The 1,125,196-nt window shown below is 43.6% G+C and overlaps 10 protein-coding genes and 1 long non-coding RNA gene across 15 annotated transcripts; 6 read left to right on the top strand and 5 right to left on the bottom strand.

The window, feature by feature from the left end:
* Nucleotides 1–15,203: 15,203 nt before the first annotated feature.
* Nucleotides 15,204–119,086, top strand: VPS39 (VPS39 subunit of HOPS complex). Its single transcript, XM_030215497.1, is given in 27 exon segments — nucleotides 15,204–15,399; nucleotides 19,096–19,161; nucleotides 21,654–21,718; nucleotides 23,874–23,916; nucleotides 31,679–31,773; nucleotides 32,798–32,896; nucleotides 38,338–38,430; nucleotides 45,219–45,269; nucleotides 45,271–45,403; nucleotides 65,528–65,648; nucleotides 81,843–81,963; nucleotides 87,499–87,628; nucleotides 88,483–88,625; nucleotides 91,224–91,367; nucleotides 91,748–91,889; nucleotides 92,569–92,655; nucleotides 94,336–94,409; nucleotides 94,966–95,064; nucleotides 95,626–95,743; nucleotides 96,240–96,368; nucleotides 97,617–97,719; nucleotides 98,148–98,193; nucleotides 102,849–102,998; nucleotides 107,117–107,251; nucleotides 107,758–107,849; nucleotides 115,191–118,721; nucleotides 118,759–119,086. Coding segments are annotated over 26 exon segments (2,628 nt in total). The 5' UTR covers nucleotides 15,204–15,326; the 3' UTR covers nucleotides 115,267–118,721; nucleotides 118,759–119,086.
* A 21,263-nt stretch (nucleotides 119,087–140,349) lies between these two features.
* PLA2G4F (phospholipase A2 group IVF) lies at nucleotides 140,350–266,373 on the top strand. Its single transcript, XM_030214754.1, has 20 exons — nucleotides 140,350–140,645; nucleotides 145,495–145,567; nucleotides 149,845–149,981; nucleotides 156,314–156,442; nucleotides 157,722–157,762; nucleotides 161,233–161,275; nucleotides 178,961–179,027; nucleotides 195,552–195,721; nucleotides 198,925–199,038; nucleotides 204,571–204,608; nucleotides 205,286–205,421; nucleotides 206,731–206,867; nucleotides 239,800–240,022; nucleotides 242,238–242,352; nucleotides 251,789–251,926; nucleotides 258,103–258,210; nucleotides 258,776–258,970; nucleotides 261,666–261,832; nucleotides 262,959–263,145; nucleotides 265,936–266,373. Exons 1-20 carry the CDS (start codon nucleotides 140,526–140,528, stop codon nucleotides 266,151–266,153), a joined length of 2,556 nt encoding a protein of 851 aa, XP_030070614.1. The 5' UTR covers nucleotides 140,350–140,525; the 3' UTR covers nucleotides 266,154–266,373.
* Nucleotides 266,374–312,307: 45,934 nt separating this feature from the next.
* Nucleotides 312,308–383,476, top strand: LOC115478075 (cytosolic phospholipase A2 delta-like). The gene is made up of 20 exons (XM_030215310.1): nucleotides 312,308–312,409; nucleotides 323,177–323,246; nucleotides 327,511–327,647; nucleotides 329,153–329,284; nucleotides 334,708–334,748; nucleotides 337,255–337,297; nucleotides 342,259–342,322; nucleotides 348,550–348,722; nucleotides 349,264–349,362; nucleotides 352,485–352,522; nucleotides 356,241–356,376; nucleotides 358,340–358,476; nucleotides 361,120–361,342; nucleotides 362,287–362,404; nucleotides 364,151–364,288; nucleotides 370,752–370,859; nucleotides 374,114–374,308; nucleotides 376,354–376,520; nucleotides 377,044–377,230; nucleotides 382,465–383,476. The coding sequence occupies exons 1-20, from the start codon at nucleotides 312,308–312,310 to the stop codon at nucleotides 382,671–382,673; spliced, it is 2,517 nt and encodes an 838-aa protein (XP_030071170.1). The 3' UTR covers nucleotides 382,674–383,476.
* Nucleotides 318,919–358,300, bottom strand: LOC115478076. Its single transcript, XR_003943430.1, has 3 exons — nucleotides 358,196–358,300; nucleotides 336,954–337,088; nucleotides 318,919–319,219 (listed from the first exon to the last, which is right to left on the bottom strand). It is a non-coding gene; the product is annotated as an uncharacterized LOC115478076 (long non-coding RNA).
* Nucleotides 383,477–390,792: 7,316 nt separating the features above from the next.
* Nucleotides 390,793–472,611, top strand: EHD4 (EH domain containing 4). Its single transcript, XM_030214129.1, has 6 exons — nucleotides 390,793–391,124; nucleotides 419,073–419,249; nucleotides 428,061–428,158; nucleotides 446,013–446,425; nucleotides 454,825–454,989; nucleotides 469,500–472,611. The coding sequence occupies exons 1-6, from the start codon at nucleotides 390,892–390,894 to the stop codon at nucleotides 470,034–470,036; spliced, it is 1,623 nt and encodes a 540-aa protein (XP_030069989.1). The 5' UTR covers nucleotides 390,793–390,891; the 3' UTR covers nucleotides 470,037–472,611.
* A 15,934-nt stretch (nucleotides 472,612–488,545) lies between these two features.
* Nucleotides 488,546–788,847, top strand: SPTBN5 (spectrin beta, non-erythrocytic 5). The gene is made up of 74 exons (XM_030213698.1): nucleotides 488,546–488,578; nucleotides 489,305–489,369; nucleotides 511,997–512,171; nucleotides 521,211–521,378; nucleotides 525,356–525,472; nucleotides 527,403–527,560; nucleotides 533,552–533,780; nucleotides 535,465–536,096; nucleotides 547,901–548,039; nucleotides 550,229–550,461; nucleotides 554,169–554,322; nucleotides 558,597–558,797; nucleotides 562,480–562,686; nucleotides 563,107–563,287; nucleotides 566,115–566,251; nucleotides 568,389–568,442; nucleotides 574,017–574,229; nucleotides 580,791–580,943; nucleotides 586,354–586,484; nucleotides 588,986–589,243; nucleotides 590,078–590,365; nucleotides 590,953–591,193; nucleotides 595,046–595,185; nucleotides 602,398–602,497; nucleotides 606,418–606,588; nucleotides 608,928–609,092; nucleotides 610,327–610,553; nucleotides 616,043–616,229; nucleotides 619,595–619,795; nucleotides 626,689–626,805; nucleotides 627,609–627,772; nucleotides 630,136–630,268; nucleotides 630,785–630,930; nucleotides 632,448–632,562; nucleotides 637,447–637,557; nucleotides 644,679–644,858; nucleotides 654,246–654,449; nucleotides 660,822–660,971; nucleotides 686,905–687,009; nucleotides 690,179–690,367; nucleotides 693,163–693,318; nucleotides 695,148–695,339; nucleotides 700,853–700,948; nucleotides 702,991–703,109; nucleotides 704,957–705,071; nucleotides 708,921–709,034; nucleotides 711,989–712,110; nucleotides 716,553–716,715; nucleotides 718,890–719,078; nucleotides 720,934–721,011; nucleotides 722,969–723,141; nucleotides 725,433–725,523; nucleotides 726,443–726,589; nucleotides 727,525–727,662; nucleotides 732,607–732,863; nucleotides 733,042–733,228; nucleotides 735,289–735,501; nucleotides 738,093–738,289; nucleotides 740,047–740,251; nucleotides 744,195–744,389; nucleotides 747,489–747,644; nucleotides 747,985–748,202; nucleotides 751,431–751,620; nucleotides 755,826–756,002; nucleotides 758,267–758,371; nucleotides 763,485–764,003; nucleotides 767,607–767,678; nucleotides 767,760–767,846; nucleotides 771,545–771,636; nucleotides 774,661–774,746; nucleotides 775,217–775,280; nucleotides 776,756–776,854; nucleotides 784,608–784,702; nucleotides 788,434–788,847. Exons 1-74 carry the CDS (start codon nucleotides 488,546–488,548, stop codon nucleotides 788,454–788,456), a joined length of 12,102 nt encoding a protein of 4,033 aa, XP_030069558.1. The 3' UTR covers nucleotides 788,457–788,847.
* Nucleotides 788,848–791,820: 2,973 nt separating this feature from the next.
* PLA2G4D (phospholipase A2 group IVD) lies at nucleotides 791,821–863,831 on the bottom strand. 2 transcript variants are annotated; one of them, XM_030214451.1, is made up of 21 exons: nucleotides 863,702–863,831; nucleotides 843,363–843,432; nucleotides 840,439–840,575; nucleotides 839,467–839,598; nucleotides 838,843–838,883; nucleotides 835,782–835,824; nucleotides 834,146–834,209; nucleotides 831,271–831,455; nucleotides 831,063–831,155; nucleotides 829,064–829,153; nucleotides 823,409–823,446; nucleotides 820,414–820,549; nucleotides 817,950–818,086; nucleotides 812,975–813,197; nucleotides 803,151–803,268; nucleotides 801,150–801,287; nucleotides 799,423–799,530; nucleotides 796,741–796,935; nucleotides 794,888–795,054; nucleotides 793,939–794,125; nucleotides 791,821–793,001 (listed from the first exon to the last, which is right to left on the bottom strand). In XM_030214451.1, the coding sequence occupies exons 1-21, from the start codon at nucleotides 863,735–863,737 to the stop codon at nucleotides 792,772–792,774; spliced, it is 2,568 nt and encodes an 855-aa protein (XP_030070311.1). In that variant the 5' UTR covers nucleotides 863,738–863,831; the 3' UTR covers nucleotides 791,821–792,771. The 2 variants fall into 2 exon arrangements, with proteins under 2 accessions (XP_030070311.1, XP_030070312.1); XM_030214452.1 differs by lacking the exon at nucleotides 829,064–829,153 and having other exon boundaries at nucleotides 791,822–793,001.
* A 47,521-nt stretch (nucleotides 863,832–911,352) lies between these two features.
* On the bottom strand, nucleotides 911,353–920,498 carry LOC115477528 (acyl-coenzyme A thioesterase 1-like). Its single transcript, XM_030214455.1, is given in 4 exon segments — nucleotides 911,353–912,143; nucleotides 914,242–914,363; nucleotides 914,366–914,443; nucleotides 919,914–920,498. Coding segments are annotated over 4 exon segments (1,254 nt in total). The 5' UTR covers nucleotides 920,368–920,498; the 3' UTR covers nucleotides 911,353–911,543.
* Nucleotides 920,499–938,597: 18,099 nt separating this feature from the next.
* On the bottom strand, nucleotides 938,598–961,294 carry JMJD7 (jumonji domain containing 7). 3 transcript variants are annotated; one of them, XM_030214456.1, is made up of 8 exons: nucleotides 961,149–961,294; nucleotides 959,980–960,133; nucleotides 958,004–958,257; nucleotides 957,420–957,476; nucleotides 954,653–954,748; nucleotides 947,044–947,120; nucleotides 945,510–945,669; nucleotides 938,598–938,909 (listed from the first exon to the last, which is right to left on the bottom strand). In XM_030214456.1, exons 1-8 carry the CDS (start codon nucleotides 961,207–961,209, stop codon nucleotides 938,821–938,823), a joined length of 948 nt encoding a protein of 315 aa, XP_030070316.1. In that variant the 5' UTR covers nucleotides 961,210–961,294; the 3' UTR covers nucleotides 938,598–938,820. The 3 variants fall into 3 exon arrangements, with proteins under 3 accessions (XP_030070316.1, XP_030070318.1, XP_030070317.1); XM_030214458.1 differs by having other exon boundaries at nucleotides 958,004–958,253; nucleotides 961,149–961,237; XM_030214457.1 differs by lacking the exon at nucleotides 957,420–957,476.
* Nucleotides 961,295–964,569: 3,275 nt separating this feature from the next.
* LOC115477527 (acyl-coenzyme A thioesterase 1-like) lies at nucleotides 964,570–988,069 on the bottom strand. Of its 2 annotated transcripts, XM_030214453.1 has the most exons (3): nucleotides 987,340–988,069; nucleotides 984,095–984,297; nucleotides 964,570–967,183 (listed from the first exon to the last, which is right to left on the bottom strand). In XM_030214453.1, the coding sequence occupies exons 1-3, from the start codon at nucleotides 987,881–987,883 to the stop codon at nucleotides 966,581–966,583; spliced, it is 1,350 nt and encodes a 449-aa protein (XP_030070313.1). In that variant the 5' UTR covers nucleotides 987,884–988,069; the 3' UTR covers nucleotides 964,570–966,580. The 2 variants fall into 2 exon arrangements, with proteins under 2 accessions (XP_030070313.1, XP_030070314.1); XM_030214454.1 differs by lacking the exon at nucleotides 984,095–984,297 and having other exon boundaries at nucleotides 987,340–987,520.
* A 4,095-nt stretch (nucleotides 988,070–992,164) lies between these two features.
* HEATR4 (HEAT repeat containing 4) lies at nucleotides 992,165–1,124,966 on the top strand. The gene is made up of 17 exons (XM_030215365.1): nucleotides 992,165–992,341; nucleotides 1,001,991–1,002,916; nucleotides 1,007,723–1,007,910; nucleotides 1,022,798–1,022,941; nucleotides 1,027,581–1,027,784; nucleotides 1,035,718–1,035,861; nucleotides 1,043,485–1,043,661; nucleotides 1,050,198–1,050,358; nucleotides 1,052,425–1,052,529; nucleotides 1,056,831–1,056,949; nucleotides 1,073,913–1,074,093; nucleotides 1,081,433–1,081,502; nucleotides 1,092,309–1,092,498; nucleotides 1,100,397–1,100,472; nucleotides 1,111,547–1,111,718; nucleotides 1,123,547–1,123,611; nucleotides 1,124,163–1,124,966. Exons 2-17 carry the CDS (start codon nucleotides 1,002,015–1,002,017, stop codon nucleotides 1,124,391–1,124,393), a joined length of 3,129 nt encoding a protein of 1,042 aa, XP_030071225.1. The 5' UTR covers nucleotides 992,165–992,341; nucleotides 1,001,991–1,002,014; the 3' UTR covers nucleotides 1,124,394–1,124,966.
* The last annotated feature ends 230 nt before the right edge of the window (nucleotides 1,124,967–1,125,196 follow it).

Here is a 1,125,196-nt window from a genome sequence, read left to right as displayed (position 1 = left end):
GTGAGGACTGATAACGAGGTACCACCAATTACTGAATGAACAGTTTATCTACTTTTTCACACAAGGATGCATACTTTTTAATAAATAATTAAAATATATCCTTTTTGTGTAGACTTATTTATTCATAAATGGGGTTATGCTTCTCTCCTATCGAGGTTTACACACGGAAGCCAGCTGAGGGGAATACTTGGCTAGTATGAATGTTTAGCTCCACGGAAAAGTGGCAGCTAGATATGTCCCATGTGACAGCAGCAGGTAGGAAGATACATGTGCATACACAATGCAACATTCTCAAAGGTTTGAGCCACTGGATACCTCAGTGGATAGCTCAGCAGCTAGCAGCAGGATAAAGAGAGTTTCTTTATCCTGCTGCTAGCTGCTGAGCTGTTTTAATGTTACATCTACCAACTATTAGGTGTTTGTGCCCTTTAGGATCTTAATAGTTGATAATCCCTGATGTAGCCTCTAGAGGCGAAATGTGGCCACGTCGGGTTGTGTTTTAAAGTGGCAAGAATAAAAGGTTGTTGGTTTTTTTTTTTAAACTATTAGAAGATGTGTTTTCTGCTTTTGTGGAATATACTCCTCTTTTTATTCTACACCACTGGCTTCCCGTTTCTTTTTGGATCCATTACAAAATCTTAAATCTTACACATAAGTTCCTTCACACACCTGTCCCCTCCAACTCTTCTAATTCCATATTCCTCCTCAAGATGTGTACACTCCCTAAATGATGATTGTCTGTGCATTCCTCCTGCCTCTATGGTAAATTTTTGCTTCTAACCAGAGACTGCTCTGTTTTGCGTTGCTCCGTCTCTCTGGAATGTTCTTCCCAGATCTCTCTGTTTTGAATCGTCCTTCATAAAATTTAAGTCAGCTCTGAAGACCCATCTGTTCCAGGAGGCCTTCGGAATGGCTGACTCTTTCGGCCTTTTTTGCCTTACTTGCTTTTCTTTTAACTGATTTCCTTTTTCTCCTGTCCTATGTACATGATGGCATTCCTTTCCTTTTCTAATTATATTTGTATTGTAAACTGTTTTGTTGTGTATCTGTGAAGAGTGGTAGATCAAGTTTAATAAACCACAAAACATCCCCTCCCCCCCATGATCCAGCATATCTCCATTTCCCTCCCTGACTCCGACAAAGCCAGTGTTTTTTTTCTCTGTCTCTTCCCCCCCCCCCCCACCCCTGCTCTTCTCCCTCACCTCCCTTCTGAATCCTCCAAATTTGTCTTGATGCCAGCAGCAGCGATTGAAGTAGACTGCCTCTGGCCAGCACTGGGGCTGTTCCTATACTGTGTCTTGCCCAAGCAGAAACAGGAAGTTGCATCAGAGGAAAAGGATGCATATGACACATCACCCATCAAAGAGAGACGAGGAGTGTTGTGGTTCTGAGAGGTGGCCAGAGCCAGCTCAAGGGAGAATGGCACCCTGAACTAATTTGCATGGCTGGTGCCCCCCCCCCCCCCCACACACAATTTGCATTACTTTTGGCACCCCTCCCTCAGGTGTGGTCTTTCTTTCCCACTCCTCTTTTCCTTTCCCTGCAGATGTGGCAGTGTTCCCTCACCTCTCGTCTGCTTTCAGCCAGCTCCTGCCCGCAGGACACGGCAGACAGAAGACCTAAAGGCAGCCTGTCATACCGCTGCTGTTGTCACCAGCAACAAATGTAAACTTTACAGGACCACTGGGTAGTGAAAGAGGTGAGAGTGCAACGCCAGCTTCACGTGTGACGTCGAGAAGAGAAAAGTAGAGAGACTGGACCGAGGGGTGGGGAAGAAAAGGCTTAACTTGTAAATCAGGTGAAGTCAGTGGCTGGGTATTTTGATGCCCTTCTTAATCGTTGGTGCCTTGGGCCTGAGCCTCATCTGGTCCAATGGTTAAGCCAGCCCTGGAGGCAATGCTACTTCTGCACTGGTAAGTTTTGTCTACATTGCATACAGTGGGGGACCAGAATGTCCAAGTGGATTTTTTTTTTTTTTAGCACGCATACATTTTGATCTGGCTGAATGGGAACTCTCAGATGAGTCCTTTGTTATGATTAAACTATGTTGGGGTGTTCTGGTCATGGACCTCACAGCGTCTGTGCAGAGCACCAAGTTGCCAGAATTTTTTAGTCGCAGGAGAGAAAGAGGTTCGGCTGGCTTGATTCTACAGCTCTAGCTTCAGAGTGCTGGAAAGTGGAGTTACATCCCAGTCTGGTGATTCCCTTCCCTCCAAAATGGCTGAGGCATGCATGGTTTGCAGACCTAATAAGGCTTCTGGTGGAAGAAGTGTTGGTATTTCCCTGTCTCGCTTTTGTCTTAATGGCTTGGTTCTTCAGAAGGTTTGTCTCAAGTGGAAGGACGGTGCAGATGGAGTAACAACCTCATTATAAGCTTGGAAACATTCTACCTTTGTAGTCTATGTATGTCTTGAGATTCTTGAGGGTTGGTGTGCTGGTAGAGGACTTGGGCCCTTCCAGGCCTCAGTAGGTCAAATTTTATCCTTCCTACAGAATGGACTAAGAAGGGGTTGGCCTTAAGCAGAGGCCAGCTTTTGGTTTTGGATTCAGCACTGAAACTGACCTGAAATCAGGATTTGGGTTTCTGTCAAAAATGCTGTAGCCCTGCCCCTAAAAGCCAGCCTCCTCCACCCACCCTGACAGAAAGCATTCCCCTCCCCCCCACCAGGCTGCCCACCATTCTGCCCTCTATCCCCCGTCCCCCGGTGGGCCCTTCCTGGATCTACCTTGTAAAGGCCGTGGTCCAGTGGTGTCTTCAGGAGAGGAACATCCCAAATTGATCATGCCCCCTCCCTCCATGCTGAAAAAATGGCAGGCTGTCGCGAGTGCCATTTTGGAATTGGGAATGGCCTGAGCTCCTGCCGGTGGGGAGGCGAGGTGAGGATGACAAGAGTGTTGGAGATCCCAAGAGGGGGGATGTTTCTTTCAGGAGGGGCAGGGCCATAGTTTTGATTACGGTTCCAGCCAAAACCAAGCCCTGGATTTAGTTTTGGCCAGACCTGGAACTGCTGGTTTCGGTTGGCCTCTAGTCTTGAGTTCCTTGAAGGTGCAGGTTGCTGTTTTGTCCTGTTTCCAAGGGCAAGTGGATGCCTCTTCCCTGGGGGCACACTTCTATGCAGTTATATTTTTTACAGGGTGGTGTATCTGCATTTTCCAGTCTGCCCCCTAGTACCCATCTCAAATCTCAATTGAGTCTTGAAGGTATTGGCAGTGGTAACCTTTTAGCCCATCAGAGCAGTGACTGTGAAGGATCTTACCTTTAAGTTGATGTTTGTTCTGCAAGGAGAATTTCCAAATTGCAAGGGTTGTCTTTCAGGGAACCCTTCTTGAGGAAGAGAAAGTGTATAGCCAGATGGTTCTTTCTCCCCAAGTTACTTTCATCCTTCCATGTCAATCAGGTGGTGGCCCTATCATCCTTTCATAAGGAAGATTAGGGAAAGAAGTTTTCCCCCCGTTGATGCTTTTAGATAGTTGTAGGGCATTGTTGCAGTAACTGGAAGTGAAAAATGACTTTTGTAAGTGGGTAATGTTTGTTCTTTTCAGTTGTCAGAAGAGAGGAGAAGCAGCAACTAGGGCCACCATTGTGAAGTGGCTTAAGGAAAAAATTTTTCTGCTTCTTCTTAAAGGTCGCTCTCCTATGGTCAGGATTTAAGCTCATTCTACCAGAGGTATAGCAAATCTTGGACAGTGGTTCTGTTTGCAGGGCTGCTACTTAGTTGTCTCTTCACTTTTCTGCAAAGCATTACCGCCTCGATATTAGTGCTTGGGAGGAGGTAGCTTTTGGGCCTGCTGTTCTGGCAGCTGGAGTATCTGATAGAGAATGATGCAAGCTCTGACCATACTGTTCAATGTTATTTAAAATAAATAAATATAGTGTGTTATGTGTTCGGACAGTGGGGAAGAGTGAGCCGAGAAAAAGGGGATACGGGTGTGGCTGCGGAGGAGGGAGGGAGTGCTGGAGGGGAGAGAGTGTGCTAAGGTTAGGCTGCACTCAGACAACATGGAAAGAGTGCTAGAGGAGGATATTCTAATCAGTCCTTTTTGACCAACAGCTCCACAACTGATAATTGTTACCCAACTCATTTACACTATACAGCTGGATTTTTACTTATTGTTATCTAGGATTCAAGAAAAAACAATCCTGCATTGTTACACACAGCACTGCATCCTCAGCCAAGGCTACCAGAGTTGGAGTATTTGTATAGGGTGATCTCTGAATTTCCTGCTGGTGTACTTTTTACCTGATCTACTATCTGGTGACTTGCAATTCAGTTTGTTTGAGTTACCAGAGGGTTCCACAAGAAGAGCTATTCTTGATTATGGTTATTAACACTGATAAATCTCAAACTATAATTTGGTGCTGTTTTTATGGGTCAGAGCAGTCAAGATGGTACTAACCCTAAGGTTACATTATATCCTAGGTATGATTCATGTTTCATTACCCCATTATCTTTATAAACAAATTGACAGTAAAATTACTAAGTTTATCTGGCAAAACAAAACACCTCGCATAGCCCTTCAAAATTAATACGTCTAATGGGGGTATGTATTTGCCTGATTTCAAATCTTATCACCTAGCCTTCAGCTGATCTCAAGCCACTTTTTTGGTTCCAAAACCCAGCTCTATTAGATTCATCAAGATGGCTTGTATACAAATCGGCCGTGACCTTTCCTTACCACTTATACCTTCTTACCTGCAAGGACAAATTTCCCTTTACCATGTCTTACCGTCTAATCAAAGCTACTGTTTCCACTATTAATTAAGCCAAAAAATCCTTAACAGTTGTAAACAGTTACTTTGAAGCAATTTCCCAATTATCAACTTCCAATCTGAAGTAAACCTTTCTCAGTTTGGAACATACCTGTGAGGGCTCCCTTTTTCACTGTGAAAGGTAGGCTGAGAGTGTGTATTAAAATGCCAACCAGCCTCCTAGTTACTACTACTACTACTATTTAACATTTCTAAAGCGCCAGTAGGGTTACGCAGCGCTGTACAATTCAACATAGAAGGACTGTCCCTGCTCAAAGAGCTTACAATCTAAAGGACAAATGTACAGTTAGTCATCAAATTGGGGCAGTCTAGATTTCCTGAAAGGTATAGAGGTTAGGTGCCGAAAGCAACATTGAAGAGGTGGGCTTTGAGTAAGGATTTGAAGATGGGTAGGGAGGGGGCTTGGCGTAAGGGCTCAGGAAGCTTGTTCCAAGCATAGGGTGAGGCAAGGCAGAATGGGCGGAGCCTGGAGTTGGCGGTGGTGGAGAAGGGTACTGAGAGGAGGGTTTTGTCCTGTGAGCGGAGGTTTCAGGCAGGAACGTAAGGGGAGATGAGGGTAGAGAGGTAATGAGGGGCTGCATACTGAGTGCAATTGTAGGTAAGAAGGAGAAGCTTGAACTGAATGCAGTATCTGATCGGAAGCCAGTGAAGTGACCTAAGGAGAGGGGTGATATGAGTATATCGGTGCTGGCGGAATATAAGACGTGCAGCAGAGTTCTGAACGGATTGAAGGGGGGATAGGTGGTTAAGTGGGAGGCCAGTGAGGAGTAGGTTGCAGTAGTCAAGGCGAGAGGTAATGAGAGAGTGGATGAGAGCGTGTGCTCAGAGAGGAAGGGGCGAATTTTGCTGATGTTAAAGAGGAAGAAGCGACAGGTCTTGGCTGTCTACTGGATATGCGCAGAGAAGGAGAGGGAGGAGTCGAAGATGACTCCGAGGTTGTGGGCAGATGAGACGTGGCGGATGAGTGTGTTATCAACTGAGATCAAGAGCTGAGGAAGAGGAGAAGTGGGTTTTGGTGGGAAGACGATAAGCTCGGTCTTGGCCATGTTCAATTTCAGGTGGCGGTTGGACATCCATGCAGCAATGTCGGATAAGCAGGCCAGGCCGATACCTTGGCCTGGGTCTCCGCGGTGATGTCTGGCGTGGAGAGATACAGCTGGGTGTCATCAGCGTAAAGATGATACTGGAAACCATGGGATGAGATCAGTGAACCCAGGGAAGAGGTGTAAATTGAAAAAAGAAGGGGTCCAAGAACAGATCCCTGGGGAACTCCAACAGAGAGCGGGATGGGGGTGGAGGTGGATCCATGAGAGTGTACTCTGAAGGTACGGTGGGAGAGATAGGAGGTGAACCAGGAGAGTACAGAGTCCTGGAACCCAAATGAGGACAGTGTGGCAAGAAGTAAGTCAAGATTGACAGTGTCAAAAGCAGCGGATAGATCGAGGAGGATGAGGATGGAGTAGTGGCCTCTGGATTTGGCAAGGAACAGGTCATTGCAGACTTTAGAGAGTGCTGTTTCTGTTGAGTGTAGAGGGCGAAAACCGGATTGAAGCGGATCGAGGATGGCCTGAGAGGAGAGAAAATCAAGGCAGCGGCTGTGAACGGCGCGCTCAAGTATTTTGGAGAGGAAGGGTAGGAGGGAGATGGGGCGGTAGTTGGAGGGGACAGGTAGGGTCAAGTGATGGTTTCTTGAGGAGAGGTGTGACTACGGCGTGCTTGAAAGTGTCAGGGACAGTCGCAGTGGAGAGAGAGAGGTTGAGGATATGACAGATGGAGGGGGCGATAGTATGAGAGATGGTGTTAAGTTGGTGGGGATGGGATCAGAGGAACAGGTGGTGGAGTTCGAGGAGGAAAGAAGGCGAGCGGTTTCCTTCTCGGTGATATCAGGGAAGGAGGAGAAAGAGGCCAGGGTTGGTTGGTTGAGGGAGAGGGTTGAAGGGTGAAGGGGAGGAGGTGGCTTGGTAGTGAACTCAAGGTTGATCTTTTGCACCTTGTCGCAGAAGTAGTCAGCCAGTGATTGAGGAGAGAGTGAGGGGGGTGGGAGCAGAGGGCACCTGGAGGAGGGAGTTAAGGGTGGCGAAGAGACGACGAGGGTTGGAGCTGAGTTGGTCAATTGGGTGTAGTAGTCCTTTTTGGCAAGGAATAGGGAGGACTGGAAGGAGGATAGCATGAATTTGTAATGAAGGAAATCTTAATAGGTGCGAGATTTCCTTCAGAGGCGTTCAGTAGATCGGGCACAGGAGCGAAGGAAACGGATGCAAGGGGTCAACCAGGGCTGGGGATTAGTACGCCTTGTGTGACGGGAGATGGATGATGCGAGGGTGTCCAGAGCAGAGGAGAGAGTGGCATTGTAAGCGGAGACAGCCTTGTCGACAGACTCGGAGGACATGATGGAAGGGAGGAAATTAGAAATACTAGAGGATAAGGTGGGAGGGTCAATAGCCTGGAGATTCCTGGAAGTAGTGGTTAATGTGGGGTGGGGCTGAGGGGGGGTGAAGAAGTGTGAAGGTGATCAGGTGATGATCAGAGAGAGGAAGAGCTGAGGCGTGGAAATTGGAGGGTGAGTCGGAAGAGGAGAGGACGCGGTCGAGACAATGGCCATTTCAGTGAGTAGGGGTGGTGGAGCACAGCTGGAGGTTGAAGGAGGATGTTAGAGTGAGGAACTGAGAAGCATGAGAGTCGGATGGGTCATCAACGTGTATGTTAAAGTCTCTGAGAATGAGGGACGGAGATGAAGGATCAAGAAAAACAGAAAGCCAGGCATCGAAGTCAGTGAGGAAGGAAGAGAAAGATTTATCAGGGGGGCGGTAAATGACCGCCACTCTGAGTTGCAACGGGTGGAATAGGCAGATGGCGTGGACTTCAAAGGATGAGAAGCAGTGAGATTGCGGTAGGAGGAGAGGTTGGAAACTACAGGAGGGCGAGAGTAGTAACCCGACGCCTCCACCACGGCCAACTGAGCGGGGAGTGTGGGAGAAGAGATAACCTCCATGGCATAGGGCTGCGATTGAGGCAGAGTCATCAGGGGAGAGCCGGGTTTCAGTTAGGGTGAGCAGATGAAGGGAGCGAGAGATGAAGAGATCGTGGGTGAAGGGAAGTTTGTTGCCGGCCGATCGGGCATTCCACAGGGCACGTGAGAAGGGGTGGGAAGAGGGGGGGAGGAGGGGAATAGAGATGAGATTGGAGATATCCTTGAATCGTTTGCATGGATAGGATGATGACAGGTGGGGGGGGACCTGGATTGGGATTGATGTCTCCTGCGGATAGCAGGAGGAGGAGCAAGAGAGTGCTGAGGAGAGTGGGGGAGGTAGGGCGATGAAGGCGACGAAGACGGGATGCATTTAGGAGGAATGGGGATGGGTTAATGGTAGGAAGGAAGTGTTGAAGGTTGAGAGCTAGGAAGGAGGAGGAGGACAAGAGAGATGGTGAGGTGGTTAGGGACGGGGGTGAATAGGGTATTGCAGTAGTGAGTAGGACTGGAGAGTACATGAGTGGGCAGCGAGTTCTAGCGGTAGACAGCGGTAAGGGGAGGGGAAAAAGATTAGGCAGAGATAGGGCAAGGAAGAGAATGTGTACAGGTGCCATAAGTAGTGACTGAGGCAGTAGTGACTGAGGCAGGTAGGTTGGTAGATGAGTTGAGAGGAAGTTGATGGGCTGGCGAGCAGGTAATTCAATGGGCTGACAAGCTAGCAGGGAGGCAGGCAGGCAAGCAAGAAACGAACCACATCCAGGTGGGAGGCGATGGATGCCCCCTGAAGCCGGCCTCTAAAACATGCCGGAGCTGCCACCTGCACCTTAAGAGAACTCAACGAGAGTGATTTTTGTACAGCCTCCTGAAGAAACGCGAGGATAATCGATACTGAAGCTGAAGCCGCTGACAATCCCGAACTCGCACACCACGAATCGAAGGTATGCCACACCCTAGCATAAGCTACTGAGGTGGATCTTTTCCAAGCCTACAGCATCGTAGCGATAACTGCGTCTAGATACCCTTTTCTTCTCAACCTTGCCTTTCAAGGGCCAGACCGTAAAAAAAAGGGGGAGGGATCCTCCATCGTGACTGGCCCCTGCAGTAGACCGTCCTGCACCGGTAGCAGAAAAAGACGATCGAACAGAAGCCTGATCACATCTGCGTACCAGGGTCGTCTGGGCCAATCCAGGGCCACTAGGATCATTCAACCGGGATGACTGGCAAAGCGAGTCAGTAACCTGCCCACCACTGGCCACGGGGGAAAGGCATAGAGCAGGCCCCTGGGCCAAGGTTGAAGAAGGGCATCGATGCCTTCTGAGCCCAGCTCTCGTCCCCTGCTGAAGAAACGGGGAATCTTCGCATTGAATGCGGTGGCCATTAAGTCCATCTCTGGCATCCCCCAATGGGCAGTTATCTGATCCAAGGCCAGAGGGGAGAGTGGCCACTCCCCCGGCTCCAACTGGTGGCGACTGAGAAAGTCCGCTTGCACATTCTGTGACCCCGCTATATGAGCCGCTGACAAGAAAGAGAGATGAGTCTCTGCCCAACGGCAGATCAGAGCCGCCTTGCGCGCTAGGGGTGCACTCCTGGTGCCCCCCTGATGGTTTACGTAGGCAATCGCCGTCGCATTGTCTGAAAGAACTCGAACTGGGCAACCGCAAAGAAGAGACAGAAACTCCCAAAGGGCCAGACGAATTGCCTGTGTTAGATCTAACTTTCTTTGTAAACAATTCACAAACACATAGTAGAGAAAAAGATTTATTTCAACGACCCTCCCTTGGGCCGAGGCTGTATAAGAACGTTATACAGGAAGCAAAGTGAATATTTACAATATAGAAGAATACAAATCAAGATAAAAGTGAGGCTTTGCTTGCTTTTCAGTTTCTTATATACATCTTTATATACTAGTTTCTGTGTCTAATTTCTTGAATCAATCATTGCCACATCTGCTAATGTCAGCTATTTTCTTTCCTGGTTCTCAGACGTTCTGACCCCTTGATCTATGCCCTATTAACCCCGTGAATGGTTTCATTGTTTGCACATGTGTATGACTTATAATCGGTCACAGCTGTTGCCAACTGGTACTTTTCCAGCACTAAATATACACCTGTAACTCCAAGTTGCTGATGGACCATGACACCTCGGTCTAAGTCCAAACGCCCTGGGCCGTCTGTTGCAGGCAATGAGCCCCCCAGCTAGACGGTGACGCATCTGTGGTCACTATCTTCTAGTCCGGGGTTGCCAGAGGAATGCCCGACACCAGATTCTTTTGAATGAACCACCAGTGCATGATTGTGTGAAGACGGGCCGAATATGGCACCTGAACCTCGTAATCCTCCGAGAGCGGAGACCAACAGCACAGAAGGTGCCACTGGAGGGAGCACATGTGAGCTCTGGCCCACTTTACAACATCCAAGGTGGAGGCCATGGAACCTAGAACTTGTACGTGAGTTCGGAGTTTGAAACAGCGCTCAAAACTGAGCCTGTAACCGCTGTGCTTGAGCTGATGAGAAAATATCCCTTTTCGGGTATCGAAGCACACCTCCAAGTATTCCAGCGTTTGGAAAGGCGTTAGGCTGCACTTCGGAAAGTTGATCACCCAACCACGCAACTGAAGCAACCCGACCACTTTGTCGGTTGCCTGCCGACTCGCCTCGAAAGAAGACACCCGCACAAGCCAGTCGTCTAGATAGGGATGGACCTGAATCTCTTCCTTCCTGAGATAGGCCGCCACTACTACCAGGACCTTGGAAAAGGTCCGAGGCGCTGTGGCTAGGCCAAAGGGCATCGCCGCTTTGAATTGAAAATGACGACCGAGCACTACAAAGTGAAGAAAGCGCCTGTGGGGAGGCCAAATTGGAATGTGTAAATAGGCCTCTTTGAGATCAAGAGAGGTAAAAAAAACTCCCCTGGCTGTACCGCTGCAATCACCGATCGGAGGGTTTCCATGCGGAAAAGCCGAACCCGTAAGGACCTGTTGACACACTTGAGATCTAAGACGGGTCACCAAGAACCGCCCTTTTTTGGCACCACAAAATAAATGGAGTATTGACCGCACACTCCTTCTGCTGGGGGTATGGGCTGGACGGCACCCAGCCGTTGTAAGTTGAGGAGGGTGTGTCGAACAGCCCGCACCTTGGCAGGACATTTGCAAGGAGATTCCAGAAAAGAGTCTACTAACGGACGAGCCAATTCTAACTTGTAGCCATCTCTGATAACCTCCAAGACCCATTTGTCGGATGTTACCCTGGTCTACTCCACCAGGAATAGGGACAGTCTGTACCCAATAACCGGCTGGATATGGGCCAGGGCCTTATCATTAGGCGGACCTAGCTGCAGGCTGGTTTCTGTTACCGGAAAGGAAGGCCTGCCTGTCACCTCGAAAGGGCTGAGGCCTCTGAGAAGACCTTGCTCTCTGAAAAGAGGCCCCGCAACCTGGACAGTAACGCCATGTATCCCTAAACTTAGGTCTAAGTCCCGCCAGTCGTACAAACTTGGACCTGTCCTCCGGGAGGCGCTGGCCCTTAGAGTCACCAAGGTCCTTCACAATCTGTTCTAAGTCTGTCCCAAACAAAAGCTTTCCCCTAAAAGGAAGCCTTGCTAAACGCGACTTAGAGGCCACGTCTGCAGCCCAATGCCACAACCACAGCCAGCGACACGCGGTGACCACTAGGGAAACCTCCTTCGCTGAAGCCCTCAAAAGATCATAAGGAAGATCCACAAGGAAGGCTAAACCACACTCCAAGGCCGGCAAAACAGCCACGAGATCTTTTTTTTTCTGTACCTATGATAAGCATGCCCGCACCACATAGGAGCCACAAACTGAGGCCTGCAGGGAAAGGGCCGCTACTTCAAAGGACAGCTTGAAGCAAGTCTCCAACTTACGATCCTGAGGGTCCTTGAGCGCCGTGCCACCCTCCAAAGGAAGTGGTTTTCTTAGTGACCGCTGTGAGTAAGGAATCCACCGTAGGGACCTTCAACAAGTCTAAGTCAGGAGCAGGTAGCACCTAAAGACGCGACATAGCTCTAAGCACTGTCTGGTGTATCCCAGTGCACCGAAATAAGGATCTTCATGGCCTCATGCACATGAAAGGAACGAGGTGGGCATTTGGTGCCAGACATAATACAGGGCACCAGACCTGTTCCCCCTGACGATTCAGGGGGGGAATGGCCAAAACCTAAAAAGCTCTAACAATCAGGGAGGGAAGCTCTTCCCTGTGGGCAGCCGTCGGATCATCCACCTCCTCAGAGGGCAGGGTGACCTCATCCGCCAAATCCAAAGATTCTGAGGGAGAGCCCGGAGACAAAACTGGGCCATCTGTGTCGGATAGCTCCTCGGGATCCAAAATCTCCACCCGGGGATGTTTTGGCAGGAAAGACTGAGAGGCTGCAGCAACCGAAGTTTGCTGAGGAAGAGATGGGGCTGCCTAAAGAGAAGCTCCTGACTTCTTCAAAAGAAAGGCATTGTGCATTAATAAAACAAAATCCGGGGAAAAAGGAACTGCAAGGGACTCCCCTGCTCCCTGTACATCGCTTCCCTCCATCGAAGCCTGTGCCACAGAAGTGTGCTGCGCCTCTTGTCTATGAACCGCCACGTGCGGAGTGGGCCGCGCCTGAGAGGAAAAAATGGTGCCCGCCAACACACGCTGCACTAACTGCCCCGAAGAAACCACCGAAACTATCCCCTGCGCTTCTGACTCCCCGGACACCTGAGGGGAACCCCCGTTGCGCCGAACACCTGCTGGGGGCTGACGGCGGCAGGACTCACACTCCCCTGATGCTGCTCTCCAGGCCCCACACCAGGAGCAGAGCTTAGCCACCTCAGAAGGCACTGACATGCTCCAAAAACGCCTGCCCCAAAACTGACTCGGCAGAACGTCTAGTTCCTCCGTATGATTAAACAAGAACAAAGTCTCTTACCTTTTTTTTAGTCAGGAGAGAAAGGAAACACCCGATCAGGCCAACAGCCCCGGGCGACGGAGGAAAGCGGGGAGACCGGGAGGGACCTGGCACCACCAGGTGTACACCACAAGCTGCAAACAGCCACTCAACCCCTGTCTGTGCTAAACTAGGCCCAAAGGACACCAGTAGCCAGATCAAACCAGAGCTGCACAGAGATGTCTCTCCACCTGCTAGATCAAGAGAATACTGAGGTTCAGCTGGCTGCACAGGTCCACATATAGCAAACCTTGGAGGTTCTCTTTATCTCCACCTGCTGGTAGACGGACCCAACCCACAGGTCTCTGGATTGATCTGTGGGACGCCATGGAAGAAAAAAGAAAGAGTAAGAAAAAAATTGTACCTACAAATCAGAAGTACTACCACATAACAAATGGAAAATTACACAAACTGTTTTGAAAATAATAATGCATGTTTTAAGGGGAAGCCAATGAAGTCGCTTCATGTACATAGAGATACTGTCGTACTTCTTCAATTAACATAGTAACATAGTAGATGACGGCAGAAAAAGACCTGCAAGGTCCATCCAGTCTGCCCAACAAGATAAACTCACATGTGCCATTTTTTGTGTATACCTTACCTTGATTTGTACCTGTCTGCCCAGCACTATCCCTGCCCCCCCCAACCACCCGCCCCACCTCCCACCACCGGCTCTGGCACAGACCGTATAAGTCTGCCCAGCACTATCCCCGCCTCCCACCACCGGCTCTGGTACAGACCATATAAGTCTGCCCAGCTCTATCCCTACCTCCCAACCACCAGCCCTGCCTCCCACCACCGGCTAAGCTTCTGGGGATCCCTTTCTTCTGAGCAGGATTCCTTTATGTTTATCCCACGCATGTTTGAATTCCATTACCGTATTTCTCTCCACCACCTCCCGCGGGAGGGGATTCCAAGCATCCACCACTCTCTCCGTGAAAAAATACTTCCTGACATTTTTCTTGAGTCTGCCCCCCCTTCAATCTCATTTCATATCCTCTAGTTCTACCGCCTTCCCTGTTTCTCCTTTCCTCCAGGGTATACATGTTCAGGTCAACAAGTCTCTTCTCATACGTCTTCCAACACAAATCCCATACCATTCTCGTAGCTTTTCTTTGCACTGCTTCCATTTTTTTAACATCTTTCGCAAGATACGGCCTCCAAAATGGAACACAATACTCCAGGTGGGGCCTCACCAACGTCTTATACAGAAGTATTAAAACCTCTTGTCTTCTGGTCACACCTCTCTCTATACAGCCTAGCAATCTTCTAGCTACGGCCACCGCCTTGTCACACTGTTTCGTCGCCTTCAGGTCCTCTGATACTATCACCCCATTTTGTATTTTGAATCAGTTGCACCTCTCTCTATACAGCCTAGCAATCTTCTAGCTACGGCCACCGCCTTGTCACACTGTTTCGTCGCCTTCAGGTCCTCTGATACTATCACCCCATTTTGTATTTTGAATCAGTTGCAATTTGTGTAAAAGTTTAGCATTCATTCCCACATATAATGAATTACAATAATTCAAATTGGACAATACTAACATTTGAACTAGTAATGCAAAATGTGGTTCAAAGCAGTAAAACCTAATCATATGTAATTGTTGCATACGATAGAATTAGGGCTGGTCTTAGGCAGGGGCTGGCACATGGGACCTTGCGCTCCCAGGGGCCCCACAGTGACCTTGGCATCTCCCTCCCACTCCCTGCTATTGCCAGCTCCTCTCTCCTGTTTACAGAGCTGCTGGGGATGCACAATTATGTCTAAGCTTAGCCTCTCCTCGCCCCCAGCCACAGGGTGCACTGCCCTTCTGGCACACATACCGTCCTCAAGCCACCCTGGTGGTCTAGTGATTAAAATTGGCTGCGGAGACTTCCAGCAGCAGCCACAAGACTTCCGTTGAAGTCTTACTGGTAACATAAAAATATCGTCAATCAATCCAAGAGAGCTCACAAAAAGATTATATAACATAGGAGACAGCAGTGACTGAGCCCTGAGGTACCCTGCAACCCGAGCGCCAACTTTTTGACACTACCCCATTTACCCAAACACAGAACGGTGACATAAAAATTCCCTGAACCAGTTTAGGTCACCAAACCAATTTCACCCAACTTCCCAATGCTCAACGCTAACAGCGCCCATATGCGTTGAGCGTCGCCCACGAAGCGCTTTGCTGGCTGTTGCCATGGGAGACTGGAGCAGTGCGAGGCTGCCTCGAGCACATTGCCGATGTTGTGCATCGGGTATGGCCTCTGGGCCCGAGCCATCAGCCTATTCGCTACATCCTTTACACGCCTCGAGCTGCAAAATAACAGCACTATAGATTGGTGAACTTAGATCCGGCTGTTGCTATTTCCGCGGTATTGTTGCCCAAATCAGTGCTGAAAAGTAACCCAGAACGACTTTAAATTTCCCACAACTCGAACCGGTGAGAGCGAAAATCGTGGAGATGGAAACACAGCAGTTGAGCGTTGTGAGGTGTCACATGACTGGCGATCAGCTGACACAGACCCGTCCCGAAGATGTGATCCTTTGCACACAGGGACACAGCTGATTTCCGGGGTTACGGAGGACCATATTCTCTCTGGCCGGTGCTTTCCTGTGAACAGCCCGGGTCTGGGCGATGACTTACCGTAGCCGCCGCCATGCACGACGCCTTCGATCCGGTTCCGATCCTGGAGAAGCTGCCGCTGCAGATCGAATGTATGGCGGCTTGGGGTAAGCGCGGCCCGCGGGGGCTAGGGAGCACTGGAGGGCTCTTTTGGACTTGGGGCCTGCTTTCAGGAGCAGAAAACGCTTCTAATAGGTCTTGAATGGCTGGTCCATCTTGTTATGTCTAGTAAATAAAGCCTGTAGTGCATCTCATGTGTTTAAAATAGGTTTTCTGTGATTTAAGCAAGGGGGCTTGACTTCCACAACACGAGTGTCTGTGAGTGTGGGGGAAAGCAGGATATTTGACACCCCCTCCCTTCGCTTACATTTTAATACTTATTTGTTTTTGTAGTTATTCTCTCTGATCTTGTTTGTATACACCCTTATTTTATTCCTCCTCCCCCAGTCTCGCCCTGTATGTGTGTCACTGTTACATTCCAGCTGAGAACTATGGAGGCAGCTTGGAGGGGATAGATTCCCAAAGATGAAGTATAGCCTAGAAATGATTTGTTCTCTATTTACTTTTGCTTTCTCTCCTGCAGTTTTAAATTAGGAATTACATGTAGTTTGCCAGCTTTAGGGGTTGTGTGCAATTTAGCATTAGAACCCATGATATTTAAGGGGGTTGCTAAACCCCCTCATGTCCACCACAACCTGTGCTTTTTGTTTCTTTTGTGAATGTTGACTTTTGGGAGTTTATGCCTGTTGTGGGCACTGGTATTGGCATCTTGCAGGCAAAATCAGATTTTGTTAATGGCATACAGAAATGGTCTGGTGCATTATACACTTTTTGTACAATGATTCCCAAACCTGACCTGGTGGAACCCTAGCCAGTCAGGTTTTCAGGATATCCACAATGAATATTCATGAGATAGATTTGCACACATTTATTGCCTCCTTGTTATGCCACTCTGTCTTATGCATATTCATTGTAGATATTCTGAAAACCTTACTGCCTGGGGCTGTCCCATAACAGGTTTGGGAATGCCGGGTTTAGTGTAAAGTCAAAACTGAACTTTGCTTATTGTGTTGTGCTGAGGAGAGGCTGCTACTGATACTAGGTTGAGCAGAGGATAGGCCTTTTTTGCAAAGTGGAGTCTGTGACTTGTGCTCTTTTTAAAAGTTAGTGTGTGTAGAGACTGTTAGATTCCCCACTAAGTAATGTGTTTCTATTAAACAGGACACATTTTCATGTAGTAAGGGGACATAAGAACAGCCCTGATTGTGTGTCTTGTACTTGTGCACATGGAAGGAACAAATTTAGCACTAAATAAACATACATTAGCCAGATTGTCATAATAGTCGGTCATCTGTGCTACGATAAATAAAAGTATCGACATGGATGATTCAAGGGGTTAACTCTCTGTGCTATTGGGTCCTGGAATCTGTGTTGCATTTGGGCTCATGCTCACGAGGGATTACAGTTTTCTTGTAATTTGGAACACCTTTCCATGTGTGGAGACTGTTTGTTTTAGGTTAAGCGGTCAAATGCAAGAGAATAAAGCCTAAAGACCTAGAAGGTAATTGTTCCCCATGACTTAGAATAAACGTGGAGCCCTTTTTTAACAGAGGAATCAGGGAGGAGGAGGAGGAGGGGTGTTTGATACTTTTTGGTGGAATACTCAGTTTTGACAGCGACTAAAGCAGTGATAAAGCAGGAAACAAGGAAACTGGACATTTTTTGCTAGAAGGATAATATAAATTGGACACTTTAATTTTGGCGAAACCCCACAGACTGTGAAAATCCTATGAGGCTGCACTTCTGTCAGGACAATTTGGATGTTCTAAGCTAAGTAAAGTTTACTTTTTGTCAGAATTAGAATCCATTCATTAGTAAGGATGGAAGTTTAAGCAATTCTAGCAATGTTATAAGAGTTTTTGCTCTATTTTGAGTTTTCTTTACTTGCAGGAATGCTTCTCTGTTTAAGGATTTTAGTCTAGTGAGGGATTGCTAATTAATGTCTATTTGGGTGATTTATATTCATAGTGAGATTTAGTGTTGTGGGTATTTGGATCTGTATTGTGTTAAATTGTGTTACCCTCCCTTCTGTTTTTTAAACACAGACTTTTCTCCCACTTCTTTAGAATTTTTGAAATATTCTGTGAGTTTTTCTCTGTGTGTTTTTTCGGAAGGTGGTGGAAGCCTGTGATGGTAATATTTACAGTGGAGCATAAAAGTCAGGCTCCCTGTTACACTGAGGCTATTTTTTAAAATTTAATATATTTTATCCTTCAGATCTGAATCACCAGTGTGACACTATATTGGAGTGATGTGTTTGATAGTTTCTTTCTTATAGTATACTATTTACAATATCAGCACTGGTTTGACAGGCAGGGATGGGGAAAGAAGTGCTGGTGCTGGTGTTTGGTGTTGCTACAATTCAAAAGTGGGCTAAAGACCTAATACTTTTCAAGGGCTTTTAACTTAGACTTTGGTTTGTTTGGTTTTTTTTTTTTTACTCCTTTTTGATGTTAAATGGCTCCTCACTTGGGGGAGGGGGCTATAGCCTGACAACACAGCAGTCCCAGGGTGATTATTTACATCTGTGTTTAACTTCTTCCCTTTTGACTACATCCTTTTTTAAATTTTATTTTAATTACGGTTTATTTATTTATTTGGATTTTGCTCACACTTTTTTCAGTAGTAGCTCAAGATCTGCTTGTAGCTAATTCTTTTCATTTCTCCACTGTATTTTATTTTAATTGTACAATGTTTATACTTATCTTGCTGTTAGTGAATGCTACAGTATTAATTTTGTAAACTGCTCAGAAGTTATAGATAGCAGTGGGCAGTGTGTGAAATGCCAATAAACAACTTGGGTGAGGTGATGGGGGAAAAAGTGCTGAGATGGAGTGGCAGTACAGTGGGGAAGGGACCCGCCCTCTGGTGACTCTGGTGAATTTCAGGGGTAACCATGTGACTAGTGTGATATCTTTATCCTGGACTGTTTTGCTGGTGAATGGAGAGCTGGAAAGGAAGTGTTTGCTGACACTAGTTCTTTAGATCCCTGTTGATGCCACCAATGGGTTCTTCCTTATGCCTATCAGGCGTAGCACTTCTTCTACCATATGTAACCTCCTATTGGTGTCCTTTGTGTTGCTTAAAGAATATGTTAATTTCCCTTTTTTGTTGTTGCTTGTGGCAGATGAGAGAAATGCAACAAGCCTCATCATCGGCCCTGGAGTGCGTCATTAGTAAATTGTAATGATCTCTAACTGTGTATAAAGGGGCAGATCTATACTGGACTTCACTTTTGGCTCAGCAGTATTTTGCCCTCCAATGCATCCATGCTGTACCTTTACTGTATGGTGATAAGAGTCAGCAAAATCACATGTGATTCTCTTTTCAGTAAACCACTAATTCTGTCCATCTACAGACTAAGAGCAAATCAGTTTTCTGTGTTCTGGTCAGTCAGACGTTTGGCTTTATTTTTATTAATTCCATGCTTTCCATATCATCCTTTCTAACTGAATGGTTCATACACTAGTCTTCTTAAAATTAGAAACCTGAGTCCTTGCAGATTTGGGTACCAGGAAGCCAAAGGGGGTTGTAAAATCTTTTTAGTACTAGCTTTTACATTAAAGGTCATGCTGAGATGGAAGATTATGAAAGCATGTGAAAAATTAAGCAAATAGGATTGATCAAGAATCAGTTTACGTAAATGATTGATTGGTACCACTTGAGACGCTGAGATGGTTTGGATTGAGAGGGGGGGTAAGTTGAATTTTAGTGAAACTGGTCTTGTATCTGTCCTGTTACAGAAGAATGGCTTCTTGTTGGAACCAAACAGGGACATCTGCTTCTGTACCGAATCAAGAAGGTCCCAGGTGAGTTATAACACGAGACCAGTCTGAGAAAAAGAAGAATCATGGACTGAAGTTTCACTTTAATGATGTTGGGTTGGTCTGGATGTATAATTTTGGATAATATCTTTTTTATTTATTTAGATTTTGCTCACACCTTTTTCAGTAGTAGTTCAACGTGAGTTACATTCAGGTACATAAGTAATGCCACACTGGGAAAAGACCAAGGGTCCATCAAGCCCAGCATCCTGTCCATGACAGTGGCCAATCCAGGCCAAGGGCACCTGGCGAGCTTCCCAAATGTACAAACATTCTATACATGTTATTCCTGGAATTGTGGATTTTTCCCAAGTCCATTTAGTAGTGGTTTATGGACTTGTTCTTTAGGAAACCGTCTAACCCCTTTTTAAACTCTGCTAAGCTAACCGCCTTCACCACGTTCTCTGGTACTCTGGATATTTCTCTGTCCCAGGAGGGCTCACAATCTAAGTTTGTACCTGAGGCAATGGAGGGTTAAGTGACTTGCCCAAGATCACAAGGAGCAGCAGCGGGATTTGAACTGGCCACCTCTGGATTGCAAGCCCTGTGCTCTAACTTCTCCACTCTGTAGCCAATGTAGCCCAGTTTATATCTTCAGTAATTCATGAGAGTGGGAGAGTTGTGGCGAGCCTTTGGTGTTTGGAGTGCTTAAGCTATAGGGAAGAGAGAGATGTCCCAGTTGTTCATGTAAAGTTGAGGGAGATGATGTGGCACATGGTATCCATGGGGAGGAAGATGCAGAGTTCTTCCTGATACATACAGCTAGAATGCTGTTGAACATTCAGCATTTTAGGTATTCTCAGAGTTTGGACACAAAACTACAGTTTGATTCCTGTGTTAACTGTTTTATTAGTAGGGTTTTGTAGATAGTAAACGTGTAATTGCCAGTTTTACAATATTACTATTGTAGGACATATAGATAAAGGGAGTGTGTTCTTGGCATGGTTGGGACGGTCCAAAAAACTATGTGTAATTCCCCTTTTACTTTTGTACCATCTCTGAGGTACACTACTCATGAAAATTTTGGGCACATTTTTTTAAATTTCTGCAAAGTTCTACACTTATTTTAAATTTTTGTGTATATAATTCCCTTATCATAAACGCATGGCTTCTCCATGTCCTAAGCCTGCCCCCACCCCATCCCCAGCTTTCTCCTTGCTCAGGTTCAACCCCCATTCCCTCTCCTCCCCAGCAGTCTCATTTTCCAACTAGTTTGATCTCCCTGCCCTGTGACCCTTGTCAGTTTCAATGCCCCTTTTCCAGAGTGGTTGCCCTGCAGTGTTTTCTGTTTCTTCTTGTCCCCCCTACCCAATTCTCTCTTCATTCCTATATCTCAAACCTTGCCCCACACACATCCTCATAGTATTCTCTCAGCTTATTTCCAGTGAACCCTTACACACATGCATCTCTCTCTATTTCTTAAATCCCTGCCCTCTTACACACCCATAGCTCCCTCTGGCACCCACCACCATAGCATAGCTGTCTCTCAGTCACCACCCCCAAAACCCTCTTCCCACAGCATGTATTCTCTGTAGTTTTCTCTTAATGACCATCGCCTATATCTCTCCAGCTTGCTGCTTCCCCTGTACTTGCTCTTTCACCTTCTGCTGCATACACACACCCCTCCTCCTGGCACAGAAACACTTGGCTTTCTCTCCATTTTCCTTCCCCCCCCCCCCCCCCAGCCTTATGACACCTCCACACAGGCACCCACCCCCTGCCTAGCGCTGATCACCACAAGTGGAAGGAGAGGAGAGCAGGTGTGCATTGGGTCCTGACCTCATCTGCTGCTTTAGTGCTGAAGAATCACTCCATAGAGCCCCGTGGTTCAGATTTTGCATTCAGCACCTGCTGACAGAAAAGGAGGATATGGTCTGACATGCACCCGTTCTCGTCTCCCACTTGTGTTGAGTGCAGGAGTGAGGGGTGCTTCTGTGGTAGTGCGCTGCGGGGTAGCTGGCAAGGGTGCCGCAGATGGGAGATATGTGAGTTGTCACTGCTTCCTTGTACCTGTATGAAATTTCTCAGGGGGCGGGCGCTGGCAGGCCTTATCCATATGCAGATGCTCCAGGCTTGCATCGGCCCAGCTTGCTGTAATGTCGGTGTTAATGGCAGCAGCGAGGAGATACTGGTTACTGTGGCAGTGGGGGAGGGGAGTGAGAGAGAATTGCCAGTCACCACAAGGAGGGGGAGGAAAGTGAGAGAGAAGTACCAGTCACTGTATTGCAGGTCACTATGGAGGGAGGGATAGGGAAGCAAGAGAGAAGTGTCTGTCACCACAGGGGAGAGGGGACAGAGAAAAATTTGTGCCAGCTCAACTATAAGCTAAGATCCCGATATTTTATTTTTTGGGACAAAAAACCTCAACTTAGTCGAGAACATACAGTAAGGGTGAAATAGTATCTTTTAAGTGTTCCATGCAGTGACTGCAACAGAGGCTAAAGATTTCTTAACCACTGTTTCTCCTTGCTTGGCAGGCTGCAACCAGTTTGAAGTCACATTGGAGAAATCCAACAAGAATTTCTCGAAGAAGATTCAGCAGGTAGGTCGTGATGTTTGGGCTGAAATACTTCACTATTTTCAGCCAAGCATAGATTCCAAGAATATTCTATGGCAATGACAAGAATTGCTGAGGAGTCTCCACAGCATCAGTCACTTAGACTTCTGTAGAGTAAGGCTTGAACCAGTCATAATGCATTCTTCTTAATGCAAGAAATGTGAGCAAATGTCTTAGACATAGCAGATGGCGTTGAACTTACTTGAGAAAGTAATAAGGACTCTTCAGACAAGTTTTCAGTACAGCAGTAGTTAGCCTGAAGAATCAAGTTAGGTCTGTTGAGTGCAGTTTTCTTTGAAAAAGGAGGTCTTCAAGAAAAATGAAATATCTTTTTGTATTGGACTTATCCATTTGTGTCTAACTGGAGAGCTATGTATACTAAGGCAAAGCAAAATAAACAGATTGATCTGTGACTTTTCCCTTGGGTATAATTGTGGATGTGCAGGGTGATGGGTCAGATGGGATTGGGGCTTCACTTTTAGGAAGTATAAGTTCTGGTGATATTAACGACAGCTGGTTCTTTATTTTATTTTATTTTTTTTTAATTCTTTATTTATTATTTTCATTAATTTACAAGAATATATCTTGAACAAGTAAAGCAGTTTAACAGGTTACAGGCAATTTTCTCTAAAGAAAAAATTAAGTAAAGAAAATATAGATTATCAACTTGTATTAGACCCCAAATTAAGGGGGCTGGAACTTAATACTACTCAGGAGATTAGTTTCAAATATCTTCCAAAATTTAAGAGGTAAAAGCTTAACAGTATATACCGCGCATTTTACTTTTTCATTAATCTCTTTTTCCAAGGCTAATCAGATCTACTAAACTCCAATATAAATTATAAAACCTTTTTCTGTGTAATAAACTGTTTCAGATGCTCAGAAACAAAAAATACATATTTAACCCCTAGATATTTCACATTGCATTTACATGGGTAATTGAGATTAAAGCAGGCTCCCAATGCTAATGTTGCGGATCTTAATGCCAAAAACTCTTTCCTTCTAGCCTGAGTCTGTTTAGTGACATCTGGAAAGACTAGTACTTTTTTCCCATAGAATGGGGTTTGTAAGTGCTTTAATGCAGTTTTTCTAACCAGTTCCAGGTCCTGTTGAAAAATAAAAGATACCAAAAGAGTTTGTCTTTCAGTTATTTCAGTCAAGGAGGATTCTAATAATTCCAAAACATTTAAATCAGGTTCTATTTGTGGCAATTCTTGGGGGCCATCTTTCAATTTTCTTGCTGGCAGATAATATACTTTATTAAGTGGAGGTATTTTATCTTCTGTAAATTTCAAATTTTCCATCAAATATCGTTTGAAAATTTCCAAAGGGGAATAAACTAAAGTTCTTGGAAAGTTCAACAAACGCAAATTAAGCCTCCTGTTGTAATTTTCAAAGTACTCCAATCTGCTGTGGATCAATGTATTGTCTTGTATAAGTTTTGCTGAAATTTCTTTCATTTTTACATTTTCATCAGATAAATAGTTCATTCTTTCTGAGACTTCATTTTTCATTGCTGTAAGGTTTTTAGACAAAGTCTGAACGTTATTTTATTTTTGTGTATGTCTTTTTTTTTAATTTATTATCTGTTGTCTTTTGTTTTTAATCCATTGTCTGGTTGTGTTATTTTTATGTATTTTAGTTTAAAAATGATTTGATTCTCATCAAAATGGTGTGCAATGAGTATAAACAAATGATCTAACAGGGTAGACACACTCATTTTTCTTGGACTTAGCCTGAAACCAGATTGTTTGGGTTATCCTGGAAGTCTTTATATGTGAGATGGATACAAGCAGTTTCTTGTAGCAAAGAACTCTTATGAATGGAGGTTTCTGTATTATGAAAAGTTAAATGAGGAATCACTATGCTTTTATTGGGTCTCTTAAACAGACTCGAGTTGAAAAATATGAGTTACATGTGTAAGAACAAAAAGATATTTCAGTACAGCTTATGGTGTTCTGTTGTGCAGACTGCTAAAATCTTGAAAAGGATTGATGGGACTTCTTTTCAAACTGTGAATCCATTTTAATGTTCTGTATTCTTTTTATCAGTTATCTAAGCATTGCAGTTTAAAATGCCAGGCTCTTATCTCATCCTGCATGAGAAGGCTTTAACATAATAAAATGTCTTTGTTTTTTAGATTCATGTTGTTCCTCAGTTTAAAATCCTTGTCAGTTTGTTAGGTAAGTATAGAGGTTTCTTGTCATTTTGTAGATGTGAAACAGAGTTGTGTTCCAGTGCCATGGTTTTTATGCTTCAAATCGACTTGCAGATAGATTACAGTGTGAACTTCCAGTGGTAAAATAAAGTATTAATTGGAGGACTGTTGGGCTGTAGTCCCTAAAAATGTAACAAGCTTACTACTTACATCTTGCACCGTGTAAAATTAGTTCTTTATGTACCTTTTTTTTTTTTATGTAGTTAAACACTAGTACAAACTTAGACGTATTTTCAAAGCACAGACTTACAAAGTTCTATAGAATACTATGTACTATGCTTTGAAAATTAGCCTGTTAGAGTTTAGTCATTAAACATGGAAGCCCACAACCAGTGCAAAAGTAAAACAATACAACAATGCTTCACAATTGTTGATTATTGCATGCCAGTCCTTGAATCTGGTATTTTGAGTTTGTGGCAGCTAGAGATTGACTGAAACTGGTTTCTTTTGTGTTGTCCAAAATTGAACCTGTGGCTGAAATATACTGCTCTGTTTCGGCTGAAGCCAAAATTGAAACTGGCTGCTAGGGCCCAACTCATCTCTGCCTCCACATGGAATGAGCACCCCCCCCCTCCGGCGCTTACTTTACATCCCCTGGTGATCTGCTTGAGCCCACGTCCTCTATGCTGCCAGAATGGCTGTCACTTTTTCTCTAGAGGTAGTCTTGTGAGACTGCTGCTGGAGGTCATGGCAGCCATTTTGAGATTGGAACCAGCACAGACTGGAGTGATTCCCCAGTCACACCTACCTGTGCTGCCTTCAGTCTCAAAATGGCTGCAGAGAACTCCAGGCAATTTTGACAGTGGAAAAGGATATAGGCAGGAGTGATGGGGGTTGCTCCTGCCCCCATCTACTCATTAGACCACCATGGGATGGAAGGTAGGCTCAAGGAGGGCTCATTCCATGCGCGGGGGGGGAGGAGAGAGGCGATCTGTGCATGGGGGGGAGGGAGGGAGGAGTGCTATTCAGGAGGAGGGGGAAGCTAGGGAACCCAGCATAAAGTTTCAGTTCCAGCGGTGATTGGTCAGCCTCTAGTGGCAGAACCTGTGATTTGTCAATCTAGTAAGGTAGTCCCAAACAGAAATGACCTGGAAAGAGGCAGCTGAATAGGATTAGCCAATGGGGCCATGGTCCAACCAATAATTTGCACTAGATGGCATCAACAATTAGAGAGCTTGGAGTTAGGGCCAGAGGTTTGGTTGGAGGAGCCAAGCAGACCAATATGTGTCACTGCCCCTGCTGGAAACTATGATCTACTGGAGTGTAATGGTCCTGAACCTTAATCTCGCCATCAAGTATCATCATGTTCCCCTCACTCATCATTGAACCAGTTCTGTTAGATGGGAGTGAAGTCTGGAGTCCATACAGAATGGGACAGAATCTCAGTACTCCAACCCACATCCTTCAGAAATTGGCTATTTATACTGTAAAATGAGTCCAGAATTGCTTGGAATCTTCAACCATGTTTTGTGATTCTATAACTTGCATGTTTAAGTCCTGCAGTCACTTAAGAGTAGGCACTGTGGATGATGTGCATATGGGATCTTTGTTTGTGTAGGAGTGTGTTGGGGATGATGGTGTTATCCTATTCAATCTAGTATCCTTCTCCACTCACTCAACCTCATGATTTTTTTAACTTCCCCACCTTTTCTACATCCCCCCCCTTTACCAGCTCGTTCAGCTGTCCTCCATCCTCCTAATTTCCCCCCAGTACACTCATCCCTCATGCTCTCATACCACCTTTTTTTTTTTTTTTTTTTTTTTTACTCTAGTGATTCCTCAATGAACATTCTCCATGTTAGGTCTGCTGCTGGCTAGACAGTAATGTAGTGACCAGTCAAATGAAGGGTTCATAGAAGAAAATGGCAGGAGCTAAAGGGCCACACACGACAAAACATGCATTCTTCTGAGACTTTAGCAAATGGAGCCTGGGGATCTCCATTTTTGTTTCCTTTCCAGTGCACCACTTTTTTGGCTGTTGGGATCTGGGCTCCCCGCTGACCCTTCATTTTCTTCAGGACCTGGGAGACCACCTAGCTCAACTTGCTCAGAATCTGACACTGATTTTGAAGGAGAGTAAAAAAAAAAAAACCACAACAAAACCCTCAAACACTAATTTTATTTTTCACAAAAGAACAGTCCCATGTCCTTTTGTAGTGTAGAATTATTTTCTTTCTTAAATTAGAGTATTTAGTTCAAATTGGAATTCCAACCAGTCTCTTCCGCAGTTCCCTTGTGCAAAGAATCATCACTCCAGGAATCTAGGTCAGAAGCAAATGCTGTCTATAGCTGAGATCTGCCCTAGACAGCACAGGGATCATAAAGAAGAGGACACAGCAAGACCACCAGCTAAGGCAGCAACAAACTGAAACCAGTCAAGGCAATGATAGATCTTTGGGGATGGCAAAGGTTCCGTGGAATTGGAGAAGGGTGTATGTTGTCACTTTTTATAGAAGTGGTAGTGAGGAGGCTGGAAATTGCAGGCACCGTAGTCTGACTTCACTAGTGGGAATTTTAGTGGACATTTTGCTGAAAGAAATGATAGTAAAGAGTTATGGTGGAAAGTTGAAATCGGGTTGTTCACTCACTGGGTCCTGTACAAGTCCAGAGTTGCATGTATTCGAGTAGCCTAATGATTAATGCAGCAGCCTGAGGACTGGGTTCAATTCCCATTGCAGCTCCTTGTGACTCTGGGCAAGTCACTTAACCCTCTGTTCCATTCTGTAGATTCCCATTATTCCAGAACCTGTGGGATAGTTGTGTCCATCAACCAGCAGGTGGAGATAGAGAACTGAAAACTGAGCTGAGAGATATCTCTCTTGGCATCCAGTCCAGCTCCTCAGTATTTTATATCTCTAAAGAGATTTTCTGCAGAACGTGGGACAGAACAGAATATTGGTCCTCGGCCTTTCTCATCTGTGGTAAGACTTGTGGAGACTGTGAGCTTGAGAGGAGCAGCTGGCAGTGGTAAGTCCAAATAAAGTTTGACTCAGAACCGCTTGGAGGGCTGCAAGTTCTACTTGCTGCAGGGAGGGATCCTGACTTGCCGCTTTGGACATGTTGTGCTGCGCTGTTGACAGGGTGAATGGCGATTCCCAGGGAGGCAGTTAAGCGGTGTTCCCGTTGTGGGACCCGCCAGCTGGCGTTGGGGCATTGCAATAAGTGCAAGCCAGGAATCCCGTGGAACGTGGAGGAAACTGTCAGCAGGACATCTTTGGGATTGGCTCAGCATCTGAATATGCCGAGGTCTTCAGGCTCTCTGGCAGAGCCGATGCACAATTTGGTGCAGGAGAGCGTGGGAACAGGCACCGTTTTGTCGGGGCTGATTGGCAATGAGGAGCTGCCGTGGCAGGCCATGCACAGAGCACAGCTACCATTTTACAGCTTCAGGACCCAACAGAACATTCAGCTGCATCGAAATCTTTTTCTCTGGAGTTTATATTGCTCTTACACCTATTTATGAAACAGGGACAGTCAGAGTTGCTGCAAGGTGCTTCAGTTTCTTGCCCTGCTGCTCCTCCGGCACCTAAGAGATCTTGTTTAAACCTCCAGGAGTGGGCAGATGAGGCTATCTCTGCTTCTCCCACCTTATCTGATGTGGCTTCGGTCTATTCAGAGGCGCCATCGTTGGAGGAGAGAGATGATCTGAAAGTACTGAGTTTGTTTCATAAAGAAGAGCTTGGTACTCTTATTTCTGAGGTACTAATAGTAAATTCCATTAAGGAGCCTTCTGCTTTGGTGTTAGGGATTCCATCTTTGTCGATCATGAGGGGGCTTAGAGGTCCTTTTAAGACCTTACCGATGTATCCAGACATTCAGGACCAGATTACAGCAGATTGGGTCTCACTGGATGCGAGAATGAGAGTGGGAAGAGCCGTGGCTCGCCTTTACCCGTGCCGGGCATACTTCTATGGTCTGTGCCCCGAAAATGGCAAAGACAAATCAAGATCAAGTATACATACTATGTATCACATCATACCTTATGCCATGAGTTTATCTTGTTGGGCAGACTGGATGGACCGTACAGGTCTTTATCTACCATCATCTACTATGTTACTATTGGACTCATTTTCAAAAGAGAGGACGCCCATCTTTCGACCCAAATTGGAAGATGGGCGTCCTTCTCACAGGGTCGTCCAAATCGGTATAATTGAAAGCCGATTTTGGACGTCCCCAACTGCTTTCCGTCACAGGGACGGTCAAAGTTCAAGGGGACGTATCAGAGGTGTAGCGAGGGCGGGACTTGGGTATGCCTAACACATGGACGTCCTCGACCCATAATGAAAAAAAAAAAAGGGCGTCCCTGACGAGCACTTGGATGACTTTACCTGGTCGTGTTTTTCTTACGACCAAGGCACAAAAAGCTGGCCGAAATGACCAGATGACCACCGGAGAGAATCAGGGATGACCTCCCCTTACTCCCCCAGTGGTCACTAACCCCCTCCCACCCTCAAAAAATATCTTTCAAAATATTTTTTGCCAGCCTCAGATGTCATACTCAGGTCCATCGCAGCAGTATGCAGATACCTGGAGCAGTTTTATTTATTTATTTATTTATTTATTGCATTTGTATCCCACATTTTCCCACCTATTTGCAGGCTCAATGTGGCTTACATAGTGCCGTAGAGGCGTTTGCCAGTGCGGTTGTTAGCAGATACAAAGTTATATTGTGGTCAGATGAGGTGGGGTCGAGGGAGTGAAGATTATAGGTTGTCCAGTACGATCATTAGTTATGCTGTGTTGCTTGGTGCAGGGACCTATGTTGGATTGGTGGGATAGGCCTTAGTGGGTGCAGTGCACTTCAGGCAGGCGGACTCAGACCCATCCCTCTCCCTACCTGTTACATTTGTGGAGGAAACAGCGAGCCCTCCAAAACCCACCAGAAACCCACTGTACCCACATCTAGGTGCCCCCTTCACTCGTAAGGGCTATGGTAGTGGTGTACAGTTGGGGGTGGTGGGGTTTAGGGGGCTCAGCAGACAAGGTAAGGAAGCTGTGTTCCTGGGAGCATTTTATGAAGCCCACTGCAGTGCCCCCTAGGGTGCCCAGTTGGTGTCCTGGCATGTCAGGGGGACCAGTGTACTACAAGTGCTGGCTCCTCCCATGACCAAAGGCTTGCATTTGGTCGTTTCTGAGATGGGCGTCCTTGGTTTCCATTATCGCCGAAAATCAGAAACAACCAAGTCTAGGGATGGCCATCTCTAAGGACGACCAAAATTTCAAGATTTGAGCGTCCCCGACTGTATTATCAAAACGAAAGATGGACGTCCATCTTGTTTTGATAATACGGGCTTCCCCGCCCCTCCATTGGGATGTTTTGCGAGGATGTCCTCAAGAAAACTTGGGCGTCCCTTTCGATTATGCCCTTCCACGTCTCTGGCAGATATTTGCAAGGTGGCAATATGGTCAACACTGCATGCCTTTGCCAAGCACTGCAGGGTGGAAGTTGCTGCACACTCTGAGGCCAGTTTTGGGACTTTGGTCCTCAGGGCGGCGGCATCAGGATCCCACTCACTCTAGGGATTACTTTTAAACATTCCACAGGTTCTGGAATAGTAGGAAGCTATGTAATGGAAGGAGAAATTAGATCTTACCTGATAATTTTCTTTTCATTAGTCCTTCCCATTATTCCAGTGGCTCGAAGTTTCTGATATAGTTAATCGGTGCAAAGTAATGGGTCAGATAATGACTGTTACCTTGCATGGTGTTTCCTGCATATCTCTTGTTTTATACAAGCTGTCCACACGTTTGCTCATCCGGTTAGTATTAGGTTAGCAAGTTGTTTAAGGTTATTGTGTTTATTCTGAGTTTCGCCTTACTGCTTGTCTACTTAAATACTGAGGAGCTGGACTGGATGCCAAGAGAGAAATGTCTCAGCACAGTTTTAAGTTCTCTATCTCCACCTGCTGGTTGATGGACACAACTATCCCACAGGTTCTAGAATAGTGGGAAGGACTAATGGAAAGAAAATTATCAGGTAAGACCTAATTTCTCCTTGCCCCAGGTATAAAAAAAAAAAAGTACCTCTATATAATATAGAAACTACTTTGATGAAAGGCGGTATATCAAATCTCACCCTCTTTCCCTTCTTGCATCAAAAACTGTCTATTATCAGGTTGGGGTCTAGAAGATGTGATTTGATTTCTTGACTGCAAGTATTTTGTAGGGGTGTTGTTAATATCTCTGAAGTGAAAACTATGTGATTTCGTGGATCCCACACCCTCCGTTTTACTCTGTTTTTGATTAGATAACCAGAGAACTAGATTGGGAATGAGTGCTGGATGTGGTGGTGTGCTTCAGCAAAGCTTTTGATAATGTCTATTTAGGAAGGTCATAAGATGAGTGGCCTGGGGATTGGCCACAGGATGGTGGATTAGATTTGAAACTGGTTAAGGCAGAGCATTTACACATGGAAAATAGATGTTGTTATCTAAAATTGTGCAGTGTATTTTATTTATTTTTACTTCTGTACACACATATTCTGCACACCTAAACAGTTGTCCTCTATGGATTACGATAAAAATATTTAAAACAGCATTTAGACAATACCGTACAATAATCCACTTTACTCCTTAATTACTGTGCCCTTTCACAGGAGTTTACCAATATAACAAAGTAGGCACCCAGAAGGATAACCCCTACCGTACATGATCTGTGCACACACAGGCTTTCCCAGTGCGTAGTTTGCACAGAGCATACTTTTATAAAAATATCTGTTTACATGCATATAGCTACCTCAAAGCAAGTATAAATTTGCATGAGAGAATGTGCACTGCTGGTAATTATTCTATTTGGTAAAGGCAGAGGGGCACCTATGTTGCTTTTGTAAAATAGGCATGTTTTGAAACTTTCATGTGCACCCTTTTATTAAAAATTATTCCCTATATAGTCACCCCTCTTAAGATCTGCAACAAATCATAGGAGCCAACTTTTCAAAATGTTTAGGGGGGTGCTAAACCCAATAGAAATTACTTTTCCCTGGACTCTGTCAAGGAGCATTGTCAATATTAGGGGTGCTCAAGCACTCACAGAACCGACACATGTGAATCAAAACCAGATAATTAAGAATACATGAGAAAAAAAACCCTGTTGTGTTGCATGAGCCATGTAGATTCATATATGATTTAATGGAAAAAAAACAAAACCATTGGCTTCTGAATGCTCTTACTGTGTAAGCACAAAAGCCTGCTTCCAAAAGCATGGGAGCAGATTCTACATAATCAAGTAATTATTTTCAAACTTTGTACCTGCCAAAATGTTCTTCAAGACAGGTAAAAATCATATCCCTCTAACACTTTAAGAAAAGCTAAGCATTGCAGGGTTTTCATAGATTCTTTTGACCCTTTACATAGTAACATAGTAGATGAAGGCAGAAAAAGACCTGCATGGTCCATCCAGTCTGTCCAACAAGATAAATTCATATGTGCTACTTTTTATTTGTACCTGTCCTCTTCAGGGCACAGACCGTATAAGTCTGGCCAGCACTATCCCCACCTCCCAACCACCAGCCCCACCTCCCACCACCAGCTCTGGCACAGACCGTATAAGTCTGCCCAGCACTATCCCTGCTTCCCCACCACCAGCTCTGGCACAGACCGTATAAGTCTGCCCAGCACTATCTCCGCCTCCCAACCACCAGCCCCGCCTCCCACCACCGACTCTGCCACCTAAACTCGGCTAAGCTCCCATTCATTCTTCAGTAATTATGCATTCTTTTCCTATTGCAGATAGTAATGTGTATGTCCATGACCTGCTGACGTTTCAGCAAATTACTGCAGTCTCCAAAGCAAAAGGAGCAACTCTGTTTACATGTGACCTGCAGGCAAGTTGGATCTGTGGGCTGTAAATCTTATGATGCAGAGGGAATAGCAACTATTGTCTTTACTGTAATCTTGATCTTGTCATTTCCTACTGAATCTATCTGAATACATGTTTCATTCCAATACAGCCCAAACTATAAGCAGCCAGGCTGTATTCTGTGATTCCAGTTTACCATGCTGCTTTGGTATCACTAGACATCTAGAAGTCAGATTTTAAAAATACTCTGTACATACATTTTTTAGGTATCCAGTTTTGGAGGTTTTTGGCCAAACTTAGAAGCAGGACCATGGCCAGCCTAACCAGTGCTTTAGGTAGTGAAATATTGTGGTAGGGAAGGTGGGGATTGTTTAGCCTCTTGACCTTCAGTTTACCTGCCATCACTTGGGAGGTCCCTTCCCTGAGAACCGGTCAGCTGATGTCTTGCAGTCCTAGCAAAAAGCTGGTGGTCTTATGACACTCTTGCACCTTCTCCTCTCCCTAGGATGGGTGTCTGCCTTCTCTACTTTTTTCAATGCCCCCAATTTGAATCATGCATTTTTGACTGCAAATTAACCTAAACTTAGGCCCCTAAAACTTTAATTTTAGACCTGAAGTTCATTTGCCCAGCTTTAGATTCCCATTTAGGTGCCTAGTGCTGAAGATGAGTTTTAAGCACCTAATTGTTTTCCCCCTGCCCTAAATCTTTCTGTTAAATACCCGCCTTCTTGGATGCCAAACATAGGAGCTAAATCAAACTTGGATCCTAAATTTAAGGCTCAGACAGAGCCAGTTTTCATAATAGCCAATTTAGGCTCCTAACTGCCAAATTTGTAAACCTATGGTTAGTGTAAATTGACCCCTCCCCCTTTTTACTGTTTAGGGCTGAATAGTTGCTTTAAGGAATAGTCCCAATTATTAAGCTAAGCCCATGAGAAATGGTATCTTTTGTTGGGTTGAACCGAGAGTGTCCAGTTAATTTTGCTGTGGGTTCCGGAGAATATCTTCTCTGACTTCATGTGTTTTGCTGTGTGTGTCTATCTTTGTAGCACTCAAATACAGGTGAGGAGGAGCTGAGGATGTGCGTTGCAGTGAGGAAGAAGCTGCAGCTTTTCTTCTGGAAGGACAGGGAGTTCCATGAACTGCAGGTAAGTTGGTACCCTACGATTTTCTACTAAGCTAAGCCTGTTCTCTGTCTGCAAGGAAGCTGAATCATGACTTTTTTTCCTTTCTATCATTAGGCTACATTTCAACTCTGTAAGCTTGTGATTGATGAAAGCATTGATGACTGCTGCATTAGTTTCAGTAAAACAGAGTTTGTAAACTTCTGTTGCGTACAGAGATACCTTTTACTAGAAAAAGGTTTGTTTTACAATAATGTGTATCCAGTGGTGTGCTGGTAAATGTTTAACAATGGGCTCTGTCTCTTAAAAAAAAATCCCTCAAACTAAAACATCCTGTAGATATGTACGTAAGTATATTATACATTTTATTGGTACAAGTGATATACATGGCAGCAACCAATTTACAAATAATATTAAAACATACAATATTCTTTACTGTAAATTCCAAATGGCTAGTTGATTTTTGCAGAATGCTTTGGTTAATTTTTGCTGCCCTCTTGTATTTGTAGCCAACTTATGTTTGCTATTCATCCAAGATGTTTGTTATTCATCCCGATCTGCTAATTCTGTTCCCAATAAATTTATTGATATTAAATCTGACATATGATTTACTGTCGGAGTATTTCTCACTCTATATACAAGGGAAATACAAATATGCAATAAGGCAGACCAAAAGGTTGTACTACAAAACCAAAATTGGACCGGACTACAAAAAGCACGAAGAAATTATACCATCTCGTGAACAAACTACTAGACACAACGCCGGTCACCACAGTTAACACTGACATCCCATCTGCGGATAACCTTTGCTAAATATTTGAATGAAAAAATTGTAAACCTACGCAAAACCCTACCTCAGAACCTCATGGACATAGATAACTTCATTAATGGTCTAGACCCAACCCCTGGTGAATACCCTGCTGATCAAATATGGTCAAATTTCGCGCTCCTCAGTGCCGTCACAGTTACCCAGGCGATTAAAAAATACTCCAACAGCCACTGTCAACTGGACACCTGTCCCAGCTACCTAATACAATCTGCCCCCCATCGCTTCATAATAGATCTCACATCCCACTTAAACTTCATGTTCCAGCATGGTATCTACCCTAAAGAAAAAGGCAACATCCTGCCCACCCCAATACCACAAGACACCAAGAAACATACGAACGACATTACCAACTACCGCCCAGTAGCATCTATCCCATTAGTAGTCAAACTAATGGAAGGACTGGTGACCAAACAACTCAATGACTACATAAGCAAATTCACTAAACTACATGAGTCACAATCAGGATTCCGACCCCTACACAGCACTGAAACAGTACTACTTACTCTCCTAACCAAATTCAAGCAAGAAATAGCAATAGGCAAGAGCATTCTCCTCCTCCAATTTGACATGTCCAGTTCGTTCGACATGGTTAACCACAACATACTGCTAAGACTCCTAGAATACTTCGGAATCGGTGGTGGCACTCTCAATTGGATCAAGGGTTTTCTAACCACAAGAACATATCAAGTGAAATCAAAAACAAACATAACCAGAAACAAACATAACCGTGGAAACCAGACTGCAGAGTACCGCAAGGATCACCACTATCACCGATCCTTTTCAACCTTATGATGACTCCACTAGCCAAGACTTTATCCACCTAAGGCCTTAACCCATTTATCTACGCTGATGACTTTACATTATATATGCCCTAAAAACATGATTTGGCAGAAATCACCAACCAACTCAGCTCAAACATTATGAACTCATGGGCAAATGCATTCCAATTAAAACGCCATACAGAAAAAAACACACTGCCTCATCTCATCCCAATATAATACATACAAACCCACAAACATTAACACCCCAGGATACACCCTCCCTATCTCAGACAGCCTGAAAATTCTCGGAGTAACAATCGACTGTAACCTCTCACTAGAGACCCAAGTGAAATCCACCATAAAGAAAATGTTTTTCTCAATGTGGAAACTCAAACACGTGAAACCATTCTTCCCGAGGGAAATATTTCATAATCTGATACAATCAATGGTACTAAGCCAAGCAGACTACTGTAATGGAATCTATGCGGGATGCAAGGATCAAATCATTTAAAAACTCCAGACCGCCAAAACACAGCAGCCAGGCTTATATTTGGAAAAACGCGTTTCGACAGCGCCAAACCACTCCGAGAAAAACTGCACTGGCTACCAATCAAAGAACATATCACTTTCAAAATCTGCATGACTGTTCATAAAATTATTTACGGCGAGGTACCTGGATGCATGACAGACCTTATCGACCTACCAACCAGAAATACCACAAGATCTGCACGATCTTACCTAAACCTCCACTACCCAAGCAACAAAGGACTCAAATACAAATCCACATATGCATCCAGCTTTTCCTACTTAAGCGCACAATTATGGAACGCACTGCCAAAAGCAGTAAAAACTACGCTAGACCACCTAAATTTCCGGAAAGCATTAAAGACAGTCCTGTACAGAAGAGCATACCCCACCGACCCAACATAAAAAAAATACCTGGACACCTGCGACACAATATAACCAAAGACCATAATGGACATTACCTGACTCTTCCTCCCCCCTCTCCCCCTCTAAGTTCCCCCCAATTGTACCTACCATACATGTACCTTATCTACCATAATATCACCTTGTATTCATTCATACCTTGTATTTGTTCAGACCTGAACCGGCTAACGCCGTTAACTGTAATATGTAAGCCATATTGAGCCTGCAAAAAGGTGGGAAAATGTGGGATACAAATGTAACAAAATAAATAAAAAAAATATACCTATACAGGGAAACTGGAACAAGCTGGACTGTTAAAGATTCCTACACAGACACTGCATGCCAGCAGAATCTCTCACCTTGATCACTCACGGAACACAGACCAATCCTCACCAATTACGGAATAAAGTACCAAAATTAGAAAAAGAAACACTGAGCAGTCACATTCTCTGTAAGCAGTATACCAGATCACTTTCTACCCCAAAATAAAACCCACAATTACACGTATTTAAATTATATTCTGCCAACAACTAAGCAGATTACAATAAAACATACACAATAAAAATCACCCAAATAGATTTCAGTTTACAATAACCATACCTCTCTGTGAAATACTAGTAATAAAAAAGGCAAGTGCATTGTGACGCAACAGTGGGTTTTCAAGCCTGTGAGTGATAAATTTCATGTCGTGTATTTCTCTTAATTGGCCAGCAGATGGTGTTTGTTTTCAGTTTTAAAGCTGTTACAGAGCAGATTACTTTCATTTTCAATTTAGCTTTGCAAAATAGGGAACTTGCAGTACCATTGGCCAGATACTTTCAAAGTTGGTGCTCTGGGCTCTGATTGGTCCTGGACTTCAAATCTAGCCCGGAGGTACTGGATTTTTCCTCTCAGCTTGGGGGTATAGAGGAGAAACATCTCTGTCTTGAGACCCTGTTCAAGCCTTGTGAGCAGATAATTGCCTGAAACTCCCCAGGTGCTACCCGGCCGGGTAGTAACAAATGTTAGTTTTTATGTTGATCCTTGTTTTCGTTATCTATTATTGCTTGCTGTACTTTTTCACCTGTTTTTTTGAAATGTTCACTGTTTTACTGTAACAATAATCCTATTAGTTTATTGGCTCTGTTGTCCTGGACTAAAAATCCTGGTGGTTTGTGTGTTGGGTCTGTGGGTGTTTTCCAGGAACTGTGGGACCCCTGAGAGAGTGGCCCCAGTACCTAGAAATCACCGGGAAGTAGCTTGAGATTGGGAGACTAGCTGAGAGGCAAGTGGAATCCTGTCGGTGGGAGAAGGATGCTAATATACTACTACTAATAGCATTTATGTAGCTCTAACAGACACACGCAGCGCTGAACACTTGACATAGAGTGCCCAGGTGCAGGCGGGTCTGAGCAGTGCTGGGGACAGACCCTCCAGGTGGCCGCAGAGGTAACCCCAGCCGGGTGCTAGGCGTTTTGTGACAAGCATTTTTATAATATGCCACTGCATTCCACAAAACAAAAGGGGCAAGTTACCACATTCCATTGTTTTCTTTTGATCTAGGCACAGGAAAAAAAGATGTTAAATGGTCCCAGGTCTCAACCGAAATAATCTGTTTTTTAAAAGTTGTACTTATAAAAAGTCTGATTGTTAAGCACTTGATTCTCATAACATCATGTCTGTTTTGGTGAAGACATCTGTGTAGGAATACAGGGAGTCCCTATAACCAACCCTTCCAAAAGACACAATTATTTACAACTAATTACTACTGTAACCGATAAAACCAATACTTCCTTTGTGTACATCCTTATGCTGCTCAAGCCAGCATATTTGAAAATATAAGTGAAATCAAATAAAAATGCTACTAACAATAAAGAATGACAGCGTGGATAGAGCAGCTCATGGGTTTGCTTGGTTTGTTTTGGGTGAACGGGGATGATGGCTGCACAAAGGGGAAGGAAAGGGAGACTTTCCTAATTGGCTTCAGCTTTTTTGACTACTACTACTTATCATTTCTAAAGTGCTACTAGACGTACGCAGCGCTATACACTTGAACATGAAGAGACATCCCCTGTTCTCAATCTAACCTCCTTGATTAGCTCTCTCCTTCCCTTCCCCCAGCATTGGTTTAGAATTTCTCCTTCCCTTCCCCTTCCTCCTTCGCAGTCTGGCGATGTGGCGGCTTTTTTTTCTTCTCCTCCCCCCCCCCCCCCCCCCCCACTTGTGACACTTCTTGCATGTTCTCCATTTGCAGGATTCGGTACTACTCGCTCGCTTCCTGCACCACTGCCATTCTTCAATTTTCCAGTCCTCCTGCAGTGTCAGTGAGGTAAGCACACTGCCTTTGGCAGCCCAGAAGCTCTCCCTTTGTTACAGCGTCCCACCAACAGGAAATTGTAGCAGAGGGAGAGCTTCTGGGCCGCAAAAGGCAGTGTGCTTACCTTACTCATGCTGTCAGTGGCCCGAAAAATTGAAGAAGGGCAGCGATGCAGGGAGCGGGATGGCAGCCAGTAGTACCCAAAACACAAGCACTTGACTGGCCACCAGGGTTGGGGGGGGGGGGGGGGGGACTGAGGTTGGAATGGTACTGAGAATGGAGACTGCATATGCAGGAGTGTAGGAGGATTGCTCCTGCCCCAGCTGACCTGGCTCAACAACCGGCTCAAAAAAGTTTTTTAAAACTAACAACCGGCTGTTGCGATCCAGCTTCAGCACACCACTGTGTATATCTCACACGGTATAAAGCATACTATTTATACACTATGAAAGTCCCATAAAGGCACATGTATAAGAGGATCTGGTCAACTGACTTTCAGTTTCCTTATTTTAAAAAGGGCGCTTCAGAGATTACTTCCCTCCTTTTAACATCTACTTACCTTTTTTCATAGGCGGAGAGCTTATTTGCAGGAATAGAGAAATGACATTGGTCCAGCAGCAGCTCACTTCTCCTTCTTTCCCCTCTCTTTCAGGGGGACCTCAGTGTGCCAGATGTGCCAAAGTCCATGGCATGGTGTGAGAACTCCATCTGTGTGGGCTTCAAGAGGGATTATTATCTGATTAGGGTGAGATTCTGCAGTTTGGTTTGTAAGAAGGGAAATTATTAAAATTCTGTCTGCGTTGCTCTTTAAGTCAAGACCTTTCTTTATTAAAAAATTTTTTAATTCTGCTCTATCACACATTTTCTAGCCAGAGCACAATTGTGACATACATATTAAAAACAAAAATCAGGACAGAACCAGTGGTAACAGCTAAAGTTCTTGGAATAAAGTAAAGACTGTATATGGATATTTTCAGAAAAAAAATCATAACAAAAGCATGGAAAGCTATAAACCAGGCTTGCCCAAGTTCAGTCCTCGAGGGATGCAAACAGGTCAGGTTTTTGGTATATCAGTAATTAATAGATTTGCATACAGTGGAGGTAGTACACATGCAAATCTATATCATGCATATTCACTGTAGAAATCCTGCAAATCTGACTGGCCGGCTATTGTAAAGGCTCTCCTCCATGGAAGTCTTTTTTCCACCTGCATTCTTGCACGAGCTCTGGTCCTCCACAGGCTCACCTTGGTCCCTTACTGCAACCCACCATGGCAAAGGAAAGGGTTGTAATCCTCTAGGCGGTCGCTCCCCGCTCCCCCCAGGTAGGGCCACCAAAACCACTGCCTCAGAATTGGGTAGTTCAAAAGGGAGACAAAAGAAAAGAAGAAAAAAATAGAGCAACTGCTCTCCACAGCACGATAGTGCACATGTATCTTAGTTTTAATACATATCAGTTTTCAGGCACTACAGTTTTAAAACCCTCCCCCTGTTTAAATATCTCCATTCAAAAACCTAGTCGTTCAGTAGCGCAGCACTTTGAAACATAATATTTCAAACAAAAGCACTGCAGATTAACGTACAGCAACCCAAACATAGCATGGCAAAAAGCACCGCAGTTTAAAGCACAGCAGTTCAAAACATAGCATGGCAAAAAGCACCGCAGTTTTTAAAGCACAGCAGTTCAAAACATAGCATGGAAAAAAGCACCGCAGTTTAAAGCACAGCAGTTCAAAACATAGCATGGCAAAAAGCACTGTAGTTTTAAAGCACAGCAGTTCACAAACATAAGAAATGCCCCCCACCCCCCTCTTAAGTGTGTATCCCTTTCCAATTATAACCCCCCCCCAAGGAGGGTTCTAGGGTCCCAACCTTTCCCCATCAGTTTCCACGCTTGACCACCAAACCTCCTTGACCCTAGTGAAAGCAAAAACTCTACAATAACCATCACTTTCCTTTTCTCACCAAATCTTCACGCCATGCAATTACGTCCCTTCCAAATTCCTTCCCCCGTGATTTTTCCAGGGCTGCAATCTCCATTGGTTCCTCTGATTCCCATTTCTCCCTTTTCTGTGCCCCTTGCCACTCCATGGGCTCTTCCCCCCCACCTGTTCCCCATCTGGTCTTCATTCCCCTGATTATCTCAGCTCCCATCCTCCTTCCCCTCCCTGTTCCAGACCTGATATTGCGAGCTACCTTCAGTTGCCTTTCCTAGAGCTCCCTCCGGAGGCTCTTGGGAAGGGAAGTCCCTAACCCTGCGAGGGGCTCCCTTCAGGTCTCTCTGAGAATCACGGTCTGAGTTCTTAATTTATGTCTCCCTCAAGAGCTGATGAGAGGGGTAGTTTTTACCCCGACTCCTGTACCTCGAGGACAGAACTTCCCTATCCTCCTAGATTGGCTGGTCCCTTTCAGTGAGGAAACGGGTTCTCCCTTGCCTGTAGGCGGGCTCCCCTTCTTCTTGCTGTGCCTTATACCTTTCCCACTTGACCTCTTCTTCCCTGTCCCCGTATTCCTCACACTATGTCCCAAGGACTGGGTTGAGAACCCCTAACCTAAAGTTGGAGGTTAGTTGCCTAATCCGGGCTTGTCAAAGTTCAGCCCTTAAGAGCTGTAAACAAGGTTTGGTTTTCAGGGTATCGTAATAGATTTGCATGCATACTATGTTATGTTATGTTATGTATCACTTTTAGCCCGCATATACCTAAGCAGTTCAGTGTGAAAAGTCAGGAATTACATATTGCACAATAATTAAAATTGCTTAATTAAGTTGAAAATTTGTTTCAAATAGCCAAGTTTTAGAATTTTTCAAAATATCAAATGGTTTAGCATTTGTGTGAATTCCAGTGCTTTTTTTGTGCCGGTACGCAACGGTACGGCGTACCGGCACCTTTTTTTTTTGCTCGCCCCGTGATTCCATGTCCCGCACGCAGTGCCAGCCCCCATTTCCGGCCGCTGCTGCTTCTCCTGTTGAGCAGCAGCGGCCGCTACACAAAGAGAAAGATTTAAAAAAAAAAAAAACTTCAAACCTGGCTGAAACGCGGCACCCCGGCACTGTAGACAGCCATTAGCATTGGCTGTTGCCCCGCAGCCGCTCCTCCTCTTGCCTCTACGTCACTTGCGCTCCTCCGGGGTCTTCCTCCAGGGGCAGTGACGTAGAGGCAAGAGGAGGAGTGGCTGCGGGGCAACAGCCAATGGCTAATGGCTGTCTACAGTGCCGGGGTGCCGCGTTTCAGCCAGGTTTCAATTTTTTTTTTAATCTTCTTTTTCTTTGTGTAGCGGCCGCTGCTGCTCAACAGGAGAAGCAGCAACGGCCGGAAATAGGGGCTGGTGCCACGTGCGTCGCGACTTCGCGCCGTTCGCGGGAAACTTGGCAGGGAGAGGGAAACCAACAGAGGGAAGGATTAGGGAGAGAGAGAAAGAGGGAAACCAACAGAGGGAAGGATTGGGGGGAGAGAGAAAGAGGGAAACCAACAGAGGGAAGGATTGGGGAGAGAGAGAAGAGGGGAAACCAACAGAGGGAAGGATTGGGGAGAGAGAGAAAGAGGGAAACCAACAGAGGGAAGGATTGGGGAGAGAGGAGAAAGAGGGGAAACAGAGGGAAGGATTGGGGAGAGAGAGGGAAAACAGATGGAAGGATGGGGAGAGAGAGGGAAAAACAGAGGGAAGGATTGGGGAGAGAGAGGGGAAAACAGATGGAAGGATTGGGGAGAGAGGGGAAAAACAGATGGAAGGATGGGGAGAGAGAGAAAGAGGGAAACCAACAGAGGGAAGGATTGGGGAGAGAGAGAGAAAGAGGGAAACCAACAGAGGGAAGGATTGGGTAGAGAGAGAAAGAGGGAAAACAACAGAGGGGAGGATTTGGGGAGAGAGAGAAAACAACAGAGGGAAGGGATTTGGGATGATAGAGGTAAAACACAGAGGGAAGGATTGGGGAGAGAGAAAGAGGGAAGGATTGGGGAGAGAGGGAAAACAGAGGGAAGGATTGGGGAGAGAGAGAAAGAGGGAAAACAACAGAGGGAAGGATTGGGGGGAGAGAGAGGGGGAAAACAGATGGAAGGATGGGGAGAGAGAGGGAAAAACAGATGGAAGATTGGGGAGAGAGGGGAAAAAAGATTGAAGGAATGGGGAAAGAGAGAAAGAGGAAAAAAACAGAGGGAGATGGATGGGGGAGAGAGAGGGGCAAAACAGATGGAAGGATTGGGGAGAGAGAGGGGACAAAACAGATGGACAGGATTGGGGAGAGAGAGGGGAAAAACAGATGGAAGGAATTGGGTAGAGAGGTGAAGAACAGATGAAAGTGATTGGGGAGAGAGGGGAAAACACTATGGAAGGATGGGAGAGAGGGAAAAACACAGATGGAAGGATTGGGGAAAAGGGAAAAACAGATGGAAGGATGGGAGAGAGGGAAAACAGATGGAAGGATGGGGAGAGAGAGGGAAAACGGAAGGATAGGAGAAAAGAGGAAGACGCTGGATGGAAAATGCAGAAAGAATAGGGGAGACACTGGAAGGATGGGGAGAGAAAGCAGAGCTGCTGGATGGAAAAGGGGAATAGAGAAAGACTGGAGAATAAGGGGCATGGGAGAACAAGGGTTAGGAAAAGATGAAAAGCCACAGGTAGATGAAGGAAATTAAAGAATGGATAGTAAGAATGAATTAAATCTGGACAGAGAGAGAGCCTGAAAAATATTGAAGAAAGCAAAGAAAAGGAGAGAAAAATGACAAATGGCACAGAAGAGTTAAGCGAAAACAAAGGAAAGGAGAATCACAGACTGGGACCAATATGGAAAGAAAAACAGTCACCAGACAACAAAGGTAGAAAAAAAATCATTTTTTTTCATTTTAGTGTTTGTAATATGTCCAATTTGAGAATTTACATTGGCTGTCTTATTTTGCACTGGGTATACTGGAGCTGTAAGAGCTTACAGAGATTATTTATAATGAAAAAAAAATCACGTTATTTTTTTCTCCTATAGTACTGTAATATTTTCAATGATGTCTGTTTATATGCGCCATGGCTGTATAGGGGGTGTGGCTATCATAGGGGTGGAGCCATATGTGGTGACCCAGCCCATAATGAGTACCGGCACCTTTTTTCTACAAAAAAAAGCACTGGTGAATTCCCAAGGGTAAACAATTTCAAGATACCACTGATTGATAATAACAGAAGAATCAAATATGGACCTATATTTCAGTTGTCCTAACAGATGGAAAATGCAAACGCATTAAATTATGAATACTATAAAAAGACTTAATATGAAGTACACTAGCCCAGTCACAAAGATAAAAGGGCACTGAGCCTTTTAAGATCTTATAAATAAGAGTACAAATCTTAAACTGGGCTCTGGCTTGCATAGAGAGCCAGTGCAACTTCTTCAAGAGTAGAACAGCAAATTCATATCTAGAGGCAGAGATATTAATCGAACCGCTGTATTCTGCAGCACCTGAATTCTGTTAACTGAAGTTCTTAGACAACCTACATATACAGTGTTGTAGTAATCTACTCTAGACAGAGCCATCACCTGAACCAACAATCTAAATTCAGCAAACCCAAAAAATGTACAAATTGTCCTTAACTTTGCATCACGTGAAAAGATTTCTATATTAATTTTTATATGTCCAGAAAAAGTCGATAACTATCAACCTCAACTCCTAAAAATTCCTGATGAATTCTCAAAAACAAATTATAGGAAACCAATAGAAAAACTCTGTGAAAATTCAGATTTTGGAGATCCTAGCCATAAAAACTTGTTTATTTCCTGGTTCATTTCACATAATTACTGGTGATCCAATGTTCAATTAATTGAACAGCGCTCGTTATATCAGACAGAGTGAAAAGCCAATCTTTTCAAACTGGTAATAATAAAGTAATATTTACATATATATAAAATGTAATTTGTATTTGTTCCAATACCTTACCCAAGGGTTGAAGCAAAACATTAAACAAAAAAGGCAAAGCTGCACCTGGGAACACCACAACCTGACTTCCAACTCGTAGAAATATTAGCATCTCTTTTCACCCTATAACTTTGCATAGCCAAAAAGCCCTTAACCAAGATAGCACAAATTCATTAGATGCCTAACAAAAGATCATGTCGACCAAATCACATGCTGAGGAGAGGTCGAACTGAATGATGATAGCGTTCTGACCTCTGCCTTGTGTAATCAAAGCACATACCACCGTTTCTGTATCTATGATTTTTTTTCTAAATCCAGATTGAGAATTGTGTAAAATAACATGATCGTATCAAATAATCATCCAACAATCTGACCACATATCCCTTAATCATCTTTACAAATAGCGGGATAGAGTCTACGTGTCAATAGTTGTTCACAGATTGAAAGTTGTCTATAATTTTTAGGAATTCAGGTGAGTACAATTTTCCCCCCAAGATATTGGAAACAAGCCATTAGCTAAACCATAATTAAAGAGTAAATGTGGGGGTGAGATACCTAGATCAGTCAGATGAAAAGTAAATAAGTAACAGGTACTCAAAGAAATTTCTTCTAGCAAGTACTCTTTTTTTGTCTTAGGAGGAAAAGGCCTCGAGAAACCCCTTGACATATAGAGAAGTCAATAGGGGGTTGGACTTCCTCATCATCGGCCAAAAAACCTCCGTATGAAATCTTTCTTCTTAATACTTAAAAAAAAACTTGTGTATTTGGCTAATCAATATTTAAATAGACTTGGCTCAATAGAAAATCGATCTGTGTTTTCTTGTTGACTTTGACCATGATCAACGGCGGCCAACGTTTCGAGTTCGCTTATTCTGCTTCAGGATCACTGGACAAATAATTCCCGCTCAGTTTTGCCGGTATCCGCAAAGGGGGCTGATTTTTAATAACCCTATCGTATCTTCTTCCACGGATAAAAGTTGTAATTTGATTTGGCATTGCTAATTATTATTATTAGTAGTATTTTATAGCTAATGAGCTATCAATCAGATTATGCAAATTTTCAGATTCCCTAAAAACCGGTAGGGGTTATTGCCTGTATAGGAATGATCCAATGAGACACAGAAATCGTTAAAACCTGAGATTACCCCCCCCCCCCCCCTCCAAATAATAAAAGTAAACCCTATAAAAACCGTATTAAAGCACAACATTTCACCTAACAGAATATTACTACTACCTCATGCATATTCATTAGCGCTAACCTGGAAACCCAACCTGTTTGTGGCCCTTGGAGACTGAACTTGGACAAGCCTACTGTAAATCAGTAAAATACTTATTAAGAAAAATAACATTTATTTGAAAAATGAAGTACCCCAAATCTTTGGCTGTTGTGTATGTTCATGGTGGGTGTCCTGAAGACTGGGCTGAAAACTACTGTTTCAGACTAACTGTCTGAGCCATATGCTTTTAAGCCAGCAGTCAAACAACTTTTTTTTGCGCACGTTCTATTGCATTGGCTCTTTACAGGAGGAGAAAACATACATGGAAGCCAAGAATCAGGTTGGTTTTGGCCTTCTGATAATTTCAGTATTGTCCAGTAACTGTGCTGAGTGACCATTTGTGTTCTCCTCTGCTCTCAGGTAGATGGAAAAGGGTCAATCAAAGAACTGTTCCCCACAGGGAAGCAGCTGGGAGCCCCTGGTGACACCTCTGGCAGACAAAAAGGTTGCAGTTGGCCAGGATGACCTCACTGTGGTTCTGAATGAAGAGGGAACCTGTACCCAGAAATGTGCTCTGAACTGGACTGACATCCCCATGGCCATGGGTGAGAGCAGCAGTTTTTCTCATTACCTAGAAGTGTTATCTAGAACTGCTCCATACACCTTACTTTGTATGAAAACTGTTTGCGGTTTTTAATCCTTTGAACTTCCAATTCAGTTGGAAACCAAGGTGGGAATCTGGTACCATGAACCTTGTACCTGATAATCATTTGTCCCCGATTAATATTCTCAATGAACTTACTTTAATCCAGTAATTGTAGTGATTTGTTATTGACTGGAGATCAGACACTAGGGATTGTGCCGGCACTATACTCCGTCTTCCCCACTCCCCCTCCTCTCAGGGGCTGTGAATGCTGCCTCCGCAGCATCCTTGGCTGATCACAAGGAGAAGGCGGCCTGTGGTGGAAATCAAACACAGGTTCTGCTGCATGAAAATGAACATAGATTCCTACTACTACTACTGGGGAGGAGACGGCTGTCTTGGTACATGTGGGTACTAATGACATAGGAAAATGTGGGAGAGAGGTTCTGGAAGCAAAATTTAGGCTCTTAGGTAGAAAGCTGAAATCCAGATCCTCCAGGGTAGCATTTTCTGAAATGCTACCTGTGCCACGCGCAGGGCCCAAGAGACAGGCAGAGCTCCAGAGTCTCAATGCGTGTTGAGACGATGGTGCAGGGAGGAGGGCTTTAGATTTGTTAGGAACTGGGCAACATTCTGGGGAAGGGGGAGCCTATTCCGAAAGGATGGGCTCCATCTTACCAGAGTGGGACCAGGCTGCTGGCATCGGCGTTAAGAAGGAGATAGAGCAGCTTTTAAACTAGAAATGGGGGGAAGGCCGACAGTCGCTCAAAAGAGCAATGGTTCGGGATAAGGTATCTTTCAAAGATATCACCATAACAGGGAAGATAGAGTATCCTGATAGTGAGGTTGCAAAAGAGATTGTAGTAGATCGGGTACTCTTTAAATAACAATAAAAATCAGACAAAAGATTGCCAATTAATACTGTCAAGTACTAAGCATGATGTACTTAGGAAACAACAAACCATAGTTTGAAATGTCTATATGCGAATGCCAGGAGCCTAAGAAAATAAGATGGGGGAGTTAGAATATATTGCACTAAATGAAAAATTAGATATAATAGGCATCTCTGAGACTTGGTGGAAGGAGGATAAACAGTGGGACACTGTCATACCGGGTACAAATTATATCGTAGTGATAGGGTGAATCGGATTGGTGGAGGGGTAGCATTGTATATTAACGAGAGCCTTGAATCAAATAGATTGAAAATTCTGCAGGAAACAAAACACTCCTTGGAATCACTGTGGATTGAAATTCCATGTGCAAAGGGGAAAAGGATAGTGATAGGAGTGTACTACCGTCCGCCTGGCCAGGAAGAACAGACGGATGCGGAAAATGTTAAAGGAAATCAGGGACGCAAACAAACTGGGCAACACAATAATAATGGGGGATTTCAATTACCCGCATATAGACTGGGTTAATGTAACATCTGTACACGCAAGGGACATAAGATTTCTTGATGAAATCAAGGACAGCTTCATGGAACAGCTAGTTCAGGAGCCGACAAGAGAAGGAAAAATACTAGACTTAGTCCTTAGTGGTGCTCATGATCTAGTGCAGGGGGTAACGATACGAGGGCCGCTTGATAACAGTGATCATAATATGATCGGTTTTGATATTGGCATTGAAGGAAGTGAAACTAGGAAATCAAGTACGCTAGCGTTTAACTTTAGAAAAGGTGATTACGACAAAATGAGAAAAATGGTGAAAAAAAAGACTGAAAGGAGCAGCTCGCAGAGTAAAAAACTTGCATCAGGCGTGGATGCTGTTTAAAAACACCATCCTGGAGGTTCAGGACAAATATATTCCACGTATTAGAAAAAAGGGAAAAAAGACTAAACGTCAGCTGGCGTGGCTAAACAGTAAAATAAAGGAAATCATTAGAGCCAAAAAAACAATCCTTCAGAAAGTGGAGAAGAGAACCAACTGAAAGTAACAGGATAGATCATAAGGAATGCCAAGCCAAATGCAAAGCGGAGATAAGGAGGGCAAAAAAGGACTTTGAGAAGAAATTAGCGTTGGAAGCAAAAATACATAGTAAAAATTTTTTTAGATACATTAAAAGCAGGAAACCGGCCAAAGAGCCGGTTGGGCCGCTGGACGAAAATGGTGTTAAAGGGGCGATCAAGGAGGACAAAGCCGTAGCGGAGAAATTAAATGAATTCTTTGCTTCGGTCTTCACCGAGGAGGATTTGGGGGGGACACCGGTGCCGGAAAGAATATTTGAAGCGGGGGAGTCGGAGAAACTAAACAAATTCTCTGTAACCTTGGAGGATGTAATGGGTCAGTTCAGCAAGCTGAAGAGTAGTAAATCACCGGGACCTGATGGTATTCATCCCAGAGTATTAATAGAACTAAAAAATGAACTTGCGGAGCTACTGTTAGAAATATGCAATCTGTCCCTAAAATCGAGTGTAATACCGGAAGACTGGAGGGTAGCCAATGTTACTCCGATTTTAAGAAGGGTTCCAGAGGAGATCCGGGAAATTATAGACCGGTGAGTCTGACGTCGGTGCCGGGCAAGATGGTGGAGGCTATTATTAAGAATAAAATTGCAGAGCATATACAAAAACATGGACTGATGAGACAAAGTCAGCACGGATTAGTGAAGGGAAGTCTTGCCTCACCAATCTAATGCATTTTTTTGAGGGGGTAAGCAAACATGTGGACAATGGGGAGCCGGTTGATATTGTATATCTGGATTTTCAGAAGGCGTTTGACAAAGTGCCGCACGAAAGACTCCTGAAGAAATTGCAGAGTCATGGAATCGGAGGTAGGGTATTATTATGGATTAAGAACTGGTTGAAAGATAGGAAGCAGAGAGTAGGATTGCGTGGCCAGTATTCTCAGTGGAGGAGGGTAGTTAGTGGGGTCCTGCAGGGGTCTGTGCTGGGTCCGTTGCTTTTTAATGTATTTATAAATGACCTAGAGATGGGAATAACTAGTGAGGTAATTAAATTCGCCGATGACACAAAATTATTCAGGGTCGTCAAGTCGCAGGAGGAATGTGAACGATTACAGGAGGACCTTGCGAGACTGGGAGAATGGGCGTGCAAGTGGCAGATGAAGTTCAATGTTGACAAGTGCAAAGTGATGCATGTGGGTAAAAGGAACCCGAATTATAGCTACGTCTTGCAAGGTTCCACGTTAGGAGTTACGGATCAAGAAAGGGATCTGGGTGTCGTCGTCGATGATACGCTGAAACCTTCTGCTCAGTGTGCTGCTGGGGCTAGGAAAGCGAATAGAATGTTGGGTGTTATTAGGAAGGGTATGGAGTCCAGGTGTGCGGATGTTATAATGCCGTTGTATCGCTCCATGGTGCGACCGCACCTGGAGTATTGTGTTCAGTACTGGTCTCCGTATCTCAAAAAAGATATAGTAGAATTGGAAAAGGTACAGCGAAGGGCGACGAAAATGATAGTGGGGATGGACGACTTTCCTATGAAGAGAGGCTGAGAAGGCTAGGGCTTTTCAGCTTGGAGAAGAGACGGCTGAGGGGAGATATGATAGAAGTGTATAAAATAATGAGTGGAATGGATCGGGTGGATGTGAAGCGACTGTTCACGCTATCCAAAAATACTAGGACTAGAGGGCATGAGTTGAAGCTACAGTGTGGTAAATTTAAAACGAATCGGAGAAAATTTTTCTTCACCCAACGTGTAATTAGACTCTGGAATTCGTTGCCGGAGAACATGGTACGGGCGGTTAGCTTGACGGAGTTTAAAAAGGGGTTAGATAGATTCCTAAAGGACAAGTCCATAGACCGCTATTAAATGGACTTGGAAAAATTCCGCATTTTTAGGTATAACTTGTCTGGAATGTTTTTACGTTTGGGGAGCGTGCCAGGTGCCCTTGACCTGGATTGGCCACTGTCGGTGACAGGATGCTGGGCTAGATGGACCTTTGGTCTTTCCCAGTATGGCACTACTTATGTACTTATGTACTATTTAGCATTTCTATAGTGCTACAAGGCGTATGCAGCGCTGCACAAACATAGAAGAAAGACAGTCCCACAGGAAGGAGGAGAGGAGGGTAGGTGGAGGCGAGTGGTTACGAGTCAAAAGCAATGTTAAAGAGGTGGGCTTTCAGTTTAGATTTAAAGGTGGCCAAGGATGGGGCAAGACGTAGGGGCTCAGGAAGTTTATTCCAGGCGTAGGGTGCAGCGAGACAGAAGGCACGAAGTCTGGAGTTGGCAGTAGTAGAGAAGGGAACAGATAAGAAGGATTTATCCATGGAGCGGAGTGCACGGGAAGGGGTGTAGGGAAGGACGAGTGTGGAGAGATACTGGGGAGCAGCAGAGTGAGTACATTTATAGGTTAGTAGAAGAAGTTTGAACAGGATGCAAAAACGGATAGGGAGCCAGTGAAGCGACGAGGAGAGGGGTAGTATGAGTAAAGCGACCCTGGCGGAAGATGAGACGGGTAGCAGAGTTTTGAACCGATTGGAGAGGGGAGAGGTGACTAAGTGGGAGGTCAGCAAGAAGCAGATTGCAGTAGTCTAAACGAGAGGTGACAAGGGTGTGGATGAGGGTTTTGGTAGAGTGCTCGAAAGAAAGGGGCGGATTTTACGGATGTTGTAAAGAAAGAAACGACAGGTCTTGGCGATCTGCTGGATATGAGCAGAGAAGGAGAGAGAAGAGTCAAAGAAGGGCGACGAAAATGATAGTGGGGATGGGACGACTTTCCTATGAAGAGAGGCTGAGAAGGCTAGGGCTTTCAGCTTGGAGAAGAGACGGCTGAGGGGAGATATGATAGAAGTGTATAAAATATGAGTGGAATGGATCGGGTGGATGTGAAGCGACTGTTCACGCTATCCAAAAATACTAGGACTAGAGGGCATGAGTTGAAGCTACAGTGTGGTAAATTTAAAACGAATCGGAGAAAATTTTTCTTCACCCAACGTGTAATTAGACTCTGGAATTCGTTGCCGGAGAACATGGTACGGGCGGTTAGCTTGACGGAGTTTAAAAAGGGGTTAGATAGATTCCTAAAGGACAAGTCCATAGACCACTATTAAATGGACTTGGAAAAATTCCGCATTTTTAGGTATAACTTGTCTGGAATGTTTTTACGTTTGGGGAGCGTGCCAGGTGCCCTTGACCTGGATTGGCCACTGTCGGTGACAGGATGCTGGGCTAGATGGACCTTTGGTCTTTCCCAGTATGGCACTACTTATGTACTTATGTACTTATGACCCCAAGGTTTCGAGCTGAGGAGACAGGGAGAATGAAAGAGCCATCAACAGAAATAGAAAATGGGGGGGGAGTGGAGAGGTATTCCTCTGCAGAATACTACATGGTTTTCTGCTTGTTCCCACTCTGTATTTTTTGGGCCTTTTTATGACTTCTCTAATTCAGTCTCTGCTGTAGTCCATATTTTTATGTAGATTTTATGTGCTATTGATCTTTCTTTTAGTTTGGAGGCTGTAGCAGATTAGCTATCATCTCATAAATTAGTTTTGAATACCAATAAATGGAAAGTGATTTTATTTATTTATTTATTTGTTGTATTTGTACCCCACATTTTCCCACCTATTTGCAGGCTCAATGTGGCTTACAATATTCCATTATGGCAGTCGCCATTCCAGAGTGAAAGAAACAATTGGTGTTACATGAAATACATGGATGACAATATCGAATTAACTTACAATGTTCTGTTATGGCAATCGCCATTCTGGAGTAAGTAATACATTGGAGTTGCATGGAGTACATGGATAGCAATATAGAATTAAGCATACGGGTATAGCGAGAGAGTGTAGTTGGAGTGGTATTGTGTTTTCATTAAATTATTGCTCGTTGTGGTAAGCCTTGTTGAATAGATAGGTCTTCAGAGATTTACGGAAGTTGATTAATTCGTAATTTGTTTTTAAGTTAAGTGGTAATGCATTCCAGAGTTGCGTGCTCATGTAGGAAAAGCTGGACGCGTGTGTTAGTCTGTATTTTAGTCCTTTGCAGCTGGGGAAGTGTAGATTAAGGAATGTGCGGGCCGATCTTTTAGCATTCCTGGGTGGTAAGTCAACAAGGTCTATCATGTATGCCGGGGCATCTCCGTGAATGATTTTATGAACTAGAGTGCAGACCTTGAACGCGATTCGTTCTTTAATTGGAAGCCAGTGTAGTTTTTCTCTTAGGGGTTTTGCACTTTCGTATTTTGTTTTTCCAAATATGAGTCTGGCTGCAGTGTTCTGGGCTGTCTGAAGTTTTTTGAGAATATATTCTTTACAGCCAGCATAGAGTGCGTTGCAGTAGTCTAGGTGACTCAGCACCAATGACTGCATCAGGTTGCGGAAATTAGCCCTTGGGAAGAAGGGTTTTACTCTTTTAAGTTTCCACATTGAATGGAACATCTTCTTAGTTGTATTCTTCACTTGATTTTCCAAAGTGAGATTGCGATCAATGGTAACTCCAAGAATTTTCAAAGTGTCAGCAAACGGAAAGGAAAAGTTTGGTGTGGTTATAGTGGTGAATTTATTTGTTTTATGTTGTGAAGTAAGTATAAGGCATTGTGTTTTTTCTGCATTGTTTCAGCTGAAATGCATCCGCCCAAGAGTTCATGATTAGGAAGCTTTGGTTGATATCGTTGGTGATTTCCTTTATATCATGTTTGAACGGGATGTAAATTGTGACATCATCTGCGTATATGTATGGATTAAGGTTCTGATTGGATAGCAACTTGGCTAATGGTGTCATCATTAGGTTGAAGAGGGTTGGCGAGAGGGGAGATCATTGAGGGACTCCACATTCAGGTGTCCATGGGGTTGATGTAGTTGAGTTAACTGTTACTTGGTATGATCTTGTGGTCAGGAAGCCTTTGAACCAGTTAAGGACATTACTTCCAATTCCAAAGTATTCTAGGATGTGTAGTAATATTCCATGGTTGACCATGTCGAAAGCACTTGACATGTCAAATTGTAGGAGAAGTATGTTGTTGCCAGTTGCGATTGCTTGTTTAAATTTAGTCAGTTGAGTAACTAGTACTGTTTCGGTACTGTGGTTGGACCAAAATCCTGATGTGCGACTCGTTCAGAATTTAAGTAGCTGGTGAGTTGCTTGGTCACTATGCCTTCCATTAATTTGGTTATTAGCGGGATAGTAACATAGTAACATAGTAGATGACGGCAGAAAAAGACCTGCACGGTCCATCTAGTCTGCCCACGATAAACTCATGTGTATACCTTACCTTGATTTGTACCTGTCTTTTTCAGGGCACAGACCATATAAGTCTGTGCAGCAGTATTTCCCGCCTCCCAACCACCAGTCCCGCCTCCCATCACCGGCTCCGGCACAGACCCCGTATAAGTCTGCCCTCCCCCATCCTAGCCTCTCAACCACCAACCCCTCTTCCCCCCGCCACCCAATTTCAGCTAAGCTTCTGTGGATCCATTCCTTCTGCACAGGATTCCTTTATGCCTGTCCCACGCATGCTTGAATTCCGTTACCGTTTTCATCTCCACCACCTCCCGCGGGAGGGCATTCCAAGCGTTCACCACCCTCTCCGTGAAGAAATACTTCCTGACATCTTTCCTGAGTCTGCCCCCCTTCAATCTCATTTCATGTCCTCTCGTACTACCGCCTTCCCCTCGCCGGAAAAGATTCGTTTGCGGATTAATACCTTTCAAATATTTGAACGTCTGTATCATATCACCCCTGTTCCTCCTTTCCTCCAGAGTATACATGTTCAGGTCAGCAAGTCTCTCTTCATACGTCTTGGAACGCAACTCCCATACCATCCTTGTAGCTTTTCTTTGTACCGCTTCCATTTTTTTAACATCCTTCGCAAGGTATGGCCTCCAAAACTGAACACAATACTCCAGGTGGGGCCTCACCAACGTCTTATACAGGGGCATTAAAACCTCCTTTTTTCTGCTGGTCACACCTCTCTCTATACAGCCTAGCAACCTTCTCGCTACGGCCACCGCCTTGTTGCACTGTTTCATAGGCTTTAGGTCCTCAGATACTATCACCCCAAGATCCCTCTCCCCGTCCGTGACTATCAGGCTCTCCCCACCTAACACATACGCCTCCCTTGGATTTCTACTCCCTAAGTGCATCACTTTGCATTTCTTCGCATTGAATTTTAATTGCCAAACGTTAGACCATTGTTCCAGCTTCTTCAGATCTTTTTTCATGTTTTCCACTCCCTCCAGGGTGTCCACTCTGTTGCAAATCTTGGTGTCATCCGCAAAAAGGCAAACTTTACCTTGTAACCCTTCGGCAATGTCACTCACAAATATATTGAACAGAATGGGCCCCAGCACCGATCCCTGAGGCACTCCACTACTCACCTTTCCCTCCTCCGAGCGAACTCCATTCACTACCACCCTCTGGCGTCTGCCCGTCAACCAGTTCCTAATCCAGTTCACCACTTCGGGTCCTATCTTCAGCCCTTCTAGTTTATTCAAGAGCCTCCTGTGGGGAACCGTGTCAAAAGCCTTGCTGAAATCTAAGTAGATGACGTCCATAGCACGTCCTTGATTTAATTCTCCCGTCACCCAGTCAAAGAATTCAATGAGATTCGTTTGGCACGACTTCCCTTTGGTGAAACCATGTTGTCTCGGATCTTGCAACTTATTGGCTTCCAGGAAATTCACTATCCTTTCCTTCAGCATGGCTTCCATTACTTTTCCAATAACCGAAGTGAGGCTTACTGGCCTGTAGTTTCCAGCTTCTTCCCTATCCCCACTTTTGTGAAGAGGGACCACCTCCGCCATTCTCCAATCCCTTGGAACCTCTCCCGTCTCCAAGGATTTATTAAACAAATCTTTAAGAGGACCCGCCAGAACCTCTCTGAGCTCCCTCAGTATTCTGGGGTGGATCCCGTCCGGCCCCATGGCTTTGTCCACCTTTAGCTTTCCAAGTTGTTCATATACACTCTCTTCCGTGAACGGTGCTCTATCCACTTCGTTTTCAGGTGTACTTTTGCCAGTCCCTCTCGGTCCTTCCCCAGGATTTTCTTCAGTAAAAACAGAACAAAAGTATCCATTTAGCAAATTGGCTTTTTCTTCATCATTTTCTACATAGCGTTTTGCTGTATCTTTTAGTCTCACAATCCCCTTTTTAGTCTTTCTCCTTTCACTAATATACCTGAAGAAGTTTTTGTCTCCCCTCCGTACATTTCTAGCCATTTGTTCTTCCGCTTGCGCCTTCGCCAGACGTACCTCTCTCTTGGCTTCTTTCAGTTTCATCCGGTATTCCTCCCCGTGTTCCTCTACTTGAGATTTTTTGTATTTCTGGAACGCTAACTCTTTAGCCTTTATTTTCTCAGCCACTTGCTTTGAAAACCATATCGGTTTCCTTTTTCTCTTGCTTTTATTTACCCTCCTTACATAAAGGTCTGTGGCCCTGTTTATTACTTCTTTTAGCCTGGACCACTGTCCTTCCACTTCTCTTATGTCCTCCCAGCCCATCAGCTCCTTCCTCAGGTATTCTTCCATTTTGTTAAAGTCAGCTCGCTTGAAATCCAGGACTTTGAGTTTGGAGTGGCCGCCATCCACATGAGCTGTTACATCAAAACAAACCGTTTGATGGTCACTGTTTCCCAGGTGTGCAGCCACTCGGACATTTGACACACTATCCCCATTCGTGAGCACCAGATCCAACGTGGCTCCCTCCCTTGTGGGTTCGTTCACCATTTGTCTGAGCAGAGCACTTTGGAAAGCATCCACAATCTCTCTACTTCTTTCCGATTTTGCAGACGGAACCTTCCAATCTACATCCGGCAGATTAAAATCTCCCAACAGCAGCACCTCTCTTTTCTTCCCCAACTTTTGAATATCAGCGATCAGATCTTTATCTAGTTCTTCCAATTGTGTCGGGGGTCTATAGACAACACCCACGTGGACCAAGGTTCTATCCTCTCTTTTTAAGGTGATCCATATTGCTTCTTCCTTTCCCCACTTCCCTGTCATTTCAGTTGCTGCGATATCATCTCTCACATACAGAGCTACTCCTCCACCTTTACGTCCCTCTCTATCCTTCCTAAAAAGATTATAGCCTGGTATGTTTACATCCCATTCATGGGAACAATGGAGCCATGTCTCTGTGACTGCAACTATGTCCAAGTCAGTCTCCAACATCAGGGCTTGAAGGTCATGAATTTTATTGCTTAGACTGTGAGCATTTGTGGTCATTGCTTTCCAACTACATTTCCTAGTATGTGTTTTGGGTTTAGTGATTTGTGAGTGTCTTTTGTCTTTGGGTACCTTCTCCTCTTTTTGTTCCCTCTTTGCTTTTTCTTTTTTTTCTGCTTCAATTTTAGTTTCAGGAACATCACAGTGCTGTAGTGGAGCAAAAGAATTTTGTAGTGGCAACACTTGTGCGGGTGGATGCTTCTGTGTCACATGACGAATTCTGCCTGAGCCTACTGTGAGCCATCTGTTCCTTTGTGGTTTTATTCTCTGAGGCAGTGGTGAGAAGTTATGATTCTGCACAGTCCTATAAGTTGCTTTAATTGCATCTAATTCTTGCATTACTTTATATAGCTCTTGTTTTAAAGTAGATAGCTGAAGGCAGATAGGACAAGCTTTAAGTTTCCAGATGATTGGCCTTGAAACCAAAGCAGCACAATTATTGCAGAGAATAAAAGTCATCCTGATTGGTTGAAATGGGTATGAACAGGTGTACTATGTTGGAGTATCTGCCTGCAAGACTGCCTGTGTATGACTGTGGAGTAAAGTTAATAAGGTTTGGTTTGTCTATAATGAGTGGACAACCCTGGGGTGGGTGGGTTGTGGGGAGGGTGGGTGGGATTATAAGTCCCAATGGGTCAGCTTAAGTGCTGCTATCAAGGGAATTCTCTAGTTGAATGGACCAAAATGGTAGTGTCTGATCCAGCACTTTACAATTTATTATACTTTTTAAAACTGCCCTAAGATATTAATAACTTTCCTTTTAAATAAATCTAGATATTGCCAATAATTATAGCAGTGTCAGCTATGTAAAAATGCCCCTCCCCTCTATCAGAGTTTGGCAGGAACAGAAAGAAAGAAAATAAGACAAAGAGAGGTTTCCCAGTGCTAATTAAATTGATTAAGCAACAAGCCTTAAAAAGTTTAGACAATATCAGGTAGGTTTCTCACCTAATGCCAGTCAATTTGAGAAGAGTATGGGATTTAGGAGTCAGAATAAACCTGTCCTTTTTGTAGGAGCTTGGTTCAGTCCCAGCACCTAATGCCAGTCAATTTGAGAAGAGTATGGGATTTAGGAGTCAGAATAAACCTGTCCTTTTTGTAGGAGCTTGGTTCAGTCCCAGCACCTAATGCCAGTCAATTTGAGAAGAGTATGGGATTTAGGAGTCAGAATAAACCTGTCCTTTTTGTAGGAGCTTGGTTCAGTCCCAGCACCTAATGCCAGTCAATTTGAGAAGAGTATGGGATTTAGGAGTCAGAATAAACCTGTCCTTTTTGTAGGAGCTTGGTTCAGTCCCAGCACCTAATGCCAGTCAATTTGAGAAGAGTATGGGATTTAGGAGTCAGAATAAACCTGTCCTTTTTGTAGGAGCTTGGTTCAGTCCCAGCACCTAATGCCAGTCAATTTGAGAAGAGTATGGGATTTAGGAGTCAGAATAAACCTGTCCTTTTTGTAGGAGCTTGGTTCAGTCCCAGCACCTAATGCCAGTCAATTTGAGAAGAGTATGGGATTTAGGAGTCAGAATAAACCTGTCCTTTTTGTAGGAGCTTGGTTCAGTCCCAACACCTAATGCCAGTCAATTTGAGAAGAGTATGGGATTTAGGAGTCAGAATAAACCTGTCCTTTTTGTAGGAGCTTGGTTCAGTCCCAGCACCTAATGCCAGTCAATTTGAGAAGAGTATGGGATTTAGGAGTCAGAATAAACCTGTCCTTTTTGTAGGAGCTTGGTTCAGTCCCAGCACCTAATGCCAGTCAATTTGAGAAGAGTATGGGATTTAGGAGTCAGAATAAACCTGTCCTTTTTGTAGGAGCTTGGTTCAGTCCCAGCACCTAATGCCAGTCAATTTGAGAAGAGTATGGGATTTAGGAGTCAGAATAAACCTGTCCTTTTTGTAGGAGCTTGGTTCAGTCCCAGCACCTAATGCCAGTCAATTTGAGAAGAGTATGGGATTTAGGAGTCAGAATAAACCTGTCCTTTTTGTAGGAGCTTGGTTCAGTCCCAGCACCTAATGCCAGTCAATTTGAGAAGAGTATGGGATTTAGGAGTCAGAATAAACCTGTCCTTTTTGTAGGAGCTTGGTTCAGTCCCAGCACCTGGAAGGTGGAAGTAAGAGTGGAATGCTACTGGGTGATAGTTGGTTATGTCACTCGTGCTTTTCTTTGCGTCTTTAGGTAAGGGGGTAAGCAAGATATTTCCTTTGTTTTTTGGGAAGAGTCCATTTTGTAACATATAGTTGAGATGCCTTGTGCGGTCTGTTTTGAATTGGGGGAAGGGGGGGATTTTATGAGGTTATTAGGGCATATGTCTAGTTTGCAGTGAGACTTAGCGTATCTTTCAAGTGGTTGGGAGATGCTATCCACCGAGAGTGTGTCGAAATAATTCCATGTTCGATCAGCTGGATATTCCCCTGGGATTGGGTCTAGACAGTCAAGGAGTTTTATGTGGTCCATGGTATTGACTGGTATCGTGAGTCATGGACAAACTAATATAGTAGGCCCAGCACCTTCAATTCAGTGTACCTCTGTCATATGTTGGACTGTGATTTGTATTCTGGGCGTGCTCTTACATTCTGCTCTTTCTATTGCAAATGAACTAATACAAGTAATAGAGCAGAAATTCATGGTTTTATTGCAACAGCTGCCGGGACGTGTTCAATAAACACTGTCGAACATACACACAAAAACAGCAGTTTTACATCACAATCGGGCTCATTTTCGAAACAGATGGACGTCCAGAAAGTGACATAAATCGGCACTTGTACGTCCTTCTCACAGAGACGTCCAGATCGGTATAATCGAAACCCGATTTATACCGCACAAATCAACTCAACATCTCGACTTTAGACCTGGATGATCTAAAGTCAAGATGTTGAGTTGATTTGTGCGGCTTCTCCGGTAGCCTTCTCTTCGCCGTGCGGTGCTTCCTTGTTAGCAAGCAGTCACATAAGTTGTGACGGGGGCTCACAAATGGTGATTGCAAACTTTGATTGTAAACCAACACTTGACAACAGTTGTTTGATACACTTTGAACAGTGGACATGGGACATTGAAAAAAACTATTGCCAATTGTGTGACATGATCTATAATCCTCGACATATATTCTATTCAAGATAATGAGCCAAGAGATATATTTAATGGCATTTTGTGTATAAAGACGATTATGATCCCTGCATGATAATCATTATGATTTGATTACATATGAGTGTGCTATTTGAGTGAATGTGTACGCTTGGTGGAGAGAAGAGAATTCCGCAGAAACTGTTATGTTTTTCACGAAATTTGTGTGCATACATTTATAACAATTAAAACAAAATATATTACCTAAAACTGGGAGTACTGTATGTGAATGTAAAAATATTACTTGCCAGCCTCAGGTCCATGACAGCGCATGCAGGTCTCTGGAATAGTTTAGTAGTAGGTGCAGTGCACTTCAGACAGGTGGACCCAGGCCCACCCTCCCCCACCTGTTATATTTGTGGAGGAAACAGCGAGCCCTCCAGAACCAACCAGAAACCCTCTGTACCTACATATAGGTGCCCCCTTCACTCGTAAGGGCTATGGTAGTGCTGTACAGTTCGGGGTAGTGGGTTTTGCGGGGGGGGGGGGGGGGGGGTTGGGGGGGCTCAACACATAAGGGAGCTGAGTACCTGGGAGCATTTTATGAAGTCCACTGCATTGCCCCCCTTGTGTGCCCGATTGCTGTCCTGGCATGTCAGGGGGGACCAGTGTACTAAAAATGTTGGCTCCTTCAACATCCAAATGGCTTGAATTTGGACATTTTAGACTTGGACATCTTTGGTTTCGAAAATGGCTGAAAATCAAAGACGTCCAAATACAAGGACGTCCAAGGTATTTTCGAACACAAAGATGGACGTCCATCTTTTTTGAAAATGACCTTTTCCCTGCCTCCAAATTTGGATGTTCTACAAAGACGTCCAAATTCCAACTTAGATGTTTCTTTCGAAAATGCCCCTCAATGATTCCTAGCATTACACTGTCATCCTGAGTCCATGTAAAATCCTTGTTATTGCCATCATGTTACTTCTCTGTTTTCACATGGTCAAACAAAGTGCACTTGTAAGGTCTCTGTGCAGGTCAGTTTGGGCACTTGATAGCAATTCTTGCATGTTCAATAGATCCTGCCACATCACTAAACTTCACTAGGGTACTGTCGGACATCATGACTTCTTCTTTCAACTGGTGGTCACCATCCCAAACTGGTATGTAAACCACTTTGATCCACACAAAGCTGGTATATCAAGTCCCATCCTATTTCCCCGTAGTTGAGCGACAGCAATCAGTCCTTTGCCCTCCCATTGTCACTTTCCCTGTACCTTATTCCATCTTTACACAATCACTTGTTTTTCACTTAAAAGGCCTCTATAGATTTTCTGATAAGTGCAGATGTTTTCCTTTAATACATATTGTTATAAATTCACACATGTACATATTCAAATCTTTTAATTGCAGATTTTTGCCTCTTATAGTGCTGTTTTATATAACAGAAAGTAATATACCACGGTTATACAGCGTAAATCCTATGACTGTTAAGTATGTTTGTTAATTTATTTTTTTATTTGCAGCATTTGTATCCCACATTTTCCCACACACAAGCAGGCTCAATGTGGCTTACATGTCAATAAGAAATAGGGTCAGGTAAGGGAGGGGTACATTTGTAAAATAAGGTACAAAATAATAAGGAATATAATGGTCCTTTGAGGCAATATAATGTAGAGTCTATTGAGTAGCATCAGTAGGGTAGGCCTTACAAAACAGTAATGTTACAATGTTTTCAGTAATGCTCCTTAATCAGTTGTGCCAGTTCTTTCTTAAAAGCTGCAGTATGCATTTTATTTCTTATTCCTTGTTTAAGCCTTGCTGGCTAGTTTTTATCTAGGATATACTAATTTCACATAGCATATATCGACCTTTATTCATAGAATAAGCACTACCAAGGATTATTCATTAACTAGTAAATAAGGCCCGTTTCCGACACAAATGAAACGGGCGCTAGCAAGGTTTTCCTCGGAGTGTGTATGTTTGAGAGAGTGTGTGTGTGAGAGTGACTTTGTGAGAGAGACAGATTGAATGTGTGTGGCTGCAAGTGTGTCTGTTAGAGAGTGTGTGTGTGAGATTGACAGTGTGTTTGAGTGGGTATGTGAGCGAGAGCGAGAGTGTATGAGAGTGATAGAGTGTTTGACAGTGACTGTGTGACACATAGAGAGTGAATGTGATCGAGTGTGAGACATAGCGTGTGTTGTAGACAGTGTTAGAGAGTGAGAGAGACAGTCAGTGTGTGAGAGAGAGAGAGAGTGTGTGTGTGAGAGATAGTGTGTGTGACGGAGATACATCCCCCCCCTCCCTATGTTGGCTGGAAGGACCCCCCTCCGTCTGCATCTGCTACTGTGTTGTCGCAGGACCCCTCATCTCCTTGTCTGGTCAGTCTCCCCCCCTCCTTTCAGGTCTCCCTACAGCCCTTCTCTCAGGACTGTGGGTCGCCCCTCCCCCCTTCACCTGTGCTGTCAGGACCCCCTCCTCCGCCTCCATCTGTGGTCTGTGTACCTGTTCTGGCCCTCATCCTCCCCTCCTTGTGCCTGAACTGTTGCTTAGCCTGTGGCAACAGTGGAGAGAGCTGTGCAGGACCTCCTGTTCCAACCCCCTTGTCATGTTTGTAGAGAAAGAAAAGAGGGAAAAAGAGGAAAAGTGGCATAATGTTTGTAAAAAGGAAGAGGGGCACGGCAGGCAGCGACCAGCTATCAGCTGTGCAAGTGTAAACAAAAGAAAACAAAAAGGAGTTTTGTGCTGCCTGTTCAGTCCCAGCTCGTATTCTCTCGTATTCGCTGCTTGAAAGGACAGGAGGGGAGGGTGCACAGCAGAAGCTGACTTACTTTGTCAGATGCGAAGCAAAAGCTCCTGCCCTCGTTAGTTCTACATTCAGCTGCCAAGGCCACCGGAGAAAACAGAGGGAGGAGAAACGGGTGCAGAACTTCTCCAGCACATGTGCACAGCAAAGCGAGTGACGCTCCTCCCGAGTGACCCCTTCGCCTCTGACGCTCCTCCCTTCTTCTATTTGACTTCCCTGATAGGTCCCTCATTGGTGTGATGCTCCTCCCTTTTCCTGTTTCAGTTCCCTTTGATAGGTCAGAGCGGTGCAGCTGTGACGCTCCTCCCTTCTCTGATAGGGCAGGGCAGAGATGTACTCTGATAGGTCAGGGCGGGGCAGATTCAGATCATGGCGGCGCACAGATGGACTGTGGTTAAAAGTGGTTACAGAGCTTCGAACATACGAACTTTTGAAGCCTCAAAGTGTGGTTCAGAACGTTCATGGTGCTTTTTATGTCCAGTTGGGGCGTGGCGTAGGTCGCAGATGGGGCGTGGCTGAGGGCGGTGGTGAGTAGTCCGAATAGCCAGGAGGACTACAGCAGTTCAGGACTTCACTGCCACAGTTGGAGGGAGCTTCAGAACGTTCAAGGTGGGATTTATTTATATAGATGCTGTGAAGCCTCAAATCATCTCTACAGCTAAAGAAGTTTAATTGCACTTCAGAGGATTAGGGCTTTAAAGTGTTGGCTGTCTGTGATATATTCATTGGTTATAGTGTGAATTGATTATTGTGATGCATTATGCAGCAGATTATTTGCAACTAGTCTTAAATTGTTGCAGCTAATTCAAAATGCAGCTGTTAAATTGTTGACCTGTGGGAAATGGCCTTATGTTATGCTGCTTTAAAGGGCCATTATTGGCTCCCAGTAACAGTCAGGGGCGTATCTGCGTGGGGCCTGCAGGACGTCAGACTCAGAAACAGAATGAAGCTGTTTCTGAGTCTGACGTCCTGCACGTACAACGTGCAGCAACGTCAGACTCAAAAGAAACTTTCGTCGGCGCCAGCTTCAGTGGAAAAATGAAAGGACCTCGGCTTGGCTGGCGGGGGTTGGGGGTCCCCCGCCAGCTGACGGAATTCTTTAAAGGCAGCCGGCAGCGGCAGGAGGATGCGGACCTCGGCTGGCGGGGGTTTGGGGTCCCCCGCCAGCGAAGGTAGGCGAGCAACGGAGGGGGAGGGTTGGCAACGGCAGCGGCTGGGGGGAGGGGGATCGGCAATGGCGGCGGGGGGGGGGGGGGCTATAATGTGCCCCCTTACTCTAGCCCTGGCCCCCCCTACCGCCGCAGTTCAGATACGCCCCTGGTAACAGTGGATCAAGTTTTAAGTTACTCTGTTTTATACTTGGCTGATTGTTTGATCCCCTAGTCCCCATCAGGAAGCTTTTACAGTCTTCCTTTTATATGTCCCTTCACTTGCTAAAGCTCACTTGGCGTCTACTTGCCAGGCAGCTTTCATTTGCGTGGCTCCTTCTCTTTGGAATGCTCTTTCATTGTACTTTCATTTCAAAAAATGTTTGCAAAATTTTTAAAAGGGTATGAAAACTTTTTTATCAATTGGCCTTTGGGGGAAACCAGTTAGGACTGAATGCAGCTTGGAGCTCTGTAGAGTAATAGTCATTTTTTTCCCCCTGTGATGAAGTAATTGTATTTATTTTTGGATGTTTTATGTGAATTTGATTGTGAACTGCTTTGATGGGCTTATTCCCTTGATGGGCAATGAAGCAAATTTGTATGAATAAATAAAACATAGCAAAGCTGTGTTTGAGTTACTGGCTGTTGTTTCTGTAGTATTACTAGGCACAAGTGTTTTGCTTTGACTTGATGAATGAAGTGCAGCTATCCAGAGCTAGTCACAATGGAATGAAAGTAGTCTAAAAAAAAAAAGAAGGACATGGTGGCAGCCTAAGGGAGGGCATGTGCTCTGTGCAGGTTCCCAATTGAGCAATCAATTTGTTCCCTTTTCTCCTGCTACAAAAATCTCTCTCTCTCACTCTCACTCAATCCAAGTTTGTACCTGAGGCAAAGGAGGTTTGGGGGTTAAGTGAGTTGGCTAAGATCACCAGAAGCAGCAGTGGGTTTTGAACTGGGCTTCTCTGGTGGTCAACTGGCTGTTCTAACCATTGGACTACTCTTCCACTCCATTGATGGTGGTGTTCTCAATGGACAATAGGGGAATGGAGCCACACATTTTCTTCTACCATCCCCAAACACATCAACATTAAAGCTATAGCATAGACTAAGGCAGGAATCTGAGAGGCACTGTGGGAGTGCCATGAATGCTCAGGGAAGCTGCAGAGCTCTCCTTGGCATGACTGGAGTGCAAAGATCTGCTCCAGGCAATTTTGATTGACATCACCTGTATGGCTTCATTGCCCTGTTGTCCAAGAGGGAACCCCATTATAGGTAAGCAGTTTCACTTACTGGGTGAAACTTTGGTGGTAACTGGGAAAGTCCACCTGCAGAGATGCATCATGGTTGTGTGGCTGAGTGCTGGCCGGTGATGACTGATGGGGGAAAGAGAGGGGTATGCAGTATCGCAGCTTACAGGAGCAGTAGGTGATGTGGGAGAGTGAACAGGGCAGTTTATGCTTGAGAACGCCACCTGCATAGGTAGATGGACAAAAGGCTCATATTGCTTGATTTTCTGACATTTCTTGCTAGTTCAGTAAAATTATTTGGTCCCTTTTGGGGTAGAGTGAGATGGAATCTTGGTTTTCAGTGCTGGGGAAGGACAGGGGGATAGAGAATAGGGGGAGGGTCATGGAAAAAGGATTTCAGACAGGATAGTGGATGGAAAGGGATGGAGGCACAGGGAGAGGGGAAATTGTGAACCAAGTGGAGGAAGGTTTAATGAGGGGGAAGAGAAGATTCTGGGTCAGAGAGAGAGGATCTGAGATCAGGATAGGAAGGAATATCTGCTTTGCTCCCTTTATCCTCACCCTCACTTGGCACTTTACACACGTCCCCACTGTTATCTCTGATTCACTTATTCACTCTTCCCACTAGTCTGTACCCCTTCTAATACCTTTACTGTCTCCTTCCAGAATGCACTCACTCACTATCTTGCCTCTCTCTACATCCTCTCACAGAGTCATTTGCCCATCCCCTTTCCCCATTTCCTCATTCGTACCCTTCTTCCTGACTTCTTATCAAGTGTTTCCATTCAGTCCTGGCCCATTGCAGCAGTCAAAGAACCCCTCACATCCCTCTCCCTCCCCCTTCTCCACCATTTCTAGTCACACTGTCCCCTTTAGTCCACCCATTGCTCCCCCCCTCCCCATGCTGATTGGAAATAGGAGATAAAGGGAATTGGATTTAGTTTATGCCTTTTTCAGTAAGAGAAGATCCTTGGAACTTCAGTGGGCTGCAACCTTTCCCTCTGCTGACATGGGTCCAACTGCTTTGTACCACAGTTACATTTTAGAAATTTCACTTGATGCTTTTTTAACAGCAGATGTTCTTATTTATATTTTTACTACAGCTCGATTATTATTATTTTGTTTTATGTAATATGTTTTTGGTTTGTGTTTTTGCTAGCTGCTCAGATTTGTAGATGATCGGGATATACGATTCTATAAATAAATAAATAAATAAATAAATAAATAAAGCAGTTGGACCTGGCTCTGACAGTGTTGCTGTCCTCTACCAGCTGCTGCTCAGCATGGAAGGGAATTGAAACACACTGGCAGTCAGCTACTGCCTACCCAATCAGGCTTGGTCCTCCACCTCCTGCTTTAAAGTAAAATTACTAAAACTGGAATAGCCTAAGTATGTCGGTGAAGAAATGAGGAGCACCAGGCAATCTTTTGAGTCCTCTAAAATGTGTTTATCTCCATCTTTTATAAGGATCTGAGAGATCACGGTATATAACTGATACTGAGTGCACTGGTTTAACTTTTTTCTGCTGTGAGAGTCTGATCTTGTTAAAGCCAAATTCCTGATCTAACCTTTTCTGGCTACAATTGATTTGAACTTAGTTTTGAAAAATGCAATGACCTGTTATGTCACGTGGCTGTACATGCACATACTACTTGTACCTTTTTTCCTGAGTGGTAATCTTGTCTTGTGCTCTGTCCTCCACAGAACATCAGCCTCCATACATCATTGCGGTACTGCCAAGATATGTTGAGATCCGAACATTTGAACCAAGACTATTGGTGCAGAGCATTGAGCTGCAGAGGCCTCGTTTCATTACGTCTGGAGGGTATGAGAACTTCCAGCTTCTCTCACGCCTTTCCTTCCGTTCTCCTTAGAAACTCCTTAGTTCACTTTATTTATTGGAATTTAGAAATAAGTAAACATTGAATTACAAGTGTATTAAGTGAAGTAAAACACTGCAAAAAATGTTACAAATTGTCATATAACAGAATAATTAACATAATTAAGAGGAGATGGAGTGGTCAACGTACTTGTCATCTGTCAAGGAGGATTGAAGAAAATCTTCTATTGGCTTCCATGTTGTAGATAAGGCATTGAATGTATTCAGTTTTTCAGTGGCATGCAGCTCGTATAGTCTATAAAAGCAGATTGTATTCCACCAAAACGCTTCATTGAGAAATTTTGCATTTTTCCAATGTTTGAAAATCTGCTGTATACCAATTGCAAGGAGAACACAAATTAGTTTAGGCTTGCAGGGGGTATTATGGAAGTAGGGATGAAAAGAGCATAAGACAGTAATGTCAAATGAGATATCAGAAGAGCATTGAGTAATTTGCTTAATTGTTGACCAGATTTCAATCCAGAATGAATGAATTAGAGGATATTCAAAAATCATGTGAATTAGAGTTCTAATGGAGTTTGAGCAGTGCAAGCAAGTACATACTCCATGGAGTACATAGGCCATATTTCTTATCTCTCAATATTTTGTAGACGGATGATATTATCTTGCCTTCCGTGAGGGTTAAATCACACCAGGATCTAATGGTGGCATGAGTAGATAATTTGTTTAGTGAAGGAGTACTACTTTTAATACTTTGAGATAAATTTGTCCATTAAGATTCAGAAAGCGAAAGGGGATGGGATTTGATGTATTACCTTTCTGCAGTTATAGTCCAAACAGTTTACATATTATATACAGATACTTATTTTGTACCTGAGGTAATGAAGGGTTAAGTGATTTGCCCGAATCACAAGGAGCTGCAGTGGGAATTGAACCAGTTGCTCTGGTTCTCTGGACTTCACTATTAGACTACTACTGCTCCACAATGATAGATAAGTAAGACACAATGCACAAAAATGATTGAAGCTGATTGTTAGTCAACAATTGATTTGAAGTCAAAATGCCAGATTGTTTGCATTTAAAAAATATATATTTTTGAATTTGAAATTAGGATTTTCCTTGTCATCAAGCAGATGAAGCCATTACGTATGGGTTATGTCCATCAACCAGCAGGGGAGATAGAGAGCACTCAAACTTTCACAGTGCCCTCTTGGCCAGCTAGCTCCACTGCCTCTTCAGTATTCTCTATCTCCCTTAGCAGGGTGGCTGCAGCTTGTTCGAGCTCCAGAAAAATCTGCCGGGAGGTGGTTCCTGGCTTGCCAGTTGTTAACCGGGGTGTTGGAGGCTATAGCAGCTTCACTTTAAAGGCACATAGGTTAGCCCTTTCCCTGCCTTACCCATACCTCTGTGGATGTGGACATATTGCCTTGCTTTCCCTGTCCTTACCCACCAACAGTGGATGCAGGCATATAGGTTCGCCCTTTCCCTGCCTTTCCCACTCATCTGAGCCTCCGGAGTCTTCAATACCTCTGCTTTCCTCACAGCTTAAAAAAAAAAAAAAAAAGTCGCGTCACGTTTTTAAACGCAGAGACGCTGGAACAGAGGTTTTTGACCTGATTTTCAGCAGGATCGTAGTTGTACACTAGATCCTTTGAGGTAAGAGTGTTTTCCAACTCCTCCGGGGTGGTCCCGCGATCGGGGCGATTTTGGCGCGAACCCGCCATTTTGGATTTTACCGCCGTTTTTCGGCGATGGCTGCGGACAATGTAAAGCGCTGTTCCACTTGTGGCAAGCGCAAATCAGCAGCAGGGCTCTGTAAATCGTGCTGTATTGGCGTAGGAGCCGGCCCGAGCATGGCGAGTGATGTTTCTTCCCGCTCTGAGCTGGCAGCGGGCGCCATTTTGCTTACACCGCATGGCGCAGCCTCCGTGAACACGGAGAGACCTGAGCCGGGTGGGGCACCTCGAGATGAGGTTATTTCAGGAGTGGCTAGCACCGGACAGGATTTGGGTGCCCAGGGTGAGATTTTCTCCCCGGATTTTGTGCTTTTGCTGCATAAAGCATACATGATGAAAAGAGCCCTTCCTCAAGGGTCGCCTGAGGCTCCTCTGATTGCCCCCCCCGATGGATTCTGGCCTGGGACTGCCCAGTGAGGCTTTTTTCCCGGATGCTTGGCCTAAAGATAAGCGCAGAAGGGTTAATTCCCCTTCAGATTGTGGTGCACCTTTTTCCCCCCCGTGGTCGGGGAGTGAGGATTCGGAGAACTCTGACAGACGTTCTTGGTCTGAGGAACCAGAGTCAGGTGCGGATTTACCACAGGATCTGGATGATCCCTCCGCGGTGAGGATTTTCCACCGTGATGAGCTGCCAGCGCTTATTTCAGATACCCTGCAGGCCCTCTCGATTGAAGATCCTGACAGTGGCATGGCCTCCTCGGGTAATCCCAGGATGGCTAGTACCAAGAAACCTGCTCGGGCCTTCCCTTTGCATGACTCCATCCTAGAGCTTGTTTCGGCTCAGTGGGCTGACCCCGAGGGACCTTTGAGAGTTTCCAGGGCTATGGGGCAGTTATACCCTCTGCGTGAGGGACATATGGCTCGTTTTCAAATGCCTACAGTGGATGCCCTAGTCACTGCGGTGACAAAGAGAACTACCCTCCCTGTTGAAGGAGGTGTTGCCCTGAAGGATGTTCAAGACCATAGGCTGGAAACAGCGTTGAAACAGTCCTTTGAAATTGCAGGTCTCACTGTTCGGGCGTCTGCATGCAGCTGTTATGCTGTGAGAGCCTGCCTAGCTTGGCTGCAACAGGTAGTGGCTCAACCCGGAGATGGAGCGGAGCCCTTCTTGGATGTGGCTCCGCGGATGGAGGTGGCCTTGTCCTTTCTGGCTGATGCCCTTTATGACCTTGTCAGAGCTTCGGCTAAACAAATGGCAGTAGCAGTGGCGGCTCGCCGTCGTCTGTGGCTACGACACTGGGCAGCGGACATGGCCTCTAAGCAAAGGTTGGTGAAGTTGCCTTTTCAAGGACTTCTCCTATTTGGTGAGGAGTTAGAGAAAATTGTGAAAGGCCTGGGTGATCCAAAACCCCAGCGCTTGCCCGAAGATAGGCAGAGGCCTTCCTCTAAGGGCAGGCGGTCCACTCCTCGTACAGACCTCGCTTCCGTGAAGCTAGAAGGTACCGCCCGGGGTGTTCTGCTGGGTTCACTTCACGTGCCCGTGGTCAGCAGAGGAACTCCTTTCGCTCGGACAAGCGTTCCGCAGCCGGTGGCTCAAGACCAGGAGTTCAGGGGCGACCCTCTCAATGATGGTGCGCCGGCCCTCTCCTCGATGCCTGTCATCGGAGGACGGCTTTCCCTCTTTGTCGAGGAGTGGGCCAAGATTTCCTCAGATCAGTGGGTTCTGGACCTGATCAGAGATGGATACAGAATAGAATTCAACGCCCCAGTAAGAGACGTGTTTGTGGAGTCCCGATGCGGTTCTGCCGTCAAACGGGCGGCGGTGGAGGAGACTTTACAAGGTCTGCTCAGTTAGGGGCAGTGACCCCGGTGCCTCCCGCCGAGCAAGGCTGCGGCCGATACTCCATCTACTTTGTGGTGCCGCGAAAAGGTGGGTCCTTTCGCCCTATTCTGGACTTAAAAGAAGTCAACAAGTCCCTGAGAGTGCGGCATTTCCACATGGAATCCCTGCACTCCGTCATTGCGGCGGTTCAGCCAGGAGAGTTTCTCACGTCTCTAGACCTGAAAGAAGCTTACTTGCACATACCGATTTGGCCCCCGCACCAGATGTTTCTGAGGTTTGCAGTGTTGCGAAAACATTTCCAGTTCAGGGCCTTGCCTTTTGGCCTCGCCACAGCTCCCCGAACCTTTTCGAAGGTAATGGTGGTAGTAGCTGCTTTTCTCAGGCGAGAAGGTATCAAGGTTCACCCGTACCTAGACGACTGGCTCATCAGAGCAGACTCTGCAACAGAGAGCTTACAAGCTACAGCCAGAGTGGTCTCAGTACTGCAATCTCTAGGCTGGGTCGTCAATATGGCCAAAAGTCACCTGTCCCCTTCACAATCTCTAGAGTTTTTGGGGGCCAGGTTCGACACAGTCTCGGGCTATGTGTTCCTACCCGAGCTAAGGCGGTGCAAGCTTCAGAATCAGGTCCGTCTGCTCCTGAGGATGCCCCGCCCGCGAGCTTGGGACATTGTCCAGCTGCTGGGATCGATGACAGCCACGATGGAAGTGGTACCCTGGGCGAGAGCGCACCTGAGACCTCTACAGTATTTCCTACTCCAGAGATGGTCTCCTATTTCTCAGGATTACCAATGCAGACTTACTTGGCTCCCTGCGGCCCGTCTCAGCATGGAGTGGTGGCTCTCGGACAGCATGCTGCGGCGAGGAATGCCGCTGACACTCCCCGTTTGGTGCCTAGTGGTAACAGATGCCAGCCTGAAGGGCTGGGGCGCACACTGCAAGGGGAAGTATGCCCAGGGTCTATGGACACCCGAGGAGTCGGAGTGGTCCATCAACCGCTTAGAGTTGAAAGCGGTGTTTCAGGCGCTTCTGGCCTTTCAAGTGACCCTGGAAGGATTGGCTGTCAGAGTGATGTCGGACAACACGACAATGGTGGCCTATATAAATCGACAAGGCGGAACAAGGTGCAGAGCACTAGCCGCGCAGGCCGAACTGATTTGCCACTGGGCCGAGCTGCATCTTCAGTGTCTGTCGGCAGCTCATATTGCAGGTCAGAGCAATGTGCAGGCCGATTATCTGAGCAGGCATCAGATCGATCCAGCAGAATGGAATCTGGCAGACGAAGTATTCCTGCAGATCTGTGCCAAATGGGGCAAGCCCGTGATGGATCTAATGGCGACAAGTGCCAATACCAAAGTCCCGTGCTTCTTCAGCAGACGGAGAGATCCTCGCTTGGCGGGGTTGGATGCCTTGGCTCAACCCTGGCCTCCGGGTCTACTTTATGTGTTTCCCCCATGGCCCTGCTTTTGCGGATTCGGTTGCACCCAGGAGAAGTGGTCCTCATCGCCCCGGCTTGGCCAAGGAGACCTTGGTATGCAGACCTCTGACAGATGCTCCTGGAGGCTCCTCTGCCGTTACCTCTGGTACCGAACCTGTTGACTCAGGGACCGGTAGCCATGGAGGACGCCGGCCGCTTTGGTCTTGCAGCATGGCTATTGAGAGGGCGCAATTGAGGGATAAAAGTTATTCCAATAAAGTTATTTCCACTCTTCTGCAAGCCCGCAAGCGGTCCACTTCTGTGGCTTATGCCAGGATTTGGTGCCTGTTTGAGTCTTGGTGTGCTTCCAGAGCCATTGTTCCAATGCGGGCTCCTGTCTCGCCGATTCTGGACTTTTTGCAGGAAGGTGTACAAAAAGGCTTGGCCTATAATTCCCTGCGGGTGCAGGTGGCAGCGTTGGCCTCCCTTCGTGGCAAGGTGGAAGGCGTGTCTTTGGCTGCTCACCCAGATGTGCCACGGTTTCTTAGAGGGGTGCTTCGGCTCCGACCTCCAGTGCGAGCACCCTGTCCAGCTTGGAACCTGGGGCTAGTTTTGAAAACCCTGCAGGCATCTCCTTTTGAGCCGCTTCGGCGAGCATTCGAGAAAGACTTGACACTGAAGGCCGTTTTTCTGGTGGCCATTACCTCGGCGAGACGGGTGTCAGAGCTCCAGGCACTGTCCTGTAGAGACCCATTTCTGCAATTTTCAGAGTCCGGAGTCACGGTTTGGACCGTGCCTTCCTTTATGCCTAAGGTGGTTTCAGCCTTTCACTTAAACCAGCCTATTTTCTTGCCCTCTTTTTCAGAGGAAGAGTTTCCAGAATCTTTTGGGCAGCTGCACCTTTTGGATGTGCGCAGGACTCTGCTGCAGTATCTGCGAGTTACTAACTCTTTCAGGACTTCTGATCATCTGTTTGTTTTGCTATCCGGTTCTCGCAGAGGGTCTCCAGCGTCTAAAGCCACTATTGCCCGCTGGCTCAAAGAAACTATCTTTTCAGCTTATCTGCTGGCCGGCAGGGTTCCGCCTGTAGCCTTTAAGGCACATTCTACTAGAGCGATTTCTTCCTCTTGGGCTGAAACTGGAGCACTCTCTCTTCAAGAGATATGCAGTGCAGCAACATGTGCTTCTAAGCTCTCCTTTGCCCGACATTACAGGCTGGATGTGGCTGCCAGGAGGGATGCACGTTTTGGTGCACAAGTGCTAGCGCGTGGTGTGGCTTGTTCCCACCCTATCTAGGGATTGCTTTGTTACATCCCATACGTAATGGCTTCATCTGCTTGATGACAAGGAAGGGAAAATTAGGTTCTTACCTTGGTAATTTTCTTTCCTTTAGTCATAGCAGATGAAGCCATGAGCCCTCCCTGGATGATTATCTGTATGCTGTGAATCTGTTTTTCAGGTTCTGTTCTAATTTCCTGAAGTTCCTTCCTTGGGAGAAAGTTGGAAAACAATCTTCAGGATTCATGTTCAGTTTAAATTTAGGAGGATGTGTTCATTCCCTCCAGCATGTTTTTTTTGGAGGATGTGTTGATTCTGTCCAGGAGGCGCGTGTGTTTCCCTCCAGTTCTATAAATAGGAGGATGAGTTCATTCCCTCCAGTGTGTTGGGAGGATGTGTGATTCCCTCCAGGAGGCGCGTGTGTTCCCCTCCACTTATACAATAAGGAGGATGAGTTTATTCCCTCCAGGAGGATGTGCATTCCCTCCTTTATGAGTTCATGCCCTTGTGATGGGCCATCGTTCGCTGTGAGGAAAGCTCTTGTGATTCCCATTGCGGTTTGCCATACTGCTTTGGAAGCTTCAAATACTGAAGAGGCAGTGGAGCTAGCTGGCCAAGAGGGCACTGTGAAAGTTTGAGTGCTCTCTATCTCTCCTGCTGGTTGATGGACATAACCCATACGTAATGGCTTCATCTGCTATGACTAAAGGAAGAAAATTACCAAGGTAAGAACCTAATTTTCCCATTCCAGATACACATTCATGATTCATTCCACAAAGAAACTTTAGCGTAGAAATATAGAAGAAAGAAAAATGTAGGCAGATAAACACCATATAGTCTATCCGGTCTGCCCATTCATTTCATCTACTCTCCCTTTCACTCCCTTAGAGATCCTATGTACTTGTCCCAACCTCTCTTCAATTCAGATACTGTTTTCATCTCCACTACTTCCACTGGGAGGCCATTCCATGAATTCATCATCCTTTCTGTGAAGGTTACTTCTGAGTCTATCCATTTTCATCTTCATCTTACGCCCCCTTGTTCCATGGCTTCCTTTTAATTGAAAGAGACTAACCTCCTTTGCATTTATGTTGCATAAGTATTTAAATGTCTCTCTCTCTCTCACCTTTCTTCCAAAGTATACATATATTGAGATCTTTAAGTCTGTCTCCAGACTTTATGATGAAGACCACTGACTATTTTAGTAGCCGCCCTCTAGACCGACTCCATCCTGTTTATATCTTTTTGAAGGTATGGTCTCCAGAATTATACACAATATTCTAAATGAGGACTTGCCAGAGTCTTACACAGGGGCATCATCACCTCCTTTTTCTTACTGACCGTTCCTTTACCGTTCCTTCTAGCTTTCGCCGTCACCTTTTCTACCTGTTTGGCTACTTTAAGATCATCACATGTGATCACAACCAATTCCTGATCTGCTTTCGTGCACAGAAGTTCTTCACCTCCTAATCTGTATTGTGCCCTCAGGTTTTTGCAGCCCAAATGCATGACCCTGCATTTTTTAGCATTAAATCTAATCTTCCAAATTCCAGACCATTCCTCTAGCTTCACTACATCCTTCCTTATGTTATCCACACCATCAGGGATGTCTATTACAGATTTTGGTATCACCTGCAAAGAGGCAAACTTTATCAGATAGCCCTTCAGCAATATTGCTTACAAAAATGCTAAAAATAACCAGCCCAAGGACCAAACTTTGTGGCACACCACCGGTAATATCCTTTTCCTCCGAATGAGCTCCATTTACCACTACCCTCCGTCACATTCCACTCAACCAGTTCCTAACCAAGTCAGTCACTTTATGGCCCATTCCAAGGGCACTCCGTTTATTTATTAGTTGTCTGTATGGAACGGTGTCAATGACTTTGCTAAACTCTAAATACACCAAATCTAGTGTTCTCCTTTGATCCAACTCTCTGGTCACCTAGTCAAAGAAATTAATCAGATTTGTCTGGATGGACCGTGCGGGTCTTTTTGTGCTGTTATCTACTATGTATATGTTACTATGTCTGACAAGACCTGCCTCTAGTGAAACCATGTTGCCTCAGGTCCTGTAATCCATTGGATTCCAAAAGCTTTACTGTTCTCTATTTTGAAAGCGTTTCCATTAATTTACTTACCAGAGAAGTCAGACTTACCAGCCTGTAGTTCCCAACCTTTTCTGTACTTCTGCTTTGGTGGACAGGTACCACACCTGCTGTTCTCCAGGACTGTTCCTGACTCTAGAGAAGCATTGAAAAGGTCAGCCAGTGTAGCCGCTAGAACTTCCCTAAGTTCCTTCAGTACCCTCAGATGTATGCTATCCGGCCCCATCACTTTGTCCATCTTTAGTTTACTTTAACCAGCTCCTCATGAACACAGTCCACTGAAAATCATTCATGGACTTCCACCCATCCATTCCTATTTGTGTTTGTCTTCTGTGGTCCTCCTCCCAGCCCTTGAAATATTTGTTGAGTAATTCCGCCTTACCTTTATCAGCTTCTACGTATTTCTCCCCTTTATTTTTGAGTCTCGCAATGCCACTTCTGCACTTCCTCCTATTACTAACATATTTTAAAAATGTATTGTCCCCTCATTTTACTGTATTGGCTATTTTTCTTTGCTTTGCCTCTTTGCTTTCCTGACTACCAGCGTCTCATAGCTTATTGCAATAGATTTTAGAATTTTTTTGATAGTAATGGGTTTATCTAGTTCGGATTGCATATGTTGCAAAAGTTTTTAGGGCATTTTATATGATCAAGAAAATTATACCTTGAATGGATCCTTCAAATTCTGATTGAAACAAGTTAGAATAAATTCTGATTGAAACAAGTTAGAATAAAATTGTACAAATAAGATAGTCATGTTATCAGGATCAGTCACTAGTTGTTCAGAATTTAACCAGTAATCGTCCAAGTAGTGACCAGATCTAAAAATCACAGATCTAACTTTAGCAGACATAAGGGAATTGTATTCATTTTCACATTGAATTAACTTATGATACATATCAGGATCAAAGTCCGATATATGTTTGACTTCTAAGTAAGTAAATACAGGCACAGCAAACAGTAAGAATCTCTACGACGAATCAGCACAAGCAGAAGAGAGTAGTGGCTGGCCAAAGGATGATCCAACACAGGAAATGGTGCTTAAAACTGCTTTATTTGCTACTTGAAAGAGACCTTTCAAGCAGCAAATAAAGCAGTTTTAAGCACCATGTCCTGTGTTGGATCGTCCTTTGGCCAGCCTCTACTCTCTTCTGCTTGACTTCTAACTAAGCAATTTTCTGCTCTAGTGATTTTTCAATAGCTAGATTTTGCTTACATTTCCATGAAACCATGCTTATTATTTTGCCATGTAGAAAGACTTTGTAGGCCTCCCATATGGTAGAAGGAGAAACTTAAGACGTCTTATTTCTATTGAAGAAGTCTTTAGTAAAAGAGAGAATTTTTTTCCACATGTGCAGGATCACCTAAAATACTGTTATTAGATCTCCAAGTATGGCTGGATTTTTCATGAGTAGGTAATTTCAGAAATAGCAAAACCGCAGCATGATCTGATAAAAGAATAGAGTGTATTAATGTATTATTAATATTAGAGGATAAGGTATCAGAAACTAAGAAGTAATCCAACCTTGAGTAGGAATTATGTGGGGGCAAGAAGTGTGTGAATTCTTTATTAGAATGAAGAAGGCGCAATGCATCTAATAAATTGGCATTTGTAATAAAACTGTAATTCCATTAAAGTTTTAGACTTGGATGGTCTGCATAAGGAAGTTCAATCAAGTATCAAATCTAATGGCTGATTAAAGTCACCTTCTAATGTTGAGCTTTCTTGGTGTTCTAGAAGGGCTAAATGGAGTGATCAAGTAAATTCTGGGGAATCAGCTACAAGAGCATAAACATTAAGAAAAGAAAATAGTTGCATTCAGTAGAAGCCATCTACCCTCTGCATCAGATAGTTGCTTAGAAATTTGAGCGTCAAGAGAGGATTTGAAAAAGATGGAAACTCCCTCTTTTTTTTTTTTTATTAACTACTGGAGAATAATAGTGATCTGTATAACCAGGAAATTAAAATTTGGTATAATTAGATAGTAATGTATTGCATGAAAGGGAGGTCAAAGTTTTCTTTCTTTTTTATGATTTAACCCATTGACATTTAAATAAAATAATGTGGAACTCAGCCATTAGGAAGTTGTTTATACAGCAGGATGACATGCAGACAATACAGAGGATTTCAAATGAAATATTTAAAGAATATAAAAGGAAAACGTAATTTCTCTGAGGACAAGCAGGCCGTTGTATTCTCACAACTGGGTGTCATCACCTGACAGAGCCCAGTGCAGATGCTGACTAGTGAGATTATGTTAGAACTTTCTATCAGCATCCCACTATGCATGCGCTGGTGCCTTCCTGCCCAATACGTGAGTGCAGGTCCCTCAATCTTCGTTTATCTGTGGAGCAGGGACTACGCGTCATCATGTTCTCCTCTGAGTGCATATTTTCTCTCTCATTCATAATGCCTTCTTTTATGGGTATTTTGTCTCTTGTTTTTCAGTAATTTTCAATTTTCCTTTATTTTATTTTGTTTTCCTTTTAATTTTCATAGTTTTTTGGCTCTTAAGGTTTCTTTTCTTTTTCGCAAGTTGCTAGGCCTATTTAGACTGGCACACTGATCTCAGTTTGAACGCTGCCCCTTTTTATTGCTCACAGTTGAGAGGTTTAATTTGGCCGTGATTCTTTTCTCGATGTCTTAGAAGACCCCCAGTGGTTTCAAAAGGTGCGCCTAGTGTAATCGGGCAACTTCCATGATGTACCTGCACTCCTGCTGCATTAGGTGCCTTGGGCCTAACCATGAAATGCAGTTGAGGACACAGAGGGCATGGCAGGACCAACAGGAGAGCCTTTTTGGCTCCTCGAAGACTGGTGCATCGACATCGGCACCGGAAGCATTGACCTTGATGGCTGCCAAGACTTCAACATCCACTAAGAGTGCACCGGCATTGAGAAGGTCTCCGCCTCTCTCAATATCGGGCACTGAGAGTAGGCACCGGGACCTGTCATCATTGGACTCAACACTGAGGGCACATACAGGTTCAACGTCATCCTGAGCATTTCGGGAAGCCCAAGAAGCATAAGCATTGGTCCTCATCGACGTACGGTGTCAGGAGCACCTCTTTGGAAGAGATGTCAGTGTGCAAGTCTGCAGGCAGCCAGGTCCATGCTACCAGTTCGACATTAACGCCTTCTCGGGCTGCCTCTTTCCCAACTCCCCCGCCTTTGCCAATGCCTTCCTTCAATGAACAGCTCTAAGCTATGCTCCGGGAGGAGCATAGAACTATTTAAACCCTTTGCTCACACTGCTGTGTTATGTCTGTCTGGAGATGCTTTTCCCTACCATTTATTCTGTAGTTATGCTTTGTATAGTTCACGACCTCTTTAAACTACCATTAGAGGAAAGTGGATTACAGTTCGGACGTGTTAGCTGTCAGGCAGAGGCAAGGTGTCTGCATTTAGAAATTGGTTTGACCCACCTTCATTCTTCCTTTGCTGTTCCAGCACCACTTTTGATATTCAGCTTTTCAGCTAGGGCCCTGAAATTCCTTCCAAATATCAGTGTTTCTCTTTTTGAATTCTTTTGCTGTCTTTGGTAACAGCTGTTTGGCTTGAAAAAGGAGTTTCTTCAAAACAGCTCTTGATCTCCATTGGCTCAGGCATAAGAACTTAAATATTATTCAAAGGGAAATTTCCTGTGGACCAATGCTGTAGGAATTCATATTTTCAAGTACAAAGTACATGGGATAAAGAATGTACTGAAATTTCAAAATGTAACACTGAGCCATATATTCAAAGGGACTTCTGTTTAGCAGCAGCCACTAAACATATAAAACTCTTCTGTTGGTATATTTTCAGTGGCACTACATGGATAATGCTGCTGAAAATCATCTCTGACCACTGTAGCACTATCCATGTAGTGCCAGGATGGAGTATGGATGTTTCACCCCACTATACAGATAGAGCTGATATTTAGCTGCTATCTGTATAGTTAAGCAGATTAGGCTAGGACAGAAAATTTTGTTATGTATATTCCGTGCCTCTGCCTATTCAGATAGCAGCATTGAATAGTGTTTTGATCCTCTTGGCTGATTTATTTTAGTTTTTAAATGCTCACTGCCAGATCTAAATATTGATCCATCTATGCTTGCTATCAGGAGCTTCCCTACCCCCCCCCCCCCCACACACACACACAAGATGCCTTTCCCCCCCTCCCTCATAGGGAAAGCATACATGCTGTGATTTGATGTGCATACATTTCCCTGTAGAGTGGGGACAGTTTCAGGCAGAGAAGGTTTGTAGATAACCATGGCTTTGCTTATGGAAATTCTTCAAAAATTATTCCCTTTTGAAATAAATAGATCTGTGTCATTGGCACATTCAGAAATTAAACTACATGTGTATCATGTAAGTTCCCCACAAATATTTTGAAACCAGTTTTAAATAAATACATTCTAAGATTACTGAAGGTGGTTTATTTTCAGTTTTAAACTGATTTTTAAACCCATTGGATAAAGTTACATGCATGAGACTATACATTGATTGATTACTGTATGGAATGAATCCCCAGCTAAGGCTTCCGTGAACCCTATACATTCCTCCCAGTATACTCAGACCTTATAATACCCTAACATATGAAAATAAGTAGCCTAGCCACCTGCCTGGGGTTGCCCCGTGGCCACTTAGAAGGTCTATCCCCAGCACAGCTCAGGTCCGCTTGCACCTGCCGCTCGTGCTCTACACTAGCACCCTCCTCCCACTGACTGGGTCATAACTGCCTCTGGGCAAGTCTAACTCTGAAATTATCCCCAGTGATTTCTAGGTTACTGGAGCCACACTCCCAGTGGTCTCACAGTTCCCAGAAAGCACTCACAGACCCAACACACAAACCACCAGGATTCTTTATCAGTCCAGACAGGCAGCATGAACAAACAAATGTGTTTATTCTCAGAACTTGGAACAGTGGACAAAAAAAAATGTTCAAACAGTAACAAGTAACTGAAAAATTGATCAATTAGAAAACTAACTAAACATTTGTATACTTTCTAAACAGTACCTGGGAAGATCAGGAAATATATTTGTTCACAGAGCTTTAGCAAAGAGATCTGTCTCTCTCTTCTTCTAAGCTAAGACTGCAGCAGCAACTGCTGGGTAATTTCAAACTCCAGTCCATTCAGAGCCCAGTCAACAAGTTTTTCCAAATAAAAACTGATTACATCATTACAGGCACTTCCTATTATCTGTGTGCCAAATAAAAGAAAGAGAAGTCAGTCCTCTGTAACAGCTTTAAGCATAAACATGCACATCTGCTGACCAAAAAGAGAAATACACTTCAGATATATTTAAGACAGAAATATCCAATACATTTTACAGGCTTAAAACACACTGGGCCCCTTTTGCTAAGTGTTGGTAAGCCCAACGTAGGCTTACCGCTCGCTAAACAGGAATTACTGCCAGGCTACCGCAGCAGCCTGGTGGTACTTCCTACATGTAGCATGCCGTCATATCCAGCACTACAAAAATATATTTATTTTTGTAGCACCGGGGTGCACCCAGTGGTAATTGGGCAGTGCCGCTCTCTGCCCGGTTAGTGCAGGAGCCCTTATTGCCTTCTCAATAGGTGGCGGTAAAGGCTCCCCCTGAAATGGCCGTGCGACAAGTGCTTTACTTGCCGCACAGCCATTTCTTGCAGGAAGGAGAGAATTCCCTTTTACCTGCTGCTGTGAAAGGGTGCCTCGGTGTGAGTGAAAAACATGTGCCGACGCCACCGCAGGCCCCCTTTTGCCACAGCTTAGTAAAAGGTGCCCACTGTTTCTTCACATTGTGTTCTACATTTTTGCTAGCATCTATCCGAGTATGAGTTGTAAACCCACATGAACTTCTTTTCTGATGTGGAATGTGTTTTTTGATTGTAGCTTCTGTGCAACCTGAAAGTTCCAGAATATGATTTTATGGGGATAAAGAGAGCAGAGAGAATAACTGTCATGCTGCTTTGTCTTTTTTTTTTTTGTTACATTTGTACCCCGCGCTTTCCCACTCATGGCAGGCTCAATGCAGCTTACATGGGGCAATGTAAGCCGCATTGAGCCTGCCATGAGTGGGAAATCTTGAAATCTTTCCTATACTGAAAAGTTTTTTGCCATTAGCTCGTTTCCCAGAGGGAAAAACTGGGCAAAGAATGTGGATTCCTTGGTTTGTGTTGGCATTTTATTGTTTTAGGTGGTAATGGCTGTGATGGGGGGGGGGGGGGGGGATCCTGAAGTTATTGTAAAGTAGAGCTCCTTGTCAAAGAAATTGGTTGAGACTTGGATGGGAGAGGCCTGTTTGAAACTAGAACTCATGTCAATGTGTTCATTCTATTGCAGCAATTGGGAAAAGCACAAAGGGCCTTCAGGGTTGCGTAGGCATAAAAATGTAACTATTAAAAGACCTGACACACTCCGTGTTTTGGCGAAATGTCTGCATTAGTGGTCTATTTAGTAGTCAATAGTCTTCTAATTGCAGTGTAATGAAGTTCAATGTTGACAAGTGCAAAGTGATGCATGTGGGTAAGAGGAACCCGAATTATAGCTACGTCTTGCAAGGTTCCGCGTTAGGAGTTACGGATCAAGAAAGGGATCTGGGTGTCGTCGTCGATGATACGCTGAAACCTTCTGCTCAGTGTGCTGCTGCGGCTAGGAAAGCGAATAGAATGTTGGGTGTTATTAGGAAGGGTATGGAGTCCAGGTGTGCGGATGTTATAATGCCGTTGTATCGCTCCATGGTGCGACCGCACCTGGAGTATTGTGTTCAGTACTGGTCTCCGTATCTCAAAAAAGATATAGTAGAATTGGAAAAGGTACAGCGAAGGGCGACGAAAATGATAGTGGGGATGGGACGACTTTCCTATGAAGAGAGGCTGAGAAGGCTAGGGCTTTTCAGCTTGGAGAAGAGACGGCTGAGGGGAGATATGATAGAAGTGTATAAAATAATGAGTGGAATGGATCGGGTGGATGTGAAGCGACTGTTCACGCTATCCAAAAATACTAGGACTAGAGGGCATGAGTTGAAGCTACAGTGTGGTAAATTTAAAACGAATCGGAGAAAATTTTTCTTCACCCAACGTGTAATTAGACTCTGGAATTCGTTGCCGGAGAACATGGTACGGGCGGTTAGCTTGACGGAGTTTAAAAAGGGGTTAGATAGATTCCTAAAGGACAAGTCCATAGATCGCTATTAAATGGACTTGGAAAAATTCCGCATTTTTAGGTATAACTTGTCTGGAATGTTTTTACGTTTGGGGAGCGTGCCAGGTGCCCTTGACCTGGATTGGCCACTGTCGGTGACAGGATGCTGGGCTAGATGGACCTTTGGTCTTTCCCAGTATGGCACTACTTATGTACTTATGAATCAGAAAAAAAATGATCCAATACAAAGCTTCACAAATTCACAGTATTAGGTGCACAAAGCACAAGTGCGCAAACACCTTTTTGACTGCGTCGGGTCTGTACATTTTTACTCCTACCCAACCTTGAAGGCCCTTTGTGCTTTTTTTTCCATTGTATTTTTCTGCTGTGCTTTGCATTCCCCCTCTTTTGTCTGTTTCATTCTATTGCAGAACACTTTACATTTCAAGCTGAGTAAACTCATTACTTTATTATCCCTGTTTTATATTTTTTCCTTTTTAACTTATTCTTGTATTACACAAGAAAAAAGTATGATTATTTGTGTATTGGAGATGGAAGATTTTTATACTTACAAGAGGAAATTTTACATAGTAGCACTTGTCACAATTCAGACAGCACACCCATCCCACTGTATACTGAAGCTTAATTTGATCCTTGAGCCACTTAGCAAAGTTTTGCTTGGGGACTGTGTTGGTGATTATCTGTGTTAATGTAACCATTCTTTTTACTTTTTGTTTTCTTTCAAGCAATAACATTGTGTATGTAGCCAGCAACCATTTTGTTTGGCGGCTAGTTCCAGTCTCCATAGCAATCCAGATACAGCAGCTCCTTCAAGATAAACAGTTTGAGCTGGCCCTTCAGCTTGCAGTAAGTAGCCTGAACGTTTGGTAAAATTCCATCCATCCAGGGGTCTGTAGTTTGTGTTGGTGCTGCAGTGCCTACTGATGCCAGCTACAGGATGCAGTGATATCAGCACCCAAAAGTATTCTATCCTTGGTCCCCTGTGATCAACAGAAAGAATGATTTAATCATACCATCCATTTGTTCACCAGCAGACACTACAAAGGGAAAATTAGTTCTTGCCTCATAATTTTCTTTCCTTTTGTCCCAAGAGATTAATCCAGAGACTTGCAGCTTATGCCATCTACTAGCAGGTGGAGATAGAGCAAACTGCTCTGCCATAAGGATCCTGTGCAGTAGCTTTCCCCTTCAGTATTAATGATAACAAAGTAGTAAGTCAAACCAGATGAGAAAGAAAGCTCCTGCCTCAAACAAGAACTACTGTGAAGCACAAACCTGGAACTGGAAGAAACCAACAAGTGCATGGACTCATCCTAGACTTTGAAGGTCCACCAAACCTGAGCATATGCCACCAAAGTTGATCTCTTCCTGGCCTGGAGCAGCATAGCGATCACATCTTTTCGATACAATATTTCTCCAATTCACCCTTTTAAGAGCCATGCCGTAAAACCAAGGGGGAGGTCTCCTCCATTTGGACAGGACCCTGTGTTAACAGCCCCCACTGAGATGGAAGTTGGATGGGGCTGGCAGTCTGCAACTGGATTATGTCCGCATATCACGGCTGCTGGGGCCAGTCTGGCCTTTTCACCAGAATCATCGCACCCTGGTGACAAGCGATCCTCCAGAGGATCTGTCTGGTCATTGACCATGGAGGAAAGATATAGAGGAGCGACACCAGCAGCCAACGCTGAAACAGGGCTTCTATGGCCTCGGAACCAAATTCTCTTCTTCTGCTGAAGAATCTGAGGGCCTTGGCATTGCTCCTTGTGGCCATCAAATCGAGGACAGGAATTCCCCATGCAGACATGATCAGTTAAAACGCCACTGCGGAGAGCTCCCGTTCTTCCGAATCCAAGATATTCCTGCTGAGGTAATTCACCTGTAAATTCTGCATGCCTGCTATGTGTACTGCCAAGAGCAAGAAAAGATGGATTCCCACCCACTGACAGAGGAGACGCATCTCCTGGGCCAGTGGAGTACTTTTTGTGCCCCCCCCCCCCCCCCCAGTGGTTGATACAAGGGAAGAAAAGGACTGCAGTGCCTTCCTGATGGCTTGCAACTCCAAGCAGTTTAGCGACCAAGCTGCCTCCACCCAGGAGCACATCCCTTGGGCTGTGTGGCCCAGACAGTGCGCTCCCCGTCTGGAGATACTGGCTTCCATTGTCACTGCTACCCAGTCTGGAGCTGCTAGAGTGACTTTGTTCCCCAGGTTGACTGGGTTCAGCCACCAACACAGATACTGAACCTCACGAGGGTAGTCCACAGCAACCGAAGATGATATTTGGCAGACCTCATGGACCAACGACTGAGCAGGGCTGACTAAAGCAGGCACATATGGAACTGTGCCCACGGAAGAACGTCTAGAGAGGAAGCCATGGTGCCAGAACCTGCATGTAATCCCATGCCTGAGTGGAGGGAATCTGAAACAGCATGGTCACTTGGGAAACAAGCTTCTGTCGCCTCGCTTCCAGGAGAAACACTCTCCCCACCTGGGTGTCGAAAATGACGCAGAAATATTTGAGGCACCTGGAAGGTGTCAGATGGCTCTTGGAAAGGGTGACCACCCAACCAATCAGCTGAGGCAGAGCAACCACCCTGGCTTCTGCTTACATGCATCATCCTTGCAGGAGAGCAAGCATCAGCCAATCGCCCAAATAGGGATGGATCCTAATACCCTTTTGACACAAAAAGGTCACAACCACCACCATGACCTTGGATCTGTTTCCAGCCCAAAGGGCATTGCCCAAAACTGGTAATGTTCCCCAAGCACAGAGAAGCAAAGAAAGTACCAATGCAGCAGCCAAACTGGCATGTATAAATACACCTCTTTTTGAAATTACATAGTAACATAGTAGATGACGGCAGAAAAAGACCAGCACGGTCCATCCTGTCTGCCCAACAAGATAACTCATATTTGCTGCTTTTTGTGTATACCCTACTTTGATTTGTACCTGTGCTCTTCAGGGCACAGACCGTATAAGTCTGCCCAGCACTATCCCCGCCTCCCAACCACCAGCCCCGCCTCCCAACCACCGGCTCTGGCACAGACCGTATAAGTCTGCCCAGCACTATCCTCACCTCCCAACCACCAGCCCTGCCTCCCAACCACCGGCTCTGGCACAGACCGTACAAGTCTGTCCAGCACTATCCCTGCCTCCCAACCACCAGTCCCACTTCCCACCACCGGCTCTGGCACAGACCGTATAAGTCTGCCCAGCACTATCCCTGCCTCCCAACCACCAGCCCCGCCTCCCGATCTTGACTAAGCTCCTGAGGATCCATTCCTTTGGCACAGGATTCTTTTATGTTTATCCCACGCATGTTTGAATTCCATTACCGTTTTCATTTCCACCACCTCCCGCGGGAGGGCATTCCAAGCATCCACTACTCTCTCCGTGAAAAAATACTTCCTGACATTTTTCTTGAGTCTGCCCCCCTTCAATCTCATTTCATGTCCTCTCGTTCTACCATCTTCCCATCTCCGGAAAAGGTTCGTTTGCGGATTAATACCTTTCAAATATTTGAACGTCTGTATCATATCACCCCTGTTTCTCCTTTCCTCCAGAGTATACATGTTTAGTTCAGCAAGTCTCTCCTCATACGTCTTGTAACGCAAATCCCATACCATTCTCGTAGCTTTTCTTTGCACCGCTTCAATTCTTTTTACATCCTTAACAAGATACAGCCTCCAAAACTGAACACAATACTCCAGGTGGGGCCTCACCAACGACTTGTACAGGGGCATCAACACCCCCTTTCTTCTGCTGGTCACACCTCTCTCTGTACAGCCTAACAACCTTCTAGCTACGGCCACCGCCTTGTCACACTGTTTCGTCGCCTTCAAATCCTCAGATACTATCACCCCAAGATCTCTTTCTCCACCCGTACCTATCAGACTCTCTTTCTGGGAGGTCAGAAATTCCCCGGGCCATACTGACTTAATAATGGACTGCAAGGTCTCCATCCAGAAGTGTTGGACCCTGAGGGCAACGTTTATGTACTTGAGAGAGCACCGGAAGGAAGGCCCCGCCCTTTTGGGGACGACAAAATAGATGGAATAGTGACCCTGGCCCCTTTCTGCCTCCAATCAAGGAAGGTTTTGCGACATTTCTCTAACCGCCTAAACCTTGCATGGGGAGGCAAAAAAAAAAAAATCTTTGAGTGGACGAGAAGACTCTATATCCATCCTGGACCATCTCTAAGTTCCACTGGTCTGAAGTGGCCCTGGCCCATTTCTTGAGGAACAAGGAAAGGCGTCCTTCAATGAGAACCCCTGAGAAGTGGGAGGCAACCTATCATTGGAATGTGCAGGCAGCCAGATCTGCCCTGGAAGTGAAAGAGGGGCATCTGTCACCCTGAAAGGGCTGCTGTTTCTGTTGTAAGCAAGCTCTTTGATAGGAAGAGGACTTCCCAGGCCTGTAACGATGCACATCCTGGAATCTGGAACAAGACTGAGAAGAACAGAAAGGGTCCTTAGACTTATTCTCAAGCAGATGCTGGCCCTTAGAGTCCACCAAATCCTTCCCAAAAAGCAGCTTCCCCCAAAACAGAATGTAAGCAAGTTTGGATTTAGAGACTGTGTCTGCTGCCCAATGCAATGACCAACAAAGCCATTTCCTTGGCCGAGACCCTAAGCAGATCATACAACACTAGATAGTCTGAACCAGATCCTCAGCTGTTGCCACCTTTTGGACCCAAGCAACACATGATCCACACACCATGGCCGGCAAACATAATGCTGCCTCCTCAAAGGAGAACTTAAGACTCCAGCTTGCGATCCTGGACGTCCTTGAGAGCCGTGCCACCCTCTACTGGGAGGGTAGTTGCCAAAGAGTCCATCTTCGGCAACTGGAAGGACTCCAACTCCTGCACAGGTACAGCCAAGCCATGGTTCTAGCCACCCTCAAACCTGAGTCAGGGGAGTCCTACTTTGTGGAAATAAACACCCACATTGCAGCATGGACATGAAAGGTCCTAGGAGACTTCTTAGTTCATGAAATCATAGCCTCTGCACCAAAGGGCTCAGGAGATGAAATGTTAAGTGCCTCCAACACCTTAGAAATAAGGGATGGCAGTTCCTCCTTCCGGAAGAGCTGAGTTGCTGTGGGGAAGCTCACCTTCTTCTAGGGTGTCAGACATCGAATGGCAGGATGCCCCCAAAATAGGGGCATCAGAATCATGGTCTGAAGTTAATGTCAACAAATTTCCTGTGAGTGTCCAAATGCACCCTTTTTGGCTATTGATCAGCTAAAGCCCCCACGGGGGGGGGGGGGGGGAGGCACAAGAAGCAGCCCCTGTCCTCCCAGCCTTCATCAGAAATGCCTAATGCATCAACAGGACAGACTCCAGAGAAAACAGAGTGTCCAAAGAAGTCTGCCCCAGAAAACTACCATCTGCCATAGCTAGGCTACCCAAGCTGCCCGAAGAGCAAGAAACCACTGCTTGAGAGGAGCTGTGCCTGGAATCCCCCAAAGAACTGCATACTGGAGCCTCTGATGGCCACTGCATATGCATGGTCTGAATTAACATGGAGCCCACCAAAACTTCCTCCTGCGATCCAGCTGAACCCTGTTCTTCTGTCACAGCTGACCCGTTCAGCGAAGGGCCATTGGAGGAGGCTTCAGAGCATACTGCACATAGGTCTGACACTGCTTGCTAGCCCCCACAGTAGGAGCAGTGCTTTACCACCTCTTCTGGGGCTGTCATGAGGAGAACAAAAATGAAAAGGCAGAGACTTGCAGAAGGCACTCAGAATGCTGTTGTCAGCAGAGGCAAAGCTGCAGTACTGGTGTGAGAAGGGCTGTGTAAAGCATCCTTGCCTTGTCCCTCAAATACTGGCATCGGTCAGATTCTTCCAGTCCTCTTTCTTTGATTAAAAAAAAAAAAAAGTGCTAGACCCAAAGAAACAGGACCAACAGGCAGCAATGGGGGGGGGGGGGGGGGGGATGGGGATGGACGTGGCACCATCAGGTGTACCCCAGCCACACATGAGGGCAGCAGACAACATCTCCAACTCAACTGAGCCTGCTGGACAGGCCAAGAGAGAGAGCACCATACAGAGAGTTGCATAGGCTATGTCCATCCACCTGCTTCTTCTAGTAGATGGGTATAACCCGCAAGTCTCTGGATTGATCTCGGGGACGTAATGGAATATTTATTGAGTCTGAAGATTCTCCGTTGTTCAGCAAGTTCACTTAAAGATCATATTGAGATTTTTCTCCTTCTCTCCTGTTCCTGCTTTCTCAGAATTCCTTGTTAGCATGGTTGACAAGCTTATAAATCTTTTTCCATAAAGGCTGTGACAGATTGCTCTTCTCAGGCACTCTGAGTGTCTTTTTGGTGTCTTGGTCTCAGCATAGCCCCTGTCTGTCTATTGTGTAGAAAATGAAGGATGATTCAGACACTGAAAAACGCCAGCAGATTCACCACATCCAGAACCTCTATGCCTTCAACCTCTTCTGCCAGAAGCGCTTTGATGAATCTATGCAGGTCTTTGCCAAGCTTGGGACAGGTAATCTACTTAAGTTGAGTGGAGGGTGAGGAATGTAAGGAAGTTGAGCATTAGGAAATATAGAGCAATGAAGGGGAGCACCGGGTATTGGAGGTCATTAAGGTAATCTGGCAGAGATGTGCTTGTAAGAGAGATCTATATTCTGCTACTATTACATCTCTCCCATCTTGTAGATATGGATATGTAAATACAATTACCTGTTTTGATTAGTTTAGAATATTGCTCTTGAGCTTCTAAATTTAGGAACCAAAGTTAGCTGTAGTCAGGAGTGTAAGTTTGCTGAATGGCTCCAATAGCTATTTAGTCACCTAACTTTAGGCAGGAAATCTGTGTTGAATGCTTAAATTCATCCCCACATCTTTTCAGGACCCTAAATTTAGGTGCTAGATGGGGAAAAGTCATTTCTACATTGTTCAAAGTTGATTGTTTACCAATAAATATCCCTGTGCTGGAACTCCATTGGTCTTCCCACCTGGTGTCTTTGGGGGACTCTTCTGCTTTTTTTTTTTTTTAAGTTTTAGTTTGCCAAATCTAAGTGCCTGACTTCTTAAATTAACTGCCTAGATCTTTGAATATCAGCCTAATTATGGTCTGCTTATCCTGCATCTGACTTGTGAGTTTCAGTGCACCATCCTTTCTCTTTTTTGACCTATGTTTAGGTCTTCACTCAGTTTAAGATTTGCTTGGTTAGGTCATATGCTTATACAGTAAGAGGCAGGAGATTTGTGAAGCTTAATCCAGATCCACTCGATTAACTCAGTGTTGAGCTAACTATCTTTAAACATGAAGAAAAATTGCAGTCACAAGCATAAATATTATAAAACAAACTTGTATGACTTGCTCTCATGTTTTAGATCCTACACATGTGATTGGTCTCTATCCTGATCTGTTGCCCTCTGAGTACAAGAAGCAGCTTCAGTACCCCAACCCTGTACCTGTGCTTTCAGGGGCGGAGCTGGAAAAAGCACATCTAGCACTTATAGACTATTTGACACAGGTAAATATGGCTGCTCAAAGCTGGAAGGTGTGGTTTCTCTTGGGGTACTGTTTTCAAATGGGTTTGTTTGAATATATCATGACAGGAATGAACTTCAACCCTATGCAAAGGTATGTTGGACGTTTTCTCAATGTTTCTGCTAATACTTGCCTCAACACTTGCATTTTTCCATGTTTTTTTTTTTTAAGGAGAGTCTAGGTCAGTGGGGTTTTAAAGAATGTTATTTTATTAGTTTTACAAAATGAAACAGCAAGTAGTAACATTTTGCATCAGTAGTAGGTACAGTTGGAGATATCAAAAATACAAATAAAGGAAATAATTCCTACAGAAGTCCAAATCATAAGACCATCCAAGAGTATCTGTAGTAGCCCACAATGATCGGGGAGACTATCCCAATGGTAAGAGAGGGTGTGAAAAGTGAGAAAGCAACTCCAACAGGAAAAGATTTCTAGGTGGAGTGAATGGAACTATAGTGTGAAACATGGCTAGTTACAGCAATGTTTTTATCTTAAAAATCTCTTAAGTTGTTTGGGATCATAAAAAAATGTCACACTGGCATATTTAAGCAAACAGATGGAAAAAGAAGAAAAAAACATCTGCATTCAAATTAAGAGCTTCCTGCCGCATGTGCAGAAAGACCTCTAAACCCAGATATTCAATGCTGGGCCATTTCTGGTGACTGGCATTGAATATCCAGTTTATTTTTGGCCGGTTTAAACATAAATGGCTGAGTCAATATTCAGACTTAGCTGGTTATGTTCAAACCAGCCTAATATAGCCGCTAAAGTGGGGCTGAAATTCAACAGACTGCTGGTTATACCATCCGATACATAACCAGCTAGCCGCTAACCAGTGATGTCCAGCAGGAGATAGCCCAGCTATCCCCCACTGAATATCGCTAGACAATTGGTTATAAGGCATTTAACATGTCAGGTGCTTTGAATATCGGGGGGCTTATGTCTATTTTGCATCTGCCTGTAAAAGTTGGAAAATACACACAAAGGTTGACCCATAAACGGAATGCAATTTTTATCCATTTCAAACACAAAGGAGTCCCAAGAGAGTGGCAAGATGAGATGACACCTCTCCAGATATTTTCAATATTGTTGTGAGGTCCAGACTATCCAAAGCCACTTGAGAAGTCCAGGGAGGGTCCTTCAGCCTCTTCCACTTTAGGGGTTTGACTCTTCATTGGCAAATAAAACACATTATGAAAAGGTGAAATAGCCTGAGATAGAACCTTAGATTTCTTAAATATTGTTTAAATAAGTCCCTTGGTGGCAGCACTTAGCCTTCCAAAGTTCCATAGGTTTCTGTGGAACTTTGGAAGGATAAGTGCTTTGAAAATATGCCTCATAGTGTTAAAAATGAAAAGCTGAGCACATGTAGATTCAGTTGTCTCATTCTGTTCTCCCAAGCTTCAAGTTTCCTATGGATCACTCCACTATCGTGTGACCAAGCAGAATTAAACCTCTGGGTTTCTAACTAACCCTCCACTTTAGTCTTCAAAGCCACTAGAGAGCCCTGTAGGTTCAAGTGTCCCCATTTTTGAACTTGCCAGTTCCTCTAATGAAGTAATTAGAAGCCACATTATCTCCAACATGATGTTATCTGGACGAACTAGGTAAGATAAAGATATCGATGATCTGCCTCCTCGTTTTCTGGACCTTGCCTAATGTCGCTGAACTTGCCAGATCCACAGAGAGCAAACACTCCTCTAGTTTGCTCCTGGCTGTGGCCTCGCCCTACTTTAGAGCTGCCACAAGCACAGGTCCCTTAAGACCTGAATGTTCTATACTTGCAGCGCTGTTGCTGGGTTCCCTGCCCTGTTGTACTTTTTGGCAGCACTCAAGCTTTGGGGCTGAGGGAAATCTTTCCTTCAAAGTGCTATGAGATTCTCTCTTTCCCAATCCACTAGCAAGGTACTGCTCTGAAGTCACACTAGCAAGCATCCTCTGACCGGTAAACATTGACAGGTAATATGTTCTGGGCAGAGGGGACTTCAGATGTAGGAAAAGCCTTCATCTCAGCTTTCCATTTACCCATTATAAAAATTAAAGGTAAAAATGGCCCAGAACTCCTGCTTTTGCACATCTATCTACCAGATGCTATCTTGGTCTGATCAATGGTGTTTAAAATCTGTCCTGGATGAGCATTAGCTGATCAGGTTTTCAGGATATGCATAATGAGTATGCATGAAAGAGATTTGATTAAATGAAGGTGGTAGGCATACAAATCTCTGATGCATATTCATTATGGATATTCTGAACACTTGTCTGACTGGTAGTCTCCAAGGACAGGTTTAAGAACCACTGATCTAGAAGATTCGTACAGTCAGTGTTAGCTTAGGGAAGACTGATCTTTTCTCAGTCCGGAACATGGAAATGTAAACTCGTTAGAAAATATATTGAATTTTGATAGTGCCAAGAAGATTGTCTCATTCCTGATATCTGAAAGTAGGAATGTCCAGTATATCAACATGCCAATCACAGCAAACACAACTTCATTTCTTTTTCGTTTGGTAGGCAGATAGGTGGGTGAGAGGAAATTTGATAAAATGGATGTTTCTTTTTTTTATCTTCTCTTTTTCTGCTGCAGAAAAGAAGTCATTTGGTGAAACAACTAAATGACTCTGACCACCAGTCAATCACATCTCCGCTCATGGAAGGAACACCCACCATTAAGTCCAAAAAGAAGCTACTACAGATCATTGACACCACGTTACTCAAGTGCTACCTTCACGTGAGTACCCCAGTACCGACAGTGCTATGCTGGAGCATTATCCTCCCAGACATAGAATCCCACTTGTGAGTTATGCACCCAGAAATACCTAAGAGCTGTCACTACCTTTGTGATCGCTTAGAGATCTAAGTTTTGATTTGGCTTCTTGATTCACCTTTGCATGGATGCATGATCTCCAGCATCCTAATAATGACACATCTGCATACAGGTATCCTAGAGCTGAAACAACACTGACATAATGAAATCTGTGTGTCAAGGTGTGATTTGACATTGTCAGGCCTTCTTCAGCAAGAATAAGCTGTATCAACAGTATGACCTGTTCAGTTATCAAGGACACTTAATGAAATTGCCAAATTTCTGTGCTCTCTGGTTGATTGTAGACTAACGTGGCTTTAGTGGCTCCATTGTTGCGATTGGAAAACAATCACTGCCACATTGAGGAGAGTGAGCATGTACTGAAGAAGGCGCACAAGTATAGTGAGCTGATCATCCTCTATGAGAAAAAGGGTTTGCATGAAAAAGGTAATGGAGAAATTAAGATGACCTACACCAACCCTAAAACTCTTGAGAGAATTAATGAACCTCAGGTGAGAGGAAAATTGGACATGATGGGAGGAGTCTGCTATTGATTCCAAAACAAACCTAGTTTTATCTGAAAGTTAAACTAAGGAGGGGGGAGGAGTGGGGGAAGAGCACTTTGACGCACCGAATGAAAAATAAGAATTAACCCCCTCACTACTGGCCTGTGATCCAACTCTAATGTTACAGAATGGAAGGCCTGATCTCCACTTATCCTTCCAACACTTACTAATAAGGTAGTGAATTGGTAAGAACATAAGAATAGCCATACTGGGTCAGACTAGTGGCCTATCTAGCCCAGTATCCTGCTTCCAGCAGTGACCAATCCAGGCCAGAAACCCAATTAGTAGTACCATTCCATGCTACCAGTCCCATGGCAAGCAGTGACTTCCCCTGTGTCCATCTCAATAACAGACTATGAGCTTTTCCTCCAAGAACTTAAACCTAGGTACGCTAACCGCCGTAGCTATAATGCACCCTGGGAGTGGAATAGAAGATATTTTTCTGAATCATTTTCACTTCAAGAAAAGGCACAGTTTTCTGTTGTTTGATCAGATATTTTCTTGAGAGTTTGAGGAGTAGAACATTCTCTCAAATTTATATTTCGTTTTGTTCTTGAAAGCTCTGCAGGTGTTGGTGGATCAGTCAAAGAAAGCTAATTCACCACTGAAAGGCCATGAGAGGACAGTGCAATATCTACAGCGACTGGGTGAGCTCAGTCAAGGCGAGGAATGTCCTATGTGATTTGTTCTTTGAGTTGGCATGGTTTAAGCCTGCAGTAATTGTTTTGGGAATGGTGTTCAATGACCTTGTAAAGACTTTTGTTTTCAGTTTGGTATGACACTCATTCTCTCCTTAGCCTACAGTGTTGGTATACGTGGAGGGGCATTTTCGATCGGGGCACCAATCTCCAAGGACGGCACCGCGAAGGAGGTGGGCCGACCGTATTTTCGAAATGAGATGGGCGTCCATCTTTCTTTTCGATAATACGGTCGGGGACACCCAAATCTCAACATTTGGATCGACCTAAATGCTGAGATCGCTGGCTGTAGAGAAGGGCGCCCTCGGTTTTCTCCGATAATGGAAACCGAGTGCAGCCATCTCAAAAACGAACAACTCCAAGGCATTTGGTCGTGGGAGGGGCCAGGATTCATAGTGCACTGGTCCCCCTCACATGCCAGGACACCAACCGGGCACCCTAGGGGGCACTGCAGTGGACTTCACAAATTGCTCCCAGGTACATAGCTCCCTTAACTTTGGTGCTGAGCCCCCCAAAATCCACTCCCCACAACTATCCACCACTACCATAGCCCTAAGGGGTGTAGGGGGGCACCTACATGTGGGTTCAGTGGGTTTCAGGTGGGTTTTGAAGGGCTCACATTTTCCACCACAAGTGTAACAGGTAGGGGGGGAATGGGCCTGGGTCTGCCTGCCTGAAGTTCACTGCACCCACTAAAACTGTTCCAGGGACCTGCATATTGCTGCGATGAACCGGAGTATGACATTTGAGGATGGCATAGAGGCTGGCAAAAAATATTTTTAAAGTTTTTTTTTTTTTTTTTTTTTGAGAGTGGGAGGGGGTTAGTGACCACTGGGGGAGTCAGGGGAGGTCATCCCCGATTCCCTCCGTTGGTCATCTGGGCAGTTCAGGCACTTCTTTGGGACTTGGACCTTAAAAAAAAAAAGGGACCAAATAAAGCAGACCAAATTCTCGTCAGGGACGCCCTTCTTTTTTCCATTATCGGCCGAGGATGGCCATCTCTCCTCGGCCGATAAACACTCCCCAGTCCCGCGTTCGCTATGCCTCCGACACGCCCCCGTGAACTTTGTTCATCCCCGCGACGGACTGCAGTTGGGGGCGCCCAAAATCGGCTTTTGATTATACCGATTTGGGCGCCCGTGGGAGAAGGACGCCCATCTCCCGATTTGTGTTGAAAGATGGGCGTCCTTCTCTTTCGAAAATAAGCTGGTTACACTTTTTCCTCTTATTAGTGCTTTTGTTTTGTACACACTGAATGGCAACTGGGACTGATGTTGTCTTCCACCTAGAGATGAAGTCCCTTGCCATCACATGCAGCCTTCTGAGTTGCTGTGGTGGGAACACCTATCTTCTTTGATTTGTGGTATAAACAATACTTGGGTATTGAAACGATTGGTTTGTGGGACAGTGTGAATCTGTCGATCAAGAAGCAAGAGATTATCTGCTCTGTGCACCCTGTGAAAAACATGGATCACATACCGGACAAGCACCCACTCTTTGTGGGACCTGTGAAAGCATGCTTTCTGGAGCCTGGAAAAATTACAGACTAGAAATTAGGATGACAGTTGTCATCTTGGGGACTTCTGAAACCCTTGACACTTTGAATAAAAGAATTTTGCTTTGTCTCAGGGACAGAGAATCTACAGTTGGTGTTCCCCTACTCCGTGTGGGTGTTGCGAGACTATCCAGAGGATGGACTAAAGGTACAAACACTTGAATTCTTTCTCCCCTCTTCTTTCCTGTTGTTGTTAGTGTCAGCAGTGTGCAAGTGCTTTTTATGTGTATCCCAGAATCCATTTCTAATTATCAGTAAAGTTGCTGACAAATCATTTAAAATATAAAAGTTTTCAACATACTCTTGCCAGGCGATTTCTATCATTATGCGTGGTGTGCAAGCACACCTAGGGCCTAATGCTTCCAGAGATAGAGGGAAAGACGGACAACATCTGAAGGCAGTCACACTGACAGTGAGAGACGGACAAGCAAAGATCAGGTTTATAGGATGTTTGGGAGAATCATATTTGAGTTTTTAAAAAAACTACAGTATTGTATATTTAGAAGGGGTAACACTAAAAACTGAGCCAGAAAGAAAAGATGCTAGATAAAATTTCCATTACAGAATAAAAAGCTCCATAATTTTTGCAGTTAGAATGTAGCTCTAAGAAGTTAGGAATCCATGGAGATTAATCTGCAGCTTTCTATAGTAATACTCATTCCAACTCTTTAATTATTTAATGGTCATTTTGTATTTTTTAATAGATATTTACTGAAGATCTCACTGAGGTGGAGTCCCTGCCTCGAGACAGGGTATTAAATTTCTTAATGGAGAACTTCAGAGACCTTGTTATTCCTTATCTGGTAAGAAAAAGTAGCATTGTTTCTCTGTTTCATATGCTATGATCATTGTAGATGATTTGGGAGTGGGGGAGGGGGAGGGGGGAGAGTTAGTTAAAATCTGCACCGAGCAGGACTACAGGGATCCTTAAGAGATAATATCTGTAAGGAAAGATATTAGCATTTGTGGTTTGTCTAATTGTTGAATCTATATCCTCACTACAGTAGCAGCAAAATAATAAAATTCAACACACTTGAGATTTTAGGGTGTTTTTTTCCTGACCCTTCTGTAATAGTTTGACCATGAGCACCAAGACCATCTCTACTTGTGCTGTTAATTTTTTGCCTTGTATTTTCCCCAGGAAATATAGAAGATTAAAAAAAAAAAATCAATGAACACCATATGCGGATGGGGATATTTTTTGGGGGGAAGAAATGAAAATGGCAGTGGAGTTGGGATTTATGGGTGAGCGTTAGTTGCCAGGTGGGAGAGCTTCTAGATGAAAGACAATGCCTGATTCCCAGAAAAAGGATGTATGCTGACTCAGTCTTGAGTCTCACATCTTGAACCTTTTTCATATGCAGGAACATATCATTCTCATGTGGGAAGAGACTGGCCCAGAGTTCCACAACTGCCTGATCAAACTTTACTGTGAGAGAGTACAAGCCTTAATGAAGAAATATCTTCCCTCCTTACCTGAAGGTAGCGTGTTGGCTGTGACCCAGTTATCTTTAGAAAGTATAGATGTTAATGAAGGCACTGCTGTCCTCTTTAGCTGTATCGATTTCATCAGGTCTGTTCAAACAATTCCTTTCTTCCCTCTTGTGCTGAAAAGTTTCCAGAAAGGATGAAAAGTTCTAAAGAAAGTGATTCAGATTACAATACTATTTTAGAAACGTTAACAACTTCTTGATTACTTAGTATACAAGTGTCCTTGATGAGTAAAGTGCAAATTGTTATCTGTGTCCCATTCCATGCTAAGTGGGTTTATATAGAGCTACGGCCTGCTCTGCAGCATGAATTAAATTGAAGGTGGCATTTTGAAAAGGCCTGTTTGTTGTCCTTCCTAGGTACAAAATAATTTGGTTAGGTATGCTCATATAGAATGTTGGAGCCACCCTATTGCTGCATTTAAAGATATTTTTTTTCCTTAGAGAGCTTGTGGCAACTATCTCATTTCCAGATTGTTGTCCTACAGGTACACCACTGGCCCCTGCTGGAGAGGAAGGAGGGGAGCTAGGAAAATACCGCTGCAAACTTCTTGGTTTTCTGGAGATTTCGGTTTACTATGAGCCTGAGCACCTTATCAGTGACTTCCCTTTTGATGGTGAGAGATACAGAGGGGCATAATCGAAAGGGGTGCCCAAGTTTTCCTGAGGACGTCCTCGCAGGACGTCCCAGCGAAGGGGCAGGGAAACCTGTATTATCGAAACAAGATGGGCGTCCATCTTTCGTTTCGATAATACGGTCGGGAACGCCCAAATCTCAACATTTAGGTCGACCTTAGAGATGGTTGTCACCCATTTTCGGCGATAATGGAAACCGAGGACGCCCATCTCAGAAACAACCAAATCTAAGCCATTTGGTCATGGGAGGAGCCAGCATTCGTAGTGCACTGGTCCCCTTGACATGCCAGGACACCAACTGGGCACTGCAGTGGACTTCAGAAATTGCTCCCTTGTGTGCTGAGCCCCTCAAGCCCCCCCCCAAAAAAACTCACTCCCCACAACTGTACACCGCTACCATAGCCTGAAGGGGGGGGCACCTACATGTGGGTACAGTGGGTTTCTGATGGGTTTTGAAGGGCTCACATTTACCGCTATAAATGTAACAGGTAGGGGGGATGGGCCTGGGTCCGCCTGCCTGAAGTGCACTGCACCCACTAAAACTGCTCCAGGGACCTGCATACTACTGTGTTGGAGCTGAGTATGACATTTGAGGCTGGCATAGAGGCTGGCACAAAATATTTTAAGATATTTTTGGGGGGAGGGGATTAGTGACCATTGGAGGAATAAGGGGCGGTCATCCCCAATTCTCTTCAGTGGTCATCTGGTCAATTCGGGCACCTTTTTGGGCCTTGGTCATAAGAAAAACACGACCAGGTAAAGTCGTCCAAATGCTCGTCAGGGACTACCTTTTTTTTTTCCATTATGGGTCGAGGATGCCCATGTGTTAGGCACGCCCAAGTCCTGCCTTCGCTACACCTCCAGCACTCCCCCGTGAACTTTGGTCGTCCCCACGACGGAAGGGGACGCCCAAAATCGGCTTTCGATTATACCGATTTGGGCGACCCTGTGAGAAGGACGCCCATCTTCCGATTTGTGTCGGAAGATGGGCGTCCTTCTCTTTCGAAAATAAGCCTGAAAGACACACACTACATGCAAGCTTCTATGGGACTACCAGTTTATCTGGGTTTTATGATTTTTTTACACTCTTCTTTCTATTTTGTCTGTCTTCAACCCTATTTATACTATTCCTCTGGTTTTGTCACTAATTTCTTTTCTTCTCCTTCATAGAGAAGGAAAGTATAGCAAAACTCCCTGTTTTCTTTCTCACATTGACTCTTTTCTTGCAGGCTTGCTGGAGGAACGCGCCCTGCTGCTGGGCCGAATGGGGAAGCATGAGCAGGCCCTTTTCATTTATGTTCACATTTTGAAGGACACCAAAATGGCTGAAGAGTAAGTCTCACTTGCTTTTCAGGGAAATATTTCCTTTTTTTCTCTCCAGTGTCCTTACAATCAGTTTGAAGAATAGTTACCAAATGTATTTCAGAAGATGCAAAAATGTTAACCTGATAAAAATATTAAAATGACTTAAAGAGAAATAACAAATTAGGTAGATGCATTTTATTATGTGAAGAAATGTTTAAGAATTCTCTTCATGAGGAAAAGATATCAGTAGATCTGAAAACTTTCACTTTTAAGCCCAGTAAACAACCTACACAGGAATTTTTCTGGTGTTGTAAGCAAACATGCTATCTTAGGTACAAAATGTATTCAGACTCCAGAATCCAGCTTTGCATTTTAGGCCTCTGCTACTTAGAACAAATACTGAGACAATCTAAATACATTCAGGTATGGAAGGTTATCTTGTTGGTCTGTTTCAGGTATTGCCACAAACACTATGACAGAAAAAAAGAAGGTAACAAAGATGTGAGTAACTTATAGTCCCACAGCTCTGTGTATCTATATAGTCTCTCTGTATATGCTTTCTAGTAGTTTTCATTTTGCAGGGATTATATATTTTGCAGAGAATAGTGCGTGTCGCATTTTTTAATTAGATGTTAGGCATGTTAAAGAGGAGCACGGGCATCAGGTTTATTGTAGCAGATGCCATAACTAAACTGTTTGTAAGCTTTTCAGAGTTTGGCCATTTTTAGCTCTGTATGAACAGAGATTCATCAGATGGTTCTGAAATTATGAATAATTTCATAATGGCTAGACCTAGTGCCACCAAACTTTGTGATGAGGTGGTTCCTTAGGAGGCTATCTGATCTTTCCACTTTTCAAGGTTTGTGATTGATTTTGAGGGGTCTAGGAGATGGGGACAAAGCTGCATAGGGGTAGAAGCAAGGTTATTTAAAATGGTAGATTTTCTGTTGGTCTTTCGAGGAACAGGAGGGCCTTGGATGCCTCTGTAGATTTGTCCAGTAAACAATTATTCCAAAATTTGTCACTTCAGCCACACATTTCCAAATTACATTTTTTACATGTTATTATTTATCCATCATCACTATTATCAAGGAAGAAGCTCAGATCTGTTTACAGAATGCCAAAAGTATATTTTTCAGCATGTGTTGTTACACATATTTAACATTCCTTATCATCCTTCCAGACCAATCTAGACAAGTGCATTCATGCCACCAAGCGGCAGATGAAGACAAAGAACAACTTTTTCCTTATTGTCCGTCCAGACCAGTTCAGATAACTGGGTATGTGCTCTCCTGCCAGCAGGTGGAGACTGAGAATCACTAGTGATGTCACATTATAAGTATCCTGTGAAGCCTCAACCAGTCAGTATTTCTTAGTCTCCAACAAGTAAAGCATCCTGTGCAGTCTAGATCAGGTCTGGTAGGCTGGATCTTTTTGGGGCTTGCAATTATTTATTTTCTCTAAGAGGATTTAAAAAGGAAAATAGAAATGCATGGAATGGCAGAGCTGCTCCATCTTTACCTTGAGGTGCATCGCTCAATTGTCCAGATCCTTTGCCCCCACCCCACAACCCAAGTGAGTTCTCCTTTCAAGGATGCTTGTGTCCTGTGTATCTTGGTCCTCCTCCCTACTCGAAGGGGCACTTTGAGTGCCAAGACAAAGATGAATGTCAGCTCTAGTTTAAAAAATAAAACTATTATAATAGTAAAATTAATGTAGGCTAAAGGAAAGAAATGTTTGCCTTACCAGTATAGAACTGACTGTTGGCTGCAGCTAGGAGCAGTGCTGAGAAGAGGCTCGGGGAGAGGGGGGAACCATGATCACAAGGCCCAACGAGAGCAGTGCAAAGCTACAGATGAGCGACCATTGGGATTCGGCTCCTTCAAGGTAGGACTGCTGCCAGCGGCAGGCAACCGGGCAGACCCACTGGGCCCCCTAGAGCCTCTGGGCCTTCCAGCACTGCCTGCCCGAATGGTCAGTCCGCCCCTGTTTGGTATTGAGTTCCTTGAAGGTTGAGGTGGCAGTGCTGCCTTGTCATCGAGGTCGCATCCACAGGTGGTCTTTGAAGGCGCATCCGGACATTGTCCGTTTTCTGGAAGGGGTTCATCTTTTGCATCCCCCTAGTAGGGTGATCTGTCTGCCTTGGATCCTGAACCTTGTACTCAGGGTCTTGCAAAGGGTTCCATTTGAGCTGTTGGAGACACCTTACCCTGAAGGACCTCACATTGAAGACACCACTAATTGAGAAGCAAAGTCAGTGCTGGGCAAGACTTCTTCGGTCTGTACCCTGATTGTGGCTGAATAGATTTGGATGGGCTGCAGTGGAGCTTTTCAGGAGCTTTGAGAACTTCAGAAATGTATAACAAGGACACTGCTGAGCAGACTTCTAAATCTGTGCCCTAAAAGTGGCAAGGACAAATCAAAATTTGGTATACATATGAAGTATCTCATCATACCATATGTAATGAGTTTATCTTTTGGGCAGACCAGATGGACCTTACAGGTCATCTCTTTGTACTGCTTTTGGGTCACAAAAATGGCGACCAGGCTTCTAAGGTTGCGATAGCGAGGTGGCTTATGGAGGCCATCTCTTCTGCATATGTTCTTGCGGAGAAGTCTCCCCCTTTGGTGGTGAAGGTGCATTCTACAAGGGCGCAAGCTACTTTGTTTGCAAAGTAGCAGGCTAATTCGACTGACGAAATCTGTTGGTTGGCCACATGGTCCTCGGTGCACACCCCTTCAGGCATTACCTTGTGGACATTTTGACTGGGGGGGGGGGGGGGACTCAGTTCTGACTGTAGGGATCGTTGCAGCCTGCCTGACTTGAAAACTGCTTTGTTATGTCCTACAAATCTCTAGATTGATCTATGGGACGACATGGAAGGGAAAATTAGAACTGATCTGGTCATTTTCTTTCCATTAGTTCCGACAGATCAATCCAGAGGCCCAACGTGTTGTGGGGGTTAGGTACTGTGATTACTGTATCAATTGGTTTGGAGGAGGCTGTTTGCAGATGCTGAGTTTACTGCAAAAGAACAAAAAAAATTAACAAGGAAGAGAAAGCACAGGAAGTGAAGATACTATTTTCCTATTGTCTAGGCGATGGCATGGATGACAAGTTCCATTTGTTAGGACGCTCTGTTTAGCCCTCCTCTGTTTATTACGCTGTCTGGTTTCTTTTATGTTGGTTTCCTAGTGTGTTTGTGTTGTCTAATTGTTCATTCGCAGATGCAGGAGATTTGTCTCTTCTCCTTGGTCTTTTTACTGCATTGTTATTGAGACTGTTTCACAGGATACTATATGGCAGAGCTCTGGCATTCTCTCTGTCTCCATCTGCTGATAGATGGGCATAAACCCACAAGTCTCTGGATTGATCTATTGGGACTAATGGGAAAAAAATCCATATAGATATATGTAAGAAGTACTATGGCTGCATTTTGATCAATCATGAGATTACAAATTTTAATCTTGAGATTAAAGGTGGGGTACAGGGATGGACTGGGGGCATGCATTTCCTCTCTTCCCCCTCCCCCCCATTAGATATCATACCTTTGCTGGTGGGGATGCTGGATCCTCGCCAGTCGAAGAAATCCACTTCCAAAGCGGCCCCCTTCCTCCTTGTGCTAATTCAAGAGCGAGGAAGTCAATGGTGTGCCTCCAGCTGCCGATGCCGGCACTCCTGACTGTGCTCATTTCATGCACGAACTGAGCATACTTGAGGAGTGCAAATGTTGGTGACTGGAGATACCCCACTGACTTCCTCGCTTCTGAGGCAGTACGAGGAAGAAGGGGTGACTCAGCAGATTTCTTCAGCTGGTGGAGCTTCAGCTACCCCACCAGTCATTGAGCAGGTACTACAGCTTTGGAAGGGGGCCTGAGCCCATTCTCGCATATGTACACCCCACTTTCACCCATTTTCTCTCTCTCTCTTGTGCCCCCCTGTGCCATCTCTCTCTTGTGCCCCCCTGTGCCATCTCTCTCTTGTGCCCCCCTATGCCATCTCTCTCTCTCATGTGCCCCCTGTTCCATCACCCTCTTTCTCTCTGTCTTGTGCCCCCCATGCCATCATCTCTCTCTCTCTCTCTGCAATGTGCCTCGCATCGCCTTACCTTCCCACCCACCCTCCTTCTTCCAGTAACATGGTTGGTCCGGCATCTCTCCCTCCCCTCCTGGTTTACCTTTTTGATTTTTAGTAAGTCTTCACCCTGCAGCAGCAGCAGCCGGATTGAAATGCTGCCTGTGCCGGGCCTTTTTCTCTGACCAATCCTGCCCCCTTCTGAAAATAGGAAGTTGTGTCCAGAAGAGGGTGGGGCAGGTCACATGGAAAGGTCCAGTGCAGGCCAAGGCAGTGTTTCAATCGGGCTGCTGCTGCAGGGTTAAGACTTACTGAAAATCAAAAGGTAATCTGGGAGCGGAGACAGGGAAGGGGAGAGAGAGCCACCGGTGGTCTAGTAGAGGAAAAAGAGATGCTGGATCAACCATGTGTGTGGGCGGGCGAGCAGGTGTGGAAAGATGGTTAATTATTAATGGTGATTACATTTTTAAATCACAATTAATGATTAATGCGTTAATCGGGATTAACGTGTAGCTCAAATTTTTCCTTCACGGTCTCCGTATGCTGTCAGGATAGCATGAACCCATGCATCTTGGTCTTGGCTGATATGGCAGGATTCAAGAAAATTAAAATAGGTAAATATATTTCTCTTTATATAAATATTCAGTTTCAAAACAAATTCTGATGAAGTCTTTTGCCATTGGAAATAGAACTGAGAAAATCTTGCTTCATGAAATTAAGTATCAGCAAAAATGACTGCATTCAATATGTATTATCTACAGTGCATAAGCTCCTCTTGTGCAGATACAAATGATCTTCATTGTATGTTTTCGTGTTCAGAACATTAAAAGAAGGTCAGGTAAAACTGAATCTCTATTCCCCCTAACCTGCTTTCTTGAAATAAACCTTGATGATCTTTTTTTTTTTTTGGGGGGGGGGGGGCTGGAGGGGGATGGTTATTGGGTTTGTTTGTAACACTGCTGTATTTTGTATCTGACCTTGATAAGGAATTAAGACATATTTCTTAAGGTTTGCAGAGATCCACAAGCCCTCTGCAGCTGTGATTGTTTACCACTTGTTCCATTGTGTTGGTTTGCTCCAGGTGTACCTCTCCCTGCTCCATATGTACTTATGCCCTCCTGATGTTCACTGCTTGGGGCCAATTAAAATGAAGTTGGTAGAACCTCAAGCAAATCTGCAGGCAGCACTGAATGTGTTAGAACTTCACCATGGGAAACTTGATACCACCAAGGTAGGTGGGCTTTTTATCAAGGAACAACTTGGAGGCAGTCAGTAGAAGCAGTGTACCAAATGAGAATGCAAGGATAGACGTGACATAAGTAGAAGATGGAATCATATACAGTGCTGAGAGTTTTTGTGAACCCCATGTAACAATAAGAATTGCAAGTTCTTACTATGATACTTTTTGCAAACTTTATAATCCTTTTATTATATAAGAAACATTGATTTCTTGAAAGACAGTAATGTACAACTTATGAACGGTAAGACTAATTCAGAATCGGTGCGTGTGTGTGAATAATTAGTGAACACCCTAGTTTTCCTTAGCACGGTTATTTGGCCAATTAATATCTAGTGCTTAAGTAATTGGATAACTAGTAAACTACCCTGCAGAGTAAATCTACTGTAACTGCATTTTGGCTGTCTGTCCTAAAGGTCCAAAAGGTTTTGAGTTTGGTCTTCATGATAAGTTAATAGAAACTCTTGATGCCACAATCAAAAGAGGGCTTTTGAAAATAAGTAGTTACTTATCGGTCTGGACAACATTACAGGCCCATTTCTATACATTTGAGGCTTCATTCATCTACTTAATTCAGACACTACAAAAAGTTGTCCTGCTAACATCACTCTGAAAACAAACTAGAAAATCACCTATGAAGTCACAAACTAAAATCTAAAGACACGCAGACCTCTCATGCTGCAGCTGATGGGGGATTATATGCATCAAATCTCAGGAAAAATCTGAAGGACATAGTTTCCATTGAAGGATAGCTAGGAAGAATGTTGTTGCCTGCCTCCAATGACCCATAAAACTTACAAAGCAATGTTCACAGAAAGGATGAGTAAAAAAAAATACGTTTCAGAATAGTGAGCTGTTGGTGTGGCGAAAACCAAACCCTTCCTTTCAAAGTAAGAACCTCATCCTATCAAACATGATGTTGGATGTATCATGATATGAGACTGCTTTGCTGCGTCATGAACTGAATGACTTGTCTTCATTGATCAAGCCTTGAATTCTACTTTATATCAGAAAATTCTAGTGGAGAATATCAGGCTATCCATCCATGAGCTGAAGCTGAGCCAAAAGTTGGTAATGTGGTAAGATGACAACCCTAAACGTTCAAGTAAATCTATTACAGAATTTCTAAGAGAGTTTTGTGTTTCAGATAGGCCAGTCAGAGTCTTGACCTAAACTGTATTGGAATGTTGTGACAACACCTGAAGTGAGCTGTCTTTACATGGAAGACCTTATGGCCGAGAGCTGGAACTGTTCTGTATGAATGGACCAAAATCCCTAAAGAGACTGATCAGCAGTTATAGGAAATGTTAAGTTGTTGCTGCTCAATTTGGTGCCACCAGTTACAGAATGAAGAGTTCACATACTTTTTTCATACTAGGATACTTTGTTTAAATCTTTCTTTATTGAGTAAATAATTAAAATATATCCTTTTGGCAGCGTTGTCCAGTGGGGTTTATTTATTTGTTACATTTGTACCCCACATTTTCCCACCTATTTGCAGGCTCAATGTGGCTTACATAGTACCGTGAGGCAGTAGCTACCTCCGGTGGTGAAACAAATACAGAATGATGTTATAGTCAGTGAGATAAATATATTACAGACACAGTAGGGAATCGTAGAGAAAAGGAGTTATATAGAGTTCATTATAAATTTTTGTTTCTTTGTGTTGCTGGGTTAAAGCATTTAAGTTCGGTCAGTAGGGTATGCCTTTTTGAACAAGTTGGTCTTTAGTGATTTCCGGAAGTTGAGGTGGTCGTACGTTGTCTTTATGGCTCTTGGGAGTGCATTCTAGAGTTGCGTGCTTATATAGGAGAAACTGGATCCATAAATTGATTTGTACTTAAGTCCTTTGCAGCTAGGGTGGTGAAGATTTAAGTATGTTCATGATGATCTGGTTGAGTTTCTGGTTGGCAGGTCTATGAGGTCATACATATATCCCGGGGCATCGCCATAGATAATCTTGTGGACCAGGGTGCAGATTTTGAAAGTAATACGTTCTTTGGTTGGGAGCCAATGTAGTTTTTCTCAAAGGGGTTTGGCGCTTTCGAATCGCGATTTTCCAAATATAAGCCTGGCTGCTGTGTTTTGAGCGGTCTATAGCTTCTTTATGAGTTGGTCTTTGCATCCCGCATAAATTCCATTGCAGTAGTCGGCATGGCTTAGTACCATTGTTTCTTTCTTTTTGTAGATTAGATTAGGACTTGATCATGCTTTAATATAAATGTTGCTAAAACCCTAAGGGGTTCACTGTCACTTTCTCAGCATAGTATATCACAAGGCTGCTTCTTAATAGTCATTTAGGATAGAATATTTCTTTGCTCAAGTTAAGGCTTTTACAACCTGGAATGCTCTTGGTTTGAAGTTTAGCTTGTTAGTAAGGTTTTAGGTCAGTTTTAGAGTTCCCTGTTAACCTTCTGTTTTGTGGTACTTGATCAAGCCATGAAGAATCCCACTCTTTCAGTACTTATACAAGTTATTAACTCTTGTAAGACTTGGTTTTCTATAATCTGTTTAATGACTTTTTGATAGACAAATTATTCCATTTATTTTATTCAAAATTGTTACTTCACGCCCCTTCTAATATAGGGCTTCTTTTATGGTTCGGTATTGCTGACAAAGCCCATTCACTTTGAATGGGCTCTGCCGGTATTGCTGCATGGGAACTGCGAGCACGGCTTGATAAGAGGCACATAATCATGTTCCACCTAAAATCTACCTTTTTTAAAGTTACTTTTAAATCTTAAACCTTGATTTTTTTTTTCCCTGAACATAGGCTTGTCAATTTTAACTCTATTCACTGTAATAAGTACACTTTCTATAACATCCTATTTGTTTTCTCTATGGAGCTAGACTGTTAGCCCCATGGATGTGGGACTGTCTCTTTGTTTACCTGTACAATATTGAAATGAAATGAGTTGACCAAGTAATGGAAGAGAGCCTTCTGGGGTTGGAGTATGAGTGTGTTGTCTCACATTATTGGTATTTTTGCTGATCTCTATATATAAAAGGCACCTCCAACATTCTAATTGAAGCCTCCAGCCGGAAACTTGAGGTGGCATAGATATCTGGTTTAGCAAGTACACAAAGGAAAAGAGAGTTGCAAGTAAAGCAGTTAACTCCTGCCACAGTTGTTTTCTCAGGCACCTGGAGTGGTTGCCCTGGGTGATTAACAAGGTCAGCTGGAGTAAAGCAATTAACTCCTCCCAGAGTCTTGCCCTGGGTGATTAAAAAGGTCAGCTGGGGTGCACGGGGGGGGGGGGGGGGGGGGGGGGGGGGGGAGGGAGACCCTGGAACTGGGAGGGAGGAGGGAGTGATGGGCCCCTGGCACACACTCTGATTCTCATACATACGCTATCACTGTCATAGACACACTCGCACCCAGTCACACTCTCTCTGTCATACACACACACACTCTCGCACATTCCCCTTCTCTCACACACTCTCTCAAACATACACACTCCGAGGAAAACCTTGCTAGCGCCCGTTTCATTTCTCAGAAACGGGCCTTTTTTACTAGTGTTATTATGTTTGTTTGATTGTTTTGTATTTGATTTTTATGGATGTGTTTATGTATGTATGTATGTATTTATTTATTTCCACACATTTGATGTACTGTGCTTTGAGCACTTCAAAAGGACAGGTTAAATTTTGAAAGAAGTGAATGCTTAGTGACATTACAGAAAAAGTAATGATAGCAATATCATATTATCCAATACAAAAGTATTGGATTAAACTAAATATTGATATTGTCTTTTTGAATAGTGGCTCACTTTAATTTGACATGACATGTCATTTCATGCCATTTTTAATCCAAAATAACAACCCCACCCCCCAAAAAATGTCAGAGTTTATCCTTTGTTGTCCAAGAGTATGCAGTATTGCACAATAACACATCTATTTTTTAAATAGTACACCTTATTGTTCAAATAGTGTGCACTATTGATGACATTGCCCCCCAAAATGGGACCCTCCCACTAAAAAAACAAACCCCTGAATAAAATGAAAAATTCTATAAATACAGGAAACTAAAGAAAATGATTTTTTTTTTTTATCCTGCACACCCCTAGTCTTTCTATTTCAGTCTTCCAATTTCATCTCCCTTCTCTTCATAGGCAATAAGCCTCCTTCCAGCGAACACACAAATTGGGGAGATCCGGATCTTCCTGGAAAAGGTCTTGGAGGAAAACTCTCAAAAAAAACGATTTAATCAAGTGCTGAAGAACCTTCTACATGCAGAGTTTCTGAGGGTGTGTATTCAGTAACTCAATGTTCACAAAGACCAGGATTCACAGCACTACAAACTGACCTTTCTATGGCTTGATCCTACAGAGTATTGTCCTAGTTTACTACGTAAAAGAGAGAGCATTTATTTCCCCTTCAGTATCTTGTATAATACTGTTTCTATAAGAGAGAGAGAGAGCCATTTTTGACTTTCTAGTTTTTGGAATATTTAAGAGAGTTCTGTTCTACCCTGCACCTATGAGAATCTGCTCTAAACTCTTCCTAGAAGTGAGACTCTCCCCCTCTTTCCCTCTAGCATATTGTCTAGCATATTGTTCAGATATGTAGAAGTAAGAATGTTCTAGTCTTCTTGATCTGCAGGTTACAGCCCTAAAAGTATTTGGTCTCCTTAACCTTGTGTGATCTACTGAAGCTGAGAATGGTAAATCATAAGTTTTGAGGTTGGCATTTCAAAGTACAACCAGCTCCTCTAATATGATTTTGTGAATGCATCCTCTTCCCATCTGCTTAGGTGCAGGAAGAGCGAATATCACACCAGCAAGTGAAGTGTGTCATCACAGAAGAGAAGGTGTGTAATATGTGTAAAAAGAAGATTGGAAATAGGTGAGTTCATAAGTTTGTTGTTCATTTTTCTCTAAACATTAATTTTTATTATAGGGTATTTCCTCCATCAGCCCACCTGGCCCATGGCTTCAGAGCGCTTCCAGAAGATATTACCTTCTGGGATCAGTGGTGTCGGTCAACAGGGAAATGTTTCATCAGACAGGGAGGAGAGATGTAAGACTAAAGTCTTTCTGGAGCTCATGTATATACTAGAGTAGATGATGGTAAATAAAAGACCAAATGACTCATTTAGGGGCTAGTGTAATGAATTGCTGCAGCCTTTGTGCACAGTTTAGTGTAGCTTCTGTGCATAGTTTTGTGCACTTCCATGGACTCCCCTTGTTCAAATGAGTTTTGCACATGAACTAACTGCGCAAAGACTTGCATAGCTCATTTAAGTCCCATGCTAATAAAACTATTAGCTATTAAACTCAGACACAAAAAAGTGCACAGAAGACCTGAAGGCTGAGTGCAGGGTTTATTACCTCTGGGGCTTTCCCAAGTTCTAAGCCCACTGCACTACCCATTATCCATGGGTGTTCATAACAAAGAATGGATCTGTTATGGAGTCCTGCTGGGTAAGGCAGGATTAAGACATAGGCAAACTGGGCATATACATGGGGATCATATGTTTGAGGTGAGAGGGGGGACCTGTCAGATACGCTGATTTAGTGGTTCCTAATATAGAATTTTGATTTGTTAAATCAACTGGTGACAGAAGAGCAGGCTGTATAGTTTCTCCACCCCTTGTTCATTGTGGGCAAGTGATGGTGACCAGTACTTACCTGCTGCCACATCCTTTACTCTTTTCATCTGCAGTCAGTAGCCAGGGGATCCTGTAGCCTTGCAGGAACCACCAGCCCTACCTGTAGCAGAAAAAGTAGCAGCAAGTAAGAAGTGCTGCTCACTGTCTCATGCTGGTGGGAGGGGCTCAGATTGAGGGCAACAAGATTGGTGTGATTGCTGGGGTAGAAGCTTAGATAATAGTGTTCACATGTTTTTGGACGTTTCAAAATGTATATTTACATTACCTTGGGGTGGGGGGTAATACAGTTGTTTGCCTAAAGCCCATCAAAAGGTTAGCTTCACCTCTATCTCTTTAGTTGTGACCTGCATTATTCACTGTCAGGCAGAACAGTGGGCTTGATGGTCTGATACAATATAGCATTTTTTAATATTATGTACCTTTTTTTTTAATTCTAAGGTAGATGTGAAAGTTACAATTCTCTGAGGACAAGCAGGCTGCTTGTTCTCACTGATGGGTGACGTTCGCGGCAGCCCTCCAATCGGAGATCTTCCCTAGCAAAGATGTTTGCTAGGCCTCGCACACGCAGACCGCGCATGCGTGACCGTCTTCCCACCCAAACTCGCTCGTGTTCGTCATTCTTCTTTTTTCCGCGCTCGGGACGGCTGTGTTTACTGTCGTTCTGTGCCCTGAGGAGTCCCTCGCGCTTTTCTTGTGTCCTTCTGTTTCGGAAGTCTTCTTTTTGTATCTACTTCGCGTGTTCTTTTAAAAAAAAAACTTTTTTTCCTTTATTTCGAGTTCTTTTTCCCGTGTAAGTTTCCTTTCGCTTTCGATAGCGGCCCTGTTGGCTGCCCGTACAGGTTTTTCTCCCTTTTAGTTTTGGTGCCTTTGCCATCATCGCGAATTTTGATTTCGCCGGCATAATTTTCCGCCTATGTCATCGAAACCTCCCAGCGGCTTCAAGAAGTGCACCCAGTGCAACCGGGCTATCTCGCTCACTGATAGGCATGCTTTGTGCCTTCAGTGTCTGGGGGCTGAGCACCGTCCTCAGGCCTGTACTCTCTGTTGTTTGTTAAAAAAGAGAACTCAGGTGGCGAGATTGGCCCAGTGGAACGTTCTGTTCGGGGCCTCGCCAGGTGCTTCGACGGTCTCAGTATCAAGGTCATTGGCCGGTGCATCGACGTCGGTACCGAGGTCATCGACCGGTGCTCCAGCGTCTATGGTACCGAGATCATCATTGGTACTAATGTCGTCGGAGGGTGCTTCTTCATCCGGAGTGCAGGTGAGGGCTGTCCATTCCCCTGCTGGTGGCAGTGAGCCCTCGAGTAGGTCTCCCCCTGCCTTGAGGGCTCCTGCGGTACAGCCCCCCCCCCCGGGATCGAGCTTCTTCGGTCTCGGCCCCGAGGAAGAGACGCTTGGATTCGACGTCCTCGTCGGTACAGGGAGGTTCCGGTGACATGCTTCGTGTGAAGGCAAAGAAGCATCGGCACCGGTCACCTTCCCGTCGTGGTACCAAGAGCTCTGAGTCGCCGAGGGAGTCGGCACCTGCTAGGCATCGACGCCGGGAGGACCGCTCACCCTCTATTCAGGAGATGTCGATGCGCTCTACCCTGGACAGCCCAGTACCACCTCCGCACCACGAGCAGATTCTCGGTTCGTCGCCTGCACTGGACTCCCAGCCTTCCTCGACAGCCGCTCTAAGCGAGAGCCTCAGGGCCATCCTTCCAGGGATCCTGGAAGAGCTGTTGCGCCCTTCTCCGGTACCGGGGGTGTTTGTGCTGTCGACTGAGGCGACGGCTGGCCCTTTACCTGTCGTGAGGTCTCCGGTGCCGGTACCGCTTGCGGTACCCGCGTCGGCTGCCTCCCATGCAGACTCTCCGACGACGTCGATGGAGGGAGCTTCATCGCCGCCGATGCGAGAGTCTATTTCTTGACGTTCCCACCATGGCCATGTGTCTACGGAGTCGAGGCGGGCACGGCTTCGGACAGAGGTTCAAGAACTAGTGTCCGACACTGATGGTGAGGCTTCGTGGGAAGCAGAGGAAGACGTCAGATATTTCTCAGATGAGGAGTCTGACGGTCTTCCTTCTGATCCCACTCCCTCCCCTGAAAGACAGCTTTCTGTTCCTGAGAGTCTATCTTTCGTGGCCTTTGTCCGGGAAATGTCTACGGCAATTCCCTTCCCTGTGGTTACGGAAGATGAGCCAAGGGCTGAAATGTTTGAGCTTTTGGACTATCCTTCGCCACCTAAGGAATCGTCCACAGTACCTATGCATCATGTCTTCAAGAAGACACTGCTGGAGAACTGCGCAAAGCCACTAACTAATCCCCACATCCCCAAGAAGATCGAATCCCAGTATTGGATCCATGGGGACCCTGAGTTGATGCGGACTCAGTTGCCTCACGACTCTGGGGTTATGGATCTGGCCCTTAAGAAGGTCAAGAGTTCTAGAGAGTATGCTTCGGCGCCCCTGGGCAGAGACTCTAAAACCTTGAATTCTTTTGGGAGGAAGGCCTACCATTCCTCAATGCTCGTAGCCAAAGTCCAGTCTTACCAGCTCTACACGAGCATTCATATGCGGAACAGTGTGCGGCAGTTGGCGGACTTGGTGGATAAGCTCCCTTCTGAGCAAGCCAAGCCTTTTCAGCAGGTGGTCAGGCAGCTAAAGGCGTGTCGTAAATTCCTGGCCAGGGGTGTTTATGACACTTTTGATGTCGAGTCCAGGGCCGCTGCTCAAGGGTGGTGATGCACAGGCTCTCATGGCTGCGTGCCTCCGACCTGGAAAATAGGATCCAGCAGCGGATTGCGAATTCTCCTTGCCGGGGGGGATAATATTTTTGGTGAAAAGGTCGAACAGGTGGTAGAGCAGCTCCACCAGCGGGACACCGCTTTCGAGAAATTCTCCCGCCGGGCGCCTTCAGCATCTACCTCAACTGGTAGACGTTTTTATGGCGGAAGAAGGACTGTTACCTATCCTAATAGGCGTAGGTACAATCCTCCCTCTCGCCAGCCTGCTGCCAAGGCCAAGCCCCAGCGCGCTCGCTCTCGTCAGCAGCGTGCGACTCAGCAAGCCCCTGCGGCTCCCCAGCAAAAGCAAGGGACGGGCTTTTGACTGGCTCCAGCAGAGCATAGCCGAAGTCAAAGTGTCTGTGCCGGACGATCTGCCGGTCGGGGGGAGGTTAAAATTTTTTCACCAAAGGGTGGCCTCTTATAACCTCCGATCAGTGGGTTCTCCAAATAGTCCGGCTAGGATACTCCTTCAATTTGGTTTCAAAGCCTCCAAATTGCCCACCGGGAGCTCAGTCCTTCAGCTTCCAGCACAAGCAGGTACTTGCAGAGGAACTCTCCGCCCCTCTCAGCGCCAATGCGGCCGAGCCCATGCTACCCAGGCAAGAAGGGCTGGGATTCTATTCCAGGTACTTCCTTGTGGAAAAGAAAACAGGGGGGATGCATCCCATCCTAGACCTAAGGGCCCTGAACAAATATCTGGTCCGAGAAAAGTTCAGGATGCTTTCCCTGGGCACCCTTCTTCCCATGATTCAGGAAAACGATTGGCTATGCTCTCTGGACTTAAAGGATGCTTATACTCACATCCCGATACTGCCAGCTCACAGACAGTATCTCCGATTTCTTCTGGGAACACGGCACTTTCAGTATTGTGTGCTACCCTTTGGTCTCGCCTCCGCGCCCAGGGTGTTCACAAAGTGCCTGGCTGTAGTAGCGTCGTCTCTACGCAGACTGGGAGTGCACGTGTTCCCTTACCTCGACGATTGGCTGGTGAAGAACACCTCCGAGGCAGGAGCTCTACAGTCCATGCAGATGATTATTCTACTCCTGGAGCTACTGGGGTTTGTCATAAATTATCCAAAGTCCCACCTTCTTCCTGTTCAGAAACTCAAATTCATAGGGGCTCTGCTGGATTCTCAGACGGAAGCGAGGGCCGACAATCTTCTGTCCCTTGTTTCCTGGGTACGAGCATCTCCGCAGATCACAGCTCGGCGGATGTTGAGATTACTCGGCCACATGGCCTCCACAGTGCATGTGACTCCCATGGCCCGCCTCCACATGAGATCATCTCATGTGGTACCAAGCTGCTGAAGACCTAGAGGACGTAATCTTGCTGTCCACGAGTTTTCTTCAGTCCCTTCATTGGTGGACAATTCGGTCCAATTTGACTCTGGGACGTCCTTTCCAAATTCCTTAGCCACAAAAGGTGCTGACAACGGATTCATCTTTCCTGGGGTGGGGAGCTCATGTCGATGGGCTTCACACCCAAGGGAATTGGTCCCTCCAGGAACAAGGTCTACAGATCAACCTCCTGGAGTTACGAGCGGTCTGGAACGCTCTAAAGGCCTTCAGAGATCAGCTGTCCCATCAAATTATTCACATTCAGACGGACATTCAGGTTGCCATGTACTACATCAACAAGCAGGGGGGGGGCACCGGATCTCGGCCCCTGTGTCAGGAGGCCGTCAGAATGTGGCTTTGGGCTCGCTAGAATGGCATGTTTCTTCAAGCCATGTATCTGGCAGGCTGTAAACAACAGTCTGGCTGACAGATTGAGCAGGATCATGCAACCTCACGAGTGGTCACTCAATTCCTGAGTGGTACGCGAGATCTTTCAAGTGTGGGGCACCCCCTTGGTGGATCTCTTTGCCGCTCAAGTCAATCACAAGGTCCCTCAATTCTGTTCCAGACTTCAGGCCCACGGCAGACTAGCGTCGGATGCCTTCCTCCTGCATTGGGGGGAAGGCCTCCTGTATGCCTATCCTCCCATACCTTTGGTGGGGAAGACTTTGCTGAAACTCAGGCAAGATCGAGGCACCATGATCTTGATTGCTCCTTTTTGGCCGCTTCAGATATGGTTCCCTCTTCTTCTGGAATTGTCTTCTGAAGAGCCGTGGAGATTGGTGTGTTTTCCGACCCTCATTTCTCAGAACGAGGGGGCACTTCTGCATCCCAACCTCCGGTCCCTGGTTCTCACAGCCTGGATGTTGAGAGCGTAGATTTTGCCTCCTTGGGTCTTTCAGAGGGTGTTTCCAGAGTCTTGCTTGCTTCCAGGAAAGATTCCACTAAGAAGAGTTACTTCTTTCTATGGCGGAGGTTTGCCGTCTGGTGTGACAGCAAGGCCCTAGATCCTTGCTCTTGTCCTACACAGACCCTGCTTGAATACCTTCTGCACTTGTCCGAGTCTGGTCTTAAGACCAACTCTGTAAGAGTTCATCTTAGTGCGATTAGGGCATACCATTACCGTGTGGAAGGTAAGCCGATCTCGGGACAGCCTTTAGTTGTTCGATTCATGAGAGGTTTGCTTTTGTCGAAGCCCCCAGTCAAACCTCCTACAGTGTCATGGGATCTCAATGTCGTTCTCACCCAGCTGATGAAACCCCCTTTCGAGCCACTGGATTCCTGCCATCTGAAGTACTTGACCTGGAAGGTCATTTTCTTGGTGGCGGTCACTTCAGCTCGCAGAGTCAGTGAGCTTCAAGCCCTAGTAGCTCATGCTCCTTATACCAAATTTCATCATAACAGAGTAGTCCTCCGCACTCACCCTAAGTTCTTGCCAAAGGTGGTGTCGGAGTTCCATCTGAACCAGTCAATTGTCTTGCCAACATTCTTCCCCCGTCCGCATACCCACCCTGTTGAACATCAGTTGCACACATTGGACTGCAAGAGAGCATTGGCCTTCTTTCTGGAGCGGGCACAGCCCCACAGACAGTCCACCCAATTGTTTGTTTCTTTTGATCCCAACAGGAGGGGAGTGGCTGTCGGGAAACGCACCATTTCTAATTGGCTAGCAGATTGCATCTCCTTCGCTTACGCCCAGTCTGGGCTGACTCTTGAGGGTCATGTCACGTCTCATAGTGTTAGAGCCATGGCAGCGTCAGTGGCCCACTTGAAGTCAGCCACTATCGAAGAGATTTGCAAGGCTGCGACGTGGTCACCTGACCACACATTCACATCGCATTACTGCCTACAGCAGGATACCCGACGCGACAGTCTGTTCGGGCAGTCGGTGCTGCAGAATCTGTTCGGGGTTTAGAATCCAACTCCACCCCCCTAGGCCCATTTTTATTCTGTTCCAGGCTGCACTCTCAGTTAGTTGAAGAAGTTAGGTCAATCTCAGTTATGTCCTCGCCGTTGCGAGGCCCAATTGACCGTGTTTGAGTGAGCCTGGGGGCTAGGGATACCCCATCAGTGAGAACAAGCAGCCTGCTTATCCTCGGAGAAAGCGAAAGCTACATACCTGTAGCAGGTATTCTCCGAGGACAGCAGGCTGATTGTTCTCACAAACCTGCCCACCTCCCCTTTGGAGTTGTGTATTCCCTTGTCTTTGTTTTGCTATTTACTGGACTGACGAACACGAGCGAGTTCGGGCGGGAAGACGGTCGCGCATGCGTGGCCTGCGTGCGCGAGGCCTAGCAAACGTCTTTGCTAGGGAAGATCTCCGATTGGAGGGCTGCTGCGGACGTCACCCATCAGTGAGAACAATCAGCCTGCTGTCCTCGGAGAATACCTTCTACAGGTATGTAGCTTTAGCTGTATACTCTTTCCTAATCTTAAGTGCGTGTTTTCTCTCTACCTTCAACTCTAGTGCCTTTGCCCGATATCCTAATGCAGTTGTTGTACATTATTACTGTGCCAAGGATGTGTGTACACTGGACACCTGAACACTTTGAAAAGTGATGCAAAAGACTGAAGTACCAGCAACATCCACATGAATTATGTATGGAGCAGGCATCCCAAGAAGTGAGAGGTCACTGCTGACACATGTTCTGAGATGGATACTATTCGGATTCTTCTCAAGATGCTGTTCTGGCTACTATTGCATCTTTTACTTGGCAATATGTGCATCTTAATGGAAAAACAAACTTATTCAGCTGCACTGTCCTGCACACCTTACAACTACATCTACCTTATTTCTATTGCATTGTCAAAACATAAGAATGAAGTCCTTGTTGATGAAACATGGCCTATTTTGTCTCCATCCTTAATTGATACTGCACATTTTTAAGGTGTGTGGTTATAAGGACTAGTTTAATGATAGTAAAGCTGCCTTAATATCCATATGTTATGGTATGTGGCTTACTGCAATATAGTCATTGAGGGATAGCCACTAGAATTATTTTTGCTTAACAGTGCTTTCGGTGAAAAACAAAGTCCTTCCAGATGGCTCCATGCTTTATATGCTGCATGGACCTTTCCTTTAACACCTCAGTCTTCTGTAATGATTCCAGTATATATTGGGCAATTGTAACCTTTCCCAGGTGTTCTGAGGTTCCCTGAACAGTTATTGCCACAAGGGAATAACATATAGTTCCAAAGACAGCCATAACCACAGATAACAAGGTAAGAGGGAATAGCTGTGATTCAGTTCACTCATAGGTGGATACCTATAACTTCTGTATGACACATGGCATGGAGGCACCATCCACTTTTATTAAGGTCATACAAGTTCAACTGGAAGTTAACATCATGCCCGAGCATGCTTCCTTTTAGCTGCTGAAATTTGTTTCCACTTTCTTGGTAGGCCACAGAAATCTGTCAATCTCCTGCTGGGGGTGGGAAGTGTTTTTTAAATTCTTTTTTGAAGGGTTGTGAGGAGGTTTCATGTAGCTGAACCAATCTGGCGTACCAATAAAATCTACAGTTATTTCTCCGAGGACAAGCAGGCCTACTATTCTCACATGTGGGTAACGCAACCCGCGTTGCTTAGTCCGGAGGTTATTTCAAGCTGAAAAGAGCTTTGTGGAGTGAGAGACTTGATCCACTGTGCATGCGTGAGTGCCTTCCCACCTGCTGTGAGAGCATGGGACTGCCAGCTCTTTTTTTACTGCGGTGAGAAGTGGATGTCATTTTTCTCTGCTCCTTGCAGCCTGGTTCAGAAAGAACTTTTTAAAGTGTTTTTTGGCAGTTTTTTTGCTGTGGTTTTTTCTTGTTCCCGTGTTCGGGTTCTCCCTTTCCCCTTCCCTTATTTTATTAGTTCCCCCCCCCCCCCCCCCCCCCCCCCCCCACACTTTTAAGTTTCCTTTCTTTTTCCATGTTTCTAGGCTGCATTTAGGCCTTGACTTCGGTCGGGTTCTCCCTTTAATTTTTCTCTGGTGCTTTGCCCCTTTTTCGGCACCATAAAGTCATTTGGTTTTTTTTCCCTTCCATGTCCACGCAGTTCCCAGCGCAATAGGACCATCTCTGGTAAGGACACCTATTGGTCTCTTCATTGTTTGAGGCCTGATCATAGCCCTTTCAACTGTGTCTTGTGTCTTCACATGAAGAAGAGGACTCAGTTGACCAGAGAGGCTCAACGAGAGAAGACTTTTGGAGCCCGGTCCGAATCCTCAATGTCTGTGTCGGCATCGGTGTCAGGTGTTGCATCGGTCCATATGGCTGCTAGACCTGTAGAGACAGTGGGAGCAGTTATGCATTGTGGGTCTCCACCTGCCTTGACGCTGACTACAGTGCAGAGCCCCCAGGACCAACCTGCATCGGACCCGACTCCGAGGCAACGGGAGGATTCAACATTGTCCTCGTCAGCACCGAGGAGCCTTGACTGGCTTCTGGCAAAGGCCAAGAAGCTTTGGCATCGTTCCCCCTCGACACACAATGCTGAGAACTCCAGGGCGCTGAGGGATTTGGCACCCAAGAAATGTCGGCACTGGTAGAACCACTCCCTCCTCATATAAGAGGTGCCAGTGCGTCGGTCTCCATGGAGCTAGGACCAATCTCTCATCTCGATCCCAGCAGTTCTGCAGAGTGTCTCTGAGCCAATGCCCCAGTCTTTACTGTGTCGTCCCTCAATGTGCATCCGGGCTTTGTTTCCTGAACTGGTGGCTGTCTTCATTCAACAGCGTGCATCGGTATCGAAGGTGCTTGCACCTGCCATGCCTGTAGTTGCTCCCGATGCTCGGGTATCCATTCAGAAGATGATTCGGGTGCTCGAGCTACTAGGATTCATGCTAAACTACCCCAATTTCTGCACCTTGTACAGAAATTGGGATTCATTGGAGCCCTGTTTTTGAGGTTCAGAAGGTTTGAGCCTTCCTTCCAGGGCCAAGAGCGGACACTAGTCGCACTAGCTTTTTTTAGTTCGAACCTCTCAGCAGGTCATGACTCTGCAGATGTTGAGGTTATTGGGTCCACTGCACAGTCTATGTGTGACACCCATGACATGTCTCACATGAGAACTGCCCAATGGATCTTAGCTTCTCAGTGGTACCTAGCCACGGGAATTCTGGAGGATGTCATCTGACTTTATAGTTTATTGAAACTTGCTATACTGCACAGGTTGACTCGCACATCAAGGTGGTTTACAATCTAAAATAACATTTAACAGAAATTTTGAAAGGAACTACACTATAAATGATAGGACAGGTTCTAGTATTCACCAGTAGTGTCAGTAAAATGTCATGGATAAATAAGTGTAGTCCAAGAGGAAGGAGAAAAGAACAAAAGGAACAATCTCTGGCAGCTGAAGCGACAGAGTCCCAAACCAAGTGATATATTTAACTAAAGGTTTGCTCAAAAAGCCATGTTTTTAGGGCTTTTTTTGAACTTTTTAAAAGATGTTTTTGCATGGATGGGAAATGGAAGAGAGTTCCAGTAGGAAGGTGCCAAAAAATAGAAAGCGTGATGGTGGGTGTCCCCAGAGCTCATTTGTTCCCTGTTGTGGTGGACTATTCGATCCAGTTTGACTCTGGGACTCCCATTCCAAATTCCTCAGCTGCAAAAAGTGTTGATGATGGATGCATCTCATTAGGGTGGGAAGCTCATGTAGATGAGCTTTACACTCAAGGTGCTTGGTCTGCCCAAGAAACAGATCTCCAGATCAGTCTCCTGGAGCTTCAGGCTATTTGGAATGCTCTAAAGGCTTTCAGAGATTGGCTGATTGTCTGTCTCACCAAATTGTACTCATTCAAACAATCAGGTTTCGATGTATTACACCAACAAGCAGGTTGGCACTGGATCACGCCCACTGTGTCAGGAGGCTGTTCAGATGTGGCGTTGGGCTGTCCAGCATGGTATGCCCCTTCACGCCACTTATCTGGTGGGAAAAGCCAACAGACTGAGCAGGGTCATGCAATTGTATGAGTGGTCTCAACATGGGCATTGCCCGGGAGATCGTCTGAGCGTGGGACACCCCTTTGGTGGATCTCTTTGCCACTCAGATTGATCATAAAGTCAGGCTTCAGGCCCACGACAGACTAACGTCAGATGCCTTCCTCCTGCATTGTGGAAAGGGTCTTCTAAAGGCATATCCTCTCATACCCCTAAGGGGAAGACTTTGTTGAAACTCAAGCAAGACCGTGGGACCATGATTCTAATCGCTCCTTACTGGCCCTGACAGATCTGGTTCCCTCTTCTTCTGGAGTTATCCTCTGAAGAACTGTGGAGATTGGGGTGTTTTCTGACCGTCATCACGCAGAACAAGGGATCTCTTCTGCATCCCAGCCTCCAATTTCTGGCCCTCACAGCCTGGATGTTGAGAGATTAGAATTTGCTTCCTTGCATCTTATGAGGATGTCTCCTGTGTCTTGCTGGCTTCCAGGAAAGATTTCACTGAGAGGTGTTAGAGGTTTGCTGTCGTGTGTGAGGGCAAGGCCCTAGATCCTATTTCCTGCTTTAGAGACCTTTGCTTGAATACCTTCTACACCTTTCCGAGTCTGGTCAAGACCAACTCCGTAAGGGTTCACCTCAGTGCAATTAGTGCTTATCATGTAGAGGGTAAGCCCATCTCTGGACAACCTGTAGTGTTCGCTTCATGAGAGGTTTGCTTTTGTGAAAGCCCCCTGTCAAACTTCCACCTGTGTAATGGGACCTCAATGTTGTTTTCACCCAGCTGATGAAAGCTCCTTTTGAGCCACTGGATTCCTGTCATCTGAAGTACTTGACCTAGAAGGTCATTTTCTTGGTGGCTGTTAACTTCAGCTTCAGGCCATAGTAATGGATGCACCTTATATTAGGTTTCATCACAACAGAGTAGTCCTCCAAACGCACCCTAAGTTCCTGCCTAAAGTTGTGTCAGAATTCCATCTGAAACAGTTGAAAACAAAAATAAGGATATTATTCTGCCATATCGCTCCATGGTGCGACCGCATCGCAAGTATTGTGTTCAATTCTGGTCGCCGCACCTCAAAAAAGATATAGTGGAATTGGAAAAGGTGCATAGAAGGGCGACAAAGATGATACAGGGGATGGGACAACTTCCCTATGAGGAAAGGCTGAAGAGGCTGGAGCTCTTCAGCTTGGAGAAGAGGCGGCTGAGGGGAGATATGATAGAGGTCTATAAGATAATGAGTGGAATGGAACGGGTCGATGTGGAGCGGCTGTTTACGCTTTCCAAAAATACTAGGACAAGGGGGCATGCGATGAAGCTGCAGTGTGGTAAATTTAAAACGAATCGGAGGAAATTTTTCTTCACGCAACGCGTAGTTAAACCCTGGAATTCGCTGCTGGAAAAAGTAGTTAAGGCGGTTAACTTAGTGGACTTCAAAAAAAGGTTGGACGGCTTCCTGGAGGAAAAGGCCATAGAATGTTATGGAATGGACGAGGGAATAGTACACTATTTCTAGGAGGGGCGGGACAAATTGCTTGTTCTTTTGGCTGCTGTCGTTGACAGGGTGCTGGACTCGATGGACCCTTGGTCTGTCCCAGCATGGCGATGCTTATGTACTTATGATTGTCTTGCCAACATTCTTTCCCCGGCCTTGTGCCCATCCTGGTGAGAGTGCCGTGCACACCTTGGACTGCAATTGAACATTGGCCTTTTAGTTGGAGCGGACTAAGCCCCACAGACAGTCCACCCAACTTTTTGTTTCTTTTGATCCCAACAGGATGGGAGTTGCCATCGGGGAACGCACAACCTCTAATTGGCTGGCAGATTGCATTTTTTTTCATTTATGCCCAGGCTGGACTGACCCTTGGAGGGTCTTGTCAAGGCTCACAATGTCAGAGCCATGGCTGCGTCGTTAGCCCACTTGCGTTCAGCCTCCATTGAAGAAATTTGCAAGGCTACAACGTGGTCTTCAGTCCACATATTCACATCTCACTACTGCCTTGAGCAGCATACTTGATGAGACAGTCTGTTTGGACAGAATCTGTTTGAGGTCTAGAATCCAACGCCTCCTGTGTGCATTTTGTTCTGTTTCAGGCTGCCCTCTCACTTAGTTTGTATATAGTTTCAGGTTGATACGTGTTCTGCCCTCGCCGTTGCAAGGCCGACTTGATCACTGGTTATTGTTTTTGGTGAGCCTGATTGCTAGGGATTCCCCTATGTGTGAGAATATTAGGCCTGCTTGCCCTCGGAGAAAGCGAAGATACTTAGCAGGTATTCTCCAAGAACAGCAGGCCTTATATTCTCACAAACCCTCCTCCCCTGGGAGTTGACGCTTCTTTTTTTCTTCTTATGCTCTAGTATTGGACTGGCAGTCCCACACTCTTGTGACGGGCAGGAAGGCACAAAGCTCTTTTCAGCTTGATATAAGCTCCAAACTTGGCATGCTGGTCACGTTACCCACGTGTGAGAATATAAGGCCTATTGTCCTTTGAGAATACCTGCTACAGGTAAGTATCTTTGCTTTATCAGAGGGGGCAGGGAGTAAATTCAGCCCAGTAGCAGAAAATCTTAAGTTTCAGTGGAAAGATGAGCAATCCCCCTCTGGCTTTGGCATGGTGGGCACACTTAATGAGAACTGCTTGGCTTTGTGGGCTACACTGCTGATTTCTGTACATGTGATGGGTTGAAATCGTTTTCCAGACTGTTACAGATACATTTTGGAACAGAATTAATTCCAAAATTTGATGATAAAAATGGTTTTGCCTTAATGTTTAAGGTTATTAAAATTTTATGTGACTAACTTTTTTTCAGACACTGTTATCATTGTGTAACTATTATACAAAGTCATGGGACCTATAGTTGAAAGAGAATTCACACAGAAACAATCAAAACCATTTTCGGAAATTAGACATTAGTAGTTGAAGTTAGCACTGGTAAAAACAGTCAGCTTAACAACTGGAAATAACAGTACCATGTTTCTCTTATACAGTTCCACTCATTTACAGACATTTTCTGTTCGTATCAAACAAATATCTGGCTACAAATTTGTTGTTTCTCATATCTTGTATCAACAGTATTCTATAAAAATGAATCTTCTTAAATATTGTTTTCTGAAGTTTAAGGGTAACTGGTGCTCTTAAGTACATCCCATAGAAATCAAAAAGGATATTGTAAAAAAAACAAAACAACAACAATAAAATCCAGGGTATAGATCTCCAGACATTTGATTAAGAACATCCATGCTACTAAGTCTAACCAAACTTGAGGTACACTTGTCTTGTGTGCTGTAGAATTAGCTACATTGTACAGGCTTGGGGATTTCACTTTGCAATATTTCATGTAGCATTGGGTGTCGTGAATCCAGATAATTATCCTTCTTCTGTGTGTCTGTCACTGACATTAAACAGTTATTAAATGTCTTATTCTCAGCTTGATAAGGTGATAGAAGATTAAACTGAGGATAATACATTTAATAACTGTTTAATGTCACTGGCCATTTTTACTAGTGCTAACTTCCTGCTTTCAAGCTACAAACAGAAACCTTTTTATTCCCCTCACGTCCTGCAAAGAATGTTCTCATTTGTTTGGCATCCTGAGGACTTACACCCTTCTCTCATTCTATATATATGTGTAGTAGAAGGGAATCTTATGTAAGGCCTCTAGCACCCTCTCCTATAATGAAGGCCAGATACTGCAGTAACCACATATGCTCAAGACCAGATGTATTCCCTTGAAGACCACAGTTGTTTAGCCCATTGCTACTGCAGTGTTGCTTTGGTTTGTAGCAGATATTGTTTTTGGTGGTCTTCAAATCCTTACTTCTCCATCTCCTAGGCGCTGTTTATATGTATTCATACCTTAGATTGAAGAAGGTACTTTTTAAAGTTTAAAACATAATGAAACCATATGGAAAATATTTCAGAAAGTTGGGTTTATGGAGCAGTGAAGTTGGAGGATAATTTGAGTCCCTGGACGTACAAGAGAGGGGAAACAGGTAAAAGTTGGATCCTGCACTATTCACTTTCAAAATACTGGGCCATCCATCTTTTACCAAGACCCAAGAGGAAAACAACAGGTGACAAAGGAAGGCAATGTAAAATAAAATAAATTCTCCTCATTGGTGGTGGTGGCAAGGTGCAGGTTCACAAGATGGTGGCTCCCAAGTTCAGGTGTCAAAGGAAGGTAATGCAACATTAAATAAAATCTTTGTGCTGGAATGTCAACTCCATTGTTATGTTTGAGACAGCATTTTACCAGCAGCCTTTTTTCCTCCGTGCTTGCTTCCCCATTAGGAAGGAACTGTGGGCATTGTGAACTGGTCACCCTTCCAGGACCGGGCCAGGGCTGACCCTGTTTAGGTTCCTTCACAAATGTTCACCAACACCAGGCTTCTTATAAGCAAAGGTTTTATTAGTTACCATTTAACATCATCTTCATGGCTTATTCTGCTTTCACTCAACTTAAACATAGCAAAAAGGCAGTTACTCAAAGTCTTCTAATTAAACCCTTTCCATACTTAAAGCCGTGCCTCAACCTTTCACAGTTCAAACAGCCAAAACAAAGCATTTATTTTTTCCATTTAAAGACTTTCTCAGCTGGTAGTGCAGCTGTCACCTTTTCAGCAGATAGTTTAAAAAAGTCCACAGAGTTCAGCCAGCACCTTCAAAGGGGCTCTTCTTCCTCAAGCTGTCAGGTCCCAGCGCCTCTCTTCTCTTTCACTACCCAAGCAGGTATAAGGTGGTTAATTAGCCTCTCCACCCCTTCAGGCTCTTCCCCCTAATTCCAGGCAGGCTCCAGCCCATAACTACCTACACCTGTTTCCAGCCCAGGACTCTCCTTGGTCCTAGCAACCTCCATCTGGACATTCCCCTGGTGGACTCCTCAATAATGACATGACCTGGACCTTTTCCCCCATTTCTATGGGAACAGCACCACCTAGTGGCCTACCCAGGACAGCCCGTTACTCTTCACAGCATCTTATGGTATTTATTTATTGCATTTGTATCCCACATTTTCCCACCTCTTTGCAGGCTCAATGTGGCTTACAATACATCATGTGTAATGGAAATACATTAGAGAATAGACATTTAGTATTACAGAAGGATCTTGGGCAACATGATGAAGATAGAGCATAGTAGTAGTAAAACAAACATATTATAAGACAGTTCTGAATGTATGTGGAGGAGTTGTGTATATTCATATTGGTTGATCTATGTGGTATGCCTTGTTAAAGAAATGGGTCTTCAGTAGTTTGCGGAAGTTCATTAGTTCATTAATCGTTTTTATGTTGCGCGGCAGTGCGTTCCATAACTGTGTGCTCAAGTAGGTGAAGTTTGACGTGTGCATTAGTTTGTATTTTAGACCTTTGCAGTTAGGGAAGTGTAGCTTAAGGAATGTGCGGTATGATCTTTTGGCATTCCTGGATGGTAAGTCTATCAGGTCTGACATGTAGGCTGGTGTATCTCCGTGAATGATTTTGTGAACTAGGGAGCATATTTTGAACGTGATGCGTTCTTTAAGAGGGAGCCAGTGTAGTTTTTCTCGTAGGGGCTTAGCACTGTCATATTTTGTTTTGCCAAATATGAGTCTGGCTGCAGTGTTCTGGGCTGTCTGAAGTTTCTTGATTATTTGCTCTTTACAGCCGGCGTATAGTGCGTTACAGTAATCTAGATGACTGAGCACCATTGATTGTACCAGGTTACGGAAAACAGTTCTTGGGAAAAAAAGGTCTTACTCTTTTTAATTTCCACATTGAGTGGAACATCTTCTTGGTTGTGTTTTTCGCGTGGGTCTCGAGTGTTAGATGTTGATCGATGGTAACTCCAAGAATTTTTAGGGTGTCCGAAATTGGATGGTTCAGATTTGGTGTGTTAATGGCGGTGAACTTTCATTTTAACATTAGATCTGGTTCCAAAAGATCTAGGGGATCCTCTGATTCTGACTGAAACGTTACATTGAAAGATGTCCTGAGTCCTCTGAATCTTAAATAAATGCATAAATGAAAGCTGCCAAGTGACTGCTAGTTCACCGGCAGGAGTCTGGGCACCTGTTGGGAGAATGTATTTTATTTTATTTTGCATTGCTTTCCTTTGTCACCTATTGAGATTTCATTATGGTTCTCTGTAAAAGCCAGATCTGCATACATGACAGTGAAAACAAAGCAGATCAAGGGTTTAAGTTGGATAGCATGAGGTCCGGAGGGTGCAGCTTCTACTCAGATCCCAAGAGAGGTTGCTGAGTTTCCTCTTCAATGCCTTGTTACTTTTCCAATTCGTCAGGGTCTGGAGTTTGATTTATGGAGAGTATTGTGTACTGCAGTTTCATGTGCTTTTTGATTATTCAGAAGGAATAATTTTAACAAACGTTGTGATTGTTTAATAAATTATTATGATAATAATAGAGTGATGATCTGTCATCTTTGAAGTATAACGACTGATGCATATTCTCACTGTGGACGATTTGGAGCTGCAATGTGAGCAGCATTGATAGATTGCTATGCATAGGGGGAAAAAGAACCTTGAAAAGCTAGAGAGGTTTGCACATTGTTCCACTCTTAGTGGCTAAAATTTCTTGGGTTTGAAGAAGGAGACTTTAAAACTTTAATTTAGGTCCAGAACAGCACCTAGGGGCCAATGCTCCAAAGTCATTAATAGCCATGTGCATTTATAGCTGCGGCTTAACTTACAGAACGAGGAATAGTGATCAATTCTCAAGGGAAATTGCATGCCAATGAGATGTGTGGAAAGTCTGCGTGAAGTTCAGTAGAGCACCTGACACATGCACAGAACAAACAGTAAGTGTTGATGTTCTGTGCATGCCCAGGCCAGAGGAACAGAAGGCGGTGTTGCAAATGAGTGCAGTAGATGTGCCCCATTACACAGGAAAAAAGTGGAAATAAAGTAAAATACAAAACAAGACTAAATAAAAATAGAGCCTTACTTGAAAAATGGCAACAACTTCTCTTTGGACCCTGCCGTAAAAGTGTGCGTCATAAGCACATGTTTGTGGAGGATTCTTTTGCTTGTTTTTTTTTTTTTTTTTTCGATTGCTGTTTTATTGGGTTTTTAAATTGATGTATTTTGTGTATAGCAAACAGAACACTTATTTTTTTAAGGTTACACTACTGTTCAGGGCAGAAGACACATGCATATGAAAAGTGCAGATTAAAAAAAATGCAGACCACCAAGAAGCTGCCCTTTCACATTCAATTCCACCTCGGACCTGCTGGAAAATTCTGAACATTACAGGTAGGCGCTCCCTTCTGTGCATTTCGTGGAATGTTTGTTTTAATACTAATGAGCTTCTGTTAGAACATTTCCATCTAGTTTTTGGACGTTGCTTTTATGAACAGTAAAAGCAGTGCCAAAACCCTTTGAACATTAGGTGCACAATAATGTACGCACAAAACTGGATGAAACCAGTCAGAAGGGAACGCTACAAGCCCTGTAAGCTTTGAGCATTGGCCCCCTAGTGTAAACATAATGTAACTCACTTTCAGGATAGTGCAGCCTGGCCTATTGAAACTGGCAACCTTGAAACTTCGTAATGTTGAAAGACAATGGCTGAGCCCTTGATCTGACTGCCAAATGCATGGGTTTGCTAAGTGTTTCTTCCCTTTGCTACAAAACCTAGACCTAAAGAGTAAGATCCCAGTGGGCCTTGCCTACACCATACAATCCTGTAAAATAAATATAGACGCAAAAACCCACATTTGGGAAATGGTCTGCAAACAAGTGCCATCTGAGGGTCAACCACTATTTACCAGCCTTGCAATGGCTCTGTACTGTGTGACTGAAAGACTAGATACTAGCATATAAGAACAAGATTCAGCACAAAAGAACAAAACTGTGTTTATATAAACGTGTAAAAATGTAGTTGTCACTCTAGCAAGAGAATCTCTAGCCAGTCATAAATATTATAGAAATGGCACAGGAAGTGATAGTTGGAAAGGATCTCACAAAATCCCAATATCAAACATTTTTAATAAATTTGGCAGAATAAAAAGTGGGATTTGATTTTTTTTTTTAATTTCATTTCTAAAGATAGATGAGTGTGTTAAAGTTTTTGTAACTTCTTCCAACTTGACGATTCTGACCATTGTAATTTTAAGGAATGGAGACAGTATTGTGCTAATGCTTATGTAGGTATTTTATTACTGCATCAAATACAAAGACTGTTTGAACCTCAATATTCAGAGGTTTGCCATTGATTGATTCTTGGAAGCTGAGCCTCCACTAGACTAATAGCAGGATTTTTTTTTTTTTTTTGCTAACATCTGCTGTTATGGAAAGGGAATAGTGGCCATAGTTTGTATTTTGAAGGGTCTGAAAGAAAGACATATATTATTATTTTATATTTATAGACTGCCTTGAACAAATTCAAGCCAAAGCAGTTTACAATAAAATACATCAATTAAAATACAGTAATAGAGACACTTTGGGGTTCATTTTTAGTTTGCATTTTGAAGCACTCCAAAATGTATTTTGAAGGGCCTGAAAGACACATTAATTTATATTTATAGACGAACAAATTTGAGCCAAAGCAGTTTACAATAAAATATAAATACAGTAATAGAGACACTTTGGGGTTCAATTTTGAACCAGAAAAACATCCAAAAAAGTCATGGCAGATGGATTTTTTTTTTTTTTTTTGCAAAAGCATCCAAATCGCTATTTTTTTTTTTTTTTTTTTAACTCTTAAGATGTTTTTCTGTGCAGTTTGTCTAAATCTCAAGGGGGCATGTTGGTGGTGTGGTTTGGGCGGGACTAAGGTGGACTTACGATTTGGATGTTTTTCATCAATAACAAAGCATTGCAAAAATTTCTAGGGCAAAAAAATATATATAGTTCATTTTTGGCTAGACCTGTTTCGATAATGAAAGTGCCAAAAAGATGGCCAAACTGACCAGATGACCACTGGAGGGATAGGCATGATTCCCCCCCCCCCCCCCATGCTTTTGTTAGATACAGCCTTCATATTGTGAGTAAATTGTATGATTCTATACCCAACGTTTCCTGTGTTTTTACCTCTTGAAGAAGATTTTAGAAATTGTCAAAAAAAAAAGACCCCTGAGGCAGGCTTTTAAAGCCAAAACACAGTCCCATGTCAGGTCCTTTATGCGCTCTAATAAACTACATCCTTGAGAATACACTAATTGCAAGTGCTGGAAGATTCATTCATTTGCTTTACTATCTGACTGTTTTTACGGACTCTGTAAGGTTTCCTGTATTCCTCCACCTCGGTGGTTTGTTTTTTTTACTTGTTGCTTCATACCCCCACCCCACCCCAAAGAGGTGAAAGTACATACCTGACTCTGACAGTAGCCTAATGCTGCAGTGGATTGTAGAGAAGGGGACCCAGGCCCATATCCCACTCTAACTAGTACATTTGTGATGGAAAGTGTGAGCACCCCAACAAAACACAAAATACCTACTGAACCCACATATAGTTGATACCTAACAGGCATAAAGGTTATTGTAGTGGTGCACAGTTGGGTATAATACATTATTTTTTGCTATTCCTGGAGGGCTCACCAAACAATATGAGAGGGTTATGATGTGATGTTTATCCTGGGACCTTTTTATGAGACGTTCACTGCAGTACCCCCTAGGCTGCCCCAGTGCTCTGTTGGGATATCTATGTGGCCAGTGTAGTAAGACTGCTTGCCCCCAGCCATCTCAGTGGCTATTTTTTAATTTGAAAATGGCCCTCAAAGAAAGACACACAAAACATAGAAACGTCTAAAGGTGATTTTTGAACCAAAAAGCTATATGTTGTCCAGTGTGAAAAATTACATTTTGGCACTGGATTTTTGGACATATTTTTGCAAAACATCCAACATCAAGTTTGGACATCGTATTGAAAATGCCCTCCACATGTATGAGGACCTATGGCTGTTTTCTCTAGGCGGGGGTCTTCTTAGCAGTAGTACAGTCAGGGTTTGTGACTCATCATAATACCTAATTCTGTATATTTATCATTCAATTAAGTATTTTAAACATTTATGTAAAATGGAAGTCACCTCACTCACTTCATGCCTGAATCAGAAAAAAATAATCTAGGCTTTCTGGCTGGAAACTGCAAGGTGTTTCTGCACCAGCTTTTCAAAGTAATTGGAGTGCTAAACACAGCAATGAAGGAGCTTGCACAATATGGATGCTCACCCACAGCGCTGGCATCTGTTTCCTATCAAATCTTTAAATATCAATGGGAAAAGAAGCATGCTGCGGGCTTTGATTGTCTAAAGACAAGGGTTTGGAAAGAAATACATTTTACAAACAAAAAAGGAATTGGGCTGCTGCGCTTGGGAATTGGAGCAAAAAAATGTTAAAATATATGAATCGCCAAACTACTCGGGCATAAAAATTAAGATTGTGAGCTCTCCAGGGACAGGGCAATAATTTTTTTATATATATATTTGAGCTATTACTGAAAAAGGTGTAAGCCATAATCCCAAATTAAGTAAAAAAAATTTGAAATACTGTTGTCACTGAGAGGCCCTTTTCCAAAGATGCGTAAGGGCCTACGCGTGTGCTGCATGCATCACATCAGCATTACCGCATGGCAAGTGCATGCGCCTGGCAGTAATTCCAAGTTTGGTGTGCGCCAAAAACTGGTAGAAAATAATTTTCTACTGTAGGGGTGTTCCCAGCAGTAATTGACAGTTGGTGCACACAGGACGGTTACCGCACAGGTAAAGTGTGAACCCTTACCGAAGTCAATGGGTGGCATTAAAGGTTCAGGCCGTAGACACGCGCTGGCTTTAATTTTGCTGCATGTCCATTTCCCAGCCCCAACCCCCCCCCCCCCCCCTTTCCAGATGTGGTGGAGAAACGGTCCAGTGCGCATCCAGTACACATGCCCACACTACTGCAGGCCGCTTTTAGGCACGCTGTCAGGTTCTCAGGTTCAGAGCCCGCGGGGCCGGGCTCTGGAGCAAACATGAGCCCTTGGGCTGCTGACGAGGAGCGACAGCAGCAGGCAAAACCCACCAACGCTGGGCAAGCACACCGGCACCGGCAGGGACTGCAGGCACCGCCCAGCGAGCCGGAACACACGGACTGGAATCCCCCGGACTGGAGGACACAGGACTGGAACACTGGACTGGAATCCCCCGAACTGGAGGACACTGGACTGGTCCATACAGCTTCACCTGCACTTAGCCACTGCCCCCCCCCCCCCAAGGGTTGAGCCCCTGGGTTCGAGTGACTGGCATGACTTACTGGATGACACAGGGACCAGGACTGGAACCAGAAGTACTCCTAAATCCTAAACCGACCTAAGTGCTCCCAAGCCCTAAACCAACAGAAGTGTTCCTCACAGTAAACTAACAAAAGGACTTCCTAAGCCCTATACTAACAGGAGTGCTCCTAAGCCCTGCACAACAAAGGGACTTCCTAAGCCCTAAACTAACAGAGCAGGGAACTAAACACAAAGCTAACACAGGTGCTACTAAGCACCAAGCTACAAGCAGTGCTCTACAACTCTAAGGTGCTCCTATGCACCAAACAACCAGAAGTGCTCCTAGCACTAAAAGGGACACCGGGGAGCCACAAGGGAAAAAACAAGGAAAAAAAACACAAAAACTAGCAAAGGTGCTTCCTAAACACCAAGCTACAGCTGTGCCCCACAGCACTAAACTAACCAAACACTAAACCTACAGAAGTGCTAGTAACAGAAACTAACAGGTAGAGTGGTAATTTATTATAAATCGTAATCCATATGTCATTTGGAGGGGCTGGTTATAGGGACACCCTAGCATATGTTATATGTTTCAATCATTTTTATTAAGTGAACATAATCAGCTGTAACATTTCACATTACATAAGCAAGTTCCATAACAGCAATTGGCATATCTTCACATTTTGTATTTTTATTGATATTAGTATTTCCCCCCCTAAACTACTCCCCCTCCCCTCCCTGTTCCCACATTCCCAAGAAGATCGAGTCCCAGTACCGGATCCATGTTGTCCCTCGTCTCCCGGGTGCGGGCGTCCCAGCAGATCACAGCTCGGCAGATGTTGAGATTGCTGGGCCATATGGCCTCCACAGTTCATGTGACTCCCATGGCCCGCCTTCACATGAGATCTGCTCAATGGACCCTAGCCTCCCAGTGGTATCAGGCCGCTGGAGGTCTAGAGGACGTGATCCACCTGTCCACGAGTTTTCTCGAATCCCTGTATTGGTGGACGATTTGGACCAATTTGACTCTGGGACGTCCCTTCCAAATTCCTCAGCCACAAAAAGTGCTGACCACGGATGCGTCTCTCCTGGGATGGGGAGCTCATGTCGATGGGCTTCACACCCAAGGAAGCTGGTCCCTCCAAGAACGCGATCTACAGATCAATCTTCTGGAGTTACGAGCGATCTGGAACGCTCTGAAGGCTTTCAGAGATCGGCTGTCCCACCAAATTATTCAAATTCAGACAGACAACCAGGTTGCCATGTACTATGTAAACAAGCAGGGGGGCACCGGATCTCGCCCCCTGTGTCAGGAAGCCGTCAGCATGTGGACCTGGGCTCGCCGGTACGGCATGGTGCTCCAAGCCACATATCTGGCAGGCGTAAACAACAGTCTGGCCGACAGGTTGAGCAGGATTATGCAACCTCACGAGTGGTCGCTCAGCTCCCGAGTGGTGCGCCAGATCTTCCAAGCGTGGGGCACCCCCTTGGTGGATCTCTTCGCATCTCGAGCAAACCACAAAGTCCCTCAGTTCTGTTCCAGGCTTCAGGCCACCGGCAGACTGGCGTCGGATGCCTTCCTTCTCGATTGGGGGGAGGGCCTGCTGTATGCTTATCCTCCCATTCCTCTGGTGGGGAAGACTTTGTTGAAACTCAAGCAAGACCGAGGCACCATGATCCTGATTGCTCCTTTTTGGCCGCGTCAGATCTGGTTCCCTCTTCTTCTGGAGTTATCCACCGAAGAACCGTGGAGATTGGAGTGTTTTCCGACCCTCATCACGCAGGACGAAGGGGCTCTCCTGCATCCCAACCTCCGGTCCCTGGCTCTCACGGCCTGGATGTTGAGGGCGTAGATTTTGCCTCTTTGGGTCTGCCAGAGGGTGTCTCCCGTATCTTGCTTGCTTCCAGGAAAGACTCCACTAAGAGAAGTTACTTCTTTCATTGGAGGAGGTTTACCGTCTGGTGTGACAGCAAGGCCCTAGATCCTCGCTCTTGTCCTACACAGACCCTGCTTGAATACCTTCTGCACTTGTCTGAGTCTGGTCTTAAGACCAACTCCGTAAGGGTTCATCTTAGTGCAATCAGTGCATACCATTACCAAGTGGAAGGTAAGCCGATCTCAGGACAGCCTTTAGTTGTTCGCTTCATGAGAGGTTTGCTTTTGTCAAAGCCCCCTGTCAAGCCTCCTACAGTGTCATGGGATCTCAATGTCGTTCTCACCCAGCTGATGAAACCTCCTTTTGAGCCACTGAATTCCTGCCATCTGAAGTACTTGACCTGGAAGGTCATTTTCTTGGTGGCAGTTACTTCAGCTCGTAGAGTCAGTGAGCTTCAGGCCCTGGTAGCCCAGGCCCCTTACACCAAATTTCATCATAACAGAGTAGTCCTCCGCACTCACCCTAAGTTCCTGCCAAAGGTCGTGTCGGAGTTCCATCTGAACCAGTCAATTGTCTTGCCAACATTCTTTCCCCGTCCTCATTCCTGCCCTGCTGAACGTCAGCTGCACACATTGGACTGCAAGAGAGCATTGGCCTTCTACCTGGAGCGGACACAGCCCCACAGACAGTCCGCCCAATTGTTTGTTTCTTTTGATCCCAATAGGAGGGGAGTGGCTGTAGGGAAACGCACCATATCCAATTGGCTAGCAGATTGCATTTCCTTCACTTACGCCCAGGCGGGGCTGGCTCTTGAGGGTCATGTCACGGCTCATAATGTTAGAGCCATGGCTGCGTCGGTAGCCCACTTGAAGTCAGCCTCCATTGAAGAAATTTGCAAAGCTGCGACGTGGGCTTCTGTCCACACATTCACATCCCATTACTGCCTGCAGCAGGATACCCGACGCGACAGTCGGTTCGGGCAGTCAGTTCTTCAGAACCTGTTTGGGCTTTAGGATCCAACTCCACCCCCCGAGGGCCCTGTTTGTTCTGTTCCAGGCTACACTCTCAGTTAGTTGGTAAATTTTTTTTTAGGTCAATTTCTGTTATGTCCTCGCCGTTGCGAGGCCCAATTGACCATGGTTGTTGTTTTGAGTGAGCCTGGGGGCTAGGGATACCCCATCAGTGAGAACAAGCAGCCTGCTTGTCCTCGGAGAAAGCGAATGCTACATACCTGTAGAAGGTATTCTCCGAGGACAGCAGGCTGATTGTTCTCACAAACCCGCCCGCCTCCCCTTTGGAGTTGTGTCTTCCCTTGAGAGTTTGTCTTGCTACATACTGGACTGGCCGGCTCGAGCCGGTTTCGGGCGGGAAGACGGCCGCGCATGCGCGGTGCGCGCGAGGGCTAGCAAAGGACTTTGCTAGTGAAGATTCCGATTGGAGGGGCTGCCGTGGACGTCACCCATCAGTGAGAACAATCAGCCTGCTGTCCTCGGAGAATACCTTCTACAGGTATGTAGCATTCGCTTTATATTCGTGCAGAGATTTTTTTTCTCCTGGTGAAAGGCCACTAAAACAGACATCATGTTATGAGAATCAGGTGCTCAACATTCAGAGTTTCTATCTATCTATCTATCTATCTATCTATTTACTTACTTACTTATATATGGCAGTTATATCCCACATTTAACATGAATTGATACCTGGGACCATTTAAAATATTTTTTTATCCTGTGCCTAGATCAAAAGATAAATGGTTTCTGGGAATTTGCTCCTTTTGTTTTGTGGATTGTAGTGGTATATTATACTCTAAAATTAAGCAAGTATAATTTCCTCTCGCATGTTATATTATCAAAAGTTGAGATTTTATATATACCATAAGCTCGCCCAGCATACATCTTGATAAATTCAGTTTGTGAAAGCCAAGCATCTAAAGTCTTTTCCTCTGGTACTATATAAAATCTCAACATTTGATAATATAACATACGAGAGGAATTATACTTGCTCAATTATAGAGTAGAACTGATTCATAGGCAAGTACCACAAAGTAGTGGTACATTATAAAAATGCACTTAATATTGTTTATTACTACTATTTAAAAGAAAGATATTAAATAATGAGAGCAGAACTACCTTCGTGCAGAAGTCCAGAGTCAATCTGAATGTGCCAACATTGTCCAGTTCAGCACAATATTAGCAGTCAAGTTCATACAAAGTTTATTATGTTCAGTGGAAATAAATCTGTTAGCTCAGGCTGCTTGCTATGTGAATATTCCATCACTGTTTCATATTGCTACCACATATTACATATTATGGGCATTTGCTTTAAACTTTGATTGTTTTAATTTATCTAGACCTTACATGCACATGGTTTGCTTTTTAAAACCAAAGGTGAACCCTAAGGGTGGTTGAACAATGAGGTATAAACTGTGTTGCTTCTGACTTTACTTGTTTTGGAATGCTTTGGGTCCTCCTGATCGTACATCTGCTGTCTAGAATTTTGGAAAATGGAAATAAGGAAATAAAAATTACATTTTGGATGTACGCTGTAGAAGTTGTTTAGTTTTGCAATGTGATGAATTCCTGTTCTGGTGTGTGTATGATAATCTTTGAATAACTGCCTATACTTATGGCTATCATTTCAGAACATGTGGCATCATTAAAGGATGAACTTTTAAATGCCAAATTGGGTATATATGCTAATCCTAACTTTGTTAAATGTTTAATACATATCCAACTATTTGCTCCTTTGATATAACTGAATTGAACCTGGCTTTGCTTGGGATAATGTGTGATTATAAATGTACAAAAAAATCCTTTATCCTCCATCTTTTAAGACGCTGCCTACCCGTTGGATAGTGGCAGCACAAGGAAAGCAAGTTTGGTCCAATGAAGACTAACTCAAAATAACCCTTAGCTGGGTCTTAGTAATTACCATATTGAAAATGCAACCATACCATGTCTCTGTGGTTATGTTCCACTAATAAGTTAAATGATTAATTGACTTTCTTGAAAGGATTATATAAACTTTGGATGCATGACTAGGGACAGTTCTGACTCAGCTGACAACCAGTCTCCTACACAGACATCCTTGCCACATGCAGCCCCCAACCCTGAAACAACAGTGCCTGGAGCCACAGATTCTTAAGTTTACTATCTGGGAACTACTGTTTGTGGGCATAGCTGTGTTTGCGCTAGTATTAATATTGCTAGAAAAACATTGTATTATCTTTTGTTAATTGTTCACATTGTATTATTTGTTGTTAATTTTTCTTTCTGTTTATGATTAGGGACTCACTGTTATAGGATTTATTATTAACCTTCACCTTCCTATTAGCCATAATATTACTGTTATTAGAAAGGAACTGTATTATTTTTGTTTAGCATAACCATTAATATGTATACCATCTATTGGCTTTCCATTATTCTTACTTTTACTTCTATCAGTACACGTCTTCAATCTTCAGGACTTTTTTTGGCAATAACAACTTAGATTCCCAAGACGTGGATAGATACTACGCTCTGGGAAGATATCCGGTCAAGACCACAATAAAGTTAAATTTAACTGATAAGATAGTCACATTACAATTGGATGTTTGTAACATAGCCAATTGTGGATCTTTAGACTGGCAATGATGGTATTGTCAATATCATGTTTATTTGTGTACTTATATTGAAATGAGTCATCATGCATACCCTTGTTTTAATTGGGCTAATGTATGGTGGTATACTGGACACAACTATCCTAAAAAAAAAAAATACCAATTGGCTTGGAATAATCCCTTATGTCATAATATAACCTTTGTCCGACAACCAGTAGACTGTACAACTTGTGAAGAGGGGAAATGTAACCCCGTAGTTATTACCTTTAAATGGGCATATGAAGGGATTAATCGCACCTTCGGTATTGGAATAGAAGCCACCAACACGGATCCTGTTGGTCGCTTTCGTGTGATGGTCACTTACCCTCAAATATCCAATACTGGTTCACTTAATCCCTTACTACCTCAAATTTCAGAAGCAAAAATTCCCATTAAGCTCCTCAATGTAACCAGCCTTAGGGAAACTTTTGTTCTTGAGACTGGTTTCGGAGAAGCTAATGTGTGGTTAGATTGGATTCGGTATACTATCCGGAGTTTAAATGTATCTGATTGCTATGTTTGTTCTGCTTCTCACCCTGAGCCTCAGGCAGTCCCTTTTGCCTTAAATTTTGTAAATGATTACACTGGAACCATGTGCATGTTAAAACTGCTTCAGGGTTCCAGTAAAACTATCTGCCTTTCCCTCAGTCTACTGTTCCCCGATTTACCCAAGGGAGCGAAAAAACCCCTGGTATTCAGATCACCAGTCCCTGGGACAATTTTTGGGATCTGTCTAACCTAAGAAAAAAAAATCCTGAATCCTTACTCAGTTGGTAATCTTTCACTATGTAACTCTAACTTAACCTCTACCATTGACCTTGACTTTTTCTGACTTTTCTCATCCTTGGGCGGACATATGGTGGTATTGTGGAACCAAAACCTTATACTCAACACTACCCACCAACTGGCAGGGCAAATGTGGTCTAGTCCAATAGTGATTCCACTTACAATAGCAACCCAATCAGTCGATAATCCAGTTTTTTCTAGAAAGAAGCAAGAAATCCCTGGTTCCTTTGATGATAGAATTTATATTGACTCTATAAGTGTACCAAGGAGGGTGCCAGATGAATTGAAGGCCCGCAACCAAATTGCTGCAGGTTTTGAGTTCTCTTTATTTTGGTGGTCCACTATTAACAAGAATGTTGATTGGATTAATTACATTTATTATAATCAACAGCGCTTCATTAATTATACTCGAGATACAGTTAAAGGTGTTGCTGCTCAATTAGATGCCACATGAATTTACTGAGAATTCTGGTGTAGATACCACCTGGATAGGGTGGATGGACAATAAGTTTGGGAAACGGAAAACTTTTATAGTATCTAGTTTAACCACAACGGTAATTGTTATTGCTGTATTTGTACTTTTTGGCTGTTGTGTAATACCCTGTATTAGGAGTTTAGTGCAACAATTAATTGAAACTGCTTTAAGTGAGAAAGAACCTATAGGACATGAATATGTTCTATATGAAAGACTACATATTAACGCAGAGATTTAAAATGTTGAAGACAATGCTTAAATTTTTTGTGGTTTATTTTTCTGCATTATGGTCCTCCTTTAGGATTATTTAGATGGGAAGGCATTGTAAGTAACATAAGGCCCAGGGAAGGTTAAAAAAAGGACAATATATATCTCACTATAACCACCTTGTCTTGTTACACATAGCCCAATACCTGTCATATATAGCCTATGTAATAGAGTTGGCATGAATTGTGACTCACACCTACTCTATAATCTTAACAAGGTAACTAAGATCTAGACACTTATGCAGGAAATTGAAATCGCCCTTTAGTGCTCATGAGGTCATATGGCAATGATGGGTAAGACAGGAACAGGATTCTCATCCTGCTGAGGGAGCCTGAGTGGCCTGCAGCCTAAGCCAGCCTGCAGCTGGGGCACTTACACAGAATATGTAGAATAAGTTAACGAAATAAAGGCGAGACACAGGTCCTAGGTGCAGGACTAGGCCGTGGTTTATGTTTTCTGTAACACCAGGGTCACAACCTAATATAAGTGAAGCCCTTATTTTCAAGGCCTTCAAGGGGAGAGATGTAGAATTATGAGCACAGTCATGCACTATGGAATGGGTCAAAAGGCCAGAGATTGATAAGTCTGTGGAATTTATGATCTCTGGTATTTATGATCTATTATGATACCCTTATGGGCAAGGCAGGCTTGGGAAAGAATCTAGTATAAACAACAGAAGAATGTTGTCTAGCAGCTTAAGGGAACCAGATAATAATCTGTGAGAAGGATAATTTGCAGAGAAAGAGTCATGAAAATCATTGTCTGAAACAAATGCTATAAGCTGCAGAATCAGAACAGTATTTCAGAGATGAGACAGTGAACATCTCTTTAAGTAACTGTATTGATCTCTCATGAGAAACTATTACTTGTATCTGTACTTGGTAAGCAAATAAAAAATATACTTTCTCATATGCATGTAGCCTTGGTTTCTTTTATCCTCCCAAATTGTGGATGGCTGGTATATGCTAATTTGGGAAGGGTACAAGGGGCCTAAAAACAATTCCTTATGTACAGCCACAAAACAACCTTTTAGGGTGAATAGTGTTGACAATGAGCTCCTTTTATTATAGATCAGAGTTTTCAGTTTTGGCACAATATAAGTCATCAAAAGGAACAAAATATAAGAAAACCAATGCACTGCATTAGGGGCACTGAACCTATTTAGTTATGTTTAAACAAAAGAGATCTGCATGAAACAAAATGTTTTTATTTTGACTTACAAAACCACTTGCCCCTGCAACATGTTCAAAACAGAATAATTCATTTGTGTATCTACAAGGTAAATTTCTACAAAACAGATGAAGATGTGATTCATAAATACATAAGTAATGCCACACTGGGAAAAGACCAAGGGTCCATCGAGCCCAGCATCCTGTCCACGACAGCGGCAAATCCAGGCCAAGGGCACCCGGCAAGCTTCCCAAACAAACATTCTATACGTTATTCCCGGAATTGTGGATTTTTCCCAAGTCCATTTAGTAGTGGTTTATGGACTTGTCCTTTAGGAAACCGTCTAACCCCCTTTTAAACTCTGCCAAGCTAACCGCCTTCACCACATTCTCCGGAAACGAATTCCAGAGTTTAATTACACGTTGGGTGAAGAAACATTTTCTCCGATTTGTTTTAAATTTACTACACTGTAGTTTTATCGCATGCCCCCTAGTACTAGTATTTTGGAAAGCGTGAACAGACGCTTCACATCCACCTGTTCCACTCCACTCATTTTATATACCTCTATCATGTCTCCCCTCAGCCATCTTTTCTCCAAGCTGAAAAGCCCTAGCCTCCTTAGTCTTTCTTCATAGGGAAGTCGTCCCATCCCCGCTATCATTTTCATCGCCCTTCGCGGCACCTTTTCCAATTCCACTATATCTTTCTTGAGATGCGGCGACCAGAATTGAACACAATTCTCAAGGTGTGGTCGCACCATGGAGCGATATAATGGCATTATAACATCCCCACACCTGTTTTCCATACCTTTCCTAATAATACCCAACATTCTATTCGCTTTCCGAGCCGCAGCAGCACACTGAGCAGAAAGTTTCAGTGTATTATCGACGATGACACCCAGATCCCTTTCTTGGTCCGTAACTCCTAACATGACGTAGCTATAATTCGGGTTCTTTTTTCCCACATGCATCACATTGCACTTGCTCACATTAAACGTCATCTGCCATTTAGCCGCCCATTCTCCCAGTCTCGTAAGGTCCTTCTGTAATTTTTCACAATCCTGTCACGAGTTAACGACTTTGAATAACTTTGTCATCAGCAAATTTAATTACCTCGCTAGTTACTCCCATCTCTAAATCATTTATAAATATATTAAAAAGCAGCGATCCTAGCACAGACCCCTGAGGAACCCCACTAACTACCCTTCTCCATTGTGAATACTGCCTTTTTAACCCCACTCTCTGTTTCCTATCCTTCAACCAGTCTTTAATCCACAATAGGACTTTTCCTCCTATGCTATGACCCTCCAATTTCCTCTGTAGCTTTTCATGAGGTACCTTGTCAAACGCCTTTTGAAAATCCAGATACACAATATCAACCAGCTCCCCTTTGTCCACGTTTGTTTACTCCTTCAAAGAATTGAAGTAAATTGGTCAGGCAAGATTTCCCCACACAAAAGCCGTGCTGACTCAGTCTCAGTAATCCATGTCCTCGGATGTGCTCTGCAATTTTGTTTTTAATAATAGCCTCTACCATTTTCCCCGGCACCGACGTCATACTTACCGGTCTATAATTTCCCGGATCTCCCCTGGAACCTTTTTAAAAAATGGGTGTTACATTGGCCACCCTCCAATCTTCCGGTACCACGCTCGATTTTAAGGATAAATTGCATATCACTAGCAGTAGCTCCGCAAGCTCATTTTTCAGTTCTATCAGTACTCTAGGATGAATACCAACCAGTCCAGGAGATTTGCTACTCCATGTGTCCCAATGAACAGAGAGTTTAATTTTATTTCCATTTAATTTCAATATATTCCATCATCTTTATAGCCCCAGGCTTCCCAATCCAGATTACAATAGTTAAGATGAACCCATCAGGAAATAGGATATTCTCACTGAAATCTGGCCATCTGTATTGTATACAGTGCATTTATTTAGATTTTAGTGTAGAAAAATGAGCACAAAATACTGAGTTTAAAATTGCTGTTTCTACCAGCTATAATAATTTTTAAGCTGTTTTAGTTATATTCAATTGTTATTTAATGACATTTATATCTACATCTGGGAAGCTTTCAAATAAACTAAAAAAAACTGTAAAAATATGTATATATTTTGTCCTTCACCTTTGTGCCTCTCCCACTGAAACAGCTTTAGACTTGTTACAAACAGACAAACATTAAAGAACGATAACGTGGATGCAAAAGGTCATAGGGTTGCTTGCTTGCTTTGTTTTGAGTGTACTAGAGATTACGGCTGCGCTAGGGGTGGAAACAGAGATTAACCTCATTGGCTTCCTTGCTTGCTGTGGACTAGCTAGATAGGCTCACTTCCACTCCTGTCTATGAAACCTCATTGGCGGGGACACACACAGCTCACGCAGGAGGACTCCACTGTGAATGTGAACTAGACGGGAGCTAAGTTGACGCAAACACCCCGGTTTACGGGTCAGTGAAAGTAGGCGCGCTGGGACCGGGAGCGCTGCCCTCATGCTCGGTAGAATGTTCTCCTATCCTCGAGCACTGCCTGTGTTGGCCGCGATGCTCTTTCAGCACAAAAAAGAGCGCAAAAAGGCAGCAGGTACTAACCGGCGGCTCCTCACCTGGAAGGTAAGTGCGAGAAGGGGGGCGCGTGCAGCAGCACTGACAGCGCGAAGACCCCTCCCACCAAGGGCTCACGCAGGGTGGTGGGGGAGGAGGTCGTCTCTCCTCACCTAGGTAAATGCGAGAAGGGGGGGGGGGGGCGCGTGCAGCACTGACAGCGCGAAGACCCCTCCCACCAAGGGCTCGCGCGGGGTGGTGGGGGAGGAGGTCGTTTCTCTTTCGGCTACCAGCATTGTGCTACGTAGTTAAGAAAGGCGAGGAAGAGGGAGAGCAGGTGACTGTCAATCATTTGCCCTTTCAGCAAAGTAAAGTGTGGCCAGCCAGGGAAGGACATACGTACCTATGCCATTATGTTGACTTTCTATAGTGGAAAGGAAATCAATGTCACCCATGAGAATGCGTTTATGCAACCATAACCCGCCTTCTTTCTTTCTACAAAATAGATTTGTACTTTTGTCACCATTCATAAAAGAGCTGTAAAGGCTCTGGGATTCAGGGAACTCTTACTCAATATGTCAAAGGTTGGGCACGGCATATATACATACTTCCTGGATGTCGGTATTCTGAAAATACTGTACTCTTGCCGTTTGTTTGGCTTAAGTGGAGAACATAGTTTAATAAAAATAGAAACACTGATATGCAGTGAGCCGAAAGAGAGATCTCATTTTACAGAGAAGCAAGGCACAGTCAGCTGTGGAACTAAAAAAAAAAATCCTACGTGGCTATTGTGTTGAGAGAGACTCTTCTGGTTCTTTTTGCCCTCTGTGAAGGGGTTATTAATGCTTTGGGAAATACCCGTAGTTTAAGTACACCACATCAACTAATTTAAGTACAAAAATTATGGGAAGGTATATTTTTGTTAGACATATCTGGAGGGAATTTAAAAGGAATATATAGAGCAAATACAAGAACTGCAAAGCAGCATTCTTCTTGCAGGACAAATTTCATATAACAGAGCACTTTCATTGGTTAGTTTTCAGGGATAAGGATAGGCTCTGGATTGCATATGTATGAAGCACAGTTTCTTATACAAAAGCCATCTTGTGTAATTTCTTCATGTAGTTTAGCACATATCCAGTGATTTGGAGCACTGTATATAGGTTTCCTTTTGCAGGATTCCAGTGTTTTTCTGCTAAGATAAATAGATTTGTCACAGGGGGTCAGATGTAATAAAAGTTTACTCATTTATATATTACGAAGGACAACTCCATTACCACTTATTAGCCAGGTAAACTTATGGAACCAGTGAAGATTGGAACATATAAGCCACTGTATATAAGGAGGTTAATACAGTGCTTTACCACTGAGGTTCACTGGCCAACCCTCCATTGGTATTGATTTTCTCTGGAACATAGGGTGGTCTATGAAGTATATTAGACATCCTAGATTGTAGTTCTGATCATCCAGTATTAAACTGAAGGTGCCTCACTTGATTTGGAATGTTTAAAATACTAGCATTTATGTGCATATGAGTGTGCACATATCTGTGTAACTGCTAGCAGGGCGCCTAAGCACTGTTCTGCAAATACCTTCTTAACTTACATAACATGCATTTACAAGGAGGGGTATACAGGGGCAGAGCTTAGACGGGACATAGGCAGGGTTCTCTCTTCCTCATGTATCGTCATTGGTGATACGCGGAAACCTTTTGCTCACTGTGCAGCACCGGCTAATAAAGGGGAGATGTGCTAGAAGTGGAGTGGAACAGGTAGACGTGAATCGCTTGTTTATGCTTTCCAAAAATACAAGAACCAGGAAGCATGCAATGAAGTTACTAAGTAGTAAATTTAAAACAAATCAGAGAAAGTATTTATTCACTCAGCGTGTTATTATTAAACTCTGGAATTCATTGTCAGAGAATGTGATAAAAGCAGTTAGCTTAGCAGGGTTTTAAAAGGGTTTGGAATATCAATAGAAATCAAACAAAATAAAACATGGAAAAGAAAATAAGATGATATCTTTTTTATTGGACATAACTTAATACATTTCTTGATTAGCTTTCGAAGGTTGCCCTTCTTCGTCAGATTTGAAATAAGCAAATGTGCTAGCTGAGAGTGTGTATAAGTGAAAACATTCAAGCATTACTATGACAGTCTGACAGGGTGGGAGGATGGGGGTGGGTAGGAGGTATGCATGGGGACATCAAAGCATATCATTGATATTCTAACAGGATGGGTGTGGATAGGTGAGGGGTGATCAACAGAGAAATACAGCTTTATGGTTTATATTGGGCTAGGAACCCCAGATCCTTGTTAAGTCCTTTCTGTTGGGTGTTAAAATATTCAATCATTCTGACTTCAAAGGTCTTACGTTCTTGTATGGTTTTAAAGTTACCTTTCAGGGTTTGGACAAATTCCTATAAGAAAAGTCCATAAGACATTATTAAAGTAGACAAGAAAATCCACTACTTATTCCTGGGATAAGCAGCATAAGATCTGTTTTTACTCTTTTGGGATTTTGCCAGATACATGTGACCTGGATGAGCCACTGTTAGGATACTGGCCCAGTATGGCAATGCTTATGTTCCTATGTTCATTCTTTGCGCCTAAAAGTTGTTGCCCTCTTTATCGAATTACCTCCTTAGCCTTTGCTAATTCCTGTGTTAACTGCATAGCATGGAATAAGACAGGGAATGAACATGGTGGCGTTAAATGTATCTGTGTTATCTGTCATGCACTTAGGGGCCCTTTTACTAAAGGGTTGCCACATGACAACCCAGACTACCGCCAGCCCAATGCGGCCGCTGGTGGTAGTTCCGCGTCCAGTGCACGCCATGTCCGGTGTTGCTGGATTAAAAAAAATACCGCAGGGGGTTACTGCCGGGGTAGGGCAGGAGCTCTTACTGCCACCTCAATGGCCATGTGGGGGGTTTTTGGGGCTTTTTACCCGCTGTGGTAAAAAGGGCCCTGACGTGTGGCAAAAACAGCCACTGTCTTCTACTTCAGGGCCCTTTTTACTGCAGCTTGGTAAAAGGGCCCCCTAATATATTTTTTCGGCAATAACTTCATGGGCAGATGCCAGACATATCCTCAACACTTATGCCCTAATTCTATGTATTTTAACGTTAGTCCCACCAACTGCAGAATTAAACTATATTTCACAACAGTGCCATAGCCAAGGGTGGGCCTGGGTGAGCTCAGGCCCACCCAGTAGCAGGACACTTCTGATGTGGCTGGCAGGGATTTCCAAGCCCCACCAGCTGAAAACTCCCAACAACTTTCCTCCTGCATATCTTCACCTGCAGCAAGCAGTGACGGATACATACTACTCGCACCGGCCCCACAGCCTTCCCTCTGTTGTATTCCTGCCTATGCAGAAACAGGAAGTTGCGTTAGTGGGAAGGCTGTGGGGCCAACATGAGAAGTGTATTAGTTGCTGGTTGCTGCTGGTGAAAATCTGCTATTTAAAAGGTATGCGGGAGAGGGGGATGTTTGAGAGACCGTATGGCATGCAGGTGAGAGAAGGAGAGACCAAATCACCTGTCGGATGGGGCGGGGATCTTCTGCCCACTCATCTTGGGCCCAGGCCCACCCAAAATTGGGTGTCTGGCTACGCCCCTGTTTCACAAACAATGTGATGTATCACTATTTTCTATGTCAAGCACTGTTTGTATCTAAGGAATACTTCTCCACCGTTCAGTAAACTTATAAATCAAAATATAAAGGAACCTCAGTATGGGGGTCTAGTGGACAAAAGATTTCAGTGCCGCTAAAGACTTGTCCAAATTCGTCACTGGTCCCCTATTATTCCAATTTATTTTAATTTTTAGTCTATGAAAATTTTCAAACATCTACATATATCCCAAAATCATTAATGTACTTAGGCTTTGCTTTAACTTTAGTTGAAACAATGTCGGCTGTGGGTTCTGGTATCCAGCATCATGCTACATGTTTCGCCTAGGAATGACTTTTTCAAGGATTACCCTCTAAGAAAGACAAAAAATATGTCAAACTTGTATCAGCATTATGGATATACAAACGATTAAAAGTAATATTTAATCTCACCAATTTTTTACGCCTGCCATACATGCCGACAGCCTACCTTATGTCATCAAGATGGTGGCTGAGCATTTTAAACTGAGTTTTTAAAGGGCCACTAATTCTATATATGGCACTCAAAATTGCCCATGCAAATTTGGGCACGTTCCCAATTTGCATGTGCAGTTTAATTGGTATTAATCATTGCTAAGTGGCATTAATCAGCACTAATTGACATTAATTAAAATTTATGTGCACATCTTCAGGCTCTGGGATCTGCATGTAAATTTTATGTGCTGATCTGAAAGGGGGGGGCACGGGCGGATCGGGGGTGTTCCTGGAATTTGTGTGCAGCTTTATAAAAATCAGGGAGAATTTACACTAGATTTGGTGTAAAAACTGGTGCCCAACTCTGAACACTGTTTATTGAATAGGGCTTAAAGCTAATTTTTATGTGCACTGAAATTTGGGCACTATTTATTGAATTGAGTCCTTAATGCTGAGGCTTTGCAGTTACCACATAGTAATTTGGGCAGTAACCACATAGAAACTGCAAAACCATACTGCATTTGAGTAAAAGGGTCCCTTGTTTCTATTGTAGCAGAATACGCTCAGTTGAAGATTACAATAAAAACATGAAACACTCCGGCCATTTTAGGGTCACTACCTAGCTCCAGGTTATCAGAATTAGTTGAGTCAGATCTGGTTTTTCAACTCTTGTTTCAAAGGTATGTATGTGGAGAAATTCCAGGAATACATAAAAAAAAATGTTGAGTAACCACTCTTGACTGTTCTGCGCCTTTGGTTTGTTGTGCCAGTGTCAGAGGAGGGGGGGGGACGGCACAACAGATTTTATCTACCAGATTTTTGTTTTTCAGTGGGAGACACACCCCTACTACAATCTGAGTGTGAAAATCCTGAGAGCCAGGAACATCAGGACTACAGACCTGTGTAAGTTATTAATTGTGCTGTTGCTTGAGAGCCAAGCTGGTAATTAGGCCATGTCGCTGTGTTCTTAAATGGCAAATAATTCATATATTTATGTGAACATCTGAACAGACAGTTAATTCAGTATGTCTTTAACAGTGCATCTGTTCCAGCACCTGCATAGCTTATCACTTTGCCCTTCTTTTTAATTAATGTTCCACTTTGAAGCAAAGGAAAACAAACAAACTCAAACTAAATTGAGGCATATTAGTGCTAAAATCAGAACATATGAGCCTGTTAGTACTCAGCCTTACGAAAGTTTGCTAAATTTTATCAGAAAAAGACTACATTTACCATTTATTTTTAACTAATTGTGAGGCAGATAAAGACAATGCCTTAAAAGTAACTGGAGGTGAAACGAGAAGGCAGAGGTTGAGTGCACCTTAATGACAGTGTCACCTTTGACATGAAAGTATGGGAGATTCTGGGGCAGAGGGAAGAATTAATGGATGTCCCACCATCATATGAAATGGAATATGGCTAAGACACAGAGTTTCTTATTTTTCACCTTAAACGTACCTCTCCTCTTTCCCCATTTTCTGTTTTTCTGGATAACACTGTCATCCTTCATCTCTCCTCAGCTCATAACCTTAATCTTTGGCTTCTTTTTTCTTTGTCTGCACATATCCAACAGATTGCTAAAACCTGTAATTTCTTTCTCAGTACATCACCACAGTTTGTCCCTTCCTTTCTGAATACATTACCAAAATCCTTATGCTTGTATTTTAGAAGAGAGTATGTCATTTCCCTCTTATTTTTAGTTAACATAAGGGGTCAAACTAAAGTTTATTCCAGTTGTTGAATCTGGGAATAATGCTTAGTAGAACCAGCCCGACGCGCGCACTGTTTGTTCTTCCTTACTTTTGACTTCTGCTGCATCTTGCTGTATGGCTTTCATTTCTCCTCACTGGACTGCTGCATAAGTACATAAGTGTTGCCATACTGGGACAGACCAAAGGTCCATCAAGCCCAGCATCCTGTTTCCAACAGTGGCCAATTCAGGTCACAAATACCTGGCAAGATCCCCAAAAAAGTACAAAACATTTTATGCTGCTTATCCCAGAAATAGTGGATTTTCCCTAAGTCCAATTTAATAATGGTCTGTGGACTTTTCCTTTAGGAAACCGTCCAAACCTTTTTAAAACTCTGTTAAGCTAACCACCTTTACCACATTCTCTGGCAACGAATTCCAGAGTTGAATTACATGTTGAGTGAAGAAAGATTTTCGCCGATTCGTTTTAAATTTACTACTTTGTAGCTTCATCGCATGCCCCCTAGTCCTAATATTTTTGGAAAGCGTAAACAGACGCTTCAAGTCTACCCGTTCCACTCCACTCATTATTTTATAGACCTCTATCATATCTCCCCTCAGCCGTCTTTTCTCCAAGCTGAAGAGCCCCAGCCGCTTTAGCCTTTCCTCATAGGGAAATCGTCCCATCCCTGTTATCATTTTCGTCGCCCGTCTCTGCACCTTTTCTAATTCCACTATATCTTTTTTGACATGTGGCGACCAGAATTGAACACAATATTCAAGGTGCGGTTGCACCATGGTGTGATACAAAGGCATTATAACATCCTTATTTTTGTTTTCTATTCCTTTCCTAATAATACCTAACATTCTATTTGCTTTCTTAGCTGCAGCAGCACAGTGAGCAGAAGGTTTCAACGTATCATCGACAACAACACCTAGATCTCTTTCTTGGTCGGTGACTCCTAACGTGGAATCTTGCATTATGTAGCTATAATTTGGGTTCCTCTTTCCCACATGCATCACTTTGCACTTGCACACATTAAACGTCATCTGTCATTTAGACGCCCAGTCTTGTAAGATCCTCTTGTAATTTTTCACAATCCTCCCCGCGATTTAACTACTTTGAATGACTTTGTGTCGTCAGCAAATTTAATTACCTCACTAGTTACCCCCATCTCCAGGTCATTTATAAATATGTTAAAAAGCAGCTGTCCCAGCACAGACCCCTGGGGAACCCCACTGACTACCCTTCTCCATTGAGAATACTCACCATTTAACCCTACTCTCTGTTTTCTATCTTTTAACCAGTCTTTAATCCACAATAGGACACTACCTCCTATCCCATGACTCTCCAATTTCCTCTGGAGTCTTTATGAGGTACTTTGTCAAACGCCTTTTGAAAATCCAGATACACAATATCAACCGGCTCACCTTTATCCACATGTTGTTCACACCCCTTCAAAGATTTCCCTTCACTAAACCCATGTTGGCTTTGTCTCATTAATCCATGCTTTTGAATATGCTCTGCAATTTTGTTCTTATAATAGTCCGTACCATTTTGCCCGGCACCGACGTCAGAGTCACTGGTCTATAATTCCCGGATCTCCCCTGGAACCTTTTTTAAAAATCAATTGACTTCACACTGGTGTTTGTGATTCTTCACTTTGTTGCTTTCTAGTTTCTACAAAATGCTGCTGCTGGTCTACTCTACAGCTTCCCACATTATTCTCAGCTTACTATGCCCTGTAGGTTATCTTCCTGTGATCTGTCCTTGACCATGGTATACAAATGTATTCATGGCCTTGCTCAGTGCTCTGCTTCACCCTTGCAGACTTGCCTGGTCTCCTCACCCAAACTCATGCACTCTTCTCCCTACCATCTCCACACTGAGCAAACAACCTTTCATTTTGTTTTTTCAACTGCTAGAACCTACTTGTTGAAACAGCTCTCCTCCCATTCCATTTACTCTGATACACAATCTCCTACCTTGTAAACCTCTCTTTTCCAAATAGCATATCCTGATATATGATTAATTCTTGGCACACTTCCTATCTATATACTGCTCTTTCACTGTCCTGTATTTTTCTTACTGTGAGACACCTTGGTATGAGAACTACAAATAAATGAAAGAGGTTTTGCTAGTATTTCTATCTTCAGATTGGTCTGATCAGTTACATAAAATGTCAGGGTGACCTTACGCAAGCTCATAATCACCAGTTCAAAGAATAATGGGTAGGGACAGTTTTTTTTTGCACACCTGGAGGGGCATTTTCGATATGTCGTCTAAGTCTGACTTTGAACGTTTAAAAAAAAAACATCCAAAATCTAAATAGGAAAAGAAGGTCATTTTCAAAAAAGAAAAACATCTATCTTTTTTTTCGAAAATACTGTTTTGTGATTTGGACGTTTTGTTTTTTGGATGTTATGTGATTTGGACGGTTTTTTTTGGTTCATTTTCGAAAAAAAAAAACACGTCCATGTTCAAAACGCACAAAGTCAAGCCATTGGGATGTAGGAGGAGCCAGCATTTTTAGTAGACTGGTCCTCCTGACATCCAAAGACAGCAATAGGGCACCCCCGAACCCCACCCCGATCCCCAAGCCAGTGCCATAGGGGCTCCAGTCCCCTCAACCCCCTCCCCCGACAAGTTCATGGGGGGCTGGAGATCCAGTGGATCTCCAGCCACCCTAATTTCCTCTCACACCCCAAAATAAAATCCCTGGTGGCCCAAGGATGCATTCCAGGATGCACTGGTAGGGCTGGGTGCCACCATTTTCAAGGCGGCACTGGACAAGGAGGGAGTGTACTAATCCCTTCTCTGTCACATGAGGTACGGGGGGGGCGGGGAAGGGGGTGACTACACAACCAAGTTGGGGGACTTATTTTGGGGGTGTGAGGGGGGTTAGGGGGCTGGAGATCCACCGGATCTCTAGCCCCCCGTGAACTTGGGTCGGGGGAACTACAGCCCCGTGTTGCTGGCTTGAGGTGGGGGGTCGGGGTTCCTGTGGGGGGGTAGTTTTTACTGGGAATGGGGGGCCTGCTTGCATGCAAATGCGTGCTGGACAGGACTCACCATTCCTCCCCAATGGTCTGCAAACCCTAACGCCAGCTCCAAGCTGGTGTAGGGTTTGCTGTGGACAACGCACCCATGTTTGGTGCACTGCCTGCTGATTATTGGGGAGGAATAATAAAATACCTGTTTAGCATGCATTTGCATGCTACTTGTGGTCAGAGCCCGCAAGCACTTTGTTTCATGCGATTGGGGGCTCTGATCATTGGGTAGTAGCAAACATGGGCACTACTATGGTGCTAATAGCCTCTAGTGCCCATGTTTGCTTCTGATCATCTGCCCGCTGGTGTTTAATAGAAGAGAAAGTGGGAAGAAGGAAAAGAGGGCCAGGTGAGAAACTGCAATGAAGAATAGCAGGAGCTTCTGCAGGAATGGCATTGTTGATGGCAGGTCTTTAACGTCTTTCTTTCTTCCTGTTAGTATCCAAATCGGACTGTTATGTGGCACTGCGTCTCCCAACAGCATCTCCGATCACATCCCAAACCAAAGTTATTTACAATTCCAGTGATCCAGAATGGAATGAAACTTTTCATTATCGAATCCATGGTGCTTTGAAGGTGAGAGCCACTGGAAAGCACAAATGATGGTTGAGTAGCTGGATTATGCATAAACACTTTAAGGAAAAACCTTGTTTTTTCATAATATGTTCAAGTAACACCTCCCAACCCCCCACCCCCCCATGCACACACAGAATAAAACATGTAGAAACAAAGAAAATGACAGCAGATTAAGAACATATGACCTATCCAGTCCATGCACACCAACTACTAATCTCTACTGTCCATTAGAGATCCTCTGTGCTTGTTTTATGCTTCCTTGAATTCAGATACAGTCCTTGTCTTCACCATCTCCACTTGGAGGCCATGTCATGCATTCACCACCCTTTCTATAAAGAAGTATTTCCTTAGATTACTTCTGGGTCTAACCCCTTTTGTCTGTCCCCTTCCACCAGAATTGAACACAGTGCTCTAAAGGGGGGGAGGGGGTGTCTCATTAGAGACATATCCAGAGGTACAGTCACCTCCTTTTTCCTTCTGGCCATTCTTCTTCCTATACACCCAAGTATCCTTCTAAGAGAACATGAGGACCACTTTAAAAAAATAATCTGATACTGTTGCACTGGCCTGCAGCTCATTTTCTGTCCTGTGCAGTGTGGGTCACGCTGAGGGGCATAATCGAATGGCGCCGGCCAAATCGATGGGCGGCCATCTTCGGGGCCGGCTCCGCAAAGGGGTGGAGCCAAGCGTATTTTTGAAATACGCTTGGCGCTGACCAAATCGCTCGCCAGGGTTAGATGAGATGGCCGACTCTGATTTTCAGCCATAATGGAAACCGGAGCCGGCCATCTCAAATCCAGCGAAATGTAAGGTATTTGGGCGTGGGAGGAGCCAGCATTTCTAGTGCACTGGCCCCCTGACATGCCAGGACACCAACCGGGCACCCTAGTGGGTACTTTAAAAATTTAATAAAAAAAACAAAATTAGCTTCCAGGTGCATAGCACCCTTCCCTTGTGTGCTGAGCCCCCCAAATCCTCCCCAAACCCCCACTGCCCACAACGCTACACTATTACCATAGCCCTAAGGGGTGAAGGGGGGCACCTACATGTGGGTACAGTGGGTTTTGGGAGGCTCCCATTTACCAGCACAAATGTAACAGGTAGGGGGGGATGGGCCTGGGTCCACCTGCCTCAAGTGCACTGCACCCACTACAAACCGTTCCAGGGACCTGCATAATGCTGTCAGGGAGCTGGGTATGACATTTGAGGCTGGCATACAGGCTGGCAAAAAGTGTCTGATTTTTTTTTGTGTGTGGGAGGGGGTGGTGACCACTGGGGGAGTAAGGGGAGGTGATCCCCGCTTCCCTCCGGTGGTCATCTGGTCAGTTGGGGCACTTTTTTGGGACTTGGACCTAAAAAAAAAAGGGTTCAAATAAAACGGACCAAATTCTCCTGACGGACGGCTTTCTTTTTTCCATTATCAGGCGAAGCTGCCCATCTCAACGCATGCCCCCGTCCCGCCTTCGCTACCATTCCAACACGACCCCTTTCAACTTTCGCTGGCCCCGTGACGGAACGCAGTTGAAGTCGCCCAAAATCGGCTTTCGATTATGCCGATTTGGGCGGATTCAGGTGATCGCCGCCCATCTCTCGATTTGTTGTCGGCAGATGGGCGGCGATCACTTTGAAAATCAGCTGGGCTGTCATCCAGGTGTAGCTCTACATATGTAAGTGTCCCTCTCACTTCCTTTACAGTGTGTAACAAGATAGCCACTGCTGGGGTTTGGGGAGAAGTAGAACTGCCAGTGAAAAAGCATTTATATAAACTGTTATAAAAAGTTTTCCTTTTTTTCCCATTGATCACGTGCCTTTGGAAGAGTATTATCTTGAGGTTAGGGTTTAGTTTTGAATATGCTGAAATGTTTTCTTGTGATCATTCATTATGTGATGGGTTACCAGTTGCATAAAATCAACACTGATGTGACTCAGTGCTTATGGATGTAAAAATAATTTTAGAAGTGTAACTAGATTGAAAAAAAATGTTTTTTAATTAGGTTGGCTTACTCAAGGCCACTCTGCTGAGGGGCCTGGTTTCTAGATTGCTGGTTGATGGATGGTGTGAATGGCTGGTTGCTCCAGGGGCTTGGAGCCCATTGTATGTGGCAGCTGGAAACATTGGGATTTGTAACCCCATTATTATGATAGAGTAGGAGGAGGGGTGGCGTTGTGTTCCCCATGAACCTGCAAGTGCTCACGGTTTTGAGTTATGGTTGCATTTTGGGTCTGTGGGGTTGCAGGAGCTGAAGGGAGCCAGCATCAGGGCTCCTGCCTGGATCCTATGGATCAGGATGTAAATCATGACTATAAGTTTATGTGAAGGACCCGGGCCGGGTGAGGGAGAAAGCAAACTGTGCCTGCTGCAGAAGCTGGGACAGAACTAGAGCAAGGCCCTGCTGGTCTTGGGTATGCATGATGTGACAGGGCAAGCCCCAGAGATTCCCCAGTGAAGCAGTTGAGCTCAGAACTTCGGGTCCCAGAAGTCCTTGCAAGAATGAGAGAAGAGAGTAGTCCTAAAAAGATGGAATGGATTCCCAGTCCCAGCAGGGGGAGCAATGGCTCGAGGCAGGGTGAGCCTGTTACTCCTTTCCCCACTAGAGGGAGAGGGAAGGATGAAGCTCAGTTTCCCTGGCTTCGCCATCAGTATATAATTCCCCCCAGCTGTGAGAAGGGCAGAGCAGATTTCCATTATCGGTCGAGGACGCCCATGTGTTAGGCACGCCCCAGTTCCCGCGTTCGCTACACCTCCGACATGCCCCCGTGAACTTTGGTCATCCCCGCGACGGAAAGCAGTTGAGGACGGCCAAAATTGTCTTTCGATTATGCCGATTTGGGTAACCCTGTGAGAAGGACGCCCATCTTGCGATTTGTGTTGAAAGATGGGCGCCCTTCTCTTTCGAAAATAAGCCTGATAGTGTGTAAAAGCAAAAAAAAAAAATACTTGGTTTTTCTGAGTCAAAGGGCAAATGTTAAATCTATCTAGCCTCTATAGTATGGGAAGAGAAATTAATGTCAGTGAATGACAGAGAATAGAAGTCTGTCTGATGATTTAGCCTGACATAGGCACTTGCCTATTTCAAAATTGAACTGTATTGTAAAAGTGAAATGTCTGAGATTGTGACAAGATTATGGTTAGTTAGGAAAAAACCCTAATTATCCTTGCATTCCATTGGGTAGGAAGAAATAAAGAAAATGTGTGCGGAAGAAGGATATATTAAGAAAAATATATTAATTAGAGAGGTGGGCTTTCTTGTTAGTTTTGTGTAGTTAGATGTAGGTATGAAGGTGAAATAAAGAAGAGAATTACTTGCCTGAATGAGTCAACGCTGGTGATCCGTTGATGTTGTAAGGAGAAAATGTCTGGTGCCCACTGTTCAAGAGAGTTTAGGAAGAAATAAATAAGCTAAGTGACTGAGAAAATTTACAAGTGTGCACACTAAGAAATAGACAGACAGAAAGACAAACAGAGACAAAGGAATGAACCAAATACTTACCTGATAAAGATCCCAGATTCTGATGATAGGAGTGAGTCTGTAGGAATGAGTCTGCAGAGTAGAGCCTGGAAAAAAAGTAAAAGAAATTTAAAGTGTTGAGTACTTAACTGAGTTGGTTTATTTCAACAATTTTGTGAAATTGATTTAAAGGTGTAAATGTTTGTGGTAATACTATGAGGCTTATTTTCAAAGCACTTAGCCTCCCAAAGTTCCATAGAAACCTATGGAACTTAGCCTCCCAAAGTGCTTTGAAAATATGCCTCAATGTGATCTTTATGAGTTGAATCCAATTTGGCAGAAGCGATGAATTTGTTTTTTGAAGGAATGAAAAATTATGATTTTAGTGAAACGTTTTATTATTATTATTATTGCATAAACCAGTAACATCTCATTTGAGCAATTAATTACATCTTTATTGCAAAATCAAATAAATATACATTTAATGCTAAATTCCCTGGTTTGAAGTTGCAGTTAATTGGAGAAACCACCTTGATCAAAATAACAAAAATTTCCTAAAGTGTAACACCTTGCCCCACCACCAGGGGGTTTACAGATATATGGATCATGCATTTGATATACCACTTTCCTGTGGTAAACCAAAGTGGTTTACATATTATGTACAGGTACTTTCTCTGTCCCTAGTGGGCTCATAATCTAATTTATTCCTGCCTAGAATAACAAGATAGACATTCTCTTTCTATCTCTTTATCCATGTGGTCTGTACGTTATCTAGCAGTGATTACTGTGATGTTGATATTCAAAGCATATTCTTGTGTAAAACAGTGTTATACCCCTGGAACTTAGCTGCTTGGTACTTGTAGAGAGAGGAGCAGTCATACTACCTTTGTGGAATTTTAAGACTTTGTCACTCAGTGTATAATTAAGCGCTGGAGGATGTGGTAAAAGCAATTAGAATAGGGTTTATAAAGTTTTGGACACGTTCCTGAGGAAAAGTCCATAAACTGTTATTAAGGTAGACCTGGGGAAAGCCATGGTTTATCCGTGGGGGTAAACAGCCTGAAAGCTATCTACCTTTTATGATCCTACCAGGAAACAAGATATTAGGCTTGATGGACTTTTGATCAGACCCAGTATGGAGGTTCTTGTGTTCTTACGCACCCTGTAATCAACCATAGCTAGCTTAGTTTATTCCCACATGCACAGTGATATTTTTTTATCCCCCACAAGTTTCAAGTTTATTAGAATTTCTATCCTGTCCATCAGACAAGCCATCTGGATAGCTTATAAACTAATAAGCTAAAGCAGGGTAATAAAACTAGACAAACAAGATTAAAAAGAGAGTAGAAAAAAAGGAAGGAACTCCCAAAACTTATGTAGCCCCTCTTGTTGATGTAGTTTAGGCAATTGTCTAGTCAATGTCCTGGATGATGGGAAGAAAGGGCGCATATAGAATTTATTTGTTTGGGACCAGAGCTGGGTTCAGGTATATACTGGCAGGCTGGGCAAGCACTGCAGCAGACTTAATGCTCCCATGAATAACTTAGTCCACATCAGTTGTCAGCTTGAACCAAAACAAACTTCACTTTATCTCAATTAATGAAGTAAAGACACAGCCTTCATTTGATATACTGACAAGTCAACTTATTTACATCCGTTTCTCTGCTTTGTGGTGTTACTTCTGTTCTCCTTCTGACTGTGTCATTCATTATCAATCTTAGTCTCTCCTCTGGTCAGTTTCCCGATCAATGGAAATGAGCCATAGCCTGTCCCATTCTAAAGAAACCCAATCTAGATCCCATTGTTCCCAGCCATTATCGTCCTGTTTCTAAAAGCCCCTTTATGTCTAAAGTTCTAGAAAAAGTTGTGTTTTCTCAGCTCACTTCCTTCTCTGAAAAGGTTCTAACCCTCGTCAATCAGGGTTCTGGTCCTGGGGAACTGAGGAACTGAGTTCGATTCCCACTTCAGGCACAGCTCCTTGTGACTGTGGGCAAGTCACCTAACCCTCCATTGCCCCAGGTACAAATAAGTACCTGTATATGTAAGCCGCATTGAGCCTGCCATGAGTGGGAAAGTGCGGGGTACAAAAAAATATATATATATTATAGCACTGAAACAGTAATGACGACCGTACTCGGTGAAATCCGTTCCCATTTGGACCAGCACAAAATTGTTCTAGCTGTCTCCCTAGATCTCTCTGCACAGTGGCGTAGCTAAGGGGGAGCGCAGGTGGAGCAGTTGCTCTCCCAAACAGACTTTTAGAAAAAAATGGCGTCTATGCGCCTCTGCCACATGCCAATATCTTTCTCTGCCTGCGTCCTCTCCCCTCCCGCACAAGCTTCTCCCATCTCTTCTGCCCACTCTCTGCCATCCACGTGGCCGTTTTCACAGCCCTGAAGCGTTCTTCCTCTGGCACCGGCGATTCAGATAGTCAGCCTTCTGCCAGCGTCGGGGCTTCTCCTCAGGTGCGTTCCACTTCTGCGGAAAACAGGACGTTGCATTACAGTAGGCGGGACGCGCCTGAGGAGAGGCCCCCGACGCTGGCAGAAGGCTGACTATCTGAATCGCCGATGCTGGAGGTGGAACGCTTCAGGGCATTGAAAATGACACGCGGACTGTAGAGAGGCACGAAAAACCAAAATTGGGAACAGCAGGGATGAACTCATACAGCTAATATGCTGAATTTCTCCCAATGTTACACTTAAATAAATGGGCGGGGGGGGGGGGGTCGGGGACACATAAAGTTAAACACAACAGCTGTGTGGCTAAAGCCCACTTCCCGCGTTTGCAGAGGAGAGGATTATATTTGTCCTGTATGGTTCTTTCCTTTGTATGATTTTTGCTTTAATCCAAGAGAATTCAGTTGATCTCTCTTTCTTGCAGAACATTCTGGAACTCAAATTGTACGACAAGGACATTATACTGAACGATGATCTCGCTTCCGTTATTTTTGATGTGGGAAGTATTAAACCAGGGCGAAGTTTTAAGCGTGTATTTCAGCTGAATCCAAAGGTTAGTCTGTGTTATTCACCTCATGATAAGCGATATCAGGAGATCACAATTAGCCATGTTAAAAAATTTCTGTGAAGAACAGCGGTTCTCAGCCTAGTCCTCAGGACACACCCAGCCAGTTAGGTTTTCAGGATCTATACAATGAATAGGCATGAGATAGAGTTGCATACAATACAGGCAGTGTCTCATGCCTATTCATTTTGGATATCCTGAAAACCTGACTGGCTAGGTGTGTCCCAGGTACTGGGTTGAGAACCCCTGGTGTGGAGGCATGTATGCATGCTCAAGTATGTTTGTGTTAGAATGGTGTAACAAAGAGAGGGAACAAAGCACACACAAAATCCAAGCAAAAAAACAGCACAAAGGGCCTTTAAAAACAAAAGGGACACAGTGCTTATATAAAAAAATTTAATAATCCAAATTTGATTGAAGGGAGACCCGACATGGGCCGTGTTTCGGTGCCACCGCACCTGCATCAGGGGTCTACATAGAACACAGTATAATAAACATTCAAAATTAGATTCAAAATGCTGACATAATCACAGACATGATAATATAGATGGTCCAGCTCATAAGGGAACCAGTCAAGGTTTGATCACTTGCACACAGGGCTAATGTAGCCCTTCTTCTGGGTAGTTCTGTCAGACCAGAGGCTTATTTAGTCTGTGGGAAAGAGACTTGCAAATTCTGGCTGGGATTGGATTATTTGATTGGGGGAAGGGATTCTCCACTTCAAAGCCCAAGACATCCTATTTCTAATTCAAGAAGACACTTCAGGCAAGGTTAGGCCTCATTGTGAAGAGTGAGTGACATTGTGGCAGGCGTCCCTAGAAACCATAGGCATAGCCAGACCTCGATTTTGGGGTGGAGGGCCTGAGTCCAAAATGGGGGCACATTTTGTCCTGCCTCCCCACCGCTCTCCACCCCCACCCCCACCCCACATACCTGGGCTGGCGGGGGTCTCCCAGCCCCGCCAGCAGAGTCCTTCCTGTAGTGATACTTAGTGCCTCGCAGCCTTCCCTGCTTTCCCACCCTGGTGCGCATGCTTGGTTTTAAAACCGAGCATGCGCACCAGGGAAGGGGAAGCAGGGCAGGCAGCATGAGCTTCTGTAGGCCGAGCTTGGGGTCCTCTGCCAGCCAAATCAGCAAAAAAAGTGAGCTGGCATGGAACCGACTTTCACTAGTGTACATGAGGAGGATTTGCAGATAGGAAGCAGAGAGCTACACACTTTCACTTTAGCCTGTACTGACACCTAATCTCTATGCCTTTCTCTCCTAGAGTAATGAAGAATTAGAGGTAGAGTTTCGTGTTGAGGAATGGTAAGTCCACATTTCCTTACCATCCTTTATAAACTCATTGCTGTGAGGAATCTTGTGTTGCTGCGGTCCAAATGTTTTGTCGTGGGACATGCAAATTACTGAATTCCTCAGTTTCCTCAGTAAATTAACTCTTACTGTAACACTGGTTTACACACAACCCCCTCCCCCTCCTGATATGTCAGCAAGGGGCAGTCAGCAATTTTCAAGGCTGAATTTGACACAGACATTCATTCTGGGCACTGATTATTGAGGTCTTGCCCAGCCGTCAGAAGTTGTCCTGGTGTGGCTGATATTCAGTGTCAGTACCCAGATAGCTATTTGGATGAGATAGGGCTGCTCTTTCTGCAGTACTTCTTGCCCAGATAATTATCCATGCACTAGCACTGGATAACTTCCAGGCCCGCCCTGATTCCATCCACTGACTGCACCTGCTCTACCTGGACAATGCCACAGCAATAATGCTGATATTCAGTGGCACTATCCGGTTAAGCCCTGCTGGATATCAGCAGTTGGGCCAACCAGCGCAATTCCACTGGGCAGGATCCTTTCTTACACGATTCAAGGGGGAAGTTATTGATGTGGGCTACTGTCAAGAGGTGTTATTTTACAGTTAACCTTGGTTATTGGTAACTAGGGGGTCCTTTTAGTAAAGTGTGCTAATGAATTTAGCATGTGCTAACAATTAGCACACTATAAATGCTGCGCAGCCCATTGTATTCTTATGGGGTGCATGGCATTTAGTGCATGCTAATTGTCAGCGTGCGTTAAATCCACTAGCACGTCTTAGTAAAAGGACCCCTAGGTCTCACTGCATAAAATGGGACCTGTGCTAAAGTGGCATGAGTAAGTGGTAAAACAGTATAAGTTAATGGTAAAATAGCATGAGTTTGTGGTAAAAAGCACCAGTTTGTGGTCAAACAGCACCATTAAAAGTAGCACATGAATGGTAAAATGGCTCTAGTTAATGTTAAAGTGGCACTAGTTAATGGTAAAGTGGCACCAGTTAATGGTAAAATGGCACTAGTTAACGGTAAAATAGCATCAGTTAATGGTAAAATGGCACTAGTTAACGTTAAAATGGCAGTAGTTACTGGTAAAATGGCACAACTTAATGTTAAAATGGCACTAATTAATGGTAAAATACCACCAGTTAATGTTAAAATGGCACTAGTTAATGGTAATTTGGCACCAACACGATAACTACACCCTTAAATCTTTTAAAATATCAACCCCAAAGTGTTGATAGCCTGGATTCAGTTTTATTTTACATTCATAGCTATGGGATAAGTTTAAAATCTGTGTTTATTGTTCTTTTTATGCATTGGGAGTGTTTTGTGGCCTCTGACCAAGATAGATGTTAGCTTTCTGGGCATTTGAGTTAGTGCTACTGAGAGGTGGTAATATCTTTTTCAAACGCAACATTCTGTGCTTTATCAGATTAATTCAGTCTCCAAACTCAGAAAGTGACATGTTTCTTTTATTTTCCTTCATGGAGGAGATGTATGTTGCAGCAGACAGAGAAGCTAACGGAGAGTTTCACTTCTAGAGATATTATTATAATGTTAAAACTTATAGCCTGCCATTCTTACCAGCATAGGGTTTTAAAACATGCTATACATAATAAAATAAAACTATACAAGTATAAAACCTTCAGTCAATGATGATTGGGATTTCCCTTTTTTACTTGTTCAACCTATTCCTAATGGTAATAAATACAAATAAAACAGAAAATAAAATTAAAGATACCTTTTTTATTGGACTAACTTAATACATTTTTTGATTAGCTTTCAAAGGCAACACCTTAAGAACAGATGACAGTAGTTTTCTTAAACCAAATTCCTTTCAATTACAGTTCCAGATACAACTTTCAGCTCTATGTTTCCCACCTTGTTGTGCCATATCAATGCAATAGACTTCCTGAGTCAGTGCATTCTTATACTTCCTCTTTGGCCATTTTCAAATCCAGTCTAAACATTCACCAATATAGCTTAGTCTGGTCATTGCAACAGTGGGCTCCTCTGTAACCAAGAGCCTTAAATCCACAATGACCACAACTCCTCCTCCTCCCCCCACCACCAGAGGTGCTTTGAGTGATGTCTCTGTAGCATTCCCAGCTGACCCAAGGAGTGGGAGATCCTATTCAAGGATTGACTGTGTACCTTCCGCATGAATCACTGATCCTGCAATTTTTCCTTCTTTCCCCGTTACATTTTTTATTCCATTAAATGTGGAGATTATAGGGAGAGAGTCAGATTTTTGACACCACTCTAAGCAACTTCTCCTTTTTTCCTTCTATATAACAAGAGCTCCAGCGTCTGTACTTCTCCCCAGTGAGAGCTCTTCTCAGGTGTGTCCTTATAGAAGAGATCTTTCTCTTTTCAATCCATCCTTTAATATAAGAGCTGTCGAAGGTCCTGCCTGGTCAGTGGCGTTCCTAGGGTGGTTGAAACCCGGGGCGGATCGCCGATGCGCTCCCCCCCCGGGTGCAGCACGACCCCCCCCCCCCCCCCCCCCGGCGAAAGGACACCTCCCCACGGCGAAAGGACGGACACCTCCCCCCAGCGAAAGGACACCCTCCGGGTGCATTTTTACCTGCTGGGGGGGGGGGGGGGGGTGCCGCGCGCCTGTCGGCTTCGCTCGTTCCCTGCTCCTTCTGCCCTGGAACAGGAAGTAGCTTGTTTCGGGGCAGAGGGAGCAGGGAACGAGCAGAGCCGAAAGGCGCGCAGCACCCCCCAGTAGCGTGCACCCGGGGCGGACTGCCCCCACTGCCCCCCCTTGATACGCCACTGTGCCTGGTGCATGTGACATGCATAGATTGTTGCTTGTTTACTTAGGGGCCCTTTTACTAAGCTGCGGTAGGTAGGGAGAAGTGCGTGCCTACTTCATCCAAAAAGCACAGCTAAGGCATCCCGCAGTAGTGTGTCATTCAGTATGCTCTAATCCAAATTTTTTTAGCATGAGAGGTGTTCCCTGCGCTAATCAGGTAGAGCAGGCACACTGATACATGCTGCCCCATTAGTGCGGGTTTAGCTCAGGAGCCCTTAGCACTTACAAAATAGGTGTCAGCAAGGGCTCCCACAGCAATGGCCACGCGCTAATTGGGAATTTAGCGTGTGGCCATAACAGGAAAAGATACAAATGTGGCCATTTTCCAAACCCATGTGCTAACAACAGTGCCGGCCACTTTTTAGTTGGCTTAGTAAAAGAGCCCCTTAGTTTTATTTTGTGGGGTGTATAATTCTTTCCTCTCATAAATCGGTGTTCCTTTCAAAATAAATTTTTCTACGTGAACTTCCTATACCCGCATGTTGAATTAGGTGTGATGATGAAACTGCAGGTGGTCAAATGCATATAGACATAAACAGAAGGGCAGTGGCTCTCTCAACACAGACAGCATTCAGTGGACCTCAACTGGATTTTAGGAGCATAACTGAAAAGACAGAATTAATTCTTAATCCTTTCTTTCACAGCACAGACCCTCCCAAAGACGTCATCACCAATGGTGTCCTTGTGGTGAGTGAGAAGGCTCATGGGCACACTGCGGTTAAATTTAGTATGTTATTATGTGGCCATTTTCCAAAAATGTAGTAAGCATTAATGCATGCTTACAGCACCAAAAAAATGGCATACCTCGTGGAGTGCTGTATGCAGGGAGGTGGTTAAATGCCCTGGGGCAGAACAGATCAGGGATGCCCCGAGTGAAGGAATCCTTTTAGGGTATTCCTGTTGGTGGCAGTACCTGGGGAGAGCCCGGGGAAGAGGAGCGGCCTTCAGCAGGCATTGATACCCTATGTTTGCCAGAAGCAGAGGCTTCAGGGAAGTAGGACAAATTTCCTTAAAACTTAAATTGAGAAGAATGAGTGTTGATTAAACCTGTAAAGCTGTGTCAGAGAGAGACTACAGGGGTCTTGGAGTTAAAGAAAGTGACTGTTAGCTTGACGGAGTTTAAAAAGGGGTTAGATAGATTCCTAAAGGACAAGTCCATAGACCGCTATTAAATGGACTTGGAAAAATTCCGCATTTTTAGGTATAACTTGTCTGGAATGTTTTTACGTTTGGGGAGCGTGCCAGGTGCCCTTGACCTGGATTGGCCACTGTCGGTGACAGGATGCTGGGCTAGATGGACCTTTGGTCTTTCCCAGTATGGCACTACTTATGTACTTATGTACTTATGTACTTATGTACCTGTGGAAGCCGTGTCCAGGACAGGCTTTAGACATGAGGGAAAGGTAGTGTGCACTGAATTGTGAGAACTAGGATGAAGCTCCAAATGATTGTTTGCTTAAAGTATCTAACCTGTGGAGAGAACAGTCATGGAAAATCCTTGCTTTGCACTTAATAAAGCTCTTGTGTTACTTACAACCCTTGTGTGTGGATATATTCCTGAGGATTCCAACATGGCCGCAGATCCACGCTACCACGCAGCCCAAATGTATAAATTTTATTCCCAGTAAACAAATGCAAACACTGCAGACCAGTGACTAGTCTCTTCTCATGTATTAGTATTCACTCAGCCCGACATGATTTTCAGCATCTTGCCTACATCAGGGGCCAACTTCATAACAGGGGTGATTATAGACAATTAACTTACATTTTACTTTCAAGTACAAAATGTATTCACTAAGGCCCCTGTTTACTAAGCTGCACTGTAGGCGTGCAAATGTTTTACCGCGCGCTAACGATAGAAACACCCATTATATTCCTATGGATGTCTCTATCATTAACGCACGCAAAAACATTTGTGCACCTACACCGCAGCTTAGTAAACAGGGCCCTAAAACATTTAAAACTTTGTGGAAGTTAAGAAGAATTTGTACTTATTTTTCTTCAGAGATATTTTGACTTCTTGTTCAATCCTTGGTCTTGTCTTACATAGATTACTGTAAAGTTATTTATGTAGGTTGTAAAGCTGAGGTATTGCATAAATTACAATCAGCCCAAAATATGGTAGCACGATTAATTTATAGAATGTCTAATACGAGTGAGTCATGCCAATTATGTTAAAGTTTATATATATATATATATATATATATATATATATATATATATATATATATATATATATAGTGCAATCCGCTTAAGTGCAAGGGTCTGGGATCAAGAAATACATGCAGTTAACCGGAGCGTGCACTTAATCGTTGTGACCCAAAGAAGCTTGACATCTGATAAACATATGTACAGTACTGTTTATTATACGTACAGTATACAGTTTCCGTTAACTTGCCCGCTTGTAGCAGGTCACAATGGTTGCCTGTGTAAAATGATCCAGGCTTTCTGCATATGTAGGGAATCCAACAGTGATAGATTGCGAGCCAGTTCAGCAGCACATTTATCCTTGCCAGTCTGGTCATCCATAACGCTCATCAGATGACGTAGCACAAGAGCCCAATAATGTTGTTTGAAATTGGCTATTATGCCCTGATCCATAGGTTGGATCAAAGAGGTAGTGTTTGGTGGCACGAAGACCACCTTGATGTTAGACAGCCTGACATCATCACTGTGTGCAGCACAATTATCACAAAGCAACATAATCTGACGCTTTTCTGCCCGCATTCTAGTGTCTAACTTCTTTAGCCACTGCTTCCAAATTTCCCCAGTCATCCATGAATTTGCGTTAGCCTCGTATGACACAGGAAGTCGCTTAACATTCTTGAAGCAACGGGGCTGTTTGCTCTTTCCAGTGATGAGTGGTTCCAACTTCTCACTCCCATCCATATTGCAGCAAAAGAGGATCATCAGTCGGTCCTTCGACATTTTACTTCCTGTAGTTTCGGTTTGTTTGAATGCAAGTGTTCCATCAGGAATTGCTTGCCAGTAGAGACCGTTTTTGTCAGCATTGAAAATGTCACGAGGTGCAAACTCGTTCAAGATGGTAGGAAGAACTGAAACAGCCCAATTTTCAGCACGAAAGTCATCAGCGTCTTGTTTTTCACCATGCTGTTTCTTGAATTTTATATTGTTCCTGTCATTCAATCTTTCCAACCATCCAACAGTGGCTTTGAATTCAGTTAGTCCAAGACTTTCAGCTAGCTGATTAGCTTTCTCCATAAGCAGTGGACCACTGACAGGAAACTGCTCCTGACTTGAGAAAAACACCGAAGAAGAGCATGTTCTGCATTCTCAGCTTTTCCCGCCCGTTTTTGTTTCCTGTGTGAATTTGTATTGTTTTGCTAGTCTTCCAGAAGCTGATCTTTCTGCTTCAAGATACGTGAAATTTGACTGGGATTGGCACCATATTCTTTAACAATAGATGCTTGACTTTGTTTGTTTTCTAATTTTTTAAGAACTTCTATTCGTTCAGCCAGTGTAAGACTTTAACACTGGCTGAACAAATAGAAGTCTTACAGTTGTGCGACGATGATGACGACTCCAGTGTACACTCTAACAACATTCTTTCGCTTACTCTGCCTGTGGCAGTTAACCAACGAGATTTCAAATGTACCGCCCCTTTGTCACATGCCAATCGGCTTCCATATTCCATGCGTGCGCTTATGCGGAGTCTTTCCTGCAGAAGAGCGGTCTTAAACCATTCATATAAGCGAATCTTGTACTTATCAGTGGTTTGCTAAAATGAAGTTTGTCCCCATAGAAATTGATGGCGCCAAAAACAGGACCAAAGTATGGCATACAGTTAGAGCATGCGCTTATCCGACCTGCACTTAAATGGAGTGCACTGTATATATATATATATATATATATATATATATATATATATATATATATATATATATATATATATATATATGGAGGAAGGAAGGGAGAAAGAGCTGGCTTTTTTGGGAATAACCATAATGAATATGTATGAGATCTCATACATATTCATTATGGTTATTCCCAAAAAAAGCCATCTCTTTCTCTCTTCCTTCCTTCCTTCTTTCATCCTTATCCAGAGCTCCCTCTTCCTCTCCAGTAGTATTTCCCCACCCCCTTTCCCATACCATGCCAGTGTAGACCTTAGAAATGCATAAGCTCTATATGTAGATCCTTCAAGAGGTAGTGTGTCATGATTTAGGCTCTACACCCTTTCTGATGTTTTGGTGCCACCTCAGTAAGGCCAACACACAATCTCTCCAAGGCAAAACACTATACACAAACTTGTGCAAAAGCACACTCATAACCTTACCAAACCATAACAGCACTAATTCATTGGACAGGACGAGCTACAACCGTATGCATGGAAAGGGCACTGTAATTACACCGGGCTCTAAAACACTAGACACTACCTAGTGGAAAAAAAAAACAAAACAAAAAGGGCTGCAAATACTACACACTAGCAGAATACTGCACCTTGATCACACATGAAAAATACATGACACAACAGATATGACACAAGGAACTAGAAATAAAAAAATATGAAGGCACCCCTGTGGTTGAATAGCAAGGAGGTGGGGAGAGGGAAAGGGGAAAAAGGGGAGGGAGTGGGGAGGGAGGTTGGAAGGGGGGTTATGCAGAAACAAGTTGTTGTTTTCATGTTCATGTGTTGGAACTTTCTCTTTAATAAAAATGATTGAATATAAAAAAAATATGACGGCAAAATACTGAGCTGGAAAGTTACCTCAAGAAGTCAGACTCGGCATGCAGCAATACTAGAAAATTGAATCTTAAATGCAAAATATCACAGATGCACATTTCCAAAAGCTGACATATTCCAATTAATAAATTCTGAATAAAATACTTTTTTCTACCTTTGTTGTCTGATCATTTAGTTTTGCTATTCACTTTGGTCCCAGTGTCTTCTGTTTTATGCAGTGTCTTCTTTCCATTTGATATTTTTTTCACTCACCATGTCCACCGTCCTCCTGTGTTCTTATGTGTCCTGTCTACCATTTGTAGCCCTGTCCCTATCCCTATCCTTTCTCCAGTTTCAGCATCTGCCCTCAAAGTGTTCTGATCCAGCCCTTAAATTCAGCAGTTTTCCCTCCATCCATATCCAGCATTTCTCCTTACTCCCCTCCCCTCCATCCATGTGCATCTACTTCCTCTGTCTTTCCTCCCCTCCATCCATGTCCAGCATTTCTCCTCTCTCCCTTCCCCTCCATTCATGTGCATCTCCTTCCGTTGTCTTTCCTTTCCTCCATCTTTGTCCAGCATTTCTCCTCTCTTCCCTCCCCTCTCCATCCTTCCATATCCAGCAAATTTCCTCTCTCCCCTGCCCCCCTCCATCTATCCATCCATCCATGTCCAGCAATTCTCTTTTCTCCTCTGCCCTCCCCTCCATGTCCAGCGATTTCTCTCCTCTCTCCCCTGCCCTCCCCTCCACTCCATCCATCCATGTCCAGCAACTCTCCATTCTCTCCTGCTCTCTCCTCCATCCATCCATCCATATCCAGCAAATTTCCTCTCTCTCCTGCTGTCCCCTCCTCTCCATGTCTAGTGATCTCTCCCCCTGCCCTCCCCTCCATGTCCACCATGTCCAGCAATTCTCCTCTGCCCCTGCCCTCCCCTCCATGTCCAGTGATTTCGCCTCTCTCCCCTGCTCTCTCCTCCCATCCATGTCCAGCGATTTTCCTCTGCCCTCCCCCCTATCCACGTCAACGATTCTCCTTTGACCCCACCCTCCGCTCACCTCCTATCCATGTCCAGTGATTTCCCCAGCTCCCCCTTTGCAGTCTCCTTCAGTTCCAACCCAGCCCCATCTGCCCGCCCTCAGCTCCCCATCAGCCCTCCTCTCCATTCTTTACTGCCCCCCCCCCGCATTTAAACCTTTTATTTTCAGTCGCAGTGACGGCAGTGAAGAAAACAGCACAGCGGGCTCGCCTCCAGCCTTTCCCTTCCCTCACACAGTGTCCCGCCCTTGCGGAAACAGGAAATACATCATCAGAGGAAGGCGGGACACTGAGTGAGGGAAGGGAAAAGCTGGAGGCGAGCCCGCTGTGCTGTTTTCTTTACTGCCGTCGCTGCGACTGAAAATAAAAGGTTTAAATGTGGGAGGGGAGGGCTGTCGGGGAGCTGAGGGCGGGAATGAGCGACTGAGAGCTGCCTGCAGCGTTGCGATGGCCCTGCGTTTGGGGGGCAATGCCCCCCCAAACTACGCCCATGCTGCCAGTAGAAGCACGATCTGTCTTTAAATTTTGTGGGTTAATATTTTAGGGGGTCTTTTACAAAGGTGTGCTAGCGTTTTTAGTGCACGCTAATCAGCATGCGCTAAATGGTAGGGACGCCCATAGGAATATATGGGCGTCTCTAATGTTTAGCGCACACTTATTTTTAGTGAGTGCTAAAAATGCTAGCGCACTTTTGTAAAAGGAGCCCTTAGTTTTGTAAAAGGGGCCCTTAGCTTGGAAAAGAGAAGGCTTGGGGAGATATGATTGAGGTCTATAAAATCTGAGTGGTGAAGAAAAGTGAATCGATTTTTCACTCTTTCAAAAAGTACAAAGACCAGTGGACACTCAAAGAAATTACATGGAAATACTTTTAAAACCAATAGGAGGAATTATTTTTTTCACTTGAAGTTTAGTTAAGCTCTGGAACTCATTGCCGGAGGATGTGGTAACAGCAGTTAGTGTATCTAGGGTTAAAAAAGGTTTGAACAAGTTCCTGGAGGAAAAGTCCATAGGCTGTTATTGAGATGGACATGGGGATAGCCACTGCTTGCCCTGGGATTGGTAGCATGGAATGTTGCTACTAACTGAGTTTCTGCCAGGTACTTGTGACCTGGATTGGCCACTAGTAGAAGCAGGATACTGGGCTAGATGGACCATTGGTGTGACCCAGTATGGCTATTCTTATGTTCTTATGAATAATCCATGGCATGTTGCCTAGTTTTATGTTGGATATGATTGTTCTTCCAATATGCAATACCTCTGCTGATGCCAGAGATACATTATCCATCTTGTCAGAAGATTGGCTATAAGTCTGTTTCTTTGTCCTGTTTCTCATATCAAAATGCCAAATGATGGAATTGTTTACCGGTAGAAATATGGATTCAATGTAACTTTAATGTGTTTCGTAAAATGTTGAAAATTTATTTGTTTAGGAAATTCCTGGTAAATTAATTTCATTAGTCCGCATAGTTGAAGGTTGCAGAATGACTTGTATTCTATCGCTTATACGATTGTGATATTGCACTAGTACACCATTATGTTATTTTGATGCTTTATATAAGCCACATTGAACTTCTGTGGTGCATGCGGAATAGAAGTGTCAAAGTAAAGTTGTACAATACCACTGGTAATCTGGTCATGCTCGAAGCTCTAAATCTGAGCAGAGCACGGCACTAGTGACAAACACAGAAAGAAAGAAATAAAAAAAGAAAACAAGGCAAAAGCATAAAGAAAAATATCATCAAAAAATCAGAATTATACAACAAATAGAAACAGCCCACCCTAGGCATAGTCTCCTTACTCAAAAGGTATAAATAATTACATAAAGGGGTACCACCCTTTCCAAATAAATCCATTCCAGCAGCTGAAAATTTAAATAAAACAAATAGGAATGAAATATGTAAACTATCGGGTTGATATTCAAAACAATTTAACTGGCCAGTAATGGCTCCTGGCCGGTTAAATCACCTGTTCAGGGCTAACTAGTAATTTTTAGCGGCACCTAACAAGTTAGTTCTGCTGAAAATGTTCGGTTAGTGCCTAACACAAAACTGGCTATTTTGGGGGTGTTCTGGGGGCGGGGTCAGCATTTGGTCAGTTAAGTGCCAATATTCAGCACTTAACTGACCATGGTAACCACATAAATAGGACCATATAAAAATCAGTCTTATTTTTATACAGTGCCCCATAGTCGGTTAAGGGGTCCTTTTACAAAGCCACGGTAAAAAGTGGCCTGCGGTAGTGTAGGCATGGGTTATTTTTCAGTGCGCCTGTGAAAAAGGCCTCTTTTTTTCTTCCCTGAAAACGGACATGCAGCAAAATCAAAATTGCTGCGTGCCCATTTTGGATCTCAGACCTTACCGCCAGCCATAGACCTAGTGGTAAAGAATTTGTGCGGTAATGACTTATGCGCATCAGATGCCACTTGGCGCGTCCTCTACGTTTGCCGGAAAATTTAAAAAAAATACTTTTCAGAAGCGCGTAGCAGATGCGTGCCAAAAATGAAATTACCACAACAGCCACATGGTAGTCGGGCAGTTAGTCCATTTTGGCGCATGTTGGCCACACATAGACGCTTATGTGGCTTAGTAAAAGGGACCCTAAGTGCTGATTATCACATTTAACTTACTATGAGGCCCTTTTACAAAGGCGCGTAAGGGCCTAAGCACATGCAGCACATGTCAAATCGGCATTACCGCCTGGCTAGCGCATGCGCCTGGCAATAATTCCGTGTTTGGTATGCTCTGAAAACACATGGTAGAAAATAATTTTCTATTTTCTACCATGGGGGCATGCCCGGTGGTAATCGGCAATTGGTGCATGCTGCACAGTTACTGGGCAGGTAATGCGTGAGCCCTTACCGCTAAATCAATGGGTGGCAATAAGGGCTCAGGCCGTAAATAGACGCACATGTCATGTCCCCTACCTCAACGCAAGCGGTGTCCTCGGGCTGCGCGGGGTCCCTTCTACACGCACACTTGACTGGCACAGCCCTGAGCCATGTGTGTGTAGTTCTTCTCTGGCTGCAGGCTCCTTGATTGTTTTGCTTCCATTCACCTGGTTCTGTTCTCTCTCTGCCTGGCTTCCAGGCTCCTTGATTGCTTTGCTCCACGCACCTGAGTCTGCTCTCTCTCTTCCTGGCTTCGCTTGCTTCTCTCCTATAGGTCTTCCCCTGCTCTTGTCCTATGGCTGTGCTCCTTCTACCTGCTGGTCCCTGCTGATGTCAGACGCCAGCACTTTATCAGCTGAACTCTTCCTGGACTCCATGCTTCAGCTTCTACTTTGGTAGGTGTTACTTGCTCAGTAGTGTGCTTCTTCTCTACTTTGTCCCTCACTGCTGACTTTGCCTGTGCCTGGATTACTCTCTTGCCTGCTGACTTTGCCTGTACCTGGATTACTCTCTTGCCTGCTGCCTGCCTACTGACTTTGCCTGTACCTGGATTACTCTCTTGACCTGCTGCCTGCCTTTTGACTTACCTGTGCCTGGATTACTCTCTTGCCTGTTGTTTGCCTATTGACATTGCCTATACCTGGATTACTCCCCTGCCTGCTGCCTGCCTGTTAACATTGCCTGTTCCTGGATTACTCCCTTGCCTGCTGTCTGCCTATTGACTTTGCCTGTACCTGGATCATGCTCTTGCCTGCTGCCTGTCTGGTCGTTACGTTCACCACCCCGCTTCCTGCTCCGTCTCATAAGCCCTGCAGGCCGCTCACACCTAGGGGCTCAACCTCTGGGGAATGATGGTCAGCGCAGGTGAAACCCGGGATTGTCCGGCTGCCAAGCAGAGCCTGGTCCGAGTACCGGGCTCAGCAGCGCTCTACTTGGTACAAGAACTCACAAGTCTGACAGCACGCTGGTTTTAATTTTGCCGCATGTCCATTTCCCGGCCCCCCAACCCCCTTTTTTCCAGACACAGTGGAGAACTGGTCTAGCATGCGTCCAATACACATGCCCACACTGTCGCAGGCCACTTTTTTGCGCAACTTTGTAAAAGGGCCCCTAAGTTTTAGCCGGCTCCACAAACCTGGAAATTTAATGCTGAAGACCGGACGTGGGCCAGCATTAAATTTCCGGGCATACCACCAGCAGTGGTCAGCAAAACATTGAGTGCCACCGGTTGAATATTGACCCCTATATTTTTAAATTTTTTAATCTGTTTTGCAGATATCTGTTTTTATGGTTCCACTGTTATATTGTTTTCATTTTGTTTTCAATGGCATTTTGTGTGAGCCTTTTGATTTTTATGTTTCTGTGTGGACCAAGGTATATCATTCGTACAATTTACATAGGGACCCTTTAACTAAAATGCACTAGAATCTGGGCTTAATGTGTGGTGCCTTGGGATTTTACTGTGCTCTAAGGTCAGATTTAGCTGCTAGCAGCATTTTTGGGTGATTTTTAAAATATATATTTTATTGCAGGTTGTTCACTAATGTTGTCATTAGAGTGCGGTATAGAGTTAATGCTTCCATGCCCACTCTCTGCTCTTGACAGACTCCCTCCCAAAATTATTTTTTTTAAATGGGTAATGTGTGAACTGGCAGAATACTGCAAAATGCTATAATGCTTTTCTGTGGTAGCGTTCTCACGCATGCTGTGTGTTGAGTGCTTAATGCCCTTTAGTAAAAGGGCCCCATAGGTTATTTTTATTTTTTATTTATTGCATTTTTATCCCACATTCCCCCACCTATTTGCAGGCTAAATGTGGCTTACATAGATTTATTGACATTGTCATATCAGGATATCAGATACAGTTAGTAGTGTGTAGCGATCAAGAAAGGGAAGAAGGAAGAAGGGAGGGAGTGAATAGGATAGCTGTATAAGGTAAGCTTTCATAGTTGAGAGGGTTGGTGAGGTGACTTAATGAGGTTGTGGATGCTCATTGTAGGCCTTGTTGAAGAGGAATGTTTTCAGCAATTTTCGAAAGATAGTTGTTTCGTTGATTGCTTTCAAGTCTGTGGGTAATGCATTCCATAACTGCATGCTCATGTACGAGAAGGTAGTGGCATGCATCAGTTTGTACTTCAGTCCTTTACAGCTGGGGTAGTGCAGGTTAAGAAATTTGCGAGATGATCTTGTCGCGTTTCTGGGCAGTAGGTCCACGAGGTTTAGCATGTAGATTGGGGCGTCCGCATGAATGATTTTGTGTACAATTGTGCAGATCTTGAACGTAATGCGTTCCTTCAGTGGAAGCCAGTGAAGTTTCTCTCTTAGTGGTTTTGCACGTTCATATTTCATTTTTCCAAATATGAGTCTGGCGGCTGTATTCTGGGCAGTTTGGAGTTTTTTGATTGTCTGTTCTTTGCACCCGGCGTACAGTGCATTGCAGTAGTCCAGATGACTTATTACCATTGACTGTACCAGGGTATGGAAGATGTATCTCGGGAAGAAAGGTTTTACTCTTTTAAGTTTCCACATGGTGAAGAACATCTTTTTGGTCGTGTTTTTCACGTGGGTGTCGAGAGTGAGGTTTCGATCAATGGTGACTCCAAGAATTTTCAAGTTTTGTGAGACCGGAAGGGAACAGTATGGCGTGGTTATGGTGTTGAAGTTTTTTGTGTTATGTTGTGAGGTGAGTACAAGGCATTGTGTTTTTTCTGCGTTAAGTTTTAGTTGGAATGCATCTGCCCAGGTGTGCATTATTTGGAGGCTTTGGTTGATCTCGTTGGTGATTTCACTTAGATCATGTTTGAATGGAATGTAAATTGTGACGTCATCTGCATAAATGTAGGGGTTGAGGTTTTGATTGGCTAGTAGCTTGGCTAGAGGTATCATCATTAGGTTGAATAATGTTGGTGAGAGAGGGGATCCCTGGGGGACTGCACACTCAGGTATCCATGGTAGTGATCTGTCCTCATTCGTTGTTACTTAATATGATCTTGTGGTTAGGAATCCTTTGAACCGTTTGCGAACAGTGCCTCCTACTCCGAAGTATTCTAGTATATGTATTAGTATATCATGGTTAACCATGTCAAAAGCACTGGACATGTCGAATTGCAGGAGGAGGATGTTGTTACTAGTCGCAATTGCTTGTTTGAATGCGTTCATTGTGGACACTAGTACAGTTTTGGTGCTGTGATTTGTCCGAAATCCTGTTTGGGACTCGTGCAAAATTGAGTGTCTATGTAGGTATTCAGTCAATTGTTTCATCACTATGCCTTCCATGAGCTTGGTCATGAGTAGGATGGATGCTACTGGTCGATAGTTGGTTAGGTCCATTGTGTTGTTCTTATCATCTTTTGGTAACGGAGTGAGTAGTATGTTTCCTTTGTCCGTGGGAAAGAGTCCATTTTGGAGCCTGTAATTTATGTGGTTTGTGAGGTCTGTTTTGAATTGTTTGGTTGCGGATCTTATTAGACTGTTAGGGCAGATGTCTAATTTGCATTGCGATTTGGCTTATTTTCCTAACCAATATGAGATTTCTTTTGGTGAGAGTGTGTCCAAGTCGGTCCATGATCGATCTGCTGGGTATTCTCCGGGTTTTGGGTCTAGACATTCAAGTATATTTGTGTAGTCCGTTGTGTTGGTGGGTATCATGAGTCGGAGTTTTGAGATTTTTTTCCTTGAAGTAGTTTGCAAGGTTGGTTGCTGATGGGGTATCTGCGTTGTTAGAGGTGACCTTGGTAGTATTTAGAAGATTGTTTACGAGTGTGAAGAGTTTGTGCGTATCCTTGTAGTTTATATGTCATTCCCGTTTATTTTATTTTATTTTTCATCTGATGGAGTGAATTATTTGGAAAGGGAGATACTTGTGATCCTTTTATTTAGTTATGTATACTTTTTGGGTAAGGAGACTGTTCTATTATGTAGGATGAACTGTTTCCATTTCTTGTATAGTTTTTTGTAGATTTTTTTTCTTTTTCTTTTTTTGTTTCTTTCCATGTTTGCCACTGGTGCTGTGCTCCGCTTAGATTAAGGGCCCTGCAACAGGGGGGGGGGGGGTAATGTTGGTGGAAGTACTGTTTTTTTTAATGTGCGTTAACCATGTACGTTGCGTTAACTGTGCATGCACCTACAATATCCCTATAGGCGCCTACATGCTTAGCGTGCACACTAATTGTAGGTGTGTTAAAAACGCTAATGCGCCTTAGTAAACAGGGTCCTTAGTACTTTGAGCATGACCAAATTGCCAGTGGTACTCTACAACTGTTATGAAGTTAGCCCCTGATGCAGACAAGATACCAAAACATGTCAGACTGAATACATACTGGTAGATGGGAAGAGACTGGACACTGGTTTGCAGTATTTGTACTTGTTTATATATTTATTTATTTGGAATAAAGATTTGTACATTTGGGCTGCTTATTGTGCTACTTTAGTTTTTGATCATCTATACTGTGCAGACTATTTTGCCTGTTTAGTTTGGTAAAGAATTACTTGTTAGCCAACACTAACTAATATATCCTCACCCAAAATACTGACATGAAAAACACTACCGAAATCAGCATGAAGGAAAAGCCTCAGCAAACCCCGACCAGACTTAACTAGGTCTTCGTTGACTTAGTTACCTGTCAAGTGTGTAAACAATATGCTCTAGTTGAAGAACTTCCGCTAATCCCTGATGCAGTTTCTTGAAATGCTGGCCATCATCGGTTGCGGATTACCTGCTAGAAGTGCTGCTATGAATCTGGGCATCTTTGGAGAAGCTAACGGGGTCTTTTATTAAGCGGCGATAAGCCCAATGCTGGCTTACTGCCTGCTAAACCGGAAGTACTGCTGTGCTACCGCAGCAGCCCGGCGGTAATCCCCCCCCCAACACACCCCATTTCCAGCACTACAAAAATATTTTAATTTTTGTAGCGCCGGTGTTTACCTGGTGGTAATCAGGCAGTGCCGCATGCTATCTGGTTACCGCTGGGTTAGCGTGGGAGCCCTTACCGTCACCTCAATGGGTGGCAGTAAGTGTTCCCCCCTGAAATGGCCATGCGGCAAGTGCTTCACTTGCTGCACAACCACTTCTTTAAAAAAAACCCAGCCTTTTACCTGCTTCGGTAAAAGGGGGCCTCAGCGCACATCAAATATTCACTGATGCCAGCACAGGCCCTCTTTTGCCGCAGCTTAGTAAAAGGACCCCTAAGCATAGGAGCCAACTTTTCAAAATGATTGGGGGTGCTGAAAATTTTTTTTTTTACAGGTGGTGCATTTCCCCCTCCCCTCCCTCTCTTCCCCTTCCTCCGTTCCAGGCCTGCCCCCCCCCCCCGCTCTCCCTCCCTCCGTTCCAACCCCTGCCCGACCTCTTCTCCCACAACAGTCCTCCGCTGGTCTGCCTTCGCATTCCTGCATGCCGCCCAGAATTTTAAAAGTCATCTTACCTCGGGGTCCCGGTGGCAGCAGTGAAAGGTGAGCAAGCTCGGCGCTTCAGCCTTCCCTTCTCTCGTTTCAGCTCTGGTCCCACCCTTGCGGAAACAGGAAATGAGGGCGGGACCAGAGCTGAGACGAGGAAGGGAAGGCTGAAGCGCCGAGCCTGCTCGCCTTTCACTGCTGCTGCCGGGACCCCGAGGTAAGATGACTTTTAAAATTCTGGGCGGCATGCAGGAATGCAAAGGCGGACTGGCGGAGGACTGTTGAGGGAGAAGAGGGCGGGAACCGGGCAGGTTGGGCTGGCGAACGGAACTTCTGGTTCTGACTTCCGGCAGGTGAAATATTGGAGGTACTCGATCACCCACAGTACCCACGGAGTCGGCGCCTATGCTCCTAAGTGTTTGTTTAAAAAAAATTTATAACAAATTGTTTAAAAATATTTACAAATTGATTCTATTACTGTTGAAAGAACACTGGAGGTTTTTTATTCCTATGATTTGCAACTAAGCCCAACGAAGACCTATTTAAGTCTGGTCGGGGTTTGCTGAAGCTTTTTCCTCTGTGCTAATTTCAGTAGTGTTTTTCATGTCAGTATTTTGGGTGAGGATATATAGTTAGTATTGACTGATAAGTTATAGAACCTCACGTCCTTCATTTTTTTGAGTAGAGAGGTGTGGTAGCCGTGTTAGTCCACTTTTAAAGGTAATCAATAGAAATAAAACAAAATAAAACATGGAAAAGAAAATAAGAAGATACCTTTTTTATTGGACATAACTTAATACATTTCTTGATTAGCTTTCGAAGGTTGCCCTTCTTCGTCAGATCGGAAACAAGCAAATGTTGGTAGATGACAGTATATATGAGTGAAACATCAAAGCATTTCAGTGACAGTCTATATGCATGGAGACAGGAGGGCAATGACAAGTGCATCCACTCCGCAGCTCCTCAGTACCTTTCCGCTCTCATCTCTCCCTACACTCCTCCCCGTGAACTCCGTTCGCTGGGTAAATGTCTCCTGTCATCCCCCTTCTCCCCTACTGCTAACTCCCGGCTCCGTTCCTTCTATCTCGCTGCTCCCTATGCCTGGAATAGACTCCCTGAGCCAGTACGTCAGGCTCAGTCTTTGGCTGTCTTCAAGTCTAGGCTTAAAGCCCACCTCTTTGCTACTGCTTTCGACTCCTAACCATGACTCTCTTACTCAACACCCTCACTTATCACCCCTACCACAGCAATTTCCCCACCCCTAGCTGTCTGTTCATCTATCCAATTTAGATTGTAAGCTCTGTTGAGCAGGGACTGTCTTTTCATGTTAATTTGTACAGCGCTGCGTAAGTCTAGTAGCGCTATAAAAATGTTTAATAGTAGTAGTAGTAGTATATCTGAGTGAAACATCAAAGCATTTCAGTGACAGTCTAACATGGTGGGGGTGGGTGGATAGGTGAGAGTCAGGGAGACAGGAAGGTGACAGAGCAATACAATTTACAAAGCAATACAATTTTATGCTTTATAATGGGCTAGAAAACCCAGATCTTTGTTAAGTCCTGTCTGGTGGGTGTCAAAATATTTGATCGTTCTGACTTCATACGTTCCTGTATTATTTTTAAGTTCCCCTTCAGGATCCTTACCATAAAATCACTGGTACAGTATTCTGGTTTTGTAAAGTGCTGTCCCACAGGCGTGACATCTTTGTTAGTACTGGCATTTTTCATATGATGTCTATGTAAATTAAATCTCTTCTTTAGCATCTGACTTGTTTCTCCAATGTAGCAGCCTTCATCGCATTTTTTACACTGAATGATATATACCACATTGGAAGATGAGCACGTGAAAGATTCCTTAATGTTGAATATTATTCCTTTGTGAATGACCGTGGGGTCCTGTGAGATATTTTGGCATAGTTTGCAGCTGGATATATTGCAAGGATGTGTGCCATTCTTTTCTTTTTGTGTGTTGGGAGCAGGGGCGTATCTGCGTGGGGCCACAGGGGCCTGGGCCCCCGCAGATGTCGCCCTGGCCCCCCTCCCCGCCGTCAACCCTCCCCCGCTGCTTACTTTTGCTGGCGCCGAGGTCCGACCCGCAATCGCCGTTTTTCGTCTTCCTCCGTGGCCATGCTTCCAGGAAGTAACGCTGCAGTGCTGATTCGTTGAATCCAGTTCGGCGTCTGACGTCAGACGTCGAACTGGATTCAACGAATCAGCACTGCAGCGTTACTTCCTGGAAGCATGGCCACGGAGGAAGACGAAAAACGGCGATTGCGGGTCGGACCTCGGCGCCAGCAAAAGTAAGCAGCGGGGGAGGGTTGACGGCGGGGAGGGGGTGGAGAGAGGAGGCGGCGGCGGCGGGGGGGGGGGGGAGGGAGGCAAAAATGTGCCCCCCCTCTCTGGCTCTGGCCCCCCCTACCGCCGGATTCCAGATACGCCCCTGGTTGGGAGCTTACTTCTAATTAGCTTGTGTTTTAAGTTGGGTGGCTGTTGGAAGGCCAGCACTGGTGGGGATGGGATTGTCTCTTTAAGCAATTCATCCTCCTGGAGTAGAGGCTGCAGATCTCTTGTGATTTTTCTTAATTTTTCTAGCTCTGGGTTGCATGTCACTATAAGGGGGATTCTGTCTGTGGCTTTTTTTTTCTTTGTACTGTAGCAGATTTTCCCTGGGTGTTTTGAGGGAGGAGGCAATATTCTTGGAGATTATTTTGGGGTTGTAGCCTTTCTGTTCGAAGGATGCAGTCAGGGTTTGAGATGTCTGTCTCTGTCCCCTGGGTCAGAGCAGATACGGTGGTATCTTGTGGCTTGGCTGTAAATAACGGATTTTTTTTGTATGTGAAGGGTGGAATCTGGAGTTGTGGAGATAGCTGCATTTGTCTGTGGGTTTCTTGTATATGGATGGTTGTATATAGCCATCACTGATTGAGACTGTGGTGTCCAAAAAATTGACTTTTTCTGGGGAGTAGTCAATTTTGAACCTGATTGTAGGATGGTATGTATTGAAGGAATTGTAAAATTGTTTTAGAGTTTCTTCCCCCTCAGTCCAAATCATAAAAACGTCATTGATGTACCGGTAGTATTTTAGGGGTTTGGTTTGGTATGCATTCAGAAATGTCTCTTCCAGCTCAGCCATAAAGAGGTTGGCATATTGGGGTGCTGTCCTGGTGCCCATTGCAGTGCCCATTATTTGTAGATAGATTGTTAAAGCGGAAATAGTTGTGAGTTAAAATAAATTTGATTAGTTTTGTAATGGTTTCTGGTGAGTATTGATGGTCCAGTGTGGATGTTTTTAGGAATTTTTCACATGCAGCTATGCCATCTGCATGGGGAATGTTGCTGTATTGATTCTACATCCATCGTGACCAGAAGGGTGCTTGGTGGTAATTGCTTGATATTTTTCAATGTATTCAGAAAGTCTGTGGTGTCTTGTATGAAGCTGTTTGTTTTGTGCCCGAGAGGTATCAGAATTCCCTCTTTGAGTCCAGATATTTCCTCCGTGAGTGTGCCAATACCCGATATGATTGGTCTGCCAGGGTTTCCAGGTTTGTGGATTTTGGGTAGCATGTAGAATGTGCCCACAGCAGGCTGGTTTGGTATGAGTGATTTTATGGTAAGGATCCTGAAAGGGAACTTTAAAACAATACAGGAAGGTAAGACCTTTGAAGTCAGAATGATCAAATATTTTGACACTCACCAGACAGGACTTAACAAAGATCTGGGGTTTCTAGCCCATTATAAAGCATACAATTGTATTGCTTTGTAAATTGTATTGCTCTGTCACCTTCCTGTCTCCCTGACTCTCACCTATCCACCCCCCCCACCATGTTAGACTGTCACTGAAATGCTTTGATGTTTCACTCAGAAATACTGTCATCTACCAACATTTGCTTATTTCCGATCTGCCGAAGAAGGGCAACCTTCGAACGCTAATCAAGAAATGTATTATGTCCAATAAAAAAGGTATCTTCTTATTTTCTTTTCCATGTTTTATTTTGTTTTATTTCTATTGATTCATTTTTTTGATAATGTAGAAAAATTACTTGTGTCTTCACCCCTCCATCCTCCTCATGAGGACAAAAAATATTTCTTTCTAGGTCACTCCTTTTTCTTATTAGTCCAGCTAGTGAAGTGAGAGTCATGCAGAAGCCTCTCAGTCCAGGTAGAAAGTCCAAATGATAAAAGCAATGTGCCATAAAAGAGATTGTATTCATGGAAAGTTCTATCTATTTTGCACGAGACTTACTGTCATGAAAGCACAGAGGCTCTGTAGCCAAACTTGATGCATTTAATGTAAGCGTTTCTGTAAGAGAGCTCCAAGGTTAAATGTGTTCTGCAAGGTTAGTCTTAATGGAGCATTTTTCTTTTAATGTAGGCACACCCATCTCTGTGTCTCCAAGGCACCATTGATAGAGGTGATAAGCCAGAGCAGAGGGAGAAAGGTAGGTCTGTCTTTCCATGCACTGAGCTCTGAGAATGCAGTAGGGGCCAAACCAGTGGTTCAGGGGTACAGCTGTGCCCCACGGGCTGCTTGAGCTGCAGATGTTGCAGAAGCATTTTACAACTGGGTCATATGGGAGAGCAAACTAAAATGGAGGAAGAGCTGGGAATTCAGTGGACTCAGGGGGGGATGCACTAAAATCATCGTTAGAGCCGTTCCGTACCGAATTCCATAGCAAATCGGTAGGGAATGGCTATGCATGAAGGAAAGGGAATGCAAATGAGCTGCTCATTGCAGCTCACTTGCATTCTCTAATCCTTTGTAAAACCGTCGGATAATCGGCTGGTAGAGCATGCACAGAGCAGCCAAGCGTTATGCTGGCTGCTCTGCGCATGCCAAGGATGTAAAAAAACCCCCCACGTACTTTATGAATGGCCTTGCCCCCCCCCCCCCGATGTCGCCACCGCTGCTCTCCCCTCCCCCTTCCCCCCTGCATTGAAATCAGAACTTTACGCAGCCCCGGCCCCCCTCCCTTCCTTCCTTCCTTCCTTCCTTCCTTCCTTGAAATGACAGCTTCCCTGCTATCCTGCGCCCCCCCCCCCCGTGGCCCCCCCGCCCCCCTCCGTCTGCCACCGGGCCCTCACAGCGCCTCTCACCTCCGTTTGAAGGCGCTGCACCGGCAACAACAGCTGATCGCCTCTCCGGACTTCCCTCCTTTCCTCCCTCGCCCGCCCTCATCTGACGTAAGACCTTTACCAAATATGGGAATTGCTAGCGCTCTTTGTAAGTAACCTAGTCCTGCCTCTAGGTGTTTACTTTTACCTCAAAATCAAATTTTTGTGCTAGTTCTGTATTACCATAAACTCAAAAAGGATATGGTTAGTACTCTGTCTGTAGGCTGTCTTAGGTTGCAAGCATCCTAAAATCCCTAAGCAGGTTGGGATTTCTGTGCCTTACTTTACCCGTCATGGCCACCCAATCATGAGTACAAAGAGGTGGATATAACATAAGAGAGACACTAGTTGGGGAGGAAACCCATGTGAGCAAGGTATATCAAAGACATGGTCCAAAAAGAGGGCAACAGGATGGCATGGTATCAAAGTGACAGGCTAATATTATGGTCACTAACTGAGTGATTCCAAAGAAGAATGAAAAATATTTACAGGGTACAAAATAAAACATTCTCTAAAAAGAGTCTTCTGTATCTACAACATGGGGGTCAATGGGAGAGGAATGCGTGTTAACATATAGGCAGTGGTGTGCTGGAGCCGGCTTGCACTGGCTCGCAAGAGCCGCTTGTTAAATTTTGACAGCTCTTGCGAGCCGGTTGTTGTTGGGGGCGAGCCGGCTCCATTGCGGGAGGTAAGCATGGCAGGAGGGCGCCATCACTGGCCATGCTTACCTCCCCTGCCGATCCGAAGCATGTCCAAAGATGTCCTTCGCTCCCACCCTCCCCTCCCGCTCCCCTCCGTCTTTTTTTAATTACCTCCGTCGAAGCGCGCGCCATTTAAAGCCCTGCTGCATGCTGGCCGTCTCCAGGCTTCCCCTGCTTGATTCGGATGATGTTCGTGCCTTAGTCCCGCCTTCATTCTGACGTCATTTCCTTTTTTCGCGAAGGCGGGACTAAGGCACGAACATCATCCGAATCAAGCAGGGGAAGCCTGGAGACGGCCAGCACGCAGCAGGGCTTTAAATGGTGCGCGCTTCGACGGAGGTAATTAAAAAAAGGCGGAGGAGAGCGGGAGGGGAGGGTGGGAGCGAAGGACATCTTTGGACATGCTTTGGAGCGGCAGGAGAGGGAGGAGAATCGCTGGATGGGTAGAGGGGGCAGGGGAGAGACCTGCTCGGCATGGGTGGGTAGAGGGGGGCAGGGGAGAGACTTGCTGGACATGGGTGGGTAGAGGGGGGCAGGGGAGAGACCTGCTGGGCATGGGTGGGGAGAGGCTTGCTGGGCCTGGGTGGGTAGAGGGGGCAGGGGAGAGACTTGCTGAGCATGGGTGGGTAGAGGGGGCAGGGGAGAGACTTGCTGAGCATGGGTGCGTAGAGGGGGCAGGGGAGAGACCTGCTGGGCCTGGGTGGGTAGAGGGGGCAGGGGAGAGACCTGCTGGGCATGAGTGGGTAGAGGGGGGCAGGGGAGAGACTTGCTGAGCATGGGTGCGTAGAGGGGGGCAGGGGAAAGACCTGCTGGGCATGGGTGGATAGAGGGGGGCAGGGGAGAGGCTTGCTGGGCATGGGTGGGTAGAGGGGGGCAGGGGAAAGACTTGCTGGACATGGGTGCATAGAGGGGGGCAGGGGAGAGACTTGCTGGGCATGGGTGCATAGAGGGGGGCAGGGGAGAGACCTGCTGGGCATGGGTGCGTAGAGGGGGGCAGGGGAGAGAAGAGAATTGCTGGGTATGGATGGATAGAGAGGGGCAGGGGAGAGAGGAGAGTTTCAGGACATGGATGGAGGAGAGAGCAAGAGAAATTCTGGACATGGATGGAGGGGAGGGAAGGGAGAGAGAAGAAATGCTGGACATGGAGGGAAGATAGAGGAAGGAGATTAGATGAGGGAAAAGGAAGTGAGGAGAGAAACTGCACATGGATGGAGAAAATAGGCAGAAGTTGAATCCACTGTACAGTCAAGTCTGCAGAGGACCAGAAATGAAGAAGAAAGGAGGAAAGAAAAGAAATAAATGGAAAGGAAGCCCTGGAAACGGAGTCAAGGGAACAGATAGAGAGCAGCAGGATCAGATACTGGACCAGCATGATCAGAGAAAAAAAGTCACCAGACAACAAAGGTAGAAAAAAAATAATTTTATTTTCATTATAGTGTTTGGAATATGTCCACTTTGAGAATCAGGTGCTGAACGTTAAAAGTTTATATTTATTTACTTATTTATGGAATTTTATCCCATATTAAACATGAATTAGGTTGGAACCTGGGATAATTTAATTTTTTTTTCCTGGAGAGAGTAATGTGTTGGCCGCCCCCCCCCCCCCCCCCCCCCCCCGGGGGTATAGCCAGCTCTGCAAATTTTTTTTTTTTGGGGGGGGGGCGCAGAGCTGGGTGGGGGGCGCTGTGGTGGACGGGGGGGGGGCGCAGAGGTGGATGGGGGGGGCGCCGAGGTGGACCATGGAGAGAGCCTGTTGTTAAAAATTTACCAGCACACCACTGCATATAGGGTACCATGTACTGGGATAGGTTGCATGTGTGCATACATGGTATCATAAGCATTATGTACATCAGCTTGTAATGGGTCATACAGTGCATAGGCAGCCACTGTAGGATTTCTTTCAGTTAAAGCAGTTTCAATCAAATGTTGAACCAGACATCTAACGCAGGGGATTATGCAGCATCCCACAAGTACAAATACGGCAATCACTATGATAATAGTAGTTGCTGTAGAGACAAAGAAATTTTTCCATTTTCCAAAGGCACTATCTAACCATCCTGTCCAGGAGGTATCAATTCCAGAATTCTCTGCAAGTTCATCAGCTAAAGTGGAAAGGCCTTTTAAAGCTTTAGTAATTAATCTAGTCAACATTCTTGTTGATGGTAGACCACCAAAAGGTTGTGGACTCAAAGCCAGCAGCAATCTGATTGTGCACTTTAAACTCATCTGGCACCCCCCTAGGAACTCCAATAGAGTCAATATAGATTCTGTCATCAAAAGAACCTTGAACTTTTCGCTTCTTCCTGGAGGGGGCTGGAGAGTTGGTACGCTGGACTGCTATGGTGATGGGAATAACTAATTGGACTAAGGCACATTGTCCTTGCCAGTATGAGGGTAAGGTTGGATACAGGGTCTCAGTGCCACAATACCACCAAACATCAGCACGAGTTTGTGAAAAATCAGAAAAATCAATATATTTTACTAAGGACTGACTTGAAGTGCATGGGGACAAGTTCCCTACATTCTTTAGGTGCAGTCAGTCACTCCCGTGTTTCCTGTATTTGTTGTGCTGGGTCAGAGTCTCCTTCAGATGTGTCTGGTGTGAGCATGGAGATGCCTGAAGGATACAATGCTATTTCTAAAATAGAAAGGTAAGTTTAAATGCTTATAATGATGTATAGATAGAATTAATGCTAAAAAAAAGACTAGGTTTATTTATGTGAAATACTGCACTTCCTCTTTGAGTTTTAAATTGTGTCAGATACTTACTGAATAGAATTAGGCTTAATTATGTTCACACCATTAGATATAGTCGTGAGATATTTTCCAGGAGAAAAGAAAGCACTTACTCAGATATGTGGGAAATGGCACAAGTGGAGTAAAAAAAAAACAATTAGACTTGTCATGGCCGCAAAAGGGAACTTTTGATGCCAAAACTTTGTATAAACTAGTGCAATACAATAAGTCCTTTAAAAAAGGGAAGTCTCGTACTAAGCATCTAGAGGCAATAAATAAATGGATTAGGGTGGCAGGAGAAAAGGAAGCAAAATCTCTGCCTGATTCCTCTACCTTTCCTCCTCCACCACCTACTCCTACGGCACCGGCATTCCCACCGCCATATGAGAAGTCTGTACATGCAGACACCACAGTGGTGCTGCTGTTGGTTATGAAAAATTATATCCTGATCTCATTTCTATTGACCCCAGTGCCCCTGTGGTCAGAGCCCCTACGGCTGACCCTTTTACTGTTCAAATTACAGTTAACAGGCCTGTAAGCTTTTCTGTCATTTTTAGATCTTGAACCAAAGTCAGGCTTTTCCAAAGCTCTTAGTTATAATAATAATAATAATATACAGCTCAAAGCTTCAAGAGGACTGAGTGCTGATGAGGCCTTTTAGCACAGACTCATACCCAAGTGTTGCTGCATCCCACTCCTGTATGGAAGGAAGTTGGGAGAGGCCGTTGCAGTGTTTGAGTGACGGCCTGTGTTTAAAGGCCTCATACAGTACTCAGTCCTCTTGCTGTTTCAGGCCCATGGAGAGGTAGGGCAGCAGGATGGTAGGTACAGCAGGTGGAGAGAAGAGGGAGACGATGCTGGACACCACTCCTTGAATTCTGCTGCTCTTATGGCAGGTCCAGCCATATTTCTCTTTTCCAATTCTCCCTCCTCTCTTAATCTCTCCTGCTTCTAGTTCTTTTAGTTTTTCCTTTCACCCTTTCTAAATTTTCTTTCTCTCATGTCTTCCTCTTCTGTTCAGTTCTTCACCTGCACCATTCCCTGTTCATCCCTGTGCACCCCATCACAGTGAATACTTCAGCTTATTTTCTGCTGCTGGCACCAAGTTGCTGTGTTTAATTTGAGCCCCACAGGGGAAAGGGAACAGCTGCTGGGCCCAAGGACCCACAGAGGTGATCTGAGGTCTGTAAAGTACTGTTAGTAGGAGGGAAACAGTGGCATATTGTAGCAGTGAAATGGAGAGAGAGAACTGCTAGACAGAGTGATTGCAGATAGCTAGAAGGAAGGAGGGAGAGAAAGGAAGAAGCGGTGCATCCACACAGTGATCCTGATGTATTGAAGGGTTTTTCCTATTTTGTATCTATAGGATAAATGCTTAGTACAGTGGTTCCCAAACCTGGTCTTGGAGGCACCCCAGCCAATCAGATTTTCAGGCTATCCACAATGAATATTCACGAGAGAGAGATATACATGCAGTGGGGGGGGGGGGGGTTCATGCAAATGTTTCTTATGAATATTCATTGTGGATATTGTGAAAACCTGACTGGATGGAGTGTCTCCAGGACCGGGTTTGGGAACCACTGGCTTAGTACATCTGACCCATTGGAAGGAGGACAAATTGATGCCAGCAGTGGGATGGAGAAAGGAAGCTATAGACTGGAAAGAGGGAGACAGCAGCTGTGCACCCAGCTTTTGGCAGTGGTGGGTAGGAGGAGGAATTCTGGTGACAGACATGGTTTGTTGTAATTCCATGCCATACAGTAAATTCTGTGGCATTTGCCTCAGCCATGGAATTCTGAGAAACTGAGGGCACTACTTATAATCAGTCACATAAGCAAGTTCCCAAACAACTAGCTACAAATATACAGATGCAGATCAGTATTTAAACTCCATAGCTGGTGTTTCATTTAAACGCTAGCTTCGCCATTTAAAAATATTCTCGGATATTCAACGCTGGCCACTCTCTGGATAGCAGTGTTGAAGAATGTCCAGATATACCACCGACTGCCAGAGCTATTTGGATAAAGATGATGTTCAATACCACTATCCAGACAACTTAGAACAGCAATTTTTCTGTCATGAGTTGTCTGAAGAGTTATCTGGAAAGTGGTGCTGAATATTGCCACTAACCAGCCCTCATGCCACCCATGCTTCACCATGGCACTATCCTGATAGCTCCAGGGAGCTCAGTGATGGCTTTCAGCAGCATTATCTAGATATTACTGCTGGAAATCAGCAGATCTAGTGGATAGCACCTGTCCAGACAGCAGGTACTGGTATCTGGATGTGCTTTTGAATATTAAGCTGATAAGTTTTATTGCATCAATACTGACATTGTGTACTCTTCTCTATCAGTGCTAAGTAAACTGGTGTGATATCGAGCATTATGTTGGCTGAAGATATCTCAGAATAAAAGCAAAGGCAGCTAGCTACAGAGTGAAATATTATACTAGACTCGCAAGAAAAAGCGTGCTTGTGCATGTAAGAAAGTAATTTTGGGTGTGGTAATAGCAGAGCCTTTCTTCCAACATGTTTTGTGAGGCAGAAGGTCAAATGCTTTCAGTCATATCTCAGAGTGTCAGCACACCTTTGCCTTGCTTTCTGCTCATATTCAGTGGCTTATTTAAAAAGATCTCTCTCTCTCTGGGTAACAGGTATCTGTATTTCCATTTGGTTTCCAGGTTTCTGTTCTCCCAGGCCTGTCAAACCTGGATCTCTAGGCCCCCAATCCCACTAAGGGACCTGGAGGTTCACTGGATCCGCAGGCCTCTCACCCTGACCTGACCAAACCCTCAACCCCTCTACACCCTCCCGGTGCCCTCTCAGGTCCAGACCTGACCCCCCCCCCCCCCCCCCCATGAAGGCTAGCCCTGGTGGTCTAGCAGTGGGGGGGGGGGGGGTTCCCCCAGCCCAACCCTCCAGGCCCTGTTTTTGAGGAGACAACCCACCCCTGAGCCGACAGATAAATGTTTACTTTCATTAATAAATACAATGAAAATGAAATGCTTTAAGAATTATTAAAGACTAATTGTCAAAGACCATTAAAGAAGGTGGTGCATAAGTCCTGATAACATGAGTTAAGTTCATTGAGCTGCATGGCTGAGGTCTTTTGAAGCTCTTAGAGTGGTGATTTTTAAATTCCAGCTATTTGTAGAGTATTGGATATTGTATTGTTGGAATTAAATATCGCGATTGCTATTTAAAGTGAGTTTATTCTATAAACCACCCCTAACTGTAGGTGAGGTTTATAGAATAGCGCTGTGTGTTTTTTCAGTGCCATTTATAGAATTCTCCCCAGTGCCACAATGCTGTATAGTCTCGATTTACCTGTGCTTCAGTCTTGCTTTGCTTTTTTGGCACAGGCAAATCAAGGTGGAAGCCAAACAGCTCCACTTCTGCATGGATGGTTTTATTGCAGCTGAACAGAACCAGCTGCTTTGGAAGAGACTCACTGTGGATGCCCTTGTCATAGCCACTACAGCACCTGCGGGATTGACATATTAGTGCTAGAGTGTTGACTTGCCTTTTTTGACTTGTCAGTGCTTTATATGCATGCTCCTTCCCACTCTGAGAAGTTGTCAGGCTAGTTATTCAAATATTTTTCTCCTTGAAAATGTATGAAAAGCAAGTGTAAGCCCCATTTGATCTTCAATTGTCAACAGATATCAAGTTGGATAGCAAAAAGGAAAGTGTTGTGATATGGCCAAAATTTTAATTATCTCTTTTGCATGATGAATAGGAACATAGAATGTTAATTACAGATGATATGTCTTTGACTGAGTTGGTTGATGCTTGGAACTCATCCTTGATAACCTCTTTCGATACTATAGTACCAGAAAAAACTGTTGTAAAACAACGAGATTTGAAAGATAGATGGTTTGTTCCAGCTTTAAAAACTGTTCGAAGTGATGTAAGAAAAGCTGAACAGTGTTGGAAAAAAAACAAAAGATAGTGATGAGTTTGAATCTTATCTGTAGAAATTGAATGAGTATAAGGATCTTTGTGAACATATTAGGAATAGGTACTATCAAGATAAGATAGAAAACAGAGAGTAGGGTTAAATGGTCAATATTCTCAATGGAGAAGGGTAAATAGTGGGGTTCCCCAGGGGTCTGTGCTGGGACCACTGCTTTTCAACATATTTGTAAATGATCTAGAGATGGGAGTAACAAGCGAGGTAATTAAATTTGCTGATGACACAAAGTTATTCAAAGTTGTTAAATCACAAGAGGATTGTGAAAAATTACAAGAGGACCTTACAAGACTGGGAGACTGGGCATCCAAATGGCAGATGACCTTTAATGTGAACAAGTGCAAAGTGATGCATGTGGGAAAGAATAACCCGAACTATAGCTACGTAATACAAGGTTCCACATTAGGAGTCACCGACCAGGAAAGGGATCTAGGCGTCATTGTGGATGATACGTTGAAACCCTCTGCTCAGAGTGTGGTGGCAGCTAAGAAAACAAATAGAATGTTTATTAGGAAAGGAATGGAAAACAAAAATGTGGTAGTTATAATGCCTTTGTATTGCTCCATAGTGTGACCACACCTCGAATATTGTGTGCAATTCTGGTCACCGCATCTCAAAAAAGATATAGTGGAATTAGAAAAGGTACAGAGAAGGGCGACAAAAATGATAAAGGGGAGGGATGACTTCTCCATGAGGAAAGGCTAAAGTGGTTAGGGCTCTTCAGCTTGGAGAAAAGACGGCTGAGGGGAGATATGATAAAGGTCTATAAAATATTGAGTGGAGTGGAATGGGTAGATGTAAATAGTTTGTTTACTGTTTCCAAAAATACTAGAACTAGGGGGCACGCAATGAAGCTACAAAGTAGTAAATTTAAAACGAATTGGAGAATTCGTAATTAAACTTTGGAATTCATTGCCAGAGAATGTAGTAAAAGCAGTTAGCTTAGCGAGGTTTTAAAAAGGTTTGGATAGCTTCCTAACAGAAAAGTCCATAAGCCATTATTAAAATGGTCTTGGGGAAAATCCACTGCTTATTTCTAAAATAAGCAGCATAAAATGTATTGTACTGTTCTGGGATCTTGCCAGGCACTTGTAATCTGGATTGGGCACTGTTGGAAACAGGATTCTGGGCTTGATGGACCTTTGGTCTATCCCACAATGGCAATAATTATGTACTATGGCTTTACATTGACAAAAGGAGTTATTTCATGTATTGAATTTTTTGGGTGAATGGTGAGAATACTGAAAAGACTCATGAAAGTTTAATGTAGAGATTGGTTAATTACAAAATTGTATGACTCAGATTTTGAAGACATTATTTTTTGTTACATTTGTACCCCGCGCTTTCCCACTCATGGCAGGCTCAATGCGGCTTACATATTGTATACAGGTACTTATTTGTACCTGGGGTAATGGAGGGTTAAGTGACTTGCCCAGAGTCTATGGTTCTAATTGTCTCTAGGATGAATTTACAATGATCACAAATTTTGAAATAGAAAAATTGGTTAAAAACATAACTCCTAAGAGATCTGTTTCTGACCCTTGTTCATCAGTTGTGTTTTGTTCCATGTCGGTGGTATTAATATCATCCCTGATTGGGATTATAAATAAATCCCTAACTGAGGGAAAGATATCAGAGAATCTAAAAGTAGCAACAGTAAAGCCTTTATTAATAAAAGGTGCAGGGGATATAAACGATCCAAAATGTTACAGACCAATTTCAATGTTGCCATTTTTGGCAAAATTAATTGAAAAATGTGTACTACAACAACTTCAGGAGTTTGTGTTATATCAAAATATATTACATGGTTGTCAGTATGGTTTCAGAGAAAATCATAGTGTAGAACTTTCACTTCTTTCATTGATTAATGATTTAAGACGTGATAGATCATAAAACTAGATATTTTTTAGTTATGCTGGATATTACATCAGTCTTTGAGATGGTAAATCGCAAGCTATTATTGAAAAAAACTGTATGGTTTTGGAATTAGAGGTCGGGAGCTGCAATGGCTTGAATCTTATTTTCAGAAAAGAACATTCTTGGTGAAATCTTGCCGTTCATTGTCTCAAGGTTATATGATGAATCGTGGCATTCCTCAGGGTTCAGAACTTTTTTCTGCATTGTTATTCAGTGTGTATATGTCATCTTTGGGTAGTTTTTCTTTCCAATACCGGAGAACCTTGAGAGACTGAATGACATGGATGCTTTCTCAACTTGAATGCAGTCTCATGATTTGTCACTGAATTTTTTGGACACTGAATTTATGTATGTTGGAAAAAATCTTGAAGTTTTAAGATATTAGGGTACACATGAAGTCTGTCATTCGAAATTTGGGTGTACTGTTGGATTGTGAATTGAATATGCAAGCATACATAGATCATGTTATTTTTACTGCTTTTTTTCCAATTACGAGTACTGAATAAATTAAAAGGAATTATATCAGCATACGATTTTTGTATAGTAGTGCAACATTTGGTACTTTTGCGATTGGATTTTTGTAATTCACTTTACTTAGGTCTGAACACAACTAAATTCAAGCTTTACAGATTGTTCAAAACGCAGCAGCCCGTTTGATTGGGGGAGTAAAGAGGTTTGAGCATGTTTCTCACACTTTGAAATGCTTACACTTGTCACCAGTGAAATTTTTGTCTACAATATGAGATTCTAACTTTGATACATCAGTATATATATGGTAAGGTTTCACAATATTTTGTGGATTTTTTTTACTTATGTATGAACCACAGTGAGAATTACATTCTGTGGTGAAGAAACAACTGCAAATTTGTGTTTGCTGTTCGTCTGAAACAAAAAATTGTGCGTTTTCTATAGCTGGGGCTTGTTTGTGGAATTGCTTGCCAGGCTATTGAAGACTTTGTGAAGATTTTCAGAAATTTAAAAAATTGCTGAATACTTTTTATTTTGTAAAAGCATATATGGATGGTTAGTGATTGATTTGTCTTAGCAGCTCTTTCTACAAGTCTTTAAGTTAATGATGTATTGACAATATGAAAATGTTATTGTTTGTTACTGTTGGTGGTTTTTTATATTGTGTATGTTTTTACTGTTACCCGCTTTGATTTAAAGTGGGCTATAAATTTTTGAAAAACAAATTAAATAAAAATAAATCCCCACCCCCTGCTACACCTCTAAGCATGGGGGTACAGATCGGTCCTAGCTGAGTCCTGCCTCATAATCTGTAGTCACAGTAGGGATGCTCCAGGGGCAGAATATATAGCCAACACAATAAGGCATGCTTAGCCCTTTTAGAATATAGCGCAAAGTCATGTTGGCATGCTGCCAACTTATGTCAGTGGCTGGTGTAAGTTGGCATGTTTAAGGGGGTCTTTTACTAAGGCGCGCTCATGTTTCTAGCATGCGCTAAAATTGGGCGTGCGCTAAATAGAGATGCCCATAGGAATGTATTGGCGTCTCTAATGTTTAGTGCGCGCCCAATTTTAGCGCACACAAAAAACGTGAGTGTGACTTAGTAAAAGGGGTCTAAGTGAGCCATGGCATGACCACAACTGATAGAATTCTGTAAATTGCGCACGTCATTTGGTGACATGCCCATGCCATGCCCTTGCTCTGCCCATGTGTACACTCCCTTGCAGTTGTATACTAAGGGGTAGATTCAGTAAATGGTGTCCAAATTTAGGTGCTGGGTTGATGCACACTAAGCACAAATTCTATAAAGGCAGTTCAGCATGGAACTGTTTTTATAGAATACTAGCTTGTCATTTTTGTGTCTTACTTTAGGCATGAGCATTAACACCTCCCAAGGGCTGAAATAAATGCTTGTGCCTAGGTACAGTCAGTCAGGTGAGGAAAGGAAAGTATTCTATAACTCTGTGCCTAAATCCTGGGAATGCCCATGACCCACCTATGACCCTCCCTTGGCCCCGCCCCTTTGGTTGCACATGAGAAGTTAGGAGCTCAGTTTACGGAATGGGGCAAAAGTCAGTTCTGTTCACAACTGCTAATTAATGCCAATTGATGCTTGTTAAGGTCAGTTATTGGTACTTATCTCCAATTAAGTGCCAATTAACTAAATATGTTACATGCATAATTGACCCTTTTCAATAACTGGCATTATTTATAGAATTTGGGGGTAAGTAACTTACATGTGCTAGTTACGGTGTCTAGACACCACACCAGTTACAAACAATAGCAAAGATACACCAGGGGTCGACGTCCTCGTGAAATACTTCAAGGAGAAAATTATACAACTACGACTTAAAATACCCACCAGCCCTATTGAATATGCCACACTCCTAAATTGCCTAGACCCAGAAGAAGGAATATACCCAGCAGACAGGATTTGGACCGAATTCGAATTACTGTCAGAAGACCTCATCTTTAAAACTCTCAAAAGATTCGCCAAATCCCAATGCAAACTAGACGTTTTCCCCAAGCAACCTCATGAAATCAGCCCCTCAACAATTCATAGCAGACCTAACGAACCACTTGAATTTCATGCTACAAAACGGACTTTTCCCAAAGGAAAAATTTTACTCACCCCAATACCCAAAGACACAAAGAAAAACGCAAGCGAAATAACCAACTATAGACCAGTTGCTTCTATACCACTAATAACCAAGATAACCGAAGGAATGGTAACCAAACAACTCACAAATTATCTTGACAAGTTCTCAATACTACATAATGCCCAATCAGGATTCCGGTCAAATCATAGCACAGAAACAGTACTAACTACCCTACTGACCAAATTCAAGCAAATGATCGCAACAGGCACCAATATACTCCTCCTACAATTTGACATGTCAAGTGCCTTTGATATGGTTGACCACGGAATCCTACTACACATACTTGAATACTTTGGCATCGGAGGCAACGTCCTAAATTGGTTCAAGGGGTTCTTAACTTTACGCTCATACCAAGTCACATCAAATTCAATCACGTCTGCCGCATGGACACCTGAGTGCGGAGTACCGCAAGGATCCCCCCTCTCATCAACAATCTTCAACCTACTGATGACTCCACTGACAAAACTTCTATCAAATCACAACCTCAACCCTTACATATATGCCGACGATGTAACGATATATATTCCTTTTAAACAAAACATTAATGAAATCTCCAACGAAATTAACCAAAGTCTACACATCATGCATACCTGGGCAGATGCATTCCGACTGAAATTGAACGCAGAAAAAACTCAATGCCTCATACTAACCTCCCAATACAACACGACCAAATTTACCGCTATTAACACACCTAAACTAAACCTACCAATATCAGAAAATCTAAAAATCCTTGGAGTCACAATTGACCGCCACCTAACACTTGAGACCCACGCGAACAACACAGCAAAAAAGATGTTCTACTCCATGTGGAAACTGAAAAGAATAAAACAATTCTTTCCAAGATCTGTCTTCCGCAACCTAGTGCAATCACTTGTACTCAGTCATCTGGATTACTGCAACTCAATATACGCAGGTTGCAAAGAACAAATACTGAGAAAACTTCAAACAGCCCAGAACACAGCAGCCAGATTCATCTTCGGAAAACCAAAATACGAAAGTGCAACACCCCTACGTGAGAAACTACACTGGCTCCTGCTCAAGGAACGTATCACCTTTAAAGTATGCACACTAGTTCACAAAATCATTCACGGCGAAGCCCCTGCATACATGTCTGATTTAATAGACCTGCCACCAAGAAACGCCAAAAGATCATCTCGAACCTTTCTCAACCTCCACTTTCCTAAGTGCAAAGGCATAAAGTACAAAGTACTACATGCATCAACCTTCTCCTACATGAGTACGCAACTCTGGAATATACTACCACGTAACCTGAAAACGATTTACGAATTAACCGACTTCCGCAAACGACTGAAGACCTATCTCTTTGAAAAAACTTACCGCAAGGATCAAAACACATGAATTCCATGCACACTAATAGAAATGCATCATTACACTCCCTTCTGAATTTTCTTCCCCCGTATGCTCCCCACATTTACAATCAACCCACAGATAAATTGTTATACCTAACGCTCTCTTGCTATTACCCGCTCACCCTACCATTCCCCCTATGTCTTATCCCACAGTGTCTATGCCCCAAAGATGATTTTACTGAATCTGTCTCCTATTACTCTTCATAATGTAACCCATAATCGTAATGTAACTAACTGTACCTCCATCATTCACAATGTATTGTAAGCCACACTGAGCCCGCAAATAGGTGGGAAAATATGGGATAGAAATGCAATAAATATAAATATAGTTACCTACATATATAACTTTGAATTGCACTCATAAGTGCTGGTAATTTGGATCATACGCATGCTATTGGTGCATAAATTTAGGCACTAGCTTATAGAATTGCCTTCTTAACTTTTTTACTGCCCTGATTTCACCCCCATAGCCAGCCATTATTTTAGCCCTAGTAAATTTTCAACAGGGCCAATTTAGGAGCCAGACTCTGAAAGCTAGGCACCTGAGAGTAATATTATAAGAGGACTTATTTTCCCTATTTTATAAAGACAAAAATGCACCTGTCTATAAAATACCAGAACAAATTCTGCAGAAATTCCAGTTAAATTGAAGATGTGAACATTACGCTCGCTCAAGAGCAGGTGTAAATGCACATGTTTAAATTACTATTCCACCCATGCTTTACCCCAACTCTGCCCCGAGCATGCCTACTGTACATGCATGGACCAGAATGTACTGTGCCTGCTTTTAGGTGTGGCCTAATTGTGTAAGAGAATTTTAATTGGGCAAGAAGGCACCTATTTTCCAATTGATATTCTGCACTATTTAACCAGCGCTTAAGAGGAGATTCTATATATGGCACCTAAAAATTTGGCGCTGAAATCAGTTCCGACTAAGTGTATTGTAAAGTCGGTGCCTAGATTTAGGTGCCAATTATAGAATACACTTAGTTCATATTTCAGCTCCTAAATCTACGTGCATCCATTTACATGAATGAAAACTTGTTGTAAATCCCTGCATATAGATTTAGGTGCACTAGGCCGTATTCTGTAACTAGGCGTGTAAGTTTTGGAACACCCATGAAGTACCCATTTCCCCGCCCATAACCATGCCCCTTTTTGCCTGTGCATGTTAGAAGTTCAGCGCACCTCGTTACAGAATATGCTTAGTGAGTTGTGCGCCTAAATTCTAATCAGTACCAATTAATGCTCATTATTGCTTGTTAAGTGCTGTTATCAGCGCTCATTAGCTTGTTAAGCTTATTAAGTTACGTGTATTGTTTTAAAATCCACGCCAATTTTGGCACATATCTCTGGGCGCACTATATAGAATCCGGGAGTTAGCGGCTAACCGGCTATATTGAGCGATATAACCAGCTAGCCGTGAATATTCAGCACTGTGCCAGCTAAGTTTCGAGGCTAAATTGGACCACCTAAATAGCAGAACTATCTTTGGCTGCTATAAACTTAACTGGCCAGCACTGACCATTGATTTGAGGGTCTTCTACAAAGGCACAGTAGCATGTTTAGCATGCACTAATGATTAGCACGCACTAAATACTAGACACCCATAGGAATAAATGGGCTTCTTTAGGGTTTAGCACACGCTTATTTTTAGTGTGCGCTAAAAACGATAGCACATCTTTTGTTAAAGGACCCCTTGGCCGGTTAAGTTTAAGCTGGCCAAAAAAAACCCCTGGATATTCAATGCCGGTCATCAGAAACATCCTGGCATGAAATATCCGGGCTCAGCACTGATCGCGGCATTTAGCCGGCCTGCCTCCCATGTGCTGAATATCGGCCGCTCTGTGTCTTTATAAAACATTAGTGCAGATCTAGCAGCAATGATGCCTACACTGAAGGCACAGACATTATACTTGCTCAAGAGCAGGTGTCAGTGTGCATGTGTAGGGTAAGCATAGATTAGCATAATATGTAATCAATGTGTGTACTTCACAATTCCGCCCATGCTCCACCCAGATTAAGAACATAAGAACATAAGTGTTGCCATACTGGGACAGACCAAAGGTCCATCAAGCCCAGTATCCTGTTTCTAACAGTGACCAATCCAGGTTACAAGTACCTGGCAAGATCCCAAAACAGATTGTGCTCCCAGCAACACCTGCAGTGAATGTGTTTATGCCAATATGTGTTCTTTTATGCATGCCCTAATTTTATAAAAGCCATTTTAGGTGTGCTAAAGTGACTTTAATTTTATAATGTCTTATGCAAAGAATGTATGTAAGAAAGAATGTTAATTAATGTAAACCTAAATAAGACATCAGTGGTAGGACCTGGAGAGGGGTCATAGGCTGAGAGGACTCCCTCCCCTCCCCAAACAAGTATTTATTTATTTTATAATTATATATATTCCGCTTACTCCACAGTTCCTAGTATATTACAAAATAACATACACAATTAAAGTAAAAAGGCATTCTGCTGCCCCTGTTTTATGTTGCATGTTCTAATTTCCTTGTTGCACCTCTAGAAGAGAAATACTTCAAGCTGTCAGTTCCCGGAGCCTATGAGAAAGAGGCATGTATTCCCTGCAGACCAGATCCAGATCAAGATACACAGACTCAGTTTGTCTTCCATGCAGACAGAGAACAAGGTCCCCAGTTGGAAGTGCAACTTCAGCAGAATCTAACTGTGGTGCACGTGAGTTACCCTATATGGATCTGCAAAAATCTTGTTCTTATCAAATCTCAAGCTGTAGAACTGGCTGAGCTTAATCTGCCCTTTTGGCACCGGCTGGAGGATTGTCATGAACATAGTAACATAGTAAATGATGGCAGATAAAGACCTGTACGGTCCATCCAGTCTGCCCAACAAGATTAACTCATTTTACATGGTATGTGATACTTTATATATATACCTGAGTTTGATTTGTCCTTGCCATTCTCAGGGCACAGACCGTAGAAGTCTGCCCAGCACTCTTCTTGTACTAAGTTCTGAAGCTAACGTCGAAGCCCCTTAAAACGTATACTCCAGCCCATCCCTATCTATTTAGTCATGATCACGGTGTAGACCATAGAAGTCTGCCCAGCACCGTTTTGTTTCCCAATTACCGGCGTCGCCACCTAATCTCCGCTAAGATTCCGCGGATCCATTCCTTCAAAACAGGATTCCTTTGTGTTTATCCGACGCATGTTTGAATTTCATTACTGTTTTCATCTCCACCACCTCCCACGGGAGGGCATTCCACATATGCACCACCCTCTCTGTGAAAAAATACTTCCTGACATTACGCCTGAGTCTGCCCCCCTTCAACCTCAATTCATGTCCTCTAGTTCTACCGCCTTCCCGTCTCCAGAAAAGGTTTGTTTGCGGATTAATACATTTCAAATATTTGAACGTCTATATCATGTCACCCCTGTTTCTCCTTTCCTCTAAGGTATACATGTTCAAGTCAGCAAGTCTCTCCTCGTACGGTTTGCAACGCAAATCTCATACCATTTTTGTCGCTTTTCTTTGCACCGCTTCTAATCTTTTTACATCTTTATCAAGATACGGCCTCCAAAACTGAACATAATACTCCAAGTGGGGCCTCACCAACGACTTGTAGAGGGGCAGCAACACCTCCTTTCTTCTGCTGGTTATGCCCCTCTCTATGCAGCCTAGCATCCTTCTGGCCACGGCCGTCGCCTTGTCGCATTGTTTCTTCACCTTTAGATCCTCAGACACCAACACCACAAGGTCTCTCTCCTGAGCTGAGATTACTAATCTCATCCCTCCTATTTGGTATCTCTCTTTTGGGTTTCTGCACCCCAAGTGCATCACTCTACACTTCTTGGCATTAAAGTTTTACTGTTGTAATCTTCCTTGTGTTCGTTTTTTTATTTAATTTTTTTCTATGTGAAACTTTAAAACAAAAACCACATAGCTAATACTTAATGAAGTGCTCAGTGAACCACATATCACTCTGGCTAGTCAACTGATCAGTAATATGTAATGCTAGGCATCATTGCACTTCAGCCCTCCCTTTCCTTTCCTCCTATATCATAGCTGCCAAACTTCCTAACGTTAAATGTATTCTTTTTTTAAGCAGATACTTAGCTTTGGGCTGGTGCTGCCGTTTTCTAAGAAGTCCTCCTCAGTGAGTAGCCAGAGCTCTGTGAATAGGTGATTGTGCTCGTGAATTTTTTATAAGCCGTGTTCCTCACCCTCTAGTGCGGCTTCTGATCTTTCATGTCATTCTTCAATCCTCAATTCTACCTTAATCCCAGCACATAACTTTGCCAGTGTTTGCCGAAGAAGTATGAGTGAAAAATCGGGGGAGGGGGAGCTGGGAAATGTCAGTTGACCAGGAATGGGGGGGGGGGGGGTTGAGAAAGAAATGTGATTGTCAGGGTGAGGGTGGAAGCAGGAAGTGTTGGTTATCGCGGGGAGAGTGGCAGGATAAAGGAAGAAATGCCGGTCATCTAGGTGGGGGGTGTATGGACAACAGAAGCAAGTGTAGAATGTCAGTTGGCTGGGGGTAAGGCAAGGGCAAGAAATGACACTGGAATATAAGCCCCCAAGTTTATACTCTCGTTAACAGTTCCCCCCACCTGTTTTTGTGGGAAAACTGTTATCTCGGTTTATATTTGGATAGGTTTATATTCCAGTATATATGGTATGCATTTTTGAAAAATGGCTGTTTTCTCCTATTTATTTTAAATACTGTTACTGCTTAACTTCAAGGTGTGTCCCCTAGTTGTTACCCTTTTTGAAATAGTAAACGATTGGAGTTCACTTCATTAAGGATTATAGACCTCTATCATATTGCCCTTAAGCCATCTCTTCTCCAAGTGGAAGAACCCTAACCTCTTCAGCCTTTCTTCATATGAGAGCCCTTCCATCCCCTTAATCATTTTGGTCCCCCTTCTCTGTAGCTTTTCTAACTCTGCTATGTCTTTTTTGAGAATCAGCTACCAGAATTGCACAAAGTACTCAAGGTGAGGTTCTTCCATGGAGTGATATACAGCCATTATAGCATTGTTTGTTTTATTCTCTGTTCCTTTGCTAATTCTTAACATTCTCTTTGCATTTATTGGCTGCCACTGCACATTGAGGAGAAGATTTCAATGTATTGGCCATGTGATATTGATATCATTTTCCTGGGTGGAGTTTCATAATGTGGAACCAGTGCCGTAGCGAGGGCTAATGGCACCCGGGGCGGGTCGCCGCTGCGCACTCCCCCCCCCCCCGGGTGCAGCATGGCGCGACCCCCTCCCTCTGCGGCACACCCCCCGGAGCGCAACCCCCCCCAAACCGCATTCTTACCTGCGGGAGGGCCGATCCGCCCCGAGTGCATGTCACTCGGAGCTGCGTCGGCCCCTCTGGTTCCCTGCTCTCTCTACCCCGGAATAGGAAGTAACCTGTTCCGGGGCATTGAGAGCAGGGAACCAGCGGGGCCGGCACCCCCCCGAGCGTGTGCACCCGGGGCGGACCGCCCCTCCCGCCCCCCCCCCCTTCCTACACCACTGTGTGGAACATTTCTCCTAACTGTTAACTGTAAGCCACATTGAACCAAAACTTGTTTTTGGATAATTGTGGGATATAAGAATGAATAAAATAAATAAACATAGCATCATCTAACTATAATTTGGGTTATTTTTCCCAAAGTGCATCACTTTGCACTTGTGCACATTAAATGCCATCTGGCCATCTGCCATTTGGATGCACGGTCTTCTTGTTTAAAGTATGGAAAGAATGCGTTGACCTTTTATAAAAGACTTGCAAACTGGATATACCTCATGACTTTTTATTTTAGTGATATGATACTACAGATACATTAGTGTTAGGAACCAAAGGTCCTAAAATCTTTGTTCTCTGTTCATAATGGATAATTGCTTAATAACAAATGTGTTTGACTCTAGGATGGACTGGGCCCTGGAGCAGAGAAGCAGACCATGGTGTTAGGTACAGGTTATCTGCCCATTTCATCACTTCCCATTGGTAAAGAAGTGGATTTGACTGTTCCACTTGGAGAGGTAACCAGATCTCATTTTAACAAAAGATTTCTCACAAAAGATTTCTCACAGTGTTGTATTGGAGCCCATTGCTGGAAATGCTGGATTGCCTGATTTCATTCTTCTATCCACCATGCAGTGTGACACTCTGCAGATATCTTAATCTCTCATTCCCCCTCATTCCATAACAGGTTGCTTAAATTTACGCGTTGATTGCCTGTGTAAATTTATAGAATACTGCCATTCACGCAAGTAAGTGTACACTGACCTGTGCAAATGATGGCATCTCTCTTAACAATATTCTATAATTATGCACTCATCTTGCATAGAATGTAATTGTTAGGGGGTCATTCACAGGGGGGAACATGGGTGGTCAACAGGCAGGGCTGACATATACATAGACAACGTACAGATTATTGTTGGTTTCACATGTAGGTGTGAAAAGTTATGCAAGCCGTAACTTGTTGTAAATGTTTACACCTACATTTATGTTGACATCCACAAAACTACAGGTCACATAAACTCACTGTGAAAATATAGAAAAAGAAAAACAGGTGGAGGAAAAGATTTCAACAGTCCAGGGCCAAGCACCTCATATGTCCGTTTCAACAATCAGGATTTACATTTCTGTTGCCCGCTTGGACAAACTTCTATCATTGATCTGAAAAACCTCTAATATTGCATTAAATTTTACTTGATATGTAATATTGTCAAAAGCAGGGTATAAGTTAGCACATCTTTAGACATAATCCCACCAGGAACCTATTCACCTACAGCTTCATCAGGGGATCCCGGGATATATGACAGACTTGATCGACCTACCAACTAGAAACACATCTGAATCAACACGAACGTACCTAAATCTGCACTACCCAAGTTGCAAAGGACTCAAATACAAATCAACCTACGCATCCAGTTTTCCTACATAAGCACACAACTGTGGAACACACTACCAAAACTTTATGTGACCCCCCTAATTCTATAAATGTTGCCAAAAATTGTGCGCCCGGTTTGCATTACAATTTAATTGAATAATGAGCCAATTAGTGCCAATAATTAGCTTTTTAACAAGCAGTTATTGGCACTAATTAGATTTAATTGGAACTTATGTACGTAACTTTAGGCATGGGATCTGCACCTAAACTTTCTGCATGAGTAAAAAAGGGGTGTGGAAGTGGGAGTGCTATTGTGGAATGTAGTCATTCCTAGCATTTACACATGTTGTTATACAATAAGGGGGATACATGCTTAATGTATATGCATAGATTTATTGCTGTGCCTAAAGTTAAGCATGAGTCCTGGGTGTAAGTGCTATTCTATAAATGTGCCTAAGTGCGGCTGATAGAATAGTGCTTTTTTCGGCAATGATTTTTTAGGTGCCATTTATAGAATCTAGCTTTTAGCACACAAAGTTGCGCATGCAAGTTATAGAATAAGGTCAGTTGCACACATAACAATATAATAATGAGCTGATAATTGATGTGAACTAGCAATAATTTTATTTATTTATTTATTTATTTGCTGCATTTGTATCCCACATTTTCCCACCTCTTTACAGGCTCAATGTGGTTTACATTATGCCGCAATCACAATCGTCATAAACGGTATGAGAAGAACAAAGTACTGTTACAATAAGGTATTTTAGATATCAAGAAAATTAGAAACGAAGGAAATAATTAATACATATCGGATATGCAAAATGTAGGTAGAATATAGTTTTTAGACTAAGTAGTTTTAATTGGTGCTAACTAGAATCAGCCAGCACTTATGCACGCAAATGACTTTAGTTGATATTCTATAAAACATATAAAATCTATAGCGCGCAACTGCAAGTGGGGTGTGGACTGGGGAGGGTCCTAGATGTGTCAGGGGCGTCCCCAGAGGAGGAGTAGCCTAAAGGTTGGTGCAGTGGCCTGTGACCCATGGAATTTGGTTCGATTCCCTCTACAGCTCCTTGTGACTCTGGGCAAGTCACTTAGGGGTCCTTTTACTGAGCCGTGGCAAAACGTGACCTGCGTAGTGTGGGTGCATGTTTTTGGCAGCGGCAAAAGGGCCCAGTGGGCCAGGAAAAGGGCCTGCGGTAAAATTGAAACCAGCGTGTACCTATTTATGGCCTGAGCACTTAACGCCACCCATTGATCTAGCTGAAAGGGCTCACACGCTACATGTGTGGTGACCGGTCGGCGCGCGCCAACTGCTGATTAACGCTGGAAATGCTGCATGCAGTAGGAAATAAAAAAATAATTTGTCTCGGCGGTTTGGGCACGCACCAAATATGAAATTACCACTGGGGGGCAGCTAGCCTGGCAGTAGCCTCATTTTGGAGCATGCTGAATGCACGTAGTACCTTTTGCACCTTTGTAAAAGGGCCCCTTAACCTTCCACTGCCCTAGGTACAAAATAAGTATTAGATTAAAAACTGTTTTTTGTTTTTGCCATTTTTTTCCTAGTGTCTGACCTGGTGCCAAAGAAGGCCAAGTTCTGAATTAGAAGAGGAATAAGATAAGGGGCAACGTCCTCATACACTTTGGCAAGTTCCACTTAACAGCCTGCGTGTCTAGTGGTAGATTACTAAAATCAGTAGATGACAAGGAGAATGTATTAGAAAAGATGTATTTGTTAAGCGTTTGAAATTTCTTTGAGGTTTATCACAGCCAGCAGTGCAAGTGATGTTAATCACTGCATCTGTAAGCTCAAATTTAGTGAGAAAATGGTTAGTCCAAGGTAGTGAAACAGTGGCAGAGATACTAATTCGGGAGAGCAACAACTGAGAAGAGAGTAATATATCTAAGGTATGACCAGCTTTGTGTGTTGGTGTTGTGACATAAGAATGGAGAGATAGAGTGTCAAGAAGATTAAGGAAGTCAGAGCTATGAGGAGATTTTGGATCATCAAGGTGTAAATTCATATCTCCAAGAATAATCAAATGGGTATATTGTAGATAGTGGTGGCTAACCCATCTGTTGTAAAAGCTGGTAGGAATGAGTTGTCAAAAGGGGAGGGAGATAAAGGAGTAAAGAATCTAACTGAGGAGTCATAGCAAGTCTAAATGATAGTAACTCAAGCGATGGTACTAATGGCGACGTGGTCCGATAGATAGCCAAGGTAGAAAGGTAAATAAGAACAAGACCCCCTCTTTTCCTATCATGCCTATTGGAATACAAGTAGGAGTATCCTGATGGAGTAGATTGAATCAGGTAGGAGAGGTCTCTAATGTGAAGCCATGTTTCTATAAGACAAAGTATATCAATGGAATGTAAGGGAAATGCGACTTGATATACCGCCTTTCTGAGTGTTTTTGCAACTACATTCAAAGTGGTTTACATATATTCAGGTATTTATTTATTTATTAATGTACTTATTAATGTAGTTGAATCAAATCCTGAATTAATAGATCGTACATTAATCAAAGCCATGTTAATGTTTAATAAATAAGCAGTAGCATTAATATAGAGAGAGAGCTCACATGGTGGGTAACAAAGTTGCCTTACCTCAGGGGGTTTACTCATTGGGCGGTGACCCCAATGTACTGGGATATATGAATATGATGACTTAGGAGCAAGAATGGAAAATAAAAAAATAACATATAAAAGCTAATTATGAACTGCATTATTAATTGCGCATAGAGCACATGAAGGAGCACACTAAGGAGCACATCGTGCTCCTTGCGTGCGCTTCTTAAGCATGTGCGCCGCAGTAGCAGATTGAATTGATCGTGGCTTTCTACTAACACCACATGTGATGCATTTAGGAGTGGGGTCAACAGCTGGTTCATGATCCTGTCTGGCTGGGCAGTAACTGTGACAGCATCCAAAAACAGAATAAACAGCAGGAGCAGTACACAGCAAACTCTGATTGTAACCAGAAAGGCGGTATATCAAATCCAATTCCCTTCCTCCCTTCTCCCCCCCATTCCTAGATTTTTTGTGCACACGTTATAGAATACATGCAGTTACGCGCCTAAATGCCTACAGTTCTGCGTGAGCAATTACAGCACCTTTGAGGTTTTGAGGCAGTAGTTCTGCACAGAATTGCTGTAATAGAATTGACGCTTAGAACCCAAATGTTTTCCACCTAACTTTAGGCAACCTTTCTTGAATTTTCCCCTTAGGTGATCCAGGGGCAGTTGGATTGGAACCGGAAGTTTTCCAGGCATCACAAATATTCAATGCTGGTGCCCTACTACTACTACTACTACTATTTAGCATTTCTATAGCGCTACAAGGCGTACGCAGCGCTGCACAAACATAGAAGAAAGACAGTCCCTGCTCAAAGAGTTTACAATCTAATAGACAAAAAATAAATAAAGTAAGCAAATCAAATCAATTAATGTGATCGGGAAGGAAGAGAGGAGGGTAGGTGGAGGCGAGTGGTTACAAGTGGTTACGAGTCAAAAGCAATGTTAAAGAGGTGGGCTTTCAGTCTAGATTTAAAGGTGGCCAAGGATGGGGCAAGACGTAGGGGCTCAGGAAGTTTATTCCAGGCGTAGGGTGCAGCGAGACAGAAGGCGCGAAGTCTGGAGTTGGCAGTAGTGGAGAAGGGAACAGATAAGAAGGATTTATCCATGGAGCGGAGTGCACGGGAAGGGGTGTAGGGAAGGACGAGTGTGGAGAGATACTGGGGAGCAGCAGAGTGAGTACATTTATAGGTGCCCAGTTAGTTAACCAGGCAGGTTGGAGTGCATATAGTGCTGTCCTGACTATGTCCAGTTAGCCATCCAGGTGTGGCACCTCCGAACACCTGGATATTCAGTGTCGGTACTTGGATAAGTGCTGGCACTGAATAGCTGGGCTTAATTCAGCCTGCAACAGGTTGAAGAGTGCCCCTTAATTTCAGCATTTCACCCCCTGCTTTGACAGGCATATACTGCTCACCACTGCTAGGTATTAATTGCTCAGATTTTGGCTAATTTGGGAAAATTGACAGAACTTCAGCAGATAACACCTGCCATTATGTATACTCATTTGTATTGTATTTTGTTCAGTGTATATTTTCAATATATGCAATTTTTGTTATTTTATTTTCATTGTACCCCAACTTGGTATTTGCAATTAATAGAAGGTGATTAGTAAATGGTTGGGCAAAGAGGAACCAGACCCACAGTGGCACAGAACCGTAGACTAGCACTAGCCCCAGAAATGTGAATTAACTTCATTTCTTCTCTGACCAAGGAGTTAAAACAGGTTTAATGGTTTTTTTCTTTATTAAATGCTGGAAATTTAACACACTTCCTGCACTGTGGAGTAATAGCTAATGCAATGGTTCCCAAACATAATCCTGGAGGCACCCCAGCCAGTCAGGTTTTCAGGATACCCACAATGAATATTCACGAGAGACATTTGCATGCACTGCCTCCACCTCATGCGAATCTATCTCATTGTGGATAGACTTCACTTAAATTACATTTGCATTTAGGTGTGCTAATTTTAGCACATTCTTTCAGTCCTATTTTGGCATATCAGCTTCATTGGTGGTTGTGGAATATCTACTGAGTCTGATGTTGTGGACAGTCGTGAGGCATCTCTTCATTCAGGTCATTGTGCTGCTTTGCAGGAACAAAGTGTAGACCTGAAGGTGAAGACTGAAGAGAGGTGAGCTAAAAGCGATTATATTCTGTGATCTCAGTATAAATCACCTGTTTTAGTCTTTCTCTTACTGTCTGTCTATTCGTTTATGGAGATTTTACCACCTTTTCTAACAAAGTAGATCCATGTCATGCAGAAATACTGGCATATCACAGTCTAGAGTATTTAGATCTATTGAATATGAGTTTGTTCATCACACATTACGCTTTTTTAAATTCCAAAGAAAACAGAAGCTTAAATCCTCCAAGAAATTCTAGTGAACATTTGATCACTATCTTTACTGGTCTCTCTGGGTTTACAATGGTGCTAATAGGATCAGTGTGTTTTTCTACATAGGGTGAGCTTTGTCCCATTCTGTGCCCATGGTAAAACAGAAAAATGGAAAGTGGATGTCAGTTCATCTGCTTTTTTCATAGAATGGAAGATGAGTGAATATTACTGACAATTTTTCCTTCTGGGTGCAGGATAGATGAGTCCAGTAGCTGAGGGGAGCAGTTCTAAAGTTGATTTATTAATAGTCTGTTTTTAAAGCCAAATCAAAGGAGTACCCAACCAGAAAAGCACTCACACCCGCCTGAATACTAGGGCTGCCCCGTCTTTATGCATGAACAGTTTCCTTCAATGCATTTAAAAATGTTTAAGTTCATTCACTCTCACCTTCCAATTGTCTTCATTTTATAAAGCTATCAAGATCTTGATGTGCGCCTTGGCTTTGACCTGTGCAGCGGTGAGAAAGAGTATTTGGACAAGAGAAAACAACGAGTATCTCAAGCCCTGAAGGAGGCACTTAACTTGAAAGAAGTCCCCTCTAGGGAGGAGGTAGGAACCTGACAGTGTGGACATCATCAACTGCAATCATTTTGAGAGTAATAATCTGTCTGCAGTGGTAAGCGGCTTGTAAACTGCTCTTAGCCACTGGCCAAATTAACCCTGGATATTCAGTGCTGGGGCATGGACAGCTCCTGGCATCGAATATCCGCACTGACCTAAATGTTAACCAGGCACTGGCAGGTATTCAGAGCAGCGCCTGGTTAACTCTGCCTAAAAAAATTAGGAGAGCCTTTTTTCTGTCCTAACTTTATGTGCTTACTTAGCTGGTTAGAGGACCAAATATCGTCACAAACCGGCTAAGTTGTGGCTCTGGACCGCCCCTAACTTGGCTGGTTATGGAATGGCCATTTAGGAGTGATATTCAGTGGCACTACCCAACTAAGGTGCCACTGAGTATTGGTGGTCAGCCAGCTCATTGGGGTTGAAGTGGGTAGTAGCCTCTCCAGCCCGGTTAAAACCCTTTGATTATTGGGCCGTTTCTCTATAAAGTTATTGACTGATTTTCTAGTGAAACAATGATTTAAATCAGGTTCATTTCATACGGCAAAAAAGAACCTGTATGGCTTAGTCAGTCCGATTCTGTTTGCAGTGGACCTTGACTGAGAGTAGAAACCTGCTAGAGGCTGAAACTGGCAGCTGCTTGGGAGGGAGATTTATGCTGTTCATAGAGACCTAAGGAGAAAGCGAGCCTCAGGGCCTGAAAAAAACAGCCAGAAGAAAGGGCTGGCAGGATGGACCAGGTGAAAAAGCAAAGGGAGGAGGGGTTAGAGGCTGTTGAGCAGGTGTAAATGTATGTGTTGGCATTTGCCCATGACCGGGGCTGCTTCTGCGACCTATTTTATAAAGGCACATTACTATCTAGGTGATTAATAAGCTCCGTTTAGGCTTCTCCCAAAGACACCTGTTATCAAATACTACCACTTGGCTTCCACAGTTTTGAATTGCACATCTTTTGATTCAAGGATTGAATTACCTGTAACATGTAAAAGAAAAGAATTCCATAGAAAAATTATATAATAAACTAACCTTTCTATAAAAAGTGCTCTGGCACTTTTGTCCAATTCCTAAAGCAAGCACTTTCAGGGTAAAGTTGTTTTCTGCAGAGGATTTGACTTCCATAGGAGTTTTTTGTTTTTCCATTAATACTTTTTCCCCTCTTGAAGTTGGAGGCAATTAAACTCTTTACACGACAGATCACTAGTTCAAACTTGTTCCAGCTTCTTGCCCAAAATATAATTTGTCCCGTAATTCCCAGATTGTCCGTCTATCATCCTTCATTACTTTTCTTCTCTTCTAGGTGCCAGTAGTGGCAGTAGTGGGCTCAGGAGGTGGGACAAGAGCTATGACCTCGCTGTTTGGAAATTTATCAGGGCTGCAGCTGCTTCACTTGCTGGATTGTGTGACATATCTATCTGGAGTTTCAGGATCTACTTGGTATGTAATGAAGAGTCATACACCTGGTCTTATGTTGTATCAATCCAGTAAATATAATTGTGAGAGATTTAGGAAGTTTTATTCCAAAATGGTGTTTGGGTATCACTGGATGTCTGGTAGAGTAGGAAGGGATAGATGAAGTGTACTGATTTGCAAACTTATAGTCATGGGCAACATCATTTCTTTCACACAAAATGACTTCCACTCTGATTCTTGTGCACTTTTGGGCACCTGGGTTGAAATATATCCGAGGTAATCACTGCAGTATGTTTGCTGGTCCGAACCCAATACATAGGGAATGTTTTTCCATATCACCAACTTACATTGTGGAGAACTTTAAATTAACAGTTTCTGATCAGGTGTCACCTTTTGTATGAATGTTAATAGTGCTAAGATACATGGATAGAGCAATGTTCTATTTCACTCTTATTGAAGCCTGGACAATGAGTATGTAGCCGGTCATAACACTGCAGAACAACAACTCCTTCCTTGACTAGTCCTGAGCTCTTTGCACTACATATTGGCATCGTGAGGTGTGCGACTTCATTTTCAGTTCCCTGTTGATCTCTGGGATGGACCAGTTATGTCTCTCTTCTTGTACATATTTTCTGGCAATCTTATGCCTGACAGAACAGATTTTTATAAGTAAGTTTACTAACAGGAAGGCCTCATGGTTCAGTTGGTAATAGAGGCTGACAGAAACTGCTTTTTTCAGTTTCAGTCAAAACTGAAACTGCCACCAAGCTGAAACTGCTACCAGACTGAAACTGCTACCAAAGCTTTCAGCCTAAACCAAAACTGCAGCCAAAAACTTATCACCTGGTTTTGGCAAAAGTTGAAACCAAAACTAAAAACTCAAATTTGGTTGTGTGAATGTGAACCAGTGAGGGCTGCTGGAGATTGTCAGAGCTTGCAGTCTACATCCCTCTGCTAAACCCACAGTATCCAAGCTAGAATATACTAATTTAAATAGTGAAAGACCATATTTTAACTCCAAGCAAAACAGCCTCCACACATGTGGACCGCAGCTAATGAAAACTGAAACTAAAGCCACAGTGCTTTTACAGTGGCTGACTTTACATCACACTCGGAGTGACGGCTTCTGCCATAACCACAGAGAGGATAATTCCTAAGGAGCTTATCATCCCAAATTTACAGACTTTAAATTCCTGCTAAATTTTCTATCAAAAGGATTTATTTGGAGAAAGATCGTAACTAACTGCATTACTTGCAATCACAGTATAAAAAAACAAATACAAAAAGTAGTCCCCTCCCCCCCGCCCCCCCAGGACTACTTTACAATCCCTGGCGGGTCTAGTGGTGTGGCCTCCCACTTAACCATCTATCCCCCCCTTCAATCCGTTCGGAAACTCTGCTGCACGTCTTATATTCCGCCTGAACTGATATACTCATATCACCCCTCTCCTCAGGTCACTTCACTGGCTTCCGATCAGATACCGCATACAGTTCAAGCTTCTCCTTCTTACCTACAAATGCACTCAGTGTGCAGCCCCTCATTACCTCTCTACCCTCATTCCCCTTACGTTCCCACCCGAAACCTCCGCTCACAGGACAAATCCCTCCTCTCAGTACCCTTCTCCACCACTGCCAACTCCAGGCTCCACCCATTCTGCCTCGCCTCACCCTATGCTTGGAATAAACTTCTGAGCCCTTACGCCAAGCCCCTTCCCTACCCATCTTCAAATCTTTGCTTAAAGCCCCACCTCTTCAATGTTGCTTTCGGCACCTAACCTTTATACCTTTCAGGAAATCTAGACTGCCCCAATTTGACTGCCCCTACTTGACTGACTGTACATTTGTCCTTTAGATTGTAAGCTCCTTGAGCAGGGACTGTCCTTCTATGTTAAACTGTACAGCGCTGCGTAACCCTAGTAGCATTTTAGAAATGTTAAGTAGTAGTAGTCAGGGCAGGCATTATGCCCCTGTTGCAGCAACCATTTTGAGAGCAGAGATGGAAGTGGGCAGGAGTAACTGGGAATTTCTCATGTCTCAACTATACCTCTACACCACCAGGGATTGTAAGGTAGTCCTGTGGGGGTGGGGGTGGAGCTACTTTTGTGTTTGTTTTTTTGTACTGTGATTACAAGTAATGCAGTTAAGATCTTGCACAATAGTTTATATGGTGAATAGAGTGCCCCAAATAAATCCTTTTCATACACCACCAGGGATTGTAAGATAGGCCAAGGGAACTTGTGGTTGAAGGGAGGAGGCACTTGGGGGAGTCCAAGAGGAGGGGCAACTCCTGTTCAGGGGGAGAGAGCGGAAGGAGGGAGGCAAACAGGACAAACACAAATTTCCTGCTTCCACCAAAAACACGGGTTGTTTTCGACCAAAACCGAAAATATGGCCGAAAATTAAAATAACGTTTTGTATGAAACCAAACTAGGCAGAAAAAGGATCTTGTGCTGAGTTTGGTGCCGCAGTGGAAATCGAAATTCAGTCAGCCTCTATTCAGACAGTGGTCACTAACCCCCTCCCACCCTCAAAAAAACATCTTTCAAAATATGTCCGTGCCAGCCTCTAAGCCAACCTCAGATGTCATACTCAGGTCCGTGACAGCGCATGTAAGTCCCTGGAGCAGTGCACTTCAAACAGGCGGACCCAGGCCCTACTCCCCGTTCCTGTTACATTTGTGGAGGGAAACAGCGAGCCCTCTAAAACCTACCACAAACCCACTGTACCCATATATAGGTGCCCCCTTCACCCGTAAGGGCTATGGTAGTGGGGTAGAGTTGTGGGTTTGGGGGGCTCAGCACACAAGGTAAGGTAGCTATGTTCCTGGGAGCAATTTATGAAGTCCACTGCAAGTGTCTCCTATGGTGCCCGGTTTGGTGTCCTGGTATATCAGGGGGACCAGTGCACTAGAAATGCTGGCTCCTCCCACGACCAACTGGCTTGCATTTGGCCGTTTTGACATGGACATCTTTGGTTTCGAAAATCACCGAAAGTCAGAAACGTCCATGTCAAGGCACAACCAAATTTAGGGACCCAAAATTTAAGGATTTGGAAAGTCCCTGACGGTATTTTCAAACGAAAGATGGACGTCCATCTTGTTGTCGAAAATATGGGTTTTCCCGCCCCTGGATTTCACCATTTTGCAAGGATGTCCAAATCGCAACTTGGACGTCCCTTTCAAAAATGCCCCTCCTTGCCTACTGCACCCACAACCTGAGTTCAAATCCTGCACTAGGGATTTCTGTCAGGTAGTCAACTTCTGGCCAACTCAGACATTCATTCACTTTCAGTCAGTAATGAGTGCCTGGCTATAGCTGGGGAAGGTAGTGGCCAGGGGCGTAGCTACGGGTGGGCCTGGGTGGGCCCAGGCCCACCCAATTTATGCTCAGGCCCGCCCACCCACCCAAGCGCACACAACGACACACTGCACTGACTGCAGCAGCCCTAGGCGTACCACCGCGGCAGAGACGGCACCTGTGCTCAGCTGATATCCAGCCCGCCTACCTTTCGACCTTGCAGTGCAGAGGTACAGTGGCAGACTTGGGTCGGCAGTCCACTCGGCACGGAAGCAGTTTGCAGGTCGCATCCCAGCCACGCAGCTGGTCCGTTGTAGTTGTTCTGCTCCCCCTCTGCCCCGAAGCTGCTGCGGTGCCTACAGCTTTCATTTATCGGCCCATTGCTGTTAGCGATTCACACAGGCACTCTAGGTGACCTTCTCTTTGCTGTGTTCCGGCCTCGCATAATAGGAAATTCTATCAGAGAGGTCAAGACGAAAAGGCAGGCTGCTCTGAAGTGCCTGTGTGAACTGTGAATCGCTGCTAGCAAACAGCTGAAAATGAAAGTGGAAGTGCAGCAGCGTGGCCAGGCATGGAAGAGTCCAACACCCTCGGACAGCTGGAACTGTGGGACAGTGGGAGGAAAGGCAACAAGAGGTTGGAGGAAAAGGAGAGAGCTAATCGATGTGGGAGGAAGAAGAGGGGGCTGGAAGGAACGGAGGGATCTGCTAGATGTGGGAAGAAGAGGAGGAGGAAAGGGCTGGGAGGGAAGGGAGAAACTGCTGGACGTCTGGGAGGAAGAGAAAGAGGTGCTGGATTGAAGGGGAGAGAGCTGTTGGACATAGAGGAAGAGGAGGAGGGGGCTGGATGGAAGGGATAGAGTTCCTGGAACAGCAGAAGGGGGGAGGGAAACAGAGATGCCAGGCCTCACAGTGGGAGAGAGGGTGGACAGGCAGACAATCAAGCAAGCAAACCAGATGCTGGAAAGAGGGGAGAGAGGGAGAGAAGCTGATGGGTAAGGTAGGGTTGGGGAGGGAAAGAGATATATTGGCCCTGGAGGAGGAAGAGAGGGGAGAAGCTGGACAGGGAAATACAGGGACAGAGGCACAGTGATGGGAAGAAGATGGTAGAAATGTCAAATGGACAGGAGACCCTTGGTGAGGAGTTAGATAAGACAAAGGGATAGCAGAAACCAGAATCTGGGTCAACATGATTTGAAAAATAAAATGACCAGACAACAAAAGGTAGAAAAAAAACAATTTTATTTTTCCATTTTGTGTTTAGAATATGTCAGATTTGAAACGTACATCCTGCCAGAGCTGGTGCTAAATATGGCCGGGGGCGGGGCCCAAGGCAGAAATTTGGGAGAGGACCCCAAGCTTACTACTAGGCCTGTACCTTCTTCAGCTTCCAGCTGCCTGTAGTTCTCTCTGGCCAGGGGGCCAAGTGCAGTTGGCCTAGTTGTAATCCCTACACCACCTGTGGCAGGCGGTATCATTATATTTGCACAGTGTAGGAAAAATGCATCTATTTCTCTGGTGCTGTACTACATGCAAGGTTTGGCCTCTTGGGATTTCCATTGAAATTGTTTATGGTTTGCGGTCACTTATTCTGTATTTGCCATTGTGTTCTGTGTATGTGACCAAAGTATTGTTAGCATGAATTTTCTATGTAATATTCTGTAGTAATTTGGCTTGTTCAGTTTTCTTGATAGATTTATTCATACTTTAGACCCCACTGAAATATTTAGGGCCCTAAAATATCATAGGTAGGATCCTTGTTTTGGATGTTAGTGCTAGCATAATAGAGTTGCTCTAGGTTCTGAGTGACTTTTTGTTTGATAGATTTTTATACTATACAATATGCTTTGTATTGAGATAACACTAGAAAACAAACATTTTTGCATGGTGAGTTTTATAGGGAAATGTCCTAGCTCTGCATCCACTGCTGGGGGAGGGCCCAGGGGGTTCTATGGATACACAATATTGGGGGAAGCATATGTGTGTTGGAGGACTGTGACTGAATGGAAGATGAAGAGTACACCTCTTGTACTTCCCCTAGCCCTCAACGTGACCTGCAGCCACTGAAGCCAGCCCTGCCTACCCTCATTGAAGTTACTGGGAGTAGGGGCAGGGGTAGGGGCAGGGCATGGGTGCATCAGGTGTTTCTCTAGTGCCCACCCATCCAACCTGTTGGCCCACCCAAAAATTGCCTTCTGGCTACGCCACTGGTAGTGGCCAAACTACCCCGCTAATAGTCTGCCATGGAACCTTCACACAATTGGCAGCCCCCATAAGTCATTCACAAGTGTGGTACTTGTGTACAGGGGAAGAGCACTCCATTAATGACCTCAGAATCAGGTACTTAAAGGGAATTTTAGGAGCCTAGTGTCCTATTTCCAGCAGCGGTTAATCCGGGTCATAACTATCTGGCAGAATGTCACGTTTTCAAAGCTGGAAACTGGTTTGTGAGCCCTTGGGCCACTGCCGAGGTGTGGCAGTGGCAGGCAAAACCACCCCACACCAGGGGCAAGGCAGAACTCTGACAACAGTTAGGCTTCACCTGTACCTGGCCCTTTCCACCAGGAGTAAGCTCCCAGCTTCAGGTGGCCAACAGGACTTTGCAGGGCAGGGCAGGAGCTGGATAACAGCTAGGCAGCACAGGGACTGAGTGTCAGAGGGGAAAGGAAGGAACATGGACAGCAAGGCAGAAAACTGGGCTAGACAATTACAACACAAGGCGGGGACAGAAACTGGAAGCTGCAAGCAGCCACTGAACAGGGAACAAAACACTGACTAACAAGACACAGAACTAAAAGCTGCAAGCAGCCACAAAGCCAGCACACAAACAGAAACTAAACACTGAGATACAAACAAGAAACAAGGCTAGGAAAACAAGTAAAACCTAAACTAAACCAAACCAAACACAGACTAACTAGAAACAGGCAAGAATCTCAGACAAATCACTGGACTAGCAGAAGTGCAACAAGCACCAACATACCAGGGCCTTAGACGCAATGCAAAGGCAAAGGCAGAGAGGTTCCATATGACTAATAAGCCCAGCAGGCAGCTGAGACTCAGATGCAACAATCACCAAGCAACTAAGGGTCGGGCAGCCTGGAAGATCCGGACTGGACTGAGCTGAAATCTGGAACGGGTGACAGCACACCAACAATCTAATACAGCCAACACACAGAGACAGAGACAGAACTAACTCACAAAGAACAGACAGAAGCCAGCTGAGAAGCTGACCACAGGAAATAAGGTGAGTCTGAGAGGGGTCATGGCCACAGACGTGACACAGAATCCCCAAAGATAGCAAAATTCCCTCCTGCTTGCTTTTCTCCCAAATTTGTCCAAACCTTTTTTAAAGCCAGCTATGCTAATTGCTTGTACCACATTTGCCAGTAATGAACTTAACTGTGTACTAAGTAAAATATTATTATTTTCTCATATATGTTTTTAAATGTATTACTTAGTAGCTTTATAGCATATTGCCATAGTCTTTGTAATTTTTGAAAGAGTAATCAATCAATTTCACTTTTACCTGTTCCACCACACTCGTTATTTTTAAAGGCATCTATCATACCTTTCCTCACTGTCTCCTTCTCCAAGCTGAAGAGCCCTAACCTCTCTAGACTTTCCTTCCAGCAGAATCATTCTATCCTCTTTCTCATTTTTTCATCCTTCTTTGTACCTTTTCTAATTCCGCTATATCTTTTTTGAGATGCTTCAACCAGAATTGCACACAATACTCAAGGTGCAATTGTACTGTGTGACAATACAGAGACATTATGATAGTCTACGTTTTATTCTCTGTTCGTTTCCTAATAACTCAATACATTCTGTTTACTTTTTTTGGCTGCTGCTACATACTGAGCAAAACATTTCAATGTAATTTTTTTCCTCTGTGGCTAAAACTTACCAGTTGCCTCAAGAGTGATTTCTACGCTTTTCAGCTTCTTCACTTTCTCACTACCTCCAATTTGAAGACTAAATTATTTGGGGAAGAGACTTTTTTGGAAGGTCTCTGTGCAGATTTTCATGGTACTAAGTTTCATATCTCCTGGCTTTATCGCCATTTTGAGGATGCCTTGCCAACTGTGTGTGGGCATCTCTGGAGTTAGGAAATTGAATTGGGGATGAGTTATGAGGCTGGTGTTTGGCAAGCTATGGAGATTGCTTCAGTTAAGGTTTCTCCAGCTGTGAACATTCAGGAGACTTGTATTAAGCTAATTTATCGTTAGTATTTGATTCCAGTCAGACTTTATCATATGTTTGCTACTATATCTCCTCTGTGCTGGCCACCCTGGTACTTTGGGCTATGTTTGGTGGACCTGCAGGAAGGGAATGGCCTTCTGGAAGTCTGTTCATACTCGGTTGTAGTGTTGGCTTAGGCATACAGTTCCCTGGGATCCTGCTGTTTTTTAGTTTAACAAGACTCAGCCAGTAGTGCTGGACAGGTGTTTGCGAAGCACTGTTTTAGTGTGGCTATTCCACGTTCCTGGAAGCAGACTTGCTGTTCTTCAGTGCTTAAGTGGTACAATTTGCTATGATATATGTCAGAATTGTGTGTGTGTGTGGGGGGGGGGGGGTTAAGCCTGTAAAACTGCCTTAATAATTTCCTGAAGTGTATTTCTTCTATTGGCCAGCAGGTGGTGCACGTTTTATATATATATTTTTTCTAAATATTTCAGTAACGCCAAATTGGAGATACATATTGAAATCAGATATAGTCAATATATATATATATATATATATATATATATATATATATCATACAAAATATTAGAAATAAATCAATTCTTCTGTCCACAAACTAAGAAATAAGATCCAAGATAAAGGAAAAAAGAAAACAAACATTCAAAAGAAACACTAACCAATAATACTTCTCAGTCCACCCTAAGCAGCGAACATACAGCACAGTTACAATTACTTCTTCCTTAGATTGTAGAAAATCATTTAGTTGCTTAGGGTCAAAAAGCTGAAACTACATGTACAAGAAAAACGTAATACAAAATTGGCTCCCTAGTCTTGTATACCAGGAACACCTTGCGCCTCGTCTGCGTTACCCTAGCTAAATCAGGAAAAAACACATATTTGGACCCCATAAACAACCCTTCCAAATATCTACAGGAAATACAGAATTTCCATCTGGTTCAAGAGCAAAGGTTAACCACCAAAGTGATTCTTTGCGTTATCACCTCCAGCGAAGACTCCAGAAAAGAAGTCAATTAAATTCTTCCTCACCACGAGCTTGATTCTCCAGTCTATCAGAAACTCTGGCAGATGGAATATACTGAGCTGTGGTAATCGGAGGTAACATATCAGGAGAAAACTTCAGAATATCAACTATATATTTTTTAAGCAGGTTTAAAGGAGAAACAAGAGGGGACTTAGGAAAGTTCAGTAGCCTCAAATTATTCCTCCGTGATTAATTCTCCAAGTATTCCAGTGTGTGTTAAAGAAATTTTGTTCTTTGAGGGAAGCTACCTCCAAGCTCTCCATGGTTTGTAGCAGGGCTGTGGAGTCGAGTCGTGGAAGTCGGAGTCGGCAGCAATTTTGGGTACATTGAGTCGGAGTTGGAGTCGGCAAAATGTACCGACTCCGACTCCTCATACATTTGAATAAAGTACTTCTCTGCTGTGAATAAAGCTTAGTACCTAGTTGTTTCACTAGTGTGAAGTCCAGCTGAACTATTTTGCTAGAGAGCTTCCCTCTGCTCAGTCTCCCTTTGTATTTACTGACCTGCTGTAGAGCACCTCCTCTCTGACCCCACAGTGAACTTAAGCTCCAAGAGAAGATCATTCAGCACACACAGATAAGGCAGCAGAGAGACTCCACCCAACTTCCTCTCTCTCTGCAAGAAGAGCTTTATATTTTAGTGGAAGTGGCACACCATTCACAATGGCAAAAAGAATGTCAGGAAACATGACAAAGTCTGCTGTTTATGAACACTTTACAATATCAACAGATGGGAAACATTATGTATGTCAATGTATTATAGAAGATGATGATGGTGAAAAAGCATGTGATGCAAAAATTAGCAGTTCAGTGGTTATGAAAAAAATGCACCTACAAGAGCATCAAATTTAAAAAGACACTTGCAGCGTTTCCATCCTAAAGTGTTAGAAGCTGTGAATGAGAAAGATAGCAATGAAAACATTCCATCTACTTCAGGGTCAATAAAAGATCAGAAATCTACTGGAGGCCAGACACAACTATCAAGATTTTTTACAGCTGGCAAAGTTACTATAACAATGACACCAGAAAAATTCAAAAACCACATCATTGAAATGGCAGTAAAGAATAGTATACCACTATCTTTTTTGTCACAACCAGCCTTTTTAGGCTTAAATGGAGAAATAGCTAAAAAGCTTGGAGTTTCTCTGGAACGAGAAAGTATAAGGAAACATACTTGAAGAGGCCAAATGTAAGAAGGAAGAACTAAGAAAAAGTCTGAAGGGATGTTTTGTCTTTATTAAAATGGATGCATGCACACGTCACAGAGTCAATTATTTTGCAATTAATGTTAGATTTGCTGATGAAAACAAAAAAACAATAACCTGGACATTAGGAGTAAAGGACACTCAGGCACATCATACCAGTGAGTATCTGCAGAAGTTAGTAGAAGGTGTTTTAGAAGATTTTGAAATTAAAAAGGAACACATTCTATGTATTGTAACTGATAATGCTTCAAATATGTTAAGCACAATTGAAAAAATGAAGGAAGTTGATGAAGAAAGCAGCATACAAATATCAGAAGATGACAGTTCTGCAATTCAAGAAAGCTGTGAAAGTTTGGATGATATTGCTGAAGAAGCATCTAAGCTTATTACCATTCAACATATGCGTTGTGCTGTTCATACTCTGCAACTAGCAATAAGAGATGGATTGAAGGATCGTCATGCGGCTACACTAATTAGCAAGTTGAGGCAAGTAGCTGTTGCAGCCAGGATCCCTAAAACAGATGCTATTCTGAAGAGACATGCTGGAAAAGGAGCCATTTTGGATCAAGCAACGCGCTGGGGAAGCACTTACTTGATGATAAAGCGTTTGCTTGAACTAAAAGACTTTCTTGAAGAACTGGACAATGTAAATGTTTCATTAAAAGAAAACCAGTGGGCTCAAGTTACAGAATTAGAAAGGCTACTTTCTTACCCTTTTGCTGTTACCAAGAAGCTGCAATATGAAGATTTAACACCAGGTAAATTCTTCTTGGAATGGAAGGGCTTGATATATAACCTTAACAAAAGTGGGGGGGTTAATTGCTGATGGCATTGTATCTTCAATGAGGAAAAGAGAGGAGCTCTTGCTGGATAATCAAATTCTCTTAGCTGCTATTTATGTTGATCCAATTGTTGCAGGAATGGATGCATGAATTACCCCTATTGTTAGCAGAATCTGTGGTACTTCAGGAGTCAGACAGCACACATCAAAATGAGAGAGAAATCTTCTTTATTTGCCAGCAAACAAAGTAGAACATCAGCATTAAGTCTCTTCTTCTCTTTCTCAGCTCTCTGTGTCTTTGTGGCTTCTGTCTCAGCTGCTTCTCTCCTTCTGCTGTCTCTCCCTCTGTCTGTTCCTTCTGCTGTCTTTCTGACGTAAGCTGCTTCTGCTCCCTCTTATATACAGTTCTAAGCCCCCTCCTAGCCTAGCCCCCCTTACTCTCCAGATGGTAAAGAATAGATTGGTTACCTTGCCTCAGCCAATCAGCTCTATAAAAATATCAGTTACATAGGTTCCAGACATCCTAAACTGACCTGTGACCTGGGCCCCTCACACCAGACATTTGGGCTCCAAAACTCCTGCATGTTATTATGATTAATTTCTCATATTCCTAGTACTAACTGCTAACTGAACTCTGGCATTCATTAAAGGGTCAAGGGCCAATCTTACTTAATAGCATACAGCTATAGTTTGTTATTTCTTTCAAGATCCATTCCTACATTTACCTATAATTAATCAAGGAGAAGCTTTTCCTGACCTTTTTCACCCACCAGCTCCATACATTAAACCAGCCAGAACTGCAGATAAGGTCAAAACACATGTTTGACCTCTTCACTGCAGTCCTTGCTTGAACGTCAGACAAAGAGTAATACAGAATTTAACAGACATTCTATACAGAAACAAAACTTATTAATTTACACAGCATACAGCATATTCTAAAGTAAGCATCCTTATAAGACATATTCTACATACGTATAATGGTCTCTATATCTATATCTAAGCTATCTCCTTCTAAGCATTTTTAAACTAATCCTAAACAAACTGCCTGCTTTTAAACTACAGTATGTCTGGCTCATTCCTTTGTTCATATCATATAGTTTACAGCTGGTGCCAGCATTAACAATCCATCATTCACAAAGGACAGAGTTTCATTTCTCACTGACCTTTTTGACCTGCAGCTCAGTAGAGCTAGATTCTAATAATTAAATCCAGCTGCATTCCTCCATCACTTGCAGGACTTTAAAAAGTTGAATTCAAACACCAAGCTTTTAAACACCAGATTTTTAAACAGACATTAATATGGCTTCTTATATATTATGCCCATGGCTGCCTCATTCCCCCCTTTGAGACTAAATCAGCTTATGCAGAGATAAGTCTCACAACTCAAACTCTGGAGATTATAGTGATCCTAACTAAGAATAGGCTTGTGAACCACCATTACCCTACTTGTTAAGGTTCGACGGCATACTGCCGAAGCACATGAGGCCAGGAAACAAAAACAACAACCCTGCTAAAACTAAGACTATTAGGGAAATGAACAGGGATGTATCCAGGAGGTCAATGACCACCACCAGGAGGTAAGGTCTAATCCTCCTCGGTAATCCTCCACATTAAGGCTGGCCAACTGTAGGACTTTATCCATAGCATGCTAACTACATGCGTCCTATTTATAACAATAGTACAGCACTCTGAAGAATTTAGCACTGTGCAGAGGCCACCCTGGGCTGCAAGAGATAGTCCAGACCCATACGGTTATACCGAGAAACTATACTTAATTCATTAATTTGATCCTGCAATGCATTGACTACCACATTCAGCTCATGAACTAAAACATGGAGTAGAGACTGAGTCCTCCGGGTAGCCATGCCCAGTTCAGTAATACCCGCTACCGGCCCCCAATTGGAATCCAGGCCGTGGCAGAAAGGGGCTACAAGTCTCTTTTTAGTCAGAGGATAAGTAGAATTGATGTACTGGAGTGCTATTCATCGCCTCATCCTCTGTGGCCACGGAGGAAGGTAGGACAAGGCCTCTCGCTTAGAGCGGTGCGGGGATGGTGGCTTGAGGAGAGGAATAACTTTAAGAAAAATAATTCAAAGTTACCAATACACAAAAATCATATTGGGGGGGAAGATCATGTGGAGGACATTATCACAGACCAGTAATGACCAAGAGAGGGCGAGGAAAGTTCCCAATAAATGTTGGCACAGGAATGGACACTAGGATGCCCATAATGCGAGCCCCTATCCAGGGGGAACTAAGAAGAAATGGAGACTTTGTACACCATAGGTTGCCAATCCCCAATTGTGACAGACCGCTCATATGATGCAACCCCTTCATACCCCGGGGACTTATGAAAGTAGAAAATAGGCCGGGACACTATAGTCTTCTCAGTAGTAAGGTTAGGAGCCAGATAATCACCTTGGTCATAATCTACAGGTATGGTAGTAGGGCACATAGGAGTACCTGGAGAAACTACCCACACAGATTCCCCTTTTTCTGGGAGAACATTAGTATAGTTACAGGGAATGGGAAGAACAGTTGAGATGTCTCTTGTTAAACAAAACACTCCAGAAGCTGGATAGGGAGACGTAAAGACTGGCCTTAGAGAAGATTCAGAGGGGGAAGTAGCATTATAAAAGGACCACCAAGTATAATCCTGGCTCCAAGGGCCTGAACTCGAGAAGTAGGGAGGTATAAGAGCTGGGAGCTGCACAGGAACAGGTACAGCTGGGACATCTGTAGTATAAGGAGAAAATCGGGAACACACAATACAAGGGAAGTAATCTTTGCCTGGCTAATTATTCCTGGACTGAGTGTAACCAAAGGTTGGAGCGAGTTGGGGTATTAGGAACAAGGAGGCAAGGAGTAGAAAACAACAAAAGTATCCAAACTACTAACATTTTCTTTCTTCCTAATCTAAAACAAATACAGCAAACTAATTAAGCAATAATATTTCAACAGTCTGTGCTAATCACAGATTATTCTCATATAATGTTCTCAGTCTTTAAGTTCTTATACCAGTTGGGATAGACCCTCAACTGACAAGGATCAAGCTCTCAAATTCCAAGAAAGCCAGAATCTGGACAGAAAGAGTCTCAGTGTGAAGCCGAAGTTCAGCAACTCCTGCAGTATGCAGTTGACCCTTCTTTTCAGCTAGTAGATTCTTTGGTTCGGGTCAAGCGCAACTTCAATGGCTCCGCAGGATCTCTTTCTGCTCTCCACTGTTTAGGCTCCGTCTGATCCTTGCTGGGCTCAGTCTGGTCAGCAGACTTAATTTCGAGACCATGGACCCATGGAGTTATCCCTGCGACCTTCACAGCTGTAGGGGGTAGAAAGCAAAACAGTAAAAGGTCCTTTCCACCGGGGCCCCAAAGGCTGGAGCCTCCAGTCTTTCACCCAAACTCTATCCCCTGGCAGGAAGGAATGTACCTGAGCCTGGAAGGGGACAGGGTTTATTTCTCTCACATAAGACTGAAGCTCAGAAATTATCCTGCCCAAGAGGGCTACCTGCTCCTGCACCTGGGCAGACCCTAAAATCCCTATGTCTCCCTTAATTCCCTGCAAAATGGCTGGGGGCTTCCCATACACAATTTCAAAGGGAGAGAGGGCTGTTCCTTTAGTTGGGGTGCATCGGAGGCGGAAGAGGGCTAGTGGCAGTGCCTGTGGCCATTTCAGTTGGGTTTCCTGACAAATCTTTGCTAGGCTATTTTTCAAGGTTCTGTTTGCCCGCTCAACCTGCCCTGAACTCTGGGGACGATAGGCACAATGCAATTTCCAGGTAATGCGTAATGCGCGGGACAGGGCCTGAAGTGTAGCTTCAACAAAGGCGGGACCATTATCTGAACCTATGGCAAGGGGCAGTCCATACCTGGGGATGACATCCCTAGGAGGGCTCGAGCTACTTCTGTGGCTTTCCTCAGTGACTGTAGGATATGCTTCCACCCACCCAGAAAAGGTACAGACCATGACCAAGAGGTATCGGAGCCTACCGCTCCTGGGCATTTCTGTGAAGTCTATAACTAGAGACTCAAAGGGTGTTAGTCCCCTAGACTGAACTCCTGGTGGAATACGGGGTCCCTGACGAGCATTATTCTGGGCACAGAGAGTACATCGGGCAGAAGCAGTGGCAACCAGACTATCCAATCCTTCCAGCACCACTACTCGACTGAGTAGGCGGGCTAGTGCTGTTTTCCCTAAATGTGATAGGTCATGAGCTTGAGACACTACAGGCCAAGCTAGGTGGCGTGGCACCAGAACTCTGGTATCAGGGAGATGTAACCAGCCATCAGGTCTCCTTACTGCACCTTCCTCTTGAGCCCATTTCTCTTCCGTTTGGGTATACATTGAGGCTTATTTTCAAAGCACTTAGCCTCCCAAAGTTCCATAGAAACCTATGGAACTTAGCCTCCCAAAGTGCTTTGAAAATATGCCTCATAGGCGTCCATTCTTGCAGTCGAATTTGGAACAGGGGAGTCACAGTACTTGCTGGGGGTCCTCGAGCAGCTTCCTTGGCCACCCGATCAGCATGGCGGTTCCCTCGGGCCACTGGAGTATCTATCCTTTGGGGTCCCCTGCAGTGAATGACAGCTACCTTCTTAGGTGCCCAAACAGCCTCTAGCAGCTGAAGTATTCAGGGTCCATACTTACAGGTTGGCCTGCGGCATTTATGAGTCCCTTTTCCTTAGACAAAGCTCCATGAGCATGTAGAGTTGTGAAGGCATACTTGGAATCAGTATAAATGTTGGTCACCAGTCCCTGCTGCTAGCTCCAGAGCTCGTATGAGGGCCACAAGTTCTGCTTTCTGGGCTGAAGTTCCTTGGGGCAAGGCTCTTGCTTCTATCACCTTGTCCTCTGTCACCACAGCATAGCCTGCCAATCGCTTGGAGTTCTCCACGTAACTGCTTCCATCTGTGAAATAAATTACATCTGGGTCCCTCCAAGGAACATCTTTAAGATCTGGTCGACTGGAGTACACTTCATCCATGGTTTGGATACAGTCATGATCCGGTGGTCCCTCAGATGCTGGCAAAAGAGTGGCAGGATTGAATGTAGCCACTGTTTCCAGGTGTATCCGTGGATTCTCACACAAACTAGCTTGGTACTTAACCATGCGGTTATTTGTAAACCAGTGGTTGCCCTTATACTCCATGAGGGTAAGAACTGCATGGGGGACTTTAACAACCAGTTCTTGCCCCAAGGTCAGCTTATCAGCTTCCTGAACCAGTAAGGCTGTTGCTGCAATAGCCCTCATGCAGGCTGGCCATCCTTTAGCCACTCCATCCAGCTGTTTAGACAGGTATGCAACAGGCCTCTGCCAGGATCCCATCATCTGGGTCAGCACACCCAGAGCAACCCCCTGTCGCTCATGGACATACAATGAGAAAGGTTTCTCCACATCAGGAAGGCCTAACGCAGGGGCTTGGAGTAGGGCTTTCTTTATGGCAATGAAGGATTGTTGAGCTGTAGGTCCCCATTCAAATGGTTCCTTTTCACCCCCCTTTGTGGCCTGGTAAAGGGGTTTCGCCATCAATGCAAAATTTGGAATCCAAATTCTGCAGAATCTGGCTGCTCCCAAAAATTCCCTAACTTCCCTTCTGGACTTGGGTTGGGGAATTGCAGCAACTGCTTGCTTCCTACTGACATCCAGTCTCCGACTTCCCTGGGAAATACAAAAGCCCAGATACTTCACTTCTGACTGACAAAGTTGGGCCTTTGAGCGTGAGACCTTATAGCCTGCATCCAAGAGTAGCTCCAGCAATTCTCTGGTAGCCTCAAAACACTCTTCCTGAGTCACTGCTGCAATCAGGAGGTCATCTACATACTGGAGTAAAACTCGCCTGGAAGGCTCAGATTTAAAAGTCTTAAGGTCTTGTCCTAGGGCAGTCCCAAAAATGGTGGGTGAGTTCTTGAACCCCTGTGGCAGGCGGGTCCATGGTATACTGAAGCTTCCTTCCTGTCACTGGGTTTTCCCATTGAAAGGCGAAAAGCAGTTGACTGGCGGGGGCCACCCGAATACAAAAGAAGGCATCTTTAAGTCAAGTGTCGTGAAATGGGTAGCTCCAGAAGGTATCAATCCTAGCAGGACATATGGATTAGGCACTACAGGTGGTGTAATGAAATAGTGGATTTGTTGACCACTCGTAAGTCTTGGACTGGCCGGTAGTCCTCAGTCCCTGGCTTCTGAACTGGCAATAGTGGCGTATTCCATGGAGACTGGCAAGGTCGAATAATTCCATGGGATAACAAACGATTCAGATGTGCTTGGATCCCTTCCAGAGCCTTTCGGGGAATTGGGTATTGGCGAAGATGGATTGGCCGGGCACTTGGAAGTAAGTCTACATGGACAGGAGGAATATTTCGGGCCAACCCTGGGGGATTATCTTCTGCCCATACCCACTGACCTGAAAGCTATCTGCCAGGGGTAGGTCAACTTGGCCCTGCGACTGATGCAGGCCGCCATTCTTCTTCAAAGGGGCAGCAGAAACTCAATATACCCTTAGGGCTAGATGTCGGGGGCCGAAAGGAGACTGAAGTCTGGCCATCAGAGTCAAAGGAAATTTGGGCCCTAAGCTTGGACAGCAGGTCTCGACCTAACAAAGGGATTGGACAGTCTGGCATATACAGGAATTCATGAGTGACTGTGTGTGAGCCTAATTGGCATCTACGGGTCGTCAGAAAGGGCCGTCCGGTTCTGCACCCCCGTGGCTCCCACCACTCGGACAGTTTTTCCAGACACAGGCGCTAATCGCATCTCCGTCACAACAGAATGTTCAGCTCCTGTATCAATCATGAATGGAATTGAGCGGCTCCCTATAGTTAACTTGACCATAGGTTCCTGGGAGCCCAATTTGTAGGAACCCGGTCTGTCCTATTCGTCCCATTCTGCCATCTCGGCTATCCCGATGATGTCAGATTCAGGAGGCTCATATCTTCCCTCATCGAACATCGGCCTCGGCTTCCCTCGATCTCCTGGTCCCCTTCTCAGTCCCTGGCGCCTCTGGGGGCATTCATCTTTCCAGTGCCCTCTTTCCTTACAGTAGGCACACTGGTCCCTCTCCAATCTTGGTCTGGGATTCTCCCCCCTTGGCCGGGATTGATTGAAGGAATCTCGGGCCTGGCTGGCGGTCCGGGGTCCCATTTTGGCTTCCCATTAACTAGAGGTCGACCCTCGGTTAAGGGTGGAATTAGTAATGGCTGCTGCTAAAAGGTCGGCCTTCTTCTGCATCTTCCGGTCACCTCTCGGCGCACCTCCTGATCCCTATTAATGAAAAACCTTGGTTACGATCTCAATTAGCTGGGTGGTATTCATCCCTGCGAATCCCTCCTGACGCTGCAACTTCTTCCGGATATCTGGCATACTCTGGGCCACCAATGCGCTATTCACCATTCTCTGGTTTTCTAGTGCCTCAGGGTCAAATGGGGTGTATGTTCTGTAGGCTTCAATTAGTCGCTCTAAAAAGGCCCCAGGGGATTCAGTTGCCCCTTGGAGAATTTCAGAAACCTTTGCCAGATTAATGGGCCTCTTTATGCCTTTCCTCATACCTTCCAGCAAGTCCCGGCAATAGCCAGACAACAGTTCATATTGCTGCTCATTATTTGGATCCCAAGCTGGAGCTGCGCGAGGGAACCGAGTTCTAACCCAGTCCTCTAGATCCGGTGTCCTCTCGGGGGCACGCGCTCGCGTGATGGCCTCAGCATTTTGCAAAATCGTCCGCCTCTCCTCAGTTGTGAAGAGGGTCAGGAGAAGTTGTTGACATCAGTCCAGGTTGGGTTATGGGTGGCCATAATGCTAGCCACTAGGTCCACCACTGCCTGAGGCTTTTCAGTATAAGAGGGGTAATGCGTCTTCCAATTCAGGAGATCGGTGGTTGTGAAGGGTACATACTGGTAGGCCTGTGCCTGTATAACCTGACCCTCATTATTAGGATCCGGTCGAGTGGTGGTTACCTGGCGGAGTGGCAGAACTCTCGAGGAAGTGGGAATGGAACCTGAGGTAGAGCTAGGAGCTACCCTCCTCTCATGCTCAAAAGTGATTGCAGCGGGTCTAACCCATTCAGTGGAGGTGTGTTGAACCCCTGAGGGATGGGGAGGGGTACTCATAGACTGAGAGGTGGTCACAGGTGATTCAGTCCATTGAAAGGGATGCCGGGCCCCTGATGAGTGGGGAGGGGTATTAGAAGGAGAGGCTGGGCTGTCGGGAGTTGAGGAGTCAGGGAGTGGAGCCCAAAGCGGGTCTACAGAGGTTAGCAGGGAAGGATGTGGCACAGAAGGGTAGAGGCCGGATGAAAAGTCCAACCTAGGATGTGGCGGGGTTTGCACAGAAGAGGAGCTATCCGGAGAAGCCTGTGCTGGAGAGGCTTGGGCTGGGTGGCGTGGATCTCTGGGGGTGGCACGGAACCCCAACAATGGGCCATAAGGTGTGGCTCAAGATCTGAGGGGTCATCAGAGAGTATGGGTTTCTCAGACAGGGTAGGGGCGGAAGCCACCGATTGGTGGTAGGCTTCCTGGGGCTCTTTCCCTCTTCCAGTTTAGATTTTCTAATCTTTCTTTGAGCACGGCCTAACATGAATTTACTCTGGGGAACCCATATAAATTTTCAACCAAGAGGGAGGGTCAGTCACAAGGCTGTCCCAGGAATCTATATAGGGGAGTTGTTCAGAATATTCTGGTTCTCCTACAATTATGCTGTAGACCTTCCGGATTACTTCAATATCTAAGCTACCACTAGAGGGCCACCCCACCCCCATAGATGGCCACTCAACTTCACACAAGGTTCTTAGAGTACTTGAGCTTAAAGTCTGTCCATAATCATTAATTAAAAATCCTTTTTTGAAATTCTTAAGCATACAATCTAGGGGAGTATCAATTTGTCTAGACGATTTCCCTCCATAATGCTTACAGTTACAACACACAAAAGGGAAGGAGTTTTTGAGAGTGCAGTAAGGGGGTCCACACTCTCGAGACACTAGTAGACAGACACCAATCGCTTCCTTCGGTCCACTGGCCAATTGAACTCGCGTTAATTGGAAACGCAGTTATAAGAAGTCCGCACTCATTTAACATTCACAGCATCACACATTCTGCACAAAAATCCCACCCAACAATTTCAGATTTCTCAGATACAGATAAGCTCAAGCGGTTTCACTGCTAGTCCCCACGACTAGAAGCTACTAGGGCCTTCGCTGAGAGTTGATCAGACTCCCCTTCCCTCAATTTTGAGGGGGCTGGTTTACAGTTTCCTAGCTAGGATTACAATACAGAATACAGAATACATACCCGGCGAATGTTCTCCAGTCAGTTGGGTGCTGGGATTAATGCAGGATTCAGAATCCCACCCGCTGCCACCAAGAATTGTTGCAGGAATGGATGCATGAATTACCCCTATTGTTAGCAGAATCTGTGGTACTTCAGGAGTCAGACAGCACACAGGTCAAAATGAGAGAGAAATCTTCTTTATTTGCCAGCAAACAAAGTAGAACATCAGCATTAAGTCTCTTCTTCTCTTTCTCAGCTCTCTGTGTCTTTGTGGCTCTGTCTCAGCTGCTTCTCTCCTTCTGCTGTCTCTCCCGCTGTCTGTTCCTTCTGCTGTCTTTCTGACGTAAGCTGCTTCTGCTCCCTCTTATATACAGTTCTAAGCCCCCTCCTAGCCTAGCCCCCCTTACTCTCCAGATGGTAAAGAATAGATTGGTTACCTTGCCTCAGCCAATCAGCTCTATAAAAATATCAGTTACATAGGTTCCAGACATCCTAAACTGACCTGTGACCTGGGCCCCTCACACCAGACATTTGGGCTCCAAAACTCCTGCATGTTATTATGATTAATTTCTCATATTCCTAGTACTAACTGCTAACTGAACTCTGGCATTCATTAAAGGGTCAAGGGCCAATCTTACTTAATAGCATACAGCTATAGTTTGTTATTTCTTTCAAGATCCATTCCTACATTTACCTATAATTAATCAAGGAGAAGCTTTTCCTGACCTTTTTCACCCACCAGCTCCATACATTAAACCAGCCAGAACTGCAGATAAGTCAAAACACATGTTTGACCTCTTCACTGCAGTCCTTGCTTGAAACGTCAGACAAAGAGTAATACAGAATTTAACAGACATTCTATACAGAAACAAAACTTATTAATTTACACAGAATACAGCATATTCTAAAGTAAGCATCCTTATAAGACATATTCTACATACTTATAATGGTCTCTATATCTATATCTAAGCTATCTCCTTCTAAGCATTTTTAACTAATCCTAAACAAACTGCCTGCTTTTAAACTACAGTATGTCTGGCTCATTCCTTTGTTCATTCATAATAGTTTACAGCTGTGCCAGCATTAACAATCCATCATTCACAAAGGACAGAGTTTCATTTCTCACTGACCTTTTTGACCTGCAGCTCAGTAGAGCTAGATTCTAATAATTAAATCCAGCTGCCATTCCTCCATCACTTGCAGGACTTAAAAAGTTGAATTCAAACACCAAGCTTTTAAACACCAGATTTTTAAACAGAATTAATATGGCTTCTTATATATATTATGCCCATGGCTGCCTCACAATGAGCCGAATTTTGTTGAGCAGTGACCAAATTGCTACAGGAAAACAGGAACTCTATGACATAGCAGTTCGCATGAAAGGGTTGCTACCTGAAACTCATAAACCACTGGATGAAGCTAAAGCTATAAATACTGGTGGTAATGGTAACTCAGGTTCATCCTCTTCAAATGAAGACGAGAATTTTCAAGCCTATTTGGACAAAATGGAAGCTTCAAAAGCAAAGCAATGTCGGTTAAGCATGGAAAAGCAACCTGTAAATGTCCATATAAAGAAATTCATGCAAGAGTTTTTTAAAGGATTAAAAGAAGTGGAAAAGTTTGACCGCTCATCAAAACTGACTATAGAAGAAGCCATCATTGTTTATCCAGAGATTGTCAATGATGCAGCTAGAACCGTAACAGCAATGCCACCCACCCAAGTCAGTGTTGAAAGACTGTTTTCAGCACTGAAAATAAATCAGATTTAAGGGCTTCTATGAAGGAGGATCTGGCAGAAGCAATTCTGTTTCTAAGAACAATATATTAGTTAATTTTGGATTATGTTTAACAGCTATTCTACAGCTATATATGCCAAGTTTAAATAATATATAAGTTGTTTTAGGTTTTCCAAATGTTTTTGGTTTATGTAGGTTAACTTTGATTTTGTTCTAATTTCCAAAGGATGTTGTTCTAGAATTTCCAAAGGATGTGGTTGTTCCAAATTTTTATACTTGCTAATGCTATGATGACTTTATACTTGATAAAAAAACAATAAACATAACCTTGTTTTTTTATGTGTGTTTTTTTTGTTTAAACTTTAGGATTAATGAATATTTATAGTTTCTTTAATAAATAAAATAAAAGTCACAATGACATAGATTTTAAACCCAAACATTAACATGCAGCCTTGCATGCTGCATTCTTTCAGTCAACATGCAAAAAAAAGTACATATTAAAAACTGAGGAGTCGGAGTCAGAGGTACCATAAACTGAGGAGTTGGAGTCAGAGTCGGAGTCGAAGGATTTTTGTACCAACTCCACAGCCCTGGTTTGTAGTTTAGATTTCATAGATTCCATCTCAGCCATAGGCGCCGACTCCTTGGGTACTGTGGGTGCTTGAGCACCCCCAATATTTTAACCTGCCGTCGGTTCCGGTTCCAACCCCAGCCAGCCCGACCTCCCCGCCCTCTTCTCCCTCAACAGTCCTCCGTCCTCGCCTTCCTGCTGCCCAGAATTTAAAATTCATCTTACCTCGGGTCCGGCAGCAGTGAAAGGCGAGCAGGCTCGGCTTCAGCCTTCCCTTCTCTCTCAGCTCTGGTCCCACCCTCATTTCCTGATTCCGCGAGGGAACATTTCTCATTGTGATCTTCTTCTTTTTGTTGTTGCTTTGGATTTTGCAAATTGCCTGTGCTAATGTTTCTTTGGGTTAAATGACTTTGGCCAAGATCATAAGGAACTGTGGTTGGATTTGAACCAGGCAATGGTGGATGTGAAGCCCAGTGTTATAGAAAAGTGAATGCTCCCTCTTTTAGTTTAATTCAGTGAAGAAGTGATCTACAGTACTATGAGCAGTATAATTTTAAAACTTGTTGTCTGGGCTCTGATTGGCCCAGGAGCAGAGCTCAATTTCATTTGCATTATACTAGCTTTTGCCTCCGTTTCAGCCCAGGAGCTCTTTGCTGAAGCCCTGCAAAAGAGTTATATTTGATAACTGTTGAGCAGCTATATTTCCTGATCTCCCCAGGTACTTTTTAGAAAGTAAACAGATGTTTAGATAGTTTTATAATTGATCTATATTTCAGTTACCTGTTATTGTTTGCTGATTGCATATTTTTTGTCCACTGTTTGTTCTGACAATAAACATGTTCAGTTTGTTGACTCTGCCTGTCTGGACTGATAAAGAATCCTGGTGGTTTGTGTATTGAGTCTGTGAGTGCTTTCTGAGAACTGTGGGACCACTGGGAGTGTGGCCTCCAGTAAACTAGAAATCACTGGGGATAATTTGAGAGCGGGAGACTCGCCCAGAGGTGGTTGGGACCCAGTTGGTGGGAGGAGGGTGCTAGTGTAGTCACGAGCGAAAGGTGCAGGCGGACCTGAGCTGTGCTGGGGATAGACCCTCTAAGTGGCCACGGGGTAACCCCAGATGGGTGGCTAGGCATTTCGTAACAGTATATTTGTGAACTTGAGAAAGACTGAACGGAAGATGCTAGATCAGTGAGAAAAAATATGGACCCCTTTGCTTCTTTCTGTTGTGTAATTGGGATTGATAGTGGCTTTGTATGGGTTTTGAGGGTGATGTGGAAGGGTATAGGGGATTGGGAGGGGTGGGGACTTGGGGTATTTTGATTAGGAGGTCAGTTTTGCTTTTTCCTGCGTAGTTCACTATTGTTGTTGTTCTTTCTTTAATTAACAAAAATGCAGGTTTTTTTCCTTTGTATGATAGGACACCTTTTGGGGTCCACTTGTTGCTGGGGATCTGTACTTACTGCTTTTATGATGTTGTATGTTTGATGATTCTTTTAATAAAGCTTCCTGCTTAAATTTAAAAAAAAATCATTGATTCCAGTACAGATGCTTGGGGTACTCCATTATCACCTTTTCCCATAGAGAATATGGACCATTTAAACCTATTCTCTCTTTTATGTCTTTTAACCAGTTCCCAAACCACAACAGATACTTCCTCCTATCCTATGCAGTTTCCTCAAGAATGTCTAATGAGAGACGTTGTCAAATACTTTCTGAAAATCGAAATAGGCTATGGGGCTCATTTTCAAAACAAAAAAACAGTCCATAAGATGGCAAAAAGACATTTTTCTCTCAGAAACATCCAAGTTATGATTTTCACCATCCTGATTTTAGGTTTAATAATTTTTATTGATGAATGCATCTCCAAAACAATTCCATATTAACATAACATCTCAGGCATTTAACATTGCCATCCTGCGCTAATACAGCAAAACCGCTATCATCAATTTTTCTTTTCTCCCCCCCCCCCCCCACCTTCCCTCCCCCCCTTCCCTCCCTCCTCTAAATTACTGTATTACTTAACCCTGGCTTATGCAAGCATAGTGGTCATAAGTAGCTATTATCAACATCTCTGTCTGCGATTTCTGAAATATATCTACTAGTGATCAGAGTATTATGCTATGAGATTTGTGACCAATAAATGCAAATCCCTGATATCATTCTGTGTGCTTGGTTTTATTCTTAATGTAATAAGATTTAAAAATAAATATATATCACTGATGTCGTTCTGTGTACTTAGCTTCATTCCATTACTCTATTATATCAGCCTCCGTCAACCAGCAAGTCATCACTCCTTAGCAGGAAAATCGCAGCTGTCCTGCATTATGTCAGTATCTCCAACAGGCTTTACTGGTTATAAATTAAATTGATCTGCATCTTGCATATCCAGGCTCCGCTTACCAAGCTGTTCCATTGCCATCCCATAATACATCCAGAACATCACTCTCAGAGTCCTCCATTCATACCAATAGATACATATCAATACGATAATACACTCTTTCCCCCCTTCATTGCATGTAACCCCCTTCCTTCAGAAATCACATTCCTTTATCTGGTCTCAGTTTCATCAATTGCAGCATAATCCCAGCACACATCCCACCCACCCCCCTCCCTCCCACTCCAGCCTACTCTACCCAGTCTTCTTCCCTATCCCAAGCTACAATGAGAGTGAGTTTACTAGTAAGCTGCGGGCTCTACCTGACAGGGCCTGCACATATGGCTCCCAAATCTCCCAGAATCGTTGTTTACTCCTAGGGCTTCGATGTACCTCTCGCGCCTCCAACAGCACCAAGGCATGAAGTGAATTCCTCCACTGCCAGAAAGAGGGTCCACTTTCCTGGGTCCAAAATTGCATAATACATTGCTTCCCTATAATTATAGCCTTATACATAAATATACCTTCTGTATGTTTCAGATTTAACCCTCTCCCCCCTGGGCCCAATATTAGATTTTTAGGTGCCCATCTAATTGTCTTATGAATTAATGTCTCACAAAATTTCCTAATATTATCCCAAAATTCCTTAATGTCCGGACACTCCCACAGCATATGATAAAGTGATGCTCTCTGAAAGTTACACTTGCTGCACTGTGGTGTTGTAAGTCTACCAGCATGGTAGGCCTGTACAGGGGAGAAGTATGCTCTCATAATAATTCTAAATTGAATCTCCCTATGTCGTGCACTGGTCACTTTATATACTATCTCCTTCAGAGCCTGGGCTATATCTCCGCTTCGAACCTCCACTCTCATATCCGCAGACCACCTCCGAGCAACCTCCTCATATCCACGGGGCGGGAAAATCATTCTCAGCTGTTTATACAGTATTGAGATTGAGGTCTGTTCTCTACCCCGTGGCAGAAATAAATTCACCAATAAGTCATACATCCCTCTCTCACATCCAGCAGAATTTAGCTGCTTATGTAACTATGTAATTGATAATAATCATACCATGTCACATTCTCAGCTCCCACTATATTCTCTAAGGCCTCTCTAGATATAATCTTCCCCGAATCCTGCATAACATCGGCCACTAATACTATCCCTTCCCGTGCCCATTTCTGAACCTCGGTTGTGTATTCCCAGGAGCAAAGGCACTATTCCCCACCAGAGGAAGCAGATCTGTATAATGTGGATTCTTATTTAAATCCCTTTAAAAATATATCGCCATACCCGTCGCATTGGTTGTAGCGCTATAGAAATGCTAAATAGTAGTAGTAGTAGTAGTAGTAACAAGAGATGCTGACTCCATCCCTTAGGTAGCCACTTTCCTTGAACATGCATCATATAGTAGGGGTGATAAGGCTCAAACAGCACACACTCCGTACTCCATGCCGTATGTTCCTCTGAATCCAATATCCAATCCGCTAAATGTCTGGTCAAACATGCCCAATTATATTGTTGGATATCAGGCATCCCTAATCCTCCCTCTTTCCTACTCCCATACATATATTCCATTTTAACTTTGGCCTTCTTTCCACCCCAGCAGAATCTAGTCACCATTCTCCTAAGTTTCTTTACATCCTTGATCTGTAGTAATAATGGCAGCTGTCTTAAGACATATAGCCATCTCGGGAACAGCATCATGGCATACATACCAATTCGGCCACTCAATGTTAACGGCAGTCCTTCCCATAGATCCAATTGATTCCTGGTATAGTTTAATAACTCATCAACGTTTCTTCTATATAATCTTCTCAAGTCCCCCGTTAATTTTATACCCAGGTATTTAAATTCCTGATCCGCCCACTTCAATGGAAATGATCCCTTCCACCTCTCCCTTACCATGCTGCTAGTGGGTAGTCCTTCTGATTTTTGAAAATTTAAACTAAAGCCCGAAAAAGCCCCGTATTCTGCAAAGACTTCCATCAGCACCGGCAACGTTTCTTCCGGTCTCGCCAAATGGACTAAAATGTCATCAGCAAACGCCGACACTTTAAATTCTTGGTGTCCCAATTTAATCCCCTCTATCTCCACATTCCCCAGAATTTCTCTAATCAGGGGATCCAATGTAATGGCAAATAATAAGGGGGACAGAGGACAACCCTGTCTAGTTCCCCGATTTATTGTGAAACATCGTGAATAAATACCATTAACCAACACCCTTGCTGTCGGGTTCTTATACAGAATGGATATCGCTTGTGTAAAAAATCCCTCAAAGCCATATGCCCTGAGCGATGCGAATAAAAACTCCCATTCAACCCGATCGAACGCCTTTTCGGCGTCGAAGCTGATCAAGAGGGATTCCCCACCTTCTCTTCGCACTCTCTCCATCGTGGCCAATATCAACCTAATATTCTTCCCACTCTGTCTTCCCTGTATAAATCCCACCTGCGGGGGCGCCACTATATGTGTCAGCACTGTTGCCAGTCTAGCAGCCAATATCTGAGCCAATAGTTTAGCTTCATAACTAATAAGTGATATAGGCCTATAGGATTCTGGTAAGATCACATTTCTTCCTGGTTTCAAAAACACCATAATATCCGCTAGACATAAGGATTGCGGTAGTTCCCCCAATTCCACCGACTTGTTAAAGGCATCTGCCAGTGGTTCTCCTATATCTTGCATTAAGATCTTATACAGTTCTGCCCTGAACCCATCTGGCCCCGCAGCTTTATGTAATGCACTGCCTCTAATTTCTCTCAGGACCTCTTCTACTTCTATTGGCTGATTTAGCTCTTCTTGCTGCTGCACTGTTATCTTCGGCAGTTTAGCATTCTCAAGATAAATATCTGGATCCAAATCCTCCTTTTCATTCTTAGTGTACAACTTAGCATAATAGTCATGAAATACATCTAGTATCTCTGCATCAGTATGTACCAATCCCCCTTCCTGTGTCCGAATGGCTAGCACTCTCCTCTGTCCCTTCCCCCTTTTTACTAATCCTGCCATCATCCTCCCTGTCTTATTACCAAACTTATACAATTGGTATCTGTAATACTCTGCTGATTTATTAGCACGCTGATGTAATAGCTCATTCAGAGATGTCTGCGTGGCTAATAATTGCTCACGAAGGTGGTCCGCGGATTGCTGTCCGTAAGCTCTCCTCAACCGTATCAGGCTATCTCCTAATCTTATGATCTCTTTATCTCTTCGTCTCTTTTTTCTGATGCTATACGCTATTATCTCTCCCCTTAGGACAGCCTTTCCAGCTTCCCAAAACAATATCGGGGTATGCCTGTGAGATGCGTTGTGTAATGAATATTCTTTCCACTTTGCTCTAATATATGTCCAAAACTCCGAATCCTTATATAGATCCATAGGAAATGCCCACCTATACTGTCTATTATGTGAGGTATTATCTTGAAATTTGATATATATAGCCGCATGATCTGATATAATCGTAGGATCAATATCGGCCTCCGCTATATGTGTGAAGCTCTCTTCATCTATCAATAGATAATCAATCCTCGATTGAGTGTGATGGGCTCTTGAGTAGTGTGTATAGTCTTTAGTATTTGGATGCAATACCCTCCACACATCAACCGCTCCCAATGTTTCACATAACAGTTTTATGCCTTTACCGGCCCCCACCATCGTGCTTGCTGTCCCATGTGATCTATCCAACATTGTGTCCGCCACCACATTAAAGTCCCCTCCTATTATCTTATTTTTGACGTTGAAGTGCTGTATCTTACTAATGATTAAATGGTAAAATTTCTTACAATACACATTGGGGGCATATATATTACTAATGAGACATATATTGCCATTCACTTTTACCTGTGCTATAATATACCTCCCTTCCGGATCAACACATACCTGTTCCACCTCCACCTGTAGAGCTTTATGAAATAAAATAACAACGCCCGCTTTTTTCCCTACTGCCGGGGCCTCCAATATGGTCCCCACCCACCAAGTTCTCAGCTTCTCATGCTCCTGCTTTGATAAATGTGTTTCCTGAAGGAGCGCCACATCTGCCCTTTTCTTTTTAAGACTATGAAGGATTTTCTTTCTTTTAATGGGGGAGGATATTCCCCCCACATTCCAGGAGTATACTTTAAGGCCCATCACCCTCCGTCATCTCTTACATGTCCCCGCTCATGCCTCTTATCCAAAAACAGGTAGACATGGTGTCCCAGCAGCACCATCCCCACCACTCTGTGTCGCAGCCATTCAACGTTCCACTCACTCACATATCTCCATCTATCTTTTTTTGGTAATCGTTCCCCTACTTCCCGCCCTTTAAACCCTCCCCCCCTCCCTCCCATATGTATCCTGTCTATTCCCTATTCCCCTATCCTTCCCCCCTAGCCCTCCTGTTCCCAGAACTGGTCACGCTATAACACCTGCACTCACCCACCAACATATCACACATCCCCCCCTTCCCTCCTGATTCTTCCCCCCGCTTCCCCAACTTCCCCAACATACAAAACTTTATGTGTTATATCTCTAACATTATATCTTAGTTGTCTCACACTTCCATTCCTGTGTAGCTCCTCCGTTGGTCAATGTTATTTAGTTCTTATATGATCCGACCCTGTAGACTTCTGACTTCTACTTCATTTCCAAGAGCCCCAAATCAGTTTATTTAGCTCTGCCATGTCGTCATCTCCTGCAGTCAAATGGCGTCGAGACGTGCTAGGTACATCCAGAACACTGTCTTGGGCGCACTTCAAAAACATCCGCACTCCCGAAATATATCTGTCCAATCTATCAAGAGTCCATCAGTCATGTTCTCAATCCAAAAGGTCAGGTCAATAATCTCCCAATCTGCTTTCTACTATAAAGCTATAATTAATCTCCAGCGTCCTCTTTTAAGCCGCTGTTCCATCCTGCACATTACCTCTGCTTCATTTAAGCTCTCCATGTTGTTGTATATATTCTTTAGCTGCCTCCACCTGTTCAAAAAATTGAGTTACACCATTTATGGTGAGTCTGAGCTTGGCAGGGTATAGGAGTGCAAATTTTATCTTCTTGTTATATAACTCCGTACATAATGGCGCGAAGGATTTCCTCTTCAATTGCACCTGATGTGAATAATCTTGGAAGCAAAGGATTTTTCTCCCTTCATAGGTAAGTGCTTGCCCACCTCGAAGCGCATCCAATATGTATTGTTTATGCCTGAAATTAAGAGTCTTTAGGATCACCACTCTTGGTCTGTTCCCTGACTGCCTCATGGTCCCCACCCGATGGGCTCGCTCCACACAGAATTGTGATACTTTATCTTCTATATGTAAAGTCTTTGGCAGCCATCCTTCCAAGAAGTTGGGCAGATCCCTATCCAATAAGGATTCTGGTAGTCCAATCAGGCGCAGGTTATTGCGCCTGCTGCGATTCTCCAAATCATCCAATTTAACCTCCAGATCCTGCACTTTCTTTTCCAGCTCTTTGTTTAACTCCTTCTGTGCCTCCACGCTCTCCTCTACCTCTGACATGCGCCGCAGGCCTTCATCTAACTCTAAGTTCATGCTATCAATACGTTCATGAGCCTCCTCTGTGCGATCGTAAAGTTGTTGAAGCTTCTTGTCCAGCGCTGTCTCAACCGCTGCAGTTACCTCCGCGGTAATTTCTGCTAACCACGCGGATCCCACAGCTAGCTCTCCGATCTCACGCTGGTCGGCCATCTTGGCATCGGCCGGCTTAGTCTTGTCTCTCTCTCTGCGAACCGTTTTCGTCGCCATGCCGTGCCTCTGCGCCGTTTTATCATTCGCTATCGATTTCCGCTTCTTTCATACACCAGATAGCGCCGTTTCTCTCCTCGGGACCGTCGAATTTGCTGATTTTTGGGCGAATGTGCGCGGAGCCTAGCTATCCAGCGTCAGCCCTGCATCATGGCGTCACGTGACCCTTCACCATCCTGATTTTAAATGTTTTGCTCCACAGTTCGTCCAAATTTCAAGGGGATGTTTTGGGGGTGGGACATGGCTGCACCAAAAGATAGAGGTTTTTCTGCAATAATGGTACAAAATGAAAACATCTAGGGCCAAAATTAAGACATTTTTGGCTAGACCTTTTTCAATCATGACTAAGGGCCCTGTTTGCTAAGCCGCACTGTAGGCACACTAATGTTTTTAGTGTGCGCTAAAAATTAGCACACACTAACACTAGAGACAGCCATAGGCAGGCCTATGGGTGTCACTAGAAACACCCATAGGCGAGCTAAAAATGCTAGCGCACCAGGGCCTTAATTGAACAAAAGGGGCCCTAAATGACAAATGCCACTGGAGGGATTAAGGTATAACTACCCTTACTCCCTCTGTGGTCACTGACCCCCTCTCAGTCCCCTAAGATGTGATAGTGACAGTACATACCAGGCTCTATGACAGCTTCAGATATGATGGTCAATCCTATTACATCAGCAGCAAGCAGGTCCCAGGAGCAGACTAGTAGTCAGTTTAGTGGACTGTAGAGAAGGAGACCTAAGCCCATATCCCTCTCTAACTGGTACAGTTGTGGTGGAACATGTGAGCCCTCCGAAAAACACTAAATATCTACTGCACCTATATAGAGGTGACACCTGCAGACATAAGGGCTTTTGTGGTTGGGTATAGTATGTTTTTGGTGGGTTTTAGAGGGCTCACCGTATAGTATAAGAGAGTAGCAGTGAGATGTGTACCTGGGACCTTTTATGTGAAGCCCACTGCAGTTGCCCCTAGAGTGCCTCACTGCTCTGCTGGGATATCTGTATGGCCACTCTACTAAGAATGCTGTCCTTCCATGCAAGTCAATGACTTTTTTGTGTGTGTGATTTGAAAATGGCCATGCTTGCTACTGGATGTTTGGACTTTTTTCGCAAAATGTCCAAACTCAGATTTAGACATCATATTGAAAATACCTTTCTATATCAACTGTCTTAACTTTATCTATGTGTTTATTCACACCTTCCAAAAAATGTAGCAGACTGGTGAGGCAAGACTTTCCTTGGCTAAATCTGTGTTGATTTTGTCCCATTAAACCAGGACTTCCTATGTGCTCACTAGTTACGTTTCTTATAATAATTTCTACATTTTTGCCCAGCAGTGACATGGGATCATAATCTGTATTTTCTGAGATCATCTCTGAAATCCTTATTAAAAATTGGCATTAGGTTTTATACCTTCCAATCCTTATGTACCTTGTACAATGTTGATAAGTTACATATTGCTGCTAATAGATTTACAATTTCATTTTTGAGTCTTTCTATCCTCTGGGGTGTATACCATCCAGTTCAGTTGATTTGCTACTCTTTGGTTTGTCAGATTGCCCTGTTATATCTTCCAGGTTATTGAGATTTGTTTTAGTTTCTCAGAATTGTCACCATTACATACCCATTTCTGGCATGGGTATTTCCCTAACATCTTCCTCAGTAAAGACTAAATCAAAGAATTCATTTAGGAGCCTTTTTAATAAAGCTTAATGCACACTAATGAAATTAATGTGTGCTCAGTGCTAAGAAGCCTATTTTATACCTATGGGCTTCATAGTATTTAGTGTGCGCTAAGTTTTTGTAAAAGGGTCTCTTAGCTATAGTTTTGTCATCTCTGAGTGCCCCTTTTACCCCTCAATCATCAGTTATTAAGTCAAATAATTTGTACATATTGAAGAGTTTTGTTATGAAACACCTAGCCACCCACCTGGGCTACCTCATGGCCACTTAGAGGGTCCACCTGCACCTGCCACTTGTGCTGTACACTAGCACCCTCCTCCCACTGACTGGGTCCCAACCCTCTGGGTGAGTCTCCCACTCTCAAATTATCCCCAGTGATTTCTAGGTTACTGGGGGCCACACTCCCAGTGGTCCCCAGGATTCTTAGTCAGTCCAGACAAGCAGAGGCAGTAAACTAAAAAATGTTTATTGTCATGAAAAATATTGAACAGTGAACCATAAAAACAGATGAAACAAAAACAGCACATAATAACAGGTAACTGAATATGGATAATTTATAACACTAAACATTTGTTTACTATCTAAATAGTACCTGGGGAGATCAGGGCATATAGCTGTTCACCAGTTATCATATAACTGTTCACAGGGCCTCAGCAAAGAGATCCTTCTTTCTTTTCTTCTGGCTACACTGGAGAAAAAGCCAGTACATCCTAGTTGAATCGTGAGCTCCTGGGCTAATCAGAGCCCAGAACAACAAGTTTTAAAAATACCTGACCACATCACTGCAGATTACCTCGTATCTGTATTAACTAAAGAGGGAACAGTCAGTTCTTTGTAAAAGCTTTAAGCATGCACCACCTTCTGGCCAAACTGGAGAAATACACTTCAAGAAATAATTAATACAGTTTTACAGGCTTAAAACCCACTGTTTTGTCACAAGCTTTAAAAAGCTTTCCCTTATCAATCCTTACATTCTGTTCAGTAATTGGGCACTTATGGTTACATTCAAGAAAATGTTTGACAGTTGTATTTAGTAATTCTATAATGATTCCATGTATCTGGTTTATAACTTTGCAAGTTTTAACAGGTGTATGTCCTTCTTGTATGAGGACCCAGACTGGTCTCAGAAGGATCTCCAAGGTCCAATCAGTAGTGTCCGGAATTCTGTGACCCTTGGCAAGAGTGGGGCATTTTCTCCAGAGCGCATGAAATATTATTTTGAGGAGCTGGATTCAATGGAGAAGGATGGCAGAAAAATCTCTTTTATTGACTTCTGGGGTCTGGTCCTGGAATACTTCTTCTACCAGAAGGTAGGTCTTTGAGATTCCATGGTGATGGAGACAAACTGTAACACCTTTAGGAATGTGCATGATGCTGAATTTTATAAAAGCCATTTTCATGTGCAAAACATGCTGTACATGTGGAAAACCACCTACAAAATAATTCCCAACATCTGCACACAGAGCTGCATGATATGAGGAAGATATTTTCAGCCAAGACATCCAGTGGATCAGATCATAAGGTACTTTTTTAGAAGAGTTTTGGAAAGACAGATTAATTAAGCATTGATTTTTCCACATAATCTAGCTCTTTTGATCACACAGGGACAAGCATTGTCAGTCTCACAATTGCACTAACTTTAATAGACAACAAAGAAAATGGTTAACCATTAAGGAGGCAATTCTATAAAGGGTGCCAAAAGTTAGGTACCAAAATGCAGTGTGCTAAGCACAAATTCTATAACAGCATCTGGGCGTGTAAATATTTACTTAAGCTAGTATTCTATAATAGATTTTGGATGACCAGATTCCATAAAAGAATTTTCACTCAATGCGCTTCATTTTGGTGCCTAAATTTTGGCGTACTTTATAGAATTAATTCCACACTGTACACAGCATCTCTTCCCCCTCTGACCTCCTTTGAATCCTACCAGCCAGTAATGGGGCTTTCAATGCTTCTCTAGCTAGACCATATGAGTCCTCTCCCCATCCACACTGCGTGTTTCATGGAGACTGATGTGTCTTGGGCTTGAAGAGGTTGGAAAATACTGGAATAAGGCCCAGATGCACTAAACGTTTTTCATCGTTAAATGAGCCCTTAAGGAAGAATTTCCGATCCTTTCCATGCACTAAAGCCTATTTTTCGACGGTAGTAGCAGCTAACGAAAACGGAATGGAGATGAGCAATTAGTGTGAAAACCCCATTGAAACGACATGCACTAACCTTTTCCGATTGCCTTTACGCAGGAAAAAGGCAGGAAAACTAACGAGAGGTCTGGACCTCTCGTTAGGACAGCTCTGTGCCAGGAAAAAGTGTTAAGTGAAAAAATAAACAAACTTTGAGCCAATCCCAGCGCATTAGCAGAGCTAAAAGCGCTGTGATTGGTCCAAAGGACCTCAGAAAACACATAAAAAAATAAAAATAAAAAAGGATCGGGAGGGGGCAAGGGCGCTCATACAGGAGCGTCCTGTACGGACGGCCTTGCCCCCCCCCCCCCCGCTGCTCCCCACTTTCCGCCGCTCCCCCCACCCGAAAAAGCAAACTTCTAGAAGCCCCTGCCCCCCTCCCTTCCTCACTACTCTCTCACCTCAGCTCCGCCTCCCGGCATCCTCCGTCCGTGCCCCGCCCCCTTTTGGGGTCGTCGCCGCCATTCCCCTCCTCCGTCGGGCCCCCCTTCCTCTTGCCGGGCCCGTGCAGCGCCTCTCTCCTCTGTCCGAAGGCGCTGCACGGGCAAGAAGAAAGCTGAATCAGCTGATGCCTGCCTTCGCCTAGCTTCGATAGAGCGTCTTTCTCCTCCTGGGCCCGCCCCTGTCTGACGTCAGTAACCTACGTAGGTTACTGACGTCAGACAGGGGCGGGCGCAGCAGGAGAAAGACGCGCCATCGCGAAGGCAGGCATCAGCTGATTCAGCTTTCTTCTTGCCCGTGCAGCGCCTTCGGACAGAGGAGAGAGGCGCTGCACGGGCCCGGTAAGAGGAAGGGGGGCCCGATGGAGGAGGGGAATGGCGGCGACGACCCCAAAAGGGGGCGGGGCACGGACGGAGGATGTCGGGAGGCGGAGCTGAGGTGAGAGAGTAGTGAGGAAGGGAGGGGGCAGGGGCTTCTAGAAGTTTGCTTTTTCGGGGTGGGGGGAGCGGCGGAAAGTGGGGAGCAGCGGGGGGGGGGGGGCAAGGCCGTCCGTACAGGACGCTCCTGATGAGCGCCCTTGCCCCCTCCCGATCCTTTTTTTATTTTTATTTTGATTTGGGAGCCATGTGCTTGCGATTTGACTGTGTTTGAACGTTTCTGGCATGCGCAGAGCAGCCAGCATAACGCTTGGCTGCTTTGCGCATGCTTTACAAGCCGATAGCGACGGGGATTGGTGCATCGTTCTTCCAATACCGCCACCAAACTTTTGGGGCTGTGTTTTTGGAGCATGCTTCGTTATTTGAAATTCGGTAAAGGTTTTAACGTTTCTGATTTTTTTACGTTTGCTTGATGCATCTACCCCTAAATCTTTTCTGTCTCTTATTCTGATAATATTCAGGAGAACCCTTCGAAGTTGTCTGATCAACAGGAATCTGTTCAGAGAGCACAGAATCCCTATCCAATCTACGCCGGGGTGAATGTCATGGTAGATGTCAGTGGAAGTGATTTTGCAGGTACAAAACAAATCATTGCATCCTTATTGCATATCAGAGGATCACAACATCCACTTGTTATGACAGGTTGAGTAATTAGCTCTGTTAAAAAGGGCAGTTTTCAAATGTTAGTTGGACTTTACCTGCACAACTTTGGGAGTTATGTTTATGTTTATTAAAATTTGCTGAATTGCTTTTTTAAATGTATAAATCAAATTGATGTACAAACAAACAGAAAAAAATGCCAGCAATTTACAGGAAAGAACAAAAACACACTAAAGACCACTCTTCCTTCTCATCAGCAGCAGATGAATCCATTAACTGATGGGTTGTATCCGCCTACCAGCAGGTGGAGATAGAGAACACTGAAAAACCATAGTGCCTCTTGGACGGCTAGCCCCAACTGCCTTCAGTATTTCTCTGTCTCCCAGCAGGTGTGGACGTAGCTTGATCAGCTCCTGGATTTCAGACTGCCTGGGGTGACTCCTGTGCTTTGCCAGTTGAGCAGGGGTGTTTTGTGGCTGGCGGTGCCCACTTTAAAGGCATATAGGTTCGCCCTTTCCCTGCCTTACCCATTCCCCCCGCCTCCTGGAGTCCCTCTGTTGCTGCCTGCCTCCAACTTTCCTCTCTGTGTAAAAAAAAAAAAAAAAAGAGCGCGCTTTTACTGCGTGGCTGTTCTGAGGCATTTTCCAGAGATTCTGGTTCTGTGCAGCTTGACCGGAGCTTGTTGACTCAGTCCTCTGAGGTGAGAGTGGTGCCCAGCTCCTCCGGGGAGGTCCTGCGGACGTCATTCCAATCGGGGTAAGTTTTGGTGCGAAGCCGCCATTTTATTGCTATATTCTCGTCCTGTCGGATGATGGCTGCTGACGGAGTTAAGCGCTGCTCCCATTGTGGTAAACGCAGATCAGCAGCGGGGCTGTGTAAAACGTGCTCCTTAGACTCTCACGCTAGTATGAGCATGGAGAGCGATGTTCCTTCCCACTCGATGAAGCTGGCAGCGGGCGCCATTTTGCAAGCGCCGCATGTCTCGACGGTTGCGGAGGAGTCTGAGTGCAGGGGGATGCCTCGTTTAGAGGCTGCCATAGGAGCTCCTACATCCATTTCTCCTAATTCGGAGGCGGAGGGTCAGGGTGAGTTTTTCTCCCCTGAGTTTGTGCTTTTAATGCATAAGGCTTTCATGCTGAAAAGAGCTCTGCCGCAGGTGTCTGACACTGCGTTGCATCCTGGCTTCCCTCCGGGTGTTGGTGCCCCGGGGATGATTCAGAGGTTAATTCCTCCCCCGAGCATTGGAAAGACGCGAAACATAGACGGGTAAATTCCCCATCTGAAAGTGGCGCATATCTTTTTCCCCCCCTGTGGTCGGGCTGTGGAGAGTCTGAGGGATCTGGCAGGCCCTCAGGGACGGATGATTCAGATGAGGGTGCCTGTTTGCCACTGGATTTGGATGATCCCAAAATGGTCCGGATTTTCCACCACGACGAGCTGCCAGCTCTCATTACTGACGCCTTGAAGGCCCTCTCGATTGATGATCCTGCTGAAGGCGAGGCCTCCTCTGTTAATCTTAAGATGACGAGTACTAAGAAGCCTACTCGGGCCTTTCCGGTGCATGACTCCATCCAAGAGCTTATTTCTGCTCAATGGTCTTACCCCGATGGGCCTTTGAAAGTGGCCAGGGCTATGGGTCAGCTTTACCCTTTGCGTGAGGAGCACTTGACCCCTTTGGGGATGCCTAAAGTGGATGCATTGGTCACAGTGGTGACAAAAAAGACCACTCTCCCAGTAGAGGGAGGGATTGCTTTGAAAGACATGCAGGACCGCCGGCTGGAGTCCACGCTTAAGCGGTCCTTTGAAATTGCGGGCCTTGCCTTGAGGGCGTCTATTTGCAGTTCCTATGCAACCCGGGCATGTCTTTCCTGGCTACAGCAGGCGATGGAGCAGCCCGCCGATGGTGCAGGTCCCCTTTCTGAGGTTGCCCCGCGGATGGAGTCGGCTCTGTCATTTTTTGGCTGACGCCCTTTATGATCTGGTCAGAGCTTCGGCTAAACAGATGTGTGTGGCGATGTCTGCCCGCCGCCTTCTTTGGCTGCAGCATTGGGTGGCTGACATGGCTTCTAAGCAAAGACTGGTGAGGCTACTCTTTCGGGGCCTCCTGTTATTTGGAGAGGAATTGGAAAAGATTGTGAAAGACCTGGGGCAATCTAAACCCCAGCGGTTACCTGAGGATAGGCCAAGGCCTTCTTCCAAGGGTTCAGTGTTTCCCTCCTCTTCCAGACCTTGCTTCCGTGAAGCTCGCAGGTATCACCCGGGGCGCTCTGCTGGGTTTTCTCAACGTGCCCATTTTCAGCAGAGGAACTCCTTTCGCTCGGACAAACGTTCCGCAGGGGCTGGTTCAAGGCCAGGAGTTCAGGGGCATCCTCCACAATGATGGGACGTTGGTCCACTCCTCCTTGCATGCAATAGGAGGATGTCTTTCCCTCTTTCTAGAGGAGTAGACCAAGATTACATCAGATCAGTGGGTCCTGGACCTGATCAGAGAAGGTTACCGACTGGAATTCGGTGCCCCGGTGAGAGACGTGTTTGTGGAGTCCCGATGCGGCACTGCCGTAAAACGGGCGGTGGTAGAGGAGACCTTACAAGTCTTGCTGCACCTCGGAGCGGTGATCCCGGTGCCTCCCGTCGAACATGGCTGCAGCCGCTGTTCCATTTATATTGTCGTGCCTTGAAAAGGCGGGTCTTTCAGACCGATCCTCGACTTACAAAGAATCAACGAGGCTCTCAGAGTATGACATTTTTGCATGGAAACCCTGCGCTCCGTCATTGCGGCGGTTCAGCCAGGAGAGCTTCTCAAGTCTCTGGACCTAAAAGAAGCTTATTTGCACATTCCTATCTGGCCTCCACACCAGCGGTTCCTCCGCTTTGCGGTGTTGGGCAAGCATTTCCAGTTTTAGGCCTTGCCTTTCGGCCTAGCCACAGCTCCCTGTACCTTTTCCAAGGTAATGGTGGTCGTAGCTAGTTCACCCTTATCTCAACGACTGGCTCATCAGAGCGGATTCGGCACCAAAGAGTCGTCTTGCCACAGCCAGAGTGGTGGCGGTCCTGCAGGCGCTAGGCTGGGTGGTCAATAGACCCAAAAGCCACCTGACCCCCTCTCAGTCTCTCGAGTATTTGGGGGTCCGGTTCGACACGGCATCGGGGTTTGTCTTTCTCCCCGACCAAAGGCGGTGCAAGCTTCAGAATCAGGTCCGTCTGCTCCTGCGGATGCCTCGCCCGCGATGTTGGGACTTTGTCCAGCTGCTGGGGTCGATGATGGCCACTTTGGAGGTGGTGCCTTGGGCGAGAGCGCCTATGAGGCTTGTGCAAATTGCCCTGCTTCAACAGTGGTCTCCGATGTCCCAGGATTATCAATGCAGACTAACGTTGCTCGCTGCGACCCGGCTCAGTATGGAGTGGTGGCTCTCCGACAGGATACTGCACCAAGGAATGCGCTTCCTTCTTGGTGCCTGGTGATAACAGATGCCAGCCTTCTAGGCTGGGGAGCGCATTGCCAGGGAAGCTGGACACCCGTGGAAGCGGGGTGGTCCATCAATCGCTTGGAACTGAGAGCGATATTCCAGGCTCTTATGGCCTTTCAAAAGACTCTGAAGGGGCTTGCTGTCCGGGTCTGTCAGACAACAAGACAGCGGTGGCATACATAAATCGTCAGGGAGGCACTCAGTGCAGGGCCCTGGCCGTGGAGGCCGCCCAGATTTGCCACTGGGCCGAGCTACACCTGCAGCTTCTGTCGGCAGCTCACATAGCAGGTCAGAGCAACGTGCAAGCCGATTTTCCCAGCAGGCATCAAATCGACCCGGCGTAATGGGAACTGGAAGAAGAAGTTTTTCTTCAGATTTGTGCCAAAAGGGGGACTCCCGGAATGGATCTAATGGCGTCAAGTGCAAACGCCAAGGTACCTCGCTTTCTCAGCAGAAGGAGAGATCCTCACTTGGCAGGGTTGGATGCTCTGGCTCAACCCTGGCCCTCGGAGCTCCTGTATGTGTTCCCTCCTTGGCCCCTGATAGGGCGAGTCCTACTGCGGATTCGACAGCACCGAGGTCTGGTGATTCTCATCGCTCCAGATTGGCCAAGGTGTCCGTGGTATGCAGATCTCTGCCGGATGTTGGTGGACGCTCTGGTGCATTTGCCCCTGGTGCCGAACCTGTTGGTTCAGGGTCCGGTGTCTATGGAAGATCCCTGCTGATTTGGTCTTATGGCCTGGCTATTGAGCGGGCGCAGTTGAGAGACAAGGGCTACTCCAACAAGGTCATCTCCACTCTCTTACAGGCCCGCAAGCGGTCCACCTCTGCAGCTTATGCTCGGATCTGGCGCAAATTTGAGGCGTGGGGTGTTTCAAAGGCGATCACACCCATGCGGGCTACAGTCTCGACAGTGCTGGACTTTTTGCAGGAGGGCTTACAAAAAGGCCTGGCTTACAATTCCCTGCGGGTGCAAGTGGCAGCATTATCATGCTATCGAGGGAAAGTCGCTGGCTTGTCCCTTGCTGCTCATCCGGACATTGCCTGATTTCTCAGAGGGGTGCTTAGGCTCCGTCCTCCTGTCCGGTTGCCCTGTCCGGCCTGGAACCTTGGGCTGGTGTTGAAGGCTCTTCAGTGTTCGCCCTTCAAGCCACTTAAGCGCGCTTCGGAGAAGGATGTGACTCTCAAGACAGTCTTTTTGGTGTTCAGCGCAGATCCAGTGCCTAACTTTTGGGTGCCATACTTACGCCTGCTAAAAGCAGGTGTAAATGCCGGTGCCCAACTTAGGCGCACTTTGGGTGAATTCTGTAAATCCGAGTGCAACTTTTTGGAATGCCCCTGACACGCCCCTGGCCACACCCCATTTTCATAAGAATATAAGAATAGCCATACTGGGTCAGACCAATGGTCCATCTAGCCCAGTATCCTGTTTCCAACAGTGGCCAATCCAGTCACAAGTACCTGACAGAAGCACAAATAGCAACATTCCATGTTATCAATCCCTGGGCAAGCAGTGGCTTTCCCCATTTCCATCTCTACAACAGACTATGAACGTTTCTCCAGGAACTTGTTCAAACCTTTTTTAAACTCATATACTCTAAACGCTGTTACCACATCCTCTGCAACTAGTTCCAGAGCTATTGTTTGAGTGAAAAAATATTTCCTCTTATTTGTTCTAGATAGAATTTGAGGGAATGTGTGTACTGTTGGTTACATTAAATCAAGTGTTTCTGGGTGTTTGCTGGGGTTGGGGATAACACTACATTCATCTGATGTATTTTCCATCATGCATGGATATTTTCCCCCATAAATCAACCTGCAGAAATAGATACAAGGGTGCAAGCTTTCCAAGGAACCTTTTCTCTGAACACTTCATCCCAATTTCAAATGTACAGCTAAAATGATGAGGGTAGATGTACCTGCGTTTTTCACACATTAAATGTGTGAAAATTACACCCAAAGTTTATAAAATTACACCCAAAATGTTTCTTTCTGGATATGGTGCTCCTTCTCCTCCACAATCCTCCTTCAGTTCAAAGTTTGGCAGCATCAGCATCTCCTCCTTGGGAAGGAAACTCCTTTCTCTCATTGGAAATGAAGGAGAAATCTGCACCATGCATCCATGAGCATTACAGACTTTATCCAATAAGGGGGTAATCATTTATTTTATGTGAACAATTTATTTAAAAGGTTTACTTTACTGCTCAAAGCCAGGCATCTAAGGGGATAAAATACATATATTTAAGATATCAAATAGTCAAAAAACAGAAGAGGTTTAAGTTTACAATCACCGCTCAATTTCTTGCTTAAACCAAAGCTTCCACAAGTAGCCAAGTTTTGAAAAGGGATAATTTTATAAAGCATTTTCCACTTGTGAAGCTTGTTTGTATGCCACAAATGACTATTATAAAATTGTGTGGCAAGAGTGTGCATACAAGTACACATGCTGACATGAGCATACAAATTTTTATGTGGTTTCTGTGTAGTGTAGGTGTTTTGAGGGTGGGTATGAGGCAGAGTTGTGAGGTATGCACATGGTCACATACCCCGAAATTCTATAAATGGTGCTTAAAATTGCGCACGCAAATTTAGTCATTCACCCAATTTGTGCATACAAATTAATGAGACAATGCAGATAATTGGGTGCTAATGATCAATTATCAACACAAACTGACCTTAATTGAAATTTACACGTGGCTTCGAAAAGGGAGCATGGACATGGGAAGGTCATGGGTGGATTGGGGTTTTCCTAGAATTTATGCATGCTGTTATAGAATAAGGAAGATCTGTGCCCAATTTAGATGCAAGGATTTACACCAGGGTTTACTTGGTGTAAATCCTCATGTCTAAAGTAAGAGGCTAAGGCGCTAAAGGCTAGATTCTATATAACATGCCTAAAAAATTGGCACCGAAAAAAGATACGCCTAGGCTGTTTTCTCAGGAGCCTCTACTTCCTTCAACTCAGTGCCCAGAGAATTTATCCAAAATGAGTAAACAGGAACTAAATGTTTTGATCGCAAAACACCACTCTCTATTCTCTATCATTGGCTTCCTATCACATACTATATACAATTTAAGATTCTTATTCTCACTTTCAAGGCTCGCCCCTCATACCTTGCTGCTCTTGCTATTCCATATGTCCCTCTTAGGCTTCTCCACTCCCTTAACAACCTTTTGCAAATTCCATCCCCATGAAACGCCACATTAGAATTGACCCAATCTAGTGCATTCTACTGCACTGCCCCTTCCCCTTGGAATGCTCTCCTGTCCCAAGTTCACCTGGAACTTATCTAAAATTCTAGACCACCCTGAAAACTTTTTTATTTCAGAAGGCTTTTTGGAGATACAGCATCTACCAGTGATGTGGTACCTTGAATCCACTGACCCACTAGGCCCTATTACCATCATTAATGTCTCCCTCCCTTCCCTCCCCCCTTTCCTCTCCCCCTGCTCTCTTTGCTGTATGAATGGTTACTTTCCTTTGTTTAATGGTATTTCTTTCTACTTTTCAAACTTTTAATGTTTGTCATTATTACTAGTTTGTAAACTGCCTTGTGGTACTCACAGGAAGGGTGGTATATTAAGTTTTAAATAAACCATATACTATAAGGAGCCACTTAATTGTTGGTGGTAAGATAATGCATAAATGGCAGTATTCTATTTAGTATTCTAGTCATTTACGTATGTGATATCAGTGTCACGTCTGTGGTCGTGACCCCTCTCAGACTTACCTTATTTCTGGGGGTCAGCTTCTGAGCTGACTTCTGCCTGTCCTTTCTGAGCTAGTTCTGTCTCTGTGTGCTGGCTGCTTCCAGCATGGCTCTAATTACTCCACTATACTGCACCTGTGTGTGTTGCCTGAGTTATCTCTGCCTCTGTCTCTGTGTGCTGGCTGCTTCCAGCATGGCTCTGATTGCTCCACTGTGCTGCACCTGTGTATGTTGAGCCTCTCTATGCTTCAGTATGCTTTCTGCCTGCTTCTTGGTTTGTGCTCCCTTGCCCTCTGGTGACCAGAACCAGTGACTGCCATAGACTGTCTTGCTGTCCCTACCCGTTCCAAGCTTCGTCTCAGTCTGGTCCGGATCTTCCAGGCTGCCAGACTTGGCTTTCTTGTTTGTGCCTAAACAGCACCTGTAGTTGCCTTGAGATTGCTGCAGCTGAGCCTCAGGTGCTGATGGGCTTTATTAATCACCTAGAAACTTCTGTGTTTGCCTTTGCATCGTCTAAGGTCCTTGGTATGCTGGTGTGCTCTGTGAACTTCTGCCTAGCCCAGTTTATTGTCTGAGATTCTTGCCTGATTCTAGTCTAGTCTTTGTGTAGTTTAGCTTGTACTGTATTGCTTCTTTCCCAGTCTTGTTTCTTGTTTGTATTTCTCTGTCTAGTTCCTGGTTGTCTGTGTTTCTTGTTTAGTGGCTGCCTGGCAGCTTTCAGTTATGTCTCTTTCCTGTCTGTGTTTCCTTTCTTAGTGGCTGCTTTGCAGCTTTCAGTCCTGACCCTTAAGCCTGTCCATTTCCTGCCTAGTCTAGTATTGTCTGTCTGTGAGTCCTAGCCCAGTTTCCTGCCTTGCTGCCCATGTTTATTCCTTTCCCCTCTGACCCCTCTGACCCTTAGTCCTAACCCTGTTCAGCCTAGTTGGTATACAGTTCCTGCCCTGTCCGGTAAGTCCTGCTGGCCACCTGCACCCAGGGGCTCAACTCCTGGGGAAGGGTGGTCAAGTGCAGGTGAAGTCTAGCTGTGGGGTGGTTTTGCCTGCCGCTGCCGCTCCTCGGCAGTGGCCCAAGGACTCACAAACCCAGTTCCTGCCTGGAAAACGTGACAATCAGGCACTAAGTTGAAAAAAGTGGAAGCTCCTGAGGAAACTGCTTCTAAGTAGTCCATGGAGGTCAGTATGACCTTCCGAATGAGGAAGCAAAACCAGAAGTAGGAATTTTTTCAAAACACGATCATGTCAGTATTGGTTTGCCACTGATCAACTTTATAATGAAATGGACCCAGCCAGCAGAGAGTGTCTTGCATGGAGTAACATTGACTGCATGAACTGGTTTCAGATAAGTTACACACATACACACATACACACACACATATATATATATATATATATATATATATATATTTATTTATTTTTTTAAGTTTTGCAATTAAATTATGGACATTGTTTCAAGTTACTGAGCTCTATGACTGATGTTTGACAGTTGCCAATGATGGTTCTTTTTTTTTCTTTAAACAAATCAGAGGTACAAGATAACTCTTGCTCAAGCAACACCAAAAGGAAATTTCTCAAAAAGAATACAATTCAAGGATTTAGAAACAATCTTTCTTAGACCACAATATAGGGGAGAGAGAAAAGTAGGATAAGGAGATCCAAGTAGAAAAAAATTCAATAAACTATCATTATAGTTAACATAGACATAGTACGATCTTATAACCCTACAGCATTTCCAACCTCTAACACACAAGTAATCTACTCTTATATTGGTTTATCTCTCTGCTAAGATGGTCCATCGAAAGTGAAATTCATAATTGAATTAAATATTATAGATTGAGAACATCTATAATGTATATGTTTTGTTTGATAGCTTTTATAAAATGTGCGTAACATATGTGCCTTTGTGCCTTCCCAGCATAGCTGCTTTTTGTGATCACTTAACCCTTCATTGCCTCAGGTACAAAATTAGATTGTGAGCCCTCCAGGGACAGAGAAATACACAGTGTACCTGAATATAACTCACCTTGAGCTACTAGTGAAAAAGATGCAAGCAAAAATCCAGTCCAAAAAAAAAAATACAAAATTGCTCACTATGACATTTTGAAAATTATGTTCTATATCAGTTCCAAAGGTATGCTGGATGTTATAGGTACAATTTAAGAAAAAAGTTTTCAAGATGATCTTAATTATTTGTAGCAGTGGTTATAACAATATTTTTGTCGTTACAATGTGCCTGCAGAATGGTGTGAATTTACTCCTCATGAGATTGGTTTCCGCAAGTATGGAGCCTTTGTTCGCACAGAAGACTTTGGCAGTGAATTCTTCATGGGCCATCTAATTCGGAGACGTCAGGAGCCCAGGATTTGTTATTTGGAAGGTAGAATCTAGTCCTACTGGGACAGAAAAGAAATAAAGGAGGTTGAACTTCCAATAAGAATTTAAGGTTGTGCTTAAGGTTGAGGTCAAAGTCAGATCACAAGTTACCTTTTTCTTTATGTATTATCTGGGAATTTATGCTGAATTTACCAAAGTGTCCCTAGATTATATGAAGGTAGCTTGAAAAAGTCAGTGACACAAGGCTAGGTGGTCTTCTCAGAGGTGCCACATTTTTTATTTCTTTATTTACTTTTTAATTTAATTTTTTTATTGAAATAAAAAATATTCAACGCAAAATAATAAAAGATCTGCAGCCTCTACTCCAGGAGGATGAATTACTGAAAGAGATATTCCCATCCCCACCAGTGCTGGCCTTCCGACAGCCACCCAACTTAAAACACAAGCTAATTAGAAGTACGTTCCCAACACAGACTCAAAAAGAAAAGAATGGCACACATCCCTTGCAATATGTCCAGCTGCAAACTATGCCAAAACATTTCATAGGACCCCATGGTCATTCACAAAGGAAAAATATTCAACATTAAGGAATCTTTCACGTGCTCATCTTCCAATGTGGTATATATCATTCAGTGTAAAAAATGCAACGAAGGCTGTTACATTGGAGAAACAAGTCAGATGCTAAAGAAGAGATTTCATTTACATAGACACCATATGAAAAATGCTAGTACCAATAAAGATGTCACACCTGTGGGGCAGCACTTTACAAAACCAGAACACTGTACCAGTGATTTCATGGTAAGAATCCTGAAAGGGAACTTTAAAACAATACAGGAACGTAAGACCTTTGAAGTCAGAATGTTTAAATATTTTGACACCCACTAGGTAGGACTTAACAAAGATCTGGGTTTTCTAGTCCATTATAACCCATAAAATTGTACTTCTTTGTCACCCCCCTGTCTCCATGCATATCTCCCTGTCCCTCATCCACCCAACTCTTCCTGTCTCTCACCTATCCACCCCCACCCTGTTAGACTGTCACTGAAATGCTTTGATGTTTCACTTATATATACTGTCATCTACCAACATTTGCTTATTTCCGATCTGACAAAGAAGGGCAACCTTCGAAAGCTAATCAAGAAATGTATTAATTTATGTCCAATAAAAAAGGTATCATCTTATTTTCTTTTCCATGTTTTATTTTGTTTTATTTCTATTGATTACTATTAGATGTGAAGGAATTACCTGCAGTTCAGAAAATCTTTAAAAACGTTCTTTTTCGGAAGTTAGTTTCAATCAAATCTTAGCAGTTGTGTTGCTGTTTCTGAGGGCTCTATGTATTTCCAACTTTGCTGTTTTCCTGGGAATTGACCCAGTTATTAATCTTTATAATCTGCACGGAACTGTGCAGATAAACATAGTGTAAGTTGATTGAAAATGTCTTTTGTGTCATTTGGCTGATTTTCTTAATAATGGCTCAATATTGGACCCTTTCCAAAGCTGTTTTTGACAGGGCCATAGTTATGTTGCTGTATTTATTTTGGTGTTCTCTGAATCAGAATGGTGCCCTTCTATCAGTGTTAAATCTTTTTCCAGCATTCAACACTGTTTATTTTGTTCTGTTACCAAGGCTGCTTGAGTTAGGTTGCTCTGTGACAGTATTTGGTTTGTAACATTTTTGAGTTGACCATATTTTTTTTTTATTATTTTATCATTTTACTTAATTACAGTCACATTTATCACATAAATATAAGGAAATACAGAAATTAATATAAAAAGGAAAACATTTTCTCTCAACAATATATATTTACATAATTGTCCACAATTGGAAGATCCAAGATCAGGAAAACAATCTTAAAGAAAATAAGAAAAACTCAAAATGGTTAATCTTACACTTCACATTTTCTGAGGGAGGAAGGTTAATCAGTTATTGCAGCCGGTACAGTGGTAACTGAAGGAAGTTGCTACAGAGGATTCTTCATCTGTTTCCACAAACTCTTATAATTTCTTAGGTTCAAACAAATAAGTAATAAGGAAATAAAACACTTACAAGGGAATCGCGCTAGGAAGGTCCCACCTAGGGCAATGATTCCTGGCTTAAAAGCCAAGACCTCACACCTCCCAGTCTGCGATTCCCTTGATGTGTCAGGAAATATATGCATCTTTGAACCCAAAAAACTATCAACCATGTATCGGAAATACAATTTCAAAACATTGTGCCTATCTAATCAAAGACGAAAGTCACTAATAATATAACTCTATAACTTCTGAATTTTCCAAAATGTCAGTTAAACACATCTCTTTTCGCTGAAAGAAGATTTTAAAGGAAATATAATTTTAGTCACCAAAAGGTGGCTATCAGAAGGTATTAGCAAAGTATCAGAGAAATATTTCTTCAAGAATTCAGTAGATGATATATAGGATATTATAGGTAAATTTATCATTCTCAAGTTATTTTCCCTTAATTGGTTCTCCAGAAATTCCAATTTTTACAAGAAAAATAACTATTCTTCATTACCAAATTATCTAATTTTCATAGAGAAGCCATTTCCGTAATCAAAGTCTCTTTTTATATCTTGGACTTCCACTTTGTTAGATAAGTATTAATATAAATTCTTTAACTCACATAGTGAAAAATTTTAAACATCTGAAGAAGACAGTTATTCACATTCTGCTGCAGTTCCTATAGTATGTCCTTTATGACATTATTGGCTTCACCAAGTCCAATTTCTCCACAGAAACCGCTCCAGATATCTTTGGGGGGAAGAGTTCACTCTCCAATCCCCCAGTTGGTTTATTATCCGGAGTCGATGCTGCGCCAGGACCTCCTCGGGTCACATGAAAATCCTAACCCACTTCGGGCGTTTCCATTATTGACCTCCATAGCGAAGCATTACTATTTCCGGGTCTTGGAGGGGTCGTGCCAACAGGGGGGACTCAAAGTCACTCCCTCCACTGAGATTCAGCAATAAAGCCTTGCTGTTCCCCGAAGCAAAAACCGATATCCCCAACATTATGACCCCGAATCTCTCCAAAATAGACTGAGAAGTGGTGGGAACCCCAGCCATGTTCGAGGAGGACAGCACCATGGCTTTGCCTTTTCTCTTCCCCATTCTCTGGGGAGCGCGCCTTCTTCTTCAGGCATTCTGGTGTAAAACAGGAACTCAACTAGCGTACGTCCTCCCTCAACGCCATCTTGGATCCTCCAGGTTGGGACATTCTTTGTCTGGTTTCTCCTCAGAGGCCCGTCTGATATGGGTAACCCTACAGCATAGCCCTCTGAGTCATTGAAACACGGAAGCCCCTCCACCACTTGCAAGGTGGTGTCCCTTCGGAGGGGGAGTTGACCATATTCAGAAAGTAATGATAAATGGAGAGGAGTCTTCATGGCATCTTCCTGAGTCTGGCATGCCTCAAGGCTCATTGCTTTCCGCAGTTTGGTTTAATATTTATCTGCTGCCCTTGGCAGTGCTGTTGCGTCAGGAGGGAATTCAGTTTCAACTTTATGCCCTTTGGGTGTGTCCCTTGTTGGATACAGTTTTGTCTTGTTTGTTCTCCACTAATAGGGAGGTGCTTAATGCGAGAAAAATAGAAGTTTTATGGGTAGGGATGATCTCTATGCCCTGAGGAACTGGAAGGTATACAGTTTGTATCTCTAGTCCTTCCTGTTTTGTCATCAGTTTGAGATTTAGGAGTTCAGTTGGATTTTCAATTCCAGTTGCAAGTTCAGATGAGGTTGGTTCTGAGAACTGCATTTTATAAACTGTGGTTGGTCTGTAATCTGCAGCATCTGTTATCCCCCCTGAATTTTTGCTCTGTGGTGCAGACATTGAGTTTAAATGGATTGGATTACAATGCTTTGTACTTTGTTTTACCTTTCTCTGCTTTACATGCCCTACAATTGATGCTGAAGGTTTCAGCCCAGTTGATTTTGGGCTGTGGCATACATGACCATATTTGTCCATTTATTGGCCATTGGCTTCTTGTGGCTTAAAGGCTTAAAGGCCGCTGTGCCTATCGATTTGTAAAACTATGCATAGGTTGAGGTCAGACTGTCGTGGAGGGGCATAATGGCCGGCGCCGCAAACAGCGGTCCCGAACCATATTATCGAAAAAGATGGCCGGCCATCTTTCGTTCCGATAATACGGTTTGGGCTGGCCAAATGTCAGAGATGGCTGGGTTTGAGATGGCCGGCATAGGTTTTCGCCGATAATGGAAACCGAGGCCGGCCATCTCAAACCCGGCCAAATCCAAGGCATTTGGTCGTGGGAGGGGCCAGCATTTGTAGTGCACTGGTCCCCCTCACATGCCAGGACACCTACCGGACACCCTAGGGGGCACTACAGTGGACTTCAAAAATTGCTCCCAGGTGCATACCTCCCTTACCTTGGGTGCTGAGCCCCCCAAATCCCCCCAAAACCTTAGGGGTGAAGGGGGGCACCTACATGTGGGTACAGTGGGTTTTGGGGGGGTTTGAAGGACTCAACACTTACCACCACAAATGTAACAGGTAGGGGGGGATGGATCTGGGTCCACCTGCCTGAAGTGCACTGCACCCTCTAAAAACTGCTCCAGGGACCTGCATACTGCTGTTATGGAGCTGGGAATGACATTTGAGGCTGGCATAGAGGCTGGCAAAATAATGATTTTTAATTTTTTTTGGGGGTGGGAGGGGGTTGGTGACCACTGGGGGAGTAAGGGGAGGTCATCCCTGATTCCCTCCGGTGGTCATCTGCTCAGTTGGGGCACTTTTTTGAGACTTGGTCCTAAAAATACAGTAAATGGACCAAGTGAAGCCGGCAAAATGCTCCTCAGAGCCGACCTTGTTTTTTCCATTATCTGCCGAAGCCGGCCATCTCGTAACCACACCTCCATCCCGCCTTCCATACCCTGCCGAAATGCCCCCTTGAACTTTGGCCGGCCCTGCGACGGAAAGCAGTTGAAGCCAGCAAAAATCGGCTTTCGATTATACCGATTTCACCGGCTTCAGGAGATGGCCGGCCATCTCCCAATTTGTGTCGGAAGATGGGCCGGCCTTCTCATTCGAAAATAAACTGGATAGGGATTATCTGATGCCCTCGGTCTCTCGACATGTAATACCCTGCGAAGAGGCTAATTTGTTAAGAGTTCCCTCAATGAAAGAGATCTGACTGATTGCATTCTTGGTTGCTAGTTTGGTATTGTGGAACTCAATATGTAAGACATTTAAAAGGGAATGACATTAGGGCACATTTTGCAAACAACTGGAAAGCATGGTCGTTTGTGCACGTGTTTGATATTGGTTGATATGTGTGGTGATTTGTCAGTATTTATAAGTTAGTTGCATTTTATGGTTCTTTTTGTGTTAATTGAGTTTACCTTATGTTTTGTTGTTTTGCATGTTTTTGTCTTTTGATTGATTTTTTTGTATTTTATTGATATGTGTTCTGGTGTACTCTGCCTTGAATACTCGTCTATTGACCAGATTTGGTGGGAAATAAAATAAATAAATAATGGTGAATTCTTAGGCAGTGTTATATATATATTTTTCCTAGAGGCTTTGATGGTAGACCCTGAAAACTTATGATGGACAAGCAGTTCCCATAATAATAATAATAGCAACAGGCCCCAAGACTGTTACTGTTCAGTCTTGCTATAGGCTCTGTCTGATATCCTGTGGACTTTAGATCTCTAACTACTGACCTCCTTAACTTACAAAGGCTGTTACAGCTAAGGGTCACATTTGGGTAACAGGTTGCAGTGAATCCCTGCTGTTATAGCTAAGGAATACATTTGGGTGTCAGAGTCCAAATGTGAGAAAACTGGGTGACAGATAGAAAAGGTCCAAATACCTATGTAAATTAGAGTAGAGCAAGTAACCTCACTGATATGAGTATGCCTTTGTGTATCAAAATTTCTAAATACTTTGCTTGACTGAAACAATTTTAGTTATACATGAAGGAAATTGCCTCTGTCTGCATGATGCAAACCTACAGTCTAAAGGGATTGAGGGAGAATAGCAGTCTGCTTGCTATTTTTAGATCTTGGAATCTGGCAGCACTTGCTGCCTAGTATTTATGATATCGCTATATCTCAGAAGTATGACCCTGGGAAGTTATACCCAGAGCATTTTGAAGGCAAGAAGAATAATCTCGAGTTCAGTGATTACGGGGACTGTAATGCTGGGTGACCTAATGACCTGAAATATAGTTTATTTTCTCTTTCTTTTCTTTCTGCAGGTATATGGGGCAGTGCCTTTGCTGTCAACGTACATGAGATCTTGACCGAAAAAGTCGGGACAGGAATGGCTTGGATAGATTCTCTAAATGATGCCATCAAAGTCATAGGTAGGGGGACACTACATGACTCAGTTGAGATTGACTCTCTTGGATGATCCAGCACTGTCATGCAGGAAACTCAAGCACAATTTTGGATCCTGAAGTGGGGTCCTGATCTTTTGGCTAACCTGTGATAACAGTATTCACAGTCCATGGATGGAGGGAATCCTTGCCATGGCTCATTAATCACCTATTGGCCAGCTGTAGCGTGCATGTGTACTGGGCTCCAAAGGGACCTCTACTCCATATTCTTGGTTGAAGCTAGGCTGCAGGAGAGATTTATAAAAATGGAAACTTGGTCAGTCGAAGGGTCATGATCATTGGCAGGGACTGTCTGAGGCAAAAGCTCAGTAGTGAGTAATTGAAAGACACCAACCAATAAAAAAACATAAGGAATTACAAGAGTGGTTTTCGTGTGATTCTCTTGGGGTTACTCCTCAGGTTCCTACAAAAGTCCCTAAATTCATCCTTATATATTTATTGTTCACTTCACTCTGAAGGAATATTAGTACAGTGTTTGGGTGTTGGTGTTAGAGTTTGGTCTTTGTAACCTGTGGCATGTCTTGTGTTACAGATGACTCACGGAAAAAATATTGCAGGGATTCCTTGCAGTTGAAAACTCGGCTGGTGATGCCAGGTGGAACATTATCACAGATTTTTAAGGATTTCTTTAAGTCCCGCTTTACTGCCGGAGAGAGCTACAACTTCACACGTGGCTTATACCTCCACAGAGACTATGTTGATGTCACAGAGTTTGTGGCCCGGAATGGTAATTTATTTTATGTGGCAGAAACCTGATGTCTAGAGCAAGTGATAAATATACATTATAGGATGGTCGTTAATGCACATTATGGGCAGTTCTCTGTCAACAAGTAGGACTGAGTCAGGCACACAAGCAGTACCGATATAGAACTGCCCTCCCACACCTCAGAACTTAGTATAACATTTCTAGTATATGTAGCTCCCCCTTCCCATACACAGTGGTCTCCTCAGTTTGTCAGTTTGCTTCTTCCACTCTTCTGAATGGATGTGTGACAAAGCTCTTCCAACAAATTTAATTTTTTAAATTACAATTAGAATGTATTCAGCCCCATTTTAGAAATGACATAATTGGAATTAAGATGTCCAGGTCAGGATGTCACTCCATAGTGTGACCTCACCTTGAGTATTGCATTGAATTCTGTTCTCCATATCTCAAAAAAAGATACAGTGGAATTAGAAAAGGCTCAAAGAAGAGCAACCAAATGATAAAGGGGTTGGAAATCCTCTCGTATGAGGAAAGGCTAAATAGGTTAAGGCTCTTCACATTGGAAATGAGACGACTGAGGGGGGATATGATTGAGGTGTACAAAATCGTGAGTGGTTTAGAACAGATAAAAGTGAATTGATATTTCACTCTTTTAAAATGTACAAAGACTAGGGAACACTCAATGAAATTGCATAGAAATAGTTTTAAAACAACTAGGAGGAAATATTTTTTCACTGAAAGAATAGTTAAGCTCTAGAACTCGCTGCCGGAGGATATGGTAACGGCGATTAGCATATCTGGGTTTTAAAAAGATTTGGTCAAGTTCCTGGAAGAAAAGTCCATAGTCTGTTATTGAGATGGACATAGGGGAAGCCACTGCTTGCCCCCTAAGCTTGGGAATCATCCACTTGTGTGCCTGACTCAGGAGGTGTTTTTCCTTAAACAGTAGGCATACAATCCTACCCGCTTCCATAAGAATTGTTATAATTTAGAACAAACGGAGAAGATCACTGCTACATGCGGGAAGGACAGCACATGTTCAACTTTACATTTTGGAACTGTGGGAGAGCTTTTCTATCCCGGTTCCATTGGATATTGTCACCCTTTTGTGTGTCTTAATACTCCTGCTGTCTATTGAAACCACCTGGGAGAAGAAAGCAACATTGCTATGTGCTTCCATGTATACATTGCAATAAGTATTAGATAGGTTTATGTTATGGTATCTCTAGAAGTCTAGAAGGGTCAAAAGAAGTACCTCAGAGTTTCCATCTTCTCCTCATGCAAGAAAACACAAATTTTGTAATAGAGGATAGTGTTCTATGTTTTCTCTCTGGCTGCTTAGTTTTATTGGGGAGAAGGTGTAACGTTCTGCAAAATCGAAGGAGTATCCTAGATGTTAGAACTACAGACTGAGAACCAGGGAAGACAGGGTTCATATCCCACTGCAGCACCTTGTGATCTTTGGCAAGTCACTTAACCTTCTATTGCCCCAGGTACAAACTTAGATTGTAAGCCTTCCAAGGACAGAGAATTACTTACTGAATCTGAATGTAACTCACCTTGGTCAGTGTTGTTTTTTTTTAAACTCCAGCTGTGGCATTTAAATAAAAAGTAGATGCTCAGTGTCAATATTCAACTAGTGGTTGGAGTTTAATATTTGAATACAACCTTCTTGCTATGCTGTCATTATCTGGCTAGTTACCTGGTTAGCAGATTGAATGTCGCTGCTAACCAGATAACTGATAACTGTGCCCATGAATTGCTCTAGCACTCTCCAGATAGTGCCAATGCGGTCTATATGAATATTCAGTGGCAGGACCAACCCAAGGGTATATGAAGCTATCCATGTGATCCACTGGCATCTCAGTGTCCTTCCCCCTCCCCCTGTAATTCAGTATCTCTCTTTCCTCTCTCTACTCCTCACCCCAGGTGATCAGCATCTCCCATCTCCCATTCCCTACTCCTTTCCCTTCTGTGTTCAGTATTTCATCTTTCCTTACTCTTTCTCCCCAACTAGCATCTCCTCTTTTCTTCCACCCCCATTCCAGCATTCTCATCCCCCACATCCTGCATCTTCCCTTCTCCTCCCCACTCTCCACTGTGCCCAGCATCTCTCCTTCATTCCCCCTCATGACAGCATCTCTCCCTCTTTTCCTCATCCCACCCTATCCAGCATATCTCTCTTTCATTTACAGGGCTTGCTCCCTGCCCTCTTCCACTGCTGCCACCACCCCAGCTTTGTCCAGGCTGCTCTGAAATATTTGTAAGTGGCATGCATGGTATAGGGTCCCTGAGTAAATGCTCACACTCAGAGGCCCCACACTGTGCACACTGCTTTCAAGCACTTCAGGGTGGCCCGGGTAAAGGAAGGGTGGCAACAGCACTTGAGGGGAGGGAATTGGCCCTGTCCTATCATGCTGCTGCCCTCCCCCTGAATTCTGCCACACTAGGCACCCCTAGTTTGCTTAGTGGTTGAGCTGTCTTTAGTGATGCTATCCTCATAATGTCTCTGAATGTCTTGTTGAACAGCATTTATTTTATATCTGGTATCTGGATAAGTGTCACCAAATGTTGACTCAACAAAGTTTTGTCAAAATTATCAGGACTGTATAGATCAGAAGACCATGCTTTCATCTGGTCCACCTTAGTCTTGGAAACTATTCTTGGATTCAAGTATGTATTCTTTAGCAGTTTGTCTCTTTTCTTGATTCTGTAGGTAGTCACCTAGATGCTTTCCCTAACCAACTGACTCCCATGAAAGAGAACCTGTACTTAGTAGATGGAGGGATTTCTATCAATTCACCCTTCCCTCTGGTGCTGCAGCCAGAGAGAGATGTGGATGTCATTTTGTCATTCAACTATTCTTGGGAAGCTCCGTTTGAGGTGAGCTGCAATGGGTAATTAGTCGACCTGGCTCCTAAAAACCAGAGGATGATGGGAAAATGGATTGGGGTGGAAGATTAAAGGTGTGAAGAGTGAAAATCAGAAAAGCACTCATGGGCAGATGATCAGAAGCCCCATGCTGTTCCAAACAGCACTCTAAAAATAGCGTAGGATCATTGCGGGTCTATATTGTCCCTATGATCAGAGATAATAGCATGCAAATTTAAGCACGCTATTATCTCTGATCATAGGGGAAAAGTGTGGGAGGATTCAGGCACAATCCTCCTGCACTGGTTTGACAGGTCCGGGCTGGCAAGAGCCTGGACCTGTCAAATGAGAAGATGGAGGTTCATAGGACCGCCCCCCCCCCCCCCCGACTTCCACCATTTGCCACTCTAAATCCCACCCACAGACAGGGAAGCCACACCCAGTGCATCCCAGGATGCACTGGGCAGGGCACCACCATTTTGAAGGCAGCTGTGGATAAAGAGGGCTGTACTCTGATCATAGGGGCAGAATACCGCAGAGCTCATTTAAATATAATTTAAATGAGCCTTTGCTCTCATGCTGGATGCCCTTTGATTATGGGCACCATGTAAATACAAGCATTAGTCCGGCGCTATTGGCCTCTAGCGCTCGCATTTTCTTTTGCTCATCTGGGTCTCAGAATAGTACAGTCCTTCTTTTGGTTCCTCTTCTTTTCCCACTTTCTGGTGGATTCAGAGCCCCTATTGAATTTCAGTCTGCCAATCTTTTCTACTTCAGTCAGGCAGCATGACCTTCTGAATGCTTAAGACTTCCTCAGTAGAGAGCTAGGCAAATATTGAAATGCTAACAGGCAAACTAGTTGGTTTGTTGAAAGAAAAAGTAAAAGCTTGGATGCACACTGTAAATAAAATGATCTCAAATTTACCTGTCTTTCAAAACTTCATAGTAAATATTCTTTTTGTTTCTCAATAAGGAAAAAATAATGATCACTTCTCTTATAAATCATCATAGTCTTTTTTTTTCTAATTGTGGTCCTCACACCCAAATTTTCATGAAAAATTAAGGACTGGATTGGTAAGAGAAAAAGAAGTGTGTGTTACTGATGTAAAAGTCTGATCTGGCTGTCTTCTAATCTCAGGTCCTAGAGCGGACCACAATGTACTGCAAAGAGCGAGGCATCCCCTTCCCCAAAATCCTTCTCAATGAAGAAGATGAGAAGAAGCCTAAGGAATGTTATATGTTTGCGGATGCTGAGAACCCCAAGGCTCCCATAGTGCTTCATTTCCCACAGGTCAATGATACCTTTCAGAAATACAAGGCACCAGGTAAGGCTACTCACTATGGTTTTATGTATATAGGAGAAGGTATGAGATAAACATTAAGGAAAGAACTAGATATTTCACACCAAGAGGGGCATAATCGAACGGGGACAACCATCCCTAAGGGCGCCCATCTCTGAGGATGTCCCGGTGAAGGGGCGGAGAAACCCGTATTATCGAAACAAGATGGGCGTCCATCTTTTGTTTCGATAATATGGTCGGGGATGCCCAAATTTCAACTTTTAGGTCGACCATAGAGAGGTCATCGGCGATAATGGAAACCTGACATTTGAGGCTGGCATAGAGGCTGGAAAAAAATGTAAAACATTTTTTTGGGGGGTAGGAGGGGGTTGGTGTCCACTGGGGGAGTAAGGGGAGGTCATCCCCGATTCCCTCCGGTGGTCATCTGGTCAGTTTGGGCACCTTTTTGAGGCTTGGTCGTGAAAAAAATGGACCAAGTAAAGTCAACCAAATGCTCGTCAGGGATGCCCTTCTTTTTTCCATTATCGGCCGAGGACGCCCATCTCTTAAGCACACCCCAGTCCCGCCTTTGCTACGCCTCCGACACGCACCCGTGAACTTTGGTCATCAACGCGACGGACTGCAGTTGAGGACGCCCAAAATCGGCTTTCGACCCTGAGAGAAGGACGCCCATCTCCCGATTTGTGGCGGAAGATGGGCAACCTTCTCTTTCGAAAATGCCCCTGAAAGTCATAGGTGTTCATATAAGTTCATAAGTACATAAATATTGCCATACTGGGACAGACCAAAGGCTTATCAAGCCCAGCATCCTGTTTCCAACAGTGGCCAAGCCAGGTCACAAATACCTGGCAAGATCCCAAAAAAGTACAAAACATTCTATATTGCTTATCCCAGAAATAGTGGATTTTCCCCAAGTCCATTTAATAATGGTCTATGGACTTTTCCTTAGCTTTTTCCTTTTTAAAATTCCGCTAAGTTAACCGCCCTTACCACATTCTCTGGCAACGAATTTAGTTACACGTTGAGTGAAGAAATATTTTCTCCAATTCGTTTTAAATTTACTACATTGTAGCTTCATCGCAATCCCCCTAGTCCTAGTATTTGTGGAATGCGTAAACAGACGCTTCACATCTACCCGTTCAATTCCACTCATTTTATAGACCTCTATCATGTCTCCCTTCAGCCGCCTTTTCTCCAAGCTGAAGAGCCCTAAACACTTTAGCCTTTCCCCTTTATCATTTTTGTCGCCTTTCTCTGTACCTTTTCTAATTCCACTTTATCTTTTTTGAGATGTGGCAACCAGAATTGAACAATATTTGAAGTGCAGTCGCACCATGGAGCGATTCCAAGTCATTATAACATCCTCATTTTTGTTTTCCATTCCTTTCCTAATAATACCTAACATTCTATTTGCTTTCTTAGCCATAGCAGCTCACTGAGCAGATGGTTTCAACGTATCATCAACGACGACACCTAGATCCCTTTCTTGGTCTGTGACTCCTAAGGTGGAACCTTGCATGACGTAGCTATAATTCGGATTCCTCTTTCCCACATGCATCACTTTGCATTTGCTCACATTAAATGTCATCTGCCATATATGGAATAGCACCTAGTGCCGAGATCCGCGCCTTCCTGTTAGACACAATGATTTGCACCAGCGGATATAATTTGTTGTGCTTAATGTAGGTGTGGTTCCGCCAAATTCTATAATACTGTGCATATCTTTTGTCCATGTCCATAACCCACCCATTTTCCTGTCATTGGTGTGCCCCTTTTTCTGATGCCTGCACTAAAATTTAGGTACACCTCTTTATAGATTACACCTAAATAGATGTGCGTATAAATGCTAATCAGTGCCAATAATTGCTTATCACCCAATTTATGATGCTGATTGGCTAATTATTCAATTAGGTTGCACATGCAAAGCGCCATATATAGAATCCGAAGGTAAGTGCTTCTGTACCAATCAGGAGCAAGTATTGTGCGTTAATCTGAATGTTAACATATAACCTGCAGTAAAACATAGTGGGAACAATCCTTCATGATGCATTGTTAGTTTTGGATTTGCTGCATGCTTTATAGCGCGTTAAGCCCAATACCTAACACATCTTAGTAGAAGGGCACCTTTGTTCCTTACATAAATAAAACAATTATTTAAAAACTGTGTCGTGTTTACTCGGGTTTCCTTTGTCTAATATTACATTTTGTTTAAAGATCAGAAGCCATTCAATGTGACATATATGCAATAATAGAGGAAATCAGGAGGGGAAAAACTTTTTTGCATCACTATATTTCAGGGGTACAGTGATGGATTTAGCAGTGGTATTGCTACAGTGCATGCCTATTCCTTGCCTTTAGTTTCCCTCTGTTGATTGTATTCCTAAATCACAAGGAAACTTTTCTTTTTTAAAATTGATGTATTTTATGCCCAGATTAGGTATCCTGTTAAATGATCTTTCCTATGTCTTTGTTGGCCATGACAGTTGTCTAAAGCAGAGGTTTAAGCTCTATAGAGATCCATAAGAAGGTGTCAGGATCTCCCAACCTGAACAAAATGTAATAATTAAATATAAATAAAACTGAAATGTACCTTGTTTATTATCTAGTTAAGATATATACAGAAAAAATAGTGGAGGGGAGGGGCAAATAAGTTTTACACCGAGGAGGGGGACCTAAGAATCTTCTGGTGTCACCCACAGCAGCCGTTATCATTTGACATTTTATTAAATTCTTCCCTTGAGAACCAGAATTAGCTATGTAAATACCCCAGAGTCCTAGTAAGATTTTGAAATCCTACATTCTTTCTGTCCACAGGAGTGAAGGTGCAGTCAGAAGAGGAGAAATCTTTCAGAAATTTTGTGATTGCAGGAACGGAGTCTCCTTATCGCACTATGAATTTCACCTATGAGCCCTACCACTTTGATAGACTGGTAGAAGTGAGCCGTTACAATGTTCTCAACAACAAGGATGCTATTTTGAATGTTCTCGATTTGGCCCTGACTAGGCGAAAGCTCAAACAAAAGAAAAATTGAGCTACACCCTCTGGTAAAAGCCAGTCATGACTGCAGGACACCAAAGACTTAAAGGATTGAAGAAAAACTACCAAGTATCTTTTACTTGAATAGACAACCAGGCAAGCTTCCCACTTAGCAATGTCAACTTCTTCATCATTCAGTTGGAAGGCAGTTACAGAAAGCAGTGTCATCTGTCTATGTATGCAAAAATGGAAAACAATTATATGATTGAACTGTGCCTCCTCCTATTTTATTCCTGGGGTCTTGTGCATTATCAGTGCCAAACAGATTAAATTAATCTTTAATTATAAAATATATGGGCAGCAGAGTGGCCTGTTTCATAATTAGACTGAAAGAAGACCAGTGATCCATTATGCCAAATCTCCAAATTGTCCAACAGCTCTTACATAATAAGCAGAAGGCTAGAAAGAAATCCCCTTCAGCTATGGCCAAATTCTGTAGCACAAGAGAAAAGAAATTCTTTCCTGACTTTGAATATGATAATTGCTGCTCTAAGCCTACTTCAGTTTAAGTTGCTGGGTTATAACATTTCCTTATTGTCTAAATATGCTATGTCACTGATTTCTTTTTTCAAAATTGTACGGGATAGTGAGGAAAAATGACAAAAGATAAATCAAAATAAGGTCGAAGAACCTTATGTTTTTAAAAGCGTCTTGTAATGATTTCAACAGAGAATAATACACAATGTTTTCACTCAACTACAATTAATGGTGGCACAAAGGACAAGACTCTTCATGGCCTTGTGTTGCGGTGATGCCTATGTCAGGAGTCATGCAATCCAATGGTTACGTCACAATGGTTTAGTAGTGAGCTTCTGTTTGTAATAATCCAAACTACAAAGCACTGAGGAGCGCATAGGCATGTAAGCTGTTGGCAATCATTGAGAATGGTTGTTTATCTTTCAAACAGTGCTAAGACTAGGATAGTCAATGAAGCTCATAGGTAGAACTGTTTAAAGCAATTGGAGGAATTTTGTTTTTTCACTCAACATACAATTAAGCTATGGAATTTGATGCCTAATCTTCCTGACTAATGAAATTCATTTAATCATCAATGAGCCATTACAGACCCCTCAACTACAGTGGAATATTTTGTAAAATTTTGTAGCCTTCTTTTAAATTGGTAAGCTGGATCAGAAACTATATTTACTGCTCTGGTTCTCCCCTGATGAAGCTTTGGCAAAACAGGGGCCCTTGATAGGAGAACTAAAGTTTGAGCAATTTCTTTAGATAACTTTTGAAAAGTTTTTTGCCACCCTAGTGAACCTATGTTTGAATGGCAGTTTGAAATTTTTAATTTTTTATATTTGCTTCAATTTTGAAGTGTGTGTGTGTATATATATATATATATATATATATATATATATATATATATATATATATATATATATATATATATATATATATATATATTATTTGGGACTTCTTTTATACACTATTAGAAGAGTTGAGTGGAGTTTTTCTGATGAATGATGGTGATTCTTTACCATTGATTTTAACTAGATCAGGTAATTTGTATAATTTACTGTTGTTTTTCTCCACTTAATTAAATAATTGTTATAATATTAAGATTATTTATTTATGATAAGATTCTGTTGCACACCGATTGGGTTTTTCAAAATTGTTTTATATTCCCCTTCGGTTCTTTGTTTTATTTGGGATTAGAGTCAACTACAATACAAAAGTTACAGGAAACAAACTCTATTTTGGAATTTCTATGGATAGAAATTGCATTTGTGACAGGGTTTTGTAGTGGAGTTATCATCCACTTGACCAGGGTGCTGAAACATATTGTGAAACTGCAACAGAGAAGAGAAAGGTTACTAAGAGTGTAATTTTATAAGTGACGAGTGTGTAGAACAACATTTTACAAACTCACATAAGCAGTTATAAAATTCCCAGGGTTATACATTTCATAAAAGTCGATACTCAGAAACATAGCACCTACATTTATGTATTACAGAGAATAGGCAGAATGGGGGTGGAATTGGCAAAGAATAGGCAGAATGGGGGTAGAATTGGCACTTATGGATATATTTTATAAAATATGTGCTTATGAGCAGATTTTTACAAGCACGTGAATGCACCCATGAGCTTTGGAGCAGATGTAACTTTGTACAAAATCTTATAAACAGCTGGAGAATCTGAAGATGAACAAAGCTATGGGTCTGGATAGGATATATCCCAGGATAATGAAGGAGCTCAGGGAGGCCTTGGTGGGACCTTTTAAAGATTTATTTAATAGATCTTTAGAGACGGGAGAGGTTACGCGAGATTGGAGACGAGTGGATGTGGTCCCTCTTCACAAAAGTGGAGACAGGGAAGAAGTGGGAAACTACAGACCGGTAAGTCTCACGTCGGTGGTAGGAAAAATAATAGAGTCGCTGCTGAAAGAAAGGACAGTTAACTTTCTAGAAACTGACGGGTTGCAGGACCTGAGGCAACATGGCTTTACCAAAGGAAAATCCTGCCAAACGAATCTTACTAACTTTTTTGACTGGGTGACCAAAGAACTGGATGAGGGACGTGCACTAGATGTAATCTACTTGGACTTCAGCAAAGCCTTTGATACGGTCCCCCACAGAAGACTCGTGAATAAACTGAAAGGGTTGAAATTAGGACCGAAAGTGGTGACCTGGATAAGAAACTGAGTCCTTCAGGGGTCGGTGCTGGGGCCTATTCTGGTTAATATATTTGTGGGAGATATTGCTGAAGGGTTGGAAGGAAAGGTGTGCCTTTTTGCGGATGACAAGAAAATAGCCAATAGAGCGGATACCCTGGAGGGAGTAGAAACGATGAGAAGGATCTCCGAATGTTAGAGGAATGGTCGATGGTCTGGCAGTTAAAATTTAATATACTATATATATGGAAGAACATAAAAAACTTTCTGAGTCAACGTTTACTTACTACTATACCTCAGGATTATACAAATTATTCAAAAGTGACAACTCACTACAACAAATAACTCACACAAAGTAAGTGTGTATTAATGTGCTCAGTCCGTACCCATTCCAACCATTATATCCCAAAAGGAATATGTGGTAGTGTCATAGCAGGAGCCATCATAGCACATTAGGTGTTCCGCCTCCTTATATTATGTATGTATGTACACACAGCCGAGCCAGCCTAACCTCCTTCGATATTGAACAATTTCTGAAATACTAAACATTAAATTCAGACATGTATACACACTTATATACTGCAGTTTGTAATATATGCTAATTGCTGTATCCTCGTCTATACCCTAATTTAATATCATTCAGTATACATGACAATACAAATGTTGATTTGCTCAATATGCATGCAACACAGTTTTCTTAATATTGAAGCATAAGGAGATACAGTACAGCATGTGCTAGAGAATATTGAGTATTGTACACGCATTGGTTTGTGGGTTAGCACACATTAACTTGATTTGGTGTACTTTAAATTTTTTAAGATGCACTAATGAAATGAACACACATCCCTATTTGTCCCTGACCTACAACTTTTCTGAACTTGCTTCCTTTTCCCCCACTGTAGCTAACGTGGAAGGTGCAAGCTGACCACTCTCTGCTGACCCCAACATGTACCTTTTAACTTTATCCCTAAATTCGTGATAATTTTCTATTTTATGCCCTGAATCTAGACACAAATAAGAGGTGGATTACCTGTTACTGGAGGAAGAACCAAACGCCTGAAAAACAATTTAATGAAAAGAGTCAATCTGTTGATAATATTGGGTTAAATAGAAATATTCCATGAACTACAATGAAAATATGACCATTACAATTCATGTCAGTATCTAAATAGAGCATAAGCAAAATGGAATCCTGAACCTCTTCATGCTAGCACATTTAATTCTAGGAAACAGAAAAAACATTTAATACTAAAACTAACAAGCGACACGTAAAAGGATTAAGGATTAAGATGATAATTATTATCCTATCCTAATGACACATTCATACCAATATGATACGCAAAGAAAATAAAGCACGATCAGGTGGACTATAATGAAAGACAGGAGAAAGCCAGAGAAGACAGAGAGGTCTTTGCAATTTGTCACATGCCACATAAGTGAAGTGAGCAATAAGCTGAGAATGAAATAGAATGATGAGACATGATGTGTTTGACTGGATCAGCCATAGAGGACCACAAGACCAAAGGAAGGCAATCTAGACTAAGCACAGATTGCATTGGGAACAGACAAAATGCAACACATTCACTGGGATCAATGGTAGAAATGCAATAAAGGCCTGCAGAACATGGGGGGGGGGGGGGGGGGGGGGGTTCAGTATTAGTACTGAAAGCAGTGGCATAGCTACATGGGGCCACGGTGGCCTGGGCCCCCCAAATTTCCTCTGGGCCCCTGGTTTTGCTGGCGGGGCCCCCAACCTTCATCAGCTGAAGTCTTCGTCCAGTACCGCCATATTGTCGCTCCTTTTACTGAAACTGAGCATGCTCAATTTCACTAAAAGGAGCGTGCAGGATGTGAGGGGAAGAGAGAGCAGGGCAGGCAACGCGGCGGCACTAGAGACCAGCGCTGGACAAGGCTTCCGCTGGCGGGGGTTGAGGACCCCCGCCAGCCAAGGTATTTGTGGCAGCAGTGGGTGGGGAGTGGCAGGGCAGCGAGGCAGCAGAGGGGGTGGCGGCGGGGCTGCAGACCAAAATGCGCCCCTCCCCATCTTGGGCTCTGGCCCCCTCCCACCTTGAGGTCTGGCTACGCCCCTGACTGAAAGCCCACTGTCCTTTAGCTAAAGGCCTTCCTTGTGATTCCTGAGTTTAGTTATAAAAGGCACTGGAAGTGAGTTCAGGTACTTGAGTTTTAGACATTGTTCTGGACCCTGTGGCTTGGAAATCGAACCCCAGTGCTGCTAGTATTGTGAGATTACAACTAAGGGCTGAGTGGTGCCATTCTTGAAGTGGCAGCCGTAAGGAAACAAATCAGTGGGGTTGCTCCTACCTCCTGAATCCTTTGGGTGAATCAGGATCCTGGGAGGGAGGCCAGCATAGGCTGACACTCAGACTGCACTTCTTAAGGTGTGAGGCTTCATTGGTGGGTTACCTTTATGGCCTGTATTGGGGCTGTAGATAGGAAGGTAAGACCTTCAGGCATAGGCGTAGTTTGACTGTTTCATTTGGGGGGGCAAAGGATGGGGCGGAGCATATTAGCATATTCATTTGCATATATACATATGCAAATGAATATGCTAATACGGAGGAAGGAAGGAAGGAAGGGAAAAAAAGCTGGCTTTTTTTGGGAATAACCATAATGAATATGTATGAGATATCAAGCCAGCTCTTTCTCCCTTCCTTCTTTCCTTCTTCCACTCCAGTAGTATTTCCCCACCCCTTTTCCCATACCATGCCAGTGTTGACCTTAGAAATGCATAAGCTCTATATGTAGATCCTTCAAGAGGTAGTGTCTCATGATTTACGCTCTACACCCTTTCTGATGTTTTGGTGCCACCTCAGTAAAGCCAACACACAATCTCTCCACTGCAACACACTATACACAAACTTGTGCAAAAACACACTCATAACCTTACTAAACCATAACAGCACTAATTCCAAGGACAGGACGAGCTGCAACCTTATGCGTGAAAAGGCAGAACTGTAATTACACCAGGCTCTAAAACACCAATACACTACCTCGTGAAAAACACATGACACAACAGACATGACACAAGGAACTAGAAAGCAGAAAATATGAAGGCAAAATACTGAACTGGAAAGTTAACTCAAGAAGTCAGACTCAGCATGCAGCAATACCAGAAAAATTGAAACTTACATGCAAAATTTCACAGAAAGCTGACATATTCCAATTAATAAATTCTGAATAAAATACTTTTTCTACCTTTGTTGTCTGATCATTTAGTTTTTCTATTCGCTTTGGTCCCAGTGTCTTCTGTTTTATGCAGTGTCTTCTTTCCATTTGATATTCCATTTAATAGATTCAAAATAAAATACTTTTTTGTACCTTTGTTGTCTGGACATTTTACTGTTCAATCATGCTGGTTCCAGTTTCCTCTTTTCCTGTCTTTCTGCTAATTCTCCTTCAACTGCTTGCTGTCCATTTGTCTTTTCTCTTCTCTCCTGTCTTATTCCATTTCTTCACTACACCTACCTTTGACACATTATTTCTTTTTTAGCTCTTACCTCTCTGTTTTGTTTCTTTACTGCCTCTCTGATCACTTAAATTTCACCCTCGTCCTCATCCTTCTCCTTTATAGTTTTCAGCTATCAAATTCCATTTCTTTCTCTCACCCACTAGCTGCCCCATTCCTCTTCTCAGTCCTTCCTCCAACCTTTCATTTCCTTTCATCTTTAATCAACTCTCCCTTACCACATTTCTGCCCCCCCCCCATCACTATCATCCTCTCATTTGTTTCCTTCCCACCTCCCCTTTGGCCTCTCCCAAATAGTTCCACCATTTGCAGCATCTTCCTCCCTCCAACCTTCTAGCCCAGCACGCCTGCTCCCTTTCTCCCCTTGTAGCCTAATATCTCCCTGTACCTTCCACACACACACACACACCCCAGCATCTTCCAGCCCCCACTTCCCTGTGGTCCAGCATTTCTTCCTCTCTCTCTTCCCTCCCTCCAATTGTCCAGCATTTCTCCCTCACTCCCTTCTGTCCCTAGATCCACAATCTCCCTCTTTTTCTCTTTCCCCTCAAGGTTATCAATAGAAATCAAACAAAATAAAACATGGAAAAGAAAATAAGATGATACCTTTTTTATTGGACATAACTTAATACATTTCTTGATTAGCTTTCGAAGGTTGCCCTTCTTCGTCAGATCGGAAATAAGCAAATGTGCTAGCTGACAGTGTATATAAGTGAAAAACATTCAGCATTGCTATGACAGTCTGACAGGTGGGAGGATGGGGTGGGTAGGAAGTATGCATGGGGACATCAAAGTATATCTTTGGTATTCTAACAGGGTGGGTGTGGACAGGTGAGGGGAGGGTGATCAACAGAGACATACAGCTTTATGGTTTATAATGGGCTAGGAACCCCAGGTCCTTGTTAAGTCCTTTCTGTTGGGTGTTAAAATATTCAATCATTCTGACTTCAAAGGTCTTACGTTCTTGTATCTTGTCTTAAGCATCTGGCCTGTTTCTCCAATATAGCATCCTTCATTACATTTTTTACACTGAATGATATATACCACATTCAATTTACATAGACATCATATAAACAATGCTGGTGCCAGCAGGGTTCCCACGCCTGTTGGGCAACATTTTACAAGACCAGGACACTGCACCAGTGACTTCACAGTGAGATTCCTCAAAGGTAACTTTAAAACCATACAAGAACGTAAGACCTTTGAAGTCAGAATGATTGAATATTTTAACACCCAACAGAAAGGACTTAACAAGGACCTGGGGTTCCTAGCCCATTATAAACCATAAAGCTGTATGTCTCTGTTGATCACCCTCCCCTCACCTGTCCACACCCACCCTGTTAGAATACCAAAGATATACTTTGATGTCCCCATGCATACTTCCTACCCACCCCCATCCTCCCACCCTGTCAGACTGTCATAGCAATGCTTGAATGTTTTTCACTTATATACACTGTCAGCTAGCACATTTGCTTATTTCCGATCTGACGAAGAAGGGCAACCTTCGAAAGCTAATCAAGAAATGTATTAAGTTATGTCCAATAAAAAAGGTATCATCTTATTTTCTTTTCCATGTTTTATTTTGTTTGATTTCTATTGATAACCTTAAGAGTGGACTAACACGGCTACCACACTCCTCTCTTTCCCCTCTAATGTATATCTATCCCTCCCTCTCATCCATCCCCATGTACAACCTCTCTTCCCTCCTTCTTCTCTCCCACTGCCCACATCACTCTCAGTATCTCTCTTCCTTGCACCCTGGGCCCAACATCTATCTCTTTCGTTCTCTTCCTTCCCCTTTTAGCATCTCTCCCATCCCCATACAGCATCTCTGTCTGTCTCCCTCCCTCCCACTTCCATGTTCCAACATTTCCCCTTTTCTCTTGCTGTCCCTCCCTCCTCCTCCACATCCAGTATTATTTCTCCCTCTCTCTCCCCCATGCATCTCCCCCCACCAACATTCCCCACCTCTCTCGCTCACCTCTACCTAGCATTACCCCATCACCTCAACAGTGCTCCTGTGACTGTCTCTCCCTGTCTCCCTGCCACCAGCCAGCATGCCTCGCTCTTCCCCGCCGGCGCTGCCTGTTAAACAGGAAGTGCATCAGAGAGAGCCGGTCGGAGGAGTGGACGCGGCAAAGGGGAGCGGGAACGAGGCTGCCTGTGAGAATGAATGGCAGCGCTGACGGCGACGTACAAAAATGCTGCAGGGAGTCAGAGACCGAGGCAGCGCCGGCGGGGAAGACACAATTAAGCCCCGCCAGTTCGCCGGTGCGACTCGTTTGGGGGGGCAATGCCCCCCCTCGCCCCCCCCCCAATCTACGCCCATGCCTTCAGGCCCTTTAGCCACCAGGGTTCAGATGTATCCCCAGGGAAGTCTAAGGGAGCCTTTGTATTGGACCTTTAAAAACTGGCCACTGCCATGATTTAACAAGCTCAGGAAAAAGATTACACCTCCAGAGACATAGTTATTGGTAAAACTAGGCCTGCAAAACTATTTTTGTATTCTTGGTTGTGCAATTGTTTCCATTAATGAGCTGCTTTGCTTTGCATGAGAGCAGCTCATCAATAGCAAATTTAAACATTCTTTCACATGAAGAAGAGAGGAAGAAATAGTGAGGAGAGAGGAGGCCTTAGAAATAGAGTTCAGAGCACAGATAGATGAATAGAAACAGAGACAGGGAATAAGATGATTAGAAAAATAAAATCACCGGACAACAAAGGTAAGAAAAATGATTTTATTTTCAGTTTAATAACTTAAGTACAATATGTCAGGTTTGAGAATTGACATCTGCAATCTATATTTAGCGCTATACAGGTGAAATGTGAGGGGACAATTTATGCGATTAATTGCACGTTTAAAATTTTTTTATTGTGATTAATCATGCGATTCAAACTCAGCTACACAACAAAACCATAACTTGCAACAAACATTATTTAACTCTTCTTCTCTTGATTTTCTAATTTGTCTGTAACACATACATCTCATTTCTCTATAACATCACTCTGTATTTCTTTCATCACCGGAGATGGCTAATGCCTCACGGTACTATGTAAGCCACATTGAGCCTGCAAATAGGTGGGAAAATGTGGAGTACAAATGCAACAAATAAATAAGCAGACTTTGTGCAAAGGTTTACTGCCATAAAAGTGGGTTTCATATGCAAATGTATAAAATTTGGCACTTATGTGCAAGGCAATTCTATAACCGGGAGCCTGGTGGGAGCCTATTCTGTTAAGGAAATGAGGTGCCTACTTTCCTTTATAAGATACTACCTTAAATGAATATGTGCACACAGTATTTAGGCATGACCATTTACCCAGCCAAAATGTAAGAGATGCACATGTAACCCATAGTCTTCTATAAGTTATGCATGTAAGTGTGAGCCCCACCCATGTTTCACCCTCATGTAGTCCCCTTTGCAAATAACGCACTATGCAAGATATGCCTCAATAGTTACAGAATAGTGCTTTGAATACTAGCAGATACAACCATTATCAGCATTAATTAGAATTTATGTGCACTACTTGCTTAAACATATTCTATATCATGCGTATAAAATATGTTGCATAGGTTTAAAAGGGGTGTGTTATGGGCGTGGAATAGGCAGATCAGTGGGTGTTTCTAAAATCTATTTGCATTGTTATAGAATATATCCGCTCTGTGCCTAATTTAGGCATCAGTTTTACTTGGCCTAATTGACTGATATGTTGGACCTGTGCTCAGTGTATTCTATGAAACATGTGGAAATTTAGGCTTATTTCTATAAAATATGCCTAAATTAAAGCGTACTATAGAGATACATCTAAGCGAATTTCATTTTGGCATGAACTTTTTTAAGGCGTTGTATATAGAATCTAGTCCATATGTGTAATGTTAGGCCTGTCTTATAGAATAGAGTCCCTAAGATGTAGGTTGTAAGTGTGTGTGTAAATGTTGGTATTCTCCTCATTTTATTTGTGTATGTGAACCAGGCGTGTAGCCAGACCTCGGATTTTGGGGGATCAGGAAACCAAGTGTGTGTATGCGTGTGTGTGTGTGTGGGTGGGTGGGGGGGAACGACAAAATTTTGCCCTGCCCTTCCACTCTCCACCCTCTCCAACTCCATATATCTAAGCTGACGAGGATCTCCAAGCCCCGCAAACTGAATCCCTCCTCCATCTGAAGCCTGTCAGTGGCAAAAACCGAGCATGTGCAAAGGGTGAGCCTTCCTTGCACATGCTGAATTTCACAAAAACCGAGCATGTGCAGGGGAGTGGCCGGCGCATCAGCAGCCTAGGAAAAGTGCCATAACTGTCCAGCTAGCTAGCCTTGCACAGAGTAGGGGTATTGCAGCAGCCACCTATGCAGGTCTTCATGGGGTTTTCCTTCAGCCCTGCAGCCTCAACTATCTCATACCAGGCTTCCTCAGCCTATAGTCCTTCACCTGCTCCCTTATTATTTCTTCAGATGCCACCATCACAATCTCCACAATAGCATATATCTCCTTTTCAGAAAGGATCTATCAATTCTGAGGAAGACCGTATTTCGGAACATAAGGATCCAACCCTTCATGAACCGTCAGTGGATCTAGTTATATTAAATTCTCAAAGACCTGGCATTAGGGTTTCTGGAGAGCTTCCCGGATAAGATACTTTGAAGCCTCTTTGGATCTCCTAAAGGTCCAATTGCAGTTCCAATACATATTGTATGTAAAGTCTTCAGTCCAAAATTTGGCAAAATCCATTTTTGGCTCAACATATTTGCAAGCATCTGGACTTGAAATTATAAATTGCAATCAGCACCTGGCCACAACAGAGTTAAAATATCCCCACTATTCTGTAGTTCTGGGCGCTGTACTAAAAAATATTAAATTTGCTAAGATTAGTTTTCAATATCCATCTGGTAGAGACCCCAAGGCTATGGATACCATAGGTGGGAAAGTTTTTCTTGGAGCAATGCTAACTAAACAAATAGCAGTCCATCAGCTACAAATTCTGCATTTCCTTGCTTCTACAAGCTGTTTAGAAGTTGATGGGGATAATGTATGCCCTTTACCCTACTGTCTTCTTAAACACACCTGGCTTTCTTTCACCATTGTTGAAACATTTCTATTGGTATTCCCTAAATGTCCTGTTTCAATAGCATCCTTCAAGGATACCCCACACCAAACCATGTGTTTTGTGAACGACTGTTGGCTTCCCCCCCCCCCCCCCCCCCCATTTTAGTTTAAAAGCTGCTCTATCTCCTTTTTAAAAGTTAGCGTCAGTAGCCTGGTTCCATCCCGGTTAAGGTGGAATCTATCTTTTCAGAACAGGGGTCTTCCTTTCCCAGAATATTGCCCAGTTCCTAACAAATCTAAATTCCTCAGCGCTGCACCATTGTCTCAACCACGCATTGAGACATCAGAGCGCCTGCCTCTTGGTCCTGCGCATGGAATGGGGAGCATTTCTGAAAATTCTACCCTGGAGGATCTGGACTTTAACTTTCTACCTAAGAGTCTAAATTTGGCTTCCACAACCTCTGTCCCACATTTTCCTATGCCATTGGTATCCACATGTACCAAGACACACGGATCCTCCCTAGCACTATCTAAAATCCTATATGTGTGATGCGTGAGGTCTGCCACCTTCACACCAGGCAGGCAAGGGACCAGGCGATCCTCATGTACACCAGCCACCCAGCTATCTACATGCCTAATGATCGAATCACCAACTACAACAGCTTCTTAACCCTTCCCTCGTAGGCAGAAGTTCTTGGAGACATATCCTCAGTGTGAGAAGATAGTGCATCACCTGGTGGGCAGGTCCTGGCTGCAGGAGTACTTCCTACTGATGCTTTACTTTTAGGAGATCTCCCTCCTCCATGGCAGCACAGGGGCTGCCAGACTGGAGGTAGGTCTTCTCTACAATGTCCCTATAGGTCTCCTCTATGTACCTCTCTGTCTCCATCAGCTCCTCTAAGTCTGCTGCTCTAATCTCAAGAGAATGAACTCGTTTTCCAAGAGCTAGAAGCTCCTTGCATTGGGTACACACATATAACCTCTCACCAACTGGGACATAATCATACATGTGACACTCAATGCAAAAGAGTTTTTGTACCACATCACAGTTTGTCTCATTTCAACAGGTCCTTGGGTACTTCTGTAACCAAGTGTGCTTTAATTGGATCGCTGACTGAATTTCTTTCTGCTACCATCAAGCTAATCTGGATTTTCTCCACCAACTAACTGAGATCAATGTCTACCCCCACAGCACATCTTCAGGGTATTCCTCTACTAGACATTTGCAAAGCAGCAACCTGGTCTTCTCTGCACACTTTTTCCAGACACTACTATCTGGACTGTAAATTTGGACAAGTAATTCTTCAGAATCTTTTTGCATGATTAAATACTTCACCCCTTCTTCACAGGTTGCCTACATAATTTGTCGGTGCAAATGCAATCCTTTGCTAGGGAAGCACCAAGTAAGGCTGCATTATCCTACCTGTACACAGAGAAAATAAGGTTGCTTACCTGTAACAGGGATTCTCCATGGACATAGGATAATGCAGACACTTTCCCTTCCATATCCCCTCAAAAAAAGAAAAAAGAAAAGAGAAACAAAATATGTTGTCAAAAACAGACTTATACCAACACTTCTATAAGAAGGACCTGAGTCTTTGTTTAATAAGCATCAATTATACCTTGGAACTTTGACTTGTTTCAGTTAATGGTGTACTTATTCTTTGAAAAAAAAAGGGGGGGGGGGGGTGCTGAAAAAAGAAGTATGAAAATAAAAGGGTTTTTTCCAACTCATATTTGTTGACTTCTCTTTTTTAGATTTCCTTTAATTTATACTCCACGCTTGCTACTGAGTGACTGAAGTGAATGATGCCATCATCAAGATGGGAACGAATGAAAGTGTGCTATTGGTCAATTTTTTGCTATTAAGCTAGAGAAGGCAACTTCACACTAACACTCAGAGAGAACTTAATCAAGTGCGTCTGCATTATCCTACTGTCCACAGAGAACCCTTGTTACAGGTAAGCAATCTCATTTCATGGACTTTTCCTTCAGAAACATGTCTAAACTCTTTTATACTCAGCTGTGTTGGATGCCTTGGCTACATCCCCCTGCAGCAAGAGTACAGAACATGAGCCAGGAGACCACCATACTGTAGTAATGTAATTAAGTATGACTAAAGCCACTGAAACCAAACTGACAGTTCTTTAAATTATAATGAGTACTGAAGTAAACAGTAAGATTCAAACTACAGAAGCACGTGCCGGTATTAGCTGTTACAAATTATGTTATGTATTGATTGGACAGTCAGGGGGTGTGGTGGCATCCTCAGTCCAGTAGTATGTGGAAAAGCTGGCCCTTTAATCTGGAGAAGGTTGTATGAAACAAGAAAACACTGCTGACTCACCTGCTGTCAGATTTCTGGTTGTAATTCGTGTGGCTTTGAGGGGGTGGCATGTTCAAAGTATTTTTATCACTGTTTATTATAGGAAAATAGGAGGAGTACACACCACACCACAGGAATGTCTTATGGCTATTTATAAAATGAAATACTTTGAGGCAGGGAGAGAGAGAGAGAGAGAGAGAGAATGTCAACATCTCACATAAGTGTTGTGTTTCCTTTGAACTTTTTTTTCATCTTGCTTCATACATCCTCTGAGAGGTTTATACCTAAAGATCTAATAAAATCTGACAATTGTTTTAAAGAGTTGTATAAATATAAACATAGCTCTTGCCTTATTGCTTAAGCATTTGTCTGAGCCTGGTAGACTGGTGTATATGCCATGTTTACAGAAGAGGCAACAGCAGAATAAAGCAAACAAAAGAATGAGGCAATCTGATTGGTGGATGCCGGTTTTTTCCTGGTAATATCAGTTTCCATTATGTGGGATGAGTGCACCAACCTGCCACGTTTCAACTGGGCCCAATGCTTATATCCACATTTACACTAAACTCTTTTAGTTAAAAGGTTCTCTGAAGAACAATTATTGAGATTAGTCCCTAGCAGGTCTCAAGAGCATTTGTCATCATTCCTGTATCCTGAGCTCATAATTTTAGGGTCATCTTTGGCTCCTCTCTCTCTTTCACTGCATTTCTGCAGCTCACAAAAGTATGACTTTACATCTTTTTTGTATGCAGCTTTAAGCTCTTCCTGTGCTGGTTAGTGATTTTGTTAATCAGTAAGGGAAAGTTTAGGGGTTTGTGCCATTAGGCTGTGATGAGATCAACAATGATCTATCATGGGTGTACAGGACAAGATTGCAGTGAGTGGGAGCCTTCTTTAGTAATTGTCCTGTATCTTTTCTTGCTTGTTGTAAACATTACTCAAATTGCTCCCCAAAATGGCATATATTAGGTTTAAGTGGAGCAGAAGCAGAGATCAGAAGATGAAAAGGCAACACTCCCTCATGTAGTGTATTCCACAAACTTGGAACGACATTGGGCTGTTTTGGACTTGCCAAGTGACATCTCTTGAGTTGCTACAAATTGTGCTGATACAGAATGATTTATTTATTACTTGTATCTTTTAAAACTTTTTTGAAAAATTAAGTATTAACTTGATGGTTATGAGGTTAATCTTGTAACATGTGTCCAGTGTGTCAAGGGTGAAAAGGTGCCTATTTCAAGCCTGTTTTACACAGACACAGAGGGTCCCTTTTACTAAACTGCAGTACAATTTGCACTTACTACTTGGTAACAGCAAAGAATAACATGCAGTAGGTGAAAATTCCTGTGCAGTAAAAGCAAGGAGCCACACAGAACACAGTTAGTGCATGGGCACTGTGTTACATGCCTGGGCCTATAGCATGAGTCCTCCATGTTATCGGACCATGCATGCAATACAACACTGGTACTAACTGATAAAATGACAGCTGATTAGGGCAATGCAACTGGTTTGTGGACACACCCCCAAGACAATCCCTTCATCTGTCTCCCCCCCAATCACATCTACAAGCTCCCCTGATACACCCTCCCATCTGATCCCCTAGGATCATAGTACCCAACACCCGATACAGCCCTTATATGATCCCTCCATCACAGCTCCAACCCCTTGACACAGTCCCTCGTCTGCCCCCTCCCCCGCACACCAAGCCTCAGCCCATTCAAGAAACCCCATCTCTGACAGCAAAAGCCTGCCCTCAAAACTCTCACCTTCCCCACCCCTGTGTTTTTCATTGGCACCCTGTTATAAAGTTACCCCTTATTTTGTATTGGTGCATACACCCAGACAATTTTCCAATAGACTCAGGGCTTTTTTTGAGGGGGTACTTGGGGGTACTGAGTACTGGCACCTTTTCCATTGTCTGCTAAAACTGACCCATGGTCCCCAAGTTTTAATGAAAGGGCTCAGGCTCTACACACCAATTCTGCCTTGTCATAGATTCTGTGACTGGTTGCAGGGGGCCTAGCTATTGTGGGGTTGGTTCCTCAATGATCACCCCACCTCTACAGGGTGGCCTAGCATTTGAGTACCGGCACCCTTTTTGCTAGAAAAAAATGCACTGAATAGACCACTTAAGCATTTAAAAAGCTGTTCTACACACTTCGATCCATTAGAAAATTACTTCCTTTAGTAGTAAACTATGATCATTGGGTAATAAAGAAATCTATAAATGATTTTTGAGGACAGAGGTCAAAGTGATTATCACTACCCAAATATATTATTACCAACGGAAGCATGACTATTATGACATTATTAAGTTTACATAATTATGTTAAAATATGCAGATTGCTTCATTTGCAAACTTAGAAGAAAGTTGGCTTCTTATATCTAATGTATTTCTATGACTCTTGTAAATTAATTATTGAGTACTCATCTTGTACAGTGCTGCTGCAGAGAAGAAGAAGGAATAGGCCACAGATCAATTTTATTAAGAGCAGAGATTTTATCCCTCTTTTTGGTGTTGTACAGTGGTTGCCTACTGTGCCAGTGTCATTTTCAAAGAAACATTTCTTAAGCTTTTAGATCATTGGAAAATGCATTTCTAATGCAATATTTTCTCAGACATTTTGCAAAGGCATTTCACATTCACCTTTTAAGAAAATAACCATTAGTTTGGTTATAGTTGTGGGATCCTCCCCGATTATCACCTAATGTGCAACATCTGGAGGAAAGAGAAATATCACACAGTACTGTCACCCACATTTTATGCTTCTAAATTCAAGAGTTTAGTGAAATGTAGGGTTAATGTTCATCTGGTGCAGGCAGTTTTTTTTTTATAATTCTTGTTTATTAAACAAATAAAGGATGTGTAGTGTACATACTAGACAAAGTCTTGTAAACCAAATAATATCCAGAATTACAAATTCAAACGGTAGTTACAAATGTATGTATTTGATCCCCCCCGAGAAAAACCCTTCCCCCTCCCCCCGTACCATTAACCCTCCCAACCCTCCCCTACCATGCCTTGCCCTTATCCTTGATACTCTGTCCAATTAGGAGTTCAGAATCTTGCTGCGTGCCATTGGAGTCCCAAAAAGGAGCCTCAAGTTGCACAGAAAAGTTCTCCTTTTTTTGAGGCTAAATCAGAAATTCCTGACCGTTCTAGAGAGCAAAGCTGTATCATAGAGGAATGCCAATGTGATAATGTAGGTCCATTGGAGTCAAGCCACAGCTGAAGGATCACCTTTCTTGCCATCAGCATAGACCTTTTTAGGAAGGCCTTCATATCTCGTGGTATAGGGCCCAATATATGAAAAATGTCAAATAATTGAGCAGGTGATGGGCACCAGGTGGTTTTCCAAAGGTTTGAAACATGGCGAGACAGATCTATCCAAAAAGTCATAGTCAAAGCACAAGACCAGAACATATGTCCCAAATGGGCTCCATCATTAGAGCAACGCGGGCACAAACTATTGTCTCGTAGTGTAGCCTGGAAAGCTCTATGGGGTGAGATGTGTAGCCGCATCACGAACTTATAATGGAGTTCCCACCAATTCGCATTTTCTGTCAAATGACAAACTAATAATAAACATGCCTCCAATTGTTCCGGTCGAAGCTTCAAGCCCAACTCTAGATTCCATTTCTGCATTTCTTTAGAAAAATCATATTTTACAATTGAAACTCTTAAGTTAGAGTAGAGGAGTGTGGTAGCCGTGTTAGTCCACTCTTAAGGTTATCAATAGAAATCAAACAAAATAAACATGGAAAAGAAAATAAGATGATACCTTTTTTATTGGACGTACTTAATACATTTCTTGATTAACTTTCGAAGGTTGCCCTTCTTCGTCACAGACTGAAAAGGAACAGAAGGGCACACTTCCCTGTAATTTATCCAGTTGCAAACTATGCCAAAATATTTCACAGGACCCCACAGTCATCCACAAAGGAAAGATATTCAACATAAAGGGATCTTTCACTTGCTCATCTTCCAATGTGGTATATATCATTCAGTGCAAAAAATGTAACAAAGGATGCTATATTGGAGAAACAGGCCAGATGCTCAAGACAAGATTCAATTTACATAGACATCACATGAACAATACTGGTGCCAGTAGGGCTCCCACGCCTGTTGGTCAACATTTACAGGACCAGGACACTGTACCAGTGACTTCACAGTGAGAATCCTGAAAGGTAACTTTAAAACCATACAAGAACGTAAGACCTTTGAAGTCAGAATGATTGAATATTTTAACACCCAACAGAAAGGACTTAACAAGGATCTGGGGTTCCTAGCCCATTATAAACCATAAAGCTGTATGTCTCTGTTGATCACCCCACCCATCACCTATCCACACCCATCCTGTTAGACTATCAATGATATGCTTTGATGTCCCTATGCATACCTCCTACCCACCCCCATCCTCCCACCCTGTCAAACTGTCATATAAGTACATAAGTACATAAGTAGTGCCATACTGGGAAAGACCAAAGGTCCATCTAGCCCAGCATCCTGTCACCGACAATGGCCAATCCAGGTCAAGGGCACCTGGCACGCTCCCCAAACGTAAAAACATTCCAGACAAGTTATACCTAAAAATGCGGAATTTTTCCAAGTCCATTTAATAGCGGTCTATGGACTTGTCCTTTAGGAATCTATCTAACCCCTTTTTAAACTCCGTCAAGCTAACCGCCCGTACCACGTTCTCCGGCAACGAATTCCAGAGTCTAATTACACGTTGGGTGAAGAAAAATTTTCTCCGATTCGTTTTAAATTTACCACACTGTAGCTTCAACTCATGCCCTCTAGTCCTAGTATTTTTGGATAGCGTGAACAGTCGCTTCACATCCACCCGATCCATTCCACTCATTATTTTATACACTTCTATCATATCTCCCCTCAGCCGTCTCTTCTCCAAGCTGAAAAGCCCTAGCCTTCTCAGCCTCTCTTCATAGGAAAGTCGTCCCATCCCCACTATCATTTTCGTCGCCCTTCGCTGTACCTTTTCCAATTCTACTATATCTTTTTTGAGATACGGAGACCAGTACTGAACACAATACAGTAATGCTTGAATGTTTTCACTTATATACACTGAGGCATATTTTCAAAGCACTTTGGGAGGCTAAGTTCCATAGGTTTCTATGGAACTTTGGGAGGCTAAGTGCTTTGAAAATAAGCCTCATAGTCAGCTAGCACATTTGCTTATTTCCGATCTGACGAAGAAGGGCAACCTTTGAAAAGCTAATCAAGAAATGTATTAAGTTATGTCCAATAAAAAAGGTGTCATCTTATTTCTTTTCCATGTTTATTTTGTTTGATTTCTATTGATAACCCTAAGTTAGAGTGAAAGTATTTCAATGGGGCGCGCTGCTGAGCCTCAAGATCTAGCATATCCTTTACGTTTTAACGTTTTATTGATGACTCAACAGCAATACAATACAATAGCACTCAAGGCCATAGCATATAATGCAACCAATAAATGAACAACGTGCAATATTACATGAACAACAGTCTTCACATTTTACTTAACTCCTATCTTCACTTGAGTCTCTCCCCCCCTTTTAATCAAACCCTCTATGCACCCTTTTACTGCTCGTCCATCTCTCCCCTCCCAACCCCCCCACTCCTCTTCCCCCCTTTTGGAATTTGGGGGGTGGTGGAGGAGGGGGGTTTCTAGCATATCCTTTAAACGCTCTCATACTTCTAATGATAGTGCTTGAGGATCTAAAAGTTTTACATAATGGCGAAGTTGAAAATAGGCAAATACATCCGACTCATCTAAACTCTTCACACAGATTTACGAAGGGTTTTATGACTCCCTGCCCTGTAATCACTTGAAACAGATAGCGTATCCCTTTAGAGGACCACTTGCGAAAAATCAACGAAGAATCTCCCTCGGGGAAAGCTAAGTTCCCTTGAATAGGAAGTAACGGAGAAATTTCAGGATTTATGGAATGAAATTTGCACATCCATCTCCATGCCCGGTGCAGGGGGCGAAAAAGTACCGCAATATGTCCCAAAGAGGAAGTCCCCCCCCCCTGTCTGGGCATGGAGCCAATAGGAAAAATGTAATGGTTTCAGGTACGAAATCTCTGCCTGAATGCAGAAAAAACTGGGTTGATCGAAACCAATCAGAGAGGTGACGAGCACAACTTGCTATAGAGAAAAGATGTAAATTTAGAAGTCCTAGTCCCCCTTTAATATGTGGTAACATGACTCTAGATAGGGGGGCACGTGCTCTTTTCCCTTGCTAGATAAAGTTCGTCAATTGTTTTTGCAGCCATCTCTCATCTTTATAACCTAGTACAAGGGGAATTGTTTGAAATATATAGAACCCTTTAGGAAAGAGAACCATATTATACAACGCAATTCGTCCCAATAAAGATAGAGGTAGTCCCTGCCATCCCCGTAAAACCTCTTCTATCTGAGTCTTTAGGGCCTTCAAATTCATATTAGAAAGTTGTGTTAATTCTGAAAGGATATAAATACCTAAATATTTAATTGCGGTGAGTTCCCAGCAAAAGGGAAAGGAGCCAACCCACTGGTCTTTTACCTCTGGTTGAATTGGTAGAGCTACTGATTTTTGATAGTTCAAAGAGAAACCTGAAAAATAAGTAAACTCATCCAGAACCGATAACAGTCGATATAAGGACTGATTCGGCTGGGTAAGGGTAAAAAATAAGTCATCAGCAAAAGCAAGAATTTTTACTGATTTTCCCGGTAGAGAAACTCCAGGGATATCTGGGTCCATAAGTAGTGTACGAAGCAAGGGTTCTAAATAAATCAGAAACAGAAGAGGTGAAAGAGGACAGCTCTGTCTTGTACCCCGTTGAACTGCAAAAGCATTAGATTTGTGCCCATTTACTAAGAGACAGGCAGACGGGTCAGTATATAATGATTTTATAGCCTGGAAAAACCAGCCTTCCACCGCTACATAAGACAACACCTGAAATAAATAGTCCCAGTGAACCTTGTCAAAGGCTTTTTCCGCATCTAGACTGACCAGTAAAAGCTGTTCCTTAGTGGATTTACAATGAGCAATGGAGAGAAGCACCTTCTGGACACTTAAGAGAGCGCCGTCCCCTTACAAATTCTACCTGATGGTCTCTTACTATTGTAGGAATATGTAGGGCAAAACAGTCAGCTAAAATTCATGCTAAGAATTTTAAATCTACATTTAATAATGAGATCGGTCTGTAGGATTCCACTTTATCTTGTGGTTTATCCAGTTTAGGGATGAGTGTAACCAAGGCTTCATTTTCTCCCGGTGAGAAAAAGACCCGATCTACCACTGAGTCATAATATGCCAAAAGGGGCCCACAAATTTGTAACTCTAACATCTTGTAATATTCATGAGAAAAACCATCTGGACCTGGCGCGGATCCTAGTGGGATGGATTTGATTACTTTTTGAATTTCAGGGCTTGAATGTGTTGGGATAACTGAGATTGGACCACAGGGGAGAGGCGTGGAAGGCCCGCATCCTCCAAATAATCTGATATTAGAGGACCCGGTTCTCGCTGTTCTGCCATAAATAGATTTTTGAAATATGAGTGAAAAATAGTTGTAATTAGGCAGGTTTTTTTAAACTCTTACCATTGCGGGCAGAATTACATAAGAAACATAAGCATACTGGGGCAGACTGAAGGTCCATCAAGCCCAGTACCCTGTTTCGAGCAGTGGCCAATCCAGGTCACAAGTACCTGGCAAAATCCCAGAATAGTAAAACAGATTTTATGCTGCTTATCCTAGAAATAAGCAGTGGATTTTCCCAAGTCCATCTTAATAATGGCTTATGAACTTTTCTTTTAGGAAATTATCTAAACCTTTTTGAAACCCTGCTAAGCTAACTGATTTTACCGCATTTTCTGGCAACGAATTCCAGAGTTTGATTACACATTGAGTGAAAAAATATTTTCTCTTGTTTGTTTTAAATTTACTATTTTGTAGCTTCATTGTGTGCCCCCTAGTCCTAGTATTTTTGGAAAAAGAGTAAAGAAGCGATTGAAGTCTACTCATTCCACTCCACTCATTATTTTATAGACCTCTATCATATCTCCCCTCAGCCATCTTCTCTCCAAACTGAAAAGCCCTAGCCACTTTAGCCTTTCCTCATAGGGAAGTCATCCCATCCCCTTTATCATGTTCATTGCTCTTCTCTGTACCTTTCTAATTCTGCTATATCTTTTTTTGGGATGCAGGACAGACCCCTGGGGAACCCCACTATCTACCCCAATCTATTGGGAATACTTACCATTTAACGCTACTCTCTGTTTTCTATCTTTTATCCAGTGTTTAATTCACAATAGTGCATTACCTCCTAACCCATGCCTTTCTAATTTCCTCAGGAATCTTTCATGATGTACTTTGTCAAATGCCTTTTGAAAAATCCAGATGCACAATATTGACTGGTTCACCTGGGCTATTGTATGCATATTTTATCTTTATCGTATCAATAAATATATTTTGGTTTATCTACGATCTGCTTTGTACAGTTTCCACTTTGGAGTTTGCAGATCGTCTGCCCCTTTGTTTTCCTGGTTCACCTTTATCCACATGTTTGTTCACCCCTTCAAAGAAATGTAGTTGTTTGGGGAGGCAAGATTTCCTTTGACTAAATCTGTGTTGGCTTTCCTGCTTATTTTCAAAAGAGATCGCTGGCCATCTTCCAACACAAATCGGGAGATGGCCGGCCAACTCCCGAACCCGGCCAAATCGGTATAATGGAAAGCCGATTTTGGCCGGCTCTAACTGCTTTCCGTAGCAGAGCCGGCCAAACTTAAAGGGGGTGTTTCGGAAGGGTATGGAAGGCGGGATGGGGGCGTGGTTATGAGATGGCTGGCTTCGGCCAATAATGGAAAAAAGATGGCCGGCTCTGACGAGCAATTGGCCGGCTTCACTTGGTCCATTTAATTTTAGGACCAAGCCTAAAAAAAGTGCCCTAATTGACCATTTGACCACCACAGGGAATCAGGGATCACCTCCCCTTACTCCCCCAGTGGTCACCAACCCCCTCCCACCCAAAAAAAGAAAATAAAATCAAAAAACATTTTTTGCCAGCCTCTATGCCAGCCTCAAATGTTATACCCAGCTCCATGACAGCAGTATGCAGGTCCCTGGAACAGTTTTTTGTGGGTGCAGTGCACTTCAAGCAGGTGGACCCAGGCCCACCCATCCCCTCCTACCTGTTACACTTGTGGTGGTAAATGGGAGCCCTCCACTCCCCCCAAACCCACTGTACCCACATGTAGGTGCCCCCCTTCTCCCCTTAGGGCTATGATAGTGGTATAGAGTTGTGGAGAATGGGTTTTGGGAGGGATTTGGGGGGCTCAGCACCCAAGGTAAGGGAGCTATGCACCTGGGAGCAATTTTTGAAGTCCACTGCAGTGCCCCCTAGGGTGCCCGGTTGGTGTCCTGGCATGTGAGGGGGACCAGTGCACTACAAATGCTGGCTCCTCCCACGACCAAATACCTTGGATTTGGCTGGTTTTGAGATTGCTGGCATTAGTTTCCATTATCGCCGGAAACCAATGCCGGTCATCTCTAAAGCCAGCCCAAATGCTGAGATTTGGCTGGCTCCACCGTATTATTGATAATACAGTCAGGATACTGCTTTACGGCGCCGGCCAAATAGATGACCAGCAGTGGCGTTCCTAGGGTGGCTGACACCCAGGGCGGATCGCCGATGCACCCCCTCCCCTGGATGCAGCGCCCTCCACCCCCGGCGAAAGGACACCCCCCCAGGTGCAGCGCGCCCCCCCCCCCCACCCCTGGCGAAAGGACACCCCCCCCCGGGTGCAGTGCAACTCCCCCATCCCCGGCGCAGCGCCACCTCCCCCCAGCGAAAGGACACCGCCTCCTGGGTGCATTATTACCTGCTGGTGGGGGGGGGGTGTGGTGTGCCGCACGCCTGTCTGCTTCGCTCATTCCATGCTACCTCTGCCCCGGAACAGGAAGTAACCTGTTCCGGGGCAGAGGGAGCACGGAACGAGTGGAGCAAACAGGCACGCGGCACCCCCCCAGTGGCATGCACCCGGGGGCGGACCAACCCCCACCACCCTCCCTTGGTACGCCACTGATGATCAGCCATCTATTTGGCCGGCGCCGTTCGATTATGCCCCTCTTTGTCTCATTAATCCATGCTTATGTATATGCTGTATAATTTTGCTCTTTATAATAGTCTCTATCATTTTGCCCAGTACCAACGTCAGGCTCACCAGCCTATAATTTCTCTGATCACCTCTGAAACCCTTTTTAAAATTGGCGTTACATTGTCCATCCTCCAATTTTTTATTACCGGTGCCGTGTCTGGGCACTGGCACTGCATATCAGGCCATGACCAACCAAGAGTGTGTCAGTCTTACTTATGCAGGTCCCTGTTAATATTCAGCCAAGGACCCACATAAGACAGTAAAGCAGGTATTGGCTGAACATCAGCTAACATCCACACAAAAGGAAATTCACCCTCCCTCATCTCTTGAGTTTTTACAGGATACAGATGGTTCACTCTTGAGTCTTCTTAAATTATCTTCTTGGAAAAGGGGTGACCTCCTATTAAACATGAGAAGATTTTGCAGTGCTTGAATAGGAATCAGGTGGACATTGCTATGCTGCAAGAGACATATCTCTCCTCACCAGAACGTCAGAAATTCCAGAAATGATGGGTGGGCTCTCTTGTAGAGTCTCCTGCCATTTGGAGGAGGGCTGGAGTCCTTATTTTGTTTTGAAAATCTTTGGATGTCTGGATACATTCAGTGACTCAGGATCCGGAAGTCCGCTTTGTCTACTCTTGACCAAAGTATCTGTTAATAAACATTCTCTGAAATGATGTTATGTGTATGCACCCAACACTTATGATAAAGTTTTCTTTGCTAGATTGCTCAATGTTTTGCTCCATATGTGAATGATAATATTATTCTAGGTGGTGATTTCAATATAGTATATGACCCAGCCCTGGTCAGGTCCCATCCGAAGGGTGATTTGCAGGTTCATTTATCCAAGTGCTTACTTCTGCTCTGCAACACGCTAGCTCTTGTGGATTCATGGCATCTGTTTCACATGGGAGAGCGGGATTATACACATTTTCCTTGTGCACATTCAACTTAGTCAAGGATTGATTATATTTTGGTTTCTGAGTCCTTATTTTGACATTTAGCTAACTCGGAGATCAGTCAATGCGACATTTCAAGTCATGCCTTAATTTGGATCTCCTTAGATCTGTCGCCGGTGGACCATTCTCCGTCTCACTGGAAATTTCCTATTGACCTGTATTGGAGTATGCTTTTTGTTCCTTTTATAAGTTACATAATGCGGATCATGCCAATCAACCCCTTCGTTTTTGGGATATGAGTTGATTTTAGCCATTAGGAATAATGTGCTTATTCGTGTGCCAGGCCCCGATGGGTTCAGGTGTTGAACCTTTTTAATTACATGGTTGGTCATGCTATTTTGCCTGATTCTTTGAAAACCGCACAGATGATGGTGTTATTAAAGTCGCATAAATCCCTTGTTCTCCAAATTCTTATCAGCCCATTTCTTTGTGAATTTTGAAACTAAGCTCTTTGCTAAACTTTTAGCTAATCATCTGGCTCCGTTTTTTTTGTTGTTACATTGTACCCCGTGCTTTCCCACTCTTGGCAGGCTCAATGCAGCTTACATGGGGCAATGGAGGGTTAAGTGACGTGCCCAGAGTCACAAGGAGCTGCCTGTGCCTGAAGTGGGAATTGAACTCAGTTCCTCAGTTCCCCAGGACCAAAGTCCACCACCCTAACCACTAGGCCACTCCTTTTCTGGTGGAATGTTCTCAGGTGGGCTTTGTTCAAGGTTGAACTGAAGTTAAGAACATTAGGAATATTTTGGCCTCCTTGGAGATAGTGCAGCAGCGTGCTTTACCTTCCCTTCTAATTAGTTTCAATGCTGAGAAGGCATTTGATCAGGTCTACTGGAATTTTCTTTTTAATGTTTTGAAAGCCTATGGTATAGAGGGTTTCTTTTTGGATGTGGTATGGGTTTTATATTCTGATTCTAGGGCGGCAATATAGGTCAATGGGATTTTGTCGGTACCTTTTGTGATTTGCATGGGGCACACTCCAAGAAAGTCCTTTATCTCCTTTGTTATTTGTTTAGATTCCTTTACTTATTAGCTAATCCAGACATTCCGGGAGTAAAATTTACTACTTCTGAATTTAAAATTTCTGCATTTGCAGATGACTTGTTAGTTCAAATTACAGATCTCATACATCACTAGGGGCATTAATGGAATCTTTTGAGGAATACAGGGATTTTTCTGGTTTTTGTTTAAATTTATAGAAATCCTTAGCATTGGCTTCATCGGATTCCATTCGATGGGGCTGGGTGGTTCAGTTCCTGTTAAGATGGGCATTTCATTCTTTTCGTTACTTGGGGATTCAATTGTCAATGAAAACATCTGAGTTATATCAGCTTAATATCTCTCATCTGTTTGATTCCACGATTGCAACATTGCAGGGATGATAGAGTCTTCCCATGGGGTTGCATAGCTTGATACATCTTTTTAATATGGTGAACATTCAGAATTTTCATAGACATTCAGAATTTTCATAGACACCTTTCTCATTTTTGTTGGGGTGGTAAGAAGCTACAAATCCCTATACAAATGATACTGGGGAATTGGAGGACAGGAGGTTTAGGGGTCCCCGATTTACATAAATATAACGTAGCTTGTATAGCTCATCATTTGGGGGATTGGCTTTTAGATACAGAGGAGTACTCCCCCATCTAGATAGAATGGGAGCTTTTGGCACCATGGCATTTTACTTCCTTATTGCAGGCGCCTCATACTAGGCTCCAATCTGAGTTGTGGGGTAGTCTTTTGTTATTTCCTCTTAGAAAATTGTGGCAAGACCTCATGAGACATTGGGACGTATCCTCTCATGTTTCGTTTCTTCTGCCTATTTGTGGTAATGTGGAATTCCTGCCTGGGGTTGAGAATGGGACCTTTTGACGATGGGCGGATTTAGGGATTACGTGTTTGGAACATGTCGTTCATCCAAATGGATTTTTACTACCTTTACAATCGATGGGGGGTGGCTCGTTAACTAAGCTGGCAGATGGTTTTGCCTATCATCAGTTGCGCAACTATGTTTCTGCTCTGGATGGGAATGCGCTCGTCTGGCAGTCACAGTGCTCATAGACCTGCATGATAGAGATTGGCTGTCTATTTCATTGCTTCATAAGGCCATTTGAATGTTTCTCCTTCTAGAAATATCTCTGCTCTATTGGCTAAATGGGAGGTGGATTTGCAGAGGTCTTTGGTCTTAACATGTATTCTTATGACATTAGTAGACTGGTTGCTAGGATTCCAACTCTGGTTGTAGCAGTGAATCTGCATGAATGCCAATTTAGGATACTTTTATTGGGCCTTTGTCTCTCAAACACAATTTTTCAATATGGGTGGCATTGACACTCCCCTTTGTCATACATGTAATCAGCAACCTAATCCCTTTTTCACGCCTTTTGGGTGTGCCCAAGATTCAATTTTTTTGGTCCAAGGTAGTCTAATATTTAGAATGCCTTTTGGGGTCCCCAATACCACTGTCAGCAATGGGTCTTTTGCTAGATAAATATGAAGTGTTTTTGTTGCAGAGTAGGGGTGGTCATCTGCGAGGCGGCTCTTTTGGGTAAAAAGATTATTTTAAAGATTTGGATTCTTCCTGACCCTCCTTCATTTTGGAATTGGCATAGTTTGTTTCACCATATTATGCTGATGGAGAAACAGAGGGTGGGGGTGTCCTTAAAATGTAAAAAGCAGTTCTAATCTGTGTGGGGTTCTTATATACATTCCCTTTCTCCCAGAGCATGTAGTCTGATTTTGAATACTTTGTACATTTGTATGAAAATTTGTTTTTTATTTTGTTTTTGTAGGGGGGTAGATGGTTGGGGTATTGAATTCATTTTCGGACAGATGTTCTTTGTTTTTCAGGGGGAGGGGCTATCAAACACAAAGTTCCTCTGTGTTTTTGCTTGATTGATGTATCAGTGTTTTCAGTGATGCTTGATTATATAAATACTTAAGTATTGCCATACTGGGAAAGACCAAATGTCCATAAAGCCCAGCATCATGTTTCCAACAGTGGCCAATCCAGGTCACAAATACCTGCAAGATCCCACAAAAGTACAAAACATTCTATACTGCTTATCCCAGAAATAGTGGATTTTCACCAAGTTCATTTAATAATTGCCTATGGACTTTTTCTTTAGGAAGGCGTCCAAACCTTTTTTCAACACCGCTAAGCTAACCGCCTTTACACATTCTCTGGCAACAAATTCCAGAGTTTAATTACACGTTGAGGGAAGAAAACTTTCGCTGATTCATTTTAAATTTACTACATTATAGCTTCATTGCATGCCCCCTAATCCTAGTATTTTTGGAAAGCGTAAACAGACGCTTCACATCTACCCATTCCACTCCACTCATTATTTTATATACCTCTATCATATCTCCCCTCGGCCGCCTTTTCTCCAAGCTGAAGAGCCCTAGCTGCTTTAGCCTTTCCTCATAGGGAAGTCGCCTCATCCCCTTTATCATTTTCATCGCCCTTCTCTGCACCTTTTCTAATTCCACTATATCTTTTTTGAGATACGGCGACGAGAATTGAACACAATATTTGAGGTGCGGTCGCGCCATGGTACGATACAAAGGCATTATAACATCCTCATTTTTGTTTTCCATTCCTTTCCTAATAATACCTAACATTCTATTTGCTTTCTTAGCCGCAGCAGCACACTGAGCAGAAGGTTTCAACGTATCATCAACGACAACACCTAGATCCCTTTCTTGGTCTGTGACTCCTAACATGGAACCTTGCATGGCGTAGCTATAATTCAGGTTCCTCTTTCCCATATGCATCACTTTGCATTGTTTTGTTGTTTCTTGTTCGTTTATTGACTATATTAATAAACAGATTTAAACATAAACTTATAAATGTGTTTATTGAATTTGTTGCTTACTATTGAATTTACATTTTGTGAAGTTCTTACTGTAAGCTGCTTTAGATAGTGTTTTCATACTGGAGAAATGGGGTAAAACACCCCAGTGTAATATAAAGTACAGCATGCAGATTTTTATCCTGGTTAAGGAGAATAATCTTCAGACAACGCTTTAACCCAGGTGAATGAATACTTACCAGGATAAATGCGTGCTAACTGGTAGGCCCCTTATTCCAGAACTTGTTCTGAATAGTTGCTTGAAGATTACACTTGGATTAAGTGAGAATATTTCATCATCCTCTGTCACCCACCACTGAGGGTCTTATATGTCTATGTAAAAATACGGTGAGTTTGGTAACTTTCTCAAAAAATGATAAAAAAGAGAGATGGGCAGGAAAAACCTAAGAAACTATGCCCTTGATATTTAAACACCCTTGGTCAGCAGTGTCTTCAAGTGCTGACTATAGTGTTTACATTTATCCAGTGCTGGGCTGTACCCAGATACTAGTGATGACTATCCAATAATTGGCAACCTCTTGAAGTTTATGATTTATTTTGCTTGAAATACCACTCTTCCTTTTAAATTAACAGAGCTTTTAACAATATAAATAAGGTGAAAAAATAAGAATTTAATTACAGGAAAGTTTGTAGGAGAATATGTAGAATTTAGATTGAAAATGATAGTAGCAATGGCGTAGCTAGGGGGGGGGGCGTCAGGGGAGCAGTCGCTCCCCAAAATGGACTTCCGCTGGTGCCGGGGCCTATTTTTTACTCCATGTGTTACATTTAAAACATGCGGCAGCGCCAGCAGAGGTCCGGTCTCACTCCCCCCGTGCCTTCAACCTGGCTCCGCTTCTGGATAGTAGTAACAGCCAACAATGACAACAGACCCACTGGACCAAAAGAGTTGCAGAGATCAGTGTTCCCTGTGAGGTGTTGCTCTGTCCAACTGGATGTTAAAGTTATCCAGGCAGGGCTGCTGAGAGTGCAGGCCCCCCCCCCCCAACCATACCATTTGGGACATGGCCGCCACCCCTCGCTTGCTCGGGCCGCCCTGCCCCCTGCCTATCTTCCTGCATCAGTGCGTTTGCTCCTCCCTGTCCTCCAAGAGGCCTGTGGCACCAGGATCTTCTCTCTCTTGCTCTTGTGCCAGGACCGGGTTTATCGCGTTAAACGCATCACCCAGGGTCCCGACAGAAACAGAAAGAGACAGACCCTGGTGCTGGGGCCCCCATGTGAAGGCCAGGGCCCATGGAATTTAGTCCCCCAACCCCCTTCTCTGTGGATAGTCAGCCACAAATGCCTAGAAAACTATCTGGGCAAGTTAGGACCATTATTTTGTTTTACTCCTGGGACAGCTATTCGCATAATTTCCCAGCTCCATTTAACCTCTGCCTTTGGAACTGCCCTGGCACTACCCAGATAGGGAGCAATTCTATAATAAGGCTCCCTTCTATGATTAATATGAGCATAAATGATTAGAATACTGGCATTCACATGTATGTGTGCACATCCATCTCTAAATGCCCATATTCCCCCAATTCTGTAAAAGTCACCAAAAACTTCTGAGCGCAAATGTAGGCACTTTCCTGATTTACACGCAGCAATTTATTGAATAACAAGTCAACTATGCAAATAATGGCTTTTAACAAGCAATTATTGGCACTATTGGCATGGATCCGCACCTAAAATTTATGTGCATTCCAAAAAGGGGATGAGGAAATGGGAGAGTCATGGACATTTTGGGGTGGAATGGGGCTTGGCTTCGACTTAAGTGTGTAATACAGAATAATGGTGCTCCTTGCATAAATGTAGGCACAGGCATTTGCACCACATTTTTAATAGAGCAACACCCCATGCCTAAATGACTCTCCGCTTAAGTGTGGATTCTTATAGAATACTGCTTAAGTGAGGTTTTTTGGCACTGATTTATAGGCACTGTTTATAGACTTTAACCCATTATGGCTGCATTCTACACTGAGATGCAATAGCATGTACGTTGGAAGATGGGCATAACGTGGACAGCATGTGAGTGAAGTGTGAACAGAGGCACACAGTTATATGCATGAATTATAGTCATTGCAGGTGTGTGAACTGACATCAGCTTTAGGGCTAGTGGAGTGCTCGCACTTACCTTGAAAGTTTTGGCATGTCTTCTACCTGTTGTATGCCGCTATTCTACAAAAGAAAATCAGTACATAAATACATGTGCACTGTTCAGAATTGACCTCATAGTGTCGAGGTGATAAGGCATGATTTTTAGTGGCATTCTCAGGATAAAGACACTGAAAATTGCTGACTGTGCCTGGTGAGCACTAGTTATCTGGATAGCAGCATAACCAGGGAAGATGGAGTGGGACTTCATACACCACTTTTCAAAGCAGTTTACGTATTACATATAGGTACTTATTTTGTACCTGGGGCAAATGAAGGGTTAAGTGACGTGCCAGGGTCACAAGAACCAGTTCCCCAGGATCAAAGTCCACTGCAACTAACCACTAGGGGCTACTCCTCCAACTCTTCTAGGGTTGAATATAACACAGAAGGATGATACTGCTGCTGTGATTTTAAGATCTTGTTCTGTAGAAAACGTATTAAACTCATTATATTCCATGCAGAGAATATAAAAATGTTGCTTTTTCTGGCAGATCGTCTTCCTGATACACTCATTCCATTTTACATAATCTGCCCTAGGGGAAAAATGGACCAAACTCAGTCTCCACTCCTAAAACCAAAATAACCAAATGCTGTTAAAATGAATAATAGCCACCCTCCATCCCCCAATGTTTCTGAGAAACAAGTTTGGGTGTGGTGCCTGTTCAGCCACGTACAAGAGTAAGTTTGTCTGTGTGTTTAACTATTAAGCAACTTGACACACTTCCAAAAAAGGTAAAGGTGTAATTAATTATGACAATTAAGGGAGCGTGATGACGTATCCTGCTCTTTTCCAACAAGGAAGAGTAACAGAAACAGAGAACAGGCTATAAATTTGCAAAACCAGAAAGTAATCTCAGCTAAGTGGCCAGGGAAATCTTTGTCCCAGAATCAACTATTGTATTATTGTTACAAAACCACCTTTCCATACTTAAGGACATCACACTGACCTGATGTATCTGCAGCTAATTCCTTACTGCCTTCAGCTAATACCTGGCATATGATTCCCTCAGAAGCAGTCAGTGATTTATGCACAGTGAACAGTGTTCCCACAAAACAAGCAAATTCCAGATGTGAAGGGAATTGAGATGGAAAACTTCAAACTAGATGGCCCCTGAATGAAATTAACCCCTTGGATAGATAAATATAAGTGGGTTTTCACTAGGTGGGTCTTAAGGATACACAAGGATAAACATTTTCAATTTATTTTTTCAGATATTTGGCCAGTTGGTCGGACATTTTTTTTCAGTTTCTTCTTTCAAAGTTTTCGCACATAAAAAAAAAAATTCTGATGGCTGCAACAACTGGTGAATGCAGGGAAATCAACTTTGCATGTGTTAATTTATAGGTTAACATAAATCAAAATTAATTTTGCATTCCTCTTTTGTGTGTTAAGTTAAAACAATTTTGTTTTATGTTGCTCACACCTTTTTTTCAGTAGGAGTTCAGTGTGAGGTTACATTCAGGTACACTAGTATTTCCCTGTCCTTGGGGCCTTCGCCAACACAGCCTATTTACTTTGAATGGGTTGTGTCGGCATTACCGCACCGGCAACCGCTAGTGCGGCTTTGTAAAAGGGGGGGAGGGGGTAAATTAGTACATGAGGCAAGGCAGGGTGAAGTGACTTGCACAGGATCCAAAGAGCAGTGGTGGGATTTGAACCAGGCTCAGCCCATGCTCTAACCACTAAGTTACTCCTCCTCTCAGATTCACATCCCTACTGGGTATGTTTATTCATGACAAGAAACAGTTGACCCTGGGACAGAGTTAAATCAAGGATGGAGAATATGCACATGTGGGGAAATTCTATAAAGAGCACTCAAAAATGGGCACCAAAAAAATCATTGCTAAGTGCTATTCTGTAAAGGGTACGCAATCCTCTAGAAAATAGTGCATAGCGCCGATTCCTGCGTCTAACCTTGAGTGCCAAAACATATGCCTGCTGAAACCTGGTGTAAATGGTGGCACCCAATGTAGTGTGCCCCTGACATGCTATGTCACTCTCATGGAATAAATCGGCATAAGTCCAATTTTAGAGGTGAAGGGAGTAAATACTAAGTACTCATAATACTCAGCTTCAATAGTATTCAATTTCAGTTATAACCTTATTAGCAATAGACAACAAAGGCGCTTGTTATAGGAACATCAGATTACGTACCAACCTCTACAATGGCTATTTATGAGCCAAGCATTTGAAGGAGAGGCGATAACAAAATCCTCATTAGTCCCAGGTTTTTAAGATTTTTTCGTTATTTTAGTTATTTTTTCATAGTAGCAATTACTTATCTCATTTCTATTAGACTTCTCTGTTCTGTCTTTGAGTTCAATTTAATACTTAGCTTTTCAACAGTCAACACTGGTATGCGGTGGAGACCCAATATCACCAATATAGATCCAGTTTCGCATAATGCTGTTCAAGGTAGTTCCCTATATTTCAAGCAGGGCCATGCTGCCTTTTGGGATATGCAGTTAGGGCTAGATTCTATATATGGCGCCTGAAAAATCTGCACAGTAAAGAAATACACCTAGACGTATTCTCTAGAAAGTATGCCTAAATTTTATAGAATTGGCTTAAATTCCTTTCAGTATATAGAATATGCCAACTGCCTCTCCACGTGACCAAATTTGGTCGCATCCATTTAGGCCATATTTTACTTGTCCTAAATCCCGATGCCTAAATTAGGCGCAGAGTGGGTGTATTCTATAATAATGCAATTAGATTTTCAAAACGTCCACGACCCACCCATTCCGCACCTATAACCATGCGCCCTTTTCATGTGGATCTGATGTTCCATTTACACCTACTACCAGAAACAGAGGGTTGAAAAGTATGCACACCAGTTTAGCTACCTACTTATAACCATATTGGGGAGAATTCTATGGGTCCTTTTATTAAGGTGCCCTGAAAATGGCCTGTGCTGTTGTAGGTGCATGAATTGGACATGCACAGGTCCATTTTTCAGTGCACACCTGCAAAAAAGGCCTTTTTATGACCAAAAATGGATGCGTGGCAAAATAAAACTTGGGGCGCTCCATTTTGGGCCTGAGACCTTACCCCCCACCTATTGACTTAGCAGTAACTGGGCAGTAATCATTAGCACGCATACACTGCTGATTACCACCTGGTTAGCGCCAATGAGGTAGAAATTTAAAAAAATATATATCAGACGCGCATATTCGGACCCACGTAAAAAAACAGAATTACCACCCGGGGCTCGCGGTAGCCAGGTGGTAGTTCCAAATTCACTTGCATTAGACGAGCATAGGCCCCCTACGCACCTTAGTAAATGTGCTCCTATGTATGGTACTGAAAACATCAGTGCCAAAAAAAGCCAAGGCTTAGTGCTATTCTATAAACTTCACCCTAAAGTTAGGCACAATTTTATAATATATATGCCCATCCTTGCAACTAAAATCTAGACGTTGTCCATTTACACCAACTAAAAACCTGCTGCAAGTGCCCACCGGCCTACTTAGGTGTGGATCAGGCATATTCTATAACTGCGTATAATGCCCTTCCCATAGCCACGCCCTATTTCAGATCCAGATTTAGAATCTACCCACAACCACTTTACAGAATACACTTAGAAAGCTGCACACATAAATTCTAATTAGTGTCAATTAGTGCTGATAATTGCTTGTTATCATGCCGATTGGCTTGTTAATCAATTCAGTTGCATGCGCAATTTGGCTGCATTGCAAATTTGTGTGCACAGCTGCAGTCACTATTTATAGAACTTCCCTATTGGGGATATAATACAACTGTGCACATCAGTAACAAGTACACACGTGGTTTTTCCTCTGTGTGGACTTGGCCAGATTTTCAAAGCAAGAGTACACATGCACTGAAAATTACCTCTGGGAAATGATGTGCATGCATTTACACCTGCCTGTTCGAAATGCACACATTTTCAGGTGTTAGTTTGCATACATACATTCAATTTACAGAAGCAAGTATGTAAGTGCAAACCTGCTCCATATTTGTCCCTGGAAATGCCTCCAATCTGTATGAATTTGCATAACTTAACAACATAGAGGATAATTGTATTTTTTATTAGATTTTGCTCACACCTTTTTCAGTAGTAGCTCAAGGTGAGTTACATTCAGGTATACTGGGTATTCTCTGTCCCTGGAGGGCTCACAATCTAAGTTTGTACCTGAGGAAATGGAGGATTAAGTGACTTGCCCAAGTTCACAAGGAGCAGCAGTGGGATTTGAAGTTTGAACTGGCCATCTCTGGATGTTCAGACCCATGCGCTAACCACTAGTACACATCTCTACTCCTTAGATAGCACTAGTTACACATGGATATTCATTGGTGTTGTCTAATGGGATAGCTTACTCAATATATGTATGATTTCATATTTCCGATTATACATCGACTACATGGCTGAATATTGACCTCATTATTTTGGGGCTTCCTGCATTTGGTGGTAACCTGTTTTCCCTCTACATTCCTATACATTTTTGTATATTCACAGGCATTTGTCTAAATATCACAGTCAGTTATTTTTCTAGCCAAATAATTTTGACTTCCCTTTCAAGATTGTCCAGTGCCCTGAAGTTATGTCATAGAAATGTAGTTAATACAGCATTAGCAGGAAGAAACAGGTCAATGAAAACTTCCAGGCTTTCTTCAGAAAGCTATTTTGAGTCTGGATCAAGGAAATTCTCTAGACATCATATACAAAAGGTAGCCCTGCCAAGGTGTATGATTTAACTGAGGTGGCAGGGTGTTGAAGGAAATAAATTCAAACATACATTCGAAATTAGATGCAGCCAGAAGGTTTTCAAATGTTCTTTTGCTCCGTATTTAGGGAAGAAATAGGGGATAGATCTAAGGTGGGATTGTCATTAATAAATGTAAAAAATGCTTACAAGTCAGATTCCAGAAGGTAAGTTATTTGAAGTAGTTATGTGAATGAGAGCTGATAAAACCATAAGATACGAGAGAGTTATTCCATTAATGTGCAGTTTGTATTGAGTAAAGAGTGATGTTTAAAATACTTACAATGATTTGTAAGTCATTGTATAGTCAGGCACCTTCTTACATGGTCTCACTCTTGTCCTCATTGCTGGATCATAGAAAGAGAACTTAGGACCTTCCATGAGGTTCTACTTCCCTAATCCAAAGGGGTTAAAAATATGAAAAATGATTGAGAGACCCCTTCATATCTGTTGGCAACGCTTGATGGCAATATTGACCTTCAAAGCTCACCGCTTTGGCTACCCAGAGTACTTAGCCAATCTTAAAATTCCCTATACTCCCGCTCAAAACTTACGATCCTTGAATGACTACCATCTCGTCCTTCCAGGACCAAGACTTGTGCACTACGAGTTGACTAGATGTGCTTTTTTCTTTCTGGCACCTTACATCTGGAATGGTCTACCATTACATGTTTGCAGTATTCTCGAAATTAAGAACTTTAAATCAGAGTTGAAAACTTGGCTGTTTCCAACAAGCCTATGGCAGTTCTGAATGATTGAGTGGCAAGCAGCTGCTTTATTCTTTTATGTCCCTTCTCTTTGTTATATTTTGGCGCTCTTTCCTTTATCTTTATGTTTTAATGTATCTGTCCTTTTTCTTTTGAAACCCTGTGCAATAGTGACCAGTACTATAGCACTGTTCCAATCACCACACACTTTAAATATAGTAACAGTTCATTATGCATTCCATATGCCAACAATAAAAGGAGCAAAAATGTACTTATCTGAAGATTTCAACTCAGCAGCATAGCAGCAGATTGGACTTGGTGTCAAAAACGTGTATGTATATAAAACCAAACATCACATTAATACAGCAATCATATCCCAATTGAGATTTGTTTCACCGTCGAACGGCTTCTTCAGGAGGAGAGCATCAACCAGAGAACAGGCATGGCAAATCTCTCTCATGCATATTGATTAAACTAACTTGTTACCACTAACAGGGTTAAACGTTCCTTTAATTAGTCCTTTTATATCGATCTACTATCTCATAGGACTATTAATGATTTCAAATTTTCTTCCATATATTATACACACGACAATATCACCACCAGATATGGTTTAGTGCATTAGACAATCTGCCATTCATGCTTTCAGAAGGAGCCACCATTGGAAAACTCTTTTACGTAACCAACTGAACAACAACTGTGACAAATGTCCCATACTGTGTGTTGCCTCAATTTATCTTAGAAGTCTGAGACCCGATATGTTTTGAATGGGATTGAAATATGTGAATATGATCCAGATGGAGTCTTGCTGAAGAAACATTGATGAAGAACTGATTTCAGCAGCTATATAAGATTAAGAACACTGTGGAACAGTTCACGCTTGGAGTATCAATTGATTTTTCAATCAGATATATTAGAGTGACTATTGGATTTATAACGGCAGCTGAGAAAAGACATGTTTGGAGTATCAACTGATTGTCGAATGGATATATTAGAGTGACCAGGGCCAGTCTTAGGCATAGGCGACCAAGGCGGCCACATAGGGCCCCGCGCCTAAGGGGGCCCCACGCAGCGCGCCTCAACTCTGCCTCCGCTCCGACATCCGCTCACCTCAGACGATGACCGCAGGCCACTCCGCTCCCGCCACCACTGGCGCGGCGCCCACCCCCGGCTTGGGCTTGCTGAGCCTGCTGTCAGCTTCCCGAGTCCCCAGACCCTGGCGACAATAACTTTGCAGTGAGCCAGGCAGTGACGGCCCTGCCCCCGACAGCGACGACAAGTTGCAGCACAACGGCTCACCTCCAGGCAGGTGTAAATGCTAGCAGGGGAATTTTATAAGGAGCCACATGGTTTGAGATGGCAGAAATGCATGTAAATAGCAGTATTTACTTGCGCGATGGCCACATATATGCGTAAATGGCTTCCGATGGAACACCAACCAGGATAAGGTGGTGCATACTTTGCTAGTGGGTGTGCACATGAGTGGAGTTTGGTCGGAGCACTCAGGTATGTGCATAAATGATAATTTATGTGCATTTAAACTAAGATTTAAGATTTATTTATTATTGTTACATTTGTACCCCGCGCTTTCCCACTTGAGGCAGGTTCAGTGCGGCTTACATAGTAATGGGTTACAAGGTATTAGGAAAGGAATGGAAAACAAAAATGAGGATGATATAGTGCCTTTGTATCGCTCCATGGTGCGACCGCACCTCGAATATTGTGTTCAATTTTGGTCACCGCATCTCAAAAAAGATATAGTGGAACCAGAAAGGGAAGGGAAATGGGACTTGATATACCGCCTTTCTGAGGTTTTTGGAACTACATTCAAAGTGGTTTACATATATTCAGGTACTATTTTGTACCAGGGGCAATGGAGGGTTAAAGTGACCTTGCCCAGTGGGAATCGAACCCAGTTTCCCAGGATCAAAGTCCACTACACTAACCACTATGCTACTCCTCCACTAGCAACATGCCATGTAGAAGCCTGCCCTTGCAGATCAGCAATGCGGCTGCGCAGGCTTCTGTTTCTGTGAGTCTGATGTCCTGCACATATGTGCAGGACGTCAGACTCACAGAAACAGAAGCCTGCGCGGCCACGTTGCTGATCTGCAAGGGCAGGCTTCTACATGGAATGTCGCTAGTGGAATAGCAACATTCCATGTACAATCTCAATTAGTAGCAACAGAATCTCAATAGTAGCAACATTCCATCTAGAATCTCCAATGGTAGCAACATTCCATGTAGAATCTCATATAGGGAAAGGGAAATGGGACTTGATATACGCCTTTCTGAGGTTTTTGCAACTACATTCAAAGCGGTTTACATATATTCAGGTACTTATTTTGTACCAGGGGCAATGGAGGGTTAAGTGACTTGCCCAGAGTCACAAGGAGCCACAGTGGGAATTGAACTCAGAAGGGTGACGAAAATGACAAAGGGGATGAGATGACTTCCCCAGAAGGAAAAGGCCAAAGCGGCCAGGGCTTCCCCAGCACGGAAAAAAGACAGGCAAGGGGAGACATGATAGAGGTCCACAAAATAATGAGTGGAGTGGAACAGGTAGACGTGAAGCGTCTGTTTACGCTTTCCAAAAATATCAGGACCAGGAGCATGAGATGAAGCCACAAAGTAGTAATTTTTTTCTTCACTCAACGTGTAATTCAACAAGGTTGGGCATTTACACCAGCTGCAGAATTGATAAAGTGATTTCACGTTAAGGGGTGAATTCTCTACATTGTGCTTAAAAAAAAAAATCAGTGCCAAAAAAAATGCTTAAGCACTATTCCAGAAGCTGCGCCCAAAGTTAAGCATGGTTTATAGAATAGCACTTAAGTGTAAGGGTCACGTATAAATTTAGGCACATCTACTTGCATGAACAAAAATGTGGTGCAAATGCCCCAGCCTAAATTTACATGCAGAACCCACTTACTTTATAATTGTGTAAATAATTCGAATGCACTCCCTCACTCTGCCACCGAAATGCCATGACCCTCTCTATTTCCGTGCCTCCTTTTGCACGATGCACGTAAAATTTAGGAGTGGATCAAGCAACTAAACTTACGCATGTACGTGTTAATTGATTTCAATTAGCATCCATAATTGCTTGTTAAAAAGCCAATTATTGTCACTAATTGGCTCATAAGTCAATTAAATTGCATGCATAATTTTTGGTGACTCTTACAGAATTAGGGGGTAAATGCCTGCACATTTTCTGCCAGTTGCATCAGTATCTATAAAAGAAAGTAGGTAGATGTTTACTTTTCTTTATGGCCACCATAAACAGCACCTTTTGTAGGCGCCTTGTTATAGAATGATCCTCCACATGTGTATTGCAGTTCTAAAATACAGAATATACATATATTTTGAAAGACCACCCGGAACGCTCCTCCTTTAGATCTCTGTATCCAGGGCCGGTGCTAGACGTGATGGGGCCCAGGGGCAGACGCTTGGGATGGGGCCCCAAAGCTTGCTTGCAGAGTGTCCCTCTTTCTTTTTAAAATTTTTTATTTATAACCATTTACATTTTTACAAGTGATAAAACAACTTGCTGGAAATACAGAGAAAGTAATATGTAGGAATTATTTCAGTCAGGTAATTCTATTCTCTTCCTTAGACCACTAAATAGGGAGAGAGAAACAAGATAAGGAGATCAATTAAACAGTAAACAGACCCCCCCCCCCCCCCCGTGGTATTAACCTGATTATCCCCAGATATTACTCGTCTAATTCATTATTGCACATTGATCATCTTCAAGGCCAATACGGTGTATAGTCAAATCATTTCATTGAAAAACATACTTATTGTCCAATGAGATTGTCCCTCTTTCAACTTCAGGCACGTTTGGGGCAATTGCCCTGTTTGCCCACCCCTAACGCTGGCCCTGCTGTTTTCTGTGATATATATGCATGAGAAGTGACTTTTCTAAAATCATTACTTCTCTGTGTATGCTGATCTTCACATGTAAATACTTTTACATGGTCAAATGACACATACCTCCACATTCTATATATGGCACCCAAAGTTGTGCATGCAAATTTAATTGAGTAATGAGCACCAATAATTGGGTGCTAACAGTTATTGGTGTTAATTGGCAACGATTTGAATTTGCACATGCAACTTATTAAGTGCTATTCTATAAAGATGTGTATGCAAATCTTTTAGTGTGTAACTGAAAAGGGGCATGCCCGTGGGAAAGGAATGGGCGGGTCAGAGGCATTCATTAAAAATATACGCAGTATTATAGAATTCAGGAGATCCGTGCAAGGATTTCAATTGGTATAAATCTTCATGCCCAAAGTTGGCCACAGATCCTAGCGCTTAACATAACCTAACATAAGAGTAGCCATACTGGGTCGACCAATGGTCCATCTAGCCAGTGGCGTAGCAAGGGGGGGGGGGCGGGAGGGGCGGTCCGCCCCGGGTGTCAGCTTGGGGGGGTGCTCCCTGCCAGCTCCCCCCCCCCGGGTGCAGCACGATGACCCCCCCCCCCCCCGACCCAGTGCCTACCCTCCTCAGCTCCCTCCAACCAGCTGAGCACCCTACCTTTAAAGAAATTTCGGAAGCCATGGAGAGGTGAGGTGCAGCGCCTCGCGCCTGCAAGTAAAGAGCGAGGATCATCATCGGGCCTTTCCTCATGCTGTCTGTCCCGTCCTCTGCTGATGCAACTTCCTATTTCCGCAAGGGCGGGACAGACAGCATGAGGGAAGGCCCGATGACGATCCTCGCTTCTTTTACTTGCAGGCACGAGGCGCTGCGCCTTGCCTCTCCACGGCTTCCGAATTTCTTTAAAGGTAGGGTGCTCAGCTGGTTGGAGGGAGCTGAGGAGGGTAGGCACTGGGCCAGGGGGGGGTGTTGATGTGCTGAGGGGGGGTGTCATCGTGCTGCACCCCGGGGGGGGGGGGGTGCAACGGCAACTGCCCCGGGTGGCAGCCCTCCTTGCTACGCCACTGCATCTAGCCCAGTATCCTGTTTTCCAAACAGTGGCCAAGCCAGGTCACAAGTACCTGGCAGAAACCCAAATCATGGCAACACTCCATACTACAATTCCCAGGGCAAGCAGTTGCTTCACATGTCTGTCTCAATAGCAGACTATGGACTTTTCCTCTAGGAATATGTCCAAACCTTTTTTAAACCCAGACATACTAACCGCTGTTATCACATCCTCCGGCAAAGAGTTCCAGAGCTTAACCATTCTTTGAATGAAAAAAATATTTTCTCCTATTTGTTTTAAAAGTATTTCCATGTAACTTCCTTGAGTGTCCCCTAGTCTTTGTACTTTTGGAACAAGTAAAAAAATTGATTTTTCTTCTACTCGTTCTACACCATTTAGGATTTTGTAGATCTCAATCATATCTCCCCTCATCCGTCTCTTTTCCAAGCTGAAGAGCCCTAACCTCTTTAGCCTTTCCTCATATGAGAGGAGTTCCATTCCCTTTATCATTTTGGTCACTCTTCTTTGAACCCTTTCTAATTCTGCTATATCTTTTTTGAGATATGGCGACCAGAACTGAACGCAATACTCAAGATGCGGATTCACCATAGAGCGATACAAAGGCATGATAGTATTTTCGGTCTTATTCACCATTCCTTTCCTAATAATTCCTAACATCCTGTTTGCTTTTTTTGGCTGCTGCCACACACTAAGCTAAAGATTTCAGCATATTGTCTACAACGATACCCAGATCTTTTTCTTGAGTGCTGACCCGCAAGGTGGACCCTAATATCAGGTAACTATGATTTGGATTATTCTTTCCAATGTGCATCACCTTGCATTTTTCATCTGCCATTTGGATGCCCAGTCTTTCAATTTCCTAAGGTCTTCCTGCAATATTTCACAATCCACAGCCGTTCTATAAACGGCACCCAACTCAGAGCACCGTGTATAGAATAGTGCTCAGGGCAGGTTTTTGGTGCCCGATTTAGTGAATCTAGTCCATAACTTTTAAAATTGCCTCCAGTGTTATAGCTGCAAACTTCTGAGTTGTCATCACTCTGGTTTGGTGTGAATTTCTCTCCTCTGCTCTCCAGCCCAACAATCACGCACATGTAGCAATGACAACAGTTGAGTACCTAGGTTGAGTTTATTTGTCTAATATTCTTTTATAGTTGAGCTTCTTTTTCTTTACCAGCCAAAGATGTAAGTATCCAAATCATTACACAAAAGATCAAAATGGAAATTCACTCACAGCACTCATATGCCTACAGCCCTACACATTAAACTGTAGCTACGAGTGGAGGACAGACTTTTGCATTCCACATAAGGTGGAGGCAGAAAAGGTAAATACGCCTTCAGTGTACTGTCACTGCCAAAGAAAGCAAACACAATATGAAGGATTAATTGAAAAGGAATGGGGAACAAATCAGATCACGCATCTATATGGCTGTATGATGCAACTGCACCTTGTGCCATTCTGGTCACCCCATCTTTAAACTAAGGTAGAACTAGGAAAGGTTCAGACTAGAGCAACAAATGATAAAGGGAATGGAACAGCTCTCTTATGAAGAAAGGCTAGGTGGGTTAGGACTCTTCAGCTTGGAAAATAGTCAGCTGAGAGGATATGATGGACGTTAGTAAAATCACAAGTGGGGTAGAAATCCAAAGACAAGGTGTCATGATGTGGAGTTGTAGGGAGGAAAGTACAAAGGAACATGAGAAAATTCTTCTTTATGGAGAAGGGGATGGATAACCATCTGTATTATTTCTGTAACTGTGCACTTTTCAACTGTAGGGACAGATGTACTAAAGGGGGTTTCCCATTTAGGGGATAATTCTGCAAAAGGGTGTCTTCATTTAGGAGCCATGTAGGGGGGGGGGGGAGCCTATTCTGTATGGATACTTGGGTGCCCAGGTGACCATATAGAGGGGCATTTTGATATGATATTTAAATCTGACTTTGGACATTTTGCTCAAAACATCTCAGATTCAAGTAGCGAAAATAGTGATTTTTAGAACAGAAAAATGTTTCGCTTTTTGTTTTGAAAATGGCTATTTATGGAATGTTTTTTGTGCTCAGTGCGTCTATCTTTTTTGGACCATTTCTGAAAAAAAAAAAAAGTTCAAGTGCAAAATGTACAAAGTCAAGCCATTGGGATGTAGGAGGAGCCAGCATTCTTAGTAGACTGGCCACACAGACATCCCAGCAGAGCAGTGGGGCACCCTAGGGGGCGCTGCAGTTAACTTCACATGAAAGGTCCCAAGTACACATATCACTTTTTCTCCCCTTATCTTGTCCTCCAAAATCCACCAAAAACCCAGTGTACCCAAATGAACACCACTACAATAGCCCTTAGACTGTAGGTGTCACCTATATGTGAGTACGGTGGGTTTTTGATGAGTTTTGGAGGGCTCACACTGTCCACCACGAGTGTCACATTTAGAGTAGGATATGGGCCTGGGTCCCTTTCTCTACAGTGCACAGCACAGACCATTAGGCGACTCCAGGGACCTGCTTACTGCTCTAATAAGACTGGCTATAACATATGAAGCTGTCATAGAGGCTGTTTCTTTCACATCCTTGGGGGTGAGAGGGGGTCATGCCTTAATCCCTTCAGTGGTCATTTAGAGCACCTTTTTCTGACTTAGTCGTGATGAAGACAGGTCTAGACCAAAACATTTAAATTGTAGCCCCGGATGTTTTTGATGTGTTCCATTATGACAGAAAAATGTCCAATGAACGCTCAAATCCCGCCCCAACCCTTGACTCCCTCCATTGTGATTTGAATTACTGTCGATGGACTCCATAGCAAAATGTTTAGAAGATGATTTTGAAAGTAGTGATTTGAACATTTTGGCCAGCAAAACAGCCAAATGCCACTTAATGCCACTTTTTGAACGTTTTTCTCTTTTGAAAATGAGCCCCATAAAATATTAGATACCCCCATTTACACTTGCCATAAGCCTGGCATTGAGGGTAGTTTTATAAGACAGTGCCTATGTGAAAGGTGCAAAATGGGCCTAATTTAAGCTTATTTAATAAAAGTTACATAAGTACCCAGAACCAGCCCCAACAGAGTTCAGATTTACACATACAAATTATACCATTGTTGGAGTGGGTGTGAATTTACTACTACTACTACTACTATTTAGCATTTCTATAGCGCTACAAGGCGTACGCAGCGCTGCACAAACATAGAAGAAAGACAGTCCCTGCTCAAAGAGCTTACAATCTAATAGACAAAAAAAAAAAATTTAAGTAAGCAAATCAAATCAATTAATGTGAATGGGAAGGAAGAGAGGAGGGTAGGTGGAGGCGAGTGGTTACGAGTCAAAAGCAATGTTGAAGAGGTGGGCTTTCAGTCTAGATTTAAAGGTGGCCAAGGATGGGGCAAGACGTAGGGGCTCAGGAAGTTTATTCCAGGTGTAGGGTGCAGCGAGACAGAAGGCGCGAAGTCTGGAGTTGGCAGTAGTGGAGAAGGGAACAGATAAGAAGGATTTATCCATGGAGCGGAGTGCACGGGAAGGGGTGTAGGGAAGGACGAGTGTGGAGAGATACTGGGGAGCAGCAGAGTGAGTACATTTATAGGTTAGTAGAAGAAGTTTGAACAGGATGCGAAAACGGATAGGGAGCCAGTGAAGGGTCTTGAGGAGAGGGGTAGTATGAGTAAAGCGACATGTGTACATGCATATTTTGTAAAATATGCACATACATTGCACGTCTCCAAACTATGCCCCAGGGACACCTATCCATGGTCCAGGGGTGGATTGACAGTGATCTGGGCCCTTGGACAATAGGAGTCATGGGCCCCTAACTTTTCACCTATCAAAAGTGATTAAATTAGAGAGAAGCTAGGGGAGAGTAGGCCCCCTAGTGTTGTGGACTCTTGGGCTCTACCTTACTGTTCATAATCTGTTTGAAACTGAAGTATGATCTTTTGGTGTGTATAATTATGTTTTCTTATATGGCTACAGAAACCAGCTTAACACATGGAAAACCCTTTATAAAATGACTCCCATAAAGTATGTAGACTCTTTGCACTGCATTTTCATTATTGCAGGAAGGTCACTAATAATTCAGTGTGCGCAGCCAGAGAAAGGACATCAAATCAGTGGCAGAAGTTCAAACTATTCACCTTCAAGCAATAGTTCTGGAAAAGACCCGCAGAGTGGGGAAGTCCACCTCTGAAGATCTGGAAGCAGCTGCAAGTGAGCCCACTCTTCCTCAGGTCCCTCCTTGGACAGAATTTACAGTAGTACATTGAACATCAACCAGGCCAGACTGTGAGAAAACATCTATTATGAGGAGAGGATAAAAGAGGGCAGTCAATCTCGGTCCTTGAGGGCCACAGCCTAGTTGGGTTTTCAAACTTTCCACAATGAATATGCATGAGTTTGAGTTGCATATATTTCTTCCATTGTAGTTCTCATGCACATTCATTGTGGAAATCTTGAAAATCTAACTGGGTTGCGGCCCTCGAGGACCATGGTTGCCCACCCCTGGGATAAAAGAATGGGGACAGTCAGTTCAGAAAACAGGGTAAGAGAGGTGGCAGTAGGTGAATGGCCGGCTTAAGGGGTGGCAAACAGGGCAATAGCCCTGGGCCCCCATACAATAGGGGGCCCCAAACCTGCCTCAAGCTAAAGGAGGCATAGGCTGAAGACCAGTTTTTGGGCTCTCTCCTTGGTTTCTGCCCTGGGCCACTGAATGTCTAACACCAGCCCTGAGTAGGTGGTATGAAAAGCTACAAGGGCTCTAGCTGAGCAGTCTGAGAATGCTACCAGTAATGTCAATTATATTTATAGCTAAATACTTGGTGGGTTCTGTAGTGTATTAGATTTCACAGCTTTTCTACTTTTTAGTCTCTCCATTCTTATCTCCAGGGCAGTCTTCTCACTGTGTGTCTCTTTTCTTTATCTTTCTCATTTTTCTTCCCATTTCTCCAACTTCAGTCAGGGGGCTTTTCCCTAGATTAATTCAGGATTGCAAAATCAGAGAAAAATAGGAACCGTGTCACTAGTAATTAACAGGAACTGTCTGACAGCTCACAGGTCTGCCAGTGAGAAGGAAGGTTCAAAACTAGAAGAGGGAGGGAATTAATTCCGATTTAATAATAATAGAGAAAGGGTGGAGCTCAGAAACCAGTTAAATTGCATTGTCCCTAAACATCACTCAGTCATGGATCTGTTAATGACCTGCCAGCAGAAAACTCTATCAGCTTTTCCATTTCATTTTGGTGTAACTGGAAGTGCAGCCATGACAATCGGGAGACCAACAGCAGGTTCCTACAAGGTAAACAATGATCACCCAGAGAGGGACACTCTTCTCAGCTGATCCGTGTGATATGCTTGTGATCTTTGCTTTCCTGCTGTCAAACCTGAAATTTCTGTCTTCCTGTTTCAAGCAGACAGGTGCGAATATTGGGAGGATAAATCAAAATATTCATAATACTATGTGCAAAAAATGAGTGGATTATCCAAATACAGTTTTAAAAAAACAGAAAATAGTTCACATTGGATTTGCAATATAAAGTAGCAGTACTTTATCCTTTATAGATCTTTATCTTTGGGATGTTGTGTTTGATTACATAATCTGATAGGACTTTCTTTCTTTCTTTCTTTCTTTGGATTTATTTACTGCCTTTTTGAAGGAATTCACTTAAGACACTGAACAGAAAGAATAAATCAAACATGAGCAATAGACAATAGACAATTACAGCAGTAAAAATATTCAAATAACAGTACAAAGTATGGCATAGTATACTACTTACAATGTCAACACAATATGTAATAGAACATTTTAATTGACAATGTAGGGTATAAGCAAAGATGGAACATATAGGTAAGAGAGTAAGAGGCGTTAGAAAATAAGGTGACTAAATTAAAGAAAGTTGCACATTCTTGGCACATGATGGAGAATTTCTGATTGATTACATATATATTTTAAAAATCTGTGTTTAAAATCTAATAAAATTATCTTGGTGTTTATGGTTATACTGCCAGTGTAATGCTTATAGACTGATGGCAGTGGTATGAGACACCTAAGGTATTTCTGTACATCTTTTTTTTCTTGGCTTTTTTTTTGGGGGGGGGGGGGTAGAATTCTGGTTCTTTTGCAGTGGTTCTTTACATTTTAACGATTGTAAAAAATTCATATTTATTTGGAAAGTTCAGTCACATGTTTTATATAGCTGTCAGAGGTAGCCCTGTCCCCCAGCGCCAAACTCTATCCCCTTTACCCCAATAAATTCCCACCCCCTTTCTGCCGCTAACCCACCCTCTTCCCCTCCTGAATTCATCTACCTTTCCATGGAGTCCACAGACACCAATATAGGCAAAAGGGATCCCAACTCACTCTTCTCCTTTGCTGGTACACTAGATTAAGGTTTTCGGTAACAGTTTGATTTTAAGATGGATGGAATGCTTTATTCAGCATTTATGATGTGTTAAGATGTTAACATTGCCTGGTAAATATGTTCTTAACAGTCTATATTTTATATTTTAAGAGAACAATCTGAGAACGAGATCTATGTGTGGCTTGGCACTGTTGAGGAAATTTTGACACAGGGAGGGTTGAGATTCTATGGTGAATGAGCTTCTTGCACTTGGTTTTTGAGAGAGTGGATTGCTAACTCTGCTAGTTCTAGACAAAGCAGATCTTTCAAGCAATATATGAATGGTGCCATCTGCATAAATGTTTTATTTAAAAAATTTCCATAAGTTGAATGGATAATGTCGGATTTATAAGTGATTATATACACCTAATTTTCCATCCAAAAAGGGGACGGTGCCACTTAGATGTCTAATATATTCATCTAAGTGGTGATATTCCACTGTGAAACATGTAAACTAGATAAAATCGGAAAACATCTAAAGCTAAAATGTTTCAAATGATACATTCTCCATGCAGCTGAATAATGACATCACTGCGTGGATAATATGCTCCTTGTCCATGCAGATATTCTGTCTGGGTAGGGATATTTCTGCTTGTGGAGTCTTCTCTTTCGATAGAGGTACCTTCTGTCCACAGGGTTATTCTCTGTCTTAGAGGTTTTCAACTCAGTCCTTGGGACACACCCAGCCAGTCCTGAAATCCCCGACTGGCTAGGTATGTTCCAGGGAAGCTCTCTGCTTTTTATTAATGGCCATTATTAGTATTGCTGTTAGGAATGTGCTTGTCTATGGGAAAATCAGTCAGAGCAAGGTGTATGGTAGCAACTGAAAAATAATTATTCAGATATGTAAAAGGTGGAAATTCAATGCCAGTATTTATTTATTTGTAGCATTTGTATCCCACATTTTCCCACCTATTTGCAGGCTCAATGTGGTTTACATTGTTCCGTAATGGTGATCACCAATTCCGGAAAGAGAAATACATACATATATGTTTGCACCACAGAGAAGCATGAATTAATTTATGCTGGTTGTCAAATTAATATCCTAGGATTCCATTAGTACTATAAATAATTTTGACTCTGCTTCAATGCAACATTCTAATAAAATGCTTGTATTGAAGAATGTATGAGACAAACATGACAGTGCATTTTTTTGTACAGAAGAGGTGAGATAATGGCCAAAAACCTGGGAAGACACCATCATTCAATATGCATAACTAAGTTTACATGCATGGAACAATGGCATTTTTCAGGAAGTTGCCTAGTGACAAAATGTACAGGTACATCTGAACCCCTGTTCCTTTAGCCAGCCAGAAGCCATTCCTGCCTGGTTAAATAGCACTGAATATTGGGGTGTGGGGGGAAGTGTTTATTTCAGGAGGATTTAGCACAGTAGAATCCTGGATCATCTGTATTTGAATTTAATTTGCTATTCAGCCGACTACGAATAATGTATTCGGGGCCAAATCAAATACAAATATTCAGTACAGTCCTAACAACTGTAACGCAGCTTGCTAACTACCCTCTAAAGAATTTTCTTTCTCCGCCATTTGCTTATACTGATGCTAATCTCGGCTCAGACTGTCTCTAAAATGCAGCATTTGCATCTGCTGAAGAATTCTTATCATTTTCATGACAATGGTCCTTTAATTTTGGCCAGTTCTTTGAAAATCCGCACACCAACTAGACCTTTGAGATCTAGTGGCAAATTATTTCTAGAAGTTCCTTCTTTTGACAGGTCAGATTAGATGTGTATCATTCTTCTATTTTTTATGTTGAAGGACCTGTTCTCTGGAAGGCTGTACCTGAAGTTTTGTGCAAAACGTGCTCTATTCAACAATTTAGAAAATACCTAAAGGCTCAGATGTTTACACAAGCTTTTGTTAATAATTAAAGATTGTTGTTAGTTTTGTTTTTGATTTTTATTTTATTTCTAGTATTTTATGTTATGTCTTGTCCAGTGTGTTTATTTATTTATTTATTTATTGCATTTGTATCCCACATTTTCCCACCTATTTGCAGGCTCAATGTGGCTTACATAACTTTGTTATGACATTAACATTCCAGGATATCAGATACATTTAGTAATGTGCAGAGATTGAGTAAGGGAAGAAAGAAGGAAGTGGTTAGGCGGGTAAGTATAGAAGGTAGACTTTCATGGCTGATGGGTTGGTAAAGTGGATTAGTAGAGCTATTGGTTCTCTTTGTAGGCCTTGTTGAAGAAGTATGTCTTCAGAGATTTGCGAAAGTTATTTATATCGTCAATTGATTTCAAGTCTGTAGGTAATGCATTCCATAGCTGCGTGCTCGTGTAAGAGAAGGTGGTGGCATGCATCAGCTTGTATTTTAGTCCTTTACAGCTGGGGTAGTGCAAATTGAGAAATTTGCGGGATGTTCTTGTGGCGTTTCTGGGAGGTAGGTCTACGAGGTTTAGCATATAGATAGGGGCGTCTGCGTGAATGATTTTGTGTACAATCATGCAAATCTTGAACGCAATGCGTTCCTGAAGTGGGAGCCAGTGAAGTTTCTCTCTTAGGGGTTTTGCGCTTTCATATTTGGTTTTTCCAAATATGAGTCTGGTGGCAGTATTCTGGGCTATTTGGAGTTTTTTGATAGTCTGTTCTTTGCAGCCAGCATATAGTGCGTTGCAATAATCCAGATGGCTTATTACCATAGACTGTACCAGGGTACGGAAGATATGTCTCGGGAAGAAAGGTTTTACTCTTTTGAGTTTCCACATGGTGTGGAACATCTTTTTAGTCGTATTCTTCACATGGGTATCGAGAGTGAGGTTTCAATCTATAGTAACCCCAAGGATTTTCAAGTTTTGTGAGACAGGAAGAGAACAGTATGGTGTGGTTATGGTGGAGAAGCTTTTTGTGTTATGTTGAGAGGTGAGTACAAGACATTGTGTTTTTTCTGCTTTAAGATTTAGTTGGAATGCATCCGCCCAGGTGTGCATGATTTGGAGGCTTTGGTTGATCTTGTTGGTGATTTCATTTAGATCATGTTTAAACGGGATGTAAATTGTGACATCATCTGCATATATGTAGGGATTGAGGTTTTGATTGGCTAGAAGTTTGGCTAAAGGTATCATCATTAGGTTGAATAAGGTTGGTGAGAGGGGGGATCCTTGGGGGATTCCACATTCAGGTGTCCATGGGGGGTGATCTGTCTGCGTACGTTGTTACTTGGTATGATCTTGAAGAATAGTGTGTTATTTGTAAAGATTTTATTATGTATGTATTTTGGAAACTGCCTAGAATTGTAAGATAGTGTGGTCTGTACATTTTTGAAATAAATAAATAAATAAACACAATTTCCTTTCTTGATAGAAAATATAGGTAAATATTAAAGAAAAGATATTCAAATTCTGTATCTGTAGAGGTGCAGAAACTTGAAGTCACATCTTCTGTGCTAACTTTGAAACTTGGATATTTAACCAATCCAACAATTTGATTGCCTATGTGCAGCCGGATCCCCATTTGAGAGGGGTTGATGGTGCACATTATTTTGTTGGTGTCTGGGCTAAAATGTAAAGACCTCTTCCACCAGTTTTTTCCTACATATACCGAACAATGATAAAGGGTCCATATAGTCTCTAGACAGGCACATGCAAATCACAGTGGAAAAATAACTGAAGGAGGCTGATACAGATTAGTATTAAAATACCCATTTATTGAGCCCTACCCAAGCACACAAAAATATCCAAATGTAGAACAATGAAAACAATAAGGCATATATAGTCCATAAAAAACAAACTAAAGTGATGGCAATAAGTATGAAACGGTCTTATGGTCTCTATCCTTTGGGGTGTGCTGACAGTTCTGTTCTTCTGCATCTCACTGTTTAAACTCTCCGTTCTGATGGATAGTTTTTGCACACTCTCCACTCTTCAGTGAGGGGTTTTCAACTCCAGAGCTCCTCTGGTGGTCCCTGTTCATCTCCTTCAACTTTTAGAATGTAGAGCATGAGAAAATACCCTGGATCTTCACTCCTTTCTCTTCACTTCTACTCCAGTTTCACATTTCCATATACTCCCTTGTACTGGGACTCAGCGTCTCCTCTCACTCATCTCATTCTCAGCCTCTCTGGTCTAGACAGGAAGGATATACTCAAGGCTTGGGTCCTGCTTCCTCCACAGGCCTCTTACACTTACATCTCCGCCACTCCCAAGTTCCAATCATTTCCCTGTCCTGGACTGTAGAGTTAGCAGTGGCTTCTTATCTCCTGGAGATGGGATTTCCCCAATGATCCGTAATTTCTCCTTCTTAAGGGCACCTTGCATCCCAGGATTTAGCTGTAGCTCAGGCTTAATCCCTCTCCTCTTGCACACCTCTGCTCCTGGGGAACATGCCCCATTCCTGGTCTTTCCCTTCACTTCCACCTCTCCTTCCCCTGGTCTCTGAATTAAGGAACCAAGAACCTGAGTGAGTCCCTAGTTGGAAGACCCACCACTCTTCTCATTACATAGTTACTGGCCTTCCCCATGGAAAGGAATTAAGGAAGGAAGACCCTGGGCAACTCCTTACACTAAGTTCTTATATTTCCCTCCAAAATCTTAGGCACATCTATGGTAGGGGTTTTCCCAGAAAAATATGGCACTGCTCTGAATGAGGGACCAAGAATGTTCCTTCTGCTAGTACATAGAAATGATCATTGTGGCTTCCTGCTGCTATATAAGCAATAATGTGTACTTCATCAAAAAAATTACAGTAAATCAATATGGAATGAAATACCAGTCAACTTAGCCTTTCTATAATCACTGAAAGGATCATCTATACCATGTCCAAATTCACCTTAAGGTACTGTAGGTAAATGTCTGGAATTATGTAAGAGCAACTCGTACTAATAAATGTGTGCCACTGGAGCAGGCATGAAAGCAAAGCAGATTGTAGGAAGAGAATGCACTGAGAAAAACCAAGAAAGAGAGAAAGAGAAGAGTGAGACCAAAAACAAAGAGGAAGAGAGAGAGAGAGAGAGAGAGAGAGAGAGAGAGAGAGAGAAAGACTGAAAGGAAAGAATGAGACAAAGAACAAATGGGAAGAGAGAGAGAGAAGAGTAAGACCAAGAACAAAGGGGGAAAGAGAGAGAGAGATAAAGAAGGGGGGGGGGGGGGGGGGAAAGGAAGCTATGAAAAGTAAATGAAAACAAGCAAGAGAGAAGAAAAGACCTGAAATAGGTAAAAGAAAGAAATAATTTGGAAAAGCAGGCATAGAGAAATAAGACTGATGCAAGCTATGAAGTTCAGAAAACTTTTATATTGAAAAGGAAAATAAATATAACAGAAAGCCAACAAGATAATGAACTGATTTTTTTTTTTATTTTGAATGAACAGCTTATAATACTCTACTTAAAACTGTGCACATTAGTCTGAACAGGTGCACTAAATCTCTCTATACATTGCCAAACGAATTAGAGAAACACTGGACATGTAACATTAGTGCCCTGGGGTTTAGAGGCTATAATTTTACTTTGATTTCATATGCAACTCTTATTTGGAATGACAGGAGTACGATTGAAATAATAGCCACCATGCCTATTTGAAAACAGACACAGATTACACAGTTTCCTTGTTGCAACTGCCAGCTGATGTACACGTGTCGGATTTCACAACTCTCTCATTATTTCTGCCTCAAGTCTGCAGGTCTAGAAGTTCTTGTTCACAAGCCAATGCTGAGTAATCCATGGCAGTGGTATCAGTGCTCCTGTTAAATGATTCAACAGACTGATTCACATGCACATCTGAAAATTACTTGTAAAATACATTTTTGAATCAGCAGGTTCAATTAAGGTAGCCATGAAGGGACCTATTCCACCATGGGGGATGTTAATCATTTCTGGTGTATTTGGACTGGTTTATCAGTTTCATGCTGTTGATATCTGCATCAAGGCTTTTTGGATAATAGGGCCTGGGAATGTGTAATCTGAATTTGTGCTTGTCATCAGTAGACGATTGCCCATTTTGGCAGAAACTGTGCTCGAATCCAGCTAGGTCCAAAGAATTGTGGATCAGTAGGCAACAAAGATGACTCACTGGGGTGAACATCACTTCAAAAGCAGTGCATGCATAGTTAACAGAATTCTAGCACTTCCATGCATCACGGGCACCAGTAATTGGCATTTGTATGCGTAATTGGAAGGTGGTATTCTATAAAGTATGTACCAATGTCATCTAGCGCATAACTATGAGGGAGGAGGTCATGTGGGCAGAGCATGGGTGGGCCATGACCATTTCACCGTGATGCATGTAACTTACAGAATACTGTCAATTGTATGCATTACATGGTGTATTTAGATGCCCTTAACCTGTTGGTGTGTGTGAGCACGTCTAAATTAGAATTTCCCCTGTGACATTTTTTATTTTATTTACATTTGTACCCCGCACTTTCCCACTCATGGCAGGCTCAATGCGGCAGGCAATGGAGGGTTAAGTGACTTGCCTGGAGTCACAAGGAGCTGTCTGTGCCCGGAATCGAACTCTGTGCCTCAGTTCCCCAGGACCAAAGTTCACCACCCTAACCACTAGGCCACTCCTCCACTACATGTACTTTGGAGCTGGTGCAAATGCTGCCCCAGACATTGTAAAAGATATGTATAGATGTTTTTGGATATCCTTCAGCTGATTAATGAATACATGCTTTAAGGTTGCATGACTTGGTATTGTTATAGTTAAAAGCTTGATGGTTGTAATCATCTAAGCCCTCTTTGTGTAATCTAACCCAATGGCATAGCCAGAACTGATTTTTTGGTGGGGCTTGAGGTTAACTCGGGTGGGCACAAGGTAGTGTAGATGTTCATGTCACCTCCAATTCTCATCTCATTGACTTGTGGCACTGCCACTGACAGGGTGGGCAGGATTCCAAAGTGGAAGAGCCACCCACCACTCATCCAGGCCCACCTCATTGTACCATTTTTTTCTATAAAATTCAGGTTTCTGCACTGGCTGAGGCTGTAAGTACTTGGCACAGCATAGCAAAGAGGAAGAATAAATACAAGTGTCAATGAGCAGCAAGAGAGTGACACACAACTACAATGAAATGCAGTAACATTAACATCTAAGCATCTAGTTATAGCACTAAACATAATCGCAATGACATTAACATATCAATGAAATCTTACTGTATTCTCTAGACATGAGCAGAAATCAAGAAAATATGAAACCTATACATAACGAGCAGGTAAATTGTGGCTGATGTGCCACACATCAAAGAGCTGTTTATGAACCATGAAGAAGGAGGGGGTCTAGGATGACAGCACTGGGCTGAAATCCAGCAAAACCAGTGTTCACTTCCCACTTCCCCTGATGATACTTCTTGTGACCTTGAACAAGTCACTTCAATGAGTTCTAAAAACTGAACCCCACATTTTAATACTTACCCATGAGGCGTATTACCTAGGATTTCCCTCTTATCTGGACTCTAAAATTATCCCACATGTGCCCACCCATTCCCTGTGCCCTTTAGATTCCAACCGATTGGTACTTCCCCAACCTAAGGAAGCCCATTATGAATCAACTAGGCATAGTGTGTTTTTCTGTCCCCTAGACCAGTGTTTCTCAAGTCCGGTCCTGGAGCACCCCTTGCCAGTCAGGTTTTCAGGATATCCACAGTGAATATGCATGAAAGAGATTTGCATGTAATGGAGGCAGTGTATGCAAATCAAGTTCATACATATTCATTGTAGATATCCAGAAAACCTGACTGGCAAGGGGAACTCTAGGACTGGATTTGGGAAACACTGCCCTAAACTATAGAATGACCTCCCTAGTCATATACGTAATGAACAGCCTTTTGTTAAGATTAAGTCACTTTTGAAGATGCATTTTTTTCAGCTGGCTTTTTCACTCGGGGGTGGGGGGGGAACTGTTTTGTCGATGGGGGTGGCTTGGAATACTTTGGTTGCATGGCTCTTGTTGGTGTGAATGTGGTACTGTTCTGTTGTATAATGATGTTCTTTTGATTTGGTTTTAGTGTTTTTAGTTGATTGTTCACCGCTTAGATCCATTTGTTTGGTGTATGCAATCTAAAAAGTTCTAATAAACATAAGCCTCGTTGCAGCGCAGTTTCCACCAATTGTATGATGGCATCTGGGTGCCCAGATTCCATTCTAGAACACTAGAACAAACTAGCATTGGCGCACCAAAAGCATGTGCGGCCAAATATGGCATGTCAAGAGCAGGTCTAAAGGGCGCATGTAAGCATCATATAGTGTCTGATAAGGTGGGTGTGATAGTGAGAGACACGCCCATGTGGACCAAAGCTCTGCCCACACAGGTCTGCACACCATCCCCCAGATTCTATATAAGGCGGCCAAAATTCGACATGTGCCCAAGTTGCATGCGCGTTTTAATTAAGTAGTGAGCTGATAACTAACAATAATTGGGCACTAACAACCAATTATTGCAGTTAATTGGCTCCAATAATGATTTGCGTGCGCATCATACTAATTGCTGTGTTATAAAGGTCCGCGTACAAAACTTTTAGTTTGCAGCTGAAAAGGAAGCGTGACCTGGGAGGGGGATGGGAAGGTCAGGGGCGTTCACAAAAGATGTGCATAGTATTACAGAATTCATGGGATTTGCACCTAATTTACGAGCCAGGATTTACACTAGGTTTCATTTGATGCAAATCATTGCATCCAGAGTTGGGCGTGGATCCTGATACTATGCCCTAATCTATAAATGGTGCAGATTTTTTTTTTACATCCAAATTTGAGCACTTACACGCGCACTTACAGATTAGTGCTTAGGGCAAGTGCATGAATTAAGTGACAATTAAGGCTCCATTCAGATGCACTGTGATGCCTATTCACTGACGCATAGTTATAGGATTGCCCTTTCTATCTCCTGTTTATTTATTTATTTATTTGTTGTATTTGTATCCCACATTTTCCCACCTATTTGCAGGCTGAATGTAGCTTCCATTGTTTCGTCATGGCGATCGCCATTTCTGGAGTGAGAGATACAAGTGGTATTACATTAAAGATCATGATTGACGTGTAGATTAAGCAGTCAAGTTAAAGAGTACATATTCAGATTGAGGGATAAAGTGGTATTGCGTTAGAGTTCATTCGTGGTAGATTAGGCCTTGGTAGTCAAGTATAGAGAGTTAGGTTGACTTAGATGCCTATTCACTGACGCATAGTTATAGGATTGCCCTTTCTATCTCCTGTTTATTTATTTATTTATTTGTTGTATTTGTATCCCACATTTTCCCACCTATTTGCAGGCTGAATGTAGCTTCCATTGTTTCGTCATGGCGATCACCATTTCTGGAGTGAGAGATACAAGTGGTATTACATTAAAGATCATGATTGACGTGTAGATTAAGCAGTCAAGTTAAAGAGTACATATTCAGATTGAGGGATAAAGTGGTATTGCGTTAGAGTTCATTCGTGGTAGATTAGGCCTTGGTAGTCAAGTATAGAGAGTTAGGTTGACTTAGATGCCTATTCACTGACGCATAGTTATAGGATTGCCCTTTCTATCTCCTGTTGACTTGGATACCTGCTTAGATTATAAACTCTTTGGGAAATGGATTTATTATACTTGAAATCTAGTAATACCGTATATTGCCTTTGAATGGGCTACAAATTTATATGTGATTATAGCTGTACTCAGTTTTATGACCTGAATCGGTGACAGTCCCATTCTTATTTTGCAGGAAGTAGCCTCTCTCTACCTCCTCTCTGTAAGGATCATACAAGCCAAAAATATTCGGAACTCAGATTTGAGTAAGTATATGCGTACCTGAGCTTCTCTGAAGGGTGAAATCACAGAGATTGCTTTTCAAAACCTTGCATGCAGGGAAACAGCTGTTTGTATACCTGAAGTACTCTCTTGAAAATTGCCTTCTTGCATTGAAAAGGGGAAGTCTGAGGGGTGAGGGGGTAGGATGGGAAGAAGAGGAGACATCTGTTCAATATTATATTAGCTATTGCCATCTATCTCACAGTCTTGCACTGGAAAAATAACTTGAAACTACACTTTAATGAATGGTGGTCTACAGTTTGTGCTACCAGGAAATATGATGCCTTAAATGCCCTTAGACTTCACAACATACTGCATGTTGTCAGCAAGCACCCCTCCGTGCTGTCCGCTCTTGATTCACCACCTCTCCGTGCTGTCCGCTCTCCACTCAACACCTCTCCGTGTGGTCTGTGCGCAGCTTAGCACCTCTCTGTGCTGTCCTTCTTCACCCACACAATTGGGGCTAATCCATCTCCTAAGCAGAACTGCTCCTGCTCACTTGCAAAGAGTACAGTACTATTTATTCAGCAGAGTACTTTATTCCAGAGCACAACCAGTGAGAAAACAGCAGGTCCACAGTAATATAGCTGCTGGTCTCTGTGCCCCTGGCTTCCCTTCTTCCCCCACCCAACAATCCCCAATAGTTCAGAACAGTTCAGTCTTGAAACTTCACAACAACTTGAAATAAACCTTTGGATCAGTCAATTCCTCTACTCCCTTTCTCCTACTACCTAGGAGATAGAGGCATTTTCTCCACCCTCGCTTGTCAGACACCAACACTCTGACAACCTCCCACAAAATGTCCAGACTGACCTTCTTCAGGTAATTAACCTTTGTCCTGAGCAGAAGAACTCCATTTGCTCCTGCTCAGCCTCCTTCATAACATTTTCACTCTTCTCCTCCAGCTCAATCTCCTCCCACTCCATGGAGTCTTCCCCCACCCTCTCTCCCAGGTGCTGCTCCTCCACTTGATTATCCTCCATCTCCCAATCACCTCTTGACTTTTCTGCCTGCTGGGAGTGGGAGTGCTGTTTCTCATGTTCCCCCCTCCCTTGCAAGTGCTGCTGGGTTCTGTAGTTCTCTTCCTTTCTTACAAGCCTCCTACCCCCTTTTCCCGGCAGAGAGTGCTCTTCATTTCTTGGCTGACTGCCCCTGCCAGCTCTTCTCTGCTTTCCCTCTACCTCCTCCTTACAATGTTCAGAAAATATGGTCCCCTCTAGATGAGTTTTGCAATAAATCAATTTTTAATGTGTGAATTTAATTAATTGCTATTTACAATGTACTCTTACACTGTATAACTAATATATAACATTTGAATCTACCGTATGGTGCTATACCTTCCCTTTTCCCCTTTTTAGTTTTTCTCCTTTCTTCTTTCTCCTTTACTTTCCCATCCTCATTTATGTATAAATTATGGGCTCTGTTTACTAAAGTGCACTAGCATTTTTAGTGCACACTAAAAATTAATGTGTGCTAATGCTACAGATACCCATATATTCCTATGGGTGTCTTTAGCATTATAGCATGCTAAAAACGCTAGCACACCTATAGCAGGCTTAGGGGCCCTTTTACCAAGATGCGGGAAAAAGGACCCTGTGCTGGCGGTGGGGGCCATTTTTCCCACATGCCAGGGCTCTTTTTATCATAGCAGGTGAAAAGACCCCAGGCACACATGGCCATGAGGTAAGAGAACTCGTACCGCATGGCCATGTGATGGGATCACTTACTGCCACCCATTGAGGTGGCGATAAGGGCTCCAACGCTAACCCAGCGGTAACCAGGCAGCACATGGCGATGCACAATTACTGCCGGGTTACCGCTGTGCAAGCCATTTCCGGGGATTTTCTTTTTCTCCCAGAAATGTTGTGCTCTTGGGATGGGACTACCTCCGGTGGCCGTGTTGAGCCAGTGGTAGTCCCAAAAGACTGAGCAGTAAGCCCGCATTGGGCTTACCGCCGCTCTGTAAAAGAGCTATTTACCATTCAACATGACTTGTATGTGTAATCTGTGCCACTTTTGATTTTCTCTTTTTGTAAATCTATAACTATAATGGCAATAGATTCAATAACTTTCTGTTCATCCATCTGCTATTGTTGTTTACTTTTTGAAAAATCAATAAACAGTTGGATATTATTAGGAAAGGTATGGAAAACAGGTGTGAGGATGTTATAATGCCATTGTATCGCTCCATGGTGCGACCGCACCTTGAGTATTGTGTTCAATTCTGGTCGCCACATCTCAAGAAAAATATAGTAAAATTGGAAAAGGTGCAGCAAAGGACGATTAAAATGATAGCGGGGATGGGACGACTTCCCTATGAAGAAAGACTAAAGAGGCTAGGGCTTTTCAGCTTGGAGAAGAGATGGCTGAGGGGAGACATGATAGAGGTATATAAAATAATGAGTGGAGTGGAACAGGTGGATGTGAAGCGTCTGTTCACGCTTTCCAAAAATACTAGGACTAGGGGGCATGCGATGAAACTACAGTGTAGTAAATTTAAAACAAATCGGAGAAAAGTTTTCTTCACCCAACGCATAATTAAACTCTGGAATTCGTTGCCGGAGAACGTGGTGAAGGCGGTTAGCTTAACAGAGTTTAAAAAGGGGTTAGATGGTTTCCTAAAGGACAAGACCATAAACCACTACTAAATGGACTTGGGAAAAATCCACAATTCCAGGAATAACATGTATAGAATGTTTGTACGTTTGGGAAGCTCGCCAGGTGCCCTTGGCCTGGATTGGCCGCTGTCATGGACAGGATGCTGGGCTCGATGGACCCTTGGTCTTTTCCCAGTGTGGCATTACTTATGTACTTAGTTTGCAACCCCCCCCCCCAAAAAAAAAAAAAAAACAAATAAGCAAAAAAAAAACCCACAGTCTTATCTTTATGCAGTTCTTCATAGCTGGTTAAGTGCCGAATATTGCAGTTAACTGGCTAGGTTTAGCTGGCTCTGTATATCCGGAAATTCAATGTCAGAGCCCCGGACATGGCCTGGCATTGAATTTCTGAGCATAACACAAAATGCTGACACTGCCAGCTGAATATCAGGTCAAATATGTATACGTTGGAAGAAAGATGAGAGAGGGAAGATATGAGAGAGACATTTAAATGCCTCCATGGTGAAATGCACAAGGGGTGGTCCTCTTTCAATTGAAAGAATTTCTGGAATGAGGAGAAATCTAATTCATCTTTAAAACTTTATTTTGAATTTAGCTTACAGCTTTTTAGTAGTAGCTCAAGGTGAGTTAAATTCAGGTACAATAGGCCTTTTCCTGTCCCCATAGGGCTTACAATTTACATTTGTACCTGTGGTAAAGGAGGTTTAAGTGACTTTCCCAAGGTTCCAAGGAGCAGGTCTGGCTTCCCTGTTTCTCACTGAACTGCTTTAACCACTAGGCTATTCCTCCTACAAAGGAAACAATTCATTACAGGAAGGATGGTGGATGCCTGGAACAACCTCCCAGTGGAGACAGTGGCGATAAGGACAGTATTTGAATTAAGACTTCATGGAATAATTACAGAGGGGGAGGAAGGTATTATAGAACGTTATAGCTTGTGTTGATGGGCAGACTGGGTAGGCCCAATGTCTATCTGCTCTCATTTTTCTTTGTTTCAAAGAGAAATTCCTTGGTGTGTTCCCCTTTAAAAATGTGCTTTCTTTCACATGCTAAGAAGTTGAAGATCTAACAACGCTTGTATATCTTTTATCCTATATATTATTAGTATAACTCTCATATGCAAAATTACATAAGGAGGAAAAAAGACCTCAAATGTCCCAGCATGGCAGCAAGTTGTGAAATCTTTATGCCAGCGTATATCGTACTCCAATCATATCATTGGTGTAAAAAAAACCTTCTTACAAAATTTCTTGCTTTCAATATATTTATGATTTTTTTGAATTTTCTATTATATATCGTGTACTTGATCTTTTATAGTCTTCTTACAATATATCTTTATCTTATTCTATTTAAGTTTACACATTTATTAATTAAAGTACTTAGCTCTTCATTCTTTCACCAACAGGGCTCTCCGTTTCACTTATAAATAAGCTTTTTCAGGGGACTAAGTGCACTTACATAAGACATGAAAGTTCCTAACATTCCTCATATAGGTACAAATGAGAAAAACATATAGTACACCTGGTCCTTAGGGTTCTTAGTGTGTATTAATTTTGTAGCAGTAGTATAAACAGTAATTTGGATGAACTTTGTGTATTTCATTTTTCATGTGGTGGATATTGTTTTTCAGTAACTAAACCTGATTGCTATGTGTCCCTCTGGCTGCCAACTGCTTCCTTTGAAAAAAAACGAACCAAGACTATCTGGAATTCCAGACAACCTATCTGGGATGAGACCTTCCACTTTAGGATCCAGAATCAGGTCAAGGTAAGATGTGAAAAACAACTAAGTTTAGGAAAGCAAATAATACTCCTTCAATTTTACATTTCTGCGGCTTTTGATGCAGTGAACCATACTTTACTGTTTGAAAGATTGAGTGAGATTTGCCTCATAGGTCCAGTTCTTTTTTGGTATAAAGATTTCTTGATCAATTGTAGTTATTGTGTCCGGAAAAATGGTTCCTTTTCTCAGTTTTGGTCTCCAGGTTATCATGTTCCCCAAGGCTCTCCACCGTCTCCATTACTTTTCAGTCTCTTTATATCTACCTTAGGATTAATTAAAGTTAATGAGAGTGAGCATTTATTTTCTTATGATGATGGTTCCTGTTCTTGATAATTTGGGCAACACCTTCAACAGGTTATCTTCTTGTATGGATAGGATCTAACATTGGGTGTTGACTAACATGCTAAAGTTGAACGTTAATAAGACAAAGTCCTTTGGTTTAGAAATCCTAAAACAGATATACCCCAAACTATTGTACTATCTTACCAGTAGAAGGCAAATCAAGAGTCCTTGGAATTATTCTAGATTCATTACTAACTTTAGTGTCTGTTTATTCACCTCTCTAGCTCAATGGAATTTAATTGGTCCACCCCTACTCCCTTCTCTGGGACTTTTAAGTTCAGAATCCACCAAGATAGCTTTGAGAGGAGAATATTTGCTAAGGGACTATGCCTAGCTTCAAGGTGTTCATTATCGATCTTGTCATGAAACCTTCTTTCCTTCCACAGGAGAAAGTTAATTTCACTAAACTAACATACATTACTCTGTTGAGATGATGTGGGGGTGATTAGGTAGGAGAGGCAGGGATAGAACCTTTGCTTCATTTCTAGAAATTGTAGGAAACCAGAAGCCAGTACCCTAAGGCAGGGGTTCTCATCCCAGTCCTCAGGACACACCCAACCATTCAGGTTTTCAGGATATCCAGAATGAATATTCTTGAGATAAATTTGCATGCATTACCTCCTCCTTGGCATGCAGATTTATCTCATGCATATTCATGGTGGATATCCTACAAACCTGACCTGCTAGGTGTGTCATGAGGACTAGGGTGAGAACCCCTACCCTAAGGGATAGATATTCAAAAGGATTTAAACGGGTAGGATGGAGAAGTAGCAAAAAAGCTGTCCTAACTTTATCCAAGAACTTATCCAGATACTGGTCTGAATTTAGGCTCATACTTGGATAAGCTCTAGAGGCTGGTCATATCTGGACATTCAGTACTGGGGTCCGGATGAGACCCGGCATTGAATGGCTGGGTCAGATTTAGCTGGTAGCAGTTGACACCTTTAAAAATACTGACTACTGCTGGCTGAATACTGGGGTGTAACACTTTTCACTCATTCTGTGACTATGGGAAAAGACCTTGATGAATTAGGCTTTTAATTAGTTGATCCTATTGGGTATCTAGTTGTTGGTAAACACACAGTAGAATCGTACATCATGCAAAACATTTTGAACAGTGTTATCAGTTCTGTTTCTTTAAATCTCAGAACGTTCTGGAGCTGTCCATGCATGATGAAGATTCAAACACGCCAGATGATCATCTCTTCACTGTTGTTTTTGATGTGGCTCAACTTAAACCTCATCACAATATCCACAAGTCCTTTGCCCTGAACCCAGAGGTGAGCACTGAAATGGAAAGGGCACTTCTCAATGTATCTCCTCTTCCTTTTTGGCCCACATTTCTTTGTGGACCATTCTGGTATTGTATCACACTTTCCACCGTACTGCTTGATCCAGAATTACAATTACTTCAAGTATGGCTCCTCTGACAGCTGCCAAAATGTCTCCTCCCTAAGTCCGATAATAACTGTGTTAAAACACAGAGGAACAGGTCCAACCTGTGCAGACCGAGCATCAGAGGCACAGAGAACTTTCCAGCAACGCTGAAGCCCGTGCTGCTTACACTTTTTGTTGGTATGACCCCATTTTAGCACTTGAAAATTCACATGACTCCAGATGATCACCAACAATTAATTACTTGGGGAGGGGAGCTAAGCCACAACCCTTTCCAAATTTCTGGAAAAATATACTTGCAATATCAAATGAAAAGTGAGCAAAGTAATACAAATCAACTTTAAGGCTGCCAACTGGATCCAGATTATCAGGACAGGGTTGATTCAGTGCATTCAGGGACTTGTACTTCTGATTTCACCATTGCATTCCATAAGAAAAGCAAGACTACAAGTCTCAGCATGCACTGGGGTAAGCCCAGGACTGGATCAACCCTGTCCTGCAAATCTGGATCCAGTTGGCAGCCTTAATCAGCTTCCAAATATAACTTTACCGTATGTGAAATGCTTCAACCATTACTTGCAACTCACACAACAACAGATATATATATATATATATATATATATATATATATATACAGTGCTTTTTTTGTGCCGGTACGCGACGGTACGGCGTACCGGCACCTTTTTTCTGGGGCTCCCCTGCTCGCTCCCTGCTGTTTGCACCGATCCCTGCCTCCTAAAACTTATTTTTTCGCGAACCTGCAGACTGAAGAAATAAAACAAACAGCTGACAGGCTTGCCTCCTTCGATCGCGTCGGCCGCTTCCTTTCCCTGCATTCTCAGCGCGTCCCGCCCTCCTCTGATGTCATTTCCTTTCCTCGAGGGCGGGACGCGCTGAGAATGCAGGGAAAGGAAGCGGCCGACGCGATCGAAGGAGGCAAGCCTGTCAGCTGTTTGTTTTATTTCTTCAGTCTGCAGGTTCGCGAAAAAATAAGTTTTAGGAGGCAGGGATCGGTGCAAACAGCAGGGAGCGAGCAGGGGAGGGTGAACAAGTGGGGCTGGGGGTTGTGTGGCCAAGTGGGTCTGGGGGGGGGGGTTGTGTGGCCAATTGGGTCTGGGGGTGGTGTGGGCAAGTAGGGCTGGGTGTGTGTGTGTGTGGGCAATTGGGGCTGGGGTGTGTGTGTGGCCAATTGGTGCTGGGGGTGTGTGTGGGCAAGTAGGGCTGGGGGTGTGTGTGTGTGGGCAAGTGGGGCTGGGGGGGTATGTGTGGCCAATTGGGGCTGGGGGTATGTGTGTGTGGGCAAGTGGGGCTGGGTGTGTGTGTGGGCAAGTAGGGCTGAGGGTGTGTGTGTGTGTGGGCAAGTGGGGCTGGGGGTGTGTGTGGGCAAGTGGGGCTGGTGGTGTGTGTATGGGCAAGTAGGGCTGGGGGTATGTGTGTATGGGCAAGGGGGGCTGGGCAAATGGGGCTGGGGTTTGAATGATCTCAGGGGCAGGTGGAGGCTGGGGCGAGTCACTGGACATTGAAGGGAGGGGGAGGATGGGGCAAAAGAGAATCGCTGGACATGGAGGGGATGGGATAGTAGGGCAGGGGAGAGAGGAGAATGGAGAATTGCTGGACATGGATGGAAGGGGAAGGCAGGGAAGAAAGAATTGCTGGACTTGGATAGGAGAAGAGGGCAGGGGAGAGAGGAGAATCACTGGACAGGGGAGGGGAGGGGAGAGGAGACATGCTGGACATGGATGGAGGGGAGGGAAGATAGGAAGGAGATGCACATGGCAGGAGAGGAAGGAGAAATGCTGGAAATGGATGGAGAGGAGAGCAGAGCAGGAGATAGAGGAGCATTGCTGGACATGGATGGATAGAGGGTTTGGCGGGGAGAGAGGAGAAATGCTGGACATGGAAGAAGAAAGGAGGAAAGTAAAGAAATAAATGGAAAGGAAGCCCTGGAAACGGAGTTAAGAGAACAGATAGACAGCAGCAGAATCAGACACTTGGACCAGTATGGATAGAAAACAGTCACCAGACAACAAAGGTAGAAAAAAATTATTTTATTTTCATTTTAGTGTTTGGAATATGTCCAATTTGAGAATTTACATCTGTTGTCTTATTTTGCACTGGGTATACTGGAGCTGTAACATCTTACAGAAATGATTTATAATGAAAAAAAATCACAAGTTATTGTTTTTCTCCTATACTAGTATATTTTCAATGATGTCTGTTTATATGCGCCATGGCTGATATAAGGGGTGTGGCTAATGTGGGTGTGGCTATCATAGGGGTGGAGCCATATGTGGTGACCCCGCCCATAATGAGTACCGGCACCTTTTTTTCTACAAAAAATGCACTGTATATATATATATATATATATATATATATATATATATATATATATATATAGTTAGTTAGTTAGTTAGTTAGTTAGTTAGTGGAGAAAAAAGGACTTCAGATGTCAGTCTTGGCAAATTAACATCCCATAAACCAAAGCTGCCAAGTTACCCAGTTACAGGTTGAAGACTTTTTGGTCAGCCCTGGTTTTGAACTTACATCCCTAAGCTGCATGGGATTTGTAGTATCTGATCCTGCTCACTGAAATCAATTGAAGAACCTTTTATAGCCGACATTACTGCTTAGAAGCTAAGTATTGCTTTATAAAATTGTTCCATTTAAAGTGGTGATCAAGGACTTTATAGTCATAAAAATAAGAAAGGCAAAGATTATGCATTATTTAAAATGATAAAGACCAGTGACGATATTGGGTATTTTCAAGCGACATTTGAACTCACGGGTCGCCGGTTACCCATGCTGAGGTCTTTGAGTAATAAACACTTATAACTTTAAGTACATAAAAGCAAACAACAGAGCTGAACAAGCAATCGTTTGGTTAGGCTATATTAATATGCTGCATATAGAATTGGTTAGTGGTTTAGCCAACATTTTTCTTTATTTTTCTTTTAAAATAGTACCATACTCATTCTCTTTCTATAATCAGCAAGCAGAGTTCTCTATATTGGCTGCTGAATGCTACATACAGAGCTGCCAAGTTACCCAACCAGGAGGAAGACTTTTTGGCTGGTCCTGGTTTAAACTTACATCACAAAGCAGTGTTTGTAGTCCATGAAATCAGTGCTGCAGATCTCGTAATGCACCAGGATGAGGTTGGCAGAAATCCAGGACTGGCCAAAAAAAGTCTCCCTCCTGGAACGGGTAACTTGGCAGCTCTGTGCATACCTCATGGCACCTCCAAGATAATAAGAATTATGTCATGTCTCATAGATGTTAATCATGATCTTTAAATGTAATACCACTTGTATCTCTACTACTACTACTACTACTACTACTAACTAACATTTCTAAAGCGCTACTAGGGTTACGCAGCGCTGTACAATTTAAACATAGAAGGACAGTCCCTGCTCAAAGAGCTTACAATCTAAAAGACAAGAGAACAATCTAAAAACAAGTGAACAATCTAGAGGACGAGTGAACAGTTAATCTGATAGGGTGGATAGTTTGGGGCATTTTATATTTCTAGAGCGGTTAGGCGCCGAAGGCAGCATTGAAAAGGTGAGTTTTAAGCAGAGATTTGAAGATGGGTAGGGAGGGGGCATGGCGTATGGGTAAAGGAAGATTGTTCCAGGCATAGGGTGAGGCAAGGCAGAATGAGCGGAGCCTGGAGTTGGCAGTAGTGGAGAAGGGTACTGAGAGAAGGGCTTTGTCCTGTGAGCGGAGGTTGCGGGCGGGAACATAGGGGGAGATGAGGGTGGAGAGGTAGTGAGGAGCCGCAGACTAAGTGCATTTGTAGGTAAGGAGGAGGAGCTTGAATTGTATGCGATATCTGATCGGAAATGGCGATCGCCATGATGGAACAATGTAAGCCACATTGAGCCTGCAAATAGGTGAGAAATTTGTGGGATACAAATGCAACAAATAAATAAATAGAAGCTTCTGACAAGTGGGTAGAAGAAAAAGATCATTACATTTTCAGGAGTCATTTAGGGGACCTTTTACTAAAAGGCATTAAGCCCTAACTCACACTTAGCATGGGAAAAAAGGCTATCACAAAATGCATTAAAGTGTTTTGTGGTATTTTTCCTGTTCGCACGCACTAACTCGTGCATTAGCTATTTTTAAAACTATGTTGGGAGGGGGAGTGCAGTGGGCAGAGAATAGGAGTGGAAACATAAACCAGCTGGTGCATTTGTATTGTCAGGCTAACTGGCTAACACTGAGTTGGTAATGGGGGAGATTCTATATATGGCGCCTAAAAATATCGGCGTGGAAATCAGTGCCGACTAAATGTATTCTTTAAGCGGCACCTAGATTTAGGCACGTTATATAGAATACACTTAGTTCCTCCACTCATACTCGCATCCACTCTTTCCCTTAAACCCCCCTCCCCTCCCCCTGAACGTCTGTGAGTTGCTTCTCATGTGGTTTTACTTCCTCCAGTAGTTTGTGCCAGTGAGATGCATACTGTCTATTGATTAGCTGAGAGAATGGGAGAAAACGAAAGGATCTTCAGTAGGGTTATGATAGTTTACAAATGTTCTGAGAGTTTTGTGGAGTTTGTTATATAAAGGAAAAGGCGATCCAAGATGAAGCTGTACATACTTAAAAAAGGGGGATAGTGATGTTATATACTACTACGACCGATGTATGCAGCGAAGGATCAAGTACTGTTTAGCACTGTATTGTATAGCGTGATCTTGTGTTGCTGTTAATAAAGACAAAGTAAAAAAAAAAGAATACACTTAGTTGATATCTCAGCGTCTAAAACTATGCGCATCCATTTACACCAATGAAAATGTAACGTAAATCCCAGTGCATATACGCACACTGGGCCATATTCTATAACTATGTGCATAAATTTTAGAACGCCCATTTCCCCACCCATAACCATGCCCCTTTGTGCCTGCACGTGTTAGAAGTTAGGCGCACTACAGAATACGCTTAGCAAATTGTGCATGCAAATTCTAATTAGTGTCAATTAGTGCTCATTATTGCTTAAATGATGTTATGAGCGCTCATTAGCTTGTTAAGTTCTGTGTGTTGTTATAGAATCTGTTTGGATTTCGGTGCAGATCTCTAGGTGCGCTATATAGAATCTGGGGGAATGTGTGCTAATACGACCTGAAAAAAAAAAAAGCATTAAAAAAATGTCTTAAATTGTGCCACATTGAATCTGGACATAGCAAGCTGGAAAGTCCCATGTTAAGGTGCATTAAGCCTACATTCTAACACTCTTTAGTAAAAGAGCCCCTTTGTGAAAAATTTGGGAACTGAATTTGTCACCGTTGTCTTCTAATTCCAGGGAGAAGAAGAGCTAGAGGTGGAATTTAAGATGACAAAAATGTGAGTAAAAACAACAACAACAAAAAGCAACATATAAAGAATAGAATTAGTCATGAATATACTTTAATAAATCAATAATACTGTAAGAAATTGTTCTGCTTTATTGAGATGCTTGCTGAGCTGAAGCTATGGGCGTTTGATACCGATTGAACTTTGGCATAGTAAATGGAGCTCACTTACCAATAGTGTGCCACAAGGATCTGTCTCTTTTCTAGTTCTTCTTGATATTTTTGTGGGTGACATTGTGGAGGAGCTGTCAGGTATCATACAAATGATACCAAAAACTGCAACAGGGTAGACACCCTGTAATGTGTAGAAAACATGAGGAAAGATCTAGCAAACCATGAGGAATGGTCAATAGTTTGGCTGCTAAAATGTAATGCTAAAATTGCAGGGTTATGCACTTGAGCTGTAAAACCCCAAGTGAGTGGTATAGTACAGGGAGTAAAGTTCTGTGCAGGAAAGAAGAGTGGGATATGGGACTGATTGTAAATAATGATCGTAAGGTGGTCAATCAGGTAGAAAAGGTGACAGCGAAAGCCGGAAAGATGCTTGGGAGCATAGGGAGAAGAATGGCCATGTTAATCTGTTCGTGAGCCCTTGAATCCAGGCCAAGGCCTAGGAAGGATCTTGGCCAAGGCCTAGGGTAGACCAAACAGGTACTATGCACAACCCCAGCCACCAAGCCCCACACACACTGGACAAGCAACTAGCACCACCAGGAAAGGGGAGATAGACCACTCAGGCGGGCCTCATGGCCGAACAGGAACTGAGTCATACACTGGGAAGGGAGAAAGAGCAACAAGGGGTTCCCCAAGGGACTGGAGCATAGGCAACATACACAGTGCAAGCTAGAGACACCAGAGAAAGGGCGACAGCCAGGAGCTACTATAGGAATACACAAGGCTGTGCCACACGGCAGTCAAGGCTAAAGGAAACCACTCAAAGGAATACTTTAGGCTATACCATACAGCATTCAAAGGTAAGGGGAAGCCACCTATAGGAATACACAAGGCTGTGCCACACAGCGCACAGACCACACTACAGCAGCAAGCGGGGGACAGACAGGTGCAGTATAGTGAGGCAATCAAGCTCATGCTGGGAATACCCAGCACACACACACAGAATCAACAAGCTACGAGGAGAGTAAGCAAAACTCCAACGTATACAGAAAGTGCCCTAGCACAAACATAGAGAGAGAGCATGCTTCAGCTGACAGCAATCAAACGCTAAAGCAAAGGTTTGTAGGGAGGGGTACGGTTATGTAGATCTTGGCTTCTGACGTCTGCAGCTACAGACATCAGCTTGATCTCTAACAGGCCAATGAGAAGCGAGTTCCAGCCATTCCCCTGCCTGTTTAGCAGAATCATAACAGGCCAGCAGGAGAAAGAAGGTGATAATGCCTCTTTTGGAGTACTGTGTACAATTCTGGAGACCGTGCCTTCAAAAGCAAATGCGCTGCATGGAATTGGTCCAGAGGGTGGCTACCAAAATGGTTGATGGTGTTGTGCATTACTATACCTATGGAGTATTTGGATGTCTTTTTTACATAAGAACATAAGCCTTGACATACTGGAACAGATCAAGGGTCCATCAAGCCCAGTATCCTGTTTCCAACAGTGGCCAATCCAGGTCACAAATACACAGTGCTTGATAGGTGGCATGAGGCCTTACTCAATGTGCTGGTTGAAAAGCAGATGAAGATTAAGAGCCTCCAGAGGCAAGGGTGCATATACCTCGGTGGTCCATGGGCGTGTCACCAAACAATGCACACGGCTTACAGAATTCTATCAAAGGGGGTGAACACCTGGGCGGAGCATGGGTGGACCATAGACATGTCTGCAAGCAATGCACATCACTTACAGAATTCTATCAAAGGGGACGGAGCATGGTGAAGCATGGGCAGGTTACCAAGCAATGTACACAGCTTACAGAATCCTATCAGTTGCAGATGTTGCATATTGTATCTAGATGCATCAACGTACACGGGATTGCCTAAATTTCAGTATGCCACAGCAGCTTTGCACTAGTATTCTATAATGGCTTAGGTGTGCCTAGGCCACCTAAGGCACACCCTATTGTGGTGCTTAAATCAAGGTGCCAAACTATAGAATTGCCCCCAATAGGTTTATTGCAAGTCACTTGGAACAGTGCACCACATACAAGTATAATTACTATTATTAGATAGCGGTTATTGAAAATTACCTTTAGTGGTCCCCCATCTTTAGATGTCTCATTTCAGCTCCAAAAACTGATGTAGTAATGAGATCCAGGTATAATTTTTGTTTGTTGGCACCAGTAAGGACATCTCAGCTTACAAACCTCCAGTAATTCCTGGGCCTAATATAATAGCAAATATTTTAATCTCTGACTTCCACTGTATTGCAATTAGATTTTGCAAGAAATATTAAACAGAAAAGAAAAACATTTGGTGACATAATATGGTCTTTATTTTTCAATGTGTAACTGTAAACATTAATTTGTTTCCACTTGTGGTGTTTTCTAGTTCTGATCCACCTGAAAAAATCATAACTAATGGAGTGTTAGTGGTAAGTATTCCATTTTTCTGATTGGATAAGAGGTTCTTTCTTCCTTTGAGATCTAAAAAGATGTATTGTATTTTCTTATCACTTCATTGGGGGGAGCTAGTGGCTTATTGAATCATTACACGCAAGGAAGGAACAGGACTGATGTGCAGAGAAATGAGTGATTGCCACACCATCCTTTAGTGAATCTGTGCCTCTTCATTGTGGCAGATTTTAACATTGGCTGATAGGAAGCAACACTAAGGTTTTAAAAATAGAACAGATCTAGGTACAATATATAACTTAGATTGTACAGCACCTGTAATAGCAATTGTAAACCAGTCACCTCAGGGATCACTTGCGGTATATCATGTGCTGGAAAAAAAAAAAAAAATATATATATATAGTAGTATTCATGGAGCAACACTGACATCTGGTGGACTTTTTGGTGAATTATCCCATGTATATCACAAGCATGACGAAAAATGTGTGTGCTTATTGAGAATATAACAGATTTACAAAGGCTTGATTTAGCACACATTTGAAACTTGTGAGCGGTATTTTGCCTGTTAGCACACGGTAACCTGTGTGTTGTTTATTCTTTACAATTATTTTTAAAGGGGCATTTTATAGGTGGGGAGTGGGCATTCCTGCATTATCCAGCTAGCGCATTCCACTGATTCTATAAAGGTTACCAAAAATTACATGTAAAAGTTTAGTTGCATTCCCAATTTGTATACACAATTTAATAGGATAAAGAGCCAATTAGTGCCAATAATTGGCTTTTTAGCAAGCAATTACTGGCACTGATTAGATTTAATTGGGACTTACCTGTGTAAATAAAGACTGACCTTGGCTACACAAGAAAACCAAAGCATGTATGAACACAACACTACTCTTCCACTCTACGACTCTTACTGTGGCTTTGCCATATAAACTTCATCTTACCACTACATCACATTGTATTTGTTCACACCGGAAACTGTAAACGCCTTCTGGTACTATGTAAGCCACATTGAGCCTGCAAATGGGTGGGAAAATGTGGGATGCAAATGTAACAAATAAAATAATTTAGTCCAAAAAAGGGGGTACAAAAATGAGAGGGTTTTAGGTGTTTTGGGTTGATCAGGGGTGTGGTTTTGAGGGCACGTAATTGTAGAATAACGGTGCTCGGTATGTAAATTTAGGCATGGGCAGGACTGCCAAGAGAGGGGAACTATGGAGGCAAAATTCTTCTGCCCCAGCCTCCAAGGGGGGGCCCAACACCAGGGTCTTTCTCTCTCCTGCTCCTGTGTGCTGGTCCCCCTTGTAGGCCGGGGAGGAGCAGACACACTGACGCAGGAAGGTAGGGGGCGTGGCGGCCTACGTGAGCGAGTAAGGAGTGGCGGCAGCAGTGTCCCGAGTGGGGAGAATGGCAGCTGCGGCAGCCTTGCCCTGGGCCCGGCTCTGTCTCTTGGCGGCCCTGGGCATTTGCACCACATTGTGGTTACTGCAAATGCCCGCGCCTAAATTTACGCTTGATTCTCAGCTTAAGTGTTAATTCTATAAACCATACTGAATTTTAGGCACAGCTTATAGAATACCGCTTCTGTGTTTTGTTTTGTTTTTCAGTGCTGATTTTTTAGGTGCCATATATAGAATCTAGCCCATTATGATTAACGCATGCTAACTGGATAATGCGGAGCACCTAGTGCCACCTAAATAGAAGGTGGTAAATTGCTACTTTGGGAATTGTCCTAAGCTCAACTCGGGAGAGAGACCTTGGGGTGTTGGTGTCTGAGGATCTAAAGGTGAAGAAACAAAGCCAAAAGGCGATGGCCGTGGCCAGAAAGATGCTAGGCTGCATAGAGAGGGGCATAACCAGCAGAAGAAGGAAGGTGTTGATGCCCCTCTACAAGTCGTTGGTGAGGCCCCACTTGGAGTATTGTGTTCAGTTTTGGAGGCCGTATCGCACTAAAGATGTAAAAAGACTGGAAGCGGTGCAAAGAAAAGCTACAAAAATGGTATAGGATTTGCATTACAAACCATACGAGGAGAGACTTGCTGACCTGAGCATGTATACCTTAAAGGAAAGGAGAAACAGGGGTGACATGATACAGACGTTCAAATATTTGAAAGGTATTAATCTGCAAATGAACCTTTATCGGAGACGGGAAGGCAGTAGAACTAGAGGACATGAATTGAGGTTGAAGGGGGGCAGACTCAGGACTAATGTCAGGAAGTATTTTTTCATGTAGAAGGTGGTGGATATGTGGAATGCCCTCCTGCAGGAGGTGGTGGAGATGAAAACGGTAATGGAATTCAAACATGTGTGGGATAAACACAAAGGAATCCTGTTTAGAAGGAATGGTTCCATGGAATCTTAGAGGAGATTGGGTGGTGACGCCGGTAATTGGGGAAACAAAATGGGAGCTGGGCAGACTTCTACGGTCTACGCTCTGATCGTGACTGAATAGATAGTGTGGGCTGGAGTGTAAATTTTAATGGGCTTCGACGTTAGCATCAGAACTTAGTACAGAACTGGGCAGACTTCTATGGTCTGTGTCCTGAGAAAGGCAAGGACAAATCAAACTCAGGTATACATATAAAGTAATACATACCATGTAAAATGAGTTTATCTTGTTGGGCAGACTGGATGGACCATACAGGTCTTTATCTGCCATCTTTACTATGTTACTATCCATCGGGAGATGGGTGTCCTTCTCCTAAGGGCGCCCAAATCGCCATAATCGAAAACCGATTTTGGGTGTCCTCAACTGCTTTCCATCACAGGGACGACCAAAGTTCAAGGGGGCATATCGGAGGCATAGTGAAGGCGGGACATGGGCGTACCTAACACTAGGATATCCTCGACCCATAATCGAAAGAAACAAGGACGTTCCTGACGAACACTTGGATGACTTTACCTGGTCGTGTTTTTTTTATGACCAAGGCACAAAAAGGTGACCAAAATGACCAGATGACCACCGGAGGGAATCGGGGATGACTTCCCCTTACTCCTCTAGTGGTCACTAACCCCCTCCCACCCTCAAAAAACATCTTTCAAAATATTGATTGCCAGCCTCTATGCCAGCCTCAGATGTCATATTCAGCTCCATCACAGCGTATGCAGGTCCCTGGAGCAGTTTTAGTGGGTGCAGTGCACTTCAGGCAGGCGGACCAAGGCCAATCCCCACCCCTACCTGTTACGTTTGTGGAGGAAACAGCGAGCCCTCCAAAACCCACCACAAACCCACTGTACCTACATCTAGGTGCCCCCCTTGGGGGGCTCAGCACACAAGGTAAGGGAGCTATATACCTGGGAGCAATTTATGAAGTCCACTGCAGTGCCCCCTGGGGTGCCCAGTTGGTGTCCTTGCATGTCAGGGGGACCAGTGCACTACAAATGCTGGCTCCTCCCATGACCAAATGGCTTGCATTTGGTCGTTTCTGAGATGGTGTCCTTGGTTTCCATTATTGCCGAAAATCAGAAACGACCTAGGGATGACCATCTCCAAGGATGCCCAAATTTCAGGATTTGGGCATCTCTGACTGTATTATCGAAATGAAAGATGGACGTCCATCTTGTTTCAAAAATACGAGTTTTCCCACCCCTGGATGGGGACATTTTGCGAGGATGTCATCAAAACTTAGACGTCCCTTTGATTATGCCCCTCCACATGTTCTGCAAGTTGCATGGTGCACTTAGACACGCCTATTTACACCTGCCTTTGACCTGGTGTAAATGGTCACGCCTAAATTTAGGTGCGCAAATTTGAGGTTAACCTTGGATTCTATAACAGCATCTTGGCGGCAGGCAGAGCTTTTGCTGTCTGCCGCTGGCATTAAACCCGGATATTCAATGCCGAGCCATGTCCGGCGACCAGCCCTGAATACAGTATCTATTTATGTGGCCTACTTTAACTGCAGAACATAGTCATTAAGGACCAGATTCTATATATGGTGCCTAAAAAATCCACGCAGAAAACATTTCCACCTAAGCGTATTCTATAAGGGGTGCCTATATTTAGGTGTGGTATATAGAATATTCTTAATTGATATCCTAGCGCCTAAAACTATATGCCTCCATTTACACCTGCGAAAATGTGGCATAAATCCTGGCGCATAGATTCAGGTGCATTGGGCCATATTCTATTACTCTGCATGTAAATTTTGGAACGCCCATGAAACGTCTATTTTCCTGTCTATAACCATGACCCTTTTTGCCTGTGTGCATTAGCATTTAGGCGCAGTGCGTTACAGAATATGCTTAGCAAGTTATGTGTCTACATTCTACAACAAGATTATTGCTTGTTAAGTGTTGTTAACACTGATTGGCTTGTTAAACCAAATAAGTTACACATGTTGTTAGAGAATATGCTTCAATTTTGGCGCAGAACGCTAGGCATTCTATATAGAATCCGGGGAGAAGTGCTGAATATTTATGCCTAACCAGCTATGTTGCATGATGTGGTCAGTTAGCTGGCTACTAACCACGGATATTTATTGAGAGATAACAGGTTATCTCCAGCTGAATATTTGCAGTTAGTTGCCAATATGCTATTTAATCAGTTAGCGGCCATGTTTGGCTGGTTAAATGGCTTTGAATATCGGGGGGGGGGGGGGGGGGGGGGGGGGGGATATGGTGCCCAGCACACAGAGCTGGTGTGCCTATCTGCAGGTACCACGTTATAGAACGTGGTGCCTGTGAGCTTTTGCTCACACCTGAAAACACGTTGTAGTGTTCATTCACATCCCATAACTAAAAACCTGTCCTCTGTCCTGCTTAATTCCTAGGCGAGGTCACCTTCAAGCCTGTAGTGAAAGCCTTGTGAAAGCCAGACTTCTATTCCAATGATGCTTTAGTCATATATTTGCATCTCTCGGCCATGCAACTAGTGTCATAACCACGAAATACAGTAACATTAACACAGCTAGCAAGGGACACTGGTGGGACTGTGGAGCAACGTTTTGAAACCTACCTCTTCTTTGATTTCCTCTTACAGTCCCGTGAGATTTCCTGTGTAGAAGTCCAGATAGACAAAGAGAAGAGTGCAAACTCCATGAAAGGTGAGCTGCCCCTCCTAATCCATCTGGCATTAACTCTTTCTTCTCTGTAAGAATTGGAATCACAGCAGATAACAGACGGTGGGTTGAGAAGAATCAGTGAATCACCAGGCTCTTTGCCACCTCTGACAGCTGGGAGATAATGTTCCATTTTAGGAAGTGCAGTACTTACCCTTGCCTGGGTTGGGATGAGTCAGAGCTCTGTTGATCCCTGTTTATTAAGTCAGCAGCTGACAGCTCAGTTGATATCCAGTGGTGCTTGCTTTCTGTGGTTCTCTTTTTGTATGGTTTGTGCTATCTTTCCTAATATTTTTGCATGCTCTTGCTGTCTACCATTTTTTGCAATTGAGGCACTTCCTTGGCATTGCATCCACACATGTCCAAATACTGCTATAGCTGAACCCTCCAGTTAAAAGATGGTGTGTGACTCACAGCCTTACTCCCTAAAGCTCTATGCCTTGTTTTCTTAATGGTCCTAGCCCCAGGCAGACCTGGGAACAAAGATGAACTCATTCACTGTCACAATCCCTTAGACTCTAAGCAAGCAGATCAGATCCTGTGCTCAAGAGCAAAATGGACTAATTTTATACTCCAGAAAGCAAACGCAAATGCAATGTAATGAGCTGCCATTTCTCAAATGTTTGATTCTTTGGTTCATGAGAAAAATGATGAAATGCATAAACTGAAGTGGGCAAGTCAATTAACCCTCCATTGCCCCAGGTACAAATAAGTACCTGTATATACTATGTAAACCGCTTTGAATGTAGTTGCAAAAACCATAGAAAGGTGATATATCAAGTCCCATTTTCCTTTCCCTTTCAGTCAGAAGGCTGCCTCTAGCCTAGAGTAACGACTGGAAGGGAGGAGGCAGCCTCAGACCCCTTTCCATGATAAGTGTCCATGAGAGAGGCCAGGAAACTGGAAGAAGGCTGACAGTGCTTCACCCCTTCTCTCTTTTCTTAAGAGATGTGGAGGGGCAAAATCGAAAGGGGCGCCCAAGTTTTCTTGAGGACGTCCTCGCAGGACGTCCCGGTGAAGGGGCAGGGAAACCCGTATTATCAAAACAAAATGGGCGGCCATCTTTCGTTTCGATAATACAGTCGGGGACGCCCAAATCGTGAAATTCAGGTTGATCTTAGAGATGGTCGTGCTTAGAGATGGTCGTCCTTAGAGATGGATGTCCCTGATTTTCGGCGATAATGGAAACCGAGGACACCCATCTCAGAAACGACCAAATGCAAGCCATTTGGTTGTGGGAGGAGCCAGCATTCGTAGTGCACTGGTCCCCCTGACATGCCAAGACACCAACCGGGCACTCTAGGGGGCACTGCAGTGGACTTCAGAAATTGCTCCCAGGTGCATAGCTCCCTTACCTTGGGTGCTGAGCCCCCCACCCCCCAAACCCACTCCCCACAACTGTACAACACTACCATGGCCCTAAGGGGTGAGGGGGGCACCTAGATGTGGGTACAGTGGGTTTCTGGTGGGTTTTGAAGGGCTCACATTTACCACCACAAGTGTAACAGGTGGGGGTGGGGGGTGGGCCTGGTTCCGCCTGCCTGAAGTGCACTGCACCCACTAAAACTGCTCCAGGGACCTGCATACTGCTATCAGGGAGCTGGGTATGACATTTGAGGCTGGCATAGAGGCTCGCAAAAAATATTTTAAAAGATTTTTTTGAGGGTGGGAGAGGGTTAGTGACCACTGGGGGAGTAAGGGGAGGTCATCCCCGATTCCCTCCAGTGGTCATCTGGTCAGTTTGGGCACCTTTTTGAGGCTTGGTCATAAGAAAAAAACGGACCAAATAAAGTCGCCCAAGTGCTCGTCAGGGACGCCCTTCTTTTTTCCATTATCGGTCGAGGACGCCCATGTGTTAGGCATGCCCCAGTCCTGCCTTCGCTATGCTTCCAACATGCCCCTGTGAACTTTGGTCGTATCCGCGATGGAAAGCAGGTGAGGATGCCCAAAATCGGTTTTCGATTATGCTGATTTGGGCGACGGAAGGATGCCCATCTCCCGATTTGTGACAAAAGATGGGCGCCCTTCTCTTTCGAAAATAAGCCCGAAAGTCACGTAAAAATCAGTTTAGCAGATGGGAAAGCAAAAGCTATATTACTTTAAGATAGCATTGGTGGCAAGAAGGCAGAAAATGAGAGAAAGGTTGTTGGTAGCTGGTCTACTTACCCATCAATAGTTAGAAAACTATTAACTAGTCAATATATCATTCATGGAAAATGACTGGAATATATGTGGAGTATGTGACCTCTCTTAGTCAATGCATTTGCTGGTCTCAATCCATGTCCTTCCTTCCATACCAAAATCCAGTGTTATAATTCCCACAGTAACTGCCTACTTTTCTGAATGAATTAATGTTTAATCCTTGAAACAAAAACCAAGATTTTGTTTTTACAGTGTTTTCTGCAACAGTTTCAGAATGACTGTTAATAATTTATTTATTTATTAGGATTTATTTACTGCCTTTTTGAAGGAATTCACTGAGGGTCTCTTTTACTAAGGCACACTAGCGTTTTTAGCATGCACTATTATTTATGCTGTGCTAAACATTAGAAACTAAACAAAATAACCAGGACCTTAGCCACCAATTATTAAAGTCTCAGCTAACACCAATGCACTAGTCCACTCATGCAATATTTATAGTACAATGCACATCCAGACGTAGCAAGGGAACCCTCAGATGATTTTGCCACTTCTCATGCAGTCAAGCATACTGCTCTGAAATGGTATAGCGTTTCTTTCATCGGATATCCCTGTAGTGAGTACGGAAGACTTTTTTTCTTTTTTTTCTATGTTATTGCTTCCCGACACCACTGTGCTACAATTTGTCAGTCCTTTTAAACTAAATGTGCAAAGTAAGAAACTAAATACTTTAAATTTTCAATCTTTTAAAACTAATGTGCAAGGTGAAAAGCTGAGTACTTATCCAGTCTCGTGGGAATTCTTCCTCTTTATTCCTCTTTATTCCATACTGCCTTCCCCTGAAACTGCCCGACTCTGCAGGTTTCAATTGCTTGCTTCAGGGACGAGGGTTAAGGCATGAAAAACAAAAGAACTCCTTCCTCCAGCTCAAATTAAAACGAGACTAAACATTAGAGACATCCAAAGGAATATATGGACATCTCTAATGTTTAGCATGCCCTAAATATTAGCACACGCTAAAAACGCTAGTGCGCCTTAGTAAAAGACCCCCTCAAGGCAGTGTACAGCAAGAATAAGTCAACATAAGCAATAGACAATTACAGCAGTAAAAATATTCAAACAACAATACAAAGTATATTACAATGAGGGGCATAATTGAATGGCGCCGGCCAAAACGATGAGTGGCCATCTTCGGGGCCAGCTCCGCAAACAGGCGGAGCCAAGCATATTTTCAAAATACACTTGGTGCCAGCCAAATCGCTTGCCGGGGTTAGATGAGATGGCCAACTCCGATTTTCAGCCATAATGGAAACCGGAGTCGGCCATCTCAAATCCGGCGACATGTAAGGCATTTGGGCGTGGGAGGAGCCAGCATTTCTAGTGCACTGGCCCCCCTGACATGCCAGGACACCAACCAGGCACCTTAGGGGGCACCTTAAAAAGTAATAAAACAAAATTAGCTTCCAGGTGCATAGCACCCTTCCCTTGTGTGCTGAGCCCCCCAAATCCCCCCCAAAACCCACTGCCCACAACTCTACACTATTGCCATAGCCCTAAGGGGTGAAGGGGGGCACCTACATGTGGGTACAGTGGGTTTTTGGGGGCTCCCATTTACCAGCACTAGTGTAACAGGTGGGGGGGGGGGGATAGGCCTGGGTCTACCTACCTCAAGTGCACTGTACCCACTACAAACTGCTCCAGGGACCTGCATATTGCTGTCAGGGATCTGGGTATGACATTTGAGGCTGGCATACAGGCTGGCAAAAAAATGTCTGATTTCTTTTTTGTGTGTGGGAGAGGGTGATCCCCGCTTCCCTCCGGTGGTCATCTGGTCAGTTGGGGCACTTTTTTGGGACTTGGACCTAAAAAAAAGGGTCTAAATAAAACGGACCAAATTCTCCTGATGGCCGGCTTTCTTTTTTCCATTATCGGGTGAAGCCGGCCATCTCTACACACGCCCCCGTCCCGCCTTCGCTACCATGCTGACACGCCCCCTTTCAACTTTTGTTAGCTCTGCAACGGAAAGCAGTTGAAGCCGGACAAAATTGGCTTTCAATTATATCGATTTGGCCGGTTTCAGGGGATCGCCGGCGATCTCCCGATTTGTGTCGGAAGATCGTCGGCGATCTCTTTCGAAAATAAGCTTGAATGTCAACACAATACGCAATAAAACATTTATAATAGACAGCTTAGGGTATAAGCAAAGATGGAACATATAGAGGGGCATAATTGAACGAAAACGCCTATCTCCATGGGCGTTTATCTCCGAGAACGGGTCAGTGAAGGGGCGGACCGAACCGTATTTTCGAAAAAAATAGACGCCCATGTTTTATTCAACAATGTGTGAGCTGGGCGTTTTTGTTTTTCAGCGATAATAGAAAATGAAAGCGCCCAGCTCAAAAACGAATAAATCCAAGACATTTATTCGTGGGAGGGGCCAGGATTCGTAGTGCACTGGTCCCCCTCACATGCCAGGACATCAACCGGGCACCCTAGGGGGCACTTTTACAAAAACAAAAAAACAGGTAAAAGAGCTCCCAGGTGCATAGCACCCTTCCCTTGTGTGTTGAGCCCCCCAAATCCCCCTCAAAACCCACTGCCCACAAGTCTACACCATTACTATAGCCCTAAGGGGTGAAGGGGGGCACCTACATGTGGGTACAGTGGGTTTGGGGGGGTTGGACGACTAATAAGCATTAAGCAGCACAATTGTAACAGGTAGGGGGGGATGGGCCTGGGTCCACCTGCCTGAAGTCCACTGCACCCCCTAACAACTCCTCCAGTGACCTGCATACTGCTGCCAGGGAGCTGGGTATGACATTTGAGGGTGAAAATAAAAATGTGTGAAACATCATTTTTTTGTGGTGGGAGGGGGTTAGGTACCACTGGGGGAGTCAGGGGAGGTCATCCCTGATTCCCTCTGGGGGTAATCTGGTCATTTAGGGCACTTTTTGGGGCCTTATTCGTGAAAAAACAGGGTCCAGGAAAAGTGTCCTAAATTCTAGCTAAAAACGCATACTTTCTTCCCATTATCGCTGAAATGCGCCCATCTTTGTTCGGCAGATAACCACGCCCCAGTTCCGCCTTCGCCACACCTCTGACACGCCCCCATAAACTTTGTCCGCATCCGCGACGGAGTGCAGTTGAAAACGCCCAAAAATCGGCTTTCGATTATACCGCTTTATTCGTTTTTGTGAGATAAACGTCCATCTCCCGATTTAGGTCGGAACTTGGGCGTTTTTCTCGTTCGATTATAAGCTGGTTAGTGCCCCAACTGACCAGAGTAACAAGAGTAAGAAAATAAGATACTAATTTAAAGAAAGTTACAAATGAGGTCGGAAATATATTTTGAATATTCTTAGCTAGGGTAGAAGTGGATAAACATGTCCTGCTACAATATGTGCAGCCAGTGTCATTCTTTGTGTGCGTGTATGTAACTAGCAAGCTAGTTACTTCTTCCATTAAAGGCCTGGTTGAAAAACCAAGTTTTCACCTGCTTCCTGAAGTGTTAAGCGAAACCTTTCAGGGAGTGCATTCCAGAATGTGGGGGCTACTCCGGAGAAGGCTTGCTTGTGGGTATCACATTGTGTGATGTCCTTTAGAGAGGGTGTGGTTAGGGATACTCCTTGAGAGGACCTTAGTGACTTTGGAAGAGTGTAGAGGGAGATCTTGTTCTTCAAGGACTCTGGGCCATTTCCTTTAAGGGCCTTGAAGATCAGAGTTTTAAATTTGGCCCTGTGTTGTACTGGTAGCCAATGAAGTTTTTGCAAAACTGGTGTGATGTGGTCATGTCACTTACAACCTTCTATTATTCTTGCTGCAGCTTTCCGAATCAATTGGAGCTGGTGCAGGCCCTTTGTAGTCAAATCAGTGTAGAATGCATTACAGTAATCCAGTCTTGATGTTATCATGGCATATAATAACGTATGTGTGACAGAAATAACAGCAGGCTGAAGTATGTGAAAGCAGAGTGTATCTTTCAGAGGCTGATTAGACACACACTGGTATGACTGATCCCTCTTTCACCCGCACATAACAGTGTATCTTTTGTGGGATTTCTCTCATCTCTCTAGATAAGAAAGACCTTTTGCTGGAAGTGAAAGGATCATATGAAAACAGCAAGAGCGTCACGATCAGCACCAAGTCCAGTTCCGAGAATCAGGTCCTCTTCCACTCCGTGAAGGGCTGGGAGCCAGAACTCACTGCAAGTCTGCAGGAAGCCAGCTTTCCACTCAATGTGACCTTTGTATGTTGTGTTTCATTTACAGTTCCACTCATATTCCTTCCTTTTCCCTCTGTAATTGTCCACCTCAGACAGGAAGAATGTTTCATGGTAGCAATAGCTGGACCAAATACGGGAGTAAAAGGATGCATAAGAATTTGATGTAAAAAAAACAATACATGGACCTCCAAACAAATTTTTTAAAATTTATATATCACAACTGACAAAACCTATCACTCAAGGCAGAAAAGTGTTTGGAGGTCCAGTATTGTTTATGGGAGCAAGAGCTGCCTTCACCACTCACTGAGGTTGGGCAAATTGCCCCCATAGTGCTCCCAGTCCCAGCCAACCCTCGTGGAGAACAGATTCTAACCAGCCTGATCCACAGTGCCGGCCAACTTTCCTGAAGAATGGAAGGGAAGGAAAAGAGGGGTGATAGACTGAGGAGATATGAGTGAATGAAAAGAGAGTTTACTACACACATCCCTATATGTTCAGGGAATGGGAAGGCAGGGGACATCCACTTCATTTTATATGAGCCTTGAAATGCCTTTTTTCTCTTCAGAGTGCAGATGTAGAGGACACCTCTGCTCACTCCCTGAGTGTACTTCTTAATTCACTTCCTGCAGAAAAATATGTGGATGTAACAGTTCCTACAGAAGAGGTAAGTACTGTCCTAGGAGAAAATCTGTATGGCAGAGGTTTGCAACCCAGTTCTTGGGGCACACCCAGCCAGGTGAAGTTTTCAGGATATCCCCACTGAATTCAGTGAACCTGGCATTTCCACAAGGAAGTGGTGATTTCACATCTTCCACATGTAGCGGTCCAGCTTTACAAGCTACATGTGTGAGTGCAGTCAAATAAGTATTGAGGCCATAATTTTTAATTTTTTCATTTTTGAGGCAGAAATAAACAAGGGGATGAAGGGGGTGGTTAAGGAGGATATTCCCTTAATCCGTCATTTAAAGCCCTGGCCAAAACGATCACTTTATTAAAACTCTACATATGCCTTTGAGCTGGTGTAAAACCTAATAGGGAATTATTTTCCCATAAACATGCATTCTCTTTGTAAAGTGGTGAATACATCTGTAGAGTTTTGTCTTGCCCAAGGCACATCCAAAACACTTCCCTACAGCGCTGTCTTGAAATTTCTGCGTGGTCTGAATCTCCACGTGTAAAAGGCGGCTTTCTGAAATCACATGTAAATGCTGCTATGTACATGTGTAGATATTTCTAAACATAAAGGATAAAGGGGTAAGGGGTGTGTATTTGATATACTGCCTTTCTGTGGTACAATCAAAGTGGTTTACAGGTCCTTTTTTGTACCTGAGGCAATGAAGGGTTAAGAGGGTCTTTTACTAAAGCTTAGCTTCAGTTATCTGCAGTAGGGCCCATAGAAATAAAATGGACCCTGCTGCAGATAAGTCGAGTTAAGCTTTAGTAAAGACCCCCTAAGTGACTTGCCCAGGGTCATATTAATATAACAGTAATTAGGAAGACTGAGGGGGCAGTGCTGAACCTATTGGTAAACCCATGGAGTGGCATTTTCGATATGATGTCCAAGTCCAGTTGTAGATGTCTTGATGCTGTATTGGGCAAAATATTATTTGGACCATACCTCCAGTGGCCCCTCCCATTCTAAAGTCTATATTATTGACATTGTTTTTATCTGCCACACCCCTGGGAATCTTGTCTCTTTCCACCACTCTTTTTCAAATTGTAAGATTCCAAAGGATTCTCCCCATCCTCAGCCCTCTTAGAGATTTGAAATGTCCTAAGTGGCCCTTCTCTTGGAAAGTTCATGGACCCTTCAGTAGTGTAAATTATGCCCAAGCAGCCCCTGCAATGCAGGGGGGCCCTCAAGAAGTGTTAGTCTGGTTGTGAGCCCTTGGGCCCTGGCCAAGGCCTAGTATACGGGTTAGGCCAAAGCCGAGGGTGGGCCCAGCAGGCACTACACACTACCCCAGCTACCAAGCCCTGTACACACATGCAGCAACCAACTTGCACCTCCAGAAAAGGGAAGATAGAGCAATCAGGCAGGCCTCATGGCCTATCGGGAACCCATTCACTCAGAATTCAAGCATGCGGGCCTCACAGCCTAAATGGAACCGACTTATACTTAGGGAGGGGAGAAAGAGACTAAACGAGGGGTCCCCCATGGGGACCGGAGCACCAGCAACACCCTTGGTGCTGGTAATCAAAGAGAAAGGGAAGCATGCACAGAAACACGTCAAGCCGTAGCCCACCACACACAAAGAAAGTGTGGGCCTGTAATATAAGATACTGTAGGCAGAGACCCTCAGCAGACAGGGAAGGGAAAAGTCCGCAAAACGGAGTGCGGAGCCTAACACACACACCCAGCACAGAAAGGGACAGTGCTCTGTAATATAGAAGGTAGTACAGCAAAGAAAGGACTGAAACAGTCACAAAGGGAAGACTGCAGTAAACAGACAACTGCCAGAAGCAGAGAAACTCTGCAGACAAAGGGTTAAACCAAGCTCAGCACACACACAGCAACCAGAGGCAGGGAACACTGCAGACAATGGGTTAATCGGGAGTACAATGAAAGAGCAAACACTCAACCCCCACGGAGAGAAACAAAGGGTCCCTAGTCTGCTACAAGAGCAGGACCTGCCAAGCAGAAAACAAACACGGCACAAAGGGAACTCCGAAGGAAGGGGAAGCAAAACAAACAAACTGGAACAGAACAAGGTAGGAACTCACCACACAGCACCACAGCCAAACAGAGAAACCCAGGTACAGTGAGAGAGGTAATTAGACACATGCAGGCAGCAGCCGGCAGATAGAGACAGAGCAACAGAAACTGCAAGCAAGGAAAGGAGTAACGACTCCACGCAAGCACAGAGCTAATAGCTCAGACAGAACAAAGGTAAGGCTTCAGCAGAATTGGAGTAACACCAAAGCAGGGGTTATAGGGAAAGGTAAGCTTAAGTAGATCAGACTGCCATCAGCTCAGCCCCTGACGGATCATTCAGGAGCGGCTCCAAGCATTCCCTTGTCTGACTAGCAGAATTCTAACAGAATCATAGCAAGAAGAAGGAGTTCATTGGCAGCTGCTCTCAGACCTCCTGAGGTAGTCTCTCCCTTTCCACACTGGGGATCCTTTTTAAAAATTTTGCTTGGGGGTCTTTCATCTAAATATCTGCCACTGGGACCCTGTTAAAAGTGGTTCATTGTATGTGTGATTCATTTGAGATCCAGGGATCCTTCTGGTCCAACAGTACCTGCTCCTGTTGGTGAGAAAGAATGAAATGGAGTCTATGGATATAGTTATAGAAAATGCATAAATCTTCCCAATTGTCCTGCTCCTGACCTATTACCACAAAGAGAAGCTCATAGCAATCTCAGCAGCTTCAACAGCTGGTTTTGACTTTTTCCTTGGGAATCTAGGAGAGTCTGGAAAAAGTGACTTGACCAGAGTGACAGATTCAGGAGGTCTTTTACTAAAGGTTAGCTCGAGTTATCCGCAGCAAGTCCCATTTTATTCCTATGGGCCCTGCTGCAGATAACTCAAGCTAATCTTTAATAAAAGACCCCCTCAATCAAATAAATTATGAACCATCACAGAATTTGCATCAGCCCATCTCTACTGCTGATATCATTCTTTGGAAATAATGTGATTGATATGAAAGTTATCAAAATTGCAAAGTAAAGCATGCATAAGTCAGCACGGCTATGTTCTTCTGTTTCAAAATCTTTTGTTTACGCTCTTCCTGATATACAGGAATAACTTTATCACTCATTGTTCAACTGTTTTGTTTTCAGAATGAGCAACTGAACCTGAAGTTGAAAGCAAAAGACTGGTAAAGTACCCTCCCCCCCCCCCCCCCCCCCCCGCCGTCCCCTACTCCACCCCACCGAACCAAAGCCCTCTGTTACTTTGATTGCTCTTCTTTTTTCCCTGTCTCGGATGGATCAGATGTTGGCATTTTCTATAATATTTTGTGGTAGGGATAGGGGGAATTCACGAGAGCAAAACCTATGCATACCCTACTGTAGGGTGGAAACAAACCAAGCAGATCAATTGAAAATATAAACAAATATTTATTAAAATGCAAAACCCAAGAATGCTCAATACAGGCCATGTTTTGCGCACATAGGGGCTGTGTCAGGGGCTACAAGATAATAAATCATCATAATTAGAAACACATCAAACATCAATATATACAAAATGAAAATGAATTTAAATTGAAAAGCAATTCTAGCAAGCAGATACCATGACACATATATGATCTTACATAAAAATAAGTAACAATCTAAAATATGACTTATAGTAGGAAGGCACAATTAAAAAAAATATATAGAGGGGCATAATGGAACAGAAACGCCTATCTCCATGGGCGTTAATCTCCGAGAACGGGTCCGTGAAGGGGCGGACCGAACCGTATTATCGATAAAAAATAGACGCCCATGTTTTATTCGCCAATGTGTGAGCTGGGCGTTTTTGCTTTTCAGCGATAATGGAAAGGGAAAGTGCCCAGCTCAAAAACGAATAAATCCAAGGCATTTGTTCGTGGGAGGGGCCAGGATTCGTAGTGCACTGGTCCCCCTCACATGCCAGGACACCAACCGGGCACCCTAGGGGGCACTTTTACAAAAACAAATAAACAGGTAAAAGAGCTCCCAGGTGCATAGCACCCTTCCATTGTGTGTTGAGCCCCCCAAATCCCCCTCAAAACCCACTGCCCACAAGTCTACACCATTACTATAGCCCTAAGGGGTGAAGAGGGGCACCTACATGTGGGTACAGTGGGTTTGGGGGGGTTGGACGACTAATAAGCATTAAGCAGCACAATTGTAACAGGTAGGGGGGGATGGGCCTGGGTCCACCTGCCTGACGTCCACTGCACCCCCTAACAACTGCTCCAGGGACCTGCATACTGCTGCTTGGGAGGAGGACATTTGAGGGTGAAAGTAAAAAGTTGTGAAACATCATTTATTTGTGGTGGGAGGGGGTTAGTGACCACTGGGGGAGTCAGGGGAGGTCATCCCCGACTCCCTCTGGGGGTCATCTGGTCATTTAGGGCACTTTTTGGGGCCTTATTCGTGAAAAAACAGGGTCCAGGAAAAGTGCCCTAAATTCTAGCTACAAACGTATCAATTATCGGCGAAAGGCGCCCATCTCTGTTCGGGTGATAACCACGCCCCAGTTCCGCCTTCACCACGCCTCCGACACGCCCCCGTCAACTTTGTCCGCATCCGCGACGGAGTGCAGTTGAAAGCGTCCAAAGTTCGGCTTTCGATTATACCGCTTTATTTGTTTTTGTGAGAAAAACGCCCATCTCCCGATTTAGGTCGGAACTTGGGCGTTTTTCTCGTTCGATTATAAGCAGGCTAGTGTCACATAAAAATGTTTAATAATCTAAAATGTGCTGTATTTATATATTATGAAGACATTATAAGATCTTAATATATAACTTATATGCATCCACAAAATTAACATAAACAATACCCTGATTTCTAAATCCCATAGTGCAATACAGTAATACTAACACAAACATTAAAAATACCAGTAACTGAACATGCCAATAAAAACAGGACACGTACCTATAAGATGTTAAAACTCCTCAACACATTAGTTGCACTTAAAAAAAGCAGAAAAGCAAAACTAAAAATATATATAAACATAATTCAAAAATCTAATAAATAAAAACTAACAAAAAACATCTCTAAAAAAAGGTGCCATTGCATTTAACAAAGCAGCCAAATGCTGTGGAACAGGCTATACACAGCTGTATTTCAATCAGCTCTGAATAAGGGGACAAAAACATTTAAAAGAGCCCTTCTGAAACAGTTGCTTTCCAGGAGATGGCAGCATACATACATTAATGAACTGATCACTTAAACCAGCAAGAGAAAATACAAGATACACAAATCTCTTGTGGTTCTCTTTTAGAACCTTTGTTTGTTTTTAAAGATAAATTTCTACGTCCTTTTGTTAATAGAATTCCATCATATATCCATGATTCGGATGATATTTTGAATACCAAGACATGTAGTAATGATATGCTTTTGGTCACTTTAGACATAGAAAGTCTTTATATTAATATTCCTCAGAGAGAGGCGATTCACATTATTATTTGTTTTATTTATTAGGATTTATTTACTGCCTTTTTGAAGGAATTCATTCAAGGTAGTGTACAGTAAGAATAAATCAAATATAAGCAATAGACAATTACAGCAGTAAAAATATTCAGGTAACAATGCAAAGTATGGCATAGTATACTACTTACAATATCAGCATAATATGTAATAAAACATAGACAGCTTAGGGTATAGTAAAGATGGAACATATAGATAGGTAAGAAGGTATATTAGGAAAACTATTACCAATAGGGATTTCTTTTTCTTAGGATTCCCAGTGTATTGTTTATGCTAATTTTGTGGATGTATATATGTTATGTATTAAGATCTTTAGATTTCAACTATAAATGTGAAAAAAAAAAGAAAACATTACAAGTAAGATTTCTGAAAAGGGTAAGTAGGAGATAGCCTCACTTAGGGGTCCTTTTACTAAGCTGCGAGAAAAAGGGCCCTGCGCTGGCGGTGGGGGGCTGCACGCACCAAGGCCCTTTTCCTTCAGCCAGTAAAACCCAATAAAAATGGCCACACAGTGAGATAATTCTTACCGCGTGGCCATGCGGCATGGAGCCCTTACCGCCACCCATTGAGGTGGTGATAAGGGCTCTGGCACTAACCCAGCAGTATCCGGGCAGTGCACGGCGATGCCCGATTACCGCCAGGTTACTGCCATGCTAGCCATTTTCGGGGGGGGGGGGGGGAGGTTCTTTTTCCCCATGAAATGGCATGCGCTCAGGGCAGGTCTACAGCCGGTGGCCGCATTGGGCTGGTGGTAATCCTGAAAGAGCGAGCGGTAAGCCTGCGTAAAGCATTCCAAATCTGAACAGCTTGATATGAAAAACATGTTTGTAAGGATTTTTTGTATTTAGTGCCTGAAAGTGATGGAAAATATAAGAGATGGTGGTTGCCTGCTCTAGAGAGCATGGGCACCAAAGGAAAAGAGAAAAGTGTGATCAAATACTCAGGACCAGAACCATCAAATATTTTATAAACCCAACAGGCCAATTTAAAAGAGATACGTGTATTATTATTATTATTATTATTATTATTATTTATTGCACTTGTATCCCACATTTTCCCACCTATTTGCAGGGTATCACTAGGAAGCCAATGAAGCATAACCAAACAAGGGGTAGCATGATCAAATCGTTTCTTTTTGAACACCATTTTAGCAGCAGTCTTCTGCAAAAGTTATTGATGAAATGTCCTAGCATGTGATGTAACTTTACGAACGGCACATACAGATGAAACCACAAAAGAGTACTAGTAATTTCAAAGTATGCTTTATGCAATTATATGGCTACGCGGAAACCTGTCTGTCATGTAGATATGAGAACAGTCTATGAATACAAGTTAGGACCTCAGAAACAGTTGATTATTTTCAGGTTCAGAAAAATCATGTAATTAGTCATCCGCGTACTCTGTGTACCTCTTTTACAGCCCAGAAAAGTTTGATGTACGCCTGGGATTTGACTTATGTGAGGAGGAGAGAGATTTTCTGCGGAAGCGGAAAAGGGTGGTTGCAGATGCATTAAAGAAAATTCTTCAGCTGGATGAAGAGCTGAAAGATCACGAGGTACCTATAAGTGAATCGGCAGCAGAGGTTTGCCTTAATTGACCTTTTTATTATTTTTAATAAATTGCTACTGTAAGTATGTAGTAAGCAACTTTGGCCCTCAAGGACCATAAACTGGTTTACTACTACTACTACTACTACTTATCATCATTTCTATAGCGCTACTAGACGTACGCAGCGCTGTACACTTGAACATGAAGAGACAGTTCCTGCTCAACAGAGCTTACAATCTAATTAGGACAGACAAACAGGACAAACAAGAAATAAGGGAATATTAAGGTGAGGATGATAAAATAAGGGTTCTGAACCAGTGAATAAGGGTTAGGAGTTAAAAGCAGCATCAAAAAGGTGGGCTTTTAATTTGAAAACGGCCAGAGATGGAGCTTGATGTACCTTCCAGGCATATGGTGTAGCAAGATAAAAGGAACGGAGTCTGGAGTTAGCGGTGGAGGAGAAGGGTGCAGATAAGAGAGATTTACCCAGTGAATGGAGTTCCCGGGGAGGAATGCAGGGAGAGATGAGAGTGGAGAGGTTCCGAGGAGCTGCAGAGTGAATGCACTTATAGGTCAATAAGAGGAGTTTGAACTGTATGCGGAAACGGATAGGAAGCCAGTGAAGTGACTTGAGGAGAGGACTAATATGAGCATAACGACCCTGGCGGAATATTAGTCGTGCAGCAGAATTTTGAACAGATTGAAGAGGAGAGTGATGGCTAAGTGGGAGACCTGTGAGAAGCAAGTTGCAATAGTCTAAGCGAGAGGTGATAAGAGCGTGGATGAGGGTTCTGGTAGTGTGCTCAGAAAGGAAAGGGCGAATTTTGCTGATATTATAGAGAAAGAAACGACAGGTTTAGATCAAGATAACCAAAATATGCAAATGATTCTGTTTCTTAAACTAAATAGATGCAAATATATCAAATGAATATTCATGCTTGTTATCTGGATAAACTGAAAGAGATCAGAAGGATATTCTTTCTGTTTCTTTTCATTGGACAAGGTTGGCCAACCAATCAGAAACTAGTGTTGCAAAGACTGTTTTCTGATTGGTGGCAAGCGAGCTGCAGCTGTATTTTAATTAGGCAGTTCCCATACAAGGCTGCTGGATAATACAGTATTTATTTCTCAACATTCATGTTCTTGATTTAAGTCCATACCATTAAAAAATTCTACCATATATTTGAGTGCATTTGCTTTGTTACCAAAACTTATGCAGCAGTGCCAAATCTTTTGTTCAAAATTTGGTAAATTCTCATACAAATGATAGTCAATTCTAGTAAAAAGAATACAAAAATCAACCAATTGCAGCTAGTGTGCTTCTGTGAATTTGAAAAAATATATATTTTCAATTCTGCAAATAATATGCACGGATAAAAACAACAGATTTCCCCCTTTTTTTAATCTTTGGAGTGGAATCTTTTTAATATCTCTGTGCCTAGGGTAATGTTCAATGGACCCTGTGGCAGATGAAGAGTCGAACATTAACTCATGTTCAAATTTAAAACATCAAAGCAACAGGATGGGGGGAGGGGTGATTTTTAGGCTGTCTGCTTAGGGTCAAACTGCACAGGGTTCTGAAAGTACATCCATACCTTCTTTTTGAAGTTTGTGTGGATCCAAAGTAGGCACAGACTTTGCAGCTACTTTTTGTGTGGCTAGATTTTCTAGAGAAAATAACATTGATAAACTTGAAAACTGATATATACTCATATCCTGTCCACAATATGCTGCGCGTAAATATGGCTAAAATACAATGAACCTACTTTTAGTGCTATTGAGGAAAAGCAATTATCAGACACAGGTAAATTGCTATGAGTACTTACTAGCAAAAATAGCTTTAAAAATTGCCCATTCGTATTCATAGTCAAATCCTGTCTGAAGGTTTCATAGCACTTCAGATGATAGGCTGGGTGTATTCTGTGGTCCTTCTGTCTTTGGGCTCACTTATTTATGTGTATGTTTAACAGGTTCCTGTGGTGGCTGTCATGGCAACGGGAGGTGGGGCCCGAGCGATGACGTGTTTGTACAGTCACCTGGCAGCGCTCCAGAAGTTGAATCTCTTGGACTGCATCACTTATATTACTGGGGCTTCAGGGTCGACATGGTGAGAACCTGAGAGGGAAGGGAAAGTCTGGTTTATGGCAGAGTTAAAAGGGATTTCTCGTAATAAGACTTAATTTCAATGGCATTTTATGTGTGTTTGCATCTATGTGCATGAGTGTGCGGGCACATATCTATATATGGAGGAAAAGGAGGGAATGAGGTAGTACTGGTGGATTTTGGCAGCCGTTCACCATAAAGACAATCCCCCTGATATTCAGCACTATTTAACCAGCCAGAACAGCTGCTCCGGTTAAATAGTACTTATCCAAATATCCTCTGCTGAATTTCCCCAGTTGGCCGCATGAGACTGTAGAATATCTTTGGCCAGTTTCAAGCTAACCGACTAAGGGTCCCTTTTACCAAGCTGCGGCAAAAGAGGGCCAGCGCTGGCATCGGTGAGTGTTTTACATGCGCACTGAGGCCCCCTTTTACAGCAGCTGATATAAGGGAAGTCATGCCTTCCTACAGGAAATGGCTGTGCGGGAAGTAAAGCACTTGCCGTGCAGCTATTTGGGGGGGGGGGAGCCCTTACCGCCACCCACTAAGGTGGCAGTAAGGGCTCCCGCATTAACCCAGTGGTAACCAGGCAGCGTGTGGCACTGCCCGATAACCGCTGGGTACACTCTGGCACTACAAAAATAAATACATTTTTGTACCCCTGGAAATGACAGTGCACTAGGGGTGGGAAGTACCGCTGGGCTGCTGCGGTAGCCTGGCGGTACTTCCTGTGTAGCGACCGGTAATCCGGCATTGGGCTTACCACCACTTAGTAAAAGGATCCCTAAGTCTGAATATCGACTTACCTGTTTATCTTGAAACTGGCTAAAAATAAACCGTATATTTAATGCTGGTCACTGAAAATGGCGCCGGCATTGAATATTCGAGCTCAGTGCTGACTGCAGGAATTAGCCAGTGTAACTCCCATGGTCTGAAAATTGGCCTCAATGATTTTAGGCACTATTTGGCTGTGTAATAAGCTTATTTACATAGGAAAGCTGCTACTTATGTGCTTATGCTGGTAACATACATGAATTTGATGAAGGCACGTTCTTGATGTGGTTTGGATGGTAGAACAGCAATTTACAGGTAATTCAGAAAATATTCCTAGCTTAAAGAATTGTACTTATTTTGCTGGCGTCATTATTTATTTGGATGTACCTCACACCTTTTCAGTAGTAGATCAAGGTGAGATACATTTAGGTACATTAGATATTTCCCTGTCCCTGGAAGACTCACAGTCTAAATGGAGGGTTAAGTGATATACCCAAGGTCAAGAGGAGGACCTGAACCCTGGCTTTGCTGGTTCTCAGCCTGCCATTCTAACCATTAAGCTACTCTTCCACTTGTACAAACCCCCTTGATTGGCAAATATTAGTTTTGGAGGACATTAATTGTCTGTAGAAATGCAAATAGCAAAATCACTGTTACAAGTGTAGGTGACTTCACTTACACATGCAAAGCCCCAAGTGATGTCATTCTTTTTTTGCATGTTGTGCTTTGTAAAATGACTTCTCCCAACATGCCCTGGGCCAAACACGTATGCTACTTTGCTGTATATATTTTAGAAAAGCACTAAGGTCTAGATTCTATATATGGCACATGAAAAATCTGTGCAGACTAAAAATACGCCTAGGTGCATTCTCTGACACCTATATTTTATAAAATTGGCTTACATTTCTGCATGGTATATAGAATATGCCAAGTGCCTCTCCATGTCACCAAATTTGGTCACATCCATTTAGGCCATGTTTTACTTGGCGTAAATCCCGATGCCTAAATTATGTACAGAGCGGGTGTAATGAGCATAGATTTTAGAAACGCCCATGACCCATCCATTCCATGCTCATAACCACACCCCATTTTCAGCTATGCAACTTGGAATTTAGGTGCACCCTGTTACAAAATACACTTAGCGAGTTGAGCGTGTAAGTCTTAATCCCAATTAGTACTGATAATTGTTTAACATCCAATTGACAGCTCTGATTAGCTAGTTAACCAATTAAGTTACACGCATTTTTATAGAATACGCTTTGATTTCTGCATGAAAATTAAGGTGTGATATATGGAATTTTGGGGAAAGCTTTTATTAAATACTATCACAGTTCTGCACATAAAGACATCAATGTTCATTTTTCTACCTAGATATGCTATACAAAATGAGGCTGCATGTGTGCTGAAGGAAATGAAAAAGAATCTTTGAGAATAATTTGATTTTAAGTGGACTAGATTTCCCAAACTGCACAGGCAAGGAGGTCATTTCTCTGTGTTTGTCATAAGTCTACTAGTGTATACATGTATAATTTGCAGTGAAAGATTGCAAAAGTTGAGGCTTCCTATTATGAATAACATTCCTGAAGGTTTCAGTTTTGGCTGCTCCTCTTAGCTGTTGTGGAATAGATTTCTAAGTGACCCTTTTACTATAGCTTAGTGCACACTAACAGAATTAGCCTGCACTAAATGCTAAGAAGCCAATGGGTAGGTACTTTATGCTGATGAAACTTCTCTTTCAGACCCAGGCATCCTAAAGCAACTTTCCAGTGGGATGTCTCATGCGTTAACTGGATTCAGAGGCTGTGTGCGTGTTACTTCTCCTAACTGAAGACTTATGAACTAAAATATATTCTTCTTCTCATAACTTCTTCAGGACCATGTCCAAGCTGTATGAAGATGCTGACTGGTCACACAACGACCTGGGGGGTCCAGTCGATAGTATAAAAAAGCATGTGACCAAGAGTAAGGCCAACAGTTTTTCTTGGAACCGTCTAAAGTACTATCGGAAGGAGCTGAAACAGATTGCGGAGGGAGGACGGCAGACGTCTTTTAATGACCTGTGGGGACTACTCATTGAATCCATGTTTTACAATGGGGTAAGGGCTTTAGGGATAGTGAGGGAAGCTCTTCACTAGCTCCTTTGATCTATCTTTATTCCTTCAGATTTTCCGCTGTTTCAAATGGGTATATGCAGAGAATACCTCTTTAATGCTCCTTCCAGTAATAATAATATTAACATTGGAGTTCTAGGGTCTTTCATTCTACCATATTCCACTACAATTTATAATTCGCTACTTAACATACAATTAATGATGCATAATTGCATACTTAAGAAACACACACAGTCATCTCATGGATCAACAGACTAACTTCTGCTATTTATGTCTAATTTGTATGACAGCGTGTAAAGACCGGAGGCAAGAAGGAACATGGTTGTTACTATCATTACCCAATATTACAGTTGATTAAGACAGGAAGAGTGACTTGCATAAAATAACTCTGAGGGTTAATGGGTGGAATCTGTATTCCAGTTCTTCTGAGTCACAGTAATGCACTAACCACTCCATGACGTTTGTTCTTTTCTATCAGCTGGGCTGGTTACCACTGTGACAGTGCTTGTAGGCACATATCAACTTATGATTTTGTCATATAGTTCAGCCTTCTGAACTATATGATTTTCTTCCACATTCAAAGTATTTTGCTGTTTTGAATTGAATTTTCTTGAGGATTTCTTCAATATTTTTAAAGCCTATTTCGAACAAGGATATGTTGGATTTGTAAATTTTGTAAAAATAGTGCCTCCAGAACTGTTTTATTAATTTGTTTATTTTGCAGCAATGGTTTTTTGGAGTTTTTTTCACTGCTGTTTTTTCTAGGTTTGGTGGTATGCCTGTGATGAGATGCCCAATGAGGGGTGTTTGATAATATGTAATTTCACCCTGGGTGATTGAGGCTTGCTTTATTTAAATTTATATTTCATTGAAAGGAACATAACTATAAGGCTTCTATTTTTACCATTTATTTTTTCCCCTTTGAACAGAAGAATGAAAATATGTTGTCAGATCAGCAACAGGCAGTGAAAAATGGGCAGAATCCATTGCCAATCTACCTGGCCATGAACGTCAAAGAGGATGACAGCAGTACTCTAGACTTTAAGGGTATTGTGAATATTCAAAATTCTGCTTGATTTTCAGCTCAGACAGATAGTACAACCCATCAGTTAGCAGTTCTGTGTTTGCCCTTCATTGGTGTTTCTCATTTCCTACGCCAAAAATAAGAAACATAGACCCATTTTCCTGGAAATTAACCTTGGGAAATAGATCTACTTTTTGGGATCTAGACTGGCCTCTGTCAGAGAGACAAGATGCTGGGCTCGATGGACCTGAGTCTGACTCAACATGGCTTTTCTTATGTTCTTATTTGGAATTATGAATGGCTGCCAGTAAGATGCAATCCTTCCCAGAAAAAATATTGCTGTTGAATTTTTTTTTTAATTATTTGATCTCACCCTTCTAGCACTTTGGAACCCACTGTTTGGAGCAGTTACCACACATATATTAATCAGATTGTTTTTACTGACTGACATCACACGTGGCTTCATACACGCAGTATAAACTAATCAGATGCCATTCTGTTTGATATGTATGACCTTGGCTATAGCAAGGAGACTCCTAGGGATTCAAAAGATTTGGAGGGAAGAGCCTTGAAAGATTTCCAAACCATGCCTTCATTGATGCAAGGTAGTGATGACCCCTTGCTATTTTAAAACATTGCACAGTACATTCATTTCTCCTAGCTGTTTCCTCTTCCCTCTTTAGCTTGTAGCTCAGCTGGAATGAGAGCAGGGATGGCACACTCAGCCTTCCTTCACAACTGCCCAGGCATTTCCCTTGTTTTATGTTCCCTCCCAACTGCCATGATTAAATAAGTTATTTATTTATTCATAAGTTTTTCTGAATCACCTCCCCAGTTCCAACAACAGCTCAAGGCAATGTGCAGAATTCATTTAAAATGTTCATAATAAAAGGAAACAAAACATAGAACCCCAAACCAGCACATGTTACCAGAAACAAGACATTTCCCCAGCCAGTGTTAGTCACATGTTAACATCCACATCAAGACTCCCTCAATGACTGGAAACAATTCTTGAACCACAACTAATTTTGCTCCAGCCTTATTTCCAGAGGTAGCTTATTCCACACTGGACCACCTATGGGAAAAGCTCTCGCCCTACTTCTGCCCAGATGCATCACTTTATTAGATGGGATTTTCAATTGTATGCCCTAACTGGATCTAAGCCTCCAGAGCAGAGCATACCATTCTAACATCACTATTGTCCAATAAGCAGATAGGAGGCAGTGATGCAAATCTATCTCATGCAAATTAATTGTATATATCCTGAAAACCTGACTGGCTGGGTGTAACCCAAGGACTGGGTTGAGAAGCACTGGTATAGACAACCAGTCAAATACCCAACACAAACAAAGTTTATCTCTGTCCATATGTTTACTCATTATTTAAGTTTGCAAAAAATACTTTCACTTTTTCATTTTCCACTTTAAATAGACCATTAAAAAGGTATTATCTTATGTTTTTTGTTTAATGACCTTTACTTCTGTGCAGTCAAATAGGTTATCATGGAATCCACATTACTTTATTCTCTTTGATCAATATATTGAAATGCAGATATCCATAAAACCCATTGCAGATTTCTAGAAACTTTCAAAACATAGACAGTATCACATTTTGGCTCTCCCCCCTGCCCTCAATATCCTTCACGTATTATTTCAGAAAAACTATCACAACCCAATGCAGTAGAATTAAGGAGTGTGACAATTCAAATTTCAGAAGAGACACTTGCTGACACATGACCTCTCCTTTCCTCATATTTCATCCATTTGTAGAATGGTGTGAGTTCTCTCCCTATGAGGTGGGACTCCTGAAGTATGGAGCATTTGTTCGGACTGAAGATTTTGGCAGCAAGTTCTTCATGGGACGGCTAATGGAGAAACTTCCAGAATCCAGGATCTGCTACTTGCAAGGTGAGTTTCTAGAATTCAGGATTTGTTAGGATCAATATATGAATCTACTGAATATGGAGCTAGCTGCGTAATGGTAGAACTATTTACCCGCTCCATGACTGATTTACAACTGGATGGCCTGTTTGACCCAATAAGTCTTGTGCAAAAGAAATGTTGATCTTGCTTGCAAGATTAGCAAGATAGAGAGTTGCAAACCAGATCACAGTACCAACCTTTTTAACGGAAATTAAAGCATTTTGCTGTTACAAAAAGTAAGCAGATCATTATTTTATGGAGGGAGAGCTGTACTTTATAATAAAGTTTTCCAATATATTTCAAATAAATCTCATCACATAAATCTGTAAATCATCATCAATCTAGACCACATAATTCCTCCGTGAGTTCTCATATTATTCTATCAATAGATAGGAAATAAAAAGAACGTTATAAATAAGGAAGGGGTTAGATAGATGCTGGTGAGAGGGATATTCAGCAGCACTAAGGCCCCAATGTTCAAAACTCTGGCAACATTCCAAACAGTGCAGGAAAAATACCATCAGATCAGTATGTCAGAAAACTTCCCTAATTCTCAATGCTAATGAACTGCAAATATAGGTGCGCTCAAAGCGTTGAGCATGCCCAGAACACCAGAGGGGAGGACGGAGGAGGGAAGGAGGAGGAGGAAGAAGTGCTGATCAGGGATGAAAGCTGAAGGACCTCCACTCTCTCTGCTGTGCCAGGAATTCCACCTTAGGATCTAATGGGAAAAGCAGCTTTACATAGAAAAGGAGCAGAAGGCAGGGGACAGGAGAGACAGCAGAAAGATGTGCATGGAAGTGAAAACAAAGACTAAACATGACAGGCAATGTGGCAGAGTGCATCTTGAAGAAAACTGTTTGCTTATTATTGTATGAGGTTATCAATAGAAATCAAACAAAATAAAACATGGAAAAGAAAATAAGATGATACCTTTTTTATTGGACATAACTTAATACATTTCTTGATTAGCTTTCGAAGGTTGCCCTTCTTCGTTTTCCAAACTAGGCCAAGGGTGGCGTGGGCCCAAGCCCACCCACTTTAGGTTCAGGCCCACCAAGTAGCAGCACTCCTATAATGTGGCTGGCAGGGATCCCAAGCCCCACCAGCCAAAAACTCCCCAACAACTTTTTGCTGCCGGTGAAAATCTGCTATTTAAAAGATTCAGAGGTACTCTCAACCAGTGGCGTACCAAGGGGGGGGGGGGGCGGTCCGCCCCAGGTGCACGCCGCTGGGGGGTGCTGCGGCGCATGCCTGTCAGCTGAGTTTGCTAACTTTGCTGCAGGCAGCTCCCTCAGCCCCAGAACAGGTTACTTCCTGTTCTGGCCAGGGCAGAGGGAGCTGCAGCGAAGTTAGCAAACTCAGCTGACAGGCGCGCGCCGCGGCACCCCCCCAGCGGCGTGCACCCGGGGTGTGTCATTTCACCGGGGGGGGGGGGGGCTGCGCTGCACCCAGGGGGGGGGCGCATCGGCGATCCGCCCCGGGTGTCATGCAGGCTAGGATCGCCACTGCTCTCAACCAGACAACACCACGCTGAAAAACTATCATCCATACACAGGCATTCAGTGCAAAGAAGGAAAACACACTTTTGCTTATTACTCATTATGATTACTACTCATTCATGTTAATATTCATCCAAGCTGAATACTCAAATACGCCTATTACTGACACTGCTGATGTTCACTTCAAAGCTTAATATTCATTTACAATCAATGCTCATTCATGCTTTAAGGTGCGTTCACGCCTATTAATAATTGATATCAATAACCATTATACGTAAGTCTCAGCTATGCTCAATGTTATGCATGCTTAAAGTCTATATACGCAAATGTACACCTATGCTCAAGGTCTAAATATGCTAAATGTTGATACCGCTGATGTCTACACTAATGCTTAAAACATCATGTTTAATGCTTATCATGCTCAATGTTCATATATGTTAAAGTATATTATGCTTATGCTTAACTATGCTTAATGTTGAAACTGCTGACGCCATATCAAAGGTTCAAAAATTGCTCATACATGTTCACATATGACAAATGCCGATTGATGTTCACACAAAACCACACCAAATAATATTTACCAGACATACCAACTATCACTAAATACAGCTAACATGAACACCAACAAACTACTCATGCTAATTTACTTCCTCCCCTTAATTCACCACATATGGACCACTCCCAACACAAACAACAATCTTCCCACAACTTACAAAAACCACAGACAACCCAATTACAGCACAACAAACCAAAGGAATAACAACCAATTAAAATTACAAACAAATGCATACGAAAACAGCCAACAGAAAGAGAAGAAAGGACACAACAAAACCAAACGCAAAGAAACCAGACAACTAATAAGAATCAACACAACCAAATCCCAAATGGAACCATACAGACAAATCCATATGGGATACACAAACGCCAGATCAGTGATTAATAAAACAGTGAACATAACAGATTGGATCACCATAGACAATCTAGACATCCTATTCATTACTGAAACTTGGATTCATGACCTTAAAGACCCTATAATTTTAGAACTATGTCCACTGGGATACAAAATCAACCACTGGACAAGAAATGGAAAAAGAGGAGGAGAAAATAGCAATTATATACAAATCAGAGTTTATCATCACAACAATAACTGAATCGATCCTACCACAACTCAAAATTGCTTTGGTAAGAATAAACCACGCAAACCTGCAAGAACACCTTACCGCAATCTTGCTCTACAGACCACCAGGCAATTGGCATGAATCCTAAACATACCTCATGGACTTTATCTCGAACACTTGTGTCTCCAGCTCAAATCTTATTTTAATAGGAGATATCAACCTACATCTTGAAGATCTCAACTCAACCAGTACACAAGAATGTGTAGAGTTCCTACAATTATGAGACCTTCACAGGACACACACACACAACCTACCCACAGACAAGGACACACTCTAGACATCATCACACACAACTTTGACCACGATGCAAACATTACGTTAACAGACACAAAGTGGACACCCGCACCATGGTTGGATCACTACAAAGCAAACATCTCCCTCCAATGGAGAACAAAAGGACCACCGATTAAACAAGAACGGAAAACTTACTCCATGAGAGGAAAAATAGACCCGATAGAATTTTGGCAACAAATTTACCACAATGAATGGACAACAAAAACAGACACAATCCAATTCCTCTCAGAATGGGACAATAGATGTAGATCTATACTAGACAACATTGCTCCAATCCAAACGAGATCTTCACACAGAAAGAATTCAACACCATGGTTCAATGAAGAATTGAAAAAACTTAAAACACAAGTCAGAAGGTTAGAACGAGCTTGGACTAAAAAGAAAGACGACACCACACTAAACGCCTGGAAACAACTCCAAAGAAAATACAAATACACCAAAATACAAACCAAAAGACTACACTACAAAACCTTAATCGGACCAAACTACAAGGACACACACAAACTTTTCCAACTCATGAGCAAACTAATAGACACCACACCAGTCACAACCAACAGCAAAGACACTCCTGGAGCAGACAATCTTGCGAAATACTTCAACGAAAAAATAGTACAACTAAGACTTAAAATACCTGTCAGCACCACCGACTATACTGAACTCCTTAATTGCCTAGACCCAGCCCCTGGCATTCATCCAACGGACAGGACATGGACCAACTTCGAAATACTATCAGAGAACATCATCTCCCAAACGCTCAAAAGATTTGCCAAATCCCATTGCAAACTAGACCTATGCCCAAACAACCTGATGACATCTGCCCCTCAACAATTCATAAACGACATAACGAAACACCTGAACTACATGCTACAAAATGGATTCTTCCCGAAGGAAAAAGGAAACATCTTACTCATCCCCATACCCAAAGACACAAAGAAGAGCGCTAGCAAACTAACTAACTATAGACCAGTAGCATCTATTCCCTTAATAACCAAACTAACCGAAGGGTTGGTGACTATGCAACTTACAAACTATCTAGATAAATTTTCTATACTCCACGATTCCCAATCAGGGTTTCGGTCTAACCACAGTACCGAAACAGTATTAGTAACCCTCATGTCTAAATTCAAACAAACGATTACATCTGGTAAGAATATACTACTTCTACAATTTGACATGTCGAGCGCTTTCGACATGGTCTTTGTTAAATTGTACAGCGCTGCGTAACCCTAGTAGCGCTCTAGAAATGTTAAGTAGTAGTAGTAGTATCTTACTACACATCCTTGATTACTTCGGAATCGGAGGCAAAGTCCTCCAGTGGTTCAAGGGATTCCTAACCGCAAGGTCATACCAAGTAACATCTAACTCGACCACTTCAGCCGCTTGGATACCTGAATGCGGAGTACCACAAGGATCCCCCCACTCGCCGACTCTATTCAACTTAATGATGATACCCCTGGCAAAATTACTATCAAATCAAAACCTCAATCCATACATTTATGCGGATGACGTAACGATCTACATCCCATTCAAACAAGACCTAAAAGAAATCTCTAATGACATCAACCAAAGCCTCAAAATCATGCATTCATGGGCGGACGCATTTCGGCTGAAACTCAATGCAGAAAAGACCCAATGCCTAATACTAACCTCCCAAAACAACAAGAAAGAATACACCACCATCAACACACCAACTCTAAACCTTCCTATTTCAAAAACCCTAAAAATTCTTGGAGTCACCATTGATCGACACCTAACACTAGAGAACCACGCGAGAAACACAACCAAGAAGATGTTCCACTCAATGTGGAAACTAAAAAGAATAAGACCTTTCTTCCCAAGGAGTGTTTTCCGTAATTTAGTACAATCATTAGTGCTTAGTCATCTAGACTATTGCAATGCACTATATGCCGGCTGCAAAGAACAAATAATCAAGAAACTCCAGACAGCCCAGAACACGGCAGCTAGACTCATATTTGGCAAACCAAAATTTGAAAGTGCCAAGCCCTTACGAGAAAAATTACACTGGCTTCCACTTAAGGAACGCATCACGTTCAAAATATGTTCACTAGTTCACAAAATTATCCATGGAGACACACCAGCTTACATGTCTGACCTAATAGATTTACCACCTAGGAATGCCAGAAGATCATCCCGCACATTCCTTGATCTGCACTTCCCCAGTTGTAAAGGAATGAAATACAAATCAATGCACGCGTCAAACTTCACTTACTTGAGCACACAGTTATGGAACGCACTACTGCGCAACTTGAAATCGATCTATGAAAGAACGAACTTCCGCATATTACTGAAGACCCATCTCTTTGAAAGAGCATACCAAAAAGACTAACCCAAGTGAATATACACTACACAACTCGCCTATTTAATTTCAGAACTGTTTCTTAAAATCTGCTTATATACTACTACTTTGTTTTTATCATCATACTAACCAAACTCATGCAATACTAAATGTTTATATTACTAACACTTTTCCACTACTCATGATGTATTGTAAGCCACTTTGAGCCTGCAAAGAGGTGGGATAAGGTGGGATACAAATGCAACAAATAATAATAATAATAATAATAATAATAAATAATAATATACGGGGGAGAGGGGATGTTTGAAAGACCATATGGCATCAGGGGCGTAGCTACGGGTGGGCCTGGATGGGCCCAGGCCCACTCAGTTTTGTCTCAGGCCCATCCTCACCTTCTCCCACCCCCACCGTAGCGCTGCCTCCTCTCCTGCACTTCACGGTCTCTGTCTCCCTCCCTCGCGGCAGCGCTTTCAATTTGCTATCAGCGCTGCCTGCCTGACAGCTGACAGATGCAGCGCGACGTCCTCCTGCTCTGGGGCCTTCCCTCTGCCGCGTTGATTCAACTTCCTGTTTACGCAGGGCGGATTGCACGCGGCAGAGGGAAGGTCGCGGAGCAGGACGTCATCACGCCACGTCTGTCAGCTGTCAGGCAGGCAGCGCCGATAGAGCGCTGCTGCGAGGGTGGGAGATGGAGACCATGAAGTGCAGGATGAGGAGACAGCGCCATGGTGGGAGAAGGTGAGTGGAGGCAGCGCCGATAATTTTAAATGTGCTGGACAGAAGCACGCGCGCGTGTGTGTGTGTGTGGGGGGGTTGTAGTGCCCACCCATCCAACCCACTGGCCCACCCAAAAATTGTCTTCTGGCTAGGCCACTGAACTAGGCCCCTTTGCATTGCATTCATGATTTATGTGCAATTACTCATTATGTTTATCTGTATTATGCTGTTGTATATCACGGTAAGGTTTGCTTGTTTAGGGAAGAGATTCACAAATAGATTTACTGTTAAGTATCCTGTTCTTAATCTTTCACAGTACTAAAAGATACTGTGGCATAAATGCATTATAGATTTCAGAAATACAACTATGATTCTAGTAAGAGTGGTGAGAAATATATAGACCTAGTCTGATCTGGTTTTTATCGTGCTTGAAACTGCAGGTTTATGGGGCAATGTCTTTTCTCTGAATCTGGTGGATACCTGGAATTTAGCCACAAACTCCAAAGATTTTTGGAAACAATGGGTGAAAAACAGCATAAAAGATATTGGTAAGCTTTGGATTTATTATCTTTAATTAGTACAACAGCTCCACTGTCAAAGTTCTTTTATTTATTTGTGTTTTATTTAATGAAACTGCTTAATCTTGTATTCAAGAGAGAAAATGGATTTTGGGAGGCATGTCCAAGGGAGGGAACATGGCCGCCATGACTATATTACTACTACTACTACTTATCATTTCTATAGCGCTACAAGGCATACGCAGCGCTGTACACCACACACAAAAGACAGTCCCTGCTCAAAGAGCTTACAATCTAGAAAGACAGGTAAACAGACAGAACAATTAAGGGTAAGGGAATAAAGAGGTGAGGATAAAGGACAGGGCAAGTGAGTTAGGAGTCAAAAGCAGCGGTAAAGAGGTGGGTTTTGAGTCTGGACTTGAAAACGGCCACAGACGGGGCTAGTCGTATAGGCTCGGGAAGTCTATTCCAGGCGTGAGGTGACCCTACTGGCTGTGGAGTGGAGTGGAGGAGTAACCCAGATGTTAGAACAGCAGCTTAAGAATCAGCGCAGCCACTGATGCTCCATGTGATCTTTGGCAAGTCACCTCACAATCTATTGTCTCAGACACAAATGTGGGTCTCTGTTTACTAAGGTGAAATAAAAGTGTGTTTTTGCTCTGTTTCACCACAGGATGCACTAACCTACATACTTCAGTGGGTTAGTGAATCCCACAGTAACTTTCTTTGCATTGCTATCAGGGATGTAGCCAGACACTCAATTTTAGGCGTGACTGAGCCCAAAGTGGGTGGTCATGAGAACCCCGTCCCCACCTTGCATCTCTCCCCTTCCCCTCAGGTGATCAGGAGTCTCTTAACTCCATTCCTCCAACCCCCAGTACTTTTAAAGTCCTTTAGTTCTTCACTGGCAGCATGCGGCAACTCATACCTGCTGCTCAATCAGGCCCCTGAACCTTCCTAGTCCCAAGAAGAGGAAGTTGGATCACAGGGAAGACTCATGGTCAGTGCGCGCAGTGGGCATGAGTCACTGATTGCTGTTAGTGAAGAACTGAAGGATTTAAAAGGTACAGGGGGTTGGGGGGGTGGAGGTAAGAGATACCCAATCGCCTGGGGAAGGAGAGGGAGAGACTCCAGGAGTCTTCAACTGGTAGGGCTTAGGGATTCCTACCAGTCATATCACAGCTTTGCCGCTGCTGAGTGGGCCTGTGTTCAAAGTGGGTGGACCTGTGTCAACCCAGGCCCACCTGTGGCTACACCACTGATTGTTATGACTGGGAATTTCATGGCATTATTGACAACTAAGAGTGGGCTGTTGTTTGCAATGACATAGGAAATATCAACAACCTATCCCATGTTGTTGCATGTCATTAACAAACAAAAATAATTTACCTCCTTGAGTTAGTTCTTTTGAAGTCTAGAACTAACTTTGTCAAGATGGAGGAATGCCTCAAGGCGTTTTTATTTAGATGGGAACATCTGGGGGAAGTAGAAAAGCAGTGGACAAAACTAAAAGGTGTTATTTCAAGGTTGACAAATCTTTTTGTCAGGAAAGTATATAAAAGTAAGAGGAAAAGGCAGCCACTTTGGTTTTCAAAAGTAGTAGCTAAAAAGGTAAGGTCAGTGGCGTAGCCACAGGTGGGCTTGGATGGGCCAGGGCCCACCCATTTATGGCTTAGGCCCACCCAACAGTAGCACATGTTTAGTGGTAACTGATGGGAATCCTAAGCTCCGCCAGCTGAAGATTTCCCCCTGATGGTAACGAAAATGTTACTCTCCACAACACCGGCACCTGTGCATGCTCAGTTTTCAGTGCATGCCTGCTGGCAAGGTGGAAAGAAGCATTTTCCCACCAGCTGAGCTAAACATTTTTTTGAAGGGGTGGGGGGGAGAACACTTGGTGCCCACCCAATTATTGCCTAGGCCCACCCAAAATCTGTTGTCTGGCTACGCCCCTGGGTAAGGTTAAAAAAGATTAGCCTTAATAAAATTACAAGAGATTGCAGCAAGAGGAATAAAAATCGCAATATCTAAAAAAGCTAAGAGAAGCTGGAAAAGGAGTCAGGAAAGCAAAGATGCAAATGGAACAAAAAATAGCCAATATGGTAAAATTGGGGGACAAGACATTGTTTACTTATGCGAGTGATAGGAAGAAGTGCAAAAGTGGCATTGTGAGACTCTAAGGTGAAGGGAAGCAATACACAGAAGCTGATAAGGGATAACGCAGAATTGCTTAATAAATATTTATGTTCTGTGTTCATGGATGAACGACCACGACTAGGACCACAGAAGACAAATGCTAATAGGAATGGACGTATGTAAGCTGCTCCTTCAGAGCATTGGTTCATGTTAGTTGGCCTGATGCTGCTCCTGGAGGGAAGTTAGCAACACCTCTGAAATAACACAGCTTATGAAGTTTGTAACCTGTGTTATTCTACTTTCTTAATACTGAGTTGCTTTGTGTGCGTTTGCATTATTACTTAATTCAGTATATCAGAGACAGGATGCTGATCTTGATGAATCCTCAGTTTGATTCAGCATGACTTTTATTAAGTTCTCATGTTTCTTTTTGGCATTAAACTATGTTATTGAAATAAAGCATGTTATTGACAATTAACACATGTTGTCAAAACACAGCTTAGTAGATAGATCTCTTAAATGTGGTAAGGTAGTATTTTCTGCATCCAATTATAAATTGATTTGATATCTTATTTGGAATAGGGAGTAATTTAATTACTCCTAATCATTTTTATAGCAATATTAGATATACACAGTGCTGTACACATTGTAGGCAGGCACTTTCTCTGTCCCTAGAGGGCTCACAATCTAAGGTTTTTTTTTGTTTTTTGTACCTGGGGCAATGGAGGGTTAAGTGACTTGCCCAAGGTCACAAGGAGCTGCAGTGGGAATTGAGCCCAGGTTGCCAGGATCAAAGCCAAGCCCTCTGCACTAACCGTTAGGCTACTCCTCTACTACTCCTTGGAGCCAGCTTACCTTGCTTTCTGGGGAGGGTTAAAACAGAAATACATAAAAATAAAAGAACAAGACTGATGCACAATACATCAGTTGAAAGTAGTAAAGCTGTAAGAAAAAACATGGTGACACAGAGGAAGAATTAGAACAATGTCATACTAGATTCTACAGAATCCCACCAATTCGCTCTTCATTTGTAATGCTCTGCTGTACCAAGTGGTATGCATCAGGAAGTTTTATGAACAGAAAAGAAATCCCTGCTTTGGTAAAGGTCTTAACCCTCTGACCCCTTCTTTTTACTTTTGTCATTGCAGATAAAGATAATGAGGAGACGGAAAAGAGATCGCCCCACTTGAACACGCACCTGTACACCCCTGCAGGGAAGTTCTCAAAAACCGTTAAGGATGTTTTAACCAACCGGCCAATACATGGAGAGCAACACAACTTCTTGAGAGGTTTTCAGCTGCATGCCAATTACAGCCAGCATGAGCAGTTTTCCACATGGAAAGGTAACCATCAGCTGTGAACCTAGCATATTTTGATGGTGTTTCTTCAGTATTTATGAGCTTCTTGTTCCACAGAGGGGATATAGCAGAAATGCCAAGGAGAGATTTTTCAACACATAACCTCCTGCCTCTCTATGGCCCATCCTGATTCTTCTGCCTTCATCATCTCCCCACTTCCTGCCCCCCCCCCCCACTACACATTCCTTATCTACATACTGCAACAACCAAAGTAAGAGTGGCAGCCAACAGCTCAGTTTGTAGCACTATGACAGCGAACAGTCTCAAATCTCCTAACTCACATTTCCTGCTTGTTAATGTCACGAGATCAGCAGCTGGAAGAGTTGGCCAGGAGATTCAAAGTGCCTGGCTGCAGTCACAGAGAAGAAACTGAGCTGTGGGCTGCCATGTAAGAGGTTCTCACAACTCCACTAGCCAGCTCAGTTATTGATACTGCACCTCCTATCATCTGTTTTTGTGAAGGGGATAGCCTCCCAAAGTGGAACACTCCTGTCTGATGTGGGAGACTTAGCAGGTCTTCTATAGGCTACAGCAACTTAATTAAGCCTCCTTATAAACAAATTACTTAGCATATCTGTTTGATTGAAAAGTTTAGTAGTCTGGAGTGGCAAAAATTAAAGAGGCTAGTGAAACCTTACAGACTGAGCAGTTTATTGAGCCATGAGTCCATCAGATGTATAAACTGTGATTCATGAGGTGGGTAAGTATACATGAAGATGGAGTGGATGTGGGTTGGGGGATCATGTGTGTGTGTGTGGGGAGGATAAAGAGTACAGAAAAGACATTGCATTGAAAAGTGCACAGCAGGGTGTGGAAAGGGAGTGATAACAGTAGCATAAATGATTACTGTGATAGGTGTGAGAAACCAATGATCAGAGACGTTAAGACCATTCACACCTGTAGGGGGTTATGAAGTCTCTCCCTATTCACTCCAATTGTGATGGTGTGGTGTCGAGCTTTTTGATGAGTTCCAATTCAACAGTTTCACACTGGAGTCTCTGTTTGATAGCGGGCTCCAGGCAAGGGATGAAATGGTACTACCCTCCCCCCCCAAGCACTACTGAATATGCACATGAACAGCAAACAGCAGCAAAAAGGAGAGTGTGTGTGTCCCCCCTGTCTGAAAAGTGATAGTGTGTGTGCATCTGTGTGCCTGTAAAGTAAGAGTATGCATGTGTGTGTCTCTTAACAATGGGGATGCATGCATGTCCCCAGGTCAAGAACAGGGACTGGGATGCCCCCTCTTTATCCATGCTCCTCTCTCTGAATCCCCCTTTTCTGCCATGCAGGCAGGGGCACCAGCAGCTACACTGACCATATGACGCTGGAACTTTCTGCTGTGGCCTGCCCCTTCTGTTGTAACTTCCTTCTTCCACAAGGGCAGGCCATGGCAGAGGGAAGTACCTGCGTCAGTGGCTGGACTAAAGGAACAATCAGTGGCACTGACAGGAAACTTAAAGGCAGGGGGAGAGGAAAGCAGCAGGACGGGGGGGGGGGGGGGGGGTCCAATGATCCTCACTGCCTTGGGGGCCCAGATCACTGTCAGCCTGCCCCTCGAATAGCGCGTGTGCTGATTGCTGTGCCTAACTTTAGATGTCAGACTTATGCCTCCTGAAACCTGGTTTAAATGCTGACATCCAAGTTAGATGCGCTAAGGCAGTATTCTATGGCTACGTGCACAACCTTTTGGAATGCAACTGACATGCCCATGGGCACACCCCCTTTTGCGTTACACTCAAGTAGAGTTAGACGCCATGCCTTATAAAAAAGAGCGCAGCCAAATGCACGTGCAAATTTTAATGGGTGCAAATTAACATCAATAATTGGTTGTTAGCACCCAATTATTGTGGTTAAGAGCCCATTAGACAAGTTATTTGCATACACATCTCGGCAGCTTGCCCAAATTTCTGTACACCATACACAGAAGACAGTCCCTGCTCAAAGAGCTTACAATCTAGATCCAAGGGTAAATGAGAGCAATAATAAAAATGTCTCTTACTTCAGGTGAAATATGCCATTTTTCCTTTCAGACTGTCACCTAGATTCCTCCCCTAACCAGCTGACTCCACTAGCAGAGAACCTATGCTTGGTGGATGCAGGCTACTTCATCAATGCCAGCTACCCACCTCTATTGAGATCTGAGAGAAATGTGGACATCATCCTTTCCTTTGACTACACAATGAACACGCCCATGCAAGTATGTGATGCGCATTCTCTATAAGGAACTGAACATGCAGAACAATCTTTTATGTGCTCAAGTGGGCTTTTATGAAATCACCTGGGGCAGTGGTCTCCAGCACATGGCCTACGGGCCACATATGGCCCCAGGAGGCCTTTTTTGTGGTTCCAAACAAAAAAATGAAATTGGCTCACCTGAAGGATGTAGCATCGTCGGGAGGCAAGTAGATAAAGGCCTTATGAATTTCCTCTGTGCCATGAGTAGTCACATTGATTCGCATGCATAAGCACATATGCAAGCGTTTGCGTGTATGCATGCATTACTAGTTTATGGTGTACATCCTAAAAACATTCTCTTGGAGTTCCGTATGTAATTGAGCTTTGATGCATGTTTTCATTGTTTGTAAACCCATGTATGGAAAACAGTACAATGGACCACACTGAGCAATTTATTTGTTAACAACTACTGTAGCTAATCACCTTTGAAGCACCTTGCCAAGCTTGTGACAATGGGTTCTAACATTCCTTCCTTGGTTAAACAGTCAGTAGAGCAGACCTACCAGTATTGTACAGAACAAAGGATCCCCTTTCCAAAAATTGAACTGAGTGAAGAGGAGCGGAAGAATCCCAAGGAGTGCTATGTGTTTACAGATGAAAAGAGCTCAAATTCTCCCATTGTGCTTCACTTCCCACTGGTGAATGACACTTTTAAGACACACAAGGCACCTGGTGAGTACATTTTGTCCTTTCTGTTTCAGCCAATATAACACTCTTTAGGAGTGGAAGAATAGCTTAATGGTTAGTACAGTAGCCTGAGAACCAGGGGAACAGAATTTACATAGTAACATAGTAAACGATGGCAGATAAAGACTGTACGGTCCCTCCAGTCTGTCCAACAAGATAAACACATTTTACATGGTATGTGGTACTTTATATGTATACCTGAGTTCGATTTGTCCTTGCCATTCTCAGAGCACAGACTGTAGAAGTCTGCCTAGCACTGTCCTTGTACTAAAAGTTCTGAAGCTAACGTCAAAGCACTTTAAAATTTACACTCCTGCCCATCCATATCTATACTGTTATAATCAGGGCACAGACCGTAGAAGTCTGCCCAGCACTGGTTTTGCTTCCCAATTATCAGTGTTGCCACCCAATCTCTGCTTTACCATTGTACAAAATAAGTACCTGTATATAATACATAAACCACTTTGGTTGTAACCACAGAAAGGCAGTATATGAAATCCTGTCCCCTTTCCATTTTTTGCTGGGCTGGAACACCTGTCCTTTCAGCAAGGAAAGCACTTCGGTTTCCCAGGTGCAGGCTTCCCCTTTTATGACTCTTCACATTAAACTGTTGCTCTTTCTTCTCTTACCTAATTTCCCACGTCTCCTTTTGTCACAATGCTTTTCTTTATAGTAACTAGAAAGCCACTGGAAGGAAAGAATTATTTTGGAACAGTAATTTAAAGCTTTTTAACTATATCTTTTACTACTTAGAGTTAAAAAGATCAAAAACATTTGCAAAAAGTTCAAATATTGTTTTTAAAACCTTTTATTGAGAAACTCATAGCGTGTAAACACCAATAGCAAGCACACCTACAGTGGTGGAAATAAGTATTTGATCCCTTGCTGATTTTGTAAGTTTGCCCACTGACAAAGACATGAGCAGCCCATAATTGAAGGGTAGGTTATTGGTAACAGTGAGAGATAGCACATCACAAATTAAATCCGGAAAATCACATTGTGGAAAGTATATGAATTTATTTGCATTCTGCAGAGGGAAATAAGTATTTGATCCCCCACCAACCAGTAAGAGATCTGGCCCCTACAGACCAGGTAGATGCTCCAAATCAACTCGTTACCTGCATGACAGACAGCTGTCGGCAATGGTCACCTGTCTGAAAGACACCTGTCCACAGACTCAGTGAATCAGTCAGACTCTAACCTCTACAAAATGGCCAAGAGCAAGGAGCTGTCTAAGGATGTCAGGGACAAGATCATACACCTGCACAAGGCTGGAATGGGCTACAAAACCATCAGTAAGACGCTGGGCGAGAAGGAGACAACTGTTGGTGCCATAGTAAGAAAATGGAAGAAGTACAAAATGACTGTCAATCGACAAAGATCTGGGGCTCCACGCAAAATCTCACCTCGTGGGGTATCCTTGATCATGAGGAAGGTTAGAAATCAGCCTACAACTACAAGGGGGGAACTTGTCAATGATCTCAAGGCAGCTGGGACCACTGTCACCACGAAAACCATTGGTAACACATTACGACATAACGGATTGCAATCCTGCAGTGCCCGCAAGGTCCCCCTGCTCCGGAAGGCACATGTGACGGCCCGTCTGAAGTTTGCCAGTGAACACCTGGATGATGCCGAGAGTGATTGGGAGAAGGTGCTGTGGTCAGATGAGACAAAAATTGAGCTCTTTGGCATGAACTCAACTCGCCGTGTTTGGAGGAAGAGAAATGCTGCCTATGACCCAAAGAACACCGTCCCCACTGTCAAGCATGGAGGTGGAAATGTTATGTTTTGGGGGTGTTTCTCTGCTAAGGGCACAGGACTACTTCACCGCATCAATGGGAGAATGGATGGGGCCATGTACCGTACAATTCTGAGTGACAACCTCCTTCCCTCCGCCAGGGCCTTAAAAATGGGTCGTGGCTGGGTCTTCCAGCACGACAATGACCCAAAACATACAGCCAAGGCAACAAAGGAGTGGCTCAGGAAGAAGCACATTAGGGTCATGGAGTGGCCTAGCCAGTCACCAGACCTTAATCCCATTGAAAACTTATGGAGGGAGCTGAAGCTGCGAGTTGCCAAGTGACAGCCCAGAACTCTTAATGATTTAGAGATGATCTGCAAAGAGGAGTGGACCAAAATTCCTCCTGACATGTGTGCAAACCTCATCATCAACTACAGAAGACATCTGACCGCTGTGCTTGCCAACAAGGGTTTTGCCACCAAGTATTAGGTCTTGTTTGCCAGAGGGATTAAATACTTATTTCCCTCTGCAGAATGCAAATAAATTCATATACTTTCCACAATGTGATTTTCCGGATTTAATTTGTGATGTGCTATCTCTCACTGTTACCAATAACCTACCCTTCAATTATGGGCTGCTCATGTCTTTGTCAGTGGGCAAACTTACAAAATCAGCAAGGGATCAAATACTTATTTCCACCACTGTATGACTGTTCACCGCCTTCCAATACTTTCTGGCTCACTTGGATATGGAGATTTACTATCCTCAGTCACCAAGGACTGAAGGGTGCTGCAGAATCTCCAGTTTCTTTAATTGCTATTACATTTCAGGGGCTGAAATATGGGGAGCATCTTCTGCCAATGGAAATGCTGTTACTTTCACAGAAAGTGAAGGACTGAAGGTGTAGGCTAAAGGGTCAAGGCAACTAATTCCAGCCTACAGAAAAAGTAAAAGTAGGCCAAGTACTGAAAAGTGAACCAGTCAGGCTGCACAAAAGTAGGCAAGTCTTTTATAAAAGGATCAACAAGCTAGATCCCCCAGAAAGGTCACCCAAAGTCAGGTGTCTGAATTTGGGCACAGTTCCCAGATGTGCGCAGAAACTAAGTAATTAGGTCAGAAGCGTAGCCAGCTTGTGATGCCAGGGAGAGCGGAGAGGCATGCACACGCACTGTGTAGGTATGACCGACCACCTAAAAAATAGATTCCGGCGCCATCCAAAGTCTATTTGGGGGTGCAGTCACTCCCCTGGCGCCCCACCTAGCTATGCCAGTGAATTAGGTGCCAATAAATCAATTATTGCAGTTAATTAGCAATTATGAGTTATGCTTGCATCTGCCCTATGCATAATTCTATAACATGGGCGTGTAAATTTCAGAGTGTGCAAGTGAAAAGAGGGTGTGGCCATGAGAGGGCATTCCCAGAAATTAGGCGCCACATTACAGAAAACTTGGATTTGCGTGCCCAACTGCCATCAGTTGGGCACGAGGATTTACAGCAGGTTTCAGCAGGCATAAGTCTTCACACCCATAGCCGGGCATGGGAATTTGCCTTAAGTGCTATTCTATAAAGGGTGTTCACCTCAATTAAAGATAGGGTCCTTAAAGAGTATTATAGGTGTTGTCAGTTAACTTATGGAGGGGCATAATTGAAAGGGACGCCCACGTTTTCCTGAGGGCGTCCTCATAGGACGTCCCCGTGAAGGGGCAAGGAAACCCATATTATCGAAACAAGATGGACGTCCATCTTTCGTTTCGATAATACGGTTGGGGACGCCCAAATCTGGAAATTTAGGTCGACCTTAGAGATGGTCGTCCTTAGACTTGGTCGTTTCTGATTTTCGGCAATAATGGAAACTGAGGACGCCCATCTCAGAAACGACCAAATCCAAGCCCTTTGGTTGTGGGAGGAGCCAGCATTCATAGTGCACTAGTCCCCCTTACATGCCAGGACACCAGCCGGACACCCTAGGGGGCACTGCAGTGGACTTCAGAAATTGCTCCCAGGAACATAGCTCCCTTACCATGTGTGCTGAGCCCCCCAAAACTCACTACCCACAACTGTACACCACTACCATAGCCATTATGGGTGAAGGGGGGCACCTAGATCTGGGTACAGTGGGTTTCTGGTGGGTTTTGGAGGGCTCTCATTTACCACCACAAGTGTAACAGGTGGGGGGGGGGGGGGAGTATGGGCCTGGGTCCACCTGTCTGAAGTGCACTGCACCCACTAAAACTGCTCCAGGGACCTGCATACTGCTGCGATGGACCTGAGTATGACATTTGAGGCTGGCAAAAAATAGTTTTAAAGCATTTTTTGAGGGTGGGAGGGGGTTAGTGACCACTGGGGGAGTAAGGGGAAGTCATCCCCGATTCCCTCCAGTGGTCATCTGGTCAGTTCAGTCACCTTTTTGTGGCTTGGTCGTAACAAAAAAAGGACCAAGTAAAGTAATCCAAGTGCTCATCAGGAACGCCCTTCTTTTTTCGACCATGGGTTGAGGATGCCCATATGTTAGGTACGCCCAAGTCCCGCCTTCGGGAACTTTGGTCGTCCCCGCGACGGAAAGCAGTTGAGGATGCCCCAAATCAGCTTTTGATTATGCCGATTTGGGCGACCCTGGGAGGACGCCCATCTTTTGATTTGTGTTGAAAGATGGGCATCCTCTTTTGAAAATAAGCCTGATGGTGGACAAAAAAAGCATCAATTTTTCCCCTGATAAATCTAGAGTGACACAACTTTGTCAGAAGAATTTCTTGTTCTTGAAAGCTTAGTTAGTACAGATGGGCCGATCTATTTTCTTAACAGTCTCTTGTAAATGTCTGATCTCTTAGGGAGTTTTGTGCCTAAATTCTAATCAGTGCCAATTAGTGCTAATTATTACTTAAGTGCTGTTATCAGTGCTAATTAGCTTATTAAGCAAATTAAGTTCTACACATTGTTCTAGAATCCGCACCGGTTTCGGCACGGATCTCTAGGCACGCTATATAGAATCCGGGAGATTATGATTAGTGCTTGCTAACTATATAATGCAGAAAGTGGTTACCAACTCCTAAATAGGAGACAGTGTTAATTCTTCTCAGGTACCATGTGCAAAACAAATGAAAAGCCCTAAAAAATACCGTGTTCAATTCTGGGCTCCTTGCACAGAAATATCTTGCATTAAATCCATGTTAAGCCCAGATTTTACTGCACTTTAGTATAATGACCCCATAGGTATGCTCACTGCACTTTAAATTATTTTTGGGCAAAAGCTTTAAAGGAACTGCAGTAATCATGTATAAGAGAGCAGTTCCCAGGTGCAAAGGACCAATTGCTTAAACCTGTGAGATTCAAGAATAACCAGAGCACTATTAACCAGGCTGATGTTTGTCCAGAGGTGGACTGTAGGATGCTCATACCAACCACACCCTGAACCAATGCACATTAGATTCTTTGCAAGACTGAGATCATCACGTTTCACTTTATATTCTTCCCCTAGGGGTAAAGCGCAGCTCCAGCGAGATGGCAGAAGGTGATGTGAACGTCAATGGCTTTTGGTCGCCATATTATTTGATGAACTTTACATACAGTGAACCTGACTTTGACAGGTTGATGAAACTCACTGACTACAATCTCCAGAAAAACAAGGACCCGATCCTGAATGCCTTCCGCACGGTAATAGGACTGAAGAAGGGTAACAGGCATTGAGATCCTCAGCCCTGGACTCTCAATTCTCTGGATGAGATTTCTGCATTAAGCAAGACAAAAATTGAAGCTTTCTGCCACATTTTTAGCTTTGTTTGGGGGAGGCATTTGAACTAGTCAGCACTACTGTACATGAAGAACATTTTATAAACTTTATATTTATGTTTTCCAAGCTATTTCAGCCCTCTCACTCGAAAATGAACTTGAATCCTGATTCTCCAATAATCATTTCATCTTTGTGCCTTGAGAACTGCCAATCATCACAATTTCTCAATACAAGCTCTGAGTCTTCTAAATATTTTTCTGAATAACATTGTATTTTAAGTCTGTTTTACTAGACAACCTTTTTCTGTGGACCATCCCAGATCTGAAGCTCATGTCCCACTCAGGAATCTGCTGCTGTTCTTCAGTCAGGCTCAAGGCACTCTTATTTTCTTTAATGATAATTTTGTATTACTACAATTGTTACTATATGTTTGTGCCACCAGCGATTATGATCATCCTCTGGTCATGCTTTGCTCTTGCCAGTAAAGTTATTTGACTGTCTCCACAATAATGTATGCCTCACTGTTGAAGAGCACCTTTAGACCAAAAAGCACAGGGTATTTGAGAAAGCAAGTAATATATGGGAAAGTTAGCAAGGGCATTCTGCAAAGAAGGGGCATGCATTAGTGAGTGCACATTCCATTTGTTTGAGTAACTAAAAATTAAAGAGCACTTACAGGTGTACAATTGATTGTGTGCATTTTAAACCATGCACACCTAAAAAAACAAATAGGTCAACCAAGCATGAAAAAATGCCTGAAAACTGTGTTTAGGTTTCAACAGTTTTTATTAATGAAGCACAAAAATGGTGTTTACATAATGTAAATGTCTCTACAATCAATCAACACACACCAAGTACTGAAATTGTACGATATTACTCGTCTCCATTAATCTTTTAATTTTATCCCCCCCCCCTTTGTACTATTAACTAACATATGATCAACAAGATCTATTAACAACAATTTCCCAACAACCCTTCCCCCCCATCTTTCCCCTCAACCAATTGACACCATATGTTCAAATGCTTGACCCCCCCCAAAAAATATAACCACCTTCAGGTGTCAGCTGTGCATTCACAAAGCCTTGAATTAAGATCAAACCATAATGTGTGAATTTACTCCCCTCCGCAAGAGAGCCAGGGGGCCCGTGGTCTGATGGCCCCCCTACCCCTCTCCGGAAGATGTCCATATCATGCTGGGGAAGGGCTAATATAACTCCAAATAAATTTCCCCCCCCTACTACCCCCCCTCCTAAACCCTCCCTCCCCCCTCTCCCCCCCCCCGCGCCTTGGTCTGCTCTACTGTCTTTCCAATTCCTAAAAGGTGGTAGAAAAAGGACTTTATTCCCATTTAATTTCCATTAGTTGCCGAGGGAAGCTTGGACAATGCTCCAAGTTTATTAATAATATGACTCCTCGCCCTATGGGACAAGGTGTTAATATATCCTTCCCAGGTAAGGAAAAAATTGCTTTGTGTCCGAGGGTTAAACAGAGAGTCCTGGAGCTCCATCGTAAGTAAGTCATGTAAGCGATTCCTCCATTGCCAAAAGGAGGGGTTCAGTTCTTGTGTCCAGTTAACAAGTATGCACTTCATACCCACCAAAAAAGCCTTATGGGCCATTATATTCTGGTATCTCGTACCCCCCTCCACTGGAGCATGGCAACCCAAGAGAATACTCGTAGGCTGCTGATTAACCTTTTTCCCTCCTATTCTTTCTAAATATTTAACTATCCTGGTCCAGAAGGCTGTTATAGCTGAGCACTTCCAAAAAGCATGGTAGAAGTTATTGTCCGGCGCCCCACAGCATCTACATTGGGCAGATTATATGTATCCCATCTGATTCAGTCGAGACTGAGAGGTATATGCCCTGTATATCACTCTGACCTGACATTCTCGAAGGTTTGCGTTTTGCGTCCATTTCAGAACTCCCCTCCATCCCTTTAACAAATCACCCGGGGTGATCCCTCTTTGTGTGTCTGCTGACCATTTTGCTGCCACTCGTGTGAGGTCTCCCTGTGGTTTTGCCAGTAACAGCCTTTTATGTAATATGGATATCGAAATAGGATCCTCTGATATCATCTCAAATAATTCCCCTATCTTAGTGGTCAGATCAACACCAAGTGCATCTCGGGGGAGTGAAGCTATATAATGTCTAAGCTGCTCGTATGCAAAACATACCCCCCAATCCGCTTCGTCCAGGTTTAATTCGGCCATTGTTTTAATATTACCACCGGGCTCCAACCAATAATGTATAAGTACTTTATCCCCTTCTCCCCAGGATCTCACTATAGGATTTTCATCCCCTGGGCGGAACGCCTCATTCCCTAGGAGGGGTAGTAATCTACTACATCTAGGATCAAAGGACCACAGCCTAGCCAAGTCCTTCCATATGGCCTTTAAGGGCCACACCAATACACTAGTCCTCAACCTTGTAGGTAGGTCCTTCAATGCCCCATGCAAGACATACATCAGGTTTAAGGGGCTACACCTTGCTTTCTCTATCTCCAATGGGGTATAATCCTCCCTCTGCAGATACCAGTCCCCCAGGTGGCGCAATAAACATGCTACATTATAGCGTTTAATGTCTGGCATTCCCATCCCCCCGTTCCTCCAAGGCCTCACCAGTTGTGAAAATCGTATCTGGGGTCGTTTCCCAGCCCACAAAAATTTTGAAAGCAGTTTTTGTAAAGATCTCACTTCCTGGTGCTTGAGATATAATGGGATTGTCTGTAAAAAGTAAAGCCATTTAGGGAAAAGCACCATATTAAACAAGGAGATGCGGCCCATCAACGATATCGGTAGCCCTGCCCATCTTCCCAGTGTTCTCTTGGTGTCTTCTAGCAAGTATTCTACATTAGCACTATATAGTAGCTTGGGGTCCTTGGTGAGCTGGATCCCTAGATATTTAAACGCATCCCCCACTCTTTTAAGTGGTGAAAACTGTGTTTAAATGTGCATGAATCCAAATTATTTGGTCATGTATATCCCTATTGCACTGTACAAAACAAATAAAGGTAATCAGATATAACATCACAGGACACAGCCACTTATCCCTTGGTATGGTCCAAACGTAGGGATTTGTTTATGACAGACATTAGCGCATGGACAGCCACTAGCGCTGCTTAGTAAACTGGAGCGATAGTTTTTTGTAACACAAGAAAGAATGTGGACTGATTATCTTCTAAATTTTGCAGAATAGAGATGATAAAATGAACTGCTAGTAGGACTGATGGCTTATTCATAATTTATTCATTTTTTAATGTAAAGACTAATTTATTTGGGGGAGATACATTTTTTATGTGAATTCAAAGGTGTATTACTGCTGTTGTATAATACAATGTATAAAGATGATTTAAAGCATCTGGTTCCTGGTCTAATTTCCATTTCAACACGCATGTTAATAGTTTGACACATACAAAATACCGTAGCAGATCAGGAACGGCAAAGAGGAAATTAAAAGAATGTAGGAGGAAAAATGAAAGATTGCCACCTATTTGTACAAATGTTTGGTAACATAGGAATAAATATTTAAAAGAGTTGAAGTGGACGGGGGAGGCTCCTTCCCACTTAAACCCTGCTCAGCAGGTGGTCCCTGAATATTCAGAATACTTAAACACATACTCTACTCCCGATTCTGTAAAGGTTGCCAAAAATCACATGAACAAATTTAGGAATGTTCCCTTTGCATGTGCAATTTGAATAACAAGCTAATTAGTGCCAATAATTGGCTTTTTTAACAAGCAATTATTGGCACTAATTAGATTTACTTGGGACCAATATGTGTAACATTAGGCACAGGATCCGCCTTAAATTTACATGTGTTCCAAAAAAGGGGGTGCAGAAATGGGAGGGTATTGGGTATTTCGAGGTGGAACAGGGGCATGGCTTTGGGTTATGTGCGTACATAACTCTGCATATAAATTTAGGTGTAGTCATTTACACCATGTTCTCACTGGTGCAAATGGCTACGCCTAAATTTATATGTGACTCTCTGCTAAGGCAGGTATTCTATAAACCACACTGAACTTTAGGTGTGGCTTATAGAATACCACTTAAGGGTTTAAAAAAATACCTTCACTGTTATTCTCAAGGCATTGTGTGCAATGTAGTCTCATATGCAGGGCTTTTTTTGAGGGGGTACTTGGGGGTACTGAGTACCAGCACCTTTTCCATTGTCTGCTGAATTGACCCATGGTCCCCAAGTTTTAATGAAACAGCTTAGGCTCTACACACCAATTCTACCCTGTCATAGATTCTGTGACTGATTGCAGGAGTCCTGGCTATTGTGGGGTGGGGTCCTCGGTGATTACCCACCCCTGAAGGGTGGCCAGGCATTTGAATACCGGCACCTTTTTTGCTAGAGAAAATGCACTGCTCATATGTAATGCAACCACTCCTGCTTGTTTGTATAAAGTTTGTTACTAGTGGTCTATTCTCCTGCAAAGGAGAGAGAACAGCAGTAATCAGGAGCCACAAAGCAAGGGGTACTTTTACCAAGCTGCAGAAAAAAGGGCCCTGTGCTAGTGACAGGGGCCTTTTCCCCAGCACGCCAGGGCCGCTTTTCACATAAGCTGGTAAAAGCCGAAAAAAATGGCCATGCGGTGAGAACTCTTGAGGTGGCAATAAAGGTTCCCGCGTTAACCTGGTGGTAACCGGGTTTATCACCACGCAAGCCATTTCGGGGGGGGGGGGGGGGGTTCTTTTTCCTCTGGAAATGGCATGCGCTCAGGGCGGGACTACCGCTAGTGGACACATTGGGCCAGCGGTAGTCTCGGAAGAGCGGGCAGTAAGCCCATGTTGGGCTTACCACCGCTCTGTAAAAGGGTCCCTAAATGATTTATAACTGCATTTGTCAGTGAGCCCTATAAGTTCTGAACTATGGAACTTACAATGTAAAATAAAGAAAAAGAAAAAGAACTGAAGTAAGATTTGACTATAACGTGATCTTCCTATGCTCCCACAAAGATGTTCATGTCCTTTTTTAACCCAGTTCATAATTTGGATGTTTCAGTTTGTAAAATGGATGTTCATGACAGATGTCACCAGCACATGGATGTCAATTTCTCATGTATTTCAGAACAGGCTTATGTCATCAGATCCTGTTCTAAAATACTCAATGGACGGATGTTCATATTCTGAGCTGGATACCCTTTCTAAATGTCACTCCATGTTTGCAGACCCTGTGCCTTCATCCTGTAAGGCAAATAGGGTAATTAGCTGATAAGCTAATTAGGTAATAATTACTCTGGTTAGACTTTGGTTTGTGGCTTGTCTCCTCTTTTTGGAGTATGATTTTGCCCTTATGTGGTCTCAAAGCAAAAATAAGGCTCTTACAAAGATCTGCCAGCAATATAAGGAAAGAAAATGCCAAGTTTTAGAAAAAAAAATTACAATTTATTGGTGATATTAAAATATAGGTATTGCGAAGCAGTTGCAAAATTTAGCAGCAAACTTATCACAGTACTAATCAAAACAATGAGGTAGTGATGTGTGAATCTCTTTAAAAAGGCGGCTAATAAATCCCAATAAATAAGAATTATTCCCAATACAATCCTGGTATTCCCTGACAACCAACATTAAGCTAAGGAACCACATTCCAATGGCCCTGAGTTTCACTTGGAATTTAGCAATGTTTTCTATCTAATCCTGGACCACAGGAAGAAACCACTGTCCTCACCCGAGTTGTGGAATGCACATGGAAGAGTCCTTGTCTTCCTCTGTGTGGTAAGTCTCACCTCTCCCTTCTGGACTCCAAGCCGATGTTCCACAAGTGCTTCCTGGATCAACCATACCTGACTATAGAAGGTCATGTAGATAAGATGTCCTGCTCCACAGTGTCTCAATCTGGCTCAGTGATGACACCAGAAAGCTGGCAGCATGCAGCCTTTCTCAGGAACTCACTGTAGATGCGGCTTGGATGCTACACAGTACTGGTCGTTACTTATTATGGAACATTCTTGCAGTTCTGGTAGGGTCTATTTCTGAGCACCAAGTGCTCATGCACTCAGAGTCCCAAGATGACCTACATCTTGGATGATAAGGTAACACTCATTAGAGAAAGGTGTCTCAGAGCCCATGAGCTCTCAGCTCCGTCTCTTTGCAAGAGTCTTTATTATTCTCTCATGCTCTCCTTCTTTCTCTCTAGCTCAGCATAGTTTAACTTAGCTCAGGATCTCCTTAGAAGGCAACTCTCTGATTGGATGATGGGACGAGTTGGTTAAATGAATTCTCTTGGGACTAATCAGGTACAGGTGTGCACGTGAAAAGGTTATGAGCAATGGCTGAGGTCCTGAAGGACAGACTGTTATCAAACCAGTTAGGCTGGTATGCATACAATGTTGTTGACCAAGCACACAAGCCCCAAAATTATCTAGTGGAAAGTCCCAGGCCTCATGATCACATAAATAACCAAGTTTCCAAGGCTATTAAGCACTTGCTATCCCACACATCAAACAAATAACTAAGTTGCTTACAATTCTAGTAATAGTAGAGAGAGAAAGAGAAAGAGAGAGAGAGAGAGAGAGAGAGAGAGACAAAGGGTAAAGAACAGTCTGGGTGGGTGAAATGGAACTACAATAAATGACAGAAAAGATGGGGCAGTAATGGAAAACAACAAGGGGATAAAGTTGGCTGACAGACCCAGCCCAAGGACAGTCTCAGTCAGTACAGTATAACAATGAACAAAGGCCTATCAGTTTTTTGTTTTGTTAAAAGATGTCCTTGAATAGTCCATCATGTAGTACATTAGGAATCCATGAGAAATTAAGTCATTAACATATTTTGACTATATTAAAATTTGTGGCCATCTCTGCCGGGCAGTGGGCACGTTGTTTCCAGTGCTAGAACCCTTTGAACATTGTGCACACATTAATATATGTGCTGTTACAGTGCTAATGGGCAATAACACCAGTTTTGTGTTTTGAAAATGAGCCCCTCAATGCAGAAACACACTGTAGGAGGGGTCATAATTTAAGGTTCCAAAGTGGGAGGGGCTAAATAGAAGAGCCTCCCAGGATAACCTAGAGTAGTGTGGCCTGTGGTACTGCAATAGGCAGAATACATGGACTTTGTCTATTTCCTATTACATTTTCTATTTAAAGTTCTCCAAGAAATCTAAAACACAAAATGAAACTGGAATACTGGCACAGACTTTTAACCTTTAAGCTCCCAGTCTTGGCTAGAGAACCTTAGTGATGGGATTCATAACAAAAAAACTCCATATAACAGCAAATGGCAGCAGGTAGACCAAAATGGCTCATCCAGACAATCCAGCAGCGATTTTCTCCGTTTTGGGTAGATGAACACACAAATTCCTATATAAGGAATCTAACGTATAGGTTTACTTCATTTTTCTTAGAAGCCAGATGTGAGCTGCACCCCCAATACTGAGCAAGCTTAATTGTACCCAGGAAATGGTAATTTGTACAGTGGCAATTGGCACGCCCAATCATTCGTAATGTTGGCGACTATAGTAGTATAACAGCTACACCAGCCATGCAAGACAGGTTGCCCCACTCTGTTTCTTCATAGATCCACTAATTTTAGCATTGTAGCTGTCGCGCTGCAGTTTACCCACACAGCCACACTTCATCTCTATCCCCTTGCCACTTTACCCCCCCCCCCCCCCCCCCCGTATTGTTGCAGGTAGGATGAAGTGATCCTGCTCCATAGACCTCTGGTCTGATCCTGACCCAGCATAATACATTTTACGCTCTTTAACTAGAATTTATGAGGTGCTTTATCTACGTCTAACAAATCGTAATCCAGGAATGTAATCTGGAGCACGTAATAATAAAATATAAGCCACATTGAACCAACCAATGAGGTTGGAAAATGTGGGGTACAAATGCTGAAAATAATAAAATTTGAGGGGGGGGTTGGGGTTAGACATGCTTTTCCTATCACAACGCCTACACTCACTTCAAAAGACAAAGACCGAAACTACTTTTTAAATTATACACTCGTTTCGTTTTTATACTGTTTCCGCAGTGCTGTTGGCTGAGTCATCACGAGACAAGATGACGTGTCCACGTAGCGGCAGGGCGGCAACGTAGGCGTGTCCGGCTGGGAGTCGCGCGCCTGCTGGTGGTAGTATGTGATGAGAACGCGGGCGCGTGCTAGGGAGCGGCTGGTATTACACTGGTTCCTGGCTAGTGGCTGCTCAGTTGGTGGTGAACATGTTTAGCTGGCTCGGGAAAGAGGGCGCTGGGCGGCAGAAGGACAGCACCGACGTGGTGCAGACAGTGACAGGCGGGTTGAAGACACTGTACATGCGTAAGCTGCTGCCGCTCGAGGAATTCTACCGCTTCCATGACTTCCATTCGCCGGCGCTGGAAGAGGCCGACTTCGAGAACAAGCCCATGGTGCTACTGGTGGGGCAGTACAGCACGGGCAAAACCACCTTCATCAGGTAACGGGGGGGGGGGGGAAGAGGGGGCAGGGTTCCGCCGGCGAGGGACACCCTAGAAGACCCGATCAAAGTGGCACTTCCCGAACCTCTGTACGAAGTAGTGTGTTTGCCTAGTTAGTCTGCCTTGAATTTTACAAATACAGTTTAATACTATTTAAAACTATAGTGGCATATATATATTTTTCTTAATCCCTTATTTCTACGTTTTCCGACACTAGAAATGAGCCCTCCGTGTTTTCTTTCTCGCATGTTCTGGTATTTTATGCTGGGTACCAGTTGCCAGACACCTGTTGTGTCTAGCTGGGTGTATGAAAACTGTAGCAAACCTGTTCTCAGCTCACAGTCACTTCCTCTCCCCGTTCTGTTTCAGAATCCTCTCATGCATTATACTTTCCAACTTCCCGTCCTCCCCACCCCACCTGTACTCACCCACCCACCTAGGTCTCTGGCTGCACTGTAACCCTCCCCCATCCTTGCCATCCTCTTCTTCCTTCTCGAAGGAACACAGATTTTTTTAATTATATTTTTCTTAGGTTAAACTGTTAGGACTCCTGTGCTTGAGTGTTTATAAATGTAAACATGGGTGTTTATTTTCCAGATAATTGGGGATTTTTTGAGGGTACAAAAAACTGGAGTTCTTCCATGTTTGTGTGACAAGTATTATTGTTTGGTACCTTTTCCTGTGGAATCAAATATGCATGCTTGCCTTTTCTGTTCTGACAGCTCCTAAGTGAGAGGGAAAAACTTGAATAGAGGGTATAAAACGTACTAGGGGAAGAGCGAGCAAGTACTAAAAAGTGGCATTTTTCTGGTGTTTATTCAATAAACACCTTTTTTAAAAAAAATTTCTTGTATTGGGGTTTTTATTCATCAATTAAAACCTAAAAGAAATCCTGAGTATAACAGGGTAATGGTGAAGGATTCTGTATTGTTTACGTGGCTGACTAACATAAGCAATGTTTCTTGAAAAGCCAAATACATCTTACCCTCTCCCATGGCACCTGTGGCTTGTGTACACACATTTCCAGCTTCCCCCACAAGTGGCGGAGGGGAGAGGCTGCATGTTAAGCTGTGTTTCTCTGCCATTCTGGCCTTGGCTGAAGAATTTGAACTGCATAGAACACTGAAGAACTCCCATGCTTCAGATTCTGCATTCAGTTCTAGGTGGCAGGTGAGACTCAGCCCAAGGTTCAGCCACATTCTTCTGTTTGTGACTATCAGTGCCGGGAGGTGGGATAAAAGGAGGGCAATCCTGGGGGAGGGATGTGTACATGTTGAGGTGCGTTAGGGATGTGGAGGAGAATGGCACTCCTTGTGGGGGGAGGGTGGCTGGAATACAGGGGTGGGATTGGAAAGAGAACAGTAAGATCATCATGCCTCCTGATCCCTGCAGTACTACTGTTTATATTCTTTTCCAGTAGGTCCAGTAGGGTTGTGGTGCATAGCAGGGGAAGGCATGTAGGGGGTGAAAGAATAGGTAGGAAATTGGATGGCACCTCAACTTTTTTTAGGAACTGGATAATAGTGTACTTCTGAGGTGCTTTATGCTTGTTCTTCAACACGCTGACAAATCAGTTTGTCAGACTCCATCATTTGTGGGATATGAGAGTGGTGAGACTGCCTACTAAAGTTAAGGTGTACCAGGCCATAGGAGCCAACTTTTCAAAATTATTGGGGGTGCTAAGCCCAATGGAAATAACCCTCCCTAGTCACATACAAGGAATTTTCTCAATATTGGGGTGCTCAAGCACCCACAGAGTCGTCTCCCATGTACCAGGCAGTGGTAGTGTGAACCCTCAGGTTACTTAATAAACTTCACCAGTTCCCTGGAGATCTATTTGCAATGAGGTAGCAAACATGATTGCCAACAGAAGTCCTTGAATTAAAGGTGCCAGATTTTAAGCATGGAAGGTATAGCATGGACAGCTCATTAAACAAGGCTCTAAGGGTGCAGAAAACTAGGGAGCCAGATGACTGTAGGTCAGGCAATATGTGTGGCAAAGATGGCTACAAATTGTATTTAACACTCCAGCACATGCGCAGTTTTGCACTTGACCTAACACTGAACAAAGCCTAGTGTAGACAGCAGCACACAGCATATTTAAATACATGGTAATAAGTCTGTTAACTATTCTGCAGAGAAGTATATGGAAGAGAGAGGCCGAGCTCAGTGCTGGGGCTTAAAAGGTTAACTCATTCTTCTGTGGTCACAGGGACGATTTCATGCATGCTTCTTCTCTTTACTACTAGCATATAAAGCAGAACTGATGTTCTGCAAGAGATAGTCAGTTGAGAGTGCATATATTCACAGGTCTGAGTGCAATTGTATCGCACCCAAAGTTTCACATACATCTGCGCATGTGCTGGAGTGTTATTCTGCACATAAATATTGGTATTGCAAAGATTTTATTCACAGAATAGTTTTCCAGCATATGCACAGACCTGTAATCTCCCTTGTTAGTATGAAAATAGGCCATGCACAAAAATATTTGCTAGTTGGTTACTGATTTGGGAGCTAAAATTTTGCATTAGGCTTGTATTAAGAAGCCATGCTCTAAGCATGTCTTTAACCCTAGCGTACTGGAAGTGCTTGTCTTTGGAGAGGTCATTTGGAGGCAGCTCTATCATTTAACCCAGTGGTTCCCAAACCTGGTCCTGGAGGCACCCCAGCTAGTCAGGTTTTCAGGATATCCACAATGAATATTAATTGAGAGAGATTTGCATGCACTGCCTCCACTTCATGCAAATCTCTCTCATGAATATTCATTGTGAATATCCTAAAACCCTGACTGGCTTGGGTGCCTCCAGGACCAGGTTTGGGAACCACTGATTTAACCATTTAAAGCTTTGGAAACAAGTACACATGAACATAACAGGAAAACTGATAGATGAGTTGTTACATGTGTAACCTAAGGTTTGGTTGTGATAAAATCAATGTAAAGTCCACATCAGGCATACAAATAGACTTAATGAAAGGGAGTTGTGATAAAATCAATTTATAGTCCACGTCAGGCATACAGATAGACTTAATGAAAGGGAGTTGCTAAAAACTCATACATCATCCTTGAATGAAGACTCCATATGTCTCCCTGTCTGTCCTCTGTGGCTCTGACTACCTCTGCTGGTTTTGTACTGTTAGATGTGTTTTATATGTTAACGAAATTTGTGTTTATTATTAAGAAGTAGCCTTTTGTTCTGTAAGTGCCTAAAATTCTTTCAAGAAGCAAGTACATTGATACCCAAGAAAAAGGTGACAGCAACAATATAATTTACTAGATTATCTGCCTTGTGAAATGGACAACCCTTATAGCTATCATAATTCTCATTTTCCAGCAGTTCAGGCTCATGGGTTATAAATGGATATTCCCTATAAGGAAGTGGAAGCAAGAATAACCCACATTCACACATCCATAAAAACAATCTGATAAAAGTAGTTTTTTCTTTCAAGTTCTTTTGTGGTAGAACGCTAAAAGTGAGCAGTTGGAAAATAAAGCAGGCAAGGATGATGCATCCAGTATGTTTTAAAGCAAGTATTCCCTCTTGCAACAGAGAAGTACCATTGCTGTTCTCTTGGCCTCTCTTTGGTTAGATCAAAAATCTGTGTATGCACCAGGAAGATTTTAACTTGTCAGCAGAATGGCATTTTTTTTGTCATAAGCCATAGAAAGTGTGTGATGGCATTGGTGGCACTGTGAAGTGTCTTGCCACAAGAAACAGTCTACAACTTGCCATCAGTCCTGATGAGCTATTCAACTGGGCAAAGAAAAGCATAATGACTGTGTAATTCCTTTTCTTCTGCCGATGTTGGTTCTGCTTGTGAAATGTTGGAAAATCGATTTGCAACTGCAAAAACACCTGACACAAGAAACCACCACAGCTTCATCCCACTCAACAAGAGTGAGCTCAAAATTGGCAAAATATCTGCAGTTGATGTTGCAACAAAAGTAACGGTGAAAGAAGAGAGTGGCATTTCCGTAAAACAACTCGTGTGGTCAATATGCTGCTGTTGTTTTTGACTGGGATTGGTATTTGGGAACCATTTTGGAACTTTCTCAAGAAAATGCAGAGATATCGGTTAATTTTATGCAACTGAAGGGTCCTGCATTGCCATTTTCCTGGCCAATCTGCTGGGTTCCCATTATCCACATGCTCAAGACTGTTGATGTTCTAACTTCAACTGGTCGCCAGTACCATCTGAAAAAGGGAGATAAAGAAAACATATTTGAAGTTTATAAAGCTTTTAAAGCTGAACACTTTAAAATAACTCTTACTGGATTCTTGAATTGATGCAGTTGCGCTTGATGTCTTTAAAATAAATCTGTCTACAAAGATGTTGCTGATAATTGTTCAGAATGTGGAATTTTTGCCATTATCTTATAGTTTGCTTGGGAGAAGCAAAATGAAACTGGCATCAAATGAGAGGATTTTTCTTGCACTTTCTAATGATGTAAAAGCTCATTTATGTACTACTTGTCCCACATGATGAAAATTGCCTCTGAAGTGGACTCCTGCGGATGGGCAGACTGGATGGCCTTTATCTGCCGTCATGTTTCTATATTTCAGTGAGGCATATCAAGAAAACTATAGCTTCCAGCTGCACAAAATTAATATATATTACTCATTTTAACCAGTGCTGGTTTGCTGGAAAAAAGTGGCATTTTGTTACACGAGATTGAATAAAATCTCATTTTGACCATTATCTCAGAAATCATGTGTCCTATCTCAAAAGGGGTTGCAGTGTCTGAATCTACACAAAATTCTGAATAAGTGGTGCAAAATTCATAGCTGTAGGACACTTAATGGCAGTTAAGACCTAAAATGTGCCCAGACTTTCAGTTGGCCACGAACTATGCTGCCCCCCCCCAACTGGATAAAAGCAGGTATCTCTAAAACTGTTGAAGCTCGAAGTCTGAAAGTGTACAGTTTTTCATCTTGTACATTGGTCTCCATTCTGGTAGATTATTATCAATTTCTGAAATGGGGGTGGGGTTCCAAACTTTGGTTGAATTGACATGGAATGACCCGAGTGGATACCCCAGAGGGTGTAGAAACCATGAGACGAGATCTCCCAAAATTAGAAGAGTGGTCAAAGATCTGGCAGTTGAAATGTAATAAACCAAAAATGAGGAGAAATACATATATAACCCAATACCTCATGTTTTAATATAGGGGTCAGAGGAAGGTTAAGGTTTTATGGTTTGTGAGTTAGAATTTCCCCTTGAATTTTCTTGCTGTTGAATAAGACACTGTATAGAAGACATGGCCAATGGGTGAAACGGTTCGAACCCCTTGTAAGAGGGGTGAGACCCTGTAAGTGTCTGACCAGTTTGACAATGAATGTTATGTTTAATGTAACACGGTTTAATGCGGAGGGGGGAGGGAGAGACGTAAGGAAGTCATGGTCCTAATTGGTGGACCTGAGAATAAGGGGAACAGGATTTGGGGGGCGGGAGGAGGGGGTGGGGGGAGGGAGGAGGGATGCAAGCAGGGTACAAGCACTAAATAGAAAACGGGCTCTGATGGAAGCGTGGGCAGAACATAATAGTGATGCTGATAAAGGGGAGATGCAAGTTAGGGGGGGGCAGAGGCTGGGATGTCCCCCTCGATTACAAAAGTGGACATCTACAGATATAGTCATACACTTCCAAATCCAAGAATAGTAAGAATAATAACATGGAATGTAGGCGGAGTTAATTCGCCAATAAAACGCTCTAAGATTTTACAACAATTAAACAGGCAAAAAGCAGACATAGCACTTTTACAGGAGACGCATCTGAACCAGAGTGAACATGCCAAGCTCAGCACCTGGTGGGTTGGGGATTGTATAGCAGCAAATGCACAAGGTAAAAAGGGAGGAGTAGCGATACTAATTAGAAAAGGCATAGCCTCGGTAATTAATCCACTTCTGATTGATACTGAAGGCCATTATGTTATAATGGAAGTGGTAGTTGGGAGACAGAAACTGCTAATCTGTAATGTTTATGCTCCAAATAGATACGATAGGAAGTTCTATCAAACTTTGATTAATTTTCTGATCAGGCAACCGCACGCAGCTATAGTGCTGGGGGGGTGATTTAAATGCAGCTTGGGACCCCTCTCTGGACAGATCGGCCCCGGAGACGGCCTCTTCATGTTATAATAATAGAGGCCTCTTACAATTGAGCCAGATGCTAGGCCTGGTTGATGTGTGGCGGGTGCTGCACCCAGGTGAGAAAGACTATACACATCTGTCGCGGGCCCACTCCACTCAGTCGAGAATTGACTATATTCTGACATCACGTCAGATGTTTGGGGAAGTGACAACAGCAGAGATAGGACCGTACATGGTGTCGGACCATGCCTGGGTTAAGCTAGAATGGATACCAAGTGGTACAACCCCACAGGAATATAAATGGCAATTTCCCCTGGAGTTCAGCTCAGATCCAGTGCTTAAAGGTAGATTACAAGCTCGCTGGGCGGAATATAGCACTCATAACCAAGAACACATAGAAGACCCAGTTTTGTTTTGGGAAGCGGCTAAGGCGGTTCTTAGAGGCGAAGTTATAAGTCACACGCACTTTGTGAGGAAGACACGAGATAGAAAGATCTTGCGTTTAAGTAACCAACTTTGTAAGACACGGAGGAGATATGGGGAGACACACGCGATAGGTGATAAACAACAAGTGTTAGAGCTTCAAACCGCCTTAAATGTACTTTTGCAAGAAAGGGCACACAAGTCACAGCTCTACTATAGATATATGCTTTATAAACACGGTAATAAAGCAGGCAAGTTAATGTCAAAAATAATTAACCCCCGGGGAGGGACTAAGAACATTTTGGCACTGAGGCAAAGGGGGGGAGGGCTCCACACATCAGATAAAGCAATATGTGAAACTTTTCGGGCCTTTTATCAAGGGCTGTACGCTTCCCCAGAGGAAGACGGTCTGTTAAATCAGATGTATTTAGAAAATCTGGCTTTACCAAAGCTTACAATACAAGAGTTGGACAGTCTCAATCAATTAATTACTGAGGATGAAGTCAGTCTAGTTATTGCCCGCAGCCCGCGACTAAAAGCCCCGGGACCTGATGGTTTAAGGGGAGAATTCTATAAATTAATGGAAGGAGGAGTTATACCTGCAATTACTAGATTTTTGAACCAACTGATAGAGAGACAGAGGTTACCCCCAGACTTGAATAGGGCTCAAATAATAGTCTTGTTGAAGCCGGGGAGGGACCCTCTAGAGCCGACATCGTACCGGCCTATCTCCCTATTAAATTATGATACCAAGTTGTTGGCAAAAATCTTGGCTAATAGACTGGCGAGGCTGCTCCCAAGGTTGATTCATGAAAGTCAGGTGGGATTTGTGGGAGGTAGAGCAGTGAGTAAAAACTTGAGAGCAATACTGACGTCACTAGAACACAGCTCGCAGGCGAAGGTAGCATCATTGCTGATCAGCTTTGATGCGGAAAAGGCCTTCGATAAGGTTCACTGGAAGTTCCTTTTTGATACGCTGGAACATTATGGATTTTCAGGGAGATTTGTTGAGGCAATTCATGCTTTATATGCCAACCCATGTGCCACCCTGAGAGTAAACGGGATAGAATCGGAAAGTTTCTGTATTAGGAGGGGCACAAGGCAGGGGTGCCCATTGTCCCCTCTTCTCTTTGTTTTGGTTTTAGATCCCCTTATCAGAGATATCATGGCAAACCCTTTGATCCGGGGAGTTGGTTTAGGGACCCACATGTTTAAGATTGCAGCATTTGCGGATGACATTTTAGTACATCTCACAAACCCAAGGGAATCCTTAGACACGTTACTGGAAACCTTTCGTGAATATGGCGATTACTCAGGTTTCCGTATTAATCTAGATAAATCAGAAGCGCTGGCTTCGCCAGAGGTGAACCAGAGGGACTGGGTCCCTGAATTTCCGTTGAGATGGGCTAGAGAGTCTTTTAAATATTTAGGAATCTGACTCACAATGAATACATTAGATTTATATCAGTTGAATGTTAAAATCTTACTGGAATATACTAAAGCTAAATTGGACTCTTGGATGAGTCTTCCACTGTCACTAATGGGACGGATACATTTAGTCCAAATGGTGCTGTTTCCGCGCTGGTTGTACGTCCTTCAAACCTTACCCATACGCCTAACACGGACTGATTTGAAACGGATGATGCGTCTTTTTAGTCGATTTTGCTGGGCAGGCAAAAAGCCCAAAGTTAGCCAAAATATGTTAATAGGGAGCTGGAGACAGGGCGGAATGGGTGTCCCGGATGTGTTCCTATATAATCAGGCGTGTTTGTTGCGTCACCTAGGAGATCTGGTGAACACCACGCAGTATTATACACCTATGGACTTGGAGGAAGCCTTTTTTGCTCCATATGATATATTAGCATTGCTCCATTTACCTCGCAGTCGGCTCCCTTCTAAATTTAAAAAAAGTATAATACTACAGCCCCTTCGGGAGACGTGGCAGTGGTGGATGCGGCAAATGGGGGGCCAACCACACGTTACAGATCAAATCCCAATCGTAGGCAATCCTGTTTTTGAAGCAGGGATAGACAACCCGACATTTGGCAGATGGCAAGGGCTGGGCATCACAAGATTGGAACACCTGTTATTGGAAAATGGGGAAATGATAACATTTGACGCGCTTCAAGACAAAGTGGGTTCGGCTTGGGGCAATAGATTTGCTTATGCACAGGTCCGACACTATATGAAATCTTTGAGCCAGGTACCCCTGAGGGGGCGGATGGGGGAACTGCTAAGGGTCTTCTTTGAGGAGTTGCAGATGGAGAAGCAATCTGTATCAGCATTGTGTGGGGCTCTGGTTAGGCGTAGGTCCCAGAGACAATATGTAGATCTTAAGCGTAAATGGGAACAAGATCTTGGGACCTCACTGGCAACATGGGATGTGTCAGCTACCTTGAAAGGCATCCGGGCATTGGTGACAGATGAGAGGCTGAGGGAGTGTGGTTATAGAGTGGTCCTTTGGGGGTATATGTCTAAAGCACAACTGGCTCATATGTTGGGGCCGGACAACTCGGGGTGCTCTAAATGCGGAGGGGGTCCCAGCTCATTATATCATGCATTATGGCAAAGCCCCAAGGTGCGTATGTTCTGGCAGAGGGTAAGAGGGTTTTTGATTCGATTGGGGAATAGAATTCAAGGAACGGAGAGGCAGTTTCTGTTGGACCAACCAAGAGCGTTTGCTCCATTAGGTGCCCCAGCTATAATGTTATGTAGGAAGCTGAGCTTGGTAGCTCGGAAATGCATTATGCAGTACTGGGTCTCATCGGAAGGGCCAGCTTATTGGCATTGGCGCAATCAGGTGCATCTCCTGGCCTCTTGGGAGGCTAGGGACTCAAAACAATCGCCTAAGCGCAGAGTACGCTTTCTACAGATCTGGACACCATACCTGCAAATTCTCAGTCCAAGGGGACGTAGTCTGCTTGTTAATGTCTGATAAATAGTGGAATAATGGAGAGTATGGGTAGCCTGGAGTGGTAAATTTAGTTCAGAGGGGAATCCTGCTTGCAAGGGGGGGAGGTATTGGGTGGGGGGTTGAAGGGGTTGAGTGAGATGTATATGGCTAAAGCTTGGCAGTGCTCTAGAGCTTGGATGTTTAGTTTTCTGATATTTTGTGATAAGCACTATTGCACCTAACGAGGTACTTAAAGTGTATGATATTGGGAATAGAAGCCATTTAACATCTGATATTAGCACTTGACAAGTAATTGTTCAGAGGGGAGGGGGGAGAAAAATGGGGAAGAAAAGTGTTTGGCGATGTTGTATAAGCTGTAAGAATGCTGTTTTGTATATCAAGCAATGTTATATGAATGTTCTAAGTTAATCTGTATTGTGATAATCGTCAATAAAACAGTTTAAACATAATATAGGGGTCAGAGACCCCCAAGAAGGCTGGAGTGACCTTAAATCTGACTCCATCTCTAAATAGCACTAGTACTGGGGTAATCAAGGAGTTGTGAAGTTCTAAAAGGAATTGCCACTGAGAGAGATGTTAGGTCTAAGGAAAAGATACCAGCCTTATGACAAACTGGATTTAGATTACAAATTATACAATGCAGCAAAAGATAGCCTGATACAGCAAAAGCATTTATACTTACAGCCTTTCATCTTTAAGTGAAGCCCACAGATCATCATTTGGAAAGAGGAGTTTACTTGCCAAGGTACAAGTCAAATCAGTGATTGACAACAGGCATGTACAATCAATTAATTATAGGAATATAATAATCCAGCTGCAAACAGGTGTTAATTAGTTCCTAATCTTTTATAATTTCTTTTACCAATTAAAGGTTTTACAAGGGAAAGCAATTAGGTAATTTGTCAATTCTGCTGGTCACATTGGTTTCCCTTGGAGAGAGAGAGTGGCAACCCTTCTCTCTAACTTAAACCAGGAAATACCCTGATTTTTATAGGTGCCCTCAGGATATGGATAATATGACAATAGATATACCTGATTGGATCTATGCTAATGTCATGGTTACTACTGATTGGCTCATACTAATGAGTAGCTTCTATCTTGCTAACATGGTTTTGTCTCTAGCTCGCTTGACCATAAATCTTAAGCAAGACCCTGCATCCAGCTACACCTTTCCTTTCTCACACCATGGCTGGCCACAATCCTGCTCACAGGAAAGTCTCCCTCCCCTCTTGGACAGCTAGTTCCCTATTTTCTTTGCACCTGGCATGACTCACTCATTTCTCAACTTGTTTTTCTAACTTACATTAGAGAAAATTCCACTTTGTAACAGATACGGCTTCCATCTTGTGCTGAAATCCTCCTTTTTGTTTCCATATCTATTGACCTAACTTTTCCTAATTTAGCTTATTTAGGCCTCAATCTGGGCTACAAACTAGGCCATACTTTTCCAGTAAGCTCCCAGTTATGTCAGCCTTCAGATTTCTGTCTCAGCCAAGGTCTGTAATGGCCTGAGCTCTATGACTGGGCCCGCCACCATTCCAGTGGGGGGTCTCTGGCTGTACCATAATTATACACTCATAAATCATAACATATACATTAAGGTGCATATATCTCACTGTAACTAATAATCAACTATAATTCATTCATACTACTAATTGTTTTTAGGATTTTGTTACAATTTTTGAAGGGTGCTCAGTTCACACATCAGTCAAATAAATAAACAACTGGCTGAGTCAAGAGCCATCATCACACTTACGTTCTTTTAAACATGCAGACCTACCACTGCCGTCTGCACTTTTCAATGATAACCCATCGTATTGCCCAGTGATATCCACAACCACACAATAGAACCATGCAAATAATAACGATTAGCCTAGCACAAGAGATGCTAAGTATGTTAAACATGTTCAACAAATTCCATTGGTAGCTTAAACTCTTCATAAATCAGCTCTTATCAGTAACACACTGCAACTAGGCGAATCACTGTACTTATCTTGTAACCAGTATTAACCAGACAGTCAAAAAAAAAAAAAGGTCACGGGTTGCCACTGGTACAAATAAACTGGTGCAAGCAAATTACTCAGTCTAGATCATCACTCAAAATATAAAAGTTCTGAAATATCATGATGTATGTTCCATGCACTCAGTGCTGAGTTTTGTATATCTTCAGGAGGAAACAAAAAATGAATCTCATATTTCATTAATAACCTGCCCCCCCCCCCCCCCAAAAAAAAAATCCAAGTCACCATACAAATTAAATATATCACACATCACTATTGACCAATTATGAAACTCCAATAATATCAGATATATCAATGAAATGAAATTGAATTTAAATTATAGGCTGCTCAAAGGGAAACCCCACTCACAATTGCATATACATCTTAATGCTAACTGTCCAAAAACTCTGAGCTTTAATACCACCCACTTCAAACAAACTACATAATGATATATACTAACATCATTAAAACCACTAACCAATCATCACCACTCGACTTCCGTGTTTAAACCCTTGGGACTCACCATGTCCCAATAAAAATAAATTGCTGTTCTTTATTGAGTAGTATTTCTGAGACATTGCTGTCCCTAGAACAATGTACCTGTAACAAAACATAAATCATGAAGCGTATGTTCTTCTTCCCAGTGGGTTACCAATGGAGCTTCAGCCCTTTTGCATCTCAAGTTGCTCAGATGTTCTCCAATTTGGATTTTAATGCTTCTCCTTTTTTGGCCAATGTAGTAAAGTCCACATGGACAAATTATACAATAAACCACTCTTTCACTATGAGTTAATCTTGTTGGGCAGACTGGATGGACCGTACAGGTCTTTAACTACCGTTATCTGCTATGCTACTATGGGGCTCATTTTCAAAAGAGAAAAAATTTAGAAAGTGACATAAATCGGCATTTGGACATTTTGCTTGCCAAAACATTCACTTTTTTTGTTACATTTGTACCCCGTGCTTTCCCACTCATGGCAGGCTCAATGTGGCTTACATGGGGCAATGGAGGGTTAAGTGACTTGCCCAGAGTCACAAGGAGCTGCCTGCAGTGCCTGAAGTGGGAATTGAACTCAGTTCCTCAGGACCAAAGTCCACCACCCTTAGGCCACTCCTCCACTGTTTATTCGCAGTATTTATTCCTCCTATGCTGTTTATTCACAGTGCGTTCAGAACACAAGGGGGCGGGTTAAGGGCAGGATTTTGGTATTCCTAACACTTGGACGTTTTTCTGCCACAATGGAACAAAACAAAAATGTTCAGGACTAAAACTAAGAAGTTTTGAGCTAGACCTGTTTTAATAATGACTAAGCCACAAAAAAGTGCTCTTAATGATCAGATGACCACTGGAGGAATAAAGGAATGATTCCCTTATTCTCCCAGTGGTCACCGAACCCCCCCTCCCATCCCCCAAAGATGTGAGACAGTGCATACCAGCCTCTGACATCACCAGATATTATGGCCAGTCCTATTAGAGCATCAAGCAGGTCCCTGGAATATTCTAGTGGTCAGTGCAGTGCACTGTGGAAAAGGTAACCCAGGCCCATAATCCACTCTTAACTGTTAAACTTGTGGTGGAAAATAGCCCACAAAAACCTACTGTACCCACGTATAGTGACACTTGCAGACATAAGGGCTACTGTAGTGGTGTATAGTTGTGTACAGTAAGTTTCTGGTGGGTTTTGGAGGGCTCACCATAAAATATAAGGGGGTAAGGTTGAGATGTGTACCTGGGATCTTTTCATGTGAAGTCCACTGCGGTGCCCAGTAGGGTGCCCCACAGCTCTGCTGGGATGTCCATGTGGATTTTTTTTTTTTTTTCGAAAATGGTCTAAAAGGACAAATGCACAGAGTACAGCAATGTCTAGAAAAAGGCCGTTTTTGAAACAAAAAGATAAATGTTTTTTATTTTCAAAGATCGCTATAATCACCACTTGCATTTTAGACATTTTGAGCAAAACATCCAATGTCTTATTTAAATGTGGTATTGAATATTCCCCTGTAAGTATGTGCTGCCAGTACTCCTCTCCCAGTCCTCTGCTTCAGCCTTCCTGATTAGGTGAGTCACCAGCCACCTTTCCCTTCACTAACATTTTGAACCCAAACTGGTAATTTGTTAAAAGTCAGTCCTGTAGGTCAAGGAGCATGTACTGGTTGCTTTCTACCCTATCATAGCCCCCATTAAACAGATCTTCCTCTGTGCTTGACTGACTTTAATAAAGCATGTTTGTAACTTGCACTATCCACTTTTTAGGTGAGGTACAAAGTACACACAATTAACCATAAACAAGGCACTGTAACTTTTTTTTAAATATAGTTCATCCATTGCTACATTTAAAATAGCAGCATACCTTTAATTTAGCAAATGCTTGCTTTAAAAAGTTTTCAAGCATTTTATGAAAATGCTATAATTCCTAGCCAGTCTATTATTCCTTCCCAAATTATTCCATTCAAAAGGACTTGATAACGTGAAAGATCTTTTACCTGTCTCCGTCAAATGGTATTGCTTAGGTGAAGGAAGATGGACACACCGTTTTAAATGGAATATATGGATTTATAGTAGATATAAAATAATATGTTACTTCCCCAGAAAAAAATCTTATAAATAAAGCAAAGTATTTTGAATTTGACTCTCCAAACAACTGGGAACCAACGAAAGGAAGAAAGAACAGGTGTAATATGTTCAAATCTAAGTGTGTTAGACTTGTCAGGCTGTAGAGAATTCAGCAGCATGTCTTCTATCACGTCTAGCATCCCTAAAAATGAAGTGAAATTATTCATATTGCATGGAGAGAAATCTTAAACACAGACCATTCTTGCAATTCATACTCTTGAATTTTTATCCATATGATTGCATGTCTGCTTTATAAACTAAAGGAAGCTATGGTTAACAGGAGCACTGAAAGATCACAGCACTTCTCATACAGCTTTGCTGAAATGAACCCTTTCTCCAAGATAATGTGACTTTAGCTTCCTGATGTTTGCGTTTGCAAAATAAAATGCTTCCACAGTAGTCAAGGAAGATCGTTAAACGTAATTGTTGCTACATGATTTTCTGCTTTAGTTAAGGCAGTATTTAGCAGTGGGTTATTGGTCTGTCTTGTTATCTTCAATATGACTTTACTGATGTCCTGGTTCTTCACTAAAGCAGTAATAGCAAAATGCCTAGGTATCCATCTGACCTCTTCAATTTTGTGTCATTTCATGTCTCACGATTGTCTTTCAAGCATAACTGATGCACCATCTGATGTAAACATCACCGTTCTCTTCATACAATGAAACTGCTTAATTGCTGAAACTATTGCAACACTGTCACAAGCTACTAACTTAATAGCAACAAACACAGTGTGTAGGGTCACCCGCTTTCTGAATTTCATATATAAATTCAACATTTTGTTAAATCAGTACTTTTGTCAATTATGATTGCCAGATTGCATTGAATGCATCAGGTTTAATAATGCTGTGTACACATTTAGTGAATGTAAACACACAATTCTTGTTTCTCAAACTGTGATTTTTATACATTTCTAAGTGATCATGAATTTCTTGTACATAGATGAATTTAGCTTGACAAACTAGCAGGACATTATGAATTAAAACCTTTTCCTCAGCAGTTGATTCCATTGCACAGTTACTGTTTCGAATTTCATGTGATTTGGTCTATATATTTTTCAAAAGTCCTTGGTTCAGATTTTGAAGCTTTAGGATAGCATCCAAGTAGATTTTACGACTAACATGACACTTTATATAATCCAGTTTCCATTCACTCTATTTCTGTGCCTGAACTCCACTCCCCGTTAACTCCTGCTTTCAAGCATATTCCACAGATGACACCTGTTTTTTTTTTTCAAGGTATTCAAAAATGAGTCGCATGTTGTGAAGCTCTGCTTTCAGGTCTGGCATATCAGCTGAATGTCACCAACTGGTCCTTCTTGAAGGTTAAGCATTTTTCTTTGTAAGAATGCCAAATATTCATCATCAGGTTTGCATTTGAACCACACTTATGGCTCAGCAACAAGCGTCTTTATTGGTACAGATAGGTTTAGTAACAACAGAAAAAAAGTTTTAGTGGAAATGCAAGAAGTCTGTCCTACTCTGCTGGCAGCAAAGCTTCAAACCTTTCTTTAGTAGTCTGTCCTAGAGGCTCTTTCCTCTTTTCTATCTCGTCTGGGCTTCCGTGACCACCTCTAATTCCAGGCTTTTATACTTCCTATTTTGCCCTACTGGCTGGCCTTCACTACTCTAGCCTAGTTAGGTTTACCCAGTGAGGGATATTTTTAAAGAGTTCTTCTACACACTCCCTCACTTGTTAACTGAATACAATACAAAAGCTACAATACAAAAATTACAATTCTATCATATGAACGATTCTTGTGTGGTGTACAGTTGAAAGTCTTAACGCTGCTGCTTACACATTTGAGATTTGTGCTAATTCAACTCCTTTGCCTGTAGGTTACCATGTATTTGTGCATGCATACATTTTTTTTCTGTCTGAAAGAAATTTTAGTGACCCTTGAGGAACCCAAGCAGATCTTTTTTATGACTTTCCCTTTTGAATATGTATGAGATACATTTACATACATTTTATGTTTGAGGGCCTTCTGAGTGTACATAAATTTGACTACGAGTAAAAACCATTTGGTCTTAACTTTTTTGTGCATATAAATATGAAGCTGTAAGCAAATGCCTGTTGTTCAGAGGACTTTGCTTTATTTGATGGCTGTAGCAATCCATTACAAATGATAAATCTATTTACAGTAATTTAAAGCCTAATGGAAGAAATGGTATGCATGCCTCCTACCTACTGTTTTTTTTTGCTTTAGAGCAATGATTCCCAAACCTGTCCTGGGAGATCCCCAGTCAGTCAGGTTTTCAGGATATCCGCAATGGATATTCATGAAATCAATTTGCATACACTTTTGCCTCGGAGTGTAAATCTCTCGTTCACATTGTAGCTATTCTGAAAACCTGACTAGCTGGGGTTCCTTCAGGACAGGAATCAGTGCTTTAGAGTGTAGTCTGGTGACATGATCTTTAAACAATATTGTCCCTTCTTCCTCAGCCAGTCTCTCGAAGAGTTTAATACCCATGTTCCCACTTTAAGCAAAGTAGCATCCTTCTGTTGCCATTGAAATGATGTAGGGGTAACTCCTCTATCTTATTCTGATGCCTTCCTTCGATGAGTGGTTCCGAGCCAAGCTGAGGAAGGAGCTGGCACAGATGCTACAGCTGCAAACTGCTCAGGTATCGGGGTGCTTGTGTCATCTGTGGATAAGGCCCAGATTTTTCCTGAGTTTCCATCCATCCTTGTGCAGAGATTCTCGATGCTGGTACCTTGAAGGGTGTTGACATCGACACATACAGTACGACTCTCAGTGTCAGGGGAGGAAGGTTCTCTGAAGTCGGAGAGTAGGACTGTACCTCATAAGCACATAATAGCCATACTGGGTCAGATCAATGGTCCATCTAGTTCAGTATCCTGCTTCCAACTGTGGCCAAACCAGGTCACAAGTACTTGACAGAAACCCAATTAGTAGCAACATTCTATTAGTAGCAAGCAGTGGCTTTCCCCATGCTCATCTCGATAAGACTATGGACATTTCCTCAAGGAACATGTCCAAACATTAAAAAAAAAAAAAAAAAAAAAACCCAGATATGCTAACCGCTGTTACCACATCCTCCAGCAATCAGTTACAGAGCTTAACTATTCTTTGAATGAAAAAATATTTTCTCCTATTTGTTTTAAAAGTATTTCCAGGTAATTTCATTGAATGCCCCCTGGTCTTTGTACTTTTTGAAAGAGTGAAAAATCGATTCACGTTTACCCATTGTACTTCACTTGGGATTTTGTAGACCTCAATCATATTCCCCCCTCGTCCGTTTCATTTCCAAGCTGAAGAGTCCTAACCTCTTTAAGCTTTCCTCATATGGGAGGAGTTCCATCCCCTTTATTATTTTAGTTGCTCTTCTTTGAACTTTTTCTAATTCTGCTACATTTTATTTTGAGGTACGACGACCAGAATTGAATGCTCAGCGGGGCATGGGGCATGGGGAGAGTTCCACTGAGCAGACCAAAATGATAGACGTGGAACTCCTCTCATATGAGGACAGGCTAAAGAGATTATGGCTCTTTGGCTTGGAAAGAGTCAATGCACCTAACTCTTCGGGTATCCTGCTCAAGGCAGTAATGAGATGTGAATGTGTGGACAGATGACCACGTCGCAGTTTTACAAATCTCCTCTTTGGAGGCAGATCTCAAGTGAACTACTCAAGTAGCCATGGCTGACATTATGAGCCTTGACCTGACTCTCTATATTCAGCCCAACCTGGGCATAAGGAGATGCAATCTGCTAGTCAATCAGAAACTGTACATTTGCCAATGGTTACCCTCATCCTGTTTGGGTCAAAAGAAATAAAAACTTGAGTGGACTGTCTATGGGCTTTAGTCTGCTCCAGAAAGAAGGCCAAGGCTCGCCTGCAATCTAAGGTATGCAGTACACTGTCTCGTCAGGATGGGCTTGTGGTTTTGGGAAAAATGTTGGTAGGACAATTGACTGATTAAGATGGAACTCTGATACTAACTTAGGAAGGTACTTAGGATGTGTGCAGAGAACTAATCTATTGTGATGAAACTTAGCATAAGGTGGGATAGCTATTAAGGCCTGAAGCTCACAGACTCTGAGCTGAAGTGACCGCCATTAAATACACAACTTTCCAGGTCAACTACTCAAGATGACAGGAATCAAGTGACTCAAAAAGAGCTTTCATCAGCGGGATGAGAACACGGATCCCATGACAGTTGAAGGTTTGATAGGGGGCTTTGTTAATAACAAACCTCGCATGAAGCGAACTAGAGGCTGTATAGAGATGGGCTTATCTACTACACAGTGACGAGCAGTAATTACACTTAGATGAACCCTTACAGAGTTGGTTTTTAAACCACGCTCAGAGAGGTGTAGGAAATATTCAAGCAGTTTTTGTGTAGGCATATCTGCTGGGAAAGCAGTATTAATTCTGCAGCCGTGTTATATACGCCTTTTACTGCAGATTTAAGAACATAAGTATAGCCATACTGGAACAGACCAAAGATCCATCAAGCCCAGCATCCTGTTTCCAACAGTGGCCAATCCAGGTTACAAGTACTTGGCAAGATCCCAAAACGGCACAATACATTTTCTGCTGCTTATCCTAGAAATAAGCAGTGGATTTTTCCCCAAGTCCATTTTAATAATGGCTTATGGTCTGACTTTTAGGAAGCTATCCAAACCTTTTTAAAGCCCGCTAAGCTAGCTGCTTTTACCACATTCTCTGTCAACAAATTCCAGAGTTTAATTACATGAAGAAATATTTTCTCCAATTTGTTTTAAATTTACTGTTGTGTAGCTTCATTGCGTGTTCCCTAGTCCAGTATTTTTGGAAAGCGTAAACAGACGCTTCACATCTACCTGTTCAACTCCACTCATTATTTTATAGACCTCTATCATATCTTCCCTCAGCCGCCTTTTCTCCAAGCTGAAGAGCCCTAGCCGCTTTAGCCTTTCCTCATAGGGAAGTCGTCCCATCCCCTTTATCATTTCCGTCACCCTTCTCTGTACTCTTTCTAATTCTACTATATCTCTTTTTTGAGATGCGGTGACCAGAATTGAAAACAATATTCAAAGTGCGGTCACACCATGGAGCTATGCAAAGGCATTATAACGTCCTCATTTTTGTTTTCCATTCCTTTTCTAATAATACCTAACATTCTATTTGCTTTCTTAGCCTCCTCCGCACACTTAGCATAGGGTTTCAACGTATCATGAACGGTAACACCTAGATCCCTTTCCTGTTCGGTGACTCCTAATGTGGAACCTTGTATTACGTAGCTATAGTTCGGGTTCCTTTTTCCTACATGCATCACTTTGTACTTGCTTACATTTAACGTCATCTGCCATTTGGATGCCCAGTCTCTAAGGTTCTTTTGTAATTTTTCAAAATCCTCTTGCAATTTAACAACTTTGAATAACTTTGTGTCGTCAACAAATTTAATTACCTCACTAGTTACTCCTATCTCTAGATCATTTATAAATGTTAAAAAGCAGCGGTCCCAGCACAGACCCCTGGGGAACCCCACTATCAACCCTTCTCCATTGAGAATACTGACTATTTGACGTGACGTGCCTTCATTTTATCAGGTTTATTTAGAAGAATGCAGATCTATTTTCTACATCAAAGTTCCGAAATTATGGAATGCCTTGCCCATTGAACTTAGTTCAATACAAAATATGACCCAGTTTAAAAAAGCATTGAAAACTAATTTATTTCTTCAGGCTTTTGGTTCCTATGATGTATAAATTGTTTTAAAACCATTTAAATTTTAATCTGCTGTATGCTTGAATTGTAGAGTTTTTTTGTATAGTTGTGTAAAGAAATTTTTATTGCTTTGTTTTTTTTTATTTTTTATGTGATTTGTTCCCCGCTTAGCCTTTTAAAGGTATAGCGGGTTATAAATAAAGTTTTATTATTTATTTATTTATTTGCTACATTTGTATCCCACATTTTCCCACCTCTTTGCAGGCTCAGTTATCAGCACTCTGTTTTCTATCTTTTAACCAGTGTTTAATCCACAATAGAACACTACCTCCTATCCCATGGCTCTCCAATTTCCTCTGGAGTCTTTCATGAGATACTTTGGGCATAAACAAGGAGGTAGCACAATATGAAAGTTGACAATTTGTGTTTTTTAGGTTTTTCTAATTTGAGCATGAACTATCTGCAGGATTTATTTTAGGTTCATTTTTTAATATTATATTTATAGTTGGTGTTGGGTGAAATCATTTTGGTAAGGATTTCAAATCAAAATCACAATACAAAATGAATTTGAAAACAAAATCAGTAAGTTGTCAGTTTAAATCAAAATCAGTCAAATGATTTTGAATTGACAATGGTTGTGTTCAAAACATAAGTTAATAAATTGTTCTAAAGCTTATTTTATTTCAATAGTAGCAGTTTCTCAAATCTGTGTTGTGTTTAGTCTGTTGTGATTTGGAGTTTCTATCTGCCCAGCTGCACTAAAGTCGGTCTACAGGAGCTGATAAAGGGAGCATTGTACTGACTTGAATGAAGAGTTTCTTTATAGCAGGAAACTAATGCGAACTATCAACTGAAGAACTTTGATCAGCAAATGATTTTTGCTTTAATAACCGAAAAAGATACACAATCCCTTTTATATATCTGATTTCAAATCTAAAAGCAGAGGAGTGTGGTAGCCGTGTTAGTCCACTCTTAAGGTTATCAATAGAAATCAAACAAAATAAAACATGGAAAAGAAAATAAGATGATACCTTTTTTATTGGACATAACTTAATACATTTCTTGATTAGCTTTCGAAGGTTGCCCTTCTTCCTCAGATCGGAAATAAGCAAATGTGCTAGCTGACAGTGTATATAAGTGAAAACATTCAAGTATTACTATGACAGTCTGACAGGGTGGGAGGATGGGGGTGGGTCGGAGGTATGCATGGGGACATCAAAGCATATCATTGATATTCTAACAGGATGGGTGTGGATAGGTGAGGGGAGGGTGATATACAAGAAACCCACAGACAGATGCAGCTACCTCCACAACTCCAGCTTCCATCCTTCACATACAAAAAGATCCATCATTTACAGCCAAGCCACAAGATACCACCGTATCTGCTCTGACCCAGGGGACAGAGACAGACACCTTAAAAGCCTGACTGCATCCTTCAAACAGAAAGGCTACAACCCCAAAATAATCTCCAAGGATATTGCCTCCTCCCTCAAAACACCCAGGGAGAATCTGCTACAGTACAAGGAGAAAAAAGCCACAGACAGAATCCCCCTTGTAGTGACATACAATCCAGAGCTGGAAAAACTGAGGAAAATCATAAGAGATCTACAACCTATACTCCAGGAGGATGAATTACTGAAAGAGATATTCCCATCCCCACCAGTACTGGCCTTCCGACAGCCACCCAACTTAAAACACAAGCTAATCAGAAGTAAACTTCCATCACAGACTGAAAAGGAACAGAAGGGCACACTTCCCTGTAATTTATCCAGTTGCAAACTATGTCAAAATATTTCACAGGTCCCCAAAGTCATCCACAAAGGAAAGGTATTCAACATAAAGGGATCTTTCACTTGCTCATCTTCCAATGTGGTATATATCATTCAGTGTAAAAAATGTAATGAAGGATGCTATATTGGAGAAACAGGCCAGATGCTTAAGACAAGATTCAATTTACATAGACATCACATGAACAATACTGGTGCCAGTAGGGTTCCCACGCCTGTTGGTCAACATTTTACAGGACCAGGACACTGTATCAGTGACTTCACAATGAGAATCCTGAAAGGTAACTTTAAAACCATACAAGAACGTAAGACCTTTGAAGTCAGAATGATTGAATATTTTAACACCCAACAGAAAGGACTTAACAAGGATCTGGGGTTCCTAGCCCATTATAAACCATAAAGCTGTATTTCTCTGTTGATCACCCTCCCCTCACCTATCCACACCCATCCTGTTAGAATATCAATGATATGCTTTGATGTCCCCATGCATACTTCCTACCCACCCCCCTCCTCCCACCCTGTCAGACTGTCATAGTAATGCTTGAATGTTTTCACTTATATACACTGTCAGCTAGCACATTTGCTTATTTCCGATCTGAGGAAGAAGGGCAACCTTCGAAAGCTAATCAAGAAATGTATTAAGTTATGTCCAATAAAAAAGGTATCATCTTATTTTCTTTTCCATGTTTTATTTTGTTTGATTTCTATTGATAAATCTAAAAGCAAAATCAGGGTAAACGATTTCAAAATTTAAAAAATCATACAAATGATTTTAAATCATTTCAATTTACTTGATTTGAAATCATACCCAAACACTGGTAGTACAGAAGTTTGGGGATTTGAGGTCCTTTTCCAAAAACTTCTTAATGAGATATCTTCAGACTGTTGATGTGAGGTATTTGGGCTTTAGGAATGAGGATGGGATTCTAGTTGCAAAAATATTGAAATCCTACATTGGTACTTCTGTTTATTATGTATAAGCTTTTTATTCTTTCCCAGTAGTTTCCTCTTATTTAGGAGCAAACATCCTCTGGCCGAAATATGTGATAGACATTGTTTATAGTAGAAACCAGACATGACCCTGTGATACTTGTTTGACATTTCTAGGTGGATCAGGCTAGAGAGGAAAACAGCCTTCATTTTTATCTCTCTGCATCAGACCTTCTCCTAACATCCTCTAAAGGTTGCACAGACAGGGAAACTTGGTCTGGTGCCAATGCTTAGCAGACTCTGAAGGGACTGGATGTTGAATCACAGGTTTCCGTACCAGAAGTTTGAGGTTGACCCTTATTGCATGTCTGCAGCTTCCCAAGGCTTAAGATGACACGTTCTGGCTCTGTAACATATACAGGGAGGTTATCTCCCAAAGGGACAACTTTTAGGAGGAAGCATAAAAGCAAGAATAAATTCACTAACAGGTGGGGAAAGCAGGCAGACAATGTCTCATGGGATTGTTTTGTAACCCTCTGCAGGTTTGTGAGTCTGTGTTTGTGTGTAGTGTGTAGATTTCTTCAACTTGGAGGAAGAGAGGGGAGATGTGGTACCAAAATATTAGGAAAGAATGAAATGAACCTAAATGGGATAACATTTATAACCATTAAATGTTAACAGATTTAAAGATGTTACAGTTTAGCATCAGAGTGCTATTGTCCAAAGGCAATAGGTATGGTCATGCTCTTCCACTACATGTTTGTCAGTAGGTATCACCAAACATAGCAACCATTGAGAAAACTATACTGTTCAGTCACTAAGTTTCACAGTAAAATAACAAAAAAGAAAATAAACATCAGAAAAACCATCTGTGAAGCAGATCATATGTAATTTTTCAGCCCCTCTGTATGTATGGGAATTGTCTGGAGGGAGAATTGTGGTGGGAGCAGTTTGGAAAATAGCAGTTCACTAACTTCTACATATCGGTGTAATCTGTGTTACTGCTGCTCTCAGAGAAGTGCTTTGGGTCATGTATGTTTGTTTATTTTTTGGGAAGACTTCATTTCTCTGGAATCCACAGTCTGATCCATTTTCAAACTTGATGTTCTTTTTTTCCCATGTTTATCTCCCACACCTGTTCTGTTAATACTCATAGAGTTATTTCATCCCTAGTTAGGTGAACAGTATCCATTGCTCATTTAAGTTGCAAGTGATTTACTCTTAACAATTTCCCACAGTTGATATAAATGCAGCATGTAGCAAGTTTTTTTTTTTTTAAAGAAATATATAATTAAGGCACTTATCATAGGGTTTCTAAATACTAAGGTTAGGTGTTTGCTTGAAAGCAGATGCTTTCAGAGGGTACAAAAACTTTTGTGGCATACAAAAACAAATTGACACAATTTAGGTAGATTTCATTCTTACATGCTTATTATTATTTACAAATTGATATGTGCTCTGTCCCCCCTCCTCTTCAGCAGTTAGCTTTTCTCAGTACCTCAGCCTCATCTTAGCAGCCCCCCACCCCTCCCATTGCAAATTTAATTCATCATTCTAATTTATCTCATGACAAGCAAAATGCTGTTTCTCAAAGTCACATATCAGTAACCCTAGACATTTTTTAATTTCCACTTCATCTCTTAAATCTTGTATTGATATGCAGGTATTTGCTTTTATAATTGAACTACACACCACTGGGTGACAGCATCTCCCCTAACTCCTGCTAAGTCAGCTGCAGGTGTCTCCTTTTTATGCTTGCCCTCTTTCTTTTGACTAAAATACTCCAGATGAGGCCTCACTTCAGTTTTGGAGGCCATATTTAGTTAAAGGTATAAAAAGACTTGAAGTGATGACCTGAATATTTATATCCGAGAGGAGTGACGGGAAATAGGAGACAAACATTTAGATGCATGAAAGATGGGGAAAACTGTAGAACGAGAGGGTGTGAAATAAAGCTGAAAGGAAGAAAATTATTTAAGAATAACCTTAGGAAATATTTTTTCATGGAGCGGTTGGTGGATGTTTGGTATAACCCCCCCCCCCCCCCCAATCAAAAATAGTGATAGAATTCAAAAAGACTTCGGATAAACAGAGGATCCCGTTTTGAAAGAGGATGTAATCAAAGTATAGATCATTTCCACTCGAAGCAAAATTCATCATAACAGGTGGTACTGATGAATTATGGTAAAGATGCCATTCCAGCATAGTAAGTGGTAGTGGCTTTGCTAAGAGCCATTGGCTTGATGTAAACAGCTGTATTTCTGAATCTCAGATAATGCTTTTCTTTATTGCTCTTGCTAGACAGAGCCATGGAGGTCAAAGATGCTTTTCATATGTGTTTTAAATTTTATAGCTGAATGAATTTTATTTGAAACTGAGTAAAACATATTTCTTTCTTGCTTTTTTTTTTTCTGGCAATGATATTGGAGAGGAGCAGCAGCATAGTGGTTAGAAGACCATACTGAGAACAAGGAAGGCCAGGGTTCAAATCCCACTGATTCTTTTATGACCTTGGGCAAGTGATTTCAGTTCTCTTTGCCTTGGCTACAAACTTCAGGCTAGATTTGCTCAAAGGCATTAATGCGTTAGCATGTACAGTATTACTACACTTTTAACCTGCGTTATTTGTGTATGTTTATGTAGTAAATGGGACAATAATACATGGTAATGCATTAATGCAGTCTAGTAAATTTGTCCATTAGATTCAATTCAGGTACCGTATGTAACTCACCTTGAATAACCAATGGAAAAGCATGGGCTAAATGTAAGTGCAATAACTTAATACTTATGATGTTTTATGAGAATTCTGTGCAGACTCCTTGGAGTTGAACTGTAAAATGTTACACAGTATCATGTATTCGCCATTTGCTATTTGGAACCCTTTTGGTTTTGAACCACTAAACTTGTTTCTGGCTGCACTTCTAACGTAAATTTTCACAGTTTACTGCAATCCTTGGAGATGCATTTGTGCATCACAGTGGTAACTACACTGGTTTCTGACTTAAAGCTAAATAGGTTTGACTAGTGGAAAAAGGAGCATCCTTGGTGGCTTGTGTAAATTCACACTCCTCCTCTGGACCAGTCTTATGAATGGGAAGGAGTGTGAATTGCAGTGGCAGCTCCTTGCAGGGACCAGATGTTTTCTACTTCTGCTTTCCATCTACCCTCATTATAAAACATACTTGCAAAATTAAAACCAGGGTTTCCCCCCTTGAACTTTAGTGAATTTAATTTTCAAGAAATCTTAAAGTACAAATTTAGCATTGCTTTTCCTTTTCCTAGTAAGAGCTGTCTAGTAAGGACACAGATGAAAGAACAGAATCCAACATGCACCAGAGAGGCAGTTCACAGCTGCACCAAGCCGATACAGAAAAAAACAGATCCCCAAATACAATACTTCAAGAGCAATTTTTTGTTCAAAACGAATACCTGATGTGATCAACATTTCGCCCACTCTTGTCTGCCTCAGGGGGTATAAACTACAAACAATCAAATAACATGAAGATACAAAATATATACAATATATAAGTAACATAATATAAAATATGAGGGAACCTAGACCTCTATAAAACAGATTTAGGAAGTTGTGGGATACGAGGTTGAACTTGTTTAAAATGTGGGAAAGCACTTTGCTTAAAATAGTCTTTTGTTCACCCTTTCTCTACTCCCAAGTTGTTGTAACCAGGCTGGTACACCAGCACTGAACTTGAATATGGCATTTTATGACTTGCTGTTGAACAAGCAGAATTTTTTTTTGTTTGGTTCAAAAAAACAGAACAAACTCTAGTGAACTGAAACAGATACATTCATTCTGTTCTAACAAGAACCCTCATCTGGGGGACAGTAAGACATTGGACAGGTAGAGAGACTGAGGGACCCCTTTAGTAAAGTACATTAAGATTTGCAGTTATCACAGCTTAACATAGGATCCACAAATCTGATGCGTCGCCATAATTTTTTATTCAAGTCGTGTTAGTTCCCATTAGTGTGTGGTACTTCCTCACAGTTAACATGGTAGCATTTAGCACATCCTGCATTAACTGTGGTTTAGCCAGTTAGTTCGGTAAGTATAACACACTAGCTGAATAAAATTTCCATCTTCACACTGCCCATGCCATGTCCACCCTGAGAGAGATTCATTAACTTGTGGTTCACCATGTGATAGCACACTATTGTAAAAACCCTGACGTGATTGTGCATTAGCCTGTTTTCACACCTTAACTACATGTTAGGTGCCCAACACACTTTACTAATAGGGCCCCTGAGTTTTAATCACAGCACCTGGAGGGGACTGGGGTGCAATGGCATGCACTTTTTGTTCTGCCAGTATAGGAAGATAAGTCTTAGAGATATGCATGTAGTGGAACAGGGAACTTCCATTCTTGCGATTTGTATTGCTGCCCTATGACACTTTTTTTTTCCATTTAGAGTATTTCCCTTGGTTGGCCAGCAGGTGGTGTCAGACCTCTGCACTATTGCTGTAGCAGAGGTCTGTTTTCTTTGTAGCAACCTGCAGTGTCATTGGTCAAATGTCGTTATTGCTAATGCTCTGTGCCCTGATTGGCTCTGAAGCCAGAGACCTGGGCCAGAATGTGCTAGAACTCCCCAGTCTCAGTTGGGAGTGTGGCGGGAGTAGATCTCTGTGCTGAAGCCCTGTTAATTCCTTTGAGCAGTTTCTTTTCCTAATCTCCCCAGGTACTATTTGGTAGTAAAACGTGTTCAGCTAGATGTAACACCAAATCCTTGTTGTTTATCTGTTCCTGTTTGCTTTTCAAAACCTTTACTGGTCACTGTTCTACTTTTTTGTTTTTAATAATAAACCTATTAGTTTGTTAGTTCTGTTGTTCTGGACTGACTAAGAATCCTAGCAGTTTGTGTTCTTGGTCTGTGGATGTTTTCTAGGAACTGTGAGAACCCTGAAATTGTGGCCCCAGTACCTCTAGAACCCCCTGGGACATAACTGGTGGGTGAATAAAATGATCATACAGAGGCAAGCGGGACCCAGCTGGTGAGTGGAGGGTAAGCCAGTGTGTAGGCGCTAGTATGCAGGCGGATCTGGGCAGTGCTGCGTAAGACCTTTCAAGTGGCCACAGGATTAACCCCAGTTGGATGCTAGGGGTAGCGCTAAGACGTTACATGACAATACATCCTTCAAGCTCCCACTGGATAAGTGTGTTTTTAACCCTAGTAAATCACCTTGATGGGATTCTGACAGGCGATATATCAAATCTAATGAAACTAGTTCCACAAAGATCTGCTCTGAGCTGAGAAAGGGGCTTTGACTCCTGAAGGTTAGTCAAGAAATGTTACCTTTTTTTTTTTTCCTGTACATTCAAGTAGATTAGCATGGCAACCATGCTAATCTACACAAAAAATCTGTGATCCTTCTGGCATGTCTGTGTTGTGCTAGTGAAGAAATGAAATTGCGGTGTATCTTATTGGGCTTGTTGTCTGAAAGCTGCTTGCTGATCTGAGAATTTGAGCACCTCTTTTCTTTTTGTCTCCTCTCAGATATCTGTTGGAACAGGACTTTCCAGGCATGAGAATTGGCCCAGAGCCCACTACAGATTCTTTTATTGCAGTGATGTATGGGGAGAAAGAAGGATCAATTCCTGGAAATGCACTAGTGGTGGACCCTAAGAAACCATTCCGCAAACTCAACTCTTTTGGAAATGCTTTCCTTAATAGGTACCTTTTAGTGAAATTGTATTTATACTACATCATCTCATGCTCTTTACTTCTAAAGCAGCATGAAAAATAGCTGTCTCAATTCTCTCCTGCAGAGTCTGAAGCTCTATAAAGAATTCTTTTTATGACCAAAGGAAAAAGTAACTTGTACAAAATGCAGTGTTCCCTTTTTATCATTGGGGATGACATAAGTTGGTGCTTCAGCTATTCAGAAGGCTCATGTCTTGAACTGCTTTCAAAATTTACAGGGAAGATACTTGTTTACTCAGTGGTTTTCAACCCGGTCCTCTGAGCATATCTAGCCAGTTGAGGTTTTTGGAATATACACATTGAATTCAGTGGGGATATCCTGAAAACCCCGACTGGCTGGATGTGCCCCGAGGACTGGATTGAAAACCTCTGGCTTAGCCTCATGTCTCTTATTTATTTTGAAAATGGGGGGGGGGGGGGGGAGCGGTAATAATCTTCACTTGTTCCTTTGGGCTTTATGATTGAACTTGTTCTGGGATCTGGTACTATGACTCTTCATTTGCATCTGCCCAGGGATTGTTTCCCATTTATATTGCCTCCCTTCCTTTCCCAGCTTGTGTAGCCCAGTCATTGCAATGGCACTTCTTTGTTGCATGGCTTATACACTAGAGCTCCTGTCAGAACCCTGCAATCATGCTCTCTAAATCCTGATATTAGATGGTGGTGCGATTACTCTCCCTCCTGTTTGTACTTGGTTCCTCTTTTTTTATTTTAATTTTTTTTTGTAGTTGACATTTTAAATACACAGATCCAAACACAGAATCAAGAAAAGATGAAAGCTTTGCCAAGCAAAATAAGCAGAAAAATACATTGCTTCCACTGATAAATTTCTCATCTATAGTCCACTTCAAAGAGAAGGGGGTATTCATATAATAATAAAGATAAGGAAACATCTACAACAATGTAGCATACCACCATACTTGCTTCAGTTAACCTCTTAATCACATTGTTGGCATAAGAGGCATCAATAGCTACCACTCTTGGCCTCGGTTGTAAAAATGCCTACTCTATGTGGCCTTAACCTCATCTAGTAAAAGAGCAACTTCCATATCATCAAGCAGATCAATCCATAGACTGGTGAGTTGTATCGATCTACCAGCAGGTGGAGATAGAGAGCAATCTTTTGCCTCTCTATATGTGGTCATGTGCTACCAGGAAATCCTCAGTATTCTCTCTATCTAGCAGGTGTGTGGTCACACGCAGCAGCTCTGGCTTGGTCTCCATGCCTATTTACTTAGGCTTTGTTGAGTACCTGGGGTTGAGGGCTCTTTGTGAGCAAGTGCAAACTTGGTGGTGCCAGGTCCCTCCTTTTATCCCCCCTCCCGCTGGCTCCGTTTAAAAAAAAAAAAAAAAAAAAAGAGAATCTTGAAGCAGAAAAGATTTTCCTTGCAGCTGCTCACTGGGACACAATTCATTGCAGCTCGGAGCAAGAAACAGGTAATTTTACCTTTTCCTAGCGGGCAGGGGGTTCCCCGAACGTTTCCCTCGTGGATCATGGCGTCGGATGGTAAGGGCGCAAAAAAGCGCTCCCCGGACCGCGATCGCGCGGCTAGTGGGGAGGCGTGGGGATCGGAGGCAGAGAGAAGCCCTTTTTGGGCGCCCTTCCGGACTTTGCTGATTTAGCCGCTTTTTCCTCCGCTGGGGCGTCGGCGACTTTTCCCGCCTTAGGTGCCCATACCCCGATGTCCGCCCTTCCGACGTTGGCCGCTCATGCAGCTCGGACGGCGGTAAGAAGATGGCGAAGTTTAAGCGCCTTGCTTCCTGTGCGGCTCCTTTGCGGAGTGACGCGCCGGACGCCATTTTGGATGCGCAGCGCACCTCTCCCCCACTCTATGGAGTGGAGGTTGAGAGTTCCTCTAGGGCTGTGGCCAAGGTTGCAGAGGTGCACAAACGGGGGTTTCTCTCCCGAGTTTATTTTGTTGCTGCATCAGGCTTTTCAACTGCAAAACGCTGCTCCTGCTTCCCTGTCAGATATGGGGGAAGAGGCTACCCTGATCAAGCGCCCACGGGTGGATCTTCAGGTCTTGGGGGACTCTGTCTCCTCTGATGTAGATGAGGGCAGCGTTTCTGAGTTCTCCCAAAGGTCCCTTGGGGATTCTTTTGATGAGGCTGATCCTCGCCCTGATGGGGGAGATGACCCCTCTGCAGCGCGGCTTTTTCGCTCAGAGGAATTGCCTAACCTGTTAGTTCAGGCTATGAGCATCTTGAGTATTTCCTCTCCGGATGAAGGCCCTCCTTCAGCCTCGGTGGGTTCCGCTATTATGTTGGGAACCAAGCGCTCTTCCAGGACATTCCACATCCATGAAGCCATGAAAACTCTAATTTCGGCTCAATGGGATTCTCCAGAGGCGAGCCTCAAGGTAGCTAGGGCCATGACTCGTCTGTACCCTCTGCCAGAGGGTGAACAGGAGGCCTTGCGCTGGCCGGCAGTGGACTCTCTAATCACTGCGATGACAAAAAAAGATGGCTTTGCCGGTGGAAGGTGGCTCTGCCCTTAAGGATTCATAGGAAAGGAAATTGGAAGTGGCCTTAAAGTTAGCCTTTGAGGCGGCCGCCTTGAGTTTGCAGGCCTCGGTTTGCGGCTCCTATGTGGCCATGGCATGCCTGACGATGGTGTAGCGGTCCTCCCCCTCGGATCCTTCCTTGAGGGCGGATTGGCCGGTCCTGGAATCATGCTTGGCTTACTTGGCAGACTTGCTGTATGATGTTTTGAGAGCCTCGGCTAAAGGTATGTCTCAGACAGTCTCTGCCCATCGATGGCTATGGCTTAAGCATATTGTCAGCTGACCATGCCTCCAAATCCCGCTTAGCCAAGTTGCCTTTTAAGGGCAGGCTGCTCTTCGGGGATGAGCTGGACAAGATCATGACGGATCTCGGCAGTTCTAAAGGCAAGAGGTTGCCAGAGGTCAAGGCAAGGGCCAGCGGTGCTCGTCCTGGTTCCTCTAAGGGCCGTTTTCAAGAAGCCCTTTGGTATCGCCCGGGCAAGTCGGAATCCTCCTCCTCCTCCTCCTCCTTCAAGCAGAGGTTCTCCCTGAAGCAGCATTCCTTTAGCAGAAACCCAATGACGGGGCCCTGGTCCATGGCCCAGAGCAGATAGGAGGAAGGCTATCCTCTTTTCTGGACGAGTGGACCAGGGTAACTTCAGATGCTTGGGTTCTAGAAGTCATCAGAGACGGCTACAAGTTGGAGTTCTGCTGGCCCCTGAGAGACGGGTTTGTGAACTCTCCCTGCAAGTCTCCCCTCAAAGTGGCAGCAGTTCAACACACTGGACAACTTGCTCTGCCTTGGGGCGGTGGTCCCAGTGCCCGTAGAGCAGCGTGGCACAGAACGTTACTCCATTTACTTTGTGGTGCCAAAGAAAGGAGGCTCTTCTCGGCCTATTCTCGACCTCAAGGGAGTCAATCGGGCCTTGCGAATACGGCATTTCTGTATGGAGACTCTCTGCTCCGTGATTGCTGCGGTACAAGAAGGAGAATTCCTGGCATCCTTGGACATCAAGGAAGCTTATCTGCACATTCTCATCTGGCCGCCTCATCAGCGCTTCCTGCGCTTTGCAGTGTTGGGCCGGCACTTTCAGTTCAGAGCCCTCTCGTTCGGGTTGGCTACGGCTCCGCGGACCTTCTCCAAAGTGATGGTGGTCATTGCGGCTTATCTCCGCAAGGAAGGAGTGCAAGTCCATCCCTACCTGGACGACTGGCTGATTCGAGTTCCCTCCTTTGCGGAGTGTGGGAGAGCGACGGACAGGGTCATTGCTCTTCTGAGCTCCCTGGGATGGATCATCAACCGGGAGAAAAGTCAGCTGCGCCCGTCTCAGTTCCTGGAGTATCTGGGTGTTCAGTTCGACACCCAAGTGGGCAGAGTGTTCCTGCCGGACAACCGGAGCCTCAAGCTTCAGGCCCAGGTGGGCCGGTTCCTAGGCTCCTCAGCTCCTGGGGCTTGGGATTATGTGCAACTGTTGGGCTCCATGACGGCCACGATGGAGGTAGTGCCCTGGGCCAGGGCCCATATGAGACCACTACAGCACTCTCTTCTGCGGTGCTGGACTCCAGTTTCGGAGGATTACGCAGTTCGCCTTCCCCTGGACCCGGCCGTGAGAAGGGCGCTAAGTTGGTGGCTGAGGTCAGAAAGTTGTCAGCCGGTATGCCATGGATTGTCGTTACGACGGACGCCTGCTTGACGGGCTGGGGAGCCCACTGCCTAGGAAGGACAGCGCAGGGATATGGTCGCCGGCGGAGGCGAAGTGGACCATCAACCTCTTGGAACTTCGGGCCATTCGGTTGGCGCTTCAAGCGTTTCTTCAGGTACTGATACTGAAGCCGGTTTGAATCCTGTCATACAATGCCACGGCCGTGGTGTATGTCAATCGCCAGGGAGGTACCAGGAGCGCCCCCCCCCCCCCTAGCCAGGGAGGCCATGAAGTTATGCCAGTGGGCAGAGGCGAATCTGGACCAGCTGTCGGCGGCTCACATTGTGGGAGTCCTGAATGTCGAGGCTTACTTTCTCAGTCGCCATACCTTGGATCCCGGAGAGTGGCAGCTGTCTGCCCGGGTGTTCTCGGAAATTACGAAGCGCTGGGGCATGCCGACCTTGGATCTGATGGCGACCTCGACCAATTGCCAAGTGCCGCAGTTCTTCAGCAGAGGATGGGACCCTCGATCTCTGGGGGTCGATGCTCTTCTCCAGCAGTGGCCGGTACAGGAGCTTCTCTACGTGTTCCCGCCTTGGCCTATGCTGGGCAGAATTCTCAGCCGGGTGGCGAAACACCCAGGCCAGGTGGTCCTGGTGGGTCCAGACTGGCCCAGATGCCCTTGGTATGCGGACCTGATCTGGCTTTCTGTGGACAGTCCTCTGCGGCTTCCAGCGGAGCGGGGCCTCTTAAATCAGGGTCCTGTGGTGATGGAGGATCCCTCCCCCTTTGGTCTTACGGCCTGGCTCTTGAGCGGAAGTGGCTGAAGAAGAAGGGCTTCTCGGACGTCATCGCCACTATGCTGAGAGCACGGAAGCGCTCTACTTCTACTACATACGCCAGGGTATGGTGTACCTTTGTATCATGGTGCGAGGCAGGATCCCTGTCGCCCTTCACGGCGCCAATTGCTTCAGTGTTGGCGTTCCTGCAAGAAGGTCTGGAAAAAGGCCTGTCGCTCAGCTCTCTTAAGGTCCAGGTAGCGGCTCTAACTTGCTTCAGGAGTCGCCTGAAGAGTGCTTCCCTGGCTTCTCAGCCAGATGTGGTGCGTTTTCTCAAAGGGGTTAATCACCTACGCCCTCCTCTGCACTTGATAGTGCCTACGTGGAATCTCAATCTGGTGCTGCGGGCCTTGCAGAAGCCGCCCTTTGAGCCATTATCGTGGCTGTCTCTGAAGGACCTGACGTTGAAAGCGGTCTTTTTGGTGGCAATCGCTTCAGCCAGGAGGGTTTCCGAGCTCCAGGCGCGGTTCACGGAGGCAGGAGTGTCTATTCGCCCAGTGCCTTCCTTCCTGCCCTAGATTGTTTCTCGCTTCCATGTGAATCAGCAGCTTTGTCTACCCTCCTTCCATAGGGAGGATTATCCAGAGGAGTATTGTGCTGTGATGCCTAGATGTTAAACGAGTTATCATCAGATACTTGGAAGTGACCAACGATTTCCGGAAGTCGGATCACCTCTTCATGCTGTTCGCGGGCCCCCGTAGGGGTCTGCAGGCATCTAAACCTACCGTGGCACGATGGGTCAAGGAAACGATTGCGGCGGCTTATGTGGCTGCAGGGAAGGTGCCGCCTATCCAGCTGAAGGCTCATTCTACTAGAGCACAGGCGGCTTTGATGGCGGAGTCCAGGTCAGTTTCCTTGGAGGAGATTTGCAGATCGGCGACTTGGGCGTTGGCTCATACCTTCTCACGGCATTATCGCTTGGACGTGGCAGCACGGGCCGAGGCCCAGTTTGGGGCTTCAGTGTTGCGTTCTGGGATTTCCATGTCCCGCCCTGGGTGAGTACTGCTTGGGTACATCCCACCAGTCTATGGATTGATCTGCTTGATGATATGGAAGGTAAAATTATGTATCATACCTGATAATTTTCTTTCCATTAAACATAGCAGATCAATCCATAGTCCCTCCCAGATATCTGTACTGTTTGTTCTAGTTCAGTTATATTTCAGGTTCAAGTTTAGACTTCAGTTCCTGTTCAGGAGGACTTCGAGTTCAAGTTCTTCCACTTGGATTTCCCTGGAGTTGGGACGACTTTGTGTTACAGTGAGCTGCTGCTTCTTTCCCCCTGTTTCGACGGTGATTGGATTCATAACTAAATTATGCCAGTGCTCCCTCCCGCTTCGTGTGGCAGTAGGGTAGCTTTGTTTTCCTCTCGCTTTGGCGGTGATGGGTTAAGCCAGCTCCTCCCGCAGTTGCGGTAGCAGGATATGCCAGTTCCCCCCGTGTCGGCGGGTGTGGTTGCCCACCCCCACTTCTTCGGCGGTGATTGGGTGGTGGAGTGTCCCTTTGTGGGTGTAATTCTCTATGTTTGGTGATACCTGCGGATGGAGCTTTGATATCGATTATACTGAGGATTTCCTGGTAGCACGTGACACATATAGAGAGGCAAAAGATTGCTCTCTATCTCCACCTGCTGGTAGATGGACACAACCCACCAGTCTATGGATTGATCTGCTATGATTAATGGAAAGAAAATTATCAGGTATGATAACATAATTTTACCTTTCTGGCCACTAAATGAGAAATCTTTAAACATGAAATAATGCTTACAAAATAAAAGATTTATTCTCTCCTGAACTCAAAACAACCGTCATGGTGGCTCTTGTCAGGATGTTCCCATTAGGCCTTCAAAAAGAAGGCCTTGGAAGATTACCTTCAAATTAGGGATGTAAAATGTGGGTATTGCTCAAGATGCTTAACTAGTTCTTTGAATCAATCAAGTACCACTGTTTTGGATTTTTAATAAAATGGCTCCTTTCACTGTTTCTACGCATACTCATTCCTCTTATCTTTTTGGACTTCCTTCTCCACACATAGAATAAAAAGAGAGAACTTGGAGTACCATGACTAGCTTGCCATCCAGAAATTTCACCTTCCATCCCTTTTCGTCAATTGTAAAATTGGTCTCTACGTTGAATCCTTCATCCTCTCCCCTAGACATATGGCCAGTATTCTTGACCTTTGTTCCTTCCTTTTTTCTAGGTGAGCCTATAGAGTGGCTATGTGCCTGCCCCTTGGAAGCACATTCTCATGACACCTATCCTAAAAAACAGTCACAGACCCTTTGGACCCTATAAGTTACCATCTTATTTCCAACTTACTATTTCAGTGTTGCTTGAGGATTTAGTACTAGCTCAGCTATCTTATTTGGAGAAAACTTTTATGGTTCATCCATGACAGGATTCCACACAGGTCATAGTTCTGAAACTCTTTTGGCAACAATGTGTGCTGAAGTAAGGGTGGCACATGCCCATTGTCATTTTTGCTGCTCGTGTGTCTTAACCTTTCATCTGCATTTGATGTGGTAGATCATTCTCTAGGTTTCAGACCCCAGAGACACTGGTCTGCTTAGAAGGCCAAGCTTCTCATCAATTTCCTGGAGCTGCGAGTGATCTGGAATATGCTAAAGACTTTCAGAAATCAGCTGATTAACCAAATTGTTCTGATCCAGACAGACAACCAGGTTGCCATGCACTTGTCAACAAGCAGGGGAGCATGGGCTCCAACCCCTTGTGTGGTCTCTCAAAATGGACATTGCCTGCAAGATCTTCTGAGAGTGGAGTACTCCCTCGTGGATCATTTTGCCACTCATCTCAACAAGGTCCCTCAGCACTGTTCTCTCTAAGCTGAGCGGGAATCTTCCAACTGCATTGCTGCCAGTGGGGGTTGGTGCTTCAATATTGTGTTTTCAGTTGCTAGGGACAGATATGTTCCCTGGAGTCCTGCAGAGCTTGCCTGCCCCTCTTTATTGAAAATGTGGTAGTGAAACAGCACTGGCAAAGTTTGATAGATACCGTATTTTTCGGACTATGACACACTTTTTTCCCCCCCAAATTTGGGAGGAAAATGGGGGGTGCGTCTTATAGTCCGAACGTAGAGAAAGTCGACTTCCGGGATCCCCAGCCCTCCCTCCCTCCGAGTTCCGAGATCGCCCGCCTGCCCTCCCGAGCTCCAAGATCCCCTTCCTTCCCTCCCTCTGAGTTCTAAGTAATTTTACCTAGTCGAGGCAGCAGCAGAAGCGAAAACCATGCAGCCTCGGCACATCACTCTTCCCTGTTCTGTTTTTCTCAGCTCTGGTCCCTCCCACTGAGGGCGGGACCAGAGCTGAGAAAAACAGAACAGGGAAGAGTGACGTGCCGAGGCTGCATGGTTTTCGCTTCTGCTGCTGCCTCGACTAGGTAAATTTACTTAGAACTCAGAGGGAGGGAGGGAAGGGGATCTCGGAACTCGGGCGGGCGGGAGGGAAGGGGATCTCAGAGAGAGGGCGGGCGGGCTGGGGATCCCGGAACTCGGGAGGGAGGGAGACGGACGGACCCTGGAAATGGGAGACATTTGGACAAGACGCACCGGAGCACCTAGATTGTAGAGGAGGAAAAAGGTGCGTCTTATAGTCCAAATTTTTTTTTTCCTATTTCCCTCTTCTAAAACCTAGGTGCGTCTTATAGTCTAAAAAATACGGTATGTAGTTGTGGAGTACTGATTATGAATAAAAGCAGGTGAAACTGTGCTGTTTTTGAGAATACTGATTCTCGGGTGGTTTGAGAGATGTCTGTACTTCTCAGCAGTCTTATGGAATCTGATTTTGTCCTTCTGTTGCAGGTTTATGTGCTCACAGTTACCCAATCAGGTCCTCAAAAGCATAAGCATTATCGATTCTCCAGGTATACTGTCTGGAGAGAAACAGCGCATCAGCAGAGGTGAGTCCCTATAGTAGAAACAAGTCAGGAGACATACAAATGTCAATTGCCCTGTTCCAGATCTTGCCATTTCAAGCCAGTTTGGTAACAATATTGTATATGCAACTGATCTTGGCTGTGTGAAATGCTTTAGATCAGAAGTCAAGGGAGAAAATGTTTGGTGTTTTAATACTGTTTTATTTGTTGTTTTTGTTTTTAATTTTTGGTGGCTGGTTGAGGTCCAGGTGTAGGGTCTGAATAGTGAACTGAAGATGGTCCGTTCTCTTGGCCTTTTGTCTGAGACTCTTACAGTATTGGAGGCGTGCTGGTTAGTGCCTTGCAGCCCAGCCCCCACGATGATATAATGACTATTGCCTAAATAGGATCAAATGTCTTGGCAAACTATAAAAATTGCTGTTTTTTATTAGCAATCAAGCTTATAAATAATAGTGTATAGTGCTTATATTTTAAAATATAGATGTTTACAGTATTGCTTATGGGGCAGCATAGCTATAAAACCTTTTATAATCTGGTTATTTTATATATTGTGTGTGACTGTCCAATTTTAAAACATTTTTTTTTTGGCTATGAAAACAGGAAAAGATTAAAGAAAAAAAATCTGCTTGAAAATAATAAGTAAAAAGGTGAAGCTAGGCCATGGGGTTACCTTGGCTTTCCTGTGTTCTGACTTCCTTGACTGTTAAAAGACTGAGAGGAAACCAGCAATAGACATGTTACAAAAACAGGCCGGCTGGCCCATGGCCAAGACAAAAAGCTAGCTAGAGCTAAAGCTGGTCCCCAGGTGCCATAATATTCTAATTTAATTACTGATATTTTTCTCTCTCTCTTAATTTTGCCAAGGACCATGATGAGAGGGCCATTTCAGTGCAGGGATTCCCAGACCAAAAGGATTTTGAGGTATAGGGACTGTTTCACTTAGTGGTTTGCCACAGGATTACAGACCTTCCCACTTCTAGGGTACTAGTTAATTTCAAATTCAAATCAATTCTTGTATACTGCTAATATCCCCTTTCCAGGGTTCAGTGCAATTTACATTCTAGGTGAGACAAAAGCAAGTAGTGTTAGTGTGAGGTATGAAAACATTAGAGACTATTGGATTAACGCACGAGACTAAAAATATTAAGGAAAGGATAATGGATGATACTAGGAGGTAGAAGTAATGATGGATTGTTATGAAGCAGTCTTTGGGAAGAGAGGTTTTTAGCCTCTTCCTGAAGTTGAGCTAGCTGTTTTCTGTTCTGATGGGACTAGGTAGAGTTAGAGTTCCATATTTTGACTCCAAGAACGGGGACTAGAGAGCTGAAAATCTTCTGATTTCTAATTGCCTTTTGGAATGGTGATGCTAGCATCAGTTATTGTTTCAGTCTGTTAAACTGGACCAGACATAGTGAAGTAGTCTTAGCAGTTCAGAGGTGAAGCCCTGTAGGATTTGAAAAAGTAAACAAGCAGTTCTCCCCTTCTGTGTGCTGCACGATGTTGGCACATGGAAGGGGAGAAAAAAAACAAAAAACGAATGAGCAACACGGGATGGGTGGGGAGGAAGAAAGAAACAGGACAACACTGGATGGGAGGGGGAAAAGGAGAGAGAGAACACAGGGGCAATACTAGATGGGGGAGAGAAATATCTGGGCAATTACTGGATAGGGGGAGAGAGACACATAAAGTCAGTGTCTTGTTCCCCATTGAGGTAATCTGCATCTCTGAAAGACTGTGTTCACATTTTGATACCAATTGGGAGCCAACTTGGGACTGTACTAGAGAGACCAAAGACTGCACACCACAAAGCCTGAATCACTCTTGAATATTACCATCTATTCAAGATAGGGCATATGACAAAAAACAAGAGGTGATTTCCTCAGAAAAGAGTTGAGATACATTGGCAGGCCAGCGTGGGAGGCTTGCATTGCTGCTGTACCTGTTCTGAATCTATTTTATGTTTAAGGCATCTAATATAATAAAACGCACCGTGAACGTTCTAATGAGGACAACGTTCTGAAGCCATCTGACGTCACTCCCTAGGGTTCGTGGAGTTCGTGGCATTCGTGGTGTTCGTGGTGTTCGTGGTGTGAAGCCATCCAGCCGTCTCTGCCCCGCCCTCGCGTCTAAACAAACAAATCCGGAAGCGAAGCGTCAGGGAAGGAGGCGGCGCTCCCGACGTCTAGCCTTCCCTTCGCTGTGTTCCGCCTTCAAAACAAGGCGGAACACAGCGAAGGGAAAGCTAGACGTCGGGAGCGCCGCCTCCTTCCCTGACGCTTCGCTGCACGAACCGCCACGGAGGTAAAGTTAAAAAGAATAAAAAAAAGGGATGCATGGATGCGAAGGGGTGGGGGGGCATGGATGCGAAAGGGGGGGCATGGATGCGAAGGGGGGGGGGGGGAGAAGAGGGCGGGCCAGGCTGGGACATGGGAGAGAGAGTAGCATGGATGCGAGGGGGGGGTCATGGAAGGGCGAGAGGGGACTTGCTGGAAAAGGATGAATGGAGGCGGCAGGGGACAGAGGAGCATGGATGGGTATGGATTAGGAGGGCAGGGCACAGGGAGAGAGGGGAATAACTGGAAATGGATGAATGGAGGGGGCAGGGGACAGAGGAGCATGGATGGGCATGGATTGGGAGGGCAGGACTCAGGGAGAGAGGGAAATTGCTGGATAGGGAAAAATGGAGGGGCCAGGTGACAGATGAGCATGGATGGGCATGGATTGGAAGGGCAGGACTCAGGGAGAGGGGAATTGCTGGATAGGGATGAATGGAGGGGACAGATGGGCATGGATGGATATGGATTGCAGAGCAGGCCTCGGGCAGAGAGGGGAAATGCTGGATAGGGAAAAATGGAGGGGCCAGGTGACAGAGGAGCATGGATGGGCATGGATTGGAAGGGCAGGACTCAGGGAGAGGGGAATTGCTGTATAGGGATGAATGGAGGGGACAGATGGGCATGGATGGATATGGATTGCAGAGCAGGCCTCAGGCAGAGAGGGGAAATGCTGGATAGGGAAAAATGGAGGGGCCAGGTGACAGATGAGCATGGATGGGCATGGATTGGAAGGGCAGGACTCAGGGAGAGGGGAATTGCTGGATAGGGATGAATGGAGGGAACAGATGGGCATGGATGGATATGGATTGCAGAGCAGGCCTCAGGCAGAGAGGGGAAATGCTGGATAGGGAAAAATGGAGGGGCCAGGTGACAGAGGAGCATGGATGGGCATGGATTGGAAGGGCAGGACTCAGGGAGAGGGGAATTGCTGGATAGGGATGAATGGAGGGGACAGATGGGCATGGATGGATATGGATTGCAGAGCAGGCCTCAGGCAGAGAGGGAAAATGCTGGATAGGGAAAAATGGAGGGGCCAGGTGACAGAGGAGCATGGATGGGCATGGATTGGAAGGGCAGGACTCAGGGAGAGGGGAATTGCTGGATAGGGATGAATGGAGGGGACAGATGGGCATGGATGGATATGGATTGCAGAGCAGGCCTCAGGCAGAGAGGGGAAATGCTGGATAGGGAAAAATGGAGGGGCCAGGTGACAGAGGAGCATGGATGGGCATGGATTGGAAGGGCAGGACTCAGGGAGAGGGGAATTGCTGCATAGGGATGAATGGCGGGGACAGATGGGCATGGATGGATATGGATTGCAGGGCAGGCCTCAGGCAGAGAGGGGAAATGCTGGATAGGGATGAATGGAGGGGGCAGGTGACAGACAAACATGGATGGCCATGGATTGGGAGGGCAGGGCTCAGGGACAGAGGGGAATTGCTGGAAAAGGATGAATGGAGGGGGCAGGGGACAGATGGCCATGGATTGGGAGGGCACGGCTCACACTGTCTCTCTCATATACAATGTCTTTCTGACTCTCACTCTCACACACTCTGTCTCACACAGTATCACATTCACTCTCTATGTGCCACACAGTCACTCACACACTCGCTTGGTGTCATACACTCACTCTCACAGAGAATCTGTGTCTCACACACACTCTGTCTCTTGCCCCCACACACACACACTCTCTCTCACACTGTCTCTCACATACACACTTGCACACACTCTCATTCTCACACACACTCTCTCACAAACACACTCACACCCAGACTCACTCTCTCTCTCACATACTCACACTTTCACTCTGACTCTCAAACACTCACTCTCACATACACTCTCCCAAACATACACACTCCAAGGAAAAACTTGCTAGCGCCCGTTTCATTTGTGTCAGAAACGGGCCTTTTTTACTAGTGTCTATATAAATTGCCTCGCCAGGGATGAAAGTATTTTCTTAAGGGTTTTTTCAACCCAAGCATAATTCTTTACTCTTGGGGGAATTGCAATGCACATTGGTGCATCATTTGCACAGAACAATGCACAGGCAATAGGAGGCAGAAAAAAAGGGTAGGTATCTTATCCCCTCCCCTCGTGGCCCACACCCACAGATTACTGAGACTGCACTCCCAAATCACCTCCAACAAGCAACTGCACCTCAGGTCACTTCCTCCTGTCAGTCTGGGCCTAACATTTTTGAACCGTGTCGCTGCATGGAGAACCGTGTGATTTAAACAAGCAGTCAAGCCCAGGCCAGCAGAGAAGGAAGCAACCTGAGGTGCAGCTGCTTGACTCCTCCTTTCGCCACATGATCTGGGAGGAGAATACGGTATGTAAGCTTGAGGATGGGGAGGAGAGAAGTCTCAAGGAATCTGGGAGTTTTTTGTTCTGGCTAGAGGGGAGGGCAGAACAAGTTGGAGGGTATGGGCCTTGAGAATATCCAGCATTTTGAATCAGTTATGCAGCTGTGCCAAATAGTGCTTTTCACTATTTTTGTGTTTGACTCTGATTTAAAAAGCTATTACCTTTCATTTTCTTATTAGAAAGAAAGACAAGTAAGATCTTTGTTGCAATTTACAGGACAAGTACAAACATAGGACTAATTTAAATGAGAGCTATATTAACCAATGAAGGCCTATATTAACAAATGATGGCAGGTAAAGCCAAAATAGTCTAGTTTCGGCTGAAATTTGACCAGTTTAGGTAGATGTGCATATAAATTCCCATGTGCAAGCCAAAACCAACTCTTGTTCCCACACTTAACCCTTTTACTATTACTGCAGTCTTCTATATCTGTCTCAAGAATATCCAAAATTTGCTTCTGCCTTCACTAATAGACTATTTCAGGCTTTCCATTCTCCAGTTTTACCTCCTACAAAACCAAATCTTAAGCCAATACCCAGGCCACAATTGTGTGTCTTAAGGTTTGTAATAATTCTCAGAAGCACCAAGGTTATTGAAGCTGTGGTTAGAATAGTGGGCTGAGAAGCCACGGTTCAAACCAATTTTTCATACTGATGTTTCTTGTGATATTGGGCAAGTCTCTTCACCCTCCATTGTTTTGGGTACAAACTAATTTTAAGCACCCTATGAGGAAGGAAAATACCTACTATGTACCTAAATGTAACTTGTCTTGAACTTAGGTTTTGAATTAAATCCATAAATAGTGAGTATTTAATCATGGGTGCATTTTTGAGACTCTAGACATACAGGTAATGTTGCAAGATAACAATGTCAAGCGTTCTAGTTATTGGCTATTGTACAGATTCAGAAACTGTGGGACCACTGGGAGTGTGGCCCCAGTTACCCAGAAATCACCAGGGATAACTTGAGAGCGGGAGACTCGCCCAGAGACAGTTATCTTGCTAACTGTAGCATCTGTTTTGATAACACAGCTTCTGTGTACTGCTGACCACAATAAACTGGCATGATGGATATGGGGCTTCACGAGCAGCTGGAGAATCATTTGTAGTAGAGGTGTGCAGTTATTACCTTTTTCATTTCACGCAGTTTCCCATGTCACTTCCAGGAGTGTATCTCCCCTCCCCCAATTTTGTCATCATAGAAGCAGTAGTGTTAAGAGCTTGCCTTCTTTCCGGAAAGTGTGTGTACTATTGATGGTACAAGAAAAGCCCAAAAATGTTGTGTTTCTGCTCATTTTCACTTGCCAATGATATATCGTTTGATGAAAGTCCATTCCTAATTTGTACATGCTTCTGCTTTTCATATGCTAGCAATGAATCTTATAAAACTACTAGGAAAGAAGGCCCATTTCTCACAGCAATGAAACGGGCGCTAGCTTTTTTTTTTGGGGGGGGGGGGGTGACTCACAATAGGAGAACAGTGGCGATTTTCCTGGGCTGCCCCGTGGTTCGTCGCGGTTGTATCTGGTTCGTGCGCCGCCGCTGTTAGCGTTGTCGTAGCTCTGTGTGGGTGGCGATTTTCCTGGGCCGCCCTCGACGACGTCGTGTTTTGACGTGAGGGCGGAGCACAGGTACAGTAATAAAACTCACCCTCAATGTTTGCTCCGCCCTCGATGTCATGATGTTTGACGCGAGGGCGGGGCCCGGTGGCTTCACCACCACGAACCTTCGAACCTGAAGGAACTGAAGTCAGTGGCTTGGCTTCACTGACGTCAGTGTCCTCAGAACGTTGAGGGTGAGTTTTATTATAGTAGATCTTTAGGCTGGAGTGAAGATAATGTCGCAGACTGCAGTATCAATACCAGGGCACTCAAAACAAATGAGGTACAGAAGGGGGAAGGGAAAAGAAGAGAGGAAGCAGGAAGGGGAGGAGTGGGAAAACAAATGGATGAGCAAGGAAGTAGTGTGTCAGGAGATATGGGGTGGGGGCCATGAACAATTCATTCCTTCCCACCAGCTAGTGTACATACACATCCCTGCTTATGAGTGTACATGCTCACACATTCACAGCCCATCTATACACTACCTACTCGGTGTAGGGTTACCATATGTCCAGTTTTACCCGGACATGTCCTCTTTTTGAGGACATGGCCGGGCAATCGGGCGGGTTTTGCCATCCTGCCCGTTTGTCTGGATTTCAGGACAAATGGGCAGGCTGGCAGGTGGGCCTAATGGTGTCCTATCCTAGTCTCCTCCCCTTACCTTACTCTACTGCCCTGGTGGTCTAGTGAACCTCTTTGGGGCAGGAAAGAGCCACCTGTTTCCTGCCCGGAGCGCTGCTCTGCATACCGTTCCCCTTGCTGATGGTCCCGGTGCCGATTCAAAATGGCTGCCAAGATTTGAAGTGGCCTCGCGAGACTGCAGAAGTAGAGTAAGGTGAGTGGAGGATAGGACACCCTTAGGGGGGTGTGACGGGGGCGGGGGTATGTGAAAGGGGTGGGGCGATATGTGATAGGGGTGGGGTGTGTGAAATGGGGCGGGATGGGGTGTAGTAGGTGGCGGGGCATGTGTCCTCTCTTTGGGGGGACCAAATATGGTAACCCTAACTCGGTGACACTCGTATACACATACGTACACACACAACTGATTCACCAAGTATACACTTGTGCACAAGTTCACTACTACTACTTATCATTTCTATAGCGCTACTAGACGTACGCAGCACTGGTAGACACAGGCCTTTTTTTCCCCCTCCTCCCACAAGATGTGTGTGTTCATCACATTTTACCCCATCATATGGGTTCACCACACGACACAAACATTTTATTTTCTTGTTGCTGGTACACTGAAACCCCACTGAACTGGTAGGGTGGGGATATTGCAGCTGTAAATGAGGGCTCAGTGGTGGGAGAGTGCTGTGCATTTGGAGAACATATAAGCATTACTTTCACCTTTTTGTTTGAAAATTAATAAACTTGGTTCAGTCGGAGGAGAGTGTTTAGGGCAAACTGAAATGCAACCTCTGATTTTCCCAAGTAAAGAGGGCTACTTCATCTTTAAAAAATTTTCAAGTTTTAGGAATCCTGGTGGAGTGGAGTTGTTTCATTGCATTTTAAGTGTTATCTTTGAGTAGTTTGTAATTTCCCTGTATATCAGCTTTTTAAAAAACTTTTAAAATTCATAGTACATCAAAAATAGTGCCCAAAATAGGTTGAGGAACTGAAAACTTCCACTGTAGGGCTTTCTGTTCCCTTTATTAAATTTCTTCATTTCTTGATCAGAGCTATGTTTTCTCATAAACTGTAAATAAATTTGCTTGTCTTATTGTAGTGTAACAGATTTTTGTGCATTTAGCCTTATTGTACATACTGATTAAAGTACTATGTGAGTCCTGGAGTACTCACTATTCTGTGACCTGGACCAACTAATCATTTCTCATTTTATGTAAATTCTGTTACCCTAAGTGACTTGGATGTAGTGCTTTAGGCAATCTGCCAGGCCTTAGAAGGTTTATTTGCAACTCTAGATGTTTGTTTTTGTGATTCACAGCACAAGATTCCAAAATTTCCAGTTGTAACTTCTTTGCTCACTAATAAAACCACAGGAGCTATTAGAAATAAAAGGATGTAAAAAAAAAGTTTTAACCCTGTGAACGTAATGTGAATTTTTAAAATCATTTACAAGGGTTGTTGAATGCACTGCTGCTCTTTCTTTTTGAAAAACAAGTCATTTTGAACTATAATTTATTTTAATCATTTATTTATTTATTTTCATTTTACAAGGGTCACTTGCAAACAGTAATACAGAGATGACTGTACAATAAAACAATATTAGAAGAAAACAATCTCAACTAGATAAATGGATTTTATACAATCTTTCTTTTTCTTAGACCACAAAATACTACTACTACTACTACTACTACTAGTTAGCATTTCTATAGCGCTACAAGGCGTACGCAGCACTGCACAAACATAGAAGAAAGACAGTCCCTGCTCAAAGAGCTTGCAATCTAATAGACAAAAAATAAAGTAATCAAATCAATGTGTACAGGAAGGAGGAGAGGAGGGTAGGTGGAGGCGAGCGGTTACAAGTGGTTACGAGTCAAAAGCAATGTTAAAGAGGTGGGCTTTCAGTCTAGATTTAAAGGTGGCCAAGGATGGGGCAAGACGTATGGGCTCAGGAAGTTTATTCCAGGTGTAGGGTGCAGTGAGACAGAAGGCGTGAAGTCTGGAGTTGGCAGTAGTGGAGAAGGGAACAGATAAGAAGGATTTATCCATGGAGCGGAGTGCACGGGAAGGGGTGTAGGGAAGGACGAGTGTGGAGAGATACTGGGGAGCAGCAGAGTGAGTACTTTTATAGGTTAGTAGAAGAATAGGGAGAGTGAAACAAGACAAGGAGATCAATTAAACGACAGTAAACAAAGAAAACGTGGTATTAACCTGATTATCCCCAGTTATTATTTATCTAAATCATTATTCCACATTGATCATCTGGTTGGCTTCAAACCCAAGACTGTGTATATTCAATTAATTTCGATGGAAACATACTTATTGTCCAATATTAGTGGAAATAATACACCTGATTTCATTTTTTTCTCTTTTAAAACCAGAAATTATTTAACAATACAAACACTTGAATCTCTAAACCAATTCCCACTGATTAAGGTAATCCCAGTTTCACAGGCTTCACTCCTTTTGAATTAATATACTAAGAGGAATCATTTCAGAGGAAAAAAACTTTAGGAGTCAAACCCGGAACTCTGGGGAAACAAGAATCTCAATATTAATCATCTGTAATAATATTCGTTTTGTTCAAATTTTTCTGGTCTATTAACATTTTCAAAATCTTAACCATTTCCTATTCCTGTAGAACTTCATTTACTGTATCCATTTTTCATTCTCCAAGGATTTGATTAGATTATCCATTGGCTCACTAATAAGATTATATCTGAAGCAAAATTACTTACAACCACTGTTAGGTCCTGACGCTCCTTCCAGATGATATTCAATGTAACCTCCATGGGAGCAAAAAACTCCAAGCTGATAGCTGTTACGGGTTTAGGAGTGGCACCGCCGACACGGGTTCAGCTGTAAACGACTTCCATTTCAGCATACACTCTTAACTCACTCCTCCACTCCTTTGGGCATGGTGGTTAAATGATTTAAGAGCGATGAAGTTGTTTCCAGGTCCAAGAGCATCGATGCTCCTTCGCCGGTGCTAATCAAAGGACTCATCAGCCCAATCATCTGTGGGCAGCTCGTCGCGCAGCGGTCCCACACTTGCTGCACAGGGGACAAAACGCTGGCCATTGGCGGCTGACCCCCCATTGTCCCCTTCCTCTTAGTTAAGGCAACTGCAAATGCAAAGAGGAAACTTCAAGTAAGCAAGGACAGAACTTCAGAGGGCAGTTGGGCCATTGAGCGTACGAGTCTCAGGTCACCATCTTTCCACTCTCCCTAGTTTGGGACACTCTTTGTCTGGTTTCTCCTCACAGGCCTGTCTGATATGGGTAACCCTTCAGCATAGCCCCCTGAGTCATTGAAACACGGAAGCCCCTCCTCCCCTACAAGGTGGTGTCCCTTTGGAGGGGAGAACTATAATTTATAGAGAAGTTATGTAAGCCAAGTTAGAAAAAAAAAAATCAATAGTTCTAGCTATATCATAGAAAGGGATTTTGATTGAACTTGTTCATGTGAATGCAGCGGGGGGCGGGACTCGCCTGAGACGCACAGCGTGGCTGAGGAGAGCCTCTGCATCACAGTGCTGTACTTCTGTGCTGCTACTGGATGGAAATAGCCAGGAGTTGTAAAGGGAGGTTTGAGGGGAGGGACTGATGCCAGTGATAGGAGGTGGCAAGAGGAGAGGCAGACAGGGTATGCACACTACGGCACCTCTGTCCCCATTGCTAAAATCGGAGACAGATGGTTGCCAAACAAGGAATCATCAGAGACAACATCTGAAAATTGGGGATGTCTGGTAACCTTAATATCAAGAGCAGCAGACCAGTAGTGAGTGTGACCCCCCCCAGCCCCTGAGGACTCCCGTAAACAACATCCAACACCCCCTGTCCCACCTTAAATACTCCTGCCCATGGCGACTGCATCTTCTAGTGTTGGTCTTGTGATACCACTACCACTAGGCCCTGACCACTATCAAGTAGACTGTGAGACTACCGCAAGACGTTGTGGCCACCATTTTGAAGCTGGAGTGGGGATTGCTCCTGCTCATCTACTGTAGACCAACAGGGTATAGTTAAGGTAGGTTGGGGGGGGGGGGGTTGGTAAAGTCTTGGGGGTGGGGATCACAATTTCAGAGCAGTAGACACCTTTTTTTTCCCCATAAATGGCAGTCTTGTAAATGGGAAAAAAAAACAGATCAGGATTGAGGTTGGAGTGGGCTTCAGTGGCAACTCCAGTAGTTGGAAAGTAGGGCTAGTGCTGGCAGACTTCTACGTCTGTGCACCAGAGTTGGCAGGGAGAGATAGAGATAAAGTGTACCTGTATATGTTTTATTTATTTATTCTGACATACCTCACATTAACCCAAACATACTTGAGTTCATTGTGGCTTACAATAAATAAAACAGGTAAGGTTTACAACATCCTAAACAAAATATCAAGTAAGAGTAGAGCAGCACAAATAAGAACTAAATAGTAAACTATTGAGGGCCAGTTATAATCTAACACACTCCATCAATGGGTAGAAACCTCTCAAAGAGGAAAGTTTTCAATCTATTTTTTGCGAAATACCAAGTAATTGGGCTGACCCTTGATTGCCATTGGCAGTGAGTTCCACCACTTAGCACCTTAGTGTCTAAAGTCTGTGGAATGAACCGACTTATAATGCACTCTTGCAATTTAATCATGAAGAAGTGGAACCTGTAAAGACTGCCAGATTTGGCTGTGGTCACCTTGATAGGCAGATTGGATGGACCATGCAGGGCTTTGTCTGCTGACTGTTTCTATATAGTCTATTGCTGTGAGAATACACTGTACTCTGGTTTAAATGATTTTAGTCTTGCAACTCTTGAGAAAGTTTAGGATCTACTACTACACTGCAGCTCCTTGTGACTCTGAGCAAGTCACTTAATCCTCCATTACCCCAGGTACAGTGAAACCTCGGTTTTCGTCGATAATTCATCCGAAAACTATCGACGAAAACCGAGGCAACAAGCAATTTTTTCTTTTAAATGAATAAAAAAGACTAGTGTATAGAATAAATGAACATTTAACATGGCATTTACCTTTCTGAAGACTCTTCTTGGTGTATGGAAGATGGAGAGAGAGGAGCAGAGATTATTGTTTGGAAGGGGGATCCCCCTCCATAAGGACACTATCTGGGGGGTCACTTCCCTTCTTGTTCTTTTGCCACTAGGACCAGCTTCTGGCATTTTCTTCCAAAACAGGCCAGTTTCATCACAGTTGAAGACTTGTTGGGGGATGAATCCTTCATCCTCTACGTAATCTTTGAATTCAGACACAAATTTTTCAGCACCAGACGTGTCCGAACCCGCAGCTTCTCCGTGCCTAGTAACATTGTGTATGCCAGTGCGCCTCTTGAATTTTTCAAACCAGCCTCTGCTGGCCTTAAAATCACTTAGTGAAGTAGCACTCGTCCCGGGCATTTTATTTATGAGATTGGCATACAGCAGTCTGGCCTTTTCACATATAATGGCCTCAGAAACAGAATCGCCATCTAACTGTTTTTGATTGATCCAAATTAATAATAACTGTTCCACATCTTAAATTGTTTGTGATCTCTGTTTTGTTATCGCATTCACACCTTTTGCTACTTTTGCCTCCTTTATTGCTTCCTTTTTTGCAACGATTAAACTTATCGTGGATGGTGACTCCCCGTACATGCGGGTGATTTCAGCAATCTTAATGCCACTCTCGTATTTTTCAGTGATTTCCTTCTTCAACTCAATCGTGTTCCTGTCCTCCTTCTTTGAAGGACTGCAGCCCATAGAAACTTTTTGGGGTCCTATGATGAGAGCAGGGGCTTTGATACAGGCACTCAACCAGCTGTAGTAGTAGTGTGGCAAAACGACGAAATTTGGGTCCTAATACCAGCAGGGACTTTGATACAGGCACTCAACCAGCAGCAGCAGTATTGTGTAAAAAATGTAACGAAGGATGCTATATTGGAGAAACAGGCCAGATGCTTAAGACAAGATTCAATTTACATAGACATCACATCAACAATACTGGTGCCAGTAGGGTTCCCACCCCTGTTGGTCAGCATTTTACAGGACCAGGACACTGTACCAGTGACTTCACAGTGAGAATCCTGAAAGGTAACTTTAAAACCATACAAGAACGTAAGACCTTTGAAGTCAGAATGATTGAATATTTTAACACCCAACAGAAAGGACTTAACAAGGATCTGGGGTTCCTAGCCCATTATAAACCATAAAGCTGTATTTCTCTGTTGATCACCCCACCCCTCACCTATCCACACCCATCCTGTTAGAATATCAATGATATGCTTTGATGTCCCCATGCATACCTCCGACCCACCCCATCCTCTCACCCTGTCAGACTGTCATAGTAATGCTTGAATGTTTTCACTTTTATACACTGTCAGCTAGCACATTTGCTTATTTCCGATCTGAGGAAGAAGGGCAACCTTCGAAAGCTAATCAAGAAATGTATTAAGTTATGTCCAATAAAAAAGGTATCATCTTATTTTCTTTTCCATGTTTTATTTTGTTTGATTTCTATTGATGGCAAAACGAAGAAATTTGGGTCCTTATGTACCTGCAGGGACTTTGATACAGGCACTCAATCAGTAGCAGCAGTATTGTGGCAAAACGACGAAATGTGGGTCCGAAACAGCAGCAGTGTGATCCCACAACCGGAAACAACACCCCAGAAGAACGACGCATGAGAACGCAAGATTAGCCGCGTGGGCACGACGACGAAAACCGAGACGAAATTTTCGCGAAAAAATCGACGATAACCGAAACCGACGAAAACCGAGGTTTCACTGTACAAATAAGTACCTGTATATACTATATAAATCACTTTGAATGTAGTTGCAAAAAAACACAGAAACGTGGTATATCAAGTCCTTTTCCCTTTCCCTAGAAGTTAAGGGTGACCTGAGCTTGTGTTTTTCCCATCTGAAGGTTAGCATGGGAAAAGGGATTCATCCCCCCTTGTCCCTTCCTTCCTTCTCACCCATTACTTCCCTCACCCGTAACTGTCTTGTCTGTCTGTATTATTTAGATTGTAAGCTGTTTTGAGCAGGGACTGTCTCTTTATGTCAGGTGTTCAGCGCTGCATGCGTCTGGTAGCGCTTTACAAATGCTAATAATAAGAATAAAAGGGATTCATCTTAAATCTTTCTGTTGCTAGATGGTTGATAACTTTAACATCTTCATCTACCTATATTTTCTGTGTCATTCAGAACAATGACCTGTATTTTTCAAAATTCTTATGCCTTCTAAATAACTGAAGTTTTTTTTTTTTTTTACTGAGCTGTAGTAAAAGTGGCCTTAGCACGTTAAGGCCATTTTACCGCAGCCCTAAAATAACTGTTCTGATTTCTTTTTTTTTTTTTTTTTTGTGAATTAGTGTGTGGTGGCAAAGGAGTAGTGTAGCCAACAGGACACTTCCAAAAGAGCACGAGGGAGACATAGGCAATCAAACTCAGTTTATTCATGAAAAGACTCGGCATCATATTTTGGCAAAGTGCCTGCATCAGGAGTCTAAGGAAATATAAACATGTGAGCCAAATCATAAAATGTAATGAAACGTGACCAGAGCACAGATAATATATACATACAGAAAACTTTGAAACAATTAGATAGAAAATTAGATAAAAACGTAAAGTAACCCAGGAGGTAAAAATGACAGAAAACAGAACATACAATTCAAAAAGCATGAACCATATATTTGGGCAACTTTGTAACAATGCATAATAAATGGTAGAAATAACCAGGAAAAGGTGTCCCTATTCAGATCTATGTAGTGAAGAGGTGCAAGGTTTAAACCTCTAAACCCCTCCCCCCCCCCCCAAGAAAAAACAGATCAAAGAACGCACTGCCAAATTTAACATAAGCACTAACCTTATCAAATGATTAATGGTGGAAAAAAGTCTTATATAGTCAAGGCAAAACAGAGCAGTGAACTGAAGCAATTTATCCTCTCTGTGCCATCTTCTTTGCTGGACAGATTTCTGTTTTAACCATTACATCAGTACTTTTTAAATATACCAATTCCACACTTTTGTTTTAGTCCATATGTGTATGTGTAATGTTCCATTTCGTTTTGGCGCCATGCCACCATACTTTGACACTATATTAATTGCTAAAGACACAATAGCTCTGTTTCTTTCCAGACAGCACCTCGCAATCCTTCTGACTGCGACACTCTCGGGTAATAAATTGAAACATTGTTGGAGTTTATTTTTAAAGGTATGGCACTTTTAAGCTGTGATTGTACACAAGTGTAGTTTTCCATCTGTAATCTTAGCACTTTACTTACCACATCGTGTCGCCTGTATCACTTCTCCTATAAATTTGTGGACGTCTTTCAAAGTTTTGTTTTGTGTTTTTGTTGCAAGGCACCGTTGCATTTTTTTTTCTCTATCCACTGGTTTTAGTCAATAGACACCGGCATAATGTCTGCTGTTAGGCTTGCATTACCTGTTTTTGTTGCATATCATTTTTAAGTTTGTTTGCTCCAGTCTAGAGTGTTAGCACACAGTCTTTCTTCATCTCTTCTCTGGGTTTGTACTCATCCTTTTTATTACAAGCTCTTTTATTAAGGTGTTTATCTCATTTTGGTTTATTCATAGACTGCTTCAGTTCACTGCCCATGTTAAATTAAATAAATTATATAATTTTTAGCTGTGAGCTCTTCGATCTAGGTTTTTTTTTTTTTTTTTAATATGTTTAAACCTTGTACCTCTTCACTACATAGATTTGCATAGGGACACCTTTCCTGGTTATTCCTACCATTTATGTATTGTTACAAAGTTCCCATATGTATGTTTCATGCTTTTTGAATTGTATGTTCACTTTTCTGTCATTTTTCCAGGTGTGGCACCTCTTGGGTTCATTTTTATCTTTAATTTTATACCTAAATTATTTCACAGTTTTCTGTATGTATATATTTGTGATTTGTTCAAGTTATTATGTTTTATGATTTTGCTCACATGTTTGTTTCTTTATACTTCTGAGGCAGGCACTTTTGCCAAAACATGATTCCATCTCAAGTCTTTTATGATTTAATCTTCATTTCCTTTGACCACACGACGCCTGATCCACACCTGCCTCATCTGACCACAATATAACTTTGTATCTGCTATCAACTGAATTGGCAAACGCCTCTACGGTACTATGTATTGAGCCTGCAAATAGGTGGGAAAATGTGGGGTACAAATGTAACAAATTAATAAACATGAGTTTGATTATCTACATCTCCATTGTTCTCTTTTGGAAGTGTTCTGTTGTCTACATTACTCCTTTGCCACTGCTTCCTGTTCTTAGTGTTTCCACATTCCTCCACCATTAGTATGTGGCTGTTTTAAAAATTACTATGTGAGCTCTTACCGCCACCCATTTTGAAGGTGGTAAGGGCTCTCTTGGTATTCCTGCATTACCTAGTTAGCAGGAATGCCATTTTTCCACTCCCTGAACTCTTTGACATACCACCTCAAAAAAATAAAAATATTTTTTAGCGTGTGGTTAGTTTGCACACATTTGGCACTTACCACACAGTGCCTGAGCATATCCTGCAGTGTGCACTAATGCCTAATGTAGTAAAAGGGCTCTTGAATGTTTAAAAAGATTCAACACAGTTCTTAAAATCCCAGTGCAAATAGGTTTTGTTTTATTTGACCAGTTTTGGACAATATTTTTCACTTCCTCATAGAGATTTTTCCCAGGTTTCACAGAGTAGAAACCTATTGTTTTACTGTTAAAGCGGCTTGAAGAGAAGAGGTCAGTGGAACACTGTGCGTTTGGGTTTCTGCCAGGTACTTGTGGCCTGGCTTGGCCACTGTTGGAAACAGGATACTGGGCTAGATGGACCATCTGTCTGACCCAGTATGGCTGTTCTTATGTTATGTGCTGGCTGGAGAATATTGAATTCTAGAGCCAGGTTCCTTTCTGAAATTGAAAATGGTAGTATGAAGAAGTGGTGGTTTTATAGTTGGGAACATGCATGATATGGCAAATGATCTAGTGTATTGAAGACCAACTTATGGTTCTTCATATCTGTTTAGTCTGTGCCAGCTTTTCTGATAGGTAGCTTATTTTGAAAGATGGTGCCTTCCTTTCCATTCTCTTCAGTGAAGATTTACATTTACAGAAGTTTAAATGTGTACACTGCATTTAAGTCCAGAAAAGGTAAACTCAGCTTCCTTCTGGGGCTCATTTCCGAAAATTCAAATGGGATGGTGTCCTACTTGAAAAATTTATGGACGACAACGTTTTTCTTTCCGCCTCCCATTTTGGAAAGAAGCTGTTTAATGCACTGTTCAGAATATGAGTTAGAGCCGTTCAGCAGCAAATTCTTTATTTCCAAAGCATAAATCTGGTTTTTAGAGCACTGCCCTTTGAGGGGGAGAAGGTGGAAGGAAGAAGATGAATGGGGTTAGGGAAGGGAGCTAGGATTGGAAAGGAGATGAATGCTGGCTCCTACCTTTTGCTGTAAGTGGTAGGTTGCTACTGTGAGAGGCCTCAGTCTTTCTTGATCAGGAGTGAGCAGTTTTCCTCTTCTGTCAGCTATTGTCATACAGTTTTGATGTGCTAGATTAGCTTCATACTGTTACAAAATTGGAACTTCTATGGAAACGTTACCTTCCTAGCTTCTCATGTCAGGCACATGTAAAGGTAAGCAGTAGCTAACAAAAATATTTCGCATCCACCTTTTCAGCAAATTTGATAACTGTCTAGTTTTAAGAAGGGTTTGTGTTGAAATCTGAGGTTTTTGTGTTATATAAAAACATTAAGAATTGTATATGTGAGCTTGCCTAGTACTAGATGTGTTTCTGCCAGACACTTTGGACTAGCTTTGCAGTTCCAAGACACATCATTATAAAATTTTTTAGACTGGTTTAAGCAAAAAAAAAAAAATTGCAAACAAAATGATGATTGCTTTTATTTCCTCACCACCAGCAGATTAAAAATAAAATAGATTTACTGATAAATGTGTTTTTTGTTTTTCAGGCTATGACTTCTCTCAGGTTCTCCATTGGTTTGCAGAGAGGGTTGACCGTATAATCCTTCTGTTTGATGCCCATAAATTGGATATATCAGATGAGTTCTCTGAGGCTATTAGAGCATTCCGAGGTCAGGATGACAAGATCAGAGTGGTGCTGAACAAGGCTGACCAGGTGGACACACAGCAGCTTATGAGAGTGTATGGTGCACTTATGTGGTCCCTTGGAAAGGTGATCAATACCCCTGAGGTGGTACGAGTCTATATTGGCTCCTTCTGGTCCAAACCCTTACAGATTACAGAGAACCGGAAGCTTTTTGAAATGGAGGCCCAGGACCTGTTTCGAGATATTCAGAGCCTTCCACGGAATGCTGCTTTGCGCAAACTCAATGACCTCATCAAGAGAGCCCGACTTGCAAAGGTAAGTTCAGAAAGATACAAGAGGAGCAGGACCAACAAACCATTCTTCTCCGAGGACACTTTCTTGTTCCCTCTCTCTTTTGGGGGTGGGGGGTAGAAGAGTGGAGTGAGTTCAGTGAAGAGGGTTTGGAGGAAATAGAGACCCCACCTGAGTGGGGAGGGAGAAGTGAGAGGGCTGCACCTGAATTGAGGGGATGTTAGGATATGAAGGAGAGAGGGGGCTGTATGGGAGTGAAGTGTGCACTCTGTAAGTAAGACGTGCACTGACTCCGTTCTCCACTTCTGCTTCTACATATGAGGGTATTTCATCCCTAGCGAGTCAGTTATGGAGAGTTTTTCTTATTTATTTATTTTCATATTTTATACAAGTCAACCACTTGTTACAGAAACACAGTATGGAATAATAGTAACAGCAAATCTTACTAATAAGCAAGAAAAAACAGAAAACAAATACAGAGTTTGAATCATTATACTTTCTTAGACCACTTGGGGAGGGGGGGGGGGGGGGGGTGGTCTAGCATTTAGGAGAAAAAAGAAGGAAAAAAGAAAAGATAACATATCAAGGCAGTGAATAAGGGTTTAACTTTCATCTTGTTCCAGCATTACTTAAGTCTCTTCAAATCTATAAAAGCTTTTAATTGTTCTAGGGTATAAAAGGTATATTTTAAATCTCCAAGTTTTATCATACATTTGCACGGATAGGCTAAGAAAAAAGTAGCACCCAAATGCAATACTTGTTGCTTCATCTCTAAGAAGATCTTCCTTCTCTCTTGAGTAACTCTCGTGACATCTGGATAAAGCCATATTTTTTGACCTCCGAACAAGTCTTTAGAATGTTTAAAGTACAGTCTAAAAATGTTGTTGAGATCTTGCTCGAATACAAATGAAACCAAAAGCGTTTGTCTTTCTGTGGCATTGTCTATTGATTGTTCCAAGATTGCTGATATATTATTTAAATCCAGATCCGGTCCAGGTTTTCGTCCCTCTTCCTTACTGCCAGACCTTTTGGGTAGGTAATAAATCTTATTTATAGGAGGAATAGAATTAGATGGAATTTTAAAATTTTCAATCAAAAATCTTTTGAAAATATCTAAAGGTGGTACTCCTGGCATTTTGGGAAAATTTAATATACAATGATTCAATCTCCTATTGTGGTTTTCAATCTGTTCAATCTTTCTCTGAGTAGCCAACTTATCTTTTGCCACAATAGTATTAAATTCTTGTATCTGCTTAATATCTTTTTGGATCACAGTAACTCGAGAGTTTAGGTCTTCTTTTACAACTTCAACAGTCTTAGCCATTTCTTCAAACTTAAGAAATAATGCAGTAATCTTACCTGAAGATTTTTGTAAGGTATTGTCCATGGCATTCAGCTTTAACCAAATTTGTTCAAGACTTATCTCCTTTGTTGACCATGAAGCTCCAGCAATAACTCGAGCCTCTTCTCCCAAGCGTTTCTGTTGCGAAGCTAGATCCACGCCAGACAGCTGTCCCTCTACAGCTTCGGTAGTTTGGAGGCTGTCTTCTCGTGTCGCTGCTAACGCTGGGCATGGAGGAATGCTGGAATCTGGAGGTGGGGACAGCGATGTTTCCTGACCCAGGGAGGCATCCGCTTCTTCGGATAACTGCTCAGCGGGTCTTACTGCCTCCAGTTCACACATTGTAACCCCAGCGAAATAGCGGTCGAGGCTTTGTTGGACCGGCGAGGAAGTAGAGGTAGGCGCCGGCATAACCCTCAATACTCCCTTTCTTTTTGTATGAGGCATCGTATTGAAGCGGGAAAAAATTCTTTAGCCCTTGGACAGCACAGCGACCGTTCAACAAATGCCTTCACTTCGCCATCTTGACACGCCCCCCTCCCTATGGAGAGTTTTTCAAATCCTGATTGGTGCAGATGTCGGATTCTCAATTTGTCCATCTACATTTCACCTCGGTGGATAGATATTGCTGCTTTTATTCCAGGAATGTGTTGCTGACCTTTTTCATTCTGCTAAATATAGTGCAGTAGATAACAGTGGAAAAAGACTAATTGGTTCATCAAGTGTACCCAGTGTCTCCTGTCCACACTGCCACTGAAGTGATCCCTTAGACCTGGAAAAGAATTATATTCATTTGTTGTCACAAATAGGGTTGTTGAACTATGAGATTAGTGATGTGGAAAGATCATTGCACAAAACTACAAAATTTGTTGAATAGTAATGCTTACAATTGGGCGTTGATTTGAAATTTGATAAGGATATGCAGTATGAACAGCCTGTTTTCCAGTCATGAAAAACCCATGTAGTGTTTAGAGAGTTTTATGTAAAACCCAACCTGTTAACCAAATTCTTTGTATTATCAGAAATTAAAACTTTTAAGTGATTGCTGGAAAAAGAATGATGTTCTAAAACTATCATTGTTTTCCAAGTGCCAGAGGTAAAATACTTCATCAGCTGGATCTGGATATTTATGTCTTGAGCTAGAATTGAGAGGACAAGGATTAGTGTTTGGTTTTGGTTAGCAGTTGAAACATAGGGCACTGGTGTAATTCAGTAGCTTACTTGTTTAAATTCATTAAAGGAAGCTTGCTGCCAGAGCTCCCTGGTGTCCCATAGCAGAAGTTGCAAATTCTATGGCAGTTTTTACAAAATTCTATAGCAATTATGTGGCATATTTGAATTGTTTGGCTTATTAAATGTACATTTATTTTGCATATTAAAATAGCTTTCCCACCTTGTTTTTTCATCGTAATAAGTTTTATTCTTTTGAGAGTTTTTTTTATAGGTGGAGACTCAAATAATTAGTGTGGGGAAGAAGATGAGACACCCTTAGAAGTGGGTGAATAGAAGGTGGGAGAATCAGAGATGGGGAGGCAGAAAAAGGAAGGAGCAGAAAATATCAGGGATGGGAGAGGAGGAAGGATGAGGGAACGGAAGGAGAGTTGGGAATGAGAGTGATGGCTAAGAAAGGAAGTTCAGGTGTGCATCTTTCATGTGGTTAATGTTCTCTCATTGTGTATGCATCTCTCTTGAACTAAATACTTTTCTGTAATCTGTTTTGTGCCTCACTCATGGAAATAGTGGAACATCAAACACAGGAAGAGGGGGGATGAAAGATCAGGATGCATTTGATATACCGCCTTCATCTGGTTTACCTACCCCTCTGGTATATCTGATTTATATATTATATGGAAGTACTTTTTCTATTGTATATAAGCAGCAGATGGGTGAGGCAGATCCTAATTATAAACACTATCCCTAATGGGCTCAGTCTTAAGATATGGGGCAAGATGAGGAGGAAAAGGAAGGCTGTGAGATCTTCTGGCATATAGAGGATGAGAGGAGGACCCAGTGAGGTGGTGGTGTCCCTTCCCTTGTTCCCATCCCTGCTCCCTCACATACCTCATCTCCTCCTTAGGTTCAGGCTGTGGGGAATAAGAACACCCAGAGGTGCCACACACACACATCTACTCCTCTCCCTGTTTCTTAGCTTCCACCCTGTCTGTCTCCTTTGTTCTGAACAGTGCCTTCCTCCCAGTTCACTTCTCGTATCTCACCTTATTCACCCCAATCTCCCTGTTCCTCAAAAGAAAAACCCAGCTCTCTGTTCTTACTGTGCAGATGTGGCAGCTTGTTGATATCCCTCCTCTGCTGTCCAAGGTCAACTGCAACTATGAACAACTCGGTTCAAATGAGCAATCAACTCCAGGTGGCAGAGGGGAGGAGGTCACAGCCCAACATACAGCCACTCTTCCTTTCCCTATGGCCAGGTAAAAGGAAATTTAATATGCATTTGCCTCCATCGCCTGGCTGGGGTTCCACTGGGCTCCTACAGTGATTCCTTGTGAACTGGGTAATTCTGCTTCAAGGAACATACTTTTCTGGTCCGTGCTACAGAATGAGGGAACCACCAAGGGGCCCTACCTCCTGCTACAGAGTATTGGCTAGTTCAGCAGAAGATTTATTAAATGAAGTGATTTTTCTTAAAATGTGTTAAGGTCTGTAGGTGTAAATATGGAGTCTTTAAGGAGGTTGGGTCAGAACTCGTGAAACACTTCTCTTCGTGCGGAGCATGACAGCTATAGGATACTGCAGTGGTCTGCAACTGTTCCAGGAAATTCCTCATGACACATAATTTAGTATTTTGTTCTGTTTTGCTTCCTTTGTTGGGTTTTTATTTAAATGTTTAGTTAACCATTTCTATTATAGTATCAAAAATAAACTAAGAAAGCAAATAGCTATTGTACTGACTTTATAATGTTTCCTCTGCCACTGTCTCCTTCTCTTCCTTTATTTAAAAGATTGGAACTATTATGCAATCATCTTAAAATTCATGCCAGTGGCGTAGCCAGACTGCCAATTTTGGGTGGGCCTGAACCCAAAGTGGGTGGGCACAAAATTTTCTCTCTACCTCCCCCCCCCCCCCCCCCCCAGCAAAATGTAGTCACACTCAGATGCATTTGTCACACAGGGTAAAGTGCTGCTTTTCAGTGCATCCGATTCAGACAATTTATTTAATAGCCTAATCCTTTTCAGTGAGCTTTCAGAGGCCAAAACCTCCTGCCTCAGGTCAGTATAATGCTGTTACGGTATCCTCTCCTGACCTAAGGAAGGAAGTATTGGTCTCTGAAACTTTATTAACACCATATTACTTTATCCTAAATAAAAATAAATTATTTTTCTTTACCTTTGTTGTATGGCCATTTACTTTTTCTCATTGTGTTGCTCCCAGTCTCTAGATTCTGCTTTCCTTCGTTTCGCTTAACTCTTCTGCCAGGTTTCCTGGCCATTGTCATTTTTCTCTCCTTTTTCTTTGCTTTCTTCAATATTTTTCTGCCTCTCTCTGTGTCCAGATTTAATTTATTCTTACTATCCATTCTTTAATTTCCTTCATCTACTTATGGCTTTTCATCTTTTTCTCACCCTTGTTCTCCCCCTGCCCCTTCCTCTTATTCTCCAATCTTTCACTACTCCCCCTTTCCATGCAGCCTCTCCTCTTTCTCTCCCCATCCTTCCAGTGTCTCCCCTCTCTCTCCCCATCCTTCCAATAGTCTCCCCTCTTTCTTTCTGCATCCTTCCATCCAGTGTCACCTCTTTCTCCCTACCCTTCCATCCAGCGTCTTCCCTCTTTCTCTCCCCATCCTTCCGTTTCCCCTCTTTCTCTGCCATCCTCCCATCTGTTTTCCCTCTTTCTCTCCACATCCTCCGTTTTCCCTCTTTCTCTGCCATCCTCCCATCTGTTTTCCCTCTTTCTCTCCCCATCCTTCCATTTTCCCTCTTTCTCCCCATCCTGCCATCCATTTTCCCTCTCCCATTCAGGCCCACCAGCCCCAGCTCCCATTGCCGGCCACTGCTGCTTTTCCTGATGAGCAGCAGGGCCGGCGCTACAAAAAGAAGAAGCGCTCAGCTCAGTCAGCTGAGCGCTTCTTCTTTTTGTAGCGCCGGCCACTGCTGCTCATCAGGAAAAGCAGCAGTGGCCGGCAATGGAAGCTGGCGCTGGCGCTGGGCGGGCCTGGACTGAAATTGGGTGGGCCTGGGCCCACCCAGGCCCACCCGTAGCTACGCCCCTGATTCATGCTGCTGAAAAATACACCAGCCTTTTACCTCTCCCCACTCCTTTGTCCTTGTCATGTCAGGCTGTATGGTTGGTGGTTCTAGGTGGGGAACATGTTCTCTGTGGCTTTGTATCCAATAGCTGCACAGCTGACCGTGTAATCTCTTTCCTTTTTGGATTGATCTGTGAGAAGTGGCTCTTTGTAGTCTTTTTTTTTATGTCAGTTGTGTAGCCTACTCTTTTGTTTGGATTTTACACCAGTTTTTCCAGTTCCTAATCATACTATCAGGGCAGCTATGCATATAGTATGTGTGACGATTGGAACACAGTGCCATTTCCTGGCGGAGTGGCCTAGTGGTTAGAGTACTGGTCTTCACATCGAGAGGTGGCTGGTTCAGATCCTGCTGCTGCTTCTTGTTATCTTGTGCAAGTCACTTAACCCTCCATTGCCTCAGGTACAAACTTAGATTGTGAGCCCTCCAGGGACAGAGAAATACCCAGTGTACCTGAATGTAACTCACCTTGAGCTACTACTGTAAAAGGTGTGAGCAAAATAAATAAATAGCCACCAACGGGTTCAAGATTCCCTCTACAGTTGTGCCCACCATTACAATGTATCAGTGGCGTAGTCAGACCTGCCCTTTGTGGTGGGCCCAGAGTAAACATGGGTTGAGTCCTTCTAAAACTCCCCTCACTTTTTGTCCTGCATCTGCCCCCTCCTGCCCATGGCTTGGCAACTCCCCTCCCTTTGAAACTCCCCCAATGTCTACCTGAGAACTATCAGCGGCAGCAGCGATTCACATGTACAGGCCCCATAGGTTTCCTTCTGCCGTGCCGCATCCTCATGTTACGTCTTTTTCCTCTCTGGTGGGATGTGGCAGAGGGAAGCCTGCGGGACCTGTGCAGGTGGCGATTGTGAATAGCTTCTGCCACCAGTGGTACGCAGGTAGAATAGGCAAAGGGGAGGGGGATTCAGAGAGAAGGGAGTTACTGGGTGGTGGGGGGGGGGGGGGGAGAAAGATGCAGGATTTTAAGGGTGGAGGACAGGGAGACGGGAGTGAGCTTGGCCGCTGCTGCTGAAGTGCTCTGGGGGTCTTATTGACCACAAGACTGGGTGGGTCTGTTCCTACTCAGGTCCACCCCTACCTATGCCACTGCAATGTACGTTTCATACTATAAACTTTTTCTTTTTGAAACTTACCACCTCACTGGTGAACTTTTTACAGTGTAACAAGTTTGTGAAGTCACTATATAATAGCAATATCATTCCTACAGTGAAACAGGCCTTATAAATTCATGTCTGTCCCCTCTGTATTTCCTTTCTCCCCTTGTAACCTTTGAGGAGTTAATTCAATTTAATTCAGATTTCTCCCACACAGCGCTCAGTGACCTTCAGCTTAACGCTTTTCATGTACCATTGACACCTCTTTCTTACCAACACTTAGTTCAGCTGAAATCTCAGGGAGATCAAAACACAATTTGGTGGTATCAAGCATTTAAATAGCCTAAAATGTTCATATATTATCTTGCTGATAGTAACATTTTGTTTTGAGGTGTGCTTGTTTGTTTTAAAATCTCCTTGTTGGGTCTTGTGACCTGCATGCTAATCCTAAGAACATTTGCTCCACTAGGTGGTGCTATAGACATTGATGACTGACTACTTTAGTATACACATACCATTGCAATGAGATGTAAGCAGGCAAAGCTTTTCCTGGAAATTATGCCATCTGTTCCTTTTTCTCCTCTCTTCCTTAATGTTTACTGTTTTTATATTTACCATTCTTTATGAATGATGTTTTACACTAAAGCACTTTGAGTATGTCCAGTGTTTTGGGGGGGTTTCTTTCCTTGAGGCAACTTTATTTGGTTTTAAAATTCCAGTATTTGTTTTTGGGGCACTCTTATAAGCAAACACAGCTTTCTTTCATGATAGGTACAGTATGCTGCTCTTAATATGGATGCCATTAACATTTTGTGCCTACAATGGGCCTGAGCCAGTGGAGGAGTAGCCTAGTGGTTAATGCAGTGGACTTTGTTCCTGGGGAACTGAGTTCGAGTCCCACTGCAGCTCCTTGTGACTCTGGGCAAGTCACTTAACCCTCCATTGCCCCTGGTGCAAAATAAGTACCTGAACATATGTAAACCACTTTGAATGTAGTTGCAAAAATCTCAGAAAGGCGATATATCAAGTCCCCTTTCCCTTCTCTTCAGGTGGCAGTGCTTGACATCTGGAAACACAGAAACAGAGAAAGATGAAGATGGATAAAGCCCATATGGCCTTTCAAGTTTGTCCACCCATGCCATCTATAAGCCTTTCTTCTCTTAGTGAACTTGTCCCAAGCTTTCTTAAATTCAGATACAGTTTTCATCTCTGCTGCCACCACCGGGGAGTCTATTCCACGAATTCACCACCCTTTCTGTGAAGAAGTATTTCCTCAGGTTACTCCTGAGTCTGATCCCTTTTACCTTCATCCTATATCCCCTCATTCCAGAGCTTCCTTTCAATTGAAAGAGCCTGTTCATTTTTATGCCAAAGAGGTATTTAAACATCTCTATCGTATCTCCTCTTGCCCCCCCTGTCTTTGAAAGTATCTTTAATTCTGTTCCCCATATGCTTTGACAAAGACCATCGATCATCTAGTAGCCACCCTCTCTGCACCATCTCCATCATGTATTCATTTATTGTTGACAGTGCTTGAAATGTGTTTTGCATTGTAGAATGTTCTACTTAGATATTTATTGATTGAAAATGTGATACTGTGTGCAAAACTGTTTTATGGGAGCACCCCTGTTGCATGATTCTTGTCAGAGAGGACAAAATATTGTGATTTTGATGTATGGTATTTACTCCAGTTGTTTTTGTTGTAGGTTCATGCTTACATCATTAGCCATCTGAAGAAAGAAATGCCTTCTATGTTTGGGAAGGAGAACAAGAAAAAGGAGCTGATTAGCAAGTTACCTGAAATCTACACCCAGCTACAGCGGGAACACCAGATCTCACCTGGAGATTTTCCGGAAATCAAGAAAATGCAGGTGCAGTTAACAACTTAAGTGTATTGAATGGCAGAAAACTCAGTGTAGATGCAGGCTGAGTTTGATGGACTTTGTGTTCAGTCCTTTATATAGTAGCAGTGTCCTGAAATGAGAAGAATACAATGGCGAGTATCTAGAACAGCAGAGAAGAGCATGTAGACATGCTGCCTACAACTGGAAGAGAATATTTATTATAAGAATACGGGTCAATATTCAAATACTCCTGCCAGCTTATTTTTTAAAATGCCAACTGTAGCATTGTGTATTATGGTGTTCCGTCTAGATGTATATGGAAAGCAGTGACCAGGGCCGTGCCTAGGGTCTCTGGTGCCCCCCTGCAGACTATCAGTTGGCGCCCCCCCCCCCCCCCCCATCTAGCATAAATACCATAAATAAGTAAATAAATATAAACTTTAACAGGGCATCTGCTTTAGAAAGCAGTTATGTGCCTAATAAGACTCATAATGACACATACCCTCTCTTTCTATAACATGGTGCCTACAGTTGAGGAGTATGGGGCCGGTCATTTTTTAACACCCCCCTCCAAAATCTAGTACTAGGCATGCAGAGAATACAAAACACTCAGGACCTATAGAGCAATTCTACTATACCATAAGCAGTAATTTCTACTGTCACACAAGCCATAAGCTGCTACTGAAGGCATAGCTAAGTCCAAATAAACACAGATGAAACCAACCAGATGGCAAGGAAAGGGGGAGCTTGTAAACTTTACAAGCATAGGACAGGCAAGGGACAACTCTAGCACCAGGTTGAAGCACAGGAGGAGGCAGGGAGAGATTGATTACCTTAAAACAGTTTGTCAGACATAAGTACATAAGTAGTGCCATACTGGGAAAGACCAAAGGTCCATCTAGCCCAGCATCCTGTCACCGACAGTGGCCAATCCAGGTCAAGGGCACCTGGCACGCTCCCCAAACGTAAAAACATTCCAGACAAGTTATACCTAAAAATGCGGAATTTTTCCAAGTCCATTTAATAGCGGTCTATGGACTTGTCCTTTAGGAATCTATCTAACCCCTTTTTAAACTCCGTCAAGCTAACCGCCCGTACCACGTTCTCCGGCAACGAATTCCAGAGTCTAATTACACGTTGGGTGAAGAAAAATTTTCTCCGATTCGTTTTAAATTTACCACACTGTAGCTTCAACTCATGCCCTCTAGTCCTAGTATTTTTGGATAGTGTGAACAGTCGCTTCACATCCACCCGATCCATTCCACTCATTATTTTATACACTTCTATCATATCTCCCCTCAGCCGTCTCTTCTCCAAGCTAAAAAGCCCTAGCCTTCTCAGCCTCTCTTCATAGGAAAGTCGTCCCATCCCCACTATCATTTTCGTCGCCCTTCGCTGTACCTTTTCCAATTCTACTATATCTTTTTTGAGATACGGAGACCAGTACTGAACACAATACTCCAGGTGCGGTCGCACCATGGAGCGATACAACGGCATTATAACATCCGCACACCTGGACTCCATACCCTTCCTAATAACACCCAACATTCTATTCGCTTTCCTAGCCGCAGCAGCACACTGAGCAGAAGGTTTCAGCGTATCATCGACGACGACACCCAGATCCCTTTCTTGATCCGTAACTCCTAACGCGGAACCTTGCAAGACGTAGCTATAATTCGGGTTCCTCTTACCCACATGCATCACTTTGTACTTGTCAACATTGAACTTCATCTGCCACTTGCACGCCCAATCTCCCAGTCTCGCAAGGTCCTCCTGTAATCGTTCACATTCCTTCTGCGACTTGACGACCCTGAATAATTTTGTGTCATCGGCGAATTTAATTACCTCACTAGTTATTCCCATCTCTAGGTCATTTATAAATACATTAAAAAGCAACGGACCCAGCACAGACCCCTGCGGGACCCCACTAACTACCCTCCTCCACTGAGAATACTGGCCACGCAATCCTACTCTCTGCTTCCTATCTTTCAACCAGTTCTTAATCCATAATAATACCCTACCTCCGATTCCATGACTCTGCAATTTCTTCAGGAGTCTTTCGTGCGGCACTTTGTCAAACGCCTTCTGAAAATCCAGATATACAATATCAACCGGCTCCCCATTGTCCACATGTTTGCTTACCCCCTCAAAAAAATGCATTAGATTGGTGAGGCAAGACTTCCCTTCACTAAATCCGTGCTGACTTTGTCTCATCAGTCCATGTTTTTGTATATGCTCTGCAATTTTATTCTTAATAATAGCCTCCACCATCTTGCCCGGCACCGACGTCAGACTCACCGGTCTATAATTTCCCGGATCTCCTCTGGAACCCTTCTTAAAAATCGGAGTAACATGGGCTACCCTCCAGTCTTCCGGTACTACACTCGATTTTAGGGACAGATTGCATATTTCTAACAGTAGCTCCGCAAGTTCATTTTTAGTTCTATTAATACTCTGGGATGAATACCATCAGGTCCGGTGATTTACTACTCTTCAGCTTGCTGAACTGACCCATTACATCCTCCAAGGTTACAGAGAATTCGTTTAGTTTCTCCGACTCCCCTGCTTCAAATATTCTTTCCGGCACCGGTGTCCCCCCCAAAACCACCTCGGTGAAGACCGAAGCAAAGAATTCATTTAATTTCTCCGCTACGGCTTTGTCCTCCCTGATCGCCCCTTTAACACCATTTTCGTCCAGCGGCCCAACCGACTCTTTGGCCGGTTTCCTGCTTTTAATGTATCTAAAAAAATTTTTACTATGTATTTTTGCTTCCAACGCTAATTTCTTCTCAAAGTCCTTTTTTGCCCTCCTTATCTCCGCTTTGCATTTGGCTTGGCATTCCTTATGATCTATCCTGTTACTTTCAGTTGGTTCTCTTCTCCACTTTCTGAAGGATTGTTTTTTGGCTCTAATGACTTCCTTTATCTTACTGTTTAGCCACGCCGGCTGACGTTTAGTCTTTTTTCCCTTTTTTCTAATACGTGGAATATATTTGTCCTGAACCTCCAGGATGGTGTTTTTAAACAGCATCCACGCCTGACGCAAGTTTTTTACTCTGCGAGCTGCTCCTTTCAGTCTTTTTTTCACCATTTTTCTCATTTTGTCGTAATCACCTTTTCTATAGTTAAACGCTAGCGTACTTGATTTCCTAGTTTCACTTCCTTCAATGCCAATATCAAAACCGATCATATTATGATCACTGTTATCAAGCGGCCCTCGTACCGTTACCCCCTGCACTAGATCATGAGCACCACTAAGGACTAAGTCTAGTATTTTTCCTTCTCTTGTCGGCTCCTGAACTAGCTGTTCCATGAAGCTGTCCTTGATTTCATCAAGAAATCTTATGTCCCTTGCGTGTACAGATGTTACATTAACCCAGTCTATATGCGGGTAATTGAAATCCCCCATTATTATTGTGTTGCCCAGTTTGTTTGCGTCCCTGATTTCCTTTAACATTTCCGCATCCGTCTGTTCGTCCTGGCCAGGCGGACGGTAGTACACTCCTATCTCGTGTGTCTCAGATCACAGAGCAGGGACACAATGTTTTATAAACAGCAAGGACCTCCACTGGGATTTTGAGGGGTAGAAGTGTCTCACGTAAATGTAAAGGGAGACAGAACAGTGGAGAACAAAAATTGACCTGAGCCCTAGGCCAGCCCTCAAGGTGTTGCACCGCAGCCAGCACTCACCTTGCCACAGCCGGGCGGTCCCCAGAGGATGATGGAGGGAATCTCGTGGGCGTGCAGCAGAGTCCTGAGCAGCGTGTTTTCCCCCAGCACTTTACTCTGCCCCACATAATTTTCCAGACTGCACGGCCTCATCTTGTCAGCTAGAGGCTTCCAATCCCATCCAGCTTCTTGGGCATGCTCTTCTGTTGATAAATTGTGGTAGACCCGGTTGCCAACCCTTGGCTATCATCCTTCTCGGTCCCACGGCCTCTGGTGGGGGGAGAGGGGCAGGCACTGTCCACCCCGGTCTTAAGCTTGGAAAAGAGAGGGAAAGCGGTGGTATCCTCTTGCTGCCCTGAAGGGCGGTGGGATTGCCCCGCTGTAAGCAGCAGTCCAGGTGCAAATTAATACGGCCGGTCGGCAGCTCCCGTAAGCAGACAGGGCAGCGCACGAGATCGGGAGTGCCAGAATCAGCTATAACCGAGCCGTGTCCGGACACCTCGCAGCTACACAGAAAGCTCCCGCTCCCTCCCTACATCAACCTGGGATTGGGAACTGTAGTCCTGTTGCTCCTCTTGTTCCCTCGGCTCCGCAGTACCATCGTTTCTGTACTCTCTCTTGGCAAAAGGTACTACTATTACTATAAACGGATACAAGTAAATCTCTTCTATTCGTCGTCATCGTCGGACCTCACTGTGTCCCGCCCTCGCGGAAATAGGAAGTTACCTCAGAGGAGTGCGGGACACAGTGAGGCCCGAAGACGACGACGAATAGAAGAGATTTACTTGTTTTACAAGCAGCCGGGCAGACGCAAGGGGCTGCCTGCAAGTTGCAACTCGGCTTCACAATTTAAACCCCCCAAGCGGTATGGCCCTGCGGTGCTTACCCCGCTTACCGTGTTGGCACGGCCCTTGCAGTGACCACTGCTGGCTCTAGGGATATAAGTGTATTTATCTACTATCTGTTTATATGGTTTGAGTCTTAACAAACCACATAGCTATGGAGATAGTGGTGTATATTGCCAATTGTTCATGGAGTTAGATTGAACACCCACACTCCATTCTTGCTCTGCTGTAGCACTGTCAGGATAGTGCCAGAGCAGTCTTCAAAAATTTTCAGTGGCACTTTCACAGATTGGGCACTTGTCAGTATAGTGGTTGCTGCTCTATGGATAAGTGCTTTTGAATATCAGGCCCATAGTGCCTACAGTAGTTGATTTATATATCACATGTGGAACAAATAAGCTCTAAAATGTAGCACATTTTAGTTTTGATTTTTTATAGGACCAGTATGAGAAATGTGTGAAGAAAGGGACACATGATGTCAAAACCTCATAGACATCACTGTCTGGACTTTTTTTTATATTAGTCAAATAACAGACATCCCAATATGAAAACAGTCATATTTTCTAAATGTTGTGCTCCATCTTGCTGCAAACTATTATAATTGTAACTTCCCTGCTGAAGAAACTACCTTGGAGCTTTTACACTTCTGAGGTCTGCTTGCAGGTTATCTGGAACCTTCTGTTTAGAAGCCAGTAACTTTTCAGAGTAGATACTAGGACGACTGCTTCCCTATAGAAAACCACACACCTTTGACTGAACACAATGACTGCAATGGCCAGGACCTGAAAGAATTATAAGAGGGGCAAAGGAAACTTTCTTGCTTTAATATAAAGCAGAAGGTTTTATTGATTTTATTTTTTTTAGGATATTTATATAGACCTGCCTCTTATACTCTTTCAAACATCGAGCAGGAATGGAATTTATACTCTTGGGGGACTTCGGCACAAATTCTGCTTCCTAGTCATGTGCAGCAGATGAGTCCAGAACTTGTGGGTTTGTGTCCATCTACCAGTAAGTGGTGATAGAGTACAGAATTGCCCCGTTCCTTAATGCAACTGTGTGCCACTCAGACAATTCAGTATTAGATAACAGGTGGAAAACACTCAACAGAAACATGAGGTTAGCAAAAATAAAAACTATGCGTTAATGATATAGAGAAATTTGAAGATAGCTGGACTCATCTGGGTGACTAAAGGAAAGAAAATTAGCAGGTAAGGTATAAATTGCTCCATTGCACAGTTGCACAGAATTCTTCCAGGACTAAATTTACCTATACAGACTTTTTCACAAGGACAGTAGAGAAAATATTCAAGATGTGTAGAGGGACAAGAGTTCGTAAACCTAGAATGATAGATTTTTAGTGGTTGGATTTCATATTCTAGATTTAGATTGTGTTTTAGGTCACGTGCAGCCAAGTTTGCATGTTGGGGATTTAAATAGTTTTATTACAAACGGAGCTGAGGTGGAAAGTCCTGTTCAAGTCTATCAAACTGGTGGTCTGAATCAACTATAGACTGGAGGTCTTTTATATCACTGATGAATGTTGGCTTCCATATTGATGTCTGGCTGATAGTATGCACTAAGAATTCATGATTGGTCAATATAAGGCAATAGAAAATATCAATGCTAAATGTTAGTCATAATGGAGCCATTAATGCCATTTGCATGGTGTAGGTCGATAACAGTGAATGTGAAACAGGACCCTTCGTCGACGAATATGAGTTAGATGCAGTGTAATTGTAAGCTAAGTGCTGTTTGCTATATTGTAGAATTTGATGAATGTAAGGTTTTTTTTTGGTTTTTTTTTTTTAGACCAATGATTATAAGTCAGTTCTTTGATATTCCTGCATTGTGGTGCTAAGCTATGAAAGTTCTGAGGTCTTTCTCCTCATTTTTTGCCATGTTACAAAATGATAAATACTTGGTGTGTCTGTCATTTGTACTTCACTTCTTTGGTCTGTTGATCACAGGAAGATAATTATTCAACATGTTTTAGGTCTGAAATAGAGAAATACTCCTGCTGGTAAGGAGAAGCAGCCTAGTGATTAGAGCAGTTGTCTGAGATCCAGGGAAGTCAGGGTTCAAATCCTTTCTGCCACTAATGCTCTTGTGACATAGGGCAAGTTAAATCTCCCATTGCCTCAATTACCCACTTAGATGTAAGTTCTTGTGGTCAAGGTAGTGCATAATGAACTTTAAAAACTCATCACCAAACTCCATCACCCCCAATTTGTTTTTATATTATAGCTGTTTATGGTTTTTATGGAAATAAATACCATCCCACAATCGCTGTGACTCATCTTGCTGTTTCCTTGTATATTTGAGTGTGTTTGATGTCTTAGTTTTCCTTGTCATCAAACAGATGAATCCATTACGAGTGGGTTGTGTCCATCAACCAGCAGGGGGAGTTGGCACTGAAAAACCATAGTGCCTCATGGCCAGCTAGCTCCATCTGCCTCTTCAGTATTCTCTATCTCCCCAGCAGGGTGGACGCTGCTTATTCGGCTCCTGTGCTGTTGCCAGTTGTAGCAGGGGTGTTGTGGCTGGTGGTGCCCACTTTAAAGGCACATAGGTTCGCCCTTTCCCTGCATTACCCGGCCCCCGATGTAGATGTAGACACATAGGCTAGCTCTGTCCCTGTCTTTGCCCACGCTGTGGATGCAGGCACATAGGTTCGCCTTTTCACTGCCTTTCCCACGCTACTGATCCTCCGGAGTGGAAAAAAATTTGCCTCTTGCGCTGTTGCCTCTAACTTTGCTCACGGTGTTAAAAAAAAAAAAAAGTCGCGTTGTGCTGGTAGCGCTGCGATCCCAGAAAAGAGGTTTTCTTCTGATTGTGCAGCGGATCGGAGCTCTGTGGACTCGGTCCGGGGAGGTAAGAGCATTTTGTAGCTCCTCCGGGGAGGGCCCGCGTTCGGGACGATTTTGGGGGGATTCCTCTTTTTGAATTTCCTGCCGTTTTCGGCGATGGCTGTGGAGGTTGTTAAGCGCTGTTCCCGTTGTGGCAAGCGCAGTTCAGCAGCAGGGTTCTGTAAATTGTGCTCTTCTGATGTCAGAGGCGGCCCGAGCATGGTGCGCGAGATTTCTTCCCGCTCCATGGAGCTGGCAGCGGGCGCCATTTTGGAACAGCATGGCGTGACCCCTGCTGAGGCGGAGGGGTTTGAGCCTGGAGGGGAGCCTTGTATGGAGGCTAATATGAGAGCCATTACCCCCCGGACTGGAACCGGGAGACCAGGGTGAGCCATTCTCCCCTAAGTTTGTTTTGCTGCTGCATAAAGCTTTTATGTTAAAAAGAGCTCTCCCGCAGGGGTCTCAGTCGGCCCGGCTGCATGTGTCCCCTCCAGTGGAGCCCGGCCTTGAATTGCCGTCAGGTGCGTTTTCCCCTGACAGATGGCCGCAGGACAAGCGTAGAAGGATTTACTGTCTGCGGTTTTGTTTCAGGTGGTTAGTTTTTTCGGGTTTCGTTGTTCTGAATGTTCGTTCGTTTAATTAAATAATAAAAACAAATAAATTTGGAAGTGGTGGAAGTATGTTGGGCATTTGGTGTGACAATGTCAGGAGAGGTTTCTGTTGTTTCCATTCCACTGCTTTGGTATCGTTCATACTGAGGTTTACTTAGCTGCACAAGTCCACATATAGCAAACCTCGGAGGTTCTCTCTATCTCCATCTGCTGGTAGAGGGACACAACCCACAAGTCTCTGGATTGATCTGTTGAGACTAATGGAAAGAAAATTATCAGGTAAGAATTAATTTTTCCTTACCTACCTACTCTATTGAACTTTATTTTTATTTTGACTAATGCCACATTTAAAAACCTCAATACTGTGACACAGATTGCACCAGCAGAGGGCAGCAGTTTTATATTATTGGTTCTAGTACCTGAACATTCACTAAGAAGGGAAGATGTACTGTGACAAAATATAGCTGCAAGATGAACCTTTCCTTCTTGGACACTAGAACTTGAAATGGCTTTAAATCGCACAGTAGAAAGCCACTGAATTTTATCAATCATTTTAAGAAAGCTCAATTTGCCTTCTACAAAAGTTTTTTGTAGTGATCCATGCAGTAAGGAGTAGTAGTATCCTGTAGATGAATATCCTTAGCTTCAGTCTAGGTCTAATTTCTGCTGTTTTTTTCCCTCGTATTTTCTAAAAACGCTTACGCGCCTATGTGTATTTATAAAATAAGCTTGAAATAGGTACCTTCTTAGCCTTCACACCTAGGTGACTTATTGTAAAATTACCCTTACATTGTCGGTTGCTTTGACATGCACACAATTCAGAGCTGCCAGAATATTATCACATACTGCTAGACTTGATCAAGTCATTGCACCATAAAATTCTCAGTCTGACTAATAAGGTTTTCTACTCTGGGCCCCTACCTGTCTCTATTTATAGGATTTGGTCCACTACATAACTGTTTATTTTTAACCCAGTCCTCTGTATAGGCAAGAAGAATATGTATAGATGTCTATATTATTTTGTATTACATATTGGCATATTCTGAGAATTTGCCAAGTTTTAATGTAGCATAGTAGTTTTAGTTATGACTTGCAGCAATAGAATGCTGCCATTTATTTAAAATTCCTTGTATACCACTAGTGCAGAGTATGATCAGCAAAAGTAGTATTCCCTAGAACTCTAATCTGATATTAAAAAAAAAAATCTCAAAATAGGTACTTTATTGTCCATATCTGTACATAGCCTGAAAACTTTCTAAAAATATTTTGAATGAACTGGTGGATGACTTATTATTATTATTATACTGTGCCTTTGTCATTTTTCCTTCAGTAGTGTTGTTCCACCTCGGTCATGTTCCTCGCATGGTTCCTACTTTGTACAGTACAAATTGTTTCATTACTTCATGCAAACAAAATTGGTGGACAGGAAACAGAGTAAAGATTAGTGCATGGTTTCCTTGTTTTGATGTGCCTTTCAGTCTATTCGAGATGGAGCTGGCTGAAGTTGATTTGAATTTGTGTTGTCTTGGTAAAGATTTTCCTGTTTCCATCTATTTCCACAGTTTGGGTAAGCTTTACTTAGCAGGAGCTTTGCAAATTAGGAAGGCTATCTGTGCCAGCAGGTACTGAGCTGCAGGCAGGGAACTTGGAGCAACTTTGTTTCAGCCAGTCCAGTTAAAAATAATCTGTCCTCAAATGTCAACTTGCTTGCTGTAGTGTGATGCAGGCACTGCTAACGGCACAAAATGGAAACTAAGCTGGTCAGCATTTTCGTGTGAGGCCTTTGGAAATGCAGATGATTAGATAAGAGGACTGTGTCGTGCAGCTCAAACTTTTAATAGTACCATAAAACCAGAAATTGTTTTGTGATTGTAGGTGGGGCAGGTTAATGGGAGTACAAAAAAATGACTTTCTGAGGGTTTCCTGGAAATAAGTAAAGTGGTGTGGTAACCATGTTAGTCCACTTTTAAAGTTAATAAATAGAAATAAAACAAAACACAGAAAAGAAAATAAGTTGATACCTTTTTTTATTGGACTAACAATACATTTTTTGATTAGCTTTCGAAGGTATCCCTTCTTCAGATCAGAAATAAGCAAATGTTGACAAACATCTGAATTTATAAGTGAAACACAAAAGCATTTCATTGACAGTCTCACAGGAAAAATGTATTAGTCCAATAAAAAAGGCATCTTATTTTCTATAATTTGTTTTATTTCTATTTATTACCTGGAAATAAATGAAAGCTGAGTGACTTCAGGTGCATTGAAAGCATAGTAATGTGTGCGCTTGATGCAAAGAGCTCCTAGCTCTCAGAGAATGAGTCCGTTCTCTTGAGACTAGAGTAGCAGACTTGGAGTTGCTGAGGGAGACAGAGAGGTACGTAGAGGAGGCCTAGGACCACCTCCAGTCTGGCAGCCCCAGTGCTGCCTCTGAGAAGGAAGGTCTCCTAAAAGGAGAGCAGGTGAAGTTGGAGGTAATTCTGTAGCCAGGACCTGCCCACCAGGGGATACAATATCGTATCAAGGGTGTGTCTCCAGCAGCTTCTGCCCAGGAGGGAAGGGTTAGGATAGCTGTTGTAGTTGGTGATTCAATTATTAGGCATGTAGATAACTGGATGGCTGGTGGACGTGTGGATCGCCTGTTCATATGCCTGCCTGGTGCAAAGATGGCGGACCTTGCACGTCACCTAGATAGACTTTTAGATAGTGTTGGGGAGGAGCTGACTGTCTTGGTACAGGTTGGTACCAATGACATAGGAAAATGTGGGAGGGAGGTTCTGGAAGCCAAATTTAGAAAACTAAAATCCAGATCCTCCAGGGTAACATTTTCAGAAATGTTCCACGTGCAGGACCCAAGAGACAGGCAGAGCTCTGAAATCTCAATGCATGATCAGGACGATGGTGCAGGGATGAGATTTAGATTTGTTAGGAACTGGGCAAAATTCGGGGGGGGGGGGGGGGGGGGGGGGGGGGAGCCTGTTCGAAAGGATGGGCTCCACCTTAACCAAAACGGAACCAGGCTGCTGGCATTAACATTTAAAAAGGACATAGAGTAGCTTTTCAACTAAAATGGAGAGGGGAGCCAACAGTCACCCAGGAGCGCATGGTTCGGTGTAGAGTATCCTTGACGGATACTATTAAAACAGGATTAAATGGCTATTTTTCTCAGTGGAGTGGAGGAGGGTGAATGGTGGTGTGCCACAGGGATCTGTACTGGGACCGGTGCTATTTAACATATTTATAAATGATCTGGAAATCAGAACGACGAGTGAGGTGATTAAATTTTCAGATGACAGAAACTATTCAAAGTTGTCAAACACATGCATTGTGAAGAATTGCAGGAGGACCTTAGGAAACTGGAAGACTGAACATCCGAATGACAGATGAAATTTAATGTAAAGAAATGCAAAGTGATGCACGTTGGGAAGAATAATATGAATCAGTTATCTAATGCTAGGGTCCACTTTAGGAGTTAGCACTCAAGAAAAAGACCTAGGTGTCATTGTAGATAATATGCTGAAATCTTCTGCCCAGTGTGCGGCAGCAGCCTATAAAGCATTTTTAGCATAGCAAAAACATGAAATGCCATAAGGGATTTTTGAGGAGCTGGGGGGAAGGGAAAGAAGCAGGCAAAGCATGATCGTTCAGATCTAAATATGTTTTCTAGGGGCTAGAGTCCTAAATCAAGAGGGATCTCTCTTTGTCCTATCGCATGAACATCTGGGACCAGCTATACCAGCCCTCTCCCTTCAAAGCCCCTATGAAACTTTATAGGCATAACAGTTTGCTAAGCAGTCTGGAAAAGGCTAAAGAGATTGTTCAAACTGCTCCCTTTCTCTCCCTTCTCACACTTTGCCGGGAGAAAGAAAAGAGGAGGCTTTGTCCAGAACCTGGAAAATATGATAAAATTTGTAATTAAAAGCATAAGCAGGGTGGGAATACTGAAGATAGATTCTTAAAATACATTGCTCTCAAGCTGTTAAGGACTTTTACTGGCTAGCAAAGCAAATTAGAAACGAATAGTTCATTTTCAGCCATGCCTGGATTTGACAGCTGATGCAGCAGGTAAATAAAATCGTGCATCAGCATAAAATTCTGCTTTCATTTGCATACAAATACAAAATGCACAGTGTTTTTAATTTCTATCATCACTCATTCTTGTATTCATTTTGTCTATTCTAAGGTTTTTCTCATTTATTTGTTCTGAGCTTAGTTAGAAAGACCTGAATGACTGTGTGCTTGTGAAACTGTATGGACACTGTACAAGGTTCTCAACATAACTTTGCCAGTGTATCTCTTCCTGACCTGCATTGTCCCTGCTATTTTAGTACTGGTATGCAGTGGTACTCTGTTTGCTGTGCTTTGGGGATGTGGACATATGTCTGTTAAGGACTTTGGCATCAGACTGAGATTCACATACCTTTATTGGCATGACAATTCTACATGTGCTGGCAAAGTCATACATTTATTGGTACAGAAAAAAAGGCAGGAGATAACTTAACTTTGTAAATTATGAACAGAGAGGTCAATAACACACGCTTCCTAGCTTCTTGTCTTGGTCTTCGTTGTCCCTAGCCAGGTCACATGACATATAACATATTTCGCTGTATGAAATATTAGTACACTTAACATGCATGCCAGTAAAACCAGCACCACTAAACTAGCTGTTGAACTATAAAGTTCACTTGTGGAAGTAAACAGGTGATCGTAGTTTTAAAGGAGAATCCTCTTGCCTAAGTTCAAGGCATCTTATTGGCAATCTAGGTGACACTGTTAAGTAAGCCTTTTTGAAGAGCTTATATTGGTGCATCCAATTTGTATCAGAACAGTGAGTGATGCCAGTGGGTCCATATCTCCCACTAGCGGAGCAGGACTGGGGTGCTGGAGTACATAGTTAATGCTCTTGAGAGCAGTAGGCAGCCTCTTTTCGCAGTAGCTAACACCCAGCCTGCTGCTCATGGTGTCTTCACCCAGTTAGACAACAGGTTATCTTGAATTTCAAGCATTGCATTTCCATTTTGCTATGTCTGATATGAAATGATTTTATTTTGCAAAATCAATTAAATCTTTTTTTAAAAAATGTGATACTGAATGAGAGAGAAATGTGGTGAGACTGCAACACAGAGCATGACTGTTTCAGGAGCAGACATGAAACAGAGCTGTCATAGTCTGTTACTGTCAGTCCCTAAAGGAATCCTTCCGAGTTCTATAGTTTCATTTTGCAGTAATAAAATGCCCTTCCCCCTTACTTTAAATAATTGAACTAAGTAGATGTGATGCTTAAATCCTTATGTTGGAAGCATACAGTTTTCATTATTACAAAGTGATATAAATCACTAAAGACTCACTTTTTAAAGTTTCTGAAAGTTTTGTTAGCAACCCCTTTCATAAAACTAAGTTAAGTTGCTACGTTACTGTCTGTCACCACAGCTCTGTGCATTCACCATACTGGTACTGTTAAAGCAGGGTTATAGCAGAAGAATGACCTTGGGTATGAAAGTTTAAAACAGGGAAATAGTAATAATAAAAGGTGAAATATTCAATAACTCACACCCAAAGTGTAAAAATATATTTAACAAAAAAGAAAAAAAAACCCAAATTAAGACTTGGGTGTTTCTTGCCTGTATTGCTTCCTCATTAGTCTAAGCCAGTGGTTCCAAAACCTGGTCCTGGAGGCACCCCCAGCCAGTCAGGTTTTCAGGATATCCACAATGAATATTCATGAAAGGGATTTGCATGCAGTGGAAATCTTTTATATGAACATTCATTGTAGATATCCTGAAACCTTGATTGGCTGGGGGTGCCTCCAGGACCATGCTTGGGAATCACTGGTCTAAGCCAATACTTAGAAGAGCTGGTGTTGCCAATCTAGTGTGGTCTAGTGTACAGTGTTATGACAGAACATTGAGGTGTGTTAACTGGCTCTTATTTTCATAAAGAACAGCAGTTTCTTCTCTTACAGTACACTGTATTGGCAAAATTCAACTTTTACTTACCTGTACCAAATTATATTTCTCATCACTTGAATGCATTCATTACTTATAGCATTGACTCTTAGGAATGGATGATTTAAACTTCCCCTTCCCCCCTCCCTCCGGCCTTTAACATCTATATTTATCTGGTGCCCTTCTACCCCATGTTTAAAAGAGCTTCTAAGATCTGGCTCTTCCAACTTGCCTTTGATAATACCTCAGGCATAGATCTCAGGCCTTCAGAACTACCCTTCCCATCTCTTCACCTCTCTTCTTACCCTCCAACTCTTGCTGCTCCTCCTCTCTCTGCCCTCTTTCCTCTCCTTTATCTCCTCTCTGCCTTCTCAAGATTCCTTTTTTTAAATCTCACTTTATTATTGTACACTGCTGCACTATTGTGCTAATGGTGGTATATCACATTTTTGTAATAAAGATTCAGAATGTCACCTGTGCTGTTGAATGTGCTGTATGGAAAAAAACTACTTGCAATATGTTTGACATTTTCTGCATCTTTTCAGTCTTGTTCTCATGAGTGGTTTAAATTCAGTAGGATGCAGTTGAGTTTAATTAACTCTGTTGTTTTGTCCACAGGAACGGCTGGAGATCTGTGACTTCTCTAAATTTCACAACCTGAAACCTAAACTAATTGAGGCAGTGGATAATATGCTGGCCAATAATATTGCTTCTTTATTGACCCTGATTCGCCAGGAAGAAAGCAGCATGCCTACTCAGATGGTTCATGGAGGAGCATTTGAAGGCACCATGGAGGGACCCTTTGGTCAAGGCTATGGGGAAGGATATGGGGAAGGTGCAGAAGATGAAGAATGGGTGGTTGCGAAGGACAAACCTGCCTACGATGAGCTGTTCTACACATTATCACCGATCAATGGCAAGATCTCTGGTGCCAATGCCAAGAAGGAGATGGTTACCTCCAAATTACCTAACAGCGTACTTGGAAAGATCTGGAAGCTCTCAGACTATGATATGGATGGCATGCTAGATGAGGAAGAATTTGCCTTAGCAAAGCACCTCATAAAGATCAAGCTGGAGGGATATGAACTGCCTAATGAGTTACCCCCTCACCTAATTCCACCATCTCACAGGAAAGTTTTTCACAATGCAGAGTGAAAAGGGAATTGGGTGGAGGGGACTACAGAAACAGGTAGAGGTGGAGGCATTTTATAAAAGGGGATACTTTGAAAATATTTGAGGTTTTTAATGAATCCTAAAATAACCAGGTCTTGAAGTTATAGGAGGCATTTCTTTGTTCACATGGATACTATGTCACACCTGTCTCGAAGCAGCTTCTCCACCTCTAGCAGTTTTGTTAGTACCTGTTACAAGGTTGATTGCTTTCTCTCAGTATTTGCAAATAAGTCTTGAACTAGAAACAGTTTTCAGGAGAGTCAGTTTCTCACAAGTGCCTTTCTATAGCTACTTCATGCCTCAGTATGTCTTGCTTACCATGTCTTGCTGTCTATTGCAGTAAAAAAGGTACTGTAATGCAGATGGTGCTTAATTGGCATGCATTAACTTACAAAACAGAGTTTATTTACTGTAAGAACGAAAATGTCTATTTCAAAATTGATAGCAGCATTGGTCAGTGTCCTTAAATAGTTTTTGTGCATTAGCATTTGCCTTTAGCATTTCGAGACTTGGTGGCAGAAACCAACGTGGTGTTCAGGGATGCACAGGACTTCATATCAGCAACCAAGGTTTGGGGATGAGGTAGGAGGGAGTGTGATAGTAAATTAATGGGATCACTTCTACAAACAGCAGTTACTCAAGTCCGATCTGCTTTATTTAAATCAGTGAGATGGTAAAATAGCTCAGTTTTAAGTACTTTCTGCCATTTTGACAGCAAAAATTGCTAACTTTTTGTATAAACTTAATCTATTTTGTAATATGAAATCAATGTTATCTGCTTTTAAAGAGAACTTGATATAGAAATCATATGTAATACTCCCCAAATCAGTTCTTAAGTAGGATCATCAAAATTCAGGAGAGCATTAAGAAAGATTATTATACTTTCACTGTCTTCAAAAACTCATGTTCTGGTCCAAAGCATCTTGCTTGTATTCTGGTTGTGAGACAATATCCTGAAGCAGATCCATATCGAAACATGATACTATGTTGGGACTTTTGTGGATAAAACAGATATGTTTGGATGCTTACTGAGAAGTTATTTATGCACTGATGAGGGTACATGAACTTTTAAAGACAGTGAAAGTATACTTGTCTTTAATGCTGTCTTGAATTTTGATGGTCCTACTTAAGAATTGATTTGGGGATTATTGTATGTGATTTCTGTAATATTGAAATGTCATTTTGAATACAGCTCTGTGTTGCTGTTAACATTCTGTAATCTAATCTTTGTGACTTGCACAGTTGAAAGTCCTCTGGAGCACCTGTCCTATATACCTTTGGGAAAATATTCTGTCTTTTTTTTAATTAAAAAATTGTATTTATTGTGAAAACTAATATGTGAAATGTGTATGGTAGTGAATAACCAGAAATCCTATTAAGCGCATTACCATATATTTTCCAGTGCCATCAAAAATCCCATATTGAAAGCCATATAGAAAGCAAGATATTAAATTTCTTTAGTTGACAACTCATTCAATTAAATCCAAATGGCTAAGCTAAAGAAGAGATTTTAGGTTTCCTTGGTACTCTGATTATAAAGCCTTCAGCTTGGAAATAAGGCTGAATTTTACCCATATAGCAGTCCTAGGACCTATGTTTAAAGAGAATTTTAAAAATATATATTTTTAGTTCCAACTTGTGAACATAAAAAAAATTGTGGAACATTTTAAGATGGTAAAAGGTTTTAGCTTGATTGGCCAGGATAATTGATTGGAAGGAAGTTCAAAGGTTAGTTTTTGTCATATCTATGAGAAGAGATTTAGGGCCCAATGCACAAAACTTACCACTCTGTTAGTTGCTTTAGACTGGTGATAGCTAGTCTAAAGCAAATGCTATTTAGCCAGTAATGCACAAAGGGGTTTTCCGTGGCTCTAACAAGTGCTGTTTGTAGCTACCAAGAACCCTATGCAAATGCATTGCAAGGAGCTCATTAGTATTAAAACAAACATTCCAAGTAACGCACAGACAGTTCCGTGCACGGAGCACCTACGTTTAACATGCAGAATTTTATGGCAGGTCTGGACCTGTCATGGGCAGCAGTCTGCTTGCACTGTATAGTAGTGCAAGCAGGCTGCCCCTCATAAGGTAGGCGTTCAAGTGCACAAAAGCCCCTGGTGGTCCAATAGACCCTGATCTCCCCACATCCCCTTCTGAACCTCCCCCCCCCCCCAAGCCTCACGACCCCCTGCAAAAAGATTCTTGGTGGTCATGGACCCTGACCCCCCCCCCCCCCTCAGCCTCCCAATTCCCTGCAAAAAAATACTTGGTGGTCCAGGGGACCCCTTCCCCCACCCCCATTTGTTGTGTTTCAAATTGTACTGAATGGGATATTATCTATGCAACTGAAAGCTATTGTTTTATTTAAAAGGGAGTAGTTTCTACAGGGCCATACTCTAAACATAAAGAACAGATCACCTGTGTAGAATTAATGTACTGACCTGGACTTCATCAGAAGTTGGGAGAAGATATATTTTTTTTAAAGGGGAAATCTCCTCTGAGTTGTGAATGAAGGCTCTCTAGATCATAATACTAGCTCAGATTGAACATAAGGAACATGAAAAAACTAATGTAAAAACTTCATTGTTTTACCAGTCCATTTTATGATGGGGAAAACAGTTTTTTTTTGCTTATTTTCAAAGTATCATTTTGGAAATAGATTGGTGGATGATAAAGACCAAGATTGCAGTAGCCACTTCTATAGCGCTGCAAGGCATACGCAGCGCTGTACACCATACACAAAAGACAGTCTCTGCTCAAAGAACTTACAAACTAAGTAAGACAGGTAAACAGACAAAACAATTAAGAGGTAAGGGAAATAAAGAGGTGGGGGGTACAGGGCAAGCAAGTAGTGGTTAGGAGTCAAAAGCAGTGTCAAAGAGGTGGGCTTTTAAGACTAGACTTTTTAAGGTCATTTTAATAGTCCACAGTATGTATTTACAAATACATTTTATTTATTTATTTATTTTATAACTTTTCCATCTGATAACATGCTATTTCAAAATCTCACATCACACTTGTATTTTTTCCTAATGCATTATTCATTTTCAAGATCTATATTAAATGGTGTATACATTAAAAAAAAAAAAAAACTCTTGCAGTTTTGTTGCAACAGATATTTTAATGAGATTGGACTGGAGTAGTCTAATAGGTTAGAGCAGTGTGCTGGGAACCAGAAAAGCCAATCCCTGTGCTGTTCTTTGTGATCTTGGGCAAGTTACTAGTACAGCATGAACTGGGTTCGATTCCTCTGGGCAAGTCACTTAAGGTCAATTGCCCCAGGTACAAAATAAGTACCTGTATATAATATGTAAATCGCTTTGTAAGCACCTCAGGTAGAGCCCTTCTGGGATAGGGAAGTGTATCTGAAGGAACTCACTCTGAGCTACTACTGAAAAAGGTGTGATCAAAATCCCTTCCCTTCCCTTTAATTTGCATATGTGACAGACACATCTCCTTTATTGATTATACTCTGTTTTTTTTTTACCATCTATGTGACAAAGACAGCAGAGAATCATCATTTAGCTTCTTAACTGTTGTATAAGCATGTGCTTTACCAATTTTTAAAATTTGTTTTGGTGGCATGGGTAATTAAGTGCTTGGTCAGCTTCAATGACCTTTTTAGAATTATCTATAAGCTTAGAACCAGCATGAGTTTCATAATTTTGCAGTGTGGTGGAATTAGCCACTTGAGCATATTAAATTTGCCATCTTAGTTATTTGTTTCCCTTGGAGTGAATTTCAGTTGTACTGGTGTTGCATATGTATGAAACCCAAGACCAGAGTCACAGCAGTGGGTGCCTTGTATGCCACTTGGAAAGAGCATGTCTAACATCCAGTACATCATTGTCTTCATCTGGCTAAGCAAGGATTTTTCTCTTACCCAAGATGTCACCTTCCCAACACATCAATCAGATACTATTGATGTAATAATATGCACCAACACTCTTGCCCTACATCTGCTATAACAATCCCCTCTGGTCTATCTTTGGTCTGATCCATTACCTTCTTAGTTTTACTCTCGATACTCCTCGGCTTATATCTTTAAAGCCATTTGGAATCTCGGTAATTTCACAGAAGCTAAATTTAATGTTTTTCTCTTATGGCTGATACATTCTGCAAGCTCTTATTGCACAAAACAAGCTTTTTTATGGAATACAGAACCTTCAGCTGTTTTCAATAAATTGATTCCTGCTACTCCTATTTCAGTTCCTGCTTCTAGGAAATTCAAAGATCCCTGGTATACACCAAATATCCTTTTAAAACAACAATTACGCCGTAAAGCACTAGCTTCATCTTACAAATTGACCACTTAACAAGCAAGGAAAAATTTATTATTCAACTGAAAATATCAATGCTTTTCGATCTGCTAAAATATACCAAATCCTAAAAAACAACTCACCACTCTACCAACGAATTCTCAAACTCTGGCATTCCCTCAGCTTCAGAATTAGCCACTTACTTTTCCGATAACGCCAATGCACTTCGTTCCTCTCTTCCTTCTTGCCCACTTCCCCCTCTCTTCCTCCCTTTCCACTGCTCAAGATACCGCTTTTTGCAGTTCCTAGACATCTTTCAATCTCCCATCTCTTTCTGACATAACTTCCCTAGATTCAGTCAATCTAACTGCTTCATCTCTGGACCCATTCACTTCACATTATATCAAGAAATTCATAAACATCCTCTTGCCATTACATTCCATGATCTGCAATAGCTTAAATAATGGTTGTCTTCCACCAACTTGGAAAACTGCTTGCATTTTCCCTAAACAAAAAGATAAGAAATTAAGTTCTTCCTTAACTCACAAATTACTGGCCAATATCTTGACTACCATTCACTTCCAAAATTGCTGAACACCAAGTTCAACAACTCAGTTTTTTGGACAAAACCAATGCTCTCCAGTCCCATCAGATTGGCAATAGACATACACATAGTACCAAAACAGCTAACCTTGACCTAACCATGACCATCTTTCATCACTTAGATCAAAATAAGATTACCATCCTTTAACTAATCTGTCAGCAGCTTGTGACCTGGTTGATCATAAAATTCTCTTAAATCGTCTTTCTGATCTAGGCATATCAGATACAGTTTACCTTTGGTTCCAGGATTGGTTACACAATAGATCTTATTACACTTATTGCCAAAATTCTTCATCTGACCGTTTTCAACTTGATTGTGGAGTCCCTCAGGGCTGTCTTGGCCCTTACCCTTTTCAACATCACATGACACCACTTCACCATTATTCAACCTCTTCATCTATCTGCTTTCATATATGCAGATGACATTCAGATTATTTCTACCTTGGATAACTTAGACCAGATGACTTTGATCATAATTCAAAATTACTTATAGCTGATTATGTTTCAATTTTGCAGAACATAACCAGTGTTGAAAAAAACATGTGTACTACTATTGTCTCGAATTGCTTCTACTCCTATTCCTTCAATCATTGTAGGTTATTCGGTTTCATTTCAGTCTTCCCTTAAAATTCTTGGAGTCACCTTTGACTCATCTTTTTCTTATCATTCACACATCCCCAATGTGGTACAACATTGCTTCTATAAGCTTAAGTTAATTTCTTTCATTTGCCATCTTTTTACACAACAGACTCTTGAAGTATTCATCCATTCCCTATTATCTCAAATCTAGATTACTGTAATAGTCTTTCTCATGGAATTAAACACATAGAACTAAAACAACTTCAATTGGTACAAAATACGGCATTAAAGCTAATAATTGGACACACAAAATTTGATCACAGTACTCCTGTCCTTCAAAAAGAGCACTGGCTTCCAATAGTCCACTGTATCGCTTTCAAAACTCACTTTAGTTCATACAAGGCCTCTTTTACTAAACCATGCTAGAGATTCCCAGCGTGGTGGTAATGCTAACAAAGCCCATTCACTTTGAATGAGCTTCATTGGCATTGCTAGCACAGGAATTGCTAGGGTGGTTTGGTAAAAGAAGCTCAAAATTCTCAGTTCAGGTACACCACTATACCTCTCACTAAATCTAGGTATTTAAAGTTGCAGTTACTAATCGGATCTGGCTTTGAGAGCTCTGCATACTACAGTACTATAGCACTTCAGTCTATTTTTCTCAAAAAAAAACTAATAAAAAGTACCCCTTGATATGCTTTTTATATATATATATGTAGATCCCCTATGGGTGAGGTTTACAGCAGATAGTTAAGGGTTGTGATCACGGTGAAAAGGCCCCACACTCACCAATCGGGGAAATACAGAGAAAAGTAGGGAAATCTTATATTCTGTATTTTGTATAGGGTGCAACTCAGTATTTTTATAAATGTATTTCCCTTAATGTTAATTCAAATTTTTCAAAGTGATGACAATGTTGCACCTTAATAGTGAAATTAAAATAATTTATTATGCAAGACGTTTTTTTAAGATTCAATAAACAAGTGTAATAGATTCAATAAACAGCTGTATCAATGTACATTAATGACGTGACAATTCTTTTCTTTATACCCTTAGAAATTATAAATGTCAGCATACAATCAATACATTTTACATATCAGTTTTCCTCAACTAAACCAATCAGATAAATATCAGTTTTTAAACTTAACTAGTGTATACTGCAATAGAATGTACTATTTAATATATGTCCTTTATTAAGAGTTGATTCTTTATTTTAGTGATGCCCAAAAGGATACTTTAATTGCAGTTTTCCTCTTCTTCCTTCTTTTCTCTCTTTTAAACGTTGGGTACCATTTAATTCTCAGTTGTGATGATCCCTGGCCAGGGAGCAAGAACCAGGAACTGAAGAATACCTACTACACTAAGCTAATAAAAAAAATCAACAACAAAAACCCTAAACCCTAACTAAAGTACCTAACATCTGCCACATTCACCTAAATATTTTCCCTAGCTAGCTATCCCAATTAAATAAACAAATAATTATTTTTCCCTATTCTATACCCTCCCACAAAATGTTGGAATTTTTAATCCCCTAATGTACAAATATTCTTTAATTCTGTGTTTGGTGTCACAACTTCCACAACCACCAGTATTCTTCAAGAACCTCCTTGCTACACAGAAGGAAAAGAAACCTTCAGATGGTTTCACAGACCCATTCAATAATGAAACTCAGATTTAAAGTTTTACATCTGAGCTGCCATAGACAATCTCTCCAAAGAATGTACTTTTAAAGTTCAGAGTAGCTCTTTACAGAACTGGCCTCAGAGCCGCACTGCTTTGCTTACTTTTAAAACTTTCTATCAGGGACAGCTTATTTTCCAGCACTTCCAAACTTTACTCCCTTAGGAAACAGATGATGCTGAAATGATTTACCATCCCAAAACTAGTCAAACAGACATCAAACATCTCCTACCAGCCCTTAAATACGCGTCGGGCTTTCAAAATTAAATGCCAGACATCCAAACCACTCTTTCTAAGCACAACCAAAGTATTTTAAACTTACAATTCAGTTTATATTTCAATTTCCAGTGACAACCAGTTGCTGCTCACTGTCACAGGTCTGCTTAGCACTACAATCACCACCCAACTGCCAGCATGAGCTGTTTTTTTTTTTCTCTTGAGAGTTCCACCAGCACAAGCCCAACATTCCAAATTCCCCCAGGGCACAATTACAGCATTTTAAAACAAAATAAACATTTTTCAAACATATACAAACAGGCAACATGTCTAATTGATGTAAACTTTGGTACCTTTCACCCCTGAAGCCTGAAAACCCTCTTTATTTCCTGTGCAGCGCTTACACCAACGCGGGCCGTTCCAAAAAATAATAAAACGTCGGGAGAGTGCACTGGTAAGCCCCTTTTAAAAGGGACACAAATCATTTTATTTTTTAATACCCCATTTACATATATATATATATATATATATATATATATATATATATATATATATTCTTTCTCTCTCTCTCTGTGCTTTCAAGTAGATCAACATGACAACTCCCACACTTATATGTTTGCAAAATACAAGGGAGTTGGTACCATTCTTTAACCATTGGATTATTCTCTTTTACGTGTACCATCTCATACTTCACATTGAGAGAATGATGTAAAGTGCTGTGAAATGTTCCCCTTTATCAGTTATTCATTTTTCTATTAGAGGCAAAGGTTCCTTCCTTGGGTTCTGGAGCAGGTGGAAAATTCTATTTTAGGGTAAATTTTGAAAAGGGGGGGGGGGATCTAGAGCAGGAGGTCTCAGGAACAACTGGAAAATGGTCTGGTTTTCAGGAGATTTACAAGGAATACATATTGGATGTATTGCTATATATTTGGTTTAAGTTTAGGGCTAATTTGCATAGCTTGGTTACTCTGAAAACCAGCCTTGTTTGGAGGCCTTAAGAAAACAATTTAGGATTGAACTGCAGCCTTGGCTAACTGCATGATGGCAAACCTTGCAGAAGAAATGCCTTCTGCGGAAGAATAAAAATAAACTTGGTGCTTGTTTTCTGTGGCTTCAATACAAGTGCAGCCTGGATGCAGCATTTCATCTGTCTCTGCTGTAGACTTGCTTAACCAAACAAGCATTCATTAAGTAAGAAGCCCTAGAGCGAAAATGTTCTTCAGCATTGCTCCTACTGTTTTATGTACGTTGTCAGCCTGCATCTCTCCGTGCTGTCTGCTGTCGATCTGACACCTCTCCGTGCTGTCCGCTCTCCACTCAACACTTCTCCGTGCTGTCTGGTCTCGACTTAACACCTCTCCGTGCTGTCCGCCTTCACCCACACAATTGGGGCTAATCCACCTCCTAAGAGGAACTGTTTCTGCTCACTTGCAAAAAGTAATTATTCACAGTATTATATTTATTCAGCAGAGTACTTTATTTCACAGCGGTACCAGCGGGAAAACAGTATGTCCACTGTACTACAGCTGCTGGCCTCTGTGCACCTTGCTTCCCTTCTCCAACACACCGCAATCAACAACAGTTCAGAACAGTTCAGTCTTAGAACTCGCTAACAACTTGGGATAAACCTGTGGATCAGTCTATTCCTCCTCTCCTTTCTTCTACTGCCTAGGAGTTGGAGGCATTTTCTCCACCCTCATTTGCCAGACACCAACACTCTGACAACCTCCCACAAATGTTCAGACTGACCTCCTTCAGGTAATTAATTCCCACAGTTCCATGAAGCCAGACCGCATCTAGGCATTGTCACTTAGCGGCCTCAAATCTCTGGCTTCTCTCTCTCTCTGCAGTCTCTTCCTTTTCCACCTCTTGTAAGCTCTTTGAGCAGGGACTGTCTTCTATGTTTGTGCAGCGCTGCGTATGCCTTGTAGCGCTATAGAAATGCTAAATAGTAGTAGTAGTCCTGAGCAAAAGAACTCCATTTGCTCCTCCTCAACCTCTTTCCTTTCACTTTCCTCTCCTAGTTCAATCTCCTCCCACTCCATGGAGTCTTCCCCCACCCTCTCACCCAGGTGCTGCTCCTCCCCCTGATTATCCTCCATCTCCCAATCACCCCCTGACTCTACTACCTGCTGGGAGTTGTGGTACTGTTTCTCTTGTTCCCTCCTCCCTTGCAAGTGTTGCTGGGCTCTGTAGTTCTCTTCCCTTTTCATCAGTCTCCTCCCTTTTCCCCTCTGAGGGTTTTTCTCCTCTCCTCGCTTACTGTCACTATCAGCTCTTCTCTGCCTTCTTTCTACCTCCTCCTTACAACGTGCAGGTGTTTGTTGAGCAAAAAGCTGGAACAGGCGACCAGCTGAAGAGAAGAATGAAATTTAGGTGTGGATGTCAGCTATGCCAATAAATCACGCCTTACTTACAAATACTGATAGGTGTTTAAGAAGCTATCCTGGCACACTAATGCAAAATCAGGACAGCTCAGGCAACTTGTACTTTTGGGTACTTTCCATGTTAGGAGTGACAAGTTGAAAAATCTTCTTATCCCCTCTTGGTTTGCTGGGGTAATATTGCAAATGTAGAGGACATTCTTTATGTACACTATTTTAGTAATCCATGACTGAAGTAGTAACTGCCATCCCTCTGGCCATAGGCTTAAGTGCGTCTGTTATTCCTATTCCTAAGAGGCCCTATCCGACGAAGGTGTGCACAAGGGTTGCCTTTGCATCCCAACCCTGTGACCTGAGCCATGGAGCTGGCTCTAATGGGATATTTTGTGGCAGGCACACCTTTTCAACAACAGATGTGAGGGCTGGGGTTTTTTTTTTTTTTAAACACAAGTACTTGCCACATTGACTATTCTAATGCAATAGCTTTTCACAGATTTAAACATGACACTTATTGTTTATTTGGTTTGATATACCGTTCTTCATTGAATGACAAATCAAAGCGGTTTACAAAATGCATAAATATACATTCAGATAAGGAAAAGAACACCATAATATGATAGAAAAGCAGTTAAGCACTTGAGACCAAGGTGGCAATAATCAGACTTCCAAGAACAATCAAACCATTAAGTTAGAAAAGACAAAAATACTCCAAGATTATGCACGCTTTTAACAATAGTTCCTTTAACACTGTACATTTAAACTTAATCCCATCCCTTCACAGGCATAAAAAAAAAACATCCATTCAATTAGCATAAATATTGAAACTTTTAAAGATCAAAACAGTCATCAAAACCAGAACTTATCTGTATATTGCTTCAAAATGGTCCCACCAACGGTGGCCAGTGTTTTGCTTAGCACTGCATCAGGGTAGGAATGGACCAGGTCATAAATGACACAAAGTAGCCTTAGCGCTGTGAAGTGTTTGACCTGTAATTTCCTGGCATACATTTGTATGATGCTGTTGGATAGCGTCTGAGGCTTTTTCCTTCTATTATATTTATTTATTTATTGAAACATAGTATGTATGTTAAGTGTTTTGTACATAGCTCTTTTCTGAGTTTGAAGAGTGTCTATATTGTATGTCTCCTTCAGTGGTCCCAAGAGAAAGGCACAGTGAAGGTGACACGATGGATGATGTCAATGAAACTACTACTGGACTCAGAAAAAGTTCACAGCAAGAGTTTATTGATAAAGACTGGACTCGACACGAGTCGTGTTTCGGCCGCTCTGGCCTGCCTCAGCAGTCCCTAAAACAATACGCAATAATTAAATAACAGCATAACTTAAATGAATATTTTAAAAGATACAAAACAAGTAAATGACAACTTAACTTAAAAATTTACTTACAGAAAAAAAAACCACAAACTGATATATAAACATATTCAGTGAAATGAGTTAAAATATTACATGGAAAAGGCACTCAATATGTATGTAACATCAAATGATAAAAATGTGTTACATGAAAAAGGCACCAATCTATGTGTAGCATTAAATGGCAAAAATGTATTTGTTACATAATAATATTAAAAACAGTCAAAAGGGCATACAGGACCTCATGGCCAAATGAAAAAGTAAATATATTGAAGAAGTAAATATAATTAGGGAGAACATATAGTTACATGTACTGATATTGACATAGTCAAAAGGGCATATTGGGACCTCATAGATGATCCTTCAGTGGTCCTCCATTCACTTTCTGAACATCCCCCCCCCCCCCCCCCATAATGTCTTTCCACCGATTGTGTGGCTTGCCTCATTCTCTCCCCACCCCCCAACACACACACACTTGATCTCTCCAGAAGTTCTTATAGCTTCTGCTCTTTTCCCTCAGCCTTGGGGTCATCTTTGACTCTTCTCTCTCCTTCTCTGCTCACATCCAGAAGACCGCCAAGACCTGTCGTTTCTTTCTCTACAACATCCGTAAAATCCGCCCCTTTCTTTCCGAGCACTCTACCAAAACCCTCATCCACACCCTTGTCACCTCTCGTTTAGACTACTGCAATCTGCTTCTTGCTGGCCTCCCACTTAGTCACCTCTCCCCTCTCCAATCGGTTCAAAACTCTGCTGCCCATCTCGTCTTCCGCCAGGGTCGCTTTACTCATACTACCCCTCTCCTCAAGTCGCTTCACTGGCTCCCTATCCGTTTTCGCATCCTGTTCAAACTTCTTCTACTAACCTATAAATGTACTCACTCTGCTGCTCCCCAGTATCTCTCCACACTCGTCCTTCCCTACACCCCTTCCTGTGCACTCTGCTCCATGGATAAATCCTTCTTATCTGTTCCCTTCTCCACTACTGCCAACTCCAGACTTTGCGCCTTCTGTCTCGCTGCACCCTATGCCTGGAATAAACTTCCTGAGCCCCTACGTCTTGCCCCTTCCTTGGCCACCTTTAAATCTAGACTGAAAACCCACCTCTTTAACATTGCTTTTGACTCGTAACCACTTGTAACCACCTGCCTCCACCTACCCTCCTCCTTCCTGTACACAATAATTGATTTGATTACTTTATTTTTTGTCTATTAGATTGTAAGCTCTTTGAGCAGGGACTGTCTTTCCTCTATGTTTGTGCAGCGCTGCGTATGCCTTGTAGCGCTATAGAAATGCTAAATAGTAGTAGTAGTACTGCAGAAGCACATGCCCTTATGTCCTCCCCCCCCCCCCCCTTTATTTTTCCCCCAAATGGATGTTCCTTAGCATCCCTCCAGACCGGTCCAGAATGTGACTGATGGGTTGTGCATGCCTTCCAGCAGGTGGAGACTGAGAAAAATGTGACTCTAGAGAGAGCCAATAAGAGCCCTTACAACAGAGAGCATAATAGTGCACAAAGTCCCAAAAACCTCCATGTGCATCTCAGTCTATTGAATAAACTCAGGAAACAACTTTGCCGGGATTCTATATATGGTGCCTAGATTTGTGCACCAAAATTTGGGTGTACTTCTGAGAAGTATGTGCCAATTGATTAGCTAATGAGCCAATGAATGTCTGGGTGCTAACCAATTATTGACAATTGGCACCCATTAAAATTTGCACACACATCTGGCTGAATGCTATTCTATAAGGCATGGTGTCTAACTGTAATAGTGTGTAATTGAAAAGGGGGCATGTCCATTGGAGCGGTATTGGAGTATCAGGGGTGTTCTGAAAAGTTACGTGCACTCTTGCAGAATACTGCCTCAGCATGCCTAACTTGCACACCAGCATCTACACCAGGTTTCAGCAGGCACAACTAGTGGGCAAAGTTAGGTGTGAGAATCGGTGTGAATCACACTTAGCGCCGATTTTTGAACGCCACTTCCTTGTGCTCCAGGTTTCTAATCCTATGAGGTATCGGGTAAAAAAAAAAACCCCCCAGAAAAAGTTGACTCTCCTAGGTAATAGCAGGCACAAGGGAAGTGGCAATACTAAACCTGTGTTTGAAGAAATGGGGAAAGTGTTTCTATGTCCAACACTTTATCACCTGATCTTCAGCAGTCATCACATAGTGTGGCTTAGTGCAAGAAATGCTAAACAAATATTTTTGTTCAGTGTTCACTGGAGGGTTTAGAAAGAAACCATTTAGGGCTGATTGGCGTACATACTGTACCACAGAAGGATCAATATTGCTCAAGTTGCAGAAGAGAAGGTTTGAAATAAGGAAAATGGACAATTTTAATAGACCAGATGAATTAGATACTCTTTGATTAGTCTTTGGAGACAGAGTGGTTCCTGAGAATATAAGAGCAAATGTTGCCTTTCAAAAAGTGAGAATAGTAATGCGATTGATTACTACGGGCCAGTTACTAAGACCACAGTGGTGGATATTCATAGAAATCACTATTTAAAAAAAAAAAAACCCAACTCCAAAGGAAGCAGAGTATCTTGAATTTCATGGGATGTGGCATCTAAAGTATCATGTCAAATCAATCTGATCAACTTCGTTCACTAGGTGACCAAACCAATAGATCAAGTACTGGCTGTGATGTATTAGATGTAAAGCTTGTGAAACTGTGTAAAAATGGGTAAGCTCTAAGGTGGTTGACTGGGTTAGAAGCTAGTTGAGTGATAGATAAGAGAGTATACTGGTCAATAGCTCACTCTGAGGAAAGGGGGGGGGGGCTATCGGTAGAGTGCCCTGACATCAAGGACACACACAGCCAAAAAAAAAGCTGCTTTTATGCTTGTTTAAAACATTTTCCCCCTGATATTTAGGCATCTTTTCACGTTTATTTGATCTATTCAGTTTTGAAGCACATAGGGCAAGATTCTATATATCACACCTTAAAAATCAGCACTAAAAAAAAAATACGCCTAGGTGTATTCTGTAAACTATGCCTAACGTTAGGTGCCGTTTATAAAATACACCTAGTGCCCAAATACACCAAATAAAACTTAGATGTATTCTATAACAATGTGCATAGTTTTTAGAAATGCCCATGACCCACCCATTCTATGCTCATGAACATCTGCATCTTAGAATTTATGCTTGTCACTTTACAGAATACACGTAGAAAGCTGTGTGTGTAAATTCAATACTTCCAACAGAAAACCCACCATAACCAATGAAACATTTTGAGACTATTGATGGACTCAGCCTCTATGGAAGATTGCCTGGTCTGAAGATTTGGAATATTGAGACAGCATTTGAATGGGTGTGTGAGGGGTATTCCCTTGAAGCAGCCGGTTGAAGTGAAACAGGATTTATAGGAAACAGGGAGTGCTGTTGGCATTTATATATTACCCCCGTTTTGGAAAATTTTGGAACGCTGCTGTGATTTTTCTTCAGTCAAGATGAGTGTGACTGCTAGCAACAGTATCCTAATTGTTTCATTAGTTATGGTGGTTTTCTGTTGGAACACTGTGCGCTATATATTGACTGGTAAATAAATACATAAAAACACACAATCCCATAGTAAGTCCCAAATCTAACCCAACACTCAACTATTAGTCCCTCTCTGTATAGGTAATACTGTACCCAGTACATTAGGACAGTATTTCCCAAGTCTGTCCTGGAGTACCCCTTGCCCTTCAGGATGTCTACACTGAATATGCATAAAAGAGATTTGTATACAATATAGGCAGTGTATGCAAATCAGGATCATGTGTATTTGTTGTGGGTATCCTGAAAACCTGACTGGCAAGGGGTACTCCAGGACCAACTTAGGAAACATTGTATTAGGACAGTCTTGGGGATATTCAGTATTTTCATCCCCTACCCATAAACCTTTGTCTTTTCTGGATTAAATGTCATAGAATTTCCCAGCATCTAATCCTGAATGTAATCCAAAACATGTGACATAAAATCATATGTTTTGTCAAAGAGTTCTCACTAATGGGGAAAAACAAAGTAATATCATCAGCATAACAAAATTATACTAAACAAAATTATACTAAACGGACTTGGAAAAATCCAAAATCCCAGGAATAACAAGTATAGAATGTTTGTACGTTTGGGAAGCTTGCCAGGTGCCCTTGGCCTGGATTGGCCGCTGTCGTGGACAGGATGCTGGGCTCGATGGACCCTTGGTCTTTTCCCAGTATGGCATTACTTATGTACTTATATTAATTTTTTTAAGGTGTTAATACATTTCATATACACAGAGGAAATGGGAGAGAAGGAATACGATAGAGATATAATACAGAAGAAACATTTTCAGTGAAAGGAAGTTTGGAAATCATAATATGAGACTCAAAGGCAATAAATCTAAAAATATTACAAAATATTTCTTCACAGAAAGGATGATGAATGCACTGAAGAGCCTCCCAAGATAGGGGGAGGTGAAAAAATGTATGAGAATTCAAGAAAGAATGAAATAAATCCCAAGGATCCTTAGTTGTAAAGATGTGTCAGAAAAGGCCTTGTAGCAGAAAGTTAAAGATATCAGTATGTATACTTTGGAAGAAAGGTGGGAGAGGAATGTATGATAGTGACATTTAAACACCTCTTTGGTATCAATGGACAGAAAGTGGGTTCTTTCAATTGAAAGGAAGCTCTGGAATGTAGGAGTCATAGGATAACGGTGAAGAAAGGATGGGTCAGGTAATGAAGATCTCCGAGGGAGAAGAAGGGATATATACCTGGATTCTATAAATGAAGTGCAAAATTGCATGCCATCCTGAGATGTGCATGCAGATAAATTGGCTAATGAGCCAATTAGCACCAATAATTGAGATGCTAACAGTTATTGGCATTAATTGGCAACATTTTGGATTTGCGCATGCATCTTGCTAAGCGTTATTCTATAAAGATCAGTGTGTAAATCTTTTAGTGTGCAGCTCAAGAGACGGTGTGGCCATGGGTGGGTCACTAAAGATGAGCCCAGTATTACTGAATATTGGGGATCTGTGCCTAACTTACGCACCAGGTTTTACACCAGATTTCAGTTGGTGTAAACCCTGGCACCCAAATTTTGGCATGGAATGGAGCGCAACTCGGAGTGCCGTTTATAGAATAGAGCTCTGCATGGATTTTTTGGTGCTGTTTTTTCCGGCGCCATTTACTGAATCTAGTCCATAGAGCTTGGTAGAGATATGAATGTGTAGATTAGATAGGTTGTAGGGTATTTATCTACTGACATTGTCTCTCTTTCTTTGTAAATTGGCCAGACTGCACATATGTTCTAGTATAACCCACAAATTAACTCAAAGAACTTGCATTGGGAAAACTCCTGCATAGGTTTCAAATTGGGGACCTTACTCATAGGAGCCAGCTCTGTGGGTGTTCAGCACCCCCAGTATTGAGCAAATTCTTTGTGTCCAGGAAGGGGTAAATTTCCACTGGGCTTAGTACCCCCAATCATTTTGAAGCCCTTGTTACTTTCTGTTCTGGCAATTCAGTCTTTGGCGCAAGACTCTACTTGGGTCTTCATTTTCCTACCTATGAGAAAGTAGTTTATAAATCTATATATTCAGTTACTTTTTCATACCAAGGTACTAAATGGTGGAATTCCTTGTGGAAAAAAATAAGATCCCGACACATTTGGTATTTTATAAGTTTTTGAAATATTTCCTTTTCAAAAACATTTCTCTCAATTGATCCTGGTGTCTAATCCCCCTTCCATTTTCCCCATTATGCTTTGTTATTGAATTCTTTATTTACAATTCTTTCCTTATTGATATGTGTGGGTTTATGTAATTTGTTTCATATTTTGTAATGACTTCTTTTTAGCTTGTTAGCCCAGAGGCGTAGCTACGGGTGGGCCTGGGTGGGCCCAGGCCCACCCAGTCTTCCACAACAACGACGACTTTTAGTCATCTTGCCCGCAGCGGCGAGCGGGCGGGTGTAAAAGCAGCAAGCAGCCAGGCTCGACTCCGTCCTTCGTTTCCTGCCCGCCTGAAAGGAAATGACATCAGAGGAAGGCGGGACCGTGCAGAGAGAGCGCAGGAAGCGAAGGACGGAGTCGAGCCTGGCTGCTTTTACGCCCGCCTGCCGCTGTAACTTCAGGAGTGGAGTTGGAAGTGAGCCAGAGCCCCCGCACAGCCTGATGAGACTATTTACCATGAACACGCTGGTGAGACGAGTCACTGGGGATTACTCTTGCTCTGTTAATAGAAATTAGTTTGAAAAAGGATCTGATGGGGGGAATCAGGTAAGAGAGTAAAACTTTGTCTTTTTTTTTTGGAGGGGGGGGGGAGATTGAGGATCGCAGCAGTAGTCATCCTAATTAAAACAATGGCTCTGTTCATTTTCCTTCTGTCTGGAAAACAGATCTCTCTACCTCTTGAGTAGAACAGCTGACTCCTTATTTAAATTGTTTACCCAACAAATTTAAAAATACTTAGCTAGAACTGCAAAATAAATTGAGGCATGCTTTCAATTACTTTCCATCCCCCTCCCCCCCCCCAAAAAAAAAAGTGAAAAGAAAAATAAGCCCAGTTTAAGTATGTGGTTATACTGATTCAGGGCAGCTGTTGGCCAGACTACTTAGAAATCCATCATCAAGTGAATTCTAAGGCATTATTTTGTAGGATCCCAAGAGACACTACTCATACTTATATAGACAGTGCGTGCCCACCCATATTAGCCCTGGGCCCACCCAAAATCTCAGGTCTGGCTGCACCACTTAGCCACATTGAACTCGAAATTGTATGGGAAAATGTGGGGTATAAATGTCATAAATAAATAAATGAAAGTTGACTACAGGGATGTTTTTTGCCCTTACAACCTTTATCCATTTGTCTAAAAAGGTTGTTCATCTGTTGTCATCAGGTGAAGGGTTGATGCAGTGTGTGAGCTTTTCCTTATTGCTTTCAAAGGTCGCTTAGAGTATAGAGGAGAAACGATACTGGTGGAGCAGAAGCAGAACTTTCCTCCAGTTTTGGTCTATATGACTGAACTCAGTAGAAGAAGTAAGTTCATTTTTCTTCTTTACAAAATGAGACTTTTGCTTTTCAGGAAAGGGAGAGGCTAATTTTAGTGGCGAAAGCCAGGCATTTTGGATTGAAAGAGCTGTTCCCGCCCTTGTAAATCTCATTTCAGACCTTAACTACCCCGCTATGGTTTCCCCGTTTTCTTGCAGATGTGGTCATGAATTCTTGGAAAGCAAAGACTGATGTGACAAACTGGAGCCCTATTTAAAACTCCCAGAATTCAAGATGTTAAAAAAAAAAGGTACACTAAAAGCGAAGTGGAACATGCAAGATTGCAAAACCGTTAAGTCGAAAAGCAAATCACATATAGATGTATTTGGCTAAATCCTTCGCTTCTCTATTTAGAGCCTATAATCAAACACTACATGATTCAACAATTTTATAAGCAGGCGTTGGAGGTAGTCTTCACAAAATAGAAATGAACCTCACAGGGAGAGAGTGACGTGAAGCTTCGAAACTGGAGCACACCTTAATACAGCAGTACTGCTAGGGGGGTGGAATTAGAAATGCACAGATGTTTCTGTGCTGAATAGGATTGTATGCATGAGGATCTATATGAGCTGCTTATCTAGGACAGTTTATCTGGTTCTTTCCCATCCTTCCATTAACAATACGGTGCTACAGAAATGCCCATTTTAGGGGGGGGGGGGGGGGGCAAAAAAACAGCATGAGAAAATGATTTGGTGAAAGTATTAGAAGAGAGTGTCTCTGTCACACCCATCTTCTCCCTGTCCTGTATTCAGATCCAGGAGAATCTGTCTAAATAGATATTTTTTTTTTAACTTACACATTTTTAACAAGTGTCTGTACTATATTAAGGCATCTTCAAAGTTTGTAGACCGCTTTAAGCGGGTTAGAAGTGTCAATTGAGTTTAGATTAGATTCTGTCTTCCTAGTGTGAAACTCCAGAGCCGGCATATTGTTGAGTATGAATCGGGGAATTTGGAAATCACCCAGGCTTATAAATTCACTTGGAAAGTCTGATAGATCTGCGTCCCCGGCTGTAAATGAAGTGCATTCTTTCCATGCTGCATTGGAAAGACTCTTCGGATGCAGGGAAAGAGGAAGTCAAGTCAGCATACGTGGCATACTGACGTTTCAGGGTTTAAAGAGGGGCTCCACAGGAGGGAAACTGCTCACCCACAGAATTACCCGGAGTTTTTGTTACTACTGTAAAATACACCATCAGGTAGGAGGCTCAAAATGTATTTTTAGCACAGCAGATTCCTGCTAACTTAGGCAAACACGTTAGGATGGACTATATTTGTCATTCATTATCCTCCCTGCTTTCCTGGCCTCAGAAGAGGTGGAAAAGGAACAAAAGTGCTTTAAAGCAATCGGATGGTTTTCTGGATTATCCAGGTTCCCAGGGCAGTTTCTAACCCAGTCTTTTTTTTAAATTTAATGTTTACTTTTGTGCACTTTGTATACTGTTCTTGTATTTCTTGTAAGTTGGTTTAGAAAATGAATTGAAGCTTTGAAATTATTATTATTACTAATTGTGTGTGCCTCCATTTTACAGAACTGTACACTTTAGCTCACTTTTCCATACTGTATACAGATTTAGGAAGTGCATATAATTTCTTCATAGAAGTCATTTTATCTTTGCGTTGCATAGCCTATAAGGGAAGGTGGGTCAATTTTATTCAACTGTTAGCAAATGACAGTGGGAAGGTGGAGAAGGCTTGAGACAAGACAGGGATTCGGGATGATCGTCGATGACAAAAACACTTTGGGGGGGTCTTTTACTAAAGTTTAGCTTGAGTTATCTGTAGCAGGGCCTATTTTATTCCTATGGGCCCTGCTTCAGATAACTGAAGCTAAACTTTAGTAAAAGACCCCATTTACTTCTTATACTTGCAAAAACATGCAAAGTCCGACATGGCGCCGTGTTTCGCCTGCCTGCCTCAGGGGTCTGTTGTACATGGAACATAAATGAAAACAATTAGAAAAATATGGAAAATTATAAAATATAAAAAATATATACATAAATAGCACTTTCTAACATACATACTACTTCACAAATATTTGATTGAACCTGTACATTTTTGATTTATGCTAAAACCTTGAACAAATGACAATAAACTTTAAATATTATGAAATCTTTTGGTTCACAGAGTTCTTTTTGAAACCAGGTTGTAGTTGTATAAATAAAAAAAGAAATGAAATTGAACAAGATAATAAATGTGTGAATGAATGAATGAATGAATGAATGTGTTTTCTCTTCAATCTAATGAATATGTATTGCAGGGGACCAAACTCAAATGGTGTCATGAACTTCTTCATTGCCCACCTAGACTACTGCAACTCGCTCTACACTGGCCTCCTGCTGTCATCTCTCAAATGCCGTTTATTCAGTCCACAGCTGATAAATTACTCCACCATACACATCGCTTTAATCACCTCACCCCTCTCTTTCGCTCTGAACACTGGCTCCCTATCTCCTCATGTATCCAATTTAAGATTCTTCTTTTTGTTAAAGGCTGCCATCTATTTGCTCCCACTTACCTGTATAACCTTTTCATAGCCTACACCCCCTCAAGCACCTTTCGTTCCTCTTCCTTTAATCTTTTTGTGCTCCCTTCACCTCAGGGTCTTTGTCTTGATGTCTCCTGTGAGTCAGACTTTACCTATTTTGGGCCTTTCCTCTGGAATTCTCTCCTGGCACAGATCTGCTCTGAATCCTCTCTCCATAAATTTAAAATGCTGCTCAGAACTCATCTGTTCACCAAGGCCTTTCCTGTGCTCATATCTTAAACCCTGTCTGTTCTGTCTCCTTTCTCTCGCTCTCCGCCTCTGCTGCTTTTTTACTGTAAACCGCATAGCTGTTCTCACCAACCACCTTGCGTCATATCAAGCGTGGTGAAATAAATTAATTAAACAGAATCTGTCCCAGTATTGACCCCTGAGGCACTCCATTACTCATCTTCCTTTCCTCCGAGCGGATTCCATTTACCACCACCCTCTACTGCTTGTTGGTCAACCAGTTTCCAATCCAGTTCACCATTTTGAGTCCTAAGTTCAACCCTCTCAGTTTATTCAGGAGTCTTCTGTGATTTGGCAGGATTTTCCTTTGGTAAAGTCACATTGCCTTGGATCCTGCAATCCGTTGGATTCTAGAAAGTTAATTGTATTTTCCTTCAGCAACGACTCCATTATTTTTCCTACCACCACCGTGAGGCTTACTGGCCTGTAGTTTCCCGCTTCTTCTCTGCCCCTGCTTTTGTGAAGATGGACCACATCTGCTCATCTCCAATCCTGTGGAACCTCTCCCGTCTCTAAAGATATGTTAAATAAATCCTTACAAGGTCCAGCCAGGACTTCTCTGAGCTCCCTCAGTATCCTGGGATGTATCCCATCCAGCCCATAGCTTTGTCCACTTTCAGATTTTCAAGTTAGTTATAAATGCTTTCTTCCGTGAATGGTGCAATATCCACTCCATTCCCAGAAATACCCTTGGCAGCCAACTGCGGTCCTTCTCTAGGATTTTCTTCCATGAACACCAAGGAGAAGTATTTGTTTAGCACATTTGCTTTATCCTAATCACATAGCTATTCTGAGCATCTTTTAGTCTTATAATTCCATTCCTAGCTTTTTTCCTTTTCACAGTATAACTGAAAAAGGTCTTGTCACCGCTCTTTACATCTTTAGCCATTTTTTTTTACAGCTAGTGAAAGCACAGGTGGAAGTAAAAATGACTAAAGATGTAAAGAGAGGTGACAAGACCTTTTTCAGAGACTTTGGGGAAAGAAGAAAAGCTAGGAATGGAATTGGAAGACTGTGTTTTGCTGTCACTTGTGAAAGTGACAGCAAAACGATCAGTGCTGAACCCCTATTCTCTATAGGGTGCCCGACCTTTATAGAAGAGAGAAGATCCACCGACAGGTGGAAAACTCAAGCACCCCACGAGAGAAAACAAAAATGTATAAAAAGTGGGAGTACGACCAAGGGAACCAGGAACTGGAAGATGTTCTTAAAAAAACTTTATTAAAGGTTGGAAGACTTCCAACCTTTAATAAAGTTTTTTTAAGAACATCTTCCAGTTCCTGGTTCCCTTGGTCGTACTCCCACTTTTTATACATTTTCGATCTTTATAGAATACAGTGATACCTCGGTTTTCGTCGATAATCCATCCGAAAATAATTGGCGAAATCCGAAACCGACGAAAACCAAGGCAATTATTTCCATATGAATCAACACTGGAAAGCAATGGAATTGTTTGGCTAGACGTGCGGGGTGATGCTCACACAATGAGAAACAATGCCACACTGAGTAGGAGAACGCGTGAGTCGCCCTTTGTTTTCGCAAAATTAGCAGCGAGGTCACATGGGCATGCCGACGAAATCCGAGACAAATTTTTCGCAGAAAAAAAATAGACGAAACCCAAAACCAACGATAACCAAAGTCAACGAAAACCAAGCTACTACTGTACTGGCATAGCACACAGATCATGCCTAATTTGGGTGCCTGATTGAAACCTGTGTAAGTCTGGTGTCCAAAGTTAGGTGTGGATTGGCACTATTCCATGACCTGACACCTAACTTTTGGGAATGCTTATGACCCACCTAAGCCCCTCCCATGGCTACGTCCCCTTTTGACAGGGCTGGTGTTAGGAGGAGGCAAACAGACGGCTAAGAAAGCAAATAAAATGTATTATTAGGAAAGAAAAGGAAAACAAAAATGAGGATGTTATAATGCCTCTGTATTGCTCCATGGTGCGACTGCACCTCAAATATTGGTCACCACATCTCAAAAAAGATATAGTGGAATTAGAAAAGGTACAGAGAAAGGTGACGAAAATGATAAAGGGGATGGGATGACTTCCCTATGAGGAAAGACTAAAGTGGCTAGGGCTCTTCAGCTTGGAGAAGAGACGGCTGAGGGGAGATATGATAGAGGTCTATAAAATAACGAGTGGAGTGGAACAGGTAGACGTGAATTGCTTGTTTACTGTTTCCAAAAAATACTAGGACTAGGGGGCACGCAATGAAGCTGGTTTGGATAGCTTCCTAAAAGAAAAGTCCTTAAACCATTATTTAAATGACTTAGGGAAAATCCACCACTTATTTCTAGGATAAGCAGCATAAAATGTATTGTACTGTTTCGGGATCTTGCCAGGTACTTGTGACCTGGATTGACCACTGTTGAAAACAGGATGCTGGGCTTGATGAACCTTCGGTCTGTACCAGTATGGCAACACTTATGTACTTATGAAATAACAATTGAATATCACTGAAACAGCTTAAAAAATTATTGTAGGTGGTAGAGAAACAGCAGTTGTAAACTTTGCATTTTGTGCTCATTTTTCTACACCGATGACCAAATTTCAGTGAGGATATCTGTTTCTTGATGGGTTCATTTTAACTTTTGTTGTAATCTGCCTTGGGAAGCCTGGTGTTGTAAAGATGGAATATAATGAAATTAAATTGAAGAAAAATCAAACTCTTCTTTCATTGGGGGTACATGGAATCACATCTGCATCTGTTTTGTAGAAGTTTACATTTTAGATGCACAAATTGATTATTCTGTTTTTGAACATGTTTCAGGGACAAGTGGTTTTATAAGTGAAAATAAAAATAAATATTTTGTTTCATGCAGATCTCTTATGTTTAAACATAACTAAATGGACTATAAGCCCCTAATGTAGTCTATTGCAGCCCCTCCCCCCGTAGTGATGCTACCAATTGTGTTCAATACAAAAAGGATGTGCATTTCTGTTTTTATTTCTTTATCTTGCCATGTTTCAATTTTAGGGTTCATATTTCCATTTTTCTAATTTCTGATCCCTTGTTCTGTATTTGGTGAAGGCCTGTCTGTGTTTTGTGTGTGAAGAAGTCATTTAAAGTTGTTTCATATGTGGCAGCAGTGGTGGGTGTGGAGATTGGGGGAGGGGGCCTCCTGCTTAATTTTATTTATTTGCTGCACTTGTATCCCACATTTTCCCACCTATTTGCAGACTCAATGTGGCTTACAAAATGTTACAATGACATATACACATTATAGAATAAGAATTTCAGAATAAAGATACAGATAGGTGCATAAGAATATCATAGCAATCATATTAACGGAATAATAATTTTACAATTGTTACAAATAAGAGTGCATAAGTAAATCATGTAGGATTGGAAGTGGATTGATAGATAAACATAACATAATGATAACAAGGCAAGATATAATATTCAGTCATGAGGATGTAATTAAGATGAACAAATAGGAGGGTTCCATAATAGTTGTAATTGGAATAATTTGGGAGTCAGATCGTTATGGGGAATCTTTTTTGTACGTCTTTATGAATAAGTAAGTCTTTAGAAATTTTCAGAAGGTTGTCAAGTCATGTGTTGTTTTTATGGCGATCAGTAATTCATTCCATAGTTGTGTGCAGATGTATGAGAAACTAGATGTATGTATAGATTTGTATTTAAGTCCTCTGCAGATGGGATATTGAAGGTTTAAGCAGGTGCGTGATGAACTTTTGTTATTTCTCTCTGGTAAGTCAATTTCTGTCCTGAGCCCCAGTCTGCCTAAAACCGGCCCTGCTTCCTGGGTCCGTTTGGAACAGTAAAAACGGAACTAGGAAGACACGCATTGATCTGTTAGTGAAGTTTTTAGGTTTGCACCAACTGTTTTTTTATGCCCCTGATGCAGCCTGTACTCCTGGCAGTAGCGTACCAAGGGCGGGGTGGTGGGGATGGTCTGAGTGCAGGCAGCAAGGGGGTGTGCAGAGCAGGCGCGTGACTGTCGGTTCTGCTGGTCCCCTGCCCACTCTAACGTTACTTCCTGTTCCGGGCAGGGGACTGCCAGAGCCAACAGCCACATGTCTGCACTGCATACACCCTTGCTAGGAGGAAAATTCTGGTGATGCACCAGTGGTGTGGGAAGCGCTTCGGGGGTGGGGTGATGCACCGGGGGAGCACAGCGGCGACTCACCCCGGGTGGCAAATAGGCTAGGAACACCACTGACTCTTGGCAAAACATGGCCATGCTGGGCATCTGATTGTGAACCCTGGGTGCATTAGTACGACTTATTAAAAACACATTTTCTTCCGCAAGGTCTACCTCTTGGGTTTTTATTCTGCATAAAGATAGGACTGACTTTTATGCGGTCCTCTTTATGCGGTTAACATGGCTGGTTAAGTTCTGCATATCAACACTTAACCAGCCGAGTGGTGAATCTGCCCCTGTAATGCCCTCAAAATAGCCAGTTTTTAGTTTGGCGCTAACTGGGACTGAGCCCTCCTGGGACAGAGAAATATCCAGTGTACCTGAATGTAACTCACCTTGAGCTACTACTGAAAAAAGGTGTGAGCAAAATCTAAATAAATAAACTAGTTCTTTTCAGCAGTGCTAACTGGTTAAGTGCCACTGAAAATGACCTGTTAGCCCTGAACAGGTGATTTAACCAGCCAGAAGCCATTTTTAGCCAGTTAAATTGTGTTGATTGTCGACCCCCATAGTTACTGTCACCCCCATACCTCACCCAGGTACTGTACAGATAGTTGTGCGTGGCTCTCCCCTGCGTGCTGTTTGAAAACTTGGTGCCTAACTTTTCCTGCACACAACACAAAAGGGGATGTGGCCATGGGAGGAGCATAGACAGCTCGTGGGTGTTCCCCAAATTTAGGCGCCAAGTTATAGAATAATGTGGATCTGCACCTAACTTTGGATACCAGACTTACATCTGTTTCTATCAGGCATAGGCATGACCTGCTCTCTATGCCAGTGTTCTATGGTGCTCTTTATAGAATAGGGGCTCAACCCTGATCTTTTTGCTGCCTACATATAGAATTTCTCCCTAAGAACATAAGAATAGCCAATCTGGAGAAGATATTTCAACATGGGTTTTTTTTTGTTTTCCCTCAAAACTGCCTATTAAAAAAAAGAAATTAACAAGAAAGTTAGTTAGGGATGGGGCTGCATGAGAGGGAGAGGCATAAGACCTGGGTTCCTGCGGTGGGGTAGAGGATAGGGAATTCCGCTGTTTGTACATCTGGGAAGCTTGTCAGGTGCCTTTGGCCTGGATTGGCTGCTGTCGTGGACGGGATGCTGGGCTCGATGGACCCTTGGTCTTTTCCCAGTGTGGCATTACTTATGTACTTATGTACTTATGGTTCAGAACAATGGTTTATCCAGCCCTGTGTTCTGCTTCCAATTGTGGCCAATCCAGGTCACAAGTACCTGGCAGAAACCCAAATAGTAGCAACATTTCATGTTACCAATCCCGGGGCAAGCAGTGGCTCAATAGCAGACTATGGACTTTTCCTCCAGGAACTTATCCAAACCTTTTCCAAACCCAGATACGCTAACTGCTGTTACCACATCCTACCGCCATAGTTTCTTTGAAAATTGGTAGCCAGTAGACTTGTATGTTTACCAGTGACTAGTAAACCTGTAAGTCCTTTTGAATTTCAGAGTTTTATTGCCAAATTATCTGTTGGACATGTCAGCCGCCAGTTTCAGGAGGGCATGCCATTGTAATGGATTGGCATCTCAGCAGGCTGATATTTATATATTTATTGCATTTGTATCCCACATATTCCCACATATTTGTAGGCTCTATGTGGCTTACATTGCTCCGTCATGGTATCACCATGACTGAATAAACATATACAATTAGTATTTATATAAGAAACATGGGAAATATAGTGTATAAAAGTAACATGTATAGAGAGAACATTAATGGAATAACAGATGAAAACGGTATTGTACTAAAGTTCAGATGATGGCTCATTATGGTATGTTTTGTTAAAGAGGTGGGTCTTCAAGGATTTCCGAAAGTTGATTAGATCGTGCATTTTTTTCATAGCAGTTGGTAGTGCATTCCATAGCTGCGTGCCTATATAAGAAAAACTGGATGCACGTGTCAGTTTGTATTTTAATCCTTTACAGCTTGGGAAGTGGAGATTTAGGAATGTACGAGATGATATTTTGGAGTTCCTGAGTGGTAGATCTATGAGGTCTGACATATAGACCGGAGCATCTCCATAAATAATTTTGTGAATCAAGGTACAGATCTTGAACATAATGTGTTCCTTGATTGGGAGCCAGTGCAGTTTCTCTCTAAGGGGTGTGGCACTTTCGTATTTTGCTTTACCAAATATGAGTCTGGCTGCAGTATTCTGGGCTGTCTGAAGTCTCTTGATGATTTGGTCTTTACAGCCAGCGTATAGAGCATTGCAATAGTCTAAGTGACTTAACACTATTGACTGCCCCAGGCTGCGAAATATATCTCTTGGGAATAGAAGTTTAACTCTCTTAAGTTTCCACATTGAATGGAACATTTTCTTAGTGGTGTTCTTCACATGACTTTCCAATGTAAGATTTCGGTCAATGGTGACTCCAAGAATTTTCAAGGTTTCCGATACGGGAAGGGTGAGGTTAGGTGTGGTTATGGAAGTGTATTTATTAGGGTTGAGAGGATGTGAGATTGTGTTTTTTCAGCATTAAGCTTTAATTGGAATGCATCCGCCCATGAGTTCATGATTTGGAAACTGTGGTTGATGTCATTAGTAATTTCATTTAGGTAATTTTTGAATGGGATGTAGATTGTGACATCATCTGTGTATATATGAGGGTTGAGTCCTTGGTTGGCTAACGATTTGGCCAGGGGTATCATCATTAGATTAAAAAGGGTAGGTGAAAGTGGTGATCCTTGGGGAACTCCGCAATCAGGTTTCCAAGGTGTTGATGTAATCGAATTAAATTTTACTTGGTAAGTCCTTGCAGTTAAGAAGTCTCTGAACCAATTAAGAACATTGCCACCAATTCCGAAGTACTCCAAGATATGTAATAGAATTTTGTGGTTTACCATATCGAATGCGCTGGACATATCAAATTGCAGGAGAAGTATATTATTGCCTGTTGCAATTGTTTGAATTTATTAAGGAGAGTAGTTAGTACTGTTTCTGTACTATGGTTAGACCTAAAGCCTGACTGAGAGTCGTGAAGAATAGAACATTTATTTAAATGGTCGGTTAGTTGTTTGGTTACCATACCCTCCATCAGTTTGGTTATCAGCGGGATAGATGCTATTGGGTGATAGTTAGTTATATCATCTGTTTTTTTCTTTTGATCTTTAGGAATTGGGGTGAGTAGAATATTTCCTTTATCTCTTAGGAAAAGTCTGTGTTGTAGCATGTAATTTAAATGCATCGTGAGGTCTGTTATGAATCGTTGAGGGGAATGTTTTATAAGGTTGTTAGGACAAATGTCAAGATAGCAATGAGATTTGGTGAACCTATTGGTCACTTGGGAGATGGTATCATATAGGAGTATGTCGAAATTTGTCCAAGTTCTGTCTGCTGGGCATTCATCTACGACTGGATCAAGACAGTCTAGGAATTTTACGTGATCAATGGAAGTAGTTTGTATTGCGGATTGTAACTTTACAATTTTCTCACTAAAGTAAGTCGCAAGATTGTCAGCTGATGGGGTGTTTGAGGTATTTGAAATGACCGGGGTGGAATCTAATAATTTGTTCACTAGTTTGAAGAGTTTATGTGTGTCATTGAAGTCTGTTCCTACTTTGGTTTTGTAATATGATTTTTTGGTTTGTCTGAAGGTATATTTGTACTTTCTTTGTAGTTGTTTCCAAACATTGAGTGTGGATTCATCTTTTCTTTTCCTCCAAGCTCGCTCTGACCTTCTGACTTGTGTTTTTAGTTTTTTAAATTCTTCATTAAACCATGGTATTGAGTTCGGTCTACGAGATGTTTTGGTTTGTAATGGTGCTATGGTGTCTAATATGTTTTTGCATCTGCTATCCCATACTTGGAGAAAGTCTTTTGAGTCCAATTGTGCTGACCAGTCATTCTTGTAGATATGTTGCCAGAATATAACCGGGTCAATTCGACCTCTTGTAGTATAGGTTGCATGTTTTTGAGTATGGTATAGGTCTTTTTTTATGCCATTGCAGGGATACATTCAATTTGTAATGATTGGACCATGGTATGTCAGTCCACTTTGTATCTGTTAATACAAAATTAAGATCTGCAGAGAATTTATAAGCAGTGATGTCTAGTGAATGACCTTTGGTGTGGGTTGCTTGCAAATTTGGCCAATGGAGATCGCAAAGTTGGAGGAAATCCTTGCAATCACGTGCATAGGTTGAATTGGGGTCCTCTAGATGAAGGTTGATATCTTCAATTAAGAGTAGGTTTGAACTGGAGACGCATATGTTCAATATGAAGTCCATGAAATGTAATTGGCAATCAAGCCAGTTACCTGGTGGTCTGTAGAACAGGATAACATTTAGGTAGTTGAGTAAGTTTGGATGATTAATTCTAACTGAAGCAATTTCTAGCTGAGGGGTTATGGATTCAGATGTTGTTGTCAAGGTGAAGTGAGATCTGTAAATTATAGCTATGTGTTATGATTCTGCCGGTCTGGCAGGGGAGGGGTGTGGACTGCATTCCTGATTGGCTGTCAGGGTTTGAGCTGACATCAGTGGGTAGTACTTAAGCCCACATGCTCCTGTTTTCCCTGCTTTGGCGTTACATTTCTTGGCAGCCTAAAGCCTTTACAGTTCTCTGTCAGAACGTTACTCTGGTTGTGTATCTGTGTTCCCTGTTCAGGGATTTCAATTACTTTCCCTTTGCTTGGGATATCTCGGGGCAGCGTGTGTGTGTCTGTGTGTGTACTCAGCCTGCTGTTTAGTTTGCTTTGTCTGGGCTCGTTTCTGTCTGCATGCAGGTGTGGGTAATCAGTTCACTTGCCTCCAGCTGGGCTCTCTCCCGCTGCTTGCAGTTCTCTATGGGAGGCCAGCTGCTTTGTTTGTTCAGTGGGGACTTTCCTCCCGTTGGGCCGCAGACTCGGCAGGCTGCCGGTCTGTGAGCCTTCCCTCAGGTTGTTTGTTTACTTAGTGTTCTCTCCCCTCCGTGCTCCTGCCTCTGACTTCTGGCGCAGTAAGTTTAACCCCTTGTGTACTGTGTCTTTGCCTCTGTCCTCTGTGTAGTTAGATAGAGGATTTTCTTCATCTCTTTTGTTTTTCCTCTGGCCTCTGGTTTGAGGGCTAGTCTACCTTTGTTTCCTGTCCCGGTGTCTGGCTGCTGTGGTTCTAGTGTGTTCATTTTCCCTTCTGTCCTGGGGGGGGGGGGGGGGGATTCCTGGCTGCGGTGTTCGTGTGGCAGGGCGGTCTTCTTGTTGTTTTCTCTGTATCCTCCTGTGGTTACAGGGTGCTTCCTATGTTAGTTTGCCCTTCCTGCGATAGTCCCCTGGGAGGGTGTGGCACCCCGATCTGGTTCCTTTGGTGTCTCTCCTTGTTAGTCGCGGGAGGAGGTTCTGTCCTGGGTCTGTGGAGCCTCCGTGCTTGCTTATTCAGTGCGTGGCTGGCACCTCGGGTCTCGTGGGTACTCCGGTGTTTCTTTCTCTCCTCCCTGTGTGTGTATCGGTTCCTGTTCGGCCGTGAGGCCCGCTTGAATGCCTATTTCCCTTTCTTCCTGAGGTGCTGCGTGTGGGTAGGCTAGGGGTGTTGGATAGTTGGGGTGTGTAGTGGCGGGTCGGTCTCCCCTAGGCCTTGGTCCCTGCTATCAGCGGGCTTCGGCCTAGGCTCAAGGGCTCATGACCAACCCAGCAGATTACACTATGCCTCCTCCGTGTTTATCCTTTCTAGTCCAGTGGGTCATTTTGTATCCTGGGGGGCATAAATCCAAAATTATGGGTTCTTTAAGATCATGGATCCATGTTTCGCTGATGAAAAGATCAAGTTTTTCTGTTGTGATCCAGTCTGTAATGATTATTGTTTTATTAACTATTGATCTGGCGTTTATATAACCCACTGATACAGTTTGGTAGGTATCAGTAAGGTGTGAAGATGTGTTGATTTTAATTAGTTGTCTAGTCTCTTGTACCCTCATGATCAAAAGCAAACGCTGGTGCTAGAGGCTGTTAGTGCCATACTAACTGCCCCATGATTAGAGCCCTCGAGCGCGTGAAACAACGCGCTCGAGGGCTCTTTGCGCAAGTAGCATGCTAATGCATGCTAAAAAGGGCTCAGCACATTCATCGCCAATGATCAGCAGCCAGCGCCAAAATTTGGGTCGCTGGCTGCGGCAAACCCTACGCCAGCTCCGAGCTGGCGTTAGGGTTTGCAGATCATTGGGGAGGAATGGTGAGCCCTGTCCAGCATGCAGTTGCATGCTGACAGGCCCCCGTTCCCCACCAAAGCAAACCTACCAACAGGGGCTGGAGGTCCAGCGGACCTCCGGTCCCCCTGACGATCCCACCCCCCCAGATTCAGGGAGGGCTGGAGATCCGGTGGGTCTCCAGCCCCCCCAAACCCCCAGAAAATGGTCCCTGGTGGTCTAGTGGCTGCCGGCCAAGCCCCCTCCCACCTTCCCACCCAGCGATTCCCTTACATTCTGTAGCCTCGCCCAGCGCATCCCAGGATGCCCTAGGCGGGGCTGGGCGCCGCCATTTTGCAGCGGCGTCAACACAAGGAAGAGGAGGGAGGCAGGCTGCGTCCCTCCTCCAACTAAGGTAGGGGGGTCGGGAGGGGGTTATCCTTTACGCTGGACCACCAGGGATTGGTCGGACAACGGTGGGGGGGAGTTGGGGTGGGCTGGAGGTCCGCCGGACCTCCAGCCCCCCATCACTCGCTGGGTGGGAGGGGGTTTGGCCGGTGGCCACTAGACCACCAGGGACCATTTTCTGGGGGTTTGGGGGATCTCCAGCCCTCCCTGAACCTGGGGGGGGGGGGGGGGATCACTGGGGGGACCGGAGGTCCGCCGGACCTCCAGCCCCCATTGCTCGGGGCAGGGGTAGTCAGGGCCTGGTGGTCCCAAGGACCTCCAGCCCTGTGTTTGACAGGTTTGGACTTTTGACAGCTCAGACCTGTCAAACAAGTGCGGGAGGATTGTGCTGAGCGCATGCTCGGCACAATTCGCCCGCACTTCTACCCCATGATCAGAGATAATTGCACTGCTTAAATTTGCATGCATTATCTCTGATCATTGGTGTGGTAAAACTCTGCGCTGTTCCAGCGCAATTTATAGCGCTGTTTGGAACAGCGCGGGGCTTTTGATCATCTGCTTGTTGGTATTTAGGTTTATTGTGACCATTTTTTGTTTTATGTTGGTTATGTCCATAAGTAATTGATTTTCCTTTGAATTGGGTATTGTATTTTTGGTGTTGTGGAATCTGTTTAGGTAGTCTAAAAGCTTTGTGGGCAGTGGGTATTGTTGCAGAACTGCATGTTAAACAGCTGGATTCAATTCCCAAACCCAACTTCTGTTCTGTGTACTGTCAGGGGATGCTGAGGAAAGAGTTCCTGCAAAGTGGTACTTTCTGGACAGGTTCAGGTTGGATGCATTTGGATTTTCTGAAAGGCTCAGTCTGAGTCCTTTGGCTACACTCTAACTGCAATGACCCCGCTGGAGGGGAAGGGAGTAAGAAATGCACCCCTGAGTCATTGCAAATGAACTATAAAACCCAAAGGTGGAGGAGGAACTCGGGCTAGAAAACCTGTATGTTATATTGCAAATGCAAACATCATAAATCACTGCAATATAGAAACTACAATCTAGACAGAATGCTGAATGGAATGCTGATTGGTTTGACACAGGATAATAAAACCTAGAGATAGCATTTTACTGTTATAACATTCAATATTAGCTTTTAACTTCTCCAGAGCAAGAACTGCCACAAATACCCTCCCTACAGGGATTATTGTTCAGTTGTGATAGCACTGTTGACTTGTAGAGGAGTGCTTTAATATGATATGCCATAATATGTACTGTTGTTTGAATTTTATTTCTGCTGAAATTGTCTGTTGGCTATATTCTGATTGATCTTGTTGTACACTGCCTTGGGTGAATTTCTTTAAAAAGGTGATAAATAAAATCTAATAAATAAATGATTCATTTCTGAGCTTGCTATAATGAAGTACTAGCTTAAATTCAGTTATATGTGCACTCTCTATACCAGGGGTAGGCAACTCCGGTCCTCGAGAGCCGCAGGCAGGTCAGGTTTTCAGGATATCCACAATGAATATGCAGGAGATAGATTTGCATACCATGGAGGCAGTGCTTGCAAATCTATCTCATGCATATTCATTGTGGATATCCTGAAAACCTGACCTGCCTGCGGTTCTCGAGGACCGGAGTTGCCTACCCCTGCTCTATACCATGGATTATACATAGTACTGTGGTGAATGGCCTGATACCATCAATATAATATGGGGGTGGGGCTGGGGTGGACCCAAGTCAGCCTTTCAAATTATCCAGGAGAGAGGGGAAGGGGCATTTATGGTTATTGCTTCAGGATGACACCAAGTGGTCAGATTCAGGGCCCATGATTGCATAGTTAATGGGAGGAGCTCTGACACCTCGCCCTCCCCAACACCCACCCTAGTTCTGTCATTGTGTGTTATATTTGGGAAGCTATAAACTAAGGGTTATAAAATCCTTTGTAATTATGAAAATATTTCAGTTGAATATAGGTGAAAAGATATAGGGCCTGATGTTTAGCACAAAAACAAACAGAAGTGTCTCCCTGACCACAAAACACATACAAAAAAGAAGAAAGAGGTAGGGGGTAGACCATGAGGGGCATTTTCGAAAGGAACGTCCAAGTTGCGATTTGGATGTCCTTGCAAAACGGTGAAATCTAGGGGCGGGGAAACCCGTGTTTTCGAAAAAAGATGGACGTCCATCTTTCATTTCAAAAATACCGTCAGGGACGTCCAAATCCTTAAATTTCGCCGTCCCTAGATTTGGACGTCCCTAGACATGGTTGTTTCTGATTTTCGGCAATTTTCGAAACCAAAGACGTCCATGTCAGAAACGCCCAAATGCAAGTCATTTGGTCGTGGGAGGAGTCAGTATTTGTAGTGCACTGGTCCTCCTGACATGCCAGGACACCAACCGGGCACCCTAGGGGGCACTGCAGTTGACTTTATAAATTGCTCCCAGGTACCCCTTACCTTGTGTGTTGAGCCCCCCCCCCAAAAAATCCAAACCCCTCTACCCACAACTGTACACCACTACCATAGCCTTTACGGGTGGGCACCTATATATGGGTACGGGTCCGCCTGTCTGATTTGCACTGCAGTACCCACTAAAACTGCTCCAGGGACCTGCATGCGTTGTCTTGGACCTGAGTATGACATCTGAGGTTGGCATAGAGGTTGGCATGACATATTTTGAAAGATTTTTTTTGAAGGTGGGAGGGAGGTTAGTGACCACTGGGGGAGTAACGGGAGGCCATGCCCGATTCTCTCTGGTGGTCATCTGGTCATTTCGGGCACCTTTTTGTGCCTTAGTCGTAATAAAAACAGGTCCGAGTGAAAACATCCAAGTGTTTGTCAGGGATGTCCTTGTTTTTTTCGATTATGGGTCAAAGACGTCCAATTGTTAGACACGCCCAAGTCCCGCCTTCGCTACGCCTCCGACACGCTCCCTTGAACTTTGGCTGTCCTTGCGACGGAGTGCAGTTGGGGACGTCCTAAATCTGGTTTCGATTATACTGATTTGGACGTCCCTGGGGAAAAGGACATCCATCTTCTGATTTATGTCGAAAGATGGACGTCCTTCTCTTTCGAAAATGAGCCTACATATGTCCATCCAAACAGCAGGTTTATTAAAAAACAATTCCAAAAGTACAAGGTTGTTCATCAATATAATTCCAACGCAGTCCTGTGTTCCGGCGCTGATGTGCCTTCTTCAGGAGTCAAATGAAAAATATCAGCCACTGATGACCATTAGCCACATAGCAAAAGGAAACAGCCACCTATACCGTATCCCTTTATCTCTCATAAACACAGTAACTTCCCTAAAGGATCTGCGTTTCTGCAAAGTGCTCCAGGCCAAGTCTTGATACACCCCAATTTTGCAGTTCTTCCACTTGATTTCTCCTTGTTGTCTCGCCTTGGCCAAAATCTTCTCTTTTGTAGGGAAATCTGCAAAACAGACCACAATATCCCTTGGAGCAAAGTCCCGCTGTGGCCCTGGCTCCCTGTGAGCTCGCTGTATTTGCAAATCAGACCATCCACTCCTCCCATCTGGATATAAAATGAACTCACACAGCTCCTCTATCACTGCTGAACAATTGATAAAGAGATCAGATTCCGGAATTCCCTTACAACATGTTATTTCTACGGGACCTGTTTTCCAGGTCTTCCAACTGCTCCTTGACACTTTGGAGATCTTCCTGTTCATCTGTGAGAACTTGGCGCACCAAACCCACTTCTGTCTTAAGGGTACCTCCTCCTCCACCTCGCCAACCCGAGACCCTAAATCTCTCAACTCGGCATGGATGTCTCTCAGTGCCATATGAATATCCTTCCGAACTCCTGCAAAATCCTCCTTCAGATCCCGGAACCATGCTTGTACCACTCTATTCACCGACTCCCCCATCTCTCTGTCCTCCAGCTGATCAGTCCTCACCGGTTCCTCCGACACCACCATTTTTTTTCAAACTGCGTCCCGCTCCCTGTGGCTCCCTCTACTACTACTACTACTTAGCATTTCTAAGTGCCTCTGGGCACTGACCCCCGGTGGCCCTGGATCCACACACCCGGCTTCATCCTTCTCCACAGAATCTCCTTCGGCCCACACCACTAAGTTACCCACTAGGTGTCCCGGGCCCCTCTGGTCACCCTGATCTCTGGGCTGCTCCATTTGCCTTACAGCTCCTCCTGCCATGCCCTCCTCCGGATCTCCCGTTGAATCACTCAGCTTTCCCCTCACCATTGAAAGCGCTGTCGATCTGCCAATGCGGCATCCTTGCTCCTGCTCCTCTGCCGGTTTGCTAGACAACACTCATGGGGCCTCCTCATTGTCCACGGAGCACTTCTCCACTCCAGCCTCGCCAGACTGCTCCACGCGTGGTGCGGTTGCTGGTGCCGCCATTTTGGCTGAGCCCCGCTCCGACCCTACCGACATCGCCGCCACTGCTTTCGCTCCGGGGGTCACAGAGAACTTGAATTTCTCTAACCCCTTCTTTGGGGGCATCCTTCCCAACTCTTCTCCCTTTTCCCCCCTCAAAACTGCAGCAGGAGAGGGTTTAAAGCGCTTTTAATAGCTTGCTCTGACGGAGCTAGTTTTTCAAGCTCCCATCACTCTGCGTTATGTCACTTCCTCCCTCAGAATTGTTTTTTTTATAACACATGAGCACTTACACTGGTCGAAGAGAGTCATGGCTGCAGACAACATAGCACCACTAGGGACTTGCCTTGAAGTAACAATTCAGATAAGTGGACAGACACGATTTATTTCCTTAATGTTTGTATCATTACATTAAGAACTGAAGTGATTTGACTATGAACTAAGGAGGATAGGCAGGCCCAGTGCAGTGATGTTTGAAGTTGGTGCGCTGTCAGCAGTTACCATGACCAATGGTATAAGGCACAGCCACACATACTGAGTTAAAATTTAATGCCAAGAAGTGTAGAGTGATGCACTTGGTGTGCGGAAACCCAAAATAGAGATACTGGGTAGGAGGGCAGAGATTAGTAAGCTCAGGAGAGAGACCTTGGGGTGTTGGGCGGAGGATCTGAAGGTGAAGAAACAATGCGACAAGACGATGGCCATGGCCAGAAGGATGCTAGGTTGCGTAGAGAGGAGCATAATCAGCAGAAGAAAGGAGGTGTTGATGCCCCTCTACAAGTCGTTGGTGAGGCCCCACTTGGAGTATTGTGTTCAGTTTTGGAGGACGTATCTTGCTAAAGATGTAAAAAAACTGGAAGCGATGCAAAGAAAAGCTACAAAATGGTATGGGATTTGCATTGCAAATCGTACGAGGAGAGACTTGCTGACCTGAACATGTATACCTTGGAGGAAAGGAGAAACAGGGGTGATATGATACAGACGTTCAAATATTTGAAAGGTATTAATCCGCAAATGAACCTTTTCTGGAGACGGGAAGGTGGTAGAACTAGAGGACATGAAATGAGGTTGAAGGGGAACAGACTCAAGAAAAATGTCAGGAAGTATTTTTTCACAGAGAGAGTGGTGGATACTTGGAATGCCCTCCCACGGGAGGTGGTGGAGATGAAAATGGTAATGGAATTCAAAAATGCGTGGGATAAACATAAAGGAATCTTGTTCAGAAGGAACGGATCCTCAGAAGCTTAGCGGAGATTGGGTGGCAGCACCGGTGGTTGGGAGGCGGGACAAGTACTGGAAAGAATTCTACGGTCTATGCCCCGAAAATGGCAAGGATAAGTCAAGGTCAGGTAAACTCATGTGTGCTACTTTATATGTATACTAGTAAAAAAGCCCCGTTTCTGATGCAAATGAAACAGGGGCTAGCAAGGTTTTCTTCTGTGTGCATGTGGGAGTGTGTGTGTCCCTGCCCTCTGCCCTCTCTCCCTTCCCCTCTGCTCTCTGTCCCCTCCCCCCTTGGAGTCGAGTCCTTCAGTGTTAAGTTTCCTGCTGTGCTGTGTTTGTGTTACAGAGATAGTGAGGGCTTCTGCCCTCTCTCCCCTCCCCCCTCTGAGTCCTTCACTGTTACAGAGAGAGCGATTTGGTTTCGTGCTTTGCTGTGTTTTCCTTCACTGTTTGTGTTACAGATAGCGAGGGCGGGGCAGACACTCATGGGGAAACCGGATATCTCTCCCCCTTCACACTTCCGGCTGGAGGCTTCATTTAGAACGTTGGTGGTGCCTTTTATACATAGAGATCTTGTTGGGCAGACTGGATGGACCATACAGGTCTTTATCTGCATCTACTATATTACTATGTTACTGTGATGATAAAAACACATAAATTGGCTAGAAAATCCAAAGTACTGCATCACACTGAAACGCAATCAAAACTAGTCAAACCGGCTCAGAACCAAGTGTTAAATCTGGGCAGAATGCAGCCAATGCACTGGCATTATCCAACATATAAATTATCCATTTATCCATCACTATCCAATTAATTTGAAAACCCACCCTAAACCTAGCCCATATTATAAAAATACCAGTGGATTTTATAAAAGTCACTCAAAGTTGGGCAGCTACATTTGAGTGTCTAGGGCAGATGCAAGTGTAAAGCAATTAGTTAATAAAGCATCAGCAATCAATAATTGACTTTAATTGGCAACAATTTGGAGTTACTTGCATATCTGCCTTACAACTTCCATGTCTAAATTTTATAGCACGCAACTCCAAAGGTGTGTGGCCTTGGGAGGAGCATGTGTGGATCAGGGGGCGTTCCCAGAAGTTAGGCACGATTTTATAGAATACTTTAAAATGTACACCCAAGTGACGGAAATTGAGTGCCAGCGTTTACACCAGCTTTTAGCAGGTATAAATGCTGGCACGAAAGGTAGATGCAAAATCCGTGTTAAGCTAGTATTCTATAAGGGGTGCACTGTGCGGAGGGCCTTTATACATTACCAGCTTTGCGTAGATCTTCCTGGCATCTAACTTTGGATCCAACACACACCAGCATAAAGACTTGACATGGAACCGTGTTTTGGCAATAAGATGCCTTGCTTCAGCAGTCAGTGTATCTGATGTAGGATATCTGTATATTGTACAGATGCTAAGACTTTAAAAAGCCCGAACAGAGCTTTCACATAAACCAAAACACTGCCGGTTCCATGTCAAGTCTGCATGTTCTTTGATATCTGTTTAATAAATTTACTGCAACCCACCTCTGGAAAATATTGGTAAATTAGTTGTCCTACATCCCTTCCCTACTTTTTTGTTTTTGCGTCTTTGGATGCCGTTTACTGAATTCTCCCCATAGTGTCAGGCCATTCAGTTGGATTTCCAGCCTGATGCCCTCTGTATAAAGGCTGAAAAGCCACAGATAGAAAAGGGGTACCTTCACTAGTTGCTGGTGAACATATAAGTTCATTTGAGTATTGGTCCAAATGTTGCTCATAGAGGTGGGGGAAGACAGAGGAAGACACTGCAGTGGCAGAGCCTCTTTTTCTACACTGGAGATCTCTGATCCAGAGGGACAATAGCTTACCTATAATGACTAAGGGGCTCTAAAAACGACCAAAGGAGGTAAAGGTTACATTCTGAACTTGGTTGGTATAGTGAGCAGCAAGACTCCACTGGGAATAGAGGGAAGGGTCACATGCAATATTAATGACCTATGAGGAACATAGTAAATGATGACAAATAAAGACCAGCAGGGGCCCATCCAGTCTGCTTGTGCGGGTTATACCTCTCGTTTGTTTCTGGGATTTTCTGGGATTCATGCAGGTTACATCTCTATTTTTTTTTTTTTTAGGATTGTACCTGCCACTCTGTGCAGGTTATACCCCTCTTTTGTTTTTAGAGTTGTAACTGCAGCTTCATGTAGGTTATCCCCTTCTGTGCCTTTATAAAGTGTAAAAGTCAGAAGCTACACTGGCTCCCACTCAAAGAGCGCATCACGTTCAAAATATGTACCCTAGTACATAAAATCATCCACGGCGATGCCCTAGCCTACATTTCAGACCTGATAGACCTACCACCCAGGAATGCTAGATCATCTCGCACATTCCTTAATCTTCATTTTCCCAACTGTAAAGGTCTAAAATATAAATTAATGCATGCATCAACCTTTTCCTATATGAGTACACAATTCTGGAATGCACTGCCACGCAACCTAAGAACGACCTATGAACTGACCAACTTCCGTAAACTACTAAAGACCCATCTCTTCGACAAGATATACCACAAAGATCAAATCATGTGAAACTCCCATTTATAGCCAGAAATGTTAATAATGCCCTCTATTATATTACTATCATGTATTCCATTACCATACAATCCAACATCCTTCTGTAACACCAAATGTCTATTCTCTTCTCATTTCCATTATCCATGATGTATTGTAAGCCACATTGCAACTGCAAAGAGGTGGGAAAATGTGGGATACAAATGCAATAAATAAATAAATAATAAATAAAAGTCATTTAAGGTTTGTTTTGAGAAGAAATGCTCTATACTTCTATTCCATCCTCTTGCCATACGGGATCCTCTGTGTTTATTCCATATCTTTTAGAATTCTGTCACTGTTTTTGTAAGAACATTCCAGGCATCTATGACTATCTTTAAAAAATATTTCCTTTTTTTTAAGTATACGTTTATTAACAGTGATTGGGTATGGACAGAACAATGTAACAGCATTAAATACTATACATCAAACAAATTTCAACAGAGGTATTAATCTCTCTTGAGCTACTAATGCAAGTGGTAGAACAGAACCTAGAGCCAAGTATCTCCTCATGTATGCAGTGGGACAAGATAACAAAAACTATTCTCCACCTCCCTCCACTGTACTGTATTTCTTTTATTTCCTGATGTTTTTAAGATTATCTATAACGGAATAAAGATCAGAACCAAAGTTTAAAACCTATACAGAAATTAATTAAATAAGAAAAATTAAAACCATTAAAATTTAAATAATAATAAAAAAGATGTGGTGGGGCATTTAAAAACATCTAAAGTCCAAAAAACCCATCCTACTCATAACGACCAACCCCCCTCCCCCCCTGGCCATCTCATAGCCATAATCAAACACAAAAAATGTCTAGATTTCCTGTTCAATTATGGCTGTGAGATGGACATTTTTGCACTGAAGATAGCCCGATACGAACTGCCATTTTCCAAAGTGAAATGTCCAACTTTAGAACAAGAAAAAAACAGGGATGTGAACATCTGTCTGGCATCATTTTCAAAAATATGGCCACAAAGACATCCCTATAGAACAGAAGAGTAGCCTAGTGGTTAGTGCAATGGAGAGTAAACAAAGGAACATGGGTTCAAACCCCACTTCTTTTTTTTTTTTTATTTAATGCCTCCAGGACCTGAAAAATACTTACTGTACCTGAATGTACACCACTTTAATAACTGGCAGGCTTGCAGTTGTCTTATATATTTAGAATTTTTTCTGTTTCTGGAAGAGTTGAAGTGGAACTTGAACCTGGGTGCCATGGGTCACAGACCAATACACTAACCACCAAGCTACTCTTCAGACCTTTTACTCCTTTCTTTAGAATGCCTATAATACCTGAAGCTAACATAGAGCCTGGCTTTCTTTTCCAGTTTCACTTTCAGAGGAGCAAGAGGGAGATAGCAACCACAGGGGGATTAAGGAAGGGTCATGCCTTAATCCCTCCAGTGATCAAGTTGCTCAATTAGCAGTGGCGTACCAAGGGGGGGGGGGGCGGTCCACCCCGGGTGCACGCCGCTAGGGGGGTGCCGCAGTGCACGCCTGTCTGCTCCCAGTTCGCTACGCTCGCTAAATTCTCTTGTTCACTGCAGCAGCTCCCTCCTTCTGCCCCGAAACAGGTTACTTCCTGTTCCGGGGCAGAGGGCGGGAGCTGCAGTGAACGAGAGAATTTAGCGAGCGTAGCGAACTGGGAGCAGATAGGCACGCGCTGCGGCACCCCCCCCCCCAGCGGCGTGCACCCGGAGGATGTGTCATTTCGCGGGGGAGGGGGGGGCACATCGGCGATCCGCTCCAGGTGCCATTGAGGCTAGGAACGCCACTGTCAATTAGAGCAACTTTTTGTAGCCTGGACGTGACTGAAACAGATCTAGATAAAAACGTCCTTCTTTTTTAGACATGGCTGTTTCCTCCCATTCGAAAATCCTTGTTGGACATCCTATTTTTGGGCCCTCCCTAGTCCCACCCTAAATACACCCCCAAAATGCCCCCCATACTATTTGGACAAACTGTGGTGTGAAACGTCCAAATTCTGACTTTCCAGAATCAGGATTTGGATGCTTTTTAAGACGTACATCTGCTTTGAAAATGAGCACCAATTTCTTCATCACAATATAGTCTACCAAAATCTTAACTAGGCAAGCTTGGATGGACCATTTTGGTCTTGTTCAGCCACCATTTACTATATTGCTGTGTAATTTTGACTTCCTTAATTTATTTCAGGGAAGAAGAGTGGTACGTGCTTAGATATTTTCTTGTTCAGTGGTGCGTTGGGATTCAGGTTACCATGGATGATGAATATGATGAGGGACACATCCGGAACCTACAAGAGCAGCGCATGTTTATGCAGAAGAAGACTTTCACCAAATGGATGAATAACATCTTATCTAGAGATGAGGTAACAGATCTTCTTTCCTTCTTTAGTTCAGCAAAACATTAACAGCCATGTTGGTCCTGGAGAAAACTGGATTCTTAGCAAGTTCTGATATCTTTTATTGTTCAAATATTTATAGCTTGCCCTAGTTACTTGCCTGCAAGGGTAAAAGCTACAGTCATACTTTTTATTCCACGAATCTTGCTGGATTTTCAGAGTGAAAGAATGTGGATAAGTGATAGACCTTCCTTATCTCCCACCCCAGTAACACCTCAGCTCCATTCAGGTAAACCTTCAGGTGTACAGGCACCATCCCTCTAATTCATGGGTTCTCAACCCAATCCTCAGGACACGCCTAGTTTTTCAGGTTGTCCACAATGAATATGTATGAGACAGATTTGAATGCCCTACCTCCATGGTATGCAAATTTATCTTATGCATATTCATTGTGCGTATCCTGAAAATCTGACTGCCTAGATGTGTCCTGAGGACGGGGCTGAGAACCCCTGCTCTAATTCTATAATCTTGTACACCCATTTTCACACTTACAATGAAAATTGCATGAGCCGGTAATCCCATGGTAAACTGAGTTAGAAATTTCCTCAGGGGATTACTAGACTGGTGTAGAACTCTCCAATTCACTGGAGGGAAGGAGAGCAGCATGAGTGGGAGGGAGAAAGAGTCCAGCCCCAAAGGGAGGATGATGTGAGCCTCTAGGTAGCCACCTATACTGTGAGTCCTGTACACAGCTAACCCACAGTTTCTACGGCCTGCCTGATCACTAGACAGCCTATTTCTGTAGACTCTTTTCCAGCCCACATCCCAGTGGCGTAGCCACAGGTGGGCCTGGGTGGACCGGGGCCCACCCACTTAGGACTCAGGCCCATCTAACAGCGGCACACATTTAGTGGCAGCTGGTGGGGATCCCAAGCTCTGCCAGTTGAAGATCTCCCTCTGATGGTGCTGAAAACATTGCTTTCCACTTCAGCAGTCTGAACCGCCTAAGCTGGCACCTGCGCATGCTCAGTTTTCGGCGCATGCCTGCTGCAGGCTGCCAAGGTGGAGAGCAGTGTTTTTCCACCAGCTGAGATATATTTTTAAGTTGGTGGAGGAGGGGGTAGAACACTTGGTGCCCACCCACTTCTTGTCTAGGCCCACCTAAAATCTGCTGTTTAGCTACGCCCCTGCCACAGCCTATACTTCCTGCCCTACCTGGTCATTAAGCAAGTCTACTGTGAGCAGTACTGTAGTCTATAATGCTAGCCAAGGCTTATATAATTCTTTTGGTTTCCCAGAGATATGTACAGATAAAACATAGACATTTATTATAGGTAATAAAACAACTTAGCCTTTATTCACATACCTGAGAGTGATATATCTCTGCATACAGGTTTGCTTAGATGCCAGGAATGAATTATAAAGCATATTAGGAACAGCAAACTTCTAAGTCCAATCTGCCCATCCTTGGATCTCTGCACAGCTGAGAGAGAGAGAGAGAGAGAGAGAGATTGCCTAACTTCCACATAGTAAGATTGCTGCGTTACCCTAGGCAGGCACAAAAACCTAAGGCTGGAGAAAGAGGAAGTTTTTGCCAACTAAAGCATTAACTGTGAGGAGTTCTCTGGGTGTGTAGAAAGAGTTAACCCAGCCTGGGAGCAGAGCAGGAAAAGCCTGTTCAGTGCCAGAGGCAGCAGCTCATAGAAGTGCCCCTCTGAAGGAAGGACAGACAGGGAGGTGTGATCCTGAGTGGGTCTGGTGGCTGGGTAAAAGCCCAGCAAGACAACTTACTGCAAAAGAGAGGGAAACGCAGCCTTGGATTGTTCTGCCAGAAAGGATGGGTATTGGAGGGCTGGTTGGAAGTGTAAATATGTAAGCACCCTAGGATTTATAAAGAGACTATTAATTCAGTAGTTGGAACTTTACACCAAAAGTCTTGGATTGGCACTAAAACCTCTTTCAGCAAATTGAGCTGTTTTGATGCAAAGTGAACTGTTTGTTAACCAAGAAATTTGGATATGTGCCCGTTTTAGCATTCCAGTAAAGTATTTTACATTTTGTTATAAATTCTGGAGTGGAGAGTTTCTTTGGAGTGCGAGTGAAGTTATTTTACTTCCAGACTGATAAAGGGGGAAAAAAATAATAAAGTGTGGCTTAGAACCCTACGGCCTACCAAGATCAATCCTGGCTCCGGCCTGCGCCCAGCTCAGTAAAAAGAGAACCTTTGTTTGTGTCCCTGGTTCTGGTACCTGACCCAAAGAGCTAGCTAGTGCCCGAAACTTTGTGGTGAGACCAGGGTTACACGCAGGTTACAGAAAACTGCCAGTTACATACCTAACTGACAGCAGTGCATTTACACAAGCTATTGAGCTAGCATAAGTGATCACGCCTAAAGTTAGGCGCGTGACTATGGACTTATGCTAGTATTCCATATTGGCAATTATACACATGATTGCTATTACAGAATTTGCGATGAGCACACACATTTTAGGTGGCTATTTATAGGGGCTCATTTTCTAAGCACTTAGATTTACAAAGTTCCATAGGTTACAATGAAACTTTGTAAGTCTAAGTACTTTGAAAATACGCCTCTTTGTAAGGACAATTGTATAAGAGAGCACCTATATTAATGCGCCAGTTCTATAAAAGAATGTAGGTACTTATAGCTCTTTTAATACACATCAACTTGCGCTCCCCTCTCCCTTCCTCATCCATCTTGACATAATTAGAGCTTCCACCCTGAGTTATACAGGTCTCAAACTCTGGAATGCTTCCCCCCCTCCACCTCCACTTGGGGGCTTCTTACCCTAAATTGCACTCAGAACCCACCTTTTTTCTCTAGCTTTCCCGATCACAGTCCGATGTACAATTTCCTTTCCCCTTTGCCTCTTATAATTTCTTCTCTCTTCTTTTATTTTAATATTGTAAACTGTATCAAAGTCAGTAATGGCCATTGCGGTATATCAAGAGACTGCAAAATAAATAAATAAATAAATAGATGCATGTATGCAGTTAGGTGGGAGCACTTAGCTAGCCACAGAGCTGCTATCAGTGCTTGTGCTTACATGCCAGACATATGCATGCATCTTATAGTATTCTGTAAGTTATGTATATAAGTTTGGTTTTGAGGGACTGACCAAGATGGCGCCGAGGTCAGACATGCTATGCTGAGCTCCGGAAGATTGTTTTCCTCTATACTTATTTCCTTGTTTCTATGATGCCAAAGAGAAAGGGAAAGGTTAGAGGAGTTTCCTCCTTACCCTCTGCGATCCCAGCTCTTCGTCAGGCTCCAATTACAGCATATGCGACATCTACTGCACCCCAGGGCATTCATTTGACCGGTACAGAGAGGATCCCCAGTCAGGAAAGTGAGATCTCACTTAGCCCATGAAGTCCAGTACAGCAGGCTCAAGGAGCGGGGAGCATGTCGGGAAGTGCGTCTGTCGAGACCTCGGAAGTCAGGGTCTTAGAACTGGCCAAGGAGGGGCCAAGGAGCGACACTCCAGGATGGGGTTTTCCCTGAAAATCTGAGCCTCTCAGTTACCCCTTTGGTTGTCTTGTTGAATTTGTCAGGACTAGAGAAATTATCTGGACCATCGATGGTGAGTGAAGTACGGCCTAAACCTGATACAACTTTACAACCATTGGTGAGACCTGCAAAGGTAACGTTGGAGTCCTTATGGTCGGCTATAGAGTCCCTGCATAAGGTTTATCTCACTTTTGTTTCCAATTCAAAGATGAATGCTTCAAAGATTGAAACAATTCAATCTCAACTAACCCATCAGGAGAATAATTTAAAGGACTATGAGTTATCTTTATCCCAAGTAAAGGAGGTAGAACAAACTGCTACAAGGTGCAAATATAGTACATCGAAAATTGGAGAATCTAGAAAATGGAGCTAGATCATTAAACTTGAGACTCTTAAATTTTCCATCTGTTAAATTAAGCTCCCTGCGGGATGTATTTCATAAATTTCTAAAAGAAGTGTTCCAATATTCTGAAACTGGCCTGCCACCAGCTTTATTATTTACCAGTTTCTTCTATTCGGGAAGCTAGATTACAAGGTCAAAGAGGTGGCTGAGTCAACTTCTGATAGCTCAAATGTTTCAGCTCTTTTAGAGAGATCACAAGAAGAGGTGGATTTTTGTGCCACCTTATTGGTCTCTTTCATGTTTCTTCAAGACAAGGAAGCTTTGCTTAGACTTTATTTGAGACAATCTGCTTCAGTTACTTTTATGGGAGGAAAGATCCAGATTTTTCCTGATGTTTCCAGATGGACACAGGAAAGAAGGAAGAAGTTTCTCTCTATGTGACAGGAAGCTTTGAATTTGGGAGCTAAATTTCCGTTAAGGTTTCCACGTAAATGTGTATTACAGATTGATAATGTTAGTTTCCATTTCTTTGAAGCTTCACAGCTTCGTTCTTTCATGGATGCAAGAGCTCCTAAAACCTGACTTGTAATGGCTTCTGGACTTTTTAAAGAGTTTAGGTGCAGTTAACCGGACCTTTGAATAGTTTTTCTTCCTTTTTTAAACCTCCTCTCAGGTTATGGTGTATTGATCAGTCCTCCTTGTGGACTATTGCCTGTAAAATTTTGTAAAAGAGGGATTTTTCCCTTAATATTTTCTTTTGTATTTCTTTGCAAGTTGCTTTGCAAAGTTATCTTTGGTGAATATTATAAATCTTTCTAAATAAAAATGTAAAAAAAAAGTTTGGTTTCCACCCATGCTCTGTCCAGATTTTACCTACGTGTAAACCCATCTGACAAATATTGCAGTAGTAACATAGTAGATGATGGCAGATAACAACCTGAACGTCTATCCAGTCTGCTCAATAGTCACACATCATCAATTTATGATAAAACTAACAATCAACATGGTATAAAAATATTTTATTCTGGCCTTTGCCATTTTATGGACACAGACTGTAAAAGTTCACCCAGCACTGTCTTTAAGCTCCAGTAACTAAAGTTGCTGTCAAAGCCCTCTCCAGCCCAACCTAAACTGTCTTGCCATACATGGGACACAGACTGTAGAAGTCTGCCTGGCACTGTGCCTCTCTAATGGCAGGTGTAAATGGAAGCGCATAGTTTTCCTGAGGAAAATTTTCAAATCTGTGGAAGTAAATACGAGATTACTTGCCCATGCACACGTGTGATTTTTGCCCTTTAAGGGGAAAATTTTAAACCATGGAAGCTTTCTTCTCCTTCTTCCTCTGTCTTTACTGTTTCTGGAGCAGAGGTGCATGTGAACTCTTTGCTTCCTGAAATCAGACTTCATGTGTTGCAAGGGCCCTCTGTGGTACTCTGAGACCAAAGGCTATTCTCCCTAAAATTCATGTATTTTCTCCTTGTAGTTAGTTCTCCCAGAAAGACTATTTCTATTCTCTGAATCAGACAACAACAAATCCACTTTAGCTTTTTAATTTCTAAACCTGTTTTCCTACTGTTTGACTATCACCAAAAATGACCATTTTGGAGGTCATTTTATAGTCATTTTCATGCTTATGTGGCTTGTTATAAAATTCCAACTGGCGTAAAAATATGTATATGTTGATATGACAGCGTGTACTTTGCCAGTATTTGTGTACAGAGGTGGAGTTTGTACGTAGCATGAGCACATTTAAAGTATGAAATCTGCTAATTGACGTGCACTTAAATTATCTCAACATGAACATTTACACCTGCTCGAGACGCTTCAGGAGCCTGCATATCTGATCTTTTTTGTTGTTCAGAGCACTGCTGTTGCCAAAGCCAAAGCTTTAGAGACATCTAGTGTGGACTGACATAGGGTCCATACTTCCAAGAGGCCTTTCGTCAAGCCACTTTTCTGTGTAGGGCCTGAACAGTACTGTGTCATGCTGATACTTATGGAGCATATTTTCAAAGCATATGGACATCTCAAAATGTGCAAATGGAGGTCCATGTGCTTGAAACGTTCAAATCCTGATTTTGCGAAGACAGACAAAGGACATCCAGCACTGTAGTACATAGAAATAGCAAGAGGACATGTTGTGGGTGTGTTTTGAGTGGGACTAGGGAAGGTCCAAAATCAGGACATCCAACAATGATAATTGAATGGGAAGAAGTGTCCTAGCAAAATAAATGTTAGACCTATTTCAGTCACATCCAGGGTACAAAAAAGTCCTCTGATTGAGCAGCTGACCACTGGAGGGATTAAGGCATGACACCTCCTTAATCCCCCAGTAGTTTTTATTCCCCTCCCTCTCCCCTGAAAGTGAAACTGGAGGGGATACCTGGCTCTATGACAGCTTCAGGAAGCAAGTATGACAGTAGTCTAGTGGTTAGTGTAATGAACTTTAAACCAAGGTACTCCGGTTGAAATCCCACTTTAATTCTCTTATTTATTTTAACTCATAAAGCACATGGTTCAGAACAAGGTATCTTTCAAAGATATAACCAAAACAGGGAAGGTAGGATATCCCGATAGCGAGATTGCAATACAGACCATAGTAGATCAGGTGTCTTTAAATAAAAAGCAGACAGATTTTCAAGATTGCAAATTATCACTGTCAACTGCTGAACAAGATGTAAATAGGAACAACAAACATAATTTGAAATGTTTATGTGCAAATGCCAGAAGTGGAGTGGAACAGGTAGACGTGAATCGTTTGTTTACTCTTTCCAAAAATACTAATACTAGGGGGCACGTAATGAAGCTACAAAGTAGTATATTTAAAATAAATCGGAGAAGATTTCTTCACTCAACATGTAATTAAACTCTGGAATTCATTGCCAGAGAATGTGGTAAAAGCAGTTAGCTTAGCAGGGTTTAAAAAAGATTTGGCTAGCTTCCTAATAGAAAAGTCCATAAGGCATTATTAAGATGGACTTGGGGAAAATCCACTGCTTATTTCTAGGATAAGCAGTATAAAATGTATTGTACTGTTTTGGGATCTTGCCAGGTACTTGTAACCTGGATTGGCCACTGTTGGAAACAGGATGCTGGGTTTGATGGACCTTCGTCAGTCCTAGTATGGCAAAGCTTATGTTCTTATATACGTTGTCATGATGGTATAAATGAGGCCACCACAAATCATGAAAGTTCAAGTGCTCACCAATATGTACATGAAAAAAGTGAAGACACTACAAAAACCTTATTCTAACAATGAAAATGAAAGTCTTGGTCGACCTGCTGGTGAGATATCAGTGTTCCAAACAGGTAAAAGTTGCAATCTTCTTTAATACGTGCTCTCCGCTCACTGCTAAGGATCCACCAGGCTCCAAAACATACAGTTCGCACTCATCTTAAAATAACAAATAAAAGAAAAAACGTCAGTCGATCTCTACACTGTTCTGTATTTCGCCATAGGAGTCTTCAAACTACAAAAATACATTAAAAATAAATAAAATGAATTTCAACCCCTCTTGAATATAATTCTATCAAAATTGTAGCAGACTTAACTGTTTACCACTTAACCATAAAAGTTATTTTAAAATAAGTTATGGAGAAAACCACCGGATCTCCAGGCGCATGGTTACTCCAGAGTGAAAAAATGCCCACACATGCGCGCTGACTTTTAAATATCATTCAGCCCTATGATGTAAATCCACTAACACCTCTGCTAACTAAAGATTATCTACAAGTTATTCCATTCTGTTTCTTTGTTCAACCCTAACGGGCCACTGTTTGCCATGGATATATCATTTTTTGTTCTTTGAGCAGGAGAGACATTTATTTTTGAGCACTGGGGGGCAGAGAGTAAGTGTGTTCTGGACTAATCGGTTAGCTCATGTACATTGCTATGTGATAACCGAATAGTGCCTAAAAAATAGGTGGCGGTAAGGGCTCACATGCTAATGGCCACACACTAATGGGAAAAGTAGTGTGTGGCCATGAATTGAAAACCTAGGAAATTCTGCCATTTTACCCATCCGGGAATGAGCTTTGTAAACACATGCTAATAACCCATGTGTCTAATAACCCACGGCGATTTCACTAAGGCCACTTTTTACTGCAGTTTTTTGCGAATCTTTTATGTTTTAATATTATTTGTACCAATAAAATGTATAATAAAGTTACATACATATGTATGGTATATATATGCAGGGTTGTTTTTGGAGAGAGAACCTATTAGTAAAACATTTACCAGCATACCACTGTATAGATGTAATATATTAGAAAATAACTCTCTAATTGCACTGCTATAGATGTAATATAAAGGTTTAATTACTAAAGAGTCAGACCTGTGGATGCCGACCTTTGAATGGTATTTCCTTCACTCATCATATCTGCACGACATACTTGATGAAATCTACAGGAGACTTTAAATCCAGCAGAGAATAGGACGGCATCACTTAAAGACTGCAGCTTCATTTTCGTATGGTTGTATTAGTTAATGTGTAAATTCAGAAAGGTCTGTCTTTCTCAGACATGATAGCAGAGATGGTGAGTCAGAATGAAGTGTTGGAAATGACTTTCAAAACTGAATGACATTCTTTTTATCTATTTATTCTAGTCTATCTTTCTGAGAAGTATGTATTTATAGGGCTGATTTGTTCAGATTTAAATCAAAAGTCTATCAGGTAGAAATTAGATAAGACTTAGGCCAAAGAGAAGATATGGCCAGATTTCTTTCTGCTTGAGGTAAAGGGTTTGGGTGTTGCTGGTTTAACTTCAGCATAGACGTGGCCTCCCCTTGGCCTACCCCTGACTGGACCACTTTTTTGGACTGGTCAGAGGCGATATTCAGCTGCACTCCCCACTTCAGTGCTGCTGAATATCGGCAGTTGGCCAGCGACAGGCAATTTAAATGGGCAGGAGCCTGTTCTTCCTGCTTAAATCACTTTGAATATCAGTCCCTTAGAGTATTGTGAGATAGTGAAATGTGATATTGTTTTGGTGGCGTCTACATTAGTGCCAAGCTTACAATTGGTATAGCAGTTTGCACTACTTTGCCCACCAACGTATTGGGTTATACAAGTTAGTTTTGCGCATTCCTTGACAGTAATGAGCCTTACTCTTAGACCAGGGTAGGTGGAGTATGATCTCAGTCTAACACTGTAGTGAATATTGTAACTTTTCACTTTTGTATAACTGTATACAGAAGGTGATTGAGATCCGGGATATCTATGTGGACTTGAAGGATGGCATTTACCTACTGCGTTTGTTGGAGCTCATGTCTGGAGAGCAGCTACCTAGACCCAGCCGTGGTAAAATGCGGGTGCATTGTCTGGAAAACAACAGCAAAGCTATCACTTTCCTTAAAACCAAGGTCAGTGCACAACATAACCATTATCACAAGTTCTCCAGCACTTTTTGTTACAATACGTTCAAGTCTTTTTTATTTTATTTTAGTTATTTAGTGGGATTTATTAATCGCCTTTATGAAGAGATTCTCCCAAGGTGGTGTAAAGCAGTACACGAAAGAGGTTATATGAGTTGAAAGTGATCTCATTGTTCAATGGTGAAAGAGACCGTTTTGAAAAATCTGTTTTGTGAGCATCCCTACCACTCTACCACCATTCTGGTAATTTCACTAAGGGCTCCTTTTACCAAGCTGCAGTAAAAGGGGCCCAGCGGTAGCACCGGCACATGGATTTGCTGTGTGTCGATGCCCCTTTTCTTTCATATATTTTTTATTTACATATTAACATAAATGTTTCAGCAATATCTCTACATACAATCAGGAAAATAATTTTGCTCAGAAAAGAAAGATCTTTAACTTTGTCCACATAATTTAGATCCAAGATCCAGGAAATAAAGAACAGAAAGAATATAAATCATCAATAGAGCAGTAGAAAGCTTAACACTCGCAGCCGATATACAGCATAATCAATTATTAGATGCGACCAGGGTATCCATAGTTCCTTCTTTGGCATTAACAAATTTTAACAGTTTCTTAATTAAGTTTAAAGTCACTAAACACCTACAGGGGAATTTCAGCACAAAAGAACCACCTAAGTTAAGAACTCTAGGTTTTATAGCCAAGAATTCTGTCCTTCTTTTTTGTGTTTCCCTTGCTAAATCTGGAAAAAATTTGAATTTTAGACCCCAAGAAAACTGCATTTATATGACGAAAATATATTCAAAAATATTATTTCTGTCCAGTTCTAAAGTGAATGTCACTAGAAGGGTTGTCCTTTCCATTATTACTTCCAAGGAACTCTCTAGAAATTCAGTCAAATTTAAATCAGATTGAAATTGCATAATCAAAGATCTAGAAGTTCCAGTGATATATTGGGCTCTGACTATGGGCGGATGGCCCTCAGTCGGAATTCCCAGTATTTCACCAAAGTATTTCCTCAGCATATCAAGGGCAGGAATAAGAGGTGACTTAGGAAAATTTAAAAACCTTAAATTATTCTTTCTTCCTTGATTTTCCAAATATTCAAGCTTGCACATCTCTATCCTTGATAGCTTTTGCAGCAAAACTTTGTAAGCGGACAACCTCGCCTTCTAGTGAGGTAATTTTATGCTCCTGGTCTTCAATTTGGCTGGACAGAATTTGGCACGACTGTTTCAATTCTACTATCTCTCCCTTAAAGGAATTAGATGCCTGCAGAAGGGTGGAATTCAGTCCCTGAATCGTGTCCCATAATGATTCCATTGTTACAACAGCAGATCTCTGGAAGCAGGACCCTGGGCAAAAGAAGAGGAGAGCTGAAAGTTTTGGCTCTTATCCAATAACAATCTTCTCGGGGTTGACACAGCGACGGGTCCTCCTCACACGGCTGGGGAAGCCTGGCCCTTCTCGGGTGCTTCTCCACGCTGTGACCCAGTCGACGCGTAACTACTTCCTGGACGTGGAGGAGCTGCGTCAGGTGGAGAAGTCAACGAGACTCCCTCTGCGCTGCGGTCTGCCTCTGTAGCAGGGGCGTAGCCAGACACCCAATTTTGGGTGGGCCTGGGTCCAAAATGGGTGGGCAGAAGAACTCTGCCTTGTCCCACAAGTGATTTGGTCTCTCCTCTCACACATGCATGCTATATGGTCTCTCAAACATCCCATCTCCCCACACATACCTTTTAACTTTTAAGTAGCAGATTTTCTCTGGCAGCAAGAAGCAACTAATGCACACTGCTCATGTTGACCCCTGTCCCCACAGCCTTCCCTCTGATGAATCTTCCTGTTTCTGCATAGGCGGGAATACATCAGAGGCAAGGCTATGGGGCCAGTGTGAGCAGTATGTATCAGTTGCTGCTCGCTGCAGGCAAAGATGTTATTTACAAGGTATGCAGGAGGGACAGTTGTTGGGAGTTTTCAGCTGGTGGGGCTTGGGGATCCCTGCCAGCCACATCATAGGTGTGCTGCTACTGGGTGAGCCAGAGCCCAAAGTGGGTAGGCGTGGTCCCACCCAGCCCCACCCTTGGCTACGCCACTGCTCTGTAGTTGCGGGTTCAGTCTAAGCGTGTGTCTGCTGTCCCAGCGTTCAGAACCCATAACTTTCCAGGGTGGTCTGTCGGGTGGTTGGGGCTTCCACCAAGCTCGAGGAGGTGGGTTTCCCCTTCCTTTTCCCCATTTCCAGCACGGGGAAAATTCAAAAAAAAAAATCCACTCACTGGTGTTCAGGAGCTCCAGAACGCCACAACTGTTCTAATCACCATCTTGGATCTACTAGGAAGAGTTGATGCCCCTTTTACTGCAGTGGGTAAAAGGTGAAAATAAAAGGGAAATGGATGTGTGGTAAGTCCACACTTGCTGTGCGGCCATTTCCGTGGGGATGCCCATACCACCACCTATTTAGGAGGCGTAATGGCTCCTGCGTTAATCTGGTGGTAACCAGGCAATGCATGGTGCTGCCCGATTACCGCCGTGTAAGCCCCCGATGCTAAAAGTATCAATTTCTGTTACACCAGAAATGGTGGTAGTGCTGGATTGGTGTGAGCCATCACCTTGGTAGCTCTACCGCGGCATTGAGTCTTTTACAAAGCTGCAAGGTGTTTGGATGTTAAACCAGACTACACTTTGGCCAATCATATCAACAAACTATTTTAGAGTTCCTTTTATTTCAAATAATAATGATCACAACAACGATCCCCAAAATTCCAGTTGTTGCCTCTTACCAAGGAGTTTTCTTTATCCCCCTTGTGCCAGAAAGGTACCTCAGAGATTTCTTTGTTACTTCTTGGAAGGATTTATTGCTGAGTTTCCATTGTTTCAGTTTAGTAGAGCATCTTCAGAATTTCTGCTGTCCAGCTTTGCTGAGATGATACCCAGAAGTTCCTTTACTCCTCACTTTCCTAGGTGTGGATTACTTTCATTCTGGGCTCATTAAGATTCATATTATTTTGCAGCAAGCTATTGATTAGGGTTGTGGGTTGTGCATTTGTTTGTTGGTATTTCCTATGTCGTTTTGTGCCATTGGTAAATTAAAACAAGCAGAAACCCCCCCCCCCAAAAAAAAAAAAAAAAAAATTTGTGTATGTTTTTTGTGTGCTGTCAATAGTGTTCGCCCTTCTGAAAGAGCAGGCATTCTGTGCAAACAGTGAGTGCTCTTTCAAAATGAAAGGCTCACTCTTAATGAGATTGCCTTCATGACAGTCAATCAAGAGAGGATAGGAAAGTACACCAAAAAGTCAATACAAAAAAGAAGCCCACATTGACCTCCAGAAACAGGACAATGAAGAGTTCTTTATTTAAAAGACCCAACACAGGCTGTGTTTTGTCAGCCAAATGCCTGCATCAGGGGTCATTAAAAATAACTGCAGAACTCTTAAATGATAATAATAAAAGAAGTCTTCTGTATGTTCCACAGAATGACACACAGTAAACCTAGTCCCGCTTCTAGTCGGAAAAATAAAAAGTCTATAGTAAACACTGTCCCACTTCCAATCGGGAAGATAAAAAGTACTATTGCGGTCCCAAAAGGCACAAACACGCAAATGAGCTAAAATCCAATGAAAGCAATAACAGTCAGCCTTGCAACCTGCAGGGTACACAGAAATACAGCAACCGTCTCCCTCATTCAAGAGAACTCATGTGACGACATAAGGGGGAACAAAATCTGAAGAAAATGACAATTCCTGGAAACAACACGGGGCATGAAACTAAACTTTTCTTGCTGCAAACCCTTACTATTGATGATCTACAGGTCATAGAAAATTCCCAGTGCTAACAATAAAAAGAAATAAACATTCTCCTTCTATGATTGAAAAGTTCTTGAATGTTATTGTAATACTTGTTTTGACCATTGATGTTGCAGATTGGCAGGAAGTTTGAATTCACATCATTAATGGATTTTCTTTTATCAGGTTCCAGTGAAGCTTATTGGGCCTGAGAACATTGTTGATGGGGATCGAATATTAATTCTGGGTCTCATTTGGATCATTATTCTGAGATTCCAAATTTCTTCCATTACCCTTGATAAGGTAAATAAATAAAATCTTTGACATTTATATGTGTGAGCACATTTTCTTTGAATTTAGGAGCCAGCCCAAAAACTTAGAAGCCAGCAGTTGAGACCGCTTTTGCTGCTTTCCCCTCATCATCTCTACTGAAGTTTGGGCAGGTGGTAGAGACATCCCTTCTGAGGTCTGACTTCACTGTAAATCAGGACTTTATGTATCACTGCATAGTGCTGGCAGAAACCAATAGCCCCACTTCCCTCAAAGCATGCTGTCAACAGTGTATGATCACCACCCTGTAAGCTGTGCCTGAGGCATTTACCAGTTGGTATCACCTATCACTTCAGCCTGAGTCCCACCAGTCTGTCTGTCTGTCTCTCTCACTCTTGCCTGCAAGTTTTTGATCACCCAGTCTGCCTCTCTCTCACTTATCCCCCCTCCCAGCTTTGTCCTCATCCAGTCTGCCTTTCTCTCACTCATTCCCCCCACCCACCGCTCTGTAACTCATCCAGTCTGCTTCTCTCTTTTTATCTGATTTCCTCTCCCGCCCCCACCACCATTGCAAAAACATCCAAAATCTGAATAGGAAAGAAGTTCATTTTCAAAAAAGAAAGACGTCTATCTTTTGTTTTCGAAAATACTGTTTCTAACGAGGTTTTGTGCTTTGGACGTTTTGTTTTTTGGTCCATTTAAAAAAAAAAAAAAATTCAAGTGAAAAATGTAGAAAATCAAGCCATTGGGATGTAGGAGGGGCCAGAATTTTTAATAGACTGGTCTCCCAGACATCCCAAGAGATAAATGGGGCACCCTAGGGGGCACTGCAGCAGACTTCAAAAACATACTCCCATGTACACATTTCACCGTTGCTGAACCCCTCAAAACCCACCCCAAACCCACTGCTCACAACTGTACACCACTACAATAGCCCTTATGGGTGAAGGGGGCACCTATATGTGGGTACAGTGGATTTCTGGTGTGGTTTGGAGGGCTCACAGTTTCCCCCACAAATGTGACAGGTTAAGGTAGATAGGGACCAGAGTCCCTCACGCCATGGTGCACTGCATGCTGCTCTAATAGACCTGGCTGTAACATCTGAGGCTGTCATAGAGGTAAATCATATTTGTATTCACATTTGTGAGAATGGGGAGGGGTATTGGGGGTCATCTGGTCATTTAGGGCACCCTTTTGTGCCTTATTCATTATAAAAACAGGTCTAGCTCAAAACGTCTTAGTATTAGTCCTGGACACTTTTGTTTTGTTTCATTGTGGCTGAAAAAACATCCAAGTGTTAGGAATGCCCAGATCACACCCTTAATACGCCCGCTTATAATTTGAATGCACTTCTAATGGAGTTCAGAGAAAAACGTCTAAAAATTGATTTTGAAAATACCAATTTGGATGTTTTTGTGAGAGAAACGTCCAAATGCAGACTTATGCCACTTTTTGGACGTTTTTCTCTTTTGAAAATGAGCTCCTTAGTAACCTATGGAACTCTATAAGTCTATGTGCTTTGAAAATGAGCCTTGTAGAGGTCCATAAAGAAGATTAGGGGCCCTGTTTACTAAGCCGCGCTAGAGGTGGTTAGTGCTTTTAGCGCGCGCTGTGTAGGCGTCCACAATATTCCTGTGGGCACCTACACAGTTAGCGCGTGCTAATTTTGTGTATGCGCTAAAAACACTAGCGCACCTTAGTAAATAGGACCCTAGGTGACTACATTCCTTTATAAAACAGGAACCCTCTAGGTGCACTGTTATGGACTTGCCCCTTTATGTGTGCATGCAATCATGCAACACAGAAAACCCTTTATGAAATGACCCTCCCTATTCATTCTATTTGCATCAGTGCTGGAGTGCACTTTCAGCTTGCTATGTGGTGTTACATTCAAAACACTCCTCTGTGATATATTTACTTCTTTTTAATCCTCCTTTTCCTTATTACTCTGCTTTCCTGCCAGGATGAGTTTGGACAGAGAGCTGAAATATTATCTGCCAAAGAAGCTCTGCTGATCTGGTGTCAGCGTAAGACAGTGAGCTACTCCAATGTAGACGTGAAGGACTTCTCCTCCAGCTGGCGAGATGGCTTGGCTTTTAATGCCATCATCCATGCCCACAGGTAACCCGGGGATGAGAAGGGGCAATCGAAGAGGAGCTTTAGGCATTCTGGGACTGTGAACAGTGGAGAAGCTGGTGTCTATCTCAGCAGGACAAGAAGTGAAACTCTAGTTTAAAGTCATCTGTCACAAGGATTCCAGTTTTATGGCTGGTTATAGATCAAAATCCAATTTGGTAGAGGGAACATAATGTGAGGAGTAAGGAAACATATGATCACGCAAAGAATATTTAGGAAGATCAGCACAGTAAGGGCTGAATTTACTAATAATCTTTCCAGTAGATCAGGGGCATAGCCAGCATTGGATTTTTAGGGGGCCCAGGAGTGGACTTGGGGTGGGGGGGGCAACGTTTCCTCCCCCCTCCCCATGTCATATTCCTTTCGTTTTCTGGTGAGGATGCGCAATGCCTGCCAGCCAATGAGATCTGCTGCCAGAACTGTTGCAGTGCTGCCTCAGTAGGGAAGAAGTTTGCGGCCTCTCTTCCTGCCTCCAATAATGGCACTCCTCGCACCTGCTCAGTTCGCGAATGAACTGAGTATGCGCAAGGAGTGCTGATGTCGGCAGCAGGAAGAGAAGCCACAAACCTCTTCCCTACTTGGGCAGTTCCGGCAGTGGATCTCATCATCTGGACTGGGCATCCCCTCCAGTCAGTCAAAGAGTACTCCAGTTGTGGAGGGGGGCCTGAGCTAAAGTGTGGGGGAGGGGGAAGGGGGGGCCAGTGCAGTAGATACAACATGAAAGGAATCACTTAGCAAATCAGGCTGTGTGTGGAATTTCAAATGTCAACTGCGATTCTCAGTCGGTAGCAGACACTGTGTTTGTACAGACAAAATCAAATTGCTCAGCCCAGTAATTCCATATTGTCCCATTACAAGCTGCAGTCCCTAGTTCAAGCACTGCTGCGCCAAGTGAGCTGCTCATATCATCTTTCCTTATTCCCACTTCTCTGAAGAGCAGGTCAGAACAGGAGACAGCTGAGGGCTGGGAAGAGTTCTAGGAGAATGTGATCAGTTCTTTGAAGTGACAAAGTCCTGGGGATAAGAGAAAACCTTAGAAGCTTCAAGAAGCATCCTTACCTCTGTTCCTTGCCTCTGTTATTTCTGCTCCTCCATATTTTGAGGTCTTATTTTTATTTTCTCCAAAGATTACTTAGCTATTTTATTATTTTTAAAAATATTGTTGATATATATTTTAAAGATGTCTAAGTTGCCTAATTCTGAAAACTCCTGGTGGTGAACAACATAATCAAAATAATACAAAATCATTACAGTAGGAAAACAAGCAACAAATAAAGAGAATAAATAAAAGGTGCAAACAGAACATTATAAAAATCAAACAAAATTACATGGGTAGCATTAATATATAAACATCTTATTAAATAACCAAGTTTTATATCTTCTCCTAAAGTCCAATCCTCTATCATCAATCAAAGTTACTTTGTGATTGAATTCCAAAAAGAAGAACCCACATAACAAAAAACACATTTACTAGTATCAACATAAATACAGTTTGATAATGATGGAATTATATGGGGGGGGGGGGGGGTAATTTTAGAAACAGGCCCCCCGATATTCAGCCAGTGGCAGTCGCTGGGTTAGATTAGCCCTCAGTGTTCAGTGCTGGGCCATGTTCAGGCACTGGCACTGTATATTGAGGGCTAAATGCCTTAGGGATGGCTGCCGGAGCCTATGCGGGTCCAGTATGATATTCAGCCAGGGCCCACATAAGACAGTTGTGCGGTTTTGGCTGAGTATCGGCTGGGACCCGCATAGCTATTTTTGCCCCTGAAACACCCTCCCTCCCAATCCCCTTTCTGTCCTCTCAAATAGCCCCCTCCCTCCTACACCCGCCCCACAGCCTGTAATATGTAAAGCCCCTCCCCCTCCCACTGTAATGAGCCCCCCCACCCCCTAACCCTGAGGTTTAGTACTGCGAGCTTCCATGACAGGTTGCAGCAGCCATTTGCAAAGGCTTTGCTCCTGCCCCCAACCACCCCCATGGACCAGTTTGCCTGGCCTGGTGGGGCCTAACTAGACCTGGGGGCAAAAATATTTATGCAGGTCCTGGCTGACATGCAGTGCCAAGGCCCTCATAGCTAAGCAGGTTAATTTAAGACAACTTTTGCAGTATTGCCACATGGGTAAAAATGTTCATGCCCAAAACCAGCCCAAGACCGCACAAAGTTAATTTGCATGTGAATGACATCATTAATACATATTAATGAGGTCATTTGCATATGAATGACATCATTAATAAATATTAATGAGGCTATTTGCATACAAATGACATCATTGCGGGAAAACCAGCAGAAAAAAACCGCGGCGGGCAAAAAAACACTGGCGGGGCATGAAGAAGCCGCCCAAAATCCCGCAACCCGCATGCGGTGTGAAAAAGCCACAGCTGGTTGCGGGAAGGAGTCCAATTGGGCAGGAAACCCCCAGTCCTGTAAACATTGCTTTTGAGCTGTCCTAAATTAACTCACTTATTTATGGGGGTTTCAGCACTGAATATTGTTGGCATCAGCATAACCCTGGGCTTCTTCCTAATGCAACCCCCAGTACTATCCCTGACCTACCCACTTCTTCTGGGGCCAGCCAGAGGTGATAGTTTATTTATTTACTAGTAAAACAGGCCCGTTTTGACACAAATGAAACGGGCGCTAGCAAGGTTTTCCTCTGAGTGTGTATGTTTGAGAGAGAGAGAGAGAGAGAGAGAGAGTGTGTGTGTGTGTGTGTGAGAGAGAGTGTGTGTGAGAGATGGAGTGTGTGTGTGTGTGTGTGAGTGAGAGAGAGAATGAGTGAGAGACAGACAGTGTGTGTGTGTGTTTGTGTGAGTGAGAGAGAGAATGAGTGAGAGACAGTGTGTGTGTGTGTTTGTGTGAGAGAGAGAGTGTATATGTGTGTGAGAGTGAGTGTGTGTGAGAGAGAGTGTATGTGAGAGACATAGAGTGAGTGTGTGTGTGTGTGTGTGGGGCTCCGAGTTCCATGACCCCCTCCTTCCCTCCCTCCCTCTCCTCCCCTCCAAGTTCCAGGCCCCCCTCCCTCTCCTCTCTCTCCTCTCCTCCCTCCCTCTCTCTCCTCCCCTCCGAGTTCTTGGCCCCCCCCTTCCCTCTGAGTTCCATGGCCCCCTCCCTCTCCTCCCCAGCGTGTTCCATGCCCCCCTTTCCTCGGAGTGTGTATGTTTGAGAGAGAGTGTGTGGGTGAGAGAGAGATAGAGTGTGTTTGTGAGAGAGAATAAGTGAGAGAGACAGCCAGACAGACAGAGTGTGTGTGTGTATTTGTGTCAGAGAGAGAGTGTGTGTGAGAGAGAGATAGAGTGTGTTTGTGAGAGAGAATAAGTGAGAGAGACAGCCAGACAGACAGAGTGTGTGTGTGTATTTGTGTCAGAGAGAGAGTGTGTGTGAGAGAGAGTGTGTGTGTGAGTCTGTGTGTGTGTGAAAGAGAGAGTGTGTGTGTGAGTCTGTGTGGGAGAGAGAGTGTATGTGAGAGACAGAGAGTGAGTGTGTGTGTGTTTATCGTTTGGAGAGAGATGGGGCAGGCTACAGCCCAGCATACACAGTGACAAGGGCCAGCCAATAGGAAAAGTCCCATAAGACATAGGGAATTGGGACCTGTTACAGAGCACTGCAGAAAGACTAAGATTTGTAGTCCAAAGGCACATCCTCCCTTTCTTAAGGACACAAGTACTGTAACTGCTACAGGCAATACAAGCTGATATAAACAATGTCTAAAATATACATATAAACAATAGGCAACCTGCCTCCATGCAAGTAGGGGTAGAACACTTCCTCTCAAAAGAGTGTTTCAGATTTTCCTCTCCTCAGCAAGGCAAATATTCTGGATTCTTTATCATCTATAGAATTTATAATAGCAATGTTTTCACAGTTCCAAAAAAAACAAAACCAATCCCCACTTAGCCCTGGCCTTTCACTAGCACATCCCAGGGCTGAAGCACACTCTGCCCTTGTAGTATTTGCAGCACACTGACCCTCCACGCTGCTTAAAAGAAAAAACTCAAACAAAGCCATGCTTTGGTAGACACCTTTCAAGGTTCACAAGTGTATTGTTAAGGCTATTGTCCCTACCTTGTTCTGACTCAGCAGGAAGAAAGGCCTTCAGGTTTTCAGGGCTTCTAACAGCTCTATTTCCATAGGCTACAGCAATTCCACTTAGCTGGGATCCTCTATTTCCACCTCTGATGGCTCAGTCAGCTCTTCTATTGGCCCTGTAATTTCTGGCTCTTCCCATAACCTCTACTGGGACTCATAACTTATTGCCTTCCTCTTCAAGGGAACTCCTCCCCTCTTCCTTTCTTCCTGGCCTGTCTTGTGGAAGTCCAGCCCCCAGAAAGCTTCTAAGCTTGATGGCTATAATTGCCCCTCCCCCTCCTGGGTTGCAATACAGGCTTTCTCTCTAAATTCTGTGGACTAGTCTAGAGAATATATTTGTGACTGAAATTTTTATCCAAAATTTTGGAAAATTGAATCAACTTCAAGACTCTTTGGATAATAATAATTGTCTAAATATGCTTCAGTTTGGCTTTAGGCCTCATTTCTCAACAGAAACTCTTTTAATCTCTGTATTTGACTCCATATTTGCTAGAATTGATAGAGGTGTTGAGTTTTTTTATGGTGACGTTGGATATCTAAGCAGCATTTGACACTGTTCATCATGGCATTTTAATGGATCATTTGGGATTGCTAGGAACTGGGGCAGTATGCTAAATTGGTTTGAGTCATTCATTTCTCACAGAAAATGTGGAGTTCAAATTGATACTGCCGTCTCTGACTGGTTTGAGTTTTCTTCTGGTGTCCCCTATGGCTCAGCGCTCTCCTCTGTATTATTTAATATTTATATCCATCCAATTAGTCATCTCTAATCTTGCCTGAATGTCCAATTCCACCTATATGCAGACTATTTGCAATTCTTTTTTCTGATCACCACCACTGTAGATAAAGCTCTTCAATTTTGGGGTGTTTGTCTTCAATCAGTAAGGGCATGGCTTATAGCCAACAGATTTAAACTGAACTTCTGTTTCTCTCAGATAAAGTTTCTCCTTCATCAGTACCTAAGACTTGTGTGTTAAATGTTTTGGAGATTCCTATTGTCACTAGTTTGAAATATTTAGATGTCTGGGTCAATTCTGCTCTCTGAACAATTAAAACGTACGATTCAAAATGTTTTTTTAAAAACTTAGAATGATCCAAAGAATGAAAGATTTTTTTAAAATCTCCTTCAAACTTCAGAACTGTGGTACAAGCCTTTGTTACACCTTTATGGGATTATTGCAATGCTCTTTATTTAGGTTTGCCAGCTTAGAAGTTTTGAGTCTTTCAAATTTTGTCACATTTAACTCCTTTTGATCACATTTCATTTATTTTAAAAGAGTTGCACTGGCTTCCCATAGTCTGGAGGATAAAGTTTAAAATCTTGACCTTGGTTCATAAAGCTCTGAGTGACAATGCCCCTCTGACTTGTTCTTTGAGAATTTTTAGACCATATAGGTCTTTGAGATCCGAAGACAAATTGTTGCTCGATGTGCACACCTAAAACTGGCCTGAGCCCTTAACACCACCCATTGATCTAGCAGTAAGGACTCACGTGCTACGCATGCGGTGACCGCCAACTGCCGATTACCGCTGGGAACAACATGCATGGGAGCAAATAAATAAATCCAGGCAGTATAGGGGCATGCCAAATATGAAATTACCACCTGAGGGGGGGGGGGGGGTGAGATAGCCTGGTGGTAGTCTCGTTTTGACTTGCCTTTGTAAAAGGGCCCCTTAATGAACCACTGACAGATATACTATATGAGAGGAAGATTTATCAGTAATGTGATCTCCAGTCACCTGTCTTCTGCTCCCAAGGAATAAGATCACAGTTGCATTAGATCTGCTATCTCTCCTTAAGAAATGCAATATGCATCCCTATATTTTCCTTTTACGATTTTTTTACCCTCTTGTTTTACACTGATATTTTTAATCCTTGTTTTAGGCCTGATCTCATTGACTATTCCTCTCTGAGGTCCACACAGCCCCTTCAGAACCTGAATAATGCTTTCAGTGTGGCAGAGAAGAAGTTGGGTATCTCCAAGCTGCTGGATGCCGAGGATGTAGCAGTGTCCCATCCTGACGAAAAATCCATCATGACCTACGTGTCCCTCTATTACCATTACTTCTCCAGAATGAGGCAGGGTCAGACCATCCAGAAAAGGGTTTCCAATGTGAGTTTCCAGAGATATTTTGTTACTAGTATCTGTCAGTCTCTTTCCCTCTCAAGGGGATGTCATTGAATCAGAGATGACCCTACCTGCAGAACTCTCTTCTGCTTTTTAAATACAAACCCAAAACTAATAGCACTGCCCTTGAGAGAGAGTGAAGGGGTGAGGAAAGGCCGAAAGACTCAGACACTCATAGCTGACTTATTAAAGTATGCTGGGCTGCTTGTGGTTTTGTCATGTGCTGCTGAGTTTGGTTATAAAATCTGCCCCCCCCCCCCCCAATATTCAAAGCGATTTAAGCAGGCAGGAGATGCTCTTGCCTGCTTACATTGCCTTGGACCACCTAACTCCTGATATTCAGCAGTACTAAACTGGCAGTGTCACTGAATATCGGCTCTGACCAGCCCCAGAAAAAATGAGCAGGTCAGGGGTGGTACATAGGGTGGCATCGGAGGAGCTGGGGGTTATATGGGTGCTGGCAATATTTAGTGCTGGGACCTGCATAGCTAAGCAGGCCTCGGCACTAAATATCAGCCCCCAAAGGAGCCCCCCTCTTCCTACCACCACCCCCCCAATCCACGATACTCAAATCCTCCCCCCCCTCCACAACAGCCCCCCCAAACCCCCTCCCCAGGCCTACCTGATAGCCCTGGTGGTCCTAGTGGGGGTGATGAGGGTAGAAGTGAAGCCCATTCACTCCTGCTCCATGTGGCTGCCATTGGAAAATGGCTGCCACAATCTCTCGCAGCAGCTCACTGGATTTAACCCCCAGTATTCAGAGCTGGTGCCTGAATATCAGGGTTAATCTTTCTTATTTCTTATTGTTGTACTTATTTATTTTTATATACACTATAGCTGTAGGCATTCCCAGAGGTGGCAAATGGTGGAATGAGGTGGGATTGGCACTTATATTTGTATATTATAGAATAAGATGCATAAGCACTGATTTCTACTGGCACATAGATGGACGTTCACATTCAGTGCAAAGATAATTTTGGGGCATGCTTATTAAAGTATGTCAAGCAGTTAGCATGGGATTAATGTGTGCTATTGGCTACCATGCACTAAAAACATTCATCTCATGCTAACTGCTTGGCGTGGGACAGAGCAACGACTGAGCAGGCTATGGGTGGAGACTGGGTGTGAAAAGTGTATCTGCACTAATTGTGAGTAAACTTAATGTGTGGCAAGAAACCTTTCTGTGTGGTAGCAGCAGGGGACACCCTGGACATACTTCCAACAGTTAACGCACAGTCTTTGCACTTACTGTACATTAAGTTTTGCTGTTAAACCATGGTAAGTGCAAAAGTTGACTGCACTTTAGTAAACGTATCCCTTAGTTTAACTCACAACAGTGATCATCCATTGTTTAATGTGTTCAGGAGTGATTCTCAACACAGTCTCCAGGACATACTCAGCCAATCTGGTTTTCTGGATGTCCACAATGAATATGCATGAAATAGATTTGCATACAAGGGAGGCAGTAGATGCAAATGAACACCTGACTGGCTTTGTGTATTCTGAGAACTAGGATGAGAGCCACTACTATGTATAGTAAAATGGGATTTTTCATATAGCAGTATGGCCACAATTTTCCTTTATTTCTGCCAGGCTCCTTTTCTGAAGATACAGTCCACTTTTCATTTCATTTGGTACTTTTCATCTGAAACTCCTCTTCTTTCTCTAGATCATGTCCCTTTTGATGGAAGTAGACACTCTGAAGCGTCAGTATGAGTGCATGGTCTCTGAACTTCTAAAGTGGATCAAGCTGAAGGTGCTGGAGTTGAATGATCGGCAGTTCCCCAATTCTGTGCAGGGCATGCGCCACCTCATGGTCAAGTTTAAGGCTTTCTGCACCCAAGAGAAGCCCCCCAAGTATGAGGAAAGAGGCATGATTGAAGCCCACTTCTTCCACATCCGAACTAAGTTGCAAGCCAGAAATCTACGGCCATATTTGCCTCCTGAAGGAAGAATGCTGGGTGATATAGAGACACATTGGACCATATTAGAGAAGGTTGAGCATAGTCGGGAAAAGGCACTTCATCTCGAGATGCTGAGGCTAGAGAAACTGGAACAATTAGCCCAAAGGTTCCAGAAGAAGGCGGCCCTACGTGAGACCTACCTTGCGGACACGAAGAATGTATTTAGGGGGCAGGATTTTCATCCAGAGGACATTGACCGGGTGGAAGCTGCCCTCAGGAAGCTAGAGGCGATTGAAACAGATATGCTATCACGGGAGCTACGTTTCCATGCACTGGCTGAGATGGCAGCTATCATTGAAAGGGAGAATTACCACAACAGATTTCAAATTATGCAAAAGTGAGTGATGGCAAAGTGAAATAATAAAGTTGTTTTAAACTTTAAAGACATTTTTTACCAGTGTCTATGTGGTTAAATGCTAAGGTGCATAGAAATAGTCACATCTCTGTTCCTTCTAGAAGTCAGGTAAATATGTTTAGAGATTGTTTTACTCTATTTTTTGCATCTGATGAACAAGGAAGGATTCCCTATGGAGAAATATGTGACCAGCAAAATAGTGAAGGGATGAAGGTCAACCAAAAACATGTAGGACTCCAGAGGAAGGTAAATCAAAATCTTTATTCCCAGAAAGCAGATACAATGGACTTGACATGGTTCCAAGTTTTGGCATCACAATGCCTGCTTCAGGAGTCTATGGGGGACTTTTACAAGTCTGCACTAGCGTTTTTACTTGTGGTAAAAATCAGCTGGTGGTAAACATTGAGACTTGCGGCTTTGTAAAAGGCCCCCTATGTATCTACATATATAAATAAAATACATAAACCCCACAAAATATAGAAATGAATATATAATATGTTAATAATATATGATATAAAAATATAGACATACTCTTGGAAAGATTACATGCAAGAACCAAAAAATAGAATATACTACAAAATTAATAACATAGGTGCCACAATATTAATAAGATGTAATAAACATGTAATAAAAATCAATTTCATAAAATATGAGCAAGTGTCAATCAAATGAGGTGAAAAAAAATAAAACAATAAAGTGAAAAAAAAGAGGAAACAGATCATTGTCCCATATACCAATAAATTGATTTTCCTTCCTCTGGAGTCCTACTTGTCTTTGGTTGACCTTACTCAGGGGGTCTTATACCTAAAAATTAGCTTGAGTTATCTGCAGCAGTGCCTATTTTATTCTTATGGGCCCTGCTGCAGATTACTCGAACTAACCTTTAGTAAAAGACCCCTTCAATTTTTGCCCATAGATACAGAGAGCCTAGGTTAATTGGGCAAGTAGGCTGCGTAACCCTAGTAGCGCTCTAGAAATGTTAAGTAGTAGTAGTAAGTAGGCACCTTCGTTGGCACTATTTTATAAAGACAAATAGATGCCTATTGCTTTTTTATTGCCTGGGAATTTTGTGTATAAAATCCTAGTTTAAAAAAATTATTTCTTGACACTGTAAGATATTGATATTTAAACATACTTCACCAGTAGGGACCCTATGCAGATTAAGCTGTTATGTCTTTCTTTGCTATTATAAAATATGTTAAGAAAAACCCAACAAGGTACTAGGATGGAGAAGATAGCTTTATAACGTCAACACATCTTTTAAAAAGCCTGCGTGAGGCGGTTTCTATCCTTTTATTGAATACAATATGGAAAGATATGATAAAGGTCAAAGCCAGCTCTAAATAATTAATAGGGATGGGCAATCATTCGCAATTAAATCTTTGCCGATAAGAGTGAGTTCTCTTCTTAAAAAGTGTGCAGTATGTGCAATTAGGAGGCACTTTTTTTCTGATAGTTGCGCATGCATGATGGTTCACACGTGTTTGTCCTGTTGGAAAAGAGTGCATCCTTTTCCGGAGAGTACGAAGGCGGTAGAACGAGAGGACATGAAATGAGATTGAAGGGGGGCAGACTCAAGAAAAATGTCAGGAAGTATTTCTTGACGGAGAGAGTGGTGGATGCTTGGAGAACTCTTTTATTAAAAAAGAAACGCAAAGCCATACAGAAACATATAACCCCAAACCAAATATATACAAACAAGTCCCCCACCTTAAATCCACCTATCTACCTATATACACTGTCAACCCCCACCCATCCTAAAATGAAATTAAATGAACATAAAATTCAAATAAAACTCGAAGCCAATTCAAAATAAACTGTCCAACCCCTCTATGGAGGTTTCAAGTGCACATGCCTCCACCAAACATTGGTTCTTGCTATCCCCTCCACCACCCGTTCCCACTGGGCTACCCCCTGGACCGCCCGAACCACCTCCCAACTAACGCTGTCGGCTGATCGGTAGTCCTGGTGCAAGGAGACCCCACACCGAGCCATCCAGAGGCTAAACCGGAGTATCACCGAGATGAGGAACTCCGTCACCGGATCTAACCACCCACCTCCCCCCTGCCACCCGTAAACCCAATCTGCATATGAATACGAATTAAAACTCGGGATGTGTAATAATGCTGCTACCCTGCCACATACCATTCGTGTAAAAGGGCATTCCCGTAAAAAATGTTCCATCGTTTCCTCCCTCCCCACGCACCTCCCCCCTTGGGCAATCCCGTTCCTGCACATTCCTGTAGTTAATATTCCCTCTGACATACAATTTCCCGTGAAAAGACAGCCAAGCAATGTCTCTATATTTCGGCGGGATCCTCCATGAGGCCACCAACCGCAAGCCCTGCCTCAGCACTGGACCAGGTGCATCCTTCAGTACCAGGGGCGATGAGAATGTTTGGGACCTCACCCGTTCCACCCATACCTCCCTCCTCCCTGTCTTTATTTCCTCTGCCAAAATTCCCCAAACTCATACCAGCCGAACTAAGGGCCTATAGTACCCAACCTGGTCCGGAGCCCCCTTCCTTACCACCCCCACCCTCCTTCCCAACTTCCACGGGAGCCAGAATCTCTCCCACCAAGACAGAACGCTACCTGCCCATCCTGGCGGATCTCTGTCCAGTGCCCGTCCCAGGTTAAACTGAATAAACAGGGAGCTAAAGAAAAGTACAGGGTTTACCATCCCTACCCCCCCCCCCCTTCCCGGGCCAAGTATGTGATATTACGCTTGACCGGGTTCAGCCGATTCCCCACAACATCTGAAAAAAAACACTATATAGGGTGGTATAACAATGCACTGGCAACAAACAAATATAACTGACAAACAAAAACATAGGCACCAGGTGAGATTTAATCAGCTGAACCCCGGTCAGTCATGGACATCCTCCACCCTTTCCATCTGTCAACCTTTTCCTTAGCTCCCTGTATGCACCGCTGCCAATTAAAGGTTGCATAATCCCCCTGTTCAAAATATACCCCTAATACCCGCAGTCTGCTAATGGCCTCCGGAAACTCCCCTCCCAAATCAAAAGAGCCCCCTGGAGGACCCACCCACAGACTCTGACTTTTTCTGGAAGTTTATCAACGCCCCTGTAGCCTGTGAGTACCCAGAAATGAACCCTTTCAATTTCTCCCCTCTGTTGTGTCCGCCACCCACACCGTGACATCATCAGCGTAAGCCACCACCCTTAATTGAGACCATGTACACACCTCCACCCCCCGAAGTCCCTCCTTCCCTCCCTGCTCTAGCCGTCTAACAAGGGATCAATTGCAAAAGCATAAAGTACCGGGCTTTAAAGGGCATCCCTGCCGCACCCCTGCTGTCACCCCCGAACCTATGTCCCTTTCCAACCGTCACCAGGGGAAAACACCGTGCCTTGGTGTACAATAACGTAATTGAGCCACCAATCCCTAGGAAACCCATAGTGCTCTTAAAACCTGCCAAAGAAACACCCACTGTACCCTGTCAAAAGCCTTATCCTGATCTAATGCCAACCATTAGTCTTCCTTCCCACCGACTAGTTCCACACCTTCCCTTACCCAAGCCGCTGCCTCCAGAACCCCCCTCCCCTTAATCCCACAGGGCCTGTGAACTTGCCAACACCCCCCCCCACCACCTCCTTCATCCTATTCAGAAGCATATGCGCGAATATCTTCCGATCACCATTGAGCAGGGCAATCGGACGCCAGTTGGCCAAGAACTCTGGATCTTTTCCCTTATTCAGAAGAATCAACGCCGCCTCGGTCAGGGATTGGGGTAAAACCCCCTGCTGACGTGCAGCCTCCCAGACTTGCAGCAGGATTGGGGCCAGAAGGTGCTTAAATGCCTGATAGTACTCTGTTGTGAGTCCATCTGGCCCTGGTGCTGTCTTCCTCCTTAAGGCCCCAATGGCCTCTTCTAACTCCCCCAGCGACCAGGGGGCAACAGGGCCTGAAGAGATGGGCCCCCCCCCTTCCCACCCCCGGTGTCCCCGCAATATAGTGACCCATCACTTCCTTATCCACTTGCTTATCTGACAAAAATCGTGCAAAGTGCTCTTCCACCACCTTTAGAATCCCCTCCTTCGACACCTGAACTACCCCTCCCATGTCCCTTAAACCCCCCCACAATCCTATGCTCCCTCGCTCCTTGCAAACACATAAACGGGTCTGGGCTGACCAATTTCCCAAGTCCCGTTCATAGACCAAGGAGGCATATCGATTATACTGGACCTTTTCAAGTTGCTCCTGCAAATCCAGAATATCCTCCTTTCTCCCTCCATGGAGAGTAGATAGTCCCTTCGTTTCTTAATGGCAGTCCCCAGCCGAGTTCTCTCCCTTCCTTCCCTCCGAGCTTGACGGGTGAAAAAAACCTCGTCCGCCTCTTCACTAACTCCCACCACTCTCCAATGGAGGGAAAAATACCCTGGATCGAAAGCTGGTCACCCAAAAAGGCCCGATATTCCTCCTTGACCTTCTCATCGGTAACCCATTTAAGGTTAAGCCGCCATAACCCCCTCCCTGGCCTATGTCCCGCCCAACCCCCCACCTCCACCAACACCAGTTTATGGTCCGAGAAGTCCACGTCCACCAACCTGGGCCCCCGAACGCATGCCCCTTCCCGGACCAAAAATCTGTCTATCCTGCTCCTACACTGTCCCCGTGCAAATGTGAAACCCTCCACCTCTGGTGAAAATTCAAGGTGCACATCTACCAACCCTGCCCCTTTCATTATCCCAGCTAGCCGTATCCCATCATACCTCACCTGCGCTGCCCTTCCTCCACTATCCTGTTTCCTCAAAATGGTGTTAAAATCCCCCCCCCAAACCACCTGACGTGCCGTGTATAAATATGGTTTAATTTTACCAAATAACCGTGAACGTTCCCTCTTACTTTGTGGCCCATAAACATTAATAATCCGGGAAGCCACCCCGTGCCACAAAACATCCACCACCAAACACCTCCCTACTCCTAATTCCATCACCCTTTGAATCTGTACCTTATGTGTTTTAAATAATATCCCTACCCCCCCATACCTGTCCCCTGCCAAGCCCCAAACCGAAGGCCCCCATCTCCAGGCCCTCCTCGCACGCCTGATCGCCTCCATAGTTTGCAAGCGTGTCTCCTGGATTAGGAAACAATCTGCCTGGATCGTGGAGAGGCCCTCAAAGGCCAAACATTGCGCCCTCTGGGAGGCCACACTCGCCACATTCAGAGTGGCAAATAATAATATAATACCTGCCATTATGTAGGGAAAGATGACTGTTCTCCCAACCTCTTCCTGCTGAACTGCTTCTTTCACATCACCCCTACCTAGAGCCCAGACCCCTTCTTCAACCACTTCTTCCTCCGCCCAATCCCTAACCCCAGCTCAAAACCTCCCTCCTTCCCCACCCCTCCCCCCCCTCCCTTCTTCCTTCCCTTCTTCTTCTTAGACTCATCCAACCCCCCCTCCCTTCAGACAAAGACAAGACAAACCCCCCCGCCCTCCTTCCCTCTATTTGCCCCACTCCCCCCCTCTGATCCCCTCCCACCCCCTGAACCTCCCCCTCTCAATCCCGTGATCCTTCCCCTGTAGAGAGCGAATTCTATCCGTACGCCTCATAAGCTTCTCCCCCCTCTCCTGCCCCCCCTCTTCCCCCATTCCCCGTTCTCCAACCCGCCCCCCACCCTCCACACACTAATCTCCATCCTCCTAACCTTCCCCCCTTCTTCTTAGCGCTTACCCCCCTCCTCCCTCCACCCCCTCTAATTTCTCCTTTCCTTCCTCCCCTCCCCCCACAACCCCACCGACCCCTTCCCTTCTTCTTCCACCCACCTCTCTTCCTCTGCCAAAACCTGAAACCGGTTTCCTGTCTCCCCTCTCTTGCCGATCCCCCCTCTCTTGACCCCCCTGAAATCCCTCTACCCTTCCTTCACCCCCCTCTGCTTCTTGGGGACCTGGGCCCACTCATCTACCCCTTCCAGCCCTTGCCCCCTGTTTCCCACCTGTGCTGCTGCCTCTGGAACCCCCACCTCCACAACCTCCCTCTGTGCCCCCCTTGCCCCCCTGATCCTGACCCTGAACCCCCCCTCCCCCCACCCCCTCCTCCTGCACCTCCTCTTCCCTCCCCCCTCTTCCCTCCCCCCATTATGCGACGCCCTAGGGCAGTCCCGGAAGGCATGCCCCAGACCACCCACAAAGATTGCACCTGATTGAAGAACACTCTTCGGTGGGATGATCTTTTGATCCGCACTTAGCACATTGCTGTACTGGGCAGGACATGCTTAAAATGGCGGAAAGACCCACACCCGAAACATTGTCTTGGCTGTCCCTTGTAAAACACAGGATTCTGTCCCTTCCAATAAAAGCCACTGAAGGAATGTGTTGTACTACCTGCCCTACCTGGTGAAGTTTAACCACAGCCCCCCCCCACCCCCCCCCCCCCCCCCCCCCCCCCCCCCCCCCCCCCCCCCTCCCACCCCCCCCCCCCCCCCCCCCCCCCCCCCCCCCCCCCGGCCCCGCCCAGACTCTACTGGATCCGGGAGTTTGGTCAAATGGACGTTCCTCAACTCGGCATACCTGCTGCAGCCAACAGGCCAAGTTCGCCCCTGAGATGGACTCGTTACGGACTAGCAGGAGTTTCACCTGCACCAGATCCTGGCCGACTGATGGGAACTTTACCCTATAACATTTCCAATCCCCCCCTTCCTCTTACCCCCTCATACTTTTTCCCAGAAGACCTCCATGCCTCTCTGGGTCAGAAAACTGACATCGTATTCTGGGAGATTAACTGGATGAATACAGGCATAGAGGTCTTCTGGGACAAACCCTAACCCCAAAACTAGTTTCAACACTGTATCCCGTGAAGGCATTCCCCCCTTCCCCACCCACTTGATTTGGACCACATTCCTTCTCTTGGGCGGTTGCCCATAACCCCTACCTCCCCCGAACCCAGCATCTGTGTTATTACTAAAGGAAAACTGCCCCTTCCCTCTTCCTCCTTCCCTATTAACCACATCTGCAAAGGAGGGCTGACCCTGCCTCCACTGACTTCCCCTCCTCCCTGAGCTTATCCCTTCCTTGCCTGAAGATCCCTTCCCCCCCACCTGCTGATCCTGCCCACCCCCTTTACCTTCCCTTACCATCTCCCCATCACCCCCCTCCCCCCTTCCACAAACTGGAACAGCAACCCGTTCACCAACTTTTTCACCAACAGAACAGTTCCCCAAACCCTCTGCCCCTTTCCCCTTACCCCCCTCCCTCACATCACAAATCAACATATCCTGAACATCATCCCCTCCCCCCCCTCCCCCCTGCCCACAGTCAGTGCCCAGAGAACTGAGCCCCCTGGAATCTATAACCAGTTCTGAACAGTCCTTAGGCTTTCACAATGCTTCCCTGGGAGTGAGCTCCCTCTGCCTGGGCTGCAGATCCCCCAGCATATCTTCTGTCAGAGAGACTGCTGATACACTCTGAGGAGAGCTCTGTTCTCCCTGCACCAGCAGGTCCAGCGTGAGGCTGCTTACAGTTTTACAGAGCAGAGTTTATCTCATCTTCCCTTCTGTGCTGGGGATTCCCTGAGCCTGGTTGTGCTGCTGAATCCACCACTTGTGGCTGTAAACCTGGTGCCTCAATCAGGGAGCTAACTAAGCTCACCTGTGTCTGCAGCCCTAAGACCTGCTGTTCATTAGTGTCCACACTCCCAATGTCAGTATGCTTTCCAGCTTGCTTTCCAGTGTTCACCTTCCCTGTCAAACTGTTGCCTGCATCAGTGTTGGGTAGTGCAGGCACTTTTTGTGAAATAACACAAAACCCCAAGTCACCGTCCTCAGTTTCAAAGACAGCAGAATGTGTAGGCTGACTGAGTTCCAACTCCATTGTGTTTTCAGCCATAGTCCTCTGCAGCACAACTGAGGTCTCTTCAACTCCTTCCCTCTCTTCCTGGCAGCTGCCTCTAGGTAAGGTTTGCAGGGTTCTGAGTTGCTAGATTCTTCATAAATTGTAAAGTGTCTTGACTGCTTGTCCCCACCACATTATCTACTGCAACCTGGTGTTTGTAAAACAATCCTCAGATACCAACTCTCCTGTTCCTCTGGCTGATTCTGGTTTGGCACTGTCCTGGGTTGAAATCTTTCCCTGGTAATATAGAGTTCCCTAAAGGGTTATCAGAGCCCTTCTTCAGGGAGTCCAACACCTTTCTTTTCAGGCAAAGCTGCTTTCTCAAACGAGCTTCTTCCTTTCCATACAGACTCTTCTGTGCTGCTGGGGCCACTTCTGCAGGGTTCTAGCCCTGTTTAGTTTTTTCCCCAGCACTTCCACCCTCCTTCCCCAGGGCTTCAATCCTCCTCAACCCTGTCCACGATACCTCTGGCTGAAGAATCTGGGCTGCTGCTTCCCAGCTGCCCTACCCCCTCCTCCTCCTCAGACCACTCATCCTCACTGTACAACGGGTCCAGCACCGGCTGAAGCTCCTGACTCTCTTCCATCCTCTGTTCTGCCACTTTCTGGGCCTGCGGGACCCTCACCCTCTGCCTCCCCCTCCCATGCTCTTCGTGCTCCTTACCCGGTAACCCCTGGGTCATGGGAGGGGTGCTGGGTCTACTGTCCCCCTGGACCTCGAGGCTCCACGGTCCAGGGGACTCCGCTCTCTTCTCCCAGGGGGCCAGGCTCGGCTGAGAGCTGCTTCTCCGTCTCTCCTGGTAGCTGGGCCCGGCCGTTTCCCGAGCCGGCCCTGCCCTGAGGAGTGCTCCCCAGAGCCCTGCCTCATGGCTGGAAGGGAGCTAGGCCTTGCTCCCCTCCCCTTCCTCTAACCACAGAGCCTCCTGTAGTATGTCCTTCTCCTTCAGTGTCTAGCTACACACTGACTTGGAATGCCCCTCCCGCGGGAGGTGGTGGAGATGAAAACAGTAAAGGAATTCAAACATGCGTGGGATAAACATAAAGGAAATCCTGTCAGAAGGAATGGATCCTCAGGAGCTTAACCGAGATTGGATAGCGGAGCCGGTACTGGGAGGCGGGGCTGGAGGTTGGGAGGCGGGGATAGTGCGGGGCAGACTTATACGGTCTGTGCCATAGCCAGTGGTGGGAGGCGGGACTGGAGGTTGGGAGGCAGGAATAGTGCTGGGCAGACTTATACGGTCTGTGCCAGAGCCGGTGGTGGGAGGCGGGGATAGTGCTGGGCAGACTTATACGGTCTGTGCCAGAACCGGTGGTGGGAGACAGGGATAGTGCTGGGCAGACTTATACGGTCTGTGCCAGAGCCGGTGGTGGGAGGTGGGGATCCTCAGGAGCTTAACCGAGATTGGATAGCAGAGCCGGTAGTGGGAGGCGGAGCTGGAGGTTGGGAGGTGGGGATAGTGCTGGCCAGACTTATACGGTCTGTGCCAGAGCCGGTGGTTGGGAGGCGGGGCTGGTGGTTGGGAGGCGGGGATAGTGCTGGGCAGACTTATAAGGTCTGTGCCCTGAAGAGCACAGGTACAAATCAAAGTAGGGTATACACAAAAAGTAGCACACATGAGTTGTCTTGTTGGGCAGACTGGATGGACCGTGCAGGTCTTTTTCTGCTGTCATCTACTATGTTACTATGTTACTCTTTGCACATAGCAAGAGTGTATCCTGTTGGTACATAGTGTGCACTCTTTAAGAAGAGTTATCGACAAATGAAATTTAATCACAAATGATAGTCCATCCCTAATAGATTTTGAAGGGCAATTTTAGAAAGGAGGTGCAGAGGAGAATTCCAATGTCAAGTCATAAGTACATAAGTATTGCCACACTGGGACAGATCAAAGGTCCATCAAGCCCAGCATCCTGTTTCCAACAGTGGCCAATCCAGGTCGCAAATACCTGGCAAGATCCCAAAAAAGTTCAATATATTTTATGCTGCTTATCCCAGAAATAGCAGTGGATTTCCCCAAGTCAATTTAATAATAGTCTATGGACTTTTCCTTTAGGAAGCCGTCCAAGATGTGTTGAATTCTGATACTACTTTACAAGAGGCTCTGCAAGCGTAAAGCCTGTTGAAAAATAGGAGCAGAATGACATATCCCAGCCCCTCCATGTCCAGAGAGAATGGCAATTTTAGAAAGCTGGATGTGGGGATAAAAGCATACCTCCCTTCCCCACATAGATATGGGAACACCTTCAAAAATCACTGCTTCTCAATCCCAGCATTGGGCGTTCCTCCATCACAGCCCTACCCCAATTCTAGCCTCCTCATCGTTCTCTGACACTAAACAACAGCCCCTCCCCCTGCCATCACCAGATTCCTGACAGGCAATGATCACCCCCTCGCCATCTCCAGACCCCCGACAACCATCGCCACAGTCAACCCCCCCCCCCAGGAGACCCTCATATGTGGGCGTTCCTCAGAGATCTCTCATTCTCCAGGCTGAAAATAGATGTGGGGCTGCAAAGCCCCCAGGTCCCTCCCCATACAGTCCCTAGGCTTACCAGGGTTCCTGGTGGGTGGTGGGGTGGGAGCAATGCCCACTGACTCCTGCTTCTTGGATGTCTGGGTCCAATATGGCCACTGAGGCATCTAGTGGTTATACCTCAGTAGTATTGCTAGGGGGTCAGGCTTCTATATATAGGCATTTGGCTGTTAGAGAGTATCATGGAAGGGTGGGGAGGGGAGGGGTATAGCTGTGATGGGGGAATGGGTGACCTGTCTTCACAGGTCAAAATACAAAAAATGGATCTTATTCACTCAACTTATAATACAGGTAAATTAATCTTCAACCAATACAATGAATACAAAAAATGCTTGAAAGATTCTATTTAGGAGGAAAATACATCATACAAACTGTGGCAATTACATGATAAGAATCAGGAAACTGATTCATCAGTCTTCACTTATACTCACAGTAAAAATGATAATCATTGATCATAAACATCCTTGCAGTGAAGCTATGTCCAAAAACAATATCAAATGTGTCCAGGACCAGTGTTGCTAGGATTTATCGCTGCCCCCAAAGCAGGTGCTTAGACATTGCCTAGAACAGGTTTAAAATCCTATTGTTCAGGTTTCCCACTATAGACGTGGATTTCCTATGTGAAATAGGGAATGTACATCTGTATTGTTGTCCCATCCAACCACTCCCAATCCCCACCCTCCCCATTCCCACTTGCCATCTGGATATAGTGAGCTTCCACATGTCTGAATTACATCGGTTTTGAAATGGCATTTAAACATCTTGACCTTTCCAGACTTTTAATGGCTGTGGTTTAGATGTGTGGATGCTTCTAAAAGACTGGGCTATATTTGAATACTAAATAGGTTCCTGTACTATTGATTCAAGAGTCAACTAGTTTATGCAAGTTGAACCAATTTGTTTGAAACCTATTTACATAAATTTCAAACATCTGTAATTATCATTGCAGGAAGTTCGTGACTAAAAATAGGTTTTTAGGCCTTAATGCCATGTTGTCCCTATTCCATCACACCCTTAGATGGCGCATTTCGATGTGCTGTATGTTTATTTAATGATATATATACAACATGCTTCTGTCTCTATGGAAGTGTCAGCTCAAGAAATATTTTACTGGATGGTACTGTACTTACTGATTTAGTCATCCTAATTGATTTGGGACATTTTCCGTAATATTAAAACTATGCTACAGTTTACTACTACGTATCTGTATCTTAAAGAGATCCAGCATAATGGCATTTCCCCTTAATAATAGATACACAAAAGGAGAATGCAGGGTTCATGATCTGCTCGGTCTAGGCAGGGCTTGGGGGAGTTACTTTTCAATAGCATAAGATAAACCTTCTTTTTCATGGTTTCCATAATGAAATACTCCAGTTCTCTCTCCTCCTTAGGCAACAAGAAATTTCGCGGCAGTGGCAGGAGCTCCTGAAAGAGGTGCAAAGGCATAAAAGATTACTTGAAACCACAAAGGGAATATTGAGCTTCCTCCAGGACATCAGTGCCGTGGTAGAGGAGCTGAAGGAACTGCAGGTGTGAGATCACTATATCCCTTCAAATGATATTGTTGTACACTGTGGATTAGGGGTCTCTGAATCTGGTTCTCAAGGTTGCAACCTATTTGGGTTTCAGGATACCCACATTGAATATGCTTGCCATATATTTGCATACAGTGGGTAATTTTATAACAGGAAGGGAGAACTGAGCTTGTTGCTTGAATGTGATCTCAGTGCCTCCTGCCTCTTGGTAGGGGGAGTGGAGAGAGGGAACTATGGTGGCTTGTGGTGGAAGAGGCAGAAGGAAAAGACTGAAAGAAGATCCTGAAGAAGGTCTAGCAGTTCTAGCTCTTTATGAATTAAGCGCTTTTGTGTGCCTAGCTCTTTATAGTTCTCACTCTCAGAACCCAAAGACAGCAGTTCAGCTTGCCTCTCATCCAAATGACCAATAAGCAGGCTTTGAGGAACTCTGAAACCAGATGCTGGGACAGTCCTAGCCTTTCTGGCTGTAGTGAAGAGTTTACTTTCCCATTCAACACATTTCTGCCACCTCCTTATAATATGTTCTTACCCTTCTGCTTTGGACGTCATTATTTCTATGAGCATAGATAACAGTGAAATGTGATTTCTTCCCATCAATGAAAGTCAGTAATTTACATGTTCTGACTCTGCATTTCTAGTCTGGTAGAACAGTTGCCTAGTTATCCACTGTTGTATCACGTTGTCTACTCTCATGTGGTGAGTTTATTCCAGCTTGCAATAATAGCCCTTCCTTTATCCCCAAACAGTATACGCCAGCATAATAATCTTTCATCTCTCCCAGACCTCTGGAGGGTTCATCTCCACCTCTTGTGCATTTTCCTTCAGTCAGCAGAAGGAGTCAGTGAGCAGCACTTCCTACCTACTGCTTCCCCCTCTTTGATGCTTTTTCTCTGTATCCCACTTTGGATTAAAGCAGGATATAAAAATGAAAAATAAAAAATAAAACAATCTTGTGGGATCCTGTTTGTGGGAGCTTTAAAAAAAAAGGGGGGGGGGGGGTCCAATACATTTGTTTGCCTAGGGCCCACCACAGAAGTAATCTTATCTTGTGGACATTTAAATATTTAGGGGGGGTGTTAGGGAAGGAGGGATGCTGATCACCTGGTGGGGGGACTGGGGAAGGGGAGATGCTGAACACATGGACATAAGGGAAGAGAAAAGGAGATGCTGCATACCTGAAAGGAGGGGGAGGGAAGGGGAGATACTGGACTACTGTAATCCACTTTGCGGTGGATTACGTGACACTAAAGATGGTATAGTAAGTTCTTAATAAACAATAAGAGGAGCGGGCCTTGAGGCATCCCTGTGTGGGGGGGGGGGGGGGGGGGAAGCACATGACTGACAGTTTGCCTAGGGCATCAGATACTCTTGGGCTTGCCCTAATAATGACTGTGTACAGATCCATGGTACAAATGCACCTTGAGTGCTGTATGTAGTTCTGATCATTTTATCTTTTTTTAGTTCTTTCATATCCTTTTTGAGATGGAGACAGGCAACCAAAATGATAAAGGGGATGGAACTCCTTTATGAAGAAAAATTAAAAGGTTGGGCTTTTCAATTTGGAGAAAAACGACTGAGAGAAAATATAATAGAGGACTATAAAATTATGAGTGGATGGAATAGATTCATATAGAATTGTTCTAGGACTACAAGGCACTCCAGTAAACTAACAGGTAGCAGACTGTAGATTGTACTAGATCTAGGTTACACTAACAGTAAACTAACATGTAGCAAATTGAAAACAAACTGATGAAAACATATTTTTACTCAATGGCTAATCAAGCTGTGCAATTTGTTGTCAGAGGATGTGGTCAAGGCATCCGGCATAGCTGGGTTTAAAAGGGACCTGGACAAGTTCTTAGAGAAAAAGGCCATAAACCATTATGAGACTGGTAGACCTTGGAAGGCTACCACTTATCCCTTGGATGGGGCTGCAAGGAATGGATCTAATTGTTGGGATCTGCTGGGTACTTTCTGGTGTCCTGGACTGGAGACAGGATGCCGGCTTTGATGGTCATACCCAGCATGTCATGTTGTATGGTCTTTTGCGACATGGATCTATTTAATTGTATTTCTAGATATTCTTGTTTGTTCAGAAACATATATATGAGATGGTGGGGAAAAGAGTGTGCAGGTAGGTACAGCACAATACTTGTCCCTCAGCATTTTTTCCTATTCTTGTAGGAGCTGGTAGGTTCCCAGGACTATGGAAAACAACTCATAGAGGTGGAGGATCTTCTGCACAAGCTCACTTTAGCAGAGTCTCAAATCTCTACCCATGGAGAGAGAGTCAGATTCCTCTCCCAACAGGCAGAAGAGGTCACCAAGGGACAAGCAACCAAATCAGAGCTGCTTCAGGCCAAAATGCAGACACTCAACCAGCTCTATCAGAGAGTCACAATTCTCAGCAAGTCAAGGTGAGGCTGGTTTTTTTTTTTTTTTTTTTTGGGGGGGGGGGGGGGGGGGGAGTCAAGACCTCTCTCTCAAAAAGTATTTTGCAATAATAGAGTTACCACATATCCCAGGTCAGTAGAACAGGCTGATGTAGTCCTGGCTTTGCCCAATGCAGGGGTAATTTTATAAACATTTTTCCAAGCATGAAACTCTGTTTTACCTGTGTAAAATGATTTTTATAAAATTACCCCAGGAGTTACATGCATAAAAGATGTGCAGTGACAAAACACCACATTCTTGCATACAGTGAGTTTGGGCAGAGCACAGGCAAAGACACAAAATACATGCATGCCGTATAAATTAGTGCAACCTCAAATGTGGTATATTGTAAACTCTTGTGAGAGACAGCTAAACACCCATACAAACTCTCTCACTAAAATTGAGATAACTAAGATAGTTTTATCTATAAATTGATGGAAAAAAGCTAAGAATGGACCTATGAAGAACTAAGGTCCAAAATTACCTATTATCTGATGGTCCACAACTAAAATTTCTCCTTATAAATTGCACATATACTTTATGTGTTAACATTTACACCTGCTCTCGAGGGGGCGCAAACATCCATGTCTTCAATCTAGCCACGATTTCTGCCAGTTTACTCCTAGTGTTTTAGAAAGACATATGAGTGTCTTTCTAGTGGAGGAGTAGCCTAGTGGTTAGTGCAGCGGACTTTGATCCTGGGGAACTGAGTTCAATTCCCACTGCAGCTCCTTGTAACTCTGGGCAAGTCACTTAACCCTCCATTGCCCCATGTACAAAATAAGTACCTGAATATATGTAAACCGCTTTGAATGTAGTTGCAAAGTACCACTGAAAGGTGGTATATCAAGTCCCATTCCCTTTCCCCTTTGGTGACAATTCTGTAAGTGGGGACCTCCTTCCAGAAGTCCTGATCTTGCAAGGAGGGAGCCTACTTTACAATGACATCTGGGTACCCAAATTGTGTTTATAGAATACTAGTGTAACCCAAGCCTTAATTTATGCGACAGTTACATCCATAGACCCGATGTAACTGTGAGTACCTAAATGTGGCAAGAGCACGTGTAACTTACTGTATTCTGTAAGATGCTCACGTATGTGGCAGCACTATCCATGCCCCTCCCTTGCGAACACCTCCTCTCGCATTTACATGCTATACCACTTACTCGAGCTGTCTACACAAACTGAAGAGAAGAACCAAAAGGGATCTCACAAAGCACCAATATGGAAACCAAAACAGTGGGAATGACCAGACGGATGACTTGAGTAGTTCAACCCTGAGTCTCCTTTATTGTAAAATGAGAAACAAAGTGACAAAAGTCAAGAAAGGCTAAAAGGATAAGTTGCCATGGATTCAACATGATTTCTGTGCATTTTGCAACCGTTCTGAGAAATCTGGCAGCTCAATTTTTTGCACCTTGTATTTGTTTTACTAGTATGTAAGTTGTTTCTATTGATGTTTCCCTATTAGTGTTTATGGACTCCTGAGGAAGGCACTTTGGCAGAAACAAGGCCCGTGTCGAGTCTGTGGCAGCTTATCCTTTTAGCCTTCCATGGTTTTTGTCACTTTGCTTGTCATTTTACGATAAAGGAGAATCAGTGTTGGACTATTCAAATCATCTGTCTGGTCATTCTCACTGTTTTGGTTTCTACTTTCTCAAGCTGTTACAGAATATCACTCAGCCGTTTTGCTTCCAGGTTTCTGTACCTTAATGCAGCAAGTGGCATGTAACTAAAAGCACCTGTTATACAATTGCCCATTTTCCTCCCTGATTCTATAAAAGTCACCAAAAATTGTCCACGCAAATTTAGGCACATGCCTGATTTCCACGCACAATTTAATAGAATAACAAGCCAATTAGTGCCAATAATTGGCTTTTTAACAAGCAATTATTGGCACCAATTAGATTTATTTGGGACTTACGCATGTAAATTAAGATCTATGTCTAAAATATACCAATAGCCCAAAAAAGGGGGCACAGAAATGGAAGGGCATGGGTGCTTTAGGGGGTGGATTGGGGGCATGGTTTTGAGTTATTCATTAATTATAAAATATGGGTGCTCTTCGCGTAAATTTTGGTGTGGGCATTTGCACCATGTTTTTGTTGGTGCAAATAGTGGCACCTAAATTTATGCATGACCTCTTTGCTTAAGTATTATTCTATAAACCATGCTGAACTTTAGGTGTGGCTTATAGAATACCACTTAAGTAGGTTTTCTTCGGTGCCATTTGTAGAATTTATACAATAAACTAAAAATAGGCACCTCCTTGCCCTCCAAATCTAGGTGCCCTGTTATAAAATTGTAGCTTTGATTATGTAAGGAAGCACAATAGAACAATAAATAAATAAATAATGTAAGCAAAAAATGCATTTACTTCTCATTTGATTCTGGCCTAGAGATACTATTTTGCCCATGTATGAAAAGGAATTCAGTTTCTTGGTGCATTTATTCCTGATCTTTACCAGCTTATGCTTCTGATCACTGCTACCCTGGGCTGGAGTGTTAACTTTACTTAAAGATGAAAGAACAGTTTGGTCTCTGTGTTTATTAATTCTGTACGAAGTTCTGTATAACACCTAAATCTAGTGCAGTGCCAAATTGGAGAGCCTCACTCTAATCTGATGTGAAAGTTGAATTCAGTGTCAGTCTCAGCTGGCAGTTTTTGAGGCTGTGATTAAATATGTGAGTGCATACAGATACAACCCTTTGTGGGGTGTTATTGGGGCACCTGACACTTAGCATAAATTATAAAAGGAATAGGTCTCTGGTAATACCAACCTTAGTGAGTGAAGTGTCAGAAGCAAATATGTTCCTTCTTATCCTTAGATCCAAGCTCACTACACCCTAAATAATAGAAAGAACTAACTCCACCACCAAGTATTGTAAAAATAGAGTGTGTATTTATTTACAATAGTAGCAAAGATAATGTTCAAAGAAGGCAAGAATAAAAACGCTGGAAGTCTTATCTTAGAAACTGCTTAGAATGAATGCACATAAATCCCTAACTAGACTCCTAAGTAAAAGAGTCACACTGAACCCATGGCACACATACAACTTGATGCAGACTTCTAGCCGGTGGAAGTATGTTCCTCAGATGTTCAATCAGATTCAGCGCAGTCTGTTCCTTGGATGGAATCTTATCACAGCAGCCTTTTTTATACAGAAACATGGGCTGCAACTGTGCTAATGATGTACCTTCTGGCCTTGGGGGTGACGCACACATAACTTTGTTTACCCCAAATATTGTGGCTTCAAGGAACAACTGATTATCTCACTGGCACCACATTGAAGGAGTCACCTTGACAAGAAGCCAGGGTTTCATAAACAGTGTGCAATTTGCCAGCCACAGCGTTTCTCCAGCTGCAAGGGTAATTCCAGGAGTCCTTGGCTGTTCTGGCCATGCCATCAGTGCTGATAACAACCTTGTTGTTCTAGCACATTGGGATCCTTCATCAGTCTTCATCTGTATGCAAAGTTGCAGCTTTAGCAAATAATAGGCTTTGCATTGAAAGATGGAATAAGCTTGAGTCTGCATTTTTGAAGTCAGGTTATTAAGGTTGGATAGTGCCATGTATTATAATCCCATATATCTTTGAAACACATATAGTTCTTCATAGTGCTTGTTTTAATTCTACAAATACTGTTATTCTGAATACTGCTGTGTACACCTCTGTTTTCATTCTCGTAGACGATCCAAACTGGAAGAAAACTTAAAGCTTTTTGAGTTTTTTCATGACTGTAGAGAAGAGGAGTCCTGGATCCAGGAGAAATGGCAGTTGGTGAAGTTGGCTCCATTGGGAAGAGACCTCAGTCAGATTACAGCCTCCATACAGAAGCATAAGGTGATTTATTATATTCTGTCGTATTTTTGCCTTGTCTTGCTTCATCTATTCCATTATTTTGGCACATATCTCTATCCTTTCATAAGGAAAAATCCTTGCAATCCCATCAGGCAATTGTCCAATAACAAATTCGATGTCTGCTAGTTAATATAGAGGCCAATATGTAAAAGGGTTTATTTATTTATTGTGCACATTTGACATACTATGCAAAGGCCTACACATAGGCAACTAGGCAGTTTACAATAAAAACTGGAAGATTTAAGAGAAAACGTGGAGGGGCATAATCGAAAGGGAACCCCAAGTTTTGCTTAGGACGTCCTCACAAAGCGTCCCAATGGAGGGGCGGGGAAACCCATATTATCGAAACAAGATGGGCGTCCATTCTTTCATTTCGATAATACGGTTGGGAATGCCCAAATCCTGAAATTTAGGTCGTCCTTAGAGATGGTTGTCCCTAGACTTCGTCGTTTCTGATTTTCGGCGACAATAGAAACCAAGGACGCCCATCTCAGAAACGACCAAATGCAAGCCATTTGTTCATGGGAGGAGCCAGCATTCGTACTGCACTGGCCCCCTGACATGCCAGGACACCAACCGGGCACCCTAAGGGGCACTGCAGTGAACTTCAGAAATTGCTTCCAGATACATAACTCCCTTACCTTGTGTGCTGAGCCCCCCAAAATCCCCCCCAAAACCCACTACCCAACAACTGTGCACCACTACCATAGCCCTTACGGGTGAAGGGGGGCACCTAGATGTGGGTACAGTGGGTTTTGGAGGGCTCACATTTACCACCACAAGTGTAACAGGTAGGGGAGGGATGGGCCTGGGTCCGCCTGCCTGAAGTGCACTGCACTCACTAAAACTGCTCCAGGGACCTGCATACTGCTGTGATGGACCTGAGTATGACATTTAAAGCTGGCAAAAAATATTTTTAAAGATTTTTTGGGAGGGTGGGAGGGGGTTAGTGACCACTGGGGGAGTAAGGGGAGGTCATCCCCGATTCTCTCCGGTGGTCATCTGGTCAGTTCAGGCACCTTTTTGTGCCTTTGCCGTAAAATAAACAGGACTAGGTAAAGTTGTCCAAGTGCTCGTCAGGGACGCCCTTTTTTTCCATTATGGGTCGAGGACGTCCATGTGTTAGGTATGCCCATCTCGCCTTCACTACCCCTCCGACACACCCCCATGAACTTTGGTCGTCCCTGCGACGGAAAGCAGTTGGGGATGCCCAAACTTGGCTTCGATTATATTGATTTGGCCGACCCTGTGAGAAGGATTCCCATCTTCCGATTTGTGTTGAAAGATGGGCGTCCTTCTCTTTCGAAAATGAGCCTGAAAGCCTGCATAATAGGCAGCTAAGTGGCGTACAATAAAAATCAACAGTTTAAAAGCAAGCAGCAATACAGATGTACAGGTAAGTGACAGGTAAATGAAAGCAGCTAAAGTGACATATAAGAAAAAGCATCACTTAGGGATTTGTATGTGTAAGTAGCAGGGCCTACAGGTGTATTTGGTAGATTTGGCTGCTTACATGTGGAAGTGCTAGAGCTGTACCGAATAGCATATTTTACTACTCAGCTGAACACAAATAATGAAAAATATTATTCGAGTGAATATGAATACCAAATAATAGTCATTGAGCTTTAACATAAATAATAAAAGAAGCAAAATGAAATCAGAGATCAAGTGTTTCAGTAGGATTTAGCACAGTAGAGCCCCGGATTATTCATATTTGAATTTAAATCACTATTCAGATGTATATGAACAATGTTTTGTGGTGTTTTATATTTTATATATTTTGTGTTTTCTGCTACTTCTATCAGATTAGATTGTAACCTTTTTTTTCTCATTCAGTATTAATGTATGTAATCTGCTTTGATGATCTGAACCTATGCGGACAATCAAATAAATATAATTTGAACCTTTAATGTATGTAAGTGCTGTGCTTCTATTTTCAAATGTAAAAGCCAGATCTCGTAAAATTGTACATAGAGGTTGAGCCATTTAAAAAGCTGATCTCCAAAGCTCTCATTTTGAGATAGTTTTGCCCTCCTGCGGGAGGTGGTGGAAATGAAAACGGTAACGGAATTCAAACATGCTTGGGATAAGCATAAAGGAATCCTGTGCCGAAGGAATGGATCCTCAGGAGCTTAGTCAAGATCGGGAGGCGGGGCTGGTGGTTGGGAGGCGGGGATAGTGCTGGGCAGACTTATACGGTCTGTGCCAGAGCCGGTGGTTGGGAGGCAGGGCTGATGGTTGGGAGGTGAGGATAGTGCTGGGCAGACTTATACGGTCTGTGCCAGAGCCGGTGGTTGGGAGGCAGGGCTGGTGGTTGGGAGGCGGGGATAGTGCTGGGCAGACTTATAAAGTCTGTGCCCTGAAGAGTACAGGTACAAATCAAAGTAGGGTATACACAAAAAGCAGCAAATATGAGTTATCTTGTTGGGCAGACTGGATGGACCGTGCAGGTCTTTTTCTGCCGTCATCTACTATGTTACTATGTCAGTAACCCCTGAGGGGTAAGCACAGTTCCTCTCTCCAGCTGGCCTCCCAAGCCCAGACCCAGACAAGAAATTAGACTACATTTATGTATGACTCAAAGCAGGTGCAAATGCCAAGGTGGAACATTTTTTATTAGGATTTATTAACTAGCTTTATGAAGAGATTCGCCCAAGGCAGTGTAAAGCAGGTACAGTTTAACACAAAACTTACAATTTTGTTAACAGCATAACAATAGTAAAATGACCAATAATAAACATAAATACAATAAATGAGGTAAACTTGAAAACAGTAAATTGGAACCTAATAATAGAACTACCGTGAAAATGTATCAAAAATATACACATTTAACAGCAGTGGAATTCAAATACCAGAGATATAATACCAAGTTTAGCATAATACTAAAGATATACCTAATAAGAATGCATTGCAATATGGCTTACCATATAGCTGATAGACCAAGAGCAGATATATGATGGGAACAAAATGTGTGGTACAGAGTCAGTTGGGATAATTTGATGGTTAGCTAAACTCAAGGAAAGTTCTTAGTTTAGTTAAGCAACAGATAAGGAACTGATCCAAGTTGCATTGCCATCGCATAATACAGAATAGACATATAGGACCTGATATTCAACCAGTGATGATCAGCGTTTTGCTGACTGCTGCTGGTATTATACCCAGAAATTCAGTGCTGGGCCATCTCCAGATATACAGAGCTAGCGACAACATAGGTGGTTAAGTGCAATATTCAGCACTTAGGGGTCTATTACTAAAGATTAGCTCGAGTTATCTGCAGTAGGGCCCATGGCAATAAAATGGGACCTGCTGCAGATAAATCGGCTATGATGAACCATATAAAGATAGGACTGCGCTATATGCAGTTATCTTAGCCAGTTAACTGCTGCACATCGGCATCTAACTGACTAAGTGCTGACTCCGCCCCAGAACGCCCACAAAATAGCCAGCTTTGCCTTGGGCACTAACTGGCATGTTCAGCGGCACTATCCAGTTAAGTGCAGTGGCGTAGCTATGTGGGGCCTGGGCCCCCTTAGATTTGGCCCTGGAGCCCCCTGCCGATGACCCTCTCAACCCCGCCTCTCGCCGTCGCCTGCCTTTGCTGGCGGGGGACCCCAACCCCCGCCAGCCGGGATCCTCTTCTTTCCGCAAAAGGCTTCCTTCTGTTTCTGACGTCCTGCACGTACAATGTGCAGGACATCAGAAACAGAAGGAAGCCTTTTGCGGAAAGAAGAGGACCTCGGCTGGCGGGGGTTGGGGTCCCCCACCAGCAAAGGTAGGTGACGGCGGGTTGGCAGCGGGAGGGGGATCGAGAGGGTTGTCATCGGGGGGTGGCAAAGTTGGTGGTGGCGTCGGCGTCAGCAATAGCAGGGGGGGGGGTCGGCATCGCTTGGGGGGGTTAAAATGTGCCCTCTCACCTTGGGCTCTGGACCCCCCTCCCGCCGAAGTCTGGCTACGCCCCTGGTTAAATGCCACTGAAAATGCCCAGTTAGCCCTGGACGGACTGTTAAATCATTTTAAATATTGGGCCCAGAGTATCAAAGTCTGCCCAAACCATTCCCATATGCTGTATCTTGCATGTATAAATAGCACCTGTTGTAAAATCTATGGTGTGTAAATCGCCTAAATTGTTTCCTTTATGTTATTTTGAGTATGATGCCTCAGTTGTAGGCTCCCAAAATAAAGGTGTGAAGACATAGCCTTATCTCTTTCACTAGAATTCATTGTCTTCCCTCTCTTTATTTGATTCTCATTGGCAGGCTGTGGAAGCTGAGTGCAACTCCCACCGGGTAGTCTGTGCCACTGTTCTGAGAAAGGGCCAAGATCTGTGCCACAGGAACCCATCGAACCAACAGGACATTGAGGACCTGATGGATTGCATCCAGAAGCGATGGGAACAACTACAGCACGAGGTGGCAAAACGTAAAGCCCGCCTTCAGGTTGCGGCGTTCATCAAACAGGTAGCCAAAAGGGGAAGGGTGCAAGGGCTAATTTGTCAACTCATGAGAATGTTAATTTTACTGAAACCAAGTACTTTTTATACACACATTTTTACTGTTGCCATTTTGTGCACAGCTGGACACACTACGTGTATGCTGAGATTGTAGGACCAAATAGAGGATCCCCCAAACACCAGCATTTCTTGATTTTTCTTGCCTGTGACAATACAGCAGAACAATTCGTCTTTTGAACTAAAGTACTCTTGGTTGGCATCAGCTTGAAGCAATCTGCTCTTTCCAACAGTCCTACATCAATCAGTTGAACACACTTCTGCGTTTTCTCCCTTTTTTTTGGGGGGGGGGGGATAAGGTACTTTTTGGATGATGTATTGGTGAAGCACATGGTCCTGTGTTTCTGATACCCTGATGAAGACATTTGGAACATTACTCTTTTGGGTTATATATCAATTTAATTGATAAATTTGTTTGGACTTTTACTCAAGAACTTTTGGTCTTTTTGGAATCCTCTGTTTGGTCCTCCATCTGTTGCAGGTCACTACCTCTTTCCTTATCTGCTGAGATTGTAGAAGTGCAATAAGAGTCTTTTCACCAGGGCGGGCTTAACCTTTAGAGAGATGATTGGCAGCTTTTGAGGTGCAGCAAACAGCTGAAATCAAAGCAAAATCCTAGATTCAGACAATCACAAAAACTCAAAGAACCATCAGCACCTACTTTTACACAGTCAAGTAGCCATTTCCCCAGGAAATTGCCAGGGTCCTTCTGTAACCAATCTGAGCATGTGCTGCAGTGTTTTACTTGCTCAGATAAGTGCCTCTAAAATTATCTGGGGATATGTGCATAAAAGTAGGAATTCAGAAAACATTGCACCTATGTTTATATGATGGATAGACGTTTCTGGGAGCAGAGCAAGGGTGGAACCAGGGTTGCATCAGCAGTTATCACCTTAGGGATCTGTCCTGGGACCTCTTCTTTTCTCCATCTATACTTCTTCCCTTGGTACTCTGATCTCATCCCATGGTTTTCAGTACCACCTTTACATTGATGACTCCCAGATCTACCTCTCCACACCAGAAATCTCAGCAGGAATTCAGGCCAAAGTATCAGCCTGCCTGGATGTCTCACCGCCATCTGAAACTAAACATGACCAAGATTGAGCTTTTTATCTTTCCCCCTAAACCAAACTCTCCTCTTCCCCCATTCTCTGTTTCTGTGGATAACACTCTCATCCTCCCTGTCTCATCAGCTTGTAACCTTGGGGCCATCTTTGACTCCTCTCTCTCCTCTGAACATATTCAACAGACTGCTAAAACCTGTCGTTTCTTTTACAACATCAGCAAAATTCGCCCTTTCCTTTCTAAGTACACTACCAGAACCCTTATCACCTCTCGCTTAGACTATTGCAACTTGCTTCTCACAGGTCTCCCACTTAGAGGAGCATAATTGAACGGGGATGACCATCTCTAAGGGAGCCCATCTCTAAGGATGTCCCGGCGAAGGGGCAGGGAAACCCGTATTATTGAAACAAGATAGGCGTCCATCTTTCGTTTCGATAATACGGTCGGGGACGCCCAAATCCCAACATTTAGGTTGACCTTAGAGATGGTCATCCTTAGGTCGTCCTTAGAGATGGTCAACCCCGGTTTTCGGCGATAATGGAAACCGAGGACGGCCATCTCAGAAATGACCAATCTAAGCCATTTCATCATGGGAGGAGCTAGCATTCGTAGTGCACTGGTCCCCTGATATGCCAGGACACCAACCGGGTACCCTAGGGGGCACTGCAGTGGACTTCAGAAATTGCTCCCAGGTGCATAGCTCCCTTACCTTGGTGCTGAGCCCCCCAAACCCACTCCCCACAACTGTACAACACTACCATAGCCCTAAGGGGTGAAGGGGGGCACCTACATGTGGGTGCAGTGGGTTTCGGGTGGGCTTTGAAGGGCTCCCATTTACCACCACAAGTGTAACAAGTAGGGGGGGATGGGCCTGGGTCAGCCTGTCTGAAGTTCACTGCACCCACTATAACTGCTCCATGGACCTGCATACTGCTGTCAGGGAGCTGGGTATGACATTTGAGGCTGGCATAGAGGCTGGCAAAAAAAAAAATTAGTTTTTTTTTTGGGTGGGAGGGGGTTGGTGACCTGATTCCCTTCGGTGGTCATCTGGTCAGTTCGGGCACCTTTTTGCGGCTTGGTCGTGAAAAAAAATGGACCAAGTAAAGTCGGCCAAGTGCTCGTCAGGGATGCCCTTCTTTTTTCCATTATCGGCCGAGGACGCCCATCTGTTAAGCATGCCCCAGTCCCGCCTTCGCAATGCCTTCGACACCCCCCCGGGAACTTTGGTCATCCCTGCGACGGAAAGCAGTTGAAGATGCCCAAAATCGGCTTTTGATTATGCCAATTTGGGCGACCCTGAAAGAAGGGCACCCATCTCCTGATTTGTGTCGGAAGAAGGGCGCCCTTCTCTTTCGAAAAATAAGCCTGTTAGCCATCTCTCTCCCTCTTCATCTGTTCAAAATTCTGCCGCACAACTTATATTCCGCCAGTGTTGCTATGCTCATATTAGCCCTCTCCTCAAGTCACTTCACTGGCTCCCTATCCGTTTCCACATACAGTTCAAACTCCTCTTATTAATTTACAAGTGCATTCACTCTGCAGCTCCTCAGTACCTCTCCACTCTCATCTCTCCCTACATTACTCCCCGGGAACTCTGTTCACTGGGTAAATCTCTCTTATCTGCACCCTTCTCCTCCACTGCTAACTCCAGACTCCGTTCTTTTTATCTTGCCATATGCCTGGAATAAACTTCCTGAGACGGTCCGTCAAGCTCCATCTCTGGCCGTCTTCAAATCTAGGCTAAAAGCCCACCTTTTTGATGCTGCTTTTAACTCCTAACCCTTACTCACTTGTTCAGTACCCTTATTTTATCATCCCCACCTTAGTAATTCCCTTATCTCTTATTTGTCCTGTTTGTCTGTCCTAATTAGATTGTAAGCTCTGTCGAGCAGGGACTGTCTCTTCATGTTCAAGTGTACAGCGCTGCGTACATCTAGTAGCGCTATAGAAATGATAAGTAGTAGTAGAGTAGGTGTTAATTTGTATGGGAGCTTTCAGGTAAGCAATTTTATAAAGGCACAGAGGCCCATGTGTTGCTTTTGTGAAACAGGTACAGTGCATGTGCCTTATCTAATTCTGCTTTTTTACGGGCTTGTTCCAGAAGTGTTGATGTTTGGTGATCATGATTGTTGACTTTATCAGACTCTGAAGGCCAAGTTCAAGTTGAATTTTATTTGCTATACTGCCTATATATCCTAGGCAATCTAAGCAGTTTACAATATTAAAATAAAGGGGAAAGGTGCTCAGAGACACAAGATAAACTAGGACAATACAACATATATAATAGGAAGGGAGAGTGGAGAGTTTACAATATTATTACATAAGGAAGTGGGAGAGGAACGAACCAAAAGGAAGTTAAAACAGTGCTATCACTACAGCAAGCAACTAATTTAATCAATCACCCCTCCAAGTTATCTATCAACCATGGTCAATTGAGGCTGAAGGGTTACCTAAAGCGCCTCATTGGTACAGACCTTCAGAGGAACTGGACGCAGGGACACATCACCCCGATGGTGCTGTTGCCCAAGAATCTTTTACACCACACTCTTTCACTTTTTTTCCCGCAGTATTTTGCAGATGTCGATGAAATGGAATCATGGCTGCGGGAGCAGAAGCACATCCTGAGCAGCGAGGATTATGGGAAGGATGAGTCCAGTGCTGAAGCCCTGCTGCAGCGCCACCTGCGCCTGGAGAAGGAGATCGATGCTTATTCCTCTGAGATGAGTCGCCTGAGAGAGCTGGCAGCAGCTGCAGCACAGAAAGCTCTTCACATGGTCTGTCATATATATTTGCCATAGGATATGATGTTAATGACAGAATTAGAGTTATCTTTCCACTCTGTGCAAACATAATTCATAGTTCTGTCGTGCACAGTAGGAGAATGACAGATATTTACCCCTTCCAAAGTTAAAACATAAGACTGGCTCTGAAGTTTTGTAGCAGTGCTATGGAGGATCTTGATTTAATGCCCAGGCTAGGTCTCTGCATCCAAGAACTGAGCTAGGGTTGCCAGCTCCCTCCTGCAGCTATGCACTGGTGCCCTCCTCTATCCCCATTACTGTGGAAACTTGAATTATCACACAAATTCATGAAAGATGCACCAGTAACACTGTTTGGAATATTGTGACTTATACCGGTAGATTAATTCTGAACAGAAAAGGGATTTCCTAATGTATGGTTTTTGATACTTGCAGGCTAAGCTCCAGGAGGACAGAAATGGGACTGCGGGTCTGCCATCAGTTGAAGGTGACGTATGGAAAGAACAGAGACACCTCACACCTGCAGAGCTGAGAAAGGCCCAAGGTTCAGAAATACTGGCTACGCCGGTCATCAAACATCAAGTCCCACAGGTCAAGATGCAGATCTTCTACAGAGGTATCTCAGAAGGGAGACTGAAGCTGGAAATGCAGCACAGGGAGGGAAAATGGGAGGCGCAATGAAGAAAGAGAGAGTTATCCCACAAACATGAAATATGGTGCTATATTGTATGCACTAAGGCTTAGAAATTGTGTATAAATGCTTATGAGATATGGACTGCCTTACCAGCACCTGTACAGGTGTCAGCTTTATGGCAGTACCAAGGACTTGTCATGCAGTGGGATCAAGCTTAATTCTCAGCTCTGGTCATAAGTACATAAGCATCACCATACTAGGACAGACTGAAGGTCTATTAAGCCCAGTACCCTGTTTTCCAACAGTGGCCAATCCAGATCACAAGTATCTGACAAGATCCCAAAAGAGTAAAACAGATTTTAGGTTGCTTATCCAAGAATAATCAATGGATTTTCCCAAGTCCATCTTAATAATGGATTATAGACTTTTCCTTTAGGGACTTGTCCAAACCTTTTTAAACCTTACTAAGCTAACTGCTTTTACCACATTTCTTGGCAACAAATTCCAGAGCTTAATTACACATTGGGTCAGTGTGGGCTCAGGATGCTATGGAGATTTCATTTACAGCCTGGGGTGGGGGCGAGGAGTGATAGTCATCATGCAGTGGTAATACATAGATGGTAATTCTGTAATAAAATGCATAAAATAAGAGGGTAAGGAAGTGCCTATTTAAAGCCTATTCTATAAAAAACAGTAGGTGCTTACTTTTCTTTATAGAATACTTGCTTAAATGGGAGGAAATAGGCCTTCATTGCTGGTGACATACATGCACTTAAATGTTGGCCACACTCTGCCCATGTACATGTCCTCCAACAAAAAGTGTGTGTGTGTATGTAAGTGTGTGTGTGTGTAGTCATTCCAATATTTTTCAGAGGTCTGGGGAAAAGGAAAGATTGGATTAACTTCTGATTAGCATATAATTTGCATATTATAGATAACTGGGATTCAGACTTATTGCAAGCTCTAAGAGAAAGGAAACAAGACTCACTGGACCCAGGGGTGCCTTGGTGGGAGTACTAGAGCCCATTGGACTAAAGTGAGAATAAAACTGGATGGTGACTTAGAACTGGGAATTTCACCCTAAGTGAAGAGGGGAACATTAAACAGAACCTGAAGGCAGAGGGGCCACAGTAGGGTAGAGAGGGATCTCTCTCTTCTATGGAATTGAGAGGTGTTTTAGTGGCTGGACTGCTGCTTTGGTCTATATCTTTAGGTAGGCAGCTGATGGGACTGCTGGTTTGGCTGTTATAGAAAAGTGCGTGCCCTCTTTTAGTTTCATTTAGTGAAGAAATGAATCTACAGCACTGTGAGCAGTATACTTTTAAAACTTGTTGATTGGGCTCTTATTGGCCTGGAGTTTAAAATTACCCAGCAGTTGTTGTTGTTTGTTGCTTCAGTCTTAGCCCGGGAGAAAAGAGAGACAGATCTGTTTGCTGAGGCTCAGTGAATTATATGTCATGATCTTCCCAGGTACTGTTTAGACCATATGCAAATGTTTAGTTAGCGTTATAATTGATCCATAATTCAGTTACCTGTTATTGTTTGCTGATTGCACATTTTTTTGTTCATTGTTCCAGTGTGACAATAAACCTGTTTGGTTTGTTTACTCTGCCTGTCTGGACTGATAAAGAATCCTGGTGATTTGTGTGTTGGGTCTGTGAGTGCTTTCTGGGAACTGTGGGACCACTGGGAGTGTGGGCCCAGTAACCTAGAAATCACTGGGGATAATTGAGAGTGGGAGACTCACCCAGAGGCAGTTGTGACCCAGTCTGTGGGAGGAGGGTGCTAGTGTAGAGTACAAGAGGCAGGTACACGCGGACCTGAGCTGTGCTGGGGATAGACCCTCTAAGTGGCCGCAGGGTAACCCCAGGTGGGTGGCTAGGCATTTTGTGACAGTCACAAAGGCACTTCTGTGCCTTTATAAAATAGGTTAGAAATGGGCACGTCTGTGGCCTTGAAATCATAGGCAACCTCTTACAAAATTCACCCCAAAAATTGCTATTTACCCACAGACATGGTTTGGAAATGTGAGGTGATCCACTCAGGCTTTCTTCCCATTCTGTGGGGGAAAACAGCTTTAGAGAGCTGGGCTGTTAGTTTCATTCCTATCTCCAAAAATGATGAGCTGTCTCCTAGGACCACCGAGAGGGGAAGTGGGGCGGGGGGGGGGGGGGCAAGATTCCCCCAGGCCCAGCATCCAAGGGGGGGACCCAGTGTCGGCAGCCCAGGTGAGATCCAGCGTCTTTCCCTCCCTTCCAACTCCCTTCCCCCGGTTCTCTACTTGCCTGGAGTCATTGAGTAGCAGGCAGCAGTGATCAAGAGACAGAAAGTTACTTCACAGAAGGCGGAGCACAAGAAGAAGAAGGACCCATGGCTGGCAGAGGCAGAGCAGTCTCTTGATTGCTGCTGCCAGCCATTCAATGACGCCAGGCAAACAGAGGACCAGGAGGGGGGAGGGGAGCTGCGGTCGCTGCGGTTCCTGTAACATTGTTTGTTCCAGGCCTGGCTTTGTCTCTTGAAGGCCCTGCCATCATCTCCTGTTCTTATAGTTTTGAAAGTTTTAACAGGCCTCCAATCATACAGTAACATCCACAAAGTAAATTGTTTCCTCTGCCTTCTTTTCCTGGGAAAGTGAAAAGTCTGCAAATTAAGATTAAACAAAGCCATGTGTTATATGAAAATATATACTGTAGCATTCACTGCAGGGACTCAAAACCAGATTGGCCAGGTGGTACTCGAGGACCAGGCTGATGCAAAGAATCTCTTGCACAAAATACTTGTTTTTGTTAAGTCTACTGCTTTGATTTAGGTGGCAATATCCTGTGGAATCGAGGGGATATCCTGCAGCTGGTGGACAAAACAAACCCAGAAAAGTGGCTGCTGAGGGATGAGATGGGACAGACGGCAAGTGTGCCTGTCAAATATTTCACAGAAGTCAAACCAAAGGTACTATTGCTTTCTGGCCACACTTGTCATATGATTTATATTGTAGGGATACCTAGAACATAGGGAAAATGGAATGCTCTACAGTGACTCTCCCTGGCAAAGTAATTATCTTGGTTATCTTTCCAGAAGGAAAGCAATGAGTATTATGTCGGTATTTCAGCATAGCTGACTTCAATCCATTAATATATTTGGAAATGCTCTATTCTGGGTATGCATTTATGAATTATGTCAACCGCTTTGGGGTGTTATATGAAGCAATATATCAAACTAAACTGAATATCTTTGATAAGAAAATGATTGCTATCGCACATCTGAGAGAATGTTTTGGGGCTGCCTCTTCCACAACTCTGGCTGGACAATCTCATCAAAGTGCACCCAGTGTGCTGGTGTGCTGGGAAGGCCCAAACCAAAGATGCAGAAGCAGTAGCACGAGGGAAGGGAGGTAGGATTTGATATACCACCTTTCTGTGGTTACAATCAAAGCAGTTTACATATTATATACAAGTACTTATTTTGTACCTGGCACAATGGAGGGTTAAGTGACCTGCCCAGAGTCAGAAGGAGCTACAGTGGAAATTGAGTCCAGTTCCCCTGCACCAACCATTAGGCTACTCCTCCATGTTATTAACAAGCCATGACAATGGGTATTTAGACGAGTTGAGACAAGTTAAATCTCTCTTTGAGTAGGATGACCTGATAACTGTAACTCATGCCATGATCTCTACTTCATTGGGCTATTGTAACTACTTGTACAGTATATGAATCTTACAAAAAAGCAGCTACACTGACTCCAGCTTGTGTAACATACTGCTGCCAGAGTCCTATTAAGAAAAAGGAAATACAATCATATTTCACTAGTTCTGAAATATGTGCACTGGTTACCTATGGAATATCGAGTTACGTTTAAAGCAACTAATGTGGGTTTTACCATGTGGTAGACAATGTGGATCCATGCTAATGTCTTCTACACCATTATAGCAGCCAGCACAGTAAAAAAAAATTGGTGTTAGCTGTCTAATGCAGGAATGGGTAGGAGCAGGGCATGACATGAGCGGGCAAAGGACTGATCAGCTGTGACAGCTAGCATATAGGTTGGTACCGAGTGTTAGCTGTCACATCTGCCAATAGTGTGGCTGCAGTTACCACCACCTCAAGAGCAGGCGGTAAATGGAGCTGCACTGCTGGCAGTCTGGTAGCACGGTCACGGCCCTAACAGCGATGCATCTCTACCCTTTTGATCCTCCCTCACCTCCCTTATCAGACACGCCTTCTGATCCTTCCTACCCCCCCTCCTGATCAAAGACCCCACTGATCCCCAAACGCCCCCAGTAAAACACCTCTACTGATCCTTCCCCCATCCCCCCGATCAAAGACCCTGTCCCCTCTCCCCCCAGCACCAAGCTGATCTCATGTCATACATGCCCCTCCCCAACTCAACACTCCCACCACCCCCAGATCCCCCATCCACCTTCAGGACTTACTCTGAGGCAAGGCTTGGTAGTTCAGTGTCAAAGAGCAGGAGTTGTTCCATCTGGCACTAGGTTCAAAATGGCCTTGCTCACCCCTAGTGGTAGTCTTGCAGTATTACCTCTAGGAGGTCAGCCTTCCATATAAGGGCACCAATATGTATAGACACACTGTTAAAGAATTGTCCTGCACTTGACACTTCTTTTATGAGCATTTGTATATCCTTCGGGAGGCTGTTCACAAAATGGACAGTCATAGAGACAAACGGGAATGACCTTTATTAGCTAACATACAAGTGTTTACTTCTACAGCTCAGCACTTCAGTACAGTCCAAATAAAGCTTCACTATAGCTTCTCCAGATCATATGCCACTTGTTACTGTAAACTGATATCCTGGGCTTGCTCAGGAGCATTCACACATAGTAATACAGGATGAAAAGCTCCTTTGACTCATAAATCAGTACAGCAGTTCACTGCATGGTCTCACTTTTAATTGCAATTTGAGATGGCCAAAACATCTGATCCACAGCCATTAACACAGTCCACAATCTTGGTATCCACTGATAGCTGGGGTTCCTGATAGTAAGAACCTCAAAATAAGGGAATAACTAGCAAAGTCTCCAATATGGTAATAAAGAATTGTGATAATCTGCCCCTTTCTCTCATATAGCTTAAATCTAAACACACTGAGATCCAGAGCAAAGCTTTGGGAGAGGGACAGCTGGTAGGCTGTGTCTTCTTCAGGCGATGTGGGGTCCCAGAGCAATAGCCCTAGTTTATTTATTTATCAGGATTTATTTACAGCCTTTTTGAAGGAATTCACTCAAGGAGGTGTACAGTAGGATTGCACATCCCCACTAATGTTGGCCCTGCTGATAACTTGAAATCTAGTCCCAAGGCCTGATTCTGCTTCTTTTTATCCATTTTGGGGTGCTCCCTGCTTCAGTGATATGGCACAGGGGCCGATCTGGAAGTCCTACATTAGAGTTGTGCTCTGACAGCTTCGTATACAGCTTCCTAATGCAAGTGAAACCTCCCAAAGGAGGGGTTTAGGGGAACAGACTTGCTGTTTGGGGAAATAGGAAGGAATGTCACTGAAAGCTGTGGTGATTTACTAGTATAGCATAAATGCGGCAATCTATAAATTGATACATCAGTGGCGACAGCAAGAAGCGGAGCATGCAAATTGATGGATACACTGTGAAAGGATTACTTTTTCTGCAGTGCACATTTAAATGAGTTAACTGCTAAAGCTGAAGGGTAGGAATATGTGTGATGAAGTATATGTATCACACAAGAGTGACAGGGATGATATATTCAAGTGTCAAGCCAACTCTTCACCGTGATTAGTCACTGAAGGATTTTGTGCGACCTAAGAGCTTTCTTGCAGGTTAATTTGGTTTAAAGAATAGGGTTCCAACAGATTTCTTGGCCTATTAGCTGAGAGGGTTCCTCCAGACTGGGAAACCTGAACTGCAGGTCACAAGCTTGAGGGGGCTGGATTCATAAAGTGCTGAAGACAAAGGCCGAGGGGAGCCCAGAAGTAGGTGGCTTTGGAGGGAGTTGCAGGAAATTGAGGCAGAGTTTTTTATGGCAGAACATCAGACATCACTAGACCCTCCCAAGACTTCACTTCTAGCAGCCACTGGCTCAGTTATTATCTTCCAGCTTATGGATGAAACTCAGGACTTGATGGGGGATGTACATTAGGAAGAGCATTAGTGAAGGGATAGGGAGAGTAAATTAAAACTGGCCTAAATTGATCTAAGAAATGTTATTTCTCTGCTTACTGAACATATTTTGTAATGTTATTAGCATTTGTATCCCACATTTTCCCACCATTTTGCAGGCTCAATGTGGCTTACATATTACCGTAAACGGAGTTAGCCGATTCCGGTCTGAACAAATACATGGTTTGGATTAATTCAAAGCGATATTGCGATAGAATGAGGTACATATATTGTAGGTACAGTTGGGGGGAACTTAGATATGGAGAGGGGAGGAAGAGTCATGTAATGTCCATTATGGTCTTTGGTTACATTGTGTCGCAGATGTCCAGTTATTTTGTGTTGGGTCGGTGGGGTATGCTGTTTTGAACAGTTCTGTCTTTAGTGCTTTCCGGAAATTTAGGTGGTCGAGCATAATTTTTACTGCTTTTGGCAGTGTGTTCCACAGTTGTGCGCTTAAGTATGAAATACTGGATGCATAGGTGGATTTGTATTTGAGTCCTTTGTTGCTCGGGTAATGGAGATTTAGGTATGATCGTGCAGATTTTGTGGTGTTTCTAGTTGGCAAGTCTATGAGGTCTGTCATGTATCCCGGTGCCTCACCGTAGATAATTTTGTGAACAGTCATGCAGATTTTGAAAGTGATGCGTTCTTTGGTTGGTAACCAATGCAGTTTTTTTCGGAGTGGTTTGGAGCTGTCAGAACGCGCTTTTCCAAATATAAGCCTGGCTGCTGTGTTTTGGGCGGTCTGAAGTTTCTTTATGATTTGTTCTTTACATCCCGCATAGATTCCATTGCAGTAGTCTGCGTGGCTTAGTACCATTGACTGTATCAGGTTACAAAAAATTTCCCTTGGGAAGAATGGTTTCACGCGTTTCAGTTTCCACATTGAGAAAAACATTTTCTTTATAGTGGATTTCGCTTGGGTCTCTAGTGATAGTTGTTACGGTCGATTGTTAGTCCGAGAAATTTCAGGCTGTCTGGGATTGGGAGGGAGTATCCTGGGGTGTCGATGTTTGTGGGTTTGTATATATTGTATTGCGATGAGATGATGAGACAGTGTGTTTTTTTCTGTATTGAGTTTTAGTTGGAATGCATTTGCCCATGAGTTCATGATGTGAGCTTGATTTCATTGGTAATTTCTGCCACATCATGTTTGTAAGGGATGTATAATGTTATGTCATCAGCGTAAATAAATGGGTTATGGCCTTGGGTGGATAAGGTCTTGGCTAGTGGAGTCATCATGAGATTAAAAAGAATCGGTGATAGTGGTGATCCTTGCGTTACTCCGCAGCCTGGTTTCCACGGTGACGATATGTTTGTTTTTTATTTCACTTGATATGATCTTGTTGATGCTTTCACTGTTATACACTATATCTAATTTTTTAACCAGCCTCTTTCATATAAGTGTTTGGATATTTCCTGGGGAGAAGGGAAGGGAATCCCACCCGTTAACACCTTTCTTCCTAGGTGGAGGCATCAGTAGGCACCAGATATTCAAGGGACTGACGGAGCTTGTCAGTGGGAAATTCCTGCTGGGTTGGCCTTGAATCCAGGGATGCTCACAAGGAGGCGCTACACAACCATAACATCAAATTTTTGCTCACCAATGCAATAACTAAATTGTATGTAAAATGTGTGCTAGCCTGGGAGAGCACACTGGACCCAAGCGCACACAATTCTTGGCTAAGGGTAGAGAGAGCTGCGCATAGGTCTGAGCAGAAAAACCATATCCGTACACATCCGTGTCCTTGCTGAAATGCTATTCTATGTATAACATATTTGCGCTATTGATATTTATGTGCAGAAGAGCATCCCAACACAAGCACACATGCGTGCCAATACAATTTTCTTCTGCTCCATGCTTTGGGGTCTCTAGTACAGAACCGTGTGCTCTCAAAAGCCCAGCTCTTCTACTGTACTTGTTTACTTATTTGGATTTAGCTCACACCCTTTTCAGTAGTGGCACAAGGTAAGTTACATTCAGCTACTGTAAGTATTGCCCTGTTACCAGAGGTTTGCCATCTAAATTTGTACCTGAAGCACTGGAGGGTTAAGCAGTGGTGGTGCTGGTACATTTTTAACAATGGGCTCTCTATGTGGGAGTAGCCAGCTAGCCCTGCAATTGGGGTGGGGGACAGGAGTGGACTGGGGGAGCCATGCACTTCTCTCTCTCACTCGCTCTAGTGCCAAATAAATGGACTGCCACCGCTACCCGCTGCTTGTTTCTGGCTCTGAGCACCATGCTGGGACTTCTCATGCATGCTGTGGCAAAGTAAAAGGCAGTTCAGGAGAGGTCACAAGCCCAAATGTTTGGAACTGGTTATTAAAGTAGCCATGGGGGGGGGGGGGGGATCCTACTTTAAAAATCGGCTGCCAAAATTCTTAACAAACAGCTCTCACGAGCTGGTGCGAGCTGGCTCCATTGCTCCAGCACACCACTAGGGTTAAGTGACTTGCCCGGGATCACAAGGAGCAGCAGCAGGATTTGAACCAGGCTTCTTTGATTGTCAGCCCAGTTCTCTGACCACTAGGTGACTACCCCATTCACAGTACATTTCTAGTACACCTCCCCCTCTGGCATTTTTCATGGAGGCCAGAAAAACGTTCTAGGTCCTGTATGCTAACAGCAAAAAGGAACAGACATTAAATCCTCACAAACCCTACCGCAGAAGAACAAGCTAGCCCTCAGATTTGGTGTTAAAGCCCAGGCATTGTGCTCAGTCCTTAACTCTTCTAGATAATAGCCTCATTACCATGGTTTTAAGAATGCTGTATGTTGGTATTTAATGCAGGATTTTGCACAGGGTTAGCTCCCCCTTTTTTGGCATCTGTGCTCCCACAAAATAGTGCACTACAGCCGGGCTAACCCCGTGTAAAACCTTGCACGCTTTATTGCATTGGCTTTAGAGCATGCTAGCTAGTGCAGTCCTGCATAACATTATACTCCTATGTTTGCTTCATTTAGAAATTCTTGTGTTAGTTACTGCAAATATACTCTCTTGTTAAACAGATGACTGTAAATCCAAGGGGCAGAAACATACAAACATGACGGCAGATAAAAGCCATATGACCCATCCAGTCTGCCCATCCTCTGTAACCCCTAATTCTTCCTGTTCCTAAGCGATCCCACATGCATATCCCATGCCTTTTTAAATTCTGGAACAGTCCTCGACTCCACCACCCTTTCTGTTAAATAATACTTCCTTAGGTTACTCCTAAGCCTATTCCCTCTTAACTTTGTCGTATGCCCCCTCATTCCAGAGCTCTCCTTCATTTGGAAAAGGCTCTCTTCCTGTACATAAATGCCCTTGAGATATTTAACGGTCTCTATCATGTCTCCTCTCTCCCTCCTCTCTTCCAGCGTATGCATGTTGAGGTTCATAAGCCTTCCCTATAATTTTTGCATTCAAGACCACTTACTAATTTTGTAGCCGCCCTCTGGACCGACTCCATCCTGTTTATATCTTTTCGTAGGTGCGGTCTCCAGGACCTACGGAAGTGAATGCTAACGTTTTTGCACCATATACGTGTGTAAATGATTAAAAGAGTGGATTTAAATGATCAATAACAAACTTTAAATAGTACCAGTGATATATAATATCCACAATTCACATGGATTTTGTAGACCTCAGCGGTGTAGCTCTCACAATCTAAAATTTCACCGGAGAGACTTACAACACCTCAGTCATCATAGGTCACAAATTTTTATCTTCAAGAATTTCCACAGTTCTATAAAAATCCTCTATCTAAATTTTGACTGATACTCATGTACTTAGAGAGATTAATCAGTGCTATAGAAATGATAAGTAGTAGTAGCTAGGGTACAGTATGATATGATTCTTGTTTCGCTAGGGTACAGTATGACATGATTCATGTTTTGCAAATCCTATCTCAAGGATCTCCCCTTATTCAGCCAAACCCAACAATCTTCTGTTTTCTTCACAAGCAAGAAAATTGTTGGGTTTGGCTGAATAAGAGACGTTCCTTGAGACAGGATTTACGAAACATGAATCATGTCAGAGCACTGTACCCTAGCCGATTCATCTCTCTAAACAGATGGACGTCAATATTTTGATAGAGGATTTTTATAGAACTGGAAATTCTTGAAGATAAAAATTTGAAATATTTGAAACATGTATGACCTGTGATGAGTGAGGTGTTGCAAGTCTCTCTGGTGAAATTTTAGATTGTGAGAGCTACACTGCTCAGATCTACAAAATCAACATAAAATGTGGATATTATACTTCATTGGCACTATTTAAAATTCATGTTAATATGAAAATCTGGTTTTGATTTTACCTGTTGTAATTCCTGGAGTATGCTCCAGCCTCTTTTTTTGAATCCTGCTTTGAACTTCTGGTATATGCAGACTATAAGCCATAATGCAATTAAAATAGTGACATATACACCTGCATGTGTGCACATAAGCATATAAATGCCAAAATTCTGCCTAAACGCTATTCTGTAAATACGTCCATATCTTCTATAGCACGTATGTGACAGATGGGCTTCCACATAGGCAGAGTGTAAGCAGGAGATCAATAACTGTTTGCTTTCTGTGCTGATAGGTAGTGGCAGAGGAAGTTAAGATGGTTGCGAGCCAGAGAAGTCCCACACAGGGAGTCGGCATACCTCAGCAGAAGTTTGGTCCAGGCCAGCGTAAGATGGAAAGTGCATTTTCCAGTTTGTCCATCCAGGATCCTCACTTTGACCCAGAGAACATCCGGAAGATTGAAACGGAAATTGACATGTTGTATAAGAACGTGCAGACCAAGAGTGAGGTACTTTATTGCACATCCTTACCTATACCATGCTATTTTTCAGCTCCAGTCTTCTTATGTCTACTGTTTAAGCAATATGTTTGTTTAAAATACTCAGAAAAAAATGAACCCTGATGGACAAATGTACAGTATCCCCCAGATTCTATAAAGGTCGCCCAAATTTGGTTCTCAGCCTTTCTGTTCTTCAATTTTGTTATTATATTTTAACCAAATACATAATATAAATTAGTAAAACTTCCTCTCAACCCACCCACAGGATATGACCCTCCAACAACTGAGATCCAATTAAAAACCAGGGCTTTTTTTGAGGGGGCACTGAGTACCGGCACCTTTTCCAATGTCTGTTAAAATTGACTCATGGCCCCCAGGTTTTAATGAAAGAGCTCAGGCTCTACACAGCAATTCTGCCTTGTCATAGATTCTGTGACTAGTTGCAGGGAGCCTGGCTATTGTGGGGTGGGTCCCATAGGCGGTCGGTGGCCCAACTGTTTGGGGAGGCTACAGGGGGCGGGGTTAGGGGTGGAGCCAGGGGTGGAGCTTATATCCACAATTGACAACACACACAAAAAAATATAAGTAAAAATAAAAGTCACAATTAATACCTTTTATTCAATTTAGATATTAGATATGTATCATATGTCAAAGAATAAAGTGGTTGCTCAAGGCATATACTAAGCACAATCGCTCAACTGTAAAACACTATACACAAACTTGTGCAAAAACACACTCATAACCTCACCAAACCATAACAGCACTAATTCCAAGGACAGGACGAGCTACAACCTTATGTGTGGAAAGGCAGCACTGTAATTACACCGGGCTCTAAAACACCAGTACATTACCTAGTGAAACAAAAAAAAAAAAAACACAAAAAGGGCTGAAAATACTACACGCTAGCAGAATACTGCACCTTTTTCACACATGAAAAACACATGACACAACAGATATGAAGGCAAAATACTGAACTGGAAAGTTACCTCAAGAAGTCAGACTCAGCATGCAGCAATACTAGAAAAATTGAAACTTACATGCAAAATATCACAGATGCACATTTCCAAAAGCTGACATATTCCAGTTAATAAATTCTGAATAAAATACTTTTTTCTACCTTTGTTGTCTGATCATTTAGTTTTTCTATTTGCTTTGGTCCCAGTGTCTTCTTTCCATTTGATATTTTTTTCTCTCAACGTGACCATCATCCTCCTGTGTCCTTATGTGTCCTGTCTACCATCTGTAGCCCTGTCCCTATCCTTCTTCCAGTTTCAGCATCTGCCCTCAAAGTGTTCCGATCCAGCCCTTAAATTCAACAATTTTCCCTCCATCCATGTACTTCCTCTGTCTTCCCCTCCCCTCCATCCATGTCAAGCATTTCTCATCTCTCCCTTCCACTCCATCCGTGTGCATCTCCTTCCTTTGTCTTTCCTTCCCTCTATCCTTGTCCAACATTTCTCCTCTCTTCCCTGCCCTCCACTCCATCCATGTCCAAAATTCTCCTCTCTTCCCACCCCTCCATCCATGTCCAGCACCTTCCCTCTTTCTCTTCTACCCTTCCATCCAGTGTCATCCCTCTTTCTCTCTCCATCCTTCTACCCATTACCCTCTCCCAATCCTTCCGTCCATTGTCTCCCTCTCCTTCCATCTATTGTCTCCCTTTAACTCCCCTTCCTTCTAAACAGTTCTCTCTCTCTCGACCCCTTTCCATTCAGCATGTCCTCTCTCTCCCCATCCTTCCAGTGTCTTTCCTCTTGCCCTCCCTACCCTTCTGTCCAGTGTCTTCCCTCTTTCTGCCCCCTTCTTCCAGCATTTTCCCTCTTTCTCCCTCCTTTCATTCAGCATTTCTCCGTCTGACAGCTAGGGTCTCCCCCAGTTTCTCCCCAGCAGCTTCTCTCTCTCTCCTGCCCATGTCCCCTCTTTCTCTCCCCATCTTTTCACTCATCTCTCTCTCTCTCTCTCTCTCTCTGTACCCCTCTTCCATCCAGCATCTTCTCTCTGGCTCTCCCCTGCTCTTTTCCATGTCCCTGGCTCTTCCCTGCTCTTTTCCATGTCCCTGGCTCTCCCCTGCTCTTTTCCATGGCCCCTCTTTCTCTCCCCATCTCTCTCTAGCTCTTCCCTGCTCTTTTCCATGTCCCTGGCTCTCCCCTGCTCTCTTCCATGTCCCTGGCTCTCCCCTGCACTTTTCCACTTTCTCTCCCTCCCCTCCAGCTCCCCCCTCCAGTGTTTTCCCCCTCTTCTTCTCCTCCAGTCAATCTCAGACTGTCTCTCTCTCTCTCTCCCCGACCTCCACATCCCTCGCTCTTCCTTTCCTCCAGTCCAGTCACTCTCAGTCTCTCCCTCTTACTTCTCCTTCTCTCCAGTCTAGCCAGTCTCCCCCCCCCCCCCAATGCAGCGTGTGTCCCTCTCCCTCCCTGCGGTCCCGTTAATTTGATTACATCGCCATCCCCGTCCCAGCACTAACTAAACCGCTTCCTTCAGGGCTTCAACTGTGCCATGGCCTTCCTCAACGCGTCGTGAACTCGTCCCGCCCAGACGTTGCGTCAGAGGCGGCGGAAGAAGAATGCAGCCTTAGGCGAATCACATGACGTGATGTTTAGCCTGGAAGCAACTGTTTTAAGTGGTAGGAGATGGTGCCAACGTCCGACGATCTAATTATTGCTCTCCACTTAATTATCCCCTCCCCCAGCCTAATCAGCAAATTAACAAAAGTAATTTAAAAGCAAACGAACTCCAAAACAACGCACAATTTCTTCCGCTGTCTAGAGCAATTGCAAACATGCAGTTTTCCATCGGTAGCAGAACTCTTCCAAGAATCTCATTCTATTTCGGGCTGGGGAGGCGTGAAGGGGCATAATTGAATGGAAACGTCTATCTCCATGGGCGTTTATCTCCGAGAACGGGTCCGTGAAGGGGCGGACCGAACTGTATTTTTGAAAAACATGGACGTTTATCTTTTTTTGAGCTGGGCGTTTTTGTTTTTCAGTGATAATGGAAACCGAAAGCGCCCAGCTCAAAAACGAATAACTCCAAGTCATTTATTTGTGGGAGGGGTCAGGATTCGTAGTGCACTGGTCCCCCTCACATGCCAGGACACCAACCGGGCACCCTAGGGGGCACTTTTACAAAAAAAAAAGGTAAAACAGCTCCCAGGTGCATAGCACCCTTCCCTTGGGTGTTGAGCCCCCCAAATCCCCCTCAAAACCCACTGCCCACAAGTCTACACCATTACTATAGCCCTAAGGGGTGAAGGGGGGCACCTACATGTGGGTACAGTGGGTTTGGGGGGGCGGTTTGGAGGGCTCCCATTTACCAGCACAAGTGTAACAGGTGGGGGGGGGGGGATGGGCCTGGGTCCACCTGCCTGAAGTCCACTGCACCCCCTAATAACTGTTCCAGTGACCTGCATACTGCTGCCAGGGAGGTGGGTATGACATTTGAGGGTGAAAATAAAAAGTTGTGAAACGGCATATTTTGTGGTGGGAGGGGGTTTGTGACCACTGGGGGAGTCAGGGGAGGTCATCCTCGATTCCCTCCAGTGGTCACCTGGTCATTTAGGGCACCTTTTGGGGCCTTATTCATGGAAAAACAGGGTCCAGGAAAAGTGCCCTAAATTCTCGCTAAAAACGCATATTTTTTTTCCATTATTGGCGAAAGGCGGTCATCTCTGATCGACCGATAACCACGCCCCAGTTCCGCTTTCACCACGCTTTTGACACGCCCCCATCAACTTTGTCCGCATCCACGACGGAGTGCAGTTGAAAACGTCCAAATTCGGCTTTCGATTATACCGCTTTATTCGTTTTTGTGAGATAAACGTCTATCTCCCGATTTGGGTCACAATATAGGCGTTTTTCTATTTCGATTATAAGCAGGTTAGCCTCCCCAAGCCTCTTATACGGGGCGCCTATGGTGGGGCCCTTGGTGATCACCCCACCCCTGAAGGGTGGTCTGGCATTTGAGTACCGGCACCTTTTTCGCTAGAAAAAATGCACTGTTAAAAACACACATTTACAATTGATTAAAAAAAACATTCAGTGGAGCTCACACTTTTTTAAACAGTCAGATTCTTTGCATCTTAATTGAAGCAACTTCCAAACCAAACAAATAACATTGCACCAAGCGTCTATTGAGAGTGCACTGTTATCTTTCCATTCAGGCGCAAGGAGAAAACCACTGCAAAGGTGGAGGTGCACTGAGCCCCTACATAAGTCAGTCAGATGAAAAAGGAGGAGTAGGGTGAGCTGGCTCTTTTCAAACAACAAGGGAGACATATACGTGGTCCAAAATCTTTATTAAACAACTCGACACAGCTACTGTGTTTTGGCGCCTGTGTCTGCTTCAGAAGTCTAAAAGATATATAAAATCTGATGTAAAAACTTCTAATATTAATAAACAACAATATTAAAAACAAAGCATAATACAAAAAGCAATAATAAAAAAATATATATAAAAATAAAATAGAGATCATACATTCATAAAAGGCAACATATCAATGTTGTATAAAAATACAAATAAATAATGAGAAAATAATAGCTAGCCCCATAAGCATATCAAACAGCTTTGCTCTACACTGAGCACAAACTTTAACATCCTTGGCACACTCTATAAAATTAAAGAATGGGGTGTAACCTTCTTAAACTGCGCAGTAAATAAACTACCCAAACGGAAATAGAGCAGCAAGTGTTCTCTCAAGTAGCAACAACCTTAGCACCAACTCATCCATCTCAGAAATAAACCAAGAAACAGTAGCAGCAACCAAATGAGCATAATGATAAGAGTTTATAATCCAAAAAGTTAACACCCCCTCTTTCCTTAAGCAACTTAAAGTTCCTCAACACATTCTGTGGTGTCTTATCATCCCACAGAAAACACGTGACCTTATTCTCTAGAGTCTTGTAAAAGAAATCAGGGAAAGGTAGTGGCACCATACTCTGTAATTTACCTTGGGTGCCAACACCATCTTGATTGCATCGAAATCGCCCCCACCAGGACAAATGCAACACTGACCACTTAGTAAAAACTTCAGCAACTATATCCAAAAGGGTTTTCTTATTAAGGTCCAGAGAGTTCTCAACTGAATTACAATGCCAAACTCCCAAACACTTTGGGACCTGTTTACGAAACCGTGCTAGAGGTGTGTTATCATTTTTAGTGCTTGCTAATCATGTAGATGCCCATAATATTCCTATGGGCATCTACACAGCACGTGCTAATTTTTAGCACACACTAAAAATGCTAGCGCACCTTAGTAAACAGGGCTCTAAATCATAAATGGAGCCCGTACTAAATGGAAATCTCTAAGATGTTGCCTATGAACATGCCTTGGCAATTCAAAAATAAACTAAAGGCTAGCACATCTAAAACCTGGTTGCCATTTGGCAACCTACCAGAAAAAAAACTAATAGGCAAATCATTTTATGATGAAGTTACATGTTAATATGAACAGGAGAATGTTAAGCTCTGGAACCCATTGCTGGAGGATGTGGTAACAGCAGTTACTGTATCTGGATTTAGAAAAGGTTTGGGCAAGTTCCTGGTGGAAAAGTCCATAATTTGCTATTAAGGTAGACATGGGAAAAGCTACTACTTATTCCTGAGACTGGTAGCATGGAATCCTGCTACTCTTTATGATTCTGCTAGGTACTTGTTGTCCCTTTACTGCTGGAATAGATGCTGCACCCCATCCCAAGGATTTTAACTTGCCTTGCTTCATCTCACCTCACACAACCTGAGACCTACTCCACTTTAGCTTCCCCAAAGAGCTGAGCCACTGATCACCTGTAGGCGGCAGCCAAGAAAGCAAATTGAATGCTAGGCATTATTAGGAAAGGAATAAAACAGAGAATATCATAATACTTCTGTATATCTCCATGATCCAAGTGCACCTTGAGTAATGAGTGTAATGCTGGTCACCACATCTCAACAATGATAGTGGAATTAGAAAAGGTACAGAGATGGTTGACCAAAATGATAAAGGGGATGGAATCACTCCCCTATGAGGAGAGGCTAAAGAGGTTAGGGCTCATCAGCTTAGAGAAGAGTCAACTGACAGAAGATATGATAGAGACCTACCACATGGCGCTAACCGGGTGTTAATTGGCTGTGTATGTAAACTGACAATTACTGCCATTTAACGCGCGAGACCTTACCGCTAAGTCAGTGGGTGTTGGTAAGTTCTCAGGCCCAAAATGGACGCGTGCCAATTTTTATTTTGCTGCACATCCATTTTTGGCCCCCCAAAAAGGCCTTTTTTGCAGATGCACTGAAAAATGGACCTGCGTGTGTCCAATACATGTGCCTACACTAGCGCAGGCCATTTTTCGGCACATCTTAGTAAAAGGACCCCTGAATTTGGGCCCATGTGACTGGACTTGTGGTTCTATCCTATTGAATTTTGGTATTCTTTTCTATTATACTTGTATTTATTCTTATTTTGTACACTGCTGTGATCAATGTTGTTACAACAGTGGTATATCACATTTTTAATCAACTATAAACATAATAAATTATGAGCGTCGACTGAAGTTGGATTCCGATTGCGTTCTCATTTTTCACCCATCACTTTAGCACAGGAAGAAAACTCTGGAAGAGAACATTGCACTGTATCATTTCTATAGCTCTTGCGCAGAGTTTCAGTCCTGGATGGAGGACAAGGAAAAGGTTTTACAGACATTTGAGCCTAAATCTGATAATGTGGAAGTCATGCAGTGTAAATATGAGGTACGTTTATAAAGACAAAAATCCTTGATCTATGGCATAGCAAAGAGACTAAGTGAGAGCTGTAAAGGGACTCTCTCTATTTACCCACTGATTAGAAATTTCTAGGTGTCCCTGGAATAATATACAAGATCATAACCCAACTGCAGAGGAAGAAATGAAAGAAAGACGTTTTGTTTTAGACTGCATATTATCATGTTACGATAATTTCAATTAGGTCTATTTTTTAACCTGCATTAGTTCCTTCGTGTGGGAATAATCATGAGCTAATAGTTAGTGTGGGCCTGCACTAACAGTTAACATGGAAGCCAAACAGCAAATAGTAATTCCTGTGGAGGAGTAACCTAATGGTTAGTTCAGCAGACTTTGATCCTGGAGAACCGGGTTCAATTCCCACTGCAGCTCCTTGTGACTCTGGGCAAGTCACTTAACCCTCCATTGTCCCAGGTACAAATAAGTACCTGTATATAATGTAAACCGCTTTGAATGTAGTTGGAAAAACCACAGAAAGGTGGTATATTAAGTCACATTCCCAATTACCTAATGCAGAAGGGGATGTGGAATGGGCTGGGTCTGCACCGTAAAGTTAACAGGGAGGTAGTTACCACATATGAACAGTTAATACCACCTCAAGAGGAAAACATTTCCTCTGAGTTAACAGAATGGCAAAATGCTGGGGAATGCCTGCAACAGTTAACGCAAAGGTTTTACAGCTAATGAGAATAACTCTATAAGAAGCTGCCTTAGAGTAGCTGGCAAGAAGATTATTAGGAAAGGGATGGAAAATAAGATGAAGAATATTATAATGCCTCTGTATCACTCCATGGTGCGACAACACCTTGAGTATTGTGTGCAATTTTGGTCGCCATAACTCAGAAAAGTCATAGCAGAATTAGAAAAGGTTCAAAGAAGGGTGAGACCAAAATGATTACGGGAATGGAACTCCTCATATGAAGAAAGGCTTAAGAGGTTAGGGCTCTTCAGCTTGGAAAAGAGATGCAGAAGTGCACATGCATTTACCTGCACGCAAGGCTAAGGGTCCTGAATGTTGATATACCACCTTCCTGTGGTGGTACAACCAAAGCGGTTTACATTTTATATACAGTTGCTTTCTCTGTCCCTACTGGGCTCACAATCTAAGTTTTGTACCTAGGGCAATGGAGGGTTAAGTGACTTTTCCAGGGTCACAAGGAGCTGTAATTTTTACTCTTTCCAAAAATATTAGGACTAGGGGGCACACAAAGAAGCTACCAAGTAGTAAATTTAAAACAAATCGGAGAAAATATTTCTTCACTCAACGAGTAATTAAACTCTGGAATTCGTTGTCAGAGAATATGGTAAAAACAGTTAGCTTATCAGGGTTTTAAAAAGTTCAGATAATTTCCTAAAAGAATTAAGATGAACTTGGGAAAATCCACTGCATATTCTAGGATAAGCAGCATAAAATCTGTTTTACCGTTCTGGGATCTTGCCAGGTACTTGTGACCTGGATTGGCCAATTTTGGAAACGGGATACTAAGTTTGATGGACCTTCGGCCTGTCCCAGTATGGCAATGCTTATGTTCTTATGTAATCAAACCAAGTTCCCCTAGTTCTCAGTCCACTGTGCTAACCATTAAACTACCATATGGAGCAAGATTAGGCATTTTACAAATATACACTGTGAGGAAGTGGATGGTACAAAGCATGGTTTCCTTGGACACACTCCCTCACTGGTGCAGCTTAGGCATGTTACAACAGGTGGCACTAGTCTGTTGAGGCTGAGTTAGAGGGGCGGTGCTCAGATCAAGCTAGAGTCAAAAGCTCTCTAGCAGAACAGGATAGGGAGGCCACAAGTGTAGAGGCTTCTAGGAAGGAGATCCCGAGACAATTGGACTTTAAGCTGAGCTGTAGTACGTGAGGAGAGGACCAGGGAAGTGCTGTGGCTCAAACTTCATTGGTATCAGAGTTGTGTGGGAAGACTGGCAAGATAGGAGACACCTTGAATGACATTCAGAAAGTACTTGTTTTTGATGTGAAGAACCAGAGAGAAATGAAGAGACTGTACTTGTGCTGGACATAAGCCTGTGAAGCAGGGGTGTAGCTATGTGGGGCCATGGGGACATGGGCCCCCGTAGATTTGGCCCTGGCCCCCCGCCACCGATCCCTTCGACCCCCCCCCCTCTGGCTGCCGCCAACCCAGTTAGCTATGTGGGCCCTGGCACTAAATAACATCTGGGACCTGCTTTAAAAGAGTAGCAGTTTCTTCTGATCCGCCCTCCTACCCCCCAACAAGGTCCAAAGGCCCCCTGCCAACCTCCCTCCCCCCGATGTCATACATAGACTTTCTCACAACCCCCCCCCCAAACAGGTCAACATCCCCCTTCCATCCTCAGCCCCCACCCCCCAGTCAGGATAGGTCCCTGCGTGCCTACCTGACCACCTGGTGGTCCATTGGGGCAACAGGGGCAGTAGTACTGTGAGGCTGCCACGAGAGGTTGCAGCAGCCATTTTTATGAAGCTATCGCTAGGGGCAGGAGCAAAGGGTTTCACTTCTGCCCTCATTACCCCACTGGACCACCATGGAGGTCAGGCAGGCCCGGGGGAAGGGGAGGACTTATCCTGACTGGGAGGTGGGGGGTGGTAGTGGGGATGGGAATGGGGGTGTTGACCTGTTAGGAGGTTTGTGAAGGGGTTTTACATGACATGAGTGGGGTTGGGACCTCATCAGGGTGTGGGAGGGGGGATCAGAGGGAAATTCAACTTTTTTAAATGCAAGTCCTGGCCAATATTCAGCCATGGTCCACATAACTGTCTTATGTAGGCAGTGGTGTACCAAGAGGGGGGTGGTGGGGGCGGTCCGCCCCGGGTGCACGCCACTGGGGGGTGCCGCGTGCCGGTCAGCGTCGTTCGTTTCCATGCTCCCTCTGCCCCAGAACAGGAAGTAACCTGTTCCGGGGCAGAGGGAGCATGAAAACAAACGACGCTGACCGGCGCGCGGCACTCCCCCCCCAGCGGTGTGCACCCAGGGGGTTCCTTTGCTGGTGTGGGGGGTTGCGCTGCACCGGGGGGCGGGGCGCATTGGCAATCCGCCCCGGGTGTCAGCCCCTCTAGGAACGCCACTGTATGTAGGCCCCAGCTGAATATCGCCCCAGACCCGCATAAGCTCCGGCCTTCAGCACCACCAGATTTACCCCCAATTTTCAGTGCTGGTGCCCGGACTTGGCTCAGTATTAAATATCTGGGGCTAATCTAGCCAGTGACGGTTAGCATTTAAAAAAAACTCTAACCATCTCCTCCTGAATATTGGCTAGAATGTGTCCTAAAGTACCATAAACCACCTGCATGTTGAAAATAAGACTACAAGTTAGGACATGGTAGTGGTTATTTTAGAAACATTTTCACATGTAAATAGTGCCATTTACACATATAGATTGCATAAACGTGTAAATGCAATATTTAAACTAACCGCGGAGTCTTGCTCCTGAGTAAGACTGCTATACACCAAACTAGCAAGATGGAATTCTCTAAACATTATAATTAAGGAGGAAAAAGACTTCAGAAACTCTGTATTCACCTAATTAAAGTGGTGAACCACAGACTGTCATAGATCTCATCAGAAACTTCTTATTAGAGACTATGATACAGGTTCCTCATTAGTCAAAAAACCTCCAAGTAACTCCAAGTTTCTGATGAGATCTATGACAGTCTGTGGTTCACCACTTTAATTAGGTGAATACAGAGTTTCTGAAGTCTTTTTCCTCCTTAATTATAATGTTTAGAGAATTCCATCTTGCTAGTTTGGTGTATAAACATGTAAATGGCAATTTCAGAAAGCCACTATTTACATATGGAGAGCTACACCACACAGTGATTTCAAGCGGGTATGGTGAGGTGGTCTGGGCATGTCTTGGGCAAACCAAAAAGATACACATTTGTTCCCCCTTTTACAATGGGAAAACACCTATATGGGAAAAAATGTTATTGTCACGTTTTGCATCATCTCAGAGTCATGCACAGATTTTTTAAAAGTGCTCATCTTGGCTGGGGCTTTAAATGAGGGAGCAGGACGGTAATTCTCCTTAGTGCCCTATTTTTTATTTCCCGCTCCAAAATGAAAAAAGAATTGCATTCGCACTACTTAATCGTGGCAGCTATGCATATAGGTTTATGTGTGGAAACGGTACCACTTACACGTGGAAAGTGTCAAATCACTATTCTACTTGTACATGCCTACACTTCCATATAGAGGCTCCCGAGTTAATGCAGCTCATTTTTTTCTACACATGTATTTATAAAATGGCTCTTATGCAGTAAATACTTGTGCAGTCCAGCACATCCTTATAGGTATTTTACAAAAACTCCACATTCAGCAATGCTTTTTGTAAAATAACACGGGAACAGAGCACATATTGACCTGGATGTCTCAATTCTGATCTCAAAGTTCTATGTAAAATAAGCCTTTACGTCTCAGTGGAAGATAGAGGCTGTTGTGCAGTGCCTCTGTCCGCGTTTTCACTGAGGGCCCCTTTTACAAAGACATGCTAGTGTTTTTAGCGTATGCTAAATGCTAATACATCTATAGGAATATAATGGATGTCTTAGAGTTTAGCGCATGCTAATTTGTAGTGCGCCTTTGTAAAAGGCCTCCTGAAATCAAAAATCTTTTGTATATGTTAAAGACAAATATGAAGATACTGTGGCTGACAAATACAGGACAGGCCCTGCAACTAGGTTGACAGGGCATCTGCCTAGGGTGGCAGAATTTAGAAGGTGGAGCTTTTCCCCTGCTGATCCCAAGCTTAAGATGAGTGAGTGCAGCACAGGCCCGCATTCAAGTGCTACCTTGTCCCATCCCCTCTGAGGCAGACTTCCTGTCAGAGGGGAGCAGCAGGATATGACAGCACTTCAGCATGGACCTGTACTTACATGGCCTGCACAGCACTCATTCTTCTTTAAGCTCAGGGCTGGTGCTGAAGGAGCTAAGAGGGCATCAGCAGCGGCCTGGAATAGAGACGGGAAAGGGGAGATGCTGGATGTGGGGTGGGGTAGGGGTGGGGAAGGGAAGCTGAGGTGCTGGCTAATTGGGAGAGGGGTGTAGAAGAGAAGAGGATATGCTGGTTACCTTAGGGTGTGAGGTAGAGAGGGGAAGGGGGAGATGCTGGTTATAGGGATGGCCAAATCCTTACCAGTGATTTCTTCAGTCATGCATATTCTCATTTTCTCTGCATTTTGTTTTAATCTTATCTTTCTAGATGTTGCTATGTGATCTATGTGAGTTGCCTAAAATGTTAATAAAAAAATATTGAACTCATGTTTTCCCAGAGATGATCAGAAATAATGGGATAGTTCAGATATGAAGCTTGTCTATTAGCCAAAAACAAATGTAATGAGAAAACACTTTAAAGATTTAAGTGCTTCTTTGTCACTTTAGAATTTTCTAACAGATCTGGCTGCTGGGAAGGGACGTTTGGATGAGATCAATCGCTTGGCAGATGAGTTTGTTAAGAGTGGTCCAAGCAAGCAGAATGAGATTCATGCCCACCAAAGAGAGATCAATCAGAGGTAAAGGGATATTTGGTTAAACTAAGTTATCCCATTTGTATAGGTGACTGAGGGAAGTTTAGGTCACAAATAAAATGAATATGATGTCTCCAACTTCCCAGCAACCATGTATTCCACATTCATGAAGGAAAGTAGCACCTGTTGATGCTGTTAGAAATGTCTAGCCAAGAAGTTATCAGTACTAGAATGAGGGGTGTACTAAGCTGCGCATTTGGTCATGCATAGGTTCTGTCATAGGACAGAAGATGCTTCAAGACTTTGCGACTCAGGCTCATTTATGGCACATCATGAGAGTCTTGTAACCAAAGAATAGGTGGTTGTCATGTTGATTGCATGCTTGGTTTAGTCTACTCCCCCGCTCCTCCTATAGTGTAGTGTCCAAATTTATGCACCAATTTCAGGCGTAAATGTATAGAATACTAGCACTTCCGTGCATAAATGCTAGTTGAGTGCTAAACACTATTCTATATTTTATGCATACATGCCACTAAATGCTAGGGTGTTCACTGGGGAAGGGCATGGGTGGGGCATGGGCAGGCCCAACATTTACTCATGTAACTTACAAAAGACTAAGTCAGGAGCAATGGAATGCCTTTTTGTTTGGGGAATGCCCAAGCTCTGCCCCCAACCCTTCCCTGTCATCCCATAGTCTCCACGTCCATAGCATCCAGCATCTCTCTTTCCCTGCTTCTCAACTCCCCCACCAGGGAGTCCAGCATTTCTCTCCTTCCCTCCCTCCCCCTCCCCATGGTCTCCAGCATATCTCTCTTTCTCCTACCCTATAGTCTCCAGCATCTCTCTCTTTCCCTCCCTCCCTCCATTACACCCATGGTGTCCAGCATTGCTCTCCTTCCCTACCTCCCTCCTCCCATAGTCTCCACCATTTCTCTTATTCCCTCCCTCCTCCCCTTTGTCTCCAGTATTTCTCTCTTCCCCTCCCTCCCCTTCCCTCCCCATAGTCTCCAGCATGTCTCTTTTTCCCTCCCTCTCTCCCTTCCTTCCCTCCCCATGGTGTCCAGCATATCTCTCCTTCCTTCCCTACCTCCCTCCTCCCATAGTCTCCAGCATTTCTCTCATTCCCTCCCTCCTCCCCTTTGTCTCCAGCATTTCTCTCTTCCCCTCCCTCCTCATAGTCTCCAGCATGTCTCTCCATCCCTCCCTTTCTCCCTTCCTCCCCTCCCCATGGTGTCCAGCATATCTCTCCTTCCCTACCTCTTTCTTCCCCTCCCCAATGGTCTCCAGCATTTGTCCCTTCTCCCACCCATGGCATCTAGCATTTTTCTCCTTCCCTCCTTCTCACTCAGTGTCCAACATGCCTCTCCTTCCCTACCACCCAACAACAAGGTGTTTATTTGCTTACCTTGCTCCCCCAGGGCAGCGACTCTACAATCTATATAAGAAGAGGCATTGTGTGGCTGGGTGATGTGAGGCTTTGAGCATCTTTGCATGCTCAAGGTCCCACACCTGCCGGCCATCCTTGAGGATGCAAAGATGATTAAGGCTCCATACTGGCTGGCTGTGTGATGCCTCTTCTTATGTAGATTGTAAAGTTGCTGCCTAGGGGAATGAGGTATGCAAATAAACAGTGCACGAGGGAGGGAAACAGGGAAGGAAAATTTGGGGTGTGCCATGGCATCTGTGGCTTCCTCATTCCGACACCTATGCTGTAAGTTACACACTAAAGTGCCACATTTATGCCTGCTATTGATATGGCATAAGTAGACGTGCCTAAATGTAGGCATATTGATGCCAATTCACACTAGTATTTTATAATGGAATCTTGGTGCCATGATCCTGTTATTGAATTATCGTTCAGCATGCTGCATCTAGGCACCTAAATTCTAGAGCCCAGTTATAGAATTGCCCCTATAAATATGCACTTACTGTTCATTTACTTTCTGACAAATGTGTCTCAAAATATTTATCAAAAATCAAAGTAAAGTCAACCCAACTGAGAAGGAAGTAAAGCAGTTTCCTTTGGGTATATGCAGGGTAAGCAGCCTCCAGTCCTTCCAAACATCAATCCAATTGGATTTGCAGAATAACCCAATTGAATATGCAAAAGAGAGATTTGTACACACATGACTTGAACTGTATGCAAATCTATTTCATGCATATTTATTTGGGATATTCCTAAAAACCCAAGTGGCTTGGTGTCTATGGCTATTTGGAGGTTGCCTCACCCTGAGTGTAAGAGAAAAACAGGTCAATAGACTTATACAACTCTCTCCTTCTGCACTGTGCTTTTGCAGGGGAGGGAATAATTACGCTCTAGGGCTGAGCGCACTGTAGAGGTTTATTGGAATGATAAGACAAAAAGATTTTTCAGAGAGCCATTCCAGGAAAAGGTAAAGTGCACTAGAATGTAAGCTAGGTAAGATTGGGAAAATAAGAATTTACTATATCAGCAAGTGAGAGATAAAGGCAAACTATTGCATTAGTAGGCGGGATAGTTTGTAAAATTCATCTGTTTCACCTGACTGGAACTTGTAAATCTCTAGATGGGATCGTTTGGAAAAGCTGAAGGAAGAGAGAGGCTCAGAGCTGATTGGTGTGGCTGATGTGAGAACTTTCCTGCAGGACTGTCAGAGCACTAAGCTACTTCTCCACGACAAGCTGGGCCAGAGGGCTAACTCTGACCTGGGCAGTATTAATACCCCAGTGGCCCTGGAGTCAGAGAGGCGCAAACAAGCTGTCCATGAATGGGAGATCCAGGTACTGGAACAGAAGATCACATACCTGAAGAAAGTTGCAAAATCGTAAGTAATTGTTAGTTTTTGTGGAATATCTTTGTTTGTGCCACCTAGTTTGATTGGCATGTACAGTAGAGTCACATCTCTATACAATGAAACTACTTGAATGAGTTGGCAGTAAAATACTTTGAAGTTGTTAGAGTGTCCTTGCTTTACAGACTCAGTTTAGGACACGGCACTGTTGTAATACCATATATGCAGGTCTGCCTTATTACACTATTAAACGCATTCAGACTATTCCAAAAGCAGCTCTTAGAATTTTATCCTAAGCTGCTAGTTTGATTGTATCACTCCACTTCTAATGCAGTACCATTGGCTTCCCATAAATTATCGCATCCGATTTAAAATTCTTACTATGATTCAGAAAGTCCTTTGTTCAGATCAACCAAATTATCTGTCATCCCTTGTTATCCCTCACACCCCTGCATGATCCCTTCATTCACTTCATGATGGCCTCACATGCTCTGTTAGATTCTACACGTCAGAGCACTCTTTACTATCTTGGTCCTCATCTTTGGAACTCCCTTCCCACCCCACTCCATATTGAGTTAGCTCTCTTCAAATTTAGGCCTCACTCAAAACACATTTTTTTCCGTTTAGCATTTGGAGTCCAAGTGAGGTTATGATCGCCAGTAGTTCTAGTCTACTTTTATTTATTTTAATCTGTACTCTAGTTTTGTGTCGTCAATTTCTTTTTTCTTTCTTTCATTTCTGTTTTAAATATTATATTTTATTTGTAAACTGTCTCGCTGTCTGTCAAGAACAATAAACCATATACCATGTTCTACCACTTGCCCTGATGTTTCTGATCTAGGCTTTGTCCTGTTTTTTCTTTTCTAGGATAAAAGACACAAACCCCAAGGAGAGTAATGCTATTAAAGAGCAGGTAGAGAATATGGAGAAGCTTCTGGTAATGCTCAGAGAGCAGGCAAGACAAAAGAGAGAGGATCTGGAGGAGATACAGGCCCGACAGTCCTTTTTGCAGGACAGCCGCAGGCACCTGTTGTGGGTGGGAAGCATCAAAGAACAGCTGTGCAGTGAGGAAATGGGCCATGATGTGACTTCTGCTGAGCAGCTTCTGAAGGAGCACCAGTACCTGCTGAAAGAGATCCAGAATCAAAAGCAGAGGTGGGAAGTCTTCATGTGTGAAAAATCTGAGAGAAGGGAACCATTTCTGAAATGTCTTTGTTTTTTTTCACAGAAGTAACTGACATGGAAGTAAGCAACTCTTAAACTAACCCATCGTGAACTTGATTTCTCATATGAAATGAGCAGTGTAATAATTTTTTGAGATATAGGCCAAATCAACATCTTCTTTTTAAATAATACTAACTGTTAATCTTCCACATTGATTGGGGGAAGAAGGAATTTCTTGGAAACTAGCATTATTGCACCATCCAGGGTTATAGTGTGAGACTAGAGGTTCCAAAGCTGGTTTTTGGGCACCTCCAGCCAGTTGAGTTTTCAGGATATCCATATACATGAGATAAATTTGCATGCACTGCATCCATTGTATGCAAATCTATCTCATGAGTATTCATTGTTGATATCCTGAAAACCTTGCTGACTGGGGGTTCCTCAGGACAGTGTTGGGAACTTCTGGTATATACCCATTAATGAATGCAGCGCGCTATGTATTTTTCCCATAGTCAAAACACAGTAAATGTCCTTTAGTCCTTTTAGCACACAATTGTCTGTTCCATGTCTCTGTGCAGATTTAATCAGCTGACAGCACTGGGTCAGAAACTGTCACATGACGATCCCAGCAGTACCCAGGAGGTACATGAATACCTGGAGAGGCTCATTCATGAGGATGGTGATCTGGAGGAGAGGTGGCTGCAGAGGAAGAAGAAGCTTGAGGAGGGCATAGCGCTGCAGCAGTTTCTTCGGGAGGCGGGTGGCATTCATATGGCTTTCAGTATTCATGATGTTTACCTGCGTGCTGATGACTTTGGGGTAAGCCTCTGATCTGGGTATTCTCCTGAAATGTCACACACTCTTCTGAATGTGGACCAAAGATTTAGGGTTAATATCAGTTTGGTAATGCTGTGTTTGTTTGGTTTTTTTAATTCAAAATTAAGAGCATGGAAAAGTGGTGCAAGTAACTAAGAAGTTAAAGATTATACCGAATGACCTGCAGACACTCCACTACTTTAACTGGAGTTCGCCCCCAGGTTCTGCAGAGTCCCAAAGCCTTTTGCTTCCATTGTAATCTGCTTTCATTGTTCCTGTTACTTTCAAATTTGGGGTATTAATTTTGGCGATGATTGTTTATTGTTATGACTTACTAAAACATAGATATATTTAGATATGCTGAAATTTTTTCACTCTTAATTGCAACTTATTCCCCAACCACCGGTATGTTCATTGTTTACTACACAGGTGTACAAACAGATGGTGATAGAAGCCTATAATATCATTGCATTTCTGGATAAAAGAGAGAGAAAGAGAAAGTATTAAGGGCCTGATGCACAAAGCTTACCGTGGCTGCAACGTTTACTTTAGACCAATAGTAGCCGGTCTAAAGCAAACATTTAGCATTTAATGCACAAAGGGGTTTTGTGTGACTTTAAACATGTGATGTAGCAGCTACCAAGAATCTCATGCAAATGTATTACTATCAGCTCATTAGTATTATAATGAACATTCCATGCAATGCACAGAAATGAGCGCCTACCTTTAACAAGCAAACTTTTCCAACAGGTCTAGAGCTTTCCTTTTGTAAGGGCGACTCTACCCCTTTCCTACCAGTAGCGGCATGAACAGGCTGCTCTCCATTGATTTGCCTGGTCCCGGGATCCTAGAGCCACAAGATTTCTGCAAATCACTTCCTCAGTTTAATTTTTAGTCTGTTAACATGTTCTTCTTTTCAAACACTCCTTGGAAATGGCTTTTCTTTGAACCCTCATTGTACCCTGGCAGCTAAAACAGAGAGCGCTGACTTCAAAGAAATACAGACATGGTCTGAGTGGAGCGAGCAGCGGGACCGGTGGAGCACCCAACCTCTCTGCTGACACCCGGGCGGACCGCCCCCACCGCCCCGCCCTTGCTATGCCACTGGTCCTGTTCTTTCAACATTTTTGGAAACACCTGTTTGACAAATTGACCGTGAGCTATTTGTTTTACCATTGGTTTGCACTAAAGGTCTATAGACCCCTGAGGCAGGCCCTTGTGGCCGAAACACGATTCGTGTCGGGTCATTTTATTTATTCTAATAAAGACCTTGTTTGGGAAACACCATTTGTGCGAGGACCCCTTTTGTTTTGGATCCACTTGTTGTACATTTGTCAATCTTGGAATTCTGCAGACCCGAGACGGGAGGATCTGATCCTGGGATCCTGGAAATAGTGGCAAAATGAAACCCAGATTTGGCACAAGCAATTATTGGCATTAGATTTAATTGGGATTAACGCATGTAAAGTTAGGCGTGGTATCTGCGCCTAGAATTTACACATGTTCCAAAAAAAGGGAATGCAGAAATGGGAGGGTCATGGGCAATTTGGGGTAGAATGGGGGCTTGGCTTTGAGTTACGCAAGTAATTACAGAATAATGGTACTCTGCACAGAAATTTAAGTGCGAGCATTTGCACCTCATTTTTGTTCATGCAGATGGCCATGCCTAAATTTACACATGACATTCTGCTTATATATATCTATAAACCAGGGGCATAGCCAGACTTCGGCAGGAAGGGGGGTCCAGAGCCCGAGGTGAGGGGGCACATTTTAGCCCCCCCTCCGGTGCCGCCGACCCCCCCGCCATTGCTGACCCCCCTCCGCAACCACCACCAACAACTTTGACCCCCCCCCCGCCGCCGACCCTCTCCCACCGGCGCCTACCTTTGCTGGCGGGGGACCCCCAACCCCTGCCAGCCGAGGTCCTCTTCTTCCGGTGCAAGGCTTCGTTCTGTTTCTGAGTCTGACATCAGACTCAGAAACAGAACGAAGCCTTGTGCCAGAAGAAGAGGACCTCGGCTGGCGGGGTTGGGGTCCCCCGCCAGCAAAGGTAGGCGACGGTGGGTTGGCGGCGAGAGGGGGGGTTGAGAGGGTCATCAGCAGGGGAGTCCAGGGCAAAATCTACGGGGTCCCAGGCCCCTGTGGCCCCACATAGCTACGCCACTGCTATAAACTACACTGAACTGTAGATGTAGCTTATAAAATACCGCTTAAATAATTTTTTTGGAGCCAATATTTTTAGGAGTCATTTATAGAACTGATCCCTTGTGAGCCATAGATACAAATGCTAAGGCAGGCAATAAACGCATTATGAGAGTGAATTCTTCATCATCCCCATATTGTTGTTGTAACCCATTGCTTTGTATTGCATGAAACATACAGTGGCTAAAGTGAAAGAATCAAGCACAAAGTGCAATTGTTGGCCATGACTGTTTGAATGCATTCATTGCATCGGTTTTGAAAGCCTTCATAATGTTCTGAGGCGATAAATTTGGTGTCAGTTCCTTCTACTTGTTGAAACAGATGTTAATAATTTTCTTCAGATTTTTCCAGAAGCAATGCATAGATGACTGCAATTGAGGAATTTTTATTAATACAGTGAACTGTGCAAAGCCGTTGGAAGAGTGGGGGAACCATTTTAAAGGTGCCATTAGCACAGAGGTGTTGTGACTGCAAAAGAAAATGGAGTTTCTGTGCTGTATCAAAAATTAGCGGTCACTCTTCATTTTTTCTACTGTTGCACAACTGAAAAGTTTCACCGTTTAACGTGATCCTTTGACAGAATTTCCAAAGTTGACAATAAAGTCAGGCTTGGCAGTGCATCGGTCACTGTTTTTCTGCAAATTGACCTTTTAAAACTTTCGATTGATAGCAGCCTTGCTTGAACTGCATTTAATAAACTGGCCTTAGATCTGGCGATGACTAGAAGCATTGATTCTTGAGTTGTTGTATCTGCTACTTCTTTTGTGGAATGAACAGCTTGTCTTGCTTTGAAACCTTGAAATAAACCATAAATTTAATAATAATTTTCCAAAAAAAGGGAACATGTTCCAGTCTTCTATCCAGCCTGTTCCAGTTCATGTTTTCTGTTGTGCCAGGTCTTGACGCTCCTGCTTAGTCCTGGACTTGACTCTGTGGGGCCATCCCCCAATGGCTCTTTTCAGAGCTATTCTCTGCCCTCTGTCAGAGTGCTCCCAAAGGTCCTTTTAAGGGCCATCCTGACACAGTAAGTGATCCTATATACACAAATTTAAATCACCATTTTATTTAGGATATTTGAGGCCTGCCTTCTTATAAGTTCTGTTGTGATCTTTGAATTTTTCAGAGAGTTTTGTTGATGGTATTGATGTATTCTCTCTGAACAGAAATTTGTTTTTTTTCAAACGTTTTGGGGAATACTATCTTTCAAAGCAGGAGTAAAAGCAGGGCTGGATTTATATATAAGCTAGATGAGCTAAAGTTGAGGGCCTCATGCTTCACTACAAATAAATAAAAGATGTATGTGCAAATAATGAAAATTGCAGTATAAAATAATCATAATTATTGTTTTTATTATTGACTATTGGTTGTTTTATACTTTTTAAAAATTATCTGTTAAATCTAAAATTTACTATGGGGTCTCACAGGGGTACAGTAGCTGGTTGGAAGAATTATCCAGAACAGGAATGAAACACAACCAGAATGAAATGGGGGGGGAGGGGCTATTTCTGTTTTTATTTGCTTATTCTAACTCCCAGCTAATAATCTAAAAACCACGGTACTTGGGATGCTGCTTTAGCTACCAGCAGGAAAATAATGAAAAAAGAGATAATAGTTTTCCTTTCAATATGAGATTTTCTGTCTCTTTTTCTCCAGGAGGGGCTGGATACCACTCGAGGCCTGTTGAAGCGGCATGAGGGGTTTGAGAGGCTGCTGGCAGCGCTGAGCCAGCGCACAGACGAACTGAGAAAGCATGGAGAGAGACTTGTGCACAGCCAGCACTTTGCTTCCCCTCTGTAAGTCTCTCTGTGGTTCTGTTGTTGACACATGCGGTGTGAAAAGGAGAGATGAGAATATCCGTAAAGCAGAGGAACTAGACAAGACAGACACAGCAGTTTTGTGGCTGTTTCTACCATTCTTTCTAATTAATTTTTATCAAGTCTATGGAGTTTTGTTTTTACTAAACTGTGGTATGTTTTGCGCTTACCGCAGGTTAACAACACACGTTAATGTGCAGTAAGTACAAAGGTAGTGCGGTAAATTCAGGGTGTGTACAGTAGTGGCATAGCTATGGGTGGGCCTGGGTGGGCATAGGCCCACCCAGCAGTGACGCATCTCTGATGTGGCTGGCAGGGCTCCACAGGCCCCGCCAGTTGAAGGTTCTTAGCATCTCTGCCTCCCCATCCCTGCAGGCGATCTGGTGTGTCTCCACCCCTTGCCCCTTTGTACTTTTTAACCTTCATTTCTTTGGCTGCAGCCCTGAGCCCTCCCGCTGATTCAACTTCCTGTTTCTGCATAGGCAGGACCAGGTCGGAGGGAAGGCTCAGGGCCGGCATGAGCAGCAGGTATGAGTTGCTGCTCGCAGCTAGCAAAGAAATGAAGGCTCTAAAAGGTACAGGGGTTTGGGAAGAGTTCAGAAATGCTTGGTCAGGGAGGGGAAGAAGAGATGCTGGGTTTGGGGTGGGGTTCTTGAGCCCACCCACTTTGGGCTCAGACCTACCCAAAATTGGGTGTCTGGCTACATCCCTGGTGCAGAGCCACTGTATTACATATCTAGACTTATATTCAGTGGTGTGCTGGAGCAGGCTCTCACAGGCTCGCAAGAGCCGGTTGTTAAGTTTTTAAGAATTTTGGGAGCCGGTTGTTAAAGTAGGGCCCTCCATGGCTACTTTAACAACTGGCTCCCAAAATGTGGGCTTGGGCCCCCTGCTGAATTCTCTTTTACTTTGCTGGTGGGGATGCTGAGCCCTGCCAGCCAAGTAAATAGACTACTGCTGCTCCCTGCTCCTTGTTTCCAGCTCTGGGCAGCAGGCTGGGACTTCTCGAGCATGTGAGAGAAGTTCCAGCATGCTGCTCAGAGCAAGACCTTGGAAGTGGTGGCAGTCCATTTATTGGCTGCCAGCAAAGGTATGCCTAGCGTGCCCGCAGGAAGGGAGGGAGGAGAGAGAGGCAAGTGTTGCTCCCCCCCCCCCCCCCCCCCCCCGGCCACCCCTGGCCTTTCCAACTGCAGAGCTGGCTACGTCCGGAGAAAGAGCCTGCTGTTAAAAATTTACCAGCACACCCCTGCTCATATTGTACTTGCAGGGAACTTTATGAAGCATTTTCCACATGTAATGCATGCTTTACACCTGGGAAATGGTGACTACATATGTAATGGGATTTGATATACTGTCTTTCTGTGGTACAACCAAAGCAGTTTACATATATTATATGCAGGTACTTCCTCTGTCCCTAGTGGGCTCACAATCCAAGTTTTTGTACATAAGTATTGCCATACTGGGAAGACCCTGGGGCAATGTAGGGATAAGTGACTTGCCCAGAGTCAAAAAGAACTGCAGTGGGAATCAAACCCAGTTCCCCAGGTTCTTACTAACTGCACTAACCATTAGCCTACTCCTCCACTGATCTCAAACTAGTGTCATTTTGGTATACTCGGACTGCATAGCAAAGCGACACCAGTCGTGGGCTGGTCAGCACCATCTTGATAAAAAGAAGCAGTGGGGCAATAGCAAAGGGAGATCATTCTTGTCCAAAGACTACTGTACGTGGTAAGGAGGGGTATGGGGAGTAGATGGGGGCCCCAGGGAGATCTGGGGTGGAACTGTAAAACAATTTTAAGCACTGTGACAATGACAGCAGTAGTGAGGGCAGAAAAAAGGTGGCCAAAAACAAAAGGGAAAGCAAATGACATTTTGAATGCTTTTTTTTTTTTCATTTCTTTTCAGAAATGAAACAAAAAAAAAAAAACGAAATGGGAATTGTCATTTCAAATGGCAGTACATCTTTATAATGCATGTAATACTCCATTAAAAATGAGTATTGCTAAAGCTGGAACATACAAGAACTCTCCAGATTTTCTGGGGGGAGAGAGGTGTGTTTGTGGGTGGGTAGAGATCCTGCCCAAGGGGTGTGTTTAAAGAGTTAAGTGGCAAAAAGAAATTGTTATGGGATGTTGAGTGATGTGGGGGGGGGGAGGTGTCAAGGAATATGATAAATATGTGTGTTGCACTGTATATGGGGTCTTTGGTTGCCTGTACCCCCATTGGGACCCTTGGAGGAGAGGGGGGGGGGTCCTGGATAGGCAGAGTAAACCAAGGCTGAATAAAGAAGTAGTTGTTGCCCTAACAGTAGCAGCTGAGAAGGAGTGTTGTGCTCCGGATGAGTAAGGGAAACCCAGCCTGGAAGCAAGGACCAGAGCAGGGGAGGCCTGTTCAGAGCCAGGGTGCAGCTCTGAGAAGTGCATCGCTGGAATGAGGACAGCCAAAACGAGAACTGGATTGTAATCAGAAGTTCAGGAGCAGCCTTGGATTATTAGTAGCCCAAAGGGATGGGTAAAGTACAGGGAGAACTGTAAAATGTGGCGTTTGGGGTTGTGATACTCAATCCTGAATGGACTGGAGAAGTTCTGAAATACACTGAAAATTATACAGTTGGAGTTCTGGTTGCAGAACAGTTAGTAAAATTGAGTTTGCATAAAAATCAAATCCTTGGAGTACCATGTGGTTCTTTGTGGTGGGAGAAAGGATGCTCGCTTCCCCAGACTGGCAGAGTGCCCTTGAGAAACCCAACTCTATACCCCGTTGCTCCGGATCTCCATTCCGGCCTTTAACCCACTGCCAAGCCCAAATTGTGACTCTCAGTCTCCAATTCACACAGCCACAGATGTGTGAATTGGAGAGACTGAGAGGTAAGAAGACTGAAGGCAAAGTGTTTCTGTGTGTGGCCCAGGCCTGTGGGGTGCTATGACCTCAAGAGACTGAGCTAGTGGTGGAGGCAGTGAGGCCCAGGTTACATACACATGTGATGGCACTTTGAAAATTACCTGAGGAAAAATGTCTTCACACACACTTGAACCACCTTTTACTGTAGCACATTTTCCAGCCAAAACAATGCTCATGCTTTTGAAAATACAAACATACGTGTGTTGTTTCAATCCGCACTCTAATTCCACCCTTGGGAATATCTCCACCAAATATGGCTAAAATGCTTTGAAGGCTGCCCTTCTTATTCCTTTGAAAATGGAAGACAAAATTCCTTAGTACTCTCAAGTGATGTGTTTATTGAACTGTCACCACATGATTGGTCATGGAAGGAGAGGTTCACTAGTTCTACAGTGTAGACCATGGGTAGGCAACTCCAGTCCTTGAATGCCACAGGTAGGTCAGATTTATAGGATATTACAATGAATATGCATGAGATAGATTTGCATACAGTGGAGGTAGTGCATGCAAAATTTATATCATAAGTACATAAGTACATAAGTAGTGCCATACTGGGAAAGACCAAAGGTCCATCTAGCCCAGCATCCTGTCACCGACAGTGGCCAATCCAGGTCAAGGGCACCTGGCACGCTCCCCAAACGTAAAAACATTCCAGACAAGTTATACCTAAAAATGAGGAATTTTTCCAGTCCATTTAATAGCGGTCTATGGACTTCATTGTGGATATCCAGAAATCCTGACTTACCTGTGGTACCGAGGACTGGATTTGCCTATCCATGGTCTGGAGACTGGATTGTACTACTAAAACAGAATAGAGGAAAGCAAGTCCCTGATTTTGAGCCCATAGTGGTCAGTGTTTTTTGTTTTTTTTTTAATTGCCAGTTCTCACAAATAAAAAAAATATCCAGTCATTCAGTGGCAGTAACTAGATAGTTACTGCCGTTGAATATCCAGGTACTGTGGTGAGTGCCCAGCACTATCCAAATAGCTCACCCAAATACTTATCTAGGACTGTGTTTTCTGGAGAGTTATCCGGATAATGCCACTGAAAATTTCCACTACCCTGTTCTGTGTCCCGGAACTATCTGGACAGTGTTGGAGCAGTCTGTAAAGTTATTTAGTGGAAGTATCTGGATAGTGGAGCTCTGTCTCAGTGGGATTTATCAGGATAGGAGGTGCTGCTATCCAAATACATCCTTTAAAATATCACCTCTGGGTTCAGTGTGGGGCAGTCGTCTGATATATCAAGTGTCTTCTCCTGTTTTGGGCCTGGGCAAAAATCCTGAATAAATTCAAGCCTTCTTTCTAAAATGTAGATGTATTTTTACACAGCATGACTAAGAAACATATCTACACCAGAGAACCTGGCAAAGTCTATTTGAGCAAACTAAGGATTTCTAAAAATAGAACTTCATGTGCTAAGTGAACTTAAAAACCCTCCCTTGCCATCTACAGTTGTAAATAACACCACTCATGTCAGCAAGTCTTAATTCCTTTCACTACTCAAAAGCTTTTCAAGTGAAAATGAACAGATGAGTTTGAAGCTGAGAGAGGTGGCAGCATAAGGACAGTCAGATTCTTAAAAGACCAGTCAGTATGTCTGTCTCCGTAGATTTGCATTCTAGTGAATACCAGCCTGTCACAAGACTTGGCACCTTCCAGTTTGTCCCTTACTCAAGGACCCTAGGCTAGACCTGTCTGTAGCTGCCAACAATAGACCCATTTCTATCCTTTCTTTGTTCTCAAAGGTGACTCGGAAAGCAGTCTTAATGCAGCTAACTTTATGGATAAAGTTAACACCATTCATGGCCGCTGGTCTTAGGCCTGTATACAGTAGTAAAACAGCATTAACAGTTCTGCTTAACAAGATTAATGTTAATTTGTACCAGGGTAGTGTACTACTCTCTTTATTCTCCTGGATACTCAGTGTTTGATTTGGTTGCTTATTCATTTTTATTGCATTGCTTGCTGGACTTAGAGCATCCATAAAAATACCCTACACTGGTTCAACTCATTTAGTGTTCATTACATAAGTATATAAGCATCACCATATTGGGAAAGACTGAAATTCTTCAAGCTCAGTATCCTGTTTCCAACAGTGGCCAATCCAGAGTAAAACAGATTTCACACTGCTTATCCCAGGAATAAGCAATGTATTTTCCCAGGTCCATCCTTATAATGGTTTATGATTTTTTTCTTTTAGGAACTTGTCTAATCCTTTTTAAAAACCCTGCTAAGCTAACTGCATTTACCACATTCTCTGATTTGTTTTAAATTTACTAGTTAGTAGCTTCATTGTATGCCCCCTAGTACTTGTATTTTTGGAAAGAATAAACAAGCAATTCATGTCTACCCATTCCACTCTACTCAGTATTTTATAGGCCTCTATCATATCTCCCCTCATCCATCTCTTCTCCAAGCTGAAGAGCCTTAGCCTCTTTAGCCTTTCCTCATAGGGAAGTCATCTAATCCCCTTTATCATTTTTGTTGCCCTTCTTTGTACCTTTTCTAGTTTCTCTATATCTTTTTCGAGATGCAGTGACCAAAACTGCATAGTATTTGAGGTGTAGTCGCACCATGGAGCAACACAAAGGCATTATAATATTCTCACTTTTGTTCTCCATTCCTTTCCTAATAATTCCTAACATTCTATTTGCTTTCTTAGTTGCCACTGCACACCGAACACAGGATTTCAACATATCATCAACAATAACACCTAAATCCTTTTCCTGAGCAGTGACTCTTAATGTGGAACCTTTCATCATATATACAGTATCATATAGCTATATATATGATGAAGGGAAGGGTTCCTCTTCCCTACATGCACCACTTTGCACTTGCTCACATTTAATGTCATCTGTCATCTGGTTGTCCAGTCTCCCAGGTTTGTATATTATTTACATTATCAAACTTATTCTCTTTGTGGTGTCCCTCAAGGATTAGTCACCTCTCCCATGATTTTCAATCTGTTTTTATCACCTGTGGAGACCATAATTCAGCTGATACTTGTATAATGATGACATTCAACTTGTGGCTTTCGTTGATAACTGTCTTTCAAAACTGAAAGCTCTAGCTTCAAGAAAATAAAATTTAAGGCCATATGGATTAGTAGGAGGAAATTTTATTTTACTGTTGCACCATCCATAGCAGGAATACCTATAACCTTAAAATTTATAGTATAAACCCTAGGGGTTGCCATTAACAATCCACTTTACTTTTGATACCAATAGCTCAGCTGTTCAATCATGATAAACTTGGTTTCTTTTTATTCAACAGAATTAAGCTTATTTTCTATTTCAAATTCAACACTTTCTACCCTCCATTCAAAATTTTCATTGTTGGTTAAAACACACTATTGCATGTAAAATGCAACACTCAGGACCTATAAGCCAAATTCCACGTCACTGGAGAAAATACCCAAGTAGGAGAAAAGTGGGACAGTTTTCAAAACTATGCATGCTGGTGCAAAGCCACAAGAACCAATGCCATACCTTGCTTGGTTGCCACCCGGGGAGGAGTAGCCCCCCCTCCAGGCACGTCACCCCCCCCCCCCCCCCCGCCCTCTTTCCCTCCTCTAAGGAGTAAAGGGTTTCACTAAGCAATTGCATGGCTGTCGGCTCTGCCGGTCTCCTGCCCTGGAACAGGAAGCTGACATTGGAGGGGGTAGGGGACTAGCACAGCTAACAACCACTCGACTGCTCAGAGCACCCCTTTACTTCCTGCACCCAGGGTGGACTGCAGCCACCACCCCACCCTTGGTACACATCTGGCAAGAGCCCCTTTCCCCATGGGCACTGCCCCAATTTCAAAACAAAGGAAACATGTAGTTTCTTTTTGGAAAAAAGCAGCCGCCTTGTCCCAGGGCTCCATGACCCAGTTGTTGTGGTAGGAGATCTCTGGAACTCTATTGTGATCACTAGCATATGGCTGCCTCATCAATGGGGACTTCGCCCCTGTAACCAGCCCACTTGCCAGTTGACCTTTTGACGGGCCTGGTTAAAAATGTCTCCAGAGACTTGCACTTGCTTTGTTTGGTGGATACCTTTTCATTGAAAAAGCAACACATTTAAGTCTGAAAATGAAAAAGGTGTGTGTTAGTGCCTCTGATCTCACTTTTCTCTTGAGCAGAAGAATCGTCCATTGCTACTCCCCACAGACAGGCTTATTTGCATGCAGAGTGATTTTCAGAGATCCTTGATAAATGCCTTCCATGGTCTGGAATGCAGAAGTTCATCTCAGCAGTGTACAGTGGGTACAGTGAGTCTTGTTCTGGGGTTTCTTTTCCAGGATTGAGCAGAAGGTAAACGAGAGTCAGGAGGAATTGGAACAGCTCATCCAGAGAAGTGAGCGGCGGAAGAAGAATCTGCTGGATTCCCTGCGACTTCAGGTGAAGGGGCTGCTGCTACAATTATCGATGCAAATGGAGCAAACCTTGGGCTGGCAGACATGGCACAAGGGCATTTTTGCTTGACAACCTTTCCAGGACCTTGTTTCTAATCATTATAGCATCCTGGAAATGTAACAGTTTCTCTGATGACTTCAGTTCTAATTTCCTGTAGATCTCTAGAATATCGTCAGATGCCAGGCAGAGACTCCTGAGTTCCAGTGAGAATTTGCCATTACCCAGAGCACAAGACATTCTGGCACATACCATCTTTCCTCTGTGTTTTTAATTTAAAAAAGTAAAACTGCAAATGTCGGAATATAGACATTTGCATTAAACAACATAACATCACATAACATCTGGCCTTATAGCCCGCTAGCACCTTGCAGTTTGAAGCGGCTTACAAAACGTCAAGAGCCAGAACAATCCTCTGGGAAGACAGTGAATAAAAAAAAATCCTTAAAACTTAAAATCTTATAAACCATTGTGCAATACAATTTTCTGAAAAAGCAAAGTCTTACCCCTCCCCCCCAGTGAAATATCATATCAGCACCTAACCGCAAATATTCAGCGGGAGATAACAGGTTATGTCCTACTAAATATTTACGCTTAGCGGCTAGTCACGTGCCATAGCCCGTTAGATATATATATTCAGCGCTTAACTGGTTATGTTCAGAGGTTAAAATAGGCCTCATAAATAGCAGTCCTATCTTTATCCTCTAAACAGTTAACTGTTTAGCGCTAAATATTGGTTTAACCAGTTAACTTTTTAGTGGTTAAAAGACCCCCCTGGATATTCAGTGCCGGTTGCCAGAAATGGCCCAACATTGAATATCCGGGTTTAATGCTAGAGGTGGACAGCAAAAGCGCTGCCTGCCGCAGGCTGCATATCGGGCCTATAATGTTTTTCCTAAAAGACAAATAAGAATAAGAGGACCAAAATACCCCAGAAAAAACGTTCCAGTATCTGGCAGCCTGAAACGCCAGTGTCGTTGCAAATATTCATAACCTCTTCCTGCTTCTCAATGAAGGAAATGAAATTAAAGTGGCATAATTTGGTCTTCTGTACCTAAAAAAAGGCAGCAAAATGGAGGTGGGAATATAGGTACATTGGTGCCAAACAATTTAACATTTTGTATAAAAGGCAGGCCAATCTAAACAAAACGCTAGCTTCAATAGGAAGCCAATAAAGTTTGACATAAAATGACAAAATTCTGTCAAATTTAGTTAAACTAAAAATCAAACGTACTGCTGTGTGCTGTATAGTCTGTAGCCTTTTTAATTGACACTTAGCACAACCCAGATAACCAAGGTTACAATAATCTAATTGTGACAATATCAGAACCTGTACTAAAATTCTAAATTGATCTATCTCAAAATAATTTTGAATACAGCGAAGTTTCCTCATCAACAAAAATGATTTCTTCACTACAAAGTAATTTGAGCTTCCATAGAGACAGAACTGTCAACCAGAACACCCAAAAGTTTTATCATTGGAGATAATTTATATTCTGCTTGACCAATACAGGCTTAAAACTTGGGGTTATTTAAGAGCCGTGGATGAGACACACAGAGAAATTTAGTTACAACTAAGCACTCAGGAATGTGAATATCAGATTTATTAGGCATGAAAAGGCTTCAGGAAGGAAATGAAGGAATTTGCTACTTACACTGTCTGACTTGGTGTATTTAATGTTGGGGAGTTATATGGGAAATTGATGAATGATACATTCCTGAGGAGTAAAATCTGGAAGAATAGAACTGTGCAGTGGTGTGCTGGTAACTTTTTAACAACAGGCTGTCTCCCCGGTCCACCTCAGCGCCCCCCCCCCCCCCCCCCCCCCCGTCCACCTCTGCGCACCCCCCCCCCCAAAATTGCAGAGCTGGCTATAGCGGGGGAGGGGGGCAATGCATTACTCTCTCCAGGAAAAAAAATTAAATGATCCCAGGTTCCAATCTAATTCATGTTTAATGTGGGATAAAATGCCATAAATAAGTAAATAAATATAAACTTTTAATGTTGAGCACCTGATTCTCAAAGTGAACATATTCCAAACACTATAATGAAAATAAAATGATTTTTTTTCTACCTTTGTTGTCTGGTGACTGTTTTTCTGATCATGCTGGCCCAGTATCCGATTCTGCTGCTATCTGTCCTCTTAACTCCGTTTCCAGGGATTCCTTTCCATTTATTTCTTTCCTCCTTTCTTCTTCATTTCTGGTCCTCAGCTTCTGCTTATTTTCTTCATCCATGTGCAGTTTTTCTCCTCTCTTCCTTTTTCCTCATCTCATCTCCTTCCTCACTCTTCTCTCCCCTCCATCCATGTCCAGCATTTCTTCTCTCTCCCCTCCTCTCCCCTGCCCTGCATGCACCCATGTCCAGCAGTGACCCTCCTCTCCCCTGCCCTGCATGCACCCATACCCAGCGACCCTCCTCTGCCCTGCCCTGCATGCACCCAGATGTCTAGCAGTGACCCTCCTCTCCCCTGCATGCACCCATATGCAGCAGTGACCCTCCTTTCCCCTGCCCTGCATGCACCCATGTCCAGCAGTGACCCTCTTCTCCCCTGCCCTGCATGCACCCATACCCAGTGACCCTCCTCTGCCCTGCCCTGCATGCACCCAGATGTCCAGCAGTGACCCTTCTCTCCCCTGCATGCACCCATGTGCAGCAGTGACCCTCCTTTCCCCTGCCCTGTATGCACCCATGTCCAGCAGTGTACCCTCCTCTCCCCTGCCCTGCATGCACCCATGTCCAGCAGTGACCCTCCTCTCCCCTGCCCTGCATGCACCCATACCCAGCGACCCTCCTCTGCCCTGCCCTGCATGCACCCAGATGTCCAGCAGTGACCCTTCTCTCCCCTGCATGCACCCATGTCCAGCAGTGACCCTCCTCTCCTCTCCCCTGCCCTGCATGCACCCATGTCCAGCGACCCCCTCCATCCACCCATGCCCAGCAGCGACTCTCTTTTCCCCCTGCCACCCCCTCCCGAGTTGTTTTGTAAATTCTTCTTCTTCTCCTCCCTCCCTCCCGATCCGGTCCCTCACCGCGCGCCCGCTTGTTTTTTAAATTCTTCACTTCCAGCGCCGAGTCGCCGACTGTCCTGAGTCCTCCCTTGCCGATTTGCGCTTCAAAATGGCCGCCGAGACTTCAGTTGAAGTCTCGCGAGGCCGCCTCTGGAAGTCTTGGAGGCCATTTTTAAAGTGCAAATCGGCAAGGGAGGACTCAGGACAGTCGGCGACTCTGCGCTGGAAGCGAAGAATTTAAAAAACAAGCGGGCGGTGAGGCGGATCCGGAGGGAGGGAGGAGAGCCAGAGCCGGCTCGCTATTTGCAACAACCGGCTCGCAAGCCGGAAGAAAATTTAACAACCGGCTCTTGCGAGCCGGTGCGAGCCGGCTCCAGCACACCACTGGAACTGTGCCTACATGCTATGTCCTCATTTTGTTCTTTCATTCTCATATTTCCTTCCCCCCACATTATGTCAGACTTAAGGTCAGATTTACTATAATGTGCCACCATACATTTAACATTCATTAACTTGTGTTATTCGCCATGGGTTCCATTTTATGCAATGGAACTTATTTACTAATAACCTGGGACAGATCGATCAAGCCCAGTATTGAGTATCCTGTTTCCAACTGTGGTCAGTCCAGGTCACTACTACCTGGGAGAATCCCAAAAGAGTACAACAGATTTTATGCTGCTTATCCCAGAAATAAGCAGTGGATTTTCCCAAGTTCATCTTAATAATGGCTTATGGACTTTTCTATAAGGAACTTGTCCAAGCCTTTTTTAAAACCCTGCTACGCTACCCCTTAGAGAGTATGTCCTTGCAAAGTAAGGATTGTGAAACCACCTGATTGTCCTTTTCCAAAGCTGACTTGGAGTCTTGATTTTCTTTGAATGTATGCCCTTTGGCAGGAGTTCAGCCGTGATGCCACTGAACTTCAGTTGTGGATGGAGGAGAAGTACCAGATTGCATCAGACGAGTCTTACCGTGATCCGAACAACATCCTGAAGAAACTGAAGCGGCATGAGGCTGCCGAGAAGGAAGTAAAGGCGAACAAAGTCCAGTTTAAAGAATTCAAAGAGGTAAATTTGATGAAAATAACAATCATGTTTGGGTGAAATAAGTTGCAACCTATTGAAATGGAAAGAGTTCATGAAAGAAAAGATGGGAAAGTCTGCATGAGCACGTACGTAAACCAATCTCTGTGAATATCCTCACTGAATCCCTGAATTCAAAGAGTGGTAAAGTTGTTCTTAACTAAATGATGGCTAGTGGCAGTAAGAACCTAGATGTCATCCTTCCAGAAAGAACATAAAGCCTGATCAGGAGCACAGATGCATGTATCTGACAGTGCTATGGTACTCCCCTCCAGAAGTGCACACAGTAAATACAGCCCAGCGATTGGTCAGTGTGTGTCCATAAAAAGATTCTAGTCTGTCTGTGAGAGCTGGTGGAAGGAAGATGTAGCAATCCTCCAGCCTACTTTCAGGTTTCACCAGCAAGAAGGGAAAAGAGGCCAGAAAAGGAGACAGCTCCTCTCTGTTTCTGAGTTCCTGTGGATGTAGAGGAGAGGAGAAAGTAGAAGATTCCCTGTGGAGGTGCTTCTCTCATTTGCTGAAGCTGTTTCTAGAGATGCCTAGTTATGAAGGAGTGAAAAAGGGCGGAGAGAGCTACCCAATCAGTTCTTAATCTAGGATTCCTTAGAGAAGGATTTGTAGAGCAGAGATTCTCCCTTGCAGAGTCAGGAAGCCCAGAAAAGGTCCAGAAGGAACCCTAAAGTGGGTGTCCCAGAGGAATGTGGAATAAAGGATCTAAATCCTTTTTGTTCATTTTGTATGCTGTGATGCTGCATGTAAACCTATCAGTGACTGCTTTGGGTTGGAGAAGTTTCTCTCTGTAAAGAGACTTATTTTGGAACTTTGCCATATTAACTGAAGTGTCTCCTTGAAGTATTAGTAGCACATCTTGGGCACAGACCTGGAGAATCCCTTCCCCCAGAATCTACACCAAGGTTTACAGCAGTGTGTGAGGCTGGGACTTGGAAATAAGTGAGCACCCTAGTCTGTGATGAATACTTGCAACAGAAGCTATATTTATCTTGACTAGACTGTGAGCGCCACAGAGCAGGGTCTGACTTGTATATGCATTTGTACAGCAGTGTATACAGGTGAGGCAAAAAAAAAAGTAACTCCCTAAAGTTTTTTTTTTTTTTCTGTTTTCTCAACCATGTGGAATTTCAACGTGAAATTGTACAGCTTTATTTGTTGTTACTATCTACATTTATGTGCCAAATGAAGTGAGATTATCTTTAAACAAAGCAAATTTACAGGCTCTTTAGTGTGACCACCCAGCGATTTTTGCCTATTCAAAAAATGTTTGCATGTAGACTTTTTGTCTGAGGAGCAATGGTGGAGGCCTATCACAAGCTTCACTCAAAGCTACAAACAATCATTGAAATCAAGGAAGTGCTGCAGATGGTCTGAGACTGCCTGCCACAGGGACCGATCATCGACAAGGCTGTTAAGAATTTCCCAAAGTGATTAAAGGCCTGTGTTAAAGCTGGAGGTGGACACAGTGACTGCGAAATTCTGGCACATTGTTAATTGTATCGTTTGAATGACGTTATTTTAGTGTGTTTTTTTCTCAAACATTTTTAACACACAAAAATCACAAGGTAGTAATGCTAAAATGTCAGTAGCATCAACATAGCTTAAGATAATTAAATGTTTAATAGTAATACGTAAGTATGATAACTAAATAAGTACGTAAAATTTCTCTTTGAAATTCAAAGCAGTTGCTGAGAAAATGACAAAAAACTCTAGAGGGTTACTTTGTTTTGCCTCACCCTGTATACACATCTAGTAACACTTTATAAATGATAATTAGTAGTTGTAGTAGGTACAAATTCTATGATGAAGCTGGGGGTGGGGACATTTTCTTCAGGCTATGTTCTCAAATTATAGTCATATAAGGGGGTTTCAACATCACAAAACCATAATTAACCGCAGCAGCATAATTCTAGAAATATTCCAAGATCTCTTCTGTAGTGTATATGTGACTGCCTCTGGGAAAAGGTGGCTGAATTCTCAGATCCAAAATGTTGAGAATGGCCGATTTTTCATGTCATGGCTCCATAAGCAGTCTGTAAATGTTACGTATTTGAATTTCTATAACTTTTTTTTTATTTTTTTTTCACATAAAAGAATGGGGTTTAGACTGTTGAATTACAAACTGTTTGCTCTAACAGAATTCATTAACACCTCATTTTTTATTTCTGGTGACTTTAGACATCTTTTCTCAGAGATGGTGCCTATATACCAGAGACTGGGAGAACATGCCGGAAGGTTCTGGTTGTTGGAGGGCTAGAACTCTGGCCCTTCTCCATGAAGTCTGACTTATTAAAGTAATTGTATCTTTCCAGACTGGCAATCAACTGATCAGAGAGGACCATTATGCAAAAGATATAATCCAGGCCACTGTGGCAGAGCTGAGTAGTGACTGGGAAGAGCTGAACAGGAAGATGATGGAACGAGGAGACAAGCTGAGGCAGGCTGGACAGCAAGAGCAACTCATGGAGCTTCTCCAGGTCAGGTGATAACAGAATCTAGATTCATCTTCAAAGTTCAGCATGGCAACTTCCCACTGACATTCATCATGATAACAGTGGCAGGGAAAGTTCTAGCCTTAGAAATCAAAACCTTTGAAGTATTTCCTGGATAGTTACGTACAGGGCTGTTGGAAACAGTTGCACATAGGTTTGTAGAGCTGAATGGTTATGTCTGTAGACAAAATTTACCCTGGTCGATGTTCCACCCATGGCAGTTTTTTTTAAATGCTGACTTCCGCAAACAGAATTAGCCCCATATATTCAATGACAGGCCATGTCCGGGCACCAGCATTGAACATCTGGGGCTAATTCTTTAGGTACTACCCGCTGGGTCTTATGAGGATCCCAGCTGATATTCAGCCAAGATCCATATAAGACACTTATGCAGGTCCTGGCTGAATATACTGACCAGAACCCACATAAAAAATTCTGGCCCAGATACTGGTCCCCCTTCTGATTCCCCCTCCCACCCCCCTGGAACTTCAGAACTCTCCCCTTAAGATCCCCCACCCACCCCACTTAGAAAATCTAGGTCAGCCCCAGCCCAATAGAACCCCCCCCCCCCTCCTCCCCGGGCCTACCTTTGTGGGTCCCTGGTGGTTTAGAGGGAAAAGGGAAGACTAATGAGTGATTCAGAGGAGTAATCTAATGGTTAGTACAGTGGGCTTGGAATCTGGGGAACTGAGTTCAATTCCCACTGCAGCTCCTTGTGACTCTGGGCACATCACTTAAATCTCCATTGCCTCAGGTACAAAAACCTAGACTATGAGCCCACTAGGGACAGGGAAAGTACCTGCATATGATAAATGTAAACTGCTCTGGTTATACCACAGAAGGGCAATGTATCAAATCCATGACCTTTTACCCTATGTCACAGAAGGAAGGGCAAGTAGCAAAAATGATGTCAAAAGATTTGTTCAGAATTTCAGCATGCATTGCATACACATACATGGGATTTTGGTATACTGCAAAGGAAGCCTGAGGTAACCCATCCCACGAGATTACTTTCTCAGTCTTTGCCCTCTTCTATGGGTACGTTTATAGAGAGAGAATTTTAAATTACAAAATTGATATCTGAGTTAGATGTTCACCAGTGTGGGGAGGTCTGTGAGTGCTTCTGATGAACTATGATTTTTTGGGGTGGCAAGGTTCCTGAAGAGTTTTGCTGAGCAAGGCCTGTGCTGAACTGACTCTTGTCCCATTCCTGCTGCAGGATGCCAAAGCAAAGATTGAAAAAATTGAGAAAGTTTTGCAAGATGCGGAGATGGGTCAGGACCTGCGTTCCAGTCGCAAGCTGTTGAAGGAGCACTGGCAGCTGGAAAGTGAGACCCGGGAGTTGGCAGACAAGATGTCCTCCATTGTCTCCCATGCCAAGAAAATGGCGTCCACTCATTTTGATTCCCAGAGGATTATGGAAGAAACATACAAATATCTTCAACGGTGAGGATTTCTGCACCATTATGTCTTTTCTATTATTCTGTTCCTTTTCCATCTGCTTCCTCCCCCACTTTGCCCTAAGTCCTTTCAGAATGCTGTCTTTTGTAGTCTGTAGCTATTATATAGGAGGGCTGATGGAGAAGAGCACTGAAGAGCAGCTCCTGGATGACTTGCTTGGCTTCTGTTCTTATCCTTTCATTGCCTTGGTTAGGTGTGTAACTTGTAATTACTGCATCTAACATTTAGGCACAGGTACAAGTATACCAAGAAGGTGGATGGATTCACTCAAGCTCAGCAGATTGGCTGTAGGATGCAGGAGAAAGCGTTCATTCAGTCTCAGATATACTGACTCCTGAGGCAGGCATGTTGCTGAAACACAGTTCCGTGTTGAGTCTGTATGTGATCTGATATTTCTTCAATAAATTAATTGCAACCCTTTGGTATATATATGTGTGTGTGTATATATATATATATATATACTAGACTTTGGGCTATTATAGGAAGGGGGGGTTGAAAGGCCCGCCCCCACCGCCGAGTTCGCCGCTGCCCCTCCCCCTCCCCCTCCGAGTTCGCGCCCCCCCACCGAGCCGTCACCACCCACCTTCCACCCGGCCGGGCCCTCGCTCCGCTATTGAAACAGCGAGGGTCCGGGAACGCAGCACTGAGCTCTGCTGAGCTGCCGACGTCGGCCTTCTTTCTTCTTCTCTGCCTGCAGCTGCCTGTCCCGCCCTCGTGTGACGTAACGTCGTCGAGGGCGGGACAGAGGCAGAGAAGAAGAAGGAAGGGCGATGTCGGCAGCTCAGCAGAGCTCAGTGCTGTGTTCCCGGACCCTCGCTGTTTCAATAGTGGAGCGAGGGCCCGACCGGGTAGAAGGTGGGTGGTGGCGGCGGCGACTCGGGTGGGGGAGCGTTAGACGGCGGTGTCCCTCCCTCAGCAATGCGCAGTACAGACCCTCTGTGTTCCGCCCCCCGTCATCACGTATTGACGTGGGGGCGGGGCAGAGAAGGTCTCTACTGCGCATTTGCGAGTGAGTACGGTCACTCGCCGTTTATATGTTTGATATATATACAGTGCAATCCGCTTAAGTGCAGGGGACCAAAGAAATACATGCAGTTAACCAGAGCGTGCACGTAACCGTTGTGACCCAAAGAAACTTGACATCTGATAAACATATGTACAGTACTGTTTATTATACGTACAGTATACAGTCTCCGTTAACTGACGTTAGGTTTACTTGAAGTAATCAGTCATAGTCCTCTGTACACTATTTTGTCTGTGAGTTCCATAGACTACGTCTACCCAGGGCCGTGCCAAGGGTCTCTGGCGCCCCCCTGCAGACTACCAGTTGGCGGCGCCCCCCCCCCCCCCCCGCACCTGCCTGGCTCCAAGGCAGCGATTCCCCTCTCTCCCCTGCCCTCCCGCTCCAATGTAGGAACTGCCCGCCCTCTTCTCCCCCCCAAGATCCTGTTCCTTTTTTTTTTCTTTTAAATTTACCTTCCTCCAGCAGCGCAGCGTCAGTGAAGGAGGCGGCGCTCCCAGTCCCGACGTCTCTAGCCTTCCCTTGTTCGCTGCTCACTGCCCCGCCTTCTTCTGACGTCCTTAACAAAGCTTGCCCGCTTGTAGCAGTTCACAATGGTTGCCTGTGTAACATGATTCCAGGCTTCTTTCTGCATATGTAGGGAATCCAACAGTGATAGATTACGAGCCAGTTCAACAGCATGTTTATCCTTGCCGGTCTGGTCATCCATAACGCTCATCAGACGACGTAGCACAAGACCCCGATAATGTTTTTTGAAATTGGCTATTATGCCCTGATCCATAGGTTGGATCAGAGAGGTAGTGTTTGGTGGCAGGAAGACCACCTTGACGTTAGACAGCCTGACATCATCACTGTGTGCAGCATAATTATCACAAAGCAACAAAATCTGATGCTTTTGTGCCCGCATTCTAGTGTCTAACTTCTTTAGCCACTGCTTCCAAATTTCCCCAGTCATCCATGAATTTGCATTAGCCTCCTATGACACAGGAAATCGCTTAACATTCTTGAAGCAACGGGGCTGTTTGCTCCTTCCAATGACGAGTGGTTCCAACTTCTCATACCCATCCATATTGCAGCAAAGGAGGATCATCAGTCGGTTCTTCGACGTTTTACTTCCTGTAGTTTTGGCTTGTTTGAATGCAAGTGTTCCATCAGAAATCGCTCACCAGTAGAGACCGTTTTCATCAGCATTGAAAATGTCACGAAGTGCAAACTCGTTCAAGATGGTAGGAAGAACTGAAACAACCCAATTTTCAGCACCAAAGCCATCAGCGTCTTGTTTTTCACCATGCTGTTTCTGGAATTTTATGTTGTTCCTCTCCTTCCATCTTTCCAATCATCCAACAGTGGCTTTGAATTCAGTTAGTCCAAGACTTTCAGCTAGCTGATTAGCTTTCTCCATAAGCAATGGACCACTGACAGGAAACTGTCTGCTCCTGACTTGAGAAAACCACCGAAGAAGAGCATCTTCTACATCCTCAGCTTTTCCCCACCCATTTACGTTTCCTGTGTGGATTTGTATTGTTTTGCCAGTCTTCCAGAAGCTGGTCTTTCTGCTTCAAGATACGTGAAATTTGACTGGAATTGACACCATATTCTTTAGCAATAGATGCTTGACTTTGTTTGTTTTGTACATTTTTAAGAACTTCTATTCGTTCAGCCAGTGTTAAAGTCTTACAGTTGTGCGATGACGGCGACGACTCCAGTGTACACTCTAACAACTTTCTTTCACTTATTCTGCCTGTGGCAGTTAACCAACGAGATTTCAAATTTATCGCCCCTTTGTCACGTGCCAATCGGCTTCCATATTCCGTGTGTGCGCTTATGCGGAGTCTTTCTTGCGAATCTTGCACTTATCAGTGGAGCGCTAAACCGAAGTTTGTCCCCATAGAAATTGATGGCACCAAAAACGGGACCGAAGTACGGCATGCAGTTAAACAGAGCATGCGCTTATCCGACATACACTTAAATGGAGTGCACTGTGTATATATGTATGTATCTATCTATCTATCTATCTATATATATATATATATATATATACTAGCCGTTAAGCCCGTAACAACGGGCTAGTTTTTTGTTTTCCTAAGGCTTCCCCCCCCCTCGTCCACAACCCTGCTCTCTCCCCTGCCCTCCCCCCAGCGTCTGTTTCCCTCAGCCCCGTCCCCTCCTTCCCTCCCTGCTCCCTTCTCCTCCGATTTCCACGCCCATGTCCAAGCCCTCCTCCCTATTGGGCTGTACTGCTGGTGGAGGCGGGGCTTGGACTTCTACACTCTCAGCATTCCGACTGTACTGCGCATTTGCAGGTGAGTCGGTCACTTGCCGTTTATATGTTTGAGATATATATATATATATATATATATATATATATATATATATATATATATTGGTGTCTTGGTTGGCCTAAGTCCCTTTCCTACTCCTTGGACCTCTTTGGCCTAACAGGCACCCACAGTTACACCATCCATAGAAGTAGCATAATTGAGGTTGCCTAAATGCGTCAGGGATGCACATAATTTACAGTATTCTGTAAGCTATACAAGTAAGTGGAAGACTTGCCATCTATAATCCCGCCCAAGCTCCACCCATGTGTACACTCCCCTTGCAAATACATGCCATGCAAGATAGTCACATATCTACAGCATATCACTTAAGTGACATCATTCCATATACATGTGTAAGTGTGCACCTGTGCTCATATATGCTAGTATTGCATGTAAATCTTAGGGCCTAGTTCATAGAATTGCCATTCCAGTGTACATTTAACCTGCACTTACCTTACTAGGGTAATGAGATCAGACTTCTCTACTGCTGCAGCACAAAATACATGTTCTTTAAAAATTTTTTTATATATATATATATACCACCTACAAGCTAGTAAAGCAGTGTACATTTAGGCAGAGTAGGTATTTTTCTGTTCCTGGAGAGTTCACCATCTAAATTTTTACTGGTAGCTGAGGCAATGGAGAATTAAGTGAGTTGCCCAAGATCACAAGGAACTGCAGTGGGGTTTGCACTGGACTCCCCTGGTTCTCAGCCCACTACTCTAACCGTTAGGCTACTCCTCCCTTCTGGGACCCTACAGCTAGTCGAGTTTGTAGAATATCCACAATCAATATGCATGAGATCACTTTGAGTGAGTTGCAGGCTCTGTATATGCAAATTGGTTTAATGTATATTGATTGTGGATATCCTGAAAACCCAAAGGACTGTGGGATCCCAGGACAGACTGGGAAAGACCTGATATTGTTTTATTCTTTCAAGTTAAGTTAAAATCTACACAAGTCTGAAAATCATAATTCAGTTAAGGTGAGGAGAGGTGTAGTTTCATCTGACCGAACCATCTGCCACCTTGAGTTTTGAGTATGAGAGTTTTATATTATGGGCCGATATTCAGCCAGTGGCAGGCAGTGCTTTTGCTATCCACCATCAGTGTTAAACCCGGATATTCAATGCTAGGCTGTTTCCGGTGACTGGTGTTGAATATCTGGGTTTTCTTTTTAACCATAACAGGTTATGCCGATCAGTGTTAACTGGTTAACTTTTTAACAGTCAAAGATAAGCCTGCTATTTATGCAGCCTGTTGTAACCGCTAAACATAGCCGGTTTGGCGCTGAGTATCTGTGCCTAACCGGCTATGTCGTGCAATATAGCTGGTTAGCGGCTAGCCGCTAACTGTGAACATTCAGCAGGAGATAACTGGTTATCTCCCACTGAATATTGTCAGTTAGGCGCTAAAACGCTATTTAACCGGTCAGCAGCCATTCCTGGCTAGTTAAATAGCACTAAATATTGAAAGTGGGGGGGGGGGGGGTATACGTTTTTCTTTGGCAGTTTTGTGTTTGATTTATTTATTATTGACATTTTTACTTCGCCTAAAACCTAGGTGGATTACAAGAAAAACATACATATACAGATTATAAAATCAAACACATACAAACAATCTATGAACAAACCAACTTCCGCAAGTCATTGAAGACACATCTTTTTGAGAAAATTTATGGAAAGAACCAAAACACATAAAGCTCACACTCACTGTTCAGTAATACATTAATACATCCATTTATGAACTCTCAACCTTTAATCTCACCACACTCATACCTCTACTCACAGAAAAATGTACACCACATACTTCATATAGCGCCTCTAATTTCCTGTTCTCTCCTTCCACTGTCTCATTGTTCTTCTCAATTGATTGATTCCTTAATGATTTTGATTTCATCTCGTCAACTCTTCATAATGTAATCCATAACCTGAATTGTAACAAATTGTATTTCCACTATTCATAATGTATTGTAAGCCACACTGAGCCCGCAAAAAGGTGGGAAAATGTGGGATACAAATGCAATAAATAAATAAGATTGTTATCTAGCACTTAGAATTTGGCAGCTTCAGAGGGATTCTGTTTTTCCAAATCATTTGATATTTTTTTATCCTGTCCTGTACAATTCTCCAGATTTGAATCTCTGAAGATGCCTCTGGCTCATAGGCATGAGCTGCTACAAGCCAGAGTGAATGAGTATCAGTTCTACCACTATCATGATACGGAGATGAACTGGATCCATGAACGAATGCCAAATGCCACCTCCGCCAGCTGTGGCAAGTCCCTGGATGCAGCCCTGAGCATGCAGCAGAAACACAAGGTGATTCTCCCTCTCTATTACCAGTGACAGAATGTAACCAACCCCTTTATTATAAGCATCATAACAGGTAAAAAAAAAAAAAAAACCCAAAGAAATAACTCACAATGTCCAGGAAACCCATACCAAAAAGCTGAATTCAGATCACATAAGTAACCTGAAGTGCATCCAATCCATATTTACCATGTACTCTTAGGGGTTTAAAAATGCTTTACATTGAAACGTGAACAAATAAAAAAGAAAGAATACTTTCTTTTGCAGAAGTGCTGAGGCCCACCCTGCCCTTTTAGGGTCATCTGATTAGCAGGCTAAAAGCCACTTTTGATGCACCAGTAACTAGTCTCATTAGTGTGTTCAGAAAAAGCACTACAACAAATGTAAATGTAACCCCCTGGCCTCCCAGAGTATTCTGTGGCAGCCTATGCTTACAAGAGACAGGCTGGGGAACACCTTCTGGTATAAGGAGTCTGAATAAAAATGAATAATTTCTCTTCTACCTGGAAAACCAGGGTTCTGGGACACTGATCCACTGGAGCAAAACAGATTGATATAACAGGATGCCCAGGGAACTCTTCTATCAATCTCAAAAAAACCATTCTCTTCCCCAAAACTGCTTCATAACAATCCATTGACTTCTACCTCCTAGTATAATCCATTATCCTTTCCTATAATGCTTTTGGTCTCATGCATTACTCCAGTGGTCTCTAATTGTTCTCATACCTCACAATAACATTAATGGCTTTTGTCTTACCTAGAATGTAAACCGCACTGAACCCTGGAAAAGGGGATATTAGCAGTATACAAAAATTGATTTGATAATACACAACAAATAACTTTACTGCGGGGTAATGGTTTTAACTCGAAAAGCAGGAACAACAAGGCAATAAGACAGTTATACAAAGGAAAGCAAGCATAACACGTTATGAAAGAACACTACACACTCTACTTCATGCATTATTGGTATCTAGAATTGATTATGCTAATGCAGTATTTGCTGGAATATCAAGTTTGAACCTTAGAGAATGCTACTTTTATATTGCTGGGTAAAGGAAGAAAATATGCCCATATCACCCCATGCTTTTAAAGATATCACTGACTTCCTGCAGGGCCGCCGAGAGGGGGGGACAGGGGGGACAAAATTCCCCGGGCCCGGGCTTCCGGGGGGGGGGGGGGGCTGCTGCCGCCGCCGCAGTCCGGCCCGCCCACCGTCGCTCCCTGGCATTGAATTTAAGCGCCTCGGCCTCACCTTCAAAGACGCAGCAAGCAGCGGCAGACCACTCCTTCCTTCCGTGTCCCGCCCTCGCCTGACATAACTTCCGCGAGGGCGGGACACAGAAGGAAGGAGTGGTCTGCCGCTGCTTGCTGGCGCTTTCGAAGGGGAGGCGCTTAAGGTCAGTGCAGAGGGCCCGGGGGTGGAGAGAGGGCCCGGTGACCTCGGGTGGGGGGGGGGGGGGCCCGGGGACGGCCTTGTCCCGGGCCTGGCCCAGTCTCTCGGCGGCCCTGACTTCCTGTACAATATAGAATACAATTCAAGGTACTGACTCTAGCCCATAAAGTGTACTATGGATGGGGCCAAGTTACTGGAAAGCTATGACTCTCCCCTATACCCCGAATAGAGTACTTAGATTGTTGCAAGACAAGCATGATTATGCCTCAATTAACAAGAGCTAGATGGGCCTCAGCTCAAGCTAAAGCCTTTTTTATGTGGCACCTTATATGTGGAATAACTTACCACATGTCATTCATGCAGAAGCAAACCTTATTTTTAAAGCAGGCCTTTGAGGTTGAACTGGATAATAGTAGGATATATTACTAGGTCTGCAGACCATAAGTATTATAATAAAGGATATGAATATGGTAATGAGTGAATTCTTGATACGAATGTGTGAGGTTTTCCTATTTTATTACTGGAGTTCTCTCAAATTTTTATTTGTGTCTTATTTTTTATATGCATTTTCATAATAAACTATTTTTGTAATAGTTAAATGGTATATCAAGTTTTAATAAACATAAATGTAAAATAAATGTTACTTTTTATAAACAGCAAAAGACACTTCAGAAACCTGAAATTTCAGTCAGTTATTTGCCAGCCTGAAAGGTCTGTCAAAGAATGTATTAGCTAAGGGAAAGTGCTGTTCAGTGTTTTTATAGAAGAATGTTGAGAACATAGGAATAGTCATACTAGATCAGACCAATGGTCCAACAGGTCCATCTAGCCCAGTATCCTGCTTCCAACAGTGGCCAATCCAGGTTGGTTGGAGCTCATAGGATTGGATTCAGTAAATGACTTCCGAAGTTTGATGCTATTATGATCTGTACTAAGCGCCAATTCCATAAAGGTTGCTTAGCGCTAAGTGACCTTGATAGAATAGCATATAGAGCAGATTCCTGTGCAGAACTTTGGACAGAAGGATTTACACCTGCTAATACCTGGGGTAAATTCTCGCTCCCAACTGATAGCAGTTGGACATGCAAATCCAGGTATCGTATAAAATCATACCTAATTTCTGGGAACACCCCTGACCCACACATGCCCCGCCATGGTCACACTCCCTTTTCAGTTGTGCGCAATAAAATTTAGGCACGGATGTTATAGAATAGCGACTAGGCCAGATGTGCACATGAATCCTAATTGATGGCAATTAACTCCAATTATTGGTTGTTGACACCTCGTTAACTCATTTATTTGTGCACACAACTGTGGGTGACCTTTAGAGAATCTGGGGGTTAATGCTTTCAGATAAAAGTTCACCAAAAATATGATAAATCTTTCAGAGGAGAGAGATGGTGATAGGGATGGTGATAGGGAAGAGAAGATGCAGAATACTGTTGGTGGTGGGGGAGTAGGGAAAGAGAGATGTTGGATACCTGGAGGGAGTAGGGAAAGAGAGATACTGGATTATAGATGGGGTGGGATGAATTGGTGGGTGGGGGCAGTGCATGCCTGATGGTTCACCTAGGGCATCTAATTCCTGCGCCAGCCCTGAAGGAGAGAAGAGTGAAATGAAATGGAAGGGAAAGAGGGGAAGGGAGAAGGGAGCGACTCATACACTGCACCTACTCAAGTACATTGTACCCAGCCCTCACTGCCCAATCACAAACATTACAAATTCACTCACTCAGCACCCTAACTACCCACTTGTAGACACCTCTCACTCCCCTATTCACAGGCTCCACCTCAACCTACCCTCCACCCATGCATCCCTACCACACTCACTCGCAAAATGTCTAATTTGTGTACTCTGATTGTACATAGAGAAACACACCTTTGTGTCACATTGTCAACATGCACTTTCCAACTTGTTCTTTTTCGTTTTATGTTCTTTATCATTTTATCCTGGCTTCTATTATTCTCTGCCCTTCTACAGGAATTGCAGTCAGAAGTGAAAACCCACAAGCAGCAGGTGCAAAGAGTTTGGGACAAGGGGAAAGAGCTCATTGAATCCGAGCACCCTGCTTCTCCTAACATTGAGGAAAAGTGTCAGGAGCTGAAGCACAGCTGGGCAGACCTGGAGAAAGCGTGTGAGCAGAGGACAAAGTTTCTGCAGAACTCTGTTCATTTCCATCAGGTATGACATAATCTAGTGGTTCAACAAGGAACACAGCGAAGATGACACAAAAATGAAGGTCCGAGTTACGTCATTGTTCTGGACTTACCCAATAAAGTGGACTTTTTATACATCATCTAAGACCTTCATTTTTGTGTCATCTTCACTGTGTTCCTTGTTGCTTTGAGCTTGCAAAGACTGTGTTCTTCTGTGTATACATAATCTAGTGGTTCTCAACATTTATCCTCACTCGGGGTGTAACAAGTCAAACTTAAGAAGGGAATTGTTAACAGTTTGTCAGTCAGGAATTGGTTATCTGATTCGAGTCGACTTCTCCCTATGTGTTAACTATATGCCCTCCTGGATTTGAAATTATACATTCTTGTAGGCAGGGCAGAAGAGGGGGAGGATTGGCTCTTATTTATAGGGATTTTTATAATTTTTAATTGGTGGAAAAATTAGCGGAGGGTGACCTGCAATATATGGTTTGTCAGTTTTTGTTTAATGGGAGCAAACTAACTATTGGATTTCTTCTTTTATATAGACCACCAGGTAATTGGAATTCAGTCTGTTCTAAGTTGGTTGAAGTTTTAAGTCATTATTCTCCTTTAAAAAAAAAAAAAGATTATTATTTTGGGAGATTTAGCTAATTGGAAAAACTCCTCAATGCTAAATAAACATTTTTGGTGGCAGTCTGTTCTGTTGTATCACAAATATGAACTTGCGTCTGCTGAGCTTTTTGAATCAATAATTTAAAAAACTCCTCAATTTGGTCCCCTCTTGGCGATTTTGTGATCTCATCGGATTCTTTTATTTTATAGTGCCATATATTAATGTCTGTACAACTCAGACTTATATTATTTGCTCGCTGTGCTGTACTCTCCCATGCATAACGGTTTTGCATTTTGATAACTCTCTATTTGTATTTAAACAGCTTTGTAATTATATGTTTTATAAACTCAATAAAATTTCATGGAAAAAAATTAATTTACACTTGGAAGAAACCTCTATCTCAACAGTTTGTCAATTTTATTCTTTTAAAAAATTCTTTAAATTTAGTATTAGGCCCAATTACAGCAACACATAAGAAAGGGCATTCAGTTGATTTTATTGCATACTCTGAAAGCTGGGAGACAGAATCTGATAATATTTCTTGGGAACCAAATATATGGTCTGACCATTACTTGTTAAACTTCTTTTTGAAGATGTTGGGAACTTAGGGGCCCTTTTACTAACAGCGGTAGGGCTAACGCGTGGGTAGCATGTGCCAAATCAGCACTACCACAGGGATAGCATGGGTGCCCTGTGGTAGTTTTGAAGTTGGCGTGCGCTGCCTGATTACCACACGAGTAGCATGTGAGCCCTTACTGTTAGGTCAATGGGTAGCGGTAAGGGTTCAGGCAGTAAATAGCTGCACGCTACTTTTAATTTTAGCGCACGGCCATTTACTGCCCCATTCAAAAATGCCTTTTTTCCCAGCCGAGATAAAAGATGGCCCAGTTCATGCCAAAAACATGCGCCCACACTATCGAAGGCCACTATTTACTGCGGCATAGTAAAAGGACCCCTAAATGTTTTCTTCCTTTAAATGTTAAACCAAGTAATATATATATGGGTCGAATATATCCAGACAGCAATTGTTTTTAGGAATAAGATTTTTTTTAAGTTTAATCCTGTTTCTCAAAATGCTCAGTCAGTGGTTGAAAAATGGAATTCTACTGCTTCACAGGTAATTAATACACTAGCTCCATTACATGAAAAGAAAATTAGCAAAAAAAACAGCAAACCCTTGGTATACTGAAGCACAGTTAAACATGAAGAGGAAATGTAGCTCCTTAGAGCAGCCATTCCCAACCCAGTCCTCAGGGCACACCTAGTCACATCAGGTTTTCAGAATATCCACAATGAATATACATGCGATAGATTTGCATGCACATCTAACTCTTGAATATTCATTGTGGATATCCTGAAAACCCGATGGGATTAGGTGTGCCACGAGGACTGGGTTGGGAACTGGCTGCCTTAGAGTGTAAATGGAGGAAGTTATACGCTAACTGGAAAGATGCCATTAATTTATAAAAGAGGGCAATTAGAGATGCTAAATTTTCCTAATAAGATACTAAGATATAGGAAGCAAATAATTCATCTAAGGTTTTTGACTTGTGCAAACAGGGCACTTATGGTATCTGAATTAGTACAAAGACAGCAAAAAAAAGGAGGTAAAAAACCTCACGTACCGTGAGATGTAGAAAAAAAGTGAGGATGAACCAAGGAGGAATACCAAACAACTTTATTAGGGCAGGATCCAACTTTCTTAAATTAAACGTCAAAAAGACCAAGATGCTGTGGTTTGGAAATCAGCAACGGGTTTTAGAAGAAATCTGTTGTCCTGAGTTCTGGAATCTAAGATTTAAAGCTAAGTCAAGAGTTCTTGGAATAATAGTTGACTCAAAACTAACTTTTGAAGATCAAATGAATGTACTAGTTAAAAAGTTCTTTATCAATATGAGGAGACTGAGAGCTATTCGATCTTCCTTAGGTCCCTGAAGTTTTAGGACAGTAGCTCAAGCAATGTTGTTACCACACCTTGATTATTGTAATTCCTTATATTGCTCTATTAATTTGCAATTAAGGAAATTACTTCAACTACTGTTAAATACATCAGCGAGGTTCTTTTTTAATATGGGAAAGTTTCATGCGGCAATTCCTCTCTTGAATAAGTTGTATTGGCTTAAAATCGATTCTAGGATTCATTTTAAAATTGCATATTTAATCTTTAAATGTTTTCATCAGTTGAATTCAGAATTGGTTGATGGGTTACTTAAGCTTGCAAATAATAGAAGTCACCTAAGATGTAGTTTGAATCTAACTCTAGATATCCCTTCAGTTAAAGGAATGGCTCTTAAGGTATGCTGGGAATGTTCATTTGGCTTTCAAGCCAGTAGAATTTGGAGTAGAATCCCAACTGATTACTTCTTAAAGGGGCCCTTTTACAAAGGCGTGCTGAAAAATGGCCTGTGGTAATGTAGACACGTGTTTTAGGTGCGTGCAGAATCATTTTTCAGCGCACTTGTAAAAAAATGCCTTTTTAAAAGGTTTTGCCGAAGATGGACGTGTGGCAAAATGAAAATTGCCACGCATTCATTTTGGGTCTGAGAGTCATTGACCTAGAGGTAAGATCTCACGCGGTAAGCGGCGGTAATGGTCTACACGTGTAAAATGCTGATTACAGCCTGCATGCCAAAAATAAAAAAATTTCTGGTGCTCCTAGTGGATTTACGTCAAAAATGAAATTACTGCAAGGGCCATGCGGTAGCCAAGTGGTAACTCAAAATTGATGCAAGTTGGGCATGGGTAGGCGCCTATGTGGCTTAGTAAAAGGGTCCCGTGCAGGCTTATTTTCGAAAGAGAAGGGTGCCCATCTTTCGACACAAATTGAGAGATGGGCACCCTTCTCCCAGGGTCGCCCAAATCGGCATAATTGAAAGCCAATTTTGGGCATCCTCAACTGCTTTCCATCGCGGGGACAACCAAAGTTCATGGGGGGGGGGGGGGGTGTCGGAACCATAGTGAAGGTGGGACTGGGGCGTGCTTAACACATGGGCGTCCTTGGCCGATATTGGAAAAAAGAAGGGCGTCGCTGACAAACAGTTGGCCGACTTTACTTGGTCCTTTTTTTTTTACGACCAAGCCACAAAAATATGCCCTAAATGACCAGATGACCACCGGAGGGAATCGGGGATGACCTCCCCCTACTCCCCCAGTGGTCACTAACCCCCTCCCAACCTAAAAAAAATTGTTTTAAAATATTTTTTCCAGCCTCCATGCCAGCCTCAAATATCATACCCAGCTCCGTGACAGCAGTATGCAGGTCCCTGGAGCAGTTTTAGTGGGTACTGCAGTGCACTTCAGGCAGGCGGACCCAGGGCCCCCCCCCCTATTTGTTAAACTTGTGGTGGTAAATGTGAGGCCTCCAAAACCCACCACAAACCCACTGTACCCACATCTAGGTGCCCCCCTTCATCCCAAAGGGCTATGGTAGTGGTGTACAGTTGTAAGGAGTGGGTTTTGGGGGGCTCAGCACACAAGGTAAGGGAGCTATGTGCCTGGAAGCTTTTTCTGAAGTCCACTGCAGTGCCCCCTAGGGTGCCTGGTTGGTGTCCTGGCATGTCAGGGGGACCAGTGCACTACGAATGCTGGCTCCTCCCAAAACCAAATGGCTTGGATTTGGACATTTCTGAGATGTGCGTCCTCGGTTTCCATTATCGCCGAAAATCGGGGATGACCATCTCTAGGGACGACCATCTCTAAGATCGACCTAAATGTTGAGATTTGGGGATCCCCGACCGTATTATCAAAACAAAAGATGGATGCCCATCTTGTTTCGATAATACTGTTTTCCCCGCCCCTTCAAGAGGACGTCCTGCGAGGATGCCCTCAGGAAAACTTGGGCACGCTGTTCGATTATGCCCTTCATAGTCTTTTTAGTAAGCCGTTTAAGACATTTTTTTAACCAAACATCTTGATTAATAATAATGTAATTTTTTGCATTTTTATTGTTATATTTTAATTTAAAATATTATGTAACTTCCTTCCAATTGGGAAGTCTCTTATTCTGTTCTCCGCTTTGCACCTTAGGGATTAAAAGTGGTTTATAAGTCTCTATATAGAATAGAATATACAGGTACTTATTTTGTACCTGGGGAAATGAAGGGTTAAGTGACTTGCCAAGGTCACAAGGAGACACAATGGGAATCAAAGTCAGTTCACCAGGATCAAAGACCGCTGCACTAACCACTAGGCTACTCCTCTGCTCCAAATAGCTATCTGGTCCAGATAATGGCACTGTTCACCATTATATGGATTATGCTCTGGTCTGGATAATCACTGTTATATGGATAACTATCTAGTCCAGATAATAGCAGTGTTCACTGTTATCCATAGTAATGTAGTAGATGATGACAGATAAAGACCTTTGTGGTATATCCAGTCTGCCCAACAACATAAACTCATTACATAAGGTATGATGTGATACTTCATATGTATACCTGATCTTGATTTGTTCTTGCCATTTTAAGAGCATAGACCATAGAAGTCTGCCCGGCACTGTCCTTGTTCTAAAACTTCTGAAGTTGTTGAAGCCCCTGAAAAGCACCACTCCAGCCCATTCAAATCTATTCAGCCACGATCAGGGCACAGACCGTAGAAGTCTGCCCAGTACTAGCTTTGCTGCACTTCCCACTTACTGGTGTTGCCACCTAATCTCCACTTAGCTTCTTTGGATCCATCCCTTCTAAACAGGATTCATTTGTGTTTATCCCATGCATTTTTGAATTTTCCTCTCCACCACCTCCCGTGAGAGGACATTCCAAATATCTACCACTCTCTAGGTGAAAAAATACTTCCTGACATTATCCCTGATTCGGCCCCCCTTCAACCTCTATTCATGACCTCTAGTGCTATCACCTTCCTGTCTCTGGAAAAGTTTTTTTTTGTGGATTAATACCTTTCAAATATTTGAACGTCTATATCATATCACTCCCATTTCTCCTTTCCTCCAGGGTATACATGTTCAGGTCATCAAGTCTCTTCTCATACATCTTGCTATGCAAATCTCATACCATTTTTATTGCTTTTCTTTGAACCACTTCAGGGGGCCTGTTTACTAAGCTGCGCTAGCGCCTTCCACGTGGCATTGCCAACGTAGCCCATTCAAAGTGAATGGGCTGTGTTGGCACTAGCACACAGCCAGTCACGCTAGCGGCTTAGTAAACCCCAGCGCAAATCTTTTTACATCCTTAGCAAGATTCGACCTCCAAAACTGAACACAGCACAATACTCCAAATGGGGCCTCACCAATGACTTGCACAGGGGCATCACGGTTACACCACTCACTATGCAGCCTAATGTCCTTCTGGCTCTGGTCCAGATAATAGCATTATTCACCATTAACCAGAGAAAGGATCTGCTCTGGATAATCTATCCGGACAACTATCTGGCCTGATAAGGGCAGTATTCATCATTATCCTGACAAATTAGGACAACACTATTTCTATCCTAAGTAGTGTGGATAATTATCTGGATAGCAGTGCTGAATGTCATTATCTATCAATTTCCTGCTCCACCCCTGTACTGTCCCGATGCTATATGGATAGTATTAGGGCAGCCCGTAATGATTCTCAGTGGCATTAGCAAGAAAATTGATGGATGGCCTTAGTCAGTGGCACTTCTCTGGGAAGCAGGTATTGCTACTTGGATAAGTGCTTTTGATCATCAGGTCGATAGTCTTCAACATTTTTTTTCTCCATAAATTTCTGCCATGAATGTTCAACCAAAACTGCTCAGATTTTATGAAAGAAAAGCTGTAGAACAGTTTGATGACATTTCATCATCTGACAATTCATCTGAAAAGATCAACACATTTAAATTATGTATATATTATTGTTACCCGCTTGGTCAAAGCGGGATATAAATATGAATTGAATATAAATAAATAAAAAATAAATTGTATTCTGGCTGTACTGTTGCATGCTAGGTGTTTCAACCTGTGACCTGCTTCTGATTTTTTATGACCCACTTTTGAGTCCTGATTTACAAGGCAATTTTATAAAGGCATACGTATTGCACATATAAAACAGGCATAATATAGGATCCTATGTGGCCTGATCAGGAATTATTTCTTCTGTAAACTAAAAGTTCAAATAAATGCTACAGAACAATGATGCTGGAAGCACAATGTCATATCTTATGCTGCTAGAAATGCATGTGGAAACCAGCAATTTTTGATGCATGTGGTGTAATTTAGAAAGTAACTTTTTAAACCAACATGGAGAATGTAATTTGAAAAGTCATTCAGACATGACCCATGCATAGGCGAGTGTTGCTAATACTTTTTGTCCTTTCTGATTTTAAAGTTCCTTTTGGATGTATCAGACCTGGGGAATCGTGTGGCAGAGAAGCTTCCACTGGTAACTAGTAATGACTATGGCAAGGATGAAGCTGCAACCCTAACACTCATGAAGAAACACAAGGTAACTCTTCCCGTTGAAGTTCATAGTCTAGTTGTCTGTGAAAGGACTTCAGCATTAACAGGGTCATCACTAGACACTAGCAGGCAGGGCTGTGCCCTGAATCTGTGTGTCAGTGCCTCGAAAGTCATTTTTTGTGTGCTGCTGGCATCACTCTAAGAACAGCTGATGCCTCTCAGCATGGCACATCTCTTGATGAGTGTGCAGTTTCCATGAGATCAATGAGACTAAGAACAGTGCTGGACTCCAGGCACCACATAAGTTAAATCACTGAGTGCTACAGAGTGCCAGAATGCATCAGATGTCGCAGGGAGATGGGGCAGAAGACAGGAAGTATTAGAACAAGGGGATGGGGGGCTTTTTGGGGAGGGCAAGGATACTGACTAGGTAAGAGTAGATTGGTTAACAGAGTAAACTGACTAGATGGATGGGTGGGTGACAGGTTGGTTGGGGGTATTTGTTGATTTTAGAGAATTGGGTGTTTGACTGGTTTACTAGAGATGGCTGGCCCTCCATAGGAAGGGAAAGGCTGGCTGGTTTACTGAGGATGGGTGACTGAATGTAGTCACAGAAACAAAGAAACATGAAGGCAGGTAGACCATATGGTCTATTCAGTGTGCCCATCCATATCGTCAACTATCCCTTCCTCTCCATTAGAGAAATACATACTATACCTATATGTAACTCACCTTGAACTACTATTGAAAAGGCAGAATCCAAATCCTCTTCCTCTTGCCTGAGTATCTTACTTATTGGAATATCGCATAGCCTTCATTTATTGTGGTGGTTTATTCTCCTATTCCCAGGCCATTGAACAAGAGATTGAGATTTACCAGAAAACAATGGCTGAGCTAGCACAGACGTCCCAAACTTTGACAGCACATGATTCTGTCTCCTACGATGAGGTTGATGTGCCACAAAACCAGATTCACTCACAGCTTCAAGACCTACAGGACCGAGCTGCAGCAAGGTAAATGCAAGTGGTTCTAACTGGGATGCTCTTAGATTTGTCTGACAGTGTGGGTCATCTCCCAGTTGCCTTTCATTGCTTTGAATATGGAGGATACTTCTATACAAGGGAACCTATTGGGAGTCTATTCTATAAAGGAAAACAGGCACCAACTTTATACAATAGAAGCGTAGCTGCGCCAGAGTACACGTCTGTTTGACGCAGAAGCACCTATGCCAAACACAGAACTAGTGTAAATGACAACACCTAGATTGCTAAACAAACACACATAAATTATAATATTATATAATTAACTGTATGTCCTGCCCAGACCCCACCCATGTGTATGGCTACCTTCAAGCTATGCACCATCACATTTAGGCACTATTGTAAAGAATAGCATGGAGCGGGAATATTGACATTGACATGTCTCTGCATAAATACACGCACATATGCTGGTAACGTAATCATTTCCACGCATTCTTGGTGCATACATTTTTGCACCCTCTTTATAGAACTATCCCCAATGCCTCTTAGGAAATTACACCTATGAGTTAAAGTATGAGCAATGGAAAGATTGCACACACGTTTGGAGTAGGCATGTTCTGAAGCAGAGTTTAGGATAGAGGTGCGCTGGGGATGGGGACAACAGGAAACCTGTGGAAATCCAGAGAAATCTGCAGTGTTGGTATCAAAACGGTCATTAATACTGTGGGGATGTGAGGGAACAGATACAAAGTGAATGGGGACGGGAGAGGATAGATCGGAAGTGAATGAGGACAGGAAGGAATGGGGACCAGATTATGTCCCTGTGTACACCTCGATTCGGAAGCTTGAAACACCAACACTTCAGCTAATATTTTTAAAAAAAATCTAAAGAGGGGTCCTTGTTAATAATAAGAATGTTTTTCTTGCATATTTAGTAAAATACAGTCTGTTCTTGTTATTTGCGCATTCAGCACTGCTATTTTGCTTATCTGTGGAGGTGCAAATAGCAGCAGTCTCGCCATTCTTGGTACTGTGTTCACATATACGTGGACATGCGCCTTCGCTTTCACTTTTGTGTTTTTGCTGTTTGCTTGTTTGCTTCTGGAAACTGCCACCACTATGGGAGCATCCTTTGCACCTTCAATAGCCAATTTGTTTATGGACATTTTGGAACAGTCAAAAATCTGTATGTTGGAGGGGTTCAAAAAATGTTGATTTGGTAGTGTTATATTGATGGTGTGTTTGCCATTTGGCAAGGCACTGAGGATGAATTACAAGAGTTTGTGACTGAATTGAATCAATGCCATTCAACTATGAAATTTCAACGTGTTTGGAATCAATTTGAAATACAGTTTTTGGATGTTAAAATAAGTGTTGAGCAAGAATATTTCACGACACAGGTATTCTCCAAGCCAACGGATCGTAACACTTTGCTGGCTTTTACTAGCATGCATCCTTTTCACACCAGGAACAGCTTGCTTTTTGCCCGATTTCTAAGATACAGATGAGTATGTGATTCTACAACAAGGTACAAAGAAGCAGCGGTCCACTTGATCAGAAATGATGTGAGAGGAGTTATCCGAGAAGGACAGTTCATCAGGCTTATAAGAGAGCCTTATACAACAATCAAGATTTTTTTGTTACAAGATAGGAACAAATCTACAGTGGAGCCGGTTATCCCATGTGTTATGAAATACACTCATTTGTCCCATAAAATAGAAAGGATTATCAACAAAAATTGGAAAATGCTTACTGTACATGAGGTATTCGCAACTGCTCAGTCTATGATATCTTAGCGGATATGCTTTGTTGTTCAGATATCCACACACGGGAGAGCTGTAAGCAGGTTGGTCACTGCAAGTGTGGGTCATGTTCAATATGTGCATTGGCAGGGAACGTGGAGCTTGGGAGGCCCCTGAAGAAGGCCTCTTGACCGAAACACGGACCATGTAGGGTCTTAATAAATCATCATTTTTGACTGTTAACATCTGTGACTTCAGTCTGGTCTTTCTGAATATCTTCCGCTTGACTTGTTGTTCCCAATATGTGCACTGACCATATCTGTGACAGTTGTAGATATAATGGTCATTCCTCTTAGAGCAGCAAGCAGGTTCCTGGAGTAGCCTATTGGTTGATGCAGTGCTAAGCCCGCCCACCCTCTGCCTAAACTCCGCCCCTGTGCACAAAATATGCTCAGTCATCATGGTGTACTTTTACGCCAGTCAGTATTTTATAAGAGGTCATTTTCACACATATGTGGCCAAATAAATGCAGGGATAGCTGTATAAAATTACACCAATGAATGAATGACTATTAATGCACTGCTGCTTTTGGCCCTATGAATTTATAGTCCTGTACAAAAGGCATTTTCCATACTGCATCATTTCTCTCAACAGGTGGAAAAAGTTGACTGAAACTCTGTGTTTGCATGAGTACTTGAGGGAATCCAGGGACCTACAGGAGTGGATAAATCAGCAAAAGCTTGCAGTTAACTCCAAAGACTATGGCAACGACTATGAACATACCCTGGTGAGCACTGGGAATATTACATTCCCCCATCTCCCATTCTTGCCTTACTATAACCCTTCTCTGTTTATTCCTCTGTGTTGCTTGTTTTACAATCGTCCTTTCAATCTGTGATCCCGCTTTTCCTTATCCTTGGCCTGGTGTCCTGTTAGAAAGCATCTCTCTATATATGTATAACAGTACAAGCCACTCTCTTAAAACCAAATGTATGAAGTATTAGACATGTGGAATCTTTTTTAAGTAGCAGAACCAAACATAATGAACAACTGAATGAAGGATGGACTAATTTTCTGGAGAATTTCAGTCCTGGCAGATCGGTTTCCTGTGCTATTCCTGCCTGCCAAGATTCTCATTGATTGCTGTTAACTCTGAGTTAGTGTAAAGATTGTTCTTCTGTGCTCATGTAGTACTAGTCAGGTCAGACATGAACTGAGGACTGTGAGTTTCCAATCCACCCATATATGGATTAAAAAGCATTTTATTGTGCAGTCATGATTTCGTATGATTTTTTTTTTAAAGCAACTTCGTGCCAAATACAACACATTCCAGCACCATGTGGAAACAGCAGCACAGAGAGTAGCAGTATGCCAACACCTGGCAGACAACCTGATGGAGCACGAGCATCCTGAGTCCAGAGAGATCCGTCAGAAACAGAGAGAGTTACGGTAAGAGAGTTTTAGGGCAGGGTTGACTCTTTAGTGGGCCTTAGGCAAATAAGTGTGTTGGGTTCCCATCATAATATAAAAACATTTTAAAACTCCCAACCTGTTCTGACTGCAAAGGGAAACCAGCAGAGGAGGGAGCAGCAGGTAAGAAACACTCTGGACAGCTCCTGCTGCTGGTGACTGGAGGACAATGCACAGGGGGGTGGAAAGAATAGACAGACCTCTGTGGGCAGCAGTGGCTTTGATCCATTCCCTCACTTCCACTCTTCTTTCTTCTGGCAGTTGGCTTGCGAGGTCAAAACTGTGCCTTGGGAGCTATTGAGTTAGTATATCTAAGAGGGTCTCTTCAAAATGTTTGAGTCTTAGGCAAGTGCCTAATTTCCATATGTCTTAATATTGTGTTGCCTCCCTTCCAGTATCTTACAGGAGAGACAGTCACCCCTGCAAGCTGTTGGGCCATGACTCAACCTCCATTTCCATGTCTAATTACAAAGTTTGTAATACTTTACTCTAAGCAGCCACCAACACTAGCACGAGTGTTGACCAAATATTTGGCCTCTAAGGTCCCCATGGCCTATCCAGATGGTACCCCACCAACAACAACCTGCTGATCCAGCGAAGGTCAACAGGAGGTTCACATAGCCTGCCAGACTGATTCGACTTCACAGTTGCCTATAGTTACAGTCTAGTGTATTAGCAGCCTACCAGACTGACCCAACTGTTAGTTAATGCTATCTCAACCTGCCAGACAGACCTGGCTATGTGGTATTATTACTGAAGCTGCATTTTGCCAGACTGATCCAGTTACTAGTTAGTTCTGTCGACGCAGGCTGCCAGATAGATCTGGTTGCCTTCTAACATTTCATTAAACTGATAAGAACAGATGCTTCATATTATCCACTTTGTATTTCGGTCTGGCAGCTTCAGCACTCAGTGTTGAATCATTTAGTAGGGCTCTGAGACATTTAAACACGTGCCACTGGGTCATGCTTCAGATTTCACTTCATTTTTATACAAAAAAGATTTGCTGTAATTTGTCTTCATGGAGACTGTTACTCTTAGCTTTTAACACTTGCTCCAGGAGGGTATTTAATGCACCCACAACCTTTTCCATATTGCACGCTCTTTCTTGCATGTTTTCAAGTCTTTTTCTTCTGTCTACATCTTCTAGTTATATTTTTAGATACTTTCACTCACCATCCCTCCTCAGATACATATTTACTTGTTACATGTATGCATACACAGACACTAATTCCCATGTCACATGTGTCCATTTTCTCACTTCTATAAGGAGCCGTTCTTACAATCTGAGGCTTGCTCGTCTGTCCTGCTCTTCATTATCTCCCAGACCCACTTTTCACACAGTCTTTCTTTCTCCCTCTCCTTTTCTCCCTCTTACCCTTCTCTCTTTATCTGCCTATTTCTTTCCTTGTCTTTGTCACTGCTATACAGACTGTTTCACACACATCCCATCTCTTTTTTTCTCCCTCCATCCCTTATTGCTCCATGCATTGTAGAAACTCCTGGGAAAATCTGCTAGAGATGACCAGAGCTCGAGGAAAATTACTACAGGATGCTGAAGCCATTCACAAAAGTTACTGGGACCTAACCGAGGCCCTAAACCAGATTGAGGTAAAGAGCAAAGAAACAATCACCTTTGGGATTGGGAGATCTCAGACAGCCAATGGGAAATCAGAATAGAGATCAGTGCTGAATGGAAAGAGCAGGGGATTCGAGTGTGAGGAAAAATTGGTCAGTAAATCATGCAATGTAGGATCTAAAGGGCAGTGAACTAGCAATGAACATGTATGGCATGAGATCAGAAGCAAACTGTGGTTTTGAAGATTAGTGGTTATATGCAGCTTTTTGCTGCCTGGGCCAGTGATCAAGGCAGGCTAGTTACGGATGGAAACATCTCTCTGTTTTTCACTAAACCTGGCAAACCTGGCAACGACTGCTCTAGCTATTTTATTTGAAAGTCATATGTCTGTAGATACTGGTCAGTTCCTTATCTCAAAGCAGCCAATGTACTAAAGTGTGCTAACATCGTCCATTCACATGGAGGGTGATATTCAAAGTGATTTAACCAGCCAGAAATGGCCCCTAGCCAGTTCAATCCCTTGGCTAACCAGTCATATTCAGCAGCTCTTAACCAGTTAGTGCCACTGAATATCACCACACACTGCTCAACTGAAAGACATTTTATGGGTGGTCCGGGAGCGGAGTCAGCACTTACGTCATTAAGGCTGATATTCAGCACTTAACCACCTAAGTTTAGCAGTTAAATCGGACTGCATAAAAGTCAGTCCTATCTTTATGCTGTGTTGCTTAGGCGGTTAATTACTGAATATCTCACCTAACTGCATAACCTAAAAAAACACAAGGGCTGTCTTATTATCTATTAGTCAACATCTAATCAATAAATTGTGTGAATTGAGCACAACGGATGATAATAAAAAAGATAAGTTAGTTTGTACTTATGTGATTATAATTAGATTATAATTAGACTAGCGTTCACTCTGTTAAAGTATTTTGTATGTTTTAGGAGGGTTTTGGGAATATGTGTAACATGTTGAAATGTATACATTTAGGATGAGATATGATTAAAAATTGTTTATTGTTTATCAGGAAAAAAAGATTAGTAATCTTTGGATATTTGAACTTAACTGCATAAGAGATATCCGGCCACATAAACCTGGATATTCAATATGACTCAGCATTGAGGGGCCTTTTTACTAAGCCACGTAGGCACCTACACGCGCCCAACACGTGTCAATTCAGAGTTACCACCCGGCTACCGTTTGGCCTGGGTGGCAATTTCATTTTTTACCCGTGTCCACTACACGTGCCGGAAAATAATTTCGTTTTTCTGGTGTGTGGTGGAAACCGGGCGGTAATCGTCATTCTACGCACGTAGGCGATTACCAAACATGTTACCGCATGAGACCTTACCGCTAAGTCAATGGGTGTCGGTAAGGTCTCAGACCCAAAATGGACACTTGCCAATTTTTATTTTGCCACAAGTCCATTTATGGCAAAAAAATTTTAAAAAGGCCTTTTTTACAGGCTTGCTGAAAAATTGATCTGCGCGCGGCCCAAAACACGCGCCTACACTAGCGCAGCCCATTTTTCAGTGCATCTTAGTAATTTATCCCTGAAAATCCAGGAATAAAGCTAGTGGCAGCTAATAAAAACGCACATGCCACCATAGGCGTAGTTTGACTGTTTCATTTGGGGGGGCAAAGAATGGGTGGAGCATATTAGCATATCATTTGCATATATAAATATGCAAATGAATATGCTAATATGGAGGAAGGAAATGAAATTTACAGGCAAAATATCACAGATGCATATTTCAAAAAGCTGACACATTTCAATTAATAAATTATGAATAAAATACTTTTATTTACCTTTGTTGTCTGATCATTTAGTTTTTCTATTCGCTTTGATCCCAGTGTCTTCTGTTTTATGCAGTGTCTTCTTTCCAGTAGGCTTCCCTCTGCTCCCCACCCTCCCAGTCCCATCCATCTCTTGCTCCTTCCCTCTGCTCCCCAACCCTCCCAGTTCCATCCATCTTCTGTTCCTTCCCTCTGCTCACCATCCCTCCGTCCCATCCATCTTCTGCTCCTTCCCTCTGCTGTGCCTGACCTCTCCCAATCCCATCCATCTCCTGGTCCATCCCTCTGCTCCCCACCTCTCGCAGTCCCATCCATCTCTTGCTCCTTCCCTCTGCTTCCCACCCCTCCCAGTCCCATTCATCTCCTGCTCCTTCCCTCTGCTTCCCACCCCACCCAGTCCCATCCATCTCCTGCTCCTTCCCTCTGCTTCCCACCCCTCCCAGTCCCATCCATCTCTTGCTCCTTCCCTCTGCTTCCCACCCCTCCCAGTCCCATCCATCTTCCCTCTGCTCCCCCCCCCCCCCCCCCCGCGAGGTCCAAGATGGTGACTCCGTTTACCCCCTCTCTTCCTCCCTCCCTCCCTCCGGTGCAGGCAACAGTCTTCAGCTTTTTCAGCGTTCCTGGCAGTGGTAGCGATGTACACGCTGCCTTTGGTTCTGCCCGGAAGCCTTCTCTTCAAGTTCCTGTTCCCACCTATGCGGGAACAGGAACTTGAAGAGAAGGCTTTGGGGCAGAGCCGAAGGCAGCGTGTACAACGCTACCGCTGCCAGGAACGCTGGAAGACTGCTGCCTGCGCCGGAGGGAGGGAGGAAGAGAGAGGGGTAGACGGACAGGCTCCTCTCCGTCCGCTTGGCTTCCCTGCCCTCTCTGTCTGCATCCCGCCCGAAAGGAAATGACATCAGAGGAAGGCGGGACGCAGATAGAGAGGGCAGGGAAGCCAAGCGGACTGAGAGGAGCGCGTGCCTGCCTGCATTTGATTTTTTTTTTGTTTTTTTTTTAAACTAATGGCGCGGCGGCGCCTCGCGTCTTTTGGGGGGGCATTGCCCCCCCTCGCCCCCCCCAGTCTACGCCTATGCATGCCACCAACTGGATATTGGCCCCATGCTGTTTATTGTACATACAACTGATGTTAATAACATGCAAATGAAGCAAATGGTAAAGCATCTGTATATTTTACCTATGAAAATTTTGGGTGCAAGTCTTTTTTTTTGTATAGTTTATGAAATTTTATTTTACAAGTCGAGAAAATCATTTGTACAGTAAAACCAAAATAAGAAATTGAGGTGGAAAAAAAAATCTCTTCCTCCTAAAGGTAAATCACTTACATCAAACGAAAATACCCGTCCCCCTGATATTCAGCGCTATTTAACTAGTAGGAACGGCTCATGGCTTGTTAAAACTGGCTATCTGTGAAAATACAGTGAGAAATAGCTTGTTATCTCCTGCTGAATATTCGCGGTCGGTGCATAGCGGCTAACCGATTATATCACACGATATAATTGGCTATCTGCGAATATTCAGCACATCGCTGGCTAAGTTTGGAGGCAAACTTGGGCCACTTAAATAGCAGGTCTACCTTTGGCTGGTTTCAACTTAACTGGCCAGTGCTGAATATTGACATGGCTGGTTATGTTTAAACCGGCCAAAAATAAACTGGATATTCAATGCTGGTCACCGGAATATCTGAGCTCAGCGCCGACCGCGAGAGTTAGCCAGGCTAACTCCCTTGGTCTGAATATCGGGCCCACCATGGCTAAAGTCCACTACATGTGAAGATTCCAATACAGAAGACAGGAGGTTAGGTGCCGAAAGCAACATTGAAGAGGTGGGCTTTGAGTAAGGATTTGAAGATGGGCAGGGAGGGAGCTTGGCGTATGGGCTCAGGAAGTTTATTCCACGCATAGGGTGAGGCGAGGCAGAAAGGGCGGAGCCTGGAGTTGGCGGTGGTGGAGAAGGGTACTGAGAGGAGGGATTTGTTCTGAGAGCGGAGGTTTCGGGTAGGGGCGTAAGGGGAGATGAGGGTAGAGAGGTAATGAGGGGCTGCAGATTGAGTGCATTTATAGCTTAGTAGGAGAAGCTTGAACTGTATGCGGTATCTGATCGGAAGCCAGTGAAGTGACTTGAGGAGAGGGGTGATATGAGCATATCGGTCAAGGCGGAAGATAAGATGCGCAGCAGAGTTCTGAACGGATTGAAGGGGGATAGATGGTTAAGTGGGAGGCCAGTGAGGAGTAGGTTGCAGTAGTCAAGGCGAGAGGTAATGAGAGAGTGGATGACAGTTCGGGTGGTTTGATCAGAGAGGAAAGGGTGAATTTTGCTGATGTTATAGAGAAAGAAGTGACAGGTCTTGGCTGTCTGCTGGATATGCGCAGAGAAGGAGAGGGAGGAGTTGAAGATGACTCCGAGGTTGCGGGCAGATGAGACGGGGAGGATGAGGGTGTTATCGACTGAAATAGAGAGTGGAGGGAGAGGAGAAGTGGGTTTGGGTGGAAAGACAATAAGCTCGGTCTTGGCCATATTCAGTTTCAGGTGGCGGTTAGACATCCAGGCGGCAATGTCGGATAAACAGGCCGAAACTTTGGCCTGGGTTTCCGCGGTGATGTCTTTACTGTATTAATTGGCAGTGAGCTGTGTGACATAGGTTTGCATTTCATTACCTAGCCAGCATAGGTCTTACTACTGCTACTATCATTTCTATAGCACTACTAGATGTACGCAGCGCTGTACATATTATATGCTGGTACTTTCTCTGTCCTCAGTGGGCTCACAGTCTAAGTTTTTGTACCCGAGGTAATGGAAGGTTAAGTGACTTGCCAAGGGTCACAAGGAGCTGCACTGAGAATTGAATCCAGCTCCTCGGGATCTCAGTCCACTGCTCTAACCATTAAGCTACTCCTCTACTCCTTGTTTTGAGACACTTCCAAGCTAATTTGCACATTAGGAATGCTGTTTGTACATATAAATTTGATTGCACACATTAATGGTGCTTTTAATAAGCATGAATGCTTGCTTTAAGCACACTTTAATACATGGGTCCCACAGAGCACCATTTCATTTTTGTTCCATCTCCATTTTAGATCTTTTCCTTTTCTCTTTTCTTGCTTTCTTTCCTCCCCAGGAGAAGCGCAAGAGCATTCCCGATGACATTGCCAAAAATCTGAATGGTGTACAGTCCCAGCTGCGCAAACATGAGGCTCTGGAGCATGAGCTGGTGGGCAATGAGCAGCAGGTAAGCACATAACTCACCACTCATTGACAGATACTGTATGTCACTGGGGACATCCATCAGGGTTAGGCATCTTGTATTAAATGACCTCTTCAACAGATACTGTCACACAGTAAGAGAGAGAACATGTCTGTTCAAAAATGCTTGGAACAGAACTATTATATTACATTACAATTTACACTTATAGGTCGCACATACCCCAATTTAGTTCACTGCGGCTTACAGTCAAGAAGTGGGGCACATGATACATTAACCGTTCATGATAGTACAAATTCTGGAATAACCACATTTTTAACTGCTTTCAAAAGATCCTATAATTAGACTCATAACGTATATTCCTTGGGAGTAAATTTCACCACTTTGCTGCCTGATATGGAAACGTCAGAGTAATTTGATTTATAAATTACCTGTTGAAATGAAGGAGGCTGAAGCATCAAGAAATGTCTAGAACTACTAATATATTTGTTACTAAGTATAGAAATTAATGCTGCCATATATTGTGGAGCTTAACCATATTACACAACTATCAATTATGGCAATACGTGCTCTTCTGAAAATATTAACACGCGCCTGACAAAGGAAGGGTGAAACAGCCGGCTGTAGAGTGAAGTAGTACTGCCTCAGATAAGTACCTGGAAGTCTTTGAAATGAGAAGATATAACGTTAAAAAACTTATGGTTTATACATTCAAAAAAAACTTTTAACTAAAAAAATTAAATATTGAATATTGAAAATGTGTTATTAAACACTGGAGATTTTTTAGGACTAATGACGAAGCAGGGCGGGTCATTTTTCCAAGTTTGACTATAGACGTGACCCATGCCACTGAAGTCATTTTCCTCCTGTTAATTTCTACAGCAAATTGAATATTACTTGCTTAGTTGATTTGATTTAGGGAGTTTAACCATATAGAATCAAAAACATAAAACAGCACAATTTAAAAACTGTACAAGCTTCCACCGGAAGCCAATGAAGTTTACAAATCAACTTCAGTAACAAGTGGTTACTACAATGTACCATGCCTTTCTGTTTTTCAGTTGTCCTGTAACTATGATAAAAATTTCACTTTACTGTCGGGGATGGCCTATGGAGGATGGGGAAGGGTACAAGCTGTTTCTTTTACCAGATCCTTAAGGGAAGGAAGCTCTCTGAACAGCTGTGAATTAGAGATATCTTCATCTTCCATGTCCGCCACCATCTTGGCTGGGGACAGCAGATCTTGTTTTCAATGTTTGGCCCAGAACTTGTAGTAAAGTTGATTTCTTTCTTAGCCAATTTTGACTGTGCCTTCTTTCCTGTAACGTACTGGCACAAAAGGGCATAATTATTTATTTTAAATTCAGCCTCTTTATTAACAAGGAAAACATAAACAATACAACCCCTCCCACCTAACAACCCGAAGTTATACAGACACATTACATTATCCCATATTATATATAAGATGAGATCTCATTCAAAATCACACGTTATCATTTTGTCAATAGAAATCTACAGGAACCTAAATGTTTTTAAACACTGAGAAGCTCTGCCTTTTAACTGCAGCAGCCTCCTCATACTATCTAGATCAGTGTTTCCCAATCTTTTTCTGATTGTGACCTCATAATTGCAGTCAAAATTGTGTGAGCCCCCTCCCCTCCCACCCCAGAGGGGCAGAATAATAATGTACTTATCGAGAACCCACCTGGTTTGTGACACCAAACACAGGTTTTCTGACCCCACTTGGGGTACCGACCCACATTTTGGGAAGCTCTGTTCTGGAGAGATATACAACATTCCACCAAGCATTCATTAGCAAAGAGGTTTTATCCTTTCACTCTAGAGAGGAGCTCCCGAATCGGGCGAGCGTCTGGGCCGAACCAGCCCTCTGGGCTGTAGGGATCACGATCCGGAGAGGCTCCCGAGTAAACCACAATCGGGAGATTGAAAGGGGGCGAGCTGTAGCGGTATTTTCACGGCTTCGGGCAGCCACCCTAACCGCTGCACCTACCCGATCGCGGACCATGCGGCAGACAAGGAGAAGGACAAGGAGAAACCCAACCTCATAGCTACAAACACCTTGGCTGCTGGGCCACGGGAGTGGGCAGCGGAGAAAGAACCAGACAACCAGATACGTGGAGCGATCGGGCAGGGAAGCTGAGCGGTAGGACCTGATCAGGCAGGGGGGCGGAGAGGTGAGAGGCTGGCGGTGCGGGCCTGCGGGGCGAGAGGTGGTGAACAGTGGAAACGGGGCGATTGACGGCGGGACCGTGCGTCCACGTGGCGGCCGGTCGTCCCTCATTTCCGCTGCCTAGTAACTGGAGTAGCGTGGGCCGGGTGATTGAGGTGGGGCGAGGCAGCGGGTGATCAGCTCCTGGGAGTGCTGCTCCTCAGTTGCAGCTTTGGGAGCCAGGAGACCTGGGGCAGCTGACCCCTTGGCCCTGGTGTGGATCCTTCTGCGAGGAGCATGGGGAGCCAGGTGACCTGGGGCAGCTAGTCCCTAGGCCCTGGTGTTGATCCTCTCCCTCAGATCCATTCTCAGGTCTTCGTAATCCCTGCTGGCTCTGTCCTTGCCCTGCCGCCAGCTTGCTCCGGTCCTTCGACTCCGGCCTGTTCCAGTTCCGCTGCTCTGCTTTCTTCTGCTTCTGCTTTGCTTAATCCGTCTTTTCTGGCCTGCTCCGGTCCTGCTGCTCCGCTGTCTTCTGCTCCAACCCATTCCCAGCTCATCTGTTCCAGCCTGCTCCTGACCTTCTGTCCAGCCTGTCCCAGTCTGTTCCAGCTTGTTCCATCTTGTACCAGTCCATCTGTACCAGCTTGTTCCAGTCCGTCTGTACCAGCTTGTTCCAGTCCGTCCGTTCCAGCCTGTTCCAGTCCCAGTCTGTTCCAGCTTGTTCCAGTCCGTCTGTTCCAGCGTGTCCAAGCCCTACTGCTCCGCTGTCTTCTGCTCCAACTTGTTCCAGTCCATCTGTACCAGCTTGTTCCAGCCTGTGCCGCCCGTTCCACTATTCCAGCCTGTTCCTGTTCGTCTGTTCCAGACTGTTCCAGACCATCTATTCCAGCCTGTTCCCGTCCATCTGTTCCAGCTTCTCCCTACCTGCTCCAGCAATCTGCTCCAGCTTGTTCCAGTCCGCCTGATCCAGCTCTTCCCTACTTGTTCCAGCAATCTGCTCCAGCTCCCATCGCATCCACCCCAGCCTAGACGCATGCCTGCCTGCCTGCCTACCAGCAACCAACCTGCATGCTGTCAGTCCATCAATTTGCTTGCTGATCAACAACCAACTTGCCTGTTTGCCAGACCATCAACTTGCCTATTTATCAACCCATCAACTACCTGCTTGCCATCTAGCCTGCTCAACTACCTAACTGCCCCCCCCGCCTGCCGCCTGCCTTCAAGCCTGCACAACAACCTAACTGCCGAACCACCTGCCTACCAGCTCACCTATCACCCGCCTCCCTGACCATGGCCCCTTTACACATTCTCTTCGTCACCCTGTCCCTTCCTAATCTTTTCTCCCTCCCCCCTCCGCTATCCACCGCAGGTATTCATTGCCCATCCATGTCCTCTCCCGTCCTACTCACTACTGCACTACCCTACCCACCCCGCCCCTAACCACCTCACCATCTCTCCTATCTCCCCTCTCCCTCCTAGCTCTCAACCTTCAACACTTCCTTCCTGCCATTAGCCCATCCCCATTCCTACTAAGCTCATCCCGTCTTCGTCGCCTTCATCGCCCTACCTCCCCCACCCTCCTCCACTATCTCTTGCTCCTTCTCCTACTATCCGCCGGTGACATCAATCCCAATCCAGGCCTCCCTCACATGCCCTCGTCTTATCCATGCAAACGCTTCTGAGATATCTTCAATCTCATCTCTGTTCCCCTCCTTCCCCCTTCTTCCCTCCCCTTCTCATGCGCCCTGTGGAACGCCCACTCCGTGTGCAACAAACTTTCCTTCACCCACGATCTCTTCATCTCCCGCTCCCTTCATCTGCTTGCCTTAACTGAAACCTGGCTCACCCCCGATGACTCGGCCTGAGTCGCGGCCCTATGCCACGGAGGTTATCTTTTCTCCCACACTCCCCGCCCAGTTGGCCGCGGAGGAGGTGTTGGGTTATTACTCTCACCCGCCTGTAGTTTTCAACCCCTCCTCCTACCGCAATCTCACTGCTTCTCATCCTTTGAAGTTCACTCCATCCGTCTATTCCATCCGCTGCCACTCAGAGTTGCAGTCATTTACCGCCCCCCTGATAAATCTCTCTCTTCCTTCCTTACTGACTTCGATGCCTGGCTTTCTGTTTTTCTTGATCCCTCATCTCCGTCCCTCATTCTCGGAGACTTTAATATACACGCTGATGACCCATCCAACTTTCATGCTTCTCAGTTCTTCACTCTAACATCCTCCTTCAACCTCCAGCTGTGCTCCACCATCCCTACTCACCGAAATGGCCATTGTCTTGACCTCGTCCTCTCCTTTTCCGGCTCAACTTCCAATTTCCACACCTCAGTTCTTCCTCTCTCTGATCATCACCTGATCACCTTCACACTCCTTCACCCCCCCCTCAGCCCCGCCCAACATTAACCACTACTTCCAGGAATCTCCAGGCAATTGACCCTCCCACCTTATCCTCTAGTATTCCTAATCTCCTCCCCTCCATCATGTCCTCCTAGTCTGTCGATGAAGCGGTCTCCGCTTACAATGCAACTCTCGCCTCTGCTCTGGACACCCTCGCACCATCCATCTCCCGTCCCACAAGGCGCACTAATCCCCAGCCCTGGTTGACCCCTTGCATCCGTTACCTTCGCTCCTGCGCCCGATCTGCTGAATGCCTCTGGAGGAAATCTCGCACCTATTCAGATTTCCTTCATTACAAATTCATGCTATCCTCCTTCCAGTCCTCCCTATTCCTTGCCAAACAGGACTACTACACCCAATTGACCAATTCTCTCAGCTCCAACCCTCGTCGTCTCTTCGCCACCCTTAACTCCCTCCTCCAAGTACCCTCCGCTTTCACCCCCCCCCCACTCTCTCCTCAATCACTGGCCGACTACTTCTGCGACAAGGTGCAAAAGATCAACCTTGAATTCACTACCAAGCCACCTCCTCCTCTTCTCTCTTCAACCCTCTCCATCAACCAACCAACCAACCAACTCTTTCTCCTCCTTTCCTGATATCTCCGAGGAGGAAACTGCCCGCCTTCTTTCCTCCTCGAAATGTACAACTTGTTCCTCTGATCCCATCCCCACCAACTTACTTAACACCATCTTTCATACTGTCACCCCCTCCATCTGTCATATCCTCAACCTCTCTCTCTCCACTGTAACTGTCCCTGACACCTTCAAGCACGCTGTAGTTACACCTCTCCTCAAAAAACCATCACTTGACCCTACTGTCCCTCCAACTACCGCCCCATCGCCCTCCTACCCTTCCTCTCCAAACTACTTGAGTGCGCCGTTCACAGCTGCTGCCTTGATTTTCTCTCCTCTCAGGCCATCCTCGATCCACTTCAATCCGGTTTTCACCCTCTACACTCGACAGAAACAGCACTCTCTAAAGTCTGTAATGACCTGTTCCTTGCCAAATCGAGAGGCCACTACTCCATCCTTATCCTCCTTGATCTATCCGCCGCGTTTGATACTGTCAATCATGATTTATTTCTCGCCACACTGTCCTCATTTGGGTTCCAGGGCTCTGTCCTCTCCTGGTTCTCCGCCTATCTCTCTCACCGCACCTTCAGAGTACACTCTCATGGTTCTTCCTCCACCCCCATCCCGCTCTCTGTAGGAGTTCCCCAGGGATCTGTCCTTGGACCCCTTCTTTTTTCAATCTACACCTCTTCCCTGGGTTCACTGATCTCATCTCATGGTTTCCACTATCATCTTTATGCTGATGACACCCAGTTGTATCTCTCCACACCAGACATCACCGTGGAGACCCAGACCAAGGTATCGGCCTGCTTGTCCGACATTGCTGCATGGATGTCCAACCGCCACCTGAAACTGAACATGTCCAAGACCGAGCTTATCGTCTTTCCACCAAAGCCCACCTCTCCCCTTCCTCCTCTCTCAATCTCAGTTGATAACACCCTCATCCTCCCCATCTCATCTGCCCGCAACCTCGGAGTCATCTTCGACTCCTCCCTCTCATTCTCAGCGCATATCCAGCAGACAGCCAAGACCTGTCGCTTCTTCCTCTTTAACATCAGCAAAATTCGCCCTTTCCTCTCTGAGCACACCACCCGAACTCTCATCCACGCCCTCATTACCTCGGGCCTTGACTACTGCAACCTTCTCCTCACTGGCCTCCCACTTAGCCATCTATCCCCCCTTCAATCCATTCAGAACTCTGCTGCACGTCTTATATTCTGCCTGAACTGATATACTCATATCACCCCTCTCCTCAGGTCGCTTCACTGGCTTCCGATCAGATATCGCATACAGTTCAAGCTTCTCCTTCTCACCTACAAATGCACTCAGTCTGCAGCCCCTCATTACCTCTCCACCCTCATCTCCCCTTACGTTCCTGCCCGAAACCTCCGCTCAAGGGACAAATCCCTCCTCTCAGTACCCTTCTCCACCACAGCCAACTCCAGGCTCCGCCCATTCTGCCTCGCCTCACCCTATGCGTGGAATCAACTTCCTGAGGCCCTACGTCAAGCCCCCTCCCTACCCATCTTCAAATCCTTGCTCAAAGCCCACCTCTTCAATGTTGCCTTCGGCAACTAACCTGATATCTCTCAAGGAACCTAGACTGCCCCAATTTGACTGCCACTACTTGATTGTCTGTACATTTGTCCATTAGATTGTAAGCTCTCAGAGCAGGGACAGTCCTTCTATGTTATATTGTACAGCGCTGCGTAACCCTAGTAGCGCTTTAGAAATGTCAAATAGTAATAGTAGTAGTAGTCACTCAGACAATATGGTCTGTATTACTATAGCCATAAGTACATCAAACAATCTAGCACTCTCTTATTAGATGGGATAAAGCAGATGATCTCCATATAACTATTTTATAACTCAAACCAGACTGAATTTCTAACACACTAGTGTGTATGCTGGGGAGAGCTATGTTTCAGGCGGCCATCTTGGAAACTTGCTTACTATAGCCCCTGTTCACCATCCACATTGATGGATTTTCTTTTCTTTCTGCAGCTTCAAGAACTGATTGATGCTGCAGATAGTGTGCTGCATATATGCTCTGAGAGCCAGGCAGCAGCTTTGCAGGGTAAAGCACAAGCCATAGTGGAGAACTGGGAGTCCCTGAAGACCAAAGTAGAGCAGCGGAGGCTAGATTTGGAGCAGGCTTGCAACTACTACCGTTTCCTCACCAGTGTAAGTAATTAGGCCTCTTATTCCTATATTGTTGTTTATTTGGCTAAAATTACATGTAAAATGTCCTTGGGCATCTCTTCAAATTATGTAGGTGGATTGATTGATACTGCAGTTTTTATTTAGATTTTAGAAGGTGATGAATTGGATATAGTGGTCCCTTGCTAGAATTGCTGGAAATTACAAGGAGCATAAATCGCCATAATTCAATATCATATTTTCATTGCTTCCCAGTGATGCCACTTTACTTCCCTCCTACTGATGTCAAACTCTTCATAGAACTTCTGTCTCCTGCTTAAGCCTTCTTGGTTTTATCCATGTTCTGTAATTTAAAAAGTTCCTCTTATTAATTTTGTCTGTGTGGCTTAGCTGGATTGTGAGTTCAATGCAGCAGGGACAACTTGGAGGGGCATAATCAAAAGGGATGCCCAAGTTTTGCTGAAGGCATCCTCGCAAAACGTCCCGATGGAGGGGCAGGAAAACCTGTATTATTGAAACAAGATGGACGTCCAACTTTCGTTTCGATAATACGGTCAGGGACGCCGAAATCTTGAAATTTAGGTCATCCTTAGAGATGGTCGTCCCTAGACTTGGTCTTTCTGATTTTCGGCGATAATGGAAACCAAGGATGCCCATCTCAGAAATGCCCAAATCCAAGCCCTTTGGTTGTGGGAGGAGCCAGCATTCGTAGTGCACTGGTCCCCCTGACATGCCAGGACACCAACCGGGCACCCTAGGGGGCACTGCAGTGGACTTCAGAAATTGCTCCCAGGTACATAGCTCCCTTACCTTGTGTGCTGAACCCCCCAAAACCCACTACCCACCACTGTACACCACTACCATAGCCCTTACAGGTGAAGGGGGGCACCTTGATGTGGGTACAGTGGGTTTGTGGTGGGTTTTGGAGGGCTCACTTTTACCACCACAAGTATAACAGGTAGGGGGGATGGGCCTGGGTCCGCCTGTCTGAAATGCACTGCACCCACTAAAACTGCTCCAGGGACCTGCATACTGCTGCACAAAATATTTTTAAAGATTTTTTTTGAGGGTGGGAGGGGGTAAGTGACCACTGGAGGAGTAAGGGGAGGTCATCCCCTATTCTCTCCGATGAGCATCTGGTCAGTTTGGGCACCTTTTTGTGCCTTGGTCATAAGAAAAACAGGACCAGGTAAAGTCGTCCAAGTGCTCATCAGGGATGCCCTTTTTTTTCCATTATGGGTCGAAGACGTCCATGTGTTAGGCACGCTCAAGTCCCACCTTTGCTACGCCTCCGACATGCCCCTGTGAACTTTGGTCATTCCTGCAATGGAAAGCAGTTGGGGACGCCCAAAATCGGCTTTCAATTATACCGATTTGGGCGACCCTGTGAAAAGGACACTCATCTTCCGATTTGTGTCGAAAGATGGGCGTCCTTCTCTTTCGAAAATGATAGTAATATAGTAGAAGGCTACAGATAAAAAAAAATTAAATTGGTCCATCCACTCTGCCCAGTAACGAGTCTTCCAATTTAGGTAGATGAGAAAATACATTTCTGGGTCGATATTCAGTCTTCTGTGGTCAGTGTTTGTTTTAAATGCCAGCTGCCATGGGCTTTTTACACCCAAATCTTCAGCACCTAACCATACCTGGATACTGATGCTGAATATCCAGATGTAATGTAGCCCTTGACACTTGTCCAGGTACTGGTGATATTCCGACTGGTAGTGGATAACTACCGGGTAAAGTTAGGGTGGCCTTATGGCTGTTCTGGCTTTATCTGTGTAGTTACCTGGCTAACTAGGTGAGTAATGGCACTGCCCATACTCCACCCCCAGACCACTCTGGCACTGCTGGATAGTGCTGAGGTGCTCTGATCAGATTTTCAGCAACATTTTCTTGGTAAGTGCTGCTGAAAATCTGGGTATGACCCAGTGAGTGAGACTTATCTGGGTAGAAGCTGCTCCTGCTTGGATATGTTCTGCTGAATATTGGGTCGTTCCTTATTGTCCACTAGACCAGTACAGAAAGGATGGGTTATGCCCTTCTACCAATAGATAGTGACCGAGAACAAAGACTTGAGTCCTGCCCCATAAGGAGCACTGTGCAGCCAATTACTCTTCAGCATTTTCTGTCTCCAACAGATGATAGATGGACTATCTGTGTATGGAGTTGAATTATGCAGATATATCACCCATCCCCACTGGAATCTAACCCATACCCACCTATACTCGCTAAGATCCATTTCATCCCCACCCAGCCCCACAATTAATCTCCTCCATGCCCACCTGTACCTGCAGGTACTTCCTTCAGTACCCCACCCCAAACTGCTTCAGATTTGTGTGTAAACATTTAAAAAAATGGAAAAATATTGGGCATCTTAACTGAAAGTAGCTGTTTCTTAAGTCTGTTCAGAAACAGAAGTCCATTTACAGTATATGGTCCTAACTGTGATTGTCTATCCTCAAGAACACACCCCTCTCCAAGTAAAGCCCTTGATACCCTCAGACCTAGCTACAGTCTCAGTCCATGTGCTCTCTACACAGTCAGGAAGCCAGGGAAGGAAAGTTGTCAAGTCATGTGGCAACTGCTGTTTTGCTTCTCAGTTGGAGGATTCTTTCCTGGCTTGCTCCTCCCATGTTGATTTAGACAGAGAAATGCTAACTCCATGAACAGGTAGAGCTAAACCCCAAGAAAATCATTGCCCTATGCCTAAAAGGTTAACATTTAATAGGTACCATCTTTAATAATAATGATAACCTCTTTCTCTAAGGAATATGAAATTGCATATGCTGCATATTAAGCACATTTTAAAAATACACTCCCAAGCAATTATCAACATTTGTTCTATAACAATATACTTTAGCAGTGGAGATTGAAGAGGCTAGATGCCATATTGCAGCAATAACCCCAGACAGAAATTCTCTGTGTTCCTTCTGAGTTGCATCCCGCAGTGGATTGCATCACATCCCAGTCTAGTGGTATTGATTGAACCAGATTGGCCCAGGTGTCAGTGGTACCCAAATCTTGTCATGCTCAAAGTGGAAGAAGGTCTCAGGCTCTCTCAATGGAGGAGGCTTAGGGCACAGGGACCCATGCTGAAGAACAATTCATCTCACTTTTTTCTTACAGCTTGGCCTTTGAAAAATCTCATTGGAGACTAAAGTGATACTCAGCTGAATGTAAGGACTCCTTTGCAGGCACAGCAAGAGGTCTACCTCTGTAGCATATACAAGCATTTGGAGACTCTTTTTAGGCCTGATGTAAGGTGCGCGTGCCTTGTCCATTTCAAGGATCTGTGGTGCATTTTGGGGCTTTCTTCAGGACTTCTGGGGAGGGAGGGTTGGTTGTTAGCTCTCTAAAAGACAGGTTGCAGCACTAAGTGAAGAGGTAGATATAATAGGCATCTCGGAGATCTGGTGGAAGGAGGATAACCAATGGGGCACTGCGATACCAGGATATAAATTTTTTCACAATGACAGGGTGAATCAAATTGGAGGGGGGTGGTGTTATATGTTAAAGAAGGCATTGAGTCAAACAAAATAAAAAGTCAGCAGGAAACAGATTGCAACATGGAATCCTTATGGATAGAAATTCCATCTGTGAAAGGAAAGAGAATACTGGTTCGGTTATACTACCATCTGCCTGCCAGAACTAACAGGCAAATGATGAAATGTTAACAGAAATTAGGGAAGCTAACAAATTTGGTAACACTTTAATAATGGATGATTTCAAATGACTCCAGTATTGACTGGATAAAAGTCACATCAGGAAATGCTAGGGAGGTAGATGAATTAAGTGACTGTTTCATGGACCAGCTGGTTCAGGAAGCAAGAAGAGGGGGAGCTATTTTAAATCTGGTCCTTTGCAAAATGCAGGATTTGATGTGAGAGGTTACGGTGTTGGGTCTGCGTGGCAAGTGATCACAACATGATCAAATTTGAGTTAATAACTGGAGTGAAGACACTAAGGAACTCTACTGTTGCAACATTTCACTTTTGAAAAGGCAACTATGATAAAATGAGGAAATGGTGAAAAAAAAAAAAAGCTAAAAAGAGCAGCTGGATAGGTTAGGAGTTTAAATCAGGCATGGATGTGGTTGAAAAATACCATTTTGGAAACCCAGATCAGATGTATTCCACATATTAAAAAAGGTGGAAGGAAGGCCAAACCACAGCTGTCATGGTTAAAAGATGAAGTGAAAGAGGTCATTCTAGCTAAAAAAAAAAAATATTTCAAACAATAGAAAAAAATAGAAGGAAACAGAAGGTGACATATGCACTGGCAAGTTAGATGCAAAATGTTAATAAGGAAGGCTAGCTGGTGAGAAAAGAATGTGCTAAGAGAGAGGTAGGCTGCAAGCACAGCCTTTTTGACTGTGTCCATAATATATTGAACAAAACTACTAAGAATATTTTGATAATTGAATAGGCTGACTAGTTTTAGATTGAGACAAAGCAGCACATAATTAGGGGCGTCTTTTACTCAGGCGTGCTCACATTTTTAGCATGCGCTAAATGTTAGAGACGCCCACAGGAATGCATAGGTGTCTCTAATGTTTAGCATGCCCACAATTTTAGCGCGTGCCAAAAACATGAGTGCGCCTTAGTAAAACACCCTCTAGCAGTAGGTAAAGTCTGAAGTGAAAATGCCTTAGCCCTTAAAGCGTAGGTAAGACTGTTGCATACAGAGAATGGACAGCATTTGAACTGAGCAGTGAAAGAGCACTGAGGTGCCACTTAGGCTTTTGCTGCTGGGTTTAATTCTTTGTTGGACAATTTATTGAGAAGATATGTCCACATATTGTTTTCATCATATATTCTGGATAAAGGACTCTTTCATTTGGAGAACTGTATTGCTAGAATTGTGTGTGTGGGAGTGTGTGTATGGGAGGTGGGGTCATGAGACTACCTTGTGTGTCCCTGTGTTTTTTGGACTGAGAGGTGAAAAGAAAATCTAGTCTAGAACATTTTACTACTATGGAAAGAAATTTGGAAAAATAACACAAGGTGTTTTTCTTTTCTTTTCTTTCTTTCTTTCTTTCTTTTTTTGTTTTTTGGAACTTTGAGCTCCTAAGCCTGAAGGCACCCTCGACCACTACAGCTGCCACAGCTGGCGTTTAAAAATCTACTGAACTCGGCAGCTGAATATTGACCTGGTAGTTGTGCCATTAAGACCTGTATTTTAAAAGCATATCCACATGTAACTAGTGTCATTTAAATACATTGATCGCACACCTGTGTAAATAGCAATTTCAGCAAGCCGTTATTTACATGTGACGTTCACTGGGACACAGAGATTTCAAGGGCACATGCCTTGCATAGTCCAAAATTCTACATGTGTTGTCTCCATCTTACATAGGGAGCAGTGGAGCACACATCTATGTTAAAAAAAAATCCCTGTTGGATTTTACACAAGCTCAGAGGCACACACAGACTTTTAAAATGTACTTGGGAATTAATATGAGGGCCAGAGCCTTTACATTAGGGACTAAGGGAATAATTCTCCCTAATCCCTCAGTGTTTGTGTGACCTGGGGTATCATTAAGCCTGGTGTTCTCCCGTATGCGTGGGGTATGTCGGATGATGAACAGAGAAGGCATTTGCTAACCTCAGCATGCCTCTACCCTGGATACATTTCTATGGGAGGAGGAATATAAATCCAGCCCATGGCAGGGATTGGGAAATTATCTTCTAGGAGTATAAGTACTCATGGTTTTGGAGGGAAGACTATCATTTTCCAGAATCCTCAACAGCCAAGTGTCCTGTTCACTCAGGTGACATAGGCCCCTATTGTCCCAAGTAAAGGAGGACACAGTGGCTGCTTAGTTTGGTAAATCTGTTTTGAAAGCTCTGACCTGGCTCGGTATTGCCACAGGTAAAGTGAGGAAGCAGCTGTTCAGGAGTGTTCCTTTTTCTACCAAGCTGGCCTGACCACTGGGATACCATGTGCAAGTAGGATCTTCAGGCTCAAAAGTTGTTGGGGGGGGCAAAAGAATTAGTCAGGAGGGATATCTGAATAGAGGAGAGGAAGATGTAGCAAAACCATAGGTGGCACCAGTTCTCCAGGAGTAAGTCCTGTTACCCTCAAGGGAGAGGATCCACTAGCACGGCAGGGATCCAAAGAAGCTGCCTATAGTGTCTATGGAGCATGACCCAAACTGGATGTTTCAATTCCCATGTCAACATTCTGTGTAAAACTGAGCTTTAAATCTTCTTGGTATGTGTCTGAGTTTTCATTACATGCTTGTTAAAGTGTGGAGTCATGCAAACCTGTGTGCAGATAGGAGAGCTTATAAATAGACTGGGCCATAAATCAAAAACCTGCAGATATGCCAAAGGATAAATGATGCTTCATGTCCCTGGAGCACATACTTCAGTAAATAGCTAACGTGCCCTGTACAGTCTACTTCATTCCTGAAGCCAGTCACAAAATCTGTTTTTACCAAGAAAACCATGGTGCTGTTGTTTATGATTTAGAAGAGTCCTGTTTTAAAAGAGGTGCCAAAAAGGCAAAATAAATGAGATGAAAGTTTTATGGCACCATCAGAATCCTAGTTGAATTATATTAGTTGGTCATACCTTGCTGAAGTCTGAGGGGCCAGTAATGTGAAGCTTGGGATTGTCTTTCAAGGATATATCTGGAAGGCAGTGTGTGTGAAGCCACTGGGCCTCCTGTTGCTACCTGTTAAGAATGAAGTGCCTGGCATTCCCTTTCTTTCAACTTCAATCTGCTGACACCAACAGAGCACATGTGTAGGGCACATAAGACTCATGGAGGACACATGCTAGTGGTTGCCCTGTAGAACAAGTAGAACCAATAGTACAGTTAGCTTATTGCAGCCACTGGACATTGGCCAGTGGTTGCCATTGAATTCATAAAATCAAACAGAAATATATGTATTCACTAAAATTTATTGATTGGTGAAATAGACCACCAAAGCTATATATTATAGTAAAAACCATTATCTGATTATGTATCAGCATCAGTTATATGCAATCAATGTATGAAGTTAATGGATATTGTCTCGGAGGAGACCAGCTCCTCCTAGACACCCATTGAGGGGGTCACTCTTCCTCCCACTTCTCCCAGATGGAGGGTTTACCACAAAAGAAAATCACTCACGCAACCAGTTGTCAGTTTCAGCAGCAATGTGCTTTATTTTCTCTTACTTAATTCAGCAGTCACAAATCTGAAGCAGTTGCAAGCAAAGTGCAGCTAAGAAAGACAAAGGAGTAACAGGAGCTAGGAGAAGACTTAGCTTCCCAAGCCTACGCCCAACTCCCATCAGCCTATGTACAGGGGCTCTTTTATAGGTATATTGATCTCAGCCCTCCCCACAAGGCTTCTTTCTGTCATGAATGCTGTCCACACAATGTAACTGCAGCCGTTCACTTCTTGATTTCTTGTGCTCAGCTAGCAGCATCCTGTTTTCTATTGTACTGAGCATCCTCTGTTTCTTTCTTTAGTACATAAGAGTAGCCATACTGGGCCAGACCAATGGTCCATCTAGCCCAGTATGTAGTATGAAGCAAGCTAAGATTTCCTGTATAAGAATATACATTTCTATCCTAGACTGGTTTGTATCAGGGTCCCTACACAGAAGACCTTATAACTCAATCTCTTGTACTACTCAGGGTGTCTGACCTATTGCCTCTACCAGCAATTGCCATGTAGATTGCATATGTTGTCTGAGAGATTTTATTCTCATCTTGCCTTTAGAAACTGTTAATTGTGTGGCACTCAGGGTCTACGCTGCATCTCCTATCTGGTTGTTCTTATTTGTTGGTCTGGCCTACCTTTCTGACAATACAATCATCCCCCTGTTTTAAAAGGCAAAAACTGACCCATCAGTCTAAGCCAGTTAAAAAGTGGGGGTCCTAGACAGAGAGACCAGCATGGGCTATGGTGTCATACAGGCCAAGCGGGATGAAGAATCTTAACTGGGAATGTTTCTGAATCTTGTTGTACATCAGGTCTCTGGGTAGATATTTCACAATTGGACGAGTAGAATCTGGATGGTGTCGACGTAGATACGCCCTCTAAATAATATCTCTGGCCGTAGACAAGGCTGTAAAATACAAAGAAAGGTCATCAAAAAGAGTAATACCAGGGTTAAGTGTTAATGCTATAATAGGAAGCCTTCATCTAGTAACTATCTAATGTAGTGACAGGGCAGTGTGAGCCCAATGGCATAGTCCAGAGAGCAAACAAAGCAAAAGGAAGTGTCTGCAACCAAGATGTTAGTAGAGTACAGAATTCTCGGTAAATTCTTCAGAAGACCATTGCAATATGGTTGCATATAGCACAGATGATTATAAGGAAAAATCCATATAAATAAAAATAAAGAGAAAAACTTATTGATGTCCTGACTTCCAAAGAGAACTTCAGGCAATGTACGCAGTGATAATTTTTCTGAAAAGAAAAAATGGTACCGGGGGGGGGGGGGAGGGGGGGGGGGCTTAGTAAAAGGACCCTTCCGTTTGTTTTCTGGAGAACTTATCTAGATAACAGAGGATAAGTTATCCGAATAGTGGACTGAATATTACTACTATCCGAATAACACCAGCATTTGCTGCTCTGTATGGATATTCAGCATTGCTCACTATCGAGATAGTGACACTGAATAACTGGATTTTTTTTATAAGTGCCATGGCTAGCATTTTAAAAATCCACTAACTGCGGCAGCTGAACATTGTTGACCTGCAAGCTTTTTGCACATTTTCCTGGAATAAAAATAATGTTTTTCATTAGTCATTGAGCTCCAAACATTAAACCATGGAAATATTACTACTACTACTATTTAGCATTTCTATAGCGCTACAAGGTCTACGCAGCGCTGCACAAACATAGAAGAAAGACAGTCCCTGCTCAAAGAGCTTACAATCTAATAGACAAAAAATAAAGTAAGCAAATCAAATCAATTAATGTGTACAGGAAGGAGGAGAGGAGGGTAGGTGGAGGCAAGTGGTTACAAGTGGTTATGAGTCAAAAGTAATGTCAAAGAGGTGGGCTTTCAGTCTAGATTTAAAGGTGGCCAAGGATGGGGCAAGACGTAGGGGCTCAGGAAGTTTATTCCAGGCGTAGGGTGCAGCGAGACAGAAGGTGCGAAGTCTGGAGTTGGCAGTAGTGGAGAAGGGAACAGATAAGAAGGATTTATCCATGGAGCGGAGTGCACGGGAAGGGGTGTAGGGAAGGACGAGTGTGGAGAGATACTGGGGAGCAGCAGAGTGAGTACATTTATAGGTTAGTAGAAGAAGTTTGAACAGGATACGAAAACGGATAGGGAGCCAGTGAAGCGACTTGAGGAGAGGGGTAGTATGAGTAAAGCAACCCTGGCGGAAGACAGAAATGCACAACTGACATAAGCAAGAAAGCTTTTACCCGACTCTTGTCATTTTCTCTGGAGTTTAGGTGCGAGACTATTTTTCTTGGACAGCAGAAATGATGAGAGAGATGAAGGCAAATGAGAGCATTCGGGGAGTGTCCACCTGCCTCCAGCGCCTTAAAGGACACCAAGATCTGAGAGCAAAAATTGAGGCACAAGAGGAGACATACAGTGCAGTCAAGAAGCAGGGACAGACCCTTCTCCTGGAAGAGAAGGCTCCAGTAACACAGGTATAGACCGCAATATATAAATATATCAAAGTAATATTTAACCTTGAGTTGTATGCTTTTTTTAACAGTGCTGGGCCATAGCAGTATTCAATATCTAAGTATTCAGCAGCCACCAGAAGTTATCTGGGTGCCACAACATAGGAGAAATAATAACAGAAATGCATTTCCTCTTGTACTAAACAAAATAAAAAGACATCCATGATGTACATTTCCCAAAGCTAATATATTCCACCAAATAAATTCAAAATAAAACAGTTTTTCTACCTTTGTTGTCTGGGTACTTTAGTCTTCCAAACATATTGGCCCCAGTTTCTTTTCTGTTTTCCTGTCTTCTTCTCTCTTTCCTTTGAGTATGGTCCATTTGTCCTTACTCCACTTCCCTCTTATCTTTTTCTATTCCCTCACTATATCTGTCTCTGATATATTTCCCCTTTCTCTCGTTTCTGTCTCTCCCCTCAGGTTTCATCTTCTCACTTTTCCATCCTTCACTTATATTTCACTTGTCAGTACTCATCAACTTTCCATCTCCTCCTCTCACCCCTACATCTCCTCCTCTCACTCCTTCCTTGGCCTCCTATTCCCTTCTCTTTAACCTACTCCCCATTAGTACAATTCTATCCTTTGTACGTACCATCCTCCTCTCACTCATCTCCTTGAGAACTCCCATGGTCTTTCCCTCATGGTTCCTTCATGCTAAATATCTCCCTTCCCTGTCCCTTCTTACACCCTTTTATTTATTATTTATTTATTGGGATTTATTAACCATCTTTATGAAGAGATTCACCCAAGGCGATGTACAGCAGAGTTTAACATATAACTTACAATTTTGTTAACAGCATAACAATAGTAAAATAACCAAGAATAAATCATAAATACAATAAATGAGGTAAACTTGAAAATAGTAAATTGAAACCTAATAACAGAACTACTGTGAAACAGTATCAAAAATATACACAATTAACAGCACTAGAATTCAAATACCGAAGATATAATACCAAGTTCAGCATAATACTGATACACCTAATAAGCATGGATTAGAACATTCAAATAATGTAGATATGATGCTAAAGATTTTCTACAATACAGCTTACCATATAGCTGAGGGACCAAGAGCAGATATATGATGGGAACAAGATGTGTGGTACAGAGTCTGTTGGGATAATTTGATGGTTAGCTAAACTCAAGGCAAGTTCTTAGTAAAGTTAAACAAGAGATAAGGAACTGATCTAAGTTAGAATGTGTGTAGCAAGCTAGTCCAGGTACAAAATGAGTATTTAGTCAGTCAGCCTATGTATTAAAGGCTTGGGAGAAGAGCCAAGCTTTCACCTGCTTCCTGAAGTAAACGTAGTCTTGAGTTATATGTAGCCCCTCTGGGAGTAAATTCCAGAGCGTGGGGGCTGCTCCTGAGAAGGCTTGCTGGCGGGTATCACATTGTACAGAGGGTACAGATAGTGATGATCCTTGAGAGGACCTTAGAGGTCTTAAAGGTGTATAAAGGGCTAACTTATTCTTTAAGTACTCTGGCCCATTTTGACTGAGGACCTTGAAAATCAAACATAGAGTTTTAAATTTAGCAGTGTAAGGTACTGGTAGCCAGTGTAGCTTTTGCAGGAAGGGTGTGATGTGGTCACGCCATTTGCAGCCTTCTATCGGTCATACAGCAGAATTCCCTGAATTAGTTGGAGCTGATCCAAACTCTCTTTGGTTTGGCCAGTGTACAGGGCTAGTTGTGATGTTATCATTTTGTCTCTTGTCTTTTCAATATATTGAGAGAGACTTCATAGCTGCCATAGGTGATAGAGAGAATTTTTGAAGGTTGTTTGAATTTGTGGGATCAGAGTGAGTGATGAATCTAGCAGGGCAGCGTAATGGAATTGCTGCCAGCTGCCGGTGCTGACTTAGGAAAGGGGAGATGCCACTTTTCAAAGAGTGCCACCTGAGGCCCCCGCCTCAGGCAGCCTAATGGTTAGGCCTTCCCTGTTCCTGTCTCTATGGTCCAGCAACTTTCTGTCTAGGGTTGGCCCAAAGCATGCTGCTGCCTGAGACAAGGCTGAGATGCTGCCGCCTGAGGCAGGGCCGAGATGCTGCAACCCTACCCCTGGGCCAAGTTTACCTTCTTTCTTCATTTTCCAAAAGCTGCCAGTGGCAGCAATTCCCATACACTGCTCTGTCACCAGCACAGCCACCTCTGACAAAACAGGAAGTTACATCAGAGAGGCAGCCACAATAAAGAGAAGAGGCAGGTGCTGGTGGCAGGACATTGTATGGGAATCGCTGCCACCCGCCAGCGCTGGCTTAGGAAGGGGGAGATGCCGCTCCCCAAAGAGTGCCATCTGAGGCCCCTGCCTCAGGTGGCCTAATGGTTGGGCCCAGTGGCGTACCAAGGGGGGGGGGGGGCGGTGGGGGCGGTCCGCCCCGGGTGCCAGTGGGTGGGGGGTGCTCCGCTCCCGCCGCCTCCCGTGGCCGTTCCCGCGGCGCTGCACATTTAAAAAACCAGCGAAGCAGCGTCGCAGGCAGCGCCTCGTGCCCTGCTTGTAAAAAAAAAAAAATCAAATCTCCTTCCCCTCCTCGTCTTGACGTCGACTTGGGCCTTCCAATCAATTTGATTGGAAGGCCCGAGTCGACGTCAAGACGAGGAGAAGGAAGGAGATTTGATTTTTTTTTTACAAGCAGGGCACAAGGCGCTGCCTGCGACGCTGCTTCGCGGTTTTAACGGGACTGAGGTGGGGAAGGAGAGGGGCGAAAGGGACTCGGGTAGGGGTGTTCAGAGGGGAGAAGGGGACTGGGGTGGGGTCTCAGACAGGGGAGGGGAGAAGGGGACTGGGGTGGGGATCTCAGAGGGGAGAAGGGGACTGGGGTGGGGGTGTTCAGAGGGGAGAAGGGGAGGGGAGAAGGGGACTGGGGTGGGGATCTCAGACAGGGGAGGGGGAGGGGAGAAGGGGACTGGGGTGGGGATCTCAGAGGGGAGAAGGGAAGGGGAGGGGAGAAGGGGACTGGGATGGGGATCTCAGAGGGGAGAAGGGGACTGGGGTGGGGATCTCAGAGGGGAGAAGGGAAGGGGAGGGGAGAAGGGGACTGGGATGGGGGTGTTCAGAGGAGAGAAGGGGACTGGGGTGGGGGTCTCAGACAGGGGAGGGGAGAAGGGGGACTGTGGTGGGGGTCTCAGATAGGAGAAGGGGAGGGGAGAAGGGGACTGGAGTGGGGGTGTTCAGAGGGGAGAAGGGGGCTGGAACTGGGGGCTGAAAAAAGGGGCAGAGAGAGAGAGAGAGAGAGGGGATAGATCCTAGATGGAAGGGGGAGCGAGAGGGAGGGCAGACCCTGGATGGATGGGAGAGGGAGGGCAAATGGTGGATTGAAGGGGCAGAGAGAAAGGGCAGGCAGTGGATGGAAGGGACGGCAGAGAGGGCAGACACTGGATGGCAGAGAGAGAGAGTGAAGACAGATGCTGGATGGAAGGAAGACGGTGAAAAGAAGATGAGGAAAGCAGAAACCAGAGACAACAAACTGTAAATAAAATATATTTTTTTATTTTTTTTGCTTTAGGATAAAGTATTGTAGATGTGTTAAATGTTTATAATAGAACATGTAAATAAGATAATCTTTTTATTGGACTAATTTTAATACATTTTGACTAACTTTCAGAGAACAAAACCCCCTTCCTCAGGTCAGGATAGGATACTGTAACAGCACTATACTGTACTGACCCGAGGACGGAGGTTTTGGCCTCTGAAAGCTAAATGTATTAGTCCAATAAAATGGTATTATTTTACTTTCTATATTTGTTTTATTTCTATTTGTTCATTTGTAAAGTGGTGATTGGTACTTGTTAGGTTTTTTTTTCAAATTTACATCTGCTGTCTTTATATTTTGCACAGTACTAGGGGACAGTTTCTGTTTCTGTGGTGTTGCATTGTATGCAGAGTCTGGCATTGGGGGTTCAGTTTAATTTTTGTCTAAATAGAAAGTTTATGATTACTTATTCTGTAGTGGATTAGGGTGTATCTGTGTTTGTGAAAAAGACATGGCTTTCAGTTGGCATTGACTGTGCAGGATCTACGATCTGTACTATTCTGTCTGGTTTCGTTTTACAATAGGTGAATTGATGTTCTAGTGCTCACTGTAGTGTTTAAGATGCTTTCTTTTTCCTTGTGTGACTCGTAGAAATGACTGCTTATGGTATGGTAGAATTGCTCTATAGGTCCTGAGTGTTTTGTATTCTCGGCATGCCTAGTACTGGATTTGAGGGGGGGGGGGGGGTGTTAAAAAATGACCGGCCCCGGGTGTCAACTACCCTAGGTACGCCACTGGTTGGGCCTCCCCTGTTCCTGTCCCCTTTCTCCCCCTTCACCTTTATGGTCCAGCAACTTCCTGTCTTCTCTTTCTCCCCCCTTCTCTATTATGGTCCAGCAATTCCCAGTCCCCTCTCTCTTCCCTTCTACCCCTATGCTGCAGCAACTCCATGCCCCCTCTCTCTCCCTTTCCTCCTTATGGTCCATCAGGTCCCTATCCCCTCTCTCTCTCTCTCTCTCCCTTCCCCACCCCTCAAAAAAGTGCAGCTTCAGTAAGACAGCAGCTTGGAGAGGAGAGCCTACTCAGGAAACCCAGCCTGGTGCCAACAGACATGGTTACCCATATCCCAATGCCATATGCCTTCCCAGGTTGTGTAAGTGGCAAACTGCACTCCAGAAGTGAAAGCCTGCTGTGTGGTTTACCGCCTACACAAATCGGGAAGGAACACAGCATCAGGGTTTGTGTACCTGATTCTCTTGTGGGTCCAGCATCTCTCCTCTCCTCTTCTCTTACTCACACTCTTCCTCTGCATATGGTCCTTCATCTCCCTCTCTGCCCTGTACCCCTGCCCCCACCCCGATGGTCTGCCGTCTTCCTCCTCTCTCCTCGATTCCCTCACCCATAGTCTGGCAGCAGGGCCGCTGAGAGGGGGGGCAGGGGGACAAAATTCCCCGGGCCCGGCCCGGCACTGCAGTCCCCTCCACCCGCCCCCCTCCGTCCACCACCAGGCCGGGCCCCCCTGAATTCAAATCATAGCGCCTCACCTCGACCTCACTCCATGTAAAAGAAGTGCAGCAGCAGCAGTCTGCAGATCGCCTCCCTTCGGGCCTTCCCTCCCTGTGTTTTGCCCTTGTCTGACGTAACTTGCGCGAGGGCGGGACACTGGGAGGAAAGGCCTGAAGGGAGGAGACCTGCAGACTGCCGCTGCTGCGCTTCTTTCACACGGAGCGAGGTCGAGGTGAGATGCTATGATTTGAATTCAGGGGGGCCCGGCCCGGTGGTGGGCGGAGGGGGGGCGACGACGACAACCTCGGGGGGGGGGGGGGGGCGGCGGCGGGGCCCCGGGGGCAGCCTTGCCCCGGGCCCTGCCTAGTCTCTCGGCGGCCCTGTCTGGCAGTGGGTATATTGTTGGTGTGGGAGAAGGGGGGGGGGGGTGCTTGCAATTAAGGGACTACATTTACTAACATGTGCTACTGCATTACCACTTGCAGGTCCCATTTTATGTAATAACATTGATCTACTAAAAATGTAGTGCATGATATGTTTTGGGTAAATCTAGCCTTTGGTTTGTATATGGGGCCATAAAGATTAGGTGACATGCCCAAGGTCATGGGGAAATTGGTGAGAGAGGGAGGATTTGAGCCCTGGCTTCCCTGGTTCTCAGTCTGGTTCACTTGGACACACCTACCTGCTGCTGAAATTTTGCCTATTCCTTCCCTCCTCCTCAAAGCTAAATCTAGTTATCAAGGTTTAAACGGTGAGTTTAAGGTATAACCCTTAATTTTAAAGCATTAAACAATGAAGTACCTTTGATCTTGAATCTCTGTCGTATCCCTTGTTCATTATGAACGTCATATGCTAGAAGTGCTTTCTTTTCGTCGTATACAACTCGAATAATACAGAACAAAGGTGTTTTATGTGGAAGGGGCTTGATTATGGAGTTCACTTCATTTAGCATTATATACTATGAAAGCCAATTTTAAATTTTGTAAATTGCTTAAAGCATTTTTATTTCAAGATGCCTTTAGATAGTCTGTGCAGATTTGATTCACTTAATAAGGTGATATCTAGTAAGGTTATATCTTGATGATTGTTTTATTGTTAGTTTTATTTATCTTTTGTTTTACTATTGTGAATATTGGATTGTAATGTTAATTGCAGAGAGAGAAACTGCCTACCTAAAATACTTTGCAATGAAGTATAACATTCACTCCTTGAATAATCAGTACATCACTGTTGACAGCAGTAGACCCTGACAACAGTACCAATGAACATACTCATATTTTGCACTCAGTTTTTTTTTTTAAAGTCTCTCCCTGATTCCCAGCTGATTAAGATTTGAGTTCTGTTCCTCTTTACCAGATTCAGGAGAAACTGCAGGCACTGTCGACAGAAAAAACCCAACTGTACCAAGAGTGGAAGTTGAAAAAAAAATGGTTGGAGCGGGTACACGCAGAGCAGGTCTTCTACAGGGACGTAGACCACATGGAGAAAATTCTGAACTCCCAAGAGGTGGGTGAGTAGGTCACCTGGGTCAGGTGGAGAGAGGTGGGCACCTTGCAAAAACTTACCCCATCAAACTGTTGTTCGGTTTCCAGCTGCTATTCTACTGAACACTATACCACAAGTTCAAGAACCTGAACCACAGATGCAGATACTGAAGTGAACTGGTCTTGTACATTCAATTTAACATTCTAGCAGTTCAGCCAACAGATTGAACACACCATCTACTGAGGTGGTCCATTCTCTGGTTTTTCAAAATCACTGTAGAAGAAAAATTTTGGACAGGGCAATTTTCAAAGCCATTTATTTAGGAACTTAAAAGTTATACTTATAAATTTAGATCTGCCATACATTTGCTTAGATTTATGAGCCTAGTGCTGAAAATCAGTGTTAAGCTCTTGTCCTGCCCCCCCCCCCCCCCCCCACACACTTTTCACTCCTGTTGCCACATGCTTTTTATGTACCTAACATGGTCATGGGAACAGGAAAAGCATCTTGCAATTAATGAAGGTATCTGTAATGTGTGCTAACTGCTAAAAAGCATTAGTGGCATGGCTGCCTTCCCCCAAGTGCCTGGAATATTCCTCCTCTAAAAATCCACCCCTGTTTCCACCCACTTCTTATGCTCCTAATTTTAGGAATTTAGTGAAATTTTGAGCATAGATTTGGGCACTCAGCCCTAGTAAATTTTCATAGAGGCGAAAATAGGAGCATAATTCTCAAAGGGGTCCTTTAACTAAGCTGCGAGAAAAAGTGGCCTTAGCGTGCCCTTGCACAGTTTTTCCCATGTGCTAAGGCCGTTTTTACTACAGCTGTAAAATGGCTGATTTTCTATTTTTTGTTTTAATGTATTTTTTGTATTAAGTATTAATGGTCATGCACCAATGTTAATATATATAAATCAATCTTAAGAGTTCTCTTATGGTCTAACGTCTGCCAGTCTTTGCTACAGGAGGAGAAAGCCTCACGAAGCTCAAGAGTTGCTAAAAGCAACAAGAGCAGGGCTGCTTCATCATTGGCTTATGAAAAAGGCATTAAAAAACCTCCTGCTAATCTCAAACTGATTTTCTCTACGTTGTGGGAGAGTGATAAACTATACAACTGCAAATATATATATTCCTCAAAAAATATATATTTCACAGTAGTAGTATGAAGAGTTACTTAGCTTCAAAAACGATCTTCCTTGCTCTCCTCTTATTCAAACTATCGGACTGTGAAGTAACAAGCGGCACATGGTGTGTCAAATAATAAATTATGTTCCTTTTTTCTTGAAATCCTTGTGTGTCTGACTGAGTTTGTGCCTGCTCCGAGCCACTCCCTTGACCATATTACCACAGAGCACATGTATGGAAATGCTTCAAAGCAGGTTGTTTTTCAATATGCAGAGACCAGCCCACCTCCTGCTGAGAAAGGCTATTGCCTCTCAGTGATTCAGCCAACTCCCCTGTCAAAAAAATGTTCTCTAGGAGGGGAAAGCAATGATAAAACCCAACTCTCCTGCTCCCTTTGCAATATTTGGACACTGGCTTTATTCTGAGGTAAAATAAAAGTGATGATGTCGAGGGACAGAGATGAGTGGCTGCAGTCCTGTGATTCAGAAACATGATCCCAGGCCACTGTCTATGCAGTTAATTTGGAGACTGGTATAATCTAGAGGTCTAAAAACAGAAAAGATGACAGTGGAATAGATCCATGTTAATTTGGTGAACACAAAAATTATTGTAAAGAGAAGGGACTGACTACAGTGAGTAAGACAGAAAAAAGGGTCCATGTGTCTGTAACAGGAGTGGCCTAGTGGTTAGGGTGGTGGACTTTGGCCCTGAGGAACTGAGTTCGATTCCCACTTCAGGCACAGGCAACCTTGTGACTCTGGGCAAATCACTTAACCCTCCATTGCCCCATGTAAGCCACATTGAGCCTGCCATGAGTGGGAAAGCGCAGGGTACAAATGTAACAAAAATAAAATAGATACTATTGGACATTCTACATGGAATGTTGCTATTACATAGCAACATTCCATGTAGAAGGCTGCACAGGCTTCTGTTTCTGTGAGTCTGACGTCAGACTCACAGAAGCAGAAGCCTGCGTGGCCGATCTGCAAGTGCCGACTTCTACATGGAATATTGCTAGTGGAATAGCAACATTCCATGAGGAATCTCAAATAGTAGCAACAGTGGAGGAGTGGCCTAGTGGTTAGGGTGGTGGACTTTGGTCCTGGGGAAATGAGTTCAATTCCCACTTCAGGCACAGGCAGCTCCTTGTGAATCTGGGCAAGTCACTTAACCCTCCATTGCCCCATGTAAGCCGCATTGAGTCTGCCATGAGTGGGAAAGCGCGGGGTACAAATGTTACAAAAATAAAATTAGGCAAGACTAGGCGGTCACCTAGGGCATCAGCATCTGGGGGAAGGGGGCAGCAAACAGCAGTTGCAATCAGAGTGAAACAATAGATCCAGACAGCCAGCAAACTCAAAGAATCAATGCATACTTTTTACTTGTCCAAAGAATGGACAGTTTTCAAGTAGCCATTTAACTGGGTAAATGGCTTTTGGAAATTGCCTTCATTATTTGTGTGTGTGTGTGTGTGTGTGTGTGTGTGATATATATATATATTCAGTATAGTCTTGATTATCCAATGTAAATGGGACTGTTCCATTGTCAAATAAGTAAAAAGTCGGATAATAAGGAAAACACTGCATAAACCCCTCAAATAATGTATAAACAAAAGCATAGAGTTCCTGATTTTCAAAAATTGTTCTAAAACAAAGATTTTTAATAGAAATAAATATGATAATATCACCAGGGGGGGGTCTGTCAGATATGCTGAATGGTCGGATTAGTGAAGATCAGATAATCGAGATAGTATATTTAAAAGCATGCCACTCAAGATTCAGCCCATGGCGGCAAGTGGAGTCTGAACTGCTCACAGCCATGGGCTGAACTGATCCTGGATATTCAATGCTGAGACTTGTGCGGCTTCCGGTATTGAATATCCGGGTATCAGCAGTCACCCAATATTCAGACCAGTGCCTGGTTAACTTTAACGCACAAAGTTAGCTCAGCCTTTCTGCTGTCTTAACATGTGGTTTCTTAGCTGGTTAACGGACTGAAAATTGTCACTAACCAGCAAAGTAGGCGCTCTACTCATACCCCACCACCGGCTTGCCCCTAACCTAACTGGTTAGGAGATGGCCAGTTAGTGGTGATATCCAATGGCACACTAACCAGTTAAGTGCTGTTGAATATTGTGTACCAGGTCTCTCAGCGGGGCTTAACCAGGCTGGAGCCTCTTCCACCTGGTTGAACCCTTTTGAATATTGGGTAGATCTCTTTTGGAGGAAGGGGGCAGATTTGGAACCTGAAAGTTACTTGAGGGGTGTGTAAGGCTGAAGGTTCACCTAGGGTGCCCATTACTTTTGCTGTAGCTCTGGTAAGTAGAGAAGAGGCTGTGTGAAGGTCAGTGATTAGAAAGAGAAGGATGAGAAAAAAAACCAATCCTGCCTGACTGGAGAGAGAAGCGGTTATAGGGAAACTGTGTAAGTGGGCAAATGAGGGGGTACAGACTGTGTCTGTGAGAGAAAAGATTAAAAATAAATATGGACTAGTATGACAAGGCAGAAGCACAGTAAGTGTGACCTCTGCTGGAAGAGAGAAGATCGTGAAAGGAAAAAGAAGCAGAGAAGAAAAAAACAGGAAAGACAGTGCAACGTTTAAGAAAGTAATGGAAAGAAGATGAGACAAAGAAGATAAATGTGAAAGAATGTTGAGCGATTGGAATATAGGAAGATATAAAATTAGATGAGGAGGAATACCTGTATGTGTAATGCTGGGACAGAAGCATTAGCAGAGCGAGGTGCGCATGGAGACAGACCCTTTTTTCTATTATACAATCATTTTTGAAAGCAATCTAATTTTAAAAGTTCTGTAATGGGTTTGTGAATTGTCTTCATTTTTGAAAGATTCCAAAGCATTTCTAAGTACTGGTGCAGAACCTGCCAGCTCTTCATATTCAGAGCCAGCAGGGAATGGACTTCAGCACAGCTTTCTTTGCTAAGAGGCATTAATTGAACTGATTCAGGAATTGGCTTGGTTGAATCTGGGATGGTCACTGAAGAGCTGCTAATTTACCGACAAGAGTCAAGTTAGCACAAGCTCTATTGACTAATCAAAAAATATGTACATGTAGTCCATCACAAGGTTGCCCACGTGCAAAGCTGTGAGCCACAGAAGTGAGTCTCCACATTAGAAGTCACTGTACAACAGGGGTTCTCAACCCAGTCCTCGGGACACACCTATCCTGTTGGGTTTTCAGGATACCCACAATGAATATGCATGAGAGAGATTTGCTTACAATGGAGGTAGGGTATGCAAATCTACATAAGTAGATGATTTATCCACTTTAATGACTAGTATTTAATGACCTATCCTATCTGATTAAAGTTTGCAGTGCAATTTGTGCAGTCCTCCTTATATGAATTATGGCTAAATATTGTCGCTATTCAGATACATTTTGGCCCTGCCCCCAGAGCGTCTAAGCCCCTCCTTTTACTAAATGGATATATTTTGGTTGCGGTTGTCTGGCCAAAATTTATTTGTTTGGTGACCCAGCATTAAAAAAAAAAGTTTCTATGCAGCCAGCATCAATGCTGATTGTACGAGTGCTTTTCAATATCGATTTGCCTGCTTTTTATGTTAGATTTTTCCATTTTTGACCCTTTCTCTGAGATAACTTTCCTCCCCATCTGGAGGAATCTCTGTGTGCACTACTAAGATAAAACAGAAGGTTAGCAACTTTTCAGAAGCAGAAATGGTTCATTAGCTGAAATTTTAACCCTTTGGCTCAGGGAAACTGAATATTCCAGACACGTGTCACAGCCGGGCAAACACTCAGTATCCTGGTGCCAAGAGAATGCTTTTCAAGCCCAGGCCAGCAGCTGCTGGCATTCAGCTGAGTCACGGCAAGTAGTGGTGCATTTCATAGGGAACACAGGGATAAATCTCGCCCCCTGCCTTACATCTCTAATGCATCGTCAAATACCATCACTTCAGCCCAAAAGGTTCAGATGCTGTTTGTTTCTGAAGTTTTAATCAGTAGATCCTTAACCAATCTTCAGGTATTACCAGCCAATTGAATTTTCAGGATGCTTGCAAATTATACATAAGACTGCATGCAAATATGGCTTTTACATATGTCCATGGTGAATATCTTGAAAACCTCACCAGTTAGCTAGGGCCGAGGATGGGTGTGGAAACCACTGCGAGTTCATTACAGAGCAAGAACAGCAGGTGGTAGTGGAAAGAGGAGGTCATGCAAATATTTTTGGAGGGAATATACTGGTTAGAACAATGGGAACCTTTGAAACATATGTGTTTAAAATAGTTCTTAAATATCAAAGCGTTTTGCATTTTGCATACATTTTTCCAGTTTCTGAAAATCAGTAGTACTGCAGTAGTTCTGACTGTTCTTAAAACGTATGTGTGTTTTGGCAGGGATGGTGGTACAATAGTCATGTTATTCCTTTATTTTTATCACTATCACCAACATCAGGGACCTGAGCTTTGTCTTTCTCCTTGTTTCTCCCTCATTCTCTCCATCTTTCTCTTCTCAGCACCATTTTTCCTCCCCTCGTTATAGAGGACAACCAAACTTGGGGGTCTCAGTTTTAACCAAAATCGAATCAGCAGCTGAAATTTGCCGCTCAGTTTTGGATGAAACCATTATTAAAAGATCTACACTTGCTGTCAGTATCATTTCATTTGAAATTTAAGCTTTTGACTGTAGTATTACCCATAAAATTGTCTGGGGTGTTAGTCCTTGATATTTAAGTAAGTTGGTGAAAGTATATGGCCTGAAATGGGTATTATGTTCTGGAAATGTTTTTTTTTAAATGGAGTTTCCTTCTTCCAAAGAATGGAAACTGATTTCTGTAAGAAATAGCACTTTTTGGCAAGTATTACCCCCAGTTTTGGAATACAATGCCTAAAGAATTAAAGATTGGAAGAAAATAATCTTCAATTTAGAAAATCTGTTAAAACTTGGGTATTTGAAGAATGGTTGGACCAAAAAAAAAAAAACAAAGGAGACAAACCACCCTACACCAAAATGCCAACAGAGAGGGGCATAATTGAACGAAAACGTCTATCTCCATGGGCGTTTATCTCCGAGAACAGGGTCCGTGAAGGGGCGGACCAAACCGTATTTTCGAAAAAAATAGATGTCCATGTTTTATTCGACAATTTGTGAGCTGGGCGTTTTTGTTTTTCAGCGATAATGGAAAATGAAAGCGCCCAGCTCAAAAACGAATAAATCCAAGACATTTGTTCGTGGGAGGATCCAGGATTCGTAGTGCACTGTCCCCCCTCACATGCCAGGACATCAACCGGGCACCCTAGGGGGCACTTTTACAAAAACAAAAAAAAAGGTAAAAGAGCTCCCAGGTGCATAGCACCCTTCCCTTGTGTGTTGAGCCCCCCAAATCCCCCTCAAAACCCACTGCCCACAAGTCTACACCATTACTATAGCCCTAAGGGGTGAAGGGGGGCACCTACATGTGGGTACAGTGGGTTTGGGGGGTTGGACGACTAATAAGCATTAAGTAGCACAATTGTAACAGGTAGGGGAGGGATGGGCCTGGGTCCACCTGCCTGAAGTCCACTGCACCCCCTAATAACTGCTCCAGTGACCTGCATACTGCTGCCAGGGAGGTGGGTATGACATTTGAGGGTGAAAATAAACAGTTGTGAAACGGCATATTTTGTGGTGGGAGGGGGTTTGTAACCACTGGGGGAGTCAGGGGAGGTCATCCCCGATTCCCTCCAGTGGTTATCTGGTCATTTAGGGCACTTTTTGGGGCCTTATTCGTGGACAAACAGGGTCCAGGAAAAGTGCCCTAAATTCTCGCTAAAAACGCATATTTTTTTTCCATTATCGGCGTAAGGCGCCCATCTCTGATCGGCTGATAACCACGCCCCAGTTCCGCCTTCACCACGCCTTTGACACGCCCCCGTCAACTTTGTACACTTCCGCGATGGAGTGCAGTTGAAAACGTCCAAGTTCGGCTTTCGATTATACCGCGTTATTCGTTTTTGTGAGATAAACGTCTATCTCCCGATTTAGGTCGCAATATAGGCGTTTTTGTCTTTCGATTATAAGCTGGAGAGTCTACTAGAATAGGGATAGGAGCACATCTATTTCACAAAATAAAGAAGAGGGACTAGAGGTAAGAAAAGTCAATAATGCTTTAATAAAATCCAATCAAAATTCAGGAGAAACAAAGCAATAAACCAATCTAATAATCAATGTAACTCTGGGCAAGTCACTTAACCCTCCATTGCCCCTTGTAAGCCGCATTGAGCCTGCCATGAGTGGGAAAGCATGGGGTACAAATGTAACAAAAAAAAAAATACAATCAGGTTTGTAAAAAAATATTTGCCATATACTCAATTCACTTCCGGGACCTGCATAATTTAAAATATTGAGGGGGACTTTTACTAAAGCTTAGCTCGAGTTATCTGCAGCAGGGCCCACTTTATTCCTATGGGCCCTGCTGCAAATAACGCGAGCTAAGCTTTAGTAAAAGACCCCCTAAATAATTGACACCTCAAAGCTCCTGATAGAGGACAATAGATAACCTATTATTAACTCTCTATCATATAAAGAGTTCCATTACTATCACTGGTGTCAAAGACAAGGAAAAAAGAATCAGTGTAAAAAAACTCCTAATAGAAAAACAAAACAAAACAACTGATTCAAAAAAAAAATCTGTAGTCTCCCAACAAAACCAGGAAATACCCACCGTGAACGAGCAAAAGCATAAAAAAAAATGAAAGGATTCTACCAACAAAATAACAAAATGTCCAAAAACAGCAAGCTTGCCAAACCTGAGTGTATTGATTATTTAGGTTAATAAAATCCCAATAATTATTTAGATTAATAAAATCCCAATAAATATGGCAGTATCCACCAAAGGATGTAAAGATTACTATAAAATCAATTTTTATCTGATTGTACTATTCTCTAGTGTACTTTTACAGCAATCAAGCAGATGGACCTAACACAGATCCGTGTTTCGGCACAAATGCTTGCTTCAGGGGTCATTGTATCTAAATATAACAGATAAAATACATAAATAAATCTATGGCAAACAACTTACACACACAAAACTTTTGTATAATATCAACAATATGTTCAAGAACAATGATATATAATTAAGAATATAATATATATATAATTAAGAATATAAAACCATGGGAGACAGAACTCATACCATACTGAGTATTTATAAGATATACATATATCCCATTATGATAAATATAATTGTAAAAGAACATAAAATATTTGAAATGCATAAGAGAACTAAAGGACAACTACATGTATCTCAGAATAGTAATATAAACAAATTAAAGACTACCCAGTAGTAAAACAAACAAAAAAAAACAACAACCCAGTGTCAGTTTAAACCAAAGAAAACATATGTGGCAAAGGGTCTAAATATACAAAAGACTCCTTTCTGTGGTGACAGCAGTAAGCTAATAAACAAAGGAGCTTTCATAAGTATCTTGCAAATGAACTAATTAATAAAAAAGCTTTCATAACTATCTAGCGATTAAACTTAAAATATCTGACATGGGGGTCTTTTACTAAGCTTTGGTAGAAATCAGCTGGCGGTAAATGCCAAGATGCCCATTATATTCCTATGGGTGTCTCTCTGTTTACCGCCAGCTGATTCTACCGCAAGCTAAAAACAATACCACGGATTAGTAAAAGACCCCCATAATGTGAAACAAAAAATATTGGGTTTTTTTTTACTAAGCCGTGGTAGCATTTTAACTTGTGGTAGAAATCAGCTGGCGGTAAATGCTGAGATGCCCTTTATATTCCTATGGGCATCTCGGCATTTACTGCAAGCTAAAAACGCTGCTGTGGCATAGTAAAGGACCCCCAATGTGAATAAAAACAGTATGGAAGGAGGTGACATGAATCAAACTGATAGAACTCTAAGAAGTAGTCTAGATACACGATCACATCGTACATTACTGAGAAGGCCTGACCACAAATTTAATAGCGGCGCTAGAAACAAAAGAACGAAAACCAGATGATGCGGATAAAGAGAGATACACCATTGCATGTGTTGACACTATAAATAATACAAAATAAAACTGAAACATGAAGGCAGTGGAAGCCGGTGAGAGCAATGGTGCACGCATCCACTACTGGTAAAGTGAAAACCATGGAAAATGAGGGAATAGAACCCGCAAATATAGGTGAAAAAATAAAGAAGTGCAGGTTGAATTTATGTTTAAAAATCATTTACTAAGTGTACTAACAAACAGACAAGAAAAGTCAACTGTAAGACTACATACTCAACAAAGAGCCAATAGCAAGAACCACTGGAGGGTACACTGAAATACTTTCCCCTAAAGAACTCATTCCCCCCAATCCATCCCACCCCATCCCAGAGGCTACTGCACAAAACCATACTAAATAGTCCTAATGGCAAAGTATCAGTTCAATAGCCTGTTGCATGCTGTAGGAGTGAGAGCAGTGGTGTGCTGGAGCAGGCTCTCACAGGCTCGCAAGAGCCGGTTGTTAAGTTTTTAGGAATTTTGGGAGCCGGTTGTTAAAGTAGGGCCCTCCATGGCTACTTTAACAACTGGCTTCCAAAATGTGGGCTTGGGCCCCCTGCTGAATTCTCTTTTGCTTTGCTGGTGGAGATGCTGAGCCCTGCCAGCCAAGTAAATAGGCTATTGCTGCTCCCCGCTCCTTGTTTCCAGCTCTGGGCAGCAGGCTGGGACTTCTCGAGCATGTGAAAGAAGTTCCAGCATGCTGCTCAGAGCAAGATGTTGGGAGTGGTGGCAGTCCATTTATTGGCTGCCAGCAAAGGTATGCCTAGTGTGCCCGCACAAAGGGAGGGAGGGAGGAGAGAGAGGCAAGTGTTGCTCCCCCACCCCCCCGGCCACCCGTGGCCCTTCCAACTGCAGAGCTGGCTATGTCCGGAGAAAGAGCCTGTTGTTAAAAATTTACCAGCACACCCCTGAGTGAGAGTATCCCAAAATCTCTCCCATATCTGTTGAAAGGTAACTCCTTTGGAAGATGAAAGGTCTTGGATACCTAAATGTTCCATAGGAAGGTATGGCACTAATCTATTAGCCAAAACACAAGATGCAATTTTTATATCAACACTGATTAAAGAAATCAGCCTGTAAGCCGCTAGTTCATCTTGAGATCTACCCGGTTTAGGGAGAAAACTGATTACAGCCATATTCTCATAGAATGAAAAACTGCCACTTTACTGCCTGATCATAATAATCTATTAATAGGCCAATCAGTTGTGCTGTCAGTAGCACATAGAATTCTCCTGTGAAGCCATCAGGCCCCAGAGCAGAGTGGCATTTCAAAGCACGGATAACCACCTGCACCTCCATAGCTTGTATTGGGCATTCAAGCTTAGCAACTGCCTCTAGGGAAAGACGTGGCGGGGCATAATCAAACAGGGACGACCATCTCTAAGGGCGCCCATCTCTATGAACGTCCCTGCGAAGGGGCGGGGAAACCGCTATTATCGAAACAAGATGGGCGTCCATCTTTTGTTTCAATAATACGGTCAGGGATGCCCAAATCTCAACATTTAGGTCGACCTTAGAGATGGTCGTCCTTAGGTCTCACGGCATTCAAGAGGATCCAAAGGAAGAGAGATCGTGGCCTTAACCCTTGTCCCTGATGAAAGTGTGTGAAACCCACAGAGTCGGGCGGTTTCAGGGGAAGGCGTCTATTGGACATTTTCAGTTTGCTTCTATTACCAGCGAGGCAATTTTTCCAGTGAGGCAACTTTAAGTTAAGTACACAGTGTTCACGATATGTATTATTTTAGAGTGGTTTAATGACACTTATAGCACTTGGGTGATGAGGTTTGAATTATATAAAAAAAACACCCTCCCACAATCTTTGTGAGTAACCCAATGAAAGAAGTGCTATGCCACTGATTAGCAGCTTTATTGTCTGCATTTGAAACAGTGGGTTATATCTGAGGGTACTCAAAAATATATATTATATCATATGTTGAATGTTGCAGATCGTGACACTGAGAGACAATCAGTACAATTTTTGGTGGCTGCAGTCCTGGTTTTGTTGTAGTTTCACTTTATGTTACCAGAGACAAGGATATTGATTATTTCATATTCCGTTGGAGGTTTAAACGCAGGGCAGCTGCGTTGGGAACGGAATGGAAGGCATGTTGGGGAGTTGAGGACGAGCTCAGCCAGGGGTGGGGGGTGAAGGCAGAAGATACAATTTGTTCTTGGTTGTACCGGTGGGGCCATATTGAAGAAGAAAACAGGCGGGGAAGGTCACAGCCTCCCCAAGCCTCTTATATGGGGCGCCTATGGTGGCAGACAGAAGTAACGTTTAACATGAGGACATATAACTTGTATTGTAGGGATTAAAAGTGTCAGCAAATGGAATCTGACTAACTTGTGTAAGAAAATGTGTAAAAGAGAACCTATGTAGTGCAAAGAGTGCCATACTGAAATGAATAAATATTGACATGTGCAAAGCCGTATGTGTGAAGAAATGTGAATACTACAAAGCCAACATAAAGAAAAAAGAGACACATTTGATATAACATGTAACATACATTAAGAATACTAAATGTGGGCAATTACTTTCAACTAATGTGTGTACAGAAAATCGATATACATGAGCAGCCGTGATATTCAGATGGTACAAAGAATATATAAAAACGTTTTCTACAAGAAGAATGAAAGTGTGTAAAAACTTATCTATGGGTGAATGAGAATGTGTACTAATGAATAACCATGGAAAAAAAGGGGAAGGGGTAAAGAGGGGAGGGGAGGGGGAATTCTTGCCCTTGAATTGAGTTACATAATTTGATAAGATTAGAAAGTTGAAGACGTATAAAGCAAATAATTACCACCCTATCACACACAACACAAGTAACCACATAAGGACACAAATTCCTCCGAGTTGAAAAGGTTGCACTTGGGCAGCTTGACCCCTAGCAGTAATACCACAAAACTATTGCTGGGTATCACAGGTGCCATTTTGAACCCAATGCTGACCCTGGGGCTTCCTCCTACCTGAGTCCACTAGACAACAGGGATAATTCAAGGTATGCCCTGTGGAGGGGACCTAAAGTAGGATAACAGGGGGCCTTGCTGGTTGGGGGGGGGGGGGATTCTTGAATTGAGGGACTTCCAAATGTGGGGGTGTTGATTTTGAGGGTCCCTTTCAGCTGGTAGGCCTGTGATTGGTGGGGGTAGAGCTTTCTAGGTAGGAGGACCTGCATTGAACTTCTATGTGTGTGGGGGCATCTGTGACTGGGGGTGGGGTCTTTGGTGACTGGAGATGGTTCTTGAGTGTGTGTAGGGGGGTAAGCGTTGGAGTGAGGTAAAGTCATTAGAGGGGTGGAAAGGGGAGGGGGCAGCTTCTCATGGCGAGCACCGACCCCTTTAAGAAGCATCTCAGTATTATGTAACCCATGGTAATTTTATGTTTTAACATGCATTAAGTGTCAATTAAAGTGAGTTATAGCCATAATGCAGCATAATAACTATCCCCCCTCCCACCACCACCACATGCCCTAATTTGTATCTGCACATATGCCTCAGAGCAGCCATAGTTTTGTGAAGCAGCTTTCGAAAAGGCAGTTCTGTAAAGATACACTGGCGCATATGTTGCCTTTATAAAATGGGTCCTTCACAGCCTAGGTACCCTTTTATAAAATTACCCTTCAGGCATGTAGATTGCATTCTCAGATTTATGCATGCTATTTTCCATTAAAAAACTACCACAGAAAATACAGCTGCAAAGGCCTATGGGTACTTTGCCCCCCCCCCCCCCCCCCCCCCCCGCAGTTTCTTTCCCTTTGAAACTTTATACAAAGTCCACAGCTGCAGAGCAGCTACAAACTTTATGCCGGGTGCACAATTTAAAAAACTGGCCCCTTACAGTCTATGGCAGAATCCACAGTTTTCATCCAAATCATATAATAATCCTTTTGTACACAATGATGGAAAAATAAACGTTAATTTCTCCACAGTTCCTTGCTTTCAGGTATGATTCCCCCTAGCTTTAAAATAAACATGACATACTGCTGCCGTCTTTGGGGGGTTTTTTTCCAGTCAGGATATCTGTTCCCTTTCTATTGACGTGGTTTCTTTGTGCTGTGTTTACAGGAAAATGAGAATGGGAAGTGCTTTTAGTTCATTTCACTGAAAAAGACTTTTTGAGGTCCACGCCCAGATTCCCAGCAGTGGAATAGAGACTGTGAGTGAATGGGAGGGATGAATTCAGGAAGGTGAGTGTAAGGGTGAGGGTGACTGGTGAAGTGCGTTGAAGGGGAATCAGATTCTCAATGACAGCGTGACAGCTTTGACCTTCCGCCAGGTTCTAAGGTTACGTCCAAGTTCTTTAAACCTTTTCAAAAAGAATTTCAGTGTAGCATAGCCACAGGACTGCTGCATATGGAAGCAAGCAGGACATATGGATAACATTAGTAGAACATGCATCCTTTTTTTTAAATTTTCTTATTGAGTTTCATATTGCCATGATTTGGACAGGCTGTAGGAAACTCTGCTAAGACCTGTTAACATAAACCTTGCTACTCTTAATGCAGACAGGCAGTGAGAGGGAGAGAGGGTAACTGCAAAGGACGGAGAACATATTCATTCTATTTTGCAACAGGAATGTAGTGGCCGACCTTCCTTGCTGCTTTTAAGTCTGGCTAGCAGACACGGAATTGCTGTTTTCCTTTCTTGGAGACTAAACAAGCAGGTCCCGAGTGGGTCTGTGGCCGGCATTCTTGGCTCAACGTTTCTGCTCCTTCAGTCTCGCTGTCAGACCCCACCAATGGCACAGACTAAGTGTGATCTATCTGCCACTTCTTTCTGCATTGGGGTCATTTGTTTGAAACCGAAAAGGTGGATGAACTGTGTTTTTTATTTCATTAGGACTGGTATTTTTTAAATGGTTTTATGCAAAAAGATTGTCAGCTTCTGACTGCTTGCTTTGGTTGCCAGAGTGGAAAGGTTTTGGATGAGAAAAGAGGAATGATTTAAGGCTGCATCTGAAAAGAAGCCTGGCTTTGTGTGGATTTGTGTACAGAGCAGTTTAGAGCACAGCTGCAGAATGTCATACTGGGTCCACCACCCTAAGATGACTTCAACCACATCCACCTACATTTCTAAACTGGATTTAATGCCATCACATCGGAAGACTTTATGCCCTGCAGCCTCTGTTTCAGCAGTACAAAATGAGGATTTTGTGACCACGTCAACCCCATCGGGTACTGAAAATCTGCCCCCCATCTCAGCTGGCCAGTCTTCAGTGGAAAGTAGCCCAGGAAATGCAACTTCATGCTCAGCTGATGTCCCATCACATGCTCATCTGTCCAGGTTAGATGTTACCTTGATGCATGTTAACAGGGGAAAAACTCTTATGAAAGATAATCAATGCATGTTCCCTTCCACTGCTGCTTCTTGTCATGTGCCATGGAGCTATTCTTCCGGTAGAGATCCTCAGGATAGCAAAGCATGCACCAAACATGGGAGTTTTGCTTCTAGATTGGATTCTGGGTTTACAGTCACTAATCATGAAAGTCAGAATTCTACAGACCTTCACAATGCAGGTTGTTCTGCTGAAGAAGAGGGACCTGTGGATCTCACCATGTTCATACCTTCTGAACAATCTTCAACAAGTCAGCCACCATGTTGGACATCACGTTTGGATGTTGCTCTGGCCAGTGATCGATCTGTTTCACCACCTAGGACCAGGAACCCCTGTACAGCATTTACATCTGCTGACCCTGATTCTACTCATCAGGACCAAAGCCAGGTCTCAAATCTCCAGGCTTCAGTAAAACTATACATTTCCACCAATAGCATAACAGTCAAGCCTTTCCGAGAAGAGAATCAGGGGAATAATCATGCTTATTCAGTTCTTCTGGTACCCCAGTTGGGGAAGATATCCAACTCTTCCAGCAGTTTCTCAGGGAGATCCCAAGCTCCCAAAGATGGCTTCCCACCAAACGATGCTCCCACACTTCAAGTTACACAGTTTCAAGTAACTTCCTCAGCTGCTTGTCCTGCTGCTCCTTATCAGACATCCACCAGACATATAGGGCTGTCGCCTGCTATGCTAACAAGGGGAAACAGCTCTCCCAAGAGTCATTTCTACAGTGATGATTCAGACCTAGAATTTGTGATCTTCCGAGACCATCCTGCTACTGGTGCAGAATCCCAAAAGATTCCATCATCTGAACTCATGACACATGACCATGATGGTTCCAAAGTAACTCTGATCCTTGCCACTCCTTCAGCAGCTATGCCTATCCAGGTGATTAGAGAGTGTGGGCCAAGCCAAACAGCCGCCAGCTTCACAAACACATGTTGCTGTTTAAACACAAGTGGTCCATCTCTCACTGTGGGCATTGGTGCAAACTTTCCATTATCGGTCAGCCCTCCTTGTTGCACAAAACTGTCCTCATCATGTCAGCATGTATTACCTTCTAATCCAAACCCAACTTGGATTGCACACAGTGCAAGAAACAGACATCCTGAGGAACTGTACAGAACTATCCCAGCTTCTCCTGTGAAGTCATCCCTTGGAGATGGGACAGCAGCCCCTTCCATTTCTGTCAACATTGGCAGCTTCAGAGCTGGGAGAAGAGTGGTTAAAATATCTGTGTCGACATCTCAGAAAGCCCAGGACATGGGTAACATGTTTAGTGATGGTTACAGAAACATAATCTTGGGATATTAAACCGAGCAATGGGATGTTATACATCAAAAGGAGAAACAGAAGGGAATCCAATGAACTACAAGGTTTTGTACATCATAGGGTAGTGATATCTTGCTAAACCATGAGACTGAAAAACAGCAACAAGGAGATGACTATGGAATGCCTTGTACACACTTGGGTTTTTATATTTCATAGATAAACAGTATTGTAGGATGTTTGTATCAAAATCTGTTTTCCATGAGGTATTTTTAGCAAGTTATATTTCTCTCAAGTGTTTTTTTTATGAATCTGAAATTCCTTCATTGTAAATTTGACTTTTCATAATGATATTTCCATTTTCTTAGGACTAGTACTAATGATATCTATTATCTATTACTGCATTTTCATATGTTGCTATTCATATTACAGCTTGAATTATGTGGAGGGGCATAATCAAACGGGGTGCCCAAGTTTTCCTGAGGGCATCCTCGCAGGACGTCCCTGCGAAGGGGTGGGGAAACCCGTATTATCGAAACAAGATGGGCGGCGATCTTTCATTTCAATAATACAGTCGGGGATGCCCAAATCTCCACATTTAGGTTGACCTTAGAGATGGTCGTCCAGATTTTCGGCGATAATGGAAACCAAGAACGCCCATCTCAGAAACAACCAAATCCAAGCCCTTTGGTCATGGGAGGAGCCAGCATTCGTAGTGCACTGGTCCCCCTGACATGCCAGGACACCAACCGGGCACCCTAGGGGGCACTGCAGTGGACTTCAGAAAAAGCTCCCAAGTGCATAGCTCACTTACCTTGGGTGCTGAGCCCCCCCCCCCAAAAAAAACCCCAAAACCCACTCCCCACAACTGTACACCACTACCATAGCCCCTAGGGATGAAAGGGGGCACCTACATGTGGGTACAATGGGTTTATGGTGGGTTTTGGAGGGCTCACATTTACCACCACAAATTTAACAGGTAGGGGGGGATGGGCCTGGGTCCGCCTGCCTGAAGTGCACTGCTATACCCGCTAAAACTGCTCCAGGGGTCTGCATACTGCTGTCATGGAGCTGGGTAAGGTATTTGAGGCTGACATAGAGGCAGTAAAAAATATTAAAACAATTTTTTTAGGGTGGGGATGGGTTAGTGACCACTGGGGGACTAGGGGGAGGTCATCCCCGATTCCCTCCAGTGGTCATCTGGTCATTTAGGGCACATTTTTGTGGTTTGGTCGTAAAAAAAAAAGGACCAAGTAAAGTCGTCCAAGTGTTCATCAGGGACACCCTTCTTTTTTCCATTATTCCGAGGACACCCATGTGTTAAGCACGCCCCAGTCCCGCCTTCGCTATGCTTACGACACGCCTCAGGGAACTTTGGTCGTCCCCGCGATGGAAAGCAGTTGAGGGCACCCAAAATCGGCATTCGATTATGCCGATTTGGGCGACCCTGGGAGAAGGATGCCCATCTCCCGATTTGTGTCGAAAGATGGGCGTGCTTCTCTTTTGAAAATGAGCCCAATAGCGTTTATGTGGTAATGGGAGACCTAAAAATGGCTGCCCTTTCTTGTTGGGTTATTTCCAAAGAATGATTTGGGGAGTGATTGTCCCTTTTTCACCTTCTGTACCCTATCAATAATACAGTGCTTTTATGACTTCCTTCCTCCCAACAATGTATTTTACTGGTTCTCAAATTATTTATGTTTTTTTTTATCCAGTTTAAGAATGACAATATTAAAAAAAAGTCAGTGCAGACCAGTCAGACTAAGTCTATATTTTATCAGTGAGATTTCAGATGGGCATGTCAAATTGATCTTATCTGATCATATTGCAGGAATCCTGGTTTCTTTCTTTGGTGGACATAATTTTATTGTGGTTGGATTTCTTACAACACAGCACAGTTGCATGCAAACAGATATCTGCTGTAATATACCATTATCTATTTTAAGAATTTGTTAGTTAGGTTAAACTTTATCTTGTTTTTAGAACTTACTACGGCTGTTATGCTTGTATGAATTGGTTATTGAAAATCTTTCCCCTCCCCACCCTCTATCAATTTTGTCCTTGGCCAGACAGTCCAGTTAAGAGAAGGTAGCATTGGTTGGTGTTCTAGGGAGCTTGACTGGAGTTTAGCTGAAGTGAACAGTGCTAAATATCAGTGCTGGCTAAACTTCACCAGACAAGTTTGATTAAGGCCCAGGGCTGTCCAAAAATTGTCAGGATAAATTTTCTGGTTAACTTTAGTTAGTTATATTCAACATGAGGCTTAACATGTGAAGTCTCATTGAATATCTGGTTCGAGTTACACAGATTGAGTAATTCAGATAATGTTAACGCGGGTTACCAGGCTGAAAATGAATCTTTCACTGTTTGATGATACACCAGAGTCCACAGATTGTTCCACAGGCCTATCTAGATGTTGAGGTGTCCAGAAAACACGTTTATGTCATGACTTATTGCTTCATTTTAAAACATTGCAATAAAGTAGATTCAGAATTTGAATGATTTCTTTTAAGATATGCAAGCGGTCTGCCAAGACATAGCTCAGCCTTTTATATGGCTGTTACTTAAATGTTAGATCTCTGGGAAACAAGGCAACCTTAATCAAAGATTGGATTGAAGATGGTCAACCAGGATACTTATTTTTAGTGAAAACTTGGACCTTTTGTGAAGATGATCCTATTATTAAGGAACATTCTTTGCCCATTTGGCTACAAAATTGAAACATTATCTAGAAAAGGGAAAAGGGGGGGCTTGTCATACTATATAAAAGGTTCTTTGAGCTCAAGCTATTAGATACTGTTTGTAGCACCCATTGAGGTGGCGGTAAGGGCTCTCGCTCTACTCTGGCAATAACCGGGCAGCACGCAGTACTGCCCGATTACCGCCGGGTACACACCGGTGCTACAAAAATTAAAATATTTTTGTAGCACCAGAAATGGCACGTTCTGGGGGTGGGAACTACCGCCGCACTGTTGCAGTAGCCCAGCGGTACTTTCCTTTTAGCGAGCAGTAGTAAAGAACTTATTAAGCCTTTTAGGAGCCCTTTTACAATGCCACGATAGGGCTACTGCAGCAATGGTGCACGGCAAATTGACCCTACCGCTAGGCTTCCATAGGAGCCTGGCAGTAGTGTTGGTGTGTGCCATGTGCAATTTCCAGTGCTCAAAATTAATTTTTTTTTTTTAGTTTTGGGGCTTATCTGGTGGTAATTGGGCAGCTTCATGCACTGCCCAGTTATCGCTGGATTAGTGCATACCACCTTCTAAATAGGAAGTGGTAAAAGCTCCCCCAGGAAATGGCCGCGTGGCATGTGTTTAACTTACTGCATGGCGGTATCAGGCTAGTTCCCACCCGGACACCTAGGACAATTCCCCTCAGGACAATTTCCACTTAAGGGGACAATTCCAACCAAGGACATTCTCCCCCCCCCCCCCCCACCCCCACCCCCCGGACATTTCCCACTCTCCCTAGCCTTTTTTTTACCACCTGTAGCTTCTTTCTTGTATCGGGTTTCGTAAGTCCTGGCGGTGATTTTTTATGGCGTCTGAAACAAGGAGGGTTTGAGCAGCATACGGATGTACACAAAGGACATATAATAACGGAATAACTTTTCATAGGTAGAATAGTAATTTGTTATAAATCGTAATCAATGTGTCATTTTGAGGGGCTGAATTAGGTTGAAACCTAGCTTGGGGGGGTGTGGGGGGCATTGTCCCCCACATGAAGTGCATGTCTAGAAGGGGAAAGGAGTGTGTAAAAGATAATGTTGTGGGGGGGGGGGGGGGTGAAGGGGTACTGGCCCCCCCCCCCAAACTATGTGGAAGAGAAAAGGGAGGGAGATTATTTGTTCTAGTGTGTTGGGTTATGGGTGGGAATTGTCCTCCCTGGTGTGGTGGGAATTGTCCAGATGCAAATTGGTGGGTGGTAACTGTCCAGGTGGGAACTGACCTGGAACCTGCATGGCCATTTTTTTAAAACTTTTACCGGGCTGCACACCCTCACGCTGACACCACCGCAGGGTCCCTTTTACCACAGCTTGATAAAAGGGGCTTATAGTTCTCTAATTTTGAATCAGTCAGTACCTGTAGATAGAATTTGGTCTGAATTTGTACTAACTCAACGGTTAGATCTGAATTGCTTGTTTTCTAAATATGCTTTTTCTTATTGCTCACTTGATGCCTGTCCATCATCATATGAGAGCTGCTACCATTGAATTTAGAGTAATACTAATGAAATGGATAAACGCACTTCTTTCAGAAGGTACATTTCCAATCAATATGAGGGACGTTATTTTAACACCCATAGTAAACAAACCAAAAGAATCTCTTTCACAGCCTGCACATTTTTGACCAATTGCCTCTTTTCCTTTGTTTGTCACGATTTTGGGATAATTATAACATCTTACACAGTTCACAACCTGGGTTGTAAGATATTTGCTAGATAAAATTAGATTTAATATGGGAGAGGGGGAAAAGGTTCTGTCTTCGCTATTTGATCTCTTTGAGCATGATATCCTTCTTGGTGTTTTGGATGGAACTAGAATCACTGGTAATACTTTGAATTGGTTTTGTGGTTTCACAACTAGAACTTGTAAAGTAAAAATGAGTAATGTTATATCAGGGGGTTGGAAAATACCATGTGGAGTACTTCAGGATTCCCCGCTCTTGCCCATTCTTTTTAACGTGTTTATTCACTCCCTTGATGATATCTTAGAAGAAGCAGGATATTCTGTATTTATCTACGCAGACAATATTATGGTATTGATTCCTGTTCAATTAACACTTGAAGTTCCAATATGATCATTCATAATCGTATGCAAATAATATGCAATTGGATGCTACAATTTCATTTAAAGTTGAACAAAGAAAAAACAAAACTTATTCTAATAAATAGACAACATACCTTTTCTCAAGAAAAATTGCTTAAAATCAGTAATAAAGATTACCCACTATGGGGCCCTTTCACAAAGATGTGGCAAACCCAAAGCAGGCTTACTGCATACCAATTCGGTTCTACCACCAGGCTACCATAGGAGCCCAACGGTAGTGCCTGCCTCCAGCATATGCCATTTGAAAAAAATGTGGCACAGAGGCTTACCCGGTGGTAATCTGGCAGCGCCACATGCTGCCCTGTTACTGCTGGGCTACCGCGGGAGCCCTTACCTCCTCCTAAATTGGAGGACGTAAGGGCTTTCCCAGGAAATGGCTGTATGGCAAGTGTTGTACTTACTGCATGGTCATTTCCGTTCTCAGTCTGGAAATTCCTTTTACTGGGTGGCGGTAAAAGGGGGCCTCAGCGGAAAGCACACACGTGCGCCAATGCCACAGCAAAGCCTCTTTTACTGCTGCTTGGTAAAAGAGACCCTATTTTCTGAAATAAGAATATTGGAGATATTGGTAGATCAAACTTTATCTCAGATTAATTCTCTTGTTAAGAAAGCTTTTTCTCTTAGGGGTCCTTTTTACTAAGCCTGCGGTAGTGTGGGTGCGTGTTTTTGGCGCGCTCCAGGACAGTTTGTACCACATCTTGGAAAAATGGTCTAGGAAAAGGGCCTAAGGGTAAAATTGAAACCAGTGTGCCCCTGTTTACGGCCTGAGCCCTTAATGCCACCCATTGATCTAGCAGTAAGGGCTCATGTGCTACACGTGTGGTGACCAGTCGGCATGCACCAACTGCCGATTAACACTGGAAAAGCCACACCCAGTAGGGAAATTTAAGAAAAAATTGTCCTGGCTGTAAGGGCACACGCCAAAGCCAAAATTTCTGCAAAGGGGCATGCTAGCCTGGCAGTAGTCTCATTTTTAATAGTAGCCCCTTAATGAGAAAATTACATCACATTCATAAATATTTTGATGAAGATCATTTTCTGTTGTTAGTTCATGTACTATTATGATCTCAAATAGATTATTGTAATATCATTTTCTTAGATTGTTCCAAAACTATTATAAGAAAACTTCAGACAATTCAGAATACTGCTATTTGTTTGATTTATTCTTTACCTAAAACAGATCATATTTCTCCATTTTTTTTTGTGCATCTTCATTGGCTTCCGGTTGAGGCAAGAATATTATTTAAGTTGTATTGTTTTCTTTTTAAGATTTTACAAATTGATGCATCAAGTTATATATATGATTTTTTGACTTTCCTCCAATTACAAAGACACCATTGTTGAGACATGTTAGTCCCTTTCATTTTCCAAATCTTAGGGGGAAAAGATTAACAAAATTATTCAATTCCTTCTTCATTTTTCAGGTTACAACACTCTAGAGAATTCTTCCAACCCAATGTAGAAAACTTTTAAAAACGTTTCTATTTTAAAAATGTGTTACATGTTAGCGGATTTAGATGGATGTATTGATTGAATTGTATACTTTGGTTGTAATTCCTGGGTCTTTGTCCACAGGTCTTTTAGGGGCCCTTTTACTGCAGTGGGAGAAAATAGCCAAAAATGAAATGACTATTCCACTCTCTCCTTCATTTTATCTCCAGACCATGTCCCTGCTATTATGTCTGTCCCAACAAACCATCACAGTACTATCACACATCACCTTCATCAACTTTAAGAAGCGCCCGCAGCTCTAAGGAGAGCAGAGAAATGGGCTAGCATGAGGAAGGAGAATCAAGCCTGGATATTTTATACTCTTGGTCTTCACTCCCAGTCCTCGAAGGCCACTGATAGAACAGGTTTTCAGGATATTCATAATGAATATGCATGAGAGAGATTTGTATACCTACTACCTCCATTGTATTCAAATCTCTCTCATTAATATTCTTTAAGAATATTCTGAAACCCTGGACTGTTGGTAGCCCTCAAGGCCTGGGAGTAAAGATCATGGCTTTATACAGACAAAGTGGTATTTACAGGGCTGCCGAGAAGGGGAGGGGGGCAAGATTCACTAGTGGCGTAGCTAGACCCAGTATTTTGGATGGGCCTAGAGCTAACTTAGATGGGCCCTTCCACGGCACGGCACAACACTCCACAGCCCCTCCCCCAGAGATATTTTTTAAATTGCAGATTTTTTTCACCTACCCCACATCAATATCTCTCCTCCTCCACAGCGTCTCGGCATCTTCCTGCCCGTCGCTGAACCCCATCTCTCCCTGGTGTATCTTACAGGCATCTCCGGTGCCTGCAGTGATTCAATTATTGCTGCCTGCGCCTGCTCTGCAGGCTTTCATCGGTTGGGTTCCACCAGACAGGAAATGATGAAAGTGAGGGCGGGACCCAGCCTATGGAAGCCTGCAGGGCCAGCGCAGGCAGCAATAATTGAATCACTGCAGGCACTGGGGACACCTATAAGGTACACCAGGGAGGGACGGGGTTCAGTGACGTGCAGACAGATGCTGGTATGCCACGGAGGAGGAGAGATATTGATGTAGGGGGCCGCCACTGGGTGATCCTGAACCAAGAATGAGTGGGCTTGTGCCCACCCAGGCCCACCTATAGCTACGTCACTAGGAGGGCCCGGCACCAAAAGCCACTTTTTCAGTGATGCTGCAGCCAGTCTGACAGCATCTCTGTCAGATCCAGCATCTTTCCCTCTCTTCCAAACCTCCCCCCCCCCCCACCCCCGGTGCACTAATCATATGCTAAAAGAAATTTTTTGAGGGAATGTGTTGGATGGGAGGGGGCGGAGAGAGGGTATTCATTTGCTAAACAGTTAGTGCAACTACATTACTGTGTACTAACTGGTTAGCACAGGAATACTGCATGGGCTCTTACCACCTATAAAATGGGTGGTGATAAGTGTTTACGCGGTAATTTTTAAAAATGGCTGCGTGTTAATGGCAACATTAGTGCATGAAAATAGCAAAGCAAGAGAGGCTTATATGACCCACAAACAGTAGAGATGTATAAAACATTGGATCACAGAGTGATATTCTCAAGCAATGTTCCTTTTTTCACAAAAGCACCCAACAAGGTCACTTTTTGCTCATTACTGAGCTGCATCAGAGGTATGACTAAAATATAATGTATTGAAAGGAATACACCATCATCACATAAAATTCAACAAAAATATACAATAACAATATAAATGAATACTTAAACAACAATAAAACATACACAGTGTATTGGAACTGGCTGGTGAAGTATACACAGATATACTTTTGATATCATTAAAATCAAGAAATAATAAATACACCAATCATTAAACATACAAATCATTGCATATATTAAAAAATAATGTGTAATTGTGCAGCAAAGCATGTACTCAAATGTAGGACTAAAGGCTCAGTTAAAATGGGCGAAGATATAAATAGGCATTCATGTATAATGATCAAATACATCTCTTAAACCTGCAGTTCCTTCAAATCCACAAGAGTGCAGGACATGCAAAGCAAATGGGTGATCCAAAAACCATATTAAAATTTGCAGTGTGGTTGGAATTAAAATACATACCAGTAAGATGGTAAAGGAGCTGCAAGTTCCCTCCACAAGAAAGTAACAACACTACTGTGCTGAAAGATGAGTAAAAAGCAACAATTAAACATCTATATCAATATATACAGCTGAGCACAGCTAGAAAACAGCTATGAAAACTTATGTAAAAACTTACACCTACCATTCGGACATTAAACGGCTTGCTCACTACACATGAATGCCTATCTTTGTAAAATAGCACTTGCCCTCTTAAGTGCTTCCTTATAAAATTATTCTCTTAGAGCAGGGGTGTCCAATCTTGGCCCTCACCAGGTCAGGTTTTCGGGATCTCATGCATATTAAATGGGGAAATCCTGAAAACTTGACTGAAGACCCGAGGTTGGACTCCCCTGTCTTAGGGGATAATTTTAGAAAGGATTTTTTTTTGCATGTAAAAGGCCTCTTATAACATGATCTCATCATGGGTTACATGCGATTACAAGAAGTCACCTCTGTGGCATATGCAGGACCATAGTTTGGATGCAGCATGAATAGAGTTGAAAAGTACACATGCAGGTTATAAAATGCCACCTCAGCTCACTTCAAGCACATAAATTTACCTGTAGGCCAAGCTGATGTAAATGAACACAGCTGCATTGTTGTTAAGTTGTTCTTTGATAGTAGCTAGAGGCCTATGTGCTTTGTAGAATAACCTCAAGGTAGGCACCTATTGAACCTCCCACCATAGATGACCTGTTATAAAATTACCCTCTTAAGGCATTTGCTTATGTAGATTGTGATCTACATAAGCAATATCGACGGGTAAATCTTACTGTGGAAACCTCTGTTCAAAGTCTTGGAGTTTTATTGGATGAGAATTTGTCTATGCAAAATCAAGTTAACTCACGTTATTTCAACTGCCTTTTTCCAACTTTGGGTACTGAGTAAATTGAAAAGGATGAATCCACCACCGGATTTTAGGATGATCGTGCAGAGCCTGGTTCTAGTGAAAATTGATTATTCTAATTCTTTGTATTTAGAAATGTCTTCAGCTAGATTCCAGGCTCTGCAGGTCATCCAGAATGTGGCTGCACAGTTAACTACAGGAGTATCAAAAGCAGCTCATGGTACCCCAGTATTAAAACATCTACATTGGCTACCAGTTATGTACTGTGTTATGTTTAAAGTTCTTGTTTTGATTTACCTGTGTGTTTATGTCAATGCTCCTACATATTTTGTGAATGTTTTGAAGTTGTATTGCATTACTCAATCTTTACGCTCTGAAAAAATGCAGCAGTTGTGCTTACTATCTCCTATGCCATCTCACTATGCTGACACCAGAGCATACGTTTTCTATTGCTGGGCCCTTTTTATGGGATACCCTTCCAGGTTACTTGAAATTATGTGAGAGTCTTTTACAGTTTAAACAGTCTTTGAAGACCCATGGTTTTCTAAAGGCTTTTCTACAGGATTGAAAGGAAGTTAAACTGTTTAAATGATTTTGATATGAATGATAATCTTATATTGAAAATTTTTTGTTTTGTGATTTGTCTTGTAGCTTTTAAGATTTTATATGTTTCGACTGTTACCTGTTTTGGGTTAAAATGTGATGCAAATATGGAAAATAAATAAATAATTTAAATAAATAAATCTTCAGGATGCTAATTTAGGGATGGATAGCCATCTTGTGGTCCTTCAGAATGAAATGCTGAAGTGAAATGTTAGAAATTCATTGTTAAAACGTCTAAAACTATTTTTGGCTTATTTTTTTTATTGTTCTTTTCTATCTGAGGGTATTTTTTTATTGGCCATATGGCATTTCAAAATATCTCCATTTTCATTCCTTAGATTTATCTGAAATCTAGCGATCTTGGAAAGTCTGTGAATGAGGTAGAGCGTCTTATCAAGAAGCATGAGGCCTTTGTGAAGCTGTTGGCCTCCCAGGATGAGAAGGTGAAAGCTTTAAAAACCACGTAGGGTGTCAGACCTGGAACTGCAGAGTAAAAACATTTTACTAGTTCCTTTCCTCCAGTTTTTAAGTGTCTCATACATATTTATCCAGGCACTTCTTATAACTGGAAGAAGCTGGGAAAATCCTGTATCCACTGGGTCACTGTAATAAGGTGACAAATTAAGGGCATTGAGTCTGAGGAGCTGCTTCTTTTATTTCAGCATTAGTATCAGAGACAGAAGAACATACAATTCAGTCCCAAGATCGGCGGTAGGGGTGTGCCGGCCAAAAAAACATTTGTTTTATTTAGTTTCTTAAATATTTTTTGTTTTGGGGAGCATTGGCTCCACATTGCACATCAATGAGGGAATGTGCACTTTTCTTCAATAGTGTGCCTATTGATACAGTAATAACTGAGCCATAGTTCATGCTATCAATCAATGGGGCCAACACTGAGTGAACATACACACCATTTGCAATAGCAAGTGTTATTGATAACAAGGGACACAAACCAAAATTGTGGTGTTATTCCTGTTGTTAAAAACAATACTAAATAGCATGGAGCAAATCATTTTAAATGATTGCACATCCATAATCAGCAGTACCTGCAGTGAAAGTAGATCCTTCACAGACCTGTGGCTATGCGATAGTTCAGCCCAAGTGGGCAGAGACTCGCCCACTTTGGATTTAGGCCCACCCAGCAGTGGTGTACATCATTGGCATAGCTGGCAGGATCCCCCAAGCCCTGGTAGCTGAAGATGTCCTCTTCCACAAGCCCTGGGGCCTCTGAACACTGGTGGTTAGCAGTGTATGCCCAGCTGCTGACGCCGACAGCCACTGCACATGCTCCCCACCAGCCAAGGCATTAATTTTTAACATTGGAGGGGGAGGGGAGGAAATGCATGGGCACACCCTCTCCCCTTTGGGCCCACTGAGAAATTCACTTCTGGCTACACTACTGTCGCAGATTAAGAAAGTGCAGGAACTCATGAAGAAAGAAAGGTAAAAAGAGATATGATGGAAACTTGCAAATAATGAGCAAATTTCAGAAAGGCACCAGCAGGCAGCAATTCCCGTTGAATGAGAAATTGAAGGACATGGGGCCATCATATGAAACAGAAGAGAGGGACACTCAGAAAGATCATAAGAAAATGTGTGATCACTGAGAGGACACCTGACAGACCACCTGTGGAGGATTTAGAACCAAAATGGTGGCAGATTTCAAGCAAAGTGGGGAAATTATCAGTGTGGGCTACAGTTAAGATGAGTTATTTTACTGTTAACCCCAGTTATTACTAAGTAGATCTTATTGCATAAAATGGGATCTGTGGTAAAATAACATGTCTTAATGGTAGCCCACATTGATAACTACACTCCCAAGAGAGGTAGTTACTAAGGTTTGGTAAAAGTTGGCCTTTTACTGCAGCTTAGGTTACCACGGAAACCACTAACCTACCGTAACACAGTAATACACATAAACATACCATAGGTTAGTGACTCTCACAGTAAATGAACAGCACAACTTGTGGTCAATCTTATTCTGCACCCCATGAGCATCAGGGCACTAACATGGGATCTGATGCTCCCAGGGAGAATTTCTTAGAGGCTGGCATGAGTAAAAAAATAAAAACTCATGGTCTAGCTGACCCCTCTCCCCTCTCCCTTTCCTCTCAGCAGAACCCCTGATGCTAACCCTGCTTGACCTCCCCTCTAAAAGACAGATGTCCTAGGGGCATGCCAAGCCCCACCCCTACCTCATCCAAACCAGATTCATGTCCCTTTCCAACCCTGTAAGCTCCAACTCGGGTTTACCTAAAGAAATCTTTGATGGTCCAGGGGTATAGGACAGGAGCAATCCCCAGTTGCTCCTCCCCTGCTGCACCAGGTTCAAAATGGCACTAGTGAACCCTAGCAGTAGTCTTGCTAGAGATCAAGAGGCCTATAGGGGATGAGGAGCATGAATCAGATCGCGGGGAGCCTATGATGGTGTGGGGTGAGAGCAGGGCCGGGCATGCCCCCTAGGAGATCTGTCTTTGGTGGTGCGGAGGGTCTGGTGGGGCTAACATTGGGAGGGGGTCATTGCTGGGGGGAAAAGGGGGAAAGAGAGAGGGACTGTCTTACAGCATGCTTTTTGAACTAATTCCAGCCCCTTGAAAGCATTTTTCCTGGGAGCATTGTGCCTGATGCTTCTAGGCAGGAAAAATAATGCTAGGTTTGAGTATGCGTTATTTTTCCTAGAATTCAGCAGCTTGTGGTGTTCATCACAAGCTATATTATTTGTTTTACAACATAATGAGGTGCATTACGTTTCTGCAGTAACCTAAACTAACATGTGTTATAGTAATAAAATGCACATTATTGCCATTTAACATGCATTAAGGTAAAAATAACATGCTTTATTACCTTAATGCACCTTAGTATCTATCCCCAAAAGGGACATAATTAGCAGGACAAGAAAAATATTAGTAATCGAATAGGGTCAGACATGTCAGCAGGCTGGGTGGGCCAAGTGATCTTCATGGACCTGATTTTTTTTTTTAGCAGGAACCAAAAATGTGCTTATTTTAAACATGTTTTATAATGACAACTTGGATGATCATGTAACTTTCTAAAATTAGCTCCCAGATCCAGCTCTGAAAGTGCATAATTGCCAATGTACACATTTACACCTGTTCCAAAGCTGTATGCGCATACTCTATCTGTTTACATGCATATTTTATGAAATACACAAATGCATCATGACTCCTCCCCTGGTACACCTGAACTGACCCCCCAAGAATGCCTACACATAGAGGGAGGATAAGTATGTGCTTTGTCACCATATGTACTATGTGCATATATCACTATGTGTAAAGCAGACCTTTAATGCAGAAAACGTTTTCTATAATTAACCCCATATGTTGATATTTTATATATTCAATGTTGTCATCAAAATGGAAATCAGGTCAATTAGACAATGTACATACCATAGCATGAAAAACACTCAAGATGCTGCCGTTACGCGATTAAACATTCCAGTGGTAAGTTGTCCCTCTCCCTACAATTATCCTACTGTACAATTCAGTGAGCCTTTGCCAGTTCCTTTTGCTACTGTGCCCTGTGTAGAAGAGCTGAATTGAGTGGAGGCAGGTTTTGGAAAGGTTAATGACAGGGCACATCTTCTCTTTGTAGGAGGTGTCCCTGCAGGAGCAGGTAATGAGGTTGCAGGGAGAAAATGGGAAGCAAGAGACCATGCAGTTCCAGGACAGGCTGAACTCGGTACTAGAAAGGAGAAAAAGGATCAGGGATCTCTCGCAGGCCCGAAGGGAAGAACTGAACACTGCACACCTTCTGGCACTCTTCAATCAAAATGTGGCAGAGGTAAAAATCATGACACCCCCACTGAAAGCTACAGACAAAGCAAATAAATGTCTGAGATTCGCATTAGACCAGATTTGCCCCCCCCCCCTCCCGTTTACTAAGCTGCACTAATGCTGACACAGTCCATTCAGTTTGAATGGGCTGTGTCGGCATTGCCGCATGGCTTAGTAAACAGGGGGGTTGGTTATTTTTTTAAACAGTACATACTGAAATATATGATGAAATAAGGATAAGAAACAAGTGATACAGGATGGGGTGCAGGAACTGTGGTTCTGTGATACAGGATGTGGTGCAGGAGTGATCGTTTGTGATACAGGAAGTGGTACCTGTGACATGGCCTATGAGGCAGAATACAGAGTTAGTTGTAATTTCTGTGAACAAGATGCAGAGTCAGAGATGCAGTCGGTAGCCAGCCTTTGTATAAATAGGTGTTGCAACAGAGAATGTCACTGCAAATAGAAATCCCAAACTTATCAAGAGTTTCACCGATCACCATAAAACTCAATTGTCCTGCCATTACATAAGTATTGCCATACTGGGAAAGAGCAAAGGTCCATCAAGCCCAGCATCCTGTTTCTAATAGTGGCCAATCCAGGTCACAAATGCCTGGCAAGATCCCAAAAAAGTACAAAACATTTTATTTATTTATTTATTTGTTACATTTGAGCCTACAATATGTGGGAAAATGTGGGATACAATCCTGCTTATAATCGAACGAGAAAAACGCCCAAGTTCTGACCTAAATCGGGAGATGGACGTTTATCTCACAAAACCGAATAACGCGGTATAATCGAAAGCCGAACTTGGACGTTTTCAACTGCACTCCATCGCAGAAGCGTACAAAGTTGACGGAGGTGTGGTGAAGGCGGGACTGGGGCATGGTTATCACCCGAACAGAGATGGGCACCTTTCGCCAATAATGGAAAAAAAGTATGCGTTTCTAGCTAGAATTTAGGGCACTTTTCCTGGACCCTGTTTTTTCACGAATAAGGCCCCAAAAAGTGCCCTAAATGACCAGATTACCCCCAGAGGGAATCGGGGATGACCTCCCCTGACTCCCCCAGTGTTCACTAACCCCCTCCCACCACAAATAAATGATGTTTCACAACTTTTTATTTTCACCATCAAATGTCATACCCACCTCCCTGGCAGCAGTATACAGGTCCCTGGAGCAGTTGTTAGGGGGTGCAGTGGACTTCAAGCAGGTGGACCCAGGCCCATTCCCCCCTACCTGTTACAATTGTGCTGCTTAATGCTTATTAGTCGTCCAACCCCCCAAACCCACTGTACCCACATGTAGGTGCCCCCCTTCACCCCTTAGGGCTATAGTAATGGTGTAGACTTGTGGGCAGTGGGTTTTGAGGGGGATTTGGGGGGCTCAACACACAAGGGAAGGGTGCTGTGCACCTGGAGCTCTTTTACCTTTTTTTTTGTTTTTGTAAAAGTGCCCCCTAGGGTGCCCGGTTGGTGTCCTGGCATGTGAGGGGGACCAGTGCACTACGAATCCTGGCCCCTCCCACGAACAAATGCCTTGGATTTATTCGTTTTTGAGCTGGGCGCTTTCATTTTCCATTATCGCTGAAAAACAAAAACGCCCATCTCACAAATTGTCAAATAAAACATGGACGTCTATTTTTTGCGAAAATACGGTTCGGTCCGCCCCTTCACGGACCCGTTCTCGGAGATAAACGCCCATGGAGATAGACGTTTTCGTTCGATTATGCCCCTCAATGTGGCTTACATAGTACCGGAGAGGCGTTTGCCGGCTCCGGTGAGAACAAATACAAAGTGATGTTTTGGTAGGATGAAGTTTTCATGTGGCACAGCCACAATTAGGGGATCGTACAACGGAAGAGTTGAGTTATGTCCATTATGTACTTTAGTTTTATACTGCTTATCCCAGAAATAGTGGATTTTCCCCAAGTCCATTTAATAACGGTGTATGGACTTTCCTTTAGGAAGCCGTCCAAACCACTCCACTAAGCTAACCGCCTTTACCACATTCTCTGGCAACGAATTCCAGAGTTTAATTACACGTTGAGTGAAGAAAGATTTTCTCCGATTTGTTTTAAATTTACTACATTGTAGCTTCATCGCATGCCCCCTAGTCCTAGTATTTTTGGAAAGCGTAAACAGAAGCTTCACATCTACCTGTTCAACTCCACTCATTATTTTATAGAACTCTATCATATCTCCCCTCAGTATTTCCAGTAGCTGCTGAGTATTGTGAAAAAAGATGAAAACAAACTGAAATGTGTTAAAAATGTGTCTAAAAGATTATGTTGCTACTAGAGACCTTTAATAGAATGGAGCCTGGCTTCTGCTCTCCAGGCTGGCCTAGGATGGGATGCTGTGGAAGCAGTGTATATCTCTTGGAAGGAGGACATCCCAGCTAGTGCGCAAAAGTGACACCTAGTGGTCAGGACATGTGTATGCCAGTGTTTGAACAGAGAAGTGCTCTGTGGCCACTAGGACTGGCACTGTGATGGCTGGGATGGATATTGGGGATGGGACAGGTGGTGTTTTATGATATGGGGAGTTTCCTTGGGTAGTTTTAAATGAAGGTCTGTATATAGAGAGTGTATTGCATGAGATGTATTCTTTCGTGTCTTAGATCCATGTGCTTTATACTTGGTGAAAAATCTGGGATATGAATTCTATTGGTTAAAGTGCACGGTATGTTTCATCCATTTGAGATGATGATGAGCTGTCACTCAGATAATGTACTCTTGAGTATTAATATAGTGGAGACCTAATTATGGCACTGGATGCTCACTATACTCTCCTTGTTGCAGGCTGAAGACTGGATCAGTGAGCGCATGCAGCAGCTGGAGGACACTGGGCACCAAGACATCAGCGAGCTACAGGACAAACTGAAGCTACTACAGAAACACCAGGTCTTTGAGGTTGAGATTCTGGCTCATGAAGAGATCATCACAGCCATTATCAAGGTAAGCCCCAGAATGCTAGTGTTTGTTATGGATATTAATTTGCTAAACTGCTTTTTTCATGAGTGTCAAAGCAGTTTACATTGGAGTAAAATTTAGTGGACATGGACAGAGAAGACAGTTTCCAACAGACAGGAGATAAATATGACACAGAGGGAAAGATTACAGTCTGTGTTCCCTCTAAGCTGAACGGGAGTCCTTCAGCTACAGTTCTGCCAGTAGGGTTGCTGTTTCATTATCACATTTTCAATAGTGACGGACAGGCAAGCTTTGCAGCACTTTAGGGAGCCTCTTTGTCACTAGCAATTGAAAGTATAATATTGAAGCCATCACCCACTGGCAGTAATGCAGCTGGAGGACTTCCCGCTCAGCTTAGAGGGAACAGTGATTACAGTCCATTTAAAGCCATGAAGAATGTCATAACTGAACCTGTTGTAGGGTTGGTTATTAGATCTTTCTCAGATGGTCTTGTTCCACAATGTTTAACAGAGACGCCAAGGGTGACCCATCCCAAAGCTGGAGATTTACCACCACAATGCTGGAGATTTAAGCCAATGAGTGAGATTTCTCTCACAGGCCCAGCCTTGTCTTAAACCAGCTCTAGCGTATATACATTCCAAAAACTGACATATTCTAATCAATAAATAGAAAATATTTTTTTCTATCTTCGATGTCTGGTATTAATCGTGTTGGTCCCAGTCTCTGCTTTCCTCTGTCTTCTCTTAACTGCCATGCCAGGGTCTCCTTGTCTGTTTGGCACTTCTTTTCTCTCCATGTCCACCATCCATCTTCTCTCTATATCCCTATCCACCCTACCCATCATCAGCTCTGTGTCCTTGCCCCTACCTTGCCGCCATGTTGAGCATCCCCCCCCCTCTGTGTCCCTATTCTTGCCCTGTCAAACATAACTCTTCTGTCTCCCTCTCCCTCCTGTCCCCCTGTCAGGCCAGTATCTCTCCCTCTCTTCCCTCCTTCTGAACCTCCTTCCCTAGCGGTCCAGCAAGTGTTCCTCTATCTTCTCTCGCTCCTGTTCCATCTCCCCCTTGGAGGTCCAGTACCTCTCTTCCTTCTCTCCCCACCATCCTGGCATCTCTCTCTCCTCCCTCCCACATCCCAGCATCTCTTTCTCTCCTTCCTCCCACACAACATGAAATCTCTTCCTTCTCTCCTTCCACCCACACATCCTGGCATTTCTCTCTCCTCTCTCCCACACATCCTGGAATCACGGCATCTCTTTCTCTCTCTCTCTCTCTCTCTCTTTGGCTGTAGCTGTTTCTGCAACTCTTCTCATAACCTCCAATAGCCGCTATCAGCTGGCTTTGAGACTCTTTAACTGTCTCCATTCTGCTTCATCTCCCCTCCCTGTGTCAGCCAGTGCCCACTTCCAAGTTCCTAGGCTTAGATTGTGCAGTGGATATGCTATGCCCAGCCCCTGTGTTGCAGGGACTGTTCCGGGTGAGGGAGGGTGGGGGAGAGATTCAGGGTAGCCCTTCCTCCAGATACAACTTTTAATTTTCAACTTGTTACAATACTTTATGAGAATCCTATTTTTCAGATGGAAACTGATGTATTGGAACCTGGGAAAGTGGTCCAGGAAAATGTACACAAGTCTAACTCAATAATTATTTGAACCACTGAACCACTCTTGGAGTCTTGGCCTCCAGACTTTAACTGTAGTAGTGCCGGTGACATGTCCTGATAAACCTGCTGTCATTTCATAGTAGAGGAAGGCTGAGGGCTGATATTTACTCTCATTCTCAATTCAGTGAGCCCTGACTGTTGCCACCCTAGAAGCAAAAGTTATTTCTCTGCTGCCTTTTCATTCCTTGCAGAAGGGGGAGGTGCTATTGACCAAGAGTCACCCAAAGTCCACAGATATCTGCAGGAGGAGCCGGGCTTTGCAAGAACACTGGGAGAAGCTAAAGCAGGCTGTTGCAGCTCGTGGGAAGATGCTAGAAGACAGTCGAGACTTTCTGGAGTTCCTGCAGAAAGTAGACCAGGTGGAGGCCTGGATAAGAGAGAAAGTGAGTTAATTGTGCTTTAACATAAAGGCAGTTAGCAGATGTTGTTTGTGATATTAAATAAGGAAGAGTTTGGGTCATAATGAAATATGGAAAGGCTTTGAGCCCGATATTCATAGTAATATAGGAAATGACAGCAGATAAAGATCAGCATAGCCTATCTAATTTGCCCAATATAGCACATCTAATCTGCTCAACTACTACATGGATAAGTGCCCTATCTGCGAATTTTCAGTGACACTATACAGATAGTTAATCCAAAGAAGCAGAATACATATCTGGTGTTAAAGCACTTTAATTCAATAATAATAATCTTACACAAGCCCAGCATGAATCATGTTTCACCCTATCAATGGGCTGCATCAAGGGCAGCTACGAATAATGAGAAATAAATAAATGATATATCATAAATCACATGTATATCAAAAACTGATCATAATTACAACAATAAAATCAAATGTATTCACAGTGATTGTGCCACTGACACACACAAGGTGTTCTAAATAGAACATCAAAACATAAATGTAGCAGGGTCACTCCAAAGCAACTATAAAACATACATTAAAATAGTATAAACAAAAAAAAAACAAATCATGATCATAAACAACAGATAGCCAATAGCATATCTCACAATATTCCAAAGATTGAAAGGGTTAAACAACTCATCAAGCAATACATCAGAGATCCACATAGACAGCAACATAGACATGTAGTAGGCAACTTCTAGAGCACAGCCATTAACTCAAACTTTTAAGCCCTTCCTCTTATGTGTTCAAGTGCAATAAATTCACTGAGTCTAATTTGCCATTTACCCACCCCCCCTTCATGTTTACTAAGCCACACTGGCAGCTGCTGTACACTAATGCCAACACAGCCCATTTACTTTGAATGGGCTGCATCGGCATTGCCGCATGGCTTAGTAAATGGGGGGGGGGGGGGAGGGTTAGTTTTTTAATCCAACTCACCAAAAATCAAAAAGTTGATAAAAATGCTAATACAAAAGAAGCTAATAACAATGTTTAAAAGAGCACTAATAAAAAGGCATGAATAAAAATATGCAGATGGAAAAAAACTGAAAAAGCTGTGCACTCCACACTGGAACACACATGTCTTCCATCGGTGCATCACTGTATTGCAACGATGTGACATCACTGGATGCATAATAACTACTGCTACCAGCATTTAAAAAATAGAAATAAAATAAATACTGCAAATTGTTAAAACAAGCAACATGTTTAACATATGGCTTCCTTTTCCAACAGATTTTAATCAAAATCACTGATAAAAAGCTATAAAAAGCAAAACTCTGTGCGTTCCATACTGGAACACACCTGCGTTTCAGTGACACATCAATGTGTTTCAATTAAAAACTGAAAAACAAAGCACTTTTAACCCTAAAATCAACTAAAAAGGAGGAATGAGATAAAATAAGGGGTCAACTTAAGTTAGTGTACATCAATAAAAACAATCAAATTATCATAAAAAAAAATTAATTAAAACCTTAATTAAAAACATTCTCATAAATAACAATATCTCTAAAAAAATCAAATTCATAAATAAAACTGCAGGGTATTGAAGAACAACATTAATAACATAATTATAAAAACACATAAAGGTCCATCTCTAACCACCCCCCCCCCCTAGGGGTTTGAGCGCCCAAATTAAAAATAAAACATTGCTCAGCCTGTAGTAAAATTTTATCTATATCCCCATCTGTCCATGATAATGTTGGTTTACAGATAACAAAAAACCAACATCCTCAAATCTATGATTCACTGTCACACAGTGTTCATCCAAGGGTTTATCCATGGTCCTCCTGTTAATTGCACTTTTATCATTTTTTTATTAAGTGCCCTTTTACTTTTACCTGCATGCATTAACTTGCAGGGGCAAATGGCTATATAGATCATTTTTTAAGTCCTACGATTAGAGAGGTGTTTTAACTTATATCTTTCATTAGTAGTGGGATGATAAAAACACTTGATCCTCTTTTACCAAATCTCTTTAGCAAGTCCTGTGCGGCAATGCCAACGAAGTCTGGGCTTTGTCAGCATTGCCACACTGGGAATCGCTAGCCTGGTTTAGTAAAGGAGTCCCTTAATTTTAAGATTCACACTGCAGATTGAACAACTACAACATGGAAAATGTCCTAATACACTCATCTCCAACGAAATCAAACAAAGCCTACATATCATGAATTCCTGGGCAGATGCATTTCAGCTGACACTTAATGCAGAAAAAACCCAATGCCTAGTACTCACCTCACAATATAATAAGAACAAATTTACCACCATCAACACACCTAAACTAAATCTACCAGTTTCGGACACCCTAAAAATTCTTGGAGTTACCATTGATCGACACCTAACACTTGAGAACCATGCAAAAAACATAACTAAAAAGATGTTCCATTCAATGTGGAAACTAAAAAGAATTAAACCATTTTTTCCAAGGACTGTCTTCCGCAATTTGGTACAATCATTAGTACTCAGTCATCTGGACTATTGTAACTCACTCTACGCTGGCTGCAAAGAGCAAATACTTAAAAAAACTCCAAACAGCCCAGAACACGGCAGCCAGACTTATATTCGGCAAACCAAAATATGAAAGCGTGAAACCCCTACAAGAAAAACTACACTGGCTCCCACTTAAAGAACGCATCACGTTCAAACTTTGCACCCTAGTCCATTAAATCATCCATGGTGACATCCCAGCCTACATGTCAGACCTAATAGAACTACCACCCAGGAACGCAAAAAAATCTTCTCGCACACCCCTCAATTTGCATCCTCCCAAGTGTAAAGGTCTGAAATACAAATCAATGCACGCATCTACCTTTTCTTATATGAGCACGCAATTCTGGAACGCGTTGCCACGTGACCTGAAAACGGTTTATAAATTGACCAATTTCCGTAAATTATTGAAAACTTATCTCTTCGACAAGATATATTATAACGGTCAACACATGTAACTGTATTATCCTTAATATATCCAGAAATGTCATTTAATGCCTTTTGCTTTAACACTTTCATGTATCTTACCACCATGTAACCCATAACCCTCTGTAAAACCAAATGTATATTCTCTTCTATTTCCAGTATCCATGACGAATTGTAAGCCACATTGAGCCTGCAAAGAGGTGGGATAATGTGGGATACAAATGCAATAAATAAATAAATAAACAAACAAACGTAAAGATTTATTTGGAAGTGCTGATGGTGCCATTAAATCTTTCAAATTATGATTCTTTTTATATGCCGTCAGAAGTCAACAATCATGAAATGCATCCACAATTTGAATTATGTGTCAATGTTTTTTTTTAAAGAATCTTTACTATATCCTTTGATAAGTGACTAATTCTATTATCTTTGATCTTTTTCTTACAGGTTTTCAATTTTCTTTCTAACTGACGCGTTCTATTAAAACATTTTTAATACCTTCAACAGGATATCCTCTCTCTAAAAAACATGTCTTTATCTAATTTATTTTTCAAGAAAATCATCTTCAGTAATGCATAAGCGCGGGCCTCTTTTACTAAACTGAGCTAGCGATTCCCGGTGTGGAAAATGTGTCACAGTCCATTCATTTTGAATGAGCTGTGTCATATTTATCACATGGGAATCGCTAGCACGGTTTAGTACAAGAGGCCTAAATGCAGAAATTGGCTGAATGGAATATTTTCTTTTAAGGATTTGCTATGGCAGCTAGTGTAATATAAAACCTTATTCACGTCAGTTGGCTTTCTATAAATGCCTGTTTGAATATTTCCATCATTAATTCTTTTTAAAATATCTCAAAATGGAATTTCCCTTCTGTCATTAGTAATTTGAAACTTCAAATTCAGATCACACTGATTTACCCATCCATAAAACTTCAGATCCTCCTCTGTCCCCTCCCAAAGGATAAAAATGTCATCAATATAGCTTTTCCAAATCAAAAGTAGTTCTATGAACTTAAAAGAAACGTCTCCTCAAATTTAGCAACATATAAATTAGCAATGGATGGTGCCATAGAGGATCCCATTGCAGCTCATTTTATTTGTTTAAATAATTTTTTCAAACACAAAATAATTTTCTTTTAAAGCAATACTTAAATTCTGCAATAAAATCATGGGAACTCTTTTCTCATTTCTCTAATACATCTCTAATGATATCCAAAGCTGCATCTTGAAGAATTTTAGTATACAGGGATTCATTGTCCATAGTGATGAATATATCTCCTGTTTTGCATGAGACATTTTCTAGAATATCAATCGTATGTGAGAATCTTTCACATACGAAGGAATTCTAGGCACCAAGGGATGAAGAAACTTATCAACAAAAATAGATAATGGAACCAATCCCTGATACAATAGGTCTTCATGGCGGGGAATACAAAGATTTATGAATTTTTGGAAGTATATATATATTATAGGTATCACTAGATATCTACATTCAAAACTTCAAACTCTGCTCGTAAGGTATCCTCCTGCTTTTCCAGTTTCTAAGAGTGAATCAATATTCCTTTTAATTCTCTGAGTGGGATCAGATGGCAGAATCTCATAAAACCTTATCCCCTAATTGTCTCTCAATTTCCTTAATGTAGTTAGTTCTATTCATTATTACTACTGCCCTTCCTTTATCAGCCTGTTTACTCCTCCTTTTAGAAAGCCATGCTAGTGAATGGGCTGCCTCAGCATTACCTCTCAGCTTTGCAAAAAAGGCGGGGGGGGGGGGGGGGGGTGGTTAATGACAATGTTCCTATCTTTCTGCAGTGATTCAATTGTGCTTCTTTCCTTCTTTCTTAGTTATATTGAAGTAAATACTCTTTTTAATTTCTTCCAATCAGTAATATCTCTCATTACTAAATTCTTATAAGTCTGTTTAGCATGATGAGTATCTTCAAGTGGCATCCACTTGCTGTTTCTTTTAACATTAGACATATCAACACAACTACCAATAATCTTGGAAAAAATAATCAAGGATCTTGAGTTTCTGTGTTAATTTGATCAGGCCACACCCTTTTCCTACCAGCTGTCACCCTTTGTGGGTCTGCTTGCTGTGGAAGCACAGTAGCAGCAGGTTGGCAGTGAGCATGAGTCCTAAGAAAAAAAATCTCATTACTTTTATTTATTTATTTATTTATTCATTACATTTATACCCCACATTAGCCTGAAATAGACTAAGAGGCTCATTTTCAAAGCACTTAGCCTCCCAAAGTTCCATAGAAACCTATGGAACTTAGCCTCCCAAAGTGCTTTGAAAATATGCCTCTAAGTTCACTGTGGCTTACAAACAAATAATAAAGTGAATAAAACATAATAATGTACAGAATATAACACAAATTACAATACCTTCAAGAAGCAAATTAATACATGTGCAGAAAAGTAACCAGGGATTTAGACTATCTCAAGGACACAAATAATTAAGGGTGGATAGGTGAGAGCATGATTACCTTACCAGTCTCAAGCTGAAAGGCAGTACTAGGTTGGCCAGATGATTAATTGTGTGTTCTTCTCTGATTTTGCCCCTCTCTAGGAGGTGATGATTAATGTTGGTGATGTAGGGAAGGACTACGAACACTGCCTACAGCTGATGAAAAAACTGAATGAGTTCCGAGGAGCAGGATCTGGTGTAAGAGTCTCATCTGCCTTGTCTGTCATTCTTTCCCACAGGCACATTTGCACAATCTATACTGTCTTATTTCTTCATATTTCCCCCCCCCCTCAAAAAAAATTTGCCTCTGTAAATTAGATTTAGGGGGTCATTTTCTAAAATGTGGTAAGTTTTTGCACTTACCATTGATTAGTTGCAAAAATTAGTGTACAGTTAAGTGCAAAGCCTGTGTAGTAAATGCAGGGAGTGTGTCCAGCATCTGCTGTGCATTTACCCAAAATGATTTACTGCATTGTACTGTGTTACATGCACTGCTAGAGAGCACAGGGACTAGCCATGCTATCAGGTTCTGTATGTATCGCAGTGCCACCTCATTCCCAAGGAAAATTAAATAAATGAATCCCTGCTGCAGTGGGCACTCCACCCCCTCCCCCCAACGCATCTCACTTGCCATCCAGTCCCCTCACATACACCTCACCCCCGATATACCTCTCGATCTGTGATCCCCTTTCCTGATATCCTCTAGATCTCAGATTCCCCCTTCCAGGCACCCCTCCCAATCTAATATAGAATACTGTGAAAAGCAATTCATTTACTAAGAATTCACCAAAAACTGGCATGCTAAGATGTTTTCATGGGCCAATTTTCTTAATATTAATAAAATATAACCACATCTTAGTGGGATATAATTATCCTTTTGGGCTGGGCCATGTAGCTAAATTTCTTATGAAAGTTTGTCATGGAATTAATTTGCATCTGTAGAAAACTTTCACAAGAACAAGACCTGTAACCCATGAGGAATCTTGTAGATTAGTACATCAGTCTTTGTATGAAGTCAAGATGGGAGGGGGAGGGTGTGGATCTGATTTTTCCACTTTTCAAAGCTGGTGAGTGGTCTGGGAGGGGGCCAGTTTTCTGAAATACATGTGTGAGGTAAAACTGCAGTTATCTAAAATGTCACACTTGTTTTTTGAAATTATTTTTTAAAGATTTTTTTGTTAAGATTCTAGTTCTCATCCAGTGCTCCTTTTTAGGAGGTAATAGAGTTAATTGAAAAGAAAATGTGGCCTGAAAATTCCTATTTATGTGCATGCACGGATTTAGCTGTGGACAATAATTGGATTGAATTGACGCCAATTGGCATTAATTTGCAGTTACCTGCATAACTACCGTAGTCTCTAATCTAAAAATAGTGTGCGCAAAATACAGTAATACACAACTGCAAGGGGGTGCAGACCTGGGAGTGGCATGGATGGATCAGGGGCACATGTGGGTTACAGATTGCTATCATTGCGCACCTAGAGGCCCTCTTACTAAAAGGCTGGCGCGTGGCAATGCGTTTGCTGTGTGCCAGTCCAGAACTACCGCAGGAGCCTGGACGTATTCCCGCCCCTAGTACGCACCATTTCTGGCACTACAAAAATATTTTCTATTTTTAGATTTTTCACACTCCAACATTTTGAGAGGGGCAAAAACATTTTCTATTTTTGTAGTGCCGGTGTTTATCCAGCGGTAATTGGGCAGTGCACCGCCGGGTTAGCGTGGGAGCCCCTACCGCCATTTCAATGGGTGGTGGTAAGTTCTCCCCCCGCCCCCCCCCCCCCCAAAAGACTGTGTGGTAAATGATTCACTTACCGCATGGCCATTTCTTGTCGAGAAAAAAAGACAGCCTTTTACCCGCTGTGGTAAAAGGGGGCCTCAGCGTGCATCAAAAACATGTGCTAATACTAGAGCAGGCCCCCTTTTACCGCAGCTTAGTAAAAGGACCCCCTAATTAACAACAGTTAGACACAAACATTTACACTAGCCATTGAGCTGGCATAAGTGCTCGGCTTAAAGTTAGGCACCCAGCTAAGGACTTTTGCTAGTACTCTCTAACAGCAATTACTGTGAAATTGCTGATGTGGAATTTGCATCCTGGTGCCTAACTATAGGTGACGAGAATTACCCACATGATGTGAAGCTTTATAGCTTGATTTATTCCAGCCTGGCCTAAGGAGAAGGAGCAGCCTGCTGTTATTGCTAACAAGGAGTCAGAGCTCTGTGCCTTGATATTGCAGGAAGTGACCGTGGATGATGCTCACATCAAAACCATCAATGCTCTGGCCATGAAACTGGAGAGGCGCAACAAGGAAGAGATGACGACCATAGTTCAGCGCCAACAACAACTGAACAAGAGGCAAGTGTCTCCCTCGAACATCCTCCTCCTTTTGCCCTCTCTCTGACCAAAGCTGCTGACAGACTTTAATTCTAATTCTTATTCTGTTAATTTATATTCTGCTAAGTCCCTTTTGGGTCGGAGCAGATTACAAAAGAGGGGAACCAAGCAAAACTGGAGATTTATAATAAATTCCTGTGCATTCTCAGTTATGATATTTAAATCATTATAAGCATCTTGAAATCTCAACATTTTGGGGTGAAAAGTATGTTTTTAAGTGCCATCTAAATAATAGATAGACTGTAAAAATTCTCAAATTATTTGAGATATTGTTCCATATCTTTGCAGTCTGATAAGAACAAAAACCAAACAGGGTTTAGTGCTTACTAATTTCTAAACCTTTTACATCTGTGTCTAAGCAGCACTATATAAGCCATAATGCTAAATCTCTATGACAGTCTACACTGACGTAGGAAGACCTATGCAGTGAGACCTAATTACTAATCACTTGGGTTAACAGTAAAATAACACATCTTAATGGTAGCCCTTGTTGATAACTACACCCCTTAGTAAACATGTAATGAATTCTTGGGGGCTTCCAAGTGTACTTGTAACAAAGCGGTTGTCTCTTAGAGAGCAAAAGTTGCCTTCTTTAACAGTTATATCACACCAATAAGGTATTTTGTGTGCCTCTGTATAATCAGATAAAGAAAAAATATGCAGTGCCATATTAGGTAGGTCGTAGAAGTAGGAATTAAGATGTACAGGCCAGTGCTTCTTAATTTTCACCCGTATTTTAGAACAGAATCTACTGATACAGAGCCTGTTCTAAAACACAGGGAAATGGATGTTTATGCACGGGTGCATGCGGCATAAATATCCATTTTTTAAAAATGTTTTGAAGGTAGATGGATGTTAAGCCATACTGGTTATGTTCCAGTACATAAATGTTATCTTTGTGATCTTAGAAGCATAACCTGTTTCGGTTATGATGCTGTCACAGTAACCTGTTAACCTTCCTGGTTTGGCATTTGGAGAGATCAAAAGCACTGAGGGATTAAGGGGGCAACCCCCCACCCCCCATCCTTCCAGTGGAGTGCAGCTCAGTAGCAATTGTTCCCCAAATCCTAAGTGTGCTTGGGAGCCGGCGGACCTCCTGACGTTGATCATGTAGAACGTAGATGTTTAGTCCCCTTTTGAAATGGTGATGAAATGTCTATGAACTTGTCGCGCCCAAAACAGGCCCAGGCCATGCCCCCTTGTCACTAGGGTCTATTATGTGCACATCTCAAGCTTTGCAAAATGGGGATTTAGACGTTTATGTAAGGTAAATGTTTAAGAGGGTCTTTTAATAAAGATTAGCTCAACTTATCTGCAGCAGGGCCCATAGGAATAAAATGGGTCCTGCTGCAGATAACTCAAACTAATCTTTACTAAAAGACCCCCTAACTGCCTGTTAATCTCAAATAAGGCTTGTAAAATTAGGGCTGTAGGCTAGTTCACAATAACAACATAGCAAAGTGAGATTGCAGAATCAGGCCTTAGTCAACTCAATACAGACTGTTTTCCTTAGGCACAGATCAAGAAAACATCCTTATTGCATAAGACCCAAGATACACAAACCATTCTTTATTTCATGTAGTATGCACTATGCTATACCTGGACTGGATGTATCACACAGTGAAGAACCTGATCTATTTTGAGTTAATAAACCCCAGAAACAATGACTTTTTTTAATGGAAAAAAAAGGCAAAATGAAAGAAATGTGAAATAATTTAGCAACTGAGTAAAGAACATTGCACAGCCATCTAGCAGAAGGTGTGGAGGCTCTGATGGTTCTTTCCTTCTCCACCTTGCTCTTCATATAGATGGAACAGTTTCCATGGAAACCTGAGCGCGTATCGGAGGAGGCTGGAAGAAGCACTAAAGATGCACACCACCATACGTGAAATAGATGATATCACAGAGAGAATCAGCGAGAAGGTAAAGTAGGGAGAGAAGTGCCCTCAGGCAATGGCCTGTTCTGTGGGTCTTCTCTTACTCGTAGATTTATTTTTTAATTATTTAAAATATTTATAACTGACCTATCTCTAGCAGTTCTAGGCAGCATTCAATAAAAACATCTGAAATAATAACTCTGTAGGATAAGATTCCCTCACTCTTTAAAAAAAATATATAACTAAATGGTTCATTTGTTTTTAAGAAGATCTGAGCTCAGTCGAGTCCAGCATTTTTTGTGATTCTCTAACAGCCTAAGCTTAGCACCGATTCCTGCACCTAACTTTAGGCGCCAGACTTACGCCTGATGAAACCTGATGGAAATGCTGGCACACTAAGGCTGTATTCCATAATTCCGTGTAGCAAATTCTGCAACAGTGAAAAAAAAATTCTTTCTGTCCAAAAGAACAGATCAAGAGCATGTTCTCAAAAAGCAAGGAATTCTAGTCCAGGATTTCCTTGTAGCTGCCTTGATACTGGTTAATATGTTAATCTAGGGCAGTGTTTCCCAAGTCCAGTCCTGGAGTACCCCTTGCCAGTCAGGTTTTCAGGATATCCATAATAAATATGCATGAACTTGATTTGCATACACTGCCTCCATTATATGCAAATCTATTTCATGCATATTCATTGTGGATACCCTGAAAACCTGACTGGTAAGGGGTACTCCGGGATCAGATTTGGGAAACACTGATCTAGGGGACTGTAACAGCCTAAGGGACTGCCTCTCTGACACTTTTTTTTACTAAGCCATGGTAATATTTTTAGCTCACGGTAGAAATCAGCTGACGGTAAGCACCAAGACACCCATTATATTCCTATGGGAGTCTCAGCTTTTACCACCAGCTGATTTCTACCACAAGCTAAAAATACTACTGAGGCTTAGTGAAAGACCCCCTTAGGTCTGGTTCACATTCTTTCATCTTAGACCGTCACAGAGATATCCCACTGTGCTGAGTGTATTCTAGCTAGATTTTTCACTCTCCATTTTGAGAGGGGCATACACTGAGCTGTCAGATATGGTATGTACTGGTAAAAGTGTTGTTGCCCATTTGCCAAAAGTGGCATGAAGAAGGTTTCCAACGGTGTTGGCACAAGGCATCAAGAAGCCAACAGTATTGCATCACTGTTCTATTAGTTACTATTTAATGATGTGGCCACTAAGTCCCTTGGCATACAGCCCTCTTGTAGTTCTGTCCAACCTTTAGCTAGAGAGTTTTGAGAGGAGTTTCTAGGCAGTTCATCCAGGATCCAGCAGTTACAGCCAGTTCTTTGTACCAGGTAGAAGCAACCTGGCTCCTGGCCTGGCTGCCAGCCACTCCTAAGGAGGATTATAGGACCCCTGCTTTAACTGTCCCTATTTGGAAGTCCATGATGCAATTACCTCTAATTCTACGAGTATACGGCTGGAATCATTAAATGGCGCTCAAAATATAGTACTGAAAAAATTGGCACTAAAAGCAATTTTATAGAGGATGCGCCCTGTATAGAATCAAGCTTAGCACCGATTCCTGCACCTAACTTTAGGCGCCAGACTTACGCCTGATGAAATCTGATGGAAATGCTGGCACACTAAGGCTGTATTCCATAATTCCGTGTGCAACTTTTCAGAACGCTTCTGATATGCCCATGGCCACGCCCCTTTTGAGTTATGTAGAGTTAGGCAGGACGTGCACAAATTTTAATGAGCGACAAGATCAATAATTGGTTGTTAGCACCCCAATTATTGATAATTGGCTTGTTATTCAATTAATTTGTGCATGTATCTTGGGCAATGCATAAATTTTGGCATGTAATTCTGGACGCCAGATACAGAATCTGGGGGATAGTGGGTTGAAGTCCCTGATAGGAGGAAGCGATTTACTGCATCAGGATCTATAGAAAGCAGTCTAACCTTGAGCTTCTCAAGCCTGTTCTAGAAAAAGAGCTCCACTAAAAGAGTCTCTTGCCAAAGTGGTACAGAGGTTTGCTGACCATCCTGCTACGCTCATTGTATCTGTAGGTTGCAGCCTCTTATGGACTCCTGTTTTGTAAACAAATTAGACCAGTGTGGAACTAATCTGTTTACTGTGGAGTCACCCAACAGGAACGTCACCTTGAGCAGAAGAAAGGAACACCTCTTCTGTAGTGAGTAGCTAGCTGAGGTCCATCTCAATTATCTGAGAACCTATTCAGCCATTGTCCTGCAGATTTCTGGGAGTTCTGAATTATAAGGCCACGGAGCTAGCAGCCATTTTTTGACCATTCTAGTTCCTGCAGGGTAACACATACATGATTAGAGAACTACATGTGAATGAGAGTTAAATAAAACAAGGCTGCAGTGGTTCACCATTATTCACAAAAATGATTGACTATATTGTTCTTACTCAGTTATTTCACTCTTTATAACCCCTCTTTGAAAGGGTGTGCTTACTGAGCCCTTGCCAAACTTGAATCTCCTTCGAGACTGGCCCTCAGCACTATTATCTGGCCAGCAGGGGTTATTAAATGATAAAAGCCACTTTTGCTCCCTTCTGGTGCTCACACAGATCAGCTCCCTGATGTACTTGAACTCTGCCATTCTCATCAAACAGAAGATGTAAATGCAATCATGTTCTGGGACACAGTGGGCTTTAGAAATATTTGTGAGTCCATTTCGAATTCATTCAGTTGATGCTTTAAAGAGCATTGGAAAGATTTTTTGTTACTTCATTACTATCCCAAACATGCTCTTAATTTAGATTTTATTAGCCAGCCTAGACATGGAAGCAAGCCTCTGCCTTTCCTTCAACCAAATACATCAGTACAGCCTAAAAAAAGCAATGTGCTAGAGATTGGGTCATGTTGTTCCATCTATTACTAATTCAATAAATGAAATGCATCACTGGGAGGAAGGACAAGGAATATCATTACTTTCATTTTTTAGGAAAGGGGTGTGTGTTTGTGTGACTGGAGGGGTGTGGAGAGATCAAGCTAAACATACATGTGAAACTCACATTCTGCCTTCAAAAGAAAGGAAAAGAAGTCGTGGGGGGGGGGGGGGGGGGGGGGACTGTAAGCAAGTGAGTAAAAACATCCTATATAATTATTTGTACCTCCAACGTTCCATGGCTGGCTGGCTGGCTGGGTTCGTAACATCTCCTGACGTCAGCCAGCCTCCAGCATTCCATTCCCCTTCACTGTCACGCCCTCGCGTCAAGACGTAATGACGTCAGAGGGTGGAACAGTGAGAGGGAAGGGAATGCTGGAGGCGAGCTGACGTTAGGGGATGTTACGAACGGAACGGAACGAAGCCAGCCAGCCAGAGAACATTCAGGTACAAAGAAGAACAGAATAGTGGGACATCGAGGGCAGGGAGGGGAGGGCAGGGCAGAGCAGAGGAGAATCGAGGGGAGGGGAGGAGAGGAGAGAATCGCGGCTCACGGATGGGAGGGCAGGGAAGAGGAGAATCGCTGGACATGGAGGGGATGGGATGGGAGAGGAGGGAAGAATCGCTGGACATGGAGGGGAGGGCAGGGGAGAGAGAAAAAATTGCTTACAAGACAGCCTTCCTAGGGCCCGTTTCATTGTTGAGGAAACAGGCTTGGTTCCACTTGTTGTTCAAGAAATATGATTTCCCTTGTTTATTTCCTTCCATTTTTCTTCCTTTCTTTCATGAAATTCTTATCTTTCTCTTTCTGCCTCTATTTTTCTTCCTCATTCTTTTTATTTTTACCTTCTTTTCCATCTCTTGTTTCATCTTTCCTCTTTGTATTTCCTTGCCTCTTTCCCTCGTTTCCCCTTCCCTTCCTTCCCATCTTCCACACCCATCATCTTTCCTCATTGTCTGTGTCTCTTCTCCCTCTTTCTCTCCAGAGTGCACTAATGCAAGCATTAGACTATGGGAAGGATGTGGAGAGTGTGGCAAGCCTGATCCGAAGACATGAAGAAATGGAACGAGAGATCAACGTCATCCAGTCCAGAATTGAGGTGAAAGGCAAGGGGTGAAAGCAGAATGTATGAAGTATTATCCTAATCCATTCCTTGCCGATATCTGTTGTAAGATCAAAGCAGACCTAGGTTAACAGGTTAAGTGGTAAGTAGAAAAGGTAGAAGAAGGGGAGAACAGCTTGCTTTTTAACAGATATTTAGCTGTTATCACCACTTTTCAACTAAATAGGAAAATAAAATATATGTCAATGGAATAGAAATTATAACGCAAATATCCCCACAGTATGCTCCAAGACATTATGTCATTCTATAGAGCTGTGACTAGGTGCGTCAGTTGAAATCCAGAACAAGAGAGTCCAGGTATTGCAAAAAAGCACACAGAAGGAAAAGGTAAATCTTAGTGCCAAATAAAACACACTTTAATAAATATCATAAATACAAATAAATAATAGTACAAATACATAAAACCAAACATAACCACGTTTCAGTTCACACCTGCGTTAGGGGTAAAAAGAAATCTGAAAATCATCTATAAAATATTTTCCATAAAAGATTAAGCCTTCAATAATATATCCATCCATATAATAGCTATAGTACCTTGGGTGAATCTCTTCATAAAGGTGGTTAATAAATCCTAATAAATAAATAAAACCATGCTGACCATACCTTCTGTTGGCAAAATCTTCTATGCTGGTTACAGAGGCATAGTTAGGGGATGGGACGCAAGGAGGGGCACAGCACTCCCAAATGGATTTTGAATGAAATGGTGCCTATGGTCTGCAGTTATGCACCAAATGTTAGGCGTGACCATGTACACCATGTCTATGGCTGGCGTAAATAGTGGCACCAGGCAGACAAATGCATCTATTCTATAAAGTGCACACAAGAATAGTCAGAATGCCCTGACACGCCCATGTTCCGTCCACATTAATGCCCCCTTTGCACTTGTGTGTGAGAGAAATTAGGTGCGCAGGTAATACAATAGGGGTGTTAGTCAGTTACAGGCACAACAGCAAATTGTTTATTTATTTTATTTATTTATTTGTTACAGTTGTATCCCACATTTTCCCACCTATTTGCAGGCTCAGTGTGGCTTACATATGACCATAACGGCGTTTGCCGGTTCCGGTATAACAAATACAAGGTGTAATAGTGGTAGGATAAGGTTCGTGTATGGTAGATACATTGGAGGAACATAGGAGAGGAAGAGGGAGAGTTGGGTTGTGTCCATTACGATCTTTGGTTTTGTTGTGTTGCAAATGCTTAGGTTCTTATGTTGGGTCGATGGGGTATGCCTTTCTGAACAGGTTTGTTTTTAGTTCTTTCTGGAATTTTAGGTGGTCGTACGTTGTTTTTACTATTTTTGGCAGTGCGTTCCATAGTTGAGCGCTTAAATAGGAGAAGCTGGATGCATACATTGATTTATATTTGAGTCCTTTGCAGCTTGGGTAGTGAAGATTCAGGTATGTTCTTGCTGATCTTGTTGCATTTCTGGTTGGCAGGTCTATGAGGTCAGTCATATATCCCGGGGCTTCGCCGTAGATTATTTTATGGACCAGGGTGCAGATTTTGAAAGCAATACATTCTTTGATTAGGAGCCAGTGCAGTTTTTTTCGGAGGGGTTTGGCACTTTCAAAGCGCATTTTTCCAAATATAATCCTGGCTGCTGTGTTGTGAGTGGTCTGAAGTTTCTTTGTAATTTGTTCTTTACAACCCGCATAAATTCCGTTTCAGTAGTCTGCATGGTTTAGTACCATTGATTGTATCAGGTTAGCGCCAATTATTGGTATTTATTGACAATTTAGTGCCAATAGGTTAATTATGTTATGTGCACAAATGGCTCTATTCTATAAATGTGCACCCAATTGCCGCTTAACTTTGAGCGCCATTTATAGAATTTGAACATAAGAATATAAGAATAGCCATACTGGGTCAGATCAGTGGTCCATTTATTCCAGTATCCTCCTTTCAACAGTGGCCAATCCAAGTCACATGTACCTGGCAGAAACCCAAATAGTAGCAACATTCCATGCAGTATCTTTCCCATGTCTATCTCAACAGCAAGCTATGGACTTTTCCTCCAGGAACTTGTCCAAACCTTTTTTAAACCCAGATACGCTAACTGCTGTTACCATATCCTCTGGCAAAGTGTTCCACAGCTTAACATTGGTTGAGTGAAAATATATTTCTTCCTATATGTTTTAAAAGTGTTTCCATGTAACTTGAGTGTCCCCTAGTCTTTGTCCTTTTCGAACGAGTAAAAAATCGATTTACTTCTACTCATTCTACACCACTCACGGTTTTGTAGACCTCAATCATATCTCCCCTCATGAGTCTCTTTTCCAAGCTGAAAAGCCCTAATCTCTTTAGCCTTTCCTCACATAAGAGGAGTTCCATCCCCTTTATCATTATGGGTGTGTGTGCGCTAACGATGTCCTACTTATTGTGTCTCAGCAGGCTTTTTTGCTTTCTCTGTCAAACAGCAGCTCTCCAACATCCGAACTCAGGAGCTGCAGGTCCCTCCAGCATGGAACTTGGCAATTGCAGTTACCACACCACACCAAACACATTAGCTCCTAACTCCTGTCATTTTGCCTGTGATAGGAGGTCACAGACAGACAGACAGATGGACATGAGCTTCCCATAAGTAGTCCTTGCTTTGCTTTGTATAAGGATGCCTAATACATAAGATTCTTCAACTGCTAAATTATTATCATCAGCCCTCAGGCACAGCTCTATAAAACACTCAGGAATTTTTAGCACTAAGGAGGCAAATGTTAATATGTTTTGAATTCCTCTGAGTTTCTTTCCATTGTGTTTCTCATAAGCCTCTGTGAGGAATCAAAGAACAGATGAATTGCGTAAAGCACATAGCTAGATAAATGTTCTTTGGCTTTCTAGAAAGCTCCCATCAATTTTCATTTGGAAAATAGTGAAAGCTACCAAAATGCAGCCTTATAAAACAACAAATAAATTAAAACCTTTCTCTGCAGGCACTGAAGCTGCAATCAAATTTTCTGTCTGACAGGAATCCAGCTATGAATAATCAACTAACCACAAAGCAAAGGGAGATGGTAGACAGCTGGCTTCAGCTCCAGGGTGAGGCCAAGCAAAGGTAAGAGGCTTTAAATGCATGATGTGAGTGGAGCACCTGGATGGGTGAACTCCAATTTCCATCTGGGCTAATGAGTTCTTCACTAGACAACAGTCAAACAGCTGGACTAGTGGATTACCCACAGTGAAGCCCTCACTGGTCAGGCCTTACTGTGCCTCTCTCTGGATGGATAAGCTCGGCTGGTCTTGGTTGTTCCAGGTGGGTACTAAAACAACGCCCCTCTTCAAACTCAATAGGACTTTCTATAGCTATGAAATGAGGTAATTTGCTCCCTGAGCTGCAGATGTAGCCAAGCAATTAGTGAAGGCAAAGTTCCCATTCACAGTTCTCCACCACCTCCAGAAGTGGTTCCCAAGAAAAGGGAAAAAATTCTTTATGGTGTACTCCATGATTCTCCTAGGAGGGTAAGTTAGACAGCCCAAACTAGAAGCTGTGGTTAAGGTGATTCACTCCATTGCTTAGGAGCTCACCAAGAGAGATGTTACCCATTCTGCATCTTCATAAAGACTGACACTGAGCACTAGACAAGAATTCTCTAGAACAGAGGTGGGCAACCTGCGGCCCACCATTGAATTTTATGAGGGCCATGAGACCATGGAACATATACACAGAAAACAGCCCTTGCAAATGTCATTAACTAGAGTTTTGTTGTCCGTGGATCCGTTGAAGGAAACCACAATGGGACAAGACTTGTTTGACAGTGTGAGCAACTGTTTGGAAAGACAGAATTCCTTAGCGTCCCTCCAGACTGGCCTAGATGGTTGAGTTATGAACTCCTACCAGCAGGAGAACTACAGAAATGTGTTGGAGCCTATAAGTTAGCTGTGCCCCTTCAAGAGTCAGTATTTCTCAGTCTCCCAGCAGCTGGTAGAGGTGCGAGTCTGTATAGTCTAGACTGTAGGGTTACCATATGTCCGGATTTACCCGGACGTGTCCTCTTTTTGAGGGCATGTCCGGGCAACCGGGCGGGTTTTGCCAATCTGCCCGTTTGTCCGGATTTCTGGACAAGCAGGCAGGCTGATGGGCAGGCCGTCCTAGTTGCTAGCCTCCCCTCCCCTTACTTACTAGTGCCCTGGTAGTCTAGTGACCTCTTCCGCCTTCGGAGCAGGAAAGAGCCCCCTCTTTCCTGCCCGGAGTGCTGCCCTGCATGCATCCTTCTTGTTGCTGATCCTCGGCGCCGATTCAAAATGGCCACCAAGAGTTGAAGTGACCTCGCGAGACTTCAACTTTCGGCGGTCATTTTGAATCGGCGCCGAGGATCAGAAACAAGAAGGATGCATGCAGGGCAGCGCTCTGGGCAGGAAAGAGGGGGCTCTTTCCTGCCCCGAAGAGGTCACTAGACCACCAGGGCAGTAGTAAGGTAAGGGGAGGGGGGCGACGGGGTATGTGACGGGGGAGGGGAAAATGTGACAGGGGGCAGAGCGAGGGTGAGAAAGGGGGTGGGGCATGTGTCCTCCTTTTGGGGGGACAAAATATGGTAACCCTAGTCTGGTAGGCCTGGGGATTCCTAAGGTGGGAGGGGGAAAAAGTGACTGGGGTCAGCAGTGTTTGTAGTTCATTTTAGCTTCTAATTTCTCTGCTTCTCTCCCAGGGCTCCTTGGCTGCTTGCTAGGGCTGTGGCCCATGGGGGTCACATTGTGCCCCAGGGGTGTCTAACTCCAGTGGCCAGGTCCGTCCTCCCTTCTCTTCCTATACCTCCTGGTCCCTTGGCCTTGAAGGGTTCCTTTTTGTTTCTGGAGGTCCTTTTTCTACCCGGCCCCTGGTGCTGTCTAGGGGCCTTGAGTGCCTGGGAGGTGAGCCTCATCTTTGCTCTGTGTAGTAAAGAAAAAGAAAAAAAAAAATCTGTCTTTGGTTTGGCAGTGCGGTCTCTTTTAGTTTTGTGCTCAGTTTAGCAGCACCCAGGCTTTGTCTTGCTGTCCGGTGGTTTTTTGAAGGTGTTCTCAGACACTCCCCCCTTCCTCCCACAGCTCTTGTCTTTATTTCTAACTAGTTTTCAGTTGAGCTATAATTCCTTTTCTGGAGGCTTTCTCTTCTGAGCCAGTTTTATTCTGAGCTCCATTTGCCTTGGAGGAGTCTTTTTGGTGTGTTTTTTTCTTAACCAGTATTTCTGCTGTCTTTGTCGAGGGTGCCTTTGGGCTTTTTCTCTTGACCCAGTCTGTACCTTGGTTTCAGCTGAGTTTGGGAGGGCCTTGTTTGGTTCTAGCACCTGTTAAAAATACTATTAAAAAAAAAAAGTGGAGCAGAGGCACATCTCAGAGGTCTCTTTCCTATCTGCACCCCCCCTCCCCAGACTACTGACGCCTCCTTTAGAAAACAGCATGCTGAGTTTGTGCTATGCTATTTTCTAGCTTATTTTGGGGGGGTCCCCAAATCTCTACCTGTTGATTTAACAGTTGTTGAAAATTACCGGCCAGTGGCCAGTATTCCTTGGATGGCAAAATTGATTGAATTTCTGGTAAATGAGCAACTACAGTCCTTTCTAGAATCCTTTAATGTTTTGCATTATACACAACATGGTTTCAGATCTAGAAATAGTACTGAAACATTGCTTCCGGTTCTCACTTCAACAGTTAAATCTATTTTGAGTGGAGGGGGGAACAAATCATTCTGCTCCAGTTTGATATTTCTGGTGCATTTTATTCACTCAATCATTCTTTGCTGTTACTTACACTTAGCGAATTAGGGATAGATCGCTGCGTTAGGTTAAAGCATCTCCTCTTCTTAAGGATCTACATCGGTTACCTATCAATGAAAACATTTCATTTAAAGTCTGTGTTCTTGTTTATCAGATTCTTTACGATATCTTACCATCTTATATGAAAGATCTCATTAAGTTATCACCATGAAATGCTACCTTATCATCTAGAGAACATCTCGTATTACATTTCCCAAGTTGTAAAAACTTAACCTACAAAATTATCCATAATGCTAATTTTTCTTATCAAAGTACTACTACTACTTATCATTTCTATAATGCTACTAGACATACGCAGCACTGAATTCTGAAACTCATTACCCATGTATATCAGACACTCAGTTGATTTTGTGTTGTTTAGAAGTTTACTTAAGCCCACTTCTTTAAATCTGTGCTCAGCTAATATGAAAAGATTTTTTTAATAGTTGTATTAATATTAATTGTCTCATAATGCTTCTTGTAAGCCGCATTGAACCTGAGCTTTCTTGGGAAAATGCAGGGTATAAATGTCATAATAAATAAATAAATAGCAGGTGTTAGACACTGTTCCCTGTAAGCTGAGTGGAGGTCCTCCAACTGCATTGCTACCAGTAGGGGGTAGTGCTTTAATATTGTGTTTTCAATCACTAGGGACAGGCAGGTTCCCTGAAGTCTTGCAGAACTTACCTGTCCCTCACTAGTGACAGTGAAACAGCACCCCCTACTGGCAGGACCATTGCCAGCTGGATATTGACCAGATAGCATCTTATTAATTGTTATGCTCTGCCTCGCAGCACCTTATGCCTGGAACAGACTTCCTGAGCCCATATGCCATGCGCCCTCCCTGCCCATCTTCAAGTCCTTACTCAAGGCCCATCTCTTCTCCCTTGCTTTTGGCGCCTAACCACCTTCCCCATTCCTGTTACCTACACTGACTACGTAGTCTGTTACCGTTAGATTGTAAGCTCTCTTGAGCAGGGACTGTCCCTCCCTGTGTTTAAACTTGTACAGCGCTGCGTAACCCTGGCAGCGCTATAGAAATGCTAAGTAGTAGTAGTAGTAATTCCTAGAAATTGCATATACAGGTGGGTGGGAGGGTTTGGGTAGCAGGGGTATTTGTTTATACAGGCTATAGATATGCCTATTGTTAGATTGTCAATTGCATATACTGTATGTGCTTTGTTCAACTGAAAAACTTTAATAAACAGAATTAAAATAAAAAAGGAAATTGCTAGCTTCTTATACTGTATGCCACATTGAACCAATTGAATTGGAAGAAATAATGTTGTATCATATTGTAAATACACATTCCATTGCATGTCCCAAAAATGGCCACACTGTGCCACGGGTTTACATGAGGTAAGTAGAAGCTTGAAGGGTAGGACAGTGCATTGTGAGCTTGTCAATGAAATAGTAAGCCTCCTGGAAGGACTACAAATGACAAAGAAAAGTCCTTGGGGAGACTTTAACAAAGTTTTGCTCCAGTGCAAAAATTGTTCCAAACTTATCAATGAAAATGTTCCTGAACTGCACTTGATTGTTACTTCACCTTGAGCTGGGATTTGGAAAGGTGAATAATTAAACCTAAGTCCCATGATTTTCAGTGGGGACAAATACCAGGACAAAACCACAGCTATGGAATGAGAAGTTTCCTGATTAGGAGCACTGAATAGGGTATGATGTTTGTACAAATAAATCAGTCTCAGCAGTGCTGAGAAAGGAAAGGCAAAACTGCAGAAGTTTAAATTGAAAATGTTCCTTCCACCAGGAAGGAGAAGTTGGTGGCTTCATATCAGCTGCAGAGATTTAACTTGGAGGGTAGGGAGCTGCTGGACTGGGCACAGAAGGTCGAAGGGATGATTAAAGGAAAAGCTCTTCCCAAGAGCGCTGCTGAGGCTGAGATGACAATCGAGGAGCATCAAGAGAGAAGGGTAAGCATGAATCCAAGGGCTTCCTGTCCCACTGGCATCACACAAATGCTACCATCTGGCCCAGTGGCATATTTATACTAGGTTCATGTGTTGCGTACGTACCATACACCCTGTCAGACCCTGCCCCTGTACCTCCCCCTGGTACCTTAAAATCATCTGTGCTGCAGTCTTCACCAGGGCAGCAGCAGCGGCACTCATAGGCTGCCTGCAGCCTGCACCGGGACTTCCTCTCTGAACCGCCTCGCCCCCATGTGACACAACTTCCTGTTTTGTGACGGGCTGCAGGTGGAATGGTTCAGAGAGGAAGTCCTGGTGCAAGCCACAGGCAGCCTATGAGTACCTCTGCTGCTGCCTGGGTAAAGACTGCAGTACAGATGATTTTTAAGGTATGGGGGGGGGGGGGGAGATACCCCCCCTGTAAAAAACATTCCTGGCTACGCTATGTGATTTGGTCCTATACAGAAGCCTTAAAAACCATTACAGCCTGAACACCATTGCATGGGTTATTCTCAGAATCAAAAATGTAATACCTCTTTTTGTAATTCTTTATTTTACCCATCTGACCTGCTGCTCTGTCATTGAACCTTCCAGTAGCAGGACAATTAAAGTATATGACAAATAAAAAAGTGAAAAAAATGTCTTGAGCAGCTGTGCAGAGCTGCTTGATAAGAAATTAGAAGTGCATTCCAGTGGTTTAGCTTGGTGTATTTCCTACACCAGGATTCTGCTTCCTGGTACAGCATTAAGGATATTGTGGAAGCTGCATGCACAGTCCCTGGAGGGGAGAGAGATTCCCGGTCAGTGTATATGGTGATACTCAGTGGAGCAGGGCTCTGGAAGGACCTCTGGTGCATAACCCTCTGGCTGAGGGCTGTTGCTACACTCACTAGACTGAGTGAGTTGGGAAGGGATATTTTTAAAAAAAGGGACAATTCCACAGATAGTTGTGAATAAAGGTTGGAAGCCCAACTATTGAACCAAAAAAAAAGGGAAATTCAGTAACTAGGTGCTGTCAGGCATGCACCCCTTTGCACATGTAAGTGCAGAGAAAGGTAACACACCCTAAGCACTATTCTATAAGGGTGCACAAATGCAAGGGGGTGTACTTGTGGGCGGAGCATGGGGCATGGGCAGGGCTCCCAGTTACCTGCATGACTTGCAGAAAACTGTAAGTTACATGCCCTTCCAAAAAAAGAAGCACAAAGGGCTTTCAAGAAATGGTACCAGTGTGCTTTATTAATGACCCGACATGGGCCCTGTTTCGGTGTGAAACAACACCTGCCTCAGGGGTCAATTCAACCTGACAGCACAAATCAGATGAGCTGTTATTCAAAGTGTAATGCTTAGTATATTGTCAATCCACTCTGGAAACTGAGAAACACAGACTTGATGTGGAACAAACCGTCTTGGCGGTGTTTCTTTGATTCCAGAGTGGATTGACAATATACTAGGCCAGTGGTTCCTAACCCTGGTCCTGGAGGCACCCCAGCCAGTCAGGTTTTCAGGATAACCACAATGAATATTCATTAGAGAAATCTGCATGCAGTGGGAGGCAGTGCACGCAAATCTCTCTCATGAATAGTCATTGCGGATATCCTGAAAACCTGACTGGCTGGGGTGCCTCCGGGACCAGGTTTGGGAACCACTGTACTAAGCGTTGCACTTTGATTAACAGCTCATCTGATTTGTGCTGTCATGTTGATTTGACCCCTGAGGCAGGCGTTGTTTCACGCTGAAACACGGCCTGTGTTGGGTCATTAATAAAGCACACCTGTACAATTTCTTGAGAGCCCTTTGTGCTTCTTTTTTGGATTGGGTGTGCTGTTTACTTTGACCCTCTTCGTTGTATGTTGAGTTTCATGCCCTTGCCACATTTGGGCATCTGCAGTTACACCAGGTCTATGGTTGGTGTAGCTGTGGTAAACTAAATGTAAATACTGTGTTAGGCTAGTATTCTATAATGGAATCTTGGTGCCCAGAAGCCGGTATAGAATAAGTTTACCGCATCAGATATTGCCAAGGTGGACTGTAAGGATATTCAGTGGCACTATGCGAATGATGTCGCTGAATATCCACAGATAGCAGTAGCTAAGGGAAATATCTGGATAACAGCAGCAGTTATACGGATAGTTTCCTTTGAATATTCACCCATCTGTCTTTTCTCTGAGCTGCAGGCAGAGATTGAGGCCCGAAGAGAGAGATTCAACTCATTTGAGAGCACCGGGCAGAAACTTACTGATTCTGGCCACTATGCGGCTCCTGAAATACAACAGTCACTCTCCAAACTGGAACAGGCCTGGTCAGACTTGGTCCAAGTCTGGCAGGAGCAAAATCTCAGACTGGCTCAGGCTCGGGATTTGCAGGTAAGGGGGAGAGATGATAAACAGTAGCTGGAAAAATACAGCCCTGCAACTGGTATGTAAGTTGGTTCCAGTCTAGAAAATTCCATGAAGGGTTTTCATATTAGAGGCACTGTGCCTATGGAGATATGGAAAATTACCATCTGATTCTGATACCAGATGGCAGAGTTCATTAAGGTCCAGTCTCTGTCTGCATGGCACCAGATTTAATTCCAGAGGGCATCTTCGTTATTTTTCTGTCCCCTTCATCAGTCATCCGTGTTCTGTGTAGGACTTTATCCTGCTGGTTATTTTGATGGCTACCAATGACTTAGCTTATACAAATGGGCCAATATTCAAAGGGATTTATGTGTTTAGTGGATGCCTCTACATATATAAGACCCCAACCCATGAACAAGGGCTGTTACATTCTCTAGTCCTGGCCCTTATCCCCCAAATTCTATATATGGTGCTAAAAACTGGGTGCGGAAATTTGCAAATTCAGCACACAATTAAATTTGCTTAATGAGCTAATCAGCGTCAATAATTGAGCGATAACAATCAATTATTGGTGCCAATTGGCAATTATGCTCACAACTTGCTACACATTATTGTATAAAGATGTGCGCATAGCGTGCAGCAGACAAAGGGGTGTGGCTATGGAAGGACCATGGGCAGGTCAGGAGCATTCACAAAAGATACACGCAGTATTATAGAATTTGGGTGAATCCTTGCCTAATTTAGGTGTGAAGATTTGCACCAGATTTGAGCTGGTGTAAATCCTTGTGCCTAAAAGTTCAGCACGTATCCCGGATTGAGTAGCATTTGGCGCCAATTTTGCAGCCTCTATAAACAGTGCACAGCAGTGGCATAGCTAGGTGGGGCCACGGGGGCCTGGCCCCCATAGATTTGGCCCTGGACCCCCCTGCTGATGACCCTCTCGACCCCCCCCCCTCCTGCCGCCAATCCGCCATCGCCTACTTTTGCTGGCGGGGGACCCCAGCCCCCACCACCTGAGGTCCTCTTCTTCTGGCGCCATAGAAGCCAACCCTGTGGGTGCTTGGGCAGCCCCAATATTGAGCAAGCTCCTTGAGTGTGTCCAGAGAGGGGTCATTTCTGTTGGGTATAGCACCCCCAATCATTTTGAAAAGTTGGCTCCTATGTGCAGCACATGGATTGTGGGGCAGGGAAGAGAGAGAGGAACTGCAGCATATGCATTGCGGGGCAAGGAAGAGAGAGGGGAACTGTGGTACATGGGTTGTGGGGCAGGTGGATTAAAGGAGGGGTAGGAAGGAGAGAAATGCAGGAGACCATTGGAAGGGAAGGAAGGAGAGAGATTCTGGAGATCATGGAGCTGGGGAAGGCAGTTAGGGAAGAAGAGAAATGAAGGAGACCATATGTGGGCAAAAGAACTTTATTTATTTGTTACATTTGTATCCCACATTTTCCCACCTTTTGCAGGCTCAATGTGGCTTACATATAACCGTTAACGGTGTTAGCCGATTACGGTTTGAACAAATACATAGCATGAATGAATACAAAGTGATATTGTGGTATAATGAGGTGGATTTATGTGGGAGGGATTTTATATATGTGTATGTGAGGGGGAGATGATTGGATTTTGTGTGGAAGGAGGAAATTTTATGTGTGCATCCCCCTAAGGCTAGTGCTTACATTCATGCGGCCATCCATGTAAAAAGGTTGCCCACCCCTGACCTAGTGGATGGAGCCTATACAATTAATTTTTCTATAACGATACTTCATTTTACAAATAATCAAGCTTTTTTGAGATGTGTGGGGATTTCTTGCATTTCTGTAAAAATAAAAGGTTTTGGGAAGAAACTGCACATTCTCTGACTCTTTTTTTTTCCATGCGCAGATATTCCTTGGCTATGTAGAACAGAATGAAAGCTGGCTGAGCAGCAAGGAAGCTTTCCTCTCCAATGAAGACCTGGGGGTAGGTAAAGTGAACCGCTTTCTGGCTTTTACATTGCAGCTGGGAGGTTCCCAGTCATAGCTATGAGGAAGAAGATGGCACTGTAAATATAGAAGGATGTACAGTTACTTATTTTTACTGGCAAAATGTTTGTATATATATTGTTTATTTAATGGTTTAACAGTAACACATTTGTATTCTGCCTTTGTCTGAGACAGAGCACAATAAAATACACACAATAAAAACAATGCATCCCCCAAAACAATAAATCATTTAAAAATTGTACCATCAACTTCCCCCACCCCACAACTCTTCCCTCACCCCTACTGATAGTGCACATTGAATTATTACACCTTTCTACTGCTACAGTTAATACATGCTGCATTAGTTTAGAGTACGCTAAAACATCAAAAAATAAATTCACAAACAGATAGGAATTGTACAAATTATATAACATACTTAATCTTTCAGTTATAGACAGAAGAGTATCTGCCAGGAATATTCCTTCTGTCTTTCAATATTAAAAAGCAGATATTCAGTGTAAGCTTGAATCTGAGAAGGTTGGATTTATTATTTATAACCCGCCCTTACCCAGGGCGGTGAACAAAGAAAACATACATAAAATCACATAAATACAACCTTCTTGACAACTTTTTCAATCATAATACATAAAACAATACTAAAAAAATACTATTGAAGTCCAAACTTCCCATGCAGTCAGTTTATCAGTCCAGCAAAAACGTGGCAAGCCAAACAGAGCAAGTGTGCTTTCGAACAACATTTAAATGCTAGCAGATGATACACGGGTCAATACTAATCAAACACTATTGAATTCCAAGCTTCCCAAGGAGTCAATTAACCAGTCCAGTAGGTAAAACAAATAGAGCAAGTGTGCTTTCAAGTGACGTTTAAATGTTGACAGATGACGTTCATTTTGTAGTCCACTTGGCAACTTATTTCACTCAATTGGCCCCACAATAGAAAAAGTCCTTTTCCTTGTTACATCTGAACACTGCTGACTCAAAGCTGGTACCACTAAATCACAGGTCATTATGGAGTGCAACTACCAAGTTACATACAAGTATTTCATGTTCAAGTAAATACAGGATTCTTGATAAAGAACACAATGTAATGATAACAACAATTTAAATTTCACCCAGTAAGCAACGGGTAACCATTGCAATCTTTTCAAGTAAGGGGATAAATGATCAAATTTCAGCAGGCTAAACAGTAATCGCACAACTGAGTTCTGAACTACCTAGAGCTACTGAAGGCAAGTGGCAGGTAGGCCCTGAAATGCTGAATATTTATGCAATAAAGTCAGCCACCAAGGCGGAGAAAACAAAATCCACTACAGAAGTAGTCAGTCAGGAAGGAGGGAGTAGCGAGGTCAACTTCCAAAGACCCAAAGAGATGAGATGAAAAATGATAACAGTACACTTTATTCTGTTTAGAAGGTAAACACAACTTGATTCAAAATGGCACCGCGTTTTGGCAGAAGTGCCTGCTTCAAGAATCTAAAGAAATCACAGTATAGATTAATAAATACATGCACATATATATACATTTGTATAAAACTGAAAAACAAAAATGTAAGTATGTTCAATAATAAAAAAAATATAGAGAAAAAAAAATAAAACACATTCACTTATGTATGTTTAAAAAAGATGAGTTTAAAGAACAAGGAGTTATACATGTAAAAATATAAACAACCAAAGAAAAAACATTATTTAAAAAAATATGTAAGTGCTTCAAAGGATCAAAAAGATACAAAGTATAACATCCAGAGATGGATGAATACATACATATAGAGATATGCTCTTTATGCTGCTTGGCTTCTTGTTATCCTAAATTATCATTTTGCAGAGACGTGAGGGGAAGGGCTCTTTGTCCTAACTGGGCATAGATATTTACCAATAGGTTCTGAACTACTAGTAACACCACTGTTATCGAGGCTCACTGCTACTTCCCTCTGCAGGATTCCCTGGCTAGTGTGGAGAGCCTCCAACAGAAGCATGAATTGTTTGAAAAAGCCTTAGAAGCCCAGATGGAAAAGATTAACGTAATGGAGTCCTTCGCCTTACAGCTGAGGCAGGACAAGCACTACGACTCAGACAATATTGCCAATAAATGCCAGTCTGTTCTGCACAGGTAACTGGGCCCCAGAGCCTTCCTTCCTCTTCACTTCATGGTCCTGTATTTCTCAATTGTAAGGTCATGCTTGGTGTACAATAAGAAGCCAATTTAAAAGCTATTTCTGCATATAAATAAGTGTTTATAAAATAGTGTGCCCAATATCTCCTGGATTCTATAAAGGGCGCTCAAATGTGTGTGCCCAAATTTGGGGGCGATCCTGAGATGTGTGCGCAACTAAATTGGGTAACAAGCTAATAATTAATTGTCCATGTTGATTGGCACCAATTTGGATTTGCACATGCATCTTCCTATGCACTATTTTAGAAAACTGTGTGCTCAAATCCTATGGCATGCAACCCAAAAGGGGGCATGGCCATGGGAGCGGCATGGGTGGGTTGGGGCATTCCGGAAATTTCCATGCAGTGTTATAGAATACTGTGGGTGTGTACCCAAACTGGGTGCCAGGAATTATACCTGGTTTCAACAGGTGTAAGTCCTGGCACCCACATTTGGGTGCAGACAGGGCCGCTGAGGGAGGGGGGCAGAGGGAGCAAGATTCCCTGGGACCAGCCCCCAAGGGGGACCTGGCGCTGGGGTCTGTCTCTCTTCTGCTCCTGTGTGCTGACTCAAGAAATCATGCACATCTTACCATACTCCTAAATATCCTGTAATAAAATTACACTCCCTAGATATAATTTAAAGAGACACTGGTTCCCAATCTGAGCATCAATGAAATAGTCATTAGTGTTCTATGTGCCTCCAAAACACACATGGGTAAATTCTGCAAATGGCATACAAAAATAGGTGGTAGGAAGATGTGCACTAAACTAGTATTCTGCAAAGGGGTCTTTGTGTGGAATGTCCTTTGTGAAATGCTAACTTATAAGGCCTTTACTAAGCTGTGCTAGTGTTTTTTGGCACACTCTATAAATAAGCGTGCGCTAAATGCTAGAGGTGCCCATATATTCCTATGGGTTACCTAGTGTTAAGACCCCCTTAGCGCAGATCTCGCACTTTACTTTGGGCACAGCACTTATGCCTGCTGTGGATGCTGTAGATGCTGGTGCATAGCTAATGACAGTGGGTGTGTAAATGACCCTATTCTATAACATCACCCATACCCCAGTCCACTCATGCCCTTCCCATAGCCGCACCCCCTTTTGAGTTGTGCATTATAAAATTTAGGGATGCATTTTATAGAATAGAGTGCAAAGGCATATCCACGCATGAGAACATTAGTATTGCCATAGTGGGACAGACCGAAGGTCCATCAAGCCCAACATCCTGTTTCCAACAGTGGCCAATCCAGGTTACAAGTACCTGGCAAGATCCCAAAACAGTACAATAGATTTTATGCTGCTTATCCTAGAAATAAGCAGTGGATTTTTCCCAAGTCCATTTTAATAATGGCTTATGGACTTTTCTTCTAAGAAGCTATACAATCCTTTTTTAAATCCGCTAACTGCTTTTACCACATTCTCTGACAACGATTTTCAGAGTTTAATTACATGTTGAGTGAAGAAATATTTTCTCTGATTTGTTTTAAATTTACTAATTTGTAGCTTCATTGAGTGCCCCCTAGTCCTAGTATTTTTGGAAAAACAAGCGATTCATGTCTACCCATTCCACTCCACTCATTATTTTATAGACCTCTATCATATCTCCCCTCAACTGTTTCTTCTCCAAGCTGAAGAACCCTAGCTGCTGTAGTCTTTCCTCATAGGAAAGTCATCCCATCCTCTTTATCATTTTTGTCGGCCTTCTCTGTACCTTTTCTAATTCCACTATATCTTTTTTGAGACGTGGTGACCAGAATTGCACACAATATTTGAGGTGCAGTCACACCATGGAGCGATAAAAAGACATTATAACGTCCTTGTTTTGGTTTTCCATTCTTTTCCTAATGATACCTAACATTCTATTTGCTTTCTTAGCTGCCACCGCACACTGAGCAGAGGGTTTCTTTCATCGTATCATCAATGATGACACCTAGATCCCTTTCCTAGCTGGTGACTCCTAATGTGGAACCTTGCATTACGTAGCTATAGTTTGAGTTCCTCTGTCCCACATGCATCACTTTGCACTTGCTTACATTAAATGTCATCTGCCATTTGGATGTCCAGTCTCCCAGTCTCGTAAGGTCCTCTCAAATGAGCATATTAAGGGGAAATAACACAACTTATTGCTCTAACAAATCTTGACCATTTCTTCCCTTAGAGCAGCTACATTTAGCCACTCTGCACAGATCAGTTTTAGTTAGCAACTAAATCCCTTTTCACAAATGTTTGTGTCCTTTTCTGTTGTAGGAAAAAGAAACTGTTGGAAAATGCTGATACGCGAAGGAAGAAGTTAGAGAAGTCAAGACATCTGCAGAGATTCCTGCAAAATTCCTATGAGGTATAGTTTCAGTTTAATTTATTGTCATGTTGAAGGTTGCTGAATGAAGCAGCAGCCTGTTTGGGGCAATTTTCAAAACTGTGTGAGCAGCTGCAAAGTCTGCAGATTTTGTACTAATTCTCCAAGGTAAACATGAGCATGCTTTCACAAAGAAATTGCGCAGGGAAAATGTCCCTGCACAGATGGGAATTAACAGTAGTTTTGGAAATGCAAAACTCTTCACATTTTTGCCTTCCGCAACCTAATGCCAACTTGGGAACCTTTCTATCAAAATGTAGTGGAGCAATGTGCTTATTTTTACCTATATACAAAGTGGGCAAGTAAAAAAAAAAAAAGACAAAATTCCTTTACATAAGAAAATAAGCATTGCCATATGAGGACAGACCAAAGGTCCATCAAACCCAGTATCCTGTTTCCAAGAGTAGCCAATCCAGGTCATAAGTACCCAGCAAGATCTCAAAAGAGTAAAACAGATTACATGCTGCTTATCCCAAGATTTTCACAAGTCCATCTCTATAATGGCCTATGGACTTTTCTTGTAGGACCTTATCCAAACCTTTTTTAAACCCTGCTAATCCAACTGTTTTTATATAGCTGTCCAGATTTAGAAACCTTAAAGAAGAGAGAGGTGGTTAAAAAGCTAAAAATAGTCATCAAAATTCTAGGTGTACTGTAGGAAACTGAAGAGGATTAACAGGAAGAATGCAGAAGATAAAGAGTTTTGGGAGGGGGGTTGCATTCTAGAGACCTCCTTTTATAGGTTTGAACAGGAACGTCTTAATATTTTATTTTCCCATACAGCACCTCAACCGATAGAATTAAGTGTAAAAAAAGAACAATAAAAAACCCCCCATCTAACTGAACCTTTGAAGGTCCTGTTACTTTCTTGTTTTGTTACAAAGTTTTGTCGTTGTTTCAGGTTGCTGCCTGGATGAATGAGAAGAACAGCATTGCCCTGGATGAGAGCTGGCAGGACACTAGTAATATACAGGCTAAGTTACAGAAGCACCAGACTTTTGAAGCTGAGATCATATCCAACAGAAATCGTCTTGAAAACATACAGACTGTAAGATGGTCAAGAAAGATATTTGCGACCCAACATTCTCTAGAAAATAAATATATGTAACTGCTGAGAAAGACATAGACTGTACTGTGGATGGACAAAGATACAGAATGAGAGATGAATAGATTTATGGAAATCCCAGTAGAAGGCTACAAGTGAAGGGGAACAGAGGATTGCAAGTCAGAGGAGGACCAGAAAAAATGATACATAGATAGAAGAGAGGTCAAATATTCTAATCACTTGTAAACAGCTCATTTTCTAGTTAAAAAGAAGTATCCCACTGCTGTACTGAGCTTGTACTTATTTTAAGACTATAGAATAATGTTGGGTTTTTGTAACCTTTAAAGAAATGCCTTCCTGCACGGTGTTCACTGCATTGTGGAAATAAGATTTCCCTCTCTGGGAAGTTCTACAAACAATACTTAATTTGATATGAAAAGTTAACATGAGTATATATCTGCCTATCTGTGTGGTGCTGAGTCACATTGTGGGTATTTCTCAGATACAGAGAAAGAGAGAGAGAGAGAGAGATCTGCCTATCTATGTGGCATTGAGTTGCATTATGGGTATTGCTCAGGTACAGAGAGATCTGTGTGGCACTGAGTTGCATTATGGGTATTTCTCAATTACAGACAGAAAGATCTCTGCCTGTCTCTGTGGTGCTGATGTGCATTATGGGTGTTTCTCAGGTACAGAGAGATCTCTACCTATCTGTGTGATGCTTTGCATTACAGATATTTCTGAGGTAGAGAACCATCTGTGCCTTTCCGTGTATCTGTGTGGTGATAAGTTTTATTGTAGGTGTGAGTGATTGTTCCTTGCCTGCATTTTGCACTCGGAGTTATCAGATCCTGATGTTCATACAAAAACAGTGCAGTAATGGATGGATTCCCAGTTTGCGAGAATTGCATTTATTCTGACAAATCTTTATTTTGTAGGAGGGACAAAAGATGTTAGAAGGTGAGCATTTTGCCCCAGATGTGATCCAGTGCAGACTTCTTGAGATTGAGGAGATGTGGAAAATGCTTCTACAGAACTGTACTGAGAAGAAAGCTAAATTGCAGGATGCCTACAAGGTAAATCTAAATGAGGGGTCCTTTTACTAAGGTGCATTGAAAAATGGCTTGCGGTAGTGTAGGCATGGTTATTGGGTGCGCACCAATCCATCTTTCAGTACGCCTGTAAAACAGCCCTTTTAAAAATTTTTGCTGAAAATGGACGTGCGGCAAAATCAAAATTGCCACGTGTCCATTTTGTGTCTGCGACCTTACCGCCAGCCATTGACCTAGTCATAAAGTCTCACGCGGTAACCGGGCAGTAATGTCCTACGCGCGCCAAATGCCAGGAGTGTGTCCGATACGTGTGTCCAAAAATAAAAATTGTTTTTCAGCCGCGCATATAAGCTGCGTGCCAAAAATGAAATTACTGCAAGAGCCACACAGTAGCCAGGCGGTAACTCCATTGTGGTGCCTATAGAGCCTTACGCTGCTTAGTAAAAAGGCCCCTGAGTCATTTATGTGGTTCCATGATGAGAGCAGCCTGTGGGTTTGTAGCTTGCTTGAGGTTCTGATTCCCAGGATGCATTTTTTTCTGGTCCCTCTATCCCTTATCTCCAGGGAAATTGCCTGTAGCCCAGCTTCACATGGTAGGCATATTCTGTAATATACACATATTTTGTAGTGCAGTGCCTGAGTCGTTTCTCTTTGATGTTGTGCTTGTCGGGGCATAGCTACGTGGGGCCACGGGGGCATGGGCCTCCACAGATTATGACCTGGCCCCTTCTACATTTGACTCCCCCCCCCCCCCCGCCGTCGCCAGTCGCCCCCACCCCGCCGCCACATCAGGTATCTTGTTTGCTGGTGGGGGTCCCCAAACCCTGCCAGCCGAAGAGTCTTCTTCAGCGCTGGTTGACTCCGGCACCTTCGTTGTGGGATCATCTGTTTCTGACGCCTTAAGTCCTGCACCGTGCAGGACCCCCGCCAGCAAACAAGTTACCTGATGTGGCGGGGGTGGGTGGCGGCAGGGGGGCGGGTTTCCGGTTGTGGCGGCTGGGGTTCCAAAGTGGCGGGGGGAGGCGGCGGCAGGGGGAGGCAGCTAAACAGTACCCCCCCCCACCTCGGGCTCTGGCCCCGCCCTCCTGCCGAGGTCTGGCTCTGCCCCTGGTGTGTACAAATCACCCACATACTTGCCTGAGTAGTTTCTCTTTGATATTGTGCTTGTCGGGGTGTGTGTACAAATCACCCACATACTTTTGATCCTGCTATTTTTTCAGGGGGCTGATCAGGCATAAAACAGGTGTGTACACTTGAAAATTCTATATATGTGTGTGCTTTTCACTCCTCTGACCTCAACATGTCCTTGCAAACCCCTTGTTGCTGAAAGCACACCAGCTGTGAAACCCAGTGCTTTTAATTGCTCCGAGGGAAACATTTTTTAACAGGGGACTCTCGCCGGATAACTCTGTTGTGATCTAGCTGAATCCTTTTGAAGATTGTCCTCATTCATACACACGCATAGCAGGGGCGTAGCCAGACATCACGGTGGGAGGGGGCCAGAGTCCTAGGTTGGGGGCACATTTTGAGTGCCACCCCGCCAACCCCCCCCCCCCCCCCACCGCCATGCCTCGCCGCCCCCCACTGCCTCACTTCGCTTCCTCGCCATCTTGCCCCCCTCACTGCCTCACAAATAAATACCTTTCACAGCCGCGTTCACTGCCCTGCTTGTCTTTCTTCTTGCTCCTCCTGTGCACGCTGACGTTCCTTCTCAGTTTCACGTAAATGAGCGTCAGCGTGCACAGGAGGATCAAGAAGAAAAACGAGCAGGGCAGCAAACGCGGCTGTGCCGGAGACCAGCGCTGAAGAAGGCTTCAACTGGCAGGGGTTGGGGACCCCCAGCAGCCTAACCAGGGGCCCGGATGCAATTTTGGGGGGTCCAGGCCCCCGTAGCCCCCCATAGCTACACCCCTGACGCCCCTGACGCATAGGGCTGGAAGTTTATCCCGATCTCTCTGCCAATCATAGTCCACCACCCCTTCTGGGACGTACAGAATGCACCTTATCCAAACATGACATTTGTCACTGATTGTAACATTAATCATCAAATGGTGGTCTTCACATATTTTTTTATTTGCTTGGATTTAATCACACCTTTTTCATTAGTAGCTCAGTGAGTCACATTCAGATTCCCTGTCCCTGGAGGGCTCACAGTCTAAGGGGCCCCTTTTACTAAGGGGCCCTGTGCAAGTGGCAGTGCGAGTTTTGCTGCACACAGAGTTCCCTTTTACTGCAGCGGGTAAAAATGTGGAAGAAAGAAATGGCCACGCGGTAAGTTCGCACTTCCCACGTGGCCATTTCGGGGGAGGGATGGGTGGTGATAAGGTCTCCCACGCTAACCCAGCAGTAACTGGACAGCATACAGCACTGCCCGATTACTGCCAGGTAACCTCCCCTGTGGAAATATTTTTAAAATATTTCCACTAGTACCGGAAATGCCGCGCACTGGGGGGGGGGGGGGGGGGGGGTGGAACTACTGCCGGCACCCACGTTGGGCTGGAGTTAGTTCTGGGTTGCTGCACAGCAACGCTTTAGTAAAAAGGCCTCTAAGTTTGTAACTGATACAATGGAGGGTTAAATACAGTTTGAACTGGGCTTTCCTGGCTCTGGCCACAAGGCTACTCCTTCACTCCACATATGTGTGTCACTCTTTAATGTAGGTAAAATTTGTCAGTTGTGCAAGGATTGTTCCCAAAGTCAGTTCCTCAACACTAGACAATGCACTACAAGTCTTTTTCTAGCAAATCCTAAATTGATATTATTAGAGTCCGTAGGACACTACTGACTATTTTCCTACCACAAGCAAGCAGAGTGATTCTCATTCTGGTCTCCTCTGGTCTTGTATGCAGAGCATATTGTTAGAAAGCTACTAATTTTTATGAAAAGTGATACCCAGGGCTTCCCTCCAGCCTTCACAAAGTATTTGCCGAGTCCCACGCATCTTGAAGCTGCTGAGCAGGAAGGTTGGTTAGCGCATCTTAAACGTTTTAGAGCAAGCTAAATTGATTTAACATGCATTACCCCAGGCATTAAAGTCAATGAGTTCACATGAAAAAGTTCTAACACATGTTAACAAATTTGTGTTAAAATGGACATGCAGAATGAAATGAAAATATGTTCAAAAATCAGGAAAAAAGCCCAAATATCCCTAAGAACCAGGCCCACAAAAAAAGATTTTTAGGTGAGGACATTGAAAAGATCTTAAAATGTCAGTCTGTTGAAAATGGATCAAAAAAGGTTTTTTGATATGCTTGGGTCTCTATATATTCCATTATTTAAAAAGGAGTCTGCAGAGTATATAATTTGTTGGGTCTTGAATTGGTTGAACGGGAGGTGGGGGTGGGGGGGTTGGGGGGAAGGGATGGGGTAATGGTTAAAACTTTTGGTTGATGACGGCTTGACCATATTAGTGACATTTTGATTGCCTTGCGAATGTTATATCTTTGTTTTTTGTATTTGACTCTGTTTGTCATCAATAAAAATTGTTGAAACATAAAAAAGAGTCAATATTCAGCCAGCATGGTAATCATAATTTAAGTGTCGAGTTTTAAATTAATATGAACGTGCAGGCCCATTGTCCAGCTAAACCATAGCCAGTTAAGGGGCCCTATTATTAAACCAAGGTAAAAAGTGGCCTGCACTAGTTTTGGCATGTGAAATTGGCACAAGCTGGGCATTTTTTATCAAGGCAGGAAAAGACCTTTATTAAAATGGGACAGTAAATGGCCATGCGCTAATATTAAAATTAGCATGCAGCTATTTACTACCTAAGCCCTTACCACCACTTATTTAGAAAGTGGAAAGGCCTCACACGCTACTTGTGCGATAATCAGGCAGCATGCGACAATGTGGCCTCGCTGCCGATTACCACCAGGAATGCTCCCTGCAGTAGAAAATAGGAAGTTAGTTTCCACTTCAGGAAACTGCATGCGCCAACTTCAGAACTACCGCCGGGTGCCCACACTACCCTAGTGGGTAGGGTCAATTTGGTGCATGCTAGCTGAGCAGTAGCCCTACCGCATCTTAGTAAAAGAGCCCCCAAGTGCGATGTTCTGGCTATGGGACACCTCATAAAGATAGGACTGACTTTTATGTGATCCTATTTATGTGGTGACCTTGGCTAGTTATTTATTTATTTATTACATTTGTATCCCACATTTTCCCGCATAGCAGTAGGCTCAATGTGAGGTTCCAAAGAGGAGAGTGCCAACTCCGGGAATATATACAGAGTGGAAAATAGAGTAACAGTAGGTGCAAGGAAGCTGATAAGGTTCCGGAAAAGAGAATACAACTCTGGGATGAATCCCAATGAGGCTGATAAGTCTCCGGGGATGGGACTACAGCTTCTAGTGAGCAATACAGAGTAGGATAAGGGTAGAAGTACACTTAATTATAACTGGAATGGTAAAATTTGTGCAGTTTGAAGTAATAGGATTATGTGGAAGGGGTATTGTTCATTTCTTAGATCGAAAGATGTAATGCATTGTTCATGAATCAGTTTGGGTCTGCTGGGTAGGCTTTCCGGAAGAGGTGAGTCTTGAGGTCTTTTCGAAATTTTAGATGGGTGTTCACAGTTCTAATGTTTCTAGGTAAAGCGTTCCAGAGCTGGGTGCAAATGTAGGAAAAGCTGGATGCATATGTTGATTTGTATTTTGTGCTTAATATTGACACTTACTTGACCAGGTGCCAAAATAGAATGCCGCCAAAATAGCCGGTTTTGCTTAAGTACTAACTGGTCATTTTCAGTAATAATAACTGGTTAAGTGCTGCTGAAAGTGACTGGTTAGCCCCAAACAAGCAATTTAACCAGTGAGAGCCATTTCTGGCCAGTTAAATCATTTTGAATAGCAACCCCTGTCTGTTTAAGTGCTGAATCCCTCACAGGGATTCAAAGAGAGATATGCGCTGCTTATATACAGGTGATCAGGATATCACAGCACTGAACGCTAATACACTGACCTCCCACAGGCTCTACACTTCCAGCGAAGTATAGAAGATGCTGAGAAATGGCTGGATCACATTTCTCTTGAGCTGGATACGTCTGACACCGGGAAGGACCTGGCTTCTGTGAATAACCTCCTGAAGAAACAGACTGAATTAGAAGAGGATGTTGCCAGTCAGAAGGACAGATTTCAAGCATTTATGTGCAAGGCTCGTGAATTCCATAGTGGGAAACACTTCCTGGCAGATGAGATACAGGACAGAGTAGAGAACACAGTGCACAGGTGTGATGTCTTCAGCATGAGGTTTATCATTTTCTTTGCTGTATCCTCCATCCTTTTTCCTCAGTCTTCCCCTTCTCTGGTTTTTTTCTTCCAGTTGTTTCTTTTTTCTTTCCCTTTGGTTACTATAACACCAACAGATGTTTCCATGATGTTAAATGGATGTCCTTGAAACTTGCAGGTACGAGAGCTTGAGTGAGCCCTTGCAAGAGCGCCATACCACTTTGGAAGCCAAGAGGTTACTATACCAGTTTTTCCAAGACATTGATGATGGACTGGCCTGGGTCCAGGAGAAACTCCCTCTGGCCTCTTCCAAAGATTATGGCCAGTCTCTTCCATCAGTCCAGAGCTTACTGGAGAAGCACCAGGTAACATTTCACTGGACACAGTATTAACATTCCACATTAAACTTTCAGAGGGTAATATACCCCCTGAAAGGAGCAGCCTAGAGGTTAGAGCACCGGTCCTGAACTCCAGAGGTGGCTGGTTCAAATCCCACTACTGCTCCTTGTGATCTTGGGCAAGTCACTTAACCCTCCATTACCTCAGGTACAAGCTTAGATTGTGAGCCCACCTGGGACAAAGAAATATCCAGTGTACCTGAATGTAACTCACCTTGAGCTTCTACTGAAAAAGGTGTGAGCAAAATCCAAATAAATAAAAAATAATACAGCCTGTGGAAGTCAGCAGTTTTTAAGCCACTGACAGTTATGGGCTGAATTAAGCCTGGATATTGAATGTCAGGCCATGTCCAGGCTTCAGCATTGAATATCCAGGTAAGTGTGGTCACCTAGAAGTTACTAGGCACCAACTGTATTTAGACCAGTGCCTGGTTAGCTTAGTGGATAAAGTTAGTTCAGTCTTTGTGCAGTACTAACAGTGGTGTAGTAAGGAAAGGCAGTGCCCAGGAGAAGGATGCCCCCCCCCCCCCCATATTGCACCAGCGTTCACCTCCACCCCCCTTAGTATACTAAACTATACTAAAAAGAAATCAAAATAACTGACTATATAGATACACATCTTCCTGGAAATGAGTCATCATAGGTTCAGCAGAATCAAGTCCTGCCTTATCACTATTAGATTATTTTGTAAACAAACAATTGGATAATGGAAAGACAGTTAAGTGGATTTGGATTTTCAAAAGGCATTTGAAAAAAATCCCTTATGAGAGACTTTTTAGAAAATTGAGTCATGGAATAGGAGGCCATGCTCTTTTGTGGACAAATGTAAAATGATGCACATACAGAAAATGTATTGGAGTTACTGTGGGCAATATGATAAAAAGATTTTCAAGCCAAGAATGTTAGGGATTATTCAAAAAGGGATGGAGAACAAAACTTAGAATATAATTATGCCTCTCTATAGGTCCTTGGGATGTCTGCACCTTGAGTATTTTGTGTGCTTTTCTGGTCTACCCATCTCAACTAGAAAACATTTAGAGAAGGTCGACAAAAATGATAAAGGGGACGGAACACCCCCCTTAAGAAGAGAAACTAAACAGGTTAGGGATTTTCAGCTTGGAGAAAAGACAACTGAAAGGGGATGCGATAGCAGCTTATAAAAACATGAGTGGGGTGGAACGATTAAATAGGGAATGATTATTTTACATGTCAAACAACTCAAAATCCAGAGGGCACTCTATGAAACTAACGGCCAGCAGATTGAAAACAAATCAGTAAGTTTTTTTCTTTATACAACATGTAAATAAACTGTGGAAGATGTCAGAGGACATGGTCAAGGTGACCAACATAGCAGGATTCAAAAGGGGATTGAACAAGTTCTTGGAGGGAAATTATTAGCTCGTTGAACATGGGAGAGCCAGTGCTAATCCCTGGAAATTGACTATAAGGCATAGCTCTACTTCCTTAACATCTACCAGCACAGACCACAACGAATGGGTTTCGCCCTTTTACCATGGATGGAGGCAGAGATCAAAGCCTACTGGCAGAAGAGCATAACCCATCTATTCTGAACATGTCTAGTAGGACTAAAAAAAAGGAAATTATCAGGTAAAACCAAATTCCAACTTTTGGGGATCTGCTAGATACTTGCAACTTAGACTAGCCACTGGTCTCAATGGACCTTAGTCTGACTTGGCATAGCTTTTCTTAGGTTCTTATGATAGTTTCACCATAGAATTTAATGGAAAATGTTTTTGATTGAAACACGAATGAATGAGTGAAACTTACCCATGTCACTGCATTTATTTTTTTCTCGGATGAAATAAGACAGAACAAGGACTGGTTCAACTTTTGGTTAGCCACTATTTACATTGTATTACCTGCCATGAAATGGCTTATCAGTCAGTATTGAATCTAAGTGCCCAATTTTTGAATCACAATCCATATATACTTCCTTGTCACTCTCTTTCTCTCTTGGGCCAATCATGCCTGTCATAGTTTAATATATTTTATTCTGTGATTCTTAGAACTTGGAAAATGAGATTAGCAGTCGGTCAGTGCTGCTGGAAGTGGTGACAGGCACAGGGTTCAAGCAGATGAGGAGTGGCCATTTTGCCTCCCAACAAATCAATGATCATTTGCAACAGTTGGATGCAGCTATGGAAACCTTGAAAACAGAAGCTCAGCAGAGGAGAAAGAGGCTTATGCAAGCTTTAAATGTCCAGCAGTTCCTCACGGAGGCCAGTCTAAGTACTTGAAGCCTTTAGATTTTTGGTTTCAGTGTCAGAAATTGAGTTGGCCCTAAAAGTGAATTGACAGAGGCAGTGGTGTAGCTAGATGGGGGCCTGGGCCCCCCAAATTTGCTCTGGGCCCCTGGTTGGCTGCTTAAAGTCCCTAACCCCTGCCAGCTGAAGACTTCATCCAGCGCTGGTCTGTGGTGGCGGCTGTGCACTGCCTGCCCTGCTTTCTCTTCCCCTCACGTCGGACACACTCTTTTTAGTGAAATTGAGCATGCTTCATTTCACTAAAAGGAGCATGCCGGATGTGAGGGGAGTAGGGCAAGCAATGCGGCAGCGCCGGAGACCAGCGCTGGATGGAGTCTTCAGGTGGTGGGGGTTGGGGACCCCTGCCAGTCAAGGCATTTGCGGTGGCGGTGCTTCAGCTGGCGGGGGTTGGGGACTTCTGCCAGCCAAGATGTACGGTGGCGGCGGTGGGTGGCGGAGAGGGGGGCGAGGTGGCAGAGGGGGACAGTGACGGGGGCGGGGGCGGCAGCAGGGCAGCCACCAAAATGTGCCCCCGCACCTTGGGCTCTGGCCCCCTCCCATCTTGAGGTCTGGCTACACCCCTGGACAGAGGTCAATTTTCAGCTGTGCAGAGACTTATCCATTTAACTTTATACATATGTGGAAAAATGCATATACCTTTAGCATGATTGAGATGGGGGGGCAGTTACTAAGATGCAGTAATAATTAGTGTTTTTACTACATTGTAGCTTACACAGAAGTCATTAATCTGCAGTATCACAGGTTAGTGACTCCCAAGGTTCAGGAATAATGCAACTTGCAATAAACCTGAGAAGCTATGTTATTCTGCCCCAGGGTGCATTTCATCTCCCGCCAAAGCAGGAAAGTCTCCTGTTGAGATGAGGAATAGTTTTTTCTTACTGCCGCTGCTGCTGCTCCTTCCAATGCAGCAGCGGTGGCAAAACAACAACAACAACAAAAAAGCAAACATGGAGCCGCAGCACTGCTTTCAGGCATGCGCTGTCAGTTCTGCCGGTCATCTACCCCCGGAACTCGAAGTTGTCGTCAGCGGGAGCACAGGACCAGCAGAGCCGACAGCACATGCCTGAAGGCTGCTGCTGCGGCCCCGCATTTGCTTTTCTTTTTTTTGTCGCGGCTACTGCAAAAGCTGCATCATGGAGGGGATGAAAAGTTGAAGCCAATAGGTTAGTCTCTGTTTCTTTTTCAACAAAGTAAGCAAACGGTAACCTCTGAGCTGCTGCATCCACGTTTTGTCATTCTTATATTGTTGATAGCATTTTTTTTTTCATTTATCTCACTTTTATTTTCAAACATTGCTGACTTGTGCAGTATACAGATGTACACAGAGGAAGTATAATAAGGGAATAACTTTTCATAGGTAGAGTAGTAATTTCTTAGAAAGTGTAATCAGTGTGTCATTTGGAGGGGCTGGTTATAGGGACACCCTAGCACTGTTATATTTGTGCAGAGATTTTTTTTCTCAATGTAAATGGCCTCTAAAACCGACAACATATTATGAGAATCAGGTGTTCAATATTCAGATTTTCTATTTATTTATTTACTTATTTATGTCATTTATATCCCACATTAGACATGAATTGGGTTGAAACCTGGGAGCATTTAAAATCTTTTTTTTTTCCCTTTGCCTACATCAAAAGAAAAAGATGACATGAGGTAGAGTGGGTGGAACAAAGCAGAGTGGGCGTGGCTGGGGCATTTACTACTACTACTACTACTACTATTTAGCATTTTTATAGCGCTACCTCTTAAAAATCGGGACCCTTTGGCAGCTCTGTCTCCAGTCCCCAAAGACACATAAATGATTTCAGCCAAACCCTGTTCCCATCGACAAAGACCTATACCCCCCCCCCCCCCCTCTTCGCCAAACAATCCTTCCCTCGCCAACAACTGCTGGGTAATTTCAGACTCCAGGCCAATCAGAGCCCAGTCAACAAGTTTTAAAAGTATACTGCTCACAGTACTGTAGATTCACTTCTTCACTAAGTGAAACTAACAGAGGGCATGTACTTTTTTTTTATAACAGCTTTAACATAAAACTTGCACCACCTGCTGGCCAAACTAGAGAAATGCATTTCAAGAGTTAATAAAGGCAATTTTACAGGTTTAAAACACACACTGTTTCTTCACAGGATCATATCATGGTCTCTTACCCAATTATCAAGGAAACTAAATTTGCAATTCAAATTAGTCATCACTTGAGATTGCGCTCACATAAAAACAAGCATCTGGGTATAATCAGCAAAATCCATTGTTTCAGTTGTTAATTACAATCAAGAAAGCATCTTCAATGGAATAGACTTCATGAGTATGGGTACAATTTGAATTATTACTGTAGACTACTCCTGGACATTGAAGTCTCTGTTTCTCTGCTTTCACCATGTGATTTAAGCAAACCATTTAAAACTTCCTCCCCCTGTCCCTTCACATGGTCACCCTCCCTAGAAGCAAAGAATAGATGAGGAATAAAAGAGATGGTGATGGGATCAGTGAAATTATAGAATAGCTCTGTTATTGCTGGTAGAAAATTCATTGCTTCTTTGCCACAGCTTTCAGAGGCTGAGTCATGGATAGTAAAGAGAAGCTTTGATTTGGAGACCTCTGACTATGGAAAGAATGAAGAATCCACCCAGGCACTGCTGAGGAAGATGGAAGCCACCAAGCTGGACTTGGAGAGTTTTACGCCTCGAATTGTCAAACTGAGAGAGAAGGGCCAAAATCTTATGGAGAATGAAAACCCAGAGAGGTCAGTAACAGAGGGGCTCATAACATGCTTTTGTGGAGACCATCACAGCTTTCTAGGCCCATTTTACACAGAACATTGAGCTTGGAATTGAGATGTCCTGGTTAAGACGTGCTCAACTCTGGAGGTATTTTTCAAAAGGCTTTCCCAAATGCAGAGCCTTTTGTAAAATACATATAAGGATGTGCAATATTGTATGTGTATTTGCTGGCATGCCCAGCGGGAGCAGCCATTTAACAAGTATTAAAGGAAAAAATGAGTAGTGCTTCTTCCAGGTGTAGCCATCCCATGTTACAAATCTATACATATATATGTCACCAATTAAATAGTGAGGTGAAAAAAAAATTTTTGAGGCAGAAATGAACAACAGAGGATTAAGGAGAATGATGCCCTTAATTTCTCATATAGAGCCCTGGCTAAAACAAAAGCATTTTAAAAATCTGTGTATGCCTATGAGCTGGTAATAATTCTTCCTAAATATGCATATTCCCATGGCATGCTCTGCTACACTCCCTTGAAGTTTCTGCATAGTGTGGTTCTCCATGTGTAAGTAGCAGCTGTCTGAACTCATCCTTTCCATTACGTAGCTTCCCACTATTCCAGAATCGGTGGGATACTTGTGTCCATCAACCAGCATGTGGAGATAGACAACTGAAAACTGAGCTGAGACATATTTCTCTTGGCATCCAGACCAGCTCCTCAGTATTTTCTGTCTCCAGCAGGTTAATACATTTCAGCTTCTGGTTCTATGCTTTACTTCTGGTCCAGTTGGTCAACTGGTCTCCAGTTGACTTTTGTGGGTGACTTCATTCTGCTGAGTCATATCTGGAGGTCTTCAGATCCCTGTCTCTGGTGCCTTGCGAATTTACTTCTTCCGTCCCTTCACCTTTCCCCTGTTTCCTGTGGAGCTTTCCTTTTCCAGCACAACAACCTTAAAAAAAGAAAAAGAAGGAGAAGGAAAGAGGTTTACTGGAGAGTCAGAGTATCAGTCCTGGTTCTTTCTCGGCTGGGGTAAGACTTGTGGAGACTATGAGCTTGGGGGGGGGGGGGGCACAACTAAGTCCAACTATTAAAGTTTGACTCAGAACTACTTGGAGGGCTGAAAGTTCTGCTTGATGTAGGGAAGAGATACTGATTGCTTGGGACTGGACTGTATGTAATCTACATGTGTAAATGCTGGGATTTGTATGTGGAGAGGCTTCTAAAATAACCACTTTGGATTTATATCAGATAAAGCATAATGTTTTTTACAAAAATGTTACCTTCTTTCTCGTTCTGTTTATAACCTGACAATCTCTTAATCTTGTATTTTGTACTCTTAATCTTCATTAACATATTATAAGCCACATTGAACTGATACTGGAGTTTTTTTTCTGGAAAATGTGGGATATAAATAAATAAATAATACTGATTCCTGTTGTGTAGGAAAAAAAATATTGTGGCTTCTCCATGGTGCAAGAACTATGCTGTTAAGCAAAAATTATCCCCAAAACTTGAAAGCCTTTGGAGTGGAGGAGTGGCCTAGTGGTTAGGGTGGTGGACTCTGGTCCTGGGGAACTGAGTTCAATTCCCACTTCAGGCACAGCTCCTTGTGACTCTGGGCAAGTCACTTAACCCTCCATTGCCCCAGGTACAAATAAGTACCTGTATATGTAAGCCACATTGAGCCTGCCATGAGTGGGAAAGCGCGGGGTACAAATGTAACTAAAATAAAATTTCAAAATGGAATCTTTTCTTTTGTTTCTTGCCCTCTTTCCCAGTGACACTATAATTCCAAAACTCCAGACCATTCTTGAAGAATATAACTCGCTCCTGGAGAAAAGTGATGCTCAACAGGCACAACTGAGGGAGCAAATCAAGTTGTACCAACTCCAGAGGGAAAGTGAGTTAGTAAAAGCCTGGCTCTCCAGGAAACAGGCTGCAGCCGAGTCCGAGGACTATGGGCAAGACCTGGAAGGTGCTGAGGTAAAAGTTTGCTTTCTCCCTCCCAGTATCTATCCCCTAGATATTTAAACTCCATGGTCAGCATTGCTTTTAGATATTGTGCTCTTATTGTGAATTTGAATTTGCCTTTTCATATGTAAAGTTTTTTGACTTTGTAGTTTCGAATCATTTGTCCATAGGATGGCTCTGTACTTTGTTGCTACACATTTGAAAATAAAGATTTAAAAAAAAAAAAAACTAACTTATACCTGGATATTTAGTACTGGGCTCTACCCAGTATATTTGAGTATAAAGTAGCCAACAGTAATTATCTGGGTACTGCCAATATTCAGTGTCGGTATTTAAGTAACTATCTTGAAAGGTTAGAACACCTATTTTGCTCCTACCTAGATAGGTCTCACTGAACAATGGACCCTATCTATTTACCTTATTCAGAGGATTTGGGATTTTATTATTTTAATTCTGATATTTTTTCAGTTTGTAGGAAGCATAGGTCATTTAGAAATTCAGATGTCGGATATGCCAGAGTACTGCCACACTCTTAAGTAACTATCCCACCCCCCCCCCCCCCCCCACCCGATATTCAGCTCCTGGCCAGCTAATATACAGTGGGAGACAGCTGGTTATCTCTGCTAAATTTTCGCTGTCAGTGCTAAAAAGTTAACTGGCTATATTATGAAATAACCAGCAATATTCAGCGCTGACTGGCTAGGTTTAGCAGGCAAATTGGACCACATAAATAGCAGTCCTATCTTTGCCCGCTATTAACTTAACTGGCCAGCACTGAATATTAGCTTAGTCAGTAAGTGATGGCTTAAAAAAAAACCCAGATAATCAATGCCGGTCACCGGAAACAGCCCAACATTGAATATCCGGGGTCAGTGCCGACCACAGCACTTAAGCGGGCTGCCTCCAGCCAGCTGAATATCAGGCCTGTATGTATTTCTGGGGCAATGCACTTGAAAATGTATTCTCCCTCTGGCAGTGGATGAGTTCTTTGCTGTTCCTAAGATCCTAGGCATAATCTCCTGATATTAGTTCTGTTGGACACAACAGATGGTTTACACAACAGTTAGGCAGGGTCTTAAGTTTCTGTTTCTGGCTATTTCCCAGTATTGTGGGTTAATAATGGCTGTATTTATGAACATGGGGTTGTAATACAATACAGACGTTTGTGGACTTTTGGTCTGTGAGTTTGTGTACCAACACAGTTTACACTAATTCATGCAGGCTGGCATTCTTTATCATCCCTACCAGACCAGTCCAGAACCAATGGTTTATGCCTAGCAACCTGTCTTATGGGTGCATGGCTTCTTATTCAGGCATCAGCCAGGAACATTTCAATCTCTGTCTCAGCAAGCCGGTTGCTCTGTCTCTGAAATTGGTCGGCGGATACAGCCTCAAAGCCCTGGCTCAACAGGCTTCCCTTTCAAGGGAAACTGCTGTTTGGTGAAGATCTGGAAAATCTGGTGAAGAACACGAGGGAGGTAAAACCCCAAAGATTTATGGAGAACAAGCTCAAGGCTTCCTCACATACATCTTCTAGCAGAACAAAATTTTGAGATATGAGGTGACATAGTAGATGACGGCAGAAAAAGAGGTGTGATCTGTGAGGTGTTAACCATCCTCACAGATCCAAGTCCTTCCAATGTTCTAAGTCCCAGTGTAGAGCATCCTCCTTTCATTTCAACAGAAGAGGAGCAAGCCAGAGTCCCAGGAACTCCAGGTCTGCACAATGATGGGTGGCAGATCCACTTTTTGATGAATAAGGAGGCCAGTTGACCGATTTTTGCAAGGAATAGGCCCAGATAACATCCAACAAGGCAGTGTTGGACATAATGAAACACAGCTACAAGATGGAGTTCTCCCACCATTTCGAAGATTAATTTTTAGTGGTGACTGGCTGAAGCACTTGGAGTTAGGGCCATAGTTCTGATTCCCATAGACCAGTGGGAAACTGGCAGGTATTATATTTATTTGATCAGGTCAAAGAAGGAAGGTGCATTCTGCCCTACCCTCGATCTAGGGGTGTCAATCAAGCACTGAGGGTGCCACATTTCTGGATAGAGATATTGCAGTCTGTCATAGAGGTAGCGCACTAAGGAAAGTTTCTCAAGGAAGTATCCCTCTGATATTCAAAACCATTTAACTGGCCAGGAAACTCACCTGGCCGGTTAAAAGGCATTTAACCGGCTATCCGGCGAGATTAAGCTGGAGATAGCGGAATATTCCCGGTTACCAGCTAGGAGATAACTGGCTATATCACACGATATAGCTGGCTATCCCCAAATATTCACCACATAGCCAGCTATTGTAAATGGCCACATCGGGTCGATTAAATAGCTGGAATATCTTTGGCCGGTTTAAACTTAACTGGCAATCTCCAAATATCATCTTAGCCGGTTAAGTTTAAATCAGCCAAAAATAAACCGGATATTCAATGCCGGTCACCAGAAACAGCCTGGCATTGAATATCCTGGCTGATCACCGACCACGGGACTCCCTCCCGTGGTTTGAACATCGGCCCCCATATCTTTACATTCCAATTTGGCCAGTGCATCAAAAGGTTCTCCTATTTGCAATTCTCAGACACCACTATTAGTTTCAGGCCCTACCTTTAGCATTGGCCACAGCTCCAAGAACATTCACAAAGGTCATAGTGGTGATGGCAACAGAAGGCATCATGGTCCTCAACGACTGACTCATAAAGGCTAAGTCAGAAGTTGAGAGTAAACAAGCCATCGCTCAAGTGGTACAGGTCTCTCAGGTAACTTTGCTGTCTCTCTGCTGTCCTTCACATTCAGCACTTTGGTAAAGCCTGTTCTCATCAGTCCTTTAGTCATTTCTGCCATGGTTCTGGCCTTGATGGTAATCTCATCAATTGTACATTACAAATCAAATGGGTAGAGCCAGAAATACTTCACTCTTTCTGCCTGTAGATGCTTGATAATCTTCTGCAGTTCTCTCCTTTGTCATAGTGTTGTTACTTGAGAGTTTGGAGTAGATCTCTATCAGGCAGTTCTCACATTGGATTCTACTTAGTTTTCTTGTAGTTTGTAATACAGTCTCTTTTGCTTGTTCTCATGAAACAGGACAATTACATCTCTTGGCTTACTTTTCTGCTGAGACCCCAAACCATGTGCTCCGCTGGTTTCCTTAGTATTTGCAGCTGCCAGAATAATTGTGCATATTTACTGTACCAGATTTTCATAATCACATTTCTCATCTTTTTCTGGAATCCCACACAGTTTCAGATTACTCTGCTGAGCTTGATTCTCCATATCCTTGATTTTGTCCCACATCTCTTACTGGGTCTTTTCCACCTCATATAATTGCCCCTAGAGGTCTTTCAAAGTGTCCTCGTCTCAGTTTTTGTTTCAAGTTCCTCCACTCTCTATCCCATTTCAATCATTTCTCCTAGCACAGTCTGTATCTCACTTTTCAATGAGGACGGATCACTCTTGATTTCCAGATACCATCGTCGCATGTCCTTCCGTAATGGGAGTGAGTCTCCACTGCACTTTCTGCACTGCTTTCCAACTGTTCATGTGTCACAACAGTGCAACCCCAGCGGCCATTTTATTGCTCTACATTGGAGCCTTACTGGCACCCTTGAATGCAATGCCAAGTGCACAGTGGCTCTTTTTTTCACCATCTGCAGCACAAGGTTCTCCAATCAGCTGTGCTTTGCCTGGAGGCAGAATTTATCCATGATGTCACCAATGGTAAAAGAGGGCTTCTTGGGATATCTGGAGCTAAGGCATTAAGCAGCGGTGTGGGCAGGTGATGTCATTGGAAGTCTCCAGCTTTACTTTTATTTTAATTGTCTGTAAATTACTTTGTTGTCCTGTTCACGAAATAAGCGTAAGCATATTGGTATAATCCTTGCATAGTGTTCATAAGTTGGTAAACCAGTGGTCATTTCACCATTCCATTCAATGACCATGGGACTTCTGCTCTGTAGGTGCTAGCAAAGAAATTTGAAGACTTTGTAAATGAAATCAAGACTCTTGGATACACCAAAATGCTTGGGATAAATGAGGGAGCATCCAGCTTGATGAAAGAATCCCCCTGTCATCTGAAAGAGATCCAGAAGCAGGTTGATGAGGTCAACACCATGTGGGATTCACTAAGCCAAGCCATCCAATGCAGAGGAGAGGTAAAAAAAAACTGCCCTTACTTTCCACCAGACTGTACGCATTTGTTTTGTCATATTCTAACTCTGTAGGACTATCCTATTTGTATTGCATAGTAACATAATAGGTGATGGCAGATAAAATCCTGATTGGTCTACGCAGTCTGCCCGTGTACCAAATTCAGTTTAACAAAGAAATAGAGAAAATAAAGGCAGATAAAGACCATATGGCCTATCAGGTCTTCCCACCCATACCTCCTTTTATTTATTTATTAAACTTTGAATAACAAAGAAGTCACCATTGCCCACTCCACAATACAGAACCTACAGAGCATAACTTCACAAACTGAGAGTCCATAACTGAAGATTATACAGAATCTAGTGAACAAAAAACATATAACAGAGCCCAAACTGTCCGCAATTTAGGAACAACGTTGTTTGACAGCAGCAACTTTTTCATACTTTCACACAAGACAGACCCCCAACCATTCAAAGATAATGCAGAACTGGCTTTCCACTCATACAAGACGTGTGCTATATGGCTAAACCCATAATCACATCAAACAGCATAGCTATGTTCTTTCATAACAAATGGGAAAGAGTTGCTGACCTCAAAATAATAATGTTATAACTAAGTTCAACCTGGATGCGAAGACATCTTGAACCCTTTTCTAAACTAAACCCCAGTAGTCTTGTAAATTACTGCATCCATATAACATATGATAAAACCTACAGGACCAACATAAACTAGACTATTTACTCGTCAACCTAGAAACCTTATAAGGGTTCCACAGTGCCTTGTGCGCTACATAAAAAAGAGAAACTGAGTTACTGAAACAGATGAAGTAGGCCTACAAACTCTACCTCTCAAAAAACTTTCCATACCGCTTCATCAATACTGTCCTCCAAATCATACTCCATCCATACCATCTACTAGCCCTTGCTCTCCCATAGAGATCCTATGTACCTGTCTCAAGCTTTCTTGAATACATATACAGTCTTTATATCTACCACCTCCATCAGGAGGCCATTTCATGCACCCATCAACTTTTCTGTGAAGAAGGTGTTTATTTAAATTACTCTTGATTTGTCCCCTTTCATCTTCATCCTATGTCCTATCTTTCCTGAACTTCCTTTCAGTTGAAAGAGACTCGCTTCCTGTGCATTTATACGTGGAGGTATTTAAATGTCTCTGTTATATCTTCCCTGTCCCTTCTTTCTTCCAAAGTATACATACTGTGTATACTAAATATAAACCAAACTTTTGGGGCCAAAAAAAGGCCCAAAACTGGAGATCTCAGTTTATATTCAAGTCTCCCTACTGTTACTGGCATATTTTTCTCTCCCGTCCCCCACAGTTACTGGCTTTAACTTACAGCTCCTTCCTCCTTTGACTGACATTCACAAAAGCTATGTGCTGTGCTGGTGCAGGGCCTTGAGTATCTGTGCATGCTCAAGGCCTGTCGGCTCCCGCCCTCAAGAGTTTCTATGATACAAATTCATGCATAGCATCTCATTAATCTCATGTGCAACTTTCTTAAATTAATCCCTTTATTCTCTTACTCCTGTTACTCTATCTATATGTTCCATCTTTGCTTACACCCTATGCTGTCTATTAAAATGTTTTATTACTTACTGTGTTGATGTTGTATGTAGTATACTATGCTGTGCTTTTTATTGTTATTTCAATATTTTTACTGCTTATGTTTGACTTATTCTTGCTGTACACCGCCTTGAGTGAACTCCTTGAAAGAGGCGGTAAATAAATCCTAATAAATAGATTAATTAATACACACTTTTGCAAATACTGGCACATAAAAAAGACTTTGAACAATGATTTTCATTTATGTTTAAATCCTCACAACATATGGAAACAATATTGCAAACAATCTTCAGGCAAACCAGAGGAACTCAGCAGCATTTACTTGCTTACTCCCCCCACCCCTCACTCACAACCTGCCCTCCCCTTTCCTTCCTGTCCTCCCACACCCCCTCCCCAATCCTGTGCCATGGAAAGCACCAAAAAGTCCCTGAATGTTACATATAAATATTAAGTCCTTCATAAGTTAAGTAATCGACTACGAGCTCGTGGTGGTAAATGATTTTCATTCTTTAAAATACCTATACCTCACTTTAGGCAAATATGTTTTTTGTAAATCTAGGACTGGATCTTGTGTTGCAGCAGCAAAATCTTAAAGGAGCTGGTGGCCCCAGTTCAGAGCCCCCCAGCAGGGGGCCTTGAATCCCTGGTAGGCCCATAGCACCAGACTACCCTTCCTCAGACCCAGTCTGGGGCTCAGTAATTAATAGAATTATGCCTTCCTAGTACAAACTCCACTCCTTAAGAAGTAGCTTCTAGGTCCGGGTAGGAGGAGGTCTCCCTCTTCTTCGTCCCTCCCTCTCCAAGCTCCAACTCACCCCACTTTGATCAAATCCAGCAGGGGACAGGGGCAGCGCCCTTAAGCTGCTGTTGCTGTGCTGCTGCCATTTAAAAAAAAACGGGAAGGTTGTTATGACTAGGAATGCTTGAGAAATTTCTGGCAAATTTTAGCTATGGGATTTAATTGAGCCAAGATCTATTTTGCATCCCATAGCTAATTTTTGCAAAACTGTAAACTAAGCTGCTACATTTTTCACAGCTTAGCACATCAGCCTCACGGTGATACATTTGGATAATTCTTTTGAGGCTGATTGAGGACTGAAAAGTGCAGCACTGAAACTAGCTTAAATGTAAATACCCAAGTACAAATGTAATTTAGCATTGTGAAGGACTTGAAAATGAGCTGAATTACTACTTACTTTTCTTTATAATATTTTGACACTTTTATTGGGATCCAAGGGTTTTGTTTTCAGGTTCTACCTTGGTGACTCAGATTGTTCCATAAATATTGATATTTTATGGTCATTCTCTTAAAACTTTTACCTGTCTCCTGCCTTTGTGGCGCTCTTTCTTGTTTTCTTTTTGTGTAATTAAAGAATAATCTTTCATTGATCTGAATGCTCTAATTTACTGTCCTTCTGCACTGGTACCATGGATTCTCCTGTTTCAGAACTGGTACTATGAATTCTCTTATTACTAAGCAGAACTGATGCTGTGAATTCTCTTCTTTTACTGTCCTTCAGAACCTGGCAGTAGCCCATCAGGTTCACAAGTTTGACCATAATGTTGACAATCTGAAAAGCTGGATGCAGGAGAAGGAGGTCGTGGTGGATACAGATGATTGCACGTACGACCTCCTTGGGGTACAAACCCTCCTGAGCCAACATGAGAGACTAGAGGTAAGTACTGGACTGTATTTTTTCAGCATATTTCTTCCTGTGCATCACCTCCTGTTGCATTTCATTGGCATGCGATTAGAATGACCAAACAGCTCCATGTCAGAAGGACTAGGCCAGGTTTAAGTTCTGCTCTATTTAAAAGCCTTATACAAATCATCTTATATGACAGAGCTATTTATCTTTAATTTCTGAATAAACTGTAAATTGCTTTGGCAATGGGAAAAATGCTAATAAATAGATATACCATAACATTTTATTTTTTGAAGTCATATGGCATAGCTTTGGAGTCTTGGGATAGAAATGCTTGTCATATGTCTTCTTCCACCACATTTTCTTCCAGAGGGACCTTGCAGCCATCAGGAAGGAAGTGGAACAGATTTCAAAGGATGCACAGTATCTAAACCAGCTCTACCCGCCAGCCCAAAAGAATATAGCAGAGAGGCTGCAGGAAGTGGAGGAAGCCTGGGCAAATCTGCACAGGAAGACTCAGGAGAGAAAGGAAAGACTGAGCCAAGCAGAACAGGTCCAAATCTTCCTCAACGCCTGCAGAGAATTGATGTAGGTACAAATCAATACTACTTTATTCTTCACTCTGGGACCCTTTTACAAAGCACCTAAGGTCCTATGCGTGTCCGGCATATGCCAAATCAGCATTACCGCCCAGCTATTATGTGCCCTGGGCGGTAATTCTGAATTTGGTGCACGTCGAAAACACACAGTAGAAAATATTTTCTATGTTCTATTGCATGGCGCTTACCCTGTGGTAAACAGCAATGTACACGCACTGCACGCCTACCGCCCAGGTAGTGTGTGAGACCTTACCACTAAGTCAACAGGTGGTAGTAAGGTCTTAGGCCGAAAATGGACGCATGCTGGTTTTTGTTTTGATGCATGTCCATTTTCCAGCCCCACAATACGGCAAAATCTGGCCTGGTGCATGCCCAAAAGACGCGGTCACACTGCTTAGTAAAAGGGCCCCTCTGTGTCTTTGTTGAAAAATACCAGAGGTTTGAAAAGTGGTTCTCAACCCAGTCCTTGGGACATAGCCATCTGGTCTGGTTTTCAGTATTTCTTCAATTAATCTATTGCATGAATATTCATAGTGAACATCCCCAAAACACAACTGGCTGGGTGTATCTGTGTCCCAAAGACTAGACTCTACTATTCTGAGGTTAAATTCCCAAAGGTGTTCAGAGTCAATGAACGACTCCTTAGGAAACTCCAGGCTCCGCTCATTCTGCCTCGCCTCACCCTATGCTTGGAACAACCTTCCTGAGCCCTTATGCCAAGCCCCCTCCCTGCCCGTCTTCAAGTCTTTGCTTAAAGCCCACCTCTTCAATGCTGCGTTCGGCACCTAACCCTTACCGTTCAGTGAATCCAGACTGCCCCAATTTGACTGCCCCTATCGGACCGACCGTTCACTTGTCTATTAGATTGTAAGCTCTTTGAGCAGGGACTGTCTCTCTTTGTTAAATTGTACAGCGCTGCGTAACCCTAGTAGCGCTCTAGAAATGTTAAGTAGTAGTAGTAGTAGTAGAAACTAGAATGTCATGGGATAGGAGGTAGTGTCCTATTATGAATTAAGAACTGACAATACCTCAGACTTTATCACCTTTATCAAAAGAGAGTGAAAACAGTTCCTTCTTCATTGAGGCCTTCATTTATCAATTGATTGGGATTTATTAACCACTTTTATGAAGAGATTCATCCAAGGCAATGTACAGCTTGATATAGCTTTATATAACTTCCAATTTTGCTAACAGTATAAGAATAGTGAAAAGACCAAATATAAACATGAATACAATCAATGAGGTAAATCTGCAGATGGCAAATTGAATCCTACAAATAGCACAATATCAGAAATGTAAACATTTAGCAGCACTATAAAACAACGACGTACGACCACCTAAACTTCCGGAAATCACTGAAAACCAACCTGTTTAAAAAGGCATACCCTACCGATCCAACTTAAATGCCTAATCTCTGCAACACAACCAAACTAAAGCACGTAATGGAGATAACACTACTCTTCCGTTCTCCGATTCCCTAATGTGGCTGTGCCACATGAACTTGATCTTACCACAACATCACCCTTTATTTGTTCACACCAGAGCCTGCAAAGGCCTCTCCGGTACTATGTAAGCCACATTGAGCCTACAAATAGGTGGGAAAATGTGGGATACAAATGTAACAAATAAATAAATAAACAAAAATATAACTGTAAATGGTACCATAATAGGAAGCACAGAAGAACATTCATATAACAAAGATATGATACTCACAATGTCACCACAATACAAATAAAACCCCTTAATAAGCATGCATTATCTGTTAGACTTTGATTGAAATTTTTTGTAATGATTTCTTTTATTCTTGCTAGATCTCCCTTCTCGTTCCTGAACAGGCAGCAGTACCGGCAGATTTAGTAAACATGAATACACTGACTTCTGTCTCAGCTTCTCTAATGCAAGCTGCTCATTCACTTTCACTTACAAGTTTGCTTTTAGAACTGCTTATGTTAAAGGAACTTCAAGAAGTTGCCAGGCTCTGTGCAGATCAGATCTGAGTACATGTAATGACAGCACATGCTATTCATGTCAATGTATTGCTCTGGTGGGGTCAGTTAGTAGGCTCAGAGGTATACAGGATAGGCATAAATAACCAACTCGGCCAGGAGGTTTCAACCATGCCCTGGAGTACCCCTTAGTTAGTCTGGTTTTCAGCATATCCACAACAAAGGAGTGGAAGAATAGCCTTAATGGTGGGCACAGTGGACTGAGAACCTGAAGAAATGGGTTTGACTCCAACTGCGGCTCCTTGTGAACCTGGGCAAGTTACTTAACCCTCTGTTGCCCTAGGAACAAAAAACTTAGATTGTGAAACTACTAGAGAAAGAGGAACCAATATTCAGACCACGGGAGTTAGCCAGCACTAAACCCAGATAGTCAATGCCAGGCCGTTTCCAGTGACCAACATTGAATATCCAGTTTATTTTTGACTGGTTAGAAGATAACTGGCTATGTTGGTATTCAGACTTAGCTGGTTCTCATCTAACCAGCCAAAGATATCCCATATATTTGCGCGTCCAAATGTAGCCGCTAGAGTGGAGCTGAAAATCAGCGGATAGCCGGTTATGTCAGCTGATATAACTGGCTACCTGCTAGCTGCTAACCAGTGATATTCAGCGGGAGGTAGCCAGCTATCCCCTGATGATTATCGCCAGAGAGCCGGTTATGGGGCACTTAACTGGCCAGGTGCTGATCGTGGCAGGTTAAATGCTTTGAATATTGGGGGAGAAAAGTACCTGCATATAAACCACTTTGACTATACCACAAAAACGCAGCGTATCAAGAAACAAATAAATAAATATATATGCGCAAAGTAGACTTACATTCAATGGAGACCATGCATGTAAATCTATCTCATTAATGTTCATTGTCAATATCATGAAAATTAGATAAGCCAGATGGTAGATACGGCCAATTTCAATTTTCTAAGTTTCAGAAATTTCTGGTTTTCACATACACAGAAGGTAATTTTATAAGAGGGTTATCTTTGTATGAAGGACCTATTGGCACCTATTTTTAGCTTATTTTACGACAATATGCAGCCTTTTCTTAGTTATGCCAGCCAGGATCCTGCAGAACCAGCAAATAAAAGGCAGAAGCTGAGAAGGGGGGGGGGGGGGGGGGGGGGGGAGAGGAAAGTGGAGAGAAGAGAGTGCAGAAATACTCCCTTCTCTTTCCTGTACTGAAATGTTTGTCATGACTTTATGGTTCTTGACAGGATCTGGGCTAAACAGATGCATGCCCTAGTGATGTCTGAGGAGCTGGCAAGTGACATTGGTGGGGCAGAACTGCTGCTCAAACGCCATGAGGAATACAAGCGTGAAATCGATAAACAGTGGCTGAATTATGAAGGCATGCAGAAAGCAGGGAAGAGCCTGGTGGAGAATGGACATTTCATGTCTGAGCAGGTACAGTGATCAAGAGTAGTAATGAACTGGCATTGAGGTCCAAGATTGACTTAGATGCATTCATCAGTTCAGCTAAATAGCAGAGATCAATGTTTTAATTTAATTTTGGCATTTATAGTCTGGACTGACTTTTAAACCTGCTGAAGTGCGATATCTATTAAGTCCAAACTTATAAAAGCACTTAGCTTAACATCTGAAACAGCTGCCAGGTGTATCCTTTGTATCACCTGATGCCCGTGGTCCTATGAATTGCATATCTTGAGCTGGCGGTAGACATTTTCAAGGTTGATTAGGAACCCTAATTGTCAAAGGGTGGATATGGCAAGTAATAGAAATTCTATTTTCGTTGAGGAATTTCCAGAGATTAGAGTGCAATCCATGTGGGGGATGACAAAGAGACTTTGTCTTCTGAGATATGTCATCACTGGGGCAAGACACTTTGTGAAGACCCTGTGCACTGAAGATAAGTCAAAGAGTAACACTCTGTACTTATATTGTTTTTCTTTGAAGGTGAAACAGAGAAATTTACAGTGATGTGGATGGATTGGGTTGTGGTTGTATACATCTTTTAAATCCAGTGACAGTAGCCGGTCATTTTTGTGAAGCAATATTAAGATAGTAACTAGAGAGTGCATTTTGAACTTCTTTTTTGTTGAGGAGGTGGATTAGATCTCTTAGGTCTAGCATGGAGATTTATTGGATATGAGGGGATAGGATCCATGCCTTAGGCTTACCCTAGAAATCCCCCTTCCATTGTCTGCACTTGAATGAGCGAGAATAAGAGATTGGGGTTCTTATTCCAGTTGGGCAAGATATGGGAAGGGATGTATGGAGACCACCTTGAGGGGGGGTGCTTAATGGTAGATGTAAAAGATTGAGCTTATAACTGTGAGTCATGATCCATAACACCCAAAGGTTTATTTATTCTTATTCGTATTTGTTACATTTATATCCCACATTTTCCCACCTATTTGTAGGCTCAATGTGGCTTACATAGTACCAGAGAGGCGTTACAGACTCCGGTGTAAACAAATACAAAGTGATGTTGTGGTAAGATAAAGTTCATGTGGCACAGCCACACTAGGGAATCGTACAACGAAAGAGTTGTGTTATGTCCATTACGTTCTTTAGTTTTGTGTTGCAAAGATCAGGCATTTATGTAAACAGGTTAGCTTTTAGTGTTTTCTGGAAGTTTAGGTGGTTGTTCATAGTTTTCAAGGCTTTTGGTAATGCATTCCACAGTTGCTGTGATAGCTTGCTAAGCTTCCTGAAACTGCTGAATTTGCCCCCCTCTCCCCCGGGAAATTGTCAAAAGCTTGGAACAGTTTTCATTGATGGAGGTGGAAGGGATAGCTTATTTCCTTTCCCTCTGCCTTTGTCTTGAGGTGTAAAGCTGCATTGATTGTCTCTGTAGAGGCTGGTAACATTTTCAGGTATAGAAACTGAAGGTGGGGGGGCTGGTATTTTCACCATTAATTGGAGAGTTGTGTCAAGTGAGTCAAGATGTTGTGATCCACTGGCTGAGTGGAGAGTTCTTGCACTGTTGAGCAGTTGTCCTTCATGATGGATACAGTGCCCTTCACTTTTTCTGCAGAGGTTGACACCTTGGTACAGAGCATCTGTAAGACAATTGTGTAAGTCTTCTCACAGTTCCAGAGCACACACACACACTGTTCTTTCAGCCCTGCTTGTCATGGCTGCTGTTCTAGAAACATTATCATAAGCATCATTTGTGGACCATATCAACTGATATTGACACTCTTAAAGGTCTGCCAAGAGGGATCATAAATTCACAGCTAGATCACTGAGTAGAGCTAATACAGCCTCTAAGGCATGATATAAAAGGTCAAGGCAATCATGTAACATCTGTAGCTGGTGAGAGGTGATGTGTAGACTTAACATAGAGTTTGATAGACTGTCTTACCTATCATAGCTAGGGTTTTAGAGTTCTTGCCCAGTGGGACATGAAAGAACTATTTAGAAGGTTATGTCTTCTTAAGAGCTACCTCTGCAATGATGGAGGGATGGGAAAGCTACGAGAGGTTGTCCTGGTGCTGCCTGCACCTTATAATTTAGGTATAACCTTTTAGACACTGCTGAAATGGTGAGAGGTGTTTGTCAGTTCTTCAATTGTACTTTATGGAGCATCTCTTGGACTGAAAGTGTAAGAGACCATGCATATTGAATGTAGTGTGGCATTAAATCCTCAATGTTCTAGGGAACTGCCGGAGAGACCAAGGCAAGTGCTTTTGAGAGCTTCTATAAGAATTTTGGACAGAAGAACTTGTCACATCAGTTTGGTCAGGAAGTTGAGCCCCTTCATCATAAATGTCTAATTCTCCTGGTTTGAGGGGACTAGATAGGTCAAAATGTGCGATTAGGTTTTCAGAGCATCTCTTGGGGATTCCTACCCAATTTGAGGAGGAGCTGCTGACTATTGATAATTTTCCACCTCTGCCATGGGAAGATAGGGATGTAAAAGTTGCTTTGAAACAGGTGGTGTAAGTGGAATTTGTTGAGGTACTGTGGCAGCCTACAGTAATGCTGAGGTTTGGAGTATGAAACTGTGTGTAAGTTCCAATATCACTGTGGTATTAGTCTGTGAAGGTAGGGAGGAGGCAGGCAGGCAGGCAATTGTTGTTTATTTAGGACTGGCATGGCCTGCAAGGGTGTCTCATGAGGCGAAGGGTGCTTAGCAGGTGGTAAATAAGTGCCCTTGGTATCCCTGCAGGATGTTTGAGGGTTTGGGCAGCAGTAGAAGAATCTTTCTTTTAAGAGTCATGGTTGATATAATAGGTAATGTATTTTAAAGAGAATGTGTCGATTTGTATTATTTTTTTCTTATGATCTGTGAAGACTCTCTCCCCATTTCTTAGAGGGGAGTAACCAGGAGAGGCCCTGTGACAGACATTATCAGCTGCAGTGGAATGATTTGCAAGTCATGGTGTTGGGGGAAAGGAGATGCAGCTATCTCCATTACCGGCTGTGGACTCATTTCCTGCTGCTGGGCATTGACAGTGAGAACCACAGTAGATGTAAAAAGCCAGCCAGATCTGCATCCTATCAGATACTCCCATGGATACCCATTTCAGGTCCCTGAGGTGGAGAGCTATCAGGTTCTGTTTCTTGCCCTCATGCCCTGTAGGTGTTTGAAGTCAGCCAGTTGGAGGTTTTGCTTCCATCGTCATTAATTTTTTCCCCCTTCTCAACTCTGTGGAGAGCAGCCAGCAGAGTCATGCAACTTGAAAAGATTGATTAGAGGCAGCACACACCCATGCTCAGAAGGGTCCATGTGGGCTATCCTGAGCTTTAAGGAAAGCAACATGAACTGGTAAGAGGCAAAATAGGGTGACCTCACCCAAGCTGTGGCTCCTATCCATGCAGAATAGGCTGTAAATACCCATTGAACTTACAAAGCAGGTATTTGCAAAGGAAGTGTACACAGGAGACAAGCATGGATGGGACATAAGCATGACACCTTCTTACACGGCTACCTTACAGAAGTACATAAGTACATAAGTAATACCACACTGGGAAAAGACCAAGGGTCCATCGAGCCCAGCATCCTGTCCACGACAGCGGCCAATCCAGGCCAAGGGCACCTGGTTCCAAACGTACAAACATTCTATACATGTTATTCCTGGAATTGTGAATTTTTCCCAAGTCCATTTAGTAGTGGTTTATGGACTTGTCCTTTAGGAAACCGTCTAACCCCTTTTTAAACTCTGCTAAGCTAACCGCCTACAGAATACAAGAAGTTATATTGCATTTCGTCATCCATGCTTATACCAGCTGTATTGCTAGTGTAAGTGTGGATGCCAAAATGTTACCAAAACTGGGTTATGCTACTATTCTAGAAAAGGACCTAGACGCAAAGATTCCATTCTAGACCAGGCTTTCTACAGTGTGCCCTCGGGGCACCTAAATGGAAGAGCCCACTTATAGAATTGCCCTCTAGTGTTCTTTCTATAGCCCAGAGATTAAGCCCATACAGTCCAATTACTTCCCTTCTTGGAGGAAGAAGACCTCTGATACAGCATCAGCATCCATCTTCCTATAGTCCATTTCAGCTCAACTGTATCATATGTGTGATAGACCTGGACTTAAGTAGCCCTTACAGAGCTAAATACTATTAAGCTTTAGGAGGCATCACAATTGAACTAGACCATGTTTATATAATTATATTTGAAGTTTCTTTATTCCAGATTGAAGATAAGCTGTCAGAGCAGGCAGAGATGATGGAGAAAGTAGCAGACAACTGGGAGATGAGAAAGGAGTTGTATGAAAAGAACTTGGAGATCCAGGTCCTGCGGCGGGACCTTGAACAGGCAGAAGAATGGCTCATTGCACGAGAATGTTTTCTCTTGGACCCAAACTGTGGAGTAAGTTCCAGTCTGTAACACTAAGAGCGTATCAGGATTCACGACCTCCTACTTCTTCATCCTGAGTTAAGATTTGCTATTCTTTTTTTAATTAAAAAGTTTCAAGAACTCTTACAGTCAGAGTACTCAAATGTGGAATCATAGTACAGTAGATTGTGGTACCTTTGATTGGACCAACAATAAAGATGTCAGGGCACATGAGCTTTAAGGCAATCCAGGTTTCTCCTCCAGCTGTATTCTGTTACTGAGAAATTCACTTTGCAGTTCATCAATAGAAGAGCCTTTCAGATGTGAGATTGCACTGGCTTAGTATCATTGTTGCAGAGTTTCTTGGCTTAAATCGAGTTTCCTAATGGCCAGTCATCTAAAATATGTCTTAATTCAGTGTTATTTACCATCTGTATTCAGAACAGAACTGAAATAGCAGAGATTACTAAATCAGGGCTCCAGTTCTATGTAAAAGCAGAGCACACCTATGTGTTGCCAGAACATATTATGCCCTATGGTCTCCAAAAAGAGGCTCCCTTTGGTACATTGCAAACTGTTAAGATAAGAACTAGCTGTAAATCTAAAAGACTTCGATCATCTCCAACATACCCTGGCATGGGGGGAGGTTCACTTCTATCATGGTATGTGCAAAACTAACCCCTATGGAGATGTTATCCCAACAGAGAAGGGTATATATTATATACTGTGAAGGCACGCAGAGAATATGGCAGGTCAGGATGACAGTGAGAAAGATCACCTGCTTCCAGCCCACCTGAAGTGCTAGTAGTATAGTCAATCTCCTGTTTGTAAGTATTAATGCCAACCCAAAAGTTTTCAAATATTTTATTTTTGTTATATTTGTACCCTGTGCTTTCCCACTCATGGCAGGCTCAATGCGGCTTACATATTGTATACAGATACTTATTTGTACCTGGGGCAATGGAGGGTTAAGTTACTTGCCCAGAGTCACAAGGAGCTGCCTGTGCCTGAAGTGGGAATCCAACTCCATTCCTCAGTTCGCCAGGACCAAAGTCCACCACCCTAACCACTAGGCCACTCCTCCACTCCTCCACAAACAAAAGGCCTAATTTTTCCTTTATAAAATGTTTTCCCCCAAATCTACTACTTATCATTTCTATAGCGCTACTAGACGTACGCAGCCAGTGGCATTCCTAGGGGGGCTGATGCGCCCCGCCCCCCGGATGCAGCACAACCCCCCCCCCCCCCCGGCAAAAGGACACACCTCGCGAAAGAACCCCCCCGGGTGCACGCTGCTAGGGGGGTGCCGCGCGCACTTGTCCTTCCTTCGTTCCATGCTCCCTCTGCCCCGGAACAGGTTACTTCCTGTTCCAGGGCAGAGGGAGCATGGAATGAAGGAAGGACAGGCGCACGCGGCACCCCCCCAGTAGCGTGCACCCGGGGCGGACCGCACCCACCGCCCCCCTAGGAACGCCACTGTACACAGCGCTCTACACTTGAACATGAAGAGACAGTCCCTGCTCGACAGAGCTTACAATCTAATTAGGACAGACAAACAGGACAAACAAGAGATAAGGGAATATTAAAATGAGGATGATAAAGTAAGGGTTCCGAACAAGGGTTAGGAGTTAGGTCAGGTAAATCCAGTTTCAAAAATTAGCTGACCCTGCTCAGAGACCATGAGTCAGTTTCTTATATCTCTAGGAAGAAACCCAAAGCTTGGTAACAGTGAGACCCAGAATCTGTCTCAAGGCTCAGAGGAGTGGTAACAAGAGATCCGGATCAAAAAAGAAGCACTCAGTGTCTTGCAGCAACAGAAAAGAAAAACACCAAAGCAGACACTATAAGGTCCAAAGAGTCTTTATTCAAACAGTCCCGACGTGGCCACGTTTCGCCAATTAGGCTGCATCAGGGGTAAAATAAACAACTAACCAGGGACACACAATACTTAGCCCTGGTAGTAAAACTGAGCATCCAAGATGACTTCAGCAGTTTCTTACTCACAGATGCAGAAGTATTGAGCTGCTGCTCTGCCACCTTGTTAGTGGTTTATGTTTTACCCCTGATGCAGCCTAATTGGCGAAATGTGGCCATGTCAGGGCTGTTTTACCTTATAGCGTCTGCTTTAGAGATTACACTGAAATAAAACGGCATTAGATCAGCAAGCCAGCTTACTGTTGGGGGAAACTGAGGAGTACTGCTCTTCACTCACGCCTGTTACGTTAATGTGATATTAGCCACTGCAGGCACAGCCATTCTCTCTGGTTTCATCACTGTGTTTCATGTGTTTTCCTCAGAGCTCTGTGTCAGAGGTTGAGAGGCTGCTGAAGAAGCAGGAGGACTTTGAGAAGATGCTTGCAGTCCAAGAAGAGAAGTTCGCTCAGCTTGAGAGGAAAATTAAAGTGAGGATGCAAAACTGATGGGAGCTGGGGTGAACCAGAGGGAAAAGACATAGAATTATAAAGAAATAATAGTTACTATGTACTTCACACAGGGCCAGATATAAAGATTCAAAAAACCTTAATACTTGCTCCCCTCATGGTGTTAGAGCTTGCAATAAATGTTTTATTTGTACCAACCGAAGCAAAACAAAATATCCCATGTTTGGCACTCTTCTGCAATGAAAAAGGCAAAATCTCCACAAAAGTGCTGCAGATTAGTTCAGGGCCCTTTTACTAAGCCATGCTGAAAAGTGACCGGCGCTGCTTGTAGCGCGTGGGTTTACTGCGCACTGAGGCCACTGTTAGTATGACGGTAAAATGGCCACATTTCTATTTTGTTCTGTAATGGTCACACACTAATTTCTCAATTAGCGTGTGGCCATTAGCAAGGCAGCCCTTACCGCTACCTATTTACTAGGCAGTAAGGGCTTCTGCGCTAATCAGGCAGCACGCAACAATGTGCTGATGCTACCCAATTAGCACAGGGCACGCCTAACTCTCCGCCCATAAACACGCTTCCCACACAAAAAAATAGAAACTAGGTTTTAGCATGGGATTAGCATGCGCAGATCGGCACACTACCGTGGGACACGTCAGCACATCCCGCAGCAGTGCTTTTTGGTGTGCAGTAGGCACGAGCTAGTGCCTACCGTGGCTTAGTAAAAGGGCCCCTTAGTGCACAGTTTTAGAACAGCAGAAAAATTTCCTGTCAAAAAATGTGGTGCTAGACAAAAACTTAAAACAAATTTGTGCTTCCCAAAATCTGCACAAATACCATTGTGGGATTTTTGCTTAGTACTTTGATCGGATTTTTGATTTTACTGGTTGGACCCTGTGCTCTGCTTTAATAGAGTAGTCATATACAATATCTTGCAAAAGTCTTCACACCCTTGTACAGTTATCACATTCTGCTTTCTAAAAAATACAAGTCAGAAATCAAAATAGGCATTTGTTTCACTAATCAAATATATTCTGCCTTTTCAGCATGAAAGAATTAAGGGAAAGGGAAATGGGACTTGATATACCACCTTTCTGAGGTTTTGGCAACTACATTCAAAGCAGTTTAAATATATTCAGGTACTTATTTTGTACCAGGGGCAATGGAGGGTTAAGTGACTTGCCCAGAGTCACAAGGAGCTGCAGTGGGAATTGAACTCAGTTCCCCAGGATCAAAGTCCACTGCACTAACCACTAGGCTACTCCTCCACTCCACTTCTATAATTAATTATAGAAGTATTTGAAAAGTAGCTTTGAAACTAGTAGTCTTCTTTACATAAGCCTTCAAGCCCTTGTCATAGCAAACTCAAATTAGCTCTGATTCCAAAAATTGCTTTAACATGGCCTAGAGTAAGTTAAATAAGCCCATCTGTACCTGGTCACAGTAGCTGAGCTGATTTGAATACTCCAGGAAGAAGAATGAAGCAATTTCTGTGGTATGAAGTGAATTTGAAGCAAGGCAGGGTCTAAATATGCCCAGCATGAAGCGGCCTAAAGAACTCCAGAATAAAGTTCTAAAAGGTATAAATTGGGAAAAGGCTATAATATTTTAATGTGTATGAATATCCCCTGGGACACTGTCAAATTCATCACTGTCAAGTGGAAACTGTTTGGTGTAACCAAGACATTGCCTTGATCAGGCCGGCCTTCCCGCGTCAATAGCTGCAGGTTAAGGAAACCTCTGAGGTAGGTCACTGTGAGGCCTAAGGTTGCTGTAGAGGGTTTCTGACTGAGATGGGGAAAATGCTGATTGTTTAACGATTTCAATATTTTTCCACAAACACGGCTTGTGTGGGAGGGTGACAAGAAGGAAGCCACTGCTGAAGAAAAGCCATACAACATGCTACATACTATTTACAAAGAAGTTCTTGGGGACACTGTATACATGTGAGAGAAGGTTTGGGGGCTCATGAGAGCCTCCTACTATACCTGAATGTAAGTCAGCTTCAGTTACCAATGAAAAGGTGTGAACGAAGTCTAAATAAATGTTTTGGTCTCCGCACTAAGCGATGTGTGTGGCATAAAACAAACCCAGTACATCACCCTGCTAACACCATCCCTAAAGCAAAGCATGGTGGTGGCAACATTATGATGTGAGGACAGGGAGGCTTGTGAAGATTGAGGGAAAGATGAATGGTACAGTAAACTAGCAGATCCTGAAGGAGAACCTCCTCTAATCTGCATAGAGCTGGGCCTGGGTAGAAGATTCACCTTTGATGAAGACAGTGACAGATGCTAAGAACGAGCAAAAGTAACAATGGGGTGGCTCAGCAAGAAGAAATTGTATGTACTCGAATGACACAGCCAAAGCCCAGACCTGAATCCAATTGAAAACCTTTGACAAGACTTGAAGACTGCAATCCACAGATGATCTCCAGCTACCTTGAAAGAGCTTGAGCTATTCTGCCAAAAGTAACGGACAAAAGCTGCACCATCCCACTATGCTAAACTGAAAGGTACTTATCCTAATTAACTCATGCAAAAGAGGCTTCCACCAAGTACTGAGTCAAGGGGCATGAAGATTTATGCAACCAAGATTTTGTTTTGTTTCTTATTAGCTATTTTTGAATATTTCTATATTTGCTCTTTCATATTCAAAGTATAGAACAGATTTTGTAGACGAGTAAATGTAACTCATACTTTAATGCATTTTGAATGTGAAAAATGTACAAAGACTTATACAAGGCACTAGAAATGGGAGCTTCCTGTGAATACCATCTTTTATTGTCATAGTTCACAAACATTATGACGAGTGCAAGATGGCAGTGACCAGAAGGCTATTGATTGGGAATAAAAATTTGGGTGTTAGTGGTCTAGTAATTTTCTGGTTCGTGTATGGTATTGAACCATTGAAGGGTGATGAATTAGTGTTTTTATACAAGCTCTAGGAATGTTTTATATGTTATAAATCTCTTTTTCCATATTCCTCTCAAATTTCCCATTATTTTCTCTCAGTATGGCATTCCTGATTGCTTACAGAATCCATAGGAAAAACAGGAAAAAAACCTCTAAGAGGAAAAAAGATGTAACACAGAGTAGAGGATGACTCGCAATTCTCAAGACAGGAGTAGCAGTAGAAAAGTCTTTAAGAAGGCACCAAAGGTTCAAAGGCTGAAAAAAGAAATGGCTATGCAGTAAGATTGAACTTACCGCATGGCCGTGCGGGGGGGGGGGGGGGGGGGCACTGGGGTGGAACTTGGTACTTCCAAATTGGTGTGCGTTGGGTCCATGTGTGAGGATTTACACCAACTGAAACCTAGTGTAAATCCCCACACCTAAATTAGGCACGGATCCCCAAATTCTTGGAATGCCCATGCCCCACCCATGACCACACCTCCTTTCAAATCCACGCACTAGAATTTACTCATGTCTCTTTATAGAATACACCTAGCAAGATGTGTATGTAAATTCTAATTATTAATTAGCGCCAATAATTGATTATTAACGCTTAATTATTGATGTAAATCGGTTCATTGTTCAATTAAATTGGGCACGGAAATTGGGCACATGCCCAAATTTCTGCACAATTTTGAGCACCATATATAGAATCCGGGGGCTACAGGATTATTTTATAATGGGTCACCAGTGTAGGGAATCCAAGTAGGCACCTGTTTTGCGACTGTTTTTTAAAAGACACGTAGGCTTGTGTGGGCTTGATATTCAAAGTGAATTAACCAGTTAAGAGATGCTTTTATCTAGTTCACGTGCACTGACCAGGCCGTGGGGGAATATTCAGTGGCGCATACCTGGATAATGCTGCTGAGTATCCCCTCTAACCACTAAAGCTGAAACTGGATATTGTGTGTGCGGTTCAGTGCGCAGTCAGCACCAAACCAAATAAGTACCTATATTCAGCCCTTAACTAGTTAAGGGGCCCTTTTACTAAACTGCAGTAAAAAGTGGTCTGCGCTAGTATGAGTGCGTGATATTGGCACGCACTGGGCTATTTTTTACCATGACTGGGAAAAAGGCCTTTTTTAATGGGGCAGTAAATTGCTGTATGCTAATATTAAAAGTAGCGTGAGGCTATTCACTGCCTGAGCCCTTACCTCCACCCATTGACTTGGCGATAAGGGCTCATGCACTACTCGTGCAGTAAGCAGGCAGCACGCGCCAGTGTGGCTGCGCTGCCAATTACCACCAGGAATGCCTCGCCACAGTAGAAAATAGAAAAATATTTTCTACCGCGGGAATCAGCACACACCAACTTCAAAATTACCACCGGGCACCCACGCTACCCCGGTGGTAGTGTCAATTTGGCATGCACTGCACATGCAGTGTCCCTACTGCTACTTACTAAAAGGGCCCCTAAGTTAACTGACCACATAGGACCAAATAAATAGCAGTCCTATGTATGGCCAGTTTAACTTAACTGTTTAAGGACTGAATATCAGCACATATCCAGTTAAGTGTTGGCCATCCACACATACCCGAATATTTAATGTCAGTACTCAGACATGGCTGGACATTGAATATCCAAGCATAATTTTGGCAGTGGCAGTCAGTATTTTAAAAAAACATTGACCGCCACTGGCTGAATATTGATCTCCAGTGAGTCTATAAAATGTTCTCACAAAAATACAGCAATCATGGGTGAAAGAACCTGTGTACATTTATAGATTTGCTATAAATTTACGCATCTGCTCACTTGTGTGCACATATTTTATTTAAAAAACTGTATGCACATTGTGACTCAGCCCACACTCCACCAAACTGCTCCCCCAAACACACCTACTCTCAGGTAAGGTAAAAGTAGGCATGAATTTATTTATTTATTTATTTTATTGTATTTGTATCCCATATTTTCCCACCTATTTGCAGGCTCGATGTGGCTGAATATTATCCACACTTACTTTATACATACATAACTCCAGTGCATAAAACAGGGTTTACCCGTAAAAAAAAAATGGAAAATTTACCTCATATTGGCTATATCCACCGATGTGGCTGCTTCTAAAATCACCACCAAAGCATTTAGATATGCACAGGTCCATATCATAAAGGTCCACAGACACTCTTAAAGCATAATTCAATACATTGCAATTTGATGTCTATGACCTTCATATCTTAATTACAGAGTGAAAAGAAACTGCTGACACAGAATGAGACAGGAGAGAGGGGGTTAAAAGAACTAACAACGTTCATCAGGATCCCCTCACTGAAAAGAAAATCGTCGGACAGGAAAGCACCACTTTCAAGACTACAAGATTGGAGCAGCTTTGGGAAGTTCACCTCACCCAACCTCATGTTGAGGAGTCCCTCTGAAATGGTCTCATTGGTTGAAAAGCCCGCTGAAAATGAGATTCCCAGAGTACCACAATCTCCAACTACAGTGGAGCTGACTGGCTCACAGCAGGTTACATCTCTGGAAAACCCAGTGAACTTGGCATCTTCATTAACATCCAAGCTGATAGTCAGCAGTATGGAAGATCCATGTCCCAGTGATATTGTGTTGACCTCAGAGAAGAATGATGTCCCTTCCTATGACTTGGAAAAGGCTATATTAAAACCCTTATCTGATTTCCATGACAGTTCTTTAGAGGTCTCTTTGAAGTCTCCCAGATCATCATCCTTCTCCTTTAACAACACAGTATTGGTAAGTTTTGATCTTCTTCATAAGCTGTAGGACCTACAGCTCTGCCACATGTGTCCCAAATAGCCTATGAGTTAATATCACATTGAGACAGGAAGATATACAAGAGTTGTGGGAGAATTTGATAAGAATTACTGGCCCAGCATTCAGCAGTACTTATCTCAATAGCAGTATCTACTTTCCAAATAAGAACCCCTGATCAGGATATCCAGCGGCACTACACAGAGAGTTCCATTATATATACCCACAGATCAGATAAATACCCCCAACTGGGAGATCTAGCGGCACTATACAGAAAGTTCCATTAAATATTCTTATAGACCAGATAAGCAACCCCTGACCAGGATATCCAGCAGCACTACACAGAGAGTTCCATTAAATACTCATTCAGACCAGATAGTGCCCCTGACTGGGAGATCTAGCTGCATTGTATGTAGAATACCATTGAATATCCTTAGAACCCCAGGTCCTCGGTGCTTAAGGGGGTGGTGTAAGAGCCCACATCCCTTGGAGTAGAGAACAGGACTGGTCATTAGCTTTTCAGTGCCTAGTATTTTTTTTATTTTTATTTTTGTTACATTTGTACCCTGCGCTTTCCCACTCATGGCAGGCTCAATGCGGCTTAAATGGGGCAATGGAGGGTTAAGTGACATGCCCAGAGTCACAAGGAGCTGCCTGTGCCTGAAGTGGGAATCGAACTCAGTTCCTCAGTTCCCCAGGACCAAAGTCCACCACCCTAACCACTAGGCCACTCCTCCAGCCTAGGGCCTTGCCTATAATAAAAAGGATCCGAGACAATCTGCAGATATAGCACCTTTCAGCATCAGTAGTCCTTGTTCACTGTAGCTTGCTCAGGGTGAATTTCTTACTACTGGTCAAATGGTCTCTCCCATTACTCCCATATTACTCGTTCTTGGGAAAAGATAATACCTTTGTTATTCCGTTCAAATGATACTCTTTCTGACATAGACAAACAAGTAAACACAGTACTTGAATTCCCAGGTTATAAAAATGAGCTCAAGAGTCCCTTTCAGAGACTTCTAGCTCTTATGCAAATCAGTTTCCTCTCTTAGGAAATACTGGCACATCATCTGGCGGTTTCTCTTGCCAGCTTCAACAAAATCCAGACTGACTCCTTCTAGGTAGGTATTAGGAGCTCAGCCTCCTCACCCTTGACAAGACAAAATTCAACATGACTTACTTTCCTGTCCACCACTCCCATCCAGTACCAGAGACCTCTGGGGCAGCCTCCATTGTCTTTCTGGGTTTTCCTTCCCTGCTACTCTGCCTCTCTATCCAGGCTCAGGACAGAAATGGGAAAGTGGATGGGGGTGGGGGGAAGCCACATGCTTGAAGGACAAGGCATTTCTCAGTAGACAAAAGAGAATGCATTTGGAAATGCTCACATACGGTTACCATATTTGCTATGACAAAAAAAGAGGACACCAGTAGCCATGTCCCCTCCCCACACCACCACACCCCTTCCCTTCTCCACCCCAACATCCTCTATCACGCCCCCTTCACACTCCCATGCCACACAGTCACCTTGACAACCCCCCCCCCCAAAGAAAGCCATCCTCCCAATCTTTTTCCAGCCTCCCTCCACCCACCTTTTTTTTACAGCTCCTCTACCCTCTACCCACATTCCACATCCCCTCCTCTTCCTTACCTTATCGTGCCATGGTGGTCTAGTGACCTCTTCGAGGCAGGAAAGAACCCCACTCTTTCCTACCCGGCGCTGCCGCTGCCGGTTCAAAATGGCTACCGACACTTCAAGAGGTGACCTCGCAAGACTTCTGGAAGTCTCACAAGGCTGCCACTTGAAGTCTCGCCATTTTGAAACTGTGCTGGTAGCAAGCAGGGTACTTACTTGTCCTCTTTTTGAGGACAGTGTAGGACATCCGGGTGGGAGATTCCAGCCTGCTCGTTTGTCCGCAAACCTGGACAAACGAGCAGGTTGGAAAAACCCACCCATACATCCCACAGTGTCCTCAAAAAGAGGACATGTCCTTGTAAAACCGGACATATGGTACCCCTATGCTCACATCCTTGAAAATACCCTCCAATGAAGTTTGAAGGTGGGCTGTGTCATTCACACACACTGGTCAGCAGTGTCGTGACCCTGCTTGGGAAAATATTTCCTTCAGCTCATTAGAATCCAAAGTGGTCCTACCTTAAAAATTAATAAAGACCACTGGCCTACTGGATCCCAGCCGTAAGTGCAGGGCGTGGGGAGTGAGAGATCAGTTCTTGATAAAGACCGTATGGTGTTGATAAAGAGGATTGGATATTGGGAAAACAGATCAGGGGCTGGACTGCATTTGCACTAATTGAGACCAGAGTACCACACAGTAATGAATATTTTAACACAGGAACTGCAAAATACATGTTGGGCCACCCCCAATAGCTGCTGCATTAGATTTACACTTATCGCACGTTCATTTTTTGTGTTACGGTGCAGTAACTAGAAAATCTAATGCACTTTAGTAAAAGAGCCCTTTAGTCTTGGCCTCTCTGGTTTGATTATAATTTAGTGTAGGTTGAATGTTCCTATCTTAGTTTCTTTTGTACTTAGCAAATTTGTTTTACTGGCGTTTTGAATAACAATGTACCAGCCGATATTCAGTCCGTGGCAGTCAGCAGTTTATAAGCCACTGACAGCCAGGGGCGGACTGACCATTTGGACAACCAGGCAGTGCCTAAGGGCCCAGAGGCTCTAGGGGGCCCAGAGGCTCTCTCCCGGATGCCCAGCATGCTGCTGGTGATATAGTGGCCTCAGCAGGGGGGAACATGTTCTTTCCTGCCCAGCCCGCTGGGCTGCCGCTATTCCCCCCCTCTCCCGCCCAGCACCACCATATTTTAAAAATGTGGCCGAGACTGTTGAGACCACCGTGGGAAGCCTCAGCTGCCATTTTGAAAACACAGTGGCACCGTCAGGTGAGGGAATAGCGGCAGCGCAGTGGGCAGGAAAGAACATGCCACCAGACTACCAGGACCTCTCAAGTAGGACCGGGGTAGCGGGGGTATCAGCTGCGGCAGCAAGGGGGTGTCAGGCAGCGGCCGGGCAGGGAGCCCAGACCACTTTTAGTTCCCGGGGACTCAGTCCACCCTCAGTCCACCTCTGTTGACAGCTGTGGGCTGAATTAAACCCAGATATTCAATACTGGGCTGTATTTGGGCTCCAGCATAGAATATCCATGTCAGCACAGACACCCGGAAGTTTCTCCTACACCGGCCAATTTTTAAGCCAGCACAAAAGTAGTTCAGCAGATAAAGGACAGCCTTTGTGCTATCCTAACTTTATCCAATTACTTACCCAGTTGGCAAACTGAACATCTCTACTAACCGGGTAAACCCTTGCTTCACCCTGACTCCGCTCCTGGACCGCCCTGACTCTGCCCAGACAGTGCCACAGTGATCAGAGTAGCTTTTCAGTGGCACTACCTATTTAATTGCTGCTGAATACCCCATCCCAGCCCATTCAGCGTGGTTTAATTAAAGTCGCTGCTTGATAGAGCAACATTTTCTTGAATACTTTCTTCAGATTTCTTTATAATATCATTTTCTCAGAGTTTTCATTCTGACTTGCCTCTCTCTGCTTTTCAGGTTTCCCCGGCAGCTCAGCCCCTGACAGGTTATCTTGAACGACAACTGAAGCGCCTTCCAGGAGGACAGAAGGTCAGGGAGAAATGATGCATTTATCAAGCAGCTTCCTTTCTCGCTATATAAACAGTTAAATAATTTCTTTTTTTAATGTAGGTGAACAAAAGTTCCTGGTACTCCTATTATGTGACTCTCAGGGGACAGACTCTGAGCTTCTACAAAGACAGGAAGGATGCTTCTCAGGTATGAGAGAGTGCACTCTAGTACCATGTGAAGAGACAATTATGAATTTCCTAAACCACTCAGGTTTGAGAAGAGTCAGGCACCAGTTACATGTGTAAAAAGCTGAGTTACATGTCAGTCAGCAACTTGTATAAGTAGTGATTTTAGTGGCACACACAGTTAAAGGAAGCGTTACTAGGCATGTTTTGGACAGTTCTTGAAAATATATTTGTGTTCTGTACTGTGCAACTTGTACTTGTAACCCAGGTCTCACCGCCTCCAGCACAGTGTCCTGGGGCACCAACTAGCTCTTGGGGTCAAGCACCCCTTAACCCGGGCCACAAAACATCTCTCAGTCACACATACAGTTCAGACTGTCTTACTTGAGCTTGGGCATAAGCTGGGGCAGAACTTTCTCCGGTAGGCCGTAGGATGTTGAGTTGAGCTTTACCTGAGTGTTCTTGATCAGTCTGGGAGCAAGCACTTCAGTTTCACTTCCAAGAATACTCTCCAGAGCAAATACTGTATTTTAAACAAGTAAACTTTACTAACTTCTACAACAGGCAGTTCAGATCCTCTTGGAAACAAACAGGGCTACTGAGGCAGGACTGGAACACGCCTCTCCTCCCCCCTCCCCCGGTCCGCTGTGCGCCCTCCCCCCGCTCCCGCCCCTTTCTGTCTCACTGCTGTGCTGCTCCCTCGCTCTGTCCTTTCCTGGTCCAGTGCTCCTGTGTACCGGGAGTCAGGACCCAGATGATTGCATTAACATGATATCATGTTAATGTAATCATCCAGGTCCTGAGTGGCACGCAGGAGAGGACAGACCCAGAAGCAGGTAGAAAAATGATTGCTGGCGCCAAGCCCGGACCCCGGACCCCCCCTTGGAGACCGGGCCCAGGGAATGTTGCCCCCCCTGGGGGTGGGGGATATTCCAGCAGCCTATTTTACAAAGCACAGAGGTGCCTGGGTTGCCTTTATAAGAGAGGCACATTTTGGCATTTTTTGTTACAAGTGTCCTGTTATAAAATAATGTATAACAGAACACCTAGACAAGAAAGACACATTAGCACATACATTGCATTGATTTTATAACATAAAGTCCACCATCTGCAAGAAGATCTCTCTGTTTTAATATTTTGTTTATATCGAGGAAAAGACTTCAGACACTCGGTTCCTACTGTTGCTAATCTTCATAGCTCAGCAGACCGCTTTGCTCAGCATACTTGCAGATGGTGGACTTTATATTTTCCTGATTTAGGCAAGTACCAGGTATACTGTTAAGGATTGATTTTATAAGAGCAATAGATGTGCTTATGACCTTTATAAAATTAGCCCAGGGAAAGTAGAGGCACAGATTTCCTCCTGCTCCACGGCAGTGTCATTGTGTGTATGTTTGTACTGGGAAGAATAGCTGCATTTGCTTGTTATTTTATAACATATGTGCATAAGTGTCAGTCCCGTCCCCACTTCACCTATTGTGAGGAATCAGAGATGCCAAGGGTGAACCATCCCATAGAGTGAGATTGAAGGCCAAAGAGTGAGATTTTTCAGACAGTACATCCAGGATATAAATCTAGATAAATTTAAGTGTAGAATTGTTTTGCAAATGAATCAAGGCAGCATTTATTTATTTTATTGGGATTTATTAACCGCCTTTATGAAGAGATTCACTCACCCACGGCAGTGTACAGCAGGTACAGTTTAACATAAAACTTACAGTTCTGTTAACAGCATAACAATAGTAAAATGAGCAAGAATAAACATAAATACATAAATGAGGTAAGCTTGAAAACAGTAAATTGAAACCTAATAATAGAACTACCGTGAAACAGTATTAAAAATATACACAGTTAACAGCACTGAAATTCAAATATCAGAGATATAATAGTTAGCATAATACTAATAATACACCTAATAAGCATGCATTAGAACATTCAACTAACATAGATATGATGCTAAAGGTTTTCTAGAATATGGCTTACCATATAGCTGAAGGACCAAGAGCACATATGTAATGGGAACAAGATGCGTGGTACAAGTCTCAAGTATACGTAGCCCCTCTGGGAGTAAATTCCACAGCGTGGGGGCTGGCGGGTATCACATCATACAATTTCTTTTGATAAGGGCACAGATAGTGATGATCCTTTGGAGCCTCTGAAAGAATACAATTTAGGGAGCAATTTAGGTACATTTGTTTGAGCTGAAAAATCTCTTCCACCCAGTAGTTAAAAGTATGTACGTCGGTTTCCAAACACATGTACTTGCAGTAAAGGGAAAAGGGACAGGACAATGGGAAGCAGTAGCCAGAAAGGTGTGCTCAGATTTCTTCTTACTGGTTGGATCACTTGGTTTACTTCTCTAAGGCTTCCCTCTCGTGAAAGCAGTGATCAAGATCAGTGCATTGGTACTGAAGCTCTGATGAGTGAGAAATAGGGCTCAAAGAGTGTGAGAGTGAGAAAGCTTTCAAATTAGTGTGACACAGTCCTAATGAATGAGGCTTGGCAAATCTGGGGAACACAAGACCATGTACTGAAACTCATTATGAGGCCCCATCCTTCCCACCCCTGCTGGCATCAGTATTTTTCCTTTCTTTTCTCCCTGCTCCTGGCATTTCCACATTCTCTTTCCTAGTCTCCCAGTAAACAAAATGAATCAGGCAAGCCATGCTCCTTACCTGCTTGTGCCGACTTCCTCCTAAGTCAAAAACACATGGGTCCCCCTAGTCTCACAAGACCTGGTGGCCTTGCACTGTTCTAAATTCAGATGGAAACAAGTAGAGGAAAAGAGAGCAGCAGGAATGACAACCAATTCCCCTTGCCGGCAGGGGACCCAAAGAACGGCAGTGGCCCACTTCCATCTTCAGAGACGCCAAGTTACCCAGTTCCAGGCTGGAAATTTTGGGACAGTGCTGGATTTCTCACCACTCAGTCCTGGTGTATTATTGGACTTGTAACTGCTGATTTCATTGGGTAGGATCAGGCACCATAAATCCTACACTATTTGGGGATGTAAGTTTAAAACCAAGACTGGCCAAAAAGTCTCCAGATTGGAACTGGGTAACTTGGCATCTCTGCATCTTTTCTCTGCAGGTGACTGTGAGCTAGGGAGTGAAGGACATGCTGGTCTGGGGACAGGAAGTTGTGGGACACTAAGCCCAAGATGGTGAGCGGATGCAGGGCCTCATGTGCTCATAGCTGACAACATCCCTGCTAAGGGCAGCAGCAGAGGGAATAGAGTTTGTGGTCAGAATGGGGCTGTATGCAAAAGCAAAAAGTTCCCATCCTTACATATGGCTGGCCTTGCCCACACTGCAGGAAGAGGGGGAGAAGGGGAAAAGCATGCACATAAACTGCATTTCCAAATCTTTGAGCCTATCTACAGCAAAAGCAGGTGCAAATGACCGCACAAACTTTCACTTCCACATTTCCCAAGGGTACAAAGTGTTTGTGTACTTTCCCTTTGAGATTTGTTGAGTCTCATCCAGAGCACCTCTGGTAAATGGTGCAAGTAAAAGGTCTAAGAAATGAAATGAAACAATGAGTAAAATCTATCTGCAATATTTGTTTCAATTGTCCTCTAACCGATCACATGATTTCAGTCATGCATGGATGCAAACGGCAGAGAGACAGCGGTCAGGAACAGTGAATGTGTAATTAATTAGCATTAGCACTTCATGTCTGACAGAGAATTTGAGTAACACATTTTCCATTTATTTTTAGAATACAACAGATGTTCCTCATGTGACTATTACAAATGCCACATGTGAGAGGCTGATAGGCTCTGGTAGTGAAGAGAACACCTTCAGTTTAAGGTAATGAAGAAAAATACAGTGTTCTTGAGTATGTTTATAGCTTCTAAGCATTTAAAGATGAACTCTATAATTGGGCATCCGCATTTACATGCCATTTACACATGCGTATAAATATCGCACTTTCACAAGTAAATTTACGCTTACAGGATTAGTAGCAGTGAAGCAACTAAGCGCTCTTCTGTAAAGGTGCATAGCCACACATGCAGGTGGCATAGCAGGCAAATGCAAGGGGGCATTCATAATGGTGGAGTATGAAAGGCTCCAAAAAACAAGTAGGCAAGCGGTCTGCTAATTCCCAAAGGAGAGAAATTGTGGAAGCAGACACGGTTAATAGTAGGTAAAAATGTAGATAACATGTATTAAGTGGTTGAATTAAAATAATGCCTGACAGCCCTGAATGGGCTGCGTCAGGGGCACAAACTTAACTGTAAGAACAAAATATAAATAATGAATAACAAACCATTAAAACATTTTTAAAAATAGTACAAATACATACAAATAATCCAATATACATAATAAATAAATACTAAATCATGAAACACATGAAAATGGACATAGTGACTTACTATGTGGGTGACTTACTTACTGGGTGGTGGATATGTGGAATGCCCTCACGTGGGAGGTGGTGGAGATGAAAACAATAATGGAATTCAAACATGCGTGGGATAAACACAAAGGAATCCGGTTTAGAAGGAATGGTTCCATGGAATCTTAGCGGAGATTGGGTGGCGACGCCGGTACTTGAGGAAACAAAACGGGAGCTGGGCAGACTTCTACGGTCTACCCCCTGATCGTGAGTGAATAGATAGGGATGGGCTGGAGTGTAAATTTTAAGGGGCTTCGACGTTAGCTTCAGAACTTAGTACAAGAAGAGTGCTGGGCAGACTACTACGGTCTGTGCCCTGAGAAAAACAAGGACAAATCATTCTCGGGTATACATATAAAGTAACACATACCATGTAAAATGAGTTTATCTTATTGGGCAGACTGGATAGACCATACAGGTCTTTATCTGCCATCATTTACTATGTTACTATCAGGCTTATTTTCAAAAGAGAAGGGCGCCCATCTTTCGACACAAATCAGGAGATGGGCATCCTTCTCCCAGGGTCGCCCAAATTGGCATAATCAAAAGTCGATTTTGGGCATCCTCAACTGCTTTCCGTCACGGGGATGACCAAAGTTCACGGGGGCGTGTCGGAAGTGTAGTGAAGGCGGGACTGGGGCATGCCTAACACGTGGGCGTCCTCGACCGATAATGGAAAAAAAGAAGGGCATCCCTGACAAACACTTGGACGACTTTACCTGGTCCTTTTTTTCTTACGACCAAGCCACAAAAATGTGCCCTAAATGAACAGATTACCACCGGAGGGAATCGGGGATGACCTCCCCTTACTCCCCCAGTGGTCACTAACCCCTCCCACCCTCAAAAACATTTTTTCAAATATTTTTTCCAGCCTCTATGCCAGCCTCAAATATCATACCCAGCTCCATGACAGCAGTATACAGGTCTCTGGAGCAGTTTTAGTGGGTACTGCAGTGCACTTCAGGCAGGCGGAACTAGCCCATCCCCCCCCACACCTGTTACACTTGCGGTGGTAAATGTGAGCCCTTCAAAACCCACCTGACCCACTGTACCCACATCTAGGTGCCCCCTTTCACCCATAAGGGCTATGGTAGTGGTGTACAGTTGTGGGGAGTGGGTTTTGGGGGGGGTTGGGGGGCTCAGCACACAAGGTAAGGGAGCTATGCACCTGGGAGCAATTTATGAAGTCCACTGCAGTGCCCCCTAGGGTGCCCGGTTTGTGTCTTGGCATGTCAGGGGGACCAATGCACTATGAATGCTGGCTCCTCCCACGACCAAATGGCTTGGATTTGGTCGTTTCTGAGATGGGTGTCCTCGGTTTCGATTATTGTCGAAAATCGGGGACGACCATCTCTAAGGTTGACCTAAATTTCATGATTTGGGCATCCCCAACCGTATTATTGAAACGAAACCACTTCCTCTCATGTCCCAAGTTAGCCACATGGTTCAAGATGGACGCCCATCTTGTTTCGATAATATGGGTTTCCCCGCCCCTTCACCGGGACATCCTGCAAGGATGTCCTCAGAAAAACTTGGGCGCCCCTTTTGATTATGCCCCTCCACGTTACTAAAACTACATACCAAGTATGTAGGAAACAGAATGGAATGTGGAGGAGTGGCCTAGTGGTTAGAGCACCGGTCTTGCAATGCAGAAGTGGCCGGTTCAAATCCCACTGCTGTTCCTTGTGATCTTGGACAAGTCACTTTAACCCTCCATACAAACTTAGATTGTGAGCCCTCCTGGGACACAGAAATATCCAGTGTACCTGAATGTAACTCACCTTGAGCTACTACTGAAAAAGGTGTGAGCAAAATCTAAATAAATAAATAAATACCCTGGTAGTGTAATACATCACCATAAGGCTTTACTGTGGGTGATATAAAAATCATAATGAATAAGACTGGAGTGTGGGATGGGCCTGGGTAGTGCTGCCATGTATATGCACAACTTAAAGAATATGGCAAGTTAAATTCTAGGCTCTCTGATGCCAGGTTAAGCTAGTATTCGATAATGGAATCTGAGAGCCCAGATGCCATCATAGAATAGGCTCTCACCATGTAGCATCGGGGGTGGGGGTCTAAATGCAGACACCCACTTATAGAATTGCCCCCTTGCCTCTCCCAGCTGGAGATAATCCGACGAGTGCTAACCCAGGGAGCCCATGCTCATCTTTGCAGCTCTGAAAGAGTGCTGTATTGTCTGCAGGAGCTCACATTGTGTTACTGACCACATCAACCCTAAAAAATGCACACTGCCATGTTGATTCTCAGTGACTCACACTCATGTTCTCTGAGTGTTCCATGACTGAATCCAGCTGTCTTTACCCTCTGTGTGGTCCCATGTTTACCCTTCATGGCAGGAGTTGCCATTAGAACAGCTCATACAAATGAGCAGAGCAGCTGAGCTGACTCTCGTGCTGTTTCCTCTGCTCTTCCAGGCTGAGTGATGGTGCAGAGTATCTCTTTTCAGCCCCTTCTGCACAGAAGATGGAAGTGTGGATCCAGGCACTTCAGAACAATAAAGGTAAGCTTTCTATAACTATTTGCAGACCCACGTGAGCAAGGGCTTTTAGTTTAAAATAACAGATTATTTCTTCACTGTAACAGAGAATGTAAGCTTAGCTCACACGTAAGAATCTTCCAGTGTCGTCATTCTGGTAATAAATGTTTAGTTTTTTGGAGTTATGGCATTTAGGTTTTCATTTAGAGTTCTCCTTTCTGGATCTTAATTCAGTTTTCTAAGTCAGGTGATTCTGGTGGTTTCAACTTCATCGCTTCCACGTAATAACACACAGTAGAGGTTATTTTCTGTATCCTCTGGTCAGGTGCAGTGTAGTAGCATGCCCATACTGAACTGTGCAGATAGAGGGGAAGTTTGGATCAACTCATGTACTGGGACTTGCAACTCCTATGCAGTGTCTCATGGAGACAACACAGCATCAGAATATCCCGGCTCCCTTCTGCACTGACTCTACTTTCCTTGATGCCCCCCAGATCTCGATAATCGGCATGATTTTAAGGATCAGACTGAGATCTTGAAGACCCAGGAAACTTCAAGGTAAGATTGGCCCGGAGCTGGAGCATTTGCTAATTCTCTGCAGCAGCAGGACCAGATGAAGCTTATCATTGTAACAAGTTATGATGTTTCAGTACATTACAGTACATTACCTCTCAATGTTGACTCCATACTTAGTGCTCTATATTTTCTGGTGTATATTTCTTCTCTGTAGACTGGGAATATGGTTTATGATATCACTACTTGTACACTTTGAGGGACCTATCTAGCCTATTCTGTAAAGGAAAGAAGGCATTACTCTCCCTTATAGATTTACCCCCAAATTCTGTAAGTGGCGCTCAAAATTACACACATGCCCAATTTGTGTATACAATGTAATTGCGTAATGACCCAATTAGCACCAATAATTGGGCACTAACAATTATTGGTGCTAATTGGCAGCAATTTGAATTTACGCAATCATCTTGCTAGGCTCTATTCTGTAAAGATGTGAGTGTAAATTCTGTATCGTGCAACTGAAAAGGGGTTGTGGTCAGGGGAGGGGCATGGGCGGGTCAGGGCATTCACTAAGATGTGTGCAATATTATAGACTACGGGAGATCTGCAGGGCCACCGAGAGACTGAACCGGGGCAGGTCCACCCCCCCCCCCCCCACCCCACCGGATCGCTGCCGTCCTCCTCTACAATCGTCGCCACTGTCGCAATTGAAATACCTTGTTGGCTGGTGGGGATCCCGAGGCCCCGCCAGCAGAAGACATCTTCCTCCAGCACTGCTCTTCTGCCGATTGCCTGCCCCTGCAGCTGCTTTTTCTCTCAGGGCATGCTCAGTTTCAAAACTGAGCATGTGCGCCTGAGAGGAATAGCAGCCACTCAGCTAGGCAGAAGAGCAATGCTGGAGGAAGACCTGCAGTGTCTGCTCCTCAGGGTCCTCCCCAGCCTCTAAGGGGGGCCCGGCCACGGCACTGGAGTTTTCTCTCTCCTGCTCCTGTCGGGACGCAATAACTCAGGTCCCGTCAGAAGCAGGAGAGAGAGAGAGAAAGACCCCGGTACCCCCCCCCCCCCCCCCCCCCCGGTGACCCTGGAGATCTGTGCCTAGGATTTACACCAGGTTTTAGTTGGTATGCCCAAAATTGGACGTGGATCCTGGCGCTAAGTGCTATTCTAAAAACTGCGCCCAACTCAGAGCACCATTTATAGAACAGCAATCAGCGCTCGTTTTTTTGGGTGCCCAAATTTGGTTGCCATTTACTGAGTTTAGTCCTTAGTGCAAAGGTGCGACCACGTACATCAGCCATAGAGTTTGTGTAAATTCTCATGCCTAGATTGCTTAAAAAAACATGCATAAGTTTTCTCCTCCCTGCTTAAATAGCTTTGAATATTGTTAAGATCTTAGCTTTTTGTGAATATTGATCCCTTATGGTACTGATGTCTACCTGTGATCCGTTCAGAGCTTATTCTTTATCGTGGCAGTGCTTCAGTAACTTACTGACAGGTCTCCTTTCTTACTTTCTCCTTAGCCTAAAGCAGCAAGCAAGATCCCCCTCAGCTGAAGCCTTGAAGCCCACAAGTTCCAGAGGATCTTCTGAAAGACAAATTAAGAAGGACCTCTTACCCAGGTAGATAATTGACTCCCAGGCCCAGATGCACTAAACCTTAACGACCCTTTAACGAAGAAATTTTCAACCGTAGCATGCAATAAAGGCCATTTTCCGACTACGCTAGCAACTAACAAAAACGGAATGCAAACGAGTAACTACCACTGAAATGTGGACAATTCAGGATGCACTAACCATACCGACGATTACACCGAATCATTTACCGTGATAAATTTAACGTGAGGTCAGAGCTGTCATCTCCCCGCTTCCCCCTGCAGCATAAAAATCCAAGCTGGCATGTTTAAAAACAAAAGTGAGATAAGAAACACAAACACATGGCTCCCCTCTGCATAAAATAGAAAATGAAAACATAATCAAAAAAGGATCGGGAGGGGGCAAAGGCACTCGTCAGGAGCGTCCTGTATGGACGGCCTTGCCCCCCCCCCCCCCGAGGTCCCCGCTGCTCTCCACTTCCCCCTGCGCGGGTCCGGTGGAGGGGTGGAGTGGCGGCGATGACCTCAGGAGGGCGGGGCACGGGGGGTGGAGGATTGAGGAGGCGGAGTTGTGGGAGAAGGAGAAATAGAGAGAGAGAGGAAGGGAGGGGGGCCGAGGCTGCTAAAGTTTTGATTTTTTATTTAATACAGGGGGAAGCGGGCAGCAGCGGGGACCTCGGGGGGGGGGGGGGGCAAGGCCATCCATACAGGACGCTCCTGACGAGCGCCTTTGCCCCCTCCCAATCCTTTTTTGATTATGTTTTCATTTTCTATTTTATGCAGAGAGAAGCGGGGAGCCACGTGTTTGTGTTTTATTTTTTTTGTTTGTTTTGACGTTTGTGGCATGCGCAGAGCAGCCAGCATAATGCTTGGCTGCTCTGCGCATGCTTTAGGGACCGATTACCAACGGGGATTACACCAGTTTAACGAATCTGTAATGCATTGTACTTTACAATACCGCACCGAACATGTGCAACTTGTTTTTTTGGTGCATTCTTCGTTTTTTCAAATTCGGTTTTAGATTTTTTTACGTATGGTTGATGCATCTGGGCTCTAGTGCACAGAGGGAATTGCTTTTCTTGTAAAGCAAAACTGAATGTATTGAAAGCTATAATGTAGAAGTGTACCTGAGACACCGCAGGGACACTTTTCAAACTATATAGTTTGGGGCAAAGTTCACAAGCACTTTCTATGTAAGGACTTTGCCCCAAGTTTCAGAACAAAAGTTCAGTCCATATATGTAGTTGCTCACACTGCTCACATTTCACCCAAACTCCACCCCAGTGCATCCCTGCAGCGAATGTATAGACCATGCACTGGTCAGTATTACATACAAGATCCTTTGTGCTCATACTTTGACACTTTTACACATAAATTACTAAAATACAAACATTTACCACATTGTTCACGCCTAAAACTAGGCTCTGCCTTATAAAATCATTCCCTATATCAGGGTTTCCAAAACAGTGGGTCACGACCCCAACAGGGACGCAATGTTTGGGGTCCTGACCCAGCCCGGAAGTATATAGGCACATCATAACATCATGCCTGAGTGGGGTAACAAACATTGCTGAAATTGCAATGGTAAACACTATATTACATTTCAAAATCCTTACAGTGGTTCCCAGATTGTGGGTTATAACCTAAAATAGGGTCACTAAAGGGCTGTTCTTCTCTCTTGTACCTACTTTTCCTTCTTTCCCCTGGACCTCCAGCCTGCCCTGCAGCTAGTTCTGGCAGTCCACATGAACTCATTGGCACATCCCCTCTATCTTTTACATGGGATTCCAGTTAGACCAGACATCAGTTTTACAAATCTGAAACCCAGGCCACATGTTACCTGCTGCTGCTGACTATCAGGATTGCTGGAGTTCAAAATTATTGCTGGACATACTTATCTATATATATAAAAGGCAACCCCAACGTTCTGAAGCCTCCACGGAAGTTGAGGCGCCCGAGATATCCGGTGTGCCCTGGAGTGTCTGCACCGCCCTCGCGTCAAAACGTCATGACGCGTCAAAACGTCATGACGTCAAGGGCGGAGCTATTGACACTCGAGGGCCGAAACGGCCCACAGCGAACAAGGCAGCAAGTAGCTTCGAGGGATGGAGGGAGGGCGAACAAGGCAAGTAGCTTCGACGGACGGAGGGAGGGGGCCCCTTGCTAGCGCCCGTTTCATTCCGCTCAGAAACGGGCATTTTTTCCTAGTATTAATATGAAACCAGCTTGACATACTGAGATTAATGTTAGACCAGCTTCTGACCTCTGAGAACTCCCCCCTCCCTCAGGAATCAGAGGATGGCAAAATGGACCAAATGGTGTTGAGCTGGCTGCTAGCCCTGTGTTTAATTACTCCTGATTAACATACCTTTTGTTCCATCTGGGAGCAGAGCTCTCTTTGAGAACAAAGGAGGCCAGACATAGAGGCTCCATCACTAGGGACTTCAAACAGGAGAATCTGTGAAATTGGTCACCTTTCCTGACTTCAGAGAAGGTACACTGAAGTTTGGCTGGGAAGGAAGATAAGTTTTTTGATCTCTTTCTGTTCTGGAGGTATAAAGGAGAGCACATGGTGCTCGGGGCACTTCTCTCTGTCCAGGGCACTGCTGTCTGTCCGGTGCACTACGTCTCTCTCTGTCTTTCTCTGGGCAGCAGAGCATAGAACTCTGCTTGCACTTCTCTCTCTTTCTTTCCCTCTGCCCACATATATACCTCTTGCAGCACAACCCCAAGGCTTCTCTCTTCCTCTGAACAAACACCCTATCCTTTCTTTCTCTCTCTAAACACACACCCAGAGACAGCCTGTACCAGTTACCTGTACTAAGTGCTGTGAGCCTATACATATCTGCAAATATAATATACTTTATATATCCAAACTCATGTGGATTGTGTATTCTCTGGGAACCTACTGCCTCTACGAACTCACTGCCTCTGTGAACTGGACCCCGGAACCAAGCCTAGACAACGATTGCTGACACTGACTAGGGTAGGAAAGGAGGAAGACTAGAAATCTACTGGGAGAGCAACGATAAGTCAGCTATTTTGCTTTAAGCCAACATGTTGGATTGTGCAGATTTTCAAGTTATAAAATGAGAGTTTTGCATTTTTTTTAAATTGTTTTGGATTTAGTTCATGCCTTTCAGCTTACATTCAGGTACAGTAAGTATGTTCCTGTCCAAGAGAACTTACAATCTTGAAGGGTATTTTATAACTAGGTGGCTACACTTACTTGCCACCTACGTGTGTTATTATTATTATTAACATTTGTATAGCGCTACCAGACGCACGCAGCGCTGAACGTGTTACTGATGAGAAGATTAACCATTACACATGTAATAGCTCTAAGCACAATTTCATAAGGTCATACGTAAGTGGCATTGCATATAAGTGCAAAGGGGGTATAGACACGGGCAAGACATCAAGTAATGCACATAAATTACATAATGTATAAGTTAGGTGTGAAATGTGCCTCATGCACCATCATTTATGCCAATTCTATGGCTGGCATAAATGTAGGTGTGCCCATGGAAGGTTATGGTAGTATTCTAGAACAAATAAATAACAATTCTCAGGTTTGCTTCTACAACATAATCTTCCAAATTGTCATGAGACGTTTACGAAGTCTATTTCCCTGACGCAGCTTAAAGTGAAACATAGCGCTATGTCAGATTCTTCTTCTGTGAATGCACAGAGTACATGGTAGTATCACAGTGACTGCACAGAGATGCAAAATTAACTGATAAGTGTGAAATATATATTTATAATAAGATGTCTCCTTGACCCATAATCAAAAAAAACAAGGACGTCCCTGACGAACACTTGGATGTTTTTACCCGGACCTGTTTTTCTTACGATTAAGGCACAAAAAGGTGTCCGAAATGACCAGATGACCACCGGAGGGAATGGGGGATGACCTCCTGTTACTCCCCCAGTGGTCACTAACCCCCTCGCACCCTCAAAAAACATCTTTAAAAATATGTCGTGGCAGGGGAAGATCATAAGCTGTGGGTACAATTGGAACAATCCATGGTGGGATCCCGTAAGTTGGGTAATTTGATGTGGCTACCCAACAAGTATAGAGGGCGGGTTGAGTGCTTTCCACCGGCGGTACAAGCCACTTTTTATTATTGGGATCGGATGTTTATTGATCGGCAACCGCCTGTTTCGGGCCTGGCGCCCATAGTTGACAACCCGTTGTTCGAGCCGAGTGTGGGGAACCCCGTGTTGGTACGCTGGGCTGAAGCCGGACTAGATATGATGGGCCAATTGCATGTAGGAGGGGAGGTGGTTACCTTTGAGGCTTTGAAGGATGATTTTGGGGTGCAGCAGAGTGACTTTTATGTTTATTTACAATTGAGACATTTTCTGAAAGGGTCTGTTTATGTAACTTGTCTTAAGAGGGAAACGCACCCCATGGAAGAAGTGTGTGTGCGATATCACAGTACACGGGGGATGATCACTTATCTTTATGCGGTGCTAGCCGGGCACCAAAAGCCATCTTTGTTACATAGGAGAAAATGGGAGCAGGAATTGGGTTTCACCCTAACGGACGAAAAGTGGTTACAGCTGGAAAAGGGGACAATGCGTGCAGCGAGATCAATACCTATGAAAGAAAATGCAATTAAGGTCTTCTTCCGCTGGTATCTTACTCCGGCGCGCTTGCACCATATGTTTGGGCAGGTCTCAGATAGATGTTGGAGGAGATGTGACGCTCTAGGTACAATGGGCCATATATGGTGGACCTGCCCAAAGGCTAGAGCGTATTGGAGAGCAGTCCAGGCGCGCCTTCAGAGATGGATAGGGGGACCTGTGCGGTGGCATCCATTAGTATACATACTGGGCCAGCGACCAGCAGGTCTCAAAGAACATGAATGGCTTCTGACAAGGGGAGCCTTGCAGACAGCCAGAGCGAATCTGGCTCAGAGTTGGAAGTCGCCATTGGTACCACCATTAACACGCTGGCTTACCAAGTTACGATATGTGTGCGAGATGGAGAGATTGATTGCAGTTAAAGCCCAGGTCCTGCCTAAGTGGGAGAGAATATGGGGGCCTTTTTTGAACGCTGAGTAGGGGTAGTGCCACCGGAACGTCTCTAAACACAGGGCTTCATAGTTGGACACGGGGAGTGGGAGAAGGGGGGGGGGGGGGGGGGGGGGGGGGGGGTTGGTTTGGATGGGGGGGAGAGTTTTCTTTGTACAAAAATGAAAAAGTTGAAGTTGCTTACAGATTTCAGTTTGTTTCGACACAAATTCAGATCATAGTTTATCTTTGTATTCCTACTACCGCTATAATTTTGTAATGTTTATTAGCTGTAACTATTTTGTTATGTATCTGAATAAGTACAATAAAGACTTCTAAAAATTAAAAAAAAAAAAAAAATATGTCGTGGCAGCCTCTATGCCAGCCTCAGATGTCATACTCAGTGACAGCAGTATGCAGGTCCCTGGAGCAGTTTTAGTGGGTGCAGTGCACTTCAGACAGGCGGACCCAGCCCCCCCCCCCCCCCCCACCTGTTACGTTTGTGGAGGAAACAGCGAGCCGTCCAAAACCCACCAGAAACCCAATGTACCCACATCTAGGTGCCCCCCTTGACCCGTAAGGGCTATGGTAGTGGTGTACAGTTGGGGGTAGTGGGTTTTGGAGGGATTGGGGGGCTAAGCACACAAGGTAAGGGAGCTAAGTACCTGGGAGCATTTTATGAAGTCCACTGCAGTGCCCCCTAGGGTGTCCGGTTGGAGACCTGGCATGTCAGGGGGACCAATGCACTACAAATGCTGACTCCTCCCACGACCAAATGGCTTGCATTTGGCCGTTTTTGACATGGACGTCTTTGGTTTTGAAAATCGACGAAAGTCAGAAATGTCCATGTCTAGGGATGTCCAAATCTAGGGATGGCCAAAGTTAAGGCTTTGGACGTCTCTGATGGTATTTTCAAAACGAAAGATGGATGTCCATCTTTTTTCGAAAATACGGGTTTCCCCGCCCCTGGATTTCACCATTTTGCAAGGACATCCAAATCGCAACTTGGACGTCCCTTTCAAAAATGCCCCTCCACGTCATAGAACACAATTGAAAAACAAAGAAAAATTAGAAAAAGGACATATGAGGAACATAGGTGCTGGTTGGAGAACATCTTTTGATGTTGAAGAATACTGTTCGTATATCCACCTTCTGATGGTCCAATAATAGTCTAATATTCTTGAGAATTGTTATTGATGTGAGTTATTCTTTTGACTCTGGGATCAAATTTATAGTGGCCATCTTAATTAGTATAAGTATTCTAGAACAACATCTTGACGCCATTATAGAATAGGCGCATATCGCAGGCCATTGGTGCTCAGTTATAGAATTGCCATCTAAGTTTTTACTTGATGCAGAGGAGGGTTGAGACTTGGCCAAGATAACAAGGAGTCACAGTGGGATTTGAACTCTGACTTTCCTGGTTCCCAGCCTGCTATCTAACCACTAGCTGAAAAGATTGGGACACAATATTTTAGGAAAAATCCATCAGATGCTTTCTGCTTCTTTTTTTTCTCAAACTTCATCAGTATTTTATATATATTTTCCAAAGTAGTGTCATATGGAAAGCCCTCTTCTCAGTTTTGTGGTGCACGAGCTGGAAACCCCATGAAGATTTTAAGCCACCATCTGAAAGCAAATTCAGTGCACACTAAGCTATGAACTCCATAACAGTGTAAGAGCATAAGTACATAAGTAGTGCCATACTGGGAAAGACCAAAGGTCCATCTAGCCCAGCATCCTGTCACCGACAGTGGCCAATCCAGGTCAAGGGCACCTGGCACGCTCCCCAAACGTAAAAACATTCCAGACAAGTTATACCTAAAAATGCGGAATTTTTCCAAGTCCATTTAATAGCGGTCTATGTTTGTTTAATAAATTCTTGGGTTGATATTCAGCCTGCAGTGCTCAGCGTTTTGCTGACTGCCACTGGCATTATGCCCAGAAATTAAATGCCGGGCCATGGCTGGGCTTTGGCATCAAATTTATGGGTTTGTGGAACCAGCTAAAGTATAGTCGCTTAAGTGCAATATTGAGCACTCAACCAGCTATGGGGCACCGCATAAAGATAGAATTTAATTTTATGTGGTCGGGTCCTCTTTATGCAAGTACCTTGGCTGGTTAAGTGCTGAATATTGGCTTTTAACCAGCCAAGTGCTGACTCCGCCCACGGAATGCCTCCGAGAGTGGAGGAGTGGCCTAGTGGTTAGAGCACTGGTCTTGCAATCCAGAGGTGGCTAGTTCAAATCCCACTACTGCTCCTTGTGATCTTGGGCAAGTCACTTAACCCTCCATTGCCTCAGTTACAAACTTAGATTGTGAGCCCTCCTGGGACAGAGAAATATCCAGAGTACCTGAATGTAACTCACCTTGAGCTACTACTGAAAAAGGTGTGAGCAAAATCTAAATAAATAAAAAATAAATAGGCGCTAACCAGACATCTTCAGCAGCACTAACCAGTTAAGTGCTGCTGAAAAAGACTGGTTAGCCCTAAACAAGCAACTTAACCAGCCAGGAGCCATTTCTGGCTGGCTAAATTGTTGAATATCAACCAGTCAGTGTTTTAATCGAATGATCATGTTGAACCTTTGTCAGTCTTGCCTTCTAGATTATGAGAGCCACAGCATCGTGTAGAATATGATTTTTCATTCCATCTTTAGCCCTTTTTAGCAGTCATATGTAGTTGGCAGTTGATTTCTCAGTGGGTATATGTTATATTAAATAAACTGTTTTTGACTTCTCTGCAATTTGTATCTCCACAGGAGGACACCTTCCTTCCAACTTCGACTTGAGGCAGCGTCTGAAGAGGCCCAGAAAGCTTCTGAGGGGATTCAGTACTCCTTCCAGGAATCTGCCGGTACTGCTAAGAATTATCAGCTCTGAATGACTGTCACCCTTACAGCCCGTGTTCAGAAACCACATTACCCAGTTCCAGGCTACAGGTCGTGGGACAGTCCTGGATTTCTGACCACCCCATCCTGGTGCATTATGGAACTTGCAACACTGATTTCAATTGGTAGCATCAGGCTGTACAAATCCCACACACTGCTTTGGGATGTAAGTTCAAAACCAGGACTGGCCAAAATGTCTCCAACCTGGAACTGGGTAACTTGGCATCTCTGCCATTTCCTCAGTTACAAAACTTAGATTGTGAGTCCTCCAGGAAAAAGAGAATACCTAGTGCACCTGAAAAGGAGTGAGTGAAATCCAAAGTGGAAGTGAATATATTTCCCACTATTTATTATTTATTTATTTATTTATTATATTTGTATCCCGCACTTTCCCACTAAAAGCAGGCTCAATGCGGCTTACATAGTAATAGGTAACACAGAATTTTGTTATGTAACATAGTAAATGACGGCAGAAAAAGACCTGCACGGTCCATCCAGTCTGCCCAACAAGATAAACTCACATGTGCTACTTTTTGTGTATACCTTACCTTGATTTGTACCTGTCCTTTTCAGGGCACAGACCGTATAAGTCTGCCCAGCACTATCCCCGCCTCCCAACGACCAGTCCCGCCTCCCACCACCGGCTCTGGCACAGACCGTATAAGTCTGCCCAGCACCATCCCCGCCTCCTGCCACCGGCTCTGCCACCCAATCTCGGCTAAGCTCCTTAGGATCCATTCCTTCTGAACAGGATTCCTTTATGTTTATCCCACGCATGTTTGAATTCCGTTACTGTTTTCGTTTCCACCACCTCCCGCGGGAGGGCATTCCAAGCATCCACTACTCTCTCCGTGAAAAAATACTTCCTGACATTTTTCTTGAGTCTGCCCACCTTCAATCTCATTTCATGTCCTCTCGTTCTACTGCCTTCGCATCTCCGGAAAAGGTTCGTTTGCAGATTAATACCTTTCAAATATTTGAACGTCTGTATCATATCACCCCTGTTTCTCCTTTCCTCCAGAGTATACATGTTCAGGTCCGCAAGTCTCTCCTCATACGTCTTGTAACGCAAATCCCATACCATTCTCGTAGCTTTTCTTTGCACCACTTCAATTCTTTTTACATCCTTAACAAGATACGGCCTCCAAAACTGAACACAATACTCCAGGTGGGGCCTCACCAACGACTTATACAGGGGCATCAACACCCCCTTTCTTCTGCTGGTCACACCTCTCTCTATACAGCCTAACAACCTTCTAGCTACGGCCACCGCCTTGTCACACTGTTTCGTCGTCTTCAAATCCTCAGATACTATCACCCCAAGATCCCTCTCCCCATCCGTACCTATCAGACTCTCCCCGCCTAACACATACGTCTCCCGTGGATTTCTACTCCCTAAGTGCATCACTTTGCATTTCTTCGCATTGAATACATAATGCAATATGAGAGGGAGGAGCTAAAGTAAAGTAGGAAATTAAGTATAACATAATAGAAGGATGGATGGGTAGGTAGGTAGAGACAGGTGATAGAGAGAGGAGGGTAAGGTGGGGGATAGATTCTGGGTCAATGTCATTTTCTCTTCAGTACATGTAAGGTAGATGGGTTCATGAGATTAATCTGGGTCTTTTGGGTAGGCTTGTTTGAATAGATGGGTTTTTAGTGCTTTTCTGAATGGTAGGTGGTCATGGATTGCTTGGCATAAAGGATGGGGAATGACTCCCTACAGTCAAGCTTGCACAGCTGATAGCTGAGACGTACCTATAACAGAGTGGAGAATGGAAGGGTGACGAAGGCAATGGCTAGACTGACAGCAGTGTAGGTCAAGCTAGTACAGCTGACAGCTAAGAGAAATCCTTAGAGCAGCCGTGAAGACAGTTGAACTGAACTGGGAGAAACCCATATTGTTCCCACATGAATGCTCATGGTGCCTCAGCTTCAGACTAACTTCTATCATAAATGGCAGTGAATAGCCAGACAGACTGGGTGGGCCAAAGGGCCTTTTTCTGCCAACAACTACGAACTGAGTATGTGCAAGCACTGCCAGCATCGGCAGCTAGAAAGCATGCCACCGACTTCCTTGCACCCGGGAGGTTCAGGCTGTGGAGCTGGCAGGGCTTTGGGTATCCCCACCAGCCAGGCCGGTTGCTGCAGTTGGGGGGGAAGGAGCCGAGCCCAAAGTGGAGGGCCCAAGGCCACCCTCTCGTGACTACGCCACTGGTATCACCTAAGAGCTACTCTGTAAATATGTGACTGTCTTGCATAGTGCATATTTGCATGGGGGGGGGGGGGGCGTACAAATGGGTGGGACATACGTGGGGGCTCCCACTTATGCAGGTAGCTTACAGAATACTGTTAGTTACCTGTGTCCCTGCCACACTTAGGCATCTGCACTTGCACCAGCTCTATGGCTAGTGTGAATGTGGATGCCTAAATGTTAGATACACCAATACTGGGTTACGCTACTGTTCTAGAACAGGACCTAGACACATAGGCTTCTACTGCATGCCCTCAGGGCACCTAAATGGAAGAGCCCACTTATAGAATTGCCCTCAGATTGTAAGCTTGTGGGGGCAGGGATGTACTGTACTTGAATATTTATCACTATTGTACAATGCTGCATATGTGCAATAGCACTATTAAAAATGACAAGATACGGAAGCCAAGAGGTCGTGTACATTTCCTTTTTTTTTTTTTTTTTATTTTATTTTTCAATTTCAACTTACATTTCCAAGAACAATCTTGTATAAGAAGTGTTATAACTTCACAAGTATCAAAGAAATATTTATACACTATAATCAACAAAATTAAATCAACAAAATTAAATAATAACACTTAAGTCCTCATTATATAGATTCCAAGATTGAAGTGGAGAAAACAGGAAAAAAAAAAGAACTAAGCAATCTTAGCATATAGCAATTCTAGTGCAAAACAATTTTCATTTAACTCCCATAGTGTTTTTTGAAGCCACGAAAGCGGACAATTGACTCGGATCCATAAACACATATTTAAGGGAGTTATAATTCACAATACATTTACATGGGAATTTTAAGTAAAAGGTTCCTCCCAATTGTAAAACAGCAGGTTTTAACAAGAGGAATTGTTTCCTCTTTCTTTGAGTATCCCTTGCAACGTCAGGGAACAATAATACTTTATGTCCCAAAAATAACTTCTCTTTATGCCGAAAGAAAAGTCTAAAAATCCACTGCTTATCCGGTAACAGAGCTACGGCTGCAACCAATGTTGCTGTCGTTATCTGCTCTGTCATTGATGTTTCAAGAAAGTCTGTTAAATTCAGAGATGGTTGTTGTGTCTGCATAACTTTCTCTTTTTGTGGAATATAATACGACTGAGTAAATGGTGGATAATTAGATTCCGGTATTTCCAGTATCTCTTTCATATATCGTTTTAACATATCTAGTGGACTAATCATGTTCATAATTGGAAAATTTACAAATCTGAGATTGTGTCTACGCATATAATTATCATATATCTCCCCCTTATTCCTAAGGTTCGATATATCTTTAAGAATTGTAGCTTGAATATTTTCAACCTTAGACACTTCTTTTTCTATTTTTTCACAGTGTTTTTCAAGAGTCTTTATATCTAAGGAGTTTTTTTCCACTTTCTTATCGATGTCAACTGATTTCTGTACCATAAAGTTTGAGGTCGTGTACATTTCCATTACCTGTTTTTCCAGGAGCCGGTTCTCAGGATGTGTAAGCAGAGAAGTGAACCTGAGATGTAACCATGACCAAGACACCAGAGTGAGAAAATGAGGAGAAGACCAAGAAGAATAAAAATGCCTTCAAAACACTTTTCCACCAGAAGCAGTGACACCGAAAGTGAAATATCAGTGATTCTGAAGACTATCAGTGCTGTATACCTCATCTGCAGGGCTCACCAATACTTCTTCCAAGTGTGGAGGAGTAGCTTAATAGTTAGAGCAGTGGGCTGAGATCCAGGGAAGCCAGGGTTCAAATCCCATTGTGGTTTCTTGTGATCATGGGCCAGTCACTTAACTCTCCATTACCTCAGGTAAAAACTTAGACTGTAAGACTGTAAGTCTTCTGGGGACAGGAAAAATGCCTACTGTACCTAAATGGTGTAAGCAGGGCCGCTGAGAGACTGGGCCGGGCCCGGGGCAAGGCCGCCCCCGCCACCCCACCCCCCCAAGGTTGCCGCCACTCCCCCCCCCTGAGGCCGCCGCCCCCCTGAACTGCTATGGATTTACAGCCTGTCTCACTGACACAGGCTACTCAACAATTACCTTGGATTCTTTTGGATTCGTATTGAGTAAATGAAACCTTTATTAGAGGAGCTAAGTTCTACAATGATTAAGATATATACAATGGTTAGCACATATACAATGATTAGCTCTATACACACAAGGATTAGAAACAATCATTACATCACTGCTCTCTACATCTAAGCAATGCAAAGAGTTCTTAGACCAGGAAAAGAGGCAATAATACATATATATATATATATATATATATATATATATATATATATATATATATATATATATATATATGTATATGTATATTATACAAACCATCATCACTGGTCCTTACATTAGCCAGGCTCTTAACATCAGCTGGGGTGGGGGGCTCATCTGTGAGTAGATGTACTGCGCAGAGGACTTGTTCCTGGTCTAAAACGCTCCTGGCTTTCACTGTAACGGCCCCCCCCCAGCTGATGTTAAGAGCCTGGATGATGTAAGGACTAGTGATGATTGTATGTATAATATATATATATATATATATATATATATATATATATATATATATATATTATTGCCTCTTTTCCTGGTCTAAGAACTCTTTGCATTGCTTAGATATAGAGACCAGAGATGTAATGATTGTTTATGATTGTTTCTAATCCTTGTGTGTATAGAGCTAATCATTGTATATGTGCTAACCATTGTATATATCTTAATCATTGTAGAATTTAGCTCCTCTAATAAAGGTTTCATTTACTCAATACGAATCCAAAAGAATCCACGGTAATTATTGAGTAGCCTGTGTCAGTGAGACAGACTGTAAATCCATAGCAGTTCACCCCCTCCACCCGCCCCTCTCCATCTGACACCCTCCATCCGCCACCGGGCCGGGCCCCCTGCATTGAAATCACAGCGCCTCCCTTTGGGCCTCCTTCACTCCCTGTGTCCCACCCTCGCGGAAGTTACGTCAGACGAGGGCGGGACACAGGAAGGGAAGGAGGCCCGAAGGGAGGCGATCTGCTGCTACCTGCAGCGCTTTCACACTGAGGTGAGAGGTGCTGTGATTTCAATGCAGAGGGTCCAGCCCGGTGGCAGACTGTCGACGATGGAGCCGAGGGTGGGCTGGTGGGACTGCGGCGCTGGGCCCCCCTTGGAGGCCCGGGGAATTTTGTCCCCCCTGCCCCCCATGTCGGCGGCCCTGGGTGTAAGCCAAATCCCTTTCCTTCTTTTCCCTAAAATACATGGGAGATGGTTTAACCCATGCAGGGTCCTGTAAAATCCAAACCATCAGACACCTGAAGTGCTTCTAGTATGGAGGAAGAAGTTAGGGATCTCTTGCTTTCTCAGGGGGAACATTGGCACTGATGGAGTCAGCATGTGCTATTTATTATACAAAAAGGCAGCAAGCGAATTGATGCAGAGCTCAGTGTCCACTGGCAGTGCCACTAGTATGTTCTAATGCTAGCTCTTTTGAGATTTCCACTTGACTTTATCTGTCCTAATTCAAATTCAAATCATCTCCAAAAAGGAAAGGAAATGAGCTCCAAATGAGCTCCAAACCAAACAGAAACAGCCAGTTAGACCCATGTGCATCCAACGCAGGGGCTGACACAGCCTGCTTTGCTCAGGAGACTGTACATTTTTGCTTTTATGATTTAGTAAATGAAAGAGAGTCAGTAGGATGCAGATTCTGGCTGGATTATGTTTTCACCTTCAGTTTTGCACAGCTATTCAACCTCCCTTCCAGCAATGAGGTGTGCAGGGCTCATGCACATGCACATAAAAGCAGATTCAGTAGGTTTCCTGCAGCGTATTTTAATATTACATCCACATCCTAGCTTGAAAAATCATGCATGTTCAATTTAAACAATGCATACCTCTCCTCACCAAATGTATTCATTGTTATCAGTTTTTGTGCTGGAGTTGAACTTCCTTTGTGTGTTGGTTTGCTTCTAAATAAAAATATGTCCCTCATCTCTACCCTTAGTAACAGTGAAGCCTGGGGAGACGTGAAAAACACAAGCTCCAGTTAAACAAAACAACTTTACCTGAAGGTTTAACCTGCAGCAACCGTAAAAAGCCACTTAGAGCTGCCAGGGCTGATGTTAAGGAGATGCAAACAGGGCAGTTACCCCGAGACCCCATGTTATAGAGGGTTCCAAAACCAGCCTAAATCTGAAGAAGATACAGTCTGCTGGTGGGCTTTGGGGGTCACCTTCCAAATTTCTGCCCTGTGTCCCAGCATATCTAACACCGGCCCTGAGTATTACAAACCCAAACCCTGTGGAAATGTTGCTCTTTTCTTAGTCTAGGAAGAATTTCCAGTTCTTGTGGCTTGTGTTGGGAGTGCAGTGCTCCAGTGGCAGAGCCGGTGGGGGGAGGCGGGGCTGGTGGTTGGGAGGCGGGGCTAGTACTGGGCAGACTTATACGATCTGTGCCCTGACAATGGCAGATACAAATCAAGGTAAGGTATACACAAAAAGTAGCACATATGAGTTTATCTTGTTGGGCAGACTGGATGGACCGTGAAGGTCTTTTTGTGCCGTCATCTACTATGTTACTATGTCACTAGATTCACAGTATTGATAGTCAGGAAGTAGGACTGTAGTGCCCTGATCTTTTTATTTCCTTTTTGGGCGGGGAGGGCTATTTTCAGTAGTAGTGGAGGAGGAGGCCTGATTGTTGTGTAGCGGCCTAAGAACCACTACAGCTCCTTATGACTCTGGGCAAGTCACTAACCCTCCATTGCTCCAGGTACAAAATAAGTACCTGAATATAATAAGCAAACTGCTTTGATGGTAACCAGAGAAAGGCAGTATATCAAATCCCCCATCCCTCTCCTTCCTTCCTTGTATATTTGTCCACGTAATGGTGATGTGTGACTTTCTTAATCTATGCAGACAACTGAAGACGGATTCAGTCATTGACATTTTCAAATCAAGTCAAATGTAATTCTATTTTTATTATAATATGCAGCACAAGCTCAGATTCTGCACTGCTTGTTTTTCAGTCATATGAGTGCTATATACATACAGTCCAGATTTCTGTTCAAGTAAAACCATTCCCTGAGTCTAACATGTTCTTTTTCTTTAAAAGCATAAATAGAGTAAAATCAAGGCAGGATTAGATGAATGGGTGGAAGGAAACAGGCAATGGCCCAAGCTCCTCAGTGGCCACGTCTGTCAAAGGAGACAGGGTAGAGAACCTGAGCTTGACAGTACTGTTACTGCTGTAGGGCACTGCAATGGCAGGCTGGCATCTCACCATTAGAAGAAGGGAATTGTTGTCATACCGTAGAGTTTGGGGCTAGCGCTGCCTGTAGTCAATTCCCAAAACCTAAGAATACGCTTCATCTCACAAGTTGTTTTTGCTTGGTACCTGTGAGAGGCTACAAGGTCTGAGACCCCACATTTAAGAAAGGGCTCAAGTGATGTTCTGCGATTAGGCTGGATGAATGATTCCCCCCAAGAAGAAGCCACCTATCCATTACAGAATGTCTTATGAACAAGACTTTTGGTTTATGTGAAACAACTGTGAAGTCTGTAAACAGATAACTTATACAGTCTACATTCTAAGACAGAAAGCAAGAATGATCACGCTATATTAATTGTAATAGAATTAACACATGGTGGCAGGGTGATAGGGAGTGCCCATTCTGAACTGAAGAGGCCACCCTTACATACAAGTAGTTCAAGCAAATGTTCCTTAATTACGGAACAATGAGGAAAGGCCAGAGATGACTTTTCATCAGCCACCCCTGCTCCATGGACATTTTGTTGAGTAGCAGAGTCCCCTCTGGTGTTAACAGAGGCTTCAGTGATTGTTGCCTGATGCTGCTGCCGCTGCATTTTTCCTTCGGCCCAGTGCTGTGCGGAAGGCCTGCAGAATGAGATCCTTGTTGTTCTCAACATTGTAGGCCGTCAGGTTCAACAGCTGGTTGAATTCGCGCTCGCTGTAGGTCAAATTCAGCAAACGATAAGGTGACCTCGAACCGGTGAGATGCACAACACCATCTTCTAATTCAGCAGGACTTCGCTTTACCCCTAAACCACAAAAGAAAGAAATTCAGATTAACCCTTAGTACTTTCCAGGTTTGCCATTTAATGGAATTTAGGGCCAATTTTTGAATAGCATGTGTCCTTTGCAGTGTTCGCAAGTGATTTTAGTGCATGTACATTGCAGCTGGTTTTAAAATTCAAACCACCCACATTTTCCCTTGGAAATGAGGAGCTCTGCAAGCTCGCACTAAAATGACCCATGTACTCTCTGCACCTTCAGGCGGCTGAATGTATGTGCATTCACTTCTCTGTAAACCTGAATTAAATACCTGTGATAAAACTGCACACACTAGAGAAGTCTGAATAGGCATTCTTTCAGCTGGGCAGAGGAGGGCACTTTACCCAGGCAAAATCTGTGATAGAGCTCTTAGAAAGGCCAAAAGATTGTTGGGGGGGGGGCTTATATCTTCTGTCATCTCTTGCTGAGAATCTATCTTTTGCAGCCTCTCTGCAGCCAGGATGAGAGGCCCAAGGATAAATAAAATTCACACCCATATTGGTGCCTATATCTGAACGGATTGATTTGTCTTAGTCACAGTGCCTCTATTCAATCATCCTCGATGGCAGTGAGTGTGTCTGAGGCTCGTGGGCAGGGCAGCTCTGGAGGATGTGGTAACAGCGGTTAGTGTATCTGAGTTTAAAAAAGGTTTGGACAAATTCCTGGAGGAAAAGTCCATAGTCTGCTATTGAGGCAGACATGGGCAGCAACTGCTTGCCCTGGGATTTGTAGTATGGAATGTTGCCATGAATTGGGTTTCTGCCAGGTACTTGTGGCCTGGCTTGGCCAGTGTTTGGAAAACAGGATACTGGGCTAGATGGACCATTGGTCTGACCCAGTACGGCTACTCTTACGTTCTTATGTTCCACCACTTCCACTGTGAGGCCATGCCAGGCATTGATCATCCTCTGTACATGGACTCACCAGGTGCCTTGTACTTCTTGAATGTGTCATTCACCAACGGGAAGTGAAGGATAACTGGAGCCTCAGGGTCCTTATCATCCGCAAACAGGTAGCACTCCTTTGGATTCTTCCTCTCCTCCTCGCTCAGCACAATTTTTGGAAAGCAGATTTCCTGCTTTGTGCAGTAGTGGTAGGTCTGCTCCACTGACTGGATCACCAAAGAATTTAAAAATATTAGAACCTAAACAAGCAAGAACTTATCATGACATATAAACTATGTTAAATGTTATCGTGGAACACCTTGAGGAACGTGAGGCAGAAAACTGATGAAAATATGACTAATGTGTGCATGTACTGAAATTCTTCAAGGGAATCATAGGTATCAGGTCTCTTTTGTCAAACTATTGGAATGCTCAGTTGTAACCCTGGACTTCACTAAAATTTACTACATGTCAACATTTAAGTTTACATTCTTCTACTTATTGAAATATTAATCACAACTTTAGATCTGAGCATTGTACACTTATAATCCTAAAATATGTATTTGAGAAACTATTGGATTTCAAAAGGGGTAGGTTTAAAACCATTAATTTATCAGTCAACCAAGTAAAATTAAGTTAAACAGTATAGGGGAAATCTGAAACAGAGCAAGACAATCCATACCTGCCCCCATCCTACCCCTTCCCAGCATGCCCCCTACTGAATGTGGGTAAAGGTACAGGCATTGTTCCAAAACATACTTTTTACCCACACCCAGAGTGGGGAATTTTCAAATAGCCCTTTTACCTAGCCAAACAACTTCTGAAAATTGCCCTTCCCCTGGACACCCTGTACCGCCCTGGAACAGTCAGTTGAAGAAGGTAAGATCAAGCAGTTGCAAGAAACAATTGCAGTATGGGGGGTTTCTTCCTAGGGAGAGTTTAAATGAATTCTATTCACCGCTGGAGAAAATAACATGATGGCAACTTACATTGAAATGTCCTGTCAACCCATAATCAAAGGAGAGGATGACATCCACTTTCCTGGCCTTCCTTAGGAGTGGCGGGTAACTAGCATTGATGTAGTAGGCGCTGTCCACCAGGCACAGATCCTCTGCTGATGGTGTCAGCTGATTAGGATACAAGTCCAGCTCTGTGTCTGAAAGACAGATAGTAATTTGCTATCAATTCTGCATTTTCCTCTAAGAGAAAAGGTCTCTGTTTCATTCAGTCTTTCAAATATTCTATTTCTACATATTGGTTTATTTGTACAGATCGCCTTCCAGAGATAGCAAAGAAATTCCCTGTGCAAGTTAAATAATTTCTTAAAGAACCTTTCCTGGCAGCTTTATGGTTCGGTGGCACACTGCCATGCAGAACACTCCACCTCAGTCGGGCAGAAGCGTAGCCAGATTTTGTCATCTGGGGGAGCAGACCTTTTGTAAACTAGGCGACAGGGCAAGGCCAATCCACATAGGCTCCATTTCATTCAAAATCTGTTTGGGGGAGCAACCACTCCCCTTGCACCCCACCTAGCTATGCTTCTGATGTCAGGGGAGGGGGAGAAGGTATACCAGCTATCACATAACAGAATTCAAGCATACATATGTAGCATCATGTAGTGGATGGCCACTTGGCATATTCTATAAACCGTGCCAATATTTAAGCATATTCTGTAAAGTACGCCTAAATCTAAATGTACTTTATAGCATATGCCTAGGTGTATTTTTGTTTGGTGCTGAATCTATTCCTTTGCATCTAGTTTTGGGCATGAAAATTTACATATTATATACAGATACTTATTTTGTACCTGGACCAATGGAGGGCTAAGTGACTTGCCCAGAGTCACAAGGAGCTGCAGTGGAAATCAAACTCAGTTCCCCTGGTTCTCAGGCCATTGCATTACCCATTAGGCTACTCCTAAGGACTGGGTTAAGAACCACTACTGTCTATCACACTGGTGCAACACATATGGCCTATGCTTATGTTGTGCGTGTGTGGGGCACACATGCATTTTAAGAGAGGCAGGGAAAAAAACACCACCCAGTCACTTCTCCAGCTCACAAACACAGGGAAGTCAGCACCAAGACCACCACATAACTTGAAATGGATAAGAAATATATTTGAAGTTATGCAGAATTGCAGCAGCTGAGGTATAAATGCTGCCATTGAAAATGCATATATTTACTTTGCCTCAGGGAAGGGAGTAGGGGAGGACCTATTAAATTTCAACAAACTACAGAAGTGAATAAACATACATAAAGTGGTATTTATTAACAGACCAAAAAAGCAATAATGATAAAATTTTCTAAAACCAATAAAATACACAAACAGATTGCCTGATTCAATTACATGCAGAAAAAGATTTGCAATACACATGAAAATGTTGCCAGACTCGACACAGATCTGTGTTTCGGCAATAAACGCCTGCCTCAGGAGTCACAAGATCTAGCCAATATTGTGTCTTACTTGTGTGTAGGCAAATATTGTCAATGCATTACCATGTGTTGAGCAAAAAGACAAAACAATCTGCAATCACCTGAAAGGTTAACAACAGTCAAGCTGTTTAGTTTCACCTGCCATTTACCTATTGCCACTTGTGGATATAAATTATACATTCAGCGGCTGAATTTCGCTACAATGTGTAACTATTTTTACATGTCCTTGCCCCACCCCCTTTTTAAATATACAACTTTGGCCATTTTGCAATTTAAATAGTGGAAATAATAAGCACATCTGGCACATATTTATAAAGAAAAAGCATTTATGTGGTTGGCACTGCCATCACATCATAAGTGCTTTTCAATATCAACCAGAAAAGGTCCAGGCAGAGGCTAAAGTTTACCTCTCCAGCTGCAGAAATCGCTGTGCTCGTTGTAGGACTTGTGCAACTGGAGGCCTTTCAGGAAGTTATGATGTTCTCCGTCTAAGGGTCGGCTGGTTAAAATGTCCCTCAGAGTATCGGAGAAACTCCCAGAAGGACTGAGAACATGAGTATTCAGATCAGAGGACCTTTTTTCCATCATTAGTGACTCTTCATCTGCAACAGTAAACAAGAGAAAGGGATGAAATAACTCAGTGTGTCACTTGCCCGATTTCAGGGCCACTGTGCCTTTGTCTGGTTTCTTATATGTATCTCTCCTTTCACAACTTTTAGCTCAAACAAAGCAAATAGGTGGCAACTTTACTAAGCCAGCTGAGGACAACATACATAGGTACCTTTATAACTAAGTAATATTGAAAGGGAGACTCCTCAGAGACCCATATACTGTGCTCTAGCTAATTCTGTGAGTGGGGTTAAATACTCTCTGGACAATATTCAGCGCTATTTAACTGGCCAGGAATGGCTCCTGGCAGTTAAGTGACATTTAGCCAGCTAACCACTAATATTCAGTGGGAGATAGTCAGTTATCTCCGCTGAATATTCACGGTAAGCGCATAGTGGCTAACCGGCTATATTGCCCGATAAAGCTGGCTATCCATTAATATTCAAGCACTGGTCAGCTACGTTTAGCAACCAAATTGGACTGCATAAATAGCAATCCTATCTTTCACCACTAATCCCCCCTCCCCCCAATATTCAGAAGCATTTAACTGGCCAGGATCATCACCTGGCCGGTAAAATGCCTCAAAACCGGCTATCCGGCGATATTCGGGGGAGATGACTAGCTATCTCCCACTGAATATCGCCGGTTAGTGGATAGCCAGTTATATAGGGCAATATAACCAGTATCTGCTGATTTCAACTCCATTTGGCGGCTATATTTGGACGTGTGAATACATGGGATATCTTTCACCAGTTTGAATATAACCGGCTATGTCTGAATATCGACTTAGCCGGTTTATGTTGAAACCAACCAAAACTAAGCCAGATATTCAATGCTGGTAACCAGAAACGGCCTGGCATTGAATACTTGGGTTTAGCACTGACGGTGGGAATTAGCTAGGCTAACTCCTATGGTCTGAATATTGGCTCCTATAAACTTAACTGGCCAGCACTGAATATTCATGTAGCTGGTTAAGTTTGAGCCGGCCCAAAAAAACCCAGATATTCAATGCTAGTCATCGGAAATGGCTTGGCATTGAATGTCTGGGGTCAGCGCCTCCTGTAGTCTGAATATCAAGCCTTCTATCTTATCTATCAATATGCTCCATCTTTGCTTACACCCTCTGCTATTAAAATGTTCTATTACGTATTGTGTTGACATTGTAAGTAGTATACTATGCCATACTTTGTATTGTTATTTGAATATTTTTACTGCTGTAATTGTCTATTGCTTATGTTTGACTTATTCTTGTTGTACACCATCTTGAATGAATTCCTTCAAAAAGGCGGTAAATAAATCCTAATATATAAAATAAATGGGGAACAGGATCTAAACTATGAACAATTCCCTGAGATAAAAAGGGTAAATAGTGATCTATGGGACAGATTCTCTCTCTCTCTCTAGATAGACAGATAGATAGATATACAGTACAGTCTCGCTTAGCCGACCATCTGGCATATCCGACAGACCCTGGATGATGTCACGCGGCTTTCTCTTTCCATTTTCCAAACCCAGACCCTACTTTTACCAGCGTAGTAAGCCAGGACCCTGCTTTTACTGCCTTTGTTTCTGCATTGTTTGAGGGTTACCATTGTTTTCCATATTATCCAACTTTTTATTTATCCAACAACGGGTCGGTCCCATTTAAGTCGATAATCAAGACTTTACTGTATATATATCCAAGTTAATGAATAAAAAAAAGATATAGTAGAATTTAAAAAGGTACATAGAAGGATGATGAAAATGATAATGTGGATGGAAAGGCTAAAATGGCTAACGCTCTTCAGCTCGGAGACAAGACCACTGAGGAGAGATATGATAGAGGTCTATAAAATACTGAGTGGAGTGGAATAGGTAGAGTGAATCGCTTGTTTACTCTTTCCAGAAATACTAGGACTAGGGGGCACACAATGAGGCTACTAAGTAGTAAATTTAAAACAAATCCGAGAAAATACATGTAATTAACCTCATGTATCGTCATTGCCAAAGAATTTGGTAAAAGCAGTTAGCTTAGCAGGGTCTAAAAAAGGTTTGGCTAATTTCCTAAAAGAAAAGTTCATAAGATATTGTTAAGATGGACTCGGGAAAATCCACTGCTTATTTCTAGGATAAGCAGCATAGAATCTGTTTTACTGTTTTGGGATCTTGCCAGGTACTTGTAACCTGGATTGGCCACTGTTGGAAACAGGACAACAGGCTTGATGGACCTTTGGTCTGTTCCAGTATGGCAACACTTATGTTCTTATGGTGATCTTTGAGAGACATCATACATATTACTAAATGGGGTGGGGGCACATTTATGTACAGTGCAGCCCACTAAAAAGACATAGACTTTAATGCTTCTTCGTGAACAATCCAGGATCAGCTGTGGGAAGGTAATTCATGCTCTTTTAGGAGTAACATGATTATTGGAACCATGGGATGGTCTTTGATCTGCTCTACATCCATGGAAATAAAGAAAGCAAAACATTAAGCCCTACCAATATCATACAGTCTGTCTCGGGTCCAGCGGTGCCAGAAATGCTCAGAACTCATGGCTGAAAACCAGGCATCAAGAAGATTTATTGAAAAGATGTTGCTCCACAACCCTGCAAGTGAAAACAGATACAATGGACCATGCTAATGACCTCTTAACAATTATCATTCAAATGGCAGATAATCCAAAGTGAGTCTGGCCTAGTGATGCACCTAACATTTGTTTGCTGAAGGTTGTATTGGGCTGCAGGGGTAGCAGGAGACATCCTGTTGGGCAATTGGGTATTTTGATCACTCCTGCCCACCTCCTCTATACCTGCATACTTCAGCTACACTTTTCTGCCTGCTCCACCCCCACCCTCCCCCTCCCCATGATCCTTGCTTCTTCTTCCCAACCTACAACAAATGTTGCAAACCACTCTGTTTGACGTAACAGAAGGGCGGTATAACAAGTATGATTGGTATAGACGGAAAGGGTATAGTGACAGTTAAAAAAGAATGAGTCTGTAGTGAGCCTGAACTGTGCAGAAGTAAAAGGCCATTGTGGGGCCTATTCTGCCGCCTTGAGTTTCGCCTGTATTTTTATGACTGGGTGGCAGGTGTGGTGGTTATCCACTGAGAGAGACCTGGGATTGCACAGGGAGGACTGGTGATCAAATTACAGGGATAGTGGAGGTCCACGGGGGGGGGGGGGGGGGAGTGGAAGTCTGCTGTCAGAATGGAGATCTAACTGAGGATGGAGTTATAGAGGGAACAGAGAGGTAGAACTGTGGATTGAGTTGGGGGAAGGGTAGGCCTGGAGGAACAGGAATTGGAAGGAAAAGGTCTGATGCAGCACATGGGAGGAATAGAAATTTAGCTGAGAAACTGGGGAGGAAAGGAACACTGGATAAAAGGTAGGTAGAGAATTCCAAATGGGAGGGGAAAGAAGAAAGAACTGAGGAATCAAGCTTGGGGGGGGAGCGGATGTATTCACTGGGAGACAGAGAGAGCAGAGGTTTACTGAAGTCTGAGCTGCAGTGGCCTGGGAAAAAAAAGAGAGAAGGCTAGGAGAGAGCAGACCAGACTGGGGATTGAGCTGTAAGGAGTGAGAGAGAGACAGAGAAACAAGATTATATGTCTAGGAATTGGGGGAGCAGAATTTGAGGAAAGACAGAGGAAGCAGAGGTCCACTGTGGGAAGAAGACCTAGAATCACGCTGCAAAGGAAGAGAGGAATAGGGATTGTGGGAATGAAACCTGAGATCACAAGTAGGAAGAGGGAGAGAGGACTGGGCATCAAGTTGCAGTTGGAGGGGGAAAGAGAAAGGGGACAGAAAAGCAAACTGTAGGAAGAGAGAATAGACAGCTTAGGGGTGAGCTATGAGGAATGTAAGGGAAGGAAATATGGGAATTTAGTGGGAGAGGGAGGACATGGGAGCAGAGGGGACCTGGCTTGATGCATTGGAGGAATGAGGATTGAGTGCAGAGCGAGAAAGGACTGGGAGAATGAAAAATAGACAATGTAAGAAACAATAGACAGCAAAACAGTACTGTATGTGGTTCAAGAATTCAGTTGGGGGGGAGGGTGTATAGGGATTGCTGGCTTTCTAAAGATTCTGCAGCTCTTTTCTACGTCCCTAATCGACCCCTTGTTCTGGCATTCTGTGGGACCAGTAGGGAGCAAAGTCCTTCATTTGCACAAGGTCAGCTGCATTCTAGACTGGTTAGATTTAAGTAGATAAATGTAATACCTTGCAGGTAGCAAAGCTTGGATTCTGGGACTTTCTTCATCAACCGTCCCATAAAGAACTCACTGCCAAAATCCTCTGCACGAATGGAGGCTCCATACTTCAGAAGCCGCACCTCATATGGAGAGAATTCACACCATTCTGCAAACATAGAGACCAAAAAATAAAAGCTGAAAACATATGCCTAACTTTGACGATGGGAGCACAGAATAAGACATTAAATGATTAGAGATGATCACAGGAACTTCCATCCAGAGCTAGAGGAGTCTACGTTCCAGGACACACATGTGCGCGTGTCCATGGCCCATGCCTATATTTATTTATTCACTCGTTTGTATACCAGCATTCATTACACACATCACAGTGATGTAAAACTTAACTAAGTAGAAAAAGTGCCAGAAAGTGAATACACTAAGTTAAGAGATATGACAAGTTCACTGAGCAGATAACAGGACAAGGGATGAATTCAGTCCAGCCCAAAAACATACAAGTAGGAGATAGGAAGGAAGGCAGACAACCTGCAGCACCTGCAAGTCAGCTACTAGATCTCCAGGGAACACGAGGGAGAAGAGCCAGGTCTTTACTCTGGCTTTAAACTTGAGGTTGGTTCTCTCAGCTTAGTTCATGAGGTAGAGAATTCTAGAGTAAAAGGCCAGAACGCAGCTGCATATGTGACATGTGTGCACAAGTCTGACCCTGGATAGGGCAGGAATCATTGGTGTGAGCTCAACAAGCAAGAGGAGCAGTTTGTAATGGCTCATGCTAGACAGATAGACACAGTGAGCAAGCATCAAGATTTGAATTTGATGCTAGCAGTGATGGGCTGCCAGTGCTGTTCCTTCAGCAAAGATGTGACATGGTCACCATACAAAAGCTTCATGGCTGTATTCAGAATGAGCTACAGCCATTTTGTGTTCCCTGCAAAAACGGAGTTGCAGTAGTCTAGGTGATTTATAACAGGTGCATGCGTCAGGGTTTGCAAAGACTTGAAGTCCAGGAAAGGTCTTAAGGCGCCACTTTCCTACTTGAATATATGTGTTCTCATATCAAACAAGTTCCCATGTGTCTAAGTGCACTGCTGGCTACTTCCGGTACTCGCTATACAAATGAAGATAAGAATGTTAGCAAGCTGATAAGTGCGCAGTGGTGCATTTTGCCTTCCTCCCTGTCACATTAGAGACACATTAAAGTACATCTCAGTACCAACCCTGGGTGGATGAGTGGGGGAAAGATATGGGGTCTGTTTTGTGATTGGTAGTCTGTGTGAATTCTGAATGACTATGAATGATGTATCTATGGAGAGAGTGTAGGTATATATGTATGGGGATGTCTGGCAGTTGTAATTATATACATGAATGTGCCAATAAAAATCAGCACATATTTTATAAGATAAATCGATTTAATATGGTCCCTTTCTTGGGGGGGGGGGGGGGGATTAATATATAATCACACAAGAAGCCCAACTTTGTGATTTAAATAGTGGTACAGGTTCTGGTGAGTGCTATTTTTATTCACATTTTGGGGGGTGGGAGGGGGATTTCATCCCTGAATCTTTTCCATTTAAGGCCACCTTTTTGTGTCTTATTCATTGTAAAAACAGGTCCAGACCAAAACATTGACGTTTTCGCCGCAGACCTTTTGGTTTTGTTCCATTATGGCTGTAAAACGACTAAGTGTTAGGCATGCCCTAAGCCCATCCTAATCTTACCTTCGAAATGCCCCCGACATACCCCCTTGTGATTTGGGTGTACTGCAGACGAAATGCATAGATAAGTGTCTGCAAAACAGGTTTCGAAAAAATACTGTCCAAGTGGTACTTTATGACAATTTTTGGACGTTTTTCTCTTTCAAAATGAACCCCATATCCACCTATGTTAATGTTATAAAACAGAAAAATAAGAGTTTTTTTCACACTCCACATAGGCGTCCGGTTATGAAATTACCCCCACATTTGTACCAAGGTTTCTCAGTTCTAAAATCAAGCAGGAGGTCTGGAATAAGTACCTTTGAAGTCTAACGTGCTATTGTCGTTTTCTTTAACATTCATTGCCAGACACAGGGGTAAAGGATTCTGCCCATTATTCAGTGCCCGCTGCTGATCGGAGAGCTTATTCTCAAGTATCTGATTGTGGAGAAAGGAAGCAGCACATTAATTACAGAGGAAACGCAAAGTAATTTCAACACAAACAAAATAATGCCAAGCTATCAAGGCTGAATGAGGAGCATCTCTAAGGCTTGGGATATAAAGGGGACCATTTGGGACAGAGAAGGTAAAATTATGTATCATACCTGATAATTTTCTTTCCATTAATCATAGCTGATCAATCCATAGACTGGTGGGTTGTGTCCATCTACCAGCAGGTGGAGATAGAGAGCAAACGTTTTGCCTCCCTATATGTGGTCATGTGCTGCCGGAAACTCCTCAGTATGTCGATATCAAAGCTCCATCCGCAGGACTCAGCACTTAGAGAATTACACCCACAAAGGGACACTCTGCCCAGCTCACCACCGCCGAAACGGGGGAGGGGAAGTAACCCAGCTCATCCCCACACAAGTGGAGGAGGGGAATCCGTCCAGCTCATCCCCGCGGAGCGGGGGAGGGACACCACCCCGCCGATGCGGGGGGATCTGGCTTATCCTGCAACCGCAACCGCGGGAGGAGCTGACTGACCCTAACACCGCCGAAGCGGGAGGGGTACAAAGCTGCCCTACAGCCGCACGAAGCGGGAGGGAGTGCCGGCAGAATTTAAGTCTCAATCCAGCCCCGTAAAACAGAGGGGAGAGGAATGCAGCAGCTCACTGTAACACAAACTCGTCTCAACTCTTGAAGAATCCAAGTGAAAAAACTTGAACACGAAGTCCTCCTGAAGTAACTGAAGACTAAACCTGAACCTAAAATTCAACCAGAATATAAACAGTACAGATATCTGGGAGGGGCTATGGATTGATCAGCTATGATTAATGGAAAGAAAATTATCAGGTATGATACATAATTTTACCTTCCATATCATCAAGCTGATCAATCCATAGACTGGTGGGATGTACCGAAGCAGTACTCACCCAGGGTGGGACATAGAAATCCCTGACCGCAACACTGAAGCTCCAAACCGGGCCTCCGCCCGAGCAGCCACAGTCAAGCGGTAATGCTTGGAGAATGTATGGGCCGATGCCCAAGTTGCCGCCTTGCATATCTCTTCCAAGGAGACGGACCCGGCCTCTGCCATCGAGGCCGCCTGAGCTCTAATGGAGTGAGCCTTCAGCTGGATAGGCGGCACCTTCCCTGCGGCCACATAAGCCGCTGCAATGGCTTTCTTGACCCATCTTGCCACTGTAGGCTTAGCAGCCTGCAGACCCTTACGAGGACCTGCAAACAGGACAAACAGATGATCCGATTTCCGGAAATCATTGGTCACTTCCAAGTATCTGATGATGACTCGTCTCACATCCAGATATTTAAGAGCAGAGTATTCCTCTGGGTAGTCCTCCCTACGAAAGAAAGGGAGACAGAGCTGCTGATTCACATGGAAGCGAGAAACAATCTTGGGCAGGAAGGAAGGCACTGTGCGAATAGTCACTCCTGCCTCAGTGAACTGCAGAAAAGGCTCTCGACATGAGAGCGCCTGGAGCTCGGAAACTCTTCTGGCTGAAGTGATAGCCACCAAAAAGACTGCTTTCAACGTCAGGTCTTTCAGAGATGCCCTCGACAAGGGTTCAAAAGGCGGCTTCTGTAATGCTCTTAGCACCAGATTGAGATTCCACGCAGGCACCACCGAGTGCAGAGGAGGGCGCAGGTGATTAACTCCCTTGAGAAAACGCACCACATCTGGCTGCGAAGCCAGGGAAGCACCCTTCAGGCGGCCCCTGAAGCAAGCCAGGGCCGCTACCTGGACTTTAAGGGAACTGAGTGACAGGCCTTTCTCCAGACCTTCTTGCAGGAATGCCAACACTGAAGAAATTGGAGCAGTGAATGGAGAAAATGAGCCTGCTTCACACCACGCTGCAAAGGTACGCCAAACCCTGGCATAAGCAGAAGAAGTAGAGCGCTTCCTCGCTCTCAGCATAGTGGCGATGACCTTGTCTGAGAAGCCCTTCTTCCTCAGACGCTGCCGCTCAATAGCCAGGCCGTAAGACCAAAGGGGGAGGGATCCTCCATCACCACGGGACCCTGATGCAACAGGCCCTGCTCCACTGGCAGCCGCAGAGGATCGTCGACTGAGAGCCTGATCAAGTCCGCATACCAGGGACGTCTGGGCCAATCCGGACCCACCAGGATTATCCGGCCTGGATGCTTTGCCACCCGGTCTAGCACCCTGCCCAGCATGGGCCAGGGCGGGAACACATAGAGAAGCTCTTGTGTCGGCCACTGTTGGAGAAGAGCATCTACTCCCAGGGATCGAGGGTCCCGTCCTCTGCTGAAAAAGCGCGGCACTTGGCAATTGGCCGATGACGCCATCAGATCTAGGCTCGGCTGGCCCCAGCGCTTCGTGATGTCCAAGAACGCCTGAGCAGATAGCTGCCACTCTCCGGGCTCCAAGGTATGGCGACTGAGAAAGTCCGCCTTGACATTCATGACTCCGGCAATGTGGGCCGCTGACAGCTGTTCCAGGTTCGCTTCCGCCCACTGGCATAGACTCATAGCCTCCTTGGCTAGAGGGGCGCTCTTGGTACCTCCCTGGCGGTTGACATAGGCCACAGCCGTGGCATTGTCCGACAGGACCCGTACTGGCTTCAACTCCAGTACCGGGATGAACTCCAAAAGCGCCAACCGAATGGCTCTGAGTTCCAGGAGGTTGATAGACCACTTTGCCTCTGCAGGAGACCAGAGCCCCTGCGCTGTCCTTCCCAAGCAGTGGGCTCCCCAGCCCGACAAAGAGGCGTCCGTCGTGACAACAATCCACTCCGGGGTCACCAGAGGCATTCCCGCAGACAACATCTGTCTGCATCCACCAGCTCAGCGCCTTGCGCACTGCTGGGTCCAAGGGAAGGCGCACAGCATAATCCTCCGACATCGGAGTCCAGCGCTGCAGCAGAGAGTGTTGTAGTGGTCTCATATGAGCCCTGGCCCAGGGCACTACTTCCATCGTGGCCGTCATAGAGCCCAACAGCTGCACATAGTCCCAAGCCCGAAGAGGAGAGGCTACTAGGAACTGGTCCACCTGAGCCTGAAGTTTGACAATCCGATTGTCTGGCAGGAACACTCTGCCCACTTGGGTGTCGAATCGAACTCCCAGATACTCCAGGGACTGAGTCGGGCGCAGCTGGCTTTTCTCCCAGTTGATGATCCACCCCAGGGAGCTCAAAAGAGCAATCACCTGGTCTGAAGCTCTGCCGCACTCTGCATAAGAAGGGGCTCGGGTCAACCAGTCGTCCAGATAAGGATGGACTTGTACTCCTTCCTTGTGTAGGAAGGCCGCGATGACCACCATTACTTTGGAGAAGGTCCACGGAGCAGTAGACAACCTGAACGGGAGGGCTCTGAACTGGAAGTGTCGGCCCAGGACTGCAAAACGCAGAAAGCGTTGATGAGGAGGCCAGATGGGAATATGCAAGTAAGTTTCCTTGATGTCCAAGGATGCCAGGAACTCCCCTGCCTTCACTGCCGCTATAACAGAGCGGAGAGTCTCCATTCGGAAGTGTCGAACTTTCAAGGCCCGATTGACCCCTTTGAGGTCGAGGATAGGCCGCACAGAACCTCCTTTCTTTGGTACCACAAAGTAAATGGAGTAACGTCCCTTGCCAAGCTGATTTTCTGGCACCGGAACGACCGCACCCAGGCGGATCAGATTGTCCAAGGTCTGCTGCACTGCCACAGCTTTGACCGGAGACTTGCAGGGAGAGAGTACAAACCCGTCTCTTAAGGGTCGACAGAACTCTAGCTTGTAGCCGTCTTTGATGACTTCCAGCACCCAAGCGTCTGAAGTTATTGTGGTCCACTCGCCCAGAAACGAGGACAGCCGTCCTCCAATCTGCACTGGGGTGTGGACCAAGGCCCCGTCATTGGGTACGAGACCCTGGGGGAGGACCGGAGGGAGCACCTCCGGGACGGCGGTCTCTGCGAAAGGAATGCTGCTTGGGGGAGAAGTTCCTCTTGAAGGAAGAGGAGGCAGAAGAGCCCGACCTGCCCGGGCGGTACCGACGGGCTTCCTGAAACCGTCCTCTGGAGGTACCGGGACGAGTACTAGCCCGAGCCCTGACCTCTGGTAACTTCTTGCCCTTAGACGTGCCGAGATCGGTCACGATTTTGTCCAGCTCGACCCCAAAGAGCAGCTTGCCTTTAAAAGGCAATTTCGCTAGGCGGGATTTAGAGGTGTGGTCAGCAGACCAATGCTTCAGCCAAAGCCACCGCCGCGCAGAGATTGTCTGAGCCATGCCTTTAGCTGAGGCCCTCAAGACATCATACAGCAAGTCTGCCAAATAGGCCAAGCCCGATTCCAGGGCCGGCCAATCAGCCCTCAAGGAATGATCCGAGGGGGAAGCCCGCTGCACCAAAGTCAGGCACGCCCTGGCCACATAGGAGCCGCAAACTGAGGCCTGCAAACTTAAAGCAGCCGCCTCAAAGGACGACCTTAAGGCCGCCTCCAATCTTCTGTCCTGGGCGTCCTTTAGGGCCGTGCCACCTTCCACCGGCAACGCCGTTTTCTTAGTCACCGCAGTGATTAAAGAATCCATGGTAGGCCACAGATAGCCCTCACGTTCACTTTCAGGCAAAGGATAGAGGCGGGACATAGCCCTAGCCACTTTAAGGCTCGCTTCCGGGACATCCCATTGAGCCGAAATTAAGGTGTGCATGGCATCATGCACGTGGAAGGTTCTAGGCGGGCGCTTAGTCCTCAGCATAATGGCAGAGCCAACAGGGGCTGAGGGAGAGACGTCCTCCGGAGAGGAAATCTTCAAAATGCCCATGGCCTGCACTAACAGGTTGGGCAAATCTTCTGAGCTAAAGAGCCGCGCTGCAGAGGGGTCATCCGCTCCATCCGAGCGGGGATCCGTCTCCTCCAAGGAATCCGCAAAGGACCGTTGGGAGAACTCAGATACGCTGCCCTCATCTACATCGGAGGAGACAAAGTCCTCCAAGGCCTGGGAATCAACCCGAGGGCGTTTACCTCCGGGGTCCTCAACCTCTTTACCAGACGAGGGAGCAGGGGCAGCGTTTTGCATAAGGAAGGCCTGATGCAGCAGCAAAACAAACTCGGGGGAGAAACCCCCCAGACTGTGCACTTCCGCAGCCTGGGCTACAGCCCTAGACGCACCCTCAACCGGCGCTCGCAAGAGCGGGGAAGAGACATGCTGCGCATCCAAGATGGCGTCCGGTGCGACACTCCGCGAAGGAGCCGCGCGGGAAAAACGGCGCTTAACTTTAGCCGCTTCTGTGCCGTCGCCCAAATTAAGGGCGTTCATGGCATCAATGTCTCCCACCTCAAGGGAGGCCCAAGAAGAAGCCGTCCGAGCCGCGTGGCCGACCAATATGGCGGAGGCGAGCCGCGGGGGATGGGCGTTTATGGCGGGAAAAACCGCCACACCGGAGGAAGGACCGGGACACTCATCGGTCACGAAACTGTCACCCAACAAGGGCGAATCAGACTTTAAGACCCCCGCATCCCCTCTGGAAGCGCACACGCGATCCGGGGAGCGACTCTTTGCGCCCTCGCCCTCCGACGCCATGGGCCACGTGGAGACCAATCGGGGAACCCCCTGCCCGCTATAAAAGGTAAAAATTACCTGCTGTCCGCTCCGAGCTGTAACGACCTGGTGTCCCAGTGAGTAGCTGCAATAAACGTTTAAATAAACGCCGAAATAAACGCCTTTAAGGACGTTCAAAATTTTTTTTTTTTTTTTTTTTAAACGGAGCCAGCGGGAGGGGGGAGAAAAGGAGGGACCTGGCGCCACCAGGTTTGCACTTGCTCAAGAAGAGCCCTCAACCCCAGGCACTCAACAAAACCTAAAAATTAGGCTTGGAGGCCTAGCCAGAGCTGCTGCTGTGTGTGACCACCACCTGCTGAGATAGAGAACATACTGGAGGAGTTCCCGGCAGCACATGACCACATGTAGGGAGGCAAAAAGTTTGCTCTCTATCTCCACCTGCTGGTAGATGGACACAACCCACCAGTCTATGGATTGATCAGCTTGATGATATGGAATAGTCTGTTCTTGGAACTCAGGAAGGCAGATAGATGCCACGGTTGAATGCTGACATACAATTGAAGGCATTTTAAAAAGATATAAAAATACATAAACATATAAAAATATACAAAATATGAAATAGACATAATTACTCAGTTCTTCTAAAGAATTATAACAAGAAGGAAAGAATTTTGAGAAAGCACAAAGGAGGTAACATAGTAACATAGTAACATAGTAGATGACGGCAGATAAAGACCTGCACGGTCCATCCAGTCTGCCCATGACAAACTCATATGTGTATACCTTACCTTGAATTTGTACCTGTCCTTTTCAGGGCACAGACCATATAAGTCTGCCCAGCAGTATTTTCCGCCTCCCAGCCACCAGTCCCGCCTCCCATCACCGGCTCTGGTACAGACCGTATAAGTCTGCCCACCCCTATCCTCGCCTCCCAACCACCACCCCCTCTTCCCCTCAACTGCTCCGCCACCCAATTTCAGCTAAGCTTCTGAGGATCTATTCCCTCTGCACAGGATTCCTCTATGCATATCCCACGCATGTTTGAACTCCGTTACCGTTTTCATCTCCACCACCTCCCGCGGGAGGGCATTCCAAGCGTCCACCACCCTCTCCGTGAAAAAATACTTCCTGACATCTTTCCTGAGTCTGCCCCCCTTCAATCTCATTTCATGTCCTCTCGTTCTACCGCCTTCCCATCTCCGGAAAAGGTGCGTTTGCGGATTAATACCTTTCAAATATTTGAACGTCTGTATCATATCACCCCTGTTCCTCCTTTCCTCCAGGGTGTACATGTTCAGGTCAGCAAGCCTTTCTTTATACGTCTTGGAACGTAAATCCCATACCATCCTCGTAGCTTTTCTTTGCACGGCTTCCATTTTTTTAACATCCTTCGCAAGATACGGCCTCCAAAACTGAACACAATACTCCAGGTGGGGCCTCACCAACGTCTTATACAGGGGCATTAAAACCTCCTTTCTTCTGCTGGTCACTCCTTTCTCTATACAGCCTAGCAATCTTCTAGCTACTGCCACCGCCTTGTCGCACTGTTTCGTCGCCTTCAGGTCCTCAGATACTATCACCCCAAGATCCCTCTCCCCTTCCGTGCCTATCAGACTCTCCCCGCCTAACACATACGTCTCCCTTGGATTTCTCCTCCCCAAGTGCATCACTTTACATTTCTTCGCATTGAATTTTAATTGCCAAACCTTAGACCATTCTTCTAGCTTCTTCAGATCTTTTTTCATGTTTTCCACACCCTCCGGGGTGTCCACTCTGTTGGAAATCTTGGTGTCATCCGCAAAAAGGCAAACCTTACCTTGTAACCCCTCGGCAATGTCACTCACAAATATATTGAACAGAATGGGCCCCAGCACCGATCCCTGAGGCACTCCACTACTCACCTTTCCTTCCTCCGAGCGAACTCCATTTACTACCACCCTCTGGCGTCTGTCCGTCAACCAGTTCCTAATCCAGTTCACCACTTTGGGTCCTATCTTCAGGCCGTCTAGTTTATTTAAGAGCCTCCTGTGGGGAACCGTGTCAAAAGCCTTGCTGAAATCTAAGTAGATGACGTCCATAGCAAGTCCTTGATTTAATTCTCCCGTCACCCAGTCAAAGAATTCAATGAGATTCGTTTGGCACGATTTCCCTTTGGTGAAACCATGTTGTCTCGGATCCTGCAACTTATTGGTTTCCAGGAAATTCACTATCCTTTCCTTCAGCATGGCTTCCATTACTTTTCCAATAACCGAAGTGAGGCTTACCGGCCTGTAGTTTCCAGCTTCTTCCCTATCCCCACTTTTGTGAAGAGGGACCACCTCCGCCGTTCTCCAATCCCTCGGAACCTCTCCCGTCTCCAAGGATCTATTAAACAAGTCTTTAAGAGGACCCGCCAGAACCTCTCTGAGCTCCCTCAGTACTCTGGGGTGGATCCCGTCTGGCCCCATGGCTTTGTCCACCTTCAGCTTTCCAAGTTGTTGATACACACTCTCTTCCGTGAATGGCGCTCTATCCACCTCCTTCTCAGGTGTACTTTTGCCAGTCCCTCTCGGTCCTTCCCCAGGGTTTTCATCAGTGAAAACAGAACAAAAGTATCTATTTAGCAAATTGGCTTTTTCTTCATCATTTTCTACATAGCGTTTTGATGTTTCTTTTAGTCTCACAATTCCCTTTATAGTCTTTCTCCTTTCACTAATATACCTGAAGAAGTTTTTGTCTCCCCTCCTTACATTTCTACTCTTGGCTTCTTTCAGTTTCATCCGGTATTCCTCCCCGTGTTCCTCCTCTTGAGATTTTCTATATTTCTGCAACGCTAACTCTTTAATCTTTATTTTCTCAGCCACTTGCTTTGAGAACCATATCGGTTTCCTTTTTCTCTTGCTTTTATTTACTCTCCTTACATAAAGGTCTGTGGCCCTGTTTATGACTTCTTTTAGCGTGGACCACTGTCCTTCCACTTCTCGTATGTCCTCCCAGCCCATCAGCTCCTTCCTCAGGCATTCTCCCATTTTGTTAAAGTCAGCTCGCTTGAAATCGAGGACTTTGAGTTTAGAGTGGCCGCCATCCACATGAGCCGTTACATCAAAACAAACTGTTTGATGGTCACTGTTTCCCAGGTGTGCAGCCACTCGGACATTTGACACACTATCCCCATTCGTGAGCACCAGATCCAACGTGGCTCCCTCCCTCGTGGGTTCGTTCACCATTTGTCTGAGCAGAGCACTTTGGAAAGCATCCACAATCTCTCTACTTCTTTCTGATTTTGCATACGGAACCTTCCAATCTACATCTGGCAGATTGAAATCTCCCAACAACAGCACCTCTCTTTTCTTCCCCAACTTTTGAATATCAGCAATCAGATCTTTATCTAGTTCTTCCAATTGTGTCGGGGGTCTATAGACAACACCCATATGGACCAAGGTTCTATCCTCTCTTTTTAAGGTGATCCATATCGCTTCTTCCTTTCCCCAGTTCCCTGTCATTTCAGTCGCTGCGATATCATTTCTGACATACAGAGCTACTCCTCCACCTATACGTCCCTCTCTATCCTTCCTAAAAAGATTATAGCCTGGTATGTTTACATCCCATTCATGGGAACCATTGAGCCATGTCTCTGTGACTGCAACTATGTCCAAGTTAGACTCCAAAATCAGGGCTTGAAGGTCAGGAATTTTCTTGCTTAGACTGCGAGCATTTGTGGTCATCGCTTTCCATGTACATTTCCTAGTATGTGTTTTGGTTTTAGTGATTTGTGAGGGTGTTTTCTCTTTGGGTACCTTCTCATATTTTTGTTCCCTCTTCCTTGCTTTTTCTTCTTTTTCCAAAAATAGGATACTAAATGTTGTCCTTTATCCTTTCGATTACTATGACAATATACAAACATTAAAGCTGGTTTAGTGGCCATATTTGGCCTTGTGAATAGGTGGGATATCTTTGGCTGGTTTAATGATAACTGGCTAAGTCTGAATATCGACTTAGCCGGTTATCTTTAAACTGGCCAAAAATAAACCGGATACTCAATGCCGGTCACCAAAATCGACCTAGCATTGAATATCCTGGCTCAGCGCAGAATGCAGAAGTTAGCCGATCTAACTCCCGTGGTCTGAATATCAGCCCCAGAATTACTAGGAATTACTAGCTCTTCTGGCAGGAATTTATCAGTGTTGGTAAAAAATTGAACTGCTTACTCCATCGTGAAACATGAATTCAATCATCAGTCCCCACAAATCTGTAAACGATGTCTTATGACCCTCCTCGGCCCTCTCACTCAGTTCCTTGCGATAATATTTCAGACGCTCCCAGGAAAAGATGCTTGTCTTGCTTTTGGTCACATGCTTCCTGGCATCATTTATTGGCTCCTTCAGATCTTTACGAGACCAATCAGTATCTTCATATAATTTCGACATGGTCCTGGAAAGACAAGAAAATATGGGATGTTAACAGCATCAAATACATTTTGTAGGACGCTTGGAACACCCTCCTGGTGGAGGGGATGGCAACAAAAACAGTGACAGGATTCACCTTTTGGTATAATATTTTGTACTGTATATGTTATAGGGTATCTTTTGATACTGACGTTGCATTCCTATTGCTACATGATCTCTGGGGTGGAGATGGTCAGTTTCTTATTCCTGAGTGTTTCTGGTGCTGGGAGAGGAGAATATTCTTCCCCCTGTTTCTAGTGTACTGAGGTGATTCTTCTGATATTTTGCAGAAGTATCTGTTCTTGAGAGTGAAAAGGAGAAAGCTTCTCAACTAATACTTAATCCAGGAATCCAGAGGAAGAGAAGAGTAAAAATTTAAGCTGCTGCTCCTTGCCTCAGGTACAAACCAGTTGCATAGCTAGGGGTGGGCCCGGATGGGCACAGGCCCACCCATTCTTGGCTCAGGCCCACCCAGTGGCAATGCCTCACTGTTCTCATGGGCATCTCCTCCTGTTTCCTCCCTGGCAGGATGTAGCAGAAAGAAGCCTTTGCAGGCAGTGAATATGAATTGCTGTTGGGCTGTTGCCGTGGGCAATGCCTTGGAGATACATGGGAGAGACAGGAGGGTTCAGAGAGAGGGAGAGTTGCTGGACTGCCAGCAGTGGGGGGAGAGAGAAGTAGATATGTTGGGACCAGGGGTGGAAGAGAAGAAAGCGGGAGAGATGTTGGATATGGGAGCAGAGGAGAAATTTTAAAAAATCCTATATATGTCTACTGGGGGGGGGGGGGCATGAGAAGGGCAGGGGAGATTCTGAGCTAAGGGGGGAGGTCAGAAGGCTGAACTCCAGTTAACTCTGGGCCCACCCAAAATAGTAGGTCAAGCTACACCACCTGTACAAACTTAGATTGTAAGTCCTTTATGGGCAGGGGAATACCTAGTGAACCTGACTATAACTTGCCTTCAGCTACTACTAAAACAGCATGAGCTAAACCCAAATCCTCCTCCTGTCCCCTCCACCAGGGATCTAAAGGCATTGGCAAATTACTACCTGAGGTCCCAATGCTCAACAGTAAATGCGGGCACTAGAGGTCATTAGCACCATAGTAGCGCCCATATTTTCCTGCACAGAATGTTCAGAGGGCCGGAGCGCGGAAACAAATGAGTGCGCAGATGAACAATGCAAGTAGCATGCTAATGTAATCAAGCTCACGGTAATGATGTCATTTTGTATTCCTCCCCAGTGCTCAAAAAAGAGAGCCCAAAACAAAACTGCCTTACCGCTGCAAAAAATAACGCCAGGTCAGAACAGGCACAAAGCGGAGATACCCGGACTATGAAAGACTGTTTTGCTTCTGACTGTGAGGAGTAAGAAACTCTGCTCAGTTTGTATTATGCGGGGATGTATCTCCGTTGTGTGCATCAGGCCTTTTAACCAGAATTGTTTTAAGAATAACCCACTGACCCCTGACGCAGGTGCTATGCACAGAAACACAGTCCGTGTCGGGTCATTAATACAAGATTGGTGTTCAAGCTACATGATTAAAAGGATCTGTGTCCATATTTTGAAGGCTCTTGGGGCTTTTTTTCTGCTATTTTGGATTTTGTCTTGTACTTTGTACCCTCTCTGTGTTGGTTTCTAAATTTAAAGTGGCCATGCTAAAAAAGATTAAAAATGCCCAAAGTGAAAACACACATTGACATCTGTTTCCTACATCTAAATGTAAGCGTTCAAGCTAAAAAAAAAAAAAAAAAAGTTTTAAATGCTTATATTTAGGATGCAGAAAACAGATGCCAATGTGTGCTTCATGTTCAGGTTTTACCAGACGTATACACACCATGGAACTCTTCTGCGCATGTGCCAAGCACAATCCTCCTGCGCCAAAGCACAATTCTTTTGTCAAACTCCCTAATGCTCAATGCTATGAGCGTGGCTATATTTGTATATCATTAGCATTGAGCATTAGGTCATTGCTCTGCCCCCATTTGCATGGAGGCAGGTTGCCTATTATATATCTATATCTATATCTATTTATTCTATATCTATCTATTTATACTTATAGATAGATAGATAGATAGATAGATATGCCTTATGGGACTTTTCCTATTGACTGGCCCTGGTCCCTGTGTATGCTGGGCAGTAGTCCATCCCTTCTCTCTCCATTGGGGTTGAGAGTATATCTGCAGCATGCTTTTCTAAGACCTGTAAGTTGATTTGGTGTACCTTGTTGCATACTCTCCCTTCAAGCTACTGTAAAATAACCAAGTTTTTATTAGTTGAAAAGTATTTACAGCATCCACTCTTCAGCCAGTGCTGAAAGCTCCTAGCTTATCTCTGCAGTGAGAGAAAGAGCTGGTAGAGACAGATTCAGATCTGTAGGGCAGAGACTCTTGTTCAACACTCCAGAACTGTAAGTTATTTCCTTTTGATTGAATTTGCATTAAAGAAGATTTGGGTTCAAGATTTCTGAGTCTTCAAGTAATGTTCTATACTTGTTATGATTCTGCTAAGACTGGCAGGGGAATGACTGGGACTCGCTTCTGATTAGCCTGTTAAGGATTGAGCTGACATCTGAGGCAGCAGATGTCAGGTCAGATCTATTTAAACCTACCTCTCCCTACAGCCCATGCTTTAACGTTGATTCCTGTCAGCTGAGCCTCTTGCCCTCTCTCTGTCTGTGCTAGTAGCACACTGTGCATCCGTTGGAGTTTGCTTACTCTTCTTGTTGCTTGTAGCATCTCTGTGCTGGTTGTTCCCAGCGTATGCTTGATTATTTCCTTAGCCTAGCTGCTTTGCTTGATTACCTTGCTTCCGTGCACCTGTGGGTGCTCTGTTTGCTCTGTCTCTGTGTGCTACTGAGTTCTGGTAAGAACATTGTTTGTTTTTGTCCTTTGTTAGCTTTAATTCTTTGACTGCCGTGTAAGCCCTGCTTCTTCCTGACTTGTGTGTTAAAGCAGTCCTTCCCTTTAGCCTGCTTTAACTCTTTGTCTGCTGTGTTCGTCTCCTGATTTTTGTGAGCATTGCTCCTTATCTGATTGGTTTATGTAAAGGCAGCTTTCCCTGTTTGCTTGCTTTCACCTTTATCTCTAGTATCTGTTATTTGACTCCGTGGCACAGCCTTGTGTATTCTTATGAGTGGTTTCCCTTTACCTCTGAGTCCTGTATGGTCAGCCTTGTATATTCTTGTGAGTGGATTCCCTTGACCCTTGAGTGCTGTGTAGCACAGCCTTGTATTCCTATAAGTGCTTTCCCTTTACCCTTGAGTGCTGTATGGTACAGCCTAGAGTGTTCCTTGAGTGGCTTCCCTTTTTCCCTTGAGTGCTGTGTGGCACAGCCTAGTGTATGTGAGTGCTGTATGGTACAGCCTAGAGTATTCCTGTGGAACTTCGCTCTTGTAGAGTCTGTATCTCATTCTGTCCTCGGCTTTCCTTTTTCCCCTGCGGGCTTTGCCTCTGCTATGTGTGTTTCTGTGTAGCCTGTGTTTGTATTCTCTTCCTCTGGTCGTAGCCTGTAACTGCCAGATTTTTGTCTGTCACCCTTCCCTTGTGTCACTAGCTAGCACTGTGTGCATTGTATGTGCTCCAGTCCCTTTTGGGACCCCTCGTTGTTCTTTTTCCCTTCCCTAATGTATGACTTGGTTCCAGTTCGGCCGTGAGGCCCATACGCTTGGACTCTCTATGAGTGGGTTCCCGTTCGGCCCGCCTGAGTGGTCTATCTCCCTTTTCTGGTGGTGCTAGTGGATTGTCCTGAGTGTGCGGGGCTTTGTGGCCGTAAGTTTGCTTAGCACCTATTTGGTCTATCCTAGGCCTTGGCCAAGGTCCTTCCTAAGCCTCGGCCTAGGCACAAGGGCTCACGAACAGTTTAACAATACTCTGGTTAACTGTATACTAATCTCATGAGTAGAAAGAGCCTATCAGGAGACAAAGCAGAACAGGCATTGTTCTTCTGCGCTGTTCTGGTGGTACTTTTATAGCACTATTCAGAACAGCACCAGAGTTTTAAGCATCGGGGCCTGAATGCATAAAGACCTAATTCTACCTTTAATTCTAAACACAACTTCTCCAGTCATTTCATCATTAGATGTTTCTGATGAACTATTTTTGGTAAATAAAAGTAATATCAAAATTTGGGAGGGAGGAAGATAAGTTGACATCACATGCTGTTCTTAATCAAAATAAACCAGTGTGTGATCTGCTTAGGAACAACCCCCCCCCCCCCCACACACACACACACACACACAGACACACACACACTATTCAGCATTATTTAACTGGACAGAACAGCTGCTGACCAGTTAAATAGCTCTTCACCGGCTATCTGCCAATATTCAGTAGGGGATAACCGGTTATCCCCTGCTAAATATCCCCGGTTAGTGACTTGAAGATAGCTGGTCATATCAGCTGGTATAACTGGCTATCCGCCGATTTTAAAAGCTGGTTTTGCGGCCATATTTGGCCGCATGAAAACCTGTTATACCTTTGGCCGGTTTAAAGATAACCGGCTAAGTCTGAATATCGACATAGCCAGTTATCTTTAAACTGGATATTCAATGCCAATATTAAATGCCGATCACCAGAAACAGCCCGGCATTGAATATTCGGTTTTAGTGCCAACCGTGAGAGTTAGCCAGACTAACTCCTGAGGTCTGAATATTGGCCTCAAAATATATTATGTAATCTGTATTTCTACAAACCAGCCCCTACAAACATCAATACTCCCATCCCTTCTTCCCCTCTTACCAAGTTGAGCCAGATGCACCAGTAATGTATGAAACGCAGTCTAAGAGCTTTGATTTTTGAAGTCCTAATAGGGTGCCATAGAGTGAAGTCATTGCTCGGACTCCTCCCCCAGTTGTCATGACAGCCACCACGGGCACCTGTTAAAATGAACACATGGACTAATTTAGCAGCTTCCCTTCTGGCAAAGAAAAAGACACTTCATATCTTGCAAGCCCCTTGAGAAATGGATCCATATATCATGTCAGAGGCCAGGCCAGTACATGGCAGAGAACATTGACTCCTGTAGCCACTAGCCAATAACTGCAAGAAACTCCTTTTTAACAAAAGGCTGTTTTTATTTTGTCTTTTATAGTATGTGGAGGGGAGGGTGTCATAATATTCCCAAAATATTTCATGTGCCAAACTGTTATGCTTAATAGTTTAAGGATCAGTGTTCAAAGATTTGTTCAGCTAACTTTGGGTGTTAGACAGAATAATCTGTGGGGCTGAAATTTCTCCCCCTTACCCTCTCCACTTGAACAGGTAAATTTTGTCCAGGCAAACCACTGCCCACACAGAGTTTACCAGGGTAAAATGAAGCAAAGCTGGAACATTCTCAGGACACAATGATACTTCAGCTGGACCGTGTCTAGACTCAAACACTGTCTAGTTACAATAAACAGAACACTTATCCTAAAGTTATCTGGGCAGCTTGATCTGGCATGAGTTCAACTGAATTTCTGCATACGTTATGTAGAGTTTTCTGCTAGCCAGCACACTGAATCTCATCCTCCTGTTTAATTATAGCTGATTTTCCTTACAAGTCTAATTCCTTCAGAGTCAGCAAAGTGACTGCTCACCTGTGTCGAGTCCTTTAATAAACTTTGCATGCCAACCCATCCTTGGAGGCCCACTTTGCTTTTTTTCGCTTGGCTATTTTGCCACACATTCCAGAAACATGAAGCAAAATGTTATTCACACCTTAGTAAAGTTTCCTGTGACAATGTAGTACATAGTCTACTTACAAAGAGCCAAAAGATCCCTGAAAGCAAAAAAATAAATTCAGCCTTCAATAACCTAAGACAGCCCACATTACATAATTTCTGTACACCTCATGGGTAGCTCCAAGTATTTACTGCTAACACAGGAGACATAGAAAAGTGCACCAGTAGAAAGAAAGAGGATCTTTTGGGGTAATATTTAAACTCCACGGTCAGCTGACTGCAGTGTTTAAATATACTTGTATATTCAATCCTAACTGCACTGAATATCGGGGTATTACACAGACTGTCACCATTTTGATAGTGATATTTAGCACAGTTACCCACATAACCCCAGCTTCTATATATGGTGTTAAATTGCGCATACGTCCAATTTATATGTGCTAGTTAATGAGCCAATTAGTGTTGATAATTGGCTGATAGCGACCAATTAGCAACATTAATTTGTGATAATTGGAATTTATATGTGCATCTTTTTAGGTGTATTCTACAAAGAGGTGTGTGTAAATTCCAGTGCATGTAGCCAAAAGGGGGCGTGGCAATGGGAGGAGTGTGGGCGTGTCAGGGCAATCAATCAAATCTACGCACGTAGTTATAGAATTTGGGAAAGAAAGCATAGATTTAGGTGCAGGCATTTACACAAGATTTTCACTGGCCTAAATGGCTGAACCTACGTCTAGGAGTGTCCACCCAGCCTATGCACTATTCTATAAACCATGTCTGAATGTACTACTACTACAAATCATTTCTACAGCGCTACCAGTCATATGCAGCGCTTCACAATTGAACATGAAGAAAAGAATGTAGGCGCAGCTTATAGAATACCGCTAGGCACGTAAATTGGACACGCCTAGATTTCAGTTGCCATCTATAGAATCCGGCCCATAACCCTCTAGATAACATAGGACAACTTTTTCCAGATACCAGCGCTGAATATCTGTGAATTACACAGACTGCCACCATCATAACAGTGATAGTCAGCATCGTTACCCACATAACCCTCTGGATAGCACAGGTCAGATACCAGTGCTGTATATTGTCAGTCTCTGAATAATTCTGGCTCCACCCAGGCTCCATCCCTGGGCTAACCTGGCGCTATCTGGATATTGGTGGTCTGTATTGATTTTCAGTGACATTAATCTGGATAATGCTGCTGAAACTTCATTGATGACCCTAGTTAACATTATTTATCCTAGTAGCAGCACTTGCTATCCAAATAAGTAGCTGTGAATATCGACCCGTTTGTTTTCAAAAATGAGCAAAGCAAATACTGGAGCACTTGGTTGAGGGATACACTTGTCTCATTCATTTTCATGCATCAATTTTAATATAGTTAATATCCAAATTCAAGTAGGCACATACATTCATACAGTGACACACTTAGCAAAAATGTAGTGTGCAAGCTGTATTTCTTTTGCTTACTTGCACACTCACATTCTATACTTCATTTTGCTTCACAGGTTTGCCTATGGTTAGCTACAGACCTCGTGCTCCTGCAGGCCCTTGTCAAGCTGAAGCACCTTCTTCAGTGCATCTGAGACCACCTTTTTCCGTTTCTGCAGAAAAAGCTTCTCTTCCTCACGCAGATCAAACCCCAACTGCACATCGGGTTTCTTTGAGCTGGAAGAGGAAGCATGTATATGACCCCTAGTATATAATTATATGTCATGCAGTTAACTGAAGTCCTCACTCATATAGTGCTCAGCTCCCTAAATGAGAAACAGACCAACAGTCTGGAAACAAGGAACCCCAGTAGCAACTAGATAGAAAGGAACACATCAAAGGCCTGTTTTTCAGCAGGGGCACTCACTTTATTTAACTTTATACATATATTCAGTGGCTCTGTCTGTTTGAATAGTGCCACTGAATACACATGCAAGGGGCGACTGAATTGGCAACTATCTGCTATTCAAAAACCTAAAGTAAATGGGAAAACTGATTTGTGTATTGACTGAAAATTGCCACTAATTGGATAATTTATATACAAAAAGGGAACAAAAGATACTGTGACGTAAGATGGAAAAAAAGCGAGGGAAAAAAGGAACCGGGGGCTTCAGATATGAATCAGTAGCCAGGTTCATAGGTCTCCTAGAGAATACTGCTTAACATCGATCATTTGCTCATTTGACCTTGAGCCTGTTTTCTGAAGCAGTGAGGTTTCCCCCCACCCCCAACCTACCCCCATGCTCTATTTGAGGCAACATTTTACAGCCCCTGGAAGCAGGTAGCCTGACCGAAACGCTTTTTTCAAGTTGTGTATCAGTGTCAGGTAACAGAATCTCTTAGTCAGAGCTGAATCTGCAATTACAGATAAGTAGTTGCCAATTATCAGGTTCATCATGCTGTATTTGTATTTGTTAAAATTGGTTTCTGGCACTTGATGTCCTATAAATTTATATCCCCCCCTTTCCCACAACATTAGGTTATAAGATTTTTCCATGTGTGATTTTCTAATACAACAATAATGGAGGTTTTGGTTCCAGTCAGCACATAATTGATGTTAAGCAGTAGACTCAAGGGTTTGAAATAGCAGAGCGCTATAGGAGCCCTAATTCCCTGGCCACTGATTTATATCTGATGCCCAGGTTCCTTTTTTCCTTCCCTTTTTTCCCGTCTTACATCACAGTATCTTTTGTTCCCTTTTTGTATATGATTTATTCTTTGAGGAGCACTGGTATATTCTTGATGTTTGATCAATCCCTCTCCTTTTTTTTTTTATACTAATTGGATAATTGCCAGGTCCGCCTTCACTCCTCTCCTTAGATGGTCCCGTATGATATGAATAAAATCAGACCATTTAGCATGTGTAACAACTGGATTTGATCTATATACCCCCAGATTCTGTTTAGCTTGCCCAAATTTGGGTGCGGATCAGAGATGCGCATGTAAACTAATTAATGAGGCATTATTAATTAGTGCAAATTGGCACTCATTTGGAGTTACATGCAGATCTGCCCTGCACTCTATTCTGTAACATCTGTGCCTAAAAGGGGGTGTGGCCATAGGAGGGGTATGGGCGGGTCAAGGGCGTTCCCAGAAATAAGGCGCCATGTTATAGAATACTTAGATTTGAGAACTCAACTGCCATTAGTTGGACACAAGGATTTACAGCAGGTTTTGGCAGGCATATGTCCTCACACCCAAGTTAGACATGGGAAGCACGCCAAGCTACTATTTTCTAAAATGCACTCTGCATGGAGCACCCTTTACAGAAGACTCTTAGCAACAGGATCTTCCCAGTGGCAAACTTTAGCACCATTTACTAAATCTGGCCCAAAATAACTGAAAATAAACAGGCGAGTTGTGCATCTGAAATCTGCAACAGGGTGTCTTCAATTACCAAAAGAAATCACTTTGAATATCAACCCCTATGGTTTTAGTTATATTTTAGATGTATGTGCACCTGAAACAGGCATTAGATGAAATGTGCAGCCTAATGGTTAGGGCAATGGGCTAAGAAGCTGGGGAGCTGGGTTCAATTCCCACTGCGGCTCCTTATGACTCTGGGCAAGTTACTTAGTCTCTGTTGCCCCAGGTACAAAACTTAGATTGTGAGCCCACTAGGGCCAGAGAAAATAGCTGCATATGATAAATATAAATGACTTTGATTATAATACAGACAGGTGGTATATCAAAATCCATGACCCTTTTAATAAATTAACTAGTGCTGTACTGCCGTCTTTTCTATGAATTATCCAGCTATTACTGCTGTTTTTTCTTCTGTTCAACATCGCCTCTCTTTTTTGACTGTATGTAAAAGTATAAAGCCAAGACAGACTCAGCCTGGCCCAGACGACCTGGCAGAAACCATTTGATAAGTCTTTGTCCAGAACAACCTATGGTTTATGGTTTATGGTTTATGAATTTGATATACACCTTTCACATTTACAGCAAGGTGGTTTAGAACAGAGTGGAGGAGTGGCCTAGTGGTTAAGGTGTTGGACTTTGGTCCTGGGGAAACGAGGAACTGAGTTTGATTCCCAGCCCAGGCAGCTCCTTGTGACTCTGGGCAAGTCACTTAACCCTCCATTGCCTGCCGCATTGAGCCTGCCATGAGTGGGAAAGCGTGGGGTACAAATGTAAAAAAAAAAAAAAATTGTTAAAATATGATATAATTCAATTATATAGAAATGAACTCCAATTAATAACAGTAAGGTGGAAAGCAGGTAGAGAAAGACTTAGGGCTGAAGCAGGTCCGCGGTCTGAGCCAACTGAAAAATTAGCACTCAAAGCTTTAACAAAGCAAACCCAGTTAGCAGAGACCTCCCCTCCCCCTGACCAGTCTGAATTTCAGGATATCCGCAATGAATATGTATGAGGTATCTGCATGCACTGCCTCCACCGTATATTCCTTATGGATATCCTGAACACGAGACTGGGTAAGGGAATGCCCAAAGACCAGCTCAGGACCTCTTCTCTGGAGTCAGCAGAGTCCTACTCTAGAGTAGCAAGGCTTTATTTAGAGGAAGGATACTTTACCATTCCTTTGTCTTGAGTTCCAGCTCCAATTGCTTGCCCTAAAAACAAAATATTTAATAATGAAATCAAATTTAAGACAATGCTTTAAAGAGAAAATTTGTTTTTAATAGAAAAAATGATTGACTTCCTGTTTATACATTATCCTGTATACAACTTCTTACAGTTATCAGTTAGGATGGCCAGGTTTGTGCTAACACACTGGCAAATACAAACATGTTTCAGGCACTATATACAGCCCTCTACTCAATGAACCAATAAAAGCTTCTCCTAAGAAGCCCCGCTAAAAATAAATTAAGAAAACCAGTTGGATGCGAAACTGGAGATATCCCTCAAGGTCAAATGTCTTGATTTAAGGTCATAACTTTGGGCTCCTTGAACTAGTGTATATAATGAATGAATGATAATAATCCTCAAGTTGAACTACTAAAAATATATTTTAGCAAAGCTTCGACTCAGCCAGTTTTGCCTTATGACTTTGGACATTGCAGGCCTTGTATTCAACCGGTGGCGGTAAGATTTTGCTCATCACTGACGGAGTTATTCCAGTGAAAGCTAATCGAAAAATATATTAAGATAGTCCAATAAAAAAGGTATCATCTTATTTTCTTTTCTCTGTTTTGAATTATTTCTATTTATTACCTTTAAAAGTGGACTAAAACGGCTACCACACCACTTTCCCAGATATTCAAAGTTGGGCCCTGTCTGGGCTTCAGCTTTGAAAATCCAGTTATTTTTGAGCTGGCAAACACATACACGCTTAAATCAATATTCAGCCCTTAAGCGGCCATGAGGGAGCACCTAAAAATAGGAGAACTTTCATGCGGTCCCATTTATGCGCTAAACCTGGCCACTTACCCCCAGATTCTATGTAGCGCACCCAGTGATTCATGCCACAATCCAAATGTATTCTATAAGAATACGCGGAACTTAATTGGTTTAACATGTCAATCAGCGTTGATAACAATAATCAGAATTTACGCACATAACTCACTAAGCATATTCTGTAACCCACTGTGCTTAAATCGTAACACGCCACATCCAAAAGGGGCATGGCTATGGGTGGAGAAATGGGTGGGTCATGGGCGTTCAGAAAAACTACTTGCATGGTTATAGAATATACTGCTCCGTGCGTAATTTAGGCACTGCATTTACACCAGGTTTTACTTGGCGTAGATGGCCGTGACTAAATTTGGTTGCGTGGAGAGTTGCTCGGCGTATTCTATATACTACGTGGAAATTAAAGCTGATTCTATCAAATTAGGCGTACTTTAGAGAATACACCTAGGGTGATTTTATTCCGTGTGGATTTTTCAGGCACCTTGTATTGAATCTCCCCCTTAAGGGCTGAATATCAGCTTTTAAGTGACCAAATGCTGACTCGCCCCCAACATAGCTGGCTTTGAGTTAGGCACTAACCACGAATTTCAGTGGCACATAGCCAGTTAAGTGCCGCTGAACATTAGCGGCTAGCCCTGACCAAGCAATTTAACTGGTCAGCAGCCAGCTAAATCGCTTTGAATATCGGTCCGGGTATATGGCAGTTTTCTAATAGCTTGCTTAGTATGATGGTCAGATAAGCATTTATTTTAGTCTGCTTTACAAAGAGAAAGAGATATCTCTGTGGCATAAATGCACAGGAGGCAGGTCTCTTTCAACTGAAAGGAAGCTCTGGAACGAGAGGGCATAAGATGAAGTTAAAAGGGGATGGACTCAAAAGTACTCTAAGGAAATACTTTTTTACAGTAAGGGTGGCGGATGCGTGGAATGACCTCCCAGTTGAGGTGGTGGAGATGATTGTATCTGAATTCAAGAAAGCGCAGAACAGGCATGTGGGACTCTCTCAGGGGCAGGAAGAAATAGTGGATGATATATATGGGCAGACTGGAGGGGCCATATGGCCTTTATCTACTGTCATTTTCTATGTTTCTATCTATATCTACTCTAGACTTACTCCAGAACACAACTGGGATTTGTAGTATGGAGTGTTGCCACGATTTGGGTTTCTGCCATGTACTTGTGACCTGGCTTGGCCCACTGTTTGGGAAAACAGGATACTGGGCCTAGATGGACCATTGGTCTGACATTGTATGGCTACTCTTATGTTCTTATGTAAATGCAACTCATGTAAAAGCAGATGCCTGCTCATCACCATGCATACTTTTACATGCATAGCTCCTAGGAGAAATTTTATAAAAGTCTTTTTTACACACAAAAGTAGCACCTATGAGGACAGTTTTCAGGCAGCCTGCACTGCTGCGTAGTCCAGGGTTCTTTTTAGCCACCACAGTCTTTACATCGATTTTCAAAGTGAACGTACACGGCAACGTTCGCTTTGTAAATTGCCTCGGGGACAAAGTATCTGCAGAAATTCACACCTCCTTTTCCTGTGGGCACATTTTTTAAAGGAAAATAATATGGATAGATTTCAAAATGTAATCTATGCATATCGTTGTCCTCTCCCTGACCTAAACCACCCCAGAAACGTCTTCTCTTCAGTGCAGCTAATGATACTTGATCTGACAATTTTTCAGAGGTAAATCAGTATAAAGCTGAGCAAATGGATTAAGAAAAATGATCCCCAGAGTCACTCCTTTCCCTCCCTTCCTAATGCAATCCACTGCATTCTCTTGTGCTTACTTAAAGGAAAACTGCATATAACCAGATGGACTTGGGTTAAGAATCTTTATGCAGACTTATTTAAATGAGAATTCGTTCACAAAGGAAAAATAGAAGCTAGTACTAGAGTGCACTAATATGTGTAATATACAGCAGGACTAATTCAGTATGATGCAAAACGTAGGGTTATTAGGTTAGGCAGAGTTAGCCTTCATTTTTCTCACCTTGCATTATGAGCTCTTTGGGGAAAAAATAGGAATTACAAATCAATAGATTCAATAGGGTAAATTCAGGGCTTGAACCAACTTGTCCATGATGATGTGGAGCCACAAAAATAGAGTTCACTATGATAGTTCTGATATCATCGTGAATAACTAATTTTTAATCGAAATATTCAACTTTCCAGAAAAAACAAAAGGAAGGTGAAACTTACCCAGGTCACGAAGACCATCTTGTGTAATTTTGTGTTAAATAAATCAAGTACATTTTTGCCAATTAGGACTCACAGGACATCTACTCTTGGGTCTGCAGTCCTGTTTATATCCAACCATAATGCAGGGACCACAAATCCGAGCATTCTGGAGACAGGCCTAGATCAATGCTCCCCCGTTTGATTTGCACTAAGCCCTGTTAAAACATTTTATTTTTCTCAGGCTTTGGAACTCAGCACTAGTGTTTTACTGTTCAGCAACTATTGACGTGTTTTTTTTCCTCTCCTATGGAATGATTACTGTAACCTGCTTGTCCCTGTCTATTTGCAATGGAATTCCTTTCCGTTTCCTTGATTTTATGTCATTTTAAGCTTATTGTGAACTGCCCTGACCTGTGCGCCCAGAAAGGGCAGTATAGCAAAGTTTAATAATCATAAACATGTACCTATATCTACCCCAAAACATAGCCTGTAAGAAATATTCAGACTCAGTACTTGTGATACCCTTGGGAAAGTTGTTCTAAACAGAGCTCCTGCTTAATGTATACAACTCTTAACACAGAGATCCATCCCAGCAAATAAACTGTTGCCTCCATTGAATAAAAGAAGAGTGTTTGGGGGAGAGGTTAAAGAAATAATGATAGAAAAATTGATCAAATTCAGGATGGCGCATTCTCCCATCTGCCCAAGGAGGAGAAGGAAGAGCTTGCAGAGAAGAAAAATAGCTCTCCTTTCATTCATTATACATTTTCCTAGCCAGGCAGGTGACCCCATACCTGTTCTCTTCCTGTTCAACACATTTCCAGTGATCACAGAGGAGAAACGAGGCACATCCGCAGCAGCAGCGCTTTCACGACATTTGCTCATGCTTTATGTCAGAATATATCTTAGTTGCCACCAATCGGGTCAGACTTTTTTGAACATGAAATTGAATCATTTGAGGGCATAGTGGGTATTAAAAGATGTGGGGCAAAATACTTCCTGGAGCAAGAGCAGCTGTACAGACAAGCAGAATACGGTTGAACACATTGGATGGAGATCATTTTTCTTATTTTCGATCCAGCAGTTTCCTCTTGCTCCTTCATATGCCTAGTTCAGTTGGAGTCAGGGCTCAGACTTGTTGTCATCATAGGAACCAGCTCTGTGAGAGCCAATGAGTGCTCAGCACCCCCAATATTGAGCAAGATCCTTCATTGTGATCAGGGGTGGGTAATTTGTATTGTTTTTGGCACCTCCAATCATTTTGAAATGTTGGTGCCTATGGTTGTCATGAACCTTGTTTGCACCTACCAGGGATGTCTAGGTTATATTATATCCCAATCTGCCCCATCTCAAACCCTAACATACTTAGTCTGGATTTTGTAGTAACAATTCAGAGCTGTGAACCATGAACCAGAACTCCTTCCAGAGCCCTGCAATCATGATTGCTACTGAGTTGGGTGTATTAGGTCCTTTCCTGTCTTTAACGGAGCTCCTTTCTATTGAATAACTTTGTTTTTATATTGTAAAACGTGTTATCTGTACAAGCCTAGTGGTACAGCAAATTTTAATAAACCATAAATCAAAAGTTGGGATTATTCTGTATAGGTCACCCAAAGTTAGGAATGCAATTTGGGGCGTGGATCATAGATCCGCGCATAAACTCACTGGCTAATTAAATGATAACAATCAATTATTGGCATTAACAAGTCTTAATTGGTAGTCATTACCAGTTACACATGGATCTGCCCTATGCCCCATTCTATAATTTGCATGCCAAACATATCTCGCGCACAACTCCAAAGGGAGTGTGACCAGGAGATGGGGCATGGGTGGGTCAGGGGCATTCCCAGAATTTAGTTGCGCAGTTATAGAATATTTGAATCTGAGCACCTAACTGACAGGAGTTGGGCATGAGCATATATACTAGCCTTTGGCTAGTGCTTGAACCCAAAGTTAGGTGCAAAATGATGTGCTAAGCTAGTATTCAATAGACAGTTCAATGCGGAACTGCCTGTACAGAATTTACATCCCGCCACCTAACTTTGGGCAACCTTTACTGAATTCCCCCCTAGGTGTCACTCTTGAGTGACTCACCCAACCAACCAACTGTGGAGCCAGATTCAGGGGTTGCGCCTGGAACTTTCCACATGGTAGTACATTGATCCATGTGCAGCTATGCATCTGCTCTCATAGACAAAATGAGTCGAAACATGTGTTCTCCTGTTCCAGTCATGCTTTTTTTAAAATGGCAGTTATCTCAGATATTCAAGAGGAGAAAATTGATCCAAGGATTAGATATCAAATAAATGGAAGAAAACGTTATCTAGTTTGCAGACTGACTGGAAAGATTATTTGTTTGTTTTTAACCTGAGATGTAAAAGAGTGGGCCAAAAGAAACCAGAGGGATGCTAGAGGGTTATTAAGTTTGACAACGGGTGTCAGATGGGCACAAGACTGGGCCAATTGTGCGAGGGGGGGAGAAAGCTCCTTGTTCTGTAATTACTTGATGCATATCTGGTTGGCACAGATTAGAGGCAGAGCATTTGTGATAAGCAGTGCTGGCTACCATGGCCCTTTCCCATGAACACTGGAAAAATGTTACAACAGAAAACAGCGCATGGACCCACCTTCCTTTTGGGAAAAAATGCTCTTCTTATTTTTCTCAGTCCTGGACAGCAGTTCCCTGTTCTTTTTCCCTTGTTCACAGGTCTTCTGGGCTAGGGGCAGAGGAGAAGACTTCTAAAAGAATGAAAAATCGCTAGAACAGCATGTGAAAACAAGCATGAAAGAGCAGATTAAATTATGCCAAACCAGAACTAATAGATCTTATTTTCCAGGAGGCAAGCTCACTTCCATAGTCCATGCAGATACATGGATCCACCCCAAAAAAGTTGCAAAACCACCGAGGTGGAAAAGAACAACGGTGTCCCACGGTAACCACAGGAGCAGATAAAGGAGTGGGAACAGAACCAAGCTCTTCAGAAAATAGACCAGAGACGTCCAATATTAGAAGTACTCTTTATTAAGAGGAGACTCAACAAGGTACCCTGTTTCAGCACTGGAGTGCCTTCTTCAGGAGTCTACATGAATATGAAAAATATATACAAACATATGGCCAATGGGTAAAAACAATAAGTAAAAACATAAAGTGAAACAATTCCTGGCCAATTAAATAGCACTTAACCAGCTATCTGCAAGTATTCAGTGGGAGATAGCCAATTATCTCCTGCTGAATATTTGAGATCAGTGCATTGCTTTAACCAGTTATATTGTATGAAATAGCTGGCTATCCATCAATATTCAGTGCTTTGCTGGCCAAGTTAAGTGGCCAGATTGGGCCGCTGAAATAGCAGGCCTAAGTTTAGCCACTATAAACTTAACCAGCCAGCGCTAAATATTAACTTAGCCAGTTACGTTTACAGCAGCCACAAAAATCCCAGATATTCAACGCCGGTCACAATCTAACCTCCTTGGTCCTGCCCTCCTGTACTGGAACTTCCTGTTTCCAGCAAGGGGGTACGCGTCCAAGGTAGAGAAGGTGTGTTAGAGAGCAAGGGGATGGGGCACTGGAAAGGAAAGTTCAACCATCCTAAGATATCAAACATCACCCATATTATATTAGGTGTAGCTTGATATCAGCATACATCCAACTAAAGACTCCTGAGGAAGGCCTTTTTAGGCCGAAACACGGCTTGTGTCAAGTCTTGGATGTTTCAATAAAGGTGTTATTTTGGACATCGTCTGTTGCCCTTTTCTTTGTCACCCTTGTTGTGACTGTTTCATCATAAATCCCCCCAATCCTCTTCTACACCATCCCTACCTCTTTTCACCAATCATTGTGCCTCTATTCCCATCCCCTCCCTCTGAAACTCTTCTCACTTCTTCTCCTTCTTCAGCCCCATCTTATCCCTTAATCCTCAACAAGCCATATCTTCACATTCCTACCCCACCCCACCTTGTGCCTCTAAACATTTTCCCTCTTCCATCACCTCATCCTAAGGAACCCACATAAGTGATGTTTACTGGAACCGAAAATTTCTGTCATGACAGATTCGCTTCTACCATTATTTAAAATGACAAATGAAAGTGAGAGAACAATTTCAAAAATGCGTTTTGAATAAAGTAGTATGGATGGCTATGTTAGTACATTTGGACATATAGAAATAAAAATCAACAAAGTAGCTGCAGGTAGTATAATATAAATTCAGTTCTGGCACACACCTTTCTTCTGGTCAGACCAGAACTCATGCACTATACCACAGAGGTACATCCAAATGTATAACATCATACCATTAACATATCAAACAACAAATACATCACAGTCATAACAAATCATTCATTTCATAACACAATAGCAGATTAAATCAACATTAATTATGGAAAGTGATACCTATTTACTGGAGTAACATAATTCACCTGTGACTTAATGTTAGGGGTTATCCCCCTCCCCTTCATCCAGTCCAGCATTAGACCTTTGGTATCAAAACTACTCAGCCCCAGGCAGATGATAGCACTTTGTTGTATCTTGTCCTACCTCTTCTCCAGTGCGTATGGCCTCATACCAACCCACTCTCCACCATAACTAAGATACCAACCAGAACCATTGCAAGACAGGGACACACTTACTTCTGCAGTGGGAAGTGCTACTCTTACTGCCTGTTCCAAGGGAAGTGACTTCAGAGGCACAGCCACAAAATCTTCATTCTTGCTATCTCCACCCTGGGTGAAAGAAAAAAAAACGCATATTCTAATATCATACTGCAAAAAATGGCAGAAGCGGTTAAATGAAAATAAACTTGGCACAATACAGACGTATTAACCAAATATAACTTACAAAAGCGATGCCCAGAAAAGAGCTTCCAAATCCCGACTCCACAGTGGCGGTCAGTTCTGGCTCACAGCACTTCAGAGAGTGAAAGCGGAAGGTGTCTACAGTGTTGGGACTGGAACCTGAGCCGAATGACATTCTTTGGGCCTTCTCATAGGACCCTTTCACCGCCAGCACAATATTGTCTTTCTCTAGAGACATTAAACCATTACACATTTAGAAAAATCCAATAAAATTCTCAATAAAACAAAAAAATTTAAATAATCAATAATCTATACAACCAAGTGAAGCAAACAATGATCAGAATTTTCCTGCATTTTTTCTTTTCTTTAGGCCTCTCGCCACCATTGGTGGATATGGTGCATCATTCATTTTGCAATAGGAGCATGGTGAGGAGAGGAAAAGAGTTACCAACTCCCTTGCTACTCTTTTATACTAATAATATTTGGAGAGGCATTTTCGATATGACGCCTAAGTCCAACTTTCGACGTTTTGCTAAAAACATCCAAATGGGGAATATAGCCATTTTCAAAACAGAAAATGTTTATCTTTTTTTCGATAATGGCTATTTGATTGATGTTTTCATGCTCTGTGTGTATATCTTTTTGAAAAAACCTATGTCCAAGTAAAAACGCACAAAATCAAGCCATTGGGATATAGGAGGAGCCAGCATTCTTAGTAGACTGGCCACACAAACATCCCAGGAGAGCAATTGGGCACCCTAGGGGGCACTGCAGTGGACTTAAAATAAAGATAATAGAGTTATATGCTGATTATGTTTTTGTATGTGATTTTGTGTTTTTACTATGTTTGTTTTTCTTGTAACCCCTAGTTAATAGGTGGGCTATAAATACTTTAAATAAATAAATACTCCCAGATACACATCTCATCATTTTCCCTTATCTTGTTTTCTGAGCCCCCCAAAACCCACCCAAAACTTACTGCCCCTAACTGTACACCACTACAATAGCCCTTATGGGTGAAGAGGGCACCTATATGTGGGTACAGTGGGTTTCTGGTGAGTTTTGGAGGGCTCACAGTTTCCACCACAAGTGTAACAGGTAGGGAGAGGTATGAGCCTGGGTCCACGTGTCTGTAGTGCACTGCACCACCACTAGACTACTTCAGGGACCTGCATGTGCTCTAATGGACCTGAGTATAACAACTGAGGCTGGCATACAGGCTGGTAAGTAATGTTTTTAAATACATTTTTGGGAGGGGGTTACTGACTATTGGGGGAGTAAGGGGAGGCCATCCCTGATTCCATCCAGTGGTCATTTAGGGCACTTTTTTGTGGCTTATTCATTAATAAAACAGGTGTAGGCCAAAATGTCCAACTTATAGCCCTGTATGTTTTGGCTTTTTTTCCATTAAGGCAGAAAAATGTCCAAGCGTTAGGAACGCCCAGATCCCGCCCTTAACACACCCCTGACATGCCTCCTTGTATTCTGAACGCACTTCTGTTGGACTTCATAGAAAACATCTAAAAATTGGTTTCAAAAATACCAACTTGAACATTTTTGTGAGAAAAATGTCCAAATGCAGATTTATGACACTTTTTGGACATTTTTCTCTTTTGAAAATAAGCCCCTGGTCTCCTTTTTGCAACACATTTTGACTGTTTTTTGGTTCAGGTAGGAGGCACTGATGTTTTAACATATGCAGTCTATATGCATGAGCACATCTCAGCCCACAGTTATGTGCTCTGATAGGAAATGTGGTGTATAATTCCAGAATGCCACAGTGGAATAAAAGACTGACCCAAAGTTGTACGGGTGATCTGAGGTTAGTTCACAGTACAGGTTTCTGAATGAGAAGCTGATCTGATTTCCCTCTCTGTTTCCAAAGATCCTTCCTACCTTCGCCTTCTCAGATGATTCTACCAGTTGTTCAGGAAAGGAGTGACACTGGCAAAAAAGCTTTAGTGAATGTAGCTGGCCAAAAAAAATCATGAGACGCCTCCATTTATGTTCCAATTCATATTTAATTCCTGAGAAAACATTTTTCTATCTAGCCCTGTTATTATGAAGCTCTGTATATCTAAGTGTTGCTGTGCTGATTGTCATCATAGCCGATTCAGGCCTTGCATTTGTTTGAGTAAAGTATGAATACAGCCCTAACAGCTGACACATGACCCTGAAAACATGAAGAGGAGATTTTTGATACCAAGAGCTCTGGCTCATCTATCCGAATCTTGTGATCTTGTTTTAAAGTATTTTCACAGTTCATGTGGGACATTGGCAGTTGGAAAGCAGTCGAAAGTTTGATGTTGGGAGCAGATTTAAAGAACTGGTATAGCTTCAAGGATCACTAAAATATTTGGACATTAAGCTCTTCAGAGTTGTGCTCTTGATTATATTGTTGGGTGAATATGCAGAGCTGCCAGCACAAGATAAGTATATGGTGAACAGTTTGGAAAATGTTATGTGATGGGCTGTATGTATGCTGTATATAAATACAGTAATAATATCTTGTATATATACTGATAAGAGCTGATTCTGTAAGCAGTAAACATATTATGTAAGAAGGGGTTTTTGTAATAAATTTGATATGAAGAGAAAGTAGTTGTCTGGAGCACACTTTAGTACTTGATCATGTATCTGAATGACAGGACAGGATTAGATTATTAATCAGCAACACAAGAGTACACAAGTAAAAATCTGTTTGGGGAGGATCATTTGTTTGTTTGTTTGTTTGGCAATTAGTGTGTTTCATAACCATTCAGTGTGTGCTAAACATCAGACACAAAACACAATTTTGTTATCGATTTTTTTTTTGTTTGTTTGTTTCACAGTGGAAATGACAGAAGACTAAAAATTTTAGAGGTTTTTCTCTTGTTTTCTTTCCAAATGACAACACATCTCTAGTGCAATGGACTTACCTTTAACCAGCTTTGCATTCCTCTGTTTGTCTACTCGAATTTCTAAGCATGAAACTTCACGAGACTGGAACAAGTATATAAAGGGTCAATAAGGGGAGAGAAAGCAAACCCTGCAGACATTCCTCCCACTGGAGTGGGTGGAGACTGGGACTGTAACTGAATTCAAGAAAGCATGGGTCAAGCACAGAGGATCTCTGTGGGGGAAGAGGGGCATGCAAAGCTCAGTAACTGCTATGGATGGGCATACTGGACAGGCCAACTGGTCTGGTCTTTGCCATCATTTCCTCTGTTTCTGTGTTTCTATATACAGAAATTATATTTAATCTGAAGCTTTGTTGTTGCTCCTTTGCATTTTGCCACACATTCAAATTCACTCTGATTCTTCGGGGGGGGGGGGGGGGGGGGCTTGGTGGCCTCGGCTTGGGCCCACTCCAAACCTGCAGCATGCACTTAAACGGTTGATGGGGATACCGAAAAGCCCTGCAAACCAAAGAAGTGCAGTGCCCGAGCCACTGCCTGCTCCCTAGCGCTGTTTCTATAATGTGGAAGTCCACAGAATGCCTCCAGCTGCCGACACCAGGACTTCTCGCTCATGCTCAGTTCACACAAGGGGAATCCTGGAGTCGCCTGTGATTGTTGCTTTTGCAGCCTTCCTCACTCACGTACTGAAGTCAGATCTGAGAATTACTGCTGGGACTTCTACAAGACCATGTATGTGCTGTTGTGAGGCTGACCTCCACTTAATTATTATTTAACAAAACTTCAGTACACAGCCTGTCTCTGGCCTGATCATTAACATGTGGTGATGCTCAGAGCCAGCCTTAGGGTAGCGGCACACAATGCCATTATTTTAGAAGTGCTACTGCCAAGTTCAAGGGCCCTCAACTTTCTCACCTCTCCCCTCAACCACATAAAGCATCATTTCCCTCACCCATACAGGAAACCCCCTAGAGGAGACATCCGGAAGGGTTCCTGGCAAGTAACTAATTTCCATTTTCTCTTCAGTGTCGAGTTGGTTATATTTTATCATTTGAACCTTGTATACTGCCATTGAGTTTATAATATCATGTATGTTAGTAAATTATTTTTTTGTAAACAAGATTCTTTATCTTACATTTCATACCTCAGCATTCCTAATCTTTCACAGAAGTACAGCTGTTGGGCAGCACATTTACAATGTATAAATGATAGTGCTTAGAACTGGCTCAATGAGAAATATGCTGACACTATATGTTTTACAATCAGCACCCTTTCACTCTTAAAAGCCTGACTATATCACCTGTGTTGACGGAAAAACTGTTGACTACCACAGATGGATCAGTACTGGGCGTATTAGCAAACTTAGGGTTTTCAGCCATATAGGCTCTAAACACTTTAACACATTTCCCTTCCTCTAACACACAGATTCTCAACTCAGTCCTCATAATACATCTAGCCAGTCAGGTTTTCAGGATATCCAGTATGAATATGCATGAGATAGATTTGCATAGAATGGAAATAAATTTGCATGCACTCTCTCATGCATATTCATTGTGGGTATCTTGAAACCTGACTGGCTAGTTGTGTCCCAAGTACTGGGTTGAGAATCCCTGCTCTAACTATACATTGAAAGGGACCAGGGTGGTGCAACACTTACCACAAGTACTCCATTAGTTATGATATTTTCAGAAGGCTCCACGCTATATTTGTAAAAATAAAAAAAATCAGAATTAGTTGAACTGAAAGAGAAAAAAATTCTCAGAACATTAAAATTTGAAATAATTTTTAAAAGTAAATGGGAAACCGTAAAACATACCAACCAAGCAACTATTAAGAAGAATAAACAGCCTACTGCAAACCCCACAACAGAATCAGACTTACAAGTCACAACTAACCAGAAATGATTTTGCTACATGCTTTGCCAACAAATTAAAGGTCTCCATCAGGACCTACAGACAGTCCCATCAAAGCTCTTACCAGCTAAAGAGGTGAACATTCCCTCTCCTCCATCTGGGACTCATTCAATCAGGTCACAGAGGAAGCTATTGAAAAAATCCTGAAAGGTCTACGGCTACAGCCTACAAACTGCCCTCTTGACCCCTGCCCAGCGAACATAGGCCTCATTTAAGAGGCCACTACAATTGTTAACTCCTCTCTTCTGGAAGGGCAGCTGCCAACAACACTAAAAAGGGCTGTGGTGTGCCCCCTACTGAAAAAGAGCTCTCTTGACCAGGACAAGCTCAAAACTACCAAACAGTCTCTAATATTCCTTTCCTGGCAAAACTTATAGAACAGACAATCTGCATTCAACTCAACGACTAGCTAAATGAAAGTAATTGGCTAGACCCATGTCAATCTGGCTTCAGACCTGGATATGGAACAGGCACAGTTCTTGTGTCCCTTCTTGATGATCTATATAGAAACCGTGACAGGGGATCTGCCTCGATACTAGTGTTGCTGGATTTCTCAGCAGCCTTCGAAATTGTAGATCATAATATCATGCTTACAAGACTAGCAGAAACAGGTATCAGTGGCACAGTATTTACATGGTTCAAATCCTATTTGTCAGACAAACAACAATCAGTTCTGTTCAGCAACAGCACATCGTTACCTTGTGCACTGAACTTTGGGGTGCTGCAGGGATCCATACTGTCTCCTATTTTATTTAATATCTACCTCAATCCTCTGGTTGAGCTGCTTTGGTCGATGGACACAAAATGTTATATCAGTGCTGATGATGTGCAAATACTCACACCCAATGAACCAGATCTACTCACAACCTTTTGTAAACTGACTGCCTGTCTAACCACAACTCAGGAATGGGCAAACAACAACATACTCTGCCTGAACCCAATCAAAACAGAGATTGTTTGTGTACCTAACACAAGTGGACAAATACCAGACTTCAAAATACTTTTTGGGATGATCACCTGCAGCAGCTATGAAATCTCTCTCCATATATTAAAAAGACCAGTCTGAGATAGTGGTCCATGCCATGATCACATCAAAACTAGACTACTGTAATGCCTTGTACACTGGTCAAACCAAAAAGAGTTTGCATCAGCTCCAACTAATTCAGAATGCTGCAGCATGACTGATAGAAGGCTGCAAGCGGCGTGACCACATCACACCCTTCCTGGCTACCTTACAGGACTAAATTTAAAACTCTATGTTTGATTTTCAAGGTCCTCAGACAAAATGGGCCAGAGTACTTAAAGAACAAGTAGCCCTTTATACACCTTTGAGATCTCTAAGATTCTCTCAAGGAGCATCACTATCTGTAACCTCATCAAAAGAAATTATACAGTGATATCTATCCTCCAGCGAACCTTCTCAGGAGTAGCTCCCATGCTCTGGAATTTACTTCCAGAGGGACTATGTCTAACTTGAGAATACCTCTACTTCAGGAAGCAGGTGAAAGCCTAGGTCTTCTCCCAAGCCTTTAATACATAGGGTGACTGACTAAACACCCATTCTGCACCTGGACTAGCTTGCTATGCACACTGTAACATAGACCAGTTCTTTATATCTTGTTTAACTTTACAAAGAACTTGCTTTGAGTTTAGCTACCCATCTATTTATTCCAACTGACCCATCTTGTTCCCATCTAAATGGTAAACTGTATTGTAAAAAAGCATTGGTATCATACCTATGTTATCTGAATGTTCTAATGTGTGCTTATTAGGTGTTTTATTGGTATTATTTTTTTAATTTATATATTACATTTATTAATCAGGTATACAATAATCCATAAACCTGAAAAGAATAAGAAAAATAGAACCCTCAAAAAAAGAGAGAGATAAGTAAAAAATATACAAAAGTAAACTATTATTTAGTCCACCATATTTAAGAGTCAAAGAAGAAAAATAATAAAAGGAAAAGAAAGAAAGAAAGAAGGGGAGAACCCCCTCCCCACCCACCCACACAAGGAAACAGCTTAAATGAATAAACAAACTCCTGCAGCTGGTCCGCATTTAATATGAGGCTGGTCACTCAAACCCACCAGTACACCAATTCCTTCTCTGGCCACAATAAAATAATTCAATTGGTAGGGGTTTAAAGAAAAGGAAATTCTTAAACTGAAAGAAAATACAACACTTAACAGGAAATTTCAAAATAAATGTGGCTCCCAGTGTGTGAATGTAATTTATGTGCATAAATTGGAGCCCAACTATGCTCCGCCCATGCTTTGTCCGTATGTGTACGTTCCCTTGCATTTACATACTATGTGAGTTATACGCATCAGTTATAAAATACTGCTTTGTACCCAACTAGCACTCACACACATAAGTGCTATATACTATAATCTTAGAATGCAAATGGCGCTAACATTATAGAATGAGGGGGATAACTTGAAACATACAAGCTAAATGGTGGTCTTGCCACTGAATATTGACTTTGCCTTATTTTAGCAAAGTTCCAGTCCTTGGACCTTCCCACTGGAATCTCTCTGAATCAAACAGCACTGGCAAACGTGAGATGGAGTTGGTGAATATTCTGCTAGGATGGCAAGCCTTTGCACAGATTTCCTTCCCACTTCCAAAACCTACTTCAGGACGACCCTGTTTCTGAATCTAGGACTACAATAAACTATGTAGCAGTTACGCTAGCTTAGGAAACACATTCAGGGGTCATATCCATGCCCCTCTTCTGTGCTCCACTGTTCCCTCCGCCCTCCATCCTTCTGTTGAAACTGCATTGTGTTCTTTCTTACTTACATTCTTGTCAACTTGAATTCCACCTCCAGCTCTTGCTTTCCCTGGAAGGAAGAGGAATTTGATGCATAAAATGACTTATAGCATCACCACTTTCTACTGTAAATCAGGCATAATGCCAAAGTTTACTTAAACTTCCTGCACCTCCTGACACCCCAGCTACCTTTCAAGTATTCTGGAAACTTGTCTCTCTCCATGAGTACATAGCACTAAAACATAATTATTTATTAAAATGTTATTTCCTCTATACAGGGAAACTTTATTTCCAGTCCTTGGCTACAAACTGGTCCTTTTTTTTTTTCAGACCATTTCAATGAACATTCAAGCTTGATCTAAGAATTTACAAATTTTGATAACCTGAATACAGGCACCCCTGCTCAATACCATAATTCGGGGTTTTGCATGTATCAGGGAAGACAAATGATCAACCAATGAGCCAATCAGAGTATTGTATGCTCTTTTTTCTACTTCTGAACGCCTGGAAAAAGCCCTCAGTATGCATAGAAAATGTAGTCTATTCTTTTGAACTACACTGAAATGTCTCATTCTTACAAATTGAATGTCAGAACAAGATTGTCCACAAATTATCAGGAAACCGTTTAGGTATCCCAAAAATCAGCTTTTTACCTCTGGATTGAGGGGAAATTTTTTGAAGACAGTTTCATCAGGTTTGATTTTTTCAACATCAAAGAAAACTGTGTAGAGATGGTCATCCTTGGATATCACATCTTCATCGTGGAGTGACAGTTGTAGAACATTCTGAAAAACAGAGCATGGTTCATGTTTTTGGAACTGTGACATCATTTTACAGAACTCCTAATTGTGGAAAGGCAGATAGTTGAATGAGGCGTGTGCTGTTATTTCCAGGCCTGAAGAGGCACCAAGTGACTGATTCACTTGATAGCATTAAGGACATAAGAGCAGGAGAGACTTTGGTGCCTTTAGGGGAAAGGGAATGGGATTTGATATACCGCCTTTCTGTGGTTTTTGCAACTACATTCAAAGCGGTTTACATAGTACATACAGGTACTTATTTGTACACAGGGCAATGGAGGGTTAAGTGACTTGCCCAGAGTCACAAGGAGCTGCAGTAGGAATCAAACCCAGTTCCCCAGTCCTCTGCATGAAACACTAGGCTACTCCTCCACTCCACTTCACATACAGTACCTGATCCAACTGCACAAGTCTAACATTTATTATTACTATGATGTGAATTTAGATCAGAGTTTATCAACCCAGCCCTTAGGACACACCCAGACACTCGAGTTTTCAGGATCTGCACAATGAATAGGCATGAGACAGTTTTGCAATGGAGGAAGTTCATGCAGATCTGCATGTTTATTGTGAAGACTTGACTAGCTGTGTGTGTGTGAGTTCCCCAAGGACTGGGGTGAGAACACCTGAACTATTTTGATCTCTAAGTCAAAAATGTATTGTCTTCTTTATAGCCGCAGACAAAAATAATTGGAAAGATTTTCTCCCAAATTAGGATTAAGACTTCAGTCTAAGGGCATAATGTCAGATTTTTAACCTGCTGGGGTCAAGTAGTTTACATAGTATGGACACTCACATGATCTGCTGGATTTTTCAGCAACCTACCTTAGTTCTGTCACAGATCTTGAAGTGGAAGGTCTCATCCCAAACAGGAGTTCTACTGTTAGAAATAGTCTTAGTCTGAAACTTTTCGTCCATAGACGATGGAAGCCACAGGCATACATAACAATCTGCTTTACTCACTGGAAGAAAAGCAAACAAAAAATACGTTATGACATGCATAAGCTTTAGATAAAATTGCATGTGAGTCTGATTTCATATAGGTCGTGGGACATATAAGATCATGGTAAAAAAAAACACATGTATATAACGGTACATACAGAGTGAACAGCCAGTTTACAACAAAAGAAGCCACACTCAAAAATAAAGCAGCAACACCAAGGGCTTTGTACATGTGTAAACTTCAGGTTTTACGCCCTACAAGCATTTACAGGGGCATAGCCAGACTTCAGGTTTTGGGGGGGGCCTGAACCCAAGTTGCCCCGCTCTGCTCCCATACCCCACATACCTGGGCTGGCAGGAGCCCCAAGCCCTGCCAGCAGAAACCCTCCTACAGCTGAAGCTTGGTGCTTTTCCTGGGCAGCCGCCAGGCAAGGCCCCCACCCCTGCGCATGCTCGATTTTCACAAAACTGAGCATATATGGGAGGGGCCCACCTCCTGTGGATGCTCAGTTTTCGCATTTGCATGGTCCCTGGAAACCCACCAAAAACTTACTGTACCCACATATATAGAAGGCACCTGCAACCATAAGGGCTATTGTACTGGTGTATAGTTGGGTACAGTAGGTTTTTTGATGGGTTTTGAAGGGCTTACCATACAATATAAGGGGGTAACAGTGAGATGTGTACCTGAGACCTTTTATGTGAAGTCTATTGCACTGCCCCCTAGGTTGCCCCACTGCTCTGCTGGGATGTCTGTGTGGCCAGTCTGCTAAGAATGCTGGCCACCCTATATGTCCCAATGGCTTATTTTTGTGTGCAACAGGGGAGGGTGCCGACGTGGAACGGCAACGGCCCAGGAAAGGCGGCAGAGTTTGGTTGGAGCAGCGCCTCAATTTTGGGGGTGGGAGCCGAGACCCCCAAGGCACCCTCGTGGCTACACCACTTCTTACACATTAAGTACTGTATTTTGCAACATTCCACATCCAGTGAAGTCATAAAGGGGGTAATTCTCTACAGGTCAGCAAAAGTTAGGTGCTAGGATGCTGTACACTAAGCACAAATTTTATATTGGTAATTACATCTGAGGAAAGGGGGAGTAGGAGGAGTAGGCTCTTGAACAACACTAGTAGGCGACGTAGATTAGGAACAATCTCTTTATTTAAATATACACTCGACTCAACACAGCCGTGTTTCGGCGCTACAGACGCCTTCTTCAGGAGTCTTGTGATATATAAATATACGAATATTAAGCTCAAAGAGAATGAAAGCAAGGCTTCTGCTACAATTGTAATCCACTGCCGATGCAGGAAAAAAAGCTCAGCGTATTCAATTACATGCATAATTGTCTTTGGAGAATACTAGCGTAAGTCTGAAGTTACACTCCAACATTTAGGGACTACTGCTTACACCATGTCAATGGCTGGTGTAAATGTCTGTGAGGTATTTTCGATATGACATCTAAATCTGATTTTGGACATTTTGCTGAAAATATCCCCAAATCAAGTGGCGAACATAGTGATTTTCAAACCAGAAAAACTATCTATCTTTTTGTTTCGAAAATGGCCTCCCTCCCTCCTCTTCCATCGGCACTGCTTCAAAAATGAGAAGCATTGGGCAGGGCTTCACACTATATAAGGGATGCACTGGGCAGAGCTGGGTGCTGCCATTTTTGAGGTGGTGCTGATGGAAGAGGAAGGCCACCTCCCTCCTCCAACGAAGGTAGGTGTGGGGAAGAGGGCTGCTAGACCACCAGGTCAGAGGGGGTTGACTCGTGGCCCACTGGGCCATCAGGGACATTTGAGGGGATGCTAGGGGGGGTTAGGGGGCTGGAGACCCACCAGATTTCCATCCCCCCCCCCCGAACTTATGTCAGGGGGGGTCGGGGGGACTGGAGGTCTGCTGGACTTGTTGCTTGGCTCGGGGTGGGGGTACTTGGGGTCTGGTGGTCCCATGGACCTCCAGCCCCTGTGTTTGATAGGTCTGGGCTCTTGACAGCCCAGACTTGTCAAACAAGTGCGGAAGGAGTCACTCAGGCACAATCCTCCCACACTTTACCCTATGATCAGAGATAATAGCGTGCTTAAATTTGCATGCTATTATCTCAGATCATAGGGGCGGTAAAGCCCCATACTGTTCCTGTGCTATTTTTAGAGCGCTGTTTGGAACAGTGCAATGCTTTCGATCAACTGCCCATGAGTGCTGCATATAAAAATCCAGTGTAGGATGAGCTGGAGAAGGCTTCGACAGAGACTCCAGTAATTTGGAATGTGAGAACAATGCTGGGCAGACTTTTACGGTCTGTGTCCCGCAAATGACATGACAGATTTGGATAGGCAGGAGTGGGCTTTGACGGCAACTCTAGTAGTTGGAACATAAGGACAGAGCTGGGCGGACTTCTACAGTTGATGTCCCAGAAACACCAAAGAAAGACCAGGGTCAGGTATATAATCTCATATTCATTAATGATTTAATCTTGAATTGATAATGATTGTGACTGTTGGGTAGACTGGATGGACTGTTCAGGTCTTTATCTGCCATCACTTACTATGTTATTATGTAGATTTTTTGCTGCTTATCTTAGAAATAAGCAATGGATTTTCCCAAGTCCATCTTAGTAATGGCTTATGGACTTTTCTTTTAGGAAATTATCCAAATCTTTTTAAAATCCTGCTAAGCTAACTGCTTTTACCACACAAGCACACACATATAGGTACCAATACATTACATCAGTCTACACCTTATTAGCAGGAACTAGTAGTGCTATGTGGTAAGTTTGTGTGAAGGAAGGGTTGTTATTTGGAACTTACTCAGGTCAGCCCAGGGGACATTTTTGCATTGTATGACTCTTACAGACAGCAGCCAAGAAGCAGCGTCCTCCTATGGAACAAATACAGAAGAAACATTGAGCAAAACCCATTTCCATATTGCCTAAATTATACAAGACATGTAAGTAAATTCTGCCTATCCAGCTTTCTCCAGTTACTAGAAGGCAGCCTGGCTAATTGTCTGATTTTTCCACCTGCACTGCAAAACTGCAACTATGGCACTGCGTACAGAGCTCAGGGTCAGGTTCTGTCATCACCAAACACTGTACTGAAAATGCACCTGTGAAGCTTAATTTTATAACAAGTTGTCTAGGTCAGAAGTCCAAGTATGTGCCTAGTTTACAAGGACAAAGGAGTCTTTATAAAGTAGCCTCACAAAACCTGCAGAAATTGTTATGTTATGTTATGTTATGTTATGTTAAATGGCACTTATAATGTGCAAACTCCCTTAAAAAGGCTCAAAGCAAATCACAATGAATAGCTTGGAAGCAGATAGAGATAATAACAACAATTATTTACTAAATAAAGTAAAAACATAGTCACACAGCTACATCACAGCGATAAAGACCATAGTAAATATGTCTATATAGATAGGTTTTTAGTTTCTGTCGAAAAGAGGAGTATACCCTAATCCATCTTAAATTCATAGGAAAAGCAGACCAGGTCTGTACTGCCTGATAACAAAGTGAACTAATTAGTTCTCTTTTATACCAGGCACCTCTCAGAGAAGGAAAGAAGAGTAAACGTGATTCTACAGAATGAGTAGAACATACTCTATTTGGAAAAGTAACTAGGTTTATCATTCTGGTTCCTTCAAAAACTTTACAAATCATACATACTAGTTTAAAAACAACCCTTAGAGGGGCATAATCGAACGGAAACGCCTATCTCCATGGGCGTTTATCTCCGAGAACAGGTCCGTGAAGGGGCGGGCCGAACCGAATTTTCGAAAAAATGGACGTTTTTGAGCTGGGCGTTTGTTTTTTTTAGCGATAATGGAAACTAAAAACGCCCAGCTCAAAAACGTCCTAATCTGAGCCATTTGGTCATGGGAGGGGCCAGGATTCGTAGTACACTGGCCCCCCTGATATGCCAGGACACCAACTGGGCACCCTAGGTCAGTTCGGTGGACTTCAGATAAAGCTCCCACATGCATAGCTCCCTTACCACGGGTGCTGAGCTCCCAACCCCCTCCCCCAAAACCCACTACCCACAAATGTACAACACTACCATAGTTCTTAGGGGTGAAGGGGGCACCTACGTGTGGGTACAGTGGGTTTTGGAGGCCTCCCATTTACCAGCACAAGTGTTACAGGTGGGGGGGCGATGGGCCTGGGGCCACCTGGCTGAAGTGCACTGCGGTACCCACTAAAAGTGCTCCAGGGACCTGCATACAAGCAGGCCTCTAGGACTGGTTGCTGCTATATAACCTTGGCACACCAGTTGACACCTGAAGACTAATCTCTACGAAAACGTCCTTTATTGGAATAACCGCCTTTACTCACAGTTAACTGCAGATCAGAGGTTGTGCCCCACTGGCAACGAGTCTCCCTGGTACTGAGATTAGCAGTAGGTCAGAGCTGGCAGAATGCTGTACAATGCCCTCTTTCAGCCACATTCAAGGGAAGAACTAAGTTGTCTAACGTGGCTAACACAGGAAAGGGAACTAAAACTGGCTTACAAAAATGGCCACTACCGCATGGACTACAACAGGAAACACAACAGGGCACACTCTGACCCAGTAGGCAGGGGGAAAAGCACCATGGGAGAAGAGCCTACCAACTACCAACATCATGAGACTGTAACACAAGCTAATGAAATCACGGAGCCCAAAACCCTACACCCACCACAATGCAATGCTGATGTGACCCTGTAGTGCACCCGAGAGCCACATCTGACCCAGGGAAAGGCTGTGACAGGATCAAACACATTCTGTTGTCATGGAAGTGGGTACGGCATTTGAGGCTGGCATAGAGGCTGGAAAAAAGTTTGTAAAGTGGGGGGTTTTTTGGTGGGAGGGGGTTATTGACCACTGGGGGAGTCCGGGGAGGTCATCCCCGATTCCCTCCAGTGGTCATCTGGGCAGTTGGAGCACTTTTTTGGGACTTGTTCATGAAAAAAAAGGGTCCAAAAAAGTGACCCAAAATTGCGGTAAAAACGCCTTTTTTTTTCGATTATCAGCTAAAGACGCCCATCTCTCCTCGGCTGATAACCACGCCCCAGTTCCACCTCCAGCACGCCTCCGACACGCCCCCGTCAACTTTATTTGTTTCCGCGACGGAGTGCAGTTGGAAACGCCCAAAATTGGCTTTCGATTATACCGATTTGGGCACCTTTGTGAGACAAACGTCTATCTCCCGATTTAGGTCAAAATATAGGCGTTTTTCTCTTTTGAAAATAAGCTGGTTAGTGTACAATGAATACCTGTCATGAGTAGGTGTATATTTACATGCATGAAGAATGCTCATACATGTGTATTTTATAGACTACACGCATACTTCATGACTGCCTGTGTTCTACCCAAATTCTACACCTTCTAGTCACCATGCATACTTTTGCACATATATACACCATATACACCCAAATGGTGCTCAATGTGCACGCAAATTTGGGTATGCACACAATTTAATTGATTAACGAGCCAATCAGCACCAATAATTGGGTGTTAACAATCTATTATCGGCAACAATTTGAATTTATGCGACTTATAGTGATGGTTTATAAGTGCAGTTTATATTTTGGTTGGGATTTATATGATGGTTTATGATTAATAATCAGAATGGACATCAATGGCTAAATTATTTGTTGTAGAGTTTTTAAAAGGTATGTTTTCAGGTCTTTTCTCAATTAAAGATAGTTTGTGATGCTTCTTGTGATCTTTGGTATTGAGTTCCACCATTTGGAACCCAGGTAAAGTCCAGCCATGTAGATAGATTTGTAGGTTATGTTTCTGCAAGTCGGTAGATGGAGAAATAGATAGCTTCTGGTTTCTGAGCTCGCATTTCTTGGTGATAGTTCTATCAAGTCTAGCATGTATTCTGGTGACAGATCGAATAATGTTTTGAAGAAGTCTTGCCTTAATTGGCAGCCAGTGTAGTGTTTCGAGTAATGTGGTGGCTCTTTTGTAATTTGACTTCTTGAAAATTAGCCCTGCTGCCGTGTTTTGGACGGTTTGTAGTGATTTCAGTGCGCTTTCCTTGCAACCAACATAAATTGCATTGCAACAGTCTAGTTGTGGTTGTATTGTCGGTTGTACTATTAACCTGAATGATTGTTTTGGAAAATAGTAGTGTTCTGAAGCATTTTGTAGTTCCTACTGATATTTGACTATCTAGTGTTAGGTGCTTGTCTAGAATTATTCCCAGTATTTTTAACTGTGTTTCAATTTGGTATGTTTGGTGGTTGATTGTGAAGTTTTTGTAGGTTGTGAGGTTATGCGGGCTTGACAGAACCAGGAATTTGGTTTTGTCGCTGTTTAATTTGAGTTTGAAGGTTTCTGCCAAGTTTTCCATGAGTTCCAATCCTGTTATGACTTTGTCCATTATTTCTGTGATATTCTTGTTGAAAGGTATGTAAATAGTGACATCATCTGCATAGATGAATGGACTGAAGCCCATCTTCTCCAGTCTTTTTCCGAGTGGAGCAATCAGTACATTGAGCAGTGTTGGTGACATTGGAGAGCCCTGCGGTACTCCACACTGGGAGATCCAGGATGTTGATAGATGGTTGGACATCTTTATAATGTAAATTCTGGTCTTGAGGAAGCCATTGAACCATTCGGCCACTGTACCGCTGACTCCTATGTAATCGAGCAGGGTCATCAGTGTTGGGTGATCTACTAGGTCGAACGCACTTGACATGTCAGATTGCATTAATAATAAGTTCTGACCTTGGTTTATTAAGCATCTGACCATCAGGTTTTAGCAGGTGTAAATCCTCATGCCCAAAACTGGGCATGGATCCCGGCACTAATCGCTATTGTATGAACAGCGCCCAACTCAGAGCACTCGACACCCAAATTTGGGCACCATTTACTGAATCTAGTCCATCCTTTGGGGTCATTTTATAAAAGCCTTTTTCCACAGGTAAAATCAGGTTTCTCTGTGAGAAAATCTGTATAGAATTACCCTTGTCATTAAATAGAGGAATAAGCTTGTCGTTTGTCTCCATAAAGCTGCCAAGTGCAGCACTGTAGGGGTCTTTCAGACACATTCTGCTAAATCTACCTAATGTCACCTTTCATTTATGAACACTGCTCTACTTGTTTCATTACAGTTCTGCAAAATATTTTTGGAATTCACACAAGAACATATGGCAATACAGGACCCTCAAAGCAGCTATTGTATATCAGATATTTCATTAAACAAACAGAATAAAACACAGCTAAGAGCAAGGGTAATTTTCTAAACGTTTTTTTTAAAGGAGATGGTTCAGAGACAGCAGGGGACTCTCCCCTCCAACCCAGCTGCAGTGGGGAAAATGAAACGAGTTCAAACAGGTCCCAGATCAGGAACGAAGGGTTCTGGGTCAGTGACCTTGGTGGCCTGGCACAAAAATCATTACTTGTTAATAAAAACTTTGAGAACTGTACATTTCCAGAATCACATAACGCAGGCATGGTTAATAATCTTCCTGTGCTTATAGCTGGATTGAAAATATATTTCTTTGAGAAATCCTTTGATAATTGATCTCTAATCATCTGGTTTTTTGATGGCAAAGGTAGTTGGGTAATGCAGACCCGTTATACAAATGAAACCTTTTTTTTAACTTTCCATTTAAACTGTAATTTCCTTTCAATGTATTTTATTAAGTTTTATGTATTGAATACCGCCCACACGGTATGTTCCGATAAGCAGTTTATCAAACCATGGATAATAATCCTCCATGAAGCTCAGACGGTACAGTTCGTGGTGTGGCGGAGGTACCTGGCTTGAGGGGAAGGGCTAGCAGCAGTGTATGTGTAATCTTAAGGACCAGATTTGGGACCCTCAGACCAAAGTAATTTAACAGATACTGCTTATAATGACATATCATATTTCATGTGTCTAGTTCTAAGACAGGCAAATACTTTAGAGTTTTGGATTTGGCAGGTTATATTTAGAAACAGGCTGATAATGTGTATTTTGTCAGAATTCTTCAGGTCCAGAGTTTTCCAAGGAAATAGCTGAAAGTAAACTCCACAGAAAGATCCAGTAGGAAACATAAAATTCATTCTCAGCTGACTAGCCTCACCTAGTGGCCTGTGTACACATAGCTTTCTCACTCCAGATGACACTTGGTAGGCAGATTATGGATACACATTAGCCACATCGTGGCAGCAACAATCTCCTACCAGGGGCAAGTTCTGGGTAAGTGCAGAGGGGATATAAAATTAGGGCAAAGTTACCCCCAGAGAGCTGAAAATGAAGGGACAGCTGAGGTCTGGTTGACTTAAGGTAATTGAGTTAGACAGCCGAGGCGTGTCTCACATGTTTTAAGATTATTTTATAGAGAGAATAATGATTTTATAATTTGGCTAATGATCTGATGAATAGGCAAGGTTCAGCCTGTGTTCTCTGTACAGGCTGCTACTGTGTAAACTGTTATTTTAATTTGGGGTATAATTGCTTGGAGTTTGTTTTTGTGATATTATTATGGGCATAATCGAAAGAGAAGGGCGCCCATCTTTCAACACAAATCGGGAGATGGGCGTCCTTCTCCCAAAGTCGCCCAAATTGGCATAAGCAAAAGCCGATTTTGGGCGTCCTCAACTGCTTTCCGTCATGGGGATGACCAAAGTTCCCGGGGGCATGTCAGCGGCATACCAAAGGCAGGATGGGGGCGTGCTTAAGAGATGGGCGTCCTTGGCCGATAATGGAAAAAAGAAGGGCGTCCCTGACAAGCATTTGGCCGACTTTAATTGGTCCATTTTTTTTCACGACCAAGCCTCGAAAAGGTGCCCGAACTGACCAGATGACCACCGGAGGGAATCGGGGATGACCTCCCCTTACTCCCCCAGTGGTCACCAACCCCCTCCCACCCAAAACAAAATTAAAAAAAAACATTTTTCCAGCCTCTATGCCAGCCTCAAATGTCATACCCAGCTCCATGACAGTAGCATGCAAGTCCCTGGAGCAGTTTTTAGTGGGTGCAGTGCACTTCAGGTAGGCGGACCCAGGCCCATCCCCCCTACCTGTTACACTTGTGCTGGTAAATATGAGCCATCCAAAACCCACCACAAACCCACTGTACCCACATGTAGGTGCCCCCTTGATCCCTAAGGGCTATGGTAGTGGTGTACAGTTGTGGGGAGTGGGTTTTGGTGGGCTCAGCACACAAGGAAAGGGATCTATGCACCTGGGAGCAATTTGTGAAGTCCATTGCAGTGTCCCCTAGGGTGCCCGGTTGGTATCCTGGCATGTCAGGGGGACCAGTGCACTACGAATGCTGGCTCCTCCCATGACCAAAGGGCTTGGATTTGGTCATTTTTGAGATGGGTGTCCTCGGTTTCCATTATCGGCGAAAACCGAGGTCGCCCATCTCTAAGATCGACGATCTCAACATTTAGGTTGACCATCTCTTAGGTCAACCTAAATGTTGAGATTTGGGCGTCCCTGACTGTATTATTGAAACGAAAGATGGAAACCCATCTTGTTTCGATAATACAGGTTGCCCCGCCCCTTTGCGGTGCCGTCCTTAGAGATGGTCGCCCTTAGAGATGGTCATCCCCGTTCGATTATTCCCCTCCACGTAGACCATTAATTAATATCTTTTATTGTTGCCCTTGTATGACTAGAAATTCTTCTTGGGAAGACAGACAAAAAGAGTAAAATTCCTAAATAATAAACAAAAATGTGACTGAAACTGCACCTGTGGAGGGTAATTTTATAACAAGTTGCCTAAGTTAGAAGTCCAAGTATGTGCCTAGTTTACAAGGACAAGGGTGTCTTTATAAAATAGCCTCACAAAACCTCCAGAAATTGCTGTGTTGTGTTGTGTTGTGATGTTTTATGTTATGTTATGTTTTATGTTGTATTAAATGGAACTTATAATCCACCAACCCCCTTAAAGAGCCTCAAAGCAGATCACAATAAATAGCTGTGAAGCAGCTAGAGATAATAACAACAGTTAAAGTAAAACATAGTCAAACAGCTACATCACATCAATAAAAAAACATAGTAAATATGTTCTAAATAGATAGGTTTTTAGTTTCTATCAGAAAAGGGAGTATACACTAATAAAGGTCACTTTCAATTGAACCAGAAACCCATAAAGGAGCAGGAGGGAACTACTGGGTAGTAATATCTCTCTCTCTCTCTCTCTTGATAGATAGATAGATAGATAGATAGATAGATAGATAGATAGATAGATAGATAGATAGATAGATAGATAGATAGATAGATAGATAGATAGATAGATAGATAGATAGATAGATAGATACTATGGAATCTAGATTTTAAGAGCTGTAGGGGAGGGAAGGGTATGCAGGAATCAGCCCTTACCTCAGGGAATGGTAAGAGAATGAGGTGGAGGGAAGGGCAGGTATAGGAAGACTGCACATACCCCAGGAAGGACAAAGCAAGAATGGAGGGTACGATCCTGTGGGCAGGATGGGAATTGTAGTCTCTGAGTAAAGCCTCCAATAAGAGAAAAGGGTAGGTAGAGTAAGTTTCTATGGAAAAGGAAGGGACCGGCTCAGAAGCTACTGGAAGAGAGGAGGAGGGCAACTAAAAGGGCAGTCTGCATGGGAATAGGCAGGAGACAACTGCTCCCAAGAAGGGTTACCATTTGGCTCCAGATAAAGGTGAACAGATTGAGCCAGTCTTTTACTTCTATTGTGATAATCCTTAAAACCCAACTGGCAAGGTGTGCCCCCAGGAGAGGGTTAAGAACCACCTGTTATACTTGTGGTGGAATCTGTGAGCACTCCAAAACTCACCAGAAACCCACTGTACCCATATATAGGTGCCCCCTTCACCCATAAGGGCTATTGTAGTGATGTACAGTTGGTGTATTGGGCTTTGAGTGGGTTTTGGGGGGCTCAGCAGACAAGTTAAGGGAGCAATGGTGAGATGTGTACCTAGGAGCATTTATTTGAAGTCCACTGCAATGCCTCCTAGGGTGCCCCATTGCTCTCCTGGGATGTCTGTGTGACCAGTCTACTAAGAATGCTGGCTCCTCCTACATCCCAATGGCTTGATTTTGTGCACTTTCACTCAGATGTTTTATTTTTTTTTTAATGGGCCAAAAAGATAAATGCACAAAACCTCTAGCAAATAGCCATTTTTTTGAAAAAATAGATAGATATTTTTCTCTTTTGAAAATGTCTATATTCCCCACTTGAATTTTGGACGTCAAAGTTGGACTTAGATGTCATATTGAAAATACCTCTCCACATATATGTTACTCACGTCTAGTTACGGAAATCGACAAGTTTTAGGCAGTTCATACTATTCAGTAACTGCTATTTCACTCCAGTACTAATTACTGTCACAGATAGGTGTGTCTCGAAATACAATTACTTTCCTATTCTACGAGGTCACGTGATGGACTGAGAGAGAGGAAGTCGCACTTGTCTTCTCTCCGGGGCTCCCCCTCCTACATTCCCTGAAAATCGAAGAAAAACCGAACGATAACTGCAAAAAAATTTAAGCTTAACCAGCGCACATAAATGGATATCTTTGTAACAAAAGAAACGAGGGCTACAGCGGCGAAATCGGCGAAAAAAACAGCTGAGAAACATCGAGGGATAGAAGAATCCAAGATGGCGCCTAGCCAGACCCCGGAGCAGCCTCCACAATTTCACCCACTACAACTTCAACAGATCACGGAAGCGGTGAGAGAGGCTATGAAGCCGGAACTAGCAAAGTTATCCGACCAAATAGCGGGAGTAGAATCGCTTTTGGGGGACACAACGAGGAGGACTGGGGAACTAGAACTACGGGTGTCAGAGCTGGAGGACTTAAGCACGGACAGAGGAACGCAGTTGCAAGATTTACAAAACCTGCTGCGAGCCCAGGCAAAACATTTAGATGACTTAGAAAATAGATCTCGCAGATCTAACCTGCGCCTAATTGGAATCCCGGAATCGATATCAGACCGAGCATTACCCATACAATTGGAGAGTTGGCTAAAATCTGAGTTTGCCCTATCGGACAGCAGTGGGCCTCTGTGTTTAGAGAGAGCACACCGTCTGGGCAGGAGAATCGAAGGGGGAAACAGACCGAGGGTAGTCATCATAAAAGTCCATAATTTTTTACACAAAGAAGAAATTTTGAGAGGCGCTAGATCCAAATGGGACTCCCTGACATTTGACGGATCAGCAGTAAAAATCTTTCAGGATTATTCAGCCGCTCTTCAGGAGCGCAGGAAAGCATTTGGACCTCTGTGCCGCCACTTAGCAACGAAAAACCAAAGATTCATGCTATTGTACCCAGCCCAACTTAAAGTATTGGAACAGGGGGGCTGGAAGATGTATCACTCTCCAGAAGAGGCTCAATCTCTCCTGCCGGACAACTCCAAACCCTCCCCGAGCCAAGATGGCTGAAAGGGGCATGCATGAGCAGTGGCAGGTTAAGCTGGTATTAAGGTGCAGGCCCACTGTAGCGGTAATGCAGTGAGAGCAAACCTTGCATAAAGTTATAATATGGTTAAATGTTATGGAGTTAATATGGATCTGTATGTTTGCAGATATGTTGATCTGAAATATATTAATATAACTTTGTCTCAGCTAGGCTGAAAGATTGTAAAGAGGAAGGGGATGGGGGAGGGGGGCCCCCACCATTGGTTGACCGGAGCTCTCCTAGTAGAAGTTGCGAAGGGAGAGGTCAAGACGATAAAAGGGGGAGGAATAAAGGGTAGGGGGGGAAGTTTGGGAGGAGGGAGGGGGGAGGAGAAGGGGGAAAAGGGAATTAAAGAAAGAAGGGGATTGGATGTACGGGGAAGCTCCAGAGATATTTGGGGTTAAAACGGGGAGGCTCGGGTGGAGCTGGGCACTGGAGTCTCCCAATTTATCAAAGCTGTTTGATAACACTAGGAATAACTTTACACTGGAAAAGGGGGTGCTCGAACTAGATTTATAACATGGAATGTAGGGGGCATCACTTCCCCAATTAAGAGGGCAAAGATTCTACAGGCCTTAAAGAGGCATCATGCAGATGTGGCTTGTATTCAGGAGACGAGACTATCTCAAGAGGAATTGCAAAAGTTGAAGAGAACCTGGGTGGGTGAGGTACACGGAGCAGCGGCCGAGGGAAGGAAAGGAGGGGTTGCAATCTTAATCCGAAAGGGGGTAGTGGCAAGAACTCATTTGGTGAGCAGCGACCCAGGGGGGAGATACGTGATAGTGCGTCTTTGGTTACAGCATGTGGAGTACTTAGTAATGGCGCTATATGGCCCAAATCTGTATGATAGATCTTTTTATGATCACCTTGTTCAGCTGTGCCTCCCACATGGGTCTCTGCCACTGCTAGTGATGGGTGATTTCAATTTAGTGGCTGACCCTGGTTTAGACTGCTCATCTCCTAGGAGGGCGATCAAAGGAGGTCCAGAGGTGAGGGCATTGTCACAGTTTATTCAGTCGCTTGGAGTGGTAGATTCTTGGCGCACATTACATCCAGAGGTACGAGAGTATACTCACCTGTCGAGGGCTCATGGGACTCTCTCACGTCTGGATTACATGTTGGTGGACCGCAGGGTGTTCCCCTCTGTGATAAAGGTAGAGATAGGTCCGGAGGAGATTTCGGATCATTCCTTGGTATGGCTAGATCTAGAGGATAAGGACCTGGGGGATGGGGGAAGAAGGTGGAGATTTCCTTCGTATTTAGCAACAGACCAAAAATTTAAACTATATTTGCAGAAGAGTTGGGAGGAATATTCACAATTTAATAAAGAACATAGGGATAATCCCCAATTGTTCTGGCAAGCAGCGAAGGCGGTCCTGAGGGGGGCGGTGATTGCGTTTACTGCAAAGCGGGAAAAGAAAATTAATGGGGCAATTATACATCTAGAACGCAGACTGGGGAAAGCCAGACGGCGATTTGTGGCGGTTCCATCGAGTTATAACAAGGAGCAGATGAGAGTAACTCAAGTAACTTTAAATTCATTATTACATGAGAGAGCGTTGAGAGCCCTGACGGTTGGGAAATTCCGTTTCCAGAGATATGGGAATAAATCAGGTGCCATGCTAGCAAGAGTAGTTAAAGCCTGGGGTGGGCCTAGAGCGATAGTGGCTGTGAAAGATAAATTTGGGAATATTCAGAATGGGAGGGAAGGAGTAAAAAAGGTATTCCAACAATTCTATAGTGACCAATATAAAAATATGTCCCCGCCATCATTGGAGTCGGTGACAGAATATTTGAGAAGGGCTAGAATGACGACATTGAAAGCAGAAGAGGTGGAGGGCCTGAATAGGCCTATCACAGGAAAGGAACTGCAGGATATAATTAAGTCTCTCCCTGCGAATTCAGCTCCAGGCCCGGATGGCTTCTCGAGTGAATTCTACAAAATCCTAGGCCCACACATAGTAGGCCCCATGCACTCATATTTTGAGGAGGTAGTGGCTCAGGGGCAGTTCCCGGCCTATGCAAATGAAGCATTGATAACCTTGCTATTGAAACCAGGAAAACCAGAGAATCAGGCTGGTTCTTTTAGACCCATTTCTTTAATTAATGTCGATACAAAAATCTTAGCTAAACTATTAGCAAATAGACTGCAGGCGTGTTTACCTAGTCTTATTGGTCAGGAACAAGTAGGTTTTATTCGCAATAGGCATTCAGGAATCAATGTGAGACGGCTACTGTTGGCTCAGGCCCAGATTCAGCGTTCAGGCGGTGAAGCGATGCTGGTTAGCCTGGACGCTGAAAAAGCTTTTGATAAAGTGGGATGGGACTATATGTTTACGGTGTTGAGGCACGTAGGTGTGGGGGGTTGGTTTTATGGGGCCATCCAGTCACTATACTCCAATCCTCGAGCGGCAGTGTTGGTGAATGGGTCTAGAACACAACAATTTTCTATTGCGAGGGGGACTAGGCAGGGATGCCCCCTCTCTCCGCTTCTCTTTGTGCTATCTATTGAACCCCTGATTAAAATTATACAACAGGGAGAGGAGGTACCAGGGGTGGTGGTTGGTGGAGAGAAAGTAAAAGTGTTAGCCTTCGCGGATGATCTATTGATAATATCAGAATCCCCGAGGGTGGCATTACCAGCGCTGCTCGAGGAGATAGAAGGGTTCAGTATACTGTCAGGGTTTAAAATCAACCGGGAAAAATCACGCATAATGAGGTTACCTGTGCGACTGGATGGCCCCGGCCTAGACGATTTCTCTCTACAGAGAGCAAAGACAGAGATGAAATATTTGGGTGTCTTAATCCCTAACACATTAAGTGATTTGTATGAGATAAATATCCAAAAATTAATGAAAGACACAGCAAGAAAACTTGAGCAGTGGCGGGGCCTTCCTATTTCTCTGTCAGGGCGTATAGCATTGTACAACATGATGATTATTCCCTGCTGGTCATATATGTTTCAAACTTTGCCCCTACACCTCACTAATAGGGATGAGAAACGAGTGAATGGAATGTTGAGGAAATTTTTGTGGAGGGGGAAAAAATCGAGATTCCCACTGGAAAGTATGTATGTCCCGAAGGAATATGGTGGAATGGGCTTGCAGAGTGTGAGACACTTGGGGATTGCTTGTGCAATGAGACATGTTACAGACTGGTTCCGTAACTCTGCGGATTTCTCAGCCACCACAATGGAACTACGACTGTTTGCACCCACAAGCTTCAGTAGTTGCCTGCATGGGAGTGGAGGGGCCTCTCCACTACTACATATCTCAAATATCCTGCCGCAGGCACGCAGAGCATGGAGCTGGATTTGCAGACTACATCAATTTTCCTCAAGAGTTACTCCATTGCTTCCAATCTGCGGGAACCCTGAGTTTCAACCTGGTTTGATATATAAAATTTTTGAACAATGGAAGACGCAAGGTGTGGTCTATATCTTCCAGATCCTAACGCGAGAAGGAAAGCTGCAATCATTTCAGAAGCTGCAAGATCGTGGCCTTCTCCGCCCTAAAGACTATTTCCATTATTGGCAGTTGCGTCACTACATGAGGAGCTTGTCTTGGGAGGCCTTGGCGGAGGACGTACAGGAGGAATTACCAATGGCATTTTCGTTGGGAGCACAGCAGAAGGTTCCATTGAGGTTCCACCTCCGACATATCAAAGACACAGCTGCAGAGCCCGATTTTACTCAATATGCGGAGGCTTGGAGCAGAGACTTGGAGGCAGTCATCTCAGCTGAACTACTTAAAGAACATGTGTTGGCCCTTAACAGAGGGTCGCCTTCAGCAGACTACTGGGAATTACAATACCGCTTTGTGTTCCGGATGCACATGCCGCCTAGGCAGGCGTTTCATGTGGGGATTTCCCCTGATGGAGCATGCCCCAAGTGTCATTTTGTTGGAGCGACTTTAGGGCATATGTATTGGACTTGCCCAGCAGTGAAAAATTTTTGGATAACCTTACTAAGTCGGGTTTCTTCTTTGTGGAGAACTAGATGGTCACGCTCTCCGATGTTGTTATTCGGGAAGCCTTGTTTACAGGTTCCCCGGCCGAGAGGGCTCACTCTATTTGTTCAGCGAGCCATACTGATTGCAAAAAAGACTATTCTAGTGGACTGGTTATCTTCAAGAGGCCCCTCACTCCAGTCTTGGCGAATGCGGATGGTGCAACTACTGCGTTCAGAGAGAATGATGATAAAAGATGGAAATGCGATGGAGTTGGATAAATTCTGCTCGAGATGGGGCCCGTTTTTGGACTCTATGCCCCCATCAGCTAAAAGTACCCTCTTGAACATTTGACTGGCTCATGGAGCTCTGGACATTCTTTCCCAGGATACCTACTGAGTTTCAGGGAGGGGAGGGTGGGATTGAGTTGGTGGGGATGCACCGTTCTGGGGGGTCCTGGGGGGACATCAGAGTCAAGTCCCCTGGGGATTCCCCGATCGGGATTGTGCCTTCGGCATCAGCTGGAATCTCAAGGGAGGGAAGGGAGAAAACTAAAAATTGATGATGATGTTTGGTGATAGAATAAGAGTGAAGTAATTATGTTATTGTCCAATCTGCTACTTACCTGTTGATGTGGATTACTTTGTTTTCTTTTTATGTCAATAAAAATGATTGAATATACTTTCCTATTCTACGTAGACACCATATAATTATTACAGCAATAATTATATATCATGGAAAATAAAACTACAGTTAGCAAAAGAAGATTGTGTATGTTTAATGTACTCTGTCAAATTTAAGGCAGGCTCCGATTACTTTCATTAATTTCTCACTTCACCTTCCTTAGAATTATTTTACTTTCTAGACCCACTGCCTGATTTCTGAGTGCTGCATTTGCCTCCGCTGAGCATCTGCAGTAGCCTATCCATGAAGACAGGTCAGATCTGCACATCTTGAACAAAAACACCTAATGTACTATATATCAGCCATTAATAGCCCATGTAAAACCATATGCATTATTTTACTAGCTTAAAAATTAACAAATGAATGGAAATCTTTAATTTGTTGGGTAGTGGGGGCAAGGAGAAAGATGTAATTCATCTTCTAAAAGCATTGTGCCCTTTGCAGAAGTATTTATTGTATAATCATAGTTAGTGTATCTGGGTTTTAAAAAAAATTGGACAAGTTCCTGGAGAAAACGTCCATAGTCTGCTATTGAATTAGAAATGGGAAAAGCCACTGCTGTCTGTACCATTGGTAGCATGGGATCTCGCTACTATTTAGGATTCCGCCAGGTACTCGTGACCTGGATTGGTCACTGCTGGAAGTAGGATACTGGGCAAGATGGACCATCTGTCTGCCCCGGTATGGCTATTCTTATGTTCTTATCATCCATCCCTTGTGGCATAGGCAGTTATCTGGCAGGGAAATCCACTGCAACGGAAGCTATTGCGTCAGTAAAATGCACAGCACAGTCAGTCTCAAAACACGTGCACCAATGGCTTGACATTAAAGCTCATGAATTTGCCTCCAAGACATATTGCTGCAACATGGGCCACTAACTTTAAACAGCATGCAGAATATTTTGACTGAGTGCAATTTTATGAAATGTATCATCCTGATGATCATTCATTTCTGATGCTTCATAACCAGAATCAGCACCAGAAAATCCTTTCTCTTTTTGAAAGGAGGTTTTGACCCTGGAAGCTCTTTTCAATATCCCTCACATCCACAAAGACTGTATGAGGCTTCTTAAAGGACGTGGAGGGGCATTTTCGAATGGGGACGCCCATCTCCATGGCCGGCCATCTCTGGGGCCGGCTCCGTAAATGGGTGGAGCCAACCGTATTTTCGAAAAAAATGGGCGTCCATTTTTTTTTCGATAATACAGTTTGTGCCGGGCAAATGCATCGGATTTGTGTGGATTTGAACTGGGCGGTTTTATTTTTCAGCGATAATGGAAACCGAAGGCACCCAGCTCAAAAACAAATAACTCCAAGGCATTTGGTTGTGGGAGGGCCCAGGATTCGTAGTGCACTGGTCCCTCTCACATGCCAGGACACCAACCGGGCACCCTAGGGGGCACTTCTAAAAAGTTTTTAAAAAAATTAAAATAGCTCCCAGGTGCATAGCTCCCTTACCTTGGGTGCTGAGCTCCCCAAACCCACTCCCCACAACTATACACCACTACCATAGACCTAAGGGGTGAAGGGGGGCACCTACATGTGGGTACAGTGGGTTTTGGGTGGGTTTTGAAGGGCTCCCATTTTCCACCACAAGTGTAACAGATGGGGGGGATGGGCCTGGGTCCGTCTGCCTGAAGTCCACTGCACCCACTAAAACTACTCCAGGGACCTGTATACTTCTACGATGGACCTGAGTATGACATTTGAGGCTGGCATAGAGGCTGGCAAAAAAAGTTTTTAAAGTTGTTTTTTTGAGGGTGGGAGGGGGTTGGTGACCACTGGGGGAGTAAGGGGAGGTGATCCCCGATTCCCTCCGGTGTTCATCTGGTCAGTTCAGGCACTTTTTTGTGACTTGGACCTGAAATAAAAGGGACCAAATGAAGCCGGCGAAATGCTCGCCAAGGCCGGCTTTCTTTTTTCCATTATCGGGCGAAGCCGGCCATCTCAACGCATGCCCCGTCCCGCCCCTGTCCTGCCTTCGCTACCATGCTGACACGCCCCCTTGAACTCTCGCCGGCTCGGCGATGGAATGCAGTTGAAGCCAGCCAAAATCGGCTTTCGATTATACCGATTTGGCCGACTTCAGGAGATCGCTGGCCATCTTCTGATTTGTGTCGGAAGATGGCCGGCGATCTCTTTCGAAAGTAAGCTGGAAAGTGTACTTGTATAAGTGTGTTGACATTAGGAAACAATGCCACAAAGTCGTACAAAATACAGGAAAATTGGGGAACAGGCAAACATTAAAACCTGAAGTAATAACAAAAGAGTTGGAAAACATGTTAAAATGAGCTCCAAACTAGAAGAACCCTGACTCAGATGGAATGGCAGACTTTTGGCTCAAACACTTAATATACCTCCACCAAGACATGGAAAACTGCAAAAATCAGTTGATCAGGCAGTTCGACTTAACATCACAATGGCTGATAACAGGCAGAACGCTTCTCCTTCAAAAGGGAGATCCAAATAATGTTCCCAAAAATTCCAGACTGATAACTTGTCTACCTGTGATCTATAAGCTGTGCACTATAATAGAATATATGATCATATTGACTCTAATAACATTGTGGCAATAAAGAAGAGGGGCAACGAGAGGAGACTATATGGAACCATAAAGACATCATGGATAATGCCCTAACAGAAGCAGAAATCTCAGTGTAGCATGGATTGATTTTCAGAAAGCCTTTGAGAGTGTCCCACATTCACAAATAATAAAGTGCCTTGAGGTGTACAAAATAAGCCCTACACTGATCACGTACATTAACTTCACCATTAAAATGTGGCAAACTACATCTAAAGTATGAAGAAAGACAGCTCATTGCAGAATATTTAAGGGAGGCTCCTTGTCTTTATTCAACTGTATAGCATTTCACCCTTCGAATATGCCTCTCCTTTGTACTTTGGATTATGTGGATTTAGCCTTAATCCTAGAACTGGCAAACACCCAGAGTTAAAATCACACCTACTGGTTGTAGATGACTTGAAACTCTACTGTCCCAGTAATCAACATTTAGTAAAACAACTTTGTTTAATAAGAAGCTTTTCAGATGACATCAGGATGACTTTTAGCCTGACAAATGTGCTAAGACAAGCTTTCTAGGAAGAAAATTGAGCAAAACTAAAAACATCTCTCTGACTGATGATTGTGCCATCAAGGTCATTGAACAGGAAGATGTATATAAATATCTTGGGACTTTTATTTTAAATGATTTAAGTAGCCAGGAGAGGTTGCAGGCTGGTTAAATTGCCTAGTCAGTGCTAACTGAGCATTTTCAATGGCACTTAACCAATTGTGCCACTAAAAATGCCTGGTTAGCACCCAAGCTGAAACCAGCTACTTTAGGGGCATTCGGGGGGGGGGGGGGGGCTGAGTCAGTACTTCATCAGTTAAGTGTGATATTTGGCACTTAACCAGTTAAAACTAACCATTTATTTATTTATTTATCTTTATGCGGTTCTTTATAGCTGGTTAAATGCCAAATGTCGCACTTAATCAGCTATAATTTGGCTGGTTCCATATACCCAGAAATTCAGTGTTGGAGCCCAGACATAGTCCTGCACCAAATTTCTGGAATAATGCTGGCAGTGGTCAGAAAAACACTGACCATCGCCGGCTGAATATCAGGCCCCTAACAGTCAAGGAAGGAGCAACAACCCAGCATAAAGCACTGAGAGAAAAGACCAACAAAGAGTATAGTAGGAGATTAAAACTAATAATGAAAGGTGCTCTAACATCACAGAATAAGACATAAGCCTTCAACCAATTTGTGATTTCTGTTCATGCATATAGCTTTGGAACTGGTAATGGGCCTCTTAAGTACCTTGAAAAATTGGATGTACAAACAAGAAAACTCCTCCATGCTCAAGAGGTAGTCAATAAGAAACATCCCTAAAGCCAAAGGAGGAATAAGCCTCATAAAAATAGATTATACTTATAGAGCTATCATCATAGCCTCCAGGCCTATTTAACAGCATCAATGAACCCAAACACACAAAAAACGCTACAGTATGAAAGCATGTGTCCAGAATCCAGTCCCATCATTAAATTTGGACAAGCATTCTGACAAGAAGAAATGAGAGAAAATCCACCTGTATGCACAGGAATGAAATCAACAAAATATGCAAAGGAGGAGAAAAAGCTCTTTAAAGAAGTAGATCAGCAAACAAGGAAAAACAAGTGAAAAATGGATAAATATAGTGGGAAATATAAAGTGTTATTCCAGGAACCACATGTGGACACATGAATAGTTAAGGAGAGGTGAACTGAAACCCAAGGATGACAGATTGATAGTTGCAGCACACGACAGCGGATTACGGGCAAGATGGTTCACACAAGCATAGGAAAAAAAATTATACAACAAACTTCTGTAGGTTCTGCAAAAAATAAAAAAATAAAAGAGCTGTAGACAGCTACTTATCTGGCAGCTGACTACAAAATTCTGAGAGCAGAACATTTCTATACAGAAAGGCATAATAAGGTGGTACAGCCCATTCACTGGAAATTTTGTAAACATTACAACATTGCTGTAAATGAAAACACATTTGGATCATGACCCTATGAGAATTATGGAGAATGAAGATGTTATGAACACCTGGGACATCCCCATTCCAACCAATAAAAAATTGGATGTAAGGAAGCCAGCCATAGTGGTAAATGAGAAAATAACCAGAATGGCATTCTGAGTCAGTCCCAAGCGATTATTCTGTGAATCACGTGGAGAGGGAGAAGATCCTCAAGTACCAAGAAATGCAGTCCAAGACCAGGAAAATGTGGCAGAAATAAACAAATATTTCCGCATCATTTTGGGCGCCACAGGCTTGATTAAAAAAGAATTTCCAAGAACACCTTCATAGGATGTAACATCTTAAGAATTCCAGAGAGAAGCTGTCTTTGGTATGATGCGGTACTACGGCAAGTGTTAGCAGTAAAGTTGAGAGACTGAGATCATACTCCGCATACCCTGGCCTAGGAGTGAGGTCATTAGCAAAACTAACCCATTTGGAGACACTACCCTCATAGAAATTTAAGCAGTCAAACAGAATAAGAAGCTTCCAGAGACTAAAAATGCAAATAAAGGGAAACTCAATCAGATGCAATTAATACTATGTCCTAGATAGAGGAAACCATAAATATTAAACCTCCCACAGCCATATGACACCATCATAGAAGGAGAATATTCCCTAAACACAGTAATAAACTGAGTACACCTCTTTGTGAATTACTTTCCAAATCAGCCTACAGAGCATCAAAAGATCACATACCACTTGTAGGGGAGCAAAGCACTGGACCTGATTGATAGTAGGCAGAGAAATATAACCTGAATTCTCTGTTCTGGCTAGAACTTACAGCTACTGAAAACACAAAATCGGCAAATGAGAAGAGAAAGTACCTCATCCCACATCCATTATTTTCAGTTTCCTCAACCCCCTTTCTGTATCAGGTAGGACTTGAGGGTTCTGTTTGGGATCGTCAGCTGTGTACTGTCTTTACCTCTGAAATCTATTTCTCATATAGATAACCTTCCGCCATCTCAATATCCAATCGCTATGGAAGGCAACAATGTATTTTAACTTTTATACAGCATATTAACAAAAATGGCTGAAATCTTAAAAGCCACAGATATGGAAAGATAGTTCATAAGCATGGTAGCTCTCTCCACAACTATCTGTTTTGGAAGCAATTAAAAACCTGTTCATTCACAAAAGCCTTCTCATAAAAATGTCAGATAGGAACAGTGATACAGTTTGCTTCCTATAGTGGATGAGTAGTGGTTAGTGCAGTGGACTTTGATCCTGGGGAACTAGGTTTGATTCCCACTGCAGCTCCTTCTGCCTGTGGGCAAGTCACTTAACCCTCCATTGCCCCAGGTACAAATAAGTACCTGTATATACTATGTAAACTGCTTTGAAAGTAGTTGCAAAACAAAACACACACACACAGAAAGGCGGTATATCAAGCCCCTTTTCCCTTTCCCTATATTTTACCAGCTTTTATTTATAAAGAAAATTGTACTTGTAGTCTGTTATGTGTGGTATTTGTCCTTAATATTATGTAGGTTCAATTTGTAATCCGCCTAGAACTGTGAGATTTGTGTGGAATAGAAATGTTTGAAATAAATAAAAATACAAAACCCAGTCATTTTTTGTACCTGGTAAGTGTCAGCAGACATTCCTCCAGGCATCATAGATCCAGTGTAAAGCAAATCAGTAGGCAGAGATGACAAAACTAGTCAGTTGGTCCTTCAAACAATCAATCCACATCCACCAGTGACTTCAAAGTCTGTTATTATCTTCCATCTGAGCTATGTGCTGGAACAGGTGTACTATAAATTGGCTTTCTGTCCCGCCCCTTCTCTGACTTTTGTCATTGAAGAACTATTCCCCTCCCCTTCCAACCTGGCTCCAGGCCATTGGAATTAAGAGGAATTCTACTGCCTGGCTTTCCCCGTTGCCTAGTCTAGTGAATTCTATTCTCCAAGGAAGTCTGTTCCATAACATTATGTCATAAGTAATTGGAATGCTAAAGTAAAGGCAATCACTTGAAGCAGTAGCACTTGCTAGATTCTTCAAACTATCAACTTGCCATTCTTCTTCTGTCAGTCTTTATGTTTTCTTGATTTTTGAAACATATTTTTATTGAGATTTTCTTTCAAAGATATACAATTATTATGCACAAAACATACAGCAAAATTTAAAAAAATTGACACTCAGGCATATTTTCAAAGCACTTTGGGAGGCTAAGTTCCATAGGTTTCTATGGAACTTTGGGAGGCTAAGTGCTTTGAAAATGAGCTTGACTGTGTATTAGGCCAGACTATAAGCAGGCAAAAGAGCTCATGCCTTTAAAAGGATACCCTCAACTAAGGATCTCCTAGATGGATCCCAATCCAGTCCCAGTTTTGATGTATTGTGTATATAGGGATAATGGTGGCAAAAGAAATCCCGATTCAGTCTGTCACTGATGGCTAACCTTACCCTCAGCTCACCAGGATTTAGTTTTGAATTGATGCTTGAGAAAATTGATAATTCTGCATTATTCTAATATTTTATTTAGGAAAATGAGGTGTTTTAGAACCAAAACCATTGTCAGGAGGCGGGTTTAGTTCTTGGGGAAGGCTTTCTTTTTTGTTGTGATCCATTATTGGTATACAAACTATATCTTATATGACTCTGGATAATTAAAGAGATGCAAATGTGATGTTAGGGCCATGTTTAAGGTCCCTTAGTAAGACAATTGGTTCTGTTTGTAATATCAATAGCCTGTTTCCTAATTACACTACCACAGTCCAGAGCAGGAGGAGCCTCAGAGGAAAATGTTTTTTGTCTACCTACTGCACTTCCATTGGTCTGGTGGGAACGGAGGGGAAAGAGTGCCTGGGAGAGAAGTTGGAGTGGGGGATCAAGTTGGAGAAGGAGAAGGGTAATGGAAAACAGTGTGTCTGTGTTGAGTTAGGGAGAGGAGGGGAACAGGAAGGGAAGGGACATTGAAGGGCTAGGAGAATGGGAGAGAGGTCTATACTACCTTGTCTACCACATATACCATGCACCCCACACATCCTTCCTTACCCATCATACACCCTACCCCCTCATTCTTCTTATAGTTCTTCACTCATTATGAGGTCCTTTTACTAAGCCAAGGTAAAAAGTAGCCTACGGAAGTGTAGGCACGGGTTATGGGTGCGTGCAGAATTATTTTTCAGTGCGCCTGTAAAAAAGGCCTATTCCCTACCCCCCCCCCCCCCCCCCCAAATAATGGACTGCGGCAAAATCCAAATTACCGCGCATCCATTTTCAGTCTCAGACCTTACCGCCAGCCATTGATCTAGCGGTAAAGAATTTGTGCGGTAATGACCTACGTGCATCAGATGCCACTTGGCGCGCATTTTTCAGATATACATAGTGGATGCACACCAAAAATGAAATTACCTTAAAAGCCATGTGGTAGTTGGGTGGTAAGTCCATTTTGGCATGCGTTGGGTGCGGCTTAGTAAAAAGAGCCCTATTTATCCTAAACATCCATTCCTTTACCACACACAAACCTATGCACTATCCCTCACTCACCACAGTCATCCTACTCCTCATCTACCACACCCTCCTCACCCACTACATACCCTGAACATCCACTACCCGTAGTCTACTACCCGCAACCCATCCTCTCTTCATGCACACTGCTCCCCTCACCTATCACATACCCCTCAGCTACTGCATACCTCACACTATCATCTCAAAAAAGATATAGTGGAATTAGAAAAGGTACAGAGAAGGGCGATGAAAATGATAAAGGGGATGGGATGACTTCCCTATGAGGAAAGGCTAAAGTGGCTAGGGCTCTTCAGCTTGAAGAAAAGGTGGCTGAGGGGAGATATGATAGAGGTCTATAAAATAATGAGTGTAGTGGAATGGGTAGACATGAAGCGTCTGTTTACGCTTTTCAAAAATACTAGGACTGGGAGGCATGCGATGAAGCTACAAAGTAGTAAATTGAAAACAAATCGGATAAAATGTTTCTTCACTCAACGTGTAATTCAACTCTGGAATTCGTTGCCAGAGAATGTGGTAAAGGCAGTTAGCTTAGCGAGGTTTAAAAAAGGGTTGGCTGGCTTCCTAAAGGAAAAGTCCATAGACCATTATTAAAATGACTTGGGGAAAAATCCACTGCTTATTTCTGGGTAAGCAGTATAAAATGTATTGAACATTTTTGGTATCTTGAACTAACCTAGGAATACTCGCAAGATTTAACCCACATCCCACCCTCTTAGTTGAAATATTTTTCTATTAGTAATATTTGTGACCTAGATTCGCCACTGTTGGAAAAAGGATGCTGGGCTTGATGGACCTTTGGTCTTTCCCAGTGTGGCAATACTTTTGTACTTATGTATGTACTGTATGTACCTAGCCTCAACCACCATTTAATTTTCTCAAAATCATTCATAGCTCATGGGCTCAGACTGGTTTATAATGCTTTCCCAGTGGTAAGCCCCCTGAACAACCACATCCTTCGAAAGTGACCCCTTAGGGTGGGGGAAAGGGAAGGGAAGAAAGAAAGAAAGCGAATTTAACTGCTGAGCACAAGGAAGGGAGATTGAGAGAGAGTATGAATGCTAGGAAGAGGGAGGAGTATTGAGAGAGAATGGCCATGGCCAGAAAAAAGAGTGTGGTGGGGGGGGGGGGGGGGGGGGGGAGGTGTTCAGAGAGAGAATGAGTGCTGTAGATGGTAGGAGAGATTAAGAGAAAGTGAGCTCCCAATGTCAAAGATAATAATGTTTGGTGTATAAATGACTTTAATTTAAATTGACATTTGCTTACAGCGTATCCCCTTCTGTTTACAAAGCCACGCAGCAATGCCGACACTGTTTCGGCATTACTGCACTGACAGCCGCTAGTGCCGCTTTGTCAACAAGGGGGTGTGTTATTTATTTTGTATTGTAATTAATGTATTCATGATTTACAATGTGATTTGGTTCTATGATCTTTGACAGCTCAGAATCCAGCTTGTATATTTCAGCCCAGACACTTGAGATCACAGTGTCAGCACTATTATACCTCACATCCTCACAAGTCATCTATGCAAGTACCTCAGTTTGAAGGCTTAATTATTTCATTAATGTAGGGATGATAAAGTAAAAATATATGCAGACAAACAAACAAACTCATATGAGTAATCAACAGCACACAGCAAAGCAGATGCTAATCAGGAATTAGAATTATGAGCAATGAGCAATCACAAGGACATTCAGCCCAGGTTCACCCTGCTAAAGCACTTAATTGCTCTTGTGGAATGTCCTGAAAGGAAGGTAACAGATATCTCTCATCTGGCATTTGCAGCAAAATGTGGTGCTTTTTATTTTTCCGGCCAAAGAACAGAACAGATCCAAGATGAAAGTCACACAGCAAATATTACATGGTGGAGAGACTGCCACTCTGAAGAACTACTGTTTTGCTGTGTGGATTTAATCTGGCTAATATGGGAGATCCTGTTTTCAGTCCCTATTAGCATTATCCCTGATGCAGCCTTTGGGCGAAACTTGGCCATATCGGGTTATTTTTAAAATAAATATTTGCTGTGTGACTTTCATCTGAGATCTGTTCTGTTCTTTTGCTTGTGATTTGCTATGGGTCCACAGCACCTCTCCTGTTTTGGTTTTATTTTTCAGGGACATGCAGCTGTTACAGTAGAAGCCCATTTAAGCATTTCAGTTGTTTTACAACTGCTATGTTCTTTCTCAGAAACCTGGTTGGTAAGAACATAAGAATAGCCATACTGGGTCAGACCAATGGTCCATCTAGCTCAGTATCCTGTGCCATAAGTACCTGGCAGAAACCCAAATAGTGACAGCATTCCATGCTACCAATCCCAGGGCAGGCAGCAGTTTCCCCATGTCAGTCTCAATAGCAGACTATGGAACTTGTCCAAACCTTTTCTTAAACCCAGGCACACTAATCGCTGTTACTACATCCTCCAGCAGAGTTCCTGAGTTTAACTATTTGTTGAGTGTAAAAATATTTCCTCCTATTTGTTGTAAAAGTATTTTCATATAACTTGAGTGCCCCCTGGTCTTTGCACTTTTGGAACGAGTAAAAATTTGATTCACTTTTACTCATTCTATACCACTCAGGATTTTATAGACCTCAATCATATCTCCCCTCAGCTGTCTCTAACAAGCCGAAGAGCCCTAATCTCTTTACCTTTCCTCATAGGAGAGGAGTTCCATCTCTTTTAACATTTTGGTCGCTCTTCTTTGAACCTTTTCTAATTCCATTATATCTTTTCTGTGATACGGCGACAAGAACTGAACGCAAGGTGAGGTCACAGCATGGAGCAATACAGAGGCATTATAGTATTTTCGGTCTTATTTACCATCCTTTTCCTAATAATTCCTAGCATCCTGTTTGATTTTGGCTGCCACCACACACTGAGCAGAAGATTTCAGCGTATTATCTACAATGACACCTAGATCTTTTTCTTGGGAGCTGATCCCCAAGGTGGACCCTAGCATCAGGTAACTATGATTCAAATTATTCTTCCCAATGTGCATCACTTTGTATTTGTCCACATTAAATTTCATCTGCCATTTGGATGCCCAGTCTTCCAATTTCCTAAGATCTTACTGCAATTTTTCACAGTCCGCATGTGTTTTAACAACCTTGAATAGTTTTGTGTCATCTGCAAATTTAATCACCTCACTTGTCATTCCAATTTCTATATCATTTATAAATATGCTAAATAGCACCGGTCTCTGTACTGATCCCTGCGGCACTCCACTATTCACCCTCCTCCCTTGAGAGAAATGACCATTTAACCCTACCCTCTGTTTTCTGTCCTATAACCAATTCCTAATCCACATCAGAACATTGCCTCTTATCCCATGACTCTTTAATTTTCTTAGGACTCTCTCATGAGGAACTTTATCAAAAGCTTTCTGAAAAACTAGATACACTACATAAACTGGCTCACCTTTATCCACATGTTTATTCACACCTTCAAAGAAATGAAGCAAATTAGTGAGGCAAGACTTCCCTTGGCTGAACCCATGCTGACTCTGTCCCATTAAACCAAGTTTATTTATGTGTTCCATGATTTTATTCTTTATAATAGTTTCCACTATTTTACTTGGAACTGATGTCAGGCTTTCCGGTCTGTAATTTCCCAGATCACCCCTGTATCCCTTTTTAAAAATCAACGTTTCATTAGCCATCCTCCAATCTTAAGGTTCTATGGACGATTTTAATGACAAGTTACATATTACTAACAGCAGATCAGCAATTTCATGCTTGATGTCTTTCAGTACCCTTGGATATATGCCATCCGGTCCAGGTGATTTACTACTCTTTAGTTAGTCGATTTGATACAGTACATTTTCCAGGTTCACCGAGATTTTTTTCACTTCCTCCACATCACCACCCATAAAAACCATTTCCGGTATAGGTAGATCTCTTATATCTTCTTCCATAAAGCCCAAAGCAAAGAATTTATTCAGCTTCTCCACTATAACCTTGTCCTCCCTAAGTGCCCCTTTTGCTTCTTCATGATCAAATGGTCCCATGGATTCCCTCATAGGATATTCAGCATGGATTCTGCTTCTGATGTACCTGAAAGAGTTGTTACTGTGAGTTTTAAACTCTGCGGCAAGTTTCTCTTCATATTCTCTTTTAAGCCAGTGCTTATGTTGCTTCTTATTTTCTTCATTTGGGTCCTTTTTCCATTTTTGAAGGTCATTCTTTAGGCTGTAATAGCCTCTTTCACTTCACCGTTTAACCATGCTGGCTGTCATTTTCTCTACTTTCCACCTCTGTAATTATGTGGAATGCATCTGGTCTGGGCTTCAAGATGGTATTTTTAAACAATGTCCATGCCTGATTTACCAGCTTATTTTCAAAAGAGAAAAACGCCTATAGTGCGACCTAAATCGGGAGATAGACGTTTGTCTCGCAAAGGCGCCCAAATCGGTATAATTGAAAGCCAATTTTGGGCTTTTCCAACTGCACTCCATCGCGGAAACGAATAAATTTGACGGAGGCATGTCGGAGGCGTGGTGGAAGCGGATCTGGGGCGTGGTTATCAGCCGAGGAGAGATGAGCGTCTTTAGCTGATAATCGAAAAAAAAGGCGTTTTTACCGTGATTTGGGGTCACTTTTTTTGGACCCTTTTTTTCACAAACAAGTCCCAAAAAAGTGCCCCAACTGCCCAGATGACCACTGGAGGGAATCGAGGATGACCTCCCCGGACTCCCCCAGTGGTCACTAACCCCCTCCCACCAAAAAAAACCCCACTTTAAAAAATTTTTTCCCAGCCTCTATGCCAGCCTCAAATGCCTTACCCACCTCCATGACAGCTGAATGTGTTCGATCCTGTCACAGCCTTTCCCTGGGTCAGATGTGGCTCTCGGGTGCTACTACTACTACTATTTAGCGTTTCTATAGCGCTACAAGGTGTACGCAGCGCTGCAGCAGTACAGGGTCACATCAGCATTGCATTGGGCTCTGTGATTTCATTAGCTTGTGTTACAGTCTCACAATGTTGGTAGTTGGTAGGCTCTTCTCCCATGGTGCTTTTCCCCCTGCCTACTAGGTCAGAGTGTGCCCTGTTGTGTTTCCTGTTGTAGTCCATGCGGTAGTGGCCATTTTTGTAAGCCAGTTTTAGTTCCCTTTCCTGTGTTAGCCACGTTAGACAACTTAGTTCTTCCCTTGAATGTGGCTGAATGAGGGCATTGTACAGCATTCTGCCAGTTCTGACCTACTGCTCATCTCAGTACCAGGGAGACTCGTTGCCAGTGGGGCACAACCTCTGATCTGCAGTTAACTGTGAGTAAAGGCGGTTATTCCAATAAAGGACGTTTTCGTAGAGATTAGTCTTCAGGTGTCAACTGGTGTGCCAAGGTTATATAGCAGCAACCAGTCCTAGAGGCCTGCGTGTATGCAGGTCCCTGGAGCACTTTTAGTGGGTACCGCAGTGCACTTCAGCCAGGTGGCCCCAGGCCCATCCCCCCCCCCCCCCACCTGTAACACTTGTGCTGGTAAATGGGAGGCCTCCAAAACCCACTGTACCCACATGTAGGTGCCCCCTTCACCCCTAAGAGCTATGGTAGTGTTGTACATTTGTGGGTTTTGGGGGAGGGGGTTGGGTGTTCAGCACCCTTGGTAAGGGAGCTATGCATGTGGGAGCATTTTCTGAAGTCCACCGCACTGACGTAGGGTGCCCAGTTGGTGTCCTGGCATATCAGGGGGGCGAGTGTACTACGAATCGTGGCCCCTCCCACGACCAAATGGCTCGGATTAGGACGTTTTTGAGCTGGGCGTTTTTAGTTTCCATTATCGCTAAAAAAAAACAAATGCTCAGCTCAAAAACATCCATTTTTTCGAAAATACGGTTCGGCCCGCCCCTTCACGGACCCGTTCTCGGAGATAGACGCCCATGGAGATGGGCGTTCGCGTTCGATTATGCCCCTCTTAGTGACCTAACCTTTGCAGCCGATCCTTTTAGCTTCTTTTTAATGATTTTCATCATTTTATTATAGTCTCCCTTTCAAAAATTAAATGCTGCTACAGTAGATTTCCTTTGTGGCTTTATTCCAGATAGTAGATCAAACTTGATCATGTTATGATCACTGTTTCTCAGGGGACCCAACACCATTACCTCTCATACTATGCCCTGCATGCCACCAAGGACTAGATCTAAAATGGCTTCCCCTCTTGTTGGTTCCTGGACTAGTTGCTCCAAGAAGCAGTCATGTATTATATCTAGGAATTTTATCTCCCTGGCATTCCCTGATGTAACATTTATCCAGTCAATACTGGTGTAATTGAAATCATCCATTATTATAGTGTTGCTCAATTTGCCAGCTTCCCTAATCTCTGTAAACATTACTTCATCTGTCTGTTTGATCTGTCCTGGCAGACAGTAGTACATCCCTACCAGTATACTCCTTCCCTTCACACATGGAATTTCTATCCATAATGATTTCACGCTGCTGTTTCATGTAGAATGTTTATTTTATTTGACTCAATTCCCTCTTTAATATTTAGCACAACCCCTCCTCAAATTTGATCATTGCAATACAATTTGTATCCTGTTAATACAGTGTTCCATTGATTATCCTCTTTCCACCAAGTCTCTGAGATGCATATTATACGTACCTGATCATTTAGTGCTATATACTTATTTTATAGGCTTCACAACTTGATTTCATTGTACATTTGTGCTTTACATTCAGGCACAGACTAGATAGGAACTATGCTTTAGATATATTGGTCTTCCCACACCTGTCCTGGGGACTCCACAGCCAGTTTTCAAGATATCCACAATGAATATGTGTGAGATAAATTTGTATGTGCCACACCTCCAATGCATGCAGATTTCTCTCATACATATCCATTGTGCATATCCTAAAAAAAAGCGACTAAGTGTAGGATCCTCAAAGCAGATTTGTGAAGCCCTAGAACAAAGGACTCTGACCTGCCCATTCTGTAACCCTGATATCGGTTTCAAATGTCTACTCTAAGAAGTCCTTAAGGACCAAGATGTGAAACCAAGTCTTGGGCAAGAATGCATTGTTCATGGTGACAGATGTGTAACTCCTCTTCTAGGTATGCATCACTCAGTGCTTAGGGGGTTCTGGGTTGACACTCCTATCAGCTTCCTGGGAAAATGTTCTGTGGATTCTTAGACAATGAGTTTTGTGATCCAAAATAACATCCTTAGTGAATGGATTTTCTTCAAATCAAAAACAATTTCTGGACAAACTGTCCATGCAATACAGTAGAGAAACACATTCACCTTAGTTACAGGCAGCAATCTCCCTACCTTTTGGTATCTGGGCTCCCTGGATGCCAAGAACCCTGTGTGGTACCTGAGTTCTACAGTACTCGAATTCATCATTAGAAACTCCTTGCCTCCTCCTGGAATCCCTTTGACTCCTGGATGAAGCACTGAGTGTGTAGCTTACCATCTTCTCCTCTTCTTTTAGACATGTCATAAAATACAACCCTAGATCAGGACACAAGTCAGAGTTACTGCTGAAAATTCCTTTGCTGGGTAAGGGTTCTCTGCTACTTCTGTAAAAGGCTCTTCCAACTCCTTTGTCCTCTTTGATGACAACTAGGACAAGACTTGCAGGCTGCTGCCTCTTCAAACCCACCTCACAAGGCAGACAGACAGAATACAACTCCTGCTCCTTCCCTTTTCTCCTACAGTACACAACTCACTATAATTTCCTCACACACTGACCAGTTTCTTGGACCACCTTCTGAATCTGCCACTGCCAGACGACAGCATCAGACCAAGTGGCTCAATCCAAACCAGGGGCATAGCTACCATTGAGCAAACCTAGAAAAAGCCCAGGGCCTTCTGCTCCTGAACCAATGGAGGTTTAAATTTTGGTAGGTTGACAGTGCTCCAAGGTGAGCACAGCATACACTGCACTTACTTCTAGCAGTGCTGCTGCCGGACTTCCTCCTCATCCTGATTCTGGTCTTCACAGGCCCCGCAACTTACTCCACCCCCACCCTCCTTTGAGGAACAAGGAGACCATCCTCACCTGAGCAAAACTAAAAAATTTCCCATGGGGACTAAAAAGATTACTTCAATGTATTAACTATCAAGCTTCAGGCCTGTGGCTATAATGACGGCAAATAGGGTTTCCAAATAAGTAAAAATTGTTTTTTTCGAAGGCTCCCTGAGATTCTCAAACCACCCTCTGATGTCATTGGTTTTTCCATGACCAAGTGATGGAGTCGGAAAGAATGCATTTCTTTCCAACAAGATAAGCTTTCCTCACAAATAATTAAGATGCTTTACTCTGAATATCCCAGGAGCCCCAGAAATCCAGTAAAAATATGTAAGGGGTGAGTGGGACATTCCTACCCAGGACCTGGTCTAAAAATCTTCAAACATTCATCCCAAAAATTTTAATTGTGGAACAGGTCCAAAATGCATGAAAATAATTATTTCTACCCACAGAGCATTTAGGCCAAAGCAAAGTTTCCAGGGCTTCCAGTGATTGGGTGAAATAGGCCCAATGTATCATTCTCTAAAATCTGTGCTATGAACTAACCTAGGAATACTCGCAAGATTTAACCCACATCTCACCCTCTTAGTTGAAATATTTTTCTATTAGTAATATATATTTAAAAAAACACACACACCACAAAAAACTTTTTATCATATTACTCCAGACAGATTTATAAACAGCATGGAGATCATAAATATAGCAGAAAATATTTTTAGAAAGGTTTTCCATAGCCTCAAGTTTCCTCTGTATAATAGTATTATCTCTTATTAGTGCTACTTCAGTGGTTTCAGTCTTAATAAATTTAGTCACCAGTTCTTCCATATGTTTCTCATGTTCTGTTATAGACAGTGCTTGCTCAGAAAGGGCTCTAGCAAATTCATTCATCTTATTGTCCATGGTTTGCCCAAGAAAAGCCTGCTCACATTGTCAATTGCCAACCAAAGTGATTTGAGAGTTCCTACTTGGGCTTTTCTAATAATAATGTTGGTTCCGAACACTCACCAGAATTAGGGAGACCTGGAGTTCCAGAGGCTTCCAGAGATTTCACCACCATACCTTCTCTAGCTGTTACCAAGCTTTGAATAGGCAGCTCCTGAGATGAAGAATCCGATTCCACACTACTCTGAGCCAATCTCAAGCACACTAGCCTGAACTCCTGCTGAGGGTCTGTGTTCTTCAGGGGATAAAGTTATTTCAGAGACCTAAGAGACACTGCCTCTCCAACACATGGCGCTTCTCCCAGCAGCAACCCAACAGAAGATTACACAGAAGTTTGTCAGTGGTGGACAAAAGAATCAATCGGGCTCATCGACGCCAGGGACTCAGAAGTTTGGTTCATTATGTTTCAGAAGACTTCCTTACATTTCTTATCCATATTCGGGGAAAATCAAAACTGGAAGCTGCAATGAAATGCTGCAGATCAGGTCAGTTTAGCTAGCACCATCTTGCTTCGCCTCCAGAATAATCCTGTTTTACAAGATAATTTATAAGTATGTTAAAAAGCACCAGTCCTAGCACGAATACTTGGGGTACTTCACTATTACCTTTCTCCACTGAGAAAACTGAGCATGGATTATTTTATCTTTAGGGAAACATGAAAATTTTGGCTCATCTCCATGGATTAAATTAGCTGTGGGTTTCAAAATTGGGCTATGGATATGGTATTTTTCTAGGTGAGGTCTTTCTTGCATTTTCTATGGTTTGAAGGTTATGGAGGTGTCCGATATTGTCTGTGATCTTGTAATTGGTGATACCTGTTTGTATTTTGGGGGGGATGCAGTTTTTAAACTAATACTGTCATTATGCTTTTGCTTAGCTTTGTCTCTTACAGAATGAGGAAGCAATAGACAAAAAATGTTAAATAACTGTATGACATACAATATGTCATCTTTTATATTACAAATTATATTTAAAGTCAGTTGAAACTCAAGAGAAAATAGAGTTTAACCATAGCTGACTAATACGCAGCTCACTGTATGACAAACTAAGATTAAATAGGAATTAAATAATTTTAAGTTTCTGAGCTATTACTGTGTAACAAATGTGCCACTGTACAAAGCCAGCTTGTGATATGATTTCCTGAAGGTAAATAACTGCATCTCACGTATGTCCCCAGATTGGATCTGATCCATGATGGCAAAAGAGGACAAAAAAGGACCTTATTCAAAAGACAGAGTCATCATTAAAGGCAACCCATGGTTGCTGGGTTTGAAACCCATGATCCTGTAAGGAGCTTTAGTACCTGGTTCCCAAACTTAGCACCATTCCTGTAATGACTAGACTAAGAATAGTAGGATAGAATCAGTGGCGTGCAGTGATATTTATAATAGGGGATTTAGTAAATGTGCTAAACGAGGGACTCAATGGCACCAACATAACCACTCCCACCTCCACACAAACAACAAGAGGGGTTTGGCAGCCCCAACATCACACTTTCCACTCCAGCAAGAACATCAAGAGGGTCTTGGTGGGCCCAGTCTAACATCTCCCTCTCCAACAAAACACAACAAGGTTTTGGTGAGCCCAACATAACACCTCCTGCACCAATGAAAATGTACTGTAAAGTCTCGATTATCCAATGTAAACGGGACTGACCCATTGTCAGATAAGTGAAAAGTTAGATAATATGGAAATCAATGGTAACCCCTCAAACAATGTATAAACAAAGGCTGTAAAGCAGGTTCCCGGGTCATAACGGTGCTATTTTGCTGTAAAAGCAGGGTCCCAGGTCTGGAAAAAATTGTTTCCAGAAAATGGAAAGAGACACCATGATATCACTGGGGTGGGGGGGGGGGGGGTCTATATGATATGCAAGATGGTTGGATTAGTGAAGGTTGGATAATCGAGACTGTACTGTATTTAGGTCTATGTTTTTTTGTTTTATTGATTACTAGTAAAAGAGGCCCGTTTCAGAGCAAATGAAACGGGCGCTAGCAAGGTTTTCATCGCCAACACCCCCCCCTCCCTGGCCAACCCGTTCGTTGTTCTGCCATTGCTCCGCCCCCAATGTCATGACGTTTGACGCGAGGGCGGGGCCCGGAGCGATGTCCCACCCCCTTCCGCCTCCCTGCCTCCCTCCCTGCCAACCCGTTTGTTGTTCTGCCATTGCTCCGCCCTCGAAGGCGGGGCCCGGAGCGATTTTGGTGGCTTCACCACCACGAACCTTCGAACCTTTTTGAAGGAAGTCAGGGCTTGGCTTCACTGACGTCAGTGTCCTCAGAACGTTGAGGGTGAGTTTTATTATAGTAGATATACATATTATTATGATCTGCTTAGGAATATAAGTGGAATATAAATTTATTAAGTACATAACAAGGGCTTGGGAGCCCCAGTATAACAGTTCCCACCTCCAACAGAAACAGTGACTCTAACAAAACACCCTCCACCCCACAAAAATACTACCCATACCCCTTACTAATTCTATTTCTCCCTGTAAACTATGCCCAACAACTTTTTCCTCTCCTTCTCTCTCTTACCCCTTTTGCTTCCCCTCATTATTGTCTCCAATTCCTTCACCCACACTCCCCTATCCCTTATCCTACTGTTCACTTACCTCCTCTCTTCCCCCACCGTGTCATCCCCACTACCTTCTCTTCCCCTCTTGCTGCCATATCCCCTCTCTTCCTATCCTCACTCACACTCCCTTCTCTGTCCCATCCTTTCACTCTTCCCTTCTTATGCCCTGAACATCCCTCACTGCCCACCAGCCCTTCTTCCCCTCTCCTTTTATCCCACACTCCCCTCTTTCTTTCCATCCTGCCCTGACCCTATCTCTCTTCCCTTCTTGCCACCCTAAACTGTGCCCCAATCCCTCCCCTCGGTACCCCCTTTTGTCCCCATTCCTTCTTTCTTCTCATTCAAAAAACTAACCCTAACCCCCTCACTCATTTGTTTGTGCCCCATTGTCCCCACACCTTCTCTCTTTCTTCTCTCCTTCCCTAAACTCCCCATTCTCTCTCTCTCTCTCCTTCTCCCTCCCTCTCCCTCTCCCCCTCCCTCCCTCCCACCTGATTAGGCCAATGAGTAATAGAAAAGGTTACTAAAAAGTCACTCAAACTTACAGCAAATCTACCATGCTAGTGTTAACTTCTAAAACAAGGTCTCTACCTACAAAAAGGCATGGTCCTAAATATTACAGTGGGTCCTACAACATCAATACAGCTATTGGGGAAATTGAATAAGCCAAATTACCACAGGTCAGTAAGTAAGAAATGATGGAGTAGCCTAGTGGTTAGAGCACCAGGCTGACAACCTGCAAAGCCCAGTTAAAATCCTGTTACTGCTCCTTCTAACCTCAGGCAAGTCACTTAACCCTCCATAGCCTCAGGTACAATCTTAGGGGCCTTTTCACAAAGCTGTGGTAAGCAGTAACATAGCTTATCACTGCAAAAAAAATGGTGTACTGCGGAGCATGCTGAGTCATTCTGTGGTAATTTTGCCATGTGGACGCATTAGCCACACAATAAAAAATAACATTTATCTTTTGGTGCAGGGGGCAAGTCTCAGGGCAGAGAGTGAGCGTGTTCTGCGCTAATCGGTTAGCACAACTACATTGCCGAGTGCTATCCGATTAGCTCTTGCTTAGCATGTGAGCCCTTATCACCTACATAATGGGTGGCGATAAGGGCTCACACACTAATCTGTTTTAATGGCCATTCATTAGAATGTGGTTATTATTACAAAAAATAGGAATTTCAGCCATTTTACCCCAGTAGTAAAAATGGGCCTAGTGCATGGAAATGACTCGCATAAGGGCACTCTAAGGCCACTTTTTACTGCTGTTTGGTAAAAGAGCCTCCTAGACTATAAGTCCTCTGGAGACAGGGAAATACTTACTGTACCTGAATGTAACTGACAAAAGGTGTGAGCTAAATGCAAATTAGAATTAATAATAATAATAGAAAATTCCTGCAAACAGAATCCCTGGCCTCAGTCACACACAGAACACAGATAGCAAATACAGAATAACTGACCACAAAATAGAATTAGAAATATGTTGACAAATTTAACTTGAAGCCCCAAAAAGCTTTCCCCTCTGCACTGTGCTAAATATAATGAGAATAGATGTCAAGGATGGTGTTGGAGGGAGGGTGCAACCAGGGCAATTGCCCTTGACCCCCTGGCCAGAGAGGACCCAGTGTCTGCTTAAACCTTAAGAAGGCACAATCTGGTAGTGGACTTAAGAGTCCCCACCCAAGTTTCTGCCCTGGGCCCCAGCCATGTCATACACCATCACTGGTGTTGTACATTCCAAAAACTGACATATTCTAATCGCTAGGTAGAAAATACAATTATTTTTTTCTACCTTTGTTGTCAGGTCATTTTATTTTTCTAATAAAAGCTTCTGCTTTCTTCTGTCTCCTCTTAACTTTCTTGCCATAGTCCCCTGTTCATTTGATACTTCTTTTCTCTCCATGTCCATAATCCATCTCCCATCTGCGTCCCTATCTTACCCCCATGTTCCCTTGTCTACATCTCTATCTTCACATATTCAGTATCTCCCTTTTCTGTTTTCCTATCTTCCTTCTGTGTCCATATCCCTTCCCCAATGCCAGCATTGTCCTCTATTCCTATTTTCCCCCTAGGTCCAGCATCATCCTTCTGCCACTAACCCTTCCGCTGTGTCTAGTATCTACCTTCTGTGTCCATATCCCTCCTGTGTCTAGCATCACCCCTCTTTGTCCATATCCTTCCCTTATCCAGCAAAGTCCATCTATATCCTACTCTCCCCATGTCCAGCATCATCCCTCTGTGTCTCTATTCCCCCACCCATGCCCAGAATCAGCCATCTGTGTCTCTATCTCCCCCACTGTATCCAAAATCACCCCTTTGTGTCTCTATCCCCCCACCATATCCAGCATCTTCCCAGTGTTCCTATCCTCCTACCCTGTGTCCAGCACCTCCCCTCTGTGTACCTATCCCCGTGTCTAGCATCATACCCTTTTGTCCTTAGAAACATGTGCCCAGCTTCACCCCTGTATCAATAGAAACACAGAAAAATGGAGGCAGATGAAGATCATGTACCCTGTCTCTAGGCACTCCCCACCACTACATGGCCAACATTTTCATTCTGTGCCCCTATTGCCTCTCATGGCCAGCATCACCCCTGTGTCCCTGTCCCTATGCTTCTCCCATGCCTAGCATCTCCCCTGTGTTCATATCCCCCTCTCATGTCCAGCATTATCTCTTAATGCTTGGAAACAACTCTGAAGAAAATACAAATACACCATAAGACAAACCAAAAGACTATACTACAAAACTGAAATTGGACCAAATTACAAGGACACACACAAACTCTTCCAACTTGTGAATAAACTACTAGACACCACACCAGTCACAAACAACAGTAAAGACACACCAGGAGCCGAGAACCTCGAGAAGTACTTCCAGGAGAAAATCATACAACTGCGACTCAAAATACCGGTCAGCCCCATTGAATACGCTGTACTTCTAGACTGTCTAGACCCAGACCCTGGAGTATACCCAGCAGATAGGACTTGGACTGAATTCGAGATACTATCGGAAGACCTCATCTCCAAAATGCTCAAAAGATTTGCCAAATCTCACTGCAAACTAGATATATGCCCAAATAACCTTATGAAATCGGCTCCTCAACAATTTATAATAGACCTAATGAGCCACGTGAACTTTATGCTACAAAATGGACTCTTCCCAAAGGAGAAAGGAAACATTTTACTCACCCCCATACCCAAAGACGCAAAGAAAAATACTAGTGAATTAACCAACTACAGACCAGTAGCGTCCATTCCCTTAATAACCAAAATAACTGAAGGAATGGTGACCAAACAACTCACAGACTATCTGAACAAGTTCTCAATACTACACGATTCCCAGTCAGGATTTCGTTCTAACCACAGCACTGAAACAGTACTAGTTACGCTCATGACCAAATTCAAACAAATGATTGCAACTGGCAAAAACATACTACTCCTACAATTCGATATGTCAAGCGCCTTTGATATGGTTGATCATGGAATTCTACTACACATCCTCGAATACTTTGGCATTGGAGGCAACGTTCTCAATTGGTTTAAGGGGTTCCTAACCACACGTTCATATCAAGTAACATCAAATTCGTTTACATCAGCCGCATGGACACCTGAATGTGGAGTTCCACAGGGATCCCCCCCTCTCACCGACCATATTCAACCTAATGATGATACCCTTGGCCAAACTACTATCAAACCAAAACCTCAATCCATACATATACGCTGATGATGTAATGATATACATTCCATTCAAACAAGATCTAAGAGAAATTTTCAACGACATCAACCAAAGTCTACACATCATGCATACTTGGGCAGATGCATTTCAGCTGAAACTTAATGCAGAAAAAAACAATGCCTAATACTCACCTCCCAATACAAAATGAACAAATTTACCACCATCAATACACCAAAACTAAATCTACCAATTTCGGACACCTTAAAAATTCTCGGAGTTACTATTGATCGGCACCTAACACTTGAGAATCACGCGAAAAACACAACCAAAAAGATGTTCCATTCAATGTGGAAATTAAAAAGAGTAAGACCATTCTTCCCAAGAACCGTCTTCCGCAAACTGGTACAATCATTGGTACTCAGTCACTTAGACTATTGCAACTCACTCTACGCAGGCTGCAAAGAGCAAATACTTAAAAAAAACTCCTGACTGCCCAGAACACAGCAGCCAGACTCATATTCGGAAAATCAAAATACGAAAGTGCAAAACCCTTACGAGAGAAGCTACACTGCTCCCACTCAAAGAACGCATCACTTTCAGAGTATGTACTTTAGTTCACAAGATCATACATGGTGATGCCCCAGCCTACATGTCAGACCTAATAGATCTACCACCCAGGAATGCTAAAAAATCATCCCGTACATTCCTTAATCTTCACTTCCCTAATTGTAAAGTCCTAAAATACAAATTAACGCACGCATCAACCTTTTCCTATATGAGTACGCAATTCTGGAACGCGCTACCACACAACCTGAAAACGATCTACGAATTAACCAACTTCCGCAAACTATTGAAGACCCATCTCTTTGACAAGATATACCATAAAGATCAATGCATGTGAAAGTCCCCACTTATATCTAGAATTGTCTTATAATGTTTTCTGTTATATTGCTATCATGTATTTTTTTACCATGTAACCCATAACCCTTCTGTAATACCAGATGTCTATTTTCTTCTTATTTCCACTATTCATGATGTATTGTAAGCCACATTGAGCCTGCTAAGAGGTGGGAAAATGTGGGATATAAATGCAACAAATAAATAAAAAATTTTAAAAAAATCTCTGTGGCCGTAACCTCCCATGTTCAGCATTGCCTCTCTGTGGCAATATGTCCCCCCACCCATGTCCAGCATTGTTCCTATATTCCCTCTAGCATTGCCCTTCTGTGTCCCTGTCTCTATGCCATCACATGCCCAACAACTCTCCTTCTCTATGTTCAGCTCCTCCCCATCCCCCCAGCATGGTCCAGTTTTTTTCCTATCCTTTTCCTACATGGTCCAGAATCTCTCCCTTCTCTTCCCTTCATTCCACCCCTCATCCATTATCTTCCCCAATTCCCTCCCTCTGTGTCCTGTATCTCTCCCCTCTCTTCCCTCCATCTCCTGCAGTCCAGCATCTCTCTCTTACTCTCCCCCATGTTCCAGAACCTCCCCCCCCCCCGGTGCCAACACTGTGGTCCAGTATGTCTCCTATCCCTGACCCCCTCCCACCACAGGTCCAGTGTTTCTCCCTTCAGCGTGTCTCCCTCTTCCTTCTCGCCTCCCCCCCCCCCCCCCCCCCCCCCCACTACAATTCTTCAAACAGTGATTAACATAATTAAGGTGGTTAACACAGCCCGCTTGCAGCCAGTTCTGAAGCCTTCCCTCTGTGGCATGCCACCCCTTCAGAAATAGGAAGTGAGTCAGAGAGGATGGAACGTGGCAGAGGAAAGGCTCTGCAGCTGGCTGCCTGCAGCCAGATTAATTTCTAGTGCTGCCAGAAAAGCCAGATTTGAAAGATTGCAATCAGAGGAGGAAGAAGAGGGTGACATGCTGAAGGAAGAAATGCTGGACCTGTGGGAGGAGGGCAGAAATGATTGATTGAGGGATGACAGAGAGAGGATAGAAGCACGGTAACCTTCTCCCCCCCCCCCCCCCCAGCCTCCTTCAAAAAAAAACCCAGATGGTGTGGCAGCAATACTGGGATTTACTGAGTTCCCTGAAGGCTCTGACTGCACTGCCACAGTTATGAATGAAGGTTCACAGCACTAGAATCCCAGAAACGGAAGAGAAATGAGAAAGGTCAGACTACCCCCCCCCCCCCACCACCACCACCACCACCACCACCACCACCACTACCACCACCAAAAAAAAAGACAAGTAGGGAAAGCATACAGAGTGTGGCTCATAGAATTCTTTCCAACCCCTCTACTTGTAAATGCATGTGTGTTTAGGTTTTGGGGGTTGTGAGTGGGTGCATACATGTTAGATGTATCTGAGCTTGTCTGCAAGTAATCATGTACTTTCTGTGCTTCTGTGATTAGAAGTGAGGATGAGAGGGGAAGGCTTTTTGAAAGGTGCAATCAGTGTATACATACTGTGGCAGTTGGAACTGCTTTTCTGATAGAAATGTATTGGAGCATATTTTGGAGGGCATTCATTTATCTTTCACCTCCTAACAGATGTAGAAACTTCTATCCGGAATGGAAGCAGGCAGAGCCAAAGAGGTTTAATAAGGCAGGAGACAGTATGACGTCAAAAAGTTGAAGCCGCCCCTCCGAAGGGTCACAACCTTGTAAGTGGTGGAGGGGCTTCCGTGTTTCAATGACTCAGAGGGCTATGCTGTAGGGTTACCCATATCAGACAGGCCTCTGAGGAGAAACCAGACAAAGAGTGTCCCAACCTGGAGGATCCAAGATGGCATTGAGGGAGGACGTACGCTAGTTGAGTTCCCGTTTTACACCAGAATGTCTGAAGAAGAGGGCACGCTCCCCAAAGAATGGGGAAGAGAAAAGGCAAAGCCGTGGTGCTGTCCTCCTCAAACACGGCTGTGGTTCCCACCACTTCTCAGTCTATTTTGGAGAGATTCAGGGTCATAACTTCGGGGATATCGGTTCTTACTTCGGGGAACAGCAAGGCTTTATTGCCGAATCTCAGTGGAGGGAGTGACTTTGAGTCCCCCTGTTGGCACGACCCCTCCAAGACCCGGAAATAGTAATGCTTCGCTATGGAGGTCAATAATGGAAACGCCCGAAGTGGGTTAGGATTTTCATGTGACCCGAGGAGGTCCTGGCGCAGCATCGACTCGGATAATAAACCAACTGGGGGATTGGAGAATGAGCTCTCCCCCCCCCCCCCCCCCGAAGATATCTGGAGCGGTTTCTGTGGAGAAATTGGACTTGGTGAAGCCAATAATGTCATAATGGACGTACTATAGGAACTGCAGCAGAATGTGAATAACTCTCTTCTTCAGATGTTTAAAATTTTTCACTATGTGAGTTAAAGAATTTATATTAATACTTATCTAACAAAGTGGAAGTCCAAGATATAAAAATAGAGACTTTGATTACTGAAATGGTTTCTCTATGAAAATCAGATAATTTGGTAATGGCGAATAGTTATCTTTCTTGTAAAAATTGGAATTTCTGGAGAACCAATTAAGGGAAAATAACTTGAGAATGATAAATTTACCTATAATATTCTATATATCAGCTACTGAATTCTTGAAGAAATATTTCTCTGATACTTTGTTAATACCTTCTGATAGCCACCTTTTGGTGACTAAAATTATATTTCCTTTAAAATCTTCTTTATCAGAGAAAAGAGATGTAAGTTTAACTGACATTTTGGAAAATTCAGAAGTTATAGATAGAGTTATTATTAGTGACTTTCGTCTTTGATTTAGATAGGAACAATGTTTTGAAATTGTATTTCCGATACATGGTTGATAGTTTTTTGGGTTCAAAGATGCATATATTTCCTGACACATCAAGGGAATCGCAGACTGGGAGGTGTGAGGTCTTGGCTTTTAAGCCAGGAATCATTGCCCTAGGTGGGTCCTTCCTAGCGCGATTCCTTTGTAAGTGTTTTATTTCCTTATTACTTATTTGTTTGAACCTAAGAAATTATAAGAGTTTGTGGAATCAGATGAAGAATCCTCTGCAGCAACTTCCTTCAGTTACCACTGTACCGGCTGCAATAACCGATTAACCTTCCTCCCTCAGCAAATGTGAAGTGTAAGATTAACCATTTTCAGTTTTTCTTATTTTCTTATTTTCTTTAAGATTGTTTTCCTGATCTTGGATCTTTCAATTGCGGACAATTATGTAAATATATATTGTTGAGAGAAAATGTTTTCCTTTTTATATTAATTTCTGTATTTCCTTACATTTATGTGATAAATGTGAATGTAATTAAGTAAAATGATAAATAAATAAATAAATAAAAAGTTGAAGCCGTTTTTCCCCAGCAGTTGAAATATTAGTGTACCCAAAGCAAACCCCTCGAAAACTCCCCAACCCCCCCAAATAAAACTCCCTTCCTAACAGAAAGAATGCAAAACCAAGGAGGTTAAATAAAACAATATAAACCTCACAAGTTTGCTATTGTTTTTAACTGTGACTGCGCATGTTTTGGGTCACTCAATATGGTGGCAAGCTTCAGCCCACATAATGGGCCAGAAAGGCTCCTGCCATCTCCTGTCTTATTAAACCTCCTTGGGCAGGGCAGGTTCACTTTGTTTTCCCTTGCAGGAGGGAGCAAGGGAAACTAGAGAACTGCAGAGAAGGGTTACTGTATTTGTAAAGAGAACACAAAAACTAAAGATGGTTGCTACCTTTGAAAAAGAAATATTGTAATTGTAGCAAATGTGTAAATGGCTTTTAGTTAATGAACACATATCACACAGTGACTAACCTACACTACAGCAGTAGACAATAATCTACTTTTCAAAAACTTTCAGAGTCGAGTTTGACTGAGTCTGAGCCCAAGTGTACTTATCAAAAGAGCAGATATCCCTCAACAACTTTGGCTGAGATATGTGTGAAAGTCTTTACATGACATGCTTAAAGTTGTGCTGCAGGAACAAAATTCATTTGACAGATTCAACCAGCAGTGAAACAGAGAGAAGATCAGCAATGCCTCTCTCTTTAGCACCCCCATGTGTCCAGACTGACTAATAGGCCACAGATAGTTTCTCTCATTGTGTGGGTAGGTATGTTGGTCATAGGCACATAAAAGAAAAAGAGAATATTTTCCTAAAAATTAAAAAAAACCCTGAAGGACATAGCTGTAGAAGCTCAAAGGAGGACATACAGTAGCCCTACTGCAGAGGTTTTAAATTCATAAAAATGTCCAGACATATTATGCATCCTTCTGCCTTCTGGCCATTCATTTAAAATTCTGCTGACTTCTGAAAAATGCTAATCCTAACCTCTTGAGTCCTGAGCACTTCTCTCAGGGCCCCTAACATGTGAACACGTGGTAGATAAGATTCTATAAATGGCACTGAAAAAATCGGCACAAAAAATACAATGGTTAGTGTTATGCTATAAACCATGCTTAAAGTTAGGCGCGGTTTATAGAATAGCAATTAGCGCCAGGAACTGTGGCTACACTTAGGCATGACCATTTATACCAATGAAAACCTGGTGTAAAGCCCTGTGTGTAACTTAGGCGTGATCCCCCTAATTTATAATAACATGCATAAATTGCAGGAATGCACCCAACCTGCCCATCTTCCCTCTCACGGCCACACACCCCTTTTCAGATCCATGCACTAGAATTTACACGCAGCTCTTTATAAAATACATCTAAAAAGATGTGGGCATAAATTCAAATTATTGCCAATTAGTGTCGATAATTGCTTGTTGTTGCCCAATTATCGGCATTGATTGGCTCGTTATTCAATTAAGTTGCAGGTGCAAATTGGGCACATGCCCATATTTACACGTGTAACTCAAAGCGCCATATAAAGAATCTATGTGCAAAGTTTGCCAATGGCTTAATCGACTGTGCCTAAAGAATGTGGGGCAGTGTTTCCCAAGTCCAGTCCTGGAGTACCCCTTGCCAGTCAGGTTTTCAGGATACCCACAATGAATATGCATGAAGGAGATTTACATATAATGGAGGCAGTGTATGCAAATCATGTTTATGCATATTCATTGTGGATATCTTGAAAACCTGATTGCCAAGAGGTACTCCAGGACGTTGGGAAACACTGATGTAGGGGTATTTGTGGGGGTCTAGTTTTGGGAGTGGGGCAGTTGTATAGGGTTAGTTTTCATGGTTGGGGCAGTTTGTGGGGTTTTGTGTCAGTTGCTGGAGGGGTAGTTTTTGGGAGTGGGGTCATCTGTAATATGATGGGGCAGTTGCAGAGGGTTGGTTGTTGGGTTGGGGAAGTTTGAGGACTCTTTTTGGAGTGGTTTACAGAGGGTAGTTTAGGGGATGAGGGCAGTTTGGTGGTGTTGCAGCAGCAGCAGCTGTAGGGGATGTATTTTGGATGTGAAGGTAGTATACCAGGTGGTGTAGCAGTTGCAGGAGCCGCTTGTTAGGGATAGAGCAGTTTCTGGGGTGCTGGAGAAGTTGTAGGGGAAGTGTTTTGGGATGAGGAAGTTTGTGGAATGGTGGGATAGTTGTAAGGAGGGTACTCTTGGAGGGGGGGGGGCAATTTGGAAGAAGAGGAAATTCCATCTTTTAAGCTGCCTTGTACTGTTTTCTTAACTGCAGGGTCAGTGCTTGGGTCTCTGGTGCCCCCCTGCAAACTATCAGTTGGCTACCCCTCCCCTCGATCCAGCATCTCTTTTCTTTCTTCTCCCTCCCCCCCCTTCTTCCCCCCCCCCCCCCCCCCCCCCCCGCAGCCTTTTTCAGCCCAGTGCCTTAAAAGGTGAACAACAAAAGTTTTTTTTTTTACTCAACAGCTTTTTAATTTATTTGAAAGCTTCCCATGTGTAGATATAAATATGAAATAAAATTGAATATAACTAAAACTGCTTAAAAATATATTGTAGCTGGTGGAAACAGCACTAATAAAGGCTATATTTGTGCTTCTTTTTATACACTGTTCTACACAATACAGTAATATCTGGCCAAATTTCAGTGAGAATATCCTGTTTACTGATGGGTTCATCTTAACTTTTGTTGTAATCTGCCTTGGGAAGCCTGGTGTTATAAAGATTGGAAGTAAAATTAAACTCTTCTTTCATTGGGGGACATGGAATCGCATCGTCATCTCATCTCTTTTGGGCAAATGGATTATTCTGTTTTGAGCATGTTTCAGGGACAAGTGGTTTTCATAAGTCAAAATAATTAAAAAGAATTTTCTTTCATGCAAATCTCTCATTTGTTTTAACATAACTAAATGGGCTTTAAGCCCCTAATGAGTCCATTGGTTTCCTTATATTTTGTCCTTGTGATGACTGTGCCAAAACTTGTTCCCCCCCCCCCCCCCCACACACACACAGTAATGCCGCTATGCTCCTCTAGCGCCACCACAGTGTTTTACCAAAATGGCTGCCTAGACTTTGATGGCAGTCTCGCAAGACTGCCACTGGACGCCTCGGCAGCCATTTTAAAAATACGGCAGGGTCGTCCGCAGCACAAAGAGAAAAGTGGAGAGCGCCCTAGAGAGAGTAGTGGCAGCGGGCAGGAAAGAATGTGATTCTTTCCTGCCCCCACAGCCGCAGAGACCACTATACCACCAGGGCAGGCAGCAAGGTAGTAGTACGCTGGAGGGGGATGGTGGCATTGCTGTGGTGGGGAGGAGGTAAGCAAATGTAAGCATGGCAGTCTCTGGCACCCCCCAAATTTTGGCACCCCCCTGCCATGCATACCCTGCTTAGTGCTTACCATGTTCCATCGGCCCTGCTTAACTGCTACATTTCACTATATGAAAGTTTCTATAAAACAAAAGTTGGAACTCCTTTTTTTATAGAAATGTCTTGGGATTTATTTTGGGAGGCTCATTTCTCTGGAACTCCTGGTCTGATTTAGCCATTTTTCAAATTCATTGTGTCTTTTTACTGGTTTCTCCCTGATCCTAAGTTTTTCATCCCACTCCGTTAAATTTTCAGAGTTATTTTGCCCCATGACAGATAGACAGACATTCTCAACTCCTTTTGCATAATTCTTTCCAACTTCCATTGGATTAGAAAGAATATAAAAAGGAAAGGAAAGAAAACATGCACACCCAGTGCCCCAGGCAAAACAATCCCAAAGCTGCTATGATATACAGCTGACCTTTCATAATATGACACATGCTCTAGCAGGTCTGACTAGTACAGAATTTCACAAATGCACAAGTAAACCAGACTATTGCTCTTGACTTTTTAATCTATTGTGATAGCATAATTTTGGCCACTAGAGACAGTAGCTACTAATCAAACCAAATTAATTTTGTATCTTTCAGGAACTGCTAGGTACTTTGGATGTAAATATATATATATTTTTTCAAGTATGAGTCATTTTTTTGTTGATAAAAAAAATGCTTAGTGCCTCACAGCACAGAATATCAGGTGTTCCTTAAATACCATCATCCAAACGCCCGTTTCACCAAGAGATCCCCGTCATCCCGCCACATGTGCGAAGGAACTGAAGCAGTGTATCAGTCATACAGCATTACTAATGGGCAGAGTAATGTGAAATAAAGCCACATAGTTGCAAGGTTCCCACCACACTAATTTAAACTTTACAGTGAGGGGTAGGGTGAGAACCAGGGGAACTGGGTTAAATTCCCACTGCAGTTCCTCATGACTTTGGGCGAGTTACTTAACCCTCCATTGCCCCAGGTAGAAAACTTAAAGATTGTGAGTCTACTACCGACAAAGTATCTACATATAACATATGTAAAATCACCTGGATCGTATCGCAGAAAGACTGTATATCAAATCCATGACCCTTTACACTCAAAGTGAGTGAAACAGACCTACCAAGTCTTTTTGCTTCACAGATCAACTCTTTAACTGCTAAGGAAAGGGGATAGTATTTGACATATCAACTCTCTGTGGTTACAATTTGTATCTGGGGCAATAGAAAGTTAAGGGGCCATTTTACTAAGCTGCTTAAGCGTCTACATGTGCACAACGCACGCCAAAATGGAGTTACCGCCCTGCTACCGTGTGGCTCTTGTGATAAATTCATTTTTGGCGCACGTCCGATACGTGCGTCCGAAAAATTTATTTTCAGACATGCGTATCAGACGTGCGCCAAGTGCCATTTGATGCTTGTAGGTCATTACCACTCAGTTACTGCATGAGTCTTTACCACTAGGTCAATGGCTGGCGGTAAGATGCAGAGAAAGAAGCTCCCGTGAAGCTCCACTGTATTGCGAGTGTCTGCGTGCTATGAATGGGTCACATTTACATGCATGCATGTCAATATGAGGCACTCGCTACTCAACAGAGCTTTGCGGGACCTTCTTTCTATCCAGCTCGAGGGTGCCACATCCTTCTGGTGAACAATTTTAATATTTCATAGGTTTGTCCAATCATCCGTATTTATGATTATCCGGACCACCGCTGCCGAGGATAGTCCAAATAATCAGTCTCGTACTGCCTTTTCTTTTTGAGGGGGGGGGGGGGTGTCAGGGAGTGGAGACTGAGCATTTCTGCACTAACCAGTTAGTACATCTACATTAGCACATGCTAACTGGTTAGCGCAGAAATACCGCATAAGACCTTACCATCTACAGCATGACGTACGTGCAGGACGTCAGACTCACAGAAACAGAAGCCTGCGCAGCCGCGTTGCTGATCTGCAAGGGCAGGCTTCTACATGGAATGTTACTAGTGGAATAGCAACATTCCATTTAGAATCTCAAATAGGGAAAGGGAAATGGGACTTGATATATCGCCTTTCTGAGGTTTTTGCAACTACATTCAAAGCGGTTTACATATATTCAGGTACTTATTTTGTACCAGGGGCAATGGAGGGTTAAGTGACTTGCCCAGAGTCACAAGGAGCTGCAGTGGGAATCGAACCCAGTTCCCCAGGATCAAAGTCTAGGCTACTCCTCCACTCCAGTCTAGGGCTACTTTTTGCTGCAATTTAGTACAAGGACCCCTAAGTGAATTGCCTGGTTTTGAAACGTTTATTGCCAGTTAGATGGGGGATTAATAAAGTAAATTGGTCTTATGATTGTTAGGTACTTTGAGGAATGTTGTAATTCTATCAGTTCATTATTCATTTCTTCAGTTTTCTCTCCTTTTCCCGTTAATGTGGAATTGATTTGTTTGCTTCTTGCTGTATTATTTTATAGGTAAGAATTAATGAGAACCTAATTTTAAAAAGTGAAGGAGTCAGAACAGCAGGGTTTGACTGATGCTCCTTGTGACCCTGGGTAAGTCATCCTCTACTTCCTCCATTATAAATATAGATTGCAAGTTTTCTGGAGAGAAGGAAATACCTGCTGTGCCTGAATGTTACTCACTTTTAGCTATCAATGAGAAAGTATGAGCAAAAGCCAAATCCTATATAATAATTCTCACCTCCAACGTTCTGATTTGCCTGGGACCGTGGCTCATTCCGAGTTGGTCTGCTAGGCTCCATAGATCAGGCTGACATCACCGTAGCCATTATGATGTCAACTTCATAACCAGGAAAAAAAAAACATGCCTCACAGCTGATCCATGTCCAGAGGAGGGTAACTGGACATGGGTGGTTGGAGGGGGGGCAGGGGCATAGGCGCCCATATAACAGGCTTGGGGAGGCTAAGCCTCCCCAGCCCAGTTGTGACCTTTCGCCGCCTGCCTCCCGCCCCCCCTCCAAAATTTAAAACTTCATACCTGCTCGGGGTTAAGGGAAGGCGGCGTCGGCAGCCACACAGCACGTCAGCACCAGTGAAACACGTGCTGGCTCGGCGCGCCTTCAGCTTCCCTTCATTCTGTCTCTCAAGCGCTGGTCCCGCCCTCAAGGGCGAAGGGAAGGGAAGCTGAAGGCGCGCCAAGCCAGCACGCGTTTCACTGGTTCCGACGTGCTGTGTCGCTGCCAACGCCGCCTTCCCTTAACCCCGAGCAGGTATCAAGTTTTAAATTTCGGAGGGGGGGGGGCGGGAACTGGACCTGGTGCTCGGTGGGAGGGAGGGAAGGAGGAAGGCCTGATGCTGGGTGGGTGGGAAGGAGGAAGGCCTGATGCTGCTGGGTGGGAGGGAGGAAGGAAGAAAGGAAGGCAGGCAGCCAGGCAGGCCTGATGCTGGGTGGGGTGCCTGGCACTTGATGCTGGGTGGGTGGGAGGGAGGGGTGCCTGCCTGCCTGCCTGCCTGATGCTGGGTGGGAGGGGTGCCTGGTGCTAGGTGGGTGGGAGGAAGGGGTGCTTGATGCTGGGTGACAATTATGGGTTTAAGCTCCGCCCCCAACCCTGCCCCTGCCCCCTTTAGCCTCCCCAAACAGTTGGGCCACCGACTGCCTATGGGCAGGGGAGAGAGGAGGTCGCTGGACATGGGTGGCTGGAGGGGGGGGCAGGGGAGAGAGGAGGGTCGCTGGACATGGGTGGCTGGAGGGGGGAGGGGAGAGAGGAGGGTCGCTGGTCATGGGTGGCTGCAGGGGGGCAGGGGAGAGGAGGGTCGCTGGACATGGGTGGCTGCAGGGGGGGCAGGGGGTCGCTGGACATGGGTGGCTGCAGGGGGGGCAGGGGAGAGAGGAGTGTCGCTGGACATGGGTGGTAGGAGGGGGGCAAGGGAGAGAGGAGGGTCGCTGGACATGGGTGGCTGCAGTGGGCGCAGGGGGAGAGGAGGGTCACTGGATATGGGTGGCTGCAGGGGGAGAGAAGGGTCGCTGGACATGAGTGGCTGCAGTGGGCGCAGGGGGAGAGGAGGGTCACTGGATATGGGCGGCTGCAGGGGGAGAGGAGGGTCGCTGGACATGGGTGGCTGCAGGGAAACCGAAGAAAACCTTGCTAGCGCCCATTTCATTTGTGTCAGAAACGGGCCTTTTTTACTAGTAGATACATTACTCAAAATTACTACTAGAGACAGCAGTCAATGGTGGATGTAAAGTGAAAAATTAAACACTAGCAACACTGTGCGTAGATTGATTCTCCACTGCTCTCTTCAGTTACCAATGGTGAAGAATCAGAATCCTCTTTGCTTACCTTTCCACTCGCTCCACTCAAAAAACAGAGCTCCAGCATGACAGCCATGCTCCATCCAAAATAAGGAGGAATGCTGCAGTTGTAAAACTGAAAGATCATAAAGTGAAAACATTTCAAAGACTGAGGCATAAAGCAATATTAGTGTCTACAGGCCAGCCAGAATGGTTCAGACATCACATCTGATTGGACTTCTAGGATCTGTGTGAACTTGACCACATCTCCACAGGTCTCTCATTCTCTGATTCAACCATACACTTGAAAAAAAATCATGGGAACCTTATCTGTGCTGAACTATAAATCTTACTTAATAAAGTCCACTGATGAACCATGGCAAAAGGCACTGGGCTAGATTCTATATATGATGCCAAAAAAGTGCTATTCTATAAGCCACACTTAAAGTTAGACGCAGTTTCCAGAATAGCGCTTATGCCTGGGAATGGCCATTTACACCATTTCCATGGCCCTCCCATTTCCACTCCCCCTTTTTTAGATTGGGCAAACATTTTAGGTGCAGATCCCATGCCTAAATTTGCATGCATAAATGCCAATTATATCCAATTAGTGCCAATAATTGCTTGATAAAAAGCCAATTATTGGCACTAATTAGCTCATTATTCAATTAAATTGCAGGCACAAATTGGGCACATGCTCAAATTTGTGCGTGCCATTTTTGGTGAGTTTTATAGAATTAGGGGGATCATGTTTCTCTTGCACCCCTTGTTTATTTCTGCTTCACTATTCCTCCTGCACCTCAGCTCTCTTCCTGGTGTGTGTCAAATTACCGTAATTGCATGCTAAGTTGGTAGGCCAACATAGGATGTGCCTTCCGCAAGCATTCCTGATCTCTTTGCCTCTTTAATTGCCCCAGTTGCTTGTTAACACAACTCATTTTCATAGGTTCGGTTCTGTGTTTGGCTAACTAGGCATTGTCAACTAAGGATAAGCATGACAGCGAAGCCCTGGAAGCATAGAACATGACCTTATCATGATGCTCAGGAGCAAGGATCTAAGGCTGGATGGTAAAAAATATTTATTTTGTGAGAAATACACATTGGGGGCAATTTCTCTAAAGGGTGCCAAAAGTTAAGAGTCAAGAAGCAGTATGCTAAGCATTAATTCTATAACAGCATACAGAAGCCCAGATTTCATTATAGAATCTACTATAATAAAAGGCACCTCCAACGTTCTGAAGCTGACTCCGTGGCTTCACTCAAGGGTTCATGGGTTCGTAACGGTGTAGATTGCTCTCTGCCCATGTCTCTCTGCCCCACCCTCGCGTCAAAACGTCATGACGTCGAGGGTGGGTAAAACACCGTTACGAACGAACGCAACCTTCAAGGAAGCCATGGAGTCAGCTGCTTTGGAACGTTGGAGGTGCTTAAATCTGGGTGGCTGCAGGGAGGGCAGGGGGCAGAACAGAATCGCTGGGTGGCTGCAGGGGGGGGCAGGGAACAGAGCAGATTCACTGGGTGGCTGCAGGGGGGGCAGGGGAGACAGCAGAATTGCTGGGTGGCTGCAGGGGGGCAGGGGAGACAGCAGAATCGCTGGGTGGCTGAAGGGGGGCAGGGGAGACAGCAGAATCGCTGGGTGGCTGCAGGGGGGCAGGGAAGAGAGCAGATTTGCTGGGTGGCTTCAGGGGGGGCAGGTGAGAGAGCAGAATCGCTGGGTGGCTGAAGGAGGGGCAGGGAAGAGAGCAGAATAGCTGGGTAGCTGGAAGGGGGGCAGGGGAGAGAACAGAATCGCTGCATGGCTCGAGGGGGGGCAGGGGATACAGGAGAATCGCTGCATGGCTCGAGGGGGGCAGGGGATACAGGAGAATCGCAGGGTGGCTGGAGGGGGGCAGGGGAAACAGGACAATCGCTGGGTGGCTGGAGGGGGGCAGGGGAGAGAGCAGAATCGCTGGGTGGCTGGAGGGCGGGCCAGGGAATAGCTGGGTGGCTGGAGGGGGGGCAGGGGAGATGAGAATCACTGGCTGGCTGGAGGGGGGCCAGGGGAGAGAGGAGAATCACACACACACACACACTCGCACACAGTCTCACTCTCAGTCAAACACACTCGCACGGTGCTTTCAACTATGCAGAGGGGGGGAGAGGCAGGGAGTCCTGAGACCATAGGAGGGGGAGGGGGTCCTCATACCTGAAAGGGGGGAGGGGGTCCTGAGACCACAGAGGGAGGGGGGAGGTATCTCTGTCACACAAACACTTTCTCTGTCACACACACTCTCTCACAGTCAGTGTCTTTCTCTCTCTCACACAGTCTCTCACACTATGTCTCACACTGTACCACATTCGCTCTCTATGTGTCACACAGTCAGTCTCACACACACTCTCGGTCTCACACGCTCGCTCTCATACACTCTCTCAGACTCACAGAGAGTCTGTGTATTGCACACATACTCTTTCACACTCTGTCTCACACACACTCTCTCTTACACACAGTGTATCTGTGTGAAACACACTCTCTCTCACAGTCACTGTTTCTCACATACGTACTCGCACACGCACTCTGTCTCACACACACACTCTCTCTCTCTGTCACACACACACACTCGCACATTCACTCTCTCTCTCACACAGTCACTCTCACACACACTCTCTCAAACATACACACTCCCAGGAAACCTTGCTAGCGCCCGTATCATTTGTGTCAGAAACGGGCCTTATTTACTAGTATTAGCATAAGTCAACATTTATTTGACCCCAAATTATATCATGTCAACAGCAGGTGTAAATGTGCCCATCTAAACGTGGCACCTTAGCGTATAATTCACAGCATTATGTAAGTTATGCCAGGGCCGCTGAGAGACTGAGCCGGGCTCAGGGCAGGGCTGCCACTGCTGCCCCCCCCCCCCCCGGACTGCTGCGTAGCCAAACTATAAAAACTGGGGGGCTGCAGCCCAGCGTGGGAGGGGGGGACATTTTGCCCCACCTCCCTGCCCCCGCCACAACTCCACATACCTTAGCTTGTGGGGGTTCCCAAGCATATGTGCAACGTGAGGGGGAAAGCAGCCGCAGGGCAGGCAATGCAGCGAACAGCGCTGGAGGAAGGCTTCTGCTGGTGGGACTTGGGGACCCCTGCCAGCCAAACCAGAGGTCCCAAAGCCCTTTGTCTGCTCCTCTTCAGCCTCTAAGGTGGGCCCGGTGCCGGAGTTTTCTCTCTCCTGCTCCTGTCGGGACGCGATCACCCAGGTCCTGTCAGGAGGAGAGAGACAGACCCCAGCACTGGGCCCCCTTTGGAGGCCGGGCCTGGGGGAATCTTGCTCCCCTGCCTCCCCTCTCAGTGGCCCTGAGTTATGCATATAAATGCAGGACCCCCCTTGCCTTTACATGCTAAGACAGTTGCATGCTAAAGTTATACAATATCACATAGCGCTCAACTGGCACTTGCATAGTACTACTTTTAAAATGAATAGGAAGAAATATTTTTTCACTCAACTAATAGTTAAGCACTGGAACTCATTGCTGGAGGATGTGGTAACAACGGTTAGTGTATATGGGTTTAAAAAAAGGTTTGGACAAGTTCCTGGAGGAAAAGTCCATAGTCTGTTATTGAGATAGACATGGGGGGAAGCCACTGCTTGCCCCGGAATTGGTAGCATGGAATGTTGCTACTATTTGGGTTTCTGCTGTGTATTTGTGACCTGAATTGGCCACTGTTGGAAGCAGGATACTGGGCTAGATGGAGAATTAGTCTGACCCAGTATGGCAACTCTTATGCTTGTAACAGTCTCACACATAAGGCTAGTATTCTGCCATTCTAGCATGTAAATGGCACTTACATTTAAGCACAAAGGTTATAAAATGAGGAGGATTTTGCCCATGTTCTCAGATCCATAATGTATTTTGAGACTGACCAAAGACCACATGCTATTGTTTTTAGAATGGGTGGATGAGACAAAAATATGCAAAGTGTGCCCTCCTCTTTTTTGTTTTTTGTTCTTTTAATGTACCCTTTGCTTTGGCGTGTTCATCAACATCATGCCTGCAGGTGACAGGATACAAAACTACACTGATACAGGCATATTCAGAAATGTGGATGGAATTAGAAAGAACACTAATGGTTTTGTCATTTCCTACTTATCATTAAGGTCATTCACAAGGGATACCACATAGCAATCCCAGGTATCATGACAGTTAATAGAGCTGATGTGGCTCCATGCAGTTCAGGCAGAATTACAGTGTTTAGTGTCTTTCCCTCAGGATAATTACAGAGTCTTGACCTGTCTTTCTGGCTTTCGCTAGATGTTTCCAGTACAGCAGATATATGAGAAACACATGCCATTCAGCGTGAGGCATTCATGATCTAAGGAGCAGTAGACACCTGGATTTAACACAGGAGCTTTTCATCTCTAGGGTTCCCTATTCAAACAGTGGCTACATCTAGACTGAAATATCCAATCTCAACTAGTTTTCCACTAGACAAACACCAAATTGTTTTACTGTCCACAGTAGCTGCCAGCTCCTGCAAGAACACACAATTTATTCAGTTTTATTAGTAGCTACCACCGCTAGTGGACAAAACTACACTGTCCCACTGGATTAAAATTTCAGTGAAAACTGTCTGGTTTGCTTGTGCATATTTGAAACATCCTAGACTAACCAGTCTAGCTAAAGGATATGTCATATTATGAAATGTTCTTCAGCAGTACATCACAGTAACTTGGGATTATTCCACAGTGACATACTAGTTGCTCTGATTTTAAGATTAGATATACCAGAGGTCTATAAACCCCTCAATGAAGTGGAATGGGAAATGCAAATCAGTTGTTTACTCTTTCAAAAAGTATAAAAACTGGCAGATACACCATGCAGTTACCAAGTAGTACCTTTAAAACAAACCAGAGAAGAATTCACTTGGATAGTTGATTGTATTATGTTAAGCACGTACAAAATGATTGGTTAACACATTTGTAGTCTGCAAGATTGTGGTTTAAGTGCTGCAAGGTGGTTCATAATAATAAAAATCATTTAAACATAAAACAGAAGGATAGGGTGGGGATGAAAAGTTAAAAGTTTGATGACGGACTGCATCATTTTGTCTTTATTGTGTATATCTTCATATTGGAATCTCCGTATATTCATATTGTTAAAAGTGTTCTGGTTGGTTTGTCATCAATAAAAATGTTGAACCATAAAACAAACCAGAGAAAATATTTTTGTTTTCACTCATTGAGTACTTAGGCTTTTGAACTTGTTGCTGGAGGCAGGGGCTTAGCCAGACACCCAATTTTGGAGGGCCTGAGCCCAAGATGGGTGGGCAGAACTCCGCCTTGTCCCACAAGTGATTTGGTTTCTCCCTCTCTCGCCTGCATGCCATATGGTCTCTCAAACATTCCCCCTCCCCTGCATACCTTTTAAATAGCAGATTTTCACCTACAGCGAGCAGCAACTAATACACACTGCTCATGTTGGCCCCACAGCCTTCTCTCTGATGTAACTTCCTGTTTCCGCATAGGTGGGAATGCATTAGAGAGAAGGTTATGGGGCCAGTGCAAGCAGTATGTATCAGTCGCTGCTCACTGCAGGCAAAGATCTGCTATTTAAAAGGTATGCAAGGAGGGACAGTTGTTAAGAGTTTTCAGCTGGTGGGACTTGGGGATCCATTCCAGCCACATCATAGGTGTGCTGATACTGGGTGGGCCTGAGCCCACCCAAGCTCACCCTTGGCTACGCCACTGGCTGGAGGATGTGGTAAAAGCAGTTAGCCCAGTGGCGAAGCCACAGGTGGGCCTGGGTGGGCCGGGGCCCACCCATTTAGGGCTCAGGCCCACCCAAAAGTAGCACACGTTTAGTGGTAGCTGGTGGGATCCTAAGCTCAGCCAGCTGAAGACTGTGAATGTTCAGTTTTCAGCACATGCTTGCTGCAGACTGCCAAGGTGGAAAGAAGCATTTTCCCACCAGCTGAGAGATTTTTTTGGGTGGTGGTTGGGGGGGAGAACAATTGGTGCCCACCCACTTCTTCCCTAGGCCCACCTAAAATCTGTTGTCTGGCTACGCCCCTGAGTTAGCCTAGCTGGGTTTAAAAAAAGGTTTGCACAAATTCATGGAGGAAAAGTTCCACATAAGCCTGGGAAAACCCACTGTTTATCCCTGAGGGTAAGTAGCATGAAAACTGGCTGCTTTTAGGAATCTTGCCAGGTACTTGTGACCTGGATTGACCACTGTTGGAAACAGGATCCTAAAATGGACAGACCTTTGGCTTGACCCAGTAGGGCAACTCTTCTAATCTTAGTTTGTCATGCAGTGAGCTGAGTTTCAATAAGCCATGGTGAAACTATTTTCTCTTTATATTAAAAATTAGTTGAAGCTAATTTGGTTTATGAACGGTACCAGAGCTATTTTAAGGACATCAGATATCCACTAAACTATAGGACTGGCTTAGTGCTAGAGAGCAGCAGATGGGTATAAGTGGCACAGTGTGGAACAAGCAGTAACAGTGAAACTGCATATCGAACTAACATGCCACAGTCATGTGTTGGCTACTTAAACTAGCTGGTATATAATCCAGAACTGCAAAAGCAGCATGAACCACAGCTACTTACAATGGAATGAAATCAAATGGGAACATAAGAGATGGCAAGTAAAGACCTAAAGCGTAATTCTATAAAGATAGGCACCAATTATAGAATAATAGCACTTACACACATGATCGGTGCCACAAATTGGCATTTATGCACAAAAGTGCTGGGCGTATTCTATATGCCAAAATTGCTTAGTGTGTAGGTTTGCAGGGGGGGCACATGTGGGCAGGTCATGGGCATGTCTCTGAGGTAGGCATGTAGCTTAGAGAATACTATAAGTTACGCACACTTAGGCATCAATATTTATGGCTACCACTGACTTGGCGTAACGGCGCCAAACTTTAGGTGCATCGATGATGACTTATGCTTGGATTCTATAATGGAATCTTGGCCCCCAGATGCCATTCTAGAATTGGCGCTAAGCACAAGGCATTGAGATGCCTAAATCTTGGTGCTAATTGATAGAATTGCCACCCTAGTGCTTTTAACTTTGCCCCAACTACAGCAATTGTAGCTAGAGAAAGGGTTATGGATGGTCAGATCATTTTTCTTAAAACAAATACATCTCTATTCCAAGAAAAAAAAAGTGGTTATAGTCAAATTATCCAGGAATAGAGAAAACAACCAACATGTCCCAGGCCTCCATCCTCAAGATTCTCTTCTTTGGTCATGACCTGCCTACTTAAGCCAGTGCCTCTCAATCTTCTCCCGACTGCCTCTTTAGCTGTCAAGGTTTTCAGAATCACTACAATGAATATGCATGAGACAGATTTGCATACAATGGGTCTCTGCTTTATGCAAATTTATCTCATGCACAGTCATTGCAGTATCCTGAAATTCAACTAGCTAGATGTACCTCCAGGAAAAGGTTGAGAAGCATAGAATTAGAATGGCTTCGAAATTCCCAACTGGTGCCCAGAGCATGACTGAATAGGATAATAGCAACAGTAGACACCAAGAACACACTGGATTTTAGACCAAACCTTTTCTTGGGCTCATAGACGTCACTACAAGGTGACAAGTGCCACTCCAAAGAAAAAACCCCAGTCCCTAGTTCCTTACTACCTCTCCAGCATCCCCCATGGGGTCTCTCTTCTTCCTGCCCCCTCACTGCAGGTCTCTAATCTTCTGGGCTGCCAGCAGCATCAGCAATGAAAGTACGCTGCATTCAGCTGGTCCCAGAAGTCTTCTCTCAGCAGAGGGCAGGCATCCAGAGCTAGCCAAAGGCAATATGCTTTCATTGCTGAGGCTGCCAGCAGCCCGCAAGATTGGAGGATTGCAGCATGAGGAAGGGGAGATATCAGAACCTTTGGGGGAGAGAGAGATGCTGCACTGCGGATGGGGCAAGAGGGTAAAAGAGATAACACATCATGGGGGAAGAGAGAGCTCAGATGAGATGGGGGAGAGAAAGATAGGATGGGGAGACTGAGAAAGACACGGACCCAAGGAGGGAGGGGGATAGAGAGATGTGGTATCATGAGGAGGGGAGAGAGAGGAAGAGGTGCTGGGCCTGGGGTGTTGTGCAAGAGAAAGGGGTAAAGCTGGACAGGGAGAGGAACATGGACACAGGTGAAGAATGGGTACACAGAGGGCAGATACTGAACATAGGGAGAATGAAGACAGGGACACAGTGGGAAGGTGCTGGACAGGACAGATAGGGATACAGAGGGAATGACAGTGGACATGGAAAGGAAAGGGAATGGGACTTAGTATATACAGGTACTTGCAATGGAGGGTTAAGTGACTTGCCCAGAGTTCCCCATGATCAAAGTCTGCTGCACTAACCACTAGGCTACTCCTCCAAATGAAGAGAGAGAAGAAAAAGTCAAATGGACAAGATCAGAGCAGCATATGGATGAGATTAGGTGGGGTGGGGAACAGAGCAGATGGATGGGACTAGGGCGTGATGGTGTGGGGGGGGGGGGGGGGAGAGCAGAATGATGGGACTAGGGAGTGGCATGGTGGAGAGGGGAAACAGAGCAGAAGATGGATGAGGGTTTGGGTTGTAGTTAGGAGAGGGGAAACAGAGAAGATGAATGGGGCAATGGGGAGTGGGTGGGGAGGGGAAAGAGCAGGAAATAGATGGGGCTAGGGGATGGGGGAAGAGGGAACAAATCAGATGGATGAGACTAGAGGTTGGGGGGAGAATGAGAATAGAGCAGATGGATGGGACTAGAACAGGGTTTGTCAACCCAGTCCTCAGGGCAACCCCAAGTCTCAACAGGTTTTCACGATGTCCACAATGAACATGCATAAGATAGATTGGCATGCACTTCCTCCTTGGTATGCAAATCCATCTCATGCATATTCACTGTGAAAAAAACATTGCGTTGGAGGCAAAAATATATAATAAACATTTTTTTAGGTATATTAAAAGCAAGAAGCCGGCAAAAGAATTAGTTGAACCGCTAGATGTCTGAATGAGGGTGGAAATGGGGTTAAAAAGATGGTGAAGCCTGCAAAGAGGTGGGAAAATGCGGGATACAAATGCAATAAATAAATAAATAAACACAAGCAAAAGGACAAGGGTATAGGGTAAGAGATAGATTAGCCTGGAGGCAAGGAGAGGCAGGGATGGTGCTGGAACTGATATGATGATGAGATACAGTGGAGGGTAGATGAGGGCTAAGAGGGTGAGTACAGAAGATGGAAATAGGGGACTAAGGAAGTGGATGAAAGATGGGGGTAAGGATAGGAGACTGGGAAAGGAGGCTGAGAGGGCAATGGGAGTGCTGGAGAGGGAATGAGGGAGATGGGAAAAGCCAGTAGGCACACGAAAAGTGAAACAAAGGTTAAGGACTAGAGGGTGAGAGAAAGGGAGAATGAGAGTAAAAATCAAGTGGGAGAAAAAGACATAAAATGAGACAGAGGTAGAGAAGGAAAGGAAGAAGACGAGAGGATAGTGGAAAAAATGGAAAAGTCAACCTGGAAAAGAATTTAGAAGACTGGAATAGAGATTGGGACCAGCCTAATATGAAAATTAAATGCTCAAAGATAGAAAAGAAAATATATATATACTTGTATTTACATCTTTTTAAGAACTGAAGAAAAATATATATACTTGTATTTAAATCTTTTAAAGAACTGAGATGTGCCTGCTTTGTGAAATGCACATATTTCTATTTCTGTATTTTGCAGATTGCAGCAGAAACTATATTTCCATTTCTCTTTTATCAGTATTTGCACTGTTTATAGAGGCTGGCTTTCTTGGGGGGGGGGGGGGGGGGGTCTCCATTTCAATTTTTGACTGCAATTTTTTTGTGGTTCTTCTGTCTCAGCTGAGGGTTTGTCCATGTTCTGCATGTTTGACTAAGATGATGGATTCTTCCAGCACATAGTTTCTGTGTAGCAATTTGTAACAGTATAGTTTTCAGGTAATACATATATTAGTGCTCTAGGGTCCAGTGTAATATTTATAGCACTGTGCTTTCATAGGTGGGCACGGGCTATTATGATGTGGTAAGTTTTCTGTATTGAGTTTGAGTGTCTTTTTGCAGGGTTTTGTGTTATTTTGCAAAGTGTCTGACCCTGTTTGAAAGTAGGCACTGAGACAAGGGCAGCCTCACCCAGAATAAAAATGCTCAAGACCAGTGATCGCCACATTTTGTAGAGTCATCACACAAACAAGAACCCATCTGCTTTAAACAAATGTCTGGCAATGGAAGGAGTGTGTACTATTCCTGAGGAGATGATCACAATTTGAATATTTTTGTACTGTGAGTTGTAAGGGGGATAGAGTGCCATTGTTGGGGAATATGAAGTTTGTAGTACAGAACTGGCTTCAGGGTTTATATTAAGATTCTGACCAAGCCTGTAGGGTAGTGGTTCTCAAATCTGCCCTGGAGGATAACCAGCCAGTTGGGTGTTCAGGATATCCACAATGAATAAGTATGAGAGATGTTTTCATGCCTCTACCTCCATTATATGCTAATTTGTCTCATGCATATTCATTATGCAATATTAACATTGTTGAAAATAATACTAAGATAAATATACAAAAGCATAACACATATTCCAGAAACATAATAAATATAATTTATTATAACACAATCAATGTCTACACCATACAAATCCCCACCAATGTATATGCATGCTCATTAGAGACATCCTGAATGCCCAACTGTCTGGACAGGACAGGTTTGAAAACCAGCCTTGTAGAGAATCAAGACTTCACTTCCACACAGAATTTGTTGAATCATAATGGCAGTTTTATCTGGTAGCTGAAACTAGCTGGAAGGGGGATGGTTCCTTATGCATAGAAGGCTCTGAGCTCTGATGTCTTATATTGCTAATTCAACAGTTGAGAGGAAGGAAGGCATTGATGTGCAGAAATAATCATTTTGGCTTGCTACCCCCCATACCTAGTTTGCCCTCCTGGTGTCACCCCTAATATTTCTGTCTAGACACACCACTGTGTGGGCTAGATTCACACACTAAGAAAATCAGCTGTGTAAAATATAATAAAAATGTGTGTTTTGCTCTGTCCAGGAGCCATTGCTACTTCTATCTCCTGCCATTAGCAGCTACTCAGTAAATGCTCAGCTGATGCCTAATCTATAATGCAATATTCTTTAAAATATTCAGGTATACAGCTAGAAATGTGAGAATGCAACACACAGCAGATATTTGCACTTGATGGTTGTCAGTTCATGTACTATAGCAAGAGGGAAAGTCAACAGGTATTACCATTACTAGGAAAAAGGAGATGATGGTTATTGTTTTGATTGGCAAATCTGGTTTCTGCACTGTAAGTGCAGCCAGAGACACTGTTTATAGCTTCTGAGGGAGAGTCTCAATCTTCAGACAACAGTGTCATCTACTGGCCAGACACTGCCGGCACACAGAAAGAATTCTGAAAATCCATGATGTGTGTGTGATCCCTGGGGCAGGGACCTCAAGCAAGAATGAAATAAAAGGTTAACAGAGTTGGAACGAGCAGCTCAGATATTATAGGTTTTTTCTTGGTATAAATGGCTGTCCTTTTTAATATTATAGTTCCTTTTCCTGTTTAATTTATTATATACACTGCTGTGATATGTGTCAGTCCAGGTGGTATATAAAGATTTTAATAAACATAAACAGACAAACTCACATGAAAATAGGTCTGCTAGAAGATAAACCCATGCTAGAAATTGCTTAAAGAGAGAATCAGAAGGAAGCAATAGATGGAGCCGTTGCTTCTATGTGATCTATGCACTAAGTTGAAAAGTACTGGGAAAGGTGGCTGCGATACAGCCTTTGAGATGGTGAAGAGCTTCCTGTTCATGGGACCTGAGTTGTAGAGATTTCATGGTGGCTGGTTCATCTACAAAAACCTCTCTGGACAAATCATCCTGGCTTTTCAGACAAGGAAGGTGTATGCTACTCATTCATGCACTGCTTCTCAACCCAGCTAGTAAGGTTTTCGGGATATCCATACTGAATATGCACGAGCCAGATCTGCATACCAAGGCAGTACATGCAAATCTATTCCAAATCTATGTATTTTTGAATGAAAAGCAAGGGATACGATAGATAATTGTGTATTGTTGTTCATTTATTTATTTGTTGCATTTGTATCCCACATTTTCCCACCTTTCTGCGGGCTCAATGTGGCTTACATTATGCCATAATTTAGAACATATGACCCCTGAAGACGCTCTACGAGCGAAAAACGTGCGTGTAGGGTCTTGATGGTGAGAAGGATATATCACTGCAACAGAAAACACCACGCTCAAGTTAAAGTTTACTAATTGAAGTGGTGAGATTATCATGTGATCCTCGAGTCAGTATCGATCTGATGTAAGGAAGTGAAAAATAACACCTGGACAACAGATGAATGAGAAAGTGGATTAACTCCTAGAGCTAGAACCTCAAGAGAAGTAAATTTTGAAAATGACTTTGAAAGAAGTCTAAGCAGCTATAGAGCATGAATCTTAAGTTAAAGTTATCACATACTGAGGAGTAATTGGAGTACATAAGTAATGCCACACTGAGAAAAGACCAAGGGTCGATCGAGCCAGCATCCTGTCCACAACAGCGGCCAATCCAGGCCAAGGGCACCTGGCAAGCTTCCCAAACATACAAACATTCTATACATGTTATTCCTGGAATTGTGGATTTTTCCCAAGTCCATTTAGTAGTGGTTTATGGACTTGTCCTTTAGGAAACCGTCTAACCCCTTTTTAAACTCTGCTAAGCTAACCGCCTTCACCACGTTCTCCGGCAATGAATTCCAGAGTTTAATTATGCGTTGGGTGAAGAAACATTTTTTCCGATTTGTTTTAAATTTACAGACACTGTAGTTTCATCGCATGCCCCCTAGTCCTAGTATTTTGGAAAACGTGAACAGACGCTTCACATCCACCTGTTCCACTCCACTCATATTTTATATACCTCTATCATGTCTCCCCTCAGCTGTCTCTTCTCCAAGCTGAAAAGCCCTAGCCTCCTTAGTCTTTCTTCATAGGGAAGTCATCCCATCCCCGCTATCATTTTAGTCGCCCTTCGCTGCACCTTTTCCAATTCTACTATATCTTTCTTGAGATGCGGTGACCAGAATTGAACACAGTACTCAAGGTGCGGTCGCACCATGGAGCAATACAACAGCATTATAACATCCTCACACCTGTTTTCCATACCTTTCCTAATACCCAACATTCTATTCGCTTTCCTAGCCACAGCAGCACACTGAGCAGAAGGTTTCAGTGTATTATCGACGACGACACCCAGATCCCTTTCTTGATCCATAACTCCTAACGTGGAACCTTGCATGACGTAGCTATAATTCGGGTTCTTTTTTCCCACATGCATCACCTTGCACTTGCTCACATTAAACGTCATCTGCCATTTAGCCGCCCAGTCTCCCAAGGTCCTTCTGTAATTTTTCACAAGCCTGTCGCGAGTTAACGACTTTGAATAACTTTGTGTCATCAGCAAATTTAATTAACTCGCTAGTTACCTCTACATCATTTATAAATATGTTAAAAAGCAGCAGTCCTAGCACAGACCCTGAGGAACCCCACTAACTACCCTAAATATATATATAGTAGCTGGATCACCCTTCCAGGACCCAGCCAGGGCTGACTCTGCCTAGCTTCCTTCCAAGCACAGCACTGTTCAGGTCTCACACCTCAATGGATGTACATGAGCAGAGATGATTCTTGAAAACTGAATTGCCAACCCTTTTGGCAAACGGACTATGGCTTCTTTGACTACTGAATTGTAGTTTCTGGTGATGACTTATGAGGAACATGAAAATGAGAATTGTATTTGATTTTAGAATGTTTAATATAGATGTAGATGTAGTTATTCTGTTTAGTGTGAATGGAGTAAGAGTGAGGTGTGAATGTTGGTTTGTGTGAAAAGGTTTTAAAATATGGATGACAAGACTATTATTTGAATTAAATATTTAATAAAGATTGATAATTAAATACAATGGTTGTTGAACAGATTGTATGATATACAAATTACAACCAATTATTGAGTATATACCTAGAACATAACTTTGATGGATATTCATTGTGGATATCCTGAAAATCCAACTGGATGGGTGTTGCTCTGAGGATTGTGAAGCACAGCATTAGTGGGTACCATTTCAGCTAGGAATGTTTTTTGTTTAATTGCTGATGTATTAGGTATTTTCCCTAATACTGTTCCTAGTGGATTTTTTGTTTTTAATTGTGAAGGACAGATTAATCTAGCCAAAAATGCTAAGATTCCGGAAGTCAAGTAGAGATGCGAGTAAACAAAGCTTTCAGTCCACTTTTCACACTTTCCTGATTGAAATAAAAAAAAATACTTGACAGTTAATACATTTTTTCTTATATGTATATGTGTTTAATTTGTAAGTTAACACATTGGTTTGCATGCACTCAATTTAAGGCACACTAAAGAACCGAAAGTAACCCACTGCTGGTTTTTCTTATTTAAACGTTTAAGGATCTGCCCCTTTCTCCTCTATCTCAACTATCACCACCATTTAGTTCTCTCCGATTATGGCCTCACTGTTTTAACTCAAGGCCATCTCTACATATAGTAACATAGTAGATGACGGCAGATAAAGACCTGTACAGTCCATCGAGTCTGTCCAACAAGATAAACATAGTAAAAGGTATAATACATACATTTGGGGCCCTGTTTACTAAGGTGTGTTAGCATTTTAATGCGCCTACAATTAGCGCACGCGTTAACTGTGTAGGCATCTATAGGGATATTGTAGGCGCGTACATGGTTAATGAGCATTAAAGATGCCAACGCCCCTATAACGCTGCTAAGTAAACAGGGCCCTTGATCTTGATTTGTCCTTGCCATTTTCAGGGCACAGACTGTAGAAGTCTGTCTGGCACTGGCCTTGTTCTCCAGCTAACAGGAAGCTGAATCTATCAGCCATGATCAAGGCACAGACCGTAGAAGTCTGCCTACACTGGCTTTGCTTCCCACTTACTGGTGTGCCATCTAATCAATCGCTAAGCTTGTTTGGTTCCACACCTTCTATACAGGATTCCTTTGTGCTTATCCCAAGTATTTTTGAATTCCATTACCATTGTCATCGCCTCCCGTGGGAGGGCATTCCAGGTATCCTACCACCCTCTCCGTGAAAAAGCACTTCCTGACATTATTCCTGAGTTGTCCCACCCTGCACAACCTCAATTTATGTTGTCTAGTTCTACCACTTTCCCATCTCTGGAAAAGGTGTTTGTAGATTATTACCTTTCGACAGCTGAACATCTGTATCACAACTCACCCGTCTCTCTTTCCTCCAGGGTATATATCTTCCGGTCCTCTGTTTTCAATGTGCACATTCTCCTGTCTGTTTCAAGTAGATCAGAAATACCAAGGAGTGGGGACCGTATCTGCACAATGCTATCCACAGACCATAGAACTAATAATGTTTCTCAGAATGAGACTAACATACCAATTTGTGTAGATTTCATAAAAGAAACTCTGCTGGATTTACAGAGGTAGCACTCTTACTGTTGAACAAATTACAGACCGATCAGGTAATGGAAAATATTCTATACATCTAAAATGAATAACAGAATTAAAGATTCTTAGTCTAGAAAATGTGGATTTTGGTTTTAGGCGAGAAGACTTATATGGTAGTCCACAAGAGAAGAGGCTAAACAGATGAAAGCTTACCATCCTTCATGAATACCTATCCTAAGCATTAGAGATAGCATCAATGCACCAAAATGGGGAGCCCGTACAAAATGCTAATATTTCTTTAAGAACAGGCTTAGAAGAAAGTAGCAGTTTAAATGAAAGGAAGCCAAAGGCACATGAAAATTAGAAGATAATCCTGGAGATCTTCCTACTCAAAAAGAAGCAAGTTCTGAGGCACAGTGAAAAGAAAGGGAAGGAGGGTGGGTGTGTCCTAGCGCTCTGCCTAAGATGCATGAAAGCTGGCAAGTCCTTCATAAGAGGCACATGTATGGCAAATAGTCACATTGTACTCTCATGAACTGCACTTCACCAGTTCCAATAGCAATCGACCACTAATCCAAGGTTCATAGTTTTGGAAGGCAATTGTTTTGGGGTTTTTTTTAGGATTTTACAGAAGGAGGAGGGTTTAAGACAAATAGGAGAAAAGGGATTCTTTATGTTTACTACCTGAAAGTATAACAGGAACTGCTCCTTGTGCAGTCAAACTTTCCAAATCTTGGTGTAATTTGATACAGAATCAATTGAGGCTAGTGGCAGCATTTAACTCAGCCCTAGCTTTAATGCTATATTGGGTTTCTTTCTTTGCTCTTAGTAATATATATATATATATATGAACGCCCTTGCTGTGAACACAGAGTTGAAGATGTCTGATCGTGTCCCGACTGTGTATCTAGCCCTCTCTCTAGAATTTTATGCAATTCTTCCACAGCTTAGCAGACAAACCTCCTCACATGCTTACCTAAGATTTGATATAGCTCATATCTGAAATATAGTTATCTTAACTGGGGGGGGGGGGGGGGTGGAAACCAAAGCACACCCAGGTCCTGTTTCAGGGTTATGAAAAATGATAGCTGATTCACTGCTAAGAATTCCACCTTGTTTTTGTTACTTTACTTTTAAACAAATAGAACAGGCAGACTAGATCAGTGTTTCCCTAGGCGATCCTCGAGTACCCTCTTGCCAGTCAGGTTTTATCTACAATGAATATGCATGAACTTGATTTGCATATAACGACTCCATGATATATAATGATATGCATATTCATTGTGGATATCCTGAAAAACTGACTGGCATGGAAGCAGTGGCGTACCAAGGGGGGGGGCGGGTGGGGGCGGGCCGCCCCGGGTGCCAGGGGGTGGGGGGTGCTCCGCTCCCGCCGCCTCCCGTGGCCATTCCCGCGGCGCCGCACATTTTAAAAACCGGCGAAGCAGCGTCGCAGGCAGCGCCTCGTGCCCTGCTTGTAAAAAAAAAAAATCAAATCTCCTTCCCCTCCTCGTCTTGACGTCGACTCGGGCCTTCCAATCAATTTGATTGGAAGGCCCGAGTCGACGTCAAGACGAGGAGAAGGAAGGAGATTTGATTTTTTTTTACAAGCAGGGCACGAGGCACTGCCTGCGATGCTGCTTCGCCGGTTTTAACGGGACTGAGGTGGGGAAGGAGAGGAGCGAAAGGGACTCGGGTGGGGGTGTTCAGAGGGGAGAAGGGGAGGGGAGAAGGGGACTGGGGTGGGGATCTCAGACAGGGGGAGGGGGAGAAGGGGACTGGGGTGGGGATCTCAGAGGGGAAAAGGGGAGGGGAGAAGGGGACTGGGGTGGGGATCTCAGACAGGGGAGGGGGAGGGGAGAAGGGGACTGGGGTGGGGATCTCAGAGGGGAGAAGGGGACTGGGGTGGGGATCTCAGAGGGGAGAAGGGAAGGAGAGGGGCGAAAGGGACTCGGGTGGGGGTGTTCAGAAGGGAGGGGACTGGGGTGGGGATCTCAGACAGGGGAGGGGGAGGGGAGAAGGGGACTGGGGTGGGGATCTCAGAGGGGAGAAGGGGACTGGGGTGGGGATCTCAGAGGGGAGAAGGGAAGGGGAGGGGAGAAGGGGACTGGGATGGGGGTGTTCAGAGGAGAGAAGGGGACTGGGGTGGGGGTCTCAGACAGGGGAGGGGAGAAGGGAACTGTGATGGGGGTCTCAGACAGGAGAAGGGGAGGGGAGAAGGGGACTGGAGTGGGGGTGTTCAGAGGGAAGAAGGGGGCTGGAACTGGGGGCTGAAAAAAGGGGCAGAGAGAGGGGACAGATCCTAGATGGAAGGGGGAGCAAGAGGGAGGGCAGACCCTGGATGGATGGGAGAGGGAGGGCAAATGGTGGATTGAAGGGGCAGAGAGAAAGGGCAGGCAGTGGATGGAAGGGACGGCAGAGAGGGCAGACACTGGATGGCAGAGAGAGAGAGAGAGTGAAGACAGATGCTGGATGGAAGGAAGACGGTGAAAAGAAGATGAGGAAAGCAGAAACCAGAGACAACAAACTGTAAATAAATATATTTTTTTATTTTTTTTGCTTTAGGATACAGTATTGTAGATGTGTTAAATGTTTATAATAGAACATGTAAATATGGTAATCTTTTTATTGGACTAATTTTAATACATTTTGACTAACTTTCGGAGAACAAAACCCCCTTCCTCAGGTCAGGATAGGATACTGTAACAGCACTATACTGTACTGACCCGAGGACGGAGGTTTTGGCCTCTGAAAGCTAAATGTATTATTCCAATAAAATGGTATTATTTTACTTTCTATATTTGTTTTATTTCTATTTGTTAATTTGTAAAGTGGTGATTGGTACTTGTTAGGTTTTTTTTTCAAATTTACATCTGCTGTCTTTATATTTTGCACAGTACTAGGGGACAGTTTCTGTTTCTGTGGTGTTGCATTGTATGCAGAGTCTGGCATTGGGGGTTCAGTTTAATTTTTGTCTAAATAGAAAGTTTATGATTACTTATTCTATAGTGGATTAGGGTGTATCTGTGTTTGTGAAAAAGACATGGCTTTCAGTTGGCATTGACTGTGCAGGATCTACGATCTGTACTATTCTCTCTGGTTTCGTTTTACAATAGGTGAATTGATGTTCTAGTGCTCACTGTAGTGTTTAAGATGCTTTCCTTTTCCTTGTGTGACTCGTAGAAATGACTGCCTATGGTATGGTAGAATTGCTCTATAGGTCCTGAGTGTTTTGTATTCTCGGCATGCCTAGTACTGGATTTGGGGGGGGGGGGTGGTGTTAAAAAATGACCGGCCCCGGGTGTCAACTACCCTAGGTACGCCACTGCATGGAAGTACTGACTTGGTAAACACTGAACTAGATGGGTCAAGGCCAAATTCTAGTTTTCTCTGAGCAGCCTCGGTTCCTTCAAAATCAATTCCTTGTTATGCTGAGACCTCATCAAGAAAATGTTAAGTAGCTGTCAGCTACAAGTGGCTATGAAGAGCATTTGAGCTACTCAGGTGTTTGCGGAGGAAGGTTTGGACCCTATGCCAAGCATCATCCTGGGCCTGGGCCTGTTCCTTCCACTTCCCACCCCACAGCATAGGCATACCCAGCAGCTTGTGAAAGGAAGCATGGCACAGAGGGAAGTAAGGAGGCTCCAAGAGATGCCCTGCCCCAGGATAACAGTAAAACTCCACATCACGCCCATGGCTCTGGAGGCGTGCAACAATTTTCTGAGAGTAAGGAACACTTTTCCAGTTTTGATCATCTGATCCTGAAAGGAAAAGAAAAGCAGCGGATGATTTTTCCACTGGGATCCAACAGTCCTTATGAGCTGGGTCTAGAGGATCATCCAGGATTTCAGAAATATCAACTGCTCCAGATTCCAGGAACTTCAACCTGTCAACACTGAAGCCAAGGCCGGGGATAGTGAAATCGTCGCAGCGCAGAGCAGAAAAGGAGTTAACACCACAGCCTGAGATACTGACAGCAGCCTTGATGCCCGGCAGAAATGTGGCAAGGGAGAGGGCCAAATCTGCTCCTTTGGAAATGCCCAGAACACCAATTCCAGAAAGCTTTACCTGAAAAAAAGACAGAATTAATTAACTCAAACAAAAAGCCCTTAGATACCTACAGAATGCTACAATAAATTATCCTTCAGCTTTCCTCCATCTCCTAAAGGAATCCTACGGGTTCCATTCAGTCCTCTCCACTCTTCTATGTACCTTTCAAATTGGCCACCACTGCACTGGTGTTTGTAGCTAGAACAGATTACAGATCAACATTAATTCAATGACTTGTGCTGTCACCTCTGTTTCTGTCACAGTATCATTACAGTATGTTGTAAACCACCAACACTAACCTCACATGTCCCTACTGCTCAGCATGTTAAACTGCATTACTTAATGAGTCATCATGCTCATAGGAACAAATTTATTGTTATTTATTTGTTACATTTGTACCCCACATTTTCCCACCTGTTTGCAGGCTCAATGCTTGGCTGTACTGACTGGCAGCATTTTGCATCAACTGTGGCACAAAGCAGTATACCAAGTTTTCAACTGACATGGTCCACTGCAGTGATCTGCACCTCGGTGCTTTAAAATCATGTCAGCATGGACAATAATTCCTGCTGAATCCTCAAGACAAGCTCTAGAAAAGGCCAAGGACACTTCATTCCTTCTCTACTACACCTGATATTGGTTTTCTCTCTCCATCATCCACCCCTTTCCTCTTTCTGCCTATTCCTTGCCTTGCTCTGAGATGGAAGCAGTCACGCAGCCATGATTTTTACAGGATTCCCCGAAACAATTACTGATGCTGCAAGGGAGAAAGAACAAGATTAAAGAAGCCCAGGGTAAATGCCAACTACCTCTCTACTTCAGCTTTAACTACTATACTGATTCACTTTTTGAATCCACTACTGATTAACATGCTGAACCTCCTGGCTTCACAAGTCCTGTTGCTGGTGACCACTTTGAGAAAGAGGGAAGGGGTAAGCGAGGGACTGAGGACTGGAGGGAGGGGCAGAAAGTGAGTGAGGGGTTCAGAGGAGAAATCAGGCATGGTGCTGGTCTACATGTGGATTTTAACTCCTCATTCACCCCCCTCCTCCAGGAAACTGAGAAGAGCAGGCAGTATGGAAAAGTCTCTCTCCAGCGGAGTCAACTGATTCTGACAGAGGATGGGGAGAACAGTTGAGAACATGAGCTTCCAGGGAAGTGGAAATTAATGAATACTGAGAGATGGGGACAAGATCACTAGGAAAGAGAGGATGAGGGTGGAGAGAAATTGCCCCATTTTCTACACCATCCTCCTCTTTACCCAACTGATCCTCCAACCCCAGCTCCCAATACCTGTGGGCTAGGGCCACTGGAGTTTTGGGTAGAGGGGAATCACTGGGGTAAAAAAGAGAGTTTTAGTAGAGGTCACACCTAAGCCTGGCCCTACCGTCCCCCAAACACTCACTTCCACCTCTCTTTGCTCTAAATAATTAAGTCATGGTTACTCCCAAACATGACTGAAGGTCTACCACAGTACACTCCATGTTCACTAGCTTCACCATTCGTCTTCCAGAAATTCCTAAAAGTGCCTGTTATGTAGCTCTTTTCTGCAAGTATCTGAGAAGCTATAATTCCACACCTGCTTCTGTGCTGCAAAAACACAACCCTACACACAGCAATAAATCTCCATGGGAAAGAGCCAAGTACCACATAAAACAGTTCAAATATCTTATTTGCCACATGAACAAAAAAATGCCAGAGGCTGAATATTTCCAAATGTGTTGCCACTTCCCAGGATCATAAACTTAAGTTGAAAAGAGTAACTTGTTTTAAATAATTCAACGCAGTGCTCTGCAGCTTTTTTTAGTTTTTCCTAAAGGAGCACCAGCCTTAAGATGCCTTTGAAATCCTTTACTGACCCGTATGTTGAAAACCAGCGGATTAGAGTTCAGGACCTGTCTTCTCCTGTTCACTAAATTTTCTCCTGAAATCTGACCCTACATGTTAAGGTCACTCAAAAAAAAAAAAAAATCCTCCTCCTGATATGGTACATGGGCTGCAGGAACACAAGTCATTTTGCTGAATCCTAGTTTGTTTCGGCCCAAAGAACATCTATGTGCAAAGTTCACTAGCTGCCCAGTAGATTCAGATGCTAGCAGAAAAATTGTACTCCTACCAGCTGCTGTGTCTGCAAAAATTCTACAGCTTCTCGGAAATAGTCCAGCTGGAACTCTTCCAGGCCTGCAGGGAGATCTTCAAAGCCAAAATATGCCAGTGCTAGGGTCACAAATCCTTTGTGGCTAGAAGACTTGCTCTGTATTCGATTCAGACCCCCTGCAGTGCATACAAGTCAATCACTGCTGGAAAAGGACCAGGTCCTAAGCAAAAGAAACATATATGTTTGCATCACATATGGGATTAAAAGGTTAAACATTTTCAATTCCATCACAATGTTTCATGCCATTCCTTCTGGCTAGTCTTGCTCAATAGGGGCTAGCTGAGCTCCTGAACAGCAAGTGTCCTGCACGGACTCATTGTAGGGAGTTTTACCTGATGTGACTTTAATCTAATCATAAATCCATACTTACAATGTTATTATTCTTTTCAACCACAACAGAAGTTGGAATAAATATACAAAGGTTGTCAAGAATGGCTGTCTGGGGTCAAAAAATTCTCCAAAATTTTAAGAGTGGGATGCAACTTGGCATCAGCGAACAACCATTAAAATGGCATGTCTGAAATAGGCCAAATCATACCAGGGATTCTAGAGAAATGTCCCCAAATATGGCCCAGTGCATTTCTACAGGAAAAGGATTTCCAGTTTCTGTAGTATACATCTCCAAAAACCTATCCCCTGTAACCTACCCTATCCCCAAGAATTGCCCCCTGCAACTGCCCCACACCCACAAAATATCCCCTACAACCACCACCCCACCCCACATCCAGCCATCACCTAAAACTACTCCTACAAACTGTTTCCACTTGAGAAAAACTACCTACTATCCTACCCCCGAAAAATAACCCACTACTCACTACCCACATCCCAAAAAAACCCTACCCACAAATATGTATATTCCACACACAAGAATATCCCACACATCCCCCTTCCTTCCCACAGCCCGGCATCTCTCAATCCCACCTCCCTGCAGCCCACCAACCTTGTCTGTGTGGCCAGCAGCATTGAAGATACACTGCCTCCAGTGAGCATAGGCCCTTCCCTCTACCACATTCCACCTTCTCTGCCGCAACTTCCTGTTCCAGCATGCGAGACGGGCAGAGGGAATGGACCTGCGCTGGCCAGAGGCAAAGTTTCTTCAATGCTGCTGGTCACACAAACAAGATTGGCACAAGCTGCAAAGACAGGAGAGAGGAAGTGATGTCAGGGCCTTATAAGGGGGGGCAGTGAGAGGGGAGAAAAGATACTAGGAGCAGGAGGGAAAGAGATGCCAGGGAGGGGGAGATGAAAGAAAGAAATGCTAGGACTTGGGGGAATGAGGAAGAGGGGAAAATGCTGGACCCGTGGGGGTGGAGAGAAACAGAAGGAAATGAAGAGAAAAGGAGGGCAGCAAGAGAGAGAGAGAGATGTTAGCCTTCAGGAGGGAAGGGAGAGATGCTGGACATGGTGAGAAGAGATAAGAGGGATGATGCTAGACAGCTTGGGGGACAAAGGATACAGGGCAATACTGAACAGATGGGAGGGGGATATGAACATATAGGGGAAATACTGGACACATGGAGGAGGGATATGGACATAAAGGGGCAATGCTAAACAGGGCAAGAATAAGTATGCAGAAAGAGGGAAGATGCTCAACATGGCAGGAGGATAGGGGCAGGGTCACAAAAGAGAGATGCTAGACAGGGCAAATAAGAACACAGAGGAAAGATGAATGATGGCCATGGAAAGAGAAGAAATGTCAAAGACAAGGAGACCACGGCAAGAGAATTATTAGGGGAATGAAGAAACCAAAGAACGAGACCAACATAATTAGAAATCAAAATAACCAGATAAAGTAGAAAAAGGAATTTTATTTTCTATTTATTGATTAGAGTATCAGTTTTTGGAATGTACATCTGCCAGAACTGGTTTTAGACATGGTGGTTCATGAGAAAAACCTCACTCACTGGCCTTCAATCTCAAGCACAATGATGGTAAATCTCCAGTTTTTTGATTGGACACACTTAGGAAAGAGGAGATGGAGAGAGGAGTGGTATGAGAACTTGAGCAACCTCTGAGGTGGAGGGAGAGGGTGCATGGCTAAAGGTTTGTCTATGGCTTTGGATACCCTTGGGCCAGCCTTAGACATGCATTACTCACACCACTGATTAAACAATAACCTAGCATCGAGGGGCTGTGTAATCAGTTCATCTCTCCAGACCAATATCCAGCTTCCCTTCTGCTAAGGGTCTGAGCAAGGAGGTTTAATAGATAAGAGATGGTGACAACAGAACACTGAAACCAATTAGGTCAATCTAAGTTTCCACTTCCCAGTGCAGCCATCATCCCCGTTCACTCAAAACAAAGCAAGCAACCCTATGAGCTGCTGCATCCACCTTGTTGTTCTTTATTGTTGGTAGCATTTTTACTTAATCTCACTTATATTTTCAAACATGCCAGCTTGTGCAGCATACGGATGTACACAAAGGAAGTATAATAAGTACATAAGTAATGCCACACTGGGAAAAGACCAAGGGTCCATCGAGCCCAGCATCCTGTCCACGACAGCGGCCAATCCAGGCCAAGGGCACCTGGCAAGCTTCCCAAACATACAAACATTCTATACGTTATTCCTGGAATTGTGGATTTTTCCCAAGTCCATTTAGTAGTGGTTTATGGACTTGTCCTTTAGGAAACCGTCTAACCCCTTTTTTAAACTCTGCCAAGCTAACTGCCTTCACCACGTTCTCCGGCAATGAAGAGTTTAATTATGCATTGGGTGAAGAAAACATTTTCTCCGGTTTGTTTTAAATTTACTACACTGTAGTTTCATTGCATGCCCCCTAGTCCTAGTATTTTTGGAAAGCATGAACAGACGCTTCACATCACCTGTTCCACTCCACTAATTATTTTATATACCTCTATCATGCCTCCACTCAGCCGTCTATTCTCCAAACTGAAAAGCCCTAGCCTCCTTAGTCTTTCTTCATAGGAAAGTCGTCCCATCCCCGCTGCACCTTTTCCAATTCTACTATATCTTTCTTGAGATGCGGTGACCAGAATTGAACACAATACTCAAGGTGCAGTCGCACCATGGAGCGATACAACGGCATTATAACATTCTCACACCTGTTTTACATACCCTTTTTTACATACCAACATTCTCTTAGCTTTCCTAGCCGCAGCAGCACACTGAGCAGAAGGTTTCGTGTATTATCGACGACGACACCCAGATCCCTTTCTTGGTCTGTAACTCCTAATGTGGAACCTTGCATGACGTAGCTATAATTCAGGTTCTTTTTTCCCCACATGCATCACCTTGCACTTGCTCACATTAAACGTCATCTGCCATTTAGCCGCCCAGTCTCGTAAGGTCCTTCTGTAATTTTTCAGAATCCTGTCGTGAGTTAACGACTTTGAATAACTTTGTGTCATGAGCAAATTTAATTTACCTCGCTAGTTACTCCCATCTCTAAATCATTTATAAATATATTAAAAAGCAGCGGTCCTAGCACAGACCCCTGAGGAACCCCACTAGCTACCCTTCTCCATTGTGAATACTGCCCATTTAATCCCACTCTCTGTTTCCTATCCTTCAGCCAGTATTTAATCCACAATAGGACATTTCCTCCAATCCCATGACCCTCCAATTTCCTCTGTAGCCTTTCATGAGGTACCTTGTCAAACGCCTTCTGAAAATCCAGATACACAATATCAACCGGCTCCCCTTTGTCCACGTTTGTTTACTCCTTCAAAGAATTGAAGTAAATTGGTCAGGCAAGATTTCCCCACACAAAAGCCATGCTGACTTGGTAATAACAGAATAACTTTTCATAGGTAGAGTAGTAATTTGTTATAAATCTTAATCAGTGGTCAGTTGGAGGGGCTGGTTACAGGGACACCCTAGCACGTGTTATATTCGTGCAGAGATTTTTTTCTCCTGGTAATGCGCCACTAAAATAGACATCATATTATGAGAATCAGGTGCTCAACATTCAGAGTTTCTATTTATTTATTTATGATATTCATATCCCACATTTAACATGTATTAGGTTGAAATCAGGGAGCATTTGAAAGCTTTTTTTTCTCCTGTGCCTAGATCAAAAGAGAATATGGCTTGTGGGAACTTGCTCCTTCTGTTTTGAAGAATGCAGTGATATATTATATAAATGCACTTAATATTGTGTATTACTACTATTTACTACTGGTTGATATACAGCAGGAGTAAACCAAGTCAACTTCATGCTTTGTAATATAATTTTTAATAGCATTTTCTCAATTACCACCCAAATACAAATAAAATTATGTTATTTATACAATCGTGTCTGCCTCTTATGGTAGTTAGGATAACCTAGTCCTGGAGTTACCCAAGTCTGTCAGGTTTGTTAGGATATTGACAATGAATATTCATGAGAGATCTGCATACTGGAGGCAGTGCTTGTTATGAAATGCTTTCTGTACATCTGTAGTGTTATTTTGGCAGGTGGAAACAGTCAGGTGGGCTTATAGGGAGGGGGGAGGGTTCTTGGGGTATGTAAAAAAAAGTTTTTATTGTGCCATGTTGGATGTTTTACTGTTTTTTCTTGTTCTGTATGAAGCTTATCAACCAACATGTTTTGCTTTTAATAAGATGATTAAAACATAAAAAATAAGTTGTGGATGTTACTGAATTCTATTATTCTATCTCACTGTATTTCCAGTTTTGGTACAGTATAAGCCATCAAAGGAACATAATATAAGAAAACCAATGGACTGCATTTGGGGCTTATAGCCCATTTAGTTATGTTTCAACAAATGAGACATCTATTTGACAGAAAATATTTTTATTATTTTGACTTATAAACCACTAGTCCCTGAAACATGCTCAAACAACAGAATAATGCATTTGTGTATGTAAAAGGTAAACTTCTACAAAACAGATGAAAATGTGATTCCATGTGCCCCAATGAAAGGAGAGTTCAATTCTACTTCCATTTAATTTCAATATATACCATCATCTTTATAACTCCAGGCTTCCCAAGGCAGATTACAACAACATTTAAGATGAACCCACCAGGAAACAAGATATTGTCACTGAAATTTGGCCATCTGTATTGTATATAGTGTATTTATTTAGTTTTTACTGTAGAAAAATGAGCACAAAATACTGAGTTTAAAATTGCTGTTTCCACGAGCTATAATAATTTTTAAGCTGTTTATTGATATTCAATTGTTATTTCATGATATTTATATCTATATATGGGAAGCTTTCAAATAAATTAAAAAGCTATCCAATAAGTAAAAAAAAAAAAAAAAAAACTTTTGTCCTCCACCTTTTAAGGCACTGCCTATCCAACTGAAACAGTTTTAGACTTGTTACAGATGGACCAACAATTTTAAAAAAACGACATTGAGGATGCAGCTTCTTGCTTTGTTTTGAGTGAACGGAGATGACGGCTGCGCTGGGAAGGGGAAAGCCAAATTGTCCTAATTGGCTTACTTGCTTACAGTGGACTAGATAGTCTCACTATTAAACTCCAGGAACGCGGTGGACGCCTACAATGCACATATCACGCTGCTCTGTGGATGCCATGCCTCCTTCATTGTGCCCAGCAGGGGTAATCTGTGGCATACAGCACCTTCAATAATTTTCAGAACTTGGTTCCTATGCTCTGTTGATCTGTACAATACATACATTTAAACCTACAGCTCACCAGGAGGCAGGAAGAGGGTGGCCCGGACTCTACCCTCTCTGACAGGGATCCTGCTGGCCCCCTCCCGCAGAAAGCTGCGTTCATTGGTTCCTTTACACAGGAGCTTCCCGGGGGCCCCGTGGCCCTCGAGCACCTCCAGCTGCAGACAGAAGGGGCTCAGCACGTCCCTCTTCACCAGCCGCTTGAAGGGTTTGCTGGGGGCCAGGGCCCAGAGCCAGCCCATTTGCTCCACCCCGCTGTAGCTGCCACCCAGGGCCGGGGAGCGGCTCAGGTCCAACTCGCCGTTGAAATCCGCCCGGTACTGGGCGCTGGACTGGAACAGCTCCCCGCTCTCGTCGGTGAGGGAGGTCCGCAAAGTGACCTCCTGCAGCGGGGCCAGGCCTGACACCTGCACCCGCACCGGGGCGTCAAACAGGCAGTGGGGGGAAGGCGAAATGCTAAGGGACGCAGCCATGGAAACAGTACGAGGACTCAAGAAGGTTGTCAAAGCCACAGCCCCGTTACCTTCTGTGCAAACGGCTTGGCAATGAACGATGGTCCACTCCACTAGCTGATTAATAGTCACACAGCTATAAAAGTGCAGAGTCCACGCGCCAGTGTGTCCCGCATGGGCTTCTGGGAAGGGTAGTGCGCAAAGAATAAATCACCGTTCTCCAAAGACAAGCAGGCTGATATTCTCACAAGTGGGTGACGCCACGTCGGCCCCGGAGGATTTTAAAGCAAAATCTCAAAATCTCTTTACGGCGTTCCGACGCGCGAGCGATCGTACTGCGCATGTGCGCACACCTCTTCCCGCTCGCCGTGCGGACACGCCCCTCAGTTTTTCTTTTTCCGCGTCTGAGGAGACACGGAGTTCGTTAGGGCTTCGTGTTTTCTTCAGGTCTTCGGAGTTAAATCTCTTTTTTATTTTTTCATTTGTACTTTTCATGGCAGGCTCATTGTGGCTTATATATACAGGTATTTTTTGTGTACCTGAGGCAAGAAAAAATTTAAGTAATTGCCAGAGTCACAAGGGGCTGTGCCTGAACAAAGCATAGAAGCTTTTCTTTTCTTTTTTCTTGATAGTGCTGGTATATTGTTATCTGTGGGCTCTCTCTAGCCAGCAAACTAAAGAAGCCCATTTATTAAAACTTTACAAACGGCTCTCCAGAGCTGTGACAGCCTGCTCCAGCACACCACTGTCTTTAAGCCCCATAAAAGGTGTATGTCACAGGAAAAACCAGGAACCTAAGCAGGTGCATCCCTGGTCAGCCACTGAATGGGCAACCTGGTGACACAAATATCAGTGGTGTAACCTTTGAAGTGAGTCTCCACCCGCCTCGGCGCCTCCTGCTCTGCAGGTCATTCGGGCGCATCGGAGGATGTGTCTTGGGCCGGATCATCTCCCTGTGAAGCGCAAGTAGTGTCTCAAAGAAACGAGACGTATTCTACTCTGCCAGGGATGCCCAAAGGAGATCATTCTGGAGTCCGACAGAGACCGATGCATGCTGGGTATAGTTATGCATCGAATAGGTCTCCACCTGCCTCGGCGCCTCCTGCTTGGCAGGTCAATTCGGGCGCATCGGCGGATGTGTCTTGGGCCGGATCATCTCCCTGTGAAGCGCAAGTAGTGTCTCAAAGTAACGAGACGTATTCTACTCTGCCAGGGATGCCCAAAGGAGATGCCCAGAGCTTTGCTCCCTCGGTTATGGAGGTATCCGGGCTTCAGACATCAGTCGGTGCCGAGAGCGTTGCTCCCTCTGTTATGGAGGTATCCTGGCATTGGACGTCGATGCACCGGTACGTCGGTACCAGGTATCATCGGTACCATGGGTCCCGTCGGCACCGGGTATCATCGGTACCATGGGTGCCGTCGATGCCGAGTGTCATCGGTGCCATGGGTGCTGTCGGTACCGGGTATCATCGGTGCCATGAGTGCCGTCGGTACCGAGTATCATCGGTGCCATGGGTACTGTCGGTACCGAATATCATCGGTGCGTCGGTACTGAGGAGTATCGATACCAGGAACATTGGTACCATGGTCGGTGCATGGGTCCCGTCGGTACCGGGTATCATCGGTACCATGGGTCCCGTCGGCACCGGGTATCATCGGTACCATGGGTGCCGTCGATGCCGAGTGTCATCGGTGTCATGGCTGCTGTCGGTACCGGGTATCATCGATGCCATGAGTGCCGTCGGTACCGAGTATCATCGGTGCCATGGGTACTGTCCGGTACAGAATACATCGGTGCGTCGGTACCGAGGAGTGTCGATGCCAACTACATTGGTACCATGGTCGGTTGTCATGAGTCCCGTCGGGTACGGGTATCATCGGTACCATGGGTCCCGTCGGCACCGGGTATCATCGGTACCATGGGTGCCGTCGATGCCGAGTGTCATCGGTGCCATGGGTGCTGTCGGTACGGGAATCATGGGCACCATCGGCACCAGGTATCATGGGCACCATCGACTATCGGTACCAGGTATCATCGCCCATCGGTACCGAGTATCATGACAGATATCATGACCAGGTACCATCGGTGCCATGGGTGCCATTGGTACCAGGTGTCATGAGCACCGTCGGTGCCATGCATACCATCGGTACCGTCGGTGCTGTTGGTGTCGGATATCAGGGGTACCATTGGTACCACATGTCATGGTTACCATCGGTACCAGGTATCATAGGTTCCATCGATACCAGATACCATGACTATCATCGGTACCAAGTACCAGTATCATCGGTACCGTCGGTGCCATGGTCTTGCAGTCTGGTTTCGATTCCCATTGCATTTCCAGACTTTGTCCTTGGCTTCGGGACCATGGGTACCATTGGATGCCATGGGTGCTACCGCCTCCTGCGGCATCTGGCTTTTCACCTGGTCTCCTTCACTGATGCTGCCTCTGGTATGGGTGTTCGCACCCTACTGGGGCAACTTCTCGACCCATAGTAGCCTCCATATCGGACGTGTTTGGATCTGAGCTGCTCTGTTTGAGTAGTTAGTTCAGTTCAATGATGGTCATCTGACATTACAGAGGAGATTGTGAATCCCAATGCCCAGATGCTAGAGGTCCTGGACTACTATCTTCACCTGAGTCTTCTGCACTCAGAACAGATAGGAGTTCTAAGAACTTACTTTGGCGCCCCCGGGGCCAGAGCATACATCCTTAGCCTCTTTTGGAGAATGGCGTACCAGGCTGGCATGATCGCATCCCAAATCAAGTCTTGTCAGATCTTTACGAGCATTTCCACCGGAGTAGGCTAGACCTTTTCACCAAGTGGTCAGGTAGCACACGGTGTGTCGCAGGTTCCTGTCCAAGGGCATTTTCGACACTTGTAATGTAACACCTAGATTTCTGCTCTAGGTACAGTGATGCGCAGACTCTCATGACTGTGTGCCTCTCTCCTGGAGGAGGAGACTCAGCAGAAAACTGTAGATATGCTGTACATACACTTCCTCATCTTGGAAGTTCTTGTGAGAGAGGAGTAGTTTTCCTTGTGCCTTAAGGGGTCGTACCTATACTCCTACTTCTCGACAGCCGGTTCGGGCTATGCCTCAGCACGCTCGTTCTAGTCAGCGGCGTGCACCTAATCAGGCCCCTGCAGCTATTCCCCAGGAAACAGAGGGGTTTTTGACTGGCTCCAATTCAGTATAGCCATTCTCAATCTGGAATCAAACCCTCCACATTGTTCATTGGAAGCTTAATCCTTTAGCTTCCATCAAAAGTGAGTACTTGCAGAGGAACTCTCTGTTTTTTCTCAGCGCCAATGCAGTCGAGCCCGTTCCACCAGGGCAAGAAGGGTTGAGATTCTATTCCAGGTCTTTCTTTGTGGGTTGCGTCCCATCATAGACATAAGGGGCCTAAACAGATTTGGTTCAGGATGCTTTCCCTGGGCATCCTTCTTCCCATACTTCAGGAAAACGATTGGTTATGCTCTCTGGATTTACAGGATACTTATACCCTCTTTGCATCCAGAGTATGTTTTTTTCCTAGTGCCTGGCTGTTGTTGCAGCGTATCTTCATGGACTGGGAGTGCATGTGTTCCCTTAACACGATGATTGCCCGTCTCAACAGATTACAGCACAGTACATATTGAGACTTCTAGACACATGGCTTCCGCAGTTCATGTAACTCCCATGGCACTTTGCACATGACATCCGCTCAGTGCATCCTAGCTTCCCAGTGGTATCAAGTTTAGGGTATCTAGAGGATGTAACCCGACTGTTCGCCAGTCTTCGGTATTCCCCTCAGAGGTGGTTAATTCTCTCTATTTTGATTCTGAGGCATCTTACTCAGTCAAAAGCTGCTGACGAAGGTTGCATCGCTCCTGGCTATCCAACCAAATTATTTTAATTCAACAAACAATCGGGTTGTGATGTACTCGATAACAAAGGAGTACTGGATCTTGCCCTCTGAGTTAGGATGCCATGCAGATGTAGCGGTGGGACCGCAATGCGGCATGTTTTCTCCAAGCCACTTATCTAATTGGCGTAAACAGCAGTCTGGCCGACAGGCTGAGCAGGATAATGCTACAGTTGAGCATGCCTATAGTTCGAAAGACCCCTCAGTGGATCTTTTTGCTACTTAGTCCAATCGCAAAGTCCCTCAGTTCTGTTCCAGGCTGCAGGTTCACGGCAGGCTACCATCGGATGCCTTTCTCCTTCTTTGGGAGACAGGTTTTCCGTATGCGTATCCTCCCATACATCTGGTGGAAAAGACTTTGCTGTTTCTCAAGCAAGATTGTGGAGCCATGATTCGGATTGCTCTTTTCTAGCTGCGTCAGATAGGATTCCCTCTTCTTCTGGAGTTGGAATGTTTTCCAGCTCTCATTACGCAGAACGAGGGGGCACTTCTACATCCCAACCTCCAATCTCTGGCTCACACGGTCTGGATGTTGAGAGTGGGGTTTCGTTGAGTTTCCAGAGTGTCTCCCGACTCTTGCTTGCTTTCAGAAAAGATTTCACAAAGAGGTGTTATTCTTTTTCATGGAAGAGGTTTGCCGTCTAGTGTGACAGCAAGGCCCTAGATCCTGCATCTTGTCTTATACAGACCTTGCTTGAGTTCTTTCTACACCTGTCTGAGTCTGGTCTCAAGACCAACTCTGTCAGTATTCATCTTTGTGCAATAGAGCTTATCATCAACGTGTGAAAGGTCAGCCTTTAGCTGTCCACTTCACGAGAGGTTTATCTCTCCCCCAATATTGAGAGAATTCCTTGTATGTGTCTAGGGGAGATTATTTCTGTTGGGCTTAGCACCCACAATAATTTTGACAGTTGGCTCTTATGCTTCGGTCAGAGTTCCTATCACTCCTATCCAGTATCTTGGGGTCCCAATGTCGTTTTCATCCAGCTGCTGCAAGCTCAATTCGGGCCACTGGATTCCTGCCATCTGAAGTATTGGACCTGGAAGGTCGTTTTCCTTAGTGGCTGTTCCTCAACTCGTAAGGTCGGTGAGCTTCGGTCTCTAGTAGCTCAAGCGCCTTACCTTACTTCTCATCTTAACAGAGTAGTTCTCTGCATGCAGACAAAGCTCTTACTGGCGCTGGTATCAGAGTACCAGCTGATCCAGTCAGTTGTCTTGCCAACATTCTTTCTCCCTCATCTTGCAAACCCTGGCAAAAGCAAGCTCCGCACTTTTTGCGTGGAGCAGACGAGCTCCCTCGGACGGTCCGCCCAGTTGTTTATTTCTTTTAATGCCAGTTGCTGTCGGAAACTGCATAATTTCTTCTTGGATAGCAGAGTGCATCTCCTTCATTTTTGTCCAAGCTGGACTGACTCTAGAAGGCCATGTCACGGCTCACAAAATTAGAGCCATGGCTAAGTCGGTGGCTCATCTAAGATCAGTCACTATTGAAGAGATCTGCAAAGCTGCGGTGTGGTCATCAGTCCACACATTTTCATCTTACTACTGCCTTCAGCAATAGCCGACTCGTCAGTCGGTTTGGGCAGTCGGGGCTGCAGAACTTCTTTGGGGTTTAGAATCCAACTCCAACCCTCCTAAGCCCATTTTTGTTCTGTTCCAGGCTACACTCATTTAGATATTTCTTCTTTTCAGGTCAATTTTATTCTGGCCTCGCCGTTGCGAGACTCAATTGACCACTGTTTGTTGTGTTGTGTAAGCCTGGAAGCTAGGGATACCCCACTTGTGAGAATATCAGCCTGCTTGTCTTTGGAGAAAGAGTAGTTACTTACCTGTAACAGGTGTTCTCCGAAGACAGCAGGCTGCATATTCTCACAAACCCTCCCACCTTCCCCTTTTGGAGTTGTCTCCTCCATCTTTTGGATTTAACTGAGGGGCGTGTCCGCACGGCGAGCGGGAAGAGGTGTGCGCACATGCGCAGTACGATCGCTCGCGCGTCGGAACGCCGTAAAGAGATTTTGAGATTTTGCTTTAAAATCCTCCGGGGCCGACGTGGCGTCACCCACTTGTGAGAATATGCAGCCTGCTGTCTTCGGAGAACACCTGTTACAGGTAAGTAACTACTCTGTACCCTCATCGCCAGATTTGGTGATGCTTGAACCCGATGGAGATTTTACACGTGTTTTAAAATGTGACTATAGATCTTGACGTTTTCTGAATCCCATAAGCTCCACAGATCACCAACGCCCAAAAGCAAAAAAGGTAAATACTTTTGAGTGTTTATTCTGCAACTTCCAGTCCCCAACTGAGGAGCTAGCCATTCCCAGTTTCCCACTGAGGCATGGGATGGGACACAGCCAATCAAAACGTGCAATGAACGGGTGACTTCAAAGGGGAGGACGAGTGACCGTCGCCAACGCCAATGCTAGATCTAGAATTAGAAGCAGCAGTGCCCCCATCTCAAGAACCTGCTCGATGGGTGCTTCAACAACCCTATTTTTGAGCAAACTCTTTGGCACAGTCCAAAGAGGTAATTTTTATTAGGTTTAGCACCTCCAAACGTTTTGAAAAGTTGGTTGGCATTATGCCCCTTCAACCCACTGTGTTTATAGATTGTACACAGTACTTGAGTACAGTGTTAGTCAACGTACTTAAGTAAAAATAAATGTATATTTCAATACATAAATTTTTTTAAATTTAATTTGCACTGTACTTTTAACTTGAGTAAAAAAAAATTATTGCTAATATCAGTAAAAAAAAATTTTTTAAATTTAAGTGAAGTAAAAAATTATTGCCTAATACTTTTTGAATAAAAAGTAAAAGTATCACTACTAGAGTGAATGCAAGTATTTGTTAATGTTTTTATTCCAACAATTTTATTGCTGTACAATTCAATCCATTTTGCTTTCCGTAAAACTAAATTTTTGAAAATGACTATCACTCATGCAAGTTTGCCTTGTGAGTCATTAATCCAGTGCAGCTAAAAAGAAGTTCAACAACTGCATTAGAAGAAAGTGGATTGTTCAATCTGATGAAAAATTCCTCTAAATCAGGCCAGGCTGCAATATTACTGATGTCTTCTACCTTGGTCTGCAGGTAGTGAGCAAGGGAATCTCTGTCTGAAACATGCATCTTCCGTTTAGTAGAGTACTTTATCAGTCATTAGCATCTGCATTAGACATAGTGCTGTCTAATTAATCACTTGCATCTTCGTTATGATCATCATCATGCAGTCCAATTACAAAGAAAGCTAGAATCATTGTTCTTTTTCTAACAACTTTTCATTTGATGGTGAACTCGGAATATCTTTGAGACTTGATCCATGAATGTCAAATGTGTGGGAACCACTTAAAGCCAGACAAGCAGACTTCCTCTCTAAATCCTATCAATGTAGTGGACAGTCACTCTATTGTAAAATTTTCCTTGGATGACCATCAGAATGTGATAGAGATATCTAGTTACATGTACTACACTGACTAGCTATCTTGGATCTCCAGGATGCACACATGCATATACTGCTCCACCAGGCCAGTGTTTTCCTGAGGGCTGTGTGAGTGGTGCAGCCAAACAAGACGACGACAAAGGTGCAAAAATTGCTCTCCGTCTATTGTCTTCCATGCTTGGATGTGGCTCAGTGGGTAGGGTGGAGTGCTAGGGAACATGTTGCACAGATTCTGATTTAAGATATTCTTGCACCAGGCACAGAGGAAATACCTAAGCTGCTTTGTCAGAGGCAGACCCTACCAATATTACCTCTTCCCATTCAGTTCATCCTTGGTACCCAGGATCTTCACCAAGTGTGTTGCAGTGAGAGTAGCACACATCTGCAATGGGAAATCTTCTCTGGATTTTCAAAAGGCATTTAACAAAGTACCTCATGAAAGACGCCAGAGGAAATTGGAAAGTCATGGGATAGGAGGTAGTGTCCTACTGTGGATTAAAAACTGGTTAAAAGATAGTAGGGTTAAATGGTCAGTATTCTCAATGGAGAAAGGTAGTTATTGGGGTTCCCCAGGGGTCTGTGCTGGGACTGCTGCTTTTTAACATATTAATAAGTGACCTAGAGATGGGAGTAACTAGTGAGGTAATTAAATTTGCTGCCAACACAAAGTTATTCAAAGTTGTTAAATCGCAAGAAGACTGTGAAAAATTACAAGAGGACCTTACCGGAGTCTAAATGGCAGATGACATTTAATGTGAGCAAGTACAAAGTGATGTATGTGAGAAAGAGGAACCTGAATTATAGCTATGTAATGCAAGGTTCCACGTTAGGAGTCACCATCCAAGAAAGGGATCTAGGTGTCGGCGTCGATGATACATTGAAACCTTCTGCTCAGTGTGCTGAGATGGCTAAAGAAAGCAAATAGAATGTTAGGTTATTATTAGGAAAGGAATGTAAAACAAAAATGAGGATGTTACAATGCTTTGTATCACTGCATGGTGCGACCACACCTCGAATATTATGTTATTCTGGTCACCACATCTCAAAAAAAGATATAGTGGAATTAGAAAAGGTGCAGAGAAGGGTGACAAATGATAAAGGGGATGGAACAACTTCCCTATGAGGAAAGGCTAAAGCGGCTGGGGCTCTTTAGCTTGGAGAAAAGACGGCTGAGGGGAGATATGATAGAGGTCTATAAAATAATGAGTGGAGTGGAAAGGGTAGATGTGAAGCATCTGTTTAATCTTTTCAAACATACTAAGACTAGGGGGCATTCGATTAAGCTACAAAATAGTGAATTTAAAATGAATCAGAGAAAAATTTTCTTCACTCAACATGTAATTAAACGTTGGAATTCGTTGCCAGAGAATGTGGTAAAGGCAATGCAGTAAGCTTAGTAAACAGACCCCTAAGACTTTGGAAGCTGGATCATTTTAGAAGAGGGGTTCTTAACCCAGCTCTCAGGACACACCTAGTCAAGCTTTCAGGATATCCACAATGAATATGCATGCGATAGATTTGCATAGAATGGAGATAAATTTACATGCACTCTCTCATGCATATTTATTGTAGATATCCTGAAACCTGACTGGTTAGGTGTGGCCCAAGGACTGGGTTGAGAACTGGTAGAGGAAAATAGGGAGGAATGGGGGTGGGGGCAGATGTTGGTGGGACCCTAACCTCAATAGCCCTGTTCTGGCCTAAGTTGCCACAGGCAAACTTTCCATCGTGTATTCTCCCAGAGTGACTCAAGGCCTCCCCTGAGTTCAGCATCTCCTCTTCTTTTCCCATCATCACAAGCCGGGCCAGCTCAAAAGTAACCTTAGGCCAGGGCTCGACCAATATTAAAAAGTAAGGTTATAAAACTATAAATATATCTAAATATATGAATATATATTACAGTCCAAATAGAGTAAACAATCTCAATTTAAATTGAACCATTGTGCTTAAAATACCAATAGTATCTAATACATAAATATATATATCAACAAAAAATATACATGGAATAAAATCAAAATGAAATATGATCATATACCTCTATGAAGCACATACAGATCATCATAAAAAACATTATAAAAAATGGACTAATTCTAATTCTGCGTTCAGACCACGTGGACTAAGAATTCTAAAGAAAAATAATCATCTGTTCCTCTCTCAATAGTTGTGTATATGGTTTCATTGTTTTTTTTTTTTTTTAAATAAATGATATATTTATGTATCTTTTAGAATAGCCTGTGACCCCTGAGGCAGACACCTTTGTGCGTCAAAACACGGACCGTGTCAGGTCCCTTGAATTATCAATAAAAGTTTACATCACCTCCCAAGTTGGTCTACTCTGTGGTCTACTTTGTGCTGTGTGGATTCATCGTAGAGGTTTTTCCTGTTCTACTGTTCCTTACATACAGTGGGGGAAATAAGTATTTGATCCCTTGCTGATTTTGTAAGTTTGCCCACTGACAAAGACATGAGCAGCCCATAATTGAAGGGTAGGTTATTGGTAACAGTGAGAGATAGCACATCACAAATTAAATCCGGAAAATCACATTGTGGAAAGTATATGAATTTATTTGCATTCTGCAGAGGGAAATAAGTATTTGATCCCCCACCAACCAGTAAGAGATCTGGCCCCTACAGACCAGGTAGATGCTCCAAATCAACTCGTTACCTGCATGACAGACAGCTGTCGGCAATGGTCACCTGTATGAAAGACACCTGTCCACAGACTCAGTGAATCAGTCAGACTCTAACCTCTACAAAATGGCCAAGAGCAAGGAGCTGTCTAAGGATGTCAGGGACAAGATCATACACCTGCACAAGGCTGGAATGGGCTACAAAACCATCAGACGCTGGGCGAGAAGGAGACAACTGTTGGTGCCATAGTAAGAAAATGGAAGAAGTACAAAATGACTGTCAATCGACAAAGATCTGGGGCTCCACGCAAAATCTCACCTCGTGGGGTATCCTTGATCATGAGGAAGGTTAGAAATCAGCCTACAACTACAAGGGGGGAACTTGTCAATGATCTCAAGGCAGCTGGGACCACTGTCACCACGAAAACCATTGGTAACACATTACAACATAACGGATTGCAATCCTGCAGTGCCCGCAAGGTCCCCCTGCTCCGGAAGGCACATGTGACGGCCCGTCTGAAGTTTGCCAGTGAACACCTGGATGATGCCGAGAGTGATTGGGAGAAGGTGCTGTGGTCAGATGAGACAAAAATTGAGCTCTTTGGCATGAACTCAACTCACCGTGTTTGGAGGAAGAGAAATGCTGCCTATGACCCAAAGAACACCGTCCCCACTGTCAAGCATGGAGGTGGAAATGTTATGTTTTGGGGGTGTTTCTCTGCTAAGGGCACAGGACTACTTCACCGCATCAATGGGAGAATGGATGGGGCCATGTACCGTACAATTCTGAGTGACAACCTCCTTCCCTCCGCCAGGGCCTTAAAAATGGGTCGTGGCTGGGTCTTCCAGCACGACAATGACCCAAAACATACAGCCAAGGCAACAAAGGAGTGGCTCAGGAAGAAGCACATTAGGGTCATGGAGTGGCCTAGCCAGTCACCAGACCTTAATCCCATTGAAAACTTATGGAGGGAGCTGAAGCTGCGAGTTGCCAAGCGACAGCCCAGAACTCTTAATGATTTAGAGATGATCTGCAAAGAGGAGTGGACCAAAATTCCTCCTGACATGTGTGCAAACCTCATCATCAACTACAGAAGACGTCTGACCGCTGTGCTTGCCAACAAGGGTTTTGCCACCAAGTATTAGGTCTTGTTTGCCAGAGGGATTAAATACTTATTTCCCTCTGCAGAATGCAAATAAATTCATATACTTTCCACAATGTGATTTTCCGGATTTAATTTGTGATGTGCTATCTCTCCCTGTTACCAATAACCTACCCTTCAATTATGGGCTGCTCATGTCTTTGTCAGTGGGCAAACTTACAAAATCAGCAAGGGATCAAATACTTATTTCCCCCACTGTAAATCCTTAACAGCCTCCCTTAATATATTTTCAAGGGTGAATTGTTTGCATCTGTCCAGATATTTTTTTATTCAACCACTAGAGTGTTCTGCTTACATGTGGAATGATTGATCAAATTTGAGGTTCACACAGATACGAAAGATAAATGTTGTATCCGCCTCAAATTGGAGGCCACATAGGTGCGTATTAATTTTTGATGTTTTTTCTGGCATTTTTGTATTTGGTGGAGGGGGGGGGGTCTTGGTGACTGGTGCTGGAAAGGAAGAAAGAGGATAGGGAGAATCCAACAGACAAAAGGGATAGAAGGGGAGATATGGAGAATCAGTTGCTAGAAGGAGAGGATCAGGTAAAGGGAAGAAAAGGGATCCAAGATCAGAATAGGGAGGAACACTGATCCCTTCTCTCACTCTTCAACTCCTGCATCTCCCCTCTCATATCCCCAACACATCTGATCCCCTCATTTGATCAGCTCCTTGACCCATGCTCTTCCATGCCACTTCAGGCACAGGAGACCACTAGTAATACCTCAGGACACCCCCCTTTATTTCTGGTTGGACTGCCCAGCTTTGAACCACACATTTCAAAATGTAGCCAAAAGCAGAAAAGGATGTGGCATGAAGCACCATGTTGCTACTAAGGACCACACCATACCCATTCCCTCCCCCCCAAAAAACACAGGAGAGCAACTAGGGTCACTGTCCTGACCCTCACCTGAAGAGAAGCTAGCTACTGCTTTGGGCCTACTACTACAAATCATTTCTATAGCGCTACCAGTCATACGCAGCACTTCACAATTGAACTAGAAATGATTTGTAGTAGTACTGCTTTGGGCCTCTGCCTCAATACTGTATAGTGATATTCCCAGTATTTCTTTTTTTTTTTTTTTTTTTTTGGGGGGGGGGGGGGTCCTTCTTCCTTTCCTAGGGTTGCTGCATGTTACAATACTAAGATCTGTTCATTACACACAAACTGGCTTGTAGCATACTCCTGGACCAGTATCTAGAAGTATTACTGGATACTCTCAATTTGGCTGGTGCACACAGTGACATGGGTAATAGTGTACAGAGATTTTTAGAAGGCACTTGACAAACTTCCTCATGAAAGACTCTTTAGGAAATGAAAAAAAATCCGATAGCAGTTCCCAATCCACAATAATGCATTACCTCCTAACAGGAAAAATAAATGGTCAGTTTCACAGAATGGTCCAGGGATCTGTACTAAGACCAGTAGTTTTTAGAATATTTCTAATAATCTAGAAAAGAGAGCAACAGGTGAGGTTACTGAATAATCTTAAATCATCTGTAAACTTAAAAGTTGTTAGATCACAAGCTGATGGTGAGGAATTGCAGGACCTTGAGAATGGGGCAGCTAAATAAAATTAATTTGGACAAATGCAAGGTGATGCATCTAGAGCAGGGTTGTCCAACCTCCGTCCTCAACAGCTGCAATCCAGTTGGGTTTTCAGGACTTCCCCAATGAATATGCATGAGATTTATTTACATGCACTGCCTCCATTTTATGAAATTAGATCTCAATCATGTTCAGTGGTGAAATCCTGAAAACCAGACCTGGCGATGGACAAGGTTGGACACCCCTGCGCTACAGCAACACAACCCACATTGTCAAGCCAATGGTGCTTGGGAGCATATTAGGAAATATCACCCAGGAAAAGGATTGTGAATACTTTGAAATCCTCAGTTCAGTGTATGGCAATGGTCAAAAAGCAAATAGAATTTTACAATTTATTCAGAAAGGAATGAAAAAATAAAGGAGAAAATATTAAAATGCCTCTGTATAGATCAATGATGTGACTGCACCTTGAGTACTATGCAGTTCTGATCACCACATCTCAAAAAGGATAGAGTGGCATTGGAAAAGGTTCAGCAATGGGCGACAAAAATGGAGAGGGAATAGAATATCTCCTTTAAGGAGGAAGGCTAAACAGGAGCCATTGCTTATTCTTAGGTGTGAGCAATGAGTGGCTATATTCCTTTGAATCCTGCCAGTTACATGTGATCTCGATTGGACACTGTCAGTGCCAAGATGCTGAGCTCAATAGGCTTTGTGCAACAGGACCTTGCGAGACTGGGTTTCCAAATGGCAGATAACATGGACAAATGTAATGTGACGCACATAGGAAAAGAGCAGCTACATGATATCTTATGCTATAAGTTTATCTTGCTGGACAGACTGGATGGACCATACCGGTATCTGCCGTCATCTACTATGTTACTATGTTCCACATTAGGCATCACCACCATGCAAAATGATCCAGGCATCATTGTGGACAATATGTTGAGATCCTCTTTTCAGTTGTGGTAGTGGCCAAAGGAAACAAAGGAGGATTGTTTGGAAAGAAATGAAGAATAAAATAAAACAAAGACTATCATAATGTCTCTATTGCTCCATGGTGCTATCGCAGTTGCATACTGTGTGCAGTTCCAGTTCTGTAAAAATACAGAGAAGGGTAACCAAAATGATAAAGGGGAAAGAATGACAGTACAAGCAGAAACTAAAACCAGAAGTCTTTCTGCACCACTGCAAGAGTCTTGGAACTGGATATTCACAGTTGCTAACAATATTACAGAGAGGTGGAAATGAAGTCTCTGGAGAATGGGTTAGTTTATTGTAGAGGTGGAACGATATGGGGAATAAATTGAGAAAGTTGAGAAATTTGGGATAAAGGAGTTGAACGGAAGGTGAAGAGTGAAAGCAGTACTGCATACTCCAAGCCAAAATGGAGATTCTCTAGTGGGGTAAGGAAAGGACCAAAAGAACAGTGCCCAAAACTAAGGCATAGTGTATGTTACCAAGATCATTGAAGCAAGTATCTGCCAGTACTTCAATGATTAAAGAGAAAGGTCAGCTTCTGCATGTGACCCTACCAGAATGTATACTGCAAGGACAAAGCAAGTAGAAGGTGACAGCAGCATTGAATATGAACATGCACACAAGGCTCGGGGGGGGGGGGGGGGGGGGGGGCAGAACAACTCATTCCTTGGCTCAGCTGTGACCCATTTGGGGCTCGCAGGAGGCAGGCACATCTTCAACCCTGTACTTTTTTCACATGGTTCTTTAGTATAATCAGAAATCTTGCCCACAATTATGCTAAATGTTCCTATAAATTAAATGCAACAGCTCAGTCTTCCACATCCTATTCCTGATTTTAAGGTGAACTTGCCCTATTATTATTAAGAAGAATGTCCAGGTGTCAATAATGTATTTTATTTTCTAGAACATGTATCTACATGTATACATCAATCCTAAAATAGTACACTTGTCAACATGTTCCTAGCTGCCCCGTGACAAGTCCTGAAAATTTGGTGTGTATAAGAAACTCAACATGAGTTATTAGGGGGACATAGAAGGGCATAATTGAATGCCTATCTCCATGGGCGTCTATGTCCGACAACGGGTACATGAAGAGGCGGGACAGACCGTATTTTCAAAAAAATGGATGTTTTTCAGCTGGGCGTTTGTTTTTTTTTTAGCGATAATGGAAACTAAAAACACCCTAATCCGAGCCATTTGGTCATGGGAGGGGCCAGGATTTGTAGTACACTGGCCCCCCTGATATGCCAGGACACCAACTGGGCACCCTAGAGGTCAGTGCGGCGGACCAGAAAAAAGCTCCCACATGCATAGCTCCCTTACCACGGGTGCTAAGGGCCCAACCCCCCTCCCCCAAAACCCACTACCCACAAATGTACAACACTACCATAGCTCTTAGGGGTGAAGGGGGCACCTACATGTGGGTACACCTGGCTGAAGTGCACTGCGGTACCCACTAAAAGTGCTCCAGTAACCTGCATACACGCAGGCCTCTAGGACTTGTTGCTGCTATATAACCTTGGCACACCAGTTGACACCTGAAGACTAATGTCTCCGAAAACGTCCTTTATTGGAATAAGCACGCTTACTCACAGTTAACTGCAGATCAGAGGTTGTGCCCCACTGGCAACAAGTCTCCCTGGTACTGAGATAAGCAGTAGGTCAGAGCTGCCAGAATGCTGTACAATGCCCTCTTTCAGCCACATTCAAGGTAAGAACTAAGTTCTGTAACGTGGCTAACACGTGAAAGTGATCTAAAACTGGCTTACAAAAATGGCCACTACCTCATGGACTACTGGAAACAAAACAGGGCACACTGACCCAGTAAGCAGGGGGAAAAGCACCATGGGAGTAGAGCCTACCAACTACCAACATCGTGAGCATTTGCCACAAGCTAGTGGAATCACGGAGCCCAATACCCTACACCCACATAACAGAAAAGGTGTCACACTCACCCGAGAGCCACATCAGAACCAGGGAAAGGCTGTCACAGGATAGAACAACGGCGTTTGAGGCTGGCATAGAGGCTAGAAAAAAAGTTTTTAAAGTGTTTTTTTTTTTGGTGGGAGGGGGTTAGTAACCACTGGGGGAGTCCGGGGAGGTCATCCCCAATTCCCTCCAGTGGTCATCTGGGCAGTTGGGGCACTTTTTTGGGACTTGTTCGTGAAAAAAGGGTCCAAAAAAGTGACCCAAAATTGTGGTAAAAACATCTTTTTTTTTTTTTTTCGATTATCAGCTAGACACCCATCTCTCCTCGGCCGATAACCACGCCCCAGTTCCGCCTTCACCATGCCTCCGACACGCCCCCGTCAACTCTACCCATTTCCGTGACGGATTGCAGTTGGAAACGCCCAAAATCGGCTTTCGATTATACCGATTTGGGCACCCACGGGAGAAAGATGCCCATCTCCCGTTTTGGGTCGCAATATAGGTGTTTTTCGATTATAAGCAGGATAGTGTTTCAGTAATTTAGGGTACTATAATCTTGCCTGTTCCTCTGCAACACCAGTGTTTGGGATGCTCCTAAAAGGGGGCAGGGTCTGCACCCCAATATCAGCAGAGGCTGCTAAGGGATATATAAAACATCTTATGACTGTGGAGCTAGTTGCAGGCATGTGGCCAAGGGATCACAGCCTAAGGAGCATGCCCCTTTGGAGCCTAGAGGAGGCTGCTGACTGAGGCTCACGATGGGCAAAAGAAAAAGGTATATTCAAACATTCTAAATTAACTGTTACCATTGCTATGGCTAAACATCTGATTTACAGCATCACTGTCTAGAAGCAAAGAATCCTGCATCCTTTCATTGTCTCTCCCATGGAGTCCAAGGCCAGAGTGGGTACTTCTGAAGTTATAGCTTCAACTGTTTCTTTGCCTAACATTGTGACCCCTCCTATAGATCCCCGAGAGGCTGCCACCAATTTAGAGAATGTTATTGGATGGACATATGGAAAGTGGTCTCTAGGATGGAAATGTTTATTAAGAAGTGCTATGGCTCAATTTTGTGGTTTTACCACAGAAACTATGATTAAACTGAAGGAGTTGGCTAGTAGTAATCTCTGCAGGAACTCAACTGACCTCAATGGAATCAAGCTTCAACTTTTACAGGCTACCAGGCTTTCAGGTATTAAGGACAGGTTAGTTATACATTGTAAATTAGAACCACTGGAGAATCTTGCTAGAGCTAAGAGTGTACATTCTTAATTTTCCTATAAAATTACTTTCCACCTATTAGGCTTTTGAGACTATACTCAAATTCTTGTTAATTCTCACAGAGGACCTGGGAATTTCCAAGTGTTTATGTACCTAAAAATACTATGTATTGTAGAAGGAATAGAAGGGGATTTAGATCAGGTTGGCTCTCTACCTTGTCTTGATCAAGTTTTTAGAGACTTCTCTACAAGTGATTATCACGACAGCTACCTTATTGGGTCTTATTCATTTAGAGTAAAATGCTTATGTTAAAACAATTACTTTAAGAAAAAAAATGCATTGTTCTACGGCCAGAAAATCTAGATATTCTCAGAAGTTTCTTGGGCAACAACTCAGGAGAAGGTCCTTCTTGCAACTGAAGTCCCTGGTGTTAGCTACAGGTGTATCTTTTTAATGCACTTTCCCAGCAAGTGTATCAGTATTTTTAGTTTTTGATTCACTGTAATTACAGGAATTCTTGCAGGGGAAGAACAAAACTTAGTGCCAGTCCTTATCGTTATGGGTGGGTTTGAAATGAGCAATGTCACTCTTTTTTTTTTTTTTTTAAGAGTTTTTGAGTTTGATAGATTAGTTTGCCTGAAATTAAGTTTCTCTCCCTTATTTGTGGTTTTGAATTTTCTTTGTATTTGAGTGAAAATTATCTAAATATAAAAAGAAAACCCACAGTAGCACCTGAATGCTCCTTGTACAGAAAAATAAAAAAAAACAGCTTATCCCTCACCTCTTGCTACATACTGGGAATTTTCTCTTGTCCTCTGTCATCTGCCAATGATATTCAGAAAAATAGACTAAAATGCTATCATTTCATTACTAGGATTTAATTTGCATATCTTGATTTTATTTTATGCTTACAGTTGCTACACTGTTAAGAATAAGTTATTTACTCAACCTATACAAGTTGTTCACTGCCCTGGGTGAATGTCTTCATGAAGGCAGTTAATAAATAGCAGTAAACAACAACAATACCAAAAGGCAAAGGGCTAACATATTGTTCTGCCACATCACCCCTACCCATGTTTCATCAAAGCAGCTGCTTAATTCTGTCCTAATCATCAGGTTTTGCTGCATTGATACATGTATATTTCTGATACTGTTTCACGGTAGTACTACTACTACTAAACATTTCTAAAGCGCTACTAGGGTTACGCAGTGCTGTACAATTTACATGGAAGGACAGTCCCTGCTCAAAGAGCTTACAATCTAAAAGACAGGTGTACAATCTAAGAGACAAGTGTAGAGTCAATCTGATAGGGCAGATAGATTGGGGGGGCATACTATATTTCTCAAAAGGTTAGGTGCCGAAAGCAGCATTGAAGAGGTGAGTTTTAAGCAGAGATTTACTATTACTAGGTTTCAAATTACTGTTTTCAAGTTTACCTCATTTATTGTATTTGTTTATTCTTGGTTATTTTACTACTGTTATGCTGTTAACAAAATTATAAGTTTTGTATGTTAAACTGTTCCTTCTGTACACCACCTTAGGTAATCTCTGCATAAAGGCAGTTAATAATTCCTAATAAATAAAATAGGAAATTGATTGCATCAATAAATCAGAGGAAAACTGCTGTCTTCATATACCACAGCTTCCAGTCCTTCAAGAATGCATCAGTGCTTGTGTGAGAGAATCCAGCAGCTGGAAGTACGTGTACTTGATGTCATATTCCATGTCATACCAAAAGTTCACTGCACATAAATAAGAAAAAAAGAGAAGGATCAAGGCAGAGCCTTGGAATGCTTTCTGCTGCTTATGGTTTCTATTCAGGAACACTCAGAGAACTTTTCCCACTTCATCAACCTTGGAGACAGCTTGCTTTCTTTTTATCTTTATCAAATTTTACAAAGTAATATAAACAGAAATCACATCAAAAAGTCACAAAAAAAAAGTTCAAAATCCAAGGGGACCTCAAGAAACAAAAAGCCAGGAGTGTAAGAACAAAGAAAACATCTTTGAAATACAATCAGGAAAAGAAAGAAAAAAAAAAAAAGAGAGACTTTACCTCCCTTCCTCCCCCATCTCAGGAGATATTCCTATTTCATAAGGGACTAGTCACATGACCAAAAAAAAAAACCTTTCAAGTTTGAGGAACATCTCAAATCAACCTCTTTGCCAGCGAACAGAATACAAAACTTCCTTTTTACCATTTCATTCTCTCTCCCCTACTTATCACAGCAGATGTGCTGGCAATTCCGTGGTCACGGTCATTTCTTTAGGCTTACCCTCCAATTCCATTCATACCAAGAGCAAAATTCCAGCAAAATCATTGTGCAATTATTCTTATAGTACCCTACTGTCCTTGACAGAGCTTGTTCTCTCACAACTTTGCAGTTCTACCTCCTTGCAAGCTGCTCCAGTTCCAAACAATGATCACAAGCTGGGAAGGCCAACTCCTTCAACCAGACCTCTGGCCCTCACGGCTTGGAAATTGAGTATTCTCTAGTTCCTACTCTTGTATTTCGCAGCCCTTTCAGGACATCATGAAAAGCAAACATGCTTTCAAGCAGCTATTAAGTGGAAATATGTTCACTCTGGTGCTCTACAAATGGCCATGACCCTATTACATGTTCTCCTACAACGATTCTACACTACGTAAACCACATCTTGCCTTCAAATCTCTTCCATCCAAGTAAATCTCAGTGCAATTGCTCCAGTAGATAAACTTCCAGCTTTACAATCACAGCTGGTTGCTTGCTTCATGAAGGCCTATTTCGTTTAAACCCTCCACTGCAGAAGCTTCCTGTGCCTTAGGACTGCTTCACTCATGAAAGCTCCTTCTGAACCACTCTAATGGGCATCTCAAAATTCTTAATTTGAAAAAAGTGACCTTCCTAGATGCACTCACTTTAGCCAAGAGGGTAAGTGGCGGTAAAGCATTAATGACGTACGAACTATATACTTCGTTTATCACCAGTGTCATTCTTTGGACATATTCCAAGTTTTTACCTAAGACTTCTGAAGCCTCATTTCACTGCTCTTCATACTCTAGATTGTAAAGCGATTCTTGTTTGCTACTTGAAAAGAACTAAAACAACCTGAAAGTCTCCACAACTTTACATTCCTTTAATCTTAATAAAACTAGTATGACAGTTGCAAAAAAAAAAAAACTCTAGTAAAATGGCTCACGTTTTGTACGGCAACGGATATTTCTCTCCGTTCCAAAGTCAAGTCTCAACAGTTTAGAGCTACGGCAGCCACAGCGGCCTTGCTGAAATCTACCTCACTCAATACAGTCTGCAAAGTAGCTACCTGGTCCTCTTCATTCTTCGCTGCACATTGTTTGTTTGAACCAGGCTCCAGGATAGGCCAGTGCCTTTGGTCAAGTGGTGCTGACCAATGTGTCCTCCTGAAATAACTCTAGCCTTTGACCAAGACTAAGAAAATTCAACGCTGAAAAGCGCTAAGCTTGGGAACCACCACTTGTGTCTGACTCAGTCCTACTTGTCAAAAGGAAAAACATTGTTGTTCACCTGTTTCCAAAGACAGCAGCTTTAATAAGGTAAAAAGTCCCTCCTACCTCCAAGAGTTGGCTCGTTATTTTGAGCTTTACAATTTGCTGAGACGACCGCTACACATGGGAAAGGCAACACATAATCTGAACTTTACACTAAAGCTCTAGGAAAGTAGTTCTGTCCCAGCGCCATCAGATGACATCAATCACTTGAGTGCCTTATCAATTCTGATGTCTACGGAAAATATCTGTTACAGATGAGCAATATTATTATGTCACTTATTCCTTCCCATGCCCACATTAGATGCTTTAGACAGAACATTGGTCCTAATATGCTGTCAGAACTTGTCTAGTTGTCTCTCTCATTTTTTACCACTTTCAGTAGATAACCAAATAAATGCCTAATACTTAAACCAAGAAGTGTTCTCTCTGCCCTTGAGTCATTTCACCTTCCATTGCCATCAAGAGCAACTTACATTCAGTTGGACAGGGAAATAACCACCTCCTCCACTGGTAATCCTCTCCAGGTACTGCCTTTTGGGTTCTTACAAGTCCCATACTTAAGCACCCAGTTCCATTCCTATGTCTATGTCTAACCAACAAGCTTTGTAACAATTCAAACAGCTAACAAAATAAGCAAGAACTGTTCAGATCCCTTGTCACCCTGTACCCATTATGTTAGGGTTGTAACCATGATTCATCTATGCCAGTTACCCAGTCTTTCTTGGATGCCTGATGCAGTTGTGGTGCCATGCTCTGTATACTGGCTCATATTCTCCAAAGTTCCATATAACTAGACTAACAATACTCTTGCCTTTATTATTTTTTCCACCTTTTACCTCCACTCATGCCTTTACACTATGCCTTGTCTAAATTCTGTTACAGTTTTTGTTGCTATAACCTCTAGTCCAGGCATCTACTACTCTATCAGTAAGTGATTCCTCATGTTTCCTCAAAATCTTCCTCCCAACTTTATATCATGACCCTTTGTCCCTGAATATACGTTTCTGTGTAGAGTAACTAAAGGCCTGGATGTTACAACGAACAACTGCTTACAGAGTCCTTGGGATTCAACCAAATAAAAATTCGGAATCTTTTCAGTCTGTGACTTCATTCACCTATTTAAGTGATGCAAACTGGGAAGAGATTTAGAATATACAGCGAGCTGGCCTTACCATAGCAAGTGAGTGACAGCAGATAAAGACCAGAATGGTCCATCCAGTCTGCCCAACAGTCATATTCATTATCAATTCAAGATTATATCAACAAACATTATTTACTTGATCATAGTCTTTCTTTGGTGTTTCTAGGACATAGACCGTAGAAATCCGCCTGGCTCTGTCCTTATGTACCAACTACTGGAGTTGCCGTCAAAGCCCACTCCAGCCTATCCAAATCAGTCTTATTTGCGGGACACAGACCATAAAAGTCTGCCCAGCACTGTCCTCACATTCCAAATTATTGGAGTTTGTCAAAGCTCTCTCTAACGCATCCTACAACCAAATTGCTATATGCGGAACTCAGACTGTACAAGCCAGCCAAGTACTGGCCTTAGTTGACGCAGCCAGAGTTGCTCTCTAAGCACCATTTGACATGCAAACACAAATGCAACCCTTTTTTTTTTTTTATATATACCATTCATTTTCTAATTAGAGACCCTCTGTGTTCATCCCACACTTTTTTGAATTCCGCCACAGTTTTTTTTCCACCACCTCCCTTGGGAGGGCATTCCAGGCATCAAACACCCTCTCCATAAAAAATAATTTTCTGACATTACTCCTGAGTCTACCACCCTGCAACCGCAATTCATGTCCTCTAGTTTTACCATTTTCCCTTCTCTGAAAAATATTTGTTTCTATATTAATACCTTTCAAGTATTTATAACATCTGTATCATATCTCCCCTGTCCCTCCTCTAGGGTATACATATTCAGGTCTTCCAGCCTCTTCTCACGTGTTATTTTTGTCACCTTCCTCTGGACCACTTCAAGTCTTCTTGCATCTTTAGCAAGATACTGCCTCCAAAACTGAACACAATATTCCAGGTGAGGCCTCACCAATGACTCTTCTGCTATTTACACCTTTCCCTATACAGCCTAGCATCCTTCTGGCTACGGCCACCGCCTTGTCACACTGTTTCGTTGGCTTCAGAGCCTCAGATACTATCACCCCAAGATCCCTCTCCCCGTCTGTGCATATCAGCCTCTCACCGTCTAACGCATACATCTCCCTTAGATTTCTACTCCTTAAGTGCATCACTTTGCATTGAATTTTAAATTGCCAAACATTAGACCATTCTTCTAACTTTTGCAGATCCTTTTTCATGTATTCCACTCCCTCCGGGGTGTCCACTCTGTTACAATTCTTGGTATCATCTGTAAAACAGGAAAACCATACCGTCTAACCCTTTGACAAATGTCTCTCACAAATATATTGAGCAGAAATCGGCCCCAGTAATCCTTGAGGCACTCCACTATTCACCTTTCCTTCCTCTGAGTGAATTCTATTAAACCATCATCCTCTGGCATCTGTCTGTCAACCAGTTCACCACTTTGGGTCCTAACTTCAGCCTGTCAAGTTTATTCAAGAGCCTCCTATGAGAAACCATGTCAAATCTAAGTAGGTTACATCTAGCGCACATCCTCAATCCTCTGGTCACCCAAAGAATTCAGATTCATTTGGCATGATTTACCTTAGTAAAACCATTTTGTCTCGGATCTTTTAACTGATTGGATTCCAGGAAATTCACTATCTTTTCCTTCAGCATCACTTCCATTACTTTTCCAATAACCAAAGTGAGGCTTACCGGCCTGTAGTTTCCAGCAAATTCACTATCTTTTCCTTCAGCATCACTTCCATTACTTTTCCAATAACCAAAGTGAGGCTTACCAGCCTGTAGTTTCCACCATATTCTCTGTCACTACTTTTGTGAAGAGGGACCACATCCGCTCTTCTCCATTCCCATGGAACAACCCCCGTCTATAAGGATTTATTAAACAAATCTTTAAGAGGATCCGCCCGAACCTGAGCTGAGCTCCCTCAATATCCTGGGATGGATCCCCTCCAGTCCCATGGCTTTGTCCACCTTCAAATTTTCCAGTTATTCATAAACACTTTTCTTCCATGAATGGTGTTATATCCGCTCCATTCTCATAAGTACCTTTGTCAGTCAATCGGGGTCCTTCTCCAGGATTTTCTTCCAAGAACACAAAGCAGAAGTACTTGTTTAGCACATTTGCTTTTTCCTCATCCATTTTTAGTCTTCCTCCCTTCACTAATATACCTGAAAAAAATTGTCACCCCTCCTTACATTTATAGCCATTTATTCTTCTGCTTTTACCAGACATATCTCTCTTGGTTCTTTCAGTTTCATCTGGTATTCCTCTGTGTTCCTCTTCTTGAGTTTTTCCTGTACTTGATGAATGCCAACTCTTTAGCCTTTTATTTTCTCAGCCATTTGCTTGGAGAACCGTATATTTCCTTTTTTTTTTTTTTTTTTCTTGCTTTCATTTACTCTCCTTACATAAATGAACCGCTCTTTCATGGCTATTGATCCCATAGCTCTCAGATGTGTCATTTGTTGTCCCAAAATCTGTTGGTCATCCCATCTTTTTGCGACATCAGGCATAAACACACTTGAAAAGCTATTTTTTTCCATACAGGGACTGGAACAATGGAACAAACTACCACTATCGCTTCACCATCAAACCTCCCTACAAGTTGAAAACCTCTTATTCTCAGATGCATTCTCTTAACCTCCCTTTCCTCCCCTCTATATTGAGGCTGTGGGAATGACCCTGACTACGCAAGTTTTCAGCACTCTCTGTCCTTTTCCTCTCCCCTCCCTTGCTTTCCTTTCTGATTTTGTAGTTCCACCCCCCCCCCCCCCCCTTTTCTCTTTTTAGGTTGAAGTCTCCCAGCAACTGCATCTTTTTTTCTTTCAACTTTTGGGTATATTTGTAACCAGATCTAGTTCCTCCAATTGTGTCGGAGGTCTGTAGACAACACTCATGTGGACAAAGGTTCCATCAACTGTTGTCAAGGTGATCCATATTGCCTTTTCCTTTCCCCAGGCCCCTGGCACTTCAGTCGCTGCAATATTGTCACATACAGAGCTACTCCTCCACCTTTACGACCATTTCTACTCTTCCTAAATAGATTATAGCCTGGTATATTTGCATCCCATTCATGGGAATCAGTGAACCATGTCTCTGCGATAGCAACAATGTCTAGATCTGCCTCTAACATCAGGGCTTGCAGATCAAGAACTTTGCTTACACTGCGAGCATTTGTGGTCATTGCTTTCCAGCTACATTTCAGTGGCAGTGGTAAGAAGTGATTTGCTAAGACTGTTTTCGTTATTTTTTTTCTTTACTACCGTCACATCTTGTCTTTAGCTGGGGGTGACCACGCTCCATATGCCACCCTCACCTTCTAGTTTAAACACCTAAAAACAGTCAATTCTCACCAAGGATTTTTTTCCTACCAAAGTGAGGTGCAGCCCATCATTACAATATAGTCTTTTGTTTTTAGATACATTGCCCCATCCACCTATGTACCTAAAACCTTCCTGACAACACTAGGGGATTTACTTCAATTACTTGATAGTTGTCTGTGAAGACAGAAGCCCTACAGCAGATTGGTCACCTAGGTAAATTGTATTACCCTTATGCACGTTATTTGTGCCGAGCTTTTGTTTGAGGAAGATTAAGTATAACAACCACAAGGCCTGTCCCAAGTGCCTTCAGTCACAGCACTTACTAGGAAATGTGTCTCAGGAACACTAGATTCCCAGCAGTAACAAGTATGGACCCATCTGCTGCTGCCTCCCCTCTTACCAGCTATGCATCCATGAGACTGCTGGACATGATGGAACCAGAGGGAAGGGAGGTAGAGCATCTCGCCTGCCTTCACTGTACACCGTAAAGCCTTCGCTTGTGCATAATCTGGGTATTTCACGTAGTCTGGGTTCAAAGGATCAAGTGGGATCCAAGGTACCTGCAAACAGAAGAAACAATGAAAAGGAAAAGCACAAGACAAGTTAAGACAAAAGTGATATGGCAGCAGGAGAAGTGGCAGCAGAGGGAACGATGCAAGGGCTAGACAACTGCCACAGATGACATACAACTCATGTCAGCAGAGACAAGTGTACTACACAATACACACTCATTGCCTCTTCTTTCTGCACTGGTTCAATCATAAGGATGCAAACATTAAATCAACAACCAAACTCATGGGCTAATCAGAAGCAAAATGTGGGTGCTACAATAGCACCGTACTAGTGCCCATGTTTGCTTCTGCCTGATGAGTTGGCAAGCGTGTGCAACAATGCGCTCGCCTGCTCTGAACGCAATGAGCATGCAAATGCATGCTAAACAGGGCATTACCTATTCCTCCCCAATGCTCAGCGGGCAGCACGCCTAGCATTGGCACTGCTCTTGCAGCAAACCTGCCACTAGGGTTTGTGGAGCATTGGGAAGCTCTGTCCAGCATGCATTTGCATCTCCCCCAAACAGGGCCAGAGTCTGAGTCCCCCATTCCACCAGCGATACAAGGCCATTGGGGGGGGGGGGGGGGGGGTAGCTGGAGATTTGGTGAATCTCCAGCCTCCCTACCCCCCCACAAATAAGGCCCTGGTTACCTAGTGGGCCACAACCCCAAACCCCCCCACCTGGTTGTCTAGTGGCCCCCTCATCCCCCCCCCCCCCCCCCAAACCTTTCCGGTGGTGGAGGGAGTAACACACTATCTCCTCTTCAATGCCGCCTTCAAAATAGGGGCATCCAGCCCTTCCCATTCCATCCTAGGATGCACTGGGTGGGGGTTACCCTACCATATAAGGGAATTTCTCCCTTGTATGGGTGGGAAGCCCCACCCAGCACATCCCAGGATAAACTGGGTGCCACCATTTTGAAGATGGTGCTAAAGAGGAGGGAGTATGCTACTCTCTCATCCACCACAAAAGGTGCAGGGGAGGGATTAGGGGGCCGCGAGACAACCAGGCTGGGGGGGGGGGGGGGGGGGGGGCCGGAGATTCACCAGATCGCCAGCCCCGCCCCCCCCCCCGTGTGTGTTGGGGGGGGGGGGGGGTATTAGGCCACCAGGGCCATGCAATTGGAGGAAGCCCCTGTGTTTCACAGGTCTGGGCTTTTGATAGCCCTGTCAAACAAACACGGGAGGATTTACAATCATCCTGTACTTTTACCCCATAAATCAGAAATAAAAGTGTGCTTCAATTTGCATGCTGTCATCTCTGATCACAGGGGGCGGTATAGCCCCGCGCTGTTCCAATGCTATTTTTAGAGCATTCTGATCATCCCCCTGTCAGGGACTTAGCAGGCATTTAGTCCCAGCTGAGGTGCTAGCAAAGTTACCTTCTCTGCATCCTTCTCATCCACCACTTGGAAAGTGCCATCCTCAGATACGTGGTATGTAGCTGGCTGGTAGAATTCTGGAGGAAAGAGCACAGAAGCTTACACTAATGAACTTCCAGTACGGACAAGAACAAGAAGATAGCTAGCTTAAGAGTCCCCCAACTTGGATTTAGGGCAGGGTTTCCCAAGCCTGTCCTGAGGATCTCACATCTAGTCAGGTTTTCAGGATATCCCCAATGAATATGCATATTTGCATACATTGGATACCAAGTGTCTGCAAATTTGCCTCATGTATATTTAACCGACAACCCTGAGGCATTTGAAGCACTGATTTACAGACATGTACCAGAACGTTTTTAAAATTACACAAACTGAATGTACTAGAACTTACTGGCTGCCTAATTCAAATGCTTCAATAACTCCAATCTATCCAATATAGCATGAAATTGGTGCAACCTGAACTGCCAATTCTCAGGTTTTATTAGGAAAGGAATGAAAAACAAAAATGAGGACGTTATGCCTTTGTATCGCTCCATGGTGCAACTGCACCTCAAATATTGAGTGCAATTCTGATCATAGCATCTCAAAAAAAGATATAGTAGAATTAGATAAAGGGGATGGGACGACTTGCCTATGAGGAAAGGGTAAAGCGGCTAGGGCCCTTCAGCTTGGAGAAAAGATGGCTGAGGGGAGATATGATAGAAGTCTATAAAATAATGTGGAACAGGTAGACATGAATCGCTTCTTTACTCTTTCCAAAAATATTAGGACTAGGAGGCATGCAATAAAGCTACAAAGTAGCAAATTTAAAATGAAGCTGAGAAAATATTTCTTCACTTAACATCTAATTAAACTCTGGAATTCGTTGCCAGAGAATGTAGTAAAAGCAGATAGCTTAGCAGTGTTTAAGAAAAGGTTTGGATAGGTCCATAAGCCATTATTAAAATGGACTTGGGGGGGGGGGGGGGGGGGGAATCCACTGCTTATTTCTAGGATCAGCAACATAAATGTATTCTACTGTTTTGGGATCTTGCCAGGTACTTGTAACCTGGATTGGTCACTGTTGGAAACAGAATGCTGGCTTTGATGAATGTTCAGTCTGTCCCAGTTTGGCAATACTTATGTAGATTGTGCCAAAAACTTTTTCTTTCAATAGAGCTGCAGTTCACGGCATGTTAGATATACTGGAGTTATTGCCGAGATATCTGAAATTCTTTTTGGATACAGCAATCCCTGTAGAAGCTCTGATCGGGTGAAAACTAGCCCCACTGGGATGGTCATTTAGACGAGTGCTTAAAATATATATTAGTGCATTTTGGATTAAAGTAAAAGTCGCACTGGGAATGTTTTGTTTGAGTCATATTAGGACAGTTATTAAGATAAAGTTATAAAAATAGCACAGTATTAAAAAATTGGAAATAGTGGTTTTTCAGACCGATGATAGTAAGAGGAACTGTTGACAAGAGCAGTAAGATATACTAAACCTGCCATTCCGGTTTTTGAAGTCTTTTCCTTTGGCTAAAATCTCGTGCCCATGCTGACTTCATACACTTCAAATTCTTGCTGACCTCCTTCCAATCTGCTCTCCTACTTGCCAAACAGGACTATTACATCCAGTTGACAAATTCTCTTGCCTTGTCGTCTCTTTGCCACACTGAACTCTCTCTTCAAAGTGCCTTCTCCTCCAACTCCCCCTTCAATTTCTCCCCAGACTCTGGCTGAATACTTTCATGATAAGGTTCACAAGATTAAACTTGAATTCACAACCAGCTCTCCTCCACCCCTCCTACCCCTGCCTCCTTTTCCGAAATCACTGAAGAGGAAACTTTACTTCTTCTTTCCTCCTCAAAACAAGGATTCCACAACGGCCTTAACCTTGACCATCTCGGTTCCCTTTCGACAAGGAGGCTGCAAGAAGAGAGGAACCAGGCAAGAGAACTTCAACTTATAACCTTCTGTAAGAATATCCAGAACCCACTGGTCTGATTTTGCCCCACTCTCCTAAAACTCCTGAAGACATCCTCCCACCAGAAGAAGAGAAGAGTGAACCAGCTTCGCATTGTTATAAAGCTTTGGAGGCACTGGGTGCTGTAGCTGACAGAGGGGGACTTCCTGTCTGCATGAAAGGAAGACTGGCATGCCTGAAAGCAGGAATTCTGACCAGGCTGGTACCATCTGCTGGTCTCAAAATCAAGAGCCCCCTGAAGACAGATGACCACAGGCTTTCAGCTTTTCCTCCAGCAACCACCTAACTAGTTTCTCCCAATTCTTTCACCAAGTTACGATCATCTCCAAACAGCCATTTGCCCCGAAAGGACAGTTTAACTAGACGTGACCGACGCTACATCTGCTGCCCAATGCCGCTGAGTTGCCAATGTGCCGTAACAGCCAAATACATACTGTGGGCCATATCCCATAACATCTCAAACAGCATCCACCAAGTAGACCAAGTCCACTTCTAGCTGGACATTATGGCGCCTGTCTTGTGTTGCCGACTGCTGCTCTTGCCACAAATGAGGTGCACACCGTCGCTTGAAGGCCCAAAGTGGCCACGTCAAAGGCTTATTTCAGCAAGCCTTCTTCTGTAGGTCTTTTAAGGCAATGCCCTCTTGGTCTTAGTCACCACCGCAAATGGGGAACTCACACTGGGAAGCTGCAATTTATCTTGCTCTTCAGGAACTAATAGGTAGAGGCAAGGCATGGCTCTTCCCACTCTCAGCCCCACGTCCGGTGAGACCCATTCTGCTGTAATCAGGTTCTGAATGTCTGGATGCAATCGGAAGGCCTTAGAAAGACCTCCAAGCACCCTCTTGGTAGGCCAAGATGGAACGCCCGACATTGAAGCAGGAGGCTCCTCAATGGAAAGCACCGCCACAGTACCGAGCTCTCTTTATTAAACTACCTCCTTCAATGTTGGCTCCTCTGAATAGACATCAGTTAAGGAGGGAGAAGAGATGGCCTCATCTGCCCACTCCTGGAGATCTAAACGAGATCTCTTAGGAGCCGGAGGGGCAGCAGGGCGAGAAACTGAAGCACCCTGCAGCAACTCTGACAGACTTTGCTTCAGTATACAGGCCCAAGAGCAATGTAAAGCAGCTGAATAATCTATCAGGCCCCAAGGCTGTAAAATGGTGGCTGTGCTCTGCACGTGATTAGCCAGAGGCTGCTCCTCACTGCCACGACAAAATGGCACCCATTCCAGCACTGTCCTGCATCAATCTGCGCAGCAGCCATGCCAGACCGAAGACCCCGGCATCGGCTTGCATGCACTGTAACGCCCCGACAGTGGCTGGCAAGTCCATAGTGGGAAAACTGCTCAACTGCCTCTGTGGAGTTGCCATTCACCTCAACTGTCACTGATGCAGCACGTCTCAAGCTGTTACTACTACTAATCATCATTTCTTTAGCGCTACTGGACGTACGCAGCGCTTTATACTTGAACATGGAGATACAGTCCCTGCTTGACAGAGCTTACAATCTAATTAGGACAGACAGGACAGGTAAGGGATAAGGGTTAGGACAGACAGGACATGTAAGGGATGAGACAGTTGAAGAGAGGTTAAGGTGAGGGTTCTGAACGGGCAAGTGGGGGTTAGGAGTTAAAAGCAGCATAAAAAAGGTGGGTTTTTAGCTTAGATGTGAAGATGGCCAGAGATGAGGCTTGATGTACCGGCTCAGGAAGTCTATTCCAGGTATATGGTGCAGCAAGATAAAAGGAACGGAGTCTGGAGTTAGCGGTGGAGGAGAAGGGTGCAGATAACAGATATTTACCCAGCGAGCGGAGTTCCCGGGGAGGGGTGTAGGGAAAGATGAGCTTGGAGAGGTACTGAGGAGCTGCAGAGTGAATGCATTTATAAGTCAGAAAGAGGAGTTTGAACTGTATGCAGAAACGGCTAGGGAGCCAATGAAGTGACTTGAGGAGAGGGGTAATATGAGCGTAACGACATTGGCGGAATATTAGGCGTGCAGCCAAATTTTGAACAGATTGAAGAGGAGAGAGATGGCTAAGTGGGAGACCTGTGAGAAGCATGTTGCAGTAGTCTAAGCAGGAGGTGATAAGAGTGTGGATGAGGGTTCTGGTTGCATTCTCAGAAAGGAAAGGGCGAATTTTAGTGATGTTATAGAGGAAGAAACGACAGGTTGTGAAGAGAAGGAGAGGGAGAAGTCAAAGGTGACCCCAAGGTTGCGTGCTGATGAGACAGGAAGGATGAGCGTGGTATCCATAGAAATAGAGCTGTTAGTTACTTAGTGAAAGGCTCCAAAACATCCCTATTGCATAGAAAACGGTGGGAACAGGAGCTACAGTTCTCGTTACCGGAGACGGGATGGCTGACCTTAGAGAGGAATCTGTTGCAGGTCTCTCGTGCCGTGGACATGCAGGAGAATGCTGTAAAGGTATTCTATAGATGGTACCTGACCCCGGTTAGATTACACCATATGTTTACGCAGGTTTCAAAGGGCTGCTGGAGGAATTGTGGGGGGGAGGGGACTATGGGACACATCTGGTGGCTATGTCCTAAGGCACAGGCCTATTGGAGGGGTGGGCACTCTCGACTTCAAGTATGGCTCGGCAGTTCTGTGCGGTGGCATCCTTTGATCTTTTTATTAGGACAGAGACCTGATGGCTTTACATCTGATCAGTGGGGATTGGTAAGACATTCCTTGGTGGCGGCCCAAGTCCACTTGGCCTGAAATTGGAAAAGGCCACAGGTACCCTCAATGATTGGTTGGCTTACTAAAGTGAGTTACATATGTGAAATGGAGAGACTGACTGCGGCGAAAGGGAGAAATTTGCCAAAATGGCAAAAGATATGGGCTCCCTTTTTAAAGCACACAAAAGGAACTGGATAACAAATGTAATTTTAGCAGTCTTTACTGATAAGGATGGGAAGACGGGGGGGGGGGGGGTAGAGGGGGGTGGGGGGAGGGTCAAGGCAGGTGAAGGGAGGGAGGATCTGTTGTATAAAATTAAAAATGTTGGAAGTAACATAAGCTACTGTTAAAGCATTGTGTTGGTGATGGTGCGTTCCTTTGCTAGATACCCAATGTTAGATTCATATTAGTTACGAAAGTGTATTTTCTCTCATTGAGTTTGGACTGGTTATCCTATGCAATGATCAATAAAATCTTCTATAAATCAAAGAAATAGAGCTGTTAGTCAGAATCCCTTCCCTGCACCAAGTAGAAGTTGTAGCCAAGTGGTTCAGAGCAGATTTACCACTGCCAGCTGCTCCGCCGTGGTTCCGAGTCAAACTTTAGTCAGACTTATCACTGCCAGCTGCTCTCCCCAGTCTCACAGTCTTACCACAGACGAGAAAGGCTCAGGACTGATACTCTGTCCCATGCTCTCCAGCAATCCTTTCCTCTCCTTTTTCTTTTAGGGTTTTGCTGGAAAAGTAAAGCTCCACAAGAAATAGGAGAGAGGTGAAGGGAGAGAAATAACATTAGTTGAGCAACAGAGACAGGGATCTGAACACGTCCAGATATGACTCTGCAGACTCAAGCCACCTGGAAAGTTCAGCTGGGGACCAGTTAACCAACTGGACTAGGAGCAAATCACTCAGAGCCAGAGGCTGAAAAGCGTGTCCAACTACTGCTGGAGATAGAAAATACTGAGCAGCTGGACTGGATGCCAAGAGTGAGATATCTCAGCTATCTCCACCTTCTGGTTGATGGACAACTATGCCACAGGTTCTGGAATAGAATGACCTATTACACCAGCACTATCCACAAAATCCAGTGTCCCTTAGCGACAGAAAATACCACACTCGAGGAATTTTGCTTAGAGAAAGATAACCAGTAAAACAAGAAAGGTAGTGATATTGCTCTATATAAGTCACACTGACAAGACCTTGCCTTGAACATTGTAAGGGGCTTCTTTACTAAGTCACTTTAAGAACTTCAACGATTTACTGCATGGTAACTACTAGTGCACAACCACATTAAAGAGCATTACATTATTTTTGCAGTTACCACATGGTAAACCATGCATTAAGTGCTTTTTGTGTCAGGGGTGTGTCACGAGTAGAGAATAGGTGTGGAAGGCATTTTTGATTAGGGAACTGTAAAAAAAAAAAAAAAAAACCCACTAATCGGCACTTTAGCAGACCACAGTACCACGAAGTATCTGTAAATTTAACATGGCATCTACAACAGAAAATGCTGGTTATGTGTTAAATCTGCAGTTACCGCACAGTAAAGTGCTATGTTAAGCCATTGTAATGGTAAATTTTACCACAGCTTTGTAAAAAGGGCCCCTATGTCCCATTGTGGAGCCAAAAAAACAAAGAGGCAGGCAGTCTACTAATTCCAGAAGGAAAGAAATCATTGAAGCAAACACAGTTGGCAGATGAGACAAGAGCTTTATTAGTAGTTAAATTAAAACGATGCCAGACGTGGCCGTGTTTCACCCGGCAATAACTGTAATCGGGGGAAAACACACTGTAGAACAAAAAACATAAAATCATAAATAAGCATAAGATAATTATATAATCATAATAAAAATCAATTAACATAGAGGTCCTTTTACCAAGATGTGCCAACAGATTTAGTGTGCATTAAATAAGACACCCATAGGAAAATAATGGGTGTCTTATTTAGCGTGTGCTAATCAGCCTTTGTAAAAGGAGCCCATAATAAATAATTAGGGCTGCATTTCTGAAGTAGGCTGTGAAACTAAGGCTGTTTATAGTTAATCTGCATACTGTTTTAGATTCTTGAATTTGTAATTTGTATTACTTTTTATTCTTTATTTAGGGCTGTATTTTGATTAAACTTTTTTAATTGTATGTTATTTAAGATTTTAATCAAAGTAATAAACAAACTGAATAGTTAAAAAGGTACTCCAGTCCTTTATTTTATCTTTACTTATGATTTTAAATTCATTCATATTCTTTTATTTGTAATACACTATCAGGCTCATTTTCAAAGCACTTAGCCTCCCAAAGTTCCATAGAAACCTATGGAACTTAGCCTCCCAAAGTGCTTTGAAAATATGCCTCTATGTTTTACACCTGAAACAGCTCTGTCAGGCATCATTTAACTACTAAAAGTTCTTGTCTCATCTTCCAACTATGTCTGCTTCAATGGTTTCTTTCCATTTTGGAGCCATACTCCTGTAATACAGAGTAGATAGGATACCAAAATGGTGCGAGGCCTGTACAAAAATCTTATGACTTAAGACTCAAGTACACCTGAGAGAAGAGAAAAAGTGAAAAAATACTTCACAAAAGATATACTGCAAAAGAGGCTTGTAAATGAAAACAAGTTCACAGTTATAGGACTAGACTCAGGAATGCCATGAGAAAATATATTCCTAAACAGGAAGAGCAGTGGCTGCATGTAATAGCAAATTTCAGAAATCATGCACTAATCACAGAATTGCTGAAAGGCGAGTCAGATCAGCTCAGGTCTATGGCTTTGCTTCAGGAATGAAGATCGGCTTTACAGTCCTTATATGAAGTCACAGTCTCTCTAAGAAATAAAACTTATTATGGTGTTCAATCACTGATTACATGCACTCAGCCACCATCTCAAACTGAATACAGTCTCTGCCAGAAAACGCACTGGACAGCCATTTTGACAAGAAACTTCTCAGCTGACTACGTACCATATGGGATGAAGGGGCGATCACTTGGTGGATGCAGCAGAAACTGTTTCTCTCCCGAAATCACACAGTACAAGTTTTCATAGTGATCTTTATGCACTTGAGGAAAGGAAATCAAGAGAAAATATGTATAGTAATAATGAGAATGAGCAAAAGGGGCAAACAAAGAAAAAAGAAAAAAAAAAATGATTAGAGATTTTTCCTCTCTGTAAGCTGACAAGTTCATACTTCTCATAAAGCCTACAGTACCCTTCCTTAGGGAAAGGCCCCAGACTAAATCCAAACATTTACCAGGAAGCATTCGGCTCCTCCTGCACTAAAAGTTCTCTCCCTACCCCAGTGCTTTCAAACCGGGGCACCCCAGCCTGTCTCGTTTTCAGGATATCCCACAAAAATATGCATATTTGGTCGAGGACTCAGCATGCTATATGCAGCTCTGTCATGCATATTCCTTAAGAGTCATTCCGAGGATGAAACCAGCTATGCTGGCAACACAGGGAGGAACCTGATGCCAAGGTTAAGCAATACGACCCTTTACTGGAAACCTTGGCAGGAGAGAGGTCTCAGACATTGGTTCATACTTCCTCTCATTAAAGAGGGACCACTAGAGTTTCCTCATCCCAAGAGTCATCTTGAACGTGCTCCTCCTCCAGCATAGGCTGTGACCTCAGGGACAGCACCTCCTCCAAATCATCGGGGACAAAACAGGCATTCTTGGATACCAGCAGCACCACCGATACCCCAGAAGACCCAGCTGAGTCTTAACTGCCCACTTGCCCCCCCTTCCCCAAGGGCTCTAGGCAGACCCCGCTTTATGCAATATGCCCGATGCAGCAGGAGGACAAATTCTGGTGAAAACGCTGAAGAAACTGTGGATGTCCCTCCCAATTCTCGCACATGATCTGCTGAAGACAAAATGGCGGACGTTCCCACCACTGCGGTCTCTACCCCAAGAAGCATTGCAGGCTCTTCACAGACGTGGCAAAGGCCAATGTGTGTGGAGATCACACGGCGTGCCGAACAGGCAGCAAATCGGCAACCTTCTCAGCCTGCAACCCAGTGGTGCCTAGCGAAACTTGTTCCACTGCCTATATACTCCCCTGCCAGAGAATCTGGCAGCTACTCTGAGTGGAGCCAAAACGCACTGCCATTGCTTTTTTTTGTTGTTAAACTGTACTCCCTGCTTACCGTTCCAGTCTTTAAAAAAAAATATATATATATATTTTTTTTTTTTTTTATAGTACATGGTGCTCACCTCCAGTCCATGATTCCCTCAAGGAACCCCTCCCAGGCAAGGCAGGGGAGGAGGCCAAGGCACAGGCCTCACTAAACAAGGTGAGTGAGGGGATGGGGGTGAAGGACCCAGAGACCAGAGTGTACACCCCCTACAAGGCGCAGGGGCCACAGCCAGAGGCCCATCTTCTTTCCCTTCTGTTCCTTTTCTACTGAAATATTTTTATTTTTTTTTTCAAACATCCCCCCCCCCCCCCCCCCCCCCAAGTCAAACCTGGAGCTAAGAGCTTGCCAAGAAAAGAACAAAAATTTAGAACCACGCTAAAATGGGGCCAAAAACCTGAACACCCAGCAAAATTAAAGAAGGACTGGGTTGCTGGGAGACTGAGAAATATTGAGCAGGTCAGGGTTGCACAGTCCCTTATACAGGTGTCAGTCAGTAGTTCTCTGTCTCCCTCTGCTGAAGGAGATCATATTACCCACTCGTTGGGAACAGTCTGAAGTAGATAAGGAATCTGTATAAATTTTATGCTGCCTGCTTTGGAAATGGGCACACAAATGGTACAAATCATATTTTGGGCACCACCCCTCCTGGATAGTAAATCCATGTACGACTCTTGCAGTGAGATGCTCAAAGCTGTTCTGTTCACATTTCAGAATGACAAGCTTTCTCCTTTTTTCTTCTCTTTTGAAGAGTATTTGAGGTGACCACTGCTCTGCTGGAAGGGGCTGAAATGTTTCTGGGCACTGCAAATCAGTGCAATCACTCAGGCAAAACAATATGGTTTAAAAACCAGCAGCAGCAAATACAAATGAATCCAGAATGCTCCAACTGCAAATGTGGGTATTAAGAAAGTAAGGTTTCTAAGTAAATCTAGGTATGAAGACATCTGCAGGGCACTTGGTTAAAATGCAGAAGTGTGCAGGTACATAGCTGGCATATGTTAATATTGCATTGTGACAAGATTATTCAAGACCTCAGACAAAATTGGAGCATAAGCAGACACTGAATGGAAATAAAAACCTTTATTCAAGCACATTTGCATCAGATTCTGATCAAAACCACAGGCAATGCTGGAGGTGCTCTCACAACAGGATCAGTTCTCTTAGTGAAATGCCTGAACAAAGGTTAAATTGCTAACCTGCAATCCGAGGTTCTTCAGGTGTTTCTACATGAAGGACACCGCCTTAATATCACCTAACAGATTCTTAACATATACTGACAGTGCTAGTGAAGATCAGGCCCCAGCCCTCCATACTCTCTAATGCACCTCAATCCTACCCTGCATGCGAGATGTAAGCATTTCACATTTGCAACTACTCCATGTTGGTTTACATATGTAAGGCAATCTGGATAAGACTGGAATCGCTGAGCTCATGTCATTTGTGACCTATTAAATTTGAGCCCATTGTAGCCCCCTAAGATGAAAGATTGATATGCCCACAAAGCTTATCCTTTTACCCTTTTTAAAGCCATGCAGAACCTGATAGTCTGCATCTCTCAGATATGTCAGTGTTGTGGGAACTCTCTACGTACAGGATGTCACTGCAGTGGCCTCCCCCAACCAGAAATTCACAGCATCCGGTTTCTTTCCTGAGGTGAAAAAAGGTAAATACATCACAAATGTGCGCAGCACAGATGAAACAGAGACCCAATTTCTCAACCTGTCATTTGCTTCACCGTGAGACCAGATGTACACATTTCACCTCTCCATACTTTCCTTTAACATGCATAACTCAGCTCCTACTCATTGCCTGCACCTCCCTTTCTCTACCTTTGTAGATTGTCAAAGATTCAAACGTAAGCAATCCATACGACCAGCTCTTTACACATAATCGCCCCATTTTTCTGATTACATTCTCTTTGGAAACTTTAAAAAAAAAAAAAAAAAAAACTTACTGATTTTTTTTTTATCTATGAAAAACAGCAACGATGATACAATGGCAAATTTATTTATTTTTTTCTTTCGCTGTACTTGTGAGTCGCCTGCCCAATGACCATTAGCTGAATCTTCATGAGTTAATCCCACACCTACTGCTTTCAAGCACTAAACTCCCATTTTGGCTCTTGTACAGCATTATTGGAAATTATTCAAGCATTTGTTTTTGTTTTTTTTTTACCTAGTGCTTTGCTCATCCAAGGGATGTGAGGCTCCACGTCACCAACAAGCTCAGAGAACTCCGCCATCAGGTTGGAGCATTGCTTCTGTATATAAAACACACCAGGTGGTTTTGCCTTCTTTTCCAGGATGTCCAAGAATGAGTCAAACGGCATGAGTCGCTCCTCTGGCATGACAAACCTGTCCCTGTACACAGCATCGGCGTAGCCACTTGGAGTCACTGCCACACTCACCTCCTTGCTGCCTACGACCTTCCTGGTCAAAATTGTCAAGCAGGTTACATCGAGTGAAAGACAAACTGTTGCTTCTTTAAAGAAAGTAGCAGAAATATACTATGCCTGTGCACCATTGGCTGATGTATACCACCTTGCAGGTGATAGACCAATACCAGGAAAGGCACTCCAATGCTTCATATTCCAACAGGAACCAAGAAAACCCTTGAAACCTAGCAGCCACGGTTTGTGTCTGCAGCAGCTGTGAGATCTACAGGAATAAATCCAAAACCCCCAACACTAGCATCTGAGGAAATACACATGCACCAAAATGGTGTGGGGCCTGTACCAAAAAATCCTATGACTTAAGATTTACTACACATCTAGACATTCCAAAAACACACACTGCATGACCAATATTACTCCCAGCTGAGACAGCTATTCGGTCACGATAATGTTGGACAGAGTGGGAGTCAAATTCCTAACAGCTGTGATGTCAATGTGCATCTCCATACCCAGGATACCTCACAGGGACCAAAGAACATCTGTACTGTTAAAAGATCTCAAGGATCCTACCTTCTAAGTTACCTAGGCTCTCAATGAAGTCAGGTGGGTCTGCTCCTATTACAACATGCTCCTTTCTAGACTACAATATCCACAGAAAGTGCCTCAGTTTGTTCTTGTATAAGCATCAGCCCTGGATTTATCAAAATGAAGCAACTGGCACACTGTGATAGATAGTGTGCCCATGGGCTAATCTGGTGCTTGTACTCATTAAGAGGATCCACAACAGAAATAGTGCTGCATTTTCTCTCTCGATCAGCTTATTTAGTAAGGCTTCTGAAGCACACTCTCACTTTCCTGTTACTAGATCCAATATGATTTTATGTTTACATTTCCATTTTCTCTTCCCTCTTTCATGCCCATCTCTGCTGGATCATAATACTCCATGCTGTCCCTGCCACTATGTGGACTAGGCATCCAACAAGGGTGGCAGCATTTGGGGGTGACAATGTACCAGGGCTACAGCATTTTATCTCCCTCCTTATCCCTTCCGCCAGCTGCTATCCCTCCCTCCCTCTTTCTGGGCCAAAGGGAGCAGATTCAGTGCCGGAGTGGGGTCTTTAACCACAGGCCCTTGCTCAAGCGCTGCTGTGTTTCCCCCCCCCCCCCCCCCAAAACAGAAAGCCCTGTCAGTCGGGAAGCAGGATGTAACTGTGCTCGACTATGGGCCTGTGGTTAAAAATGCGACACCAGCGCTGAATCCACTTGACTCTGATCCCAGAAGAGGAAGAGTGGCAACAACAGCAGTAGAGGTCCAACAGGAGGAAGGAAAGAGGGGGAAAGCTGGATAGTAGACACAGGGAATAGGGAAGAAGAGATGCTGGCCACATGGGGGAAGGGAAGCGGATATGCTGGACTCTGGGGAAGAGAGATTGGAAGGCTAGACTGCGGGGGTGTAAGGCCTTGAGTTGCCCAGGCCATGATGCTGAAGGTTCACGTAGGGTGCTGTAATCAGGGCCAGCCCAAGGGTATCACTTGATAACTTAGGATTCCATGCTAGTAGAATTCTGGCAAAAAAGGAAAGTATACTCCAGAGCTGAACACTTCAACACCCTCTTACTGCTAAGAAGGAATTATACACCTGCAATGAATTACTCCAACATGGCCCCTGATCACATCTCTCCTGCAGTGCAACCAAAATTCTTTTTTTAACAATGGCTACTTTATCAGCAGTGTTGTTGACCCTAAGATCAGTGCCTACCTGAGGTAAGCGAGCGTCCATTTGTGAAGTGCTGGCCAGTGATTGAAGGCATTGCGAATTATACAAGGCCTGTTGGGGCATATCCACTCCCGAAAGAACTGCAGTGGGGATGGAGGTGCGTTGAGGCATGGCACATATTCCGGGACATGCAACTCTGTTAAAATGGAGAGAGAATTAATACAAAAGGCACTACAGGTGGAGGGTGCAAGCAAGGCAACCACCCAGGCATGTCACACTGCATTTCTGTGTCAGTCTATGAACAAAATTAGCTTAAAAAAGAAAGGAAGAGATAGGGCTTCAAAAGTAACCCTTGCATGGGTTGTCTATCCAATAGCTGCCCTGCTTATACTGTTTGAAATTCAAGGTTTAAACAGTCTATTATATATTTTTTTTAAATGATTCAGTCTGCCGACATCCAAGTGTTTCTTACTCTTCCTTATTCACAGGAGCAGCATGATTTCCCCTTACACAGGACACAACTGTCAAACGGGCAGATGAGGTCAAGCTTGTTGATAGGAAATAGGACTTAATGGTTCAAATAGGTCAGTTAACGACACATTCCACACTTGTCCTATTTTTAAAAATATTGCATTAAGAACTTTACATTATATACCTCCCTGCCCTGTTAAGCTGGGTAAGGGCAAGACAGTTGCTTCTTCTGCCCATAGGAAAATAGCAGCCGCTGATACACAGCAGATTTCCACCGGAAGTTATCACAAGAACTACATACATATCTATTTCTCAAAAACTACTAGCAAAATAAACACAAAGCCTCACGCTGACTGCAGCTCATACCTAGAAACAAAACACACATTATTTTCTCAAACCACACCAGTTACAAAACTGGAGCAGTACAGCAAGATTTGGGGGGGGGGGGGGGGATCCTGACATATCAATCCGCTAGTTGTGGCTGTAGAAAGCCCTCGGACAGTGGTAGAGAGAGAGAATGAAGGTGCCCAATAGAGCTCAACCGCCTTCTTGTGCAGTACCGTAACAGGCAAATAAATTTTGAGACTTTGTTTTCAAGCTTTGCCAAACCTTAAAAACAAAGTCTCAAAGTTCACTCAATTGAACGAACCCCTTTAATTAGGCTCTTACATTTATAACATACACTCGCTATAGGGACCTATATGACCAGCAAAGTTGAAGAATGTAAGCAGTGACCTCACCTCTGGCCTCTGCAGGGAAACCCATCAGACACTTTCGGACAACGGTCAAGACCTCCGCCATACCCCAGAGCCGCCGGTTACCGTGAGCGTTCACAAACGAGCCCCTAAGCCTATGCCACCCCACGTGGGCCGCCTACGACCAGCATCATGTCTACCTACACATTGCTATAGCCCCCTACTGGCGTGGAGGTATCACAGTCTGCTGCTACTTTACCTTCAAGGAGGTTTAATAGACCGGAGACCAAGTGACGTCAATACGTAGAACCCAATTAGGTTAATCTCTATTTCCACTCCCCCGCACAGCCGTCATCCAACACACTCAAAACAAAGCAAATCTGTGAGCTGCTACATCTATGTTGTTCTTTATTTGGTCGCATTTTTATTTAATCTCTTATATTTGCAAACATGCTAGCTTGTGCAGCATACGGATGTACACAAAGGAAGGTTTAATAACGGAATAACATTTCATAGGTAGAGAGTAGTAAGTTGTTGTAAATTGTAATCAGTGTGTCATTTGGAGGGCCTGGTTATAGGGATACCCTGTATTAATGAGATTATTTGCTCCGAGTAAATGGCCACTAAAACAGACATGAGAATCAGATGCTCCACATTCATAGTTTCTATGTACTTATTTATTTAACATTTATGCATTTGTATCCCACATTTAGTATGAATTAGGTTGAAACCTGGGAGCATTTAAAATCTTTTTTTTCCTGTGCCTAGATCAAAAGAGAAAGATGGTTTGTGAGAACTTGCTTCTTTTGTTTTGTGGAATGCAGTGATATATTATAAAAAATGCACTTAATATTGTTTATTACTATTATTTACTACTGGCTGATATACAGCTGAAGTTAGCCAAGTCAACTTCATGCTTTATAATATAGTTTTTAATAGCATTTTCTCAGTTATTACCAAAATACAAATAAATTATGTTAATTATACAACCATGTATGCCTCTGATGGTAGTTAGGATAACCCAGTGGTTCCCAAACCTGGTCCTGGAGTTACCTGAGTCAGTCAGGTTTGTCAGACTATTGACAATGAATATTCATGAGACAGATTTGCATACAAGAGGCAGTGTATGGAAATATCTCTCACAAATATTCATTGATATAAAACACACTGCCAGTTATACTCTTATATACTTGAAACCCTTTTAATAGTTTATTTCTTACAAAATATCCTGTATCAATATTTGTTACTTCTCCATACATACTCATACCCCATTCAGGGCCATGCCTAGGGTCTCTGGCACCCCCCTGCAGACTATCAGTTCACGCATGCCCCCCCGCCCCAAGACTTTTAAATTTACCTCCCTCCGACGTCTGCGCGTCAGTGAAAGCGCTGCCTGTCTGACGTCTCTCCACCAGCCTTCCCTTCGCTCGTTCGTTCCCTCTGTGTCCCGCCTTATTCTGACATCATTTCCTTGAGGGTGGGACACAGAGGGAACAAACAAGCGAAGGGAAGGCTGGTGGAGAGACGTCAGACAGGCAGTGCTTTCACTGATGCTGCGCAGACGTCGGAGGCGGAGCGAGGTAAATTTAAAGCGCCGGGGAATCGGCGATGGAGGGGAGCGGAGGACTAAGTTTCTTTATTTTTTTAAATACAACGCGATGGCACAGCACCCTTGAAGGCAGGTGCCCCCCCCCCCTGCAGCGCTTACCGTGTTGGCACGGCCCTGACCCCATTCATACATTAAGGCTCTTTTAGAGCGAAAATTCACTAATACAAATCCAATCTAACTGCTCACAATATCCGTGGACCTCACCAAAATTTCTTGTTTAGAAAGTCCACCTGGACTCCCCCAAAAAATCACTTCTGGATGTTGCAATAAATACTGCACTGGTGGAGCCTGGCCACCTGGAGTTGGAAATCATGTGACCACATTCCCACAGTATGGCTTGCTTACCTAAACAGAGAAGCGTTTTATAACTTTCCTTAACTCTGGACATGCACTGAGCCTAATAAAATTGGGGGGGGGGGGGGGGGGCTTGTCACAGCAGAGTGGGAGCTCATCTGTGAGTAATGTACATGCTGCTGATCCAAAAGCTCCTAGCTCTCGCTACAACAGCTCCCCCCCCCCCCCCAGCTGATGATAACAGCCTGGATGATGGAGACCAGTGATGTTGTATGTATAGTGTAATTATTGTTTCTTTCCTGGTCTAAGAACTCTTTGCATTGCTTAGATGTAGAAACCAGTGATGTAAAGATTGTTTATGATTGTTTCTCATCATTGTGTGGTTAGGGCTAATCATTGTATATATCCTAATCATTGTAGAATTTAGCTCCTCTACTAAAGGTTTTCATTTACTTATCACAAATCCAAAAGAATCCACAGTAGTCTGTGTCAGTGAGACAGGCTGTAAATCCATAGCAGTTCATTCCCCTCTTTAAATGTTGGCTTCAGCTTGGTACACCCTGGTTTAAACGCATAGAACTCCTGGTTTAAACGCTAGAGGCAGGATCTTTTTTTTTTTCCAGGGCTTCTAGATCTGGGCGGCCTGGTTATAACAAGGAAAACCAAACAGTCCCACAGGGTTCCAATCGAGAAAACATAAAAGGACAAACGGATGATCCGGGAGTGTGAATTTAATTAACAAATACTCAAATCCACAGTACTACACATAAGCAGCGTCTAATTAACAAATACTCAAATCCACAGTACTAAAGTTCACACTCCCGGATCATCCGTTTGGTCTTTCCCACTCCTTCTGGTTATAATGGTTTTAGGACTAGGAGCTCTAGGACCAACACCCCAAACCCTGTAACCTCTGACAAAAAAAAAACTGTAAGGAGGACACCCAAGCCTGGGAGCTCTCAAGAAGGGCATAAAGTAGATTTGTATACACTGCCTCCTTGGTATGTAAATCTACTTTATGCATATTCATCATGGATATCCTGAAATCTCATCTGGGTGGGGGTTCCCCAAGGACTGGGTTGAGAACAGTGGTGTGCTGGAGCAGGCTCTCACCAGCTCGCGAGAGCCGTTTGTTAGATTTTTAAGAATTTTAAGAGCTGGTTGTTAAAATAGGCCCAGTGTGGCTACTTTAACAACCTGCTCCCAAAATGGGCTCGAGCCCCCTCCTGAACTCCCTTTTACTTTGCTGGCAGGGACGCTGAGCCCCACTGGCGAAATAAATAGACTGCCACTGCTCCCCAATGGTTGTTTCTGGCTCTGAGCAGCAGGAAGGACTTTTCGTGTATGCTCTGACCGTGCGCGAGAAATCCTGGCATGCTGCTCAAAGCCAGAAACAAGCAGTGGGGAGCACTGGCAGTGTATTTTGGCTGGTGGGGCTCAGCATTCCTGCCAGCAAAGGTATGCCTAATGTGTCCACATGGGTGGGGGGGGGGGGGAGAGAAATGTATTGCTGCCCCCAAATTGCAGGGCTGGCTACGCCTGGAGAGAGAGCCCATTGTTAAATTTACCAGCACACCACTGGTTGAGAAGCCCTGCTCTAGAACCAGGACTTCTATCCTTGGAATCCTATAAACAGGAAATCTAGCCACAGAACCAATACTCACAATACTTTGGTTTCAGGGCCTGGGGACCCCTGACTCAATGGGGTATTTGACCAGGGGCATGAGCATGGCCCCAACTTAAGGTGTGGAGTGTATGTTGGGTGAAGAATGGTATATGTGGGGTGGGTGGGCTCTAGGGTGTGTTGGGAGTGAGCAAAGTATTTCAAGTGTGTGGTGGGTGGGAAGTGGGCGTATGACAGGATGTATAAGCTCTATGGTGGGTGGGAGGGGATGCAAGGTCCATGTCAGGTGAAGGGTTATTAGGAATGCAGTGAATAGCATGCTGCAAGGGGTATATGATGGCTGAGATGGGTTGTTGAGTGTTTGTTGTGTGACCAGTGCTGGTGGTAAGAAGGGGTGTATGGTGGGTATGGAGGGTCTAGTAGATGTGAATGGATGTGGGGTAGAATCAGCTTGGACAGGGTGGCAATCCCAGGGAAACGAGAGGGCAAACAAGAAAAGGATGTTATGTCAAAGTGAATGTAATGAAAAACAATGTCCGTCTACCTTGACAAGAGTCTCAGTCTCTGAGATTGCAAGCATTCTAGATTTTCAGTCAGTGTACATCATCAGAGGATGCTGGGCTCCTTCAAGAAAATCTCTCTACTCCTCAAATGCCCATTTAATAGCAAACAGTTCCTTGTTCCTTATGTCATACTTAATTTCTGATGGAGCGAATTAACTGGGAAAAAACCATGTGGGGTGGCACTTGGTCTCTTGGGGTAGAACTGCTCCTGCTCCTATTTCAGAAGAATCTACCTCCATAAGAAAGGGTATTTGAGGGGTAGGTTGACACAAAACAGGACCTGAAGAGTAAGCTGTTTTGAGGTAATGAAATGCCTTAACTACATCAGGTGACCAATTTCAGGGACTGACTCCTTTTCTAATGAGGGCAGTAACTGTGGAAAATCCTTTTATGAATTGTCTGCAATAATTAGCAAACTCAAGAAAACATTGTATTGCCTTTAGAATGTGAGGTTGGGGGTCACACATAACTGTAGGCACTCTAGTGGGGTCCATCTATCCCTTTCTCAGACAAGATATACCCCAAGAAGGGTACCTGTCCAGTCGCACCTCTTCTGTCATTCAAAAGCACAATATAAATTTTACTACATTTTACAAATCTGGGTTACCAGATTTCTGTAGCAAGGGATACAACATCCTGCAACACATATATGTAAATCAAATTTACATACTGAACTGTATATACAAACCTCAGAATTTTATGAAAAAATACCCATCAAGTTTTAAATAAGTATTTTTCTGGCCTGTCAATCATTTTTATGCCATTCATTTTACACAGAGACTGTATGTAAGGGATGGGGAAGGGAAAGAGCCTTTTACGAAACAGGCACCAGCTCTTGCTGATGTGTACTAAAATTAATTGCATATTTTGTGAAACATTCAGTGTGGTCAAATCCATTCATACCATAAAAAAGTTAATTGGTGACTGAGAAATACTGGTCTAGCAGCCCCATTGTGATTGAGGAGGGGTAGAGTCAGAATGTAGCTCCCCAGAGGAGACAGTCATTAAATGCAATACTTAGCACCAGCAAGGCCACTGGTTTCTTACAACAGTACTGGGCAAATTCTGTGTGGCAGCTGCCGTACCAATCATAAGAAGCAAAAAGTTTCACTTAAAGTAAGGTAAATGCATAAAGTGGGAGTTCTGGACAGAGCTGTTGGAAAATCCACTTTTAACAAGGCACATGGTATTGAAAAGTGCTGCTGATTTATAAGTAAAGCTAGATAAGTTCAGAGAAAGAGTGTTTATATAGGGAAACTAGCTGGCATAGAATTAAGAGCAAATTCAAAGTGTGGGGAAAAAAACAACAACAACAGAAGAAGCTTCCTTGGCAAATTCCCAGTCTGGAATTGGGTGGAAGAGAACAGTCTCTCTCAAATGTGTCATGTTACAGTTTGCTGGTTCCATGATCCTGGCCATTTAGGTGTTTGCTGAAGAAGTCTTGAATCTTCTGCCAGGAGTCCTCTTGGGCCAGGGAGTGAGATCTGGGTTCCCCTCCCCAGAGGACAGGAAAGCCCACTAATAAGTGCATGGAGGCAGGGCACATTGGAAAGAAGGGTGGCTCAATGTAATGCCCTGCCCCAGGGTAACAGACAATCTCTGGTTTATTCTTCCCATGTTCCAGTAAAGAGTCAGAAGCAATCCTGGCAAAAAACTCACTCTTCCAGTTTTTATCATCTTGTCCAACAATGAAGAGGAAATGTCCATCTGCTTTTTCCACAGGGATCAAGCTTTTGCGATTAGGCTCCTCCAAAGGGTTGTTCAAGACATCTACAATATTTGCAATACCAGACTTGTTTATCTTGATCCGTTTGGTATCAAAGCCTAATGGTGGGATGGTCACATCTTTGTAGTGAAGAAATGCAGCCACATTAGCAACACAACCATTGATAATGGCAGACGCAGTTATTCCTTTTAAAAAGGCAGCCATAGCAATAACCAAGTCACCTCCTTTAGAATGCCCAAGGAGACCAATTCCTGGACCTTCCACCTAAAAAAAAAAGATTTAAAAAAAAAATCAAAATTAATATATTTTTAAACATGTAGAAAATAATGAGATATTATAATTAATTTATCAGGAAACAACTACATGTGCTATTTTGTATACAACTATGCATCTCTAAGCTCTTGCCACAGGTCTACAACTAGAGCTGAGGGCTGAATGGAGGAATGGATATTTGGGGTAGACCAGATGCCTCAGTGGCAGTGTAGGGTCCAAATTTGATTTTTTTTTTTTTGGTTGTATAAAGAGGAAATGATACCATTGATTACCTAGATCTAAAAGCAATCCAAAACACCTGTGGATAATTAGATCATTTCCACAAGTCATTAGTAATGTGAACGGCTAATAAAGTCTTCATAAATGATAATCAAGAAACACTGTGTATACTTCTTTTATATATGCATTTAAATGTAACATTTTCATTGGAATAACATTCATAACAAATGACATGAAACAATGTTCACAGTCCCATCCAAGTAACATAGTAGATGACGGCAGAAAAAGACCTGCACGGTCCATCCAGTCTGCCCAAGAAATGTGTCACTTTTTTGTGTATACTTTACCTTGATTTGTACCTGTCTTTTTCAGGGCACAGACCGTACAAGTCTGCCCAGCACTATCCCCACCTCCCACCATCAACTCTGGCACAGACCACATAAGTCTGCCCAGCATTATCCCCGCCTCCCAACCACCAGCCCCGCCTCCCACTACCAGCTCTGTTTAAACCAAACACCCACCCAATTCCAGATAACCAAAACTCCTTCTCTACCACTCCCCTCCCCTAGTTGCCCAAGTAGGATCATCTCTCCAAAATATATAAAGAATGCATCACTATTAATTATTGGTCTTTGTCCATTGAATATAAGGAGCCCAAACTGCATCAGACTTAGACATACAATTCTTTAGGATAGTCATCAAACCCTCTGCAACAACTTTTCAAAAGGAGATTATGGCTAGATTAGAGATAGAGACTATTATACAGTGTACAGAATTTCCTACCGTCATCACATAAATCAATGGGAAAGCAAAATAAGATCCACACTGTGATAAATATAGGACATTCCTCGACAGGACCTAGCCGCTAGAGGGTGCTCAGGAGTAAAATAAGCCTGTTTAGATGGGTAGTGACAAATAGTTGGCATTCTAATGGTGGACGCCCTTGAATTATTTTGTACAGGCTAAAGGGAGCCCTGCCTCAACGACAGCCCTGACACAGATAGCAGGGGAGGGGAAGGGGCAGAGGTTACCCTTGTGCTAAGCTGAAAAGGGGGGGGGGACCACGGCCGAAGGTAGGCAAGCCCACTGGATAAGGCTCTGTACCTTTTCTAGAATATAGGAGGAACCCAAGAAGGGTGGGGTTGGTAGGAAGCAGCCCTTTAAAAATGCCTTTTCCCGAGAAGGAGAAGAAGCCCTCCAAACAGAATGAAGGATACCAAGCAATTGATGACTGGACACCAAAGGAAAGGATCCATAACAACAGGCTGGAAACCCCAGGGCTTGGACCCCAAAGGAGGATCCCTAAAGAAAGACAAGGTACTTACCTAAAGTCCAGCATAATGGGAAGGATAATGAACTTTAATTTGACCACAGTGTGGAAGGAACTCTGTGAGCCTTAAAGTCTGACGCTGATGTTAACTTCCTGTCCAAGGGGTGGTGGCTGTTTTTATCTGAGACCCTCATCTTCCAGTAGAGGGCTCAGTTGAAGAGAGTGTAACGAATTGTTTATTGAAAGAACAGTAGCCTCTATAGAGTGGTTAGCAGAAGCTAATTGGAGTGGATTTGCATATCCTGGGAAGCTAGCTAACCAAGAATTGTATAACTAACCCACACATTCCCCACTGGAGGGCTCAGTTCAAGAATGCTTGCTAAAGTATTTGTTGCAAGAACAATACCCCTTCAGAGTATTAAAGTGCAGCCCGTGAGAGAAGATTTGCCTTCTAAGTGGTTAATTTACATATCCTGTGAACCTTGTTTGCTAAGGGGTACTCCCCAGACAGATCGCCAGGTGGCGCAAGGAGGGTAACAGAGCTGTGACCCATTACCAGGAAAGACTTCAGAGAAGGGATGTTGGGATGAAATAAAAGATCTTATGATTATTCACCCTGAATTAAAGGGGAGCCATGCAGATTGCCTTTGAAAGAAATTTTCTACACATTCTTTTTTTTTTTTTATGAACGCGTTGAGGCTCCTTAGTGCCTCCTGTTAAGAAGAAGAGAATGCTATATGGTCACCTCCTGTTAAAAGGGAGGAGAAGCTTATTGGAGTTTCCATCACATTTTTCTGGATGAGGGCAAGTGTTGACAGGAGAAACTCCAAGATGTCACCTCCTGTTGAAAGGGGTGAATGTCACAACACCTTAATCTTCACATATCCACCCTTATCCAATATGGATGCACACTTGAGGGTAATTTCCTTCATGTATACCATTTGATCCCATTTTCCACCAAATTAAAATAGAAAATCTCATTATAGGTTATAGAAGGGTGGGCTTCAAGTTTCACTTGAAACTCAATCAAGGTAAAAGAAAATTTCTTTGGATAGGTCCACCTAATAATATAAAAGGTACAGACTTTTGTTCTTGGGAGTAACATAGTAGATGATGGCAGAAAAAGACCCGCACGGTCCATCCAGTCTGCCCAACAAGACAAACTCATATGTGCTAGTTTTTGTGTATATCTTACCTTGATTTGTAACTGTCATTTGCAGGGCACAGACCGTACAAGTCTGCCCAGCACTATCCCCGCCTCCCAACCACCAGCTCCCGTTCCCACCACCGGCTCTGGCACAGACCGTATAAGTCTGCCCAGCACTATCCCCGCCTCCCAACCACCAGCCCCGCCTTCCACCACCAGCTCTGCCACCCAATCTCGGCTAAGCTCCTGAGGATCCATTTCTTCTGAACAGAATTCCTTTATGTTTATCCCACGCATGTTTGAATTTCGTTACCGTTTTCCTCTCCACCACCTCCCGTGGGAGGGCATTCCAAGCATCCACCACTCTCTCCGTGAAAAAACACTTCCTGACATTTTTTTTTAGTCTGCCCCCCTTCAATCTCATTTCATGCCCTCTAGTTCTGCCGCCTTCCCCTCTCTGGAAAAGGTACGTTTGCGGACTACTACCTTTCAAATATCTGAACGTCTGTATCATATCACCCGTTTCTCCTTTCCTCCAGGGTATACATGTTCAGGTCCGCAAGTCTATCTTTATACGTCTTGTAACACAAATCCCATACCATCCTCGTAGCTTTTCTTTGCACCGCTTCAATTCTTTTTACATCCTTAGCAAGATACAGCCTCCAAAACTGAACAAAATACTCCAGGTGGGGCCTCACCAACGATTTGTACAGGGACATTAACACCTCTTTTCTTCTGCTGGTCACTCCCCTCTCTATACAGCCTAACAACCTTCTAGTTATGGCCACCGCCTTGTCACACTGTTTCGTCGCCTTTAGATCTTCAGATACTATCACCCCAAGATCCCTCTCCCCGTCGGTACCTATCAGACTCTCACCACCTAACACATACGTCTCCCGTGGATTTCTACTGCTAAGTGCATCACTTTGCATTTCTTCGCATTGAATTTTAATTGCCAAGCCTTAGACCAATCTTCTAGCTTTCGCAGATCCTTTTTCATGTTTTCTACTCCCTCCCGGGTGTCCACTCTGTTACAAATCTTAGTATCATCCGCAAAAAGGCAACTTTACCTTCTAACCCTTCTGCAATGTCACTCACAAATATATTGAACAGAATCGGCCCCAGCACCGATCCCTGAGGCACTCCACTAGTCACCTTTCCCTCCTCCGAGCGAATTCCATTCACCACCACCCTCTGGCGTCTGTCCGTCAACCAGTTCCTTATCCAGTTCACCACTTCAGGTCCTATCTTCTACTACTACTACTACTATTTAGCATTTCTATAGCGCTACAAGGCATACGCAGCGCTGCACAAACATAGAAGAAAGACAGTCCCTGCTCAAAGAGCTTACAATCTAATAGACAAAAATAAATAAAGTAAGCAAATCAAATCAATTAATGTGAACGGGAAGGAAGAGAGGAGGGTAGGTGGAGGCGAGTGGTTACAAGTGGTTACGAGTCAAAAGCAATGTTAAAGAGGTGGGCTTTCAGTATAGATTTAAAGGTGGCCAAGGATGGGGCAAGACGTAGGGGCTCAGGAAGTTTATTCCAGGCGTAGGGTGCAGCGAGACAGAAGGCGCGAAGTCTGGAGTTGGCAATAGTGGAGAAGGGAACAGATAAGAAGGATTTATCCATGGAGCGGAGTGCACGGGAAGGGGTGTAGGGAAGGACGAGTGTGGAGAGATACTGGGGAGCAGCAGAGTGAGTACATTTATAGGTTAGTAGAAGAATTTTGAACAGGATGCGAAAACAGATAGGGAGCCAGTGAAGGGTCTTGAGGAGAGGGGTAGAATGAGTAAAGCGACCCTGGCGGAAGATGAGACGGGCAGCAGAGTTTTGAACCGACTGGAGAGGGGAGAGGTGGACTAAGTGGGAGGCCAGCAAGAAGCAGATTGCAGTAGTCTAAACGAGAGTGACAAGGGTGTGGATGAGGGTTTTGGTAGAGTGCTCGGAAAGAAAGGGGCGGATTTTACGGATGTTGTAAAGAAAGAAACGACAGGTCTTGGCAATCTGCTGGATATGAGCAGAGAAGGAGAGAGAAGAGTCAAAGATGACCCCAAGGTTTCGAGCTGAGGAGGAAGGGAGAATGAGAGAGCCATCAACAGAAAGAGAAAACGGGGGGGGGGGGGGGGGGAGGTGGGTTTGGGGGGGGGAAAATGAGAAGCTCGGTTTTGGTCATATTTAATTTCAGGTGGCGTTGAGACATCCAGACAGCAATGTCAGACAAGCACGCTGAAACTTTGGTTTGGATGCAAAATGAGATATCAGGGGTAGAAAGGTAGATTTGGGAGTCATCAGCATAGAGATGGTAGGAAAAGCCATGGGATGAGATTAATGAACCAAGGGAAGAAGTGTAGATAGAAAAGAGGAGGGGACCAAGAACAGAACCCTGAGGTACGCCGACAGGCAGAGGGATAGAAGTAGAAGAGGAGCCACCAGAGTGCGGAGGGAGAGGTAGGAAGAGAACCAGGAAAGGACAGAGCCCTGGAATCCAAGTGAGGACAGGGTATCGAGAAGTATGCTGTGATCGACAGTGTCAAAAGCAGCGGAAAGATCAAGAAGAATGAGGGATGGAATATTGACCTCTGGATTTAGCCAGTAATAGGTCATTGGAGACTTTAGTAAGCGCAGTTTCGGTTTGAGTGGAGAGGGCGAAAACCAGATTGTAGTGGGTCCAGAATAGCATGTGAGGAGAGAAAATCAAGGCAGCGGCGGTGAACAGCACGCTCAAGTAATTTGGAGAGAAAAGGAAGGAGGGAGATGGGGTCGGTAATTAGAGGGACAAGTAGGGTCGAGTGAAGGCTTCTTAAGGAGAGGTGTGACCACAGCATGTTTAAAGGCAGCAGGGGACAGTCGCAGTGGAAAGTGAGAGGTTGAGAATGTGACAGATAAAAGGAATAAGAGCAGGAGAGATGGCATTAAGAAGGTGGGGTGGGAATGGGATCAGAGGAACAGGTGGTACATTTTGAGGAAGAAAGGAGAAGTGTAGTTTCCTCAATAGTAACTTCAGGAAAGGAGGAAAGGGAATGAGGGGAAGGAGAGAGAGGGGAACGGACTAGTGGAGGGAGAGGTGGTGAGGTAGTAGAGAAAGCAAGGTTTATCTTTTGAACCTTGTTGTGAAAGAATTCAGCAAGGGTCTGAGGAAGATAATGAAGGGGAGTTGGGGGAGGGGCACCTTGAGGAGAGAGTTCAATGTGGTGAGAGAAGTTGAGGATTAGAGCCAAGAGAGGTTTTATTTAAGTTTATTTAAGAGCCTCCTGTGGGGAACCGTGTCAAAAGCTTTGCTGAAATCTAGGTAGATTACGTCTATAGCACATCCCTGATTCAATTCTCCAGTCACCCAGTCAAAGAATTCAATGAGATTCGTTTGGCACGATTTCCCTTTGGTAAAACCATGTTGTTTCGGATCTTGCAACTTATTTGCTTCCAGGAAATTCACTATCCTTTCCTTCAGCATCGCTTCCATTACTTTTCCAATAATCGAAGTGAGGCTTACCGGCCTGTAGTGTCCAGCTTCTTCTCTATCACCACTTTTGTGAAGAGGGACCACATCCGCCTTTCTCCAATCCCACGGAACCTCTCCCGTTTCCAATGATTTATTAAACAAATCTTTAAGAGGACCCGCCAGAACCTCTCTGAGCTCTTTTAATATCCTGGGGTGGATCCCGTCCGGTCCCACGGCTTTGTCCACCTTTAGCTTTTCAAGTTGTTCATACACACACTCTTCCGTGAACGGTGCTATATCTACTCCATTTTCATTTGCACTTTTGCCAGTCCATCGCGGTCCTTCTCCAGGATTTTCTTCTGTGAAAACAGAACAAAAGTATCTATTTAGCAAATTTGCTTTTTCTTCATCACTATCTACATAGTGGTTCGCAGCATCTTTCAGTCTCATAATTCCCTTTTTAGTCTTCCTCCTTTCACTAATATACCTGAAGAAATTTTTGTCACCCCTCCTTACATTTCTAGCCATTTGTTCTTCCGCTTGCGCCTTCGCCAGACGTATCTCTCTCTTGGCTTCTTTCAGTTTCCTCTGTATTCCTCTCCGTGTTCGGCTTCTTGAGTTTTCTGTATTTCTGGAAGACCAACTCTTTAGCCTTTATTGTCTCAGCCACTTTCTTGGAGAACCATATCGGTTTCCTTTTTCTCTTGCTTTTATTTACTCTCCTTACATAAAGGTTTGTGGCCCTATTTATAGCTTCTTTCAGCCTGGACCATTGTCCTTCCACTTCTCGTTCGCCCTCCCAGCCCATCAGCTCCTTCCTCAGGTATTCCCCCATTTGACTAAAGTCAGCATGCTTGAAATCCAGGACTTTGAGTTTTGAGTGGCCGCCTTCCCTTACAGCTGTCATATCAAACCAAATCGTTTGATGGTCACTGCTGCCCAGGAGGGCACCCACTCGGACATTTGACACACTATCCCCATTTGTGAGCACCAGATCCAGCGTTGCTCCCTCCCTCGTGGGTTCTGTCACCATTTGTCTGAGCAGAACACTTTGGACAGCATCCACGATCTCTCTACTTCTTTCCGATTCCGCAGATGGAACCTTCCAATCTACATCCGGCAGGTTGAAATCTCCCAGCAACAGCACCCCTCTCTTTTTTCCCAACTTTTGAATATCTGCGATCGGATCTTTATCTAATTCCTCCAATTGCGTTGGGGGTCTGTAGACAACACCCACGTGGACAGAGGTTCTATCCTCTCTTTTTAAGGTGATCCATATCACTTCTTCCTTTCCCCAGGTCCCTGTCATTTCAGTTGCTGCGATATCATTTCTCACATGTAGAGCTACTCCACCACCTTTACGACCCCCTCTATCCTTCCTAAATAGATTATAGCCTGGTATGTTTGCATCCCATTCATGGGAACCATTAAGCCACGTCTCCGTGATTGCAACAACGTCTAAGTCTGCCTCCAACATCAGGGCTTGAAGGTAATACTGGTTCTCCCTACCCTTTGGCTGTGTTTTCTCTGGGCATCTCTCCCTTCTTTCCTTACCTATCATTGGCACTGCATCTCTATCTTTCCTAAAAAAAAAAATCCTCTTGGCTCTGCAAATAGTGTGATCTGTTTAATCTGCTCTGCATATAGTGTGCTCTGACTGTTGTGATTTGATTGCTGTTTCTAACTGGTTTATTGATATCTGTAAATCTGAAAAGTAGATTTCAGATTTCAAAACATGAATGGGATGCAAACATACCAGGCTATAATCTATTTAGGAAGGATAGAGAGAATGGTAAAGGTGGAGGAGCAGCTCTGTATGTGAGAAATGATATCACGGCGACCGAAATGACAGGGACCTGGGGAAAGGAAAGAAGAATATGGATCACCTTAAAAAGAGAGGATAGACCTCTGTACACGTGGGTGTTGTCTACAGACCTCCGAAACAATTGGAGGAATTAGATAAGACCTGATCGCAGATATTCAAAAGTTGGGAAACAAGAGAGAGGTGCTGTTGCTGGAAGATTCAATCTGCCGGATGTAGATTGGAAGGTTTCCGTCTGCGAATCGGAAGAATAGAGAGATTCGTGGATGCTTTCCAAAGCGGTTTGCTCAGACAAAGTGGTGACAGAACCCACGAGGGAGGGAGTGACGTGGATCTGGTGCTCCGAATGGGGATAGCGTGTCAAATATCAGAGTGGGTGCCCACCTGGCGGCAGTGACCATCAAAACGGTTTGGTTTATATTACAGCTAAAGTGGAGAGCGGCCACTCAAACTCAAAGTCCTGGATTTACAAGCGTGCTGACTTTAGTAAAATGGGGGAAATACCTTGAGGAAGGAGATGATGGGCTGGGAAGAAATACGAGAAGTGGAAGGACAGTGGTCCAGGCTGAAGGAAGCCTATAAATAGGGCCACAAACCTTTATGTAAGGAAAGTAAATAAAAGCAAGAGAAAAAGGAAACCGATATGGTTCTCCAAGCAAGTGGCCGAGAAAATAAAGGCTAAAGAGTTGGCGTTCCAGAAATACAAAAAAACTGAAGAAAAGGAACACGAGGAGGAATACCAGATGAAACTGAAAGAAGCCAAGAGAGAGATACGTCTGGCGAAAGCGCAAGCGGAAGAACAAATGGCTAGAAATGTAAGAAGGGGTGACAAAAATTTCTTCAGGTATATTAGTGAAAGAAGAATGACTAAAAAGGGAATTGTGAGACTAAAAGATACTGCGAACCCCTATGTGGATAACGATGAAGAAAAAGCAAATTTGCTAAACAGATACTTTTGTTCTGTTTTCACAGAAGAAAATCCTGGAGAAGGACCGCGATGGAGTGCAAAAAGTACAAATGAGATTGAAGTGGATAGAGCACCATTCACGGAAGAGAGTGTGTATGAACAACTTGAAAAGCTAAAGGTGGACAAAGCCATGGGACCGGATGGGATCCACCCCAGGATATTGAGGGAGCTCAGAGAGGTTCTGGCGGGTCCTCTTAAAGATTTGTTTAATATATCCTTGCAGACGGGAGAGTTTCCAAGGGATTGGAGAACAGCGGAGGTGGTCCCTCTTCACAAAAGTGGTGATAGGGAAGAAGCTGGAAACTACAGGCCGGCAAGCCTCACTTCGGTTATTGGAAAAGTAATGGAAGCGATGCTGAAGGAAAGGATAGTGAATTTCCTGGAAGCCAATAAGTTGCAAGATCCGAGACAACATGGTTTTACCAAAGGGAAATCGTGCCAAACGAATCTCATTGAATTCTTTGATTGGGTGACAGGAGAATTGAATCAGGGACGAGCTATGGACATAATCTTCTTAGATTTCAGCAAAGCTTTTGACACGGTTCCCCACAGGAGGCTCTTAAATAAACTGGATGGGCTGAAGATAGGACCTGAAGTGGTGAACTGGATTAGGAACTGGTTGACGGACAGAAGCCAGAGGGTGGTGGTGAATGGAATTCGCTCGGAGGAGGGAAAGGTGAGTAGTGGTGTGCCTCAAGGATCAGTGCTGGGACCGATTCTGTTCAATATATTTGTGAGTGACATTGCCGAAGGGTTAGAAGGTAAAGTTTGCCTATTTGCGGATGATACTAAGATCTGTAATAGAGTGGACACCCGGGAGGGAGTGGAAAACATGAAAAAGGATCTGAATAAGCTAGAAGAATGGTCTAAGGTTTGGCAATTAAAATTCAACGCGAAGAAATGCAAAGTGATGCACTTAGGGAATAGAAGTCCTCGGGAGACGTATGTGTAAGGCGGGGAGAGTCTGATAGGAACAGACGGGGAGAGGGATCTTGGGGTGATGACTGTGAAAGCTATGTACCCAGTGACTGAGAACCCAGGTTCTACTCTCACTCCTTGTATACTATAAAGCTTCTGTGGTTATAGCTATTGTTCGTTTGAAAAGACCTGTGTATGCCTTTTTACACTCTCCCTCTCTCTACATCACTTTATTTTGATTTCTGGAAACTCTTCTTATTCCTCCTACCTCATTCTTTATCGTGGGGGTGACTGATTATCTCAAGGTGATGACAGGTAGAAGAGGCGACTGTCAAAGCCAGAACGATGCTTGAGTGCAAAGGGAGAGGAATGACCAGCAGGAAAAAAAAGAGGTGATAGTGCCCTTGTATAAGTCTCTGGTAAGGCCCCCATTCATAATAATGTGTGCAATTCTGGGGACCGCACCTACAGAAAGATATAACTAGACTTGTGAGGAAAGACTTGCTGAACTAAACATGTATACTCTGGAGGAAAGGAGAAACAGGGGTGATATGATACAGACGTTCAAATATTTGAAAGGTATTAATCCGCAAACGAACCTCTTCCGGAGATGCGAAGGCGGTAGAACGAGAGGACATGAAATGAGATTGAAGGGGGGCAGACTCAAGAAAAATGTCAGGAAGTATTTTTTCACGGAGAGTCTAGTGGATGCTTGGAATGCCCTCCCACGGGAGGTGGTGGAAATGAAAACAGTAACGGAATTCAAACATGCTTGGGATAAGTATAAAGGAATCCTGTGCAGAAGGAATGGATCCTCAGGAGCTTAGTCGAGATCAGGTGGCAGAGGCCGGTGGTGGGAGGTGGGGCTGGTGTTGGGAGGCAGGGATAGTGCTGGGCAGACTTATATGGTCTATGCCAGAGCCGGTGGCGGGAGACGGGGCTGGTGGTTGGGAGGCGGGGATAGTGCTGGGCAGACTTATACGGTCTGTGCCCTGAAGAGCACAGGTACAAATCAAAGTAGGGTATACACAAAAAGTAGCACATATGAGTTATCTTGTTGGGCAGACTGGATGGACCGTGCAGGTCTTTTTCTGCCGTCATCTACTATGTTACTATATTACTATGTTACTATGTATCTGAGGATCTGAAGGCGACGAAACAGTGTGACAAGGCGGTGGCCATAGCTAGAAGGTTGTTAGGCTGTATAGAGAGAGGTGTGACAAGCAGAAGAAAGGGGGTGTTGATGCCCCTGTATAAGTCGTTGGTGAGGCCTCACCTGGAGTATTGTGTTCAGTTTTGGAGGCCGTACCTTGCGAAGGATGTAAAAAGAATTGAAGCGGTGCAAAGAAAAGCTAAGAGAATGGTAAGGGATTTGCGTTATAAGACGTATGAGGAGAGACTTGATGACCTGAACATGTATACTCTGGAAGAAAGGAGAAACAGGGGTGATATGATACAGACGTTCAAATATTTGAAAAGTATTAATCCGCAAACGAACCTTTTCCGGAGATGCATAGGAGGTAGAACGAGAGGACATGAAATGAGATTGAAGGGGGGCAGACTCAAGAAAAATATCAGGAAGCATTTTTTCACGGAGACAGTAGTGGATGCTTGGAATGCCCTCCCGCGGGAGGTGGTGGAAATGAAAACGGTAACAGAATTCAAGCACGCGTGGGATAAACATAAAGGAATCCTGTTCAGAAGGAATGGATCCTAAGGAGCTTAGCCGAGATTGGGTGGCACAGCCGGTGGCGGGAGGCGGCGATAGTTCTGGGCATACGGTCTGTGCCAGAGTCGGTGGTGGAGGCGGGCTGGTGGTTGGGAGGCGGGGATAGTGCTGGGCAGACTTACACAGTCTGTGCCCTGAAAAGGACAGGTACAAATCAAGGTAAGGAATACACAAAAAGTAGCACATATGAGTTTATCTTGTTGGGCAGACTGGATGGACCATGCAGGTCTTTTTCTGCCGTCATCTACTATGTTACTTTGTAAGTAATACTTTTAAGTTTGAGTTCACCACTCATATATTAGCAGTTGAAGTGGGTAGTCGGCTAACTATGTTAAATCAGGTTAAGAGGGTGGTAAAAAGCTCCTTTCTATTAAAATCTTGCAATTAGAGTTATATGCTTTCGTGGGTGGCTCAAGTACCACGAACGAGACCCGAAACGTTACTGGCCATTCATCAAGGTAGAAGAATATGGGTTTCCACAACATTACATCACTCCAGTAACTGAATCAGACCCAGGTAGCTGGACTTGTGGACACTGGCTCTAGCATGACTTTGTTAAGACCAGAGTTAGTGCCTGAAGATGCTATTCTACCAGGACGCACTGTAGAGGTAATGCTAGCCAATGGATCCAGAGACTGTACTCATTGCTTGACTATTCCTGGACTGTGGTATCAAACCTGGATACAGAGAAGTAGGTGTAATGAAAAACATGCCGGTACCAATGCTGTGTGGGACTGACATGGGCCCAATGAACATTACCCCTCATAGCGGAGTCAGCATTTCCGCTATGGTGCCCATAGTAAGGCCTGAGCAGCCTAACAAGCAGAAGCAGCAGAGATCACCTCTCCAGTTCCAGATCCTGAGCCAGTCCAGGTGGGACCAGATGACCAAGCGACAGGAGGAGACACTCCAGTGCTTCCAGCAGCACCAGTTCCAGAGCTGACTGCTGTGAGTATAGAACAGCCTGACTTAACTGACACACCTATTGATCAGACTGATTACCCTGACTTGTCAGTCACCAGCAGAGACCCTTCCAGATATGGCAATACTGATACAGGACACAGCCATGCTTTTCAGGATGCACAGCGCTCAGACCCTGACCTGGAAGCCCTGAGGTAGAGAGCTAGTCAGCCAACCAATGAGACTGGTAAAGATTGTATCCTATGGAAAGGAGGCTCGTTGTACAAAGAGACTGATCCTAATAGGCCCTGGACAGCAGGCAAGCAGCTTATAGTGCCCAGAGCATACAGAGAACAACTCCTACAGATTACATATGACATTCCACTAGCAGGACATAAGGGAGTGACGCACCAGATTTACCTAGAACTTCTATTAGATGGGAGTATCTCAAGCCATAGCTGACTACTGTTGAACCTGTGATGGTGTGCCAAAGAGTGGGTAAGACCCAAGATCACCCCTGAGCTCCCCTGAAACCTTTACCCATTATCAGTGAGCCCTTTGACAGAATAGCTGTGGATACAGTGGGGCCTCTAGCTGTCCCTAGCTGTACTGGGAAAAGATATATATTGACAGTAGTGAACTTGTTACCAAATATCCTGAAGTGGTAGCCTTATCCTCCATAGAATCAGAGAAAATTGCCACTGCCCTACTAGAAATATTTTCCTGGGTAGGATATCCATGAGAAATACTCTCAGGCCAAAGGACACAGTTTATGTCTGTGGGCACACTGTGGAGTACGTACCACACCATATCACCCTGAAACTAATGGGTTGGTGGAGAGATTTAATGGCACATTAAATCACATGATTAAGACTTTTGTAGAAACAGGAGACCGTGACTGGGAGAAATACTTGCTCTACCTACTATTTGCATACAGAGAAGTACCTCAGGAATCTACAGGGTTCTCCCCATTTGAGTTGCTTTATGGCCGGAGGGTAAGAGGGCCCCTTGACCTAATAAGAGACCATTGGGAGGGAAAAGTTGATACCTCTGACACCCCTGTAATTATGTAGTTAATATGCGGCAGATATTAGAAGAACTTGTGGGCTTTGTCAGAGATCACTTGCAGGCAGCTCAGACTAAGCAAAAGACCTGGTATGATCATAAGGCCCAAAACAGAGAGTTTTATAAGGGCCAGCAGGTACTTATTTTAGTCCCAGTTTGTCAGAATAAACTTCAAGCTAAATGGGCAAGACCTACTACTACTACTACTACTACTACTTAACATTTCTAGAGCGCTACTAGGGTTACGCAGCGCTGTACAATTTAACAAAGAGAGACAGTCCCTGCTCAAAGAGCTTACAATCTAATAGACAAGTGAACGGTCGGTCCGATAGGGGTCATAAGGTGCCTGAATGATACAAACTATGTTATATTTGTGGACTCTCAAGACAGAAAGCAGTGTACGTTTCATATAAATGTTAAAGGCCTATGCAAATCGCACAGCTATGGTGCTAGCTGTATGCAGTCTACCAGAAGTGTGTCAGGATAGTGAGCTCATACCTGACCTCTTAGCAGAGACCTTACCAGAGGGATCTGTACAACAAATTGTAGTGGGAGAGCAATTAACCCCCACAAAGAGACAGCAGTTAGAAGCAGTACTGCAAATGTATGCTGATGTGTTTTCCACTAAACCAGGACTTACCCATTTGGCTAATTACAGTGTTAACACGGGTGGCTATGACTCACTAGAGCAGGGTCCCTATTGAATATCTGCTGACATGTGGAGGCAAATGAAGCTGGAGACTGATGAGATGCTAGCCCTAGGTGTTATCAAAAAGTCTCATAGTCCCTGGGCCTCTCCTATAGTTCTTGTTCCCAAGAAAGATGGCTTAACCTATGTAAGCCGCAGTGAACCTGCTACCAAGCGGGAAAGAGCGGGGTATAAATGCAACAAACAAATAAATAATAACCGCTTCTGTGTGGATTACAGGAGACTTATGATTGTACTGTATCTGACGCCTATCCGATGCCCCAGATGGACGATTTACTAGACCATTTGGCTGGGGCCTAGTACTTGACTACAATGGACCTTAGCTGAGGGTTCTGGCAGATTCCCTTAACAGCTGCTGCTTAGGAGCGATCAGCATTTATTACCCCATTTGGTTTGTATGAGTTACTGTAATGCCTTTTGGAATGAAAAATGCCCCTGGTACATTTCAGTCCTTAATGAATCATCTGTTAGATGGACTCCAGGAGCATGCTAGGGCTTATCTTGTGTGTACAGTCAGACTTGGGATGACAACCTGAATCATTTGAGTGGAGTACTGGACCGGATCAGGGAGGCCCACCCGACTATAAAACCCAGCAAATGCCAGGTGGGGATGGCAGAAGTGCAATATATAGGGCAGAGTGGGAGGTGGACAGCTGAAGCCTGAACCAGCTAAGGTGGAAGATATACAAACTTGGCCCACTCCCCAAACTAAAAAGCAAGTGTTGGCCTTCCTTGGAACAACAGCAGGGTATTACAAGAAGTTTGTACCTCACTACAGCACCATAGCCAAGCCCCTAACTGACCTGACTAAAAAGAGACTATGCCAAATAGTTATCTGGTCGCCAGAGTGTGAAGCGGCCTTCCAGTCATTAAAGACTTGGTACTTGAGACTGAATGAAAGTTTGAAGAATGTATGTGAAGACCACTTCTTGTCTGGTCAAGCCTTCAGTTACGCAGTGGAAGTGGAGATCTGTTTAAGTATCAGTGTTCTTGTGAAGAGCAACGGATTAAGTACCAAGTGGATTGGATTACAACTGAGAAAAATAGAGAGCGTGGATTTTTGACATGTTGAAGATCAATGGTGAAGGAAGGTTATACCTAAAAGAAACTGTATGAAGTTGGGAATATTTTTTGGACTTTATTTCCTGTATAACGGATTATCTAATGGGACTTGACGTGAGAAGTGTGAGATTTAGTGGTGATGTGTGGTATCATTAATAAAAAGGACAAATAGTTTGACTCATAAATATAGTCTGCATATTCATTATGGATAATGTGAAAACCAGACTGGCTTGAGAACCCCTTTCTCAGAGAAAGACCATCAGCCTCCTTTCTTGGGAACCTCCACAGGGAGTACCTGCAACAAGTATAGCAACCTCAGAAGGATATTCATTTTAAATGTTGCTATTCTTCCTAACTGCAAGATTATTAAACCAAGTGTCACAGCCATGGCCGTGCCCCCGTGTCCAGACTCACCTTTTCCCAGTGATTGGGCTCTGTGGCTTCTCTGGACTGCCTTGTCCCTGCATTGATGCATCTGCTGCCTGTTTTCCTGTTATCCAAGCCTCGCTCCAGTCTATTCTAGTCTCATTCCAAGTCATGACATCATCAGGAAAGTCCTTTATAATGCACCTTGGAACTTTCATGCTTTGCCTTTGCAAGAGGCCTTTTAACCTTGTCTTTGTGTTCCCTGTTTGGCACTAGTTCCTGCTCTAGTCTTGCCTTAAGTTCCTGTTTGGTCCCTGAAGCTTTCTTCCTGTGTTTCTATTAGTCTTGTACCTGAAAGCCTTGTTTCTGAACCCTGTTCCTGAAAGCCTTACTCTTGCAAACCATGTTCATGGAAGCCTTATTCCTGTATGCCTTGATTCCTGCCTGGCTTTGTTCCTGTGAGTCTTGTCCCTCAATCCTTGTTCCTGTGTGTCTTGCTTCTGAACCTTGTTCCTGAAAGTCTGGCTCCTACTATAGCCAAACAGTGGTCCTGGTTTCTGTTACGGTTGGACTCTGCTTCTGGCTCCTGCTTTAGTCTAGCCCTGCTCTTGACCCTTGCTACAGTTAAACCCTCTTCCTGCTTTCTGCTACAGTCAAAGCTCTGTTCCTGGTTCCTTTTCCTGCCAAACCAAGTCCTGTCCCTGATTCCTGTTCTTGCCAAGCCAAGTCCTGCTCCTGCCTTGACTATAGTCTTGCTTCTGTATGTTCCTGCTTTTGTCACAATGATTGTGTTGCCAATAAACAAAGCTGCAGCCTGGTTTACTTCCACTTGATATGCTGCTATTGTTATATTTATACAATATTAATTTTGGGATTGTAATGTCTTTTGTGGGGAGGCAGTCCAAGCTCCATTGGTTAAATCATAACACTGATCCATATTCACTTGCTACTTTAAGATACTGGGATAGCGATGTTAATGGGGTTGTCAGGTAGAAGAGTATATCATCTACAAATAATGCAGTCTTACACTCTCCCCCAGAAGTAACTATCCCCTTGATATTTGGGTCTTCCCTTACTTTACATGCCAGCGGCTCCATCACTACAGCAAAAGAGAGCAGTGAGAGTAGGTACCCCTGTCTGATGCCTCTATTCAAAGCAAACGGCTGAGAGTTCCCCTCATTTATCCTAATACAGGCTTTTGGGTTGCTATATCATTTCTTTACCCACTGGAAACATTTGTCAGCAGAAGGTGCCAAATAATGATCTAAATTAAAGAAGACCTACCTGAGGGTGCTGTAGCATGTAGTTTACAGCTTCCTCAAAATACTCTAAATGGAACTCCTTCATATTCTTTGGGAGATCTTCATAGCCATAATAAGCTAGAGCCAAAGCAGCAAAACCATGGCTAGCCAAGAGGCTGGCTTTGTATTCAGGGAGGCCTCCTCCTGTTCCACTAATGTCAATAATGCCAGGAAAGGGACCAGCTCCTAGATGGAAGAAAATTAAACTTTAACCATTTCCAACACTATACATCTGTGAAGCTGTTACTGTTGAACTCTTACCAAGGAAATCATACAAAACTTTTATATTAAGTACAAAATCTGAGGTTGATGAAAATGGCTAATGGGGACAGATATGGTATGGGGTGGGGGAGGGGCTGAAGTTTTTGGAGATAAATAAAGAGTCTGCACAACCAAAACATTTTGAACTATGAGTGTTATAGCCAAAGTGTGAATTTCTGACCTTGAACATGCATTCTTTCAGTAAAACATACAATAATCACTAAGGGGACTTTTTAGAAAGCTGCAATAAGCAATAACGCATGCTTATCACAGCAAAAAATTCCTTATCGTGGGGCAGGTCTATGGGCGGTGAGCAGGCATATTCTGCACTAATTGGTAAATGCAGCTACACTGCCGTGCACTAACCAATTAGTGGGTGAGCCCTTACTGCCTACATAATGGGTGGACTAGGGGCTCATGCACTAATGGAAAATTAGCACATGGCCATTAAGAAAAATCACGCTAAGGCCACTCTTTACTGCTGTTTGGTAAAAGGACCCCTAAGCTTTGAGGAGCACAGTCCATTTTGTCAGATTCTATTTTTGGAAACGAAAACAGTATCTGAAATCAAGAGAGCTTGGGACAAGTACATAGGATCTCTAAAGGGAGTGACAGGGAGAGTAGATGGCATGGATGGTTATTTTGGCTAGGCCATACAGTGTTTATCTGCCCACAGTTTTCTCTGTTTCTACCTCAGTGAACTCAGATCATCAGTTAGTCGATAGGGTACCATCTGCCCATAAGCGCCGACTCCGTGGGTGCTGTGGGTGCTCGAGCACCACCAATATTTTGAAACCTGCCCTCCTTGCTTTCCTGCAGCTCAGCTAGCGCTTAAAACTGATTTTACCTGAACAGCAGTGAAAGCAAAGCCTACACAGCAGGCTGCCTCTCTGAGCGTCCCACCCTCAATTCCCGTTTACACAAGGGTGGGAGGCTGAGAGAGATAAGGAGAGAAGACAAGAGGCAGCCTGCTGTGCTTTGCTTTTACTGCCCTTCAGTCAGGTAAATCAAAGCAATAGATTTTAAACTAACAGGAGGTAGAAAAAAGTTTAATTTGTGTCATTCTTTTATTTCATGAAAAAATGTGCCTTTGAAAGTGAGACTAAAGTGTCCTAAGGGCTCATGTTTAGGGTTATTTTTTTTTTCTTTTCAGTTAATGGCCATGATTTGTCTTAATAGTTATAATAAATGTCTCCTGCCTACACCCCTCAAACAGACTGCAAGCACTGAGTCTTTCCCAATTAAATGGTGCTCTGTTTTATCTCTGGCTGCTGTTACAAATGTTTAAAAAGGTCAAATGTCATTTGAACCTTAAACTACAGTTACACATAATTGGTGAGAAACCAAAAGGAGACTGTGCAATGGCAAGAAAAACATTTTTTGTTCTCTGTTTTAAAATTGTAATTGAAATGCTAAAGAAGAGTTTATGGTTCTTGTAGCCAGAGAATGTAGAAAAATCACTTTGCATTTTGAAAAGTAGTAACCTGTTCAGACGTTTGGGCAGATATTAACAAGGATCTGGGCAGAGTTAGTGTCTTTGTGCTGCACTTTTAATAGGAGTGGTATGTTAAGCCTTATTCGTTTACTATTGGAACCAGCTGCTCCTGAGCTTTCTGTAGTAGACTATACATTGTATTCTGAGCATAATTTGAAGAATGGTGGTTGCACTAGGGAACTATCCATAAATAGTAAAATATGCACAGTGTTTCCTTTGAAATACAATCTCAAATGAGAATAGGATGAAAAGCACTGAATTTATTGCTCCTCAAAGAGCCTCTGTGCTGCTTTATGTCTTGGAACATGGTATGTGGAGAAAGTGCCCTGCAAAATCAGACAGGGTTCTGTATAAATGTGTGGTATGGATACTCTTCACCTGTGCCACACTGCAGTGAACACAGAATGATGGATGCATCTGGTTCTAGATTGTAAGCGCTTTGAGCAGGGACTGTCTTTTTGTGTATGGTGTACAGCGCTGCGTATGCCTTGTAGCGCTATAGAAATGATAAGCAGTAGTAGTAGTATGGATGGGAGGACAGGGGAGAGAGGAGAATTACTGGATATGGATGGGGGAGAGGGCAGGGGAGAGAGGAGAAAAACTACACATGGCTGGAGAAAATAGACACTGGATGGAAAGAGGGAAGAGAGGGGGCAGACGCTGGATGGAAAGAAAAGAGAGAGGGGGCAGATGCTGGATGGAAAGGGGGAAGAGAGGGGGCAGATGGTGGAAGGAAAGGGGGGAGAGAGGGGGTAGACGCTGGATGGAAAGGGGGGAAAGTTAAAGATCGAGGAAAGAAGAAACAAGAGACTGGGACCAAAACAATTAGAAACAGTAAACGGCCAGACCACAAAGGTAGGAAAAAAATGAATTTTATTTTTAGTTTAGGATAACGTTGTGTGGTAGCTGTGTTTAAATACAGAAAATGGAAGGTGATATCTTTACTGGACTAATTTTAATACATTTTTGACTAATCTTTGGAGACCAAACCCTCCTTTCTTATGTCAGAACAGAATACCATAACAGCAGTATACTGTCCTGACCTGAGGAAAGAGGTTTTGGCCTTTGAAAGCTAATTGAAAAATGTATTTAGTCCACTAAAATGATATCATATTTTCCATTTTTTGTTTTATTTGTTAACCTATAGTATAGTGATTGAAATGTGTCAGTTTTTGAAATTTGCATCTTTTTATATTTGCACAGTACAGGGGGACTGAGGGGTGGGACTGTTCAGGGAAGAAGTCCTTGTGCAGGTTGCAGGCAGCCTAAAGTGGTTTAAGATGGGGGGGGGGGGGGGGGAGACGCACTGCCTGTAAAAAAAGAAAAAAAATGTCAGCACCCCCAATCATTTTGAAAAGTTGGCTCCTATGCATCTGCATCTGACATTTTTGCTACATTACACTTTGACATTGTTCTATCATTTATATTACAACGAAGGCCTCAGAACTGTAAAATCTGCAGACATCACTAACCGGGAGGCAGGAAGAGGGTGGCCCGGACTCTACCCTCTCTGACAGGGATCCTGCTGGCCCCCTCCCGCAGAAAGCTGCGTTCATTGGTTCCTTTACACAGGAGCTTCCCGGGGGCCCCGTGGCCCTCGAGCACCTCCAGCTGCAGACAGAAGGGGCTCAGCACGTCCCTCTTCACCAGCCGCTTGAAGGGTTTGCTGGGGGCCAGGGCCCAGAGCCAGCCCATTTGCTCCACCCCGCTGTAGCTGCCACCCAGGGCCGGGGAGCGGCTCAGGTCCAACTCGCCGTTGAAATCCGCCCGGTACTGGGCGCTGGACTGGAACAGCTCCCCGCTCTCGTCGGTGAGGGAGGTCCGCAAAGTGACCTCCTGCAGCGGGGCCAGGCCTGACACCTGCACCCGCACCGGGGCGTCAAACAGGCAGTGGGGGGAAGGCGAAATGCTGAGGGACGCAGCCATGGAAGCACTCCGGTGCATCAAAGAGGAAGGCCGCAACCCCCACCGTGGTAGACCAGCCGCTGCCTTTCGCAAACGCCAAGACAACAACATTTGAGACCATCAACGCCTTCACCGTACAAGTCAAAGAGATTAAACGGAGGAGGCGACGGCCGGCAATGAATGAGCCTGTCTAGGCTGAAGCCACTAAGGCGGAGCTTATGAAAATAAATAAGGAACTGCCTATGCGTGGTCCATCTGTAAAAGGTCTAAAGCTGTCGGAAAGGCAGTGCCTTCAAAAGTGGAGGATAAGGGATTTTTTTTCTTTTTGACAGGTTTCATTTTATTTTATTTGAAAGCTTTCCATATATAGATTTAAATATCATGAAATAAAATTGAATATCACTAAAACAGCTTCAAAATCATTGTACCTGCTAGAAACAGCAGTAATAAACTCTATATTTTGTGCTCATTTTTCTACACTGTTCTCTAGAATACAGTAATACATGGCCAAATCTCAGTGAGGATAGCCTATATAAGTACATAAGTATTGCCATACTGGGCCAGACCAAAGGTCCATCAAGCCCAGCATTCTGTTTCCAACAGTGGGCAAGCCAGGTCACAAGTACCTGGCAAGATCCCAAAACAGTACAATGCATTGTATGCTGCTTATCCTAGAAATAAGCAGTGGATTTTCCCCAAGTCCATTTTAATAATGGCTTATGGACTTTTCTGTTAGGAAGCCAGCCATACCTTTAAAAACCCCGGTAAGCTAACTGCTTTTACTACATTCTCTGTCAACGAATTCCAGAGTTTAATTACACATTGAGTGAAGAAATATTTTCTCCGATTAATTTTAAATTTATTACTGTAATTTCCCCCCGTCCCTTGCCCCCTTGGAGGGGAGGACACTTTAGCCCTCGCAGATAAACTCCTAGGCTGGAAGAAGAGAGACAATTCTGACTTAGATTTGGCGCAACCAGTACAAATATTTATTGCTATTTCTCCAAGCCAATACAAAATAATTGTCACCCAGTAGCCAGACGCACAGACTAAATAACAAAATCTGCTCAGCAAAACTTTCTCATTTTTCATTTATATACTGTTACAAGATTAATTTCTCCTAAATAATGTTGATGTCTCCTAATTTGTTCATATATGGATTTTCCTGTTTTCGTCCATTACACAATATGATCATATTCTGTTATTTTGTATATGTATACAAAAATGGCAATTTCCTCTATTCTATCATCCTCTTCTGCTTGTGTTCACAGAGGCCATTGGCTAATCCCTTATCAGTAAAGCGTGATCCCAGCGTGCAAAAACAGCAAATAAACAAGTAGTATGAAACACCTGGTGTCCTTCTCTCTGAACACATATTTCTGGAGGAACATCTTCTTTGGAGGGTACTCACTCTCTCTTCACCATCAAGGTTATATCAATTTTTATCTGCCATATATGGGCTGCATAGCCTCAGTTCCTCCTGTGTTTCTCCTTGACATGTGATTTGCAAGAAGTGCTTACCAATACTTTCTATGTACTGATCAAGCACTCTGCATATAAGGAGCTGCAAGGAGAAACTAAACTTATGCTGACAACAGCAAATCTGAGGGCAACAGGCCCATCTTACAGGCCTAGTATAGGGAGGAATATACATCAATGGAACATCAATTTTAAGCACTTTCACAAGGGTGCAAATAGCAACAGCATGAGAAGACCCTGCACTGGTTAGAACACGCCTAACAGTGTTATACTTATTTGTAAGATTTAAAGCATAGAGATGGCGATTTTCACCCTATAAGAGCTAGGAAGGAAGGCAGGAGCAGTGCTATGACGGTTGAGGGTTGTTGTGCTGCATGCTGTTACCGCACATTGTGGTAATTAGGCACAATAGCAAACACTGAGGACTGCATATTAAAAATAAAAAATATTAATAAATGAAAACAGCGAGTAATTGAAGAGTGGAAGGTGAATCATACACTGGTGTGAAGAGTATATTTATATTACAACATCCAAGGCCAGTTTTCATTTAATAGAACCCTAAGAAGAGTTGTGATTACATTTTAATTGTCAGACCCTCGACCATTCTTCTAACTTTTTGAGATCCCTTCTTATTGTTTCTACTCCCTCCAGGGTATCCACTCAATTGGATATCTTCGTGTCATCCGCAAAAAGGCAAACCTTTCCTTCCAACCCTTCAGCAATATCTCTCACAAATATATTACACAAAATGGGCCCCAGCACCGACCCTCTGCCACCTGTCAGTCAACCAGTTTTCTATCCAGTTCAACACTTTCAGCCCTAAGTTCAGCCCTTTCAGCTTCTTCATGAGTCTTCTGTGGGGGACCGCATCAAAGGTTTTGCTGAAATCCAAGTAGATTACATCTAGCACATGGCCTTCATCTATTTCTTTCATTTAGCTCTAATAGCTTCCTTCACCTAATTTTTTTAAACTATGTCGGCTGTCATTTGTTTTTCCTCCCTCCTTTTTATGTTTGAACAATTTTATTGATAATAATTCAAAACATATACATCTTTTTCATACACAAATTATGTGTAATAACCACAAATTCTCAATTTTTAACAAATTTGTATCCCCATCCCTACCCAGCTCAGTAAAGAAAGGTGATTGCATCTTTGTCTTCCACCTATTCTGTGGATAAATCATCGAAGTACACTAACCAAAAAGTCCATATTCCTCCAAGTGTCAACCAGTTTTTCTTAATACAAACACCCCATTCTTGTCTCCACTAAATGCTAACATTCCTCCCTTTCCTTAATCACACCCAAAACCCTCCCTCACCCAATGTAGCCAATACCTATGATTGTAATATAATCCCACAAGTGAGTGCACCCTCCCCACCCCCTCTCAAGACCCCCTCCCCCCTTCTGCTCTTAATCCAACAATGTGAGTAAGGAGTACGGGGCCCCTCATCAAACCCTTATAAGCTTTAAAGTGAGCCTGATAAGGCTCCAAGTTTATTAAGAATATTATTATGGGTCTGATGTGCCAAATTACATATATATTGTTCCCAAGTGAGATAGAAGCTACGTTGTGTTTTGAAGTTATTTTGGGATTCCTGAAGTTCTAACATAAGTAAAGCATGGAATCTATTGCGCCATTGCCAATATGAAGGAGCCTCTAGTTGAGTCCAATTTGCTAAGATACATTTCTTTCCAATAAGATATGCCTTATGAATCATGGCATTTTGGTAGGCAGTCTCGACCCCCATAACAGGCATCCATACATACATTGCAAATGTAAACAACTTATTCAGAGTACATCCAAAATTTTATTTTTATGTACTCATTTCCATCTTCCAAAATTCCAGAGAGCATATGTACAGATCAGCAGGACCCAGAGCAGTCCAAAACAAGTAACCCCCCACCCCCCCAAACAACACAGTTTATACCTAATTGTTTAACCACCCTTAGGATTCACATTAGGGTTTAAAAAGTAAAACTATGTGCATGTAAGGACTGGATAAATGAATTAAAACAATGTTTACAGCAAATCTCCTTAATATGTAATACTTGGTATCAATAATGAAATAGTGATGTTATGTTCACATAGCAAGCAGCCTGAGACAACAGATTTATTTTCCATTGAACATAATTAACTTTATATGAACTTGGCTGCTAATAGTGTGCTGAACTGGACAACGTTGGCACATTTAGACTGCCTCCGGACAGAGCTTCTGCATGAAGGAAGCCCCTACCTTATTATTCAATACTATCTGTGAAATAGTTGTATTAAAAAAATAGAAGTGTATTTTTATAATACACCACTGCATTTCACAGAATAAAAAGGAGCAAGTTCTCACATGCCATCTTTTTCTTTTGATGTATACACAGGGAAAAAAAAGATGTTAAATGCTCCCAGTTTTAACCTAATTACATTTTTAATTGTAATTATAAATAGTAAGTCTGATTGTTAAGTATCTGATTCTCATAACATGATGATGTCCGTTTTGGTGGCCCCTTTACTAGGTGAAAACATCGCTGCACGAAACCAATACATAACCAGCCCCCTCCAAATCACACAATTTAAAATGTTGAACAAACTAGTCCTCTAACCGACGAATCGAAAGCAATACATCATCTATGTACATCCGTATGCTGCACAAGCCAGCATGTTTGAAAATATAAGTGAGATCAAATTAAAATGCTATGCTACCAACAATAAAGAACGACAACAAGGATACAGCAGCTCATAGGTTTGCTTGCTTGCTTTGTTTTGAGTGTACTAAGACTACGACTGCGCGGGGAAGGGGGAAACAGACTAACTTAATTGGCTTGAAGTTTTTACGTCATCCCGTCTCCTGTTTTCTTCAACCTCCTTGTAGTTACCAAGGAGTTTAGATTGAGAATCACCTTGGTAGATACAGTAGGGGAGAGACTGTATTAGAGCTTTCTGAGCTTTGAAACGCCGGGTATAAACGTCACCGTGACATCACTTCAACTGTGTGGCTATGAGATCTGCAAGTCCTGGGGAGAAGTTGCGTGTGTATCATCTTAGGGGACGGGGCATCGGAGAAAGAAAACCTTGGGATTGTTAGTGGGAGACCTCAGGTATGAGTTGGGGGGGGGGGCGGGGTTGAGGGAGAGGTGCCGTATCGCCGATAAGGAGGAGAGTGGAAGTTAGAGGGAGAGATGGCAGATCATTGGGGAGGGGAGAGCGCCCCCACCAATGCGTGTGAGGAGACCGGTCCCCCGATCCCCGAGTGGGTGTGAGGAGGGGTGCTTGCTCGGCGTGTGAGAATAGCCTAATGCGTGTACTGTGACTTGGTATCTTTGCATTTTAGAAAGTGCAGCTGCTGTTTACCCATGTTAATAGGGCTATGTTTATAATTGCCTTTAAATTTATATGTGTGTTCTGTAATTTAACAATGGCCACCAAACAAAACAAGAGGCGTGGAGGTCACAAAATATCAAAAACACATACATATATTTCATTCCATCATCTGCGTGCCTAATCCTGCTTTCTAAAAGATAAACTGAAAAAGCCTCAGAGTTCTTGTAAGCACCCATAGTTACTATTTATTTATTAGGATTTATTTACTGCCTTTCTGAAGTTCACTGAAGGCAGCTTACAGCAAGAATAAGTCAAACATAAGCAACAGACAATTACAGCAGTAAATAAAACATTTTAATAGACAATTGACAGCATAGGGTATAAGCAAAGATGAAACACAGGATAGGTAAGATGGAATAATAGGAGTAAGAAAATTAAGGAGATTAATTTAAGAAAGTTGCACATGAGGTCAGAGCTCTCATGAGCTCTTTGTATTATCTTCAAGCCAGCGTTGTCTGGAGGACCAGGCTGTAATATGGGGTGAACCACAACTTAAAGATGAGCAAATTTAAACCCCCTGTTTACTAAGCCATGCGGTTTAGTAAACAGGAGGATTAGCTTGATATCATTTTTGTATAATGTTCATGAAGCTTAAAATTTTGAAAAATTGAATGTGGAAGCAAATACAAGCAAATTGGAACTTTGTAGGCTGAATGGTAGGTTTTTATGACAATGATTGGTGTGGACAAGCACAATTGTAACTATGGGTGTTTGTAAGAACTCTGAGGCTTTATCCTCCAGTATTATATAATTTATTTTTTAGAAAGCAGGATTACACACCTAGATGATGGAGTGATATGTATGTTTTTATTTTTGATATTTTTAGAATGGCAAAAACTATCTCCTTTTGCCATAATTTTGAATTTTGGAGCTGAGCTCCTTACTCAGTTCTCCACTGATGATCAGGTTTACAAAATGTGCCACTTAGGCATAATAAATATCTAAATCATATCATATACAGGTATATGTATTACATGATGATAAAGATCAACATGGCCTACTATCCAGTCTGGCCAGAAAGGCACCATGGTTGCACCTGCGACTGTGCGGGTTACTCCCCCCCCCCCCCCCCCCCCCCCCGCCCGGTGCAGTCTAACCCTTTTATGCCTCTTTTTATGTTCTATTTAAATGTTAGTGTGAGTGGAAATGCTCTGTACTTTTTTCCTTCTTCATACCATATAGGGAACCTCTGAGTTTATCCCACACTATTTTGAATTCTGTCATGCATTTTTAACCCCACCACTTCCCATGGAACAACTTTCTAGGTATCCACTCTTCTCTCCATGAAAAAGTATTTCCTAATGTTGCTTTTAAATTTCCCCCCTTGTAACTTTATTTCATGTCCTCTAGGTTCTATAACCTCTCCATTTTTGGAAAAAGGTTGTTTTGTTCTTTACTATCCTTCAAGAATTTAAATGTAATCCTGGGTTTGTATGTTGCGTATGTGGCCCTCTAGTGGGAGTAACCTAGTACATAAAGAAGATTTAATAGTTGTTGGACCCAGGACCTGGACTAGTATACACCTTGGGGGGGCCAAATAAGCAGTTCTTAGACTTGTAAATAATCCACTCAAGCAATAAGCCAACTTCAAATAAACGTATTCGGAACCAAATATTCCATATCATCATGCTGATCAATCCATAGACTGGTGGGTTGTGTCCATCTACCAGCAGGTGGAGATAGAGAGCAAACTTTTGCCTCCCTATATGTGGTCATGTGCTGCCGGAAACTCCTCAGTATGTTCTCTATCTCAGCAGGTGGTGGTCACACACAGCAGCAGCTCTGGCTAGGCCTCCAAGCCTAATTTTTAGGTTTTGTTGAGTGCCTGGGGTTGAGGGCTCTTCTTGAGCAAGTGCAAACCTGGTGGTGCCAGGTCCCTCCTTTTCTCCCCCCTCCCGCTGGCTCCGTTTAAAAAAAAAAAAAAATTTTGGACGTCCTTAAGGGCGTTTATTTCGACGTTTATTTAAACGTTTATTGCAGCTACTCACTGGGACACCAGGTCGTTACAGCTCGGAGCGGAAAGCAGGTAATTTTTACCTTTTTGTAGCGGGCAGGGGGTTCCCCGATTGATCACCACGTGGCTGATGTCGTCGGAGGGCGAGGGCGCAAAGAATCGCTTCCCGGACCGTGTGTGCGCGTCTAGCGGGGATGCGGGGGTTTTAAAGTCGGATTCGCCCTTGTTGGGTGTCAGTTTGGAGGCCGGTCAGTGTCCTGGTTCTTCCTCGGGTGCGGCGGTTTTTTCCCGCCATAAACGCCCATCCCCCGCGGCTCGCCTCTGCCATCTTGGCCGGCCACGCTGCTCGGACGGCTTCTTCTTGGGCCGCCCTTGAGGTGGGAGACGTTAATGCCATGGCCGCCCTTCATTTGGGCGACGGCAGAAAAGCGGCTAAAGTTAAGCGCCGTTCTTCCCGCGCAGCTCCTTCACGGAGTGTCGCGCCGGACGCCATCTTGGATGCGCAGCATGTTTCTCCCCCGCTATTGCGAGCGCCGGTTGAGGGTGCGTCTAGGGCTGTGGCCCAGGCTGCTGAAGTGCACAGTCTGGGGGGTTTCTCCCCCGAGTTTATTTTGCTGCTGCATCAGGCCTTTTCTTATGCAAAACGCTGCCCCTTCTCCCTTGTCCGATAAAGGGGTTGAGGCCCCCGGAAGTAAACATCCTCGGGTGGATTCCCAGGCCTTAGAGGACTCTATTTCCTCTGATGTAGATGAGGGCAGCGTATCTGAGTTCTCCCAATGGTCCTTTGGGGATTCCTTGGAGGAGACGGATTCCCGCTCGGATGGAGCGGATGACCCCTCTGCAGCACGGATCTTTCGCTCAGAGGATTTGCCCAACCTGTTAGTGCAGGCCATGAGCATTTTGAAGATTTCCTCGCCAGAGGACGTCTCTCCCTCAGCCCCTGTTGGCTCTGCCATTATGCTGGGGACGAAGCGCCCGCCTAGAACCTTCCACGTGCATGATGCCATGCACACCTTAATTTCGGCTCAATGGGATGTCCCGGAAGCGAGCCTCAAAGTGGCTAGGGCTATGTCCCGCCTCTATTCTTTGCCTGAAAGTGAACGTGAGGCCTTTATTTGGCCTACTGTGGATTCTTTAATCACTGCGGTGACTAAGAAAACGGCGTTGCCGGTGGAAGGTGGCACGGCCCTAAAGGACGCCCAAGACAGAAGATTGGAAGCGGCTTTAAGGTCGTCCATTCGAGGCGGCTGCCTTACGTTTGTAGGCCTCAGTTTGCAGCTCCTATGTGGCCAGGGCGTGCCTGACGATGGTGCAGCGGGCTTCCCCCTCGGATCCTTCCTTGAGGGCTGATTGGCCGGCCCTGGAATCGGGCTTGGCTTATTTGGCAGACTTACTGTATGATGTCTTGAGAGCCTCGGCTAAAGGTATGGCTCAGACAGTCTCTGTGCGGCGCTGGCTTTGGCTGAAACATTGGTCTGCGGACCACGCCTCTAAGTCCCGCCTGGCTAAGTTGTCTTTTAAAGGCAAGCTGCTCTTTGGGGTCGAGCTGGACAAAATCGTGACCGATCTCGGCACGTCTAAGGGCAAGAGGTTACCAGAGGTCAGGGCTCGGGCCAGTGCTCGCCCCGGTATCTCCAGAGGACGGTTTCAGGAAGCCCGTCGGTACCGCCCGGGCAAGTCGGGCTCCTCTGCCCCCTCTTCCTTCAAAAGGAACTTCTCCCCCAAGCAGCATTCCTTTCGCAGAGACCGCCGTCCCGGAGGTGCGCCCTCCGGTCCTCCCCCAGGGTCTCGTACCCAATGACGGGGTCATGGTCCATGGCCCAGTGCAGATTGGAGGGCGCCTGTCCTCGTTTCTGGGCGAGTGGACCAGGGTAACTTCAGACGCTTGGGTTCTGGAAGTCATCAGAGACGGCTACAAGTTAGAGTTCTGCCGACCCTTAAGAGACGGGTTTGTACTCTCTCCCTGCAAGTCTCCGGTCAAAGCTGTGGCAGTGCAGCAGACCTTGGACAACCTGATACTCCTGGGTGCGGTCGTTCCGGTGCCAGAAAATCAGATTGGCAAGGGACGTTACTCCATTTACTTTGTGGTACCAAAGAAAGGAGATTCTGTCCGGCCTATCCTCGACCTCAGAGGGGTCAATCGGGCCTTGAAAGTTCGGCACTTTCGCATGGAGACTCTCCGCTCTGTTATAGTGGCAGTGAAGGCAGAGGAGTTCTTGGCTTCCTTGGACTTCAAGGAAGCATACCTGCATATTCCCATCTGGCCTCCTCATCAACGCTTTCTGCGTTTTGCAGTCCTGGGCCGACACTTCCAGTTCAGAGCCCTCCCTTTTGGGTTGGTTACTGCTCCGCGGACCTTCTCCAAAGTAATGGTGGTCATCGCGGCCTTCCTGCGAAAGGAAGGAGTACAAGTCCATCCTTATCTGGACGACTGGTTGATCCGAGCCCCCTCTTATGCAGAGTGCGGCAAAGCTGTGGACCGGGTGATTGCTCTTTTGAGCTCCCTGGGGTGGATCATCAACTGGGAGAAGAGCCAGCTGCGCCCGACTCAGTCCCTGGAGTATGTGGGAGTTCGAGTATCTGGGAGTTCGATTCGACACCCAAGTGGGCAGAGTGTTCCTGCCGGACAATCGGATTGTCAAACTTCAGGCTCAGGTGGACCAGTTCCTAGTAGCCTCTCCTCTTCGGGCTTGGGACTATGTGCAGCTGTTGGGCTCTATGACGGCCACGATGGAAGTAGTGCCCTGGGCCAGGGCTCATATGAGACCACTACAACTCTCTCTGCTGCAGCGCTGGACTCCGGTGTCGGAGGATTATGCTGTGCGCCTTCCCTTGGACCCAGCAGTGCGCAAGGCGCTGAGCTGGTGGCTGCAGACAGACAAGTTGTCTGCAGGAATGCCTCTGGTGACCCCGGAGTGGATTGTCATCACGACGGACGCCTCTTTGTCGGGCTGGGGAGCCCACTGCTTGGGAAGGACAGCGCAGGGGCTCTGGTCTCCTGCAGAGGCAAAGTGGTCTATCAACCTCCTGGAACTCAGAGCCATTCGGTTGGCGCTTTTGGAGTTCATCCCGGTACTGGCGTTGAAGCCAGTACGGGTCCTGTCGGACAATGCCACGGCTGTGGCCTATGTCAACCGCCAGGGAGGTACCAAGAGCGCCCCTCTAGCCAAGGAGGCCATGAATCTATGCCAGTGGGCGGAAGCTCCCGGAGAGTGGCAGCTATCTGCTCAGGCGTTCTTGGACATCACGAAGCGCTGGGGCCAGCCAAGCCTAGATCTGATGGCGTCATCGGCCAATTGCCAAGTGCCGCGCTTTTTCAGCAGAGGACGGGACCCTTGATCCCTGGGAGTAGATGCTCTTCTCCAACAGTGGCCGACACAGGAGCTTCTCTATGTGTTCCCGCCCTGGCCCATGTTGGGCAGGGTGCTAGACCGGCAAAGCATCCGGGCCGGATAATCCTGGTGGGTCCGGACTGGCCCAGACGTCCCTGGTATGCGGACTTGATCAGGCTCTCAGTGGACAATCCTCTGTGGCTGCCAGTGGAGCAGGGCCTGTTGCATCAGGGTCCCGTGGTGATGGAGGATCCCTCCCCCTTTGGTCTTACGGCCTGGTTATTGAGTGGCAGCGTCTGAGAAAGAAGGGCTTCTCAGACAAGGTCATCGCCACTATGCTGAGAGCGAGGAAGCGCTTTACTTCTACTGCTTACGCCAGGGTTTGGCGTACTTTTCCAGCGTGGTGTGAAGCAGGCTCACTTTCTCCCTTCACTGCTCCAATTTCTTCAGTGTTGGCGTTCCTGCAAGAAGGTCTGGAGAAAGGCCTGTCGCTCAGTTCCCTTAAAGTCCAGGTAGCGGCTCTGGCTTGCTTCAGGGGCCACCTGAAGGGTGCTTCCCTGGCTTCGCAGCCAGATGTGGTGCGCTTTCTCAAGGGAGTTAATCACCTGCGCCCTCCTCTGCACTCAGTGGTGCCTGCGTGGAATCTCAACCTGGTGCTAAGAGCCTTGCAGAAGCCGCCTTTTGAACCCTTGTCAAGGGCATCTCTGAAAGACCTGACGTTGAAAGCAGTCTTTTTGGTGGCTATCACTTCAGCCAGAAGAGTTTCCGAGCTCCAGGCACTCTCATGTCGAGAGCCCTTTCTGCAGTTCACTGAGGCAGGAGTGCCTATTTGCACAGTGCCTTCCTTTCTGCCCAAGATTGTTTCTCGCTTCCATGTGAATCAGCAGCTCTGTCTCCCTTCCTTTCGTAGGGAGGACTACCCAGAGGAATACTCTGCTCTCAAATATCTGGATGTGAGACGAGTCATCATCAGATACTTGGAAGTGACCAATGATTTCCGGAAGTCGGATCATCTGTTTGTCCTGTTTGCAGGTCCTCGTAAGGGTCTGCAGGCTGCTAAGCCTACAGTGGCAAGATGGGTCAAGGAAGCCATTGCAGCGGCTTATGTGGCCGCGGGGAAGGTGCCGCCTATCCAGCTGAAGGCTCACTCCACTTGAGCTCAGGCGGCCTCGATGGCAGAGGCCGGGTCCGTCTCCTTGGAAGAGATTTGCAAGGCGGCAACTTGGGCATCGGCCCATACCTTCTCCAGGCATTACCGCTTGACTGTGGCTGCTCGGGCGGAGGCCCGGTTTGGAGCTTCAGTGTTGCGGTCAGGGATTTCTATGTCCCGCCCTGGGTGAGTACTGCTTCGGTACATCCCACCAGTCTATGGATTGATCAGCATGATGATATGGAAGGTAAAATTATGTATCATACCTGATAATTTTCTTTCCATTAATCATAGCTGATCAATCCATAGCCCCTCCCAGATATCTGTATTGTTTATATTCTGGTTGCATTTCAGGTTCAAGTTTAGTCTTCAGTTCCTGTTCAGGAGGACTTTGTGTTCAAGTTTTTCAATGGATTCTTCAAGAGTTGAGACGAATTTGTGTTACAGTGAGCTGCTGCATTCCTCTCCCCTCCGTTTTACGGGGCTGTATTGAGACTTAAATTCTGCCGGCGCTCCCTCCCGCTTCGTGCGGCAGTAGGGCAACTTTGTACCCCTCCCGCTTCGGCAGTGTTAGGGTCAGTCAGCTCCTCCCGCGGTTGCGGTTGCATGATAAGCCAGATCCCCCCGCATCGGCGGGTGTGGTGTCCCTCCCCCGCTCCGCGGGATGAGCTGGACGGATTCCCCTCCCCCACTTGTGTGGGGATGAGCTGGGTTAATTCCCCTCCCCCGTTTCGGCGGTGGTGAGCTGGGCAGAGTGTCCCTTTGTGGGTGTAATTCTCTAAGTGCTGAGTCCTGCGGATGGAGCTTGGATATCGACATACTGAGGAGTTTCTGGCAGCACATGACCACATATAGGGAGGCAAAAGGATTGCTCTCTATCTCCACCTGCTGGTAGATGGACACAACCCACCAGTCTATGGATTGATCAGCTATGATTAATGGAAAGAAAATTATCAGGTATGATACATAATTTTACCTTAATCACTTAAAGCAATCATAGTGTATAATGTGGTAGAGGCAACATTTAATGAATTGGTATTTACAAAAGGGTAGATATTATTTAAAGTGATTAAAATGGCCAAAATTGCTTGTCTGGGCTAAGCGGCAATATGCAGTGGCATTTAACTGAACAGTGCCACTGAATATTTCCTCTTAACAGCCAACCCCTACCCTAACTGGCAAGGTTAGGGGTGGGCTGGGGGCACAGTTCGGGCTGAGTGGCTACTTAGCTGGTTAGTGGCAACGTTCAGCCCACTAGCTGGTTAGGAACCTGCATAAAGTTAGGACAGAAAAAAGGCTGTCCTAACTTAATGGAGAGAAGATAACCAGGCATTGGTCTGAATATCAGTCAGTGCTCTGTTAGCTTCTGGGTATCAGCTCTGACTACCCTCTATCCTGATCCCCACTCAATCCCCCCACTGAAGATAGAGCAAGTTAGGCCCAGGCACCCTTACCCCACCTTGACGAAGCCCTGGTAGTCCACAGATAAGTGGTCAGGAGCGATTCCCACTCACTCCTGCCCTACCTGAAGTACAGCAAGGTCCCAGCAGCCATTTTGAAGCAGCCTCTGAATGGGCAGTAGTGAGTGGGTCTCGCTCCTGCTTACCACTGGATCACCAGGGTTTTGTCAAGGTATACCTGGAGGGGACTAGGCCTACCTTGCTTGGTTTTCAGGGGGTGGGTGCCCAGATTCCATTATAGAATTTGCACTCTGTGCGGTGCATGTTTGCACCTAAATTTTGGCACACATAGAATTGACCCCTATATTTCTGGGTTTTAGGGTAATCAAGATACACAAATGCACATGTTTGTTCTCAAATACATCTTGTAAATATTCATTGCAGGTATTCTAAAATCAGACCTATGATGTAGGGTGTTCTCAAGTACCAGATTACTACAATAAAAAAATGTATATTCCGCTACTTACTACCAAAGGATCAATGCGGATTACAATATAAAATAAAAACTAGGCCAGCACTAGAAAGAGTACAGCTTCATTCATAATCTATCTAAGTTGACGTAATACATCGAGTAATTTCACTAAATATTTTAGATAGATAACATGAGTCTTTAATAACTTGCAAAATCTCAAATCAGACACATTAATTTTGATTGAAACTCTAGGTTTGAATGGTTAGTGGTACAAAATTTGTTTTCTGGATAATGTTGACTTCCAACCAATTAGGGCCTGTATTTTTAATTCATCTTCAGGTTTTCTCTATTTTTTGATTTGCTGTTTGATTATCAGATAATCCTTGGAAACTAATTCCATAAGTATGACTGTAGTAAACATAATTTTCTTTAGAGAAAAGGTAATTATTCACCTGTAACTGCTTTTCTTGGAAGATAGTATTCTAATAGTCATTCATCCTACCCATCTCCCTTCACATATATTCTTTTCATTTTCCCTTCTTCATTAATATTGTTACAAAGAAAATGAAGACAGTTGATTTGCACTGACTCTGTCATCTAGTGAAACAAGAATGTTATAAAAGTTTTAGAGCTTGCAAAAAGCTGTTTCATTTTTTTTTTAATTGTATTTATTGACGTTTTTAAACAATAGCATATTGACAACATCCTGTATCACGTACAGAACGTTGGAACATCAAAAACAGAGAACAGCGTATCCCCCCCCTAATCCCCTCCCCCCTTGTTACTAGTGGAGTTTCGTGGTGTGAAGTCTGTGTTATAGCATTCATAGTCTTGGGATAATCAATTTAGGCGCATCCAAGTCTATCCCATTTTGTAATCTCCAGGATCGATAGCGTTTCTGTTGAGGCACTTGGAAGGTCACATGAAGTCTATCATTATGGTTCTGTTAGAGCAGCAGTAGCAGAGAAGTATCCTTGTTTCTCTCTTTGTAACACAACTATCATCACAAAAAGCGGTATCATACTACATAGTTCTTAAATCTTTTTTTTTTTCTTCAGTTTCAGTGTTTGCCGTTAAGAGAGATGCCTGCCAGTGAAAGGATGGAAACTGCAACCTCCATCAAATCTAATTTACCATTATGCCCTGTGGTAGTTCTCCCCCAGGTAGATGAACTGTCAGCTGACTACTTGGACCCTCGAAAAATATCTAGATCCCTGATAAACATCCACAAACCACAGCAATACTCCACTTGCCTCCCAGCAGAATATCTTAAAAGGATTGTCTCAGACCTTAGCTTCTCCTCAGAGGTGGTGCGCCTTCGAGCGTTCCCCAGTCTGCCGTATAAGGAATGGGATGCCAAAAGTATTTACAACAGTTCACACGTCTTCCCAGACTTCAAGCAGAAAAGGCATATTCATAAGAAGCAGCTGAAAATAGACCCTCCAAAACACCAACCTTGTCATATGAAGTATGCTGTTCCTTACTGTAAGCAGGCAGCAATAAAATATTCTCCAAATCTTGGAGATGCCATATTCAAAAGCATGGGAGATGTTCAGACTTCCACTTCATCTTTCTCTGTCTTTTCTCCCTCTGATGCTGACACAGAGGCTCCTGATTCAAGGACATTTTTAACACAGTTACCAGATGGTGCCTTAGCTTCAGCAAAAACACACAAAGAAAGGGGACCTGAGATAAAAACCCAAACACCACCCGACCAGCACTCTGAGTGGCACGAAGAAGTGCTGAAGAAGCTGACCAGGACCACAGCACAGTGGATTGTGAATCGTCAGATGGGCCATTGTGTGACTCGCACTCAGCTGAAAAAACGCTATAATTTAAAACACTTGGTAGGCCTTGTTTCAGATACAAACATGACTGAGAGCGATTTCAAAGTTGGTGAGGAAGAGGAAGCACCTGTTGTGGAACAAAAACCAAGCCTTGTAGAAGAAATAAAACCTGAGACACCCCTTCTAATCTATTACCAGTAAGAGAATAAGAAAGTAGCAACAGGCTCCTTCCTTCAGTCATATTAATATAGCTTTGTATGGGATTACATTGTCTTCACTCTACCTGTGGAGCCTGACCCCAAATGACACTGATGGAATAAAACCAATAAGAGCAGCCTTGATTCAGTAAAGCTGTTCGCCCTTTCACTGTTTTTGGAATAGACTTTAATGAATCAAGGCTGCAAAACAGTGTGACAAATCAGTGCCTGAAGCCAGAGGCCAGTTAGTGTACATAGCTGTAAGTATAACCTGGAGAAATTAAGAAGTGATAACTGCATACTTTTATCTATAGACAACAGCAAATGTCCTTGGGCTAATGAGAGAGAGAGAGGAAAAAGGAGTTATCCACATTGTTTCTGACAGAAAACTTATGCACAAAGAAACTAAGCATAGTTTATGTGTGGAATTTATCCAAGGTAATAAGGCAGATGATTTTGCTTTGATTTCTGGTGCAAACACCATGAGTTATAATACTTAATAAATTTGCACTAAAAGCAGGCACTTTTGATAATTGCCCTCCTAAAGACCTAAATACACTGGGGTCGATATTCAGCCAGCAGCGGTCAGTTTTTTGCTGACCGCTGCTGGCTTTATTCCCAGATATTCAATGCTGGGAAATGTGCCCCCTGTTACTTCACAGGCTTACGTCTAGCACAAGTACAGTCTCTGTTTCTCTAGTTTTTCACATCTCACTGTCGGGGTTCTCTCTTTAGGGCTGGCTCCCAGCCTAGTCCAGTACACTGCCTTTTAACACCCTCCTGGGTTCCCTCTGGACATACATCAAAAGCAAGTACTTTCTGCATACAATTCAAGGTTATATCCTATCTTGATAGTCTTCACACACTCACTCTGAGCCACTGCTTTCCTGTTACTCTCAGGTACTACGGCTCTGCTTAGACTGGAGTCCTCTCAGGACCTCCCTCTTGGAAGCCTGTACACATGGTGGCTCACTGGTTCTACACTCTCTCAGGGCATTGAACCTTCCTTCCCTCTGAGCCCTGCCCTTCTGATTCAGGACCTGCTTTGGCAGTTTAGTGCCACCTGCTTTCAGGCAGCTAAACTGTGTCCTCTTAGTGCCTCCTGCTGTAAGGCAGATAACTTCATCTTTAGTGAAGGAGTGTTCCTATGGGCACCTGCCGCTATACCACTCACTCCCTCACATACCGTTCTCAGCTCAACCATACTAGGTTGAGTGCTTGCCACTACCTGGGTCACCCTTCCTAGGGGTTGGAGGGTAGCGCTCACTAGGATATTTGGGGGCCCCCATCGACCCCCGGCGAACTTCAACCTGTCCCTGGGCAAAAACCAACCTCCCCTCCCAGACAGGTTCTGTCTCCAACCCTATCACACAGACAGGGCACAAGAAGCACAGCAGCCACTGGGCCCTGTCACACCAATAGCCTTGCAACACACTTGAATTCAGTCATAGTAACATAGTAGATGACGGCAGATAAAGACCTGTAAAAGGCCATCCCATCTGCCCAACAAGATATACCTTATGGTATGATACATATACTTGGTCTTGATTTGTCCTTGCCATTTTCAGGCACTTCACTAGCCTTGTTCTCCAGTTATGGAAGCTGAATCTGTCCAGCCATGATCAGGGCACAAACTGTAGAAGTCTTCCCAGCACTGGCTTTGCTTCCCAATTACTGGCGTTGCCATCTAATCACTGCTAAGATTGTTTGGTTCCACGCCTTCTATACAGGATTCCTCTGTGTTTATCCCACGCATTTTTGAATTCCATTACTGTTTTCATTTACACCACCTCCCCGCGGGAGGGCATTCCAGTTATCTACCACTCTCTCCGTGGTAGAGATACTTCCTGTCATTGTTCGAGTCGGCCCCGCGCAACCTTAATTCATGTCCTCATTGTCCACTTGGGAGTCCCATCCTCAGGCACCTGGTGCTCCAGGACTCTCCACTTTAAGGGATCTTTGCAGACCACTCTGCCCTTGAGGTGTCCCTGCCTGTGATAGCACAGCTCCTTCTGAGTCCTCTTCTTCATCTTCCAGGACTCTTCGGTAGCCAGTGTTCTGCTGAACGACTTTGTCACTCTCAACACCTTATTCACTTCTACAACTGGAGAGCCCAGTACCAAAGAGGCCTCTGGCTGCCCCCCTTCTTCTGTGTGGAATTGACACCACACCTGCATATCCACTTGCACAGGCATCGTATTGCTATTCACTTCAGCTTTCTCCATTGCTTCATCTGGCGCACTGTACTGGGCCACTCAACACTGGTTGAAATCCTTCAAGCTTCACTGGCATGGAAGTACTGACCACACCTATCCTGTTAGAATATCAATGATATGCTTTGATGTCCCCATGCATACCTCCTACCAACCCCCATCCTCCCACCCTGTCAAACTGTCATAGTAATGCTTGAATGTTTTCACTTATATACACTGTCAGCTAGCACATTTGCTTATTTCCGATCTGACGAAGAAGGGCAACCTTCGAAAGCTAATCAAGAAATGTATTAAGTTATGTCCAATAAAAAAGGTATCATCTTATTTTCTTTTCCATGTTTTATTTTGTTTGATTTCTATTGATAACCTTAAGAGTGGACTAACACGGCTACCACACTCCTCTACTTTCCAATCCTGGTAAGCAACCCCAATAACACTCACTTGCTTCTCTCTTAACAGTTCTTTCTTCTTCAGTGTAATTGCTTATGTTTGACTTATTCTTGCTGTACACCGCCGTAAGTGAATTCCTTCAAAAAGGTGGTAAATAAATCCTAATAAATAAATAATTGCAGTTACTCAGACAGATCTGGCTTCAACTAGGACACTCAGAAACTGTGTCTTCACAGAAAATAAAGGCATTCCTTTACCTTTGCAGCCTTCTTTTCCTTCTCATGCAAACCTCTGAGCTAGGGCCACTCCTTGCTTCCCTGGGACTTCCCTACAAGTACTGTAGCCCAGCCAACACTTTAGGAGAATTCCTTGACTGATGGTTTTGAGCCCGTCCCGCTGCTGTGACTCAGGCCCAGATGCATCAACCTTTCGTAAAAAAATGTAAAACGTAAAAGTCCTTAACGAATTTTAAAAAACTAAGAATGCACCAAAAAAACAAGTCTTTAATGTTCGGTACGGTATTGTAAAGTACAATGCATTAAAGATACGTCAAATTGGTGTAATCCCCGTCGGTAAAAGGCCCCTAAAGCATGCGCAGAGCAGCCAAGCGTTATGCTGGCTGCTCTATGCATGCCACAAACGTCAAAACCAAAAAAAAAAAAAAAAAACCAACAACACAAACACGTGGCTACCCGCTTTCCCCTGCATACAATATAAAATCTTAACAAACATCAAAAAAGGATCGGAAGGGGGCAAAGGCGCTCATCATGAGCGTCCTGTATGGATGGCCTTGCCCCCCCCCCCCCCCCGCCCGAGGTCGCCACTGCTCCCCGCTTCTCATTCTATGAAAAAAAACTCAAAATAAAAATCAAACCTTTTGCAGCGCCGGGCCCCCCTCCCTTCTTGTCTCTCTCTTCTTCTCCCACCACTGCTTCACCTCCCGCCATCCTCCGCCCCTGTGCCCCGCCCCCCTGAGGTTGGTCTCCCCCTCCACCGGTCCCCCCTCCTCCTTACCAGCCCGTGCAGCGCCTCTCACCTCTGTGTGAAGGCGCTGCACAGACAGAAAGAACAGCTGATGCCTCCAGTCTTCGCGTCTCTCCTTTCCTCTTGGGCCCGCCCTTGTCTGACGTAAGTAACAACGTCAGACGGGGGGGGGGGGGGGGGCGGGCCCAGGAGGAAAGGAGAGACGTGAAGACTGGAGGCATTAGCTGTTCTTTCTGCCCGTGCAGCGCCTTCACACAGAGGTGAGAGGCGCTGCATGGGCCGGTAAGGAGGAGGGGGGACCGGTGGAGGGGGGGAGCAGCGGCGATGACCTTAGGGGGCGGGGCACGGGGCGGAGGATGGCGGGAGGCGGAGCAGTGGTGGGAGAAGGAAAAGAGAGAGACAGGAAGGGAGGGGGGCCCAGCGCTGCAAAAGGTTTGATTTTTATTTTGAGTTTTTTTTTCATACAGGGATAAGCGGGGAGCAGCGGCGACCTCGGGTGGGGGGGGCATGGCCGTCCATACAGGACGCTCCTGATAAGCGCCTTTGTCCCCTCCCGATCCTTTTTTTCACTTAGATTGATGCAGGGGGAGTGGGGAGAAGCAGCGACCTCGGGCGTCAATAAAGGACGCCCCTGACGCGCGTTTTCACCCCCTCACTTTTTTTGGGTGGTTGTTACATAGAAGATTTTAGTCGGACAGCCCTAATGACAGGTACAGACCTGTCGTTAGCTTTCCAGCAGTTTTCCAGCATTAGGGCAGGCGGAAAACTTTAGTGCATCTCGTTTCAATAGGGTTTCTACACAATTTGCTCATCTGCATTCCGTTTTCATTTTCTGCTACCGTCGTCGGAAAATGGCCTTTAATGCATGCCAGGGTTCAAAAATTCTTCGTTAAAGGGTCGTTAAAGTTTAGTGCATCTGGGCCTTAGTCTCAGCAGACTAGCATCACCTGTTGTAAAGTGACTAAGCTGCACCACCCACTTCCTTACACCTTGCTTTGAGAATACAGTTAATTATTAAGATTGCAGTGCTTGGTAGAATAATCTTGGTGTTGGTGACTTGCCTTGAGAGAGGGTAAGGAAGGAGAGAAGCAAATGCTAGTTTGAACATAAAGAAAAGGGTGCAACTAAACTCACTCAAATACCATCACACTCATACCTACTAATATGTATAGAAACATACATCATGCAGTTTGAGTTACCTTTTTGTATTTGTTTGCAGGGGGTTATCCAAATACTGGGAAAGGATGACTCATGATGATCTACACAGTGAGAACAAGACAGTAGAAGGGTTACCTGTGAAGCATTTTAAACTTCCCTCACCAACTAGACTCCAAGATATATTGAACCCTCGAGCTGGGAAATCCATTTATACCACAGAAAATATCTTTGAACATGAACTTTATTCTGGTAACACAATTAACTCTATTCTTTTATAGCTATTCAGGTAATAACTTATATGCTGAAAGTGAGGACATTTTATTGGGCAGTTTTCAAAAGTCCAAGTAGTAGAGCTGTATGAAAATTGCCCACCCTTAACCTGGCTAAAAGTACACATGGGATCCACAATATGTGCAGTTTTAGCTGCATTAGGAGGAACTGTTTGAGGCAATATATTTAGATTGGGTAGGAAAATAATGCATGTAGATAGATGTAAGGGAGTGCCCACTCTTATCACTCTTACCCTTAATTCCACTTCTTCTAACCCCACTTTGCCTTTTCCCAAATACAGGCAGGTTTGTGCACTAGCAAGGTTCAGTTTTAAACCCTTTTCTAAAGACACATTGCCTTTATAAATACACAGGCAAGTTCTGCATTAGTAATTGTGGATTTAGAACTGGTTAAAAGATAGAAAACAGACAGTAGGATTAAATAGTCAGTATTCTCAATGGAGATAGTAGGGTTCCCCAGGGGTCTGTGCTGGGACTGCTGCTTTTTAACATATTTATAAATGATCCAGAGATGAGAATAGCTCGTGAGGTAATTAAATTTGCGGATGACACAAAGTTATTTTAAGTTGTTAAATCACAAGAGGATTGTGAAAATTTGCAAGAGGACATTATGAGACTTGGAGACTGGGCATCTAAATGGCAGACGACATACTTCCAAACATACTTATATAGAACTTGAAGACAGCAATAATTGAGTCATAATCACCACTTTTAATCCCTCCAACTCCCCCCCCCCCCCCACCCACACACCCTCTGGCAGATTACATTTAATGTGAGCAAGTGCAAAGTGACGCATCATGTAGCTGTAGTTTGAGTTTCTCTTTCCTTTTCTACATGCAATGTTCCACACTAGGAGTCACCACCCAGGAAAAAGATCTAGGTATCTGTTGATGATACATTGAAACCTTCTGCTCAGTGTGCAGCGGCGGCTAAGAAAGCAAACATAATGTTAGGAATTATTAAGAAAGAAATGGAAAACAAAACTGAGGATATTATATTGCCTTTGTATCGCTCCATGGTGCAACTGCATCTTAAATACTGTATGCAATGCTGGTCATCGCATCTAAAAAAAAGATGTAGCAGAATTAGAAAAGGTACAAAGGAGGACGATGAAAATGATAAAGGGGATGGGATGACTTCCCTATGAAGAAAGGCTAAAGAGGCTAGGGCTCTTCAGCTTGGAGAAGAGACGCTGAGGGGAGATATGATAGAGGTCTATAAAATATTGAGTGGAGTGGAACAGGTAGATTGAATCACTTGTTTACTCTTTCCAAAAATGCAAGGATTAGGGGGTACACAATGAAGCTGCTAAGTAGTACATTTAAAACAAATTGGAGAAAATATTTATTTATTTGCTGCATTTGTACCCCACATTTTCCCACCTATTTGTAGGCTCAATGTGGCTTACATTATATTGCAAAAGGTATAATTATGAACAGAGTAAGAGGTTTCTTCACTCGACATGTAATTAAACCCTGAAATTCGTTGCCAGAGAATGTGGTACAAGCAGCTGGCAGGGTTTTAAAAAGAAATGTCTATAAGCCATTATTAGGTTATATTCTTTTGGGATCTTGCCAGGTACTTGTGACCTCGATTGACCACTGTTGGAAATGGGATACTGGGCTTGATGGACCTTCGGTCTATCCCAGTATGGCAATACTTATGTTCTTTATGCTCAGTTTAAACACCTTTTCTAAACACAGTTTGCTTTTTTCAACATACAGGCACATTTCTACACTAGCAATGCTCAGTTTAACATCAGCCAATGTTAGTATAGTTAGTTTACCCTTTCTTCTTTCTATTAGGAGTAATGACACACTACAATAAACCATTACTCACTCCTATTGAAGTACCTTTTCCACAGAATACTGTTTAGACCTTGGGACTTTCTTCCCCCTCTTTCTCTTAAACTCCAATTATTCCACGTGGATGCCTGTAGTGAGGCTTAGCATTAATGTCTGTTTCAGGGTGGTTTCTCTTCCCTTTTTGGCTAACAGGACTGCCTTCCATGGAGACTGGGAGAGAGGAGCTCTGTCTCCAACCCTGTTCTTGGAGAGCTACCCTTGTTCTCCCTTTCAGGACTTAAGGCTTCCCGTCCCTCTCCATCTCTTTCCCCTTCTGTGTTGTGTCTTCCCTTCCTGGGTTCTTTTCTGAGTTCCTTTTACCCAAGGGCAGTCCACGTAGGGCTGAGATGCCGCCCCTCCGCACGGCCGAGATTTGGCATCTCCCCCCCTTCCTTCTTCCACCCCGTTCTCCGAGTTTACCTTCTTTCAAGTTCCAAAAGCCGGCAGCGGCAGTGATTCCTATTTGCAGCCCTGCCACCCACTGGCCTCTTCTCTTTACTGCGGCTGCCTCTGAGAAAAGAGGAAGTTACATCAGAGAGGTGGCTGCAGTAAAGAGAAGAGGCGGGATCTGGTGGCAGGGCAGTGTATGGTAATCATGCCTGCCACTGCTGGCTTTTGGAACATGAAGAAAGAATATAAACTCGGGGAATAGGTTGGAGGAAGGAAGGGAGGGAGAGGTGCTTCACCCGAAAGAGTTCCACCTAAGGCCCCTACCTCAGATGGACTAATGGTCAGGCCACCCCTGTTTTTACCCATAGAGCTAAAACTTCTTTAAAACTTCTCCTGTGACAGTCAGCAAGTTACTTGGTAATTTCCACTTATTTTAAAGTGAGCACTGATAGGATTTGGAGGTGTTGATGCCCCTCTACAAGTTGTTGGGGCCCCACTTGGAGTATTGTGTTCAGTTTTGGAGGCCGCATCTTGCTAAAGATGTAAAAAGGCTGGAAGCAGTGCAAAGAAAAGCTACAAAAATGGTATGGGATTTGCATTGCAAACCATATGAGGAGAGACTTGCCGACCTGAACATGTATACCTTGGAGGAAAGGAGAAACGGGTGACATTTATTTTTGTTATATTTGTACCCCACACTTTCCCACTCATGGCAGGCTCAATGCGGCTTACATGGGGCAATGGAGGGTTAAGTGACTTGCCCAGAGTCACAAGGAGCTGCCTGTGCCTGAAGTGGGAATTGAACTCAGTTCCCCAGGACCAAAGTCCACCACCCTAACCACTAGGCCACTCCTCCACTCCAACGTTTAAATATTTGAAAGGTATTAATCTGCAAACAAACCTTTTTCTGGAGACAGGAAGGCGGTAGAACTAGAGGACATGAATGAGGTTGAAGGGGGCAGACTCAGGAATAATGTCAGAAGTATTTTTCAGGGAGAGGGTGGTAGATACTTGGAATGCCCTCCCGCAGGAGGTGGTGGAGATGAAAACGGTAATGGAATTCAAACATGCGTGGGATAAACACAAAGGAATCCTGTTTAGAAAGAATGGATCTGTGGAATTAGGAAGCAAAACCGGTGCTGAGCAGATTTCTACAGTCTGATTGTGACTGAATAGATATGGATGGGCTTGAGTGTAAATTTTAAGGGGCTTTGACATTAGCTTCAGAACGTTTAGTACAAGAAGAGTGCTGGGCAGACTTCTACGGTCTGTGCCCTGAGAATGGCAAGGACAAATCAAACTCGGGTATACATATAAAATATCACATACCATGTAAAATGAGTTTATCTTGTTGGGCAGACTGCATGGACCGTACAGGCCTTTTTATCTGCCGTCATTTACTGTGTTACTGTTTGGCTTGTTTCTTTTCCTTTCTGATAAGGACATGCCAGTGTCTTATCACAATACACACATACACACACATACACACACACACACAGATATATATATATATATATATATATATATATATATATATATATTAGGACTCTTGAGTTAATAGCATATAGCCCTGGTGATTTGTTGTTCTTGAGTTTGTCAGTTTGAACTGTTATATCTTCTACAGTTATGATGTGCTTCATTTGCTCTGAATCATCACCATCAAAGAAAGGTTCAGGTGTAGGAACGCCCACAACATCCTCATTCAAAAAAGACTGAAATAAAGAAACTATCTACCCCCCTGTTTACTAAGCCTTGCTATCTCAGCATTGCGGCTTAGTAAACAGGGGGATTTGTTTTTCTGCTATTACCTTATCTTCTCACAAATGATGTTTCCCAAACAAGGTCTTTATTTAAATCAATAAAGACCTTGTTTGGGAAACATCATTTGTGAGAGGACTTCTTTTGGATCCACTGTTCGTATATTTGTCTTTCGTTTCTCCTGTGGAGAGATCACCTCCTGTAGGTATTACCTTATCTTCTCCAAGCACTCCTTGTATCCCTTGGTCATCTAGTAGTCCAACCAACTCAATAAGGATAAAGTCAAGTTGGTCTGGTTAGATCGAGTGGGCAAGAATATACCTTCAGATTTACCTTCCCTGATAGCTCCATATTAAAGGTTGATAGGTGTCAAAGATATTAGGTGTATATTTAGATACTTCATTATCTTTAAAGCCTCATGTTAATGCAATTGTAAAATCTACTTTTTATAAGTTGTATTGTTTAAGAAAAATCCTTTCTTGCTTTGAGATGAAACAGTTTTTAATTTTGGTTCAAGCAATGATCCTCTCTAAATCAGATTATTGTAATGGCCTATATTGTTTTCTTTCAGCCAACTTGACTTCTAGACTGCAATTACTGCAAAACACTGCAGCTAAGATGATCATGGGGCAAAAGAGATCGGATCATGTTACACCTACATTGATCAATTTCCATTGGTTACCCATTAAATCCCAAATTATTTTAAAGCTTGCATGTTTTTATTTATTTATTGCATTTGTATCCCACATTTTCCCACCTTTTTGCGGGTTCAGTGTGGCTTACAATATGAGTTAAATGATGGAAATACAATTTGTTACAGATTGGTTATGGATTACATTGTGCAGAGTTATGCGAGACAATCGAGGTGTCGTTAAGGAATGTAACAATGGAACACAAACATTGAAACGTTGGAAGGAGACAATTGGAGCTTAGAGGGCGATAATAAGGCATGAAGACATATGGTATATATCCTTCTGTGAGTAAAGGTATGGGTGATGTGATATTACGGGAATGAGAGTTCAGAAGTGGATGTATGATGCATTAATGAACAGTAAGTATGAACTTTATGTGTTTTGGTTCTTTCCGTAAATTTTTTCAAAAAGATGGGTCTTCAATAATCTGCGGAAGGAAGCTTGCTCATGGATCGTTCTTAAGTTGCGCGGCAGTGTATTCCAAAACTGCGTGCTCATGTGAGAAAGGTTGACGCGTGTAGCGCCTTGTATTTCAAGCCCTTGCAATTGGGGAAGTGGAGGTTAAGGAAGGTTCGGGATGATCTTTTGGCGTTTCTGGGTGGTAAGTCTATTAACTCAGACATGTAGGCTGGGGCTTCGCCGTGAATGATTTTGTGGACTAATGTGCATACTTTAAAAGTGACGCATTCCTTGAGTGGAAGCCAGTGCAGTTTCTCTCGTAATGGTTTTGCACTTTCATATTTTGGCTTTCCAAAGATAAGTCTGGCTGCCGTATTCTGGGCTGTTTGAAGTTTCCTCAGTGTTTGCTCTTTGCAACCTGCGTATAGTGAGTTGCAGTAATCCAGATGGCTGAGTACGAGGGATTGCACTAGGCTGCGAAAGACGGATCTTGGGAAGTATGGTCTTATCCTTTTCAGTTTCCACATGCTGTAAAACATTTTTTTAGTTGTGTTGTTAGCGTGAGTTTTGAGCATTAGGTGGCGGTCGATAGTGATTCCTAGGATTTTTAGCGTTTCTGAGATTTGAAGGTTTAGGTTTGGTGTGTTTATAGCGGTGAATTCCTTTGTGTTGTATTGGGAGGTGAGTATCAGGCATTGAGCTTTTTCTGCGTTTAATTTCAGACGAAATGCATCTGCCCACGTGTTCATGATGTGTAGGCTTTGATTGATTTCGTTGAAGATTTCGTTAATGTCTTGTTTGAAGGGGATGTATATTGTCACATCATCAGCGTATATATATGAGTTGAGGTTATGGTTTGATAGGAGTTTTGCCAGAGGGATCATCATTAGGTTGAAAATGGTTGGTGAGAGAGGTGATCCTTGTGGTACTCCACATTCAGGTGTCCATGCCTTAGACGTGGTCGAATTTGATGTGACTTGATACGAACGTTGGGTTAGGAACCCTTCGAACCAATTCAGGACATTTCCTCCAATGCCAAAGTATTCGAGTATGTGTAATAGGATTCCGTGGTCAACCATATCGAAGGCACTTGACATGTCAAATTGTAGGAGGAGTATATTGTTGCCAGTCGCAATTATTTGTTTAAATCTAGTGACTAATACTGTTTCTGTGCTATGATTTGATCGGAATCCTGATTGGGCATCATGCAGTATTGAGTGTTTGTTTAAATAGTTTGTGAGTTGTTTGGTTACCATTCCTTCGGTTATTTTGGTTATTAGTGGTATAGATGCTACTGGCCTGTAGTTGGTTATTTCACTCGTGCTTTTCTTTGTATCTTTAGGAATTGGGGTGAGTAAGATTTTTCCTTTTTCTTTTGGGAAAAGTCCGTTTTGTAGCATGAAGTTCACATGGTTCGTTAGGTCTATTATGAATTGTTGAGGAGCAGATTTCATGAGGTTATTTGGGCACGTGTCTAGTTTGCAGTGGGATTTGGCATATCTTTTCAGAGTTTCAGAGATGAGGTCTTCTGATAGTATTTCGAATTCGGTCCATGTTCTGTCTGCAGGGTATGTTCCTTCTTCTGGATCTAGACAATCTAAAAGTGTGGCGTACTCAATAGGGCTGGCAGGTATTTTGAGTCGTAGTTGTATAATTTTCTTCTTGAAGTATTTCGCAAGGTTGACCACATCTGGTACATCTTTGCCGTTGTTTGTAACTGGTGTGGTGTCTAACAGTTTGTTCACAAGGTTGAAGAGTTTATGTGTGTCTTTGTAGTTTGGTCCTATTATTGTTTTGTAATGTAGTCTTTTGGTCTGTTTTATGGTGTATTTGTATTTTCTCCACAGTAGTTTCCATGCGTTTAGTGTTTGTTCGTCTTTCTTTTTGTTCCATTCTCATTCTAGTTTCCTGACTTGTGTTTTGAGTTTTTTCAGCTCTTCGGTGAACCATGGATTTGTTTTTTTCCTGTGTGATGTTCTGGTTTGGATTGGGGCGATTTTGTCTAATGTTGTTGTACATAGATCGTCCCATTCTTGGAGGAATTGGATGGTGTCAGCGTTTGTTGACCATTCGTTCTGGTAGATCTGTTGCCAGAATATTGTGGGGTCTATTTTTCCTCTCATTGTGTATGTTGTTCGCTCCTGTTTATTGATTGTGTTTATGTGTGTTTTTCGCCAGCAGAGTTAGACATTTGCTTTATGGTGGTCTGACCATAATGTAGGTGTCCACCTTGTGTCAGTGAGTATGATAGTTGAATCCAGTTCGAATTTGTTTGTTATGATATCAAGTGTGTGTCCTTTTTTGTGTTAGGTATATAAGATGTTCCTTATGATTGTGTTTTGGGAGGAGTAGGAGTCTTTCTTTTGAATTGTGCAAGTCCAGTTTTTTTTTAGACTGTTTAGAATTCCAACCCAGTGTGTGTTTGTAAATTGGTTGTGAAATTTTTGAATGTCTTTTTCTCCACTTTTGTATTTATATTTTTTGACCTTTTTGTTTCCCCCTTAAATAACAATAAAAAGATTTTTAAATAATTCAGTTTGGGAGGATTATATGTTTTTGATTTTCATATGGAAAAACTCCTTACTTTTCTGATTGAGTAGTTCCCCCCCCCACCCCCTCCGGTTTACAAAGCCATTCTAGTGGCTAATTTATTTCTTCTGGTTGGCCAGCAGATGGCGATTGTTTTCTTTAAAGCTGTACCAGAAGTGACAGTTTGTTTTTCTTTTTCCCGCCTAACTGTGAGGTAAAGAGTAGTTACTTACCTGTAACAGGTGTTCTCCGAAGACAGCAGGCTGCATATTCTCACAAGTGGGTGACGCCACGTCGGCCCCGGAGGATTTTAAAGCAAAATCTAAAAATCTCTTCTACGGCGTTCCGTCGCGCGAGCGAACGCACTGCGCATGTGCGCACACCTCTTCCCGCTCGCCGTGCGGACACGCCCCTCAGTTAAATCCAAAAGATGGAGGAGACAACTCCAAAAGGGGAAGGTGGGAGGGTTTGTGAGAATATGCAGCCTGCTCTCTTCGGAGAACACCTGTTACAGGTAAGTAACTACTCTTTCTCCAAAGACAAGCAGGCTGATATTCTCACAAGTGGGGTATCCCTAGCTTCCAGGCTTACACAACACAACAAACAGTGGTCAATTGAGTCTCGCAACGGCGAGGCCAGAATAAAATTGACCTGAAAAGAAGAAATATCTAAATGAGTGTAGCCTGGAACAGAACAAAAATGGGCTTAGGAGGGTTGGAGTTGGATTCTAAACCCCAAAGAAGTTCTGCAGCCCCGACTGCCCAAACCGACTGACGAGTCGGCTATTGCTGAAGGCAGTAGTAAGATGAAAATGTGTGGACTGATGACCACGCCGCAGCTTTGCAGATCTCTTCAATAGTGACTGATCTTAGATGAGCCACCGACTCAGCCATGGCTCTAATTTTGTGAGCCATGACATGGCCTTCTAGAGTCAGTCCAGCTTGGACAAAAATGAAGGAGATGCACTCTGCTAGCCAAGAAGAAATTATGCAGTTTCCAACAGCAACTGGCATTAAAAGAAATAAACAACTGGGCGGACCGTCCGAGGGAGCTCGTCTGCTCCACGCAAAAAGTGCGGAGCTTGCTTTCGCCAGGGCTTGTAAGATGAGGGAGAAAGAATGTTGGCAAGACAACTGACTGGATCAGCTGGTACTCTGATACCAGCGCCAGTAAGAACTTTGTCTGCATGCAGAGAACTACTCTGTTAAGATGAGAAGTAAGGTAAGGCGCTTGAGCTACTAGAGACCGAAGCTCACCGACCTTACGAGTTGAAGGAACAGCCACTAAGGAAAACGACCTTCCAGGTCCAATACTTCAGATGGCAGGAATCCAGTGGCCCGAATTGAGCTTGCAGCAGCTGGATGAAAACGACATTGGGACCCCAAGATACTGGATAAGGAGTGATAGGAACTCTGACCGAAGCATAAGAGCCAACTGTCAAAATTATTGTGGGTGCTAAGCCCAACAGAAATAATCTCCCCTAGACACATACAAGGAATTCTCTCAATATTAGGGGAGAAATAAACCTCTCGTGAAGTGGACAGCTAAAGGCTGACCTTTCACACGTTGATGATAAGCTCTATTGCACAAAGATGAATACTGACAGAGTTGGTCTTGAGACCAGACTCAGACAGGTGTAGAAAGAACTCAAGCAAGGTCTGTATAAGACAAGATGCAGGATCTAGGGCCTTGCTGTCACACTAGACGGCAAACCTCTTCCATGAAAAAGAGTAACACCTCTTTGTGAAATCTTTTCTGAAAGCAAGCAAGAGTCGGGAGACACTCTGGAAAACTCAACGAAACCCCACTCTCAACATCCAGACCGTGTGAGCCAGAGATTGGAGGTTGGGATGTAGAAGTGCCCCCTCGTTCTGCGTAATGAGAGCTGGAAAACATTCCAACTCCAGAAGAAGAGGGAATCCTATTTGACGCAGCTAGAAAAGAGCAATCAGAATCATGGCTCCACAATCTTGCTTGAGAAACAGCAAAGTCTTTTCCACCAGATGTATGGGAGGATACGCATACAGAAAACCTGTCTCCCAAAGAAGGAGAAAGGCATCCGATGGTAGCCTGCCGTGAACCTGCAGCCTGGAACAGAACTGAGGGACTTTGCGATTGGACTAAGTAGCAAAAAGATCCACTGAGGGGTCTTTCGAACTATAGGCATGCTCAACTGTAGCATTATCCTGCTCAGCCTGTCGGCCAGACTGCTGTTTACGCCAATTAGATAAGTGGCTTGGAGAAAACATGCCACATTGCGGGCCCACCGCTACATCTGCATGGCATCCTGACTCAGAGGGCAAGATCCAGTACTCCTTTGTTATCGAGTACATCACAACCCGATTGTTTGTTGAATTAAAATAATTTGGTTGGATAGCCAGGAGGGATGCAACCTTCGTCAGCAGCTTTTGACTGAGTAAGATGCCTCAGAATCAAAATAGAGAGAATTAACCACCTCTGAGGGGAATACCGAAGACTGGCGAACAGTTGGGTTACATCCTCTAGATACCCTAAACTTGATACCACTGGGAAGCTAGGATGCACTGAGCGGATGTCATGTGCAAAAGTGCCATGGGAGTTACATGAACTGTGGAAGCCATGTGTCTAGAAGTCTCAATATGTACTGTGCTGTAATCTGTTGAGACGGGCAATCATCGTGTTAAGGGAACACATGCACTCCCAGTCCATGAAGATATGCTGCAACAACAGCCAGGCACTAGGGAAAAAACATACTCTGGATGCAAAGAGAGTATAAGTATCCTGTAAATCCAGAGAGCATAACCAATCGTTTTCCTGAAGTATGGGAAGAAGGATGCCCAGGGAAAGCATCCTGAACCAAATCTGTTTAGGCCCCTTATGTCTATGATGGGACGCAACCCACAAGGAAAGACCTGGAATAGAATCTCAACCCTTCTTGCCCTGGTGGAACGGGCTCGACTGCATTGGCGCTGAGAAAAGCAGAGAGTTCCTCTGCAAGTACTCACTTTTGATGGAAGCTAAAGGATTAAGCTTCCAATGAACAATGTGGAGGGTTTGATTCCAGATTGAGAATGTATCCTAACCGGACTAGTTGAAAAAACCTACCGGTTGGAGGATAAAAGAAGTCACCTTTGGTGGAGAAAATTTAAACTTCCCCCCCGACAGGCAGATTGGCCGGTACGGACATTTTTTTTTTTTTTTTTTTAGTGGCTATACTGAATTGGAGCCAGTCAAAAACCCCTCTGGTTCCTTGGGAATAGCTGCAGGGGCCTGATTAGGTGCACGCCGCTGACTAGAACGAGCGTGCTGAGGCATAGCCCGAACCGGCTGTCGAGAAGTAGGAGTATAGGTACGACCCCTTAAGGCACAAGGAAAACTACTCCTCTCTCTAAAGAACTTCCAAGATGAGGAAGTGTATGCACAGCATATCTACAGTTTTCTGCTGAGTCTCCTCCTCCAGGAGAGAGGCACACAGTCATGAGAGTCTGCGCATCACTGTACCTAGAGCAGAAATCTAGGTGTTACATTACAAGTGTCGAAAATGCCCTTGGACAGGAACCTGCGACACACCGTGTGCTACCTGACCACTTGGTGAAAAGGTCTAGCCTACTCCGGTGGGAATGCTCGTAAAGATCTGACAAGACTTGATTTGGGATGCAATCATGCCAGCCTGGTACGCCATTCTCCAAAAGAGGCTAAGGATGTATGCTCTGGCCCCGGGGGCGCCGAAGTAAGTTCTTAGAACTCCTATCTGTTCTGAGTGCAGAAGACTCAGGTGAAGATAGTAGTCCAGGACCTCTAGCATCTGGGCATTGGGATTCACAATCTCCACTGTAATGTCAGATGACCATCATTGAACTGAACTAACTACTCAAACAGAGCAGCTCAGATCCAAACACGTCCGATATGGAGGCTACTATGGGTCGAGAAGTTGCCCCAGTAGGGTGCGAACACCCATACCAGAGGCAGCATCGGTGAAGGAGACCAGATGAAAAGCTAGATGCCGCAGGAGGCGGTAGCACCCATGGCATCCAATGGTACCCATGGTCCCGAAGCCAAGGACAAAGTCTGGAAATGCAAGAGAATCAAAACCAGACTGCTAGACCATGGCACCGACGGTACCGATGATACACATGGTACCGATGGACCCCGGTACCAATGGTACCCATGGTACTTGGTACCGATGATAGTCATGATATCTGGTATCGATGGTACCCATGGTAGCCATGACATGTGGTACCGATGGTACCCATGATATCCGGCACCAACAGCACCGACGGTACCGATGGTACACATGGCACCGACGGTGCTCATGACACCTGGTACCAATGGCACCCATGGCACCGATGGTACCTGGTCATGATATCTGGTATCGATGGTACTCATGTGCCGACGGCATCCATGATACCTGATACCCATGTATCCACGGTACCGACGATACCTGATACTATGGTACCGATGGCACTCATGATACTCGGTACCGATGGGCGATGATACCTGGTACCGATAGTCGATGGTGCCCATGATACCCGGTACCGACAGCACCCATGGCACCGATGACACTCGGCATCGACGGCACCCATGGTACCGATGATACCCGGTGCCGACGGGACCCATGGTACCGATGATACCCGGTACCGACGGGACCCATGACACCGACCATGGTACCAATGTTCTTGGTATCGATACTCCTCGGTACCGACGCACCGATGATATTCGGTACCGACAGTACCCATGGCACCGATGATACTCGGTACCGACGGCACCCATGGCACCGATGATACCCGGTACCGACAGCACCCATGGCACCGATGACACTCGGCATCGACGGCACCCATGGTACCGATGATACCCGGTGCCGACGGGACCCATGGTACCGATGATACCCGGTACCGACGGGACCCATGACACCGACCATGGTACCAATGTTCCTGGTATCGATACTCCTCGGTACCGACGGTACCCATGACACCTGGCACCGATGGTATCCACGGCACCGATGATATCTGGTACCGATGTACCGGTGCATCGACGTCCAATGCCAGGATACCTCCATAACAGAGGGAGCAACGCTCTCGGCACCGACTGATGTCTGAAGCCCGGATACCTCCATAACCGAGGGAGCAAAGCTCTGGGCATCTCCTTTGGGCATCCCTGGCAGAGTAGAATACGTCTCGTCTTTGAGACACTACTTGCGCTTCACAGGGAGATGATCCGGCCCAAGACACATCCGCCGATGCGCCCGAATGACCTGCCAAGCAGGAGGCGCCGAGGCAGGTGGAGACCTATTCGATGCATAACTATACCCAGCGTGCATCGGTCTCTGTCGGACTCCAGAATGATCTCCTTTGGGCATCCCTGGCAGAGTAGAATACGTCTCGTCTTTGAGACACTACTTGCGCTTCACAGGGAGATGATCCGGCTCAAGACACATCCTCCGATGCGCCCGAATGACCTGCATAGCAGGAGGCGCCGAGGCGGGTGGAGACTCACTTCAAAGGTTACACCACTGATATTGTGTCACCAGGTTGCCCATTCAGTGACTGACCAGGAATGCACCTGCTTAGGTTCCTGGTTTTTCCTGTGACATACACCTTCACCACTTGTGTGTGCTGGAGCAGGCTCTCACAGCTCTGGAGAGCCATTTGTAAAGTTTTAATAAATGGATCCTAAAAATGTGGGCTTGTTTAGTTTGCTGGCGAGAGAGAGCCCACAGATAACAATATGCCAGCACTTTTATAAGAAAAAAGAAAAAGAGAAGCTTATATGCTTTGTTTTCCTTTCAGGCACAGCCCCTTGTGACTCTGGCAACTACTTAACTTTTCCTTGCCCCAGGTACAAAAAAGTACCTGTATATATAAGCCACAATGAGCCTGCCATGAAAGGATCAAATGAAAAAATAAAGAACACCCAAAAAGGGTAAAATAAAAAAAGAGATTTTACTCCGAGGACCTGAAGAAAACACGAAGCACTAACGAACTCCGTGTCTCCTCAGACGCGGAAAAAGAAAAACTGAGGGGCGTGTCCGCACGGCGAGCGGGAAGAGGTGTGCGCACATGCGCAGTGCGTTCGCTCGCGCGACGGAACGCCGTAGAAGAGATTTTTAGATTTTGCTTTAAAATCCTCCGGGGCCGACGTGGCGTCACCCACTTGTGAGAATATCAGCCTGCTTGTCTTTGGAGAATTAGTCGATCTCAGTTTGGAAGTAGAGGGGGAAAGACCTATCTGCTGAGACCCTGTGATCAGTTATATTCTGTAACTGATTAGCAGCTATATTTCCTGTACTTTTCAGGCACTATTCAGGTAGTGATAAAATGTTTAGATAGTTTATAATTAATCCTATTTCTGTTACCTGTTCATTTCTGTTACCTGTTATTGTGTGCTGTTTTTTCACATCTGTTTTATAGTTCACTGTTCAATATTTTATGAAAATAAATATAATTGTTTGTTTGCTCTGCTTGTCTGGACTGACTAAGAATCCTGGAGGTTTGGGTTTGTGGGTGCTTTCTGGGAACTGTGGGACCCCTGGCAGTGTGGCCTCCAGTAACCTAGAAATCACTGGAGATAATTTGAAAGCGGGAGACTCGCCCAGAGACGGTTGTGACCCAGTTGGTGGGAGGAGAGTGCTGGTGTACAGCACAAGTGGCAGGTGCAGGTGGACCTTAGCTGTGTTGGTGACAGACCCTCCAGATGGCCGCAGGGTTAGCCCCCAGGTGGGTGACTAGGCGTTTTGTCACAGATAGCAATTGTTTTGTTCTGGCCAATATGGTGGCAAGCTCTGCCCACTGCTTTCATCCCAGATAATGGGCCAGATAGGATCATACCGGCTCCTGTCATTAAACCTCCTTGTTTCTTAACCCCACTCTGGGCCTGCCTTTTATACTTGCTTCCTGGTTCCTGTCTTTTCAGCTCCACCCCTCCCTTCTCACTTCCTCCCTGGTAGGGCTAGTGGTTTTAAGGTAGCTCAGACTATCTGAGGGACTATTCTTAAGGTGAGGGGCAGTGTTCTATAAACCCCCTCACACAAGGGTGCATGTAAAGTTATTATGTCTCATACATCCATGTAGAACTCCTTGCTTAGAGAGCCATACCAGCAATGATGTCTTCTTCTCTCCTTTTCATTACCACGAGAAATTAAAACCTTGGGCAAAAGAACAGCTATTTTAAAACTGTGCAAAAACATTGGCTTGCAGTCTTTCAAAACATTTGTGCCCTTTTTTATCTGATCCTGAGTCTCTTGGTTTCATGATTTTAGGGGCTGGTAAAATTGTGTATCGACGAGATGCTGCCAAGGATTCCATCATCATGTCAAGTCACAATGAGTACCTCAAGCACCTTCAGAAGTGCTTTCCTGTGTCCTGTGAGCAGTGGAGTTTCAGAGAAAAACAGAAAGGCTCTGGTAATATTCTTTACTTTTTCCCCATCACAAGGATCAGCAGATCTAAACTAAATGCTAAGGTGAAATACTGGAATTAGCTCTGTGAAAAAATGAATATTTGTTATTGGGGAGAAAGTAAGATCCCTCATGTTCTGTAGTCTAAGGGGAGGGTGATTTTCAAATCCATTCATGCAGGTAAATAGGCTGTCTGAAAATTGCTGTCCTTTGCCCTGGTTAAAAGTTTGGGTTAGGATGGGGGGGGGGGGGGGGGTGGAGGATAGGGGGGATAGGGGCTATGTAGTAAGATTATAAAAATCCCAAGAATGATTTTTATTGTAATCAGTATTTGAGAATGACACTGTAACAAATGTTCTGGTTGTTAATAAACAAGATTAAAAAAAAAAAAAAAAAAAAAGTTTGCACATTGTTCTACAATGCATGCATTTTTAGCCCTATCTGGAGGAAGTGTTTTTAGACGTTTTGATTTTATTGATTGCTATTTTATGTCTATTGTGTTTATGTACATTCTTTCTGGAAGTTCCCTGGAGCAGGTATTTTGGGCAGGCAGCTGATAAATATTTATAAATAAATAACATAACAGGTGTGCACTGCATTTTCAAATGTATTGTTTTTCATAAAAAAGCAGATGCAAAAGGTTATCTGTATTTATGGCATTTTTCACTTTCCCCTTTGTTTTTAGGTTCATTTTGCAAAAAATGAGCATGACTGTACGTTGAGGTTATATCTGTTGGTCTGTATACATGTGTGTTTTTGTGCATGCGTGGCCAGACAGATAAAGTAGGAGGGCAGGAGTTGAGTCAGAGGGGGGCAGGGAATTCAGGTCCACCTACAGAAGGAGAAGACTGGCAGCAGCAGCCACCAAGAACCCTCTCCAACCCACGCTCTGTTTTACACATCATCCACACCAGATCCATAAGTGCCAGCTCTGTGGGTGCTTGAGCACCCCCAATACCATTACTCTGACTAGGGAGCATTCACTTTTGTTGAGTTTAGCATCCCTAATCATTTTGAAAATATGGCACCTATTCATCCCCTTTTTACATCTCATGGGAGACAGTGGGGATGGACTAAGTGGGCTCATTATGCTGCTTTGACCCAAAGAAATAGCTTGGCTGCAACAAGAAGTAAAAGGAGAGATGGGCGGAGTTTTGAAGGGAGCTAGAGGTATATTGCCTCCCAACTATATGCGTCTCTTGGTTTAGTTTTCCTGTTGAATCAGTTACTGCAGGGGTGTCCAACCACAGCTGTTGCCAGTCGGATTTTCAGAATTTCCACAATGAATATTCATTAAATCTATTTGCATGCATCCAGTGGTGTGCTGGTAAAACTTTAACAACAGGCTCTCTCCCTGGTCCACCTCTGTGCCCTTGTCCACCTCTGCACCTCCCCCGTCCACCTCAGCGCCCCCCCCCCCCCCCAAATTGCAGAGCTGGCTATAGCCGGGGAGAGAGCCTGGGGGGGGGGGCAATGCATTACTCCAGGAAAAAAAAAAGTAAATGATCCCAGGTTCCAATCTAATTCATGTTTAATGTGGGATAAAATGCCATAAATACGTAAATAAATATAAACTTTTAATGTTGAGCACCTGATTCTCAAAGTGAACGTATTTCAATCACTATAATGAAAATAAAATGATTTCTTCTACCTTTGTTGTCTGGTGACTTTGTTTTTCTGATCATGCTGGCCCAGTATCTGATTCTGCTTCTATCTGTCCTCTTTCCATTTCCAGGGCTTCCTTTCCATTTATTTTTTTACTTTCCGCCTTTCTTCTTCATTTCTTGCCCTACATCCATAAGTAAAAGCTGGGTCCTCCTCAGACTTGACTGTCCAGTGGATCCAGCTTCATCCATGTGCAGTTTTTCTCCTCTCTTCCTTTTCCCTCATCTCATCTCCTTCCTCACTCTTCCCTCCCCTCCATCCATGTCCAGCATTTCTTCTCTCTCCCTTCCCTCTCCTCCATCCATGTCCAGCATTTCTTCTCTCTCCCTTCCCTCTCCTCCATCCATGTACAGCAACCCTTCTCTCCCCCTGCCCTCCCCTCCATCCACCCATGTCTAGCAACCCTCCTCTCCCCCCTTCCCTCCATCCATATCCAGCAACTCTCCTCTCCCCTGCTCCCCTCCATCCATCTATATCTAGCAACTCTCCTCTCCCCTGCCCCTATCCATCCATACCTAGTGATTCTCTACTCTCCCCTGCCCCCTCTATCCATCCATGCTCAGCAATTCTCTTCTCACCTCAGCCCCCCTCTGTCCATCCATACCCAGCGATTCTCTTCTCTCCCTTGCCTCCCTTCCAGCCACCCATACCCAGCGATTCTCTTCCCTGCCTCCCCTCCAGCCACCCATACCCAGCAATTCTTTTCTCTCCCCTGCTCCCCCTCCAGCCACCCATACCAAGCGATTCTCTTCTCTCCCCTGCTCCCCTCCAGCACCCATATCCAGCGATTCTCTTCTCTCCCCTGCCCCCCTGCAGCTTACCATACCCAGTGATTCTCTTCTCTCCCCTGCCCCCCTCCAGCCTACCATACCCAGCGATTCTCCTGTCTCCCCTGCCCCTCCATCCATCCATATCCAGCAATTTCTCCTCTCTCCCTGGGCCCTGCCTTCCCATCCATCTCTATTGATGGCTTCGATGCTCCTCTCTACCCTGCCCTCCCGCTCCAATGTCCACCTGCCCGCCCTCTTCTCCCCCCAACATCCCTCTTTTTGCTCCTGCCGTCCTGGGGGGGGTTTAAATTGTTGATTTACCTCCGTCGCAGCAGCCGCAGTGAAAGGCCATCTCTAGCTTTCCCTTCGTTTCCTGTCAGTGTCCCGCCCTCGCGGAAAAAGGAAATGACGTCAGAAGAAGGCGGGACACTGACGGGAACGAAGGGAAGACTAAAGATAGGCTTCCATTGCGGCTGCTGCGACGGAGGTAAATCAACGATTTAAACCCCCCCAGAGTGGCAGGAGGTGAGGTAAGCTTGTGGCGCCCTCCTGCCATGCTTACCTCACTTACCGCCGGATTGCGCCACCCCTGGGAGCCGGCTCGCCTGCCAGAACAACCAGCTCGCAAGAGCTTTAAAAATTTAACAACCGGCTCTTGTGAGCCAGCTCCAGCACACCACTGCATACAGTGAAGGCAGTGCATGCAAATAGATCTCATGCATATTCACTGGGGAAATCCTGAAAACCTGACTGGACTGACATCCCTGAACTACTGAATCCTGGCTTCCTTTCTTGCTGCTAGTACTGCTCTGCTGACTCAGCTCAGGGCTAGCTTTGGGGGGGGGTGATCTATGTGGTTGTGCAGGGCACTGTGAATGGAGGGGTGGGGATATTGCTATAGTGGTGCCCCACCCCCATAACCTTTTAAGTCATGAGGGTAATTCTATAACAGGGTGCCAAATAAGAGAATAAGCAGGTGCCTATTTTAAGCCCATTCTGTAAAGGAAGTAGGCATCTACTTTTCTTCAAAGAATGCTAGCACAAATGGCAGAAAATATGCCTATATATAAAGTGCAACCACTTACAACCCTTCGGCTGATATAAATGCGATTCTATAAAAGGTGATTTATATGTATACCTGTTGCCTAGAACTAGGTGGTTCCTTATAGAATGTGTGCTCAGTTGTGCACTCCTAATCATTTTGAAAAGTTGACTCCTATCCACCCACACACAAACTAATCATGATTCATGTCCACCAATTTTCAAACAGTTATGGCTCGGGGATTAATACACGCATAAACCAATACTTAAATGTTTATCTTGCATAAGTATCTAAGTCCTCATGTTAGAAAGCCTGGAAAATGCACGTATTAGACCCAAGTGCGTGCAGATGGCAAAGGGGTGTGGCCTGTGTATGTTTTGGGCAGGACAAGGGGGTGGCAAGATCATAGCTATTTAGTCTCCATTTCAGAAGGGGACTAAATGTCTATGTCCTGAAAGATGAAGGTGGGAGTTATGCCTGCTCCCAAGCACATTTAGGATTTAGTGACCAGCTGCTATTGAGCAGCATTTCACTGGAGGGCTTAGTGGGATTGCCCCCTTAATCCATCAGTGTTTTTTGCCCACCCAAATGCCAAACCTCCAAAGTTAACAGAGCAGTGTGATAATATAAAGAACATAACCAGTTATGTTTCTAAGATCGCAAAGATAACTAGCTATGTGCCAGAACATAACCGGTTATCTCTGCAATCTTAGAAATATAACTAATTATGGGACATAACTGTTTATGTGCCAGCTTTCATTGAGTCCCCTTATAGTTTCTGTCATTGTTATAATATATTATTATAACATTCACCTTACATGGTTCCCAAGAAGAGCCTTAGGAAATGGTTTAATATACTTTTCCAAAATAGAGTAGATTACTTCTTTAAAACTCATGCTTATCTGTGATGATGTTCATTTATTAAATAGATGCAGGTTAGAATGGAGTCCTTACATGGTTAGCCCACTTTATTTTATATTTATGTTTTAATCTTATTGGTCTGTTCGCACAGTATACTATACGCTATCCTAGCAGATGGGCAGGAGAAGTTTACAGAAAGTGTGACAAGTAGGGAAGCCTTAAACAGGGGAGGGTCATGGTGTAATTTGGAAGAGGGATGAGATACCGCAGTGCTGGTTAGAAAATTAAATCTTACTGTTTGGAATAGACCTGAAGCCTGTGAAAGGAGCTCCTCGGTGGACTGCATTACCCACCCCAGTAGATACTTTGGCAGACGTGAACTTGAAGTCACCTGTAAGAAAAATCATGAAGGAAGAAGAGTTGAAAGAAATGAGTTTGATTTCCACACCCCCAGAACATTTGCATATCATTTGGAACATGGTGAAAGACTGGAAGAAAGCCTGGTTTTTAAGTGAGTAAACTCTTACATGCCATATCTCGCTGCTTTGTGAATATGCTAACCTCTGTGCAGATTTGTAATTCTGGGTTCCTCAGTTGATTTCTTGTTTCTGCTGTTATACTTTTTTGAGGGCAAATTTCAACCTTATACAAATTTTCAAAGGGGAAGTCTGCAAAGAAGATGCGCAAGATAGGCTTACAGATGTGTCACACAATGGAGAGAATTTCTTTGAAGATAAAGACAAAGAGGTGGTGGTAGAAAAAGTGATATACATTGCACATTAAATTAAATCTAATAAAAGATCACTGTTCTACACTTCAGATACCCTCTGCTGCCACTTCTGATCTACATTCCACCTCTAGGGAGTTCTCAAGTGGTCCATCAAAGGAAACAGATTTTATCTCCCTTACACTCATTCCCATCAATGGTGGAGCTCAAGTTCTCACCCATGAGATCATAGAAGATTCCATAAGACAGATTTTTGACTGGATCCAAAGCACACGGCTAGTATCGCAGACTTTGTTCCAAGTATCTACCTGTTGGAAAAAGGCTAAAGTGCTACCTAAACCACTGGCTCTTGGTGACTTTAGACAGTTAGGGTTATCTAGCATCTCACTAAATCACCTACAAAAGGACTTATTTCCATTTTTACATCAGGAAATGTCAGTTGGCAAGAGATGACGTTCATAGTGGGGTGGGTAGTAAAGGCACTACCCTTACCTTAACTCCCTTGATACCCTGGCATAATCAACTTCCTTTTTCATAAAATAATAAAGGGGATGAGACAGGTCTCTTTTGAAGAGAGTCAAAACTGGTTAGGGCTCTTGAATTTTGAGAAGATAAAACTGAGGAAGGATATGATAGAGTTTTATAAAACCATGAGTGGGATGGAACAGGTAAATAGGGAATTGTTATTTATTCTTTCAAATAGTACTAGGCCTAAGGAACAGTCCATTTATCTTACAGGTAGCAAATTTAAAACAATTTTGTTAATGTACCATTAGCTGTGGAACTTAAGAACATAAGAATAGTCATTCTGGGTCAGACCAATGGTCCATCTAGCCCAGTACCCTGCTTCCAACAGTGGTCAATCCAGGTCACAAGTACCTAGCAGAAACCCAATTAGTAGCAGCATTCCATGCTACCAGTCCCGGGGCAAGCAGTGGCTTCTCCCATGTCCCATCTCAATAACAAGACTATGAACCTTTCCTCCAGGAACTTGTTCAAAGTTTTTTTAAACCCAGATACGCTAACCACTGTTACCACATCCTCTAGCAGTGAGTTCCAGAGCTTAACTATTCTTTGAGTGAAAAAATATTTCCTACTACTTATCGCCTAAGGATGTGGTCAAAGGTAATAGCAAGTTTCTGGAGGACAGATTCATTACAGATTAATAGCTAGGCAAGAGTGGGGATTGCCACCTTCCATATCTAGGAATGAGCAACAGGGACATTGGAGCCGACTCTGTGGGTGCTGTGGGTGCTTGAGCACCCCCAATATTGGAAAAAATCCTTGTATGTGTCCAGGGAGGGATTATTTCCATTGGGCTTAGCACCTCCAATACTTTTGAAAAGTTGGCTCCTATGAACAGGGATGGGATTTTCCAGATACTTCTTATTGATCTGGATTAACCACTGTTGGAAACAGGATGTTTGGCTCAATCAGAGAGGGATTAAGATATAGGCAACTAAGACCAATGCCTAGAGCACAAATATTTAGGAAGAGCCATCTCAGTTGTGTTAATTCAATGGCTTCCAAAGCAGATTTTCGCCCTCATAAGTTGGCTGCTGGCAGATAGAAGAGTCTGTGTGTGTGGGAGGAGAGGGTTATCCAGAGTTACTGCTGCCCACAGAGGTCTGTCAGTTCTCCGCAATGTCCTCCAGTCAGTAGGAGAAGTCAGCAAGCAGTACATGTTAACTGCTGTTTCCTTCTCTGCCACTTTTCCTCCATAGTCAGAGTTATGTAGAACCTTGTCTATGGGAGTTTTAAAATGAACAATATGATGGAAGAAGCCCAACAAGATTGTTTGCCCTGGGCTCGGTGCTTAACTACCATTGAGCAAGCCTGGTAAAATGCCCAGGGCTGCTTGAAATTGCACCCGTTATCCCTCTCCATCCCCCCGCGCCCGGGTCTGGCATCTGTCTAGCTCCCCTCCCCCTTCTTCCAGTCCTCCAATCTTTCAATATGTTGCCAGCAGAGCCCGCGGTAAAAGCAGCCTTTCTCTGGCTGGTGGAGCCTTTCCTCTGTGTCCTGCCTAAAAGATGCTACTTCCTGTGGGCAGGATGCGCAGAGGAAAGGCTCCACTGGCCATAAAGAGGCTGTTTTCACCAAGGCCTCAACCAGTGATGCACTGGAGTGTTTGGAGGACTGATGGGGGGGGGGGGGGGACTAGAGGCCCAGGCACAGCACAGACCTGGAGTAAAACGGGGAAAGATACTAGACTGGGTGGGGGAGCAAAGGGAAGAGAGAGAGACCTGGACCAAAAGGGAAGTGGAGAAAGGGGACAGATTCTGGAGTGGAGGGGGGAGAAGAGAAAGAGAGAGCGATGCTAGACCAACAGAGGGAGGAAGAGAGAGATGCCAGACCAGGGAGAAATGTTCGCTTGATGTGAGCAAAAACTTTTCTGTGCAAGCAAAGGACTGAGTTGATGTGAGCAAAAGTTTTATTTTACATTACTCTATGAGCGCTTCTTACAGATCCAGACACAGATGTGCACACAGACGTATACATAAACACTTGCAGGGAGGTTGGAAAGAATTCTATTAGCCATGCTCCTTATGTTTTCCCTATTTTTTCGCATTTAATTTAACTATATATTTATAGCTACTCTAAATTTTACTCAGCTACTGGACATTTAGTGCAGCTTAGAGGGAACATTGCTCCCCCTGTAAGAGCAAAAAAAAAAAAAAAGGACAGTTGGGGCACTTTTGAATGCAATAAGGAAGGACCCTTTCATTATCTACCAGCTGACTTACCCAGTATCTCAGTTACTGATGGTATTATTTATTTATTTATTCATTGCATTTGTATCCCACATTTTCCTACCCTTAGGTAGGTTCAATGTGGCTTAGATAGTACAAGAGAAATGATTACAAAATGTCAGTCTTAAATGATCATTAGTAGCATAGGTGGCATTTGCAGGAGTGAGGAGTGCATCATAGTTTTTAATTCATGAGGTTGTTTCGTTTAATTTTTTTTGTGGTTGAGAGGTTATGACGATGTAGAAGGAAGGGATTTTCTGAAAAAGGTGCGTTTTTAGGTTTTTCCTGAAGTTTTAGGTAGTTGTTCATGAGTTTCAGGTCTTTTGGCAATGAGTTCCAGAGTTGGGTGCTTATAAAGGAGAAGCTGGAGGCATACGATGATTTGTATTTCAGGCCTTTGCATCTGGGGTAGTGGAGGGTTAGGTATGATCTTGTTGTAGTTATCAAGTTTCTTATGGGTCGATGAATTAGTGCAGTCATGTAGTCTGGTGCAACGCCATAGATAATTCTGCACACTGTATGCACTATAGAGAATTATGTATCAAAAAATTCAAAATAATGCACACCAAAATAATACAATATATTAAAGCAGTATTCTGGAAATATATTCAGGTATTTTAACACTTGGTTCTCAAGTCAGCATTAGCGCCCCAGTCTAGCATCTTCCTGATGGCCACGTGAACAGTGACGTTCTACAGCATTAACAGAAATCTTGAGGTTACTGGCAGCCATAAAATGTTTTGCTTATCAATATTTTTAGTAGATTGCTAAATAGCCATCAGGGTTCAGCTCTACTAGTCTGTAGTTTAGTTTACTCAAAGTTACCAAGCATTAGGTACAGCTAAAACAGATAATGATGCTCATTTTCAAAGCACATAAACCTACAAAGAGGGGCATAATCGAACGGGGCGCCCAAGTTTTCCTGAGGACGTCCTTGCAGGACGTCCCCGCGAAGGGTCAGGGAAACCCGTATTATCGAAACAAGATGGGCGGCCATCTTTCATTTTGATAATACGGTCGGGGACGCACAAATCTCAACATTTAGGTCAATGTTAGAGATGGTCGTCCCCGGTTTTCAGCGATAATAGAAACCGAGCACACCCATCTCAGAAACGACCAAATGCAAGCCCTTTGGTCGTGGGAGGAGCCAGCATTCGTAGTGCACTGGTCCCCCTGACATGCCAGGACACCAACCGGGCACCCTAGGGGGCACTGCAGTGGACTTCAGAAATTGCTCCCAGGTGCATAGCTCCCTTACCTTGGGTGCTGAGCCCCCCCAAAACCCACTACCCACAACTGTACAACACTACCATAGCCCTAAGGGGTGAAGGAGGGCACCTACATGTGGGTACAGTGGGTTTCTGGTGGGTTTTGAAGGGCTCACATTTACCACCACAAGTGTAACAGGTAGGGGGGATGGGCCTGGGTCCGCCTGCCTGAAGTGCACTGCACCCACTAAAATTTCTCCAGGGACCTGCATACTGCTGTCAGGGAGCTGGGTTTGACATTTGAGGCTGGCAAAAAAGATTTTTAAAGTTTTTGTAGGGTGGGAGGGGGTTAGTGACCACTGGGGGAGTAGGGGGAGGTCATCCCCGATTCCCTCTGGTGGTCATCTGGTCAGTTTGGGCACCTTTTTGAGGCTTGGTCGCAAGAAAAAAACTGGACCAAGTAAAGCCAGCCAAGTGCTCGTCAGGGACGCCCTTCTTTTTTCCATTATCGGCCGAGGACGCCCATGTGTTAAGCACGCCCCAGTCCCACCTTCGCTATGCTTCCGATACGCCCCCGGGAACTTTTGTCATCCCCGCGACGGAAAGCAGTTGAGGACGCCCAAAATCAGCTTTCGATTATGCCGATTTGGGCGACCCTGGGAGAAGGACGCCCATCTCTCAATTTGTGTCGAAAAAGGGTGACCTTCTCTTTCGAAAATAAGCCTGAATGTTACATAGAGGTGTATTTTCAAAGCACTTAGACTTACAAAGTTACTGGAGGGGCATTTTCGATATGATGTCTAAGTCCAATTTTGGATGTTTTGCACAAAACATCCAAAATCTGAATAGGAAAGGAGGTCATTTTCAAAAAAGAAAAAGGTCTCTCTCTCTCTTTTTTTTTTTTTTTTTTTTTTCCAAAAATACTGTTTTGGACAAGATTTTGTGCTTTGGATGTTTTGTTTTTTTTGGTCCATTTTCAAAATGTTTTGTTCCTCCCCACCTCCTGTGTTTCTCTCTCCCTCACCCCCCAGGTCCAATATATCTCCCTCTCTCCCACTTTCTGCCATTTCTCCCTCTCTTGTGCTATGGGTTCAACACTTCTCTTCCCCACTCCCCCCATGCAGCATTTTCTCTCTTCCTCCCTTCCACTGCCTCTCCCCCTCCCTTGTGCCCCATCCAACATCTCTCGCTTCCCCCTAAAGCATCTCTTCCTGCTCACCACCCCATGTCCAACATTTACCATCTCTCCCTCTTCAATCCAGACGCTGCCTACCACTGCCACGATCCTGCATCTACCTCCCTCTGTCTCAGCAGCAGCAGCAGCGATAGCGATTCATACATACTGCCTACTGCTTCTAACCCGGAAGCGTCTCCTCTGCCGCGTCCCGCCCCCATTATCACAACTTCCTGTTTTTGCTGTGGTTCTGAGTTCAATTTTTGTCTAACTATTTTTATTTCTGATATGGTCTTTGGTGAGGGTCTGTTGGTGTGACAGTAATGGCAGGTGGGGAAATTGGAGGGAAGGCAGGGAGGAGAGGGGATCAGGGAGGGAGCCCTAGCATGTCTAACACCAGTTCTGACCCTTGCTGTATGGCTGGTAGGGATCCTAAGCCTCCCCAACTGAGGACTTCCTCCAAAGACGGCCAGAACTTCCTTCTACCAAGCTCTGTAGTTGGTGATAGCATACTTGTCACCGACAGCTAAGCACGCATAGGGTGCTGGCATCAGTGGCTTATGGATGTTGCTGCTGCCTGCCAAGATTGGTAAAAGAGAGTTCTGGCCACCTTCAGAGAAAGTCTTCAGCTGACAGAGCTTGAGGATCCTTATTAGCTAATGTATTTATATTTTGCTGTAGGGCAGAGAAAATATTGTGCCCACCCACTTTGGGCTCAGGCCCATCCAAAATTGGCTGTTTGGCTACGCCACTGGCCAAATTCCAGACAGCTTTTGGTTACAGATAGATGATATTCATGATAGTCTAGTTTCTCAAGCACGGGGAGGAGACATGAAGGGTTTGTACGGCAGAGATTTGCGGCTATATCTCCACAGTGCACAGAGATGGAATATCAGAGCAAAAAGCCAAAGAAAAAGAAGAAAAATGCTCTCTTGCTGTGCCCAGCCCAGGTATGACAGGACCTGACCAGGATGACCAATCAGAACATGCACATGTATACAGAACCTGGCCAGGGTAATATATGCAGCCACAGAAAAAAAGGAATGTTTCTCTCGGTTACTAACTGATAAGGAGACAGGCGAAGGTCTCTGGCTGTAGCAGGGAGGTTCAGAGACAAAGCAGTATAAACACCGGCATGTCAGATAAGAAAAGCAAAAGCCAGGCCAAAGGTAAGGCCTTGGATACCTAGGAAGAGGCCTCAGAAGGCCCAATTCACAGCGTATGTGGACCCAGTTTCCACTGACAAAAATCAAGTTTCTTCTATTCTGCATCAAGGGCCCACTCAGTCCTAGCTACATCTCTGCCTGGGCTTATTGGACCATTCATTTGACTCAGAATGGCACTTCTTACATTTTATTTATGTATTTATCAGGATTTATTTCCCCCCTATTTTTGAAGAATTTCACCCAGCCCTATCACCCAATCACCTTCTTTTCTGTCTCCCCCATCTCCTTGCTCAGTAATCTTCCCTCCCAACATGCTACCCCTTGGGCACAATCATCTGACCCTCCTCTGGTGAGTATCACTTACCTGCTAGTGTTGTTTCCTCCTATGCCGGCTTTCCTCAGAACTGCATGGGGTACAATACTCTTGCAAGACTACGGGTCCCTGCACAGTTCCAACTAGTAGTGAAGTACAGTGTGGCTTTACATCATAAACTGGAGTTGGTTGAAAACAGACTGAGGTGTCTTAATATTTGTGTGTATAACTTCAACTGAGTGTCCAATATTGGCCTTGAAGAGCTGTTTAAAAAGTATCTGATGGAAAATTTGAAGATTATGAGGCGATCCCTCCAGTTAGCAAGGTTTTTTTTACTTTTCATTCTTTTGAAGCATGGTGGAGAGCTAAGATCTGAAGGTGAACTCTCACAAGTCACAGCAGATAGTCTGAATGTAAAACGGATGTCAGAGGCACCGTCAGAGAAGATACAAGACTGAGCGCCCCTCCCTCGTTTATTTTTGAAAATGACAAGAAAATAATGTGATTATTTTTCCATAATATGGATTTGATGTTTTTGGGTCAACATATTTGATATTTTCCTGACTTTTGTAGAAAGTCTGCAGCTCTCTCAAGATGTTTTGAGATATGGTGAAGAGTCTTTTTCTTAAATTTCCAATGAAGTATGTCTAGACTTACTAATATTCATTACATTTTTCGACCCTTCTCAACTGCAGGAATTCCTTATGAAAAACTTTTCTAAGCAATCTGAAATTTCAGCTCCTGATGGATAGAAAAAACTATTCTGGTCTAGGATTGTTAACTTGGGATTGGAATTGATATGTGTGATTTTTTTTCCTTTTTGGATATTGATTGATTGATTAATTTATTTTTATTTCCTGTATTTCCTGTGGACTCCTCCCCCTCCTTGTTGGAGGTTTAATAGAGGGGGTGGATATTACTTCAGTTGACTTGCATTGTATTATTGTTATCTTTGTTTTTCTTTTCCTATTTGGTTTCATTACCCTATTTACTGTACAAGTGGTTTGGCCTCGTATGATGGTTTATTTAAAAATTGCAATAAACATTTTATAAAAAGGAAACTGAACAGTTGAAATTGTTCTGCTTATGACTTGCTTCACCAGATGTGCATTGGCGGTATATCACTGTGGAACAACTAAAAAGAGACCTAGAAGGCATGCATGATGTTTGCAAGATCAATGCTTTAGCAACATGTGCATGTGGAGCACTCGAACGTCCAAGGCATTATAAAGACACCACTTTTTTAGGTCAGTGGGAAAATGATACAATCCAAATGAATTTGACGAGTTCTGGAATTCTGAAAGACTGTAGATTAAGATGTGTTACATCAATATGATTTTCTTACATTTTTTTCCTCTTATTTTATAGCTACAGTTGACAGTTTTCCTTTATTCTTAGCATCACTAGGGGTTAGTTAATAACGTGCATTGAGGGAATAATGCACAATTTTTCTTTCTAAACATGCATTAAATGGCAAAATCATTCATAATTTCACTGTAATGCGCATTAGTGAATGTCACCTAGGCTGTATAACAGTGGAATGCCAAGTATGCAAATACCTCATTATTATGAAAATCGAATAACACAGTTTGTGTTGAATGCCACAAGCAGCATTATTCATGTAAAAAATAACGCAAGCTCAAAGCTGGCATTTTTCCTGCTCTGAAGCACTGGCCACTAACATGCAGCCTGATCCTCCCAGACACCATATTAAATAGGCCAGACCTATGTCAATAGTAGCCCTCCTCATCCTCCTCCCCCACCCCCCCAAATCAACTCCCTCCCTGCAAACACCTTTCTAAACACTGATCCAAGGCCCCACCCCACTCCACCCCTCCCATAGGCCCACCGGGTCCAGTGGATTGGGTTCAGAATGGTGGCCATGACCCTTGTGACTTGTGGTAGGGTAGCAGTACTACCTCTAGGGGTCAAACTGCTAGTGCAAGGGTTTTGGTCACCATTTTGAACCCAGAGCTGCAAAGAGTAAGAGTGACTGAGGATCTCTCCTACCCCATTCCACTGGACCACTAGGGATTGTTTCAGGTAGGTCAGAGGGCCCTATGAGGGGTGAGAAGCCTTTGTGGGGAGGGGGGTGTAGGGGGGGGCCATGGACTAGGGTTTAGAAAAGTGCAAATGGGAGTGGTCAGTTCAAGGGGAAGGTCTTTGCTTGGGGGAGGGGGAAGGATACCACTATTTATAAAGGTCTGGCTCTTTAAGAAAAACTTCCCAGGAGTATAGGGCCCCATGTCAGTGACTCAGTGTTCATGGGAACAAAATAATGCAGGCTGCAAGGTTGATTGCAAGTTGCGTTATTGATTTACTGTGGGAGTTGCTACCGTGCAGTACTGAATTACTACAGGTTCATAGCTCCCATAATATGCTAAGTCCCAGTAAAATGCCATATTTTACTGAAACTTAGTAACTTCCCTCCTAAATTCTTTTCCATTCTCTTCTTGCCATATTATCATCTTTGCATCAAATTACTTTAATTTATGCTTAATCCAACATATATAAAACAAACTTTTAAACAAAGATATCCTTACATTAAAGTCCAACATAGCCATGGTTCAGCTAAGCCTGAATCATATATGTCTGTGCAAAATGATCTATTGGGTCAATATTAAGCCAATGATGGTCAGCATTTCTTTCATTGCTGACCGCTGCCAGCTAAACTAGACCCAGGTATTTGGGATATTGACTTGGCTGGTTAAGTTGAAACTGGCCAAAAATCACCCGGATATTCAATGCCGGTCACCGGAAACAGCCCAACATTGAATATCCGGACTCAGTACCAACCTTAGGAGGCAGTCTGGCTACCTCTTGTGGTCTGAATATTGGGCCCTTTATCATTTGTTGAATTTAATATACTACCCTTTTTGAAAGATAAGTCAGAGCAGTATACCCCTGATGTAGGCTTAGCAGAAACATGGCTATGACACAATTTATGGATATCCTTGTTTTAGTGTTGTTTTATGTTTGTTGGATTAATAATAAATTAAAATAAATGTAATTTATAAGTTATTTTTATTAACTAAATAAATTATACATTAATTATTATTTATTGGTTGGTTCTCTTGTTTCTTTTCTGTTGTGTGCTTATATGGTTGGAAAGTATTTATGGACTTTATCCCAAAATGAGTAGTGTGGAAAATTGTCCCATGATGTATAGTCCTACAGGAAGCTTGTTCTAAATTTACACACAGGAAATGATATATCTTTAATGACACACATTTTTATTTATAAATTCCTTATTAGTTTTATTCAGATGGGGTCCTTTGTTGTGATCCTGGGTGGTGAGCCCTAGGACAGTAGCCGGATTCCTGACCACAGCAGACAGGTCACTTTGAAGGAAAATAGGCAAGACATGAGCTTGACACAGCAGGTAGCTAGGAGACAAGGCTGAAGCTTGGCAAGGCAGGGATCAGAAGGCAAGTGGACTTGGCAAGCAGGAATCAGGAGGCAAGCAAACTTGGCAAGCAGGAACCAGAATGCTAGTGGACTTTGCAAACAGGAACCAGAAGACAACGGGCTTAGCAACAGGAACCAGGAGACAAGTGGACTTGGCAGCAGGAACAAGGAGACAAGCAGACTTGGCAGCAGGAACCAGTTGTGAAGGTACTCAAGGTGGGACTGGACTTGCCTAAGAATGCCCTGGTCCATGATGTCACTCCGCCGTGCCCCTCTGTCGTTCCACTGCTAGCCCTATATTAATTGGGCTGTATCGCACGTGCATGCCCTAGGTGGGCAACGCCATCCCACAAGCTGCTCCAAGGGTGTGTGGTGGAGTCAGAGCCAGGATCATGGCAGTGCTGTGACAATACCTCCTCCTCAAATGTCCCCCCCTCCCCATGCACCTGGGTTTGGGTTTGTGAGGGAACAGGCAGTGAAACTGGCAAATGAGGACTGGAACATGGACTTGAGCCACTGGTTCCCAGGAATTATCCTCGGGGCCAAAGCCCTTCCAAGCAATGACTTGTACCCTTTGTGAGTATAGTATACCCATACTCCTTGTCAACCAGTGGTGGTGTAGGGAAAGCCTTAGTTATTTTCCTCAAGAACAGAGGTTTCGCAAGGACATGTGAAAGGTGTTGTGAATCCGCAGATTAGCTGGGAGTTTTAGTTGGTATGTGACAGGGCCAATCTGATGGGTCACTGGGTGCGACCCAATGAATTGGGGGGGGCAAACTGGACTGAAGGCATTTTAAGGTGTAGATTCCATGTGGAAAGCCATACCAGGTCCCCTGTCTGGAAGTGGTGTGCCTCTTTTTGTTGGCCTGTTGCTTGAATCTCTGGGTTGTCTGAAATAGGAGGTCCTGGGTGGTCTTCCAGATCTGAGAAAGCGAGGTGATAGTCTTTGCAATCACTGGGACTTCTGTGGCCAGGGGTACAGGCATAGGTATCCAGGGATGTTGTCCAAAACCAATTCAAAAAGGAGAGGCCCCAGTGGCTAGGCTCTCGTTATCCCATTCCAGCTCAGCTGCTAGTGTCTGGAACCAAATGGCATAGTCACCTAGGGTCTGGGACCCCTGTCATAAGTTCAGTAGCTTTGTGGCCATGGAGGTAGCTGTGCCAGGTTCCTCGAAAATTCTACGAAACTGGACAAGAAACTTGGCCAGGTTATTTAGTATAGGATCATTCCTCTCCCAAGTATGGGAGGCCCAGGTGAGAGCAGGACCACTAAGGAGGGAAATGAGAGAGGCCAATTTGGCCCTATCAGAAACAAAGTCTCTTGCTTCTAATTTGAATACGATTTGACATTGGTTCAAGAACCCCATGCAGATCTTTGGATTCCCATTGAAGCGAGGAGGTGGGGCAATGCAGATCATCATGTCACTGGGGACAAACCCGTCCTGATTCTGCAGCAGGAGGTGAGGCTGCTGCTAGTGCTACATCTGGTCTTTGGATACAGTCCGTCCAATGAGGCAATGTTTGCATGGCCCTAGATAGTTGTTGCAGCTGGAGTGCAAGCTGTTGCAGAGCAATTGACTCTGTTGAGCTCATGGCCTTCTCAAGCTGTTGTGATCCTAGGTGGTGAGCCCAAAGACTGTAGCTGGATTCCCGACCACGGCAGACAGGTCACTTTGAAGGAGAAGAGGCAAGACATGAGCTTGGCACAGCAGGAAGCTAGAAAATGAGGCTGAAGCTTGGCAAGCAGGAACCAGGAGACAAGCAGACTTGGCAAGCAGAAACCAGTGGTGAATGCACTCAAGGTGGGGCTGGGCTTGCCTAAGAGTGTCCAGGCCCATAACGTCACTTTTTCATATCCCTCCGTCATTCCACCGCTAGCCTATAATAATCGGACTGCAGCATGCACCCTAGATGGGCATGCACAAAAGCGGGTGTGGAAGGACACTGTCCCACAAGCTGCTCCAAGGGTAAGTGCGACAGGGTCAAAGCCGGGGTCATGGTAGCGCCGTGACATCCTTTTACTAAGGTGCACTAATGCAATGCAGCCCATTGTATTTCTATGGGCTATATGGCATTTAGCGTACTCTAATCATTAATATGCACTGATACTTAAAAAGTCAAAATACGAGAGATCTACCCCACTTCTTAAAATGTTACACTGGTTACCAATCAAGGCAAGACTATTCTTGAGATTAGTACCCTCATCTACAAAATACTATTTGGAATGTCTCCCGAATATATGCTAGATCTGATAGAATTATCTCCAAGAAATTCAAGCCCAGAAACCAGAGAACTGCAGAAACACAGTCTACAGATTGGTCTTGATTACTCCTTGAATGTGCCCATAGACAGAGGAGCGAACCATACTGAATTGTAAGGAGGGTGTGGGTGGGAAGAGACAGGGAGAGATACTGGACCCAGGGTGTGGGGTGTGGGTGGGCAGCTGCAGAGAAAGATTCTGGCCCTAGGATAAGAAGGGAAGAGAGAGGAGAGGGACAGGGAGACAGAAAAGATGCTGGGCATGGAGGGAGAACGGACAGGAACACAGGGGTAATGCTTATCACAGGGGGAGGGAGAGGGATAGGGACAGGGACAGAGGAGGAAATGTAGGATAGGGCAAAACACACACAAAGGGGAAATGCTGAATATCAGGGCTAGATCGGGACATAGAGGGCTAAAAATGGAGGAAGATAAAGAACAGGGACACAGAAGATACATGTTAGGATGGATGAGGATGCAGGAGGAGGATAGTGGACATGGAGCAAGCAGAAATGTCAAATGGACTGACCACAGTAAACACAAGAAAACAAACAGGCACAGAAAAGTGACACTGGGGTCAAAGGGAACAGAAAAATAAAATGCTCAGACAACAAAGGTAAAACAAAGTATTTTATTCTGAATTTATTAATTGTAAAATATCAGTTTTTGGAAATGCACATTTCTGATATTTTGCATTTTAGTTTCAATTTCTCTAGTATTGTTGTATGCTGAGTCTGACTTCTTGAAGTTTTCAGGTTTTTTTGCTTTTATATATATATTTTTTGTTACTTTTGTACCCCGCGCTTTCCCACTCATGGCAGGCTCAATGCGGCTTACATGGGGCAATGGAGGGTTAAGTGACTTGCCCAGAGTCACAAGGAGCTGCCTGTGCCTGAAGTGGGAATTGAACTCAGTTCCTCAGTTCCCTAGGACCAAAGTCCACCACCCTAACCACTAGGCCACTCCTATTGATCTCTGATCCCTTGTGATACATTTGTTGTGTCATGTGTTTTTCATGTGTGACCACTGTGCGGTATTCTGCTAGCAAGTGGTATCTGTGTAGAGATTTTGTTTTGTTTTTTTCACTAGGTAGTGTATTGGTGTTGTAAGGCCCAGTGTACTATCTACAGCACTGCCTTTTCACACATGCGGTTGTAGCTCTTCGTGTCCTGGGAGTTAGTGCTATTATGATATGGTAAGGTTCTGAGTGTGTTTGAGCTGAAGATTGTGTATAGTGTAAAGATGTCTTAAAAAGGTGTGGTTTGGATTTTAAAACATGCAGGGGACAGTGCTTTGATGGTATAGTAATATCTCAAGAATAGTGTGCAAGCTAAAGTTCGGGAAATGGAGCCTCAAGTTATCTTTGAATGCAATCTAAGAATTATTTTTTTGTGGTGGCAGGCAGAGGGAGAATATTAGGTTGTGTTCAGTACCCCCAAACATTTTGAAAAGTTGGCTCCTATGGTGAGCATTGTGGGCATTGGAGCCGACTCTGTGGGTGCTGTGGGTGCTTGAGCACCCCCAATATTAAGAAAGTTCCTTGTATGTGGCCAGGGAGGGATTATTTTCATTGGGTTTAGCACCCCCAATAATTTTGAAAAGTTGGCTCCTATGATTGTGGGTAATGGAGAAGCAGAAAGGACCACATGCAGATTTCCCTGCTCTGTTCTTCCCAGCCTGCAGTCACACATGATTGTTAAGGAAAGCAAGAGCTTGCTGTGTTCCAACACACTGGTTGAGAACCACTGCTATAGACCAATGGTGCTGGGCAAAATGGTTGAAGCTATACTAAAATAAGTAAATAAAAATGACCAATCATATTGATAGACACCGCTTAATGGGAATGAGTCAGCATTGGTTCTGCAAAGGCAAATCTTCCATTAGCAATTTATGAGACTTTTTTGAAGGTGTAAAAAAAATAAGTGGATAATGATGAACTGTTTGATATACCCCCAGATTCTGTATAAGTCCCCCAAATTTGAGTGTGGATCCCATAGCCATGTGTAAACTAATTAGTCAATTAGGTGCTAACAATCAAGTATTGGAGTTAATAAGCACTTAATTGGCAGTAATTAGGGTTACAGAGCTTCCCTACGCCCTATTTTGTAACGTGTGCCTAAATTTCATAGCCTGCAACTCCAAAAGGGGTGTGGTCATGGGAGGGGCATGGAGGGTCAGGGACATTCCCAGAATTTAGTCACGATATTATAGAATATCTGCATTTGCCTTTAGCAGACATAAGGGCTTGTGCCCAAAGTTAGACGCGAAATGTGCGCAAAGATAGTACAAAGCACCCTTTACAGAATCCTAGCTTATCATAGATCATCCCAGCACCTAACTTTGGGTGCCATTTATTGAATCTAGCCCATAGTGTATTTGGATTTTCAGAGACTCTTTGGAGTCATGGGATATGATTGCAAACTGGCTAATAGACAGGAAATAGAGCATAGGACTAAATGGTCAGTTACCCACATGGAAAAGGGTCCGTAGTGGAATGCCCCAAGGGTTTATACTGAGACCTATACTGTTTAATATATTCATAAGTGACCTGGATCTAAGAGCAATGAGTGAGGTGATCATATTTGCAGATGACATGAAATTATTGAAAACCCCATGCAAACTTCCAGTGGTCCGTATTTACCTCAACTATTTTCCCCACTGCAGTTTTACCTAAAGAGGGGGGAGGTCAGTTTCCAAAGGGGAGTTTTCATGGGTAAACACACTCATTTACCTCATGAAATCCCTTTGAAAACTACTCTTGATATCTTCTAATAATGGAGAACAAATAATTAATGAGATCATTTTGAAATCTGGTGAGGATCTTGCAAGTCTACACTGTCGTCCTCACAGGCCTGAAAGCATATTTTCAAAGGGAAGCTCACAGGGGCCAGCTGTGCCACAGGTACATTAGTACCTGTGGAGCTTGCACCAGCTTTTTATCAGGGAACAAAATCTGCAGCTTAAACTGTGCATAGGAAGTTCAAAATGAAATGCCCTTGTGTTGTCAGCTGGCTCTGCTTCTCCTTGCTTATATTTTTACTCATGGAGGGGCTGGGCAGTTTTATCCCCCTTTTTTTTTTTACCTGGATGCCTGCTTAGTTTCCTAAGTAAAATATATTCTTAAAATTGTCCTCTTTAAGTCAGTATGTGTTTGCATTAATCCCTTTCATCTTTAGTAATAGCTCTGATTTACTTGTGAATAGAAGGCCGTAGGAATCTTCTATCAGTCCAAGATGTGCCCCAGGACCTTAAACCTCTCATTGTAGCTGCTCTGAAGGACAAGAATCCTCGAGTGAGATTGGCAGCTGCTGTGTGTCATTACGCACTGCGGTTAGAAAGTGATGAAGCACGGGATGTCATGCTGGATAACCTTCATCATGGTAAGTGTATAAGATTCCTTGCAGGTTTTCAGTCCGAGTACATTGAAATGCCAGTGTCTCTCAGCTGCTAAACCAGGATAAGAGATCAAGTGTGCAGGGTAACTTCACTGCAGGATTTCAAGAACTGAAATATATGCTTCCCTCAAGTGGGGGATTATAACACAAACATATTCAATAGTAGTTCCAGAGTTAGATAGGCAACCTCTTTATGCAACTCTCAAACTACTAAGAAGGAAGCAACGTGCTTCAGAGGAAAAAGCCTCTGTGTATCTGTAGTCAGGATTCACTTTTCACTTTATGACATATAGAACTACAAGTCTCGCGCTTACATTGCTTTATTTGTCTTCTTAGTTATGATTACTACTCTTTAATTATTTTTTTGTTTTTATATTTAAAATGTATAGCACTTATCTTCTAAATCCACATCCGACAGGGTCCCGTTTCACCCATCTGAATCTTCGGCCTTTATCAAGGAATGTTATCATTAAGACCCACAATGGTAGATGGCCAAAATCCCAGAAACTCTAAATAACTTATTTGCTCATTCTTTCTTACATTCATATTTAGGAAGTTCCTCAATAATAACATTTAAGAAAACGTCAAAAACGTCCCCCACTGTCATAGCGCTTAACATCTTAAGAGAGTTGAAACTTTTATAACAACTTACACATTCAAACTCAGCGTTCTTCCTTCTCACTGGTTTAATGATCCCGGTGTCTAATCATGGCACCCACATTTAAAAGGACACTGATCAAAGCATGATGTCAGCCATCACGAGGAAACCAGTGAACTCTTAAAGAAGTACTGCCTCTTCTTTGTTCTCTCTTATATTCATGTTCAAGGGCTGCTTATCTAGACCCACATTGATAATTGCATCACTAGAATTCATTTAAAAAAAACTTTAAAAAAAAAAGGACTTCCAAGGACTTCCCCGCTATCATGGCACTTAATATCTTTATGGTATTTCAAACAATAACAACAATTTACTCAGCGTTCTTCTTTCTCGCTGGTTAAATACTATTGGTATCTTAAACATAGTGCCCACATTTAAAAGGATGCTTGTTCCTCCTATGTTCAATTTACTTATCCGTTAACCCCATTAATATCGCGTTTACTACAAATTACTTATTCTTTTTACGACTTTGTAATTCTTTATATTGTTACTATGTAAGCTGCATTGAGCATGCCATGTGTGGGAAAGTGCGGTGTACAAATGTAATAAATAAATAAAATCATGACATCAGCTGTCACAGGAAAGCTGCTCAGTTTTAAAGAAATACTGTCCACTGTATTGCTGTGTTCAACTTCAAACCATTAGGTTCCAAAGCTTGTAATTTGAATATCTACCGTTGTTCAAGCTGAGGAAGACACCTTGCCTGATCACCACCTCTTGGGTTAATCTTGACTTGGTCAATCACAAAACAACGAAACTGAACACAGTCGTGTTTGATGAGATTACAATGCACTACCAATGGAGATCCTATTTGTGACCTCTTGATGCAGGATTTATGTTCTAACAGTCTAGTATGTAATCTTCGTGTAGTTTTTCCGACATATATTTTATTACAAGGACATTGTAAAATATATACCAGAAAGTCCGAAAAAATAATTTGTCCTGGATCTGATGACATATTTTTGTTGATCAATAGGATTCAATACTGATTTTACATGTACTGCATCCTCCGCATTTAAAATGTCCTCAAGGTGTTGTAATACTGTATGACTGTTTTAACTGTGCTGGACTGAGTACATAAGTACATAAGTACATAAGTAGTGCCATACTGGGAAAGACCAAAGGTCCATCTAGCCCAGCATCCTGTCACCGACAGTGGCCAATCCAGGTCAAGGGCACCTGGCATGCTCCCCAAACGTAAAAACATTCCAGACAAGTTATACCTAAAAATGCGGAATTTTTCCAAGTCCATTTAATAGCGGTCTATGGACTTGTCCTTTAGGAATCTATCTAACCCCTTTTTAAACTCCGTCAAGCTAACCGCCCGTACCACGTTCTCCGGCAACGAATTCCAGAGTCTAATTACACGTTGGGTGAAGAAAAATTTTCTCCGATTCGTTTTAAATTTACCACACTGTAGCTTCAACTCATGCCCTCTAGTCCTAGTATTTTTGGATAGCGTGAACAGTCGCTTCACATCCACCCGATCCATTCCACTCATTATTTTATACACTTCTATCATATCTCCCCTCAGCCGTCTCTTCTCCAAGCTGAAAAGCCCTAGCCTTCTCAGCCTCTCTTCGTAGGAAAGTCGTCCCATCCCCACTATCATTTTCGTCGCCCTTCGCTGTACCTTTTCTAATTCTACTATATCTTTTTTGAGATACGGAGACCAGTACTGAACACAATACTCCAGGTGCGGTCGCACCATGGAGCGATACAACGGCATTATAACATCCGCACACCTGGACTCCATACCCTTCCTAATAACACCCAACATTCTATTCGCTTTCCTAGCCGCAGCAGCACACTGAGCAGAAGGTTTCAGCGTATCATCGACGACGACACCCAGATCCCTTTCTTGATCCGTAACTCCTAACGCGGAACCTTGCAAGACGTAGCTATAATTCGGGTTCCTCTTACCCACATGCATCACTTTGCACTTGTCAACATTGAACTTCATCTGCCACTTGCACGCCCATTCTCCCAGTCTCGCAAGGTCCTCCTGTAATCGTTCACATTCCTCCTGCGACTTGACGACCCTGAATAATTTTGTGTCATCGGCGAATTTAATTACCTCACTAGTTATTCCCATCTCTAGGTCATTTATAAATACATTAAAAAGCAACGGACCCAGCACAGACCCCTGCGGGACCCCACTAACTACCCTCCTCCACTGAGAATACTGGCCACGCAATCCTACTCTCTGCTTCCTATCTTTCAACCAGTTCTTAATCCATAATAATACCCTACCTCCGATTCCATGACTCTGCAATTTCTTCAGGAGTCTTTCGTGCGGCACTTTGTCAAACGCCTTCTGAAAATCCAGATATACAATATCAACCGGCTCCCCATTGTCCACATGTTTGCTTACCCCCTCAAAAAAATGCATTAGATTGGTGAGGCAAGACTTCCCTTCACTAAATCCGTGCTGACTTTGTCTCATCAGTCCATGTTTTTGTATATGCTCTGCAATTTTATTCTTAATAATAGCCTCCACCATCTTGCCCGGCACCGACGTCAGACTCACCGGTCTATAATTTCCCGGATCTCCTCTGGAACCCTTCTTAAAAATCGGAGTAACATTGGCTACCCTCCAGTCTTCCGGTACTACACTCGATTTTAGGGACAGATTGCATATTTCTAACAGTAGCTCCGCAAGTTCATTTTTTAGTTCTATTAATACTCTGGGATGAATACCATCAGGTCCCGGTGATTTACTACTCTTCAGCTTGCTGAACTGACCCATTACATCCTCCAAGGTTACAGAGAATTTGTTTAGTTTCTCCGACTCCCCCGCTTCAAATATTCTTTCCGGCACCGGTGTCCCCCCCAAATCCTCCTCGGTGAAGACCGAAGCAAAGAATTCATTTAATTTCTCCGCTACGGCTTTGTCCTCCTTGATCGCCCCTTTAACACCATTTTCGTCCAGCGGCCCAACCGACTCTTTGGCCGGTTTCCTGCTTTTAATGTATCTAAAAAAATTTTTACTATGTATTTTTGCTTCCAACGCTAATTTCTTCTCAAAGTCCTTTTTTGCCCTCCTTATCTCCGCTTTGCATTTGGCTTGGCATTCCTTATGATCTATCCTGTTACTTTCAGTTGGTTCTCTTCTCCACTTTCTGAAGGATTGTTTTTTGGCTCTAATGATTTCCTTTATCTTACTGTTTAGCCACGCCGGCTGACGTTTAGTCTTTTTTCCCTTTTTTCTAATACGTGGAATATATTTGTCCTGAACCTCTCCTTCAAATTTTGACCGCGAGAAAAAGCTAAATGTAAACTACTGTGCTGGAACAAAGGATGTGTTTGTATACAAAATACTAGCCTAAGTGACAGAAATTGTGCCTACCTTTGACATTTATACTTGCTCTTGAGTGAAGTTTTACACCAGGGTTATTCATGCACATGTGCAGGTTAGCCCAGATGTTGTTATAGATTTAGCACATAGCATGCTGCATCTTAGTGCCTAATTTTTGGTGGCCTTTAAAGAACTGACCCCTGTATGTCAAAACATCCCAATGAAAAAGAATTCAGAGTTGGAACTACTGTAGTATTTGGAAAACCCTATCAATTGAAAACACAATATTGAAGCACTGCCCCCTACTGGCAGCAATGCAGTTGGAGGACTCCTGCTCAGCTTACAGGGAGCAGTGCCTGTAAGTTATCCCCTGGATTCTATATATTGCGCCAAGATCTCCGTGTAGAAATCGAAGCGTATTCCATAACAGTGTGAATAGTCTAATATTTAACCATATCTGCATTAACTTGGCAACATAAATGTGCCAGACTTGTTGAGAAGTCCTTGTTAAAATGGCTCTCCCATTGTCAGCCTGTGCTTAAAGTTCCTGGGACTGGATGGTAACAATTTCCTTTAGGTTTAGCAGATGGCTGCCGACTGCAAGCTGTAGGCCTCTTTGGTTCACTTCACACAACTAAACTTTAGTTTTGGATTTCAGTTTTGACAAAAGCCAGGTAATACGTGTGAGCTGCAGTTTCAGTTTTGGCAGAAAGTGTTTAGACAGTTTCGGTAGTAGTTTTAGTTTTGGCTGAAAGTGAAAAAAAGTAGTTCTGAATGCCCTCTAATAAACTCCCTAATAATGCCACTCTTATTTGAATGTATGTTTGTAAAATGGTCTTTTCTGTTAAGTGTGAACGCAAACATAAGTATGTTTATAAAAGGCTTAGGTGCATCGTTATTAATATGGGCTACCATTAAGACATGATATTTTGTCACTAATGTGCTATTTTAGCACAGATTCCATTTTATGCAAGTAGATCTAGTTACTAGTAACTGGGGTTAACAGTAAAATAGCATGTCTTAATGGTAGCCCATGTTGATAACTTCCTCCCATCAGAGTTCACTGAGCCTTTTGTAAAATGCATGCATGTGTTAAGCAAGCAAACTTCTCTAAATGTTACTTCTCTAACCTAAGTAACTTCTACATATAGTTCTCCTAAAGCACCTTTGGTTTCATTGATTATCTTATCCATTATTTCTGCATAAGTATTTGCTTCAATAGTACTATGACTAAATGTTCAGGTAGTTCTGTACCAGGGTTGCCCTTTTGAGTACTACAAGATCATACAGAGATGCAGAACAATCAGCACGTGCTACAGGTATGTTTCTTAGCTTTTCCAATGTTTGAGTCTTACTGGCGCTAGGATGTTGGTCATACAACAAGGCAGACTAGGGCTGTATGCTTATCTTCTAAATCTAGTGCTCATTCTGAAAATCTTTCCACTGTCTCCGTAGAAAGCACATTTACTGTTTCAGTAGATTACATTTTAGCTTCAAGCTGTCAAATGTTACTCTCCTGCTGTTTCACATCTTCATCCTTCTTGCAAAGTGCAGTCAATAAAAGCCAGCCCATTTCTCTGGCTGCATTATGTTCTGCCCTTCCTGTTTTTGCCAAGTCTAGAGTTTTTATGGGGCCATGGAACTCACCCATCTTCCCAGGAGTTCAGCCACTGGCACCCAGGGTCTGGAGTTAGACCAGTACAATATATGGCTCCCCTTCCTATGCTGCTGTTTTATTCCTATCTAAAATCTAAACATTGCTACATGTAGCAAGCAGTCTGTATAAACCTCCTGTAACAGCAATGCATGCAAATCCAGCAATATCTAGCCATGTTTCAAATGTATCAGGCACATCTATGATATTTACATGTATCAGTAATGAAATACGCTCCTGGTACTCTATGATGCAAGCCATTGGCCATTATGGTTCTTTGTGTATTTTCTATGAAAGGTGCAAAAGACCACTTAGATACTCAGAAAAAAATAGATAATATACTTAGCTTTTATTTGCATACAAGAATAAAACAGCCACTTGTAGGGTAGATAGGCACAAATATGACAACAGACTTCCAACTTCTCTCTGCGCATCTTCAGAAGGCCTACTGGAGTGGGCTTGAAGGGGAAATGCAAGTCAGCAAATTGTACTAAAAACATGTAAGAAAAAGTGTGCCAGCTGGACTCGGGGGGTGGGTGGGGGGGGTGTTGTCAGCTAGTACTAAAGTATAGGATCAAAAAAAAGCCGAGGGGAAAAATATGCTTGTAAGTCTCTAGTACTGTGAACAAGAACAATAGTCTCTCTGTGCATGTTAAATAAGAAGGAATAAGACAGTCTAACTCTCTGCTGACTTGGACTATATCAGCCTAGAGGCCTCTCACAGGACTAGGGGAGAAAGGTGTGCAGCTTAGAAAGACAGTAACTTAGAAATGCTAACTTTGTCTAGGTTGTTGTCGCCTGTCTAGGCTACCGCCTCCCATTGCCTCCTCTCATCGTGCTTCATTGTTTAGATTGAAAATCTCAGTGACGTCTAATGGAAAATGTTGCCTTTCATTCTTTCTGTTTGCTAGGCAACGATACAGACAGCTGGACAGCTGTACAGTGCCTGGCAATAGGAGGTAATGCCACTTCCCCAGTTGTCAACAGAATCCTTAATCAGCTTTTGCATGTGAGGGAAGAGAGCATAAAGGAGCAGGCCTGCATATTGCTGAGCAATCTTAGTAAGAGTACGGTGAGTAAACAGACTGGCCAGAACATTGGAAAGCAACTACCAAAGTCCTTTTTGATCTATTCAGGAGACATATTGAGTGGTCTCCAAATAATTGAGATGGACACAAAAATCGCAGTATAAAGTTAAGATTCTAAATACCACCCCTAATCTGGGCGTTCAGTGTACACTATAGAGCATATAAGTACATAAGTATTGCTATACTGGGACATACTGAAGGTCTATCAATCCCAGCATTCTGTTTCCAACATTGTCCAATGCAGGTCACAAGTACCTGGCAAGAACCCAAAACAGTACAATACATTTTATGCTGCTTATCCTAGAAATAAGCAGTGCATTTTCCCCAAGTCATTTTAATAATGGCTTATGGACTTTTTTTTTTAGAAAGCTATCCAAACCTATTTTAATTCCCACTAAGCTAACTGCATTATCTGGCAACGAATTCCAGAGTTTAATTACACATTGAATGACGAAATATTTTGTCCGATTCGTTTTAAATTTACTACTTTGTAGCTTCATTCTAGTCCTAGTATTTTTGGAAAGAGTAAACAATCGATTCACGTCTACCTGTTCCATTCCACTTATTATTTTATAGTCCTCTATCATATCTCCCCTCAGCCATCTCTTCTCCAAGCTGAAGAGCCCTGGCCGCTTTAGCCTTTCCTCATAGGGAAGTCATCCCATCCCCTTCAGTGCCTCTCAAACATTTTGCAGCTGTGACCCCCATGATTGCAGCCAAATAAAACTGTGTGACCCCCTGGAGGTGCAGAATAATGATGCACCTATGGAGAGCCCACCTAGGTTGTGATCCAGTTTGGAGTCCTGACCTACAGTTTGAAAAGTTCTGCACAGGGCCTACAGATCAGAGTAGCAAATATTACCTTCCAGCTGTTTCGTAGTCCTGTCTTGCTTTGCTATGGAATTCTTAGCAGGCTTTGATACTTTTTATTGACATTAAAAGATTTTATACTATGTAAGTGATGTTTGGTGGTTGGATTTAAATCCCCTACCTGGTTACTGGGTTCCTTAACAAAGGGTTGAGCAACTGCTTTAGTGGACCGGGCCCAAATTACTTCTTTTAAGGATGGGGAAGAGTTAAATACAACTTCCTCTGGGAGGGTCATGCAGTCCTTTCATGAACAAGTGGATTCAGCTACTCTGGCACAGAGTTATTGTTCCTTCACTTCTTCAAACCCAAACCTTGAAAAAACAAGCTCAGTTCAACGCAGAAGTGGAGGTTCCACCCTTCCCATTTTATTCCACTGTAAGATGGGCCATTTTGATATTTATCTGCTGTCATTTATTATGTAACTCGCGTGAAGTTACTTCACAAATGTCAAGCCACATGTTCCACAATAGAAGAAAAGTTCAACAGGCAGCATTACATTTCAGGAACACAGAGAACTCCTTCCCCTTACAATTCATTCTTTGACATTCCACTATAGTTAATTCTATCACATAGAAAAATACCTGGATTATATTTGAAGGTTGAGACAAAGCAGAAACTTCAGCGGACTTCATTCTCCTTTTCTCGATTTCCGTATGCTTTCTAGAGGCTCCCAAAAATAGTGACTATTGGTTTAAAAGTAATTTATTGAGTTAAAACCTTCCATTTTCGATGGCTGAAATATCATCACTCCATTTATTTCAAATGATTTTTAAACTGCCTTACCGAGTAGACTATTCAAAGCGGTGTGCAGTAAATAAAAACAGTGGTTACACAGTTGCTCCTCTTTCTTTTGACCCTTAGCTTAGATGAAGAAGTGAGCACATCCTCCCTCCTATGAGACACCCTTCTTATACCTGAGTTAGATTGGTAGGGATAACATCAACTCTTAAGGTCACAGGGCTATAGGCTGAAGGTACAGATTTTGGCATTAAGCTCATATATAAGTGAACCTAATGTTCCCAAGTACATGTAGTACAACCCTAGTATAATTATTCAAACTTTTTTCTTGCTGTAGATCAAATGTACAGAGAGGTTGTTTTATTGTTTCATTTTATGCCTATAGAAAAAATGCTTGGCACCTTTGGCTGTGATTCTAATTTGCTGTACCTTGTTCTTACAGAGACTGGTTCATGTCGTCCTGGCACATGTAATGAACAGCTCTAATTGGCGAGAACGGATCTTAGCTTGTCAGGCTGTCTCACACCTTCACGGAAATGTCAGTCAGGTGAGTCTCAGCAAACACCAATGCAGAGAAAAATACTATTAGTTTTGAATTTTGCAGATTTTCAAAGTGCTAATGCATACGTTTTGCTATATTTGCAAACTGCCTCTCCCCCCCCCCCCCCCCCAACACACTCTACCTCAGAGAGGTAAATGGCTTCGGTTAGAGAGGGAAATATATCAGGATGCCAAAGTTCTGTTCTATAACCGCATAGTTATATAAACAGTGCATAGTGTATAAATTCAAGGGGGTGTATACATTGGCAGGGCTCTCTTTTATGCGGGTAAGCTCCTCATAACACTGATCGTGCCTAGCTAAGATTGGGAGAAGGGAAGCTGCAGGGTTTCATGGACAGTGAGGAGTTCATATCATTCACAGATATGGTGGAGAGTAAAACAGGTGCTGGCACTAAATATCTGATTTAATTTTAACTGTGATGGACGGTGTTTTGATTAAATGCTGACTGCCATTGTTAAATATCATCCCCAAAATGCATAACTTTCATATTACCCGTGCATTTTTGTATTTGAAGGAAAGTTACATGTGTAAGTTTCTGTGCAAGTGAAGATAAAACAAATAATAATTCAGATGGAATATAAAGTGTTTGTATAATACTTACTATAAAGAATATCTGTAAACAGATACTGAATGTAATCCAGACTAGTAACTGCCGGTAGTGCCCTCAATATTGGAATATGGAAAACACTCTATTGCATAGGTTTGGGGTTTCTCTCTTCCTCTCTCCACTATGTAATAAATTGATATCTTCCTCTGGATTTTGGATTGAAATGATTGCTGTGGTACATCATTAGGGTTTGTGGAAAGAGGTGTGTTGATTTTCAAGGCCAATAATGCATCCACTGGTGCCCAGCAAATGTATAATTATTTCATCTCTATATTTTTAAAAGTTATACTGTTAGTATTGGTCCACTTAAGGCACGAAATGGCCTCATACCACTGTATAAAAATGAGCTGGGTTACGGATAGAGCGAGGACAGCCCTGAATATTATCTAGATAGGGCAATATTCAGGTCTAAACTAAATAGATAGTGCCAATGTGATCACTGGCCAATATTATTATTATTTGTTACATTTGTATCCCACATTTTCCCACCTATTTGTAGGCTCAATGTGGCTTACATAGTACCGGAGAGGCGTTTACAGACTCCGGTGTGAACAAATACAAAGTGATGTTGTGGTTAGATAAAGTTCATGTGGCACAGCCACATTAGGGCATCATATAACGGAAGAGTTGTGTTATGTCCATTACGTACTTTAGTTTTGTTGTGTTGCAGAGATCAGGCATTTATGTGGGATCGGCAGGGTATGCCTTTTTAAACAGGTTAGCTTTTAGTGTTTTCCGGAAGTTTAGGTGATCATACGTAGTTTTCAAGGCTTTCGGTAATGCATTCCACAGTTGTGTGCTTATGTAGGAAAAATGGATGCGTAGGTTGATTTGTATTTGAGTCCTTTGCAGCTTGGGTAGTGCAGATTGAGGTATGTTCGTGTTGATTCGGATCTGTTTCTAGTTGGTAGGTCGATCAAGTCTGTCATGTATTCCGGGGCTTCACCGTAGATAATTTTGTGAACCAGAGTGCAGATTTTGAAAGCAATGCGTTCTTTGATTGGGAACCAGTGTAGCTTTTCACGGAGGGGTTGGTTTTGCATTTTCAAATTGTGTTTTTCCGAAGATAAGCCTAGCTGCCGTGTTTTGAGCGGTCTGAAGTTTCTTTAAGGTTTGCTCTTTACATCCCGCATAAATTCCATTGCAGTAGTCTACATGGCTTAGTACCATTGATTGTATCAGGTTGCGAAATGTTTCCCTCAGGAAGAATTGCTTCATGCATTTGAGCTTCCACATTGGGTGGAACATTTTATTTGTCGTGGATGTCACTTGGCTCTCTAGTGTTAAGTTGCGGTCCATTGTAATGCCGAGGATTTTCAGGCTGTCTGAGATAGGGAGGGTGTAATCTGGTGTGTTGATGATTGTGGGGTTGTCTGCGCTGTGTTGGGATGAGAGGATGAGACAGTGTGTTTTGTCTTTGTTGAGTTTTAGTTGAAATGCATTAGCCCAAGGGTCCATGATGTTCAAGCTGATCTTGATTTCGTTGGTGATTTCTGTCAGGTTAGATTTGTAAGGAATGTATATTGTGACATTGTCTGCATAGATGAAAGGGTTAAAGCCTTGGTTGGATAAGGACTTGGCTAGTGGGGTCATCATTAGGTTGAAGAGGATCGGTGATAGCGGTGATTCTTGTGGTACTCCACAGTCTGCTTTCCACGGTGATGATATGTTTGAGTTTGATTTTACTTGATATTTTCTTGTGGTTAGGAAACCCTTGATCCAGCTAAGTATGTTTCCACCGATCCTGAACTTATCTAGTAATTTATTAAAATATTATGGTTTACCATGTTGAATGCACTAGGCATGTTGAACTGAAGGAGGGGGATGTTTTTGCCTATTGCTATTTCCTGCTTGAATTTGGCTAGAAGAGTGAGTAGTACTGTTTCTTTTTTTTATAATTTTAATTTTTATTATTTAAACAATATACAAGTTGTAGTAACAACATACTTGTGGAAACACAGAGATCATACAAAGAAAAATAAACATCTGGACCAACTGGTCTCAAGCAAAAAGTATAATAACAACAATCCTATCTCTTTCTCAGACCTCAATCTTCAAAGGGAGGGAAAGGTGGTGAAAATCATATAGGAGAGATTAAGAAAGAAAACATTATCTATATGTCAGTGGCATTACTTCTGATGTTTCTCACTATTTCTGATGATTATTCTCAATTCAAGTTTTTCCTATCTACAAAACCCTGTAATTGTTCAGGATCATAAAAAATATACTTGTTATTCAAATATTTGACAATACATTTACAGGGGTAGGCGAGTAGAAAAGAAGCACCCATTTCTCTCACTCTATCCCTTTGTAACAAAAATTTTCTACGTCTTTCTTGAGTTATTCTAGTAACGTCAGGATAAATCATATTCTTTGACCATAAAATGGTTTCTGAAGATTTTTAAAGTATAATCTCATTAATGAACTTAAGTCTTGCTCAAATATTAAGGAAATAATTAAAGTTCCACGAGTTGTCACTTCAGTTATGGATTCTTCCAGTATAGCAGTTAAATTCTGAAGATCTATTTCTTTACCCTCTTGTCCAGGTTCATTCTTCTTTGTCAATATTTTTAAATAATAAATTTTATTACACAGAGGGATAGCTTGAGATGGTAAGTTCAGATTCTCTGTTAGGTATTTTTTAAATAAATCATTTGGAGATATCCCAGATATTATGGGGAAATTTATTGCTCTAAGAGTCAATCTTCTATTGAAATTTTCTAACTGTTCGATTTTTCTATGAAGCAAAAGTTTATCTTTTACCAGTGAATCAGTCGTAGCCTTGATAGTTTTTATTTCCTCATAGTTCTGGGATATTTTAGCCATTGTCTCTGAACGTACCTTATCCAGGGATTCCGATAAATGAGTCATTTTTGTCCCAATTGAAGTGGTTTCTCGAACGGATGAGTAGTACTGTTTCTGTGCTGTGGAGAGGGCGAAAACCTGACTGTGATTCGTGTAATATTGAGAATTTGTTTATATACTCTGAAAGTTGTTTGGCTACCATGCTTTCCATCAGTTTGACTAACAATGGGATGGATGCTACTGGATGGTAGTTAGTGATTTCATTTGTTTTTTTTCTTGGTATCTTTTGGTATTGGGGTGAGTAGGATGTTGCCATTTTCCTTAGGGAAGAGACCTTGCTGAAGCATGTAATTTAGGTGGGATGTGAGGTCTGCTACGAAGCGGTCAGGGTCAGATTTTACTAGGTAGTTGGGACAGGTATCTAGTTTGCAGCGAGTGTTGGAGAACCTGCTGATCGCCTGTGTAACTGTATCGACGGTAAGGAGGGCGAAGTTTAACCAGGTTCGGTCAGCCGGGTATTCTCCAGTGGTTGGGTCTAACTCATTAAGGAAGTTTTTGATGTCAGTGTTGTCATGAGGTAGCGTAGGTTTACAGTTTTTTCATTGAAATACTTAGCAAGTTTATCTGCAGATGGGATGTCTGTATTCGTTGTAGTGACCAAGTTGGTGTCTAGGAGTTTGTTCACGAGTTGGTATAATTTAGATTATATTTAGATTCAGTGCCATTATCAATATGGGTATTAGCACTGAATATATGGATTCATTGAAATGCTGTCAGCAGTGTTTAACTTAAGCCAGTGACCATGACACTGGATATTAACCCCACTATATTGAGATAAATAATAGCATCAGTTACGTTTCTGTTGTTGTTGTAGGACTTCAAAAAAAAACTCACCTACCTGATGTGGAAGGATTGGAATACAGCCGTGCGCCATGCTGCTGCCCAGGCTCTTGGAAGCTTGGGTCTTGGTAAAGAGGTCCATAACCATCTGAGGTAGGTTGCCTGATGCCAAGGGTTTTTGGGGGGAGGAAGTATACATTGGTATTGTATCAGGGCTCACAGAAGGCAAGATGATTATACTGAAGTTTGATAGGAATGTGTCAAACAGGATAACAGAATGTAAATAGCAAGTGTTCTTGGTAGACTTAGGAATAACATCAGGAAATACTTTTTCATGTAGAGGGTGGTGGATGCCTGGAATGCCCTCCCTGTAGAGATGGTGGAGACAAAGACAGTGACAGAATTCAAAAACACATGGGATAAGCACAGAGGATTCTTAAATAGAAAGAGGATAATATCAAAACAAAGCTTAAATGATCTTACGGCTGTTGATGGACAGGAGTGGTGTTTTGACAACTCCAGCAGTGTGGAAGTAAAGACAATGCCAGACAGATTTCTACAATCTGTATTAGAGAGCTGCATGAGAACGGGGTTAATGAGAATCCTGCAGGGATCTCCTCCAGGTCCACGGGGATCCTGTGGGGATGGACCCAGGTCCTGCAGGGTTCCTGCAGAAGTGCAGACAAGCCTTCCCTTCCCCCCTCCCCCTTGAGCTTCAGAGTGCCCTCCCTAAATGTACTTTAATGCACCCTGGAGGTCTAGTGGCCTCTTTGGGGCAGGAAAGATCCCCACTCTTTCCTGCTACTGCAACTGATTCGCTTGCTACCACCGCTTCATCCAAATGGCTGCTGAGACTTCAAGCTGCGGCAAAAAATTCTGAAACTTTGATACTGGCTCATACCTCTTTGTTAGAACTATGGTAGAAGGTCAGAAAATTTTAGTTTGAATATGGGATGCTTCTAATTTGGAGTTGCTTTTTAAAAATACTAGCACTGCTTTGTAAAAGATCCTCTTAATTTTTAATCTGCAAATGTTGCATAGGTTGAAAGTATTGCTCCTTCAGAATAATTTTTTGTTATGTGGTTTATGTTGGCTTATCTGGGGAGGTCTTCAGATCTTTACCATTAGTGCAGAATGTGGTGTAAGATTGATCACCAGGTGTCTTGTTAGGGAAAACGTTATGCAGTGTATAATGGGTTTGCATTGGTTTTGGTGATTTTTTTCTTGTACAATTTAAACTTCTGTGTTTGGTGGTGACAGAGAAGAAGCTGGAAACTACAGGTCGGTAAACCTCACCTTGGTTATTGGAAAAATAATGGAAGCGATGCTGAAGGAAAGGATAGTGAATTTCCTGGAATCCAATAGGTTACAAGATCTGAGACAACATGGTTTTACCAAAGGTAAATTGTGCCAAACGAATCTGACTGAATTCTTTGACTGGGTGATCAGAGAATTGGATCGAGGGCATTCGCTAGATGCAATTTTCTTAGATTTCAGCAAAGCTTTTGACACAGTTCCTCATAGGAGGCTCTTGAATAAACTTGACAGGCTGAAATTAGGACCGAAAGTGGTGAACTGGATTAGGAACCTCCACCAGTGGTGGTTAATGGAGTTCACTCGAAGGAAAGAAAGGTGAGTAGGGGAATGCCTCAAGGATCGGTGCTGGGGCCGATTCTGCTCAATATATTTGTGAGCAACATTGCCAAACTGTTAGAAGGTAAGATTTATCTTTTTGCCGATGATATCAAGATTTGTAACAGAGTAGACACCCCACAGTGAGTGGAAAACATGAAAAGGGATCTGCAGAAGTTAGAAGAATTATCTAATATTTGGCAATTAAAATTCAATTCAAAGAAGAGCAGAGTAATGCTCTTAGGAAGTAGAAATCCAAGGGAGCCATATGTGATAAGAGGTGAGATGCTGATATTTACAGTCAGGGATTGGGACCTTGGGGTGATAGTATCTGAGGATCTGTAGGCGATGAACCAGTGTGACAAGGCGGTGGCCGTAGCCAGAAAGATGCTAGGCTATGTAGAGAGAGGCATAACCAGCAGAAGAAAGGAGGGGTTGTACAAGTGATTGGTGAGGCCCCACATGGAGTATTGTGTTCAGTTTGGAGGTTGTATCTTGCTAAAGATTTTAAAAGACTTGAAGCAGTCCAGAGGAAGGCAACAAAAATGGTATGGGGCTTGCGCCAAAAGACGTATGAAAAAGAGACTGGAAGTCCTGAATATGTATACCCTAGAGGAGAGGCGGGACAGGGTAAATATGATACAGACATTTAAATAGTTGAAAGATATTCATATAGAAACAAATATTTTCCAGAGAAGTGGAAACGGTAAAACTAGAGGACATGAATTAAGGTTTCTGAGTGGTAGACTTAGGAATAATGTCAGGAAATTCTTTTTTCAAGAAGAGGGTGGATAATGCCTGGCGTACTCTCCCGAGGGAGGTGGTGGAGAAAAAAAAATGGTGACAGAATTCAAAAAGGCATGGGATTAACACAGAGGATCTGTAATTAGAAAACATTTGGTATAAAAAACAAAACTGAAGAGGTCACGTGATGGTGTGAGAGGGGAAGCTGTGAATTTCTTCTCTCTGGGGCTCCCCCTTCTCCGCTTCCCGCATAACGAGCGGAAAACAACGTGAAACCGTCTTAAACCCACAATTACCTCGTGTACGTCTGCATGGATTCCTTTGTGACGAAGGAAACCCGGGCCTCCGCGCAGAAAACAACAAAAAAAGTCGCCGAGAAGCAGTGAGGGTCGGAAGGATCCAAGATGGCGCCCGGCCCGGAACCCCCGCCTCAATTCCACCCGCTGCAACTCCAGCAAATCACGGATGCGGTGAAAGCGGCTTTAAAACCTGAGCTAACAAAGCTCTCGGACCAGCTAGCGGGTGTGGAATCACTACTGGGGGAAACCACAAGGCGAACGGGAGAACTTGAAGCCCGTGTGTCGGACCTGGAGGATTCGAATGACAGCGGAGAATCCCTATTGAGGGACCTGCAGAAAACCTTGCAAGCCCAAACGAAACAACTAGATGACCTGGAAAACAGGTCTCGAGGATCTAACCTCCGACTGATCGGGATCCCGGAGTCCGTGTCAGACCGCGCCCTGCCTATGCAGCTAGAGAACTGGCTAAAATCTGAGTTTGCTTTCTCGGACAGCAGTGGTCCACTGTGCCTAGAGAGAGAGCACATCGCTTGGGCAGGAGAGTTGAAGGTGGCAACAGGCCGAGAGTAGTCATAATCAAGGTACACAGCTTCTTGCACAAGGAAGAAATTCTGAGAGGTGCCCGCTCTACATGGGACTCGCTGACTTTTGATGGAGCAGCTGTAAAAATATTCTAAGATTATTCTGCAGCACTGCAGGAGCGCAGGAAAGCGTTTGGACCCCTGTGCCGTCATCTGGCGACAAAGAATCAAAGATTTATGCTACTATATCCCGCTCAGCTCAAAGTACTGGAGGAGGGAGGCTGGAAGATGTACCACTCACCGGAGGAGGCCCAGGCCTTGCTGCGGAGTGGGACCTCACCTACCCTTGGACAAAATGGCTGAAAAAAGAACTGCTAAGCCTGAAGCGGGATGTGATGGACTTGGACTGCAAATACATGAAGGTATCTGTCCTGCTGATGCGGGGGATATCCAGTCTGGTATCTAAGTTAAATGTTATGTTATGAAGTTACGTTAGTTCTGTGTGGTTTGAAGACTGCAGGAAGAAGTGAGAAATTGGTGTGTGAGAGTGGGAGCAGATATGTGGATGGAAAGAGAAGATCAGGTGGGCGGGGGAGGGGGACCCCTGCCATTAATAGACCGGTGCTCTCCTAGTAGATGTTACGAAAGGAGAGGACATGGGTATTCAGGGGGGGGGGGAGAATTAAACGGAAAGGGGTTGAGAATGGGGTGGAGGAAGGGCTGGGATTGGGGAAGGAAGGGGAGGGGGATTAGAGAACAGAGGAAGAATGAATGCAAGGGAATCGTCCATGGGATGTCGGGAAAAGAAATTGCGAAACTCAGGTGGGACTGGGCGCCTGAGTTCCCTGGACCCCCATATGGTATGATAACATTAGACATGACACTATTTATGGAAGAGGGGTGCTCGGACTAGATTCATAACATGGAATGTAGGGGGCATAACATCCCCTATTAAAAGGGCAAAAATCTTGCAAGCCTTACAAAGACACCTTGCTGATGTGGCTTGTATCCAAGAGACGAGATTATCCAGAGAAGAGATACAAAAGTTGAAGTGAACGTGGGTAGGAGAGGTATATGGGGCAGAGGCTGAGGGTCGGAGAAGTGGGGTAGCAATATTAATTCGGAAGGGGCTGGTAGCGAAGGCACAGCTGGTAGGTAAGGACCCGGAGGGAAGATACGTGGTGGTGCGCCTTTGGCTCCATCATGTTGAGTACCCCGTAGTAGCCCTATACGGGCCAAATACGTATGAAAGACCTTTCTATGATCATTTAATCCAGTTGTGCCTCCCTCATGGGTCGCTTCCACTGCTCTTATTGGGGGATTTCAATTTAGTGGCAGACCTGGTACTGGATTGCTCCTCCCATAGGAGGGCGACCAGGGGAGGCCCTGAGACTAGGGCTCTATCCCAATTTATGCAGTCACTAGGGGTGGTGGACTCCTGGTGCATTCTACACCCGGAGGAGCGAGAATACACACACCTATCTAGGGCCCACGGGACTTTTTCCCGCGTGGATTACATCCTGGTGGATAGACGGGTATTCCCCTATGTGAGTGCAGTAGAGGTTGGTCCGGAGGAAATTTCAGACCACTCCATGGTATGGATGGATTTGGAAGACCGGGAATTGGGTATGGGTGGTGGAGGGTGGCGGTTTCCCATATATCTGGCCTCGGATCCAGCGTTTAAACAGCAGCTGCTGGAAAGTTAGAAGGACTACTCAAGATTTAATGAAGTGCATAGAGATAATCCCTTGTTGTTTTGGCAGGCTGCGAAAGCAGTATTAAGGGGAGCAGTGATAGCATTTACTGTGAAGCGGGAGCGCAGGATTACAAGGGCAATTTTTAACCTAGAGCATAGACTTGGGAAAGCTAGGCGCCGGTTTGCTGCGGTTCCATCGAGCCACAACCGGGAGCAGATGAAAATAGTCCAAATAGCATTGAACTCCCTTCTTCATGAAAGAGCTACTAGAACGTTAGCGATTAGGAAGTTTCGATTTCAGAGGTATGGGAATAAATCAGGGGCACTGTTAGCAGGGGTGGTTAAACCTAGGGGTGGCATTAGAGCAATAGTGGCGGTGAAAGACCGGAAAGGGCATATACAAAACGGAAGAGAAGGAGTAAAACAGGTGTTTCATCAGTTTTATAGTGAGCTGTATGGGAAACAGTCTCCCCAACTCCGACAGCTGTAGCAGACTATTTGAGGAAAGCTGGGTTGCCGACACTTGCGGCATCGGAGGTGGAGGACCTGAATAGGCCTATCACGGGTAAGGAGCTACAGGATATCATTAGCTCACTACCCACGAATTCAGCTCCAGGCCCGGATGGCCTCCCTAGCGAATTCTATAAAATCCTAAATCCACACATAGTGGGTCCTCTACACTCATACTTTGAAGAGGCAGTATTGCAGGGCCAGTTCCCAGCCTACGCTAACGAGGCACTAATAACACTTCTGCTTAAACCAGGGAAGCCCGAAAATCAAGCTGGTTCTTTCAGACCCATCTCTTTAATTAATGTGGATGTGAAGATCTTGGCAGAATTACTGGCAAATATGCTGCAGGAATATCTACCAAAGCTTATTGGCCAGGAACAGGCAGGGTTCGTACGTAATAGGCACTCAGGAATTAATGTAAGGCGATTGTTAATGGCCCTAGCCCATGTTCAGAGTTCAGGCTGTGAGGCAATGCTGGTCAGCCTGGACGCTGAAAAAGCATTTGATAAGGTGGACTGGGACTACATGTTTGCGGTATTGAGACAAGTGGGGGTGGGGGGCTGGGCCTATGGGGCTATCCAATTGTTATATTCAAATCCTAAAGCAGCTGTATTGGTTAATGGGGCTAAAACTCAGCAATTCCCTATAGAGAGAGGTACGAGGCAAGGCTGCCCCCTGTCCCCACTTCTCTTTGTGCTCTCTATAGAGCCATTGATTCAAAGTATTCAGCAGGGAGGGGGAGTGGCGGGGGTGACGGTGGGAGGGGAGACGGTAAAGACATTAGCCTTCGCGGATGACTTACTGATAATATCTACATCCCCGAGATTGGCTCTGCCTGCCCTACTCGAGGAAATAGAATGCTTTAGCGATCTCTCGGGGTTTTGAATTAATCGGGAAAAATCAAGAATTATGAGGCTGCAAACTCAGCTTGGTGAGCCCAACCCTGAGGATTTCTCGCTACAGAAAGCGGGGATGAAAATGGAATATTTAGGCGTGTTGATCCCTAGCTCATTAAGTTGTTTATATGAGGTAAATACTCAAAAGTTGCTGAAGGACACAGCGAGGAAACTCTAGAGCTAACAGGGTGCATAGCACTGTATAACATGATGATTATTCCCTGTTGGTCATACATGCTCCAAACCCTACCATTACACCTCACTAATAGGGATGAGAGATGATTGAATGGCATGTTAAGGAAGTTCTTGTGGAAGGGAAAGAAGCCGAGATTCCCTTTGGAGAAAATGTATGTCCCGAGAGAGTATGGGGGGATGGGGCTGCAGAGTGTGAGACATCTGGTGGTTGCGAGTGCTATGAGACATGTGTCAGACTGGTTCAGAAACTCCACAGATTTTTCAGCCACCGCCATGGAATTGCGGTTGTTTGAGCCTACTCACTTTAGTAGTCACCTCCATGGGAGAGGAGGGGCCTCTCCAGTGCAGAGCCTCTCCAACATCTTACCGCAAGCACAGCGGGCTTGGAACTGGATCTGCCGGTTACATCACTTCTCACTGAGGGCTACCCCGCTGCTCCCTATCTGTGGGAACCCTGGGTTTCCTCCTGGATTGCTGTACAATGTTTTCAAACAATGGAGTGACCGGGGTATAATCTACTTACATCAGATTTTAACTCGGGAGGGAAAGTTGCAATCATTCCAGAAACTTCAAGATCAAGGGCTGCTTCGCCCCAAAGAGTTTTTGCATTATTGGTAGTTAGTGCATTATACGAAAAGCCTTACTTGGGAGGCCTTGGCTGAGGATGTGCAAGAGGAACTACCATCGGCCTATTCATTGGGGTCACAACAATCAGTCCCATTGAAGTACCATCTTCGTCATATTAAAGACACAATTGCGGAACCGGATTTTGGTCAATATGCTTGGAGTAGGGACTTGAAGGTAGAAATCTCCTCGAGTCTGTTCAAGGAGCATGTGTTGACACTGCACAGAGTGTCTCATTTGACTGATCATTGGGAACTGCAGTACCGGTTTGCATTCAGGATGCATATGCTACCTCGATGGGAGTTTCATGTGGGAGTTTCCCCAGATGGGGCATGCCCCAAGTATTATATGGAAGGAGCGACCTTGAGCCACATGTATTGGACTTGCCCAAAAGTGAGGAGGTTTTGGCTAACTCTGACTCAGCAGGTATCAGTCATGTGGAAGACTGGGTGGACCTGCTCTCCACTTCTGTTGTTTGGGAAACCGTGCCTACGAGCTCCACGACCAAAAGGTCTTACAAACTTTGTGCAGCGAGCCACTCTAATTGCCAAAAAGTCTATTTTAACAGATTGGCTTTCGTCAAAGGGCTCATCACTCCAGAACTGGCGAATGCGGATGGTACAGTTGTTGCGAGCTGAGAGACTGATGGTAAGAGAAGGAGGCCCGCGAGAGTTTGATAAATTTTGTGTGAGGTGGGGACCATTTTTGGACTCCATGCCCCCAAGAACCAAGAGCTCCCTCTTGAATATGTGACTGTTTTAAGGAAACCAGGACGATTCCCATTGAATCAAGGAAGGGGAAGGGGGGGGGGTATATGATTATATACCGGCTCGGAGAACCTGGAGGGTTATAAGAGCTTGGGCCGTATGGCTGTATAGCCGGTAGTCTGCTATTAAGTGGAACGAATTGTTGGGGGGGGGGGGGATAAAATGATAAAAGAGCTGATGATAAGAGTTGAACTCATCTATTGTGGAATATGTTTGGTTAATTGGAATTGAATGTTATCTCACAAATTGTTAAACAAATCTTTTGAATCATTAATAAAAATTATTGAAACATAAAAACAAAACTGAAATGATTGTATATGTGTTTGTCGAGTGGCGCTTAGATGGCAACTCTGGCTGTGAAGAAATCAAGCATGTACAGTCTGGGTCCTGTATGTGGCAAACCAGTTTAGGATGGGTTGGAGGGGGCTTCAATGGAAACTCTAGTAATGTGGAACATGAGGAAAGGGCCGGGTAGACTTTTATGGTCTATGTCCCGCAAATGACAAGACGAATTTGGATATGCTGGTTTGGGCTTTGACGGTAACTTCAGTAGTTGGAACCTAAGGACAAGGTTGGGCGAACTTCTACATCTGTATCCCAGAAATGCCAAAGAGAGACATAAGTACATAAGCATCGCCATGCCAGGACAGACCAAGGGTCCATCGAGCCCAGCACCCTGTCTCCAACAGCAGCCAAAAGAACAAACAATTTGTCCCACCCATCCCAGAAATAGTGGATTATTCCCACATCCATTCAATAACATTCTATGGCCTTTTCCTCCAGGAAGCCGTCCAAACCTTTTTTAAAGTCCGCTAAGTCAACCGCCTTAACCACTCTTTCTGGCAACGAATTCCAGAGTCTAACTACGCATTGAGTGAAGAAAAATTTCCTCCAATTCGTTTTAAATTTACTACACTGCAGCTTCATCGCATGCCCCCTTGTCCTAGTATTTTTGGAAAGCGTAAACAGACGCTCCACATCGACCCATTCCATTCCACTCATTATCTTATAGACCTCTATCAAATCTCCCCTCAGCCACCTTTTCTCCAAGCTGAAGAGCCCCAGCCTCTTCAGCCTTTCCTCATAGGGAAGTCGTCCCATCCCCTATATCATCTTTGTTGCCCTTCTCTGCACCTTTTCTAATTCCACTATATCTTTTTTGAGGTGCGGTGACCAGAGTTGAACACAGTACTCGAGGTGTGGTCGTACCATGGAGCGATACAATGGCAGAATAATATCCTCATTTTTGTTTTCCATTCCTTTCCTAATAATACCCAACATTCTATTTGCTTTCCTAGCTGCAGCAGCACATTGAGCAGAAGGTTTCAATGTATCATCAGCGATGACACCTAGATCCTTTTCTTGGACCGTGACTCCTAACGCTGAACCCTGCATGACATAGTTATAGTTTGGGTTCCTCTTTCCCACATGCATCACTTTGCACTTGTTCACATTAAACGTCATCTGCCATTTAGACGCCCAGTCTCCCAGTCTCGTAAGGTCCTCTTGTAATTTTTCACAATCTTCCTGCGATGTGACGACTTTGAATAACTTTGTGTGAACAGCAAATTTGATTACCTCACTAGTTACCCCCATCTCTAAGTCATTTATGAATATGTTAAAAAGCAGAGGTCCCAGCACAGATCCCTGAGGGACCCCACTAACTACCCTTCTCCATTGTGAATATTGACCTTTTAACCCTACTCTCTGTTTCCTATCTTTCAACCAGTTTTTAATCCACAGTAAGACACTTTCTCCGATCCCATGTCCCTCTAATTTCCTCTGTAGTCTTTCATGAGGGACCTTATCAAATGCCTTCTGAAAATCTAGATACACAATATCAACCAGCTCACCTTTGTCCACATGTTTGTTTACCCCTTCAAAGAAATGCAGCAGATTGGTGAGGCAAGACTTCCCTTCACTAAATCCATGTTGACTTTGTCCCATTAGTCCGTGCTTTTGAATGAGCTCTGTAATATTGTTCTTGATAATAGTCTCTACCATTTTGCCCGGCACCGACGTCAGACTCACCGGTCTATAATTTCCCGGATCTCCTCTGGAACCAATGCTGTACTTTTTCAAAATTCCTCAAATCCCGACAGGGAAGCCCTATTTCGCTATTTCATAGCTGCCTAAGGGGAATATTTTCTTTCTTTCTCATCCAAGCATTTTAAACTCCCGTCCTTCTCCAAGACACCCTGGAACAGAAAATGGCTGTTGAATTATGAATTGAATTATGAATGGCGAAGACATCAGTATATTGAGCTAAGTACATTTTCCAAGCTTGGATAAGTGAATTGAGTCTCCTAAAAGGTTTGTGGTGACACATGACAGTGCTCCTTTGAAAGTTTATGTGGAGTTTTTTTGTGTGAAGACACATGATTGTAAACGGCTCCCTCATTATATCTAAGGTGTGTCCTTTAAAAACAAGGTGGAACCGATTGTTCTGAAGTCTTTTTTTCTCCACTTTTTTATGGTGTGCCTGCCAGAGTGCCCTCAAACTCATTGTGTATGAGGTAGAATTGTTTGTGTGTTGTTGATATTTTATTCTACCTATTCCGGATATTTGCAGGGTAATTAAAATCACCCATTATTATTGCATTGCCTACTTTATTAGCGTCACTAATTTCCTTTAACATGACTGTGTCTGTCTGCTCATCCTGGTCGGGCAGACGGTGGTACACCCCTATCACTGTCCTTTTCCCCTTAACACTTGGAATTTCGATCCACAATGATTCCAAGGGGTCTTTTGTTTCCTGCACAATGTCCAATCTATTTGATTCAAGGCTCTCGTTAATATACAGTGCTACTCCTCCCCCAATCCGGTCCACCCTATCACTACGATATAATTTGTACCCTGGTATGACAGTGTCCCACTGGTTATCCTCCTTCCACCAGGTCTCACAGATGCCTATTATGTCCAATTCTTCTTTCAATGCAATATATTCCAATTCTCCCATCTTATGTCTTAGGCTTCTGGCATTTGCATATAGACACTTCAAGCTAGGCTTGTTATTCCTTATTTCAGCATGTTGATTACTTGACTGCTAATTTGCTATCTTTTGTCCGGTTTTGGTTTTTTTTTTTAATTTATAGACATTGAATCCACTACAGTCTCTTTTTCATACTCACTATCAATAAACCCTGTCTTCTCAGTTTGGGCGATATCTTTGCAAGATACCTTATTCCGAACCATATGCTTTTGTGCGACTGTCGGCCTTCCCCCCTTTCCTAGTTTAAAAGCTGCTCTATCTCTTTTTTGAATGTTGATGCCAGCAGCCCGGTCCCATCCCGGTTAAGATGGAGCCCATCCTTTTGGAATAGGTTCCCTCTTCCCCAGAATGTTGCCCAGTTCTTGACAAATCTAAAACCCTCCTCCTTGCACCATTGTCTCATCCACGCATTAAGGCTCCGGAGCTCTGCCTGTCTCTTGGGCCCTGCGCTTGGAACGGGAAGTATTTCAGAAAATGCCACCCTAGAGGATCTGGATTTGAGCTTTCTTCCTAAAAGTCTAAATTTGGCTTCTAGAACCTCTCTCCCATATTTTCCTATGTCATTGGTACCCACATGTACCAAGACAGCCGGCTCCTCCCCAGCACTATCTAAAACAATGATCAGGTATTTTATATCACATTCATTGTGGTATAATCATGACTTGATAATGAGTGTGATTGTTGGGCACACCAGGTGGACAGTTCAGGTCTTTATCTGCCGTCAATTACTATGCTCTCCGAGGACAAGCAGGCTTATTTATTCTCACAAGTGGGTGACGCCGACCTGCGTCACACGGTCCAGGACTTATAACCAGTATAAGTAGACCTTTGTGGAGCACAAGGCACACTCCACCCTGCATTCTCGAGTGCCTTCCTGCCTTCCACAAGAAGGTGGGAGGCGGGACTAGTGGTTGGGAGGCGGGGATAGTGCTGGGCAGACTTACCGTATTTTTCGGACTGTAAGACGCACTTTTTTCCCCCAAAATTTGGGAGGAAAATGGGGGGTGTGTCTTATAGTCCGAAGGTAGATTTGGCGATTTGGCTGGCTGGCTGGCCGGCTGGCTGGCCGCCCGCCCGCCCTCCGAGTTCGGGGCCGCCCTCCCCCCGGTCCTGTCACCACTTCTCCCTACTCACGTCAGGCGATCTTCCCTGGTGGTCTAGTGACGTCGGGGCAGGAAAGAGCCCCCTCTTTCCTGCCCAGCGCGCTGCTCTCCATCCTCCTGTATGCAGCCTGACGGTCTCGGCGAGATTCAAAATGGCCGCCGATAATTGAAGTCTCGGCGACCATTTTGAATCTCGCCGAGACCGTCAGGCTGCATACAGGAGGATGGAGAGCAGCGCGCTGGGCAGGAAAGAGGGGGCTCTTTCCTGCCCCGACGTCACTAGACCACCAGGGAAGATCGCGTGACGTGAGTAGGGAGAAGTGGTGACAGGGCCGGGGGAGGGCGATCCCGAACTCGGAGGGAGGGATTCGGACAAGACGCACCGGAGCACCTAGGTTTTAGAGGAGGGAAAAAGGAAATTTTTTTTTTCCTATTTCCCTCCTCTAAAACCTAGGTGCGTCTTATGGATCGGTGCGTCTTATAGTCCGAGAAATACGGTATATGGTCTGTGCCCTGAAGAGCACAGGTACAAATCAAAGTAGGGTATACACAGAAAGTAGCACATATGAGTTATCTTGTTGGGCAGACTGGATGGACTATGTAGATCTTTTTCTGCCGTCATCTACTATGTTACTATGTAGTTCTTTTTCTACCGCAGTGAGGAGAGGGCGTGTGTTTTTACCGTCTCTTCACAACGCTCAATCCTAAAGAGCTTTATTTGCAGCTTTCGGCAATTATTTTCATCCTCAAATTGTGTTCCCAGTTGTGGAACCCCCTTTTTTTTGGTCTTTCCCATGTATTTTTAGTTTGTTTTGCCCAGTTTTAAGTTTCCTTTCTTTTTTGTCATCATTCGGACGCTTTTTGGCCTGGAATTTTACCTTCATTTTTTTTGCTGTGCCTTGCCCCTGTTCAGGCTCAACCCCAGCATGCTAATTCACATCAACAGTGTGCTCCAAATGCCCCTATTGCTCCCCAGGAAAAGCAAGAGACAAGCTTTTAACTGGCTCCAGCAGAGCAGAGCTGTAGTAAAAGTGTCTGTCCTGGGTGACTTGCCGGTTGGGGGAGGCTGAAGCTTTTTCATGAAAGGTGACCCCTTATTACCTCCGACCGGTGGGTTCTTCAAATAGTCCATCTCGGATACGCACTCAATTGGTATCTAAAACCTCCAAATTGTCCACCGAGAGCTCATTACTTCAGCTCTCAGCACAGTCATGTACTTGCAGAAGAATTCTCAGCCCTTCTGAAGGCCCATGGGGTCGAACCCATTCCACCAGGGGAGGAAGGCCAGGGGTTCTATTCCAGGTATTTCCTTGTGCAAAAGAAGACAGGGGGGATGCATCCTATCCTAGACCTAAGGGCCCTGAACAAATTCCTAGTCTGAGAAAAGTTCAGAATGGTTTCCCTGGGCACCCTTCTCCCAGTGATTCAGGAAAATGATTGGTTATGCTCTCTAGACTTGATGCGTATACTCACATCCTGATACTTCCAGCCCAACAGAAATACCTTCGATTTCGGCTGGGAACACTTTACTTTCAGTACCATGTGTTGCTTTTTGGCCTTGCTTCAGCTCCCAGGATCTTCACCAAATGTCTACAGGTAGTTGCAGCATCGCTGTGCACTCTGGGAGTCCTTGTGTTCCTATATCTCTACGATTGACTGGTAAAGAGCACCACTTTGGCTGGTGCTCAGGAGTCCATTCGAATGACTATATTCGGGTGCTCGAGCTACTAGGGTTTGTTTTAAACTACCCCAAGTCCCATCTTCGCCCTGTCCAGCGATTGGAGTTCATAGGAGCCATATTCAATACATAGAAAGTTCGACCTACCTTCTGGACATGAGAACGGACACTCTTGTTGCACTCACTTCCAAGGTTTGAGCCTCTCAACAGGACACAGCTCGGCAGATGTTGAGATTGTTGGGCCACATGGCTTCCACAGTGTATGTTACACTCATGACATGTCTTCACATGAGAGCAGCTCAATGGACCCTGGCTTCTCAGTGGTATCAAGCCACGGGGAACCTAGAAGATGTCATCCAAGTGTCCCCAGAGCTTGTGAGCTCCCTTCAATTTCACTCTGGGCCTTCCATTCCAAATTCCTCAGCCACAAAAAGTGCTTATGATGGATTCATCTGTCCTAGGATGGGGGGCTCATGTAGATCTCTTTGCCACTCTGATCAACCACAAAGTCCCTCAGTACTGTTCCAGGCTTCAGGCCCATGACAGACTAGCGTCAGATGCCTTCCTCCTCAGTTGGGGGACAGATCTTTTGTATGCATATCCTCCCATACCTCTAGTGGGGAAAACTTTGTTGAAACTCAAGCAAGACCACAGAACCATGATTCTGATTGCACCGAACTGGACACAGCAGATATGGTTCCCTCTTCTTCTGGAGTTATCCTCCAAAGAGCCGTAGAAATTGGAGTGTTTTCCGACCCTCATCACGCAGAATGAGGGGTCCATTCTACATACCAACCTCCAGTCTGGCTCTCACAGCTTGGATGTTGAAAGCCTAGAATTTGCTTCCTTGGGTCTTTCAGAGGGTGTCTTCTGGGTCTTGCTGGCTTCCAGGAAAGACTCCACTAAGAGGTGCTATTCTTTCAAATGGAGAAGGTTTGCTGTCTGGTGTGAGAGCAAGGCACTAGATCCCCTTGCTTGCCCTACACAGACCCTGCTTGAATACCTTCTACACCTATCAGAGTCTTGCCTCAAGATCATCTCCATAAGGTAAACCCATCTCTGGACAGACTCTAGTTGTTCGCTTCATAAGAGGTTTGCTTTTATCAAAGCCCCCTGTCAAACCTCCACCAGTGTCATGGGATCTCAACATCGTTCTGACCCAGCTGATGAAAGCTCATTTTCAGCCACTGAATTCCTGCCCTCTGAAGTACTTGATCAGGAAAGTCGTTTTCTTGGTGGCTGTTACTTAAGCTCGTAGAGTCGGTGAACTTCAGGTCTTAGTAGTGGATGTACCTTATACTAAGTTTCATCACAACAGAGTAGTCCTCCGCACTCACCCTAAGTTCCTGCCGAAGGTGATGCCGGAATTCCATCTGAACCAGTCGATTGTCTTGTCAACTTTCTTTCCCCAACCTCATGCCCATCCTGGCTAAAGCACCTTGCACACCTTGGATTGCAAGAGAGCATTGGCCTACTACATGGAGCGGACCAGGCCCCACAGACAACCCGCCCAACTTTTTGTTTCTTTTGATTCCAATAGGATGGGGGTCACCATCGGGAAATTAATCATTTCTAATTGGCTGGCAGATTGCATTTCCTTCAGTTATGCCCATGCTGGGCTGGGCTGGCCCTAGAAGGTCCTGTCACAGCTCATAATGTCAGAACCATGGCTGTGTCGGTAGCCCACGAGGTCAGCCTCCATTGAAGAAATTTGCAAGACTGTGACATAGTCCTCAGTCCACACATTCACATCACACTACTGCCTTGAGCAAGATACCCAACATGACAGTCAATTCGGGCAGACAGTGTTGCAGAATCTGTTTGGAGTCTAGAATCCAACTCCACCCTCCTAGTCCTGTTTTATAGCAAGATACCCAACATGACAGTCAATTTGGGTAGACAGTGTTACAGAATCTTTTTCGGCGCTAGAATCCAACTCCACCCTCCTAGGCCCATTTTATTATGTTCCAGGCTGCACTTTCATTCAGATTGTATATAGTTTCAGGTTAATCTGTGTTATGTCCTCGCCTTGGCGAGGAACAATTGTCCAATGTTTGTTGTTTTTGGTGAGCCTGGATGCTAGGGATTCCCCATGTGAGAATAAATAAGCCTGCTTGTCCTCAGAGAAAGCGAAGGTACTTAACTGTAGCAAGTGTTCTCTGAGGACAGCAGGCTTTATATTGTCACAGTCCCTCCCACCTCCCCTTGGAGTTGTCTCCTTTGTTATTTTTACTTTATTTTTGCTGTAGTATTAAACAGAGGAGACCTTGAGGCGGGCAGGAAGGCACTCACACATGCTCGATGGAGCGTGTCTCGCGCTCCACAGAGCTCTACTTATACTTGTTATGTCCCGGACTGGGTGACGCAGGTCAGCGTCACCCACTTGTGAGAATATAAAGCCTGCTGTCCTTAGAGAACACCTGCTATAGGTAAGTACCTTCGCTTTATTAGTGTAGAAGAGTGTTAATAAAGTAGGAGCAGCTCAACTCAGATCACTTTTACAAGAGTATGAGTCTAGGCGTGGGCCAAGGTCTAATTAACAAAGGCTATTAGTTTGTCAGTCATAGAAAGTGGCTCATTTATTATTATTATTTTTAGCATTTGTATAGCGCTACCAGACGCACGCAGCGCTGAACACCTGATACAAAGAGACAGTCCCTGCTCAAAAGAGCTTACAATCTAAATAATACAGACAGACAAGACAGTTACGGGTGAGGGAAGTAATGGGAGCTAAAAAGCAGCAGTGAAAAGGTGGGTTTTCAGCATAGATTTGAAAACAGGTAGAGATGGAGCTAGACATATAGGTCTAGGAAGTCTATTCCAGGCATAAGGTGCTGCGAGAGAAAAGGAGCAAAGCCTGGAGTTAGCAGTGGAGGAGAAGGGGGACCACAAGAGAGATTTGTCCAGTGAGCGGAGTTCATGGGGAGGAATGTGGGGAGAGATGAGAGTGGAGAGGTAATGGGGGCTGCAGAGTGGATGCATTTAAAGGTCAGTACGAGAAGTTTAAACTGAATGCGGAAGCGGACATGGAGCCAGTGAAGTGACTTGAGGAGTGGGCTAGTGTGGGTATAACGATTCTGGCGGAAAATAAGTCGACCAAAATAAGTTGACCACTATTCCTGCCTGGTTGTTTTCTATTGCATGGAATCAACTGCTTGTGGACATCCAGAAGGAGCCCAGTTTCCTATGCTTTAGGAAATTGGTAAAGATGTGGTTGTTTTAAAAGGCATACGGGGTGGAGAGTTAGTAATGAGCGGAAGTTGTATTCTTTTTTATTTTATGTGACTTGTCTAGAGTTGTATAAATGAGGTTAAGATTTAGGAGGAATTGTAATATTGTGTAATGTTTTATATGTGATTTCATGACAGTTTTATTGTAACTTACTTAGAAATTTTATGATAAGCAAGATATAAATATTTTAACAACATTAATGGTACTACAGTTTCTTTGTTTCACAGAGACATGCTGGAGACAGGAGACTCTTGGAAGAAAACGGAAGCTCTTGCTATGATTGCTCAACTCAAACTTATGACAGCCAAGCTTCTTCCTGGTTTCCTTCGGTGCTTTTCGGATGACTTTATGGCTGTACGAATGGAAGCCTGTATTACAGCAGAAGTGCTCCAACTCAAAGATGAGATGGTGAGTGACTAAATTTACCTTGCAAATCATGACAAATTGGTTCATCCAGTCTGCCCTGTATAGTTCCTTCTCTCTGGTTCCCTACCACTTTGGGAAGATGAGTGTATAAATTCCCCCGCTTAAACCATCATTGGCATGTTTTATGTGGCCTGAGGACTGTGTTTCTAGTTTGTCCAAATTGTGTTACAGGGCTTGATTTTCACTACCTCTGGTGCTAATAGACCACTCCATGCATGTCATCTTCCTTTTCGGTTCTTACAAGATCACGATCGGAGCTGCCAAGGGGTCAGCTCTGCCCCACTCCGCCCATAGCTCCACCCAGCCTGCCCATAGTTCTGCCTAGCCTACTCATAGTTCCACCCAGAACTGCCCAGAACCGTCCACAGCTCCACCCCGGCACCCCGCAATTTGCAGCCAGGAGCACCAGAAGTAACTTCCCTTTCTAGCAACAGCAGGAGACGCCTTCATCTCCTGTTGCTACGAGACCAGCGGCAGCAAGAGATAATGTTTAATGAAGGAATTTCCTGCTGTCGCTGGAAACCGAGGCTGTTCAGTGAGAGATCCCGGCTCCCTGGCAGGATTGCGGGAGATGACTCGCAAAAGTGGGAGTCTCCAACTGAAAGCGGGAGACATGGCAGGTCTGCAATATGTACTTCAACTCCCAAACCCTTTTCCATCTCTTATCTCCAAGTTTTGTAATAATCCACACAACCCACAAAATTTGAGAGGCTGTTGTCCAAAAATAATCAGACTCCCTGTGGTCAATTTTCAAAGTGAATTAACCAGCCAGAAACATCTCCTGGCTGGTTAAATTGCTTGTTCAAGGCTAACTGGTCATTTTTAATGGCATTTAACTGGTTAGTAGCACTGAAAATGACCGGTTAGCGCTTATCGCAAAACTGACTATTTTGGGGGAGGAGTCAACACTAGTCAACACTTGCTGATATTCAGAACTTAACCAGCCAGGATAAGTGCATAAATAGGACCGCTTAATAGTCCTATCTTTATGTGGTTCACCATGGCTGGTTAAATGCTGAATATCGCACTTAACCGGCTATGGTGTAGTCAGCTCCCGAACCCAGAAATTCAGTGTCGAAGCCCAGACATGGCCCAGCATTGAATTTCCAGGCATAAAACTGGTGGCAGTCAGCAAAACGCTGATCGCCACTGCCTGAATATTGACCTCTCCATATGCACTGATGTTGAGTTTTAACCATGGTCACTTCTTTCAGGCCTGTGTGGCTGCTGTTAGGATTATAACCACTTTTTTGACAGTGATTCAGCATGAGCTATACCTGCATTTTCTTGAGGTGCTTTTGTAATATTCTTAGGCGGGATACGTCTTTAGCAAAGAACAATTTAAGTTTATGGCAGTTTGAAGTACCAACCTAATAAAAGGAGTTTGATATATAAATATAAAGTTAGTTTGGAGGTGTTCTTTTAAGCTGGTGAAAAAAAATTCCCAACCTATAAACAAGATATATATCAAATGGAGCCTCAAACCTCCTAACAAGGGACGATACTAAAATATTAGCAACACCTTGTATAAACAGGAGTAGGTTAATATCACAGGTTCCTTCAAAGAAGGAAAAGAGGAAAAAAACCCCAGATGCAAAAACTCATACTGAATGAGAAAAACGAATGGGATGAAACTTAAAAGAACACCTCCAAACTAACTTTATATTTATATATCAAACTCCTTTTATTAGGTTGGAAAATTTTCTTCAGAGTTTGTATTCTCCTATGGTTGTTAGAGTTTGAAGTACCAGCAATTTCCATTTTTGTTCTCAATAGAAATCAAACAAAATAAAACATGGAAAAGAAAATAAGATGATACCTTTTTTATTGGACATAACTTAATACATTTCTTGATTAGCTTTCGAAGGTTGCCCTTCTTCGTCAGATCGGAAATAAGCAAATGTGCTAGCTGACAGTGTATATAAGTGATAATATTCAAGCATTACTATGACAGTCTGACAGGGTGGGAGGATGGGGGTGGGTAGGAAGTATGCATGGGGACATCAAAGCATATCATTGATATTCTAACAGGGTGGGTGTGGATAGGTGAGGGGAGGGTGATCAACAGAGACATACAGCTTTATGGTTTATAATGGGCTAGGAACCCCAGATCCTTGTTAAGTCATTTTTGTTCTGAAAGCTACAGGTTGTTAGATTACATAAGCATCCTTTTGAAGACTCCTGATGCAGGCCGGACAGGGTGAAACATGTCTTATTATTATTCGAATCACCTTTGCTGTGTTTGGTGTATAGGGTTATAACTACTCCATGCAGATTATGCCAGCTTCTTTGTAACCAGCATTCTGTGCAGGTTACCCCAGTTTGCTTGCAATCCATGCCTCTTTGCAAGCCTGATACTGTCATACCACTTCTGCTTCATGCAGGTTATTCCAGTGTAGTTAGGGTTATAACCATGACAGCCTAATGTAACTATAATCCAGCTGTTAGATTGATGACTTTGCCTAATGCAGTTGTACCTCCATTCTCTGTTCATCAGTTTGTGATTTTCTGTCTGGTTTTCCAAAGTTTCATGTGACTGAGTCAACACTTCATTTTTTAAAAGTGTTGTTCTCCACCTGCCCTTAGCACAGTGCTGATTCTGTACCAAATAAGTTTCAGTTCTTTCATTGTTTTGGTTGCAATTACCAGATATTTACCATCTTCTCGGTAAAAAAAAATAAGTATTTTCTCATGTTCCTTTGTACATTCCACTTCTCAGCTTCATATCGAGGCCTATTGTCCTTGATTTTCCCATCCTATAGAAAATGTCACCTTCCTGTACTTTATTGAAACTTGTCATATATGTTAGTTTCTGTTCTGTTCCCCCATTCCTTCTGTCCCACATTTCCAAATGTATAGATTTGTAAACATGTGGGATGTGAAAAATATTGCACAGTTCCTTGGCTTTTCTACACATGAGAAACTGGCTTTCAACAGGAAATGAACACATGATTTCCAAAATAAATGTTATGTGATAGGATTTACAGTGCTAACAATTGTGTTCAACAGATGTCTAGGGTTTTTTTTATGGACCTAGCCTGATTCAGCTTGGCTCTTAGGTTCATATATTAATGATTCTGGTGATTGACAGCACAGGACTACCAGAATTACTAGTGTCAACTGATTTTCCAAAATTGTATTTGTTTTTATGCTATTTATGTACCACCATTCTAATGCAATCAAATCAAAGTGGTTTAAATAATTGTCCATCAATAAAACACATAAGAACCATACAATCACAAAATCAGGTACATTACAACAACATAAAACTACAAAACAAAAAATCCGCAATAATAACAATCCATTTAAAGACAGCTGGTCTATAACAATGTGTCTGCATACATTCCCTCAACCACTGCCACGAAATGCCTAGCACCCACCAGGGGTTAACCCTGCGGCCACCTGGGCATGTGCTCTACACTGCACCCTTCTCCCACCGACTGGGTCCTGCTTGCCTCTGGGCTAGTCTCCTACTCTCAAGTTATTCTCCGGTGATTTCTAGGACACTGGGACACACTCCTAGGGGTCCCACAGTTCCTAGAAAGCACTCACAGACCCAACACACAAACCACCAGGATTCTTAGTCAGTCCAAGACGCCAGAGTTAATAAACTAATGGGTTTATTATCACAGAAACAGAAGAGTGGACAATATAAAACAGGTGGAAAAACAAGAGCAATAACAGGTAACTGAATAAGGATCAATATTAAAACTATCTAAACACTTTGTCACTACCTGGATAGCACCTGGGGGGTTTCAGGAAAATAAATACTCACAGGTCTGAACAGGGTCTCAAGGCAGAGCTGCTTACCCTCTGCACTCACTGAGACTGGGGAAAATCCAATACCTCCTGGCTGGATTTTAAACTCCAGGGCCAATCAGAGTCCAGGGCATCAACTTTGAAAGTATCTGGCCAATGGCACTCCAGGTTACCTTCCCACAGGGCTTATTAAACTGAAAAGAAAGCAGCCTTTTCTGCAACAGCTTTAAAACAGAAAACAAACACCACCTGCTGGCCAACCAACCAAGAGAACATGAACATATTACAATTCACAGGCTTGAAAACCCTCTGTAAAGCCCTGCATAAAAAATAAGCCTAGAGTTTCTTCTTGAAATGCTCAAGGTACCGAGAGAGGAGGGAATTCCATACCGAAGGCACTAAAATGGTCTATAAATGCCAAAATAATGGTGACATCTTTTTATTTTTAATTTGATTTCAAAACTACATCAAAGATATAGATATATTTTAACAAGAAATCCAGAACAATAGAAGCAAATACAGTCAGCACTCACTTATCCAAATAGTGCATGCTGTATATTCTCTTACTTGTCTATACTTCAAATACTGACTATATTTTATGATGATTGAGGTACACTTATTATTGCCTACTTAATCTCAATTGTTAGCCACATTGAACTTGAGCATAACTTGGGATAATGTGGGATGTGTATGTCTTAAATACATAAATAAAAACAAAACTAATTCTCATGCAAAATCCAGTCTAGCCTGTAATAGAGATGATATAACAAGGCAGTTCTGGTCCTGTGACCGCAGAACGTGACCTGGATTAGTACGGGATCAGCAAACCATGAATTTACTAAGGAATTACATTATTCTGGCAAATGAACAAAGAAGGGGCAAGTGACCTAGTGGTTAGCCTAGTGATCTGGGATCCAGGATACCTGGATTCAAATCTCTTTTCTGCTACTGATACTTACTACTACTACTACTACTTAACATTTCTAGAGCGCTACTAGGGTTACACAGCGCTGTACAAATTAACAATTAAGGACGGTCCCTGCTCGGAAGAGCGTACAATCTAAAGGACGAAATGTCAAGTTGGGGTAGATAAGTTTTCCTGAGAAGAGGTGTAGTGGTTAGGTGCCGAAGGCGACATTGAAGAGGTGGACTTTGAGCATTGATTTGAAGATGGGTAGGGAGGGGGCACGGCGTATGGGCTCAGGGAGTTTGTTCCAGGCATGGGGTGAGGCGAGACAGAAGAGCCTGGAGTTGGAGGTGGTGGAGAAGGGTACTGAAAGGAGGGATTTGTCTTGAGAGCAGAGGTTACGGGTAGGGACGTAAGGGGAGATGAGGGTAGAGAGGTACGGAGGGGCCGCAGATCGAGTGCATTTGTAGGTGAGTAAGAGAAGCTTGAACTGTATGCGGTAACTGATTGGGAGCCAGTGAAGTGACTTGAGGAGAGGGGTGATATGAGCATATCGGTTAAGGTGGAAGATAAGACGTGCGGCAGAGTTCTGGATGGACTGAAGGGGAGATAGATGGCTACGTGGGAGGCCGGTCAGGAGTAGGTTGCAGTAGTCAAGGCGAGAGGTAATGAGAGAGTGGATGAGAGTTCGGGTGGTGTGCTCGGAGAGGAAGGGGTGAATTTTGCTAATGTTATAGAGGAAGAAGCGACAGGTCTTGGCTATCTGCTGGATGTGCGCAGAAAAGGAGAGGGAGGAGTCGAAGATGACACCGAGGTTGCGGGCAGATGAGACGGGGACGATGAGGGTGTTATCAACTGAGATAGAGAGTGAAGGGAGAGGGGAAGTGGGTTTGGGTGGGAAAACAATAAGTTCAGTCTTAGACATATTCAGTTTCAGGTGGCGGTTGGACATCCAGGCAGCAATGTCGGATAAGCAGGCCGAGACTTTGGCCTGGGTATCCGCAGTGATTTGTGGTGTGGAGAGATAAAGCTGGGTGTCGTCGGCATAAAGATGATAGTGGAAACCATGAGAAGAAATCAGGGAGCCTAAGGAAGAGGTGGGACCTTTGCCAAGAACCATTCTCTCTTATTATTTAAGGTACTCACGTAAGTGTAAAGTTTGTCATGCATTCACTCATTATACTTGCATGAAATAGCAGATGATTTAGAATGTTCTATAAATGTCAAAATAATGGTGACATCTTATTTTTTTTAATTTGCATTTCAAAAATACAGCAAACATATAGATATACTTTGACAAGAAATCCAGAACAATAAAAGCAACTACAGTCAGCAATCACAAATAGAACTTAAATAAGTCCACATGAATGAAGGGAACCAAGACAAAGCAAATCCATAGGAAGATGGATAAAAAAAAGAAAAGGAAAAAAGAATACTACAGAGCAAATAGAGTAACAAACACCCCTCTCACATACCAAATAGACCCAACAACCCTAGATAACTGAGAGTCAAATAAGAGCTACACCTTAACCTTCCAGGAAAACTCTTAACTGAGCAGGTTCACAGAAAATATACCGGGTATTCTGATACACAACAACACATTTACAAGGAAATCTAAGTTGGAAGGAAGCTCCTAACATAATCACTGCAGAATGTAATTCCAAAAACTTCTTTCTTCTAGACTGAGACACATCAGGAAACACCTGCACTTTCTCTTCAAAGAATGATGCATCCGTAGTCTTATAGTATAATCTCAATACTGAGTCCGTATCCTGATGAAAGGCAAAGGAAACCAACTAAGTGGCTCTCGCTATTATTCAGACTCTGAAGATTTCAAGTCTAGTAGAACACCAGTCACTCTTTTTTCAGTTGAAGTCAAATAGAAAACTTTTTTGCACAGGTGGTAAAGCTGCTTCTGGAAATTACAATGCAGATTGAAAAAAACCCATGAAAAAGATCTCCTACTGGAGTTAGCCTAGACTGAAAAAGTTTAAAAAATTCAAACCTCTTTGCATATTTTCCAAGTTTTCAGTTTTCCTCAATATAAGTGACTTCTTGGGTTAACAAAGTTTGAGAAGTTTTTAACTCAGTAACAAGTTTTATCCATCATGTCAACCCTAGCAGTGCAAGATTTAACTTTAGACTCCAAGGGGATCTTTTACTAAGCTGCGGTAGCGTTTTAAGCTTGTGGTAGAAATCAGCTGGTGGTAAACGCCGAGATGCCCATAGGAATATAATGGGCATTTCAGTATTTACCACCAGCTGATTTCTACTGTGAGCTAAAAAGGCTACTGTGGCAAAGTAAAAGACCCCCAAGTCTTGTGACATCTTATGTTAATAAAGGCATGTGATAACTGACTAGGTGGTGCAGTGTTATAGAACCATAATTTTTGAACATAGGATTCTGACTTATTATGCCAGGAGAGAGCAGATTTGGCAAGCATAGCTGAAATAAGACTTGTTGTTAAATAGCAGCATGTGCCATTAATTAAACTAACAGGTAGGAAGCCTTTATCTGTCCCTGCGCAACCACAGGGGGGGGCTTTTACTAAGCCACGGTAATGTTAAATATCAAAATTTGTTCTGGCTAATATGGGCAAAGGCACATATCCTTCCATTTTATCAAGTACTAACAGCTATTCCTTTCTTCTCCAGGTGCATCAGAACCTTATCCAACTGATGTGGCAGGATGGCGTCTGGAAAGTGAGGGTGTTAGCCATCAAAAGTATAGTATAACCAATTCCTTTATGTAATTCTTCTTTCTTTTTTGAAATCCCCCCTCTTACTGTGTACCTTGCTTGTTTAGTGGTGAGTGTTGTACATTGTCATACGTAAGATCTCTAGTTAATTCTCAGATCCAATCCTTTGTACCCATGGTAGGCAGAGGCTAGAGATGCCACAGAGGCAGCTTTCACAACCTGTGGGGGAATAGAGGTCCATGGTCATCAACAAGAGTAACATCTGGTGCTGAATTTAGAACCAGAAAGACCCCCTGGTGTATGCCTGCCACGCTAGTGAGGAAAAGTGAGCCCTTGGGCCACTGCTGAGGAGCGGCAGCAGCAGGTAAATCACCCAAACAGGAGGCAAGGCAGACCACAGACAGGTGGGCACAGGCTGGACTGGAGCAGCTGGACTGGAACAGAAGCACTAAGCAGAAGTAGGAGAATAGTCCATGAATCAAGCAAAGTCCTACTGGCAGGCAGCAATCAGAAGAATAAACCAGGAAACCAGCTGGGTCAAAGGAAACCAGCTGGGTCAAAGGCAGGCAGCAATCAGTAGAATAAACCAGGAAACAAGCAGAGTCTTGGGCAGGCAGCAGACAGTAGAATAAACTAGGAAACCAGCAGGGTCAAAGGCAGGCAAAGCAAGCTTTCAAGGCAGGAACCGCAACAGACCAACAGAGACAGAGGAAGCAAGAGGTTGTGTTCAGTAGTTATGGGTTCTCGTGGTAGGCTTTGTTAAAGTCGTGCGAGTATGGAGACTTAGAGAACTCAGTCATATGCCATACAATTGTTATTCACATATATGCCCAACTTCTTTTTTTTTACATATATACTTACAATTTTACTCTTTAGCAGTCAGTAAGATCAGAACATTTTTGTTGGATCATCAGATACACATGTATATATCCATTTGGCTAAAAACTTTGAGCCAGGCATTCAATAGGAGAGGCACGTAATCGTCATCAATCTATTTTTATAAACTGTTTCAAGGTAGTCTCCAGATTTTTTTTCGTGTGACTACCTTGAGACAGCTATGAGCGAAACATGGATATTCGTGTCAGTGATAATTGGTCTCCAATACTGATTGGGTGCTTTGAATGAAATGAAAAGGCTGAGCTAGAAAGCTAAGTACCCTCCCTATAAAATAAGTTTTTTTTAATGAAAAAAAGTTTGATAAAAATATATTTTTTGATAAAAATTTAAAAATTATATGATATTGAGAATAAAAGATGGACTAAAAGTTAAGTTTGTAAAAATGGATTGATGACGATTACGTGCCTCTCCTATTCAATGCCTGACTCAAAGTTTTTAGCCAAATGGATGTGCAAACGTGTATCTGATGATCCAACAAAAACTGCTATAGAGTAAAATTATAAGTATACATGTAAAAAAAAAGAAGTTGGGCGTATATGTGAATAACAATTCTATGGGATATGATTGAGTTCTCTAAGTCTCCGTACTCGCACGACTATTAGATGCTTAACTTCTGCTGGATATGCATCAAAAGATTGATTAGTTTCTTGCAGCCTATTATTCAGGACATTTAGTCCCCAAGATGGCCGACAGATAAGCCGTGTAGTGAGGAGCTCCTTCAGACAATTAGCGGAGGACCACGCTCTCAGAGATTACAATTAGTGACTACTCCGGCACGATCACCGAGACGGACGGCAGATAAATTACAGACCGAAGCAGAGCACAAATCGCAAATGCCCCCAAGTCGGATCCGCAGACCTCCCCTACGATCCGGAGGACATACCTGAACGGCCCAAGCATCCATTCAGCAGCCTTCATGGCACCGATCCCGAGGACCTACTGGGCAGCCAGCGGAGACCGAGCGCAGCGAAAATCGATGACCAGATCGCTGAAATCACCCAGCAAACGTACCTCACTCGGTGAACACGTGTTAGCCCGGAAAGGGCATTGAAACACTGATACGGCTGCTGGTTGTCTTCCCTGAGGCGCCCAAATACACGGACCACCGTGATCTACCCCAGCCAATGGCCTATGCACGTAGGCTGGCTGGAACGGCACTCCATAGCAAGCACTCCACTAGCTGAACTCCGCCTGACGAAACCAGCGGAGGAGGCGGTGAGGAGATCAATGGGGAGGACATCAACGAGACCACCGAAGACAGACCACAGCGGGAAATCAGCTGCCTCCGGAGAGCATCGACCTCGTTGCGCCCCATGCGCCGAGCACTCAGCCAGGCGAGCAACTGCTCCAGAGTACCCGAAGGTAGGGGCCGATCACTGCGCTCGGATGTGCGACGGGGAAGGAAGAGACGAGGAGCCCCCACTTACACAGCTCAACCCGAGCCCCCCGGCGGTTGCTAGACGCGACACACGCACCAACAATGAGCAGCCGCCTGATCCCAGAGGAGGTCGGGAATGACGGGACCGAGATGAGATCGGGACGAGGGAGACAAGACCGGGATGAAGGGCCTTCTCACCACCACGAGGCCAGCGAGGCAAACAGCCCAAACGGTCCGAATCAATCGCTGGAATCCCGCGACCCCGATCTAGAGGTCCTAACTGACCGCTGGCGAGGCCCAACACTCCACAATCTCGCAGAGTGGACCAGGGCAACGCGTGGAGCACCAGGCTGACACGTATCACGCTACACTGAACGAAACAGACTGCCAACCAACAGCAGACCCGATGAATGGTAAAATGCTCAATGCTGCTGCTGCTTGAGACTATATCTGTTTCGTGCTTAATTGTTCATACTGTTTGATGTTGGCACTGCTCAATACTGTTACCGCTTGATGTCTACACAAAATTGCTTAATTTATGCTTAATGTTGATACCGCTTGACATTCACCAAAATTGCTTAATATGTGCTTTGATACGCTTATATATGCTTAAGGTTGATACCGCTTGATATTCACACAGAGCTGCTTAATTTATGCTTAATGTTGATACTGCTTGACATTCACACAAAATTGCTTAATATGTGTTTATATACGCTTATATATGCTTAAGGTTGATACTGCTTGATATTCACACAGATTTGCTTAATATATGCTTATATATGCTTAACGCTGATACTGCTTGACGCCCACATAAAATTTAATTCACTAACACCACTAGGCACCACCAACTATTACCAAACATAGCCAACATGAATATCAACAAATTGCTCATGATAATCTATTTCCTCCCCCTAATCTACCACGCATGGACCACTCCCAATATAAACAACAATCTTCCCACAGCACATAAACCCTACAGACAACCTAACTATAGCTCACCAGCCCAAAAGAACAACAACCAAATGAAAGGAAAAACAAATACATTCGGAAATAACCAACAGAAAGGGAAGAAAGGACACAACAGAACCAGACACCAAGAAAACAGGCAAATAATAAAAATTAACACAACCATGTCCCAAACTGAACCTTACCGACCAATCCAAATGGGATACGTAAACGCCAGATCAGTAGTAAATAAAACAGAGACTATAACAGACTGGATCACTACCGACAATCTTGACCTCCTATTCATCACTGAAACCTGGATCCATGACCTTAAAGACCCCATAATCTTAGATTTATGTCCACCAGGATACAAAATTACCCACTGGACAAGAAACGGAAAAAGAGGAGGAGGAATAGCCATAATATACAAATCTGAGTTCACCATCACAACCACAGCCAAATCCATTCTGCCACAACTTGAAATCGCCTTGGTAAAAATTAATCACCCTAACTTGTAAGAACACCTGAACAAAGTCCTGCTCTATAGACTGCCAGGCAACTGGCAAGATTCCCAAACACACTTCATGGACTTTATCTTGAACACTTGTGTCTCTACCTCAAATCTTATCATAATAGGAGACATCAACCTACACCTTGAAGATCTCAACTCAACAAGCACCCAAGAATGCGAAGAGTTCCTACAACTATGGGATCTTCATAGGATAAACACGCAGCCAACTCACATCAAAGGACACACACTAGACATTGTCACACACAAATTTGATCCCAACTCAAACCTTATACTAACAGACACAAAATGGACACCCGCACTGTGGTCCAACCACTATAAAGCAAACATCTCCCTCCAATGGTGAATGAAAGACTCACCGAATAAACAAGAGCGAAAAACCTATACCACAAGAGGGAAAATAGATCCGGTAATATTCTGGCAACAGATCTACTACAATGAATGGACAATAAAAACAGATACAACACAATTCCTCTTAGAATGGGACGACAGATGCAGATCCATATTAGACAATATTGCTCCGACCCAAACCAGAACCTCACACAGAAAGAATTCAATACCATGGTTCAATGAAGAGTTGAAAAAACTTAAAACACAACGTGCATGGAATAAAAAGAAAGACGACCCCACACTTAACGTCTGGAAACAACTCCAAAGAAAATACAAATATACCATAAGACAAACTAAAAGATTATACTACAAAACTGTAATTGGACCAAACTACAAAGACACACATAAACTCTTCCAACTCGTGAATAAACTACTAGATATTACACCAGTCACAACCAACAGCAAAGACGCACCAGGAGTAGACAATCTCACGAGATACTTTAACGAGAAAATCGTACAACTACGACTTAAGATACCTGTCAGTACCACCGACTGTGCTGAACTCCTAGACTGTGTAGACCCAGACCCTGGCATTTACCCAGCAGACAGAACCTGGACCAACTTTGAGACACCGTCAGAGGATACCATCTCCCAAACGCTCAAAAGATTTGCCAAATCTCATCGCAAACTAGAACTTGAATTATATGTTACAAAATGGACTCTTCCCAAAGGAGAAAAGAAACATTTTACTCACCCCCATACCCAAAGACACAAAGAAAAGTGCCAGTGAACTAACCAACTACAGGCCAGTAGCATCCATACCCTTAATAACCAAGCTAACGGAAGGGTTGGTGACCAAACAATTCACAAACTATTTAAATAAATTCTCAATACTCCACGACTCCCAGTCAGGATTTCGATCTAACCACAGTACTGAAACAGTACTAGTCACTCTCATGACCAAATTCAAACAAATGATTGCAACTGGAAAGAACATACTACTCCTACAATTTGACATGTCAAGCACGTTCGATATGGTTGATCACGGAATACTACTACATATCCTTGAGTACTTCGGAATTGGAGGCAACGTTCTCAATTGGTTCAAGGGATTCCTAACCACACGATCATACTAAGTGACATCTAACTCGACCACCTCAGCCACATGGACACCTGAATGCAGAGTCCCACAGGGATCCCCCCTTTCACCGACTCTATTCAACTTAATGATGATACCCTTGGCCAAACTATTATCAAACCAAAACCTCAACCCATATATATACGCAGACGACGTAACGATTTACATCCCATTTAAACAAGATCTAAAGGAAATTTCCAACGACATCAACCAAAGTCTTCATATCATGCATTCATGGGCGGATGCATTTCAGCTGAAACTTAATGCTGAAAAAACCCAATGCCTAATACTCACCTCTCAACATAATAAGAACAGATTTACCGCCATTAACACACCAAATCTGAACCTTCCCATTTCGGACACCCTAAAAATTCTTGGAGTTACCATCAATCGACACCTAACACTCGAGAACCATGCGAAAAACACAACCAAGAAGATGTTCCACTCAATGTGGAAATTAAAAAGAATAAGACCTTTCTTCCCAAGGACTGTTTTCCGTAACCTGGTACAATCAATGGGGAAATTAAAAAGAATAAGACCTTTCTTCCCAAGGACTGTTTTCCGTAACCTGGTACAATCAATGGTGCTCAGTCATCTAGACTACTGCAACGCACTCTACGCCGGCTGTAAAGAGCAAATATTCAAGAAACTTCAAACAGCCCAGAATACTGCAGCCAGACTCATATTCGGTAAGACAAAATATGAAAGTGCTAAGCCCCTATGAGAGAAACTACACTGGCTCCCACTTAAAGAACGTATCGCGTTCAAAATATGCTCCTTAGTTCACAAAATCATACACGGAGATGCACCAGCCTACTTGTCAGACCTGATAGACCTACCACCCAGGAATGTCAAAAGATCATCCCGCACATTCCTGAATCTACACTTCCCTAACTGCAAAGGTCTAAAATACAAACTAATGCACGCGTCAAACTTTACTTACTTGAGCACACAGTTATGGAATGCATTGCCGCGCAACATAAAAACGATTTACGAACTAATGAACTTCCGCAAACTACTGAAGACCCATCTCTTTAACAAGGCATACCACAAAGATCAACCAATGTGATTATACACAACTCCTCCACGTATATTCAGAACTGTCTTACAATAGTTGTTTGTTATACTACTATCATGTTTTATCATTATCATGTTACCCAAGATCCTTCTGTATACACTAAATGTCTATTTTCTAATATATGTCCACCATTCATGATGTATTGTAAGCCACAATGAGCCTGCAAAGAGGTGGGAAAATGTGGGATACAAATGCAATAAATAAATAAAATAAATAAATACCCATGCAGAAATTTTCAAAAGCATCTATTAGTTTTGTCTGCCTCACTCTCAAAGGTCAGGGTCGCATGCTGTTCATATGCTTCCATGCTAATGCATGCCAGAAGAATGGCAGAGCATTTTTTTAATTGACTGTTCCTCCAGGTCAGTTGCAATTTTATAAATACACCACTGGCTTTTGAAACAACATTTGTGGTGCAATCCCCTGCCAAACTCAGTGGTAGCGGAAGCAGAATCAATGTACAACTTTCCATGGCTAATTTACTTCTGCCACCATGTACCATATTCAGACACTTGCAGGCCAGACAGTTTGAACTACTTGCATTATTATATATCACAGTAACAGGAAGTGATATGTTTTACCCAAATGCACCCTCCACATTCTAGAGGGATCATAGAGACTTAAACAACAGTCAGCTTTCCTCATGACCCACTGCAGCATGACCCACCAGAGGGTTTCTGAATGTACACCAGCTCACAGGCTACATTGTTTATATCTTTGACTACTGCAGCATCTGCCTGCCACCCACCACAACCATCACCACCACCAACTATTGAGCTGCTCCTTCCTTAGCTGCTGCTAGCCAATCAGATGTTTATTGGCAAACAATAGGTGATCATGACATAAAAGAGCTGATGCAGACACCAAAGGTGGACGATGAGCACAGAAGAAAGCAAGCCTTCGCAATGGAAAATCCAAGAGAAGAGCACAGCAAAGGTGACAAAGTAGATGATGCCCAACAAAATTCTACTAGACTCAGAAAAAGTTCACAGCAAGAGTTTATTATTTATAAAACCTGGACTCGACACGAATCGTGTTTCAGCCACTCGGGCCTGCCTCAGGAGTCCCTGTATGTCAACATACAATTGGTTCTCCAAGAGAAAGTCTTCTCCAAGTGTAAAGTTCTACAAACAAAACCTGGAGAGTGTTGAATTGAAGAATCCATAATATTAGCAAAATTCAGCCCTTCCTTTCTGAATACGCTGCCAGAACCCTTATCCACACCCTTGTCACCTCTCGCTTGGACTATTGCAATTTACTTCTCACTGGTCTTCCACTCAGCCATCTCTCTCCTCTCCAATCTGTCCAAAATTCTGTGGCACGACTTATTTTCCGCCAGAATTGTTATACCTACACTAGCCCACTCCTCAAGTCACTTCACTGGCTCCCTGTCCACTTCCGCATTCAGTTTAAACTTCTCGTACTGACCTTTAAATGCATTCACTCTGCAGCCCCCCATTACCTCTCCACTCTCATCTCTCCCCACATTCCTCCCCGTGAACTCCGCTCACTGGACAAATCTCTCTTGTCGTCCCCCTTCTCCTCCACTTCTAACTCCAGACTTTGCTCCTTTTCTCTCGCGGCACCTTATGCCTGGAATAGACTTCCTAGACCTATACGTCTAGCTCCATCTCTACCTGTTTTCAAATCTGTGCTGAAAACCCACCTTTTCACTGCTGCTTTTTAGCTCCCATTACTTCCCTCACCTGTAACTGTCTTGTCTGTCTGTATTATTTAGATTGTAAGCTCTTTTGAGCAGGGACTGTCTCTTTGTATCAGGTGTTCAGCGCTGCGTGCGTCTGGTAGCACTATACAAATGCTAATGATAATAAATAATAAAGAAGAGTGTATCCACGCTTCTTTATACTAATGTGAACAAAATCACGCAAAAAGCATAAAAACTGCGTGATTTTGCTCACATTAGTATAAAGAAGCGTGGATACACTCTTCTTTGAAAGATTCTTCAATTCAACACTCTCCAGGTTTTGTTTGTAGAACTTTACATTTGGAGAAGACTTTCTCTTGGAGAACCAATTGTACGTTGACATACAGGGACTCCTGAGGCAGGCCCGAGTGGCCAAAACACGATTCATGTTGAGTCCAGGTTTTAATAATAAACTCTTGCTGTGAACTTTTTCTGAGTCCAGTAGAAGTTTGTTGGACACCAAAGGTGGCCAATCCCAGTGCTGGAGATTTACCACCACAATGGTAAAGATTGAAGGCCAGATGAGTGAGATTTTCTTGCAGGCCCCAGCCATGTCCAAAACTAGTTCTGACAGATGTACATTCCAAAAGCACTTTCTCAAAAAAAGTTCCTTGTATTCTCTTAAAGCACAATTAATATATCCTATTTTTAAAGGACCATCAGAAGGTGGATACAGTCCAACTCTTAGTTGTATCCAGACTCTTTCTTCTCACACCTATTCTCTTCGTCAGTCCATTTTTCATTATATATAAAATTATCCACTTAAAATATTCTCTTAACATATAGTTTCCTAAATCAAAAAGTTTCACATTCCAAAAATGGGTATATTCCAATTAATAGAAAATAAAATTATTTTTTTCTTCCTTTGTTGTCAGAGATGCCACATACAATTCAGCTGTATTTAGAGATCCCTCATCATGCTAGAAACCTCTCTTAAAAATTGCTCCTCTTTGCAAGCTCTGCAGTAAGGATGTCAGCTATCAAACAAGGAACTAGTCCAATAAACACTTTTTCAGGGCCCTGTTCATGAGATTACTTGTTTTTAATTCCATGTTTAATCCCCCCCCCCCCCCCCCCCCCCCCCCCCGCTTATTTCGGCATTTTAATTGTCCTGATTGCTTTTGCAAAAATATATATGGTTGCTAAAATAAATCTGAAAAAAAGTTGTTAAAAAAGCCAGAGACATTTCATAAAGCTAACAAATAAATTTAAGAGGCAAACAGACAGAGGAGGCAGAACTCTATAATAACCCACATTTGCACAGTAAAGGTGAAGATAATTACCTGTAAATGTAAAGCGATTTTTTGCAGGACTTGTATGTCACTTTTTCCCTTTGGCGCTGGTAGTGGTACTGCTTCAATTGAATCAGTCTGCCTTGGGGCTTTGGGCCTTACTACTACTACTATTTAACATTTCTAAAGCGCTACCAGGGTTGCACAGCGCTGTACAGTTAACAAAGAAGGAAAGTCCCTGCTCAAAGGAGCTTACAATCTAAAGGACAAAAAGTTCAGTCAATCAAGATTGAGGCAGTCTAGATTTACTGGATAGAGGTACAATGGTTAGGTGCGGAAAGTGACATTGAAGAGGTGGGCTTTGAGCAAGGATTTGAAGATGGGTAGGGAGGGGGCTTGGCGTATGGGCTCAGGGAGTTTATTCCAAGCATAGGGTGAGGCGAGGCAGAAAGGGCGGAGTCTGGAGTTGGCGGTGGTGGAGAAGGGTACTGAGAGGAGGGATTTGTCCTGTGAGCGGAGGTTACGGGTAGGAGCGTAAGGGGAGATGAGGGTAGAGAGGTAGTGAGGGGCCGGAGATTGAGTGCATTTGTAGGTAAGTAGGAGAAGCTTGAACTGTATGCGGTACCTGATCGGAAGCCAGTGAAGTGACTTGAGGAGAGGGGTGATATGAGCATATCGGTCTAGGCGGAAGATAAGACGCGCAGCAGAGTTCTGAACGGATTGAAGGGGGGATAGATGGTTAAGTGGGAGGCCAGTGAGGAGTAGGTTGCAGTAGTCAAGGCGAGAGGTAATGAGAGAGTGGATGAGAGTTTGGGTGGTGTGCTCAGAGAGGAAAGAGCGAATTTTGCTGATGTTATAGAGAAAGAAGCGACAGGTCTTGGCTGTCTGCTGGATATGGGCAGAGAAGGAGAGGGAGGAGTCGAAGATGACTCCGAGGTTGCGGGCAGATGAGACGGGGAGGATGAGGGTGTTATCGACTGAAATAGAGAGTGGAGGGAGAGGAGAAGTGGGTTTGGGTGGAAAGACAATGAGCTCGGTCTTGGCCATGTTCAGTTTCAGGTGGCAGACATCCAGGCAGCAATGTCGGATAAGCAGGCCGATACTTTGGCCTGGTTTTCCGCAGTGATGTCTGGTGTGGAGAGATAAAGCTGGGTGTCGTCAGCATAAAGATGATATTGGAAACCATGAGATGAGATCAGTGAGCCCAGGGAAGAGGTGTAGATTGAAAAAAGAAGTGGTCTTGGCCTTCCCTGTAATGCGATCCACCCTCACTAAAGCAAGAAGTTTTGTCAGTGAGGGCAAGACACATCATAGGGAAGGCCCGAGAGGAGGGGGCTTTGGCATGTGAGTTGGACTCGGGGACCCAATGCATGTCTCACACGCCAAATGCCACATGCCAAATGTACCAGCAGACTTGGTATGTCTGCTGGTACAGGGCAAGTGAGTTACCCAGTTCAAGCTTTTCAATGACTGGCATATCATTTTGGAAAGGCTTAGCCTTTCCAAGCTTTATTTGAATGCTCACTGTGACTCTTTTCTAAACATTCAGTTTTAAAATGATTTTAAAATAAATATTCATTTTCCTTTCCTTTTTTTTCAGCAATGAGCCAGATAGGACAGAAGAATGTGCAGTTTAAAGAATTCCTGCTGTGGGCTATTCGCCATGAGCCAGATCATAGAATACGCATTCAGGCCTGTCGCACTATTATGAGCCTCAAACTGCTAGACAACAAGTTGCAGGCCACCTTGCAAGAGAGCCTAGTCCTAGAAGTTCACCCTCTGGTCAAAAAGTAAACTGTCTTTTCTTCTTCTATCTTTCTCTTTATGCTTTTTCTCCTCTCTCCCCTCTCTGAAACCTCTCTTACTGCTAGCCACTATTAAGGTTACCATATGTCCAGCTTCCCCCAGACATGTCCTCTTTTTCATGGGACTGTCGGGGGTCCTGCCGGTTTTTACCAGCTTGCCTGTTTGTCTGGGTTTCTCGACAGTCAGGCGGATGGACAGACAGGCAGGTGGGTGGGCTTCTCTGTCCCCCACCTGAACCTACTGTAATGCGCCCTGGTGGTGGTCTGGTGGCCTCTTCAGGGCAGGAAAACCCCACTCTTTCCTGTCCGCTGCCGCCGCTTCTTTAAAATGGCTGCCAAGACTTCAAGCGGCGGCCTCGTGAGACATCCATGACAGTAAGGTGCATCAGGAAGAAGGGAGAAAGTTGAAAGCATCACCAAAAAGATGGGTTTTGAGGAGTAGTTTAAACTGACTGGCCACATTCGACAATGGCCAAAGTTTCGGTGACTCCGTCAGGGTCCGTGGCACATCAACTCACTTCATTCTACGGTTGTCACCATTGATGTGCCACAAACCCTGTCGAAGTCACTGAAACTTTGGCCATTGTCAGCCATGGACAGCAGGAAGAGTCTGTGCACCCTTATGAGATAAGTTTTTGATATTTTGATATTTTGTTTGGACTTTGAAATTAAAGTTATTTGGGAGGTTTTTCTGCCTATGATGACAGCATGGACTCCTAAGAGTTAATGGCTCTTGCGCCTAGAAGGAGTTGAATCACAAAGGAGTCTGTTGAGGCTTTTCCTCCCTATTTTTACACTATAATCTTGTTGAAAATTTTTTAAATTTATAAAATTGATTTAAGTGAATTAAGAGTCTCATCTCAGTAATATTCATTGCAAGAGGATTATTTTTGAGCTGTTTATGATCATAGGTATCCTTGAAGGCTCTTTTACTATTTTATACCTATGAGTCATGTGGCACTTAGCACAGGCTAATGTCCATTAGCGCTCGCTAAGCTTTAGTAAAAGGACCCCTAGCTCTCAGTGTATGAAATGGGACCTGTGTTAAAATAGTACGAGTTAGTGGTAAATAACATGTCTTAACGGTAACCTACATTGATAACTACGCCCCATAGTCTCTTGGCCAGTATTTCATTAGAGCTCCCAGTCCAATCTTGAATTTTGCTTCCTGTCGGGTTCTCGAGGCAGAACCGGAATACGTGAGCCCTTGGGCCAGTGCTGAGGAGCGGCAATGGCAGGCAAGACCACCCTGGAACTGGATACATGGAAGAGCAGGACTGGAGTAGTACTGAGGCAGGCAAATAGAACAGGCAGAACAGGAACAACTTCGCCTGCGCTTGACCACCGTTCCTCCGGAGTTGAGCTCCGGACTGCGGGTGGCCGGCAGGACTTGCAGGATAAGGCAGGAACTGAAGATCCAGAGGACCCACCCTGGGTCCGGGATACATGAGGGAGACTAGGCTAAATACTAGACTTGGACTGAAAGCTGCATGCAGCCACTATGCCAGAAACACAAGACAGACCAAGGGGACAAGACGTACACAAAGGCTAGGCAGAGACAGGATTCAGGATATACACTCAGGATATACACACTAGCTAGGCAGAGACAGGATTCAGGATATACACTCAGGATATACACACTAGCTAGACAGAAGCAGGGCTCAGGAAATACAAGCAAGCTAGGCAGAAACAGGACTCGGGGTATACAAGCAAGCTGGGCAGAAACAGGACTCGGGATATACAGTGGTGGAAATAAGTATTTGATCCCTTGCTGATTTTGTAAGTTTGCCCACTGACAAAGACATGAGCAGCCCATAATTGAAGGGTAGGTTATTGGTAACAGTGAGAGATAGCACATCACAAATTAAATCCGGAAAATCACATTGTGGAAAGTATATGAATTTATTTGCATTCTGCAGAGGGAAATAAGTATTTAATCCCTCTGGCAAACAAGACCTAATACTTGGTGGCAAAACCCTTGTTGGCAAGCACAGCGGTCAGATGTCTTCTGTAGTTGATGATGAGGTTTGCACACATGTCAGGAGGAATTTTGGTCCACTCCTCTTTGCAGATCATCTCTAAATCATTAAGAGTTCTGGGCTGTCGCTTGGCAACTCGCAGCTTCAGCTCCCTCCATAAGTTTTCAATGGGATTAAGGTCTGGTGACTGGCTAGGCCACTCCATGACCCTAATGTGCTTCTTCCTGAGCCACTCCTTTGTTGCCTTGGCTGTATGTTTTGGGTCATTGTCGTGCTGGAAGACCCAGCCACGACCCATTTTTAAGGCCCTGGCGGAGGGAAGGAGGTTGTCACTCAGAATTGTACGGTACATGGCCCCATCCATTCTCCCATTGATGCGGTGAAGTAGTCCTGTGCCCTTAGCAGAGAAACACCCCCAAAACATAACATTTCCACCTCCATGCTTGACAGTGGGGACGGTGTTCTTTGGGTCATAGGCAGCATTTCTCTTCCTCCAAACACGGCGAGTTGAGTTCATGCCAAAGAGCTCAATTTTTGTCTCATCTGACCACAGCACCTTCTCCCAATCACTCTCGGCATCATCCAGGTGTTCACTGGCAAACTTCAGACGGGCCGTCACATGTGCCTTCCGGAGCAGGGGGACCTTGCGGGCACTGCAGGATTGCAATCCGTTATGTCGTAATGTGTTACCAATGGTTTTCGTGGTGACAGTGGTCCCAGCTGCCTTGAGATCATTGACAAGTTCCCCCCTTGTAGTTGTAGGCTGATTTCTAACCTTCCTCATGATCAAGGATACCCCACGAGGTGAGATTTTGCGTGGAGCCCAGATCTTTGTCGATTGACAGTCATTTTGTACTTCTTCCATTTTCTTACTATGGCACCAACAGTTGTCTCCTTCTCGCCCAGCGTCTTACTGATGGTTTTGTAGCCCATTCCAGCCTTGTGCAGGTGTATGATCTTGTCCCTGACATCCTTAGACAGCTCCTTGCTCTTGGCCATTTTGTAGAGGTTAGAGTCTGACTGATTCACTGAGTCTGTGGACAGGTGTCTTTCATACAGGTGACCATTGCCGACAGCTGTCTGTCATGCAGGTAACGAGTTGATTTGGAGCATCTACCTGGTCTGTAGGGGCCAGATCTCTTACTGGTTGGTGGGGGATCAAATACTTATTTCCCTCTGCAGAATGCAAATAAATTCATATATTTTCCACAATGTGATTTTCCGGATTTAATTTGTGATGTGCTATCTCTCACTGTTACCAATAACCTACCCTTCAATTATGGGCTGCTCATGTCTTTGTCAGTGGGCAAACTTACAAAATCAGCAAGGGATCAAATACTTATTTCCACCACTGTACATGCAAGCTTGGCAAGCAGACAGAGGAAGCAACCAGGAACAAGCAGAGTCTTTGGTCAGGCAGCGGACAATAGAATAAACCAAGAGCAAACAGAGTCTTTGGGCAGGCAGCAGGCAGATGAATAAACCAGGAGCTAACAGAGTCTTAGGGCAGGCAGCAGATAATAGAATAAACCAGGAGCAAACAGAGTCTTTGGCAAGCAGCAGACAATAGAATAAACCAGGAGCAAACAGAGTCTTTGGGCAGGCAGCAGGCAGAGGAAAAAACCAGGAGCTAACAGAGTCTTTGGGCAGGCAGCAGGCAGAGGAATAAACCACAGATAACAGAGTCAGGGCTGAAGCTTCAGCAGCTCCAAACACAGACAGAGAGAAAATGGCTGAAGCTTCAGACTCCAAACGCAGAGCAAGGCAAAGGAACGACTAGCAGTCCACAGACACAAAACAGAAGGGCAAAAGCCCACACGGAAGGACTAGCAGTCTACAGACACAAAGCAGAAGGGCAGTGTCCACACAGAAGGACTGGCAGTCCACAGACACAAATAGCAGATGGGTAAGAGCCCCAGAGAAAGGCTAAGTAGCAGCGCAACAGTGCTCTCACTAACCTCACGGCCTTTTGGCATCACACTCTTACTTACTATGCAAAGGCCCTGAATGCAAGCACAGCACTTCCTTATGAAGGCTCTCACTGATGATGTCACCTACTGCAGGACAGGAGCAGGGAACACACTCACACCAAGTAGAGGCTTGGAACACATAGGAAGAACAGGCAGGAGTCACCTTGGAAGCTGGCACAAAACAAGCGGGAGCCATCTTAGATGCTGGCTCCTCAGAGAGGCATAGCCCACACAGGTGAGGTCTAGTGAAGCAATCAGCACACAGAGACAGAGACAAGCCTAACACAGAAACAGACAGAAGCCAGCATAGATGCTGACCCCCAGAAATAAGGTAAGTCTGAGGGTGGTCACGACCACAGATGTGACACTTCCTGTTTGCTCTTATACTTCATTCTCTCCATACCTCTAAATTGCCAGCCTCTTTTGAAAGATCAGGCAACTGACTAAAACACCAAGGGTCAAACATAATAAGCACTGACAAAAACCCCTTAGTACATATTGCCTCTAGTTTGCATTAACTAGAAGGAAGGAAATGAACTCTGTATTGCAACTAATTTGAATGGGTGGGCCAATGCCATATATTGCGTATGCACTGCCCACTGGGAAACCTGAGTTTGATTTCTGGGCCTAGTTATTGTTACTCAAACTGACCAGGGATGCTGTGGAAAAACCATTTACAGTGAAGGAGTCTGAGCCATTCTAATGCTTGGACTCGGGGTGCATGCATGCTAGGTTATGAAATGAATCACTTCTGACCAATAGCTGTTACTGTAATAGCTAGATGAGGGTAGGGGCAGTGATGTTTTGTAAGCTGGGGAAAATATTGGTTAAGTTTTAGATAAAGACTTATACTGGTTACGGTGCAATACCGAAATGACAAGAGAAAATTACTGGGCCCCCCAAAAAACATAGAGGAGCATTTTCGAAAGAACGTCCAAATCAGAATTTGGATGTCCCGCTCATAACATCCAAAAAACCCCAGTCATCTCACAGCCATTTTTAAACAGGAAAAATGTTGGATTTCCTGTTTGAAAATACAGTGCAATCCGCTTAAGTGCAAGGGTCTGGGACCAAAGAAATACATGCAGTTAACCGGAGCATGCACTTAACCGTTTTGACCCAAAGAAGCTTGACATCTGATAAACATATGTACAGTACTGTTTATTATGCATACAGTATACAGTCTCCATCAACTGATGTTAGGCTTACTTGAAGTAATCAGTCAGTAGTCCTCTGTACACTCTTGTGTCTGTGAGTTCCATAGACTACGTCTGCCAGATGGTAAAAACTGTCATAGCACGACATCCAGTGGCCTCCAGATAGGCCCGCACAGTGTTGAGACTGTCCAACGCTCTTGCAAAAGTGACAGGAGGTTGTTGAATTTCATCAGCATGTGCCTCGCTGCTCATTTCATCATCTGTTTCATTGCCTGCATGTAGGCGCATATCTCAACATCAGTGCTGTCGTCAGCTGTTTGTAGATCGTAATCAACAGCTATGTAGTGATGAAACTCCTCTTCAGTAACACTGGTTGGGATGCCAATAGCCTGTTCATCTGACGCGTTTGCAGCAGCTGCATCTGTTTCGTCCCTCTCCACATCCTTAACAAAGCTTGCCCGCTTGTAGCAGTTCACAGTGGTTGCCTGTGTAACATGATTCCAGGCTTCTTTCTGCATATGTAGGGAATCCAACAGTGATAGATTACGAGCCAGTTCAACAGCTCGTTTAACCTTGCCAGTCTGGTCATCCATAACGCTCATCAGACGACGTAGCACAAGAGCCCGATAATGCTGTTTGAAATTGGCTATTATGCCCTGATCCATAAGTTGGATCAGAGAGGTAGTGTTTGGTGGCAGGAAGACCACCTTGACATTAGACAGCCTGACATCATCACTGTGTGCAGCACAATTATCACAAAGCAACAAAATCTGATGCTTTTGTGCCCGCATTCTAGTGTCTAACTTCTTTAGCCACTGCTTCCAAATTTCCCCAGTCATCCATGAATTTGCGTTGGCCTCGTATGACACAAGAATTCGCTTAACATTCTTGAAGCAACGGGGCTGTTTGCTCTTTCCAATGATGAGTGGTTCCATCTTCTCACTCCCATCCATATTGCAGCAAAGGAGGATCGTCAGTCAGTCCTTCAATATTTTACTTCCTGTAATTTTGGCTTGTTTGAATGCAAGTGTTCCATCAGGAATCGTTCGCCAGTAGAGACCGTTTTCGTCAGCATTGAAAATGTTGCGAGGTGCAAACTCGTTCAAGATGGTAGGAAGAACTGAAACAACCCAATTTTCAGCACCAAAGTCATCAGCATCTTGTTTTTCACCATGCTGTTTCTTGAATTTTATGTTGTTCCTCTCCTTCCATCTCTCCGACCATCCAACAGTGGTTTTGAATTCAGTTAGTCCAAGACTTTCAGCTAGCTGATTAGCTTTCTTCATAAGCAGTGGATCACTGACAGGAAACTGTCTGCTCCTGACTGGAGAAAACCACTGAAAGATGAGCATCTTCTACATCCTCAACTTTTCCCGCCCGTTTTCGTTTCCTGTGTGGATTGGTATTGTTTTGCCAGTCTTCCAGAAGCTGATCTTTCTGCTTCAAGATACATGAAATTTGACTGGGATTGACACCATATTCTTTAGCAATAGATGCTTGACTTTGTTTTCTAATTTTTTAAGAGCTTCTATTCGTTCAGCCAATATTAAAGTCTTACAGTTGTGCAAAGACGACGACAACAACTCCAGTGTACACTCTGACAACAATCTTTCGCTTATTCTGCCTATGGCAGTTAACCGAGATTTCAAATTTACCGCCTCTTTGTCACATGCCAATTGGCTTCCATATTACGTGCGTGCACTTATGCGGAGTCTTTCCTGCAGAGGAGCAGTCTTAAACCATGCATATAAGCGAATCTTGCACTTATCAGTGGTGCGCTAAACCAAAGTTTGTCCCCATAGAAATTGATGGTGCCAAAAACGGAACCGAAGTACAGCATACAGTTAAACAGAGCATGCACTTATCTGACGTGCACTTAAACGGAGTGCACTGTACTTGAGAACATCCAAGATGAACAGCCATTTTTCCAAAATAAACATCCAAATTATGAACACCAAAAATCCAGGGTCATGGAGGTTTCTCTGGCAGCATTGTACAAAAATTGCCATACAAATATCCCTGCAGAGCAGAGAGGTCACCTAGTAGTCAATGCAGTGGACTTTAATCCAAGGCACTCAGTTTCATATTCCACGGCAACTCTGTTATTTTAAATGGTGAGCCCTCCAGAGACAGGGAAATATCTACTGTACCTGAATGTGCACTGCCTCAATAGTCTCAGGCTCACAATTTAAAGGTTTAAAAAAAAAGGGGGGGGGGAGTTTTAGTGGGATTTGAACTTGGGTCCTCTGGTTTATAGTCCATAGCACATGGCCATAATACCTGATATTATCAGGGAGCTTAGTGTCACTTTCAGGGGTGAGGGAAGGGGACACTAACTACTGGGAGATTAATGAGGGGTCATTCCTTAATACCTTCAGTGGTCAGTTACTCCATCAGGGAATCATAGGATGTCGTTCTTTTTTGCCTTGGACATTTCTTCCCATTTGATTATCGTTGTTGGACATCCTAAATATGGGCCCTCCATAGTCCCGCCCTAAACACACCCATAACATGCTCCTTTGCTGTTTGGAGAAATGGCATTGTAGGACGTCCAAATTCTGCCTTTTAAAAATTGCGATTTGGATGGTTTTGGCAGATGGACCTTTTGGGGGGCATTTTGAGACATCCATCTGCTTTGAAACTGAGTGCCATATTGATGTATTATTTAAAAAAATATTTTGAACTGAGTTCAGCTGTTACAAAAAGAAGTCTACAAATGTTTGTTGTTATTGTGACACCTACTATAAATAACCTGTTTCCTGTTGCCTCTGCTTTAGGGAGGTGAGCCAAGCATTGGGGGTTCTCACCTCTGTCCCTTTGGAGAATGAATTGTCTCAGGAGATGCAAAAGAAGGTAAAAGGTTACATGGGGTAGAATTATTTTATTGCAATTCAGGAGGGCACACCCAGTTAAACTTAGCGAGGTTGGAGTAGCCCAAAAAAACTTTTGATCTGAATTGGGAGATTAGATCACAGGGCACAAATGGGGGAAATCTTTTTTTGAAATGAAAAAGGAACCCTGCTCTTTTATGACCTTGCCACTTGCAGTGTTCATTGATGTGAAAAAGCTTTTGCTCCCTACTGATTTCCCCTACTATTGCATATATGTAACACTATTGTGGATTAAAAACTGGTTAAAGGATAGAAAACAGAGAGTAGGGTTAAATGGTCAGTATTCGCAATGGAGAAGGGTAGATAGTGGGCTTCCCCAGGGGTCTATGCTGGGACCGCTGCTTTTTAACATATTTATAAATGATCTAGAGATGGGAGTAAGTAGTGAGGTAATTAAATTTGCTGACGACACAAAGTTATTCAAAGTTGTTAAATCGCAAGAGGATTGTGAAAAATTATAAGAGGACCTTAGGAGACTGGGAGACTGGGCATCTAAATGGCAGGTGACGTTTAATGTGAGCAAGTGCAAAGTGATGCATGTGGGAATGAGGAACCCGAACTATAGCTATGTAATGCAAGGTGCCACATTAGGAGTCACCGACCAAGAAAGGGATCCCGGCGTCGTTGTTGATGATACGTTGAAAACCTCTGCTCAGTGTGCTGCGGCGGCTAAGAAAGCAAATAGAATGTTAGATATTATTAGGAAAGGAATGGAAAACAAAAGTGAGGACGTTATAATGCCTTTGTATTGGTCCATGGTGCAACTGCACCTTGAATATTGTGTTCAATTCTGGTCACCGCATCTCAAAATAGATATAGTGGAATTAGAAAAGGTACAGAGAAGGGTGATGAAAATGATAAGGGGGATGGGACAACTTCCCTATGAGGAAAGGCTGAAGCCACCTCCTCCTCTTCTCTCTTCAACCCTCTCCATCAACCAACCAACCAACCAACCAACTCTTTCTCCTCCTTTCCTGATATCTCCGAGGAGGAAACTGCCCGCCTTCTTTCCTCCTCAAAATGCACAACTTGTTCCTCTGATCCGATCCCCACCAACTTACTTAACACCATCTCTCATACTGTCACCCCCTCCATCTGTCATATCCTCAATCTCTCTCTCTCCACTGCAACTGTCCCTGACACCTTCAAGCACACCGTAGTCACACCTCTCCTCAAAAAACCATCACTTGACCCTACCTGTCCCTCCAACTACCGCCCCATCTCCCTCCTACCCTTCCTCTCCAAACTACTTGAGCGCGCCGTTCACAGCCGCTGCCTTGATTTCCTCTCCTCTCAGGCCATCCTCGATCCACTTCAATCCGGTTTTCGCCCTCTACACTCGACAGAAACAGCACTCTCTAAAGTCTGTAATGACCTGTTCCTTGCCAAATCGAGAGGCCACTACTCCATCCTTATCCTCCTTGATCTATCCGCCGCGTTTGACACTGTCAATCATGATTTACTTCTTGCCACACTGTCCTCATTTGAGTTCTAGGGCTCTGTCCTCTCCTGGTTCTCCTCCTATTTCTCTCACCGCACCTTCAGAGTACACTCTCATGGTTCTTCCTCCACCCCCATCCCGCTCTCTGTAGGAGTTCCCCAGGGATCTGTCCTTGGACCCCTTCTTTTTTCAATCTACACCTCTTCCCTGGGCTCACTGATCTCATCTCATGGTTTCCACTATCATCTTTATGCTGATGACACCCAGTTGTATCTCTCCACACCAGACATCACCGTGGAGACCCAGACCAAGGTATCGGCCTGCTTGTCCGACATTGCTGCATGGATGTCCAACCGCCACCTGAAACTGAACATGTCCAAGACCGAGCTTATCGTCTTTCCACCAAAGCCCACCTCTCCCCTTCCTCTTCTCTCGATCTCAGTTGATAACACCCTCATCCTCCCCGTCTCATCTGCCCGCAACCTCGGAGTCATCTTCAACTCCTCCCTCTCATTCTCAGCGCATATCCAGCAGGCAGCCAAGACCTGTCGCTTTTTCCTCTTTAACATCAGCAAAATTCGCCCTTTCCTCTCTGAACACACCACCCGAACTCTCATCCATGCCCTCATTACCTCTCGCCTTGACTACTGCAACCTTCTCCTCACTGGCCTCCCACTTAGCCATCTATCCCCCCTTCAATCCATTCAGAACTCTGCTGCACGTCTTATATTCCGCCTGAACCGATATACTCAGATCACCCCTCTCCTCAGGTCGCTTCACTGGCTTCCGATCAGATACCGCATACAGTTCAAGTTTCTCCTTCTCACCTACAAATGCACTCAGTCTGCAGCCCCTCCTTACCTCTCTACCCTCATCTCCCCTTACGTTCGTACCCGTAACCTCCGCTCTCAAGACAAATCACTCCTTTCAGTACCCTTCTCCACCACCGCCAACTCCAGGCTCCGCCCATTCTGCCTCGCCTCACCCTATGCGTGGAATCAACTTCCTGAGGCCCTACGACAAGCCCCCTCCCTACCCATCTTCAAATCCTTGCTCAAAGCCCACCTCTTCAATGTTGCCTTCGGCACCTAACCTGATACCTCTCAAGGAACCTAGACTGCCCCAATTTGACTGCCACTACTTGATTGTCTGTACATTTGTCCATTAGATTGTACGCTCTCAGAGCAGGGACTGTCCTTCTATGTTATATTGTACAGCGCTGCGTAACCCTAGTAGCGCTTTAGAAATGTCAAATAGTAGCAGTAGTCGTTTAGTGCTCTTCAGCTTGGAGAAAAGATGGCTGAAGGGAGATATGATAGAGGTCTATAAAATAATGAGAGTAGTGGAACGGGCAGATGTGAATAATTTGTTTACTCTTTCCAAACATACTAAGACTAGGGGGCATGCGATGAAGCTACAAAGTAGTAACTTTAATACGAATCAAAGAAAAATGTTCTTCTCTCGACGTGTAATTAAACTCTGGAATTCGTTGCTAGAGAATGTGGTGAAGGTGGTTAGCTTAGCTGGGTTTTAAAAAGGTCTGGACAGCTTCCTAAAGGAAAAGTCCATAGACCATTATTAAATTGACTTGTGGAAAATTCACTGCTATTTCTGGGATAAGCAGCATAAAATGTATTGAACTTTTTCGGGATCTTGCCAGGTATTTGTGACCTGGATTGGCCACTGTTGGAAACAGGATGCTAGGCTTGATGGACCTTTGGTCTGTCTCAGTGTGGCAATACTAATGTACTTATGAATCTTTAAACAAAATGTAATATTAGACAAAGGGAACCTAGGTAAACACAGTTTTTAAATGATTACTTCATTGGTAGTAAATGAAAAATGAAATTACATTTAATTAGGGAACGAAGTTATCCAACACCCATAGTACCCATGTGAAAAAGTAACTGCCCCCTTAGTTATTCAGTCAGCCAACTGGCCAAATTTGATAACTAGATTCAGGTGACTGAACACATTGAGTGCACCAGCCTTGTTGAATCTAAGCCTCACTATATATTGAACCTTACCATGAGAGTGAAGTAGTCACCACAAAGTTTCTACAAGAATGCTATGCCATGGTCAAAGGAGATTTCAAAAGAGATGAGAAAAATATATCAGTCTGGAAAGAGTTACAAAGCCATTTCTAAATCTCTGGGACTCCATTGAACCACAGTGAGAGCCATTATCTCCAAATAGAGAAGTCTTCTCAATTGAAGACTTGAAACAGTATTGAATCTTTCCAGGAGTAGCCAGCCTGCCAAAATTACACTAAGGGCACAACAACAGCTCATCTGGGAGGTCACAAAATATCCCAAAATATCTAAAGAACTGTAGCCTGAGCTAAGGTCTTGAGCCTCAGCTAAGGTCAGTGTCCATGACTCCACAAAATGGAATTCATGGGAGGGTAGCAAGGGGAAACCGCTGCTCTCCAAGAGTAACATCAATGCTTATTTCAGATTTGTAAAAACACACCTGGATGATCTTCAAACTTTTTGGGATAATGTTCTATGGACAAACAAGTCAGTGCAATGCTTTGTGTAACACAGGTCCCATTATGTCTGGTGTAAAGCAAATACAGCATTCCACAGTAAAAACTGTTCTGGAATTTTCTGGTCTTTTCTTTTGGGTCTGCTTATTTCTGTATGTTTCTGTGACTTTCCACTGATAGTGGCAAGACAGGAATTTGTGGCTGACAACAAACTGACAAGACCATTGCCATGACATCCCAACCAACTGTCTTGTTACAAACAAACTTTGACCCCCCCCCCCCCCCCCCGTTGTCATGATATCCCAAGTGTTTGTTACAAATATAATTTACTGAGCAGAGGTGTGTCAAGGACCCTAAGGGCCTATCACAGGTCTCCTATGTACTTGCAGGATTGCTGATTGGGTGATATATGAGGTGGTCCTTTGTGATGGGAAGGGTATATAAGAACTGCTCATCTAAAGAGACTCTGAAAATAGCCTGGCTAGCAAGAGAGCTTCATATCCTTTCCACAGCCTTTTTCCCAAGGGGGGGTGTACTCCTCCCCCCCCCCTGTAAGAACTAATTCTTTGCAGCTAAGAATCTTTCTTCCTTTCTTTCTCTCATCTCTGTGACCTTTGTATGACAGTGAGGAGTAAACTTTCCTTCCTCCTTTTTCTCTTTTTAGCCATTCTTTATATAATTAGCCCGACTTTTTATAATTGCCAAAGCTACTGATGTTAGATTTTGTAAGTTTGCTATTATTTTCAACAACTTGCTACTGATATCTGATCATGTTCTGGTGAGTAATAAAAGACATTTTCTCTTTCCGATTTCTGCCTAATTATTTCTGTGGTCAAAGAATAGAAAAGCCAAAAGCACACAGCCAGTACAGAGCATCATACCAACAATAAAATATGATGGTGGTAGTGTGATGGCGTGAGGATGCTTTGATGCCTCAGGATCTGGAAAACTTGCCATTATTAAAAGAACCAGGAGTTATGTACTGTACCAGAAAATTCTTAAGGATAATGTCCAGTCATCTGAGCTGAAACTGAAGCGTAATTGAGTTATGCTACAAGACTGTGGTCCAAAACACAAAAGCAAGTCTACATCTGGATGACTGAGGAAAAACAAAATTAAAGTTTTAGACTGGCATAGTCAAAGTCCTGACTTGAACTCAATAGAGATATCATGGCAGGACCTGAAATAAGCAGTTCATGCATGAAAACCTACAAATGAGTCTGGATTAAAGCAGTTCTGCATAGAAGATTGGACTAAGATTCCTCAACAGCAATGTGAAAGACTGATATCAAATTATTGAAGTTACCCCTCATTGACAACTAATATGCAGGTCTACCTTTGAACAGTATTGACTATATGGAAAGATTTTGGATTGATTAAGCTATTGGCACTATTGATTTTGGAACAACTACTAATTATTTCTATAATGCTACTAGACGTACACAATGCTGTATACATTATACAAAGAGAAAAGAACCCCCCAAATCACTAATGTTGAAACACATACCAGGAAATGTAGATGGAAAGCGATGACCACAAATGCTCGCAGTCTAAGCAATAAAGTTCGTGACCTTCAAGCCCTGATGTTGGAGGCAGACTTAGATGTTGTTGCAGTCACGGAGACGTGGTTCAATGGTTCCCATGAATGGGATGCAAACATATCAGGCTATAATCTATTTAGGAAGGATAGAGAGGGTCGTAAAGGTGGAGGAGTAGCTCTGTATGTGAGGAATGATATCACGGCGACTGAAATGACAGGGACCTGGGGAAAGGAAGAAGCAATATGGATCACCTTAAAAAGAGGGGATAGAGCCTCTGTCCACGTGGGTGTTGTCTACAGACCCCCGACACAATTAGAGGAACTAGATAAAGATCTGATTGCAGATATTCAAAAATTGGGAAAGAAGAGAGAGGTTCTGTTGATGGGAGATTTCAATCTGCCGGATGTAGATTGGAAGGTTCCGTCTGCAGAATCGGAAAGAAGTAGAGAGATAGTGGATGCTTTTCAAAGTGCTCTGCTCAGACAAATGGTGACGGAACCCACGAGGGAGGGAGTGACGCTGGATCTGGTGCTCACAAATGGGGATAGTGTGTAAAATGTCCGAGTGGGTGCCCACCTGGGCGGCAGTGACCATCAAACGGTTTGGTTCGATATGACGGCTGAAGTGGAGGGTGGCCACTCAAATCTCAGTCTTAGATTTCAAGTGTGCTGATTTTAGTAAAACGGGGGAATACCTGAGGAAGGAGCTGATGGGCTGGGAGAACGAACAAGAAGTAGAAGGACAGTGGTCCAGGCTGAAAGAAGCTATAAATAGAGCCACAAGCATTTATGTAAGGAGAGTAAATAAAAGCAAGAGAAAAAGGAAACCGATATGGTTCTCCAAGTAAGTGGCCGAGAAAATAAAGGCTAAAGAGTTGGCGTTCCTGAAATACACAAAAACTCAAGAAGCCAAACACAGAGAGGAAGACCAGAGGAAACTGAAAGAAGCCAAGAGAGAGATATGTCTGGCGAAAGAAAAAATGGCTAGAAATGTAAGGAGGGGTGACAAAAATTTCTTCAGGTATATTAGTGAAAGGAGGAAGACAAAAAAGGGAATTGTGAGACTGAAAGATGCTGCGAACCGCTATGTAGATAATGATGAAGAAAAAGCAAATTTGCTAAATAGATACTTTTGTTCTGTTTTCACAGAAGAAAATCCTGGAGAAGGACCACAATGGACTGGCAAAAGTGCAAATGAAAATGGAGTAGATATAGCACCGTTCACGGAAGAGAATGTGTATAAACAACTTGAAAAGCTAAAGGTGGACAAAGCCGTGGGACCGGACGGGATCCACCCCAAGATATTAAAGGAGCTCAGAGAGGTTCTGGCAGGTCCTCTTAAAGATTTGTTTAATAAATCATTGGAAACAGGAGCGGTTCCATGGGATTGGAGAATGGCGGATGTGGTCCCTCTTCACAAAAGTGGTGATAGGGAAGACGCTGGAAACTACAGGCCGGTAAGCCTCGCTTCAATTATTGGAAAAGTAATGGAAGCGATGCTGAAGGAAAGGATAGTGAATTTCCTGGAAGCCAATAAGTTGCAAGATCCAAGACAACATGGTTTCACCAAAGGGAAATCATGCCAAACGAATCTCATTGAATTCTTTGACTGGGGTGACTGGAGAATTAAATCAGGGATGTGCTATAGACATAATCTACCTAGATTTCAGCAAAGCTTTTGACACAGTTCCCCACAGGAGGCTCTTGAATAAACTGGATGGGCTGAAAATAGGACCCGAAGTGGTGAACTGGATTAGGAACTGGTTGACGGACAGACGCCAGCGGGTGGTGGTGAATGGAATTCGCTTGGAGGAGGGAAAGGTGAGTAGTGGAGTGCCTCAGGGATCGGTGCTGGGACCAATTCTGTTCAATATATTTGTGAGTGACATTGCTGAATGGTTAGAAGGTAAACTTTGCCTTTTTGCGGATGATACAAAGATTTGTAACAGAGTGGACACCCGGGAGGGAGTGGAAAACATGAAAAAGGATGTGCGGAAGCTAGAAGAATGGTCTAAGGTTTGGCAATTAAAATTCAATGCGAAGAAATGCAAAGTGATGCACTTAGGAAGTAGAAATCCACGGGAGAAGTATGTGTTAGGTGGTGAAAGTCTGATAGGTACCGAAGGGGAGAGGGATCTTGGGGTGATAGTATCTGAGGATCTGAAGGTGACGAAACAGTGTGACAAGGTGGTGGCCGTAAGTATAAGGTTGCTAGGCTGTATAGAGAGGGGAGTGACCAGCAGAAGAGAAGAGGATTTAATGCCCCTGTATAAGTTGTTGGTGAGGCCCCACCTGGAGTATTGTGTTCAGTTCTGGAGGCCGTATCTTGCTAAGGATGTAAAAAGAATTGAAGCGGTGCAAAGAAAAGGTACGAGAATGGTATGGGATTTGCGTTACAAGACGTATGAGGAGAGACTTGCTGACCTGAACATGTATACCCTGGAGGAAAGGAGAAACAGGGGTGATATGATACAGACGTTCAAATTTTTGAAAGGTATTAATCCGCAAACGAACCTTTTCCGGAGATGGGAAGGAGGTAGAACTAGAGGGCATGAAATGAGATTGAAGGGGGGCAGACTCAAGAAAAATGTCAGGAAGTATTTTTTTCATGGAGAGAGTGGTGGATGCTTGGAATGCCCTCCCGCAGGAGGTGGTGGAGAGGAAAACGGTAACGGAATTCAAACATGCGTGTGATAAACATAAAGGAATCCTGTTCCGAGGGAATGGATCCTGAGAAGCTTAGCTGAGATTGGGTGGCATAGCCGGTGGTGGGAGATGGGGCTGGTGGTTGGGAGGCGGGGATAGTGCTGGGCAGACTTATACGGTCTGTGCCAGAGCCGATGGTGGGAAGTGGGGCTGGTGGTTGGGAGGCAGGGATAGTGCTGGGCAGACTTATACGGTCTGTGCCCTGAAAATGACAGATACAAATCAAGGTAAGGTATACACGAAAAGTAGCACATATGAGTTTATCTTGTTGGGCAGGCTGGATGGACCGTGCAGGTCTTTTTCTGCCGTCATCTACTATGTTACTATCCAGCTCATTTTCGAAAGTGATCGCCGGCCATTTTCCGCCATAAAACGGAAGATGGCCGGCAATCTCGGAAAAGCGGCCAAATCGGTATAATCGAAAGCCGCTTTTTTGGCAACACAACATCGCCGCTTTCCCATCGCCGGCCAAAGTTCAAAGGGGCGTGTCGGCGAAGCAAAGGCGGGACATGGGCAGGCATGGGTGTGGCTATCAGATGGCCGGCTTTTGGCGATAATGGGAAAAAAACGGCGATAAGCAGTATATCGCCGGGTTTACTTGGTCCTTTTATTTTCATGACCAAGCCTCAAAAAGGTGCCCCAAATGACCAGATGATCACTGGAGGGAATGGGGGATGACCTCCCCATACTCCCCCAGTGGTCACCAACCCCCTCCCATACTAAACAAATAAAACTAAAAACCTTTTTTGCCAGCCTGTATGCCAGCCTTAAATGCCGTACCCACCTCCATGACAGCAGAATGTGTTGTATCCTCCGACAGCCTTTCCCTGGTTGCGATGTGGCTCTCGGGTGAGTGTGACACCTTTTCTGTTAGGTGCCCTGCAGAGTCATATCAGCAATGCATTGTGGTGGGTGTAGGGTACTGTGCTGTACTCCCATGGTGCTTTCCCCCCCTGCTAACTGGATTAGAGTGTGCCCTGTTTTGTTTCCGGTAGTCCATGAGGTAGTGGCCATTTTTGTAAGCCAGTTTTAGATGCCTTTCATGTGTCACCCACGTTAGAGAACGTTATTACCTTGAATGTGGCTGAAAGAGGGCATTGTACAACATTCTGCCAGCTCTGACCTACTGCTAATCTCAGTACCAGGGAGACTCTTTGCCAGTGGGGCACAACATCTGATCTGCAGTTAACTGTGAGTAAACATGCTTATTCAAATAAAGGACTTTTTCAAAGAGATTAGTCAACTGGTGTGCCAAGGTTATACGACAGCAACAAGTCCTAGAGGCCTGCGTGTATGCAGGTCCCTGGAGCACTTTTAGTGGGTACCGCAGTGCACTTAAGGCAGGCGGACCCAGGCCCATCCCCCCCTACCTGTAACACTTGTGCTGGTAATGGAAGTCCTCCAAAACCCACTGTACCCACATGTAGTTGCCCCCTTCACCCCTAAGAGCTTTGGCAGCGTTGTACATGTGTGGGTAGTGGGTTTTTTTTTTTGGGGGGGGGGTTTGGGGGGCTCAGCACCCAAAGTAAGGGAGCTATGCATGTGGGAGGTTTTTCTGAAGTCCACCGCACTGACCCCTAGGGTGCCCAGCTGGTGTCCTGGCATGTCAGGGGGACCAGTGCGCTACAAATGCTGGCTCCTCCCACAACCAAATGCCTTGGATTTCGCCAGGTTGGAGATGGCCGGCATTTTTTTCCATTATCACTGAAAAACAAACCCGGCGAACTCCAAGGTATTTGGCTGGGCTAAACCGTATTATCGAAAAAAAAGATGACGGCCATCTTTTTCGATAATACAGTTCCGGCCAGCTGTAGCGCTGCTGCCAACATAGATCGCCGGCGATCTATTTGGCTGGCGACGTTCGATTATGCCCCTCCACGTTACTTTGTTATATGCAGGTACTTTCTCTGTCCTTCATTTGAAAAAGGCTCGCCTCCTGTATATTTACACCATTGAGGTATTTAAACGTCTCTATCGTATCTCCTCTTTCTCGCCTCTCTTCCAGCTTATACATGTTGAGGTTCCTAAACCTGTCCCTATATGTTTTACAACAGAGACCTCTTACTAATTTTGTAGCAGCCCTCTGAACTGACTCACCAGAGTCTTATACAAGGGCACTATCACCTTTTGTTTCCTGCTGGTCATCCCTCTCCTTATGCACCATGTTGCCAGGATCAAAGCCCACTGCACTAACCATTAGGCCACTCCTTCCTAACAGCATGATTTTGGTTGCCTTGTAACACAACATCATGTGGAAGTCGACATCATCAGTCAGAGATTATATTTGGGCCGTATAGACTATTTTTTAGAGTGGAAAACTGCTTCATTCATCTCCGTATTGTGAAATGTTTTACTATGAGAAACTCTTTTGAGTATTGTTTTGAATTATATGTATTACTAGATCTAATTTATTGAATCAATTTCAAATTGCATGTTTGGAATTCTTGGCTGTTTTCTTTCCTCCTTTGGTTTGTCACCACTGTACCATTTTGGTTGAATATTAGATAGAAACCATCACAGTAGTTTAAGGGAGATTGAATCACAGTATAGTCAACAGATGCTGTGATTTCATTAATACCTTCAGTAAGTAGCATGCTCAGATTATTTAGCTGATGCACCTTTGGGTTTTTGTAATAGTATGAGTACACTATATCTGACGTTCTTTTTACCACAACCTTACCAAATCTTTTTGCATTTCTTGTTAAATGACTTTTTAACATACCTGTTATGCTGTTTTGAGATCTGTCCTCAAATTTGGCATTTCATGTGTTTTATTGCATAGACCCCAGGGAGTAGAACTTCAAAGTCAGTACCAAATCTTTATGTACACACTTATGTGGATTGCTGCTGCTTTGTTACAGCTTTCTGTGCTGTGTCAGAAGGATGATGTGATTGCCAGAGTGCTGAAGCTGGAAGAGATTGTAGAAGATGGACGTGAACAACCAAAGAGAATTATTTTCAAGGAACAAGATATTGAAGACAGAATAGAGGGATACAAGGACCTGGCAGGACTCCTTGATGCTGCTTTCTCTGGTAATGTGTATGTGGAGTTGGTTTGCTATTATGTCAGGATCACTTTGCACCATAACCCATCATGAGGTGGTTTCTTGTTAAATTAATACACTGAGCCAAGAAATAGGCCAGTGTCGCGCCTCTTCTTCATTCTGAGCAATGGTTGCCAGTGTAATATCAGATTATCTTCAAAAATCATTACCCTAATTTTTCAAATTCTTCATTGAGGTATGCCGTTCTTCCCCTTCAAACCAAGGATAACTGAACACAAAAGTCCCACGAAGCAATAGCAGAACACCAAAAAGTGGGAAATGTATATGTAGCAAACTCACACAAACTGCAGTGCAAGCTCTTATGTTACATCTTTTATCGCATTATTTAGCGTTCTACTGCTGTACTGGTTTGAAAAGTGTATTATCATTCATGCACAGTCTTTTCCAAGACCTCCAGATATCTTTTTATGCAGCTGAACAGTTCTTTTTATAGGACCAGTATTTCTAAGACTCCTGAGGCAGGCACATCAGTGCCGAAACGCAGTACCATGTCGAGTCTCTTGTATCACAGAGTCCTTTGCATTGCAGCTATACAAGCATCCTTCCATTAAAGTTTGTTTGTTTATCCCATGGCCTGTTGGGCTTCTGTCCATTTCCCACTTTTTGGTGTTCTTCTCTTCCCCCTTTAAAACATCTCATTCCATACTCTCCAACATGTACTCTACGTTCATCACAACAACATCTCACCATATCTACTCATCTTCAAATTTGTTCATAGTCCACTAGAACATTCTCTTTCTCTGTTATCTCTCCTACCCTTTGGAATAGTACTCCATTTGATTTATGAAAGGAAGTCATTACTTAGGTTCAGCCCTACTAAAAGCCTATTTCATCTCAAAAGCATTTCTTTCTGAACCCATATGACCCCTAATATGTCCACCATCATGCTACTGCAGCATGTTTGTACCCTTCACTGTCCTGCTTTTCAATCCCCTCCCACCTTTTGAATCTTATGTTATATTAGATAAATGGTAATATTCTACTACCTCCTCTATAATTGTCCCCTAGGCTTCCTTGTGTTTCTTCTCCCCCTCCCTCCCTCCCAAATTCTACTCAATTACTTTTTTTTTATTTGTACACCACTTTGGTAATTATTTTATTTGCGATATATTAAATAAAGTTGAACTGTGAACTTTTTCATTTTAAGATGAACTATTCTGTTGAGTTTTGTTTAATTTCTAAAATATTAGCAGGTGCAGCTAGTTCTGTGGCATTGCACTTGCTCATAAAAGGTCTTGGCTTAGCACCATGCTATCTCCACAATAAGCCATTTTTAAAACCAGCAGAGGCAGGTTAGGAGCAACTGTGGAACAGTTGTACTGCCTTTAAACTTATATCTGGGATAAGAGCCTGGGGGGGATTTTGAAATATGGTTGTGGCAACAACTATGGGAGAGAGAGGGAGTAGGGGATAAGGCCTTGATCTGAGGCAACCCATTAAAAAAAACCTTTTGTTTGCTCTTTTTTTTTTTTATTTTGAAATAAAACAAACAAAAATGAAGCAAAGGCTGTGATCATCTGAATATCATTTTCAGCTTGCTCTGTTCTAATGGCTGTTTATGTTGATTGGCTGGTGGAAGAACAGATTGTTGATCATGTTTTTTAGTCTGGGTTCCAGGAGGCATATTTTCAAAGCACTTAGACTTACAAAGCCTATTACCAATCTTTATATACCACAACTCATAAAATAGCAAAGTAGTTTGGAATATCAAAAACTAAAACAATTAAGGAAAGAGGGAAAAACATACTAATAAAAAAAGGCAGAAAAACATAATATAGTATAATGCAACCATCCTACTCCTCACCCCATCCCAAAGCCCCTTCATTCCTCTCAGTCATCCAAGGCCTTCCATAAGAAGTAGGCCTTAAGGCCTATCTTAAATCAAGTCAGAGATATTTAAGAATAACATTTTAAAGTAAAGGAACAAGAATGTAAAAAGCTGAGTCATGTGTGGATCAAGACAAACTCAACAAGGAGACATTACTACAAGCAGTTTGTTATCACAAGATTGAAGAAGAGATAGAGAGATGTGTGGAATAAGAACTTTGAATAGTGAAACTGGCTAGCCAACATGTATAACTTTAAATGCCTGTGCTAATAGTTTAATTTTTATCATGTATGCCACAGGTAGCTAGTGATGTGCCATAAGTAGTGGAGTAATATGCTCATTCGATCAAGAATTATGGAGAGCCTCACTGCAGTATTCTGTACTAATTGCACCCTTTTAAGTGTAGTCAAATACATATTATTATACAGAAAATTCCAGTAATTCAAACAATTGATAACAAGGGCATGAATCAGTAGAGCATCATTTTCAAGCACGGCCCAAAGAGACCTAATTTTTCTAAGAGCAAAATAGCAAGATATAATAATGGCAATAACTCCCAAAACTCAAAGTGATAGGTTCAGGTTAATTTTCTGGCCATACAGTTTGGTTCTTGGGCCAGTTCTTTTTAACATTTTTGAAAGTGATATTGCTGAAGGGCTGTGTGGTGTTTGCCTTTTTTGCGGATGATACCAAAACCTGCAATAGGGTAGACACCCTTGATGGTATGAATAACAATGAAGAAGGACTTAGTGAAGCTTGATGAATTGTCCAGAATTTGGCAGCTAAGATTTAATGGTAAAACAGGTTTTCTTAATTCCCTTTTTTCTAGCTCCCTTGTTTTCTGGGCAATGTCCATTCCCTTCACTGCTTCTCAGTTTTAATTCACCAGGTTTTAATTCCATGTTTATTGAGGTTTGTCTTCTTTTATTGGATTTTGTGTTTCCTCACCTACCTTTTCTTAGTACAGATATAATCCTCTGTGTATTTATTTTTTATAATATATAATTTCTTTTACATATAGTCTTTTGATCTTTATACATTTTTAATCTTTTGTGTGTTTGTACATGTAGTTCTTTGAAGACAGACAAATCTATTATTCTCACCTGTGGGTAAATGCGAGCCGTGTTGCCCAGTCCGGAACTTCTAATCAGCTTGTAAGAGCTTTGTGGAGCGCAACTCACACTCCACTGCGCACACGCAAATGCCTCCTGCCCTCCATGAGAGTACGGTACCCGTAGTTCTTTTTTTTTTACCATGGTGGGGAGTGGACACCATTTTTCTCTGCTCCTCACAGGCCCGGTTCGGAAAGAGCTTTGAGTACTTTTTCAGCACCTTTTTTTTGCCATGTTTTTCTTGTTTGTTTCCTGTGTTCAGGTTCTTCCTTTTCCCTTCCCTTATTTTGGTAGTTATTTTTCCCTGCTTTTAAGTTTCCTTTCTTTTTCCATGTCATTAGGCCACATTTAGCATTCTCCCTTTGTTTTTTCTCTGCTGCTTTGCCCCTTTTTTGGCAGCATCAAGTCATTTGATTTGGCCATGGAAGTTTTTCCTTCCATGTCCACGAAGGTTCTCAGTGGCTTTAAGTGCTGTTCCTGGTGCAATAAAGACCATCTATGGTAAAGACATCCATTCTTGGTGTGTTTAGAGTTAGGGGCCTGATCATAGTCCTTACAACTGTGTTCTGTGTCTTAAAATTTGGTACCCGGTCTGAATCTTCGATGTCATCAACGGCATAGGGTGTTGTATCGGTATAGAGGGCATCGGTCCGTATGGCTGCTAGACCTGTAGACACTGGGAGCAGTTATGCATTGAGTAGGTTTCTACCTGCCTTGGCGCCAACTGTTGTGCAGAGCCCCCAGGACTGACCTTTTTCAGACCAGACACCGAGGCAATGGGAGGATTCAACATCGTCCTCTTTGCCACAGAGGGGCCTTGATGACCGGCTTAGGTGAAGGTCAAGAAGCATCGACATAGATCCTTCTTGACACATGGTGCCAGGAGCTCTGGGATGCCGAGGAAGTTGGCACCCGAGAAGTGTTGGCACTGGGAAGACTGCTCTCCTTCCATACAAGAAGTGCTGGTGCTCTATGCAGCCAGGACCAACCTCCCACCTCGACCCCAGCAGTTCTGCAGACTGTCTCTAAGCTCACCAGCCTTTCCTGGTGTTGGCACTAGATGAGTGCATCTGAGCCTTGTTCCCTGAACTGCTGGCTGGCTTCATTCAGCAGAGTGCATCAGCATCGAGGGTGCTTGCACCTGCCATGCCTTTAATTGCAGCCCTGCTTGGCCCTCAGCCTGAGGTGAGGCCTCTGACGCCAGTGTCGACTGACACCCAAGCCGGCACTCCCTCTTCATCGATGGAAGAAGCTTTGCCGGTGTTGATGCAAGGGCCGACTCCTCTATGCTCTTCTTGGGAACATGGTCTTCTAGGTTGAGTCAGACTCTGTGTCAGCCTTCTCCAGAGGAGATTTTGGCTGATACTGATGAGGCTTGCTCTTGGGAGTCAGTTGATGACCCTCAGTACTTATGGGATAACATCTGACCCCTCCCCTCTACAGGACCCCTCCTCGAGAGAGCCTTTCCTTTCCCTCTATTGTTAAGGAAATGGTGGCGGAAGACAAGCCCAGGGCCAAGATGCTCAAGGTCCTAGACTAAGAGAGGTTGTGATGGACCTGCTTCTTGAGCTCTTACAAGATGTTCTCGTGCAGAATTGGGAGTCCCCTCTGTATGTTCCGGTACTCCCCAAGAAAATTGACACCATGTACTGGATTCAGAGTACCCTTAGGTTTGATAAGCCTCAGCAACCTCATCATTCACTGGTGGTTGAATCTACCCTCAAAAGGGCCAAGAGATCTAGATACTATGCTTTGGCACCCCCGGGCAGGGAAACTAGAACCTTGGATGCTTTTGGGCGTAAGATGTTTTGAAAGCGTTTAGGGCCAGCTGAAATTTCATATGCCCTCTCCCACCAAGTAGGGGACCCACCGGTTCTTTATCCTTGACCCCGGACAGGTCAAGAGAAATAAAAAACACACACAATAAATAAATATATATATATAAGCAAAGGCCAATGCGGAGCAGGTCCTTGGCCTTCTGAATTGTGAAGGGTCCTCAGGATACTAGCTCAGAGATACACTTCAGCCCTCTTCTTTTTATTGGTGAGCAATCAATGCCACATCATCATTATTTTCAGAAACCAATCACATGTTATCAGCATCACACATAAAGCATTAATCATTATCTTTTTTATGAAAATTCAGCAGAATCATGCAAAATTGTTCAGGATATGTCAGCAGTTGTCCATCCAGCCTACTAGCAACAAGTCTGACCACCACCCATATTTATCTATCCAATTCATGTGTTTATTCCTCCTGCAACTTTCTGGTCATGCAACTAATCTCTGGTCACTTAACACTGACAAAGCTATGATTTCCCAAAAGCAGGCTATAATTAAATTTACTGATCAGGGACACTGCCTAGTTCTGTGTTCTTTATCATTCTGCTAGCCTCAGCTGTTGTTTTAGAAATATGTGTTATTTCTAGCTTCTAGTTCCAGTTATTGTAACATTAGTTTAATTTCCAGTAATTATTATTTTAGTTGCTGTAAGCTTTTGTCTCCCCTGATTTAATTGTTATATTAAATTACAGGGCAGCTCCTCATAATCATTCTCAACCCGGACCCAGGGGTCTCTATTCTCAGACAGGGTTTCTGGTCCATCAGTTTCAGGCCTCTATGCTTATCTCTTGAATTCAATCTTACCAGCTGTTCACCAGTGTATACTTGTGAGACTCGGTACACGAGCTGCTAGATTTGGCAGACACTGTCCCTCTGGAGCAGGCCGAATAGTTTTGTTAGTTTGCCAAGTGGCAGAAGGTGTGTTGTAAGTTCTTAAACCAGGGGCACCTAAGGCACTTTTGATGTGGCTTCCAGGATCTCTGCCCAAAGTATAGCAATGCACTGACTCAAGGCTGTGTGGCTCTGACAGAGCCGGCAGTTCAGCAGCAGTGGCGGATGCCACATGCCGGGAGGATAACCTTTTTGGAGAGAAAGTGGAGGAGGTTGCTGACCTCATCAAGAAACATACTGATACCATCCATTCTCTCTCCTGCTGGACACTTTCTGCATATGCTTCCTCCTCTAGGAGGTCTTCTAGCAAGTTGAGGAGGGGTGCCTACTACTCACAGAGACGTAGGTATGTGCCTCCTGTAGCTCGCCTCAACAGGCTCAACCCCAGTATGCCCGTTCACGTCAACAGTGTGTGCCTAAGGCCCCAGAAGTTCCCCAGTCGAAGCAAGGGGCGAGCTATTGACTTGCTCCAGCAGATCATAGCCACAGTACCAGTGGCCATATCGGATGACTTGCCAGTTGGGGGAGGCTGAAATTTTTTCACTAAAGGTGGCCCCTCGTAACCTGAGTGGTGGGTTCTTCAAATAGTCCATCTCTGTTACGTCCTGCATTGGTGACAAAGACCACTAAATTGCCCACCAAGATCTCATCACTTCAGCTCTCAGCATAAGTACTTGCAGAGGAACTTTCAGCCCTTCTAAAGGCCCATGTGGTCGAGCACATCCCACCAGGGGAGGAAGGGTGGGGATTCCATTCCAGGTACTTCCTTGTGCAAAAGAAGACGGGGGGGGGGGGGGGGGATGCATCCCATCCTAGACCTAAGGGCCCTGAACAAATTCCTAGTAAAAGAAAAATTCCAAGTCCAAATGTTGATGTCGTGTTTCTGAAACAGGTAACTTGTAGAGTACAGATATCTTCAGTGTCTGCAGGTTTTTGCTTGGCACTTTTCTAGATATCTACTATATCACCTCAGATGGAAATACTTTATAAGCTACTTCAGCTTTTCCACCATCAGATCATATTGCTTTACTTTAAGCAGATTTGATGGCTAACCTGGAGTCTCCACCAGCATCTGTGCAAGCAAGAGATGATGTGGATTGTAACTCAGCAATAACAGTGCGGGGCAACCGTTTCTCAATCAGTCTTTGCATTAAGATTCTATTTTCATGCTTGAGCATTGATAAATGTTTAGCATGCCTATTATAGTTAGATGAGATTATAGCATATGGGTAAGACAGATCAGGCCAGAGGATGTAGTTAAGTGAAAATTCTAATGGCACATTGCTTCATAGCTACCTTGCAATTCACCACCAGAGATACCAACCTCTGTTCAGCCCAGGAAGAGGCTTGTACCCTGGAGAAATGTGCCCAGGGGGTGGGTGGGTGGGGACTGGCATCTGAAGGCTTTTCTTTATCAGTGCACCAGTTCATACAAAGGATGGATCTGTTCTGATCACAGACCTTGTCAAAATCATTAGAGCAAAAGGCATTACATTAGTATGATGCTTATATTCCGCATCCGCCTATATGGTTCAATGCAGATCACAGTAAAACGTCTAGGCCAATAGGCCATTCCTGGAGAACAAGATACATAAAGAGTTTAATCGCCAAATAGAAACTAATACAAATGGAATGACATTAAAATAAACTTATGAAAGACATCAATTTATGATTCCTTTCTAAATTGCTAGTAACCTCGCATTATCCAAGAAATGGACTAAATTAAAAATTGGCAGAAAATTTTCATGAAGTATTCAACACAGGGGCGTAGACAGACACCCAATTTTGGGTGGGCCTGGGCCCAAGATGGGTGGGCAGAAGAACCTCGCCCCGTCCCACAGGTGATTTGGTCTCTCCTCTCGCCTGCATGCCATATGGAGGGGCATAATGGAACAGAAACGCCTATCTCCATGGGCGTTTATCTCCGAGAACGGGTCCGTGAAGGGGCGGGGCGGATCGTATTTTTTAAAAGAAAAAGACGCCCATGTTTTATTCGTCAAGGTGTGAGCTGGGCGTTTTTGCTTTTCAGCGATAATGGAAAATGAAATCGCCCAGCTCAAAAACGAATAAATCCAAGGCATTTGTTCGTGGGAGGGGCCAGGATTCATAGTGCACTGGTCCCCCTCACATGGCAGGACACCAACCGGGCACCCTAGGGGGCACTTTTACAAAAACCAAATAAAAGGTAAAAGAGCTCCCAGGTGCATAGCACCCTTCCCTTGGGTGTTGAGCCCCCCAAATCCCCCTCAAAACCCACTGCCCACAAGTCTACATCATTACTATAGCCCTAAGAGGTGAAGGGGGGCACCTACATGTGGGTACAGTGGGTTTGGGGGGGTTGGACGACTAGTAGCATTAAGCAGCACAATTGTAACAGGTAGGGGGGGGGATGGGCCTGGGTCCACCTGCCTGACGTCCACTGCACCCCCTAACAACTGCTCCAGGGACCTGCATACTGCTGCTTGGGAGGAGGGTATGACATTTGAGGGTGAAAGTAAAAAGTTGTGAAACATCATTTGTTGTGGTGGGAGGGGGTTAGTGACCACTGGGGGAGTCAGGGGAGGTCATCCCCGACTCCCTCTGGGGGTCATCTGGTCATTTAGGGCACTTTTGGGGGCCTTATTCGTCAAAAAACAGGGTCCAGGAAAAGTGTCCTAAATTCTAGCTCAAAACTGTTCCATTATCGGCGAAGGGCGCCCATCTCTGTTCGCCCGATAACCACGCCCCAGTTCCGCCTTCGACACGCCTTCGATACGCCCCCGTCAACTTTGTCCGCATCCGCGACGGAGTGCAGTTGAAAGCGTCCAAAGTTCGGCTTTCGATTATACCGCTTTATTTGTTTTTGTGAGAAGAACGCCCATCTCCCGATTTAGGTCGGAACTTGGGCGTTATTCTCGTTCGATTATAAGCTGGATGGTCTCTCAAACATTCCCCCTCTCCCGTATACCTTTTAAATAGCAGATTTTCACCAGCAGCGAGCAGCAACTAATACACACTGCTCATGTTGGCCCCACATCCTTCTCTCTGATGCAGCTTCCTGTTTCCACCTAGGCAGAAATGCATCAGAGGGAGGGCTGTGGGGCCGGTGCGAGCAATATGTATGCCACTGCTCACTGCAGGCGAAGATCTGCTACTTACAAGGTATGCAGGAGGGACACTTGTTGGGAGTTTTCAGCTAGTGGGGCCTGGAGATCCCTGCCAGCCACATCATAGGTATGCTGCTACTGGATGGGCCTGAACCCAAAGTGGGTGGGCCTGGGCCCACCCAAGCCCACCCTTGGCTACAACACTGATTCAACAGGTCTTCCTGGGTCACATTATACTTCATGAAATTGCTGTGTGTGTTGATGCAACACACCTGGTATCATGTCTTTTGCAGTATAAAATGATGAAAGCAATCAAGCAGCTTTTATAGGGAAAAGTACTCGCTGAACTCAGTGGCTACCAGCTGGCTCTTTGATTGCCTAAGCTTAATTTTCACATATGCCCACAGGAAGGAGTGCGTTGAAACTTAAAAGACATTCATTGTTCACTTCTTAAAGCTTAGAGGTGATCAGGCATGTTGTAATAATTATTGTAGTATTGTTTAGCTATCCATGCCAGAAAATTCTGGCATAGTCAACAGCAGACTGCCATAGCATATGAGTGCCAATGAAATCATTCCTGCGAGCTAATGTGACATTTACACCAGTAGAGATACCATGAAGATGATATTTACAGCTAGACAGTTACAGGAGAAATGTCATGAGCAGGATCATTATGGAGGTTCTTTGCATCTACAGCATGACAAGCACGGAGTAACACTAATAGCAGCTCAGTTTCAGTAGTCTGCCCAGGTTCTATACATGGAAAACACCAATACTCCCAAGAGAGTTTTTGTTGGGCAGCTGTAAATGAGAAACAATTCTGAGACAAACAATTTAGAAAGGATAAAACCAGTTTCCATGCCCATATGAACTGGAGAATGCTGCCCTCTACTCATCTGCAGAAGACAGAATATAGTGTCATCAAATTTGCCATATGGGTGTGTATTATTTGGAATAGAATCACCTCTCATCAGCACTGCAAAGCAGCTACGTATCCAGTGAATTTTTAGCTGAATGTATGCTGTGAGGAAGATTTCAGTCCATCACACCAACTCATAGTAACTACTGCCAGCGACAGATAGGGGTTAAATAAGAAGATAGGTGCCTACATTAAATAAGAAGAAAAGTGCCTATTTTGCTGCTATTTTATAAAGACACATAGAGATGTATTTTCAAAGCATTTAAAAGTTCCAGGTTGTAGGTCTAAGTGCTTCAAAAATGAGCCCTATAGGCACCTATTGGAGGCAAGGTTCTGGTGTGGATTAGAAATTGGCTATTGGACAGAAAATAGAGGATAGGGTTAAATGGTTATTTCTCTCAATGGAGGAGGGTGAACAGTGGAGTGCCACAGGGATCTGTACTGGGATCAATGCGATTTAACATAGTTATAAATAATATGGAAATCGGAATGACAAGCAAGGTGATCAAATTTACAGATGATACAAAACTTTTCAAGGTTGTTAAAACACATGCGGCCTGTGAAATATTGCAGGAAGAATTTAGAAAATTGGAAGACTGGGAATCCAAATGGCAGATGAAATTTAATGTGGACAAATACAAGGTGATGCACATTGAAAAGAATAATCTGAATCATAGTTACCTGATGCTAGGGTCCACACGTTGGGGGGGGGGGGGGGGGGTCAGCACTCAAGAATAAAATCTGGGTGTCTTTGTAGATAATACATTGAAACCTTCTGCTCAACGTGTGGTGGTGGACAAAAAAAAGCAAACAGGCTGCTAGGAATTATTAGGAAAGGGATAATGAATAAGACCAACAATACTTATAATTCCTTTGTATCGCTTTGTGTCTGCACCTTGAATATTGTGTTCAGTTCTGGTCACCGTATCTCAAAAAAGATATAGTGGAATTAGAAAAGGTTCAAAGAACAGCAACCAAAATGATAAAGGGGATGGAACTCCTCTCATATGAGGAAAGGCTAAAGAGGTTAGGGCTCTTCAGCTTGGAAAAGAGACAGATGAGGGGAGATATGATAGAATTCTACAAAATCCTGAGTTGTGTAGAACGAGTAGATGTAAATCGATTTTTCACTCATTCCAAAAGTACAAAGACTAGGGGACACTCGAAGAAGTTACATGGAAATACTTTTAACACAAATAGGAGGAAATATTATTTTACTCAATGAATAGTTACGCTCTGGAACTCTTTGCCAGATGATGTGGTAAAAGTGGTTAGTGTATCTGGGTTTAAAAAAGGTTTGGACAAATTCCTGGAGGAAAAGTCCATAGTCTGCTATTGAGACAGACATGGAAAGCAACTGCTTACCCTGGGATTTGTAGTATGGAGTGTTGCCACAATTTGGGTTTCTGCCAGGTACTTGTGACCTGGCTTGGCCACTGTTTGAAAACAGGATACTGGGCTAGATGGACCATTGGTCTGACCCAGTATGGCTACTCTTATGTTCTTAAGTAATGCAAATCCAGCAGCAAAAGCACCTACATTCAGGGTGTGGGCATTATGCAAGCACATAATTTATAAAATATACACACACATTGTAATCCCATCAGAACTCTGCCCCTGCCTTGCACTCTACATACATTTAGGCATGCCCTAATTTTATAAGTGCCCATTTATGTATGTAAATCAGTGTTTAAGTGCAAACATGGTTTCTAAAATCATTTTCCTACTATCTTCCATAGTTTTCCAAATACCTTCCACCTTACTTTTCCTCCTCTGCATTTTTGGTTGAAACTAAAACATGACCAAATTAGAATTTCAGGCTGGTTTTGGTGCCACAGCCAAAATTTGGTCAGCCTCAAATTCAGGGATGGAAAAACTTACTAAATCTCACACAAGTTCATTCCAGGCATAAGAGAGCCCTAATCCCCATATGCCTATACTACTGTGCTACTGAGGGGGTGCAAATTTATTTTTTTAATTGGCTTATTGAGATTTGTATTGAAGTATAAAGAATATACTAAAATACTTCAAGAAAGACATTGTATTATAATCTGAAGATGACATCTATTTTTTTCTTAGTTTTATATATATATATATTTTTTTTTTTTTATGTATTTAGATGAAAGTCATTGTGATAGAAAAAGGACATCCTCAAGCAGTTGGACCAACAAAACAGACGTAAAGGTAGTTAAGTTGTTGAAGGTTTTTGACTTGAATTTCTCTTTTAGTATTTCTTGACTATTTAATTTAGACTAAAGAGCAATACTGTTCTGATAATAAGGTCAGACCTGCAGTTAAAAACCAAGATTTGTTTCTGTATAACTGGAGCACTCAGTGTAGTTTTCTGTGCAGAGATAGACATCTAAATAAGGTACCTTTCCCGGGTCATAACCCCAACTCCATTCTTCTTATCCAACATATAATAGAATAAGCATCCTTTGCTGACCATTATCCAGAACTAGAATGGGCAGCTTTTTCCACTACTGTTAAAATGAGTGTATTACAGAATAATGCACGCTCCAGCATTCCAGAGGCAGCAACAGTTTAGTCCTTCTTTAGTCCATTTTCAGGGAGGACTTTGAAAAAGGACTTTCTATGAGTGCCATTTCTTGCCTCTTGCAATTACATTGGTGAGGGGTTATGTTTGAACATATAAGTATGAAATGGGACATATGCTTTCTGTCAATCTTGTACAGAATGTATCCATTATCTTTTTCAAACTTTGTTTAATTTAGAAGCTTCTGGAAAGTTCTTCAAGGCACTGGACACAAGAAACTCAACCGGCACCAGAAACACAGGATCTCTCTAAGAAGTTGTTCATCCGTGGTCAATCTATTTCCAGGAGAAAAGAAAAACGTTCAGCCTCACCGTTAAGGGCAAGGAAACAACATTACAGACCTCGTACTGTTGGAACAGTGGAGAAAAGCAAAGCTATATCAATACTGAGGCCACACTCGGCCAGTTAGATGGGGAGGCCTAAAGTTCTAATAGAATGTAATTTGTTATGGGCATTATATATTGTTTCTAGTTCAACACTATGAGGACAGACCCACTTTCCTTTATAGAACACTGGCATAACAAGTCCAAATACATACTATAGGGCAAGCACCTAGGTACATGTAATTTATAGCAATCTATAAGTTACGCGCATGTGAGTCCCGCTGACGTGTATGCATATCTGTCAAATACACACATAAAATTTGCATATTTAAATAACAGCGCTTAGGTATAAATTTGACCTTTAGGCATGCATGTGCCATTATTCTAATCATTTACGCAAATAATCAGCATGGAAATGTTAGTGACGTCGCTACAGAACTGAAGTGTGCAGATTCATCCATTTTAGGTCCATCCCATAACCTATTCATATTATCTCCTGCATTCTACATAACGTGACCTAAGTTGTGCATGCAAATCCAGTCGTATTCTGGATTTACACATTCAACTTTAATTAATTAGTCAACAAGCCAGTCAGCGCCAATAATTGCTACTTAATTACAGACACGAATTGGCATTAATTAGAATTTATGTGCAGAACTGTCTAAGCATATTCTATAATGGGATGTGCTTACATTTTAAGTTGTATAGTTGAAAAGGGGCATGGAATGGTCAGGTCCTGGGTGTTTCTCAGACCTATGTGCGTGTAATTTAGGTGTCAGCATTTACACAAAGTTTTACTTGGCATAACTGCTTGCGACTAAATTCAGTTGTGTGGACTGGCGCTCGGTACATTACAGTGGTTCCCAAACTTGTTCCTGGAGGCATCCCA

This window comes from Microcaecilia unicolor, chromosome 9, assembly GCF_901765095.1.
Source record: "Microcaecilia unicolor chromosome 9, aMicUni1.1, whole genome shotgun sequence".
In the NCBI taxonomy this organism is placed as follows: Eukaryota; Metazoa; Chordata; class Amphibia; order Gymnophiona; family Siphonopidae; genus Microcaecilia; species Microcaecilia unicolor.
This window is presented reverse-complemented; position numbering and strand designations above follow the sequence as displayed.

Bases quoted from the DNA above. Each gene is read 5' to 3' on its own strand.
- JMJD7 (XM_030214456.1), bottom strand. From the start codon at position 961,209: ATGGCGGAGGTCTTGACCGTTGTCCGAAAGTGTCTGATGGGTTTCCCT. The intron at 957,477-958,003 runs GTAAAAAAAAAA...TTTTCACCTCAG, and splicing joins TTGGATGAGCAAAGCACTAG to GAAAGAAACCGGATGCTGTG. The intron at 947,121-954,652 runs GTACGTAGTCAG...TCTTTCCTCCAG, and splicing joins TCGCCCCTTCATCCCATATG to AATTCTACCAGCCAGCTACA.
- PLA2G4F (XM_030214754.1), top strand. From the start codon at position 140,526: ATGCTCGGTAGAATGTTCTCCTATCCTCGAGCACTGCCTGTGTTGGCC. The intron at 149,982-156,313 runs GTGAGAGCCACT...TCTTTCTTGCAG, and splicing joins GAATCCATGGTGCTTTGAAG to AACATTCTGGAACTCAAATT. The intron at 251,927-258,102 runs GTAGAATCTAGT...TTCTTTCTGCAG, and splicing joins CAGGATTTGTTATTTGGAAG to GTATATGGGGCAGTGCCTTT.
- EHD4 (XM_030214129.1), top strand. From the start codon at position 390,892: ATGTTTAGCTGGCTCGGGAAAGAGGGCGCTGGGCGGCAGAAGGACAGC. The intron at 419,250-428,060 runs GTACCTTTTAGT...CTTCTGTTGCAG, and splicing joins GGAAATGCTTTCCTTAATAG to GTTTATGTGCTCACAGTTAC. The intron at 454,990-469,499 runs GTGCAGTTAACA...TTTTGTCCACAG, and splicing joins CGGAAATCAAGAAAATGCAG to GAACGGCTGGAGATCTGTGA.
- SPTBN5 (XM_030213698.1), top strand. From the start codon at position 488,546: ATGATTCAACAATTTTATAAGCAGGCGTTGGAG. The intron at 580,944-586,353 runs GTACGTTTATAA...TTGTCACTTTAG, and splicing joins TCATGCAGTGTAAATATGAG to AATTTTCTAACAGATCTGGC. The intron at 644,859-654,245 runs GTAAGTAATTAG...TCTGGAGTTTAG, and splicing joins ACTACCGTTTCCTCACCAGT to GTGCGAGACTATTTTTCTTG.
- LOC115477527 (XM_030214453.1), bottom strand. From the start codon at position 987,883: ATGTTGTTGTCTTGGCGTTTGCGAAAGGCAGCGGCTGGTCTACCACGG. The intron at 984,298-987,339 runs GTTAGTGATGTC...TCTTCCATCTAG, and splicing joins CACCCTCTTCCTGCCTCCCG to GAGCTGGTCCCTTTCCTGGC. The intron at 967,184-984,094 runs GTAGGTCTTCTT...TTTTTTTTTTAG, and splicing joins ACATGCTACAGCACCCTCAG to GTGGAAGGTCCAGGAATTGG.
- HEATR4 (XM_030215365.1), top strand. From the start codon at position 1,002,015: ATGCCTGCCAGTGAAAGGATGGAAACTGCAACCTCCATCAAATCTAAT. The intron at 1,052,530-1,056,830 runs GTGAGTCTCAGC...TTGTTGTTGTAG, and splicing joins TTCACGGAAATGTCAGTCAG to GACTTCAAAAAAAAACTCAC. The intron at 1,081,503-1,092,308 runs GTATAGTATAAC...CTTTTTTTTCAG, and splicing joins GAGGGTGTTAGCCATCAAAA to CAATGAGCCAGATAGGACAG.
- LOC115478075 (XM_030215310.1), top strand. From the start codon at position 312,308: ATGACCTGCCAGCAGAAAACTCTATCAGCTTTTCCATTTCATTTTGGT. The intron at 337,298-342,258 runs GTAAGTATTCCA...TTCCTCTTACAG, and splicing joins TAACTAATGGAGTGTTAGTG to TCCCGTGAGATTTCCTGTGT. The intron at 342,323-348,549 runs GTGAGCTGCCCC...TCATCTCTCTAG, and splicing joins GAGTGCAAACTCCATGAAAG to ATAAGAAAGACCTTTTGCTG.
- PLA2G4D (XM_030214451.1), bottom strand. From the start codon at position 863,737: ATGATGCCTGGAGGAATGTCTGCTGACACTTACCAG. The intron at 799,531-801,149 runs GTATTACATTTA...TTTCACTTGCAG, and splicing joins CAAGCTTTGCTACCTGCAAG to GGTTGTGGAGCAACATCTTT. The intron at 793,002-793,938 runs GTGAGTCCATGT...TTTGTGGTTTAG, and splicing joins CAAGAAGTACAAGGCACCTG to GGGTAAAGCGAAGTCCTGCT.